The following is a 932,026-nucleotide window of genomic DNA, read 5'->3' on the forward strand; positions in this document are numbered from 1 at the left end:
AATTAGAACTTAAAGGTCCGAGCAACGAAAGGTACAGAACATTAGTCTAAAAAATATTATTTAAATAATTTTATTGAAAATGAATCTTATCGAGAAGAGTTTGAAATGAAAAACCATTTGGTTGGAACCAAAATTTAATTATTCTCTTATAAACGAACAAGCCGAAAACAATACAAAATAATGCTCACGCATAAAGTGAGGAAGCGGGAACATTATTCCGATTACTCATAAGTAGAATTAATTTACGTACATGCTCATAAATTAATTGCACACGTGAGTAATTCGTATTACGGTATATTTACAGTCAGCCAATGAAACAGCAACCTCCTAGATAGGGGCGATCTTCCGGGGTACAGCTAGGAAAAACTTTTCTCGATGATAGTAGATAGCAGACATACTATCTTTCTCTAGGTGCTTCTCCCTCAGACTCCCCCCCCCCTCCCACGAGCCACCCACCACACCTGTTGAAATGGCCACATGAAAGTGACAAGCCCCATCAGTGGCAAAATCAGTTTGACTCGATACTCAGAGCAAGCAGGTCGTGTCTACCGGGCAGTTCACCTGCAAAACCATACGCACACGTGATGTTTTAACAACACAAAACAAACCTTTCAAATTCGCGATTATGTCTAATTGACACAAATCAAATTCAACAACATTTTATTCCTTTATTCATGAATTTTAACGCGTGACAAAAACTCCAACCAACCATCCAAGATGCGGAAATATTAGAAGCAGTTAAATTTTTTTTTAATTTCAACCCAATCGTACCTATCAATATCCAATTTAAAAGCAATTAAAATCTTTCGATAGCAACGAGTAACTCTTAACAGCGCGATAATCTCGCATCGTTACTGTCTTTTTTTTCTATTAAAGATAATAACTGCTCCTTGCGGAAGTTTTGATTTTATTTTTTATTGTACTTCAAGTTAAAACAGTTTAAAATGGGACGAGGAGAAGGATTCAAACCTGAAGACGCGAAGATGAGTGAGAGCAAGGAAGCCATCGTGGAGGAAGATGTGCCAAGACCAAAAGGTAAGACAACATTAAATTAATCAATCTTTTGTCATTTTGTCTTTAATTTAATTTCCTATGGTTTTGTGTATAAACGTTTATCCGTAACATGGCCAATCGTGTTGAATCGACCATTCTTCAGTTTAACAACCACCATTTCTGTAAACAATGAATAGTAAATATTTTGTTCGCGGAAATGTTGAAAACGGTAATTCAATTTGTGGCTAGTCAGTCAACTGTGATCGGTGATTTAATTGATTTGTTATTAATGTGTCTATTGTGTTCCCGTATTTGACGCCGATAATAAAATAACTGAAGAGTTATTTCGAAAGTTTGCTGTCGTGTTTTATTTTTTATATCTTGACTTACTTGTGATAAAATATTTTGCTTTCAATGTTTTTGCAAAACCACTACAGTTCAGTTAGATAAATATGTATTTCCTCTGTTTATTAAAAATTAAAATATAAATCATATTGGTTTTATATCATAAAATGTATCATCTCACTTGTCACGTTCATGTCAGAATTATTCGTTCTACAGTAACATAATTAGTCAAGATGTATTCAAATATATACTTTCTGTTTCAAATCCTACTTGCGCACTTGTACTGGCAATTCTTCATGTACGAAAATATCGCACAATACCGCACCAATATTTTGGTGAAGAAATATCTTCATACATAATAGTGATGCTCGTTCATCCACTTCTTTACAAGCAATTGTTTGTATGAAATTTACTTGGAAACGTTCTGAATTCTTTGATGATGATTTATGTAGCAAAATTTTTTATAATTGAGCAAATTCAAAAGAGCAGTAATTTTTTATTGTATTTTGATACCAGCGCAGACCCATTGAAAATTACGGGTTTAATTAAGTTTATGTAAAGAACACATCAGAACAAGGAAAATATATTACTCCCTAAGTGTTAACAGCAGCTTCTCTTTAATATTTTTTCTTTCTCAGTTATTTAATTTCTTATCAGTGAGTTGTGAATCATGTTCATCATCAGTTCCAATTACAATTAAGATAATTTTCTGTTAAAATATGATATTATAGGTAGACTTTATTGTTTGGGTTAATTCTTGACACAATCGGTTCCAATTTTTAAAATGACACTTAAATTCAAAACAAATCCGAGCTAATTGAACCAGGTTAACAACCTTAGTATTTTTGATTGTTGGTCTTTGTGGCGAGAAAAATGTATTCCCCTATTGGACTTATTGCAAAGGGCAAATATCAAACATCCATAGATATTACTATTACTTTGCCTGCAATGTCGTCAAATGCCTCTTGGCAACTTTAAATAAGGCTATAAAAAATGTTATTATATAGTACTCAGGTGACATTTTTCTTTTATTTTCTGAGAAAACATCTGTTATCGCCTTTTCCTTCACATTGTATTATTAAATGAAAAAAACGTTAAAAAAAATTAGTAAGTATTTAAATTTACTTCATTACTTCATTTTTTTTAAACCTTTAATTGAATAAACGGACATAATATATAAATATATGGTTTCCATGATAACTCAACACAAACGATGAAAAAAAAAATTTAACCTAACCTACTTAACCCAGTTAATAAAGATTTTGTTTCATCACTTTCCATGAAAGATGTGATGAATTATCATTGTGATGATTTATCCGGTCACCAAATATATCCCTCGATATGTCGAGATGGGTCGAGAGACTAGTTGGAGATGAACCCGGGCACCCCTTCTAAATCATTAAACGTAGTCAAACACTTGGGATGACATATGTAAGAGGTGTTGGTTATTCAATAAATGGTTCCCGGGGCAGCGGTACCCAAACCCACTTCACAAATTATTATTATCTTATCGTTGTAGTGGAAACATAAAATAACATTTGCTAGTTTTGCGTCGATCCTTTTTGGCAGTCGCTGCACCTTTTTTGTTATCTCTATGGTATTCAATTTAGCCGCAATTTCTTTAACGATGTTTTCTTCCTGATTAACCAAATAATTAAATTTACAACTGTTTAAATTTTGTTAGATTTCTTGTACGCGGTATAATAAATATATGTTTGTTGTTTTCTCCAGTAGATTATTTTTATTTGTTATTTTTTTTACATTTCTATTTATTTTTGTAATCAAATCGGAATGTATCTGCATCATTTCTTTGTATTTGTAAATGAAGAATTTAAAAGTATTTAAATGTTTAAAAGTAGTTACACATATAAAACTGTATTTACAGCAATAAAAATAAATAAATGTTTAAACAAAGGAAGGATAAGTCTACAGAGATATAAATAGCAATTTTAAAAAAGATACAGAAGTAAGACAATAATACTATAATTAAGTTGACAATTTATAGAAGTAATTATTTAATTAAAACACGTGTTACTTGTTTTCTCGACTTCAGCTGGAAAACAAATTATATATAATATGTTAATACAAAATCAAAGTATTGGAATATCTTGCATTGAAATATCATATTATTCTGAAAGTTGTCCAATTTTAAAGTTACATACTACCCGGTTTCATCCGAGATCCCACATTCTGTATTCGTTCTTTTTTTATAATCGAACAAACACTGAAATAGATATCGCGTTTTATATTTTGATTAGTAAATACATTTTTAAAAGCTCGACAGCTCTTGACTGAAATTACATTGCGAACTGTAAACAGTTATACCCATAACTTATTATTTCATAAATTTAACCCTTCAAGCTAATTTGTTCGCTTTCGGGAACAACACATATGGTTTCACAGAAATCGTTGTGGTAGTGAGAAATGTGATCTAAACGACCCTAGAAAGAGAAAACACCACTCTTTATTTTCAAAGCTGGATGTTAACCGCAGAAAAAAACTCTAGTTAAAAAAAAAAATTTAGTTACAAAAAAAAAACAAAATGAGCCATTTTTATTCATGTTTACATTCAAATTTAAGTATTTATTTTTTTATTTACTATAACAAAATTTAAAAGCTTATTTTATCACCTTTCAAACACGATTTTCAGTTTTTAGAAACGTTCAGAAATATTCCATTTATTTGGATTTTATATATTATTACGACCTTCTGACAGAATATGCCTGAGGAGTTAATGCCGTGAACTATTTAAAACGTTTTTCTATTTTATAGATTATATATTGTTATTTTACTTTCCTTTCATAAAATTTTCAAATTGTAATTTGTATGGTAATTGAATAAATTACATGTTAGCGTTACCCACGACTATACTAATAATATTATTTTGTATAAATGCCTAATTTTTGCGTGGCTGACAGAACAGTAATTAATACTAATTTTATACATTAAATTTAATGAAAACTATTAAAAAATGTATTTTATTGTAGTCAAGTACTTAGGTTAAACTCACTTAAGCTAATACTTATCATATAATTGCATTTAATATATGCAATTAATATTTCTTGCGTCTTAATACCCGTGCGCTAAACAGAATATATACATACATACTATGTTTGCATTAGTATTGTCCCGGTGAGTTATCCTTTGTAAACATTGAGAAAATATTTATAATTAAAGAGCAGATTACCTTACAGATTAGCAGATTACACACGGTATCCGGAAACTAATGGTACAAACGGGGAATTGGCGAATCTACATCACATTTGGAACGATTTTGTACCTTTTTTGATTTTGTCTTTGGTTTTCGAGTAAATCGTGTACTAATTTGGAATTTTTAAGGTCAAAATCTCGTTAATTTGGGGCTTAATAGCAGCTGTCTAATATATCTTAGACCTTACATCAATATTTTTTTAACCCACTTGCTAAGAAAAATGTTTTTTGGATTTTGTATTATTATGATGTATCTGTTTCCCCTTGTGCTACGACTTTCCGGACACCGTTATTATACATATATTATAATGAAGAGTGTCTGTGTCTGTGAAAATATCTTTTTTGCACAAATCAACAGTTTTATTTCGAGATTGATGAAGATTTTCAGACATGACATTTAAAGAAAGAGATAAATCTCTGAGATTTCGAAAAACCACCACATCCCTTTTTCCCAACCTTATTTATTTTTTTAAACAAAACCTTTTGAAGGGTGGCTTAGTGAACCCAAATAATTAATACATCTCAGCAGTGTTATAATACTTTTTTTAAATAAATGAAACCTATAAAACTATTAATAATAATTAATTGTGTTTTCAAACCCACAATCAATATTGCAATGCCAGGAGTATAGAGATAACTGCAGGTATGAATCCAGTACCGGATGATTGCTCTGAGAAACTATTGGACGTCATTAAACTCAATCTCAAGTGCGTGTTCAGACTCCTAAGCGATGGTCAGAACAACAAAGCAAACAATTTGAAGACGTGCTCAATGACTCGAAACGAATTTGGTGAACCCAAAATATATGCGTCACAGACTTATTGATGTTTGAAACAACGCGAGACATAACTTTAAGATTAAACAATTTGTTTTTGTAGCAAATTTAGTCTGCTTGCCGCCACATAAATACTATTAATTTATCTACCTCCAGGAAAATAATTGTACAAACTAAAGAAGCAAGAATGTAATTTTCTCATACTTGTTTCAATAATTGTTATTAGAAGGATGTAAATAATACGGATAATAAATACAAAATATATTATTGAAAAAGAAGACAATATTAACAAATCTAAGCGAAACATTAAACGAACTAGGAACCGAAACCAGGATATCTTGTATTACCGGGCCAGCTTCATTCAGCGGGCCATTCAACCATTGGGACCTAATTATTAAACTTTATATTTTTCGATCTCATTTTTCAAACTCAGAATTAATCTTGGAACTAATTTTGCCCATGTTTTTGGCAGCTAACTTTTTTAAATGATCACAAAGTTCTGATGAATTGGTTTGTAACCTAGTTAGCATCTTGTATAAACGTATCCGATTTTTATTTATGTATATGGAATACATATTGACTTTTTCTAAAAGTCTAAAACAATTTTCAGAATGGACTTTTTTATACATTTTTTTATGTTATACCCATCAATGTAAAATATCATTGAATAAGAAGATAATATGTACTAAAAATTCTAAACGAAACATGAAATAGAACAAGACACGGAAAATAAAAAGCTAACGGTCACAAATAGTAATCGAACCCAATATATATATAAAGATATGTTCTTCCATTAACTAAGCTTTAAAATGTGTATGCCAGTTTCGTTGCATTACGAAGCTCTTTTAAATTAAATTAATATGCTTAATTTGCCGGACAGAAGGATCTTCACTGACTTGTAGAAGGGAATTTATTTCAGTGCAGAAATTTTGAGACTAACTACCATACTCTATGTATACTAATGGAGTGAATTAATAATGCCGAGTCTTCAATTTATCACTAAATAAATAAAAAAGATTTTTCGATTTTTCCAAAAAAAGAAAGAAAAAAAACTGTTTAATTTTTACCACTCCTACGTAAAGTCCCATAAACAGAGGGTTGATAATTAAATTATAATAATAACAATAAGCAATTTTCACTGCAAAAACCATCGTGATATTAGTATTTAAATTCAGAAACATGAATTGAATTTCCAATTTTGGCAATAATAAATAATGAGCCAGATTCTTCTAAGATCTTTTTTTCGTTGAAAAATATGTCACATTTAAAGGGCACCATTACTTATATTTACATAATATTTCAACCCAGTAAAATATTTTTTTTTCAAATTTTTAAATAGTTGTGAAGATAAAATATCTTGGCTGTATATTATGAAATTTAAACATAATATTTTTCTTATTTTATAATCTAACTAGCAAAAAGTGTTGCTAGGGGTTATCCTTACGAGATAGATACATACCATCATAAGGACTCTTCTGTAGGCTTTTTAACATATACAATTTCACTGTACATTATTTTAATATAAGATTAAGCCAGCTCTATTTACTTGTTTACAAAACATCAACTTTTCTCTACTTTGTATGAATGTATTATTATATATAAACTTTCGAGAAGAAATTCTCTAAATGACTGTGGAAACCGTGTCAAAATCCGTTACGTAATTTAGAAGAACTAAGGGCAAAATAGATGCGGATAGCGAATTCATTTAATTATATTTAGAGATATTGTACAAGTTAAAATAAGTCTATAAAATTTTATCGAGTTATAAATTAGATTGATTTATTATTGAATTGTTTTACTGTCTACTTATTATTAGCTTAAATAATGAGCCGTAGATAGTGCATTAACAGATAAAACAAAACTGATTAAAAATTGTTCAATCCATTATATTAATAACGACGTGTTAAGTTGGTATGATTAACACGTAGATACATATGTATGTGACAAAGGAATATTTTAATTATGTTTCTTAAAAGCCTTTTCAAGAATCTGTCTCATTTTAATGTAATTGATGACCTTTGTGACAAGGTGGTAGAATCCTTAACCTTGACTATATATAATTTTTACTTAAAAAAATTATCAAATTTGTTACATCACTATGTAATCAAAAAGGATCGACACGTTTCAACAAACAAATAGTTCCTTCGTCAGGATAAACAAATGAAGAAAATTAACAATTTTTAAGAATAGACCAAGAAGAAATGATTATTAAATTATATAATAACAATAATTATTCTTAACTTTGCTTTTATATTATTATGGAGGAATTCTGAAGAAAACATTGGTTTTGAAACACTTCGATTCTTTTTGATTAAATAGTGGTGTATTTCTTTTAAATTAAAATGACACCAGAAAGTGAATTTGCAATTATTAAAGAAATAATATAATTATTTTTTTATAGTTTACACAATGAAGTATATCATCACCCTGTGGCATAATTCTGGCTTTAGCTATGTTTAATACATCAGCCTCACTCAGATAATACAAACCATTTTAAGAAACTAGATAATATTTACTTTTAGTTTTTTATATAGAACATAAAAAAAGTAAAAATAAAACAGATGTATTTTTACTATAAACGTTGAAAATTGTAGAAAATATGAAAATACGTTTTTTTATTCAGAGAATCTGGAAGAAAATTGACACTTCACTTTTTATATATTTTATTCCATATTACAAATATATAAATAATAATAACTCGCCGAGTATCGTTTGTCCAATATAAATATATTATTTGATTTGTTAAAAAATATCACTTTCATGGAATTCTTATCAACAGCCATTTAAAAAATAATATCTTAGAAATAACCTTACTTTTCCAAGACGGCGTTGCCAGTTCTTTCGCAGCCGGTTGAAGCCATTTTTTAGTAATAATTTGAAACAGAAATTATACAGTCTTTATTCAACGTGAAACTAAAACACCGTTTAACGGTTGTGAAGTGTTGTTTTTATTATTAGTAAAGCACGGAGGGTGTTTCTTTCTTAAATTTGTGACTTTAAAATATTAACTGAGTTTCAATGTTTTCATTTTTAATGCTTGATTTATCGATTATATCACTGCAGAAGCAAGGTTCTCTTTGAAATGGTTAAATGTGCTATTTTCTTAAATTTTCCCATGAGTCATTGTCACACTCATTAAAGGAAATGAGACAGTTTTTCATTCTAAGAAATGAATCTTTTCTTCATATGTCCAACATAGGATGCCACTTTGTAACACTCATATATTATTTTAAGCCTATGTATTTATGCCTTGAGTTAAATCATTTGTCGCATTCAAGTACGTTTATCGTTCTTTCGTTATCTTATTTAATTATTTGTGTCTGACCTAACGGTATCTTAAGTGTAACAATGTAAATGTATGAGGGTCTGATTTTTTTTTAAATAAGTACCTTTTAATCTACTTTTTATTAGATTTTCACATTATCACATATCTGCAAGAAGCACTCACCCGCTTTTCATCAAACTTTGGATGCGTAGTCCTTAAAACTAGAATCACATTTGTTCAATGACTATTCTGGTTCATCGCTCCTAAAATATACAATGCATTGAAAACCGATATGAAGCATTGAACACCGATTCATGACTTTATATCACCATTAAAAAGTCATGAAAAGTGATGAAACAAAAACAAAATTACGTAGGTCAAGTTTTTTTTTTTTTAAATTTGAATACAGCATAAGAGTTCCAACTATCTGGAGCCAATGAGACTATGGCATCCCTAATCGGGGTATGTTGTGAGGCTGAAGGTAATGGGGAGGAGAAGTTGGTGGGGGAGAGGAAGGTGAATGAGTACAAGGCAATTCAGATCTGCTCACCAAACACTGCTAAAGTAATTTGAAGTTTCAACTATGAATGGTGGTCTTACACCCGGGCGTTACTGAGAGTTTCTTGCACTCTGGAACGTGCCGCAAGTATACTATATATTATATTAAATGAATAAATTTTGAAATGACACAAATTCATCAAATAAAATTTATTTGCGCATCCCAGGATTTGAAACCGCGACTTTCGAATTGCTAGTCGAGAGCCTCTCGACCTCGGAAGCCGTCAAAAGTTTATAAGTAAGTTCCATGACTTTTGATGACTTTTTATAATATTTTAAAGGTGTGTTGGGTTATCATGGAACCATATGAAAATAATGATCGTGTAAAGCAAAGATTTTGCATTATTATATTATACATACATACATCTCGATACAATTACCATATGGGGACATCTATGAAAAAAGGCATCGTGTAAAACGTCCATAAGTTCTGCGCGCCGCTCCAGCCCCTGCGCATAAAAATACTCCAGTTTTCGGATACGTTCAGAAATGTTCAATTTATTTGGATTTTATCGCAAAGCGGAAATACTCCGACCTTCGGACAAAACAGGCCCGAGGCCTGAAGAGTTAAATACATTATTGTGACATTAGATACGTGGTTATTGTTTACATAAGGTGTTTTTACTGAAAATTATCTACCTGTCATAGTTATCGGTGTTACTTTTTATCTATCAAGTATTCCATGTAAATTTTACGACAAGTGTTTTGCTTTGTTAAGTTATTAGTATTGTACATAAGTGTACGGAGGAAAATCAGTATTGCTAATTTATTAAGGATCTTATAAAGTTATTGGTAATACGGTTAAAAAGGGGTTTGCACGTGACTGCACGATTGACTACGTGTAATTAAGCGAAAAATGTGCAAAAAAATTTAAAAAAAAATTATAAATTCCGACGTTTTAAGGTAGTAAGTTTTTAATAAAATATTTTAGTATGGAAAAAAAGTAGAAATTTCGAAAAAGGTTATTCATCTTTTTTACTTCTACCATCATGTAGAATCACCTCCCGAAGTTAGTGCACTTTACCCCCGGATACCCTGTATATGTAGTTTTATGAGTAACATTGTGGTATACAGTAGTGAATGCTGGAAGAAGTCTGTGACGCTTGAGAAAGACATTAGCAATAGCGAAGCATACATATTTATTTAATTTTGGTACTAAATAGTAGAAAACCATATCAAAATAATTCACAGCTGATTAAAACTTGATTTTGTAAAACAAGGTAATATTCTTACATAATTATTTGAGTACTAATTTATACAGGATCATACCAGTATTTTTTGGGAGAGCTATAAGCGAATAGAGCTATTGGTTGAGACGAGCTATACCTTGGAAGCTAATCGATTTTCTAGTGTTTAGCGTTCAGGCGAGCATGTCGGTCACACTTGGAAATCTCAAGTGAATTACAATAATTTATATTCAACAGATTGTCTTCTCGAGAAAAAGGTTGGTCCAACATATTTTTCTGCGAGCAAGTACAATGATCGGAAGTACTTTCTTTTCAAATCTTTTAACCCATGTTTGACATAAGACGTGTAAGTCAGGCGTAATATTTTTAAAAGCATTCTAAACAAAAGAAACGCAGATAAGTTTTAAATTTTCAGTATCCAAAATAATTCAGTGGCGTATTGTGTTTTTTTCGTTTTATAGAATTTATCAACACAAAATTTTAGGTTTTAAAAATTTTGTTGCTTGCAGTGTTTTTTTTCTCCATGTTTTTTTCTGATTTTTAGTTTAAATAAATAGTTTTTATTTTTGTTTTTATTTCCATGTTTTAATAGACAGATCTAAAATCTGAACATTGCATGTTTTTGTCAATAAAAAATAATATTATATTATTAGCTGTGGAAAAATTTGCACAGAAAAATTGCGAAAAAGCCCTTGATGATATTTATTGTTATATTATGAAACTAAACACAAACCAAAAGGTTATTGCCTTGGCTGGAGTATTGCGTAAACCTATTACTCTCGTGAGAAAAACAAATAGTATTTACCATAATACGTATTGTATACCTATTTCTTTGGGATGAAATGCATTTAGTAAGAAATAATTTAATCAATTATTTCAATAAAGCAAACATTGGTGCAATTTATTTGATTGCGTCGTCAAGATCTTGGTGTTGCCATCTTTCCTTGCTCAAATGAACGACTGCAGCTGCTTTACTGCATAATATTATTAGTTATGACAAAAATAAAAAAAAGATCATCAAATACTGAGTCGAATCAAGGGTGGAGGAACAATGGCGTAGCACCGGGTAAAATTCGTAAAGGGTTCAAAAATAGCCCGAAAATATTTTTCAAATTTTTTTGTAGTTGAAGTTACTTTGTCTGTAAATTTGTTCGTGTGTCGGGTTAACCTTGTCAAGATGGTAGCCGTGTTTCATAGTACCTTTTTATTCCACCAGGGCGTATGAGCTTTGCGATTGTTACGAGCTGTCGACTCTGAGTGATCTGAATTAAGTCCACTGTTAACAGAACAAGTTTACAGTGCGAAATTATGCGAGATATAAAAAGGTTAATTCTTAAAAATCTTGGTAATTTTACCAAGAGCGACAATAGTTCAAGATTATTCCACTGATAATTTAGGGAACGATTGATCACGTCTCCGAAACTTACGTGACTGGTAAGATTGCTGTTCCCTTTGGCTCACAGTTTGAGAATATTTTCTGTTGAAAAAAATATTTTCTCAATACAATTCTACAATTTTTAAAAACACCTTTGGGGCCTGAAAGATCTTTTACAATGGAGTCTTTTTACACTTATTTTAGATAAATTCATTATATTTTCTCCAACGAAATACAATATGCTTCAAATATGGTCTGTATCCATCTAACAATATGAGAACAATTATTAATTATAATTAACATAAAATTGTTTAAAAAATGAAACCTTGATTGGATATTAAATCTCTAGCGTACAATGTTTAGGTACCGAAAATAAAGACACATTCAAAAATTATCTTTTCTTTTCTTTATTTATCCAAAAAGAAGAAGAAGATGGTTGGATATGGAGATATGTAAATAAGAATGTGAGAGGGAGCGCGCTAATACAAAAAAAACAATAAATAAAATATTGCTAATTTATTAAAAAAAATTGGTCAAATTATTCATATTCCTGTTAAAAACGGGACTACAAGCCTTTAACAAATGAAATGACAGATGTGATATGAGGATGTCGGAATACGTGTTCATAAAAGAATCTAATACTGTCGCATTTCGTCGTTATATTTATCAGGATAAGCGCAGCTGCATCAACATGTATTCAAATAGGAAATAGCGTGCCATCACGTTTTTAACAGGATTTTAATAAATCAGCCATACTCATTTTTCTCCCTGTAAAATAGAGCAAACATCTTTCGACAAATGCCTAAGTTGCATTTCTTTAAATGCCTGAAATTTTTTTAAATTATTTTCTTTACTCTTAATTTTTTCATACCTAAAATGTTAAATAAATTAATAAATAACTAAATTTGTTTATAATAATATTCAGACCATACTTTTTTTCAATCGAGGGTATTTAATATACTTACCATTTCGGCTCTGCAAATGTATTTCTATACATATAATCAACATAATTGTTTTATAGGAACTTAACAACTGTGTTTTCCGTGCGTAAATAAAAAATGCATTTACTACAGCAACAGTTCTATGCGTTAATTCAATTTCTCATATTTTTCTAGTCATTTGCATTCGACTGATTTGTGTAATGTACTTTGTACTCGATTAATAGTAATTACGTTTGCCTAATTTGGAACTCTAATCACTTATGACCGAATTGTCAAGTAGATTTCCGGCCAAGGTATTAAAACATCTATCAGTTGTAGTAACTCGTGTACTATCCATTCCAGTTATGAACAACCAATGGACCGCGGGCTGTACACGGCCCACTTCAATATTTATTTCAAATAACTTCACTAAATACAATTTAAGGCTGGAAATATAAATAATAATATGCTAGAAATATCTGGACTATTCAGGAATTTTTTGGTGATTGTTAATGTTGATTTCGTGGTGTAAAATGTGTCTCAAACTTATTTTCACGAACCCTTTTAAAGAATCGGATATGATTTGAAATTTTCAAGGCCAAAAGTATTATCATGCTCGGAGAAAAATAAGTTATTAAGAATCTCTTCATATTATTGGTAATCTGGTATTAAACGGGATTGCAGACCGTTTCCTGATAAACATGTGTCACAATGTGTATGCAACTGTCTATATACTTACCCAAATAGTTGTGTAAGTTCAATGTTTAGGACGGGTTGTTTCACAGAAAATGAAAAATTCATCAAATTTAAAAATTATTTTTTAAGTTCTGTGAAAGTTCTATTCAAGTTCTGTTAACATTTCAGTTTTATGAAGCAACTTGCCCATAATGATAAAATAACAAAGTATAAGAATAGAACTTGAAAATTAATTTCAAATTTTAAGAAATGTGATTTTTTTTTAAATAACCCGTCCTTAGTAACGCATATTTGACGTTATAATAATAATAGTTTATTTCAGAATGTATGCAGGAGTAGTACAATGCAATACATTCCATATTTTAAAATAACCAAAATAATATGAAAAATAAATTAGACAAAATAACAATACACATAAAATGAAAAACATAAAACCAAAGAAAACATAAATAAATAAAAATAATATGGAAAAGAAGTAAAAAATGTTAGACAGAAAATGTTTTATGTAGTATATTTGACCATCTCCCGTCCCCAAAGGGTGGGTCATCACAGGGTACTCTATCCAGGCAACCATGGATTGTATTGTTTAATTGGCGTAGTCTGCATCATAAGCATTCCATGTGGTGGAGAAGTGCTCTGAAAGAGTGCACTCGTCACTCCAGGAACATTCCCGCAGCGCTGCAATATCTCGGTAGGCGGAATAGTTGGAGATAAACATTATTGTATGCGAATGGGATGTAGTGTAAACTACCCACAGTTCTGACGTGTACAGCGAAGTGCAGAATGCGAACTTATGTTCATAAGTTCACGAATGCTCTATTATCGGCATTTAGCGATATAATTAATACGGTGGTTGAGGAATTTGGCTGGGTATTTATAACAAGCGACAAATTGGGAGAAATTAATTTTGCTTGAAATTTTGTTTTCATATGTCTGGTTGAAACTCGGTGCTCGTATAATTGTTTCACGCTGGCAATTAGCTAATGACGTGGGCAGACAGAAATGCTTGAATTTCTAATGGAAAATCTAAACTATTTGATTGGATGATTCATTTTCCATTCAGTTTTCTTTGAATCATCCTGTCAATAATTTAGCACTTTCCATTCACAATTGCCTAAGGAATATGTTGGTTGGCTGTTAAATTGTAATATTTATTTGAAAAGTCTTTTAAGATTTTTAATGTATTGTCATATTGAATGGATTAAAATGGAACTTTTTCATATGACACGTTAAAATTCATTATATTATAAGATGCCCTCTTAAAAGTTGAGTAAGAGACATAAATTAATAATAAATATTCTATCAATAGTTTGGAAGTCAGAGTTTTGATTCTTGCCTGATGTTCTCGAGTTTATAAATATTAAAACCGTATTTATATTAAAAAAAATTTCTTCAAATATTTTCAATTATTTCAGAGTTTCCCTCAATGACACGATCTCTTAATTACCGTTAAAAGGGGATAAGAAATTGCTTCCGTATGGCTGGTATCAGACGAAATGTATGAATATTATCAAAATAAAAAATATGCAAGGAGTTGGGTCTGGTAATTATATAATATTATGAATGTAATCTTTCTGCGCCCCTAGGGGAGTAAACCCAAGCGTGGCAAAACAGGAAGCGTGGCAATACAACGCTCTTGCACGGAACGACACTTCATTCGGCCCTCTCTCGTCAGCTCTTTCCGCCCGGCCGCCAAAACTCTGTGCGGTATATTTGCTTCTATTCTCACTAAAATTAGCAATGCATCTATTCCAAATGAATACTAATTTTCAGTTTACAATACATTTCTTTTTTGTATATTTAAATAATAATAAACGAATTGTTTTATTTTCAAAAATATAAAAACTGATTGTTTACTTTCAATTTCACTTCCTTCAATAAAAATAAATGTCGCTTTTTCACATCTGCCAGGCCAGTGAGTAGGGAGAAAAACAGATTTTACACAAAAAATTGTTTCTTTTTTGCCATGGTCAAATCCATGATGTTACTTATTTATTATTCATAAAATAGTTTCAAAACAGCATTAACTAAAAGAATTAATGAAATGCATGCGACCTTAACTGGAACCATTGGAAACGTGATAATTTGAATAGATTAATAAAATATATTAAAGAAGCAGCACGTTTGCAGTATTTTTTTATTGAATATCGGTGGTTGCAAGTCGCACGAATGCAATAAATAAATATTGAGTAAAAACCAGCAGTAAAAAAGTGCAAGGTAAAAATGTTTGCAAGGTTAAAAAAGTACTGTACTATTAAGTGCATAATATACATCGCAAGCCTTCAATCAATACTGTAATCATTGATTATTAGGTACGTAATAATGGGTTCCTACCAATAATTAGTACCTACTTGGGATTATTCAATCAATTGCCATAACTAAGATGACGTAATCAGCATAAGACTATTGTTATTATAATACGAAGACGATTTGCAAAGATCTCATGGGAACTCGAGCAATACGAACATTGTGCTACCTCCCATGTTTCATCTTATGCATATTTATGTTCCTACCATTATATCAAGATTCCCTGTAATGTATTATTGTGACAATTATACTACGGTTTCAGGCTACAAATAGATAACCCACCATCGGTAACTCTTATGCTATGTTAGCTGATATTTTTAATATTGAAGTTTACAGCTGTACTTATGATATATTTTAGGATTGCATATTTTACGAGGTCACTGCATAACATTTTGTTTTTGTTTTAGTGTCTTCTTAATTTCTTACATTAACTTTGTGTTATATTCTCTTTTTTGGGTTGTTTTCTTGTGTAATCTTTTATTTTTATTGTACTATGACTCTCAATAACTATCATGTATGTAATTGGCACTTGTGTCGTTAATTCTAAATAAATAAACTGAGATAAGATGACAATGCGCGGTGGAATTCCATTTTAATATTTTGAATCAATTTAAAACATTTGTCCATTTATTTTATTTTTTGATCGTTACCGGTATCAGCTAATTATATCCATTTTCAGACTGGCACTGACGACGGTCGGAAAATGGCTATAATAAGCTGAAACCGGTAACTGTAAAAAAATAAAATAAGTGGAAAAAAAACTGTTTAAACTGTGGAAACTGTCATACGTTGTGAAAACAGAAGATATTTTCAAATGTCCAGTCGGTCCTGTGACAAAGGGACTTAGCTAGGTCAAAGAAATAAAGCGATACACGGGAGAGCAGGATCTACAGAAGGTCTCCATTAAACAAAAATATCACGTTAACAGTGAATCTGTAGTATTATTATCTTAATTACTGTCCAGTTGTACAGTTTAGGATTGTTGTAAACGAAAGTGGCGACCTCTGTTATTTAAAAAAAAACAACCGTTAAAGTTTTCTAACCGCCGATCAAACTGATTTCTGAAATGCTTGCTGCACTAATACTGTGATTTTCTCTCACTAGAAATGTAAGCCCAGCATGTACTGAAGTATGTGGTAGATGTTGTTGTTATTTAAAATCTAATTCCGGTAAAACGCAAATAAAGTAGTGACTGTTTCATAATCATTAACTGCTGTCCCTTGGCTTCCAACAAAATGTTTGTCAACAAGAAGGTGAAAGTGTTTTCACTAAGTAAATGAAAAGGTAAAATTTCTGACAGCTAGGCATCCATTTCAATACTACGCAGTTGTAGTCATAATAAATTAAGTACTTCAACGTTTTACGGTGGGAAAAAATTTCTGTTTTTAGATATTTATGTACTTTTCCGAATGCATAACCGTTTTAGTTACTGCGTAGTAAAATTCATTAGCACTGAATGAGGGTCTGAACTGCCCAGAGCTTGTGGGAAACTGGAATAGGTGGGAATAAGAAAGGTTGTTCAATATATCTGACAATAAATGTTGATTCTAAATGGTGGTCTCTCACAAGGCAAAGTTGGAACAAGGCGTTTAATATAACTTTTATTTTTTAAATAAATAAATGATTTGTTTTGTAAAATGCGCATGCTTGCCACACAAGACTTCTGGCAGTTTATTTGTAAAGTTGAAAATTGCAAGAAAAAAATTATACTCATAACTTTTATATTTTTTTTACACACGAAGAAAAATGAGTATTGCTGATGTATTAAAATCCGATTGAAAAAAGGATTGCAGACCGTTTCCTATTTTTAGTACATTACTAATATATCAAAACACGTGTTCATGCACCTGAATTTGTCCTGATAATACACAATGACGAAATGCGAAAATATTAGAATATTTATTTACACGTGTTCCGACATCGCGATATTCGATGCACATTCGTGCTTTACTGAAAGTTTATTAAGAAACCTATAAATTCATTCGTTAAAGGCCTGCAATCTCGTTTTTAACCGGAATACGAATAATTTGAAGATATTAATAATATATTAGCAATAATTTAATCAGTAAGTTTTCTGCGTGCCCAACAAAGTACGCAATCCATCGTGGGCGATGCAGTTATCAAATGTTAAAAAGTACGTTAATAAATAATTGTGTTATTATACATCTTATTGACATAAAGACTCCAAATAGTTGCCCTACAACATGATCTACCCTGTGGCCTTCAGTTTCAAAGTCGAGTTTACCAACCACTCCCCTAGTGAGGCAGGTCAGGGTTTCAATTATAAACGCAATCAATTAACTACGTAAATAAAACCTTGCTATAATAATTAATCGCAGTTAACCCAATGAGATAAAATTAAAACTCCTGTTGAATTTAAACCCTCGTGAATAGAATTGATTATTTCGATTTGAATTTAAACTTAATTTTTAAAAGTAGGTCTCGTCTAATAATACGTAGGTTAGTCAGGGGCACCTAGTTTTAGGGGTGAGAATTTTTCAACAAACAAAGACAAGAACGCAATATTGATCAACGCCACGACCTTGTGGCAATGTAACGGTACGCCACAATGTCAAGACGTCTATTGTACTACGTATGTACGTGTCATATCTGAATTATTCTGAAACACTTTTTTCTTGTTATGTTCGTTTGTTCCTGTTTGTCACTTTTTGACGAACATGGTTTTTATTATTATTTATTTATTTAGAAACGTTATAACGGGAACCCATTTTTGGATAACCAATACCTCCGCCATAGGTATCCCTAAGTGGTTCGCTACGTTTGGTAACTTAGCAGGGGATCCCGAGTTCATGTTCATCACCAACTGCGTGACAGGTGGGATTGGGTGAGGCCGGTTGACAAAGACACTTTAAACGTCTTGATTCGGACTTTCCCGACACATCGCCTTGCTTCGCAGTGGGAGGGATGGATTGCTACATCACTCCCGGACATACCCAGAATCCTATCCACCTCTCATACATACCCTTTTCCTTCCCAGAACTTCCTATCCTTTATGACATGTGTCCCAAGGGAAGTCATTTAATCTAATTTAATTAAGGCAACAAACGAATGTCGTCCTTTAGGGGACAATTGAAAAATTGACAAAAACATATTTTAATAAATTTCTGCAGAAATGTGACGATTTACAAGCAAGGCATTTAACATCGACATTTTATACATAGGAATTGATATTATTCACAGATATAGGAATTAATAGACGAGAAGATAATGGCGAGGGGTAAAATCAACTGTTGAAGAACGAAGGGAGTGAAGCTGACTGTGATTCGTCAATAAATCAATCTGACAGTAAATAGGCATCTCGCATTATAATATCACCATTTACTTCTTAAAAGTAAAATCTGCTTTTGAATGAATAGACATTTTTACATGGGAGCGCAAATTACTCGCCACGTTATGAACAAATTTGCGAAGTCCAAATTCGGCAAAAAAATTCGGTTTTATTTTCAGAGTCGAATATTTCGTTTAAGTATTTAGTTAAGACACTTTTATAAATGTTCATAATTTACTTCCCAGCAACCAACCAGCTTTGTGTTTCGCGTCCAGACGTTTCTCGATGTGATAGTAACAACTGATTCATATTATACGATGTGAATATGCTTAAAATAAAGTAAAATAATGCTTATATATGTAATGTAATACGACAATTAGGTTTATTTTCTTTTTCACATCTATTTTTACAAGTTTTCATAGTACAAGTCGACATTTTGCCGTGTTATTTCGTAAAATGAACCGATGATGCCTCGACCATAGTTCGCACAAGAATGATGACGTCACGTTTTCAAATTTCACTTGAGGCCATACGCGAGCACAGCCGGCTCCAATGGAACCGGTATGGGGAGTGGGGATAATACGCTTTTAATCACTTAGGGCAGGTCTACTAATATTCATATGTCTATATATTATTACTATTCGTAAGATTTTTTCGCCGTCCCTTTAGCCAAATAGTCCTTCCAAATACTTCAATAGTTGATCGAACGAAGGCATTTTTTCCAATTTATGTTGTATATCAACATCAATCCGCAGATCTTTAGGTAAAAAATTATATAAAACTCCATTCGTGAACTGGAAAATGCATTTCTAACAAAGCCGTGATATTTTATTTCAATATTGAAATAACATCTTGAGCTCCGACAGGTTGATATGATAATATTAATTCCACGTGAATGTCTGCAATAATACTGCAGTGTGAGGTAAACGTAAAAAATAAAATAATAGCAGATGGTTTTTGTATGCAGCTGTCATGGTCATTATTAAGAATCTCTTAAAATTATTGGCAATCTCGTTAAAAAAGGGCTTGCAGGCCATTTTCTGATAAACTTTTCGTTAAATCCTAATATATCAGAACACGTGCTCACGCACCTGCATTTGCATTGATAATATATACAATAACGAAATGCGTAAATATTAGGATTTTTTTTGAACACGTGTGCCGACATCGTGATAATATATTCGTGTTTTACTAAAAGTTTACCAGGAAACCTATCAATTTATTAGGAAGTCTTAATACATTACCAATCTTATCTTATCTTAAGAATAACAAGCTTATCAATGCAGTAGGGGGCGTTGATACTAAATTTAATGAGAAATTAGCAATGCATAAAAATTGATTTTGGCATCAATATATTGTCTATGTTAAAATTGATCACCCGAATTGAAAAAAAATCATAAATTAATTGACTAAGTATATCGAAGTCCTGTTTTAACTCGACCATTTTGAATTTCGCATTTCTGTAAATTTGTTTGTACGTTCGGTGTCCGCTTCAAGATGGTGGCCGTTTTAATGATTCAGTAAAGATAATATTGTGTTTAAAAGAGAAATCGTCATGTTGATTAGGACTTCATTTGCATTTTCAATATGGTGCCTATTTGACTGTAGGAAGCTTGAAAAAAGAATTGACATTTAGATAGATTCTTTATTATTAAATGGGAATATATTTATTACCTTTTTATTAACTGATTTCGGAAGAAATTTTGGTTTTGATTTATTAAATCCGAGAAAATTAGAAACATACATTTTTTTGGACTCGAGGTCCACTGTTCACTGAACCACTAGTATAGGAAATACCTACCTGGGTATGGTACTGTTGGTTAGTAACCGAGCTTTCGATTTGTTTTAAAATATGTTCTTTAAAAAAGTGATGTATTTGAATTCAACCTCATTGGCACAAAAAATTATGAAAATGTTTGGGAAAAAATTTTTACAAAGAATTAAGTGTTGGAAAAACTACATTATAAATCAACTGGCACACAGTCGTATTATGATTATTATCACATGGTTGCTAAATAACTAATCAAAGAAATCCTGTGAGTTAGTACTAATAATATATAAAACTTTCCTGTGTTTGCGATGTTTCACTGTATTAATGACATATTTTCCACTGACTTAAGATGTTTAAAATGTGCTGTAATTTTACACTGTGCATTGTACACCGTACTGTACATAACATTGGGTATATAAATTATATAAATAACGTAAAAGTACTGTAATCTATCAGACTTGTCCTTGGTTAAGAATCCAATTTTGTTGTCAAATTAGTTTCGGCAGGGAGGCTGAAATAGCATTGACAGATGATAACATTTAAATTACACTATCAACAGACGTCAAAAATAGAGGTTGCGGTTGTTATCTACGCCTTTAAATTGTATTGCAATTCATCAAAGTTAAATTTGCCAGTGGCAGTAATATAAATTATATTTAAGATAATACATTATATTCTAAGTTGCTTCTAATTAAATGAATTCAACAGTATACTTATAACCGAATCTGATCTGACCTAACCTTACTATTATCTGGCCGTTTTAGCCTACGGTAGATCTAAGAATTAGACACATTTACGCTATCTACAAATATAATAACCAAATCTTACCTAACTTTACCTCAAAGCAATCTTTTTTTTCTTTGGATCTTATACGAACCGTAGCCTATTGCTTAAGATAGGTTTTACTAATCATAAATTAATCTAAATAAATTAAAAAAATATATGTATGACCAGTTGTTATTAGCATAGTTCATATATAGCGATTACAATTAAATTATTTCCATTGCTGAACGCTTCACGAGTTACTAGTAGTATTCACGGTAATTTTTAACGCCCTACTTTGTCATTCAAAATAAAACTAAATACATTAGTGATGGGCAACATCGAGATATCTATTGTAAAGAGATTCATTATTTTGCAAAGTGTAAAAAGTATTGAAATGAATTAGTAACTCAAATGTTTAAAAATTATTGGATTGAATTAGTAACCAAAGTTTTCAAATTTTTTTTTTTAAATCATTTGATTGAATTAGTAACCATTTTTTTTTAAATCATCAAATTGTAAATTGCTTAAAATTATTTTTTATTGATTTAGTGTCCAAAATGTTTAAAAATCATTAAACTGAATAAGTAACCAAAATGTTTAAAAATCATTATATTGAATTAGTAACCATTTTTTTTAAATCGTTGGATTGAATTGTTCTAAATTGTTTAAAAATCATTGCATTACTAATATTTTTGAGAATCATTGGATTGAGTTAGTTCCAACTATTAGTAAAAATCAGAATTTTTATTTATTTTTTTAGAGTAACTTAATGAGTAAAACCTCAAATTGTAATATTTAATTATTGAAGACAGCGGCCAATTATTTAAATTAATAAAAGTTAATAATAATTAATGAAATCTTTACGCGTTGTGAAAACGAAGATAATGTTGTAATTAATATATGTCAGATTACACATCTGCCCTGATGATAGACACTGCAATGCTGTCCGAAACGTTGGCTAAAGAAGGAGGTAGCGCAACACGGCATAATACCCCATAAACAAATCACTATAATACTTTTGTTCGGTAGTTCTTATTCAAAGTATGATACAGTTAAATATGACTGAAGGCAATAGGGCCCCGATATCTAATATTGTCTTCAATAAGAGGGAGGTGAGACATAGAGAAACATAATAGAATAGTCATAATTCATCAAACACAGTATTACATAACAGTCGTTAAATTCCTTATAATTACAGTGATTATAAACCTATTTTGAGCAAATAAGGTTGTTATGTACTAACTTTAATTATGTAAACTCTGAGTCAACCCCATGTAAACAAAAGTAGAATCGTCATGCATGAACAGATTTCGCAAATGGAAAATAACTTCACATTAAACACTAATTATTATTATTATTGACGTTGATCAAGGCCTTTAAGTGTGTGAACGTGCCTTAAACACAGTACTCAAATGTGACTATTGCATAAACTTTAAATTTGATTTAAATCCGGATAATCATGTATTTCTAAGCCTTTCTAAAATGTCTAAATGTGGGATTTGAGATCAACCACAAAAGGTGTCCAATAGTTTCTGACCTAAGAAATTCTTCTCCCGTTCCCTAAAGTTTCCCATTCTGTTCCAGTCTTATTCCATGCAGTTGGTCTATTTCTTCCTTTGCTGTCTTTGGTTCTGCTCACTCGTAGTCTTTGGTGTACTGTCATATGGAAATTTTTCAACCTGTTCATCGCAGACTGAATTGCCAAGCCTGCCTAAAATAACACTTAATAAACCCCAGTATGAGACGATGATCTCGTTCAGAAAAGTTCCTGACCCTAAACATTTTTCCAAGTCCGAATCATTCCCATCCTTCTTTCACGCAGTCAGTCCACTTCTTCGTTGGTCTGCCTCTTAGTAATTTCTTCTGGGGTATTGTGACGGCAAGTTTTTAACTTGGAGTTGGAGTGAGACGGTAATAGACAATGCTCTATATACAGTAGTTCGCACACAATCATTCTCTTTCTCTATGCCTAGAATCCATCTGCTCGGACATTAGTTGGCTAAACTCAACTGTTACTTTACTGTGTGTAAGAATAACAATAAATTTGTCAATATCTGTAGACAATTAGTCTTATACTCTCAACATCTAAATAATAAGTACCTACCATCATAGAGTCACCATATTTAGTATTATGTCAGCTGGAAATCTTTTGGCGCAGTCTTTGTGACCTACAGAATCTCAGAATGCTCACAATTGTTCCACGCTAAATTAAATTTTCGCGATCACAGTTAATTTTGGTTTGAACCAAAAAAATATTATGAAATGGTTGCTAATTTAGTTTCCTTGCTTTGGGTTTGATTGTTGTAACAGTTTGTTAATAACAATGTTTATATTGAATGAAGGTTATGTAAACAGAAACAAACGGGGATTATTATTATTGCACGGAAGGAATTACCAAAATGACGAATTTAAAACAATTTTACTATTGTCTCTAATTCAGGAAAACGTTTTTCTTATGATTGATGTTGTCAATCAATTTATAATTTCCGCGCTTAAATCAACACACAACAGCACAATGGTCATAATTTAATACATTTTTATGGTTCTTGGTTCTTCGCACTAAAATTATTACGATCGAATAATTACATATAATAAAAGATTAACCATAAACACTCACTAAATTGCAACGATAGAACGGCATTGAAAAATATATATATTTTTGCAAATTAATGAGTTTTTTGTTTTCTAAATAGTGTAAATAGTACCTAAGTTGTTTGTGGGTGTATTTATATAAGTAGTTAAGACTTTGTTTGGTTAGTTGTTGGGTCTTTTTATATACCTCTGTTTTTTCAACATTTCAGAAAGGCTTGCAAGGTTAAGCTACAGACTGAATACCATATCGTAGAGGAAGCTACAATCATAATAGCTCATGTTTGGTTAACCGCAACTCGATAAATTTTTTTTCAAATCGATATCCCCTCGGGCCTCTGGATTATAGACCTTTATATTTCTTAAAGCTAAAGACGGAGAATTTGTGTGTATTTTTGCTTCTCAATAAAATTTAAATAAGTGGATTATTTCTCAACGTATCCAAAAACAAAAAACTGTTTTTGAAAGGTGATATAATACAACTTCATATTTTATTATTTTATTATCAGAAATAAACGATTAACTTTTTAAACATTAAAATTTTGAAATCAAAAATAAAAAGTTAAAAAATGGCTCACTTTACGCTTTTTTGTCTAAACACTGAACTAAAATTAATGATATCGAAAAAAAAACACTTAATTTTCAAGAAAAATGTATTGTCAACATTACTGCGATTTCACTTTCTGGTCGTTTAATATAAAAAATATTTAATAAAAATTCACAAAATTTCATAAATTATTTTCAAACTGCGATCGGAACCTTTGGTTTCACCGAGTTGTATATTTCAATTATTCTATGTTTAACTTCTTTATTTGAAAAGAAAACTCGGTGTTTTTTCTTTCTAACACCGTTTAGTTCATGCTTTTAACTACGATGGTAAGGAAGACGAAACGATTTCCATGAAACCATATAAGCTGTTCCGAAAAGCGAACATATTGACTCTGAGGGTAATAGCTACTTGTTTCCAAAACCGAACAAATTAACCTGAACAGTTAAGTACGTTAATAAATATCAAATTTCATAATACAGAACTCTGGAGTAGCCAGTATTACAAATCTGTAGATATTCGGTAAAATAGAATTTTTCAGAAACCACTTAGTTTTTTAATTAAAATTTTCTGGAAACCTGTTAAATGATTTAGAAATAAGAATATAAGAAACTTCAGGTAAAGTATCACAGAATTCTGTGGTTCAATAAAAAAAACGAAGCGAAGAGCAAACTGAAATTAAATATCAGAAGTTGATAAAATCCAATTGCTCTAGTATGTCCATGTCAGTAACTAGGCAATTGATATTTTCACCAAGAAAAATATTTTAAATTTAACTTTTCCATTTATACAGGTGTTGTTTTGTTAGCATTTTGTAAAGCTGGCGTTGTAGGACACACACAACAGCATGTTGTCGCCAGTTGTCGTGAAAATTCTGAATAAATGCTTTAAATCAATATAAAATAAGACGAAATGGCGTCAGAACACACACGAAAAGTAGCTCTATAAATTTATAAATCAAACATCGTACAGAATGTTGAGTAGAATAATTCATCAGTTAATAAATGGCTTGTATGGACGTAGTAGTTGTGTGAGCACATGAATAGTCAAATAAATACCACGGTAAAACTTAAAATTTGATTATTATTGTTTAACAAACACGTGGAGACTGCAATGTGTTTCACGTGTTCAGAAATTACTATGACCTATACTTGCATGCAAACTTCAGCTGTAGTTGTCACCACGACTTGTTCAAGATACTACACGGCAGATCCGATGTTCTAGCACATCTTAGAGTAGATATATTCAATCAGACCGGTCGGTGTCTGAGTTGGCATCGCGTTTGGGTCTCACTCGGAATAATATTTATGAATTCTGATTTTGAAATATAAAATCGACAAAAATGACATAAAAAATACAATGGTCGAGTTGGTTGAGACGTTGTTCCAGTATATCTATCCAGTTCGCAGCAGGTCGGTAAAGGTTTCAATTCCACATCGCTCACTGAGAAACGTCGCACGTGAACATCAATTTAAAAATACGGGCAGATCGTTGATCTTGACCATTGTATTGAAATTTTTCAGAAACATGAGCGCTGCTCATCAACGCCTCGGAATCTTAATACATAATACATTTATTTGTGGCGCCGAGATGGCACCACTTTATTTCGCAGTCGGTAAACACTTAAAAATTTCTAGTATTCAGTACCTGACAGGAGATTAACAGTATTTGATGATCAGTCACTTATAAAATTGGTTGTAAATAATATATAGTTATGTCTACAGACAATCCATAGATTCACCAATTTTAACAAACGGACTGCAATCTTTAGAGCACAGGCGTCAGGTAGGTATGCTGTCCTTGTTCTATCGGTATTACAATGGAAGATGCTCTGAGGAACTAGCGTCATTGATCCCTTCGGCACCGGTGCGTAGTCGGGATACACGCCAAACGCGCGCCCAACATTTGTACACGGTTGACATTTGTCACATGAGAACGGGTCGCTTCTACGATTCGTTCTTAAGTTCAACAGCTCGGCTGTGGAACGAACTACCGGCCTCTGTGTTTCCTCCCTCCTACAACATGGGACTCTTCAAGACCCATGTTCACTCCTTCCTCTCCACAAAAAGACCCTCCACACAGCATCCCCAAAGATGACATAGGCCCTGAGGGAAATTATTTTCTTCAGGGCCTCCTGTGTGGAGTTAATATAAAAAATAAAAAAATAATAATTAATAATTAGTTAAAAATCAAACATGATAGCGAGCGATAATATTGTCTTTTTATTTACGATTGTGACCTTATCATAAGTAATTGAACACTATATATCATTATCTCCTTGTAACAAATTGAAAAAGTGTCTGGGAAGTATTTTTTCACGTGTGATTATGTTTTTGCACGTGCAAAAACTGATAACAAATGGAGTATCCTTGTGCGGACTTTATAAAAACATTTTTTTAATGGACCACGCTTTGTTATTATTTTTCCATTGAAAAGTACGTGGTTGTCGAATTCAGAACCATATTTCTTTTATAAACTTTTTTATGCGCAAGACTGCTCAAAGCCAGTGGGATGATGGAATATTGTGAATACGGGAAACGTACGTACGTTCTCTGAAATTAGGCAAAAGTATGTTTTATACATGGTGTCCGGAAACTAGAGGCACAAGCGGGAAACTGGTGAATAAATATTACTTATAGTTGTTTTGTAAAACTTTTTAATATGAGCTTTCGTTTTCGAGTAAATCGTGACCGAATTTGGAATTTTGAACCGAAAGGTCAAATTTAAAAAAAAATCGGTCGCTAGGGTGTTCATAACAGCTATTTAATTTTATTCAAAATGTATCGAAGCGGTAGATAAACCAAGCTCCAAAAGTTTTTTTTTAACCCTTTAGTTACCAGATAAAAGAGGTTTTTTTGTTTTCTGTGTGATGTCGATTCAACAGTTTTCCGATTGTATAACTAATTTCCGGACACCATATATAATTAAATATCTATCTTCTATTTGTATGAAAAATAGTGTCTGTGGGAGTTAGGTTAGGTTAGGTTTTGACTTTGATTTTTGTACAAATCACCGTTTTATTCGGAGATTAATGAAATTTTACACTACTGACATTTAAAGCAAAAGGAAGGTTACTGTTTACAGCTGATTTCGAAAAATCTTGTGTAATAATAATCCCATACAACGCCGGGGACTAGTATTTAATAAATTAGCAAAAATATAGGAAATTCTGTTTTTGGGTAAGGAGATGGTTTGAAATGCTTTTAAATGCGAAATATAGCCTTTATAATGAGAACAACGGGCATGGGCATAGTATTGTCGTATATGGTGGTAGAAAGAACTCAAATAAAACGTGACTTATAAAAAAAAAACAATAAATTAAAAATTAAGATTCATTTAACCTCCATTGTGGCGTTCCGAACTCAATGATCTGAGTGCAGAATATTTAATCCGGTTACTGTCCAATACATGTCTATTATTCTTAATAATAATCATTAAAGTTTTACTTTTTGCGAGTAATTACATCAACTGGAAAAAACTACCACCATAAAAACCTTTTTATCTACATGATAAACCGAATCAAATAGGAACAATACACTACCGAGAAGCCTGGCGAACTAATTGACGGGTCCGATTAGAGTGCAAAAAGCTTGCAAAAAAAGCTGCAAAAGTTGCAAAAAATGCTGCAAAAAAGCTACGAATATCAATTACATGGAACTGACATTGTAATAACATTCTCGTATGTATATAACATACTGTACGAACGTAAATAGACACGAGAACACGTATGGTAACATAATGTTTACGAATATTTTTTTTACATACCTAATTTAAAAATCATCGTAATGGTATTTACATACGGATGTAACATAAACTTGTTATTTCACCCCAACTGCGCATCACACTAAAGGCCCTACTAATAAATGTGTTTTAAATTTTACATATCTGATGAACAACCTTTAATTTATGGTAAATGGTTGTTTATCAGTAGTTGTGTAAAATTTAAAACACGTTTATTAGTAAGTGGGTAAATCTACAAATAACATATAAATAAATATATAACAGTAATATATTTAACACTCCAAGTACTGCCGTTAAATATATATATATTATTTTTTTTTAAATTTATCATTGAATAAGAAGATGATACTAAACGAAACATGAAACAGAACAAGATACAGGAAATAAATAAAAAATAACGGTCACAACTAGGTATCGAACTCAGAAACCCTTCTCTTACCGGGACAGCGTCTTAACCACTCGACCATTGGGACCTATTTATTAAACAAACGTTCTGTTTGTCGATCTCATATTTCAAATTCAGAATTTACAATATCATCTTGCCATGCAGAATTTAGTAGTTATGTAAGATAAATAACGTAAAACATTTATTATTAATATGTAGGTAAATCATATATGAACATTAAAATTAAGATTTGAACAACTGGTTTAAATTTTACAGATTAAAAACTGCTGTAATTGGCCAATATAGTATACCAACGAATATGTGCATTGTGTATTTGTGTAATAAGATTCAAATAAATTACTGTTTTGTTAAATTGTCTACCATTTTATGTGCATTTGTGAAATAAGATTCAAATAAATTACTATTTTGCTAAATTATCTACCATTTACTCCCTTTTTGTGTAATTTTTTAAGTGTTAGTTTAGTAATATCTTAAAAGAAAAACAAACATTCCTTACAATATTTTAAAATCTCCTACTAACACCACAGTCAGCGGAAAATGTTGCTTGTGTTGTGATGGAGGAATTAGCCAGCCGAGGAACTGAAGACACTACGCCTGTGTTGGACCAAACGCGAAGCCAACTCAGCCGAAAATTGTGGAAGAATATTCAAATAAATAATTATTTTGTTAAATTATCTACCATTCATGCCCTTTTTGTGTATTTGTGCAGTAAGATTCAAATAAATTACTTTTTGTTAAATTATCTAGAATTCATTCCATTTTGTGTATTTGTGCAATAAGATTCAAATAAATTACTTTTTGTTAAATTATCTAGAATTCATTCCATTTTGTGTATTTGTGCAATAAGATTCAAATAAATTACTTTTTGTTAAATTATCTAGAATTCATTCCATTTTGTGTACTTGTGCAATAAGATTCAAATAAATTACGATGCTGTGAAGGTTTTGATTGAATGACACCAGTCGACAAATATTTTGTAAAGTTTAGGTTATTTATTTTTATGATCACTGTTTTAGTTACTCAGTCAATTTTCCACGTTATTATTTATTCTTGTTTACTGATGTAATATTGACCAATTTCATCGACTATTGATTATTATTTTCACGAATTCCGGCACGCGAATGGTTTCTTGTTTAAATGCTTTCTCCCGACGACACACTATTGTCACGCCGATGTTTTTTTGGACGTGTTAAAATGATCTTGATCGTATTACTGAATTATTTTAGTCTTAGTACGTGTTTGAGGAAGGAGAAAGGAATGTACGTAGAGCCTATTCATTTTAATAAATGTTACTCAAGTTGAAATAAACTTATTTCGAAGAGATTTCATAATAAAGTTTTATGTTTCTTTTCGGTGAAATTAAATCAATAAAATTTCGACGCAGATAAATACGAATACACTTCACTTAAAAAATAATAAAAATTTCGGTTTTGCACGTTATTTCATAATTGTTGAATTTCAATTGAAACCGAGACGATTGATAATGTAATTAGATGGCCTCCGTAGTCGAGGGGTGAGGCTGTCTACTGGCAATTCGGAGGTCGCGGGTTTATCCCGGCGTGCGCAAGTAAAATTTTATTTTAATTAGTTGTGTTATTTCACAAATTATTCATTTGAAATAATTTGAGCGGAAGATACAGAATCAGTGAGACCACCATTCAAAAATTTAAACGTTGCTTTAAATTGTTTTGGCCAATTTTAGTGACCAGATCTGAATAGCCAGGTACTTTTATTTCCTTATTCCTCCCCCTCCCATTAACTTCAATTGGGGATGCCATGACCTGTATGGTTGATGGTTGGAAGCAATTATAACTCTTGTTTGGTATTCACCTTAAAAAAGTAATAAGATTGCTACAAACTATTAAATTATTATCTCAACCGCAATTATTTATAAACATTTATTTCACCCCACGTGCACTATAACACAATTATTTACTTAAAAATACCTCAACAGTAGTGATTACAACATAATAAATCTTAGGTAATTCCTATAATTAATTATGCTTACCATGTTGGCTCAATAAATAAAACTACAGCACTTATAGCAAGATAACATAATACTAAATGAATAGATTGGTTGTACTAATTATTACCCATCGATGACCTTATCAGAAGGTCTAGAAACCAAGATTGCTGATGATGTTTCAATTAAGGTTTTGCAAATCCATTGAATATCTTCTAGTTTGATTCTTAGAAACACGCTATTGTTACCTTTGGCATTATACTTTCATCAGATTAGTGGTGTTACATAATCTAAAAAAGTGTGTAGCGGAAATTGATCCCTGAGACGTATGTGTAGTAAAACCATGTATGATCGTCAGATTCGAAACGAATGCGGTGCCATCATGAACAACGTCAATTTAGTTTTTGAAGAGTCGCCAATATTAAGATTCATAAAACTGGAGGACTTACTGAGCAGGATGTGTAGTTAGGCTTCTTGCAAATATGCTTGCAGGACGAAGTAATGTGGGGTTTAATAGTGTAGAGACCAACACTAGTTTGGAGAGAGACGGCAGGATACTGACAGCTATGAAGGCGTTACCTACAAGCTACCTGGGCTCTCCAAGGGTTATAGCTACGTTGATGATGATTCTGATGATATAAATAGATTGCAGATTGACAGCTTATAAGACATATCTATCTTTGCCTACTATCCTGTTTGGTCGAATAATACCTAAAACGTAGATATCTACGATATATGAAGTCTTAGAAAAGTGCAAATGATAACATCAATCAATCAACATATCAAGTATTTCGGAGGAAGTGAACATTCGATTGTTCTGGGTAATAATATCATTTGATAATTTCTATATAAAATCTATTTTTTTAATCGCTAAATCCATGCCCCTGATAATTGATTTCATCGTATGAAAACGAGTAAAGCGGGCACAATGACTGTATTACACCATCCCTTTTTCATCCAGTTTGTCGTTTCCTAAGGATTCAGTATGCAAAAAAGGACGTGTTCTATTTTGGCACCAATTTTCAAACAGTTTTGGCACACAATATTATTGGAAATCTTCTGACATCTCTCATTATTTAACGTAACTATATTATGTGGAAATGTTGCATGTTTATTTCGTTTTACTTAAAAAAATATTAATAAAAGACGACTATGTGCTTGTTAATGATCGTGGACGTAAATCTGAAATATTATCACGTAAACGACAGCGAAATATTCTTTCATGATTGTGATCTATAGTTATTTACAAGTTGTTGCCATTTTTTGACGATTTAGTACCGTCTCAAAATTTCATTTCTTCTCTAATTGCAACTATTTGCGTGATAATCGTAGGTACGATAATAGTTTGGGTTCCGCACGGAGAAAAATGAGTATTGCTCATTTATTAAAATTTGGTTAAAAACGTTAAACTTCAAGTACATTCTTAGTAAATCCGAACAATATACAATGACGAAATGCTAAAATATTAGAATATTTATGAACACGTGTTCCGACATCGTGTTTTACCGAAAGTTTATTAGGATTAAGAATAATTTGAAGAGATTCTTAAAAATATGCAATATTTAGCAATAAAGTATGGTGTAAAACAGGCATAAGTAACTTATTTGAATAATGCAATTCCTGTCGGTATTGACTTACACACTTTTCGTTCTCTTCGTTTGATATTAATTTAAAAATCATTTAAAAAAATATGTTTTCGATTGCAAAAAAAACCATGTCAAATTAATAGGAAATTTGTCTCAATTAATTTCCAATGACCTTAATTACATTTCCGAAGTACAGCCCTCCGAAGTGTACGTGAGGCAGAGCCTATTGTGTTACTTAAAAGCTATAAATACATTATATTGTAAGAAATATGTTGTGATCAATGTTGACCAGAAGTCAGCATCGTTAATAGGTTCTGCTACACGTACACTTCAGAGCGGCTGCACCACGCGCCGCTCAGGCCGCCGCTCAGTAAGTCTCACAATGTACTGCGACCATAGACATATGAATATTAGTAGACCTGCCCTAAGTGATTAAAAGCGTATTATCCCCACTCCCCATACCGGTTCCATTGGAGCCGGCTGTGCTCGCGTATGGCCTCAAGTGAAATTTGAAAACGTGACGTCATCATTCTTGTGCGAACTATGGTCGAGGCATCATCGGTTCATTTTACGAAATAACACGGCAAAATGTTGACTTGTACTATGAAAACTTGTAAAAATAGATTTGAAAAAGAGAATAAACCCAATTGTCGTATTACATTCCATATATAAGCATTATTTTACTTTATTTTAAGCATATTCACGTCGTATAATATAGATCAGTTTTAGAAACATATACTATCACATCGAGAAACGTCTGGACGCGAAACACAAAGCTGGTTGGTTGCTGGGAAGTAAATTATGAACATTTATAAAAGTGTCTTAACTAAATACTTAAACGAAATATTCGACTCTGAAAATAGAACCGAATTTTTTTGCCGAATTTGGACTTCGCAAATTTGTTCATAACGTGGCGAGTAATTTGCGCTCCCATGTAAAAATATCTATTCATTCAAAAGCAGATTTTACTTTTAAGAAGTAAATGGTGATATTATAATGCGAGATGCCTATTTACTGTCAGATTGATTTATTGACGAATCACAGTCAGCCTTACTCCCTTCGTTCTTCAACAGTTGATTTTACCCCTCGCCATTATCTTCTCGTCTATTAATTCCTATGTCTGTGACTGCGACGTAAACCGTTACCTTACTTTCTGACATTACTTTTCTGCGCAGCGGCCTGGAGTGGCGCGTGGTACCGCCGCTCCGGAGTATACGTGTGGCAGAGCCTATTGGGATTGATGCTTTCCTGTATAACTTATAATAATAACTTTCTGAAGAGAGGATTGCGGGCGGGTATTCCCAAAGTGATTCGAAAAACTTTTTTGAAACTTAATACAATAACGTGTCCTCTTTAAAATGATGATGCCGCTACTTACCTATTACGTCTTGACTTAAGTGCTAAGTCAAAGTTAAATGATAATTCAATAAGTTTTTCCCACACAGTTTATAATAAAATAGTGCTAACAGCACTTAAAGAATTATAAAAACACATTTTTTTCGCTTAACTACATTTCTACCACTACTTAAATCATGAACAATTGATCTGTCTTAGGACGGATCTTATGGTTATTCTTATAGATTGTCGTCCTAGATAATTAGCATTGCTGTTGTGAAAACTAGTTGCGCGGTAGTCGGCGTCACCGTCCCACTTACGAGGATTTGTCAATTAATGAATCTGACAGTACACAGGCAACTCCCATTGTAATATCATCATTCGGTCCTCGAAAGTAAAATCTGCTTACGAATCACTAGTATTTTTTGCAATGGCGCGCAATTTGCTGGCTGCGTAAAAAACTTAACTACATATAAGTCGGGTAAACAAAAGTTTGAATTTGTTTCCAAAATTAAATATTTTTTTAAACTATTTAGTAAGACACTTTTACAATTGTGTTGTAATTTACCCGCCTCACTCAATTTCGTCGCTACGTCAAGCGATTCGTTTAAGGCGATGCACTACGTCGTGTAATATTTGAAATTGAGCCGCTATCAATAACACCCCTTACGTAGATGGCGATAAGGTTTAAATTCCCGCTTAACACCATCCGCCTGTTTTGATTTATGCGAGAAAAAAACATGGACAAAAAGTGCCTTTTATTTTATTTTGTGGATGTTCAGGCATAATTATTTAATTTTTTTTCGATCATTTTATAGATAACTTAATTTGCCACATTATACAATAAAATCATATCCGAAAATGGGTTCGTAAGTAGGAGATTTTGAACATTAAATTAGTTTTCATATGCCTTATACATTATTTTTTTCTGGGCTTATAAAAAGACTTATCTAAAAAATACTCGATTATTTCAATGGTCAAGATGTATTCTACTCGCAGTATTTAATAAGCATCTGAAACATTTCTAGGCGACCAAATTTTCAAACCAAAAACACATGATTTTGAATTACTAAGTATGGCATCGCCTTAAGAAGGAACATTCAGATCCTGCGCAGAAAAGTCCCACAATGGACAGCGCTACAAACCTTTGATTACTTTAACGCACGATCTGTTTATTTCAATGGGCACTCTTCGGTGGTCAATGTACGACTGACGTCATAGTTTATTCAAAGCATTCTCGAACCCTCCTGGTGTCATAAAAATTTAGTCACGTGGCTTGCCTCCAGCTCGTCTAAATGATATCCAGATTTTATGCTAGGGCAAGTCTATGTCTATTAATGAGTTTGACTGATCGAGACGGGAGGCCCATGGGTTGGTTGTGTTTGAGATGTTATACTACTATTACCATAATGACTTCGTAAAGTATGCCCAGGTGAACAAACAAAACAGTAATAAATTCTCCCTAGATTTGAGAGTAATAACGAATATCATCTATTTATATGGAATTTGCGTACAAAGGTACTTGATACAAGGAATCAGAACTGACCTACATTTATGATTAATTTCTTGTACTGGTTAATACAGGGTTTTCCAATAAGAGGTGTTATTTTGATATTCAATCGTAAAAGATCAATGGTTTCGTTGCTTGTGTGGCTTGTAGCGCAGTCTTGTTGAAAGTAAACGTTGTTCAGATCAATACCATCCAATTCCGACCATAAAAAATCATTAATCATCTCTCAATAGCGATCCATTCACCGTAACTGTTGCTCCAGCCTAATTTTCGAAAAAGTAAGGTCCAATGACTCCGCCGGACCAAAAACCGCACCAAACAGTCATACGTTGAGCATAGAGAGGCTTTTCAACAATATCTCTCGGGTTTTCCGAGTCCAAAATGCGTCAATTTTGCTTGTTGACGAAGCCACCGAGGTGGCAATGGGCCTCATCACTCAAGATGATTTGCATTTGATTCACTCAAGTGAATTTTAATAATTTCAATGCGTTGTTGAAGCGTATATCGTTTCATTTTTATTAATGGCGTAGTTTCTACTTGTCAAATGTCAAAAAATGACAGCTTCAAAAGTAACATCTACCGAAATAGCGGGCTATTCAAAATAACACCTCTTATTGGAAAATCCTGTACATTTATTATGTTAATAAATCTATTTAGTTAGAAAATACGCTTTTTGTTCATGAAGAAGCGCAGACCCTTTGAAAATCACGAAATCTGATTTATTTTTTACTTGTCTTGACAAGTTAAGAATTTAACAATCTTGATTATTTCTAGGAATTAAAAAAATGTTAATAGTTACTAGTAAACGTAGAAAATATTTTTTACGATTGATAAACAACCGTGTAAACCTTACTAATAGAAACTGACATTTAACTGCCATAAAATAGTAAACGGAAAGATGTACTGTTTATACAGTCAAAGAGGGTTGTTTACCTTTTTATTTTTTTCTCATCGAATTTCGGAATATTTCCAAGGTATTATAAATGTGCTATTTACTTCTTGTTTTTGAAGATGCCTTGAAAACAAATACCCTTTCTAGAAACGAGATAAAATTTAAAACTTTTGGATTTTTGTTGTAAAAACCAAATTATATTTTTACTCCAAACATCGAAATTTCGGAAACACAATCCTATTATAGGGAATCTGAAACCAAATGTTGGAATCATTGTTTGCTCAATATACAAGTTGATTTCTGGAATTATATTTACCTAAGAATTTATTTCTTATCAAGAAATTTATATATTTTTAAAAACAATAAGGAATAAATTAGAAGTAAATTAGTTAAGAGAATAGTAAATATAGCATCTCATTTAAATTATTGCTCTTGTGCCAGCGAGTACAGATAAATAAATTGAAAATAATTCAAAATAGAGTTATGCCAGCAATATTGAATTGTAGTAGGTATTCTAAGATAATTATTTTGCAGAAAAAACTAGGAATGATAGGTGTGAGACAGCGAATAATTTTCAATACCTTAATATTTATATTAAAGCTAAAAAATAAGATGCTCCCGAAATACATGTAAAGAATGTAAATTTTAAATTCGCAATACATGGCTACCACACGAGAAACTTTGTTTAACAAACAAATTTGTCTGGAATAAAATAATCTCTATTTTAAAGGATTTAATTTTTTAATGAGCTATGTTAAAGAAGCTAAAAGCACTGCTGCTTTTCGTGGGTTATGCCTAAATACTATAAAGAATAATTTTTTGATGTATTGTTAAGTGTCCTTAATATAATAGAAATAAATTTTTAAAAGGTTTATACTAGATATAAAAATGTTATTTTTATAACTAAATTAAAACATTAGAAAAATACATTTATGTAATCAAAAATAAAGCTTTCGTGGAATTTTTTTAAATTCACGCGGCAACAGTCAATTAAAAAAAAATGTCTGTTGACGAAATGCGACATCCAGCTCTTTCGCAGCCATTGGAATACATTTTTTATTAGTAATATATTTTTTAATTTTCTTAATCGTCGTTACTCTAATCATCAATATAAATTATAGTCTTTATTCAATCTGAATCTAAAACACCGTTTAACGCTTGGGAAGTGTTTTTTTTTATTAGTAATGCTGTTTGAAGATTGTCTGAATTCTTGACTAATTCGAGTTCATTGAACAAATCCACACGCGAAATTAGTATGTATGATATTGTAAAATATAACATCATCAACTTTGTATAACTACCAACCCAGGTCTAGACTCGTGGCACAGACAGAAATATCATATTTTCACACTTAAATGTAAATTTGATAAATATGTTAAAATAACACTCTTAAAAATGGTACCGTTTATGCACATATCTTTTCTCTTATGTTTAAGTCATACTTAATACTTTGAAAATTAAAACTCATTATTTATTTTTAAAAGATTCATTCCATTATATGGAAGGAATCTTTTTACTGTCCAACTAGGAAGGTTTTCCGTTTTAGGACAGTCAAATAAACAGGTTTCAAATGATCATACATGTACACAATTACAATACAAAAATTATAACAGTAACCTTACAAAATACATAATAGCAACACTATCTTGTTGAATAATATGACAAGCAAATTGAGTAGGTAATACACTAATGACGAATATAAGAAAAATAAAAAATTGGGTCAAATTTAAAATTTGAGAGAAAATAAGTATTTAAAAGCGAAGATACAACTAGGCATTCGTGATAAATAATTATCAGATTTTTTTTTTTTGTAATATTTCGTTCATCCCGCCTAGATCTAATAACCATTTTGTTATTTTTGGACCGAAGGATGACAATTCACACAGTTTCAGCTGTGAAGGGATTTTGTTATATATTTTAGGACCGAGATATGAGAATAGTTTTTGATAAGCCGCTCTGTTGTTTTTGGAACGGAAAGGTCTTTTCTTCCCTTACTTCTGGTTTGATGTAACACGGATTACTGTTTTTTTTATATATCACTGTCGGACATCTAGTATATTGAATTCCTCGAAGAGAGCGTCGCTCCAATATCTGAAAGGTTTCTTCATAATTATTTTCAGATATCCGTATTCGCCGTACATGCATTGTTTTCTAAGCTTTTCTTTGTCAGTGCTAATTGATGACGTTATTGACTTACAACTGTGTAATTTATTACAACATATTTATGTTCATACTACTGAATAGATAACGCACACTAGAAATGCCTTCCATTTGATTTGATTGGAAAACCATCTCACCGCTGACTTAGTAATTTTTGGTTTTAATGCGTTTAGTGCGTGCTCTGCACTTGTCTGATATTGTAAATCGCCATCACATTTGAATTTTATAAAGATGCTGTAACACAGTTTTGTATTGGTAATTTAAGTTTCAATTGGTCAGACTTTTAGATCACGATCCACGTCCGTATCGCATTTCTTGTGGTCCTCTTTATTCTATGGTTCATCCTCATCATTACATGCGCATTACACGTGGACTAAGTGGGATAAAATCAATTATTGTCACTCGCAAATAACGTGGCAAGTCAACATACTCGTACATTGTAATGCAAACGTGTACAGAAGTGTGATTTCCATAATTCCCATAATCGTACAAAAGTTTTAATTTAATTATTTTATATTTTTATTTTGCAAAATTAAATCACGTACCAAGTGGAAGGTCTCCTTAATGAGGAATCACCGTTCAGAATATAATTATTTTCTTGCTATGGCTTTAGCTATGTTTTGTGGTACATATAAATATAATATTTCAAACAACCTTTGTTTTACACTTCTCCTTTCCATCTACAGTCCTTTCGGCTTCAAAACTGTATGGTTGAGTGGTAAAGTCGGTGATTCAAATCCCAGCGTTAACAATAGATATTATTTCATTATTTTGTGTAGCTTCACACTTAAGTTGTTAAAAATAATATTTAGTATATTTGCGGCACGTTACAGAGTGGAATATACTCTCAGTATCACGCCGGTGAAAGACTTTAATTGAGAATTTGAACATATCTTGAAATGGCTTTTAGCGTATTTGGTGACCATATCTGAATAGCCTGGTACTTTCCTACCATCGTCTTCCCCAACTTCTTTCCATCCAACTCCCCGCCACCTTCAGCCACACAACGTACTCCAACTTTCCAACGTACGCCATAGTCTCACTGGCTCCAGACGGTTGGGAGAAGTTGGAACTCTTGTGCGGTATTTACATTTAAAAAAATCATTCATCCGAAATAGGGAACAGTCTTAATCATTACCTTAATAAATTGTAATCTCACCACATGATTTGTGGTAGGAATAATATCAATCAAATCGAAAATTTGCTTAAAATGACTTTATCAAGTTTTAGTGACTAGATTTGAATAGCCAGGCGCTTCCCAAACTTTTTATTCCTCATTTCATACCCATTCCTCACTTCCTTCCTCAGAAAATTCTACCAGGAAATAGACAATTATCCTTCCACTTCCACTGACTTTGGCCAGATAAAATTCTTATGAGGTACCTAAATAAAAATTTAAAAAAAAACACACAAAAAATTTCATATTAGCTCTAGACCACCGTATGCAAAATTAAACGCAGAAAACCACATTAAGAGGATTAACGATTGCAACACGGTGCAAATCTATCTTGATGATGGACACTTTAAATCTGTCCGAAACTAACGACCACGTTAATTTCGTTATTGACCACCCTATCATAAAAAAACTCAACGTAAAGTTATTAATTCGACACGATGCGAGGGATTCCCCAGAAATATTTTTCAATAACACTAATTTATTACCATCCACATTCATAAATTTATTCTTATTTATTCATGTACAATTTTTATGTCCTTTTTTACGCTTTTTGTGTGTAACATCATCGTACACAAGTCACGTGCGGGTACGTAGAATACATGGTGTAAAGAAACTAGTGATACAAGCTAGAAACTGGTGAATTTATAGTAATTGAAGATGATTTTGTGGAACATATTTTTTTGATTTGAGTTTAGGTTTTAAGGTGAATTTGAAAACCTAAACTCGAAGTTAAAATTTTTGACGTTAAATTTGAAAAAAAAACCGTTTAATACGGGTTATTTATAAGCAGTTTATTGTCTTTTACAAAGTTTAGTTGCCAAAAGAAATTCGAAATGAATTGAATTGAAAAATTTAATAAAACAAGTTTTTTGGATTCTCTGTGTGTTGTAGATTAACCGGTTTTCCGCTTGTACTACTAGTTTCCGGACACCGTTTATGATCATCGTAATTATGTAAAAATAAAGTGTTTTTAAAACTCTGAGGTCGTTGTCAATTTCGGGGCTTTCCCGAGCCTCACCATTAGCCTTTACGATGTTTTGCTCAAGACACAAATTATGTATAAATCGCTCTCTAATGAGGATCTATTGACAATTCAATTGAGAGGTAAAACCGTCATTATCAATCGGCAATCATTTATTATTTTTAACGCGACCTGTCCAAAATTTTCGTGCTCTATAACTGAGATGAATTATTAAGAGGTTCCGGTCTTTTTTACACAAACTTTAAATTTTATAAAATACCCAACCAAACTAAATAATATTTTTAAAGGTATATCAAATATCTACTTATGAAATATGTAGAAATATATATGATGTCACTACTGACTTTGTATATTTTGGGTCTAGCCCATTTAGCACGCTCTCTGTCTCTCTAACACTGCCTGACATCGTGTATCTCCATTCTATTTGATCACAATGAAAATTTTATAATAAATGATGATTATAAAAAAAAATTCTTATGAAATTTATGCAAAGAATGGTCAGACTTTTGGATCATAAAACACGCCCACATCGCATTACTTGTGTGTTTTTTTTTTAAATTCTATGATATGACCCACGTACTCTGTGCATTTGACTTTTGGTCCAAAGTTTCACGGTACGAATCATATAGCATCTCAAAGCTATAATGCTATGGGAGTCATGATTTTGATAAAGTTTATCAAATAAGCTTTGTGGTCAGGGCAAAATTGATTTCACGTAAAGAAGAATTTCAATAAGCTTTGAGCTTTGAAAGACCGGCAATATGAAGATATAGTCAAATAACTATGATTACCAATGTTAAAAGAAAGAAGAAAAATGGGTGTTTTGATTGAGACTTTCAAAATTTTATCTAGATATTACAGTTGCCCTGGCATCCAAGAAATCTTCACTGTCAACTAAAATATTTAAAAAAATATTAAAACACCTTTTGCATTCAATCCTTGGAAACACTTCCTTTCAAATAGAGTGGTGGATGTATGGAACAAATATACACAAAATGTTATCGTTTTTCTATGTTCGGCCAATTTAAAGCTTGATTGGATTATTAGTCGAGGAGAAGAAAGGATTAACTTATTTTAAATTTAAAACTGTTAAACTATTTTAGTTGAAATATTTGATAGATATGACTTTTGTCTCCTTCACTACTGCAGAGCTTCGACAATGTTTATCTATGGCTGCAGCTACAGCTCTTTGACATTCAACGCAAAAACTCAAAGAGCGAGCAACGTTAGACACAAAATATCGATTATTATCAAGGAATGGCAACGTTTGTACAAACTGTACTAGATTGTAAAACTTGCAACACTAACCATATTGTTAATGTGTGCATTATAATATATCTATCTTATCAGAAGACCGAAAGGCTGCATCACATATGTTCCTAGTGTAGTCTTGCAGTCTGGTGTAAGCCATCTTGTTCTTGACATTGACTTCAAACTAGTTTTCCCTTCGTCTACTTAATAGGCTATTGGCACGGATAAATGGCGGACTTTATTACACTCATTGGCAGTAAAGTAACAGTTTATTTCAGGAAAGGATTAAACTCTAAGCACCTACAACATAAAACTCTCAAACAAACAAACAGATCTTTTTACCAGCATATCTTGCTTTGCTGTCTTCGTTGCATTACTTATTTTCGCCAGGAAACAGGTGTCTGTTTATATAATTATTCTTAGTCCTAGCTTTGCATAATTTCATGGACAGTATTGATGAACAATTCAAAAAGATCTTATCACATACCTGTGTAATTTTATGCAGCTATTGTATTGCTTATACATTTTTACGAGGTGCTCATTTACTTGTAAGGAACGAATTGAATGCAACGATGGTGTACTGAATATTTACTCTTGGGCAAGTAATTATTATTGCTTACAAAGAATGTTCGATAAGTATCTTCGAATGTACTCATTCGAGTGCTAGCACTTAAAAATACACTTCGCATATTAATTTATTATGGGCAACTTTCTTTTAATTAGGCAAATAATTTAAATTTATTTTTTTTGTACTTGACTGTGAACGAATCGAATGCCTAATGTCTTACTTTACCTGTACTTATATTTGTATACCCCGACTTACGTCACTTCGACATAAGACGAGTCGCACTTATACTCGTATAAGCGTCGTATATCACTCGTATATATTTATCATACATATCACTTATACTTATGTCGTCTGTACTGTAACAATAAAAACGTGATTTTTTTTTATGTACCTATTATACTCTAATAACTAATAACAAACATCTCAGCATAAAATCTTATTGCAAAATACAGTTCTGGGTATCCATTCTCCAATCCAGATCGTTTGCAATCGCCGTCGAAAGTACGCTTACATACGCCAAACGTAAAAAGTCATTCCATTCGAACATCGAACCACTCGCTGTTCGAGTGGAATGACTTTGTCGAGAATCGAGGCTCAGATCACAACAATGACAGTCGGGACTTGAACGGAAGACGTATAAAAAGATATTTATCCTCTATTTTTAAATGCATCACTTTTGTTTTGTGAATTAATGAACTCAAATCTTTAGTGGAAATAACCCACTTCCTGACACCCGATCGAGCTGAAACTCTACAAATAGACTCGTTGTCTATGACAATGCATTCTATCAGCTTTCGGTGGCAATGACGCATATACACGCGGACACATACACATTTCTCTGAAATTGGATGACATTTTTGTTGTTGACATCGTTTGTTGCAAAAATAATTATTGTTTTGTTGCTGCAATTTCGCGTTGACAGACATGAAAAGATAAAATAAAGATACAATTGCAGACATGAATGATAATTTGAAATAATGATGATAATTAGAATTAACGGTAATTATTTTAAATATTGTCTTATAATAAAAGTTTATGAGCAAAAAGTAATCACGGAAGTAAGAATATAATATTTATTATATTTCAAGCAGGGTAGGAACGGGCATATATACACATATTTTCAATAACGAAACACAAGATAAGTTAATAAAAATTACCTACTGTTCTTTTTTCGAAAATTTGACAGTTTGATATCTTTAGACAGTTAGTGAAAATATTCATATAAGGTTTCTGTCAGAATTTGCAAATGACGCGACTTAACTGTTAGTAAAATGGTTCGGTGGAAATGTGTCGTGCTTTTTTTACCCTGTCAAATGTTTTAATCGTTATTCGTAATGAATTGTGCCACCGAACGATATTAATATATTATTTCAAAGTGTAAATGCCAAGAAAGGAACCAGCGAGGTCGAGAAATAGATCCGTGGAATATACGAGTAGGTGGGTGTACCTTTTACACGGTGTCCGGAAACTCGTCTTACAACCGAGAAACTGGTGAATCTGGTGAGTTGTACTGCGAATTTCCGCATATCGTGTATAATATATTGTTTAGATAAACTTGTCAAATTCCGCCTTACCCAATACGCAAAAAAATTGGTTTGAACTTAATTAAAACAGGAAACAAATATTTGGTAAATATTCGGAATCGCTGGACACGGATTATATGAAATATTTTTAAATAAAACCTTCTGATTTACCTTAATTACTATAAAAGGAATCTGACTGCATTTGGGATATTTTCAATTTTAGCATTTTAATTTTTAATTATGTAAATCGAATATTCACTTTCGTTGTATGGGATGATAGTTGGACCTAAATCCTAACCTAACCTATATCCTAACCTAACCTAACCTATATCCTAACCTAACCTTTAATAACCCAACATATCTAACATAATCTAATAATCCAACCTAACCTAACCTATAATAATTCAACCTAACCTCACCTAACCTATATCCTAATAATAAACCAACCTAACCTATAATAATCGAACCTTACCTATAATAATCCAACCTAACCTAACCTAACCTATATCCTGATAATAATCCAACCTAACCTATAATAATCGAACCTAACCTACAATAATCCAACCTAACCTAACCATCCTATAATAATCCAACCTAACCTAACCCAACCTATATCCTTATAATAATCCAACCTAATCTATAATAATCGAACCTAACCTATAATAATCCAACCTAACCTAACCTATAATATCCAATCTAACCTAACCTAACCTAAATCCTAATAATAAACCAACCTAACATATAATAATCCAACCTAACCTAACCTTTATCCTAACCTAACCTATAATCACCTCACCTTTTTTAATTTTTCTATTTTATAAAACATACCTAAATATCTTTATTATATTTTTCGAGTTTGGCTAAAATAGTACCTACCTTGTATTTGCATATATGGTAAAAAATATAGCTACTCGTATAGGAATACCAACAAAAGAAAATGCTGTCAACAGAAACCATTCCAGCTGTCATCCCATACAACGAAAGTGAATTTTCGATTTACGTGATTAAAAATTAAAATGCTAAAATTAAAAATATCCCAAATGGAGTCAGATTCCTTTTATAGTAATTAAGGTAAATCAGAAGGTTTTATTTAAAAATATTTCATATAATCCTTGTCCAGCGATTCCAAATAATTACCAAATATTTATGTCGGGGAAGATGGTAAAAGATACATTATAGTTTCATTTTTTCTCAATCAAAGTTAAGTTTGAAGGTTAGGAAATATGCATAAATTATTAAAATAACCCAAAATAACAACCTAAACACCAATTTTATTGCATGTTTACTTCTCCCCCGACATACATAGTTGCCTCCATTAGATTTTAAAGTAAAATTCGATAAATTTAACTAAACTAAATTTATTATTTTTATTATTGTATTACCTACTCTCTTTAACGTTTACCCGTAGGGTTATGCAGAGAGGATGGACTGCCAAACAAACCAGCTTTGACACACTCCTTTTATGCACCTTGTAGATATATACTCGTGACATGAACCCACTCAAGTATTTTATTAACTTGATCGTGCCATGTCTTGAATGTAGAGTAGATGGAGAATATATTACGTGAAAGTGAATGGTAGAAGAATATATTAAGTAAATAATACTAATTATTGATGAATAATAAAATATAATTCGAAAGATGTTAGAGAGTTAAAGATATTAAAAAATACTAGTTGAAGATCCCGGCGTTGCCCGGGCTTTACACAATTTTTTTTATTCAGTAACTTTCCTCTTACTTCGAAAGTCAGTGTTCAAAATTTCATCAAGAAGTATTCAAATTCTGCTTAAGGGGTGAGAAAGGGGGGTGGGGATAGTTTTTCAAAATCTCACGTACTTTCCTCCTATTTTTAAGGTCAAGAGTCTAAAATTGGATCAACCTCGGAATAAATCTGTAGATTTTTTTTAAACGGGACACTCTTCTTTACATACAGGGTGTTAAGTGACGTACTTGACTTACTTTAACCAGTGATTCCTGACTTTATTTTTAGTATCCTGTGCCTTTTTTGAATTTTTTAAAAACTTATTACATAAAAAAAATTGTAGGTATTGGGCAGTTAGGATCGGGTGAAGGATTGTTTGGTTACTCGGCTGAGTGACCAGTGGAAAAAAATAATCGAGTTTTGAAAAAAAAAAAGTATTTCGAAAAAAAAATTTACTGATTAAATAAAGAAAGTCATAATAAAATAATAATATAATATCATAATTAACACCCTGCATATAGAAATTAATACAATACACTTATCTTAATAATTTAATAAATTAATAGAAGATTATCAATAATCCTTGATCATAATATTATGATGGGAAACAAATGATTGACTTTGCAAACATTTTTATATTATTTTATCTACAAGTACTTTTCGTAATCATGAATCAATATCCTGATAATAATAATTATTGTCATGTTTTAATCCATTTATTGTCCTCATAAAACCCTATTAACCATTACGGATGAATTGTTACAACAATGTTTTAGCAACAATCTAATTGCGTATTGTTATTGATCATTACTAGATTGCACAATCATTGTATTTTGAAATCAATCTATCAATATTTTCTGATAACGTCTAATTGATTGTCATCAATTTGCTTGGTACATTCTAATGCGTTAATTCCTGTTTGAAGCGGGTACAGATTTGGCCGAGACTCGAATATCTTTAAATCTCAGACTAAATTATTATCTAACAATCAGATAAAAAAATTAGAAACTTGCTGGAATTGGACGAAATTTTTTTCGAGATTTTCACGGTCATTTAGATTTCTGATAATGTTATTGTATTTTTTGTAATACTTCCTTAGTGATATAACAGACGTGTACCAGTGTTACCTATATTAAAAATGATATCTAATTTATTCATTCCATTACGGACATCTCATATACGAATATTAAGGCATCTATTTAGACTTTATACTTTAGGTATAACAATCCGGAATCTTGAAATAGCGTTTATTTAATTTGTTGAAATCATTATTGCTGACGACAGAATTAAAAATTCGTCTCATTTAGACAATATGGAGAAAATATCCATATATTTTTTACATTATCCCCATACAGGAAGCCATGCAGAAAACAATTTCTCTCGGGGCCTATGTAATCTTTGGAGATGCTGTGTGCAAGGTTTTTTTAAGGAAAGGAGGGAGAGGAAGATCTGGGAAAGAAAAATCTCGAGGGTCATTGTGTCCAAGAGTGACGAACGTTTGAATTCATCCCTCCCACTGCGGTGCAAGGCGATGGAACGAGAGTCATGGTGAACGTGTACAAAGTTCTCCATGAATTAGTCTCTCCAAATCCAGTCCGACACAGAGTAGGCGGGCAGACGCATACGCCGCCAAGACCTAGACAATTCTCACCCCCATGAACCAAGGCACCCCCGCTAAGTCGCCAAACGTAACAAACCACTTGGGGTGATCTATAGCAGAGGTGTTGGTTATCTTATTAATGTTTCCCGGGGTGGCGGTACCCTTACCCGCCTTTCAAATTGAAAATTGTCTTGTTTTTAACAATGCGAGTTCAACTCTCAAACTCGTAAAACTAACCCGGACTTATACGTTAATGGTTAGACGTTAATGACTTCACCGCAATTGTATGAAGAAAAAAACATTTGTTTTTGCAAAAAAGCGTTTTTTTATCATTCTAAAACATGATTATATTATAATTGCGCGATTTGGTGGTGTAGCAAATAAAGTATTGCTTTGTTTTTCTATTTATATTTTTTTTCACGTTATATATTATATGGCTAAAGAATCTTTACAACAGTATTACAAGTGTGCAGAGATGTGCAAAATGGGTACACAAAACCATTTGAAATGCAAAAATGGAAATGGGTCAAAACTTTTCCATTTGAAAATGCAAAATGCAAAATGGTTTTTAGAAAAGCATTTCAAATGCAAAATGCAAAATACCTATTTTCAAAATGTATTGAAAATGCAAAATGGTTTCTCAGGTCAAACAATTAAAATAATTATAGAATTTTTAAACAGTTTTGTCATTTAATAATGGACATCGATGTAGAACAGACATATTACATGATGGTAAATCAAAAAATGCCACGACTATGGATTATAAACAACAAAAAATTTGCGCGGGACAAATGTTGCAAACGTAAAAACATAGAAACTGCTATCTAACATTTAATATTACAGCGTCATGGCCCCATTTTCAGTATTTGAATCAGTATTTTTTGTAATGGTATCACTCAATTGCCAGGGCTTCTACCAGGGAGCAACTTGACAAATGTAAATTACACAGGTCTGCAAATTGACATTTTTAATTTTTTTTCTAAATGGTTGAATTATATGTATTTCGATATGCTGAATTCGAGAATGCCATCCATTTCGACCCATCACGTAAGGATTTTCCGCAAAGTGGAAATTAAAATATAGGGAAAACCCGCCTTACACAACTTCTGTAGGGAATGTTCAAAAGAAAAAAAATCATAAAATTATACAAATTTAATTAATTTTAAGTCTTAACATATTTTATTTACATTATATACAATTATAAATCTTTATAAAATCTGCTTTTTTTAGTTTGGAAGCTTCGTTTTGTGCTTTTTCGTTTGTGTGACGTTATATTTTCCCTATGCAGCATCCAGCAGTAGTCGCCCATCATATTTGTATTTCATCGACCTCGATACCTTCTCTCCATTTCCTTGATATCTTGGTGAAACCTCTCACCTTGCTCTTCACTAACTGTACCAACATTTTCCGGGAAGAAATCCAAACGGGAGTTCAAAAAATGGAGTTTTAAACTCATTGAGCATCCCAGATTTTTAAAATTGAACAACATATTTTCTACGATAAGTCCGGATCCTTCTGATTCCCTAGAAACTTCGTAACTACATCTTTAAAAGAATTCCATGCTGACCTCTCAACATCGTTCATCACATTTTCAAAGTTGTTATCTTTCATCAGCTTACGAATGTCAGGACCAACAAAAACTCCCTCCTTCAGCTTTGCTTCAGACAGACCAGGAAACTTGCTTGAAATGTATTTAAATGTCTCGCCATCTTTTGGCAATGCCTTCACAAACTGCATCATCATCCCAAGTTTGATATGGAGCAGTGGTAGAAGAACCTTTTTAGGATCAACCAAAGATTTAAAGTGCACGTTTTTCTCTCCGACCTTCATTGTTCTTTTCGGCCACATTTTCTGGTTCCAGTGTTTAGCTTTGACACGACTTTCCCATTCACAAAGAAAACACCAAAACGAAAAGATTTAACTTTACCTTTTGACCACATTTTAAGTCCTTCAACACACCCTGAACAAACTCCATACGGGGCCCAAGATTTGTCCTGGTTCCCTATCTTCACACCAAAATACCCAAAATATACTTTTTTAATGAAATCAGTAATATTTAGTTGTTGTTTTTTCACAACAAATTCACCACAAATATAGCAAAAACTCTCAGAAGAATTTACACAACCTCTTGAAGTCATTTTTGAAACGCACGCTACGAAAGTTGGAACAGAAATAAATTAATGAAAGGGCATAGAAGGGAGTGGGCACCTTGGGAATTTCGGCATTCTCTCATAATACTTACTATGGAAAATCCCAATATATATGAATCAAAGCTGACTAATTTTATCGTCATGAGTTACTAAATGTTTTGTTTCAGTCTATAAAACTTAAAATTATCTTATAATAAGTTGTAAATAATAAAATATATATATATTTCGGCAACAAACCCCGTTTTGCGCCTTAAGATAGGCAATTTCACAGTATTTTGCGTTTTGCGGAAAAACCTTAGGTGATGGAATTTTTCTGATAATTTTCCCGAATTCAGTAACTAAAAAAATTGGAATTACCTCTTATTTCAAAGAAAAAAAAAGTGGAGATTGTAGGAAGAATGTTGCAAAAAGCATTTAAAATGGAAAATGCATTGAGAAAAGCATTTAAAATGCAAAATGCAAAATGGTTTTTAGAAAAGCATTTAAAATGCAAAATGGAAAATACCCATTTTGCATTTTGCATTTCCATTTTAAATGGATTTATTTCAAATAAAGTACATCTCTGCAAGTGTGTTCTAAAAGTGTATTTGGTGTAAATTTTATTTATAATTTTATGTTATTTTTCTTTCAGGTAAGGGTCATTCTGTTAAAACGCGACGCTCGACAAACTTTCGCTAATGGCGTGCAGACTCCGTAAAAAGGTTTTTATGCATTTATTGAATAATCATTTCAGAAATCAAAGAAAACTCAAGTCCAGCAAACGGGTACTTAAGTAATACTTGTTACGTATTTTTATAAAAGTGCCATTCAACCTTGTACAGTCAAAAGTGCCATTCAACCTTGTACAGCCATTGTTTGGTGTCTGTTTCCACGGCTAATAAAATAGAGAAAACAAATTCAAGTTTAATAGATTTTTATCAAGTTAACGAATTATTAATTCCAAAATGTTTGGTTATTTTTGTTCCATGGAGGCCTCTTCTATCCTTTTGCAAAATAACATTAAATAATTAGTTCAATGTCGGTCGACCAAAATGAGTCCTCGTTACAAAAGATAAAACGCATTAGCGTTAAAAATACGTGAAGCTAAATTTATATTGAGGAAACCTCAATGTATTTGTTGATACATTTGTAAATAGCTAATTAAATTCCTACCCACCTAATTATAAACCATCAATATTTTATATTATATTTTTAAATTTCAAATAAAGAATTATACAATTCGTTCAAAGAAATATTACCATATCAATGACAATTCTTTTTTAAAAATTTCTCCAGGCCAGTAGGTAACATAGTATTGATTATTCAGATTTGACAGCTCGTAGTAGGAACCAAGATCACGCGACTTCTGGCGGGATAAAAAAGTAGTATGCAACAAGCCCACCATCTTGAACCGGAGCCGGAACATAACAACCAAATATATAGATTAATGAAAAATGTATAAGGCAAGTGGCACGCACAAGCACATAGATCATTGTAAATGCCGATTTCCATTCTCTTCAAATGTTTTTATTTTGGTGTGAGAATTGGATTTTGATTTCTAATCTTTATTTTTGATGTAAATTTATCTTTATTTTAATGTTGTTTTTTGTTTAAATGTATAAACTCGTATATTTTAAAATGGGGGCCTCAGCACGGGTGAACAACCCAGTGAGGCCAACGTTGCTGAATTGAAATGTAAAGTACTGTAGAGTAATGTATCAATAAATAGATAAAAAAAATTAAAAAAAATAAAATTTCCAAATGGTTGGGGTAAAACTGCGCTTCACTAACCTCAGTCAATTATTATTATTAACTGAATTATTTACACTCAACCATTTTTTTAATAAATTTATAGATGACATGTTGTGTCCGCTTTAGTTATAAAAATGTCGTAGACAGAAGAATTTTCTTCTATTTTTATTTTGAACTAGCTCGGGGTAACGAATAGCTTGGAGTGAAGTTTTGAGGTTGTAAATTCTAGTGGACCTGAAAAGTGGGTCTATTTTGAAAGTGGAAATAATATTATTCTAAATAATTCCCGCCGTCTGCATAAAATTTTTTCTTTTGACTGATACTTTGTTATGAACTCTTTCAATTCATTCGTCATAGGCCCGCAGTCCCATTTTTAACGGGAAAGCGTTTGATTTGACCAGACTTTGAATAAATTAACAGTATCTCATATCATGTTTTCTCCGTGTAGACTAGAAGTAACTTCCCGATATAGCCCGAGTTTCAACCGACGTTTAAAGGAATATTTTTCTCTTTAATGAATTGACTTTTTAAATATCTTACAAACGTGTATATTATAGATTCCATTATGTACCTACCTTATCTCAATTACCTACCTAACTAGGTACTTTTATATCTAACAACAAATATCTGCTTACATAAAATAAAAGAAATCTATGCTCCAATAGTAGTTTGCCAAATAATCCTTGTCCACTAGTATTGCAATACTAATCGATTCAACTGATTTCTAAAAATAATTTCATCACAAAGCAAGTACCTGTTTGCGTACTATGACCGTGGAACTTTTCTTGTGTTATAACTATAACTTTTTGAATTTATATTAACGTTGATTTTAGTTGCAAATACAATTCCACATAATTCTAATTATTCATTCAAGAAGAACATTACCGCATGAGTCAGTCGTGAAAATAAATATTTATTGTTTACTCGTTGTTACACTGTTTTTCAACAATCTTTTCTTAATTAAATGTACAATATTATTATGAAACAAACAATACTAACAGCAATTCGAAATGCTGCGATTGTGAGTTCTACAAATTAAAGAAGTGTAATATATATATGTTTTAAATTATATCCGATATTATTTTCCATGTTTTAAAAGTGGCTGATATAATGGTGCCTATATTTATACTATGATGCATTAATTGCCCACCTACGGCGTGGCGGGTCGGATCGAGAGATACTGCTTGAGGGAGACCTATTGACCTCTCCAGCAGAACTCTCTCTCAACCCATCGCCTTGCACCGCAGTGGGAGGGATGGATTCATACGTCCGTCACTCTTGGACACATTGACCCTCAGATTCCAACCCAACCCTCATATACCTTTTCCTTCCTAGAGCTTTATCTCCTTCCTATCCCTGAAAAGACCCTCAAAAAAGGGGGGGTAGCAGGTGTTAGTTCTAGGATCGGTCGGTCGATTTCAAATGATCCAAAAGCAATAATAATGCAGTACGCACACGCCGGCGCATTTTTTAGTTTGTAGCTGAAAAGTACATCTAAAAGTTGAAATTTCAAAAAAAAGTTATTCATCTTTTTTAATTCTACCATCATGTAGAATCACCCCCCGAAGTTACTGCACTTTCACCCCGGACACCCTGTATATAAATTAGAGTGGCTTTGTGTTTTATACAAATCGACAGTTTTATTCCAAGATTGATGAAATTTTGCAAATTTGAACTAAAAACGAGAACGAGGTCACTTAACGAGGTTACTGTTTACATGAGTCTTCGAAAAACCACCCCAATCTCCTTTTCCTACCTGTTAAAACATAATAAAAACCGGACAAAGCCGGGAACTACAACTAATTAAATATAATAATATAAACTTGAAATTAGAAGTATCAGCCAATTAATTCATCTGTCATTATGACACTTCAAATTATTATTAAGAACAACTGACAGACTAAATCTGTATCGCGTATTGGTTTTTCCCTTATTAATATATTTTAAATAAATTCGTCCAGTGATTAATTAGGTACTTATGGCTTAGGTAATGACACGGTTAAGCGTGTTCTTGATAAAAATGAAGAAAAGATTCGATAAAAAAGACAAAGATTTATTAATAATTTATCTCAAGTTAGTTTCGTCCGCACGCTAAATATTACGTGAGAAATATTGATTAATCGTTTTATAATCCTTTAATATACAGTGAAGTATTACAGACGTTATTTTTTGATTTATTGATATTTGAATAAATCCATATGGGCTTATTTTTGTGCTGAGATAGGAATCTAACCCTTAATGTAACCGACTCAAGTCAAACACGTAGATCATTACGCCATGCGTACGTTCGAGTATATGTTTTTTATAATAGACATGTCTAAGATAAGAAATTTAAAACAATAATCTCTTAATTTCCAGACAAGTGATGAAGTACCTACCTATAATATTTTGCAAAGTGATTATTTTAATTCAATTTTTGAAATGTGCTTCTGAAGAATCGCATTTCCAATATTTTATCTCTTCGGAGAGTCAGGTTACATCCCTTGATTTTTCACGGGTATAGAATTGAATTGACGAAATAGCGTTGTTAATATTGCCACTATTTCACTCTTCTCTACATTCTATAAAAATAATATGCATGTATTAAATATACAAACATTTAGGAAAAATATCTCAATATCAAAATAAAAATCCGTTGCGTAGTTTAGAATAACTAAACGGACAGGCGCGGATAGCGACTTTGTCACTGTTTAGAGATTGGAGATTTGGTATTACGAATTAAGCCGTGAATTGTTATGTACGTTTAACCATATTTAGGTTCTTAACTAGGTAGCTACTTTTTTGTAGAAACTCACATTCCAAGGTCATTTTAAAACATCCGTAGAAACTTTTACAATGTTTTTTTTAATAAAGAAGTAGGATAATTGAAGTAAGTAATTGAGTAGCGAAGTCCTTTTAACTCGACCATTTGGCATTAAATCTATCTATAAATTGGTTTGTTACGTTTCGGTTTCCTGAAGATGGTTTTTTAATGGTTCAGTAAATTATAGAAATTTCGCATAAAAAAAAAGATATATTTTTTTAAATGTGAAATCGTCGTGTTTATTAATTAAGTACGTTTATATATAATTACTTACTTACAAATCTATAATTTTATTGTAATGTGTCAGTTGGATGCAGCGTTGCCGTACCTCCTGAAATTTCGGTAGATCGATATTTGTAAAAAAATCTAGAGACATTTTTGAAAATCTATCGAATTCAGTGAATATGCACGGATGTTTTTGATTTTTGGCCATTTTTTCCGAAATTCTCTAACCACCCCCTCCCCCCATGGATTTGGTTATATCATCACTGATTTTGCACCTATAAATATTTTGACTACCTACCGATGTCTCTAATCTACCGATATTTTTCAGCTAAATCTACCGATTTTCATTTTCACAGTATGGCATCACTGGTCGGATGTTACTCGGGTCGAGATAGACGTTTACAAGGTTGGCTTCATGTTATCGTCGTTCCGACTTATAACAATTAGAATTCTTTACTTATCCATTATCCAAAGAGATACTTAAAAACTTTGAGGCGTAGAAGCGTTGGCACTCGAGCATTTCTGTTCAGAAATGATCGAACATCTTAATGATCAATAATAGAAATATATTAGTAATGGAAATGTTATAAATCTTCTGAATTAGCAGTGAATCTATACCACATAAAACGGACATGATGCCAAAAAAATTTAAAACGTTATGTTTCTATAAACAATAAATGTTTATAATCACTAGCGTAAATTATCAAATCGATCAACAGTCTAAATATCGGTAGTGGCTGAATAATGGTAGAACCTACATTAAGAAATTAATTAAATCGACTTAGTACCTAATTAAGATTATTGAATTAAAGTGCTATATATTAATTTTATTGAAATCTTCGAAATTCAAACCCCGGAACCTAATTTAATCGACGCATCGATTATTACATCGTTAATGTCACTCCCATCACTAGTACCTAGTTACTACCTAATATTGAGTAATTAGTTAGGGTTACCACTAAAACTGAATTAGCAAAAAACTTTGAAGCTGGCAAGCACAACAATTATGTGCGATAATGTAAACGACAAGATTAGGTACCCATCTACCTATTGAATTATTCCATAACCTACGAATTGAATTAAACAAGACCTTGGCAGTTAGATACCAGAGCAAGGAAAATTGGGACATGTTATGTCGGAAATCTACCGATTCCTTTTCGCATTCCCACAATATGGTGACAATTTTAAATTACAAAATTTCTTTTCAAAATTCAAATAACCATATAGAATCATCCCGCTTAGCCACAATCAAAATTAATATCAATCACCGTCTACTACAGAACCCCTAAAATTTCCATCTTCCTTTCCAAAGAAACACCTTTTTTTCTTCTTTTTAGACTTTTCTCTGCTTTCTATTAATATGAAATGCTTGCATTATAAAACATTGAATAAAGAAAAAAAAAATACATAAACTTTCCGGAAGAAATTGAAGTGATAGTGAAAATCTTATCAAAATCCGTTGCGTAGTTTAGAAGAACTTAGCACACAAACGGACAGACGCGGATAGCAATTTTGTTGTATACTATTTTGAGATTTCTATGTTTTTTACATTATAAATATAATTTAATTTTGTTTAACGCTTTTGGGAACGTATAAAATTATATACTAAAACAGCTAATGCACATTGTTACGCATGATCGATTATTTTTTTGTGCATTTTCGAGTACCTACTATATACCATTTTTTTGGCACACATGGTCCTTGCTCCGGTCCTGTCAGACATTATTGAGATTGACGGTTTTGATTAATTATTATTTAATTGGAGCCATCTTCTAACTATGCTAATATTTCATACGCTCAGAAAAAAATAAGACTTATGTCAATCAAGCCGCACAGCCGTTCAACTCTTTGCATATTTTTTAAGAGTCAAAATTTCAAGTTATCAAAACACGACAACAACTGTACTTAGCCATGTAACTGGTTTGCAATTAGACTATTCAATCCACGCCATCTTTAGGAACTGCCTTCAACAAGGGGGCCGCTATTTATACTAATTACACCAAATTACAGCTCGTTGACTGCAGTATGAGCATGGAAGAGTAATTCAACCAATTTCGGCCATAGCTTAAATTGATCAAGCCAATTATTGCCATGCAATTTTCCGTCATTCAAAGTGATTTTTTCCTAAGATACAAATGCGTGGTTTTTAAACTGTTCAATTTATACAATTATTGATTTAAAATAGGCATATCTGTGTTATTTATAGGTACTAAGGACCAAGTTAAAACCTCCGTAGGCCTTTTTTCTATCGGATTATATTAAAATATTTACAAATTAGGTAAGGCACATGCAGACAAATCTTTTTAAAGGGGAAAAATTGAAAGTATTTGTGCACACCGAAAGATTTAAAATAGTTATTCGAACTGGTCTGGAATTTTATTTTTTTTCTAAAACTTTGTTTAGAACAAACCAAAAATGTAATAAGACATTGTAAATTTAAGGTAATAGCGGTAATAATTAATTACATTGTAATTATAAAATTAAATATAAGTATTATTGTTTTAAACAAACGTGTAGGTCCCAGTCTAAAGATGGACGTGATTGTCCGAAACCGGTCTGGTCGGAGAGACATAATAGTGGAATGAAGTTTTCATATTATATAAAACTAAAATATCATCAATAGACTAGTTAGATAAGCGTGTAAAAATATAAACACTCCGACGGTTAACACAAGCTTTGGACTTAACAGAATAAAACATATATACATACTACACAATACACACATCATTTTATACAACCGTTCCTCATAATATTTGCTTTTTTTTTTCATTAGCGTCTTTTTTATTGTATTTGTAGCGATGCTACAAGAATATTCTGGAACGATCGCCAATGCAAAACGCATTAGCGGGAACACTCTAGACGCAATGCGAGCGTTCGGCACTTCTACCTACAGGTCTGAAATGTTCTCGATGCACCCGGGCGGCTTTATAATGAGGCGCGTCGAGATGTACTCAGTCAGTGATTATTTTTTTTAATTTAATTTATCATTTCATATTATTTTGTTGTATTTGTTTTTACGCCCTGTCAATTTTTTACATGGATTTTAAGAACAGAATATATCTAGTGAGCTATCGAATAATATGCACAAAGTTTTTAAAGCATGAAATAACGTTAAACTGATAAACTGAATGTGAAACAATAGAAGTAAGACATGTAACAGTAAAATAAAATAATATAAAAACTAAAACCAAATCACTAAAACTACATAACCAACGCTACTATAATTTGTAGGATTCAACAAAGTGCTGGTATAGATTACGCTTAATTCTATAAATGGAGTCATTAAATATGTCAATAGTACCCCCAAACTTTTTGCCCAGATCATGCATTCTATTGGTTAGTGATTGTGTCTGATGGTTGTTTGTGTATGTATTGCAGAAAATTTTTACATTTTGTCTTGTGTTCCTAGTCGGCACATGGAATTTAATAGTGGCAACGATTACAGGGCTGTTAATGACTGTGTGTAATACAACCAGGTCTGACATTTTTTTTTTATAGTGAATACCTCACAAGAGTCCCAACTGCTCCCGTCTGGAGCCAGTGAGACTATGGCATCCCCGATTGGGGGATGTTGTGAGGCTGAAGGTAAGTGGGGAAGGGAAAGAGGAAGGTGGGGAAGTACCTGGCTATTCAGATCTAGTCACTAAACACGGCTAAAGCCATTTGGAGCAACGTTTCAATTCTGAATGGTGGTCTTACACCAGGGCGATACTGGTAGTATCTTCCACTCTGGAATCTCCATCTCCAATCTGTATCTCCACTCTGACATAATGCTCCTGACAGACAGCGTTATTAGATGCAATTGATTCATCAAACTGGCATAATTGACATATCTTATATTCTTATTGATATTTATTAACGTGTAAAACGGAGGCCTCAGTATGGGTTAAGTATCTACCCCGTGAGGCCCACATTATCAAAAAAATGTTTTAAAATATGTAAAGTTATTGTATCTAATAAAAATAAAAATAAAATAGTTTATTAATACGATGGAGATCCACCAAGTATTATCAGTTGAAAAAATAGAGATACTCTAGAAGATGACATTATTAATGATCCTATATTCGTCACTTCAACTCATCTCACTTCTAAGTTGCATGTGGGCTAAGCAGGACACAGCATTGCGGGGGAGAAATCCAAGATTCAGTCTACTGAAATGGACCATGAACAAGCCATTATCCAATCAAAAGTGTCCGTGGAAATATCGTTAATAATGTTGACATCTACCTAACAATGATTTAGCCGGATGGTAGAATTGGCTCGTCTGTTAGCACGTTCTGTAGGCAATTTGCCGACTCACGTTCAAAGAGAATTTAATTGGAAAATTATGATCAATGGAATGCATTTCCAATTTAAGTTGTAAATCAAAATACACTTAGGTCGGTCTTGATTTTTGGTTGATTTATGTGTTTAATGGTGAGCCCTTTTGTTTATGTCATTGTTTCTTCTACGATGGGCATTTGAAGAGATTCGATTTATGTAAGAGATGAAGAAAAACTTGGTGGTTCATGAAAACAAAATGTAAATACATCAAGAATAACTATTGGTACTTAATTTAAAATGGCGCATTATTGTGTCATTTTAAAAAGCTTGGGCTAAGTAATGGTGCTGCCACACGCAAAGCTCACATCAACAGATAATATAAAGCACAATAGCGCTCGCCATACAATCCCATACAGACCCGACACACGTAAAAAGATAACGCGGTATAAGTGTGGTTCTGAACTTCGCTAACCGAATTTATTTTACGTAACCGCTCCCGACGCGATATTTGAAAAGTTATGCGTCCCCCTCTCCGCCGTAAAAAGGAGAGGGGGTCATTTTAATTACGGAGCTACCAACTAAGTTCCGTGTTCCCTTTGACAGCCATGACATAAGCAGCCTAATAATGCATTTCTTATTTATTATGTTAGCTCATATCGTCATGTGTGCTAGTAAATTTAGAAACATAAAAAAAACTTTATTTGGCAAACATACTTAACATATATTTAAAATATAAATATAATCAATATTTGAATTTGAAGTAAACAAATTTGTTTATATGGTAATATCATTCGGTTTTTTGATAAAGTTGGACGGCCTGATACCTACATAGAGAAGCTTCTAGTTCGTTTGTTGATTGTTTTCAATTGTTTTCCTGGGTAATCTGGTTTGCTCTCGTCAGCTCTCGTGCTCTCTTCTCGTTCCCTGCCCTGGTGTTGGTCCTTGCCGCCTTTGCCTTCGACATTTTTGGAAATCGACGTGAGCTTATTTTACAATAATTTATTATATGTCGCTTTCGTCGATCGGCGTGCGAACTGCGAATTTCCTGATTCGACGGAGAGGTTATGTCAGGTTATGTGAAAATGAGCTATTTACGCGCAGATTGTTTAAAATCTAAAAAGTTTATAAATAGCATTTATAATTATATAGTTGGCGGCATCATCATCATCTGAGGATGAGCTGTCCAACAGATCCAGCAATAGGCGACAAGTATCATCCATTTCGAAAACGCGCTCAAGCTGTCAGTAAGTAAAGTTGTCACTTTGACAGATGTAATTATGTTCCTCGGCCGCTCTCGAATTCAACTGACCCCCTCTCCTACCATAGGAAGAAATATTTGATAGCGTCGTGTGTCGGTAGAAAAGATGATGCGCTGTACATTAACTTTTGATGTGAGCTTTGCGTGTGGCAGCAGCTTGAAGGTTAGGGATGATTTTATGTATTTTAGGGTTTTATCGATTAAAGTTTTTTTTTACGGATCTCTATTCTTTGTATAATATAATTTCATCTAAGATAACCTAAAATTAACCAAAATAATTTCTAATAATACGTAAGCACAGAAAAACCAACGCAGGGTATGTAATGTGTTTATTTTGAAGAACATTTATGATGTATTTGATGGGTGTTTGAATTGTGTGAACATAATTATATTACTCACAAAGTGATGTAAAAACTGGTCAATTATTGTGATCATGTCATGCCAGTGACCATTCATCTTCTATAAATATCAACTTCTATTTGAATTTTTTTAAACAAATTACACGGGTACCAACGATGACCTTAAAAATTGGTACCTACCTATTATTTTTTATTACGATTCATTGGATACAATTTCCACGGAAGTCAATTCATTTCCGCAATTTTAATGAGGCTAACATGAATACAGCTCCCAATTTTCCGATATTACAACATCGCATTTTCACGTACACGATCGTAAAGTATTCACCCACGATATCAACCCTGAAAGCGACACTAGCGACATCTGTGAGCATTTCCTTAAAATAAAAATTACTAAATTTTCGCGTCTTCTAGGTGGGTGCTTATGTTAAGAACAGAAAAAATGTAGGCAAACAGGTACTACTACTAATATTCGAACCAATTTTGGTGATGGTTGAAGGCACCGCTATTATCTACGCCGTATTGGCGTGTGTTGCCTTATTTTAGCTTTGCGAAATATTAACAGATGGTGCTGCTGATACGAATGTTACGTTACGCATTTGTTTCCAGAGCGGAAATTCAAAAATATGATAACAGATGTTGCCATCATACGTTTTTCACGTATACATTTCATAAGAAAATTACTTGATGTATGATTTTGAAATTGCCTCTTGGTACCAAAATTTTCTTATTACATTTTAATCTCTAGATAAAATAGTTTGTCGGGTTTTCATAAAAAAAGGGAAACTTTCGTTCGGTACATTGAAAATATTTACTACACTCCGCCATAATCATTTCAATGGGGATTATCTCGATCACTGCCTATATTCCTATACATATACATTTTTATAATCCAACCTGGTAAGGTCATGGTGTCTAAACTTTAATACCAAATAGAAAACTTTAAGGATTTTCATAAAAAATGCATAAGGTGGCGGTAGCAACTGGTTATTTTTTGAGTGAGTGCCTTCATGTTTAAATAATTTTATATTTTCCGAAATATTTAATTTCCTTCCCTAGAAGAAAAATCTCAGAAGCGACTCGGATTTCCAGTTGAAACGGTAACTCTTCTTGTTTTAAAATGGATTTTTTGGTGCTAACTACTTTTAAGAAAACATTTTTTTTCCATTCTTTGAAATACTGGACCATGGTTAGAAATAAGTCAATTGCAACCAGTTTGTGAATTCAGGAGAAATCTGATACCTTTACGAAGTAAGATTATTATATCTGCCAACAATTCAGGTTTCAAATTCATTAAAATTACATACGAACCCTTGTGTTAAATATTCTACAAGTTTTGTAAGTTTGGTCGTAATATTTTCTCCGTGATCTGAAACTTTAAATTGTGGGGATTATTAAAGTTTTCTCGCACATTTACACACCGCGTTTCTCGCGAAATTTTCAGGGTGACAACATAATTATTTTTGCGGAAAAGAAACGCAAAATTTTTAAAGTGATATATTTTCACCCTATTATGTACAGTTATTTTTGTTTGTTTTGTGATTTATGGAGTCACATATTTTATCTGTTTCTTCAAAAAATGAAGAAAAAAAAGCATTTAATCATAATTAAGGGAGAATTTACTTCTGATTTCTCAGAACAAACTTGACAACCGTTTGCGACCAGTCTTGACCAGCTGCACAACTGTTTGCAACAATTCAAAGATATATGCTTATGCAGTGCGCGGGGTTCGTCCGGAAAAGATTGAGTTTTTCGTCGTTATAATTTTATTACGCAAATCGTTCGGGCAAATGATATTACATTGGTTTGAGAATATTGCGCGAACATGTATTAAATGACAGAAGAAAGAGGTGAAACCATCTGGACAATTGGTACATCAAAACTATCTTAATTTATTAATTATTTGAATTTTAATTTTAATTCATTCTTTACATACTAAACAATTAAAATGGCCCGGTCATGGAACTTTTTTTGACAAATATTCGTCGTTGCGTATCGTCGCATATTTGTCCAGCAGTCAAAAAACGAAAGAAAGCATCGAAGGGATTTCGAACTGGGTTTTACAAAAATCCGGATTACTGGTGTTTGGAAAGTAGAAAAATAAAATTTAAAATAAATGATTTTGAGATTTTCTTCTAAATTATTCAGCTGTTCTACAATTACGTTTACTTTGTTTGGTTTATGTGTCAACGCATTGTTGCCAATTTTATTTCGATTGGAAGTGGACAAAAACAGAACTTTGAAATTATGGTTCGTGGAAATGAAATATTAGAATAATAATGTATCTCTATGTGATTATTTCATAGGAAATAATTTTGAACATTTCTCCTTCCTCTCGAACACTTCATAAAAGTGACCTTAAATAAATAGTCTCCATCTGAGAGTATAAAAACATGAGAGAAATCGCGTTGAAGTACTTAATAATGTTTGTATGTTCTAAGACTAGAGGTTTCACTACAGTCATATTTGGTAGGTACTTAACATTATTTTATGAATCATGGAAATTATTTAAAAAACGAGAAGTTAGTCAACATAATTTTTGAAATGTACAAAGGCCGTGCAAATACGTAATTTCTCGTGATCTTCGTGAGATAATGCGCATGTGATGCACAGATGATACATGTTTATTCATCAAGAATTTCTCTGAAATGTGGACGTAAGTAATTGGATCGTTTTAAGGAGATTGTCGTTTTAGCAATCATAGCAACGATGTTCTTTTAATCAATCACATCAAAAATCAAGATCCTTTCGATTTAGGGCAATAAACTTTTCTAAAGTTTCAGGAAAAAGATAACAATTCCTAGATTAAATAGAATGTTGTGCGTATACAATAATCACACAGTATCATAAATGGCATATTTTAAAGTAACTTGACGTAAATTCGATTGTAGATTTTTATCGTCCGTTAGGTAACTCAGAAAACATGAAAGCTTATAAAAGAGGCCCCAGATGTCGATAGTGTTTCAGTTCAACTTGCTCGTACCTAAACGAATCGGTTCGGTTTACAGAATTCGTTAGTAAGAGCGGGAGAACACAGAGAGCGGTCAGAGTTCTGCGTTCTAGTGACCGTTGACCGCTCAATAGTTCCAAAGCACACAAGCGAGGTTCAAATTCTCGCGTTCTAGTTTCGTTTGGGTCTTTGCATATGCAACATGTCACTAGAAAGTTTATCGTCCGATGAAGAATTATTGCTCTTGTGGAGCTTAGCAGCTTCTAAAAAGAAAATGAAGTATTGGGTGCACCCAATCAACACAACGCCACAAGAACAAGGCGAATTTACTAGTATTTTTCAGGATTTATTTAAAGATGAACAACGATTCTATATTTTTATAATTTACATCACTTAAATCGTATAATAAACTCCTTTCCCTAACCAATTCAATTAACTTTTCCGTGTTTGTAACCTCAGACATCGCGGCGTTCTGGCGTTCTCTGCCTCGGCGGGAAAAGAACTCTTAGAATGCGACGTTCCGTTTTGACCGCCGCGGTCTGACTTCCCGCTGTGTGCGTTGTTGTTAGGCTAGCATTACACTTGTAAGTTTTTTCGTAAATTTACGACTTCTAGCCAATGGGCGCATTGGATTTTCAAAATGCAAGATGCCCATTGGCTAGAAGTCGTAAATTTACGAAAAAACTTACAAGTGTAATGCTAGCCTTATAGTATCAGTACATTCTAATGAACGCCGAACGCGGAACTCGGAACTCCGGACCGCTCTCTGTGTGCTCCCGCTCTTACCTTTTATTTGGATTTATTAACAGTGTTGCCGACGAAGGCGATTTATCGCCATTTAGGCTACTCAGAACGAGAATCGGCGACGAAAAGATCTAAAAGGCGACTGGTCGCCGATTAGTCTGATTTTTTAATTTTAATGGAAAAATGTGAGAAATTTTTCGAAACGACCCCAACCCCCCTCCCATGGATTTCGAATAATAAAAGGGGGAATCAAGCTCACGTAGAATATTTGTGAGGAATATGTGGGCAGAATTTATGCGAGTTCATTAGAATTACTGCAACTGAAATTCGGCTACATTAAGCAGGGTACTCACCTAACCGTGTAACATGTAACGTATCTGATACTGTATCAAGTGAGTACGTAGGCACGAGCCTACTGCGAGCCGCTCGCGGGTGGAGCGCAGTGTGCTCGCAGCGACCCGCCGACGGCGGTTTCACTGCGAGCACACTGCGAGCACAAAAGGCGGATCCGGGAGCTCGTAGCTGGATACGCGGTTACCGTGGACGAGCCGTACCCACTTGCAGATTGATACAGTATCAGTTACGTTACATGCTACACTCTTGGTGAGTACCCTGCTATAGGCTACTAAATGTTTGAAAAACGGCGACAATAGGCCAAGATCCGTTGGCAACACTGTTTATTAACTCTTCGCCCGTTCAGCAGTGAACACGGTGCGGTCAAACCCGAGTCAAGTTCTAACCGACAAGCGATTATTTCTCGAGATGAAATCCCGTATCGCGTGTGTTTTTGTTAAAATCTCCTTCAAATACACCGTTTGCAATATGACGTAAATTCCTTACTGAAGAATCGCAGATTTTCGCGGTCAAGTTACAAAGTAAATTAAATTTTAAGAATTGTTATTGCTGTTATTTAATTTTGCCGGTATCAATATTATTTGCTTATTTAACTTATTTCGAATCAAAACGCGAATCGTATTGCATAGTATTTATTTGAGAAATTGAGTCTTTTTTATTGTTATCATCCTAAAACTAAAGTTTTTAGTATTTTGTTATTACCGTCCAGTAAAAGAATCTATCGTATTCGAGTATTCGAGGAGTGAGAGAAGATAAGAATAAGAAGATCTCCGCGGCTGCTGTCGTCTCTCTTCGCAGGAGAGGTCTGGACACGCGCGTTGCATCAGTCCTTAAGTCCCATTGATACTTCAACTACAACCTGTGATATTAGATTAGTTAAGTGAGAGCAAGGTCTAAAGATGAGATCTACGGGAGACAGGACCCGCAATGGGCACATCCTGGTGTGGGAACAGCCTGGACTAGAAAACCATATTGAGGAAAAAAATAAAGGTAATTATAAACAGTACCTATAAGTCTGCACTACTAAATCTCTACTCTCTTGCATTTAAGAATGTATGGATGTGTAAATGAACGATATTGATAATTTTAGAAATAATTTCGTAAAGTGCCTATATTTTTTTCAATATTAATATCGGTCATACTTTTCTACTGCGTTGTTTATTACCATAATATATTAAATATATGTATATTCTTCAAATCAATTTAACCCAAAATTCTGGTCAGTTCACCAAAATATTTGCAATAATTCCTGTACATAAATCTGCCATGTTTATATTATTTGACAATCAACATCTCAATTTTGTTTACCTTATTTTATTTACCGTTTGTCCTAAGTACGGAAATGTGAGGCGATTATTGTAGCAGAAAGTAGGTACGTAATTATTTAGATAATTAAGTATTATCACAAGATCATTTTCCACTTTATAAATTATAGCTATGATATTGAGTAGGTTATTATTTACTATTTATGCATTTCGTTCGTATATTTTACATTTAACGTTATTTCGAATTAACCTCTAGTGTGCAAAGAATCCACCATGGTTTCTGCAGTTTGTTCGCGTAGTGTGCCGGCGAATCCACAGTGGATTTGCTTTGTAGCTCACCACACTTGCCTTGATTTCGTGGTATTTTGAATATTTTAAAATGCTTTTATACTGTTACATATTTTATTTGCTTGGCAAGAAATACTGTATCTTAATACTATTCTAGCTTGTAGTTTCGTCACTTGCAAATATGTTTATTTTATTTGTGAAAAACTGCGTCACAAAACTCCATGACAAATGTATTTATTAACAGGAAAGCCTGAAATGATTTATTTTGAATAAAACATTTCTTTGAAAATAAGTAGCTACCCTAGAGAAACTACATATTATAGATAGGTATAAACAATTTTTATAAATATGTAAACACATTATCCAGACGGTGCGAATAACAAAAATCAAATTGTGCAAAAAAAAATATTTTGAAAATAGGGTTAGTCGGCGTCCGGCAGCCGATTGGCATTTTACACCTGACAAACTAAGGATTATGCATATACTAGGTCGCGGGAGGCTTATTTCATTTTCTTTGTTCAATAAAAGGCAGTACTGCCTTGAAGAACGCACGGGTTTGTTACGCTAATTCTCTTTCTAAATTCTAGTACTGCCTCCTATTGAACACGGTAAAGGAAAAACGCTAGCGGGAGTATGACGTTCCGTGGTTCAATCGATTTCATACGACAAAAAATGCGTCGTTGTTTACTGAAAAAAATGGGCGTCGTTTCTTTTTAGTAAACAAAATTTGGCGCCTTCCTATTTCATTGGTTTATTTATTTTATTTTTTTTTTATAATAATAACAATACAAAACAAAATGAACCTTTGTCTGTCCAACTGGGAAGGATTCCCGTTTCAGGACAGCCAAATTGTGTATTTAGAACATAATATTCTTACAATGGAATGGCGATGCTGTCAAAAATTTTTTTGAGGACATTGTTGATTGCATTCGAAGTGACAGGATGGTTTCATTATCCTTGAAAGAATCGCAAAGATGTAATTTATTACCAGGCTCAGTTTGGATAACATTAGTAATTGCATTCAGAACAGATGAATGGTTTCTTTCGGGACATCCACAGACATAGGAATTAATAGACGAGAAGATAAAGGCGAGGGGTAAAATCAACTGTTGAAGAACGAAGGGAGTGAAGATGACTGTGATTCGTCAATAAATCAATCTGACAGTAAATAGGCATCTCGCATTATAATATCACCATTTACTTCTTAAAAGTAAAATCTGCTTTGAATGAATAGACATTTTTACATGGGAGCGCAAATTACTCGCCACGTTATGAACAAATTTGCGAAGTCCAAATTCGGCAAAGTAAGGCAGCTTCTATATTCAGAGTCGTAGTTAGTTTCAGAGTATTTAGTTAAGACACTTTTATAAATGTTCATAATTTACTTCCCAGCAACCAACCAGCTTTGTGTTTCGCGTCCAGACGTTTCTCGATGTGATAGTAACAACTGATTCATATTATACGATGTGAATATGCTTAAAATAAAATAAAATAATGCTTATATATGGAATGTAATACGACAATTGGGTTTATTCTCTTTTTTCGCATCTATTTTTACCAGTTTTCATAGTACAAGTAAACATTTTGCCGTGTTATTTCGTAAAATGAACCGATGATGCCTCGACCATAGTTCGCACAAGAATGATGACGTCACGTTTTCAAATATCACTTGAGGCCGTACGCGAGCCCAGCCGGCTCAATGGAACCGGTATGGGGAGTGGGAATAATACGCTTTTAATCACTTAGGGCAGGTCTACTAATATTCATATGTCTATGGGGACATCACAAGTCTGAGATTCTTTCCAGGGCATTTTGGCGCATTATTATTAATTAAAGCGTTTGAGAAACAAATAATTAGGCTAGCGAAAGCTTTACTTTGTATTAATTACCCTTAATTTAAAATATCCAACTCTCAGCTTCGTCGTATTTTAATATGGCATCTTCAATAAATTATTGTAACGTTATTTTGGCGAAAATTCCATCGTTGGCATTATTTTAGTTTACCATTAAAATTAATAGCCTCTTCTCATTAATGTGGTTCGTGAACATCACGGGATAGTCTGAATTCTTAACAAATCAGTTCCAATTTTTAAAATGACACTTAAATTCAAAGCAAATCCGAGTTCATTATTCATCATAGTTACACTTAAATACATTCATCCGAAATTAGCATTCAAGTGACTTAAAAGTGATGTACATCATTATCAAAGAGATTCAAACTGCATCTATCTACCCATGGCGTATACCGATCGTACATAAGGCGGACACCGAGCGGACACCGGACGGATACCGGGTGGACACCGGGCGGACACCGGGCGGACACCGAGCGGCGTGGTTTTTATTTTTATACAAATCTACAATTTTATTCCGATGATTAATTTGCACACTTGACCTTCAAAACAAGAGGAAGGTTCGTGAAATTTTGTCAAACTCTGCACATAGCCCGGGCAATGCCAGGGACTTAAACTAGATAACATTTACAGGTACTGAGGTTGAAAATGATCAAATCAAATCAATTGGAAAAAAATAGTCGCACAAATTAAATCACTGAAATTTTCATCCACTTCACTAATATGGCTCATTGTATTGTACACATGTACACTTGGTCAAGTAAACACATTCAACAATCAATGCTGAATAACAATACCGCTGTTTGGAATTCCTTGTCGCATAATTAAATCCGTAATCAATCCAAGTATTTTCATTATATATATTATTATCCCGCCATTGATGAGTCCCGACCCGACTGAATATCCAAACAAAAAATGCTTGGATATAAGAACCAAATTTGAATCATAAAATATATTTTTGCCAAGCCGCTCCGTATGAAGTATTTGCGTTCATATCAATATTATCTAAATTATTATGGACTGAGTGTAGCGAGTCCTGTTTTAACTCGACCGTTTTGCATTTGTTCATACATTATGTGTCCATTTCAAAGTGCTGGCCGTTTTAATGCTTCATTAATTTGGTCGTCTATGGTTTCAGTAAAGATTCTTTGTTCAAATGTGATAACATTGTGTTTCTTTGTGATAACATCGTGATTGTGATAGCATGTGATAACATCGTGATTGTGATAACATGTGATAACATCGTGATTGTGATAACATCGTGATTGTGATAAAATGTGATAACATCGTGATTGTGATAACATGTGATAACATCGTGTTTATTTGTGTAATTTTTTCAATATAATGGTACTTACCCACCTAACTGAAGAATGTTTAAAAAACTATTGTCATTGAGATAGTGACTTTAAATGTTACATAAAATATTATATGATTTATAATTAAGTACACGAAGAAAAATGAGTATTGCAAATTTATTAAGAATCTCTTAAAATTATTGGTAAATCGGTTAAAAACGGGATTGCAGGCAGTTTCCTGATTTAAAAAAAAATTAATTCCTAATATATCGGAATTCATCTGCATTTACATTTAAAATATATAATGACGAAATGCGAAAATATTATGATTTTTATGAACACGTATTCTGATATCCTGATAATACATTCGTTTTTTACAAACAGTTTATCGGGAAACATATCAATATATACGTTAAGGGCCTGCAATCCCGTTTTTAACCGGATTACAATTAATTGGAAGAGATTCTTAATAAATTAGTAATACTCACTTTTCTTCGGGTACCTAAGTAAGTATTGAAGTAAGTACCTACTTACAAAACTTATAATTTTAGAGGAAATTTTGGATTCGATTTAATTGAAAATTAGAAACATATTTGTTTTGGACGCAGAGTTCACTGAACCAATATTTATAATATACTAAATCTATTACCTTATCGACCTATCATCGGAGTTCAACCCAAAGGGGGGGGGGGATTATTATAATCAGTATTTTATTTATCTGTTAGAATATTGTCACACACGATTTTCCAATTACGATATGTTTTTTTATATAAATAAATATCTAATTTATTCAGTGCCAGTTGAACAGGTCCGTATAAATTTCCACCAATTTGAAGGACGAATGACATCAAATTTTTTTAATAAAAACCGTTAAACCCTACTAGCCAATGAAATCGATCTCAAAAGAATTTGAATATTTTAAAATTTTACAAGAAGTCATGACAAATTGAACTTAAAACAACGGGACTGCAGGACTTTAACGAATGAATTTACAGGTTTCCGAATAAACTATCAGTAAACGCGAATGTGTTATGACGATGTAGGAACACGTGTTCATGAAAAATCTAATATTTTCGCATTTCGTCGTTGTTTACTGTCAGGACAAACGCATGTGTTCCGATATAATATCAATGTACTAAAAGTTTGTCAGGAAACGGCATGCTATTCCTTTTTTAACAGGATTTTAATAAATCAACAATACTCATTTTCCTCCGTGTGCTTTAGGCTGGCCGCATACATACGTTTTCCGTATTCGATTTACGAATTCGTTTTCCGTATTCGGAATTCCGTGAGACTAGCGCAAACGTTCGTTTTTCTTCATTCGGAATGTATAAACGTCAGAACCAGTGTTGCCAACAAGGGCGATATGTCGCCATTTAGGCTACTCAGTGCCGAAAAAATCCAAAAGGCGACTGGTCGCCAATTAAGCTACTTCAAAAACATCAATTTTAAACATGTCCCGAAATTCTCTAGCCACCCCCCCCCTCATGAAATTTATTTTTCTGGTGACAAATTTATATTTTCTTGAAATTCTCTAGCCACCCTCCCCATGAATCTTTTTTATTTTCTGGGGACAAATTTTATTTTTTCGAAATTTTCTAGCCACCCCCCCCACGAAATTTTTTTTTATTTTCACGTAAAAACATCAATTTTAAACATGTCCCACCTAACAGCAAATTCGGCTACTTTACGCTACCTTATGTATGAGAAACGGCGATATTAGGTCAAGATCCGTTGGCAACACTGAATTACGAATGGAAATTTCCGTACGTTTGCGTCGGCACAAACAAACTGTATGCAATAGCTGCGTTCCACATGACGTCATTAGGTTTTTTCCATTCGTTTTCTCCGAACGCGCCGGCTGGCATTCGGAACGTGCGTAAGGAATTTGTTCCGTTCGGAACTAAAACGAACGTGTGCGGCAGTTAATGTATTTTCTACTGATTCCGTGCATTCGGATGTCCGAATACGGAAAACGAATTCGGAAATCGAATACGAAAAACGTATGTATGCGGCCAGCCTAATGTTTGCATTTAGTTTAGTATAAAATTATATTTCACGAGGAAAATGCAGAAAAATATATCACATGGCTAACAATGCAATAATTAATTATGTAAATCGGATGTTACCAGTTCTAGTTCTATTACAAACTATGTATGACGCATGAGATATCGCGAAAATTGAATAAGAACCTTGGTTTATTGCTTCCTTCCTTTTACGTCATTTTCCTTCTTTAATCTTGGCTGATAAAAATATTAATATATGAATGGGCACATCGCAATGTAGGTGCCACTCCTATAGTCTTATACGCATTTTATAATATAATTTTACTGGTTGCATATAATAGAAATTTGGTTCTTTTAGTCATTAGTCATAAATAAATATCATAACTCATGACATTCATGACGGAAAAGTCCATAAAAACTTATCAAGTAATGTGGATTGCTTTATGATTGTTCGTCAGTTCAATCAGCCACATAAAAGCTTTTACGGAACTATCAAAATAAATTGGTCCTAAAAATAAATAGGTACCTATAACTACATTTGAAGTGCTTATGAAAATTTACTAAAAATTTTGGTGATAAAGTTTTCCGATTCGTTAATTTATTATATCACATTCTTAGATTAAGGACGGGTTGTTTCGGAAAATTTGAACAATTCATCAAATTTCAACGTTCATGTTCAAGTTCTGTGAAAGATTTTTTCAAGTTCTGTTTATATTTCAGTTTTGTCAAGCAACTAGCCTATAATGATATAATAACAGAACTTGAATAGGACTTTCACAGAACCCGAAAATGAACGTTGAAATTTGATGAATTGTTCAAATTTCAAAGTTAATTTTTAAGTTCTGTTATTATTTCAGTTCTGTCAAGCAACTAGCCTATAGTGATAAAATGACAGAACTTGAATAAAACCCGAAAACGAACGTTGAAATTTGATGAATTGTTTAAATTCTCCAAAACAACTCGTCCTAAGTTGTTCTTGGTTGAATCGTCGTAATACATTACAAATATCAAATTCACTGATTTAATAGAAATTTAAATATGAATCGGTTATACTTGACATTCCTACAAAATGTTTGACTGCTCAAAGTATATTGTATAGCGGAAAAGAGATTTTTTTCCATTGCTGTCGTGGAAAAAACTCTCTACATTACATTCTCGGGATAGTTATTATTGTTGAATCAAGAAAATTCTTTCAATTGAATGAAACGAACTGAAGTATTGACGATTTCCTGTTGAATTATGTCTTTAAGAGGAGACAAAACCCTAATCTTAACGACGTAAGTGAAGAAGCCTTGCACGAAAATATTCGATGCGCGGCCTTGGTGTATTGGACAAACCTGCGGTTGAATTTTCCTTGGCAAATCTCTAAAATATAGTGGGATTCTTAACGACATAAGTGATGAAGTCGTGTACAAACAATGTTCGGAGTGCGGCCCGGCGTAATGGACAGCCTACAGTCGAATTTAGCAGGCCTAGAAAATTGATCTTGATTGATCCCTGGGGTCTCTAAATATATATATTTGTAAATTCGTCGGAATTAATTAATATATTGACTTTATTTTTTTGCAATTGTTTTAAATAGTCGTTTCCTGCACTATTTTCACTATAACTGCAGTGCACAAATTTTCTGCACTGCAAGCAAAGGGGTCCGGCCCCTAGAGGTAAATACTGACGCTGGCTTTTATAATTGGAAGCGAGATGTATTTACACAATTTATCATACGAATTTAAACATGTCACGTTTCCATCTGCACGCTTCTACGTCACTTTTAATTCGTGCTGATTTGTGAGCGATGGCGAAGATAGAAGTAAGAACGCTCCGACTCATGTCCGTCGCTACATCTTGTTAATAGTTTTCTCGGAAAGTGGTCAATGTCTAACATTTCTGTCGACACGTGCTATTGTCATTGGCTTATGGAAATGTAAATTTTCTCCAAATTGATTTATTCCATAGAAAACATTTATTACGGCGTACAGGGTATCCGGTAAGTAATAGTGGACAGTCTTTCAACTATGGATGAGAGACCCCAAGGCCGTTCATGTTTAAGAAGAGTCCCTCGGATTCCCTTACGGAAATGATTGTGTTTATAATTTTCTTTACTATAGCATGTTTCATAGCATTTTTGAATCTCCGTAGAAATCGGCAACTGTTAGTAGATTGGCTGCCTGAGCCTCCATAAAAAACATTATACCACGATGATTGAAAACTTGCGCGATAAAATTGATCAAAACCCAAAACAATGGCATAATAAGTTCTAAAACAGTATCGCAATATTAATATGCTGATATAATCACTATTCAAAACCGACGGAAAAATTCCCTGATTTGTGATCATTGCACCGTAGACAGTGCAAGGATGTTAATTTTAGAAAATAAAATAAAATTACAAACCGGGAAACTTTTATTAAAATTGATATTCTATTTTCGGAACGGCCTCGGGGTTTACACAATTTATTTATTTATTAACGCCCTTTTTAGGGGCTTTTACATACAATTAGTAAAAATGTACAGTATTTATTATACATAACTAAACTGCCTTAGTAACTAATAATCTTTTGTATTTATTGTGTGATAAATTAAAGATGTCCACTGACTCGGTATAATTATTTCGCTCCATTAGTATTCTAGAAATGAGGAATGCTTATGGTAGTTTGTCCCAGAATGTGTTTGCACTGAAATAAATCCCATCTTCTATTATTACTTGGTGGAATCCGAAAACTTATCAATGCTGGCAATTCTGGAACATGCATTTTTTACATTTAAAATTAATTTATTATTTATAGAATAATCATTTGGTTGAAAGGTCTACTGCTTATATCCACTGTATAGTGTTATGAGTTGCCCATATCTTTCATTAATCAAGCATCCCTACGACTACAAATCATAGAAGATACACCACCTCACCGATCACGCAGCAATATAGTTTAAAACTTGCCTTGGTCATGGGCAATCAGAAGAATCACCTTATATGGTGATCGACGATAAACAGCAGTAACGCAAAAATCATGCCCATAATAGGAATGATTAACTACGGACGAGGGGGAAATAAGAGGAAGCGGGAACACACAGCGGGACTGCGCTTAAGTTGGGTGAACTCGGCACTTTAGTCCAGAGCCGTGGACTTCAGGTGGGAGTCAGGAGACGAACTGCCGTTCGCTGTGTAGGTTATTACCCACACATAGCGGCGAGACCGAATGTAGATTTACTCTAAAACGCTGGAGGATTGAACCACGAGAGAATCAACCCAAAAGTCCCACATCGGTTCACAGCAGTAAGCGATTTAAATATATGGTACCTCTAAACAAACGTAATGAAACATAATCTGTAACTTCCAGCATACTATTTTTCCATGCAATAGTTTTAAGATAATCTCTAAATAGTATAAAACAAACTCACTATCCGCGTCTGTCTGTTTGTGCGCTTAGTTCTTCTAAACTATGCAACGGAGTATGATATGGGTTTTCGCTTTAGAGAATTTCTTCCAGAATATATATAATACATGGATATTATATTTATTGAAAGCGGAGAAAAGTCGAGCAATGTACAATATACACGTCAGCTAGTTTAGTAATAAAATGCATGATTTTGTTGCCAAATAAATGTTATATCAGTATAAAGTGTTTACATAAAGTGTTTTCATTTTGATGTTTCCTTCAGAGATGGCCTGAACTAGCGATCCCTGAGATAGTAATAAACATCGCAAGCGTGTTGTATTAACAATACCTATATACTATATATCTTGTACTAGAAAATAATATACCTTAAAACTCGATTTCGTCAATGAAATTCTATATTTCACTTTGTTTGTAAGTTTCCCTGAAATGTAATGTTTTTACTATAAATGATGCGTAGAATAGGTTCTGGTTTTTAATTCTCCTCCTTTTTAAAGAATAATGGTACATATTATGCTAATGTACCTTAATCTAATTAGTAAAACTAAGCTAGTCAAGCTATAAGCGAATGAGGAAAGTTTACACCCCTATCGAATTATTCTCATAAAAAAAGTTCTTTGTATTAATTTTTTTTTATTTTCTTTTCTTTCCAGGTGAGACCATTTTTATGATGTTTAAGTACCTACCTATCTACCTAGTGAACCAATAATCGAAATGGGTAAGTAGGTACCTACTAATATTTATAACCAATAGTATGTGATTGTTTGCGTGAGCTCGTTTATGTAAGATTATTTATATTTGCTTATTTTTACTTTTATAGTGGGGTATTTTAATAATTTAATAATTTTTGGGGTATTTTACCGTGTTGCGCAACCTCCTTCCTTAGCCAACGTTTCGGAATCGGAACGGAATTCGGAACGAATCGGTAAGAATGACGAAACGTTGGCTGAAGGCGATAGCGCGACACGGCATAATATCCCAAAAATAAATCACTACAATATTTTTGGCCGTGAAAATCTCAAATCACATCCAATCATAACTTCTTCTAAGATATGTTCCACTCGCAGTATTTAATGATCGATTGTTTCAAAGGCCAAGATATGTTCCACTCGCAGTATTTAATTAGAGCATGTAAAATAATTTCAAGTGATCAACTTTTCAATCCAAAAACACATGATTTCGCACTACTTCTTAGTGCTTTTTCTTAACCTATTTTCTTATAAATGGAAAATTTCGTATCTGAATTACATTTGATTTCTTTAATATTGACACTTACGAGCTATCACTTAACGTATTTATATATTGTAATATCATATGAAGTGTACATTGTTTGCTTTAAACTTATAATATTAATAGTACTATGTAATGTGTAGATGTTGCACCATTGATCCATTATCAACTTATCTTTTTGCCTGCATTATTTAGAAGTGTATATTTGAAGAATAAAAACTTGCAGACGAGACCATTTAGGTGTGATAAGATACGACTTAGCCATTTTGAATTATTATAACAGATTGCAACAGTTAAAGATATAAATTGTAAATTAAATGAAATTTGTTTGACAAGTGAACCCATTTTTACACAAAGACATGATAGTTTAAATAAATACCTACTAATAAATTTATGTACGTGGAATAATGAACTTTTTTCGTAGGAAATTAATGCTGGAGTAAGTACACACAATATAAAAATTCAGCTTGCGTATGTTTGCACTCGCAAAACTCGGAAAGTAGTCGACCGATATCGCTGAAATTTTCAAAGTTTGTTCTTATTAGAGTCAGGATTTCTGAAGAGTGGTTTGAATGATATTAGAAGTCGGGGACGTCCGAGAAATACTCAACGCAATATCTCTTTAAGTATTATTCTTTTTTTGTATTTTTGAAAATACTATCAGTATTGTCACTTGGTAAAATTACGACGTCTCACAAACATAATAATATTATATTTCTATACATAAATCAAAATACATGTTTTTTCCAAAAATAGTTTGAAAGATGTTCAGTCACATGAACATGTGGGTAAATAATTCTGGCACTACTTTTGTTGACATTGCTCCAAAATATGTTTTTATCTGACACCATCCAAAAAGATATCAATCATTACTTCTTGTTACCAATTTATTTCTACATGTTTTCATTACTTGTAAATATTATTGTTTACTTCGGGTTTTTATGCAGAATTTTATCATTCGTTACCTACAGATAAATACTAAAAATTGTCTTGTACTAGAGCTAATCTCAAATCTCTAAATAGTATAAAATAAAGTCGTTATCCGCGTCTGTCTGTTTGTGCGCTTAGTTCTTCTAAACTACGCAACGGATTTTGATAAGATTTCACTGTCATTTAGAGAATCTTTTCCGGAAGGTTTATGTATATAATACATGCATATTATATTTATAGAAAGTAGAGAAATATCAATATTTTTTAATCAATTCGTAAAAAATATATTTTCGGACGCTTACATTGCTAAGAATGCTAAGGCTAGCTAAACCTTAAATATATCAAAATAATGTACTACGGAATTGTATACCTTAAAAATGCCTACAGAAAAGTCAGATATAGTATATGTCTATCGCCTAAGGATAAGCCCCAACAACGCCGGGTATACGTCAGCTAGTACCATAGACATATGAATATTAGTAGACCTGCCCTAAGTGATTAAAAGCGTATTATCCCCACTCCCCATACCGGTTCCATTGGAGCCGGCTGGGCTCGCGTATGGTGTCAAGTGTATCAAGTGAAATTTGAAAACGTGACGTCATCATTCTTGTGCGAACTATGGTCGAGGCATCATCGGTTCATTTTACGAAATAACACGGCAAAATGTTGACTTGTGCTATGAAAACTTGTAAAAATAGATGTGAAAAAGAGAATAAACCCAATTGTCGTATTACATTCCATATATAAGCATTATTTTACTTTATTTTAAGCATATTCACATCGTATAATATGGATCAGTTGTAGAAACATAATATATTATCACATCGAGAAACGTCTGGACGCGAAACACAAAGCTGGTTGGTTGCTGGGAAGTAAATTATGAACATTTATAAAAGTGTCTTAACTAAATACTTAAACGAAATATTCGCATCTGAAAATAGAACCGAATTTTTTTGCCGAATTTGGACTTCGCAAATTTGTTCATAACGTGGCGAGTAATTTGCGCTCCCATGTAAAAATGTCTATTCATTCAAAAGCAGATTTTACTTTTAAGAAGTTAATGGTGATATTATAATGCGAGATGCCTATTTACTGTCAGATCGATTTATTGACGAATCACAGTCAGCTTCACCCCCTTCGTTCTTTAACAGTTGATTTTACTCCTCGCCATTATCTTCTCGTCTATTAATTCCTATGTCTGTGGCTAGTACATTATAAAATATGATTGTTAGGAGTGTAAGGGGATATTTCAACGTTAATAAAAGCTCACCTTAGGCACTTTTATATTTTCTTCCAACTGGATGTTACTACCCGGTTTCGTTAGCATTCCCACACCCATTTTTCAATAAACAGTTCTCTCAAAGTCCCGTCCTATTAGCCGGATTTATAGTAAAGATATTCGATTTCGTCTCTTATAACTAACGTCATATTTTTTGGATTGCGTTTTGCAGGATACACTCAAGTTGCATCGTCCTGTCGCTAAAGGGACTTGGACACGGTCAAGCGGCTTGATCGCAAGCACGTAGTTTTTTGTCTATGGCACTTTGTGACAAGCATTTTGACCGTGTACCAAAGCTGGCTTGCAAGCATTTCGCAATACTACGTGCTGGCGGCAGGGCTTGATGCGAATTTATATTTTTGTGGGAATAGACAAACGAAAATAGACAAATAAATATCACGTATCATAAACAATGATATAAATTGAATAAAATTATTATAAAATAGGTACTTAGTTATTGTTTTTGTGTTCAATTTATAGAAATCCATCTAATTTAAAAATTCTGGAAGTATTTTAGTATTTTTTAATAATTATGATAGCGGTTTTCAAGGTCATTAATAATCAAACTGTAAAATAAATAATTTTCTGAATTTTCAATGGAGAAAACATATTTTTTGTATGAATACCGCACAAGATATTCTTACAAAAATAGCTGTAGCCTGTAATACACTTTGCAAATGCTCATGGGTAAAGCGGTACCTTAACTTGTACCATTCTTGACACCAAATTCGTTTCTTTTTATTATTTTTATTCAAACATAAAGCTAACGTAAGAGCCAAGAACGCTTTGTCTTTGACAGATTCCATTTTGCACAAAATTGACTTTTGACAGTCGCGAGTCGCGAAATGACAGGAAGGCATAGAAGTACATATACATAGATGCATAAATAAACCAATAAAATTTTGACCACCACGAAATCACAGGAAGGCGTGGCCATGCTTGACGGAGAGGCTTGATGCGGGCTGGCAAGCCGCTAAGCATAGACAATAATAGACAACAATAGACAAAAAAAACTACGTGCTTGCGATCAAGCCGCTTGACCGTGTCCCAGTCCCTTAAGAATTCGATGTAACCCTTTATTTCTGCCACATCGTTCAAGCCTGTGACATACCACGCTATATTCTCGTGGCTTGCCTGTTTCAGCATATCGCTCGCCATACAATCCCAATTGTGATGTATGGCGAGCGATATGCGAGAACATAGCGCGCTTATGGCGTGGTCTGTAACAGGCTTTATGAGAAAGTGGAAGATATATATACCAACGGTTATGTCCGCGGCACACTCATACAAAAATGCGCACATGTTTTAGTATTGCGCACATCAGTTTTCAGGAGGCATGGCTTGTTATTGATTATTTAATGCCGGCCATTTGACTTGAGCCGACGAGGTACAAACGAACAATAATATTTACATTTACTCAATAAATTCCCGAATACAAAACTTGAAACTGATAAAGATGTTTTCGTGGCCAATGTTTATGATTATTGTTGTAGTCTATTTTGGTTTTCACGGCCATCAGATAATTGTATAAGGGTTTTGTCTGGTTTTTATTATGTTTGTTTAAAATTAAGTGAACCGGAAAACTTTTTGATGGAGTTAGGCTTATGTCTACTTAAAACAATACTAGGCGACAGTGAAGTTTCTACCTCATGAAATATTGTTCTTTGTTTTAGATTTGTCAACAATAGATACGAAATAATAAATAATTAAGCAACGTAGTTTCCTTATGAATACGAATGTACAGTTATTAATGTTGTGAAAATGTTCAAAATATAAAATTAATCTTTTCAAATCCAAATATGACCATATAGTACATACGTTTTATGTGAATACCCCACAAGTGAGCCAGTGAGACTATGGCATCCCCAATCGGGGTATATTGTAGGGCTGAAGGTAGAGGGGAGGTGAAGGAGATGGAAAGAGGAAGGTGGGCGAGTACCTGGATACTCAGATCTGGTCACTAAACCAATTAAGCCATTTCAAGCAACTTTTCAATTCTGAATGGTTGTATTACACCAGGGCGATACTGAGAGTATCTTCCATTCCGGAACGTGCCGCAAGTGAACTACATATTATTTTTAATTAATAAATTATGAAACAAAACAAATTCATCAAATAAATTTAACTTGCTAACGCCGGGATTTGAAACCGCGACCTTCGGATTGCTAGTCGACAGCCTTACTCCTCGACCACGGAGGCCGTCAAAATACCTACCTATAATGTAAATGACAATTCAACACACATTTGAAGAGTGATGATATAAAGTCATGAAAAGTGATGAATTAAAAACAAGGATAAATAGATTGTCATTTTGTTGTAGTTGTAGTTGTGTTGTTATAGAGTTATCATGGGACCACATTATTTATGACAATATTATTTATTTTCAAAAATAATTTCTCAGATTTCATCGCGTCAAATCATTCCTAATACAACAATATTTTTGTCTAGTTGTTTAAATTATTGTCAAGATACAGTGATTTTCTTACGCTTTAATCAAATATTTTATTAAATTTCCTCCCTTTTGTGCATATTTTGTGAGAAACGTTTCCGCTTCATGAATAATATTACCATGTTGTTGTCGTGGGATGTTTTTTTACAAAAACTTTTAATAAACGTGACATGAATAATTCATATCCTAACCCATAACTTTCCCATCATGATGCCGCAAAACACACAATGTATTTGTTTACGGCAATAACAACACACCACATTAGAAATTATTGATAAAAAGACGTAGGGGCGACAATCAAGATAAAACAGATAATGAATCCTTTATCCAAGTCATCCCATCCCCCGCCTTATAGTAAACCAGCATTTTTTATAAATCTCAATATATTGATAATTTCACCAAAAATTAATTATTAAATTTGATGAAATGTTCAAATTTTGTGAAACCATACATCCTAAAAGTCTTTAACGTCATCAACAAAGTAAATTAAAAGTATTTCACATCATAAACAAAGTAAACTAGCTTGCCTCATTTCTAATAAACTTCTTCCTCTGTGATCCCGATTCGAATTGTATCGTCTTAAGAGGAAGTTACAAGCCAAAAATGTATAATATATTCTTGGTATACCTTATATTGTAGGTAATAGGCATTAAAATCGCTTGACAAACGGAGTCTAGAAACGTTCGTTTTCAAGCACAAAACTGGTTTTTATTTATTTTGTAAATAATTTTATAAGAAAGCAAAAGAGTTAATCAAGTGAAACTGTCACAGATAATCTTAGCTATAATACTGTATTTTTTAAACTTGTTTCCTTTACGCGTTCATACATTTATATATAAAAAATATTTTTTTTAGTAGTTTACATTTATATTTTTTATTGCGTAATTTATTATTTTATTTGTATTCTACTCAAGCAAAACGATAAGAAAACCTTCAATTTATCTAACGAATATTTTTTGGTATTCATAATGTACACCAATTCGTTATAAAGATTAATCAAAATAGTGATTTAGCACTAAGCTTCGCCGGCGGGAAATAAAAATGATGTATCTACTCATTGAATTGCAATTAAAATTCCCAGAACAGCTGCCACAAATTAATTATGCACGTTGTCTCAATTGTACAGAAATACCTCCACAGTTTTCTAGATCAAGGTTGTACGGAAATAAAATAGGTACCTTGAGGTCAATGGCATCGTTATTTTTAGTTTTTTTTTTTATCGGAATTGTTGTGAATTTGATTTGAAATGAAATCTTTTTCGGCATAATATAAATTTGCTTTTCGATCCGAACGTTACGGATGATATGTTGATTTTAAAATTTTTCTGAAATAAATATTTTTTTTTTTCTAAAAAACTACTATCGCTTGAATTTGTTTTAGCCAGATACTTCTCAACCTTCATCCTTTTCATCTCCTCTTCTCACAACTTCTTTCAGACGTATAACATAGGTACCCCAAATTAAGGGTGCGGAGGCCTATTGGTTCCAGGCAGTTGAGATTTTTTTATGCAGCGATCAAGTCTAAATAAAAAAAAATTACATAAAAAAATTCTACGATAAAATATGATATCGTTTAAGATTTATTAGTTCTACCTCCTTCTGCAATGATATTTTACATTTATGGGCATGGCCTTCAAAAGTTATTAAAATTATCTATTTTGATCAAATTGAATTAAATATATATTTATTCTAATTCGTAAGTCGCATCTATCTCACTCGTATTTACGAAGAACAATAATTCTAAAAGTCGAACATTTAAACATTCATGATAATTATCTTTTTGTACTTAGAATGTTACCATAGTGATATTTATTGTACTTAGAATGCAATGTTAAATTCAATACAAACCTTACTGGAAATTTTAATATGTAAGTACCTACGTAATATATTATTCATAAGTCAATCTCAGTCAATCACATTACGCGAACGAATGTTCTTTTTTTAAATTATGAATCGTAAATGCAATTTACTGGGCGTGATTGGTTTATTTATGTACTGGGCATAGTGCAGTAAGTAGTGAGGGACTCGGTCTGTTCTGTCTGATAGACGCACTGTTATTGTGAATTGTCACGTGGGGATTATTTTTAGAAAACAGTAATAATTGTTCCGTGTTATGTAAAATAGCAGCTGTGAGCAATTGTTTCTAACACGATATTCTGATCAGCGATATTGCTTCTGTCCACGATACGACATTTTAAATAATTGAAATTTGATAAAGTGTAATTTTACCATCAATTCTAACAATTGTTTCTATTGTCATTAATGTTTTTTATCATGCTAGAGTCACATTGTCCATTTTATTAATAAACGAGCGCACCTGCGAAAAATCATTGGATATTATAATTGTAGGATTTGTGAAGTTGAAAGTGTTTATTAAAAAATATTTGCCTCAGTATCTTTCAAAAGAAGAAATTTACATTTCGAATAAGTAAGCTTGAAAAATTATTACATCAAAAGAAATCATAATCATAAGTGTTTAATCATAAGTGTTTTATTATCTTTTTTTTGTGTAACAAATAGATATAATGATATTCTCACTGGGATCTCCCGTGCTGAGGATTTCATTTACATATCATGTATAATTTAATTATAAGAAAATTAATATTACATCAAAGTTACAAATAAATTTAATTATGAACAAATATCATGCAATATATATATATATTTTTTTTTAATAATTTTAAAATAAGTAAGATGTTTTTTGATATATATATATGAAGTGTTTTTTGGTATAGTTATAAATATGAAATGTTTTTTGGTATAGTTCAGTTGATTCTGTTTTAGTCTGTGTTTGATTTCAGTAAATTTTCTATTTCAGATCTTCCTATGTTAAGTATCCAGCTTTTTTATTTCAGATTTAAATGTTTAAGTGTTGAGGTTTTTGAGTGTGAGTGGTATTCAAATGAAGAATTATTGATTAATAGAATATTTTTAACCTACTTTATCGCTTGTCTGATGTGATTTGTATTTATCATATTTAAACTTTGTTTAGAAAATTAAATTTAACATTAATACAACCCAACTGAGTCTCAACTTCTCTCAAACATCTAGAACCAGTGAGATTATGGCATCTCCAATTGGGGTATGTTGTGAAGCTTAAATAAGTGGTGACGGGGGGAGGAGATGGAGAAGAAGGAGGTGAGAAAGCATCTGGTCACCAAACACGGCCAAAGCCATTTCAAGCGACTTTTCAATTCTGAATGGTAGTCTTGCACCTTGCACGATACTGAAAGTATCTTGTGACGCAAGTATACTATACAGGGTGTATCGGCACGTACCCGACAAACTTTAACCAGCTATTCCTTAGCACATTTGGAGTAAAAAATGTTATGGGCATTTTGCTATCCGGGAACATTTTTTTTAATAAAAAAATTACTCTTCATATTTTCATCACATGTCACCACTGTTTTATCCTTTGTCAAAGTTTGAAAACCCATCTGGCAATATTTTGTTCGAGTTTCGTTAAATAATGTACGTACGTACCACAACGAAATGGCATGGCACCATGCGTCTCATTTTTAACTATTATTATTTAGTGTGTATGAAAGAGCGAAGACGCTTTTTGACACACTTGTTAATAACAGCTGTTGAACACGAGAAACAATGCCAATGACAGTGACGGAGTGAGGATTTTTTTATAATTTTTGTTTTTAATTGAAAAAAAATGTAACCGGATAGCAAAGTGCCCATAACATTTTTTACTCCAAATGTGCTAAGGAAAAGCTGGTTAAAGTTTGTCGGGTACGTGCCGATACACCCTGTATGTATATTATAAATTAGTTAATTTTAAGATAATAGAAATGAATCAAATAAAATTTGTTTTAGAAACTTGAATTATTTATTTTACACATTACGCAGGAATAAAGTTTCAAAGCACGCACCGTCAACTGAAATTTTTAGGTGTATTTAAAGAGTTTGTAGAAAACCTCCGGCATTTGTGCCCCTTGTGAAGTGTTTGAACTGAAGGCCGGATCAATACATCGTCTAAGTCTACAATTGTGTCCGTTGCACTAGAATACACGATACATTATGCAGATTTCTGAGAATCGCGGTCAATGCAATTGTCTGATTGCACGTAGGAAATTGCAGAAATGCATTAAACAGGAAACTCGTGCAATGAAACATTTGTTGATCGTATCTCTAACCTAACCTAACCCTTTCTACATTAAACAATGATAATTTAATTCTAAAACAACGATGATATTTAAAAAAATTAACAGTGTTTTGAAATATCTACGATAATATTAAATATCGGTTAATATGATAAATATTTATTAGTAAAAACCTATTTCATACCTTTTTACTACTCAACCTAATAAACTCAACTTTTTTATGACTAAATAAAACCCAATTGGATATAAACTTCGTAAAATTTTTAACGATTTATTAAGAAAATTAATTAACGGCTTACGTAAAACAAGAGCGATTTTCGGCGTATTTTATCAATGATATGTAAAATTACCCGATTTGGAACTACAAAAACTATGTCGGTATATCGAATTATTTTCAACAAAAAAAAATTTATACGTCGAACGAGATATCTTTGTTATTAAGTCTACCTGTTGATTGTAGACCGCCTCCACACTGTGCACGTGACATTTGCCGGTTGGGTGACGCACGGCGTCAGCATGCGCAAAATACGCATGGTTCTTAGATAATGACGCACGTGCTAGGTGCAGAAATAGCGAGGCTCCCACGCGGCGCGGCTCCGGAGTTCGCTTAAGGAACGCGCGTCGGAAATTATCAGCTGGCGAGGACTTAGAAAGCTTTCGGAAAGCGCCGCTAGGGAGTGTGCCACTAAATAGGTAAACTTTTTAAATCAGTTTGCTACTTTGATGATTTTTTCCGCATTTTCACTGTTGTGTACATTTACTTTTGAACACAACTGTTTCACTATTTCGTTGGCATTGTCAAACTACTAACACAACAGTTGTATCTCTACGTTTGGTGACTTAGCAGGGGTGACTAAGAAATACATGACACTATATATATTCACTATCACATTTTGTATGTAAAATGTTAAAATAGTGGCTATAATAAAAATATTATATATATTTTTTTTTTATTTTTTATTATTTATTAACCAATAAATTAACATACATTTTTTTTTGGTATAATCCACCTCACTAGGCTGAGCCTGTTCCGAGGTGGCGGGAGTTTGATCTAATTTTAGATAATGCGAATTTATATAGAATCACAGATATAAATAAAAAGATATAAAGAAAAGATAAATAAAAAAGATAAATGATTAGATAGATAAAAATTAAAAGATATATAGAAAAGATAAATAAAAAAAGATAAATGATTCGATAGATAAAAATTAAGAATAAAACATAAATGCAGATACAAATAAATGAATGAGAAATATTAAAATATATATTTTTTAAAACTCCTGGACACACTGACTACCTACATGGAGAAAAATGAGTACGATTTTATTTTACCGAGATGCTGTTAAAATTGTGACTGCATTACTATTTATTAATAGAATATTAGACTTTCAGAATATATCTGAACACGTGTTCAACGCAGGTAGCCTTGTCCGAATAAATACAATGGACGAGATGCGAAAATATTATTATTTTTTGAAGGACACGTGTTCCGACTTCCTCATAACATATTAGTACTTTACTGATTGTTTTTTTATGAAATTTTCAAATCATTCTTTATAGGCCTCTAGGCACGTTTTTAACAGGAAAACGAATAATTTGACAACATTAAAAAGAAATTACATTATTTCATATCGGTAAGTTTTCTTCCTTTACCTACCCCTCGTACCTTTTTCCTTCCCAGATCTTCGTCTCCTTACTTTCCTCAAAAAAATCCTCCTCATAGCATATCCAAAAGTAAAATAGGCCCTGAAGGAAATTATTTTTCTCGGGGACTCCTGTGTGGACCTAATGTAAAAAAAAAAGAATTACGAAAAAAAAAGTTCAATGATGAGACGTTATGAATGGAAAATTACAATGGAATTAATATTATGTGTTTAGTCATTATAATTTCCCTGAAAATGCTTCATTTATAGTTGATGTGCTTAGTTATTATAATTTCACTTAAAATGATTTACTTAAGTTTATGTGCTTAGTTATTATAATTTCCCTTATGATGCTTTATTCAAAGTTTATGTGCTTAATTATTATAATTTCCCTTGAAATGCTTTATTTAAAGTTTATGTGCTTAGTTATTATAATTTCCCTTAAAATGCTTTATTTAAAATTTATGTGCTTAATTATTATAATTTCCCTTAAAATGATATTTAAAGTTTATGTGCTTAATTATTATAATTTCCCTTAAAATGCTTTACTTAAAGTTTCGAAAATGGCATTGATTGTCCAACAGATTCTTAATTCAATCAAAAACAGAATAGCTGAAATTTTTTTTCACTCAAAAAAATATCGGAGAACGTGTAAACCGGAAAAAGATAATGGCACGCCACTATCTGCGGGTATCAACAATTTTGTATCAAAAAATCATATTTTACTCCTCTTATTTCGTACGTCAGTCGCTTGCGTCATGACAAATATATTAAATAGCTCTAAATGCAAATTGTTTGCTCTCGAGGCGTTAATAGAAAAAACGAAGTGATCGTTAGAAAATAAGTATCCTTTAGCGTGTCTGTCACTCTTCACTCTTTGCTCTGCGGTTTTTCTCTGTGAAGATTGCGAGTGGATAACCACAAACGTAATAATAATTTCTTTGGTATACAGTAGCTACAATATATTGCAGATTTAAAATGCGTACAATCTTGATTTTTAATGATTTAATTTGTAGTTTAGAAATCATGCTTAGATCAAATTATTCTTTAAATTATTTTTTGTTGGTCTGACCCTTTCATTCAAAAGTATTAGCTCTATGGCCCGGTATATCAGTCTATATCCTCGCTATTTGCGACATTCCTCGCGCAAATATAAGCGGGCTAAATCGGCCGCTTAAGCCTTAAGAGCTAGCAGTACCAAATGTCAAATATGACGTTTACGTACTTCAATCTCACCGACATTTTTATTGAAGCTTATTTAGGAAGCATACAGTTATACGGGTGAATTCATTTTGCATTTAAGATGTCAACTGTAATATAAACAAGTTTAAGTCCATTCAAATACAAATTCAAATAAATGTGAATTGCATAATTTTATCATTATGGACTGTTACATTAATTACGCGCTGGAGAATGTTAATGTTATTAATTGATAATCAATTAAAAATAGACTGGTAAGGTATAATAAGAGGGACTTTTCAACGCCAGGATAGTGTTTTCAGCGGTTTGTTTGTTATAATTTCATGAATAGTGCTTTGACTTCACCAAATTAAAAAAAAAACATTTAAAATTAGTATCCTTGCGTATAGGCACCATGCTGAATCAAAAAATCAACTCGTAAATTAGCCCGCCTAAAACATTTGACATTTTGAAAGCTCTCGATCTCCCAATGACGTAGGAGCATAGGTATACCACCCACGCAGCATAGAAAATCAAGTAATTTCTTCTAATACAATCATAGAAAATAGTGTAATATTGCTGATATCTAGGCTTCCGACCTATATACGGATCATGTTTTAAGCCGCGCTAAGCTCCACATTCTAACCAAGCCGAGCTTTAAATCAACCGATATACCGATCCATTATTTGTAATATTGACTGTGGTAACCCTTGTGGCAAACCCTTCAAGCCCCAAAAAGGAAAATTTTACAGGATACTATAAACATGGTTTCTTTCGGACTCGTAAACCGAACTAAAAATATTGAAGTATATATGAAAGTGGTTATTTGTTTTTCAAAAGTTTTATGTAATATAGCACATCTATTTATAAATACGAAATATTTGAGGGTTGAGTAATTTCGTCTACGGTTTTCTCAAAAAACCTAAAAATATTGTTTGCATAATTTTTTTTTTTTGTTTGTCTTATTACGCCAATCAGTATAAATTACTGTACCATGTTGTGCTTTAAAGACTGTTCTATATGAAACGTGAAAAATAACGCTCCCAATAAATGTGGCTAGAAGGGTTTTACAAAAACACAGTTCATATTATAAAATTTACATATTATAATTAATGTACATTTTTTTAAACTTTTTAATTACCAAAGTAGTAATAAAATAAAATAAATCGTCTGACAATTTATCATATTTTAATTCACGTGGTAATTAATTTTATTTATCACAGCCACGTGAATAACACTTAAAATAACATCTCTACTGATTCCAAATTTTATAGCCCATGACACTTCAATCTGTCCTTGTTGCCATGTGAACGTATTGAGTAAATTGCCTGAATTAATTTCTACTTGCTCGTGCGTGACCCGTATGAAGTACAAACTAAAATAATTAATAACTAAATATCATGCCGGTTTTATGACTGGACTGGCAGCCAGGATGAATGGACTCCACACACCTGCGTTATCGAACACAATCCTTGCTACGAAATTTATTCAAAGTCGAATATATGTTCGACCATTTTGACTCATATTTATTTTTGCTAGAACACTATTAACTACTTTTGTATCTATTTTTGCACCTTAAAAACTCCCGATACTTCTTGATCATCCCAAGACACGATGTGGATTCTTCCACGGGTTTCTTTACCGGCTCTTTTCTCTACATATTCGTTTCTAGTCAGGGCACAGTGTTCTCAGAACTCGTATTGTGTTTCTATCAGATCTACCCATCATACTCCAGTCTTATTTCTCATCATCAGTCCACTTAAAGCTGGGTCCAGACATGTTCTTTTGTCCGTACCGTACCTCCGTTTCGTACCAGCGTCGCGATCCAAAAACTCTGGACGCATCATCTTTTGTCCGTACCGTACCTCCGTTTCGTATCCGCGTCGCGATCAAGAGCCCGTATCTCCGTAACGTCGCTGCGATCATCGCGTGTCCATTTCCTCCCACCATGTCGTCGACTGCGGAAGTGTTTGAGAATTTGACGATTGCTTGCGCGTCCTTCATTGTTATTCACAATAATATAACGAAAAAAAAACAAAAAAGGCGACGTTGGTGGGAGTTAGAATTGTTCAAAAACAGAGAAAGATGTAAGACGCCGCGAACACGTCCAGACTGGCGCAGACCCGTACCGTATCGCCTTTGAACGGGCCGAAAAACCGACTCGCGATGGATCGGAGCGTACCTCTATCCGTATCGAGATGCCGTACCACCGTACCGTACCGAACGGGCGTCCAAACTAGCGTTCTTGATCGCGACGCTGGTACGAAACGGAGGTACGGTACGGACAAAAGAACATGTCTGGACCGAGCTTAAAGCGACATCTGAGTATCAAGCACGGTCGATCGATAAAATCCTATATCAATACCATATTGACCAAATCCGTCATTTATGGTCTGATTCCGACAGTCGATAGACAAAAGTTACCGCTTTAAGCGCGGCCCCTAAGGTGTTCGGTTAACTGTCAATATACAGAAGGAAGTGAACTAACGAAACTCTTAGAATTGAAAGAAATCGTAAGCACGATCCATAGACTTAACTAATACATCTAAAACGCGATCAATTGATTACGTTCCAGCTTGGCAAAATATAAGTTGTTGAAAACCTCATTAATTAATCTAAAATGTAAAAAAAGTACAGGCGAAATGCAAATGCATTTTAAAGTTAATATTTCAATTCGACAGTGTCAATTTGTTAGAATTTTTAAATTTGTTTGATGTTTTGGAATGTAATCCATTTTCAGTTCTGTCATTGTTGCCATCGTATAAACGATGTATTATTTATTTCGTGTCAATATCAGTTCGGCTGTCGAAAGCGCAACCGTGCTAGGGATATCGGTATGAAATCTTTGGAAGTTGACATTGTTAATTTATCAATTTGTTCGTATTCGACCCCCTGAACGTCTTCCCTCTGGAATTACTGATAGAATTCTGTATATACCTTAATCTTTCTATATTTTTTCATGATCGAATCCAGTCCAATTTACATCATCAGGTGTAAAGACTGGGGGAGACTTGGCGTTAGGTGGACAAAAGACAATTAACTTAAATAATATAGGGAAGTCGACAGGCTTCATTTCGTAGCAATAGATCCCATCAAAATCTTCCTACTCAAAAATAAATAACGCACATTAATTAATAATTAATATCCCCTCGCAGATTCTAATGCGCAATTTTATAACTATTGTATCATTATCCATCAACGGTACCAACTCGTTTTCCGCAGCGTTCGTGTTTTTATAAATGATTTTATTACTTACTTTAATCGTTTTACATCTTACACTTATATAAGAGTGCGTTGAACTTTGTTCTCTTCGCGTCTGAAGTTTGCACTTGAGCAGATTTGTACTTGTTTTCCAAGTCCTCAAATGCTATCGAACCATGTTATTTTTATAATAACTTGAATTTCCAAACGCCTCGAACATTTTGTTTTTGCATTTTTTCTTGCAACTGCTGACTCACCTCTTATACAAACCAGAAATCTGTTTTTCTGCTTCATAATTCACATTATTTAAATTAATCTATTATCGGTAATTTGCAATTTTGGTATTCCAGGAATTGAAAATTTAATTCCTCCACCTAAAAAAATGTTGCCTTTAACTATTTGTATACCTATCCAACATCTCACTAAAAACTTTCGAACTGTAAACTGATCAATCACATTAATATTTAGGCAAACGTTCTCAATCTCAAACTGCATCAAATTTCCGATTAGGCCAGACTAGACATTTTTCTAATCGTATTTTAGAAGGAAGTCATAAAACTATCAAATAAAATAATGTAATCTATTCACACCTACCTTTGTTGGGCATATAATTATAAAGGTGTCGCTCTGGTATCTTTACAACCTACGTCGACATACCTACAAGATAGGGAAAAGCCCAAGCCATATTTTAGTGTTTCGTCATTTCGCACATTACAATAATGTAGGATTTCACATATATTCACCACGCTTACATTTGACATGATAATTATTTCGGTACTTAAAATTTATAAGAGTCATATATTTTTGATATGGAACGTCTACGTTTGTATGATTTTTCTGAAGATGATCCGTATATTTCATTACCCTGGGTTTTCTTAAATTTAACGATTTCTTGTTGGTCTGAAAATGGATGTGTCTGTTGGTGTCAATGTATTGATTTTGAGTAAAAGAATTACTCTTTGGGGTAAAAGACGAGAGAATATGGGTTTAAAAAATATTGCAAAAAATCCATGATGTGATACATCGACGAGCCCTTGTTGATGTTTTAATGTTGCGAGGATGTGCTCAAAAACTGCACCTACCTACTACCATTCAAAAATCTATGTTAATCTTAAGTTTGCATTTGAATATCTTATCTCAGACCCCGTCGGGGCCTCTCTGGTGGCCTGGAAGTTCACTGCGTCAATCGACTATTAGATTCTTGGAATTCTACTTCTGCAACAATAGACCAAAAATCATCTCTGATGCAATCTTCAGCAATAAGATTAAATCTTAACATTTTCCATCAGAACGTGCTAATTTCCTTATTTTCTTTCTACGAATAATAATGAATAATGTATTCGTTCGTACTGATACTTACTGTTAAGTGTTTGAACGCCGAATGACTCTTATAACACTGTTTACAAATGTGTGTAACGCAAAGATAATGATGACTTTATGTGTAATTACAAATTAGCGGGCAGGTAAATAGAGTCAGAGATAAAGACGAGATAACTCGACGTTTTCTGCATGTGAAACCTATGACTTGAATAACTCGGTTTATATCTTCAACGTGATCTCCATACCTTTTGACATAAACAAATAGGTGATCTTCCTTTAGCCTAGTCAAGGTTGCTTCGTGTTGTGTTGCTGTCAAAACCTCGCAAGCTTTAAGGCTTAATTGCCGAGATGAACACCGGCTTTAGCTTGCAGACAAACACAATGTAATAAACATTAGATTTTATAAAATGTCGAGCATCTGGAGGTACCAGTGCCAGTTAAGAACAGTTTGCGAGATGTACACCTCTTTCGATAGGAAGAATAGTGAGACGGGAAAGGAAAGTGCTCCACAGGCCGAGGAAAGAGGATATTGGGACGATGAGAGTGTTTACAAAGGTAAATGATTCAAATGTATACCTGTATTTCAGTGCTACCCACCATCGCCGTTTGAGTATTATGCATCAATTTTCAATGTCCTACGCAATAAGTAATATTTTTACCCTGAAAATATTATCATAAATTTTCCAGTGAAGTTAATCTTGCATGGCTAATTTAGCTAATTACAATATATCATCCATGTAATTACCAAAATCACCAGAACGTCGTCAACCAACTACGACTGAAATTTTTCTCTTTTTTTCCGCAAATAGATGTACATATTTTCATCTCACAAGCTATTCCAAAATCCTACAACTGAAGCATCACATCCCAGGGTAGGATTTACATTGATGATTCTCTTCATTATTCTCTGTTATCCTGCTTCAATCCTCTTCCATACATGAAGTCAACCTCTTCCTCGATCTGCTTTCGGATCACTTCCACCGGGGCACATGATTGGTGTCCTGTCATTTCGAATTTCTTCTACAGTGCTGGTCTTTGATAGTTTCTAAATTATTTTTTATATTATATGGCAATCAACAGTTTAAAAAAAGTTTTACCAAAATTGTATGTATTTTGGTTTAGTTGGAATATCAACACATTTTAATAGAGATTTTATATTGATTTTCGTTACAATTGAAGTCTTCAACACAGTCTTATAACGCAAGCATTTTGATTTGAATTCGTTTTACAGTGTTTTACATTAAAAAAGATTGCCCGAACCCATCCATGTGCCGCGTGGGTATTTTCAATTATTCAATTCTGTTTTTATTTAGAAATCAGTACAATTTTTAAATCAGTACAATTTTATATAGCAACATCGAAACTGCAGATTATCTACGAACACTAAATGAACCAATTTAGAAAAATGCAACGAGATAATTACTAAATCGATTGTGCGGTTTGCAAGAAATGTTTTTTTTTCTGAATCCATTCAATTTTGTTCAAAATGGAGACCACACAGTCTATGCAAACTCTAGATGGTTTCATACTTCATATCCGTGCACAGTATAGTTGTTTGATAATAACAATGTTTGTGAAGTCTTTTTTATTTCTTATTTTGAAAGCAAGCATTTTTGCTGCTTCCTTAATTTACCAAAAGTCAAGTCACTTATTCAGTTTATTCGTTTTAAAAACATTACAAAATTGTTAATTTTAATGCTTTTTTAAAATACATTTGGTGATAAGAATTCTTACATTAATATAAACAGTGTGTATATAAACTATACCAGTAATAATAGAGCTTGCCTTTTAAAGGCAGCTTCATTGATGCTAAAATGTCGTTATCCGAATTGTTTCTATTCAACAGCAAGATTGCTCTCCCCACAGGCATGACCATTGGCAAGTTAGTCCTGCAGGCTGGGAGATAGAATAGTCTATGTTGTCGGTGACGGAGATAACCATCGGGAACCTAGAAATGAATGCTCTCCATGATGACCGAGTTTTCAAACCATCCACGAATCAGTCTGAAGAATTGTGTAGCAATGCGCACATCCCCCCTGACCCGTAGATAGTTAATTCCGAGCAAACCAAAAGAAAGTCAGTAGGATAGAGCCACGGGTAGTGACCATACTCCCTCATGTACATAAATCTCAAGAATTTCTTCTGAACTCTCTCCAACATGAGAGAATACTTGACCTGGTGTGGACTCCAAATCCTATTGATGAAACGAAACAACTCAAAGCATAAATAACATCGATACATAAAAATATCAGCGAAGATCCTAAAATAGATTATTTTTCAATTTATACACAAGCGTGTTCCTGTTATATCGTTTCTTGCTATACCGTCGACATTCGTATTCTTTCATGTCGTGTTTATTTACATGTCGATTTGAATAGAAATTGGCCCATGCCCATCAGGAATCAGAGTGAAGTGGGATTCTTGATGAATGTCTGTGTTGCGTTTTGTGCTACGGTAGTCAGCCACGTTCACTGTCATGGCCAAATTAGAAGCCCCGACCTTAGTGTCTATTGCGCAAGGTTGGCAGTATTTCAAATAACTCTGGCGCGGAGTGCAACCACATTGTAGCAAATTGTTCCACTGACTGCGTAGCATTACTCAGCGTCTACGGACACGAGGTTTTTTTTATTAAAGTAAATGATGGGTTATAATTAAAATATGAGAGATGCCGAATAGTTCACCGTATAGTGTATACTTCTCTGAAGCATTTATTTTGATTAAAAATAACACTAGACTATTTTCATTGGGCATTTTTTGAGAAATATAACCTATCATTTTAGTATCTATAAGTTTAGATATTTTTTTTACTTTTTAGTCTTTTTAGAGGTGCTTTTGCATTGGCATTTTTGGAATTTCTTTTTTTTGTTAATTGTTTTTAGGTACCTATCGTGCCGTTTGTTAATGGTACACATAAATGGGATGGAAGCTTTCTGAAACTAAATAATAATAATAATACTGGCTCATCACAATCATCACTGTCGTTGTGTCTTTTTTTATTTATTTGAATACAATATATAATGATATTTGTCTAAACTCAAACATTGTCATTTTCTCAGGTTCACTGCCCAACTTCAAACGTGGCATCATATCAATAATATAAACTGTTCATTGCGCATACATACAGCCACACACATAAACACTCACACATACATTACACACACAGCTATATACTACACACGTCACCTATTAATTAGGGAATAAACATACCACTTAACAGACATCACTAGGTTGTTTCATCACTGTACTGTTTGTTTCTATAATATAAAATAAATAAAAATAATTAAAGAATTTCGAGATGCAAAGGGTGATTTTGTGGCTCCGCTCCGAACAATGAAATCCAGTGTATGTTAATCTAAATTTTTCCACCCAGCCTTTTCACAGCACAATTCAGAAAAAAAACTGATGTAAAATGATTCCACAATGTACCTATAGCTTTTAATTCCAACTAACCCACCGGGTGTCTTTGAAAATCTACTTCGTATTATAGCTGAAGCAATATAGCATTGCGTCTAATGTAGGTACACAAATAAATGCTCATTACACCTAATCTTATGTGCGAGCACTTGCACAATGCAAACACAGCTAATAATATTTATAATGGCACAGTTTAAGTTCAAGAACTGCGACGCAAATCGTACAGTTCCAAGTAAACCTGCGATAAGCGTCGAATTCCTTAGAGCTGCGGTGGTTCTGTAAATCTCCATAATACCAACTATCCGATAGCTACACCAATGTTAACCTTTAAAAAATACTTTTGGGGGCGGTTCTACGCTTCGATTCATTTGATAGACAGTGAAGCTGCTGCCACACGCAAAGCTCACATCAAAAGTTAATGTACAGCGCATCATCTTTTCTACCGACACACGACGCTATCAAATATTTCTTCCTATGGTAGGAGAGGGGGTCAGTTGAATTCGAGAGCGGCCGAGGAACATAATTTCATCTGTCAAAGTGACAACTTTACTTACTGACAGCATGAGCACGTTTTCGAAATGGATGATACTTGTCGCCTATTGCTGGATCTGTTGGACAGCTCATCCTCAGATGATGATGCCGCCAACTACAAAATTATAAATGCTATTTATAAACTTTTTAGATTTTAAACAATCTGCGCGTAAATAGCGCATTTTCACATAACCTGACATAACCTCTCCGTCGAATCAGGAAATTCGCAGTTCGCACGCCGATCGACGAAAGCGACATATAATAAATTATTGTAAAATAAGCTCACGTCGATTTCCAAAAATGTCGAAGGCAAAGGCGGCAAGGACCAACACCAGGGCAGGGAACGAGAAGAGAGCACGAGAGCTGACGAGAGCAAACCAGATTACCAAGGAAAACAATTGAAAACAATCAACAAACGAACAAACTAGAAGCTTCTCTATGTAGGTATCGGGTCGTCCAACTTTATCAAAAAACCGAATGATATTACCAAATAAACATACTGAGTTAAAAATATGATTAATTTTGAAAGGGCGAAAATTTGTTTACTTCAAATTCAAATATTGATTATATTTATATTTTAAATATATGTTAAGTATGTTTGGAAATAAAGTTTTTTTTTATGTTTCTAAATTTACTAGCACACATGACGATATGAGCTAACATAATAAATAAGAAATGCATTATTAGGCTGCTTATGTCATGGCTGTCAAAGGGAACACGGAACTTAGTTGGTAGCTCCGCAATTAAAATGACCCCCTCTTCTTTTTACGTCGGAGAGGGGGACGCATAACTTTTCAAATATCGCGTCGGGAGCGGTTACGTAAAATAAATTCGGTTAGCGAAGTTCAGAACCACACTTATGGCGCGTTATCTTTTTACGTGTGTCGGGTCTGTATGGGATTGTATGGCGAGCGCTATTGTGCTTTATATTATCTGTTGATGTGAGATTTGCGTGTGGCAGCACCATAAAGAGTTAATAACAAATAGTTTTGGGGGCGGGTCTACGCTTAGATGTATTTTATAGACAATAAGGAGTTGATAACAAATACTTTTAGAGGCGGGTCTGCTCTTCGATGCATTTGATAGACAATAAGGAGTTGATAACAAATAGTTTTGGGGGTGGGTCTACTCTTCGTTGCATTTGATAGACAGTAAAGAGTTGATAACAAAAAACACGTAATGTTTTGAAATTTTCAATCTTGGTTAGAGATATTATATTATTATTTGCGCCAAAAGCGGCAAGAAAATGTTGCTCAATCCGATTGATATTTATGAAAATATTTATATTTGCATAAATCCGACTTAATTTTATTCCACATTGACGTGTGTTCTTGGACGTGCAGGACCTCGGAATCAATTTATTGAATACTTTAACAATGTGATTTTATTACCGGTTTTCGTAATTCACATCAATTAATACTATATTTCTAATGCATAATATTAAATCGTACTCTACGAAAAAACAATTGAAGAGTCATTTTCATTAATATGTACATAAGAATGCCGCCATCGACCAAGTCTCGCCCATACAGTAATAGGATCGCCCTGGAAAACTGACCCGAAGACGTAATGAAGAATGACATGGATTAATTTTTCGCTGACGTTAAAGATACACTTAAGACATGTGGGCAGACTTGGCAATTTTCCAGAGCTCGTTACGTAAACAGAAACACGTGTATACTTATTTTGATTATGCAGAAGTTGTGGGCGAATTGCAGTTTAAGATAAGGTTTCGCCCAAAACACCAAAAGTGTAACGTTTGTTTACAGTTTCCACAATACGTCCACGTGTAAACAGTGCCAACGAAAGGCAATTTTTTTGTGCTTTTTGATTCTGCACCATTTTTAACTTCTAATCCAAGACCTAAAAAATATGTTAACAACGGTGGTTATTGGTCGTTGTAAGAGCCTAAATGTAAAAAAAAACTCTTTACTTAAGAACAAACAAACAAAACAACAACTTGCCGTGTTTTGACATTATCTTATGTGAATTTTATGTATGATGGTTTATTAAGATACAATCTGATTGTATTTAATAACTGTTCTTTTAGAAATGACGTGGAGGTTTCACGCATCACGTAACATATTCCTATTAATTCACAAAGAAATGAAATGAAAAGAATTGGTCCAATAATTCTTTTCGCGCGCCCGAAGCAATATCTTGCAATCAGATGCCAAGTACTTCCATATACCTATTTTGTCTAGCCCTATCGCTGTATTGGTATTATCTTTTCTACTGTTGAATATATTTCTTTGCCTTGTTGCTTCCCTCGCAATTTCATAGCTCATTGACATTCGTTCACCGCAAAAACGATATTACATATTCCGATGTCTGGAACACCTGGAACGGAACAATGGGCTGGTTCATCTGCCATTTTGTACACAAAACTGGTCCAGAAACCGGACCCTGTGGAACACTTTCAAAATCCATTTTTTCGAAAAAATTGTTTAAATAAAGTCGAGCTTTATGTTAGACGTACATCTAAGGTTAGGTGGAACTCATTATATCGCCTTTGTACCGACAAATATTTTAACAGAAAATAACAAAATTCTCCATTTTGTGAACTTTTTAAATAAATATATAAATTATGAATATATTACGACAATACTAAGAGGTAAGAACAAAAAAGCAACAGATTTGCAGATTACCTATAATATGTAAAAATCACTCTTATTTAAAGAAAATATTTTAATGCAGCGAATTGAAAACCCTCAAAAATAATTTTATGAATAGAGCAAACATTTAAGAAAGTTCTGCTACCGACACAAAACTTTAACAAGTATCAACATCTGGAAAGGTGTTACGACATACTTATTACAATCCTTCAAAAAAATGTCTTACGTATTGAGCAATTATAATGACAGGGATAGAAAAGGGCAATTGGTTATTTGAGCGAAAATGAAAACGTGGCAACTTTCCAATGTTTTTTTGAAGAGTGCTAATCTCAAGATCACTCGCTAATGGGAGTTAATGAGCGGGGTAGCTTTGCATTAGCGTGACATTCTGGCAGTGAAATTTAATGTTTTTCTTGTGCTAATAGTTGTGATTGCAACAATTGTGGCACGTGCTGCAGCAGATGATCGTAACATTAGGAATAAACATTGAGATGGCTGATTATATCATCTGGCACCTGACACCCTAGCCTTTTAACCTAGTTTGCTTTGGCTAGCCAATACTTGCTATCATACTAGTTTTATTCAAATCTTTTGAATTAAAATGAATTTTTATTAAAAAAAATTATGTGAAACAGCTCAAGAGTACCAACTGCTCCCAACCGTCTAGACCCAGTGAGACCATGGCATCCCTATTTTGGGTATGTTGTGAGACTGAAGGTAGTGAGGAGCGGGAGGATATGAGGAAGAGGAATGTAATTTAGATGGCTATTCAGATCTGGTCACAAAACATGACTAAAGCCATTTCAAGCAACGTTTCAATTTTTAATGAAGGTCTTACACCAGGGCGACACTGAGAGTATCTTTCACTCTGAAACGTGCCGCAAATATAATATGTATTATTTTTGAAATAACACAAATCAATCAAATAAAATTTACTTGCGCACGCCGGGCGCTGAACCCGCTACCTCCATCTTGACACCTCGACCACGAAGGCCGTCAAAGTTACTTACCTCATTATCATATTAATTAAATAAATTATTATATTAATAAAGTTTATATTATATTAGTTAAGTTGCTGATTACCTGATTTCGATCGAGATTCAACAATCTTTTCACAAAATCTGTTTTCTTTATTGGAAATATAATCTTATTTTGAGAGTCATCTTACGTGTCAACGTTATGATAGAATTGCCAGGGGTTCACCTAAAACTTTCATAAAATATTAGAGTAATATTCTGTTGGCAAAATGGAGCCGCCAGTTCTTCCTTAATATTTTGATCACACAGTCACCATGTGCGGAACATGCTCTGTTCACGTGATAGTTGATATAGGCATACCACATAGGTACTATTATACATACAGACAGTGTGGGCACTTCTACTACTATATGTACCGTAAAGGTATGTCTTCGTCTTCAGTCGGGAGCCTAATACGTATAGTCCATGCTCTATACACATAGCCGTTACAATGTATTGACGGAGCGGGTTTGCCAAGAGGCACCAGTTTATCGTACGACAATGTTCTATTTTGTAGTTTTGCCCCACATATTACCGCAGAAGTTTTACTTTCTCGAAGAAGAACCAAAAATATGTTCTGTAGGGTACTTACCTCAATCCATGTGTCAATTTGTTGGTGTTTGACACTTTGACATAACGTCAAACCTGAAGTCTTTCCCGTAGTAACAGACGGATGTATCAAAGTGATCATTCCGTCAACAGACTATGGCCCTATATTTCAGTATCTTTATGCTCGCTAAGAGGAGTAATGAAGTCCGTCAAGTTGCTCTCTTGTAGGAGCCCCAGTGATACTATTACTAAAAAAACTGATATACCAGCCCTATTAAACATTGAAACAAAACAATGTTTATATCCCAGAAGAATTGCGCATTAGTATGAATATTCTTACCGATACGTAAGTTTTCAGAAAAGATGTACCTGTGGGTTTCTTTCATGTCACGATTTAATTTTTTTCTTCGAGTCCGTTTCTTTCATAGTGTACATTTTTGTGCCTACTCGACGAGTTTTTGTCATCTGCTGTTTCCTTTTATTCTTCTAAAGTTTTGTCGCAATGAATATAATATCATGTTTCAAGGTTACCTTTTATTTTGAAGAAGTTGCTTGGTGCTCTGTATAAATGTACTTTGGACAAACCTATAAGGCAAGAGCATCTTTTTCGATTATTTGTCTTTTCAGAGCGTATTTTTTATTCATTCTTCTTTTTCATTTTCACCTCGCCCTTATCTTGCCGGATTAAATCATGTTTTAGAGTTCAATAACCTTTTTTCGGCATATTATATTCGGCACAACTTGTAAGAACTTGCAAAAACTTGAAACCTGCTGCAGGTGATGTTATTATACTTCTATAATTTCTTAATTGGTTTCATACCCGGCCTCGCCCGTGTTTTTTACAGTTATATCTTGCTCTCAAATATGTTCAACAAATTATCTAACCGTGTAAATACTTCGTAGTTGTTTTAAATGGAAGCTTTTCAAACAAGTTTCATGTCAAAAATTATCTTTTGTATTTTGATATGATATTTAATTATCGCCGTCAATCGCATGATCTGTGATTGTATCTAACCGCTCGTCTATTATCATTAATATAATGAGTTATGCAATGTTCGCTGTAATATGCAATATTACAGATGGCGTAATATAAAGATAAGCCTAGTTCAAACAAAGATTTTTTATCAACATACATATCCACACATTTGACTTGCCTGCCGTTTAAAAACGCGGGGGAAAGGATCTAACCCGAGCTTTTCGAAGTTCAAGTGAAAACGGTCGTCTGTAGGGCTAGCTTTAGACTTGTAAGTTTTTTCGTAAATTTACGACTTCTAGCCAATGGGCATATTGCATTTTGAAAATCCAATATGCCCATTGGCTAGAAGTCGTAAATTTACGAAAAAACTTACAAGTCTAAAGCTAGCCTAGGAACTGTAGGCACTAACGAAACCGCGCGCACAACTTAAGCTCGGTCCAGACATGTTTTTTTGTCCGTACCGTACCTCCGTTTCGTACCAGCGTCGCGATCAAGAACGCTAGTTTGGACGCCCGTTCGGTACGGTACGGTGGTACGGCATCTCGATACGGATAGAGGTACGCTCCGATCCATCGCGAGTCGGTTTTTCGGCCCGTTCAAAGGCGATACGGTACGGGTCTGCGCCAGTCTGGACGTGTTCGCGGCGTCTTACATCTTTCTCTGTTTTTGAACAATTCTAACTCCCACCAACGTCGCCTTTTTTGTTTTTTTTTCGTTATATTATTGTGAGTAACAATGAAGGACGCGCAAGCAATCGTCAAATTCTCAAACACTTCCGCAGTCGACGACATGGTGGGAGGAAATGAACACGCGATGATCGCAGCGACGTTACGGAGATACGGGCTCTTGATCGCGACGCGGATACGAAACGGAGGTACGGTACAGACAAAAGATGATGCGTCCAGAGTTTTTGGATCGCGACGCTGGTACGAAACGGAGGTACGGTACGGACAAAAGAACATGTCTGGACCCAGCTTAGTGTGGACAACATCGTTCTACGGTACTACTTCAAATCATATCTAAGCGTAGCGGCGCCTCGCCTTTGTTTCTACCTACACACCAAACACATAAGGCTTTAAACATCACTTTGTTTTGTTTCTTTCTCTCTCCTTTTCTATCCCCTGAATTTGTAATTGAGCATAATCTATTTTTAACAATGTATTAGTGCGTAAGTACTTTCTTCTGAATTCCTATCTTGGCTTTGTGCTTATGTGTATCCCAGTATGTTTCCTTTTTTGTTTCTTCTCGTTTGTTATACTTAACCTCCCTTTTTCTATTTGTGTACTGTTTTGTATGTGACACTTATAATTTTGAAATCAAAATACCAACGTAAAATTGTACCTATTAACTCCTACGTATGTATGTAAGTTTCTCTCGTCCTACAATGAGTTTTGTAACTCAACGGCACAGCTCTAGAAAGAAATAAAAAATAAAAAAATAACTTTAACAATAGTCTGTACAGTTTGGTCGTAGGCGGCAGTCGACACGCTTCCATGCCATATTATGATGACCGGATAAATCATCAAAATGATAATTCATCACTTCTTTAAAAAGTTATATAAAGTCATGGAAAGTGATGAAACAAAAACTTTATTAACTGGGTTAAGTGGGTTAGGTTAGGTTAGGTTTAAATAAAAAAATTTCATCGTTTCTAATGAATTTATATCACTTTTTAAAGGTGTGTTGAATTGTCGATGAGTTGATTTATCATGGAACCCATATTATATCCCTTTGTTTCTATCACATATTGACGGGATACTTACAGGATGTTAAAAAACTTACCTGACATATTTCTATTACGTATTGACGGTACACTTACAGGATGTTAAGAAACGTACCTGACATATTTCTATTACGTATTGACGGCACACTTACAGGATGTTAAGAAACGTACCTGACATATTTCTATTACATGTTGATGGCACACTTACAGGATGTTAAGAAACGTACCTGACATATTTTAACCATTGATTGATTCCTGATATTAATTTGAGTAAAAAATTTACATCAAATTTTCGTTTTTGGTGACTTTTTTTCAACTAAAAACATTTAGTAGAGATTGGACAGTTAGGAACGGGGTGGGGGGTTGGGTGGTTGCTCTGCTGAGAGACCAGTGTCGGCATGTTTTTATTGGTTATTTTGAAAAAAAAATGTAAGGTACGTGTCTTAACCTCCGAATGATTCAAACTTCCAGACTTTTCGACAGTATTGTTGGCTAACAGTATTTGTTTGTTTGTTGTTTCAGGGATGTTCGGCGCCCGCCACTTCGTGACCTTCATGCTGTTCCTGGGAATGGCCAACGCCTACATCATGCGGACCAACATGTCTGTGGCCATCGTGGCCATGGTCAACCACACGGCGCTGCAGAATCCCGAGGAGGTGGTGGACAATGAATGCGCGGCCGGGGACACGGGGAAGGTTGGTCCATTGGTCCATGCAGACCGGATGAGAAGGGTGGACGATGAAATTGGGCACACGCGAATTCGTATTCAATAATAAAAAAAAACTAAATATTTTTTTATGAAGGTTATTTAAAATCACGCAGCGAAAATATTCCGATTTCCATTGCATTACATGCATGTTTCGATCATATCTCTTATTATCGTGATTTTCGTTTTGCAAGCTTCAATGAAATATTTTAGATTTAAAGAAATTATTGCACATTGAAAGGGTTCCTTTAAGAGATAACCACTACCTATATACAAGCCAAAAAATGTTCTCAGTGTGTATAATGCTGCGTATACACTTGCGAGCTGAACCACGAATTATGGGAAAGGAACGAGCGCCGCTTGCGGTACGATTCAATACGCAGCATTATATCACCACGAATATAGGTAATAGGTATAAAAATCGCTTGGCAAGTGGAGTTTATAAATGATCGATTTAAGCGCAAAAGTTAATTTATTTATTTATTTTGTTAATAATTAAAATTAAAATAAAGCTAATCATATTAACAAACAGTATTTTTAAAGATAATTTTCTAATTAAATAATAAATTATTTAGTAGTTTACGCTTGTATTTTTATGGTGTATTTAACAATTTAATTTTAATTCTACTCTAGCAAATCTGTAGAAAAAGCTTAAATTTATCCAAAGCATAATTTTTGTTATTCGTTGTAAAAAATAATCGAAGATTGTAATTTCACTTATAGCTTCGCCTTAAACTCATGAAAGTAACTAGTTAGTTAGAATCGTGTAGAATCGAAAAGAACTAACACAGCTGGTGCAAAAGAAAAATGCCAAAAAAGAATCCTACGAAAAGTTTATATATCACATTTAAATTTGTTACCATGACGAATATCATCAGCTATCAATTTAATTTCCACTACCGAAAATAAAGGTAAATTAATAATCCTTATTTTCGGGGGCGTATTTTGAACCAAAATACCTCGATACTCGACTATACTCTGCTGTAGGTACCCGTTAGTGCTTCAAAGAATTCAATAGTATAACGTAATTTTCATAATAAAAATATTATTTGGCGAATTTCCCATTGTTTAAAAACAAAATGTTTTTATCATTGATTGCGTATTGTTGCATATCACAAACCATTATGTAAACATAACGACGTGACTCAACAAATTGACTTGCCCGGTTCAAGTTTCCGAACAGTGTGCCCAGTTTCATCGTACATACCTTGCTTCATGTTAGAATTGTCAACAGTTGGTTTATCGATCATTGTCCAAACAAAACGTCTAGGAATCTTTTTCCAATTATAATTTATATCTAATGCATTTAGCAATCGGAATCTTCCGCCATCGATCATAATATATTTATTATTTTAGTATAACCACAAAATTAATGAAAGAGAACTCATTCATCGATCGAGTAGATTCTATATAATAGGCAATAGTTATTGAGCCCTTGCCCGGAATAATGTTGTAGCCAACAAAACTATCAATTTTATTTATTGACGGAATAATATTGGGTATGTTATTATGCACCTTTTAATGGTGATGAACCTAGATCTGTGGCAGCATTTTAAAGATATTGATTTGCGGAAGAATTTTGAACATGCTGTCTGTTGTAGTCACGATGTGTCGTTTAATTCATTGGAATAAAGCGGACATCTTATGTTTTAAACTAGAAAGACATCAAAGTTAAGAAGCTGACGGATGTAAGAAAGTAGCATTTGTCCATAAAAAATATAATGAAGCCTGCTTTTTCTCATCGAGACAGTTTTGTGGAATAATGTTGTAAGTTGATCTCACAGCAATATCGTATCGTAAATCGTTTGCCTTATCATATTGTTATTTGCTGTTATGCTTAAATACCTCAATGACGTGTGTGAATTTTTGTAAGATGAGCATACTTCAATGAGATGTTGCTTTCTGTAAGGTTCTGTTGAGTGAGGTAGAGAAAAAAAACATTTTGTCAATGATATGTTGCTTTCTGCATGGCTCTATTGAGTGAGATGGAGAAAAAAAAACATTTTGTCAATGATATGTTACTTTCTGTATGGCTCTATTGAGTGAGGTAGAGAAAAAAAAACATTTTGTCAAATGTGTGATTTTTTCATTTACAACATTATTCCATTAATAGAGCATTACTTCTTGTCATAAATTCTAATTTAATTGCTTTTTTTCAACACTTTTCATTTAAAATACTTAAGAAGTGTACGTTTATTGTATTTTAAATACAAAATGTAACGAAAAGTAACTGGTTTCGTTTTTTCGTAATTTATCTCAAAACTAGAGTATTGTTGGATTTTGGTTATTCCGGGCAATCAATATTAATCCGAATATTTTTTTGTTTGTTTAATTAATCTACATAAATCCATAGTTGAAGTTGCCGCGCAGCAGATTACGATAAATTAATTTTGTTACGATAAAATTCGGCATGGCACTTGAAAGTCAGACCAAAGAGTGAGATTATGATCCTTCTATTGAGAGCTCCGTTGTTACCTCTCTTACTTTTTCACGTGTCGCTTATACGACAGAGAGGGAGGGTAGAACGGAGCTTATAAGTGGTGTACCTATATATTATTATTATTACGACACTGATCTGATTCATATGTTTACTGTTCTGATAACATTTCATCACCCCTCACCTTTTTCATAAATCCCGCATCTATTTCACATATAAATTATAACTATAATGTTATCTACCTACACATATCTACCGAAATGTTATTAATTTACTCAGTAATCATAACTTCCCAGAAACACTCTATTGTGTGACATTTAAAAAATAATTAAAAAGTCAGTACCTACCCAACTAACATCGTTTTAACAGCACTATTTAGAATAAAAAAATTGTGAAAAAAATTTTATGTGTGAAATTTGGAATTGGGCCGCTAACAATAACACTCCTTCTGCAGATGACGATAAGGTTTAAATTCCCGCTTAACACCATCCGCCTGTTTTGATTTATGCAAGAAAAAAACATCGCCAAAAAGTGTATTTTATTTTATTTTGCGAAGTTCAGGCACAAATATTTAAATGTTTTACGATCATTAGGGAATTTTGTGAGGCAGTATAAGTGAAACACCCAATATTCATAGCGGTGTAAATATTACGCGGCGCTTAATAGTGATAAGCAGAGGCGGATTTGCAGTCTTGGCCGCCCTAGGCCCCAGACCATGTAGCCGCCCCTTTCTCAGTACCCATCATATTGACCAGGAGTATCCAAACTTTTCAGTAAGTTCCTAGGGTCAAAACCGTTTTAATTTTCCTGCCATTATCATTCATGGTTCATGGGGTGAGATTTGTCCAGGTCTTGGCGGCGGATACGTCTGCCCACCTGCTGCGTGGCGGGCCGGATCGAGAGAGACTGGGTGAGGGAGGCCTTTTGACCTTTCCAGCCGGACTATCTTGACCCATCGCCTTATGGGGAGGGATGTATTCATACGTATGTCTCTCCTGGACACACTAATCCCCAGATTCCTACCCACCCCTCATACATTTTCCTTTTCAGAACTTCCTATCCTTCCCTTCCTTAAAAAGACCCTCCACACAGCATCACCTAAGATGACATAGGTCGTGAGGGAAAATATTTTCCTCAAAGCCGCCTGTGTGGAATTAATGTAAAAAAATACGCTTGCTAAATTCGCTAGTTCAATTACTGTATAATTGTCGATTGTCGCAGGCCGGATTGATGACATTGGCGGGCCGTTGTTTGGAGACCCCTGATATAGACTATAGACTACATAATGAATTTACTTTATTGACAACTTTTGTCAAAATCGATTTAGAAATTTAGTTAACTATAATAGCTGCTAGTATGTAATACTTTCTAAGGTTTCAAGGATTTGAATAAAACATTTAAAACAGTTTTAGGTTTAATTTATCTAACTAGTTTCAGGTTTATTCTCATACAATAATATATAAGTGTTTCACAGTTACAATTAGGGTTGCCAGATACGGGCTGGATAAAAAGTTATTATTAAGTCTCCAAACAAATAAAAGAAATCAGCACCTTTTTTAAATAAAAATCAACTTAAGGTAAGGTGTGGCGAGGGCGGCTGCGGGGCGTGGGGGCGCGCTGTGTGCTGTGTGTGAACACGCTCTTGCATATCTCTATTTTGTACGTAGAATATTTAGGTACTTAGGAAGTAATTTCTTGTTATCATCTGTGACTTTTTTGTCACGATTGGCCGCCCCTAATATCTGGCCGCCCTAGGCCCGGGCCTACATAGGCCTAAGGGCAAATCCGGCTCTGGTGATAAGCTTACTATACCAACGCTGTACGGGCGCGTAAGAATCTAATAAGTAAGACGGATAATAATAGATAATTCGTGGGTAGATACTAAAAGTAACTATTCATTATTGGCAGATGCACTTGACCGACATTACTTTGGCCGCAGATAACCCCGACTAGAGTTGTAAACAAACAGGCTGACGCAGACTAAAGACCCCTAGCAATCATTTTATTTTTTTTATAAATTGATGTCCTAGGCACGTTATTAATGAATGTGGCTATGTGTTTACTAATAAATAATGCAACAGTAATAAGAAATGTTGACACATATTATTTAATACGTAATAATAATAATAATAATAATAATAATAATAATATTTTATTCCAGGATGTGATGTAATAAGCTTTCTTGTTGGTAAACATGTTGTTTTTATTGAATGTTCGTAGAAAGTTTATGAACATCTAAATTTCTATTTTAAATATCATCAGTAGGTACCATCACTTTCATCAATTGATTTCTCGGTAATTATTAATACTAACTATTTGAATTTCACTTATGTTTTCGGGAATAAATTAATGCAAATCTTGGAAGCGGAAATTAACCCACTTCCCGTCATCCGATCAAGCTGAAACTCCGCAGATAGACTCCTTGTCGATGACAATGCATTCTATCAACTTGGTGGCACTCATGCGAAATATGATAAACATTACAGCAGTTAATGTATGAAATAAATGTCGGTCCTACCCGATAAGCATTTGGCGAGTTATTAGCGTGACTCCCGTCCCTGGAAAGGAAGGTACAATCCTCACAAAAACAGATGCTGTTAGCTCGTTCTACATGCGAGCCGACTACACCAAAGCTGCTAGAAGCCATCATCAATGCTCCTAGCTCCAGCAGGCTCCATTAAAATTCCCATAGAAAAGACTTATTAGACAATTAGACATGGCAATCGGTCTGTTAACAACAGATTTTCATTCAGACGCATCCCTTTGCTTTTCTTTGAAGTTGATTCAACATTTCTATCGGGTGTTCTACGGCGTAGACATCCTGCTTTCAGTGATCTATTTTATAGATTTTATGACGAGATGGGAACACGCCATTACATGTAAAGTGGTTGAACTCTTGGAAAAGCCTCAAAAAGATCCTTTGTAGTATATTTGTAAAGCCAGGGAAATACGTCATAATTACCTGCCATTTGATATCATCGGAAACTGTAGACTGTGACGGGCACACCAACTACAACATTGACAATGAAAATCTGCAAAACAATCCCCTTTTGTTGATGACAAAAATACCATGAATAATGTCGCCCGTTTGATGTGCATCCGTGACATTGCGTCCCATTCAAAGTCACTGATTGACACACAATGCTTGTGAACAATGTTATCCGGAGTCTTGCTAAATTGCCAAACGTCCGTTATGATTTGGCTCGACGAAAAACGGGAAAATGCGATACAATAAACATAGAAGATAAAATCCTGTTCAAAATCAGGCATCGGCTACCTATTTATGGAAAAGAATATATTTACATTTTCGCTCAAAACAAATTCTGGCAACTTTGTGTAAAAAATTGTAATCACTGTAAAACCAAATCTAAAAGCCCAAGAGGCGCGTAAAAGAATAATAAAGATATAAAATAGAACTACCAGAAAAAAAGCACAACAGCAGTGAGTTATAATTCTAAATAAATAATATACCTATTATAATATGATTTTATTAGAACATTTACATTGTAGACAGGTCCGTTACAGGTAAATATTTAACATTTTTATATTAGTCTAGCGCAGGCCAATGAAAAATCACTGGATAATTTGAATATGTGAAAAAATCAGTTCCAATTTAGAAAATGACAGAAATAATTTTCTCTTTAGAATATTATATTATAGGTAGGTACTTTATCGCTTGTCTGAATTTTTCACAGAATTAGTTCCAATTTTGAAAATGACACAAAGCAAATGCGAGTTCTTTAAACCAGTTTTGCAGGTCGCACAGACAACCGACATTCTATTTTTTGCCATTTACAAATTTTGAATTTGCCACCCCCCCCCCTCCCTTATTATTTTAGCGTTGCCTACCTTCAACACCAATTTTGCAAATACCGAATAATGTTCTTTTGTACCTACTTTCCGACGTAGGTGGTTACCCACGAATCGATGGAATTTTAATTTAACTGTGTAGATTTATCTCGCATACAAATAAATAGGGCTTCGTTACTTGTAATCAATTGGCATTTCCGAGTTTTCCGTCTGCCATGCTGTCACCGCCGTTGTAAGGCATCCATTATAATAATTATTGTAGTCATTACCTATTCATTCTATGGCCTCGTGTCCCTCACGTGTTCACGCGCAAGTTGATGTATATGAAACGGTCGCTGTATAAGTATAGGCGGTTTTAAATCGATCTGTGCGTTTGTAAATAATAACTTACTTCCGATTTACGTTACTTTGTGTGGGTAGTGGGTAGCTAGTGGCTAATACGGCATGTCAATGTTTGCGGATCAGACATCCGCAGCCATTTCTAAAATAAGCCATTATCTTTCATTGTCAGTAGAAGTGGGTGTCAAATTATGGGAGTGGTTGACAGTTGATTTATTATCAGCGTGCAATCACTTTCTATCTGTCCCTCGCAAGAACCCCTAAACTACAACAACCTCTGTTGCTACTCGGGTAGGTATTGTCTTTTTTGGTTTTTTGTATTCTGCCTTTTCTCTCTTATCTGGAGCTAGTGATTTTATGGCATCCCCAATTGGGGTATGTTGTGAGGTTGAAGGTAGTGGGTAAGGAGATGGGGAAGAGGAAGGTGGGGGAGTACCTGGCTCTTCAGATCTGGTCACCAACATCAAGTCATTTCAAGTAATATTTCAATTCTGAACTGTGGTCTTACACCAGGGCGATACTGAGAGTACCTTCCACTCTGGAACGTGCCGCAAAGTTTTCTCTGTTCACCTGAAAAAAAATTATGTAAAAAATAATCACTGTTATTGCCGTTTAATGACTTTTACCCAAAAATAATAAACATTTTAATAAAAAGATTGGCAGCTCGGATCAAAGATCAAAGAGCGGTTGATATAAATAAATAAATATAATGTACACCTTTATCATTTCAAAATCTTGGTTTCGTTGAACAGAAGTTTATATTTTATTATCTCCATTAAACACTAGATATATATTCTCATATCAATTTTTCGTCACTCCATTTTCCAATCATAATATTACCATTTTATTATTAAGTAGGAATATAATCATAAATCTATTGACGTTTGTCTTTTTAAAAGGGCCATTAAAATTAATCTTACTGATAAAAAAAAATCTATTAAAAGGGCATATTAACCGTGTCTCTATTTTCTGTATATGTACAAGATGTCTGGGGGGTAAAGTGTACAAACTTAGGAAGATGATTCTACATGATAGTACAAGGTAGAAATATATAAACTTTTTCGAAATTTTAACATTTTAAGGTAGTTTTCACTATTTTCAGGAAAACAATATGATTTATTTCTATGGAAAAAATAATATTCTTTTAAAAAATATTTTTGTGTGGGAAAAAAAACAATGGAATTTCGAAAAAAGTTATTTTTTATTTCTCATGTGGAATCACATCCTGAAGTTTTAGCACTTCACCCCCCCGGACACCCTGTATGAACCTAATATTGTTATATTAAGAAAATATTTATCTACGTAATACAGGATTTTCCAATAAGAGGTGTTATTTTGAATAGCCCGCTATTTCGGTAGATGTTACTTTTGAAGCTTTCATTTTTTGACATTTGACCAGTAAAAACTACGCCATTAATAAAAATGGAACGATACACGCTTCAAAAACGCATTGAAATTATTAAAATTCACTTGAGTGAATCAAATGCAAATCATCTTGAGTGATGAGGCCCATTTCCACCTCGGTGGCTTCGTCAACAAGCAAAATCGTCGCATCTGGGGATCCGATAACCCAAGAGTTATTGTTGAAAAGCTTTTCTATCCTCAAAGTGTGACTGTTTGGTGCGGTTTATGGTCCCGCGGAGTCATTGGTCCTTACTTTTTCGAAAATGAGGCTGGAGCAACAGTTACGGTGAATGGATTGCGCTATCGAGAGATGATTAATGATTTTTTTATGGCCGGAATTGGATGGTATTGATTTGGACAACGTTTACTTTCAACAAGACGGCGCTACGTGACACACAAGCAACGAAACCATTGATCTTTTACGATTGAATATCAAAATAACACCTCTTATTGGAAAGCCCCGTATATTATGCTAATGGTATCAATTTTAAAAGAGGTTATATATAATATTATAGAAATGATTTTATATCAGTTTTTATCCATTGGGCCAGTATCAAATGTGGTAATACATTTCCTTTCTTATTTTATTTTAAACAAACATTAATAAATATGTATTAATTTTTTTCAGAGTTTGGCAATTACTAAATAAACTACCCATTTAGCTTCATGTATTTAACTTAATTTCATGGTTTTATATTTAATGCGCATAAATTGACGCATGGTTTTGTCAACTTCATTGTGTAACCGATAAAGAAAAACAATAGTTTTATTTTTTAGTACTTACTCTATTTGCAAAAGTATGTACTTCAATCATGATTCTAAAACGATTGGGTTTTCAATCAATATTATTTACTAGTAATTGAGTATAATCGCATGTGTTCAGAGATGTGCAAAATGGGTACCCAAAACCATTTGAAATGCAAAATGGAAATGGGTCAAAACTTTTCCTTTTGAAAATGCAAAATGCAAAATGGTTTTTAGAAAAGCATTTCAAATGCAAAATGCAAAATACCTATTTTCAAAATGCATTGAAATGCAAAATGGTTTCTCAGGTCAAACAATTAAAATAATTATAGAATTTTCAAATAATTTTGTCATTTAATAATGGACATTAATGTAGAACAAACATATTACATGATGGTAAATCCAAAAACACCACGACTACAGATTATGAAAACACAAAAAATTTGCGCGGGACTAATGTTGCCAACGTAAAAACATAGAAACTGCTATCTTACATTTAATATTACAGCGTCATGGCCCCATGTTCAGTATTTAAATCAGTATTTTTTGTAATGGTATCACTCAATTGCCAGGGCTTCTACCAGGGAGCAACTTGACAAATACAAATTATCTCCCATAGCGAGATTGAGGACCGACTGATATTTGGGGCTTATGAAAAAAAGATGAGTGGATATTTAAGAGATTTAATTGTACAATCTATATTACAATATGGTATTATTGGCTGGGGAGGAACTTATAACAATATATTAAATCCACTTAAAATAGTTCAAAGATTGATAATTAAAGTAATATTGAAAAAACCATCCAAATTTTCTACTGAGATTCTCTTTTCAATATTCAATGTACCCACAATAGACAATATATATAAAAAATATATATTCTACAAATTTATAAAGAAATACAGTTAAATAACTTACAATTCAATTCGTCAGCAAGATATCAAAAAACTATCAAAATCCCAAAACTTAATACAAAGCACACACAAAATACCTCTCTCTATCTAGGTATAACATATTTTAACATCCTTCCATTATATCTAAAAAATATTGAAGATATTCAGGAATTTAAAATAAAATTAAAAAATTACCTAAAACTACTATAAAAGTCCATATCTTACTCTTATTATTATTTCATTCAAATCTTGAAACTGTATTATTGATAAATCTTGCCTATTTCTTACTTATCCCTTTGGTTTTGCAAATATATTATTTACTTACTTACATGATTCCATATAATTGAGCTAGGATTCACTCACCAAACACAAGAGCCTCGTCTCTTTATGGTGAGGAAAAGCTATTATTATTTACCTTGATAACACTGTATAATATGTATAATTGTATATTTATTGTAAAAAAACATACAAATATTAAATAAAAAAATTTTTTTAAAAAAGATAGTAGCAAGAATGTTGCAAAAAGCATTTAAAATGGAAAATACATTGAGAAAAGCATTTAAAATGCAAAATGCAAAATGGTTTTTAGAAAAGCATTTAAAATGCAAAATGGAAAATAACCATTTTGCATTTTGCATTTCCATTTGAAATGGATTTATTTGAAATAAAGCACATCTCTGCATGTGTTTTAAAAGTTCATAACTAATCTGAACCTGGAAAATTGTGTTTCAGCATTATATGGTACGGATCGGTTTTTAGCCGAGACTTAATATGCCATCGACAAGCTTGTGGAGACTCCTTAATAGGGAGATTATCGACTTGGCATACTCGTTTATGAGCGTGGATGATTTTATGTAAGTATCATATGAATGTACGGGTCACTCTACGGACTGACTGCCAACTGTCATCTTAACCATTCCTGTGCATTGATGATTATTGTTTATTCAGGTTAACTTGAGGACATGGTGACATCGTGACACTGAGGCACCTCCTGAACATCACTGTCACTGTCTCTCTCTGTCACTGCCACTGACCAAACCATGTGTTCACACATTTGATCTCGGTTCCAATATGGTGGTAATCTCTTTGACTTTAGGGTAAACTTTTGAGGATCACAAAACAATTTCAGCTTTTGAGGAACAGTCTATCAATCCATAATACTTGTGTATTTACTAAACCTTCATACTTGTATATCTGTATTCTGTAGTCTACAGCAATAATTGCTTTCTTCTATGTTTTTTGCATGTGTTTGAGATACCCCTGTTTGTTCAGAAGCCGGAAATGTTTAAAACAATCTAAAAGTTCACTCCCAAGACGTACATATTCGTCTCTGATAGAGCTTCACACTTTCCACTGAAAGGGAATGAAAACTGTTGGTTTTATAAATCAATAAACAAATTAGCAAAAAAGACAAACGTCAATAGTCAATCATCATTTTGTTAATGTGTTGTAGACCAGAGTGTTTCATATTCTTGTATAATTTTGATTACAGCATGATGAACAAGACGGTGAGTTTGTATGGAGTTCGGTTATGCAAGGATACATCCTATCGTCTTTCTTCTACGGTTACGTGATAACGCAGATTCCCTTTGGCATCCTGTCCAAGAGGTACGGAGCCAGGTATTTCCTGGGCGTCGGCATGTTGGTCAACTCTTTGTTTGGGCTACTGGTGCCCATTGCTGCTGAACACGGAGTTGGCTGGCTCATTGCGGTCCGATTCATCCAAGGACTCGGAGAGGCAAGTACCAACTTCTGAAACCTTTATTTCGCTTAGATATAAATGGTCTATCTTTCAAGTAGGTACTATTACTATTCCTACTTCTATTTATTTCAATCTGAGAAAATAATATTTTTTCACTACAAGTTATCTAGTGTTATCTTAACTGACATAATCTGCGTAATTCTAGTACTGGAATTATTAAACTGTATTGCAAGCATGGATTAAGATAATCTTTCAATATTAAATATTAGTCACACTTTATGGCCCTATTTCTTTCAATTGCCCTAGTACCACACTTTAAAAAAATCAAGTGTTCTAAGAAATTTGCCATATTTAGTGTAGACAATGCAATTTAATAAATTTAAAAAACCAAATTATTAAAAGCGACCGAATTCCTTGAAGTCAGGCTAAATAATTATCGGTTCTACGAAGCCATTTGTCTGAAGCAGCAAAAAAATCTAGAATTATATTAAAATCTCGTGTAATGAGATTTGCAATGCCTGTTCTAACTGGAATTTGTAGGTCAATTAAACTATTTTCAACTCTCAAAGTAATTTACATCATGAGCAATGATATTTTGAAATATCCACTTATTTTTCAAATGTTAAGTAGTTAAATGAATAAATTGTTTCATATTAAAATAGTCAACATATTTGCAACTGCAAATAATAAGTTATCCTCTTTTCAATTGTATTTTGCCTTTTTAATAATGTGATTTTTTTTTATTTCCAGGGACCTATTGTACCTTGCAGTCACGCCATGCTGGCCAAATGGATTCCACCCAATGAGAGGAGTAGAATGGGTGCTGCCGTGTATGCTGGTAAGCCCACAACCCATTTAATGAAAAAATTATAATGCTTTGGCTTCCTCACATTAGTATTAAATCGCTTGTATTGAAAAAGGGAGACAACAAGAATGTGACCTGCTCAACAAACAACTGTCATTCTCAAAAGATATTTATCCAACCACCCAAAAATCGAGAATGATTAACAGAATTCGGCACATTTCATAAATTATATGATAAGTAGGTAATAATTTATAAATTTATACATATTTGGGGATTAGGCCTAACTACAAAAACTGGCGTTTTGAGTTAAGCTTGGTTTCGTTAGTGCCATAATCATATTTATTAGTGACAAGAAGCTCTATCTCGTATATTAAGAGCTTTGATTATATAAATGTCACATTTATATAATCAAAGATTAAGAGATACAGTTAGGCATATCAGTTAGGCATATGAGCATTCCAATCTTTATTTCCGTTTATCTCAAAACTATGTTTTTGTAGATAGGCTCCTGTGATCATTGATCATAATCCCCCGTATTATGAACTGGAATAAAGTTTGCTGATGAATTTATTGTACGTTTGAAAGAGGTTTGTGTTCGTAGTAGGCTCCTCAGTGTCACTGTGAAATTACTAGATATAAAAAATCATCTAGAAACGATTAATATCGAGTTCAAAAAATTAGTAAACCGTGTAATCTTCTTCTATTATATACAGGGTGTCCGGAAAGTAGTACAAGCTGAAAACTCGTGAATTTACATTACATATTCAGAAATATTTTTATAGTAGTTTTATAATAGGTTTGTACTAGATAAATATATAAATAAATTTTATATCCAAAAAAAAACATTTGGAGTCCATTTTGTGATATAACTTTTTGATTTGAACATTTTCGAGTAAATCTAGTCCAAAGTTAAAATTTTTATGTCAAATTTGAACAAAAAGTTTGCTAGGGGTTAATATCCGCTATTCAATGGCTGCAAAAGTTATTTTAACCCTTTAGCTGCCAAAAAAATGTAATACTCGGATAAAAAAATAAAAAAATTTTGGGTTCTCTATGTGACCTAGATTCACTAGTTTACCGACTACGAGTTTCCGGACACCGTGTATAAAGAAGAGTGTCTGTGGATGGCTTTATTTTTTATGCAAATCTACATTTTCATTCTGAGATTGATGAAATTTTGCAAACATGACTTTCAAAACCAGAGACAGGTCACTCTGTCTACATGAGATTTCGAAGAACATTTTAAATATGTTGCTGATTGAGCTATCTCCCATGCTTCACCTTATTTCTTTGATAATCCAGTACCGTTACTAAAATTAACTATTTATTTCCAGGCGCACAATTTGGAACTGTAATATCCATGCCCCTATCTGGCTTGCTGTCTCAATACGGTTTCGCCGGTGGCTGGCCGTCCATCTTCTACGTGTTTGGCGTTGTCGGAGCCATCTGGTCTGTGGCCTTCCTGTTCCTGGTGCACGAGGATCCTGAGTCTCATCCCAAGATCAACGAGGATGAGAAGAAGTTCATCTTGACCAAAATCTGGGGGGCGGCTGGCTCCAGCGTGAGTAGACTTATAAATAATGTTTTTTTTTTTAATTTCAATCTTTATTCCCAGCTTAGTCTACAAATATTTTATACCTAATATCGTCACCAATAAACATGGTTTCGAGATACCTAAATTTGAATATTGGAGGAATAATTTTTATATTATTTATTTTTTTAGTATTGTTACGCAGATAGATCTTAACTTTCAAAATTCCATAGAATCAAAATGATTTGAATTCCATCAAAACATTGTTTAACTTATGTATGTAACTTATATTAGCTTTCAAATTTGCAATGTCTCAAATATGTGTGTTGAAGTTTTGTAGATACCTAAGTACTTTTATTTGTACCAAATTTCTACAAATCGACATAAAGAGTACAAACTTAGTTCTGGATGATCCACTGTTATTCTCTCCAGAATTGGAGACAAATAATTGAATAATGCACGTCAATCTGTTGTACATTACAAATCTGTTTTACATTATTTTAGTCTCCACCCATTCCATGGATATCCATCCTGAAGTCGCTGCCCTTCTGGGCCATCATGTTGGCGCACATGGGACAGAATTACGGTTACGAGACCCTCATGACGGAGCTGCCGACCTTCATGAAACAAGTGCTGCATTTCTCACTGAAAGATGTAAGTTTTTACCTCAACAATAGCTGTCATAATATTATATATATATATTTGTGAATACATCCTGAATTTGAGTTAAGATATATTTTGTTAAATCCTTTGACATTGTTTGAAGAATTCAGACAAGTGATAAAGTGCCAACCTGTCATAATATTTCAAATAGAATATTATTTTATTTGGAAGTGATTTTTCAAGAATTCAGATTTTTCTGTGATTTTTCAATGGTCTGCGCTGTTAATATAATAATATTTAACTGGTTCTCAAATGTGGGTGTGATTTTACATTCTTGAAAACAATTTTACCGGAATAACAATATGTACTCACATATTATTTCATATTTCAAGATAATGCTTTATATTAAACTAGCTGAAGTCCCGGGGCTTTATGTAGTTTTTCGAAATCAGATTTAGATAATTATGTTTCTATTGTTTGAAGGTCAAGTGTGCAAAATTTCATCAATCTCTGTCTAAAATAGTAGAGTAAATGCCCGATGTCTGCCACGGACACTCTTCTTTACATAAATGGATGTGTTATTTAATTTTCAGAATGGATTTGTATCTGCCTTACCCTACCTCGCTATGTGGCTCTTTTCCATATTCATCGCCTTTATTGCTGACTGGATGTTGCAGTCAAAGCGCTTTAACCACACCCAAGTCAGGAAGATCATCAACAGTATTGGTAAATAGAAAAAACTACCTTTTTTAGAGATTTCTAAACTAAACCATCTAATGATGATTAATATCCACCAGGGCTGTTGATAATGGACACTGAAACATTTTACAAAACGTTGGTTCAAGGAAGAAGACAAAGCACAATATTAAAATAATAACCTAACTTAATATGTAAAGTCAGTCGGGGGAGGGGCGGAATATAAATTAACGAGTTGGATTCAATTACAGTGAACTCGTTTAAAAAGTTCCCACTTAAGAAGTTTTCACGCGAAGTTTTGTTTTTCGGTCCCTCAAAATTCCATGCAAAAAACTGCAAAAACATAATTTTTTCTTACATTTAAAGTGGGTACCATATGAGAATGTAGAAAGCTGTCATATATACACACCTTTGAAATGGGGCAAGTGCGTCTGTCCATTATATATATTTTTATAATAAACACAGAAATTTATTAGTATAATGAAAGTGGACTTTATATGTCAGCTCTTGCAGATTCACAATATAATTTAAAACAAGCAAATATTTAGGGTAGCTATTTATATAGCTTATTTAGCTATTTATTTCAGTGAGTAAAAACCACCATGAAAATAAAATTGGCACACACAGAGCCATCTAGAACTAGTAAACTGTAACAGGTTTAGTATATAATGTTCCTAGATGACACACAATCACAAATTGCTTAGTTTTCATAAAATTCATAAAACCTGTTAGATGCACTTTCGCCGAATGACTTTATCTCAGAAATCATACAACATTATAGCAATGCGAAAATTTTATTTTATCCTTATTATCTTATCGCTGTAATTTTACTCCGGTGAAGGGGGTCCTTCGGTCCATCTGATCACAACAAGAACAATAATCAACTGTTGCAACAAGATGTGTCAAGCAGTTGATTTAAAACAACTTAACATATCTCGTAATAGCCTCTCGTAATACCCATCGCATTGTACTTTTACTAGCTTCATGTATTTTCTTTATAATCTTTCAATTTTTACAAATCTTAGTGCATTAATTTAAAGTAGCTTAATCGCTACACTTACACAAAGATAATGATGACATCTTACCTAGGTTTAACAACGGCATCATGAATTTCTTTTGATATCATTACAATGATTTTATTTAATTTGTTCAGGTCAATACGGTCCCGCAATCGGTCTCATAGTGGCCTCCTACACAGGCTGCAACCCCATGGCAACAGTGGCCATCCTCACCATCGGCGTTGGGCTCAACGGCGGTATCTACTCGGGCTTCAAGGTCAACCATCTGGATATCTCACCACGCTTTGCCGGCATCCTCATGTCCTTCACTAACTGCACGGCCAATCTCATCGGCCTGCTGGCGCCCATTGTCGCAGGATATGTTATTGATGGAAAGGTAATACGCAATGTTTTGATGTCTGTTGTCAGACTAACCGATTTCATCCGTCCTAGCCGAAAGAAACATGTTCGAAGGCTCGTCCTTTCCTTAAGCCATATCCATTTTCTGATCGCTTTCGACATGTTTCTTTCAAATTAGATGGACAAAATCAGATTGTCTGTGGGCCCTATTATTCTGGTATAAAGAAATCACTTACATGTATACATACAATAATACCTACCGTCATTGATTACACAGATAGTGAATACGCTCCACATTAAAACTTCCAAAACATTAGAAAATTGCAAGTAAACACAACATAAAGTGTCGAAGTAGTTAAATCACTTCATCTTCGAAATATTCAATCAGTTAGATTTTTAAATTATCGTGTGTGCTGTGCAGTGCTGTGTTTTAAAAATATTAAAATAACAATTTTCAACTGGTAAACATACCAAACGCGCATGCGCATTATCAGTCCGTCATTACTATCGCCATTGGTCGAAAGTGTCGTCACTTTTGAATAGTGCTAAACAGTTTGCGGGAAACAGGCGTTTGTGTATAAACTAATTACGAATAAAGTTAACATATTTTTAACTCTTTTTAAATAAATTTTAATATGGATTTAAACGAGAACTCTCTTAACTATATGACCAAGGCCAAGGATCTACTCTGTTCGCTGATAAAAATTATTAATGACCCCGGCAACAAATTTACGAAGGAGCAAATGGGTAAAATTACCCCGATAACAACGGATCTGTTAGGAACCACAGGATTGTTGGCTGTTCGTATGGGAATGTTGGAAGGAGAATTGTCAACATTAAAAAGTGTAACGGATACTCAGTCTATTGTTACTAACCCGACAAATACTTCATCTTCAATAAATGATTTGCTCGCAGAGGCCGAGGAAAGAAAAACCCGGTCAAAGAACATTATTTTATTTAATGTTCCCGAAAGTATTTCAGAATCAACAACAACAATTATTAAAATGGACAGCGATAAAGTAGTTTCAGCGATTAGTGATATAAATAATGAATTAATACCGAGTGTGGTTAAGTCGTACAGACTTGGTGTAAAAAAGTCCAACAAAATTAGACCGATTAAGGTCGAATTCAATGACTCTGTCTCGGCTCGTGAGGTTTTGACCAGGAACGCAAAACTGAAAAACGGTATAAAGGCCAGTAACGACCAAACACCATTGCAGAGGACTCAACTTCTAGATTTACGCCAACAACTCGAGACGAGGAAGAACAACGGTGAAACCAATATAACTATCAAATATGTGAACTCTGTACCTAAAATTATTGAATGTGCGCCAAAAAACTGAAACAACAAAAAATAAAATGCTACTACCAAAATGTGAGAGGGATCCGCACTAAACTTCCCATGTTGCTGACTTCGGCGGCAACTATCAGCAGTGATATCTTCATTTTAACCGAAACATGGCTCGACTCAGGAATCAATTCTGCCGAATTAGGCTTCCCTAATTTCAACATCTACCGTATGGATAGGAATTCTAAAACAAGTGCCAAAACGAGAGGAGGTGGTGTAGCCATTGCTATCTCAAATAATCTCAGTTCTTCAAAAATATCCACAAAAAACACATCCATCGAGCAACTATTTGTCAATGTGAACACTTCTAGAGGTAAAATAATAGTGGGATGTGCATACTTACCTCCGAATTCTGATGTCCAAAGCTACAGCAATCACTGCGACGAGGTTGAATCAATTTGTGCTAAATATCCTAATACTAAACTACTTCTAGTTGGTGATTACAATCTGCCACATTATGATTGGTGTAATATGAATTCTGTCAATTCTTGTTCTAATGTTAATATTCGTGTTATTAGAGATATGGCACTGTTCTTAGGTCTAACACAGTGTAATAATGTTCATAATATAGGAGGTCGTACGTTGGATTTGGCACTGTCAAATGTGTCTGACATCTGTGTTGTGAGAAGTACCGAAATTCTATTACCTGTCGATGTTTACCATCCACCACTAGAAATATGCATGTCTAATCTTAAACCAATTCCTATCGTAAAAAAGGTAGTAGAAACTCGAAATTTCAAAAAAGCTGACTATGTTAAAATTTCAAATTTCCTTAAACAGACTGACTGGTCATTCTTTGATAGCGACGATGATATTAATGTACACCTTAAAAAATTTTACTTCATCGTTAATTCTGCAATTGAACAATTTGTTCCTTTAACGACTTACAGAGAAACTCTATACCCTAAATGGTTCTCAAAAGACCTGATAGACTTAATTTACCTCAAAAAATTATCTCATAAGAGATTCAAACAAAGTCGCCTGGCCATCGATTATACTGCGTTTCAAAAATTGAGGGCAGAGTGCAATAAGCTCTCCGCAAAATGTTACAAAAATTACATTAGTGATGTCGAAGGCTCTATCATGGACGACTCAAATTTCTTTTGGAAATATGTTAAATCCCAAAAAGAAAATGGTACTTACATACCTAGTAGTGTGTCATTCGATTCTAAATTATCCCAAAATCTTCAGGAAACTGTTAATCTTTTTGCTGATTTTTTTAGCGGCGTTTACATTAATGCAAGTGAAGACAGCAATATTTCGTGCTTTGATTTGGTTGAAACTCTTGATATATCTGACTGTAATGTAACCATAGACGATATTATATCTAAGCTGAAGAGTCTTGATTCCCGAAAATCCGCAGGACCTGATAATGTTCCGCCCAGGTTTTTAGTAAATTGTATGCATACATTGTCATATCCTATTCATAAGTTATTTACAAAGTCACTCTCATCAGGTGTATTCCCGGACCTTTGGAAGTTTAGTCTTTTAACGCCCATTTTCAAAAAAGGTAATAAGAGCGAAGTAACAAATTATAGGCCAATATGTATAATGTCTACTTTACCCAAACTTTTTGAAAGCCTAGTACTAGATAAGTTGATATCCCGAATCAATCGAACCATCTCTCCCCTTCAACATGGATTCATTAAAGGTAGATCTACTCTTACCAATTTGATATTGTACACGAATGATATTGTTAATGCCCTTAATGCATCACATCAAACTGATTCCATATATACTGACTTCAGTAAGGCATTTGATAAAGTAAACCACAAAATATTATTACGTAAACTAAAATTGTTGGGAATAAGAGGGAGTATGTTGGAATGGTTTAAGAGTTATCTATTAGGAAGGTACTTAGCAGTCAAGATTGATTCGTTTACTTCTTATACATTTGCTGCCTCGAGCGGAGTACCACAGGGATCTCACTTGGGCCCAATATTATTTTGTTTGTTTATCAATGATATTGTTAATATTTTTACTAATGTTAAAGTCCTGTTATTTGCCGACGATCTGAAGATATACAGAATAATCAAAGACGATGACGATCGCGCAATTTTGCAGTTGAACCTTAATAAACTATGTGCGTGGTGTTCTGTCAATGATTTGCAACTAAATTTAGGTAAATGCCAGATTATCAGTTTTTACAAAGGCAAAAATCCACTTAATTTTTCCTATTTTATGAATGGTGCTAATCTTCTTCGTGTATCACAGATTCGTGATCTTGGTGTTATATTCCACGAGAGTCTACAGTTTAACGAACACATCGATGAAATAACAAGCGATGCGATGAGAATACTAGGTTTTATTTTGAGAATGGGAGCAAATTTTAAAAGTATGTCAACATTAAAACATCTGTATTGCTCGTTAGTACGAAGCAAATTAGAATACAATTCCACCGTATGGTCACCGTACTACAAGGTCCATTCTCAATCATTAGAAAAGGTACAAAATAAATTCCTTCGGTACATTAATTTTAAAATGAAAATTCCAATCGAATTTATAAATTACAATAACTTGCTTGCTGAAACTAAACTTCTTAAATTATCTGATAGAAGAGTGTTAATTGATTTGCTATTTTTATTCAAAATTATTAAATCTTTAATTGACAGCCCTAATTTGTTGGAACTTATTTGCATTAATGTTCCTGCTAGGCAAACTCGCAGTAAAGATACTTTTAAATTTAACAAGAACCTCAACACTAATTATTCTATTTTTTCACCAATTCCTAGAATTCACAACCTTGCGAATAAATACTGTGAACTTATAGATATATTTGGTTTTGACAATTTTGTGAGCTTTAAAAGGCAACTTATTTCGATTCTATCGGCTAATAATTAACTTTTATAGCTTTAATAATTTTATTACATCTTCTCCCATTCGAAACCTTTCAAGTAAATTATATCCATATTTGTTTGTTTTTTATTTGCTCTACTATACACTTATAATTGTATGCATATACCTACTAACTACTTTTTATACATAACACTATGTTCCATCTCAGATCTTATTATTTCTTATTCATGTCGATATTGCTAAATTCTATTAGTTTTTGCTTTTTACAGGTGCAACTCTTATTTTGTTATTTTTTTTTTTTTTTAAATCTCTGTTATAATGTTCTTTACCTCACGAGTAAGTTACACTCTAATTTATATTGGTTTATCGATTTGTTAAACACACAATTAATACTGGGTTTAAACACACCCACTTACTTACTTTTTATGTTGAACTTTCTTTTACTTACTATTTCATGCTTGGGTATATTTTATATTGAATCCATCTTATTAGTGTTTTGCTAATTTGCACAAAATTTTATTATATGTGTTGCTTTCTTACAATTAACTCCATTTATCTTCTTATGTTCAATTATTGTAATCAATGTAAATGTATATTTTCATGTAAAAGCCCATTAGGGCGTAAATAAAATAATAAATAAATAAATAAATAAATAAATTCCTTTACAATCGAGAATTTAGAAATGATACAAGAGTGAGTTGGTCTTTTTAAAAATCCTGACAGAAAATAAATCTGTTTTTGGGGACGAAACCGGTGCCGATGGAACGTGCTGGAGCTGCTTGTGTAGGGTACCTTCATGCGAACATGATTCAACCAGTAAGTGGCCCAGGACTAGAGGAATCATATCTAAGAGCTTTACAAGTGTGGCCCATTACATTTCGGTATTATTTTACTGGTTGCAAAGGGTTAAGAGAAGACAAAGGATACAATGGAGCTCTAAATGACATGACCTTAGCCTGAAACAATCTACAAATAAAAATACTAGTGCACAACGAACCAATAATACTAGAAAGGCGCAGGCAAAATGATTAATAATTAAAACGAAATGTTCATGGCTTCGCACACTTTCATTCGAATGTTTTGATGATTTTTACTCATTGTTGCCAAAGATGTTTTAAGTGTGAATTTTCTTTCCTCTTTGATCTGCCATTTTTATATTAATAACCCTAGCAACTCAATACAAAGGACTATCTCGTCAAAACCGTGTTTTCGACAATTCACCCATTTTTCCAAAAAGGAATTTCCTTATTGGAATGAGAATTGGACATTGTTCCGTTCCTTCTCACCTTTTTAAAATTCAGATTCTTGACTCCCCAGATTGTACTTTCTGTGGTGTAGAAGTGGAAACTTTTGATCACAATATTGGTTGTCCCTCTCTAAACAAATATCCTCTCTTCTATCAAGCCTTATCTAAAATTGCCTCCCCTCCGTTCAACATCTCATCTCTTCTGAGCCCCATCTAATCTTCCATATAATTATGAAATTTACCCATTTAAATAATATTAACATATAAATTCCCCTTCCCTCTATCCATAATTTGAAATGTTGGCCTAGAACATCCCTGAAGGTTGATAGATAACGATATCGAAGTCGTTAACGTTAATCGTCCATCATCGAAACCTAACCTAACCGAAAGAGTAAGCAGTGAATCTTTCTTGAGATGTATAGTTTTGAATGAACCCAGCAGATTTAATTATATGGTTGTCTTTGTTTTCCAGCCCACACAAGCGTCGTGGAGAATAGTATTCTTCATTGCAGCCGCCATCTACGTGTTCTGCTGTACGTTCTACAACATCTTTGCATCCGGCCAGCGCCAGGCCTGGGACAACCCGGCCAACGACGAGTCCAACGCGCTGAAGAAGAGAAACAAGAAGGCGGGGGTGGGGGCCGACCCCGAGGGTGGCCAGACCAACGGTAATGCTCAGAACGGCCACACCATCTCAAACGGCAACACTAACATTACAGAGTCCAGACATTGACGAGTCACATACCCAGTCAGTAAAGATGCCGGGAGTTGTTTCCTGGCGTGTAATTCCTCTATTTATTTATTATATATATTTAGTTTGTAAGGCATAAATAGGCTGCTGTAGAAATTGAGTATGTTATATTGAAATAATGTATTGTGCACATTACTTTTATAGCCAATTAAGGAGAAAATTAAAAAATTTAAGCCCAAAACAACTTAGAGCTTGTGCTGAATCATTTTTTTTATTTATGAATGCCTCAATTTTGCCCGTCAATTTTATAAACAATCTAATGGTGATATTAATTATTAGTAAATATTGAAATAGTAAAAATGTCGCAACATTTAATTTGCGTAGGTTTTTCTTGATTGTAATAATTATTATTGCAAAATCTCTGTTGAATTAACTGATATTGCGAAATGTGTACTGTGACAAGGAATTGACAGTCCGGATTGTCTTTGATTATAATGAGGGTATTTCGAGGAGATTGTCTTTGTCGGGTTGTTATTATGAATTGCTCAACCGTTGGGAAATGCCTGAAGGAGGATTGGGAATTTGTTGAACTTCATTCCTCATTGATATTCATTTAACAATTCCAAATTCTCAATCTTCCTCACAAGCAGAAGAATGGCACATTGAAACAAGTATTATTTTTGTAAGTTGTGTGACTAACATTAGGTTTATATTTCAGCACTTAATTTGAACCACAATACTAATTACAATAGCTGCAGCCAAACAGGAGTGAGCCAACCGTGAACACTCATGAATATATTATTTACATGCAGATATTTTAATATTAAATATTTACATATTGTAAAAACCTAACATTAAAAGAACTTTCTGAAATAACTGTGTATGTTCTAAGAAACCCAATAAATAACATCTTAAAATGTGATTGTCAGTTGAATTTTTAGTACCCTTTGTTGAAATATCGAGAATTGATGGACATTGTATAAAGATTTACATTAATTTAACCCCTAGGGGGCAGAGCCCTGCATTTGCAGTTTTGAGGAATTGTGCCTACGCAGGAAGTCCTGCAATTGCAGTGTCGACCTTATAGATTCATTTTGCCTTTCTTCTATTGAGTTAGTTTGACATAATGTCAAATATGGTATTATTTTTTGGCTTTAACAAAAGTGTATTTTTATTTATCGAATTTTCTTGCTGGCCCCTAGGAGTTAATGAGCATTTATAAAGAAACACAAACAAACTAAATTATAAAGATGTGTATCACCTGTTTGGCAGTGGTAATTTTAGTCCAACTCTCATGTCATTGCAGTATTAGAAAGCTACTTTTAAAACAGTACTTCTCTGTTATAAATATTTAAGATAGTGCCGACATTTCCGATTTATGTATTACAAAACAGTGCCGATAATTGAGGATTTGTTTTAAAATACTATAATTTTTTTATGTCAAACTCGTGCCTTAATATTGTATATTGCTGATTTAATAATCAAAATGTGTCATATCTGTTAAATTTGTTCAAAAATACAATAATAATACATTATTGTTGTGTTTCAACTTGTTAATTTTCTAAACCTTTTTTTTTATAAGTTAGTAGTTTCAGTTATGAATAATATTATGTAGATCATTGAATATTATATTCTTGATTGTATTGTAGAATAATATGTTGTATTAATTTATAAATATATTTAACTGATGGACAAATAATACATTCGTAAATAAGTATAAAAAGACTAAGGACGGGTTGTTTCGGAGTATTTGAACAATTCATCAAATTTCAACGTTCATTTTCGGGTTCTGTGAAAGACTTATTCAAGTTCTGTTTTTATATCATTGTAGGCTAGTAGCTTGACAAAACTGAAATAAAAACAGAACTTGAAAAAATCTTTCACAGAACTTGAAAATGAACGTTGAAATTTGATGAATTGTTCAGATTCTCCGAAACAACCCGTCCTAAGTGTTAATTTATTCTTTTATTCATATTACACATTGTTCCGTTTGAAAGAATGGAGAGGAGGATCAATTCCAAGGTGGTTAAAGAAGTATATTATTTCACCACTGTTGCAATTGTTTTATTTCATTTTCCCTCTCCCTTGACTGCAGAAAACAACAAAACAAAAGACTAATGACTAAATGGTCAACATAAAAAATATGACTGACACAGAGAAACAAAAAATAAAGAGACAATGAGTATTTTTTTAAATTTTGATTTGCTACACACAGCATACATAATATTACCTATATAAAGTGCAATATCCACCGCGAACAAAGCTAAGCGAGTACTAACTTAGTTGAGTATTTTTCACACTTTTGTTTCCACCACGAGCGCGTATTAAAGTTAATAATAATGATTGGATTATTTATATAGCGCCGTTTTCGTGAGAAAATCACCTCAAGGGCGCTTAACAAAAACAATTACGGTGTAATAGGGCTCACTGAGACTTGGCTGAACTCCAGTGTGTGCAACCAAGAGTTATTCGATGACAGCTTTCAAGTGTACAGAAAGGACAGAGATAGTGGTAGTGGCCACAGACAAGGCGGAGGCTGCCTTTTGGCTGTCAAAACTAAGTTTAAGGCCGAACACATGCCTGATCTGGAAGCTGACATCGAAGACTTGTGGATAAAAATTACAATCGATTTGTTTGTTACTTTTATATGTGTAATATATTTTCCACCGGTATCAACTCTGGAAACATATCAACTATTCTTCGATAAGTTTCACGAAAACGTGGATCTTCTCGGAGGAAGGAATATTATTGTTTTGGGAGATTTCAACATCCATTCAGCGCGTAGCGGCAAGGATGTTGAAAATGACCTCAATTTTTTATGCGAAGTGTTTGGGCTCACCCAGAATAATGGTATTCCCAATTCTGAGTTGAGGATGTTGGATCTAGTTTTGTGTAACATTGAATTAAATGTCATACATAGCGATTCTCCCCTCGTATATGAGGACAAATATCACCCCGCATTAGAGTTCCGGTATTCTTGTAAAAAGCCTCCGAAGACTACCAAATTACCTAAAACTACAGACGGCACTTTGCGGGGATGGATTTTTGGTAGGGGTGATTTTGTCAAACTTTATCAGATGATGAGCCAATTGGATTGGCATGAACTTTCTAAATTCGATACCGTTAATGAGGCGCTACACCATTTTTATTCATGTATATATAATGTATTTGACGCTTGCTTCCCTAGGAAACCTCCCAACAGAGGTGGACGTAGGTATCCGAAGTGGTTCACTAGAGATACCATCAGGAGCATTGAGATAAAACATGCTCACCATAAAAAATGGAAAGCTACTGGTGACCAACATGAGTATGAAATGTTCAGTAACCTCAGAGCAGTTGTTAGAAGAAATGTTCATATAGCATTCCGAACGTATGTCGACTCAATAGAGAGTGATATCAAGCATGATCCCAAGGCATTTTGGGACTACGTAAAATCACTGCGCAAAGATGGTGGTATAACAGACATCATGATGCATGGTGATCGGGAAGTTAGAGGAGCGGATGTAGCCAATGCATTTGCAACTCATTTCCAATCAGTGTACAGTAATGAGCCTCCATTACTAAATCCCATTTCTGCTTCCAAGATGAATGTGAAGGGAGCCCAAAACATTGATATAAGTCATATTGACGAATCAGATGTTAAATCTTCAATTAATAACATGAAACATACACATTCACTTGGGCCAGACTTTCTTCCAGTATTTTTTTTAAAAGGATGTGTTGAATTTTTAAAAATGCCACTAAGTTTTATATTCAACCTATCTTTAGATACTGGTGTATTTCCTGATTCCTGGAAAGTCTCAAAAATTTGTCCCATTTTCAAAAGTGGATCAAAGACATCTGTCGAAAATTTCAGGCCAGTGGCAATACTTTCCGCCCCGGCTAAGTTATTCGAATCGATAATTCATAAACATGTGCTCTTTCAAGTAGAGCCTTTCTTAATATCGGAACAGCATGGGTTTAGAAAAGGTCGATCAACAGATACTAACCTACTGGTACTCACAGATTATGTTTCCAAATCTTTAGATAAGGGCTACCAAGTAGATTGCTCATATAATGATTTCTCGAAGGCATTTGATACCGTAAACCATGACATATTATTGAATAAATTGTCAACTATAGGTTTTTCTCTACGGTTTCTCATATTCTTTGCAAGCTATTTTACTGGAAGAAAGCAATTTGTATCTCATGGAATATTCATGTCAAAATTATTCTCTCTACTCTCAGGCGTTCCACAGGGCTCTAATTTAGGACCGCTCCTCTTTCTAATTTTTATTAACGATATTACAGAAAATATTCTGCATTCCAGGTCACTTCTTTTTGCTGATGACCTAAAACTATTCTTGGAAATTAAAACTTTAGAAGACTGCATTCGACTCCAATCGGACATTAATAGAATTGTTGACTGGAGTAAACGGAATCGGATCGAATTCAATGTTTCTAAATGTTTCATTCTTTCTTTCACAAGGGCACGTCATACTTGGTTTTACCGGTATACCATGAATGCCCGAAGTTTAAAACGTGTCTCCACTATGAAAGATCTTGGCATCATGTTTGATAGTAGGCTGACATTTCATACTCATATCGAAATGACGTGTAGTGCTTCACTGAAAATGCTTTGCTTCGTCCTACGCACTGCGATGAATTTTAGAGACACCCGGGTTCTCCAAGTGCTATACATTGCGTTGGTTAGGAGTAGGCTTGAGAGTGGGTCGGTGGTTTGGAGCCCACATCAGGTGAAGTATTCCCTTATGTTGGAGAGAGTGCAGAAGAAATTTCTGAGATTCCTCTACCTGAGGGAGTATGGCTACTACCCGTGGCTCTATCCTACTGACTTTCTCTTGGGCATGCTCGGTATGAACCATCTACGGGTCAGAAGAGATGTGCATATTGTATCACACTTCTTCAAACTGATTCGTGGATGGTTAGTAAATCCGACTATCATGGAGAGTATTAGTCTCTATGTTCCTGATGGTTATCTCCGTCACCGACAGCATAGACTGTTTTATCTCCCGGCCTGCAGGACTAACTTGCCAATGGTCATGCCGGTGGGGAGAGCAGTCTTTCTGTTGAACAGAATTAATTCGGATATCGACATATTTAGCATCGGTGAAGCTGCCTTTAAAAGGCAAGCTCTATTGATGCTGGTATAGTTTATACACCACTTATTATGTAATACCATTTTACAAATGTACTTAAAAACGAAATAAAATGTAATTTTGTAATGTTTTTAAAGGAATAAACTAATTGAATTGAATTGAATTAACAACTTAATTTATGCATTGATCACTTAGACTTAATTACTTTTGGTTTATAACTAAGTTTCATAGATAGAGAGAGACGCATAAGTAAGACTAATGTCGAGTGATTTACAACTAAGACTTTTAATAATGACTTAAGCTATAAATATTTTTATGACCAAGTGGGCATTTTTACACAATACCGCTGCAAAACGACTTACAACTACGGCTTAAACTAGAGATTTACGACTAACATACATATTTAATTTATATTTACAAATACCGATTGTTATGATTTCTGCGCGTGGTGTCAGTTATAAAATATTTTTAAAAAATTGTTTACGCGTAATAAACGGTTAATAACGGTGAAAAAAAAAATCAAATAGAAAATCCCCTGGACTGAGCAATGAAATACTACTGATGAATAAAACAATAAAAAAGGTCATCATTCTGGATACGACAAATTGAGAAGGTGAGTCTTTTAGTTTTGCTCTGAACTCAGATGAGCTGTCGATATTTCGCAAATATGAAGGGAGTTTGTTCCAAGCTGTTGGGCCTGCTACTGCAAAAGCTCGGTCTCCAAAATTGGTATTGTGATTGCGCATAGGTACAGTACTAGCTTAGCTTTGTTCCCGGTGCTCTTAAAAGTTTGTTCGTGAAGTCAACAGGTTTCCACACCTTGATAAAACAGCGCTGGGTATCTGCGGTTGCATTTTCGATATAAGGGCATTTTCTGTGATATGTTCCTTAATATATTGCCAGTCGACTAGCCATGGGTCATATTTATTAAGAGCGGGAGCCACATTACCAGTTCAATATTTTCATACAGGGTCAAGGTTCAGTCGAGTCTCAAGAGTCGACTCAATTGAACGAGAGCCGTGAGTTCAGAGTGTGTATGAGCATTGAGAATACTGTACTCGCCCGATATGATTCCCACTACAGCACCAAGTTCCCAGCCTAAGCATATTAATGATCATACAACGCCGCCTTGTACCACGAGAAAAATAAGATGCTAGGTAGTTAGTGGGTGTAAGAACATATTTCCAAGTCCAAATGTGGCACTGTCAGGCGCCGTACGAATGCGGCTCATCCAAAAAAGCCAGCTCATTTGTGAGGCTCATTCATAAGCGACTCATCGCAACAAGTCGACTGTCGCTAGCATTCACGGTCCGAAGATAGACAGCACGAGGCCGGAAGAAGTAAAAGGACTCTTCAAAGGTGATGATAGTGCTGTGTAAACATGATTACCAATTTATATCTATATTATTATTTTTAATTACAAAGCAATGCAAAGTTATTAAAAATATTTGACCGGTCAGTGGTTGAGTGGGCATAGCGCTTGGGTCTCACCCGAGCGTCGCGTGTTCGATTCCTCGGCTGGCTAAGTCCTCCATCACAACACAAGCAGCATTTTCGGCTTTCTGTGGTGGTAGTAGGAGATTTTCAAACATTGTTGGGTTATTCGTAACCCGGGAATGTTTGTCTTTCTTTTAAAAAAAAAAAAAAAAAAAAAATATTGTTCACCATAAGGCAATAGGCATCAACCTTCCGTCGGGCACATGATTTGATAGGCATAGCGCGGCTATTTTGTTAGTTCGACCCGTTGGCACCTGGTCCTCCAAGTAGCTTCCTTTTTTGACATGCTCTACGCACCTTTCCATTTAGTTTTTTGTTTTTGTTTTATATGAAACAGCTTCTGTGAGGCTAGCTTGACTCTGGCTTCGATGTCATTGATGTGCAACAAAAAGAAAGTCGGAGATATAACCGATCCCTGTGGGATGCCAGCATTTATTGAGTATGAGGAAGAGGTGAAACCATCAACAACCGTCTGAATCGACCTTTCCCTCAAAAAGTCGGCAATCCACGTACACAAGGATGCGGTAAGTCCGTAAGAAAGCAGTTTGTTGACAAGTCCTCGGTTCCAAAACTGGTCAAAGGCCTTGGAAATTACCAGTGGAACCATTTGGGTCCCACCGTAACGTTCGAGGCACCGCCCCCAAACACGCGTCACTTATGCGAGAAATTCACCGCACAAGCAATTTCGCCAGAATCCGTATCGACAATCGTTTTTAATTTTGTTCTTCTCGAGGTATGTGAGCAGTTTGTTGTTGATCACACGTTCCATCACCTTGGATAGAATAGATGACATTGCTATGGGGCAGTAGTTGGCCGGATTGGAGAGGTCACTCTTCTTCCAGAGGGTACAGGGTCAGTTTTTAGGGACATTTTGAAAAGCTTCATCAAAATTAGAGCTATTTCAGCGGCGCACCTCTGGAATACCAGGCAGGTATTCCGTAAGAACTGGGGTACATCCCGATGCCGGATCCTCAGCTTTTTCATATAGAAACCGCAGTGAGGAACCGACGGTGGTATAGCACCCCGATCATCGAGGGTCGAGTTTTCCGCACACATTTTACCTAACAAGTTGGCCTTTTCGGTAGCGGTGTTTGCTAGTGAGCCGTCAGGTCTGGTAAGAGGTGGTAGACTGGGTAGACCAGAACGCTCTGCCGCCATACGGGCAGGCAGCCAGCTTTTTGCTGATCTGATTTGAGTCTGGACGGTATCTGACATTACGAAATAAGTATCACCAGTATCGGTATAATATTTGAAATTGATTGTTGGCGCTGTATTATATCATTCCAAGTTCCAACCCCTGTTCTGCACAATACGCTCCGACTGTTAGGTACATTATATTGGTTGGAGTTAAAGAATATAAACAAACCCGTTTTTGGTCAATAATCTAAGATAATAAATAATTATTGGATGAACTATGCAACGCCATTTTTGTAAAAAATAAACCCTCTAAGTTATTATTCAATTAGGTGATTTTGCACAAAAATGGCGCTATACAAATCATCCAAATTTTTTAAATTATTATTATAATAACAATATTTGGATGGGCGCTATACAAATCATCCAATAAAAATATTTTTGTTTCAAATTTAAAATAAATATTTATTAATTTTAAATTTGGCATTCTTCGACTATAAAAATATTACCATTTGTTATTTCGGCTACTGGCATTATACCTAGCTCTCTCATTCAAAATTTAGGTGTATTAGATCTGTCAAAGAATTTATACATAAAAATGCAAAAATCAGTCATTTTAAATACATGTAGGATTACGAAACATTTTTTAAATATTTATATTGAGGGATCAGTAGGATTTATAGGTCCAGGAAGGAGTTCTACCGAGTCGAACCCTCTGATATGAAAATATCTGAAGTGGGTGAATTATTTTCCCATTTGATCTCTGGTGAGTTGACGTGTTGTCCTTGTATTATTTTGTATTTATTATACTTATACTTATTATATTAATCCACTTGCATAATGTGGATTGACTAGATCAAGGCTGCCCAACCTTTTTAACAGTTGGGCGAAATTGACGATTTTGAATCACTGGCGGGCCACTGAATACCTGACGGTTCCTATTTTCATGGGGGGGGGGGGGGTTGTTAGATAATTTCTATAAAATATAATTCCCCAAAATATCTGAAATCCATGGGGGGGGGGTTGCTACGGAACTTCGCTGAGAAAAAATTTCACGCACACAAAAACATCATATGTGATTCCCCACAACAATATTTTTCAAATTCCATGGGGGAGGGGGGGAGGGTGGCTACAGGGTTCCATTTCGGACGCAAAAAATATTATACCGGTGTATTTTTGTTTAAAAAAGATTTTTTCGTCGCTGATTCTCGTTCTGAGTAGCCTTAATAGCGATAAATCGCCTTCGTTGGCAACACTGGTAACCGCGCGTTACCACAGCATACTGGTAAGCTGCATTGTTTGTTTTACCGCGGGCCCGCGACTCTTTTTCAAATTGGCGGATTGGCGGGTTTTTTGAAAATGGTTCACGCGGGCCACTTATAATTCGTTCGCGGGCCACATTGTGGCCCGCGGGCCTGGGGTTGGGCAGCCTTGGACTAGATGATCATTTGTGGAAAAGTGTGTGGAAGGGTTTAGTTTTTCCTGTGAGGAAGATTTAACCCGGTCATAAAGTCGAGAAAAAAAAAAAATATATATATTATTAGTATCAAGAAATCTCTTTAAAAAATAATTATATTTATTCTCTACAACAAATAGCTACGACACCTACCCAATCATTTTGATTTACATAATGTGAAAGTGTCGACAAAAGATGGCGCCACTTCCGTCCGTGACTCGCGTTTCGACACGCTTCCGGAATGTCTATATATTATACCAATATCTGGGAACACTGAAAATATCTTAATACCGGCAGACCAATTTCAGCATTGGCACCAGGAGCACGGACGTAGCACAGACGTAAAATTTATATTATTAAATTTCAATTTAATATGTTTTTATTAACCCTGATGAAGGTTCGGGTTGAACTGAAACCGGTTGGTTATAAATATATACAATAAAGTGGTATTCAAACAAAGTTATTTTACTTTAATTATTATTATTAAATTTCTCTAAAGTGAACCTAAAAAATTAATATTTTTATGGAAATGTACCAGGACCATTGTTACCACAATAACAATTCCATTGAAAATATTGTAGATAATTTATTACCTCGATATTGAAAAAGAATAATGTTAAAAAATAAATTTATTCAAACAAGTACATAATACAAAGTTATTCAAGTTTAGATTCTCTGGTGTTATACAAAGAGAAAGCGCCGGTACCAGTTTTACAAGGTTGTCCGAGCATGAGACAACTGGAGGCTGACTTTAGCATGTCCGACTTACCCTTGATAGCCGCATCCTTCAGGAACACCAGGGAGGATTCAAAGGACATCTGTTGCAACGGAGAAGTGGAAGACTCCATTCCCTTCCTGCTCATGGGTTCAAAAACACCATTGTATGTCATATAATCAGAAATAAGTGAAAGATGTCGTAGATCTACAAGAATACCGTAAACATTGAACACATTTTGGACTTCTTTAATGATGACTTTACCGGCGGCTTCTATTCCATACGTATTAGCGATTGCATGGATATCATTAGAATACAACCTGTTTAAATCTAATATTTCATTGTACTGGAACATTTCGTTGATGTTGATACCCTCAGTTTTCAGAATTAGGTGATTGGTGTTATTTGTGTAAGTGATAGCTCTCTTTATGTGCGGGACTTCCCTAATTATGCTCTTTCCGGCAAGGTGCTTAAGGATGGCCGACATGTCGACTTTAGACACAGCAAGAGGAAGGTTGAAGATCAGCTGACACCACCGGTGGTCTGTTTTGTCGTATGTGTAGTTTCTGGCTTGTTCGTAGGTGTTCAGAACTTGCAGGGAATGGAGATCAGGTTTGACGTCAAACTCTTCGAAGCCTTCGTCTTCGAATTCTTGCTGCTTTTCTAATATCGGTTCTTCGGCGTCCGAGTGTTCTTCTTCCTCTGACTCGGGGTCTTCGTATTCCTGGCACTCGGTCTGGCGATTACGAATTTTCACCTGGAATAAAGAAAGGGCTGGATTAATTTAGTTCCAAACATAGACTTTCAAATTAATAGACTTGTCCTAACATGAAATCTGGGTATCTTTTCGATGAGCTCGAAGCAAACCACGTGACCATATTTTTGGCACTAGAAGTATTTGAGAAAGTTTTGAATAAACAATGACATCATTCGTACACTGACCACCGGAGAGCGTACATTGAAATAACCAGAGCATTTGCAGAAAATCAAAGTTCACTAAAGTAAGGCAAAGGTTTGCAGAACTGTCCATCGTGGGGCTTTTCTGTTCAGGATCTGAATGTTCATTCTTCAACATATCGCGTGGCGTAGCAATGCTAAAATTGAGTGAGGTGGCTAAATTACAACACACTTGTAAAAGTGTCTCACTAAATATAAAGTTTTAAACTAACAAAACCAAAACATTAATTTTGGAAACAAGCCTGATTTTTTGTTTACCCGATTTGTAGTTAAGTTTTTACGCAGACAGCAATTTATGCGCCATTGTAAAAAGGACCAGAATGTCGTCAGCAGATTTTATTTTCGGGGACCGAATGGTGATATTACAATACCTGTATACTGTCAGATTAATTTATTGACAAATCACCAAAAGTGGGATGCGCAAGTTGGTTTGTTCCCCTATACCTAAACGGTTTGCCTATTAATTTGGATGTCTATCGTTCCAAAGTTTTATACATCACAAATAAACAAAACATGCTCTATGAATTATATTTGACTTTGCAGGGATATAAATAAATTATCAAAAAGAGTATAACAGTATCCTAAGGTCGTCTAGTGATCTACATAGTTAGATGAACAACACAGTTTTATGAATCAAACAGTGAGTTTCAGCATCATGAAATTTCAACAGAATCTTCGGTTCAGAATGTCTAGGTCAGCCCAATTATTTTCAGCTCGCAACATTATTTCCATCATGATCTATGTAGCTTATAAAATATATAAAATATCTCTGTAAATATGTAACTGTAAAAAAAAAATAAGACAATATGTTTTTTTTTTCTTAAAAAAAAAGACAAGCTACAAATAATCTGATAATATGTTTTAGAATAACTCGTACTACTATCGTAATATATTTCTTCAGCGATGATGAAGGAATTAGATAGCAGAGAACTGAACCTGCGATCCGACACTTTGGATGACTCGACCATCTAACCAATCCATAATAAGCGGAATATATTTCTTCAGCAATGATGGAGTAATTAGCTAGCAGGGGACTGACTGAACCTGCGATCTGACAATTTGGACCGCTCGACCATCTAGCCTCTCCATAATTTTCAATGCGAAGCCAGTTCATAAACAAAATAAATATGTTACCTGTGTAGTATCATCATCTTCATTTCCCGCTTCTTCGTCAGAACTATCATTTTCTTCAGTAAAGATCCCTTTCTTCGCAGGAAGTGCAGATATTTCTTCGTCGTCATCGGACACCTTCTTTGAAGCCTCTTGACTCTTGGAATCAATCATGACTCCAGACCTCTTCCCGGCTGCCTTGTGAATGTTTTGGAACATGTTAGAGAAGAATTTATTCTCCATATAATGTAAAATTTGCTTGGGTGTCACATTATACTGGTGTTTATAATCGCTATGAGGTAAGAAATGGAAATTTAGTGTGTACGCAATTTCCCTATTTGGGAATAATTTTAATTCAGAACTGACTTCTATCTTTTGAAGTACATTTTCAACCGTTACTTTGCAGAGCCTCTTTTGAAGTTTTTCCGCTGTTTTGTTTAAAGAAAGTAAGTCATCCTTAAAGGGTATGTCCATGCTGGGTGTTTTTAGGTTGGACGAAGCCATCATTAAGATTTCTCTCAGACGAGGAATACCAAGGGTGACGTTCATCTCTCCTCTGCCAGCAAAATGGAAAGTGTTGAGCGTCATCTGAGTTGAAGGTTCACCGATGGACTGAGCGGCAAGTAATCCAACTGGTTCTCCCGGAGCTACGAGTGATTCCATGGATTTCATGTTCATCATGTTCTTAAAATCGGTAGCGTCAGACCCAAACCGACTATCAATGTTTCTGAGGTCATCTCGACTTTTAAGATATGTGTCTATCAATGATTCCATTGCCTCAGTAAGAACTCCAAAATTGTGATCCGGTTGCATTTGAGATACCAGTGGGTCGGGACAGTGTTTGGAGAATTTAGAGTAGTAGTTACTTCTTACTTCTGGCTCTGCAGAGTTCCACGCCTCTAGCAGATTACACGTTAACAAATCTCTTCCGTCCATTTTCCGTGAAAAGTTATCAACGTCCATAATATTTTTGGTATATTTCCCAAATTCTGTGAAAGCACTTTCCCTTTTGCCGAGGTGAGCATATCGTTTCCGCCATTTTCGGAGGGATTTTTTATGTTTTTCAACAACTTTTGGGTCGTAATCTTCCGTCAGTTTGTCGAAATTTTCTTTTTCTAAGATAGCGCTTGTGTTGTGATCCAAAAATTTCATTTGATCTTTCTTCAAGAACTGGGCTTTGCACACGTCCATGCCATCTTCCCCATAAGCAAACTGTATAACACTCTCATCGGAATCTCTGACGGTCATATCATAATTGACTTTGATTCCTTCCAAATGTTTAATCAAACATCTCTGTAAGTATCCAGACTTGCTAGTTTTTACAGCAGTATCAATCAAGCCTTCTCTTCCGGCCATACAATGGAAGAAGAACTCTTGTGGCTGAATTCCTGTCATGAATCTCCCATCGATGAATCCTCCGGCTCTGGGAGATGTCTCGAAGGGAGGAAAGCTGGGAAGGGACCTCCCTGACACCATCACAGGGGGTCTCTTGCCCTCCAACTCGATCTGACCGAGCAAGCAAGATATTTGCATAGTGTTAACGGTGGATCCTTTAGCTCCCGACTGAACCATCAGCTGCAAGTTATTAGAAGGAAACTGTGTTAGTAGCCCGGCAGGAAGGCAAGTTTTATTTATGTTATTGGTAAATTTATCAAGAGCAGTTTTATACTTTCTATCTATGATGGCTCTAAACTTAGGATTTTTACTACTTTCATCTTCTAGTGCTCTAACTAGTTCACTGGGATGCACATTGGGAGGTAAGTTGACTACTTCTGCGGCAGTCGCATTTCCAATTTTGCGGCAAGCTCCGATGATGTTGGATCTGACTTCATCAGCCTCGGGGACAACTATGATGTCCTTCACTCCGAGGGTGAACCCTTCCCACTGCAGGAAAAAGGTAAAAAGTTTGGCCAGAGAACTCAATAAGACACTGGACACATCACCTCCATATACCTCAAACATACAATGTACCAGACCATACTGGGTAGCTCCAAAATGGGCCTTATCGAGCACCCCACACAGCAACTCTCCGTGTCTGATGACCACCTCGGCTTCAGTCATAGTGTTTCTGTCTGTGAACTCGGTACCACCTCCCATCCATCTTCGGGGCGCTTTCATTTCCCAATTCTTGGAACTAATTTTGGCTGTACCAATCAAAGTAATAGGTTTTTTGTCTTTGGGAATAATATTGATAATCAATGTAGAAAGAACCTGTTTACCCGACCACAATGGGAAAGGCTTGATAATAGTTGGAGGAAGGAGTTTGATTTTTCTTCTCAAATGAGATAATCCCTGGTAAACTAATTGTTGATAGTCAGCCTTGGTAAAGAATCTGCCTCTCATGGATAAGCGCACTCCAGAAATGACGTGGTCCTGAATAAGACCACTCAGAGGAGTGCCGTCTTTAGGTACTAGGTACTGTTTGTTGACGATGAGTAGGTTGTAAGCTTCACTCCTGGCTATTTCATTTTGTGGAAAGTGAGCATTCATTTCATCTCCGTCAAAATCCGCATTGTAGGCTTTGCAGTTGGCGTAATGAAGTCGCAAGGTCTTCTCTCCCTTGAGTACTCTGGCTTTGTGTGCCATGATACTGGGCTTGTGGAGCGTGGGCTGACGGTTCAGCAGCATCACATCACCGTTCTGGAGATGCCTGTGAACTATTTTAACACCAGAAACGTTATTCTCACTAGGAGTCAGAAGTCGCATAGCGAGACTCTCTCTTTTAGGCAGACTCCAGGAAGGGATGTTAACAATACGGCCGTCCTCATTTTCTATTTTTACTGCACCGGGGTGTTTGTCCGGGCCATTAATAACCAGTCTTCGTAATTCTTCTACATTCCATGCGGTAACTGGCACAGGGTAAGTCAACTTCATGGCGAAGACCTCGGGAACTCCAATCTCTTCAATGTTCAGATTGGGATCGGGGGTGATGACGGATCGGGCTGCATAGTTCACCCTCTTTCCCATCATGTATAGACGTATGAGGCCATCTTTTTTCTCAATTATTTGTTTGAGTCCCTGTTCGCCTCCTTGAGCTTTATCACTGTTGATTAAATAGTCTACATTAGTTTGCAGGTCCTGCCACGCATTCTGCAGTTTCTCCAGCGTACTGTCTCCCTTGGCAGTTTCTACAACTAGTCGAGCTTGGTTAGAAATAGGGTTAGCGTTATCATTATCGTTAGCCTCGCCGCTTTCTGTTTGTACAGCATGTATGATAGCCCGAACTACAAACCCTGTCTTCATGATGGACTTGTAAATCTGTGTCTGAGGATGTTCTACGAGTTGACCGCGCAGAGTATTACACGGTCTAACGATGGGCGGAGGCACGGGAATTATATCCAAGAAGAAAATGTCAGTCGGTATGCCTGTTTTGATAGACTTCAGTACAGGAATAATGAGTTGTAAAGTTATATTCTCTATCGCCCAAATAGCTCTCATGTGTTCCCTCACTTTGTCTGGCATAAGCATAGTATTCTTCTTTACTAACTTCTTTTCATTGTAATCCATTACTTCGCACATCAACTTGTTTTGAACCGAAGTTATTTTAAGTAATGGTTGAGCGCAGAACAGACAAGCTTTCATCTTCTTATTTTTGAAAACCTCATTGATGAACTTATCTCTGAGTTTGTAGGTATTTTTAGTCAGGAAAACTTCAAGATGTGAGTTTTGTTTCTTTAAAATTTTAATGTATTTCTTTACCACATTGTTTTCCATGATATCAAAATTAAGATCACTTTCTTTGTTTTTGGCCGTGTTCTTAGCTAAATCGGATAAGAGCGAGTCTACGTCTAAAGCGTCAGTGACGTGCCCGGCTTCCACGAGTCTCAGCTTTAGGTTCAACAGCTTTTTGGTTTGATCGTTGATCTGCAGACTGTGACAGTGCAGGCAGCTGTTGTTGAGGATGGTGAAGATGCTTTTGTGGAAGAGAGGGTTGATGACGGGAACGGGGAGGTCGAGGTGCCCCAAGTGCCCGGGGCAAGTTGCCACTGTCTTGAAACATGTTCCACACGGGTCACTCTTCTCATTGAGAGGCCCGAGAACGGGATCGTACAGCCCACCCTTGAGCGGGTGTCCCAAAGCATCAAATGTAATTGGCGTTGAAATCTTGACAACACTCAATTCTTTAATTTCTTCGGAGCTGAATATGGAGAAGGTGACGCTCAGCGGGTCCACCAGCTTGTAGTGGGCCGTACCAGTTTGCCGGTTAAACGAAGTCATCTGTGCAGGTTTTTTATTTCGCTCTAAAAATTAAATATACTACATAAATACAACACTCATTTAAAAGATTACCTAATGCAAAATATATTTAAATTTATTAATTATCGTTAAATGCGGTAAATAAATAAATCGAGGGAACTCCAACTTAGTTAGGTTACATTTAATATCTTTAACTTCACTAAGTTATTGAAATCAGTGAGAAAACAATATGGTACAGAGTAAATTCTTACCGATAACACAATAACATAACGCACATTTCCAAAAATATGTAATACAATGTACAGCGGATTCTATGTTACTAATTTTCTGACACTTAAGCGCAAACACGAGTTTGACTTTGACACATTGTTGACATGTTCATAACCTCATTTTCCTATTATTTTTATGTGTGGCTATAACCATGGATCGTATGCAGCCAGGTATATAAAAAAAGTAAAAGGTTGAAAACATTGAAATTCTAGGTGATCGGATAACTCAACAAAAAAACTTTAATCACATGATTATTAACCCTCTCTTAGGACGGGTTGTTTCGGAGAATCTGAACAATTCATCAAATTTCAACGTTCATTTTCAAGTTCTGTGAAAAAAAATTTCAAGTTCTTTTTTACTTCCGTTTTGTCAAGCAACTAGCCTACGCCTACAATGATATAAAAACAGAACGTTGAAATTTGATGAATTGTTCAAATTCTCCGAAACAACCCGTCCTTAGTAATAATAATATTTGGATATTTATATACCGCCGCTTTTGTGCATAATCACCTCAACAGCGCTTACGAAATATGCTTAAATAAAAATATTACTTTCTTAAATAAAAATGATACATTCTATGGTTAAGTAATAGCAAAATATATATTTTTATCCTCATTAGGTAAATGCGTATTATAGATAGGTACATAAAAACCAATTTCACAGACCAAAAAAATGAAAATCTTCAAAACATACATAGTCGGTTCCTCGAGACCTCCTCCACTCGACCTTAGTCGAGGTCACCTCAAGGAAATCTTAAAAACTCCCTTGAAATCAGTATGTTCAGTTACGGCTTCACCCTCCAGTGAGGAACCTCCAGTAAGTCGAGTTGAGGTTGAGTGAAGGAATGACGTCATTAAATTTCTTATTATTATGTTGGCAAACTGTAGAGAATATGTTTATGGTTCACTTTTTTTTAATCTATGGGCTGTCTTCCTCTGAGATTGTGTTCTGTTTCTGTGGTGCTATCTGTCAATTCTGTTATTCAACTCAACGAACTCAACTGTCGAGTGCGAAGATAATTTGGTTAATTTGATTTCGTTCGTTTAGTGAGACAATTGTTATGGCCGGGAGGCAAGTTTTTAGTGAAATGGAATAGGCGTGCTTGAGGGAATTAATTATAAAGTATAAATTGAACACCACGGGAACAATCGGGGCAGGAAATCCGAATGTAAACAAAATAGCATGGGTCCGGCTTACCGAAGAATACAATTCTATTGAAAATAACAGCAAAGTAAGTAGAATACTTTACAATTTTATTTATATATTTAACTACTACCTATAATCTTATAGCCTAACCTAAATAATGTTGTTTATTTTAGAGAACAGAAGTCCAACTTAAAAAATGCTGGGATAATTTGAAGACAAGGAGGAAGCAAGTCCTAGCCCTAGAAAAAAGGGAACGAATGAAAACTGGAGGCGGGGCATACATACCTACACCGAGTTCCCAGGACATTGACGATGCCCTTCAAGACCAGACTGATGTGGAGATGCAGTTTGTCCGTGACAGTGACTCTGTGCTAGATGAAAGTCAATGTAATTTGTGTTACTTTTCTCCCTGTAGAGTTATTAGTTCCCTTGAGATAAACAAATTTTAGCTTCAATACAATATCATTAAAATATTTCAGGTATTGAAGTGGTGGATGAAATGCAAGATTTCCATCATGTTCAAGCTGCAGGTCAAAGTCTTGAGCAAGAAAGCATCGAACTTGGTTGGTTTATTTATGCTTATATTTGTCATTAGTACCTAATACATATATTTTTAAACTTTTGGATAAACATGAAATATATCTTTTGACAGGACGATCTGTGGAATCTCCTCCTCGTCGACCAGAGTCACAATTACCTGACCATGGTGCTCAGGCAACTCAAAGACAAGGTGAGGTTTTGGATTTTATTTTATATTATACAGTGTGTAACAAAAAGGTAGTCATATTTGAGGGCATGATCCTGCTAGGGTCATATGTTTGTATGATGAATACTGACATTTTTACCTGACTTATGGATGTTTATATTTATAATGTGTTTATATCAAAGAAAAAGTATTTATGTAGAAGGTATATTAACCATCCAGAATCTACAACACAAGCATGTAGTTGTTACAGTAGAACTGATGGCGCTCTGTGTACAATTTCCAAAATAAAAAAGTATTATTTATTTATTAATGTACATTAGTAATTAAGGGAAACTCATTGGTACGTGATCAATCTGCAATTGTGTATTTACTCATTTCAGGTGCAACAAATACACGTGCCCGTGTTATTACGGAAGAGTTCAACCTTAGAAAAGCGCAATATGATAAAAATCAGCGAATGGATGAAGAGCTACATAAATTGAAGGTTGCTGAACAAGAGTGGTTAGTAAAGGCGGCACAAGAAAGGTACAATAAGGCTCGCCTGGAGAGAGAATGTGCAGAAGAGCTTCTCCGTTTACACCAGGTCCAACGGGAGGAGGCGGAACTTAGGTTACAAAAGTTAAAAAAATGATTTTTAAAATTTTATTTATTTTGTTATTGTTGTGTTCTACAGAAAAAATAAAACACAAACCATTGTGTTTAAATTTTGAAATTTTATTAAAAATAATTAAGTAAAATGTCTTATAATAAAGTTATTTCTAATAATGCTACCACGTTCATTTTCCTGTACCACAGGTAAGGCAATCTCTGGTTCTCTTAGTGGCTCTGGCAATTCTTCATTCGTTTGTATACTAATATTATGCAAAATAGCACAAGAAACAATAATATTTGGAACAGTTGTGATTTTGTTTTGCAGTTTCCTGCTTAGGCATGCAAATCGCCTTTTCAAAACACCATTAACCCTCTCTATGATGTTTCTTGTGCTGATATGTGATCTATTATAACGCTGTTGTGGTGGTGTTTGAGGATTGAGAATCGGGGTAAACATGTAAGATGTTTGGGCATATCCATTGTCACCATAGACATATGAATATTAGTAGACCTGCCCTAAGTGATTTATTTATTTATTGTTTGTTTGTAAATATTACATAATACAATTAATGAACTTAAAATGTCCAACTAGGCGATTGCCCGTTTTAGGACATTCCAATATGATAATGTTTTTACATGTAAATTATGGTACATTATAGTGTTGACTATTCTGTTGTTAAAAAAAATACATATGTATATTCATATTCTAGAATACTTCCAGTTATATCACGACATATTTTACTATTATTTAGCTGACATAATAACTGAATTAACATAACATAAGCTGAATTAATAGATAAAAACAAGAAAATGAATTTGAAAATGAAACTGAATTGAAGAAATTCTATTGGTAAAGTAATACAAATGTATATTCATTTTTTTTTTTTTTACTATTGTTTAGCTGATATATTAAACTAAAGAAATATTAATATATAAAAAAAGGAAATGAAAAATAACAAAAAATAAAAAATGAAAGTAAAGAAGGAACTTTTCCTTTAAGGAGAAATATCACGAAGAATTGAACAATTTTCGAACTTTCTTTATGTAAAAATACAGTTCCTGTAATGCTAATATAATACCAATATAAGTTAAAATGTAAAGAAGAATGTAAAGAAAAACAAATTTTACAATTTAATTACTGTTTTTTAGCATATTCTCGCATTCAACTCTCCCCAAGACCAGAAGCCAATTGTTTACCTGCATACGCAGAATATTAGTACTCTTTGCCTTCCATGCATCAGGTATGAGATTGAGCAGTTTAGGGCCTAAGAATGAGAATTGTCTCTGTGCTAAAGATGAGGAAGTGGTGGGCGGAACTGTTGGGTTTTTTTTTGCATGTCTTGTATTATGACAGTGGTTTACGGAAGCTAAGTAGTGCCTCTGTTTTTGAGTATGTAAAATGATTTTCCTCATGTATAATTGTCTTACATCAAGAACACGAAACTCTGCGAACAATGAATCGCTGGGGTGAAAGGTTTTTTCAGTATGACTCTTATAAGCGATTTCTGGGATTTAGCTAAGGGATCGAGTATGGTTTTAGCACAACCTCCCCAACCTAAGGAAGCATAGTCTAGTATGGAATTGCACATTGCAAAGTAAATTCGTTTCAAATCATTTAGACATAGAATATTTCTTATTGCTATAAACAGATGTGTAAGTTTCCTGACCTTTGTGGAAGTAAAGGCTATGTGTTTGTCCCATCTCAGAAATTTATCAATGATAATTCCTAGGTATCTTATATTGTCCACACATTCTAAGGTATTGCATTTACATGTAATAGTGTCGTAACAATGGTGTATTCTAATGTTGTATTCTAATTAAAAGCGTATTATCCCCACTCCCCATACCGGTTCCATTGGAGCCGGCTGTGCTCGCGTATGGCCTCAAGTGAAATTTGAAAACGTGACGTCATCGTTCTTGTGCGAACTATGGTCGAGGCATCATCGGTTCATTTTACGAAATAACACTGCAAAATGTTGACTTGTGATATGAAAACTTGTAAAAATAGATGTGAAAAAGAGAATAAACCCAATTGTCGTATTACATTCCATAAGTAAGCATTATTTTACTTTATTTTAAGCTTATTCACACCGTATTATATGGATCAGTTTTAGAAACATATACTATCACATCACAATGTAGCGATTCTCAAGTGTGCTCATCGTTGTTTACTGGGGTAAGTAAATTATGAAACATTTGTAAAAGTGTCTTAACTAAATACTCTGAAACTAACTACGACTCTGAAAATAGAAGCTGCCTTACTTTGCCGAATTTGGACTTCGCAAATTAGTTCATAACGTGGCGAGTAATTTGCGCTCCCATGTAAAAATGTCTATTCATTCAAAAGCAGATTTTACTTTTAAGAACTAAATGGTGATATTATAATGCGAGATGCCTATTTACTGTCAGATTGATTTATTGACGAATCACAGTCAGCCTTACCCCCTTCGTTCTTCAACAGTTGATTTTACCCCTCGCCATTATCTTCTCGTCTATTAATTCCTATGTCTGTGATTGTCACCTAACAGTATACCACTATTTCTTAGGTTACCCTCTTCAAATCGCATCCTGCATCGACTGTTGGTAAATATACGCGAATCATGTACAGAACCTGGCCATCTTGTCACTATGTCATATATTTCCATATGTGGGCTGCACACAATCTGAACATTTAAAGAAAAAAATCCTTTTCTGTTCCGATAAACTTCTCCATTTTCCCTCCTTGGGTTCTTGATTGGTACATGTGTACAATCTATAGTACCAACAACGCCAGGAAATCCAGCCTGTTGATAAAATTTTCTTTTAACATCTGACCTCTCGTCTACATTGGGAAATTTAATGTAGTGTCCGATTTTCAATGCAAGTGCTTTAGATATTTTAGTAACTATTCGAGATACCACAGCTTGACTCAGTTTGTGGAGATCTCCACATACAATCTGCAAACCAAACAAACAAAATCATATAAATTGTTTGTGTTAAAAATAAATTATTAGAAGGTAGGTATGGGTCATTCCGCCGTTTCGTTCAAATTTGCCTGTTTCCGCGGATTTTTTTTTTTTGCCTTTTTACTATATATTTTTATAGAAATGGGTTCCCGTACCTATCAGATGTATAAAAGTGAAAAGGGCACCTTTGTGCGACACTTGGATTCGAAGAAAATTGATGGAAGGTAATGAAGGTGTGGATGGTAATGAAAAACTGTTGGATGGTCATTTAAACATTTGGATGGTAATGAAGTTTGGTAATGAAATATTAATAGATGGTAGTGAACATGTTTAAGGTTCTTAAAATGTCTGTGAATAATGAAATTTGAATAGAAATTGAATAATAAAATAGATTTCAAATCATGCTAAGTATCATTTGACGTGGTGAGCGGATTAGGAAAAAGAAGAAAAACCTATTATAGTGAAAAACTAAATGCTTTATTCAGACTTTTGAACATTGGAGACAAGAAATACATTTTTTCATACGTAATCAGTTCTGCTTACTTATGCTTTTGCAATATCTGTATGAATTGTTAAAAAATAATGGAAAAAAATATCAAAATACAAATTAAGAAAAGGCAGCTGGAACATCAAACCCAACACAACTAAAATTTTCCTATTATACTACTTACCCAGAAATTATAAGGAATAGTCAAATTCTTTATAATTACGTTTTATAAGTAGGTTTGTACACAAGAAATACAAAATTTTCACATTCCTAAGCAAACATTGTAATATTTGAAAAATAGAAATAATAAAAATAATAATTAAAAATAAGAAAAAATCAGAAGTCAATTGAAATGCAGTTTAAAATAAAATCAGAGATACTTAAAACAAACACAACATATGTAACTAATAAGTACAAGATAAAAGTCTTACATCTAAATAGGAACATAATATTTAAGGAACTTGAGATCATTCTTGTGAAAGTTTTTGCTGGAAAACTATTTCAAATCAAAGTTCGGCAAATTTTTGAAAGTGAATTGTCCTCTTTCATTCTCATCTGGATCTTGCAAGCGCTGAAGAATTTGTGATTCCAAAATGAAATCGTCGTCACTAATTGTTGACCAGACAAATTTTTTGGAATTCCCTTGAGCTTTTTTCAAAAAAATTACTTTGTACTCTAGTGTGTACTCATGTTTTCCAATAATTTTCCCAATGAAATGATGTGTCGTGTTAGTTATTTTATATTGAACCATTATCCAGTCATCTAAGTAGTATTTGAATGGCGCCTCCTTATCCTCTTTGTTGGTTTCCTCGTCAATGTCCATGTGTGGGAGTTCCACAGTTTTGGGGGACTGCTGTTTTGATTCATCGAAATCAGGATATTCTACTCTTAGGGATCGGATGAACTTCTCGAACTCACATTGATCGAAAGGATTGAATTCTTGCGTACTATTTTTATAAAGGGAATAATGCTGATAGTCGAACGGGACGTTTGAGAGTATTTTCACTTTACATTTCTTTTCTATAGTTTTAGCAGGCTCTGGCGTTGAAGCAATAGTATCATCCAAAAACATGGAGCCGTCGAATTCGCTCAATAGCATATTGTCATCAATATTATTGAAAATAGTAGGCGAGTCAATTTGTAGGCTTAAGTTTTCAATATTCATGTCAACTGTGACATCTACCCGTCTGGCTGTCTACATAGTAAAGTACTCCTGTATGAAGAGAGACTTGTCCTCGGCTGCCACCAAAATGAAAGGACTGAATTTCTTCATGGTATTTCAACCAATAGTTCTCGCTAAAATCAACATGTATGAGAACCTCCGTGTCTGTCAGATTATCTTTCAATTCTCTGATAGCGGAGTACTGCATTACGATGTTTCGTGTGTGTTTTAAGAAAACATCCATGGTGGCATCTAACTTTTCGATTATTTTACGAGGGTTGTCCTCGAGCTTCTTTTTAGTTGTTATGGTTTTCATTTTCTGGATTCCATCCTTTCCCCTGTAGGTTTGTTTTTCTATTGTCCACTCATAGTAGTTAATGTTTGTGCTGTTATTAAATTCTCCGTAATTATATCATTGAATAAAAAAATCGATTTTCAAATAAAAATTCGCAGGGTAAATTTTAACAGATTGTTTTTCCATATCAGTAAATAGATAAAACGAAAATATGTATTTCACCAAAACTGAAATTGTCCGACGCTAGAACGCAAGAAACTGCTTTTATTGATAATATTAACTTTTATGAACCCCCAAACATGGTCCCAGATGCACGTAAAAATAACCCTTACAAATTTATCATTACCCTCCACACCTCTAAATTACCATCCGGCAAAAAATTTTACGATACGGAAGGTAATGAGACGGAGGGTAATGAGGTTTTAACAATCTTTCCTTAATAACTCGCTTAATAATGACATTACAAATCTTTATGTTTCAATAAAAAATAGTCCGACTAATTATAGTTTATAGGTTCATGATTCGAATTTTTAAAACATGTACTTACTTTAAAAAATGCTGGAAGGTAATGATGCCTGGTCGGTGACAAAGTCGTTTTCGAGCACGGAGATCGCAGATATTTCTTTATTCAGCGACGCACGTCCTCCCCCGTCCAGATATAGCGGTATACTGATTAGTAACGGAGGCGCGGGGTGGGGTACAGCTGACGAACAGTGACAAACACGGTCACAATTTTAATTACCGCTTTGGCGGAAGACGACAGCGATTTTTTCTGGACAAAAACAAAATCTCAATTCTTTCTATGATACAGTAACTTTAAAAATAAATTAAACACCAATAAATATGCAAAATTAGTTGTACATTCAGGTCGATTAATGAATGTAGTGATTTTACTAGTGTAAAATGTTCTTATTTATTGATCAATTTACCGGTCCCTCATTTACACGGGGAAGGTAATGAGATTTTAGCATGTTTTTTGTATACCATAAAGTTATTAAGTAACAAATGCCTAATCCGGTAAATACTACTTTTTCCTTTTTTAAATAACTACATTTTCCAATAAAACTTTCTTGAAAAACATTATTTTTCATATGACTTTTTTGCAAGAACATGCGATTTGAACGAAACGGCGGAATGACCCGTATACATATATTTGCTTGCATCACAATACCTAGGTAAATAAATAAAGTTGTACCTAGCCATGTGTATTGTGTACTCACCTGAAAGTTCCCTGTGGCATAAAATCTCACTGCTATGAGAAGTTGCAACAGAGGTGGTATTGGAAGACCTCGGTTATTGGCACTCGGTGTTAAATTCAAAAGTGGCAAGAGGACATTTATGATTGTATCTTTTCTAAATCGAAATCTTCTTCGGAATTCCACATCATCAAAATATTCCAGCGGATTTTCTGCATCCCGTAAATACCGCTTTGTAGGACGATATTGGTACAAATCTTCATAAATGTAGTCAATAAAATCATGGAAATTATTCATTATGCTAATTAACCTCAGAAATAATGTGGCTGCGCGCTGTTAACAAGCTTTGAGGAGGCCTCAAGGTAGATCGCGATGTACCTTGAGTTTGACAGTTCATTACTCGACTCGACTGAGGAATTTGCTCAAGTCGAGGATAGTTTTTTCAATTCTGCATACCAACTTTATCCTTGAGGTTGAGTCGAGTCACAGTCGAGTGGAGGAAATCTCGAGGAACCGACTATGCATATGGGTGTTAGCTTTAGGTTATGGCTTTAGGGATGGACTGAGCACCAGGAAAAATGGAAGCAATATGGACAGAATTACTGTAAATCCATCGAGTCACTGTTACATTGGATTGCGACATTGCCAGAGAAATAGAAAAACCTCGAGGCATTCTAATAATTTATTTAGTTTCCATACCATGCAACTTCTTTGGGCGTATTATAGCTGACGCTTGTATATGCAATCACTTTGCAACTTCTGGTGAAAAAATTAAAGTCAAAAAAACTTTGTGATTTTTTCTGCACACTGTTTCACACATTAGCAGTAAGTATAACACGTATAACATCACCCAATGATCGTCTTCCGGTTAAAATATTCATCATTGGAACCATCAGGAAGAGCAAGAAGAGTCAAAATTGGACCTTCATCAAGATTACAATCCTTATGAATTCATAAACTCATTTTAGGCCTGTTTTGTAGAAATGATTTAGAATATAATTAAAAATAACATACCCTCAAATATTTTTCACCAGTTTTCATACAGCGGTGAGTTTAAAAAATATTAATGTATCTCAAGCAATGTCTAAAGTGGTCTATGGCACAGTTGTATTTGAAAATATTATTGGAATTATGAAATGGCAACTTGTCAAAGATAACCAATTTTGGGGCCTCATATGAGTATCTCTTGTTCAAGAGAGTTAAGAACAGGATAATTAATCACAGTGATTCATAAGAATGGTTATGATTCAGAACGAGAATAACTAACCTAACTAATAACTATCTTCTGGCCAATTTGTTCGCTTTTGGGAACAACTCATATGGTCTCACAGACTCCCTGCAGGTATCAGACGGTTCACTCGGGTGAATGTTCACTCGGGTGAATGTTCACTCGGATGAATGTTCACTCGAGTGAATGTTCATTTTTGTTTCATTCCGCGTTCACACGACACATACAGAATGAAATAGAAATTAACGTACATCCGTCCTTTCCCACTACAATGTCGTTGAACGAAGTTGTGCGTGTTAGAATTCGTTTGATTTGTGATCATTTGATCAAAGAATTTACTAAAAAGAACCAAAGAAAACGTCAATGGTAGTGGGTGCGGCCATGGAATTTATTGAGAAACATGTTTTTTTTGTTTTACATTAACCCCACACAGGAGGCCGTGAGGAAAATAATCCCTTAGTGCCTATGTCATCTTTGGGAATGCTGCGTGGATGGTCTTTTTAAGGAGAGGAAGTTCTGGGAAGGAAAAGGTATGAGGGGTGGGTAGGAATCTAGGGATTAGCGAGTCCAGGAGTGACACATAGTGGGCAAGCGTATCCTGAACACACCTCCCCCGATGAAGCCGGCCACCCCTGCTAAGTCACCAAACGTAGCGAACCATTTGGGGTAACCCATTGCAGGTGTTGGTAATCCTACAATTGGTTTCCAGGGCGGCGGTACCCAAAACCGCCTCCCGAATTGGTAAGAATTGAAAAGAAAAAACAAATTTACATTGGTGTCAAGAAATATTCTTTATTATGTAATTTTTTACTCATACTAGCAGTGTTACATTATACATCAAAGAGAAAAAAAGTACTGGAATTATTAATGTGTAGCAACTTAACCAAAAGATAAATGAATAATATGAGAATCTTATTAAAATATAATCTTTTTGAAAGTGTTTTTCGGATTTGGAAACATTTCGAAAATTAAATAAAGAATCATGAATTAATACGAATCAAAATTTGTTTGTGATAAAGTTGAAAAAGAACCAAGCACACTGCTATCATACGCAAAAACAAAAAGATATTTGAACAAGATATATTACTTTTAATAAAGAGGAATATAACTTACTATAAATTTCCTATACGTATTAGATATTAGTAATATCAAAGATAACACTGAGACACAAACTGCATCGTGTTTCCTTATTCTGTACATTAGAATTAAACGCTGCACTTGTCGAAAAACACAAAAGATCTCAGGTTTCTATAAACCAACCAAATTATAAACTTACTTACTATTATAGTGATGGAAGTTGATAGTGTTGCTACTAGCTACGTCTCATTATGCCTGCAACGGGGATACATTGGTCACGAATTAAGGCCATCATTAGCAATTCTCACAAATCAATGGCAACACAAGGAATAGGGATAGATTTTATGAGCAGAGTTTGCCACTACAGAAGTTATGAAAATAAAGGAATTTGACAGAATAGTTACCTACCTAGGTAATAAGTACCTACTTTTGAACTCATGGGTGGACTGACCATGAAGCATTACAGAACTACAGAACTTTTGTCATACCAGATATAGTGAGATTATTTTACTCCATTGAAGTAATTATTTATAGGTTTATTAGATACATATAATGGATTGTAATCATGATATAAACAATAACTTGTGGTCTCCAAATTCTCACTACTTTCCGTGACCAGTAATTAACATTTTAAAAGGGAATGGTGCTGTTTTCTAAACTATCTCAGGCCAATTAATCGTAAGTCCGCCTGTATTTTTTTGCATTATGTTTCTGTCCAGCAATTTATGTTCTACTAGGTAGTTTTCAAATTAAAAAGTCACCATTTTATTATTTTCTCATGCTTCCGAACAGTGATATTGAAAGCAATAGTTAAGTGTCCAACAAATTATAATAGAGAATGTTGAATTATTTATAATACAGAATATGCCTCAGAATTTCAGAGATTAATTAATTTGTTTGTTGTCCACAGTACATGTTTTTCCAACGGCATGCAGTCAATTCTGTGAATATTTTATTATAATTATATAGCTGATATATAATTGATTATAATTGATATATAATTATATATCTTCAAAGTGTTGAATACTTGATGGCTTGAAACTTTTGGTAGGGGAATTTAAAAAAAAAAGTTTAAATTAAGCAAATGCTAACTGAACTCTTAATATTTGAATATAATATTATGCGTGCGTTGGAAAGTTATTTGAAAATGGGCTTTTTCATTGAAAGTCAATGTGAATATTACTAGAAGGGTTCATTGGTCAGAATACACCTCTAACTAGCATCTACTGTTTTACTTTACAAGCCCGGTGACCGGCAGATTCTTCCCGTATGGACAAGTCAAACTTCTTTATTATTTTTGCAAAAAATTTTAAGGAATTATTAAAAATTAAACCTAATATTCTCAGAGCATTTTCGATAATAAAAAAATGGTTAATAGATTGCTGATACACTAAAAATTAACATGCGCCAATAAATGGGCGTTCTAAGCATTCTGATGTAACCATATAGCTCCGATAGTTTTATAGTAAAGGTTTAAACTGAATTTCAGACATTTAAAATTCATATTTTAAGTACCTCAAAGCATCAGAAATTCACCACGATAGCAGTCATTAACAAAAATTGTTTTTTTTTTCCATTTAGAACTATCATCACTCTTAACCTTTCTTAATATCGGTCATAATATGTGTTTCGATGGGAGAAATTTTGTTTGTGTATAAGTAAAATAATTCTGTAAAGGTAAATAAAACTGGCTCATTGACTTTTGAAAGATGTACAATTAATAATAGTTTTTTTATATAATGTATTGTCCATACGGAAAGCAAATCTCTGAATATAATAACATGACAACAAGCTAAAAGTATTTTGATGAAACATGGAATGAATTATTATTTTATTGATTTGGATTTTTAAAAATATGACTTTAAAGGTTAATAATATATTTATTTGTAAAGTTTTCCAGGTTGGAATAAAGTGGTGGTTTTTTAGAAGGACACTTTTTGTAATAACCTGTGATTGAGTTGTAATTACAATAAATTAATATTTTGGCAAAGTAGTATAGTATGTTGAGGTTTTTATCCATATTTTAACAAACAAATATTGATAGAAAATTATATCTTTAAAACAGCGGTTTAAAATGTTAAAATTAGACAAAAAAAGCAAGATAATAAGTCGTGGGAGCTGTTAGACAAGATCCTAGATGTTTTTAATTAGAAATATTTCGATCCGTTTGACTTTAAAATAACGTTTTGCCTCGAATTACCTTTGTAATAATGAACAATGTGTCCTAATAAAGTGCAAAATACATTAAATCTCGTGTGATGGAACAATAATTGATAAAATGTGCAATATTAAAAACCCTTTGGAGGCATTACATTAATTAGCTAATTTTGCATTAGAATAATAATGTTACATTATAAAATATGTACATTACGCTATGGATAAAAGTCACATTACATGCAGATCGAGAGGATTTTTATCCAAAAGGTTTGGCACAGTACCTCGAAAGATTTAAAAATTACATATCTTCTAGATGAATCCATTGTTAGACAATATTATACCAGGTTCTAATTAACAAATATATTATTAATATATAAGGATTTATTTGATCAACCTACAAATAGATACATGAAGGCTAGCATAGTTAGTTTAGGGTGTAATATTTATAAGTGTTAATGTCTTATGTCCTAATATTCTTTATCAATAAGCTTAATCACAATAAAAAGCTCTATGAAATCTAATAACTTTTATAATAATAAGGTTATAGATTAAATTTAAATGGTGAGTCCCATTTAACAAGCAATACAGAGTTAAGAGGAAATAAATTAAAACAGAGATTGGTGATTGTCAACTTGTCATACTTTGCTATATTGAGGACCCAAGAGCGACTTAGCCACTATCCACCATTCAGTGTGAGACTCAGTTTGGATATTGGTGGAAGTGGCACGACTCAGGTGATGAAATAAGATGCCAAGAGCTCTGGACCCTCCATTAGGATCTAGCTAGTAGACACCATTGTTGGGAAAAGATACGCCACACAGTTATCTTAAGCACGGTACAAAGAGAGGATATACATTACATAGCACTTTTAATTATCTTATCCTTATAATTCCAATCAAGATAAAATAGCCAAATCCTAAAACTTTATCTTCTATAATAATATACCAAAGACGATTTAAAGAATTTACTCTAATTAGTGTAATTTTGATAATTGTAAAGTTTTCATCGGATTCTTAACAATATGAAAGATATGAAAACTATATAGTATTTATATAGAAAAAGGCAGTTGATATAGTTATTATACAAAAGACAACCTTAAAATACTTCATATCATAACATTTAGTATAAAAGTGTTTGACGTAAAGTTACCAATTGGAAAAGTTACCCAACAGCATTAAGAAAATAGAATTTTTTTCTTAGAAGAATTGAAAAATGCAAACCCCTTTGTTACTGAATAGCAAAACACACATCTTCCTTGCAAGCCTTCCAGTACAGCATACCGTTCTTTACATAATATACACCTACCATTGTTTAGAACGGTCGGCGCCAAATCAATACCATTATTCATATGTGTGTATTTATGTATGTCATTAAAATTCAATTATTCATTTATTCTCGGGAATCAAAAGGGTTGCTGCTATTCCCAAAAGAATATTCTCTAGAGATTTATCTAATTAAAAAAGTGAATCTCTACAGAATATTGTGTGTAAAAGTTAATAATTTACAGAACAACAAAGTTTCTAATACTTCAAATAAGTTTATGAGATAAAATTAACTTTGCAGACTGCTAAAAAATTGCATTTCAATTCTAGTTAATAAATCAGATAAAATTAAAATTATTTAACGACGACCACACAAGAAAAGTGCAATGGAAAATATGAGTCTATAAAAATGAGATTCATAAAATAAATTACTAAATCAAAAGAGAATAAATGTTGGAACTGAAGTAAACTATCTAATGTCACTCTGAATTACACTAAAACTTAAGGAATGTTATGAATTGCCTTCAAGGCTATAATAGATACATTAGTTCACTTGTTACAAGTATTAAAAGGTGACACAACTTGTGATATTTAAATAATAACTGAAAATAAAACTTTATCTAACCATACTTTAACACTATGATAATTAAAAAAAATCTTGTTATGTAGTACATAAAAGTTTTTTTTTTTTAAATATCTTCAAATGAAATTGAGATTCTATTCTACAAACTCCCTTAAAAGTATCAGTATTTTAATATATTATACTATATAAATGTCCACGCTTGGTATAAATGTTAGTAAGGCTACATATTACCAAAATGTCTAAATAGGTTCTACGTAAATAAAAAATGTATTGGTCAAGAAGTAAATTTCATTTGGAGAACAGAAGATATAATTTATGTAAAACTGAAAACAAACATGACATTAAATGGCAGGTGGATTCAAATAAATAAAATCCATTTTTTAGTAAATTTATGCATGTCTATATTGAATGAATTTTTTTTTAAACAGTTTGTTAAATAATGTTGAAGAATTATTGATGGGTAACAAAACAAACATAAATTTTATGTATGTATACAGATATATTATTAAAAAATATTGTACAATAACAAATAAATAAATACATAATATTGGCCAGCACAAGAAAATATCGCCATACAAATATAAACCAAATATTATTATAATTATACTAAATGTAATAAAGATTAGAATAATAATAATAATATTCAATCCATTTATATGGCACCTCTTTCGGGAAAAATCACCTCAATGATTAAGTTGATGAAATAATGATAAAAATACTTATATTACAAAAAAGGATAACATCATTTAAGTACTAAAGACAATATAAGCGATTCTTAAACCAAAATTTTGAAACAGAAAAATCGGAAATTCTATAAAAAAATTCTGGTCACATCTAGAACTTGAACCCAGGACCCTCGTCTAGCCGGGGCGCCGCTCTACCAACTGAGCTAATGGGACTATAACTCATTCGCTCATATTTTTAGCTGTAAACTTCAAATAAGAAATACCAACATTATCTTCAATTTCTCACCGCACATCTTTTATTGGCTGCTATCTTTGTGAAATACGGCAAGGCGAGGGTCCTGGGTTGAAGACTGTATCTTTTCTGTTTCAACTTTTGGTTTAAAAATCGCTAATATTGTCTTTAATAATTAAATATTACAATTTGAGATTTTACTCATTAAGTTATTCCAAAAATAAATAAAGATAACAGTGTTAATTATGTCATATAAGTAAAAAGAAAAATGTTTTTATTTGCAATAACTCGCTCTTTTTAATTTTTATTTTACAATACATACATAAATAATATTTAAAAAGAAATTTTATTTCACTTATTAGTAGCTAAAAAAATTATTCATTTTATAAAGATCTCAATCATAAGGAAAGCGGATGATTAAGAAATATGAACAAAAATCTGTCAAAAATATTGTTCTTTAACATTTCACTTAAGTTAACTAAAAATAATGAGTATTCTTAAAATAAAAGATTGGCTAGGAGTAAAAAAAAAAACAAATTTAGATCGCAATTTTTAAGATCAAAAGTTTCACTTGAGTGGTAAAAGTCACAAAATTACAATCACCAAATTTCCGTCATTAAAAAGTTAATTGAAATTCATAAAAATATTAAAACAATAAATTTTGACATAAAAATAAAAACATAAATTTGACACAAGAGACACATTATGAGTGATAGTAAAATACATTAGGTACTGAGACAGAAAGAGTATTGAATAAAATAAAATTCAGAAAAATATAGTAACTTATTAGAGAAAGGAGAAAAATTGGAATGTAAACAAATCCATTAAAAGTTGAATTAATTATCAGTAAGAAACTAGAAATTATTTAAGTAAACAAAGCCTTTGAGAGATACATACACAGTTTTACCAATCATGATGAAACGACTTACAAAATAAGAATTGCCACCAAAGTGGTAATATAAGTCAAAAGAATGAAGGTTCATAATAATTATAATGAGAGATTTTAATCTACAATATTAATTTTAATACTCGTATAGTGTAATACGAAATTGTGTATTTTATTAAACCAAAATTATGGGAATCTATCTTCTCTGCCATTCTTGTGAAATACCCACACAAGTTGTAAAGAGCCACTTCAGTGGAGAAATATTTTAAATCACATTCAAAATGATTCAATTCATTTCATCCTATAGCAGACAGAATGTTAAATATTCTATTGAAGATCACCAGCAGGATTAAACAGCTCCTGTATTCTTCCCAGAGACTATCTCAGCCAAAAGTGTGAAGTTAGTCAGAATGTTTCTAGGACTGGTGTTTATGGCAGTGAAGAGGGTTCCACCGATATCCCACCCAATAGTTAATGGTTCCATCACTGGTGATAATCACGGCCCAAAGTGTGAAGTGAGCTATTCCACCATTGGTGAATATTCCATTTTAGAGTGTGACATGAATTGATGGTTTCACACTGGTTCCAGACCAAAGTGTGAAGTGAGCTGTCCCAGCAAAAACCCGGGATTAAAGTGTGAAATGAGTTAATAGCTTCACACTGGTAACTATCCCGTCACAAAGTGAGTTGTTCATTCCACGACTGATGAATATTATGTAGTCATATAGCCCGTCTCAAAGTGTGAAGTGAGTGAAGTAGACTGCTCCGTTGAGGTCTAGACATGCTGGATGTACTCGGGGTTGAGGAAAGAGAAGCCCATGAACTCGGTCTGGTCAAGGTTCATCATGAAGAGCTTGTCAGTGGGGGTGAGGTCGGTCTTTTCGCTTGTGAACTGCTTGTCAAAGTTGCTGACATCCTTGCGATGTTTCTGGAAGTAATACATCGAATCATTGATATATAAATCCGAAAAGTAAAAAAGTAAAAAGATCACCTAATGCCAGATTTCAATCTAATCCTAATATTATTTCTCATAGTTTTAATTGCATCCATAAAAATATCCCGACTAATTGTAAATGTGAAAGCTTAGAATTAGTTACAGAATATGTCTATCTTGGTGTTACAGTAGATTGCTTTTTCAAATGGGACAAACATATTAAAAAAACCTGTAAAAGACTCAGATCAATTGCTGGCAGAATGTACACATTAAATTTTTTCCTATCAATTGAAACACTTAAAATAATATATATGTCAATGGCAGAATCTATTATAAGATATGGATTAACCATATGGGGAAATACTAGTATAACCAATCTGAAACAAGTCCAAGTTGTACAAAACGCAATTGTAAAATTACTAGTCGTCCCTAATATTTTTAAACAGAGACATAATACACCGTTGCTGTTTCAGAGTGCCAAAATTTTACCTGTTAAGGCTATACTATGGCAAAAAATCATAATTCAGTATATATTTACCCCGCAGCATAAAGAAAAATTAGAACATAAATACAGTACTAGATTCACGCGCAATGACGGGTTAATAGTTCCGAAATTTAATAATAAATACGGACAGAGAACGTTTGAATACAACATACCGAAGATATTTAATTTATTACCTGACACTATAAAGCAATGTAAATCTATGAATAAGGTTAAATATATGGTGAAAAATTGGCTATCGGAAAAAAAATATTTATTTTAATTATGTATGAAAAATTGTTAATTCTGTAGATATAAGATGTAAATTATAACTTTAAAAAATGTATTTGAAACTAAATTTAAGCACCTGTTGACAAGCCAATTCAATCGGCTTAGCAGGACTTGTTTGTTGATATTATGTATTAACTATTTATTCAATAAAAAAAAAAAAATAAAAAAAAAATAAAAAAATCAAACGATATACATAATCAAAGTATAATTTTGGTAAAACTCTCATTTAAGATTAATGTAAAACAAAATTAATAATGATTATTAAATTATGGCATTTTTTCTATGAGATCAAAGAGAGGGTACTCTCGACCAGATCACTTGTGACCGACCCGATCGATCATTCGTGTAAAATGATCGATCGACCCAGCCCTACTGTGAACTACATAAAATGATAGTTATTTCTTTATAAGGTAGAATTATTTTTTGTTTACATAATTTTGCAGTATACAATTTTGTGGATTATTATATTACTTCCTAATGTAAGCTGATGGTTGTTAATAGTAAAATAAAAAAATAAAATTATATTGCCATATTATCATGTCAATGAAACAAATAAGATAACTGTCTCAATTATTGTATTCGGTATACATTTACCACCATTAAATGGAGATTTCCTATGCTTAAACATAAATGTTAACATAAACATAACAAAAGTTAACTGATACATTGGTAGAAGAGTAGTTTTTTTACTGAGTAAAGCCAGAAACATCAAAACACAAGTAATTAAGAATTTCTTACGATCTTAGGCTTGAAAGGCGGCTGCACCTCGCGGCTCTCGATGCGCTCCCAGTCGATGCGGCGGAAGAAGGCGTGACCACGAACATCCTCCTCTCCCCGCGGCCCGCAGCCCAACCGCTTCATGGGGTTCTTGGTCAGCAGCTGGAACAAGACGGTTAAGTCATTATTATTTCCTTTTATGAGTACTTTCACAAATTGGTAAAGTTGCTTGACTTTTGGGACTCTTTCTAACTTTCTGCCCATAATTTTTTTTTTTAAATCCTCGCAGCAAAAGTTGAAATAAAAAGTGCATTTTACTGGAAAAGGCTATAATAATATGTATTTGAGTTATGCTCGATTTTGTACCTTCTCTTTTACCGTTTTGCATGATCTAAGATATGCGATGTCCGGTTAAAACGGTAGGTAAAAAAATAGAAATTTGATACTAATATCTGAGTGTCACTGGAAAGAGCAAAAGGAATATTAATAGACACAATCGATCCGCGATATATGAGGAACAATAGTAACCCCCTCTCCTCTTTCCTACCTACGTAAAGCAAATGCTTTAGATAGCTTTGCAGTGCTTATCCTCAGGTCAGATTGACCATAAGGTTTTAAATTATGTCAAAAATGGGTGGTTTGTGTAATGTCCCAAGATTTTATTTTAAACTAGCTGAACCCCGCCATGCATTGCTGTGGCTCAGTCTGTCTGTGCTGATAGCCAAACAATAGCGCATGTTGCTTTTACATCCAACAGATGGCGCTGTTTTTCAAAATAAGCATGTTCTTATCTGTCACAGGTGACATCAATATATTACAGGTATTTAAAAACACACGCGTATTCGAATGCAACGTTGTGTTAAAATTTCAAAGCCTTTAGTGAAGAACTTTCGGAAATTTAAGATTTTGAACAAACGAACATTCACTTTTTTATTTATATAGACAATTTTATGAATGTATTGACAAAGCCTTTTCTCAAAAAGCTCAAATTTACAGATACAGTCACATAGCACACTTTTCTAGCAAAGTGGATAAAACTCTTACAATCACCCTAGTGACCACTATACATAATAGTAATGTTGCTTGCAATGGCTTTACCTATAAAGCCCAGAACTGAAAAGCCAAATACTTTGCAACGTCTTCTCCAACTCCTTCAACTCTTGACATTCTTTAGAACAAAACAGTGGCACCGTTTGGGCACGGTGATATTAAAAAAACTTAGCTCACCCCTTTGCACACTTCCTTTGCCTCTTTGCTGAGGGTCTTGGGGTAGCTGACGTTGTGGTCAGTGATGGCAGCGAAGAGTTCCTCTTCATCCTCCCCGTCGAAGGGGGGCTGCCCCACCAGCATCTCGTACAGCAGCACCCCGTAGGCCCACCAGTCCACGGACCGGCCGTACGGTTGGTACAGGATTATCTGGAATATTGTCATTTTTATAAAAAAATACTAATTTCGGTTGTCTGTATTTCCTGTGTAACTCTGGTTCAATGATCTCAAATTTGAATTTAAGTGTCATTTTCATTCATGTCAGACAAGCGATAAAGTACTCATCTATAACAGAAAATTATTTTTGTCATTTTAAAAATTGGAACTTCATTCATCAACAAGCTTCATTTTGGGAGGTGGGTACGGGTACCGCCGCCCGGGAAATCATTAATTGGACAACCAACACCTCTACCATAGGTCACCACAAGTAGTTATTTTGGTAATTTAGAAGGGGTGCCCGGGTTCGTGGTGTGAGGTTTGTCCAGGTATTGACGGCGGATGCATCTGCCCACAAACTGCATTGCACTCTTTAACTTCTACAGTCGAACACATCACCTTGCACCGTAATGGTTTGCAGCGTATACGTCTGTCTCGACACAGGTGTACCCTAGTGAGACAGATGTCGATAAATACAAGTAAAAACCTTTATATTGATAGATAAATAAAAAATAAAAAATAAAAAATTTAAAAAAATAAAATAAAATAAAAATGGTTTGCACCGTAATGGTTGCACCGTGATGGAATCTTAGACAGTGAAGGCTTGAAAAACTCAAATATGTAAACTTGGAAAGCTGTGTCACCAATATTCAACAAGCTTTAAATTTGAAACTAGAGTAGGTAGTCGAAACTGCAAACGGACAACAATTTTTGATTCATTCAAGCACAGGGCCAGCATAAAAATATATGTCGCGACAGTTGCCGAATTTTCAATGAAAGTTATATTGACGCATACGCCAACTGGCGGGTGCGGAGTTTCTCGAAACATTCGAACTCTGCCAAATGGCCGAGCTGGCAGTGAATCTCTTAAAAAGATCCTTCACACAGTATCATCATAGATAACAAAGAAAACATTCCCTATGGTCTCCTGTGTGGAGTTAGTGTAAAAAAAAGAAAACAACCAAAATCAAAAATATACACAATGACAACAGAAATATTGAGATTTGTAACTCCATATTATTCATCTCAAGACAGTAAATTAATGCTGACATTGGTTTGTATTTTTTCTAATTATATTTATGTAATGAAACGATTTTAACAATATTTATTTATTTATGTTTGTATGTATTATGTTATATTCAGTGCTTTAACTTTCGCACAGTCGATTTGTTGAATTTTCAAGGGTACGAGAGATATGTTGGGATGAAATCAGGAAACACAGATGTTAATGTAATTTGAATATAACAATGTTATTAACTGTAGTTTCTGATTTTGCCATGGGCAATATCTCGGTGGCTGCAGTAAATAAGACAAATATAATAATGTATATCACCTCAGGAGCGATATAATCGGGAGTGCCACAGAACGTCTTGGTGGTCTTGTCCCCGTTGATCCCCTCCTTGCACATGCCAAAGTCGGCGATCTTGATGTGCCCATCCTGGTCCAGGAGCACGTTGTCCAGCTTCAGGTCTCGGTACACTATTCCGCGGGAGTGCAGGTAGAACAGACCGATAGCAATCTCGCTGGAGTAAAATCTAAAAATACAACAAAATAATTTAAACTTTAAGTTTGCTACACTTTGTCCAATAAGTGTTATCCAGGTTCCGGGGAGTTGAGATGGATTCCAAAAAGTTTCGTCTACAATAACATATCGATATCCCTATCATGGTGGGTGAAAATTACACCAAAAAAGGTACAAAAAATTGTGAACATATAGTTTTAGAGCCTGCCCAGATTAGGCGATTCCCACTTCGTTTTTCCTGCAAGTACGAAGTATGTGAGCGTCTACATGCTTTGTTTTCTTAGCGTGTTATGCACGAGTGTGGACTGCGGACCGAATTCAGTGACGGAATGTTTAGGAAAATTTCCATAGATCTAGGCAAAAAAACTTTTTAGGGAAAAAGCACAAAATTTATGGAAATTTAAAAATTTTGGTGTCATAGCCAAAATTCTCAAGGCATTCTGGGGAAATTTCGAAATTCTCTAGAATTATAAAACATACAGTTTTTTTTTCTTTTCAACAGAATCACCAGCATGGCAAAACACTTCAATCAGCTCCTCATAACTGCTCCGTTTTTCCTATTTGCTATTTTCCTATTTCCTATTCCTATTTGAATAATCAGAGGATGCCACATCCCAAACCTCCCTCTCTTCTCAACTTCATCAATGAATAAATCCTTTACCTCAGTAAAAAAATATATACTGAGGTTAAGCACCGGAGGTCCATATTCAATGAAGATTGTGCGTATAACGCCAGAGTACCTCCATTGGGGGAGTCTGGTGTGTGTTCACGATTTACACGCGAGTGGTGAATTACCGCGTACGTGCACCTAGTACTGCGCAATCGCTTGAGACAAAACGCCCAAGTCAAATCGCGCCATCTGGACATGCTCTTAAAAAATAAAATATTAATAAAATTATGCTTACACTGCAACAGGTTCTTTAAACTTTCCACATTGTTGGATTTGGAACATCAAGTCTCCGCCATTCACATACTCCATCACAAAATAGAGGCGATCCTGGAAAAAATAGAAAATGTGTAAAATCTACTAACTCTACGACAGATAGACAGTCAGTCATAGAATAAAGAACACCAAAAATGCTTTGTTCCAAATAATGCTTTGATCCAAATATTTGGCCAATCGGGCCAATGGAGGCCTCAGCATGGGTAAGCCACCCAGTGAGGCCAACATTACTAGATAACCATGAAATGTAAAATATTGTACCAAAATAAAAAAAATAAAATTCTAATACAAAACTGTGTTTCACTAAGTTTATAAAATTTAATTGGGATGGAGATCTACAATGTCAGGCGATTGTAAGTGAGACGGAGCATGTGCTAAATTGAATATAAATATGTTTCCTTTTTAACTTGCATAGAAGGCACTTCTAGTTGTTTCTTTATTCTATGGGTCGATATTATACTGATTTTTATAGAATCACTAAATATCAGTTTTTCAAACTGTCTATGGATGTCTTGGATGACATATAATTGAGCATGAGACCATTGTAAGATTATGTAGGTGCAAAAAACTGCAATGGCTGGCTAGCTTTTATCCACAAAATAGAGAAGATCACTGCCTTTATTCTATGCTTCCACCCTTCAAAGGTGTTCTAGGCCATCATTTCAAATAATGGAGAGAAGGAAGGCAAATTTATATATTACTTTTATTCAAATGGGTAAATTTCATAATTATATGGAAGATTGGAATTAGACTCAGAAGAAATGAGATGTTAGTTGATGGGAGGTAATTTTAGATGAGGCTTGTCAGAACAGAGGATATTTGTTTAGAGATGGACAACCAAAAAATATATGATCTTTCTAGCCAACAGAAAGTAAAATCTGGGGGTCAAGCATGTGAATTTTAAAAGGTAAGAGGGAACGGGAGCGATGTCCAAATCGTATTAGAATAACTGATATTTTTTTTTTTTAAATGGGGGAATTGTTGAAATCAAGGTTTTGATGGGATAGCTCTTTGTATTGAGACATAGAAGGCTACCTTGGATTATTTTTTTATTTTTTATTTTTTTTTATTTAATATCAAAATAATATACAAAAATCAAAAAGTCCCAATAAACTACTTTAAAGTAGTTTGTCATTGGGTGCTTTTAACTTAAACAGATTATATCAAATGTATACATTCATATCATGAGAGGTGTAATACAATAAAAATAAAAACAAAAAACAATTAAAGCGTATGCAGTTAGAAATAGTTTGTATTAGAGTCTAGTACAAACTATTTCTTTCAGCTAGCCAATTTTTCAACAAAAAATTTCTTTTTATATTTGTACATTTTTTGATTTCTGCAGGTAACATATTTAAACAATTTGGTATCATGTAGTCTAGCGTTCTTTTTCCATATTTGTTTACATGCTTTGGTACGATTAGTCCTTCATTTAATGTAAATCGAGTATTGTAAGTGTGTTCCAGTCTATTTATGTACATAGGGCTATTTATGTGCTGAAAAATTATTTTATACCACATAATTGCTCTTACCGAGAGGATTTTCAGATTTTGATAAAGGTGTGGAACATTATGCCTTTGTTCATATAAACTTTTATGAGCTAATAATTTAACAAGAGAATTTTGAACTGCTTGAACATGATTTATATTTGTTTTAGAGGAAAATCCCCAAGCTGTAATTCCATACCTTATGATAGATTCAGCTAGTGATAAATAAATTATTCGAAGTGTGCATATTGGAACATAAAATTTTAATTTATATAATCTACTAATAATAGATCTCAGTCGTTCACAGACTTTATTTATCTGTAAATCCCATTTGAAAAAACAATCAATAATAACACCTAAATAAACATATTTTTTAACCAGTTCAATATTTTCACATGTACACAACGCAGGGATACCAACATGTAGGCAATCTGAATTGTGTGTTTTAATTTCGGGTATAATAGTATTTACCTTGGCATTGGGTGATCTAATGTGTATCAATTTAGTTTTTTTTGCATTTATGATTAGGCCAGAGTCGTGAGACCATTTTAAAAGTTCAATGTAATCTTTTTGTAAAAGTTCAATACATAATTGCAAATCACTGCAAGAAAACACCAATGCAGTATCATCCGCGTACACAAAGTGTTTTACATGTTTAAAAATAAATTTAATAAAAGATACATAAATTATATATAAAATAGGACCTAATATGGAACCTTGAGGAACACCTGCTAAGATTTTTCTTTTTTTACTTAATGTGTTCAAAAGCTTTATTTGCATGCACCTGTTGTTCAAATAATTTTCAAATAGTTTTAGAAGTTTCCCTCTTATTCCTATGATTTCTAGTATTTTCAACAATTTTTTATGGTTAATAGTGTCAAATGCCTTGGAATAATCTATAAATAAGACTAATACATGATGTTTATTATTTAAATTATTATTTATCAAGCTGGCAAACTTTTGAAGTAGCACTTCAGTGCCCTTTTTTTTTGGAATCCATATTGGTTAGTATCAATAATAGAAAAATCTTCCAAATATTTTATTAATTTAATTTGAATGTATTTTTCAAGAATTTTTTCGAGTGATGGCAAAATACTGATTGGTCTATAATTACCCAAAATGGTGTGATCACCTCCTTTATAAATGGGTCTGATAATACTACATTTTAAATCATCTGGAATTTTTGCTTCAAATAAGATTCTGTTTACAAAATGGGTTATAATTGGACCTAATGTTAATATATGTTTTTTAATATCGCTCATTCTGATATTATCGATTCCAGGAGAAGAGCTTTTAAGTTGCTTCACAATGTTTTCTATATCAGCAATTTTAGCCCTAGGTAGGTACATGCTTTGAGGCATCTCCTCTGGTTCAAACCCAGTTGTCCTGTGATTACATTTATGTAACATATTGCAAACATTGTCAGAGAAATAATCAACAAAGTCATTTGTTACGCTTTCTTCGGTCCGATCTTTCATCAAATATTTGGATGCAACTTGGTCACAATCATTTTTACATTTCTTTCCTAAAATTTGATTACATTCGTCCCATGTTTTTTTTGAGTCTTGAAATATATTTTTGAATTTATCATTATAGTATGAGGTTTTTAATTTTATTAACAATTTATTTAAAATATTTCGAAAACACTTATATTCTTTTTCATAGTATTTGTTCGTTGGAGCATTTCTCCAACGTTTGTATAAAAAATCTCTTTTTTTAATTTTATAAAGTGCATCAGTAGATATCCATTCATTTATGGCATGCGGTCGGTTTTTTGATTTTTTGCTTATTTCAATTGTGGTTTTTTTATACAAGTCATCAAAATAATTTTTAATTTTCAAATAAATAACAGAACATTCGGTTTCCTTTAGAAGCGATTTCCAATCATAATTACAAATATGTTTATCAACCAGTTTTTGCGAAAGAATTTTAACTTTATTATAATCATTTGAGTTTAAATTATCTACCGAGTTATAGCGTATACTTATAGCTGTTGTGTTGTGATCGGCAATGTTATAGTCACATACACATGCGAAGATTGTACTGGTTAATCCAGCGGGCAGTTTACCGCTTATTCGCACGTAGAAATGATCGATACATGAACTATTTATTTTCTGTTTAACAATTACTTCCCTAGTGACGCCATCTATACATTTTTTCAAATAGTTATTTGTAAGAATATTTTCATAATTTATTATGATAGGATCATTTTTGTTTAATAAATTAAAATTTATGTCAAATTTATTGACTAGCAATGTGCCAATCCTCTGCCAAACATTGCGAGATTTGTCTTAGAGGATGGAAAAAATGTCAGATAGATAATGTTGGATCGTCCTTGTTTTGACAAGGAATCCGCAATATCGTTACCCACAATGCCAACATGTCCAGGAATCCAAATTATAGTTGCGGTTTTTCCAGAGCTTTGAATGGGGGCTATTATGACTTGAATGAAGAATTTAACTTTTATTTTTATCAACCATAAATCATGATGACCAAATGGGTGCCCTATGGGAGAGTGGAGGTGCAGAGAGAGACCGAGAATGAGGTGGATACACTGTGTGGAATAGGATTGGAGCAGGATAGAATGGACTGAAAACTGTAGGGATTTTGGATCGCAGTCAGTGGAGAGCATTTGTGGAGGAGGTTAAATGCCACCCTGGAATTAATAATGCTGATGAAGTCCATGTTCAGGATCTTGATGGTATCATATAATATAATATAGTATAGGTACCATAGTCTGGAAGCAGGAGTGCAGCTGCACCAGGAAGGGGGGTTTGCTGGACAGCGCCAGTACCCGCTTCTCCACCATGGTGCACTCCACGTCGTCATCCTGGATGATGATGTCCTTCTTCAGGATCTTGATGGCGTACAGCTCGTCCGTGCCTTTCCTCTCTGCCAACATCACCTGGAGAGAAGCACTTGTTTAGAAATGTATAATTGACAACTGGATTGATAAGATAGCAACTGGATGAAGTCACAACTGTATGAAGTCATAACTAGATTAAGTAATAAAATGAAGTTGCAACTGGATGAAATTACAACTAGATGAAGTAACAACAGGATGAAGCCACAAGATGAAGTCACAACTGGATGAAGTCACAACTGGGTGAAATCTTTACTTTCCTCTTTTCCCACCTTCAAAATTGGACATCAAGCTATTAACACATTTAAAAGGCGAACTTTGAATAGCTCACAATTTTGAATGGTTTTAATTACCTTTCCGAAGGAACCCTTGCCCAGCACCATGAGGAAGTTGAAATCCGATGCCCTTATGATGTCCTTGTTAGCCATGTTGTGCGGCACGTCCTTGTCGGCGCCGATAGCCGCTTTCTTGCTGATGGACGTCTTGCGCATCTGCGTCTTCAGCTGTGCCAGATCGGCCCCCTCCTCGGGCACCGGCACGTTGTAGAAGTCGCCCTCCTCCTGCGTCAGCAGCTTGAACCACCCATCGGCAGGCGCCTGGAAGACAGAACATCGCAAGTTTTAAAGAGAAGGTGTAAAAAAGGTAAGTGGGACAAGATTAACAGGCACATTTTTTTATTTTAAAAACTATCGTTGATATATTTTAGATACCAATGAGAAACAACTATTTCTGTAACTGGAAATGGAAAATAATGCATTTTAATAGGTATTTCGTTAAACAAGTTAATTTGACATCTTTTCTGCCACTTCAATAATATAACAATATTAAAATAGTTATTTTTTGTTTAGTTTTTTTTTATCTTATTTAAAAAAACTTACTTTTTAAAACTTTCACATCAAAAACTAATTTAAGATTTTAACTTAAATGAAATAACTTTTAAAATGCATTATTTTCAATATATAGATTACTGAAATATGTAGTTGTTTCTAACAGATTAAACTGTCGATTTCCCGAAAATGAATAAATAAAAAAATAAAAAAATATGATTGGAGATTTTCACGGCCAAAAGTATTATTGTGATTTATATTAATATTTTGGGTTATTATGCCGTAATGTGGTTCCTCCTTCTTTACAGTGTTCATTATCAGGGCAGGTGTGTAGATTGTGGTGAAGTGTGTGTTTATCTAAGTAGAAGTGATACTGGTTTACGAGCATCAATCATCTTAGGGCCGGTATTTCAGCATAATAATTAGTTGATTAATTAATGTGGTTTTCCACGTTTAGTTTTGGTGTAGCCATCAAGTACCGAATAATAAGAACTATTAAGCCCCATCGTCACTATTAATATTAATGCTACCACTTCTTCAACACAGTATCATATCTACACACACTTCACCAATCTACATATCTGCCCTGATGACGAACTGTAACTCTGTTCGAAACATAATAACCCAAAAATAAATCACTCTCTATAATAAATCGATCTCTAATCATATCATTTTTGAAATTAAGATGAAGATGTAATAATGTCATTACCTTGATGATTTCTGAAATCCCAAAGGACAGGGATCCCATGAAGTCATTACGCGAGGTACGATCCCAGTCCCATATCTCGATCAGCAAGCGCCTGTCCTTGTCTTCTGGCTTCAGCTCGCTAGCAAAATTATAAACGAATTAATACAATCATTGATATCAGCTGCAATCAAATACATTATTATGGTTTGGTTATTATCCAAAAATTAAATTTACTTTTTTAACAATCAGCCAACTTCTGTTATATAAGTTCTGATAGGTATGCTATCCTTGTTCTACCGGTATTACAATGAAAGATGCTACGAGGAACTAGCGTCATTGATCCCTTCGGCACCGGTCGTAGTCGGGAAAAACGCTAAACGTTCGCCTTGGTTGTCATTTGTCACATGAGAACGGCTCGCTTCTAAGGCTCTTTGATATTGAATTCAACAGCTTGGCTGTGGAACGATTTGCCGGCCTCTGTTTCCTCCCTCCTACAATATGAGTCTTTTCAACACAGCATCCCCAAAGATGACATAGGCCCTGAGGAAAGTAATTTTCCTCCTGTGTGGAGTAAATGTTAAACGTTTCTCGTATACTTTACAATGGATAGGAAATATTTTTGTTATATATTATCTATTCACAGCTTGTGTTAATTATCCTTTAAGTAAGTATTATTGAAGTTTTTCGGGGAGTAATCTGCAGGGAGAAGATTTCATTGAACCAAAAAATAATGTATTAAAATTGCTTGTACTGAGAACTTTACGTCTTGTACATATCAGTTTTGGTCCGCAGCCAAAGATTTGTGATACTACCCTTTGAAATGAGGTTCACATCTTATATTAAACATGAATATTTTGATATTAAGAATAGCGTTAATAATTTCATAGGTTATTTAACATTACTAAAAAAACACACTTTTATATGTGTGTTTTATATATATTTATATTTTATTTATTCGTGTTTTGGCTTGAATTTATCCAATATAGTTTTAATGGTTCCATGATAACTCAACACAGTGACAATTCAACACACTTTTAAAAAGTGATATAAATTCATTAGAAACGATGATTTTTTTTTAACCTAACCTAACCTAACCTACATAACCCAGTTAATAAAGTTTTTGTTTCATCACTTTCCATGACTTTATATAATTTTTTAAAGATGTGATGAATTATCATTGTGATGATTTATCCGGTCACCAGTTTTAATATATGTATATTTTTTATGTTAACCCCACACAGGAAACCCTAAAGAAAATAATTTTCCTCTATGTCATCTTTTGGGATGCTGTGTGGAGGATTTTTTTTAAAGGAAAGGAAGAGGGGAAGATCTGGGAAGACAAAAGGTATTGTGGGTAGGAATCTAGGGATCAATGTATCCAGGAGTGACGGATATATAAATATATCCCTCCCACTGCGGCGCAAGGCGATGAGTCGAGAGACCAGTTGAAGAGGTCAAAGGGTCTCCCCAAACCAGTCTCTCCCGATCTGGCACGCCACGCAGCTGCTGATTAATATATTCCAACTTGGAGTTGAAGAATATTGTATTAGGAGCATTAGAAGTTTAGCAATTTCCGACATCTGTACACATATAAATGAAATCGAATCTCTGCTAGACAAATATTTGGAACAGAAAACAACCGAAATACGTAATTTGTTTCATGAATGTTCGAATTCGTAATTGTCTACGAAGTTTTCTGGCTTCATTTCAGTCATCCGAAATAAAAATAAAATAATATTACGCAAGGAAAGAATGTGTAACTCCCGTAGGTGTAATTCCGTAATGGTGTTTGAAAGATAATTTGAAGAGTGTTTGCAAAGAAGAAAGAGGTGGGATTGGGCGCGAATTTGAGTAATCTGAATTTATGTTGCCTGTTGTATGCTGATGTTGCGGTTCTCATTGCTAATGATATGGAAGATCTACAGTCTCTCGTGTCTAGGATGAACGAAGTATGTAAGAAGAATGAGTTAATAATGAATGTAAGTAAGTTTGAAAGAGAGAGAGTACGAAAAAAGTGTGCAATAGAGTTGTGAATGATGAATTCTTGGAGCTACTAGATGAGTTTGTGTATTTGGGAAGTATGTTTACGAGAGATGGGAAGGGCTGAGATATTGAAATATTGAAAGAAAAGTAAATGCAGGTAGCGCCAACAAAATATCTAAACAAGCGAAGCTAGCAGTCCACAATGAAGTGTTGGTACCTACCCTGATGTATGGCAGTGAGGAATGGAACTGGCAGAAGAAGTATGAAAGTTGACTGAATGATGCAGAAATGAGATTCCTGGGTCGTGTATGTGATCGCGTGAGTAATATAGAGATTCGCAAAGAATGCAAGGCTGATGTAAGGGTAACGAGAAAGATTATGACAGGGACGCTTAGATATCGTTCTAAAATTTCGTTCTAAAATTTTGTTTAAATGCAACAATATCAGGACTGAGTATTCCAAACACTCGCTTGTACCTAGGTTGCATGAAGTTAGTACCTAATAGATACGCAGATGTGGCAGATCTATTTAACTGCACGCAAGGTAGGTACAAGAGGGCTATGCTATCAAATCTTTTCAATCAATATTAATTTAATCTAATTCTACCTTATTTGCACTATAGAAACTTATGTACTTGTATCTCTTGTTTACTTACTTACTTACTCTCTAATGTCATTTCACAATCAAATGCCACATATATTTGTAATTCTTTTTTTAAAATATTTCTACGATTTTAACTGTGACATGTTCACATTGTTTATGGTATATTTATACCGTTGATATTAAATAAATAAATAGTTTCAGCATGCAGAGCGAATGAAAAAATGAATAAAATCAGTACATATGACACGGTCAAATGTACTAAATACTTGAGTCAGGCAATGTCAAGCGTCAGAATAACAGAATGTATGTAATGAATGTGAATGAAGCAAGGAGTGTGTGCTAAGTTCGATTTGTTTGCGGTCAGTCTTCTCTGCCTACCACTGCGGGGAAACGGTGTGATGGTTAGTTAGTTAGTTAGTAATTCCATTCGTGTATAATTCAGCACATAGAAAAATGAGCATTGCATTCCGGTTAAAAACGGGATTACAAGCCGTTTCCTGATAAACTCATAACAAATTCCTAATATGTCGGAACACGTGTCCATGCACATGCACTAAATTTGCCTTGATAATATATAATGACAAAATGCGAATATTTTAGGATTTTCATGAACACTTGTTGTGACATCGATATTCGTCATTTATTAAAATTTTATCAAGAAACCTATTAATTCATTCGTTAATGCCTGCAATCCCGTTTTAACCGGATTACGAATAATTTGAAGAGATTCTTAATAAATTAGCAATACTCATTTTTCTGCATGTGGCAGTGCACGCCTGTGTAATTTCGTCATGTAACCTTTATGTATATGTAAATATGTACTTACAAAACGAGCTTCTCGTTCCACACGGGGTTAAGCGAACTGCGGATGGTTTTGGTTTTCTTCTTGACGTTATCGGAGTCAGGGATGAGTTTCAACTTGACGTAGGGGTCGGACAGTCCGTTGGGGTCCATCGGGATCAAGTTGCGCCCCTGTCGGACTGCAAACAACACAACACAACATCATTATAATGACGACTGTACTGGAACTGGACACTTGGACACTCAAGCCAGCTTCCTCTTGAGAGTAACTTGGGTAAGGATTTGCAAATGAAACACAGGTCACAGATTTCACGAAAGTCGTCGGACAACTGACTACTGGATTGGTTGGGCGAGTTGAGCAAGTCGAATCCTTATTTATTGGGCTAAACATGCACGTACAGTGTTAATCATTAAAAAAGAATGCATGGAAGCCTGGAGGGAAAAAGACATTCATTTTTAAATCAGCCCTTAAATTACTAAAGTCCCACGGTTATGTCATGCGAATAATTCAACCTTATAAAAGCTACATGACCGTGATAAGAACCTTACCAAAGAAGCGTCATCGTAAAAATATAAATGAGAACAGAAAAACAATTCCTCAATTACAACATTTGAGGAATATAAAGATCCCTTCTGGTGATAAAACGATCCACAACTTAATAAAGCTTTTTTAAAACTCCGTGTAACTATTATGAGTAGAAACTCACTAAGCGAACTGGTGACTACTAAGACAATGCCATCTCAGGAGACCCATGCAGTAGTTGGGAGTGGAAAACACCAAAGATACAGGAAAAGTGTAGAGGATGAATAGATTCCGATTTACCTATGGTGCCAAATATCCTGCCCTGTTGGGAACAAGGTTCAGATATCTGGGAAGACACATTGTGGAACCAGGGTAACGATTCTTCCACCAGGCCGCTCGCAATCGCCGTCGAAAGTACATACATTGGTCGACATTCTTATTCTTGAGTGTCGCCGAAGGTACATAATTACATAGTAGTCCAGTCAAGTTAAACATGAAAAGGGGGTTGTGCTTGCAAAAGGTCCAGTCATTCTGAATTTTTTATATGTTGTTAGGACCTAAACCAGTATTAAAAAAAAATTTTGCAACTTCGAAAGTGCTGTGCGAGCGGCGGTGGACCTAAAAAACCAGGAAATTTTCGGATTTTTTTCAGTTTTTGCTCAATATCTCAGTAAAGGAAGGGTCTGACCGGTGTAGTCACTATGCACACTTTTAAAGTAGACTAAATTTGCTATAATTTGAGACCAAAACAAGCTATATAAAGCCATTGGTTTTCAAGATACAGTTCTTCAAAAATAGGCAATTTTTTCCAAAAAGTGAAATTTTTTCGAAACGGTCACTTATTTTGTAAAATAACTTCTAAAATACGCATCCCACGTCAAATATTGTGGTAAATAAAGTTGTTGTAAATTTAATTAGCTTTCATTTAAAACTAGATTAATATCTGTAGACTTAACGGTTCTCTCAAAAATGGCAGATAACTAAAAACAGTCATAAGTGGATTTTGGGTGAAATGCAAATAAACTGTTCTCACGTCTTTTTATGGTTTTATTTATCAAACAGTTAACAGATTTTTGATGAAAAAAAGAAAAGATATTAAATCTAACGGGAATTACGTCATCTTCAAACATTGTTTATATACCTACATACCAAAATGCTTGTACAAACATCATGGTACCTACTATAAGGACAAATTACATGTACACAAAAAATAAAACTAATATAAATCATGTAGGTATTGTGTCTTGGTTGCCAAATCATGTCTTTCTTTTTATCTTACTTGGGAGAGGCGCCCAGTCTGTAGTCGGGTCATCTTCATCGTCCGAGCATTTCAGCTCCACATCCGGGACGTTAATGCAAAATTTGCCACCGCATGACTGACAGAGGACTGAGCAGTGGAGCCCAGCCTTTCTACACGAGCAGCTCCCAGAGCATCTTTTATTGCATTTACACGAAATTTTTCGCAAAAGGGCAGGAGGTGCGGGATCCATCGTGGTGGGGATGGGGGTGAGTCCTTGAGAAGACAGCTTCCACCCCCATTCAGTGGGATTCAAGTTGACTCCCCGCCACTTCTGCACTTGGAGGTAGCACCTTGCTGCATGGTGGCCTGCAGCATCTTCCGTCGGTGGCAAACGGGCGAGGTTTATGTTTGTTGAAGTGACAAACGTCTTATACCTCAGAAAATCCAAAGTATCCCTCGCGATGTCACCCCCATATAGAGCCACGAAGCACTTGATGCCTGCTTCACTCACGGCTTGTGGGGTAGAGTCTGGCCGAAGGAAGACCTCCACTTGCTCAGCAAGTGGTTCGCTCTTGCTCAGAAGTGTGCTGATTTTGGTCTTTCCTTGGCCAAACGGTGCTGAGGTGGTATCACACCCGGCAAACGCGTGGGTAAATAGTACCGTTCCTGGTAATTGTCGGGAGTCCTGGTTGTTGTAGGAGGTCGTAGAGTAGTAACAGCAACCAGCTTCACCCTTCGTGCTCTTCTGAAGATAGACGTTTGTCTCTTCAGCGCCTAAACCATTGAGAAGAACGAGCAGGTCGACATCTTCTCCCACTATGACGACCCGATCGGCATCTGCTCTTTTTGATAACGCCATCATGACGATCTCTCGATCAGCATATTCTTCGGCAACAGCCACTTCTACTCCCTCCTTCTGAAAGGCGTCACAGAGAAGAGTTATAAGGCGTCTCTTATTGTTTTCATTGCTCAAAACATGCTCTTGAGCAATTTGAATTACTGTGGATTCATCGAAAGTCAATTCGTAGCTGGAATGAGCTGCGTAGCGCCGGAGTCGTTCGGCTGTTTTGGTGTTTTTTTTGGTAGCATCTTCGGGGTAGCCGTCAAAAACGATGGAGACGTTCTTCCCAAAGTGGTTTCGGACGTAGGTGGTATAACGCGCCAAAAGTGCTCGAACCGTGCTTTTCCGCTGCCACACGACCTTGTGCAAGAGGTAGCCAACATCCAAAGTGACGTGAGTGCTGGCATCTATCGGCGTGTGGCTGGAAAGAGGAGTGAAGGCAGAGTACAGAGTAGATTTTGTGCCCTTGCGCATCCCTTGTTCATTGAACAGAGACATCGGGAACGGGGCCAACTCATATTTGAAGTCATCCTGTAAATCCTGTTCAGATTTCTTTGCAATACACACTCGCTGAAAAATTGTGAGCGGATCCACAGCCACTCTTCTGTTTTTGTCCGGCAGTTTAACGGTTGAGGTGATCGATGCCAGCGTGGTAACTTTATTTTTCCGTTATATTACTACCTTGTTGTACATTTTCCCCTCAATTTTCATTACTCTTTCCGATCCAACTCTCTGGGCTGTGTGGCAATTAATTTCAGGACCTGCCAGTAAACCACTACTGATAGAAATTAAACTGTCAGTTTTGGGAAATGGAGGGTGGAGAGCAAACCAGTTTTTTAGTTTTTCCACATCACTATTATCTCGGATGATTCGAGAAGGTCTCATGTCTACATGCTGCTCTCCAGTATGACATGATAAGCTGCAAAAACTTTCCAGTTCTTCACAAATGTTCAACATAAACACCATTCCTGTTGTCCACCTTGCCAGAACACTTTCGGAGATTCCTCTTCCTTGGGTCAACCCACCGTAGGTTTTCATGGATCGCATCAGCTTCTGCTCAATTGTTAGGTCTGACCACAACCCAGACCAAAACTTGTCAGACCGGCAAATGGTGAAGGATCCTTTTGTGAACATGTCGTATTCACTTTTATCCATCCGATCTTATAGAGCCATCATATCCTGAAGATAGAGGTGCGCGCTCTTAGCATACAAAAAATGTCAAGCTGCGTGGAAAAAAGGGAGCATCTTGTGGACAGTGTACAAATGAAGGTTCCAATCACCAGCACACTCTGCCTGGATGAATAGTTTTATCAAAGTGGTCATACGAAAGTATTGGACCCACAACTGTGATGTTAGACCATTCGCTTTAATTTTCTCCAAGGCACTTTTAAATTTTGCCTTTAGTATTTGGTAGGTATCAATTTCTTCTGCTGATATAGTGAGAGACTTTTCAGTGTTTCGCAGCAATTTTTCAGTCTCGTCTCGCTCCTCAGGAGTTATGTCAACCTCATAAAAACAATGCTGGCCAGTGTGAGGTTTGCCAAAATGTGGGCTCGAACAGCTCGTGAATATGCGTGCCCATTCATATGGGTAACCATGGGTATAGGTACTAATGGGTACTTGAAATTTGAAAAAGTCGTAATTATATTATAACCCTAGGATAAACTCACGAAGATTAATGGATTTACTTCACATCACAATAAAACCATAAAAAGACGCGAGAACAGTTTATTTGCATTTCACCGAAAACTCACTTATGACTGTTTTTGGTTATCTGCCATTTTTGAGAGAACCGTTTAGTCTACAGATATCAATCTAGTCTCAAATAAAAGCTTATTAAATTTAAAACAACTTTATTTCGTACAATATTTGACGTGAGGTGCGTATTTTAGAAATTATTTTACAAAATAAGTGACCATTTCGAAAAAATTTCACTTTTTGGAAAAAATTGCCTATTTTTGAAGAACTGTATCTTGAAAACCAATGGCTTTATATAGTTTGTTTTGGTCTCAAATTATAGCAAATTCAGTCTACTTTAAAAATGTGTATACCGACTACACCGGTCAGACCCTTCCTTTACTGAGATATTGAGCAAAAACTGAAAAAAATCCGAAAATTTCCTGGTTTTTTAGGTCCACCGCCGCTCGCACAGCACTTTCGAAGTTGCAAAATTTTTTTTTTAATACTGGTTTAGGTTCTAACAACATATAAAAAATTCAGAATGACTGGACCTTTTGCAAGCACGGATGTATATCTTGACTGGACTAATAGGTCAAACGTCAAAATTCATTTCACTCGAACAACGAGTGGGTCGAACCACTCGTTGTTCGAGTAGAATGACTTCGTCGAGAATCAAGGCCATATATCCAATGTCAACCCTGGTGAATTTTATCAAAGGGGCCGGGTTACTGAGGTAAAATATCATTTGATTCAAGCCGTCTCCGTGTTATAATGACAAAATCCGAGGTTAAATACATAACTCCATCATAACTATGTAATAGTGGATGATGGGTACGCTGTTATTTTTACAAAGCAAATAAAATTTACCCAAAATGGTAAGGATCTAAAATCTTTCTGAGAGGCTACAAAAAGCTACACAATATTTTTGTAACTAATGGACCGAGATATATTGGGAAAGCTCTGTTTTTGTTGTAATTTAGATCAACGAGGATATAAAACGTTGATAACCGAGCCGGTCCCAAAACTGATGTATTAGGATAATACGTAATGTTATGTTTGAATAAAAATATATCTGTGCCATAAAAAGTTTTTAATGTCATGCTTAACGATGCGATAAATCCCCGAAATTTAGAAATTAATACGGAGGTTGGTATTGCTTTTGTATATTACTTGTCAAATGGTTTTTCAAGTTGATTTTCACGAAAAATAAACCAATGGTAAGAATACTTAACGTTATGCAATGAAATTCAGGTGACCGCCACCTTAATAAGAAAAATTACCCAAGTCCACCTTGGCAACTTTATAGGAGAAATATTAAAGTGATGATTTTTTAAACTTGTTTGAATTTTTAAATTTTGAGACACACTTGAGATAAAAAGTAATTTTAAAGTGTTAAAAAATTATGAAAATGAAGCTACGCAACCCTAGCATAAAGGTTTTTCAAACGACCAACATTTTTTTAAATTGCTTATTTAAAAAAAAATATATATATATTTATTTTGGTGTTTTTAAATTTTTCTATCGTTTCCCTTACTTGGTAGGTACTTGAAAGATTTTTTGCTAACTTATAATAATTATCATACAGATATGAGGTTTTTATAGTAATATATGCATTTTGAAATATGTTAAATGTGGCATTCAAATCTCAATTTGTGAAAAAATGGACTTAAGTAAATTAATAATTAAGATGACGTTAGCACTTTCTTTGTAAGAATTTTCTTATATACTATTTAAAAAAGTATGCAACTTTTGGCACCCAACTACATAAGACATATCTACTCTCAGGATTGAAATTGGCTTGTGAAATTGTTTATATTAAGAAACAAAGTTTTCTCCAAAGTCCAGTAAGGACGCTAGAAAATCACAAATTATGTATCTTTACCATGAAGGAGATTAGAACGTTATCCAATTGAACACACTTAATGATATCAATTATTAATGTTTTCAATGGACCCCGTTTATACTATATACCATCTAATTTAAAGCGTTTGGGAATAGATTCTAACGAGATAAGAGCGGTTATTGGGGTTAAAACGGGCCTGATATGGGCTGTTCAATGTGGTCAAATCTCGGTCGGTTTGACGAAATAGGCTATCGAGGGAATGATGACAGGTTACAGAATGGACTGAGACAAAACAGAAGCGACAAAGCAGGGTTTTCAAAATACCACACTTCAAAAAGTAACAAAATTGCACAGTTTTGACTATTTCTGTGGCTGCCAATCGTAAACTCAATCTATAACCAGTGGTGGTAGATTTGAAACTTACGTGGAAGCATTTATTTTAAATAAAATTATATTCAAGATGTCTGAGGGTAAACTGCACTAAGTTCGAGAGGTGATTCTACATGTTAGTACAAGTAAAAAAGTTGAATTTTTATGGAGAAAGAAATATTCGTTTACGATAAAATATTGATGTTTGTATAAAAATGAAATTTTGAAATAGTTATTCATCTTTTTATTTCTACCATCATGTGGAATCACCTCCCGAAGTTAATGCACTTTACCCCCGGATACCTTGTATAATAAACTGGTGAGGAACCATTTAGAATCTAAATCTTGATTAAAATGGCTAAATCTATGTTCAATGACAGAACTGACTAGTTAGGTCATAGTACAATAAAGAAAGAAGAATGAACAAAACAATTATAAGATTATATAAAAGTAAAGACAAAAGAAAAAATAATCCTCATACATCAGTACAAAGTAAATGAAATAGAAACAAAAACAAAAAAAACCCTGTCATGCAGTGAACTCGTTAAAACATGTAATGTTCAATTAGTACAGCTTCATACAGCAATTATACTAAAACATCAGCTAACATAGCATAAGAATTACCAATGGTTTGTAATCTATTTGTAACGGAATTGCAGCCAAAAACCGTAGTATAATGAAAGTGAATCTACATTAATATATCGGGGCAATGCAACTAATAATTTATAATTTTATATAAAAATATATATTTTGTCGCTGATTTTTTTTATCATGAAACTGTTTTGTCGCCAGCTGTTTTGTCGAAGCTCTTTTGCTAGGAGTGTGCTAAGCTTATTACCTAGTGCGCCCGTTTGCTTTTGTGAGAGCTGCCGCAGATTTCATTATCGGGACTTATGAGTTCCATGATGCAGTTAGCCCTGCGGCCTCTGCCACGCGCCCTGACCCCTGCCACGCGCCCCGTGGCGTCAGATCGTGATGTGATTGACGTCAGCTTCACACATAAGTCCCGACCCGCAGGGCGTATTTCGATGAAATACGAACATAGTCAGGGGAGGATTTATCGCGTTACGAAACCGCTTTTCGGAAATGGAGGTGTTTAGAAGTACTTACGGGGAAAAATATGTGCGACCGCTCATTTTTTTGGGAATGTATTTTCATTTAAAACAAAGCAAATGTCTTCTAAATTCTATTCAGGGTGTCTGGGGGTAAAGTGCGATAACTTCCGGAGGTTATTCTACATGATTTCAGAAGTATAAAATCTTCAAAAAAACTTTTTTCAAAATTCTAACTTTTTAAGGTAGTTTTTAGGTAAAAAAGGGGATTTTTTTGTATGGGAAAATAAATATTCTTCTTCGGAAAAATATCTTAGTATGGGAAAAAAGTTGGAATATCGAAAAAAGTTATTTATCTTTTTTAATTGTAGAATCATGTAGAATCATGTAAATCACCTGTTGAAGTTTGTGCTCTTTACCCCCGGACACCCTGTATGTTTCTATCGGTTTGTTTTTTCAGTGATGTAGATTGAAGATTTTATATATATATATATATATAATATTATCACATGTGGTTGGGTTTCTGACAGTGATACATTAAAGGGGATAGTAATTTTATTCACAGAGAAAACATTTCGACAGAAACCCCACGAACAACATTAAAGTGTTCTCTGGAAATATGATACAGCCCTAATTTTGGTTTCCACTATCAATTTCGAGATCAAAAGATATTATTTGCTCTGAAGACGAGCAGTCAAGCTGAACCAAAACACAAGGATAAAGAACCATAACCAAAAACATAAAATAAACGCTATGGTTTTGAAGAGCAGAAATCGTTTTTATAAAACATAAAAAAAATCTATTTTCTATTTTCGACCTATTTGTGCCACCTTTTGGGCCGGCTAGTAGACAATTTAAAAGATATTTTTTTGGGTTTGCCTTCCTTTATCTACAGGGACTAGTTCTTAAACTGCTGTGAATGTCTTTTAAAACTGAAAATGATCTTTTTTGGTTTCGCTGTGGATTGTACCTTCCATCCCAGGGATTGGAGTCAACAGCGCTAATAACCTCGCCAAATGCTGATCGGTAGGACTGGCATTTATTTCGTATATTAACTGCTGTAATGTCATCCAATTTCATAGAAATGCTCATATGTCGGCGTGTGTATGCGTGATTGCCACCAAATGATAGAACGCATTGTCATCGACAGCGAGTCTGAAATAAAAATAAAAAAAATCTGCCGAGTTTCAGCTCAATCGGATGTCGGAAAGTGGGTTAGTTTCCACTAAAAATATTCCGATTCATTCATTCCCGAAAACAAAAGTGAAATTTAAATAGATGTATTAAGACGTGTAAGTGATGAAGTCGTGTAAAAACAATATCAGGCGTGCGGTCCGGCGTAATGGATGGACCTATGGTCGACTTTGCCATAGCAGGCCTAGAAAATCGACATTTCCGTGGGGTTTATCTTAATTATTTATGATGAATGAATTACTAAAATCTCAAATCTTTCTAGAGGGATCCATCAGGAAGTTACTAATTCATCGTCTAGAAAAATAAAATCTTGTGCTTACTTTTATAATTTAAAAAGGTTTTTATTAATCTCAAATATAAATAACTGACATCCGTAGGAGTCGCTCTAAAAATAATATTATCGTTACGAATTCGTCGGAGTTAATTAAAACGTACATTGTCAGATCTATTGTTTCTATACAATCTGCTAAATATTAAAAAAAACATAGGTAGTCACGAATTTTTATCTGTCATTTCTTTGAATGTTCCAATGAGGCATACCAGGCATACTACGCTTTTTCATATAGTACACAACAACACCAATGCAGCAAATAACTCACCAAATCACTCACAACATACACCCACTACGGGAAATTGCAAAAACTGGACATTTTTCATGATTTTTTTCTATGCATAAAACTAATTTAAATTATTTAAAAACTATTTGCACTTTTTATTATTAATCAATTACAATTCGTGAGCTTCATGTACTTACTGATTAAAAAAAAATCTCTTCCACTCACCAAAAACCTTTTTCCTATTTAGAATTCTTTGTCATCATTACTCACACCTACAAATTAACAAAACATCTAACGACATACGTAGTAGGTATATTAACTATATATAATTTAATTTAGAACAATATTACTTGTAGTAAAATGTATGTGTCCAAATAATTAAATAAAAATGTGAGCCTCCAGTGAACCCCCGTTATGAAGTATAATATATATTATTTTATATATATTGACAACGAGTCTGTCTCTTTTATCCGGTGGCAAAAAAAACATCCAAAGAGTGCGAATATGGTAGTGTCATCTGGAACCCACACTGCTTGAAATATTTATTTCAAAAAAAGCATGTTTTCAATAGCAAGACTATTGACGAACAAGACAAGTTCGACAACAGGCAATAATAGGAAATTTATTTATTTTTATCGTTTACCAGCTCTTTTAGCATTTAATTAAGATGAACATATGTAAACAGTGATTGTTCGATCAAATTACTCGTACATCGGGTAAACTTGTCCCAGCGAGAGCTCAATTTTTGCAACATCTCTACGGTATTATAGAAAGCGTTGCGTCCATTAGCGTCATAGTTGGAAATATGAACTAAACGATATTATAAAGAACAAACGCTTAATATTCAAATCTAGAAATTAACCACAGAATACTTAAAATGTACACCTCTATGAAACCAAAGGTTCCAACTGCAATTTGAGAAAAATTATGAAATTTTTATTAATTACGAGTATTATTATACATCTGTATAGTAAAAGTGAGGTAGCAGAAATGTTTATAGTACATTTGAGGCGTGTTGAAACAAAGACAGCAATCTCCACTTCTTTTCATTTTGAGTAAAATGCAATAAATGTTTTTTTTTGTATTTTTCCAATACCTTATGTATCACACCAGCTGTTCACACTTTGTATGGGGTGGCGGTTTTAAATATCATATTTCTGGGTCTCTGATTGGCTCAAACAAAAACTGCTGTTTTTGTTCCGTAACCTGAAGGAAATCGCCACGTTTGTTGTGGAACCAAATATTAAAATTCAAAAATGTATGGAATATTGTCGTTTATGCTCCAAAACCTTTGCAGCAGTCGATAGTATTTTTGATTCTATATCCATCGCCATATCTAACTCATTTTACACCAATGGTGGAGATTGCTGTCTTTGTTTCAACACGCCTCATTTGTATACTAAAAGCTTTTGTTTAAGTTCAGTGTTTAGATGAAAAAACGTAACGATTTTATGTTTGAGTTGAAAAATTAAATTTTGATATAAAATTGGAAAGCGTATTTCATCACCTTTCAAAAACAGTAATTTATTTCCCAATACGTTCAGTAATATCCTATTTATTTGGATATTATTGAGAAGCGGAAATACACACAAATTCTCCGACTTTCTGAAAGCATCTTTAAGAAACATAACGGTCAATATTCCAGAGGCCTGAGCGGTTAAAACCTATAGAAATATAACCCCACAAAAGAAAATAGGGTCCCAACGAAATAGTTCTAACCGGAGGCTAATAATTTCTAACCCTTTGTTTTCGAATGGGGGTTAAATTCTGTGTACGGATGAAGCGCTTCGTGTAAGTAACCCGATCAGTATAAATCTTTAGGGTCATTCATTTTTATGGAAGCCATCCTGTCTCCTAATAGTCGCAGCTGAAAGTAATTTGAGCGATCTGCGCGTATGTGAATTCTATAGGCTTCATACCGTAAGAAGTGTATGAATGGTTTTCTAGGTTAAAATGATGTTGAAAATTTTGGTGAAGCATTTTAGTTTAACTACATATTAGGGTAAAGTGACCTGGGAAATTTTTATTCCTCTTTAAAACGTACTACTATCATTATTAAGATGGTACAACTATCTAGAATGGGGTAATAAAAATATACGGAAAAACATGCTAGGTTTCTCTTGGCGAGCTATGAAGACTGATGAGTGATTAAGAAGCAAGAGAAAAACCACTGAAATTCATTCATGAAAATGTGAAACAATAATAACTGACTATTACTTAACTGCAGTCACGATTTATTCTGTACCTACGAAAGTATCAATTACAAATCGCACCAAGAATATTTTACTATACTTTCTCAAAAAAAGGTGGTTTATTGATCGCAATCACAGATTGCAATACAACGCTAAATTACGGGAACCAAACATCATAAATGAAAAAATTATATCGATTAAAAAATATATTTATAAAAAAAAGTAAACTAAATTATAAATTAAACTTTGTATTGCCCAAATAGCACACTTAAACCTATATATTTTTATAAATTATTATAAGCAATAATTAGTCGCCTGTAATATCAATACAAATTGAAAATATCTCCCGAGTAAAAATAAATGCCGCCGACGGGAATTGAACCCGCGCCTTCTGATGTCCGGTCAGGTGCTGTGATGTACTAGTATTTTTTTTCAACTGTGAACAACCAACTTTATTTTTGTAGGAAAGGCTTTGTTAGTGCTAAATTTCCCGCTAGATGGCGTCGAGATATTTTCAATTTGTATTGATATTACAGGCGACTAATTATTGCTTATAATAATTTATTATCCTTTGTGCTATGCATAAAAACCTTGTCTTATAAACATTAGTTTATCATTAAAACAAATAATATATATTTTTACTTGGTGGAATCTATCCTTAGATACGGAGTAAGAACGTGGGGAAATACGAGCAATACTGTATAAATAAATATGTACTAAATTTAAAAATAGGTATTGTTAAAATATTTGTGACACCTAATATATACAAATAAAGAAAGATAAAAATAAATAATGGTTTAAAAGAATTCAAAACACAATTAAAAAAATATACTGAAAACCTAAACTAAATAAAAAACGTAAATAAATAAAAGAAAAACAAAAATTTAAAAAATAAAATAAAAATCTAAGAAACTAAACAAATAATACCTCATCCCATACACACAAGCAATTGCTTATTATGGGAGAACATTGAAAAATAATAAATATTAATCATATCATAATATCTTTTATCTTATTACTAGTGAAATATATATATGTACACATTGTAAATTTTTTTATTGAATAAATACAATTTAAAAAAAAGAAACTATACCACTATTGTTATGTTCAGAGTGTTCACATATAATTAAAGGACTTCTATTGTTCCTTACTATTATGGATAACAGGGGAGAAACCACTAGTGCATAGGTTTGATTCATCCCACTAATATCTAAAGCGGCCGCTACACTACTCGCTTCGAAGAAGTCCTCGACGAAGTTAGCCGAAGTTCGAAGTGCGTGCCCACACTCGTGCAACTTCGCGAGTAACTCAGTCCAACCAGTTGGTTTATTTATGCCGTGACGCTTCGAGTCCTTTGACTCGGGCGCATTTACCGACAACAATCGGAAGTCAGGCGAAGCGAAGCGAAGTTGCCCGAAGCGAAGCGAAGTTCGTGCCCACACTATCGTATTCGGTCAACTTCGATCAACTTCGCGAGTAGTGTAGCTGGGCTATAATAAGTATGGAGGCCAAACGCTGGAATATTGTGAACCAGTTGTATTTAAATAAACTAAAAAATAACTTGCCACTTGAGGAAATGGAAATTTTTTTTTGCAACATTTTGTCAGTATTATAAAAGGTAAATTATTGTATTTGAAAAAAAATTTCACATTTTATTTTTTAATTCTTTTCATATTTTATTTTTTAATTAATTTCATTTATTATTTTTTTATTAATTTCATATTTTATTTTTTAATTAATTTCACATTCTAAGTTTTAATCCGTAGACTATTATTTCTTCTGATGTTCACACAGTAAAAACAAAACTTTTAACATTTCTATGAATTTAATATGTAAAATTCTGCTTTATATTCTTAACAATTAAGACACAATGTTAAGGGAGAACCGGCAGGCAAGCAGCCATGTGACAGCTTTTCTGGACTTCCTTTATTTTTAAAGCTTAACCTGTATTATTATTAAATTAAATATTAATATTAATTTTGCGATACCGACAAAATGGGATAACTTTGCCAATTTTCGAATTTTAAACAATATATATTTTTTACCGACATTATCCGATCCAGCTGAAATTTGGCAGATGACAATGCATTATATCAACTTTTGGTGGCAATCAAGCAAATACATGCGGACATATGTGCATTTCTCTGAAATCGGATGAAATTACAGCAGTTAATATACGAAATAAATGTCGATCCTCCCGGTCGGCATTTGGTGAAGTTAGTAGAGTTGTCGATTGAAGTTCCGGGGTCGGAAGGTTCAATCCTCGGTCAAAACATTTTTTTTGATAGATGTATTTTAGTTAAAATAACTTTGTTTTTACGGGTTGACTTTTTTTTAAAACACCGTGAAATCGCTTTATGGCACCATTTTTAGCTAGATGAAAATAATTACATTTTTTAAACCAATATTTCACTTAAAATTTACACGTTTCAGAACAAAATGATCCTTGTATAATATTTATTAAAATAGTGGTTAAAACAAAATTAATTATTTTCGTATTTTATTTTAAAATTGAGAAAAATTTACACAAGATAAACCGTAGTTCGACGTACTGGGAAGTTAAGGGTTTTTTCATATATGTCGCAGTGCAGATATAAACTGATATATTTGAGCGTTCTGATTTTGATTCTCAAATATGATAAACCGAATAAAATTAGAAATTTAGAAATTTCCCTTAAAAGTACTATTTATTCCAGGTATGTACAGGTAGGGCAAAAGTAATCACCCTATCAGAAAACGCTATACCTTTTGCAAATGGCACCAAATGTCAATTCGGTTTTGACATTTGTTAAGTAAACAAACGCAGAATACGAATCGAAAAGACATGAATCGGTTTACCGAATAAAAAAAACAAATTTCACAAGCAGTACCAAAGTTTATCATAAAAAATACAACAAAAGAACATCGGGTGATTACTTTTGCCCCACTCTGTATACAGGGTGTATCGGCAAGTACCCGACAAACTTTAACCAGCTACTCCTCAGCACATTTGGAGTAAAAAATGTAATGGGCGCTTTGCTGTCCGGTAACATTTTTTTCCATTAAAAACAAAAAATAAATAAAAAAAAATCCACACTCCGTCACTGTCATTTGCATTGTTTCTCGTGTTCAACAGCTGTTATTAGCAAGTGTGTCAAAAAGTGTCCTCGCTCTTTCGTACACACTAAATAATAATAGTTAAAAATGAGACGAATGGTGCCGTGCCATTTCGTTGTGATTGTAAAAGCGCGCCAACGTAGGTACGTATGTACATTATTCAACGAAACTCGAACAAAATATTGCCAGACGGGTTTTCAAACTTTGACAAAGGATAAAACATTGGTGACATGTGGTGAAAATATGAATAGTAAATTTTTTATTAAAAAAATGTTACCGAACAGCAAGGTGCCCATAACATTTTTTACTCCAAATGTGCTAATAGGCCAGTGCAATTAGCGATTCGCGATCGAAGTAATTCCGGTAGTCCCAATTTTTTTGTATGTTATATAAACTGATCCCCTTATGTAAAATCTGAGTTTCCGACCTTGGCGCACCTGTGCTCGCGCAGCCATTTTGAAAAAACTGGCTGAAATCGGGCCAAAATCTAGTTTTTCCCAAATATCTCATTTCCAATGCAAATTTTGGCTAAAATATTTTAACAAGTATAATAGAACATAAAATAACCTACAACTTTTGTAAGAATAAATTTCTTCTATCTCTAATAGGTACTGAGATAGAAAGTCGTAAAGGTGCGTATATTTTTGAAAAAACAAGTTTTTTGCGCGACTAGGTTTGGTTTTTTATAAATACCTCGTTTCCAGTGAAATTTTGTGAAAATTTTATTTTTACCAATTATGTAGAACATAAAATTTCATTAAAGAAAAAGGTATATAATTTATATTTTTTATATCTATTACGTATCCAAACTCTAATCCACCAAAACCAGGCCAAAAATTGAAACAGTGGTTAGGTGTTTTAAACTTGGCATTCCTTGATTTTATTTTTCTTTAACAATTATTGTTCTAAGAACATATACGTTGACAACAATCGTCATGCCTGTTATATAGTAGATAGACTATTTCAGCATATCGGTCGCCATACATTCCCAATGGGAAGACCACTAAAATAGGCCAAGCCACTACATTTGTGCTCGCAGCTTGGTCTGCAATGCCTATCAACGTAATCACAACATACATTTAAGATTATTAATACAATTAAGATGATAAGGTACATAAAAAAAAGATAAAAAATTGGTATTTTCGTAAAATTAACATTTATTGACATTATTTTCTTTATTAGTTAAGTTGTCAGCATAACAAAAAATAAAATTAATGGTAGATCAGTTTAGACAGAAGTACGAGCCCTTGACTATAGTTTCTTACTTCTGGCCCTGAATTGCTTCTTCATCTGTCTTATCACCCAAATTTGTGGCGACTGGGTCATCAAATTCCTCGTCATCGTCATCAACGAAGGCTTCTACAGCATTCTCGTAGGAGTGGCCATTGCAATGAATGCAGAGTAGGGAACATTTCAAACCCGACTTTCTGCAGGTGCACTTTCCAGCGCAACCTTTTTTGCATTGACATGATATGAAGTTCAGCAAGGCCTGAGGTGCAGCTTCCTTCAACATTGTTACTGGAGTAAGTAACCCAACAGCATCCTTTTTCCACCCCCATTCAGTCGGATCTTTATCGTGACCAAGCCAAGTCTGCACTTGCAAGTATGTTCTTGAAGCGTGTTGCTGGACTGCATCTTTGGTGGGTGGTAGGTAGCCTGGATAAATTGAATTTGTTATTTTTTACTCCTTTGACAAAAATGATGTACCTTAAATTTTCCAAATTTGATTTCCCGTTGCCGCCATACAAAAGTGCAAATAGTTGTTCGGCAGCCAAAGTGATTGTTTCTGTCTTTGCTTTTGGGTCTTGAAATACACGAACAAGTTCATTCACTGAGTGGTTCTTGAAAAGAATATTACAAAATTTGTGTTTGCCTTGACCGAACGGAGCTCCAGTTGTATCGCAACCACTAATGGCATGAAGGAATAAAATGTTTTCAACTATTTCAATGTGTTTAAAACACATTTGTTCGAGTACAACGCGTTAGGTGATTTACCTTTACCAACTTTTTGGTAATATACGTTGGAAGGTGAGAGACCTGTGAGGAGTAACATCAGGTAAAAATACTGACCAACGATTATGAGATAACAACTAGTTTGCTGTGGTTACTATAAGAACGTCAGCATCCTTTTCAGCTTGTACTGTCGTTATGTGGGATCGTGCAAATGAGGTTCTGAGTAGGGAAATAAAACGAGACTTGTTCTTCTCATTTCCCAGAAAATTTTCCTGTGGCACTTGTGGGTGCATGCTTTCAAAAAACAAACACGCCGTGCTCTTTCCACCCCTTTAGTGATTTTCTTTTCTAAATAATCTGGGTATCCATCGAAGATCACTACTGCATTGGATCCGTAATGATTTTGTACATTTCTGACATATTGCTGGAAAATCACTGAAAAAGGTTGAGCACGACCCCACACAACTTTGTGCAGTAAATATCCTCCATCAATTCTGTGTATTTTACTGCTTCCCAGTTCTGTATTATTTGGTAGAGGGTTGAATGATGAGTAAAATATAGACTTCGTTCCTTTGCGCATGCCTTTCTCTGAGAAAAGAGACAATGGGACAGGAGAGAGTTCATATTGGAAATATTCTTTATGTTCACTTTCAGACTTTTTGGCAATGCAAATACGATGGAATAGCATTAATTGATCTGTTGCCATAGTCACACCCTGATTTCTGACACTGCTGGTCACCGCCGCAAAAGAAATTATCGCTTCATTACGTTTTAAGTGTAGGTTTCCAAAGCTCTGGTTGATATCTTTAGACATACCAAATTTCCCCATCTTTTCAGCCATGTGACAAGTGACTTTGCTATCCCCGATTGTGCCACTGCTAATAGACATAATCACGTTTGTTTTAGGAAATGGTTCATGGCAAGCAAATCAATCAATGAGAGTTTGAACGTCTCGATCATCCCTCTTAATTCTTGTAGGCCTCATCTCTACATGTTGCTCTGACGTTCCTGATTCAATCCCACAGAATGAATCGATACCCTCACAAATGTTATGCAGATAAACGAATCCAGCAGTCCAACGAAGGATGGAACTGTCTGTGATTTCCCGTCCTTGGGTCAAACCTCCAGATGTTTTCATCGATCTCATCAGAGTTTGTTCGATGGTAATGTCGGACCAAATCCCTGACCAAATCCCTGACCAAAATATATGAGACCGTCGAATCGTAAAGTAGCCTTCTTTTGTAAATCTTTCATACTCGATTGAATCCATCTTCTCTTTCAATGTCAACATATCTTGAAGAGACAGATGTGCACTTTTGGCGTAGTTGAAGTGAGCGGCTGCGTGAAAGAAAGGTATCATTTTTTAACAGTTGTAAGATGAAGCTCCCAATTTCCAGTACGCTCCGCTTCAATATACAGCTCAATTAGTGTAGTCATCTCGAAGTACTGAACCCACAGCTGGGAAGTAGGTCCTTTTTCTTTTAAATATTTCAGTATATCTATCAGTTTAGATAGAACTGCCTGAAAATCCAGATTGTCCTGAGCATTGATTACCACATTCTTATCTTGATTTGAAAGATCTCCAGGTCCGCTCCAGGCTCAAGACGTGACACGCGGCAACTGAAGGGAACCAGAGGGGAGGAGTAGAAGGGTGGGGGGGTAGCCCCTCCCATACCGAAGTGCCCTCTAATAAATTTATAGATGTATGTATTTAATAATGCAAACAAAAATCTAATAACGTGATAATAAACCGTGATAGATTTTCTGTGCGTAACTACCTAGATTTGTTTATTCTTTATATCGGTAAAAAAAACTATATAAACTGCACAGCTTTTTTTGAAATTTTATGTTCTACATAATTGGTAAAAATAAAATTTTCACAAAATTGCACTGGAAACGAGGTATTTATAAAAAACCAAACCTAGTCGCGCAAAAAACTTGTTTTTTCAAAAATATACGCACCTTTACGACTTTCTATCTCGGTACCTATTAGAGATAGAAGAAATTTATTCTTACAAAAGTTGTAGGTTATTTTATGTTCTATTATACTTGTTAACATATTTTAGCCGAAATTTGCATTGGAAATGAGGTATTTGAGAAAAACTAGATTTTGGCCCGTTTTCGGCCAGTTTTTTCAAAATGGCGGCGCGAGCACAGGTGCGCCAAGGTCGGAAATTCAGATTTTACATCAGGGGATCAGTTTATATAACATACTAAAAAATTGGGACTACCGGAATTACTTCGATCGCGACCCCCTTTTTGGCGCTAATTGCACTGGCCTATAAGGAATAGTTGGTTAAAGTTTGTCGGGTACGTGCCGATACACCTTGTATACATTGCCCGGAAACTACATCACATTTGTAGTCGATTTTGTAAGATAACTTTTTTGATTTCAGTTTTCGTTTTTGAGTAAATAGAGTTCGAATTTTAGAATTTTTAAAGTTAAATTAAAAATATATCTCACTAGGCGGTGGAAAGCATCTGTTTAATGTCTTTTAAAATGCGTCGTCGCGTAAGACCGACTTCAAAAGTTTGTTAACCCATTAGACACCGAAAAAAAATCGAAATGCAATGATCGAAAAAATAAGTTTTATGGGTTCTATGTGAGATTTAGATTCACGAGTTTCTCAATTGTACTACGAGTTTCTGGATACGCTGTATAACAGAACGTACATTCCATTTGATTACAAATTCATTGACAAATATGAAATGTTAAATTTAGAGTCTGTAAAATGTGTAAAATCAATTGATTTTGTAATTTTGCACACAAAATTGGTTAAAAAAGAAATGTAGACTCACCGTCAACTGAAAGCTTGTTTCCAATGCAGGTGATGGTCAGCTGGATTCTGCCCCTCCTCTCGGTGTGGTCGCATCCGCACAGGTTCGGTACAGACTCCTCGCAGCGCTTGTGCACGTTCATGTCGCATGCTGCTCGTCATCACCAGGGTAGCAGAACACGTCCAGACGTCGAGTGTGGGGAATTGTGTTCGAAGGTAAGGGACGGTGATATTGGGCAATAGTTCAATATTCGATATTCCAAAATAGTTTTCGAAATTGGAGAATGGTGTTCGAAATTGAGAATTAGTATTCGATATTTGAAAATAGTGTTCGGAAGTTGGGTGACAGTGTTCGATAAGCAACAATAGTGTTTTTTTAAAATTCGGAATAGCGTCCGAAGTTAGGAGATAAAGTTCGATATTGACGCGATTGTGCGTTCAATGATTCAGATAAACATTGTCCAATGGAGTAGTGAAAATGTAAAGATGCCGTTTGTAGATATTTGAAATATGAAAGGCGTACATAAATTTGATATAATTCAGACAGGATTGTGAGATAAAGGAGGTGCAATTGAATTTAGAGCCACACTCCGATTGGTAAAAGCAATATTTGAATTTGAATTGAACAATACTCGATGTTAACAATCGAATTCAATCCAATAAAATAATAGACGAATGGTTAGAGGGAAAATTTTTGGAATACGAAGTAGAGAATCTCAGTAGAATCGGATTATTGATCGGGAAAGTTTGAGGTGTTTATCCAGTGGTCCAGTGTGGGTGGCAGACGTTTTGGGCGTAAAACAAAGGTAAAAAAATCCATTAAAATTGGTACAAAAATGTCGAAAATTCAATCAAATAGCATACACAGAACGGAAATTGCCCACATGTTGAAATTTGCATGCTAACTGGTGTGTCAATCCAAAGAGGGAAAATAGCAAACCAACAGTTCAGCCGCAGTATAAACGCGTGAACCAAGCGGAATGTAAATTGTCAATTACCGACAACCTATCAAAAAACAACACACCCTGAATTGAAATAACCCAATCAATTTTATGGATACAATATCCACTTTCTGTATAGCTAGAGTAATTCAAATTTGACTGAAATTCAAATGAAAAATCAACGATCATTTAATATTTCCCTTTCATTGGATTGTTCCAACTGACCGGCTTCATATTTATAATGAAAAGAAACATTGCTTTAAAATAGTAAATAGCAAATTTCTGATTCGATGAAGCAAACAAACAATAAAGTCGACATTCTTTAATGCTGACACAAAATGCGATGAGCTGGAGCGTACATTTTAGTGGAACATAAGAAAGATTAAAACTGATTTCAAAAAAAGAATTAATAAAGAGATAAAAGGATTACATAGAAACTCAACAAAGAAAGTTCTTTGAACAGATTTGTGAAAATTTAATAAAGGCATTTCTAATTTAAATTTATTTCGAAATATCAATTATAAAGATAACAAAAGGACAGGAAATCGTCAAACGGCATGTTTATTGGATATCTTCGAGAATTCGAAACAATGGAATAGTGGAACTATATTATTGAAATGAAGAGGGAATTAATATTGATGGACCAATTTAAATCAAGTCAAAAGATTAATTTTTTAGAAATAATATAACAATTTTTTCATGGGAGTGTTCAAAATCACAACTCCAAAAGGAAAAGAGAAGAGGATATAATTATCGTGATAAACAGAAAAATAGGTTTCGACGTAAAATTCTACAAGCATTGTGGTCTGTGCGAAATAACACATAAATGATTGAAACCAAGTCCGAAAAAACTGAAACACGCTTGAAAAAATGTAGTCTTCTGAAACGCTGGGGAATGAAAAATCCTAGCCATTTCCGTATAACTCGCCAGGGAACCTCGGTAAAAAGGGACAAAGGGTTGTCATAAACATTGAGAATGGTTAAGGCTTCGAGGCGGTTAATGTAATTGACGTGGAGCGTTCGCCTTCGACCGCCACGAAATGGATTGGGACGAACATTCAGACAAGACTATTAAAGCTTTTTTGCTTCATCAATCAGCTTCCAGACAAGGTACTCAATATTAAACAAATCCCTACTCGACAGAGATTCATTAGGGCTCAACAAAAAATAAACAGGAGCCTGTTCATAAAACCTCACATGAAAAATAATTTACAAAATTATTAGCAATAATGTAACAGTAGTATTTTAAAAGCTTTGTAAGCTTCACAAGGGGCAAAATCCAGATAATGTACAGAAACATGAAAACCGGGAAATGGTTATGCATACGATTCTTGCAGTTTGCAGACACTTTAGTACAGAGTTGGCAAAAATATCCAACAAGTAATACACATATACACACTCAATTCAATGTAATAACATGCACATATATTTATAGAATTTACATCGAAAGAAGGTTTCGTTTATTAAAGTGTGTTTAAATTGACAGCAAAATGCTTTAAAACACGAATTTATTTCTTGTAACCCACATTAAATCACGAACCTTCTTTAAAAAAATACACACTAAAACCTGCTTTGGAAAAATCTCAATAATTGATGTACTAAAATATGGTAGGTATTATAATTATTTCTTGTGATTATGTATGTATGTACAAGTTTTGTTGTATTTATGATGATAATCAAAAAGATGTTTCCAAAGCAGTAAACACACACATATTAAAAATTAAAATATCTACACCACATACTGAAAATTGCCGGGTGCTAGTGCAGTCAAAACTCGGTTACAAAACGACTTTACATTAATTCAGGTTTAGATTATTTTTTAACGGTTTTTTTGTTTAATGGAATCAAAATAAAGATACAGACAGGGATAAACAGGAGGAACTTTAAAAATAAAGAAAAGACAGACAAGGATTAACGGGAGGAACATTATAAAATAATTAAAGTAAAAATAAAAACATAAAACAACAGGAAGTAGTTTACTAACTAATCTTCATCTAGCTATGTAAGTAGAGCGTAATAATTTATAACCCAAAGGAATGCCTAGTATATTATTTTCTTCTTAGGGTAATCTAACTAAATTTTAATAATGTTCTAACTCTGGGAAAATCATTTAAAATACGGGTTGAGAATAGCTAATTACATAATTAGTATCTGAGCAAGTTTTAAAGCAAGAACAGGATTAAATAGTAGCTCCTACAAAGGTTTATTACATTTGATTTGAGTGAGGGGAAGAAATTTAGAAAGGATCAAACGCGAAGAACAAGCAGTTTATTGACATGATAGCGTGTATGAGAATTGGTTTTCCCGTGTCACTTGTGTGTTAGGATATAAGAAGTGTAATTTGTACCTTAACGGGGCTGACTATATTGTAGGGTTGAAGAAGTGAAATAAAACATTTAGGGAAACCAGAATAAAGAAAATTCTTAATAACGTGGCATTATAATAAATAGAAGAACACGGTGCAATGATCCTATGTTTACTGTTATTCAGAAGTAACAAATAACGACGTGGATACACAATAGGTGTCTGTACTAACAGGACGTGCATAAAAATGTATACAAATCGCCGAACTGCCTTGCTTTAGTATGTTATTATTAGTAAATGCATTGTTTTCAGGAAAATTTCAGGAGATACATGAAATTTAATTGAGAAATAACCAAACGTAATATCTTAATGAACTGACGGGAGATTTCACTAGCATTAAAAATTTAGCGCAATGTCACAGGTTCGAACCTGTGACCTCTTGAATATTCATGCAATTCACACGGAGAAAAATGAGTATTGCTAATCTATTGAAAATATTTTGAAATTATTGACAATCTAGTTATAAACGAGATTGTAGGCCGTTTCCTGTCAAACTATTAGTAAATTCCTAACATATCGCAAAACGTGTTCATGCACTTGCATTTGCCTTGTATAATATACAGTGACGATATGCTGAAATATTAAAATTTTTATGAACACGTGTTCCGACATCCTGATAATACGTTTGTATTTTACCAACAGTTTATTAGGAAACGTATGAATTCATTCCTCAGGGGCCTGTAATTCTGTTTTAAGCGGATTACGAATAATTCGAAGAGATCCTTAATCAATTAGCAATATTTTATAGCAGTAAGATTTCCCCGTTACTTCATTAACACGGTCCCAAAATGGTAACAGTTTCCTCAAGAAATTGATATTGTACATTTGGTGAAATTACAAAAAGAACAATAACTGAAAATAATTTGTAATATTTAAGGTATCTTCCTTTATGATCCTGAAACTTGCATAGTTCCTACCCCCTAGTATCTATAAAACACCTAACAAACATGGTTGAGACCTCTGCTAAAACCTCAAATTGGGGTCCATCGGTACTTGTCTAATTAATTAATTAATTGAATTAATAGCTAGCACCTCCAGATATGACGTTTGCCATCACCTCGCGGTCCCCCACATACATTAGGGTTTGCTTAATCGTAAGGGATGGCGCCGGGTTGATTTGTTTTAATTTCTATGGAGTAGGGTCAGAGATGTTGACAAAGCAAAATATTCGGTACCAAAACTATTAATAATATTATCTTAAATGGTTGGAAATATACTTTCAAATTTCGGGGGCATATCGCCAACTATGACTCCTCATACCTTTCCATAGAAATTTACATTCGATCAACAAGGCGCATCTTCTAGCAAGATTTTCGTTAAAAAAATTGGTTGCGTTTGCGAAAAGAATTTGAGCAGCTTTTAACGACATTGCGAGAATATTAAGATAACAAAATTATACTCGAGTGGTTTCCCACGCACAGAAAGTGGTTCTTAGTCATAAATAAAGAGCTTAAACAAAGAGCAAGTTCTTACTCTCGTGTGAATAAAAGCGTAGCATTATGCCCCACTCGCAGCACCGTAAGAGTTTTGGTACCCAGTACCCAAGTACCCAGCTAGCAAAATATTGGAAAAGAGTTTGAGCTTTGAAACATCAAGGGTTATGACTTTAATCATTACAAAATTTATGTCTCAAGTCCACATTTCAAATTTAACAAGCGTTCATTACGCTTCTGCTGCTCTTAATTCATGTGATGCCATTACGCTTTTAATCTGTGCATCGAACCAGAGGCTGAGCATTATTTTGCTGATCTTTGTTCTCGCGCCGTCGCGTCGAGTCGTTGCTCTTCAGATGATTGTTGGCCATTCGCCAAAAAGCCCCCCCGTGTTCCTATACCTGTGCACTTGAGTCCCTGGTGAGCGATGCCGTGCAGCATGGAGCCGCAGTGGTCGCAGAAAGTCGGCGTCAGGTAAGTCCAGATCTCCCACTTGTGAGGTGCCGTCATCGCCTGCCCGAGCCCAGAGAAAACAAGAAAACTAACTTCATTGAGGGCTGATTGTTCCCTGATTGCGAAAGACGAGACTCGATCTCGAGCACATCCTCCAGATGCTCTCGTCCGACAAGAGATAGCCGATACTTCTTTTACGCTTCAAACAACTATTATTTACCTTTTATCCAGACTCTCAGCACGAACTTCCGTGAAATTACGTGTTTTGTCGATATGATCATTCAACTTTTATATAAGATCACCTAAATAATCAAAAATGCCTCGCATGAAAGTGTAACTACTGCAGAACGACTACAATTTTGGAGAGAAGTATTATTATGAACCAGTAATCGATATAAAATATAACTAAATGGACGATAGTAAAAATGTATTAGTTTACTCGTATAATTGAAATTATTTCGCTATTTTTTTCGGTGTTGCGAGTGATTATAATTGAAAATGAACGTTAAAATAATGTACAGGTAATCAAGTGTAAGCAATAATAAATAAATAGTTGAGGATAATTTTAGCAATTCTTAAAATGAAATACGATCGATTTAAATTACTGAAATTAATTAGGTCTCAGTAGTACAATCGGTAATGTCGATCCCGGTAAAACTATAGGATCAGAATTCATGTCCAAGTTGCGACCGGTATCTTTTTTTGGTATCTTAATCTATTTTAATGTTTTTATTCAATATGTTATCTTTTGTAAATGAATTGATTGAGTTGTGTATGAATTTTATAGAACATTTGTGTGTATTTTACAATTAAATTTGCCAAATCATATATTTAAATATATACATTTACTATTAAAGCAATGATAATAATTAAACATGTCCAAACATCTAATTTATAGAGAAATAATGCTTAAATCGGGATGAAAAGCTTATGAAGGCAAATCAATAAGGAAACAGCACTTTTCTTCACGAGGTGAGTTTAACCAGGGTAGATTTAATGCAATAACGATGTAAGACTAGCGAATAGTACAAAGTGGTAGGATTTTAATAGAATAGAAAGCTGTAAAGACGAACAGACGTTTAATAACGATTAAAACGATGACGTATAACTTTCCAGCTTTATGTAGCTCGTACAGCTGTTCGTATTGCATGAATTATCCAGGATTTTCAATATGAGGTAATAATATAAGGTAATATGGCAGTATCCACTTAACGGTAAAGTGATTGAGCGCCTTATCTCGGAGCGGGTATGCAAGGGTTATTTGATTGAATATATTCATAAATTAATCCATTACCTCGTGTTTTATTAACGCGCAAATGAAAGACTGCATTTAAAATTAGCCTGAAATAATCGATTAATTTTTAGATAATGGCTGTCGTATGTGGCTATTAAAATATGATTATGTTTTGTGGTAAAATAATAAAATTGTGAAGAATATTGAATATTTGTTGCCCAGTGATAAAAGCATTAATAAAATCAATGTGAATCGTAATGTGAATCAAACTGTTGTTGTAATTAGTCAAGCTATTAAAGTATTTTAAACACAGATTGAATAGGTTTATAAAATATTTTTATTAGCAAATAAATGTGTTTTGGGTTAAGCTCAGCAGAGGTTAACTGTTTGTAGTAAAAGCATCTTAATTTATGCAACTGAAGTAAGTCAAACTGTTTAACAATGCGGAGGATTAATAAAATGGGATGCGATCGAAATATTTAAGGAAATAAAGTTCAATTTTGGGAGAAGCATTCTACGCCTTTAAAATAAGGACATTTTACCAAACTGTAGGGTTTATGAACATCGATAGTGTTTTGATACAACTCTTCAAGTCACATTTTACCAAACTGTAGGGGTGATGAACAAAGACTGTATTTTGGTAAAACCATTCAAGCCACATTTTACCAAACTGTAGGGTTGATGAACATCGACTGTGTTTTGGTAAAACCCTTCAAGCCACATTTTACCAAACTGTAGGGTTGATGAACATGGACTGTATTTTGGTAAAACCATTCAAGCCATATTTTGCCAAACTGTAGGGTTGATGAACATCGACTGTGTTTCGGTAAAACCCTTCAAGCCACGTTTTACCAAACTGTAGGGTTGATGAACATGGACTGTATTTTGGTAAAACCATTCAAGCCATATTTTGCCAAACTGTAGGGTTGATGAACATGGACTGTATTTTGGTAAAACCATTCAAGCCATATTTTGCCAAACTGTAGGGTTGATGAACATCGACTGTGTTTCGGTAAAACCCTTCAAGCCACGTTTTAACAAACTGTAGGGTTGATGAACATGGACTGTATTTTGGTAAAACCCTTCAAGCCACATTTTTTGGGAATGTGAATTTTAGTGGTTTCGCATAGAAAAGTGTACAAGTTTTTTTAAAGTACATTAATATTAATATTGTGGTAAAGTATTATAACATATTATGATAAAGTAATTTAGGCATTTTGAATACCACTAAATTAATGCCTAATTTTTTAGGTTATTTCGAGAAAACCGTTAAAAATACACAACCCACAAATTTCTTAAAATTATAAACAGAATCGCAATATTTTACATCAACATTTTGAAAAACAAATAACCATATAAACTTTTATAAGATTTTAAATTAGTTTTACGAATCGGTAAATATTCGTTTTAACCATCTCCTGAAAAGTTTTCACTTTGTGGCTTGAAGGGTTTTATCTTACCACAGTCGATATGTATGTAGCCTTTAATAAATTTAATTTTTATTTTATTTTATTTATTTTTATTTAAGTACATAAAACAGGCATGGTGCCCAAAAATTTATATACATGGATGTTTAAATACATAATAATAACAAAATGATAATAACAAAAATAGTAACAAAAGGAAAATGTAAGTAATATTAATATTAATCTATTATAATATAAACAAAACAATGGAATTTTCTCCTGCATCTAGTCCTCAACGTTCTGAAAATATGCAAATCTGACGAGTTTCAATCTCTTCAGAATCATTATCTTGTGGGTGTGAAATAACATTGTAATCAAGATCTTTAAAAGCCGCTTTTATAATATTAGCAGTGCAATGGCGTTTTCTCTGCACACATCATATTGGACTCAAGCGATTCCTTGAATCGCTACTTTCTTTAAAAAACCTTTTTTAAGACGCAGGTATTGAATTAAATAACACTACGGCAATAAAAGTTGTTTTTGCAAAGCACTGTTACCTTGGAAACTAAAAGGCTTAAACTTTTACATCAACGTTGATTTATTATTCGTCGGAAATTTGCGTAACATCTATCAAAGTTATAATTATTAGCTGTAGATTTTCTAATGGACCGTATTGGGAAGGTGGAAGATAAGTTATAATTCCACGTAGAACTCCAGCCTTGAATTAGGCGAAGAAACGTGAAACGACTAGAATTAAATAAATTATTTACACAACTACGCCAGTAAAAGCCGTGTTCGGTACACTTTATAATTTGCGGGAACGGATAAACATAAAGATGAACGAATCCGCCGTTTCACGGAACAATGGAATTGAAAAGAAAAGTTTTAGCAACGAGTAATAGGTCGAATTTAAAAGAAAAATAAAATGTTATTTATTGTTATTAAGTTTAATTTGTAGAACTCCATTTTATTTTTTATTTTTTTATATATACAATAATATTATTATTGGGTTTATAAAAACAGTTTATTTTTAAACAAGTTCTGCTGTGTAATTATTATTACCCGTGACAGCTGTTTCGCCCTCTGAAGGCATTATCAAACTGTGGGTAGCCCACTTACGGACGATACATTTATATTATTTCTAGGTAGGTATTTTAATTAAGAATCTTTTAGAGCAGTTAGAAATTAACAAAAATTCTAATAATCCGAAAGCTATTCTAATTAATGAACAAACCAATATAATTCGTTCACCCCTACTAGATATCTTCAAACCTAGTGCAAATACGAGTGCACATTGAAGTACTTAATTATACTATTAAAATAACCCTATGAGTCATCGTTTGGGAATAACTAACATTAAGACATTCAGTCAAATTTAAACATTACAATAATTGGGGAAACTTTACTAGGATAATAACCATCAATAATTTCTAACATTTTTACACAGAAATCAATTAAGAAATCAGTAATTGAAATTAAAATACCTACCTAGAAATAATATAAATGTATCGTCTGTAAGTGGGCTACCCACAGTTTGATAATGCCTTCAGAGGGCGAAACAGCTGTCACGCGTAATAATAATTACACAGCAGAACTTGTTTAAAAATAAACTGTTTTTATAAACCCAATAATAATATTATTGTATATATAAAAAAAAAAAAAAAAATGGAGTTCTACAAATTAAACTTAATAACAATAAATAACATTTTATTTTTCTTTTAAATTCGACCTATTACTCCTATGATTTTCTAATTAATTGTAATATTAATTGACCTATGGATTTCAAGGGAGCAATTTCGGGTTTAAAAAGAGAAATATTTATTTGATATGTCCGAAAGGGTAAATAGGGATGTTGGAGAGAAATGTATTGTTCCAAACTAGGAGTTGGGATAACCAGTTTCAAACTACAGACATTTGAGATTTTGTAATTTTAACGTTGGAGACTATTGAAAACACAATTTTTTTACATACCATGAAAGCTGAACATCGATACTAGATCTGAGTGCATCGATCATCCACTCAGTTCACGATCGACCCAGGACCAATCGACACAGAAGATAGAAACCTTTGGAATGTGGATTTGTAAATACATCCTCAAAATATCCTAGCAGAGAGAGTAACTAATTTGGAAGTTTTTGTTAATGGATTGACAAAAGATTTTGAAATTGTTCCAGACAATATGAAATAATAAAACTCCTATATATTGGTTAGAACGTGAGGGGCGAAAAATACAAGACAAAATAACTGATAATCCATGGGAAGATTAATGGAAGCTGTGGTACAAAAGACGCCGCACCAAAACAGATATGAGAGTACTTCCACAATGTATGTTGATTCGGACTGCAGAATGTAAGGTTAAGATTGCCACAATGATGGCAATCTTCTGATAGAAAAGAGCAATCCAAAGAAGAATATAGGGTAAACTAGACTATGATTGCCCGCAACGAGTGATTGACCACTCTCACTTTGATGGTCATTTTCTCACTAATGTATTTCACCGAAATCTTTTCAGGTGTCTCTGTTTTTTCGATTTCCTAGGTATTTTTTTCCATATTATTTTCGATAACAAAACAAAAATAAATAATTTTGTACGATCTTCAAGTTGTTTTATCAACAATTTCTATTCAATCACTAAAGTGGGTAATCAATGTAAATCACTATGAACAAGTGGGCAATAACTAAACATTTGGCTACATTTTTTAATTAAAAAAGTGTCGTTTAGCTATGGTATAATATAATAGAAGTAGTGATTCGATAGGTAATTAATGAAATAATATGCAATTATTTAAATCATCGTCATTTGGTGGATAGGACCAAAAGATGGCAATTATTACCAATTTTAAACTTTGTATTATAAAAAGTTATAACACAGAAAAATCTATATTTTCGTTCATTTTAAAACTCTTTTTGTTGATGTCAATTGATTTTACTTAACTAAGTATTATTAATGATTTTTACCATTAAATCCACTATTAAACTGTCGACACAAGAGCAAAAAAAAAAAAAACAAATATTAAACCATTAAAATTTCGTTCTCCTCTTACGGTCTTCTCTTAAATGTTTGATTTTAAAAGGTTAAATAATCCCGCGGGTCGCAAATAGAACCGAGAAGTTGAGAATGGCAGATAAACTTTCGGGGACCGAATTGAATACAAGAAGAGTCAAACTTTGAAGAAATCTTCTTGAGGAATTACAAAGGTTAAGTTACAGTCGACGGGGACTCCCGAATCGGTTAATGAAACAGTTCATTAATTAGACCAGAGATGCCGACTTGAGAATTTCTTCTTCTTCTTAAGTATTCAAAGGACAACGTGAAATAATAAAATTAACGAATCCATGACTTCGCTAATAAAGGCGAGATAAGAACATTAATCCATCCCTAGAAAGCCTTAACCCCTCAGGCCTCTGGCATATTCTATCAGAATTTGTGTGTATATACGCATTGCAATATAACTCAAATAAATGGAATATTTCTGAAAACATCCTAAAAATAAAAACTGTTTTTGAAGGTGATGAAATATACTTTCAATTTATATAATTACAAAAAACAAGTATTTAAAAAAAAAATATTAATATTGAGTGCAAATTTTTAAAAAATATTTAAAAATGGCTCACCTTACTTTTATTCGTCTAAGTCTAAACACTGAACTAAATTTGGCCATAGTTAAAAACACACAAATTTTATTAGACGAATGTGTTATTAATTATAATTAATAATTATTAATACTATTCATTAATAATACTCAAATTCAGTGGCGGCTCGTGACTTTAGAGTTTACTAGATTGCTAATATTATAAAAAATGACGTTTCTGATATAGTTGTAGCTGAAAACGATTTTTTTTTATTTAAAAAAAAATCGATTTTTTGTATGAAGATTTTAGGAAATTTCAGTTTCACCGTGCGCCTTACAGATTTCCTGAAAATCTTCATACAAAAAATCAATTTTTCGAAAAAAAATCGTTTTCAGCTACAACAACATTAAAAATGCCATTTTTTGTAATATTAACACTCTAGTAACACAAAAGTCACAAGCCACCACTGCCAGTCAAATTGCGGTCGGAGCTTTTGGTTTCACAGAAGTGTACATTTTAATTCTTCTGCGGTTAATTTCTAGATTTGAATATAAAGCGTAGTGTTTTCTCTTTCTAACTGTTTCCGTTTAGATCACATTTCGCAATGGAGACGCAACGATTTCCAAGAGAACATAGGACCTGTGTACAAAAGCGAACAAATTAACCTGAGGGATAAATATACTTAAGTATTCATATTTTTAATATGTGTTTTAAATTCAGAAAGACTGTGAATTCTTTAAAAGTAAACATCACAAACAAAAATATTTTAGATTAGGAGTGATAAAAAAAAATTAAAAAGGGAATATTTTTAACGTTTTTAATATTAGCTCCACAAAGGGTGTACGCCTTAAGGCTTATGTCATATTTGATGCTAGTATCTTAGGGGAATGGAAGAGTAAACTTAATAAAATAACGAGTCGTAAAAACGACAAAATTTTGGGTACGCGTTTGGAGTACTTCCCAAATCTGTACCGAAAGGAGAGATATAAATATGAAATTATGGCTATATTCCACGCTCGATGTAATATTCTGTGAAATATAAAGTTCACCAATACAGAGCAGTCTAGGCGTCTCTAATCGGATTAAACGATTTAAGGAATTCGGAAATAAAATTAAGTGACCTTCCTCGAAAATCAATGCGGGATAAAAAAAGAAAATGCAGTGCGAAATCTTGGAAATCTAAATAGTAAAACTGGCAGTGCACTTTGCGGATTAGATGAAAGTTCTACATGCATTCAAGAGGGAAAAATGCATTTAAGATCCGAGTTGCATCACAGCTAAAACTATACAACATGGGAGTGCATTTATAGACACATACAATCATTTTGTCTCGATGAGCTGAGAGAGACTTGCATAACACTGTAAAATAGACATCCGTAAACGCGATTACGATATTTGAATATAGAGTGTTTTGCAAATAGGGAAGCCACCGCTGTGAATAGATTCAGTTCAGAAAATACGAGATATAGTGAACGAAGAGATTTATATTTTATTATCTCCAGAAAAATCTTTTATTTTATCAGACAAATGCAAAAATGTTTCAAACACCGCCAAAATGTTTTAAAACATATTTTTTACGTAGACATTGAACGAAAGAAGAAATTAAATAAAAGCGATCTTGCAAAAGTTCCAGCATAAAAACCGAGGTGATTTGAGGGTTTTTTATATGAGATGATCTGCAAATTCGGTGGTAACGGCGCTGGAATCAACATGAAAGGCGTTCTATTGATTTTTTCAAACTTAAAATAAATCTAGAGAGGGAGATTTCATGGTTTAAATAATATTGGAAAAATTTATATCAATATTGAATAGATAGGAGTTCCGAGGGGATAAGATTTTTAAGGGATGAGATATGTTCAAGACTTCTCCGATCCAATGTCGATTATAGTATAATTTTGTAAACATTTCACACTTCGAAGTCGAAGTCACAAGTCGAATCCAATCTGCCTAAAAGTGTAACAAATAAGATTGTCTAACAATTTTCCCGTTCACATATTTTTATTAATATTCTTAAGAGTTTAAAGACTTTAAAAGGTAATTAGTCGAAACAAAAACGATGTGGGTTGATTTTATTGATTAAGAGAGGAATTGTGAAAATTGGTCAATTCCAAAAAAAAAATTATCTAATATTGACATTTTTTCAATTTTGAAATATAAAAAAATTTCAATCAAATTTTGTCAAACAAAACAATAACAAAAAGGAAAAATGAATAAAGAAGAAACGTGGGGCACATAACGATGACACCTAAAATTTAAACAAAGTAACTGATTTACATGTTTTTATGTTTATTTAAAAAAAAAATTATACATTCTTAATTTTTTAGTTTTTTTAATACTTTAGATCATTAATTTAATTTTTAATCATATGTCTCATTTTAAAAACGTGAGTTTTCTATTCTATTTCAAATAAATACCATTGTTGCTTTACCATTGTTAAAATGTAAAACAAATACATAGTTAATACAATTGTCTTACTTACATTTATTTAATGTAAAAGCCACTAAGGGCGTAAATAAATAAATTAAAGATCAACAATGAATCCTTATGGATCAACATTATTCAAATCCATAATACATCGGTATCATTAATGTCTAAATCCCTTTTAAAATTAAAATTTCTCCTTAATAATTGATATGAGATGTAAAATAAACGCCTTCAAAAATTGGTAATTTCATAATTTTGTCTTCTTTTTGCCAATACATTTTGTATCTCAACTGTCACAAATAAATCTTTCGATAATACGAGTATAAAGCAATCACCGAGAATGTCCCTAAATAGAAAATGTTTTCCAATTTTGAAAAACTACGCCATCGGCGGCGGTTGGGGAAATCAGTGCAAAGAGCCCCGTTTATACAAGAGCGGTGCAGTAAAAAAGCTTTTCTCGTAAATTGATTGTGGCCCTCTGTGGTTTGAACGGGGTCATGTTTGACGTCTCTATATCGTAATGGGTCTCCATCCAGCCTTAGTTACTTACACAATGTTCTCCCTCTGCGGAACTCACATTTATAAACATGATTATTGTTACTGTTTCTGCGAAAAGGAGGGATTACTTGAACTTTGTCCACAGAGAAATCTTAACCCCCAGAGGTAAGGCATGGGGTATGAAATAAACCAACTTTGACATTTTAATAAATAAAATAACAACTGAAAATTGTAACTTATTCATTTGAAATAACAAAGCTCTGAATTTTAAATGTATTAAACAAATATTATTTAATATGAGAAGTTCGAGCATGAAACCATCGTGTAAGATGTAGGTTCAAAAGAATTCGAAATGACAGTAGACAGAAATTCATTTCCAAATTGGTGCTACAGTTGAAGCCATCAAGAAGTAGACCGAATGAGAAATAACTGTCTGAGTTGAAGAAGATTGGAGAAGACATGAAAAGCCTGAGATCTGAGGAAAAATGGCTAGAAATCATTTGGGACATTTGTGGAAGTCGTTTATGAGTAATTCGTGAGGATCGTCGTCAGGATATTTATTATCTTTTACAGTGGAATAAATTATTGAATTAAACCTCAAATCATTGAAGACATACTAACCACTCTCAAACGAAAAATGTAAAACAGAAAGACAAAAAAGTGTTCGGTCGCAACTTTTCTGTCTCACATTTTATGTTTTAGGTTAATATTATCTTAATTGATTAAATATTTTGATTATCTTCTTGCTTGTGAATTATTCAGACCACATAATGTTATTTAGTTCATTTAAGAGTTTACAAAAAATAACTAACAATATTTCGTAGTTTTTAAATGAAACAAAAAAGCCCTGGCCGGTTTTTGAGCTAAAATAACAGTCTCAATTTATAAACTTTACAACTCTTTGAAGAAAACTTGGAAAAGGAAACACCTTTAGTTTGTCCTAAAAACATTAGTTTTGATGGTGAATTAAAAAAGTATTTTAAAAAGCTTAGATAAAATACACACAATACAAGTATAAATTTAACGAAACGGGGGTCACGGATTCAGCAATTCGCAGTAAAACGAGGCAAGGTTTTCCACCCCGGGTGGGTGTAAATAAATTGGTTAGTTAGTTAACCAAAGTTTGTCGGTGAAGTTAACTGGTTCTGTATCGATTTGGTCGTTCATCACATCCTACTCGCAACGTTTCTACTGTTCGGCGATGGGAGTTTCTAGTCACCATTTATTATCGGCTTTGTGTACTGGTAGACCGTTACAGAAAGTTGTTCTCTCAGAAATTTAGTGAGCTCGGCTAGAAAATCATCTCGATCGTGAATGTCTAATATGTGAGAATAATCTAATTACGTACGTAGTCAGAACAGAACATCAGAAAGTATAAATGAAATCAGGGAAACATGAAATTATTGCAAGAAGTTATAACACCAAACTGGTGACCAGATAACTGCGCACTTATCTTGTACGTACTCAACAAGCGAACTCAAGACAATTTCATTCTAGACAGATTGTACACAGTGACCAGCGCGTAATCCGGCAAGTGCCCGCCCACGAAGTAGCAGAAATATAATTTAAAATTGGGTTAGGTTAGGTTAAAATATTTCTAGCAATGTGTACACAGTTGTCTGTGAATGTAGTTGTTCATGTATACAATTGTACGTGTGTTTGCTCCCGATGCACATTATTGTGTGCAATGTCTTATGCGCACTTGTCTTGTCATCAGTTTTCATGTGCGCAGTTATGATGGAATCCACCAAACCACACATTAATTATATTGGTACATTATTTAACACAGTTTGTTTTAGATTCAAAACACACATATTATATCTGAAATAACACAAACATGATTATTTTATAATGGACAAACACTCAGATAGTATAATTTCAAAAAAGCTTTCAGACAACAATAAATATAAAAAATTGGGACAAAAGGGAGTCAAAAACATGAATATTGTCAATAAAATTACACAGCCGAAAGATGCGGGTTCAAGGACATACATTACATTTATAAAAACTAATTACACAAACAGCTGGATTCCTGAAATTGGATAAACTTAAAATATTCATCATCGACAAAAGAAAATCATTTTTACATCGTAAATATTTATTCTATTTCTGAAAAGCAATATTCTACGGCCATATTAAGTCCTGGGAATGTAATTCTGGGCTATATCTTCTAGAATAATGTAATGAAGATGGATTTCGTTACTTTTTATGTTCTGATAAAGATAACATAACATAAAATGAAAAAGCAAGATTCAATGATTTGATGGTAGATGGATTTATGACCAATGGTTATTATTTTAAAAGCTTTTGGTGAAAGCACGCAGCGATTTTCAGGGCCGGCCCTGAGCCAAACAGAACCTGGCGCGATTAAAATTTGGCGCCCCATGACAAAACCTGTAGATGCCTAGTTAAGTATGGGTTTTTTCGCAGAATTTGAACAATTCATCAAATTTTAAAGTTAATTTTCAAGTTCTGTGAAGGTTCTATCCAAGTTCTGTTATTATTTCAGTTTTGTGAAGCAACTGGTCAGTAATGAAATAATAATATAACATGAATAAGTCCTGTTACTATACTAGTTTTGTGAAGCAACTTGTCATAATGAAATGATAATATAATAAAAGAATGAAAGAATAGAACCTTCAAAGAACTTGAAAATCAACTTTGAAATATGATGACTCGTTCAAATTCTGTGAAACAACCCACTTTCAATAATATTCGGATGATTTGAATTTTTGTATAGCGCCGTTTTATGAAAAATAAACTCAAGGGCGATGTGTTAGGACTGTTAGGTGTTAGGTATTATCAGCGCCTAGGCGCTCTGGCAATTCGGCGCTTGGAGCGGCCTGCTCCAATTGCGCCCGCATAGGGCCGGCCCTGATGTTGGTCTTAAATTAATGTTAGAAATTGTGACTAATTTGGTAATTATATTTATATAATTTTGTATCTAAACGATGAGTTTAAATTTATATTTACCTGTGATTACTATGCACGACTAAATCTATGTTCTGTAGTAAACACGATTATTTTACAGATCGTAGTATTATTATTTACTGTGCATTTGAGTGATCCATTTAACTGAATAACATAGGCCTGCCATAAACTTCAATACGTTTTTTCTTTCTTTTCATTTTTCAGTATAAAAATGTTTTCACGTATTCGTAGAAAGCGATTATATTATGACTAATCATAATAAGACTAATACTTGTTTTAAACCATTAAATTTACTTATACTGCTGACCGGTTTCGGAAGAACATTTGAGAATAAAAGAAGAAAAGTGAGAATGAAAGTTAGTAGTTCCTACGTCGGTGAAACCGGCCAACGGTAGATACAAGTTTAGTACAAATAAAAAGTTATTTCTTTAAAAACACTTTATTTGAGTCATAAATCGTACAAAGGTCGACCGGTTTCGGTTGATCTCAGTCTTCACCAGGACAATAAACATTTATAAATAGTTTATATGTTTATTGTCCTGATGAAGTTGAGATCAACCAAAACCGATCGACCTGTATAACTCAAATAAAGTGGTTTTAAAGAAAGAACTTTTCATTTTTATAATGTCAAGCCACAAAGTGTTTGCTTTCTTCGATAAACAAATATAGTAATTTAAATCAAGGGATTTTTATCATTGATTCGAATTGTGTTTTTATATTATTCATTTTAAATAGATCTTCTTGAAATTGTAATGCTTACAAAGAATGTTGGAAATACAAAAATAAAATAACGAACGAATTTTTTTCTTATGGATGAATCGGAAAAGGCACAGCACGCCACTGTTAACCAATCAATATAGGCTATCAAACATTTGTTTTTAAACTAACTAACTAACTAACTAACCATCACGCCGTTTCCCCGCAGGGGTAGGCAGAGAGGACGGACCGCCAAACAACTCGGTCTTGGCACACACTCCTTGCCTCATTCACATTCATACATCGTCTCATACATACTCTTCTATTATTCTGACTCTTGACATGGCCCGACTCGAGTATCTGATTCACTTGATCGTGCCATGTCTTCCTCGGGCGTCCCCGACTTCTGCTACCATTCACATTTGCATCATATATCCTCCTTACACTCCTATCTTCGCTCATTCGCTCTACATGCCCAAACCATCTAAGCGTCCCTTTCTTAATCTTACTCATTACGCTTACATCAGCCTTGCACTCTTTGCGGATCTCCACATTCCTCACACGATCAAACATGGTTTTACCACACATACGCCTCAGGGATCTCATTTCAACAGCATTTAATCTACTTTCATCCTTTCTTTGCCAGTTCCATGCCTCACTTCCATACATCAAGGTAGGTACCAGCACTCCGTTGTGGACTGCTAACTTCGCTTCTTTGGACAATTTTTTGTTAGCGCCTACGGCGTTTAGTCCTCCATTAACGGAATTACCTGCATTTACCCTTCTTTCGATATCTCTGTCAGCCTTCCCATCTCTCGTAAACATACTTCCTAAATACACAAACTCATCCACCTGCTCCAAGTATTCCCCATTCACAATTATATTGCACACTGTTTTCGTACTCTCTCTTTCAAACACCATTACTTTAGACTTACTTACATTCATCATTAACTCATTCTTCATGCATACTTCGTTCATCCTAGACTTGTTTTTAACTACTTGGAAAATTTAAAATTGTACAGTATAAGGTGTTTATATAAATAAAAAGTGAAACCAATGATGTGCGCTGTAGGATAATGGCTGTATAATATTTCCAGTGAGATAGTGGAAGAAGGTTGGTTAGATAATTAGATTGTTCTTTTCAATCATTCTTTTGGCGATGTGTGCTTAGTGGATGAACATTCAGTGGCGGGGTAGATGAAGGAGAGGGGGGTGAAATGAAAGATCGAAGGCTGAAAAGAAAAACAAAAAGCACCCATGGCGGAAAACGCTTTGACGTTACGCAAAATGTTTTATATATTAACGGAGCATATAATATTAAACTATCAAAGTATTTTTAATACCAAATATACGAGGGACTGGATATTAAAATACTCGCACATCGAGTGATATTTTTAATGTATACTAAACATGAGAGGAATTACAATGTATTCGTTTATTGAGTCATAAATCTTCCAAAAAGCAAAGCATTGACAAAGGGACGACTCTCTCTATTTCATTCGTTGATAGGCAATTTCGTCATGTTTTAGTAAAAAATAAATCACTTAAAAACATTAAAAAATAACACGCAATTATAAATAATCAATAAAACAGATTATATCTTTTATATAAATTAAAATCTGTACAAAACTATCATGACATGAAGGTAAACCTATTTTCGCTTGAAACAGGTAAGATTTGAAGTTGTTTCTTTGATTTACGGGGTATTGTACCATTTTATACTTCTTCCTTCTTGAGCCAACGTTTCAGATAGCCTTACAATATTCATAAACATGGAATAAAGAAGAAAAAGAGTATTTTCTATAAAACATTAATGGAAACAAATGTTCCATTTATCTCTATAGTTCAGCGGTCTGTTTCACTTACACTCGCCTGACATCGTATATCTCCATCCCATTTGAATTTCGTAAACACAGTTTTTTATTGGAAATTGGGTAAATATTTAGATCACGAAACACATCCAAAAGCCACTTCTAGTTTTTTTCTTTATTCTACGTTCATAAAGATGTCCAAAACGCTCAAGAGGGAGGACGAAAACCAACACGGCCCAATACCACAAAAGTCAAACAACACAATACTATTAATCTTGAGAATCTTATATATTACAAGGTAATTTTTAGTATAACTCATGAAACATTAGTAATTTAAATTGAGGAAGGAGTTATGTTGTGTTTACATTTTGCGCAATGTCTTTTCCATGACTGTGTAAATAAACTAAAGAAAAGAAAGAAACCAGAGAAACCAGAAGAAGACATGACATTCATCAATCACTGCGTAAAACGTAAACAGAGAGACGTAGAGATCATTCAGTAAGAAAGCTCGCGGGACATTGTAAAAAGCGCCTTTGGGAGGCTGGGAGGACCAAAAAACCAAGCTGATGATCCAGGTACAGCTGTAGCCTAGATCAGTATATTAGAGATGCGAGAGTTGAGAAAAAGCCCAAGATCAAACAAATATTAGACTAGCAGAGATGAATGCATTAGTTTTTGGTGCCACGCTGAAGCCAGTGTTTTTGATTTAGTTTCAATTGAGAATGAAAACAGTTTTCACGAATTTGGTCCAAACGTAGTTTTTTATAATATATACGAAGATTCTAGTTAACCTAACATGTAACAAACTTTTGTTTAACCGTTTTAACAGTTTACGGAATATATTAGTCCCTCTGTCCGTTTTCACGTCCAAACTCATTTCCTGTTTTTAGTAAATGAAGCTAGGTAGGTACTGATTCTATACCAAGAGTCTCCAATTGTTACTGAATGCTATTTGCACCCTGTTAAACCTAACCTAACCTTATCTTTAAAATTATGGTGATAAAATAACCAGTCCAGGGCAACCGCCAATTTTCGAACCGTTTTAGTAGGACTAGATATGTTCCTATATCACCTCTCACGTCTTCCATATACCAACTAGAACAACTCGATCCAAAATTCTTTTTAATTGTAACAATAATATCAGAAGTCATTAACTTAGTCAGTTATTAGTCAGTGTTGTGTAATATAATACTGGAACAAACCAACAAACTGTTTATCAGTTCTTCGTTTTCAAATACTTTCTGATTCCTGCAATCGCTTCGTCTCTTACTAATAAGGGCGAGGGATACTATTGGTTAATTTTTCACCCCGTCGCTCAATCTTACAGATGTGATCCCTGGGAGGGACGTCCGATGATGATGATGATGGCCGAATAAAGGACATGTTTTAGCTCCAGAGAGCAAGTAAGCTAACTCCAGCCACCTATGGTAGGTCTAACCAAAGAAATGCTTCGTAAACCGTCTGCTTAGGAGATCAACTAACTCTAAGGGAGAAACCTTTTTTTGTAAAATGAAGGGTTAAGGGAACATAATGCGTTTCCTTTGGGAGGACTGATACAGGTGTAACCTGTTTTTCAATGAACCCATAAACTGTTAATCATTCAAAGGTTGTTGAACACTGTTTTACTATTATTGAATTGCTATAAATACGTGCATACTTGCAACTTATTTGTACCCAAAATAAATCCTAATTGTGTTCACCGTTGAAATTGTGCATTTATTTAATAATCCTATACTCTATTCTAATTTTATAATGCGAAGCTATGTATTCAAGATACTAAGAGTGTGTCTGCATTGGCAGAACATATTCTCACTTTGCAGAAAGTTTCTACTCCATTCTGATTTGCTTGTACTTTACGACAAAATAACCGCCGTGAAGGTTGTAAAAGGCTTAAAAGAACTTACGTTTTATTTTGCTTGTAAAATCTACAAGAAAACCATTCACCTTTCAGGCTAAAATAGTATGCTTTCACTGACTATAAAAAGTTTTTATTTATAAACTTTTTAAGAACAGACAGCTATTCATTTAAACAGTTTTGCCAATTTTCATACTATAAACTGTAATATAACCGACAGGTAAACACCCCAAGGTATGCGATAGTATTACGCATACAAAATGAAAGAAAGTTTACTGCGAAAACAGCGAGAAAGGGATACAATTTATGTAATACGATACCGAACGTTTTTAATACTTTACTGGCGAAACGTGAGGGTATAAGGCAGTAAACGAGAGGTTTTGTCACCCACTACAAAATTATCGTGCCATCGATATTCTTGGTGGAAGAAAATAGAATATAAAACACATGAAAAAATACCGACAAAAATTCAGACATACTTGAATTTTTTTCCGGACTCTCACTCCACCCATCGTCTTGCACCGCAGTAGGTGGGATGGATTCATACGTCTGTCACTCCTGTACACATTGACCCCCAGACTCCTACCTACCCCTAATAGTCTTTTCTTTCCCAGAACTTTCTCTACTTCCTTTCCCAAAAAAGAACCTCCACACAGCATACCCAAAGATGAAATAGACCTTGAGGGAATTTCCTGAGTGTGGAGCTAATGTAAAAAAAAAATCGAAAATCGGGGAGTAAAAACATTAGGGTGGAACTGTGAAATTTGTTCTAGGAGCTCACCTCACCAAACCAACAGTTTCAACAGGAAAACTTATCCCCGCCCCATCTAAAATCTACACCTGTGACTTGGAACTTCATATTGGAACCTCGTGTGAACACAGTTTTCATCTCTCTTGAAACTGCATTAGGGCCGAATTCGATCTCTGAGGTCGCGCTACGGACGGATCGGGTCTCTGAGACCGCAAGTCTCAGGTCTCGAGTGACTGGCTCCCGTGGCCCGTTACCTGAGCACTTCAGCCCCTGGTGCAGGAGGCCGTACAGCAGCGAGCCGCAGTGGTCGCAGAACGCGGGAGACGAGTACGTGTGCGCCTTGAAGTCGTGCTTAGTTCTCGTATCCTACGCCACATATTACACATCACTGATCTTTGCTTGCTTCAGATCTGCAGACCATATTTTATCAGAATGCATTGGGTCCGTATAACCAGCGACCAGTCCACTGAGTTTTAAGTGTTCGTTTTATCAGAACGGTTTGAGGCCCTAGATACCATGATCCAACCTAATGAACCCATTTAAGATTATTTTTGTATCTCTTCATAATATTTATTCACAAAAGGGTTGTTGTCTTACAGACTAAGAATTCAATCTACTGATCCCGTTTATAGAACATTTTACAAACAATTAATTATATAATATATATTATATTATATATTTTTTACCAGATGCAGTTGAGGTCCTATGGATCAAAATGCGGTTCTGTTACTGAACCTGATTTGTATATATTTTTTTATTAAATAGTAACCTTTTTATTTACCATAAAATAAAACATTCGCTTCATTTCTCGTAAACACAAAAACGAAGAAACCCTCACGAAATTAAATTATAACAATTATAGAAATTAGAAATGATAGAAATTAGAAATTATAGAAATTAGAAATTATAGAAATTAGAAATTATAAAAATTAGAAATTATAGAAATTAGAAATTATAGAAATTAGAAAGTATAGAAATTACTATGTGGTTTTACATTATACGTAAACTAAAATAATACTTTTGTGCGAAACTTCTACTACAGTATAATAATTATCAAGCTTGTTACAGACGTAGCATTTAATATATATTTTTGTAGGTGTGGCCGTACAATCCCATACAATCGTCACATATATATTATTATATTACCCGTCTGTGACGCTTCCACGAGAGATTGTATGGCGAGCGATATTGTGTGATAGGCCACGCCCACATATTATATTCCTCGTCTGTAAAAGCATAATCAGCACATTATTATAGCTGTAGTTTCATCCAAAGCATTGTTTTAATTAAAGTAAAAGGTTTTACACAAAGTAATTAGTTAATACTATGTCGAAATCAAAATAAGTAAATGACTCTTATAAAACCCTTTTCAAAGCAAACCATAAAAATACTTAGCCTAAATGACAAAATAATGGATGTGTGAAAAAAAGTGGGATTACATATCAATATAATTAATAATTTTTGTTTAATATGATCGATAACAAACAAACAACAAGTACTGACATATACCCCAGTTGTTATCAAAGAATGGTATTATTTTATAGAAAAGGAGTTAATACAACAATCAATAATTGTAATATTGACTCCTAATAATTGTTGTCGTAACATCAATAAATAACTTGTCATGTAACTTTGGTTTTATTTTTTATTTAATCTAAATCAATACTTTCACAAGTGAAATTGAAAGCTGTAAATTGACTAATTTGTATCTATACTAGTGGACCCCATCTAGTGGTACGAGAATGTCTTTCTCGGACGTATCCGGCTTCATCCATCATTCACTACTATATACCACAATGTTGCTGTCAAAAAACTTCATTACATCGACTTTAATTCGATCATTCCGGTGCAGAGGATTTCCAAACCACTCTCTAAACACTACTGGCACTAATAAGAACAAATTTAAAAATTTTCAGCGAAATCGGTCGACTATTTTTCAAGTTTTGCAAGTACAAACAAAAGCAGGTTGAATTTTTATACATTACTAGCTGACGTATACCCGGTATTGCTCGACCTTTCTCTACTTCTTATAAATATAATATTCAATTCAATGTACCTGCACGTTCAACACGCTCTTCTGTCCTGTTCAGGGTGGATCAATGCAAAACGAACTCTAGGCAGAATTCTTGCTTGGACAGACTATGCAATAATTACAATAGCGTATTATCCAAGGTAGATATTTTCAATTGCGAACTTAGCAAATACAAGAAGTCCATAAAATAATATTTCTCTGATGGTTTGTGAATAATGTTATGTCTCTATTGTTTACATTTCTATTATGATTTGATTTACATCTACAACCTCTCTCCATGGCTAAAAATGTATTGATAAATGTTTTGTTTTGTAATTTTTCGTTTTATATAATCTTTTGTTTTGTATACATTTTTGAATTCATATTCCATTCTTACAAACTTATTCCTTATTATGCTGTCTCAGGAGAGGTAAAGTCACAAGAAGGAAATCCATATTTGGTTTTATTTTGGCCTTATAATACTTGTACAAACTTAAATAAATGTAAACTGTCGATTTCCCGATAATTAATCAAAAAAATAATAATATACATGCATTATATAAATATAAACCTTTGAGAAGAAATTCTTCAAATGATTAAAACCCTATCACAATCCATTGCGTAGTTTAGAAGAACTAAGTGCACAGATAGACAGACACGAACACCGACATTATGTTATTTAGAGAAGTCATGAAACGATATCTAGTTTGCATAATGTTATGACGATGCGCAGTTTCTATTTGAAATTGTAATGCTTTCAAGATATTTTCCTTCTCGGAAGGAATTTATTTCACTTCATTAGAGTTATGATGAATTGTTTCTGTAATAACGTAATAGGGAGTACTATGCAAATAGATATTAAAAAAACACTTCATTTGAACACGAAAAAATAATTTTAAGGGTTCCATAGAAAGGTTTATTTTTATTTCAAATGATGAATTGGTATTTCTATTAGTAAAAAAAATAGCGGTTAAAAAATCATAGCTAATTAACATGAAAGTATCATTTTACTGTGAGAATTCCCGGTTACTGTGATTTTTTTCTAGAATTTCTGAGAACGGAGTTCATTATAAATACGAAAATATGTATTCCGAATAATTTCGGGCTTACGAACAATATCAAAATTTAATAGCATTTGGAATGAAAGTGGTTCTTTTAAGAACATTTGTCATAAAATATATTTTTAAAGCCATTTTCAACAATGCTATTTTCGCAATCCTCTTATTGAATAACCACTGTGGGTTTTATTTTATTTTCTATCTTATAACAATTTACCTTCAAATAGGTTTGTAAATAATTCGATCGAATCCCAGAAGACGTATCATCAATTCTCATCAATGTAGCAACCTGACATGGGGATTGGGGGATGAAGAAATTAGATTAGAAAATAACTAATAGAACATAATACCTATTGGGGTTTGGAATACCGATACGGTAATATAATATGTACGTGGTCCATAAGCTATCATAATGGCTTTGTATTTCTATTTTGCTTGGAGTAAGTATGTGAGACCGGCTCAAGTATCGGGGCTTTGTAGAAGCCCGAGAAAATCTGACACAAAACCTGGGCGTCTTTTATAGGGCTAGTATATTCTTCAATAGTAACCAGTTGCTAACCCTATACAAATCTCAAGTACGCCCAACAATTGAATTTGGGAATCACCTCTGGGCTAGAGCCCCACAATACTTGATAAACCAACTTGATTCCGTGCAAAGGAGGGCGGTCCGTTTGATTAACAATCCATTGTTAACACAGCGATTCTCATCTCTAATGCACAGACGCAATGTGGGCATGCTGAGTCTGTTTTGCAGGTATTTTAATGGAGCCTGCTCTAAGGAGCTAGCAGTATTGATCCCCGATGCGCTTGTGCATGTGCGTGAAACTCTAAAAAACACAGGCGGAGCACTCGTTCACAGTTGACGTTGGATTCATGAGAACGGGCCGCTCTTCGACTCGTCTTTTTTGCGAATCACCGGAATCTGTTTTGCCTCCTACATGTAATCCGGATCTCTTCAAGACTCGCATTAATAAATAACTTCCTACAGCCTCTACTTTAATCCCCGCCTCACAACGCTGCCCAACCGGGTGGCAACATAGCTCCCCTACCTTAACTACACTATAAAGACCGGGGCGCCCTTGTGAGGTGTCACATAAAAAACAAAATAATCAAATTACTTGCCCATGCCGTGATTTGAACCCGAGACCTTCAGATTTCTAGTCGAGAGCCTTACCCGTCGACCACGGAAACATTAATGTAAAATTAATCATATTTCACTCTAACAAAAAATTTTCATTAAAATCTCGCAATACCGACGATTTTCAGGAATTGAATTAAAATAAAATAATTTCCTGCATAACAAAAATTTCCACATAAATTAAAATAATGAAATAAGACCACCAATTTTAATTAATCCAGCCATTGAAGTTGGTAAAAGCCAAAGCGTGTTGGGGTGTCGATTCAATCAACTCTTCAAAGCTGACCAACGTATAACGCGTCCTGTTTACGCTACACGTGAATTATTTACGTCGTATTATCCAATACTCTGCGGTGTCAGCAAACATCACTTGCTTTGATTGTATCATTGTACGCTTTAATACATGAAAAAGAATTTTATACATTTTCGTCAGCAGCGTATTAAAAGAGAATCGAAAAATACTTAATAAAAAGTATTTAGCTTATTTTACATTTTAAAAATATTTGTAAAATAGCGTAATAGAATCAAACATAATAATTTTGATTGTGGGTCTGTCTGTGGGTGATTTTAACTCTGGTTCAATTAACTCGGATTTGTTTTGAATTTAAGTGTCATTTTCAAAATTGGATACAATAAAGTAGGTACCTATCAATAATACAAGGTGTCCGGGGAAATGCATTAAGGTGGAGGTGATTCTACGTGACGGTAGAAGTAAAAAAGACAAATAACTTTTTTCGAAATTCCATTGTTTTTTCCAATACATTATATTTTTACATGGAAGAATATTTATTCTCCAAACAAACAATTATTTTTTTTTACATGAAAACTAAAGTTTGTGCACTTCACCCCGTGTAAAGAATATTATTTTAATTTTCATTTTCAAAATTGGAATTGAGGTGTCAAAAAAAAGAGAATAGTACCTACCTATAGAATAAAATTTTAACAAACAAAATATATTAATAATTCTTTATTTGCAAAGTCTATTTCTTTTCTTTAAATTTCTTAAGGTAATGTCTTGACAAGTAAAGTCAGATTTCGTGATTTTTCAATGGTCTGCGCATTTTCCGTTTTCATGCTAAAAATTCTGTTTGCTAGAAGTACGCAGCAATTCTTGTAATTTCAACAGATTTTTCGGTAATTATTCGGAATCGATGGACAAGGATTATATGAAATATTTTTAAATAAAACCTTCTGATTAACCTTAATTACTATAAAAGGAATCTGACTGCATTTGGGATATTTTTAATTTTAGCATTTTAATTTTTAATTAAGTAAATCGAAAATTCACTTTCGTTGTATGGGATGACAGCTGGAATGATTTCTGTTGATAAAATTATCTTTTGTTGATATTCCTGATACGAGTGGCTATATTTTTTACCATGTGCAAATACTAGGTAGGTACTATTTTAGCCAAACTCGAAAAATAAAATAAAGATATTTAGGTATGTTTTATAAAATAGAAAAATTAAAAAAGGTGAGGTTATTATAGGTTAGGTTGGATTATTATAGGTTAGGTTGGATTATTGTAGGTTAGGTTGGATTATTGTTGGTTAGGTTCGATTATTATAGGTTAGGTTGGATTATTATTAGGATATAGGTTAGGTTAGGTTAGGTTGGATTATTATTACGATATAGGTTAGGTTAGGTTAGGTTAGGTTAGGTTGGATTATTATAGGTTAGGTTAGGTTAGGTTGGATTATTGTAGGTTAGGTTCGATTATTATAGGTTAGGTTGGATTATTATTAGGATATAGGTTAGGTTAGTTTGGATTATTATAGGTTAGGTTGGATTATTATTAGGATATAGGTTAGGTTAGGTTAGGTTGGATTATTATTAGGATATAGGTTAGGTTAGGTTAGGTTGGATTATTATAGGTTAGGTTAGGTTGGATTATTATCGGTTAAGTTAGGTGTGTTGGGTAAGGTTAGGATATAGGTTAGGTTAGGATTTAGGTTAGGTTAATTTAGGTTTGATTATTATAGGTTAGGTTACTATAGTTTAGGTTAAATAAAACAATAATTATAATAATACCTAAATATAAATAATTTAAGTTTTTTAAGTAACATAAAAATATTTTATTTTTAGAGTTTGGCCAAAACAGTACCTAACTAGAATTTGCATTCTGAAATGATTCAAATTCTAGCTACTCGTATGTATTCTAGCTACTACTACCAGAGAAAATGTCATCAACAGAAATCATTCCAGCTGTCATCCCATACAACGAAAGTGAATTTTCGATTTACGTAATTAAAAATTAAAATGCTAAAATTAAAAATATCCCAAATGCAGTCAGATTCCTTTTATAGTAATTAAGGTAAATCAGAAGGTTTTATTTAAAAATATTTCATATAATCCTTGTCCAGCGATTCCGAATATTTACCGATTTTTCTTCTGTGTACTTCGAAGTCATAAATTTGCAGTATTTTTTACTCCTATCGGGCGTCATGAAATTTGAATCATGTTAATGCAACTATTTTTATGTGGATACCGCACAAGAGTTCCAACGGCTCCCAACTTTTCGAAGCCAGTGGGTCTATGACGTCCCCATTTAAGGTAGCGAGGCTGAAGGGAATGAAGAAGAGAAGGAAGTTGGGTAGAGGAAGGTGAGAAGTACCTGTCTGACTATTATACAATATACATAACTTTGCGTCACATTAAATGTTCTAGATAAAAAAAATGTAAAAATCGGGGAGAAAACGGGCGATAACAAGCACATAGAAGATTTATTAAGCAAACTATAGAAAGGCTACCATTCTCATATCGTATATTTAGCCAGTTATTCACGTTGCAGACACAGAATACAGCAAGTGTTAATTTTCAGTTGCGCCCTGCATTGGAGTGATCTGACCCAATTACAGTGTTGCCCGAATGCTATTTTTAAACACAGCTTGCACAAAACGAGCCATATTTGTAGCGAGAGGTGTATACGGTATAGGTATAGGTCAGGAGTACCCAACCCAAATCGTTTGGTGGGCCTAAAGAAAATTACTCACTGTAGGTGGGCCACACAGTTAATCAGGCCAAATTCACATCCTGGGGGGAGGGGTTGACTAGAGAATTTCCGAAGATACGATATCTCGGAATAATTGAAAATGGTAGGTTTTCAAATAATTTCGGTTGATTTTCACAAATTTACAAATTTCGGTACATTTTCTTTGAATATCCGTAGAATTTTGCCGAAATCGGTAGTTCTACCGTCAATGATTAAATTTTAGTCAATGATTATGACTATAGCCGTCTCATTCTCACTATTGTGTTGCCGGCTCCACACCCTCGCTGAGTTTAGGAGGTTTTTACAAACAGGGCTCGGACTCTCGATGAGGGTTTTGATTGACATCTAAAAGACACAAATTGGTGAAGCGATTTATATTTTTTATATTTTCACAGAATTATTATTCTCGTTTAAATACTGCATCTTCCACTTGTTTGCCATTGGCACGTTATAATTTTTAAAAAGGCAGGTGTTAGACCAACGTGACCAAACCACTATATAAGCGGTATAAAATATAAGGAATTGATTGCCAAAATAAACTCCTAGTGCGTCCATGTCCCTGACCCTTTCCAAGCTAAACATCAAATACAAAACATAGAAAGCTGAAAGCTTCATTTTCGACCGCAAAAAATCTTCAATCGGGCCGTAAGTTGGGCATTCCTGGTATAGACTGTAGGCAAATGCAGGAACGGGTAGCCAGTACCTAGGAGCTGATATTTCAATGGACCATGCAAACAAATCTCAAAAGGCGACTGCAAGCTATTATTTGTCGTTCACACTAAAGAATGTGTTAATTAGTTCGCAATTTATTAAATGAAATTTAAATCATTGGATTAATTCATTTCACTATGTGCCAAGCTACCATCAGGAATAAGAAACATTTGTAGAAATGGAACATGAAGTCTTTAACACGGTGGATATCGCCCAAGCAAAATATATATGAGGAAATATATATTTTTGAAATACCCGCGTGCGTAAGTAAATTATAATTCGTTATTTTTTTGTTACTTTAAAATTTAGTAGTAATATATTTGAGCTACGTTACAGATTGGTAGATACTTTCAGTATTGTGAAAGACCACCATTCCGAATCGGAACGTTGCTTGAAACGGCTTTAGCCGTGTCTAGTGATCAGATCTGAATAGCCAGGTCATTCTATATCTTCCTCTTCTCCATCTCCTTCCTCTCCCAACTAAATTAAAACAACATACCTTAAATGGAGATACCATACTCAGAATATTAAAAAAACACTTAAGTAACCTACTAATTAATATTCCCGTTTCATCCCGTTACCTTTAATTTAGGTTCTCCAACCTTCATTTACGCTCCCCTCTTTTTAAATCAAAATAGTCGTCTATATCAAATTTATTAAATTTGATAATTTTGTTTTTAGATTAATTTATTAGGTCAAATGTCTCTAAACGCAGCTTTTGCAAAATTGCAAACCTGCAAGTCTACAAATGATTCGGAACAACCTTTCTTTCCTCAAGGCAAAATATACTAACATGACATTGCAAAACAAGGGGTGAACATAATATATAAAAAAATTTTATCTTTCAGTCCCATCTTAAACATGTTCCATTTCACCGTTCGTTCTATCTCCTACACGCACTCTCAACTAATCCCTAGCCACCCTCCACCCCCACTTCAACACTTAGTAATATATTATGTTCACCCATTGTTTTGTTATGTTAAGTAAGTATATTTTGCCCAGAGGAAGGAACAGTTATCACGTAACCTGACGGCGTATTTATAAAGTATAGTGGTTTAAAGAAAGCAACATTGTTTGTTCAGAGTATTCTTTCTCCGTATTAATACAAAATATGCATGAAAGCATTAAAAGCCAGTACGCGCCCCTTCGCGCAATCCTACCACTAAATTAAGTGCAGAATGAGGTCGATTATTTCCAAAGGCATTCCTTTTTTAAACACTTCCGTATACGTTCGGATGTGATAGGCTGATTCAACGGATGCTTTCAACGCTAAAAGTAGATGTAATCCGGGAGTTGATTGACATGGTGAGAATTTTACGGCCGTTTTATTACAAAATAAACTGAACAATCAGAGAAAAAAATAATAACTGAAATGTACAATCGCTGTATCAAAAGCAATCTTAGCTCAGATGTGATTCGTAAAAGCAATCGCACATATTTAAATTTTGAGGAATATTATTAATCATTAGAAATGCTAATTTCCGTTGTGTGTGCGTCATTCGTAACTCTGTTTTATGAATTCAAATTTCCCTTGAGTAAAGTGTTATTTTAAAAATTAAAATTGATTGTATGCAGAATAAATTTTTTTTTTAAATCATTGAAGTGATAAAGTACCTATTTTTTCTCAATATATAAAAATTCAGCATGCGTATGTTTGCGCTCGCATAACTCAAAAAGTAGTCGACTGATATCGCTGAAAATTTCAAAGTTTGTTCTTATTAGTGCCAGAAGTGTTTAGAGAGTGGTTTGAATGGTATAAGTAGTCGGGGACGTCCGAGTGCGTTATATAACGCAATATCTCTGCACTGGAATGAGATACGGAGCCGAATTAAAGTCGATGTTCAGATTTGATATTTTTAACAGAAAAATATATTAATTGTCGTTTTTAAAATTGGAACTGATGATTGTTCACGGGTCTGCTCTAGTATAAACAATTCAATACTAAAAATCAAAAATACACAATTCTTACTACTTTCAGTATAGAATTTGTTCAACCGATCTTACAAATAGTTGGGATTCGGAGTTTTTTGTTTGTTTTAGTTACTAGTTTTATTTCTTCAAATACATTTTTTTTTAAATTTTATGTACCATGATTATTCACCGGTCTGCACTGGTGTAATAATAGTTTTGTTATTTATTATTTTATTATCGGAGTTTCATTTTGTGAATTTATTAATAAACCCAGCGAATTCAGATGAAAGTTAATTATAAAATGAAATTAAGAATTCAAAATTAAGCCCGTTAAATTTGGGAACGATTGGAACAAATGATAATTTTTTTCGGGCATGTCCATTAATTATTATTAATTAAAGATTAAACAAGATGAAACGTGAAAAAGAAAAAACAATATACCATAATAAACCCAAAACCATATGTACTATAAATAAGTGAATTAAAAATTATGACAACCAAGCCACTAGAAAAACAAGGTCCATTTGATACAATATTATAATGAGAGCTAACTTGTTATCACAGCTAGAGTTAGCTGATTGATTGCACATTATTTCAAAATTGTGAATAAAAATTTTGTAAGAGCTCGTAGCACAGGCAAAATGATATTTATAATTAGAGCTTAGATTGAATGGGTTGCCAGAATACTTAAAAAGAGTTTTTAGGGGGATAAATAGTAGACCACCTGCAGACAGTGGCGGCTCGTGAATTTTGGGTATACTAAAGGGCTAATATTAAAATGGTATTATTGTTGTCGTTGTAGCCGAAAATTCAGTTTTTTGGATAAAATTTTTCAGAAAATCGGCAAAAATGAAAGTTCCTTAAAATCTTCATAAATTTTCGAAAAATCGTTTTGGACTCACTCAACAACATCAATAATGTTGAATTTACTTAGCACTCTGTCACACTAAAAAGTCACGTGCTGCCACTGCTTGTAGATAAAATAATATTGACTTGCGTAAAAACATGTTTAAATAACTCTCAAGTTCGTCTTAAGTAACGTCTTAAGTCCGTATCTAAAAAACAATATATTTAACAACTATTAAAATTTATTAATATTATTAATTCATTTAATGAATAAAAATCAATTCTTGCATACAAAAGAAATAAGTTTTGTTTTGTCATGTTTTTATTCAAGGACCTGAATCCTGTCTCAGAGAGGACTTTGTTATTCCGTGGAACCTAATTGGATGTTATCGAGAACTACGTGAATTATAATGTTAATAATAATGATGACGATGATGATCGATTTTCACGTTGAAGGCTGTCATACAAAAACTGAAAGCTTTCAGAATTGTTGCTGAAACTTTTTCAGGCCATAGCAACTATAATATTTTAATGTTGTAAAATAATTAATTTGCTTCCAAATAACGGTTGACTACGATTACTTACACTAAATTACAATCCATCAAGGTAATTTAATCTGCCTAGGGCTTAAAAATAGTATTTATAATATATTATTACATTATAATAATGCTTATAAACTCTTCAGCTGTTTGTGATCATGACCCGAATAAACGTTATGTTCAGTAAATAAAATTTCATTAAATATAGTTTAAAATGTCCACTTGGCTACAATAGGAGAAATAAAATTTTATTGTAGTCTGTTTACAGCTTCTTAACATTTATAATTGAATTTATGTAACAGGCCGAATACCAAAACTCCAGCACACGGAGAACAAAGAATTGTAGATTTATTAAAAATCTCCTTGAAATATTGGTAATCCAGTTAAAAACGGGACTGTAGGCCGCTTCATGCACCTGCATTTGTCTTAATAATATATAATTGTGAAATAATAAGAAATGCGAAAGTGATTTTTATAAACACGTGTTCCTACATCGTGATATTTTACTCAAAGTTTATCAGGAAACCTATCATCTCATTCGTTATGGGCCTGCAATCCTACTTTTAACTGGATAACGAATAATTTCTCAATAAATTAGCAATATTTTTTTATCAGTAAGTTCTCTCCATACAGTGAAAATATTCAAACCCAAGAGAATTATAACTATTGATGATAACCATTAACCAGTTAATTGAGCAACTCAACGCACTTTCACAAAGATACAAGTAAAAATTTGAATATACCAGAAAACCAGAAAATTTTATTTTTGTATCGGTGAAAATTTGATACTCAATCACTGAGCAATGTACCGTTTTAGTATTCGACCGTTTACTATTCAAGAGCATGAGATTGAAACTAGTCATAGTGGGTAAGATCAAGAAAGGGAATATTGTCAGTCAACTTACATCCGAATCCGCGCCCTTGTCCGCGCCGGGACAGGTGAAGGTGACGTACTCGTGGCATCTCTTGTGGACCACGAAGCTGCATACTGAAAACACAATGAAATCATTAACGGGGGTTTTGTCAAAATATTAAACTATTTTAAATAAAAACAAATATTGAGGAAGAAGAAAAAATAAATAAATCTAAAAGACATGTAAAACAGAAATAATCAGGTCTCAGAAGCTCAGTGGTTATAGTGTGTCCCGGTAAGAAAGAGATCCTGGTTTCTGCCCACAGTTGTGACCGTTGCCTTTTTATTTTATTTCTTTCTGGTTTCATGCTTCGTTTAAATTTATCAATATTATCTTCTTCTTCGGTGATTTAATACATTCAAAAGTTATTGCAATAAATTGAAAAAATAAATCTTATATTTTAGGAATGAACAATTTATTATTAGAAAATTTTTACAAATCCTTTGAAAATGTAATATACGAAGGAACACTATTTATCGAAATTTAACCGATCCTACTGACTAAATTGTACTGCCCACAAGAAGCGTATAAAATTTCCAATAGGCGACACGTAAATTCACATACTATCAACAAATTGTACTGCCCACAAGAAGCGTATAACCTTGCCAATAGACGACACATAGAATTATATATCAATAAATTGTAATGCCAACAGAAAGCGTATAATCTCGCCAATAGTCGAAACATAAAGTCATATATCAACAAATTGTACCGCCCACAGGAAGCGTATAACCTTGCCAATAGACGACACAAAGAGTTATATATCAATAAATTGTAATGCCAACAGAAAGCGTATAATCTCGCCAATAGACGAAACATAAAGTCATATATCAACAAATTGTACCGTCCACAGGAAGCGTATAACCTTGCCAATAGATGACACATAGTCATATCAACAAATTGTACAGCCCTCAGGAAGCGTATAACCTTGCCTATAGACGACACATAGTCATATCAACAAATTGTACAGCCCTCAGGAAGCGTATAACCTTGCCTATAGACGACACATAGTCATATCAACAAATTGTACAGCCTTCAGGAAGCGTATAACCTTGCCAATAGACAACACATAAAGTCATATATTAACAAATTGGTGGTTAAATACTACTGATTATTATTCTACAATTGAAAAAAAAGAAAAACCCTACAAATTTTTTTCTCAGACCGTTTATAATAATTATTATACTCAAATAGAGCCATTGTTACGACTAACTGAAAACAGTTGTATCCATCCTTGATAACCCACAAAGAAGACATGCGGACAAATTGGAAAGCTAGACGCATAGGGAGGTTTATTATCAAAGTTATATAATATGTTTAATTAATCTGGAAAGTTCAGAGAGAAAATTTCGAGTTGTCCTTTTATTGCTTCAGAAAATAGATTTTCTGCTTTGCAGTTAAGAAGCGGCATATAGTTTGACATCAGCATACTTCTATATAAGTAACGATATTCCGTACCACCAGTGATGTCAAAGATTTCGCCTGAAAATGTATTAATCAAAGCGGGGAAAAGCGTCGTTTTATAATAAAAACCAAACTATTCCAAAAAGTTTTCTCTCGTTCGCATTTCTATCACTAGTACAACAAATAAAATGAATTCTCGTCAATTTGAGAGTCATTCCGTGCCGGAGCTAGTTTGATAAAGTTAAACAAAAGACCCAGAAAATACACTTTGAGAATTTGATTAAAAAAGGGGTCTGATTTGGGCTCATGATCTGAGTTACAGCCAACTCAAGTTCGTGCTCTAAACCATTGGTTCCCAATCATTTTCAAATGAATAATAAGTCAATAGTAGTGCATTATATTGCTAAACCCTGCACAAATCTTAAGTGAAACCCACTGTTACGTTTAGCAGCCTCTTCTGGTCTGGAACTAAAACCACATCTCGGGTTTTGTGCAGAAATGTACAGCCGGTTTGAAAGATTTACTATATGACTGAGCGGATTGCTGTCTTTAGAAAAAATCACGTATTTCAATAGATTTGTTTCAAGTCCCAGGTGTACTCTGTATATCTTAAAAATATCCTCCACAAAGCATCCCTAAATACGACACATGCCCTGAGGGAAATTACTTGAAAAAAGAAAAGAAGCCTTGAAATACCATTTCCGCAAGGATATATTTATGTAGAAGCAAATTTTGTATTCTCACGTAATACTCACATATACAATTGTAAAAGCACGCGTGGAGATACATAGAAAATAATAGTTCAGTCTGCAAATTTCATAAAACATAAAATATATGTTGTTAGGGGAATAATGTCGTTTTCCTCAGGACACTTTAAACATAAGTTTTTGATAAACGTAATATTATTCTTTAAATTTTTTTGACTATTTAGCAAATAAACTAAAGTTTTTGATGGTCTTTAGAACCATTTCAATAACACTTTACCATTCATTACATTTAATTACTTAACTCTTGACAGGCAAAGATGCCAAGCAAAACGTCTGTAACCAAGTGGGTCTTCCGACGACCCCATGCATTTTAAACTATATCCTATGGGCTTTTAAACTATAGAAACCCCAATTATTCAGTCAATTATTAATGGTAACTTATGTATTTGCGCAGGAATACGTAAAATACTAAAATTATATGTCAAGTTTTTAAGTTAATATAAGCAGGATAGTAATTTTTGGTACTTACTACCTTCTCCCCCACTTGGCTGCTGGATAGTTAAATAAAAATCCCTTTTTGTCCAGAAGAACAATACACGCATCCTCCTTTATATAAAGGTTAATATTAAATTTTTTAAATTTTTTTTTAAAAGAAAGACAAACATTCCCGGGTTACGAATAACCTGACAATATTTGAAAATCTCCTACTACCACCACAGTAAGCTGAAAATGTTGCTTGTGTTGTGATGGAGGACTTAGCCAGCCGAGGAATTGAACACACTACGCCCGAGTGGGACCCAAGCGCGATGTCAACTCGGCCACCGACCGGTCAAAATCTATATATATACTTCTACTATTAAATTATTGGTAATTATTAAGGTTAAATTGTCAATTAGACCTACAGCGTTCTGTAATAATAAGCATTTCAACGTGGAATTCAAAAAATTAATAAACATAAAGTGAAAATATTTATTGAAGAAACATCAATCCTCTCTTCAACTTTCACAGAAGAGATTGTGTGTCAAGTCAGAGTTTCCCGATTTTTAAATCTGTATTTGGAAGCTTCAAAAATAATATCAAAATTAACGGTTTAGGAGAAAACACCACTGTGCAGATCATTGGATGGAGAATAACAGGAAGCGCCCTAATAATACGGAGAGAGAAAACAAATAAATTAGTCACTAGTATCGCGTAGCTGCACTCTTCTCTTGCCATCGCGCATCCCTTGTTCGACAGTGACTCGAATAGTTTCATCGCCTACTTCTTTTTTTAAAACTTCATTTCCAAATTTCAATTGTTTGTCCATTTGTAATATGTCCATTTCAAAATATTAGCTTAAAACAATTTAAAGATTAATACATTAAAGTTAAACATTCAAGATGCCGCGAAGTATTCAACCAACGACTATAAAGTGTCCCTTTCAATAAAAAATAGTAGGATATCATTTCAAAGGTAAGTGGAAAGTTAGGAAAGCATTCCTGCCAAAGATTTTTTCAATTTATTTGATCGTTTAGACATATTTTGGCTTACGATATTTAAGTTTTGATATTATTAATTGGAGCTTATCCTTTGTGACAATAAAACTGGCCAAATTTCATATTTCACCAATTAAATGGGCAGCCGTCGTACAAAGGTTCATCGAAAATGCGGCGCGGATCGGGGCTAATATATTTTGGTTAAACAACTTATTTTGAATTATATCAATGATAATATTTATTATAACACCTTGATATTTACATTCATAGTAATATTAACAGCATTCAATGATTTATCATATACCGGCAATTGATATTTAAGACCTTATCTAAACAAGGGAAATTATTTTCTTTTCTTGGATAATGGACTATTAGGAAATCACTATTCCAAGTGTTGGTGAAAGTTTCTACCCCACTTGCGTTTCGATTTGTTTTGTTTAGTACCTTCTATTTTCATAGGTATATTCTATTGTAATAGGTTTATTTCATTTTCATAGGTATATGCATAACATATTTGTGATATAAGTGCAATTTTCAGGTTTCTAAGCGGTGCCCGTAGGAGCGCAAAAAATATGCTTCAAAGCTATGCGACCAGAGGAAGTCAACCAAGTTCTATGTAACTCGATGGACGAAGCAGTGCCCACAACATTATATGTCTGTATAATTGTTTATTAGGTTATGAAGTAAAAAAATAATAATACATAGTATGATAAATAATGTATCCACGTTTAGAAAATTAATAAGTACTAAGATTTCCTTGACAGAGTTCTAGGCTTACTAGGAAAAATATTATACTTAAATACAGTATTGTACAAACAAAAATGCGTTTTACTGAAAAGGAATTGGTGATGAGTAAGAATTAATTGTTGTTGTTGTCAAGCCACTGAATTTTAACCATGGAAACGGTCCGGGCAGCAGTTTTGTGCTACCGTTTGGACAGAATCTTTAATTGGTATGCCAAGTCCTCTCTTAGTGTATTTTCTTGATGAACAAGCGTACACAAGAACACGCATTGCCCCAATATTATTTAACATTTACAGCAAAAATAAACATCGCTGTGCCCATAAAAACTGATATAAATAGACATAAGAACACTATTTTGACAAATAAAACATTTAAGAGCTATATTTGACAGGCGAAAATTATGATTTTAAATATTAATCGAATAACATCGATTGTAAATGGAAAATGCTTTTTTTAATGTAAGAATAAATTAAGGACTCCTTAAAGAAAGACACTTAGGTTGAGGAGCCATGCTCTAAGCACTATAAGTGCGATGTTTAAAGTTGGGCAAAGTATCAAAAAGTAAAAAAAGTTCAGGAAAGCTAAGCGACAGTTAATTAAGCAGAGTTTTCTCCGTAGATAAAAATAAATCACAATTTTCTTGAGACGAAGCAACGAAGGCGTGTGAAAATAATGTTTTTTCAATGGGGTTTTTTAAACTGTCACTTTTTTATTTGTGTTTTTATGATTTCACAGACAAAATGAATAATCAATATTCTTGAACTAAAAGAAATCTTTTTTTACAACTTTGGAAGCCTTGATGAAATACAAGGTGGGTTCGAAAATTAAAAAAAAAAATTGTCCTACTTTCATAGATATATAGATAATACTTGGTCTATCTATGCCTAAATTATATTTTTTAAACTTTCAGCCTGAACGTATCGGTGAATTTTTTAAAAAGGAGTAAGCACTGCCACTTTATTGGATTGAATTTGCCTTTCTAAATAAGAAAAATACATTGAATATTTTGCGTGATTCTGGGAACATTTACCACCCGCTATCCACAGCGGAACATTCACCGCGTAAAAATTTCTTTGCGCAAAATAGATAAAATAAAATGTCTAAATTACATTAAAACGAGTTAATCTAAACTGAACTAATCAAACCTAGCCTAGCCTAGCCTAACCCAATCCAACCCAACCCAAACCAACCTAACCTAACCCAACATAACCTAACCTAACCTAACCGAAATATATATGGCGTATTTAGAAAAAAAACCAACAAAAGAATTAAATAAATTAATGAAAATTAAAGAAAAACTTTGTTATAAGGAATATTTATAAAAAAGAATTAGGAGAAACCTTATGTGTAACAAGCAAGGTACCCACGGCAGATACCACAAATCCATAGAACCTAACCTAACCTAACCTAACCTAACCTAACCTAACCTAACCTAACCTAACCTAACCTAACCTAGCCTAGCCTAGCCTAACCTAACCTAACCTAACCTAACCTAACCTAACCTAACCTAACCTAACCTAACCTAACCTAACCTAACCTAACCTAACCTAACCTAACCTAACCTAACCTAACCTAACCTAACCTAACCTAACCTAACCTAACCTAACCTAATCAAACCCAAACTAAACTAAACTAACCTAACCTAATATAATTGTTAGTACATTTTAATACTTGGCTATTGTTTGTTCAAAATTATTTCAGTTAAAAAGCACTTACAAATAATGTCCAATAATTTTCCCCGCGGTGAATGTTCCACTGTGAATTTCCCGCAGGTGAGGGCGGTGAATTTACCGAATTCCATTTTACGTATTTTTGTTAAAAGGAATGTTTTGTTTTGCGTTTTTATCTTTTTTATTGTCTTGACATGTTTTTATTTATTACAAGAGAATGTTTATTGCCCTCCACGCTAGGAGTTCACATGTGTAAAAAGGAGTAGTGTTTCCATCAGTATGTAGGAATTTTAGTTGTTAGCCATTGGTGAAACTGAATATACCTCTAAACAAAATCATCTCATATTTATCAAGTTTATTAAATCATTAAAAAAATCGCTCTGACATAAGAAATGATTTTTTTTGCAGATATTGTAAACCATAAAAAAATGTTAATGCTGTTATTTGGTGCAGTTATTAATATCCAATTAAGACAGGGCAGACTATGTTAAGTTAATGTTAAGACAGTTAGTCATAGGTGGCCGTACTTGCACTGCTCGGTCCCCAATGGTTCCGACTGCACCCGAGTGTAGCCGAACATAGGTTGGGAGCTCATTTGTATTTCTATACTCCGGCACACAAATAAACCACTCACCTCCGGCAGAATAACTCATAGACTTAAACAGAATGGACGTTTGTCCAGTAATACTTTTATTGTAATTATCTACATCAATATTTTTTTTGCAATCTTGAACGGATCAAGCAATTATTGAAATATGATTTTAGATTTTCACGGCCAAAAGTATTTTTGTTATTTGTTTTTGGGGTGTTATGCCGTGTTGCGCTACCTCCTTCTTTAGCCAACGTTTCGGACAGCATTGCAGTGTCCATCATCAGTGTCCATCATCATAACACATCTGCCCTGATGATGGACACTGCAATGCTGTCCGAAATGTTGGCTAAAGAAGGAGGTAGCGCAACACGGCATAACACCCCAAAAACAAATAACAAAAATTATTGAAATAACTCAAATATATTATTACTAAGTGATCACACTTACACTGGTAAGACAGACGCCGATATCCAAAATAAATTACATAATTGCGTAATTTATTATGAAATGTTCTACTGCAATATGACAGAAAATAGATAAATATGTGGCCATTGTTGCCTCGCCTAATGAAAGAAAAAGTTGTATAACAGATATTGGGGAAATATCTATCAAAAATGATTAGTTACTCAACAATGCTGTCGTTTATTGCGTCACACAATTTCTTAGAGGTTATCCAGAAGAAAATCAATGTAGGAAAATTACAATGAAAAATAAAAGAATACGGTGATGGAGACAGAGTTTATAGTCAAATATATCGAAACTTTACCAAGAGTTAGTTTGAGTTCTTACGTGGCCAGAGGCGTGGGATTGAAAAGATAAATAGTAAAGTTACGTGCGAATTGATACTAACTTAACTCACAGACCTGTTTCATTTTACCGAGATAATATTAATTATGAAACAAACTTAATCAATAGTTTCAGGAATACGGGGACGGTTATCTGTCTCATTATTTTCCTTGGGGTTCGGGAGACAGAAAAGGAAGGCTGTTCGACACCCCTTGTTCAACTACCCTATTTTACAGTGGCGTGCAATAATAAACTATAAATCAAAAAATAAACTTTTAGTTTTCCTCACATTTTTAACGGTATTCATTGTTTACATCCACACTTTTTGTCTACATTAATTGAACTCGCATTACTATTTTACCATACCTTTATTATTATTATTATTAAAATTAAATTTCGGTGATATCTTATTTATGTTTAACAATATGGCTTCTTTAAGATATTTTCCACTGTACCCTAAAAACTTTTAAAAACAAATCAACCTTACAATGTACCTTAATCACAACGATTATTTTTTATTGTTCGCCTATTCTTTTAATTATTTTTTTTACCAATGTCTTTAAATATCTATTTTCTTCCTAACCTGTAACTATTAAAAAGATTGTAAATGGAACTTAACTGGTTTATCTTATATTCAACTAAAATGTAAAATTTATTCACATGTTCAATTGTCTGTTTCTTAAATGAACTAAAATAAAAATAAAAATAAAAAAAAACACCCTATTATTATTTTAAACATTATCGTGGAAATAATAGAAATTTTTCCTTTACCTCATATGTTGCTAACCAAAAACGTGGAATCGCTAACACAGGATTCATTATAATAATGGAAATCCCATAAGATTAAGTGCATGCTGATTAAATATAACGAAGAACTATGATTCTTACAGCAAATGATACGTAGCAGTTATTCTAATAAACGTGCGTATTCACGTTATTTGTTTGAGAACACAATTACTTTAAACGATTCGTTAAATTATTAGACCCAGACATGAAAGCTCTCACAACATTAAATGCGATTTCTGCGAGGTAATCGACTCGAGAGTAATAATCCGCCCGAAGGAGCGAAACATAAAGAAGAACCTATTAAATTTGGTCGTATAATGGGCACGCACAGCAGCACAACGTATGTCGCATAACTTATTTACGTCGCAGGAACAACGTTCGTTGTATAAGTTATGTATGTCGTAGGAACAACGTTCTCCGTATAACGGCATTGAATGTTCGGACCATTAACGTGCGAATGGAAAAGCGTGTTTGGGTAATGCATGGTTGAAGATAACAGTAAATATAACAAGGTCAATTATTATCCAGATAAGGGTGAGTGCGTAAAAGAGTTCGGCAGATTATATTATGTAAATGGCACTTACTACGATATCATGATTTCAGATAAAATGGGAAATCCCATTACCTAACGCACTGTGGGAGAGGATGATATTTTATGTGTATTGTTAACATTTCGAAGGTCAGCGACAAAAAGATAAGATAATACGACTAGACAGAGAGAGTAAACTACAGTATTTCCATGTATCATTATGCAAATCGTACCCTTGGAAGAACAAGGTTATATCTGTCATTTGCGCGAAACTGAGATAGTGAGGTTCAATGTTTGAATCACGAATAAAATAATAAAAATTGACATTTATGAAAAAGCATTAAAGTTAAACTATTTTTATTTCACTGCATGCAAATAAGTGGCATATAGCCAAAAAGAAATGGAACCTTGCTGCTTTGAAAATCAAGTAAACTCAGAGCAACAGGGTTCTCTATCTGATCATTTCAATTTCAATCAAGTTTTTTGGAATGCCTTATTTTTTTGCGTACAGTGTTCTTCTTCAATGTAAAAATAATTCTATAAAAATATTTTTAGCAAAAAAATTTACAAAGGATTTTTTTTTCTCACTTTTACGCAATTGGCCGACGAAACCTTATTTTCCCAAGGGACTGAAGTACAGCGAAAATGAAACCATGTTGTTCCAAAAATATTTACGAGTATATGGCAGATAGAACTAAGTCGCACATAGATTTGCAAAACGAAACTTCGGTGTTCTATATAATAAAACCAGTGTAATTAAAATAAAAATTAGTTGCACCTAAACTGCAAATGAAACCTTGTCAAATGAAAGTGTTAAGTTTTTTAGATGGAACTTTGTAAATTGAACTTTGTAACGCTTATAGTAAATTGATGCATAATTTACTATTTGCGAACATATGAACATAGAAATTAGGTATGATTTGAGAATTTTAAGGCCAAAAGTATTACAGTGATTTGTTTTTGCGGTATTATGCCGCGTTGCGCTACCTCCTTCTTTAGCCAACGTTTCGGACAGCATTGCAGTGTCCATCATCAGGGCAGATGTGTAATTTTTGAAATTCTTGAAAATTACACATCTGCCCTGATGATGGACACTGCAATGCTGTCTGAAACGTTGGCTAAAGAAGGAGGTAGCGCAACACGGCATAAAACCTCAAAAAACACTATAATACATAGAAGTACTAATATTTTAGAATTTTGGCCAAACTGTCACATGGGACCTTTTTGCAACAAAAAATTTGAAAAATAATTAGAAAAGCTTACCTTTTTTAAAAACGTACCTTTTTCAGAACTTATTAATTTAAAGCGTACTGTTTCAAAGGTACCCCATAAAACCATCAAAATCTTCACACTCGAGTGAGACTATAATACCAGTCACATAGCACGACTAACAAACACATAATTTTAATGACTAAATCACCTGATGGCGTCCTTGTTCAAGAAAATGATACAGTGGACGACCAACAGTTGAGATTGGCAGACGGCATTAAGAGAACCAAGGTTTCGAATTGGTACACGGAGAAAAATGAGTGTTGCTAATTTATAAAAAATCTCTTTAAATTATTGGTTATCTGATTAAAAGCGGGATTGCAGACCTTTAACGAATGAATTGTCATGTTTCCTGATAAACTTTTAGTACATTTCGAATACATTATCACAATGTCGGAACACGTAATGTATGTATCATGGCAATTCATACGTTAAAGACCTGAAATCCCGTTTATAACCAATAATATTGAAGATAGTTTTAATAAATTGGCAATACTCACTTTTCCCTGGTGAAAACCGACAAGAATACGTAAAATGAAGATCATTGAGAGAGGCATACTTCCAAATTTGGACACGAGAAATCTTATGAAGAAGTTGAGGATTGTTACAAAATAAAACAGGTTTTTATTACTATTAAAGGTTTTTCAAGAAATAAATTTACCCTCTTCTTAGTACCATTTAATGAACTAAGTATTGTAAAAATAATAATTGATTTCCTTCCATCAACAATATGTTTTACTTGCCATATTATTTACAATAAACTTTTGAATTATCATTTGTTGTTAGATTTTAGTCTCTGGAGATGTTCAAAGTTTTCTCAAATTTAACGATTTCAAGAATATAACGCTTCGAAATGCAAATAACTTTAAAAAAACACATTGAATTTCAAATTGATCTATAAAAGTTGTACGGAGACAGACACAATAAAATTTTGTGAAAATATTGAAATAAAAATGGGAAGAAACGGAATATTATCTTTTACGGGCGACGACAATAATAATAATATTCTTTTGACTTTTGCAAGATGTTCGTAAACTTTTTTATTCAAAACGTTTAATGGAATTTTTATTATTAAACTACCGCAAACCCGTGACAAATCACGGGGTATCCTGAATTCTTTACAAATTAGTTCAGATTTTGAAAATGTTAATTAAAATAATTTGCTGTTAAAATATTATATTATAGAAGTACTTTATCGCTTCTCTGAATCCTTCAGACAAACGGTTCAAATTTTGAAAATGACACTTTTCAAAGAAAATTCATTGGAGTTCATTGAACCACACTTATGCAGCACAGACACACATCCGATATTAGTATTTTTGATTTATTAATTTCCAACTCTTTTTGTAAAAAAATATCACCTAATTTATAACCAAGTGCCTATACCTGCCGTAATATTATACGAACATTTATTTACACACTATTCTTCAACTCTACAGTACTCTTTAGGCGATATTCAATAAAAAAATTAGCAAAGAATCATTACTACAAGTTAGAGTAATTCACAACTCATTACTTAAGCAACAAGTAATTATTTCATTCCTATCTTAAGGCGACACAAGACTAATAACAGGGGTTTGCTAAACGCTTCCATTTTAATTGTTTCTGATGAACGTATAGTTAAAATCTCAAATGAGATTTAGAGTATTCCCTGCTGATGTAAGTTTTTTTTATATTTAAGATTAACAAAAGCAGGACCTTACCATTACAATATTTTATGTAAAGCGGTTTGAAAATTTTATAAAACGTTTTTGAAGTATAAAATTAGCGGTAAGCACCATATTTTATTTTTCTATTTGATGAATTAGTAACATTGCGAGGGATCCCTCTAGAAACATTTCATGTTTTAGTAATACGTTCATCAAAAATAATTATAATAAATCCCACAAAAATATAAATTTTCTAGGCCTGCTAGGGCAAATTTGACCGTAGGTCCATCCATTACGCCGGGCCGTGCACCGTTTATTTTTTACACGACTTCTACACTTTTGTCATTAAAAACCAACCTTAATTTAGAAATTTGTTATAGCAAATTCAACCGTAGGTCTGTCCAAACACCAGGGCCGAGCGTCGCATTTATTTTTGCATGACTTCTTCACCTATGACGTTAAAACTTACTACTTGATATGTATATTATACTTTGATTTACTTTACCATTTCAAGTACTATTATTTAAATTCAATATTAATTACGGCGTTGGTATTTTGCATTACTAATTAGTTTTTTTCTCTATAGACATTATTTTTCTTCTTTTTGTGAACATTTGTTTTATAATAAATATCAGTTTATTACATATATTTATTTTCTAATTACCTTACGAGTAAATTATTTTACAGTTTTCAGTCTCACAGGTTTTGCAACAAACGTGAATGATTATATGCATATACGAATGTACAATGTACATTGTCCATAGGTACATACTTTATACTGGAAACTTTGCTTTATTTACAATATTACTTTATTTGGATTTTATGTCAATCTAAATATTATCATTTGATTTTTATTTTTTTGTATTCAGTTATGCTATTATCCATGTATAATGTTACACTTACATACATAAACTGTCAATTTACTATGTAAAAGCCCGATAGGGCGTTAATGAATAATAAATAAATAAAAATTGAGACTTTATTTTAGGGTTCCGCCTTAATGTGAGAAATATATTAAAAATTTGCTACGCCACTGCATTTACGTCTACGGTAAAACTACGAACAGATGCGGAATATCACTGCCAAGAAACAAAGTTCTTTTCCTGTCTCCTCAAGACAGATAATCGTTAATATTCTCATTATTCCCCGACTTCGTAGTCTCTCTCAAGCGAAATATTATTTCTTCTCCAATATGCACATTGCGCAGGTGGATGAGTAAGTCATCTAGTTATAACTCTTAATGCAATGGACTACCCAAGGGAGAAAACAAATGGAAGGATAAAAGTTGAATTGGATGTTCCCGACCGTCTTGAAAAGACTACAAAATTGATCTTTCCATTGAGTATATTTTAATTATTTCAATAGTAATAATAATAACATAGCATTTATATAGCGCAGTTTTATGTTGTTTCACTTCAAGCGCGCTTAACTATAATAAACTTAAAAATAAAATTTCCTATTGTGTTCCTTTAAAAAATAATAATAACATAATATGAAATAAAGAATAAACGGTTTACACAAAAGCAGAGAATAAAATTTAACAATAACATTGCTATTTTAGTAGAGGACAACAATAAAAGACAATAACAGCGCACGAAAAATAAGAACTTTAAAATCAAAATATTATATAAAACAGGAAAACATTAAAATATTATATAATGGGTGGACATTAAACATAAAAGTACAATAAGGAGGAAACCGAAACCAAACGATTACCGGAAACTTCAAAACCTGGCTTATTATAGTATATTGAAAAGAAGCTTAGATTCATGAGAGTATAAATGATTTTTATATTATTAAATATGATTGTATTACTAAATTTTCAGATGTTTCTAAAAGAATACCTCGGGAAGTTACGTGGTGCTCACGGCTAATTTTATAGCTTAAAATTGTTTAATAAACTTATCTAACCGTTTTACATAAAAAAAATTAATAGTAAGGTGCTGTTTTCATTAATATTAAATATAAATAACTTACATCCATAGGTATCGGTCTAAAAATCTGTATTATATAATTGTTACGAATTCATCGGAATTAATAAAAAAGTGAACCTCGAGCAAACCCCCGTTATTAAAGTATTATATCGCCTTAATATTGCTAAGGTTTTTTTTTTAATTTTCGGGCTCTGACTGTCTGGCCAGGCATAAGTCACTGTTGTTATAATCTGATAAAATTGGATATAGTATTAAAATATGAATGATGAATACCTTTAATGAAAAAAACTACTTAAAATGAAAAAAAATTAAGACTTTTTTTCAAATATTAGGATACAAAATGTATCTACAAACATTTTGTAATATCCTGTCAAACAAGTAATGTTTAAACATAAAAAAATGATTCCAGAGTGGAAGGTACTCTCAGAATCACCCTGGTGAAAGACATCAATTGAGAATTGAAACGTTGCTCAGTATGGATTAAGTCGTGTTTGGTGACCAGATCTGAATATCCAGGTACTTCCCCACCTTCCTCTTCCCCATCTCCTTCTCCTCTCCACTACTTTCAGAATCACAAGACCCCCCGATTGAGGGAGGATGCCATAGTCTCACTGCCTCCAGACGGTCGGGAACAGTTGGTACTCTTGTGCGGTATTCACACAAAAAGCACGCTAAGAAAAACGATAAAATGTCATTGCTATGTAAAGGAGGAGGAAAGTTATATAGGTGTTTTAATACTTTTAATCCATAAGATTAAAAAATAAATAAATATTTCAAATCAATATATTTGGGGTATGTACCTACTAGTATCTAAAAAATATTATTCCAGGATGTGGAGAGGTTAGTGCAATCCCGCACGTATTATTTATTTACGGTATTTTACAAATATATATATATATATATATATATATATATATATATATATATATAATTTTATTTACAAGCACATTTAAATACAGAATAACACATTCTTAACAAAAAAAAAGGATTAAAAAAATATTATGTTAGAGGAAACAAAATATTAACTAATAACTATTTTCCAACAATAAGTGAAATGTTTTATCTAAGTACTTTCGGTGACATTAAAAATATCTGCTACTTCTGCATATTAGTTACCTAAGCTGTCTATGCGAGATATAAGGAAGTTTTTAAACGAATTGGTATTGGCAATATCGTCGCAGTGAAAGATAATTGCTGTATCTTCCAGAATGCGACTATTACATATTGCTCAGTAAAATTTAACCTTCAGGCCAGTTCTCACAGTTCGTATTTTTAAAGATAGTGTAGCTTCCCACATTTGCAGATTCGACCCTACAATAAAACAATTCATTGGCCTGGTATTTTTATAAAGATATTGTCTTGTTTGTGTATCATTTATGATTTAAGAATTAGTGACATTTTACTGCAAGCAGCGGCAGCTTTTAAATAGAGCTGTTCGCTTTCTATTTTATGATCACCCTAGTTAAACCATTATGCCTAAAAATATTTGCCAATACCTTTCCCACCCCTGTCCCATAGTAATAAAAACCCCAAATAAAGTTTCATCTCCCTCAAAATAATTCCTTTAAAATATTTGTATTGTTTAAGTCACGTTTGTATCATTAAGAATAGTTAAGTGCATTTTATTTTATGTTAAGAATGTTGTTTGCCAACGAGCGGGTGGAACATCTTTATTTTGGTAAAATGTCCTTCAGAATTTAGTTTAAATACAGATACCTCCCAGGAAAAAGTCAGTATTAGAGTGTTGCTATAACTGGTAGGTACATGCGTACCTAGTCAGTCGTGAGATAATTACTAGGTTTATGTAAACCTAGGGAAAACTGAAGAATAAAGGAAACTAGACCTTTATTTCTTTCAGTTTAAGTTTTAGCAGAGGAAAATAAGATCCTCTGCAATTATATTGTGAATTAATAAATTTATATGTCAAGAAGAAGAAGTGTTTTCCTGCATTCCATCTGACGGCGTGTTCTCGTACCACGATAGCAGAAACAATTGCAATAATGCAGGGCAGTCAATAAGGGAATTAATGATAGAATAATAGATTGATAAAATAGATTTATTTATTTATTTATTTATTTTGTAAGAAACAAACAGCTTTAATATAATATGCAGTGATAGATATAAATATACAAATTAATTGTAGTCAAGCCACAGAAGTTTCTTATGTTAAAGTGCATTAGAAATGAAGTTTTAGTTTCTTAAAATTAATTTGGTGTTAAAGGAAGGGGAGAGGAAGAGGAAAATAGGAAGAGGATAGGAAGAGGAAAATAGGAAGAGGATAGGAGATGCTGCCGATACATTCCATACTCTCATATTAATAATCGATCGTACGCATTACTTCATATCGATATTTCTTTAGGTTTGTGAATTTTAAACTTTAGATATGTGAACACAACGAATTTTAAGAAATACAAGTAAAAAATCTATGTAGGTAAATATAAATGTTCGTTTGTTAAAAATCTTAAATCTGTTACTTAAAAGTTTTTCACCGAGTGCTTTGAAATTTTCACACAACTTTAGTTTTTTTTTAATAGCGCCATCTATTGGACGTAAAAGCAACACGCGCTACTGTTTCTCTACCTGAACGCACTTATTTAGCCACAGCAACGCGTGACGGGGTACAGCTAGTAATTAATAAAATAATAATCAATGAAATAAATAAAAAAAATTAAAATAAAAGTAAGTAAAATAATATTTAATAAAATAAATAGAAATAAACAACTAAAAAGCAAATGGTTGGAAATCAAAATAAAACCTTTCAAGAAAGATTAAAACCACAGATTTATATCTCCTTTATATTCACTTATAATTAAGACACATCAGTGAAAACCTATTATCGGTTCAATTGTTATACATATTTTACGATACCTACCTGGCAAAATATTGTATACTGTTTGTTTTCTAGATATGTAAATAAAATATCTTTCAAAGTTTAAGTTTTGCTCTTTCCAGCCTAACTAATTTCCTTAAATGGGGCGAAGAAATAATGAAGCGACAGGCATTCAATCGACGCTATCAGCCGCTTAGGCGCAGATGAGATTACTCAGCCCGAAATTAATAAATTCAATCAAAGTACAGTTTGGGGGTCGGGCGCCTTACGACAGGCGTATCGTAAATGCCGGGCGGTACTTACACCCGGATTCTCGACGCGAAATAAATGGTGGCGTCTTCTCTGAGCCATAAAGTGTAAATAAAAAGAGGGTTTTACAGTTCAAGCTCAAAAGTCTACTAGGAAACATAAGATTTTGATTTAATTTAACCCCTCACAATAATTTGTTCGCTTTTGGGAACAGCTCATACGGTCTAATAGAAATCATTGTTATTGTAATGGTTAGATACATATATGATCTAAACGGTGTTAGAAAGAGAAAATACCACGCTTTATATTCAAATCTAGAAGTTAACCACAGAATAATTCAAATGTACACCTCTGTGAAACCAAAGGTTCCGACCGCAATCTGAGCAAAAATTATGAAACTTCGTGAATTTTTTATTAATTACTAGTGAACAACGCAATGCGTCATTATTGCTAATGTCTTTATCTGGCGTCTCCGACTTTTTCCACCATTCACTACTGTATACCAGAATGTTATAAAATAAGGACGTGCAATGAAATCAGGCTACTAAAAAAGGACAAGGCAAATACTCAGAATAGTATACTATATAAAGGGATGAAATACTATAATGCGCTGCCGGAAAACCTAAAGTCTGCCCCAATTGGAAAGTTCAAGATGTTGTGTAGCCACATCACGCAAGAAAAATATAGTATATTTATATGTAACAAATTAATTAGTAATTTGTAAACTTAAATGTACAAATTACTGAAATAAAATTAATAAATACAAAAAAACTACATTATATCGATTTTAATTCGACTCCTCATCTCATTCGTGTGCAGAGATATTGCGTTAAGTATTCCACGGATGTCCCCGACTTATTCTACCAAACTACTCTCTAAAAGCTCCTGGCACTAATAAGAACAAATTTAAAAATTTTCAGCGATATCTGTCAACTACTTTTCACGTTTTGCGAGCACAAACATACTTTGGATGAATTTTTATATACTAAGAAATTAGAAAAAAAAGATGACAGAAATGCTTACAATACATTTGTCTAATTAAATGTGTATTTTTTGTAATAAGTAATTTCAGTGTTTAAATGAAGAAAAAAACGTAAGGCAAGACATTTCAAAAGAAACATGGCGGGGGATCTACAAGTAAATATATATAATCACAAGTAAACTTATGTAACTACTTTAATTAATTTCTTTACATAAACTAAAATAGTCGAGAATAAAAATAATACAGATTCAGTGACAATATAAACTGACGTAAAACAAAATGGCTGCCAGAGCAACAGTGTTATGTTTGAGTCTAAAGGATCAACTCTAAATTTATCTTTTTGTAGCTTTAAAATACGAGGTTTTGCGAAAATGCAAAATATTTAGACAAATCTGACACATATATGCGTAGCGTGTTGAAACAGGAGAATACAAAAATTGAATTACAAAGATCAAATTAAAATATAGCATTACAGAAATAACGAAGATTTGTTGTATTCGTAAAACTAGTACTAAGAGTCAATAAACTATGTATATTCGGCGCGATGTAAATAAAAAAGAAATAGAATGATAAAACAGCACCTAAAGTAGAATTGGAAGTAGAATAGCATAGTAAAATAATATTATTTGAAACCTTTGCCAATTTGATAACATATCAACTCGTAAACTACAGCCGAGGAAAAGTAATAAAAACAATACGTTGAATAAACATAGTCGAGACGAGTAACTACCCCGTCGCGCCGGGGTAGTTACATGTTACTGTTTCTCAAAATTAAATAAAGCCTCAAATATTTCCCACGTAGTTTTGAACCAACCGATCGAACACGATTGCCCTGATGATGGACACTGTAATGCAGCCCGAAACGTTGGCGTTGAAGACGGAGGCAACACGGCATTATTCACCAAAAATAAATCACTGTAACGATTACTGATATTGACAATATATTATTACCAGCATGGGTACATGGTTTTAGAACGAAAATTTGTTTAATTTTGTGAGGTAATTTAGTATTTTGAATCGATAATATTCCTGATAATGACAACAAAAACTGTCCTACTCGGTGTTGTAGTCGATATTCATTTTTAAGGTAAATTTTATAAAAATAACAATTAATTACCGCAACAAATAATATTATTACGTTCGTGGGGATAAAATCAATAATTATTTCATAGGACGATATCCAATTGAATGAAACCCACAAGTAATTAAGCGTGGCTAAAACATAATCCTTTATAATTGCAAATTATAAAATTTTATTGTTTCAATCTTCTGAAATAATTTCACTTATGTTGAAATAAACTGCTTTTCCACTGCCTGCAAACCTCAAATACCGAAGCACATTTTGGATATGAAGAACGAGTAAACTAAACATATTTTAAATAAAATCTAAGAAAAGCTTAAACACTTAGGGCAGTACTAATGATCGTGTTTTAAATGTAACAACTGATAACAAGTATTAATATATCTTAATTGATTGATTATCAGTATTTGTAATATATAAAACACCTTTATTAGTAAGGGATTAGTATTAAAATATTATTAAGTTGGGCAAGAATACCATTTGCGAGCAATGAAAACATGAAAAATGTGATTGTTCAAGTTACGAGACAGAGGACCATAGGGTAGATAGATCATGGAGGTTATCCGGCAAATATCAGTAGCATATAAGGTTGCCCCTCCATGGAGGATACCTTTGATTTTGAGAGCGTAATAGAGAGGACGCTAAACTCCAGGCCATCGTACACTCATTGTAGATTAGTTGGTAGTGTTTTTAGTCTAAGACTTACCATCTTACCAATTATAGTCTTACACGTCCGTTCAACGTTGGTGTGGTAATCTTGGTTTAAGACTGTTTTAAACTAAACAAAACGCCATGGTAATAAGTCAAGTTTTGCACTGTTCTGACCTTACGCGCCGCGTAATATTTACACCGTGTTTTTTAGTATGGTTGACAGTGTTTTGTTGTGAAGCAGGATGTATTATTTCAAGAATCCATACACAACAAAAAAACATATCCAGCCTTTCTAAAAAACGTGGTGTAAATATTCAGCGATGCGTAAGGTGAGAAAAGTGAAAAATTTGACTTATTAACAGGGCGTTTGTTTGGTTAAAACGGTCTTCGACCGGGCTCAAGGCCGGCTTTACCACACCGACGTTAAACGGGCATGGGTGAATCTAATTAGTAAGACGGATTATAATTTCACTGTAAACCAATATTTATACAAAATCTGAAATCTGAAAGAGATTTTAAAGAGGCAAGTAAATATCAAATACGTAATTTTTTTGCAACCAGCAAGAAAATTGCTAACGATAATCGTGCAAAAAAGCATATTAAACGAGCTTTAGCGGGACACATAAGCGAGCACACCTGTAAGATTAATAAAAACCCGGGCAGAAGCTTCTTCAAGCGTCCCATTAGCTTTTATTAATACACTTAGCCGAGAGGGGGCTCCCTGCATTATGTGTACGAATGAGGGGATAAACTAACATTACCCACGAATAGCTACGCACTTGAACGTTAATCTTGTGTGTTTTACTGTACCCATAACCATGGAATAACTTTAATTGCAAACGCTGACGTATTATTATTACATAAAGTGGTGTTCTCATAAAAAAAGATTTAAACATTTACGGTGATAAAGTGAACGACCTAACTAACCATCACGCCTTTTCTCCAAAGGGGTAGGCAGGGAGGGAGAAACGCCTAGACTCTACGCCTAGTAAGAGGATTTTTTTTTTTTAATTTGTGAAAATTCACAACTGCGCCCCTGTCTGTACTATATCGTTACCTGTTTAGGGGAATTATATCACCACCCGGTTGGGCAGCGTTATGAGGCGGATTAAGGTATGGGTTGTAGGAAGGGATTTATTAATGCAGGCCTAGAAGAGACTGGGATTATATTTATATCATTTTTGGGGATGCTGTGTAGAGGGTATTTTTAAGGAGATAATGTTCTGGGAAGGAAAAAGGTATGAGGAGTGGGTAGGAATCTGGGGGTCAGGAATGTGTCTAGGAGTGAAGGACGTATGAATCCATCCATCCCACTACGGTGCAAGGCGATGTGTAGAGAGAGTCCGGCTGGAGAGGTTAAAAGTCTCCCTCAACCAGTCTCTCCATATCCGACCCGCCAAACAGTAGGTGGGCAAACGCATCCGCCGCCAAGACCTAGGCAAACCTCATCCCTTGAACCCGGGCACCCCTGCTAAGTCACTAGCTAAGTCAGAAACACTTGGGGTGACGGCAGGGATGTTGGTTATCATAAATAGTTCAAATTGATACAATAGTTACAAATTGTAATATATGAAAGAGAAAAAATATTTATTTTTGTTGTGTGCGAATTTGCTCAGGATTCGCATTTCGTCATTATATATAATCAAGGCAATTCATTAACAAGTGTTCCGATATTTTCGTAATTTACTAAAAGTTTGTCAGGAAACGGCCTGGAATCCCGTTTATAACCGGATTGCCAATTATTTGAAGAGCTTCTTAATAAATTAGCAATACTTTTTTTTCTCCGTGAACCTAAACTATACATAAAATGAAAAAAAAATATACCTAAATAAAATGTTAACTGTTTGCTACCCAAAAGGTTAAGCTAAATTTCAGGACAGTCTTAATTTCAGAATGAAATAAAACTCCGATGACTTCTATGGATTGTTCATTATTCATACATATATTTTAATAAATTTATTAATCTTTATTTAACATTACTTTTTCGTGATGTACTGCGCCTGTCTCGCTAGGAAATCCTGTATTGAGAGCAGGATTGTTAAAAAAAGAAGCAAGAACGTTGACTTTTGGATTATAATTTCACTTCATTTTGGTTTTATTATCGCCTTGGTTATATTAGGAATTTATCTTGGCAGAACGTCAAAAAGAGAAATGGGCATATTTGAGATTTGTACAGATATTCAAGATTTCCACAAAAACTCGATCGTTTTCTCCTTCGGTTGAGTCGGAAAAGCTTTATTTTCTTATTGTGCTTTCACATTTTCCACAATTCACACAGATCATCTTCACAAAAAAGCGATCGCAGATCGTAGGTATATCTATCAAAGGAAACAAGACATGATTTTACTCCGATATTGGAATTTATCAAAGTTTACAATTCGAATTAAAATAAATGCATTTTACACGTTTTAATTTGATTTTACACGAAGTATTTCATGGATATTATTCATTTATTAATAATCCGCTTAAAAATGGGACTGCAGGCCGCTTCCTGATAAACCTTGAATAAATTCGTAAAAATATCGGAACACGTGTTCATGTACTTGCGTTCGTCTTGATAATATATAATGACGAAATGCTAAAATTATTTTTATGAACACGTGTTCCGAAATCGTGATAAAATATTGGTATTTTAATAAAAGTTTATTAGGATACCAATCAATGCATCCGTTAATTGCCTTGAATCCCATTTTTAACCGGATTACGTAATACAATTCGAAATTTAAAAAAATTGAAATATTTTTATAAGTTTTCTCCTTGTACCTACTAGAAAACATTTCTTCTATATAATAATATTATTTTAATAGCATTAACTAGTAGTTCCGTGAATAGGTAGATCTCGCGTCTATGACAGTACGTTTCTTTTTTTCTCTTACTAAATAAATCAATAAGATGTGTAATTAGATATTTGAATATATACTTACTTAAATATGATTTAAGATTTTCACGGCCAAAAGTATTTTTGTTATTTGTTTTTGGGGTGTTATGCCGCGTTGCGCTAACTCCTTCTTTAGCCAACGTTTCGGACAGCATTGCAGTGTCCATCATCAGGGCAGATGTGTTATTTCACTGTCCGAAACGTTGGCTAAGGAAGGAGTTAGCGCAACACGGCATAACACCCCAAAAACAAATACCAAAAATATACCTCCTTAATTTATAAACCATATATTTTAAGATTTTTTTTTTAATTTCAGATAAGGGATTACACATTTCAGAAACGCCACTGTTTCAAATATCAATTATTTTTTTAAACTTTCATCAATCTGGTAGTTAAATTAATAATGAAAAAATACGATAAAGAAAGTCCAAATAAGCAAGACGATATCACATTTGAAAAACGAATCTTTCCTGAATCACGGCTGCCATCTTCAAACGGAAGCAGGACGTACAAAAAAATTATGGGCAGATGAAATGCAAAACGGTTGAGTTAAAACAGGACTTCGCTACGCTCAGTCAATTACCTAGTATCATTCTGAATATATTTGTATTATTTAAATTTTTTTTTTTTTGCGAATTCGCATAGACCAGACCAGAAAAATCAAAATTAAAAGAAAACATAGAGAAATTTAAATTTAAATTACGAAAAAATGTGATTGAATTATTCTAAAAAATGTTTGTTTTAAAAATAATACATCTATAATGATGGTATTAGGACATGGACAATGTTATTCTAAAATACCGCAAATAAATCTTCAATATATATAAATATATAAAAATAATGTTTCTTAGTTTGTCCAGTATGTGTGCCTAATTCGTATATCATTCATCCGATTGCTATGAAAATTTGTGCCAGCATACGTGGTCGATATAATGTAGTTTTTTTTAACAGTAACAATGTGGAATTTGTGATACTATATGAAGTAAATGGTATAAAAAGTCTCGGGCGTCCGAGGGAAACATGACATAACATAAAATGGCGCGATCAAGTGAAGCAAATACTTATTAAAAATGCATCAAGTTGTCGGGTACACTACAACTCACAACCTCAAAACTTTACTCCAAACTATGGAATTATTGGATAGGGATCTGCCTCAAACTTTCACATGAAGGAGCTTGTCAAAACACAAAAAGTAATAATAAAAATAATCCTGAAAGTACCCATAAGGACTCCATCAAAAGAAATTTAAAAAAAAATTTACGTGTTCAGCATTATAAAACTGTACTCAAAAAATGCACTACTCAATTTTAAAGAAAAATATGAACACCTTGCTGAACAACACACCTACACTACAAGAACGAAATCCTCAAATCTACTAAACATTCCAAAATTAAATACATCTTTCGGCCAGACGAACCACTATTTCCATGCTATAAAATTATATAATGCCCTTCCTATGGAACTTAAAAACACCAAGGATAAAGAAATGTTTAAAAAGGACATCAAATTATGGCTAACTAAACACGAAGATGAGGAAATCATTTTAATTTATGAAGTAACCCCAACGCAACCTACAGACAACAAACATAAATACGTTTTGCTTAATATATTTAATATTTTGTGGGAACCATCAAATTAGAAGATGAGGAAATCATGATCAACACAAATACAACAAACTACGGTCCGCCTCGGAACAGGAATACCTACTTAGGAGGACTGAGAACAAACAACATCACTTTATAACTTTTTTTACTTAATATTGTATCATTTTTACATTACTTTATATTGCAGTTAAATAAAAAAATAAATAAAAACTATTCTTTAAGCCTCCGAGCAACGCCAGATACACGTCAGCTAGTAAATAAATAAATAATATAAACTGCTTTACTATAATAAAAAAGACCATGCACTCAAAGCTCTCAACACACAGGTGTGACCTGATTTACATAGATGCATTGATGTGTTATATTTATATGAGAATTGAAGCGAAAAAACGGGTTCCGCATTTTGACCTCCAACTGACCTCCAACTCTCCCAACTAAAACTACCAAAACAGATCTACGCGCACCACTTATGGCTTTTTAATAGTGGAATAATTTCGGCGAGATATTAGTAAGCAGTAGCGCCTCTAATTGTAGCTCTATTCATAGATGTGACTCTTTTGTCTTATAATTCTTATTATAATTGTTATTTTAACATTTGAAAACATTATTCTGATAAATGAATATTAATTCTACTTGAAAATGCTACCACATTGTTCTTCTCGGAATGAGTTTATTCCAACTTTATAAAAGATGTTTTCGTAACGATTCCTGCCTAATAATTTTCAAATAAAATAATAATAAACTGTATTATTTCTAAATGATTGTACTTCTAAAACAAAATTTAAAAAAACTTTAGGTTTCTATGTAACATTAAAAAAAGTCTGAATATTTAAACTTTAATTTCTCATTTTCAGAATTTGAGCGCTACCATAGCCTTGTCAAAGAGAATTTTCATTTTGCGATGTTAAAGCTTTTTCAGGAACTTATTCCGCGTCAGGCACACTACCTTCTCTACTTATAACGACGCTTCGAAAGCACGCGCCGTGAGCTTTCTGAGATACACGTAGCCTACCGGAACCGTAGCTAACACGTAGGTACTTCCCTCGAAAAATCCTAGATTTATTTTTGAATGTAACTATAACTATGAACGCGTGTACAGGGTGCTACAAAAGAAGCACTAATATTATGGTATATAATATCTAAAGACTTACTTACTTAAAAAAATACAACTTAAGCACCTAACCGTTATACTAATATTGAATAAAGACTGTAAAATTTCTGTTTCAAACTTCTACTAATAAAAAAAATGCCTTTAACTGGCTGCGAAAGAGCTGGCTACATTGCATTTTGGCAGAGTGACGCATGAGGTTACCGTCTTAAAAAAGTTAGGTTATTTCTAACCTGTTATATTTTATTGACCGTTACCGCGTGAATTTAACAAGAAATTCAAGAATGTGATGTCTTTTTAATAACATAAATATGCCTTATGCATGTGTAGGTAAATATAAATCCAACTAATCAACGTATATATTGCGCTAACCATAAATTCAAAACCACTTTTTAACTGTACATAGGAGATAAAGAGTGATGTGACAGTTTTCTTGCGAATTCCTCCAATAAAACATTTTTTTTTATATTTTCGAAGGAAGCAAATACTTTGGGGTGTGACATATTGAATGAAAAAAACATACACTTAGTAAGACACCACTTTATTTTTGAATTAATAACAATAGCCAACCGGGTTTCGCTTGTCCCAAGCTTCATCAGGACTAAATATCAACTTACTAAGTGTATGTTTTTTTCATTCAATTTTTTTTTATGCTTGAAAAAAAAATTCGGACTTATAAATATAAGATTTAAAGTATATTTCAAATACATAAATCTTACAGGTAATTTAATCTAGTTTCTAAAAATGGTATTTGTTTTTACGGCATCAAAAGGAAGAAATATATAGAACAATATATTGGTACTTTCATCCATTTCCTACGGAATAATCGCCTGGGGAGGAACATTCAATAACCATGTGAAACCTCTAGAAATTATTCAGAAGTCTATCATTAAGATAATGCACCAGAAGACCAAGACATATCCCACCGATAAATTGTTTAAGGAAACTGACATTATGGAACTAAGGCAGATCTACTGTGTCCAATGTCTTAAATTTGTATACACTCGTCCTTATAATTTCTGTAAAAATCCAAATCGTTCTAGCCAGAGACACAACTTTTGCATGTACACAGTGCCTCACTGCAAAACTAGGCTAGCCCAAAGACACATTAACTATATTGGCCCAAAATTGTTTAATTCCTTGCCGAGTTCCATCAAGATATGCCAAAACCTAAACTCGTATAAAATAAATGTCAAAAGCTGGGTAAAAAAGTATCTGGAAGTGAGAGAATTTTTTCTATAAGTTATATGAATATGATACCTATATATGATAATATGTTACCATCTAAATTAAAAAAAAAAGTTTAACTTCTTTTGAACTGTTTTTTATTAAAATAACCAAATGTACTATATGATTTATTTATTTTTTCTTTATTCTTATCTCTTTTTTCATTTAAACCATAGATAATTATAACCACCACTGTTTTGATTTTCACCTTATAATGCCCACGCACAGGCTTCGCCTTTGTGGGATTTTTTCGTTACTCCTTGTATTTTGTATAATTGTATATGTAACTGTATGTATCAAAAAAATTGACAGTAAAAAAAAAAAAAAAAAACAAAACAAAATTTAAAATACCTTGGAAATATCCCGAAATTTCAATTAACAACAAATAAAATACCGCTGCATGAATGTTTTCTAACTTTTTATGGCTGTTAAATATCAGTTGAGACAATTTTAGTTTATTAGTAAGGTTTTCACTTACACGGTTGTTTATCAATTGAATAAAATTTACCCCCCGTTTTATTATTTCATTATTTGAGTAAATAAATTTCATCATTTGGTCATCGTAATCAGTATGGTGATCAAGGAAATGGAGAATAATTCGTGTTAAGGATTTTCATTGATCCAGTTAGCATGTTAAAATTATTGCAGTTTAAAGATAATATATGTTTCCATCTTCTGTTGCATTGCATTTTTATCTGAACTATTGACTAACTAAATTCTTAATATCACAAAATTTTCCCGCAGAGGTTAGCAGAAAGGATTACACACAAAACTCTGCCTTGACTTTATTTATGTTAATTTATTTGTCTTAATTTTGCAACTTTTCCGTTATCTGGACTTTTAAATTAATAATTAAAGTATTTGATTCATTAAATGGTGTCATGCCTTCCGGGGCACCCTGAACTTCCTTTTTACCCTTTACACATTCTATTGAAAACAATTTCTTCGCCCATCAACTATACGCATGCTAAACTGGAATTTACGAATCTCATTATTAAAAAACAAAACCGTTTACCACAAGGCATAATTTTTAAAATCCGTACTTTATGTATAAACGAACTAATGCAGACCTCCCGAGGTAAATATTATAAAATAAATACTTTCTGCTTCACAAAGCCTACAATTTTAATATCCTATGATTTTTCACGGGTCTGCGCTTGTTACGAGTATATAATATTTTAACAGAAGATTATTTTAAATGGTCTATTTCACAATTGGAATTATAACATCTCATGATTTTTCACGGGTCTGCGCTTGTTAAATAATATTTTAAATGGTCTACTTCACAGTTGGAATTATAACATTTCATGATTTTTCACGGGTCTGCGCTTGTTATATAATATTTTAAATGGTCTATTTCACAGTTGAAATTATAACATCTCATGATTTTTCACGGGTCTGCGCTTGTTATATAATATTTTAAATGGTCTATTTCACAATTGGAATTAAAACATCTCATGATTTTTGACGGTTCTGCGCTAGAATCTAATAAAATATAAGTATTCGTTACTATTACAACGTCCTTTGCGATGATCCTGTATTGGAAATGAAAGCTCTCCGAAAAAAAGGCTGGTTGATCGTTTTCCCAGAAGCCGGTGGATTTTTGGTGTAATTTTGTCCACGTGCGCGTCTGACAAATGAAGAGTACACGACGCGACGCCGAAGGCCATCATTACATCATCCCCAAAAGAGATGTTTCATTAGGGAAATGGCACGAGAGAGCAGAGCCATACGTCTAGCTTATGGAGAAAGAATTATTCTGGTGGGATATTCACGGGAATGAAAGTAAGAGAGATAAATATGTCCCAAAATAGTGGATATTTTTATCTCAAGGTTCCATTACGTGAGCAGCGTAAAATTGAAAAAGTCGAAATTCAGTTCATTTTGCTGCAGGATCGGTTTTCGTACAGAACGAAAGTAATTTAATTTTATTTCCATGCTAAATAATGCCAAAAAAGTAACCCTATATGAATATCAAAATTATTTTTTATCGTAATATATTTTATAAGTGAATACCGCAGAATTTCAACACCTAACTATCTGGAGCCAGTGAAACTTTGGCATCCCCAATTGAGGTATGTTGTGAGGCTGGAGGTAGCGGGGAGAAGAAGAAGAGGAAGGTGGGGGTGGCTATTCAGATCTAGTCAAGCAACGTTTCAAGTCACAATGGTGGTCTTACACAAGAGCGATACTGAGAGTATCTTCTATTCTGGAACGTGCCGCAAATATACAAAATATTATTTTTATTTAATAAATTGCGAAATAAAACGAATCCATCAAATGTATGATAAACTGTCCACCCACCTATATTTTTACCAACATGCCAACTGGTTTCGAAACAACTGTATTTAAACAAATTAACAACGTTTCGTTTAATTTATATTATGTGTCTTCTATGTATTTTCTTCTAGTGGATATTTTATTTCACCATAAGCTTTATCATATATAGATGTAAGTAGGTACATCAAAGGTAGTCATAATGACAACAATAATCCAAACAATTGCGATATTACAGTGCAAAAATCATGATGGTTTTTCTTCAAAAGACTATTTTTTGACAACCATTGTCCTAAATACGATAATACATGGTAAACATCATGATGGTTTTTCTTTAAGATACTCATTTGTTTGTCCAAAAATCACCTTTCAGGTATATAATCTTGCTAGACATAATGACAACAATAGTCCTCAATATATCAATAATATTGTGTAAAAATCGTGACGGTTTCCCTCTGTTAATTTTCAAAAGATTCTGCCGCATGAGATCAACTTGTCGAAATGAAAGGAAACGAATGACCATAAAGTAAATACCGTGCAGAAAGGGCGGTTAATACAAATCTAGGAATTCCAAGAAAGGGTAGAATTCTCTGAGGACTTTGACGGTGCTCGACGTTGACACACAAGAGAGAAAAATGGGGAATGTTTGTTTGTGAAATTGCGAGCAGAAAATGTGTTTAATTAAATAAAGACTTAATTAAATTAACAAAATGATGCTGGGAGTCACTCATTCTTCTACTTACAGGGGTAGTTTATTAAGAGCGCTTATTAAACATTACCTACCAAAGATAAAGCACATGCTATTCATTCATTCTTACAGCTTAGGCACGTAGCATTATTTCCATAGATTTATTGTTAAATATATATATTTATATAAATAAATAAAGAAGGGTGTCTGTGGCTGATAGTGTGGGTTTGATTTTTATATACATCTACAGTTTGATTCCGACGTTTTTCCGAATCTTGCACACTTGACTTTCAAAACAAGAGACAATTCACTGATTTCACAATTCCCCATTTCACACCCCCGAATTGCGATTTTTTTTTTGTAATATATTTATTCAGTTGTTTTATTTACAATATTGTATTTTACACAAATCTTACAAAACTGAGCCTTCAGTTTCATTGTAAGAAATGTTTCATTTTAAATATTTATTTGTTTACAATTAAATACTTAACACTTAACTGAATATTATTGTTTACGCCAAATAATGGCCAATTGTCGTTTCATAGAGAATTTTTTATGGCAATGAATTTTGTTCCTGAACCCCGTTTTCCTCTCCTTCATTCCTCTCCTCTTTGTCCGGGAGTCAGTAAAAAAACCAACAGCCGTGACGCGAGGTGAACATTATTACCCATAACGCATCGCATAGCAATAAAAATCATCTTAACGCATCGCAATAAATAAAGTTTCCTAAGACCAAAACTACATTGGAATCCAAGTGCATCCCAACAAGTGAATGTTCCTCCACCTCTGTAAGTACCCGTAAACCTTTATAAAACTCAAAGCCAAAGAATAATTGATTATGTTTTAAAAGGTCCACAGCTTTAACAATTACAATTTATGTAAATAAAAATGTAAATGTTTGTTTGTTCAAAATCTTAAATCTCCGATAGTTCTTCACTGATTGCTTTGAAATTTTGACACAAAGTTGCATTCGAATATGCGTGTGTTTGTATATACTTATATTATATATATGTCACAGGTAAAATATGTTTTTTTAAAAAAACAGCGCAATCCGTTGTACGTAAAAGCTACAAGCGCTATTGTTTCTCTATCTGCACACACAGACTGAGCCACAGCAACACGTGGCGGGGTACATCAAATAGTTAATAAATCATTGATACTTTTTGATGAAATTTTGCACAATTAATAACAAGAAAAAAGCTAAAAGAAGTATTAAACAATGTTGATACCACATTTATTGCAAAACACACGGCGGAATTCAAATCTACGCCCATCGTGTCAAGGCACCAATCTTTTATTATGGTATTATTATTCAATAACGTAAAATATAGTATACTAAATAAACACATTTAATAAGAAGAAAAAATACCTGCAAAAAAACAAAGTTTTTTACTATAACACATAAATATTAAAAATTAATTATATATAATTTAAAATGACTTTTAAAATATAAATTATGATTTACCTGGGGATTTTACCTTCTTCTCAAGGAACTGGAGGCAACTGAGTAGAACTGATATCTTTCATTCATCATTCGCATATTAATCAAATTTCAGAGAAATGCGTATTGCAATGCGAACTGCCATTGTCCAGGTGTGTGCACGTGACTGCCACCTAAAGTTCATATTAGACAGAAAATTTAACGCAGGTTTATCTTGGTAGGAACCTATCTAGAAGAGTATTTTTTTATAGTCACATTGACCTTTAGCGATATGAAATAAAATTGAAAATCATGGAATGATAGAGTAAGTCTTAACAGTGTTAGGAACTAATGTTTTCTTTAAAAAAATAGTACCCTTTCATATATTTAAAAAAATGCACACGGAGTTGAAATAACCCAAATCTGCCCTATAATACAAATGTCAAGTTATTACTGTTATGGCAATCATCACGAAATACTTAAAAAAGAAAGGGACAAAAAACTGTAAGCAAGACAAGTATATAATATGACATATGACGCCTGAGCCTTCGTTATAACAAAAAACAAAAGAAGTATAGCATAACGTTTGTCATTTGACACTTTATCCCTAAGGGTCGCGTCTCGCGTCTACAAGGATCTCTCCTTCCAACGTTTAAAACATAAGAAAACTTGAGATGTGCCTCGAATTTATTTTTTAAAACTCTAACCAGTGGAGACTCAACTTTAAAAAAAAAAAATTATGCGTAAAAATAACAGTTTTCTTTGCCGTAAATAGGTAGGTGGGATGTGGCTACTCTAAAAGTGGTGTAGATATTTCTAAAAATTTACAGTGTTTATGTTGACGAAATTCGTTATTGTTTTACGAAATTTTATATCATTTTGCACTTAGTTTCAGAGTGTAAAATACTACAAGTACCGCCTTGTTAAGGGACCACCATTCTAAATTGAATGGCTGCTTGAAATGGGTTACGCAATGTTAAGTGACCAAATCTGAATACTCAGGTATTTTTCAACCATTCCTCTCCTCCTATCATCTTTTCTTTCTCACAACAATACTCAAATAGGGATACCATACTTCCCCTGACTTAGAACAGTTGGCTTTCTTGTGTAATATCACATAACATTTAAAATACATAATTATTATCCTCACGAACCTATATACAAACATACATAAATACTAAACAAAAAGTTTAAATACTCGCTGTACTCAGAACAATGACAAAGATTTACTCCAAATCCTGCAATGCATATATTTTCGCACAAAGAAATTTTAGGTACATTGCAACAAGATTGTACCATACTCTTCCAGAACATAAAAAAATTTGATACTCAAAAAATTTCAAAACGAACATTATAATTTGGATAAAAAGTAATAATAGGGCCTTTACCAGTGCCCTCGCCCAAATTAGAAACTATTGATGAAGCAAAAATATTGAGTGTTTATATTATTATATAAGTATAGTTATATTGAAATTAACAACTTTGTAATGTTTTCGAAATTAATAAACAAATTGAATTGAATATGTAAAATAAAAATTAATAAATAAATATTTTAAACTAACTATTAAAATGACTGCCTCAACACAGGCTAGCCGCTAGCCCAGTGAGGAAGGTTATGAGACTCAACTATATCTAATTGTTATGTATTCTATCTATTTACATGTTTATAGTTGCAAATTTATAAAAATTTATAAAGATATTATCTATTATTTTTTTGGTAAACTAATATTTTTAAGACAAGATTTTTTATGCATAGCACATAAGGTAACAATTATTTTACAAGCAATAATTATTCGCCTGAAACACTCATCCACATTGAAAAATCTCCTGATGGCGTCATGTATCTTTTATCAGGAGATTTTTCAATGTGGATGAGTGTTTCAGGCGAATAATTATTGCTTGTAAAATAAAGATATTATCATTATTATTATACAATGTCACATTTGCAACAGATATACAATTTGTTTTCATGTGCACGTTTTATCTTTGAATTAATTTTAAATAGTCTATAAGACACCTAATGGGGCGTAATAGAGGTTTGTTAATTACAAAGTGCTTTACAACAAACTCTTCGTGATTATTTTTATAATTATATTACAAACTTACACTTATATAAATAACTCCATTGTAAAATTTTCGATACATCATTATATCTTTCATACTTCATCATGTGCACCTTTTATCGCTGTATTAATTGAGCTATGTTCTGTAAAACATCCTGTTCTGGCAAAATAAAGGTTTGCTAAATACAAACATGCTTTACACCAAACTGTTCGTGTTTATTTTCGTCAAAATTAACAAAGTTACTACACATTGCTCTGTAACTACTTTCACAGTACTTATTTTGTACTCTTTTTACTAAACACAAGAATTATTGAACTCCTTTGCACAACAGAACTCTCCATGATAACTTGTATTGTACCATACACTTATAATTGTACTCCTGAACAACTTACCAATAATACTGTATGCACGCAAAAACCTTCAACAAATAAATAAAAAGGTAGTTGATATTGATTTTATTGCGAATTAATTTTAAGCTGTAATTTCATAAGCTTGCGAGTCAAAGATATATAAAGATAAAAGAGAGACACGATTAACTGCACTAAAAGAACTGCTCCGAATAACAACAAAGAAAATGCCGATGATACGTTTATAATTATGACATTAATGACAAAATCCAAACATTGGATCAAATACAAACTTATCAAAAAAAAACACTTTCCACATGAATTACTCTTAACTTTTAACTACTAAAAATTATATTACATCTATATAATAATAATAATAAGCCTTTTATTCTGAACTTCTGTTAGGTACATTAATATTAGAAATATTTTGTTTGTTATAATATATCCCGAAGCTCAGTTTGCCTCTTGGCATAGGCCTCCTCTAACAATTTCCATTGGGACCTGTCACGCGCTACTCTTCTCCATTGATGTCCAGCCGTGAGTTTTAGGTCGTCTTCCCATCTCATGTGTTGACGTCCTCTACTTCTCTTGCCATCTCTGGGATACCAGTCAGTGACATTTTTACACCATTTCTCTTGTGGGTCTCGGATCATATGACCTGTCCATCTCCATTTTTGTTGGTCTATTCGGGTAACTATATCGGCAACATTAGTTATCTCCCTTATTTTGCTACATCTCACTCTGTCCTGTTTTCTTATTCCTGTCAAACTTCTCTCCATGGCTCTCTGGCAGCGTTCCAACTTTTCTCTGTGGCGTTTGGTGAGTGCCCAAGTTTCGCATCCATAGGTGATGACTGGAATTATACACGTGTTGAAGACTTTCCTTTTTATTTGCATACTTAGTTCCTTGGATTTCAAGACTTCTTTCAAAGACCAGTATTTCTTCCATCCATTTGCTACTCTTCGCTCGATTTCTTTAGTGGTTTGATCTTTGTGTGATATTATTTGTCCAAGATAGATGTACTCTGACACATATTCGAGTGGTTGGTTGTCAATTTTTATAGTTACTGGATCAGAGTTTGTAAGTAATTTTGTTTTGTCTTTGTTCATGCATAAGCCGACTTTCACACTTTCCTTGTTTAGTGATTCTATAATTTTATTTTGGTGCGTTGGGTTTTCCTCGAATAGGACTATATCGTCTGCAAATCTTAGGTGGTTCAGTTTTGCACTTTGCACGTTGATACCATATTTTTCCCAATCTAGTTTGCGGAAGATACTTTCTAGAGCAGCCGAGAATAATTTTGGTGATAGAGGGTCTCCCTGTCTTACTCCTCTCTTGATCTTGAACTTTTTCCCCAAGGTTTCTAGTTGGATCCTCGCTTCGCAATTCAGGTATATGTTTTTTATAATATTGATGTATATTAAAGGTATCCCTTGCTGTTTAAGACTATCCCATAAAGCTGTGTGTTTTATGCTGTCGAAAGCTTTGGAGTAATCGATGAATGCCATGTATATTTTCTTGTTATACTCGTTATATTTTTCTACTATTTGTTTCACTGTGTGTATGTGGTCCAGGGTAGAGTATTTTTGTCTGAAGCCGGCTTGCTCCCGTGGTTGGTTTTCGTCTAACTTTTTACTTATTCTTTCCAGGATAACCTTGGAAAATACTTTGTAGATATTTGACATCAAACTTATAGGTCTGTAGTTCCCTATATCTTCCTTTTGTCCTTTTTTAAATGTAAGAATAATGTTTGATGTTTTCCACTGTGGAGGGATTAGACCAGTTGTTAGTATTTCGTTGAATATTGAAGTGAGTATTGGTAGTAGTTCTTTTAGGGTGCCTTTAAGAAGTTCGTTTGTCACTTTGTCTGGGCCTGGAGCTTTTTCCATCTTCTGACTGAATATGGCTTTTTCTACTTCTCTGGAAAGTATTTTTGGTTCGGTTATAACGTTTTTCTGCTCTTTAATGACGTTTGTCTTCTGATCGTATTTTTGTTTGTCGTCTGGGCTTGAATAGAGGTCCTGGTAAAATTTTGTGGCTATTTCGTTGATGTTATTTCTATTTGAAGAAGTAGTCCCCTTTTTGTTTAGTTTTGGTATCCATTCCTTATTTGATTCCTTCAATTCTTTAAGCGCTTTTTTCACTCCTCCTGTTTTCACTATATGCTTTTCTAATGTTTGCAGCCTCTTGGTCTTCCTATCTTTCCTGATGTTCTCTCTGATTTCTGTACTTAGTTTCGTTATAGTTTTTATGTTCTCTTTTTTAGGATGTTTTGTAAGTAGATTTTTTCTTTCTTTTATAAGTTGCAGCGTTGTGTCACTTAGCTTGTACTTGTTTCTATTGCTAGTCTCAGCTTTTACTTTAGTTAGTAGATTTTCTAGCTTTCCATATTTTGTATGAGTATCAATGTTACTCGTAGTTAATTCTGCGGCTGATCTAATTAGATATTGTGTTATTACCTTTAAGTTTTCATCGCTGTGGTGTTTTGTAGTGAGTGAAGCGAAATGTTTTCTAGATTTCTTTGGTAATTCTATTCTTATGTTGCTTCTGACCATTCGATGATCTGTATTGAAGTTGAATTTAGTTAGAACCGACGTATCCGTGAAGGCTTTTGGATATTTTGATGTTATGTAGTCAATTTCGTTTTTGGTGTTGCCGTCGGGGGAGATCCATGTCCACTTATTCTTTTGGTTTTTCATATATAAACTGTTCAAGAGCGTTAGGTTGTGTTGTAATAAGAATTCAACCAGAAACTCACCTTGTGGACTTCTTCTACCTTGACCGAACTTTCCCAAGACATATTCTTCCTTGCATTGCTTCTCCCCGACTTGAGAATTAAAGTCGCCCATTAAAATAATATGGTTGTTTTGATACCTTGTTATTGTCTGTGTTAGTTCTTTATAGAAAAGTTTGAATTCTGTTTTCGTTGCTTGTTCTGTTGGAGCATAAATTTGTATAATTGACCATACTTTTTGGTATCCCGGTATGTCAATGTTAAGAATGGCTATTCGATCAGAGATTCCAATTAGGTCTTGTATGTATTGTTTCATTGACCGTTTGATTATGAATCCTACACCTTTTTGGCCGGCTGTTTCACCTTTGTGGAATAGTATATAGTCAATGCGTTCCTCAATCTTTTCTCCTAGTCTTCGCATCTCACTAATGCCCAGGATATCCCATTTTATTTCTTCGAGAGCTATTTCTAGCTCGTGTAGGCTTTCTTCCGTTCTATTACATCTACCAAACATATAATGTTACTATTTTTTACTTTCTCACTGTGATATACTTACTACAACACGTAATACTTATCATATAAAATAAACAGATTTAGGAAATTAGATAAAAAGAATTTGGCATTCTCAGACTATTAAAATATTACCATTCGTTATTTCGGCTACTGGCATTTTACCTAGCTCTCTCATTAAAAATTTAGGCGTATTAGATCTATCAAAAAATTTATATATAAAAATGCAAAAATCAGTCATTTTAAATACATGTAGGAAAACGAAAGATTTTTTAAATATTTATGTTGAGGGATCAGTAGGATTTATAGGCCCTGTTAGGAGTTCTACCGAGCCGAACCCTCTGATATGAAAATATCTGGAGACGGTGAATTATTTTCCCATTTGATCTCTGGTGAGTTGACGTTTGTTCTTGTATTGTTTTGTATTTATTTTACTTATATAATGCACTTGCATAATTGTGATTGACTAGATGATAATTTGTGGAAAAGTGTGTGGAAGGGTTTAGTTTTTCCTATGGGGAATATTTAACCCGGCCTTAAGGTCGGACAAATTTCTTATAAATAACTACAATAATTTACTGTGCACTCCTCTTCCAAACACAAGCTAACACTTATATGGAAGAGTAGTATTCAAATCTCTCTTAATATCTTCAGTTTAATTGTGTAATTAATTAAACAAAGATTACCAACAACAATTATTTTTATTATTCCGGGAGACTGTTCAGAAACTCTAAAAGTTTTGCAATATAACCAGAGCTTTAATAAACTTGTAATTAAATAAGTACAGATCGGGTGAAATGGTGCGGCTTTATAAACTTCCGAAGTAATAGGGGATGTCGTTTAAAGCGATTAAGTTTGCGGAATCAGAGATTCTCTAGATTTTGATTGTTTATATTATTCATTTATAGGAGTAAAGAATACAATGAGTTGGAACACAATCAAAGCATTTCACAAAACAACTCGACAGATCTTATTTTATTTAGAAACAGCATAACTTGCAAATGAAAGCGAATATAATATAGCACAGCGTCGAAAGGCAACGGTTTAGTATTAAAATAGCGTAAAAAATAACATAACTATATGCGCTATAAATCGTGGGATTTTATAATTTAAATAATTTTCTGTTAAAATCTTTAAATAGTATAAAATAAAGTCTCTCTGTTTGTGTGCTTAGTTTTTCTAAACTATGCAACGGATTTTAATTGGGTTTTCACAACTATTTAGAGAATTTCTTCCGGAAGGTTTATATATATATATGCATTATGCATATTATTATTTTAGAATGTAGAGAAAGGTAGATGTTTTGTAATCAAGTCGTAAAAAGATTATTTTCGGGCTTACATTGCTAACGCTGGCTAAACCTTATGAGATCATCATAATAACGTACTATGGAATCTAAAAATTCCTACAGAAAAGTCCACGATGGTATATGTCTCCTAAGGGTAGTCCCCAGTAACGCCGGGTACATGTCAGCTAGTATATTAAATTATAGGTAGGTAACTACGAATATTTCACAAAATAAGTTGCAATTTTGAAAAAGACACTTAAATTCAAATGAAATCCGAGTTCTAGAATTCATTGACCCCGGGTTACAGACGCAGCATAACTTTATCAGTATTTTTGATTACCTTAAATCTGAACGCGTGAAGCAACAAAATTTCTCAAACGGTGAGCTACGAAGCTAGCGAACGAAATATGCAAAGTTTTCCGTACGAAATTTCTAGGATTCTCTGCAACTATTTTACCGGTAAGTAGCTAAGTAGTCCATAGAATTGAGTTCCCAGTTCCAACTCAGACGTCGCGAGCTCAATCTACTGTCAGATAAGTTCACCATTATTGCATTAGCAATTGTTTACGCATATAATGATGGTAGCAGGAGGAATCAAATATTGTGAAGTTATTATTTGTAACCCGGGAATGTTTGTTTCTCTTCAAATTAAATTAATTTTTTTCTATAAATTAAAAAAAAAAACATTTTTTTTGTTAGTTTGATCTTAAGCTCAGGGGAATACATTTACTGATATTCAAAAACTTGAATAAGCTTTCTGCGAACGTGCGTTGCTGAAACGACAATACTGAAAAAACACATTAAAACATTATTTGGATATCCGAAAAATCAATTGTTAAAACCAAAAAACTGAAAAAGGGCAAAATGGAAAACTGTTCGCTCGCAGTGATACGAGTTGAAAAGATTCCTGCCGCAGGATATATAATATTTCGATGTCACGATCTTCCACGAAATGGGAATATTGCATAAAAATTCCATTTCACGAAACTGTATTAAAGAAAATAACCCTCAACAGCAACCCTTACATAAAACTTTTCTCGAAGCGATGGAATAACAAACTGATTTTAAATTGTTAATTTTACTAGAAAACATAACAGAATGGCAAAATAAATGAATAGTAAAATACATAATTTTACTAATTTACTATTTTTTATAGTGGCTTTTAAAAAATATATCGTATTCTTAGTGATAACAAAGGCATACATTTAGATAACTTAGAAGAATTAGAAATCAGAAATTCCTTACAATAATAACAACACAATAGGACACATTCGCCAAGATTGTGCATTGCGTTTTTGTCATTAAGTGGCTTTTTCTTTTAGAAAAAGGAAAAAAATATTTAGCTACTGAATTTAGTTAAATACAAATTTAGTACCTGTATATATTTTTAATGGATTATTTAGATCAAAATGGAGTGTGTCCCATTTCTACATTCAATGAAACAAAGTCTGATTTCGTAATTAATTTTATGTGTGTAAGATAAAGTTGGTAGTTTCTTAAATAGCTAACATAATATATTTTTGGAAAATGTAAAGTTTCCACGTAAATTTCTTTTAATGTTTTACTACTTCCGATTGCCATATCCGTTGAAATGTTAACGTCGGTTTTAGTTAAGGAATAGTTAATAAAATTCTAAAAAAGTATAATACTATGGTATAGTCACTATTATTATTAACTGCCCCTGCAACGATATTTTGTATTTATTAAGTGATGTAAGTTTTTAGATTCTCACGGCCAAAAGCATTTTTATTGTTTGTTTTTGGGGTGTTATGCCGTGTTGCGCTAACTCCTTCTTTAGCCGACGTTTCGGACAGCGTTGCAGTGAAGGAAAAAAGCGTTGCAGTGAAAAAAAGGATCGTGTAAAACGCCCCTTCAAAAACCTTCCCATATCTTTGTGTCACAGATTTTTCACACCCGCTTCCACTTCCACTCAAAAAATAAGCCATTACATAAATAAATTAATGTATTTATTAATAATTATTTATTTATTTATCTGATAGAAGAGTGTTAATTGATTTGCTATTTTTATTCAAAATTATTAAATCTTTAATTGACAGCCCTAATTTGTTGGAACTTATTTGCATTAATGTTCCTGCTAGGCAAACTCGCAGTAAAGATACTTTTAAATTTAACAAGAACCTCAACACTAATTATTCTATTTTTTCACCAATTCCTAGAATTCACAACCTTGCGAATAAATACTGTGAACTTATAGATATGTTTGGTTTTGACAATTTTGTGAGCTTTAAAAGGCAACTTATTTCGATTCTATCGGCTAATAATTAACTTTTATAGCTTTAATAATTTTATTACATCTTCTCCCATTCGAAACCTTTCAAGTAAATTATATCCATATTTGTTTGTTTTTTATTTGCTCTACTATACACTTATAATTGTATGCATATACCTACTAACTACTTTTTATACATAACACTATGTTCCATCTCTGATCTTATTATTTCTTATTCATGTCGATATTGCTAAATTCTATTAGTTTTTGCTTTTTACAGGTGCAACTCTTATTTTGTTATTTTTTTTTTTTTTTTTTTTAAATCTCTGTTATAATGTTCTTTACCTCACGAGTAAGTTACACTCTAATTTATATTGGTTTATCGATTTGTTAAACTCACAATTAATACTGGGTTTAAACACACCCACTTACTTACTTTTTATGTTGAACTTTCTTTTACTTACTATTTCATGCTTGGGTATATTTTATATTGAATCCATCTTATTAGTGTTTTGCTAATTTGCACAAAATTTTATTATATGTGTTGCTTTCTTACAATTAACTCCATTTATCTTCTTATGTTCAATTATTGTAATCAATGTAAATGTATATTTTCATGTAAAAGCCCATTAGGGCGTAAATAAAATAATAAATAAATAAATAAATAAATAAATAAAGTTAGTGATTAACATAAAATAGTTTAATTTAATTTAATCTGAAAATTAGTAACATAAAACGTGATTTTGCCTATATTATTACTATTCTTCGCCTTCATCGAATTTTGATGAATTACTTATCGTGGATCCCAATTTTCTCATCGGTAATATTTTCCAGTCAATTGTAGTATATTATACTTTCTTGATTGACACTTGGACAGCTGTGACAAGCAAAATGGAGTAACTCTAAAAATGATCTCTGATCAAAGTAATAAGAATGAGTTATGTCTACACGAAGAGAAAAAGTTTCATCGAAATGAATTATTCATTTTGGCCCCAATAGTGTTGTTTGCGAAGTCGAATTAGGGAAATATTTTGGGAAGGGCTGTACGATTTGTAAATTTTGAGCAAGTTTAATGTTAACTTGTTTATATTTGGAGGCTTAACCTAGGTTTAAGGATTAAGATCCTGATCTTTTACGTAAAGGTAAAAAAATATGGTTCAATAAAATAAAATTAATCCTTATTTTTGTTTGAGGCTCCATTGTGATACTAATTTAATGAAAAACATATAAAAAAAATTAAAATTAAATTTCAAATAAATTGTTTGAAAGATTCTAAGAAAATACATAGTTCAAATTTTGTACATCTGCGGTCTATTCAAAAAATGCTTCAAAGAAACAACAAAAATTTTTGGACTTATCATGAACCTACGTAGGTACCAAGTATACGTAAATACATTTGACACCGTTATTAGGATAAAACGTATTTTTCGGAATTTTTTCAACTTACAAGGAGGTAATTGAATTTCACTAAAATCCCATAAATATTAATTGGGACGACGCGAATGGGCTAACCTTAATAGTTCTTGGTAAAGGTTTTAGATGACGACACCAAAACTAAACGGAGAAAACCAATGTAAGAGGATTAACGCTTGCAACACAGTATCACATCTACACACATAAATTGACACTTCACAACAATCTACATATTTATAGGTAATAATTTTTTCCCTACTGAGAAAATACAAGGCCTCTAAGTCTATATTAGCCAGGTAACTTTTTAAAACCCCATATGGGGTAAAAATTGTGAAGCGCCGTTCTATTTATATAAAGAACATTAACTTTAAATTCAGTAAATTTAAATGATTCGCAACTTGGTAGAAAATCAAAAAAAAAAATCAAACTACACATCTGCCATGATGTAAGGCATTTTAAAGCTGAACGATAAGTTGACTAAAGAAGGAAGAAGCGCAACAGGGCATAATAACCCAAAAAATAATCACGATATATCTATTTATCGATGAAGAACTCCCTGATCGCGGGATCAAATAAATTTTACTTGATTAACTTGTGTTATCACACATACAACACTTTATTCATTTTAAATAATATATACTCGTATGTATAGTACATTTATCTCATGCACGGAGAAAAAATAGTATTGCTGAATTATTAATTGAGTCCTCTCAAACTATTGGCAATCTGGTTAAAAACGGGTTTGCAGATCCTTAAATAATGAATTAATAGTTAATAAAAACATAGTAAAATACGAATATATTATCAGGATATCGGAACACGTGTTCATAAAAAATACTAATAATTTCGCATTTCGTCATTATATATTATCAAAGTGCAGGTGAATGAGCACGTGTTGCGATGTATTGAGAATTTCATCAGGAAACGGTCTGCAATACCGCTTTTAACGGGATTACCAATAATTTGAAAAGATTCTTAAAAAATTAGCAATACTCATTTTTCTCCATGTAGATCTGAATAGCCAGGTACTTACCCCATCTTCTTCCCCTCCCCACTGCCTTCAGCCTCACAACATACCCCAATTAGGGATACTATAGTCTTACTGGCTCATAATTTGTTATTTTTTTGAAACCCATTATTCCTCTAAACTAACAACGGCGATGCCTCGTAGGAAACATTTTAACTCCATTGCTACATATTTTTAATATATCCTTAAAAGAAGGACATTTTCCTGAACAATCAAAAATCTCCATCATGATACCAATTCATAAATCGGGAGAAACGCACACATTAGACAACTACAGACCTATCACCTTAGTCTCAAAACTCTCAAAAATATTTGAAAAATGTATCAAAAATAGAAAATTGAATTACCTAGAAAAAAACAAAATTCCGTCCGAAAACCAATATGGCTTCAGAACAAAAGCATATTCTGTCTTACATTAAACTATTCTGTCTCCGTAAACTATTTATTTTGCAAACTATGAAATATATCTCTAAAAACAAAAATAAATTCGAAATAAATGAAAACAGAATCAACATCAGAAATGAAATGTAGTTTATACTCCCCAAAAGAACACACAACAAATGCAAACACACTGCAGTTTCATTTGACCTCGTACTTTCAATCTTTTACCGAAAAATATTCAAGTGATTACTAAACTTCCTCAATATTTAAAAGAATCAAAATTATGGCTTTTCAATACAGAAGTTGAAACTTTTTTTATTTAATTAATATCACTTTATGTTTCTCACAAACTATTCACCATGGTGACCGGATAAATCATCAAAACGATAATTCATCTCATCTTTAAAAAGTTAAATAAAGTCATGGAAAATGATACCATATATATCACTAAACACTTATAACTTCACTATACACTATTGTAAACACTTTTTATACAAACCGCTTAGAAAAATTGTAATCTTGTTTTTGTTTTATATGTGGTGATGATCTGGCTGGTAATAACACAGACCATCAGGGAATATTTTAATTCCATAAGAAAAAATGGATTGATTATTGAATTCACTCTGCAGGAGAAGCAACAACTCATAAACCAGCCACCAAAATACATATAAACAGAAGACTCACCAGAGAATACCACTCGCAATTGAGTTCCGCTCCTTGATCTTCAAATTCGGCAGCAGATGGCAAATCAGCACAATAATATATTTGCATTCCCACTATGAGATTATAATATGTCAACCAGCTCTCAAGAGAGTAAAATTTTTAATTATATTTTAAAAATTAATTCACACTAATTTTAAATCGACTGCTTCTCCAATATGCCCACAGTTTGTTTCTTTCTAGGTACAATAAAATAATGTATTTAGTGGGCTGCGCCTTAGTGGTTTCCCATTATTCTATTTGATTTGTATAATATTGATTGTAATTAATGTAAAAATTGGGAAAAATAAAGGTATTAAAAAAAATAAAACGATTCAGCACCGATACTTTGTCTTTCGTAAGAATAAATAAGGAAACTTCCACCGATGAAAAAAAATATTATTTGAATTGGTATTAAACGTACTCTCACGCCATTTGATCAAAAAAGATATACATATATAAGCCCAACTTTTACAGCTAACGGCTTCTGTCTATAGGTAGAGAAGACCGTTTTCATTGAAGTACGAGGAATTAAATAAATTTTATCACGATCCATTCTCACGTTCAGGGCAGGTTCTTATCCAGAAAAAACTTAACACAAATTAAATTAAGATAGAGCTTCATTCTGAGAAAAGTTCGACGGACAGGTAAGGACAGCTTTTAAAAATGACCGGTTAGTTGCAAAGAAGGAAAAATAACCGGGATTTAAACTTTAGCGTGGGTGGATCATTAAATGAAAGATTTGAAAAAATGATTTATCAAATTTTAAATGAGCTTATCGAAATAAGTACTAATATCATTAAAGGTACCTATTTAAAATCTATTGTTTTTTTCGTGGATCGCAGATCAAATTCAACAATCAACTGTAAATCAAAATTAAGGGCACAACATAAATTTACTTATAATGATTTTTAATTTGTTTACATCTTTTCAAATACAATACAACATATAATCTTTATGTTATTTTTCACAAAAAACGGCGGTATACAAATCATTCAAACATTATTATTGTTGTTATCATAGTTTTTTTTTCAATTCCAAATTGGAACAATTTGTAATGAATCTGATCTGATAATATTATTACTCCAGCGTCTGGACGGTGTAGGCCCTGTGATTGGTCAAATTCAAATTGTGTTTAAATAAGACTTTAAAGATTAAGACACCATTTCATACTGAAATAGAATCGCCACATGTAATACGATATTTCTTAAAAAATATCGTTTCTGCTCATACAATTTTTGGATAATATCGAAGAAAATATGTCTTAGAAAGTTCATAATCCATTGGATTAATTACATTACAGTGAAAATTATCCACAATTACGTGATTACGTTTGACGAAAAAGCACGCGTTAATTCAATATGGCCGATTCCCGATACGCATCGCGGCTAGGTGGCCGACAGAGCGCCCCTCTGGCGGTGAAGAAACGAATCAAATGACTGGCGCGTATATTTAAATATGCAAAATTACTTGAACATCAAGCATTTAATAATAAGATTTCTTCTGGAAGTTTAGTTCTACTTTGCAATGGCATTTTTCATTATTATTTATAATTTTTTTTTTGCTTATTAATTACATCTGATTTTATATTGACATGTTTTCTAATTTCTAAAATTTCTAAATTATTTATTTGCGATGCTTTAATCCTGAGTGAAGTATTTTAAGACCTGAATTTTTATCGAAAGTGTGATTCAAAAGATGATTTGCAAACTCATATTCACTATTTCCATTTAGAACCCTGAGATGTTTTTTAGTTCTGACTTCAAAGTTTCTATTGGTTCTACCTTTGTAAAATAAATTACAATCCAGCCCAATTGAGTTTATAAACTCCTGATTTTTTTGTTTGATTTTCGCAATCTATATTATTAAGAATATATTTATTCATTCTGTTATTAGTGTAAAACGCCGGTTGAATAGTACCAGGAATGTTTATATATATATAATTTTAGAAGTGTCGTTATCCACAAACAGAATTCTACGCAATTGTTTAATTATATCTTAAGAACTAGGGTAAAAATACCGTTTGAAGATAATATGTTTAATTATTTTATTTAGTATTTCAACTATCAATTTATTAGAATAACCGTTATTAAATGTTAGTTGTCTTATGAATATATTGTTTTATGGTTATATGCAAAAAAAAATTTCAGGTCTTAAAATACTTCACACAGGATATAAAGCATCACAAATAAATAATTTCGAAATTTTAGAAATAAGAGAACATGTTTATAAAAGTAGATGTAATTAACAAGAATTTTTTTTTATAAACTCTCTTTTAAATATTTTCCCACTTAACTGGTCTTTCATATTGTAATTCCTAATTCTTATAAACCCAGCCTACTCTTACCCCTCCCCCCTCCTTCCACTTCTTTTTTCCAATTGTAATCTATATTTAATTTTTGACTTCGGTGTATACTTCGTTCATGAAACATGTATTGGTTGTATATAATAAAGTGAAGTTAAAAAAGTTATTTGTTTTTTAATAAAATAAAGTTTAATCGGATAACATTATTTTATCTATTTCCATTGTATATCAATGCATACGTACATAATAAAATGTAAACATTATATTTATTTATTAATTGGACAATTTGCATGGCGCCGCTTTTGTGAGATATTACCTCAGGGGCGCTATATTGTAATAATCTACCTTTATATATAGATTTTTACTCTCCTGATGAAGGTGTATATATAATCTAACTTTAAACTTTATTAGATACAGTAACAGTTTTAGGAAAAGAATTACCACCAGTTGGAGTAAAATTCACACCTTTTAATTAAACCGACTGCTAATCACATTGCACAATTACCCTCCTTTTATCCATAAACACGGGTACAATTAATCAATATGTAATAATGTATTATTTCAGTCAACTTTGTTGTAACTATCTTTAATTGTTGTGACAAACTATACGATATTGATTCAACTTATAGACATTGACGGTTGTAACACATATTTAAGCACTGCAAGTCTCCTATGAGCAAATTATATTAGGTACCATAACAGTTAATATCAGTTGTAGACATGTAGTCAATAATAGTGTTTCATTTGAAATAATCCATCACAAATACGTAAAATTTCATTTATTCAAACAACTGTCATTCTTATTATGCCTAAATTGAGCATTTTATTATTCATTAACTCCTTCCTGTTCCGTTTTTTAACAATATATACTCACCCTCTCTCTGTGAATGACCTAATATCTATCTATTAAATGTAACTGTTGTTAATATCACTTAAACTGGGCGCAGCCTAACCAAGTGCCGCCCGCAGGGCCTAGCAGCAAAAACCCGCGGAGCGGGTTTTTAACTGCTAGTTAATTATTATTATTTTAATTTTTTCAATTATTAAACAACATAATTTCGGATGTTAAGAACATTCAAACGTACATTTCAAACATTCAAAATACCATAAAATATAGTGTATGCCTTCGTTCCTGTAATAGTTAATGATGTAATGATCAGAATTGTTTTTAAATAATTATAAGCAATAATTAGTCGCCTGAAATATCAATACAAATTTAAAATATCTCCCGAGTAAAAATAAATGCCGCCAACGGGAATTGAACCCGTGCCTTCTGATGTCCGATCAGGTGCTCTGAAACCACTGAGCTATGTCGGCTTATTTCCCATCCGCCAAATGATTCAATATGTACTAGTAACTCAATCAAAAATTACCGCTTATAATAATGTTTACCGCTTATAATAATTATAACTAATGTTTATCATTAAACCAATAAGAATTGTTTTTGTTAATTATTTTTTTACTCTTTCCATAATTTTATTTTCTGTTTTTTTACGAGTCTGCGCTAGTTTTTATAAAAATGTTCGAGAAGTGAGTTTGAGTTCTGACATTTTATTATTAAAAATTATATTCAATCTTACAATATAATTATTATTTTAAATTTTTAATAAAGGGTTATTTAGTGTTCACCTAAATATATGTCACCTCATGGGCGCTTGGCATAAGATTCTCGATAAAATGCTGAAATGATGGTCACGTTCAAAGTGAAAACATTTTTAGACAGATTCCATGAAGACAAACCATGAAGTTAATAAAGACAATACAATCGGAGTCCAATTTTTCACTCATTAAAACTCAGTCGTAAAATAATCGTTTTGTAAAAATATAAATCACGTACCCTTAAATTATTTTCAAATCGTATTTTACGATTATTTTCTGATAACAAGCGAAAAGCCATCATAAAAATGATAAAAAATATCCCATCAAGGAGGAAAGAAAATCTAATGGTTTTCCTTATTAGAATAATATAAGTTTCGTTGAAATTTTAAATCCACCCACAACTTCACAAGTTTTATATTTTTGTTCAATCCACTGAAAAAGATTTTATGAAAAGGGCACAGGATCCCTAGACTTCAGCTATATTTAACGAATGTGTGGGTGGTTTGAAAGGTCAATGCTTATTATAAAATAACATCTCTATACGCTCGAAGACAGATAAAGGGATGAATAAATACTTTTGTAGATCTGAAGTATGTAGCATAGTTGACATAGATCCGAGTATCATAACTATTGTAGAATAATCATTATATTTACAAAATTGGTATAATAATGATATGTACCAGTTCCACACAATACTCATTATCTATATATATATAATGTCAATGTTCGTTTGTTCAAAATCTTAAGTCTCCAAGTTCTTCATCGATTGCTCTGAAATTTTGACACAACTTTGCATTCGAATAAGCCTTTGTTTTCATATAACTTTATTATTATTATTATTATTGTTGATACATTTTTTTTACAATATTTTATATTTCAATTTAGTAATGTTGGCCTCACTGGGTTGTTTACCCGTGCTGAGGCCCCCATGTTATAATTTAAGAATTTATACATTTAAAAAAAATAAAAGAAAAGAAAAACAACATTAAAATAAAGATAAATTTAAAATAAAAAATAAAGATTAAAAATTAAAATATAATTATAACACTAAAAGAAAAATATCAAAAGAGAATGTAAATCGGCATTTATAATGATATATGTGTTTGTGTGTGTTGTGTGTTTTATATTTTTTTTTGTGTTGCGTGTATATGTTTTATTCTTTTATGTTATAGTATTTTGGTAATAATGTCTTTTTGTTCTTTAATCCATTTTTTTATTTTGTGTTTGAATTTATTTTTATTTTCCTCAATTTTTGTTTCAAGTGGAAGACTGTTGAATGCTTTAATAGCGTGGTATTTATGGTGTCTTTGTCCAAAGGTAGTGTTTACCGTCGGAGTTTTTATGTTTTCTTTGTACGCTTGTCTGACCGGTCTATTAGTGATATTTTGTGTTTGTTGGGGTTTGTTTTTTTGGTCGAAAATGTAGTTTAGTAGTGTTTTAACATATAATTGGCGTATATCAAGTACGTCACAGCTTTTAAATATTTGGTCTGTGTCGGTTAGTTTATGTTTTTTGAGTATTACCTTTAATATCGTTTTCTGTGCAATTTCTATTTGAGCGATAGCTGCGTTTGTCGCTCCTCCCCAAGCAATTATTCCATATTCTATTATTGATTGGCATAGTGCATAATATATTGTTTTCAATTGTTTTATTTTATATATGTTTCTTATGTTTAGGAAAATGTGTATTGTTCTGAGGAGTCTATTTGTGATTTGTTTGATGTGATGTGTCCATCTAAGATTATGGTCAATTAGGATTCCTAGATACTTTATTTGTTCTGTTTTTTCTAGAGGGGGGCAATCGCAGATGTTGGTGTTTATGCATTCGTGTATTTTTATGGTGTTTGTATTGTTTTTTGGCTGTCCTGTGTTAGTTATGCTGTACGTTGTGAATTTTGTTTTCGATATGTTTAGTGTGAGTGTATTTGAGTCCAACCATTTTTTCACTTGCGTGATTCCTAGATTCGCTATGTTATAAACCTTATTCCAATCCTTAGATTTAAATAATAAAACTGTGTCGTCTGCGTAACTAATTATTTCTCCATCTATTTCCATGCTGCAAAGTTCATTTATGTAAATTATGAAAAGAACGGGCCCTAGTATGCTTCCTTGTGGAACTCCGTGTGTAATCGGCAGTGGTTTGCTAGTATAGTTATTAATTTTGACTTGTTGTGTTCTGTCGCTCATGTAGCTTTTTAATAGTTGTAGTTCTTTGTCTTTGATACCCATATTTTCTAATTTTTTAAAAAGTGTTTTGTGGGATATTGAATCAAAGGCTTTAGCCAAATCTAAATATATCGCTATGCATTTAAACCCTTGATCTAAGTTGCTATGTATATAATCTATTGTACTTGCTAAAGCTTCTTTTGTGCTTCTTTTTTCTCTAAATCCATATTGTTTGTCCGAGATTAATTTGTTTTCTTCCAGGTATTTTATTATTTGGTTTTTTAATAGTCTTTCGAAAATCTTTGATAGAGAGTTTAACAAAGTAATTGGTCTATAGTTAGTTATTTCCATTTTATCTCCGGATTTATACATAGGGATTACCAGTCCTTTTTTAAGAGTATTAGGAAAGCAGGCATGTGTTATGCTAAGGTTGATTAGGTGTGTTATAGGTTTTAATATTTCATTTTTTATTATTTTAATGCAATCCGTTGTTATCTCATCTAATCCAGGAGCAATCTGGTTTTTTAATGTATTTATTATTTTGTTAATTTCCATTTCCGAACTTGTTTTTAATATAAATCTGTGTTGTGTTGGTTGGGTATCGATGTTTGATCTGTTTGTTTGTGTTAGTGTGTTTGTGCTGTGTTTTTTACGATTCGCTAAAACTTTCCCTATAGTTGCAAAAAAGTTATTTGCGTGGTTTGCCATCATTTCTATATTTGTTTTGGCATCTATTTTTTTCGAGTTAATATTTAGATGTTCGATAGTATTTTTTTGTTTGTATTTTTGTGTGTATGTAACTTCCTTTAATATTTTCCATATTTCCTTTGGGTAATTGTTTGCTTTTTTAAGTTTTTCCTTGTAGTACATCTCCTTAGCTACTCTAATAATTTTCGTGCATATGTTTCTATATCTTTTATAGTAATTAAGTTGTTCCATGTCATACGGTGTTTGTTTAGTTTGTTTGTGAATTTTGTCTCGTTTACGAATACAGTTTAATATTCCTTGTGTTATCCATAGTTTAATTGTTTTTGCTTTGTGTGTAAGTTTTATATGTTTTACTGTAGTGTAATTATTTATTTCTTGCGTTAGCGTATTTGTAAATGTATTCCAGGCTTCCTCGACATTATCTATTTGGTATAATGTATTCCAGTTTATTTTTTGGAGTTTTTCTTTTAAGTTTGAGTAGTCAATTATTTTTTTTGTAAATATTTTATGTTGTTTCGAAGTAGTGTTTTCGGTGTCTATTGCTATCATATTCATGTAGTGATCAGTGATTGTGCTTTCAAGTACTACTGTTTTGGTTTTTAGTTTTGTCTTGATCATTATATGGTCTATGCAGCTTTTAGTGTTTTGTGTGACCCGTGTTGGGACCTTTATTATTGGCTCCAGTCCGTGTTGTGCTAGTATTGCTAGGTATTCTATGTTTTGTGGGTGTCCGTTTTGTAGAATGTTTATATTAAGATCTCCTATGATGATGATATTTTTGTATTTGTTGAGATCATTTAATGTATTGTTAAGATCAGTTAAGAAATTTGTGATGTTGTTTTTGGATGGAGATCTGTACATAGCTAGGATACATGTTTCTTTTCTATATGTAATTTGTATGCAGTTGGAGTCGATTATGTTTATTTCTTGAATGGTTGTGTTATTTTTATCACTGACGTATATAACTATACCATCATTTTGGTTTTTGTGTATTTTTGTATGGTGTGTATTATAGTTTTTGATTGTTTTTGGTATGTAGTTGTCATTCAACCAGCATTCTGTCAGTACAATGACATCAAAATTATTTTCAAGCTGTTGGAGGTATATAAAAAATTCATCAAAATTTTTATTGATCGATCTAATGTTTTGGTGTAATATATTGATTCTATGTTTTTCTTTTGTGAATTTGGTCCAGAGGTTAATATCATTTGTACTTTCACAGTAGTGTTGATTGTCCGAATCTATATATTCCATGTAATCTGCCATGTTGGTGTGTATTTGTGTAAGTATGTGATGTGAGGTTGTGTTAGATGTAAAGTCGTGTTTATGTCAGTTTATTAGATATATCGTTTAGGTGTTTTATTTCCATAACCTTTGAGTCTTTGGATTTTCTGACGAGAATTTTTCCTGATTTTACCCAAACATATTTGTAGTCTTTTTCTTGGGCTCTTTTTCTGGTGTTCCAGTGCAGATTTTTGTAATATTGGGTTAATGCCGCATTAAGATAAACATATTTGGCTCCTTCTCCGTTGAATTTTTTTATCGGGTCACTGTGTTTGGATGCTAACATGGTTTGTGCTTTTGTGGTATCCTTAAAATTAATTGTTATTTTTGTTTGATCATTTGTTTTGTTTGTTGTGACTTTGTATGTATCCTCTGGGGACATCGTAACGCCTGCGAGTTCAGCGATCCGTGTAACAGCGTGGACTGGGGATATGTTGTCCTGTAATTTTAGGCCGTTTATCTCTATGGAGTTCAGCAGGGCTGCTTGTTCTATATCCGCCAGGTGGATTTCTACCGTAGATAATCTGATTTCTTTATCCGCTAGTTCCTCCTTGATTTTGTTGACGGTGTTTGGAATGTCCATGATTTGTTGAAGTTTTTGTAAAATGTCATCATATTTGTCATTGATGAAGTTCGTGAAGTTTTTTATTTCTTGCAGCTCTGTTTCAATTTTATTGAGCATTACTGTCTTCATTTCCTCGAATTTCGTATTGATGAATTCAAATATTGATTCACTGTCTATATTAATCATAGATTGATGTGTCGCCGACGGTGAGTCCATAGTGCTAGTTTGTGGTGAAGATGTGGTTTTCTTCGCGCTGGAGAATTTACTGCGAGATTTAGACATGTTGTGTTGTCCTTTTTTTTTTTTTTAGGATTGCTCCTGTTGGTGGGCAAAAACAATGGCACTCTCTAGCGCCTAAAGGTAGGCAAAATCAATTACACCGGTTATGTATTTTGAGGGTTGCGCCTGTTGGTAGGCAAACACACTGGCACACTCTCTAGCGCCTATAGGCAGGCAAAACCAGTTACACAGGTTGTGTTTTGGTTTGAATCCGTGATGGTAGCTGATTGTGAAGCTGTTTTTAAAATCCAAGTGAGAGTTTTATATTCTGGGTTGAGTATTATTTATTAATATTTATTATTAATATGTATTAAAAAAAAGGTTTTTTTTTAAAGTCGTTCGCCGGTCTGGGATTTGAACTTGGATCGACAGAATAGCGCGGTGCTGACGTTTTAGACCACTGAGCTATGGAGCCTTGGGCGAGAGTTGTGGGATACGTTTAAATATACTTGTGTAAAGTTCATTTAGTACTTGTTTATATTTTGTTTATGTTCTTGGGTAAAAACATGTATTTATTGTTGCACTTGTAACGTTTTTAGCACTTTTTTTATTTTGTTATTTCACTTTTTATCTTCACCGAAAAACTGTGAATTATTTACTACTGTTCTCTTTGTTTTGTATAGCTTCTTGTCGAAATACAGTCTATATGATTTGAGATTAAACTGTGCAATCTAGTAGGAAGTTTATTGTTTTAATTTCAAAACACTATTTTGATACTTTCGGGTGTTATAGTTCAGGATCTAAGATCACGCGATGATAGTGCGCGAAAAACTACACTGTATTTCATAAACTGAAGTGATCCACTTAACTTTTTACTACACTTTTGATTAGATTAATGTTGGAGCATTTAAATAGTCGTCTGACGTTTATGATTGTTGTTGTTGTTCTTTTGATTTCAAAGTTCTTTTGATTACTTTATTACAAAGATTTCACCTGTGACAGGTAAATACAAGATTTTTTTAAAACAGCGCCATCTGTTGGACGTAAAATGAACACAATCTATTGTTTCTCTATCTGCAGACAGACTGAGTCATAGCAGCGCAAATAAATTTAGTATTCTCTAGATCTGCGCTAGTTGTTGAAAATAATTTTATTGCCAGTAATAATTAGGTACACAAGAACAATGCTTAGTAAAACAGGTGGTTACGATACGGTTAATAGAGAAAATTCCACACTGATGGATCGCAGTTAAACTGCGCCGTAAAGGAAAGGAACAGTGTGAACTAGCGTCGCGTGCAAATGAGTCCAAATAACACCAAAAGTACTTAGATTTTAACAAATCAAGGAAAATACTGAATTTCTGACCCTTATTAATTTTAACGTGAGACGTACACAAAATATAGTGCTATTCCACAAGTTTTACACGGAGAAAATTTACTGATATAGAATACCGTTAATTTATTAAAAATCTGATAAAAATATTCATTTTACTGTTAAAAACGGGACTGCAGGCCTTCAACGAATGAATTTACAGAGTTCATAACAAATTATCAGTCAAAAGCGAATGTTTTATGAAGACGGCGAAACACGTGTTCATACAAATACTTATATTGATATTGACATACTGATAATGTCGCATTCCGTCATGATATCCATTAGTAAAAAGTGTATTGTGTTCCCGACGTATATATTCTGAATGACTAATATTTTATCGGGAAATTGGCATGCCATCACTTTTTTTAACAGGATCATATTTCAATGGGTGCACGACGTTTTTGCTTGATCATGTCAGGCATCTTCTAGGCCGAATCTTATAATTCTGTTAGATGCAGAAAGTGCCAACTGCTTCCAATTGGAGGGCTTAAAGTTAAAAACGTTATATATAAAAAACTTAACAGTTAATTGAGGGTTTAAAGTTTTAGGTTAAGTCTTTATGTGCAAAAAGACAGATCATTACAGGAAAAATTAAAAACAGTGTATTTTGCTATAATTCAGTGCCTACTTTCATATAATATAGTGTGCTGGGGTTCCTGCCTGAAGACTGTAATAGAACCACTTAATATTGCCCAAAAACTGATTCTCAAAGTTATGTATAAGAAAAAATTTACATATCCTACACAGTTACTTTATAAGGAATGTAATATCATGAATTTAAAACAACTATTTATCCTACAAACGTTATGCAGATTTTTTAACAATATTAGTTCTGCTAAAAGAACGCAACAAATTCGTACTACAAGAATTGGCTCTGGTCTGAACTTTATGGCAATTCACCCTAAATCCTCATTTGGGCAGAGACATTATTTGTACCAGGCTCCACTTTTATTTAATAGCCTTCCAGATCACATTAAATCGTCAAATTCCTTGTGTACATTTAAAAAGAATGTTAAATTATTTCTGCCATCCGAGGATTTCCAACATATTCTTTCATCTTTGTCCTTTTAAATTGTGGCATAATATTTTGAATAAGTTAATTTTTTCATCCTTTTCTTTTTTTAATGTAAATGTTTTTTTCTCTCTTTCTTTCTTCTCTGTTTAAAAAAAAAATAATAGTTTGTTACATTTTTATTGCAATTAAATATCATGGTCACCCTACATGTTTACAGCATTATATTATATTGTAATGAATAGGCTGATAGGTACCATGTAGGTATCCAATTCGCAGAAACGTCAATGTAACAATATTGTTATCTTAATATTTGAATTATTTTTTTTAATATTTGTACTATTTTAAATCTCTTATAATCTTTGTACTATGTTTTTAATATTTTGTAAAATTATTAACCTCAACACAGGCTTGTCCTAGTGAGGTTAAAAATTATAACTTAAAAAAAAGATACAATGTAAAGAAACGATAAATAAATAAATAAATAAATAAAATAAAATTTATAATTACTATTGGCATGTTTTTTGTAGATAATTTTGTTTGACTTTAAGATCTCGAATTGTCCGCAGCCAGTGAGACTACAGCATCTCTAATTGGGGTAAGTTGTGAGGCCGAAGGGCGTAAGAAAAGGAAGGAGGGAAGAAGATGGTTGAGAAGTACCTGACTATTCACATCTAGGCAACAAACACGGGTAAAGCCATTAGCCAGGACAATACTGAGAGTAGATATTGAGACAGCGCACAGGGAGAGTAGGTATCTATACTACTTCACCACCGAATGTGTGTCTTCCAGGAACAGGGTATTGTAGAAGTAAACATTGTCAAAGGCCTGGACTTTCATCGTAAATTACGTTATTTAACAAAATAACTTACAACAGCAAATATCAAAAGCAAATAATACCCATATGAATTATGCCCGGGTCACACGACGCTATACTCCCAATGCGGTTTTTGAACGTGGCCTATACAGATAATATTTATCTTTCAGCGTCACACGAAAGCTATAATCTTCCCCTCCCATGGGGAGTGGGAAAGCACGTAATATCACTTCTTTACGGGATATCACCTTGACAGTCGGTGGACGACGGTATCTCGCTAATTCATCAGAAATCATCTTCAAATACTGCTCGGCTAGCAGATCACTGCACATCATCTAGGCCATGCCCACACTTATAATATATTATCTGTCTCATGTGACATGTCAAATGGGATTGTATGGCGAGTGGTAATATAGGCCACGCCCAAATAAGTCTTTGAGAGTATAGCATCGCGTGCCAGCAGCATTATGTATCTTATGGCACATTATAAACGGTTCATTTTCATATATTACCATGTTCATATTCCGAAACAACATAGTCATTGTAAGAACCACAAAAGAATGGGAACTTTGTAAAGAATAGTAAATAAACGTGAATATATCTTACCTTGGCATTGGAATCCCTGCTTTCCAAAGCCCCTGAAACAAACAGAAATACATTAATATTGCAAAGGATTTGGAGTTTTGCGTGGAAGTCCCTGGATAAATAATAATCATTGTACTGAAACGGAGATGAAAATAACAAAATATAATAATGTCAAACAGAACTGGTATTATTCGAATTTATTTGGAATAAAGGGACGCACGGTAAATAATAAACATTACAAATGCGCAAAAACATTCGGCTTTATTTTGAAAGGAAATATGTAATACAATGATGTTTTCAAGAGGCGCGGCTGCGCGACCCTTTTCTTACAAAACTTAATTTCAGATTTGACCCCAAAATATTCTAGTAAATTGATTTTTCTTATATCATAAGGTATGTGAGCCAATTTATTTAGTCGTGTTTAAATTGTAAAATATAGGCCATTAAAAAATTATATTTTTCAAGATTTTAGAGGCAACATTCAATCAATTACCTATCCGTGTCTAACATTGTGGAGTACCTACATTCAGTAAAATTTCAATAATTTATTAATACACGACCAGTCTGTTACGAAAACCGGTGCAGTCAACATGTCTGACTAGCTGTATCCCGCAACGCGTAGCTGTGGCTCAGTCCGTCTGTGCAGATAGAGAAACAATAGCGCGTGTTGCATTTAGCTGTTTTTTTAAAAACATGTTCTTACCTAATTTATATTATGTTTTTGTGTTTAATTCGTAGAACTACATTTAATTTTCTTTAAATTATTTGATTAAAATCAAATTAAATAATATAATTAATAAGTTCTGCAAGTATTTTTTGGTTTTCGTTATTGTTATAATAGTTTGAAAATTGCCTTGAAAGCCGAAACAGCTGTAACAAAAACAAATACCAAAAAATACTTGCAGAACTTAATAATTATATTATTAAATTTGATTTTAATTAAATTTAAAAAAAAATGTTCTTACCTGTTACAAGTGACATATATATAAAAATACACGATTATTCGAATGCAACGTTGCGTTGTGTCAAAATTTCAAAGCAATCTGTGAAGAACTTTCGGAGATTTAAGATTTTGAACAAACGAACATTTACATTTTTATTTATATGGATTACCAATGTTGTATCGCTTTTAAAGGCAGAATTTGAGAGACACAATATGTGATTTACGCAGGATCCTGTCAAATCGGGAAAGTCCACGTGTTGCGAAGTTTAAAATTTGAAAAAAAAATTCCATTACAATGCAATAATCAAAACGATCGACGACATCAATGAAACAAAATACATCTGCAGAAATTTTATACGAGCCCCATTGAATTGTGTTCAGGTCTGTATGCTTTATTGAAAATCGAGCAACAACATAATGCTGGGAAAAGTAGTTCGGGGTTCGCACGTGCCAGCCATAGAGCCTCCACCCTCGTCACATGTTCCGTACACAGACTGAAGGCTACTCTTCTACAAATACCAATACAATGTTGTAGCCATTTGGCAAAGATAAATAGCAAACTAGATAAGCTCTCGGCCATCAGGTTTTTTCTTAACTAATTTCACACAGAAGGCCTGAGGAAAATAATTTCCCTCAGGTCCTTGTCATCTTGGGGATGCTGTGTGGGGGGGCTTTTTGAGGAAAGAAAGCAGGAGCTAGCATCGTTGATCCTTTGTGCACCGGTGCACGTACGCGAAACTCGACGGACACTAGTGGAACAACCTTTCACAGATAACGTTGGATTCATGAGAATGGATCGTTTCTTCTGCTAGTTGTTTGTCTAAGTCGGCATCTGTTTTTCCTCCTTTTTTCTTTTTAAATCACGCATTGATAAATCCCTTACTATAGCTTCCACCTAATACGCCTCACAATTGCTGCCCAACCTGGTGGCGATATAGTTCCTTGGTCCTCACACTGTGCAGACAGGGGTAAAGTGTAACATTAAAAGAAGAAACTAAAGAAAGGGAAAAACACGAAAGCCGTAAGTCATGCCACATTATATCTGGTCATAGCTTGTTAACGTGTGGAAAATTTTAACCGCATTTAAATAATATTGGGGATGTAAGACGGTACCGAAACGACGGGATCAATTACGCTAGTTTTATCCAAGAATCTTCGTAAGATATTATAACGATTTTCCAAAACTCGTTATAAAATCTTACAAGAATATACATTAAATAATATTAAATTCATACCAGTGTCACAAATTCGTGTCTTGGGTGTAATATTCGATGAAAACTCGACATTCATTGCAAACATCAACTATATAACTAAAAAGGCTTTAAAGATGCTTGGCTTCCTTTGCAGAACTTTAACTAATTTAAAGTCCTAAGATCGTATGAGAACACTCTATATTTAATAAGTCAGAAGTCAAGTGAAATATAATTCACCTATTTTGTCCCCTTTGAAAAATTTTCACAATTTAGAAAGAGTTCAGCGCAAATTTCTTAGGCACGTAAACTTTAAGGCCAGAATTCGAATTGAATACATTAATTATTTCGATTCGATGAATCAATTACAACTTATAACACTGTCTGTCACCTGGTTGTGTTACAGAGTCATCAACAACTTAATTGACAGTCCTGCCATCGTTGCCACTATTTTTTTTTTTTATTTTTTTTATTTAGTTACTATATTACATTTTTTTAAACATTTTTATAAGAATTATATATATTTATATGATTAATTGATATAGATTTTTATAGTCCTCCTCACTAGGAGATCCTGTGCTGAGGGGGACTAGGTTTTGAATAATTTTTCAGCGACTTCTATGGTTCGACTTCATGTTTTGGGTAAGGGTTTCCAGAAACTTCTACGACGATGTTTTAAATATGCTAGTAAGTTCTTTTTCCGGTAATTCCTTAAGCCAAGATTTAATGTTCTTAATGCAGTTGTTTTTTGTTTTGATTTGTTTGATACTAAGTGGGAGTTTGTTATATACCTTTACTGCTAAAAATTCAGAGCTTCTTTGTCCAAAGGTAGAGTTACACTTTGGTATAGTTAGTATCTCTGTTTGTTTGGCTCTGGTATTATGAGTATGTGAGGTGTTTTCTTGAGAATTATTTTTGAGGTGTTGTACCAAAATGTTTTTGGCATAGATTTTCTGTATGCTTGGAACGTCAAATTGTTTAAAAATTTCTGTTGTTGATGTCCTTATGGGAACCTTTAGTATGGTCTTTATGATGCAATTCTGAGTTACCTTCAGCTGTTTTATATGTTTTGATACTGCTGAGCCCCATCCTATTATTCCATATTCCAATATTAAATTCCATGTTCCGACTATGAATAAAAGATAGCATATAACTTTCTGGAATACATACATACATAACCAACTATCATACACACTCACTTACCACTAGGATTCATGATCTGGGCAACAAGTTTGAGGGTACTATTGATATATTTACTGACTCCTTTTATAGAACTAATTTTAATCTATACCAGCACTTTGTTGAATCCTACAAATTAGAGTAGCGTTGGTAATTGTAGTTTTAGTGATTTGTCTTATATGTAGTATTGTTCTAGTTTCAATATTATTTTATGTTACTGATACATGTTTTACTAATATTTTCATAATCAGTTTATCACTAGATATATTCTGTTTTTAAAATTCATGTAAAAGCCCGGCTGGGCGTACCATCAAATAAAATAAAATTATCCAATTAAGGGTCATTTTGGTACCAAAGGGGTCAATAAAGTATATTCTTTATCAATGTCGTCGTGCCCTATTATGTATGCACAAGGTCTGTCCACTTTACTGTGGAACTCATGGGACTCATTGTCCCATGACGGATGTTTTCAGAGTAGCATTTATATTCGTAAATTGATAATAATTTTGAAATTACACCCCACTTTTTAAACACTCCCAACCCATTTTGTATTGAACGACAACCGAGTGATGTTATTTACCCTTGTATTTTACTGACGCAAAATGGTGCTATTTTTTGTGTGTCCCTTTCTTAATATTACTCGTTACGATTACATCAGCCATAGATACGATATGATTTCAGATTTTCACAGCCAAAAGTATTATAGTGATTTATTCTTGAGGTATTATAAGGTGTTCAAGAAAAAATAAAAATTATCCCAATATGTGGGGAGGTTATTGCAATCCCACACATCCCATATAGATATACACATTGATTGTGCAATAGATATGTGAATCAAACGATTTTTTTTTTGGAAATTCAAGTTTCAAAAATTCATAAAAAATCAACAGTAACTATGCGGATAAAGCAATTTTTTAAGACATTTCAGAGATCCAAAAATAAACAACAGTTACGTGAATGCAATGAACTTTAAATAAAAATAATCACGAAAAAATATTTACATCGCTTAGTGCTTAATTTTTCGTGATTTTTTTTTCTTGACTATGTAAATTATCAAATTATGTCGGAGTTCTTGACATATCAGTTCCAATTTTGAAAACGACTGTTAAAATACTATATTATAGGTAGGTACCCACTTTATCGCTTGTCTGAATTCTTGACACAATTCCAATTTTGAATATGACACAAAATTCAAAAAATTAAACATTGAACCAGAGTAACAATCACTCACAATCAGACCCACAGTATAAATCAGTATGTTTGATGATTTATGAACCGAACAAAAATAATTTTGAATTTTCATAAAAAGTAAACTCGTCGTGGTATTTCAACAAATTATTTATGTGGTGTTTATAATGTATTTCGTAAAAACCAATGATTTTACAATATATATAGACGCGCTGTAAGTCTCAAAGTGACAAGCCAAAAGTAAGACAATTGTATTGCTTTCAATTTTTTAGTTTTAGTACTAAACTGCCACGCGTGTCGTGTTAGCGTCGGTCGTGTGCTGCCTCTACTTAGAGTCGAAATCGCATTAAAAAGTGACAAAATGCCTTCGTGTGTGATGAAAAAATAATTTCATTATTCGGCAAATACCAGAAAAAGCTAAGAAATAAGATTTTTTGTAATAAATACAGACAAATAAATTTATTATTATTTAAAAATAAAAATAAACATTTCGTTTGCTTCGATTGTTTCCCGAAGATTTTCAGCGCCATTAGAAAAAGAGAGATAGCGAACGTAGCAACAGGTATAAGAAGGACAACCTAATAGCAGTAGGTCGTCTCATACAGTATTCCGTGTTCGTTTTACAGTATAAACGTATCTTGTTATCTCAGTTACGGATATATTCTTTGAATGTCATTTATAAACAACGTTTGAACTAAGAATTTACTTGAAACATAAGAGTGTTTCTAATTTGCCACATTTTACGTTGAGTTTGTCAGTCAATAACGAGTCTAGATGTATTTTTACGTCATTGGTAAAAACCAAATTAATAATCATAATATTAGTGGTGAAAACGTTTGGTTGGGTAGCCCAGTGCCCAGTGCCGACTGTTTGCACTCGACACTCCATACCGCGGTATTCGCTCCATTTAGCGAACAATAAAATTCGGTATTATTTGGACGAATTATTGTGAATTGTGAACAAGGTGAAAGAGACCCGCTGGTCGGTTGTTATAAACACGGGTTTGTTCAGTTAATTTGACTGCCCGACTAATTTTTTGGTCTTTTTTTACGCCAACTGTACGCGGACAGGGGTGAAATAGTAAACATAGGGGGTATTTTTCCAATCAGCCTGAATTCCCGTTCTGGGCTACATCGTTGCAGCGTTTACCCTTTATCTTTAGATTGCCCTGGAAAATAGTCAAATTCAGATAATAACCAGAAGATTAAGAACTATTAGCTGGACTTTTAAATGAATACACAATCTTTTGCAAGCATGAAATAACATTGAAATGATAAAACAATATTAGTAAAACATATAATAAAATATAAACTAGAACAATACTACATATAAGACAAATTACTAAAACTGCCTTCCTAACGATACTATAATTTGTAGGATTCAACAAAGTGCTGGTATAGATTACGTTTAATTCTATAAATGGTGTCAGTAAATATATCAATACTCTCCCAAACTTCTTGCCTAGATGATGCATCCTTTGTGTATAGAACATGAAAACATGATATTATTGCATTAAATATTATAAAATTTGCCATTTGAAAAATGCAACAAAATATTCGGTTACTAGGCGACTTTTTTTTTTTTATATTTACTCCACACAGGAGGCCCTGAAGAAAATAATTTCCCTCAGGGCCTATGTCATCTTTGGGGATGCTGTGTGGAGGGTCTTTTTGTGGAGAGGAAGGAGTGAACATGGGTCTTGAAGAGTCCCATGTTGTAGGAGGGAGGAAACACAGAGGCCGGCAGTTCGTTCCACAGCCGAGTTGTTGAACTTAAGAACGAATCGTAGAAGCGACCCGTTTTCATGTGACAAGTGTCAACTATGTACAAATGTTGGGCGCGCGTTTGGCGTGTATCCCGACTACGCACCGGTGCCGAAGGGATCAATGACGCTAGTTCCTCAGAGCATCTTCCATTGTAATACCGATAGAACAAGGACAGCATACCTACCTGACGCCTGTGCTCTAAAGATCGCAGTCCGTTTGTTAAGATTGGGGAATCTATCAAACGGACCGCCCGTTTCTGCACAGAGTCAAGGATTTTTTTCAGGTATTTTGGGGCTCCAGACCAGAGATGGCTGCCAAATTCGACAGTAGGGCGCACTTGCGATTTGTACAGGGTGAGCAGTTGTGTACTATTAAAGTATCTGCGGGCCCTGTACAGTACGCCCAGCTTCTGAGAGGCCAACTTTACTCTGGCTTCGATGGAGCCCCCGTACCTGAGCTGGTCACTTATAGTTACACCAAGCATATCAATGAAAGGCCTGTTCGGAAGATTGCTTCCGTTGAAGGAGACTAGATTATCATTTGGATCCCTTTTAGACGTAATCAGACAGGATTGGGTCTTTGAAACATTAAATTCGACGAGATTATTTTTACCCCAGGAGGAAATACTCTCGAGATAACCGTCCATTCTCTGCTTCAAAGCCCTCCGAGCCGTTGGAGTTTGTGTGCCCTTTGGGGGCTTATCAAACAAAAAGCTATCATGAACTGTACTGTCATCCGCGTAACAATGAATCGGTGCACATGTCAAAAGGTCATTGATGTGCAACAAAAACAAAGTCGGAGACAGAACCGATCCCTGTGGGACGCCAGCATTTATGGAGTGCGAGGAAGAGGTGAAACCGTCAGCAACCGCCTGAATCGACCTATCCCTTAAAAAGTCAGCAATCCACGTACACAGGGATGCGGGAAGTCCGTAAGAATGCAATTTGTTGACAAGTCCTCGGTGCCAGACCCGGTCAAAGGCCTTGGATATGTCTAGTGCGACCGTTTGGGTCTCACCGTGACGTTCCAGGCACCGCCCCCAAACATGCGTCACATACGCGAGAAGATCACCGCACGAGCGGTTCCGCCGGAATCCGTATTGACGGTCGTTGATAATTTTGTTCTTCTCGAGGTATGTGAGCAGTTTGTCGTTGATCACACGTTCCATCACTTTGGACAGAACTGATGTGATCGCTATGGGGCGGTAGTTGGCCGGGTTGGAGCGGTCACCTTTCTTGGGAATAGGGTGAATTACCGCTTTTTTCCAACCAGAGGGCACAGTGCCACACTTCAGGGACATTTTGAAGAGCTTTGTCAAAACTGGAACTATTTCCGCAGCACACCTCTGCAATACCAGGGCAGGTATTCCATCAGGTCCACTAGCTTTGTTAACATCGAGCCCCCGTATGACGTGGAGTACATCCCGATGCCGGATCCTCAGCTTTTTCATATAGAAGCCGCAGTGAGGAACCGACGGCGGAACAGCACCCCCGTCGTCGAGGGTCGAGTTTTCCGCAAACATTTTCCCTAATAAGTTAGCCTTTTCGGTGGCGGTGTTTGCTAGTGAGCCGTCAGGTCTGGTAAGAGGTGGCAAACTGGGTTTGCAAAAATTTCGACCTATTGAACCCGCAAGCGACCAGAATGCTCTGCTGCCATGCGGGCAGGCAGCCAACTTTTTGCTGATCTGCAGGTCGTGTTCGAATTTTGACCTATTAATGATTCTCTTGCATTCCTTTGCCGATTTGTTGTATGCTGATCTGCTTTCGGGCGTTCGAGATGTGTTGTAGGCTCGGTAAGCCGCGTTTTTTCGTCGAACTGCTTCGGAGCATTGTCGACTGAACCACGGCTTTAGTAGTCGATTGTATGAAGCCATCCATCACCGATTTGATGACTTCACCAATCTCCTGGGCACATCTTGAAGGGTCCGAAGTCCGAAAACAAACAGCTGACCACGGAAAAGCGTTGAAATGGGCCCGCATACCGAACCAATCTGCTGACCTATAGTGCCACACTTTTCTCCTCAGTCTCTCATTGGTTGGTTTGAGGCTAACAGGGATTGATGTCGTCACTAGGCAGTGGTCAGATGATCCCAGAGGCGCTGTGACGTCAATCTTATAACCGTGTGGCACAGTAGTTAAGAATAGATCTAACAGATTGGAGCGGTGAGTCTGGACATCAGGAACCCTTGTAGGCTCCTGAACTAATTGCTCTAATCCGTAGCAAATGGCAAAGGATTCCGCCTGTCGGCCAGCCGAGTCCGTTGGGCCTGAGAACTTCAACCATGGTTCGTTATGAACATTGAAGTCCCCCAGAACAACAAACTCGGCCGAAGGGTAGCGGGGCAAGAGATCATCAATAGTATCGCTCAAATGTTTGAAGAGCTCGGAAGTGTCTGATTCGCTATGGTTCGGTGAGCGGTATAGACATGCGTAGAATCTTGCCGTACTGGCAAGATTGACGCGCACCCACATTACGTCGAATCTGGAGTTTTTCAGACTCAATAGTCGTACACAGTTGACGTCAGCTCGACTATAGAGGCAGACTCCTCCTTTGAGTCGGAATTTGCTTGCGAGGGTAAAGCCCGGGCAGTCCAGATAGGAGGAGTCTGGCGGCTCGGCTATCTTCGAGCTATCTATCTCGAGTTCAGTTTCAGTTTATCTGTGCTAAACACTATTCATAGTTGCTCCGGTAATTTTTAACAAAATTCACGGAAATAACTCGTTTTTTTATCAAATTTTTACTTTAAATAGCAAATAATAGGTGAGGAATTATCATCGAGCGTTATCTCGGTAAGTTCTACACCCAATACAGGGCTGTAGCCCTTTTAAAATCTTAATTTTTTCTATCTTCAGACCCTATATTATTGTTACTTGACTACCCACTGACAGACGCGACCACAGAAAAACTTTTTGGATCTGACCATAGAAAAGGCTTTTTTCTATGGTCTATTTCCATAGAGGAATAATAAAACAGACCTTACAAATCAAAGAGACATCTCTATCTTTCCCAGAGACGAAAAAAAAACAAAAATAATTTTTGCACAATATTTGCACAAAACTCGAGCACCTCACAAATTGCGCAAATATGTCAGATTCGGACGACTCGGATAGCGAGATGGCTCCCCAGGGGTGCACCATTCGTGACTTTGCCTTTTTGAGGAGCGAAAATGATGCTTTGAGGAAGGCTCTACAGGAGCAGAAAGACCTCTCTCCACGTTCTTTGGCTCTTACTAATAGCTTATCTGTACGTGAACCCGCGCCCACACACGGCTTTCGAGACAAACCTTCCTCTCCGTACAGTAGCATTCACGGAAGTCGACTCTTGGAACAAAATCCCACTACATTAGCTGACGCAGCCAAGGATGGCAACACGCAGATCATTGCCTCAACCTCAGCAGAGGTAAGTATCCCGGCCCCGCAACCCAAACCAACTAGCTCTCCCAATCAGGAGAATAGGAAACGACCTAGGATCACAGACTCCTTAGTTATAGACACTTCGAGTATCAACACCCATGAATCACTATCATCTATCTGGACACTTATGGACACCATTTTTACTACTCTGACAACAGGTAAGAACAAGATGAACAAAGACGAACGATCAATAATTACCCGATCCATGGACGATATTAAAAAAATCATATCCAGCATGGCTGTATCTCATGCATCGGCGGTGGCACGTGCGGCAGCTCTATCTGAAATACTAGAGCCCCAAAAAGGATTATCTGATAAGGTCGACTTGTTAATAAAACAAACAGCTGCTCCCGCAACTTCTGAGACAATCCTGAGTAGAAAATCTTACGCGAGTGCCACTACTTCTGGTCCCATGTCCAAAACTATTAATGTGGATGGTATCCAGCGATCACTGCCTCCCTTAAAACTAACCGTGTTATTTTACCCAACAATCCCTGAAGGTAAGACCTCAGAAGATACGCAAAAGAAACTTACAGAGCTCCTAAACCCCAAAAAAGATGGGTTCCAGGTTGTTCGTACTAGGAAAATAAAGGGTGGTGGCGTGGCTCTCCAAACAAGCAGTCCAGGAGGTATAAGTAATATCAAAAAAGCTGAATCAAAGTTAACTGAGCAAGGCATTAAAATCATCAGCCCCCAGGGACGCTTACCAAAGATAGTGATTTATGATGTACCAAAGGGAGATGCCTCCGGAGATGCCGCCCTATTTGAGGAAATTTTTGCCAACAATATTACAGGTAATTGTAACCTAAATAAGGACGACTATTTGCGCACTATGCGCAGAGTCGCAGTCTTTGGAAAAAGAGACACACCCACGATGAATATGATCATAACATGTCATCCAGAGGCCAGGAAAGTCCTTATTGATGGTGGCCAGTGCTTCCTGGGCTGGAACGCGTGCAGAGTACGAGATTATTTAGGAGCAACAAGGTGCTTTAAGTGCCATCAATATGGACATATAAGTAAAGTATGTACTCAGGTTCACATCACATGCCGTCACTGTTCTGTTACCGGACATGATTTCGAAGACTGTCCAAAAAAGGCTCAAGCTGCAGTATGTGCAACCTGCACTAAGTTTAATAAGCGCGCGGATCACGTGACCGGTGACAGAGCATGCCCGGCATACAAAGCCGCCATCGAAGCACAAGTTCGAATGACGGATTATGGACAGTAATTCTCCCCTTATAATAGGTCAGATTAACCTGCAAAGGTCCCGGGTGGCCACGATCGAGACGCTGCGGGTCATGACTGACCTGCACATCGACATAATGCTTATCCAGGAGCAGTACACATGGCAAGGTAAAACGCCAGTAAGTCATCCGGGTGCGGTTCTCGAAGTCGGCAGCTCACCTGGGGCGGGTGTTCTGATTAATTCTTCGATGGTCAGCCCCCTCCTTCTGGTTGGGCTGTCAAACGAGTTCCAAACCTGTGTCTCATTTAACTTCGGTAAAACTGGAATCATTCTGATATCGGTATACTTTAAATACGGAAACCCGGTCGGACCACATATCTTGCGCTTGACGCGCGCCCTAAATGCGCTTAAAGGTCGTAACATAGTTATAGGAGGAGACTTTAATGCTCGCTCGCCATTGTGGTTTGATAACTGTGACTACCGGACGGAACGATCAGACGCCGTCGAAGACCTTATTGCGGCGCAAGGTCTAACTTTAATTAATGAGCCAGGAAAACTTTTTTCCTTTTCTAACCACTCTGGTGAGAGCAACATTGATCTAACTCTCTGCTCTGGATCAGTTGCGAACAAGATATCAATGTGGACCGTGCACGATTGCGCAATTGCCTCTGATCATAGACTAATTACTTTTAAAGTGAGTGTCAAGAAGACCGAAGCTCCAAGATCCTCCTGGAACTTCAAAACCACTCAGGCGAATTGGGATAACTTTGGGGAGGCGCTACGAGATACTTTACGGGGATTCCGCGAAGTAGCGTCTAGAGATCCAGATAATTTGGGGAACTTTTTTAACGCGGCCGTAGTATCAGCCGCAGAATCATCCTTGGGAAGATCAAACCCGAGGAGGATTTTAAGGACGCCGTGGTGGTCGAGTGAGCTGACTTCGCTGAAGGGTGCCTACAAAAGAGCCTACAGGGCCCTGGGAAACTCGAGACGGGTCGGATGTACGCCGGAGGAGACGTCCACCCTCATGGTTCGTCTCAGGTGTGCTCGTAGTGCCTTTAAATCGGCCGTCTTTAAGGCGAAACGAGCGGCATGGCATAATTGGGTTAAAGAAGTGGGAAACGCCAACCCGTGGGATATCCACAGCGCCCTTGAAAAAACGGGAAAAGGTTCTGACCGGTATTTAACCAGTATTACATCCAATATTGACGGCAGGGATGTTGAGAGTGTAGACGTGGCTTCTACGCTCAGGACACTTCTGGGCAAGTTAGTCCCTTTAGACTCTGTAATAGGGGAAAGCGACCATCACAAACAGATTAGAAATCTGTCACGGCTTCCGCCCAGGAACCTCGCCCAGGAGGATAATTTGTTACATATAACTGTTGCTGAGGTTGACGCTATTATTAAGGGTTTGGATCCAAAGAAGGCACTAGGCTTCGACAGACTTAATGGCATAATAGTGAAGAATGTATGGATCTACGCCAAGGAGGAGCTCTTCCAGGTGTTGGACACGTGCATGAGAAGGGGAGTTTTCCCCACAGTATGGAAGAAAGGCGTGCTCCGTGTCATTCCAAAAGGGAATGATAAGCCCCGGACAGATGTCAAGGCGTACCGGCCCATCACCTTGCTGCCTGTATTTGGAAAAATACTCGAAAAACTGATTAGATGCCAACTGCGGAAAACTTTGTCACCACCCAGCGATCGACAATTTGGCTTCGTCCCCGGTATGTCTACGGAGCACGCAATTTTATATGCGCTTGAATGGGTGAAGGCTTGCCCTAAGAGGTATGTGATTGGGGTCTTCTTAGACATCACTGGTGCTTTCGATCATGCGTGGTGGCCGATGATACTCTCTAAACTAAAATCGCGTAATTGTTCTCCAAGGTTATTCAAGATAACCGCAGATTATTTCAACAACCGTTCTATAATTCTGTCGTACGGGGATGTCACTATTGAACGGGAGGTAAATATGGGTTGTCCCCAAGGTTCGGTTCTTGCTTCAGATTACTGGAACATTTTGTTTGACGACTCCTCCAGGTTGCCCTTGCCTGAGGGATGTATCTCGGTCGATTACGCTGATGAAAAATTGTTTTTGGTCTCGGGGAACAGCAGAAAAGAAGTAGAGTGCAAAGCTGAAGAAGGTTTAAGTGCAATTTTAGAATGGGGTAAGAGAAACCGTTTGACCTTCGCTCCCCAAAAGACCATGGGTCTCCTGATGAAGGGCTCCCTCAATAGAGGGAGAAATCCCTGCATCAAAATGGGAGATTCAAACATCAAATTTGCGGAAACCACTAGGTATTTAGGCATTCTCTTGGATCGATCGTCCTCTTTCTTGGCACATGTCAAGAGTGTATCAAGCAGGGCCCAAGCCCTCTTCTTGAAACTGAGAAGGATCTCAACTGCCGAGTGGGGATTGCGTTCTCCAGCGCTTCGCCTTCTATACAGAGGGGTGTATGTTAAGGTGGAGTGAAACTTTTTTTTTGAGAATTTCGAAATCGACATAGTTGGGAAAGATGCTCCATATATTAACAATTACAACAAAAATAATTAAAAAAATATATTCACAATACCCGGACATCGCCAAAGCTTTATATTTTATCATTTTCACGATTTTGCCTAAGTATTTATAACTCATGTACGCGAAATAAAACACACATAAAATTTGTATTTTACCATTTATTTTACAGACAATACATTCGTAGATTGTTAGAATGGAACAAATAGTGGAAATAAAAGATGTACATATATTATTTACCGCACTGAAAAACTTGAAAATTACAAAAGTTACTATGAACGGTACTGCATTTTGGTGTTAAAAATAGGCATAAGGTGTCGTGACTCTAACCTTGTTTTTATTAATCCATCTCGCCTCAAGGGTCCACAAACAACGGCTGAGGCTTCTGTTACAATTTTCACACATCTCTCTGTAGCTTAAGTGTGGCAAGGAAAATTCTTTATCATTGGTAGTATGACATCCTCAATTATTGTGTGATCGGTAATGGCTTGTAAAATTGTCTCGTCACTTACAAATTTGGTTAGTGGCGGCTCGGTTATATTTTCCCACTTTATAACATGAATTTGAAAGGCACCAAATAGGCACTTTGAAGGTACGAATAAAGTCTGATTGCATTTTCATTTGCCGAGCTTTCAATATTCTTCTCAACGCCAACTCTCTTACGTATTTTCGGTTGTCGTTTAACATGGCTAACAATATATTTTCGTGATGCCCAAAAAAACCATTACGCTGGATTACTGGATCAATAATATATTTTAAATCACTGGGCAAATACCGTGAAAGCACTATTGTTTCGTGTAAATGCCTTGCACCGGAAAGACATAATGGTTTGGTCTTAATGTTGAACCACATAGGTGCGTAAACTGTTAATACAAATTTCGTTATATTTACCATATTTTTGTATGGTTTTAGGGTAGAAATGTAAAGCCGAAGAATCCGATTCGCTGTAGTGAGCCACCTGGATTGTACAATTTTACCGGGATTTGTTTTTGATAAATTTTCATTGCAGAATCCGGAGTCAATAGTTTTACACATTTTCAGTAGATACAGCTGATCTGTACTTAAATCCTGTGTATTTGATACTTGGTAATGAACATTGAATGATTTTAAATTTCACGACAGGAAGTTGGTAACACTTATTTAAAGATTTACCAATAATTCCAGTGAAACTTTGCGGTCCAGTCGTGGTTCCGTCGATGTTCTCAAAGAGATGTCGCAAAATAAGTTCGTTTGCTTGTAATTGACAGACAATCCACTGTAAAGGCCGTTTGAGATGTGATTCAAGGTGCCGAATAACACCTCCTTTATACCCCGTATTAACTGCAGTTCCGTCGCATCCAATTGCAACAATTTTTTCCAAAGCAATATCTTTCGAAGACAGTAATGAAATAATTCCATTACTTATTGCTTCAGATTTTCCGGTTTTTAATGAAATTTGTCCCATGTACTCGCTACCTGGTTCTTTTACTAAACTAACATGTTCTTCAGTTATTATTTTTTGCCGGTTGTCCTCCATGCTTTTCTCCAAGTTTTGTCCTTCCGTCCGTCGAAGTATAAACCAAATTGATTGGAATCGATTACTAACGGCTTACTAGTAAGGGCAGTTCTTTTCTCCATTCGAGCTCGACGAATTTTACTCCTATCCACAACGCGAGATGTATCGTTCTGTGAAGTTTAGCCAACATCTTGTAATGCAGCGAAAACAATTGCAGCTCCTGCTCGATCTGAAATACAATATCTGTCTAGTGTTCTGGCCACAACAGGGAAGTCTTTCACCTCATGGTGACAATTATTTGGTTGTGCTTCACTTTGCATTATTTCTTGAGGAATTAAAGACGAAGCACATTTTTTTGAGAGTCTAAAGTTTAAACTACAAGAAGGAATAGCGTCAGTACCCCGATCTACTAGATAATGTCTAGCGGATCGGAAACTTCGCCAAGATGATACGCGATACACTTCACTCTGTTTGATACGCGTTTGGGGTAGAAGGATTCGTTGCTGTGTGGGAATAGTTTAACTGTTCCTACAGTCCTACTTTATAATTAACTATAAAATAATAATGTAATTATATCATAGGTAATAAATAAACACTCATTTTTTTTAACATAATTATAAGCATTTCTAAGAATCGGGAGAACATTATTGGTGTTTTCAGTGTTTTTATCAAAAATTCAAAGTTGTGGCGATGTCGTAATTAGAAATAAATATTTTTTATATTTTTTATTTAAGATAAGTACATAACGGAGCACCAATCCCGCGTATGTCGAATTCTATATTACGAAAAAAAAAATTCTCCATACTAGACCGCTCCACCTTAGTGTATGTGTCGCAAGTCACCTATGCAGCCTCTGTGTGGGAGCACCGCCTGAATAATGTACTGATCCAGTCGGCACTCAAGAGGGGCCAGCGAATCCCCCTGTTGGCACTCTCTGGTGCCTATAGAACAGTTGCCTCGGACGCTTTGCCAGTTTTGGCCGGCATATTGCCAATTGATTTAGAAATTAGGGAGGTGCTAACAAAGAAGAAGCTTATCAGAGGAAGACCTGCTACTCACCTAGGTGTTAACTTAATACCAGGCGGATCTGTGTCTCTCCCTGCTCTTCTTAGAGAGATGCATGAAATAACGCTGAGTGAATGGCAAGCGCGATGGGACAGGTCAAATTCGGGAAGATGGACTTACTCATTCTTCCCGTCTGTTAAACTCAGAATGGAAGGGGCATATTTAAACCTGGATCACCATGTGACCCAACTTCTCTCCGGGCATGGGGAATTCAGGGGGAGACTTCACAGTCTCGCCCTGTCCCCCCATCCAAACTGCGCATGTGGCAATACTGACCAGACTGCCGAGCATATTCTGTGGCATTGTGAGATTTTGACGGATGCAAGAGAGGAAATGTTGGAAGGTCTGAACGTCATCACAAGACCGGTATGGAATGCCGATCTCGTTTCGAATAAGGTGAACTTTGAGTGCCTGAGGAAGTTTACAAAGGTTTGGGTAGAGAGATGGCCTGATCTTAGAGTCGCTGATTAGATTAAAATCATTCAGAGTTTCAGGTGCCATGTGTGACTGCTTTTGGTTTCCTCGGTTAATTCTTTTCCTGCTCTCATATTACCTTCGTTATGATGTCTGTATATTTCTTTTTTTATTTTCATTTTATATTAAGGTTTGCAATCACCTTTGCATTATATATTTGATTTTTTTTTTTTTTTTTGCTGTTTTCTTTTTAATTTTGTCTGTTAATGCTTCTCTTCTTTCCATAGTAACTGCTATTATTTTAATTATTTCCTTTGTTATGATTGTTTCTATTTCAGCAGGATTCCATGCGAGACTGACCCCTTGAGCGATGGTAGTGATGACATCATCGCTCAATCCGTCATAATGAATTTAATTAATATAATTTGAGTTTTTAATTAACTTGTCCTTTATCATTTTTTTTTCTTCTTTCTTTTGCTTTACATATCATTAGGAGTGTGTGCAGTAAGCCGGAACTGAACTTTAATCGTCCTGTACCGTCTTCAACCCGTTTTGGGTGTGAAATAGACTTCGTCCCTGCCTAATCAGACGCCTCCTACACCGGACAAGTGTTCACACAGAGTCGACTGCGCCTCCCCCATCGCCATGGCGGGCTTGAGGAATGGCCGAGCAAGCTCGACAACCTTCCGCCCACCCTCCGAATGCCTGACGCTCACTTAGTCCCTAGGGTCTTCAGGCACGCCCCCAACCTTCCCACATACTTTTTCTTCAGGGCATAATCAGGTAATCCGGCGGAGAAGCGCGGTAGTCGTTCTTTGTGTACGGACAGACCGATCGCCATGCACATTTTCGATGGGACTGCCAGTGGACGGGTGTAATACTCTCCGGTAATATTTATATATGTTTAAACGTAGATTCCTACAATATAAACATGAATGTATATGTGTTTCCTTTCTTTTTTTTTTCTTTCTCTACAGATGGCCTAGGCTTTAAGCAGTTATTTCGTCCTGTATTATTTTTAGGCCTATTTTATTTTACTATACCTGTACATATTTTAATATTGTTATTTGTGTTTTTGTGTAATATTGTAGGCATTTTATAAATTTTAAATTAAATATCCCTGTCGAAGACTTAAAATACAATTTCTTACTAAATACTCTAAAAATACATACATTAGAAGATAGACGTAAAATAAACGATTTAACGTTCTTATTCAAAATACTTAACTCAAAATTCGACTGCTGTGAACTCCTGCAACTTATAAACATACATACACCCACAGTAACAACACGACAAAATACAATATTCTACAGCAGCACACATAAGCGTAACTACATTGCCCACTCTCCGATACAACGACTTCACACCATGGGAAATCATTACTTGGGTGATGTTGACATATTCAATACCAACTTGGCAAGTTTTGTGGATCATTTAAAACATTTATTTCAACAATACTCCTAAACACATCATGTAAACCAACAAATAGCTGTAATTTTCTGTTTTTGTTTCTTGTGTTTGTATGACTTGTTGCATAGCTTTTATCAAATGTAATTTTATTCTTATTTTTTATGTTTGAAAGTATTTGTCAAATTAAAATTATACTACCAACAATGTAAAAGCCCTCTGGGCGTTAAATAAATAAATAAAAAAATAAAAAAAAAATCCCGCAGCCTAACCACTATGCAGGGACATTGGAGGTCTAGATTCATTTTAAAATAAATGTAGAGTCGTTAAACAAAAAAAAATTAGAGTCCTTGTGAGAGCCCTGAAGGAGTAACCATCTGTTACTTATACCAGGGCGGGTAAGCGGTGGATAACCTCCAGTGGCTCGGCTATCTGAGTTTCGGATAGGAAAAGAAGGTTGGGACGTTGGGACAAAAGATGGTGATGGACGGAATTTAAATTTGTGTGCAGGCCGCGAATGTTGGCAAAATTTACCAACAGTTTTGGCCCGCACCGGGGACGCCTGCTACTCGCCGCTGTAATGATGTTAAAATTGTTGTGTTGTATGTTCATGAATTTAAAGTTTTTTTTTTTTTTTTTTTTTAGGGTAGGAGGTGAAAGGAAAGGTATGAGGGGTGGGTAGGAATCTGGGGTTCAGGCTATCCAGGAGTGATGAGCGTTTGGTTCCAGCCCACCCACTGCGGTGCTAGGCGATAGGCTGGGAGAGTCCGGCTGGAGAGGGCATCCAATGCGCCCCAAACGCTGCTGCTGGGTCCCCTCCGGTCACAAACCGGCACAACAGCAGTGGCGGGGTTTTTTCACTCGCTGATGGGGCAGCCCACCCTTAGTCGTGAGCCTGAGGGTCAGGCCCCTGTACTATCGAGCGGCCCGGACAGCGGTAACCGGTTGTAAAGGGTCTCCCTCAACCAGCATCTCCCAACCGGCCCGCCACGCAGAAGGTGGGCCGACGCACCCACCACCAAGACCTGGGCAAACCTTAACCCATGAACCCGGGCACCCCTGCTAAGTCACCAAACGTAGCGAACCACTTGGGGTGAACTGTGGCAGAGGTGTTGGTCATCCAATAAATGGTTCCCAGGGCGGCGGTACCCATTACCGCCTACCAAATTGAAAATTGATGGTTAAAGCCGGAAAAAAAAGAATATTGAACACCTGACGCTGACTCATACCAACATCTGCGTTTGAAACAGTAAACAAGTTTTTTTTGTTGTTATCGATGTCACAAGAACGCTTGTTGGCGAAATTATAAATACCCAGTTAAAACAAAATATTGGATCAGTCAAATTTCAAAAATTAACACGAGTGGACGGAACACCTGCAGTTAAAACGCGATCTGTTAATTATAATTATAAATTCCTGAGTGTCAACTGAAATCTGTAGTCGCTTCTGTTCCTCCATCACGGCACAATCATTTTAAAGATTACAACTATTTCTAACGAGCTGCTTACGGCCGGCACTGTATCAGCTGAGCCAGACGCATCTGTCATCATTACAATAATGGAGCGTCTCGGTGTACCGGCTCTTATAATCAAATGACCATGCTGCCGCTGATCACCTAGAGGCTGGCCAATCCCTGCTGCATTGATGTTGACAACCTAGAGGCTGATGAACTCCTCCTGGCTACCAACTGAATTAGCCATTGATGCTGAAAACCTAGAAGCCGGCCAATTCTTCCTGGCTACCAACTGAATTAGCCATTGATGCTGAAAACCAAGAAGCCGGCCAATTCTTCCTGGCTACCAACTGAATTAGCCATTGATGCTGAAAACCTAGAAGCCGGCCAATTCTTCCTGGCTACCGACTGAATTAGCCATTGATCTTGAAAACCTAGAAGCCGGCCAATTCTTCCTGGCTACCAACTGAATTAGCCATTGATCTTGAAAACCTAGAAGCCGGCCAATTCTTCCTGGCTACCAACTGAATTAGCCAGTGATGCTGAAAACCTAGAGGCTGGCCAATTCTTCATGGCTACCGACTGAATTAGCCATTGATGCTGACAACCTAGAGGCCGGCCAATTCTTCCTGGCTACCGACTGAATTAGCCGTTGATGCTGAATCCTATAGGCTGGCCGATTCCTGCTGGCTACCAATTGAACTAGCCACTGCTCCAGCAGTCGCCTACGCCATTTGCTGTATCGTATGGCGCGATGATGCACAATGTGCTCCAATCTGAAATTATCGCTGAAAAGATTCAGATTGTATCAGTTTTCTATCTGTGTTTTAAATCCCAGTTGTATTGAAATACATATAACTATTTCTTGTGAATTGGGTTGGCTGTAAAAAATAGGAAATACCGATAAGCTACACCCTTTTTTATGTTCTGTATACCAGTACAATACTTGCAATTAAAATGTGAATTTTGATTCGAATCGTCTTTCTTTTATGATGGTTTGGTTAGAACACATCACGGTTTTTTACTTAAATCATTACCCAGGTTGAGGAGTGATGTGTGCCCCTGCTTATTATTTACAGTCTTTTCTTGTACAGGCAAACACTTCCCGTACACTATGGGTTAGTGAGTGTGTCTGAGGTGGTTGCGTTATGTATTGCAGAATAATGTTACATTTTAACTTGTGTTCCTAATCGGCACATGGAATTTAATAGTGGCGAAGATGACAGGGCAATTAAGGTATTAATAACTCTATGTGATACAAACAGGTCTGACATAATTCTCCTGTCAGACAGGGTTATTAGATGCAATTGATCGCAAGCGCTTCTGTTAAAATTTCAGTACCTAACGATCCAACTCGATAATAAACCTTTGATTTCGAACGCAAGCGCTTCTGTTAAAATTTAAGTACCTAACGATCCAACTCAATAATATACCTTTGATGCCCAACAATCGAAGATTATATATAAGTATGTGATGTCGAACATTATCAAAAGCTTTACTAAAATCGTGTATATACTGTCAACTTGTTGTTTGAGACCAAGAGAGTCAGATATGTAATTTTCATAAATTATTAAATTACTTAAGGTAGAGCAACCTGTCATGAAGCCATGTCGGTTAGGAACAATAATGCTGTTGATGGATGTTACAATGATATCTAGCACTAATTTCTTAAAAAGTTTAAGATAAGAGAATTAAGGGGTTTCCAGGTAGTTGACGATTTGACATGAAAGGTTTTGAAATAGGCATATTTTACCTTCAGATATCTGGGTAAGTCCACCCCTGAAGCAGGGTAACGAGGGAGTGAGGGGGGAGGAGGGTTCAGAACTTGGATGTTTGGAAAAAAACTTCGTATGAAAACAGACTGGCTAAATATGATGGGAAAACGGCGAACAATACAAGCTGGGAGAATTTAAAAATACACAAAGCTGGAAAATCCTCAAGTGTTCATTTCGTATTGAAATACATTTCACCTCGGTTCGGAGATAAAATCAAATATTTATATCTTTTAGAACTGAATTTTTTGTCAAGGCGTGCTTCTACAAAGACCTCATAAAAGAGTTTTAACTCATTGAAGCTTATCATGTGACGAATTGTTTATTTTATGACATAAAAATAAACAAACTCACGTAAACATAAAAACTCTTTTATATATATTTTTGTGAGTCGCTAATTTATTTGTCGTAAATAATAAATAAATAAATCAACAATAGCGGAATAACCGAATTAACGACCTAGGGCACCTAGGCCAATATATTTATACACGGTGTCCGGAAACTCGTAGTACAAGCGGGAAACTGGAGAATCTACACCACATGGGGAACCCAAAAAACATAAAGTTTTTTGATTTGAGCATTTTCAAAAAAAAAAAAAAAAACAAAAAAATATATTTTTCGGCTATTTTAGGGTTAAAGTTTTTTCTGGGGTTTAGGGTTGAATAACAGATGTTTTAACCCTGCAGAGCAGAAATATTTTATGATTACACCGGGTTAAATGAAGGTTGATTTCAAAATAATGCTTCAAATCCGAGTTTCTTCATTTGTTTTACTTTCAAATAGTTTTAATTAGTTAAGTACTTCGATCTTCAGTAATAATTTATAAGAATTTGATTAAAAAAAAAAAAAAATTAAAAAAAAAAATAAACTTCAAACTCGATTTACTCGATAACGAAAGCTCAAATAAAAAAAAATATACTACAAAATCGACTCCAAATGTGATGTAGATTCACCAGTTTCCCGCTTGTACTACGAGTTTCCGGACACCCTGTATAAATCAAAAAATTAAATCTACATATATATATTTTTTTGCAACAAATTAAGGATAATGGCGGTCTGAAAATGTGACGTGATCGAGGTTTTATTAATTAACTTTTATTTTATTAATTTATTCATACTTAATTATACATTATTAATTATACATACTTTATTCATACATTAATTTATTCATACAGATATTTTCACTCACGTGAGAAAAATCCTGTTATAAAAACTCAGATAAAATACAAATAGAGACAAAATGATTTAAAAGTTCACTCAAATGATAAATAATACAAAGACAGGCAAGAGACACAAGAGATACAAAAGATACAAGTGAATTTACTTCAAAACTCGAAGCACTTTCTCAGCGATTTTTCAAATGACAAGGCAATTTATAAGCTCGAACTAAACCTCTTCCTGCCACCTGTAAAAAAATTCAGTCTTTCAGATCTTCAAATTATCCAAAATAATCTTCTTCCCTTACACAAATAAAAATATAGGCACGTCACCCTATCTCCAACAATTTTAGAAGGGATCGGCATCCTTAAAAGCCATTCCAATCCATACTGTTCAATGATATTATTTCATCTAAATGACCCAACTCCTATCATTTGTTTACTGATGGCACCAAATCTCCAGGACTCTCTTAGGCTGGCCGCATACATACGTTTTCCGTATTCGATTTCCGAATTCGTTTTCCGTATTCGGAATTCCGTGAGACTAGCGCAAACGTTCGTTTTTCTTCATTCGGAATGTATAAACGTCAGTACCAGTGTTGCCAACAAGGGCGTCGCATATATCGCCATTTAGGCTACTCAGAGCGAGAATCGGCGCCGAAAAAATCTAAAAGGCGACTGGTCGCCAATTAAGCTACTTCAAAAACATCAATTTTAAACATGACCCGAAATTCTCTAGCCACCCCCCCCATGAATTTTTTTTATTTTCTGGGGAAATTTTTTTTTTTTTAAATTCTCTAGCCACCCCCCCCCCCACGAAATTTTTATTTTCACGTAAAAACATCAATTTTAAACATGTCCCACCTAACAGCAAATTCGGCTACTTTACGCTACCTTATGTATGAGAAACGGCGATATTAGGTCAAGATCCGTTGGCAACACTGAATTACTGAACAGAAATTTCCGAACGTTTGCGTCGGCACAAACAAACTGTATGCAATAGCTGCGTTCCGCATGACGTCATTAGGTTTTTTCCATTCGGTTTTTCCGAACGCGCCGGCTCGCATTCGGAACGTGCGTAAGGAATTTGTTCCGTTCGGAACTAAAACGAACGTGTGCGGCAGTTAATGTATTTTCTACTGATTCCGTGCATTCGGATGCCCGAATACGGAAAACGAATTCGGAAATCGAATACGGAAAACGTATGTATGCGGCCAGCCTTAACTAGCTATTAAAGTTTACCGCAACAATTCAAATGACTATTTTATTCCATTTAAAACCAATGTTCAATATTTTCAGCCGAGTGCATTGCAATACACGAATCCCTCAAATATATAATAAAAAATAATTTTGAATATACCCTAATTCTCTCTGACACACCAAGTTCGCTCCAAAAACTTAAATCCAGTCCTCTTCTTCATCCTGATGATCACTTTGGATGCCATATTCGAGTGCTGATAGCCTACATTCAAAGTTCTGGATAAACCGAAATTCTGATATAGATTTCTGGCATTGTAGGTAACGACATCCAACGCTATTTTTACCCTTGTACACCACATCCCTCTATCAGATTTTTTTCCATCTTCAAATATAGATACCGCAATGTTTGGGCAGAGTATGTGATGAAAGGCTTTAAATCACAGTGAAAAAAAACAGATAAACCATAGCTGCAAAAAAATATGCAAATTATTTATGAAAACGGACATGCTAACGACATCTGGCGGAGAAAGAATTGATCCAGCTTGCTTGCAGTAGACACCTGTAATAGTTGAAATTAAATCAAGATTCCGGGACGAAAGCAGAGAGGTCGTAAAATCGTCTAGGACGACTGGTACTTCCCCTTTCCTAGGCCTAAAAATAAATATTGAATTTTGTCAACCAATAGATCTGAACAAAGAGCTATAAAAATTTTGAATAACCAATCAGTGAAGGGAGAGGCGTGCATCTACTACAGACAAAGGAATAAACTTTGGATCGGGCAATAAAATAGATAATTAACGACATTTCGATTCTCACAGAAATTAGAGGTGAACGCACTTTAGGGTCAACATCGACTTTCAAGGTGACAAACTCCTGGGAATGTTTACAATGACTGAGACATTCATGAGATAGCGAACCATAGAAAATCGAGTGCTTTGAAGATTTTACATGTTGTAAAGCGCACACACAAAAATGCAATGAAAAAAAATTATAAACGTGATAGTATAAAAAAAGGACGGGAGAAGCGAAGGAAAGTTACTGGCGGAATTTCAACTGTAGTGCAATTATTTATGATAGAAGTAGGGTGTCGAGTTCGAAAAAATCGTACTAAAGAGAGGAGTGAGTTTTGGAAACAATGGAAATAAATCGTTATCAATTTAAGATGAAGCGGACATATTGGTAAATCAATTTTGAATGAAAATCTCGCAAAAAAAAATAGACATTTTAGAAAAGTGCGGCGACCGAATGGAAGGATAATACAGAGATTTTAGCTGCTACAAAGGTCCTAGGGGCATGAAAATTGAGTATCAGAAGAAGACAGTAAAACTAAACATATAGCGATAGATTAAATTCAGGAAACGTAGGCATTTTACATGATTATCAGGGTAGATATATATTAGAGTTACACAATATTACAGAGGGATCGAAACAAGATAAAAGGTTGGCGGTCTCATGTATATTTTGAAGGATAAACAATCGAAATTTGAACATGATTTTTTTTTCGTTAAGGTAATAAACGATTGGAGAGACGATTAACTTTAACGTGGAGCTTATGAAGTATTTAGATTAGGCAAAAGAGATTAAAATTAATAGGTTTGAAATAAAATAAAATTTACGACCATAGTACATAAAATCTGAGGCGTAAACATATGTCCAGACGTATAATTTATGTGAAATCTTGTAAGTGAGGGATGGAGAATGGGCGGAGATTGGGTCAGGCAATAAAAATGACAGATATCCCAGAGTCTAATTAGGTATATCTCCCATAGAAGTGTGGAAAAATATATATTAATTAATAATAAATGAAGTATGAAATTTCCCAGGAGACCACACACATCGGGAAAAGTGAAGAAAAGATAAAAGGAAGGGTAAAGAACGGAGAAAGGAAATGATCCATGTGGAGAAAAGCGATACAATTCGAATTTATCCGTGAAATTAATAAATACGACTTGGAAAATGAGTAATTATAAGAATTATGAGAAATGACATAAGAATCAAGAAGAATTTGTGCAAGAAAACGTCGCGGATAAAAATAAAATTCAAAGATAAAGGAAAAACTCAAATCTGCGACATGGAGATAGAAGGTACGGGTGGAAATGGAAAAGCTCACATAGTTGACAATAAAATCAAGTAGAATTTAGACAAATCGAAATTCAAAAATGCGTAGTAAAGATTTCAGCATGGATTTAAACAATTTTCGCACGAGATGCATAAAATTGGGATCTACATATATGTTATTGAGGACGGACCTATCGCGAATTGAGAAAAAAAAGGAACGCAAATTCATGAGATTTTAACTACATTTTGTATGGACAGAGGACAAAGGGAGCTTGGGCGATTAACACAGACTTACCCGATTCGGACCCTATCGATTTAGAGTTGTGAGATGGAAATTGACCACCGCCCAGAGCCGGAAAGCAGAACATCTTATGGAAGCACAATCGATATTGATGGCAGGGATGTTCGGATTTGCGAGTTGTTAAAAGATAGAATTGATTACCAAAGGAAATTCAGATACGTCTTTTGGAACCTGAGAGGGGTATAAAATAGGGGTACACACCAGTTTTGGGACAGTCGCACCGAGGATTTGAAAAGTTGTTACGTGGCAGTACTACGTTCTTTGGTAGGATTAACAGTGGAAAATCCTTAAGTGTTAAATTTTGAATAAGTCCCTGGATTTAGAGAATTTCGGAAAGAGTACAAGTGCTAAAATCAGTGAAATTTTAATAAGTCTGTTTAATTTAATCAAACAGTGTTAAAAAAAAGATAGATATTAAATTCAGTGCTTAAAAGTGTAAAGTGAGAAGTGCTAAAAAGTGAATTGTGAATTAATTAAAATTTTAAAAATAATTATTTCATTCAAAGTGAAAACATTCAAATTAAATTTAAGAGTTTGTTATCGTTAATCTAAAGTGAACGTGATCGCGTATTGATATTTAAAAATAGATTATAATTTAACGTCAATTTGGTTAAAAAATAATAATAATAGTAATAAATATTTACGTCTTAGTTTAAAATAAACACAATCTAGACAGTTCGAAAAGAAATAACAACAAATGCTCAAACCTTTGTTCTAAAAGTAACAGTTCGGAAAAGAAATTAATTTATTAAGAGTCGAGTTAATTAAAAGTTTGCACAATTCGGAATAAATTTTCTTATCAATTTATATAAAAAGAAATTTAGAATTAATAAATTGTTCAATTAAAATCCATCGTGCGTATAGCGACAGTGTTAAAAGTGTTTGTCGTTTTAACCGGAATTTTAATCATCAGTCTATCATTTCGAAAAAGAATTTGAAAAAGCTATCATTCAAAAGCCTAAACTAGAAAGGTGTTATTAAATCAACGGGTTTTCTGGATTAGGATTTCGTTCGGAAGAAAAATCAATTATCAGCAAATTTATATGAATCAAGCAAGAAATAAAATATTACATAGGAATAAATAGTCGAAAAGATTTATTTTGAAATTAGTTGGAAAATACAGTTAATTAGGTAGGATTTTCTTCGGCAAGATTTGTTGTGTGGCACCCAACCGGAAAATCTTGTAGAGGGTGAGTTTTCCTTTTATAAATGATTTTCAGGCCCAAGGAGTGAGGAGGCACAGCTGATCAATGGTATATCACTTAAATTTTTAAAACAACAAAACAAAGAATTACACATTAAAATATGTATATGGTGAATTTGTGTATATATATATATAAATATAAAATAATATATTGTATATAAAGAATATATATATGAGTAATGTAATTATATATATGTATTTTATTTATTAATCGAAGCATCGAAATGGTAGCGATTTTTAATACCTACCCGAGGACATATCTATATTATTGAAAAAGAAAATATGTATTTATTAATATTCCAGACTATGTAGAATCATATATTTTATATTTATTTATTAATATATGTACTCTTATTTAACATATTTTGGCAATAGAGATATGTGTACTTATATATTTATATTTGTTCTTCATTTAACCTAGTAAATTTACTAAATTCGGAAAATGAAAAATAGTTTAACTTCAATAAAGGAATTAAAAATATTTAAATTAACTATGCACAATAAACGGTATCATAACTGAATCACAAGGAGAGCGCGAGATATTTTAAAATAAACAATCTCACATCTGGGTTAGTGGGTCAGATGAGATGTTTACCCTGTTCAATTTGTTGATAAAACAAGGGATCACTGGAGAATTGGGTCAACCGCATAGTTTGAAAACGACCTTGGCCATAATTAGTTAGTCACAAAGGATTTTATTAATTACCCGAAACAGCTGGAAGATGCGTGTTCTCAAATACTTATCAATCACAAACGACAATTGAAAAATCACGGGTTAGTCAGATTTATATCAAAAAATTACATGAAACATTTAAATATCATTGATTAGATAGTCGCATAGATTTTTATTAATTACCTGAAACAGCTGGAAGATGCGTGCTCTCAAATACCTATCATTCACAATCGACAATTGAAAAATCACGGGTTAGTAGGATTATATCGAATAATTGTACGAAACATTTGAATATTATTGATTGGGTGCTCATACAGAACCCCATCAGTTGCCTGAGACATTTGAGAGTCGAGTACTCTCTAATGTGGCAACCAACTACTTGAAACAATTGGAAAATCACGGGATAGGATGAACAAAAATTAATGTTGAACCCTGGAGGTAAAATTTAAAACAAATACAGTTCATCAATAGGAGGCAGTGGTCGCTCCTATAACAAGACCATTAACCAAATCAAATAGAGATGGCGATTCTCTTAAATAAAAACGTCAAAAAACCAAACAAACAAAAGCCTGGAGTTCGATAGCTCTCCAAAACAAACTATCAAATAAGACCTTATTCTACTAGTATTTATTAGTATAACCTTATTCTTACGTATATATTCGGTTACCAATCCTAGAGTTTCGCAGAACTCTTCGTGCGAGATCCGAGCTCGGAATGCGAGGTAGATAGCCTCGTATTGCGAGTTATAAACCTTTCCCAAACTGTATGTATACATATATTTATTCGTATGTACTGTTTACTGGAGGATGCGGACCTGCATACAGCTTGCATTTTAGGTCTTCTGGACCACTCTCGCATCTTCTTTTAAACGTGGAATGAGGATTCACGACCCGTAAGTCCACACCAACCGTGAGTATATGATTGTATATAGGACGAAACCGGTTCGCCCTAAGTAAATTGTAGTCCAAGGAGGAGTCGGAATTTGGGGGTATCGGGACTCGAGGGGAAACTTGAAGGCAGTACATGATGACGTGGAAGGCTTTTTGGGACGCGATAACTTAGGTATCAATCAAAGAGCCGTGTCAAGGGATTGTGCGAATTTCTCGTTGACTCAAGATCATCTCGTTTACTTGCAGGAGGATTTGGAGCCAAATTATGCCAGCAAATGGGCTATTCCGAGTTCGTCAAATATGCAATTAACTAATTGCATTAACCTACTAAATCAATCTTTACATGTACCTTATAGCAGCAGAATCATAAAGGAGTGGCGCCACACAGACACAAGAGTTCACCAAAATCAAATTTACTAACAATTAACCAATTGAGTTATATTAAATTACCTGTCCAAATAAACATGTATAATATCTTTTATCAGCGTTTAACTACGATTTTGTTACGGTGCAGGGAATCAGAATAATTACAATAGGAAAGTTAGCTCATTCAGGGAATTCATTTAAGTCTAGGTTTGCAATGGAAAGACCAATTAAATTGTGAAACTCAACACCTCGATCAGAACCAAGGGGGTTACCACAAAAATGAAGGTAATTAAAATCCTATATCATAAATCAAAAAAATTACACAACGTTTGATGGAATTTAATTACAATATAAATACGGAAATATTTGCGTTCAAGTTCGTAAATAACGTATTAATTAGTTAAGTACATATGCCTATAAAGATATATAGTACAAGAGAGCTTTAAGTAGCTTTCTGTAGATATCAAAGAAAAGGGTCCAATTTTCATGGAGGCTTATGTGTTGTAGGGGAGGAATTTTCTATCCCTGCGAACACATATGCAAAGCCTTAGAAAATTTTTTTTAAATATCGGTCATAGCCAAGAGAGAAGAAAATTTTATATTGTTTTAAACAAATAAAAGAAAATGTTGGAGAAAAGGCAAAATATTACAAGTATTGGCACATTGCTAGTCAATCCAAGGGAGCCTGCTATGCCTCAATACAAAGGACTATCCCATCAAAACTATGGTTTGAACAATTCCCCCATTTTCCAAAAAATTAATTTACTCACTTATTCGAATGAGAATTGGAATTCTTTCGTTCCTTCTAAAGATAATAGAATATAATATATTTCGTTCCTTCTCACTCACCTTCTTCACGTGCTTAACTCCACAGATTTTACATTCTGTGGTCTAGAATTTGTAACTTAGATCACATAATTTTTGGTTGTCCCTCTCTAAACAAATATCCTCTTTTATATCAAGACTTACCTATAATTTCCTACCCACCATTAAACATCTCATCTCTTCTAAGTCAGAAGTCAGAACCCGACTTCAATCTTCCGTATAACTTTGAAATTTACCCATTTTAACAAAATTATTATATAAATTCACCATCCTTCTCTCCATAATTTGAAATGATTGCCTAGAACATCCTTGAAGGGTGAAAGCCAGAAACATTTGAAAAATGAGCATTTGTAGACCAATACGAGTACCGATTTTCTTGATAAGCCGAAATAACTAAAGCAAAATATAATTAATATGCGCGAAATAAGACATCGATTTTCAAATTCAAACTTTATTATTATTTATTCATTTCAATATTTGCTGAAAATGCATTTTGAATTACCGAAGCGTAAAAAAACATGAAATAATAATTGTCAAAGTCGTATTGCCTAGATGGATGGAGGCCACCAAATTAGCGCAAAACTGGAATGCCCGGAGGCGCCTTATCGAGGCGATGGGATGGAAAAGAAAGACTAATTTCAAATAAAGAATAAAAATTATTTTTTGGTAAAAAAAATATAGTAATACCTTATCGTTTGTCTGAATTCTTGATACACCAGTTCCAATATTGAAAAGACACTTCAATTTAAAAAAAAAACTGAATTCATTGAAAGAGCTGCAATCACTTACAGACAAACCCAAAACCAAAATTAGTATATTTGATTAATGTCAGTTTATCGTTACTTTAAACCAATAAAACCCCCCTCAATTACAGCGAACGTTTTCATTTAATTTCAAATACCTAATAGAATTTATTATTATTAATCAAAATTCAAGCTCACATGGGATTTATATCAAACACTTTTGAAAATATTACTTTGTGATTTATGTCCACAAAGGGTAATTTTTAACTCCTCTAGGGTTATAGCAAAACAACAAAGAAATAAGTATACCACAAGAGGATTCCTGACCTTTAAAAATAGTGGGCGGTTATCCTACCAGATGTTGTCATAAGGAAAATAGAATTTTTACAGCCAATCTGGAAGGAAAACAATTTGAGAAACAACCCAAAAAGCACACGCAAGTCCCGTAGGTCAAAACCGATCATAAATATTTATTACATTTACGATTATGTCAATACTTATGTTTTATGATGTTGTAGTATTAGATTAATTACAGTGAGTTAACCTTTGTTTTTATGATTGATTAGTTTTCATCAAACCAAATGAGGCCGTAAAATATTGGTTAGGGAAGGAAAAAAGACTTTGTTTATAAATAAAATCCGCGCAATATTGTGACTGAGGGTAAGTCTATAAAATATTATAGGAGTAGACTAGATTTCAATTTCGCTAGGGAACTTTAAGGGGGGGTTGTAATTAAAAAATGGGAATTGACGACCGAGCGTTTAACTGATTTTTTTTAGAGAGATTATTGAAGACTTTTCGGTAAAAAATGTTGCTTGGATCTGATGTTTTAACTAATCTAAAATACGAAAATACGTTGTTTATTTCTTTATAATTTTTTTTTTTTTTTTTTTTTTTTTTTTTTTTTTTTTTTTTTTTTTAATTATCGCTACGAAACACGGCATAGTCCTTTTTCGGACAGATTCACCGGGAGTTAGTTCTGCATTATCTACTAATGGTATGAAATAAGTTGTTTGTAATAGAATAACAACCCTTGGTTCTTTAAATTGCAAAAGAAGCTGCAAATTGGGTCTTGAATCTTGACTTATGGCTAATGGATATCTTGGATTATGTTGCCTCATAAGTTTAAAAAATTTGGGTCGAATTTGTTAGTATTTTATCTTTTAAAATCGATAAGATGATTCTGACTCCTACTTTAGGTTAAATTTATGATCAGAAAATATTTTCCGGTATTAAATTAGATAATGAAAATCAATTTAGCCTCCAATTAATCATTTATATCTTCATTTTGTTACGATCAACATAATTTGTAATGACTAGCATTTCAATATTACTTTCGAAAATATTGAACTATCCAACCACTGGACGACTGTGCCAATTCCACGCATGGACGGCAGAGAAAATACAACACCGTGAATCTAAGATCCTGGTAATTCGTGGTTCCGAACAGTAATTATGGTTTGTATTCTTTTGAACGGTAAAATTCCCTCTATATTGTCAAATTTAAAATTTAGACGATGCATTTTAGATTTTGAAACCAAAATAACCACTAAATAAATCTCATGAACGATTTACGGATGCAATATATTTTATTTTTCTTTATTCATACAGTGACATGGTTATTACAATTATTGGGTATGTTAAGACAACCAAGCTAGGCACATGCCCGTCTTGTGGTGGTTGATTATATGATATGATTATAGGATAGGTTTGTATTATAGGATATGATTTAAAATTCCTCGTTTGTTCAATTTAACTAAAATACGTAAAATAACATTAATGAGTTCAAATAATTGTTTGGGAATGGCAACCTTTATGAAGTTTTTTTTTTATTTCTTGTCATTATTTTTTGGAGTATTGGCTTATTGGCTACTTTGTTTATGATTTGATTAGTGGGACATTTATATTGTAACTTGCTATCGCGAAAGAATCACATCAAGATAACGCATATTGGATTTGTTTTAATTTAACAGATATAGATTTACAATTATATAAAAAAATATTTTTCAGGAAAAATATTTCCCTTTCTTAATATATGACGTTATTATTCTGACTTCGTTAATCATTAAGGTTAGTTAGGGGTTTATACCGTTTGGAATCATCGGCAAATAATTCTATTTGGGAATATTATTGTGTCATTCTGCCACATATTATAATTATATAATATAATTAATATTTTATTTTTAGATATTCTATATTTTAAACTTTTTTACATTTTACACTTTATGCCTTCAAACATTATACTTATTTTAACATGTTATGAAGTTTGTATTTAAATAAATATTGTAAGCAAAAAATATTTATATTTTACGCAAAATTCCTACAGGACAAAATCGTTTGTTCAATTGCAATATTTTCTGAAGTTTACTATGGTGGGAGATTCATTTAGAAAAGACCACTAATTAAATACCTGAACACAACATAATATGGGTGACACCCTGTTTTAAGCATAACTAACTTTTACAAAAAAAATAATAACTAATTTACTAACTAAACTAACCAACTATCACGCCGATTCCCCGCAGGAATAGGCAAAGAGGACGGACTGCCAAACAACTCGGTCTTGGTACACACTCTTTGTCTCATACAAGCTCTTATATCATTCTAACTCTTGACATGGCCCGACTCAAGTATCTGATTCACTTATTTATTTATTGTTTGTTTGTAAATATTACATAATACAATTAATGAACTTAAAATGTCCAACTAGGCGATTGCCCGTTTTAGGACATTCCAATATGATAATGTTTTTACATGTAAAATTATAGTAAATTATAGTGTTGACTATTCTGTTGTTAAAAAAAAAAAAAAAATACATATGTATATTCATATTCTAGAATACTTTCAGTTATATCACGACATATTTTACTATTGTTTAGCTGACATAATAAACTAAAGAAATATTAATAGATAAAAACAAGAAAATGAATTTGAAAATGAAACTGAATTGAAGAAATTCTTTTGGTAAAGTAATACAAATGTATATTCATAATCTAGTATACTTTCAGTTATACCACGACATTTTTTTTTTTTTTTACTATTGTTTAGTTGATATAATAAACTAAAGAAATATTAATAGATAAAACAAGGAAATGAAAAATAACAAAAAATAAAAAATGAAAGTAAAGAAGGAACTTTTCCTTTAAGGAATAATATCACGAAGAATTGAACAATATTCAAACTTTCTTTATGTAAAAATACAGTTCCTGTAATGCTAATATAATACCAATATAAGTTAAAATGTAAAGAAGAATGTAAAGAAAACAAAATTTACAACTTGATCGAGCATTCCCGAACATGTGTGTCACTTATTCTCCTTAAAACTCCTGTCTTCGTTTATTTGCTCTAAATACCCAAACCATAAGCGTCCCTTTCTTAATCTTACTGATTACGCTTACATCAGCCTTGCATTATTTGTTGAGATCCGCAAAGAATGCAAGGTTATTCATTTTATTTCAAAAAGCTGACGTATACCTGGCCTTGCTGGGAGTTATCCCGTTTATACAATTTTGTAGTAAATTATTTTGATATATCTCATAAGGTTTAGCCAGTGTTAGCAAGTAAAAGTCACGAATCTTTAATAACTCTCAGGGAAAACATGCTAAAATGGGCATAAGTCTTGGTAAACAATATTTGATGCGTTACTCAACAAACAAAAACAAATAAATAATCTATTGGTAAACCTGAAGGTCTTCTATATAAAGCAAAATTATTCACGTGTACGTATCAGTCGCATAAAATAACCAACGTTTCTTCTTTTCATTTGAATCTCCTACAAATTAGTCCGACCCTCGCACGAAAGGGGGTTGAAAGTTCATCCGAATGAATCCCACCTTCACCCTTCAGGTATTCAGGTAGCGAGGGCGGTTCAAGGTCCCCGGTGACGTCACCCGCCCTAAGCCCCCGCCCTAGAGCCTGTGGTGACTGTAGGGCGTAGGGCCACGCGAGGTCACTCACTCCACCGCGGCACATTCTAGGTCTACATTCCGCAGCCTACAGCCCACTACAGTAGGAGGACAGACGGAGGCTATTGATTCAATTAACCTGGCTTCAGTGCACATTATTTCATCAGTGTACTTGGAATTGTTTCTGTCAAAATTGGTAAACCTAAATTACATTTTTACGCATGCAAAAAAGTTGGGCAACTTCTTTGCAGAAAATCCTATATCGGATTTAAAAAAATGCAATGCTTTAGTTAAATATGAGACTTCTATTTTAGGTGAATTCAAATATTTAATAAAACTATCTTATCAGTTCAATTAAGTTTGTTGGACCTTACAGATAACTTTTTAGACCCATTTACTTGATGTGAAGAAAAGTGAAAAATTTTTGTATGCGCTTTTCACTCTTTAATCAGAGCAGCGACGATATTTTATTTGCATTTTTCACCCTTTAATCAGAGCAGTGATAATATTTTATATGCACTTCTCGCCCATTATCGGAACAGAGATAATATTTTATATGCACTTTTCCTTTTAATCAGAGCAGTGATAATATTGTATATGCACTTTTCCACTTTAATCAGAGCAGCTATAATATTTTATATGCACTTTTCCCCTTTAATCAGAGCGGTGATAATATTTTGTATGCACTTTTCACCCTTGAATCAGAGCAGTGACAATATTTTATATGCTCTTTATCCCTTTAATCAGAGCAGTTGTAATATTTTATATGCACATTTCCCCTTTAATCAGAGCAGTAATAATATTTTATATGTACTTTTCACCCTTTAATCAGAGCAGTGACAATATTTTATATGCTCTTTTCAGCCTTTACTCCAAACCAATCATAACCCCGAGCTACGCCGGGTTCACTTCAGCTATATAGTACTCAGTAAGAATAGTGTCATAAGATAGAAGAGGGTATTATGGTTTAAGTTAGGGTTTATTTGTTATTAAAATTTCCGAAGGCAGGCATCCGATTTTGACGAATGCATATTGTGGGTGAGACGGCATTTAAATTATTTATTTTTTTATAATTTTTTATTTTTTTTATTTAAAAAAAAAAATAATTATTTAACGAAATAGGTAGACCAACAAAGCTGTCACATGCCAGCTTGTCTGCAGGATCCACCGAATCAAAATATCTTAAGTCTATGTCTATAACATTGTATGATTATGTGTTCATGAGTAAGTCTTATTTCTAAGTAGGTACATTTCAAAGATTTTATTTTATTGCAGACATTGCAAAATATATTTCTAACGAGTAATTGTAAATACATTATACAGGGTGTATCGGCACTAACCCGACAAACTTTAACCAGCTATTCCTTAGCACATTTGGAGTAAAAAATGTTATGGGCACTTTGCTGTCCGGTAGCATTTTTTTTTCAATTAAAAACAAAAAAATTTAAAATTTCCACACTACATCACTGTCATTGGCATTGCGTTTCGTGTTAAACAGCTGTTATAAGCAAGTATGTCAAAAAGCGTCTTCGCTCTTTCGCACACACTAAATAATAATAGTTAAAAATGAGACGAATGGTGCCGTGCTATTTCGTTGTGACTGTAAACGTGCGCCAATATAGGTACACACGTGCATTATTCAACGGAATTCGAATAAAATATTTGCCAGATGGGTTTTCAAACTTTGTCAAAGGATAAAACAGTGGTGACATGTGGTGAAAATATGAATAATAAAATTTTTATTAAAAAAAAACGTTACCGGACAGCAAAGTGCACATAAGATTTTTTACTCCAAATATGCTAAGGAATAGCTGGTTAAAGTTTGTCGGGTACGTGCCGATACACCCTGTATATCTAATGCACCTCACTAAAAACAAAGAGTTTGGGAATTTACATTAAGGTGTTCAAAGGTACATGGATTGATCATTTATTAACCACAGCTTTATGATTTTAGGGCAGGGTCTCTCATTATTCACAATTTGTAAGTTTTTATTTAGTTTGTTGAAGATCACAGGTACCAAGTATTCAAGAGTACGGCCTCCATACTTATTTAAAATTCGAGGAGTTTTTAGCCCGTTTCCTTCTGTAAATCTTGTGTTGTGCCCGTGTACCAGTGGTTTTTTGTACAAGCTTTCTCCCGCATTGTCCATAATAGTAATTAATATACCAGAGGAGACCTTTTATTGGAATTAGGCTCTCTGCACCGTACAGTATTTTAAGATTTTTTCTTTGTTTATAAATGTTTGGTGTGACTATTTATTTTATTATTGCAGTTTGCAAATTTTGTACATATTTAATATAAGTACTGCTAGTGTGCCCCCAAGTTCTTATTCCATATCTTAAAATAGATTCAACCATAGAAAAATATATAAGTTTAAGTGTACAATGGGGCAGTAAAAATTTTAATTTATAAAAATTACTCGCTATAGATCGGAGCTGATTACATATTTTATCTACATGTTTATCCCATTTAAATTTACTGTCTACTATTATGCCCAAATAAGTATATTCAATAGATTCACAAAGGCAAATGTTATCAATTTTTCTATGTATACATTCAAAATTATGTGCAGCTAGTTTGGGTATATTCCACATTTTCAAGCTAGGTGATCTTATGTACATGCATTTGGTTTTTTTAACATTAATAATTAGACCCACAACATTTCACCCGAATAAATTACAACAGGCGTTAAATTAATAACATATTGTGAAGCGTTGGTGATTTTTGGGAAAAACTTCGTTCCACGACTAACACAAATAAATAAAATTAGAGTTCAGTAATATATTGCTCACTTTTTTTCATTATCATGCACCTCAGTTAGAGTACTTTATCAGAAATGTATTGTGACTTTTTTAATCATTTTTTTGGCTGGAACGGGTCGTTTTTACTATTTATTTTCTAGTGTATAAAATGTGCACCACACGCCTGATTTTCAAGAGATTAAGTAAAGTTTTGCGTTGTAAATTTAATTATTTTTAGATTACAGGTGACTTTATTACGTTAGTATATCCCACGGGGAATCAGAATTTCTTAATTGCGTTCTAATATTAATTTCGATCTTCAATGCGTTTATAATTTGAATCCTTCGCGTAAGTCCATCTGGTTTAATTAAAAACCCACCAAAGAAAAGAAACCCCACTATGAATATTCAAGAAATCGAAGACGAGAAGGCTGAAAATTAAATTAAAACAAAATTAATTGGAAATTCAGAAATAACTCAATTTATATTCCACGGTGCGGCTACTGAGAGAGTATTGATTGGGGCGGTTTAAATAGCCTGCAGATTGCATCGAACTTCTCCTAGATGCAGATATTGGAAATGCAATTTGAAATCAAGTCTAACGGTTCGACAAGACGGCGGATCCGTCGCAAACTTAATATGATAGATCACAAGTTAGAGACGGGAATCAACGCCGAAGCCAGGAATATGTATAAACAATTCAGGAACTGGGAACTTCATATGAACAAAGGACACAAAGAAACTAGGTCAAAGCACGAAGCTCCGACTCTAAATAATGAACCGACTATGTGAAGGAAAGCTTTACCTGTGCTTTTGACAATCCTCCTGATTCCTAATATTTACAATGTACACCTATCTAGTTTTCAAAAAATCAATCCGTACAAACAAGGTGTTTTTTTTACTATAATTCATCTATTTTTATTAATAGATAATTGTATATAAAACACACGAGGCTAAAATAAAATTAATAAATAAAATTTTTATAAATAGTCATGGAAAGAGGATTGAAGAGGATAGGCTATTGAATATATAATTGTCGTCTTAGTGTAAGGGAAGATTGACAATGGACCAATCGAGTGTGCTGAACTTTTGGTATTTTCTATATTTGTCTTCCATTGCCGATCACAAGGGAAAATGCGTAGATATAAGTTTAATTGTGAAGTAATAACACTCTGCTACAACAGGTAATTAATCTCGTTAATGTAGACCAGAGGTTTCCAAACTTTTTGTCCCGTAGACCACGTAGACCGATTTTTTTCCGTATACCTGCCGAACATTGAATTTTGATTTTCATTGAACAAAATATGATTTTGTAAAAATTTTGCCTTTGCTTCCCTGCCCAACAATCGGGTGGCGATATGTTTCCCCTGTCTTTAAACTTTGAAGAGGGTTGAGGTGTTACAAAAATAAAAGTACATTAGCACGGATAAGCTACAGATATTTCTTTCTGAAGTTCGTCGTCAGTGCTTATTCCGATCAGTTCTTCTTGTCATATGATATCCGATTCTTAAACGTTCCATTTCTATAGTCAAAACGTCCTCAAACCTAGTTTGGATGCCTGTGTGAAGTACATTTAAATATTGAACGTAGACCATTAGACGTGTCATATAACAGATTTTAGGCGCAAAGATCCTACAGTTGCCAACTTGAGTAGCGGGAATTATCAGGCTAGTTGCTGGGTCAAACGTAACGCGCAAAAGATCCGCTACAGTTCCCCCCACCCCCGGCGACCGAGCTCCTCGTTCCTCCTTCTTACGCGCCGACCTCTGACCTAGCTGGACGTGTGTTCGTTTCGGCGCCCGCGTTCCAATTCGCACCGCTCGGTCGAGAAGCCAAATGTACGACAATGTCGCGCTTTGAACATCGACAGGCTGGCACCGTTTGTTTGAAACACGGCGCACAGTCCTGCAATCAACAGGATACCCCGACAACACCATGCTGTGAGTCTCTTACATTTCCTATTACCCTTGAATGTGTCCGCTAATAACCTAAATTCGTCCACGCTACCTGTCGGTCTAGAGAGAGCTGTTAATTATTTCCCAGAGAGAGATTAGGGAACCCTTTGATGATAATTCTAGTTAGGATGTAACAACCTGTATTCTATTGTCATTCACCCATGTAATGTCCATTTTGCCGCTCAAATACAATGTTGATTTATAAAAACCTAACCTCTTTCATTTGGGGATAGCGGTTGTATGGGAGTGTTTTGTGTAGACGGTGGGATATGGATTCTTGAGCCTCGCGCTGACCCCGAACCCTGACTATGAGAGAGACGTCTCATGCCCCCGCATCTGAGCTGGCCGAGGGTAAGTCAGGGCCCCCCCAGGTCCGACGCGCGACACTGGCGACCAACTTAGGGCAGAATTTTTTTTTAAACATATCCTTCCCGACTGCACAAAATTGCCTTTACGATTGCCCCCAATTTGAAAACATGTACTATGCAATTTTGTTGCCAAGCGCATTTTCGCCGCGAGAACTTTTGTTTGTTGCCAAGCGCATTTTGCCGCGAAAAAATAACGGTAGGAATCCTCTCGAACGAATAAAAGAGACGCACGAAATTCCCGCCAAAACGCTGTGATAACGAAAGTTTGAACATAATGTTTCTTCAATAACATAGATTCTGTGTTCTTTGTTTAAACAAAACAAACCCACTGTTTTAATTTCGGCATAATTTGCACCGTAATAATAACAGTCAGGATTTAGAACTGTGAAGCCAATTTTTACACCGGAAGTGATTTTTTTTAAAAAAAAGCACAATACACCCAACGGCCCATCGAAGCTGATTTCTAAAAAATATATCAGCTACAACCTGTAAAACACAAATAATTCTTTATCCCGATTAATTATATAGGTACGGTGTTCGTCCATTTTCTTGTTTTTTTTCAGCATTGACTGTTATAAAAGTGATTTTAAGTGAATTGTTTCAAATTAACTTCAGAAGTGCAGTGTTTTTTTTTTTTGCAAAGAAGTGCTTTCTCGACGCAATAATAAGAACGTGTGTTCAATCTCACGATTTAGTGCCAGTAAATGAAGCAAATATAAAATCTTTCCATCAAAAGTGTTTTTTCGCTTCTAAAGTGCTGTTTTTTGTGCCTTTTTCGTGCCTTTCCTCGAGTGCAGTGAATATAAGTGCGAATAGTGCCCACAAAATTAAATAATGCAAATCCTAAAGTGTCCCCCTGGCCAAATTTTCTTCAAAAAGACTTAGAAAAATTTCGGAGTTTTTTTTTTCCTTTTTTTAAAACCATTTTTAACAATGAATTCCAATCAAATGGCTACATCTTTGGACATGGGTGTCATTCCCAATGTACACAACTTATCCAAAGTACACCTACAAGCCGTCTTAAAAGACAGAGGAATATCACCACTAAACAAATCAAAGTCAGCATTGAAAGCATACGCTTTGTTATTCAACAAGAAGTTCATCAGGAAAATAAACCTATCCGTTGCAAGTGAAGACAAGGCACCCAATACCCCAGTTTTGGAAATCCCCGTTTCTAACAAAGAAACCAGGACACATGTTACAGTAAAACAAGACAATGCACCCATCACGGCACAAGAAAAAACATACGATCTCACTCCTTGGAAGATCAAATATAACGGTGTTTCTGATGTACTGGATTTCATTGACCGAATCGAAGAAACGGCCTCAATTAAAAATGTTCCATTTGACATACTGCAGAAAAACTTTATAGAACTAATATCTCCAGAATTAATCCCGTGGCACCGAATACAAAAATCAAAATGCAAGGACTGGAATAAACTCAGATCAGCCCTGATCACTAGCTTCGGCAAATCAGAGGCCCAACACAGAATTAAATTATCGTTACTATCCATTAAACAATTAGTAAACGAAACGGTGGCAACATTCATAGAGAGGGCCGAGTCCATCAACATCAAACTTTCCCACCCTGTCCCGGAAGCCGAATTATTACCAGTTATAACTGATGGCCTCCTACAAAGATATGAAAACATTATCACCTCACAGAAAATTGTGTCGTTGGCCCATTTAAACGAAGTTTGCCTCATTTTGGAATCCCACCAAGACAGGAAAAACAACAAAACCACCACGGACAATATCACTGTACCAAGCCGTCCTTCTGGATTAAAACCAGAATTTGACAACAAAAAAGTTTGCTCCTTTTGCAAAAAAGTAGGTCACCTAGCTACCACTTGTTTAAGGCAGGCCAAATTTCTGGAAGCTAAAGAACCCAGAACCTTAAAGAGACATCGCTCCAGGGATCGTTCTCCTCCACGCGACGAACTGCGTGAAATTTTCAAAAAATCAAGAAATAACATGGAAAGGTTGCAAGACCCTCACTTTGTTAAACCTCAAGTGGATTTCTCTAAACCCCCACCGAATTTTCACGCAAGAAAACCAAAAAACTAAATAATAACCTCTCAGGTATTCATTCTGTACCAAGGTCTAAGGAATGGACTGATTGGTTATCACACATTAAATATTTTAACCAGACCTTAAATGTTTCTTCGGTTTGTTGCAAACAAGCTAAAGATGGAAGACCTTATGCCCTTTTCTCCGTTAACAATGTCCCCTTCTCTGGACTACTAGATAGTGGTGCATCTGTTAGTTGCCTTGGCAACAATGCCCACCTGCCTTTTGTTAACAACGGTTTTAAAGTTTTTTCCAAACCTACACTCGTGACAACTGCGGACAATACTCCCCAGACAGTCATCGGTACTCTGCAATTACCAATTAAATGTAACAATAACACAGTTACAATTAACTTTCTAATAGTACCCTCTATATCCCAGAATTTCATCCTTGGCGTTGACTTCTGGAAGGCTTTTAACGTTGCTCCACAAGTATTTAATACTCTTGGCCAAAAACCTCCGGTCGCTCAAGTTGGTGAGATTCGCACTATAATTCCTCACGAAAACCTAAGCACTGACCAGGCTCTCCAATTAAAGGAAATGATCAACAAATTTGAATCAATATCTTTCGAAAAATGCGGACTGGGTTTAACTAATTTGGTAAAACACCACATCAAAACCAACGGCCCACCAATCAAGCAACGCTACTACAATTTAGCCCCCCAAAAATTGAAACTTTTAGAAAATGAACTTGATGAAATGTTGAAAATGGGAGTGGTAGTTCCCAGCAGAAGTGCTTGGACCAACCCAACCCTTTTGGTTTCAAAAAAAGACGGCTCTGCACGCTTTTGCCTCGACAGTAGACGATTGAACTCTTGCACTGAAGCCGACGCGTACCCACTGCCTTTCGTTCACGCAACTTTAGACAAATTACGCAATGCCAAATTCATTTCTTCCATTGATCTAAGCAAAGCCTTCTGGCAAATACCTTTAGATGCGGAATCCTGCGAAAAAACTGCTTTTGTTGTACCTGGTAGGGGAATGTTCCACTTTAAAAGGCTACCTTTTGGTCTAAAAAATAGCCCCGCCGAACTACAGAGGCTGATGGACAAACTATTCGGCCCTGAAGTTGACAACAACCTATTCTGCTACCTTGATGATCTCATCATCGTTAGTGACACCTTCGAAAAACACCTGTTAATGCTGGAAAAAGTTTTTCAACAACTTAAATTTGCTGGTTTAACCATCAATTTAAAGAAGTCTGAATTTTGTAAGTCTCGCCTGCGTTATTTGGGATTCATTGTCGACGAAAAAGGTCTGAGAACAGATCCTACTAAGGTGGAAGCAATGGCAAATTTCCCCCGACCCAAAAACGCGAAAGAAGTCAAAGGTTTCCTTGGACTTACAGGTTACTATAGGAGATTCATTAAAGACTTTTCCACTATTTCGGCCCCATTAAACAAAATTACTGGTATCCGTAAAGGTATCAGCAACTTTCGTTGGTCTACTGAAGCCGAAGAAGCTTTTACGACTTTAAAAAATGCTCTTCAAACAGCCCCTGTCCTGAATTGTCCTAATTTTGAACTACCTTTTACCCTCCATACGGATGCTTCTAACGTAGGGATCGGTGGAGTCCTAACTCAGGAATTCCCCGATGGCGAACACCCTGTAGCCTATTTTTCCCGCACCTTGAATAAACACGAGAAAAATTACGGAATCACCGAAAAAGAGTTACTGGCAGTATTGGATTCTGTTCACCATTTTCGCGGTTACATAGACGGTAGCAAATTTACTGTAGTCACAGACCATAGTAGTTTGAAATGGTTGATCTCTCTAGGTAATCCCTCCGGCAGACTCGCTCGCTGGGCTTCTCGCTTGTCCCAATACACTTTCGATGTCATCCACCGTAAAGGTGCGGACAATATTGTCCCAGATGCCCTGTCAAGAATTGAACTTGCCACATTAAACATCGATACAATTGCCTCTACCCCATCCACAAAAGATGAATGGTATCTCAAAATCTATGAAGGATGCAAAAACAATCAACAAAAGTTTCCCAATTTTATTATAAAAGAAGGACAACTATATCGCAATTGTAAGGCCCCACTGTCCATCCTTGAAGATTACTCTTGGAAACTCGTTGTGCCCCTCGAAAAGAGAAAACAAGTAATCATCAACAATCATAGTGCCCCCGACTCTATACACCCAGGAACCTTCAAGACGTATAAAAAGATTTCCTTGAAGTATTACTGGCCTGGTCTTTTCAAGCAAGTTCGCAACTACATCTCCAAATGTGAAACATGTAAAGCTTACAAACATAGTACGGCACCCCCTGCCGGCCTAATGGGAAAACCCAAACGTGCTGATAGACCCCTCCAATCGTTATCTATGGACCTCGTCGGACCTTTTCCCAGGAGTTATTCTGGACACATGCATATACTCAGCATTGTGGATATCTTTACCAAATTTTGTTGGATCTTCCCCTTAAAAAGAGCCAACGCCGCCGCCATTGTCAAACTTGTGGAAAAACACATTTTCATACCCTACGGAACACCCAAAACCGTAATAGTTGACAACGGAAAACAGTTTATAGCACAAGAATTTAAAGATTTCCTTGCTAAATACGGGATTAAAGATATTTATTATAATACCTTGTACACTCCCCAAAATAACACTGTCGAAAGGTATAACCAGACTATTAACACAGCTCTGGCCATTTTGGTTGACAAAGACCAACGTAATTGGTGTAAGAATTTAGATAAAATTCAAGCTGCCATGAATAACACTGTTAACCTATCCACTGGTTACACCCCCTTCTTTTTAAAACACGGTATGGAACAGGTGGTACATGGTTCATTGCACTGGAACACGAATTTCCCCACGTCAACCACCTCCACAAGCAATCCTGCCGTTGATTACGCTCATCGTTTGGAAGAACTTACTGCCATTTATAGTGAAGTTACTGATGCCCTATTGCTGGCCCACCAAAAAAGTGCGGACAGATATAACCTACGTAGGAAACACATCACTTTTAATGTAGGCGATGTTGTCTGGAGAAGGAATAACACCCTCTCTCAAGGAGCCCTGTACTTCTCTGCCAAGCTGGCACCCCGTTTTGTCAAGGCCAAGGTTGTAAGAAAAATATCGGACTTAGTTTACTACCTGTCCGACTCCTCTGGCAAACATACTGGTAATTACCATATTAAGAACATTGTAAAGTCTGGAAGTGAGGAGACAGTTGAAACTGCCCCACCACCCCAGCAACTTTAAACTAACCCATTGTGTATTATCACAAACTATTGTAAGCTTATGAAGTCTTACCATAATTAGGCGTGTAAAGTGTCAACTACATGTCAACCTATTCGTCAAAAACGAGTTTAACCTACCTTTGTAAATAAATGTATATTAACATATTATGACCATGAAGTATTATTCCTGTAATAACGTTCTTTCCCTCACGACAATCGTTTTCTCCCTTTTTACGTTTTATTTTCTCACCTGTTCTGAAACTGATCATTTTAGAATAGAGACACGTTTTCGAGTTACAATCGCCGGGAAGTCGCGAACCCGCTTTTGCTTCTCAACTTCTACACTATGCAATGTTTATGTCATGTCACCCCATTTTCGTTTCATTTTGTTCCCTTCGTCGTGTTAGAAAGAACCACCCCACTTTTGTTTTTGTTCCTTGTAAAATAACGATTGGTAATCACTCATAAGAGTGCCATCCAAAAGAGTTCGGATTTTGTAAATTCCAAAGTGTTAAATACCGACCCTTTTTTTAAAAAAAGAAAACCTGTCAAGTACAGCCATTAATTCTTTCTTGTCCAATTCAACGTTACCTTGAGTATGTAAAACCCTATAGTGGTCTCAAAGGCAAGAACCAAGTAGCAATTAATCACATAATTGTCTTCTTTGTATGTATATAATTTTTTCATTTTTTTCAATTTTTTCCTTTCAAAAATTGATGGCGTCCTACCCAAGCTCACATTTACCAAAAATCGGATTTTGACACATCCATTTTGGGAAATTGTATTTATAAAAGAAAACCAAATGTCGGTCCTATAAAACCACATACCATAACTGGATTCGCTTCAACTAAAAGTATGTAAAACCCATTAAGGTCTTTTATTGTATGACGAGATCTCGATTTCTTTTCTCTACTGTTACGTCACGTATGTCTCGTACCTCACGTTTCAACCCTACGGGACAGGTTAGTAAAACCTTACGGTTATCCTGATCTTCGAACGCAAATAATTATATCACAACGTAAATCAACAGGACTTTGTTCGATCATCGTTGCATAATATAAACACCCAACCTTTGTCTCACCATTTAACCAAGTGTTTGCAACCCAATTGCACGCTACAATGAACAGTATGTAAAGCCATTATGGGCCTGTTCTCACCCATCGCACGATGTAAGTAGAAATACCTCCTACCATCATCTTGCACCTTGTAACAAATGAAGTAACATTGAAATTGTTTATCTTCTCTATTGTTCCATCGTACGCCTCTCCAGGCTACGGAGTTAGTCAATCTAACAAATCTTTGCAAACAGTATCAAATGATACTGCTAGCTTTTGTTGAATTATATTTAAATGTAAAATTTGTCACGCGATAGGAGAGATCCTTAAAAAATCCACCACTACACGAGAAGTTCGTTACAATTACTTAATACTTATAACCATGTGTTATAATTTGGTCGTGTGACATTAATTTGCCATGAGTACCGCCTTTGTGTATAATTTGGTCGTGTGACATTAATTTGCCATGAGTACCGCCTTTGTGTATAATTTGGTCGTGTGACATTAATTTGCCATGAGTACCGCCTTTGTGTATAATTTGGTCGTGTGACATTAACTTGCCATGAGTACCGCCTTTGTGTATAATCTGGTCGTGTGTCATTAACATGTCATGAGAACCGCTTTTGTGTATAATTGTGTACAACCCTGTACACGAGACGTGGAGACGTAATAATAATACTTACCGTGATTCGTGTGAACGACATAATATCGACATCGTCATCTCCTTTAAGGAACTGTTTTTACACTCTTTGACTTCTGTCTATAATTGAGTTGTACCTTGCATATACTGCATACTCGTACACTATACGTGAAGACGTTACAATACTCACCATGAATCGTGCGAACGAAATAATATCAAACCTTTATATGTGAACTACGTAAGTATTTCACAGAAACCTCTTTGTTCAACGCCAATGCCCGTGGACTTCCTGTTTTTGCTGCTTTCCAAAAGAAAAGAAGCCCAGGAATATCTACTATCCCAAAAGGACTAGTTTTCAGCTTCACTGTCAATTATGGGGCATAGTGCCGCAGGAGTTAATCGATGGGCACAAAACCACTAAACTCGTCGTCTGGGAAACGAATAAAAAGAATCCCAGGTTTGTGAAATTGGAACTAGGGTCTGTCTTTTCTCACAATCATGTAGAAGTTTAAAACGACCCCTAATCTTTTGCCAAATACACGCAAAAGATTAGCCTCTTTAGTACAATGTGTATTCAAATACTGTTTAAAATTAATCCACTTTATTAAAATGTAAAGAGTCAGGAAATCTGCTGGTTGAATATGTTTCACTCTCACATAGAGGTTGAATTGGAAATTAGTCCAGTCTCTAGCAATTTCGTAACTCAATTCCCGTCCTTTTTCCTCCCCCTCCCTACCCCCATGCCCTCAGGCATATGTATGAAGTGGAAAATCTGTTGTCGACCATATTTCGCCCTCACTTCGAGTTCGAATCGGTAATTGTTCCGGTCACCAACAGGCTTCCTACCTCACCTTTCACGTATGTTGTCATTTTTTTTCTCTCCTCAACGAAACACATTCATGAATTTTGAATATGTATGATACGCACTTGGCGTGTCGTCTGTCTTTTCTGACAACCTTTATTCATGAATTAGTTTCCCTGCTGTTGCCGTGACTCGTTCACGAATTTTTTTGTCTTGTTCTTTGAAATCCTACGAAAATGTTACCACCTGTATGTTAACATAGGCCAAAGAAGGCCGGTTGTTTTTTCAACCAAGACAGTTTGTCATTCGGCAAACGCCAAGTCATCCTAATAAAGGATAATGTTTATGTAATCAAAACTAGTTAGGAATCTCTCTACCTCTCTCTCACACTCTTCGTCACTCTCTGGACCGGCAGTTAAACCTCGTTTGTTTATTTTTTCTGGACACATTTTGTTTCTCTCCAAACTTTTCTTCATTGGTCCCTAGGCAGGTAAACTTCAAGAAATTTGCTTTAATAATAATTCCCCCCGGATTTAAAAAGAAGCCCAGGCGGATGCCATCTCCAGCAGCCAAGCTGAGCCTCACCTCCTAGCAGCCTGCGCTGTGGTTACAAAGGCCCCTCGACTACTACTCGCTACACACTTGTTCCATCTTGTTCCATCTTGTTCCTGAAAGCACAGACAATACCACTCATATGTATGACGTTTGTCACACCACTGCAAGCCGAGTTGTCCCACTATACTTTATGACACTCTGAACTACCTTTCGGACACGCTAGTCCCGGAGTTCAAATTTCTTGCCCTCAATGCCAATGCCAGTTATACCGTCTCTTGCTCTGTCATGCAGTGACACATACCAGGTCATGGGTGAAACATAATTACCCTTTGCCCCTCCAGTAAACACAAACTGCGCATCTCTAAAAAGTTATCCTGAGCTACATTATGCTCCGATAACCAACACATACGATCCGTGCCCACCATAATAGCACATAGGACTCGTACTGGCATAACTACGGAACCTGGACTACTCTCTCCAATGACCACTGTAACCATAGCCGCAGCCCCGCAAACCACAGCCCCACTTCGCAAACATCAACGCCCACAACGAAGCAAAGTGTTCTTTCCAAGGCCTAAGTGTACTCCTGAGTGTTATCTCAATGGGTCAGATTACAGTGATAATGTAATCTTTTAGAGTCAGTGAAATCTCGTTTCCTTCGCAACTCTTCGAAACCAAAAAACCAACGCAACGCAAACTTAGCTTCCAGACCAATGAAACCCTAGAATCACACCTTAACATTCCGTCTTTTGTTTTTTTTCAATTGTATAATGTTGTCTATTGTTTTTTCAATTGCATAACCATGCCCTTTTGTCTTTCAATTGTATAATTTTGTCTTTTGTCTTTCAATTGCATAACCATGTCTTTTGTTTTCTAATTGCATAATTTTACTTGTTGTTTCCACACCTGCTCTCTCCCCAAAATTATTTGCTCCAAACATGCTATGTACCCTTCCTCATTTCTCCCCACAAATATTGTTACCTAGCCTATGGCATAAGCTAGTCATTATGTTTTAGCTAGGCATCTCTCTGGCCATCCAAGTCTCTCAAACTAAGGGCAACTCTTGTTTTGTCAAAAAACCCCAAGGGAGGCACATAGAGGATCTTTTAACCCTGATGCTCCATTACCACGTCGCCTTTTTTTACGAGCGCGGGGGGAGGTGTCATATAACAGATTTTAGGCGCAAAGATCCTACAGTTGCCAACTTGAGTAGCGGGAATTATCAGGCTAGTTGCTGGGTCAAACGTAACGCGCAAAAGATCCGCTACAGTTCCCCCCACCCCCGGCGACCGAGCTCCTCGTTCCTCCTTCTTACGCGCCGACCTCTGACCTAGCTGGACGTGTGTTCGTTTCGGCGCCCGCGTTCCAATTCGCACCGCTCGGTCGAGAAGCCAAATGTACGACAATGTCGCGCTTTGAACATCGACAGGCTGGCACCGTTTGTTTGAAACACGGCGCACAGTCCTGCAATCAACAGGATACCCCGACAACACCATGCTGTGAGTCTCTTACATTTCCTATTACCCTTGAATGTGTCCGCTAATAACCTAAATTCGTCCACGCTACCTGTCGGTCTAGAGAGAGCTGTTAATTATTTCCCAGAGAGAGATTAGGGAACCCTTTGATGATAATTCTAGTTAGGATGTAACAACCTGTATTCTATTGTCATTCACCCATGTAATGTCCATTTTGCCGCTCAAATACAATGTTGATTTATAAAAACCTAACCTCTTTCATTTGGGGATAGCGGTTGTATGGGAGTGTTTTGTGTAGACGGTGGGATATGGATTCTTGAGCCTCGCGCTGACCCCGAACCCTGACTATGAGAGAGACGTCTCATGCCCCCGCATCTGAGCTGGCCGAGGGTAAGTCAGGGCCCCCCCAGGTCCGACGCGCGACAGACGTTAGACCACCACAAGTTGGGGAATTGGTGTTGTGCAATGTTTTATCTCAATTTATTAATTCTGACAAGAAAAAAGAACGCAGACTCTCAGAATATACCTCAATTAACAATTTAAGGAAATATCAAATAAGTAATTTTTATGTCTACTATTATTATTATAATGTTAACAGTATAATCCGAATTATGTCATTTATGGAACGCCTTAATGTTATTCCCATTTAAATCTCATGGACCCTCAAATTTTCGCGGACCATCAAACCGAAATCGACCCCTAGAGGTCCATATAGACCATTTTGGGAACCTCTGATTTAGGCTTTAGGGGTCAGTTCTGTAAATACCCTGCAAAGCGAAGGACCAAGAGTGTTAACCCGTCATAATGTAGATCGGGTGCTTGTACATTTCAATTGTCTCCGTAATTAGCCGAGCTCGATAAGTTTTGGGCTTCCCAGCACTTAAGACATTAACAGGCTCTAATCTATGGAAATGGTTGAATAACCCAAATAACATAATACTATTAGCCGTTAGACTCTTAAAACATGTCTGAAGATTCGACTGTGAAAGACATTGCTTAAAAAAAAACAGTTTTAATGAATGGTGATCTTTCACTACGGCGATATTAAAAGAGTATCTTTCACTCTGAATGTAATTTACAAAATAGGATAAAGGGATTCGAACCCGCGACCTCCAAATCGCTAGTCTAGCGTCACAACCCCTCTACCACGGAAGCCACTAAGGACGAGTTGTTTCACGGAATTTGAACAGTTCGTCAAAGTTAATTTTCAAGTTCTGTAAAGGTTCTATGAAAGTTCTGTTGTGATTTCAGTTTTGTGAAGCAACTGACCAATAATGATATAATAATAAAACTTGAATAGAACCTTCACAGAACTCGCAAATCGACTTTGAATTTAATGAATTGTTCAAATTCCTTGAAACAACCCGTCCTTAGTGATCCGATATGAAAAACCAGGTAGTTCCTATATGAAGCCTAACAATATGCCCTAAGTGGGTATTTCATAAACCCACTGGCTTCGGACATATAAATTCTAGTGCTATTAAATTGAAAATAAATTATTCAATCAGTATGATATGATTTTTACTGCAAAGCAGCATTATACTTTGCACAAAGCACACTTAAATATATTTTGAATACAGCGTAATTGTTACGTAGAAATGCAATCGTTTTCGTGTGATTAAAATATCAAGCCGAATGAATTTCAAAACAATTTTGAACAAGTTTACAAAAAGAAAATTATGATTCAGAATTTAACAGGTAAATAATAATAATAATTACCTAGCGAAATTGAATACATTACCTTCACGTGCATAATGAAATAGCAGTTCAGTATAAATCCTCCGACCGCACGGTGTTGTGGTTTCTGATCAAAGCTCGGTGAAGTTTCAAAGGCTGCTAAGTAGGTTTTGGATACTTACGTCCCTTGCAGAGTAAATGAATAATTATATCCAAGATAATTAGGGTTCAGAATCGAGAGTTGGATTGAACTTCTCAGTAGTTGTGGATGATATAAACGTGCTTCCCCGCGGTTACACTTACTAACTACCTGCTTCCCGCGGATGCAAATCGGTACATACCTATAAACCCGCGGTTGCAATTGGTACGTACTTACGTCCTTCTCACTTCCCCGTGGTTATGGTCGGTACAGCTTGGGTTAATATTCTAGATTTTTTTTTAAATGGTAAAAGCATTTTTCGTTATTATGGCAGCTTAGTTCATCTTTAAATTTTTAACGTTTTTTAAATGTATGGTTTTGATCTACGTATTAGATTTGCTTTATTTTGAAACATTTAATCATGTAATTGGTCCAATAAATGACCACTTAGATACATCAATCACAGAAATACAAAAAAAAATCGCCTTTCTATGTATCTTCCTCTTTTAACATTAGTTCCACACAGAAGGCCCTGAGAAAAAAAATCCCTCAGGGCCAATGACATCTTTGGAGATGCTGTGGGGGGGGGGGGTTAGGGAAAATAAAAATAGGAAAATACGGGAAGGAAAAAGGTGTTCATGGTGGGTAGGAGTTTGGCGGTCAATGTGTCCAGGAGTGACGGACGTATGAATCCATCTCTCCTTCGGTGCAAGGCGATATATCGAGATCCCGACTGGAGAAGTCAAAAGGTCTCTCCCGAACCGGTCTGACGTGTGGACAAACGCATCCGCCGCCAATACCTAGACAAACCTCACCCCATAAGCCTGGGCACCCCTGCTAAGTCACCAAACGTAGCGAACCACTTGGGATGACCTATGGCAGGGGTGTTGGTTATCTAATAAATTGTTCTCGGGACGGCGGAACCAATCGCCTTCCTTGCGAAGCATAGTAAAAAAAATGCCGGAACTTCGCCAAACGGCACCTTAATAATTGCTACTACCAGTATTCCTACCAATGTACAGTATACCTACGAAATCCATAGTTATTGACATGCTGGAGGGATACGTACATGAGCTGTAAACAGAACTAACGCCACAGAATATGATATGATAGATTCATATACGAGTCAACTTGTTATTGCTTTTTAAAACGATTGCAGCGGCTACTATTGAAAAAATGCCAGACTGTTCCTACAGCTACATGGTTACGGCAGGTGCATGCTCCACCAGGTGCATTATCCTCTCTACACGTAATCCCCACTGCGTGATCCTGGCTCAAAGGAAAAGCTGACAATGATAGAAATCAGCACAAATTGCGCGGTTTTAGTGCGGAATCGGAAGCAAGCCTTTATAACATAGTTCAGATGTTGTACCACTATATATTGATACTTGTGTTAGACAAACTATTTTTTTTTTACTGCTACTTTCAATATTTCTTCATTTTATGAGTAATCTACTTAAAAAAATACCTACCAGTAGTATCTACCACTCTGGAGCGAGCCGCAAATAAACCATATATTATTTTAAAGTACCTGCTTATATTATCCGTACTCCTGATCAGCTTTCATCAGCACTCACTTTTGTACTCCTGATCAGCTTATTCTAAACATTGTATACATGTAAAGCCTTCATGGCGTGAATAAATAAATATAAATGAGTACATCGTGAAATAACACTAAACTCATCAAATAAAATTTACTTACGCACGCCTGAATTTGAACCCGCGACATTCGGTTTGCTAGTCGAGAGCCTTACCTCTCGACGACGGAGGCCGTCAATTGTCAGAGTCTGTCTATTTTTTTATCTCTAATCTTTAATATAGTTATATTCTATTTTGGTATAGTTTTACAAAAATATTTATTTCCAAAACCAGATTTCTGTCGAACGTGTTAATTAAATATATTTCGTTTATAATTATTTTGTTTATATTTGAATAAACAATTAATCGGCCTAAGGTCATCAATTTTTTTTTGGATTTTCACTTTCATTGAGTTTTTACATACGTGTTCCAAGTGTTGGGAAATACTCCACTGTTCAGAGATTCATTAATAATTTGGACTATCGAGTCTTTAGTTTTTGTTTATATTTATTATTTTAGCTTCTGGAGATTCCTCAATTTCATATAACTTTGCACCCTTTAGGGTTTATCCATATTTTCTATAATCTTTTATTTATTTCTTAATGGTTATTAAAAGACATTGTTACCTTAACTAAAATTTGTATATATTTTCCTGTACTTTTATTTACTCTGTTAATTCGCCAAGTATCTTCATTGGTCCGTACACCAACGATTTTTGACTCTTGAATGTATTTGTCTAAGGGGGACTCTTAGTTGATTTCTTTTCCTCGTCTCTTGTGTGTGTTTGTGCTGCAGGTTTTCAAATTTTATTAGAAACTAGCTGTACCCCGCCACGCGTTACTGTGGCTCAGTCGGTCTGTGAAGATAGAGAAACAATATCAGGTGTTGGTTTTACGTCCGACAGATGGCGCTGTTTTAAAAAAACACGTATAAACCTGTCACAGGTGACATAAATATATAATATATAAAAAAACACACGTATTCGAAAGCATTGTTGTGTCCAAATTTCAAAGCAAACGGTGAAGAACTTTCGGAGATTTAAGATTTTGAACAAACGAACATAGGTATATAAAAACACGCGCGTTTTCGAATGCAACGTTGTGTCAAAATTTCAAAGCAATCAAATTTTTAACAAACGAACATTTACATTTTTATTAATATAATAATAGAAGATTGAATATTGTAGATAAATATTAAAGATTGTGGCTGTTACTAATTAGATTCTTACACGCCCGGTCGACGTTGCTGTGTTAAAACCGGCCTCAAGCCTGATTTAAGACCGTTTTAACCAAACTAACGTCATTTTATTTTTATTTTATTTTATTTTTATTTTTTTATTTATTTAACGCCCAGAGGGCTTTTACATGGTTGGTAGTATAATTTTAATTTGACAAATATTTTCAAACATAAAAAATAAGAATAAAATTACATTTGATAAAAGCTATGCAACAAGTCATACAAACACAAGAAACAAAAACAGAAAATTACAGCTATTTGTTGGTTTACATGATGTGTTTAGGAGTATTGTTGAAATAAATGTTTTAAATTATCCACAAAACTTGCCAAGTTGGTATTGAATATGTCAACATCACCCAAGTAATGATTTCCCATGGTGTGAAGTCGTTGTATCGGAGAGTGGGCAATGTAGTTACGCTTATGTGTGCTGCTGTAGAATATTGTATTTTGTAGTGTTGTTACTGTGGGTGTATGTATGCTTATAAGTTGCAGGAGTTCACAACAGTCGAATTTAGAGTTAAGTATTTTGAATAAGACCGTTAAATCGTTTATTTTACGTCTATCTTCTAATGTATGTATTTTTAGAGTATTTAATAAGAAATTATATTTTAAGTCTTCGACAGGGAAATTTAATTTAAAATTTATAAAACGTAGAATTTTTTTTTGTATTCGCTCAATGTTGTTAATGTGAATTTTATAAGATGGAGACCAAACTACTGAATTATATTCAATTAGACTTCTTACTAGAGATACGTATAATAGTTTAATGGCTTGTAAAGAATTAAAGTTTTTAGTTGTTCTTAATACGAAGCCTAGTGTTTTCATAACTTTGTTCACAATTTGATGGATATGATTGGTGAAACTTAGTTTTTCGTCCAAAATAATTCCAAGATCTCTCATTTCCGTGACTCTTTCTAAAGCTATGTTATTGATGGAATATTCGAATAAAACAGGATTTTTGTTTCTGAAGAAAGTCAAGGTTTTGCACTTTACTACATTTAAAAATAAATTATTTTGAACGCACCAATCTCTAAACTTACTAATATTTGACTGTAGTATATGGCAATGATTTATATGAGTTATTTTCTTGTATAGTTTGACGTCATCTGCAAAGAGCAATACCTCGACATCGTTGAAGTAATTGGTTATATCATTGATGAAAATGAGGAACAAAACCGGGCCAAGGTGACTACCTTGCGGTAGGCCACTGGTAGCCCGGAAAGCTTTCGAAATCCAAGATTTTATTTTAACGAACAGTTTACGATTTGACAAATAGCTACTAAACCATTTTAGCATGTTATCCCTTATTCCTAGAGCAAATAGTTTTTAGATTAGTAGTTTATGGGATACTTTGTCGAATGCCTTCGAAAAGTCTGTATATATACAGTCGACTTGTTTATTTTCTGCAAATGATTGTATAATGAAGTTTTGAAATACCGTTAAGTTAGTTGCGGTGGATCTTCCTTTGATAAAACCGTGCTGTTTTTGATTAATTAATTTGGGATAGATTTCATCAAGGACCAATGATTCAAAAAGCTTTGGCAGTACTGAATGTATACAAATGGGGCGATAATTAGCTCAGTCAGTATCGTCTCCTTTTTTGTAGATCGGTGTAATGAAGCTAGATTTCCAGCGGTCTGGAAAATGTCCAGGGGACAAGAGACGGTTAAATAGTAATGTAAGTGGTTTAGATAATGTATTAGAGCATGTTTTGAGGAATATTGGTGGAATGTTGTCTGGGCCAGCGGATTTGTCAGTGTCTAAGGAAAGTAATTTTTGTTCGCAACACTTTTGTGTGATTTGGCAGTTTGTTAAGTTTGTGGTCATATTAAATTTGTATTCGGGTATTTTATCATCTGGAGTGTCTTCATCATATACATTTTTGAAGAAGTCTGAAAAAAGGTTTACTATATCCTGTGTATTGTTTGCACTGATTCCATTCATATGCATTATTGGCGGGTAGTCTGTGTTTTCATTGTTCATTTTTTTAAGAAATTTCCAAAGGTTTTTGGATTTAAAGACAGTGTCCTCGACAGAGGTTATGTACATTTTGTAACATTGTTTGGAAAGATCTTTACATTTTTTCCTAGTTTCGCTAAAGATTATATAATCATTTATGGATTTACTTTGTTTGAATTTTTTGTGTTGACTCTTTTTTTGCTGAAGAGAGGCTGTAAGCTCTGATGAAAACAAACCGGGTAGGTATAGCTTCTTGGTGTGTAAAAAGGTACATAGGATTCAATAGTATTAGAAAAATATAAATAAAGTTTATCTATGACTCATCAACGCTTTCATCGGATAAAAAAGACCAGTCTGTATTTGAGAAATGGGAGTTAATTGAGTCGAAGTCGGCTCGTTTAAAGTTTAGGACGCTTTGTGAAGGTTTCCTTTCATTATCACATGTCATATTTAATTTAATGTATAGGGGAGGATGATGATTATCTATAGGTAGAAGTGGATCATTTGAGAGTTCAACAGACATTTTAGGATACTTTGATAAAGCTAATTCTAATAAGCGATTGTTACTGTTATATATAAAATTATGTTGATGAAAGTTTAGAAAGTTTACCATATCCAAAATTTCACGTGCACGATCGTTTTCACTTTCGTTTATGATGAGACCACAGTTATTTGCTTTCCATATTAAGTTCGGTAAGTTATAATCCCCAAGAATAACAATTTTCAAGTGAGGATATTTTGATGAAATTGTTTCGATGTCTTGACAGTGGTTTCTATATGACTGAGGGTCAGAAAGTGGTGGTAGATAGGCCGTTCCAAATATAATTTTCTCGAGAGGAGTCGTTATTTGCACAAAAATATGTTCGATGTTATTGTGTTTCGTGGTTAATTTTCTTGCTGACAACTTCTGTTTTATTGCAATTAAAACTCCTCCACCTCTTGACTTGGAACTTGATCTGACGTTTTTGTCGCAACGAAATACTTTGTAGTTAGTAAGACCGAGTTCAGTCGATTTGATTTCCGAGTTTAGCCAGGTTTCTGTAAGTATAATGATGTCATGATGATGAGAAGGTAGAGCTGCTTGTAGGTCATCGAGTTTTGATCGCAGTCCGCGGATGTTTTGATAATAGATTTTTATGGTAATAAGTCAACTTTTTCACTGTGCTGACCTTATACGCCATGTAATGTTTACACAATTTTTTTAGTAAGGCTGTAAGACTTTATGCCTACCAAGAAAAATTGTTATATTATATTTAATTAAAAAATGTTGACAGTCTAATTTAACGCTAAAACTCCCCATTCAGCAAAAAACTTTAATTTTTTTAAATAAGAAACCTGCGTACAAAAATATCTTGTTTTTCATGAATATCGTCACAAAATACCTGAGCAGGAGCTTAATGTAATCAGCGTAATTAACACCTCCAACGGGGACAACTCATAAGGCTTTCTGTGACGAACTTCGGCTTAATCAGACCCACAATCATGGTTCCTCCGAGGGAATCTCTCACAAAGCGTTTAGCAATGTTTCAGATTACACGTCTCGTGGTAATCTGCCACTATCTCGGATTAAACTCGAACATTTGTATTGAGTAAATTACAAAAAGATAAATACAAAGCGTTTGTAAATACATAGGTGTATTTAGAGATTATGGTGATCGTATTTAAAATACCTACAATCTTCTCACTCATGTGCTAGTAATTGTTAAGTAATTTTGATAAATAAACAGCGTTACAATGATATATATTTATTTATTTACGCCCTCCGGACTTTTACACTTAAACATGTATAAATAAATTACATTACGTAGTTTATCCAAATTAACTTTTTTTTTTTTTTTACAGTGAATGCCTCACAAGAGTCCCAACTGCTCCCGTCTGGAGCCAGTGAGACTATGGCATCCCCAATTGGGGGATGTTGTGAGGCTGAAGGTAAGCGGGGAAGGGAAAGAGGAAGGTGGGGAAGTACCTGGCTATTCAGATCTAGTCACTAAACACGGCTAAAGCCATTTGGAGCAACGTTTCAATTCTGAATGGTGGTCTTACACCAGGGCGATACTGGTAGTATCTTCCACTCTGGAACGTGCCGCAAATATACTATATATTATTTTAATTAATTAATTGTGAAATAACAAAAATTAATCAAATAAAATTTATTTGCGCACGCCGGGTTCGAACCCGCGACCTTCGGAATGGCAGTCCAATGCGTTACCACTGGACTATGCCGGCCGTCACTTAATAATAAAATAAATAATATATTTATTCCCAGCTGCATACATGGGACTTGTGATTCAACTTATAAAAAAATTGCAGAATGATAACAATATAATATAAAATATACTGGATGTTATAGAACGTACTTGACTTACTTAAACCATTGATTCCTGATATTATTTGAAGTTAAAATTTAAGTGAAATTTTAGTCTCCGGTGATATTTTGTATGTTAATTTTTTCAAAAAAAAACATAGAAAAACAGTAGGAATTGGAAAGCTAAGGTCGATGTTAGGAGTTCGGCGGTTACTCAGTTGAGTGACCAGTGATGTGAAAGAATCAAAAAAAATTTTTTTGAAATATATACATAAAAAAGTCACCGAGATCAAAATTTGATTAACATTTTTTACTCTAAATAATGTCAGGAATCACTGGTTAAAGTACGTCCTTTAACACCTGTATATTATCTGATGAAACAAATTGATAGAAGACTTTGGTAAATTGGTGGCCCTTTAGGGGTTCCTTGGACACTAGCGGCCGAATTCTAGTAAAGGTGTTTGAAAAAATGAGATATTTCAACATTTAACACAATTTTGTAAGTACTAAAAGTACGCGCATTTAGTATAAAGACATGAAATAATGAAGTTGAGACAAAAATAGCTTTTCGCAAATACAATATAGACGTTCTTTGGCGCGGTATTTCAGTACATACCTCACAAATACACACAAGGACGAGACCCAGATAATGAGTCCTGATAATAGGCCGTATCGCTAACTACAGGACGAGAATAGCCACGAGTAAAAACGTTTTCTTATAAAGTGTTACTTAAGACTAGACAACACGCTAAAATAAAGCCAGAATCTTAACGCCGTAAGTGAAGCAGCCGTGCACAAAAATATTTGACGCGCGACTCTGGTGTATTGAACAGACTTGTGGTTGAATTTGCCCTATCAAATCTCTACAATAAAGTGGGAATCTTAACGACATAAGTGATGAAGTCTTGTAAAAAGAATATTCGGCTGCAGACCTACTATGGACGGACCTACGGTCTACTTCGCCCTAGCAGACTTTGACCAAGACGTTAAAAATCCCACATAATTTTAGAGATTTGATAGGGCAAATTCAACCACAGGATCGTTCAAAACAGCAGGGCGGCGCGCGTCGCTTATTTTTGTACACGCCTGCTTCACCTACGTCGTTAAGGCCCCGCAGTAAGCGTTCAAAGATGTTATGAAAGGGAGATATGTAAGTACGAATGTTAGAGGGAGCGTGCTAAAAGACTCTCGTGAAATTCTTTAGTGGCATTTAAAAAACACTGTGGATTTTCACATATTAAATAACAGAAAAAAACGTGTTTTTAATAATTTTCGGAGCTTACTTTGCGAATTTTTTCTATCGAAGGAATTTTCTTATAATTAACGTTTCGGCATAACAAGTGTTTCGATATTATCTTAATAAAAAATAACTTTGGAACTTAAAAACTTAAAAAGTTGGCGAGAAACTTGTTAAAAATCGGTAGAAATTGGTTATGCGGGGCTTAAGATTCTGGCGTTATTGGTTGGTACTGTCTCGTCTTAAGAAAGTACTCAGAGCGTTTCTTTCCAAGTTGGCGCCTTTTTTGGAGAAATTAATTCAACTTTTTTCAGGTAATGAAAATGTCTGCCTTAGGCAGTCGTTTTACTTAAGTACCGTACTTCGAACAAAAAACGCAAAACTAAAAAAAAAGTGTTTTGAAAATTGCTTCTTACCGTTTTTTCTATACTATAATATTGTTTCCTCACAATATATACAATGCCTTAAACACCGATATAAATTCAATTATTTCTATATCCCTATGTGGCTAAATTCAAATGTGACAATGGACCGTCAAAAGGTACATTTCTAGATAAGTTCGAACCAAGATTAACCTGTTTTAATGAAGAAAAAAATAATGATATAAAATAATTTGGTATAATTTTGCATGTATTTCAATCTTACTTTTAATATTTTTATTTCTATTTTCTTTAAAATATATTCATCTTTATTTTTACTCGTAATATGGTTTCTATAATATGCGTTTATTTAAATTTTTGTTTTACTATAACAATTTCCTTTTCCCTACGTTATTGTTTTATTATTTGTTTTACAAAATTTATTATTTTTTTTACAAAATATTATTTTGTTATTCTTACATAAATCATGTACGACTACCATAATAAGGGCATAATGATGGTAGCTGAGATAATCACCTAAATTGTAATTTTTTAAAATTTATAAAAAAAATAATAACTTGTATTATAATATCTATCGTACCAATTTTTAATTTTACATTCTTAAGGCTGGCGGTTATGGTTAGTTAGTTTGTTAGTTAAGTTAGGTTAGGTGTAGGTATTGCATTATATAACTTATTTACAACCATCATGATAAGGGCATAATCCTACTACGGTGGTCGGAAAAACTCATAAAAAATTAATCACAGAAAAACTAAAAGAAAAATATTTGTCTTGGAAAAGAAAAATAAGTTGTCGCTCGGCATAAAGTGATATGAGAGATGAAAGAAACACGTAGAAACGTAAGAAGATCATTTTCATGACAGAAGACCGTACAGTAGACGACGATGTTTTAAAAATGGCAGTATAATCTCACTGAGAGATGGCGGTACAAAAATAATGATAAACATGTATCTTAATAGTGACAAGAACCTATTATTAATAGACATCGGATATGCATTCGCATATAACGTTTAGTGCATATTTGAGCCTTTTTGGTCGGTAGTACATATTTGTGCCTTTTTATGGTTAGTGGATATTTGTGCCTTTTGGCCGTTAGTGCATATTTGAGCCTTTTTTGGAGGTTAGTGGATATTTGAACCTTTTGGTCGTTAGCGCATATTTAAACCTTTTTATGGTTAGTGCATATTTTAGCCTTTTTGGGTGTCAATGCATATCCCTTTTTAGTGGTTAGTGCATATTTCAGCCTTTTTTATGGTTCTCTTAGAAAAAAAGGATTTGTAGTAGAGATGTCCATGTTTGCGGAATCGGTACTTATCCTTGACAATTTCGATGACCGATATCCTCCACACGTAAAATAAATAATGAAAAACCCAAGGAGCTGGGTTTCAAAATACGTATTCCTGTTATATCGTTAGATTTAGATATATTTATTTTGTCACTGTAATTGCATATTTTGACATTAATGTGCATATTTTGGCACTGTTAATGAATATCATGGCATTGATGTGCATGTTTCGGCATTTTTAGGCATAATTTGGCAGTGATATGAATATTTTGGGATTTTTTGCATATTTTGGTATTGATATGCATATTTTGGAATTTTCTTTTTGATAGTACATGTAATATAATGCAATTTCTACATAAATATGATTTAATGATGTCAACTACTTTTAAAAAATTCTCGTTTACGTTTAATATAATACCTTTTCAACTAAGCCATCACAATATAACCTACATGGAGATGCCATAGTTCCACCGGCTCCAACACTTGGTTGGAACTCTTGTGCGATATTGTAAAAACAACATTTTCAACAAATATTATTTGTGGAAAACCTATAAACTTAAGTATGTAGTTGTTAATTATTATCATAGTTAGCTTGTCCACCAACCCCAAAAAAACTGAAGATACTCCTACCATACCCTAGGAGGAACCATATCATTTTAAAGTTAGCAGAAATATTGTGCAACTAGATTGCTGAAATATAAATTAGATATAAACAATTTTTATTTTTAAAAAAATGTTTCAACTGGCTGCGAAAGAGCTTGCAACGTTGCATTTTGGTTGATGCACAAGTTTCCTGTCTTGACTGTTACCACGTGAATTTAACAAGAATTCCAAAAAGTGATATTAGTTAATAAGATAAAAAATTTATGCGTGTGTAGGCAAATATAAAATTAAGAAATCAATGTTTACATTGAGCTAACAATGAATCCAACGTGTCAATTTTTATTGAATATAAATCAGATGAAAAGTGAGGTAACAGTTTTCTTGCAGATTCCCTAAAAAAATAACTATACATTTTCTACATGTTCTCGATGTTCGGAGTAAAATATATGTGGTTCTTTTTATTAATGTTCGAAAATATAATATTCCAATTTATAATTATCAAAGTATATTTCAAATACAAAAATCTTAGGGTAACCTTTTCTATACAGTACATTTACATATACCATGGAAATATCCCGAAATTATACTATAAGAAAGTATAACGAATAAAAATTAATACAACTCTTCCGTTGTATAAAGAATGGGTATAACTTTTTATGGCTGTTGAATAATCAATCTTTAATAGAATATGGTATCATAGCATGCGGAGGATCAAACGCTGCTGCCATTGATCCAATATCTAAAGCTCAGAAACTTATAATAAAGATTATCCTCAAACTACCAATCACAAGCAGTTCGGATGAAATCTTTAGGAAAATCTGTGTTATGGACATTAGGCAACTTTATGCCAAAAACATACTAACATACCTCTTCAAACACAAAACTACTTTTGACAATATCCAAACTGCTCGTGATACTAGAACCAAAGGACATAATTTCTTACAAATCCCTTTCGCTAAAACAACTTTTGGCCAGAGAAATTTTAGATATTTTGCAACAAGGCTATATAATGCTCTCCCACTAGCCATTAGACTGAACGATTTTTTTTTGAAATATAAAACAGACATCAAGTCTTGGATCATCAGCCAAGACAGATCCATGATCAAAAAATTTATAAAAATCCCTACATAAGTATGTACTCCAACTAGATGCTGATTAACAAATTTATCATTTATTATTATTATTTATTATTTTGTATCTTTTTCACAATGTCATTTAATGTAATGAAATATTTTATGTATAAAAAAAAATATGTAAACATTAATTCATGTATCAAATACGTCTGTCTCGACACAGGTTTATCCTAGTGAGACAGACATCGAAAAAAAAGCTGTAAAAAAACTTTATATAGATAATAAAAAATAAAAAAAATATCAGTATTGACAATTTTAGTTTATAAGTAAGATTTTCACATACATGGTTGTGTATCAATTGTATAGAATTTACACCACCTTTATTAGTAAGGCTGTATATCGGTCAATAAACGTTCCAGATATCACATAATTTATAATCAAATTGAATAGGTATGTACATAAGATTCAACGATATTTCAGACTAGTATATGAGTAGATGAAGACCCGCATTCGGGGATCGGGTTTTTGAGCGAGATGGATTTCACCTCAGCTCAGCTCGCTAATGCCGGTAATACCTTTCGGACGAAATCCTCAATTACTTTTCGCTCATGAATAATTCAGCGCCGGCCACGCGGGGAGGGGAAGATTGGGGGGGGAAGCAATGGCATCGCGAACTACGTACCTGAAAGGTGGAAAAGCTTTAGGGTTCAAAAGCGAAACGCGAAAGAATAAATTGTAGCAGTAATGAGCCGGTTTTATTAAAGCTGGTGAGTATTGAATTACCGTCGTTTCGTTTCTGGAACGATGTTGGAAACAACCTCCGGAGAAACTTTTTTTATCAGGCTAGGTGCAGACGGGTCCGGCTGGAGTTATTTGGCTTTAGAAGTAAATAATATTATTTTTATTTTAATAATAAACTAATATTTTTAAGACAAGGTTTTTTATGCATAGCACAAAGTATAACAAATTATTATAAGGAATAATTAGTCGCTTGAAATATTCATACAAATTGAAAATATCTCCCGAGTAAAAGTAAATGCCGCCGACGGGAATTGAACCCACGCCTTCTGATGTTCGGTCAGGTGCTCTGAGACCACTGAGCTAATTCGGCTTATTTCCAACACGCCAAATAATTAAATATGTATTAGTACTTCAATCGACAATTACTGCTTATTATTTTTTTCACCTGTAAACAATCAACTTTATTTTGTAGGAAAGGCTTTATAAATGCTAAATTTCCCACTATATGGCGTCGAGACATTATATCTAGATTTGTTGGTGAAATATTTTGACTTATCAAATACATATTTTTTTAATGATACACTAATGTTTATAAGAGAAAGTTTTTTATGCATAGCACAAAGGAAAACAGATTATTATGAGCAATATTTAGCCAAGCTACTAATTATTGCTTATAATAAATAATATTAAATGCATTATTAGATTTTTTTATTCCTTCTCCACGGTTGAAGGGTTATTATCTTCAGCTACAAATTCAGAAGGCGCGGGTTTAAGCCCCGGAGTGCTTAAGTAATTTTTATTTGATTAATTTGTTTTTTTCACAAATTTATTTGTTAACATATAGTACATATATTGCTGAATGTTCCAGACGTTCAGTACCGCCCTGGTGAAAGACCACAACTCAGAATCGAAAAGTGCCTGGTGACCAGATCTGAGTAGCCAAATACTTCCCCACCTTAATCTTACCCATCTCCAATCTCATTCCCATTTCTTTCAGTCTCACAATATATCCCAAATCGGGGATGCCATAGTCTAACTCGCTCCAGACATTTTCGAGCAGTTGGGACTCTTGTGCGGTACTCACACTAAAAAAATTGCGATTAATCAGAATATATGATGTCAAGAAATATAAAAAAAACTACAAGTATTTATAAATTTAAAAAAAAATGTGAAAAAATTTCTCAGGCAACGAATAAACAGACAATATTTAATAACCTCTTGCGGCTATCACTATAAGCGGAAAATGTTGCTAGTGTAATGATACGGGCTTGAAAAACTGGCAGAGGGTTGAAAATGCGATATTTGGATGGAAACCTGACGCTTTAGACATCTCGATAAAGTAACAGATCACGTTTTATTAGTTAATCATTTTAAGATTTTTTTGGAAGCGATATTTTTCTTAAAATCCAAATCACTTTAAAATTAATAAAACTTAACACGTGATTCTGTTAAAATGTGAAAAAATATATCTTGCAAAGCCATGCCGAAAATTTAACAGTATATTTAAAATAAAATCTCGTAAGGGAAAGGCATCCCTAATATAAATCCAAGGGAGGCGTAGTACGGTTATGCAACCCTTAGGACATTAAGGAACAGGTGTTGCCGCGCTATAATGGTAGTTTTTTTGTTCTCTGTTTACGTAGGTACTTTTTAGGGTGTTGTAGGCGGCGTCCGTGTTGTTAATGATTAGATGTGGAAGGTTAGATAATTTCAGAGCCTAAAGCAAAAATTATAAATTAGATTTTAATGTGGGTTTGTAAAGAAATAATACAAAAACCTCAGTGTAGATTCTCTACAACATAAAATAATGAATGATTTAAGGCGATGCCATACGTAGTAATGCAAAATCATTTGTTTTTGGTTTGAAAATTTGGTAGCCTAGAAATGTTTCAGATGCTTTAATTAAATACTGCGAGTAGAATACATCTCGGCCTTTAAAATGATCAAGTATTTTTTAGATAAGTCTTTTTATAAACGCAAAAACAATAATGTATAAGGCCTATGAAAATTGCTTTAAAGTTCAAAATCTCCTACTTACGAACCCATTTTCGGTTATAATTTTACTGTAAAATGTGGTAAATTCAGTTATTTATAAAATGATCGGAAAAAAAATTAATATTTATGCCTGAACATTTACAAAATAAAATAAAAGGCAGTTTTTAGCCATGTTTTTTTCTTGCATAAATCAAAACAGGCGGATGGTGTTAAGCGGGAATTTAAACCTTATCGTCATCTACGTAAGGGTTGTTATTGATAGCGGCTCAATTTAAAATATTACACGACGTAGTGCATCGCCTTAATGTACCTAATATTAAGATGCTTTTAAAAGTATTTCAAAAGTTTAATGGGGTACCTTCTAAAGGTGTAAGAAATAAGAAAGATAATTTCTTAAATTAAAATTATAAAAAATATTGCAGTTCCAAACATTTACCTAACATGTCATTACACGATCTCATTAAAAAAACAACGCATTAAAATTAACTAACCAGGGAGAATACGTCTGAGGAAGGGGAAGACGCTCAAAACATGTATATTTTTAATTGCTTTTTGAGTCAACACCGTTTACAAGACGAATTATTTATTGATTTAGCGTAGCGTTCTTTTTCAGCTCGACCACTTTGTACTTTTTCATTTGTCTGTAAGATTGTTTGTGTGTTTCGGGTCCGGTAAATCTTGTCAAAAAGGTAGCTTTATTTGATGGCACTTTATTTTATTTCGTTAGAGCGCGCTTACGGTTAGCGTGCTTAAGGTTAGTGTGCTTACGGAGAGAGCGCTAGGTTAAATAGGTTACGTTAAGTGTTGATTTGCCATTGTGTTGATTTGTCATGGAACAGAAAAAAATAACTAATATTTTGTAAGCTATCTGACCTTGCTTCTCCTGGTTTTGTTTTGAGTGTTTCTGGAATGGAAAGCCGAGACGAAGTCACCAGAGACTAAACTTTCCCGCTATAACTCATCTCACAAAAGGCTCCGGGAAGTTTTCAACCCATAAATATATTACCTATCCCCCGTAAACTTTGCACTTGAATATCCCAAAATGCTCAATTCAATAAGGACCCGTTCTCAGGTAAGTTGTTAGGCCTACTGATGAAAAAATACTTTTGAACAATGGTAATGCCGAGAGGAACTGTGTATGAAATACAACGCGGACTAAGGGAGCCTACAAACTTTTGACAACTGGTGTTAAACGGCGTGGCTAGGCTGGTGTAATATTCAAAAAGTTTTTAAGATAGGTAAATTGCTATGTTTAATACATGATTTCAAATTTTGTGTTTGATTGTGCGGTTCAACACATACAAAAATTGATTCTTAACGATAATTAAGCTTGAATGGCCAACACATATTCTTATTATTGTGACCTCCGACATCGGTTTAAAATTCATAGATAGAGTATAATCCCTAATTAATATACCGGGCGGTCATAAAATAATGAACTTGTCATTATCTGACAAGTACATATATATTTAACATATTGAGTCAAGATAATCATTTGCTGCCGTTCAACATCTTTAAAATGTTTTTATAATATATACTCAACCTCTAGAGTAGGGTCGAAACGATTATTAAAAAGCAGAAAATCCACCTGGGGATATTGAAGTCTATATCAGCAAAACCTCCTAGATCACAAGGCCGGGACACTGAATCAAATCAGCCTCCTAACTTGTATAGGAACCTTAAATTTTTTTATTTTTTTAAATGAACTAAAACATTTTAAGATGTTTTATTAAAGGTAGAATAGATAAAAATAAAAAAGGATTTTTTTTTGTAAAATTCCATGCAAGTTAGGAGGCTGCTTTAAATGAGTGTTCCGGCCTTATGATCTAGGAGGTTTTGATATCAGACGGTTAAATTATTTTTCAACAGATTTCAACTCTCTCGGTGAAAAGGGTTCCTGCTTGTACCCAGATAATGGTTGAAGGAAAACGGATAAAACACAAAACATTTAAATAATTATACTTCTGGGACACAAAAAAGGTTACACGGGAAAATCGGCGCAACCAATAACTTGGTGGGTAAATTTAAAAAAATGCGGGTTTTAATCGAAATCGTGACGGATTAATTACAAACACAATCAAAATAATGCGCATATTTAAGCACAGATAAGTTCTGCATCCATGAAATTTTCACAGTTTTTTCTGCGTGTAAATTGTATTACAACGAAAAAAAAATCAGTACATACCCAATGTATTTACAAACTTTGCCAAGCTTTAATTATTTTTGTTAAAATATAAAAATAGACGTCATATTGTTTGTTATATATTTTTTTAATGTTCAATATTAAAAAATGTGCGTTGTGAAGCTATATTGTATTTTATTACGAGCTAAATCGTGCAATTTAATTAAACTTTGTAAAAAGATCGTTTCTTCTTTTAAGGGCCACTGGGAGAAGATTCTAGATGTCTTGACATTTAAGAAGATTCATAAGAACAAATATTTCTAGCTTACGTCTGTCTAACTTACACTAATAAACAACTTCATGAAGCCTTCAAAAACAATTGATGTAAAACAACGCAATATCCAAAGGCTTAGTGAACTCTCGCAAAATTACAAAACATAAGTTTGTAGTCTTTGATACAAAAGATAAATCAGTATTTCTACGGGTCTAAGTCAAATAAAGACGAGAGTCATGAAAGTCGTCATAATCACTTTACGTTATTAATACCTGCTACGTCATTACCGTTTAGAATATGTAAAGTTTGTAACTTTTGAATTATGTACCAAAACATATTTTTTTATGTTTATTTTTGTACAAATAATCGAAATAGTTTTTTTCCATTTAAATATGAGTATTTATATTGATTGATTTGATTGGATCATTTCTATAGCGCCGTTTTCGTGAGAAAATCACTTTAAGGGCGCTGCTCTTTTTACTATAGAATAAACTTTAAAATACAAAACTATGGCCGTTTATTTTATAAATTATTGAAAAATGTAGAGGCAAACCAAGGTTCAAGGTAGGTAAGACAAAGTGTTTGGAGTGACATACATAAACAAAAATTCAAGGTGCAAAAAATAAACACCACCAAAGACAAAAGAATGCAAAATTCAAAAGAAGCTTGTTGCAATATTAAACCCGAAATATCACCAAAAGCATTCGTAAATTTCCAACAAGAGAAAACGCCACACAAAGGCACTCAGATGCTGGGGAGATTTGTGTTTTCTTTAGAGACGGAGGCGTAGAGAATAGGAAAAGGATAGTGTTGGAGAGGTGGGGAGAGGGGGGGGGTAAGGCCAACTCCTGTGTTGCAGACAAAGCAGTTTCCACTCGGGCATGGGAGCGTCTAATTCAGAAAGAAGATCGAAGATGTTCCTGGGAAAGAAATTGTGGAAACAGTATAGGACATACGTTGCAAAATATCTATTGACCACGTGACAGGTACCACATGATGAGGAAGCGGCGCGCAGGCGCGTCAGTTGATTTGCGTTTATTTTTTAGTTTATATTTATGTTTATGTATTTCACTTTTCAGCAGACATGAATCGTATCTTTGTCATGTCTTGGGATTCAGAGCTAATTTGAGGAAGATTTACATAATTAATTATTTTACTAAGCCAACTGTCAAAATAAACAACAATATATATACCAAACATTACAGTAGATGCATAGATAATGCCACTCATAGATGTGAAATTAACTCGTTGGAGGCGTGACGCCACCTCCTCCATCTTACATGATGGAAGGGATGAACGAACGGTGAAAGCGTGGGTTTGCGTTGCGTGTGACAAGTGTGTTTCTAAATCTATCTATTTCCATAGAAAATGTAATGATTGAATTAGTTCAGATATATATAAGGAGCGTACCTTGACCCAATGTTTCTACTTTTATTATCAGGAACGTGTGTGTGGGACGGCCTGGAGGCTGGCGTCTTTCTCATTGTTCAGTAGCTACTTAGAGAACATAAGTTTTCAAAATCTCTCTGATTCTCGAAACCCCGTGGCTCTTTGGTACTCACCATGGAAGGGCGACCCTATATACTACCGACATCTATCGGATAACTATCCAACTTCAATGATGTATCTACACTAAAGCCATCTATATCTCACAGCTCGAACTATTACAAGCTATATTTACTTTGGGTGTTTCACCAAAAAACAAACTAAAAACTGCGAGGATGTTTATTTTACTTGCTACCGTTACTTCCTTTTGGTTAATTTGATTGAATTTTTGTTGCTGCAGGAGGCGGGTTATCGGGAGAGCTTAGGAAAGGTTCTGTTAATGAGCATCTTGAAAAGGCTTTGGATGAATGAAGGACGCGAGAAAAATGCCAGCAGCTCGTTCCGTAAAGGTGACACGTACGCGAAGTCTTACAAAATAATGGAACGACTCCTACCCATCCTGCCGATATATACTATGAACATGCTAACAGAACAATACTACTATTTAATACAGACTCATAATAATAACTGTGAGATAGACTTGAATAGAATGACTAAAATTCGATTACACATCAAATATAGCAATCATCAACATACAGGGTGCGCCAGAGAAACTTACTTATTTGAAAAAATTCCCGACCGTTGAGTTGGGCAAGTAGAGGGGCGGGAGGGGGCGCATCTGGTGGAGGACGTCCCCAAGTTTGTTTCCCATTCTCGTCAGTTGGCATTATGCTGTGGTCTAGAGAGCAGCGGGCATGAATTTGCTGCGACAACATTTCCCCAACCGCCTCATCTCTCTCCGAGACGATCTCCCATGGCCGGCGCGCTCTCCGGATTTGACTCCATGTGATTTTTTTTATGGGGTTATTTGAAATCCCTTGTTTATGTCGATCGACCACGGACCATAGATCACCTGAAGAACAACATTCCTGATGCTATTGCCAATATTCCGATTGATATGCTGAGAAGAGTGGATGAAAACTTCAAAAAACGACTTAACCAGTGTATGCGCGATGAGGGTCGCCATTTAAAAGATGTAATTTTTAAGACAGTATGAAAAAAAACTTGGTACATTGCATTTTCAAATAAAAAAAGAATTACAATAATAACTACAGTGCTTTTGTTTTTATTGAACTTTCAAATAAGTAAGTTTCTCTGGCGCACCCTGTATTAACAATACACACAATACCTACATATTATAAATCTCCAGTGAATTTCCCTCCTCTGCAAATAATCGAGCAATTTCACCACAAAGGAAAACCATAATTGGCTCCTTTTAAAAAACCCCTTATAATAATTTAAGACATGAATATATACAATTTATATTCAACAGGTTTCGAATTCATGATTTCACTCAATTAACTCGGTTTATTGATACGTAAATAGATTAATGGCAAATGTCTGGGAATAACCAATAACGAAAATTGTGTGGTAATAATGGAATAATAATAACACACAAAATTTTGCTGTCAGCATATTCTATAATGCCTTATCAATGAGTTCTCTTTCCTTAGATAATTAAAGGTTGAAACCATTAATAATTTTATGGACATAGCGACTTTCTGGTGGATAAATTAAGTCATGAGTAACTTTGAAGCTCTTTTAAAAAAGTGGTTTTACCTGACATTGTTAGGTATAGTATCGGATATATTAGGTATAGTGTATGAATAGGTACCATGGCGGACGTTAAGACGAACAAAGTACTCACACAGATGCATTGCTTGCATACAACACTTTTAAAACTTTTTATTTGACTTAAAAAAGAAAAATTCGAGTGAAATTTAGAATAAAAAAATTATAGTTAAATGAAAAAAAAAACTTTGTAATACAGCACTTTTTATTTGAATTAATAATCACAGCCAACCGGGTTTCGCTTATCTCAAGCTTCGTAAGGGCTTATAATATTAACTAAAGGTAATTACATACAGAGACATATATACAAAAAAATATAAAACAATGATTGAAAGAAATACAAATAGAAAAGAACGCACCTTATTGGTGACAGAAATACCTAGATATAACTAGAATAGAAAGAAATATTTTTTTGCATATTAGTAATAGATTATCCTATCATGTCCCAATTTTCGCCAATAACAATAAGTAGGCGTTAGCAAAATAATAGGTGACTTTTCTCAAGAAAATTTTGAAATTAAACGCTTTTAGTGAACAGGTCTGAATAGCCAGTAGTCCGTCCTAGTCCTAAGACTCCGAGAAGTTGGGGTTAATATAAAAAAAAAATAAAAAGCAAATAAAAAAATGTATTGAAACAATTGAATAACTTGTGCATGGACGAACATCGGGTTTCATAGACAAAAGGTTGATAGTTAAATAAGGTATAAATTATCTCGATTTGTCTAGTTTTGATGTCTAACATTATTAGACACGTCATTATATTCACCATACCAGGTAATGTGTAAGATACGAAATATATATCGAAACAGATCATAACAGAATAACGACACACTTGTTGATCTAATTTAAATATGACATTTGTATTATTTGCACTCGCAGTTGTAATGATTCCATCCTTCTACATTTATACCTATTTGAAATAATGGTTATTTCTCCTGTCTGATCTGCAAAATGTTGTAACATCCTGGTCATTGCCCTTCGATTTTCCTAAGCTGTTGGTGGCGCCCTTAGAGGACTACCTTAAGAAGAAACCCTAGCTAAGTCTTTCGACCCCCGTATGGAACATACGGCAGAAGATCTTAAGATTTAATTCGCAATAATGCCCCTTTTTCAGCGTTGTGTATTTTTTGATTTTGAAATTCATATGAGATATGAACGGGCTATTAATGCATATATTTGTGGTAATCCTGGTTCGTTTAAATTAGAGTGAATGATCCCTTTACCATTGAAATTTTAAAAACTTTCTTATAAGACCGCGCGTTTAGCCTACTCTCGTCTCCTACAGTACCCCAAACTCTAATACAGTAGTAATCAATTGTAAACCTTTCCTTTTAAGCTCGTTCCTACCTTTAATAAATCCGAGGACATAAAATAGTTTCGTTATTGCATAAATTAGTATAGTATGGTGTTGACATGCATAGTGCGACGGTTTTCGTCATCTCAGCTCCGGGGTCGCCTTCATTCTGTTTTACATATGTTTATTTTGTTATTCGACACTTAATCTTTTATAGGGAAGGGATGAGAGGGGGGGGGGGAGAGGAAGGGTAAACTATGTGATCGAAATGTTTTTTTTTGCAAATTACGTTGGCTCCTCCGCTGACCAAATACGAGAACGGTGGATGGTGATCAGAAATCAAACGCTGACTCCGACGTGGCTACACTATACCCCACAGCTGGCGACCCATTTCATAAAGGTACCCTGACCTGTCGGATGCATTCACGTCCAAGAGAAAGCGAATTAAGTCATCACGCCACTTCCGAAATCGCTCCAACGCCCATTCCTCCGGACGAGCTACTTTACTGAGTCTAGATGGGGAAGGTAATTGCATCCCATATCATGATACTAACGCGATAAGTGTGTCGTGTAGGTTTGCCTGATGAAGCTCAATCTCCCACGTGCCGTCAGACCTACAGTTCACCTCAAAGGAGCTGCTGTAATTCCGCCAAGGGAGCGCTCCAGTGCCTTACATCAGCCCCTCGGTCGACACCATTGAATAATGTGATAGCGCTGCGGACTTATTCCCACGTCATCTCACGCCGCCGCCCTCCACGTGGATTTTCACAGACGTCCAAAGTGCCTTCATCCTAAACGCCCCAACTGCAGGCCGTGTTCTCGTTCATTACCAGTTGGCTTCATAATCTTCATTCCACTTTCGCGCCCTCGACTCTACACGGCCCCGTTAGGGGGAGTAGTTCTCCAGCGCTTCGTTGGCCTGATTCGTCCACGTTGGCAACCCCTCTCACGTGATAGCGTGAGAAAAAAAATCCTTCTGTCTAGTCCGTGTTTGTGAGAAACGGATTTGCAGCGACACTATCAGACATTACCCAACTATGAAGTTTATTCGAGAGGTAAATTTGGGAATGGGGTAAGGCTTGAGGGTAATTATATTGATCTTGTCGGGGAATCCTGAAAATTGACATGTTGGTTTTATGTACATATTAAAGTGGATTAGTAGTAACTGTCAGTCGGCAAATATCAGCATCACGCGTTCCAAGTCCATCTGGGAATTTGGTTGAATCGAATTGGAAATAAAACACTTACCCAGCCCCTATCCGCTAAATAACAACATCCGGGTTGGGTTTTACACAACCGCTGCCATTTTGGGCGGGGTGTTCGCGAATATCACTAGATTTACCCTGAGCTTATACATAATTTCTTTACCTCCACCTGATACATCCTCAACGTTATTTTCCTAATTTTTATTGTGTTACCCTCTCTACCGGCCGTAACGAATGTGCTTCGATATCTCCTCCCTAACCTGGTAGTTATTGAAAAATTTCGTTGTAACACGGCTTCGATCGAGCCCAAAACGCGGTAGCAAGATACTTAGGTATATAGATTTCCGTTATAATTTGACTTTAATCCGAGGCTCCATTGAAGCCCCCAATTAAAGTTTTATCACTTTCGTTTAAAATTTTCCGAGAAGAATATTTTTAGGAATTTTAACGTTTATTAATTTTTAATTACAACTCGTTTATAATCCGTGGCTTTATTTAAAACATAAAAGAATCGCGTTCAACTTTATTCGAGAAGGAATTTTAACGTTTATTAATTTTAATTACAACTCGTTTATAATCCGTGGCTTTATTTAAATCCATAGCAATCGCGCTCAACTTTATTCGAGAAGAAATTTTAACGTTTATTAATTTTAATACAATTCATTTATAATCCGTGACTTTATTTGAATCCATAGCAATCGCGCTCAACTTTATTCGAGAAGGAATTTTAACGTTTATTAATTTTAATTACAACTCGTTTATAATCCGTGGCTTTATTTAAATCCATAGCAATCGCGCTCAACTTTATTCGAGAAGAAATTTTAACGTTTATTAATTTTAATACAATTCATTTATAATCCGTGACTTTATTTGAATCCATAGCAATCGCGCTCAACTTTATTCGAGAAGAAATTTTTAGCGTTTATTAATTTTAATTACTGAATTTAAACCAATTAAACCTTTCAACCTGAATTTAATTATTACGTCAAGGACACTGAGTCTAATTTCTTCAAACACTGAATTGAACTGTATGTTTTTGACCAGAAAATCTCTAAGTCCAGGATAATGACCAAAGTGATAATTTCTCCTAGCGCGGCGCGTACACTCCCTTAAAAAAGCCCTCGGCGACTTGTGACGAACTATCTCGATTTGTGCCCGCGCATGATGTCTTATAGCAGTAATTAACTACGCTTGTCATTGCGATCCAACCTTTATTGAAGCGTTACGGTCTTATATTTCTCGCACAATATCCTCTGTGTGACTTAAAACTTATCAGACTTACCCTTCTGCGTTTCTCAGAAAAAATGGGCATCTGCTGTCTCACAACACAGGCCCGTACTGGTGAAATTCTGAAGTTTGCCCCATCCTGCAGGTGCCTTATAATCCGTCAAAATTGACCTGTTTTTCTAATTTAAATTTTTCGCTTTCCTATTTGGTCCGTGATGTGTGTTCTGATGACCTTTCCTTTAGTGCGCTAAGACGTCCTCTTACGCGTAACTAATCAAAATTTTCCTATTAACTTTCCGTTTTCGTGGATATATCCTACAGCCTACCTTTAATCTTCTTTCTCCCGTGTGGAAATAGAACTCGCAACTCGCCTTTTGTCGAATTGAATGCTGTACACGTCCGTTCCTCCCTTTACCTCTCGAATCGATCACTTCTGACAACCATTCCCCTTCCTCCGTATGATAAGTCCCTTGCGTAAGGTCGCCTCCTACATTGCACATTTATTCAACTTCCCCTTTCGTAGTTTAGTATAATAATCACACTTTTCACTGATTATCCCAAGTTCCTAAGGCCTTTTCGGTACTTGTTCTAGTTGAAATGTCCCAGTACACATCATGTCGCTCACCCTTTGCCTTTCGTCCGAGATCGCATCGGTTTGATAACCTGTTTATTCCTTTGGCCAGTTTCATTTTAAGAACTATTACTGAATTTTCACGATTCCTCCCTGCAATTATGGGTGTTGGCCCAAATGATTCTGTCACACGCCTATCTTCTCTCTCCGTCCCTCAACTCGTTTCGCATCAATCAGAGGTCTCAAGTTCCCTTCATAACAAACCCGTATGTACTCGGTCATAATTCCTCTGCCAAGCGTCTATACATTAATTTTAATGTATTTTCGTCTTCCATAAGCCACGTATAAAATTAAGTACTTTCGATAATGGTTATTACCGACTAAATGACGCAGAACCATGTTCGAAATTTTCCCAAAAATCAACTCTCTCAAGTGTCTGAAATTGGCAACCCTCTTACTTCTTTTAACCTCGAGTAACAGGCCTGTTGCTACCAAATCTCGCTCCGTCCGAGTGAAGTTATGCGTTCAAAAAAGGTTGTGAACTCCTAGAATGTCAAGTGATTTAACCTTGATCCTAGCCCCGTTCGTTCACCTATTCATTTTGTGGGAATAGTTCCAAGGTCGATGCTATATAAATCAAAACCTAAACACGCCCCCTATCTGTAATTCCCTTTGTCCTGTCAGAAAGTCACGCCTTCCTCTTTCGTCGCAACCCTAAAGGAAACTCCCCTACCTTTGTATGCAGTTCCCTGTAATTCATATGCGACTGTGCCGACAGATAGCGCTACTATGACGGATTATATCATCTACCTCGGGAGAGACCTTGATTCATCACACAGTGTACAATGTATATCTAAGTTCAACAATATCTTATCGACAAAGTTTGCAAGTTGTTATTCGTAGACTAATACAATACTGTCAACTTCGAGATTGCTATTTGTCCACAAACTTAGGAATTGTTATTTGCATCAAATAACGATGCCGAGTTTGTCTTTTTAACTTACTGTTGTATCAACAGAAGAGAAATACAAGACTATATTACCAAGCAAATTGATACTTCTAATTTCAAATCAAAGTGCAGATATTGTTCCGTGTATTTTTAATAAATAAAGTGTTATTATTGTATCGGCTTTGCCTGATTTGTTTAGAGTTAAATAAATATATCAAAGCTCCGTAGCTCATGGTGGAAACGAAATTTCAAGCTTACTCAAATAGTTGTACTAACCAGGAAATTATATTAAAAAGCCGAGCAAATTTCGTGATGCAAGAATAACAGATATTCTGCTTCTCTCTAATTTGCTGCGTACACGGAGAAATATGTGAATTTATTAAGAATCTCTTGCAGATTGCAGGCCCTGAACGAATAAATTGATGGGCTTCCTGACATTTTTTTTGTAAAATGCGAGTGTATTATCACGATGTCTGAAAAAGTGTTGATAAAAATCCTAATATTAGCATTTCGTCATTATATATTATATTATCAAGACAAATGCAGGTGCATGAACAAATCTTACGATTTATTAGGAGTTTACTAGAGGTTTATCAGGAAACGTCCTGCAATCCCGTTTGTAAGCCGATTTCCAATAATTTATAGAGATTGAATAAATTAGCAATACTCTTTTTTTTTCTCCGTGTAGATCCAGAATAAATTTTGTGCATTTTCATGACGCTAGAGCTCAATGTTTGAAAGATTTTACTGGTTTATTTGTATGATGCTTCATATCTATTTGTAAGAATCTTTGATTGATCATATAATTTTATGCCATAGTGAAGATTTTTTCACAATAGCAGAAACATCATAAAATCATGACATGAAACTGAATCAAACTCCGCGTAGAGAGCACTCTTTGTTACTGATAACTATCCGAGACAGCGTCAGTGTGCATTGTTATATTATCTTCTTGTCTGTGAAACCAACATGCGCTGGTTCTACCGATGGGAAGGGTATACCATTACTGATCAGAATTGCTTCAGAAATCAACATAATATGTCAGGGAGAAGAGGTTCGACAAGAAAATATTTTGATTCAGCATTAAATTTCTTCTAACTGATTTAACTCACCGTTCGCCTTTGTAATACACATTATTTTCAAGATTTACTTAAGAAAAATTATAAAATATTAGTGACTGGTTAAAGTTACGTTTAGTGCATGTTTTTCAGTAAAATAAACGTCACGTAAAGTTATGCAATTTTCGAATGTTAGATGTGAAATAGTTGGTATAAGCTTTGGTTTCATAAAGGACTGTGGAAATAACATTATTATGGCTTACATGTAAAAGGTTTTGAATTTTTTATTTATTTTTTCCCATTATTATTATTGTTGTCGTAACGTCGGCGTAAAAATATATAAGGATTATTCCATTAAAAACAACATTTAAAAATAAAATCGGGCCAAGTATAGTTCCCTGTGGTACTCCATTGCTTAACTGTGCTTCTGAACTATAAATATTCCCATTTTTTGTAATCCTACTAAACTTCTTAAGATTCTAAACGTTCATAGCGATCTTGAGAATTTTGTAAACGAATTTCTGGACAGGTAGTGTTAAAATGATGGAATATTACATAGGAATGTCAAAAACGTATCAAAATGGTCCACAAGTTTGACACTGATGCAGGAAATTCAATTTAAATGTTTTACTTTTGAGACCTGCGAGTCTGGCATTGTAATTTAGATTGTTAGATTTGACGGACCTTACAAAAATGCTTTACGGTAGCCGTAAGATACATTTACGAGTTTAAATACAATTGACGGCCGCCATGGTGAAGGTTATTAAAATGTATTTAATTAATCTCACATCGGGGATATCATAGTATCACTGACTTCGGTCAGGGAGTAGTTGGGACTCTTGTGCGGTATTCACAGAAATATAGAAGATATAATAATAAGGTACACCATTTATTTTTAAGAATTTGTGAACCCGCACAATAAAAAAAACTCATTTATCAGTCTATCCTTATTAATTCGATTAATTATTTACTGTAAGAAAAAACAAATTTTAAACCAATTATTGCGGTGGACCTCACTTGGCATTTATAATTTGAATAATAATTCCTTATAAACAAAAGCTGTAAAAAAACAAAAAATGTTTTATTATGAGGAAATCTCCATCAAAACTTGGTAAAATAATTATATTTTACTCCACAAAAAAAGGAAAAAAATCTTCCTTCTTCCGTGACTTTACTTCTTTCAAAAAGTGGTCACATTCAACTGATTTTAATTTCGAACATGCTCAAATTCATTTCGACCAAAGCGCTTAGCTCATTTATTTTGCTGGCATCTATGTAAGAAATATTAATCATTAATCCCAAAACAAATTGGAACATTTTCCCGCCCGGATTTGACCACCTTCTCTGATTCTAAGGTACAATAAATATTCATTTTCTGAATAATTTAATGAGTAAAAATGCAAATTGTAATATTTAATTATTGAAGACAATATTAGCAATTTTTAACAAAAATTTAAAACAGATAAATCAGAAAAAGATACTGTCACATCTAGGACCTGAACCCAGGACCCTGGACTTACCGGGGCGCCGCTCTACCAACTGACCTAATGTGACCGGGGTTCTGTGACCGTATATTTTTCTAATTATTGTTTGCTGAAACATTAAGCCTGACTGCTGAAATCACACTGAAGAATTTACTGAAACAACACAGCACTGACGAAGTAGAGTACTTCTAAATCCTTCACACAAATCCAGACACGTACGTACGAGTCGCTGTTCCATCATTATGAACCATGTTACAAAGAGTTGAGGCAAAAGTGGGGGCGCAATTTATTAACAAAGCTTTTGAACAAAGTAACAAAGGGTGAGCAAAATTATTGTTAGATTCAATTCTAATCCCGCGCTTTCGGCACTAAGTAGAAGAGGAAGACGAAAAATTCCGCGAATCTGAAATTAATTCGCTCAGTTTATCACCAGATGGCACTGTAAGCGTTTTTGATCGTGACAAATGGTGTCATAAATTATCGCAATTGCTGAAGGAGCGACGTGTAAGAAGAATTGTGACAAGGAGCATAGAAAAAACGTAAAAATAAATTCACGACTGAAATTTAATGTCAGTTTTATTGCGATGGCGCAATTATGTGAGTGAGATTCAATTATTTCGCTAATTAGATCTTTAAACAGTGAAATAAACAGTATGGCGGGATGCCCCATTTGATGTGATGATGAGAGCTGTGACCTTCTTAATTAAATTTGTCTAACTTAAGTATTAACCAATCCATTTTATCGATAAACACGAAGAAAGGCAACCGTGTTTAGCCATCGCATTCCCAATTTCTCTAAAAAAGTTATTTTTAAAGATAATATCTATACATTTGCAATGCCGAAACGATAAGTATATAAAATTCCTTCGACACACAGTGTATCTTTTAATGAAACTAAAGCAATTGTTGATATATTTTTGCTCTATTTCAAACAAGTCGTGTTTTATTAAATATTTTGACAATGTTAATCAATTATTAGATTTTTACGTTTTTGACGTTGCGAGCGTAAAATAGAAAATATAAATAATATTAACTGTTATATTTTGCCTTTATTATAAATCAACTTGAGGACAATTCTTCCGTCTGGAACTAACATTACAATATTCATGTACAAGCTATTGAAGTAATGTAAAATAAAGTCTTACGTTTTACAATGGCTATTCCAGCATTTTTTTGACACTCTTTTAAATTAAATGAATATGCTTAAATTTTCTGATTCGACTTAGTATTTCATTAAAAATTCTAAATAATGCATTTGTTAGTCCAGAATTGTTTGCATTGATAGGCTTTCGGATTCCACTACGTAATACTAGAAGTGTTTTATTTCAGTGCAGAAATTTTTGTACTAAGTATTATATGTATTCTTCACTTCCCAGAACAACTATAGATTGAAATAATTATAACATTGTCAGTGGGTGTCTTTAATTTATCACTTAACAAATACAAAAGATTGTTACCGAGGCAGTTTAGTTATGTATAGAAAATATATAATTTTTACTATTCACAAGTAAAAGCCCCTAAAAAGGGAGTTAATAAATAAATGCGTTGACCTAAAAAAATAATTTATTAAAATTCTATGACACGTCTTCGAGATACACAAACAGGATATCCACGTCATTTTAATGCCTAATTTACACGAGGGCAGGACAATATTGTATTGTTCTAATGATCCTAGAAGACTTAATCCTCCAGACTTTATGTGAACAGTTGTTTGAAAGAGAGGACAATGGGCCAAGACATTGACCTAGAGATAGACGGGCGGGCTATCTCGGTAAGATAGTGTGTTATCCTCATTATTACGCGCCAAATTGTCCGCGTGTGAACACTCAAGGACAGGATAGTAGGACAGTAGTCAGTCGGTACCGCACATTTTTTATGCCGAAAATGTCCATAAACAGTGCCCAGAAGAGATTTGTAAATTGATAACTATATACAGCGAGTACGACTGCGAACATTTTTTTTGTCCTCGCCATGTATCCATTTTCGCAGCGTTCCGCGTTTGAACTACGGTCGAATTGTTGTATTTTTCGATTGTCTTGTCCTGCCAGGTCAAGGTTGTTCACAAAATAGGAACCGGATAATATTGTATTGTCCTAGTGTGAACTCGGCATTAAGCTGATACGTGACAGCTGTATCGCCTCTTGCCTCGTTTGACTAAAATTAATCCGTTGAAAAATATTAACAATAAAATGTTTTCCTTCTACTTGAGGTCAGGTGGCACATTAATCCGTACGATATGACCTTCTCTCGCGGAGCCTTATTGACTTACGATACGGTTTTCTCTCACTGAGCTTTATTGACTTTATCGAATGAAACTTTTTGAATTAAAAATATTTTGTTTTCGTTAACAGCTGGAACCAATGTCATAACTAAGCCCTAAATGAAGGAAATATTGGAGATACGGGGGATATCTAGAGATGGCTACGTAAGGGCAAAAATCTATAGAAATAAAGAAACATGTATTGAATGGTATAGTTCGTAGCACCGTAGCTTCGTAGAGGCGTAGAAGCATGGTATCATAGAAACGTAAAAGTCGAATAAGGTTAATATTATTACGTTTTCAATTTCGGTCTCATTCATAAACATGGATTATTAATTATTCCTCAAACACATACATTAATTTTATAATAGTAACTGAAAGACCTACCCCATTTATACAAAAAAACTAGAGTTGAAGATTGGTTGTGAAAAATCTACTGTTTTATTATTTTAACGATAAGTGAATCAGATACTGGAGTCGGACCATATCAAGTGCCAGAATAATAGAAGATCAGTATGTATGAATGTGGATGAAGCAAAACATGTATGCCAAGACAGAGTTGTTTGGCGGTCCATCCTCTTTGCCTACTCCTGCGGTGAAATGGCGTGATGGTTAGTTAGTTAGTTATAAATATATTGTTTCTTATACGAGTATGATTTAAAATTCTTATAATCAAAAATATAATGTTGGTTGACTTTTGCAGTTTTAAGTCTTGCTAGGCCTTTCTTCATGTTTAAGCTAACGTTTCACTTAGCCTTGCAGTAGAGAACCCTGTATGTGTCATAGCCAATCCTCTTCACCGTGGGTTACTTCTTGGAAACACCTTCCGATGCCGGGTACCACGAAGTGTTGAACGTTAACCTGTCGAGCATGTTAATGTTAATTGGGTGCTTGTAAATGTCAATCGCCTCAGTAATTGGGCAAACGTTTTGAGCATTCACGGTATTCACAAACACAAAAGATTTGTCAGGGAAAAGTTCTATTATTGCGGGCCTTGATTAAATATCGAAAATAAACCTTGAAACAACCTCAAAGCAGAATTCATAAGAAAACGTTTCAAAGCGAAATATGTCGTTTCTACACCCCGTAATGTTTTCGATCTTGCTCGACGGTCTAAAGTCTGAACTGTAAACACATAATGGATGCATTAACTTCTAATGATCTTTTTATTTCAACTCCACATTTCCTGTTATCTTTGGGGAGATGTGTGGAAGGTGTTTTAAAAGAAGAAAATAATTTAAACTATTCCATGCCCATACATACAGACACACACACAAACACTCACACATACATTACACACGTCACACACACACCTATAAACTACACACATCACCAGGTAATTAAGGAATAAACATACCACTTAGCAGACATTACAAGGAAACATATCATAGGTACCCAACATAAAATATCTTATTCCTGTATATTGTTTCATCTCTGTAAATCATGTACTGTTTGTATTATTATGTAAATACATATAATTAAAAAGCAAATAACAATTTGTCAGCATACAAAAAAGATAAAAATTTAAGAGCTCATTGTTCCACTAAGTAGTTTGAATAGCGAAACGAGTATGTTAATCTGTAAATAAATGAAATACGGAATAAAATGGCATGCCTTAGCTAGAAGTTGGTAGTTACGTAAACTGCATTAACTGAAATTGGTAATAAAAGCACTCGGCGCGGTACATTATCTTGCGTGGAGCAGTAAAATAAACCCGCCTCTTATCCATTACCTCCATTAACATTATTGAAAGTAGTTGCAACAGAGTACGTAATGGTGAATGGATGTCTTTAATTGTGCATTCAATGATTTGGCGAACGGCTCGCGTCAAAAGAATAAGAGTGAAAAATATATAACCACTTGGCGGTATCAGTTCTCTTCCCACCGGTATTGATCACACTAGTATGAATTTTCTATGGGTACAGGGGATTCATATTGCTTTATAGGTACTATTGTGCGATTATCTTAATTTTTGTAGTAGCTGATAAACTTATGAAATGCTAGGTTAGCTTTGTGCAGGTTTTTTTTTAATGTTTACTAAGCAATCCTTGGACTTTGTTATCCTGGTTGTGACAGTTCACTTAGAACATTAACATCACTTAGAAGAATATGTATTGTACCGTCGACCTCTCCACTTTGGGGGTGGTTAGACTTTGTCCTTGCGTACAACCAAGGATTTCTCTTCTTATTATGTTTTACTAGCAAAAAAACTTACCCCCAATACAATTATTCCCGCAATGTTGAAATTCTTTCGGAGATAATGGTGGAGGTGCTTACCTGAAACAAGAGAAAAAAAAATTAGATTTCAGATGAAAAAAATGAAAAATTGGTAGTATAGGAGGTTGGTATAATTGTATTTATAAAATATCTCTTCATTTCTCGACACACTTTCGTCCTATTTAGCATTTATATTTATTATTATTCATACCTACATTAGGGATTAAGAACAATTTTCATTTCAAACGAAATTCTCATACATTGTATTGGACATGTGTAATAGGTATCTTAACTATGTATAATTAATTATTTAGTACTTTATCACTTGTAGTAAAATGTATTGTGTATGTCGAAAAAAATAGACTAATCGACTTCGATAATCACAGTGAATAACCGACCATTTCGATGTAAGTTATGTTTGGCGAAAACTATAAATCTTAAGGTAAGCAAATTAAACTGTCTTAGTATACAGTATGCATACATATTTTTTGATTCACTACCGTCATTTAAAAAAAAGCCTTACCCGTAATTTCATCAATGCGCACTCACAAATCCCAACTACATAACACAATTCAGGCACATATAAACAATGTGTATGTATTTATTACATATACATACAAATGCATACACCACATACGCTTTTTAAATCATCGTTTATCTTTATCTTAAATAGTTCCCCAGCATGTCTAACCCCACCCGGTAACCCCGATCATTTTAATCATTTAGGAGCAGGTTTGGGTGCCGCCGCCCCTAAGTGGTTCGCTACGTTTGGTGCTTAAGCAGGGGTGCCCGGGTACATCGGGTGAGGTGTGTGTTCAGGATGCGCCTGCCCAACAGCTGCGTGGCGGGCCAGATCGGGAGAGGCTGGTTTAGGGAGACCCTTTGACCTCTGCATCTGGTTTCTTCACCCATCGCCTTGCCCCGCAGTGGGAAGGATATATACATTCGTCCGTCACTCCCGGACACACTGATCCCTAGATTCCTGCCTACCCCTCATACTTTTTTCCTTACCAGAACTTCCTCTCCTTCCTTTCCTTAAAAATACCATCCACCCAGCATCCCCGAAGGTGACACAGGCCCTGAGAGATTTTTTTCCACAGGACCTCCTGCGAGGGGTTATGTAAAAAAAACAAACAACTCCTCATTTTACCCATCTACCGTTTTTTTTTTGTTATTTGTTTTTGGGGTATTATGCCGTAATACCCCAAAAACAAATAACAAAAATACTTTTGGCCGTGAAAATCTTAAATCATATTTCATCTACCGTTTGTTTCTAAAAGAATAAAATTTTCATAGACAATGACAGTTATTTTTACATTCACACAATGAGGAAAACACAATACAATGATTTTAAACCCGCTCGAAATTCAGGTTCGTAGAAAGAAATATTGCCACCTGTTCACATAACTTTTCTAACTATAGAACTATATACCGATATAATATAAAGAAAAGTGTCTGTGGCTAGTTATACATATAACAAATGTTAATATTTAAAAAAGTTATTTTTCTAACCATTTTTAAAATAATGATGTTAAATATGCTGGCCTCATCCACGGCGCCACAGCTCCGTCGCGAGAAGATTACCAACAATTCCCTGGACATTCCGTGTCTCTAATTCCGTCTGGTTTTCCAGTCTTGATTAACAAGTTAATCAACGGATGGACGCACCGTTATTAAATAATTAATTATGCGCATAAGAACAACTGGATTACGTCACCTGCATTTAAACAACGCTTTTATATAATGCTGCTTACACATTCGCGAGCCGAACCACGAATAATGGGAAAGAAACGAAACAATTGCAAACGTGTACGAGTTTTAGTTTCTGTTAATAATAAATTTTATTTTATTTAAATTTTTGAAAGTGGTCGAATTGCGAATTCAATTCACCCTTTAAATATCAGGAACCCAAATTCGTATGATGTTTGGGGACAAATTTGGTCTCCTAATAATTAAAGGGTTCAATAAATATAGAATTTAATTTTGCTTTTGTGGAAATTGAAAAACAAAATATTATAAGCGGTAAAGTAAAATCCTTTCATTTTACGGCGGCTGTTCTTCCAAAGCCGCTGTGCTTATATGATAAGTGAATGCGGTGCGGTGCAGACCACCGAACATGTGGTCAAAGAATGCCCGCTGCATTCATTCCCCAGCGGGATCTATGACGTCCACAGTGCGACGCCTGAAGCCATATACTGTCTCACTGACCAAGATGATCCCCTCTGTACCCCCACCATTCGAAAGAAGAATTATATTTTACATTAAAAACTTCACGAAACTGAAAAAGTATGTTTGGCTGGATCAATGAGAAAGTAAATCAATTTCAATTAATGAATATTGGGATATGTTGTAATGAGTTAAGTAATAGAAAACGGGAAGTAGAAACAATAAAGGAAGATAACACACCTCACACGGGCAAATAAGTTCTACGTAATCAAATTACATAACTGGATGCCCACTGTACTGAAAAAACTACTAACTACAAATAAATTATTCACAAAATATATCATAGCCCGCACGGAGAAAATTGAGTGTTGCAAATTTATTAAAAATCTCTTAAAACCATTGGTAATCTGGTTAAAAATGGGATTGCAGGCAGTTTCCTGATAAACTTCCCGATATGTTGAAATACGTGTTCATGCACCTGCATTTGCTTTGATAATATACATATAACTACGAAACCCGGAAATATTAGGATTTTTATGAACATGTGTTACGAAATCTTGATTATACATTCGTATTTTACCAAAATTTTACTAGGAAATCTATCAATTAATTCATTGAGGGCCTGCAATCCCGTTTAAAACCGTATTACAAAGAATTAAAATTTTTAAAAATTCTTAATAATGGTGACAGGGTATCTCATCAAAATGACAGTTCAACACACCTACAAAAAGTGATGAAACAAAAAAGTTTTTGTTTCATCACTTTTAATGACTCTATATCACTTTTTAAAGGTGTGTTTAATTGTTATTTTGATGAAATATTATGGAACCGTCAACACCAGAGCAACATTAAATAGAATCCATGTACGTATAAGTAAGTATCCGTAAATAATTAATATGATTATTATAATTGAAAAAAATCATGTGAAAATAAATGATCATTGAAGAAGAGGATAATACTAACAAATCTAAACGAAACATGAAACAGAACAAGACACAGAAAATTAAAAAAAAGATAACGGTCATAACTAAGAATCGAACCCAGGATCTCTTGTATTAGCGGTAAAGCGTCTTAACTACTCGACCATTGGGATCTAGTTATTGAACGTCATATTTGTTGATCTCATATTTGAAATTCAAAATTCTGATTTATTTAATTATATGTATCTTGTTCTGTTTCATGTTTAGTTTAGATTTGTTAGTAATAGCTTCTTATTCAGTGATATATTACATTGATGGGTATAACCTTAAAAAATCAAAGCAAAAGGTGTTTGAGAAATAAATAAATTAAAAAAGGTGGAGAGATTCTGGCTGTTAAAATCTGGTCACTTAAGGTTGCTTAAGCCATTAAAGTAGCCGACAAAGTATGGATTCTCAACTGTGATATCTCACCAGGGCCGATTCGAAGCTCTAAAGCAGAGGTTCCCAAAGTGGTCTATATGGACCCCCAGGGGTCGATATCGGCTTGCTGGGGGTCTATGTCAGCGAGAAAAAATTTTGGAGATCCACGAGATTCAAATAGGGGTACATACGAGCGAACCCCCATTTACCTCAACTCAATATTTAGGAGTTCCGTAAATGACACAATACACCTAACACAAATAACTAATAATAGACTGAGAAATTACTTATTTGATATATGTATGTTTATATATCGTAAAGTTGTTTATTGAGGTATATAAATAGAGTCTACGTTCCTTTTCTCGCCAGAATTAACATATTGAACCAAAACATTGCACATTGGAAGCCGCGAATTTTCCTAGTTCCCCAACTTGTTTTTGAAAAACGTCCAGGGTAATAAGGGCGTTCAACATTTAGATGTACTTTACACAGACTTCAAAACTAAGTTTGAGGACATTTTGACTGTAGAAATGGAATGTTGAAGAATCGGATATCATATGACAAGAAGAACAGATCGGAATAAGCGCTAACAAAAAACTTAAGGGGCAGTTCTGTAGGGCCAGCTACAGAAAGAAATTCCCGTTGCTTATCCTGCTCCATTTTCATTTGGTGTAATACCTCACAAGGGCGCCCCTGTCTGCACAATGCAAAAACAGAGGAACTATATCGCCACCCGGTTGTAGGGCAGGCAAGGTATCTTTTCAGGGAAAAATAAATGATTATCACATGGGACGTTAATAGTTTTAGGAAAATTCAATATTCGGCAGGCAGGAGACGGAAAAAAAATATTTGTAAGTGGTCTACGGGGCAAAAAAGTTTGGGAACCTCTGCTCTAATGCAATATTCCACATTGTACATCGGAAACGCCCTTAAAAAACTTTAATTTTTGCGAAGTTCATTTCGAAGTCGAACGATTTAAAAAAAAAAGTATTTTTAATAAAATTATGTAATAAATTCCATACATTTTCTGCTCCGAAGAAACTTATAATGTACGCAAATACTACGATACTTTAAAAATCTTGTATAATATTTTGAACAAGTTTTCAAGATGAGCAAAGTTCTGGCAACGATGATGAGGATCCATACCTCAAAGTTATGGTACTTTTGCAGGATCAGTTTTCTTGAAAACTACAATATCCACGATTGAAAGTATCTACCGCATGGGTGAAGGTTGAAGGGTAAAGTGTAAAGGGTGGAACGAACATTCGGGCACCTAGTATGATACCCAGGGTACGTACATAATACATACACTATGAATGGTAAATTATATTCGCTCGGATTATCTGGGCGAGTTAGTTAAAATTAACTGAAAATACGTGTACTGGGCGTAACACTCAGAAATGTACATTATATTCACTAGGATGATTATCTAGATGAGTGTGTCATAATTAATAAATAATCCAGGATATTCTATAAATCTAGATAAGCTAGTTGTACCTAATTGGCGTAATACAAGGAAATATAAATTACTGGCTGTACCCCGACATGCGTAGCTGTGGCTTAGTCTGTCTGTAGAGATGGATAAACAACAGCGCATGTTGATTTTACATCCAACAGATGGAGCTGTTTTTAAAAAATAACATTAATTTTTTGGAATAACTTTATTGAGTAAACCCTCAAATTGTATTTTTAATTATTGAAGATAATATTAGCGATTTCTAAACGAAAATTTGAAACAGAAAAATCAGAAAAGGATACGGTCATATATATATTTGATTGGTCTAAACATTCTCAATTACTGTAATAAACAATGCACTGAACAATGAAAAATTTAAAAAATAAGTTGTTTGTTGGCCAGTTGTTTTACAAAACTGAAAAAATGACAAAACTTGAATAGAACCTTATATATAGAATATTCATACTTGATATATTTTTTTTAATGTACTTTATGTATAATCAACCACTACAACACGGGCATGTGCGCAGCTTGGTGGTCTAAATAGTCTCAATTACCTACTGTAATAAATAATGCACCGAACAAAGAAAATATTTAAAAAAAACTTACGTGTGTTCATAACTAACAAAAGTTTAATGCACGCGGTAAAGAAAGTCTGAGAAAGATTCCCTTAGAAATATGAAGCACACTTCCATAGAATTAAAACTTTGATATAAACTTAACACAGGAAGACTTGAGGTTTAAATCATTTCTGAGAATTTTGTTGGGTAGTATTTTTATGGAGAGAGGAAGAAAATTAGCATTTTAATGAAAAAATAGCATTTAAACAGCGCAGTTTAGTGTCATTTCACTTCAAGTGCGTTTTACTATGACAAACTTAAAAAATGGTAATTTAGTATTAGTACTTAAAACTATTCCTATAGTGTGCCATACCCAATACAGATTTAATAATATTAATACTTAACACAGTTTACACAAAGCGATGACAAAACAATAACAGCAGGACAGGACAAAACAAGAACATTAAAACTAAAACATAAAATAAAACAGGAGTTTGCTCTAAAATGAGAATCTTCTGAGCAGACATTTAAAAAGGTACAAAAAGGAGGCAACCGAAACCAAAAAATTAGAGGAAGTTTGAGAATATGACTTACTATAAAATATTGATAAGAAGTTAAGATATATGAATGATAAGATTTTTTTAAATAATTTTGTTTTTAAAGCCCGTTTAAATTCTACCAAATTAGTAAGTATTAGATGAGGGAAGTTTATTCCAAATGAGCGGACCTGTTACACGAAAAGAGCGATCACAGTAAACCCACGTTGAAGAAGGCAAAAAAACAAAGCCATGCAAAGGACGGTAATACTTAACATATTACTCACCAACTCAAACACGAGAAATAATATCTCAATTGAGTTGGGCAGTTTCGTTAAAAAATATCATTTTTTCGCAACCAGCCTCGAAATATCTACATTTGTAAAGTATTGTAATGTATTTGTATAGTTAATAAAAAAAAATTACTATCGATCTCGGATTAGTTACATTCTTGCAATTCAAATGTTGTCGCATATTATGGTATACGTATGTAATACACATATTATCCATTCGAATAAGGTACGATTAGGGAAATAAGGTTATACAATGTTTGATATTCGAGGAGATTGGTCCTAGAGCCGACGAAGCCAATGAATTCAAAACAAAATGATTCCCATTAGCGTTTAATTTTTTTAATATTTATTAATTGACTGTACCTAGTTTTTACAAATAATAAAACATGTTTTTATACACCTGCGCGGTCGATGACTTTTTTGACTCAAGAGTTAAATTAAGATTAAGTAGGTAAAGTGGAAGACTATAAAGGAAAAACATGATTACAATTTTAAAAACTTTAAAAACGTACATTTTAGTAAGAATGGAAGTAAGTTTGAATTTATCACAACGAAGATCCTCGACGCCGCAAAATGACGTAATCCAAGAAATCAACAGAATAATCACCATGTCTAACAGATGTTACCACGACCTCCAAGGACACTTTGGAGAATCCTTTCGCCGTAGGACCAAATCCAACCTCTATAAATCACTCATAGGGATGAGATATGGCTTAGAACGCTTAATCTTCCTAAAGAATAACGAATGGATGCCGCACGTTTAAACGCGAAAGTTTTTTGGAAGAATTTTCAATGCTATAAAATAAAATAAAAAAATAAAAACACGAACGTAACCAACTATTTTAATAGCCGTCAATAATTTGAAGATTTATAAAACTAGGACGGCTCCGTGGCCGAGAAAGGTGAGAACTATGTATGTAATGCATAGGAGTAGAAGTGGCAGGCTTTGGGACAAAATAGGAAATATCGGAACACGAGACAAAGGCACAAACCAGCAATGTGTAAAGCAAACTGGGCCTATCTATCCACGCAAAGAAGCTTCCAAACAATATTTCTGTAGGAAGTGCATTATACATTTTGGGAGAACTAAACATTTAGTTCGCTAAAGATCGTGGAGGTCAAATCTTGCATCTTTGGGTTTAGGGAAATTAAGAAATTTAAGGAGATCGGTTGGCGTAGGGACTTTTAGTTGAGAACTTTGTTCCTTGATTGTAGCGTTAGTAATGATGCTGACAACGAGCATCTAAGCCGTGAACCTTTTGAACTAACACGATATTCATCTTAATTTACCTGTGTAAAATAAAGTGAGCATATTCCACTTCCCATAATATCATTAGATGTTGTTGTACAATAATTGACTGAGCGTAGCAAAGTCCTGTTTTCACTCCGCCACTTTGCATTTCGTATGTCTGTAAATTTGTTTGCGTGTTCCGTGTCTGGTCAATCCTGTCAAGATGGTAGCCGTGTTCGATAGTACTTTTTTATTCGACCAGAGCGCATAAACGTTGCGACTTTTGCGAGGTGTCAAGTCGGAATACCTAATAAACATTACGCGAGTTCACAGAAATGCTAGTTAATCCACTCCATCAGTCGCACAAACACTGAGCGAATCTTCAACGAGCTTTACTAGACAAGTTTTACCGCTTGGATAAGTTGATCGTCTTGCACGGCGCAAACTGTCGCCATGGAGAGTGTTTGTTATGTCACGACTCGGTTAACGAAGCTATAAAGCTAAAGTTAAGAGGATTAACTCCTCAGCCTATGGGGCGTTCTCACGACGTACGAGGCAGCAAATCAAAACCGCAAACAGTTCACTATAAATAAACTATAATATTATATAACATATAGGGTGAAGTTACATTATCTTTTGGTAATAAGTAATTTTAATTGATATTCACCACACATAAAACAAAGGTCGAAAGAGCTTTCAGATATATTGAAAGAAATATTGGAGTGAAATTATATTATTGAAGAAAAATATAATAATAGTAATAATAATGTTTAAAATGTTTGGCTTTTCCGGAAACTATAGAACATATTATATCGGGATGTTCTATATTAGCACCGTCCGAGTATACATTTAGGCACAATCAAGTTTTAAAAATAATTCACCAAAATTTGGTAATTAAACATAACTTGATTGAATGCCGTAATGTAGTACCATATTATGAATACGAACCAAATTCATTTTTAGAAAACGAATTTTATAAAATATATTATGATAAAACTATACTAACAGACCGAGCGATTAGTCATAATAGACCCGATATAGTTTTACATGACAAAATTAAAAAAATAACTTATATCATTGATGTCGCTATTCCAAATTCCTGTAATATTCAAAAATCTGTTAGTGAAAAAATAAGAAAATACACAGATTTAGGAAATGAAATAAAAAGAATTTGGCATTCTCAGACTATAAAAATATTACCATTCGTTATTTCGGCTACTGGCATTATACCTAGCTCTCTAATTAAAAATTTAGGCGTATTAGATCTATCAAAAAAATTATATATAAAGATGCAAAAGTCGGTCATTTTGAATACATGTAGGATAACAAAAGATTTTTTAAATATTTATATTGAGGGATCAGTAGGATTTATAGGCCCTGTTAGAAGTTCTACCGAGCCGAACCCTCTGATATGAAAATATCTGGAGACGGTGAATTATTTTCCCATTTGATCTCTGGTGATTTGACGTGTTGTTCTTGTATTGTTTTGTATTTACTTTGCTTATATAATGCACTTACATAATGTTGATTGACTAGATGATCATTTGTGGAAAAGTGAGTGGAAGGGTTAAGTTTTTCCTTTGGGGAAGACTTAACCCGGACAACTAAATCGGAAGTTAAAAATCAAAAAATATAATAATATTTTACCGACAATATACAAAATATTAACCTCTTGCTTGACAGATTTAATATATACTCATTTAGATGAAAAAAATATTTTATCTGAACAACAAAAAGGTTGTCGCAGAAAACATATGGGATGTAAAGAACAATTAGTTATTGATTCTGTAATTCTAAAACAGATTCAAACTCGAAAACGTAATTTACATACTTGCTATATAGACTACCAAAAGGCTTTCGATAGTGTCCCGCACTCGTGGCTGATCAAAGTATTAAATATATATAAAATTAACCCCATTATTATTAGCTTTCTGGAAAATATTATGTCCTTTTGGAATACCAATTTACTTATCAATTTAAAAGGTAAGAAAATAGTAATACCGGGCATTTCAATTAAAAGAGGAATTTTTCAAGGAGACTCATTGAGTCCTCTTTGGTTTTGTTTAGCGTTGAATCCTCTATCTAAAATGTTAATTAAAAGCAAGTTTGGAATAAAAGTTAAGGGTAATACAAGGGAGAGTAGTACAATTTCGCATTTATTATATATGGATGACATAAAATTATTTTCGAATTCTGAACAAAATTTAGAGAAAATGATCGAGGTAGTTAAAAACTTTTCAGATGATATCAAAATGACTTTTGGTTTAGATAAATGTAGAACGATCCATATAGAGAAAGGCAAAATTGTAGATGGGGACGAGAGTATATTTAGAAATTTCCAAATTACTAGTATGAAAAGGGATGAGGTTTATAAGTATTTAGGATACCCACAATCAAATAGATTAGACCATAGTAGTATTAAAAATGATATTAGGATTAAATTTCAAACTAGGATCAGGAAAACTTTAAAATGCAATCTATCTGCTAAAAATTTAGTAAAAGCAATAAATACTTGGGCAATACCTCTATTAACGTACTCATTTGGCATAGTTAAATGGTCTAATACAGATTTAGATAACTTAGAAAGATTAATTAGAACTACGCTAACAAAGTTTAATTGCCATCATCCAAATTCAGCTATAGAACGAGTTAATTTACCTAGAAATTTAGGAGGTAGAGGTATAGTCAAAATAACTTCTTTGAAACATAATCAGGTAGAAATGATAAGAACTTTTTTCCATAAGAAAGCTCATAGCTCAGAAATGCACAAAATAATTTGCAAGGCAGATAGAAATATTACACCTTTAAATTTATACGATGAGAATGCCAACATTTTTATAAATCCCAACCAGGAATTATTAGATTCCTGGTCAAATAAAATTTTACACGCAAAACACTTCAATTATCTCAAACAAACGTATGTTGACAAAATTTCGTCAAACAAATGGTTGAGTATTGGAGAGTTGAGCGCAGAAATAGAAGGATTTATGCTTGCCATTCAGGATAGAGTCATTAATACTAAAAATTATAGAAAGCATATAATCAAAGATACAAATCAAATTGATGATTTGTGTAGAAAATGTTTGGCTTTTCCGGAAACTATAGAACATATTATATCGGGATGTTCTATATTAGCACCGTCCGAGTATACATTTAGGCACAATCAAGTTTTAAAAATAATTCACCAAAATTTGGTAATTAAACATAACTTGATTGACTGCCGTAATGTAGTACCATATTATGAATACGAACCAAATTCATTTTTAGAAAACGAATTTTATAAAATATATTATGATAAAACTATACTAACAGACCGAGCGATTAGTCATAATAGACCCGATATAGTTTTACATGACAAAATTAAAAAAATAACTTATATCATTGATCTCGCTATTCCAAATTCCTGTAATATTCAAAAATCTGTTAGTGAAAAAATAAGAAAATACACAGATTTAGGAAATGAAATAAAAAGAATTTGGCATTCTCAGACTATAAAAATATTACCATTCGTTATTTCGGCTACTGGCATTATACCTAGCTCTCTAATTAAAAATTTAGGCGTATTAGATCTATCAAAAAAATTATATATAAAGATGCAAAAGTCGGTCATTTTGAATACATGTAGGATAACAAAAGATTTTTTAAATATTTATGTTGAGGGATCAGTAGGATTTATAGGCCCTGTTAGAAGTTCTACCGAGCCGAACCCTCTGATATGAAAATATCTGGAGACGATGAATTATTTTCCCATTTGATCTCTGGTGATTTGACGTGTTGTTCTTGTATTGTTTTGTATTTATTTTGCTTATATAATGCACTTACATAATGTTGATTGACTAGATGATCATTTGTGGAAAAGTGAGTGGAAGGGTTAAGTTTTTCCTTTGGGGAAGACTTAACCCGGACAACTAAATCGGAAGTTTAATATAAAAGATAACGGTATCAACTCGGAATCGAACCCAGGATCCCTGTCTTACCGGTACAACAACCACTTGTCCATTGGGACCTGATTATTATACGTCATTTTAGTCAATCTCATATTTCAAAATCAGAATTAACAATATTATCTTGCAACTAATTTTTACAATATTTTTGCCAGCTACCTTTTTGAATGATTACAAAGTTCTAAAGAATTGGTTTGTAACCTAGATAGTGTCTCGGATAAACATAACCGATTTTTATTTATATAGGTTAACTAATGAGTTTTTATAAAAGTCCAACGGCCGTTGTTCCCAACTTTTCAAACGATCAATCTCAGGCTCCGATCAGCCAAGTTCAGTAACGTTCGATTCGCCTGTTTCCAAACATCTTTTCCGTTGATTATTTTAGATGTTAAATTTATATTAACGAATTTATTCAATTTATTATTAATGTATATATTTTTTTAAATACTGTAATACATAAACGGATATTTTATATATTTTTTAAACAAACGTAAGTAATATGTTAAAAATAAAGTGTTAGCTTGTCTTTAATGCCACTGTGTCTTGGCTCCGCGAATATTTTTCACTCTGACGACATTTTATATACCTAGTCATTTACTGAGACAAGCTTCATCCAGTAGTTTGGCTTCCTTAAATTGGTTGATCGCTCAGTTGTCACCTTTCTGTTGGAAAGAGCGAAGTTGTGCGTTTGAGCATTGTTGAGCAAAACAGTTGATCAGTAGGATTGGGAAATGAATAATCATTTTTTTATTAGATTAACTTTTCTTTAATAACTTTTGTAATAATAATAGTCTTTAATAATATTCTTCTTTAGTGATATATTACATTTATAGGTATAACCTTCAAAGATATTAAAAAAAAGTTGGTCGAACATATTTTTGTAGAATTAAGATTATATTATTTTGCAACATTTTCCCCTTCGGTCATATTTAACTGTACATTAGTTTAACGACTGAGAACTACCAACATTATCTTTATCTTCTTAACGCAAATTTTAATTCACTGCTATGATTAAATTCATGATTGCAAGATTTTAACCGAACGAAATGCAAAGTAGATAGTGTATTCGATAAATATATCCATTTTTTAATGTGCGGCTTTTATTGACTTTTCTACAAGTCAAGAATGAATATATTATTTTTTGGAATAACTTCAGTATTAATAAAGTTTTTTTAAATAACTTAGTATTACTAAACTGTTAAACGTGAGAAATTAAAGATAAAAGCATCAGGGGGACAATTAAACTTATTATGAGTAGATAATTAATTGACGGCCTCCGTGTTTGAAGGGTAAGGGGTAAGGGGTAAGGCTCTCAACTGTCTAACTAGGGGTCGAAGGTTCGAATTCCGGACTGTGAAAATTAATTTATTGTTATTAAGTTTAATTTGTAGAACTCCATTTTATTTTTTTATTTTTTATATATACAATAATATTATTATTGGGTTTATAAAAACAGTTTATTTTTAAACAAGTTCTGCTGTATAATTATTATTACGCGTGACAGCTGTTTCGCCCTCTGAAGGCATTATCAAACTGTGGGTAGCCCACTTACAGACGATAAATTTATATTATTTCTAGGTAGGTATTTTAATTTCATTTACTGATTTCTTAATTGATTTCTAAGTAAAATATCAAAAATTATTAATGGTTATTACCCCAGCAAAGTTTCCCCAATTAGTGTAATGTTTAAATTTGACTGAATGTCTTTATGTTAGTTATTCCCAAACGATGACTCATAGGGTTATTTTAATAGCATAATTAAGTACTTCATAGTGCACTCATATTTGCATTAGGTTTGAAGATATCTAGTAGGGGTGAACGAATTATATTTGTTTGTTCATTAATTAGAATAGCTTTTGGATTATTAGAGTTTTTGTTAATTTCTAACTGCTCTAAAAGATTCAGTTTACGGCCTTTATTTTGTATGTGTAACGGAGTTGGTTTATTATTATCATTAAGTGAGTGATTTTCATCTAGGAGATGTTTGGCAAATTGAGATTGTATTTTATTATTATTTTTAAAAGATCTTATATGTTCTTTAAACCTAGTGTTAAAGGACCGGCCCGTTTGTCCAACATAAACAGCGTTGCATTCGTCACACTGGAGTTTATAAATGCCACTATTTTGTAATTTGAGTACCTTACTTTTTGAGTTTTTAAGAGATGATCCTAAGTTGTTATTTGTGCGGAAGGCAATATCTAAACCACACTTTTTGAGGACTTTGGCAATTTTATTAGATGTCTGTCCGATGAATTCTAAACACCCGAATTTATTATTCGTCTTATTATTAGTCGTTGGGTAAATTAATTTAAGGTTATTTTTGTGTTTGTTATTATTAATTATTTTTTCAATGTCTCTACCCTTGAAGCCATTATTTTTAGCAATAGTTAGGATTGTATTTTTTTCCTTCTCGTATGCTTTCTTGTCAAGTGGGATATTAGTAAGCCTATGTACCATTGAGTGGTAGGCAGATAATTTATGTGACCATGGGTGTAAAGATTTATAATTAATGGTCGTATCTGTAAACGTAGGCTTACGGAAAATTTCAAACGTATGTTTATTATTTTCTCTACCGATAGTTAGGTCTAAAAAATTAATTTTATTATTACACTCTCTTTCAACCGTAAAGCAGATTTTACGGTTGATGGAGTTAGCAAATGTGACAAAAAGATCTAATTGTCTGTTGGTACCTTTCCAACAGACCAAAATGTCGTCAACATAACGAACATAGTATATTATGTGTTTGCTAAAGATTGAATTTAAAATTTGTTTTTCAATGTAATCCATGAATATTTCTGCAAGAAGTGGACTGAGGGGCGATCCCATTGGTAATCCGTCGTTTTGTTGATAGAATTTATCATTAAACTCAAAGTAGTTAGTTTCAACACAAATTTTAAATAGATCGAATAAGTCTTTTTTAGTAACTGGGTTTATATTAGATTCGTCTAAAATATCTTCAATGATTTTAAGGCATTCTTGAATAGGGATATTGCTAAAGAGACTGACCACGTCTAAAGATATGAACTGGCAATTGTGCGGTAGATTAATGTTTTTTATTTTATTTACAAGTTCGAGAGAATTTTTAACGCTATGTTTTGGGTAGAATTTAGTATGTTGTTTGAAAAGAAAGTTAATAATAATTACACAGCAGAACTTGTTTAAAAATAAACTGTTTTTATAAACCCAATAATAATATTATTGTATATATAAAAAATAAAAAAATAAAATGGAGTTCTACAAATTAAACTTAATAACAATAAATAAATTGAAGGTTGCTGATATAGCTACCCAAGTGATTTTTTACAGACGATTAAAATTAAAACATCGGAAAATAGTGCAAAACCTTTGGTTTAACCAAGAGTGTTTGAAGTTAAACGTGATCCCCAAGTACGTGCATATTTCTACCAAAAGCAAATCCTCGGCAGCCATAAAAACTGTGCATCGAGCGCAGAGGATATGGTTGAAGGAGGAGACTAAGGAATGTTGTCGGAAAAGGGACACAATACTTCACTACAACAAGGTATTGCATTCGGAATTAACTTTTAAACTGCATCCATGGGAATTTGATACCCTGGATTACGATACTCGTGAACACATCGGCGGAATTATATCTGATAAATTCAAAACTCAGGAAAATAAACTTAAAAAACTTGTCGAATCTAAAAATAAAAATGTAAAAGTCAATGAATATCAAAGTAATACAAACACGGAGTTTTATATAAAAACTATTAACCTATCAGGTGAAACTTTTGAAGAAGATGAAATAAATTTACTAGATAAAGGCTTCAAATATAAAATAAATTCAGATATCACTAAAAAACAAATTGAATGTTTGGCAATCGACACAGAAATTTCTCTGTCTAAAATAAAAAATAACGGCTTACCTAAACAAATAACAGCGGATATATTGAGAAAAACTTTGAAATCAACCAGTAAAAATAAAAATAAATTCAATATAAAAGAAACGGAAATTTTAAATGATATTAAAGCCAAAATTAAAAATAGCGACCTCACAATTACTAAAGCGGATAAGGGAAATTCCGTCGTTATATTAAACAAAATTGATTACTTAAATAAAGTAGAAGCATTCCTAAAACCAGAAGACTTTGAAATCTTAAAAAAGGACCCAACGGACAAAATTTCAGTAAACGTGCGCAACCTAATAAATAATTGCCAATCAATATTCCCAAATAAATTCGCTAGAAGAAGTGCAATGGTGATGAATCCAAGGGCTCCTGCATTATACGGACAACCTAAAATTCACAAGGATAATATCCCCATACGTCCCGTGGTTTCTTTTATAAACGCCCCAACGACAATACTCGCCAAAAAACTTAACTTTCTTTTCAAACAACATACTAAATTCTACCCAAAACATAGCGTTAAAAATTCTCTCGAACTTGTAAATAAAATAAAAAACATTAATCTACCGCACAATTGCCAGTTCATATCTTTAGACGTGGTCAGTCTCTTTAGCAATATCCCTATTCAAGAATGCCTTAAAATCATTGAAGATATTTTAGACGAATCTAATATAAACCCAGTTACTAAAAAAGACTTATTCGATCTATTTAAAATTTGTGTTGAAACTAACTACTTTGAGTTTAATGATAAATTCTATCAACAAAACGACGGATTACCAATGGGATCGCCCCTCAGTCCACTTCTTGCAGAAATATTCATGGATTACATTGAAAAACAAATTTTAAATTCAATCTTTAGCAAACACATAATATACTATGTTCGTTATGTTGACGACATTTTGGTCTGTTGGAAAGGTACCAACAGACAATTAGATCTTTTTGTCACATTTGCTAACTCCATCAACCGTAAAATCTGCTTTACGGTTGAAAGAGAGTGTAATAATAAAATTAATTTTTTAGACCTAACTATCGGTAGAGAAAATAATAAACATACGTTTGAAATTTTCCGTAAGCCTACGTTTACAGATACGACCATTAATTATAAATCTTTACACCCATGGTCACATAAATTATCTGCCTACCACTCAATGGTACATAGGCTTACTAATATCCCACTTGACAAGAAAGCATACGAGAAGGAAAAAAATACAATCCTAACTATTGCTAAAAATAATGGCTTCAAGGGTAGAGACATTGAAAAAATAATTAATAATAACAAACACAAAAATAACCTTAAATTAATTTACCCAACGACTAATAATAAGACGAATAATAAATTCGGGTGTTTAGAATTCATCGGACAGACATCTAATAAAATTGCCAAAGTCCTCAAAAAGTGTGGTTTAGATATTGCCTTCCGCACAAATAACAACTTAGGATCATCTCTTAAAAACTCAAAAAGTAAGGTACTCAAATTACAAAATAGTGGCATTTATAAACTCCAGTGTGACGAATGCAACGCTGTTTATGTTGGACAAACGGGCCGGTCCTTTAACACTAGGTTTAAAGAACATATAAGATCTTTTAAAAATAATAATAAAATACAATCTCAATTTGCCAAACATCTCCTAGATGAAAATCACTCACTTAATGATAATAATAAACCAACTCCGTTACACATACAAAATAAAGGCCGTAAACTGAATCTTTTAGAGCAGTTAGAAATTAACAAAAACTCTAATAATCCAAAAGCTATTCTAATTAATGAACAAACAAATATAATTCGTTCACCCCTACTAGATATCTTCAAACCTAATGCAAATATGAGTGCACTATGAAGTACTTAATTATGCTATTAAAATAACCCTATGAGTCATCGTTTGGGAATAACTAACATAAAGACATTCAGTCAAATTTAAACATTACACTAATTGGGGAAACTTTGCTGGGGTAATAACCATTAATAATTTTTGATATTTTACTTAGAAATCAATTAAGAAATCAGTAAATGAAATTAAAATACCTACCTAGAAATAATATAAATTTATCGTCTGTAAGTGGGCTACCCACAGTTTGATAATGCCTTCAGAGGGCGAAACAGCTGTCACGCGTAATAATAATTACACAGCAGAACTTGTTTAAAAATAAACTGTTTTTATAAACCCAATAATAATATTATTGTATATATAAAAAATAAAAAAATAAAATGTGAAAATTAATTTTAATTGATCAATTCGTGTTATTTCATAAATTAATAATTAAAAATATATATTTACAGCACATTCCGGAGTGGAAGTATCGCCCTAGTATAAGATCACAATTCAGAAGTGAAACGTTGCTTTAAATGGCTTTAGCCGTGTTTGGTAACCAGATCTGAATAGCCAGGTACTTCCCCACTAGCCTCTTCCCCATCTCCTTCTCCTCCTCACTGCCTTCAGCCTCACAACATAGTCCAATTGGGAATGCCATATTCTCACTGGCTCCAGACGGTTGAGAGCAGTTGGGACTCTTGTGCGGTTTTACACGGAATATGTCACCTTTCGAAGCTCTAGTAAGTAGTAGTAGCTCTCTAGTCGAAGAAAAGTACATTGAAGGAAACGAATAAATAAAATTATCTCGTCTAAGGGATAACATTTTAAAATAATGCTGATGTCGGTAAGGTATTTTATGAAACAGCGGAGCCTTAATAATATATTTTGGAGAGGTTTTAATAATGGGGGATAAGTTCCCAGTAAAGAAATTCGTAACGAGAACATATTATTATTTAATATAAACGGTAAAATTTTCGGCGAGCTCAAGCTTAATAGAAAAAAAACAAACCGAACGGGCTGCGCATAAAAAATAAATTGAATTGAAAGATTTACCCGAGAGAATGGTAAATGATGTTTTATTCCAGCGGAGCACAGCGGATAGCGCAACACTAGGTCTGAAATATAATAATATTCAAATATGATGATTACTTGTAAACAACATCTTAGCTGTTGAGGTCGCATTATTGTATGCGAATCGGTTTGTGGTTTTATTGTGGACTGTATTCAATATGTGACACAACTATTGGGGTATCCGTGCTTAATAGTTAAAATTGGAAAGGATTTTGACTTACCCTTGGTCTTTTCTATCTAACTACGTGGTAATACAGCGCCCTTGAGGTGATTTTGCACAAAAACGGCGCTATACAAGTCATCCAATTATTATTATTATTAATAGATGCACAAACTTCCGTAATATTCGAATTAAACGCACTGAGGGAAGACTTTTTTCAGGTTTTCTTAACAGACTGATCATGTGTCAAAAAAAGTTTCAGTGTAGGTACTTCAACATAGGTTGGGTGCAGGAACATATGTTAGAGGGAGATGCAAATAGTAACGTCGACAGCTGCAAAGCGGAAAACTTTCGACAAATGAGTTCTGCCGTCAGTAAACTTTCGTGGCAGTGTTAATCTTTTTGGCTTTGGAAACAAGGTCGCGGGTGTGAAGCCCGGATTGAGAATATAAAAATAATTCTTTCATACCGTGTGCATATTTGAAATTACGTAGTTTTCAGAATTTTTTTCTCACAATCAAGAGCGAATACAAATTGGCGGTTTACGTTTTCCAATTGCTTGTATAACTGACTTTGCCGGATATTTCTTATTAGATTTTAGCTTTTTTTTATTGAAAATTTTTAAAAAAATACATTAATATTGAATATTGAAAAAATACCCTCAAAATTGACGTTAAAAAAAATCAGCCAAGATTAGATACAAAAATCACATTTAAAAATATAAGAATGGCTACCGCCTGAACTAGACTAAAAAAAGTTCAGGCGGTAGCCATTCTTATATTTTTAAATGTGATTTTTGTATCTAATCTTGGCTGATTTTTTTTTAACGTCAATTTTGAGGGTATTTTTTCAATATTCAATATTAATGTATTTTTTAAAAATTTAATAAAATGTTATATATTTGTTATGCAGGTTACGATTTGTCATTTAATTTTTTTTTCTGTTTAAGCACGCCCTCTCTAAGACCTAATTTTCCTCAAATGATGTAAGCAATAACTTCTAAACTATTGAACAAAAAAAAACATCTAAAAATTTTTAATCACTCTACCAATTGTTATCAAATATGTTCTACAAATGCTGAATGTCTGAAAGGGTTAAGTGGCAAGATGTCAGTAGTAAGGAACTTTCCACATTTTATTTTCTGATTCCACTCCCCACACCCTGCGGCCGCACAATAATCCCCAAAACGAGGAAAACAATAGTACCACTGGCTCTGAGCAGTTGGGACGCTTGTGTGGTAGTCACTTCAAGAATAGGATCGATGCAAAGCTATCACCACTCTATTAATGAGGACATTGTGCGAACTGGTACAAAAAAACTTGCTTATGCAACCTAACCTTGCAAACTTCAGACCAAGAATCAGCAGTCAGGTAAAACCTTAATCAATTACATATGTCGTTTTGTAAAACAACATTCCTGTGTGCTAACCTTGTTGCTCTGGAAGATCGTGGTAAGCCACTGTCGACAATTCAAACACCAAAGTTGCCTTGACACTTGTCGCTTGGTATTCTAAGCTCGCCGGGGGTAAGTTAACACGCCGCCATGCCGAGTGAGGCATTTATAAACAAGAACGGAGAGATGTCGAATACACCACTCACTATATCTAAAGCAATAACAAACTAAAGCAGATTCTGCGTTATATTACAGAGAACTGACCAAATGTTTGATTTCCTGAAAGCTTCTGAAATTCAGTACTAAGCTTAATTTAAAATAACTACATAAAGATAACAACCAATAAAAAATTTCGGTGAGAAAATGAAGATAATGTTGGTAGTTCTTATTCGAAGTATGATACAGTTAAATATGACCGATGGAGATAGGGTCCCATTAGTTCAGTTGGTAGAGCGGTTACCCGGCAAGTCAGACTAGACAAATTTTAAGAGCCAAATCTACAACAAACGAAGACAGAGTTGAACAAGACTCAAAAGGCTGTGCTTTCCTGCCTTTCGTTCACAATGTGACAGACAGAATTGCCAGGCTGTTGAGAAAAGAAAACATCAAAACTGTCTTCGGAACCACCACCAAAATCCAAGACCTACTGAGGTCTGCAAAGACTAAGTTTCCTCTGGAAGCAGATGGAGTGTACAAACTCAGCTGCTCTGGTTGTGACAAAGTTTATATAGGCCAGACAGAGCGGACGATTTCCAAAAGGATAGCAGAAAATTTTCGTGCTTGTAAACTTGGCCACCCTGATAAATCGGCAATCGCCGAACACTTAATTGAAACCGGCCATTACTTTGGATTTGCTCCCGAGGTCCTGGGAAGACCCAAAACTTATAGATCACGCCTGATTATGGAGGCAATTGAAATCTACAAAAATCCATTTAATATCAATAGAGACGACGGAGCTAAGCTCAACAGCTCTTGGTATCCGGTAATTGACGGCTACACCAAAGCTAAACGCAAATAACATGTCTAAAATTCACCACAAGATGCGCCACTTCCGTTGGCATTTCGCACTTGGATGGGCTCCAGGCTATCATAAATACTGTGCTTTCAGAATTCGCCACAAGATGTCGCCACTTCCGTTGGCATTTCGCACTTGGACGGGCCCAGGCCACAAATAAATAAGCACAAACTCGACAACCAAAATTTACACATCTTCGGATCTACCGGATCTGCCCTGATGATGGACACTGCAACGCTGTCCGAAACGTCGGCTAAAGAAGGAGTTAGCGCAACACGGCATAACACCCCAAAAACAAACAACAAAAATGCTTTTGGCCGTGAGAATCTAAAAAATATAAAAACAGAATCATTTTTTTCACCAACTAACCATCACGCCGTTTCCTCTAAGGGATAGGCAGAGAGGTCCGACCGCCAAACAACTCGGTCTTGGCACACACTTCTTGCCTCATTCACGTCCATATATCGTCTCATACATACTATTATTCTAATCCTTGACATGGCCCGACTCAAGTATCTGATTCATTTGATCGTGCCATTTCTTCCTCGGTTTCATGATTTGTAGCATATCAAATATTGTCAGCGTAAGATAGCATAGAGTTACATGGCCATATTTATTGGGTTTTTCTACCCAAAGTGGTATCAAAGCGAATGGAAAAAGTAGCTTAAAGGCTAAACCGATCACGGGGACATTAATTCATCCAGAGAAACCCTTCTGGCAACTTAAACGCGAAAATGGCGATCCTCCCTGAACCGTGATATGGCTTCCCGCCTTACAACTGATCCGGGCGGTGGCCAATTGAATCGATACATTATTATTTGAGATGGGCACATTAAGAGCTGGTACGTCCCCACCACTGAACAAAAAATCCCCAGAAGTGCGATTCGTACAATTACAGATACTCGCTGGTGGGTAATAAACGTAAGTTTAATGTTTACTTAGTGAATTTTGTGGACCAAACTGAATACTTATTCCAACCATTTTATAAAACCTTCTGTTGTATTTCTGTAAACCTATCTGATAGACACTATATTTTTTTATTATTTTTGTTTCTTATATTTGAACACACTTTGTAATACTCGTACATTTATTGAATTCATACATAACAGCCAACTAGTTTTCGCATATCTCAAGCTTCGTCGGAGCTTATATACTAATAATAGTTTATTCCAGAATGTATGCAGAGGTAGTGCAATGCAATACATTCCTTATGTTGAAATAACAACAAAAAATCAGTCAAATAATAATAACAATACATAGGTACATAACATAAAAACAGAAAATCAAAGAAAAAAATTATAATTACTAGACCATACACACATAAACTGTCTCCTCCTCTCCTTAGCTACAGTTCCTATAATAATTTGTCTCCCTCTTTTCTAGTTGTATCGCTCTCTGTCACCAATAAGAGCGATATAACTAAAATAGAGGGTGACAAATTATTATGGGAGGGGTAGGTAAGGGGAGGAGAAAACAATTTCAGCAAGTTCGGTTGTGAATGATTTGGAGTAACTTTTGAGGTTTTCAATTCAATGATAATCATAGACTTTTATCTACCTTCTATTATTATAATGTGCATAAATGAAAGTGAAAACCCTACAAAAAAAACTAAGCGCACAAACAGACAGACGCGGATAGTGACTTTATTTTATATTATTCAGAGATACTATTTAATTAAACATTAGGTGTCGATCTGCTCTATTTTTATTTTATTTTATTTATTAATGTTCGGGAAATCGACAGTTTACATTTATTTCAGTTTTTACATAAGTATTATATAGCCAAAATAAAACCAATTATGGATTTCCTCCTTGTGACTTTACTTCTACTGAGACAGAATATGAATTCAAAAATTTATACAAAACCAAAGATTTAATAAAAAGAAAAATATACAAACCAAAACATTTATCAATACATTTATAGCCATGGAGAGAGGTTGTAGATATAAATCAAATCAAAATAGAAATATAAACAATAGAGACATAACATTATTCACAAACCATCAGAGAAATATTCTTTTATGGACCTCTTGTATTTGGTAAGATTGCAATTGAAAATATCCACCTTGGATAATACGCTATTGTAATTATTGCATAGTCTGTTCAGGCGAGAATTCTGCTTAGAGTTCGTTTTGCATTGATCCAACCTGAACAGGACAGAAGAGCGTGTTGAACGGACAGGTACATTGAATTGAATAAATTTACACTATTTAGAGATGATGATATTAATATATAAGGTGCGCAATACTCGGTATAAGTTAAAAACAATTTGTGAAAAAATAAAGAACTGAGTAGGTTATCACATTATCAATAAAAAAATATAACGGTCACTGGCAAAAAATGTTCAGTAAAATTGAACACGGACCGGCCAAACACCAATTGAACTGGCAGAGAATTATCACCTGTCAACACAGCGAGCCCACAAACCTGTGATTTTTCGTGATCCAACCGAACAAAGGCAAACATGCCCGAGACCCGAAATGTTCTGGATGATCAATTCTTCTATTAGGTAGCCCTCGCCCGTGGTCCGTGGCTTAAGTTCCTAAACAGAAAAAACGCCGAAACATAAATCCCTCATTTTTTGCGATGAATGTCGAACCCAAGAGAGAGAAACGGCAGATTTATCTATAGACCTTTTTTGTACATCCCAACAGGGTAATTTTTGTCCGAAAAAAAAAACCTTTTTTCATTTAATATCATGCGGAGCAGATCCCTTAATTTTTGGGTTCCCCGAAATGATTTTCCAAATATTTTTCTAGAGGCGGCGCGTGTTTTAGATTATACATTAAATGTCAAAACATCACTTTGGAAACAGGCTTGTTTTTGTAAGGCTTTTGGGAAAACATGATTTATTATTCAAACCCCGAAAAGCAAATTTCGTACTTATTATTGCTAGCGACGCGACTGCTTGAGACCACCGGCTTAGGCTTAGGAACAATGGTACAACTCTGATGGAGTTAGGAAGTTACCAGAAATAGATATAGTTATACAAAAGTAAAATAACTTCTAACGTGACACGGCTTTGCACGAGATTCTGTAAGGCCAATATCTGTTCTCAAATAATATACAATATTATGCTATGCATCCACATTGCGTGACTAAGGGCAATAAGTAACGTTAATGACTTATCGGGTACACCACGTACCGTAGTTGGTTGTTACAAAAGCGTAGACTTGCCCTAAGGTAAAATCGGGTTAGAGGCAAACCACGTGACCATCTTTTTGGCACCAGGAGGTTTCGAGAATGCTTTAATAAACTAAGACATCACTCGTACATTGACTGCCGAAGAGCGCACATTGAAATAACCATACCCTGTGCAGAAAACTAAAGTTCGCTAAAGTAAGGTAACGTTAGAAGCGCAGTCCATTGTAAGATTTTCTGTGCATGGTCTGAATGTTGGTTTTTAACTGAAACGTCTACAAATCGGGTTGCGTAGCGACGCCAGATGAGTGAGGTGAGTAAATTATTGCGCATTTGTAAAAGGGCCAATCTAAATAGTTTAGCAAAATGTTCGATTTTGGAAACAGGCCCAAACTTTTGTTTAGCCGATAAGGGATTTCCAGTTAAGATTTTATGCAACAAGCAATTTGAGCATCATCGTAAAAACAACTACTACTTGTAAGCATATTTTATATTCGCAAAATAGATACTGATAGAATAACGAGAGTTGCCTGAATACTGTCAGATGACAAAGATCAAAGAGAGGCGGTCCGCCCACCTCCCCGCTCACGCAACTTGGTTTTTTTCCCCTTTCCCTCATGGGCAGATCTATTATTTTGTATGTCTATGGTCGACATGGTACAACATAGAAGTGAAGGTCGAAATTACTTTCAATTGCCAGGTTAGTGTTCTGAAATTGATTAAATTTCATCAAAACTCTGCCTGGGTACCAGATTGCAATTTGTTTTCAAATCCACGTAATTCTGGTGTTTACGTTAGCAAATAATTAAATATTTATCACTTTCATACTACTCTCGTATTATTGACTCATAGGTACGCAAATCTTCGTAAGAAAGCAAATAGCGCTAGAACTGGCTGGGTCCAGTGGTAAAAGAATCCCAGTATGAAATCAGAGCAGATACACACCTAATCTTTAATTAAATACTATCTATAAATAGTATAAAAGAAAGTCGCTATACGCATCTGTCTGTTCGCTTAGTTCTTCCGGTAATATTATTATATGGAAAGTAGAGAAAAGTCGAACAACGCCGGGTCCCTTCAGCTAGTATGAAATAAAGTATAAAACGTACGAGGTATTCAGAATCGCTTCTAAGTGGGTGTGTCATCAATTTAATGTTTCTGGACTTGCTATCAACTGGATACAAAATTATTTTATAAACTACCAAATTAACAGATGCAGTTTATACATTTATAAACAGTTTCGTTTACAAATGTTAAACTTTGGTGCTTTAACAAGAGCCCATTTTAGTGCTCACAGCGTTATTTACTGCTGAAAAATTAAAATACGCATTTAAGAGGAACGGCTGCTCAGCCTTTTTCATAAAAAACTTAAATTGGGATTTAAGGCCGAAATATCCAACCAAACTGAATAATATTTTATTTAAATCAAAGGTTTTAGAAAGTTTCAAACCATTTTACAAAAAATATTTTAAATGTAAGGACTTGTTTTTATTAATCCTAAATATAAATGGTTTATATCCGTAGGAATACCTCTAGAAATTTTCGAGATTTTAGTAATACGTTCATCAAAAATAATCAAAATGTGAGCGTCGAGCAAATCCTCCGTTATTAGTCTCATGTCGCCGGTTGGAAGATACAATTACGTGAACTAGCAATTGGATACTAAGTTAGCTTAGGTTCTTGAAAAGTGACAAAGGAAGAAGAAAGAAAAATAGCTCAAAGGAGAAAATATGACGAGACAGACATGGACAGTATAAAGGTAGGGGGGCGCCATGTCGGAGTAAGGAGATCCTTACCGGAGAAAATAAGGAAAATAAAGAATTTGCAGCAAAAATAAGAACTTCGCTCAAGAATGAAATATAAAGACAATTCCTTTGCGAAATGAATTACGAGAAAATCCTCAAACAAAATTTGTAAGCTGCTTATTATTTTTAGATCGGACAAACTGTGGAATTAATAATCAAAATAGTTGCAATATTTACAAATTTAACACTAAAATAATGTAATTTTTCATTCAATACAAGAATGCGAGTGGTATCAATTTATATTTGAAAAGAAAACGAGAAGATACAAAAGGTTTCAATAACCTTATTAAATGGCCACTTTGCTTTGTGACGGTTTTCAATTCAATTTTTATTAAAAGAAATAGAGAAACTTTTTTTTACTTTTGATAAAAAAACCACTTAGCATTGTGTCGATTTTAAATTTATTTTGAAACGAATATAATTTTTTTTAAATCATCAAAGATTAAAAATAAAGAAAGCACGAAAACAAACAGTCAGTACATAGAATACAAAAGTGCCTTCTATACAAATAGAACAGTCAATACATAGAATAAAGAAGTGCCTTCTATACAAATAGAACAGTCAGTACATAGAATAAAAAAGTGACTTCAATACAAATAGAACAGTCAGTACATAGAATAAAAAAGTGACTTCAATACAAATAGAACAGTCAATACATAGAATAAAGAAGTGCCTTCTATACAAATAGAACAGTCAGTACATAGAATAAAAAAGTGACTTCAATACAAATAGAACAGTCAATACATAGAATAAAGAAGTGCCTTCTATACAAATTTGGATGGAAACAAATATGTCACTGACGTAGTACCTTTCGGTTTTAGAACATTTAGTACGCGGTCTGCCTCTCTTACACATGCCTGAAGTTATATAACGCCATCTCATTTGAATTTCGTAATCATAGTTAAACACAGTTTTCTATAGAAATAGAATTCAAATTCAAATTCTATGGAAATAGAATTCAAAGGTACAAAAATCTTATGTATAAACTTATATTACCCACGCTCAGGCTGCGCCTTAGTGGGTTCCCTTTCCTATTATTATAAAACTGTAATGTCAAATATATAAATTGGGAAAAAATAAAGGAAAAAAAAAAAATGGGCTTATATTAGGGTGACGAAACACGCCCACAAAGCATTTCTCTTGTTATTCTTTATTCTATAGGTCAACAGTTTCATAAATGGAAAAGGTGATTTTGACATCATCAATCTAGGTAAAAATATGGTTAGGGTAAGGTAATTTTCGAAAAATTCTAATAACTTACTGACATTGATGGCAAAGTGTGAGTATTGACTGAATTCCGGTCAATCTTGTCAATATGGTAGCCGTGTTTGAAAGTACATTTTTGCTCCGCCAGCACATGTGCGTTGCGACTATCGCGAGCTGTCAAGTCGGAGTCATCAAGATTATGCGAAGTCTATAGTTCACAAAACTACTAGTAATATAATATGTATCAATAGAGAGAGATACATCAACATTACATTTTACAGATACATACACCGGAAAGTGGGAAATGTACATTATTCACCATGCACAATAAGTACATAAAATGTAAAAAGAATAATTTTCCCGATGCAACATAAAACCAAGAAGCATACTTCCAAATCGAAGTAAAATAGGTGTAAAACATTACAAGAGTCAGAAACACTGAAAATCATTTATCTACACCAACTTTATTTATCTACGACACCAATCATTTATTTATCAGAACCTCTGCCATAGGTTACCCCAAGTTGTTCGATGCGTTTGATGACATATCAGGGGTTCTCAGATTCGTGGAGTGAGATTTGTCCAGGTCTTGGTGGCGGGTGCGTCTACCCAACAGCTGCGTGGCGGACCCGATCGGGAGAGGCCGGATGAGGGAGATCCTTTCACCTCTCCAGCCGGACTCTCTTGACCCAACGCCGTACATCGCGGTGGGGGATGCATTGGTAAGTCACTCCAGGATACGTTTACCCCCAGATTCGTACTCACTTGTTTGCTTTCCAGAACTTCTTCTTCTTCCTTTACTTAAAACACTCACACAGAGAAAAATGAGTATTGATAATTTATTTAGAATCTCTTAAAATTATTCGTAATCCGGTTAAATATAAAATTGCAGGCCTTTAACGAATGAATTGACAGGTTTCCTGATAAACTTTTAGTAAAATACGAAAGTACTATCACGATGTCAGAACATGTGTTCATAAAAATCCTCATAATATTTTCGCATTTCGTCACTACATATTATTAAGGCAGATGCAGGTGCATGAAAATGTGTTCCGATATATTAGGAATTTAACAAAAGTTTATCAGGAAGCGGCTGGAAATCTCGTTTTTAACTGGATTACAAAAATTCTTGATAAATTAGCAATATTCATTTTTTTCGTTCATCATACCCAAAGATGACCGATTCAAATTATTTTAGCTGGGGCCTCCTGTGTGAAGTTAATGAAAAACAAATCATTTATCTAGAATTTATTTGAACGTGTAAAAGAAATCACCACGTAAATCGAGACCTTTCATTACATTCCGGGGTGCGCCTTCACCTATCGACGTACTACGTTTCACGATTAAGCTCAACAGGGATTCCTACTTTATGTGACAGCCGTCTTAAGCTTATGATCCAATTACGACGTAATACGCAGGCTGTGTGACGTGAACACACTGTGCTATGCATGATATTGTGTGATTGTAAAACACTGGCGTGCAGAACTTTCTATAGGGGCATATTCATTGTATTTATTTTCATGATCGACGACCCGTTGCTTCAAAAACGCCTAAAAGTTAGCCCTATTTCGTACGACTTACTAAGCAGTGAGTTTTTTCCGTGGTTGAGTGGTTACGACCCTTGGCTACGAACCCAGACGTCATGGGTATAAATCCCGGCGAGCGCAGGTAAATTTAAACTAAATATGGAACAATATTAGTAAAACATGTAACAGTAACATAAAATAAAATATAAACTAAAACAATACTACATGTAAGAAAAATTTGTAGGTTTCAACAAAGTTCCTGAATAGATTAAGCTTAATTCTATAAATGGTGTCAGTAAATATATCAATAGTACCCCCAAACTTGTTGCCTAGATCACGCATAGTATTGGTTAGTGAGTGTGTCTGATAGTTGTTTGCTTATGTATTGCAGACGAATGTTACATTTTGTCTTGTGTTCCTAGTCAGCAAATCGAACCTAATAGTGGCGAAGATGGCAGGGCTGTCAATTAAGTTGTTAGTGACTCTGTTTAATATAACCATGTCTGACATAATTTAAAATTAAAATAGGATATTTTTGGCACGTTCCAGAATGATGGATACTTTCAGTATCACCCTGAAATCACCAACATTCAGATTCGAAACCTTATCTGAATAGCCTGGTACTTCCTCACCTTCCTCCTCCTCATATCCTTCTCCTCCTCTTTACCTTCAGCCTCACAACAAAAACCTAATTTGGGACGCCATAGTCTAGTCCAGGAAGTGTGCAATTACGGAAAGCACGTGACTTGATTTAATATGGGGTATAAGAAAAAGAAAATATTTTAATATAAAATATAGATTTTTTTTATTTCCGCATTTCGTTTTTCATTCGTATCATTTTTTAAAACTCCGTTCTTTTGCGTGGTGACGTTTAACTGCACGTCTCTGCTAACTACGCATTATCGTAGTGTGAGTACAAACACATACTCACAGAATACAGAACAAATGTACAGGAATTAGAGAAGCCCCAATGGTTCACCTGTATCTAATATGTCACTGACACGCTCCGCACATTAATCAATATATTATATTATAACAAATAGGGGTAGCGAAATGCTACGATAAATTGAATTACGTCAAATCGGGAAAACTACCGCCCGCTGCTCGACAAAATTCTCAATTCTCGAGAACAAACGTCTTTTCAAAAGTAAACTACTTCGTAAAACTCGAGAACTTGAAAACTGAAGAGCTCAATCATTTTGAAATAATTACCAATTAAAGCGATGCACTACGTCGTGTAATATTTTGAATCGAGCCGCTATTAATAACACACCTTACGTAGATGGCGATAAGGCTTAAATTCCCGCTTCACACCATCCACCTGTTTTGATTTAGGCAAGAAAAAAAACATGGCCAAAAAGTGCCTTTTATTTTATTTTGTGGATGTTCAGGCACAAATATTAAAAAATTTCTCGATCATTTTATAAATAACTTAATTTGCCATATTATACATAGCCGAAAATGGTTTCGTAAGTAGGAGATTTTGAACTTTAAAGCAGTTTTCAGAGGCCCATACATTATTTTTTTCTGGGTTTATAAAAAGACTTATCTAAAAAATACTCCATTATTTCAAAGGCCAAGATGTATTCTACTCGCAGTATTTAATTAAAGCATCTGAAACATTTCTAGGCGACCAAATTTTCAAACCAAAAACACATGATTTAAAATTACTACGTATGGCATCGCCTTAAGTCAGAACTATTCAAATCCTTCGTAAGAGATTCGTGCATCGAAATCAATGCAAGGCCGATGTAAGCATAAGGAATAATATTAACAAAGAGACCATTAGATGATTTTAACGGGAAAAGCGGGATTGAAGGCCGTTTCCTGATAAACTTAAATTCCCAACATATTTATGATTTAGTAAATATATTTAAACACCGCCCTTGAGATCATTTTTCACGAAAACAACGCTATATGAATTAGCCAAATATTATTATCTAAATACGTGCTCCATTTACTTGCATTTTTTTGATAATATGCAATTAAAAAATAAGGAAATATTATGATTTTATGAACACTTGTTCTGATATCATTAAAGTTTATTAGGAAACCTATCAATTTATTCATTAAGGGCCTGAAATCCCATTTTAACCGGATTACAAAAAATTAAAGAGATTCTTAATAAAATAGCAATATTCAAAATCAGTCATTTTTCTCCGTGTAGAGTGGATGATCAAGGAAAGAAGTGTGAGATCAAAATAATAAGATGTAAAAGCGGATGTACGAAAGATTCTGGGACAACCCAGGAATCGGAATTTGGAACGCATAAGTAGGTAACTCAAATAACGTTATTATAGAAGAGAATATATTTGGCGTTCCACCCTCTCTACCAAATCCTACAAGAAAAAACTCGTTGGTTTGTTAGTTAGTTAATCCAATTAGTTGTGCAAAAATATGTTTTTGTCAACAACAAAATGTTTGAACGTTTTTACATCACTAACGCTGTGATTAATTGGACTTAGTTCCAGAGAATTTAACTGACCACTTCTGTGGAAAAAAATGTAATTCTTGCCAAGAAGAAAACTAAAAATATTAAATACTAACATTTCAAATATACAGGGTTTTTCAATAAGAGGTGTTATTTTGAATAGCCCGCTATTTCGGTAGATGTTACTTTTGAAGCTGTCATTTTTTGACATTTGAAAAGTACAAACTACGCTATTAATAAAAATGGAACGATACACGCTTCAACAACGCATTTAAATTATTAAAATTCACTTGAGTGAATCAAATGCAAAACATCTTGAGTGATGAGGCCCATTTCCACCTCGGTGGCTTCGTCAACAAGCAAAATTGTCGCATCTGGGGTTCGGAAAACCCAAGAGTTATTGTTGAAAAGCCTCTCTATCTCCAACGTGTAACTGTTTGGTGCGGTTTATGGTCCGGCGGAGTCAATGGACCTTACTTTTTCGAAAATGAGGCTGGAGCAACAGTTGCGGTGAATGGATTGCGCTATCGAGAGATGATTAATGTTTTTATGGCCGGAATTGGATGGTATTGATCTGGACAACGTTCACTTTCAACAAGACGGCGCTACGTGCCACACAAGCAACCAAACCATTGATCTTTTACGATTGAATATCAAAATAACACCTCTTATTGGAAAACCCTGTAGAAAAAAATAATGTGGTCGAGGGGTAAGGCTTTCGACTAGCAAGCAGAAGATCGCGGGTTCACATCCCGGCGTTATATTTATATTATATTATTTTTTATTGATTTGTGATATTTCACAAATTTTTAATTAAAAATAATATATAGTGAAACTTGCGGCACGTTACAGAGCGGAAGATACTCTCAGTATCGCCCTGGTGTACGACTTGAAAATTCAGAATTGAAACGTTGCTTGAAATGGATTTAGGCGTGTTTTATGACCAGATCTAAATATCCAGGTAGCACCCGCCTTTCTCTTCCCCATATCTTTCCCCTTCCCAATTGGGGGTGCCCCACTGGCTCCAGACGGTTGGGAGCAGTTGGGACCCTTGTGCGTTATTCACATAAAAAACTTATCACTTGTCTTGATTTATAAATATTTAAAATTGATTTAGTTATTTGTTCCGATTTTTTAAATATCTCAATCGTACTTTTAAGCATGCGGAAAATATTTTCTTACTACCCTTTTACGGATTGTTAACCTCTGATGTATACAACAACTTCATACAAAGTATCTCAGCTGAATCATTCGGAATCATTTGGACCATTTCATGCTGGAACTTTGACCAACATCCAAGTATAAGTAAGTTAACTCGCTCAACGATGAACCGAGTAACTTGGACACACGCAGTTACACATGTTATTAAATTTTCTTTAGCAAAAAGGGAGAAAAATCTCGTTCTTAATACCAACCGTCAACAAGTCTAGGAGTTCGTTCATCGAAAGACCTGTGAAAGTTAAAACGTGGAAAGGGTGAGATCAATTCACCGGGTAGTCACATGAACAATGTGCATTTTTTGTATACAGAGATCAATCGAATTATTGCCTCCATCGCGTTACATTATTATTGCACTACAAAACTAACAAAGAATTACATAAATATATTTAATATATTATGTAATTATAAGCAATTTTTTAAACCACATAAGGCATCTTGCATTATTTTTGAAAATATAATTAAATTTTTAAGAATAAATCGTTAAGACTCGCGGTATACAAGATCTTATGAGTTGAAAATGGTAACATTGACCAGATAATTCAAGAAAATTCAGCAAGGGTATGGATCATTGATTAAGCACTAACCAAAACCCTTGAACTGGTGACGTTAGCAAAATCTTTGAAGATTACTTTTTTTTACTCGATGAAGCGGTCCTTGTAACGGCACCGTGAGGTGCGCTGAAAAGATAATACATAACGTTTGGTTTTGAAATGAGAATATGCTTAGTTCCTACCGGGATGTTGTTTATCCAGTTCCTACCTATCCCTAACCATCACCTTGCTGGTTAAGTATTTGAAATTTGGAACAACGGCAAGAACATAGTTCGTAGGGCAAATTCGAGTGCATTTGTTTTGAAAACTGAAGAAGGATTGTGACTAGATAGTTGATTTAAGATTGTGACTACCTTGGAAGCAAGTTGTTGGTGTTTTTCGTGATCATAATCTTGTTGTAAAGCATACAGCGGTAAGTGATTTGTCATGCCGTTTTCCTTTCTTCCATAACTTGTTCATTCCTGCACATACTCTCACCAAATTCGAACAACCACCATTTCATTTTGTCTCGTTTAAATTATTTACAATCCATTTTCATGTCCATCTAAAGTTGTAATTCGAAAACAGCTAACTGGGACAGACATTTCCACACGGCAAATGTCAATTATTCAACAGTAACGATATGGCCAAAAAGTTTTACGTGTTTACTTACTAAAGTTTTACTGTTTTGACATAGCAAATTGGCTGAACAGGGGTAGTATATGAATTAATTATTTTCATTCTACACAACCGAAAAAAGAAACATCAATCATGCAAATCAATTAACCCCTATTCCTGAAAATCTAAAAAATAATGATGTACCTAAATTATAAAAAATCAAAAGTCATTAAAAATGATTGTGCAGAAGTTACGATAGAGTAAATATTGTATTATCAAGTTTCGAATATATTATGTACGAGTTCCTAGAGTAAATGAACAAGTTTAGTATTTATAATAATATGACCATCTCTACCGAGGGTAAATGAGCAAAACAATTAACAATTAGGTCAGTGAGTAAAAACAGCTTAAAACGCTTTCTGGAGCAACATATCAATTTTTTTTAAAACCTATGATACATACGGGTTATCATTTCTTAAAAGGAATAGACAAGGTAAAAACAAGTCCATTCTTAGTGTGTTTTATATCACCGCGAATATGGGTAATAGGCATAAAAATCGCTTGGCAAACGGTGTCTAGAAACTGACGGTTGATTTAAGCACAAAAGTGTGTGTTTATTTTATTTTGTGAATAACTTGTATTGTTAACTAAAAATTGCCTTCTATGTAGATTTGAATGGAAACCAATATCTTCACTGACTACTACAATTGAGTTCTAGCCCATTCAATACGCGTAGCACGCGCTCTGTATCTCTTGCATGCCTGACGTCGTACACAGTTTGAAATTCAAACTAAGAATGGTCTATTCGAAAACTAAAGACGCCCACGTCGCATTTCTCGAATTCCTCTTTATTTTATAGTGGGATAAGATTATTATCGTAAGCTTCAAAATGACTTCGGTGTACTCAATAACTGGTGATATAAACCAAAATGTCAAAAAATGTTACATATTGTTATTTTATTAATAATACTATTCATAATATATGTCTTCCACAAGAGATCTAGTAATCACTCTTGATTCTAAATTCATATTTAATGAACATTATCATTACATTATCCACTCGAGTGATTGGTGTCATATATATACAAATTTACCATGTTATATAATTAATAAGACTCCTCAAAATATTAATATCGAAACACATAAACCTGCTTACTGTGGTTAAAGCCAATGAATCCAACTATATTTCACCGTTTACCCAATATGTTTAGGTTCTATAAATTTCGCATATTATGGCAAGCGATTGCTAAAAACATTTTTGAAATCTTGACATAACATGCAAGAAATCGCTCTAGTGAAGACATAATAGTGCAAATCACTTAAAATGATGGGATTTATTCACAGAATATGTTAACTATTCAAGGATACCCAGTCAATTCTATGGAATCGTTATAACGATAATACTTGGTCGATGATTCTAACCATTTATCTTAATTAGAAGTAAACTAATTGGAATCCACATCATTACAAACTAGCTGACGTGTACCCGGCGTTACTGGGGATAATCCTTAGGAGATTCCTTTTACGATTCCGTAGTACATTATTTTGATATATCTCACAGTAAGCTTTAGCAATGTAATTTTTTAAGACTTTTCTATACTCTCTATAAATATAATATGCATTTATTATGTGCCTTTCGGAAAAAAATCTCTAAATGAAGAATAAAAATCTCGAAGTGGAAACCTATCTAAATCCGTTGCGTAGTTTAGAAGAACTAAGCGCACAAACAGACAGACGCGGATAGTAACTTTATTTTATACTATTTAGAGATATGAAAACATAGTAGAGTCGGTTTCAAATGTGATCTTAAGCAGGGTACTCCCCTAACCGTGTAACATGTAACGTATCTGATACTGTATCAAGTGAGTACGTAGGCACGAGCCTACTGCGAGCCGCTCGCGGGTGGAGCGCAGTGTGCTCGCAGCGACCCGCCGACGGCGGTTTCACTGCGAGCACACTGCGAGCACAAAAGGCGGATCCGGGAGCTCGTAGCTGGATACGCGGTTACCGTGGACGAGCCGTACCCACTTGCAGATTGATACAGTATCAGTTACGTTACATGCTACACTCTTGGTGAGTACCCTGCTTTAGATCACTTAGACGTACCTCTTGAGTACTTTAAGGTACAATTCAATACAGTTAAAATTAGAATGCAATTGACTGATCTAATATTTTTAAATAAAATAAACCACGGTCATCCTGATACTACATTAGCAATATTGAAATAAATGTTGCTAATTCCTATTTTAAGACGCTATAGCATAGTTCACCTGAATACATTAAAAATAATATTGCTTATTTTAGCCCAAATATCTCGACTATTTGCTAAATAATATATACTAATAAATATATGAAAGTGGCCCTACTAAGTGGAAGTGAGCCAGGTGATGTCATCCCGCCCTAGTGGCAGGTTAACATCACTTCTCACTACACGAGGTTTACAGGTGGCTGCAGACACCTACCCTGCAACGCCGGTCAACAAGATCCGATTAGGGGATACATAGGTATGTGTGAACCCACTTCTGCGATTGATTAACGGTTACGTATGACATCATATTACGTAAGACTGCGACAGCAAAACAGTAAGAAAATTACAACTAGAAGTAATTTAAGCACTGAATTAATTTATTAAAATCTGTCGGTTTGTTTAGTCAAATCGTTAGAAGGAGATAACGGTGAGTTTTACCGACATTATAACTGTTTTAAGCCATGGCTTTAAGGCTTTTGGTTTTAAGCTGTCATTTAGGACTAAAGGGCCTTAAGGCGTTTGATCGAGGCTGACATTATAATTAATTTCGACGAATTCTTAACTACAATATCTTTTTTTCAGAGCGATACTCACGTATTTAAGTTATTTATATATAAGATTAATAAAAACAGTACGTAATAATTTTAATATTTTACGTAGAACGGTTTGAAAATTTTATAAAACGTTTTTCAACTATAAAATTAGTGGTAAGCACCAGATTTTATTTTTCTAGACTATGAATTAGTAACTTCCTGAGTTATTAGTTTTGGAACTCCTGAGATTTTTGTAATATGTTTATTAGAATTGACTAAAATAAACCCCACGGAAAGATCAATTTTCTAGACCTGCTAGGTCAAATTTGTAATAATTTTTTTAACACATTTCTAAGGCGAATCCGACCGTAGGTTTGTCCAGTACACCAGGGCGCGCGTCGCATATTTTTGTACACGGCTTCTTCACTTACGTCGTTATGATTCCGAATTTATTAATTCTAAAATACGGCCAACTTATCCACCATATTATTTCTTCGACAGGTAGATATTCATCAAATGTTTAATAAGAGTATTGATATTGAAACTCGAGCGAACTTGGCTTATAATAAAATCATGTAGCTACGCACATTTTTTACATAAATAATACTTAACGGTAAACCGTAAAATTTAAAATAAAAACTATCCACTTTCCACCAAGCAAAACTTGCAAAACTTCAGCAAAATTATAATTATAAGCTAATGATACTGCTTTTCGTGTAAAGCGTTACAACGCAGAATTGAATATCGCTTAAACAAGCAAGAGATTCTCCTCAAATAAAATAACCTTGTTTATAAGTCTTACGCAAGCAAGGGATAAACTTCCTAAATAGCTTAAGAAGCAATCACATCCTGCGTTTAGCCGAAGTCTCGGCTTACACTTCTCTAACACTGTCTTTAACTACTGAGTAAATTGAATTCTAACGAAAGGCTGAACTTAGTAACAATTCTCTACGCTCTTCTGAACAACGTTACTAAAACAGTTAGAACAGCCGTTGATAAAATGGAAACATTTTAATGAAATTGTACTCCTTATTGTTTTCAGCCGTTAAATTTGTTTAACTGATGCAACGGAATCACCTATTAACGTTTAATTGTCAGACCTCCTGTTAATTTAACGTCATAAACAGCTTTTTAAGCAACTCTCAGGTTTAAGTTCGTTACTTTGGTTGTATTTAATTCGTAGAACTACAATTATTTTTTTACACTAACCCCACAGAGGAGGCCTGCAGGAAAATAATTTCCCTCAGAGCATATGTCATATTGAAGTGAAACTTCTTTACGCGCGTCATGCAATTTCGAGGACCGGAGTAAAACCGACTCATGACCGAAACGAAAATGCGGGTACCCCCACCACCGATTAAAGTTCATTTGATCTAGTCAAAGTTTTGAAGTAACATATAAATGCTTCTTAGCTCATCCCGACAACTGGCGTTGGTGGTGTAATGGTCAGCATAGTTGCCTTCCAAGCAGTTGATCCGAGTTCGATTCTCGGCCATCGCACATTATTTTTTTGTTTTTAACGCCTTTTTCATTCAATATCTTATTTTTTAGTAGGTCAGAACATTTTTTAAAAGAAAATAATATTGCAAAATAATAAAAACACTTATCTCACTGTGATAAAACATTACTCCGCTAGAGCGCGCTTTGCGTTATTGTGTTGGATTAAAATTATTATCTAATCCGTATATTATGATAATTGTATTACATTTATTTAATTAATTTATTTATTTTGATAATATGTAATAATTTACAGAAAAAAAAATTAAAACTATCTCCCTCTGATAAAATATCCGTTCGCTAGAGCGCACTACGCGATCTTGTGTGGGATTCTATTTCTGTACATTGTACATTATTTTTAAAAATATATTATATTTTGGGTGTGATGTAGGTAACATTATAAAACATAACAAGCTCTCATATTTTCAGAACCTACATAATATAATCAATTTATGCGGCTTTGCTTACAGTTGGTGCTCAGCGTGGTTGGCTTTCAATCAGTTAAGCGAGGTTCGATTCTCGGCTGTGGCATTTTTGAAGTGAAACCTTGTTGAGGTGGGGGAGCCGCTCACGAACGTTCTCTCTCTTCTCTTCTTTCCTCTCTCTCAGACACCAGCGAACTGCGCCACGCCAAGCATCAGCTGAAACTAGAAGTTTCACTTCTGTCTTGCGTAGGCTTGACACACCCACTTTTTTTTTAAGATGCTGTGTGGAGGGTCATTTTAAGGAAAGGAAGGAGAAGACATTCTGGGAAGGTTAAGTGGGGAATGCTGGGGATAGAACGTCTAGACGTTAGGAGAAATATTGCAATGGTGTTAGTGGCGCACAAGCTGCTAAATGGGTACATTTGCAATCCAGATATTCTGGAACGAATTTCTTTTTATGTCCCTGATAATTTCATCAGAGCTAGACAGCAGAGATTATTTATTTTTCCAAGGGGCAGGACCAACCTACCAATGATCATGCCTTTGGGGAGAATAACTACTTTGTTAAATCACATTTCTTCTGTGATTGACATTTTCAATTTGAACCAAAAAGAATTTAAGACGGCAATAAGCATACTATTTAACAAATCTGGTTAATCAGATAGTATTGATGTACTTACCCATGCAAATAAATGTATGTACTTACTTATTATAAACTGTAATTTATAAACTGTTATTTGTGAAATCTAAATGGATTATACTGTTTTTCACAATAAATCAATAAAATAAAAATAAAAAAAATAATAAAAAAATAAAAATAAAAGTGTTTCCGACTGCGGCGCAAGGCGATGGGTCGACAAACAAAATCGGAGAACAGCTCAGCAACAGAATCAAACCAGCCTCTTCCGATCTGGCACGTCACGCAGCTGTTGGACAGGCGCATCTTGAACACGCCTCACCCAGTGAACCCCGGCACCCCTGCTAAATCACCAAACATAGTGAACGACTTGGGGTGACCTGCAGCATAATCCAATATATGGTTCCCGGGGTGGCAATACCCAAACCCGCCTCCCAAATTGTTTAATTCAAAGTGAATCAAATTTAATAATGGTCTGCCAGTATTTTGGTTATTATTATTGTGACAGCTTATTCGGCGTTTGAGGGAATTATCAAACTGTATCGTAAACAATTAAAAAAACTGATTAAAAATTATTTTTATTCTTATAAACGTTTTTGTACCCGTACAATATTTTTTACATGATTTTCGACTACCAGACTATGCACGTGCATGTATAATAAATAAATATTCATAATATATAAAGGTATATAGATAATATAAGGATATAAACGCCTTGTAAAAATAATTAAAATAAAATATTAGTTCAAAGAGTCATAATGCGTTAGTAATCATAAATATATAAAGGTAAAATTAAGATTAAGATTAATATTTTTGGTTTCGTGGCTCTACTTGCCAATTTTATACTTTTGAATGCAGCTATAACTTTATGGTTATATTTTATATATTATATTTTTGTTTATTGCAGAAACAAACAGTACATAATTACATAGATGACAATAGTGACAAAATTATAAAAGTTAGTACAATAATTGGTACCAATGACATGTCGCTGACATATATGCATATGAGGTAGGGGGAGGTCCTACAGTACCGGCCGGCCTCCAGTACCAGCCAGTTACAATTTCCGAGATTCTACAACAAATGGCGCTGAGACAGTTCATGCAATACACGCAGTATGGTATCACATGAAGATGCCCCGCTCGGTGGCGACAAGTTTCAACTAGCTTCGTGTCATTGTTAAGATATCTGTTGGGAGGAGCGGACGTTCGCCGCACGGTTAAAGTTCGGTGTGTTATTTCTATAGTTTTGAGGACGACTTCTAAAGAAGTCAAACTTGGTATGTATTGAGTGTTTATATAGCTATTATAAAATACATTTAAAATAAATCTTTATTCGCACAGTGTCACGCTATGTCGAAATAATATTTTACTCCGTTCCCTGCAGTACCGGCCACAAAATTATCCTCCAGTACTGGCCACTATTTAAATTAAAGTTTGTGTGATTAATTTTGCTTTTAGGTACACAAAGATGCCAGACCAGGAAGATATTAGTCAGACGAAGAAGAAAAAGGGGACCTGGGATCCTAACAATTTGCGAAAAGCCGTGGAAAAGGTGCTGAGTAAGGAAATGAGTGCGTGTCAGGCAGCAAATCGCTATCAGGTACCAAGAACAACATTGAATGATAAAATAAGTGTTATTAAAAAAAATAATGAGGTCATTATGAAGCCAGCTATGGGTCTGTTTGCTTTCAGGAAAAGATGTTGCCAAAAATAGTACAGAAAACAAAAAAAAGTGTCAACAGTCTCCCAATCCACCAACTCAAGAAGATACAGTCTGCCCATTGTGTCTAGAGTCTCATGACGAAGACTGGATTCAATGCGGAAATTGTAAGATCTGGATACACGAGGCCTGCGCCAACGTTTCAGAGACATCAGCTATATATATTTGCGATTATTGTCTTGGATAAATTTAATGTTTCATTTTTTTGCTATTATTTTTTATGTTTAGCGATTATTACCTTGGATAAATATTGAATTTTTAGCTGGCCGGTACTGGAGTCCAATTTTTTAAATGTCGTTTTTTCACGTTCTTACAATTTTATTAATAAATTTGACTGTTTCTAAATATATCGATATTTTATTATTTCTATTTATAGTAAAAGAGTTCCTTTACATATTTCACTAGGTATTTTGCACATAAGCGGAAGGATTTTTATTTCATTACAAATAATCCTTAAGGTGACGGTACTAGAGGACCTCCCCCTATATTATACATTTTACGGTTAAGTTACATTTTTAAGTTAAGTTAAATTAGTGTGCTGGGGAAGGAGAGAGGTGTGTGTGAGTGTTTGTGTGTGTGTATACGTGTGCATGTGTGTCTGTGTGTGGTTGTATGTGTTATGTGAGCGAATTCAGTGTGCTAAAAAAGTTTTTCTTAAATAGAGGGAGAGAATCAAAAAATATATCGTTATTTGTGCTTGTTTGAATTGAGTTGAATGTTTGAAGGATGCTAGAAATAGGGGAATTGGCTGCAGCGTTTTTATTATTACTAGTTGTGTAAAAAAGGTTGGTGTGTCGAGTTCTTTTAGATGGGGTGTTAAAATTTATTTGGGATAGAAGTTCTGAGCAGTCTATTTCGTTGTGTATTATTTTATGGAGAAATGTCATGTCAGCTACCGTTCGCCTGGATTTCAGGAATTGGAGAGTGCAGATATAATTATTGTTGTATTTATAACCTAGGTACTTAATGAATTTATTTTGTATGCGCTCTATATTATTGACATAGTAAGTGATATATTATATTATTATCCATAATATTACTGTGTTTGAACCGTTATATGTTTTCAAATTTTTTGTATGAAACTTTTTCAATTTGGGTATGTCGCGCTTCTTCAGACATTTTAAAATTTATTTATGTAACTCTTCACAAAACCGCCCCTCTCTGTACAAAAAACTGAAAGAATCCTGAAAATTGAAAAAATAAATTTCGCCTACAACAACATCAATAATGTCATATTTTATAATCTTACCACTCTTCTCACTGAAAAGACACGGACTGCCAGATATGTACATAAAATGCATTTTTTTAAATTTCAACATCTTGGATACGATATAATCCTTTCACTTTTAACACATTCACCGTAGGTATATATTTGTCTTTCTTACTTCAAAGTATCTACTACATATACACCAGATATATTATTTAATTACTGATAAATTACTGCGTTAATGTGCAATGTACACATTGATGTATTATATTTAGATGAGACATAAAGGGAAAAAATATTTCCGCTTTTTTACCTCCAACTCTCCCAACGCCCTAACTAAAGCTTCCGAATTCGGTCTACGCGCACCGCTTATCGTGGATTCTAATAGTGGAACAAGTTTCTATATAAAGATATTAGTACACAGTAGCGCCTCTGTAGCTCTATAAATGAACAATGCTATTTTAACCATAAGCAAACGTTTTCAAATGAAGAATAGTATTGAGATGTACAAACGAAGTGTAAAACCAATTTTTATGAAAATTATATATTTCTTCTTTTAAAACTTAAAAAAAGAGGTAGAAAAGACTGCTCAAAAGATACGAGTTATTCTAGGAAAAGTGAGCATATTTTGCATAACGTATCCAGCCCATAAGCTGGGATCGCAATAAAACTTCGTGCATTTTTTTGCATACGTGGTATGAATAATACAGGAGAACTAAAGCTCAACTCCAGGCAACTCGTCGTTCAGAGTCGAAAATATGCTAATATATAAGAGAGATGTTCTAGTACTGTGCTTAATATTCGTGTTCCGACTTTCAGCTATGATCCCACGTATAAAACCAGTAATCAAGGAAGGTTTTTAAAACTTACAAATGTAAAGAAAACGTGCTTTAACATTTGTAGTATTCATAAATCGTAAGTCCGTTAAAAAGATATCTATTCCATTCACGCTTTTACTACATATATATTAATCTACTAGTGGGCCAGGGCAGCCGTTGTCCTGCCACAGACCGCCTTCTATGTAGACCAAATTTTATGTAGACTTTTTTTTTATGTAGACCACCTTTTATCTGTTGTCGCTGTTGACGGATATTTTAAGCTTTTGACATACATAGAATATGTACATACGCAAGTCACATCCATCTTAGATATTGTGAACGTTTCATTTGATATCGATCATTTCAGCAGATTGTGATTATTGTTCAGTACGATAGAAAATAAGTAAAAATGGGACCGGTACCGTTTTATACTCTTAAAAGTGCCTTGAAGTATATGTCTTTCACAGTATGACAGATTGCCGTACGAAAACGATCCATAGAAAACACTTCACCAACCAAACATATTCACAAAATTTTATTGAAATCGGTTTCGAAGATTGGCCTTACGAACACAGTGATATGTATTAAGATAAGTAACATGGGCGGTTACATTACGAAATTACACATGCGCATTTTTACAATTCGGATGGAATTACACACGGAATATTACACATGGAGAGAATTACACAAGTCCAAAAAACTATTCTAACTTAACTTTTTAATTCAAACATCAATTTATTTAGCTCACTTAAACACACAAAAATTTGACATTTTTGAAATTTTTTGAAATGTGTAATTTTAGTAGATATAATTTAATTTTAAAAATTAGACTATGTGAAACCGCACAAGAGTCCCAACTTCTCCCAACCGTTTGCAGCCAGTGAGATTATGGCATCCCCAATTGGGGTTTGTTGTGGTACTGAAAGTAGTGGGGAGAGGAAAGAGATAGGGAAGAAGGTAGTGAGGAGAGGAAGGAAATGGGGGAAAAGAAGGTGGGGAAGAAGAATGTGGGGAAGAAGAAGGTGGGGAAGTACCCGGATGTTCAGATCTGGTCACCAAACACGGCCAAAGTCATTTCAAGCAACGTTTCAATTCTGAATGGTGGTCTTACACCAGGGCGGTACTGAGAGCATATTTCACTCTGAAAAGAGCCGCAAAAATACTATATGAGTATTTCTCAAAAAAAGTGTACATTTTGGAAAAATAAAGTGTGCCTAGAAACAGTTCAAAAATTACACATGTTTTTAATTAATCATACAAAAAAAATATGCACCATTTTGTAGAATAAATATTACACTTTAACATATCGAAGAATAAACATTACAATCGTATTAATTCGCAAATATTTTAATTTTTTTAAAAATATCGATTTTTACCTTCCATACAAAATAAAATTGCCACCCTACCCACCTCATTTGTTTATACTTCATAAAATGCGATAATAACGTTATAATTTGTGATTTTTTGTAAGTTTTAGGGTCTTAATTAAATGTAGTTTCTGTACAAAGAAATTTTCTATGGGGTTTCATAATAAATTAATAATTTATGCACAAAAAACAAAATGAGACATAGTCATTTACTTTTTAGTAACTACTCTTTAGTTACGTTTTATTAGTACTTCCACCGTAATTTTTGAACCCATTTGTAAAATTTAACATGGGCAACACTAGCCTCTTTCTGATTAGTTGTTGGTCTGACTTCTCCGCCATAACATTAATTGTTAAAATCAGTAACAACGTGTTTCTTTAGTGGGACCACTATTTCGTAACAGGAAATATTATAGCCTTTTTTCACAAAACGGTAAGTCTTTTTCTACTCATCTTTTTGTAATATGTGCGGAACGAACATTGCTAAGCTTACATATTAACACTTTTAAATTTTATCAAACCATTGACTTTTTATAACATAAATTCTTATTACAATTTCGTAACGTTTGTTATGAATTTCGTAACGTAACGAAAAAGTTCAATGTAAAGCTGAGTGTACACAGTTACAACGTGATTAAGAAAACGTAAGTATATTGTTAGTGTGTCTAGCATTTTTATGAAAGTCTTATCTAAGTTTGGTAATAATGTAATATATTATGCACAATGCACAAATATACATATGTATTTAGATATAATAGGAAAAAAATAAAATTTATTATACCATAGAGCAGATCTGTTGATGGCGCTGGAAAGTAGGTAGGTTGTAATACATAGGATGCGCTGGAAATTCCTGATGGTCAATGGCAGAGCAGGTTTCGTCGGACTTGTATGTTTTATCATCGCGATTATATGGCATTATACATAATGACAAGTACTTGAAGATCAAGCTGAGCCGTCCAATACTGGTTTTATTTTAAATAAGCTTTAGGCACTCATACACACTATCCGTTCTACAGGCGCTCTATACAATATTTATAAGTGCCTTAAGTTTTTTATAAAAGCTTATTTAAATATAAATTTATTTTTATTTACTCTGATAAAACCATAACTACAGCATAACTTTTTTTTAGGAATGCCCCCAAAAACGAATGCCGAAAGGCAAAAAGCTTACAGAGAAAGACTGAAAAAGGAAAAGCCAAATAAATATGAGGAAATCCGAATTAAGCATTTAACAAAAGTTAAAGAAAATATCAAAAAGAAAAAAGAAATTCTTACAGAAGAAGAAAAAGAAGAGCTACGAGCAAAGTGGAGACAAGCCAATGATAAAAGAGCTGAAAGAAAGAAAATGGCTAATCCTATGACACAAGACAATAATACATTTGAAGATAGAAAAAATGATAAAAAAATCCTAAAGGAAAGACTACAAAAGCTGACTGAAGAAAATACTCGATTAAAAAGTCGAAATAAGAATTTAAGACAGTGCTGTAATCGGATGAAAAGGCAAGTGAACATTCTGAAAATATTATTGCATAAACAAACTAAAACTAATAATGATGCTATTTCCATTGAAACTACTGAAACTCCACGGTGTGACGATACACCATTAACGAAATCAAATAGTTTTTTAGAAGAAACTTTACCAAATGTGTCCACGCCAGAAAAAGATAAGGTGAAAAGAAAGCTAATTTTGCTAAATACAATTACAGATTCTTTAAAGACAGAGTTCAATAAAGCAGATCCCAGAGAAAAGAAAGTACTAAAAAAAGTAGCTACAAACCAAATAGTAAATAAACACAAATTAAAAACAGCTATTTCTAATGTTCTTGGGCTGAAAGGAAGAATTAGAATGACGAAATCAAGTAACCAAATTAAAAAGAAATACCAGAAAGAAATCAAAGATTTCTTTGAAAGAGAAGATGTAAGTAGATCTAGCGCGGGAAAAAACGAGTGCATAACGAGAAACAAAGAAAAAGTACAAAAGCGATATTTAATTGAACCAATATACAAGCTCTACAGAAAATACAGGACAGAAGGTGGTAAAGCATCTATACAAACTTTTTATCGGTTCCGACCGTTCTCCGTTGTGAAACCAAGACTTCAAGATAGGAATACTTGTGCTTGCATAAAGCATTGCAATTTATCTTTCAAAGCAAAATCGTTGAAGAAGCTAGGTTTGCTTCAAACATCTGACATTGATGAACTTATGAAAAATGTCACTTGCAGCAAATGTTTCAAATGCATGTACTCCGAGTGTTCTGAATGCAAAGATAAGAAACCAGATATTGATTTGACCATAAATGAAGATAGTCCCGTGCAGTGGCTTCAATGGAAAATGGGAATACATATCTATACTAAAATTGGAATAAAGAAATCTGAAGAAAAGCAGACAAAGAAGTATTCAAAACAAGTAGTGAAAGGAACTGTGATTACATTAGTTAAAGAATTTCAAGATGATGTACAAAAATTTAAAACTCATTACTTCAATGTTTTGCATCAGTACCTAGCATGGAAAAAGTGTATTGAAAACCTTGATGAAGACGAAGCTGCATTGATTTGTGATTTTTCAGAAAACTTTTCATGCAAGCAGTCGGAAGAAATTCAGGCTGTACACTTCGGAGGATCCAGGAATCAGGTCACATTGCACACTTGCGTACTTTACAGAAAAAATGTGAATCCCAAATCCATATGCTCCATATCCCCAAATAATGAACATGGTCCTGGAGCAATCTGGGCTCATTTGGATCCAATAATGAAACTATGCAAATACTTTAACATTAAAAAGATTCATATCTTTTCTGATAGTCCTGCAACTCAGTACCGCCAAAAACATAATTTCTTTTTGTTCCAAAAAAATATAAAAGATTACGGATTTAAATATGCAACTTGGAATTTCTTTGAAGCCTCTCATGGAAAAGGCCCAGCTGATGGGGTTGGTGGAGCATTGAAACGACAACTTGACAATCATATTTCACACGGCAATGATATAACCAACGCAAAGAAGCATATGACTATTTAATGGTTAATAGCAAAGTAAAAATGTTTTATATAAATGAAAACGACATTCAAAAGATGACCAAAATGATACCTGAAAACATTGTTCCTATAAAAGGTACAATGAAGCTGCATCAAATTTCAACGGATGGCAACACGTCAATTAAATATAAATTGCTGAGCTGCTTTGATTGCAATAAAAATATCTGTTGCAATTGTTACTACACAAAAGAACACGAACTTCTATCCAACACCCTATCAGAACCAAAAGCACAATGTAGTTACATACGTCAAGCCTTGAAAAAACAATACCCACCAGCTAAAAGATTCAAAAGAACAAATAGTTCTACTACGACCGAAAGTGATATCAGTTTAATTTTACGTAGTGATTCAAATCTAATAGATATGGAATTTGAGAATGAAGGTCATTTAAAGATAACAGATGACGGAGAGAGTTTTAAAAACATAGGAGTGAAAGTTGATTTGAGATTAGATATTAAAGAGAAAACGCATTTTAGGATCAAAGACAAGGAAACGCAGGTAAAAATCTAATAATACCCCTTAGAATTCTGAAATTTCGAATAGTATCAATGGGATTATTAATAAAATACACTTCAATGATTATTTTTTTAATTTTTAGGACTCATCAAATAAGGAAAAAGGCAAGAAACGAAAACCCACAGAAAAAGAAAAAGCAACAATGTCATCTTCATCAAAACTTATATCTGCAAACCGTACTTTCTATGATACTGAAATAAAATGCCTCAAAGAAGAAGGATTAATAACTGAAGACGAAACATATTCTACACAACACGATGAAGAAAAAATAAAAAATAAAGGAAAAGGAAAAGGAAAAACAACAGTAAAACACCAACAAGTTATAGAAGAACAAAAATATCCCATTGATATAATACAAACAGATGACACAGAAAAACAAAGTAAAGAAATAAAAAGTCATATGATAGAAGGGTTAACCACTGATTTAAATTCAATGCCAATAATTTTTTTCGACGATTTAGTAACTGACGAAGTTATAATTACAGTTGATAAATATTTGTCGGATGCAATAACATTTAATGAAGCAGAATTTAATTTCAATAATTTTGATGACAACATCGGAGATGTTATAATAGGAAATAATAATGCCATAGAAAATATCACTGATGTTGAAAATATGAATAATGAAAATGAAATTGAAGATTCTCACAAAATCAAAGATAAACCATGTGGAGTGACTATTCTTAAAAACGAAAAACTGGAAAATATCCATACAAAAAAGAAAGTGGTTCGTAAGGGCCTTATCTCTAAATCTCTATCACTAAATGACTATATTCATGCGCCAAAGCGGAGTGATAAACCAAAGACTGAAAAACTGACTGTGAAACCAAATGTGTCTTGGAAAGATTTCAATTATTATAAAGATGAGGAAGAAATTTATAAAACGCTAATGGATAGTGATTCAAACTAAATAATTGTATGTTATTAAATTTTTAATAGTTTAAACAGTGCCTGTTCTTTAACTTCTTAAGATTTGTTGAATATCGTGTTAGGTACTTAAATTTGGGAGCTGATAATTTGATTAAAAAAAAAATATTTGTACTCCCTTGTTTTTTTTAAGCCCCTTACAACGGGTATAACAAAATACAAGTATTTGGGTCGTGAGTTTATGTATGTTTGTAGTATGTACAATAAATAAAAAAGTAAAGGATAATTACTTACATTTAAAAAAGACGACAACAAATTAAATTTAATAAATAATAAAAAAAGTAAAATAAAATTTGCCATTGTGTAAACAAGCCTTATGTTTACTATTTAGTTACGTCTTATGACTATTTCGTAACACTATTTCGTAACTACATTTTCGTTACGTACATTTATTTTGAGAAATACTCATATATATTATTTTAAATGAGTATATTGTGAAATAACATTCACAAAATCAAATTTTATTAGATTAATCTAATAAAATTTTAATTTGAACCCGTGACCTCCGGCTTCCTAGTCGAGAGCCTTACCCCTCGACCACGGAGGCCGTCACAAATAAATTATGGTTTATTTCAGCTGAACAAAGCGGCGGCTGCAATGCTCTACCTGCCATATAAAATAATACATTTGAATATAACTAAAGACAGGATTAGCATATGCATATAAATTGTAACACATTTATAGCACTTGTATAACGGTGGCTTGAGGGAAATTCTCAATTTAAGTAGGTGTAAATCTGTCCATATGGAATCACGACTGTGTAATTTCGTACTGACACCAAAAACCATTATTCAACGTTTCGAATAGATAATTCATTGAGTACAACACTGTTGGAGAGGTATAATTTGTGAATGTTGAATGAACAGCGTCACTTGCTGCCTACCTCATTTTTTTATCTCTTCTTTTTCATATTCTATTCTATCTACGTCACAAAAATCGCCATTTTGTGACAGCATAGATCAATCGATTTCGGCAAGCGTCTCTTTGTTTCAACAACTTTGTTTTATTTTTTCGAAAAGGCAAGCAAATAAAATATTGGCTTAGTATTTGATATGAAATTAATAACATACTAGAATGTCAATATTGTTCGTCAGTCTATTCAAATAAAATAGCGATTCACTGTTCAAATCAAAGGTCTGCAAACATATAAAAATCGAATAGATAAAACCGTTTTACAGAGTACCTACCCATCTTCACGTTTCAAATAAATAGTTTTATTTAAATTTTAATTATTGAATTCAAATGCACTGTCTGTACTGAGTTAAGCACATAACTGAACACGTTTGAAAAAATAAGTTAAGGCGATGCACTACGTCGTGTAATATTTTAAATTGAGCCGCTATCAATAACAACCCTTACGTAGATGGCGATAAGGTTTAAATTCCCGCTTAACACCATCCGCCTGTTTTGATTTATGTTAGAAAAAAACATGGCCAAAAAGTGCCTTTTATTTTATTCTGTGGATGTTCAGGCATAAATATTTTTTTCGATCATTTTATAAATAACTTAATTTGCCACATTATACGATTAAATCATAATCGAAAATGGGTTCGTAAGTAGGTGATTTTGAACACTAAAGCAGTTTTCATAGGCCTTATACATTATTTTTTATGGGCTTATAAAGAGACTTATCTAAAAAATTCTCGATTATTTCAAAGGCCAAGATGTATTCTACTCGCAGTATTTAATTAAAGCATCTGCAACATTTCTAGGCGACCAAATTTTCAAACCAAAAATACATGATTTTGCATTACTACGTATGGCATCGCCTTAAAACAGAATTTGTTAGCAATAATTTAATTAATATCTTCCTTGAGCTTTCAACAGTCTTCTAATGACATTATTTTCAAGAAGAGTTTAATGTCATCAGCGAAAAAAAATGGATTTTTTAATTTTTCTAATGTTGTTCATAAAAAGTAAAAATAATAAGGGTCCTAAATTTGATCCTTGTGACACACCAGAGTTTTTAGAAGTAAACGCTAAAGTTAAGCTCATTATGGGCCACGAATTGTTATATTTCGTTGAAATTGTTACCAAAGAGTTTCAATAATATATATATGGATAATTATTTACAATAACTTAGCAGGTGCGAAAGAATCCTATAGGACGGTAGTTGGTTGCTTGACACTTGTCACCATCTTTGTGTAAAAAGGTGACTTTCGACAGCTACCATAGTTTGGGTAAAAATCTGTTTTTAATCATAAGATTAGATTATGTATAAGTGGCTCAGATAATATTTCAGAACATCACAAAGGGTGGAACAAATAATTATAAGCTATAATTAGTCTACTGAAATATTGATACAATTGAAAATATCTCCCGAGTACTTTACTATTTTCAATTTGTATTAATATTTCAGGAGACTAATTATTGCTTATAATTATTTGTTATCCTTTATGCTATGCATAAAACCTTGTCTTATAAACATTAGTTTAGAATCAAAAAAATAACAAAGGGTGGAGTTAAATCAGGACCAAACGATGTTTTGGTTCAATTTTTGTACTGCTTAACTGAAATTCAGTGTTTCGATGTTTTTAATAGATATTCAAACCAATTGTTGATCCAAACTGTCTTGGCACAAGAGATTCAAAATAAACTTTTTCTGATTATAGACAGATTGAAAATACTTTGCGAAAGCTTCGGTATGTTGACTCTTTTGTGTGTGCAAGCGTTTAGGTTAACGCGATTTAAAAAAAAACTCTGTTGCATTTCTGACTAACTTTGAATTGTGAATACGAATGTTCAGGTCAATAAATTTTCTTGTCTCGATTTTAGGATTGCACAACGTCTTTCGGTTAGCTACGTCATTTCTTAAGTGGATAGTATTGATTTAGTTTATAGATATGTAGGTACTCAAATTCCTTTCATTGTCAAAAGTAAAAGTGGGTGTCATTTTATGGTTATTCGACATTTAATAAACCTTGCGGAATTGCATAAGATTCTGGGAAAGAACATTAATCGAACAATAAATGCACACGTACATAATGCTGTGAAATGCACTTAGCTTTATCACTGTACTAGCTGAATTCCCCGGCGTTACCCGAGCTTTACGCGGAGTTTTTCTAAATCAGATATGGAGAGTGATGTTCCTCTTATTTTGAAGGTCAAGAGTTTCAACATTTCATCAATCTCGGAATAAAACTGAAGATTTGTATAAAACCAAAGCCACACCGGGACACATTTACATATCGTATATGTATATAAGATATGTGTAGATAGTATATAGTTACAGTACTAGTTATATATAGTTATAGTACAAGTCCCCGGCGTTGTCCGGGTTTTATGTAATAGTTTTTTTCTAAAACAGATGTAGACAGTCATTTACCTCTTATTTTTAAGTCAATTGCGCAAACTTAAAAAAAAATGGAAAAACGCTGTTTTACGGGGTGGGAGTGTTTTTTTCTAAATCTAATGTAGATAGTGACCTTTCTCTCGTTTTGAAGTGTACAAATTTCCATCAACCTTTGAATAAAACTGTAGATTTGTATACAAATCAAATCCGCCCAACAGACAATCTCTTTCATATATTACATAAGCTAGTATCATTATAATCTGAACCATACAATAAATACCAAGAAGTAATATAATATTTGACTCAATAAGCTAAATAGATTTGATTCCGTAATCAGAGAACATGAGATATCCAGACAAGAACCTTGTCCATTCAATGCAAGGAGATTCCTGCTGAGAGAGAAGTCTTATAATAGAACAATGGGATGATCGGCTTTTCTGTAAAACAGACGTATTCTTGTCAAATCGCTTCCCTTTTTCTGATTCTTATTCTTCCTCGCATCTTTGTTAGTCGAATTCCATTTGCTGATGTCACTCCAATAAGGGGAATTATAACGTGTAAGATTATAAATGAGAATAAATATGTAAAATGTAATAAGCAGTAGAAGTTTTCAATACACTTCCTATGGAAAGGATAGATATACCTTTCACCCCGGTCCTACCTGAATGGCGGAAAAAGCATCCCTGACCGATAGTTTTACATAAATATTTTATGTCCATCTCTTAATACGGGTCCCAACTAGATGTATTTAAAAATGTAAACTAAAGACGAATTGTTTCACGTGAAAAAAAATGTGAACAATTTATCAAATTTCAAAGTTGATTTTTATGTTCTGTGGAAGTTCTATTATTGGCCAGGGGCTTCACAAAACTAAAATAATAACAGAACTTGAAAATCATCTTTGAAATTTCATGAATTGTTCAAATTCTGTGAAACAACCCGTCATAAGTATTCCTTATCTTTAAATTCTTCTCTTTTGTGTGGAAGAATATGTTATCAAAAGGAAAATATATTTAAATCCATAAAATGGGTAGTAAATACTTCGCCCCGGAGATGCTTTTTGTAATGATTTGTGCAAAAAAAAATTGTAATGTAATAAAATCCCCACATTTTTTACAAATAAAATGTCACTAAATGGCCCAACACTGACTTTAACTTCAGTTGTTGGTTTTAATTTCATACAGTTATTTTATAGTTAGGGGTGTGGTGAGTACTATGTAAAAGATGTAATTAAAACATTTGTATTATTTTCATAGATATTTAAAACAATTAAACTAAGCTGTTTAAAACAAAATCCATTATCTCGAATGGGACCATTGTTTTCGCCCGCATGAAGTGTGTTAATTACAGAATACCTAATTGTAGAATTTTAACTTTTGAGTAATGGAATGGGAATTTATATTATGAAACATTTATTATTCGATTATTTTGATGTGCAATTGATAATTAAAAACAAAATCTACGTTCAATTTCAGGTACTTGGGGAGGTCTATATAAAAAAAAAACTTCATCTGAAAACCCTGATGTGTTCCTTTTTTCTAGTGAGGGGGCATAAACGAGCAATCGGCTGAATTAATTTTAAATAGTAAGTAACACGTAGGCCCTTTAAAACCAAAAAAAATAATTTATATAAGGTTCATTATTTGATATTACAAACAGCAATTTAAATAAAATTAAAATTAAAAAACTAACACCGGAAAAAATATTTTTTCAAAAAGTTTCATTATATATTTAGAGCGGGCTCTCGGAGTTGGTAGCATGCGAAAGTTAAGCCAGTTCTGCCTTACCAAACACGATACAACTGCTAATGCAAAAACAGTTAATAACCCTAACAATAAGTTAATATTTTTAATCTTACACTATTTTAACTTCACAAGAGCCAAAAGATTCCATACATTTTGTATCCGTTGAGCGCATCCATAACATTAATCTGACAAAAATACATTTTGTTCTCGGGTTTTTTACAATCGGCACACTACACATCAAAGGAGCTCGGCGTTCCAAAGGTTAAACGTTGGACCAACTCAAATCTATGTCTTGGAATAATACATTGTTGGCTTTGTGTTTTAATGGTACAATCTATTTTTTGAAGCAGCATAATCTCTCAAACAGTAAGCTCCTAAAATTTTCAGCACACAATGTACTAACACTTTTTTCGTGGAACTTTAATATCCATTCAACCGTCAACAAACAAGATTAGACGATATATTATTCAATTGTTCAGTGAGAAAAAAATAATTCGTTACAAGAGGTGTAAGGAAAACTCCAAAAAAATTAAATGGTGTTTAATCATGGAATTCTTCTTATGAAAAACAAATTAAAATCCATACTATTTTTACAATATAATTTTATAGCTTGATAAAAAGATATAACAGAAACAAGAAAATAGAAACAAGATGTTACTATTCATATATAAGTCTTTTAATGTTTGGTTAAGATTTTCCCACAACCAAAGTGTAAACTTGAGACAGACGTTACATTTAATCTTCCAATAAGCGATATTCAGAAGGGGTTAAGTGGTGCAACAAGGTCTGTGCAGACCATATATATATATAAATATATAATTTCGTCTTACGTACATGGCCAGATGTGAAAAAGGTGTGAATTTAAGTGCGCATATGTTTAGTAAGATGTGTGGATATGTGTATGTGCATCTGTGAGTTTATTCGTAATAAAATTAAAAAATGAACGGAATCGAGTTTTGCATTGCTTTTTTTTACTTTCACTTTTGGACGATGCGCATGATGGACGGTTTGCCAGCTATCTGAAAATAGCTTCTAAACTGACCGCCAAACTAAACTAAATTCAATTTTATACGCGACAAATCCACTATCTCGAAAACACGTCGGCTTGTAGCTCATCGGAGTATTAACAATTTTTCTCCAACCTACAATGTATTGGTTATTTTTAAATACATGTATTTGAATTTCGGTTTGTTTTCTTAAATAAAATAATAAATGATTGAATTAATGCATGAATGAAGTAATTAATGGAGTGGAAATTAATTGTCGAAAAAAACACTTCTCGACATTCGATCGAGCTGGAACTCGATCGATAGATTAGTTGGCGATGACGATGCATTCAATCAACTTTTGGTAGCACCCACGCACACACACGCGAACACATGCATTTCTCTGAAATTGGACAGTATAAAAGTTTATAGAGGTTAATACACGAAATAAAACTCGGTACCATCCAATTAGGATTTGTCCTGGGCACGACAGCACGGATAAAGCACCCAGTGAGGTTTTCACATTGTCAAACAATAAAGTATGTTATCTAATAAAAAATAGCGAAGTTCCTTTATTTTAGTCAGTCCCTGGGGAGGAAGGTTCAGTCCTCAGTTAAACCAATTTTTTTAAACACATCTATTAGCAAAAATAGATGTACAATAGCAAACAAAAAAAATTTACGGGTTGATTTTTACTACTATTAGCAGAACGTATGCATGCTTTCAAATGTAACACGAAATACTCGAGAATCGTATTTTCGCAGCACGCGAAATAGGATGTCAAAATCCATAATAAAGTAAGCAATTTTCTACCAATATTCCGTCACGGAAAATTGGTCATGTAACGCTCATAAAAGGTGGGGTCGGCGGAATATCCCCCAATTAAACCCTTTATTGAAATAATTTACATTTTATACACCCAGCCATAAAATTGAATATAAAATATTTAACCGGGAAACGATTAAATACATTGTCATCTGATCAAAAGTTATCGGAATTCACTACCTTGTAAAATAGTGTTAACGTCCCGTCTTAAAATCAAAGTAACTTTAACAGGTGCAGCAAAGATTATAAACTTGGAAGATTTCATTAATGTCAGCACCGAGAAGTTATCATTTCATTACGAGATACAATAAATTTAGTTATAGCGCGGAAGCTAGTAATGTCAGAGATACTAAAATAACCATTTCTATTGAAAAATATTAACTCTGGAAAAGGCGTAATGAAATATAAGTTAATTATTGAAATTTAAGAAGAAGATAATATTAACAATTCTAAACGAAACATAAAACAGAATAAAACAAAATGATAACGGTTTTTCAATTTTCAAATTTCCTCAAAAAAGAGCCTCCACACATCATCCCAAAAGATGACACAGGCCCTGAGGGATATTATTTTCCTCGTGGCATCCTGCGTGGGGTTAATATAAAAAATAAAATAATAAAACTGCGAAACAAACCCAGAATCTATATCATACCAGTACAACGTCTTTAACCACTCGAACATTGAGACCTAATTATTATACGTCATATCTGTTGATCTCATATTTCAGAATCAGAATTAACACGATTATCTTAATATTAATAATAATTAGGTTTAACATTAATTGAGTTGTTATAAATTTGAAATAACTTAATCCTTTCTTCTCTCCAAATAAGAATCAAATCGAGCTTTAAATTGGTTTATATATAAGAATCGATGACATGTTGTGGAAGTTTGTTCGGTGCATCCACTACTCTATTTGAAAGGTTGTGTTTCCTAGGATTCGATGCAAAAGGTGTTTTAATTAGGTTTACATAGAAGAATCGATGATATGTTGTGGAAGTTTTTTATTACAATGCTTGCTATTTATTATCTCGTCTTAATCGTAATTTATGCTTGTCGATACGACAATATTTCCCCTAACCAGGAGTAAGCACTTGTCCACGTGCAACAGGAGGCAATATATTTTGGGAACTTCCACCCTCATAACACCATAACATATGGACCAGAAGAAGGTTGGAGAACAACTGCCCGTATATACATCAACCCTAGTGCCAAAAATAAGCAGTAAGCAGTGGAGAGATAATCCAACAGAAGCGTGATGTAGGCGTATCCGAAGTAAGATCAATTTTAACTTACTTCAAGTGAAAATGATCCAACATTTTCAAATACCGAAATTCTTTCATTAACTTACAACCGATTTTTTTGCTTTCCTAGGACATAGAAGTCGATTTGTTTAATTGAAATTGACGAAATATTTTTTTTTTCGAAATCGGTACTAATTGGATGAACTTAATCGGATTTTCTTTTCAGTGATTGTGTTTAATTTGTAAAACTTCATTTTCATTTTAAATATAAACTAAATGAATTTTAAAAGGTAAGTATTTTACTTTTAAAACATAAATCATGTTAAAAAATAATACTTATTTTGGTTGTGCCTCTCCCTGTAACCCCGTTCAATGAACTCTAGAACTTTTGCTTTGAATTAAAACTTCGTTTTCAAAATTAGAAGAGTTTGTTTGGAGAATCCAGACAAGCGATATAGTACCTACCTATAAAATGATATTTTTAACAGAAAATTATTTTAATTGTCGGTTTCAAAATTGGAACGGATTTGTCGTGAATTCAGACTATCTCCATTGATGTATTATTATATTTAGATAAGACACGAAGCGAAAAATTTGGTTCCACTTTTTTACATGCACGTCCAATTTGAGCTCTTTGAGAAACTACCATATCCGGTCCCAGCGAGTGCCGCGCCCATCATAGTGAAGCACGAGCTATTGGATTAATATCTACGAGATATTAGAATGCAATAACAGCTTTAAATTAAATAAATAAAAAAATAAAATACTTGCAAAACCTTATAACCACCATTGTTAAATTTGATTTCTAATTATTTTTTAAATCATCATTCTTGAAATTGTGTAAAATAGACAGGACTCAATGGATGGATTTAAGAATTGTGAAAACGTTCTTGCCTTTTTGGTTTTTTTTAAACTTTGGTGCCCCGTCGCAAAATTTATATTTTCGTCATAATTTACTTGTTTTTTTGCAAAATTATGTTTTTGTAATTTGTACTGCCTGACCAGTGTGTTTATATATTTAAAAAAAATGTATATATTCTACAATACGTAGTTTACCCAAAATAGCCAGCAATACTTAGATAAATGATTTTTAAACGTATTCTTAAGGATACGCTGGCGTTTAAAAGGTTAATCTCTGCAGTGAAAAATAATTGCTTTAAGAAAAATTGGTGATTTATTGTAATTCAATAAATTTATAATAAATTGAGCAGCGACACTTAAACAACACATCGTTCGTGTTCCAAAATACATCGTTTAATGACATCTAGTTCAAAAATTTACTTTAATTAAGTTACTAGTAAGCTAGAGACCCCTTTTCGAGGTATTCTGATTTCCCAATTGTAATAATAATAATAAGAGCGAGTTTACAAACAATTTGCTTCAAAAGAGACCCAAGATAAAGATCAATACGGCACAGCTCACCACTTTTCTTCAAAGCTCTCCACAAACTTCAATCGAAATTCAAAATCACAATGATCTACGAATTGAATAGAGCCTCTCAGTAAACATATCGCACAATTAATTGAATTGGAAGGTGGTATCAATCCCACTAGACATTGAATTAGCATCTGTCAATAGATGCTTTTGAGTTTCATGAATATAGGGGGCGCCTGTATTGGGAAACAGAGTCGGATTTACCTCTGGCACAGATGGAAATTGAAACTAGGCCGGCATATAATCTAAAGCGCTAGTATCTCAATGTTTAAAATATAAATATATTGTTAAAAAAACAATTGCTTAAAAGATGACTACTATTACCCTTAATGGTTTAAATCTTAAGTTATTCGGTTTGAAGCTTGACTGAATCCTGCCGACGCGTGTTATCTAATTTTCACAGGTTATATCAAAGATATTAGAAGAACGAGATATGCTATGTTGTCTGCCGGACCGTAGCCGGAGTACTACCTTATTAGGGTACTTTGAACGGTATCGGGACGTGTACGCACAGAAATCTGTTCTCTGTATTAGTGCGGATACCTTGGCGTAAGCGAAGGTGTGCAGTAGTATTGGTGAACAAAACCGGCGTCACTGGGCACAACAATTCCACACAGTATGAACTGCTCATAGCACATCTCGTTCTTCTAATATCTTTGGGTTATATCTTAAAGCAGTTTTCTGTTGTTTATTTTAATTTCAATTTTAGTGTATTGGGGAAACAAGCAGATTTAAAATTTTATATAAATAAACCTTTTACATGTTGCATTAACCAGTGAAGTTTACAAATAAAATTCGTGTTTTATGCAGAAAGAAACATAAAAAAACACCTTAATGAACGTTGCGTTGTTATTTTGCGTTTCACCTTAAAACAGTGTAGTTGCGGTAGTGACAGATAAAAATTTTGAACCAATACACTCATATTTGGGAAGATACTATAGGCAAATCACAGTTTGTAACACAGAATACGTCAGTAACGCCTTTGTACAATATAAATATTATATTACAAATTCGATTGCATTATAAAGCAGGCTTGGGAAACGAAAATGGTGAACACTTAAAATTTTAATATGTTTATTAATTTAATACAATACTATAAATGTAATGACAAAATGCATTGGTTTCACAGATGTAAACTCAACCGTGAATTAGGCATCTACATAGAATCATAAATTAACTAACTAGCTATCAAGCTGTTTCCCCCCCCAAAGGGGGAGGCAAATAGGGCGGACCGCCAAACAACTCGGTCTTGGCTTATTCACATTCATACAGCGTTTCATATAGACTCTTCTGTTATTCCGACTCTCGACATGGCCCGACTCCAGTATCTGGTTCACTTTAGCATGTCATGTCTTCCTTGGGCGTCCCCGACTTCCTCTACATATATGTCAAAACCATCGAAGCGTCCCTTTGTTTTTCTTATCTTATTCTTAACATCTTCTATTCTTTGCGAATCTTCACATTTCTCACACTACCATACACGGTTTTACCAGAGGAATCAGGAATCTCCCCATGTATACTTGTAAGTCCTGTCCTGATCACAACATCTGTTTGGACCTGATTCTGTACTACTCTACACTGGGGTTTCCCAAACTTTATTTTTCGTGGCTCAGGTATTTTCAATACTATCCTTTGCAACCCACCAACAGATGAAGGGGGGGGGGGGGGGGGAGAGAAACTAATCCCATGTTGCGAACGCAACTATTGAAATCATCAAAATTTATTTAAAAATTTGTATTCTAAAGCATTCAGGAGAGAAACCATTCACATGTCCTGAATGCTACTATTTATGATTTCATAACACTATCATTATCTAAAAAAAACGTATCCAGGGCACCCTAAAAACATATTCCTAAGTTCAAAATGAAGTTTTTTAATGTCGAAAAATGAACTTTAATGCCGAAATTATTTAAGGTCGTTGAGAAAGAAACCATTTCCATGTTCAAAACGGAATGTCATTAAAATATTTTCAAAGAGCGATTTCAATCTTATAAAAGTAGTTTTAACATCCCAAAAGCCAAAAATTAACGATTGCAATGAAAAAAATGCATTTAATACATATCGTGTCATGAGATAGAAAATAGAAAAAATTCTTTGAGTTTCGGTAGATTTTCCACTAGATTAGTGCGTCGTTCGTGGCGAAATGTACGCGACCGGGAATTTTTTCTTTCATAGCCCGGTGCCGGGTCGCGACCCGTAGTTTAGGAAACTATGCTCTTTATTATTTATAACATCCCGCCCCGATGCGTGCGCACTGGGAATAAAGAATAATATTTGAAGGGAATGAGGTTCGCCACTGGGAATACGGTAGCTGAATAAAACGATAAACGAAGGCATCTCTTAAGGCCGAGAAATAACGCAGAAATTAATTGAATCGTTTACATATTCATGAGAATATTTTATGCTGAGGTGGGTTACCTATCCCTCAGTGAAATGGGCGCACATAACTGACTCCAGTTATTATTTTTACGAATGAGGGGAAGAATAAACTATTCAATGACCAAATTATATAAATCTTGTAGAAAACAAAACTAAGTTATTCTATGAGGCAAAACAAATGGAAGGTACTCTCAGCATCGCCGTGGTGTAAGACCACCAATCAAATTTGAAACGTTGTTGGAAATGGCTTTGGCCGTGTTTGGTGACCAGATCTGAAAAGCCAGGTACTTCCCAACCTTCTTCTTCCCTATCTCCCTCCGCTCCTCGCTACCTTTACATAAAAAACACTTTATAAAGACTTAAGGCCCCGTAGTAAGCGTTCAAAGATGGTTTGAAAATTAATAATTAAGAGAAAATGGTAAAAATATTTAATAAAACACGACTCGTTTGAAACAGAGAAAAAAATCTCTGGACAAACGCTTTCGTTGCATTTAAAGATACAATGTGATTTTTTTCATGCAAATAACATATAAAATAAAAGAACAAAATGTGTTTTTAATAATTTTTGGGGCTTACTTTTCGATTTCTTTCTATCGAGAGAATTTCATATAGTTAACGTTTCGGCATAACAATTTGGATTAATCAGTTTGGATTTCAAAACAACCTAAACACAGAATCCGCAATCTTAGACTTGACTGATAAGATCACTAACAACCTGGATGAAGGCGATTCCTGCTTAGCCATATTCTTAGACTTAGCCAAAGCTTTTGACACGGTTTCCCACCCCATACTTCTAAAAAGGCTAACTCAAATAGGTATTCGAGGTAGAACACTTAACTGGTTCTCATCATACCTAACTGATAGATCGCAAACGGTAGAAAATTACAACATAGCTGTAAGTAACCCTTTACCTATCCAATTCGGAGTCCCACAAGGAAGTGTCCTAGGCCCTATTCTGTTCCTCATTTATATAAATAAACTCTGTAACCTTCCCATAACCGGAAAACTAATATCTTTTGCAGATGACACTGTGCTTATATCCCGACACAAAAACTGGAAAGGAGCATTCGACATAGCTCAAAACGACATAGACCTTATAAAAAAATGGTCAGATGATAATCTCCTTACACTTAATGCTGGAAAAACAAAATTCTTAACCTTCAGACTGTCAGCTGCAACCCAACCTACCAACAACCAGAAGATAATAATTCACTCCTGTCTGAGAACTTGCTATTCCTGTAATTGCCCAGCTCTGGAACAAGTCACTCACATAAGATACCTGAGGGTCATCATTGACCAACATCTTCGTTGGGATCACCACTTGGCCAGTCTAACGCCACGCATCCGCAAGCTCTCTTATGCTTTTCGAAATCTAAGAAATATCCTATTTATTGTTTTTGTGTTTAATTCGTAGAACTCCATTTAATTTTTTTATAAATTTAATTTAGATTAAATTTGATAATATTATTATTAAGTTCTGCAAGTGTTTTTTTTTTTTTTTTTTTTTTTTTTTTTTTTTTTTTTTTTTTTTTTTTTTTTTTTTTTTTTTTTTTTTTTTTTTTTTTTTTTTTTTTTTTTTGCAGAACTTAATAATAATATTATCAAATTTAATCTAAATTAAATTTATAAAAAAAAAAAAAAAAAAAGAAATATCCTTACTACCTCAATTCTTAAAACTGTATACTACGCTCTCTGCCAATCCCTACTAGCTTACGGCATTATAATCTGGGGTGGTTGTGCACAATCTACCATCGAACCTCTTCTAAAAGCCCAAAAAATGGTAATACGTGTAATTAACAAGCGACCGACAAGATACCCCTCCACTCGACTCCTCATAGAGTATAAGGTCTGAAATATACGACAACTCCACCTAAAATTTTCGCTAATACATTTCCTGTACAAATATAAAAACAAAACTCTTTTACAACACAACTACACCACCAGAACAATAACCAACGGTCACTACAAAGTACCTTCACTACATACCACGTTAGCTCAAAGACAATTTTTCTTCCTAGCTCCTAAAATAAATCTTTGACCTTATCCCTGAAAACCTAAAAACCGTGAGCCAACCCCATTCCTTTTAAGAAAAAAATACGAAATGGATCCTTACACACGGAATACATTACAATTACAATACCCATTCATTCTACACTCCATCAATTTAATCACCTTCCAGACAAAACATAACTTATTATAATACATAATACATAATCATATTGTAACGGGATAAATTAAGTACCCGTTGATTTACATTATTTGGTGTGGATGTCCGACAACTGGCGACACCATGAGAGAAGGTTCGGTGTTTGGCTGACAGAACAAAAGGAGCTTCGTCTTCAGTATTCGGGTGGCGGATCCAGCAATCACACGTACGGGGAAGAAAGGACTCTTCGCGGATGGCGGTCAACACGAAATCGGGAAGTTTTTAGTTTATCATTATGCATTTCAACATTCAATATTCATTTCAATATTCATTTCAAATATTCAATATTTAGTTTCTTTCTGTTTGCAATATTGGTTTACTATAAATTAATAAATTTTGTTCTATCGTTATATGGAACTGGCGCCCTTAATATTTATAGTAATGATATTTAAAATTATAATTCATTTTACTACCTACAATGTAGCATAACTTTCAATCACCATGTTAATTATTTTTACGTAATAATATACCGCCCTACTAACGTTTCTTCGAGGTTAGTCGCACCCTGAGATTATTTATATTTAAATCATTCATCGAGTCTCTTGCTATCTTTTGTTTTACAATAAATTATATTCCGTAATATGAATCTTTTATTTAAGATTATCATCTCCTTATTATAACATAAATTCTTATTAATTTTCATATGTTATATTTGGCGACCCAACGTGGTTAAACCGGGTTTTTTTTGTTGTTTCATGGTGATTTAATGTGCTGTTGTGGGTAGTTTGAATAGTTTCATGTTAATTTCATGTATTTTTTTAAATTTTTGAGTAATGAAATGCATAAATGAAGCTTCACGAGTTCGTGTTGATTCGCGAGAGTTTTTTGTTCTTCCGTCGTTATCATTGCAATCGGGGGTTTAATTTTAATTTGAACATTTTTTTGCAGTCCGCCACCAAATACTCAGAACGCCAAGCGTTCATTATTTTTTTCTTTGTGACGTAAAATTCTATTTCGTCACATATTTTATTTTAATTGTTACCGTTTTGAATCCGTGACGTATTTAGTAAGGCGTCATCGCATTATTTAAAACATTCTGAATCAGAATACCTACTTGATTCACTGGCAAATAATATTATTTAAATATGTACAATGATTGTGTGTGGGTAAACTAATTATTATTTTATTTCCTCAGTGCACCGGTAGTTTATTTTTTTCACAATATTCGTGAACAACATGCGTCGCAATTTTTGGTAACTATTTATTGCAACAAAATTAATTGATCAAACGGAGTAAGTTAAATTCTTATTGTTATCAAGGATTTTTTTCTCATAAATGAATAATAATAATGATTACTATTATTTGATTCACATAACGCCATTTTTGTGCAAAATTTCCTCAAGATATATTAATATTCCTCTTTCAGGTTATGTTGAATTACATTTGCGTACCATTTCAAATACTGTATAATTGTAATAATAACATTATAATATGTTACTTCTTAGTCATTTTCATTTCAATTGACTTAGACTTTTAAATCTTCCTGTTATAAGGCATACATAGAAATTATTTTTAAATTAATAATTTATTTATTTTTTAAATATATTTTCTGTTATAGGAAATAATTAAACTTTCCATCAATGATAAAAGGGAGTTATTTTTATTTATTTTTAAATAAGATAATGAAATATATAAATGTGAATTTCAGATTTATACATCAATGCAGTCAAGTATCACGGGATCGCTTGCTGGTAGTTTTGGAGGAGACGTCTTTCATCACTGCGGCAGACGACTCCTGTATATTGCGGTTTGCCTGTATAATCATTGCATAAAGAGGTTATATTGTTTGTTTATTTTGTTGATTTTCTTTGGGGCTATGCGAGGTGATATAATGATATCTTCTAGGAAGGATTTAAAGTCATTTTATCGGTTCAATTGGTTTCGGAGGAGTTGACTCAAGTAAAAACAAAAAAAATAAATCTCAATAATTATTTTTTAACTGTGAAACCTTTAATTTTTATTGTGGGTACTTTAAATTTATAATTGGTATTGCATCATCTGGGATTAATTGATAGTCAATGTTACATGCTTAATTTAGATCATGACATGGAAGTCCATTAGTAATTTCGATATAATTAACTTATTGCAATATTGTGGGTGTATCACATAGTTTGCCTAGTTTAATATTTTGAATTTTCTGAAGAATTTTTTCTTGAAGTCAGACATTTAATTTTTTTGGGTTATTTTATTTCTAAAGGAGATTATTAAATGATTAAAATAGAATCACTTTTTTAATAAGAATGGTTCTTTTAACAGTTTACATACAGAACAATGTTACACATTTATTCGAGGAAATGTTTATAATGTTAATATTATTTAAAGGAAAAAAAATAACATCACACGCACAATTATTATTTTCATGCATATTTTTTCTTTCACAACACATATTAAATGTTGATGATTTTTTTCAAGTAAAATTTACTAAAATACACTTGAATATTTTACTACAACATGGTAAAATAATGTTGTCTATCTAACTATAAATATTTATATTATTCGTTCTTAACAAGTTCTCGTAATCGTTTGAACGCCACAAACGAGAAATGACAATTTGATCGCTTACATTTGATGCGTAAACGTAACGCGTATGTTTACACATTAAATGTATGTTTTGTTGTGTACTGTTCGGTAGTCTTGTCGTATTGTTTAAATTTTGTTTGGGTAGGTCTTAACGTTTGATCTTCAATTTAAAAAAAAATGTTAGCCTGTATCTTACAGTGGGAATGTCACTTCATGCTTGGGTAGCCTCTGAAAGTGAATTTTTCTTTTACATTGCACATGTTTTTTTAATATAAAACCGCTGAGGCTTTGTACAGCTCGTAAGGGTTGACTGTAAGGGTGGGAATGATGTATATATTTACATCTAATGTCCATAGGGCATAGAGGGCCTGTAGCGTGTAGAAGTTTTTTGCCTACATGAGACAGGGGAACTATGTTCTATGTGATATAGTGAAAGCAATTGGCTTTTGTTGCAATTTTTCTCGGGAGAAATGTACTACATGCTTTTTAGCCTCTGAGAGTACATTTTCTTTAATGCCGCCATGCTTTTATAAGCCTCTGAGTGTGCACCTGATGAAATAGTAGATAGTGTTTTGGGCACTTTTTTTTTGGAAGGTGATAATTTTTAAAAATGGAAAATCATAACGTTAATTTCCTTGTGAGAGCGTGTTTTTGTTTTGTGTTTTCTTTTTGTTTTTTTTTTTTTAAATTAAAGGATTAAATTGTTCAAATGCTAATTTCCATCTCTATTGCAGAGGATATGTTGGTTATTATTTGACAATTTTATTTTTTTTTATTGCTGTAAATTCAGTAAATCTTAGACAATTCTTGCTATTTTCCATCTCTATTACAGAGGATATATAAGATATTATTTGTCAATTTCTTTTTTTAATTGCTGTAAATTCAGTAATTCATACTATTTCCATCACTGATATAGAGGATTTGTTGGAAACTCATAAACAGTGTTTTTATGTTTAGTTGTCCATTGATTTTTTTTATAAATTTGGACTATTTTGGTCATTTTCCTTCTCTATTATAGAGGATTTATCGGAAACTTTGTTTTTGGATTTCAAAAGTAATTAATAACGTAATATGGTTATTATTATTTACATAATAATATTCCTGAGATATTCATATCAGGTAGAAACAAATACAATCGAATTTGTTATTTTAAAATAAGTTCAATTTGATGGCAATCGAAGTACAATTTTATACAATCTATCAGTAATTTTGAGTTCTTGAGCTCGTGCAGTTTATTTAAAATAAAATTAAATTTAATATTCAACTTACATTTTCATTCATCGATAATAATTAATGATGATTTAAATAGTAATTTTAAATTCATACATAAATGATCTCGTATTCGAATTTTACAGGGTAGCTCAAATATGACAACATTTATCGCTTGACTTAACAGTAAAGTTATTTTGGTCTTTATTTCAACTTATAGATACATAATATAGGAACTTATGATGTAATCTTTACACATTTTCACACTTTAGATTTGTGATTTTCATAATTATTATTTTGAAATTTAATAATATTAACTGCCATCTTTTGGAAATTGTTCTAAACTTCGAGCTCACTTTTAACTAAAAGGTTCGCATCTTGGATAGGATGTTGACATTAATTGATATTAATATTGGTTATATATTTTTTTTAGAAAATACCATTGAATTTTAAATAGGTGTTTAATTCTATTTTACACTGTTTACCTAATTTTTTTAAATGTTCGTACATAAGTAGAACTAATTGACACATTTAGTTTTTCTATAATAACTGGCATTGCAGTTTGATCGCTTCAGATGCTCATAAATTTTCTATTTTTTTTGGAAATTTAGGAAATTCCATATAATTGGTTATGACAATTTCATTATATCATGATTATTGGGGCCAGTATGTTTCAATCAAAATTATAACTTTTGGTTAGTGTTTATCATCACTTCTATTTTTTATGATTATATTATTAATATGATTAATTATAATTTCTTTTGCCTTTCTTTGTAAAGTAAACCAATTAGTTAGGGGTTAGATAATAGGGGACTTTAAGAAGACTTGAAAAAAAGAAGCGGAACCAAGGATCTCAACATAGAAGCAATTGACTACTACAGAGGCTATGAACATCGCATGGCTTTACTTCGCATCTCCTACGGGCAATCTCATCATCAAGACGTAAACTACTTGGATTCTTCTCAACCCCACATTCAACGACTATCAGCCTTCTACTTCATAAGGAACTATATACCCTTTGGCATTCATCTCAGAAGAAATTATGGAATAGCCTGGCTCTAAAGGCTTCATGCGGAGTTGGATCTTCTCTACAAACTTCTTATAACCGGAGTGCTGCACTATACCCAAAATGGATTTTAAGGAAGTGCCAGGAGGCACTACAAAAAAAAAAATTATAATACAACATAAACATAATTTTTTTTTCTCAACGGAAAGGGGTAATGTAACGGGATAAATTAAGTACCCGTTGATTTACATTATTTGGTGTGGATGTCCGACAACTGGCGACACCATGAGAGAAGGTTCGGTGTTTGGCTGACAGAACAAAAGGAGCTTCGTCTTCAGTATTCGGGTGGCGGATCCAGCAATCACACGTACGGGGAAGAAAGGACTCTTCGCGGATGGCGGTCAACACGAAATCGGGAAGTTTTTAGTTTATCATTATGCATTTCAACATTCAATATTCATTTCAATATTCATTTCAAATATTCAATATTTAGTTTCTTTCTGTTTGCAATATTGGTTTACTATAAATTAATAAATTTTGTTCTATCGTTATATGGAACTGGCGCCCTTAATATTTATAGTAATGATATTTAAAATTATAATTCATTTTACTACCTACAATGTAGCATAACTTTCAATCACCATGTTAATTATTTTTACGTAATAATATACCGCCCTACTAACGTTTCTTCGAGGTTAGTCGCACCCTGAGATTATTTATATTTAAATCATTCATCGAGTCTCTTGCTATCTTTTGTTTTACAATAAATTATATTCCGTAATATGAATCTTTTATTTAAGATTATCATCTCCTTATTATAACATATATTCATATTAATTTTGATACGTTACAATATAATACATAATAAACATATAATACATAACATAACATAATGCCTATTCCCTAACCTAGCGGTATAGTTTGTAAATAAATAATTAGTCTGATCTATTTACTAATAATTTGAGTAATTCTTATAATCTTCTTATAATTCTCTAACTTCTCCATTCTCTTCTTGCAACCCTAACTAACTTTTCATCATTTTTATTATTTTTCTTTTCCATATCATAGTAATGTATAGACTCTGTTCAAACTGTAAAATTCATCCGCCATAACACAGGGTCATCCCTAGCATGGAGGGTGAAATATCACAAAAACTATATGTACCCTCTAAGTCTTGTATTAATAAAATTTAAAAAAAAATATTTCAATCTTTGATATATTATTTCAAATTATTTTGATGTATTTCCCATAAACACTAACTAGCAAAATATCAACAGTTATTTTTTTCTTATTGTACATTGATTTCGTAAATTGAATTTATTCATATATATATATATATATTTTTTATTATTTTTAAATTGTATGCTACATACATTATCTTGAACTATATACTCCTTATTTTCTTTTAAATTATATACTTATTTTAATTTCTTCTATATTTTATACTTGATTTATTATGTTAATGTACTGTATATATAGGCAACTACCACAATACGGCATATTTCTAGTTTGGTGGTCTTAACATACGCATACAATGTAATAACACACTGAATAAAAAAATCTTCAAAAATAAAATATATTTTTTTAGAACTTAAAGAGTTAAAGAGAAACCTGTTAAAAATCGGTAGGAATTGAGAATTCGGGGGCTTAATAAAACAATAATTTCACCAAAATAGAATTGTAAAAATGTGATATAAAATTGAAATTCGGTTAACTTTAACGCCAACGTTAATACGAGTGCTAGCTTGCTAGCAAAGGGTTATAATGTGAAAATGACTTTGTACGAGAAACAACGAAAAGCGATAATATTTTTACAGCTTAATGTAATTTTACGGCTTACAAAACACGGTCGTTATAATACACACATTTAATAGCTCATTGTGCTACAACAAGTTGCATGCGCCGTGTTTAAATCAATAACGTGCTTTTAAATAATAAAATTGCTTTCAGGAATATAATCGAATTAATGTTTTATTGAGGTCAAACTCCCGTCACATTTACGCAATGCCAATTTTCGTAAAAACTTTGAAGTAATGCATTTTTAGTACGCAAAACTTTAAATTAATTAACTCTTGACAGGCCAAGATGCCAAACAAAACGTCTGTAAACAAGTGGGTCTTCCGACGACCCCATGCATTTTTCTGTCTTATGGGCTTTTAAATTATAGAAATCCCAATTATTCAGTCTATTATTAATGGTCACTTATGTATTTGCGCAGGAATACGTAAAATACTTAAATGATGTGTCAAGTATTTAACACACTATAAGCGGGAATGGTATTTTTACCCGCGCGGCCGACTGGTGCTTATCGGCGAGACGGGTAAAAATACCCTTTACGCCGGCTCCACTTCAAAGGCGAGGAAGGTAAATTATTATTATTATTTCCCGTGACTATTTAATCTAAACGCTTGAAGACATTACAAACTACACATACATATAACAAAAAAAGGTAAGCCGTTGTTTCTTTTATGTACACACATACTCTTGCAATAATTAGGCAATTTTATCGTGTTAAATTTCAAAGATTGTTTGTTAGTTGTACTGGGAATATGAGTACCTATTATATTTTTATGAAGTGTTATAAATTCATTGGACCTTTACTCTTATGAGATAATCCCGAGGATGTTATTACAATAATCATTTCATGAATGACTTTTCCCGGCACTCGTTACATGTGAAGATAGAGTGGCGCTAATATACACGTGCTTTAGTTATGATATACAGAGTTACAAAACAGACGTGTTTTTTTAGTGGAATTTATTTAATTGATATTTTCTTTTACCCTTAAAAAATGTCTTCAGATAATAACGAAAGTGATGAGGAAATATTCGCCGATAATTTGTCTGCCCATTCTGGTGAAGATTTAGCTGAAGCGATATATTTTTGCACTATTCGCGAAAAACACCCGCTATAGGCTAGATTATATTGTTTGAAGCGCCCGACTACAATGTGTTGCTAATATAAGGAGGATAGTAATTTTGGGGACTACCTACTCCCCCACTTGGCTGCGGGATAGTTAATATATAGTACGAAATAAAAAATTCAATTATTCTGTTTTTATTAAGTATAAGAAAATATTTTGTAAGATACAAATCCGTAGAAAAAGCTGCAAAAAGACAGAAAAAAGTAGATAGTGGAAGGCAAAGGCTTTTCGGTATTTCTTTCCGTTTTTGAAAAATCAGTTTATTGTACTGTTTAATTACTTACTGTACTTTTCAGGCCATCTATTTGAATGTTGATGTTTTTTTCTTGAATGAATAAATAAATAAATTAATGCATGAAATGGAATCTTGGAAGAGGAAACTAACCCGCTTCCCGACATCTCATCGAGCTGAAACTCGGCGGATAGACTCGTTGTCGATGACAAATCATTCTATCAATAGTTCTTTTGGTAGCACTCATGCACAAACGCGCACACGAGCATTTCTCTGAAATTTAACGACATTATAAAAATTAATAGCAGTTAATATACGAAATAAATCTAGGTACCATCCAATTAGGATTTGGCTTAAGTGATAGCGCGGTTCACTCATTTCAATCAATCCCTGGAAAGGAAAGTTCAATCTTCAGTTTAAACCTCAACTTGAAACCAATTAAAATCCAAATAAGTTTTATTTTAAATTTTAAAAGACGTTTCAAAAGTTCACAGCTGTTAAGAGCCAGTCCCTAGGTAGAAAGGTTCAATCCTCAAAAAAATATTCTCATTAATAAAAATAGATGTATTATCGTAAAAAAACAACTTTGTTTTTTACGGGTTGGTTTTTTTTTTTAAAAAGGATTACATTTGTTTTGATAATGAACACATTTTAATTGTATAAATTTTTACCCTACGAAAAACTCTTCTAAAAGTATTCCTTACTATTCATAAAAAAAAAAACAAATTAAATTTAACTAGAATTATTCTTGCAGTGCAAACGCATCCCACTAACAAAAGCTAACACAATATTTAGAGAAAAGGGAAGTTACAACACAAAATTTTATAATAAATATTTCATCATTTAAAATCACGTTCATAAATTCCAAACTCTCATAAATATGGATAAAGGAAATATGTAAATAAATAAAACAATACACAGAATAATAAAATTACCGTACAGTTACGAGTATAACGGACTTAATGTAAATTAAATTATTACTCACAACAAAAGCGATTAATGTGAAACATTTTAAATGGATTATCGTGATTTATTTTGGGGTTTTAATGCTACCTCCTTCTTTAGCCAACGTTTTGGACAACGTTACAGTGTCCTTCATCATGGCAGATGTATGTTAGTTTAAATACAGATGATGATGTTGTTCATAACACGGCATAATACCCCAAAAATCACGGTAATACTTTTGGCAGTGAAAAACTAATTTCTTATCATATCAAAATGTTGTAAATAATAATTTATTTTGCACTGGAAAAATATATTCTAAAACCAGTATTTGAAATGGCAGATATTTATTTACTAAAGTCTATTTTAATTTTTTGATTTCCAAGAGATAACGACATTAAAAATGCGGTATTTGCTTACTATTGTGATTTTTAACGGTTTTTATTTTTATGTGAAACCGCACAAGAGTCCCAACTGCTCCCAACCATCTGGAGTCAGTTAGACAATGGAATCCGCAATCGGGTTTTTGTGAAGCTGAAGGTAGTGGGGATGGAAAGGAGATGAGGGTGAAGTAGGTGGGGAAGTACCTGGCTATTCACATCTGGTCACCAAACACGACCAAAGCCATTTCAAGCAACGTTTCAATTCTGAAATCCGTTGGATGGAAGTGTCATTAATTTGGCAAACGTCACTCCGATATTTATCAAAATAAAACAAAGATTTCCAAAGGGAACCGCAGGCGTTAATTAAAAACCAAGAATCCACAGTTTTGTACAGAAAATACGTTTTCGTTGAAAACTCTTTTGTATCCGTTAAAACGAATATAAATTCACAGGCAATATTCCAATCATCTTCACTGACAGGCGTAATATTCAAAGATTTAAATATCTTTAGAATATTCACAGGACGCGGACAGCTATAGATTTCGTCTTTCATCTCATATTTGTGGAACTATACGTTTTTATCAATCAGTATTGTTTTATAGTGGTTGTCTAGACGGAATTTTAATTAGTTTTTCAAAGCGAAAGCAGAAAGAGTGTGTCTGGGACCTGTGGGACTAGGGCACATCAAGTTTTGTGGTCGTTGTGAGGCAAAAAGTATAATGGAAGTTCAGAATGGTTGGATAGCAATATATATTAGATATGAATGGTCAGATACTAATATATATTAGATATGAATGGTTAGATACCAATATTTATTGCATATGAATGTTTGGATACCATTAAATATTAGATATGAATGGTCAGATACTAATATATATTAGATGTGAATGGTCAGATACTAATATATATTAGATATGAATGGTCAGATACTAATATATATTAGATATGAATGGTCAGATACTAATATATATTAGATATGAATGGTCAGATACTAATATATATTAGATATGAATGGTTAGATACCAATATATTTTAGATATGAATGTTTGGATACCATTAAATATTAGATATGAATGATTAGATACCAATATATTTTAGATATGAATGTTTGGATACCATTATATATTAGATATGAATGGTTAGATGCCAATATATGGTAGATATCTGCATTAAATACCAATATCGAAAACCTACCTGGTTATTCAATTCGCCAATCGGCGGTGCTTTAAATCGGTTTCAGGGTGAAATTACACAGGCGTGAAATTCACGAACTAATTTTTTAGTTTTATTTTAAAGCCATGTTATCTTCGGGGGTGCTTTGTAAGGGTCTTTTAAAGTAAAGGATGAAGAATAAATTCTGGGAAAGAAAACAGTACGAAGGGTGGGTAAGATTAAGTATGACCATGTTATCTTCGGGGGTGCTTTGTAAGGGTCTTTTAAAGTAAAGGATGAAGAATAAATTCTGGGAAAGAAAACAGTACGAAGGGTGGGTAAGATTAAGTATGACCAATATTAAATTAATATATTTTCTGATACAACAACCTACCTACAACATTTTTTAGGTCAACATCTTAACCTCCTGAAAAATGTTTAATTTCAATTACTGGAAATGTTTATACTAGCCGGCCAATTCGTCATTCTTTACCAAAAAATATCGTACAGAATGATGAAAAAATTTCACAAAGCTATCAATGTCAAAATGGTCATTCTTTTCGTAAGTACGCGTTTCGTCTGGCAAGCAAAAAAAATGAACTGACAATATTACGAATATCCAACCTAAAAATAAGACGTTCTTTCATTACTCAGTGTCGGCTATGACCAAACACCATTTATTGCTGTCATTTGTCACTTCTGTCAAACAGAAGTTCTGTCCTGTAGCACTCATTTCAAGGTTAAGGTTAGGCGCGATGAAAATTAAAAAAAACTGTTAAAACGACTTGATGGAATATACTTACAAATTAATGGGCTAAACTGAAGGGCGTGTTATAAAATTTGAAACCTACAAAAATACAATCTCGTGATTACAATTGCAGTATTTAAAAACTTTTCGGAAGAATCCGTAAGAAAGGAGGCTTAGTTATTGGCTAAGCGGATAAATGCATCAAGTTACCACCCAGGTATGGTGGGATCAATTTCTCTGTTATCTAAGTCCTGCAACCGAAACGTTTTTCGCATATTATGACGGTATTAGGAGTTTCTCAAATATGGCTACGTAATTAGTTATTGCATTATTTTTAATAAAAATCATATCAAAATTCAAATAGACAACATCTCGCCACTCGTAACCGACAATTCACTTTGGCATAAAGTCATAAAATGTCATTCTAGAATCGAGTTACGAAACCTATAGTATTTTTTCAAAAATCAGATTAAGGGTGGGGAACCTTTTCGCCATAGGGGGCCATTTGGACGTTTGTAATATCACCCGCGGGTCGAACTTGGATTTTGTTGGCGGGGTTGGGGTTTCGTTTTATTAGGGTTATTAGGGGTTTCCTCATATTTAATTATAATTTTTTTTACACCTAAAAAAATTCATCGAATAAAAAAATAAAAACATGCGTGACCAAATGTGATGTTCACAAATGAGTTTATTGCTACAAATTTATAACTGGACGAGAAAGGTTTTCCGCAATGAAGTCCGCAAATGGTGTGAAAGTAGAATTTTAACACCACATGGAACGGTTTCCTTAAACACGCGTCAGCAGATGAATCCACAACTGCAATTTTAACACATTATTCAAAAGACAAAACAGCCTTTAACTTAGGATAGAATCGTTGTGCAAGTCCACAGCTTTGATTAAAACTACACCCAGAACATGAAAATGGTTACCTCCGATTTTTGCAGAACACAGTCTGCATCTTAGATTAACGAATATACAACAGGAATTTTATCGCTACATTCTGAACACAAAATTGGTTTTAACTTAAGATTTAAACTTTGTGCGAGTTCCCAACTTTATTTATAACTACACGAAAATGGTTTCCTCCTATTTTTTGCAGCGCGTAGTCTGCAACTATAATTTTATAACTGCACTTCAAACACGGGCATGGTTTCCATCTTAAATGAGTCTGCAGATGTAATTTTAACTGTAAGCAACTGTCTATTGTCAACTGTAATTTTATCTGTAAGCAAGTCCCTAGTTTAATTCGCATTACACTCATAATTTCTTATTACGATTTAATTTCTTATTGGTTCAATAATAGTTATTAAAATAAAATAAAAAAGGCACGATTATTTTGTGTCTTAACTGCTTTCCAGTAACGTAGGAGCATACGTAATTAGCTGTCAGATATGTTATAGCTTTCTCTGAGTTTCGTATTAATGCATTAAAACCGTTCTCGCGTTCTGAAAATCATTTTTTTACTCTTTTTTTGTGGTCAGCAGCCGCACAGTAGGTGCTCTCGGGCCGCGCCAAATAGCCTCGCGAGCCACAGGTTCCCCATCCCTGCCTTAAAAGGAAGCCAGTGACACACCCTGAAGCAGAAGGAATGATAGAGTAACCACTCAATATTTATTTTCATTCCCTTGGGGACGATAACAAAATTTAAAAGAAAAAACAACTACAAGCAATTATCAAATACCTGCCACCTTCATATTGCAGCATTTTTTGCGCCATGTTAATTAAGAAATTGTTACTGCTGAATAATAAATGAATATTTTTAAATAGAAGGACGAGTGAAACTGCGGAAGCGGAAGAGTGAAATTAATTAAAAAGGTTGTGGCCCCGTCTGTGTTCATATTGTAGTAATTAATACATTCAAAAAAATAATAATCTGTCGGTACTTATTTTCCCCAATTTTCCGAGACGTGACTTGTCGCAGTCAAAAGAAAAAAAAACACAAATTAATACTTTGTCGAAGATTCACGAGAGAAATTTAAAAATATATATTTTTCAAAACTTCTGAGTATTACGAATTAAAAAGTATAATATGACACAAAAAAGAAGGAAAAAAATTATAAAGTTTTCGCAATTTTCCAAATGCCGCCTCTCCGTTGGATACGAGAATGTAAACACAGCCTGTCTTTCGTTTTGATGTGAAATTATACATGGACACGGAAAATATTAACTTGGCGTTAAACTCAGAATAATTTATTTTATTTATTTATTTATTTATTATAAGAACTTGTTGAACATTTATACATATTTTTGATAATTCAACCGCCATGCTAGGGATGTCCCTGTGTTATGGCGGGTGATATTTACAGATTGGATTTATAAAATAAGTTAATTATAAGTAATAAAGTTATGCAATTTAGATTGAAATATAAGTTAATTAGATTATACAATTAAATAATAAGTAAGTAATAAAAATATACAAATTAAATTAAATTAAAAGTTATTAAATTATACAAATTTAATTGCATTACAAATATTAAAATCATGGTTTCTAAATGTATTTATAGTAATAGAAATGGTATTAAATATTAATAATAATTGATAATTAGTTGATAAAATTATAATATAATTTAATTTATGTACCAATTTTTATATATTGTGGTCTCGAAGTGAACTTATCCATTTTGATATTAGTTTTTTAAATTTATGGGGTTGGGTTTCGGTTTTTAAGTTTACAGGGAGAAGGTTAAATATTTTGGGAGCTAGGTACATGAAATGTCTTCGAGCTGACGTGGTATGTAGTGTAGGGACGTTGTAGTGTCGGTTGGTTATTGTTCTGGTGGTGTAATTGTGGTGTACGAGGGTTTTTTTCTTATATTTGTACAAAAAATGCATTAGAGTAAATTTTATGTGGAGTTGCCGTATGTTTAAGACATTGTATTCAGTGAAGAGTCGAGTGGAGGAGTATCTTGTCGGTCGCTTGTTGATAGTACGTATTATCGTTTTTTGGGCTTTTTGTAATGGATCAATAAGATAATGTGCACAACCGCCCCAAATTATGATGCCATATGCTAATTGGGATTGGCAGAGAGCATAGTAGACTGTTTTCATTATTGTAGGAGTAAGGATATTTCTTAATGTTCGAAAAACATAACAGAGCTTGCGAATTCGGGGAGTTAGGCTGGCTAAGTGCTGATCCCAACGAAGATGATGATCAATAAGGACCCCTAGGTATTTTATATGGGATACTTTTTCTAAGTTTGGGCAAGTACAGGAAGAATAAGGTCTTGGACAAGAGTGAATTGTTATTTTCTGATTGTTAGTAGGTTGGGTTGCAACAGATAGACTGAAGGTTAGGAATTTCGTTTTACCAGCGTTGAGTGTCAGGAGATTGTCATCTAACCAATTCTTTACAAGGCCTATGTCGTGTCGAGCTATGTCAAATGCTCCTTTCCAGTTTTTATGACGAGCTATGAGCACAGTGTCATCTGCAAAGGATATTAGTTTTCCGGTTATGGGTAGGTTACAGAGTTTGTTGATGTAAATGAGGAACAAAATAGGGCCTAGGACACTCCCTTGTGGGACTCCGAATTGAATTGGTAGAGGGTTACTTTCAGCTGTGTTGTTAATTTTTACAGTTTGTGATCTACCAGTTAGGTATGAGGAGAACCAGTTAAGAGTTGAGTCCCGGACGCCTATTTGAGATAGCCTTTCTAGGAGTATGGGATGGGAAACCGTGTCGAATGCTTTGGCTAAGTCTAAGAATATGGCTAGACAGGAATCGCCTTCATCCAGGCTATTAGAGATGTTCTCAGTCAAATCTAAGATTGCAGATTCTGTACTAATTTTTTTTTGGAAGCCAAACTGATTGGGCGAGAGAATCTTCTGGGTTTCCAAATGGGAGATAAGTCTACTTTTGACAATTTTTTCGATGATTTTTGATAGGACACTTAGCAAAGAAATGGGTCTGTAGTTTTCGATATTTGTTTTGTCGCCACTCTTATAGATTGGGATAACCGTAGCATGTTTTAGTTGGTTGGGGAAGGAATAACATCAAAATCATAATGTTATATGCAACGGTGTGAACCAGAGGTGGAAACTTTTTCTGTCTAACATTTAAAAGAATACTGTGAAGTCAATTAGATTTAAGTTTTACGTAAATGTTTAGTTTATATATATTTATATATATATTATATATATATATTTTATTAAAAACTAACAATTTAAAACTTACGCTCTTTATTTTTTCATAATGAAACATTTCCAAATATCCTTTTCATATACAATTGGCCCGTACATAACTTTACAAGTAAACGTATATCTTATTTCGTACCCTACACTACTCTAAACAAGCTTAGTATTTTTAATGAATTATAATAATCAATTCGAATGATAAATATATATATATATATATATATATATATATATATATATATTATCGACAAATTTCCAAGGACACATAACGTACTTACATAAATAAATAAATATTATTTTCACTGTATACTCTTTACATACATACATACTAATTTGCAAATATCATTTTCATATAACATTTGCATGTACATAACTTTATAGGTCAATGTTATATTTCATTGCACACACTCCGCTTCTCTACAAAAGCTCAAAAGAGAAGCGTAGTAGTTTAATTGAATTGTGTACAATATAATAATAAAATGTAATTATTTTAAAAAAATTAAAGAACTACGAGCACCTGTAAAAGCGACCAAAGGAAAGACTTCCATGATAGTTTTACAATTTATTTGTTCATCGCCTGACAATAAATAGTACAAAGCATCGAGAACAAATTAAATATTATTGGTAATATATAGATTTATTAATCAGTCTTGTTTTGCAATTTTTTGAAAACTGTGCGAAAACATGTAAACGTTATTAATTTCGGAATGTTTTCCGATTCGCCGATGAAAGTATTGCGCTCGAACAGTGATAATAAAAACAGCCTAACTGTGCGAAAACATGTAGACGTTATCAATTTCCGAAAGTTTTCTGATTTTCCGTTGAGAGTATCGTGCTCGAACAGTAATGATGAAAACAGAATTGAAAAATTATCCAAAGCCCGCCAGGTATAAATTATTGCGATTACTAAACTTAATGTAGGGTTCCTGTCCCTAATGGTTGTCGTGATTTCAAAGGTTTTGCAAACTTCGGCGGTGTGAAATTGCTTTTGGAAAGTTCGATAAGGAAGGAAGATAGCTTCGCTAAGTTCTGGAACGAGTTTAACGTTCATTTTCACCTGCAATATTCCAATGTTGAAACATCCCATTGATGCTATCGGAAAAGATACTCCGGGGTAATATTATATTCCTATTATTTATGATAGTTCCGCAGGATATCAAAGGGACTGAGGTGTTAGCGGCTAGGTGGTAAAATGATAAAGTAGAGGTTGTATAACGATATGATGACTTTATTCTGCAATAAATGCCCTAATATTCACAGCTGAAGATAGGAACATCAACCCACTGTCATATAAAGCAAACACTTGGTATTTATGACATATGAAATTTATACACCAAGAAATAATGTTTAAATGAACTGAAAAAGGTCTTTTGCACAAATAATAATAATTCAAACTATATGTCAATCACTTCTCGAGACACTGATCCCTAGATTCCTTTTACCCCTCATACCTTTTTCCTAACCAGAACATCTTCTCCATCCTTTCCTTAAAAATACCCTCCACCCAGCATCCCCTAAGATGGCATAGGCCTGAGGGAAATAATTTTTCCTGGGACCTCCCGTCTGGGTAATTTTAAAAAAGTCACAAACTTTAAAAATATACAATGTTAAATTTAGGAATTTCGGTTATCTACAAACTTAAATTTCTATTTTTTGTAGTTAAAACGGCTTGTTACGATTTAATTTATACACGAACCTAGTGTCCACCACCATTCTAAATCCTCATAACAAATAGAAATTATTGACAATGTACAATAAGCATATTTGTATAAACATATTTTAACTTGTCAAGTTACCTTTGCTGACACTCGTGAAATCTATTTATACAAAAATGAAAGTTTCTTTCTTTGTCCCCCGTAGACCCAAAAATTACTAGATGGATTTCACTTAAAATTTCAAAGTTTGTTTTTATTAGTGTGAGGAGTGTTTAAGTGTTTGGTTTGAATGGTTGAAGAAGTTGGGGATGCCCGAGGAAAACTTAACTCATCTCTTATCTCTGCTCTGGAATGAGATACGGAATCGAATTGAAGTCGACATAAAGTAGTGTTTTAAAAGTAAAAAGGTGGATATCATGAATTGAATGGTAGAAAAAATCGGAGATATCCGAGAAAGAAGTGAATAAAAAAAATATTTGTGGTAAAATAAACGAAGAAAGGGGCGTAAAGAGAATATATGATTTGGAAGTAAATGGTTGATAAGGACATGGCACGATCAAGTGCAACAAATACTTAGAACAGTACAATGATATTATTTCCACCTTAAAATGCATCCAGTTGTAGGGTACTCTAGAATTCACAACCTCGAAACTTTACCCCAAACCATTAAGTCCCCAAGAAACGCCGGGTACACGTCAGCTGGTAAATAATAATATTTAATACATTTTTTTCTACAATATTAGGTTTCATCAACCGAGCTATAAAAATATAACTTTATCAGTGCTTAGCGTAACTTAACGCTTGCCACATTGCTAATGAAACGTGCATCCCTTTGTGATATTTCCGACGGCGTTCGGTCCACCCTTAAAAAGCTAACACGAAACGTTCAAGTGACGAACAAATGAGCACCGAAGAAGGGTCCCGGCCTGTGTGGCATACAAACCGATGCAGCAGCCGGAGAGAGGGGTGGAGTGATGGGGGAGTTGAAGAAGGGGGAGGTTGGGTCGGAGGAGGGTAGCAGCCTAGTTACCGGCGGAGAACACTGAATACTGCCGCTGGGCGGTTGGGCGGATTCCCGGGCGGGTCGATAGGCGGAATACAGCCTCCAAACAGCGTTGCTGAAAACCTATCCAAACCGAACCAAACGCCACAGGGACATTGCAAAAAGGTGACGCTACTAACTCCTCGAACACATCAATCAAATATTATAAACGTGTCACTTTTTACAGAGACATGGATTATATTGAATTTGTCTTGATTCGCCAGTTTTCGATGGGAAGAAGTTGGGTGTAGATGGTTGTTTGATAGTATTTAATGGTTTATTTGTTTCGGTTAATGTTTTGGGGCTTCTTCGTGTTTGCAAAACATGAACACTATTATTCATAAATCGGACAAAATGTTTACGGAGGCATAAAATTTCTGAAATGTTTAATAAATTACCTGAAGACATTAAAAAGAGAAAAAACTCTATTTCAAAAATCAAAACATAAGACATTCTGCCTCTGTAGAACATATATTTTGTAAACAAATACCTAGGTCTGTAATCCATACCTACATATCATAATAAAACTTTTAATATTGGACTAAAATACCTGCATCTTTAAACTTAGGTATTTTAGTATTATAATAAGCATCATAATATTAAGTAAAGTAATATAATATTAAGTAAAGTATTATAATATTAAGTTAAGTATTAGAATATTAAGTTAAGTATTATAATATTGAGTAAAGTATTATAATATTAAATATTAAAATGTTAAGTTCAATATTATGATGTTACTAGCTGAAAACCTTCTGGAAGAAAACCTCTAAATGATAATGAAAACCCTATTAAAATCCGTTACGTAGTTTAGAAAAACTAAGCGCACAAACAGACAGACGCGAAAACAAATAAATAAGAAAATATCTATTACAATCAAACTGATTGCTCAGTTTTATAAGATTTGTGTAAAATACAGTATTGTACATAAAACAACTGAATAAACATATTTTTAAAAGGAACATCTCACAAATCTACGAAGTTTATGAAGAACCATTCTCAAATCGGAAAATAATGTACTCGGGGAAAAAAGTAAGTAACTCGATATTATGTTGAAGAATTTAATTGTATACAACCCAACGTTTTCATTCATAAAAGCTTTAGTAAAAACATGGCTCCGGTAAGTGAAAAATCGTATTAACTTGGAGGAAGAAGGAAATTACGTGCAACGAAAGTCGTTAGAATGGTATTGTTTTAAAAGCTTACATTCTGAAGTTTTATTTGTAAATCTCCGCCGAGAAATGGTGCAGCGAATTACGTTCGAGTCACTTAACCCTTCTGGAATCTGGCATGTTGACCTTCATATTTCTTTAAGATGATGTAAGAAAATCCAAATAAATTAGATATTTCTGAACATATCCAAAAACTGTTTTTGGAAGGGGATAAAATACGCTTTCAAATTTTATTATTAGAAATAAACATATATATTTTTTAAATAGGTATTAGAATTTTTAAACCAAACATAAAAAAGTTTTAAAATTGCGCACCTTACGTTTTACCTTACCAACACTAAACAAAAATTACTGATAATGAAAAGAGAAAATCCACATTTTATAAGACAAATGTCTTATAAACATTACTGTCATTTCACTTTTTATATCATTTCATTTAAAATAATAAAAAATCTCAAATTGCGGTCGGAACCTTTGGTTTCAAGAGGCGTACCTTTTATTCTGAGGTTAATTTTTATATAAGAATACAAAGCTTGGTGTTTTCTCTTTCTAACACCGTTTAGTTCATATTTCTAACTAAGACGGCAATTTCTATAAAACTAAGGGTAATAACAAACGAATTAAGATTAAGGAGTGAAGATTTCGAAGTAATATTTTACTAAGAAAACAACTATTATAAATTTTAAACTTTTTTAGATAATCTTCCTCCGGTGTCTAAATTCAGTGAATAAAAAGCATTTAATGAAAGAATGGTGCAGTTTTTGAAAAGCAGGTGAGCGTTTTGCGGGAATAATCTAGAATTTTACTCAGGAAACGTGTCGGGTATGAAATATTTCTGTTGTATTTCTGCCGTGTTTTCCTCTAGGTATCTTTTAAAACTTTACGAGCAGTGCACAGTGCACAGTACTGCAGAGTGCACTTTGAGCGTGGATAGGAATATATTATAAAATAAGGGGATACAACATACTGTAGAAACGTGACACACGGGTGCCGTAATGCCGTCGGTGCATTGGACCAATATAATGAAGTCATTAAATAAGGAAAATGGCGAAGGCATAATTATTTTCACAAGAAACCGTTGACTTCCATATCATACTGATAGAGCTAACGCCAGATTGCAAAATAATGTGTGTTCTTTTATTCAAATTAAAGATGAGTCGTTCATGAACGAGCCGCACAATTGAGCTGGCTCTTTTTGATGAGCCGAATCAAGAGTCGTACAATCTTTCATACGCTTACGCTGGGAGCTAGGAGGTGGAAGCCGTATCGGGGGAGCCGTATCGACATACATCGTATGCTCTGAACTCACGAGCCACGACGTGAGTCACGACTCCCGTTCAATTGAGTCGACTCTGTGCCGTACGAAAATATTTATCTGGGACCATGGCTACGGCTCTTAATAAAATGAGTCACGACGCATCGCTTATTCACTGACGTTTAGCCAAAGTATCCACAAATAATTTGCTATAAAACATAGCAATATCCATCCACCAGATAAAAAAATGAAAATGATAATGATTGTAAAAAATATACACGACAGATTGCTTGTATTAAAGGCGTTTTAGAAGATGAACCAAAAATAATATCGAAATTTATTGGATATATTCACTTGGAAACATGATCTGTATTAAAAAGCAAAAATCGTAAAAATAATTATTAAAACTTAAGTAATACTGTTTACAGATGTATTAATATAAATACCATCGTAATTTATTTTTGTGGTATTATGCCGTGTTGCGCTAAATCCTTATTTAGCCAACGTTTCGGACAGCGTTACAATGTCAATCATCAGGGCACATGTATAATGTTGGCCTAAGAAGGAGGTAGCGCAACACGGCATAAAAACCCAAAAATAAATAATGAGACCAGTTGAGGCCGTGGAACTCTCTAAACATTCCTAGTATAAATATATTTGTGGCACATTTAAATGGTGAGAAATCAGAGAAGACGCCAAAATTTGTGTCGCATAATTATCAATCTAAATCGGGGTAAAAAAGTTTAAAAAAATAAAGCTCGTTTTACCTCAGCCCAGGACCTCCTAGTGAGGATAAAAAATATGAACAACTTAACAGTCTACATAATTTAATTTCTCCACGAAACTTAACTTTTAACTGAAAATATTTATTGAAACCACTTTTATTTAACTTTTGAAGATTCTACAAATCGAAGTAATATATTATTGAAGAATAAGATTATACTTATATATATAATAAGAGAAAAAAAATAGTTGTAAGATAATATGATCAATTGTGATTTTGAAATATGAGATCGAAAAATATAAGCTTTATTAACTAGGTCCCGATCGTCGAGTGGTTAAACGCTGTCATGCTTCGTTTAAATTTGTTAGTATAATCTTCTTATTCAATGAAAATATTTAAATCACTTTAAACATCATACAAGTAAAAATATGAAAGAGGTAAATAAAATCATATAAATAAGTTGTCTTAATGTGGTCTAACCACACATTGATAATGGGCTGAAACAGCTGTCACAATAATAAATACTAAAATACGTGCAGAACCTGATAATAACGATATTTAATTTAACATAGTTCTACGAATAAAACACATGACAATAAATAAATCAACACGAACTATTGAATAACATTTACCAAGGTAATAATTTAAAAATTTAAAAAAAAAACAATAATGACAAGTTAAATTTTTACTGCTATGCGTCAAAAATATTGTTTACATTTACATCCGTATTTTTCAATTTATCCATCGTGCTACAATATGAGAGTGGTATACAAACACGTCTGGCTAAAGGATCATATATCATTTTCCGTCATAAATCGGTGCAAGAAGCGGAAGCGGCAGGTAGCAGGCTGTAGAAGGCTGCAGACTGCCGGCGTAGCCATACCCGCTACGTTGTAGGGGCGTAGGTAAATACCGGCTTCAAGTGTAAACCGTCGTAGCATTGTACCTATGTTCTTGAATCCTGCCCATTATACGGGATCGGCGTTTACTGATATAATTGGAGGTATGTGTTGGTGTCACTGAATAAATAGAATGATAGAAGTGTGCTGGGGCGTGTCCGTGTGCCCGAAATAAACTCAAATTTTCATTACTTATTCTGGTAAAATGGGGTATTTTCACAAACTATGTTTTAAGTTTAGTTTTATGATTATGATTATCGTACTAAAAAACGTAATTTCAATATTTCTGTTCATAATTATGGGTTTTCAAAACGACCTAAGACCGCGCAATCAGAAAAGGCTTATGTATGGTAAAACGTAGGTCACAAACGTCTCCCAGCGTGACGTTAACGCCGCCAAATTCACGAATAAAAACGAACACGTCGTTTTGGCAAATCGAACATGACACATTTTAAATCGTTGTAGAAAATTTATTCGTCAACATAAAAATAAAATAATTTTTTGCGAGAGTAAAAAAAACAGTTAAAATACTTCATCGATAAAAAATTTTCAAATATCAAAAATCTTTCTTGAACACATAACCAATTCCAGGGTCCTGGAGAATATCAGAACGCCTGGAGTAAGCTTAATTCTGCCTTATTCTAGTGAAATTCATCAAGTATCGAAATGTTTCCTTGAATAGAAAATCTTTTTCATTGATAGGAGCCGAAAGGTCTCACTTATATTGATGACATTAATTTTTTTACAAGTCGGTAATTATTTTATTTTACCGATTTATTAATTTTATAAGTTTACAAATGTTTAATTTATTTATCATTATATACATTATTCCTTTTTAAGCATTTATTGAATTTTCTTTTCATTAATATGGCTCTTACAATCCTGCTTGGATCTATCAGACTGTGCAGACTCTATTGATTTTCGGCAGCGCATTATAATATTGCATTTCTTTGTATAGTAAACCATTTTGTGTATTGGCTTTGTCCTTTTTTGGTAGCCTAATTTCATTGTACGGTCTTGGGTTATGTTTGCGAATGACCTTGCTGTAAATAATTTTATTTTGAGTATTTTGGTGACAGGTTTTTTATTATTTTATGTATAAATATCATCGCATATACATAGATCACACTTCTATGGATTATATATTCAGTGGTTGGTGAGCTGAAATTCAAATTGCGCGAGCAGTTCCGGAGCGAGTATAGAAGTAGTAGCTTGCATTTACGCTTAAGGAGATGCCATACGTAGTAATGCAAAATCACGTGTTTTTGGTTTGAAAATTTGGTCGCCTAGAAATGTTTCAGATGATTTAATTAAATACTGCTAGTAGAATACATCTTGTCCTTTGAAATAATCGAGTATTTTTTAGATTAGAAGTCTTTTTATAAGCCCAGAAAAAATAATGTAAAGGCCTATGAAAACTGCTTTAAAGTTCAAAATATCCTACTTACGAACCCATTTTCGGTTATGATTTTATTGTATAATGTGGCAAATTAAGTTATTTATAAAATGATCGAAAAAAAATAAATATTTATTACTGAACATCCACAAAATAAAATAAAAGGCACTTTTTGGCCATGTTTTTTTCTTGCATAAATCAAAACAGGCGGATGGTGTTTTTGGGAATTTAAACCTTATCGCCATCTACGTAAGGGATGTTATTGATAGCGGCACAATTTAAAATATTACACGACGTAGTACATCGACTTAAATAGTTTTTGAAACATAAGAGTTTTAAAGCTTTTAATTTTGTTTCGTGATAAAAGATAAAAATACGAGTTAAGATTTTTTTGCAGAAAAATTTACACAAAATATATTACTGAAAAATTTGTATTACAAGGAAACAAAAATTAATTTGAGATAGTGCCGTAACCAAAAAAAATGGTTATTTTTACCGCACAGGAGGCCCTGTCATCTCAGGGGATGCTGTGCGGAGGGTCTTTTTAAGGAAAGGAAGGTGAGTATTTTCTGGGAAGGAAAAGGGTATCCAGAGCTGGGTAGAAAACTGGGGTTAGTGTGTCCAGGACAGTTCTGCTGGAGATGTCAAAAGGCCTCCCTCAACCAGTCTCTCTCGATCCTAAGTGGGAGCCGCATCCACCGCCAAAACTTGTACCAACCACACTCCACGAACCCGGGCATCCCTGATAAGCCACTAAACGCAGCGAACTACTTGAGATGAGTTTTGGCAGAGCCGACTTTTAATGTGAATATCGCATAAGAGTCCCAACTAGTTTCATCTGTTGTGTGGAGTCAGTGGGACTATAGCCTACCCGATGGGTATGTTGCAAGGTTAAAAAGAGTGGGAAAGTCACTAAATACGGCTAAAGCCATGTCAAGCAACTTTAAGGTAATAAATGGTGGTCGTTCACCAGGGGATACTAAACTTATAACGGCAGCTATAACTCTGATCCATTGAATGTTAATGCTTCCTTTCTAAAATTTTATTAGAAAGTAGAAATTAAAATAAAACAAATAAGCAAACATAAATAACCAAAATTTAATTCCAAACTTCACTTATATATAAACGACGTCCATTAATTAATTTATTAAAAGATCTCTTTTTAGCGTAGAGCTCAGTTTAGCAGTGCCTACGATCCCGGCGTAGCTCCGCTAGCGGCTAGCAGCTACGGGTGAGTGCAGAGCGCCTGGTGTAGACACAACGGCAACAGTGCTATCACGTAGTAGGCAATTCTACGTTATTTGCTTAGCTTGGTTAACAGCCGCTACCGGCTCATTATGGAGATGAAAACCTCATTTTTATTTGTAAAATAAAATAATGATTTTGTAACTTCGCGAAGCAGTTGTTCTTGATTTAAGAGCTTGAACAATAGCGATAGTAAGAAATTTAAAAAAAAAAATATATTATATTTTATGTATGAAACATATTGTCAAAACTGTTTACATGGCAACACAGAAAGATTGGTTTACTATCAGCGAACCGCGTGACAATCACCCATTTACTCCTTTCCTTCGAAACTGTCGGATACTTCTATTGATGGTTTGGTTTATTTTTTAAAGAAAGACGAACATTTCCAGGTTACGAATAAATTGACAATATTTAAAAATCTCTTACTACCACCAAAGTAAGAGGAAAATGTTGTTTATGTCGTGATGGAGGACTTAGCCAGCCGAGGAATTGAACCCCCGATGTCTGGGTAGTACCCAAACGCAACGCCAACTCAGCCACTGACCGGTACTCCGTATCTAATTATTATTTAATATCTTGCGAGTGATAGATACATTCAATATTGGTCAGGTGAAATTTCCACCATTCGAAACGTTCATTGAAATGGCTTTAGCCATGTTTAGTTTTTATTTTCTCAATGCCCCCCCCCCACCATACCCTTCAGCCTGACTACATATACGTATATTGAGGATGCAGTTTCACTGATTCCTGTTAGTAGGAAGCAGTTGGGACTCCTGTGCGGTGTTTAAAATGGTTATCATAACAACGTGGTATATCAATAAATGTTTCATTACTTGTTGAATAAAAAAACCATGACCGTGATTATATTACCTAATTTTAATAAGTGAAGCATTGAATATTTGCACGTTAAAAAGTTTTTATCAGATTCAGGCCAATCCGGAAAGAGAAAATTGGGATGGTAAAAAAATCATTTAAAACAACAAAAAATCAAACTTTTTACAATAAAATTGTGACAATGGTAAAAAAGCACTTACCATTTGCTACCGTGTTATCGATTTAACTTAAGTTAGTGTCCAAACCATGTAATATTTTCGCCTTTTCACCATTTTCTTTTACTTTGTTTAAAACAATATAAAATTTTCTTCTCTCTTGGCTATGACCGATATTTAATTTTTTCTCTAAGGCTTTGCATATGTGTTCGCAGGGATGGAAAATTCCTCCCCTACAACACATAAGCCTCCATGAAAATTGGACCCTTTTCTTTGATATCTACAGAAAGCTACTTAAAGCTCTCTTGTACTATATATCTTCATAGACATATGTACTCAACTAATTAATACGTTATTTACGAACTTGAACGCAAATATTTCCGTATTTATATTGTAATTAAATTCCATCAAACGTTGTGTAATTTTTTGATTTATGATATAGGATTTTAATTACTTTCATTTTTGTTGTAACCCCCTTGGTTCTGATCGAGGTGTTGAGTTTCACAATTTAATTGGTCTTTCCATTGCAAACCTAGACTTAAATGAATTCTCTGGATGAGCTAACTTTCCTATTGTAATTATTCTGATTCCCTGCACCCTAACAAAATCGTAGTTAAACGCTGATAAAAGATATTATACATGTTTATTTGGACAGGTAATTAAATATAACTCAAATGGTTAATTGTTAGTAAATTTGATTTTGGTAAACTCTTGTGTCAGTTTGGCGCCACTCCTTTATGATTCTGCTGCTATAAGGTACATGTAAAGATTGATTTAGTAGGTTAATGTAATTAGTTAATTGCATATTTGACGAACTCGGAATAGCCCATTTGCTGGCATAATTTGGCTCCAAATCCTCCTGCAAGTAAACGAGATGATCGTGAGTCGACAAGAAATTTGCACAATCCTTTGACACGGCTCTTTGATTGATACCTAAGTTATCGCGTCCCAAAAAGCCTTCCACGTCATCATGTACTGCCTTCAAGTTTCCCCTCGAGTCCCGATACCCCCAAATTCCGACCCCTCCTTGGACTACAATTTACTTAGGGCGAACCGGTTTCGTCCTATATACAATCATATACTCACGGTTGGTGTGGACTTACGGGTCGTGAATCCTCATTCCACGTTTAAAAGAAAATGCGAGAGTGGTCTATTAGACCTAAAATGCAAGCTGTATGCAGGTCCGCATTCTCCAGTAAACAGTACATACGAATAAATATATGTATACATACAGTTTGGGAAAGGTTTATAACTCACAATACGAGGCTATCTACCTCGCATTCCGAGCTCGGATCTCGCACGAAGAGTTCTGCGAAACTCTAGGATTGGTGACCGAATATATACGTAAGAATAAGGTTATACTAATAAATACTAGTAGAATAAGATATTATTTGATAGTTTGTTTTGGAGAGCTATCGAACTCCAGGCTTTTTGTTTGGTTTTGACGTTTTTATTTAAGAGAATCGCCATCTCTATTTGATTTGGTTAATGGTCTTGTTGTAGGAGCGACCACTGCCTCCTGTTTGATGAACTGTATTTGTTTTAAATTTTCCCTCCAGGGTTCAACGTTAATTTTTGTTCATCCTATCCCGTGATTTTCCAATTGTTTCAAGTAGTTGGTTGCCACATTAGAGAGTACTCGACTCTCAAATGTCTCAGGCAACTGATGGGGTTCTGTATGAGCACCCAATCAATAATATTCAAATGTTTCGTATAATTATTCGATATAATCCTACTAACCCGTGATTTTCCAATTGTCGATTGTGAATGATAAGTATTTGTAAGCACGCATCTTCCAGCTGTTTCAGGTAACTAATAAAACTATGCGATTATCTAATCAATGGTATTCAAATGTTTTATGTAATATTTCGATATAAATCTGGCTAACCCGTGATTTTTCAATTGTCGTTTGCGAACGATAGGCATTTGTGAATGACCCAAATCGCTGCACATTGCACAATAACATCCTGATGATTATCCTTATAACTCTGATAAATTATCTAGTTACGGCCAAGGTCGTTTCCAAACTATGCAGTTGACCCAGTTCCCCGTACGTCTCTATTTGTAAACAAATAATATAACCATCTCCTGACACACTAACCTAAATGTGAGATTTGTTTATTTTAAAATTCCTTAGAAGTCATTTGTGCCTCTTTACTTTTATTGTGCATTGTTAAATTAAATATTTTTAAATCCTTTATTGAAGTTAAACTATTTATTTCATTTCCCGAATTTAGTAAATTTACTAGAAATTAGGTGAAAATAATATAAATATATATATGTACACATATCTCGATTGTCAAAATACGTTAAATAAGATTACATATATTAATAAATAAATATAAGATATATGATTCTACATAGTCTTGAATATTAATAAATACATATTTTCTTTTTTCAATAATATAGATATGTCCTCGGGTAGGTATTAAAAATCGCTACCATTTCGATGCTTCGATTAATAAATAAAATACATATATATAATTACATTACTCATAAATATATATTCTTTATATACAATATATTATTTTATATTTATATATATATACACAAATACTCAATATACATATTTTAGTGTGTAATTCTTTGTTTTGTTGTTTTAATTTAATATTCAATTGATATACTTCCACTTCACAGCCCTTCTGTGTCTCCTGGGACCTGAAAATTATTTATAAAAGGAAAACTCACCCCAATCAAGGTATTTCCGGTTGGGTGTACGCAACAACCTTGATGATGAAATCCTACCTAATTAATTGTATTTTTCAACTAATTTCAAAATAAATCTTTTCGACTATTTATTCCTATTTAATATTTTATTCTCGCTTGAATCGTATAAATTAGCTGATATTTAATTTTTCTTCCGAACGAAATCCTAATTCAGAAATCCCGTTGATTTAATAACACTTTTCTAGTTTAGGCTTTTGAATGATAGCTGTTAAAATACTTTTTTCTAAATGGTAAATTGATGTTTAGAATTCCGGTTAAAATGACTAACACTTTTAACACTGTCGCTATACGCACGATGGATTTTAATTGATCAAATTTTTTGATTCTAAATTTCTTTTTATATATTTTTATAAGAAAAATTTTTTCCGAATTGCGCAGACTTTTAATTATCTCGATTCTTAATAAATTAATTTCTTTTCCGAACTGTTAATTTTAGAACAAAGGTTTAAACGTTTATTATTATCGAATCCTTTTTTTTGTTTTTGTGTTTCTTTTAACCTAAGATGAAGTATTTACTATTAATAATTTTAAACAAAATTATAATCTATTTTTAAATATCAATTCACGAGCACATCCACTTTAATTTAACGATAACAAACTCTTAAATTTAATTTGAATGTTTTCACTTTGACTGAAATAATTATTTTAAATTTTAATTAAATTCTTAATTCCGTAATCACTTTCTGCACTTCACTTAACACTTTTAAGCACTGAGTTTAAATTATATTTATTTTCACTGTTTAACCAAATTAAACTGATTTATTAAATTTCACTGACTCTAGCACTTGTACTTTTCACAAAATTTTCCTAAGTCCAGGGGCTTATTTAAAATTTAACACTTAAAGATTTTTCACTGTTAATCCTACCAAAGACGTAGTACTGCCACGTAACAACTTTTCGAATCCTCGGCGCGACTGTCTCCTGACTGATGTGTTCCATCTTTTATACCCCTCTCAGGTTCCAAAAGACGTATCTGAATTTCTCTTGATGCTTAATTCTATCTCCTATCAACTCGTAAATCCGAACACCCCTTCCATCAATATCGATTGTGCTTCCATAAGATGTTCTGCTTTCCGGCTCAAGGCGGTGGTCAGTTTCCATCTCACAAATCTAAATCGATAGGGTCCGAATCGGGTAAGTCTGTGTTAATCGCCCAAGCTTCCTTTGTCCTGTGTTCATACAAAATGTAGTTAAATTCTCATGATTTTGTGTTCCTTTTTTTTCTCAATTTGCGATAGGTCCGTCCTCAATAATATATATATACATCTCAATTTTATGCATCTCGTGCGAAAAATGCCTAAATCCATGTTGAAATCCCTACTATGCAGTTTAGAATTTCGATTTATCTAAATTCTACTTAATTTCATTGTCACCTATATGAGCTTTTCCATTTTCACCAGTACTTTCTCTCTTAATGCCGCAGATTTGAATTTTTCCTTATCTTTTTGGATTTTCTTTTATCCGCGACGTTTTCTTGCACAATTTCTTCTTTTTTTCTTCTTGTTATTTCTCATAACTCTATAACTAATTATTTTCCAAGTCGTATTTATTTATTTCACGGATAAATTTGAATTGTATCACTTTTCTCCACTTGGATTATTCTTTATCTCCGTTCTTTACCCTTCCTTTTATCTTTTTTCCACTTTTCCCGATGTGTGTGGTCTCCAGGAAAATTTCATACTTCACTTATTATTAATTAATATATAATTTTCCACACTTCTATGGGAGATATACCTAATTAGACTCTGGGATATCTGTCATTTTTATTGTTTTATTCAATCTCCGCCCAATTTTCTATCTTTCTCATACCAGGATTCACATAAAACATATGCATTGACATCTGTTTACGTTTAAAATTTTGGTACTAGACTCGTAAATTTAGTTTAATTTCAAACCTATTAATTTTAATCTCTTTTGCCTAATCTAAATATTCCATAAGGTCCACGTTAAAGTTAATCGTCTCTCCAATCGTTTATTACCTTAACGTAAATAAAAATCATGTTCAAATTCCGATTGTTTATCCTTCAAAATATACATGAGACCGCCAACCTTTTATCTTGTTTCGATCCCTCCGTAATATTGGGTAACTCTAATATCTATCTAACCTAATAATCATGTAAAATGTCTACTTTTCCTGAATCTAATCTATCGATGTATGTTTAGTTTTACTGTCTTCTTCTGATACTCGATTTTCACGTCCCTAGGACCTTCGTAGCAGTCCAAAATCTCTGTATTATCCTTCCATTCGATCGCCGCACTTTTCTAAAATGTGTATTTTTTTTGCGAGATTTTTCATTCAAAATTGATTTACCAATATGTCCGTTTCATCTTAAATTGATAACGATTAATTTCCATTGTTTCCAACACTCACTCCTCTCTTTAGTACGATTTTTATCGAACATGACACCCTCCTTCTATCATAAATAATTGCACTACAGTTGAAATTCCGCCAGTAACTTTCCTTCGCTTTTCTCGTCCTTTTTTTATACTATCACGTTTATAATTTTTTTCATTGCATTTTTGTGTGTGCGCTTTACAACTTGTAAAACTTCCAAGCACCCGATTTCAATGGTTCGATACCCCATAAATGTCTCAGTTATTGTAAACATTCCCAGGAGTTTGTCACCTTGAAAGTCGATGTTGACCCTAAAGTGCGTTCACCTCTCATTTCTGTGAGAATCGAAATGTCTTTAATTATCTATTTTATTGCCCGATCCAAAGTTTATTCCTTTGTCTGTATTTGGTGTACGCCTCTCCGTTCACTGATTGGTTACTCAAAATTTTATAGCTCTTTGTTCAGATCTATTGGTTGACAAAATTCAATATTTATTTTTTTAGGCCTAGGAAAGGGGAAGTACCAGTCGTCCTAGACGATTTTACGACCTCTCTGCTTTCGTCCCGGAACCTTGATTTAATTTCAACTATTACAGGTGTCTACTGCAAGCAAGCTGGATCAATTCTTTCTCCGCCAGATGTCGTTAGCATGTCCGTTTTCATAAATAATTTGCATATTTTTTTGCAGCTATGGTTTATCTGTTTTTTTTCACTGTGATTTAAAGCCTTTCATCACAACCACTAAAACATGGCAGTAACTTAATAGGTAGACTGTGTCGCTTTTCACGTAGAAATAAATTGGCAGTTTCAACAAAATTAACGTAGCCGACGTAATAAATTGTAAAGAGTTTTTTGTTCGATCACGAATAACAAACTCTTTATTTGTATTTTCAATTAACGGCTTCGAGTTCACCAATATGCAAGCAAATAAAATAATAACAGTTTACAAGGAAAATCAAGCTCCACTAAAGCATTAAAAGCCACAGTGTGCACAATCCAGCGCAGTTATTCTGCGCTGAGATTTAATATGTGATGCTGACCTACATTCACTACAATAAAAGAGAGCAACAAGCTAAACGGCGAAAAAAATGCATAGTACGAGAACGTTTCTATGTTAGAACTTTGTTGTTTGTACCTTCGTAGCATTTTCTAGGTTGTAAATGCTCTGTGGAGTATTTTTGTGGAACTGGACAGAAGTTTATTTTTTAACAAGAAGAAGGGAACATGTCTTACATAATAGAAGAATCTAACCTATCTTGAACTCCTGGCATCAACCTGCGTATATATGATGAATCGGGTGGAGGTTATAGTTTTACAATGGCGAACGAAAAAATGTATTATAAAATGAAGCGATGTGAGACGGATGCCCAAATGTATACGATGCACGGTATTGAGGCGGTCTAATCGGTGGTACTCAGTGAAAAATTGCACAATTGTACACGATGCGCGGTAGGGAGGCGGTAGAATCGGTGGTATACAGTGAAACATTGCACAATTGGCAACGCTTAAGTGTATATTATATATTATATAATGAGTCGTGTACATAAAAAATAATGATTTTCATGATAGTTAGAGATCACTACTCGTAGGAGAAATAATATGAATCAGTTTCGAGGATTTTAAGTCAGGGATTCGAGGTTTGGTCCCCAGCAAACTAATATTGGTAGTACGAACCGGGTCAACACCATTAGAGCAACAACATTTGTTATCTGAGATTATAGAACCAAAGAGGCGAAATTACTGAAAACGAGTTGCCCTATCACACAAAAAAAATTACAGTACATGTTTTGTTAAGTTAGGTTTTGGGCTCGTTGTGTTTCTGTCAGCAGATGGAGATTATGTAGGTTCCTCGCATGTTGCAATTCAAAACACCTTTTTAATTTCAGATCGTGTTGTTTTATTAACATCACAATCCTGATGAGTGTGGTAGCGGCAAGAACTACAAAAATTCGCAGTGCAGCCTAGAACCTTCGAGAGCATTGTGCAGAGCGCATCATACTGGAACCTACCAGACTAACGGCTAATCCACCTACGACTGCTAGAAAATTCCCGGCATTACCTCGCATTTGTATCGGTAATACAATAATTTACCTAGCACCTGCAGTAAATTACTGTATTACCCCAAGTGGTATGGTACGTTTGGTGACTTAGCATGGGTGCTCGGGTTCATTGGGTGAGGTGTGCTCAGTTTTTGACGTTGGATGCGCATGCCCATCAGTTGCGTCGTGGGCCGGATCGGGAGAGGTCGTTTTGGGTAGACTCTTTGATCTCTCCATCTGGTCTCTCTTGACCCGTAATATTGCCCCGCAGCGGGAGGACCCCTCATACCGTTTTTCTTCACAAAACTTCCTCGCCTTCCTTTCCTAGACCCTCCACACTCCATTTTCACCAATAGGTTAGGCCTTTATCAATAATTATGTATTGCTTATTTATTATTCATAGTTTCTCCTTTAGGACAACAATTTGGAAGTTGATCCGAAAAACTTTACTTTCAAGCATTTCCCACTTTATACCAAAAATCAAATATTTCTGAATATTTACTAGGCAAACGGAAAACGGGATGTTAATTGGACGCGGACCTAGTAGTCAGGTGAAATAGGGGAGGTACGCGATAATTTATTTCCAAACTTTGGTAGTTCCTTCGCGGTAATTTAATCAAATTATTTTAAACTTTCCATTAAAACCAACATATCAGGGGTACTTCAACAGAGTAGCAAAAGAAAACATTATTAATAATTAACTGATAATCACGGTGTTCACTTATTTGCATAAACCTATTTTTAAACGGGGGAAAAAACCAACATATATTTAATTATTATTAAATAGTATACAACGAAATAGCTATCCGCGTCTGTCTGTTTGTGCGCTTAATTATTGTTAGAATTTTGATAAGGTTTTCGCTATCATTTAGAGAATTTCTTTCGAAAGATTTAAAAATGTAATACATGCTTATTATGTTTATAGAAAGTAGAGAAAAATCTAGCAACGCTGCGTACACGTCAACTAACAATCTACTATAATATCCATGCACAAGCTTTGTCTTTATTGGATTTTTGCTACGTACTACAGTATTTTTTTGCATATTTATTTGTCTACTAAAACTGCATTAAAACTTTGAAGAAAAAGAAAATTAAAAAATTTCGATATAATAAAATTTCTAACTGATTTTCCCGGCTAATACTTTTCAGGTATTATCCAGAGCTGCAACTTCCTACATAATAATGTAGACACAATCTGTGACCGAAGCGCAACAGTGTTTGCTGCAATCTGAAATGGCCGCCCACTGCATATTAAAGTGCACACAGGACGGGATTCGGTTACACACGGAAAACGTTTAATTTGTTAGGTTTAATGACAAGAAAGTAGAGTAAAGCAGGTAGTAAATGGGGAGGTATGCACGCCAACAATGTAAAGTTTAAATTTACCAAAGAGATTTCAACAGCGAAGGACGGAGACTATAGAATAATCGTTAACGTAAGTCTATGATTAATGTATGATGCGAATGAAGACTATGAAAGACGAATGCGTGTTTTAAGAAACTCTTCAATTTTTAACCGCCGTGGTTAATGACATTACAATATATACAGAAGCGCTTTAGAAATCGCAACGTGGCAAGCCAAAAGCAATTCAATTAGATTGCTTTCGATTTCGTAGTTTTAGTACTAAACTGCTACGCGTCGTGAAAGGTCGTGTGCTACCTCTAGGTAAAGAAAATGTTTTCATTACTCGGCAAACCCAAGTAAGAGCCAATAAATAAAATTTCATTCGTAAATTCACATAAATTATTTTTATTACTGTAAACCAGTGTTTTTCAATCTTTTTGAATACGCGACCCCTTTATGGGTTGAAAAATTCTGGCGACCCCATTTGGCCATAGATACAGACAAAAAGTTAGTAATTTAAATACGGTGATTATTTTCTCTATTTTGGTACCTATTTTCATTATTACGGCCTACACTCCGCAAGGAAGCCGCGAGAGCATTGAAATTAAGTACGAGGAAGTTGGTAAGGCTTTGTGCGACTTTGACTTGGCGCCCCGTGTTTTGGATGAAAACAAAAGAAGAGTATCCAAAGCTGGCAAGGAAAGCTCTAAAATTATTAGTCCCATTTGCCACTTCATAATTATGTGAACTGACATTCTCTTCAATGGTGGACATTAAAACTAAAAAGAGAAACAGACTTAACTTAGAAAATGATTTGATTATTAACATATCACAAATAGCACAACGATTTGAAAAATAAACAAACTCATCCTTCTCACTGAAATAGTGTTTATTGTAGTTAGTACCTCGCGTTTTTGTTTTTGCCGGCGACCCCCCAACGAAGGCTTCGCGACCCCCCTAGGGGTCGCGACACACAGATTGAAAAACACTGCTGTAAACAATACAATTATTTCGATTGTTTTTTTTTCGAAAATTTTCAGCGCCATTAGAGAAAGTGAGATAGCCAATGTAGCCACACATAAGTATAAGAAGGACAACTTAATAGCAGTTAGCAGGTCGTCTCATACAGTATTCCGTGTTTGTTTTACAGCATAAGCGAGTAAAAGCATATCTTGTTATCTCAGTCGCACCCGTGACGTATAATGTAGTATTCGACGAAAATACGAAAACGCCGCCCGCTATCGTTTATTTTGTTCAAACTCACATATTCTGTGAATGTCCATCTTTGTCATACATGAACAATGTTTGAATTAAGAATTTACAGGAAACAAAAGAGAATTTCTGTATTTTGTCTTGAGTTTGTGAGACAATAGCAAGTCTAGATGTGTTGTAACGTCATTGGTTATATTAGTTACTTTAAATAAATAATACTAACTATCGTAGTCTGTATTTTGTTGAACTAAAATAATAAAACGCCAAACATCATAATAATCATATTTTTTGTTGATAAATGAAAAGAGAGGCGATCAGAACTTATAATTATTATTATTAATAATAATAAAAGTATTCCGAGTCTAAAAATTAAAATTTAATTGAACTTAAAAAGTTCGCATTTTGCAGAATTATTTCACATTACTTACCCATGCACCAACAATCAAAATTATTATGTATAATTTCTAAGCGGAGATCAGGGGTAACAGAGCGGTATACTCACATTTAATTCAAAAGTTTCATTTGAGAATAAACGATTTTTATTAAGAAATGCAGACATAAATTGTAAAGATTACGTTAAATTATTTTGTTTAATAAGAAATTTTCCTTTTGCTAGAGGCCTATTATACGCGAATAAAGCCTAGACACAGCCGAAACAAAACCTATATTCATAACGTACGAGTTTTTCTTTCGTTGTTCGCATGAAATTCGGGCGAGATAAGAGCCTTATTTATGTGAGGGATATGGAAACATTCTAAAGCGCGGGAGCCTTAAATTTACTCACGAAATTAAATTTTAAAGTCTTCAGACGGTAAATTATAAGTTAACTGAACGTTTTACAGGGTTCAATGGTAGTATGAAAAAAAATTCTCGAACAGTAGAGCAAAATTTCAATATGTAGAAATAAATAGGGGTAATTTTACATACATGAATCACCTGAACACTAACACATGTCTTTGGATTTTGTTTGACCGCCTTTTACATTGTAGTATTATAATAGGTTGGCGGGTAAATAATCAATAGGGTGTAATTGACACAGTATATTATCAAGGATGACAGGTGGTGACGAAACAAGCTCTGATAAACTCGTAGTACTTCTGAATCTTCGGGTGGCGACATAGCTGTCCCGCCTTTATACTGCACAGGTAGGTTCAAGCGGAAAACCGGCGAATCTACATCACATTTGGAGTCATTTTCATAGTACAACTTTTTTGATTTGAGCTTCCAATTCCGAATAAACCCGTCCGAAGTTATAATTTGGTGGTTAGGTGGTTGATATCAGCTGGCTCCAAAAGTTTTTTTTAACACTTTAGTTGCCGAAAAAATGGAAATAAGTTTAAAATATTGACACCATAATCGAAGTCATCTATCTCTAAGCCGAACAATAATTTAGAGCAAAATATGACAAAAAGCAACCTATTCTCATACGGCAAACGGGTTAGAAGAAACAAGAAAGTGCCGGTTGGTCCAACACAAAACTTAGTCTATCAATGTAAATAATGGTGACCGGATAAATCATCAAAATGATAATTCATCACATCTTTAAAAAGTTATATAAAGTCATGAAAAGTAATGAAACAAAAGCTATATTAACTGGGTTAAGTAGGTTAAGTTAGGTGAGGTTAGGTTAGTTTTTAAAAAAAATTTCAACGTTTCTAATGACTTTATATTACTTTTTAAAGGTGTGTTGATTTATCATGGAACCGTAAATAATATTCACTAACCCGTGGAAATCAGTCTAAATCACTGAAGAGATTTATTTATTTATCATTACATACACAGTACAATAAGATAAAGTTATGGATATTTTTCGTTGTTACCTACATAGTTTTAGTACCTATTACGTGTGTCCATAAAATATCATTATGTAATTTTGCTTGAGATTGTTCTGAAAACTAATGATTTTAAATTAAAATCAATGAATTTAAGTTTAAATAAATAAAGGTAAATTAACAAAAGTTTGATTTTAGTTGTAAGCGTGTCTGGTGTCCCGAAGCATGGCAAAATTTTCCTTACTTTGGGAGAAAATGAAGAAACATAAAATTAATTTCATTAACATGTCTTGGGTCTAGGAGTCGAAAGGTGTGATGTATATTGGTTTTCTTTCAATTCGTAATATATCAATATTTTAGGGATTTTCTTTTCGGTAGGCTAAATGCATCAAATTAAAACATAATATACAGAAGCAAGATTTCCAGAATAATTAAAATGAAGACATTCCAACCAATGAAATTTCAGGTGTACGAAAAATCGATATATGTGCATCTAACCAGAAAACTACCACCGCAAAAACTACCTATATACCATTTCAATTTTTGTGTAAAATAAGGTAGCAGAACACAGAAGGCGTAGTGAAAATGCACCGTTATAACATCTACGCCGTATTGTCGTGACAATTCTACGAGAAACGTAGCAAAATAATGTTCTTTAAGCGGCAGTTATTATCAGCGAAACGTGAATCGGAGCTCTGCTTTTCACGGCTTACAATGCCATTGTCGTCTGCTTTCTGCTTAGGAGGCTACGCAAACAAACTTAACAAACCCAACAGACAGACAGTAAATCTCAATGACCTAATACATATTCAATATACAGAATATTATATTGAATTCACAATGTGTTGTATTAAAAAAACTTTAATTCAGAAACTATTATTTGGAAAATAATGAATATCTGATATTTAACAGAAGACAAAAATGTTCAAAAAGTTGATGGCAAAACCAAGATGGCTCTGTGGCCTAGATTTTGTTTTATTATTATGATTCATTACTTTTTATAACATGAATACCCTAGAAGAGTCCCAATTGCTCCCAAAAGTCTGTAACCAGTGAGACTATGGCATCCCCATTTGGGGTAAGTTGTGAGGCTGAAGGTAGTGGGGAGGGGAAGGCGATGGGGGAGGAAAAGGTGAAGGGGTACCTGGCTATTCAGATCTGGTGACCAAACACGGCTAAAGCCAATTCAAGCAACCCATCTTTGAACGCTTACTACGGGGCCTTAAAAGATTTTGACCTTCTTGCTAATGATTAGTTTAGTATTGTCCATTATTTGAAATATAATTACATCAATAATGTTTAAACGACAAAAGCAAGTCAGAGAGCCTTGTATTATTAATTAAATTCGGACAAAATGAACAAAAAAGAGGATTAAACCATAAAATTCCCACAACATAAAAACTTCACCCTGGCAGAAAGAAAAAAACAAATTTGTGAAAGGGCCTTTCAAGAGGGTTTAAGCAATTACATTTTTTAATAAATTAACAGCAAGTAATAAAATTTTCAGTTAACTTGTTCTAGAATCAGTCATTCTGAAACAATGCACATTGAAAAAGTTAAAAAATTATTAAATCTCAACTATTTTGTAGGCTTCCATGGTCGAGGGGTAAGACTCTCGTCTATCGTATAGCAATCCTATGGTTGCGGGTTAAAATTTTTGTTATTTCACAATTCAATAATTTAAAATAGTAAACAGTTTACTTGCGGCACGTGTACAAGAGTGGCAGATGCTTTAAGCATCACCCTGGTGAATGATTCATATTCATAATTGAAACGTTTCTTGAAATGGCTTTAGGCGTGTTTGGGGACCAGATACTTCTCCAACTTCCTCTTCCACATACACCGTCAGCTTCACGATGGGGGATGCCATAATCTCACTGACTCCAGGCGGTTGGGAACAGCTAGGACACATCAATCTCATTTTCAACATGATTCGGGAGCTTTGAAATAAAAGTTTAACTGTCGAGAAAAATATTTTATTTCATTGGTTTAAAAAATAATTTAAAACGTTTAGAAACGGCAGTAAAAATAGTTACATAAATTATTATTTTTTATTGCTATATCACAAAGAAAACAGACCCTCAGTAAATGTAAGCAAATATAGGGTAGCACTTACAAAATAAAGTTATTCGTCCTGAAAAGAATTATTATTCGAAATAAGGCAATTACGTACAGAAGACGTTGTGAGAAGCTTATCCCTCTCGGCTGAATAAATTTAAAACATAAATATATTTAAAACTACAAGAAAACCTGCCCTAATCCTTTTTCCGGGTGGGGTAAGTAATTCCGAGGGAGCTGGGGGCGCAAGGACCGTTTTACCCTCTTTCTACAACAAGATTTTTAAACTTGCTGCTTGTCCATTTTAATATAGTTTTTTTTTCAATTCTGACTTTTTGTAGGGGAAAGAGATTACCCTTTCAAGCCGAAGATTATTCCTTTAATCTGATGTTTCCTGCCACACAAAATTTTGGATTGAAAATTATGAAAAAAGGTTTGAAAAATGATTTTTTTGTATTTCTTGGGCAATAATTGTCACAATTCCCAGATATTTTGTTTTGTAGAGTTTTATTTTACATGTGCATTTTTAACATGTTTTTTTTTTTATTTGCTACCGGTTTCTACACACCCGTGTCATTCACTAGCAATCTTAAAACTAACTTAAAAATTATGCAAGTACAGAATGATTAGATGTTATTAGGTGAGGGTAGTTTATTTATTTTTTATTTTTATTTTTTTATTTATTTGTTAAGACATACACAGTACAATTAGATACAATTAGATATTTTTAGTTATTACATAGTTGTAGTACCTATTACGTATGTCCATAAAATATCATTACGTAATTTCGCCTGAGATTGTTATAAAAGGAAGGAAGTGTGTGGATAATAATAAAAATAATAAATGAATTGAAAACAAGAATTATAATAAGCTCACGAATTGTAATTGACTGTTAATAAAATAGGAGTTTTGAAAAATGATGTGAAAATATTTTTGAAATATGTCATGCTAAGAAATTTAATAAGTTAGTTTTATATGTTAGAAAGGAATCATGAAAGATGTCTAAATGTAGTAATTTTTCGTAATGGGTGTATGTTGTGATTGCGCGAGTAATAACTGAATTATTTGCTGCATTGGTATTGTTGGTTTCAATATGAAATAGTGTAGTGTGCCTGGTACGCCTCGTTGGAACATTTAAACCAATGACGGATAGCAATTCGGGACTATCTATTTTATTATTTAGCAGATTATGTAGAAACAACAGGTCTGACAATGTGCGTCTTTTTTGTAAAGTTAACATATTATTTGTAGTATTGTTGTGTTTCTTGAGTAAATGTTTCGAAAATTTATTCTGTATACTTTCTACTAAATCTATGTATACCTTATATTGAGGATTCCATATTGTGGAAGCATACTCCAGTGGACTTCTGACCAATGAACAAAACAACATTTTCAGAGTCTTAGCACTTTTGAAAACTTTGCATATTCTTAATAAGAAACCTAGCATTCTGTAGGATTTTGAAATAATATGTTCAATGTGCTTGTCAAAAATTAATTTGCTATCTAAGTAAACACCTAGATCTTTACACGTAGACATAGGTTGTAAAGGTTTGTTATTCAAGTTGTATGGATAGATGATTTTGTTTTTATTTCTAGTAAATGTAATCGAGTGACACTTAGATATGTTTAAGGACAGTAAATTTGATTCACAATATATGTACAAATTATCAAGATCGCTTTGCAATTCCATACAATCGGATAAACACTGTATAGCTTTATAAATATTCATGTCATCCGCGTATAAAACAAAGTAACTATTTTTAAAGCAAACGTAAATGTCATTTATATAAATATTAAATAAGAGTGGTCCAAGATGCGACCCCTGGGGCACACCTGAGACGATTTCCGTTAAGCAAGATGCAAAACCATTGACAACCGTGATTTGGTGACGATTATTGACGTATGATGCGATCCATCTATAGAGGTCACCGTGAATTCCTAGACCTAATAACTTTTGTAAAAGAATATAATGATTAACACGGTCAAATGCTTTAGAATAATCCGTATAAATGGCATCTACCTGGCATCGCATATCCATTTGAGCATGAAGAAAATTTGTAAAAAATGCAAGATTTGAAGTTGGAGCGATTTTTCATGAAGCCGTGTTGATTATTTAAGAGTGAGGGTGAGATAGTAGAATATAATTGATCGTAAACAATTTTTTCCAATACTTTACTTAGTATTGGTAATTTGGATATAGGTCGATAACAAAACAATAGCACTCTATAAGTCACCCCCCCCCCCCCTCCCTCCACAAAATCAACCCTCCCTATAATCACCCCTCCCACTATCCTTATTAGCCCATTTCCAGAGCCAGTGGGATTATTGCATCTCCCCGTTGAGAATGAAGGGATTGGACAAGAGAAGGAGATAGGTAAGATGAAGGATGGGCGTTATCTGGCTATTCAGTCACCCACGGCTAAAGCTTTTGCAATCAACTTTTCGTTTTTTAATGGTTGCTAGAATTCAACAAGGCGATTCGAAGCATTTCTACCATTCTCGGACACACTTTTCATTGCCACTTTTTTCATTATTCATTATTTAAATAATCACTATATTTTTGAATTTCCCGTTTCAAATTTGGATCAATCACATATTTCGAACATGATGATTGTAATTTTATGTATAATGTCTTCGGAAGGCGAAATAGCGTTAAAATACTAACTCCATACAGGAGGCCATGAGAAAAATCATTTCCATAAGGTCCTAGATTAACTTTGCGAGTGGTACGCCGAAGTGTCACGCTTAAAATAAATATTTTAAGCAAGACTTTGTACTTAATCATAATAAAAATATAAAGGACTTCATATTTGGTGAAACAATGCAAAAAATAAACAACAAAAGAGAGAGAGAGAGAGAGAGATAGAAATTTAAGAAAAAACTATTTTAGCGACATATGTATTAAGCGAACAATTCATCAAATTTTAAAGCCAATACTTTACCAAGTTCTGGTATTATACTATAATTGACCAGTTGTTTCACATTTTTAGAATAATAACAGAACTTGAACAGAACATTCACAGAACTTGAATATTTACTTCGGTCCTGAGCCATTTTCAGCTCAATACAAGCGTGAAATTAACCAGCGTCTTCCGGAAGAAACCAATGATTCTCCCCTTTGTACCTTTTCTGTAGATAGATACGGCAATGTTATTTTAGTCACCTCTCAAAGTTTGTATTTATGCAAGAGTCAAGACCCAAAAAGACCCAAAAGGGTTGCACTACAAAAGTCTACCCCTAATATTACTCAGGGCTGGTCTAAAATGTGATAAGTATATATTAGTGTTTAAATATTTAGTTTTATTGATATAGAAGTAAACTTTGACAAAGGAACTGTCTTTTCTTCTGATGTATGGGAAGGCTAGCACAGAAATACAGGAAAATAGAGCCATGAATATAGCCTTTTCATGACCGAAATGTATTCAATTCAAGTAGTATTCTTTATGTGATGGTATTTATATAATAAAATCATACTAGCACACACCCGTGAAAAATCACGGGATATTATATTCGTAGGAATCGTAAAACTAAAAGCTCATGTAAAGAACACATCAAAACAATGACAATTGCTGCAGAATAACCAAGAAAAAATATTTACGGCAGGAAATCTTAAAAAAACACATTCTTCGTCAATATTTTTTCTTGATCAGTTAGGTAAGAATTCTTGACATACGAGTTCCAATTTTGAAAATGGCAAAAAAAATAATTTTCTATTATGTAATGTAATATTATCATTATAGGTAGGTAGTTTATCGTTTGTCGGAATTCTTGATACAATCAGTTCCAATTTTGAAAATGACACTTTTAAAATCCGAATTTAACTGAATAACAGAGAGATCCACATTAGTATTTTTTATTAATAATTAATGAAATCAACTGTGTTTTGATAAACCCCTTAGTACGGGTTGTTTGGGAGAATTTGAACAATTCATCAAATTCTATTTTTATTTCAGTTCTGTCAAGCAACTAGCCTATAACAATATAATAACAAAACTTGAATAAAACATTCACAGAACCCGAAAATGAACGTTGAAATTTGATGAATTTTTCAAATTCTCTGAAACAACCCGTCCTTAGTGTTTTCAAAAATAAAAAAAGTGTCTATAAAGTACAATATGGTAGAGTATTTTTTGCTGCTTTAATACGAAAAACTAAATTTACAGGTAGAATTTTAAAAACTTTCTAGAAAACTATAGATGAAATTACGCAATATTTTACATCGTTTAATATATATATAACCTCTTTCATATAAACTTTAAGATTAGTCGTTAATTTTACGAATTAATAAATATCAGTTTTTATCGTCTCCCGTCAAATTTTCGTTTGAAGGGTGTTACCAAACCACAGTCGATAAGATTTTAGATAACCGCTACCGCATTGCGCCCGTACTTAAAATTATAATCAAATCAAATACATACGATATGTTAATTGAGTAATTACATCATAATAAAGAGAGATAAATGGCTCACTCTTTGGGAAGGATAATGTTGTTGATCCAACAGTCCACCCAACTTTAGGAATCTGTAAGTAGTTGTTCAGAGAAACTGATCCTCACCGGGCGGGTATCTGTCACCTGTGGTTCCTTTCAGCCCACGGGAACTATCTCTACCGACCTAATAAACCCAGTGAAGGGCAGTCAGACATGACGATAGGGGAGGTTTTCCATCTCAAGAAGAAAGTACATAGTAATATGGACATTTGAATCTGGGGGCGACTTTTCCATTTGACCATTCTTGCTACGACTGAGAAATTACTCGCTTCAGGTTTCATGATTTTTTTTCAGGCAACGTGAATACAATGACGCTTGAAAAATACGTGACAAAGTAGTTGGTTCCTAGTAAGGGATAATCAAACACATTAATTATTGAAATGCGAAGTTGATTTTTAGATATTGTCAGAAAGAGAAAAATGTAAATACATCTCATAAATTCGTCGACGGTCATACGAACATATCAGTGTCCATCATTTTTTAAATATACAATATAATGCATTATCTATACGCGAGTTAGAACATTAAAGCACGTAGTTATAGATATTCTATATTATATATACATAAAAAAGGCAATCCCATATAAAATGTAGAAAAGGGAGTGCGAATGATTTTCTTACAATTATTTTTGGGATTGGCGTATCGTTGTAATCTAGCTACATATTTAAAACATTATTATAAAGAATAAATAAGTCACAATGTTAGTTTATTTTTAATGTCACTTGAAGCTTATAAAATAATATACATCACAACCGTCGCACTCCGAAAGGTGATTTACCACTTTTTAACTCCCCAAACAAAGATACAAATTTTAAAAAATATATATTTTGATAGTTTAAACATATGCATTAAACATGACATATCATTTTTTGCGATAAAATTTCATAAAAAAGTTATAATTTCAAAGTGAAAAATTGATCAAAGTCACCCCGTTAACTGTAACTCTGATCGCAAATCTAATAGCGGGTCGCAGCACTTGTTGTGCTTGGGGTCGAATATGATTGACACCAGTAAGGCTGAAGTTCAGGCTAAGAAAGAGAAATCAATTGCAAACAGTTTGTTTGAGGATGAAACGTCTAACCTGGTCACAGCACACACTCCTTGCTTCATACATCGTCTTATACACACTCTTCTATTATTCTGACTCTTTTCATAGCCGACTATTAGACGTGCTGAGGTTGTGTTAAAATACGTATAGCTTGCATTCACTTCCACCCCTGGATTTTAAAGAACAAATTATTAGGCTTAAATAATTATTAGGGTTGCACTAACAAAACTTAATAACCACATAAAGAATTTATTGAGTATATTAAAATTCTTTCATAACGGAAAACTTTATATTAAATTTTGTAGGTCGTAATAATTCACAAATTTACATAATTTCAAGTTTATTAAATTCTGTAAAATATTAAAAATTGCACAGAATTTAGTAAAATAGGCTTATTTTTTATTGGTTTATTAATCAGATCATTTTGTGCTGTAAAATATAATCTTATAATACTAAGTCAATTAATTAATCAGTAGTTCTGTGAACAGTAAACCTCGCGTCCAAGAAGTATGTTTCTAATTTTCTCTTATTTAATTAATCAAAATCAAAATTTCATATGAAATCGTAAGATTTGTAAGTAGGTACTTAAAAACCTACAAACTTAACTATATTTTATGTAAGCACCTTAAATTATTCCAATTTGACTGCTCGTAGTAGCAACCACGATCAAGCGAACTCTGGCGCGATAAAAAATTAGTATCCAACACGGCAACCATCTTGAAACGGAACCGGAATGTAACAAAAAAATATTTATTTTAATATTACGTCAATGAATGTATGGTTATTGCTGAAACCACTACTTGAGTAATTTCCTTTTAAACAATGATTTCTGAATAATGCCGTACGTGGTCCCATAGAAAAGTGACCTCTGAGTACTGTCTTGATGTGTGACTTAATCTTATACAATTTGCATTTCTCTACAACTTACCTGAGTTTCGGTTTTTAGGAGGAAGCTTCAAGTCAAAAATGTGTATATTCTTGGTATACCTTATATCGTAGGTAATATGCATTAAAATCGCTTGACAAACGGAGTCTAGAAACTTTCGATTTTAAGCAAAAAACTGGTTTTTATTTTGTAAATAATTTTATAAGAAAGCAAAAAAGTTAATCAAGTGAAACTGTCACAGATAATACTGTATTTTTTAAAAGTTGTTTTCTTTATGCGTTCATAAATTTCTATTGAAAAAAATATTTTTTAGTAGTTTGCATTTATATTTTTTATTGAGTAATTTAATTTTTTAATTTGTATTCTACTCAAGCGAAGCGATAGGAAAACTTTCAATTTATCTAAAGCATATTATTCGGTATTCATAATGTACACCAATTCGTTATAAAGATTAATCAAAATAGTGATTTGGCATTAAGCTTCGCCTTAAGAGTGAAAATGTCAAATGGAATATTCTTTTTTTTTCGGAATCGGTTGCGCAACTCAAAGTATGTCGCCTATATCAGAAATTTCAATCAAAATTTTATAGCAAAAATAACAAATTTAAATAATTTTTACTTTTAGTAGTACTCGTATTTCGCAATTTTTTATAACAACTACAGTTATTTTAACATTTTTTTAATCGTGTACTTTAAAATTTACGACTTAAAAGACAACTTTTATGGCGCTGAAATACCTGATGCATTTTATTCATTTATTTATGTGTCCGCTTCAACCCACATATGGACACTTCAGCTTCCGGGCAGTAAAATGTGTCCTCGCGTTTTATGTGTGCATTTTCAATTCTGTCCGAACGTTTCCATTGTGCCACATTCATCCGCGACCCACCTACATTCAAGTACCATAATATTTCGGTCCCGTTCTAGATTTATATTTGTTCAGTGTCCCACGGGTCAATGCGTTAAATAATATGGGCCAAATGTTGTTCAAAGAACCCGCACCGGTCCGATTGAATAAATATTTATCGTGGGAGGAATAATAAGATTATGTATGAATACCAGAAAAAAATAATATTACCGAATAGCACGGTAAAAAAGGTTTTATGTGGGAATCTGCTGTGGTTGTCAATTTATCTTAGCTGTCACAATATTTTTTTTACATTAACTTTTTATTGTTATTTTTGTTAGGTGATCCAAAAAGTATCTACTCAAAGTATCAAAAAGTATCTAGACCCAAAAAGCATCTACTGCTCAAAGGTAGTGGAACTTTGAAATCCTGAGAGGAAATTTGAAAACTAACTTTTCAGTGTTTATCTGGATACTAAAAATAGCTAAAGCAGTTCAAGCTAAGTTTCGGTTCTAAATGGTGCTCACTAGGGTGATACTGAGAGTACATTTACTCTCGTTAGTGTATGCAGGCACTGTAGAATAATAATACATCCAGCTTCTGATATTCTCCATACATTGAAGTGGCAACTTGATACACTTATGCCATTAGCGGCATGAGATGGAACCAATCCGTGATTTTCTTTCATACATTTTCTGTTTTAGATGTAGGTAATTGAATGAAAGATATGGGAAGATATTTCGCTTGAAGAAAACTTTTCTTTTTCAAATCTATGAAGGCCGCCGGTCGGTGGCCGAGTTGACATCGCGCTTGGGTCCCACCCAGGCGTAGTGTGTTCAATTCCTCGGCTGGCTAAGTCCTCCATCACAACACAAGCAACATTTTCAGCTTACTGTGGTGGTAGTAGGAGATTTTCAAATATTGTCAGGTTATTCGTAATCCGGGAATGTTTGTCTTTCTTTTAAAAAAAAAATAATAGTAAAATAAAAAATATATCTCTTTGGTCAAAATTAGCAATTTTCGACTTCTTTTTAAATAAAAATGGAGTTTCACAAATGTATTGAGTTTTCTCATCCTTCATCGTATCTAACAGTTAATTTTATGTGCATTTAAAGATTATTGTAATACTCAATTGAAACTATCACAAAAAACGGTCATGTGATAAAATTGTGCGAAATTATTATTTACGTAAATAATATTAAATATCAATATTTTTGAAAATCGTAAATGCAAAGAGTTGTTGTTTATTGTCATTAAGTTGAATCAAATGTTTTTTTAAAATTCGTATTAAAACGGTAGTTAAAGTTTTACCCAAACAACTGTCATTCTTATACCTAAATTAAACATGTTATTATGCATTAACTCCTTCCTATTCCGTGTTTTAACAATATATACTCACTTTCTCTCTGTGAATGACTTAATATCTACCTATTAAAAGTAACTGTTGTTAGTACCAATTAAACTGGGCGAAGCCCAACCAAGTGCCGCCCGCAGGGCCTAGCAGCAAAAAACCAGCGGAGCGGGTTTTCAACTGCTAGTCAATTCAATTATTGTCGCAATATTTAACAACTTTTTTTTACAAATTCCGTTGTTTGTGTTTTTCCGTCAATATTATTTTCACCATACAAATAATTCAGCTTTTGTACATGAAAATTATCTTAAAACATTAAAATTTGGAAAAAAAAAGTTGTTTATCACCAGTCTATGCACTTTACCCCCGGACAACCTGTAAAGTATTTGGTGCGTGACGCGTGTAAGCATCTACTCGGTAAGTAGGTTTATCAAAAATACCGTAAAGCTAAACTAACTTTTATTCAGCATTCCAACATTATTATGATAATAACTTAATATTTTACTTAACTTACGGCTAATGTAAATCTTCGATAAGTATTAAAAATCACAACCGAGCTTCTCAACAATTTATTCTAACAAACTGTTTATAGCTGGCCAAAGGTCACCCAAAACAAAACAAATTTAAATCTTAGATCTACAATGTCGCATGTTTTCACAACCCCTAAACTGTGTATTTTACACCAAACATAACAAACGAACAGCGTAAACCAGGGGCGTGCCAAGAACATATTATTAATATCCCAAACGTTTTATTTTTCGTGGGTAAAGGTATAAAAAGTGGCCATTAAATGGCGATACCATATCTTCCCAGAAATGTCACACACAGCCTGTGATCAGGCCGTTACGTTTTTTTCCATTCCGTTCCGTTTCTTTGTTCTGTTCTCCTGCGAGGAAATTACACTTCGCAAAAAGTGGATTACCGAGACGTACTTCCAAGTCGCAGGCATTAACTCACATCGTAATGAAATGACATCATTAAATACGATTACAATAGATTAATTCTCATTTTAAAACAAAACGTAAAATCTTCTGGGCGGGGAATGGAAAATAAACGTGATTTTTATTTTTTATAAATTCAATAATATTGTTATTGGGTTTATAAAAACAGTTTATTTTTAAACAAGTTCTGATGTGTAATTATTATTACGCGTGACAGCTGTTTCGCCCTCTGAAGGCATTATCAAACTGTGGGTAGCCCACTTACAGACGATACATTTATATTATTTGTAGATAGGTATTTTAATAAAATAATATTAATAATAAAATTAATTAATTAATTTTATAGGGTAGACCGAGGCTATTCGGATCAGGTGAGTTATTCGGATCAAGCTAAGCAATATGGATATATCTCGGCTATTGTAATCAAATAAGAATTTAGACATAGCTTCCCCATCTACCGGATGCCATAATAGTAAAATTACCGAAATTACAGATTGCGTGGGTTGACTGTTAAAAATCGATATGTGTGAAGATCGTACAAGTTACGTCTCAAATAAATGCCTGATGTAATATTGTTCTCTGCGTTCTTAGTGTTTTTTCTGAAAAGGTAAGTTATTTAGTCATGTTTATATGTTATATATTTATCAATCAAATGCACAGTAAACAGAAATAAAGCGCAATAAATTGCATTTTGTATGTTTTTGTACTTTATTTTGAGTAAATATCATATTGATAAATGTGAGGTTAAACGGACCGACGGTGGGGGGGCTATTTGGATCATATTTTAGTGCTTTCAAAATTCGATGCGTTAATTGTTTTATATTTTTATTTGAAAAAGATGGTGCGCAATTATGTGAAAAAGACAACAAATCAATTATGGTCGAAAATTGCAATGGGTGAAGCCGTTAGGAAAGTAAAATCCGGTGAAATGGGATTACGCAGTGCTGCTGTGAGCTACGGAATCCCATACATGACATTACAAGACATACGACTTCAATCACCGGGATCATCTCTAATCCAGGAGCAAGACCTGCAATAGATATTGAATCTGAAAAACAGTTTGCGGAAAGGTTGGTTTATTTATCTAAACGTGGATTCGACATTACTCCAAAAATGGTCAGGAAATACGCTTTTGATTATTGTAATCGTCTTGGTAACTAAGCTCAACGAAGATTTAATTCAGATGTTGGAATAGCAAGTCAAGATTGGTTTCATCGTTTTCTTACGTGTCATCCATACCTCTCCATAAAAAAACCAGAAGGACTATCTCGATCAAGGATTAACGGAATATATCCAAACAAAATTTAAAATTTTTATGACACACTGGAAAAGGTAATAAGAGACTGTCAATTACAAGGAAGGCCAGAATGCATTTATAATATGGACGAAACCAGCATGCCCCTAAATAATCGTCCACCGCATATTATTGCTGAAAAGAGAAGTCGTGAAGTGGTATCGATGACAATTGTCGAGCGAGGTCAAAATATAACTGTTTTGGCTTATATCAATGCAGTTGGATCATTCATACCTCCATTTGTCCTGTATAAGGGTAAACGTAAGAAGGATGAATTAATGATTGAAATGCCACCAAAAACCGCCCAAAATTACAGTTCAAAGGAAAAGGTACCCCGGGACTTAAAGTTAAAAAATCTTCCATAACAGCTTCTTCATCGGCTGGGGATTTTGAAGAAGATAGATAGAAGGTGATTTTGCATTTATTGCAATGAAGAGGATGTACAAACATCCTCCGAAGGAAGATTGGATTCAATGTTCTTCTTGCGAAGAATGGTGCCACAAAAAATGTTACGGCAAGAAAGTTTTCAATAAAGTTTTTATTTGTGCGGTGTGTAAGCCAATAAGAGTGTAATAAGTGTCATGACACTTTCATATAAGTTATAGGTTCTAAAACCTATTTTTGGTTTTTGTTTTTCTTTCATACTTAACTATTTTTTCGGGTTTGATCCGAGTAGCCCCACCACTGATCCGAATAACCACACATATATGTGGGGATTCGGATCGGTGGAGAGGTCAACAGTAATAGTTATTTGTTTTTTTAAAGTTACTTTATGTTATGATCATTAAAATTTAAACATATAAAAATGTGAAATGCTTAATATTAAATAAAAAAAAATTTCGAAAAAGCATTAGTTTTAATTTTTTTCAAGAAAACATAAAAAAATGATCCGAATAGCCTCGGTCTACCCTACAGCATTATAGGGTCAAATTAAGTACCGTGTTTTCTTATTTAGTATTTGTTCATGTACAATAAAACTGTCTGTTTCGCTCTGCGGACCAACAACTAAGAAATAATCTAAAGAAAAATGATAAAAAGAGACACAATATTTAGGAGAAAAGCCATGTGAAAACATCATAGAATAAAGAAAAACAAAAGAAGTGCCTTGTGGGCGTGTTTGGTGATCCAAATATAAGCCTTATTTGGGCCCATATTTTCATACCAAACTGTGTTTCACCATGATTACGAAATTCAAATGGGACGGCGATATATAATTTCAAGTGTAAGAGAGACGGAACGCGTGCTAAATGGTTTAGAACCAAAAGTCAGTGGCACATTTGTTTCCTATTTTTTAAATGATAAACTAATGTTTATAAGACAAGGTTTTATGCATAGCATAAAGGATAACAAATTATAAGCAATAATTAGTCGCCCGAAATATTAATACAAATTAAAAATATCTCTCGAGTAAAAATAAATGCCGCCAATGCGAATTGAACCCGTGCCTTCTTATGTCCGGTAAGGTGCTCTGTATCTACTGAGCTATGTCGGCTTATTTCCAACCCGCCAAATGATTCAATATGTACTAGTACCTCAATCAACAAAACTGCTTATTATATTTTTTCCACCTGTAAACAACCAACTTTATTTTTGTAGGAAAGGCTTTGTTAGTGCTAAATTTCTCACTTTTTTTACGGGGTTTCCTGGAATATGTTAAGAGAAATGGCTGCGCGGCCTTTTTCATACAAATTTAGATTTGAGGCCAAAATATCCAAACAAACCGAATAATAATTTTTGTAATCAATAAATTAAGCAAGTATCTAGTAGGGATACGTGATACTTTTTGTATTTGTGATACAGATTATAAAATTTAGGCCATTAAAGAATCATCTGTTTTTCATTTTGTAGAGCCAACTTTAGAAATGATAGTTATTTGTGAGTAAAAGTTTTTTATTAAAAAAAATGCTCTACCTACTATTAAATATAACAGTTTAAAAAAAACAGGAATGATTAAAATCTACCTACTATTTAATATAAAAGTTTAAAAAAACAGGAATGATTAAAAAAAGCATTAAAAGACTTAAATTTGAATTACAAACGAATGATTAACGTTGGAATAAAAATTTATCTTGTAGGTATATATATTTTAAATTTCGACCAAAAAACTTATTTTTTGTTATTGGTGCCCTTTTTTACTCATTTAAAGTACGCTCTAGCGTGTTTAAATCGCACTTTATGGAACGCGCGTTTTTTAAAGTTACCATGGCAACATCAACAAATCAACAAAATGTGAAGTCTAAATGTCAATTGTGTTTTTCATTTCCATGACAACAAGATATTGTGATGTCACATCACGAATTCATTAATAGTTCTTATTTCCAAATTTTTAATAATAATATCAATATTTATGTTTTCAAAGTGTACCAATAAAAAAAAATAGCGTAAAGTATTCGTGGATAACTGGTCTTTAAAACACTTGCTTTATTTCGAGCACTCGGCTACGCCGTCGTGCTCGAAAAATCGCGTGTGTTTTAAAGACCTGTTTATCCACTTAAACTTTAATATACTATTTTTACGATGTTTTATTTTGTGTTTCATTATATTAGCATTACAATAACACACGAAAAATTTCAAAGTTACCTCTAAAATCATCAAGAATTGAATTCTTATAATGAAATATTCAATTGATAATTCAAACGCAAATAAATAAAGTAGGACAGATTTCCAGTAGAAAATAGATTTGCTATACCTTTTGATTAAAAAAGAATTATTCAGTTAGGTAAAGTACTTTGGCTTCAATCCAAATTTATTTTTTTATTAAAAAGACAGCGCAGCTGTTCAAGTAAGAGGTTATTCGTGTGATTAAATTGCTTTCTAATGATTCCATCAATGATATTGAGGGATCCCAAAATCCCCAATGCTCCGATATAATGTAATTATTTATCCCTTTGTAATTTCCGTCATGAGCTGTTAAGCGATGGAAATTTCATTTAACCATATTTTGGCTATATATATATATATGTATATATATATATATATATATATATATAGGTCCCACAACATTTATTGCGTCCGTGCGTAAATCCGTCTTTGGGCGTCCAGCACTTCTAGTTCTTTTTTTTAGATTGTTTTTGTGAATATTGCACTATGTTTTACTCACGATAATCGCTAATATCATATTTTTTTAATATTCATAATAATGCAGGTTTTGATGTTTATTACACTCTCATACATTTCTAGCGTCACGTACATACTCACGTCCGGGTGTATATTTTTTGTATATTGAAGGTTCCTTTTAATATAGGTTTCACGTCCGTTCACTCTAATTTAATTGTTACGTCTGCCGTATATTGCTGACTATTCTAATAAAGGTTTCACGTCCATACTGAATAATATATTCTTGCGTCCGAGTGTATATTATTTGTTTGTTACACGGCGTTTTGAAGGTCGATTTAATTTTTACGTCTTCCGTATATACGGCCCTTAAGACTCTTGGATTTGTTTTGAGAGTTTCAAAAGGTAAATTTAGGCCGTTGTTATGCCCCTTATATTATTAAACCCCTTAGGATTACATGACTTATTCTGATATGGGAGATATATTTCACCTTAAAAATAATCAATATAAATATTGTTTATTTTAATTCTTTTATATATCGAGACAAATAGACATCTATAATTTTTGCAATCTTTTCTTTATTTTGAATATCTACTTATGTGAGACTTCTTATCATTTTTACCAATGTATCTTATTTTATTATACGGTTTTTGCTGTAACATTTTACTTTTTTTCATTCTATTTTGTTTTCTCTATTGTTTTAATTTTGAAGAATTTATAATAACTGCGATACTCAACTATTAAACTAGAATGTAAACGTCTATTAGGTGTAATAAATAAATTAACAAATAAATAAACAACACAAAATATTTCTTACTTTTCTAGTGAAGTTTTCACGTTCATAGTGAATTAATTAATTAATTACAGCATCTGTGGTTGAGAGATAAGACTCTCGACTCGCAATCCGAAGCCCGTAATCTGACGGTCAAACCCGGCGTGCGCAAATAAATTTTTATTTATTTGTGTTATTTCACAATTAATACATTAAACATAATATAAAGTGTGTTTGCAGCACGTTCCAGAGTGAAATATACTCTCAGTATCGCCCTGGTGTGTGACCACCATTTCGAATGGAAACGTTATTTCCAAGCTTTCGCCGAGTTTGGTGACCAGATATAAATAGCCAGGTACTTTTCTACATTACTCTTCCTCATCTTCTTCCCCTCCCCAATACCTTCACCCTAGTACTCAGATTGGGGATGCCACAGTCTCGCTGTTCCAGACGGGAGCGGTTGAGACTCTTGTGCGGTATATAAAAAATATATGTATATATATTTATGTTTTATTTTTTTGACATCCCGAAACACACCAGACCTGACAACAAACTGTCTATTGATAGTGAGAAGTTTGAATGAATATCTTGTTGCACCTTGTATACAAACGTACCTACTGGGCGCAGGCGTGCGACAATTTTTTTACAACGATATCCTTAGTAAAAATGTATCATTTCATAACGCGCCAGTTCGCTCCATTGCAGAGGGCGGTCGGACATTTTTAGGTCGGGATATCAATTTACCGTCCACTGTAAACCATCTTACAAAAATGTCCACCCGCGCAAGGCGCTTTTTAGTTCTGAGTGCTAAGTGGCAACGTTGTAAATGAACTGAATGTTGCCAAATCTGGGATTTTGCTTCACCAAGGACTCAAACAATACATAAAAATGTACAAATTCGCCAACGGCCATGGGGACGCAATACTATCGACGAAATGCGTGGACGCAGCACGGCCGTCGTTATGTATATAAAATAATATCTACTCGTGATTGGTCACGAGGATACAATACCATCGACGCAGAACTTCTGTCGTTACGTATTCAATATAATAATATCTGTTTTTATATTTAACTTAATTAGTTGAACCTCAAATTGCAATATTGTAATTAATGAGTTAAACTTATTAATACCATTAAGTTCAAAATAATTTTTTATTTTTTTTTTATTTCTTAACATCTTTAGTGTTACAATATTTACAACATAATATTAAATAATATTTAAATCACTTTTCTGATAAGTAAGATGCTTGTGCTTAGGAGAGGACAACAATATATTTTTACATATTTATGTTGCAAATATTATTACAAAAACTATTAATAGCCTTACAAGAAAATACAATAAAAGTAATAAAAACAGGTTAGTTATAAATAATACCAAGGAATGATAAGCAGAAACATAATATGTGGAGTTTATTAAGCAGAATTGATTTGAAAGTACCTACACGGCACACACGCTCATGTAATCTAGTAAAATAAAAATGCTTGTCTTAGAAGAATATGTTCAACACATGTATAATAACATTCTCTCTGATTCTATTTTCAATGTAACCAAAATAAATATAAAAACTATATTAAAAATGTATTAAACGTGTACCAAACTGCATAAAATGTTATTATATTATGTAATGACATATATTATGTAGTATTACGTTATAATAATCTTCTGTTTTAATAATCTCCTGTTATAATAATCTCCAGTTAAAATAATCTCATGTTATAATAATCTCCCTCTTGAATAACGTTATATTTTTTACAAAATGAAACAATACTATATTTTAAACCACTTTATATTTATTTTATACAATATTTGGGTTCAATCCAAACCGGTCGACGAAATATAAATAAAAATAAAGTGGTTTAAAACAAAGTATTTGTTTCATTTTGTATAATGTCAAGCCACTAAGTGTTTGCTTTCTTCGATAAATTTAATATTTTTTAGTTCTTGTAAGTATAGTTTTTAAATTTTTACATACATAATAGAATAGAATATTGCGGAAATCTGCAATTGGTTTCTCAGTTAGGTAAATTACACGTGTATAAATGAACCACATTGTAAACTGTTGATTTCCCTGAATAAAATAAATAATTTAAAACAATAAGAAAATTTATTAGGTGGTATTAGAGAATTTTAAATTGTTTTTTTTTGTAACTGTCATAATTTTCCTCAGATATATCCAGGAGTAATTTATTGAATAATTTTATACCGTTAAATAAATAATGATGTTTTGCTGTTGTAGTTCGAACTAGTGGTACGGTTAGTCCTCCAATATTAGGCCTCAGCACGGGCAAGCCAACTAGTGAGGCCTACATTACTGGAAAACATAAATTGTAACAAAATAATGTACCAAATAAAAAAAAAATATAAATAATTATTTAGCTTAAAATTAATTATGGAATATTATTTTTATCAAATAAATCTTTATGTAATTGAAGTTTTTAATGTACGAGTATTTTTGTCATAAATTTTTGTGAGAAGGGGAACCGGGAAACCTTGGAAAACATTTATTGTTGGATAGTTATATGGCTTTTTTAAAAATGATTTTTATTAATATTTTTTGAATTGTCACAAGTGGACGTAGGTATGATTTATACGCACCCCCCCCCCCGCAAACCACGATTTCATATTTTAGTAGTGTAGAATGTGCAAGTGCAAAATAAATACCTTTAAGTATTTTTAATGATACAGTATTTCTAAGTCTAAAAAACATAAAGATGAGTTTTCTCATTCTGTCTACTGTGGAGTTTATTTGACTTTTCCATTTGATGTTATTATCGATAATTATTCCAAGATGTTCACAACCTAAGCACCCTGATCAAGTTTCTGAAGGAATCGCTTGGGTACCTACTGGACTATAAGGGTATAACGAGCTATGTATTCGATACATGCGATTATATTAATTGGCTAATTATTTAGATTCATTAATTGACAAACAGTTTGCGTTACATATTGGTATTTCGTTAACATTGATATCAGTAAATTTTTCTTTAGCATAGACTACAATTCCACTACTTTTATTTTTGTGACTTATTGTTTGTAGTTTGGAATACTTGGTATATTTTTATGTATTGCATGCGAGTGTGCCTCGGATAGTATTAAAAAATCTGGTTGTGGACATAATGTTAAATACATAGGTATACCAGAAGTTCGTCCATGTTTCAAATTATACTCCTTATGTTTAAGTGCAAGATTGTTAGTAGATTTATTATATTGTTCTAGATTTTAGTGCATTCGCTGTATGTTTCACATACGTATTCTTCTATATTTTGATTTTTTGTTGATTTCATTTAAGTTAAAGTTTTCATTGCATTTATGAAGGTGTGATAAAATATATAGTTATAATTCTATGAATATATTAATAATAATCCTCACAATTTGTGTTACGATATTCTTGCTAGATTTCAATTCATATCTTGAGGTTTTTATTTTATTCTATAAGATTTATTTTATATTCAGATAATATTCGGGAACTTATAAATTGTTTGTTTAATTGACAACAATATTTAATTTAAAATAAAACAATAACTTTGTAAACACCACTTTTATTTTTTATACTTTGTGCCGACCGGGTTTCGCTCCCAAAAAAACGCTTTTTCTTTTAAAAAAAACAACAACGGACGCAATACTACCAACGTAATGCGTAAACGCATCACGATCGTCGTTATGCATTAAAAAAAACGCAGAATGCTTCTTAGTTCTTAGTGTCAAGCGGCATCGTTGTAAATTAACCCAACGTTGCCAAATCTGATGATTTACTCAACCAAACGCTCAAATAATTTATAAAAATGTACTCGTGAATGGCCATGGGGACGCAGTATTATCGAAGTAATGCGTGGACGCAGCAAAATCGTCGTTATGCATTAAAAACCACGCAAGACGATTCTTAGTTCTGAGTATCAAGCGGCATCGTTGTAAATTAACCAAATGTTGCCAAGTCTGATGATTTACTCAACCAAACGCTCAAATAATATTTAACAATGTACTCCGAATGGCCACGAGGACGCAGTACTATCGACGTAATGCGTAGACGCAGCAAGACCGTCGTTATGTATTCATAATAATATTTCAACGTGATCGGCCAGGGGGACGCAATACTATCAAAGTAATGCGTGGATGCAGCATGACCGTCGTTGTATATTCAAAATAATATCTACTCGTGATCGTTCACTGGGACGCAATACTATCGACGTGATGCATGGAAGCATCATGATTGTCATTATGAGTTAAAAATAGTATATTCTCATGAGCGGCTACGGGGACGCAGTACTATCGACGTAATGCGTGGACGCAGCACGACCGTCGTTATGTATATAAAATAATATCTACTCGTAATCGGTCTTGAGGACGCAATACTAACGATGTAATGCGTAGACGCAGCATGATCGTCGTTATGTATCGAAAATTATATTACTTCGTGGACGCGGCAAGATCATAGAAATGAATAAAAACATACACTGCTCGATATATACATCGTGTAGCGAACCTGTCGGCAAAATGTCAAACGTTCAATATTCGTTTCCAGACATTCTGAGACATTTTTTGCTTCCACAAAAATTTTTGCCATACGATTCTACATGGGGTAAGCATCGTTCTGGCCAATTTTGAGGTCAAAACATTGCAGCGTCCGTATATCGGACGCTGTAAGTCGGTGGACGCTGCAATGCTATGGAGTTTTTAGGGGTCGGACGCAACAAATGTAGCGGGATATATATATATATATATATATATATATATATATATATATATATATATATATATATCATATAATTTTTACATATACACAATTATCTTAATATATAAAAATCAAGTGTCACTGTGTTCGTACACACTAATCTACGAAACCGCCCAACTGATTTCGATGAAGTTTTGTGAATGAGTATGGATGGGCATTCGCAATAGCGAAGCGTTACGGGGGATCAACTAGTATTATACATAGATTGGATACGTAATTCGAAATTGTTTATAAAATGAATGATTCCAGTAGGGCAGTAGATCAATTTGGAAGGCGTGTTTGGGTACCGCCGCCCAAACACGCCTTCATACTTTGACGCCGCCCAAACACGTCTGCCATAGGTCACCCCAAGTGGTTCGCTACGTTTGGTGACTAAGCAGGGGTATCAGTGTTCATCGGTTTAAGTGTGTTCCTACCCACTAGCTGCGTGGCGGGCCGATACGGGAAAGGCTGTCTCCTCATGGACACACTGATCCCTAGATTCCTACCCACGCCTCATACTTTTTTTTCCTTCACATAACAGCTTTTCCTTCCCTTCTTTAAAAATATTCTCCACACAGTATCCCCAAAGATGACATAAGCCCTGAGGGAAATTATTTTCCTCCGGGCTTTTGATGTGGGGTTAGTGTTTTAAAAAAAATGTGAGTATAAATATCATTACTCAAAAATGACTAGTCATCAAGAGGTCACAACATGTCTGACACGAGTTGAGGGTCGAATAACCCTAGTGCATCTCCCACTCGAGTCCTTAAGGACCTCAAACCTTTTAGAGGCGCGTTTTACTGCCGCAGGACGCAACAGTTGCCCCCCTCTATATTGTGGAAAAGCACTTAGCGGCGGTGGGAGTAAAAATTATCGCGTATCGCCATCTCGCCATGCGAGCCAATTCCTAGCAGGAAATTCTTTCGGAAAATGGCAAAAGAAAGAAAAAACTACGCCCGCTCTAGCGAAACTCTTCAGACGAGGTCTATTCGCAGAATTCTCAGAGGATGTGTCGCTTTACTTGTAACCGGGTAACTCATCAACCTCACACCTTTAAAAAGTTATATAAAATCACTAAAAGGAATGAAACCTAAACTAGTTTCAACAGGTTACTTATGTTAGGTTTTAAAGGTAAGTTTTTTCAACGTTTTTAATGACTTTGTTTAACTTTTTAAAGATGTGTTGAATTATCGTTGTATTGAGTTATCATAGAACCGTTGAAGCATGGTAGGTACTCTCAGTATTGCTGTGATGAAAAACCACCATTTCTATAATGTAATATCACTTGATTTTTTTAAACTGAATTCCGCCCAAGATTTCCAACTGCTTCCGACAGTCTGGAGTCAGTGTGACAATGGTATTCCCAATTGGGGTACAGTTAGAGAAAATATTTGTAGAAATAATGGAAATGTAAAAATACTAATTAAGTACTAAAATCTTGCGCTGACTCCAATCATACTAGAAAACCGAGTGCGAAAAAATCACATTATTTTGAATTATTTATAACGGTCTCGCCGCGCGCACCGTAGACAAAACATAGAGATTGCAAGTTCGACAACTCTAGAGTTCGTTTTTATAAGGTAAACCAAACAAAACAGTCAACACCACAAAACTCCAACTAACAAAAAAATTTTGGAAAAAATATTTGAATAAAAATGTACGCGAAGCGCGGAAATCGAATTAGTATTTTTTTCCAAACATAATATCACAAAACACGTCAACAATATTTTTTTTTATTGGTGCCCTTTTTTACTCATTTAAAGTACGCTCTAGCGTGTTTAAATCGCACTTTATGGAACGCGCGTTTTTTAAAGTTACCATGGCAACATCAACAAATCAACAAAATGTGAAGTCTAAATGTCAACTTTTAACTATAAATCCAACTATTAATCTTATGTGACAGATTGCAAATTAATGTTTGTGGTTTTCATTTCCATGACAACAAGATATTGTGATGTCACATCACGAATTCATTAATAGTTCTTATTTCCAAATTTTTAATAATAATATCAATATTTATGTTTTCAAAGTGTACCAATAAAAAAAAATAGCGTAAAGTATTCGTGGATAACTGGTCTTTAAAACACTTGCTTTATTTCGAGCACTCGGCTACGCCGTCGTGCTCGAAAAATCGCGCGTGTTTTAAAGACCTGTTTATCCACTTATACTTTAATATACTATTCTAATTAATTATCTTTTTTGTTTAAATTATTAATAATGAAATTTGTTCCAGGTCCTCTGCAGTTAAATTATCCCTGTTTATTTCGCAGTGAGAATATTATTATCTGACCACAGCGCTTTATTACACCTGAAATGGTTTCTACTTCTGCGAGGAAAATAAATGGCAAAAGAACAGAGAAAAGTTCTCTTTATAAACCTCCTCGTTCGCTTGTCTTGAGAAACCCATTGTGCTAACCTTACACGGGTTTTATACCCTGTTCAGTGGTTCCCAAACCTATTAAAGTTCTACAGACCCCCAAATAAAACACCTGTTGAAAATTATACCAAGTGTTTGAAAAAGTAATGTTAGGTTGACGAGGTAGCCTGCCAGCAACTCCGACTAGAGTAAAAGCCTCGGCGCCGTCAAATTACGTTAAATAAGTCAGTGCCGTCACTGAGTAAACTTCAATTTGAAAACGGTTCCATGATAACTCAACACAGTGACAATTCAACACACTTTTAAAAAGTGATATAAAGTCATAAGAAACGGTGAAAATAAAATTAAACCTAACCTAACCTAACCTACTTAACCCAGTTAACAGAGTTTTTGTTTCATCACTTTCCATTACTCTATATAACTTTTTGAAGATGTGATGGATTATCATTTTGATGATTTATCCGGTCACCCCTTAAAACAACATGAATAGATAGGGTGACTAATTCAGAGGTTATTCAACGAATGTCAGAAATTGCACTTGTTTTAAAAAATAAGAAAAATCAAATATATTTATGATCATATCATGAGGGACAATAAATACAAGATTACTCAACAGGTAATCCAGGGAAAGATTGATGGAAGACAAGGTAGAAGGAGACGCCGCACATTTGTCGCTCGAAGCATACGAAGCATACTTTGTTACACGTCTTGTTTATGATATTGACGATTTATATTCGGTATTTTCCAAAAAATCTAAAAGTTATGACCTCGGGATGCTCTAATTAATACGATACATTTGGTAAATTTCGTTTAAGAAAATAACCTCAAGAAGATTAACCATTTAAATGAATATTCTCCCGGAAAAATTCCCGCGAATTTACCCATCACTAGGAAAGACTCTATCAGAAATACGCGATTCGATTTTTTTTTAATTATGCGGCATGAATCTGAACCTAGTTTCAGAACCACTGCCCAATATATAATGAAGTATGCCCGTATACTTTCAAGTGCTTATTATTAACACATAGAAATAACCTTTCTCGAACGTTGAAGAATGGAATCATTTGAAAAGTTGGGAGCGAAGCCATGTTTAAAAAAATGTCTGCTGCATTATTAGATTTGAATTAAAATTTCTCATTGCCATTTATTGATTTGCTCTTAAAAAAGTGATCATACACAGTAGCCCAATAAAAGTCGCTTATTAGACTTGCATCTTCGGATAATGCGGATGTCTTAATTTACACATTGATTTGACTTGCAATCACACTGCGATGAGCAATTATAATTGAACCAATCATTAAATTTTAACGTTAAACTTTTCGTCTGAAAATCGCTTGTACATTTTTCTTTTTTTTTTTAATTTTAAAAGAAAGACAAACATTCCCGGGTCACGAATAACCCAACAATGTTTGAAAATCTCCTACTACCACCACAGAAAGCTGAAAATGTTGCTTGTGTTGTGATGGAGGACTAAAAATATAAATTATTATATTTAATTCGATACACGTTTTACCAATCGTCACATTTGACATTGTCACATTTGAAATTGTCACATTTGACATTGTCACATTTGACACTGTCACATTTGAAAATATAATATTTGAAATTGTCACATTTGACATTGTCACATTTGACATTGTCACATTTGAAATTGTCACATTTTACATTGTCACATTTCACATTGTCACAAATCAGCACCATCTTATATTTCTCGATATTTTTGATTTGTAACAATGTACGTTTATTTGTTTAATTATTACGGATTACGGAAATAGATATGGAGTCGAATTTTAGTAAATATATTGTATTTAAAAAAAATTACAATGTGGCATTCTTCATCATACTAATGACGCTTGAGAAAAACATGGCAAGATCAAGCCAGCCGAGGAATCGAACACGCGACGCTCGGGTGAGACCCAAGCGCTATGCCCACTCAACCACTGACCGGTCAGAAAATGTATTGACATGTATTGACAATTATGCCAAGACTGTATTGATCAATATCAGAAATTCAAAAGGATGATCAAAAATTTGATCGAAAGCAACACTCTCCCTGAGGTAAACATTATCCATTTGAACATTCGAAAATATCATCCTTGAAATAGTCCTAACTTCGAATATACTTGTCCCTGCACATGCACATCCTTGATGGATACGTTTTTCAATTATTAAATTCATTTTTCGTGTTAAATTTGAAAATTTAATTATTTATTTTATGTATTTCCTACGGCAGTTATTTTTTAACAGACAGTTTGCTAACGCATTCGGAGGGCGAACAATCTAACAGGTAAAAAATAAGCACGCTTCCTTCCTAGCACAAATTATTCTGTAACAAAAATTTCGAGACACACTACAAAACATACATGCACCAATTCCTATCCTGCATGGACTTGGACACGAATTTACCACAAGTATTAGCAACTTCAATGTAAATTTATCTATATTTAAGAGATGCTAAATATAAGTATTGTTTAATGTTTCGGTATCTCTCATCTATAAATAGTATAAAATAATGTCGCTGTCCGCGTCTATCTGTGCGCTTAGTTCTTTTATTTCACACCCGCATTATTGTTTCCACATATATAAAATATGTAATGCTTGATAATACCTCAGAAAATTATTAGAAAATTTTGGTTTTTTTTTTTTTTTTTTAAATTAACATTGGTCGTCAGAGGGTATTTTTCAAATAGTAAGGTAAAATAAACATAACACAAAAGTAATACAAATAACTGTTTCATGAAAAAATGCACATTTACAATGTTGTGATAATCTCTAAGGTACACATACATAACATTTTAACTAAAATTCACTCAGAAATAAAGAAACAATGTAGGATAATAAATCTTTAAAAATTAACGGAAAACATGTCCGTCACTACCAGTGTTAATTTGAATGAACATTGAAATTCATTTACAATATTCTAGCAAACTACTGTGAACAGTGAATTGAACTGATGTTATTATTATACAACACATCTTAATGCGTTAACATATTTGTCATTCGAGTAGAAAATATTGATATCTCACCTTAAATTAAGTAATCAATGACGGCAGAAATTCGATGAAACTCACAATCAGCAGATGTCAAAATATTTATCGTTGTTGTGTCGGGAATAAGGATTTCAACCGAGAGGAAAAAATAGACGCCACAGAAAAGATTACAAGCTATAAGAAAACAAAAAAATGGCTTTTCTAAATCGCTACCGTTCCGGTAAAAAAATTCACAAAGTTCATGTAAATTTGAATGAAAATTTAAATTGAAAACACTGGGGTTGAAAGGATTAAACTACTCAACGGATTTTGATAGGTATTTCACTATCATTTAGAGAAATTCTTCCGGAAGGTTTATATATATAAAACATGCTTATTATATTCATAGAAAGTGCAGAAAAGTCGATGTTTATAATCGAGTTCACAACCCCGAGCAGCAACAGGTACATGTCAGCTAGTATAATACAGGGTTTTCCAATAAGAGGTGTTATTTTGAATAGCCCGCTATTTCGGTAGATGTTACTTTTGAAGCTGTCATTTTTTGACATTTGACAAGTAGAAACTACGCCATTCATAAAAATGGAACGATACACGCTTCAACAACACATTGAAATTATTAAAATTCACATGAGTCAATCAAATGCAAATCATCTTGAGTGATGAGGCCCATTTCCACCTCGGTGGCTTCGTCAACAAGCAAAATTGTCGCATCTGGGGCTCGGAAAACCCAAGATTTATTGTTGAAAAGCCTCTCTATCCTCAACGTGTGACTGTTTGGTGCAGTTTATGGTCCGGCGGAGTTATTTGACCTTACTTTTTCGAAAATGAGGCTGGAGCAACAGTTACAGTGAATGGATTGCGCTATCGAGAGATAAGTAATGATTTTTTATGGGCAGAATTGGATGGTATTGATTTGGACAACGTTTACTTTCAATAAGACGGAGCTACGTGCCACACAAGCAACAAAACCATTGATCTTTTACAATTGAATATCAAAATAACACCTCTTATTGGAAAACCTTGTGTTAAAAAAAAAATTGTTGCTTTTGTCTGTACTGTGCATGAAAAATTATTATGTAAAAATTACGTAAAAGCCTATCAAGACGTTGATCAATAAATAAACTTAAAGCACAGCAATAGAGAAGTAATTAATAAAAGCAAAAAAATACTGGTCCCTATAATAATATGCTTATAGGGATATCAGCATTTTGTTTTTTGACTATGGTAAAATAATATTCCAATTAAAGTAAATTGTCGGGATTTATTTGCTTTTGAATCAGGCGACAAAATAGGTATAATATATTGTACAGAGATCTGTCTCGAGGGAACAAAAGACGGGGAAGCTTTTAGACGTAGGAAAATATTTTCAAAATAACATATATAATGAATTACATTTTACGATCTGCGCAGGCAGGCCAGGCAGCCACCGAAACCTATTTCACACTAGAGAGACGCTTCAAGTCAAATCAATCTCGGTCTACAATGGATTGTTTTGTATGGCTGCGAGAAATGGAACCATGCCGCACGACGTAAAAGTGCCAACTATTAAAAAATAAAATATTAATGTAGAATAATAGAAAACGAAAAGAATTTCAGAAGGGACACAGTTTTTATCAATCATCAAACATACTAATTTCAGTTGTCTTTGATGATGTGCATATTGTGAAATAGTTATGCGTATTTCTGCGTAATGTAATACGTTAAATTATTCACGTTAATAAACATTTTATTTTCCAAATCGGAACTGACTGTCGGAACCAAGCGATAAAGTAGGAGCCAACATTATTTTAGTTAAATAAGGATCCTGTATTTGAAATGTGCATTTCTTTTGTTTAATTTCGGATACCGCGATTTTTCACCGGTCCGCGCCAGTTTGATAATAATGAGAGATAAATAAATTTTACTCACTTCTACCAGGCGCGCCGAGATTTTATCACTTTTATCAATATATTTTTATTTTTGGAACAAATGAAAAATACGAAACAAATGATGCATTTATTTATTCATTAATAGATAGGTATTTACATTTTTTTTCACGTAGTTAACGCATATGCATTATGCAAGATACACAATGTTGCTATAAACCTTTCATATCCACAATTTTGTTGATATGATCACGAGAGCATTTTTAAACATTGTAAATTTGTAAAAATCGTAATGAAAATATACTGATTGATCAGATATTGATAAATGTAAAAATTTGAGCATTATTGGAAGCTGTTAATTATCAAGTAAGGTTCTTTGTTATTGCTTTTTCTTAATAATCAATTGAAAAATATGAAACAAACATTTTTTTAACGTAATTACCGCACAAGAGTAGTGAGACTATGGCATCCCCAATTTGGGTATGATGTGAAGCTGAAGGTAGTGTGGAGGGGAAGGAGATGGGTAAGAGGAAGGTGGGAAAGTACCTGGCTATTCAGATCTGGTCACCGAAAACGTCTAAAGCTATTTCGAGCAACGTTTCAATTCTGAATGTTGGTCTTACACAATGGCGATACTGAGAGTGTCTTCCAGCCAGGAACATATCGCAAGTATATTTTATATTATTCTTAAATTAATTAAATTATAAATAACACTTAAGACTTTGCTTGAAATGTCTTTGGCCGTGTTTGGTGATCAGACATGAATAGTTAGGTACTTCTTCACCTTCCTCTTCTCCATCTCCTACCCCTTCCTTGTACCGTCCGGAAACAGTGAGACTATGGCATCCCCAGTTGGGGTATGTTGTGAGGCTAAAGATAGATAGAGGGAAAGGAGATGGGAAGAGGAAGTTGGGGAAGTACTTGCCTATTGAGATCTGGTCACCAAACACGGCCAAAGCTATTTTAAGCAACGTTTAAATTCTGAATGGTGGTCTTACATCGGGGCGATACTGAGAGTATCTTCCACGCTGGAACTGAATCTGGCGAATTTAAACAAATAAATCAAATAACATTTACTTCCGTTCGCCGGGTTTTGAACCTGCGACCTCCGGCTTGCTAGTCGAGAGCCTTACCCGTCGACTACGGAAACCGTAGTATCGGCTTTTTTGTTTAAACTAGTAACCGTCAACTTAGAAATTCCAAAAGTATGCAAACTTGATTACTGCTTAATAAAACTAATTTCTGCTTTATATAGTCAAGTTGGTGCATTAAAATACTTAATTTAGCTAATCTAAAATAAATAACAAGCGCCAATTCCGGCAACATAGACTGTCAGCCAAAAATTTACGGGAGACAACAAAGTTTATAATATGATATAAATATGAAAAGGGTAGAATAATAAGAGCAATGCGAATATTCAAGAAGAATAGGAAGGTATAATTGCTAAGGGTTGCAAAAATTTGCAAATACCTCCGTATTTCACGGAAGCACGCTAACAAACCCATTTTCAGGCTTTAGGAAGATAATTGTTATAAATCGTTTTCAAACCAAGCCTAACCTTTACTGTGATTACTTTTAAGGTTATTATGCCATCATTAGGCCAACGTTTCGGACAACACTACAATATCCATGATCAGAGCAAATGATCACTGCACGGCTGTCCGAAACGTAGGTATAAGAATCAGAAATCGCAAGCCGGCATAGTAACCCAAAAATTAATCACGATGATACTTTTGATCGTGAAAATCTCAAATCATAACAAGGCTCACCCAGAATTTCACCCAGTTAATTTAATATAATTAAGGCTTTTGATAAAATGAAATTTAAATATACACGGTATCCGGAAACTCGTAGTAGGTACAAGCGGAAAACAGGTGAATCTACATCACATTTGAGGTCGATTTTGTGATAAAACTTTTTTGGGGCTTTCGTTTTCGATAAAAAAAATACAATCATTTTCAAATACAAGGCGATTTGCCTTGACAATAATCATGACGAGATGCCAAAAATTTTCAAATTTTTATTTTTCGGAATAACCTCAAATTGTAATATTTAAATATTGAAGACAATATTTGTGATTTCTAAACGAAAATCTGAAACAGAAAAATAAGAAAAGGATTAAATTAAATTAATTAAATGTCCTAGTTGTGACCGTATCCTTTTCTGATTTTTCTGTTTCAGATTTTCGTATAGAAATCAATAATATTAATAACTAATATTAACTAAATTTTAAATTAAATATCCCTGTCGAAGACTTAAAATACAATTTCTTATTAAATACTCTAAAAATACATACATTAGAAGATAGACGTAAAATAAACGATTTAACGTTCTTATTCAAAATACTTAACTCTAAATTCGACTGTTGTGAACTCCTGCAACTTATAAACATACATACACCCACAGTAACAACACGACAAAATACAGTAACAACACGAAAAAATACAATATTCTACAGCAGCACACATAAGCGTAACTACATTGCCCACTCTCCGATACAACGACTTCACACCATGGGAAATCATTACTTGGGTGATGTTGACATATTCAATACCAACTTGGCAAGTTTTGTGGATCATTTAAAACATTTATTTCAACAATACTCCTAAACAAAAAAATAATCTCGTCGAATTTAATGTTTCAAAGACCCAATCCTGTCTGATTACGTCTAAAAGGGATCTAAATGATAATCTAGTCTCCTTCAACGGAAGCAATCTTCCGAACAGGCCTTCCATTGATATGCTTGGTGTAACTATAAGTGACCAGCTCAGGTACGGGGGCTCCATCGAAGCCAGAGTAAAGTTGGCCTCTCAGAAGCTGGGCGTACTGTACAGGGCCCGCAGATACTTTAATAGTACACAACTGCTGACCCTGTACAAATCGCAAGTACGCCCTACTGTCGAATTTGGCAGCCATCTCTGGTCCGGAGCCCCTAAATACCTGAAAAAAAACCTTGACTCTGTGCAAAAACGGGCGGTCCGTTTGATAGATTCCCCAATCTTAACAAACGGACTGCAATCTTTAGAGCACAGGCGTCAGGTAGATATGCTGTCCTTGTTCTATCGGTATTACAATGGAAGATACTCTGAGGAACTAGCGTCATTGATCCCTTCGGCACCGGTGCGTAGTCGGGATACACGCCAAACGCGCGCCCAACACGGTTGACATTTGTCACATGAGAACGGGTCGCTTCTACGATTCGTTCTTAAGTTCAACAGCTCGGCTGTGGAACGAACTGCCGGCCTCTGTGTTTCCTCCCTCCTACAACATGGGACTCTTCAAGACCCATGTTCACTCCTTCCTCTCCACAAAAATACCCTCCACACAGCATCCCCAAAGATGACATAGGCCCTGAGGGAAATTATTTTCTTGAGGGCCTCCTGTGTAAATTTAATATTAAAAAAAAAATATAAAAAAAAACACATCATGTAAACCTACAAATAGCTGTAATTTTCTGTTTTTGTTTCTTGTGTTTGTATGACTTGTTGCATAGCTTTTATCAAATGTAATTTTATTCTTATTTTTTATGTTTCAAAGTATCTGTCAAATTAAAATTATACTACCAACCATGTAAAAGCACTCTGGGCGTTAAATAAATAAATTTAAAAAAATAAAAATAAAATATTGCCTTCAATATTTTTTTTTCTAATTTTATTTGAAAATGACAAAAAGTTAATCGGGAAACATGATAATTTATTTGTTAAGCCTGCAAGCCCGTTTTTAATCGCAATTACTAATAATTTAAAAAAAAATTAGTAATACACATTTTTCCGTGTGAAAACGTTAAGTAAAAGCTGCTAGTTAATACAGTGAATTATCCGAAATAATCTTATTACTGTGAAGAAATAATACAAAAAAATCCGTGAAAACATTTTAAAGAAAGGGAAACAAATTATAAAATGGTTCCGATATCATAATATTAAGAAAATAGTTCCGATATCATAATATTAAGAAAATAGTTCAAATTTATTTTTTTCTTCAAAAAAATAGGCACTGCCACAATATTAAATAATAATTAGATGCCGATTTGTATGAAAAAAAACAGCCAGAAAGTAAATATTTTCTAAATCATCGAAAAATTTTTAATGAAAATGAAATTAAATTTCAAAATAATCCACCACTTTGTTCGAAGATAAACATCTCAATCGTGCTAACAACAGATAAAAATATTCTTTACTCGGTGATGTTAACATTAAACATTAAAAAGCAATATTATTTTTACTTTTAAAACAGGAGATGTTATGATGGTATTATAATACGAACGAAGTTCATTTTAAATTTTATCTGGAGAATTTTATTAAATGGAAGCAGAAATTGAGATTGAATTATAACTGAGTGGTGGGTCTGTGGAGAGAACTCTCCAAACACAGCTTTTGAGCACTTTTGTGAAAATTTCTAAAAATAAAATAAACACCGAAGTGAGGTTATTTTAAATTAAATATAAAATTTGCGCAGATTCTTGTTGATAAATATGAATAAACCATCTCACCGCATGATTCACATATTTCTGTAAAAGTAATATGAATAAATAAATAACAAAATACCCGTCGTCACCTTACTTGGTAATTCTAACTTCACATTACCTTGTTCAGAAATATGGGGTGTCAAAGTTTGCGAAAACGATTTCTCATAACATTTATACCAATTTTTGTTTTTGATGTTGAATCTTGTGTGAAGTACATTAGTTTAATTTATTTATTTATTAATTTTTGGGAAATCGACAGTTTACATTTAATCAGTTTGTACATAAGTGTTATTTAGTAAAATAAAACCAATTATGGGTTTCCTCCTTGTGACTTTAACTGAGTCAGCATAATTTTAATTTTTGAGAAAGGAATATGAATTAAAAAAATTATACAAAAAAAAGATTATATAAAACAACAAATTTATAAAACAATAGCCACGGAGAGAGGTTGTAGATATAAATCAAATCATTTTATAGGGATATAAACAATAGAGACATAAACATTATTAACAAACCATCAGAGAAATATTATTTTATAGACCTCTTGTATTTGGTTAGTTCGCAACTTAAAATATCAACCTTAGATAATATATTTGAAATATAATATATTCTAAATTAGCAGATATAGCCATACGCAACCAGCTGGGGCACAGTAATTCATTGGATAAGGTTCCAACTCCATTTCCCTAATGCCATTTCAAGATGTTCCACCTCATATTAAAATATTATCCTTTAAAACATGTAAAACTAGAATACGTTAAACAAGATCGAACATCAAAATCAGAAATTGTTGAATTGATTATGAGAATTCGTCTTTGCAAACTTTGACGCATCATAACATGGCAAGGCGAAGTTAGAACCCTTTCAGATATAAACAAAATCGCGATTGCAAAAGATTTAAAGTAATGTTAGAACGTTGTAATAAAAATGGAATCTTTAAAAGCTTGATGTTAGAACTTCGCAATTTTAGTATCTACGGAATTTTGCATTTCGTTGCCCTGATATCAGATCGAATACCTCATTTTACATACAACAATTCAAATCAAAATACACCTGAAACTCTTTATTCGGACGTATCTGCAAAACTTACAATTCCCTAGGAGATATTTACCCTTAATTTTTTTTAATCAAATTAACCTTACAATGTACTTAAACCAAAACAATTATTTTTTACTGTTCGTTTATCCTTTTTATAATTCTTTTGATTTTCCTCACTTCAATTTCTAACGACAGGTTTCTTAGAACAATTCTAACAAAGGGGTTTAATGCCTCTTTTGAGGGTTTCTAAAAAAAACTTATGTAGTGACAATTTCCTTTGAAATACGCATCGTATTGATTTGTACTTTTGGCTATTTCTAAAAATCCAAACTCAGCCCAGTTTATATAACGAGAGTTAATTAATTCAGTGCATATGATATGAAAACGTGTTAAAAATACCAAAATCTCTGCCACAGGTCTTAGTTTGGTGATTAAGCAGGGGCCCCCGGGTTCATGAAGGGTGGTTTATCCAGATATTGGCAGCGAAGCGTGGGAGGGATGGGCTCATACGTCACTCCTGGACACACTGACTCCCAGATTTACCCACCCATCAAACCTTTATCCTTCCCAGAACTTCCTCTTCTTCATTTCATTAAAAAGACCCTCCACACAGCATCCCCAAAGGTGACATAGGCCCCGAGGTAAATTATTTTCTCTATCGTCTACTGTGAGGAGTTAACGTAAAAAAAATATATATTATATAACATGGGTTTTTCGAATATTATTTCACATAAATTAACCTATTGTGAAAAAGCACACATGGTTTTGAACGAAACATTAAATACAATAATAATAATAATAAACTAATTTAGGTTTTCAGGAAATTTCAGGGAATTTCAGCAGGTATGCGAGCTTAACGACAGACATTCAGCCGTACGCCGTGCGAGATCATGTTCCATTGTGTAGCTTCTGCTTCTGCTTCGGCACAATCAACATCCGAAATGCGACGCGAGATACGACCACTTTCCGACGTTTACAATACGCCTGCTTCGGATGCGACCGGTGTAAAACAGCGCCGTGCGGGGGAGAATTGGAGAGGAATTCAATAATCATACGCCGAATTACTTTCGGGAAGTCATTGTGCTAAGGCATCCGACGGGAATGCGACGCGAACGATTTGGTGGTAAAATCACAGCGTGAATAGAGCGTTTTCTGTAGAGTACATTCGGAAGGTGATTCTACGTGATGGCAGAAGTAAAAAAAGACAAATAACTTTTTACGAAATTCTAGTAATATAATAAATAAATAATTACGCTTGAGTGGTTTAATATTTTTTCAAAATCAATATATCATTGAGGAAGAAGATAAAACTAACAACTCAAACAACTAAAACGGAAACAGAACAAGACACAATATTTTAAAAGATAACGGTCAAAACTAGGAATCAAATCCAGGATGTCTTACCGGGACAGCGTCTTAACCAATAATTTATTACATAGATCAATATAACTTTCAAGAAAGGTAAATAAAAAGTTGTTCCTGTTTAAAAACATGTTTGTAAAAAATATTCCTTTGTACAATTACGTCGATATTTCAGTGTTCCCGTGGGGATTTCACCCGTTGATATAAATGAAACAAAATATACCGGCGCGGCGAGCAGTAAAAAGGTTATTGAATTTTAAGTTCCCAATTCACAGCGTATTCGAAACTTGGGAGAATTAATGTTATTTTCACTTGAATGGTTAGCACATGAGGCCGGGTCCCTGCTTAGTATTGAAAATATATTTGGTATAGGAGTTTCGCGAAATTCTCTAATTCAGTGGTTTTCAAACTTTTTAAAAACATGGGACTCGAAAAAGGGTACACAACAGTTATACGGACATAAAATACGGTCGAAAATAAAACGGCAAGCTTTTGCAAGGCTATATTGACAAGCCCAATAACGCACAGTGAATTCTCCTCTAAACCTAACCTAACTCGCCCCCCCCCGGGACCATGGCTTGTAGAATGAGAAGCAATGCTTAATTTTTTATGGAGTTAGCATATGGCTAACTCCATGAAAAATGATTGACGCCGGATTCGCCTGAAGTGTCCAGTTTTCAGTCGGACCTGAAATCCCCCCAGTCGAGAACGATGGCGTCGACAGACCACGCATTAGCGGTGTCCTGACAAGAATAACTGAACGTCTGGAGCCGGTATTACGAGAGAGAGCTGCAGAGTTGTCAGTGTTGTTGTTGAAGAGCACCAGTGTTACCAACATAGGCCCGGTATATCGGTTGATTTAAAGCTCGGCTTGGTTGTAATGTGGAGCTTAGCGCAGCTTGGAACATTATCCGTATATAGGTCGGAATCCTAGATATCAGCAATATTACACGTATTGTCGATGATTCTATTAAAGGAAAGTTCTTGATTTTGTGAGTGGTAGGTATATCTGTGCTACTACGTCATCGGGATATCGAGAGCTTTCAGAATGTCAATTGTTTTAGGAGGGATAATTTACGAGTTGATTTTTTGATAAAGTTCCCCACTTTAAACAGCATTGTGCTAAACGCGAGGATACTAATTTTAAATGGTGTTTGCTTTGCTGTAGTCAATGCACTATTCATGAAACTATGACAAACAAACCACTGAAAACACTGTCCTGACGTTGAAAAATTCCTCGTATAATACCTTACCAGACTATTTGTCTATTTTAGATTGATTATTATCAATTAATAACATCAACATCCTCCATCGCTCGATAAATGTAACAGTCCATACCAGTGGCGGTTTTCTCTAAAGTGCGTTTGTGCGGCGAACCCCCATTAAAAAGATGAGAAAATAAAACAAACTTGTTTTATAATAATATAAGCACATTATAGATAGCACGCTATTAAAATTTCGCCTTCAAAACCCGCGCCACCGAAAAATACGATACATATTCCAAATTTTGTGCGAGTTGAAATCCGCGCCAAACTCTTCATACAAAAGAATTTTAGCCGGTACAGATCCCTATGACGGTGACATATACAAAATTTGGTCTTTCTTTGCAAAAGTAAGACAAATTGTGTGCGCCGAACACGCGTTATGTTATCACGTGACCTCCGAACATTGACGAATGTAACCGAAGAAACCCGAGAACTTCGCGGTCGACGTTTGACCTTTAGGGAAGCAAGTGTTATTTTTTATGTTATATTATGGTATTTAACTTTGTAGTCATTTTTGTACATATTTTTGTTTTCTTGTTTCTGCATTTCTCCAACCGTTTGCTTATGGCATTTGCAAATCTACTACCTATTGAAGTAGACTTAGTAAATTTATTTCGTGCCACCTTTATTTGTTTTTTTTTTTATGTTTTAAATATCTATTATATGTATATTCTACGAAATTATTCTTCTCGAAAAAACAATAATAATTAGCAACATACATTGAGTGCTATAAAAACATTAAACAATTTAATTCCTATAAAACTTTTCTCATTATCTAATATTTGTGTCTAGTGAAGTGATTTAAAAACAATAATATGTAGGTACCCCTCCCACTAACTTTATTTAAGTTGTGTGACTGCTGCCGTATTCGACTATTTGACGAAGGACAACAGTAAGGAAAATTTTAATTAGATATGTTTATCTTCTCTTGAATTTCTGAACCCCCTGTTAAAAAGACCACGAACCGCCACTGGTCCATACTGATAAAATTATGCAATTTACGTATGTTTGGGTTAAATAAATAATTAAAAATTAATTAATTAATTACAAACGTTAGTAAATTAATCTGAGAGGGTGTGTCGTTTCCTTTAAAACATAATTTAACATTTTTTTTTTTTTTTTTTACAGTAATACCGCACAAGAGTCCCAACTGCTCCCGTCTGGAGCCAGTGAGACTATGGCATCCCCAATTGGGGTATGTTGTGAGGCTGAGGGTATTGGGAGGGGAGGGAGATGGGGAAGAGGAAGGTGGGGAAGTACCTGGCTATTCAGATCTGGTCACCAAACACGGCTAAAGCCATTTCAAGCAACTTTTCAATTCTGAATGGTGGTCTTACACCAGGGCGATACTGAGAGTATCTTCCACTCTGGAACGTGCCGCAAATATACTATATATTATTTTAAATTAATTAATTGTGAAATAACACAAATTAATCAAATAAAATTTATTTGCGCACGCCGGGTTCGAACCCGCGACCTTCGGATCTGTAGTCAAAAGCGTATACCACAAGACCACGCCGGCCGTCAAGGATTCTCGGGCAAAATTAAAGAAACGACATGGCACATAATGATAGTTCTTTCCATTGATTTTGCTGACGAACCACGAACAAATTCGATGTGATTGGATAATTTAAAACAGTTTTTTGTTCTTGAAGGTAGGTACCGTAATATGGGGCGACTTTCGAATTGAGGAGCGACTTTGTACATCGCGGATATATGCATAATTCTCGCTTCCACTCAGAAAATACTCGCTTTGTTTTAATTATTTTTTTCGGGCAACGTGGATACAATACAATGACGCTTCGCAAATAAGTATCAAATTACATTTTTTTAGTTGATATTTTCAGATGGAGAAAAATGTAAACACAGTTTATAAATTCCCCGACGATTATAATAGTTTTTTGTCATATTAATTGTAAAACGTATCAGTGTCTATCGATATATTATATAACAACTAGAATTTTTGACTTTTTTACAAAATTTTAGGGAATCGACGTATCTTGGTAATAATCTTATAAAAATGATGTATTAAAGTCGCCCTGGGCGACTTTGAACACCGTATTTATTTGATATTTTTACTTTCCAAACACATTTTTACATGTATTTCGATAGAACGACAGTTTAAACGTGTGCAATAAATATGACATGAAATTTTCGGGCACGAATGATTTCATTAAAAGTAATTTAGTTTCAAAGATGAAAATTGGCAAAAGCCACCCCATTTTACGATACCCACTAAAATAAAGAAAAATATCGGCTGAAGTTTCACGAACAAAGAAAGAATTCTAAATCAATCTAAATAACATCGAGCTGTCCCCTTTCCTCACACAAGAATTCAATATGTACAATAAAAAAACTTACCTTTATTCTCGGAATTCCCCTCACACAAGTTCCACATAATGCCATAAGTCACTTACCTGTAAAAAGGAGGAAAAAGTTTAAGTAACATTTCAGAACATAATTTGTTTTTTTTCCTTTCAAAAGTTCCCGCTTTGTGAACCGGAACAATTTAACATTTTGTAGAACAAGATAAATAACATAGCTGAAAAGCGTTACATTCAAGTAAAAAACATTTTGGATTTTAAAATATTAATTTTGGTGGTGTCTAGTGAGCGTGTGTTCCGTAATTCCGGTTCAATGAACTCTAGAACTGGGATTTGTTTTGATTTTCAAAACTGGAACTGACTGTGAGAACCGATTCAGAGAAGCGAATAATTCTATATTTTTATTTTTTGACAGATTAAGTTTACTAGCGGTGTTCATTCGAGAAGTAACTAATTATTTTTTGATAGGTAATGATCTCGAGGCAAATATTTCATATACTATTTCAGCTCCAAAAATCGTACAGTAATTATAATACCCCGCGATTTCTCACGGTTCTGCGCAAGTATATTAATAATGTCGTAATGTAGTACATATGAAACATTATTCCTAATCATATTTGATCCGACACAAGAAAATGATTCAATTGACATTGCCATGTCTTTTTGAGAGATCGCCGATTCCTTATTGATAATTTCTGTGTCATATATTCTATTGTGTATGAGAAACATAGGTATCTATACTCTCTTGATATTTTCAAGTCCGAGATTTTACGTTTTGGCTTAAGAGTGTTCTAACATTAAATTGGCAAAATGGATGTAAGTTTTTTTTGGGGTTAGGGCCTTATCCCGTCAACCTTATTTGTTTGTGAATGTAGTTGGAATTCTATATTGAAATTATAGTGATTAATTTTTGGATTACTAAGCCGTTACAATAACAATTCCACCAGAGCAATAGTGATATAACCCTCACATTTTTGGATATCGAGTTATTGATCGAATCACGCTTATTTGTGACACATTATAATATAATCCTACTGTCAGGGCAAATGATGTACCCTGTGAAGTTGTCTGAAAGGTTGGCTAGGAGCGCAACACGACATAATAACCCAAAAATAATCACGATAATACTGGCCGTGAAAATCTCATATCAACATCAAGTTAAAGCTTATACATTTTTTAAGGTTAGGCCACTATTGCACGGGTTATATTTATGACGCCATATTTGCATTGTTAAAAAGACGGTTGATGATTTTTTTATCGTATAGTATGTCACAAATAGGTGTGATTAGATTAATAATCACTCAATTTCTCAAAAGTGAAGGATAGATAATTATTGCTCTATTAGCCTCAATTTTGTGACAAGCACGTCTAAAAAGGTATTTTATTAATGTAGCTATAGGTATTTATATTCTAAGATAACCCATAAATCTTATTCACATAAACCGAATCAAACCTTGAGGTATAATGTATTTTCATACGATTTGATATAGGTCATGAAAAATTACGAAAAGACGCCCAACGTGGTTCAAGTTAACGATTTCAATCCTAACCTTGGCGGCACGCAGAAGTTAATAAGGGCGAAATTCCTCGGCTAGGTGAGCAATCTTGATGCAACTCTGCGTGAATGATTGACCGAGACCGCCAAGCGAATATCGCCCCTAACGCTCAAGGTTGACGATTTACTATTACGTATGGCGCCGCCCAAAAGTAGTAACAATTTCAGTGAAAATAGAAGGAAAACTAAGAAATATGTCTTTAATGAAAAGTAGTAAGTGTAATAAGTACCTGAGTTTGAATTTTAGATGTTTTTTTAATAAATATATTAAGTACTTCCTCTTATTTTTTTTATGTGAATACGTAGCACAACAGTTGTAATATCCCGTAGCCAGTGGGACTATGGCATAAAACACTGGGAAGGAAAGGAGATAGTAGCCACTAAAATCTGAACACGGTTAAAGCCATTTCAAGCGGCGGCGACGCACAGCATTAAAATGAATCATCAACATTAAAAAGTGTTTGTTTCAACTTTGAGGATTTAAAAAAAAAATCGCAAGTTGCGCCACAATACGAAGTATGTCAAAAAAATACAAATAAATAGTAGTATATCTGTGTGTAAGGATAGAATGGCCAACCTTATGATTCCAGAGATAGCCTCATTTTTAATGTCAGTGCCATACAAATTTTTCTTTAAAAAATGATAACTCCTTCATTTGTACACGCAATTGCTTCGTACGAAATTTTATAGCATAGTAATGATCAGCAGAATCCATTTCTAGCCAAAAAAAATACCCTTGAAAATTCAAGTCTCTATGTCTACGAAAGGCGATTTTCAGCCCACTGTGCGACGTCCCAAATCTGAAAAGTCTTTCACCAAGGCGGCACCGAAAGTATCTAAATATCTACCACAGTGAGTAAGATAAATAAAAAATAATTTTAAGCAATAATTAGTCGCCTGAAATATCAATACAAATTGAAAATATCTCCCGAGTAAAAATAAATGCCGCCAACGGGAATTGAACCCATGCCTTCTGATGTCGAACAAATTCGAACGAACGGGTTTCCAGTCGGGTTGGAAATAATCCGACATAGCTCAGTGGTTTCAGAGCACCTGACCGGACATCAGAAGGCACGGGTTCAATTCCCGTTGGCGGCAATTATTTTTACTCGAGAGATATTTTCAATTTGTATTGATATTTCAGGAGACTAATTATTGATTATAATTATTTATTATCCTTTATGCTATGCATAAAACCTTGTCTTATAAACATTAGTTTATCATTAAAAAATAATGGTAAGATATATGTTGAAATTATTGGAGTATAGAGAAACACAGTTTTCTCAAGAGGTTAAATTTACCTAATGACTGACAAAAAAAATGGGAAGATTCAATCTCTATTTCACGAATTTCTCAGTGAATTTACAGTTTTTGATAATTCCAAAACAAATTACAAAAAATATCATTCCGGATCACCATGGTCAAATACGCTAATATTCTTGGAGAAAGTGTCCTTTTAGGCCTTTTAGGTTGAATAAGGTACCAATCTTACCGGTGCGGTGAGTTGAAAACCTCGTGAAAATGATACCTTTGTTATGAAAAGGTGCCTAGTATCCTAATTTTAACAAAAGCTTTTATCCTGGTAAAGCCTTCTGTTGTCAAATGATAAAACAAAATGGTTGTTTCATAAAATCGGACAAAGATTTAGTTTTAAGAGAGTTTAATGAAGTTTTAAGAAATTCTTCGTAAATATTTTAAACAAACACTACCAATGAAATACTGAAAGCTTTTACACGAAATGTAGCTTTATTACGCCGTTCCTTTGCTTCATTGTACATTTATCTATTTTATATTAATATAACTAAGAGTGTCTGTGACCTGTGGCGGGCGGGCTGGATGACATCGGGCGGCTTGGATTTGATTTCTATACAAACCTACAGTTTTACTCCGTGGTTGATGAAATTTTGCGTAATTGATCTTCAAAATGAGAGGAAAGTCACTGTCTACAGGAGATTTAAAAATACCACTCATATCCCTTATCCTACCTCTTAAAGCAGTATTTTGAATTATGAAGTTTTGCGTACTTGACTTTCAAAATAAGAGGAAAATTACTGTTTACGTCTGATTTAGAAAAGAGTTTAATTAAGTCCGGGAATACCGGGAACTTCAGCTATACAGCTATATATAAATACTTGGGGTGCCCTATGGTTATCCAATGAATAGTTGCCGTGGCGGCGGTACCAAATTGAAAATATATGAAGTCCAATATTGTCTAGCATCCGGGCTATCCCCTCATCAAACTTATTTTATGGATCAGGATCAGCGTCAAAGTACATGGTAGTCTTCAAGTTCCAGCGCGTTTCATTAGGCAGCTGAGGCATGAGTCCTTATTTTCCCTTCAACCAGGCATGAGGTTGATGATGGTTGCGATAGAACTTGTGATATCCCCTATTCTCAGAACACATTAGGTACATAGATGTTCAACTTCATAATAGCGTGTACCTTAATTCATTTATGTGTATGTTCCTTCATTTTTTTATAGAAGTATAGATTTACCATTTATTTTCAAAATTAGAAAATATTTTATCTTTCAAAATAGTATCCTCATTTTCTTTTAATTATGCCCGAAAAATCCAAACAAACCAATCCTGGTGACCTGGTGGTTTATTCCAACCCTGGTGACTAACGGGGGGCGATTTTTATACAAATCTACAGTTATTCCAAGATTGACAAATTTTTGCACACATTACCTTAGAAGAAAGAGCGTTGCGACAATTGCGCATTGTCATTTCAGAGTAATAATACTAGGCGAAGTCAACTGTTCACAGAACTACTTGTATAAATAGATTATTGATTTTCAATAATATAAGACTTCAAAATAAGTCTCATTAGATTGGTGTGAATAAGTTTCATATTTAATAACCAAAAAGAAGAAAACAGAAAATATTTTGTGTTAAAAGTTGTCTCTGCCATTCTTTACGATCATATCCCGACTTGCCTTATCTCATGAACCCACATTCGTGCGAACGTCAGAGCGGAAACAAAAAATATCCTGAAATAAACTTGAGAAGAAAATGGTGATGGGCGGTTACGCCGGGAGCACACGTTCCGTTCGGTACCATCCCCTAGGCCCTAGGCCAGTCATACCCAACCTTGTTTTCTCAAGACATGTTGATAAGCAAAAACACATTATTTTACAAAACTTTATTCTGCAATACATACGCAACCAACTATCAGAAATACTCACACCAATAGGTTGCACGATCTAGGCAACAAGTGTACTACAAGGGTACTATTAATTAAGAGTAATATACATATACCACTTTTTAGTCTGATATGTAGAATAGTTCTAGTTTGTATTTTTTTTTGTAACTGTTACATGTTTTAGTAATATTGTTTCTATTATAGTGTAACAGTTCAATATTATTTCATGCTTTAAAAACTTTCTGTATAATTTTCGATAGCTCAGAAGGCATATTCTCTTCTCCATGTAAAAGCTCAGCTGGGCGTAAAACCAAATAAAATAATAATAATAAAACACTGTTAAATTAAAGTAAAAACCTAAAATGTGTCTGTGTTATTGGATTGTAGGAATCGGGGGAAAGGAGATGAGAAAGGGGAAGGTTGGAATGTACCTGGATATTCAGAACTGGTCACCAATAAACTAGACACGGCTAAGGTTATATCAAGAAACGTCCCATTCTGAAACTAAATTAAAAATTAGGTCTCTAAGCGCATCCACCACTTTGGCAACATATTGCAATATTATAAATGTGATTTATCAAATACTCTTTTTCGTCATTAAAAAAAGGTTTTGAAGAAAAAGTTTGATTTAAATTATTAAAATAAAAAAAACAGACACCTACTCTGTACGTTGCTGCAGGAACGAGACGGAGCTGTACCACGTGATGTATTGGGCTGTATTCAGTGGCGGTGTGTGGTGAAAAATATTTTCGGGTTGAAAAAAACCAGACAGCAAACTGATATCTATGTACAATTAATTCAGATAAACTCATGAATCGCTGGGTATGTCCTGATACAGCCTTTATAATTTGTGCATATTACTTTACTTCTACAATTTCCTTGTTGATATTGGACTAACGATGCTCTTGTACTAGATCTGTATGAGAACGGTCGGCAATCGGTCATATATAGTTATGTTAGAGAAAAGGGGTTGAGAATGGCTGCCCCAGACTCTTGACCTTGCACGTAGCTATTTGCCGTAAAGCCATCATTTAAGGGTTGTCCCCTGCGGCCCTCTGAACATCCGCCAGGGTGAATCCAATTGTGTACCCTCCGCTATTCTACACATCTACCCTTCTACACTAGTCTACAGCCCACAAGGTTGTACCCAGGCGATAGATCCGGGGCCCAGAGGCCTCATAAAGATATCATCAACTAAAAAGCGAGAGGGTAGATATGGGAGTGATGTTCATAAAATGGACATGTTTAACTATTTGGATGCCACGAAACGATTAATCGTCGTTTATGGTTTTGACGAAAAATGTGAGCAACGACGTTGTTTAAATATTTTTTTAAAGAATTAGCAGTTAAATAAAAGGAGGGTTAATTAGGGCCTTCACAAAGTCCATCGAAAAACATGAAACTATAGTGTCACATTTTCTACGCACAGTTAATCCAAATAAAATAATTATCGAAAAAATGGTGCCCGAGTAGGGGCGTTGCTCGGGATATAGACAGAGTCTTTCGAAATCTAACCTAGACAGTGTCCTTCCTCTTGTTTTTAAAGTGAAGTGTGCAAACTTTCATCAGTCTCAGAATAAAACTGTAGATTTTTATAAAAATCAAATCCACGCCACCCGATGGTATCCGCCACGAGACCGCCCACCCCTCCGCCAAAAGGGATCAGACATTTTCCTTGATATAAATAAATAGATAGATAGAAGATAGATTTATCAGAAATTTCACACATTTTATTAGTCTTTCGAAAATTCCCATATGATAAGATGTGCAGTAAAATCATGCATAAACGAAGTAATAGAATATTAGGTCTAAACCCAAGGACTAAAATAGGTGTGATTGAAATTTTAGATAGTTAAGATAAAGGCGAGGAGAGAAAATTATGAATAGTATGCTACTCCCTAAAATATTTGTGGCAGATATTTGAGAATTACAAGCCATGAAATTAATAAGGACTTTCATAATAATATGATAACCTTTTAAATCCCGATCGGACGGTTTACGAGTTACAAGCGACCATTTTGTCACCTGCGGTTCCCTTTGTTGCGGAAAATGAATGAATTAGTAAACAATGGTAAACCGAAGCTTTTACTGGTTATTGTATCATTAAAATGATCAGTTTTATTACAAGTATACAGGGAAAGAATTCTCCACAAAAATCTCAACAGTCAACATACTATTTTCTCGGCCAGTTTATAGATATTTTTCAGATATCTTTACTATCTACTTTATAGATATCTTTAACATACCTTTACTATCTATTTTATAAATATCTTTCAGATACATTTACAATCTACTTTATTGATATCTTTCAGATATCTTTACTATCTACTTTATTGATATCTTTCAGAGACCTTTACTATCTATTTTATAAATATCTTTCAGATACCTTTACAATCTACTTTATTGATATCTTTCAGATACCTTTACTATCTATTTTATAAATATCTTTCAGATACCTTTACAATCTACTTTATTGATATCTTTCAGATACCTTTACTATCTATTTTATAAATATCTTTCAGATACTTTTACAATCTACTTTATTGATGTTTTTCAGATACCTTTACTTTCTAGATATCTTTCCGATATCTTTATTATCTACTTTATAGATATATTTCAGATCCCTTTACTATCTATTTTAAAGATATCTTTCAGATACCTTTACTATATATTTTATAAATATCTTTCAGATACCTTTACAATCTACTTTATTGATATCTTTCAGATATCTTTACTATCTACTTAATAGATATCTTTCAGATACTTTTACTATCTATTTTATGGACGGCCGGCATAGTCCAGTGGTAACGCATTGGACTGCCATTCCGAAGGTCGCGGGTTCGAACCCGGCGTGCGCAAATAAATTTTATTTGATTAATTTGTGTTATTTCACAATTAATTAATCAAAATAATATATAGTATATTTGCGGCACGTTCCAGAGTGGAAGATACTACCAGTATCGCCCTGGTGTAAGACCACCATTCAGAATTGAAACGTTGCTCCAAATGGCTTTAGCCGTGTTTAGTGACTAGATCTGAATAGCCAGGTACTTCCCCACCTTCCTCTTTCCCTTCCCCACTTACCTTCAGCCTCACAACATCCCCCAATTGGGGATGCCATAGTCTCACTGGCTCCAGACGGGAGCAGTTGGGACTCTTGTGAGGTATTCACTATAAAAAAAAAATATATATCTTTCAGATACCTTTACAATCTACTTTATTGATATCTTTCAGATACCTTTACTATCTATTTTATAAATATCTTTCAGATACCTTTACAATCTACTTTATTGATATCTTTCAGATACCTTTACTATCTATTTTATAAATATCTTTCAGATACCTTTACAATCTACTTTATTGATGTCTTTCAGATACCTTTACTTTCTAGATATCTTTCCGATATCTTTATTATCTACTTTATAGATATATTTCAGATTCCTTTACTATCTACTTTAAAGATATATTTCAGATACCTTTACAATCTACTTTTTATTTCTAATAAAATGGGTACTGGAGCTATTAACTGTTTTTAATCTATCTAATAATATTGTTTCTTTGTTTGTCCCCAATCAACTCAATAACTACTTGACCGATTTCGCTGAAAATGTCTAAGTTTATTCTTATTAGTGGGAGGAGTGTTTAGAGAGTGCTTTGAATGGTAAAAGTCGGGTACCCCTAAGTAAAACTTAACGCTTTATCTGTAATGTTTTACGGAGTCGAATAAGTCTATAACATGTAGTTCTCTAATAGTAACAATGTGGTACACAGTAGTGTACGATGGAAGTCGGGGACGCCCGAGAAAGACATGGCACGATCAACTGTAATAAAAACTTCAAAAAGTAAACTTTTCATATTTTTTAGAATAATATTATTTTCACCTTAAAAATAGACCCGGTTTTCAGGTACGCTAGAATTCACAATCTCTAAATTTTACTTCAAACCATACATGAAACCGGACAACCCCAGGTACACGCCAGCTACTATAGTATAAATAATCGTTAAAAAGGTTAAAAAAAACCAAAAGCTACGCAACTAATTAAAGGTTATATTATTAATTTAAGAATAATAAAAAAAACTTTTAATCCCATCCGTAGTTGCATTTAATGTTCTAACGTGAAATCAAAAGAAATATCAATCATTGATCAAAGACAATGACAATCGTGAGTTGCATACTTGGTCTGTAGCTAACCTCACCCTTAGGAACTTTTAGTATTCACGTAGGGAAAAACTGTTCGGCAAAATCACCGGTCTACAGCTCACGATTTTTTTAAGAATCTATTTTCTCAAATTCCACAACCCCAAAAACCCCAGTTAGGTTAACCCGTCTCGTTCCTGAGCATACCTTTTTAGGGTGTATGTTAGACCAGGGCGTGACGTGATTTTTATTCAGATATCCACAGTAAAAAACTGTTAATAATAATATTTGTTCAATTCAGCTGAAAAGATCGGTGAGTACAATAATCTTATTTGCGTATAAAATGATACTTATTACTGAATCACAAGATAAAACATATCTATGTATGTATGCATATCTGTGGATACAAAATTAATGTTACTTTGTTCCATATAGACTCCAAAACTACTGGCCAGATTTCGCTGAAAATTTCGAAGTTGTTCTTATTAGTGTTAGGAGTATTTAGACGTTTTAGAGTTGTAGAAGAAGTCAGGGAGCCCGAGGGAGACATTACGCATTATGAATGAGATACGGAGATTAAAGTTAATGTAGATTTTCTAAAGTACACTGTGGTATACAGTAGTGAAAGGTAGAAAAATTCGGGGACGTCCGATGATGACTTAACTCTTATTTCTGCACTGGAATGAGTTATGGAGGCCGATTATAGTCGATATTATGTCGTTTTTTTTGTACAGTTATATTACATGAAGAAAGAAGATAAATATTTGGGGTAAAATGTGGCGTACGTGATGAACGAAGAAAGAAATGTAAGGACAATGTATGATTTGGAAGTGAATGGTTGAGTAAGTCGAGGACGCGCGCGGAAGACATGGCATGATCTGATGCGATTTATTTATGTTTTTCTCTGTATGTAACACGAATTTTATGTGGAAACTTCACTGGTTAATGCTACATGTAAAATTTTATTCCAACTGATGTTGATTTCAACTGATGTAAAAATATTAACCTACTCGTAGTCTATTTTATTCCAACTGATGTTGATTTCAACTGATGTGAAAATGTTAACGTAGCCAATTTATTCTAATTGATGTTGATTCCAACAGATGTTGATTCCAACTGATGTTTAAATGTTAACGTAGCCTATTTTATTTAAGTTCCAACACTATTGTAGTTATTTCAATGTCTCTCAGGTAAATGTTCATGTTCCGTGATAGTCCTATTCAAGCTCTGTTATTATTAATGCTACATGTAAAATTTCATAATTTATGCAAAATTTTAAAACTGGTTGTTTCCCCAATACGTTAAAAAAATAATAAAAGTAAAAATAAGGTGCAAGGCGATGTGTAGAGACGTCAAAGAGTCTCCTCAAATCAGCCTCTCCCGATCTGGCACGCCACGCAGGTGGTGGGCAGGCGCTCCCTGAACACACCTCACCCGATAAACCCAGGCACGCCTGCTAAATTAACAAACGTAGGGAATAACTTGAGGTGACGTATGGCAGAGGTGTTGAGGCTATCCAATAAATGGTTCCCGGGGCGGCGGTACCAAAACCCGCCTTAAAAATTGAGATTTATCAAATTTATTTGCTATCCCCAGCGCAGCCCACGCTGTAACGCCGCGTTATTATAGATGAAGATCATGCCTGGGATAGACTTCATTATACGAATATCAGGCGATTCGAGGCGCAGATGGCGGTGATATTAAATTATTCGCGTGACAAGAGGGTTGTCATTTCTCCGGGGATGCGGATCGAGAGGCACGACTAGGGTTTAACGAGTGGGTCGTGCTAGGTAATTCAACATTAAACAACGAATGTCAATGTGGGATGTGAACATTTTACGAGGTTTCTGGTAGGGAAATTAATACCTACAGGCATAAATTCGTCTTATTCTGGTGCATTATCTATCCTACCCATAGATAATGGAAACAAAGGAGATTGGCCACGAACCTTCATTTGTATGAAACCATAAACATCATCGTTTTCCCATATTATTACGGCCTCCGTGGTCGATGGGTAAGACTCTCGACTAGCATACCGGAGTTCGCAGGTTCAAAACCCAGCGTGCGGAAGTAAATTTTATTTGATTAATTCGTTTAAATAAGCCAGATTCAGTTCCAGCGTGGAAGATACTCTCAGTATCGCCCCGATGTAAGACCACCATTCATAATTTAAACATTGCTTGAAATAGCTTTGGCCGCGTTTGGTGACCAGATCTCAATAGGCAGGTACTTCCCCAACATCCTCTTCCCATCTCCTTTCCCCAACACTATCTTTAGCCTCACAACATACCCCAACTGGGGATGCCATAGTCTCACTGTCTCCGGTCGGTACAAGGAGGGGGTAGGAGATGGAGAAGAGGAAGGTGGAGAAGTACCTAACTATTCATGTCTGATCACCAAACACGGTCAAAGACATTTCAAGCAAAGTTTTAATTCTGAATGGTGGTCTTACACCAGAGCGATACTGAGAGTATCGTACCAGTAAAGTACCACTCTAACCTAACCTTAAAACCTTCACATCAATAACAATGTCTGCCAAGTAAATAATCAATTCTAATTTAAACAAACCGAAAATTGAATACAAAGAGCATATTAAACGTGTCTCACTTTTCCGTATTTTTGCAAACATTCTTCTTTTTTGCAAGATTATAAATTTTTGCACAGTTAAATACTATTAAAATATAAATTCGGCTCCCATTTTCTCTATACATTAAAAAGAAGGCCACGAACACCTGGAAGGGTAAAATTCAGAAACAACTTGGGAAAAAATAACCTCAAAAATGTAGTTATTATAAAATTCGACAAAAATACTTCACGCGACTGAACTCTTTAAAAATAAGTACTATTTAAGTTTAATGGTGAGTATATAATTAGAATAAATTGACTAATCAAAAGAGGCTAAAAATAATACATTTGCAGGTGATATAATAACCAAATTAAAAAAAAATTAAAAAATAAAAAGAAAGACAAACATTCTCGGGTTACGAATAACCTGACAATATTTGAAAATCTTCTACTACCACCACAGAAAGCTGAAAATGTTGCTTGTGTTGTGATGTAGGACATAGCCAGCCGAGGAATTGAACACACTACGCCTGGGTGGGACCCAAACGCAATGTCAAATCGGCCACCGACCGGTCACATATCAATTATAACTGAAAATCCTGATTAAATTAAATAATTAAGACCGGCTGGATTGCAAACGAGGTCCCAATAACGACTGAAACGGTCGAGCAAAAATGCGAGAGGTATTTCTTCCTCCAACTAGAAGTGGAAATGTCCGTCCGGCGGGCATACACAAATGTGCTAATTTACATGCATAACGAACGACCTACGAATATTCGTTACAAATAACTCGGCAGGGGTGTTCGTAGGCGAATTTTCTGAACTAGAAGGCCGAATTTTAATATGCTCATATGGAAAGCGTGAATTTCTGTTGCTTGTAATAAAATTTTATTAACATATTAAATTCAAAAGGGGTGTTTTAATATGGAAGTATAGAGATGGTTATGTTTTAAAATTGAATTATAAAATTTATTGTTTGTGTATTGGAAAATGCTAACGTAGCCTATTTTATTCCAACTGATGTTGATTTCAACTGATGTGAAAATATTGAACTAGTCTATTTTATTCCAACTGATGTTGATTTCAACTGATGTGAAAATGTTAACGTAGCCTATGTTATTCCAACTGATGTTGATTTCAACTGATGTGAAAATGTTAACGTAGCCTATTTTATTCCAACTGATGTTGATTTCAACTGCTGTAAAAATATTGACCTAATCTATTTTATTCCAACTGATTTTGATTTCAACTGATGTGAAAATGTTAACGTAGCCTATTTTATTCCAACTGATGTTGATTTCAACTGATGTAAAAATATTGACCTAATCTATTTTATTCCAACTGATTTTGATTTCAACTGATGTGAAAATGTTAACGTAGCCTATTTTATTCCAACTGATGTTGATTCTAACTGATGTGAAAATGTAAACGTAGCCAATTTATTCTAACTGATGTTGATTCCAACAGATGTTGATTCCAATTGATGTTTAAATATTAAAGTAGCTTATTTTATTCTAATTGATATTGATTCCAACGGATGAGAAATTTTAACGTAGCCTATTTTATTTAAGTTCCGACACTATTGTAGTTATTTCAATGTCTCTCAGGTAAATTTTCAAGTTACGTGAGAGTCTTATTCAAGCTCTGTTATTGTGTCTTTATGTGCCAGTTGCTTCATGCAACTGAAATAATAACAGAACATGAATATAACTTTCACAGAATTTATTGTTATTAAGTTTAATTTGTAGAACTCCATTTTATTTTTTATATATTCAATAATATTGTTATTGGGTTTATAAAAACAGTTTATTTTTAAACAAGTTCTGCTGTGTAATTATTATTACGCGTGACAGCTGTTTCGCCCTCTGAAGGCATTATCAAACTGTGGGTAGCCCACTTACAAACTATTGTCACGCGTAATAATAATTACACAGCAGAACTTGTTTAAAAATAAACTGTTTTTATAAACCCAATAATAAGATTATTGAATATATTACAAAAAAATAAAAATAAAATTAAAAAACTTTCACAGAACTTGAAAAATAACGAAAACCTGAAAAATAATGTTGTACCGATAGCTCAGTTGTTAGACTAATGCTTGAATACGGTTCAAATGTTGGGAAAAAAATTACCGCTTTTTTAAACAAATAATTTGTTCATTTAAAAAAAATTTCAACATTTTGTAAAAATGTCTTTACTTTGTTTTAAAAGCTATTGGTTACGCGAAATAGCGTAAATTTCAAACAAAGAAGAGAAATTTTGGCGAGCCTTTTGTTATTGTAATATGTATAACAATAATAAACAAGAATTTATTATAACCATCCGGCAGGTTCATTAAAAACTATTGTTCAACTAGACAGCTATGTCCCCAGGTGACTAGCGTGCGGCAGCCCTCTATTCGTCCTTTGTAGGCGGCCCGCTGATTAATTTAACAGGGTGGATTCCTGCTGTCCCGCCCTACAGCCTTATCGTCCCCGCACCACCGATCCCGTAATACTAATGCTCCGTATCCTACCCGGCCGAGGCAGAAAGCAGAGCGCGTTTGCTTGAAATTGATAAAATCAGGAGATGTATTTATGAAGAAGTCGCTAATAAGGGTTTTTACAATCATGTTTATATCATGCGGGTTTTATGGATTGTGGAACGTGTGCTCAAATGGGTCTACTTATATTTCAAATAAGAAATAACTTTTCGATGTTTGAATTAAAATATTAAAATATAATAAGTATGTTTACATCCATCTGCACTACCGACAATAACTAGTAAAAGTATTACGAAATCGAAGGATGGGTTGTTTCATAAAAATTAAACTGTAACTTTGTCATCAATTAGCTATTCAACTCCGTTTCGTTTTCTTACAGTTGAATGATCCCGTTAAATGCCAATTCTAAGTCCGTTTCAGCATTTCAGCAGTTGTGATCAGCAGAAGAAGACAACTTTCACGTTGTTAAGCTGTTAGCTTTTTCAAAATTCAAAAACCAAAATGGCGCTTAGTAACCATTTGATAACTTTGTCACACGTGAATTTCTTCGAAACAACTGTGCCTATGATTCAATTGAAGGTTGAAATGTTAAATTGGAAACACAGCCTTGCTACCTTCTGCTGCTCCCTCATCGGCCGGTAGGGAATCTGTCAAAACCGAGTGCTGGGAGGCCCAGCGTGTTGCATATGTCGATTTTACTAATAATTAAATTATAATAATCGGACGAAAAACATTTTGCAAACAACTCGGAGAGCTGCGGGGAAAAAAAACAATGGAGCGGAAATTGGTCAAATAAGCAGTAAAAATAATTCCGCATTCTTCAGGTGTATATCGCTCCATTCCTTGTTGACATCTACTTCTGTCTACATCTGTCTACAACATAACTGTCAAAGTACAGTGACATATGACACTGTTTGCAAAAATTATGACACATTCACATAATGACATTGTTTTTGCCCCACATTGTATTATAAGGTTTATAAAATAAGGTTTTTTTTAAGAAGAAGCCCATATATTGGAGCTATATTCCAGGATACTGCGAACAAACATATGTTCTTCGTTTTGCGATTCCGTTAGTAAATAATTTCACATTGAAAACAAAAAATCCAAGCTTTTTGTTGGCGCGGGGGACAATGTGAGATATGTGGGATTTGAAAGAGACATTTGATTCGAAAATCACGCTAAGGTCTCGAACCTAATTTTCGGGTGTTAAAATATTTTTATTAATGTGATAGGGAAAAAGGAATGTATTTTTGTATCATTTAAACGTGACGACACTGTTTTCTGGATGCTGAATGGTAAATTGTTCATTGTTAAGACAAAGAAAATCTGGTTCAAGGTTGTAATAAGAATGCTAGCTCAATATGATTTTGAAAAAAATTGAAGAAACACCTGTAAATTACAGCTTTCAGAAAAACAGAAAGGCAATATCGGATTTGGTGTAATTTGTAATTGTAACGGATTTGTATTTAATTACGTGAATTCACTACCAAATAATAGACAGAATTATCCGGCACTGACCACTAATTCTTTCACGAGATTTTAAACAAAACTTATCTTTCTTCGAATTGTTTACTTTGAGAAACATAAATTCGACATAAAGTTTGAGATATCTTGTTTGTCAATTAACTATTTATGATGGGTGGATTGTTCCACGAACGTACAGTCAAAAGGAGATAAAAAGAAGTGCACGATTATGGAAAAATCAGATATTTTTCTATCATCTATTCTTGGGTATGGCCAAATTCACACCCTTCGTTGACTGAATCCCCTTAGTAGGTATGTTCCGTAATGATTATAGAAGAAGCAAATTTAAAAATTAGTCCACGTCATCAAATGACCCTTAGTGAGGAGGAATCAGAAAAAATATATATTTATGTTTATGTATATATGTAACAGAATCATATTTAATACAATCAATGATCACGGATATAACATTATAGCGACCGGATAAGTCATCAAAATGACAATTCAGCACACCTTTAAAAGGTGATTTAAAGTCATGAAAAGTGATGAAACACAAACTCGGCTAAATAGGTTACGTAGGTTAGGTTTAAAGGTTAGTTTTTTTCATGGCATTTAATGACTCTGTATCAATTATTAAAGGTATGTAGAAATGTAACTGTGTTGAGTTATCATGGAACCCTCACTGTCCAGACAATTGGTACTCTTATGCGGTTTCACATTAAAAAAAGTAGCCGAATAAAATTACAAAGCATTTTTTATTGCTGGAGGAATAAAATTTAATAATCGGATTTGTAGAAGTATTGTTTTTAAAAAATCGTAAAAACGTGAACATATTCAAACATATATTCAATTATGTATTACATTGCAATATAATGACATAGCATTTCCATTATTATAATATTATATAATAAAAGGGAAAAAAGTGAATACAAAACATCTAAATAAATGGCGCAACATGATTTAGAAGACAAATATTCATTATTTGAGATTGGCTGACGTGTACCCGGCGTTGCTAGGAGTTATCCTTAGGAGATAGACATATACCGCCGCGGGCTTTTGTGGGCCTTTTTAAGATATACAATTCCGTAGCACACATAGACATATGAATATTAGTAGACCTGCCCTAAGTGATTAAAAGCGTATTATCCCCACTCCCCATACCGGTTCCATTGGAGCCGGCTGTGCTCGCGTATGGCCTCAAGTGAAATTTGAAAACGTGACGTCATCATTCCTGTGCGAACTATGGTCGAGGCATCATCGGTTCATTTTACGAAATAACACGGCAAAATGTTGACTTGTACTATGAAAACTTGTAAAAATAGATGTGAAAAAGAGAATACACCCAATTGTCGTATTACATTCCATATATAAGCATTATTTTACTTTATTTTAAGCATATTCACATCGTATAATATAGATCAGTTTTAGAAACATATACTATCACATCGAGAAACGTCTGGACGCGAAACACAAAGCTGGTTGGTTGCTGGGAAGTAAATTATGAACATTTATAAAAGTGTCTTAACTAAATACTTAAACGAAATATTCGACTTTGAAAATAGAACCGAATTTTTTTGCCGAATTTGGACTTCGCAAATTTGTTCATAACGTGGCGAGTAATTTGCGCTCCCATGTAAAAATGTCTATTCATTCAAAAGCAGATTTTACTTTTAAGAAGTAAATGGTGATATTATAATGCGAGATGCCTATTTACTGTCAGATTGATTTATTGACGAATCACAGTCAGTCTTACGCCCTTCGTTCTTCAACAGTTGATTTTACCCCTCGCCATTATCTTCTCGTCTATTAATTCCTATGTCTGTGGTAGCACATTATTTCGATGTATCTCATCAGGTTTAACCAGCGTTAGCAATGTAAGCGCCCGAAAGTATTTTTTTTACGATTTATTTACAAAACATCGACATTTATTTACTTTCTATAAATATAATACGCATGTATTAAACATATAAACCTTCTGGAAGAAATTCTCTAAATGACGATGAAAACCATCCAAATCCGTCGCGTAGTTTAGAAGAACTAAGTGCACAAACAGACAGACGCGGAAAGCGATTTATTTTATACTATTTAGAGATATATAAATCAGACAAGCCGATGGGCTAGCCATCAAAGAAAGGGTATTTAAACAACGAGGTATTTCAATAGAAAAACCTCTCCGAGGGGCTATTCTTGACAAATGTCAGGAGGTCAAAGGGAATACTTGGGAATAACAGAACACATTTTAACTACTCTTTCCAAATAATACACGAATGTGCTTTAACTCACATTTTCTTCAAGGGCTAGTTAATTCAAATAAAAAGTAGCAGGATTAAAAAAACACTATAAATTTTCAATTTAAAAAAAAACTTTTTTTATGTTATCATTAAACTCTGCAAGTACTTTAGCTAAAATACTTGATTAATTTAATATTAACATTATTTAATTTGAGTAACATTTCTTTTTTTAATTGAATGAAGTTCTGCAAATCGAACACAATAAAAATTTAAAAAAAATAATTTAAAAAAAGACAGACTTTAACAGGTGATTTTTGTGTTTAAATTGACTTTTGGTGTCCGGTGACATTATTTTTTCACCTAAAACAAACATAATTCTGTTCACATATCGCTAATGGCTGTAACTTTACGACAGGCGAATTATAGACATTACGAATAGCTAAGTAACTGAACGCCTGCCACACATCATAACTTAGCGTGATTAAAACAAAAGATTACAGGTTTCCACAACTCAACACAATGATAATTCAACACACCTTAAAATTGACGAAAAAACTAACCTATAAACCTAATCTACGCAACCTAGTTTTTAATTCATCACTTTAAAAGTGTGTTGAATTCTCATTGTGTTGAGTTGTCCGGTTACCATATTTAGTTCCATGATAACTCAACACAGTGACAATTAACCTAACCTACCTAACATCACTATTGTTATATTACATGTGTTGAATAATCATTGTGTTGAGTTGTCCGGTTACCACATTTCTGACTATTCACATACACCCACCCCACTGGCATGGATTTTGGGTCATCCCACTTATCGCCCGACCCCGCACTCGGCAGTTGCAATTCAGGCATTACTGTGGGAAATGAACAGTACGTAATACTTGGTAGACATTTTTTTAAAGTCAAATCAGCTCAAGAATAAGTCCGTTGGGTAGAAGGTAACCTGAATATATAATCGGTAGCATTAGGGGCGAGTCTTTCTTAAGTATTTAATTCAGAGATGTGATGAAAATATTTCCGTAAGACCTTTTAAGGCATTATCTGGAAATAATAAAGAGGCCACTCCCTTCGCAGAGAGTTTTAATACTTCCGAAGATCGGAAAGGACGAAAATAACCCCCAGCCAAATAAACTCCGGGATTCTAATTAGGTCACTCGTAAAAATGTTATTTCAAAATTGCCGAGCGCGCAGAAAAGAGGTCCTTAATTAAAGACTTGTTATGAAGTGTCGAGAATTTGTTAATTAATTTCTGTTTATGATTTAGGAAGTTGGATGACTAAACAGTGATAAGATCTATACTCCTTTGTTGTGATCTTCAGACACCTGTTCCCTCGTCGCTTCATTTTCCGAACATCCGATATGGGCTTATCGATAAAACCTTTGAGGAATTACCGCGGAAAATTTACGAGGAATTTACCAAAAACAATTAGGTCGCAGCACTGAAAAGAAAAATCGAGAGAAAGGGGTTGTGGGCGTGTCCGTGTGGCCGAATTAAGCTCAATTTTCTTTACTACTTTGAAGTTAGATACCTAATTACAAGGTAAAAATTCGTATCTAGACAACACAAGTTTGCTACCTGAAAACTGTGAAAACATCTAATCCCTTGAGTTGGCCCATTTTCATTAAACGTTGTCATCGAACAACGTCTTTATACCTATGTGTAGATAATTTAAGCCCTCAGGGCTCTGGCATATTGACCGTTATATTTCTAAAAGACGCTGTCAGAAAGGCGGAGAATTTATGTGTATTTCCGCTTCGCAATAAAATCCGAAAACAAATAACTGTTTTTGAAAGTTGATAAAATACACTTTCAAATTTTATTATTAGAAATAAAAATATAATCTTTTGAAATTTTAAATTTGCTAAATGAAACGTAAAAAAATTTTACATGGCTCACCTAAAGTTTTTTTAAGAAAAAACACATATTTTACAAGTAAAAAAATTACTAATACCTCACTTTTTTGTCGTCTCTTATAAAAATAATTAATAAAAAAATCACAAAACTTCATAATTTTATCTCAAATTGTGGTCAGAACCTTTGGTTTCATAGAGGTATACATTGTAATTCTTATGTGGTCAACTTAAATATAAAGCATTGTGTTTTATTCTTTCAACACTGTTTAGTTCATATTTCTCACCATGACAGTAAGGGAATGAAACGTAAAAAAATTTTACATGGCTCACCTAAAGTTTTTTTAAGAAAAAACACATATTTTACAAGTAAAAAAATTACTAATACCTCACTTTTTTGTCGTCTCTTATAAAAATAATTAATAAAAAAATCACAAAACTTCATAATTTTATCTCAAATTGTGGTCAGAACCTTTGGTTTCATAGAGGTATACATTGTAATTCTTATGTGGTCAACTTAAATATAAAGCATTGTGTTTTATTCTTTCAACACTGTTTAGTTCATATTTCTCACCATGACAGTAAGGGAGATACAACGATTTTCATAAGACTATATAAGTCGTTTCCAAAAGCGAACAAATTGACTCATAATAATAGCTTTCGTTCGCAAATCCGAAAAAAAGTTCATACATAACAACTGAAGAAATATACCAATCGATGTTTGCAGTGGCGTAACTTTGGGCTCCAAGTAAAAAAATTAAAACATCCGACCAAACATTTTCAAATATCGAAATTCTCTTTTGAAAAAAAATAATCACTAAACATACTGATTTCGATTGTCTGAAATATTCCTACGTAATGAGCTCAAATTTTTTAATTAAATAAAAACAAAATAATTCTACCAACTGCATTCACACAAACATCAGTTCAAATTTTGAAAACAAGTTCATTAAGCAGGAAAATTATAGACAACCCAAATATGTTCAAAAACTCTTTATTTGAAATGTTATGAAATTTGTGTTTTTGCATAGACATATGAATATTAATAGACGAGAACTTAAAGGCGAGGGGTAAAACCAACAGTTCGAGGACGCAGAGGGGAAAACTGACTGTGATTCGTCAATAAAACAATCTGACAGTATATAGGCATCTCGCATTATAATATCACCATTTAATTCTTAAAAGTAAAATCTGCGTTTGAATGAATAGACATTTTTACATGGGAGCGCAAATTACTCGGCACGTTATGAACAAATTTGCGAAGTCCAAATTCGGCAAAGTAAATTTCTTCTATTTTCAGAGTCGAATATTTTGTTTACGTATTTAGTCTAGGTTACAGGCAGGTCTACTAATATTCATATGTCTATGTGTTTTTGTGAATTTTTTTTTGTTAAAATTTTGATAGTCGATTTTGGTTAATTAGAAAGGTAAATTTCAAACGTCTCTCTAAAAAGCTGTGAACATTAAAATGAAATTATATTATAAATAAAATTGTAAGTATTTGTTTTTGAAATGCAATTATGTGATCCTAAGACCAAATAAAAATGTAAATGTTCGTTTGTTCAAAATCATAATCTTCGAAAGTTCTTCGCCGATTGCTATGAAACGATGACACAACGTTGCCTTCGAATACGCGTGTTTTTTATATTTTTATATTATATAGATGTCACCTGTGACAGGCAAAAATATGCTTTGTTTAAAAACAGCGCTATCTGTTGGACAGACATGCTTTTTTTAAATAGCGCCATCTGTAAAAGAAAAACAGCGACGTAAAAGCAACACGCGATATTGTTTCTCTATCTGCACAGACAGAGCTACAGTAACGCGTGGCAGGGTACAGCTAGTATTTTATAAATGAATTCAGCTTCGAAAATCCTACAATTATAACATTCCGTAAACCTTTACAGGTCTGCGCTAGTAGTTCAAATTTTTTTTCTGAAAATTGACATTGATTATTCAGATGGTCGAGCAGTGCAAAGGATCGTGTTCCCACAGGAGTCGCGAGTTCAACAATCCCCCGCCCGGCTAAGTCCTCCATTATTATTTATTGATCAAGCAGCATTTTCCAATTTTCAGATTGGTTCAATTTGGCTGTGCCGTCCTCCCCGTCCCCGTTTCTTTCACCAGCTAAAATAGTGACTATTGAGAATCCAGGCTCTCAGTGGGGTCGTGCACGATATGAGCATTTCTCACATCGACCGATTGCCACTCAAGTTTCCACCATCTTCTGTAGTGAGAGGTAATCAGAAGAGCAATGAGAATCTCTCCTTCCATCCAGAAGGGTTTTCGGGACTTCAAGCGACATGCAGGGTGAAAGACGACATCATCGTGCAAAGGTATGGCGCTTTTTGCAGCGCCCTCTTGTATTCCCTCAGTGTTGCAATCTCTAGCCTGATATTTGGCGGGGTTATATTTATATTAATATTAGCGACTGAACAACGGGACAAGATGGGGGTGGTGGCACAGCACCACGTCTTGGTGCCACGCTGACATCAGAACCCCATTTATTGATTCCCATAACCTTCATGAGTAGGATCCCGCCGAAATGCCACTCTCCCGCCGGTGGGATCTCACAAGCCTAAACGGTATGAATCCGAACCAAGACAAGAATTCAAACATTGTCAGGTTATTCGCAACCTGATTTATTTTTAAATGCATAAAAAACAGTTTTCTTTCAAATCAACGCAGATAACACTTCTAGAGATTATCAACCTGTACCGTGGTTATCACGTTAAACTTAATGGACGCCTTGGTTTTTCATCGCGCATAAAAAGATTTCAATAATGGCCAGTGGAGGACGGTTAAGCAAATTTCTCATTATAAAGAAAGGCTTGTTCTTTTGACCTATTAAGGAACTAGGTAAAATAAAATTGAAATACCTTTTTTTAGAAATGAACTGAGCATTTTTTGTAAAAAATGGTAATTTTGTATTATAATTCCAATTAAGAAAAGACTTTAGATATGATGTTTAAGTAGTTAGTTTACAACCCAATATTTTTTTATTATCGTTATCCATTGTCCATTTAAGAGATTAAGTACTACTTGTTATTTTGAACAATTTATTGTAAAATGTGTAATAGACAACAATTAGTCCTTTTTTATGTAGAAGACATAAGGATATTTCAAACCCGCATAGCTCATGATCCACGAAGCTGTGCAAATTTGGTGATGCCAAAACTTTCGAGGAGCCATTATAATTTGCCTGCACCTACTTCCCATATAATTCCAATATACAAACACAAGTACCTACCCCCCAACTATATTATCTCAACATATATTACATAGTATCTACTGAGTATTTTTGTATCGTCTCTTTCAAACGCCATGGCTAATATGAGTAAAAAATAATAGAATACAAAATAATGTTATTTTATCATCAACACAATTTTTGTAGGTACACAAACTCATCAACTTAAAACTTTAAAAAATGTGGTTATGTCAAGAAATTACACGGGCGTGAATTTTAACGTACCAAAAACCATTAGACCGCCCGAATTACCGACAGTCGAAATTAAGCGTGAACAAAATTACAAATGTAGAGAATTACTCCTACTGGAATTACACGCGTCCAAAAAGTTAACTTAACTTTTTTAATCAAACATGAAATTTGTTTATTTATCAGGCACTTAAACTCTCAAATTTAACTAAAAATTTCTCTAATCTCATTATTGTTACAAATATCAATACCAACTTTATTCAATTCTGTCAAATATTTTTGCTTCCAAATTATCAAAAAAATGTACCACCTATCGAAATTAACCTAATCGAAAAAAGTAAAATATTTGTAGGAGTCCAAAATTTCATTTAATTTTTATTCCAAATAACGCCAGGAATCACTGGTTAAAGTAAGTCAAGTGCGTTCCTTAACACCCTGTACAATGCCAGAATAACACACGGACAGAATCACACATGGACCAAAGTCTAAATGCATACATATTTCCAGAGATGTGCTTTATTTCAAATAAATCCATTTCAAATGGAAATGCAAAATGCAAAATGGGTATTTTCCATTTTGCATTTTAAATGCTTTTTTAAAAACCATTTTGCATTTTAAATGCTTTTCTCAATGCATTTTCCATTTTAAATGCTTTTTTGCAACATTCTTCCTACTTTCTCCACTCATCTTTTTTTCATAAGCCCCAAATATCAGACAGTCCTCAACCTCGCTATGAGAGATAATTTACATTTGTCAAGTTGCTCCCTGGTAGGAGCCCTGGCAATTGAGTGATACCATTACAAAAAATACTGATTCAAATACTGAACATGGCCGACGCTGTAATATTAAATGTTAGATGGCAGTTTCTTGTTTTTACGTTGGCAACATTAGTCCCGCGCAAATTTTTTGTGGTTTCATAATCTGTAGTCGTGGTGTTTTTGGATTTAACATCATGTAATATGTTTGTTCTACATTGATGTCCATTATTAAATGACAAAATTGTTTAAAAATTCTATAATTATTTTAATTGTTTGACCTGAGAAACCATTTTGCATTTTCAATGCATTTTGAAAATAGGTATTTTGCATTTTGCATTTGAAATGCTTTTCTAAAAACCATTTTGCATTTTGCATTTTCAAATGGAAAAGTTTTGACCCATTTCCATTTTGCATTTCAAATGGTTTTGGGTACCCATTTTGCACATCTCTGCATATTTCCACTAACACCACACGTGTAATTTCGTCCCGACACAAAAAATAAGTAACATTTATTGTTAACTATTTTTATAAAAAATTTACTAAGAAGTAAACATAACATTTATACTAAAAAATCAAGTTGAATGCAAAATTATCAGTTTCAATAAAATGTTATAAATTAAAATTGTAACTTTTATTTCATTCGTAGAAGCATAGTTTTAATTATGTGAGACTTTCACGGCCAAAAGTATTAAAGTGATTTGTTTTTGGGGTATTATGCCGTGTTGCGCTACCGCATTCTTTATTTATAAATAAAGGCATAATACACCAAAAACAAATCACTATAATACTTTTAATGTCTATCTCGGTTGTTTGGTGTCAAATTCAGCGTTGCGGTTTGTCGGTGTGGTGAATGTCGAGCAGACCGCACAATAATAATAATAATTTTGCTATGTAGATACGTTTAATTATACGCGTTAAATTATTTTGTTATCGTCAATGGCGCAACATCGCCCGAACAGTATGGGACGCCGACCGTCCAGGGGCCCAAACCCCACGAAATCTGCCTAAGAAAAAAGCTACGCTCAGCGCCAACATAAATTATCATTTTCCTACGAGGGAAGAATGAGCTATTTTAATTGATGTATTTTTGTTTCATAATGATAAGTTGTTACTTAAACATTTTCCAGTGTGAAAGATACACAGTAGTTCCACTAAATGGCATTGTTACTACAATTTGGGATTTTAACTGACATTCCTTGCTTTTACCCTGTGGTTTTCAGTGATTCCCAACATGGGTAATATTGCCCACACGGGTGATCAAAAGTTAAAAGTGCTTTAGGGGTTAATTTAATGTGATTTTGGGCGATAGACATACTTTTGCACTTACTTTATTACAAACACGCTGATGTTGATATTACAGCGGGGAGAGCATTAAGAAAAAAATATTGCAAAGTTTGCAATGGGCACTAAAAGTTTGGGAACCTTCTGAATACTAGTTCTTCCTCCAGGCTAAGCAAATGTTTTTAATTTGTACGAAAATGAACCTGTGGCCAAATGGTAGCCGATTTAAAATCCTTCGCAGAATATTGCAAAACAATATAGGTAGGTGAAAAGGTTATAAAATTGAACTGCCGTGAAGAGTGGAAAAAGTACGGCATTAACTGGTCATCCAGCCAAGGGGCTACTAAACTGCTCGTTACGCTAATGGACAAATTTCGTTACAATCATCACGATAAGAGTTCCATCCCGGTGCGGTATTAATTTCCGGGAAAATTTCCATTATTATTATTATTAACAATGCAATTCTACCATTAAAACTGAATTAATTTCTGTGCGTATGAACCATCCGATTGTAGTAGTGATGGCGTTTAGTTTGTTAATATTCAACCACACCGAAATAAAGACCTCATAGCCAAAATTTTTGTGCCTTAAATAAATATTTTTTTATGCGAATAACGCACAAAAGTCACAATTCCACCCAACTGTCTGGAATCAGTGAAACCATGGTATTCCTAATTTGGGGAAGAGAAGGAGGAGGAAGGTTATATTCATTTCAAGCAACGTTTCGATGTGAGGTAGTCTTTCACCTGGATTTTTAACCCGCGAACTCCGGATTCTTAGCCAAGGACCGTATGAATCCATCCCTCGCACTGCCGTGCACGGAGATTATCTGAGAGAGTTTTGCTGGAGAGGTCAAAAGATATCATTCAATCAGTCTCTCCCGATCCGGCCCACCACGCAGTTGGTGGGCAGACGCATCTGTCGCCAAGACCCGGACAAACCTCACTCCATGAACCTGGGCACCCCTGCTAAGTCACCAAACGTAGCGAACCCCTTGGGGTAACTTATGGCAGAGGTGTTGGTTATCCAATAAATGATTCCCGGAGCGGCGGTACCCATACACGCCTTCCAAATTGGTAGTATTGATTCTGTTGCTGTTTAAAACTGAGAATAGCTCCTTTTGGCGAATCTTTTGATACCAACATCGTAATTTATAGTTTTAAGGACTTGTTTCCGTTTAATACTGGGCCATCAATATTTTCAATAAATAGATGTACGAAATCTAATTAAAATTGAGTAGCCGAAGGTTTTTCGCTATCCCGTGATACGGTAATATGTGTTACTAAGAACGATAAAACTATTTATATACTTTTTTTAACTTTCAGTTGGTATTACAGTGTTAAACAACATTGTAAGTGTCAAAATCAACCTAAGCTGTATTTTAGTGCCAGCTTTCGATAAAGTTTAAGCCTTAAAGTGGTTCGATGATTAAAGGGGGATTATCGATAATTATTAGAGGGGTATGGGAAAATGGCGACAATCGTTTGATTGATCGCTAGTTTGTTTTATACTAAACTCCGTGTAAATTGATTAATAATATTAATTGATATGTTCTGTTAATTCTACGGAAGAAATATTTATTTTATGTGTTCTCGTAAGACCGTTTTTCATTAAATTTATTGACATTTACCTAAAAAGGGTGATTGGAAAACTCAGATGGGTTTTTGTTTTCGTAGAAAAGTTATGATTCACTGTTAATTTTATTTATTTAAATGATAATAAAATAATATTTATACTAAATTATTCCCAATGAGTTTAATAAAAATCATTTAGGGAGAGACAACATTATACAATTAAAGGGAAATTATTTCAACATGGTACGAATACGAATTTTAAAAGGAGTGCATATAAATTCAAAACAGGCTGACTTAAGACAATTAATTGAAAAATATTTCGTAAATACATTAAAGTTACAGAGAAGTTAAAGAGTTCCAAAGAAAGGTCGTGTTATTGGTTAATAAAGCTGCTGAGAATTTTATTGCCCCTAAAATATACAACACACTAATTACAACTTTTTAAGAGACATTGTTAAGTCAAAACATTGGCAATTATAAAAATCAAATCTTGGCTAGAATACACAGAAACATATAAATTCCTATTATAAATTCTGTAGTCATCCGTATTTATACTTACATCGGTTTTACAATGCCATACATTCATGCCCTCGTTTTTGTTTTTGATTGCGCAGTATTTTTAATTTTGTTTTTGTTTTTGATTTCACAATTTTTTATGTACTTTTTATAAAACTTAATCTTTCAAAAACCTTAGCAAGTAGCATATTTGTTTATGTCTAGTTTAAATCTTCACTGTTAATGTCACATGTTATTTTATTTTTTGTTTACATTTCACATATCGTTTTAATTATGATTCATATTTTATATTATTTATCTTCACAGAAAATGAATATCACTTTAATATTATGATGTATGCTTAAACCATATAAATATCTATAAACTGCGCAGTAGAAAAACAGTTTATTTTATTTTTACAGAAATATTTTTTTAATGTTTTTTTCTGTCCAACTAGGAATATTTTGTATTTTACAATTAAATTGGAAAATGACCCAAGTTAATAATTGAATATCTCGAAAATCACTTGAAGAACCTACTTTATACTGAACATTCAAAACACACAAACATCTATTAATAAACTTGGTGACCGGATAACTCATCGAAATGACAATTGAACACACTTTTAAAAAGTGATATAAAGTCACGAAAAGTGAAAAACTAGGTTAAACAGGTAAGGTTTATAATTTAGTTTTTTCAGAGCCTTTAATGATTTTATATCCAGGAGCTCGCCTCATGGAGTAGTAGAATAATTAGGAAAACAATTAGGTAGTAGGAGATTTTCAAATATTGTCAGGTTATTCGTAACCCGGGAATGTTTGTCTTTCTTTTAAAAAAAAAATAAAAATAAAATATATTTTGCATACTGTTATAATTTGAAATCTTGTATGATTTTATAATACATAAAATCAATAAATATCACTTTTCAAAGGTGTCTTTGAAAAGAATTTTATTTTCAAACACATTTACGTAATATTTATACTACTGTTACGGGGATCTCGTAAAGCATTTAATACTAGTTAGTTAAAAGTAAGTGATCAATATTTAGTTGTAAGACGCTTCCATAAGGTGTTTCTTCCCTTCCCGTCGAAAAACATTTTCAGCCTCTGCTTTCTAAATTACTTTCTCTCGGCAGGGCACGGCAGGGCATAGGGTTCATTAAAAAAGTACGTTTAAACAAAATAAAGTGGAATAAACTAGCTAACTTTTCAAGTAAGAAAAGTAAACTAGTTAAGCCTCCGGGGTTATAAATTACAGGTAAACTTTTACTCATTGAAAGTTAAGAATTAGAATAGAAAAAATAATAAAATGAAAATAAACCTTACGTTTTTTAAATAAGCATCTTTAATATATATATCAATAATTATTTCAAGAATATTACATTTCACATGTATTTAGAATTTGTGCTACATTTGTAGAAGAAATGTAAGGTAGGGACACCTGGAGGCATCCTGTCGAAGCAATGCTAATAATAATTTTAGAATCATTTTTATATCACCTCAAGGGCGTTTTAAGTTCCTCCTTTCTTAAATAAAGGAGGTAAAAATAATATTGAGCTTTTTTACCAAATATGCAGGCAGGTAAAAATATATTTAGATTACTCGTAAATCATTAAAATTTCAAGAAAGCGATCGATTTACTTTTTGATATTTGATCAAATTCTAAGAACTGTGGTCTGGTCTGTAAATTTGTTTTCTACGTTCCAGTATCGGTTCAAGGTGGTAGCCGTGTTGGATTCAATATTCGCATGATCGTGGTTCCTATTACGAGCTGTAAAATCGAAATAAGCAATATTATGTTGATATTATGTTGATATTTCGTTGGACAAAAAGTATAATTCGTAATTTGAAATTAAAAAAAATGGTCATTGAGATGGTGATATTGCTTTGGACAAATAGTATAATTCCTTATTTGAAATTAAAAAAATATATATTTATGGTTTATAATTAATTAGGTAGGTGTTTAGGTACATACTTATAATTCTTATAATGTCAGGAAAAAAATTCTTTTGATTTACTAAATAAGAGAAAATTAGAAACACACTTTTTTAGTGCGAGGTCTACTGTTCAGAGAACTACTATTATTAAAATTACATTATTAAAATGTTGTATTCATTTGACGTTTGACTGATTGACATACAATCCAATATAATATTATTTAATTTCAAATGGTAACGTATAATTTTCTGTATTGTACAGTACGTTTTACGCATTAAGTGATAAAATTACCTATAATTACGGCATTGTAATGAAAATCTATTCAGTCGCTAACTGCATACAACATCGCGTGATTAAAGCATCATACAATCATCAAGGCATGAAATAAATAAATAGATAAACAAACAAATAATATCCTCGATGTACCGACTAGTCAATATGCGAAACCAAACGTACACCCGCTATACAAATAAAAATAACGTCCGATACAACGTATTTCATCTATAGTGGTATTAATAATAAGAAACAATTCAAGCGGAAAATGTGTTGCGAATCGCTACATTCCTTCTGTGAGGCTAGAGTTTCATGTGTTGTAAATACCATTACTAAGCTTGGTGTTAGATGTACAGTAATCTGTACTAATAGCTGTACACCGTAAAACATCTGAAGAGATTCATATGCATGAGAGATAGCGGAGCCTAAATTCACCTAAATGAGCCGAAACCTCCCCTTTTTCTCGTAAACCAAATCAAAATAGAAATACAGGTCACTGGACTATCAGTCGCAAGACAATAATAAAAATTATTGTAAAAGTATTGGTTTTAAAATTTGGTCGAGATTACACAGACAATAATAAGACAGACATGAGTAACAAGTCATGGGGAAAATGCTGTAAGCGGTTACCCATAAAAGTACCCAAAGATGGTAATAATAGGTTTTCAAAGACTGATTATTTGAAACACGGGAATAAACGTCCTTAATGTATATATTTTATTATTTCAAAAAAGTGCTTTCCACAATTAATTCATTTAAAATACATAACACATAAAACATTTTAATTTATAATATTGTTACAATAATATGTATAATTCTACAATAATACATATTTATTTAATCTTTCAATTAGGCACAAAAGTAATAAATAAATGCGTTATTTAACCATGTCACATGGACAGAGAGATGAATCACAATAGAAATTATAATAGGCATGTAAGTATTTTACTAAAGCATGTATACGCAATGTGTATCTGAATAAGAAAAGGAAGAAAATATAAGAAAAGGAAGAAAAGATAAGAAAAGGAAGGAGAGGAAGTTCTGGGAAGTAAAAGGGTATGAGGGGTGGGCAGGAATATTTGGATTAGCGTGTCCAGGATTGACGGAAGAATTCGGCGAATGCCCTACCACTGTGGCGCAAGGCGATGGGTCGAGGTACCAGTTGGAGAGGCCAAAGGGTCTCCCCAAACCAGCCTCTCCCGATCTGGCACGCTACGCAGCTGGTGGGCAGGCCAATCAAAAACACACCTCACCTGATGAATCCGGGCACCCCTGCTAAATCACCAAACGTAGCGAACCACTTGGGATGACCTATAGCAGAGGTGTTGGTTATCCAATAAATGGTTCCAGGGGAGGCGATACCTAAACACGCCTCCTGACTACACAAGTTAACTTGTTAAATTACTCTTAAACTATTGCAGTGATAATGATGCTCAGCTTTTACCGCAGCTGACAGTACAAGGCAATAGGATCGGGAATATCTTTATAAGACTATTGATGTTCGTTTGGTTTTGTTTAGTATTCACGAGAGAGGCGAACAGAAGGAATAATAGAGGAACGCGAGAAGAAAAGATGAAGACGAAGACGGATGGCCTTGTCGGAGCATTGTGTAGTTTATTTTCTGTATGAAATATGAGATTAAAGATAGAGGGAATAGTTTATTTATGTGAACCATTCGTTCTGGTATTAACTCAGAGATATAAACAGTATCCTAACGGTGTTATTTACAACAAGTACACTTCGGTATAAGCTTTCAAGAAACCATGCAAATCCTGATACAATCTTCAATATGTAATTCAGTCAAATGCAGAAAAAAAAGATAAGATGATAATAAAAAATTTTTAAACAACAATTTTTCATTATTTGTATAATTTTCTAGCATTGAGTTTTTTTTATAATCAAAAATCCGTCAAAGAACCGTAAAAAAAAACTTTTTTATGTGAATACAGCACGAGAATCCCAACTGCTCCTAACCGTCGGAAGCCAGTGATACTATGGCACTATCCCCAATCGGGATAGGTTATAAAGCTGAAGGTGATGGAGAGATAAGGTGTAAGATGAAGGTGAAGAAGAACCTGGATATTTAGATCTGGTCACCAAATACGGCTAAAGCCACTTCAAGCAAAGTTTCAATTCTGAATGATCTTTCACCAGGGTGATACTGAAAGTATCTTCCACTCTGGAACTCACATTTACAGTATTCAAGAATTCAAGAAAACTCACGCTGTAGTATTCAGACAAGCGATGAAGTACCCATCTATAAAAGAAAATTATTTTAATTGCCATTTTGAATTGAAAATTGGAACTGATTTGTCGGGATTCAGACTACGTATTTCTCTATTGATGTATATTTAATTGAGACACGGAGCAAAAATAAAATGGTTCAACGTTTTTACAACGAATAAGTTCAAACTGTCCGTTCCTTAAAATCCTCCAATTGGTCCGAATCCGGTCTCCGCGCACTGCTACAAGCATGATAATAGTTGAATACGTTTCGTCTGGATGTGAATACGCAATAGTGTTTTTACGACTATCCCGTGATTTTACCCGTGTAAATTATAATACCTGTAATGACTAAACTCTATAAATAATTCTCAACATCATTCAATATTTTTTTAATGTTTCGGAAATGGATACTTAAGATTTATTCCACCACTACTTATTATTATTCTTCTAAAAGTGTTCGTTGCAATTTCAGATACAATCTTTAATTATCATGATTTCATTCGTAATAATGTTAAAGTGATTAAGTCACAAGTCAGTCTATTGTTTCTACGTCGAAGTAACCTATCAGAAGATTGTTATTATTTGAATATTGCCAACTTGTTCGTATTTACATTAAGGCATTTAAAAAAAGTGTATCGGAGTTAATTACATGATGGTGATATTTGTAGACTACAAATCTTTAGCAAAACAGGCTAGGAATAAGTTTGTTCGGGAGTGCCACGATCTAATTATGTAATTATAAACATGGCCAAGAATACCTAAAGTCAAGAACGTTAAAATCATTATTATTCGGAGACTTCGTAGGGCAACGCTTGTTTATGAAAGCCATGATCATGAACTTGTAAATAAATAGGCAAGGACTACAAGTGAAGAATGTCACGTCTATGGACCGTCAAGTCGGAATATAGTCGGAATCTTAACGCCGTAAGTGGAGAAGGCGTCCACAAAAATATGCGACCCGCGGCCCCAGTGTATTGGAAGGACCTACGGTCGAATAAGCTTTAGCAGATATTTAGCATTCATCAGAATATGAAAGCCTGCCAGGTCTATTCGTTAAAATTATTCTTAAACAAAACGGATATATAAGCCATGTACATATAAGCAAGAAGCCAGTCACGTATGAAATCATACAAAGTTTTATTTGATTAAGTGCTCCGATTTATCTCAAACAAAACAAATCAAAAATCTATATTATTTTTTTCATATGGCGACTTGTTGTAGTATTCTATGACCTTAGCAAACAGATCGAAGAACGAATCAGATGTGAAAATTTCAGAAAACTTTATATTAAGACGAGACAATACCCTAAAATAAATCCAGAATCTTAACGACGCACGGTGGGCTGAAAATCGCCTCTCATAGACATAGAAACTTGAATTTTCAAGGGTATTTTTTTTGGCTAGAAATGGATTCTGCTGATCATTACTATGCTATAAAAATTTGTATGAAGCAATTGCGTGTACAAATGAAGGAGTCATCATTTTTTTAAGAAAAATTTGTATGGAACTGACATTAAAAATGAGGCTATCTCTGGAATCATAAGGTTGACCATTATATCCTTATACACAAATATACTATTATTTATTTGTATTTTTTTGACATACTTCGTATTGTGGCGAAACTTGTGATTTTTTTTTTTTAAATCCTCAAAGTTGAAAAAAAAACTTTTTTATGTTAAAGATTCATTTTAATGCTTAAATGCTTTACATATGAGTATGCTTTGTCTAGTTTACAATATTTTATTTACACTGCAAGCCTAAAAGCATTTAAGCATTAAAATGAATCATCAACATTAAAAAGGGTTTTTTTCAACTTTGAGGATTTTTAAAAAAAAAATCGCACCTTGCGCCACAATATGAAGCATGTCAAAAAAATACAAATAAATAGTAGTATTATCTGTATGTAAGGATAGAACGGCCAACCTTATGATTCCAGAGATAGCCTCATTTTTAATGTCAGCGCCATACAAATTTTTCTTAAAAAAATTATAACTCCTTCATTTGTACACGCAATTGCTTCGTACGACATTTTATAGCATAGTAATGATCAGCAGAATCCATTTCTAGCCAAAAAAAATACCCTTGAAAATTCAAGTCTCTATGTCTATGAAAGCCGATTTTCAGCCCACTGTGCGACGTAAGTGAAGCAGCCGTGCACATAAATATGCGACATGCGGCCCTGGTGTATTGGAAAGACCTGCGGTTGAATTTGCCCGATTAAATCTCCTAATCTAAATTAATACCTCGGGAAGTTACTAATTCATCGTCTAAAAAGATAAAATCTGTTGCTTACCGCTAATTTTATAGTTTTTAAAACCTTTTTACTTTAAATATTTTAATAAATATAAATAAAATAAGTCCGTGGGTATCTGTCTGGAAAAAAAGGTATTCGTCGGAAATAATTTAAATGTGAGCCTCCAGCAAACCTCCGCTATCGGAGTCTCGTGTCCTTGATAATAAATAGAGGGCTACGGTTGAATGCCATGATCATGAACTTGAAAGTATATAGGTTATGTCTAGAATGTCACGTTTATGAACCGTTTACGATTGTTCAGGAACACCACGATCGTGAATTTAGAATAAAATGGGCCAAGAGCAAGCTAGTTCAAGAACACTGCGATCATGCACTTGTAATAAAATAAACTAGGAAAGTTAGGGAACGATACGACGATGAACCTGAAACTAAAAATGTAAGTGGTACGCATTTACGCAATGTCAGAGATATTGAACTTACCTTTTTTAAAGTAAGAAATCACGGCATTTTCTAAAATAAACTTGTATTAGATCAGTCATCATCCAAATTCTACGGGATTGTCCATAATACGATCATCGGATTTTATGATATTTGCTACCCAACTCAGAGTAAAAATCTGACGCATTCATTGGGCTCAAACCAATATTGATAAAATAATAATGTTTCTTTCTGACAGTCAAAACGATTGGCAGGCGTTTGTCTCAATACAAATATTAACCGAGAAAATCGATACCACATTATTATGAACTGGGTAGAAAACAAGAAAGTTTTTCTTTTAAATTTTACAAGAATTGAAGATAGAATACTGCGACCGTTTGTTCTACTTCTTTAATAAATTCGTTTCGATTTAGTGCGAGATAATCAATTTTCGCATGACTTGCAGATTTTATCTAAATTTCAAATTGTGCCAGACGGAAAGCAATGGTTCACATAGCCGACAATCTTACACAGGTAGTGCCATACAAATGCAGTGCTCTATCATCAAAGGTAGGCTGTGTATAGTTTTTCAAGTTCGAATGTGAATTATGAATTTAAATATTTGAAAATTGACATTTTGCCATCGTTTTCTGTTGATTGCTTTGGCCAAGCGAATAAACCTTACAAAATTCATTTTTTTTTATTTTTTTTTTTATTTAAAGAAAGCAAGACAAAAAATATATATTACAGTAAATAATAAAATAAAGTACAGAAAAAACAGAAAAGTTCCAATAAACTACTTTTCAGTAGTTTGTCGATGGCAACTTTTCACATAAAAAATATTAAAAAAAGATAAAAACTTATTTTACTTAATGACAACAGTGATAACAATAAAAAATAACAATTTGTTTTAAAAATATAAAAACATATACACAACAGTGATAGTATCTACCTATAGTTTGTATTAGACTCTAATACAAACTATTTCTTTCAGCGAGCCAATTTTTCAACATAATATTTATTTTTACATTTTTTTATTTCAGCAGGTAACATATTTAAGCAACTAGGTTTCATGTAGTCCAGTGTTCTTTGTCCATATTTGTTTAAATGCTTAGGTACAATTAGTCCTTCATTTATCGTAAAACGAGTATTGTAAGTGTGGTCCAGTCTATTTATGTATATAGGGCTATTCATATGCTGAAATATAATTTTATACCACAGAATTGATCTTACTGAGAAAATTTTAAGATTCTGATATAGGTTTGGAACATTATGCCTTTGTTCGTATAAACTTTTATTAGCTAATAATTTAACTAGTGAATCTTCATTAGTAAATTATTATTCATTTCATGAAAAAATTACATAAATTTAACGTATTTCATAAACGCTTTAAATAGATCTGATTTGAGATTTTCACGGCCAAAAATATAATCATAATGAATTTTTTGAACTCGAAAATTAACTTTGAAATTTGAAGAATTGTTCTAACTCTCCGAAACAATCCATCCAAAGTTTATAGAAGTGACCTCGTGTTGCGCGCATTACTCCCCCTAGGGACGATATTTCATAATAATAACTAGTTAATTTAACGCGGTTTTAGGCGTTTAGTTTTGGTGTAGCCATCAAGTACCAGATACCAAAAATTATTCAGCGTACCTAGCTCTATAATTTATATTAATGGGGGTTTTGTAGATTTCAAGTACCTCCGTAATTAATTGATCCATCGAGCACGTCACAGGCACTGATAATAGAGGATTATTTTATTTACTTATTTATTAACGCCCTATTGAACTTTACACAACAATTAAAAAATAAATTGAAAACAACAGCATAATATCAATAAAAAATATTTTTTAAATAAAGCACAAAATTTGTACAATATAATTGTTAAGTTATTATCACACTAATTTTAAAGAACCCTTGAAATTTATACACGAGTAATAAAAAAAATAAAAATAAAAGGATATCGTGAATACAAAAATTATGTTACTCGTTATTTACATTACCTAAAAAGTGCTGAAATAAATTGCGTTTGAATTTGTCAAAATTTAAGACGAAAATAGCAGCGATGTCTTCTTTTAGTTCATTGCCCAGTCAATGGATTCTCTCCAAAACAGAATTGAACACGAAGTTATTGTTATGAACTAATGGGTATAATAAAATAATATCAAGAATTCAAACCGTAGGCGATATTAAAACTAGTTGAGCAATATATTCACCAAGCGATCGGGGAGAATGTTACTAAAGACGCAGGAAATTAATAATGTGATTTTTTTATACGATACTTGTATTAAAATTTTTAGAGCACTTCAAAAATAGGACCCTCTGAAGTTGCCCGGTCTGCCCAGGTAACCGTTACGCCACTGGGTAGGTACTTCAAAAATCAATCACAAAAATGAAATTCTATAACTCCGAACAGAATATTTAATAGGTATCGCCGTGCGGAAAGTTATTATTTGCAAGGAATTAGAAAAGCGACGGCGATAAATTTAACGATCCATAAATCGCAGTAACCTGTGAGAGTGCGTGAAAGCATTTTATACATCTTGACGGGATCACCGCATAAAGGAAAAAAAAAACAATAAGAAAACACATGAATCAACCATAATGGCAGATAAAATGTTAGGGATTTGCCCAGATTCCTAGAAATGATGTCGAACTGATTACGTACTTGCCTGGAAGTAGAAGGCTCACATAATATTATTTATTATAATGGATTAAGGCGTTAATAATATAATATACTTATTTTTAAACACAATCAAAATAGCATTAAAAAATGTGAGGCATTAATATGATAATCATAAAATTTCATATTTAAAAAATTCCGCCTGCGTATGTTTGCGCTCGCCAAACTCGAAAAGTAGTCGACTGATATCGCTGAAAATTACAAAGTTTGTTTTTACTAGTGCCAGGAGTCTTTAGAGAGTGGTTTGAATGGTAGTAGAAGTCGGGGACGCCCGAGAAATAGTGAACGCAATATCTCTGCACCGGAATGAGATACTGAGTTGAATTAATGTCGATGTTATGTAGTTTCTTAATAGTAACATTGTGGTGTACAGTAGTGAATGGTGGAAAAAGTCGGAGACGCCCGAGGAGTCCACTAGTAATAAATAAATTTTAAAAACAATGGCGTTTATCTCCAAGTGAAAACAATTTAGCTATGGTGAGTTTGTTGAGTGATATGTAAAGATTCGGAAATAATGCAAGATTAAGAAAGGAAAGTTTAAATGGTTTGGGCGTGTGGAACGGATGAACGAATAAAGGAGTGCAAGGAGAATACATGACGCTGAAATCAACGTTAGAAGTCGGGGATGCCCGAGGAAGACATGGCACGATTAAGTGTATCGAATACTTAAGTAACGTCATGCCGAGAGTCATCATAACAGAAGAACATGAATGAGATTATGAATGAATCTAAATAAAGCAAGGAGTGTGCGCCGAGACAGAGTTGTGTGGCGGTCTATTCTCTCTGCCCCCACCTTAGGAAAAACGGCGTGATGGTTAGTTATGGCCTGTATTTCAATATACCCAGATAGGAAATAATATGGATACCTTGATTTTCCAAAGGAAAATACATTTTTGTAATACATCTATTTGAATTTAACTTCTGTTGTGATGATTATTTAACGCAAATCTTCAAAGCGGAAATTAACCCGCTTCCCGATATCCAATCGAGCTGACACTCGGCAGTTTTATATAAATTTTAAAATAGACGTATTATTATTAAAAAAAACTTTATTTTTACGTTTTTCTCATCAGTTAGCGTAAGATAGGTCTTTATTAATGTTGCGCATTCAGAATCGAAACGTTGCTTTAAATAGCTTTAGCCGAGATTGGTGACTTTTTTCATTACTTTCCAACCTTCCTCTCCTCCATTATGGGATGCCATAGTTCCACTGGCTCCGGACAGTCACGAGCAGGTAGCAATGCGGTACTCAAGATTTTATAAGGTGTAAAAATATTACCAAATCCACTAAAAATTAAAATAAAACTTAATAAAAATAACTCGATTTGCGAGCAAATGTTGTCGCATCAACACGTATTATTTTCCATTGAAAGCATTTCACCTCTAAAAGATTTCTCTGAAAATCATTGCGCGTAAAACATATTTTACTCCGACGTAAATTGAAAATATCTCTTAGGGGTATAAATATATGGGCGGATACCCTTTGGAAAGTAAATCATACCCATACTCCAGTAGTCAGCGAAGGTAAATGGATGTGTCAAAAATCACAAGGTGACATTGACAGTTTTTCAAATTCGCTGGATAGCGATGGCTAATGCACGGCACGCGTGCCACATTGGCACGCCAGAGTTTTTCCGTGGCACGTCGAATTTATACCACAAAATAATGAAATAAATCACTCATAATTGAAGAGTTATTCTGTTATTAGTGCATTTATATAGATATAATTATAAAGGAAGGTTAATATATATAATACTCGCATATTATATCTATAGAAAGTAGAGAAAAGTTAAAGAAACTCTTCAAATTAACCATTATTCCGTTAAAAACGGGTTTGCAGGCCCTTAAGGAATGAATTGATAGGTTTCCTGATAAACTATTAGTAAAATACCAGTCTGCAGTCCCGTTTTGAGCAGGATTACCAATAATTTGAAGAGAATACTGATTTCTCCATGTAGAGGCAGGGGAGCTATGTCGCCACCAGGTTGGGCAGCGTTATAAAGCGGATTGAGGTAGGGGCTGTAGGAAGGAACTTATCAATGCGGATCTTTTGACGTGTTGATCAAATCCTATTTGCTAAGGATGGGTTGTTTTGAAGAATTTGAACAATTCGTCAAATTTCAACGTTCATTTCCGGGTTCTGTGAAAGTCGTATTTAAGTTCAAGTTATTATATCATTATAGGCTAGTCGCTTGACAGAACTGAAATGATAACAGAACTTGAAAAAATATTTCACAGAACTTGAAAATTAACTTAGAAATTTCAAGAATTGTTCAAATTATCCGAAACAACCTGTCCTGAATGTGCTTTTTGACTTTTCAGACCCTTTTTTCTCCTTTTTAATAAACTACGAGCTAGTTTTGCACATTGTAAAGAAACCCAAACATTTCATGAATAAAAATAATTTTACTTGTAAAAAGTGCGGTAAAATTTAATACAAGTTAAATTAACTTTGTAATGAACAAACTTTTTTCATATTCTTATTTTGTGATATTTTAGGACATTATTACGACCGAAAATTAGGCACATAATGGTTGAAAGATGTTAGAATTTATTATTTGTGATAAATTATGCAATACAAAATCAGCAAAATCAACCACCATTCAGAATCGAAACATAGAGTGAAATGGGTTTGGTGACAAGATCTGAATAATCGGGTAGGTACTACTCTACATTTCTGTAAGGTTTTCAGGTAACGTCAATAAAGAAATACACACTCCTGTTTTTTTTTTTTTTATATTCGTCCGAGTTTATTTACAACTATATATGTATTTAATCCTCACCTTACTCCTATACAGTTTGGCACCTTATGGAACCTTCTTGAACTTTTTCCTTCCAGAACCTTCTAGAAAATTCGATAACCTTCATGAATATTCTGAAATCTTCCAGACTCACCGGCACAGGCGGGCCCATACTGAAAAAATTTGAAGTCTTCGCGGCCTTCCTATAGCAAAGCACATTTTCGTCACCCACTCTTACCCACGCTCAGCCACCACACCAAATTCTCTTACTTTCGATGTGACACCAAGGGCTATCGATCGCCATAACCACCGGTGGGTGGCAGTGGCTGGTTGTGAACAAAATCAAGAGAGTAGGGAAACACGGGTTTCTTTTTATAATATATTTAAGATTAATTGACTTTTTATAACAATTCTTCTTCCCCATCTCATTTTCCTCCCCACTACCTCTAGCCTCACAATAATCCCTAGTTAGGGAAGCAATAGTCTCACTGGATTCAGATGGTTGTGAGCAGTTGTACCTCTTATGCGGGAGACACATTAAAAAAATTAAAAAAATATATTAAAAGTGGTCAAAGCATGAAATTACCTAGAGCAGTCGCTAAGACATAGAAAAACCTCACCCCATTAACCCGGCCACCCCTGCTTAGTCACCAAACTGCCCACAGCGAATCACTTAGGGTGACATACGGCAGAAGTATTGGTTATCCAATAAATAGTTCTTGGGTCTGCGGTACCCATACCCGCCTCCCAAATTAATATTTTTTGTCCCGAAAAACAAAGAAAACAAACAAAATATTGAAATAGGCAGATAGATGGTGCCTATTTGAATACGAAATACGTGATCTAAAAATCATCCGGTTTCTATGGGAATATATTTTTTTAAATTATTTAATATTTTATTTTGTAAAACATATGTTTCAATTCAACAATTCTTACACGTTGATATAAATGAAAATAAAAAAGTATTTCCCCATCATAAAGAGACAAGGCTCTTGTGTTTGGTGAGGGGATTCTAGCTCAATTATATAATGTCAAGTAAGTAATATTGTAAATAAATAACAAAAAATAAGTAAGAAATACGCAAAAAAATAACAGTTTTGGAATCTTATAGAAGTTTAAGGTAATATTGTATATAATAATATCGTATATTTTGTCTACAGTTTTTTTATTGTAGGTACATTGAATATAGTAAAAAAAAATTCGATAGAAAGTGTAGACGGTTTTTTTAAGATTTCCTCTATTATCAATCAAAATTAATTAAATCATTATTTTATTTTTATTAAAAACCTCACCCAAAGCTTTTAATAAAAATTATTATTGCTTCTTCAAATTATTTTCCTTTTTATATTAAAGAATCTACTTACTGAACAAGCGTCAGCAATAAGCAGGCTCCTTCTACGTAAAGTTGTCAATGGAAGTGATCAGTTATTTGTCGTTTTTTAAACCTTTTAAACATCACTTCCGTTACCCCGTCATGTCTCGTGTGATTTTCATCAGCTGATTTCATAAAATGGGAAAATCACCACCGCCGCCTCCCGAGAATATAATTCGGCGACAGTAAATACGTAAAGTTAAGATGTGGAACGAGTCGTGAATATTCACCTCGGGCGGATCTTTGCTCGTTAACCGGAGGCTGTGAAGTTAAATGGTAATAAGGTGCTATTTGCCTGTCAGGATTACTGATATTTGGATTTCTGACGTTTGCTTGGCTGAGAATGTGTGAAATACTGACTGAAATCAGCCCTGTGACACGTGATTGATATTAGTGATATAGAAACGATTTAAAAAAATATTTTACCGCGTTTGCTTGCACAAATCAATTGCATTGTGTGTAAGGAACTAAATTTTTGTAAGTATAATTTTTTTATGATTTTTTTGGAAATGGCTAAATACGAAGAAACCTTTGGTTTTGAAACGTGGTTGAAACAGAGTTGGTTATTTTTTATATAATTTAAAATGACGCTACAAAGTAATTTTGCAACGAAAATATAACTGATTTACTCGACCGTTTTGCATTTCGTCTCTCTAAAAAATTTTTTGAACGTTCCGTTTCCGGTTCAAGATGGCGCTCGTTTTAATGGTTTAGTAAATATTTTTTTTAAGTGTCTAACCGTCGTATTTACTTTCTAATTCGCATTTTTTTCAACACTATGGTACTCGTACCTACCTTCCTGAAAAAGGTTTGAATAAAGAATTGTCATTTAGATAGTAACGTTTTTTTGTAAAAACAGTATAACTCTTTATTTGAAATACATACAATTTATTTATTTATTTTATTTATTATTATTACATTTATTACATACAAGATATACAAATATAAAAGGAAGCTTTGACTGTCCAACTAGGAAGTTTCCCGTTTTAGGACAGTCAAATTGGCAGGTTGCGTGTACATAATTCCAGGTAGGTACATGTAAAATATAAAATTGTATTAAAATATAACATATAAATGTAAGAAAGAAAAATAGAAAGAAAATATTTTTTTAGGAAAATACAATTTAGCAGTAATGAACAATAAAATCCAGATAGGTACATGTAAAATATAAAATAAAAATATAATATATCAATGTAAGAAAGAAAAATAAAAAAAATATTTTTTAGGTAAATACAAAATACAAAATCGAGGAAATCAACTCAGACTACGTTTTTTAATAATTTTTCGGAATCTGTCCTACCTAAGTCTAATAACCATTTAGTAATTTTAGTACCGAAGGCTGATAATTCACATAGTTTAAATTGAGAGGGGATTTTGTTGTATATTTTTGGTCCCAGGTATGAGAAAACTTTTTGATAAGCCGCAGTATTGCTAGTTGGAATAGAAAGGTCGTTTCTGCTCTTACTTCTGGTGTGATGATTATGATCGACTGTTATCGTTTTGTTTTTATTTTTGTGGACGCAGATTGTTATTTTTTTTATGTAACACTTGCGAACATCAAGCACATTAAACTCCTTGAAGAGAGCGTCGCTCGAGTATCTGAAGGGTTTCTTCATAATGACGCATGTCATAATGGTACATGTTTTTAATTATTACAATTAATCACAACAAAATGCCAAAGTTACCTCCAAAATCTTAAAACTTTAATGGTCCGTGTATCATAATTTAAATCAAAAATAAAAAAGCACATATCCGCACTAGATATTTTGCTATACCGCCTAATTAAAAGAATAATTTTCAGTTTGGTTGGGCATTTTGGCCTCAAATTCAAATTGAATTTTTGTATGAAAAAGGCCGCACATACGCGATCTGATGATTTCAGAGAAAATTTTGGTTTCGATTTTGTAATAAAGAAAAAAAAATAGAAACATTATTCTTTGGACGCGAGGTCAAATCGAACTAATATGCAGTGCGTAAAAGGACTTTCCGATTCTTGGGTCCACTTTTAATAAAATATAACAAAGTATTGGCACGCTACTTTTAGCACGGGCAGCGCGGGCCTGTCCACATCGCGATTTACGACGAGAACGCGCCGGCTTTCCCAGTTTCTATAACGGTCGGGACCGCTCGACTAAGACGCACGCCTATATAGACGCCGCGTCCGCCGCGGGCAAACCAGTCTAGTACTCAAAAACAGTTCAGTTCACTTACCAATATCTGATCCTAATGCTTGAATAAGGGGGCATCTCATAATACCCCGAGGATGCGCACTTTGTCGTAATCGTATAATAAAGAACACAAGAAATGCGATGTGAGTGTATTTCGTATTCCGAAAGTCTGGCCAATCGCGCCTTAAGTTTCCAACACAAAACTGTGTTTCATAATCATTATGAAATTCAAATAGGATGGTGATGTACAATGTCAGGCAAGAGTAAGAAAGACAAAACGCATGGCACATGGGCTAGAACCAAACGGTATTAATTCATTGGTTTCCATTCAAATCTACATGGAATGTATTATTTCCAGCGTGTTTTACCTATTCAGAGGTCGTGATGTAATTATCATCTTCAGAAAGACAATACGCTAAATTCATACGCAATCCAAGTTGCAGATCTATCTATCTGTCTCTTTAGACTAGAGAGCTTCTCAAATATATCTTGCCCAACGACCACCTTTCAGAGTTAATTTACTTCACCACCCCCTTTAAAAAATCATTTTAAATGTACGTTATATTGCAAAAAAAAATAGTAGTAGTTATTTGCTACCTAGGAACTAAAAATCTCAAATTGCAAGTTTACAAAAATGTACAATACGTAAACACAGTTAGGACTGTTATCTTGAAATTTCCCGTGGTTCTGTTTGTCCTGTGTGGTTGAAATATTTATGATTGGTTCACATATAACTGCTACGGATTCCAATCATAATAATTTTATTGTTTTTTTTTATGTAAGTACCCGCAAAAGAGTTCCAACTGTTCCCAACCGTCTGGATCTCAGTGAGACTATGGCATCTCCAATTAGGGTATGTTGTGAAGCTAAAGGTAGTGGGGAAGAAAAGGAGCTGGAGAGGAAGATAGGGAAGTACCTGGTTATTCATATTTGGTCACCAAACACGGCTATTGCCATTTTAAGCAACTTATTCCGAACAATGGTCTTTCAACAATACACACTGAAAGCATCTAGCACTCTAGAGTCTAGAATGTGCCGCAAGTAAACTATTTATATTATTTTAATGAATACATCATTTACTGTGAAGTAACACAAATTAATATAATAAAATTAACTTCGGAATTTCAACCCGTGACCTCAGGATTCGTAGCCAAGGATATTAACCACTGAACCACGGAGGCCGTAAAAATTATAAATAAAACAACAACAAAGACGATAACCTTTTTTTTCAATGTTCATGTTGTAACCCAAGAAGCCACCGACCTCTCTTCCGCTGAAGAATCACTGCTTCACACTTTTCAGTGCCTTCATATTGTCATCATACCCCCCCTCTCAAATCTCTTCCAGGGGGCGATAGCGTCTACTTTGAGAATCACTGCTTTATACTTAGACATAGTCCGGCCCGCGGGTCCTTTTCAGCTAGCTTTCGAGATAAATGAAGCTGACTGTATAAATGTGGCTCGAGCTATTCCGGGTAACAAAAGCTAGAAGTACGGAGTATGTAATCATTCTCCGCGATTCACGTCAATTCATAATTATTTTTCTATTAATAGCATTCAATAGAAGTACGAGTATTATACCTTTCAAGGCAGGCCAGATATTGATTGGTTTGTGAGTATTATGCAATTTAACAGAGGTCCTTCTGGCCGACGATAAATAATTAGAAAATCTAAATCTTGGATATACTCGAAACAGTTAAATCAATACATCCGTTTAAAAATCATTTGAACAGTGAAAATTGTTTGGAATTATAGGTCGCTCAGTGATGGAATCAAAAAACACAAACTGAGGACTGTGTATACAGGTGCATATGAGGAGAATTTCATTTCCTCATATCTATTGAGGTGATTCTTCATAAACACGACGCTATACAAATTATCAAATTATTATTATTCTGTAAAAAAATGACATATGCTTTAAGCAAGTTGTGAGTCATGTTATGATACCTGTATATAAGAATAAATAAACCGTAAAGTGCCAAAAGAAAATTAAAAATGCAACAAATAAAGACCTACAAAAATAGTTGTAGCTATAAAAATATTTATGGTAATTTCAAATAAAGTACCACAAAAATAGTTGTAGCTATAAAAATATTTATGGTAATTTCAAATAACATCCCATCACTATTAGTTTTATCTTACACCACGTGTGGTGCTTTTTAGTAACTTTTCATGATCCACACAAAGGACTAGTGGCACTCAATGCTTTCTACTTAAACACATGTTTAACAGTGTTTTATTTAATTGGGTTACCTATTCATACATTTTATTTGAACTCTCTAAAAACCGATGCTTAAAAATGAGAATGCAATTTTGTTGTCAACAACGTTATAGGAATCGGAGCCTTTTTGAAGATATCGTGACATCTTATTTGTATTTTCAAATATTGTTGATGATAATTTTCACAATTTTTACTTAGATTATTCTAATGAATTTGAGCAAATGAAAAATGATATAAAGTTGATAATATAGATACATGTTTCATCTTTTCACAGCTAAGTGGACAGTTGAAAGCTTCACAGCGCATAATGGCAATGACAGTATTGCTAGGTAAAAATATTCATTTACTTATAAATTCTGCAAAACTCATGACACTTTCAGTTAATCGTTCCGAGAGTTTTTCTGTTGAGATAAACAAATAAAGAAGGTCATAAAAATAAATAAATATTTTTCAAGGAAGAATTCTTAAATAAAAATCCTATTTTTTGACAACTTAATTCATCTTAAGTTCAACATTATACGCACAAGCTGATATTTATTATTAACAGTAATGAATAAAGCTCACCTGTATAAGATTAAGTCCGCAAAGTATAAATTCTTTTCAATGAGAAAGTAAGGTGAAAAGTCTTACCTGAAAAAAGAAAAATAAATTATTAAATAAGACATATAAATACTCAACACCAGTCAATTTTACTATAAAAAGTCATTTTTTTACTACTCATTAACGCCCTATCGGGCTTTTAACAGAGGAAATTGACAATTTGTGTATGTGAGTGTAGCATAATACATGGATAAAAATCAAATGCTAATACTAAGATTAACATAAAATCCAAATAATAACACCTAATATTGTAAATAAAGCAAAGTTTCAAATGTAAAGTAAGTTTGTACATTCGTACAAGGTATTTAAAAAATAAATATATATACTGATATGTATTATAAAACAGATGTTTAAGAAAAATAATGTCTGTTGTATCTATAGAAAAAAAAACTAATACGTAATGGCAAAATACCAACCCTGTAATTAAAATATGGAATTTAAATAATAGTAGGTACTTGAAATGGTAAAATAAATCAAAATTTGCACTATTTTCGGATCAAAATATATATCCATAATTTTATATTTTCAAATATAAATTTTAAAATCATTCCCAAAAAAAGATATTTTTTTATAGAAATAAAATAATATCGCAATATTTCAAATTAATGTAGATACACAAAAAACAATTTCGAGACATTCCACAATCCCCGCTACCCAATTTGATGAAACCCTTCAAGGGACCAGCAGCCATATAATAATCCATCAAATTTTCATCGCGATTTATTTTTGCACAAAGCGGACCGACGGAAAGTCGGAAGGAACACCCCAGGCTCGCCCGTCCCTTGCTGGTGTAGGGCCGGGGCTGTTTTGTATGAAATTACATTTACGAAGGGCAAACAGATGATAATGCATATTAGGTGGTTTCAGCAACCCTTTCGGGCCGTCGGATCGGTGAAATTAATGCGACGTATTTTATTTTTCTATTATAATATGAGCACTTTGATGGGTTTAAAAATTGGATGTTTCTATGTATTTAGTCAATAGAATGTGGAAAATGGTGAGTTTTTTTTTCTGACACATAATCCATGTAGGCATTATGGTATGAATATTGTATACATTTGCAAACCGAGACTCGAGCCCTAGCCACGAATTTCAGGAAAGGAACGAAGCAACTTCAAGCGGCGTTTAGCGCCATTTGCGGTTGCTTCATTCAAATTCAAATTCAAAAAAATATTTATTGCACAAAAAGAGTACAAAGGGTATAGCTTATAGGTTACATCCTATTTCTTCCAGCTAACCCAACAAATACACATTATATCACATAACCCAACAATTCCATGTTAACAAATAAATAAAAATAAATAACAGTAAATAAAAAATAAAAAAACAGAGGTATTTAATTCATGTAAGGTATTCATTCAAGGTGTAGTGAAATTTGTTTAAAAGAAATGTTTTTAGTGTTGATTTAAATTTAAGTGTGTCGGTTATTTGTTTGATGCTACCTGGAAGGTTGTTATATATTTTAATGGCCATGTAGTGTGGTCCTTTTTGAAAAATAGTTTTGTTTGCTTTGGGATTAATAGGTTTTCTGTGAACCTTGTAGCGTGTTTATGTGTTGAGTTTTTTTGTGGGAACTTTTCTGGAGACGATAGTATATTCCTTTCACATAAGTTCGGGTCGGGGTCACATAAAGGGTCAGTTCGGCAACTTAGCTCGCGTATGTATTAGGTATACTAAGGTACTGTTTGATGATAAAATGCAGAAATTTAATCAAGTGTTACCACTAAAATTGATTTTTCAACAATTACACTTTATTCAGAAGCGAGATGATACTATAATTTTTTTTTAATACACCTACTTTTTTCCTACATTCATTTACCAGGCCGTTATTATCCCACTAAAATGTCGCGCACTAAGCACAAACAAAATTCTAATAAAACTTTAGCAACAGTTGCTCATTCGTTACCATCTCCAGAATCGTTTTTTCGATGATGTACTATTAAAAAAGATACACAAAATCGGGTTATGAGTCTAAGGAAATCACCGAATTCATTCTATGGAGTACCACAGGGGTCAAATCTAATTCCTCTTCTGTTTTTTTTTATATTAATCAACTATGCCAGTTGCCTATTGTTAAAAATATGTTCATCATCGTGAGTGAACAAATATCAAATTACTTTATTTGCAATATACAAAACAAAATACACCCAAAACTCTTTACTCGGACGTATCTGCAAAACTTAAAATATATAACACTTTTAAAAACAAATTAACCTTACAATATACCTCAAAACATTTATTGTTTTTTTTGTTCGTCTATTCTTTTCATTCATTGTTTACCAAGAACTTTAAATATCTACTTTATTTCTACCTGTAACCATAAAAAAGATTGTAAATGGAATTTAACTGGTTTATTTTATATTCAACTAAAATGGAAAATTAATTCACATATCTGTTTCCTAATTAAACTGAAAAAATGCATATTGTATAAAGATTACGAAGCACATTATTTCTTTTATCAATTGTTTGATTTTTGAAATGATTGCTTCACGGTACATAGGGTATAAATTTACAACATTTTGTAAAATTTTATCGTAAAAATTATTGCCAATTTTCTGCCACATAAAATACAATTATACGATCTTAACCCGAAACTTTTAAAACTCTGAGGAAAATAATACCTAACTTATAAAATTACATTTCTAATTCTGCGAAAAGAAATGTTTGGTTACGAAAAAAAATACATATGTTTATTTTATTGACGTTATTTTCATTAACGAATTAATAATTAAGCTTTGGAGGTGTGTTAAATAAATCATGCAGATTACTGTATAAAATTAGTTGCAAAATCTGTATAATATTATGTACATCAATCAGATATCTTAATCACTATCTTTATCTCCTTGCAGGAATCTACTACTAACAAAGTATGTAGTTTCTCTTTTGAACGAGTAAACGAGAATATCAATACCATGCCCATCTAGCCCTCGAATGAAAGCCTTACTTCGCACAAAACGTGAAAGAGATACAAGTAAAATAGAATTTAATTACAGTTTACGTTCTTGTGAAAATCAGTGTCTCATCAGTACAGGGCACAGGTGACAATAATAAATTGTACCTACCAAATCAGTACAGGGCACAGGTGACAATAATAAATTGTACCTACCAAATCAGTGTCTCATCAGTACAAGGTACAGGTGACAATAATAAATTGTACCTATCAAATCAGTGTCTCATCAGTACATGGTACAGGTGACAATAATAAATTGTTTATGGATATATTCATATTCTACCTTTTATCCATTCTTGTTTGTCATTTATTTTCGCATATTAAGCTAGTTATTTTTATTATTATTATCATTTTTGTTATTACTCTGTATTAAAACATCCATCTATGTAAATTTATGGGCATCATGCCAGTTAAATGTACTTAAATAAAATATCAGACATCCTTGGTCTAGGGGTAAGGCTCTCGACTAGCAAGATGAAGGTCGAGGGTTCAAATTCCGGCGTGCGCAAATAAATTTTATTTGATTCATTTTTTTATTTCATTTAAAATAATATATAGTAATACGTTCTAGAATGGAAGATACTCAGATCTCAGCATCGACCTGGTGTATAAACACAATTTAGAATTGAAATCCTTCTTTAAATGGCTTTGGCCGTGTTTGACCAGATCTTAATAGCCACTTTCTTGAAATTTCCGACCTTCCTCTTCCCATCTTCTTCCCCTCTCCACTACCTTCAACCAAACAACTTACCCTAATTTGGAATTACCCCAGACGGTTGGGAGTAGTTGGGACTCTTGTGCGGTTTCGCATAAAAATAAATAAAAAAGACCTCCATTATACATATTAAGTACACAAAATCTAATTTTTAAGCTCTTTGCTCTTTGAAACCTGATATATTTTCTGTCTGGTAATATTGAATTAAAAGTACAGGCACAAAATTCTTCACATATATATTTGAAAAAAAATGAAGAAAGGTGTAATTTAAAAAATCTTTTTTTTTTAAATACACAAGATAATTGGCCGTCATTCAGGCAGGTAACAATAGGATAATTAATTACAACAACAGCGTAATTGAATGATTATGGCATTGTAAATTAAATTTCCGCTAAAAGTGTTTGTTTAACGTAGTTAATAAAAACTGTATATTTTATTTTATTCAGTTATTTTATAAAATCTCCTACTCTTTGGGATTTGTCGTGCTTCGGAAATCGAATTACATAAAATGGGTAGTGTCATTGAATACCTGTTCAAGTGAACACACTGTGAGCTATTTAGAAATACAGTTGATTTACTATTTTGATTTTATTAAAAAAATATATTTTGTTCAAACAACTTATTTTGTTCAATCAATGTATTTTGTTGTTGCCAATTTTACATAAAATTTTGTGATCTGCGTATTTTACTTTCAGTTGGAGGATTAATAACTTCTTTATTTTATTTCATACTTATTTGATGTGATGTGGTTGAACTCAAAAATAAAAGTTGTCGTTAGGTATAAACCTGCATCTGCAATAACGTGACCGTCCCGTTTTTCAGGGACCCTGTCCCGTTTTTCAGGGGCCCTGTCCCGTTGTTCCTGAGAAAAGCGTCGGGACGTGGAAACGTCCCGTTCAAAGAAAGCGGGTCACTCAGGCCATAAAATTGAGAGCAAAATATTGTCTCAACGAAGAAGACATCGTCATAGATTTTTTTTTATTATAACACCTTTTTTAAATATGAATTTAAATTTAAAAATTTGGTTTGATTGAGGATTGAACTTATACATTACTGACATGACTCATTGCATTACCGTTACTTCAATAATTGCAAAATGACTTTGTGGCGTCATTTGAATTTATAAAAATAAATTTAAGAAACCATTTCATTTTATTTAAACTTATGCTACCGCGAGATTAGGAGGCAAAAATTAATAAAATTTAACTATTGAAGACAATATCAATATTTTCACGTCTATGACTTGAATTCAGGACCCTCTCCTTGCCGGGCAAACAATTTAAAAAGTTAAAAACTAAAAATTGGACAAATTTATCCAAGACACTGTCTAGATTGCATTTAGTTCGATTTGAATCTTGGGAGCATAAATAACGATAGCAGTGAATAAAAATGTGCGGTGAGAAAATTAAGATAGTATTGGTAGTTCCTATTCAAAGTATGATACAATTAAATATGACCGAAGGAGATAGGGTCCCATTAGCTCAGTTGGTAGAGAGCGGCGCCCCGGGAAGGCGAGGGTCCTGAGTTCAAGTCCTAGATGTGAACTTTTTCTGATTTTTCTGTTTCAAATTTTAAATTGAGGTTTTACTCATTAAGTTAAACCAAAAATAAATATTAATAAATTGTTTTTCTTTAATACCAACTAATGCTCTGTAAAGGTTTGGGTTTTTTTGTTTAACAGAAAGAAAGAGTTATGCATTTAAGAATTATATTCAATGAAATTAAAATCCTAGAAAAGGGACTGGCTTATGTATGGAATATGATACTGTGACAGCTTCTCGGCTCGAAATGCGACAAAGAAAGTTCTAGAATCACCTTATCAATGTTGTCTCCAAGACAAAATATACTCGTGATAGTGCAGGATTGAAATATGCTTTTTACACTCATAATCCAGGATGAACTCACTCAGTTCGCTAAATTTATTATGACAAAATCGATCGGATCCACCGGTCACCAGCCAAAAGGAATGCCCACTGCTCTGGGCTGTTGAACAATTCAATTTGAACTCGTCAGGTTTTGTGATCCGATCGCAGGTGTGGAAATAGATGTGTCTCAAAAATTTACAGGCTTGGCAATCTAACCAATGCACAATAATTAATGGGTAAATACTGGAGGTGCCACACACATCGTAGAAATGAGATCCCTGAGGTAAATTCGCAAAGAAAACAAGGCTGATGTAAGTGTTATAAGTAACATTAAGAAAGGGACGCTCAGATGGTTTGGGCATGTAGAGCGAATGAACTAAGAGTGTAGAAAGGAGTGTAAGAAGAATATATGACGCGAATATGAATGGTAGAAGAAGTCGTGGACGCCCGAGGAAGACATGGCACGATCAAGTGAACCAGATACTTGATTCGGGCCATGCCAAGAGTCAGAATAACATAAATGAATGTAAGAGACGACGTATGAATGTGAATGAGGCAAGACGTGTGTGTATAGACCGAGTTGTTAGGCGGTCCGTCCTATCTGCCTACCCTTGCGGGGAAACGGTGTGATGATTACATAATTGAAATATGAGATGAAAATTGACGTATAATAATTAGGTCCTACGAGTGTGTAGAGTCGTTGTCCCGTAAAGACAAAAATCCCGGGTTCGATTCCAAGTTGAGACCATTACCTTTTTATTTTTCTGTGTCTTGTTCTGTTTCATTTTTCGTTTAGATTTATTAGATATATTCTTCTTCAATGACTTATTACCGTGCTTAGTATGTGTTTTCTCGACCAGTATGAGGTGAGCAGGTAATAAAGCGAATTCTTCTGCATCTAATACGTATAATTATGTTAAATGAGCGGTCTTTACTGCAACTTGCGCAAAATATAATAAAACTAGTATTTTCAGTTTACATCGACCTTGGCATATATCCGTTTAGTGATTGTTGTTTTCATTGTTTATGTTTGTAAGATCTTACTCAAGGAATCACAGTAAATCGGCAAACCTTCATGGTTGATTCGGCTAGTAAAAAAACATAGGAAATAAACGCCAAAGCCGGAAACGCTGTGGTTTGACTGCAGATAAAAAAGATGATTGTTAGTAGCCTGTTAAATTAAAATTTGTAAATACCTACTATCAAAATCATTAAAACATTTTTTGCTAATTTAATATCATAAACGAACTATCGGAATAAATGCTCAATCAATTTGCCTTTTTCATATTAACTGGTTGAAATTCCGGCGTGAGCAAGTAAATTTTATTTTATTAATTTGAATTATTAAACAATTTACTCATTTAAAATATTACACAGTAAATTAACAAGTTCCAGAGTGGAAGATACTTTTTGTATCGAGCTGGTGTAAGACCACCATTCAGAAATGAAACGTAGGTACACACAAATTCTCCGATCTGACAACGTCTATAAGAAATAAAACGGGCAATATGCTAGAGTCCTGAGGGATTCAATGTTATGCCGTAAAAACATGAAACTATTCCAATACGTAGTGGATGAAAAAGATTATGACTCCCACTAAATCAGCAGGTCCCCAACGATGGCTAATTACTCATCACGTGAAGCTTTATTTAGACGTAAGGCAACATGACTTAACGCTTCATTATCGTGAATTAAGCGTCGCTACCCTCACTACACGTGGCTCGTAACAGGGCGTTAGATTAATTTACAGCCGAAAGTAATTCGCGTGATTATGGGACTAAACTTCGCGTTACATTTAGTTAAATGTTCGCTAGATGGCGGTAGTACAGCAGGCTGGGCTCACAAGTGGAAGCACGCACGCGAGGTTCCTGTAGTTATTAGTTATTAACTGCGAGGCATGAAAAGCCAACAATAAGGGTGGGGGTGAGGCCTTGCGAACAATCCCGGGTAAATAGAGTCCAGAATTAACTATCATTGAGAGATTATTGTTATAATGAAATACGATAAAAATAATTTGCTTTAAAGCTCGAATTTATTTGGTAGGTACAATACGAAGAGATCGAACATTCTTGCTTAAGGTTAAACGCAACGCTCGTTGTATTCTACGTGTTCACAGATGGCGTTAATTAATTAATTAATAATCCTGGAGCCAAACAACTGGGAGCACTACGCTAGATTTGCTCACTGGCTTGAAAATAATGGTAAATACAAAGTATACTGGTACAGCTTTTCTATGGACTACAAATACGTATACAAGTGCAAATAAGTTATCTTGCTATTATTTATAATATCTATACCGAAAGTGAGTGATTTGTGTGGAAAGGTGCTCGAAACTGTGAGTTAGATTACAAAAAATCGATTTAATATCCGTAATCCCGGATAACTAAAGTGATTACAAAAAAAAATTGAAAATAAATCTTATAAAACTGTCACTCCATAGTTATCCATAGATAAAAATAAAACTTCTAACTGTCATCACCGGTATTGTACCTCTACTTCAATATCTAAAACCGGGGCAGGTTGTTACATTTAACAGTAAATAATGGCTGACACTAGAGGAAAGGGTGCTAACATTGAACCTGAAGAAAAATTCAGCATAGAAAAAATTACACTGATTTTCGAAAAAAAACTAGATGCTATAAAAAAAGAAATTATTTCAAAAATTGAAAAGCAACAACAGGACACCCAAAAAAGCATGGAGTTTATGAGCAGTCAATACGATGATTTGATTAAAAAACTAGAGTTAACAATCGTTCAAAACAAAAAAATTGAAAATGAATTTATAAACCTAAAAAAAGAGCACCAGGAGAAAAATACTATAATTAAACAATTAGAAATAAAAATTTCAGATATGGAGTACAAAACCCGCTCTAATTATATTGAAATAGCTGGCATTCCACAAAAAAATGGGGAACAGCAAATTGAAGTGGTTAAAAAAGTGGCAGCGGCGGCAGGAGTGGACCTAAAATACAGCGAAATTATAGAGGTAAAAAGGATACCTGATAGGCGAATCAATGCACCACCTAAAATACTAGTGCAATTTTCAGATAAATTGACCAGAGACAAGCTTATTGCAAATAGAAAAAACATCAATTATGCTGCGATCAAAGATATTTCAACTAAAACAATATACATAGCTGAAGAACTGAGCCCTTACCATAAGGAACTTCTTTGGAAAACCAAACAAATCTCAAAAGAAAAAAACTATGCATACGTCTGGCACAAAGAGGGAAAAATAATGGCAAGAAGAAATGCAAACGAAAAAATAATTTACGTTAAACATATAGACGATTTGAAAAACATCATATAAATAAAATGGCTCAAAATAACAAATATAACAAAAATTAAAAATGGCTGACACTACATTAACCACGGAACCTAATGCAAAAAGAGCAAACTTACCTAACCTATCAACAATGAACAAAAATTTTAACATACTGCATCAAAATATTAGAAGCATAAACAAAAACTTTGACGAGCTACAAATATTAATTAAAAGTTTAAATTTAACCTGGGACATAATTATACTTACTGAATGTTGGTTAACTGATAAACACTACCCTCTACAAATTGATAAATATGTCTCTTACTCCACACTAATGAATAATACAAAGAGTGATGGTGTTATTGCATACATTAAAGAAGACACTGAAGTTGAAGTCAAAGAGATCAATATTAATAACGCAAACTGTCTAAGGATATCAATTGGTAAGGATATAACAGTTCTCGCAATATATAGATCACCTTCTACAAAAAATCTGGAGCCATTCTTAAACTCCTTACATTTTGAGCTTAACTTACTCAAAAATACTAAGAATGTTTTTATTATCGGAGATATAAATATTGATATCCTGGAAAATGGAAATCCAAAAAAATATGATTACATACATACACTAGCTCACCATGGTTTTAAAAGCCTGGTTGATGAACCTACACGAGTATGGAATGAAAGCAAATCATGCATTGATCATATTTTTAGTAAAACTGATAAATTAACTCAAACCATTATTTACCCTTCTACACTGACTGATCACTACACAATACTTCTATCTATTAATAATAAAAATACATCTATTAATCAAAAAAAGAAATCTGTCATAGCAAAGTCTGAAACAAACTGGGAAAACGTTAAAATCGAGCTACAAATTGCTGACTGGTCAAACCTTCTTGGCAATGATGATACTGATGCTGCTTGGAATTATTTTATTGACTTTACTCAGAACATTATTCTATCAAACACCATAACGACAGAAAAAAAGATATCTCATAAAAATATTCATATTAAACCCTGGATTAGTCAGAACATTATCAACTCAATCAGGAAAAGAGACGAACTCCACAGAAAAGTAAGAAACCACCCCTATGATATCCATTTACATCGCTTCTACAAAAGATATCGTAACATTTGTAAAAATGTAATCCGTTATGCTAAAGAAGCATTCTATAAAAAGAAAATCGAGGAATGTAATAATGATTCCCGGAAATTCTGGCAGATTATAAACGAAATTACAAACGCTAAAGCCTCGCACAATGTTAAAAACATTAAAGAATTAAACATTGACAGGATACCAACATCTTTTGCAGAACATCCAGAAAAAATTCTCAACTTTGCAAACAACTATTTTTGCAATATAGGCTCGAACTTAGCGAATAAAATCAAACAATCTTCATTTACTGCCGAAAAAACAGTATGGAATGAAAATGTCAATCAAGAAAACTCCCTTAACATAGTCAAGATAACAAGTGAAGATATAAGAAATACCATAGCCTCCCTAAACACAAATACCTCATCGGGAAATGAACTGATATCAAACAGAGCAATTAAAAATCTACTAAATGAGCTAATCTACCCACTGACGTACCTTGTAAATCTTTCAATAAGAAAAGGTATTTTTCCCACACGTCTTAAAGTTGCTACGATTATTCCAATATACAAAAGCGGTCCCAAAAATGATATATCTAACTATCGACCAATTAGTCTATTACCTACACTATCGAAAATATTGGAAAAAGTAATAAAAAAACAAATGGTTAAATTTTTGGATGAAAATAAAATATTATCAACGACACAATACGGTTTTAGGGAAAACCTGGGTACTGGTGATGCTATAGCTAAAGTAACAAATACAATTATAAAAAAACTGGATGAAGGTAAAAAATGCTTGGCAGTTTTTATTGACCTTCAAAAAGCTTTTGATACAATTGACCATGAAATACTATTTTTTAAATTAAAAAAAATGGAATAACACAAACAACTCTAAATCTAATTAAAAGTTACTTAACTGGAAGAGAGCAGTATGTACAAATTGGTAATAAAAGTAGCAAAACACTATCAATCAAGTACGGTGTCCCTCAAGGAAGCGTATTGGGTCCAATACTATTTCTCATTTATATTAATGACCTTATGAGTCTTCCCATTGAAGGAGACATAATGAGCTTTGCAGATGACACTGTCATTATATTCTATGAACAAAATTGGACAAGCACACATAAAAAAGCGGAGCAAGGTCTGACTGTACTCCAAAACTGGTTAAAAGCAAACTCCCTTACATTAAATGTGAGTAAAACTAAATATCTAACTTTCTCTAAAACCAACAGAGGTCAACCAACGAATGAGCATACACTCAAATTACATGAATGTCTAAATAAATATCCGCAATGTTCTTGCCCGCATATAGTCCAAACTAAAACAATTAAATATCTTGGGATCGTAATTGACGACAAACTTCATTGGGATGCACACATCGAAGGAACCTCAAAAAAGCTAACAAAACTCATCTATTTCTTCAAAAAATTACGAAATATCTTGTCAACTACAGATCTAAAGAGAGTATATTATGCGCTATGCCACTCTCTACTGGAATATGGAATAATAGGATGGGGCTCAGCATCATCAAACCATATTAAACTACTAAAGAAAACTCAAAATTGGATCATAAAGACCATATTAAAGCTCCCCGTAAGGACGCCAACTACTGATATTTTTAATCTGTTTGATGTTCCAAGTTTACAAAAAATCTATGCTAAAAATATTCTAGTTCATCACTTAAAAAATAAACCAGAGGCAAACCCCTCTCACGATCATAAAACCAGAGCCAAGCAAACAGACATGCTAAATATTCCTAAATGTAATTCTACTTTTGGACAAAGAAACTCTGAATTTTTAGCAATTGAATTATATAATAAACTCCCTCTCAACATCAAACAAAGGAAAACGAAAAATAACTACATTAAGGACATCAAATCTTGGCTTATGGAAATATCGGAAGAAGAACTAACTAATATATTTAAAACATCATCTTAGTTGCTGAAAACGTATTCTAACATATATAGTCCCCCTCAGCACAGGATCTCCTAGTGAGGAGGACTTCAATGATCTGTTTTAATTTTATTTATATATTTTATTTCATGTGCCATACAAAAATGTACCTAATTATTTTAAAAAGTAATTATTTTAAAGTTTTTGCAAGGTATTGCTTTACAATATTAAGACAAATCATTTGTTTGCGCCCGTATATACGCAATATGAATATGAATCAATAGTTTTGTTCGTTTAAAGACTTAATTCTTTCGAGAAAGGCACACAAGTACAATATTTTACCGATGATTCAATCCAATATTGTATTTGTATGCCTTTCTCGATAGAATTGAGTTTTTATATGGACAAAACTATTTATTCATATTCATATTGCGTATATGAGGGCGCAAACAAATAATTTGTCTTAATACTGTAAAGCAATACCTTGCAAAAGCGTATTTAAACAAAATTAATTAATTAACGCCATCTGTGAACACGTAGAATACAACGAGCGTTTCGTTTAACCTTAAGGCGAAGCACTGTGAATTAATGTAAAATCGTGTGTTTCAGTTTGAAAATTTGATAATATTTTAGTTAAATACTGGGAGTAGAACACATCTTCAATAAACAGACCTTTGAAATAATGGAGAATTTTTCTTTTTATAAGTAACAAATAAAGTATGAGGCCTATGAAAACTGCTTTTAAGTTCAAAATATTCTACTTACAAACCCATTTTCGGTAATGGGTTTATTGTATTTTGTGGCTAATTAAGTTCCTTGAAAATTGATCTTAAAAGATTTAAATATTTGTGCCTCAACTTCGCAAAATAAAATAAAACACACTTTTAGGCGTTATGTTATTTCTTGCATTAATCAAAACAGGCGGCTGGTGATTTAAATCTTATCGCCATCTTTAAATGGTATAAAACAAAGTCTTCCGCGTCTGTCTGTTTGTGAGCTTAATTCTTCAAAGCTTCGCAAAAAGATTTTGATAGGGTTTTCACCATCATTTAGAAAATTTTATTCCGGAAGATTTATATACATACAATACGTGCATACTATATTTTCGAAATCAAGTCGTAAAAAAATATTTTCGGGCGCTTACATTGTTAACGCGAGCTAAACCTTACGAGATACATCAAAATAATGTACTAGGGAATTGTATAGCTTAAAAACTTCTCACAACCTCAAAGCTTCACCCCAAACCATTTATAAGTCGGCAGCTAGTCTACATAATATAAGCTATTACGTGGTGCCGTAATGACAAATTAGTCGAAATAAAATTTTAGCACGGCTTTTACGTTAAAATTGTTTTGAAGGTTTTATGTACAATTTAATTTACCTGAAAATTACACACAGTTTTGTAAAATAACACAGTACCTAATAGTAATTTAATTAATTAAGTTTTGTAAAATAACACAGTAATGGTTATTTATACAAATATAATATTTAAATAATTCATGTTTTAAACTTTTGATATTTTCCTTTTATACGTATACGATGATCTTCAAGAAATTTATGTAGTTCCAACAATTTAACTCATTAACGAAGTCCATTTATTTGAACTATAGTTGTTGAAATTAGTAATAAAACTGTCGTAGACCCGTCAAGAATCACGGGATATTATAATTGTAGGATTTGAGAAGCCGAAATAATTTATTTAAAAAATATTTGCTTAGTGATCATTGCTTTCAAAAAACAATGTAAATTTTCGAGACTTATCATAAATTTACCTTTTGAATGAACACATTTGGTAAACTTGAAAAATTACAAAATTCGTCAAAAATTCAAACAAAAGAAATACACATTTCAAATAATGATTTATCAATTATAATCATAAAATAAATTAATATTAATTTTCTGATTATGGGTTCCTAATACACATCGCTTGTCTTAATTCAAACAATCAGTTTCAATTTCGAAAACAATTGTTTGAATTCAGCCCTCAGATTGGCAGAATTGCCTTTTGCCAGTTTCGCCTATAACACACAACGCAAATCCAAGATCTAGAGTTCATTGAACCGGCATTATAGACAGAATCAAAACCGGAATAAGTATTTTTAATAAAATTACTTCTCATTCACATACTCACTCACTAAATAATAACAGAAATTTAACTTTAAAAAGGCGATTATAATGTATATTATTGTTGTTACAGTGCAAAAATACAAATAATATGAGAGATTAAATTATGGGTGGGTTATTATTTGTAGAAACTATGACTACCCGATGAATTGATAAAAAAAAATCTTTTTATTAGATCCGGCTCGAAGGACCAAAATTTTGATAAAATGGACTGTATGTAAATGAAAAGAGAAGATCAATCGATCGTGTTATTATCAGAAGAAAATACGAGGAGAGAGGAAATGAAGCCTTTACATGGTGATGACGTTGGTTTCTTTTGAATCCTGCTGGTCTCTTGAATATTTTGTGAGTCACTTACAAATTATAGATGAACACCTTAGGGTACGTATACATTTGCGAACCGAAACGCGAGCCATACTACGAATAACGGGAAAGGAAAGAATCAACTGCAAGCGGCGTTTCGTGCAATATGCCGTTGCTTCGTTTCTTTCCTATTAATTGAGGTTTAGTTCGGCAGTTTGGCTCGCAGATGTATACGTAGCATAATACAATCACCATTAATGTTAGATTTTTACCACACGTCACTATTGAACTTGAGGATGAAATTTATACTATTCAATGGCCTGTTCAAGAGATCATTGATACGAGCAGCGAAATAACATGCACTCTCAACCACGAGGAGAATTCGAATCTATAATATAATAGACACCTACAAAATTCCAGTCACCAAAACTCAAAAAGAGTTCGTCTGGCATAGAGATAAATTGGGTTATTTTAAATTACTTTTGAAAAATATGAAATAACTGAAATTATATCAATGAGCTGAAAACATTTTTGAAATTATTTTTCATTTAAAAAATTGAGCTTTTCATTTGTGCAAAAGCGGTTAATCATTAGCCTAATTTACGAGTGAAAACATCCAAAAGAATACATCAACCCCGACACCCAAAGATCAACAATCAACATGTTTTGCCCAGATATTACAATGATGCCACTGGGCGGTTGATATTTTGTAACCTCTTTTTCAGAAAAATGCTTCGTGTGCGATAAAGAGGGAGAGATTACATCGGATCTATCAGCGGTAGGCCTTTATGAAAAAATCGTTTATCTACCCATAAACGGGACAGATTCCTCGAAATACGGTAGCGAGTTATTACAAAGCATTTAGTAGGGAAACGTTTTCAAATAAAACAGGTGGATTTTTTGAGCGAGTATTCTGTTTTCTTTGAGTCTATGAAAGTTGATTCACAATGTATCTTAATGATTTTAAGTACACAAAATGTCAGATCCCGAGGAAACTGCGATCTCGGGGGTAACAAAATATACAAGGATACAAATTATGGAAATTTGATACCTTTGTCAGCTAAGGATGTAGCAGTCTTAAATAAATAAGAATATACTATTTCCTTATAGACGTGTTTTTTATCGTTAAATTTGCTGTTGATGTCACCCGACGCTTTTCTCGAACGTTGACAGTAATAAAATCAAATTAATACAGCACAATTAACGGATGTTTCCTATCAATTAAGTTTAATCTCATCTTCCCATCATTATTAAGTTTATATTAACATTTTATTTTGTGTATTAACCGAGTTTTTATAACTAGATTGCTCTTACGTAAGTGAGATCATCTTTAAAAACCCATTATAAATAAATAAATAAAAATATCGGTTGTACTAGCAGACAATACTAGAGGTGAATAAATATACGCTTTTAAAAAACTAATGAAAGAAAGATCACTCGGGTCTGGTCTTTCAAATATTACATAGTATAAAAAATAGAATTTCCTTACTACCTCCTGTGTAAGACAAGGGTCTTTCCGGGACACCGCTCTACCGACTGAGCTAATGGGACCCTATCCCCCTCAGTCACTTTTAACTGTATCATACTTCGAATAAGAACTACCGACATTGTCTTCATTTTTTCGTGTCCCGGAAAGACAAGGGTCCTGGGTTCGAGTCCTAGATGTGACCGTATCTTTTTCTGATTTTTTTGTTTCAGATTTTCGTTTAGAAATCGCTAATATTGTCTTCAATAGTTAAAAAAGAGAATACCTAGAATAAATAGACGTTGAGTTATTAACCATCTCATTTTCTCCATATATCCTTCAGCCGTACAACATTCCTCAAATTCTGGATACCATAGTCTCCTTGATTCAAATTTTAAGTCATTATCTTGCTCATTTAAATTCTCATCAGGTTTGAGTTCGACTACCAAAACTACTACTCAAGTTTAACTTCGACTACTCAAAATAAATGTATTTGTTTAATTCAAACACATATAGCTTCACTATAAAAAATCACTTTCCAACCGTTAAACGATGTTCTAGCTATTTATTTATTTTATTTATTTATTTATTTATCGTTTCTTTACATTTTATTTTTTTTTAAAGTTATAATTTTTAACCTCACTAGGACAAGCCTGTGTTGAGGTTAATAATTTTACAAAATATTAAAAAAATAGTACAAAGATTATAAGAGATTTAAAATAGTACAAATATTAAAAAAAATAATTCAAATATTAAGATAACAATATTGTTACATTGACGTTTCTGCGAATTGGATACCTACATGGTACCTATCAGCCTATTCATTACAATATAATGCTGTAAACATGTAGGGTGACCATGATATTTAATTGCAATAAAAATGTAACAAACTATTATTTTTTTTAAACAGAGAAGAAAGAAAGAGAGAAAAAAAAATTTACATTAAAAAAAGAAAAGGATGAAAAACTTAACTTATTCAAAATATTATGCCACAATTTAAAAGGACAAAGATGAAAGAATATGTTGGAAATCCTCGGATGGCAGAAATAATTTAACATTCTTTTTAAATGTACACAAGGAATTTGACGATATAATGTGATCTGGAAGGCTAGTAAATAAAAGTGGAGCCTGGTACAAATAATGTCTCTGCCCAAATGAGGATTTAGGGTAAATTGCCATAAAGTTCAGACCAAAGCCAATTCTTGTAGTACGAATTTGTTGCGTTCTTTTCGCAGAACTAATATTGTTAAAAAATCTGCATAACGTTTGTAGGATAAATAGTTGTTTTAAATTCATGATATTACATTCCTTATAAAGTAACTGTGTAGGATATGTAAATTTTTTCTTGTACATAACTTTGAGAATCAGTTTTTGGGCAATATTAAGTGGTTCTATTACAGTCTTCAGGCAGGAACCCCAGCACACTATATTATATGAAAGTAGGCACTGAATTATAGCATACATCGAACAAACACTGATCAATTTCTGTTTCGAATTACTAATAAAAAATGTCTATCTGACTGCGAAAGAGCTGGCAACTTCGCACTTTCGCAGACTGACAAATGAGGTTCCGGTCTCGATAAATTTCGGTTATTTCGGACAAATAAACTGTTAATTAATTGACTGTTCCCGCGTGAATTTAAAGAGAATTCTGTGAAAGAGATGGTTTTTAAGAACATCAATGCCTTACGCATGTATACGTATTTAAAATTTAAAAAAAAAAACATTTTTTATATTGCTAAAAACAATTAAACCATAACCATTTTTTTTGTTCTTCTCTGGTACAATTTTTACAATTTTATATTCATTTTTACTGTATAAACGAGATACAAAGTGAAGTGGCAATTTTCTTACAGATTTCCTAACAGAAAGATATGTTTTCAAAATTTCGTATTCTCTACAATTTTTCGACTTTTGTGGTAATTTTTTTTTTCATGTTTAAAATTAAAATAGTCTAGTTTATAAACTTTAAAGCACAAATCAAATACAAAAATCTAAAAGGTAATTTTATCTATTTTTCTAAAAGTGTTATTAGTTATTACGACATCTTCAAAAAGAAGAAATATAAAGCACATTTAAAACACCTTGCAGATATTCCGAAATTCGATGAGAATTTTAAAAGTTTATACAACAGACAAAATTTTTGGCTGCATAAGCAATATCTTTCCATGAACTATTTTATCGCTGTTAAATGTCAGTTCTATTAGTAATGTTTTTACGTAAAAAATATAGATAAGTCTACTTATTTTATTTACCAACATTGAGACAGGATCATTCCACCTCAAAAATTTATCAATTTTTACCCCCAGGTATTTGACGCTGTCTACACTTTCCAAGGATCTTGTCTTGTTTGGACAAGAAGTTGGGTTGTAAGGGTTCCTGTCTGCAGTTTGACATTTGCACACAATTGTGAATAATCAAATTATGAGAGGTAGATAGATGGCTGACTCTTATAAGAAATGCTAAAAGTGATGTATCTGTTTTTTGTGTATTTAATGTTAGAATATTATTATTCAGATAATTATTATCCACTTTTAAACTTGTATCACATTTTTCAAAAGTTTCACTACAATTTTACCGTCAAATATTAAGGCAGTGTTATCTGCAAAACTAACAATGTTATTACATGGAATTTTTAGATTTCATAAATCGTTTATATAAATAAGAAAAATATTGGCCCGAGCACACTACCTTGTGGGACTCCAAATGAGATTAATTTACTATTGCTTAACATTTTATTTATTTCTACTTGCTGTGTTCTATCACTAAGGTAAGATCTGAACCAACCCATAGCTGTATTATTAATGCCTAAAGATAATAATTTCTTAAGAAGCAACTCGTGGGAAACTGTATCAAAGGCCTTTGATAAGTCTAAAAATACTGCTATAGCTTTGTTGCCATAGTCCAGTGCGTTTATAACTTTGGTCAATACCTTTAATACAGCATCACTCGTACCTCTGTTCTATCTGAAACCGAATTGGCTGTCGGAGAGTATTTAGTATATTTCTAAGAATGATACTAATCTTGACTTAGCCAGTCTTTCTATTATTTTTGAGAGAATATTGAGCAAAGATATGGGTCTGTAATTATTAACATTTTCGAGATCTCCACCTTTGAAAAGAAGTATAATCTTGACATTTTTACAATGAGAAGGAAATATGCCATTCTTAAAACTAAGATTAACAATATGAGTTATAGGACCAGCCAACTCATAAACATGCTGTTTATAGGTAAGTTTTTAGATTTTCACGGCCAAAAGCATTTTTGTTGTTTGTTTTTGGGGTGTTATGCCGTGTTGCGCTAACTCCTTCTTTAGCCGACGTTTCGGACAGCGTTGCAGTGTCCATCATTGATCTGTCCTGATGATGGACACTGCAACGCTGTCCGAAACGTCGGCTAAAGAAGGAGTTAGCGCAACACGGCATAACACCCCAAAAACAAACAACAAAAATGCTGTTTATATACCATGATACTTAAGACATCGATACCACAGGAAAAAGACATTTTTAATTCATGTATAACTTTAGTAACTTCATATAAACTAGTAGTTTTAAATTCAAAACTATCTGCTGTAACTTGAGTACCAGGTATAAAATTGGTAACACACATTTCGTTGGTATTATTTGCACTGTACAAGTTTTTTGCGAATCTAGGACCAATATCACTGAAGAAGTTATTAACATGATTAGTAATTGTATGTGGATTCTCCTCCAATGAGATAATTTTGTAATTGATTTTTATGGAAACTTGCTCCTTTTGAATATTTATGGCTTCCTTTATAATCTTCCACTGTTGCTTGTTATTACCGTTGACTTTATCCAGTTTCCTTCAGCAATACTCTTGCTTTGTATATTTTATATTTTTTGTACACCAGTTTCTAAATCTCTTATAATAAGCCAGTAGTTGAATATTATTAAACTCTCCTCGACATTTGTTATTATTAGTAGAGTTGATAGTGGCAAGCCATCAAGTAACTATATTTCATGTTCACGAACATGAAATTATTGCAAGTTCATGTATCAAATAACAATATCGTTCGATTGATTTTCAATAAAATTACTCACCTTTGTGTCAGGGTCAAGTGGGGACTTGTAAGGGGGTCGAATATGCAATACGAACGGAGTAGGTACTATTTCTGCATTATTCATTTGTTTCGAACTGCATTTTGCAGCCATCATTAAAGAGATTTCTTTGAGAAAAATATTTACTAGCTGAATTTTTGATAATCGGAATTCGTATGTTGCTTTATAAGGGGACTTTTTGAAACATGAAAACCGTACAGTTCCAACTGCCCGGAGCCAGTAGCTAGTAGGAAAATGTGGGGAGTGATGAAGGGAAGAGATGCGATAGTGGAAGGTTCGGAAGTACCTGGCTATTCAGATCCGGTCAACAAACACGGCTAAACCCAATTCGAACAACGTTTCGATTCAGAATGGTAGTCTTTCACCAGGCATACGATTACAATTTAAAAATAAAATAGGCGAAATATCACAACTTTATTTTGAATATGAACGCGCGCAAACTTAAAATTATTCATAAATTGCTAGTTCATAGATGGCGCTAATTTGGGAAAAAACACTTTATGCAAGTTATACCCAAAATATTTAGATGATTTTTTGCTTGCGTATGTACACACGGATTATGAATAAATAGTTTTGTCAGTATAAAAACTCAATCCTTTCGAGAAAGACATACAAATACAATATTGTATCGGTGATACAATCCAATATTTTAGAGCACAACTTGCAAAAGTGACTTTTTTTAAATATATAATTAGCGCCACCTATCGGTTAAGAACGATCGGTTAAGTAATGAATAATTTTAAGTTTACCTGTCCGACCAGGGAAATCGACATCTGATCTCTGTGTTGTGAAAATTATCAAGATATATATTAATTTTACAAGACTCTTAATTTTATAATAGGTATATATTTGAAATATATAATATTGTTCGATTCTCTGGAAATAAAATATCTCACTTTTCATCATGGCAAGTCAAGTTACTATAAGCTAGTTTATTTATTTGAACGTAAGGAATTAATACATCATGTATACTAGAATTTTCGATTTCCTAGAACTTCAAAATAAATTATTCACACGTAGCGCTGTATTTTCCTCGGGAGAAAAAAGTCTCACGCTAGATTTCTTGACAAAAAAGACTCAATAACTGAGTTGACAGGGAAGAATGGATACAGCAAAGGAAAATATACTGAAGAATAAATTCGGTATAGGCCGATATATTCATGTATTTACCAAATAAGAAACGGAAACAAAGAGGAAAAAATTGAGAGGGAAATCGACATACAAAGGAAGCTAGACCCGAAAGAAAATATAAAAAACAAAATATATCGCAGATTTAGTTGAGATTTTCACGCTCGATCACAATTTTCATTTCAATAAATTGAAAATTGAAGGGCTGAAAAAAGCGATTTGTTTAGGAAGTCAAAAAATAGAATTTGTGTACATTTCATACACAATAATGTTGAAATAGACTACAAACTTGCTGACTTAACCTTGTTTATAAAATTGGATTGAATCACCGATACAATATTGTATTTGTATGCCTTCCTTGAAAGGATTGAGTTTTTATACGGACTCTATTTATTGATACTCATTTTGCAAATAATTTGTCTTAATATTGTAAAGCAATACCTTGCAAAAAAAGTATTTTAATAAAATAAATTAATTAACGCCATCTATGAATACGTAGATTATACATAACAAGGGTCGCGTTTAACCTTAATAATAATTATACATGACAGTGGTCCGATCTCTTGAGATTGTTCCCTTACGGCAGATTTAGTCACACAAACTAACCAACGCGTCATTTCCTCAAGGGAGCACAGAGGATAAAACATCACACAATTCTGACTTTACAAAAACTTCCATTACGTTCACGCATACTATTATGTTATTCCGACAATACTTACGCATACCTAATTTCATCATATTTCCGGTCTCGTTATTAAATGTGTTTATACGTCCACACGCGTCACTCCCATAATAGTCATACCTAGAATAAAATACAGGTGACTGGGGGTGCAGTAACTTCAGGAGGTGGTTCCATATGATCACTGACGATTTCAGTACTCATTATACATGATAATACAGTCACAAAGGATACAAATTATCTTCGTTAAAAATTCCAACGCCCTAAGGTGGATTATATATTTACGAGGGTTGTTCGGAAAGTAACCATACCATTTGGCTGTAAATAAAATCCTGCACACATACAAATATTTTATAACGTGTCTTTTAAAACTACGGCTTTCCACTCGTATCTACTTTTCTGGGAATTTTTTATTAGTGCAATTATTATTTAAACGTCAAAACACTCGTTGTTTCAACTGTCCCGCAGCCAAAATTACTATCCTCCTTATATTAGCTTAAATACTTGACCTACCATTTTAGTATTTTACATTTTTCTGCGCAAATACATAAGTTACCATTAATAAATGACTGAATAATTGGGGTTTCTATAGTTTAAAAAAAAGCCCACAAGACAGAAAAATGCATGGGGTCGTCGGAAGACCCCATTGGTTACAGACGTTTTGTTTGGCATCTTGGCCTGTCAAGAGTTAATGTTGGTGTGCGGTTTCCGTGGATACAGATCATACACAGGTGTGTGTGTGTGTGTGTGTGAAGATGCCACTCTTCACTCCAGGCGTATTTATAGAGCAAATGAAACCCAACTAGATTCTTACCAGACAAGATAGATTTGTAAAAAAATGGAGTTTCGAAATAAGAAGTTATCTTTTTAATTTTTGTTTTACTTGTTCTTGTATGTAGAATCACCTCCCAAAGTTTCAGCACTTTACACCCGGACAACCTGTAGATTTAAACCAATTGGAAAACTAATAATACTGCAACATAATTCCATATGCTATTTAAACGTTGGAAATTGCGCGTTGCATTTGGATGCAACTGTAATCTGATGCAAAAACATGTCGAAAACATCATTACGCCAGAGTCAATTTCGCACTGTGGAAAATGGGTTTGGATGGCATTGAATGCAAAACGTTGGACAATGGGAGGACAGCACAGCGTGACAGGCCGACACTTAATAGTAAACTGCAGTTGATTTGCTCGGACATTTATAATTGACTTAATTAATATCATGATCCTTCTATTTATGGGCCGAACAAGGTCTGATAATAAACATCTCGAATGATATAAATCAATTAATATTTAAGCCTGCGCCAGACCACGTAATAAGCGCGCAATATTATTGTGGCTTGGCCTATTCCATACAGCTCTCCATGCGTTACCATTGTGATTGTATGGCAAGCGATATGCTGAAATAGGCCAAGCCATGATGCGTTTAGCGTAATCTGTCAGTCCCATCAATATAACAATACAATATATGATTAATACATAATATGTTTATTACCCGCCTCAGAACAGATTTTGTCTAGTGATTTAAAGAAAACTGTGTAATAACAATATCACAATAAAATAAACGCCCGGGTCGCCGGCACGGAAATTGAATATATTAATAAATTGAAGTATGATAGATGGTATAAGTGGTGTATGTAAGTATTTAGCTTCCAGCTCAAATAAGGAGCAGTGGTCAATGTTAGTGTTCAAACTTCACGAGGCCTGTGTAGAGTTTTTCTACTTTTAGCAAAGTTTCAATTTTAAGAAAAGCGATTTTGTTAATGACCCCCGAAAATCGAAAAAGCCTTTCTAGAAATCGAAGGAACTTTTAGAAACCGTACAACGGTAAGAAAATCAAAAAATCATAGGCGAAATTGCAAAAAGATTGAAAAATTGACATTGATTCTTTTGGAAGCAAGCTCAAATAACATATTTTTTTGTTAATTGAGAAACTTTAGATAGTTCACAACAAATACACAAATAAACAATTTAATAAAATTACCGTGCGAACCTTACCGAGTATTCAAAATCCCAGTTTATCTCACAGTTTGTTAATAATTTAACAATCCCTGAAATATATCAAAAAAGCTGAGTGAACCTACGACGGCACTTTCAAAGGAAGTTAAACTAAATATTTAACTCAAAAACGATACGCCAGGGAATGCGACACTTACCATAAAACGTGTAAGCCGCGAAAGATAATGTAAAATTATGAAATAATGTTTAGAAAATAAGACAAACAGCCCTGTAAAATGCGACTGGGGTATTAAAAACTCACCCCCAGCGCTATTCAGGGATAACGTGACACAGATTTAATTACGTGATCGGTGGGTTGAGGGAGGTAGGGGGTGGGGGCGACAGCCCGCAGAGGGGTGATCGGCGGGTATTTATTAAAGACTAATAATTCTATAGGTATTACAGCTAACCTGACATTCTTTTCATATCAAATACGCCGTGAAGTGTGGAGGGAATATTCCGGAACTTGACCATTAAAAAATTGTACACAAAATAAGAACGTTTTTTTTTTTACTCTTCACAAGAGACTAATATAATTTTTTTACATCCAGGCCAATCTCATATTTGGAAGCACTGTATCGAAGGTTGGCAGCATATTTTTCATCACCTGTAGGTATTATAGTGTGAAATGCCTAAAAACTTGTCACGTAACGAATCGGACACGTTCAAAACTCCCGCGAATTCAAATTAGTCAGCGGTGAGTTGTTACCATTGTCGCTGTGCGCGCGCGCCTGCCTTGTGCACGGCCAAGTTGGTAAAACTGCTCTACGCTCGACACGCCGGTCATTCAAATCACCAACGGCCGACACTCACAATCTAGCCTTGGCCCTGTCAACATGTCTGTTTTGCTATCTACCAGGACGCCATGATTGCGCGCCTAAATTAACGGCCGCTTTGTACAAGTATTTTCGAAGCCTGTACCTAATTGCTGTGCCTACTCACCATGGAGAAATGTACGCGTAATAGCGCGTACAGTACAGAAGATAACCCTCCTTTTGTGGTTCAACATGTACGCGAAACCTACTACAAATTCATGTAAGCGGATTAACTATCTTTACCTTTTATGTGCCTTTTGTGACTTGAATTATGCCTACACACACGCTTGCCAGCCAGAACCTAAATTATCAAGAGAGATTGTTCCTAACGAAACGCTAGGAATATTTAGGATGTAAATGACCCATCTCATTTGTGTATCTGTTTGTAATTGTGCTTTGTGAATATACTATCATACCCCATTAATGCGTTTCCTTTGACGAATTCGAAGTGGTTTGTTTGGCAATCAGTTCCCCGTGTAAAAGCCGTAGCTGACCTGACGCCTGATGATCATGATCTCAACCTCTACCACCTGAGCTAACGCCGATATGTACTAAGGCACCCTTTTTGCAATGGACCTCTCACAGGGAAATTGCGCCCTTTACAAACTACTTGTTGAAAGTTTTAAGATCACAATTCAGAATCATAAAAGAGATTAAAAGGCTTTGGCAATGATTATTATTCAATATGAATATGAATAGGGAAGTTAAATGCTCGGTAAAACGGTAGCAAAGGCGAATCGTCCACGTCGGCAACATCCAATTGCGCATTGTATTGGAAGACAGTTATTATCGATTGACGATTGCAAAGGACAATACATGGCCTGTAACTAGTAGATTATATACAGTCTTTCCGACAATACGAATGTGTCGACTATATAACATCCACTGTAGTGCCAAGATTCCGGACTTTAAGGATATTTAGCGATAGCCCCTATAACCTTTTACAAAATTTCTGGAATCTCTTGTCTTTTTGACTTGACTTTTTTTTACTCAGACTTTACAGTCTCACTTTACTATTTGCACTTATCTCTGTTGTTTTACAGACTTAGTGTTTCATGTTAACATATTGTTGTTGTTTGATGGCTGGTATTTAAACATTTTTTTTTATTTGTAATTTGATTTTGTCTGTTAAACTAACTAACCATGACACCGTTGCCACAGGAGTAGGCAGAAAGGACGGACCGCCAAACAACTCGGTCTTGGCACACACTTCTTGCCACATTCATACATCGTCTCATACATACTCTTCTATTATTCTGACTCTTGACATGGCCCAAATCAAGTATCTGGTTAACTTGATCTTCCTCGGGCGTCCACGAGTTCTTTTACCATTAAAATTCGCCTCATATATTCTCATTGCACTTCTTTCTTCGTTCATTCATTCAATTCACTCTACATGCCCAAACCATCTGAGCTGTTACTTATTACACTTACATCAGCCTTGTAATATTTCTCACACGATCGTGCATGGTTTTACTACACCTTAGGGATCCATGTCTTTCTCGGTTGTCTGTTATGTACTTTAATAATCTAAATTAACAGGACCTTTAATAATTATAATTCCTTCTGAACTCGTTGAAACTTTGTCTTGTCATTAACATTCATTTTATTCGACCCCAGCAGGTGCATATACTGCCCGCTATAAACTATCTAAAACCTCCAAAGTAGATTTTTTCACTACTTTATTTCCTCCCCATTTTACTTAAGCCTCACACAGTGTTACTCTTATGAGTTTTTTTTAAATTACATCCATAAAATCTTCTCTACTCCTATGGCCAAAATAGAGAAGAGGGATAAAACATTCAATATATTTAGCGGACGGACGACGATCGTCTGGCAAAGACGAGCGCTTAGAACAAAGTCGAATATGTTCAGTAGAAGGTTCCGGCTTTGCAGCCCACTTATAAATGTTATTCCTTACGTGTTGAACGTCCTTTTATATATGCGAGCTTTGGGCCAACTTTAAGAGGAGCAGCATGGAATGGCAACGCGTGCAGTATAACAACGCCTACCGCATTATGTTTGGCCTACCCAGATACTGCAGTGCTTCCAACACGCTCACGGAAGGGCGAGTAACAGCTTTTGCAGCCCTCATAAGAGCCCGGGTAGCAGGTCTAAGGGAAAAGATAAACGACTTCAAAAATTTCTCATCATGAAATCCCGCCAAAACTTCGCAGCAAACTGGAGAAAGTTGTTGGCCCCGTCAATCTAATGTTAAACGACTCTTAAAATATATATATATAAACGAATTGTTAGTTCTTATTTTCTTATTATTGTATATCATCGTTTTTTTGTTATTTGTTTTTGGGGTGTTATGCTTTGTTGCGCTAACTCCTTCTTTAGCCAACAAGCAAAATACTTTTGGCCGTGAAAATCTTAAATCATATTTATCGTTATATTATGTATTATTATTATTAAAATACTCCATTAATGGCGACACCCGCCCAGTCTAAAACTAACAAGTGGAAAAAGTTATAGGAGTAAAGTTTTTAAATCGGTTATAATGGAACGCCAAAACGAATAATTAACATTATTGTAGAAAGCAATCACTTTGTGGTTTGACATATTTAATAAAATAAAATAATTTTTTGTTTTAAAACCACGATATTTATTAATTTAAGAACCGACCGGTTTCGCTTTACTTAAGCATCATCATCATTAATTTGTACCCTGATGATGCTTAAGTAAAGCGAAACCGGTCGGTTCTTAAATTAATAAATATCGTGGTTTTAAAACAAAAAATTATTTTATTTTATTGAATAATTAACAGTTTCAAAAAGTGACATTAACAAGAGGATGAGGATTTCTGTTATTCCTGACAGTTCAACGCTTAGCGGGGGTTAATCCACGCAAATTGGTGAAGTTTTGATTTTAATTGGCTAAAGTTTGATAAGTGAATATGTGTTCATTTGAATCATGTCATAAAATAAAGAAGAACATAAGAGATGCGATGTGGGCATATTTCTTTATTAAAAATTCAGGCCAATCTGGCCTTAAGGTTAAACGCAACGTTCGTTATAATCTACGCGTTCATAGATGGCGTTAATTAAATAATTTTATTAAAATACGCTTTTTGCAAGTTATGCTTTACAATATTGAGACGAATTATTTATTTGCGCCCGTGCATACGCAACATGAATATGAATAAATAGATGTGTCCGTACAAAAACTAAATTTTTTCAAGAAAGGCAAACAAATACAATATTATATCGATGATTCAAACCAATATTTTATTTGTAAGACTTTCTTGAAAGAAATGAGTTTTGAAACGGACAAAACTATATATTCTTAACCATATTGCGTGTGTAGGGGCGCAAACAAATAATCAATATTTTAAAACATAACCTGCAAAAAGTGAAAAAACGTCACTACAGAACTATCATTATAAAATACAAAAGGGATTTTTTTTATATATTAACTCCACACAGGAGGCCCAGAAGAAATTAATTTCCCTCAGGGCCTATGTCATCTTTGGGGATGCTGTGTGGAGGGTATTTTTGTGGAGAGGAAGGAGTGAACATGGGTCTTGAAGAGTCCCATGTTGTAGGAGGGAGGAAACACAGAGGCCGGCAGTTCGTTCCACAGCCGAGCTGTTGAACTTAAGAACGAATCGTAGAAGCGACCCGTTCTCATGTGACAAATGTCAACCGTGTACAAATGTTGGGCGCGCGTTTGGCGTGTATCCCGACTACGCACCGGTGGCGAAGGGATCAATGACGCTAGTTCCTCAGAACATCTTCCATTGTAATACCGATAGAACAAGAACAGCATACCTACCTGACGCCTGTGCTCTAAAGATTGCAGTCCGTTTGTTAAGATTGGGGAATCTATCAAACGGACCGCCCGTTTCTGCACAGAGTCAAGGGTTTTTTTCAGGTATTTAGGGGCTCCGGACCAGAGATGGCTGCCAAATTCGACAGTAGGGCGCACTTGCGATTTGTACAGGGTGAGCAGTTGTGTACTATCAAAGTATCTGCGGGCCCTGTACAGTACGCCCAGCTTCTGAGAGGCCAACTTTACTCTGGCTTCGATGGAGCCCCCGTACCTGAGCTGGTCACTTATAGTTACACCAAGCATATCAATGGAAGGCCTGTTCGGAAGATTGCTTCCGTTGAAGGAGACTAGATTATCATTTGGATCCCTTTTAGACGTAATCAGACAGGATTGGGTCTTTGAAACATTAATGGGATGGCGATATTCGATGTCACGGAAGTGTAAGAGTACGGAGATTGTGCTAAATGGGCGAGAAGTAAAATATATTAAGTTAGTGGTTACAGTGGTTGCCATTCAAATCGACATGGGAGGCATTTCTAGAGTGTGTCTCTTCAGTGATCTCAGTTTGTGTCTGGTTGAATATTTTAGTTTTTCAGTGGAAAAATAATGTTCTATAAGAGCACAATTATTTTACTGTTGATTTTTTTTTTAACTGAATAAAAATATTATATTGAATAAGCCATTACGTTTTACAATGAAGTTGGATGTTCACGAGATATTATAAACAATTCAGTAAATATTTTTACAATAAACTGTTTAAATATCTTATTATTTTCGAAGGAAGCAAATACTTTGGGGTGTGACATATTGAATGAAAAAAACATACACTTAGTAAGACACCACTTTATTTTTGAATTAATAACAATAGCCAACCGGGTTTCGCTTGTCCCAAGCTTCATCAGGACTAAATATCAACTAAAGCAAATTAGATACAGGCACATATAAATATAGGTAAATGAAAACAATGAGTGAAAGAGATACAAAACAGATAGAAAGAGATGCAAATAGAAAATGTGGAGACAAATTATTAAGGATGATGAGGAGGGTGGGGGGGAAGGAAATAACAGTTTCAGCGGCGGAATAAATTTAATATGGGACTATCAGATAAATTAATTTGGTTATTTATTATATTTAAATTATTATTAACTGCTTTTTTTATTTCAAGGGCTTCTAAGTTGTTTAATCTAATTCCAGATCCATTTTTATGCAATATTTTAGTTCCCGAGATTTTATCGAATGAATGATTAGATTCAATTAAATGATTTGCGAATTCTGAAAAGGCATTATTGTTTAAACATCGTAAATGTTCTTTTACTCTTAAGTTGACATTCCGGGCCGTTTTTCCGATATAAAAAGCAGAACAATCATTACAATTAAGTTTATATATGCCCGAGTGGCTTAGTTTGTCGTCTTTATCTTTAGTATTAATTAAGTATTTACCTAAATTATTATTAGTGTAAAAAGCGGGTCTAAAGGTCTTAAATATAACTTAAAATATAATAAAAATGACTTCGATAATGCTGTTGAAAACGTTGCTGTGGACATCGAAACTGCTCTGCATAATAAACCAAAACCGTTTCTATACAAAAGTGCTGAAAATTTAAAAAAATTAATCCCAAAATTTAATCTTAACCTTAAAACAGATCCAGAAGCCCACATCATGAAGAGTATCCGGAATAAGTTAAAAAATGACAACTTAATTTTAACAAAAGCCGACAAAGGCAACACTGTCATCATATTAAACAAAAGTGATTATAACACAAAAATTGAAGATTTCATCAAAAATGATGTGTTTAGTGTCTTACCATCTGACCCTACATCTAAATATTTAGATAGTATAAAATGTGCTATAAAAAATTCTAAAAACTCCATTTTTCAGGATGATTCTTATAACCAAACAAAGTTTTTAACAAAAAACCCCAAAGCACCAAAACTTTACGGATTTCTGAAAATCCATAAAAGTAATTGCCCCATTCGCCCTGTAGTGTCCTGTTGTAATTCCCCCAATTTTAAATTATCTTCATTTATAACAAAAGTATTTAACGATGCTAATGTGTTTTTCCCAAAATATACTATCAAAAACTCATTAGCATTAATCGATGAACTAAAGGACCTGGTTCTTCCCAGTAATTGCAAATTAATATCTTTCGATGTAGTCAACTTATTCCCTAATGTACCTGTCACTGAAAGCAAAACCCTAATTTCTAATTTACTGAATAATTCTCACTTGTCTAAAGATTTAGCTAATGATTTATCTCGTCTTTTTAATATTTGTTTGAATCAAAATTACTTCCAATACAATAATGTTATTTACCAGCAGAGAGAGGGACTAGCAATTGGCGCTCCTACAAGCCCCCTTATCGCTGACATCTTTATGAATAACTTAGAAAACAATATTTTTGCTTCAAATTCACCTCTCTTAAAGAATATTTTACTATGGAGAAGATATGTTGACGATGTTTTTTGCATTTGAAAGACAATTAAACTCTTTTCTTAAAATATTAAACTCCTTTCACAAACAAATTCAATTCACTGTAGAATTAGGTACAAACTTAACCTTGAATTTTCTAGACCTAACTTTAAGTATAATTAACAATAAATTTGAATTTAATATCTATCGTAAGCCCACGTATACTGATATTACAATTCACAATTCATCCAACCATCCTATATCCCACAAACATTCAGCATTTCACTCCATGATTCATAGATTGGTTACCGTTCCGTTGAATAATAATAATTTTTGCAACGAATTATCCATCATTAAACAAATCGCTTTAAACAACGGGTATGATACAAAATTAATAGACAATATTCTTAATAAAAAATTGAAACAAATAGCATCAAATAAATTCCTATTTAACAAATCTTATAACCCTAATAATATAAATATAAATCAAACATTCCAATGGCGTAGAGTTCTGTATACAAATAACTTTTCTTCTTTAAGCGTTAAAAAATTCCCATCTGAAATAAAACCCGCTTTTTACACTAATAATAATTTAGGTAAATACTTAATTAATACTAAAGATAAAGACGACAAACTAAGCCACTCGGGCATATATAAACTTAATTGTAATGATTGTTCTGCTTTTTATATCGGAAAAACGGCCCGGAATGTCAACTTAAGAGTAAAAGAACATTTACGATGTTTAAACAATAATGCCTTTTCAGAATTCGCAAATCATTTAATTGAATCTAATCATTCATTCGATAAAATCTCGGGAACTAAAATATTGCATAAAAATGGATCTGGAATTAGATTAAACAACTTAGAAGCCCTTGAAATAAAAAAAGCAGTTAATAATAATTTAAATATAATAAATAACCAAATTAATTTATCTGATAGTCCCATATTAAATTTATTCCGCCGCTGAAACTGTTATTTCCTTCCCCCCCACCCTCCTCATCATCCTTAATAATTTGTCTCCACATTTTCTATTTGCATCTCTTTCTATCTGTTTTGTATCTCTTTCACTCATTGTTTTCATTTACCTATATTTATATGTGCCTGTATCTAATTTGCTTTAGTTGATATTTAGTCCTGATGAAGCTTGGGACAAGCGAAACCCGGTTGGCTATTGTTATTAATTCAAAAATAAAGTGGTGTCTTACTAAGTGTATGTTTTTTTCATTCAATCTTATTATTTGTAAAAATCACCGAATTGATTTATTTATCCAAGCTAATTTTTCAATGACGACGTTTCCTGAATTTCATGATGTGGGAGTAATTATCGCTTCTTTGTCTGACGCTAATAAATCGTAAATTTTTAGGTCAAAAGCAACGTACGAATTTAGATTACGGTTTCATGGTGATTTTTGGGTTACTATGCCGTTTTTCCTCCTTCGTTAGCCAAAATTTTGGACAGAGTTACACGCCCAGACACAGCTAAAGTCATTTCAGGCAACGTTTCGACTCTAAATGGTTGTCTTTTACGAAAACGATATTGAGAGTATCTAACATTATATTAATTAAATGTATAGCAACATAAATTGATAAAATTCAATTTTTTACACATGCCGATATTTGAAATCGCGATCTCTGAATTCGTAGTCGAGGAACTTACCGCTAGACCTCGGAGGTCAACAAATACAGGGTTTCCGGGAGTAAAGTTCACAAGTGAACTTCGGAAGGAGATTCTACGTGATAGTACATGTAAAAAAGACATAGGACGTTTTTTCGAAATTCCACCTTTTAGGGGTACTTTTCAGGAAAAAACGTATTGAAAAAAAATTGGTCCGCCGTGTGTGGCTGGCATTATTATTTTGCATCGTTGCTTAATCTACCGTCCCGCGTTCCGTCAGTCATCCGTCAGTCTATTTACTTGCTGTGCTTCTTGTCAATATTTTTTTTTTATTTTATTCGCAAAGGATCTATTGATTCAATGTATTTAGCAGTGTTTAACTTTAAAAACAATTACAATTACACAAGTTCTATATTGTGAACAATAATATTGGACTGTAGAGACGATAATAGGTAATTACATGGAAAACAAACAGGATAATTATTATTAATTAGTTCGAAGGCCACACAGGCGGGATTACGAAATATACTTAGTTAATTTCCTGACAAGGTAAAAAAACACTACCCACTATCACTGAATAGTTAATACGCACTAGACTTCCATGGAAATTTGGATAGAAACCAATGTCATCACTGACTTAGTACCTTTTGGTTCTAGACCATTTAGCACGCGCTCTGGATCTATTACGTATACATCGTATATCGCGATCCATGTTGATAAAAATGAAAATTCTATAATGATAATGACGGCCATAGTGAAATTCATAATAATTTTCTGTATTAGCATGATAACATAAACAATAATAATAATTACTTGAAAGAATTAAATTTATTAAAACTCTCCGGTCGAAGAATCATTATCAATATTTATGTATATACTATTTTCTTTATGTAAATGGTAGCATAGACAGCCCTGATTTAATTAACCTCTTTGAATTTCACATACCTACGTGGGTTATTCGTTCCAAAATCCTGTTTAAATGTAACAATACAAAGACTGAGCATTTCAAACACTCGCTTGTACCTTGATTACATAAAGTTAGTAATAGATAAGCAGATGTGGCGGATTTATTTAACTGCACGGAATGTAGGTACAAGAAGGCTATACTATCATATATTTTTAATCAATATTAATTTTACCCTAGTCTACTTATACGTGTAAATTATATTCTGTATGCACGTGTTTCTTTCTCCTACTTTTATGTTCTTTAGAGCTTGTATTAATGTCATACTTTCTGTCGTTACGTTACATTCAAATGCCACAGTTATTTGTTAATAAAAATATATTTCTAGTAATTGATTATGCGTGTATACTGTGACATACAATTATTGTTTATGGTATATTTATACAATGGATATTACATATATAAATAGGTGATTGACGTCCTGCATGGTCGAGGGGTAAGTCTCCCAAATAAGAAACCGGATATGTTTTGTTTCATTAAAAAAAAGAGTTCTGTATTTAAAATTTAAGCAAAGAATGCTCAGACTTTTAGATCACAAATCATGATCACATCGCATTTTTGTGTTATTCTTTATTCTGTGTCCATTATAATAACCCATTATTATCGACGCATTAAATGGCGTAGATTTACGAGAGTGAAGCTTGTACCATAATCCCCAACATTGATAGATAATGGATACCCAGGCCATATTGTACTTGTCTGATTAAATGCAATAGGCACTCATCCTTTAATGATGTGATAACAGCATGGTGTTTAAATATCCGTTCAATATTAACCGTGAACTGATGTTCACAGTAATAAAAAAGGTAACCGAACAAAACAAAAGAGTGACAAATTTTTATAAAAGTGATAAAGCCATGAAAAAACTAATCTATAACCATCTAACCAAGTTTTTTTTAATGAAATAAGTTACACTAGTTATGTACGCATCGCAACATCATAAAAAATATTTATTTCGGTTGGCGCTCTGTCTGTCACTCCAGAAATTTCGATTTGAATTTATACTTAATTTTCAAAAATTGGAAGTGTTTGAATAATTTAGTACCTACCTAAAATATAACAGTTTTAACAGAAAATTATTTTATTTGCCATTTTCAAAATCAGAACTGATTTGTCGGGAATTCAGACTATACCTATTGACGTATTATATTTAGTGAGATGAGACACAAAGCGAGAAAAAAAAAAAATGAAATCTTTTTTTACCCACAATTAATCCAATCTGACCTCAGCGGTATAACGCTGAATGATCGGAAACTAACGAATTCGGCCCCGCGCACTGCTACTCGCGTGATAATGTGGAATACGTTTCTACGAGATATTAGTTTGCAATAGCTCCGCTATGACTGTTCCGTGATTTTTCACGGGTAAAATACATTAGGTTACTGAATAACCAAGTACCTACTCTTGGTAATGCGACAGTTCCCTAGCTCCGGACTGATGAGACTCGTGTTCGGAATCACTTATTTTCAAAAATAAGTGAAATAGAGGAAGTTTGATATAAGTAAGAATAGCAACAAACTCCCTCTGTCGTGTCTTATTTTATTTCCCACATTTCTTACACCTCACAATATTAAACAACAACAAAAATTTACGTGTTTTTACCACTACGTTACAGTTACTTTTTTTATTTTATTTTTTTTTTATAGTGAATACCTCACAAGAGTCCCAACTGCTCCCGTCTGGAGCCAGTGAGACTATGGCATCCCCAATTGGGGGATGTTGTGAGGCTGAAGGTAAGTGGGGAAGGGAAAGAGGAAGGTGGGGAAGTACCTGGCTATTCAGATCTAGTCACTAAACACAGCTAAAGCCATTTGGAGCAACGTTTCAATTCTGAATGGTGGTCTTACACCAGGGCTATACTGGTAGTATCTTCCACTCTGGAACGTGCCGCAAATATACTGTATATTATTATTTTAATTTTAATTAATTAATTGTGAAATAACACAAATTAATCAAATAAAATTTATTTGCGCACGCCGGGTTCGAACCCGCGACCTTCGGAATGGCAGTCCAATGCGTTACCACTGGACTATGCCGGCCGTCAAACGGATTTAGCTATATGAAGAAAGCAAAAGAAAAAATTATGTTCAACATTAATTATGGCTATTTAGTATCGCCCTTTAGGGCTTTTACGAGAAGATTGACACTTTATTACAGAATATAACAGGATACATTGACATATAAATATTGTGTACTACTCATAGCATAACTATATAAAAAATAATACAAATACTAATACTATGATATTATTATTTCTTTGAAACACAGGTAGAAATGTTAAGAACTTTTTTTCCATAGGAAAGCTCATAGATCAGAAATGCACAAAATAATTTGCAAGGCAGATAGAAATATTACACCTTAAAATTTATACGATGAGAATGCCAACATTTTTATAAATCCCAACCAGGAATTATTAGATTCCTGGTCAAATTAAATTTTACACGCAAAACACTTCAATTATCTCAACCAAACGTATGTTGACAAATTTTCGTCACACAAATGGTTGAGTATTGGAGAGTTGAGCGCAGAAATAGAAGGATTTATGCTTGCAATTCAGGATAGAGTCATTAATACTAAAAATTATAGGAAGCATATAATCAAAGATACAAATAAAATTGATGATTTGTGTAGAAAATGTTTGGCTTTTCCGGAAACTATAGAACATATTATATCGGGATGTTCTATATTAGCACCATCCGAGTATACATTTAGGCACAATCAAGTTTTAAAAATAATTCACCAAAGTTTGGTAATTAAACATAACTTATTGACTGCCGTAATATAATACCATATTATGAATACGAACCAAATTCATTTTAAGAAAACGAATTTTATAAAATATAATATGATAAAACTATACTAACAGACCGAACGATTAGTCATAATAGACCCGATATAGTTTTATATGACAAAATTTAAAAAAATAACTTATATCATTGATGGCGTTATTCCAAATTCCTGTAATATTCAAAAATTTGTCAATAAAAAAATAAGAAAATACACAGATTTAGGAAATGAAATAAAAAGAATTTGGCATTCTCAGACTATAAAAATATTACCATTCGTTATTTCGGCTACTGGCATTATACCTAGCTCTCTCATTAAAAATTTAGGCGTATTAGATCTATCAAAAAATGTATATATAAAGATGTAAAAGTCGGTCATTTTGAATACATGTAGGATAACGAAAGATTTTTTAAATATTTATGTTGAGGGATCAGTAGAATTTATAGGCCCTGTTAGAAGTTCTACCGAGCCGAATCCTCTGATATGAAAATATCTGGGGTCGGTGAATTATTTTCCCGTTTGATCTCTGGTGAGTTGACGTGTTGTTCTTGTATTGTTTTGTATTTATTTTGCTTATATAATGCACTTGCATAGTGTTGATTGACTAGATGATCATTTGTGGAAAAGTTTAAGAAAAAGTTTAGTTTTTTCTATGGGGAAGATTTAACCCGGACATAAAATCGGAAGGTTAAAAATATCGAATCCAAATAATAAGATCTGATATAGTAAATTAAACACATCACAAAATATAGTAAGGCATTCGACAAAGTCTCACATAAAATTCTCATACATAAACTTAGTGCCCTTGGAATAACAGGGAATATTTTGAGATGGTTTGAGAGTTATCTGCATAAAAGAAAAATATGTGTTAAACTCAACTCACACTATTCACACCAGTTCGAAGTCTTTACCGGCGTCCCACAGGGGTCTCATTTAGGACCAGTACTCTTTTTATTGTTTATCAATGATATAACTACGGTTTTTGATGGAGTCATGATTCTCTTATTTGCAGATGATCTCAAAATTTATAAAACCATTACAAATATTCATGACTGTTACGTACTACAATTTAATCTTGTGAGGCTACAAGAGTGGTGCACCCACAATGAACTATTTCTCAATATTGATAAATGTCAAACGATAACTTTTTCCCGAATCAAAAATCCCATTACGCATCAATATAGCATCAACAACATTTTCCTAAAAAGAGTTGAGAATATTAAGGATCTTGGTATTATTTTTGACAGGCAACTAACATTTGTTCCTCATATAAACGAAATAACCAACAAGGCCATGAAATGTTTGGGTTTTATATTAAGGACAACGAAAGATTTTAAATTAATAAATTCCTTCAAACTGCTATTCACTGGTTTAGTTAGAAGTAATCTAGAGTATAACTCAACAATCTGGTCTCCATTTTATAAGATTCACCAATTAAAAATTGAAAGAGTGCAACATAAATTTCTGCGATTTATTAATTATAAATTAGGAATCCCAAACGAATATCTTAATTACACTTTCCTCATGAACTTATTAAATTTAACCGATTTATCATTGAGACGCACAGTGTGCGACTTAGTATCTCTTTTCAAAATTTCGAATGGCAGACTGGACGCCATTGATTTGACGAGTCTTATATCGCTCCGTGTACCTACGCGCGACACTCGACAGACCGCTCTATATAATGTTCCCATATCTGCTAACAATTATTTTCAAAACTCACCTATTCAAAGACTTCACATACTCGGTAATAAGTATAGCTCAATTGATGTTTATCATCATCAATCAGTATACAAACTAAAATACAGTATACTAGAATGTTTGTAACAGATTCATAATTTTTTTTTCAAACGCATATTTTATTGTTTCATTAACTAAGCTTTGTTTTGTAAAATTCCCAATCGGGCAAAATAAAGATTGATGATTACAAAGATGGTTTACAACAAACTGTAGTGTTTATCTTTATAATAATAATAACAAACTTACCTGTCTTGTGTGTATTACCTACTTACATTATTGTACTCTTGTAACTACACTATATTTATATAAACTTATCGAACTCATTGTCCAAATTCCAATAACACCGTAACTATATACTTGAATTGTATCTACTTAACTACCTACCTATATCTGTTATATTTTTCTCAAGTTTATGTATTAGTTTAACCTATGTTCTGTAAAATATTCAACCGACGTACTTTGTACAATAAACTTTGCTTGCTTATGTTTATAAAATAATAACACCATAACAATAACCCTACACATTGTTATGTAAGTTCATACTCAATTTATTATGCTATGTAATTAAAATATTTTATAATGCTACTGAACAACAAAATCCATAACATGTATATGTAAAAGCCTTCTAGGCGTTAATAAAATAAAATAAATAAAAAATAAATAAAAAATAAGAGTAAGTACTGTCGTGAATATGCATACAATTATTGCTCACGCAATGCCTGAGAAGCGTGGGTAGACTGTATAGTACAGCATCCCAATGGCACAAACCGAAGGTTATTTATAATTATTACACTACTTATCGCCAACTCTTCCGGTTACAGATATACTGCGACGCTATTTAAAGGGTTAATAGAAGGGACGAGCGCGCTCTTTCCGAGTAAGTACTTGTTAAGTCTATGGCGCATATTAACAATCTAACAACACTATACATTAATAAGGGTAAACGACGTTTTGATCATAAGCAAAAAGATGGTTACTATCGTTTGATCGTAAATGTTCTTAAACTGTACATTATCTCATAAAATAAATTAATATAAGTAAATTATATCATTTTTTTTCTTTAACTTGACACACAGATATTATTATTTGCCTACGATCATTTTGCTTACGATCATTTGAGAGTTACGAACATTTGATTACGATCGTTTTGTTTATGATCGTTTTGCCTATAACCATCAATAACATGATGACGCTGCGTAGGTTATATGACGAAATTAATCGGGCGTGAATTTCACGTGCCAATATTATATTGCGCGGATAACACTCGGATGGAATTACACATGGACGAAATTACAGATGGAGACAATTATACCTACTAAAATTACACCTACTGAAATTACACATGTGAAAAAACCTAATCTAACCTAACATTTTTTTAGTTTACTTTTACAAATTGGTAATTATTTAGGACACAAGAAAAACACAAAATGTTATAAAAAAAATTAGGTGTGTAATTCCAGTGGGTATAATTTTTTCCACGTGTAATTTCGACCATATGTAATATAGTCCATGTTTGATTCTGGCAGTGATTGGTACGTGAAATTCTTAAGAGAAAACTTACTGATATAAAAAAATATAATTATATAATAATTCTATTTATATAATAATAATTCGTATTCCTGCAGGTCTTTGACGAAAGAATTGACAGATTTCCCAATAAACTATCAGTTAAACAAGAATTTACTACGGTGATGTCGGAACACGTGTTCATAAAAGTTCTAGTATTTTCGCATTTTGTCATTATATAATAACAGGATAGACGCAGCTGCACGACCACTAGTTCCGATATATTATGAAAGTAATAATAGTTTTTTTAGGAAATAGCCTGCTATGACCTTTTTAACAGTACTCTAATAAATCAGCAATACTTATCCCACTAGAAGACTTACAATATCATTTCTTATTAAATACTCTAAAAATACACACACTACTGGTAGACAGGCGTAAAATAAACGACTTAACTTTTTTATGCAAAATTCTGAACTCTAAATTCGACTATTGCGAACCTCTGCAACTCATAAACTTACGAATACCTACAATAACAACACGACAAAATACACTATTCCACTGCAACACACATAAGCGCAATTACATTGCGAACTCCCCAATACATCGGTTTCACACTATGGAAAACCAATACTTGTCGGTGATGTCGATATATTTAATATTATCTTTGCGAATTTTGTGGATCAAGTAAAAGACTTGCAACACTATTCCTAAATGGAAGTTGTATTTTTGTAAACCAGTTAAATCGCTGTATTTTTTAATTTATGTTCTTGTTCTTTTTAATTTTGTTTCTTGCATACATTATTTTTGAATGAAATTTTATTTTTACTATTTCTTTCTCGTGTTTCAAAATTGTCTGTCATCAAAATTGTACCACCTACATGTAAAAGCCCTCTGGGCGTTAAATAAATACTTATTTTTCTTCGTGCGGATAACCAATCAAAATGGAAAATCAACACACCTTTAAAAGGTGATATAAAGTCACGAAAAGTGTTGAAACAAAAACTAGGTTAAATAGGTTACGTAGATTAATTTTATAGAATAGTTTTATTTCATCGCTTCTAATGACTTTATATCACGAGGTGATCTATATTAAAGGTGTGTTGAATTGTTATTGTGTTGAATTGTTATTGTGTTGAATTGTTATTGTGTTAAGTTATCATGGAACCATAATAAAGTCGCTATCCACGTCCCTCTGTTTGTGCGTTAGTTCATCTAAACTACGCAACTGATTTTGATAGGGTTTTCATTCTTATTTAGAGAATTTCTTCCGGAAGGTTTATATATATAATACATGCATATTGTATTTATAGAAAGCAGAGAAAAGCCGAGCAACGCCGGGTAAACGTAAGCTAGTTTTCTAAAATAAAATGGGTACATAATCCGTGTATAAGCCAGAAGCCATTTAAGTCTCGGGTGAAATCATACAAAGTTTTATTTGATACGATTTATGAACTTTCAGAGGGTGTAAATTTTTGGCTAGCTCAAATTTCGCTTTTGCTGCCGCTTTCAAACGCCTCTATTATTTTTTACATATGCCGGCTTGTCTTAGCATTATTTAACCTTAACAAATAATATGCATTACCGTCATTTTTATAGATCTGTATTAAACTAATGACATGAACTATTATTATAGGATTTTTTTAACTTCGAGGTTTATGCACCTATTACTTGAGAAAACGAATAGATTTCGCATATAAACCAGACGTATTGCAAATATTGGCAAAATAATGTAAATATTTACTTAAAATACTTAGTTATAATATGGTGCATGACTTTATTGGGCTACCAATAGAGTCATGCACTACATAGCAGATATTCTAACACAGCACGACAGGAATGTACTATTGAATGAAATTTTAAATAAACTTCAAACTTTTTGCAAACCTATATTCCCAAATGTTAATATTGTTAAAATAAAAAATCTTGTACTACAAATGGATGATCAATCTTTGTACATAAAAATACATTCAAATGATTTTAAAATCATATTGATTATTTTCTTCATTGAATCTTTATCATTTACGCAATGTATTACTTTACATTACATTAAAATAATTTAATAATTTGGTCTTCTATCCCGCTGCTACGCTGATGACCAGCAACTTTATTTTTACTGCTTAACAGAGAAAACAGACAGTCTGCTCGCATAACTGAGTGTCTAGAATTAATTACTCGCTGGATAACCTCAAACAGATTGAAGCGGAATCCGCCAAAAATCACATCACTCCAAAAGCATGTATCAAACTACTGAGTATCAATCTGGACGCTGATTTTCCCCTCAAAACTCTAGTGAACGGAACTGTTTGGGGTTCAAGTAAGGCAAATTAAAGCAGTAAGGAGAAACCTGCCAACAGAGGTGACTACATTCTTAGTCAATTCTTATGTTGTTTCACGTCTAAATTATTGCAATGCAATATATGCAAGTCTCCCCAGATATCAAATTAACAAATTGAAATCCGTTTTCAACGCTACCGCAAGACTTATCATCGGCGTAACTAAATATTCCCACATTTTAGAGCACATCAAAAATCTTCACTGGCTCAAGTGTCCTGAAAAAATCCAGTCCAAGCTCTGCTGGATGGCATATAAATCACTTAACGGAATGGCTCCGGCTTACTTATCGAAACGTGTATTCCGGAAGATACAAATTCACGACAGTCAACCCTTAGGTCAGCAGCGTCATCAGTTATCGGAAGGCTGAAAGAAACAAAGCGCACACCAGATACAAAGTTCGGTGAGCGAACTTTCGGAGTTTCAGGACCTAAAGCCTGGAATGGACTGCCACATGATTAAAGAATGATTACAGACTCGATCAGTCTCCAGTCCTAAAGAGTCCAAAATTCTCTAGTCTTTCAAAAGAAATATCAACTCTACTTTTGCAATTAATTTTCTAATAAATGTAATATCAATAGTATCTAATGGAGGGTAAAACGGCAAATATAAAATCATTGCATTGGATAGCGTGCAAAGTCAAAAACTGTTTAATAAAAGTGTGTTCATCTCAAGTGACAAGTCAGGTCAGTATGTTTTTCTGTATCTATTTGTAAATAATAAGTATGTTTTTCTGAATCTGTTTGTAAATAATCGGTATGTTTTTCTGAATCTGTTTGCAAGTAATAAGTATGTTTTTCTGAATCTGTTTGTAAATAATAAGTACGTTTTTCTGAATCTGTTTGTAAATAAATAGTGTGTTTTTCTGAATCTGTTTGTAAATAATAAAATCAGAATGAGACTAGAAATTCGCAATAAATTGTACAGCGCCGTTGAGTTGATTTTTCACAAAAACGGCGCTTAACAAGTTATCCAATTACTATTATAACCCCTCCATACCAGAAGAATCAATAAATAATAACTGTCCATTTGCAGTCAGTGCCACGACAAATCACCCCGCAAGCGGACTCAACACCACTCGGGGAAATAGCGAATAAAAGTCACTCATCATTGCGCCACTCAGTACTCGTATTGCAGCAATATGTCGCGGCGTGTGACACGTTGACTGCGTTGGTTTTCATTAATAATTGCGCCGATCCGCGGGACGTGGCGGCTGACTGCAGTTGGCAGTTGCATTGGACGGGTCACACGTGGAAACCAGAGAATTACATAGTAATGATTGTGATGGGAGTCGTGGAAACGTTTGGAATACAATGAGAAAGCTTCGCGATGAATTTTTAATGTAAATACGTCAGAAGAGTCCCAACTGTCTTGAGCCAGTGAGACTATGGTATCCCCAATTGGGGTATGTTGTGAGACTAAACGTGGGGAAGTACCTGGCTATTCAGATCTGGTCACCAAACCCAGCAAAGCTATTGTTAGGATATTTGATTGGAGCCAACTGTTAATTTTGTCTGAGTCACTCTGTGCATTTTCTAGGAAGATGTTTAAATCTTTACCCCAGTAGAAAATTGTATTATCATCTGCATATAAAAAAATATCACCGTTTAAATCTAATTAGGAGATATCATTTATATAAATTTGGAACAGAAGTGGTCTTAGTATGGATCCTTGCGGAACTCCGTAGTTTATTGGTAGGTGGTTGCTATTTTGATTATTGATGCTAACGAATTGCTTTCTGTTGCTAAGATATGATTTGAATAGATTAAAAGCAGGACCAACTACACAAATTTTCTCGAGTTTCTTGAGAAGTATGTCATGGCTTACTGTATCGAAGGCTTTTTGAAGGTCAATTAGTATAGATAAAATATAATTTCCACCATCAATGCTGCTTCTAAGTTTACTGATTAAGTCATTTATTGCCGCCAGTGTGTTTGATTTTTTTATTAAACCCATATTGTTTTTTATAAAGAACGATTTTTTTGATAGAAAGTTGTTATTACAAGCAAACGTTTCAGTTCTGAGTGGTGGTCTTACACCAGGGCAATACTGAGAGTATCTTCCACTCGGGAAAGTCTCATAAATATACTATGCATTATTTAAAAAGAATAAACTGTTAATAACACAAAGTAATAAAATAAAATTTACTAATAATATAAAATATTATTAAAATCTCCGAACAAGATTTCTTTGCTATTTTCTTAATTTATTTGATTTTTTTAATTCTTCATTATAAACACCCGCTAAACTACCACAGCAGTTTGTCCGCCTTAGACATTATAACTGAACATAACCCCAGCCGAAGACGACATTGTTTTTAACGTCATAAATCATTGATGTTTTCAATCAGGAATTTTTTGCTTCAATATGAAGGCAATATATTTAAATAAACCTCAATTTCACAATATTAATTATAACACTAAAGCACACATATAACGAGAAGCCACAATATAGAAAATAGATACAGAAGAATAACATTCCAAGTGACTGCAATAAAAAGGCATAAAATACATAGACAGATAAATATAACATACTCATAGGCATACACACACTCAAAGGCACAAAACAAACTTAAACACATTGGCAAATTCAAAACATGATATCCATACCATCAATAGATACTAATGTATTGAAACAATATCAATATAAAAATCTCTAACCATTAACCATTTTTCCAGTATCGAATTCAGAGATACAATTTGATTCGTATTCTATTCGCATTGTCATCTTACTGAATGAAGTAGGTACAAGATAAGTGAAAGTTCGTTGCCCGAATTTATTAGTAATTTTTCAAAAGAAAAACTTTCATTTTGACTAATCTTGTATTGTGTGTGTGATGTATTTTTCTTTGTGTATGGAATATGGCAATAAATATTGCATTTAATAAAATTAATTATTTCAGATCTTTTTTGATTTATTAATTGAATTTATTTATAATCTTCGTGCAGCTTAGTAATTTTTTTTAATATCTGCTCGTAGATTTATCAAGAATTACAGGAAACATTGTGAAAAACAACAAATAGGTACCATGAAAAACTGGTTCTTACCGATGTCACTCGCGCTGAATTTTATAAATAATCATTATTATAGTGTAAAAAGTGTTAATAACCACGTAACAAACAAAGGTCTATAAAAGAAACGGGCGTTTAGTCACGCAATGTCAGGGTAACGGAGTTGCGATCACGCGAATAACACGACCCTATTTCAACAAAACCTCGTAGATCACAAGGCCGGGACACTCATTCAAAGCACCCTCCTTGTACGGGATTTTGCAAAAAAAATGTTTTTTTTCAATTTATTCTTACTTATTACAACATCTTAATTCTTTTTTGTTCATTTAAAAAAAACATGTTTTGGAGGTTCCCATACAAGTTAGGAGGCTGATTTGATTCAGTCCCGGCCTTGTGATCTAGGAGGTTTTGATTTCACTCGAGACCCTATCTACTAGCTAAACAACACGCCGATTACCGCGGGGATAGGCAGAGGCATTCACTTATTTAGTCTACACTCTTACATCGTTTTATAAATATTCTACTGTTATTTTTCCAATATTGTCATCCCCGACTGAGGCATGCTATTAAGGCGATCACCTTAATGTGTAACATTTGAAATGGGGCGAAATTACGCACTTCCTACACATATTAAAATGTTTTACGATCATAACCTAAAGAAGTTAATTTTCCACATTATACAATAAAACCATATCCAAAAAGGGGTTCATATGTAGGAGATTTTGAACATCAAAGCATTTTTTATAGGCTTAAAAAAGACTTTTGCATCGCCTAAACTTTAACGTGTTATGTCTCCTTATGCTTTCCTAGCGCATCTCCGACGTCATATACTCTCCTGACACTCCTTTCTCCGTCCATTCATTTTACACTTATTATACACGTCCAAAACATATAAGAATCCCTTTCTTAATCTTATTAATTGCGTTTACATCAGCCTTGAATTATTTTCAGATCTCCTCATTCATAATAAGTTATACGTAGTTGTTATACCAAACTTGAACTTTCCTCCGTTCCATAGAAAATAATGCTCTGGGTGGGCGAAATTATTGTTTTACTATTCCATCATAATTATTTTCTATGTCTCTTATTTCCTAAGTTCTCTAAAAGAATAACCTATGATAATTCTAAAGTTTGACAAGCTGCAAATTGTTACATACAGGGAGGTTTAAATACAGAGACGGGTTTCAAACCTTTTTGCTTCTTATGATTAATTATGAACAGATTTCTAAATACTTAAAGAAACGGGATCGAACCGTCTGGGTGTTGATTGTTATGAAAGGCTAATCAAATATTCACACTTCTCCACACTAGCGCAATCGGAAGTTATTTACCGTATTTTAAGTTCGTTGATGGCCGACTTGGAAAATCACCGCTCCTCAGAAGATGGGAAATGGAGATACAAAAAACACCGGGATATGTGTAAATAAAATTATCTCTGTTGCTATATAAATGTCCCCCTTTGGAGGCCTATATTTTAACAGATGGCTCAGGGCTTCTAGGAAAAGCTTTAATCTCTTTGTGGTCGATTCTGGAAGTTCAGTTAAAGCAGACCTCTTAATAAACCAACACTTGTAACAACAATTAAATGCATTTTACCCTTCGCGTTGTTTTACTGCAGCCAGTACAAGGGACGCCGAAAACCACTAGATTGATTTCTTCTTATGTAACTTTGATTCTATTTTAAAATACACTTTCAGTTAAATAATCATAATTTGAATTAGAAGTTCAAAGATGCGATAGTTTCCGGTAGCCATGATTGATCCCCATGACGCGTAAAAACCAAGAGAGCCGTTGAAGCGCTACGAGAGTCGAACAGCCCTTTTTGCAACCCCCTCTCTCAAAACTTGATTAATTAAAATGAATGTCCGGTGTTGCTATTTTTTGACCAGCAAATATTAAATGTTCAGTTCCTGGCGTAAAATATCTTTCGGGTTGAATGTTCTTTCAGAAAATTCATTTCATGACAAGTTCAAACACTGAATTTTCCTCCGTTCCATAGAACACAATGCACTGGGTGGGGGGAATTATTAATGTACTATACCTACATAATTATCTTGTATGTCTCTTTTTTCCTAAGTTCTCTAAAATTATTCCCTATGTTACTACTAAGTTTAATAAGCTGCAGATCAAACATTGAATTTTCCTCCGCTCCATAGAACATAATGCACTGGGTAGGCAAAATTATTAATGTAATATATCTACATAATTATCTTGTATATCTCATTTTTACTAAGTTCTCTAAAATTATTCCCTATGTTACTACTAAGTTTAATAAGTTGCAGATCAAACATTGAATTTTCCTTCGTTCCATAGAACATAATGCACCGGGTGGGCGGAATTATTAATGTACTATACCTACATAATTATCTTGTATGTCTCTTTTTTGCTAAGTTCTCTAAAAGTATTCCCTATGTCACTATTAAGTTTAATAAGCTGCAGATCAAACATTGAATTTTCCTTCGTTCCATTGAACATAATGCTCTGGATGGGTGAAATTATTATTGGACTATACCTAAATAATTATCTTGTACGTCTCTTTTTTCCCAAGTTCTCTTAATGTGTTCTAAATGTTACTACCAAAGTTTAACAAGCTGCAGATACTATATTCCAGTATCAAATTATAATACGTCAAGACAAAAAAAAATGTAATGGCGTTAAAACAACAGCTTAGAATTTCATTAATTAATTCGAGATGTTGGGAAGCGAGTTAAAAAAGTTTATAATAATGCCACTACGGAAAAGGGGTCACATCCCCTGAAACAAATTACAAGGATAACAAAGCATTATGAAGTTTCTGCTTGCTTAGTAGCGTGCTTTGTCATCTTTTCAGGTAATTCCGGACCGAGGCTTATCACAAATAATCCTCGTGATAAATTTGGGATGAAAACGCACGGATTGTGTTACCTTGGTTGACATATCGGATAACTCCTGGCTTGCGGAAAAGATTCCAGGAATTTAATGCCTTATTCGCATTTTCTGTATAACGTGCCTTTCCTTTGTGCTATTATTGTATCGCATGAAGACTGTAATACAAATGCCACGAATAACAACGCAGAATTTTAAGTGAAAACTTACAAAAAAACTATTTTATTCTTTATATGAAGACAAAACGGAGGAAAACGTAGCGCATCATGGATTTGTAATATATTGTGTAGGGTATGAGTTCAGTTCTGCATAGTTGTATTGGGCTGCCCAAAATATTATATTTATATAAATAACAGTATCTCTGCGTGGATTTGATTATATACAAATCTACAGTTTTATTCCGAGCTTGATGGAATTTTGCACACTCGACCTTCGACCGTCACTAGCTACACGCGATTTCTAAAAACGCTTTTCCAACACAAACACCCCTTAAAGCAGATTCTTGATACGATCACTGCCTACATCTGAAGTCGGTGTAAAGCTCGGGCAACGCCGGGGATATTAGCTATTTAGTATATTTGCGGTACGTTGCAGAGTGGTAAATACTATCAGTATGGTTCTGGTAAAAGATCACCATTCCTAATCGAACATTTGTTTGAAATAGCCGTGTTTTGTGACCAGACCTGAATAGCCAGGAACTTCCCCATCTTCATCTTCCTCCTCCCCATCTCGTTCCCCTCCGACGAGATGGTTGGGAGCAGTAAGGACTCTTGTTTCCGAAGAGCTCTTCTGCATTTAAACAAAAATTACACTGAGATCAAATACATAAGAAACAGTAACTAGAAGTCATTCATCCATGTAACCAGTATTTAACTAGAAGTTTTGTGAACAGTAGTATCCTTCACGTAATGTTGATCTTATTCTTACTCCGACTTGACAGCTCGCAACAGTCGCGAAACCCATTCACTCTGGCGGAATCAAAAGGTATTATCAATCACGGCTACCATTTTGACACGATTGACCGGACCCGGAACACAACAAATTTACAAACACACGAAATGCAAAACGTTCGAGTCAAAACAGGACTCAATAAAGAGTAGAAGTGGTGAGTAACAAACGAAGGCTATGCGGAAAAATCAGATCGATTTACCGAAAACACAAAACAACGTCTATATTACAGGGCCTCCGAAACGGGTTAGGAAAATTTAAATCGATACAAAGAAAGGTTTGTTTCTCTAAACTTATTATTAAAGTCCTACTTTTACGTAGAATTCTGTTTAAAACATCAAAGTAAAAAATATCCATGTTGAAAAGATGTTTCTTTTGGCAACGAAGTAGCTATTTATGTATTTAAAATTGTTTGTTTGATTATAGATAATATAATATATGTAAAAGTTAGGTAGTCTGAATACATCACTTACTTAACTTGTACTAACTGTATCACGCTTGAAACAAAGACAAAAAATGTGATTGCCAGCTATCTGATATTATTTATGAGTCTGCAAATAGATCACCGCATAGTTTGAACAAACGACATTTTTTATTTTTTTTATTTTTATTTTTATTTTTTTTTTTATTTATTAAATTTAATATAATTACATTTAATACAATATAAGATATGGGTAGTCCCACAAAGCTGTGACAATCAGCTTGTCTGTAGGTTCTACCATTTAATGTTATAACATAATACACATTAGCTTAAGTTTAAATATTAATACCAAATATAATGTTTAGGATAGGTAAACGTTTTGTTCATTTATTAACCACTTTTTTGTCAGTTTAGGGCAAGGTTCCTCATTATTTTTCAAGTTAAAGTTTTCGTTAAATTTGTTATAAATCACAGGTATCAAATAGTCAAGTGTTCTGCTACCATACTTATTTGATATTAGTGGAATTTTTAGGCCTTTTTTTTCAGTAAATCTTGTTTTGTGACTATGCACCAATGGCTTTTTGTACGCATTTTCTCCCGCATTATCCATAATTATAATAAACCAGAGAAGCCCTTTAATTGGGAGTAGGCCCTCAGAACCATACAGTAATTTTAAGTTGTTTCTTTGTTTGTAAATGCTAGGTTTAACAATTTTTTTAATTATAGCAGTTTGTAGATTTTGAATGTATTTGATATTAATATTACTCGAGTGTCCCCAAGTTCGAATTCCATATCTAAGTATTGATTCGACCATAGAATGATATATAAGTTTGAGAGTACATCGAGGCAATACAAATATTAATTTATAAAAATTACTCGCCAAACATCGGAGCTGGTTACAAATTTTGATCACACTTTTGTCCCATTTAAAGTTATTGTCTACGATTATGCCAAGGTAAGTATATTCGTTTGCAAAATCAATTTTTTCACAGCAGCAAATATTATCCATTTTTTTATGTATACAATCAAAATTATGTGCAGTTATTTTAGGTAAGTTCCATATTTTCAAGCTCGGTGATCTTATATACATGCATTTAGTTTTTTTGACATTAATAATTAATCCTACATCATGAGACCATTTAAGTAGCTCGTTAAGAGGACATAAGACGTCAAAATAATATCAGTTATGGGCGTTTTTAGTGGGCGCGGCTATAGCCCTTAGAGTAATACTATAGCCCAAAACATTTCGTTTACGCCCCGCGTTGGTCAAAATTTCGCACAGTGTGACATAGTTTGATTTCACACGGACAAGTTTTATAATTATAAATTTAAAATGATAATAATAATTTTCATTATTGTTGGCATTAGTTAATGAATTGCATAATTTGCATGGTGTTTTGAAAATCGTGGTATCTACATACAGTATATAATCATCTGCAGTATGCAAGGCATCCCAAATAATCATAAATCACAAATACTTTTTTGTTATTATTTTTTTTCTTGATAGAACAATCCCGATGAGTTAAAAAACACTGTAGGACGGGAGGAACTTACAATACATAGGTGGGAGTAATTAGGTACAATTTTACATTGGTATTTTGATATCAAAATTATAAGTTTCACATACGAAACAGTACAAAAATAGAAAAATAAAATATTTTTAATAATAAAACTTTGACATAGAAAATAGTTCGTACATTACAGTTTTTTTACATCTCAGATTTTAGATTTTATTTCTTGCTAGAGCAATCCCGATGAGTTACAGAACTCATTGTAGGACGAGAGGAATTTACAATACATAGGTGGGATTTAATGGGTAAAATTTTATGTCAGTATTTCGATATCAAAAAACCTTCACCGTCCAATGCTTTGTTTTTCTTTTGAAGTGGAAAAAATATGTCATCGGAAACCAAAATGAATGTACTTCTTATACTCCAAATTGAATAAGCTCAGGAATCGCTGGAAGTTTATCGAGTGCGTATACATGTATATACCTACATATTTATAGATATATAAAATTAATTAAGCTGTCATTTTACAATTATGTTCTGTAGAGAATTTAGCCCAAAAATTTACTTTTAAGTGTTTATTTATGTAGTACCGTCTCAATTCCGTTAAGCATTTTCCTTGGTGCCGTCATTTTGTTCGGGATAAAACTCATTTTGTCTTCTGTTTTCCCATATTTAACTGAAACGTACGTATATATTAGCCAAGAGATTTATTATAAATTGGTTAAATTTTACCTTAAATTTGAAAATCATTTCAACGTAAGTAAGTGCAGTAACTTGGGGAGATAATTGTACAATTCTATCTACAACAAATGATCTAATAATCTAAACTTAAAAGATGAATAACTCTTTTTAATATTCGAATGACTTTAGGTACTTTATAGGTAACATATGTCTGATTGTCTGTATGGAGAAAAACTTTCGATGTAGAGTATTTGTTTTATGGAAAAAAAACTTTCGAATTTCCAAAATTTTATACCGGTCACTTTGTATAATACCTTATACTAGGGCAGACCCAGTTAATTCTTTAAAAATCTGTTTGCATTTTAAAGTAAAGCAATTTTTGGTTAAAATATTATATTAGGTATATATGGCATGTCTGAGTTCTTCACAATCAGTTCCAATTTTTCTGTGCCCAAAAATTGGTGTGACTGAAACCCAAATAATATAATTTATATGTAAAAAGAAACTACATTGTTTATAATTATTATATTTGAAATACTTTTTATATGAAATAAGTTTTACTTGATAATCATTTTTAGGTGTTACAATTACAAATAAAAATCGCACATAACAGCGGAACTTTTTATTCAAAATAATATTTAAGGTAATATTTAAATATTAAAATAAAGAAAATTAAGAATTAAAAAAACTTCTACCAAATAAACTGTTTTCATATTTTTTTAACAATGTCCAAATTTATCTGAAACATGACCACTGTGCACATTTTAAGTATAAACAATTGAAAAAAAGTAATGTTTTCTTTTATATTGGTGAAACATACAAAAAACCTTTACTCACTTGAGGAAGGAGTTAAATTATAAAAAACAGAAAATTTCACTAATAGAATTAAAAGTAATCGTTTGATTAAATAAATAAATACGTAAAAGAAATCACCGTACATTCGGGCCGGAACAAAGACGACCTTTCCGGCTTGAGCTCTGGCCGACACTGGCCTGAAACGGTCTAAGTACTTCAGCACCTGCACACGAATACAGTTGCGTGCGTTACAGTATTAAAGTACTTACGGCTGTGTTTCCTTTAGCGGTATAGAAATTGGAAATTTCAGAGTGTTATATTTTGATTAATTCTTATGAATACATCAATAAAATCTCTAAAGTTTCTAGAGGGATTCGTCGGGAAGTTACTAATTCATCGTCTACAAAAATAAAATCTGGTGCTTGCCGCTTATCTTACAACATTTTACAATTAATAAAATGTACATACCTTTTTCCATAACATATTTAATGATAAGGTCCTGTTTTTATTAATCTTATATATAAATAACTTGCATCCCTTCGAATCCCTCTAGAAACATTTAACATTTTAGTAATAAGCTCATCAGAAATAATTAAAATGTGAACTTCGGGCAAATCCCCGTTATCAGGGTATTGTGTCACCTTAAAGTCAATTTGTAATTCTTGAATAGCTATTTCAGGGTTTTCATTAGAGACAACTAGTGCAGTATCATCAGCAAAAATAAATGTACGGGCTATTTTAAAAAGTTTAGACATGGCAATTACATATATAATGTATAATTTTGGTCCTAAAATTGACCCTTGTGGCACCCCTGATTTAATAAATCTAAAATTACTCATTACATTCAAAATCTTTACATACATTTTTCTATTTGTTAAATAGTTTTTGAAAAATGATAGGAGTTTACCACGGATTCCTATGATTTCGAGTACCTTGATTAATTGTGTATGGCTGAGTGTATCGAAAGCTTTTGAGAAATCAATAAATAATACTAGTACATGTTTTTTTGAGTTAAGCTCTGAATTTATATAATTGGAAAATTTTTCGAGCAGTTTATCACAGCTTTTTTGTTTTTGGAAGCCATACTGACATTCATCAATAATGCCCAAATTATTTAAATATTTATCCAAATTTATAGATATATATTTTTCTAATATTTTTTCTAATGCGGGTAATAAGGAAATAGGCCTATAATTATTTATTACGGTGTGATCTCCATTTTTAAAAATGGGCCTTATGATGCTGCATTTTAGTTCAGCTGGAATGTGACTTGTGTCAATAATTCTGTTAATTAGGTGAGTAATTATAGGACTAAATAATTTAACATGTTTTTTTAGATCATACATGCGAATTAGATCCACGCCCGGTGTCTTTGAATTTTTCATTCTTCCGATAATGCATTCAGTTTGTTCTGTATTAGCTCTTGGTAGGTACATTGAATGTTGCAAATGTTCTTGCTTCAACTCAGACGCTCGAACATTGCATTCGTGCAATAACTGATTTACACCGTCGTCAAAGAATTTTGCAAAGTTTTCTGCCACCACATCCGCAGTTTGGGAATTTAAGAAATATTTAGATATTACTTCATCACAATCGGATTTATTTTTCCTACCCAATATGTAATGTTTTCACCCTCCCTCAAGGTTCTTATTAACGGATTACTATTTTCGTCATTTGATTTTCAACTTCTCGCGGTTTATCAACCCTTCAATCTTAACGAATTAATATGTCACGTTGTGTCAATTTTTTGTTTCGACAGGGATTAATTCATTGAAGGATCCTTTTAATTGGTTGTGGTAACTTTGGTTCTTTTTAGATGAGGCGTGTTACATTCTGTATGGTTTGAAAATAAGACAATGACCGACTACCCTGATTTTAACTACCTTTTCCTACCTTGTTTGCTCGCCCAAACGTTTCCGGTTGCTGCAGTTGATAATGTGCTAATATAATGAGACAATTAATTACAAATTAAGTACATGAAATTCACTATAGACAATTCAATTCAAGATGCACAAGATTCTTTTTTTTTTTTTTTTTTTTTTATTGTTGATACATTTTTTTTTTTTTACAATATTTCATATTTCAATTTAGTAATGTTGGCCTCACTGGGTTGTTTACCCGTGCTGAGGCCCCCATTTTATAATTTAAGAATTTATACATTTAAAAATAAAAGAAAAACAACATTAAAATAAAGATAAATTTAAAATAAAAATAAAGATTAAAAATAAAAGAAAAATATCAAAAGAGAATGTAAATCGGTATTTATAATGATATATGTGTTTGTGCGTGTTGCGTGTTTTATATCTTTTTGTGTGTTGCGTGTATATGTTTTATTCTTTTATGTTATAGAATTTTGGTAATATTGTCTTTTTGTTCTTTAATCCATTTTTTTATTTTGTGTTTGAATTTATTTTTATTTTCCTCAATTTTTGTTTCAAGTGGAAGACTGTTGAATGCTTTAATAGCGTGGTATTTATGGTGTCTTTGTCCAAAGGTAGTGTTTACCGTCGGAGTTTTTATGTTTTCTTTGTACGCTTGTCTGACCGGTCTATTAGTGATATTTTGTGTTTGTTGGGGTTTGTTTTTTTGGTCGAAAATGTAGTTTAGTAGTGTTTTAACATATAATTGGCGTATATCAAGTACGTCACAGCTTTTAAATATTTGGTCTGTGTCGGTTAGTTTATGTTTTTTGAGTATTACCTTTAATATCGTTTTCTGTGCGATTTCTATTTGAGCGATAGCTGCGTTTGTTGCTCCTCCCCAAGCAATTATTCCATATTCTATTATTGATTGGCATAGTGCATAATATATTGTTTTCAATTGTTTTATTTTATATATGTTTCTTATGTTTAGGAAAATGTGTATTGTTCTGAGGAGTCTATTTGTGATTTGTTTGATGTGATGTGTCCATCTAAGATTATGGTCAATTATGATTCCTAGATACTTTATTTGTTCTGTTTTTTCTAGAGGGGGGCAATCGCAGATGTTGGTGTTTATGCATTCGTGTATTTTTATGGTGTTTGTATTGTTTTTTGGCTGTCCTGTTTTAGTTATGCTGTACGTTGTGAATTTTGTTTTCGATATGTTTAGTGTGAGTGTATTTGAGTCCAACCATTTTTTCACTTGCGTGATTCCTAGATTCGCTATGTTATAAACCTTATTCCAGTCCTTAGATTTAAATAGTAAAACTGTGTCGTCTGCGTAACTAATTATTTCTCCATCTATTTCCATGCTGCAAAGTTCATTTATGTAAATTATGAAAAGAACTGGCCCTAGTATGCTTCCTTGTGGAACTCCGTGTGTAATCGGTAGTGGTTTGCTAGTATAGTTATTAATTTTGACTTGTTGTGTTCTGTCGCTCATGTAACTTTTTAATAGTTGTAGTTCTTTGTCTTTGATACCCATGTTTTCTAATTTTTTAAAAAGTGTTTTGTGGCATATTGAATCAAAGGCTTTAGCCAAATCTAAATATATCGCTATGCATTTAAACCCTTGATCTAAGTTGCTATGTATATAATCTATTGTACTAGCTAAAGCTTCTTTTGTGCTTCTTTTTTCTCTAAATCCATATTGTTTGTCCGAGATTAATTTGTTTTCTTCCAGGTATTTTATTATTTGGTTTTTTAATAGTCTTTCGAAAATCTTTGATAGAGAGTTTAACAAAGTGATTGGTCTATAGTTAGTTATTTCCATTTTATCTCCGGATTTATACATAGGGATTACCAGTCCTTTTTTAAGAGTATTAGGAAAGCAGGCATGTGTTATGCTAAGGTTGATTAGGTGTGTTATAGGTTTTAATATTTCATTTTTTATTATTTTAATGCAATCCGTTGTTATCTCATCTAATCCAGGAGCAATCTGGTTTTTTAATGTATTTATTATTTTGTTAATTTCCATTTCCGAACTTGTTTTTAATATAAATCTGTGTTGTGTTGGTTGGGTATCGATGTTTGATCTGTTTGTTTGTGTTAGTGTGTTTGTGCTGTGTTTTTTACGATTCGCTAAAACTTTCCCTATAGTTGCAAAAAAGTTATTTGCGTGGTTTGCCATCATTTCTATATTTGTTTTGGCATCTATTTTTTTCGAGTTAATATTTAGATGTTCGATAGTATTTTTTTGTTTGTATTTTTGTGTGTATGTAACTTCCTTTAATATTCTCCATGTTTCCTTAGGGTAATTGTTTGCTTTTTTAAGTTTTTCTTTGTAGTACATCTCCTTAGCTACTCTAATAATTTTCGTGCATATGTTTCTATATCTTTTATAGTAATTAAGTTGTTCCATGTCATACGGTGTTTGTTTAATTTGTTTGTGAATTTTGTCTCGTTTACGAATACAGTTTAATATTCCTTGTGTTATCCATAGTTTAATTTTTTTTGCTTTGTGTGTAAGTTTTATATGTTTTATTGTAGTGTAATTATTTATTTCTTGCGTAAGCGTATTTGTAAATGTATTCCAGGCTTCCTCGACATTATCTATTTGGTATAATGTATTCCAGTTTATTTTTTGGAGTTTTTCTTTTAAGTTTGAGTAGTCAATTATTTTTTTTGTAAATATTTTATGTTGTTTCGAAGTAGTGTTTTCGGTGTCTATTGCTATCATATTCATGTAGTGATCAGTGATTGTGCTTTCAAGTACTACTGTTTTGGTTTTTAGTTTTGTCTTGATCATTATATGGTCTATGCAGCTTTTAGTGTTTTGTGTGACCCGTGTTGGGACATTTATTATTGGCTCCAGTCCGTGTTGTGCTAGTATTGCTAGGTATTCTATGTTTTGTGGGTGTCCGTTTTGTAGAATGTTTATATTAAGATCTCCTATGATGATGATATTTTTGTATTTGTTGAGATCATTTAATGTATTGTTAAGATCAGTTAAGAAATTTGTGATGTTGTTTTTGGATGGAGATCTGTATATAGCTAGGATACATGTTTCTTTTCCATATGTAATTTGTATGCAGTTGGAGTCGATTATGTTTATTTCTTGAATGGTTGTGTTATTTTTATCACTGACGTATATAACTATACCATCATTTTGGTTTTTGTGTATTTTTGTATGGTGTGTATTATAGTTTTTGATTGTTTTTGGTATGTAGTTGTCATTCAACCAGCATTCTGTCAGCACAATGACATCAAAATTATTTTCGAGCTGTTGGAGGTATATAAAAAATTCATCAAAATTTTTATTGATCGATCTAATGTTTTGGTGTAATATATTGATTCTATGTTTTTCTTTTGTGAATTTGGTCCAGAGGTTAATATCATTTGTACTTTCACAGTAGTGTTGATTGTCCGAATCTATATATTCCATGTAATCTGCCATGTTGGTGTGTATTTGTGTAAGTATGTGATGTGAGGTTGTGTTAGATGTACAGTCGTGTTTATGTCAGTTTATTAGATATATCGTTTAGGTGTTTTATTTCCATAACCTTTGAGTTATGGAATATTATTCTATTATATATTATTATTCTAAGTTAATGATTTGACTATGGATTGTTAGTTTTGTGAGTTATTTCTATGAGTAGGTATTCTCGGGAATAGCTAGAGACAAAACATGTGTTGCTTTCGATTGGTCTCCGTCCAAATCCCATCCATCAACGTGACCAGCTCGAGAGCAGCCAAGTTGATGGTCCAATCCCAACACCTCCAGAAATGAATTGAATATCGCTCAGCGACAGATGAAATAATGACATGTTTTGCCTCCTGCCGGAGGGTGATGAAGGTGGAATGTGGGTCCTTGGTGGTAACTGTTGATGTTGATGTTGATGATGAATGATGAAGATTCATCTTATACCGTTAGGTACAAGGAGCTGCTCTGGTCCGGTGGCATGATAGCCTGGTGTCAGGAACCATTTGGGCCACGTGGGTAGCGCGAGGTTTAGGTCGCGTCAACCTCCCCCAAATCGATGATGAGTTGAGCTTCGCCAGCATGCCGAAAATTAGGAGTCCACTCTACTAACCTCAAACATAAACATATACTGAAGTGGTTTGCATCAGCAACGTCATGAGTTCGGGAGTCCCGTGAACACCCCTCTGGTTTACGCTCGTAAGGATAATGATGAATTCAGCTTCAGTTTGTTCGACTTCGCCTCTGCAGTCACGCTACTCCAAATAGCTCCTGGCTCCAGTCTATACAGCTTCTCGTTCCAGTAGAGGTAATGACACATATTTATCATATGTACAATACAGAACATACTTCAAGTCTTTCGTCCACACTCAAAATAGTCATGTCAATATTTAATTTGGATGAGGGCGTCCATCCGACATAACGAATGTTTCCTAGACGGGAGATTTTACCCCACTTCAAAGTCATGGTCATTCGCTCTATCGTTTGTTACCCTCCGTTCGCTTCAAATATCAAAGAATGGTAGAAATTGATATCCTCGACTTCCGGCGCTAAGGATCAGGGATACTGGAATCATCAGGTCGTGAATCTGAAATCATCCGATCTCCGTCAGCTCAAACGGTTTCAGTCGGAGTCAATCTCCAACCTAATTCTGGATGACTTCTCCTCCTATAGTGGGGTAAGTACTTATTGAATTTAACAGGAAGGACGTCAGAAATCGCCGAAACAACTTCATATTCGTCACGATCCCTTCGTTCTGTCAGCGAGAAAATCCTCTCCATACGCCAGACAAGAATAGCATAGCCCTTATCCGCTTTGTTCCTTCGTCTACCAGCTAACTCAAGTAGGAAAGCCCATTAGCAATTTTCGTTCCCTTCGATCTGAACTCAGTGAAAGCGTCCTCTCACCAGCTGAAAATACTCGAAACAGGGGTCTATTCCGGGTGACTATCTAAGGCTGGTCCGCCAACACCTTCGACAGAAACCGGTGCTTTTTACGGGAATAACTCAACCACACCAATAGCAGGGGAAAAAGCCGGCGCTGCTATACTAAAATAGACGTTATATCGGTATCCAGGGTTATCGACTTTGCTAACACAAGAGTCCCTATTAGGCAAGCCAAATTACAAATTTCGTTCCCTTCGCTTTTGTCGCTTTGGTAAGATAGGACAGCCTACGGAAAATTCGTATACTTCGTCCCCGTCAAACCTATGAAAAATTAAAATCTCGCTTGATAGAATAGGAATGCCAGACAGATGCACTCTCTCGGCGACTAGCCTCGATCCGCTGCGTTATTCCGATTCAAAAATGAATTAAAAGAGTGATGTTTGAATAAATTATATTTAATTAAATATATTTTATGAATTCCGTATAGAATAAGTTGAATTCCCAAGGAGGATACGACAACTCATTTTCAAATAACAGGCATTGAAGATTTAATTTACCGTTCTATCCGTTACTATAAAAACACTGCATAAATACAATGGTTTGTGTTCTATAAATTTTGGCGCTAAATATAACTACTAGAGAATTATTAAATCATTTTAAACTCATAAACAATGTCTATTGTTGGATGATCTAAAGCGGTTTCAGGGTAACCGTTCTTCGTCCCTTTTTTAATGGCCAGGTCTCGTAATTTATGACCTCCTTCGCTAACGGGTACCTATAGTGCTCAAGTTGAATACCCTTACTTCAAAATACAATTGGATTATTTGGTTTACATTAAGGAAATAAGTGTTAATAATTAGATTATAATAGACTTACCGATACATCTTAGTGTCAACAATCCAAATAATTATAAAAAAACAAACACAGTCACATGCAGAAAACTCATGCTGTTAGAAAACCGCACCTTCTACACTAAATGATTTTAGCCGTGTTCGCGTCCCGACGATTAATTCTTGTTGACGCGCTTCCTAGTTTTTACTAACTCGACTTATCTTAAAACGCTGACCGATCCTGATTATTCCTGACCGTCTCCCAGACCTTGAAACTCTGACCCCCTTGACTTTATTTCCCGCCTCCCAAAGTTTTCAAACTGACTATCTTGAACCGCTTTTTCTAACCACCGACTATCGACTTCCTTCCCCCGTTCTTCAACGCTGACTCTCTTGAACCGCTTTTTCTAACCACGACTATCGACTTCCTCCTTCCGATCTTCAACGCTAACTGCCTTGACCCGCTTTTTCTAACCACCGACTATCGACTTTCTTCTTCCGTTCTTCAACGCTAACTGTCTATCCGCCCGGGCTCATTAACCACGACTATCGACTTGCTTCTTCCGACCTTCAACGCAGACTGTCTTGAACCGCTTTTTCTAACCACGACTATCGACTTCCTCCTTCCGATCTTCAACGCTAACTGTCCCGACCGTCTCCCCGCGCTTTCAAATCCAGACTCCCAAAAACAGACTACCCGCCCGCGCTCCTTAACCACGACTATCGACTTGCTTCTTCCGACCTTCAACGCTGACTGCCTTGACCGTCTCCCCGCGCTTTCAAATCCAGACTCCCAAAAACTGACTACCCGCCCGCGCTCCTTAACCACGACTATCGACTTGCTTCTTCCGACCTTCAACGCTGACTGTCTCGACCGTCTCCCCGCGCTTTCAAATCCAGACTCCCCATCCCCAAACCAACCCCCCAAATCACCATATGCGATTTCTAATTTATGTCCTTTTGAATTCTGAATGCTTTTTGTTTTCAAAAGACAGAAATGCACTAAAGGAACACATCAATTATGGCCCTAGAACCTGTCACATTAATTTTAAATCGTTTCAAAACCAATAAATTGTTACTCCTCCAGTAAAATGCCTAACTCTTTGTTCAAAGGATGAAACTTGACTACCCCCAGTCCAGTGGCGTGTTGGCCCACCAGCATTTTAGCTCGGCTTACTATTATCAACCACCATCACGGAGGTCTCTGCCGATACAGTCATGTTCCTATTTTTTTTTTTTTCTCTACCCTAATAAATCTAAACACTTGTTTCTAAAGCAGCTTTAAGGCCAACATCTGGTAAACTCCTACTTCGTGAAATCAACTGAAAAATTCTTTCTAACCATAATAAATCAACAATAACAAAATTTTATCCCAGGGCGAGTCCATCACAAATACTTGATTTACTTCATTCCATGTTTTTTTAATGTCCTTGAAACAATGTTTAAATTTGTTATTATAGTATATTTTTTTGTGTTTAATATTTACATTTTGATAAAAACAGTTGATTAGTTGCTTTCATATTTTGCACGAATCTAAACGTCTGAACTAAAAGTAAATTTACGTTCAATATAAATTGCTTTTAAAACATTTAAAAGTTTTTACCATCGTTGCAGCAGACCTAACGTCAAAATTTTAAAACAGAAATAGGAATAAGTTAAAGATCCGGTCTACACCTGGTTTCGAAAAACTAAAGTAAAGCACGGGCAATGCCAGGGACTTCAGTTAGTGGAATATATCTACTAAATAATATTTAGTAGGTATATTCAATTTAATAGAATTATTATAGTAAAAAAAAAACAAAATAATTAATGAAAATAGAATTATTATAGTAAAAAAAATCTTTATTTACTTTAATAATTCTACGTTTTTACGGGTTGATTTTTTCTTCACTTTTCTTAAATGTTCTGCTTTTTATTGCCATTTAACCGACTTTAGCCTAGTCAAATAAAGTGGTGTAAATTTACAAAATGTACTGTTTCAATTTACAATAATGTTTCTCAAAACATATTTTTAAAACATAATTAATAAGACCTACGCATGTTGCAATCATTCATTCTGCAATCTAACATATCAAAAATACCAATTGTGTGAAATTTGGTTCAATGAACATGACATTTGTTTTGAATTTTTCAAAATTTTCAAAATTGGAACCGACTTGTCAAAAATTGAGACAATCCCTTAATTTTTCACGAGTCTGCGCTAGTACTTAATTAAAATTGAATCCCCAATACTAATTACCTAATTAGCAGTGTGACGTGTTTCAGATGGTGTGTGTGATACCATACCTAGGTACCAGGCGCTATGCGCTAGGCGGACCGCCAACACTCACATCCAGTGTTAATTGAGAGTGGCGAGTTAACAGATAAATACCCAGTGCTATTTCTGTGCTCCTTGTTCTTGCGATGATTTATTCCATCCACCGAGAGGTGTTTCGCGTTTTTTGTGCGTCACAGATGCGCACGCAATCGCAACTAAAATAATATATTATTTAATATGTATTACTAAACACATCAATCATATTAGACAGGCTTTTCCGTAAATTTACACTTTTGATTAAATATTATAATATATGCATTTCGTTTGAATTGTAAAACATATTTTAAAACGATTTGAGATTTTCACAGCCTGTATATCGTAAATATTTTTTTAGGTTATTATGCCGTGTTGCGCTTCCTCCTTCTTTAGCCACATCTTCGGATAACGTTGCAGTATCCATGACATCTGCCCTAATGACGAACGGTAACTGGACAACTCAACACACCTTTAAAAAGAGACGCAGTCATGAAAACTGATGAAACAAAAACTAGGTTAAATAGGTTACGTAGGTTAGGTTTATAGGTTAATTTTATTTTCATCACTTTTAAAGACTTCATACTTTTTAAATGTTTGTTGTATTGTCACTGTGTAGATTTATCATGGAACTATTTCATAAAGTTGTTAATATTTCTGATCATATCTGAAAACACGCTTTCAAATTTTATTATTAAAATAAAGGTATAATTTTTTGCACATTCAAATATTGAATAAAAGTTTTAAAAATGGCTCATCTTACGTATTTTCATCTAAACACTGAACAAAAATTACAAATAACAGCAACTAAAAAACACATTTTATTAGAATAAAAGTAATATAAATATTACTGTCACCTCACTATTTATCGTTTCATATAAAAATAATTCACAAAATTATACAATTTTTTCTCAAATTGCGGTCGGAACCTTTGGTTTCATGGTGCACATTTCAATTTGTTTGTGGTTAACTTCTTGATTTGAATACAACGAGTGGTGTTTTCTCATTCTAACAATTAAATCACATTTCTCACTCAACGAATAACAGCAGTTTGTTCCCATAACCAAACAAATTAGCTTGAGGAGTTAAAACAACTATATTTAGCTGATGGCCGATTAGAGTATTAATCAGATGTAACTGGTGTTGAAACACCCTAACCTAAACATAAAAATAAATCAGGTGTAAAGACACGTTATTTACATTCAATAAATATTTCTTAAATAATAGGTTAACGTATTTCCTTTACCTGCACGTTATCTTACTTTTACTTGCGAACTGCCTCATTTTTAAAACATAGAATAAAATCAATCGATTGGTTTTGTAATATCTATATTATTGTAAGGCTTTTTGTCCAACCATTAGCATAGTTAAATAAATTAAAAGGGTTAAGATTTTTACCGTAAGTAGAAGTCAAAAGTTGATGTTCCACATTTTAACATCTGAGATGTCTATTTGATAGCAAAACAAAAGTTACAAAGACGGTAGTTGTACGAGAATATTTGAAGATATTTGGCCATCTCCGAAGGTCGGTTGTTTTCACACTATACAGAAGTCAAACATGTCTGCTGTCCAGATATGACCTATTACAATGCCTGACACTTTTTAAAGACAAACGGATCAAAATATGATCGATCATAAGCTGAAAAGCACCGCGAATCGACGTATTAAAGGAACCGTTCAAATGCAAAAAGAAATCAAAACGGCACAGATCGACAATAAATATTGACTAGCCGATAAAAAACGCTGCCGTGAGTTATTAGCTGCTAGAACCTGCAGGCGGCTTTTTTATGAGCTTCTAAATTTAGTAAAGTTCCTCAGTAGTAGAGTATTGCCCCATTTGCATGTACAACAGCAATTAATAGAATGTGTGCAAAAATTTACATCGTCAAAATTGCATGTCGTATAACATCGTTAATTTAAAATTCACTGGACAAATAAAACTAGCTTCTACTACAAAAATTTTAGCATCAAAAATTGGAGGGAAAATTTATCTTTTTGATATTACGTGAAGTTATCAAATTTTCCACGTTCGGAAATTTTTATATATTTGAAAAAATTCTTCCGGAAAACCTGTAAAATTTACTTATAAAAATTCATCTGAAAATGTGTCGGAAAATTTATAATGTATTAACAATTTATCTTTTGTTATTTCAAATTTGGTAATTTCTTAAAGTGATTTTTTTTAAATTTTTTGGAAAAAAAATTGAGCAATATTTTTTCGGGGAAAATGAGAAAAAATGGACGGAAAATGGGTTTTGAAAAAATAATTGTTTTTCACATTTTCTCATCCGGAATGCTGTTGAAAACTTCAATGGTTCTTTTACAAAATAACAAAGTTTTAACCGTTTACAACAATCCTCAACTGTACAGTCATTCATTAAGATAATAATACCATGATATGTTCAGCAAATAATGTGAAGAGTGTTTGAAACAATCCAACCTAATAATAACAACCGTTGATTTCGACAGTAAACATTCAGTCAAATGGGTTAGCAGCTCAGTGGAAAGGTTGCATGGCGAAATGAAATAGGTGTGAATGTCACGTACCAATATTGCATCGGTAAAATTACATGTGGACGGAATTACACCCAATTAAATCGCACATATTGGAATTAACAAGTCAAAAAACTAATCTACATATTGTTTTGTATTCAAATAATAAATTTAACTAGCACACTCTAAAATTGAAACATATTAACAGATTTTTCTGAAGTGTCTAATTCCAGTAGGTGTTATTCTCTCCACGTGTAATTCCGTCCGTGCGAAATTCTGGCGGTGTAATTAATAGGTATCGGTTCGCTAAATTCACAGCTGTGTAATTTCGTCCTGACACCAAGTGCAAAAATACGTCCGGTTCCCCACCAGGCACCGTGGGTTCAATCCTTTGTCAGTCAAATTCTCCATCATTGCACAAGCAACGTGTTCCGCTAACAATGATAAAAGTAGGAAATTTTTCATTTTATAAATAATTAAATACATACATTAAAATTTGAGATTAGAAATTAAATTTAAAGACATGGAAAAAAATTATGAAAAGATATTGAAAGGTATGCTTATGTTTACGAATTCCCAAGAACAATTTTAGGCAAAAGACAGATATTGTTGCCTAATTTTTATTATATTTTTTTTTGTTTATTATATAAGTACATTTTTGTTTATTTGTTATAATATATGATAAAATATTTCAAGACTCCTCTTCCATAGAAGCATTAGCTTGTGGCTGGAAGAGGAGTGTACATTGTTTTATTACAGTAAGTAAGTAATTAAAAATAAAATGATTTTAAACTTATTTGAAGAATGGAATGTTACTTAAGGAAACTAATTGAGATGAGTTATTCTTAAGATTAATTCAATTGGAAACATTTTTATTTTTTGTAAGTTTGTCTTTAAAATATTTTTTCACAGTGTTTCTTATTTGTATGTTATCCTTAATGTTTCTAATTTCTTCAGGTAGTCGATTAAAAAAATTTCTTGCTCTTTGAATTTATAAGAGTAAAATTCTCATTTCGCCGTCATTGTTGACCGGACTTTACCTTGTAAATAATATTAATTCTCGAACTTTGGTGGATGAAATCTACCTAAAATTACAGACCAGCAGATGATGTTTTCAGTGCCCGTGAAATAACATTAATGAATAACCGCCAGAGGAGATTCCCATTGTATTTGGAATTAATTAAAACTTTGTTATTGATGATAATACCCATTATGATTTCACCCTCTGTCTTGATAAAACCAGGAGTACTTGATACACAAATATTTAATGTAAATAATTGAGTGATGGGAAAATTCTACGAAAATTTTGTAACAAAAGCTGTCGATGGGTGAACGGGAAGTAATAAAATGTTATTTCGTGATTGAAATAAACTTTTGCATAAATGAAAAACTTTTATTTTTACATTATTAATCTATACATTTGTTATACCGAATACGTTAATTATATGAACTCGATAGAAAAAAATCACAAAGTAAGCTCTGAAAATTATTAAAAATACGTTTTTTTCTGTTTTTAATATTTTATATGCAAGAAAAATTGACAGTATATCTTTAAATGCAACTAAAACATTTGTCGAGAGATTTTTGCTCCATTTCAAACTAGTCTTGTTTTATTAAATATTTTTACCATTTTCGCTTATTTATTATCGTTTTTTTTTAATATTAGCGCGTACCCTATAACTTTATTATTTACGTATCTCCCTTTCAAAACATCTTTGAACGCTTGCCACGGGGCCTTAATAGACGGGACAAAATAATATCCACTTCGCCTAAATGTTTATATTTTTACTAAAATTGGCGTTTTGACGTATCAATTTTCTGTCTAATTTGTATTCAATGATTGTGTGATAATCATATTACAACTATTATTACCAGGAAAGGATTAATAATGCTTGGATTTATTCTCAGAATCGCAAAAGACTTATTTATTTTTTTTATTTGGTAGAATATTTTTTACATTTTAAGTTTTCCAGTAATGTAGGCCTCACTGCGTGGCTTGCCCGTGCTGAGGCCTTCATTTTATAATATGAAAATATAATCTACATCATACATTTAAAGAGAAAATAATACATTTAAAATTAAAAATACATAATAATATATTTAAAATTTAAAAATAATACATTGAAAATAATCTTGTGTGTTTGTGAGTGATGTGTGTTTATATTGGTTTTGTGTGTTATGTGTAGGTTTTGTTTTTATTTTATGCTATGACATTTTGGTAATATTGTCTTTTCTGTTCTTTAATCCATTTTGTAATTTTGTGTGTGAATTTATTTTTACTTTCCTCAATTTTAATTTCAAATTTTACACTGTTGAAAGCTTTTATAGCATGGTATTGTACTTTAATAACCTAATAATCATAAAATGATTATACACATCTCTGGTTAGAAGTCAAATAGAAATGCATGATAATAATAATAATTGGATGATTTGTATAGCGCCGTTTTTGTGCAAAATCACCTCAAGGGCGCTGTACAATTTTATAATACATTTCTACAATGATCTATGTTATTACTAACTATTTATGGAATACAGTACAATACTTACCTGGTAGGTCACTTGAGATTAACACTTAATTAACATTATCTAATTGTTTATTAGCGAAATTTAGATACAGGATTTAGGACATAATTGGAAAATTGAATATAAATGGACTTTCTCTCAGGAATGGTTATATTTAATGATGGTTATGATAGCTTAAAAGGGTAAGATTTTAGTTTGACCTGAATTCTGTTGGACTTGTTATGGATCTTAGTTAAAGAGGGAGTTTATTCCGAGCCTTCTGTAAGATACTCCGAAAGCGCGATCACCAAACTTAGTATTTGGCTTGCGCTTAGGTTCTATCAGTCTGCCTACAGCTGATGATGTTCTGATCTAAGAGTTGACTGCCTCAAACCAGTTTTTTCCGGGACGCATTTGGTTTCATCATGTTAACTCTCATTGCTCACAAATCTAAAAAAAATCTAAATATTTTTTTACGCGTTTCCAAAATTAGTATTCCTATAAACGAAATCAATTAAGTAATCTCAATTTATCTAAATTATTATCATTTAAAATTAAACAGTAACTTTGTAAACATCACTTATGGGTAAATACTTAATGCCGACCGGTTTCGCTACAACCGTAGCCTCATCAGGGCAGTATAATTATTATCTCTTTTTTTACAAAATTATCAATTCAATGTTTGACTGCCCTGATGCCATAAGTTTGTTGTCAAACAATAACTTCGTATTCAATTCTATAATGGAGAGGGTACATAAGCTGGGCAATAAGTTTATGGATGTCGCTGATCTTTTCGTTATAAATCTAGACACATACAAATCCAAATTAGTTCATTAATTAAAATTAGTTTATTTTGCATAAACATCAAAATATATGTATATATTTTTTTTATTACACGCACATAAATTTCAAAAATTTTTAAAAGTAAGTATAATAACCTAAGTTTTTGTTTAATATTTTTTTTATTTATGTAATACTGTAGGATTTTATGTATTTTGTGATCTTTATGTAAAATCCCAGTAGGGCATTGATACATAAATAAATTTAAAGTAAGTCGAAATTCATCAAATGGAAAATTGACTAATGCTGTGGTTATTTTTTTCCGTTTTCTTTTTCACAGTATTAATGACAAGCTTCTATGTGATAATAAATTAGGTCAAAATCATTAAGGTACAAAAAATTATTTTAATACATCAGAACAATAATAATTGAAGTACAGTTTGGGATACAAAATTCAAAGCAGAATGTTATTGGATAGTTTATATTCAGCCTTAATGGGGCCTGTCACATGAACAGGTATCCTTAATCGTAATCGTGAATGAATAAATTAATCCTTAGTTAATGGTCTGCAAGCTTAATCCCATAATAAAGCTTCATCCAGACGATACGACTCATGAAAAAATGGGAAGTTAATATATTTTCGACAGCGGTTTAGTTGTGTCATCGTGTCAAGCAGTTCTAGTGTGGGTTCGGTTCCAACGGCGAAAGTATCGTCATTTTACCAAGAATAATAATGAAAGACTCATTTTGAGAGGCGAGTATAGGTACTGCCTCCCCGGGAATCAGTTTTTGGATACCCAACACCTTTGCCATAGGTCACCCCATGACTTGGCAAGGGTGCCCGGGTTCCTGTGGTGAGGATTGACGGCGAACGCGTATGCGTGGTGTGTGGTGAACCAGATTTGGAGGCTGGTTGAGGGAGATCTTTTTACCTCCCCAGTAGGATTCTCTTGACCCATCGCTTTGCACCACAATGGGAGGAATGAATTCAAAAGTCCGTCACTCTTGGACACACTGACGTCAAGATTTCTATCCAACCCTCAAACCTTTTCCCTTCCCAGATCTTAATCACCTTCCTTTCCTTGAAAAAATCTTCCACACAGTATCCCGAAAGATAACATAGTCCCAGGGGAAAATTATTTTTCTCAGGGTCTCCTGCATGAAACTATTGGAAAAGAGAGAAAAAAACTAAATTTTGGAGGATAATCTATTCATTGATCAAACTTATTGTTTAGTGGTAAAAATGTGATATTAATATTATGCTCTCTGAAATAAAACCTATTTCTTAATAGAGCGCACTGGTTTCAAGTTAAAGTTGAAGTCGTTCGGAACATGCCACAGAAATCGCTTTATGTGAACCAGGTTTTACTATATTGCAATAAAAAAGAACGAAAACGTCATCATGATTAAGCAATATATTTTTTAGTTATATGCGTTTTGACTGTTCGCTATAATCAGCACATACATTATTGTATCATTATATTGTTGCCAGAGATGTTAGTCAACTTTCAGCAAAAATAAGTACCTAATTGTCATTACCGAGAAATAAATCTCAATTGATAATGCCGCGACCAAGAAGCTTAATCTTGTTTTCGGTTCGGCAAATGTTAGTTCGTAATTACGGCACTTAATCCCAAGACTGTGTCGGCCAATAGAATAAGTCACTCTCTTCGACTTAACTTGGTAGATAATTTCTGTTCCGAAGCCACTCAAATATCTGCCAGAAAGGTATTTTTTTTAATTCCCAAGGTCGGACAATGAAAGCCTCTATCTGCCACAAAGCAGGGAAAAAATGTAACAGATACCCTTGAGGCCAACTTTCGAAATCCAAGACAATATGATACGGACTTGAAGGCAGTAGCGGCCAATTAATAAGTGCTCTTAAGCGCCGAAGAGTCTTCTTTACTTAAAATTACCGACATGGCTAAACACAATACGAAACCTGCTATTTTGATTGCGAACCAGAATGTTGCTATTTTTTATTTATTTATTTAGTAAAGAATATACATATTGTAGTAATTCCCGTTTTAGGACCTTGTTTTGCATATTCTGTGGAACAGTTGAAAGCATAGGTAAATACGATTCTTTCCCAACTTACTTACAGCATACTGCGGACGCCGTTCAAATATTTACCAAAACATCAGAAGGAACGGTTTGTTCAGTAGCATGTTAAACGGGAACGCGTATGTGTGATATCGTATCTTCAATTTAACATATACGAGTACTCCTTTTCAGCTAATGTTTCGCTTACAGCTCACTTCGATAGAATATACAACATTTCATTATGAGATGAGTGACTAGTTGTTGTCAAGCACTGTCTCACAGTGATGCTATGTTTGGGGAAAAGTTCCCAGATTTGGGGAGATTTCGAATTTAAAAGAAAATCTAGCTAAGTTTGAGCAATTTTTTTTTTTTTTTTTTTACAGTGAATACCTCACAAGAGTCCCAACTGCTCCCGTCTGGAGCCAGTGAGACTATGGCATCCCCAATTGGGGGATGTTGTGAGGCTGAAGGTAAGTGGGGAAGGGAAAGAGGAAGGTGGGGAAGTACCTGGCTATTCAGATCTAGTCACTAAACACGGCTAAAGCCATTTGGAGCAACGTTTCAATTCTGAATGGTGGTCTTACACCAGGGCGATACTGGTAGTATCTTCCACTTCATGGTGTAATCATACAATTTGTTCAGTGGCCATATTTCAACAAAAGGGTCATAAAGGTTTTCGTAAAACAAAAGGAGGGGTGAATAGAAGTTATTTATAAATAGGTTTAAACCTAATATTAAATTTATTGTTTGACTTCATATTGTACTCCACCGGCCGCCACTGCTTGCAGGTACTATGGAATACCATAAATATTATCCGTGTTACAAATTGAATCATGGAATGACAGGAGGCTCTTAATTCCGCCGCTATTTTTTTATGTTTAGTTATTCAGCTCAATTGTTTGACAGTGAAAAATATACGAATGTCCAATTCAAAGATAATGTCGTAAATTCAGATCTGAGCAAATTTCAAATAAGAGAAAATTTAAAATTTTGAGGCTGGAGTTTAAGAAAGTCTTTGAAGAAATATTAAACCGGAAATAGCGGAATGGTATTAGCACTTCACTTAAGGCTCAGTAGGTTGTGGACTCGACTCCCGCCGAAGGCATTGCAAAAATATTTTACAGTGAATTAAGGCGTTAATACGTGTTAGGGAATGATTTGAGGTTAAGATTAAGAAAAAACGATAAAATATATATTTTAATGTACATGGATAAAAATAAGTATTGCTAATTGACATCCTGATAATGGTGACCGGATAAATCATCACAATGATAATTCATCACATCTTTAAAAAGTTACATAAATTCATAGAAAGTGATGAAACAAAAACTTTATTAACTGGGTTAAGTAGGTTAGGTTAGGTTAAAAAAAATTATCGTTTCTAATGACTTTATATCACTTTTAAAAGTGTGTTGAATTGTCACTGTGTTGAGTTATCATGGAACCCCTGATAATATATTCGAAAATTACTAAAAGTTTAGCAGGAAACCTATTAATTCATTCGTTAAGGGCTGCAATCCCGTTTTTATCCGGATCACCAATAATTTAAAGAGATTCGTAATAAATGATCAATACTCATTTTGGTGTGTATGGGTGTATGTGAACGTGTATGTGAACGCGTATTGGAATGTGTATATTTACCTATGTGTGAATTTTGGGCTCCCTGATATTTCATCAAAATGAAAATTCAACACACCTAGTTACTTATGTAACCTATTTAACCTAATGTTTGTTTCATCACTTTTCATGCCTTTATATCGCTTTTTGGAGGGGTGTTGAATTGTCATTTTGATGACATACCCGGTCACCGAATTTTTTTATGACGCGAGTGCGCATCGATTAAGATACTAGCAAAGTTTTTCTTAAATGACGGTAGGGAGTCAAAAATATTTTTTTAATATTATATATCATATTTTTATAAATAAGGACATAAATTTATAGCTACATTTTCTCAAAGCTGCCAGCTCAATAGAATAAGAGCATATGGAACATTTAAATTAATATTATTACTAAATCTAAAAGATCTGACAGTATGAAAAGTGGTAATACACGTAAGTATTCAATTAAAATGTCCAGTACTATTTCCAAAGGAAACAAGTGCCATATTAGAAAAAAATTGAAATTGCATTTTTTTATCTATAAAGGGTAGTTACGTCATTCTGTGGCTGTGATGTTGTTTGTTAACTTTACCTTCACAGTTTCCGAGCGGAAAATGAATAAATAAAGTTGTGGGAAAATACATATGGTTTGTACCCTAAAAAATATAAAAGAGCAAGCGAACAATTCTAAAGAATGTAAATTTCCTATGTTAATATTTAAAACGCGCAAACTCAAACTTCCAAAAGTCAAGCTGAGTTTCACAAACTTATATTTCAGCTAGACTTTAACATTTTAACTTTCACCTAGGTTTAGGGTCTTTAAACATGACGAATACAAAATTACGTGAATAACTGAGTTATTAAAAAATCAAGTTTACCTTTTCAACGTGCGGTGGAATTTATAATAGGCCGAGCTAATAAATCGTTCACACATTGAAAATTATAACCAGGTAGTTTTAACGAAGGTATCGCGAAACGCATTACACTAGGGGAACTTAGTTTATTACACTACTTTAATGTTCTTGTGTTTACACAATGCTTCAAGTTAACGATACTGCCAAATTAATTTAGTGACCATATACCCCTGTTTTGTATTATGAAGAAGTTAACGTTCTTTTTTTATCTGCGTGATACATTTAAAATAAAAATATAATAAACGTGGTGTGGCGAAAGATGTAGATTGTAGGTAGCGGGGCAAAAAAAAATTATTGAGTGTGAGAAAATGTTATTATCAAAATGAATGGTTTTGGGTGTATTAAACTAATAACAGTTGTCTGAGGTGTAAAACATAAGTTTTCAGTTTTTTTCCGTACATAAAGTTGTAATGAGAAAAGAACGACACTATGTGCGCTGGAAAAAATAGGTTTGATTCCACACAACTAATCATCCCAATCAATACAAGAGACAACCTGTATATGATCCATGCTACAATAAATTAATGTCCTATCTAAAACTAGCGCTACTTTCTCCCAGAGAACGACTAATGATAAGCTTAGGCCCAGTTGTTTCGCAGAAATTCAAATGTAACATTGTCATAGAGTCAAACTTACTATTAAATCGTAATAACGTAAAAGTATAGCTTAATAACATGATAGTTGTCCTCTTTTGCTGATCATAATTTGTTCAAAAGCTGAAACGGACTTAGAATCGGCATTTAATGGGAACCTGTCAAAAAAAAAAAAATTACGATGGATGGCGATTTGATGACTTTGTCACGCGAGAATTTTTGCGAAACAAATGGACCAAATTAATTCATGAGTAACTTCACAGACTGCTGTCAAATAATTTATGAATAACTTCATAAACTGCCGTCAATTAATTTATGAATAACTACATAAGCTGCCGTTAGTTAATTTCTGAATAACTTCATAGGCCGACTATGTTTACTAACAGTGTTTATTCTAAAGGTAATGATCGTGTTTTGAAAGGCTGATACTGAGGCAAATATTTTTTATGTGTACTTTTAGTATTTCAAATCCTACAATTAAAATTTCCCGTGATTTTCACAGGTAAGACTAAAACTAAACTAGTGATATAATCATTTCTTATCTTGATTGATTGGCTGTCAGTTATGGCTCGGTCTTTGAACCGACTTGGATTGGAAACATTTGCATTTTAAACCAATTAAACTCGCCTTTTGAATATTGATTTCACTCACTATTAATATTTCTTTGCAAACCCAAGGTTACAAATGCTTGTAAATTAACGTCTGGGGTCTGTCTGGTAATTCCCTCTACTCGTTATAAAAGGATTAATAAATGGTGACTAACATATTTAGAGATACCGACCGTCATGGTTAGTCACTTAGTGACTGACTAGTCTAGTCAGAATCAAAAATTCAGTTTTATTTTGTTGTGTGAGAACCGCACAAGAGTCCCAACTGCTCCGAACCGTCTAAAGCCATAAAGACTGCGAAATCCCCAAATGAGGTATATTGTGAGGCTGAAGGTATTGAGAATGAGAAGAAGGGGAAGGGAAAGGTAGAAAATTACATGCCTATTCAGATTTGGTCACCAAACACGGCTAAAGTCATTTCAAACAAAGTTTCCATTTCGAAGGACGGTCTTTCACCTTGACGATACTCAAAGAATCAATTTGGGAGGCGGGTATGGGTAACGCCGACTCAAGAACCATTTATTGGATAACCAACACCCCAAGAAGTTTGCTATGTTTAGCGACTTAGCAGGGATGCCCGGGTTCGTGGGGTAAGGTTTGTCCAGGTCTGGCTGCGGTTGAGTTTGCCAACCAAGTGCGTGGTGGGACGGATCGGGGCAGACTAGTTGTGGGAGACCTTTTGTCTTCTCCGGCAGGACTCTCTCAACCCACCACAGTAGTAGGGATGGACTCATACGTCCGTCACTGCTGAACACATTGACCCCCAGATTCCTACACACCCCTCATATTTTCCCTCATTTTCCTTCCCAGAAGTTCCTCTACTTCCTTTCCTTAAAAAGACCCACGCACAGTATCCCCAAAAACAACAAAGACCCTGAGGGTTTTTTTTCTCAGGGCCTCCTATGTGGAGCTAATGTAAACAATGAAAATCTGCCACTCAGGTACCATAATTATTTTAATTGCATAAATAATTGTGAACTAACACTGGAATTTGAACCCTCGACCTCTGGATTTGTAGACAAGGATCGTAACTATTTAACCACGAAGGCACTCAAATTTTTGAGGCGTTTCTCATCTCCTACCTCTTCTCGCTTTCGTCTTACAACGTACTCCAAATTGGAGATGCTATAGTCCCACTGGCTCTGGGAGTCGAGTATTATTTGAATAATATTGTTTCGTTGTGATTCGAGACAATTATTTACTGAGCGAATTTCACTAATTGAAAATTGGGAAGGGATATTCGTTCGACTAATTTAGTAAATTATGCAAGTTTTTTTAAGTACACTTACGTCATTATGTTAACGAGGTTAAGTTGCGCTTGTTTGGATAAAGAAAAATTAGTTAAATGACAGACACAGAAAAAATAATCGGTTTACATTACGGACTTGGACGTTGGATTTGGAAGCTAACTAACTAACTAACTAACCATCACGCCGTTTCCCCGCAGGGGTAGGCAGAGAGGACGGACCGCCAAACAAGATTTGGAAGCTGAAAGTATTTAAAAAATATATATTTGCCTCGGAATCATTGACTATAGTCAAAAACAAACATTATCAAAGAAATTTACCCTTCGAATGAACACCGTCAGCAAACTTAATCTGTTTAAAAACTTTAACAAAAGAAATATTAACTTTAAATACACAATTGTTATTTCAAATAAAATAAATTTGGTACCCAGCACTATTTTTTTTTTGTTCAATTTTTTTACATAAGCCTTACAAAACTGAGCCAGTCAGTTCGACTGTAAGAAATTCAGTTTGATTGTTACTAAGTAAGGACGGCTTGTTTCAGAGAATTCGAACAATTCTTCAAATTTCAAAAGTAATTTTCAAGTTCTGTGAATGTACTTTTCAAATTCTGTTATTATTTCGGTTCTGTCAAGTAATTGGCCTATAAATATATATATTTTTTTTTTTTTTTTAAAAAGAAAGACAAACATTCCCGGGTCACGAATAACCCAACAATGTTTGAAAATCTCCTACTACCACCACAGAAAGCCGAAAATGTTGCTTGTGTTGTGATGGAGGACTTAGCCAGCCGAGGAATCGAACACGCGACGCTCGGGTGAGACCCAAGCGCTATGCCCACTCAACCACTGACCGGTCAAAATAACAGAACTTGAATATGACACTCACAGAACCCGAAAATTAACGTTTAAATTTGATGAATTGTTAAAATTCTATGAAACAACCCATCTTAACTAACGCTTGTCTGAATTATTAAGGCGATGCACTACGTAGTAATGCAAAATCATGTGTTTCTGGTTTGGTCGCCTAGAAATGTTTCAGATGCTTTAATTAAATACTGCGAGTAGAATACATATTGGCCTTTGAAATAATCTAGCACTTTTTAGATAAGTCTTTTTATAAGCCCAGAAAAAAATAATGTATAAAGCCTATGAAAACTGCTTTAAAGTTCAAAATCTCCTACCTACGAACCCATTTTCGGTTATAATTTTATTGCATAATGTGGCAAATTAAGTTATAATAATTTATAAAATGATCAAAAAAAATTAAATATTTATGCCTGAACATCCACAAAATAAAATAAAAGGCACTTTTTGGCCATGTTTATTTTTTGCATAAATCAAAACAGGCGGATGGTGTTAAACGGTAATTTAAACCTTATCGCCATCTACGTAAGGGGTGTTATTGATAGCGGCTGGATTTAAAATATTACACGACGTAGTGCATCGCCTTAATTCAGTTCTAGAGTTCATCGAGCCGGACATGCAAATAGACACAGAGACACGCCACCGAAATTAGTACATTTTATTATATAGCATTATTACTCAACGTCACCTTTTTTTTCTTCCAACACCTAATGCCTTCCTTTCTGCAATATAATTTTATAACACCGTTTTCTTTAAAATATCGCGGCTTTGTCAAAAATGTAACTGCTTTGCCATAAAAATTACGTTGAAAATATCAGGCCTCGGCTAATGAGTTACGACAGAGGCTGGGAAGTTTTTCACTTTTATTTTTATTTTCTTGATTGATGGCCATGATTTTCAAATTAGCCTCTCAAAGGCGACCTTGTGGCCTAGTAATCTTTAGAATACGCATTTGACGTTGATACGTAAGGTAGCGGGTTCAAAACACGTGGCATTAAAAAAACATAAATTATTTTGGTAGGTTAGTAGATCTTGACAGTTTTTTTTTTTGGTTTTTTTTATGTTATAGAAACAAAAAAATACATTGGTTACAATGATGAAACAAACTAAAAATATAAAATATTGAACAATTTATATTATGATCTAAATATATGTAACCTAACCAAACATAACCCAAAAAAATATGTGGGCGATTGAGCAAACAACAAGTACCTAAGTACCCAACCAAAAAGTATCCTTGGGTTGGGTATTTGGGTTTTCGCACACCACATATCTTTTTAGAGTTAGGTTAGGTTAGGATTTCACTATAGCCATCAATTAGCAAATTAAGAAAATAATTTAACTTTGCTAATTTTCATACTTGCATACAATAACCCACAACACAAGCACCTGCTTTTCTTAAATTTCCATTATTCGTTACAATTTTCAATAATATGCTAATTTTTGAGAAAACCCAGATACAGACGATAGTAATTAATTAACAAAACCACATAAAATTATTAACGGAAGAATTCGGCTGCATCCTAACTACAGGGTTTTCCAATAAGAGGTGTTATTTTGAATAGCCCGCTATTTCGGTAGATGTTACTTTTGAAGCTGTCATTTTTTGATATTTGACAAGTAGAAACTACGCCATTACTAAAAATGGAACGATACACGATTCAACAACGCATTGAAATTATTAAAATTCACTTGAGTGAATCAAATGCAAATCATCTTGAGTGATGTGGCCCATTTCCACCTCGGTGGCTTCGTCAACAAGCAAAATTGTCGCATCTGGGGCTCGGAAAACCCAAGAGTTATTATTGAAAAGCCTCTTTATCCTCAGCGTGTGACTGTTTGGTGAGGTTTTTGGTCCGGCGGAGTCATTGGACCTTACTTTTTCGAAAATGAGGCTAGAGCAACAGTTACGGTGAATGGATTGCGCTATCGAGAGATGATTAATGATTTCTTATGGCCGGAATTGGATGGTATTTATCTGGACAACGTTTACTTTCAACAAGACGGCGCTACGTGCCACACAAGCAACGAAACCATTGATCTTTTACGATTGAATATCAAAATAACACTTCTTATTGGAAAACCCTGTATTTCTCAGAGATAAATATATACGCTTATCTCCAGCCACCGCCATGATAAGCGGCAAATACAAGACAACCCGACTGATAATCCAGGGGAAGATTGACAGAAAGAAACTACACCTCTTGGCAATCGTGATCGGTACGAGTGCATTTCCACTGAGTTGTTCCGGGCTGCAGCTTTCAGAGCGAAAATTTCCCTGATGATAGGCAACCTTCGATAGGAGGCGGCACCAGACGAAAAATAAGATAATATTTTTTATGTTAATAATAAATCGCCCTTGAGACGCTTGTTCTAAAAAAATATGCCAGGAAAATAAAAAATAACATTATTTTTTAAATTAATGATTCGTACTACGCAATAATTTATTCCGCCTACGCGGGAACTCCCATTATTTTAAGTGAAATTTTGAAATTGAGAATGTAACATGATGCAGCATTACAGATAATAAATGTTTTGTTTCAAGTACAGCTTTTGTTTCATCAGTGATACTTAAGTAGGCCTTTAAAAAATACTCCGTTAGGCTAAGATCACTAATTTATGTTATATTTGAGAACATTTAAGATAACTTACTGTGACCTATACACACTACAAATGGCCAACAAAGCCTTACGTTGTGTGGCCACATTATGTGGTTAGCTTATGTCGCCAAAATGGTGTTATTTTATTTAATCAAATATTTTTATTATTGTCGTTTTAGATTGCCCCTCAGGCTGTTCATGGGAACAGCTCATAATACAGATCGTTGTATCTCTCTTACTTTCATGGTAAGAATAATGATGTAAACGGTTTTAGAAATAGAAATCCTCAAATATAACCGCAGAAGAATTAAAATGTATATATCTATGAAATCAAAGGTTCCGACCTCTTAGATCAGAAAAAAATTATGATATTTTTTTATTAATTATTTTTTTCACGTATAATAACGTTTGTCATACATTTGTCTATTAAAATGTTTGTTTTCTTCCGTTATCAGTAATTTTAGTTACAAAAAAGTAAGTGAATCATTTTTTAAATTTGTTAAGTTTGCATTAAAAAATTTAATATTTAAACAATTGTATGTTTATTTCTAAAAAAGAATTTGAAGGCGTATACCTTTCAAGAACAGTTTTTAGTTTGCGAATACGTTCAGATATATTCCATTTATTGAATTATATTGCAAAGCGGAAACACTCCTTCTTACATAGGGTTGCCATCCGTCCGGGTTTCCCCGGATTTGTCCTAGTTTAGAAGGCGTCCGGGGAGCGTCCGGGCGGGGTTTCATTTGTAGTCCGGGTTTGCCAATGGTTTGCCAACGTGGAGAGAATATTCTCATTGATTTCACAACAATGGACCTAAGAAAGAAATTTACTAAACGTAGAAACAATCTCGCCAGTAATTAAAATTAAATTCAATTTCCAAGAATTCCTTTTAAAAAGGGGAAATATTCTAAAAGCTATCGGAAAGAGTGATAAATACAAAAAAACTGAAAAGTAAAAAGGCAAGAGGCTGAGGAAAAATCTTTAATAGCTGGATAATCAAATAATGTACTTACAAGTGCTATAATTTCTATTCATTTTTGTAGTTAAAGTAATGATTGTTTTTATTACGTAAAAGAAATGTAGAATTTTAATTTTTTATTTATCATAGATTTCTTTAAATTACAATTGTTATGTTTTTTTTACAACCATACTAGGCTAATGCCCGTGTTAAGGTAATATGGCGGTTGATTAAAATTTAAGGTGATATAAATGAGAATAGTTTTGGATATTATATGTTTTAAAAAATTAATAATGTAACTTACATTCCAGTAAGTCTAAACTTTAAAAAGGGTCAGTTTTGTTGCTTAAGATTTAAGAAGACTGAATTTAGTTCATATTATGTTAAGAGGTATTTTGTTGTGTAAATGGCTGCTGATACAAATTTAAAGAAGATAATTATTATTCAGTTAAAAGAGTTACCTCAAAAATTGTAAGACTGAATACTAAAATGGTCTCAGTATTTTTATAATTTTTGTTTAAAAATTTAATTGTATTTTGTTAAGTTTAATATTTTAATAAGGCTTAGTTTTCATAACAGTATATTAATAATTTTTGTTTTATTTTTAGAATGAAAAAATTCTAACTGAATGAAAACAATGTGTAACAAACTGTAATAAGATTCTGTTTTGTTACGTACATTTAAAATGATGATAAAAGATGACAAAATTTAATTTTAAGGTCTGAAAATAAATAAAAAGGTGATTTATGACATTTTAAACTGTTTTTATTACACTGACTGTGTTTAAAAAAACCTGTTGACATGTCCGGGTTATGGGCTCTAAAATCCGGGGTTTTCACGCCTCTTGTCCTGGTCGCCAAATTTTAGAGATGGCAACCCTATTCTTACAGAATATGCAATAGGCCTGAGGGGTATTCATAATAATTCCGGTGTTTGAATTTATCAGTAAATTTGGGGCCTCCCTATCCACGTATGTAGGATGTTAAAATTGATAAATGGAATACTTTGTTTGAATTTACCAGTAAATTTGGGGCCTGCCTATCCACGTATGTAGGATGTTAAAATTGATAAATGGAATACTTTGTTTGAATTTACCAGTAAATTTGGGGCCTGCCTATCCACGTATGTAGAATGTTAAAATTGATCAATGGAATACTTTTTTTGAATAGAAAAAATACAAGCCGCTTTTTTTCAATTTGTTTATTGCTAACAAGTTTGATTTATTAATTAATTATTAAAGAACTTAATACATAATAATAATTTGTAGAACTCCATTCTAATTTAAAGTTTTTTGTTGATGTAACTAACTAACAACCACGCCGTTTCTCCGCAGGAGTAGGCAGAGAGGACGGACCGCTAAACAACTTGGTCTTGGCACACACTCCTTGCCTCATTCACATTCATACATCTTCTCATACATACTCTTCTATTATTCTGGCTCTTGACATGTCCCAACTCAGGTATCTTTATTTATTTATTGTTTGTTTGTAAATATTACATAATACAATTAATGAACTTAAAATGTCCAACTAGGCGATTGCCCGTTTTAGGACATTCCAATATGATAATGTTTTTACATGTAAATTATAGTAAATTATAGTGTTGACTATTCTGTTGTTAAAATAATACATATGTATATTCATATTCTAGAATACTTTCAGTTATACCACGACATATTTTACTATTGTTTAGCTGACATTATAAACTAAAGAAATATTAATAGATAAAAACAAGAAAATGAATTTGACTCACTTGATCGTGACATGTCTTCCTCGGGCGTCCCCGACTTTTACTGTTGTTATATCCATATTTTTCAATTGTTAATTTAATGGCAAAAAGGAAAAATCTTCATTGTAGCTGCATGGTTTTGTCGATATAATTTTTTTTTTTATGAATTGAAATAAACATCCATAAATACACAATGTTGGTAAAAATAAAATCAAAGAGACGGTAAATGATGAGAAATAGATTTTATTTATCATTAGGTATACCTATGTGTAAAACTTATTTTACCTTTTCCCAAATAAGGTACGAAATAACTATCACAATTCCAAAGCTTTTTTGAATTTTGATTACAGTAATAGTAGTGATTTTTCAGTGGTAGATACAATACAATATGAATCTTATAATAAAAGATTAAAAAAATTATTTAAAAGTAATCAAGATTCCAATACAACGCCCCTTGTTCGGTCGAAACAAATAATCTGGAGTTCATTTTCAGATTAACTTTTAACGTAATGCCTCGTGATTACCACAACAACATTACATCATTATTAAATTGATTGTTGGCGTATCGGCACGCGTAATACTCCAAAATACAAAAAATAAGGTATGAAAACATCGAAATGTTTTGTAAAATCTAAACGAGAGAAAACTTAGTAAATTGTTCAAGAAAATGTTAGATACTACAATGAATATAAATTAAACAATTGCTTATTTGTACACCGCTTTCATTACACTAAATTCCAACCAAAAAAAGTGTGTTCGTAAAATAAAAGTGAAGTAAAACAAGTATTCATTTCTAATATTTTTGTAATAATGTTACTCCACAAAATGTAAATTTACAATATAGAACCGACTAAATATAAAACTAAATAAAATTTGTGTCCTGTTAAAATCTGACATGGCCAATATATATTGGCCATGTCATGTATATATATCTACTTATAACTATTCAAAACCTACATGATAACACATTTAACAACAACGTTGACCAATGTAATGATCTGTAACTAACAAAATGCAATTACCAACCCATCAATCAAAATTACGAAATTATCCATTCAGTGTAGTTGATTAATGGGTGTAAAATTGAATGCAATATGACACGTTATTAGATTGGCTGAAACTGGCAGAAAACATCATTGTAGTAGATACTAAAAAATATTGAGGACATTTATAACTCATACATAAATACTAGCTGGTGTGTACACGGCTTTGCTGGGGGTTATCCTTAGGAGTAGACATATACCGTTGTTGACTTTTCTGTAAGCCTTTTTAAGATATACAATTTCGTAGAACTTAATTTTGATGTATATAATAAGGTTTAGCCAGCGTTAGCAATGTAGTGCCCGAAAATATATTTTTACGACTTGATTATAAAACATCGACTTTTCTATATATGTAAACCTTTCGGAAGAAATTCTCTAAATGACAGTGAAAACCCTATCAAAATCCGTTGCGTAGTTTATTAGAAATTAGCGCTTATTTTATACTATTTAGAGAAGATAGATAGATTGGTTTAACAAAGCACTTCGGCATATGAGGGATAACAAAGAAAGGTTCAGATGTGTCTACAATAAAAACGGTGCAATATTTTTAATTAATCGACTATTATAACGAATCAAACTACTTTTTTCCGTGTACGTCTAAGGATAAGATCTTTTATTACGAGATTTGATTTATTTATTAATATTCTCCATAAAACGGTTATGCACCAATATATTAAGGAGAAGATTACAAATTTGAGTAAGTATAAAAGTCATGGAGGCAGTTTTACTATTTTGTGACTGCGTCAAAAGATATTTGCTTAAACTGTCTGTAAGTGACGTTAATAATGTCGATAGTCAATGCAGAATCCTTAAGCAGTTGAGTCGCTCTGTTGATTGGCGAGTTCCAATAGACAGAATTCCTCGCTTTCGGAGGATAAAATAGAACATGGGATCTCCGACGAGTGTACTTGTTAGGTCCTCCTATATGCGGATGTAAATCCTTTCTGCGGATGCATGGAACTTATCCGAGGTTCATGCATCTGTCGAGTGTACGCGGAAGCTGGGGTTATTACAGCCCGTGTGCGACGAATCTTTTACCGTCTGAATAACTCTTTACGGAGGTAAAGATATTTCTTTCCTCAGTAACAAATAATATGTATACATTTTCCAAAAGCAGAATTGATCTTAACTTTTTCTTATATCCCGAATATTTTAGATATATATTTAATATTCTTAGAATATTTACCTTCAAATCCCGAGGTAGATATTGACAAACATTAGAGAAAATGCTTTTGCAAACTTCTGAGCTTGTTATTTTATATTCCTCGTATTTTTTAAATATATTGTTTTTATTTGCGAAAAAATGCCAACAACACTCCCACATTGTTTTAAGATTGATAATAAAAAGCAATCATTATTTTTCTATGTTTTTTATTGTAATTATTCATTGTTCCTGCTTATACAGGGGGTGTCCGGGGGTAAAGTGTGCCAACTTCGAAGGGTGATTCTAAATGAAAATAAAAAAGATTAATAACTTTTCTCGAAATTCCAAGGTTTTAAGGTAGTGTTTAGGTAAAAAAGATGAATTATTTGGATGAGAAAATAAATATTCTTCTTTGGAAAAACAAATATTCTTCTGTGGAAAAATATTTTTGTATGAAAAAATAAACATTGGAATTTCAAAAAAAGTTTATGTTTTTTACTTCTACGTTAGCGCACTTTACCCCCGGCACCCTGTATACAAATAAATTGTACATAATTTTATCCAATTTCTACAAAACTTTTCGTTTATGTAATATTACTGCGAAAGAGTTCTCACTGTCTTGATCCAGTGGAGCGAAGGCATCGCCATTTTTTTCAAATCTGGTTACTAAACATAGCCAAAGCAATTTCAGACAAACTTTCATGTCTGAGTTATTCTATGCATACCTATAGAAACTTTTTCTTTGTTTCAGATATAATCAAGTTGAATTATTGTTTTCATCTCGTCATGAACCCGCTGTTGGCAGAATAGATCAAATTTTATACATCAATACATTAATCACGATCACGTTATAACTTATTCCTTTCCCTATAATCTGTGACTTTAATTTACATCTCTTTTCTTAAGATTGCCCTGAAAATCACAACATCTGGAAATTCGGATAATTAATAACAAGATACATAAATTATTAGATAATACTTAATAACAAGATACTTAACATAACTTAACTAACCATCGAGCCGTTTTCCCTCAGGGGTAGGCAGATAGGAGAGGCAACAACTCGGTCTTGGAAGACACTCCTTGCCTCATTCATACATACTCTTCTATTATTCTGACTCTTGACTTGGCTCGACTCGAATATTCGATTCACTTGATCGTGCCATGTCTTCCTCAGGCGTACCCTACTTCTTCTACCATTCACATTTGCTTCATATATATTCTCTTTACACTCTTTTCTACGTTCATTCGCTCTACATGCCCAAACCATCTAAGCGTCCCGTTCTTAATTACGCTTACATCAGCCTTGCATTCTTTGCGGATCTCAACATATCTCACAAGATTAAACATGGTTTTATACTACACACACACGCCTCAGGGATCTTATTTCTATGGAAAAATATACTCGGAACGTGAATCCCTATGAGGAGGTCTGTGAATATAAATAACTTTTGTTATAATGATTCAAGAGGCATGTAAATGCCACATATTACCCCTTATAATATGAATGTTATGTTTCATTTCTCCCTGTTTATCCAAAAATATGTAGTTTATTTTACATGTGTATTGTAAATGAACACACAGTCTGTAATGCAGAAAAAAAAGATAAATGTATCTTAAATTGTCATTAATGAACAACATTTTTTTTAATTCCTCCGCTAAAGGAATTAAAAAATTGATTAAATAATAAATATACTTCCAGAGATAAGATTAAAAAAGGTGTTGAAATAGAGCATTCCAGGAACAAGGCTGGATACAAGAATGGATAGTACGTATATGCTCTCATTTACAGGTAACGCATAAACCTCTTTTTTACTTTTACTATTACTATTTCTAGGATTTCCATAATTTGCGCTGTGGCTGATAATTTTGAAACGGCCCCGGTAACAGAAAGACTTGGAGCACATATTTTCAGAGAACTGTGTTCGTGCGCCAAACGGTAAAATAATCATATTTTTCGGACAGCGAAATCATTTTCGTTCGCTCGATCTTACGAAAATCTAAATCCGAAAAATCAACACAAAAAGTTAAAACGAGTTATTATTTTTTAACCTCGGAGTTGTTGCACGGAGGATTTGGTAAACAATGTATTTTTTGGTATTATAACATCAGAGGGCAAACAACAAACAATTTTAGAAAAAGGTCAATTCTAAACACAAAAGTCTCCCACGGCAACTGCGGTTGACCTTGCACATCTAAGATGAAGAATATTTTCAAGATGAAACGTAAAAAGAAGCTAGCCAAGCGTGCATTTAAGGCCTTTAATGATATCGAATTAGAGGCCAGGGAAACCGGTATTTTCGTGTGGGACAAACCATTCAGCTGTCAGAGGAAAAGACCACATATAACTAAACTTGAATGTGGTAATCAAATGTTAAATAGTTGTGGTTAGTTTGACCTTCTAATTCGAAGGAATGTATCTCGTTTTGTTCATATTACAGCCTCCTTCTCCAAACATTAATTTTAATCACGTTGGGTTTTTATACCTGTGTACCCAAAGCATTAGCGAATATTCCATGTTTACCAGATAGTTCAAGAGAGGCGAAACAACTTTTCCTATGTATGATACCAACAGAAATATTTTTGTAAAATAAAAACACAAAGATTAACAAGATTAATTTTTGGGTTATTATGCCGTCCTACAGTGTCTATCATCGGGGGGAGGCAAAAGCTGTTATCATCAGGGAGAGACAGCTGTGTGAAGCGTGTGTTTATGAATGCGGAGGTGATGTGCGCGTAGCTGCTTTTGGGGCCTGTAAACGTTGCATTTAAAGAAGGAACCGTGAAAATCTCAAATTTTATCTAATTGAAAGACATTTTACAGTTGATTTATTTTTCATCTATTTTATATGGTCCCATGGCAGAAAGGTTGGGTGGCTCGTGGAAAATGAGTTTTACTCACCTGGAACTTGTATGACTAGCCTGTTGCGTTTAAATGATACTGTTTCATAATTGATTGATATTCTTTGAATAGTGTACTTTTTTTCCATTTCCTGAATGTGAACATCAATTACATGGATGGTTTGAATTAAGAAAATTCAAGTGAAGTGAGTAGATCAGCGGCATTCTATCATTTCGGGAAATTCCCACCTGGCGATTGTAGCTATAAAGGGGGTATACCATACCTGGTACAGGTTTCAAAAAGATACGATAATAATGTGGGAAGGTAGGAGAAGGAATCCAGTTAGCGAAAAGATCAAGGAGAATTTTCAAAGTGTACAGTTTAGCAAGGGTGCTTGCATGAAGATTTTAGAGTCGATAGCGTAAATTAGTTCTTCTCTATAAGTCCCCCAATGAATATTTTTCGATTTCGTCGTAGTGTTGAGAGCTAAGAATTGCCATCATTTCAGCTCATTTGTGGCCGTGCTGGAACGTTTTCTTTTTACCAATTTGACAAAAATTGTAACTCTAGAGTTATCAACTTTTTGTGCAGTAGAATCTCACGAAATCTGTCTTCAAAATGGTCTACTACTTAAAAGAAGATCTTTAAGATAGTTTCAGAGATACATTTCACAAAGTCAGAGCAATGTATTGTGTTTATCAATAACTTGCCATTGGCAACATTCACATTTGGTGGGTACAATAATATGCAATGCCATGCTATGTGGGTCTGTCTGTGATTGTATCTCTAGTTCAATGAACTCGGATATTTTAAGGGTAATTTTCAAAATTGTTGATCTGTAAACGATTAAGACAAACAATGAAGTACCTACCTATAGTATAATATTTAATACTGTTTGAAATATGCATTTATTTTTCTTAAATTTAAATATATAAAAGGGTTAATCTTGAAAAGTCAATTATCATTTTGATGAGTTATCCGGTCACCATCTAGAATATAATAGTATCTCTTATAAACGCGAAATGTAGTAGTGAACACCTCAACCTTTTGTTATAATACCATGAAAAATAGTTGGGACAAATACATTTTGTGGGGTGGCGGAAATTTTTTAGCTTTTGTGTAGGTTATTTGTAGTCCCTGACACTCCTCGGGGAATTGTCATTACTTTAAATTTAATATAAATAAGTGCTTTTTCACAATAAACATACAAATGATAGCATGTTACACTATGATACATTATATATATGGCATACAAGGTTAGTTTGTTAAATGTTAAATCATAGTTACATAGATAATCGCTTGCCTCCTTATAATTTTATCTCCATTAATAATCTGAGCATCTCTGCAGTATGGTATAGTTATAGATCGCGGGTGGGCGTGGGTAGAAACTCCAGCACTCCAGCAAAAGGAAGTAGCGAAACGTCGCATGTGACAGTGACAGGATGACACATTGAAAAAGAAACATTAAAATGATACACGTAGATGTTGTTCGACTAAGGCAACGGAGAAGATAAGTGTTCGACATAAAAGGCGAATGCCACAAATGGCGGCGATAAAGACTCTAGCAAAACAATTATGTGAATAAATCGTTTGTAAAAGACGCAACATTCATTCATTCCATTTAAAAATAAGAACTGTTCATTATCAAATGTACTAATTTCGCTTGTGTGTCTGCCCATGTAACTCTGGTTCAATGAGCTCGGATTTGTTTGAATTTGAGTGCCATTTTCTAAATTTGAACTCATTGTGTGAAGAATCATAAGAAGAGATAATATACTTTGCTTCTTCTTTTGAAAATGATTAATCATTAGTTATGGTTCAAATATTGTTACAATATACTGTCAAATTACCAATCTGGTAACACATCTAATACTTATTTTTTCTTTAATTTTGAAATATTTTGTGTTTTTACGTAAAATTACTTTATGTTTGTGATTACTCTTATGTTTGCTTCACTATAATGTAAATTGTTAACCTCGATAAGGGCTCAGTCCTAGTGAGGTTGATTTTTATGAGAAAAAAAGTGTTTTATTATAGTGAGATGCAATAAATAAATAAATAAATATATTTGCGATTATGATATCTTGAACAGAAAAGTATTTATTTTTTGGAATAACTTTATTGAGTAAAACTTCAAATAAAAGTAGTATAAGTTTATTCAAAGTAGTATTGTAGTTGTCAAAGGGTTACAATTTTCAACACGAGTTTATTATTTGTAAAGTGAACAACATGATTTAATCAACACAAACGTTTTCTTATTTTTTTTCTCCGTGAATGAACTTCGATAACGTTATCAAAATAAGCGATAAGACTCAAAATACAACAACAAACGACTACCTTCATAACCTTCACAAGTCCATTTTATTGTAAATTTGGTAAAAACCACAGGTTTTACAAGGATATTGATAAGAGCTCGACTCGATAAACGAGCAGTGTTAACAGAACTAAACAACAACAAAAATTATATTTAAGGCTACACAAGACTACACAAAACGGGTGTTGGCACAAGGCTCACATTTTAATTAAATCAAACGAATTCGTATAATATCGAATTATAGTATCTTTTTTTCAGTCCTATACCCACGGATGTAAGTTATTTATATTTAAGATTAATGAAAAATATAAAATTAGCGGTAAGGACCAGGTTTTATTTTTCTAGACGACGAATTAATAACTTTCCGAGGTATTCCTTTAGAAACGTCTGAGATTTTAGTCATATTTTTATCAGAATTAATTAAAATAAACCCCGCGGAGAGAGATCAATTTTCTAGGCCTGCCAGGGCGAATTCGACCGTAGGTCCGTCCAATACGCCGAGCCGCGCGCCAAATATTTTTTACACGGCCTCTTCACTTTCGTCGATACGATTCCGACTTTATTTTAGAGCATTTACTACAATACACCAGGGCCGCACATCGTATTTTTTTCGCGGCTTTTTCACTTACGTCGTTAATATTCCGAATTTATTTCAGGGTATTTTATTTCGTCTTGGCAGAAAACAATTTAAATACAAGATATTTTATGCCCCTACAAAAAAATACACGTTTAGCTTGATGTACAATCGGCGTAAGTAGCCCAAAGAGTAACTAAATACGCAACGTTTTTGTTGTTGATAATGAGCTGTCCAACTATATTCATAGTTTGGGCATTCACTTCACCTTTATAGCCCAGCTACACTACTCGCGAAGTTGATCGAAGTTGACCGAATACGATAGTGTGGGCACGAACTTCGCTTCGCTTCGGGCAACTTCGCTTCGCTTCGCCCGACTTCCGATTGTTGTCGGTAAATGCGCCCGAGTCAAAGAACTCGAAGCGTCACGGCATAAATAAACCAATCACTGACTGGTTGGACTGAGTTACTCGCGAAGTTGCACGAGTGTGTGGGCACGCACTTCGAACTTCGTCGAGGACTTCGTCGAAGCGTCGAAGCGAGTAGTGTAGCGGCCGCTTAAGAGGAAGCTACAAGCCACAAATGTGTATATTCTTCAATGATATTCTTGGTATACCTTATATCGTATATATATATATTATATCGTATCGGCATTAAGAGTCTAGAAACGTTCGATTTCAAGCAAAAAACTGGTTTTTACTTATTTTGTAAATAATTTTATAAGAAAGCAAAAAAGTTAATCAAGTGAAACTGTCACAGATAATCTTAGCTATAAAATTTTATTTTTAAAAATTGTTTCCTTTAAGCGTTCATAGTATGAACGCTTAAAGGACTTATGAACGCTTATGCTAAAAACGCTATTAAACGCTTATGAACTTCATACATTTCTATTGAAAAAATATTTTTTGTAGTAGTTTGCATTTATATTTTTTATTGAGTAATTTATTTTTTTATTTGTATTCTACTCAAGCGAAGCGATAGGAAAACCATCAATTTAACTAAAGCATATTTTTTGGTTTTCATAATGTACACCAATTCGTTATAAAGATTAATCAAAATAGTGATTTGGCACTAAGCTTCGCCTTAAACTTGGCTATAAACGCCCTGATAATTCCAGTATTAAATCGAGTTGCCGTAAGCTGTTAGTTTCACGGTAAAGATTTAGATAAATGAAATTGAAAGTATTGTTTTTAGTTCAATAACCATTACTGATTGTATTTTAATGATGTGGTGCAGTAGTAATATTTATGCAAGTATTAAATGATATTCTAAAATATTCAGAAATTAAGGGAATAGCCCAAATGAGGCCAGGAATTCATTTTGCACTATATATATATATATATATATATATATATATATATAACCCATACCTCACGAGCCTGGGCAGTGGGCACCCCCTCTAAGTCATCAAACGTTGAAAACCACGCGGGGTGACCTACGACAGGGGTGTTGGTGATCTAATAAATGGTTCCGGGGCGGCGGTACACAAACCCGCCTCCCAAATTGTTAGGCAAGTGTTAACCTCGATACTACTTGTCAAGTTTATTAGAGGCTATTAGTCCTAGTGAGGTTAATTATTATGCAAAAAAATTGGCTCTTTATTATGTGAGAAGAAAACTATACTATAGGTAGGTACTTTATCGCATGTAACAAACACACAACCAAAATTAGTATTTTTAATTAAAAAGTTGCTACTTTATTTTTTTAATGTTAACGTAGCGGCAACTCTATGCTATGACTACTTGGCATGATTATTGTACGCATGTGTAAAATGGCACGCACACGCGCATTCATGATGTATTTTGTGCAACAATAGGTCGTTGAATATCGGACAATTGGTTATGGTTAAATTAAAACATCGCGCTTGAACGGAAATAGACCGTTCTAGAAGCATTTGAATTTGAATCTTTGCAGAAGTGCTACATTTAGCCAATGTCCAGAGTCGAACTTACCTTTCTATAAAAATTGATTTTTATGATAAAAAACATTATTTATGTACTGCAATGAATAAATAAATTGCAATTTGATATTATAATAGAAAATAAAAAAATAGTGCCAATAATTAGGTCCTGTCAGTTTTATTTTTTTTACGCAGCTATTTTGCCCTTGTACTGTAATAAAGATTGAAATAACTTTATAATATATTTATTTACATTTTGTTTTTGAATAGTTTTATTTTGCAATGCACACTTGTTAGTAATAAGTTGTTACGTATTATTTTATAATTCTCTACGGGTTTCGTTCGACACGTCCAGTCCTTGTAATTCATTGTCACTTAGCGTTAAAAAAAAACAGTAATAAAAAATAAGTAGTAAGTGCAGGCGCACATAATTTTTTTTTTTTTATATTAACTCCACACAGGAGGTCTTGAGGAAAATAATTTCCCTCAGGGCCTATGTCATCTTTGGGGATGCTGTGTGGAGGGTCTTTTTGTGGAGAGGAAGGAGTGAACATGGGTCTTGAAGAGTCCCATGTTGTAGGAGGGAGAAAACACAGAGGCCGGCAGTTCGTTCCACAGCCGAGCTGTTGAACTTAAGAACAAATCGTAGAAGCGACCCGTTCTCATGTGACAAATGTCAACTGTGTACAAATGTTGGGCGCGCGTTTGGCGTGTATCCCGACTACGCACCGGTGCCGAAGGGATCAATGACGCTAGTTCCTCAGAGCATCTTCCATTGTAATACCGATAGAACAAGGATAGCATACCTACCTGACGCCTGTGCTCTAAAGATTGCAGTCCGTTTGTTAAGATTGGGGAATCTATCAAACGGACCGCCCGTTTTTGCACAGAGTCTAGGGTTTTTTTCAGGTATTTAGGGGCTCCGGACCAGAGATGGCTGCCAAATTCGACAGTAGGGCGCACTTGCGATTTGTACAGGGTCAGCAGTTGTGTATTATTAAAGTATCTGCGGGCCCTGTACAGTACGCCGTAAAATAAATAAATTTTAAAAATGTCTAAAAATTGAAACAAGGTTAACAAAAAAATGGAATTAATTTTCAGACTTTCGACACGTGGTCGTGTTATTTCACGATTAAATCATTTAACATTAAATGATTATTAAAAAAAATTAAATTAAATTAAAAATAATATGATGTATGTTTGTGGAACATTCCAGAGTGAAAGATACAATTAGTATCGCCATGGGTAAGATTAACCACCATTGTCAACTATTGAAACGTTGCTTAAAATGGCTTTAGCCGTGTTTGGTGACCAAATCTGATCAGCCAGGTACTTCCCCGCCTCCTTCAGCCCCACAACACACCCCAATTGGTGGTGCAGTAGTCTCACTGGCTCCAGACGATTGGGAGCAGTTGGGATTCGTGTGCGGTATTCACATTGAAAAAAACCTTTGCCGCCCACCGATAAGTGCGGCACTGCATGAACCAGTGTATATTATGTGTTAAATTATTGTCTATTTGTTTTGAAGTACAAAATTCTAGTTGGTAATATTTTTTTTCTGTGAACACGTGCACGTGCAGGTTTCACAACCTATCCCTACTTTATAGTACCTAACCCAACAAGGTTAAACGCGATGCTCGTTATAATCTACGTGTTAGAAACTACCTAGAAAAATAAAATTATTTCGAGAAAGGCATACAAATACAATATTGTACCGATTATTGAAACCAATATTGTACTTGTATGCCTTTCTTGAAAGAATTGATATATTTTACCGACAAAACTATTTATTCATATCATATTACGTATATACGCCCGTACAAACAAATAATTTGTCCAAATATTTTAAAGCAATTTTGAAGTATTTTTAAAGTAATACCTTGCAAAAAGTGTATTATAATAAAATTTATTAACTAACACCATCTATGAAACTTGGATTATAACGAGCGTTGCGTTTAACCTTGACAATAAACGTAACGTAAACGTTGTTAATTGAATTATTTTATTAAAATGCACTTTTTGCAAGTTATGCTTTAAAATATTAAGACGAATTATTTGTTTGCGCCCGTACATAGTACGCGATATGATGTTTGTTATCCGTGTAAAAACTCAATCCTTTCAAGAAAGGCAAGTACAATGTTGGGTTGAATCATCGATAATTTATACGTTCGACAATATGTTACGCAAGTTAACTTAGGTAGGTACTAATAACCTATATTAATTATGAACACTGACCTAACCTAACCTCACCTAATCAAATCCTTCCTAATTTATCTCAAAGGGTCATATCCTAGGAGATTTTAGAGGCAACCATTACGTCTAACGGTTATCAATTTACCAGCAATCAAAATGAGAGAAAGTGTGATTCCTACCGGTCAACATCTTAAGGTTTCTAATTGGTTTACAACTTCAATCATTACTTTCATAATAAATTGAGAAAAATTAAATTTTAACGTCTAAAGAAATCACCTTTAAATCCTTACCCAATTTATTTCAGAAAGAAGAATCTCAAAAATAATATAATTTAACTATAGAAACTACGTAGCTCTGTTTATCTTACCAAAGTTTTGTAATTTTCCTAGTATTACATTTTTCTATCTTACATGGTGGAGTGTCTAGTTTCCACTTTATTTCGTTTTGACATTGTTTTTGTTTAAGATGTTGTGTTTTATTGTGTCTTCTATTTTCTTTTTGATTTTGACTTTTGATTTTACTTTGATTTTGTTTTTTTTTTTATTTTGTTGTGTTTATTTAGATATTCTTTTAAAAAAAATTTTTTTTTTAAATGTAAAAGCCCAGCCGGGCGTGAATTTAGAAATAAATAAATATACTAAGTTACTGTTCTTTTTGAGTCATCATCGTGAGTCAATCAAAATCCATCCACTCAATTAATTACTACTGAAACTTATACTTTACGAATATCATTTTCACTCAAAAAAGTGTAAGGAGATTAGCTCAGCAAGGTTTGCTCGTAACGGAACAATAAATACATTTTATTTAAATTCATACAGACATTTCAATGTGAGGAACGACTTAACAATATAATCTGCTTCGATAAAAAGCGTAAACAAAAATGATGTCATCGACAAAAACTGTTTAAAAATATGCAAAATAACATTCCCATCTAATTTTCATAAATGATGTTTTTCACTATCCAAATAACTTGAAATCACAATAAGGTAGGCGACGCATTGCGCTATTAGCATCATGGCTTGGCTTATTTCAGCATATCGCTCGCCATATACTACCAATGTGAGTGTATGGCGAGCGATATGCTGAAATAGACCTAACAACCTAACCACGTAAATATAGCGCGCTTATAGCGTGGTCTGTCACAGGCTTAAGTAACATGAATTTCTTGTAGTTTTATTTTAGTTTTATTATGAACACACAATAACTAAAACTCGTGTTAGTTAGCGAGTTCTTTTTTACATTTTTGTTTGCAACTTTAGTTGCAGACTTTGGAACTTCTTTAAAATGTTTATAAATTAAATAAAACTCACCATTCGTATTATTATACCTGCAATGCTGAAATTCTCTCTAATCAGAAAAGAAAGTGTAGAAACTTACCTGAAACAAGAGAAATACATTATTAGATTAAAGATATATTAAGCGCCCTTGGGGTGCTTTTGTTGGGAAACGTATACAATATATTATTATGAAAATATTTCAATACAAACTCAGGGCAAAAAATAAAAATTATAATAACGCCGCATAAAGTTCAAAATAAATCTCAGGTTATACCTATAACTGTGACCGCACATTGCATGCGAATCAATTTTTGTGATGGACTGTAGTCAATGTTTTATTAACCTTTCAAATTGACACAACTACTTGGGATAGCTGGTTAACATTTAGTTAGAATTGGTAACTGACTTATCCCTGTTCTTCTGAAACAGGTCTTGTGAGAACACACTACTTGGGATAGCTGGTTAACATTTAGTTAGAATTGGGAACTGACTTATCCCTGTTCTTCTGAAACAGGTCTTGTGAGAACACACTACTTGGGATAGCTGGTTAACATTTAGTTAGAATTGGGAACTGACTTATCCCTGTTCTTCTGAAACAGGTCTTGTGAGAACACACTACTTGGGATAGCTGGTTAACATTTAGTTAGAATTGGTAACTGACTTATCCCTGTTCTTCTGAAACAGGTCTTGTGAGAACACACTACTTGGGATAGCTGGTTAACATTTAGTTAGAATTGGGAACTGACTTATCCCTGGTCTTCTGAAACACATCCTGTGAGAACACATATAAACTTTCCTAGTTCTCTTAGCAGACTCGATATTATATACACTGAGGGTCACTTAACGTGTACACTGCACAGCTTGTCTTAATAGAGTGACAAGGTATCGATACTATAGTGATATGGACAGGTAATAGGGTAAGGGAATGCAGGAACATAAATATGTTAGTAGGATATACATAATTGCGTCAACAATACCTACACAAATAAAACAAAGAAAAATCCCGAACGAGTAGTGAAACGATGAGTACATTTCCCCTGATCTGGGCGAGGGCATATATGAATGCATTATTTACGTCTTGCATGTGTTAAATCTAGGGAATCTAAGTCGGGCTCAATTCAGATCATCTGCTTTCAAAAGCTCATAACCGTCTTGATCTCGTGAATAGAGACGTTTTTCGTTTGTCACTGATAATCAAAGAATAGACATGAATACAAGAAATGCGATGTGGAGGTGTTCGTGATCCAAAATTCTGGCCAATCGGACCTTGAATTTCCAATACAAAATAAATATTAAATTCAAATGGGATGGCAATACACGATGTCAGACAAGTGTCAGAGAATTAGAGCGCGTGCTTTATGGGCAAGAACCAAAAGTATTAATTCTGTAGCGACATTGGTTTCCATTCAAATCTACATGGATTACATTTCTAGTGTGTATTATCTAGTCATTCGGATACATGTGTATCTTAATTATCGCGATACTCAACTGCCCGGACCATTTGGGTGAAGATAAATAAAAACGATAAGTTTAAAAAAATGTGTATGTGTGTTGTTAATTTGAGGCACAATGTAAATATGGCATTCTAATATTGAGAAAGGTTGGAAGGCTAAGTTAAGTGAAAGGGGGTGAGGAGAGAATATGGAGGTTGGCTAAATGCTAATGGCTAATGGCTAAAGCTATTAAAAACAACGTCTCGAATATAAATTCAGTGAATCTCACAGAATTGGGAATCAAACCCACAACCTTTGACTCGAAGACTATAGCGTATTAATTCACTAAACTAATAGACTAAATAACGGAAGCCGACACTAATATTAATAATGAAGCATCTGTCTACGGTAAGATAATTTAACGATAAATAATAAGGTTTTATCAAAGAATCAAACGAATAAACAAAACATAAATCTTTATTCAACAATTTATCTGGCATTCATTAAACAGAGTTGTGCCATTCTCACTGCCATAGTATAAATATATAGGTACTTGCGATACCAATTTCGTAAGGTTGACCTCGACTTTGTAGCAGACATTGAAGACATTGCAAACCAGCGAATTTAAACTCGACACAACACTACATCGCATAATATTAATACTAGCCATGACTTGACATTGAACGTGAAATGTTCAATTGGATAATATCATAGAATAAAGTTAATAACACTAGAATTAGTTTCCACACAAATTAGAAAGGAAGCAAATGTTCCGTTTAGCCCAACCACCCACCGTTCCGTCTCACTTAAGCTAACAAACCATCGCGCCGTTTCCCCGCAGGGGCAGGCAGAGAGGACGGACTGCCAAACAACTCGGTCTTGGCGCACACTCCTTGCCTCATTTAAATTCTTACACACTGTTCTGAATCCGAATCTTGATTCGACACGAGTATTTGGTTGACTTGATCGCACCATGTCTTTATTCTTCATTTATTGTCCTTGCACTCCTTTCTTCGTTCATTTGCTCTACACGCCCAAACCATCTAAGCCTTACTTTCTTAATCTTACTCATTGCGCTTACATCAGCCTTGCATTCTTTGCGAATCTCCACATTTCTCACATGATCACACATGGTCTTACGACATATACGCCTCAGGAATCTCATTTTTACTTTTGATATATTTTTGGGCACTTGTTGTGTTATTCTTGGGATAATTAATAGAATAAATATCAAACGTAACGCGTTAAAAAATGATTTTTCGTACTAACAATACTGACGACTTTAGCTAACAGTATAGATATTATAAAATTGCGAATTTTCATAGCACAATAATTTACACAACCTTGCCTAATTTAATACGAACATTGACCTTAGCTTGACATTGTACATGAAATGTTGAATAATTTTTGAGATTATATTATAAAAACATTCTTTAGAACGCATGTCAAAGGTTTTTTTTTAAATTTAATCCACTATTTATGTGGCATGTTCAATGTTCAACATTTATTCAGAAATAAAATACGTTCTACAATATATGAAGATGAGAAATACATAGTTTTTAATTCTTAACATTTTAAATAATATTGTTTAGGTAGGGTCGGTACTTGGATATGTAATGTAACCTATTTAAATACGTTGGGGAAAAAAACATCGTTGACAAAATAATGAATATACGAAAGGAATTGCAATCATCATGGTTAATTTTAGTTTTCTGATACTAGCTGATGTCCCCGGCGTTGCCCGGGCTTTGCAGAGTTTTTTTTATATCAAACTTAGACGGTGATCTTCATCAATCTCTGAATAGAACTGTAGATTTGTATACAAGTCAAATATATGCCGCCTGCCGTCTGCCCACCCGCCACAGATGAAAGACACTCTTCTTTATATTAATTAATCGATAGGTAGATTCCACAAGAGTCCCAACTGCTCAGTGCCAGTGGGACTGTGGAATGCTTTATTTATGTATGTCATGATGCTGACGGGAATGGGGGAGGGAAGAAAACGGGTAGAAAGAAGGTTGGAAAGTAATTAAAGCGACTAAAGTCATTTCAAGCAACTTTTAAAAATTTTCTAACAATGAACATTTACAAAGGCAATACTGAAAGCTGAGAGTATCTACCACTCGAGCGAGGAGAAAGTTTACGATAGGTTCTTTAATACAGGTACCGTTTTATATAGTTACCCTGAGAAAATCCTTTCGTAAATTTATTAAACTAAATCGACAAAAATTTTCAAATACACTAGAATTCATAACCTGTAAACTTTACTCCAAACCATTCTTAACCGCGTGCGACGCCGAGAATAGATAGTAAATAGAGTCAGATAGTAAATAGAGTCACATAGTAAATAGAGTCAGATAGTAAATAGAGTCACATAGTAAATCGAGTCACATAGTAAATAGAGTCAGATAGTAAATAGAGTCAGATAGTAAATAGAGTCAGATAGTAAATAGAGTCAGATAGTAAATAGAGTCAGATAGTAAATAGAGTCAGATAGTAAATAGAGTCAGATAGTAAATAGAGTGAAAAAAGTAAATAGAGTCAGATAGTAAATAGAGTGACAAAGTAAATCGAGTCATAGTAAATAGAGTCAGATAGTAAATTAGAGTGACAAATTAAATCGAGTCAGATAGTAAATAGAGTGACAAAGTAAATCGAGTCAGATAGTAAATAGAGTCAAATATTAAATAGAGTCAGATAGTAAAAGGGTGACAAAGTAAATCGAGTCAGATAGTAAATAGAGTCAGATAGTAAATAGAGTCAGATATTAAATAGAGTCAGATAGTAAATAGAGTCAGATAGTAAATAGAGTCAGATAGTAAATAAACAAATTTAATCAAATTCCACGTGCGAAATTTGGAAATAATTCATCAAAAAGTTAAGCCTGAATTCATGAAAGTATGGTCGAGTCCAGCTTCTAAAGCTTATAAAAATGTCCGACACATTTTCCTAGCAGCATATTTTTTTATATAAAAATATTTATTAAAAAAAATAAACCATTTAATATATGACAGGGTTATGTAAGTACACTCACTCGATCAAAGGAAAGAGGCGAGGTATGATTGAATGTTTGTTATCATTGAATCAAACTGGCACGAACGATGGCGTCGCTTGACTCGATTCAAAGGCGGTTAATAATAGAATATTCATTCAAATAGACCACTATATTATAGACCTATCATTTATCGCCGAACTGAATCGAATACTTGAATAAATTTACAGTTTGTTGGTCCGGTGTACGTTAGAGTGGAGCGACTATGTTGTCATTTTTTTTTAAATTATGTTTTTAACTTGTGCCAACTGCTTACACTCCTGCCTGCTACCAATTCTTAATCGGAGTCCATGAGACTATGGTTTCCCCAATTGAGGTATGTTGTGAAACAGAAGGTAGTAGGGAGAGAAAAATATGGGGAACAGAAAGGTGAGGAAGAACCTGGTTTTCAGATCTTTTCACAAATTTCAATAGTCAATGGTGGTTTTTCACCATGGCGATACTGAGAGTATCTACGACTGGAACGTGCCGCAAATATACCATATTTTTATATGAATACCGCATATGAGTTCCAACTGCTCCATCCTAACCGGAGTCAGTGAGACCCCTGGCATCCTCAATTGAGGTATATTGTGAGACTGAAGATAGTGTGGAAGAAAAGAAGATGGAAAGAGAAAGGTAGGGAAGTACCTGGCTATTCAGATCTGGTCACAAAACATAGCTAAAGCCATTTCAAGCAACGTTTCAATTCTTAATGGTGGTCTTTCACCGCTATACTTACAGTATCTACCAGTGCGCAAGTATACTATCTATCTATATAAATAAAACAGTTAATTTTCGTTGGTTCAAAATGTTAAATCTTTAAAATTTCTTCACCGATTGCTTTGAAATTTTGACACAACGTTGAATTCGAATACGTGTTTGTTTTTATATACCTATATTATATAGATGTTATCTGTGACAGGTAAAAACTTTTTGGTAATACAGCCCCCGGACAAACATTTTTTTTAAACAGCGCCATCTGTTGGACAAACATGTTTTTTTAAACAGTTGGTTAAGAGGCTAAAGGGAAGGGTAAGAGATGAAGGAGGAAAGGTTAGAAAGTACCTGGCTATTCCGATCTGGTGACTAAAAGCCATTTCAAGCAACGTTTAGAATCCAAATGGAGGATTCCAACAGAGAGTATCTACCAATCTGGAACCCACCACAAACACACGAGTAAGTAGGTTATATACGAGTATATTACTTAGCATCAATTTTATGCAAATATCATCGGCTGCTATCATAAATGCCACATAAAAAATGCATTCTTACATATCAAATAAATCTACCGATAAAACTAATACAAGGACTCTGAGACCTGTGACGTATTTAATTTTGAAAAACCTTTGACTATCCACCCTAGTGTACGTGCCTATTACCTAACCATTACAGAAATGGTTTATTGCCGCAGAGCGAAATACGGTAGCGAAATGTACGAATACAATTAAAGTTAATTGGCAGTAATTTTTTTGTTTATTTTATAGACAAAGCAAATTAATTAACGTACCTAATCAAAGTAATAATCTCGGTCCATAGAGAACCAACGACTTTTTGCACGGTGTGCGCGGTGTTTTATGATTCGTTTTTTTTATTTTTATAATTCAATTTTAAATTAAATTAAAATGAAGTTCTGATTCTAAAAAATTATACATAGTAATGAAAAAAAACACAGTTTAGACATGAAACGTTGCTTGAAATGGCTTTAGCAGTGATTGGTGACTAGCCAGGTACTTCCCCACCTTTTTCTTTCCCTTTCCACTATCTTCAGTCCCACAACATACTCCTGTTTATTGGGGATGTCACATTCTCACTAGATCCAGACAGTTATGGGAGCAGTTGAGACTCTAACACGCTATAAATAAAAATAAATATACAACTACGATTGTTATTCACGACCTTTAAATTATTGGTTTTATTACGATCAGGGGCTACGAGTTCAACATCCAATTGAATGGAATTTAAATAGTAATTTTGTACCTTTATTTTTTTTCAATTTTACATAAATAATACTCATTCCTTGCTTCCCCCATTTCTGTCCGCCTCATAATAAAGCCGCAGATACACATGATAATAACTCGCTCAAAAGCATGCCCGTAGCGGTCTTAAGCATGCCAGTGGCATGTGTATTGTTTCGCTGCTAGTAACTCGTATGTTAGTAGCACGAATGCCATTCAATCGCACGGCGCCGGCGTTTGATTTTTCGTGTGAAATCGCACCCTGTGGGAGATGTGGAAAGTGGTGGGGGACGAGAAGCATGTCTGAACGCGCTCTACCAGTAGCTAACAGTTCACCTCATGATATGCAAAAGAAATAAGAAATTATCTCCAAGAAACAAACACTTAATATACAAATCCACGAAAAAACCAATATTATCGCAAGCCCAATCTGGGTCCACGCTTCAAAAACCCAAATAAAAAGGCTACAAACATTTCAAAACAAAACCAAGTCCTGGGGCACCCAATCGGATGAGGTTTTCCCAGCTCCACCGGGACTCTGAAGTCCCTCTCCTCAAATACCACATCTTAAGTCTTGCGAAGTCTTTTTATTTGGGAATTCCAACCCATGTAAACGTGTCTATCAATTGTCTCGCTCAGTACGATGTTAATATCAAAACCAAATATAAAAAACCGAAACAAATCCTACGTAAAGTTTAAATATTCCCCTAGCTGCAGCCATGTACCATTACAATTTTTTTTCACAAAAACTAAATCAAATATTTTCTAACAACCATGATTTAAACTCATGATGAAAGAGAAAGGGGCCTTTTTGGCCCGGAGCTCTGTATGCCACTATTTCAAAAAGTTGATATTTTCGCGATTAAAATGGCTCGGTGGGGCGACGAAAAGAACTTTATTGCGCATTATCTCAGCTACCAGTGCTTGTGGAATACAGGTTCACCGATTTATAAAATTATAGTTCATTTCTTATTTCTTCCGGTCCTTCATTTCAGCCAGCTACGCGCACGAATTTTTAACTTACATCTCTAGTTTCGTAGCTAGCATACCAGTATATATAGCGTGTATACTGACCTTCAAGCACGTGAGTATATACTCGCCAAAAGCATGTTTTTTCACCGGCATGTGTATCGGCCGCTGTAAACGTCTACCGTCGTACAAAATGTATTCCTTCTCTCCGGTTCATCTTTGGTACAGTTAAACCTGCCTTTAGCTCGGTTTTTACTATTCCGATCTTACGCGCTGCATAAGTTAGGAGGTTTGTGGAAATACTTATAGTGTAGGAACATCTTTGCCTTTTCTTTCCCTTTATTTATTTTCTTTCACCTTACAATAAAACTTATTTACCTAATAAGTAGGTAAAACTATATCAGGCGGTTAGGTATTATTAGGCGGGTTAAAATCCTATGTTTAGTTTAGAATTTAATATGAAATTTTACATTTATATTAATTAACACTGGCCGACTTAGCATCTACCCAACAATAGTTTTAGATAGGGAATAATTAATTAACAACAATTCATCGTCTGTATTTTCTTGAACAATTCGACCGTTGATGGTATTATTTAATTAAATAATGTATTCAATATCAGGAGCTCATAAATAGTTAAGGGCACAGTGTAAGTTTGTAGTAGGAATGATTAGGCATACATGTTATATTTGAAGTATAAATATTTTCACCTGTTACTACGTTAGTTATGTCTTCAATATTCAGAATTGCCCTGTCAATAAACTGTCAAACTGTCAATGGCTAAGCGAATGAAAGACATACTAATTAATAATTCATATGAGTTACGCAAAGGCGGCGTACAGCAGTTATTCTCAACCTTTCTTGACCTTTTGTGTGATAATAATAATGTTCATTGCCCACCCCTTCCCCATCCATTTCTTTTTAAAGCAAATTCAAACACATGACATTAATGAAAAGCGATGCCTAAGCATATTTGAAATAAAAAATGTAAATGACATTTTGCTGTCCGACGACGTTTTTTTTCAATTAAAAACAAATATATATTTTTCCATCACACGCTGCCACTGAGTACTGCCTAGCGGGTCACGTTATATGCACTCCATCTCGTTCAAGCAGCACCGTATGGACGAGACAGAACGCGCATCACGTGATCCATTGCGACGTGTGACAGTGTGATCAGTAGCGACGTGGGAAAGAAATTTAAAAAAAAGGTTTTTAAATTAATAAAAATACCATCGGACAGCAATATGACATCTACAACTCCAAATATGCTCAGGAATCGCTGGTTAAAATCTTTCAGATACGTGCTTGTACACCTTGTATATATATATCGATTAAAAGAAAACTGCTGCCGCCAAATACATGTCAATAAATTTGATATGCTGATCAAGAAACAATGTATATATTGAAAAAATGTTTGATCAATTTCACCAGAAGTAAGGAAAAATTGAGATTACTTTAAAAAATTGGGCATACGGACAAGCCACCCACACGTCTATCGGTTTATTTGGTGTTATACTTATGCCAAATGCAACCTAGCAAGCATTTTAATGTTGTCAAGTCAGCACTGAAGGAATAATACATCCCTTCCACGTAGAATATTACTTTTTATATTATTTTAAATTTTTCTGTTTTCCACACCTATTTTTTATATTCATATATCTTAAACTTATGTAGATATTTTGCATTATTTTTAATTCCTTTATACTTCATACTTGTTTTAGATGTATAAATTATTTTATTTTATTTTTATATTATTTTGTTTTCATTCAACTTATTCTTAATTTGTATTATTATACTTAACATAAAATTGACCACTACAACACGGGCATGTGCCTAGTGTGGTGGCCAAAAATTTACCCGTTTACTGTAATGTATAAACTTTACTGAATAAAGAACATAAAAAAAAAAAAAAAAAAGAATGGAAAGCAATATCGCTACTGACTTGACACCTTTTGGTTATAACCCATTTAGCACGCGCTTTATCTCCCTTGCACTTGCCTAACAACATTATTATACCGCCATTTCCTTTAAATTTCATAACGATTATGAAACACTGTTTTGTTATGGAAATTTCAACCCCGATTGGCCAGAATTTCGCAACACCCACAAACATCGCATTTCTTGTGTTCTTGTTTAGTCTATGGTTGTCAGTGATAAACGAGAATTGTCTCTATTCACGTGATCAAGGCGATGAAAGCTTTTAAGAGCAGATAATCTGAAATGAACCTAACTTAATCCAGATTCAACACGAAAAGACGTAGAAAATACATTCAAATATGCCCTCTTCTCATTTATTTCTCTATGCTTAAAATGTACTAGCGGATTCACTACTTTTTATTTGTTTTATTTATATATAACTTGTTTGCACTAAACAATAAAAGCAAGTTTCTCTTGTTTATCGGGAACCGAAATTTTGCTATGGCAATGAATTGTTTCTTGGTCGCTTCCCCCTCTCTCCATTTCCTCCCCCGGGCATCAGTTGGTAATCGGTTGCCGTGGAATGCATTTCCGCATTACTTGTCTATAAACTGCATTAATTAAATCGCAACATTGCGAATTTAACGATTATTTCATAGTGGAATCTATTAAAACAGAGCGAACAATACAGCAGAAAAGCCATTTCACTTTTACCTACTGTAAGTATCTTACCTTCACAGATAATTTGTTGCAAACGATCTCGATAAAACACAGAAATTATTTTGCCATGTGAAACCTCGCAGAAACATAACTTTAGCTTTCTTTGGAACTCTACGCGTTTTTAACATAATTTAGCTTTTTCGGACTACTTTTTGTTTATAAAAGGTCAAATTTTGGTTTTAAAGGGAGGCCATATATGAAATACAGTTGAGTTACACTGGCATGGAATATTGTATTATTTTTATGTCAATTCATGTTTTTGCGTCATTCAAATAACTTAAAATGTCCTGGTTGTAAAAATACTTTGATTTAGATTTGTTTTTAGGTGACAACCTTATAGACAGCCAGGAATAGCGTAGTGGTCAACGCACTTTGATTAAGATTCCTTTGATGTCTTTTCCTTCAATATTATGGGGCTGGTTAGAGTTATGTCGGTTGTTTAAATTATTGGACATTATATAGATATTGCTCTAGAAGTGTCGAAATGAACATCGAAATGCATTGATTTTTTATTAAAATCTACACCTCTCCCTTGGCTCCCGTACTTAATACTCTCTATAACCCGCCAAATATCAGGCTAGAGATTGCAACACTGAGGGAATACAAGAATACCTTTGCACAATGATGTCGTCTCTCACCCTGCATGTCGCATGAAGTTCTGAAAACCCTCCTGGATGAAAGGAGAGAGGCTAGATAGAAATGTCCATCTCGTACATGACCCCACTGATTATCACTACATCGTAAACTATGGTCCGCCATCAATAGGAAAAGATACTCTCACAGCCGCTGTGCCCACATGATGCACAGATGGGGCCTTAAAGAGTCGGCAATAAGTGGTGCGGTGCAGACAAATGCCCGCTGCATTCACTCCCCTGCGGGATGGATGAGGTCCACAGGGCGACGCCTAAGGCCCTAGACTGATTCACTGACCCCCACCACACGAAAGAAGAAGAAATGATTGTTAAAGAAATTGAATAACGAATAAAACTAGAAATGCCTTCCACACAAATACGAATAGAAACAAATGTTCCATTTAGCACAATAGCCCAGCGCTTTGTCTCCCTTACACTCGCATGACACCGTAGATATCTATCCCATTTAAATAAACCCAGTTTTTTTATTGGAAATGTAAGCCTCGATTAGGCAAATATTTTGATCACGAAACACGCCCGCAAGGCACTTCTTGTGTTATTCTTTATTCCATGGTGGAAGAAGCGTTTTTCTTTCGATTTTGTAAATAAACGAGTTTTTAGTAAGTGGTTTACCAGCCGAAAAAATTGATATTTGAACTTTTTGCATTTCAAATATCCTATAAAAGGGCGTAAACTTTTTTTCTATTTTTGCCAAACAAAAAAATATTATTTTAAAACCAAAGGTTTTTAATTATTAAAATATCAATCATTTTCGACTTACAAAAGGTTACGACCCGCACCTACGCATACCGCATTCAAAAACGAATGTCACTAGCTTTATGTAGGTACTACATTTAAATTAAACAGACAAATGAAGATATTTACAAAAAAAAATAAGCACTGCCACAGAATTTAAATGCTATAAAACTGAATTTCAATCCTTGAGACGTCATATTAACTGCTCTATATTTCAAACAGAAAAGCTACTAGAGTATTAAATTTTATTTTTTTGGCTAATCTAGAAGAACGGCAGTCAATCAGTTTCAGATCGTAAATAGCAGAGATTTTTAGTCTGGCAGATAATAAATTAAAAGGTTTTTGGTACAGTGATTGACAGCAGCTTTCTTTCGAACAATGCGGCCGCAGGCTTGTTCTCAGATCTCAGTAGCTAATCGCAGCGGAGAGGTGTTAAACGGAGTCTAAAAATAGACAGGATTCTGTGGATTCAAGAGTCGGTTATAACACCTGGTTGGTGTTATATAATTCATAGTATCTACGTGTGTTAAGTAGCTCTTTCCGTGGACAGATTCACACCCAGATTTGAGCTTTTATGACATCAAAAAGAGAGGAATATTATTTAGCGGCAATACCACCAACTTGTCTATGTTATACAGAGTTTTCCAATAAGAGGTGTTATTTTGATATTCAATCGTAAAAGATCAATGGTTTCGTTGCTTGTGTGGCATGTAGCGCCGTTTTGTTGAAAGTAAACGTTGTCCAGATCAATACCATCCAATTCCTGCCATAAAAAAATCATTAATTATCTCTCGATAGCGCAATCCATTCACCGTAACTGTTGCTCCAGCCTCATTTTCGAAAAAGTAAGGTCCAATGACTCCGCCGGACCATAAACCGCACCAAACAGTCACACGTTGAGGATAGAGAGGCTTTTCAACAATAACTCTTGGGTTTTCCGAGCCCCAGATGCGACAATTTTGCTTGTTGACGAAGCCACCGAGGTGGAAATGGGCCTCATCACTCAAGATGATTTGCATTTGATTCACTCAAGTGAATTTTCATAATTTCAATGCGTTGTTGAAGCGTTTATCGTTCCATTTTTATTAATAGCGTAGTTTCTACTTGTCAAATGTCAAAGTATGACAGCTTCAAAAGTAACATCTACCGAAATAGCGGGCTATTCAAAATAACACCTCTTATTGGAAAACCCTGTATATGTACCTTTACATGTGAGAGTTTGGTTACTGCCCACTTTTGTATCGTATCCCTTTGACGTTCTCGCTGGAATGCTAGGACTAGATCGTTTGGACGTTAGGAGAAAAATTGCAATGGTGGTAGTAGCACATAATCTGCTCAACAGACACATTTGCAATCTTGATGTTCTGAAACGTATTACGTTTTATGTACCCGATAACTTCACCAGAGCTTTGCAGCACGGGCTTTTCCAAGAGACAGGACCAACCTACCAATGATCGTGATCATGTCTCTGGGGAGAATGACTACGCTATTAAACCAACTTTCTTCTGAGAAAGACATTTTTTTCACAAGTATTTTTTAACACGAGGCCGCATCGCAACTGATATGATTAATTTTTTTTATTTTTGTTTTTATTTTTTTTATTTTTTATTATTTAATAAATGTTTACATGTTACATGTTTTGACATTTTTTAACTACCATACTAGGCTAATGCCCGTGTTGTGGTAGTTATACATGAAATAATAATAAAAATAACATAAAATAACTAAAAAATACTATTTTATAGAATCATTTTGTTTGATTAATGTACTCGTATGTATATTATTATGTGTAAATGTTATGAAATGTCACTAGAATCACTGATTTTCGGGGCAAATAAATAAATTATACCTACTAATTACTACTGCCTTATGTATAAAGCAATAATCTAATGAGATGTGTGAGCTTAAATTTTGGCTTTTGGCTAGTTAATATTTTTTTTTTAAAGTATTAACTGATTAATTGGTGACTGGAGAAATCATCACAATGATAATTCATAACATATTTAAAAAGTTATATAAAGTCATGGAAAGTGATGAAACAAAAACTTTATTCTGGGTTAAGTAGGTTAGTTAGGTTAATTTTTTTTTTCATCGTTTCTAATGACTTTATATCACTTTTTAAAAGTGTGTTGAATTGTCACTGTGTTGAGTTATCATGAAACCGATTAATTATGTTTACGTTACGTATATATTATATTAACCAGCAGAACGTCCTTAGTCTGTCTGTGATTTTGAACTTCTCAATTGACGCATCAAGCACGATGAAATTGAATTTTTTTTTGTCGGAGATTGCTACGTAAGAGCTTTGAAATATAGTTCAACTATTTGTTACACATTTAAAACATTGTAAACAGAAAAAACAATTCTTTTGAAAGGCGGATAGCAACGGTATTATTAATTTAGAAAATTATCTGCATTATTTGAATGACTAACTTTTTTGGAAAAATAAACGTTTGGAAATTTAAATTCACAGACCCAAAAGTACTAAGGACCGAATAATTTACTTTACTAATATGGAAATTATCCACAGACATAGGAATTAATAGACGAGAAGATAAAGGCGAGGGGTAAAATCAACTGTTGAAGAACGAAGGGAGTGAAGATGACTGTGATTCGTCAATAAATCAATCTGACAGTAAATAGGCATCTCGCATTATAATATCACCATTTACTTCTTAAAAGTAAAATCTGCTTTGAATGAATAGACATTTTTACATGGGAGCGCAAATTACTCGCCATGTTATGAACAAATTTGCGAAGTCCAAATTCGGCAAAGTAAGGCAGCTTCTATATTCAGATTCGTAGTTAGTTTCAGAGTATTTAGTTAAGACACTTTTATAAATGTTCATAATTTACTTCCCAGCAACCAACCAGCTTTGTGTTTCGCATCCAGACGTTTCTCGATGTGATAGTAACAACTGATTCATATTATACGATGTGAATATGCTTAAAATAAAATAAAATAATGCTTATATATGGAATGTAATACGACAATTGGGTTTATTCTCTTTTTTCGCATCTATTTTTACCAGTTTTCATAGTACAAGTAAACATTTTGCCGTGTTATTTCGTAAAATGAACCGATGATGCCTCGACCATAGTTCGCACAAGAATGATGACGTCACGTTTTCAAATATCACTTGAGGCCGTACGCAGCCCAGCCGGCTCAATGGAACCGGTATGGGGAGTGGGGATAATACGCTTTTAATCACTTAGGGCAGGTCTACTAATATTCATATGTCTATGAAATTATCAAATATTTCACGAGCTCTGAACGGTGGCTCTCAAGGGTGGGGGTAATTACTAAAAATTCTGGAATAATTATTTCAATGTGCAGTTTCTCTTCAACCTATGCAATTACTGCATGCGACCTCCCTAATACTGCGTTGCTGTTAATAATTAAATTTAATAATTACCAACACGTTTACGGAGCCCCTTTGCTAGCATATTTAAATTTGGAATGTTATTGCTTTTGTTAGGCGTTAGATATATTTTTTTAAATGTATAGGTACTAGGTAGGTAGGTACATATAAGAAAGAACATTAATGTAAACAATACCCCTCAGGCTAATTTATTCGGTTTTGGGAACAAACAGCTATTACCCGCAGACAATCAGTTTGCTTTTGGGTACAGCTCATACGGTCTCATAGAAATCGTATCTCCCTTACTGTCGTGGTGAGAAATATGATGTAAACGGAGTTAGAAAGAAAAAACACCACGCTTTATATTCAAACCAAGAGTTAACCACAAAAGAATTAAGATGTTCTCTTTGAAACCAAAGCTTCCTACCGCAATTTGAGAAAAATGTATGAAACTTTGTGATATTTTTATGTTAACGTTATAATCTATGCATTCATAAGTTCAACGAGGAAAACAAAAAACCTTTCAAAGACAAAACAAATAGATGGATTAAAGAACAAAAAAGACAACATTACAAAAATATCACAACGTTAAATAATAAAACATATTTACATAATACACAACACCATCACAATGCACATATCATTATGTACAACCGTACCCCATAGAACGTATACCCCATAGATTTTTTTCTTCATTACTGCCTTGATTATATGTAGTTTATTTTATTTCAGCTTTGTTTGATTTTATTTACAATTTATTATTTAATTTCATATCATCCTTTTATTAATTATTTTTTAAACTGGCATACAAATTTAATATTGTATTTGTACGCCTTTCTTGAAAAAAATAGATGTTACACGGACAATATTGCGTATATACATAACAAACAAAGCATAACTTGCAAAAAGTGTATCTTAATCAAGTAATTGATTTAACGCCACCTAAGAACGTATAGATTATATCATACGTTGGGTTTAACCAAAGATATTAGACTTCTAATATCTTTGGGTTAAACCTTAATTATTTTTAAATGAAACGTTTAAAAAGTGACAATAAGTATATAATAAATTTGTTTAATAAAATGTGTATTTTTTGTAGTTATTAGTGTTTTTAATTGAGTGTTAAATGAAAAAACCCAATATGAACATTTTTTTTTTTGTATTTAACATTTTTATTTGAAAAATTATATGTTTATTTCTCATGATAAAACTAAGGCGTATTTCATCACCTTTCAAAAACAGTGTTTTGTTTTCGGATATATTAACAAATATTCCATTTATTTGGATTTTATTGCAGAGCAGAAATACACACAAATTATCGACCTTCTCAGCTCATAGCTGTTCCCAAGAGAACAAATTGACTCTACAGGTAATAGCTGTTTTGTAGCCTGAGGGGTTAAGTAGAAAAACAATGTAATAATTCCATTCTGGGAGAATTCTTATGTATATTGACGATCACACTTCTAAGGGATTCATTCGTAGCAAGGCAATAGCCACCTGAAAATAACTTACATATTTAACAGTATCTAGCGAGTTGTTATCTGGGATTCCATTCAGGAATATTTTACGAGTCCATAAAATAAAACGATTAGTTTATGAAAATTACAAAAAGATGCTACAGACCCAGAAACAATAATTATGATTCATGGCGTCTCCACAGCAAGGGAGCTTCTAAAATCACAGCTTAATTAGAGATAACATCCTGCCATTTTTTAATTAAATGCTAAAACCATTTCAGTCGTACCTACATTAAAAAGAAATATTGTTTTAGCGTCTTCCTAAGTAGTTAATTACTTAATTGGTGAAGGCAACTTGCTATCTTTTAAGAATTTAATTTTTTCCCCTAAAACAATGGCAGTAAATCAAGCATGTTTTAAATCTTGTTAAAAGTATAATCAGAAACATGAGATGCAAAGCATGAGTTTGTGAAATTGGAAACGATAAGTAAGAAAAACACGTTTCTACTGGGAATGAAAAAAATACATTACTGCGAGCGGATATTAAAGTAAATATTCCTCATACAAAAACGTTGCAAAATGAATATGTCATGTGATACCTTAAGTTATATAAAATTCGAAATGATACCATGAACGAATTCACTGAGAAATTACTTTAGCTATACTCGGTCCAACATTAGAACAACCCGTGGACGCGCATGTCTCCGCCCCTTCTCCCCACTCCTAAAAGGACGAGCGTTAACACATTCAGACCCACTATTTTAATAAATTAATTATTTAATTTATTTTCCTACCGATAAATAAAATTAATAATTAAAACATTTTAATACATTCAAATAATGATGATGATAGTATTACAATACATATTTTACTTTATTAGGCATCAGATTTATCAAATCGGCTAAGAAATCAATCCAAAGTTGAAAATATCATCATTGCCATTAAAAAAAAAATTAATTTTCCTCAGATGATTCATTTGAAATTTCAAAACCTAACGAATTATCATTATTGTCCTCTAGTTCATCAACAATGTGATCGATATTCCGAAATTTTTTTTCGATACATATTTATTATCATTGTCCGTTGAGGTTTGTGCACCACCTATAAACATAAAAAAAAAACGATCAACACCAACATTCACAAATTTTATACATATATTACCTATCTATATCCTTGAATTATAAAAATGCATTGTTGTAAATCGAATAGTCATACAAATAACACATAAATAATGTTTACCTGTCCTTTTTTGTTTTTCGTAATTGGTGATAATGAATTCGGACATATCGGCTGAACATCCATTTTATAGCAGGGTCTGAATGGGTTAATTTCTCTAAGCGCGGGCACTAACGACTAACGAATTGTCAGCGAAGATTGCCGGAGATAGCCGAGCGATGGTGAAGGAAAGGAGCGGGGGGGTGGTATGCGCAGAACGAACCTAATTTGGTACTCCAACAGGTTGTTCTTAAGTTGGACCGAGAATAGATATGATGTATCAGTAGTTGTTAGGCAGACATAATAAACATACTATATAGGTGGGCATTATCACAAAAGTTTTTTTATATGTATTTATTAAGTTTAAAAAAATTAGATTTTTATATCTAGTACAAACCTTTAGAATTACTAAGAACTAATTTCTATAACATTTAGGTAGACTTTAACTACATCTAAAACTTATTCTTTAGAGCCTTTTAATTATCGCAAAGTTTGTACATTGCGTTTTTGTCATGTCCACCATTTTGAATGGTTTTTTTTAATAGTTGCGTATTGTAAAACATTTGAAACTTATATATTTTTAACATTAAATTTATTAGTATACTTTATTTAGTCAGTTGCATATAGCTGTCGAACATGAACATATTTAGTCAGTTACATAATTATAGCTGTCGAACCTGAACATATTTTGTCAGTTACATATATCTGTAGACTCTGTACATATTTAGTCAGTTACATATAGCTGTAGACCCTGTACATATTTAGTCAGTTACATATAGCTGTAGACCCTGTACATATTTTGTCAGTTACATATAGCTGTAGACCTTGTTCATATTTTTAATTAATCATTTAGATCAAAGTGCGTTTTTAACATGTCCCATTTCTAAATTCCATGAAATGAAGTCGATTTCGTAATTAATTCTAGATATATAAGATTAATTTTGCTGTATCTCAAATAGCTCACATAATATATATTTTTGAAAATATACAGTGTTTACGTAATTTGGACGAACATTGAGAAAATACAGGTTAAACATTTCGGGCATAGAATCCGGTAGTTCTATTCTGTGACCATATCATTTGTTTTTAGGGGCTTTTTACATAAGAATATTTTTTAAATTATAAACAATTATACAAGCACTACAGAGTTTTTTTAAATTATATTTTGTACATAGCTGAAGTACCCCAGCTACAATCTCTTGTATTTATAAAGTTATAAATTTAAGATGTCCACTGAAGTATCCATGATTACACTCCATTAGTATTTTGAGAAATGAGGAGTACATATTATGTTACTTAATCCCAGAATTTCTGCAACGAAAAAACTCCCGACTTCTTATGGTATTAATAAAACGTAAAAGTAATGAAATGTACAAACTTTTGCGAAAATTTCCAGGTACAGTGTATTTTAGTAATAATAATAAAAACATAATTTATTCCCGAAGGTTTGCAGGGTTATTGAAAAATATTAATTAGAAATTATGGAGGAAATTTGACCGTCTTCTGTCGGGCCATCAGGGGGGGCTGAATCCAAGCAACCAACGCCAGTGATTATGGTATTTTTGGATTGGCGTAGTCTGAGCCATAATATTCCCCTTGCGGTGAGGGAGAAGTGTTCTAAAAGAGTGGACTCGTCCCTCCGTATTAAGAAATACATACGAATGAAATTATTCGTGTCTTCAAACATATTTCCAGAAAACTAATATACGCTTGTGACTTAAACCATTGTCGTGAGATTACTATCAAAACCCCACTCCAGGGGAGCAGACATCTTCTTGGTAATTTCTTTCTAAACGGAACTTCACATGAATTAGAAGTTCGTCTCTACTACATCCATCTCAAAGTAAAGCTCTTACTGAAGGAGATTGCTTTGATTTCCTGTGACTAAGAGCGTAATAGATCACATAGAAGAAGCTGGGTAATCTTCAAGGAGGATCGGGGACACAGAAAGTGAAAGGGAAAGATCAGTAATAATATCTCATATTATATATTATCTAAATACCTACGTCCTACGGCCCTCTCGGAGAAGTCGTCGTAGAAGACAATATTCTTAATATGTCACGAATCCAATTACCGTACGAAATTGTCAAAGAATTTCAGAAAAGATCACGAAAGCATTATAGGATATGATTCAAGCAAATGTAAGTAAATATATTACTTTCTTTGATTTTGTTCGGTTGATTCAATTTTATTAAAGACAATTGAGTATTTTCTTGTGACTTCACCTTTAAGACCCAAGAGAACGCCAGACAAAAAATCCCAAATGCCCGAAGACAGTGGGACTATGGCATCCCCGTGGGGTATATTGAGAACGCTACATATCGTAATTAGGTGTGAATTTCAATTACACGCTGATTTTTTGACGTCTTTAATTCCAGTGTTTTCATTTTATCTAACCAACCAATCATCGCTCTGTTTCCCCGCAAGGGTAGGCTGAGACCATGGACCGCCAAACAACTCCGTTTTGACATGCGCTCCTTCCTTCATTCACATTCATACATCGTCTCATAAAACCCTTCTGTTATTCTGGCTTTTGTCTTGTCATGGCCCGACTCAAGTATTTGGTTCACTTGGTACACATCTGGTTCTTGCCATCTCTTCCACGGGCGTCTCCGACTTATTTTATCATTCACATTCGAGTCAAATATTCTCCTTACCTTAAACTTATTGCTTTGTTCATTCGCGCTATATACCAAAACCAACTAAGCATCCCTTCCTTAATCTTACTAATCACGCTTACATTAGCCTTGTATTATTTGCCAATCTCCACATTTCTCACGCGATCATACGTGGTTTTACCTAACATCTGCCCCAGAGATCTCAATGTTTCTATTTTAAAGATAGTATTAAATTTCTTAATTTATGTTAAATATGTAACATAAAACAACTCTTTTTCTTTCTACACCAAGTAAGCCTGTAAGTCTAAAGAAACAAGTTCTACAAATCACAAATTTGTGTTTTAATATCCTATTAAAGTAAGCCGGGGAGGGAAAACTTTTCAACAACTAAATTTCATACGTAAAATGTGTACGGGAATTCACAATAATATTTACATTATAATCATACGTGGAATGATTATTATAATATACGGGCTAGATGTAAATTTAAATTGAAAAGTTGGTCTTATGTTTTTCTTTGTTTTTCCTCGCATTTCCCGCGGCTGTCCCGTTCAATGAAACCGTCTGAGGGCCACTCAGGGGTAATAACGTTATCTTTTCCGGTATATGGCGTTATGTGCTGTACTGGGTAGCTAGCTGCCGGGACACGCTCGTAATGGAAGGCAAATTATACGTTGGCAGAAGACAGCGAGAGAGTTCGCTGCGGAACCCAATTATGAGAAAATGTATCAGTTTAGCGGCGAAAAATCCATTTAAGCTATTTTAATTGACTTGTGGAATCGGCGAAGAATTGACAACGTTCGTCCATTTATTACACATATTTACATCAGGTATGCAACAAAGAAATTCAAGTGGAAAATTATTGATTAAAAAAATACGCACATAATATTATTGAGTTTTTTTTTCAAAAATAATGTGCGACTTTATAGCTTTGGGCTGTTAACTTTTACAAAAAACTTTTGAAAATTGACTACAAATCATAGAAAAAATTGTGTATCAAAAAATTATTCAAATATTTACTCTCGACAAAAAGTCTTTTTGTGGAAAGAGAGGAGTGAACCTATTGTATAAGGAAGGAAACACAGAAGCTGCCAAATCATTCCACAACCGAGCTGTTGAACTTAAGAACGAGTCGTAGAAACGATCTGTTTTCATGTAACAAATGTCAACTCTGTACAAATGTTGGGCGAGCGTTTAGACTGCAAAGGGATCATTGACGATAGTTCATGGGAGCATCTTCCATTGAGATACTTGTAGAACAAGAACAGCATTCCCACGCGACGTCTATGCTCGAAAGATTGCAATCCGTTTGAGAATCTATTAAAACGACCGCCCGTTTTTGCAGAGAGTCGAGGGTTGTTTAATGTATTTTGGGGCTCCAGACCAGAGGAGACTTTAATAAAATTAAATTTGGTTTACTTTAAAAAAATATGTATATGGATTTCTTCGAATAAAAAACAAAAACAATTAATAAGAGTTAGGTTAATTGAGATCATTAAATATTTTATCACAATTATTTGACTAATAGTACGTTTTACAATAATAAACCAGGAAAATAGTACTTACGCGACCGATTTTGGAATACCTTTAGCAAACCGAGTTGACAGGTCTTCCTCGTAAACGCAACTTTGCAAGCGGAGTTCTTTCAACAGTTATTTCTAGTAAAGTGCTCGAGATAAATAATATCAATCAAAACATTATTTGTTGATCTTTATAATCTAATACTAAATACGATTGAATTACATTACGAACACGATCCGTTCGTTTTCGTAATTCGTTGTTTTCCTAACTCTAGCATTATGTTTGAAAAAGACAGCGTATAACAAAAATAATCGGTGTTACCGTTTCGGACACGCTGACCTACATAAGTTATGAAAATATTGCTCAGCTGTGCAAGTATTTTAAAAATACATTTTTACGATCAGTCCGGCTGAAATGAGCCGGACCATTTTCAGAATAAAATGTCCCAAACCTTCCGGCTTTCCGTGGCATTTGATTCCTTACCCACTTGTAGATGGGTCGGCTTCTACCTCTGAGATTTAAGATAAAACTTGGCAAAGGGTTATCTCTTGAAAGTAACGTAGGCATTGCATGTTGGGGCAAATAAGATGACAGGATTTCCTATCGTAAAGTGCAGTATTATCCTGCCGCTGATAACTTGATTGTTAGCAATATATTTTGATATATAGAATATTTTCTCAGTTGTCCTCACTAGGAGATCCTATGCTGAGGCGAAATACTTTAAAGGTAAAGAATTTTCAGCAACTTTCACAGTTCAACTTCAAGGTTTATTATAAAATTGTGGGAATTTATGAGACCAAAGGAATTGGAAAACTATAGAAGAATAAATACTCTGTAAGATAAGAGCTTATAATAATACATAGACTCAATTAATCAGTTCAATTAACTACATTATAATCAGGTTGTAACAGCAAACGTTGAAAAGTTAAAATTTCCGCATACAACCCTGTTATCCCATAATGAAAATACTCTCCTGAAATCCTGAAATATGCTGAAATTTTAATCTGAAGTATAATACTGAATATGTACGACAGGTGAAATGGAATTTTAAAGGGAAATTGTTTGGTAACTCATTAGGAATAATGTGGAATTGGGGAACTCGCTTTTACACCAGTACTTACACAAGGCCAAGGGATATGTTGCTTCCGCCGAGAGCTGAGTTGTAACCTCTCTTTCTGATACAAGGTTCATACGCGAGGAAGAGAGAGAGGTTATAGTGGAGCTACGCCTCTACACGTCGCGTTGGTGGAACTGTGAATAATTAAACGCCAATTTTCATATCAAGATTCTACTCACGCATTTTTGGAGTATTCAAACTGATTTTTGGAATAGAATTACTCGACGAATAATTATTATTCCACAAAAATAATTAACCTTATCCAATCGTGTTACAATATGATGGAGACTCCAACAAATTTTAATCACGGAGTATGCTTTGTGAATACTCATGACGCTAAATATACACTCGGCGCGTCACAAAAATGGCACATATTCGAAAATAGTTTCAAGCGTAAGTTTTCCCGAGCCAATACATTTAACCCAAAAAATATTAATATGAATTGAAAGTACATTTAACGAACTCTTATCAGACAGTAGTTTCATATCATAAACGATACAAATTTTCCGAGTACGGTAAGTTAAAAAAATAATTCGCATACACTCTGTACAGGTGCCACAACTCGTGTCATCTTCCTGGGCTATAAAAGGAACAGTTTAAGTCAAATGTAGGTAAACTATCCGAACGTTGAAGAGGACACACGTGAATAATTAGCCCTAGAAAACAACCCCTTAAAATGGCAACCCCTTAGGATGCCACTAAAGTGGTGCAATCAGGGATGCGACAGTGTGATGTTGCTCGGCAACTTAACCTAGGCCATTTTCCTGTTCGACGGGTTTTCCAACGGTTTCAAGAGACTGGTGGCTTTATCCGGAGGCGGGGATCAGGGCGACGGAGCTGCACATTAGAAATTGGTTAATTAATTATTATAAATTTTTGGTTAAATAATTATCATAAGTATTGCAAGATTTGCATTGTTAATGCAGGAGATAAATATAATATAGGTTAAATAAATCAAAATATATATAAATATAAGATAGGTTAAATAAATCAAAATATAGGTTAAATAAATCAAAATATAATATAGGTTTTTACTTCACAACCAGAGAAGAGGGTAATAATAATAATATTTTATTTACTATCCAAAAATTTATATATAAAAATGTAAAAGTCAGTCATTTTACATACATGTAGTATAACGAAAGATTTTTTAAATATTTATGTTGAGGGATCAGTAGGATTTATAGGCCCTGTTAGGAGTTCTACCGAGCCGAACCCTCTGATATGAAAATATCTGGAGTCGGTGAATTATTTTCCCATTTAATCTCTGGTGAGTTGACGTGTTGTTCTTGTATTGTTTTGTATTTATTTAGCTTATATAATGCACTTGCATAATGTTGACTGACTAGATGATCATTTGTGGAAAAGTGTGTGGAAGGGTTTAGTTTTTCCTATGGGGAAGATTTAACCCGGACATAAAATAGGAAAAGATAAATAACGAGTTTATTCCGGAAAATGGGGGGTTTGTGCAATCCCACACATCACATAAAAATATATAATAATATTACAATAATAAACAATAAAAAGAACAACGCCAAGAAGTAACACCCTCGTAAGTTACCATAACTAAAAAACGAAACTCTGATGTTGCCTGAAATGGGTATATCCAAGTTTAGTATCCTTCCCATCTCAATAAGGCCTCAGCACGGGTAAGCCGCCCAGTGAGGCCAACATTATTGGATAACTATGATATTTGGAAAAATATTGTACCAAAATAAAAATAAAATAGATGCAATTGTGGCTCTCACGCCAAAAGCATCGATATTATACATTTTCTACCGCGGTAAACTGTAAATCATTTTTACATGATGCCTACTAATTGTTTTTCTGTGTCCAGCCACGTATGTAAAATTATAGAGACTCTTTGTCTATTGTATTTCATATAATGGCTGTCCATAATGTAAGGCCGTCTTTATAAAGTCAGTCAAACATTACAATCAACATCCAGACCAACATCGCCAAACAGAAAACAATCCTGTGCAGCATTCACTTTTTTTCTTAGTAGTTTACTAATAAGATATTAAATGTGTAATAATAAATTTTGATTGTAATGCTAATTAAACTGGGGACTCGCTTACAGATAAAATTACAGTTGTAGATTCTTCTGTAGACGCATATAAGAAGGAAACCATGATCGTGTTTTAAGTGCAGTTTTAAAATTTCAGTTGAGGACTATGTACTGCAAAATCGGAGGAAACCATTTTCGTGTTCTAGGTGTAGTGTTAACTCTTAAGTTAAAACCAGTTTTGTGTTCAGAATGTAACGATAAAATTCCAGTTGTGGATTTATCTGCTGACGCATTTAATAAGTTACTAGTGGACCCAGCAATACTTCGCTATTGCTAATAATGTCGTTCTCGTGCGTCTCCGACTTCTTTCACCATTCAATACTGTATACAACAATGTTACTGTTAAAAAACAACATTACATCGACTATAATTTAACTCCATATCTAATTTCGATGCAGAGATATTGCGTTAAGCATTCCCCGGGCCTCCCCGACTTCTTCTCCCATCCAAACCACTCTTGAAACACTTCTGGCACTAATGAGAACAAATTTTCAGCGATATCGATCGACTACTTTTAGAGTTTTGAAATAAAATTCCGAGATGCAGACAGTGTGCTGCAAAAATCAGAGGAAACCATTTTCGTGGGCTGGGTGGAGTTTCAATCAAAGTTAGGGACTCGCACAAGGATTAAATCTTAAGTTAAAAACAGTTTTGTCTTCCGAATGATGTGTTAAAATCCCAGTTGTGGATCCATCTGCTGAGAAACATGCTTCCATTTCCGAATAGAGTTTAAATTCTAGTTTTACACCATATGCTGCAAAATTCCAAAGGAAAACCATTTGGTTTTCCGCGTGCAACAATTATTCAAGCTCGTGTACTCTTATGCAGTTACAATTAATTTTAAATCAGTATAGTGTTTTAAAAGCAACCTAAAATTCGAATAGAGGACTCATCTGTAGACGCAACTCAAGGGAAACCATTCTCGCGTTCCGAGTACAGTTATGAATTTCTAGTGGTAGACTAATTTGTGAACAAGAGGTTTGGTCATGCATTTTCCATTTGTCAGGTTTGATATAAAAATAAAATCGTCAAAATGAGGTTATATTAATATATTGAGGATTCCGACAACCTTACCCCTCCCCCCTACCTACGCGCCACCACCAAAAAACTAAATGCGGCCCGCGGATGATACTACAAATATCTAAATTGAACCCCCAACGGCGAAAAGGTTCCCCACCCTTGATCTACATCAAAAAAATCATAACCAATCAACACCGAAAATAAAACGGTATGTCTAATAAGGATATTTTTAGCAGTGACATCACCGGCTCCTTAATTCGTTCGACTTAACGATGGTTGTCCATTCGGAAGACAAATTAATTGACTCTAATGTGAACGCCGCACGCGATGGCATTCATGTGGGACTTGCGAGAACTGAAAAAACTATCATCTTTTATACAACATCATTACCAGAATAATGACACTAATCAATTAAACACGTAAGCGTTGCGCCAAATAATTTACACGCGTAGTAGTTAATAAGGATCGAGATCGAGAGTGTTATTATCGATTCGGATGTAATAACATTAATTAGTTAACCCCTTGAAATTCTTCACAGACGAGAAAGAAACGATCGTGGAGCCTTTTTGGGAAATATATATCCCAACAGGAAACGGTCTCATAAAAATTATGTTATCTCATTTTCAATTATGGTGATAAATATGATTTAAACAGTGTTAGAAAGAGATAATATCACGCTTTCAGTTTTCATGAAAAAAATAACATAAACACTCCCGAAAAATTTGAAATAATTCTACGAAACGGCATTTAGAATATTCATCACTTTTCAAAAGTGTTTTGATTTGTCACTTTTCTGATTTGTCTGATTACCGCGAAGACGTATCCTGAAGAAGATGATGATAAATAAAGCTTACCTTTTGGGAAAGAATGTAAAAACTACGCATAATAATCTCTAGACTTGCTCCTGTAAAGTTGTTGATAGAATGACCGGTCGGTGGCCGAGTTGACATCGCGTTTGGGTCCCACCCAGGCGTAGTGTGTTTAATTCCTCGGCTGGCTAAGTCCTCCATCACAACACAAGCAAAATGTTCAGCTTACTGTGGTGGTACTAGGAGATTTTCAAATATTGTCAGGTTATTCGTAACCCGGGAATGTTTGTCTTTCTTTAAAAAAAAAAAAAAACCCTGTTAGTTTTGTAATTGATAGTGTTATAGTTGATAGTGTTGGGCAAGTCGATATATAGTGTAAATTGAATATTGTTTACGCATCGCCTTTTAAGCACTATTTTCTTTTTGTATATACTTACTCCTCCCATAAACACGAGCTCGTGGAGCTCACCTTATGAAGTAGCAGAATAATTAGGTAAAAAATTGATTTTGCGTACTGTATTTGAAATCTTGTATTATTTTGTAATAAATAAATAAATAAATAAAAATTTAAATCAACTTCATGTTCACTAATGTTATTCCATGAATTTTGCTCACTGTATACACTCCATAAAGAAGGAGGTTATAAAAGAGACCAGGAATAAAATAATGCATTTTCAGAGTCCGTTCTAGAAGCAGGACAATGCATACACATAATTGCATCAGCACTAAAAGCTTTGTCACTTGCTTTATTTTGTTCCTTGACACGAAATATAATGTGGAGTTGCACTGCTTCTAGTTGAGTACATAATAAGGGGTCTTAGAGTGCGCTATGTTAATGCTTCCGTTCTGTTTCAAATCATTAAAGTCTAAATGGAAAATGTACATTTACAATGTACGTACAATATTGCGAAAGAAGTATGTATACTGATGACGCCTACTCTAAAATATTCTGGTTTTGAAGGATTCCAGCATCATGTTAAATGTTATACACCTTTACTAAACTCGGTGAATTCAAGCAGAGATAATCTCATAAAGACAGATATTACAAATATTCCTCGGGCGTCCCGACTTTTCAGCGATATCAGTCGACTACTTTTCGAGTTTCGCGAGCACAAACAAGGCTGAATTTCAATACACTAAGATTTTTAAATAACACGAAATTTTGTTGAAGCAGACAACCTCATGGGGATTTTACCATTTACAAAATGTCCGCAATATTCCCCGTTTCAGAATTATTCCCGGAAATTTACCCATACTCTAAAATTTATCACGGACAATTATTATTCTACAAAAAAGTGAAATGTTCACAAATAATTATAATAATTTGAAATACGCTATTGGTAACTGTTCAAGAGGAATCATTTACGTTGGCGTACCCACGCGTTTATATAAATATTTAGTATACTTAAAGCGGGTATGGAATTAATTAAGCTCGGCAAACATCTACAGATTGTTATTCATCTTGCAGGTGGTAAGCAATGACAAAGAATTCACAAGAGGACTTTATAATGCTTGCGTACGCTCAAACCGCGAAACTTTATTTTTTCATAAACAGAGCGATAATTTTTTATTTAGAAAACTAGCTGTCTCCCGTAGCTGTATTAGCTTTTATTATTCTTTTAAATGTTTTCTATTTTATAATTTCTTATTAAAAAATACTGGTTTAATAACGTTTCGTTAAATTATTATATATATCACATGTTTGTAAAAGCACGTTTGGGGCAGTATAATACTCAATTCGGGAGGCGGGATTGCGTACCGCCGCCCCGGGAACCATTTATTGGATAACCAACACCTCTGCCATAGGTCACCGCAAATGGTTCGCTGCGTTTCGTGATTTACCTGGGGTGTCTAGGTTCATCGGATGAGGTGTGTTCAGGATGCGACCTCTCCAATTGGTATCTCGTCCTATCGCCTTGCGCCGCAGTATGAGGGATATATTCACATGTTCTTCACCACTGTCACTCCTGAATTCACTGATCCCTAGATTCTTACCCAACCATCATACCTTTTACCTTCCCAGAACTTTCTCTCCTTCCTTTCCTTAAAAAAGACCCACCAAAGAGCATCCCAAAAGAAGACAAGGTGAAAATGATTTTCCTTAGGGCCTACTGTGTGAGGTTAATGTAAAAAACAAACAAAAATATAAATAATGGTCGATTTATCGACCGTGTAGGTTAATCTAGAGAATTCGAAATCAGCGGAAATTACAGACATTTAGTGAGTACGGCATTAAAATACCTCGGTATCTGAATGAATTCTCTACGCCCACCTTCAAATTCGAATTAATTCGAGTTTGCGAATTTTGTGTTATTAATGAACACATAACACTTCAAAACAGAGGTATAATTTAAAACGTAACCAACTGACATTTTGGAAATACCCAATAAATTAGAGGAATAAAAAATAATTATAAATAACTTTTACACGCAATCACGCACCGTTAAGTGAGATGCTTTGTGGCATACCACCGATAACTCCGTTGTAACCTCTCCATCTTACTCATAAACAATCCGATACAATGCGTGTATCGGAAAGATACAGTTACAACGGAGCTCTCAACGGCAGGACCATAACGAAAAGGAAAGTGATCAAATTTAACAATTTTTTGACATGATTGAGAAGAAGTTGTTCCAAGTTAAAAATTAAATTAACATATTTTTATTTATTTTTATTTATTTATTTAAACGCCCATAGGGCTTTTACCTATAATAATGTACATCTTTATTTTTTAGTTATACAGATGACATATAAAAAATTTTAAAAAAATAAAAAAATCAGTGTTAGCAAAATACAGGTTACATAAAAAAATATCAGAGTTGACAAAATATGTTACATAAAATATAAGAATTTTAAAAATATAGGTATGGATAGAGTAAGTGAGACGAAAAATATAAAATCTTCCAAAATCAACAAAATCAACCATAATGATAATAAGAAAGTATAACAATAGTTTACAAATTAGGTAAAAATAGTTCGCACATACTCCGTTTAAAGTTGGCCAAGTTCAAATTATTGTCAAATACATTTATATTATTTAAGTATTTGTTACCAAGACTGTGTAAACGTTGTATTGGAGAGTGAAAACTATAGTTGGAATGAGATGTATGTATGTAAAATGTTGATATTTGCCTAGTTGTTCGTGTAGGTATGTGTAGATTTATTAAATGCAGGAGTTCACAACAATCGAATTTAGAGTTCAATAATTTTAATAAAAAGGTTAGGTCGTTTATTTATTTATTATACAGGGTACAGCAAAACATACAACGCACTTTTGAGGGGATGGTACAACCCGTGTGGTTGGGGTAGGAACCTGGGAGGGGTCTCATTGTGTCGGGAAGGTAGTGCAATTTTCAGTCGTTCAGTCTTGAAAATGGCCGTTCTTTCGTGGCCTTCTGGCTGCTCTTCAATCTTGCGCGTCGTGATACCATCCCTCACCGTAAATAATAACCCAAGGCAACGTCACGAAGGACCTCTTCACTTCAAAAGTAACCGTGTGGTGTGCGATTTCCAAATTTGGAAATAAAGTAGTGATTAGGCCATATTTTTTAAGAGAATGGACTAACCGTGGCGTGATGAAGAACTAACAAAGGAAACAGATCTAAATTCTACAAGACGGTGCTATACTCGAGCTTTTATCAAAATCTATCAACATCTGTTGAAATTGCTACAGATGTTCCCGGCGCTCCACGTCTCTCTGAGGGGTGTCGTAGGGTAGCCCACGCGCTCACCTGATTTGAGGGGCCACCTGAAGGAAAATGTTATTAAACATCGGCCTCACATCTTGGAAGAACTCAAGGATCAAATTCAGGAGGAAATCGCCGCTATCCCCGTCAAGATATGCCAAAATGCGGCCGAAAACTTCAGAAATCGTTAACAAATTACTATAAACATCAATTACTCGCCTGAAATTTCCATACAAATTGACAATATCTTCAGAGTAAATATTTTCAATTTGTACGGATATTTCAGGCGAGTAATTAATGCTTATAATATTTTTTTATCCTTTTCATGCATAAAATCCTTGTCTTATAAACATTAGCTTATCATTAAAAAAAATTATAATATTTACAAGTCAAAATATTTCACCAACAAATGTAGACATAATATATCTCGACGCCATCTAGTGGGAAATTCAGCACTAACAAATCCTTTCCTACAAAAATAAATTTGGTTGTTTACAGGTGGAAAATAATATAATAAGCAGTAATTGTCGATTGAAGTACTAGTACATATTGAATTATTTGGCGGGTTGGAAATAAGCCGACGTAGCTAAGTGGTCCAGAGCACCTGACCGGACATCAGAATACGCGATATAATTCTATTCAAGCCTTCTTGAATTCGTTAGCTTTTATGTAAGGATTAACCCTTGGCCTTATTTTTTTCCAAAGCAACACAACCGCCTACTCAAACGTTATTAACCATTAATATACATAATATGCTGTATCTTGTTTTTGAATTGTTTGTATCTTGTTATTTCGCCATTTGACATTTTCTTATAAAATTTTATTTTATTCGAAGAATAATTTCTCAAAATACTTTTGTAAAAGTGTAAATAAAAAAAACAAGCCGTAAATTTTTTTTTTTTATTTCATCTATTTTCAAATATATTTAGAACTTAAAAAACATTGTTTTGACTCAGGGTTGAACTTTCCTACCCAGAAACTGGAGTTGGCAACTCTACCAACCGAGCCAAATCCCGATTGGATGAAACCGACATTTATTGATTATTACTGCTGTAATGTCATCGAATTTCAAAGAAATGTGTACGTCCGTGTGTGTGAGATTGACATCAAAATTAATGAATTGTCATCGTCAACGAGTCTATCTGCTGAGTTTCATCTCGATCAGATATCGGGAAGTTGGTTAATTTCCACTTTTAAGATTTGCATTCATTCACAAAAAACGAAAAGTAACATAAAAATAGATTTAATTTTATTTTAAAAAGTAAAAAATATTTATTGATTTCAAAAAATAACAAACTTTTCCCGGGTTCAAAAATTTAACATCCTTTTGCTTCATTTACATAATTCTGTTTCATCTGCCCCCTAAATATTTACGATGTCTAATCTTAAATCTTAGTAGAAGTTAAAAGTTGTAAGCTCTGGTTAAAGTTGTGTTGTTTATACTATGTAGACATGATAAACACGGTACCTGGACGAAATTACACAGGCGGGAATTTCACTAACAACATATTACACTGCCACAATTGCACGCGGACGAAATTACACTTGGGCGCAATTACACGTGGACATAATTAAGGGGGTGACAGATTACGCTATATGTAAGTTCAAAGCGTTTTATATAACTCCATATTGCTCGCCATAAAATCCCATACAAACCTGTCACACCTTAAAAGGTGATGTGCTATAAGTGTGGGCGTGGCGACAAAATGCGCTGTGACCTGCTAGCCAGGCTATATTTGAAAATTATGCGACCCTTCTCCTACCTACGGCAGGAGAAGGGGTCAGAACAATTTACGGAACGCCGTAATTACGCGGCTGTCATCTGTCAAAGTGACAGCTTCCATACAAAAAAATGATATTCCGCAACAGTCCCCCGATCTGACTCCCTCTCCTGAGGAAGATTATAGCGTAGTGTGTCAGCCCAACATATAATGCGTACATGCCACGCTCAATTTATGCGCGCATAATGTAGCGTAATTTGTCCAACCCACTTAAATGACACCCACCGGAATCTCATACGTCCAAAGTCTGTTTTTAATAGTGTTGAATTTGTGTACTAAATAAATTTCACATTTGGAAAAAAAAAACAAAACTTACCTTATGTTACCTTCTTTTTTTCACACAGGAGACCCTGAGGAAAATAATTTCCATTTGGCATATGTCATCTTTGGGGATGCTGTGGAGACGAGTCTTTTGAGAAAATAAAGGAGAGGAAATCTTGGGAAAGAAACAGGTATGAGGGGTGGGTAGGAATATGGGGGTCAGTGTGTCCAGAAGTTACAGTTGTAATATGAATCCATTTCTCCCACTGCGGTACAGTGTGTAATTTAAGTAGGAGTAATTCTCGCATTGGTGTGTGATTCCGTACATGTGTAATTCCGTTCATGTGTAATTCCGTTCATGTGTAATTCCTTTCATGTGTAATTCTGGTAGTGAATATTGGTATGCGAAATTTGCCACTTTGTACTTTCGTGGTGTAACCGATAAACACAACTGAGGGGGTAATTTTATGTAAGAATAGTAATCCAACATGGATAACTAAGTAAATATACGTATAGTATAAGAGTTAAATATTACTAAATTGTGCTATATAAATGTGTTATTATATTCGTAGTAAATTGGTTTCCGGTGACACAGGCAGGATCCATTACAATCACAAAAATTACCATAAACAGGAGATATAATTTTTCGGTACAGCAAATCGTAATGGTAACAAATCAATAATGAAATTCTTTACTTCTTTGTATCGAAATAAAGAAAACATTTATCGAAATAAAGAAAACATTTTCCTTTGCATCAAATTCATAATAGAACTAGAATTCATAACTAAAAATAGAATTTACATACATTATACAGAGCAAAACAGTTCAAGAAACTTTAATTACACAGAAGTGAGGAATATAATGTATGTGAAATACAAATAAAGCAAGAAAAATTGACTGGATTTTATACTCAAATAGCTGAAGTGTACCCGGTGTTGCTCGGGGTTGTGAATGATTTTGAGTAGTTTTTAGGTTGTGAATTCTAGGATAAACATTGACTTTTCTGTACTTTCTATAAATATAATTTGCACGTATTATATGTATAAACCTTCCAGAAGAAATTCTCTAAATTATAGTGAAAACCCTATCAAAATTCGTAGCGTAGTTTAGAAGAACTAAGCGCACAAACAGACAGACGCAGATAGCGACTTTATTTAAAAATATTTAGAAATAAACCCAGCTTTTTTGTAGGAACATTTAGAAGAAGTTTGATTCAAACAGGGCCGGCCCTAATTGGGGCAGTTCGTTCCGGGCGCCGAATTCTCAAGGCGCAAAGGTGCTGATAATACCTACTAGTCCTAACACATCGCCCTTGAATAAAAAAAAATCATTAAGAAAAAATAAAAATCATCCGAATATTATTGATTACAGTGATCACCTACCTAGGAGTCCACTGGTTTTGACAAGGGGTGTCAAAATTGTAATCGTGCCAGGCGCCTTTTGATTCAGGGTCGGCCCTGGATTATACTAAGGATTATACTGGATATACTAAGTGTATAATATAATATATGAGTAGGAATAAACACTATTGCTCTGAGAAGTTCTTACGACGCGACGGCCAACTCCAAGTTTACAACCGAATCGTAAATTCTATATCGGAACAACTATTCCACACAAACTAATTTCTCCTAAGACAATATGATTTTAGTAGATAGTATTACCTTTACCTATATCAGTTTCTGACTAACTAACCATCAAGCCGTTTACCGCAGGGGTAGGCAGAGAAGAAAGACCCCCAAACAACACGGTCTTCGCAGACACCCCTAGCATCATTCACAGTCACTAATACTCTTATGTTATTCTCTTGACATAGCCCTACTCGAGTACTTGGTTCACGTGATCGTGCTATGTTTTCCTCGGGCATCCCCTACATCTGCTATCATTAACATCCGCGTCATAATATATTCTCCTTACATTTTCTTCGTTCATTCGCTCTTCATGCCCTTAGCGTCTAAGCGTCCCTTTTTTAACCTTACACGGAGAAAAATTAGTACGGCTGATTTATTAAAATCCTTTTAAAACCGGGACGACATGCCATTTCCTGACAAACTATCAGAACATTCAGAATATATTTGAACAAGTATTCACGCAGCTGTGCTCATCCTAATAAATTGAAAGACGAAATGCGAAAATATCATTAATTTTTTGAATACGTCTTTCGACATCCCCATAACATATTCGTGTTTTACCGACAGTTTGTAGGAAACCTAACAATTCATTCGTTAAAGGCCTGCAGTCCCGTTTTTAACAAAAATACGAATAATTTGACCAGATTTACAATAAATTTGCAATAATTTATACCAGTAAGTTTTCTGAATTCTTTGCGAATGTCCGCATTTCTCACACGATCATACATGGTTTTACCGGTCGTACGCCTTAGGGGTCTTATTTCCACTGCATTCAGTCTACTTTCATCTTTCCTCTGTCAGTTCCACGCCTCACTGCCATAAATCAGGGTAGGTACCAGCACTCCATTGTGGACTGCTAACTTCCCTTCTTCGGACTTTTTGTTAGCACCAACCGCGTTAAATCATTCATTAGTGGAATCACCTGCATATACCCTCATTTCACTATATTTATCAGCCGTTCCACCTCTCGTAAGTTTCGATGTAGAGAATTGTACAGGGTTTTCCAATAAGAGGTGTTATTTTGATATTCAATCGTAAAAGATCAATGGTTTCGTTGCTTGTGTGGCACGTAGCGCCGTCTTGTTGAAAGTAAACGTTGTCCAGATAAATACCATCCAATTCCAGCCATAAAAAATCATTAATCATCTCTCGATAGCGCAATCCATTCACCGTAACTGTTGCTCTAGCCTCATTTTCGAAAGTAAGGTCCAATGACTGCGCCGGACCATAAACCGCACAGTCTCACGTTGAGGATAGAGAGGCTTTTCAACAATAACTCTTGGTTTTCCGAGCCCCAGATGCGACAATTTTGCTTGTTGACGAAGCCACCGAGGTGGAAATGGGCCTCATCACTCAAGATGATTTGCATCTGATTCACTCAAGTGAATTTTAATAATTTCAATGCGTTGTTGAAGCGTGCATCGTTCCATTTTTATTAATGGCGTAGTTTCTACTTGTCAAATGTCATAAAATGACAGCTTCAAAGTAACATCTACCGAAATACCGGGCTATTCAAAATAACACCTCTTATTGAAAAACCATGTATGTTGAATGAAAAAATTCTATTTTTAAAAAAATTCCAATACGCCAAAAGTAAGGAACATTTATTATAATATATAAAATAGATATAGTATAATATATGTTCTTAGTCCACCTCACTGGGCGGTAATGTGCTGAAGCAAACTAGGTTTTGAGCGACTTTTATGGTTCAACTTCAAGTCTTATAAGAATGTTTTTTTGAAAAACCAGTCAATTCTTTTTTCTGATAATTCCTAAGCCAAGATATTATGGACACACAGACACGCCCTAGCACGCCTCTAACGGTTTATCTCTCCGGTGTTTATATAAGTATATGTTTGCACAAAAAATACAATATTCAAATTCACTCGAGGTGTAATAAACAAGTTATTGAACGGCAAACATTCCTCTCAGATTTGGCGTTTTGATTGCAGGAATTAATTATGAATAATATGGACTTCCACTTTCCGGCGCCCACTCATAACTCTATTATCCTAAATAGGCCGCCCAAGTGTACCGACTTAAAACAGGTTCCAAAAAATATATTATTATGAAAACATTTAACATGGGGCGTCGCCGGGTCTTTTACATTTAACTACATTTATTTGAAACTTCTTCATTTTCTTATTAAAAAAAAATAGACATTAAGAATATTTATATAAGATGAAAAAATAAAATTACTGAAAAAAAAACATCCATATATAATATTAAAATAGATATAGTCGGTGGCCGAGTTGACATCGCGCTTGGGTCCCACCCAGGCGTAGTGTGTTCAATTCCTCGACTGGCCAAGTCCTCCATCACAACACAAGCAACATTTTCCGCTTTCTGTGGTGGTAGTAGGAGATTTTGAAATATTGTCAGGTTATTCGTAACCCGGGAATGTTTGTCTTTCTTTTAAAAAAATATATTTGTTCATAGTCCTCATTACTAGGCAATCTTGTGCTGAGGCGAACTTGGTTTTGAGCGACTTCTATGGTTCAATTTCAACGCTTATAAGGATGTTTTCCGAAAACCAGATATTCTCATTCATTAATTAATTTAATTTGATCGATACTAGGTGCGCGGAGTTTGCTGATTGATGAGTATTAATAGGTAATAAGATACTGTGGTAAGAAGTGTTGATAAATACATAAATCCCTTTCATTGTCTTAGCCCTTTTGAAGTCTCGTAGATGTAACTGATTAATTTATTTGCATTAGAAAATCACACGACGATACAGATCATTACGAAATCAACGCCAAAAACAGAGACTGCTCTAAACCACTGATCTATAGCGGCCACCTTAAGGCTCTCCATGATCAAAAAGTGTTAATAATATAAAACAGCATGAGCAATATCTTATATCTAGCACACGTAAATATTCGTCACATATTCGCAGAGCTGTTATGCTGTTTTAGGGAAATTCCAGATTGCAGATTCTTACTCACGCATCACAATCTAATTCCAGTTAATGGTACAATTCATACTACCAGCATCCACAGTATAGTAATGATGAGTAGAATTATTTTTTTTTTTTAATATTTTGTTTGAATCGCAAATAAATTTAAAAAAAATTTCACAAAAAAATTTTCAAATGCAGTTAAGACCGTAATTGTAAAAGTTTTTAATATTCTCCTGACGAAGGAAGGGTTCTTCCGAAACCGGTAGAGTGAAAATAAAACAAATGGTGGTCAAAAACAAATTTATGTGTTTTTATTGCAGTTAAGACCGTTTTGCATTTGGGTTACGAAATATATTTCTGTTTGATATTTTTTCACTGGATATAATACATTCGATTTCCATTTCTCACCCCTTTACATTTACATGTAAAAGGTATTTCCATGTACAGCGGTATCGCATGCCTTGAGTGCCCCGTGAGCGGAGGTTCCTAGCTTCTAGGGAATGATGACATTTGAAAGAAATCCCAGTGAGAAAAGAACTAATACTAAAAAAAATAATAGTACAAACAGAAAATATTTTTGTCCAGCGAGTTTATGTAGCATAGTCAGCTCCGTTATTAGACGTAATCCAGGGGTTTCAACACGGTATCGGAAAAAAATCACATGTAGCAATCAATTTGTGGGTAATAGTAAATATATTGAATGAAAATATAATAGTGAATTGGTCATTAGAATAGAAATTATGAACTAAAACATGGTTCGAACCACCAATTAAAACTGTAATTTTGGCGGGAAACTGACGCGCAAGCGTAAGACTGCCAAAATGCAATGTTGCCAGTTCCTTCGCAGCCAGTCAAAGACATTTTTTATTAGTAATAATTTGAAATACAAATTGTACAGTCTTTATAATAAAAACACCGATGGGAAGTTTTTTTTTGTTGTTTGTTTTTGGGGTGTTATGCCGTGTTGCGCTAACTCCTTCTTTAGCCGACGTTTCGGACAGCGTTGCAGTGTCCATCATCAGGGCAGATCCGGTAGATCCGAAGATGTGTGATAACGATCTACCGGATCTGCCCTGATGATGGACACTGCAACGCTGTCCGAAACGTCGGCTAAAGAAGGAGTTAGCGCAACACGGCATAACACCCCAAAAACAAACAACAAAAATGCTTTTGGCCGTGAGAATCTAAAAACTTACCGTTGGGAAGTGTTTTCTTATTAGTAAGGCTGATAGTACACAGTATTTTATAAAACGTATAGTTTAAAGTGCCAGTTCTTTCGCAGCCTTAAAGACATTTTTTTATTATTAATAAGTTGAAATAGAAATTGTACAGTCTTTATACAATGTGTAAGTGTGTTTACACTAATACTAATGCCTTATTAGAAAGGCATTAGTATTCACAGTATTTTATATAACATATAGTTTAAAGGATGTTTTTTTTTTTTTTTAATATTTACTCCACACAGGAGGCCCTGAAGAAAATAATTTCCCTCAGGGCCTATGTCATCTTTGGGGATGCTGTGTGGAGGGTTTTGGTATTGTTGTATAAAACAAAGACGAAGGATTTGATCGAATTGAAATCGGTTGGTTTATGTATTTTACTCAAATAAAATGATTTTCAAGGAAAGTTATTTTATCGTAATAATATTTTTTTAAAACCATAGATGTAAAATTACCACCTTTCAAAAAATTATACGGTTAGGGTATGGATTGCGAGATTTGGAAATATCCGGATAAAATCCGATGAATCACAAAAATTGTACCTGAACATTATCCAGTTGGAACATAGCATTCAGTCATTCATTTTTCACTAGAAAGGTGACTACATATTATTATTGTTTGTATTTGACTTTCACATTTCAGGTACATATGTATTGAGTAAGCTATTTTGGAGTGGAAAGGTTATATGTATATACCAATGGTTTTGATTTGCCTTTCAAAGCGTAAAAGTGAACCGAAAGTATAATTCATAATTCAAGGGTGTTTAAGTAATTTTACACACCTTTAAAAGGTGATGTAGAGTCATTTAAAGTGATGAAACAAAAACTATGTTTAATGGTTACCTATTTAACCTAGTTTTTGTTTCATCACATTTCACGACTTTATATCACTTTTTGTAGGTGTGTTGCATTGTCATTTTGATGAGATACCCGGCCACCCCTTTAAACATTTTGTAAGAATATCTAAATCATAAATCTTTGTTATCTAAAAATTTAAAAAAAACAGGTGAATTATTGGGAATTTTTTCAAACAGCATTCCGAACGCTGTCCGAAACGTTGGCTAAAGAACAAGCAAAACACGGCATAATAACCTCAAAATAAATCACGATAAAATTAGGTCAATGGAACAGATTAGAGCAGCCACGAAGATGAAAGAAGATGAACAATTATTTATTTCTTGTTGATCACAAAAGGAATTAAACGGGAGAAATTAACATCAAACGGTTCGTAAAAATAATATTTTTACCAAATTAAATGCTTTTTATAATTTCTTTGACAAATAAAACAACATAAAAATGTTAAACTCTAATATTCAAATATTAAATAATATTGTCAATTAAAAAAAAACCTTTTTAAAGATGCGTTATGATTAGGAATGTGAATTTTAAATGGAGAGCGATAGAAAATCTTTTCATGCCATTTAGAGAATGGAACCAAGATATTATGTATTTATTTATTGTTCATTAACGCCCTATCGGGCTTTTACAGAGTAAATTGACAGTTTATGTATGTAAGTGTAACATAATACATGGATAATAGCATAACTAAATACAAAAAAAATAAAAATCAAATGCTAAAACTAAGATTAACATAAAATCCAAATATAGTAATATTGTAAATAATGCAAAATTTCAAGTATAAAGTAAGTATGTACATTGTACATTCGTATATGCATATAATTATTCACGTTTGTTGCAAAACCAGTAAGACTGAAAACAGTAAAATAATTTACTGGTAAGGTAAATAAAAAAATAAAATATATATAATATACTGATATGTATTATAAAACAAATGTTTTAAAAAAAGAAGAAAAATAATGTCTGTTGTATCTATAGAAAAAAAATATCGATATAAAAAGGTGAAATTTTGTACGCCCATTAGTTTAGTGACGATAGACAAATATCGCACAAATAAATTTTAAATATAATTCTTCTACTATTTTGTTCTGTTGAATCTTTTAAATTCAATTATATGCGTGAGGAATCATTTTTGCCATTATGTTTACATTCTTCTTTATTGTATTAATTTTTAAGTGTTTACTCTGATACAAAATGCTTGTATTTTTTTTAAAGAAAAGCTCACTAGGGCGTGTAATAAATAAATAAATAAATATATAACCCTTCGAGAAGAATTTTACAATATTCAAAGCCGGATCATACTAATAAACGATTAAATTGTAAACAACTGTTAATAAACAACCATTTACGATACAATGATGTCTTTTTATAAGTTGTGTAAAATTTTAAACACGTTTATTAGTAAATATGGTTATCAAAATGAATTAAAACTTAACATGTGCTAAACGCCATAAAAAAACAAATGGTCGACATTTATGTGACAGCTTTCTCTTTGGGCGACGAACATAAATAAACTAAATAAACCAAAAAGGAGCCTCAAACGGTTCATCGCATCGAGCAGGCTGGAAAGGGCCGAGCGGGGGTTGCTCATGTGGAAGAATGGGGTCCAACCCCCTACTCCCTCCCCCAACATCCCAACCATACCCCCCCCCTCACCAACAATCCCCCCGGCCCGGGGCGAACAGACACTTTTCGCTTGGAGATCGGTTTTTCAATTACATCATATTTTCTAGCCGTTAAGTTTTATTTCCATATGTGAGATTCAACTTATTTCAATTTAGCCCAGAATGGTTATTTTATAGACCGATTAATTCTGAGTGGCGGTGCAATGCGGTTAGTTGGTCGAGTGGCCTAAAGCGTTGTTGTGGGCGTTTCCCTGTGCACGAGTAAGCTCACTTTGACCTTACTTCTGGTAGAATTGATCAAACATTATTTCTTGAGTAGAAAAGCTAATTTCATTGTCCTGTCTGGGTCCTAGGAGGCCAAAAGAGTTATGTAAACTGGCGACATGAGTGAGCACACTTCTATGGATTTTCAGTTAATTTCTTAAAATAGATTCCGTAAAGCAGTAGCGTGTTTTTTTATATATTAACCCCACAAGGGAGGCCCTGAGGAAAATAATTTACCTCAGGGCCTATTCCATCTTTAGGGATGCTGTGTTAAGGGTATTTTTAAGGAGAGGAAGTTCTAGGAAGGAAACATGTATTAGGGGCGGGTATCTAGAATCTAGAGATCAGTGTGTCCAGGAGCGACGGGCGAATGAATATATCCCTCCTACTATGGCGCAGGGTGATGAGTCGAGATACTAGTTGGAGAGGCCAAAGGGTCCCAAACCAGCCACTTCCGATCTAGCACGCCACGCAGCTGGTGGACAGGCGCACCTTGAACACACCTCACCCGATGAACCCGGGTTCCCTTGCTAAATCACCAAACGAACCACTTGGGGTGACCTGCGGCAAAAGTGTTGGTTATCCAATAAATGGTTCCCGGGGCGGCGGTACCCAAATTTTACCCGCCTCTCAAATTGTGAATCACGCTTATGCTAATTACTGAACCCTGCCATTAAATACTGTGGAACCGCGTGTGCAATGAACCGCGGAACATGTACTAGTATTATTATATATCGATGTTTACATAATAAATAATCTTTTTTCTTGGGTTATCTGTAAGAAATATGATACACGTACGAGCTAAATTCCTTTGTGCTTTATGTATTATCTTTTATTTTCAAAATTATAAATAATTTTGTACTATTTGTAGTATATTTCTAATATGTTCTTATTTTTTTGTAAATATCTGTTATGCAATATGGGGCAAAAGAATTGTCATAATGTGAATGTGCAATATTTTTTTTCAAATTGCGTCAAATCTCATTGTGCTTTGACATGTATTGTATACTGTAGACAAGCAATGTAGCGATACACACCTGAAGAACGCGGAATTATTGTTACTGGTTATTTGACAAATTTCTGGTGCGTTGTTTTAACGCACTGGGGCAAAAGTAATGTCATAATGTGAATTGGCTGCCATTTGTTAGAAATGAAAAATTGGACTCTGTTTTCACGGAAAGTTTATTTGAAGGTTTTCACGAGAATGCTTAATTGTCCGCGCAATTCGAAAATGACGACGAAATTCACGCAAAAAAAAAACTAAAAACGTATTTTGGTTAAACTTGTTAAGTTGTAAAATTATTACGTACAAAATAAAGAATCAAATCAATGATATTCCTTTCCAAAGAACAAACCTTTCTCCCAACCTCTTGAGCGAATTGGACGACTAATATAACATCCATATGAACGTGTAAGGTGTTCGGATGACATTATAATTAAAAAGCTGTCATTGTTTGTGATAACGTCGGAAAATTTAATTATAGTTTATGTACTAATTTTAAACTAATAAATATTATCTTTTATCATATTTACTGTAATGGCAAGGTTCCTTATACATATATTAAGTGATAGCCCCCAGAACTTCTTTCTCGAATCTCTTCTTTTAACTTGACTTCACTTGACTAAAACTTTATTAGTTTTTATTTATTTTTTTACACACATTATTGTAAACCGTTTTTCGACGATTGGTATTTATACTTTGGTATTTATTTTCCGTATGTTGTGTTCATTAAAAAACTATAATTAAGTTAAATGAAACTAAAAGAGCACAAGATTTTTTTAAATTTTAAATTCTTTTATAAACCGTGCCTAATTCACGTGGATGCCAGTCGCCGGACCACTTTTCCACAAGTGAATCTGGAAAGGAAGGCGTTCCGGATTCCACACCTCCAGTCACCATTTCACAGTTTTGCTTTCCCGAAATAAAATTTCTAAAACAGCATTCGGCGCGATATCAAAGCGGACCGAATCAGAAATAATAATTGCACGGATTGTTTGTACACAAAATGCAGTTCGCTGCTTTGCCAAAAGATAAGAGACCCTCTCAAGATTCGGTGCCAAAAAAGATGAAAACGTTTAAATTGGCGGTATGTTGTCTTAGCTACCCTAAATTTAACACTTTACACGACTTATCAAATTATTGTAATGGATCGTTCGGTCAGAAATTTTATTGGCTTTGGCAGAGATCAACGTTGTCCATTTAAAACTGTGAAGAAATAAACCGATAGAAGGGTGTTGTATGCGAGTGTTAAAAGTAGGGTAAATTTCCTCTTACTTCTTATTAATTTTGACCAGGCAGGTTTGACACTGCAACAAACATCTTTAGAATGGTACGGGGGTGAAAACCACAATTCAAGGCAATGACGAAACAATGTATGGACCATGGTAATATAGATGTACAAAAATACTAAAATCATTATATATGTGTGCTAAACTTGTGCCGAAATATTATAACAAAGATTTCGATATTATAAAAACACACAGACATCAAAAAATTTTAATGATGAATTGTTCATTACTGATTGATTTATTTGATCTATTGTTCACTGTAGATTATTGTTCACTTGTATTTACAAAGAATGTTATATTATATGAAATCCAAATACAATGTGTATACTATCTAAATTAGAAATGTATTTAAATAAATTATTGTCGATCATTTCGAAATGTATAGGTACTTATTTATTCATCAAATTTTACTCATCGGCAGTATTTACTAAGGATGGGTTGTTTCACAGAATTTAAACAATTCATCAAATTTCGACGTTCATTTTCGGGTTCCGTGAAAGTCCTATTCATGTTATGTTATTATATCATTATAGGCCAGTTACTTGAAATAACTGAAATAATAACAGAATCTGAAAATAACTTTCACAGAACTTGAAAGTTAACATTGAAATTTGAACAACTCATCAAATTTCAACGTTCATTTTCGGGTTCTATGAAAGTCCTAAAAAAGTTCTATTATTATATCATTATAGGCTAGTTGCTTGTCGGAACTGAAATAATAACAGAACTTGAAAAAATCTTTCATAGAACTTGAAAATTAACTTTGAAATTTTATGAATTGTTCAAATTCTCTGAAACAATCCGTCATAAGCCACTCAATTAAAGAGAACTATATTCACAAAGCAAATAAATACATAGATAAAAACAATTTATTTGGAACGATTGGTCATGCTCGTTTGAATTCATCGACGATTGCGATGAATTATTATTACATCATCTCGGCATTGTATGTATCTTTTATAGGTGGTTCGGTTCTCCAGTACATAAATGTTTGGCAAGAATTTTAACAATGAACCTCAATAATTCAAAGGTTTTGGGAGTTGTCCCAACTTTCAACGTGCCGACTTGGTAAATGTTTGAATTTGAATTGAATTTCTTCGGGGAAATAACATATTGCCAAATTTGCCAAGGCTCTGTCAAATGAACCTAGTTAAGATCATAGGTACAATATTGTATTTGTATGTCTTTGTCGAAAGCATAGAGTTTTTAAACGAACAAAACTAATTATCTCATAGTCGTATTGCTTATGTACGGGTGAAAACAAATAAATTATCTTAATATTTTAAACCATTCATCAAATAAATAAATTAACGCCATCTATTAACGTGTAGATGATAACGTATGTTACGTTTACCTTTAAAAGACAGTTTCCCATGAAGCGGCGGTTTGTGGCGATTAAATAAATGTATTTATATCACTGAGTTGCTGAAACAACCATTCAGGTAAATTGGACGCCGATTTAATTGCATTTCATTGCCGCCAAACCGGGTGTTTATTATTTTTATTTTTTTCTGCACATGTATGTTATCTGTCTCACCAGACAATGCCTTTTCTGACACGGGTTATTATTATATTAAGGTAGATACTAGATAGGTACTTATTAATATTCACACAAAATAACTTTTTTAAAGGGCGAAAAATATACTAAAAACAGGTTATTTATTATGCTTAGTCAGTGGTGAAATACCGACAAACTCACCCTTCGTAAAATTATATCCACAAGCTGATATTCTCTCCAATGCTTAAAGAGGGTGAAAAATCTTACCTGAAACAAGAGAAATACAGAATTAAACGAAAGGTTAAAAACAATCAACAACAAATACGCTGTAACCGACCTCAACGCAAAGATAGCGGTACTCGTCAATAAAAGCTAGTGAATGTAGTTATGCATCTTTTAACAGTTACTCGGCCATTTTGGACGCGTAGTTTTTCGCACCCAGAAACTTTTGGCATTTGTGGGGTAAGGAGGAACTGCGGCATATGGGATAAAACCAGGAACGAAAGTTAGTATAAAAAACTTCGTAAGTTTATTTTAAAAACTACCTTCTGTCATTAACCATCGTTTAAGATCACAAAAGGTGTATTATGTAAAAAAAACTACCCTCTGTCATTAACCATCGTTCAAGTTCACAAAATCTGTATTATATAAAAACTAACCTCTGTCATTAACCATCGTTCAAGTTCATAAAAGGTCTATTTCATAAATACTAACCTCTGTCATTAACCATCGTTCAAGTTCACAAAAGGTCTATTATATAAATACTAACCTCTGTCATTAAACATCGTTCAAGTTCACAAAAGGTCTATTCTATAAATACTAACCTCTGTCATTAAACATCGTTCAAGTTCACAAAAGCTGTATTATATAAATACAAAAAAAAATTAAATATATAAAAAGTGTTTTATGTATAGTGAGATGCAATAAATAAATACTACCCTCTGTCATTAACCGTCGTTCAAGTTCACAAAAGGTGTATTATATAAATACTACCCTCTGTCATTAACCATCGCTCAAATTCACAAAAGGTATATTATATTAAAAAAAAAGTGTGTGTCTGAAAGGCATTCAGCATTTTTCAACAATGGAAAATATCAGATTTCACTGATCTTTATTCAGGAGCGTAGCAAAGTTGGCTAGCTTCCGCTTGACTGACAAATTATTCACAATACATATTTATTGGCAAACATGAAGGAACCACATACAAAACAAACTCAGGACTTCTTTACACAGAATTTATTTATTTATTTATTGGATGATTTATATAGCGCCGCTTTTGTGAGATATCACCTCAGGGGCGCTTTACAGTTAATGCAGATATTACAAAAAAAATATAAATATTACAAATTGAAATTGAAATTAAGTTAAATAAAATTAAGTACAGAAACAGGTGACACGAAGATGGAGAATCTGCTGCAAGAATCCTATGTGGTGAGGAAACTGGACCAGCTGCTGTAGCAAGAAAGTGCACCGCGTCCACCAACAGTGCCAGCACGAGGTTCGTCATCCGTCCAGGTATGTGTCTGCTGCTAATAGAGCGCTGACACAATGTCCTCTCATGGATTCCAGACCTTGGCAGCACCACTGTGACATTCGACGAAGGTAGAGGATGGAGACTCTGCAGCAAGAATCCTAAGTGGTGAGGAAACTGGACCAGCTGCTGCAGCGAAAGAGTGCACCGTGCCCACCAACAGTGCCAGCACGAGGTTCGTCATCCGTCCAGGTATGTGTCTGCTGCTAATAGAGCGCTGACACAATATCCTCACATAGATAACAAACCTTGGCCGCACAGCTGTGACGTTCGGCAAGTCCATCTCCTTGTACACTTGTTCCTGGTGATTATGTTAGTGGTGCATTGTCATAATAAATTACACTGGGCACTTGTTAGGGCTTCCAAGAATTCCATTGAAAACATCTGGCGTACCCACAGTTACCGATTCTCCTCCCAAGTTCAACTTCATCGAATTAAGAATATTTTTTAGCACAATTTTCGATTATTCATTTTTAACACACTGCACTCTAATCACATTACTATAAAGTTCTGATTACTAATTGGTAAGTTAATTTAAAATGTTGATTGACTGATTTTTAAAATAATTTCAAAGGGATGTTGCCTCGTTTCCCTTGAAAATACTAAAAAAAACACAAAGCGGTTGGAAGTGGCATGACGCGTCCAGCTGCCACAAAGGGCGCTAACTAAGAATGTATATTATACGTACCTACTTTTAATAGGTTACAACTTATGGCAGTATTTGATTCCGATATCTCTTGATATTATAAAACAAAGTCCTTATCTGAGTCTGTCTGTTTGTGCGCTTAGTTCTTCAAAACTACTTAATGGATTTTGATAGGGTTTTCAATACCGTTACATGAGGACCTATTTAAACGTCACACATATAAATTAAAACACACATAAACAAATTTTTCATGTCGAAGTTTATCTATTAATTTTAGATTCGTTTTTTTAATCAAATGGTAAACCATAGTTTATTACTTACAAGTGAATAAAAAGTTGTAAAACTATATAAATACGAATGTAAGTGTTCGTTTGTTTTAAAACCTAAATAGAAAATTAATAGTCAAAACTAAAGTTCTTCATCGGTATTTTCATATTTATTTAATTATTGTGGTATCACAAATATTATTAGAGAATGTTAAGATGTTAAAGCGAATGATGATGGGGAGAGGAAGGTTGGGAAGTACCTAGCTATAAGATCTGGTTACTTACTACCTATTTTTTACTATATCAAGGACAGTTTGAAAAAAAAATGTATCTACAATTTCGCAATGGAAATAATAATAATATAATAATATTAATGATTTACTGTCTTCTTTTCTTAGTAACATATAGAGATAATGATATCCTCACTGGGATCTCCCGTGCTGAGGATTTCATTTACATATTATAATTTAATTATAAGAAATTAATATTACAACAAAGTAACATATGAATTTAATTATAAACATATATCATGTAGTATATATATTTTTTTTTAAATAATTTTAAAATAAGTAAGATAGTGTTTTTTTGTATAGTTCAGTTTAGTAGATTCAGTTTTAGTCTGTGTTTGATATCAGTATATTTTCTATTTCAGATCTCCCTATATTAATTATCCAGCTTTTTATTTGAGATTTAAATATTATAATGTTGAGGTTTTTGAGTGAGAGTGGTGTTTTATTGTAGAGTTTAATACTATGATATAAGAAGCTTTTTTGTCCAAAATTTGTATTAGTAGTTATTTGTTGGATAAGTTTTTGATCATGGGATCTAGTGTTTCTATTGTACGTGTTTGTTGTTATTTCTTGGGTTCTGTACTTATGAATGTAAATGAGTATAGTTTTAGAATATAGTTGTTTAATTGACATGATGTTAAGATCGGTGAAATACCGATAGGCTGATAATATTGTAGGTTCAAAAAAGCATTTGAACTTTTTTGACACAAAACACATCGGTTGTAATGAATATATGAAGGTAATGATACATACTTTCGTTTGTCGGATTCAACTCAACTTTAACCTTTGCGGAATATTCGTAAAAATATATATACGAACGCTGTTGTGAGAAAAGATTGGAACACGATGCCAGTGGGCGTTATACCAATAGAGTTAAAAAATGTTATTCAATCCATTGATAACACATATAATGCATACAAAGTAGCTGGGTTAAATGGCATTGTCAAAATAGTCATGCTTCATCACAATATACGGAGAAAACTTATTTATATAAAATATTGCTAATTTATTAAAAATGTCATAAAATTATTCTTATTCCGGTTAAAAACGGGACGGCAGGCCTTTAACGAATTACTTGACAGGTTTCCTAATAAACTGTCAGTAAAACAGGAATTTGCTATGGCGATGTCAGAACACGTGTTAATAAAAATTCTAATATTTTCGCATTTCGTCAATTTAGTACAAACGCAGGTGCACGAACACGTGTTCCGATATATTATGAATGTACTAAAAGTTTACTAGGAAATGGCATGCTATCAAGTTATTAACAGAATTATAATAAATCAGCAATACTCATTTTTCTCCAGGGTTTAAAATTAGCAATGCTGTGAAAAGTAGACCCAGCATCTAAAAAAGTAAGTTTCTAATTTTCCGTTATTAATTTAATAAATCGAAACCTAAATTTCATCATAAGATCTGTCACAAGATACTTAAATATCTACAAAATTATTTATAAACCATATATTTTATGTAAATAACATTTTTTACGTTAAATATGAATATGTCCAAAGAATTGTCATTATCTATGGCAAATGAAGATTTATTCGGGCAGGTAGTAATGCAATGCGAATAAGAAAGTCAAAATAGACAAGACGATTTCACATTAGAAAATATTATTTTTTTATCGAACCATCAAAACGGCCACCATCTTGAAACTAAAACAGAACGTACAAAAAGGCAAAATGTAAAACGGTCGATTTAAAACGGAACTTTCTAAGATAAAGCACTAACGACAGTTAAAACATATTAAATTGAGTCTAAGAGGAATAAAGTTATACTTCAGCAAAAGATTTTATTATTCATATTTATTTAACGATTGAATACAAACTCAATTCCTCATTTTATGTATTTACTTTCCCGGCATTCCCCCAATTTCCATAGACGTCTAGAAGTCAAAGTAAAAATTTGAAATAATTACCCAAGGAATATAAAGTAATTAGGTGCTTTTTGTGAATCGAAATCAACATTTTTCAATCAAAAAGATTTCATAAATTTAAATGCACCCCTGAAAAAATCGGCTTTATCACGGCGACGACGATCCAAAAATGTTGCTTTTGAACTATATTTTAATTGAGCATTCCAACTCGCTTAGTTTTGTTAGCGAAAGTGAACATTATAACCATTGCGGCTACGTCGAGCCGCTTTCTATGAATAATACTAGATATCAAACATATTGTGTTTATTAGTTGTCTAGAAATAAATCCAGGTGCATCTAATATTTACCCAATCCATTTTAAATCAACAGTTCTTAGAATTCAATAAAGCAATGGAGACCTATGTTGGAGATGTATACAGGATGTCTTCTGAAGTCAAATATTTGCTAAGTTTATTTTGACTACGAACAACGATAATAATTCTGGGAATATTCAAACAATAAGCGCTGGTTAATGTGTTCACCGCTTAATAGAGTCAGAGGCATTCTATTTTTTTAACGAACGTTCTTGAGGAATAGTCGAATTATAGGAGCACCTCTAAAGGGAATTAACTAAACTTGTACTTAACGTGTTTTTCTTTCATCACCAAATACAAACATGTGATGAATATGATCTTTGATGTTATTGTATATTTACTGATTATATGAAGAAAAGAAACAACACTAAAAAATGGTGGGCAGAGCCGGTTAATTTTTTTAGATCACGAGGCAACTGAAGAAGACGAGGTTGTTTCCAACACTAGAATTTAAACTCAAATAAACTAATTTTTAAATATTTTTTTCTACTCTATATTAGATTGACAAATGGTAACAATAATTTGCGCTCCTTTTTGTTCAATCCTAGGTAAATGATTGATATATATATGAAAAAGAAAAGATTTTATCTGATTCTTACGTTTTCCTTATTTAACGTAGGTCGGGCGATATAATTGACTAATTTTGAAAATTGAAATTTTTTTTTAGTGTTGTCCTTTTTTATTTTATTTTGTTATCTATTGCCCTGATTTTCTCAACAGCTGAATATTGTGCTCCAGTAGGGGCTAGAAGCACCCACACTTCCATGGTCAACGTTCAGCTTAATGCCAAAATGCGAATCATCAGCGGTACTTTAAAATATACTTCCCTCCCTTGGCTCCCCGTTCTTGCAACTGAACCCCGCCAAATATCAATCGAGAGATTGCAACACCGAGGGAATACAAGAAGGCGTTGCAAAATAGCGCTTTAAGTTTTCACGATGATAAGTCCCGACAGCTTCTCTGGATGGAAGGAGAGAGACTCCTCCGGTTACCTCTTACTCCAGAAAACAGGTAGAAAATTGAGTGACAATCGGCCAACGTAGGAAATGCCCATCTCATACACAACCCTACCGAAAGTCAGTCTGGGTTATCACTGCCTCGTGTTAACTCTGGTCCTCCATTAACAGGATAAGGTGTTCCTACAGCCGCTGTGCCCACATGATGCATAAGTGGTACCACAGAAATATGGTCAACGAATGCCCGCTCCGTTCATTCCCAGGCAAGGTTATTGGGGTCCACAGGGTTCCACAGTTACTATTATTGCAAGTATGTATACATTATTTAGTACTCACAATTGGATGGTCTAGAATCGGTTTAAAAATATTATAGCTTCTTTTTTAAAAAAAATAGAGATCTAACGTGTGCGGCTAGGGAGGTTAAAAAATCAGTTCCTTCACAGATCCGTTGGGAAAGGGTAGGTCTCTCCAATGATCCACAGGGCGACGCCGGAGGCCCTAGACCGGCTTGTAGAGCTACATGGTCCCTCTAACCCCCACCCTAATAAAGAAGAAGAATCAAGAAAAATAAAAAATATACCCTGAAGCATTTCGATTCTGCTGAGTGATATTTTTTACAGATGTACATCCTGATTCCATTAAACAAGAAATGACCTACAATCTTATTAAGATGTATGTGAAAAATTTATGAAGTTAAATATTCAGAACCCAAATTATTTAATATTCGTGCTAAAAGAAAAGAAAAGAAAGCACGTGTTATGCCGGATGTCTGAGATTGTGAGAAAGATATCTCCCATAGTGAATTTATCAGATAAAAATGTTCGGGAGCTAAGAAACTTAGGAGTACTCTAGTACTGAAAACCTTAGTTTTTTATAAATGTTTCCTTGATTTTATGAAGAATATAAACGCCAGGGAATAAAATTACCAAGAAATTATGTCTGGTAAGATTTTTCAATAGATTGCGACAGTAAAATAAACTGGTAATAATGATTTAAGCGTTAATCTCAAAATCACTACATCACCCAATTTGAAAACAGAATTCAAGGAAAAGTGGGCTTTTCCATCAATAAAAACAACAAAAGATATAGATATGTTTAAACCACTTTAGTTAAATTAATGATTTGTTTCGGAAGAACAATTCCTCTTTCGGAAAAAATATAAATTACAGAAAAACAGGTAAATATAGAGAAGCGTGTAAAAAAGATACTGTGACCGCATTATCATTTCCTGGTAAAAAATCTCAAAATCATTCAGAAAATATCTGAACACCGGTTTACGCAGGTTGTCTTGTATAAATAAATATATGTAACGAGATGCGAAAATATTGTCATTTTATGAACACTTGTTCCGACATTCTCATAACATATTCGTGCTTTACTGATAGTTTGTTATGAAATTTGTCAAATCATTTGCTATAGACCTCCAGTCCCGTTTTTAACATGAAAACGAATAATTTGATCAGATATTAATTAACAAAATTTAAATCAAATGCCAAATGCAAAATCAAAAATAAATATTTTATATTCTATGTAAAAATTAACAAGTTGAATTTTAATGTCGAAATAACAATTAGTTTAAGCAATACAAAGAATAACATTTTCTTGTTAAATAAAATAAAACAACAAGAGCAGAATAAAACATGAGGTACTGATAACCAGAATAGATGAACGAAACGTAAAATCAACCGACATTTTCTAAAATCCGAAGTACAGAGATACCGAATTCAGAAAAGTAAAACGTTACGGGTGAATTTCCCGCACCGCCAATGATCGCACCACGTACAAATAAGGCACCGATCGTGCGGAACATGCCCGGGCAATCTGAGCTCAAAGGTCAAACTTCGGAGGTACTTAATAGCCCCATACCCTTTCAACCCGCCCACGGATAACCATTTGACTTTTTAGAGTTCCCAGGAGCCAGAGCTCACCTGTTGAGGTATGGTCCTGTCGCTGAAAGCTCTGTTGTAACCTCTCTTTCTGTTACACGCGATGTTTATGAGAAAGAAGGAGAGGTTACAAACTAGAACTATAAGATTAATGGCATGCCACTGAGAGCTCCGTTGTAACCTGTCTTTCTGTCACATTCGGTAATTACAAGAAAGAGTGGGATGGTTATAACGGCTCCATCAGCATTATGCCTTTAACTTGTTTCCATCAGACTTGTCCCTTGATAATGCGCTAGTACTGTTGAGCTAGCGAACCTGTCAGATGCGATATTTACTGGGTAATATTTTATTGTTCGAGAAAAGGGCAAATGAAATTTATGATAAAGAATTATTTAGCAGTATTATTTATTTAGTATAAGGATTAGAAGTTTTGTTCACATATTAATGTTGAAAACTGTGAATATATCCTACGCCCACATTGCCTAATTTTATTTTTATTATTACGTTTTTATTTATATAATTACTACTTCTATAGGTATACGTGTGGATTATGGATGGGTGAGGAATTTCTGAAGCCTGAGTCAAAACTCTTCGCCAAAAAGCTCATGAAGAAAGAGACATTTATCACCCGGTTGCATTATTACCCTAATACATATCTGCCTAAATGCTTCCCATAGCCGCAGTGCGAGGTCTAAGATCTGTCGTACAGTATTTACGTTTTATTTTATTTAACATTTTTATTTATTTATTTTATATTTATGTATTTACTTTTTTTACATTAACTCCACACACAAGGCCCTGATGAAAATAATTTCCCTCGTGGCATATGTCATCTTTGGGGATGAGGAATATGTAGGGTATTTTTGTGGAAAGGAAGGAGTGAGGAGAGACCCGGAAGAGATATGTTGTAGAAAGGAGGAAACACAGATGCCGGCAAATCGTTACACAACCGAGCTGTTGGACTCATTATCGATGGAACAAAGAATTGTACAAATAGACAAACTGTATTTTGCAGATTGGACTTGATGATATGTTGCATAATTGACCGGCTGACTGGAAAGAAACTAAAATAGGAAAATTGGATTGAGCGATATTTTTTTAAACATTAAAATTGTCCGTTTGGACGAAAAATTATCAGATATTTAGCACATCGGACAAAGAATTTTCCGAATGGGCATTAATACGTAGGCACAAAAAGTCCACCTGCCGGACGTAGCAGTAAAACCTGCTACTCTGATAGTATTTACATTATTTTGTATCTCTACCTATATCTTAGAAATTATTTTTTATTATTTATTATTTTTTTTATTTATTAAAAGTATACTATACAGAATATAGTATATTATATAAAGCATTGTACTCCCAGGAGTTAATAAACTCATTTCGGGAATGATACGCATTACATGAAACATATAGCTGTATGTATTAAATGGACATATGACGGGACATACACAACATTATTATTTCAGATAGTTATTAATAAGATGAAGTTTGAGCATGTTAGTTTGGGTCTTTTTACATTGACTTGCACATTTGATCTCGTTGGGTAGTTGATTATATTTTGTGTGAGCTATGTATTCTAGGGATCTTAGTCCATATTTTGTGGATTTGATTTTTGGTATATGTAGTTTGTTGTGATTTCTTGTGTTGTGTTGGTGTGCGTCGTAATTGTAATAGAGTGTAGTGTTGAAATGTGCCGAGTGTTGAATTACTTGTAATATAGTTTTCGTTATTCATTTCGTTATTTCGTTATTTTCGTTCAAAAGTGTAAAATTAAAATGAATTAAATTAAATTTAATTAATTATTAAATTTTAAATGCATGATTCATAGAATTATTATAAACCATCATAATCTGTAGTATTATTTAGTTATAAAAAATAATAAAAAATCCATCATTACATATTGACTTATATAAAATATTAAATCCCAAATCGGACAGTTCCGAAATCCTGCAACTAGCTAATTCCCCGGTACAGCGGTTTCGTACTATGCGAAACCAATACCGAACCAATACTGTAACAATAATGTTGCGATTCTCTGATCACGGTACTTTAAATTTTTGTTGCTGTAATTTTATATCTTGTATGTATTTTTTTGTTTATCGTAACTTTATTGTTATTATTTTTCGCTGTACTTTAATTTTTTGTTGCTTTTAATTTGAATTCATGTATGTATGTATATTTTATTTCTCATATTAAATTGTACTGTATTTATTTAAATATGTAACAGCCCTCTGAACGTAAAATAATATAAATAAATTATTATTTTAATGACTGTACAGTTTAAAATTGTTGTAAACGGAAGCGGCGTCCTCTGTTATTTTCAAAAAGAACCTTTGAAGTTTTCAAACCACGGCAGCGGGATTTTATCTGCTAATCTACATAATATAAGCAGAAGTCTGATTATATGAAGCATTCTAAACTCTAGAACAATTTGACGTTTCTGTCTGAATTTTCTAGGTTGACATAACTATTTTCAGCTAATTAACTCATTAAATAACAATAAAGTAAAGTCAAATTACCCCAAACACCGGGTTTTAGCTTGTGGACTTGTTTCGCGTCTAATCTGACGCTATATCGGTCTGTTGTTGTAGGTGTAAAATTATTCCGGTCAGATATTAAACCGAACAAGTTAGGCCATTACGAAAGGGTTGTTTGTATCAACCGGCGAATCCGTAACTAATAGGAAACGTAATAAATTATCACCGTTGGTAAAACGATAACTACTTTGCATCGAATATTATTCAGATTGCTGTGTTACTAAAATAGGTACTTACAGTCAGTTTTAGTAACTAATTCTTCTTCTTCTGTCGCCGACGTTGGCCGGTTTGACGTCAACAACGCCACATTCACGAAAAAATTAAATAATTATAATTAAAATAATTAAAAATAATACTTTCATCATCAATATTCAGTTTTAAATTTTTTTTGAGAGTAAAATAACTTAAAATACTCTATGTACCTACCAATTACAATATAGAAATATATCTAAACGGGATTAATGATGTATCAAAATTGAAAGTGCCTGATTCCCGGACATTTTTCTATCTATCTTGATAAATTATGTTTAATTGGATACCCTGAACATTGGCAATTTTCCTAGTTTAATGTGGCCACCCTAAGAAACACGAGCGGTTAAACAGTGCGTCCATCATGTCAACAATCTGTCAAATGAGCAATTATGGTTTGATAAGATCTATAATGGAGATACGACATGTTTCAGGTAATAGGTCCTTACTATACCAAACGGGATGATATTACATACATACAAATAAGATTTTCCTGGTATTTTTGAACTGTCGAAAGTTCCCATATACTCGTAATTAGCATTGTTTCAGGTTACCAGGTATATGGCCACCCTAATTAACCTGAAATCAAACTGTCCGCCATCTTGAACAACCTGTCAAATAGTAAGTAATGTAAAATGCAAAAAAAAAAAAAAAAATTAACTGGTCCGTTTAGTAATAAAATTCAAAAACATTAACTTACACTCATAATAAAATACCTACGCCTCGTAACATCTGAACTATTTTCGTACAGAAACTATTTTGTACGTGGCACGCGGGACCATTAAAATTGAGCTTTAAAAACAATTTAGGAGCTCGGCAATAGATCATGCATCTTAAAATTACACATTAATGCTTCATGTGTGTATACATATACACTTTATGACTTGTTTCATATATATTTTTTGTGGATGAAATTTTACCATCAACTCTTTATTAAAAAATATATCGCACCTACGCAAGTCATGATTTCCCAAACGTTGTTGGTAAAACACTTATTAAAACAACTTAATGCGATGCTCTACGTCATGTAATATTTGTAATTTAGCCGCTATCAATAACAACTCTTACGTAGATGGCGATAAGGTTTAAATTCCCGCTTAACACCATCAGCCTGTTGTGATTTATGCAAGAAAAAAACATGGCCAAAAAGTGCCTTTTATTTTATTTTGTGGATGTTCAGGCATAAATATTGATTTTTTTTTCGATCATTTTATAAATAACTTAATTAGCCACATTATAAAATAAAATCATAACCGAAAATGGGTTCGTAAGTAGGAGATTTTGAACTTTAAAGCAGTTTTCACGGGCCTTTCAATCTACAGCCTACAATTTGGCGGACTTCCAAGCAAGCTCTATACACTGCCCTCTATGGGTGCATCTGTGAAGCTCTTACTTCCCAACATATATATAAAAATAAATAAGCTTAAATTAAATACAAAAAGACAAAATGTATGATAATTCGAAATAAGAACACATGCAGTGAAAGCGAAATCAAAATTGACGGTGAACTAACCTTTAACGAGCAGTATACACCAAAGAAAATTCGAAAAAAAGATTTCTTTTTTGGGAAGAGTCGTCAAAAAGTAAAACTAGAATCATTATATACAACTCCATTATTAGCTCCACATTTTGACTATTGCTCAACGAATATTTTGTTACGACAGAGAACAAAATATGTTGCAAATTCTCCAAAATAAGAGAGCAATGAGAATAATACTTAGGCGAAGTAGATTTTTAAAAGTAACTAAAATTGCCAACAGTGAAACAACTGACCTTGAACGCGATGATATAATCATACAAAATAATAAACAATCAGTTACCGAAATACTTTCCTAACAAAATTATACACAATGAGGACATTACAGACATAACACAAGAAAGCGCAATGAAATAAGGCTACCAAAAAAGGACAAAACGAATACACAAAACAGTTTACATATTCCTTTATACAAAGGAATACAATATTATAATAAGTCTGCACCAATTGAGAGATTCTAGCTGGATTATACGAGCCATATTAATAAATTATTTGTGTATTGACGTACTTGTGTATTGACGTACAAATGGGTCAAATAAAATTCATAAATTAATTATTTCTGTGTAAATACAATATTAGGTATTTTCTACACTAATGCGTGTATTACTTGTTTTCTAATGGGACCATGGCATCCCTAATGCAAAGTGTTTTTTTAATAAACGCCCATTTATCCACATAGTAATAAACAATATTGGGTATTTCCTAAACTAATGCGTGTATTACTTGTTTTCTAATGGGACCATGGCATCCCTAATGCAATTTTTTTTGTTAATATACGCCCATTTATCCACATTGTAATACACAATATTAGGTATTTTCTACAGTAATGCTTGTATTACATGTTTTTTATGGGACCATGGCATCCCTAATGCAAAACGTTTTGTTAATAAACGCCCCCCCCCCCCATCCACATAGTAACAAAGCTGATGAAAATAGAAAATAGGTAGGTATTGTGTATTTGAAAGCTTCCATGTGTAGGTACCTACCGAAAGTTAATATGGAAAACGTTTTTCCGCTACAGAAGAGCATATTTCGAGGTGAACTATTGTGAATTCCACGAATCAACAGTACCAAAAATAGAAATTCTAAAACTGATTGAAACATTGTTTATACTTCAGCTGCGTAATCGATTCCGCGCAAAAAATATGAATAGAAGATAAGTATCGAAGTTGGCAAGTACATGGCTATAATTGTATTGTTTTGTAAATTTTTCGTTTGATATTATCTTTTGTTTTGGATAATTTTTTAATTCATATTACTTTCTTACAAATTTAATTTACTTATTCCATACTGTGCTGTCTCAGTAGAGGTAAAGACACAAGGAGGAAATCAATAATTGGTTTTATTTTGGCTATAATACTTATGTACAAACTAATTAAATGTAAACTGTTGATTTCCAGAAAATTAATAAATAAATAAGAAGAGTGTACAGTACACCATTGTAGTTATTTATTAGTAATTAATAATATGATAGGTATTATGTGTTGTACATTACAGTGAAAAATTAAAATAATTATATTACATGTTGGCAGATTAACTAGCCTGACCCCCATAGAAATTGTTCAAAAAGTCATAATAAAAATAATACTAAAAACCTCCAGAACGCGTATTCGAAGAATTCTAAGTTCCTACATTTAAACACTTATTTATGAAAAATTAAGTTATTCAAATTATAAAAGAAAAAGATAAATACTCATTCATAGCTGAAAATCGAACCAGACTTAAATATATATTTGCACGCTCTAAACTACTTTTTTCTTTTGCCCAGCACCATTATACCCACAAAGGAAAACATTTCTTTAATAAATTACCAGAAGAAATTAGAAACATTAATGATAAAAAACAAATATTGAAGAATATAAAAAAAATATTTTAGGGAAATCGTTAACAAAAAAACTGATTCCAATTAATTAGTATTTTTTTTTTCTTTGTAACCTAGTTATATTATTTTTTTCGCAAATGTACACTCCTCTTCCATCCACAAGCAAATGCTTTTAATGGAAGTGTAGTATAAATTAAAACAGTATGACTTGTAAACATTGTATACTTATTGTAAAAAACACAAATAATAAACAAATAAACAATAAAAAAATTTAAGTAGGTAAATAATACACTATACTTAGAAAATGAGTGATACGGGTTATTTTTCATAATAATTATTTATTAGATATTTCGATCTCAAAACTGCTTATTTCCAGAAGAAACTAGTATTAAGAATCGTTTGGGCAGCGCGTTCATTCGGAGTAAAAGATATTCAGAAAGTACAGTTATAAAATTGGCAAATTCACACGAATTTCTTATAGTGAAGAGATTTTTGTTCTAAAATAACCTACTTCAAGGTGAAACATGGTGAAGAGATTGAGTTCAATAAAAGATTAATGAAATCGTTTCGCTTATTATGTCACAAGGTATCCATTATCCATACATATTATGTTGTGTTAATACATCATAATGAAGTGAAAATCTTATTTTTATAGGTAATTCGTAGTATACAATATAAATTTATTTCATCTTTTGAATCTACGGTGTCTAATCAATTTTTAGTTCAACAACTATAACTCGAAATAAACACTGTTGGATGTGCTAATTGGTTACTTTGCATTAGTGCTCAGTTTCAAATGTACATATTATTATTTAAAGTTTATGCCTTATGGCTGCGTTTTAGTTTTTAGAGGAAGGAATTTAGTTTTGTTTTGACGTTTGCTGCTTTGCATAATCCCCTGTGTACCTACTTAATGGTAGAAATATACATATCTAATCTCTAAATAGTATAAAACAAATTCGATATTCGCGTCTGTATTTTGTGCGTTTAGTTCTTCTAAACTACGAAACGGATTTTGATAAGGTTTCCACTATCATTTAGAGAATTTCTTCCGGAAGGTTTGTGTATATAAAAAATGAATATTACTTTTGTAGAAAGTAGCGAAAGTCGATGTTTTGTAATCAAGTTGTAAAAAATATATTTTCGGGTACTTAAATTGCTAACGCTGTCTAAACCTTATGAGGTACATCAAAACAATAAACTAAGGAATGTTATGTCTTAAAAAGGCCTACAGAAAAGTCAATGATGCCATATGAGTGTCTCCTAAGGATAACCCCTAGCAACGCCGGGTACACGTCAGCAAGTCTATCTGTCTGTCTGTTTGTTCGCTTAGTTCTTCTAAATATGTATATAATACTTGCATATTATACTTATAGAAAGTAGAGAAAACTCTATGTTTATCCTAGAATTCTCAACTTCAAAACTTTACTCCAAACTATTCACAACCCCGGGTACACGTCAGCTAGTAATATTATAAATTAGAAACATTAAATGAACGTCGTGGCAAAATACTGGAAAAGTAACTATAACACCTGTGAATGGTCTTTTTGAGGAGAGGAAGGGGTGAACAAGGAGAAACCGGCAAATCATTCCACAGCCGAGCTGTTGAACTCGAGAACGAGTAGTAAAAGCGACCCGTTCTCATGTGACAAATGTCAACCGTGTACATATGTTGGGCGCGCGTTTGGCGTGTTTCCCGACGATGCACCGGCGCCGAAGGGATCAATGACGCTAGTTGCTCGGAGCATATTCCATTGTAATACCGGTAGAACAGGGACAGCTTACATACCTGACGCCTGTGCTCCAAGGATTGCAATCCGTTTGTTAAGACAGGGTAATCCATAAACTGGATACAGTACGCCCAGCTGCCAAGAGGCCAACTAAGATTGTTTCCGTTGAAGGGAAATAGATTGTCATTTCGATCGCTTTTAAACGTAATCAGACATGATTGGGTCTTTGAAACATAAATTCATTCTATAATTGATTTGATACACAATTACAGTTTTAAAAAATAGGTTTGCGGTACCATCAACTGCGAAGTCAACCATGTCAAGCTGTATGTATATATGATCCTACGGCTCGCAAACTTATTAAATATAAAAAAAGTTGATAATCACTGCTCTAAGGGCTACACGACATACTTTTAGGGCTAGACAAATGCGGTTCAGGGTATCTATTCCAGAGTCTCTACCACGAATTACTCGCTATGCGCCATCTACGAACGAAAATCTCTACGACTTTTGTCATAAGTTCTATATTTATACATTCTTGAGTGTCGCACGGTTGAAGAGATGACTGTGTTGTCAACCCTGTGAATATTGTCTATGTTTCTGATGTGTTTGAGGTTTCTATGGAGTTAATTTGAAATGTCAAAAACAAACCGTTGCCGCGTCGTTCTGTCAATGTTTCTATTTGCTACCGCACTTTTTCTGAAATGAATGGCGGTGGTGGATACATATCGAAATGCCAGAAAAATGGTTAAAACAACTTTGCAGAACTAAACGAATCCGATACCAACTTCGAAAAGCGCGCGGGAAACGATCCTTTTTTTGTATAAGGCAATTCACCAGGATGCAATGAGATTTTGACAGTTTTGCCGATCTCTACTGCTTCGACCCACTCGTTGTTTAAGTCGAATGAATTTTGACGTATGGCGTGTAGTATGTACTTTCGGTGAGACTCAAGAATAACAAACTCTACCAGTGTATGTACTTTCGGCGGAAATTGCGAGCGATCGAGACTGGGGAATAGAGCACATTGTCGTAAAAATGAGTATTGTTAATTTCAAAATCTATCGTAGTGTGTATTACGAATCTCTTCAAATTATGCGTAATGCGGTTAAAAACGGGATTGCGGGCCTTAAGTAATTAATAGGTATCCTGATAAACTTTTAGTAAACGACGAATATATGATCACGACGTCGTAACACGTGTTGATGAAAATCGTAATATTTTCGCATTTCGTCACTTTATATTATCAAGGCAAATATGCACGTGCATGAACAGGAGTTCCGATCTGTTAGGAATTTACTAAAAGTTTATCAGGAAACGGCCTGAAATCCCGTTTTTAACAAGGTTAAAAATATTTTGAAGAGCTTCGTGTTGTGATGCTGAGTAGTGGGTATTTTTGTGAGGGAGGACATATGTACATATCCTTTCCAATGGCGCGCAAGGCGATGGGTCGAGCGATCAGTTGGAGAGCTGAGAGGGTCTCCCCAAACCAGCCTCTCACGATCTGGCACGCCACGCAGCTGTTGGGAAGGCGCATCCTGAACACACCTCACCCGATGAACTCGGGCACCCCTGCGAATCACTTGGGTGACCAATGGCAGAGGTGATTGTTATCCAATAAATGGTTCCCGAGGCGGCGGTACCCAAACCCACCTTCCAAATTGCAATTGAATTGGAATAGAATGTATTATTATTATTATTTTTAACAATTTAGCATTTCGTTGTATGTATTTGAGTATTTCGGCGAGCAGGCAACTGCGACAGCTCGTAAATCCCCAATAATTCCGGAATGTATCAAGCAAGCCAGTAAAGTGGCCACTTAGGCATCGTCCACTCGACAATAGCGTAGGTACACACTGAAAAGATAATGAGCGTATACAATACATACACCGTCGCGTCGCAGTGTTACCTACGTTAATTGGGTGACCCATGGCCTAATGAAGTCGGATTGATCACTCCGCGTTTATTTGACTTGCACTCGGGGCGCGATTTATTTAGCCGGTATCGCATTTGAAGGACACCGGCGCGCGATGCTTGTTTCAAGAAATCGATGCGAAATTATTATTAACGACCGGTTAGTAGCTGTGTGTACAAATACGTCTGGTTCCCATCCAAGTTCACTTCCTCTGCTAGCTACTAAGTCCTGCATCATTTTCCGCTTACTATGTAATTTTTTTAATAATGAATATTAAACAAATAGTATAACAGCATTCTCACAGTCCTCCTCAATGGGGATTCCGGTTCTGAGGAGGATTGTAGGTTATGGAGTTGATGTTAAAACATATTTATTTAACGATTTCCTCATCTTCATGTTTGTAGACCTCATTTTTGTGTTTAGAGATTTCCTAATCTTCGTATTTGTAGACCACGTCATCATGTTTGTAGACCTCATCTTCGTGTTTGGTGGTTTCCTAATCTTCATGTTTGTAGACGAAATCATCACGTTTGTAGACCTCATCTTCGTGTTTAGTGATTTCCTAATCTTCATGTTTGTAGACCACACCATCATTTTTGTAGACCTCATCTTCATGTTTAGTGATTTCCTAATCTTCATGTTTGTAGACCACACCATCATGTTTGTAGACCTCATCTTCGCGTTTAGTGATTTCCTCGTCTTCGTGTTTGTAGACCACATCATCATGTTTGTTTATTTCCTCTTCTTCATGTTTGCAGACCTCATATTAATGTTTGCTGAATGTGTATTGTTGTGTTTGCGTTATTTTATATTTATTTGCTATCAATTATTTAGAATTAACGGCACAAGCTCCATTTACATATATGATAGTTATTATTGACAGAATTTATGAGATTATAGTAATCTATGAGTACACAAGAAAAAATAATAAATTAATATACATTAGTACAAAGTTAATGACTGAATTGAAGAACAAAAAAACCATGTTATGCAGTAACCTGGTTAAAATATGCACTGCTAAAATGTTTAAGCCTATGATAGACCACGCCAAAAGCGCACTATGTTCTCGTGGCTTGGCCTATATCAGCTTATCGCTCACCATACATTCCCATCGGGATTGTACGGTGAGCGATATGCTGAGATGAGCCATGATGCGTATAGCGTAATCTGTCAGACCAATTAATTAGTACAGCTTTATACGAGTAATTAAATAAAATAATATTAAAAACATCAGCTAACATAGCATTAGAGTTAGGAATGGTGTGTAATCTATCGATTACAGAATTAACAGAATTGTAGCCTGAAACCGTAGTATAATTATCACAATAATTGTCACCTTAATTGTTCTATGGTAGGAACGTGAAAGTGAATCAACATTAATAAGTCAGGGCTAAAGAACTGATAATTATTATGGTAGTAGAGTGTGACAAACAAGAAAATGCAGTTCAAACAACTTCGGTAAAATTGCGAAGTACACGACGGGCAATTCTTTATTTTGGACTTAACCTCTAGGAGTGTTTCAAAGGTTGTCATGTTATTCGTAACCCGGGTTTTTACGGCTTTTAACTACACAACATAATAGTAGCTGCATTTTACAATATCGATCTTACAATACCGCACTCGAAGTGTTTAAATAGAACAATACTGAGCTGTATAAATGTTATCGATCTACGAATTTATTGTACTTCCGAAAGCCTGATCACTTAACAAGATTAAAATTAAGTTCAGAATTTCAAATGTGAGTAACTAAGTAAAATGTGTAATCGCTTGAAGTTAGCTACACATAAAACTGTCAAATTAAATCGACCCGTCAAACTGACAAAACATCAATCAAAAATTTATTTTCTACCCACCCGCATATATTTTCAAATTTAATTTACATTAAATCAACTATTTATTATTATTACAACCTGTTAGTGGCTGAGTTTGCATCGCGTCTGGTTCCCACCCATGCGTCGCGGTCGTGAGTTCAAATTCTCGGATGGCTATGTCCTCCATCATGACATCAGCTTACTATGATGATAGTAGGAGATTTTCAAATATTGTCAGGTTATTGGAAACCCCTAGTAAAATCCTAAACCAGTAAAAGAAGCCAGCCGGGCCTGGCGGCAATTTTTTTTCTGGCTATTTTAAGCAGCAAGTCATTAGAATAATTTCACCATTCGGTACTAGCACCGAACCCACTCTACGGCCGCTGCAATGGATTCTTAAGCCGATAGACTACATTTATTGATTCATTATTCTATTTCAGGACACACAAATTCGTCCATACATCATGACTGTGCGTCGCTAAAGGCGGCTGACAAATTCTAATATGTCATCCGCACAGCAAATGAAATAACTATTACAATAATTTTAGAATTTGTCCAAGATTGTGTAGGAGATGTAAAAATATTGAATTTGTGCGGTCTTTTATATACCAAACTTAATTTTGGATTTGAGGCCAAAATACCTAACCAAACTGAATAATTTATTTTTAAGTTCAAACCGTATTATTAAATAGATTCTTACATGCCCGTTCAACGTTGGTGTGTAAAGCCGGCCTTGAGCCTGGTTTAAGACCAAACAATCGCCATGGTAATAAGCCAAGTTTTTCACTGTTCTGACCTTACGCGCCGCGTAATATTTGCACCGTGTTTTTTAGTAAGGCTGAAAATGTATGGCAAATATCTGTACCTGGGAAGCATACGGAGTTAAGTTCAAATTTTGAAGAAATGTTGCTGACGGCTTCACTTCTTCCTCGCATCCAACAAATTCTAACCACTAACATGAATAGGTTTTGTTTTTCTGTTTATTGCGTACCATCCTTGCTCAGAGCCCGCAGTTACTATAATAGTGCGCAACTGCTCTGACCCTGTAAAAGTTGCAATTGCGCCCCATTGCTGAATTCGGCAGCCGCCTCTGGTCTGGAACTCAAAATACTCGGAAAAACCCTTTGACCTTGTAAAATAACGGATGGTCCGTTCGAAAGAATCCCCCATCTTAACACACGGGTTGCAATTTAATCACAGACGTCAGGTGGCAATGCTGTCCTCGTTCTACCGGTATTTCAAAGGCAGATGTTCCGAGATACACGGATCTGCTGAGCTATCGTTCGATCCCTCCAGCATTGGTGCAGAATCGGGAACACACTAAACTCGCTTTATCATTTTTATTATTTTTATCTTATACTGGTGGACCCCACAATGCTGCCGTTAAAAAACTACATTACATCGACTTTAATTTGATTGTATTTCTAAGTATTTCTCGGGCATCCCTGCCATTTAAACCACACCTGGCACTAGAAGTGCAAACTTTGCAATTTTCAGAGATATCGGTCGACTACTTTTCGAATTTTGCGAGCGCAAACAAAGGCAGGTTGAATTTTTATACAAAAGAGATTTCACATTTTGATTTTATTTTAATTATTCAGTTGGGTCGGGAATTTTAGCCTCAAATCCAAAATTTAATTTTATATGAAAAAAGCAGCAACAGCCCGATTTTCTTTTGCGATTGCATAATATTGCTTTATCAAAGTAAAGTATAAAACCTGTGTGTACATTGAAGGTTACACCCACCCTGTCCCACCCCGGTATAGGTGACTTATGGTCACCCCTTCGGAGCTCTCGCATGAATCTAATTTTTTTGAATAAACGGCTCTACAAAGTACAAAATGAAGCTAGACCTTCAATGTCCCCGCATACGGTGTTAGGAAGCGGTAATGCGAGCGCTTACAGTTACTAGTCTAAGAACAACACAGAACAATAAACATCAAACAATCAGGTGAAAAGTGTCAGGCAAATAGTTGGTGGAGGGAACCCACACTCCAGTACCTGTAAACACAAAGAAGAAATAAGTGACATAATAGAGTGGCGGGGGAGTTTCGCCGAACCACGACTGGCAGTCCTGTTGAGAGATTGGTGGTGGTTGGGGCGACTGGCGCAGGTCAGGACTTCCACACCCCTTAGCCAACCACCCGGTGGAGCCCTGAAGATAAGTATGGGAAAAAGAGGGATAAACCCTAAAGAACCTAGGGGAAAGAAGCGTCAGGAGGTCGGAGGCAGGGTGGAGGTTACCCCAACCCGCACAGTCGCCCCTCTGACCACCAACGCTCCTCAGGGGTGGCGCAGGTGATTGGCGGAGTCCCCCGGTAAAAAAAAAGGAAATAAAAGAAGCTCCAGCAAGGTAATGCGGGGACGAGGCCCGTTGTCCAACCCCTATTGGGGAGAAGTAAACAATACAAGACAAACAACGGAGTTCAGTTCTAGCCTGTAAACTCGTTGCCGTTACTGAAAAAAGAAAAAAAAATACATATAAAAGAAGAGAAAAGAAAAGAGAAAAGGAAAACAATAAACAATCCAAAAGTGCCAAAAAAACAAATTTGAAAGTGTAAAAATAAAATCTGCATAGTCTGTAAAGAGGACAGCATGTGAAGTATAAGATAACAAAAAAGTAAAACATAAGAAAAGAAAACTGAAAATAAGAAGAAAAATAAGAGACAAGTTATTTAAAAGAAATGTAAACGAAAGAAAAATCATCTGCAGCAGCTGGTACAGTAAGGAAAGAAAAATAATAAAAATAAGAAGAACAGAATAGCATAAACAATAATCGGAGATTTGTAAAAGAATTAGTCATGGAGCAGGAGCAATACACCAGGGGTTCTCAGTTATCACGCTAGTCAGCGACTCTAAGCTCAGACCATCTCTCAACCCAGATCCTAGTAAACTTCCTCAGACATTCGAAATTAACTCTGTTAGAAACAAGATCGGTGTTCCACACCGGTCTAATGGGGACATTCAGACCGTCTATCATTTCGTCTCTGGCATCCTTCAAGATCTCACAGTGCCACAGAATGTGCTCGGCCGACTGGTAAGTATTGCCACAAGCGCAATTGGGATGGGTAGACAGGGCAAGGCTGTGAAGCCTCCCCCTGAATTCCCCATGTCCTGAGAGGAGCTGCGTCATGTGATGGTCCAGTTTGAGGAAGGCCCCTTCCATTCTGAGTTTAACTGATGGGAAGAAGGAAAAGGTCCATCTTCCCATGCTCGACCTATCCCAACGGACCTGCCACTCTTTAAGCGAAAGGTCCCTCATCGTCCGAAGCAGTCCAGGGAGAGTTCCCGGTCCACCTGGTGTCAGAACGACACCAAGATGGGTTGCCGGGGATCCTCTGGAAAGTCTCTGCTTGGTTAAGACTTCCCTAATCTCCAGATCGATTGGCAAAATGCCGGCCAAAACTGGCAAAGCGTCCGAAGCAACAGTACGGTATGCGCCAGATAGTGCCAGCAAAGAAGTTCGCTGGCCCCTAGTAAGAGCGAGGAGTATAAGGCAGTTATCCAGGCGGTGCTCCCAAACAGAGGCAGCATACGAAACTTGCGCAACGTATACGCCCCTGTACAGAGCACGTAGTGCCGGACTGCGTAGTCCCCATTCAGCGGTGGAGAGTCTCCTCAGCTTTAGGAACAGCGCCTGAGCCTTGCTTGAAACATCTTTAACATGAGCCAGAAATGAGGACGATCGATCGAGTGTTACACCTAGGTACTTGACCGTGTCTGCAAATTTGATGTTGGTGTCTCCCATCCGGATGGTAGGGTTTCTTGTTCTACTGAGAGAGCCCTTCATCAGGAGACCCTTTGTCTTGTGGGGAGCGAAGGTCATCTTATTCCTCTCCCCCCATTTAAGGAGGGTGTTCAAACCATCACCAGCCTTTTCTTCAATTTCCTTTCTGCTGTTCCCCGAGACAAGATACATTTTATCATCCGCGTAGTCGATCATGATACATCCTTCAGGCAAGGGTAACCTAGAGGAGTCGTCAAAGTCAATATTCCAAAATTCAGGTCCCAGAACGGAGCCCTGAGGACAGCCCATATTTACTTCGCGTTCTATAGTAAAATCACCATAGGATATCGAGACAGTTCGTCCCGATAGGTAGTTGTCAACCGATTTAAACAGGCGTTTTGGACAATTCCTACTTTTAACCTTTGTGCGTATCATGTCCCACCACGCGAAGTCGAAGGCACCAGTTATATCTAAGAAGATTGCTACAACATACCTCTTTGTGCAGACCTTCACCCAGTTAAGCGCAAACGAAATGGCGTGCACAGTGGATTTACCCGGGACGAAACCAAATTGAAGTTCACTGGGCGGTGATAGTGTACTGCGAAGACGCTGCCGAATAAGTAATTCCAGGATCTTACCGAGGACTGGGAGCAAGGTTATCGGGCGATAAGCCTTTACATCGGTGAGTGGTTTGCCGTTCCCTTTAGGTATAATCCTGAGCACGCCCCTCTTCCATTCAGAAGGGAAAATTCCTCTTCTCAGGCACGATTCCATCACTTGAAAGAGCTCCTCTTTAGCGTGGACCCAGACATGCTTCACTATTTCGCCGTTGAGTCTGTCATGCCCTGGTGCCTTCTTTGGACCCAAACCCTTAATTATAGCATCTATTTCAGCTCTAGTGACGGGAGTGATTCTATCCTCTTGGGCGAGGTCTCTAGGTGGAAGCCGTGCTAGATTTCTAATCTGTTTTTGGTGGTCACTTTCCCCAATTACTGACTCTACAGGGACTAACTTGCCCAAAAGTGTGTTGAGAGTAGAGGCCACGTCCACAGTCTCAGCGTCCCTCCCATCAATATTCCCAATTAAACTTGACAAAAACCGATCCGATCCCTTGCCGGATTTTTCAATTGCGCTGTGGATTTCCCACGGGTTGGCGTTGCCCACATCTTTAACCCAATTATGCCAGACAGCTCGTTTCGCAAGGAGAACCGCATGTTTGAAAGTTGCCCTGGATCTCCTGAGAGCGGCCTGAAGGGCAGCTGTCTCCTCCTCCGTACAGCTTCCCCTCCTGGACAGTCCCAAGGCCCTATAGGCTCCTTTGTAGGCCCCCTTTAGCGAAGTCAGCTCAGGTGACCACCACGGCGTTCTAATTTTCGTCTTTGGGTTTGATCTGCCCAGAGAGGAATCAGCCGCAGATACAACGGCAGAATTGAAAAAGTTCCCCAAATTGTCCGGATCATTAGCTGCTACGTGATGAAAATCCCTTAATGTATCTCGTAGCGCCTCCCCAAAGTTATCCCAATTCGCCCTGGAGGTGTTGAAATTCCAGGAGGATCTCGGAGTTTCAGTTTTCTTAACACCTATTGTGAATGTGATTAATCTATGATCCGAAACTATTGCGCATTCATGGACTCTCCATTTAGATATCCTGGCCGCAACTGATCCAGAGCAAAGAGTTAGATCAATGTTGCTCTCTCCTAGTGTGTTTGAAAAGGTAAAGAACGAACTCTGTTCGTTAACGATACAAAGGCCTTGCGCAGCAATCAGGTCTTCGACGGCGTCAGTCCGTGATCGTACTGAATGGGTTTTATTATTGTCAAACCAAAGAGGAGAGCGAGCGTTAAAGTCCCCTCCGATAACTACGTTACGACCTTTAAGCGCGTTTAGGGCGCGCGTCAGACTCAGGATATGTGGTCCTACCGGGTTCCCCCATTTAAAATAGACTGAGATCAGATAGATCTCAGTATCAGCAAACTTAATACATACACAGGTTTGGTACTCATTAGACAGCCCAGCCAGAAGGAGGGGGCTGATCAATGATGTATTGACCAGAACACCCGCCCCTGGGGATGAGCCGACTTCGAGTACCGCTCCCGGAAATTCAATTGGTGTCTTACCTTCCCGGGTGTACTGCTCCTGAATAAGCAAAATGTCAATGTTGAGGTCAGACATGACCCGCTGAGCGTCCAGGGTGGCCAACCGGGATCGCTGCAAGTTAATCTGACCTAGGGAGAGTAAATTATGCGGAGCCATAATCGGTCATACGGACTTGGGCGTTTATGGCGGCCAGGTGGGCAGGACAGTCCCTGTCTCCCGTTGGATGGTCGGCAGTCTTCTTAAATCGGGTGCAGGTAGCGCAGACAGCGGGGAGTGCCTTCCTGGGGCAATCCTCATGATTGTGTCCCACAGCGGCGCAGTGGCGACAGGTTTCTTTCTCCTGGGAGCAGGACTTACTAATATGACCATACTGTTGACACTTGAAGCATCTGGTCGCACCTGTATAATCGCGAGTGCGGCAGGCGTTCCACCCAAGGAAGCACATTCCGCTGTCTAGTAACACCTTACGGGCAGCTGGATGACATGTCACCACCATGTTCATGGTAGGAGTGTCGCGCTTGCCAAACAGCGAGACTCGCCGCATAGTCCGAAGGTGATCTTCCAAAGACAATGTGGTCTGGCCAGATAAATTATTGGAGAAAATCTCAGTGAATAATTCCTGATCTGCGGATTGATCGCCCTTTGGCACGTTGTAAATCACTATTTTTGGAAGACGGCCCAAGGGATTGATCATCTTCAGGCCATTTGCAGTAAGTCTCGCTTCGGCTTTCTTTATATTCTCCAGATCCTTGGAGTCCTTGGCTTGAAAGGCCATTCCCGCTCCTTTGATTTTCCTAGATCGGACTATTTGGAAATCATCCTTCTTGGGGTTAAGGATTTTCTCCAACGCTTTCTGAGTTTGCTCCGAGGTTTTTCCCTCAGGAGCCTCAGGGTAAACCAAAATTGTAAGTGGCTTTTTAGGAATCGGACGCTCGAATCCATTAATAACTATTTTTTTAGATGCAGGCAGGGACGAAGCAGCCCTGGCGTAGGATAAGGTTTCCTTCGGAAAGGGAGCAGTGGTTGTCGACGGGCGAGTCAGGAGTGCTTGATCCAGTTTTGATGCCATAGCAGATTGGGCATTAAGCATCTCATCTATGGTGGAGCTTCGCGTAGTAAGAGTGTTTAACTCAAGCATTAGTCGGGTGATATCCGACATGAGGTCATCGAGAGTTGTGTTCAGGATACTTTTGTCGGCCTTGTTGAGTTTATTTGTTCCGTCCATCAGGATGCAGCGAATTTTTTGGCATTTAGCCAGAGCAGGGATGGCTTTGTGCTCCTGGTTGTCGGGAGAGTCACTATATCTGACTCTTTTTTTGTTTTCAGCGTTGGGTGACGCGGCAACGGTGATGGAGACCATTTCGTGTGATTCTGGTATAGGTGCAGAACGGTTAGTATCTTCATGGTCTGAAGAGTCAGCGAAATCCGACTCACCAGGCGTGGAGGCATCTTGGTCTTTGGACGTTGTTTTCCTTTTTGGTCTCCTTTTGCCTTTGGAGGGACCTGCAGGAGCTCTGGCGCCCAAAATATCCGCCTGAAGGCTAATCATACGGGCTAAAAGAGCACTTTCCCGCGTACTGGATGGTCCGGCACGTCTGCCAGTGGCACCACCGGTTTCGCCAGGCGAAACTACGTCGGAATCCATTTTTCACAAAAAAATGGGGAAAATGAAAAATTTACCCCACTTTTTGAAATTTTCCCCAAAAATGGGGAAAAAAATGCGGAAAATTTTTAACCTAAACTGTTGTCAAATTTCAAAAAAAGTTGAAATTGACAAAGTTACGCGTTTACCCAATGAATTTTAACAATTACCCAATTTTTAGTAAATTAATTTTATATCTTTTCAGTAGCCCTCCCCAATGTATTTAATAAAACTGCAAAAATTTAATGTTTTCAAAATCCACTTATTAGTCCTCCACTGTGAATGGATTATCTAAAAAAAAAAAAAATGTTCAAACGGATATGGCACTCCCCTGAGATTTAAAAATTTTGGACTTAACCATATTAATTTTCAAAAAAAGTTGCAAAATTAACCGTTGTTGCCAAATGAAGGGTCAGTCCTCCAAGCAGTTCGCACAAGTTCTTTCGTCACTTCACAGAAATTATCGTAGAATATTCTAGAGAATTGACCACGTGTTGGACTTTAAAACGGTTATAAAACCAAAAGTATGGCACTTACAAAAAAACCGCGACGATCACTCGACGCAGAAAGAAATTCTGCGTCTGATACAGTATGTGTCGTCGAGATTCACTGCGAAATACGGCCGTAAGTAGTATTTCAATGAGGAACACCTGTGTGTACAGGAAATAAAACCCACTCGAACGATGAGCAGTCTGAAATTTGTACAGATTTCTCTGACAGGAATTTCTAGGTTAGTCATTATGGAGCTTTAAAAATCCAATTACACTGTAAAGCAAATAATACAAGACGCCAACTACTTTTTTCGTATTTTTTTTTTTTTAATTAAAAAAAATTACTCAAAGATATATATTTTAATAATGTTCCTAGATAAGGTTACTAGTATTCGAAATAGTATTTTTTATAATAAGTTACTCTTGACAATTCCTATTAAATGTCAAATTAAGAGTAATAGTTTTATGTTTTTCTTTCCACCCTCATTTATTTCCCTCTACGACAGGGGTTTCCAACCCTTTTGGGTTTTCTGGACATCTTTCACATCAAACCCGCAATAAATTGTCATGCGACTCGGGTAAAATCTTACTTGTATCAATGTATAACACGTACAAAATACGTTTTTTTATTAATATATATATATTTAAACTACAAACATGTAATTTAATGGAATTCAATGGTTCGCTTGCATGAAATAATGGATATGGTTGAAAATAAAAATAAATTTCAGATTTCATTTCACCTACCATGTCTATCATTTTGGATAAAATGGATCACTTATGTTTTGCGAACTCGGACCACGTAAATATGATATTGTTGAAGCTAATTAAGTACAAAAAATTAAGGATCTTATAAAAGTTCTGTACATTTTTTCACATTTACTACAATCTTGAAACAAAATCTTGTATTAAAACGGAAATTAAGTCTGCATATTTTCGACTACCCACGCAAAACGGGTGCGCAGTTTTTTTAATGTCAAGCCGTCCACTTTTTTTCCTCCACGTATGTACGTACATATAACATGATACATTAAAACCGCGGGCCGCAACAACAGACGATGAGGGCCGCGAGTTGAATACGCATGTTCTAAGACGTCTAAGATGACAGAGAAGAAATACTCGTAACATAGAACGTGACAAATACAAGGAATTTTGGAGTTCCGTTAAATCTGTTATATAATAATCACTGACGTTGAATAGACTTCTTGTGACCTTTATCCGACTGAAATTCTAAAACAAAATATTTTTATTGCAATTTTTGTTAAGGAAAAATTATTTTGTTAAAAAACGTGTATAAGATTGATAGAGCAACTCCGACATATAAAAATCCCACTATACAAATAAAAAGTGTAGTGAAAAAAATGAATTTTCTAATATTTTGTCATGAATAATCGCAGAAATAAAACATGTCAACCCGACACTGTCAAACACCAAATTTTTTCAACTCTTTCTAAATATCCTAGAAATTTGTGATAACCGTACTACTACCGTAACTTTTACCATGCGTTTTCAATCTTTTGACTTGTCTGGACTAAAATGAATGTAATGGAATAATTGTCGTATCTGCTCGTCACGCATCACACATTAATATTAATAATAAAACATAAGGCTATTTTTAAAACTAGTGCAATAATGTCTAATTCGACGGAAGTGGTTTAAATTCCCAGTGAGTTAAAAGACACTCGCTAGAAATCTAATTTTACTTTTCGTTTGCTTTATGAAACTGAAAACAGTTTCTCAAAAATTAATATGAGTTTGGGCAAAAGGCGATGACATGTGTGTTTGTGAAAAGGCGATTATTTCTCTAAGATAATTTTCATAAAACATCCGATACTATTGGACCACCCCAGCCAGAAGTACTCCTGTCCCGGTCCGACACTAAAAATGGACGTCTTGGAACATGTGCTCTGACGATGAGAAGAAAGTTGGAGTTTAAATCAGTCACAATACGGCAATCTTGATCCAATATAGGAACGAAGGCTAAACAGAGATTTTGAGTTGAGTTTCTTCTTCTTTTCATTTTTTCTTCCTTTCTTTTCGCTTTCTGCTCGTTCTAAATCCGTATTATTCTTGTGCTTCTTCTTTTTTATTTTTGTTTATTTTAGCTTCATCTTCTTTTTTCTGCATGCTTCTTCTTGTTTCTTTTAGCCCCTTTTTTGTTTTCACTTCTTCTTTTGGCCTCTTCTAACTTTTAAGTCCAGTTAAGAGACACGATACAATTACTTCGCAAGTTGATTGTCCCAGTGCAAATCTATGTATCTACTTTGGTGGATATTTGATAGTGGGTTGGAGACAACTGCTGTATTGTCTACTTTATCTCAAACTATCCGCCGCTCGCATTATTTACTAAAACTAGACTTAAGTAGCCACCGTATTCTGTGTTTTCCTCCAAGTTGCCAGTTTCAATTCACCCCGCCTTCCCACAAAACACTCCAAGTAAAGTGATCAAAGTGTCTAGCTGTCAAGTATTCTTAAATTTGTCGAGTTTCTTTACGCGGTCTGGTGTACATTTGTATTTCATTGAAACGGTCAGTCCGCTCTTCTAACAGAGTTATTTTTTTCATTTACACGTCGAGTGGGAGGTACAAGGATGGATGAGTTCAAAACATCTAGTGAACAAGTTGCGCAACTAACATTTCACCGAGCAAACTGAGCGATCGCGTAGTACGTATCTTAATGTTAAGTCCATGTATTTACTTTATTACATTATTTATATTCTGAATTGGGATAGCGGAATAAAAGTCAAAAGACTGTAATTAACACAATGTATTATTATCTCGAGTAACAAACAGGTGATGAAGAAGAGACATTGGAGAATGCCGTCTCTTTCATACCAAGAGATATAAGTCGCACACTTAAATATCACAAATTTTCACTCTCACCAATTTATCTGAACATGGTTGGTCATGATTCACGATAATAAGAATAAACTTGACTTTTGAAACCTCTTGCAACTTTTAATTTTAAATTAGAACCCAGAAATACTTTGCGAGTTTATATTCTTTAGAGTTGTTCGGATGGTAATTTTCTATTTTTCCATGTAGCTTTAAAGTCATTTAAGGTTCATCAAGTTTTAATTATCAACATCCATACAACCAAACTGATTAGATTTACAAGTCTACCTAATCAGGACATTAAAATTCATCTGCGAGTATTATTATCTTAATGACTGTACGTTGAGGATTGTTGTAAACGGAAGTGGCGCCCTCTGTTATTTTCAAAAAGAACCGTTGAATTTTTCAGACAGCATCCCCGATGAGAAAATGTCAAAAAGAAAATTTGTAGAACTTGGAATATCTCAGTTTCATATTTTTCGAGCAATTTTATTCCCGTTTTCCATTTTAATTCCGAAGAATATTTTGAAAAAAAATCCCCGTTCAAAAATTTTCTTCTTTATTTCTTTTGTTATTACTCATACTTTCATACATTGATTAAGAACTATTCTCATCCAAGACAAAAATACTAATAAGATAAGGTATGAACGTACGTAATAGGATATTTTACTATGTTAAAATTAATATCCCTACCTATTAATTTAATATAAAATGTACTGTGTACATCTAAATAAATAATTCGCACATCAAAATGGGGCACTCAATAGCATTTCATAACAAATAAATGATTTCTTGTAATGAAAATCACAGTAAAATAAATTGTAATGAAAAACACAACATAAGTTACAGTTACAGCGCCCTTGAGGTGATTTTGCACAAAAACGGCGCTATACAAATCATCCAAATGTTGTCATTATTTTATTAAAGTTTGATATTATTTTCCAGAGTTTTGATGGGAATTACTTTAAAAACCTTCTAAAAACTACCTTACTGCAAAACGAGGTAAACATATTCTTGAAAAATGTTTCGATTTAAAAGATCGAAAAGATCCCATGTTTCATTCTCGACACCGTACTCTTTCAGCAGGAAGGAGCACCTTGCCATTATGCAACCTCGTTCGTGATTATCTCAACACCTTTCTTCCGGTCGCTGGATAGCCTCGGAGAGCCTGAATTATGGCCAACACGTTCACCTGATTTAGCACCAAGGGATTCTTTACCTGGCGATCCATTAAGTCTGACGTATGCCGCAAAAGAATTAGGAATCTTCTTTGCTAGTAATTGTATTTCTGTAAGTGATAGGGAGGGGAAAGAAGACAGGAACATTAAGGTTGGTAAGAACCTGCCTATACAAATCTAGAAACTCAACACGGTTAAAGTAATTAAAAGAGTTTTAATTACTCCCCACTAACCAATTGAGACAATTAGGGTGTGTTGCGAGGCTAAAGAGAGTGAGGGAGAGGAAGGTTGGGAAGTACCTTCTTATTCAGATCTGTCTCGACACGGCTAAAGCCATCGATTTCGAAGCAACGTTTCGATTTGAATGGTAATCTTCCACCAGGGTGATACTGCGAGTATCTACAACTCCGGAACGTGCCTCAAATGTAGGTAACTTCTATATATTATTATATATTCATTTTAAAACATGAAATTTAAAAAATATATATATTATTTGCACACTTTGGTATTCGAGCCGGCAGAAATCAAACCTTTGTTATTACTCGACTTTTTAAAGTTAATTTTCACTGGACTTTTTTAATATTGTATTTTATTTTAAAAAAAACTTACTAAACAGAGTATATCACATTGATAGTATTGACCGGTCAGTGGCTGAGTTGGCATCGCGTTTCCAGGCATCCAGGCGTAGTGTGTTCAATTCTTCGGCTGGCTAAGTTCTCCATCACAACACAAGCAACATTTTCTGTTTACTGTGGTTGTAATATGAGATTTTCATATATTGGCAAGTAAGGCAATTCGTAAGTCGGAAATGTTTGTCTTTCTTAAAAATAAAAAAAATAAATCTCTCGTTTTTTCATATTTATTTGTTTTCAATATTAATACTCGTACCTAACATTAAAATTTTACTTGATGCGTATTACAGAATTTTTGTACGATATTATTTATTTTTTATTTTTAACAGGGATATTTGTTTTCATGTTCTGCGGAGGTAAAACGACCTGACTTGTTTTAATTTTCGAAATAAATGTCTCTTTTTATGTCTTCAGTTCATGTGTTGAATATTTTAGGAATTTTATGCCTCCGTATACATTTTGTGATTTATTAATATGATAAACCTTTTTATCTCTTAATAAACGATTATGTATCTAACAGAGGGGCTGGCTCAAATTAAATTATTTGTACGAGATTCTCACTCTCGAGGACGTTGCCATAACCTCATTTATTGTAGAGCGAGCCTCAACAATTTGTCCATGAACTCACCCGTGGAGAGAGCCACCTACTTCCTAACTAGTAGTAGATCATAATATCTTTATGTTTTTTTAATTTCCTACAACGCTCTTAAAAGGTTTTTGTCGCTGCAAATACATTGTTTAAACGACACAATTATAACGATCTAGACCCAATCTGTAATGTTAAAAAAAATGTACAAATTGAATAAAAAAAATAAATGTGTGCTTCTCTGCGCCTATTAGGATAGTAGTGGTTCAAAATTTTTTTGAATTCTGTGTTCCAGAATTCGTCTAGCGTTAACTGGTAATCTACCATACTACTTATGGGGAGCACATTACACAGTGAAAATATTTTTTATAATCGCCTGCACACGTTGCCTGATACCAATTTTAGGAAACGGATTTCTATTTGTACGTTAGTCCATAACGGTTTACTCCGTATCTTGTAATTGATTCCGCTAATGCGGAATGAAAACATGTGACATTGGCATGAGTTGTAAAACATTATATATCGATATTTAATAGCTTGCCCGGGGCGCGGTGCCTTGTTAATACGCTATTGTTTATTACCCGCACTCTTTAAATGATTTAATCTCTAAATAGTATAAAACAAAGTCGATATCCGCGTCTGTCTGTTTATGCGCTTAGCTTCTAAGCTACGCAACTGATTTTGATAGGGTTTTCACTATCATTCAGATAATTTCTCCCAGAAGGTTTATATATACAGGGTTTCCAGGTATAAAATGCTCTAACTTCGGAGGGTGATTATACAAGATTTTAGAAGTAAAAAAGATGTTATTAGTTATATTGTACGAGAAAATAAACATTGAAACTTCGCAAAAAGTTTTTTTTAATCTTTTTTACTTCCACCATCATGTAGAATCACCTCCCGTTAGCTCACTTTAACCCCGGACACCCTATATAATACATGCATATTACATATTTCAAAAGAACAGAAACGTTCGCAATTTTATATGTCTATCTCCCAAGGCTAAACCCCAGCAACGCTGGGTACACGTCAGCTAGTTTTAAATAACCTTACATCCATAGACATATGAATATTAGTAGACCTGCCCTAAGTGATTAAAAGCGTATTATCCCCACTCCCCATACCGGTTCCATTGAGCCGGCTGGGCTCGCATATGGCCTCAAGTGAAATTTGAAAACGTGACGTCATCATTCTTGTGCGAACTATGGTCGAGGCATCATCGGTTCATTTTACGAAATAACACGGCAAAATGTTGACTTGTGATATGAAAACTTGTAAAAATAGATGTGAAAAAGAGAATAAACCCAATTGTCGTATTACATTCCATAAGTAAGCATTATTTTACTTTATTTTAAGCTTATTCACACCGTATTATATGGATCAGTTTTAGAAACATATACTATCACATCACAATGTAGCGATTCTCAAGTGTGCTCATCGTTGTTTACTGGGGTAAGTAAATTATGAAACATTTGTAAAAGTGTCTTAACTAAATACTCTGAAACTAACTACGACTCTGCAAACAGAAGAAATTTACTTTGCCGAATTTGGACTTCGCAAATTAGTTCATAACGTGGCGAGTAATTTGCGCTCCCATGTAGAAATGTCTATTCATTCAAAAGCAGATTTTACTTTTAAGAACTAAATGGTGATATTATAATGCGAGATGCCTATTTACTGTCAGATTGATTTATTGACGAATCACAGTCAGCCTTACTCCCTTCGTTCTTCAACAGTTGATTTTACCCCTCGCCATTATCTTCTCATCTATTAATTCCTATGTCTGTGCTTACATCACATTTACTGTCAAATTGAAAAAGGGGTCGATTACAATAATATACACTTGTTTGTTTGAATATTAATTAAAATTCTAAATTTCCGTAACCAAACTGATGTTTTTTTCATATAACAAATATGTTTTACGTGACGAAAGGCGACAGATTTATGTGAACATATATTCATATTAGTGAGGCATTAGTATACAGATGAATAAAATATAACCGAGGGAAAATATTATGTTTATAGACATAATTTTAATTTAGATATAACCTCTCACTTTTTATCATAAATGAGGCACGAAAGAATAATATAATCTACAACTGAGTTCTCAGCGGAAGGATCAAAATACAGATATTATTTTTTATTGGAGTTTCGTAAGGATTTTTGATTGGTATTTTTGTGTAATACCTCACAAGAGTCAAGTAGTGGATGCATAAAAAAGAGACATCTATTTAGAAAATAAAAATAAAAGTCAGGTCTACCTCCGTAAAACAAGAAAACAAATACCAATGAATCTATGTATGACTAATATTATTCAATAAGCATAACTACATGCCGTAGAAATTTTTTTTTTGGAAATAATACCTTATTTTAATACAGTACTACAACACGGATCAAGTTAAAATTTAACGTTAATATTACAAACAAGCTGACGTTCACCCGGCGTTGCTAGGGGTTATTCTTAGGAGATAGACAAATACCATTGTAGACTTTCCTGTAGGCCTTTTTAAGCTGCACAATTCCGGAGTGAATTATTTTGATGTATCTCATAAGGTTTAGCCAGCGTTATCAATGTAAGCTTTCGAAAATATTTTTTTTACGATTTTATTACAAAACATCGACGTTTCTCTACTTTCTATAATAATAATATGCATGTTTTAATCTTCCGGAAGAAATTCTCTAAATGATAGTGACAACCCAATCACAATTCGAGGCGTAGTTTAGAAGAACTAAGCGCACAAACAGACATATGCGGATCGTGACTTTGTTTTATACTATTCAGAGATTATTTAAATTTTTAAATTATTGATGAGTACCTATTGTATAAACAAACAAATGTGAAAAATTCATAGACTTCTTACAATCAACCTGAATAATACTCAATTTAGTAAGACTTAACGTCTATAGTATATTGTAATATTTAGTGTGTAAAATACAATTTAACAACAAAATAAAAATATTTATGAAAAATGAGAGCTCTCATTGAAATAACTATTAAAAAGCGATCAAACTAAACAGCACTCGGAGTGGTTTTTAGCGGAAAAAAATGGACAGCTGGAGAATTATAGTCAAAGACGTTCTATTTGATTTCAAAGAATTAAAAATAGTAAAAAATGAACTATCAGACAATGTAAACTTATTCGTACGCGGTGGAGTTACCAAAATCGCGAGAAAGCACGTTTATCCACCCCGGTAAAATTATTACAGAAAAAGAGTTTGCATGGTCATGATTTTGAAATGAAGCCTACCGTACAAAACCGAAAATCTCGGGTGGAACGAGATTGAATTCTATAGCGGGTACCTACTTTATTTTACTCTACCGGGTATTTACTATACTATTTTTACTTTATAACATTATAATTTAGGCGATGCACTACGTAGTAATGCAAAATCACGAGTTTTTGGTTTGAAAATTTGGTCGCCTAGAAATGTTTCAGATGCTTTAATTAAATATTGCGAGTAGAATACATCCTGGCCTTTGAATAATCGAGTATTTTTTAGATAAGTCTTTTTATAAGCCCAGAAAAAAATAATGTATAAGGCCTATGAAAACTGTTTAAAGTTCAAAATCTCCTACTTACGAACCCATTTTCGGTTATGGTTTTATTGTATAATGTGGCAAATTAATTTATTCATAAAATGATCGAAAAACATACAAATATTTATGCTTGAACATCCACAAAATAAAATAAAATGCACTTTTTGGCCATGTTATTTTTTTGCATAAATCAAAAAAGGTAGATGGTGTTCAGCGGGAAGAGTTTTAAGGTGTGCTATTGATAGCGGCTCGATTCAAAATATTACACGACCTAGTGCATCGCCTTAACTTGGAGTAACAGTTACCCTTAAATTCTAGGTATACATCTTAAAATTCCAAAGACATATGTATTTTATATATCTACCTAATTATTAAAACAAATTACAGAACATTCCGCCAAAACACAAGTCATAACAATTTTTTTACCGTTTAATTTATCTGCGAAAGCCAACACCCGTGCGTAATTCTTCAAAACCCTTCGTAAATATGTCGACATATTTTTATCGGATTGAGATATTAAAAAAATAATATTTTATTACCGCCTTGTTTATTATGAATGCTTGAGTGACATAAAAGGCCTATTATAATAAGAGGCGCAGCGCTCGCCTGGGCGGATTGGGCACCAGTACGGAAAGCCGGGAAAATAATCATTTCGTAACACCAGTTATATGATAGGCTTAAACAAATCCCCCATTCAATTCGCAATTTACTTAGAATAGAATGGATGGGAGATAAAAAAATGTAAATTATTAAACCAAACCCTAAAATTTTGCCTGTGGAGTCTGCTAAAAATTATATTGATTTTGATATGAAATTTTATAGAATACATTAAATTTTTCACCGCCATGGCCATATTTCCGTACACAACTTCTTTAAAGCATTTTTGTTTTTTTACCTTCTATAACGGTCGGTCACATTGTTATCTATTTATTTTTTAATTATTATTTATTGTGTTAGTTTTCATAACATTTCAGTCTTTGAAATATTATATTTTTAGAGTAACATTTTTTTTAAATTCAAATTCAAAAAAATATTTATTATAAATATTTATTCAATCTTCTTTCATTCTTCAAACTTTCAGGCATCTCATCATACATTTTTAGTCATCTATACAATAAGCAGTTCTGTAACCTTATTTTCTCATATGCAACAATCTAACTCTATTTACATTTCTAGTTTCATATTATAAACACTTTTATTTTTTTTTAAATCAGTATTTTGGCATTTGGTTATATAAAATTTTATTATACAACACATATTAAAGCGGACTCTTTTTTTGTTGGAATTCAATTTAGGTCTTCTCTTATTTGTTTATTTTTTGTATTTGTTTACCTTTTCTTGGCATACAAATCGCAGAACCATTAAAAAAAAAATCTAGTTTTTTAAGGTTTCTTTCATTGGCAAAATATAATATCGTAGAGCACTAATCTAAATGTGGAGCAACTATCGATTTATAAGTTTCTATAAATGGGCTCTGTAGCGTTTCAATAAATTTTATTTTTAGTCTTCCAAGAAAGTTTTTGCATTTTTTAGTTTATTCCGTTAATATGTAAACATAATATTATAGAAATAAGACAAAAAAGTTCAAGTGTACGTATTCATTGAATTTGAACAGAACCCCATTCAAATTACATCCATTATTTTAAGGTATTCTCATTCGACATTCACCCGGCATAAAAAAGAGTTCGATTATTTGTCGCAACGCCACTGCGTAATATGCGTGTTAACTCATTAAAAAACTATGTTAAAACCGCTAACATTATCAGAATGTGGAATCTTCATCAGTAAAAATAGCACGGGTACAAAAAATAATTAAATTACTTATATTTAAGCAGGTAGGAAATAGTCGCATTTTAGACACAAGAAAACAATAATATTTACACAAATGAAAGAATATCTTTGTTTTAAACCACTTTATTAAATTTATATAAGTCGACCGGTTTCGGTTGAACTCAACCTTCATCAGGACAGTACAAATATAAACTGATCAGATTCAGAACTCAACCTTCATCAGGACAGTACAAATATAAACTGATCAGTTTATATTTGTACTGTCCTGATCAAAGATATTAGAAGAACGAGATATGCTATGAGCAGTTCGTACTGAGTGGAATTGTTTTGCCGAGTGTCGCCGGTTTTGTTCACCAATACTACTGCACACCTTCGCTTGCGCTAAGGTATCCGCACTAATACATAGAACAGATTTCTGTGCGTACACGTCCCGATACCGTTCAAAGTACCCTAATTAGGTAGTACTCCGGCTACGGTCCGGCGGCCAACATAGCATATCTCTTTCTTCTAACATCTTTGGTCCTGATGAAGGTTGAGTTCAACCGAAACCGGTCGACGTATATAAATTTAATAAACAAGGTTTAAAACAAAGATATTCTTTCATTTGTGTAATAATGTCAAACCACAAAGTGTTTGCTTCCTTCGATAATTTAATAATATTTAACTTATTACATCATAGAGTTCTATAAAAATTAAACCGGATCATTAAATATACACTTTTCTTTTATACATTAAATACATGGTGGTAAACCACAAAACTTTGCAATGATTTTGGCATTTGTATTCGAGTTCAATAGTATTTAAAACAAAAATTATTTTTGGTACCATAAAAAAGCATAAAATACAAGTTAACACTGATAGTACTGTTGTACTGCTAGTACTGCTGTACAAAGAAGTTCAAAATTTGTATATATGAACATGAGTACTTATGGTACTATGAAGGTAGTTACAGAGCAATGTGTAATAACTTGGTTGAAATTTATAAAAATAAAGATATACAGTTTGTTGCAAAGCATGTTTGTATTTAGCAAACCTTTATTACGTCAAATTGGTTGTTTTACGGAACATAGCCAAATTATTGCAGCAATAAAAGGTGTAGGTACATGAAAAAGTATGAAAGATATAAAGATACATTGATAGAATCTCTGATAAAACATTCCGATTTGCATAGAAAACCAATGAATTGTGTGAATAGGTAGTATCCACATCCAACTACCTTTTGCTTCCAATAATGAGTATAAAAGACCATGAATCGAATAATGGTTCGTAAACATAAAACGTGGCCCAATTCAGATTCAAAACCGTCAGATCCTTTGCATTTCACGCCGAAAGTTCACTCACGGCATTTTCCGCCGTTGCCAACAATGCCAATTAAATCTGAGGTATTTTTAATCCGCGCTCTGGAATCTCAACACGTGCTGGGCCTTGATCTACTGAAGACACTGAATAAACAATCCCTAGAACAGTGATCTATTTGTACCGATCTATACTGAAACACTAACAAACCATCACACCACTTCCCGAGAGAATGGACCGCCAAACAACTCGGTCTTGGCACACACTTCTTACTTCATTCACATTCATTCATCTTCCCATACATACTCTTCTGTTTTTCTAAATCTTTACTTGGTCCGACTCAAGTATTCGGTTCACTTGATCGTGTCATGTCTTGCTTGGGTGACCCCGACTACCATTCACATTCGCGTCATATATTCTCATTACGCTCGCTTTTTCAATCATTCGTTTTACATGCCCATACCATCCTAGAATCCCTCTTACTTATTACGCTTACATCAGCCTTGCATTCTTTGTGAATCTTCACATTTCACACACGATCTTATATGGTTACATGCAAATAAGAATTTTCGATTTGGAAGGCGGGCATGGGTACTGCCACCCCAGGAACCACGTATTGGATAACCAACACCTTTGCCCACATACTGCGTGGCGGGACGTATCAGGAGACACTGGTTGAGGGAGACTTTTGACTTCTCCAACAGAATTCTATCGACCCACCGCCTTGCACAGCAATGTAAGAAATGAATTCATACGTCTGTCACTCCTGTAAACACTAACCGCCAGATTCCTACCAACCCCTCATATCCGATTCGTTCCCAGAATTTCACCTCATTTATTTACATTAAAGACCCTCTACATCAGTCATTATTTTCCTTACGGCCTCCTGTGTGAAACTAATGTAAAATTAATAAAAATGAAGTCAAAATCAAGACAAATCACTGTTTCTCAGTGACATTTGACAAGGTCTGAATGTGATGTAAAACACACAACCCTAAGTGCATGTTACTTGGGTCAACTCGAATTGCGCATTTTTTAAAAGTGAACCAAAAAGGATTTCAATATTTTATCAATTTAAACAGAAGCAAGGAAAAATTGGACTTACCTCGGACACACCGACGCGCCCATTACAAACTTCTATCGGTTTATCGCTTCAGTGGTTGGGGACAATATGAGGACAATGGCATTAATAGAATTGTATTGTGGATCCCGATATCCTCAGATCCTGAGCCACTTCATACTACTCCAGGATTGAAAAGAATGAGGACAGGACTTAAGCGGTCGTTTGGAATGTGAAGTGTTTTTTATTTTTTTTTTAATTTTAGCGACAATATAAAACAGTGTAGGTACATACAAAATATCGTGGTGAATTTATGTATGGTAATGGTATTTCTTAGTCCTCCTTACTAGGGTCATGTGCTCAGGCGGACTAAAGCTATTTAACTTAAAGTTATTTTATTTGCCTTCTATGTCGTTTTGTTATTGACCTTTTTCAGTCAGATTGTTATTCTTGATTTGTACTCATTAAACTTTTCTATTAGTTTCATATCTGGGGGAAGGATGTTGTGAAGTTTTGTTGCAAAATAAATGTAGTGTCTTTGTCCGAATATCCCTAGTAGAGGATTCCGTATATTTAATTATTTTATTTTTTATTAATTAAACTTTTGAACATAATATTACAATTCAGGTTTTACATAGCTTCTGTTTTCTATTTAAACTACTCTTCCGTTAAAAGCATTTGCTTGTGGATGGAAGAGTGTACATTTTCGAAAAAATAATGGTATAGTAATATAATTCATTATTTGGTTAAATAATTAACATATTTTAAATAAAAGATATATCTTACACTAAGGTTATGGTTACGAAGTAAAAAATAATTACGAAATTAAAATCTATAAAAATTGTTATATTTGGAAAAAAGAAAAAATTATTGAAGAGGATAAATAGAGTATTGTAGGATAATTGTTTCGATATTATATTTATGGCATTTATTTGTTGTAAATTTGGTACATCAAAACTATTAAAAATTTCGATAGAATGCGTTCTTATGGGTACTTTCTGTATGGTCTTTATGATTACATTTTTTTTTAAATTAATAATTAATTACGTATTTTGTTTACTTAAAAGAATATATACTTTTTATTTTAAAAAAACACGATGAAGCATTTACCAATACGTTTGCAAGTATTTATTTGTGGGAACGACATTCCAAATGCATGAGCATATATTCGGAAGTTTTGTATTAACCGCAAACTTTTTATAAGGGGCAATTTTACAAGAATATTAAAATATACAAGAATATTAAATATACAGAAATATCAACGCAAACTTAATTCTATCAATGTTTACATTTAATACTTCCCGAGTGTTCTTTATACATTAAATCTCATTAAAAATACGAATACAAAACAATCAAATTATACGATCAACCTTAAATCATCAAACAAAACCAAAGATACAAAACAGAAACACTATAAATATTGAGGTTTTCCTAATTTTTACGGTCTCATTTTAGCTCGACGTTAAATAATTATATCTCAATGAGACAGAAATCAATAAAAAAATAATGTTTGCTGATTTCTCTGGTAACTTAATTTAATCTACGATGCAGAATGGTAGATCCAGAATCGAAAGGTTGCGTCAAATGACTTTAGCCGTGTTAAGTACACCATTACATTCCCAACGGTCTTCTATCACATCTTCTTTATCTTCCCCTCTAAAGACAGCATTCCCAAAGATGACATAAATCATCAACAGCATACGGATAAAAACGAGTATTGCTTATTTATTAAGAAGTTCTTCAAATTATTGATAATCGGTTAAAAATAGGATTGCATCCCGTTTCCTGATAAAAATTTAGCAAAATCATAATAATATCGGAAAACGCGTTTTCTTGATAATATGTGTTGACGAAATGCGAAAATGGTTTTCTGTGAACACGTGTTCCCTTATCGAGGCAACAAGTTGGTGTCTAAAAGTTTTACAGGAAACCTATAAATTCATTCGTCAAGGCCATGCAATCCCGCTTTTAACAGCATTGAGAATAATTTGAAGAGATTGTTGATAAATTAGCATTTTTGCTATCAGTATTTTTTCCGTGCAAACTCATATGTGTGAGAGTTAGTATTTAAAAAAAGAAACGGCAGTTGGAACTCTTATGCAAATATTGTGAAAATCACGTTAAAAGAAAGAAAATCTTAAATTTGGCTCGTGCAAAATATTGGTTTCTTTTATATTTTGGGGGACAATGTCGTGAAAGCAAATCGGTTCGCTAGAAAACTAAAAATAATTCTGAGGTGTTAATTTGTGAATCAACAAGATGTGATCAGATATTATAGCAACAATAAAAAAAGAGATTAAAAAGTATTTGAGGATTTCACGAGATATTTACATAACCGGTAACATCAAGGAGATTCTTGTATTTGTTTATAATTGTACATTATTGGTACCAGTCACCGCAGAAAACAATCATAATAACACGTTAATAAATTTATAAATTTAGTTCATTTCTTGAAAATACCATACCAAGGTCAATCGCTCTAAATACCCTTCTTAATTATTTTCCTTATGTATAAACCACAAAATTAAATACAGCGGATAAAACTCTAATGTTGAGGTCTGGCGACAAGAAATTTGAGAAAACGTCAATCTAAGTGACAGAAAACGACAATTTTAATTATAAATAGAAACTAGCTAGAAGTCCCGGCGTTGCCCGGGTTTTGCCAAGAGTTTTCGACATCAGATGTAGACATTAATTTACCTCTTATTTTGAACATCAAGCGTGAAAAATTTCATCAAGAATCAAAATTCAGCTATAAGGGATGGTAAAAGGCAGTGGAGTGGTTTTACGAAATCTTATACAGACAGTGACTTTCTTCCTGTTTTTAAGGTCAAGTGTGCAAAATTTCATCATTCTCGGAATATAACTGAATATTTAAAACAAACCCAGACCGGGACACTCGTCTTTATACAGGATGTTAAGGGACACGCTTCACTTATTTAACCAGTGATTCCTTACATTATTAGTAGTATCTGATATGTTCGAGGATTTTTTTTCAATTTAACATTTTTTTAAATCGGTATGTATAGGACATATAGAGTCGAAGAGAGGGGTCGGGTGTTCAGCTGAGTGACAACGGACGACAAGTGGAAATTGTTTTTGTTAAAAAAATAATTAAAAGAAGTGAAAGTACACCCCATAACACCCTGTACTACCAACACCAAAGAGCTATTAAAACAATATTGAATATTTACAATAAATTAATCACAATCATATCCAATTCACTACGTTTTCAACGCCATCGTATGAAGATTGTTAATTCGTGTAAGGTTCAAATGCAAATTTTCAAGGAAATCCACAAGAAATTCAGTATGTTGGTCCTACACTAAAATATAAAATATACAGTGTTTTCCAATAAGAGGTGTTACTTTGAATAGCCCGCTATTTCGGTAGATGTTACTTTTGAAGCTGTCATTTTTTGACATTTGACAATTAGAAACTACGCCATTAATAAAAATGGAACGATACACGCTTCAACAACGCATTGAAATTATTAAAATTCACTTGAGTGAATCAAATGCAAATCATCTTGAGTGATGAGGCCCATTTCCACCTCGGTGGCTTCGTCAACAAGCAAAATTGTCGCATCTGGGGCTCGGAAAACACAAGAGTTATTGTTGAAAAGCAACTCTATCCTCAACGTGTGACTGTTTGGTGCGGTTTATGGTCCGGCGGAGTCATTGGATCTTACTTTTTCGAAAATGAGGCTGGAGCAACCGTTACGGTGAATGGATTGCCCTATCGAGAGATGATTAATGTTTTTTTATGGCCGGAATTGGATGGTATTGATCTGACAACGTTTACTTTCAACAAGACGGCGCTACGTGCCACACAAGCAACGAAACCATTGACCTTTTACGATTGAATATTAAAAAAACACCTCTTATTGGAAAACCCTGTATTAGTGGGGCCGAATTATTTTGCCAACTTTTAAAATCGTAAATTCCTGTGAATTTAATTTTGGATTGTGTTATACCGACGGTAGAGCAATGAATTCTTCATTTTCAGAGTTTTAATTTACTTAAGAAACGTAATAATTAAAGATTGAATTCTCTCGGTGTTTGGGGTTCATTTCTGCTTCGCAAATAGCTTAGTAACTCTACGCGTTTGTTTGAACTAAATAATAATTATTATTCTAGACGCTCGTTAATTTAACATCAGCAAACATTGTTTTGCAGGGTAAACAGTGGCGTATCGACTAATTTCCAGGAAAAGCTTGTTAAGCGACCCACGACTATTTCATTTCAATGTGAATGCAAATAAGACAACATTTAGCACCGCTTACTACAGTGGCTACTCTAGTACAATAAATTGTGGACATTTGGCGTGGAGGGTAACATAAGCGTGTGAATAAATTACTTCATGTGTATTTTAATTGCGAATTGAATAATACAGCCTCGAAGCTGAGATTTTAAGGTTCAAAAGCATGGATTTTTTTTAAATAATTAAAGAACCTTTGACTTAATTTCCTAAAAATGAAAAATCTGTAAAAAAAACTTTAAAAAACAAAAAAATATATATATTTGGAGTCGATATTGTTGTAAAACTTTTTGACATGAACTTTTGTTTTCGATTAAATCAAAATTGAAAAAAACACGGTCGAAGGAGAGAGAGAATATTAGCAGTTTAATGTCTTTTAAATACGACAAAGCTTATACAAAGCTGTTTATCCTCAAAGCCCTTCGTTTTCTATAATAATAAAGATTTTTTTTAAATTTTGTTTTACCCCAACAGTATCCTTTTCCTTTACGTTTTATTATTGTTCTACAAAATGTTATTGTTATTCTTAAATAAATTATCTACGACTACCACAATACGGACATGAGCCTAGTATAGTAGTTGAGTAAATCACCAAAATTATAATCTTGTAAAATTTATAAAATAAATAATAATAAATCTACGCTCCCGTCTAGATGGAGTTAATTTAATTATTTTATTAAAATTCACTTTCACTCAAGTTGTGCTTTAAAATGTTAAGACGACTTATTTGTTTGCGCCCGTACATAAAAACAACGCAATGTGAATATGAATAAATAGTTTTGTCTGTATAAAATTTAATTCTTTCAAGAAAGGCATAGAAATACAATATTGGGGATTGAATCACTCATACAATATTGTATTTGATTTATGTACAGAGTCATTAACAACTTAATTGACCCCATCGTTGCCACTGTTAAATTCTATGTGCCGACAAGACAAAATGTAAAATTCTTCTGCAATACATACACAACCAAACATCATACCCAATCGGATGTATGATCTGGGCAACAAGTTTGGGGGTACTATTGATATATTTACTGTCTCCATTTATAGAACTAAGCGTAATCTATACCAGCACACTTTTGAATCCTACAAATTATAGTAGCGTTGGTAATGTAGTTTTAGTGATTTTTGTTATATGTAGTATTGTACAAATACAACGCTGGATTGAATCACAGATACAATATTGAATTTATATGTCTTTCTTAAGAGAATTGAGTTTTTATGCAGACAAAACTATTTAACTATTTATTCATATTTATATTTTTAACCAATAATTATTGTTAATATTTAAAATCATAACTTGCAAAAGGTATTTATTTGTATTTTAATAGTCATAACGTGTAAAAAATACATTTTGGGGATGATGAACTTCATTTAGCTTCAAATTCTGCATCTACTGAAACCGCTTACTATTTTCCGATTCCTGACAAGATTATTTTTTTTGTAATTTTGCAATTGCATTTAGGTATACGATAATTTTACGTGATCAACAGTGAATCAACATTCATTTTATGAATATCTGATAATTTATTGTGAAATCTGATTGGGCTAAAATAAAAATAAATGTACCATTTAAAATCTAGTGAATACAATATGTAGACAGAAAATCTAACTAACATACATAATATAATGTAAATGAAACAGTAATGTAATGAAAAGCAACTGTAGTAAAATAATATCAATATATATCCATATATATTGATATCCTCTTACGAGGAACGACTCCAATACTTTAACTTTACGACCCTGGATAAAAGAAGACAATTTGCTGACTTATTATGTCTACACAAAATTATTCATGATGAAACAACTCATTGCCTGAGCAATATTCTTATTAAAGTTCCTAACAGACGTAATCTAAGGAGTCAGAATATATTTCATCTAGAATTATTTAAGAACAATATTGCATATTTCAATCCATTGTCTCGAATGTGTCGTCTACAATTCTATTAAATGTAACTGTAATATATGCATATGTAATATATGCAAATATTCTGACTGATTTTAAAAAGCAAATTAGCAATAGATTGTGAATGTCTGTTTGTACTTTTATTTACTCTATTTGTTTTCTGTTTTTTTTTGCTTTTGTTTTCTGGATCATATATTGAACTGCATGTTTTGTTTTTGATATCTCTTTTTTTCCTTTGTTCACGTTTTGCTGTTTATATTTTTTGCTAATATATAGTGTATAATTATACTTAAACTGTGCAGGATGTGAAAATTTTTAAGTGGACTGTTGACATCTACGCTTTTTCATAATTTTTGTTTCATGTTAATAGTCTGTAAATGTTCCTAAATAATAAATAAAAAATTTAAACATATCCCTAACACGTGGCCCAGGTAAGCATATTGATTAAACCTAGGTACAAAAGAGGTTACTCGATTAACCCTTGTGTAGCGTAGTTCTCACTATCTACTGGGGATTTTAATCCGGGTTTCAAAAAATCCGGATTTTCAGATTGTGTCAATGGAAACAGAATCCGGATTTTGAAATACGAAATCCCTATTATCTGGAAATGATTTTTTTAAAGAAGTTATTTCTAGCGCAATGTCATATTATGATATGAACGCACACAAGAGGCTAACAGGCATGCAATACTTGATATATATAAGCAGTCATTACTAAGATATGGAAAAGTAAATTCGTAAGGTTTTATTAACCCAATAACCAAATTAATTTTCACATCATGAAAATATACAGATTTAGTACAAAGTGTGCTTATTAGCCAGAAAAATATTAATCTATGAAAGAAAAATTAATATTAAATGCAAGAAAGATAAATTACATGATCGGGATTAGAACACAAAATTGTTTTGTAACTATATATATAGAAGTCCCAGAGGGAAGACGTATGTACGTTATCGACGATTGTCCGCTTCTTCTCACGTGTCTTGTATGAAAACGGAGAAGGCAGAAGATACTTGAACGATGATGTCGGGTACTATCTCTCCTTACGACTACTATGTAGGTTTTTTACAAAAACGATAATACAATCTAATCAGGTTGTATGAGTGCCTAAAAATTGCATTCTTAATTTCAATGAGATACCCTCTCTTAACACGTTCGAATATACCAGAAAAACGTTATTATTTTTTTCATATTTTATATTAACGGCAATGAAATTTGATTTTTTTTTTTCACATCCGGATTTGAGTTTACGAAATCTGAAAATCCGGATTCTCCGAAACGGCTCCGGTTTTTTAATCCCAAATGCCTACTGTCTGTGAATGAGACCATCGCGTTGATAATAATTAATGATCCCACGTCTGCCTGACAAGTTACGGCAGTGAAACCTGTATTGTGGGATCAACCCTATGTGTACCGCAATGGCCTTTTCCCTTAGTCAATACTGTCGTCAGCCTCTGACAATAGCTGGAGCGGGTGGAGGCTTTCACACGGCTGTATCCACGCTCATCGAAAAAATATATTGCCAAAATACCACCGAAAAGTTATTTACATTTTTTACTTCTACCACCATGTACAATAATCACCTCCCGATGTGCACTTTACCACCGGACACCTTTATAATATTGTATCTTGTCTTAAGAATTTTTTACAGCCTTAAGGCGAGATAAGATTGTAATACCGCGGGTTTGCTCGACGCTCATATTTTAAACGCTCATGTTGAACGTATTACTAAAATCTCAAATGTTTCTAGAGGGATCCCTGCGGTTGTAAGTTATGTATTTTTAATATGAATAAAAACAGGTCCGTACCATCAAAATATTTTATGTAAAACGGTTTTAAAATTTTATAAAACGTTACATTTTATGTAAATACGTTTTTCAACTATAAAATTAGCGGTAAGCGCCAGATTTTATTTTTTCAGACCACGAATTAGTAACTTCCTGAGGTATCCCTCTAAAAACATTTTAGAATTTAGTAATACGTTAAACAGAAATAATTATAATAAACCCCACGGATAGATCGATTTATTATGTCTGCTAGGGCAAAGTATTTGAGATCAAAAATAATTAAAATAAATCCCACGTAGTGATCGATTTTCTAGGCCTGCTAGGGCAAAGTCGATCGTAGGTGCGTCCATTACGCCGCCATTACGCGCGCCGAATATTGTTTTTACGCGACTTCATTACTTATGTCGTTAAGATTCCCACTTTTTAGATATTTGATAGGGCAAATTCAACCGCAGGTCTGTCCAATACACCAGGGTCACACGTGCATATTTTTTTGCAAGGCTGCTTCACTTACGTCGTTAAGTTTCTGGCTCTATTTTAGAGTATTCTCTCGTTTTAAAAGATCATCGCGGATATTACGGTGTGAGTTAATAGTAGCGTTGAATAATGATCGATATAGAATAGGCTGTACAAACTATATGATGACACAGCTTACTGTTACTGTACGAACTATAATAATTTTACAGCGCTACCTAAGGTACCTACCAATAAAATAAGTCACAAACATGTTTGTGATTGTAGCTGGGTTTGAATCCCTTTGTAATTTTCTTAGTATTACTGTTATACAATATGCATAGGTACATTTACAAATAATGTAACGAGCCTACAACATGCCCATTACACATAATATCGTATTAGCTAATGCCGCGTAATAGGCAGCGACCCGGTTACGGCACGGTACCACCCCTGTTCACTTGGCCCAGAATGAAAAGCCTGCAAAATCCTGCCAGATTTGTACGCACACATTGCATAATGTTATTACGAACTGTCGTACGATTTAACAGGGCAGGCTCGAAGAATAAGCCAACAATTTTTCTTGTATAAGCGATGAGTCGTTCATGAATGAGCCGCACAATTAAGCTAGGTCTTTTTGATGAGCCGTATTCGTACGACTCCCAGTAAACCGTACCACGGCTCAATTAAGCGGTTATTTTTTTTATTTATCGGGAGATATTTTAGTAAAATAACGCCATAAAAACTATCCTAGTATCAAAATTCAAAAAAATATTTATTGCACAAAAAGAGTACAAAGGGTATAGCTTATAGGTTACATCCTATTTCTTCCAGCTAACCCAACATATATTATACATATTATATTACATAACCCAACAATTACATGTTAACAAATGTATGTTAATAAAAAATAAAAAACAGAGATATTTAATTTATGTAAGGTATTCATTTAAGGTGTGGTGCCATTTGTTTAAAATGAATGTTTTTAGTGTTGATTTAAATTTATGTATATCGGTTATTTGTTTGATGCTAAGTGGAAGGTTGTTATATACTTTAATGGCCATGTAGTGTGGTCCTTTTTGAAAAATAGTTTTGTTTGCTTTTGGGATTAATAAGTTTTCTGTGAACCTTGTAGCGTGTTTATGTGTTGAGTTTTTTTGTGGGAACTTTTCTGGAGATGATCAAACTAATAGGCATAACTCCATTATACAACTGGCTTCCTGTCGAACCTTTCTAGAACCCCTATTTTCAACGTCTCATAAAAACATTTATTTTTTGTTCAACAATTTGTAGGGGGGTGGGGTGTGGGGTGTATATATGTCCGTCACTGTCAGAAGTTTGAGATTTTTAAAAATTGGTCTACATGAATCCCGGTGATCAAAGTTTGTAATTTTTCGTTTGTTATTACATACTCAGAGACGTGAACGGCGTCTGACAGTCAGACGACTTGAACATTTGTACCTACTAACTACCTATCATCTTATTTTTCTCGCTGTACGAGCGGCGTACCTGTACCAAGAGTTGTACGGTCATTCATACGCTGGGAGCTAGTTCTGAGGTCGGCAAAAACCAAATTTCCTCTTGAGACACTTGCATGTGGGCCAAACAGAACGGACCATCTCCAAAAGGATCTCAGAATATTTTCGAGTGAGCAAACTCGGCCATTAATATTTCTTGGTATCCAGTTTCAGATGGTTACACCAAAATTAAACCACATTAAAAGGATTAACGCTTTGCAACACGGTATCACTTCTACACACATCTACACAGCTGCACTGATGGTGGGCACTGGAACGCTCTCCGAAACGTCGGTTAAAGAAGGAGGCAAACCGCACAAGAGTCCCATCTGCTCCTAACCGTCTGGAGCCAGTGAGACTATGGCATCCCCAAACGGTTCCATGATATTTCATCAAAATGACAATTAAACACACCTTTAAAAAGTGATACAGTCATTAAAAGTGATGAAACATCATGGAACTTAAATAGTTACCTATGTGACCTAGTTTTTGTTTCATCACTTTTCATGACTTTATATCACTTTTTTAGGTGTGTTGAACTGTCATTTTGTTGAGATACCCGGTCACCGGCGATTTGCGACTCTTCAGACGTAAATTTAAATTTCACCTCCACTCAACCAGCCTTATGAGATGGAGTCGCCGAATGAACTTTGAGTCGAACAGCATCAGTGTTGTCAACCCAGCTTTTTCATGGATAGATTTATCACCAATTACAGGAACCGGAATCTTTTTTCTCATACATTCTCTAGCCACTCCCCTGGATTATATGTGGCTCTGTTTCCTTGACAATTTAGCTTTTCTCACTTGAAAGTCTGCCGACCCCTGGTCTAGGTCTAAGGAACTAAGGCACAATAACGTGAAATTTCACGAGGCTAAAACAACCCTAGACCCGCCACTGTTAATATGTAAGTTTCCTTGTCGATTTTACGTGGCAACGTAAGCGAAATGTAGCCCAGAACGATAGGGGATGGCATCAATAATACATTATTTGCTACCAAATATTATTTTTAAAATAACACAGAAACGGGTGTGCTTAAAATCCTTAGTCTTTTATTTTTAATATCTTATAACTTACAATCTTTACTATATCTTATAACTGGGATCGTACCAGGATGCTGGGAGGTTGAAGGAAGTAAGTTTCCTGATAAACTTGTTAGTTCAATACATCGGAACACGTTTTCATGCACCTGCATTTGCCTTGATAATATACAATGAAGAAATGCGAAAATATTGTTGAATTGTTCAGACATAGTGATAATCAGAGATGTGCTTTATTTCAAATAAATCCATTTCAAATGCTTTTCTAAAAACCATTTTGCATTTTAAATGCTTTTCTCAATGCATTTTCCATTTTAAATTCTTTTTTGCAACATTCTTCCTACTATCTCCACTCATCTTTTTTTCATAAGCCCCGAATGTCAGTCGGTCCTCAACCTCACTATGAGAGATAATTTACATTTTTCAAGTTGCTCCCTGGTAGAAGCCCTGGCAATCGAGTGATACAATTACAAAAAAAACTGATTCAAATACTGAACACGGGGCCATGACGCTATAATATTAAATGTTAGATAGCAGTTTCTATGTTTTTACGTTGGCAACATTTGTCCCGCGCAAATTTTTTGTGGTTCATAATCTGTAGTCGTGGCATTTTTTGATTTACCATCATGTAATATGTTTATTCTACATTGATGTCCATTATTAAATGACAAAACTGTTTAAAAATTCTATAATTATTTTAATTGTTTGACCTGAGAAACCATTTTGCATTTTCAATGCATTTTGAAAATAGGTATTTTGCATTTTGCATTTTAAATGCTTTTCTAAAAACCATTTTGCATTTTGCATTTTCAAATGGAAAAGTTTTGACCCATTTCCATTTTGCATTTCAAATGGTTATGGGTACCTATTTTGCACATCTCTGGTGATAATACATTCGTATTTTACTAAAAGTTTGTTAATTGAACCTATCAATGTATTCGAGGCCCAGCAATCTGGTTTTTCAATAATTTGAAGAGATTCTTAGTAAATTATCAATATTCAATATTAGTCATTTTCCCCGTGAATTAAGATATTCCTAATCACTACAAATAATTAAAGACATCTCAAGCAAAAACGACAATTTGTCAATATCTAAGGAGATATTATTCAGCTCTTCCTACTAACATGACTGATTACCGGGGATCTGAAAATTTGGCGTTATTTTTCGGCGAAATTTGCGTTATTTTTGGCGAAAATCGCGTTATTTTTTGGCGAAATTCTTTGGGATTCTTTTGGGAATTTGGGTTATAATTTTTCTGCCAAAGTGGTGGTATTTCGTAACAAAAGTGATGTAATGTAAACTTTTTGATATTTCACAGCACATTTTTTTTTTAAAAAACTAGAAAATATATTACAGTACGCGGCAATTTCGACGTTAATTTAGGTTCGTTGCATTTATTGAAGATTTTTAAAAGCATAGACAAACAAATATATAGAACTTATAATATTACTCTTTCATTTTAAAATAGCAGAAAATTACGTAATAAATAAGCACAGGATCTCCTAGTGAGGAGGACTTCAATGATCTGTTTTAATTTTATTTATTTTTTCATGTGTCATACAAAAATGTACCTAATTATTTAAAATAGTAACAAAATAAAAAAATATATTAAAAATTCGCGTTATTTGCACGAAAATTGCGAATTCGGCGTTATTAACGTGAAAATGGCGAAATTCGCGTAAAAATAACGCTAATAAAAAAAACTCAACGTCGACTGCCTAAGATTTATGTGGGACTAATTACGGCGGAAAACATAATATCTGAACCCTCTATCATGAGTAGTTTCTGTTACATAGTCTTAAAAGCTTTCCATTGGTACTAGCAATCACCAATGTACTACAGCCCTCTGGCATTCGGCCTATTTATTCCCTGTATTGTCAGCTAGAAGCCCTACGGTGGCGCTTGAGGCCGCAGATAAGTCCATCCCCTACCACCCCCTCCCCCACACCACCAGCCCCCGGCCCACTGGCCGCAGAGCTAATCGAATTAGAGGAAAACGTATAGCACGATTGGATGCCGACAATTCATTTTTTTCATAGGGTGGTAGGAATAATTATTCCGCAAGCAAGTCCAGCTACGAACTAGACAGCTAATTATAATATACTGCTAGTTACTACCCGACTTGCCAATATTTCAACACTATTATTTTCTAATTTAGAATAAAAAAATATCGAACAAGCAATCTGGATTCTTATTTTTTGGTAAATTTATTGCAAATATATTAAACGTTGTCATCTGAATATAGTTGATTTGACCTAGAAATTTGAGACACTAAATCTGTGCAAATTTCATGATCGTTCGAGTGTTTTTTCTGCTACAGAAAATAGATTTTCTGCTGCATACCTAGTTAAGATTCTAGTTTTCACATACTAACTGATTTCGCCCGAGTTTTAGTACTATTTTATTATAATTGAACAATCAAAAAACACACGGCCTCCGTGGTCGATGGGTAGGCTGACAATCCGAAGGTCGCGCGTTCGAATCCCGACGTGTGCAAGTAAATTTTATTTCATGAAGTTGCGTTCGTTCACAATTTGTAAAATATATATAATATTTGCGGCACGTTCCAGAGTGGAAGATACTCTCAGTATCCCCCTGGTGTAAGACTACCATTCAGTGACCAGATCTGAATATCCAGGTACTTCCCCACCTTCCTCTCTCTATCTCCTTACCCTCCCCAATATCTTCAGCCTCAAAACATACTCCAATTGCAGATGCCGTTGTCTCCCTGTATCCATACGGTTGAGAGCAGTTGGGACTACTGTGCGGTATTCACATTTAAAAAAAACTTTTTGATAGTTTAAAGGATATTTCAGAACTACGTAGCTCTTGATGAAAACTAGTTTGGGTACCGGAAATAGTTGCGTTGACCTATAAATTTGATACAGAAAAAAAAGGGAAAATCTCGTAACGCCAGAGATCATCCTTCGAGAGTTTATGATCTCAAACACATAGATTTTCTAGTATAAACAGTAAGGATTCTCACGACTTGAGGGGATTAAAATATAAGTTTTCTAAATTACTAGAACGAATCGCGTAACTAGAAGTTCTTGTGTGTTTGCAGCCGTGGATAAACAGCGAAAAGTCGTAAAAGGAAAATCGAGCGATAAGTCAAACAAAATTAGTATGGCTTAATACAAGTTTCTATTAAGAAATTTCTTATCCACCTTCGAGCACATTCACCAAATAATGTAGCTTATTCTGATAACTGTTCACTTTAAATTATTGTTTACGCAATCGGTAATCGAGAAATCAATGTTTTTCGCCACGTTGCGATGAACACAGTCGAGATGGTAGTTTGAAAAAATCGATTATTTTAAGAAAACTTTATCAAATAACGCAAGGAAATAATCAGAGTTGATAAAAACACGGTACTCCCATAGATGCATTGTTTGTATGCAGCATGTTTTAAATTATTGTTATTCTGTTTCAGAAAAGAAAAATATAGCGAAAATTAAGATAAAAAACTCTTTTACCTATAAAAAATATGCAAAAATTAATGTTTCATCGTTTTTTTTTTTTTTTTTTTTTAATTTTGAAGTTTGTTCTTATTAGTGTCAGGAGTGTTTGGAGAGTGGTTTGAATGATAAAAGAAGTCGGGGACGTTCTCTCTGCACTGGAATGAGATACGGAGTCGATTTAAAATGGGCATACTGTAGTTTTTTAACGATAATAATGTGGATTTCACGATACTACATGAAGTTAATGACAAAAAAGTCGGGGATGCCCCAGGACGCTACGGATCAAATAAATCTTTGTGGTAAAATAAGACGTAAGTGATGAAAGCGGTGTAAGGTGAATGTATGACTTGGACGTGAATTATAATAATCCAGGAAGAGCCAAAAAGAAACTAGGAAATATAAGAAGATGCAAGAAGAACAAAGACATAAAAAGGAAAAAAAAACGAGTCAAGAACCAGGAAGAACCAAAAGGAGGCAAGGAATTGTAAGAAGAGGCAAGAAGAAAAAAGACATAAAAAAGGAAAAAAAGACGAATCAAGAACCAGGAAGAACCAAAAAGAAGCAAGGAATTGTAAGAAGAGGCAAGAAGAACAAAGACATAAAAACGGAAAAAAAGACGAGTCAAGAACCAGGAAGAACCAAAAAGAGGCATAGAAATGTAAAAAGAGGCAAGAAGGACAAAGACATAAAAAAGGATCAGGAAGAGCCAAAAAGAGGAAAGGAAATTTAAGAAGAGGCAAGAAGGAGAAAAACATAAAAAATACGAGTCGAAAACCAGTAAGAACCAAGAAGATCCAAAAATAGACAATGAAGAGAGAATTCATGAATTTATTATTTCCACCCTATAAATGCACCCACTTGTCAGGTACTCAAGAATTCACAACCTCAAAACATTACCCCAAACCATTTATAAGTCCCCGAGCAACGCCAGGTACACGTCACCTAGTAAGTAATAAAAATAACACCCTAAAAAACTTTCCGAATATTCAAATTCGATGATCGTATAAACCTGTCGTCACTTTCTCGCTAATAATATTAAGTAGCCGTAAAGCACGACAAGCGGCTGTTTTCAAGGCCGTCTGCAGCACGTACAGGCATTGGCGCGTGACTGATTTTGAAGTGTCACGTGATCAAGTCAGTGCCATCGAGCACCGAAAGTGTGCAAATGGCGGCAATTGTTGTTGATACTCGTTGTTACTGCTGATTTGCCCACCGCAAGCATATTAAACAAACAGAACGATTAGACTGACGTTGTACTATAGTTCCTCGGCATCGCTGTCGGAAGTGAATACATATGCACCAATACTTATAAGCTATAATCCTAAGTACGTGCTGTTAAACTCTAATTGTGGGAACTGTACCTATGTATCCTAACGATCAATTCGAAGTAGGAACTCTTCGAATATTCAAAAGCTATTATTACTGTTATCACTAGCCAGTACTAAGGTATCAAATAGGAATAATTTATGAATAACTCGATGATCGCATTTCTACTCATTGCACTTTTAAGTTTGCTTCTTACATTTCATTCATAATTCAGTTTGACTAGCCAAGGTAACAAATACATTTTTATTTTTAGTCATTGCACTTTTACGTTTGGTTTTTACAACTCAGTCATTCTTCAGTTTTATGATTAGCTAAGATATCAAATATGAATAACTCGATGATCGCATTTCTACTCATTGCACTTTTAAGTTTGCTTCTTACAAGTCAGTCATTATTCAGTTTTATGACTAGCCAAGGTATCAAATACGAATAATTTATGAATAACTCAATGATCGCATTTCTACTCTTTGCACTTTTAAGTTTGCTTCTTACATTTCATTCATTCTCCAGTTTTCTGACTAGCCAAGGTATCATATATGAATAACTCGATGATCGCATTTCTACTCATTGCACTTTTAAGTTTGCTTTTTACAACTCAGTCATTCTTCAGTTTTATGATTAGCCAAGGTATCAAATATGAATAACTCGATGATCGCATTTCTACTCATTGCACTTTTACGTTTGGTTTTTACAACTCAGTCATTCTTCAGTGTTATGATTAGCTATAACTCGATGATCGCATTTCTACTCATTGCACTTTTAAGTTTGCTTCTTACAAGTCAGTCATTCTTCAGTTTTATGACTAGCCAAGGTATCAAATACGAATAATTTATGAATAACTCGATGATCGCATTTCTACTCTTTGCACTTTTAAGTTTGCTTCTTACATTTCATTCATTCTTCAGTTTTCTGACTAGCCAAGGTATCAAATACGAATAATTTATGAATAACTCGATGATCGCATTTCTACTCATTGCACTTTTACGTTTGCTTCTTGGCATAATTAATGGCATATTTCTGAACGTATCCGAAAACTAAAAATGATTTTAAAAATAATGTGAATTTTATTGTCTACTCTATATAAATAAAATGTTCCTTTGTTCAAAATCTTAAATCAAAGAATGTTCTTCACCGATTGCTTTGAAATGTTGTTACAACAATGCATTCGAAAACGCGTGTGTGTTTATATACCCATATTATATAGATGTCACCTGTGTTTTTTTAAAACAGCGCCATCATTTGTACGTAAAAACAACAAGCACTATTGTTTCTCCATCAGCACATAGCAACGCGTGGCGGGGTTCAGCTAGTTAGAAAAAAACATTTTGTTAAATACAAAATTTGAAGGCAAACATGAAAAAGTTTTAAATTGGCTCACTTTACGCTTTTCGTCCAAACATTGAACTAAAATTACTGATAACCAAATAAATATAATTTTTTTAGACAAATTTATTACAAATATTACGTCACCTCACTTTTTTGTAGTTTCATACAAAAATAATTAGAAAAAAATTAACAATTTTTTTCTCAAATTACGTTCGGAACCTTTGGTTTCATAGAGGTATAAATTTTAATTCGTCTGTGGTTAACTTCAATATAAAGCTCGGTGTTTTCCCTTTATAACACCGTTTAGTTCATATTTCTAACTATGACAGTAAGGTAGACACAGCGATTTATATGTGACCATATGAGTTGTTTCTAAAAACCAACAAATTGACTCCACGGGTAATATCTGTTTGTTCACAAAACTGAACAAATTAACCAAAGGGGTTAAATACCCAATCATTCCGTTATTCATCGCATATCTTTAGAAATGAAATTCAAATACCAAATCAGATTATAAACGAATTACAGAAGCAGATTGGAAAACAACATCTTAAGAGGAAGCTACAAGCCAAAAATGTGTATATTCTTGGTATACCTTATATTGTAGGTAATAGGCATTAAAATCGCTTGACAAACGGAGTCTAGAAACATTCGATTTCAAGCACAAAACAGGTTTTTATTTAATTTGTAAATAATTTTATAAGAAAGCAAAAAAGTTAATCAAGTGAAACTGTCACAGATAATCTTAGCTATAATACAGTATTTTTTTAAAGTTGTTTCCGTTATGCGTCCATCGTTTCTATTGAAAAAAAATATTTTTAGTAGTTTACATTTATATTTTTTATTTGTATTCTACTCAAACGAAACGATAGGAAAACCTTCAATTTATCTAAAGCATATATTTTTTATATTTTTTGGTATTCATAATGTACACCAATTCGTTATAAAGATTAATCAAAATAGTGATTTGGCATTAAGGTTCGCCTTAAAGTTAGATTACAAAAACATTCAATTTGTAATTCAGTGAACACAGAATCCAATCTTCAAATTAACATTTTAATCAACACGATACGCAGACTAGAAAAGATACGCTCATGAAATATGAGCATACCAGCTGCACTGCGCATGTTTAGTGCGCATTACCACATTCTGAAATGAGAACTCTATTAGTAAGGATTGATATCAGTTAAGTTCCATCTTACTTCTGCGGTTTGATCACAAATTAATGTGTTAAACCACATTCTTTTAAATAATTAACCAGGTACTTACTGATAATGCAATATTGTGAAATGAGTTCGCTTATGTTGTAAAATACCACACATAATGTCAGTAATGATTAATGGTATTAGTTAATTATCTTAACTGTATCGTAAATCAATCAACATTTTTTAAATATAAGGTTTGTAAACACCCATAAAACGTGTATTTGTAAGAACGGAATGTCCATTCGAATGGTGTACAAGATTGCACAATTCACACAACCTTTTTACAACAAAAAAATCTTTGTTTTATTCCAAGAATTTTTTGAAACCACAGGTTTGATAGGCTGGTACTAATTATTATATTATACATGGATGTATCCGAGGCATAATAGGCTCCTTCGCATCGACTACAAATCTGGCAATACTCTGCTCAAACATTGCGAGATCTTCGAGGACGGAAAAAAATGTCAGATAGGGGAATGTGGTTTATGAGGATAACAATAGGGTTGTACGCTCTTTAGTTTGCAATGGAATCCACAAATATCGTTACCAGCGATGCCAACACGTCCTGGAATCCAAATACGATCATGTTTTTTACAATCAGGACTAAACGTATTTAAAGTGATCAACAAGATAAAGAAGAGGACTGGATTTATGTTTTTTGAGAGATCTGAGAGAGTCAGAGAGAACTGAGAGAGTCAGAGAGAACTGATAGAGTCAGAGAGGACTGAGAGAGTTAGAGAGAACAATGGAGTGTCCGTTACTTTTTTAGATAACATATTTGAGAGAATCAATTATTGCAATACATTTGGCTGAAAACATTGAAAATTGGTTTGAAATTTTATGAAATATTCTGTCGTTATAATTATTGTGATAAACGTTAGTAGGTACATATACCACATACCATAGGGATTTGGAGCCATCAGTAAATAAAAAAGAAAAGTTGGCTCATTCAAATGAAATAATGTTCTTTGCCATATTATTGACAGATTCTACACAATTCAATTCAGACATTTTTCTGTTCAGTTGGTTTTCTTGTCCGAAAAGTGCACCAAGTATTCAAGCGGAGTGATAATGTGATGCCTAGTCTCGTCATGAGGAAAAACTTCACACCGATTGTAAACCGACAAACCGCAGCTCGGTGTGGGAAATGCAAATGCCTGAAATGCCGTACAAATGTTGTGTCGACGAGTGCAACTCGTTTATAAGCGCACTTGTGCGGTTTTAGCTCGGAATACAAGTACCCACACTCGTAGGTATAATATACAAAGTGTGGTTTCTGAGATTGCCACAAATGGTTTATCGCCCATTCGAAAAAAGCTGTGATGTTTGTTTTTTTTTTTTTTAATTTTATTATGAGTCGCTAACTCAACCATCTTTTATTCGTTGGAGACGAGAAAGCCAACACTAAACAACTAGGTTTTAAATAGCTTAAGTATATTCATTAGATACAGTGTAACTAAGATGAGGCAATAAGTGACAATTAGTATGGGAATTAATACCATATTAAATGAGGCATACAGAGTATTCAATTTAAATTACCTCTCAGACCAGGAACATAATAGGATGTTGAAACGTTACTTCAAATATACAATGCCAAGCTAAAATTAAATGCATCTCATTTACTCAGTACCTATTCAAAGGCGTAGTGTGAAACATGAGAACTGATCGTTTCTACGACTCCATTCGCATCATTCGAACAGTGAACACTGACGTCATAAAAATGCAGTTTTTTCTGATAAATTTCTAGGTAACAATTTAAAATTTGTAACATTATATCCATCGTGAGCTACAGAGATTTTAAATACTAATCTTTCAATAAATAAGACGCCATAGTAACCTACTACAACAAATGAAAACATTAATTTATCTGTACGAAATAAATAGTGAAATATAATATAATAATGAAGTCATACAAATCAAATACCTACTTACACATAATTTGTTAAAATTGTATCATTCGGAGATTTTGAAATATCAGTAGGATTCTATTCAGTGCATATTTTGTGTATCGCAAACACAATTCTTAAAAAAATTGGCAAAAAAAGGATATATTTGTCAATAAAAGATACCAAACAATAATAAAGATAAGAATTGCTTATTTGGAGAGGGTGATAATCTGATTTTAACCTCCAAAGCATAGCAAAGTATTAACATTTTCCGACGTAGAATTTTATTCCGGTGGTGACTGCCCCACCCAATTGATTAAATTTAACAATCTTCTAACTTCTCCTGAAGAATAACAATAATGATTAAATTTAACGGACAGGAAAGGATTTCTTCGGACGAGAACTTCGTCGGAAGAAACTCTTTATTTTAATCAAGTCTTCTTTCGGGGAACGATATTTCCTTCGATCACGTTGAATCAGAAGGGGTGGTGATTGCGAATTTTCAGCGGAAAGTCTCAATAGTTGATGTATTGATAATAACTGGAATCTGAAAACTGAGAATAATAATAACGAATAAAGGTTAAAAATACGATTTGGATATTGTAATGTCTGGGATTACTGTGCAAGTATATATACTTGAGTACGGGAGTCTTTAATAATTGCTTGATTCGTTAACGATTACGAGAAGTTTATTATTGGAGTTAATTAAAATAAATTGCTTAATGGACAGACGTCTGTTCTGACTGAGACTATGCCGGGGATAAGAAATACAAAAGAACTCCCAACCTATGAATCGGCTATCCTCGGCTGCCGTCGGAACCATTCGGTTTCCAACAGTGCAAGCACCGCCATCTGTGATTAACTCTCAAAACTGGATACTAATAACTGAACCAAAACCAAAATTACAGAAAGGTAAGACGAATGAACGAAGTAATAAGGGTAGGGATAATATATAAAGCTAAAATTAATGGTAGAAGAAATAGGGGACGCCCGTTGAAGACGTGGCACGATCAAGTGAACCAAATTCTTGATTGTGTGAAGATTTGATATGTATCAGACAATAAAGATTAGATTACATACAATATTATTTATACCCGCTAAGCTACTGCAAGTAGCTTGTCAGCAGGAGATTAGTTGCACCTATAATAATAGTATAGTACATAAAATTAAAATAATCATCAACGCTTTAGCGTAGTAATACATACATTTCTACAAAAAAATCAAAAAAATAATAAATAAAAAATTGTGTTATACCTTAAATTTGAAAATACAGAAACAGTGTTGTGGGGAAAAAAAAAACAGTCTTAATACATGAGGTTACTCCTTAGTAGCCATGATTTTAATATTAAAGAGAATTTATTAATGGAGCAATTTTCTTTTAATTCATATGGCAATTTGTTAAAAATTAAAGGTATTGTGTATTCAAGAGTTCTTTGACCATATTTGTTTTGAAACACAGGTACTTTCATTCCTTTATTTTGTATGAAACGTGTATTGTGTACATGATCCACCATTGTTTTATACGGACTGTCAGATATATGCTGTAATACAATTTTTTGCCACATAAGGGCACGAATCGGTAATACATTTATTGATTTATACATAATACTAATGTCTCTCCTCTGGTTATAAACGGTTTTGCTTACTAACAACTTTACCATGGCATTTTGAATCATTTGTACATGTTTTATGTTGGTTTTGCACGATTGACCCCATGAAGTTATCCCATATCTTACGGTAGATTCTGCAAGAGACAGATAAATCAATTTCATAGTTTTTAAAGGCACAAAATATTTTATTTTATACAGTCTTCCTACAATAGACCGAAGGCGCTTACACAGTTTTGAAATGTGTACATCCCACTTCATGTTACAATCTACTGTAACTCCTAGATAGACATAGTGGTTAACCAGTTCGATATTTGTACACGCACAGGGCTGTGTGATATTGTTGTGAATGCAGTCAAAAGAGTGAGATATGATTAGAGGTGCCTCGCTATACTTGGCATGTGGTGATCTTATATGCATCAGTTTTGTTTTTTTAGAATTAATTAGTAAACCATAATCATGTGACCACCTTAATAAAGAAATAAAGTCTTGCTGCAACAAGTTCATTGCAATAGATAAATTTTCATGGGATATGACAAGTGCAGTATCATCAGCGTATACATAATATTTAACAAACGAAAAAAATTTTGTCATAAGAGATACAAAGATAATATAAAATGTTGGTCCCAAAATTGACCCCTGCGGAACTCCAGTTTTGACATTTTTTATTTCAGTAAATTTATCTGATATTTTTACCTTGATTTGGCGGTTGGTTAAAAAGTTTTTGAATAGTTTGAGTGTATTTCCTCTTACCCCTATTGCCTCCAAAATATTTAACAATTTCGTCGTATCTATAGTATCAAATGCCTTAGAATTGTCTATGAACAGTACCATTGTACCAATGTATTATGAATGTGAATAAAGCAAGGAGTTTGTGCCAAGACCGACTTTATCGGCGGTCCATTCTCTCTACCTACTCCTGCTAGGAAACAGCGTGATGATTAGTTAGTTAGTTACAAAATATGTACATCATATATCGCCAGCCTTTATCGTGAGGTTTGAGGTATGAGGCTTGCAGTCCATTCAAATGGTTTGGAGAATTGATCGATTACCCTTCGCGAGCGCGGAGCGCGATTTCGAGCGCGATTCGGAGCGAGTTGCGAGCAATTGCGAGAATTGCGAGCGCGATTCGATTTTCGAGCGCGATGTGCCTCCGCGGTGGTTCGCTCGCCCGGAGTTCGGACGCCTCACGAGATATATGATAAATCATGTGAGATTCGGCAAATCCTGACTCTCTTATTAAGGTAGGAAATCGCCACGCAAACACCTCCGGATGCCACTTAGAAAAATCGTTCAGCATGAGTACCTGACACGCGCAACAGTGATCTTCCTAAATTGCCAAACGGAAAAAAAATCCTACAAAATATTTGAAAAAATCTAGAGAGATCTTTCGGATTTTCACAGTGGAAATCATTGGGAGAGAAAAAAAAAATGAAGGTAACACATTTCAACGATTAAAAAAATGCAGTTCTTAATTTACTCGGTTAAAGTTAACAAAGCACAATATAGTAATTTATTGATTTTAACTTGCCAACCTAAAAAATAGGAGAAAACATGCATATTTTACAATAGGAAAAAAAATATTTTTGAAGAGGTGACATTTTTGTACTCTCTGGTTTTTTCTCATTCTATATAAAAATTTTCTCATTTTTTGTTTATTTTTTATTTATCTTATATCCATGATTTAAAACAATAAGTTTTACAGATTCTAAATTAAAAAAAATACAGATTTAAGTAGATTGTTAAAGAATCCGTTAACAAACTGCTATGTAGCAGTTTAACGGGACTTCATTGTAATAATGTAACATTGATAAATAAATAAATTTTAAAAATAAATGCAAAGCTGCGCCGACTTACTTACTCATATAAAGCTGAAATGGTATCCGTTCGTCAATTTAGAAAAGGCTTAAAGTGTTTAATTCTTTTTCCTGAGATGCGCAAGAAGCAGTTCTGCTGCTAAATCGGCTATGGATTACCCAGAGAACCGGTGTTTTGAAATTTGGTAAGAAACTGCTGAATTTACTATGCTTGTTTATATTTTTTACCACGAGGTATCCGCATCAAATGTTAATTAATTCGATTCGCCATGTCTTCTTTGAATGGACCTCGACATTTTCAATGATACAAATTAAGTAACCAGACAAAACAGAACATTATAAAATAATAGGTTAGGTAAGTTTATGTACGGTAAGGTTAGTTTTTCTTCATCACTTTTCGTTTTGTAACTGTTCCGTTTTGTCGGGGAACCACAAAATCGGACCGTTTGGGTTATCAATGAAGCTGACTGTATCGCTTAGATATGCGAGTTTACCTAAAATCTTCAGTCCTGGCAACTCTTTAGCAAATAGAAGAAAAAACACAAGTAGGCACGCATCATGCCATGTGTGCCCAAATTTAGCAGGCGATATTTAATAATGGCTGTGCAAAGTTTCTGTGCAAATACCGCAACCGTACATTCAGTGGAGAGATAAACATATAGAAGTGCGTTGTGTTCTCTTCCGTATGATTGAACTTTTTTTTCATGACTTTACATGGAATAATTTTTTTTTTCAAGGCTCGCCACAACTTATGGCATGTCGTGTGCTCGACGTCACAGCGAACTTATCTTTGGATAACCCTTGTAAAATACATATTATATTGAAGCACAAAAAAAAAACATTGTCGTTTTTTTTCTTGATCGGATTAAAAATTAATTTGGCCTTTCTTGGTTTTAGGAATCGGGAGGTCTTATTTATATGAATAACATGCAAGAGTCCCAACTGCTCCTGACTCGCCTAAACCAGTGAGACTATGGCATCCTATATTGTGAGATTGAAAGGAGTTGGGAAGTCAACAGGAGTTGGGAAGTCAACAGGAGTTGGGAAGTCAACAGGAGTGGGGAAGGAACAGCTGTTTCATCATTATACAATAATGAAGACAAACATTCCAACATTAAATGAAGGGAAACGAAAAAACAACGTTGAGTGCCTCACTCAGTTGATTTTCGAACGCTTCAATTCTGAATGGTGGTCTCACACCAGGGCGATGCTGAGAGTATCTCACTATATTAATAATTTAAAAAAATAAAATTTCTCTTGCACACCTCGGAATTTGATCGCTAGGGGTAAGGACCCCTAGAACACGGAGGCCGTCAACTTGTAAATTGGTGACATTGATTTTGTTTCAAATCGGCACAGATCACATTTCTAGTGAATAGCTGTTCAGTGCAAAGGTACAATGTACATTCAATAATAAAACTCGTATATCCATCTCTGGGAGTAAATAAAGCCATTTTTGTATAGAATATAATACTACGTATTTTTATTCCAATTGAGACGGTATAATGCCGATATGACATGTGTGTGTGTGTTTGGTGGCGACTCACATAAAACTAGATAACAAAGAAAAAAATAACTTAAACTATTAAATTCGGTTATATAAAGTTGAGCAGATAAATTATTAAGAAATAATTTTAAAAAGTGAAAATTGTAAACACACCTCTTTCGAAAAATTTCCCACGTACACGGAGAAAACTTACTGATAAAAACTATTGTTGATTTATTAAGAATCTCTTCAAATTATTCGTTATCCGGTTAAAAACAGGGTTGCAGTACCTGAATGAATGAACTGATAGGTTTCCTGATAAACTTTTATCAAAATACCAATGAATTGTCACGATTTCGGAACAAATGTTCACAAAAATCGTAACATTTTCGCATTTCGTCATTATATATTATTAAGACAAAAGCAGGTGCATGAACACTTTACCGATAGTATTAAGAATTTATTAAAAGTTTATCAGGAAGCGTCCTGCAGACCCGTTTTTAACTTTATTACCAATAAATTAAAGAGATTATTAATAAATCAGCAAAATTAATTTTTCGTAACGTGTCCCCTTCTAACGATCATATTCCTTAATATACCCCCACTCCAACCCCTTCCACTTCTTCATCAATTCTTCTGCCGATTAGGGTTTGCAGCTCTCCTCTCCCACTCTCTAACTCTTCCAATGTTAATCTATATTTTCTTTAGTATACGACTCATCCCGATGAAGAGAGCGTTGTTCTCGAAACATGTAGATTTTGTACCTCTAATAGTGGTGCAGTGAACAAAGCCATTTGACTTTAATTCAATAAAAACCTTATACAGCCTTATTCATTAAATGGGAATCTATGGTTTATTTATAGAACGAAAGTTAAAATCGATTCAACTTTGGGTTTCTATTTCATAGAAAGTAATCTCTCTAATCCGTTTCATAAGTTCTATGAAATAGAGCAGGTGGGATCCCAGGTTTTTAGTACACGGAGAAAAATAAGTATCGAATGATTTCAAAAATACTAAAATAAAATAACTTTTTTCTTGGTTTCTGATAATGATTTCTTTTTAATGTTATTTTTTTAATGAGCGCAGCGAAATTCTGTTTTAACTCGACCTATTGCATTTGTCCGTCCGTAAACTTGTTTGTACATTCCGTTTCCGGTTTAAAATGATTGCTGTGGTTCAGTAAAGATTATTATTCAGATGTAAAAAAGACGTTTTCATTCGGACTTTCTTACTCGCATTTTTGCGATAGTATAGTACCTACGTGACTGAACAAAGGATTGTCATTGAGTTAATGACATTTCTTTGGACAAATTGTAAAATCAATTATTTGGTATTTTTTCAACATCATGGTAACACAACACCTTCCTGAAGAAAGTTTGAAAAAAGAAGAGGACAAATAATTGTATAATTCCATATTCAATTTTTGTATAGATAAATATTGTATGGTTTACAATTATTGTAGGCAGCAATAAGTAGGTACCCACTTACAAATCTCATGATTTCAAAGGAAATTTTGGTTTCGATTTATGAAATAAGAAAAAATTAGAAACATACTTTTTTAGACGTGAAGTAACGTGTACATCACAATCAAAATTGAGGCGTTTGGAGCAGAAGTGTCAAATTCCACAAAAATGCATTTAGTTACGTAGCAATTGGAAGGGAATTAGATGTCTCATAAAACAATAGAAGTGGCTAGATCACTCAATTAAAACACTCCGCAATTCAGAACTTTAAACACATTTATCTCGGCCCAACATTTTTTAGGCGTACGCCGTTCTGCGCTAAACGCCTCAATTATAACCATATATATTACTTCCCCTTACTTCATGTGTTTATATTTACTTTCACGCATGTATCTCATTATATGAATTAAAAGCAGTTGGGCGTAAATAAATAAATCACTTTCAGAATAATAACAATCATTTTCCGACTTCCCACGAATCAATTTTCAGTTTTTGTTTTCAGAATCAAAAAAAGAACTCAAAGGAATGTGAAAATAACATTGCGTACGAAATCGTAAATACAGTTGGCAATCTAGCTTCCAAGGAATTAATAATTCACATTTTTTCGAACAATCATAAATAATAGGAATTAAATTCTAGGAAACCATTACTCTTAAACCATGGCGAGTGAGTTGAAGCTAATGTGCAAGCAGTTTTAATGAAGTAAACCACATGGGGTAAAATCTAGAAACGAGGTCACAGAGTCGAACAATTTCACAAGTGCATATTTGTAAATATTAACGAATTCATAATTACAATTAATTTCGATTGTAAAATGTTAACTGCTGGCAAGTAAAAAAGCAGCTCCTACAAAATGCCTGGACTGCAATTTAATACTTAACATTTTATTAAAAAGACAAATAACTTAGTTTACATAACTGTATTTTTATATACACTATCTATATGTTTCGAGAACAATGTCCGTTTCATCAGGAGAAAATGTAAAGAATATAAAAATAAAATTATGAAAACTAAGTTATTTGTATTTTTAATAAAATAAATAATGCCATCACAAAGTGATAACCGGTTAGAAGAATTTTTCCTCAAAAAAATTATATATATATATATGTACAGGATGTATTAGGGTTCCTATTATTATTGATAATAGGATTTTCTCTCTAGATACACTTTATAAAGTTTTATAAAATTCAATAATATATATTTTTTGTTAAGATTTCATTCATAAACAAGTTCTAATGTGTAATTATTATTACGTGTGTAAGGTACGCGTGTATCTTCTGTAATATCATTATTCGTTAATTGAATAATAATATTATGGAATATAATACATTCAATATATTTATATTTTAAAAGCATTTTTTTAATTAAAATGTAATTCTACAAATTGAATTTGATAACAATTTAAAAATAAAATAAAATATTTTTTCTTTTGTAGAATTGTTTCACGTTTTGGCTTTGAAACCGTGAAAACGAAAACGTGAAACTTGATAAAAAAAACAAATGACCAAAAATGGTACTGCTTTAAATTCATTTATGTAATTGAAAGAACGGAAAAATAAACATAATTCATGGCACAGCCTAACTTTTTAAATATATACATATATATTAGAACGGGGTACCCCAGTAAGGTCACACTTTTCGACTTTTGTAAAAATTATTTAAATATATATATAAATTTTAATTTTAATTACTTTTATTTTATAGATTTTTTTAAAGATTACAATTTTCAACTACCAAACTAGGCTACTGCCTGTGTTATGGTAGCCATAAAAAGTGAAAAAAAAATAATAAAAAGTGTTAAAACAATATAAAGGTGAAGATACTATATATACGTTTTTAAATATTTTTTTGTATAGTTTTAGGAAGTCTTTGGAAATTCTTTAAAGAATTCTCGGATTTAATATATATCCATATATATTAACTCCGAGCAGGTCCGAGGAAATTAATTTTCTTCTGAGACTTTGTGATATTTGTGGATGCTGTGTAGAGGATAATTTGTGGATTCAATGATAATGAATGATGTAAAAGTAACCTTAATATGATATTTATATTGTTTCTCTAAACGTCTAACTCTAAACGAACACGAAGTTTTTTTATTAATATATGGTTATGTGATACAACTTGAGTTTTTCAATAATTTATATAAAATCGTTTAATAATGGCTTGGAGGACTAATGAGGCTGTGACCCAACAGGTTAAGCTACATCATCAAAAAATCGCGTTTGCGGTAACGCGAAATTTGCAATTTTCGATCAAATAACGCGAATTTTCGTACCTTTCAGGCAACTTTCTGATATTTTAAAGGAATAAATTAATACAATACCTTCTGAATGTTTCTTCGTTTATGGTTTTGTCAAGCTTGAATAGCTATTAGATATAATACAGCGAACTTTACATTTAATCCTAAGACACTTTACCCTATACACTTCAATGCTTATTTGGGCGTGGCCTATACAGATTATATGTTGAAGTGTCACTCTAGGCACCTACGGCAGGAGAGGGGGTCAGATCAATTGGTCACTGCCGCGGAATGTCATTTTTTTGTATGAGATCTGTCACCTTGACAGCTGACAGCCGCGTGATCACGGTGTTCCGTAAATTGATCCGACCCCCTATCCTGCCGTAGGCAAAAGAGGGGTTCACATCATTTTCAAATGTCGCCTGGCTAGCAGATCACGGCATATCGTCGTCGCCACGTCCACACATACAACACATCAACTGTCATGTGTGACAGGTCTGTATCGGATTGTATTGCTAAGAGCGATGCGGTGTTATAAAAAACGCTTTGATGCGTGCATGTGTCGCCACCATTAAAATGCTGTATTCTTAGGTACTGTCTTCGAAAAAAAAACATTCTGCTTCAAAATACCGAAAATTTAACATAACATCACTTTTGCTGCAAAATACAACAGAGTTTACTGAAAAATATATCGCTTGTTATGTGGCACAAGAGATATATGTTGTGTGATTTTCTTTTTCATAGTTTGAAATGATCATTTCTTCAATAACAATTAAAATATCCAAATGAAAACGGTCACAACTTATGCAATATAATATAAATGTTTGGTTAGCGCATCCATGTATTTTATTATTTATCGTTATTCTGTGGTATATATATCTCACATAAACGAGCGGTATCCGGATAGAGAATAATTAAATAGATCCTACAATATTTTACAGTCCACCCTATTTAGGGTGGGTCTATCCGTCTTCCGTTGAAGTAAATTGTAAATAAATGGAGATTCCCCCAATTCCCGCTTCCTCCATTTTGTTTCGGCAATTAGGGCGACCATTAACAATTCGGCAAACAGAAGATACGATTTCGCTGATCATTTTACACGGGTCGCCGGCTGAATGCTAAGATATTAAATGCCTCCATTTCAGCAGATGCTGCGATTAAATTCCACAATTTTACACGCGAATGTTGCCATTAAATTCTTAAATTCGAGAAAAATGTACAATTTTAATGAACAATGATCACTTTTGTTAGCGCCATTTTGATTTTTTTGGCATTCAATCTCCACGGAGAAAAATTTGTACCTATTACTGATTTATTAAAATCTTGTTAAAAGGGTGACAGCAGGCCATTTCCTGATAAACTCTTAGTTCTTTCATAATACATATATCGAAACACATGTTCATGCAGCTGCGTCCATCATGTTACTATACAAAGACGAAATACGGAAATATTCGATTTTTTATGAACACGTGTTCCGAGATCGCCACCAGTTTTTAACAGCAATACAAATAATTTTTAATAAATTAGCAATGTTTTCAATTTGGGAAGCGGGTAACCATTTATTGGATAATCAACACATAACACATCTGCCATAGGTCACCCCAAGTGGTTCGCTACGTTTGGTGACTTAACAGGGGTGACCGGGTTCATGGAGTGAGGTGTGTTCAGGATGCGCCTACCCACCAACTGCGTGAGTTGCCAGATCGAGAGAGGCTGCAGTGTGAGGGATATATTCGTATGTCCGTCACTCCAAGATACACTGATCACTAGATTCCTACCCAACTCTCATACCTTTTACCTTCCCAGAACTGCCTCACCTTCCTTTCATTTCGTTTTACCTAATTCTATTTCATAGTGGTACTGAAATATAATTAAGTAAAAACGCCAGCCGCAGGGCGTGTTTGTACGCGGTTTGTCGTTTCCAGCTATTCCAAAACCGCTGCGTTTAATCGCAGTGCGTGCGCCCGCTAACACGAAAGATAGAAATCTCAGACATGTGACCATACAGGTCATACATCCTCAAAATACTCCGGACAGTAGATACGGTAACAAATTTGAAAATTCTTCATCGAATGGTCGAAAACCGTTAAATAGTCCTAAATAGATTTATAAAATTTAGTTAACTCCAATTTGACATCATTAAGAGCGACAAATTATCAGGATTACATTATGGCGATGCACTACGTCGTGTAATATTTTAAATTGAGCCGCTATCAATAACAACCCTTACGTAGATGGCGATAAGGTTTAAATTCCCGCTTAACACCATCCGCCTGTTTTGATTTATGCAAGAAAAAAACATGGCCAAAGAGTGCCTTTTATTTTATTTTGTCGATGTTCAGGCATAAATATTTATTTTTTTCTCGATCATTTTATAAATAATTTAATTTGCCACATTATACAATAAAATCATAACCGAAAATGGGTTTGTAAGTAGAAGATTTTGAACTTTAAAGCAATTTTCATAGGCCTTTACATTATTTTTTCTGGACTTTTAAAAAGACAAAAATACTCGATTATTTCAAAGGCCAAGATTTATTCTACTCGCAGTATTTAATTAAAGCATCTGAAACATTTCTAGGCGACCAAATTTTCAAACCAAAAACACATGATTTTGCATTACTACGTATGGCATCGCCTTAACTGATATTCGTAGAAGTGAGAACTACGTCAGAAACATCCCGTTTTGAGCGGGACCGTCCCGTTTAAAGGGACCCCGTTCCGTTGTCCCGGAGAAAAACGTCAGGACGCGGAATATACTGTTTTCCGAAAGAGGGCCAAAGGCGACATCAACTTGATAGGGGATTATCTCTACAATTAGATACATACCTTTATCTCTTCACTTGGTATCATGGATCCAATGTCTAGAGATGGTCCCGGTGACAACATCAGGGTGAAAATTACCCTGATGATATCCAATCTTAGACAGGAGAAGATATCAACGTATTTGTACGAACAGGTGACATTATATCCGTTTAAGTTCATTATTTATGAGTGACTTTGTGGTACAATTTATATTTGAATCGAGATTTGTTTTGTCTTTTGGATTAATCTCTTTGTATTAATAATAATAACATTAATTAAGAATCGGTAGTTATTTACTATGTAATGTTAGTTAAAGATATCTGATATTTTATATGCAGCTTTTTTTCTCATTGAATAATTTCAAAATTTTAAGTAAATTAATTTATTTGCGGGTTCTTTACAACGAATGCATTTTTGTCGATATTATCTGGGGTTACGAGATCATATTACCAATTTGCATGATTCATTAAATTTGTTTTATCAACAATGCTTCTATTACGAAACTTGAAAGAGGAAAATATTGTTATGCCTTCATACATAACTCGGCAATTATTATTTTAAGAGAATTATACAGGAATTTAACAGTTTAAAAACTCATCGAATATGGAAAAACTATAGTACCTAAGTCACGATATTTTTTACAGCAAAAAAAATCTTTTTTGTATTGTAAAAATGCTAAAAAACTGATCCAGTGATAATTTATTCAATATAATGAAAAAATCTAACCATATTTTTTCAAAACAACATGAAAATATATTCGTGATATCGATCTCAAATAAGGTTCGTTCTACAAAATCTATTAATTTGAGTAACGTTTTATAAGTTATACGATATCGCAAATAACAGGTAATGCGATAGGTATCATTTTCAACACAGCACTATTTCCTTGTAATATTTAACGAGTTTTAAAAATTAAATTGCACAAGTATACAAACATAAAACAAACATTGAATTACGATAAATTCGGTTGTGAAAGTAATCGTTTATAAACAATACAATATTATTATTACTTGCAGAGCGCGCTATTTTATTTGATAAAAAATATTATTATTTATTATTAAGGTAACCAGTAACCACTATCAATCTGTAATAATAGTGGGTAATTTTGTCAACAGACCACTTTTTTCTTCGTGGAATCTTATGAGATTACGTTAAATTGAGCTGTTGTATAAATAAGTGATTTTTATTACGTGGGAATATCGATAAACAAGATTATTGAGATGAATGAAACGGCCTAATAAATAGAAGCCAGTTTACTAAATTTATGATAGATATTTAAGTTAATTTGACATTGTAAAATGCTCCGGAAAAAAATTGTTTGTTGCTGTCAAATTTAAGGAAAATGAAAATTAATGACGCTAGTAGAAATTTAGGTCTGTTTTCTGTGGCGTTTTTTTTATTAAATGCGTGAAAATAGAGACTTACCAGATGAAATCTTTGCAGTGGGAGCAGAACGTTGGCTGCTTGAAGAACCTCGGCATGAACTTGTGGCCTTTGATGTTGTAAACATTCTTCTTCTTGAGCGCGCCTTTCCGGCCTCGGAGGCGGAAGCCGAGCGACGCATCCGCACCTCCCTCATCACAATTATTATCCTCTGCCATCATTTTCTTTCACAGGATTCACTTAACTTAGAACTGGTTGCGTTTGCAGAACTGATAACTCCCGCCCAAAGAGGCGCACCAAGCGAACGCACGGTGCGCTCGCGACCAAACGTCAAAACCGTCTGGGAACAATATAAATAAAATACATGCACAATGTTTACTTCGCACGGAGCCGAGACAAACTGCCCGCCAAACAGCGCATGCGCCCCACTGACATATGAGCCAAGAACCTAAACAACTTGATCGAACATGTGGCGCCTCCAAGGTGTCAGCACTGGAGAATTCAAAATCTGCGCGTGCGTACTCTTACCTCATTATACTTTGTAGGGATTGCAGGAATTATTTTATGCATGCGTTATTATTAGCGTTTCGAAGTTTGTCGTGCCGTCGACTACTTTGATATCACGTTTCCCTCAACACAACACTACCCTGATAAGCCAGATTAGAAAATTTCTAAGTTGTAATGTTTGTATTTGATTATATTGTTAAAAGTATTAACCTTGTAATAAAAGTTTTATATGGAACACCGAATTACTTTGTCTAGATAACATCGGTTTAATTTTGTCGTCTGCGGTTGCTTTGTTCCTTTCCCATAAGTTGAGGTTCAGATCAGCAGTTCAACTCGCGTATGTATACGTAGCATTAAATGTCTTTTATCTAATTTTTAGTTATTTTGTACTACATATGTTTTTTATAATTTTTTATTATATACTAAATAATATATTGGTTTTTGCACTTGCTTTTTCTTCTTGCTAGATAGTAGTTGGTGTGAATATTATGAAACTACATACACAGTATAAACATCCTTTTATTTGTGACAAGCATTAGGTGTTTCACGTTTGCACTTATTTAAACACGCTATTGGCTGCATTGAGAAAATGACATGGCCAACCCATGAAGTTGTTTTTTATTACTGAAGCAGTTTCGGAACGTCTGATAATATTTAAAAAAAAAACGGACTTTATACAAATAATTACTCGATGAGTTGTCGTAAAAAATATTATTTTATATAAATTATGTCAATAAAATATTAAGATCATTTCTTTACGCCACGCGTCGTTAGAAAATTCAATTTGTTAGGCAATTATTCAAAATGTTTTAAAATTAATCCGTTTTGTTGAAACACAAGCTTTTCCTTCATATAAATATTACAACTAAAGCATAAATTGTGCTAATTTTTGTCAAAAGTTTTGCTTCTGCATTGCAAATAATTTTAATTTGACTATTTAATCAAATTGTTATCGTCTTTCGTTTGGATAAATAAGTGATAGTAGTTGTAATCTTTGAGAACCTTGCTCATTGGCAGTTAAGGCGATGCCATACGTCGTGTAATAATTTGAATCGAGCCGCCATCAATAACACTCCTTAAGTAGATGGCGATAAGGCTTAAATTCCCGATTAACACCATCCAGCTGTTTTGATTTAGGCAAGAAAAAAACATGGCCAAAAAGTGCTTTTTATTTTAGTTTGTGGATGTTCATGCATTACTATTAAAAAAAAATTCCGATCATTTTATAAATAACTTAATTTGCCACATTATACAATAAATCCATAACCGAAAATGGGTTCGTAAGTAGGAAATTTTGAACTTTAAAGCAGTTTTCATAGGCCTTATAAATTATTTTTTCTGAGCTTATAAAAAGACTTATGTAAAAAATACTCGATAATTTCAAAGGCCAAGATGTATTATACTCGCGTTATTTATTTAAAGTATCTGAAACATTTCTAGGCGACCAAATTTTCAAACCAAAAACCCATGATTTTGCATTACTTCGTATTTCATCGCCTTAAAATAAGTAGGTACATGATTATTCGTGTGAACAGCACCAAATTTTATTGTGAAGTTGTCTATGGTCATTTTTAAACGTTGGCCAACCTGAGGGCTGGCGGAATCATCGCATCTGATTGGTTTAAATTTAAAAGCGACCACAGTCAACTGTTTTCTGCTTTTGATTTTCATTCGCGTGAAAATACTCGAGTGTGAAGTTTCTTGGTGATACCGTTTATTAATTATTTAACTTAATTCCGGTATAAAAAAACTGTGAAATCACTTATTATTTATTTCTTGTGTTATTTTTACGTTTATGTGGTCAGTTGTTATACAAGTTCGCTGTCAGTGATGTTATAATATAAGTTTGTTTATATACCAACGGTAAGTCACGTCATTCCATGATCGCTTTATTAAAAAAATCTGTGCTGCTTTCAAAACGTTATACTTAAATTACTCCCCATTTATTCGTTAAATTGATTTAACGAACTCCTTTCCACGACGCTGAATATGATAATTTCAAAATCGTGTGAAATCTTTCAGACTTCATGGTCTGTTTGGTTCTCACGGGGGTTGTTTTAACGACGTAACCGCTACACAAACGACCGTGTTACATAATTACCACTAGTACCATCAATTATAATGCCATGTTATGTTTTTCAAGTACAGATAATATACAACCAACGTCAAAATGTCAGACATAGCCGTGGACGGACGACCACACATGCTTTCGCTGCTGGCGGAATTCGACGATTTAAATCGCTGCAATAACATATTAAATGATGGCGTGGCGGAAGAATGTAAGTACTTGGTCAACTAATAACTATAAATATGACCGATCATTGGCTTAAAGTAATAGCTCATATTACCTTGCTGTCATTCGTTTCAACCGCCAAAAACTTTCAAATCCCAACTAATGTCTAAATGACTCATCGTGATTTTTTTATACGCCGTTTTGTGTAAACAACTACATATCGGAATCAGCTGGTTCCTATTTTAAAAAATAACGCTTTTTTATAATTGTAGTAATTCATTATATAAGTTATTATGATGAATCTTATAAAATCATTTAACATTCGCTTGACCTACTTTATAAAAATATGTATTTTTTTCCATATATTTATACCATAATATGATAACCAGAGTTACACAGGACGCACAGACAACCGAAATGTAGGTTCTCTTGTTAAATGAACTCAAACTTCCTTTGAATTTTTGTGTCATTTTTTAAAATTGGAACCGATGGCATGAAGAATTAAGTACCTACCTATAATGTAATATTTTTTAACAGACATTATTTTAAAATTGGAACTGATTTCTCAAGAATTCGGAATATTGTGTGATTTTTCGCAGGTCTGTACTAGCTTTTAATGATAAGTCAATTATTGTAGTTTGCTGACATTGAAAGATCAAAGCATAATTTGAAGTGGCAGCTTTTACTCAAAAAAATCGGTGGTTAATACATATAGTTTAAAAAAATGGGTGAATTTGGCCTCCCACACGGAGATGGCCTTGAGATATATATAGTTAATTATATATATATATATAATTAATTACTAATATAGTTGTTCTTTTTTTTATGAAAATGTAAAAATTATATTTCAATAAATGCAGTGAAAAATATTGTAAATGCAGAGATTATAAGATAATAAATACTTATTTTTATAAGCAATAATTATTAGCCTGAAACACTCATCCACATTGAAAAATCTCCTGATAAAAGATACATGACACCAACGGGATGTAACGTCATGTATCTTTTATCAGGAGATTTTTCAATGTGGATGAGTGTTTCAGGCTAATAATTATTGCTTATAAAAATAATTGTTACCCTATGTGCTATGCATAAAAAATCTTGTCTTAAACATTAGTTTACCAAAAAAAAAAAAATGATAATAATAAATACTAATTGAATGCCATCCACAACACTGGTAACCACAGGTGACATTACATGCTATTTAGCAAATTAACATGTATAAATGTACTTATTTTATAAATCTGGTGCTACAAAGAGGTCCTTGAGTCCTGGCCACCTCTAGAAAACTTCTCCTACCTGTCTCCTGCTATTTTCTTTCAATGTGTCCTAATGCTTATTTCTATGACTTAAGACTTCCTCCGCTTCCTGGAGATTGCCCAGAGCTGGCAGACGCGGTATGCGGCGGCAGAGTCGGAGGCCACTCGGCTGCAGAAAGAACTGCAGGACTCTCTCAAGGCCATCTCCGTGTGGGAGGCCAAATTCACGCATGCACGCAAGCTGCTGGACGCCGAGAAGAAGCAGAGGATCAGAGCCGAGAATGAAAGAGATGCTTTGGTAATTGTTAATTTTATTGATAGCGTAATATAGCTTCCCAGATATTAGTTGACATCGCGGTTGGGTCTCATCCAGGCCTAGTGTGTTCAATTCCTTTGCTCAACATCACAACACAAGCAACATTTTCCGTTTACTGTGGTGGTTGTAGGAAATTTTCAAATATTGTCAGTTTATTCGTAACTCAGGAATGTCTTTCTTTTTAATTTTTTTTTTTTTTCTATACTCTATCTCTATCTATAATCTGCCTTATATTATGATCCAGTGATTCTGACAATGCATTGAAAAATATTGTATTCAGTAAATACAGATTCAATGCTTGTTTCATAAAGGGAGCAACTACGCAATTCTACTACTTTAATGTACCAGAATTATATTTCCACTTTGTTTCATGTATTTTATTTTTATTTACTCATCTCTAAATAGTATAAAACAACGTCGCTCTCCGCGTCTGTCTGTTTGTGCCCTTAGTTCTTCTAAACTACGCAGCAGATGTTGATAGGATTTTCACTATCATTTAGAGAACTTCTTCAGGAAGGTTTATACATATTTAACCTTTTGAACGCGTTAATTTGCTCCGTTTTATCTATACCCGTACGCGGTACATATTTTCAAATACCTATGCATGCAATTAAATGTCAAATTATAGCATTATGCATGATTTATTGGACTATAAAGACAGAACAGATTATTCTCCACAATATGAAAACAAATCCTCGTGTGTCAACACTCTTAGATGTTTATAAAAACAAAAACATAAAATTTCATACAAAGACGTACCGTATCTTTTGAATGTGGTCCCGCCATTCACTCGGCGTCATAAATAAACCACTCTCGGTGTGTGTGTACTTAGGCCACTGTGTTTATAGACACAAGTGGGACACCATGATCACTTATCATTCTTAGTTATGAAAAGTTGTGAATGACAAACTAGTACTAACGCCATCCGTTGACAAAAATGTAAACTAAAGGACTAAAAGGCGCGAAGAGGCGCACTTGGTTATCGATCTTTTTTTTATGAAATACAATTTTATTTTTGAAAAATTCTTGTAGATGTCAGCATCGTGATAGTTCTACAAATGTCCAAGTGAGCAAGAAATACATTTATGACGAAAGAGAGCGGGAATATCGGCCGTCAAAGTTGCCGTATCAACTGTTGATACAGCCGCGTGTGAGTATAGACTTTTTGCCGTAACAACAGTTGATACGGCCGCGTGCAAAGAGTTAATACATGCATTTATAGAAAGTAGAGGAAATGCTATGTTTTGTAAATAAGTCATAAAAAAAATATTTTCGTCTGCTTACATACTAACACTGGCTAAACCTTATGAGATACATCAAAATAATTTAATACGAAATTGAATATCTCAAAAAGGCCTACCGAAAAGTCCGCAATGGCATATGTCTATCTACTAAAGATAACCCCCAGCAACGCCGGGTATACATCAGCTAGTTGTATCCTATATTATTATTTCATTTGGAAATAATTCTTACAAAATGTTAAAACATCAATGAACTTTATACATTTTTCCTGTTTGAACCTATCACATGTTGCAAAGAGTGTAAAATTAGTGTCTTAAAAATAGGACAAGCTGATGATAATGGCTCGTGAGCTCCTCTTCAACGACAACAGGGAGAAGCTGAACAACGAGACCCTGGAGAAGTTGGCCTTCCTCAACAACACCACCACCAACCGAGTCTCCTCATCCCATGGGCTGGACCAGGGACATGCTAGACTCAACACCATCAATGAGATGAACTCCACAGGTGAGATTTATAATAAAACCATATTATTTGTCTGCTTCCCAGTTGGTCCTGGGACACATGGGTTCCACAAGGTCTATTTCTTCTTAGGCTACTTCAGTGACACTGCACTTTGAACAGTGATTCTTACTGCAAGTATTAGCCAAATACAATTTTCTTAATGCATTTTTGACATCCCAGGGTAAGGCTCTATGGCAGGGTGATCACATACTGGAAAAACAGTTATATCTGTAATTATTAGGAATTTAGAACAAATTGAGTAGCCGGGGAATTATGATTTTTTTAATGTAGGTAATTTTCATAATAATAATTGGATAACTTGGATAGCTATGATTTGTGAAAATACATATAGGGGGCTGTACAAATTATACAATCCTTTATTTACCCTAGTTTTCACTGGGTTGATGTTATTTCCCAAAATATGTTTAACCAATAGATAAACAATTATTATTGAACATACCTACTTCTAAGTTCTGGGAATTCCAGACAATGACAGGAAAGCATAACTATTTCAAAGGAAGTGATAACAATTACTGTGCAGATAATTACAACGCAATGCTAATACAAAAATGCATTATGTTATCTGAAAGCGCATTCGTTTTTTTTACCAGAAAAACCCATTAAATTCCCATTTAACCATATATGTATATTACGTTTTAATAATAATAATATCTTTAGGAATGTGTACACATTACAACTATAAATACATTTTATGGTGTACATTGATTTGTAACTTTTATTTTTAAGGTTATAAAATTAACAGAAAAATACAAACATAATATGATAAAGGTAAAAAGAAAATAAAAGTATAGTTAGTTGAGGTTTCTTAAATACCGCCTCACTAGGCTAGCCTGTGTTGAGGCAGAATTTTTCGTGTTAGTTCCTAATACCTATACTTGTATTAAGATGTATTCGCTCAATAATGTGGTGACTTCAATAACTGCGAATTTGGGTGAATGCACCGGTGAAGGCCCTATTCTTATTTTTTATCCAAGTTTTTACATTATCTTTGAAATATTTTTGTGAATCAAATTGTTTTATGCTGTCTGGAAGAATGTTGTAGAGTATTTAAAGTTTCGTTGACCAAACATAGTATGTGTTATTGGTAATGGTCACTAATGATTCTAATTTCTGAGGATTATGCTAATGTCAAACATTTTACCTTGGTAATTTAATTAGTTCATTAGCCTTAATTGGTATTATTTCTAAGAATATCAAAGGACTCTTTCTAATATCTTCTATTTTTCTTTCTCTCCTTTTAAAAACCTTTACACTAACTTAAATACAATTTTTATTTATGAAGAAAAAAAAAATTGTTTATTTTTTTTACTGTTGGTCTTTACCTGTAAATCCAAGTCATTCACATGGCAAGAGATGTGCTTCCTTCTTTTGCTTGAAGTCTAGCAATAAGAGTGTTGTTTGTATTTTAGGCAATCTCTTATCGGACCAGAGTTTCTCCCGTTCCGAGGATGACCTGGACGAGTCTATGGTTAATGGGCGGCGCTCGTGGCGGAGACACAGACCGTCGGGGGCCATGCCTCCGCCGCAAGTCGATGATCATCCTCCCGTCAAGAAGAGGAGGTCTTCATCCAACGGAAAGGTAAATACCTACATGTTTATCTTGGCGCCGTCCCCAACTTCAATTTCAAAAGCTTTCATATCAATATTCTTATTCAAAATATCTCTTCAATCTTTCGTCGTTGCCACCATTGCTGAAATGGTTTAGATACTTGACTTCCATTGATTACATTGACTGACTACATTGATTGACTACATTGATTACATTGATTGACTACATTGATTACATTGATTGACTACATTGATTACATTGATTGACTACATTGATTACATTGATTGACTACATTGGTTCTCATCTAGTGGTGCTAATTTTCCACTGCATGTTTTCTGTTCTTTTTATCCTTCAGGCTTATTGTTTTACTTCCACTTTGGTACCTAGTTTCCTTTGCTTCCTGGCTTAAAACTTTCCTAATGTCGGGATCACATAAGGACAACACAAAAGGCAAAACGATAGTGTTCTGTCTCTGCTCCGTGAACAGACTTGACTGCGCAGGGCAGGACAATACAACAATTCTACTGTGGTTCAAACGTGGAATGTTGTTAAAATGGATACACGATGACACGCATTACTAACGAGTTCACTAAAAATATTATCTTTCTACTGGATTTTTATACCAAGATAGATAGGTTAGTGTTCCATTGACGTTACATTTTAAAACCGAAATACAAGAACCGAGAGCTGAGATACATACGCGCGGAGTGACTAGCTATTGTCCTACTGTTTTGTCAAAACGCGATTACACGCGGACAATGCCGCCAGGCGCTGTGGTGGGGGTAAGACACTATCCTGTGGAGATTGCTTGCCCGTCTATCTATGGAACAGTCTCTTGGTTTATTGTTCTGTCTTCCAAACTACTGTTCACTCTAGGACATTGGGTCCAGAGCTGGGACAAAACAGTATTGTACTGTCCTTGTGTGATCGCTGCATAAATCTTATTATTATTACTAAGACTCTTTAAGCTTAAGTAATACATTAAATATATTTAGTATTGTACCTTCTGGTTTAAATATTATGCTGTCGTGTTCGCCTCTTCCGCTTTTAAATGAAATACACTTGCAATAAAAACTTGTCAGACCCCTCTCAAAAGCGTACCAGATTTCGTGGTTTTAGAATTCCTTTTTGTTTATTGATATTTTACTTTAATTTTTGCTTGCTCTTTCATTTCCATGGTATGCATGATTTTTAAACTGGCTTAATTTTCTTTCTAAAACATTTTCACAAGCTTGTTATCTCTTCTTTCTAACAAAGTTTTCATTTAATTTCCTCTCTCCAACCCGCAGTTGGAAACTAACACAAACGGGGGCAGTGTCAGTGTGTCGGGTCGAGTAGTGGCCACCACCACTGTCACGGTGGACCGCTGCTCAGCCAACTGCTCCGCCAATGGACGCATCATAGCCTCATCCACCATTGAGGTAATTAAACAATTATTCATTTTGTTTTTCATTTCTATGGCTATGGCAATATCTAGATGCTTAGATCCACCGACAATCTTCAAAACTGGAGACATTTGGTATAGGTCTAAAGTTGTACATCAAAAGGTGAAGGTGAAGAATATGGATTGGATTAGACAATTGTCATACATACGAGGTCGACTGACCCTTGAGGTAGATACTTGATAGTGTAAGATCTGTCAGAACCCGCCGACCAATCACAGGGCATTTATGTCTCTTATGGTTTTAATCGTTTTTAAAAGATGATCTATTAATTCTATTCATAATTACGTATAATACAACTCATGTATTCATAATCAGCGTTTTTGATCTACATGAATATGTTCATAGAATTCATCAAATTTCAAAGTTTGTTATTCAAGTTTTGTCCAAGTTATGTTATTAATCCCTTATGGGCCAGTTGCTTCACAGGACTTGAATATCCTTTGAAATTTGATGAATTGACGTTCTCAACAACCGGCCCTGATTTTCATTCTGGATAAAATTTACCATTTTTAATTTCTGCTTTCAAGGGACCAGAAAAATTAAACTTTTTATGCATACAAATTTCTTGTATCACTGAATTGTTATTTAATATTTGAAGGGGTATCCAAGCAGTTCAGGTGGCGATGTGGAAATCCATGTACCACCGAAGCAAGAGCCACCCACACCAAAGTCGGTCAAGTCAGAGTACAATATCAAGATCGAATCCAAGAATGATGGCTTCTACGGGACTAACATCAAGAACTTCACTCCTTCCGCTCCGGTGACGAAACCTGGTAAGTTTTATTGGTCATTGGTAAAGTCATTACTGTACCGAAAAAAACAAAACTTAAGCATGAAAACTTTTCATTTGCTAATCTTACGTATGTGGGTTTCACAGTTTTACATGGGAAATGTATGTGATAAAAATGTTTGTGTCCTAAAATACCTTTCCGGATTTGCAGGTTGTGAAGTGAATCGATTGATTCAAGTATTCTGGAAAAAAAGTTTAGTATTGTGCTCCCTCATATTATATTATTTAGGTGGTGAACGAATCGTTTTGGCACTCTCTCTTTTTCCAGGATGCAGTTCCGTCTAAAGCACTGAATACACACTAGAAATGCCTTGCATGTAGCCAATGTCGCCACAAATTTAATACCTTTAGGTTCTGACACTTTCAGCATGCACTTTGTCTATCTTGCACTTATCTGACATTGTATACCACCATCCCTTTTGAATTTAATTATGATTTTTGAATATGAAATTTAAGGCCCGATTGGCCAGACTTTTGGATCACGAAATACGCCCATGTGTTCTTCTTTTTTCTATGATTCAGAGGGAGCCCACACGATAGAACTATATTCTAGGACGCTTCTTGAAATTAACGAAGAAAGGCGTGTAAGGAGAATAAATGAATGTTCGAAGATGTCTGGGACGCCCGAGGAAGACATGGTACGATCAAGTGAATCATATACTTGAGTCGGGCCATGTCAAGTGTTAGAATAATAGAATACTATGTATGTGTATGAGACGATCTATGAATGTGAATGAGGCAAGGAGTTTGCGGGAAATGGCGTTATGGTTAGTTAGTCTTCTTATGCTCTGCAAGTATTCTGCAATATTGCAATTTCGTTCCAAGAATCTTGTTGGTACTGGAGACAGTGTCACATGTATTGCAGGGCACTTGAATGAAAAACACGCCATCTTCATCGTTGATCTTCTATCGTCAAATCTGTTTAATAATTTAGTTGGTAAATTAAATGGTATTTCAGACATGGAGAAGCACAACTGGGGCGGCACCGGTACCATGAGTAGCGGGGCGGGAGTGTGCAGCCCTCGGGGCACTGTGAGACTGCGCCAGCACACCTTTGTCAACAAGACCATCATCAGGCCAGAGCCCTGCACCACTTGCGGAAATCGGTAAGACCATTCACTCCACTGAACACATAATCTCTAGATAAAGTAATGAAACTAATGTCGAGTAAACTGATTTATTCTGTTCATTTTAGATTTTTTTTTTTTTTTTTTTTAATTCCACTCGAAGTAAGATAAAATTGACCTTACTTTAGGCAAACAGACATGTCGAAATGCTTAGCAAGATATTATTATGGTTTATGGTTCTGGAAATGATATTAAAAACATTTATAAGAATGGTTCACTTTTCTGCACTCGTAAATAATATACGTTAATACTCGATAATTTCAACATCTGTCGTAACTCGAATTGTTAGATTTAGATTTGCGTTTCCTCACACTCTCAATGTACTTGGGTCTATTATGGCGTGAATCTTATTTGTGAAGCCCCTATTTTGAGTTTGCATTTGGTTGGGATGATTTAGCATGGGTTGTAACGGGTCGTGTCGGGTCAGGATGAATAAGGTCGAGACAGGTTGGGATGGATCGGGTCAGGTCAGATCTGGAATACATAATTATAAAATTTAATCAACCCAGTTGGGAGCAATGAGAAAAACGTTAGTAAATTAATAGTAATATTTTACAAGCTTTAGAAGTTAAACACTTAGGACGGGTTGTTTCGGAGAATTTGAACAATTCATCAAAATTCAACGTTCATTTTCGGGTTCTGTGAAAGTCTTATTCAAGTTCTGTTACTACATATATCATTGTAGGCTAGTTGCTTGACAAAACTGAAATAAAAACAGAACTTGAAAAAATCTTTCACAGAACTTGAAAATGAACGTTGAAATTTGATGAATTGTTCAAATTCTCCGAAACAACCCGTCCTTAGATAGCAATATCATTCTTGTGTTGTATTGAATTGAGTGATTTTTTTGTACTACAGCATAAGATTTGCAAAGGCCGTAGTGAAATGCAGCGACTGCAGAGCCGTGTGCCACATGGAGTGCAAGGAGCGGCTGCCGCTGCCCTGTGTACCCAGCCACCTGACGCCCAGTGCCAATGCCAACCATATTGTAAGTCCCCCTAACATAACCTGATTTATTTATTTTCTTGTGAACATCGCAACAGTCCCAATTGCCGAAGCCAGTATCATGTGTGGGGACTGTAGCATCCTCAATTGGGGTATGTTGTGAGACTGAAGGAAGTGGGGAGGGGAAGAGGAAGGTTGGGAAGTACCTGGCTGTTTAGATCTGGTCACCAAACACGGTAATGCCACTATTGCCATTAAGAATCGAAATGTGGTTTGAAATGGCTTTAGCAATGTTTAGTGACCAGATCTGAATAGCCAGGTACTCTCCAACATACCCCCAATTGGAGATGTCATACTCCCACTGGCTGCATTTGGGACTCTTATTACAGTATACAGTAGAACCTCGTTAATTCCAAATCCACGGGACATCAAAAATCAAATTTCGAATTAACGAATTCCCACGTAATTCGAAATTTTATGAAAAAAAAAACGCCGAAAATCGATTTTCTCGGCCGCCTCTTCAAATCCGGGTGGTATTTTAGTTGTAAATTCGTATTAATACCAATTATTTCTATATTTTCGCGGCCGATTACCGTAGCGGAAGGCCCTTTAAATTCAGATATTTCAATAAATTCGTAAAAATGCTATATATTTACGCGTAAATCGAGATTTCGCTGCCGATTTCGGTCGCGGCCTACCCTTTAAATTGAGATATTCGTAAAAATATGATATATTTCCGCATAAATCGAGATTTCGCCGTAATTTTCCGTCGCGGCCGGCCCTTTATTTCAAATATCTGAATTTAAATTCGTAAAAATACGATATATTTCCGCGTAAAACGAGAATTTGCGGCCGTATTCTGTCGCAGCCGGCTCTTTAAATTCAGATATTCTAAATAAATTCGCAAAAATACGATATATTTCCGTGTAAATCGAGAATGCGCGGCCGATTTCCGTAGCGGCCGACCCATTAAATTCAGATATTTGATGTAAATTCGTAAAAATATGATATATTTCCGCGTAAATCAAATTTTATCGGCAGTTTTTCGTCGCGGCTGGCCTTTTAAGTTCAGATATTTGAAGTAAATTCGTAAAAATATGTCATATTTCGGCGTGAATCGAAATTTTTCAGCCGATTTCCGTCGCGCCGTATTTTTTAACTCGGATATACGAAGTAAAGTTAATAAAAATACGATATATTTCCGCCTAAATTGAAATTTCGCGTCCGATTTCCGTCGCGGCGGGCCCTTTAAAATTCAGATATTCTAAATAAATTCGTAAAAATACGATACATTTACGCGTAAATCGAAATTTCGCGGCTGAGTTTCGTCGCGGCCGACCCTTTAAATTCAGATATTTGGTGTAAACTCGTAAAACTACGACATATATCCGTGTAAAACGTATTTTCTCGTCCCTTCAAACTCAGATATTCGAAATAAATTTGAAAAAGTACGACATTCCAGTGTAAATCGATTCAGATTTACAAAATAATAATACTTATTAGGACGATGTATAACCACGTAAAAATACATTTTTCGGCGTTTTACCGCCATGGCTGACTTTTAGATTCAGATTTACGAAATATTATGATTTATTTTCGCAAAAATGAAATTTTTTCGAATTACACGAAAAAATTTTCGTGCGCGGTCAAAAATCAATTACAAATTAACGAATTTCGAATTAAAAAAAATTTTGTATGAAAAAAATTTTTGCGGAAATTTTTTTGGCGAAAATTTAGAATTACCCGTTTTTTCGAATTATCGGGGTTCGAATTAACGGGGTTCTACTGTACATATACAAAAAAACTTCTTCTCTGGAAAAGATGTCTGCGGGTAAAGTCTCTTGTCTTCGGAATTTGATTCTACTTGATAGTACAAGTAAAAAGGTTTAATAACCATTAAAATTAATTGATAACAGTCAATAATACAAAATTGTAAGATAGTTTTCAGGTAAAAAAGTTTAATTGTATTTCGGTACTTAACAAAAAAAATTATCGATAACAAAAAAAAACAATATATTTTTTTTAAAGTTTTTCTTTTAGTTCTACCATCATGTAGACTCACTTTCCGAAGTTAGTGCACTAAACCCCCGGACACCCTGTATATTATGTGATAAATTAGGCCATTTTTTTACCGCTTCAACATACTGAAAAACGAAATTTCAAAAAAAAAATTAAAAAAAATGAATTTCTCTGTATATATTTTAAACCATATTTGTTACCGTCTGTCCGCAGGGCACGATTGCCGACTTCACTCCTAATGTGAGCCCCATGATACCGGCGCTGATCATCCACTGCGTTAATGAGGTGGAGGCACGCGGCCTGTCTGAGGTGGGCCTATACCGGGTGCCGGGCTCGGAGAAGGAGGTCAAGGCGCTGAAGGAGAGGTTCATGCGCGGCAAGGGAACCCCTCCGCTGACCAACATCGACATCAACGTCATCTGCGGCTGCATTAAAGACTTCCTCAGATCTTTGAAAGAGCCTCTCGTCACTTACACTCTGTGGTCCGGTAAGTCTATTTGAATTTTCAGATTCAGAATGAATTAAATACATTTACGAGTGTAATCCCAAAAGTAAGGTCTTCTGTTCTTTTTTAAATACAAAGAAACAATTGTTTTTTATAATTTTTACATCTTTTAAAGCTTGAATATTTATCTATTTTCTACATAATCGACATTTCGGTCATTGCATTTTTGTAAGCGCTGAGGCAATTTTTGTACACGCGTGTCATGCCAGCTCCCCGCCATGTCATGGAGAAAGCGTTGAACCTCATCCTTCACCTTGCCGTCGCTGCTGATCCACATTAGTTGTCTTCCGTGAAAATTCGAAGGACCCATTCTGCACCCACCTTCTGATAATGTCAAAAACATCAGAAGGTGTTCGCAAGATGGGTCCCTGGAAAACTCACAGAGGAGACTCTTCTGTGAGTAGGATTGAGAACAACAGCCGTAAGATGTAATTTTTTTTAGATAAAAATCTTGTAAACTGTCTCAAATCCAAAACCTCAGCAGTCTTATATTATGTCTCCTTGCGTCTACTGTGAAAATAATAATGAGATGTTTGTCAGAGTAGGATAAAGAAATAACTATGTATTCAGTTAATCTGTATATTGACACAATAATAGGTAACATTTAGTATTGCTAACTAATGTCTGACTTGGAGGAGATCTGGATATAGAAATGAGTATACACTACTGTATACAAAGCATTATCTATTCTGCCGTAATGCGCAAAAAGGCAGCTGGAAATTTTCAATGGTCACATTGTGATATACGAAATTTTTCATATTTATCAACCTATTATAATAAAAAGTACATCAGAATGTGACCATCGAAATTTCCAGCTGCCCTTTTGCTTACAACAGCAGTATTACCAACTCATTCTGGTATTCATATCATATACTGGGAGATGCCAGTGAGGATATCATTATCTCTATATGTTACTAAGAAAAGAAGACAATAAATCATTATTATTATTATTCTAACACTGCTTTACTCAAGTTAGCGACTTTATAATCCCACAGTAAATAGGGATTTATGTTAGAAAACCTTACTTACTTACGTAGGATTGTTTGGACCATTTTTGCATTTTAGTCTGTAAATGACCGAAGATACTTCATAAGTGGGAACCTTATAAGAGGGTTTCACTGCATATACACCTGTGTTACACTATCTATTATAATATGGAATGTACCTAGTTTGGTAGTTGGTAGGGCCTTAAAAATTATCTGTCTTAAAAAGACAATAAATAAATAAATTTGTAAAACTAATGTATGTATGCAAAATTGCGAACCTTCCAGATTTCGTGTCCGCTACCCAAATGGAGGAGAAGTGTGATAGCGTGGCCGCCACGTACCAGGCCATCAGTGAGCTACCTCAGCCCAACAGGGACACCCTCGCCTTTATGATGCTGCATTTACAAAGGTAACCAGTTATAGCAGTATAATCTATCACCTCGATGCCGTAACAGAATGGTCAGAATTGGTCAGAAAAGTTAGAATTTAATATAACAAATGAGTAACAATGACCTATACCCGCTCCCAGAAGCCCATAGTTTTTTAGTACAGCATTAAAGGGCAAACATTGTGCCGGGTCAATAGCATTAAAGATCTCGGTATCGTCTTTGATCCCAACCCCGCAACTTCCCATAGTACAAACTCCTGGGGTTTATTAGCAGAATATGTAAACAGTTTAATGACCCAGTTTAGTGGCGCTATAGCTCCCCTGCCAAACACTGTACAGACAAGGGCGCTCTTGTGAGGTGTCAGATAAAAATAAAAATATATTATTTCAGACACAGGTTAAAGAAAGAACAGATATGCCAATACGAGCGACGGGAACAAACTATCATGAACGGGGCGGTAGGTTGGTCTTGGGTGGAATGAAATCTGCTTACAGCAGTTATTTATCATTTTTAATTTAACCCATTTACGCCCAAGACTAAAGTAATCGTAGAAAGAAGAATAAATTCATTTTATGCAGTAGGAAATAGAGTTTTTTAACAAAAATAATAAAAAAATATTTAATTTTTTTTTATTTACTAGAAAAAAAAGTGCCGTGCTCAAATGGGGACACTGGGCACATTCAGTATGGTATTTCTCGAAGGATGGTTTTTCAATACACAAAGTTTTTTTGCATTTTTTGCACTCCTAACGTGCCTTACTATGGCAAATAGTGCATCGCAACTGTTTTGTCAACTTCTCCGGAAAGTGGCCAAAACCATTAAACTGTAAATTGAGCACTACAGAGGCTGATGGGTGAAATTGTAGCTGGTCCATCTTCACATCGTTACTAAGTATGTGTAGATCGAACATGTATGTAAATAACACCCACCACCACTTCTTGCCTCGTATTGAAGTTCGATACGTTGAAATCGACTGATCGGCTTGATCGACACCGTCCATGCCTCTGTTGCAATTCATACTTGAGGAATATTTTCATCGATTTTCTTCTTTTCGATTGAGCTCGGAAGAAAATTATCGTAGTTTGTTCCCATTGTACAGACGCTGTTATCCAGCCAGCGAACAAACAATATTTTATTGACCGTGTTGAACCGGTAGTCAAAGTCAGCACGACTTTTCTTTTTCATCTCCTTGACGGGTGTGAGAGGACATTTGCTGGTCCTACCCTCACGTACAGTTCCTGTAGCGCGATAGCCAGATTCCCATAAATCCCGCAGCAATGCATAGCTAGTGAAAAAATTATCGAAGAACACAATATGGTCTCTAGGATCTGTGTTTAGCTTGTTCAACAGGTTTTTCACAACTCGTGTACTCAACGGCTCATTGGTGGGTATTTGCGACTTGCCGCAATAAATATCAAAATTGTAGCAGTAGCCATCAGCACTAGCGAGCATCCATTTTTTATAACCGAAGCGTACAGGCTTACCTCGAATAAATTGTTTCGATGGATGACGTCCAAAATATTTCACCATGGATTCACCTATTGACAGATTTGTGTGAAACACTCCCCATTGCATAAATTTCTTCATGAGAACCTCAGCAAGGGTTCGCATCTTGAACATTTTATCTGATGTTTCAGCAGCTACAGTATTATGACAAAAATGTTGGTACTTTTTGATATCTAAAAATCTGTTTCTCGTCATTGCCTTAGAAACAACAGGTACATTACAGTCCTCGTCTAAAGACCAAAATAGACGTTCGCGAGGCAAAGTGTGATAACCAGATAGAGATAGAATGCCCAAAAATGTTTTCAACTCACCAACGGTAATATTTTTTTTTTTTTTTTTTTTATTTATTTTTTTTTTTATTTATTTTATTTTAAATGCACATTTACAGTTATACATAACCAATAATAAACATACATTTTATTTTAATTTATTAAGTAATAATAGCGTTTTTGAACTGGTGAATATTAAGTTGGAAAATATCTATATCAGGGGACAGGTAATTTAGTAACATAATCATTTTTCCGAGCGGCATTACTAATGGTAATATCATGTCCCGATATTATAGAAAAATTTGAGTTTTATGTCCCCGACAATTATACAAGAGCGCGCAGGCACAGAACCTTTGTCGTTCCAAAATGCAGAACCAACTTACCATTAGTAATGCCGCTCGGAAAAATGATTATGTTACTAAATTACCTGTCCCCTGATATATACACGGTGTCCGGAAACTCGTAGTACAAGCGGGAAACTGGAGAATCTACACCACATGGGGAACCCAAATAAACATAAAGTTTTTTGATTTGAGCATTTTCAGGAAAAAAAAAAAAAAAACAAACAAAAAAAAATATTTTTCGGCTATTTCAGGGTTAAATTTTTTTCGGAATTCGATCTGAGACGCGCGCCGACGCGCTGGGTAAGGTTACTTACAATATTTATGTAGCGATGTTCCGATCTCCAATTCAAAACATAAACGTCACATAAATAACACATCGTCACATAAGCACAGTTCGTCCGTCCGATTGATTGATTATAGCACTATTTTAATCATGCCGGAGTTAATTTTTACCTCGTTTAAGGCTTGATAAGTCTCAAAATCAAAACAAAACGTACAACTGTTTTCAAACACTCACACTATCAAAACAATAATAACGCACAATAATAGTAACTCACACTAACATATCAAAATAACACACACTTTGATTTAATGTTTGTTAATTAATCTGAAAACAAAAAAGGGTTAATTATAGCTTGTTGACACGTAAATTATACGACTACTAGACAATACCGTTATGAGCAAACTGAAGTTGTCGCGAAACATGCTGAGCGTGGGTGGCCTAAAACCGGACGTCAGCCATTGTCAGCCCATCAGTATAAGTCCACGGGTATACGGGTATAAGTCCAAAATTTGAAGAAATTAGTTTTTGATGCAGACTTGAAACTTGAAATAAATTAGGTAAATTTTAGATGTCGCTGTCAATACGCACTTTTTTATTAAAAAAATCTTTTGATACACCTTAATTACATAAAAATAAGGTAAATATTCGGAATCACTGGACAAGGATCATATGAAATATTTTTAAATAAAACCTTCTGATTTACCTTAATTACTATAAAAAGAATCTGACTGCATTTGGGATATTTTTAATTTTAGCATTTTAATTTTTAATTACGTAAATCGAAAATTCACTTTCGTTGTATGGGATGACAGCTGGAATGATTTCTGTTGATGACATTTTTCTCTGGTTGGTATTCCTGATACGAGTAGCTAGAATTTGAATCATTTCAGAATGCAAATTCTAGTTAGGTACCGTTTTGGCCAAACTCGAAAAATAAAATATTTTTATGTTACTTAAAAAACTTAAATTATTTATATTTAGGTATCATTATAATTATTGTTTTATTTAACCTAAACTATAGTGACCTAACCTATAATAATCAAACCTAAACTAACCTAACCCATAATAATCCAACCTAACCTATAATAATCCAACCTTACCTAACCTAACCTATATCTTAATAATAATCGAACCTAACCTATAATAATCGAACCTAACCTATAATTATCCAACCTAACCTAACCTAAATCCTCATAATAAACCAACCTTACCTATAATAATCCAACCTAACCTATATCCTAATAATAATCATACCTAACCTATAATAATACAACCTAACCTATAATATCCAATCTATCCTAACCTAAATCCTAATAATAAACCAACCTAACCTATAATAATCCAACCTAACCTATAATAACATCACTTTTTTTAATTTTTCTATTTTATAAAACATACCTAAATATCTTTATTTTATTATTCGAGTTTGGCTAAAATAGTACCTAACTAGTATTTGCACATGGTAAAAAATATAGCCACTCGTATCAGGAATACAAACAAAAGAAAATTTTATCAACAGAAACCATTCTAGCTGTCATCCCATACAACAAGAGTGAATTTTCGATTTACGTAATTTAAAATTAAAATGCTAAAATTAAAAATATCCCAAATGCAGTCAGATTACTTTTATAGTAATTAAGGTAAATCAGAAGGTTTTATTTAAAAATATTTCATGTAATCCTTGTCCAGCGATTCCGAATAATTACCAAAAATAATAACTATTTGCATTGGGGGCAGTGGAAAATATTTCATTCTAAATTTCGATTACGTAAACTTAAAATTAGCTTTGGTTCTGTGAAACGAGACTGTCCATTTCAAACATTATTTTCAAATGTCATTTTGTTATGTTGGTATTCTTGTTACTTTACGAAGAAACGAACGCCTAGAGACAAAATCGCGCGGGTATTTTTTTTTTTTTTAAACTAAAATTCCGCCTAATTAGTATTTACCTAATAAGAATGCATTGCGTGCATTGTGAAATTTAATAGCTTGATTTTTTTTTACATTAAAATCTCTAATCGCGCGGGCGTTTTTTTTAATGTTAAGAATCAAAAAAAAAAAATTTCGAATTCTTCTACAACTTATTAAGTTTGGCTCTCCTGAACATTTATCTTTTTGGACTTGCATCCGTATGCTTCTCGGGTACAGAATTTGTTGTTGATACGGATGTGCAATCTGCTTCGTGTTATTTTATGGAAACTATAGTTCGTCTTTCTTTCACGTGTTTCTTGAACCGAGCAAATAGAGACAGCTATAATTTTGTCATATTTTGATGATAGCTACGTCTGTCGGCCTCCTTACACAGTTGCCGAAATGTTTTTAACCGTGAAGCGACCGAATATTTTATTATTATAAAGAATTAAATGATGGGCGATTTCAAAATAATGCTTTAAATCCTCAATTCTTTGTTTGTTTTTCTTTTAAATAGTTTTAATTAGTTAGGTACTTTGATCGTCACTAATAATTCACAAGAATTTGACCAAAAAAAAAATCAACTTCTGACTCGATTTACTCGAAAACGAAAGCTCAAATCAAAAAAAGTTATACCACAAAATCGACTCCAAATGTGATGTAGATTCCCCAGTTTCCCGCTTGTACTACGAGTTTCCGGACACCTTGTATATTTTCCAACTTAATATTCACCAGTTCAAAAACGCTATTATTACTTAATAAATTAAAATAAAATGTATGTTTATTATTGGTTATGTATAACTGTAAATGTGCATTTAAAATAAAATAAATAAATAAATAAATGTTTATTGTTTTGTGATGCATACAAATCAGAATATTGAAGAATCATATCGATTACTTCCTGATCAAAAATCTTCTCAAAAATTGAAACAGGATTTTTACCTTTGAGATCAGTAATTAGGTTTTTCCATCGTTGTTGTACATTATTCTTATCAAAGGCATGTGATCGTAGCTAGGCTCGTATTTACGCCAACGGGGCCCAATATTGCATCGTTTCCTTCTAGCGGAATTCGACAAAGGCTCTTCATCAGAATTGTCCCAATCTTCTTCGTTTCTGTTTACAAAAACTTCGATATTTCCAGGAATATCTCTTGGCATGTCATTGGTAATAATATTGTCTTCATCGCCTTCTTCTTCGTCAGTGAGGATACTTGTTTCTGGGGGAAGAGCAACGATATCAAATTCAACATCTGAGTCCTCTTCTGCCATAATAGCATCAAGGGCCTCCTGGAGTCCATGATAGTTATCGCTTACTTCAAATTGCCGTTTTGACATATTTACGTGCAGTCAAAACTCTGTAAAAAAAAGAATATTTTACTCTTTATGTGCCCACTGTCCCTATTTGGGGACACCAACAAAAAAAAGTAGTTCACAGTTCAGTAAATTATATATTTTACCTTATCAAATTTTTATTCCAAAGTAAACAAAGTGTTCAATAAGATTATGCAGAAAAATAAAAAATTTACGAACGTAAACATATAAAAAAATACTTACATTTGGTAATCACCGCGACTCTGAGATTCACTTTATTTATGACACTAAAATACTGTTTATAAATGGTGTTATCCAAAATGTTTGATATAAAATGTAAGACACATCAATTAACTCGACAATAATGCACTGTTAGCAAAACTTACCACATTAATAACAAAATGGTGGGTAGATTTGAAGGCGTCCTCGTTTGGGCACGGCAGGCGTAAATGGGTTAAGCAAAATAAAACAAAATAAACTAAAAATCTGGGATCGAGTGAAAAGGTTTTTTTTTTATTTATTTGCAAACACTGAATATTTGGTAAGAGTAAATAATTTTCCCTTTTGTAATTAACATATAATTTACTCACTGCACTAAACCATCACTTTGTATTTTGGGTCGCTATACTTAGACATTTATTATTTACACAGTGTGAATGCACATGAACACATGAATCATTATTCCACAAAACGTTCCGATGTGTGCAAGCCGGAAGTCAAAATACTAATGGTGACGTATTTTATTCAATAAACGCGCTAACCCCGCTGTTGTCATTATAGGTTATCACTTGGTCGCCTCCAGGCCATCGAAATGGTATTCAAAATTGGCTTTAGGGCAGGTCTATTTATTCTGACATCAGTGATCGCAGATCACTTTCTGTATGACGTATGCGTAATGCCTATGTTTTACTGCTGTTTACTTAATTTTTTACCCAAAACTTGTTTTTGTTCCCTAATTGTTTTAATTATTATATAGGTAATATATAATGATAGTAAGTTTACTAATGTAATATTTTGTTCCAGAGTTGCGGAATGCGTTGAATGCAAAATGCCCACAGAAAACCTGGCCAAGGTATTTGGGCCGACCATTGTGGGATATTCAGACGGAGACCCGGAGCCCAACTACATGTACAAGCAGACCATGCAACAATATGCTGTAAGTTTTGCCTGTTCATGATATTTATTAACCAACCATTACATCTTTCTAAATATATTTTTGATATGCAAAAATTTAAAAAAAAAAAATACTAATTGCTAATACATATTATATCATGTAATTTGTAAGCTGCTGCGTGTGAGATAAAACATTCACAATTTTTATTATATTGTAATGGATAATTCCAGGTGATGATGCGTCTGCTGGACATCAGCTCCGACTACTGGGCGCGCTTCACAGGCGTGCTGTCGTCGGATGGGTCCTCAGTGGCGGCAACACCCCCTGCCAGCGTCCTGCGCACGCCCTCTCTGCGCCCCCGACTCAGCACAATGCCCGCCCCCTCCCTTGGCACTACGCCCCGCTCAACCTTTGCGCGAAACACGCCCAGCGACGCCAAGTCCTCTAGCCATTCCTCCAAGCGGGGATTTTTCTACAACTCCACCTCGCAGGACAGGTACGAGGAATTATATAATGTTTTAGTATTGGATGAACCACAAGTATGAGTAAACCATTTTAAAGATACCCTTGCTTGTGTAGTAGTGTACTGGATTTTACATTTTGAATGCACATTTGGATGCAAATTCAAATTTTAAAAATCTTTTAGTAAAAATAAAAATAATGCACAAAGGATTTATCTCATGGAGGAAAGAAGCGAGAGCAGGTGGTCCTAAAACATTTTGTTACAAATAACCTGACAATATTTGAAAATCTCCTACTACCATCACAGTAAGCGGAAAATGTTGCTTGTGTCATGATGGAGGACTTAGCCAGCCGAGGAAATGAACACACTACGTCTGGGTGGGACCCAGACGCGATTCCAACTCAGCCACTGACCAGTCCTATAAGACTTTTGTTCCTATCTCTGGGGACGGAAGTCTGGGGTACAGGGGGAGAATTTCAAATTGACATGGCCACCCACTTGCCAAGTGTTAGTCGAATTAGCAATAGATGGTGCTAAATATTTTTTATAAACTTAATTGAATAATTTAGTTGTGAAATATAACAAAGAAAATCTATATAAATAAAAATGTAAATGTTTGTTCAAAATCTTAAATCTACAAAAGTTCTTCACCACGTACTTGGAAATTTTGTCACAACGTTGCATTTGAATATCAATGTAGTCACCAGTAAACTAAAAACCAAAAACAGTGGCATCTGCAGGATGTAAAAGCAACACGCATTATTATTTATCTAAGTCACAGCTACGCGTGGCAGAGTACAGCTAGTAAATAAATAGAAATATTAATGTTAGATAGAAATTAAATGTCGAGTTTAAACAGTTTACTTCATCATAACCCGACTATTATCGGGATCCACATTGAATGAGTTAAAATCCATTGAAAATATATTATTACTGTATTTGTTCTACCACTATATATTTCAAAGGAAGGCACTATTGAAACTCTTGCCCTCAATATTTGCACACAGTTGAAATTTGAAACATGAGAATGAACTATTTTTACGACTCATTTAACCCCCTAAAACCGTAACCTGGGTCACAAATCGAATGAAAAAAAAATCGCCCTAACTTCCCGCAGGATCGTTTCATACGCCTGCATATTCTAAGAGTGGCGCGTGCCTACGTCATTCTTGATGCCTAAATGGGAAGATGTTTAGCATGCCCCAAGAACAGGGAAACATCGCAGAACTGATGCGCTATCTAAAAAGCCTTTATAATTAACCAGCACCAGACTATGTTAAATAATTATTTTAATTAAATAATGATAATGATTCAGTAAGGAATTTTCCAAACTGAGACCCCTTGACCTGAGAATATATTATTATCTCTTTTAAAACTTAATCCTAATATTTTAACTCTTTTCTTTTATTCCAGCAATTCAGTGCAACGCCGCCACAGGAAGTTTTACGGATCCGTTAATGAATTCGACAAATGAGAACCACTGAGATTATTAGTCAGATTAAATTAAATCTATTATAATAATGTTATCATCACAGAAAAACAATACTGCTGTCCACAGCCAAATATTAAGAGTCTAAAAGCTTTACCGAATTGAGAGAAAACAATTGTTACTTGTAAAAACCATAGTAACAAAATCATTGTGGAACCGTGAAACCCTGTTCGTAGGTAGATACAACAGTAATAATTATTGCTTTCCTGTGATGGTGATATTGAACTCATATCATTAAATGTAAATGGTATGACGTTATGCTTATTTAATTAATAATTATTATATTGTTAACTATAGATCCTTATAATTTTTCATACACTTCAATGGTGTTTTTTGTTTCTTTAAAAATACTAACCTCTTTTGCTTATAAATTACAAATAAATTTAAATAATATCTCTAATTAACGAGTTACCAATTTATTCAATTATTTCTCTTTCTAGTTTTGATGTAAATATTGTATGACAAATTTAACTTCTGATTCAACTGTACGAAATTCAATATTCATGAAATGCCAATTATTTTGGCATTCAAAAATCAAATTATTGTATTCAAAACATACTTTCAAAGTAAACCTAAATATCATGGTGGTCAGCGTGCAATACTTCAAACGTGACTGAAAAAAAAACAATTAATATTTTGAGAAATAAAACTTTATTCATTTGCGAGTAAATTACTTTTTTTACTAAAAAAATAAACATTATTTTGTCTATCAGAATTTAATAAAATATTCCTTTATGAAAATGAAAATTTTGTTCCTGATTTATTCTAAAGTTTTGCTGATTTGCCAAATATTTCAGTAAGGCATCAAAACATTTTGGAAAACTGTCACATTTGCAGTATTACATTCCAACCGAAGATAAAAAAAAAAACTTTATTTTATAGTGTGACTTCATTTATTTTCAAAGAATATTATTTTTGTAGTACCTTTTTGTTTATTAGAAAATATATCTGGTTTCTCCATTCTTGCCCAAAAAACATTATGGTGTATATGCATATATGTATATCTGTAGGTCACTTTTTTGTAAGTCATGTTTTCTTCTTTTTTAATTTATGTATAACCAACTAACATTACGCTTTATAACCAGTTATTTTTTAAATGACATGTTAATGTTATTATCCTTGTATTATTGTGGTAATAAACTGATAAAAAATATACATTAAATATATGTAGTAATATTATTTGAATTCATTTTACACCATTCCTCTTTGCATGCAATTTAATTAAGTTTGTGCATTACTTGGCTCAGCATCTGATTACAAAGGGCTGCATAAGGATTCAACTCTACCATCTGGAAAGAAGTTTTACATTACCATTGTATAAAAATAATGGTATGAACATTTAAAACGCATTGCTGCATATTTACAACAAACTGATTAAAAATAAAAATAAATCTGTTCATATTCTCTTCCTCTCTTCTGTAATCTTCCAAGATGATTATTCAGTTTATTGGAATAACTTATTGAAGTTTATAAACCTCATTGTAATATCGTAATCATTGAAGAAGATAATATTAATAAATCTCAATGAAACATAAAGGCACAGGTTGCAAATACATATTCGAGTAGAACTTTGGAATCGGACAAACAATAATGTTGGTAATTCTTAAATTGAAATTAATAAAAATGATGGAAGGTAATTAGGTGCCGATAGCTCAACAAGGAATTTAAATCCATATTTTTTTTAAAGTTCGTTTTCATAGTTAAATTAATTCTCCAAGTTAGAATTTTTTTAAGCCCGCCCAAACGACCATAACCCGAGCGGTAAGAGGTAGATGGGTGCGTCACGTCTGTGCTCTGCATGTCTACCGTGGGTAGGCATTTGGATGAAGATTGTGTTCAATATTAAATTTCATACTAAAATTAATGTTTAACGTTAGAATTTGGTATCACGGTATTATCCATATACATATCGTCGCATTAATTCGTAGACTGCGTAACTCCAAATTTTTCTAAAATACGTTTTTAATGCCATCTGGTGTTAAAATTAGACCCGCATCGACTAGTAAAACTCGAAAATTTAAAAAAAAATTAACCTTTTAGATAAACACAAATTAGGAAACTGCGTAAAATTATGGTGCCATTTTTTCTCGCGAATACTTCGTAACTCCTTAATTCAGTATTGGCCGGTGAGCCGTGCACGCTTGTTGTGTTTTTGACTGAGGAAATTTATTTACGGTGTAATAGTTTTACCGTGAAATTAACAGATAAGTGGATTAATCAATTTTGAACATTTTATAACCTTAATTTTAATTGTGAAGTCACGAATAGTGTTTTGTATCTGTAGTCTAAACTGACGTCTTCTGCACCGTGTGATGCTCTGCCGTAGCTCTCTTGTTTTATGTGCCTCTGCGGTTTCGTAAATACCTAATAGGTCCTTGTTCTGTGATTATCTCTTCTTCAAGGTCACCATCTCTTTACAAGTGGATCTCCTCCTGATGCATATCCGGATCCGGTTCTTCACTGTCCTCTTCAAACAAACCCAAAATATTTACGGTGGAACGTGCGGCAATTCCATCTCGTCTCTCCTCAGACACAGTCCGTTCTCTGTCAGGCATCTTCCGCGGGTCAAGCACATGTCTTGGTATGCCATCTACTTCGATGTTGTTGACTGAAGTAAGTCCTGTCACCCTTCCATGCACGATGTGCATCTCCCATCTACTGGTTTAACCGCAAGAAGATCGCCCACTTAGAGCTCAGTCAATACTTCCTCTTCTATATTCACTTGCGCAGAAGGGTGTCTCCACAAGTGTGAAGTGTGAACTATACTAGACAGCGCAATACCTCGATCATCCTGACTTTTTGCAGCCAAAGATTGTACCGAAACACTGCCTGCAGGGGATCGCTTCCACTTCTGGCTGCAGTTCTCTTAATTGTTTGATGATGTCGTTCAACTATACCGTTTCCAGCTGGTCGGTGTGCCGCGCAAAATCTTTGACGAACATTCCATCTCTTACACTTATCTGTAACACTGTAGGAACAAAATGCAGTACCATTGTCCATGAGAACTACTTTGGGCGGGCCTCTTTCCCGAAACACTTCTTCCAAATGTCTGATAATCGAAGCTGCATTATCTGACTCGATTTCCCGCCACACGGCAAATCTACTTGGACCGCAATCGATAAATGTGAGTAAACATTTCCTACCGAAATGAGTAACATCAACTGCCAAGCGACTCCAGGTTGTCACAACATTAAGATTACCCGCTTCATGAGATGATGGTGGAGGGTCAATTGTCCTGCATTGTACGCAGGAACGCACGCATCTATCGACGTCCTTTCTTCTCGCCTCGGGATCGACCAGCCGGGCAAGATGAAGCGTTCACTTTACTCCAAAGTGATGCATGAAGAGTTTCTACGCTTAAAGCACATGTTTGCTCACCAGTTCTACTTTCAAGTCTCTCCCACCTATCTTCACACTCTGAGGAGTCTCTTTCACAACGTTTCCTGTCATGGCTACTCTTTGCCCGGGTCTTGCAAACCCTAGTAAGTACATCAGTTTTATTTCTACAGGACAACAAGGGTGATCGACAATGTCAGATCAAATTCTTCTACAATCTCCTTCATCAACTCCAAGCGTCACTTAACGATCATCTCTGACACGACTACTCCCGGTCAGTGTAGATCTCACCCAGCACAAAACCGTCGCCGAATCTGTAATGATCTCCAGAGTTTGAAGATTTCACTTGAGAGTCAGATTTAATCCCTTAACCCGGAGGCTGCCGTGCGCATCTATGTTTGATTCAAGATTCCGGGCCCTCGCTGCCACGCGCAATCATACGTGATTTTAATTTCATCTTGGATATCTCGGAACTTTCTGTATAGATGGCGCAAAACTCAGGCTTAAAAAATAATTTGAACCTTTATCTAGCGACATCTCTACACAGATGTGACAAATGATTTTGTTTATATTATGAAAGACCTCGTCAAACTGGAGACTACAATATTTCCCCTCTCAGTGTTTGAATTCCCCGCGCGCGCGTAGTTGTGTTAGTGTATCACGTGGTTCTTTCTTATCTCGACGGTTCGCGAATACTTAGAATCTGCAACGAATCGTGGTTCTAACGTTATTATTTTAACAAATTGTTTTTATTAAGTGGTCATATTTTTAGTGCAAATAAGTTTTGTGGTAATCAACATGTTTTGTTTTTTTAAATGAAATAAGTTGTTATATCCGCCTTTCGAGTGAAAAAGTAATAATATACATTTTATTTTAATTATCTGTGTTTAGAAACTAATTATTGTGTTAATTTGTCTTTTTTCCTAATTTTTTTTTTGTGTAACCCTCCATCATGGCTCGACGCGACTTGTTTGATGACCAAATAAGAGAATATTGTCTCGATTTTATATCTGTTAAATTCTTTTATTGTACACAACACCATACAAAATTCAGGTATGAGCTTCCCCGATTATCAGTTATGTGTGATAAGACAAGTAATCGCAAAACACCACAAAAAACTCAACTCTACTCAACTCCTCATTCGTCTCATCATGACACACCATTACGTCTGAGCCAATACCGGTAACATCAAAACAATCCAAGCCATACAGAGCCTGCCATGTTTGTGCGAATACAAAGCTTAAACAAAGTCGCAGAAAAATGGCTCGATATGTGTTCCCAGTGTAATGTGGCATTGTGTATTCATTCTTGTTTTAAAGTCTACCATTCGAATAAAAACTATTAACATAAATAATACGATAAGAAACTGTAAATAAAAGTTTAATAAATAATAAAGTTTAAAACAATAATATTATCACAATTGTATCGTGAGAAATTTAATGGTGAGCCGTTGCAGAGGTCCCACTTCGGAGACGTGAATACTGATATTACTATAGTATGTCTGTATGTGTTGGTGAGATTACTGATTTGATAATGGCGGCGGGTCGAAGTTTGTTGATGTTTCATAGATAGTTTTTATTCGTCAAATAATGCATCAATTCATAAAGATATCTTGTTTAGACTTTTTAAAAGTGTAACGTAAACAAGTTTTTTTTGTTTTGGTAATAATTTACAATCTCTGAGTGCTGAGGATAATAAATAATGAGGCAATGTAAAATATTCTAAAAATCCTTGGCGTGGGAGTATGTATCTTGTGTTTACTTTCGGGCAGCAAAAGGGTTAAGGAAGGAAAAGTACCAGCATTTACAAGACTTAAAGCAGACATTAGAAAAGGATTACCACTCCTTTAACGATAACCTTCCGCATCATTAAAATGCATCTAAATAGACTGCCTCGACATACACATACATTGTTGTGTTTTATTTTGTAAATGTAAAATACCTATCTCCCAAATTTTCCGCTAGGTTGTTCATAAAACTGTTCGCAGAAAAGTATGTATCTTTTGTAAAATGCGTATCTCCATTCTCGGTTTTTACGTAAACTTCCTAACTCCGATTTGAAATAGAAAGCCTTAACTTACAAAAGTTTAATGATTGAAAATAAATTTCCAAATATATTATATGTTCGAAACATAAATAAAAAGAATAAGCCGTCTTTCATTTTTTTTCACTATGAGGTTTTTTGTGCCTCCTGTAAAATTTTACATTTGGGAGTTACGCATTCTACGAATTAATGCGACGATATGTAGCTCACAGGCCAACAGTTCGAAGTGTACTCGCCTGCGGGGTTAAACCATCGCTCTTACGTAAATTTGAAATCATTCTGAGTTACTACCTATTAATTTTTACAAAAACGTTAATTTTGGGAGTAGGCGATTTTATTCACGGTCACCTCTACATTTGAGCTGCTAATTATTATTCATACCGATGTCTAAAAAATACAAGCGTTACAATGCAATTTATCGACGTTCCAGGAAGTTTTTACGCAAAAAATGATAGATGTGATCTGTTCTCTGACATTATTATATAAAATGACATCATATTAACATGTTTTACAATAATTGTGTGTATTAATGGATACTTGTGAAGATCACAGTCACAACCATCGAAAAAACTAAAAACACAACCACAAAAAAATCATCTCGGAACCTAATATCATACAAATACAAAACTGTATGGCAACCTTTCCCGTTTATTTGCAAAGTATGCCATGTAACAGAAAGGATGTTTAGTTATTACACTGTACAAATTTAACATGGAGGGTCGCGCAGTACATTGGACGTCATATTTCGTTCGACCAATCATGGGAGCATTTGTAGAATATAGTTTATAAATCACTTTTCAAGAATGATTTATTAATTCTGAGAGAAAAAGTATTGAATTATATATGTTTTTTGGTCTACATGAGTATATTTTTCATAAGTCAAAATATATTTTACTCAACTTCCTTATTAGTAGTGTTTCAAGTTTCTGGCTTTGATATTCAGTTATGACCATTACCTTTTTATTTTCTGTTTCATGTTTTAATGATTAAATCTTCTAATGTTGCGTATACACTTGCAAACCGAAGCAATTGCTTCGTTCCTTTCCCATGATTCGTGGTTCAGCTCACGCTTTAGTTTGTAAATGTATATGTCCGCTTTGAGCATGGTGAAGGCTTAGATTAGGCAAATAATTAAATAAATATTAATGACTTGAAATATTATTGTTAAAAAATATATTTATACCTGTTGCTTTGCAAAAGCACTTCCGAGCTTGGCAGCTTTTTGGAAGTCTTTTCTTGCCTCTTCGATGTTTCCTTCCTTTCTGAACATCACTCCCCTTTGGCACAATGCTTGACTCCCAGCTTTGCCTTTTCCACCGCTCAGTTCAATAGCTTTCGATAAGTCTTCCAGACATTCTACAAATTTAATTGTAAACATAAAATAATACGTTAAAAAAAAACTATGCAAACAATGTTATATAATGAGGGTTCACAACTGGTCGAATGCGGAACAAATTTTCGTCGATACCACAGACATTTGAATATATAGACTAGAAATTAAAGGTGAGGGGTAAAATCAACTGTTGAAGAACGAAGGGGGTAAAGCTGACTGTGATTCGTCAATAAATCTATCTGACAGTATATAGGCATCTCGCATTTTAATATCACCATTTAGTTCTTAAAAGTAAAATCTGCTTTTGAATGAATAGACATTTTTACATGGGAGCGCAAATTACTCGCCACGTTATGAACAAATTTGCCAAGTCCAAATTCGGCAAAAAAAATTTCTTCTATTTTCAGAGTCGAATATTTTGTTTACGTATTTAGTTAAGACACTTTTATAAGTGTTCATAATTTACTTCCCAGTAACAACGATGCGCACACTTGGGAATCGCTACATTCGACCAATGTTGGAGGGTTGTCACAACCGCTATGTTCCTATTAATAATAAAATATTGAAATCTTTAAGAAAGAAAAGTAAACAACTAAAAAAACAAATGAAATTATATGCACATAGTTTTTACCAGCGATTCCTAAGAGTATTTGGAATAAAAATTTGGACATCATTTTGCCTTCCGATGACATTTTTTCAATTAAAAACAAAAAACATGATTTTCTATCACACATCGCCACTCGGTATAACCTAGCGCATTACGTGATATGCACTCCTTCTCGTTCCAGCAGTACCGTACATACGAAACAAGCGCGTACCTAACACGTGGTACCTAAAGCGCAAAAGGCAAAGGCACATCCCTGATTCTTATGCACACGGCTTTGTATTTTGCGTCCAGATGTATCTCGATGTGATAGTATATGTTTCTACAACTGATCCATATTATACGATGTGAATATGCTTAAAATAATGCTTACATATGGAATGTAATACGACAATTGGGTTTATTCTCTTTTTCACATCTATTTTTACATTTTTCATATCACAAGCCACCATTTTGCCGTGTTATTTCGTAAAATGCCTCGACCGTAGCTCGACGCTAGTTCGAACAAGAATGATGACGTCACATTCTCAAGATTCACGGGAAGCATACGCGAGCCCAGCCGGCTCCAATGGAACCGGTATGGGGAGTGGGGAAATAATACGCTTTCAATCACTTAGGGCAGGTCTACTAATATTCATATGTCTATGGTCGATACCAATAATTACTATTGGGGATATTGAAAATAATGATTATTTTCATAATTCAATACTCTCACTAATCTGCTACCCTAAAAACTGGCGAATTAGTGAAAGCGGTGGATTATAGTGCTTAAATACGAAATATGCAAAAAATTAAAACAGGATATTTCGTAAAATTTACTTTTTTGTTTTCCAACTTAAGGTTTGCGTGAAAGATCCATTTTGTAAACTTATTCAACAAAAATCCTGGCAGAACGAAACACATGCGACATTTTCTAGAATACACAGAGGACTAACCGTAATGTCATAAAAAAACAGTAATGAACCCTGGTGACTAGTAAAATGGTCAACGAGAGCAAGCTAGACGGCGGTTGAGCGTGTAAAAGTAAGATAACCCAACCCGTCGGTGTACTAGGTGTAGGTAGGTACCCAGCAGACTACTGAATTTGACATACAAATACCAGCGAATTACAGAGCTTGATTTTGTGCTTTCAACTAGTCAAAATAACAGCGGATTATAGTAGTTGTTGGATAATCAAACAGAAGATTGATTACTGAGAGAGTTATTTTACATTGTAACCATGGATGAAAAAATTATGTTCAGGTCATAGGCCATTTTTTTTTTGCTAGATTAGTGCTTGTCTGATAATGAAGATATTTTATAATCAAAAGTTTTGAACAAAAAAATAGTTAACAGCAAAAATTCTTGTTAGAAGTCGATCCCCGTGAAAACTAGGGTAAAAAGTAGTTCCCAATATCGAAAAAGTTGGGAACCATAGACATATGAATATTAGTAGACCTGCCCTAAGTGATTAAAAGCGTATTATCCCCACTCCCCATACCGGTTCCATTGGAGCCGGCTGTGCTCGCGCATGGCCTCAAGTGAAATTTGAAAACGTGACGTCATCATTCTTGTGCGAACTATGGTCGAGGCATCATCGGTTCATTTTACGAAATAACACGGCAAAATGTTGACTTGTACTATGAAAACTTGTAAAAATAGATTTGAAAAAGAGAATAAACCCAATTGTCGTATTACATTCCATATATAAGCATTATTTTACTTTATTTTAAGCATATTCACATCGTATAATATAGATCAGTTTTAGAAACATATACTATCACATCGAGAAACGTCTGGACGCGAAACACAAAGCTGGTTGGTTGCTGGGAAGTAAATTATGAACATTTATAAAAGTGTCTTAACTAAATACTTAAACGAAATATTCGACTCTGAAAATAGAACCGAATTTTTTTGCCGAATTTGGACTTCGCAAATTTGTTCATAACGTGGCGAGTAATTTGCGCTCCCATGTAAAAATATCTATTCATTCAAAAGCAGATTTTACTTTTAAGAAGTAAATGGTGATATTATAATGCGAGATGCCTATTTACTGTCAGATTGATTTATTGACGAATCACAGTCAGCCTTACTCCCTTCGTTCTTCAACAGTTGATTTTACCCCTCGCCATTATCTTCTCGTCTATTAATTCCTATGTCTGTGTTGGGAACCCTTGGTATATAAGAAAACCATAAATGTGTGTGGGCATTTCAGTCTCGGTATTGTAAATGTTACATGCTAGTCAACTGATATTGATAACAATGTAAAACAGATTTTTCTTAAATCAAATAAAACACTTTGTTTATTAACCACGACTTTTAAAAAAAAAAAAAAAACAGATTTTTCTAGTCACCTTTTGTATCTCCTCGCAGTTGGTAAACCTGTGCTCTATTGTTAAACGTAGCGGCTCTGTTAGGAGACATTTCAACGCATCTATTGAATAACACCAATGACTCTTCATATTTTCCATTCTCAGCCATTTGTATTGCTGCTATTTCACATTTTACAAGATCGCCGTCTTGAGATTCCTCTTGGAGGTTATCTGATCAAAGAACAATCTGACTGAATAGAACATAACATTATAATAATTCATACGGCAAATGAAATGGTTAAATTATTGTTTCAAATGAATATGAAATACTTTTACCATCATCGTTGTCTTTATCGAATTGATCTGCAAATACTCCTTCACCCAACGGTAGTGATGGATTAAAAATACTATTAAGAATAACTTTGTCACGATCACTAAGCTCTGGTAAGATAGACATTCTCACTCCGTCGATGTAAAACATGCAATAAAGTAATTCAAGAAGCACACTGAAGCAAAAATATTCTATGCAAAATAGTAAACAATTTAATGTTACAAGATCTGTTAATTTATTCAAAAGCCTGTTTAAAACATGTTTGTATTAAGTTGAATCAGCAGGTAACCTTACAAACAAGATTTTCTCTCTTAATGAATTCCAAGAATGTGTATGTGTTGAATTCCTGAAAAGTCAAACATAAGTGAAATAAAATCCGTGAGTAAATAAAATACAAATCTATATTCCTTATCTATATTTGATTAATTATATCTGATAAAACTTACGGTGGTTACAAAGTTACAAAATTATAAATATGAATTGGGATATTAAAAGTAATTAACCAACGATGAGCAGAATTCAAGCACTATTACAATATTGTACACGGTTTTGTTGAAGTGCAATAACTTGGAAGTACATTGATACAACTCGCAAGCTAAAATAACTTAATGTAAGAATTTTTTTCTTTATTCACCGAAAATACAGAACCATTAACAATGATAAAATGTTATGTAGGTAGGAACATTGCAACTGTATCATAACAGGATCTGAAAATAATAATCTCTTCGCCTCCCGAAGTTATTGCACTTTAATTTTTGTATTGTAAATTTTTGAAACAACCAAGATATAGAATACATAGATTGGACCTCGCTATACCAAACACGACTTGAGACAAGATCTCAGGTAAAATCAGTATTAAAACTGTATTAAATCAGTATTTAAGCTGCTCAGAGTACTCAATAGTCGAGATTTTTTTCAATATTAGAGGACCTGTCTAGGTTTCCTATATATCCCTTTAATAATATTATAACAATTAGGAATCATTTGTTCCGATTTTGCAAACGTATTTTCTGAAATCCGTATTACTTCCAGTGCATCTTGTCCAGCAACTAGCTACGATATTCATTGGTCGTAGGTAGATGGGAAATGCAAATTAAATTTTTATTGCACAAAAAAAATGACCTCATGGCATTGCTAAGCCGAGATTGCAATTCATCAATGCTCAAAAATGGAACACATTTCAAATATTGTTTTATTCTGGATTATTGAATTCAAATAATTCGTGATTTATATTTCGGGATTATTGATCCAAAGTTTAAAATATCTATTAGATTGTTGAGATAGTTGAGTTTAATTTGAAATAAAATGGCTAAGGACGGGTTGTTTCGGAGAATTTGAACAATTCATCAAATTTCAACATTCATTTTCGGGTTCTGTGAAAGTCTTATTCAAGTTCTGTTATTATATCATTGTAGGCTAGTTGCTTGACAAAACTGAAATAAAAACAGAACTTGAAAAAATCTTTCACAGAACTTGAAAATGAACGCTGAAATTTGATGAATTGTTCAAATTCTCCGAAACAACCCGTCCTAAGAGTCATTAAAGAAGTACAATCTTGATAACAAAAGATAGACTGCTAAAAGAGGTAACGTTTTAGAAAATATTTAAATTGCACAAGACATTCATTAAATTAACTCACAATCTCGTGATTCGCTTTACTCCTTATCTTAAATTTTTGTCTTTTTGCTAATTAGTGAAAAATAATAAAATCAACTAAGCATAGTAAATGGTTTATAAACATTAATCTAATTAATACAAGGTGAAAAAAAATTATAATTTATTAGTATACCTTAGTCTCAAAAGCTTCAATAAAATTAGGGTGTAACTTTTGTACACAAAAAACCTAAAATATTTTGGATTACCCTCATATTTTCACATACATGACCGACTAGAAATTGCGATTGGAAATTCTCATCTGGGATTTTCAATTCTCAATTTCAAGATGATCCTAGAGAAATAGAAAATAAATTCTCTAGTAATCCTTAAGACAATATTTCCATTGATGAAAATTCTCGTTAATTTGTGCAAATGAGAATTCACAATCACAGTCTCTAATTAAGACGAGACCACAAAATCAACATTTTTATAAAAAATGTCAACATCTTAAGCTATAAGATCCATATATCATCAATATTTCATCAAACGTCCTGGCAATTGAAAGAAAAACATGTTCTCTCTTCAATGGTCAGTTTTGATGGACAAAATATCAATTAAATTGTCGATAAGTCTTTGGATGTCCTTCGCTCTCACACTTTTCTAAATATCAACTAGTACTATGCAGTGGCCATCTTAAAAGACATTTCACTATCAATTCTTTATCACTTTGTCAATACAAAACTCCTGTACACTTTGTCTATTTTATCAACTGGTAACACTTGGCCTACAACTGTGAATAACTACGGCAGATGAGTCAATGCAATAGTTTATCAACACATTGTAAACACTTGTTTGTTCTGGGTAAGAAAGTGGACAAGTATTTGGTCAATGTGGGCCATAGTTTCCCCGAAGAACGATTACACAGCTAAACTTCACAAGTACACATTATGTTAATAATAGTATAAGATCACTATATTAAAATATCACAGTCCCATTTAATGAATCGTTCTATCATCCAACAGGAATGAAATCAACAAAAACGTCCATTAAATTAAGAGCCAAGAATATCAAGTATTACTTTCATACAGAATAATTATATTTCGCTTGGCTCAGACTGTTGAAAATACTTATTACAAAGCGGACTAAATAAATATGACTTCTTAGGTATAAAATATTATAAGACTAAATAAATATCCACTAAAACTTGAAATATAATAATAATATTGGATAAAAAAACGACAAAATTATCCAGAAATTTGCAATATTCGTTACAATGATGTTAAAATTCTTAAAATTACATAATAAATAATATGTATACATTCTGATATTTAGACATCCATTATCAACAATCAGGCCAACATATATATCCATTTAGAAGTAAAACACAAGTATTTCTTACACTTAACACGGACAGCATTTGTTTGAATCTACTAAATGAAGCAGAATGCTCATAAATTCATTTCACTTCAAAAGTTAAATAATATTACATTTCTGTTAAAGGATGACCATAGATAACAGAACTAAATTCAGATCATTCATGTCTTTCATAGAAGTATTTAAAATTGATCTCGAGGTATAGATTGACTATCAAGATTATATTTCAGTCATATTCTGAAGAAAGATCAATTTTTTTGTTGTTGTAATTAACGGATTTTTAATGCATCTATGACAATATTAAAAAAAAAAAACCATATCTTATATACTGTTCTGTGGCCACTCTGTAGTCTAATACTTCTTAACGAAAACTTTCTAACTGAAATTAAATCTCTGATAATAATCAATTGATCGTACATATGAATATTGTTAAAAGTGTGAATGCATTTAGAAAATTCAAGTTACAAATATCAGCACGTAAAGTCAATAATATAACCAAAAACCCAAAGCCAAACCTCTTACAACATTGATTACGACAGAAAGAAATCAGAATTTCTGGAAACAAATCAAATGCTTGGTTTTTAGATTCAACACAAAAATAAACAAAGTAAAAAAATGTTGGAACACTTTTATAAACAATGGCGGCAAATATTGAATAAAAATACATTGATTCAAGTGTGGCCCACCACAATCAACTGTCAATACTAATAAGGACGGGTTGTTTCGGAGAATTTGAACAATTCATCAAATTTCAAGGTTCATTTTTGGGTTCTGTGAAAGTCCTATTCAAGTTCTGTTATTATATCATTGTAGGCTAGTTGCTTGACAGAACTGAAATAAAAACAGAACTTGAAAAAATCTTTCACAGAACTTGAAAATGAACGTTGAAATTTGATGAATTGTTCAAATTCTCCGAAACAACCCGTCCAAAGGATGGGTTGTTGCATAGAATTTGAACAATTCATGAAATTTCAACATTCATTTTCGGGTTCTGTGAATGTCCTATTCAAGTTCTATCATGTTAACATTATAGGGTATTTACTTTACAGTACTGAAATAATAACAGAACTTGAAAATTAACTTTGAAATTTTAAGTATTGTTAAAATTCTCTGAAACAACCGTCGTAAGAGTATTATTAATATATCTATCAATTCATCAATATGAGCGTGCGCAAACACTCAACAGTGTCCTGATGATTGATTTTTGAGGTAATAAGTCATGTTGCGCTTCCTCTACTTTCAGCAAACGTTCCAGACAGCCTTGTAGTGTCCATCATCAGGTGTGAAAATTGTGTTGAAAAGTGTGTTTATTTGTGTAAAAGTGAGACCACATTGTCATGTACAGGTCTATATAAAACATTGGCTAAAAGAGGAGAAAATGCAAAACGGCATTAACCCCAAAAATCAATCATAATACATAATATGTTACTGACCGTTAGAATCTTAAATCAAATCACTCGATCAATGTTGTCAATAGTAAAAATGTTATCGAGTGTGTGCGGGCGGCCAAGAAAATTGAGAATCAATATTCATAGTCTGGCGATGAGAGGTTAGAATATCTATTTAAAATAAGACACACTCCAAATATTGATGTGAAGCAAGAGCGTTTTAAATGTACAAGTTCCCGATACGGAGCCGCAGGAGATAAGCCGCTATCTTATGAGAGTAAACCCTCGTGTCCCGTCTGGCCCCCGGGGAGTTCGCAACAGACTGACGAGATTCACAGGTTGGGGGGACAATACTCGGGGCTGGGACATGTGTGCGGGCGAACTTGTGGATGGTGAACTGGTATGCGGTGGACTGGCATTTGTCCAACTGGAGTTTGTGGAGTTTGCGTTCGATGAATGGGTGATGGGTGAATTGGCGGCCGGTGTACTGCCATTTGTCAAACTAACTCTGGGTGAGAGAATTTCTACAGGGTTTTTTTCCTTTATTCTGTTTACAGGTTGTATGCAACTGGCTTCCATCTTTATCTGCAGGTTAGTAATGCTGGAAAGCAAACAATTTCAAGTTTATTTCAATTTCATGTTGTTTATCTGTAATATTATCACTAAACGGTGTAAAATAAAATCATAACCAAAATCAAGTACGGTTCCATGACAATTCAGAACACTTTTGAAAAGTGATATAGTCATTAAAAGTGATGATTTTTTTTTTGCCTAAAACTTAACCTAATGACATCAATCGTTGTGAGATTCTTCTTTTAAGTCGGGTCTCCTGCGACAAAATGTTTTCAAAACATCCCACAAAAACATTGAACAGCGCCACATGATTTTTGCTTTCCATCTGCCACGGAAAACAAAAACGTTGTGGCCCTGTCCCAATGTTTTTATTTTTGTAGGTTGTTTTCAAAAGATTTTTCCATAGTAGACAAGCCTTTAGACTTACGAAATGTTATCGTGCTTTTATTTTAGAATTTTACCTAAAAACATTGGCAAAATTGGCATAGTATGCATGCCTAAATTTAATCCCAGAAAAGGGAACTGAAAAAAAAAATTTGTACATATTTTCATATTGATGGGAGCATCATAAATTAATGGTTTTTATCTTTATGCTTGGAAATTTAAAATCAGGTCCACACATATTTTTGTCAAAGTATAAGAGTTAATGTGTTTTGTGAAGTCGACAGCCAAATAAAAAAGACAATTCATTTCGCTCCCTACATTAGTGGGCTGGTTTTAACAAAATTTTAACGGAATACATATTACCAATAATGACTCATTGTATAGCGACAGTTTTTATTTAAATGTAGTTTTTGTTAGTTGAAACTTTCACTTTGCCTCCAAATCACTTCCTATTGATATTTTAAAAAAGATCTCTGGAGGCCATTTGGGTTATTTGAACCATTTGGGACAACATCTGAGAAAGGTGTGTGTACTTGTGTTAAGAAAAGATACAGAATTAGTATGATATCGTTTGGCAGAGATAAGATTTGAAACAAATGACAGCGACTGTTAAGCAGATTATAACGATTTCCTAACCCTTTCAATGTACAATTCGTTGAAATTACTCACTTTTCTTCGGCTACGTCTTCTGGAGATCTTGCTTCACCTAATATTCTGAGTCTGGCTTGCTCGTATTCTTGTTGTCGCTGTTGAAGGGTCTTCACAGGCCGCGCCTTGCACTCGCCATTGGAATTAGAGCCATTTACCCCAACAGGACGTTTGAGAATTTTGACAGCGGGTTGTTGGGCCATCAGTTGAGCCCCGATGGAGCCGTTCATGTCGATGAGTACTTTCACAGACCCGTTGGATATAATTTGACTTTTCTTAGGACACTGTTCTGCGGCGGCAGGTAGAAAATTTGTGAATTTACGGTCTAACTGTAAGAAAATTGACAGGTGTTATGCAAAATATTTCAGCGGACAAATGTACCGCACAACGATATATCTCAATGAATATTTCAGTCTCAAAAGAAGCTATCACATTCAAATATGTACTGAATCGTGCAAATAGTGAAACTAACCCCAATATCGTCCATATCTTCCCAGCTTTCATAAACGTCGTCGACGGCAGCCATCTCGATTCATAAAATTAAGAATTTGCCATAGGCAATGAGGAAATTACTTTTTTATAAAGTGTTCAAAAAACACATGTTGCACAATGAAACTGAATCGGGAAATTGCTCGGTTTTCGCACTCATAATAATTTGTAAACTAACCGATGGCTTCATGAGAAAAATGATCAAAAGAATGAGATTAATTAGAGCTTAATATGTAATTTCTACAGCGCGAGATTTGGAAAACAAAACTAATTTTGACAATGAGTAAATAAGTACCTACCTCGTTTTAACAGAGTTCTTATCCAGTTTTAAAAAATGGTCTAAAAAACGATTATATCGCACTTGCCACTTTGTAACCATGCCGTGATTTCTAAAAATCAGCGTAAATCGCTTTCGAATGACTTTTGCAGTGTCAAAGCTTCTGCTTGAAATGTTAACAATAACAACCAATCGCATGATTATAAACATACGACATAGTATGATTTTGAGAGTAATCTAAATGGGTACATAACCACAACATAAATGTTTTTTAAGGGCAAATTATTGTTGGGTTTGGTCGAGTTCGAAATGTGAGCACCGGAACCATGTTTATGAATTATGTAAATAATTAATGATATAACTAGACAAAAGTGTAGTTTCCCACCATATTACTTTTTACGGCAAAAACTTTACATTTCGATGTTTATTTTTTTTAAATTATGGTACAATAGGAGTTTATTTTCAAATGATTAATAAATATTAAGTTGCTCAAAACAAATTAAACGGTTCCACGTTAAAAATATTTTCATTGCCAATTTCCTAGGTTTTGGACATTGGGGGGAACTTTCCAGATAGTTTGACGCGCAATCATAATAACCGAACCAAAATAATGTCCAATGATTTTTTTCACCCCGCAAAATTTAATCAATCAGTTCTCTTACATCACCACGTTAGGAACATGGAAGAATATTATTACATGTATTCGTACACTTCTGAAAAAATACATGTGTCAATAAAATTTGGCTTTTATAAAAAAATCTCGTCACCTCTTTTCATTGGCGTGAAAGATATACTTTACTTTTAGCACATAGACAATAAATTTTATTTACATTAGCATAGAAAATGACAATCGTAGAAAAAAGCTTAGATTAAATTAAATGGAAATTCCGTTTCACAGTGGCGCTGGCTTTTGACATTTTGAAACTTTGTTTTGTATGAACTTTTACGGAGTTTAAGATTTTCTGTCGCTGTATGTCCTTTATAACATCATTGTCATTATATTAACTTGAGGATTTGTAACCGAAAACTTTTCAAATGGGTTGAAAATCTCAGCTCTATTATTACGCTTACAATCCTAACATGGCGGACGATATTGCATGCAGTCTCCCAGATACACAAACTCAAGGATCGCAATTAGAATGGACCCAGGAAACGCCTCCAGTTATTCCGACGATGTGGGGTAGGCTGTACCCTACTAAAGAATCATTCAAAACGCTTGGTATCTGCCGAAACATCAGTTCGGAATCCTTACACTCGTTCACTGATTACATCGGTAAAAATTGTTTTATTTTGTCCAAAATTACCAGTCTCTTTGCTGACTTCCTTGTAATTAAATATAATACGTTTTGCAGATCTATCAGAACCCCACTTTAAATTGGGGAGATCCTTAAACTGCGATCTAGTGGTAAAGAAAGGTTTAGTAAAGGAGGATGTATTGAAAAGTGTAAGCAAAGAACATTTTGTTATTTCCAGGGAAACATGGTAAGTTGTTATGAAGATAGTAATATTTATATATAAGTAATATTTTACTCTCTTAACATATTTAATGTCTTAACCGTTTTTATATTAATTGTAGTGAGCAACATTCCCCGGTCATTCTGCATGATTTATCGTACAATGGAACATTTATAAATGGCTTCAAAATAGGAAAAGGAAATAAACAGATACTGGAAAACAAGGATGAGATATCCATTGCGCAGCCCTCTGCTAAAAGTAAGAATTTTATTACACAATTAAAACATTTATTTAGGTTGTCCTGTTTTTCACCTTATAATAGTTTGCAACAAAGTTTTAGCTAACACAAACCTTTTCACTAAATTCTTTTGCATGATTTGTTTTTTTAAGTGTTCTCCGTGTTTTAATGTTATTAATAATGGTGTTAATATCATTTATAAAAGTGTGTTCACATGTGAATAACTAATTGTTGCAGTGTTTGTTTTCATGGATTTATTTAAGAACGATCAAGACCAAGTACCGATACAGATATCACAAAAATATTATTTATCAAAACAACTTGGTGTTGGAGCTTGCGGTGTTGTAAAACTTGTCTACAATAAGGTTTGTGCACACTTGTAATTTTTTTTAAATAATTTTGCTGAAGATTATTATTAATTTGTTGTTGTGAAAACAGTTTAATTAGACTAAAAATTATTAAAATAATCATTTCGATTTTTATGGAATACAAAACTTTTTGCTGTTGACACATTGTTTGCGGGTATTTTTCCATCAACTCTCTGCTGAAAAGCGGATGATTTTTTCTAATTCGTACGCGAAATTACTTTTTACATAAAATATTTATCTTTTGGGGGCTTGTCAAACAAAAAGCTATCATGGACTGTACTGTCATCTGCGTAACAGTGAATTGGTTGGTGCACACGACAAAAGGTCATCGTTGTGCAACAAGAACAAAGTCGGAGACAGAACCGATCCCTGTGGGACGCCATCATTTATTGAGTATGAGGAGGGGGTGAAACCATGGGCAACCGTCGAAATCGACCTTTCGACGCTCTGCTGCCATGCGGGCAGGAAGCCATTTTTTTGCTGATCTGGAGGCAGTGCTCGAATTTTGACCTATATTGGAGGTTGCCCACCTCTTTCCCACGGGGTGCTAAGAAAAGAGATGGTTTCCTCCTTCACCGTACACTTATTTTTTTTTTATTTATAAAGGAAGCTACTTTTTATAAAAATGACTACAGACCCCCAATATCCAGGCATACAGTGTAAGTAGGCAGTATGCGAGTGCAGTCTTCCTCTGAATTCTCCATGACCTGATAGTATCTGTGTTAGTTGATGATCCAAATTGATAAAAGCCTCTTCCATTTTGGCTTTAACTGAAGGGAAGAAGGAGAAGGTCCATCTACCCGTATTCGACCTATCCCAACGTTTTTGCAATTCACTCAGAGTGAGTTTGCGCATCTCTTTCAACAGTTGAGGGAGAGGTGCGGCTCCACCAGGTGTTAAATCAACACCCAGGTAGACAGCTGGCCTTCCTCTTACCAACTCTTTCTTAGTCAGCACCTCCCTTATTTCCAAGTCAATGGACAAAAAGCCGGCAAGAACCGACTTTGAAAAATATACGAAGAATAAAATCAGAATCGCTTGCGCTAATAAAACTTTAGATTCCACTTTTGATTTTGGAGTCTCTTTGTCGGCTTAAAAAATAATTTTCTCTTCTGGCTTTCAACAGATTAACATGTTCTAATTAATTGGTAATTTTATTGCGAAAACCATAGATTTATTTGTGAATGTGTTTACAGATGACTTGCAAAAAGTTTGCGATGAAAGTGATTGCCAAGAAACGTCTCACAAATGGACAAGTTGTTCATCCGCTCAATGACCCCGACAAAATAATGAATGAAGTCACTATTTTAAAAGCATTAAAACACGTAAGTTTTGCAGTAACAAATGTATAGAAAAAAAAGTCCTGTTCTCATATAGAGGGCTTTTTTGCAACTTAGCGTGATGGTAGACCAAATACTGTACATGACGAAAAGAATGACCTCTAGTAACTTATCATAATTCCAATAGATTGATGATTGAAAATCTATAACGATATAAACCACTAATGTTGTTACCACTAATATTATATATTATATATATTGTTTAATTATGTATTATATGTATATTAGTTAATAAATAAAAAAAAAAAAAAATAAAAAAACATTATAAAATATCTGCTCTATATATCGATATACACATTATAAAATATCTGCTCTAGCCGTGCATCATATCGACAGAAGAGGTAGTGGACATGCCGCAAGCCGTTTACATCATCCTGGAGCTGATGGAGGGGGGTGAATTGTTTGACCGTGTATCTGCAAGCGGCAGACTGTCGGAGCGCTGTGTCAAGATCATCTTCAGGCAGATGGTGCTGGCCGTCAAGTATCTGCATGACCAGGGTATCACGCACAGGGACTTAAAGGTGAATAATATTCTTATACGGTATACTGAAATAGACACGGTTTTATTTGTCATTACAATCTCAATTAAGCAGTTATTCAGTACATATAACAAGTAGAGAAGCATATATGAGAGCTGTTCGAAAAGTAACCTCCGTTTAGCTACAAATAAAAAACCCGCAAAGATACAAATATTTTATAATGTGTCTTTTAAAAGCTGCAGCTTTCCACTATTTTTTAACATATTCGCCATTTAAATTCAAGCACTTTTCATAGTGTTTCACAAATTTGCAAATTCTTTCTGCATAAAACTCCGCCCCCTGGGAACGTAGCCAACCTGTCACGACATTTTGAAGATCTTCATTGTCATCGAAGAGCTGCGCCCCAAATCACTTGTCAGTGAAGGGATGGAAATCAGATGGAGCCAAGTCCGGGCTTTATGGGGGATAGGGGATGAATAATAATAATACATATCCCCCTTTTATTCTATTTATTTATTTGAACCCCCATTGGGCTTTTGCATACGTAGATACAAAAAAAAAATATATATATAAATATAAGCAATTATATGTATTTTAAGCAATTACATTAAATCGATATAATTTATATTATCAATTGGAATATGTAATTTATAATATATGTGCCTTAAAAATTTATGCTGAACTCTTTCAATTTTATGTGAATGTATGTTGTATGAAGGTGACCAGAGTGAGAAATTATATTCAAGAATGATTCTGACTGGTATTATGTGCAGCGTTTTGGGTGTACATATTAATACACATTAATATTATACTTTTGTTTCCATTATCTATGGGTTTTCTGCTAAACGTCCAGCACAAAGATATTAGAAGAACGATATATGCTATGTTGGCCGCCGGACCGTAGCCGGAGTACTACCTAATTAGGGTACTTTGAACGGTATCGGGACGTGTACGCACAGAAATCTGTTCTATGTATTAGTGCGGATACCTTAGCGCAAGCGAAGGTGTGCAGTAGTATTGGTGAACAAAACCGGCGACACTCGGCAAAACAATTCCACTCAGTACGAACTGCTCATAGCACATCTCGTTCTTCTAATATCTTTGTTCCAGCACATTGCTAAAACACACACTGTCATAGATATTTTTGCAAATAATATAACTTGTTTCAAGAAATATCTCCACGATTTCTGTACTTAAAAAAAAAGAAAAATAAATAAATAAAAAAATTGTTTAGTGGTTTAGAATTTTTTTTTATAAATACTCTTTAAATTTCTACTTATATTACTCTTTATATTCTACTTATTATGTGCTTCAATCTTTGTAATTAAGTTTTAAGTTTTGTATATAAATACTGTCATTGTTTTACATGTTTGCTTATGTGAATGTGCAAATGTGATTGCTGCAGACACATTAGTCTAGGGATATTTATAATTGTACTTTTTTATTTTGTAATCCATAATTAATGTTTTTATAAATATCCTGTTTGTGTCTCGAATAAATAAATAAAAATAAAATAAAAAAATTTCCACCCGAGGTTGGAGATTGTATATTGTGGTAATGTCAGTGACCTTTGTTTAATTATTTAAATGACGACAGCCCGAGAATGTCCTCCTCCACAACGCAGACGAGGAGCCACTGGTGAAGCTGACAGACTTTGGGCTTAGCAAGTTGGTGGGCGAGGAGAGCTTCATGAAGACCATGTGTGGCACCCCGCTGTACGTGGCCCCCGAGGTGCTGTTGGCCGAGGGGAAGAACAGCTACGGGCCGCAGGTGGATGTATGGAGTCTCGGCGTCATCCTGTTTATATGGTAATTATTAAAATTAACCATAATTAATATACTATAATAACCATTTTGCCTCACCCCATCCCATTGATTGTCTTTAGTGTTTGACCATATATTCTCTCTCGTGGGATTAAAAAAAAGTGAATTCCGCTCAAGGCTCACAACTGCATGGAGCTGGTATGAGTCTGACTATCACATCCCCGTTTGGGATATGTTGTAAAGCTAAAGAAAGTGGGAACGGGAAGGAGATGGGGGAAAAGGAAGGTTGAGAAGTACCTAGCTATTCAGATGTGGCCACCAAGCATGATTAAAGCCATTTCAGGGGGTGAATATTTCGATTGTGATCTTTGATCAGTTGTTACTTCGTTATAAGTCGAAGAACATGTATTTAAAATGACTGATTTGGGATTTTTTTAATATAAATTCTTTGACAGATTTAATACGCCTAAATTTTGAATGAGAGAACTAGTTATAATGCAAGCAGCCGAAATAACAAATGGTAATATTTTTATAGTCTGAGAATGCCAAATTCTTTTAATCTCATTTCCTAAATCTGTGTATTTTCTTATTTTTTCAGAAACAGATTTTTGAATATTACAGGAATTCGGAATAGCGACTTCAACGATATAAGCTATTTTTTTTAAATTTTGTCATGTAAAACTATATCGGGTCTATTATGACTAATCGTTCGGTCTGTTAGTATAGTTTTATTATAATATATTTTAGAAAATTAATTTTCTAAAAATGAATTTGGTTCGTATTCATAATTTGGTACTATATTACGGCAGTCAATCAAGTTATGTTCAATTTCCAAACTTTGGTGAATTATTTTTAAAACTTGATTGTGCCTAAATGTATACTCGGACGGTGCTAATATAGAACATCCCGATATAATATGTTCTATAGTTTCCGGAAAAGCCAAACATTTTCTACATAAATCATCAATTTGATTTGTATCTTTGATTATATGCTTCCTATAATTTTTAGTTTTAATGACTCTATCCTGAATGGCAATCATAAATCCTTCTATTTTTGCGCTCAACTCTCCAATACTCAACCATTTGTTTGACGAAAATTTGTCAACATACATTTGGTTGAGATAATTAAGGTGTTTTGCGTGTAAAATTTTATTTGACCAGGAATCTAATAATTCCTGGTTGGGATTTATAAAAATGTTGGCATTCTCGTCGTATAAATTTAAAGGTGTAATGTTTCTACCTGCCTTGCAAATTATTTTGTGCATTTCTGAGCTATGAGCTTTCCTATGGAAAAAATTTCTTAGCATTTCTACCTGATTATGTTTCAAAGAAGTTATTTTGACTATACCTCTACCTCCTAAATTTCTAGGTAAATTAATTCGTTCTATAGCTGAATTTGGATGATTGCAATTAAACTTTGTTAGCGTAGTTCTAATTAATCGTTCTAAGTTATCTAAATCTGTATTGGACCATTTAATTCTTCGAAGATCGTTCTACATTTATCTGAACCAAAAGTCATTTTGATATTATCTGAAAAGTTTTTAACTACCTCAATCATTTTCTCTAAATTTTGTTCAGAATTCGAAAATAATTTTATTATTGTTATTATTATTATTGGGGTTTGAGCCGCCAGTAGGTTTTTGTCTGGTTATTTAGAACTGTCTGGAAACTAGTCTTGAAACTGACCATTACAACAAAATTGAAATGTGTGCTAATATGGATATTTAACCTGTACACCGCTCAACAAAATCAGCTCGGAAATCCACCGTGTGCGGTTCGATTTTGGTATTTTTTTATTTATCATTTAAAACACTACTACAATAACAAAAAAATATGGTCACAATTTATGATACAGACAAAATACAAATTGAATAAACAAAACAAAATCCATAAAGATTTAGGTATTTATCGACTAAATGGTGGGAGATCGGCGCCGCCGAGAATTGTGGACTTTGTTTTTTCACATACAGGGTGCGGCACGGAAACTTGCTGATTTGAAAAGTCAATAAAAGAAAAAGTACTTTATATATCGATTTAATTCTTTTTGTATCGTCTAGTACACATTCTGAATTTTTGTTTGAACTAGTTTTAAAAATGACATCGGGCAAATGGCGGCCTTCATTAGTGATACACTGATCTACCCTAGATTTGAAGTTTCGCTCCACTCTTTCGAGCATATCGACGGGAATGTTGGTGATGGCTTGGCGGATGTTTTCCTTCAGGTGTTGCAGGGTCCGGGGTTTGTCGTTATAAACAATGGATTTGAGATATCCCCATAAAAAAAAATCGCATGGTGCCAAATCGGGGGAGCGCGCCGGCCACGGTACGTCACCCCTCAAGGAGATAAGGCGCTCGTGGAAGTGTTCCCTCAAAAGCTCCATCGAAGTTCTCGCTGTGTGCGCTGTGGCTCCGTCCTGCTGGAACCATACGTCCCCAAGTTCCGTCCAAAACCGGAGTTCCTTGTGAAGAATTCGTCTCACTGTGCGATCAGAAATCCCCAGGGCAGCAGCGTGTTTACGCGCCGAACGCCGGGGAGAGTGCAATACCGACTCCCTCACCCTCTCGACGTTTTCTGGAGTTCTGGAAGTCCATTGACCTCCTGAGCCTTTTCTTGCCACACTCCCACTTTCCCTGAATATGTCCACCCACGAAACAATTGATTGCCGCCTAGGAACGGGACCCGCGGGATGAATGTTAAACCGAGTACGGAAGGCACGTTGGGTTGCGACCACCGAATGACCGCTAGAAAAGTAAGCTTCGACGGCAAACGCACGCTGTTCCTTTGTCCAACGCATGACGCCAACTGGCTTGTAGTGTAACAAAACTTCAAGACCCCCTCTTTCCAATGAGACCCTCCCCACCCCTTTCTGACCACGCCTCGCTCGTCGGCGTCCAATTCAAATCAGCAAGTTTCCGTGCCGCACCCTGTATTTGGATGACGTAAAGATATTTCTACCTGGAATAAAGGAATATTGAACTATACATTTTGCAAAATAATGATTTGAATCTTGGGTGTTGCTCGAACATACACATATGCGTCAGCCGCGCCGCGGGCAGGACTTTAATTATTTGTATTTATAAATGAGGAAAGGGACTAAATATATCTATTCCGCTTGCTAATGACGCCACACCATCTAGCCACTTAAGCATAGGTCCCAACATGCTTTCATCCAGCAGACCTATTATTAAGAAGTCCTCTTGGTGATTAGTGCAATGTTAACAATGCAACTTTATTTTTAACATGGAAAGAGAATATATTCCGCTTGCTAATCATCTAGCCACGTTAGCATAGGTCCCAACATGCTTTCATCCCTCAGACCTATTATTAAGAAGTCCTCTTGGTAATTAGTGCAATGTACAATGCAACTTTATTATTAATTCTCAGTACCTTGTAGGCCAGACACTATTTTCTTGTATGGCTCCATAGACATATGAATATTAGTAGACCTGCCCTAAGTGATTAAAAGCGTATTATCCCCACTCCCCATACCGGTTCCATTGAAGCCGGCTGTGCTCGCGTATGGCCTCAAGTGAAATTTGAAAACGTGACGTCATCATTCTTGTGCGAACTATGGTCGAGGCATCATCGGTTCATTTTACGAAATAACACGGCAAAATGTTGACTTGTACTATGAAAACTTGTAAAAATAGATGTGAAAAAGAGAATAAACCCAATTGTCGTATTACATTCCATATATAAGCATTATTTTACTTTATTTTAAGCATATTCACATCGTATAATATGAATCAGTTGTTACTATCACATCGAGAAACGTCTGGACGCGAAACACAAAGCTGGTTGGTTGCTGGGAAGTAAATTATGAACATTTATAAAAGTGTCTTAACTAAATACTTAAACGAAATATTCGACTCTGAAAATGGAACCGAATTTTTTTGCCGAATTTGGACCTCGCAAATTTGTTCATAACGTGGCGAGTAATTTGCGCTCCCATGTAAAAATGTCTATTCATTCAAAAGCAGATTTTACTTTTAAGAAGTAAATGGTGATTTTATTTTATTTATTTTATTTTTGTTTATTGCAGAAACAAACAGTACATAATTACATAGATGACAATAGTTACAAAATTATAAAAGTTAGTACAATAATTGGTACCAATGACATGTCGCTGACATATATGCATATGAGGTATATTGTACATTTTACGGTTAAGTTACATTTTTAAGTTAAGTTAAATTAGTGTGCTGGGGAAGGAGAGAGGTGTTAATATATTATAATGCGAGATGCCTATTTACTGTCAGATTGATTTATTGACGAATCACAGTCAGCTTCACTCCCTTCGTTCTTCAACAGTTGATTTTACCCCTCGCCATTATCTTCTCGTCTATTAATTCCTATGTCTGTGTATGGCTCTAAAAAATCACAGAATTATTAATACCCTTTGAACATGAAATTTTTTTTTAATAAATTTTTTAATTCATATTCCTTTCTCACAAATTTTATTTACTTATTCCATATTATGCTGTCTCAGTAGAGGTAAAGTCACAAGGAGGAAATCCATAATTGGTTTTGTTTTACTATATAATACTTATGTACAAACTGATTAAATGTAAACTATCGATTTCCCGAAAATGAATAAATAAATAAAAATTATAAATAATAATGTTTATTTTCAGTCTGTCGGGTTACCTGCCTTTCTCCCAGGAGTACAAGGGCTCGCTCCGTGACCAAATAGTCAACGGGAGGTATATGTTCTCCCACAAGCACTGGGAGGGAGTGGGGCTGCCGGCCAGGAAGCTCATGCTGAAGATGCTCCAAGTCAACCCCGAGAAAAGAATTACCCTCAACAACATTTTGGAGGATAGGTGGATGCAGGTACCTACATTTCTTTTATGTACACTGCACAAAAGTCACGCTACTCGTCTATGGCACCCTTTTTTCTCATCCCATTTTGGGATTTTATGAAGCCAATATTTCTGGGCAGTGGCGACTCTTCTATGGTGGTCATTTTGTCAATGGCCTCCCAAAATATGCTGCAATAGTATTAATATAAAGAAAAGAATTTAACAAACCACCCGATTACATATTAATTTAGTTTTCGTGCATATTCGTACGATAATAGCGGGTTCCACTGCCATCTAGCATCCAAATGAGAAGCTACTGTATGTACCTACCGTGGGTCACTTTGAATTGTGTCCCCAAGCAATCTACTTTCTTTCTCTTTGCTATACAGATAAAGAAGGTAAACACTATCATGTCTGACATATGCTTAGTATCATACCAAATTTATTTTAAAGGGGTTTTCGGACATGACCGCAGTGAGATAGAGATATCTACGACTTAAGATTATTAAGGTATTAAAGGGAGATGTGAAAGAATGTCAGTCGAAAGTTTTTTGTGCGATAAACGATAACCATCTCGAACTTGAATAATAGTTTGAGAATTTATATTTAGCATTGTTGACGTAATTTACACAGAATAATTTAAAATGTCAAATTCTGTGGATATCGTATCGAAAGAAATCGCAAACAATTCATTGAATCATGACAAACGTATTCAAATAAAGTGACAATTGGATTATGTTGCAAGAGAGAAAAATAAAGAGGTTAAAAACGAAAAGTTATAATAAAAATTTTGACCAGTTAATTTTGTCAATAAAATTTATGTGTAATTATTTTAGCTTTCATTGTTTACTTTTTAAGTCTACTGATAAACAATGAACTGAGATCGGAGTTAGTGATTAAAAAACTTTTGAATAGATCTATTAAATGAAAAAAAAACATGAATTAGTTATATGCAGTGGCGGTTCTTCACAAGGGGACCGTGGGGTCAGTCCCCAATACAGATATTCCAGAAATCTACCAAGAAAAAAATGACAATTCTTTCAGTTCGCAAAAAATAATGAATGCATTCTTTACATGAAAGTAATTAACAGTTGCAGAAATTTCAACTAAAAATTCATTAGGGTAATTTTTAAGCTCGAAATTTGAAAAGTTTCTTCCGACGAACGTGCGACTAGCCTCCTCCGTTCCTTGCAGCATACTAAATACCAACGGGACCGACGAGCCCGAACTAGCTAGCGTCCAGTTATGCGCAGAACGTTCTGCGCAGTTGGGGGACAACCCCAGGGATTTATTCCCACTAAAGTGATTATTCTACTTGGACAGAATACTCTTGTATGAAATGTTATGAATTTGCGCATGCGTATTTGAATCTTCTAACGAAATCTCAGGGGACAGACTTGAAAATCCCCTTGTGATGGTTTGTTTTAGTTCTAATTATTGAAGTAGGTCAGTTATGCACGGGTCAGAATATGCGTTAGTCGTGTTATAATCGTTTGTGACGTTTAAGTAAAATAATAGTATTGATATCGATTGATCGGATCATTTCTTATTTCTATAGCGCCGTTCTCGTGGTAAAAGCGCTTTAAACTAAAGTATCTACGATTAACTTGTGTTATTTTTTATTAAACGTAATATTTATGAATATTTGGTGTTTCTGGTTAGGTGCGTGACTTATCTTCTTATCTAATAATAATTTTTGTTAGAAATTATTCGAAAAAATGAATGAAGTCGACTTTTTACTGAAAAATAAATTCAGTACGTTAACATTTGACGAAAAAGTAGAAGTGAAACGCCTAGGTGCTCACCAACCTAGAGACATTGTAATCGAGTTTCATGTTGTTAAAGCTCGTAAAAAGTTAAATTTTAATCCAGAGTGGTTTTCTAAAAAATCTTGGTTATGTGCTAGTGTTTTTGTTGCAGTAAAAAACCTATTCGTGTATATATTTATATTGGATCTCGTACTCCCATTTTCTGGCAATGAAATGTCAGTATCTACACATAAAAAATGACGGTCCCCACCACCGAAAATGTGCTCGAGCCGCCACTGATGTGTACATAAATAATAAGATAGATAATCTTAAATTAAACAATATTGCACTACCGGCTTCAGATTAGGCGGGTACCGGCAAAGTAATTACATACATTGGCGTTTTTATAATATTCACTACGCATTAGCAATATGTATTAACATTTCAGACCTTCTGGACCTCTAGAGACGCCTCTGGTTCTGGGTCCAGAGTTAGAGCTTTTACCACTGACTTGAATTAAAGTAAAGTAATGAAGAATAAAACTCTATTGTTATAACTCCATAGAATTGTTTTCAACCAAAGAAATGATCAGATAGTGATGTTAAGATGCCTGTAACTAGTAGTTCTGTGAACAGTAGACCTCGCGTCCAAAATGATCGGATAGTGATGTTAAGATGCCTGTAACTAGTAGTTCTGTGAACAGTAGACCTCGCGTCCAAAACTTTCTAATTTTCTCTTATTTATATCAAAACCAAAATTTCTTCTTAAAAAATATAAGTTTTGTAAGTAGGTATTTAAATACCGCATAATTTATGTAACATTTTAAAATTTCAAATGAGGAATCATACAATTTGTCGTTGTTGTTCATGAAACATCGCTATATCAATGACAATTATTTTTTCAGGCAGTTAGGTACCATTAGGGAATGCAATCCCGCAAGAAAATGTCAATCCAGGTATTTGCGGGACTGAACAATCTTAGTCCCGCTGGATCCAGGTATTTTCGGGATCCAGCAGAGTGGACTTAGATATCTAATCAATTGTATAATAAAGACCTCGATCTACCAACCTTGTTTTTAGACTTTTAAATTTATAGCTATAATAAAACAAGTTCTTTGGGACATTTAAAATGATTTATTAATAGGTATACCTTTAGTTAGACATAGGTAAAGTTTAAGTCATAAATTGGCAAAGAATAAGATAAGACATAAATTTACATAACATACCCGCATCGGAACAGACTTTGTCTAGTGAGGTGGGTAAAAGAAATCTATGTACACAAATGAAAATAAAATAAACGCCCGGATTGCCGGCACTGAAACTGAACTGAAACTTAAATTTAAATAATAACATTCACACGATAAACAATATTCTTGTACAATGAGCATCATAAGTTTAATTAAACATTATTTTGGAAATAGCTTCGTAAAAAAGTTAAAGTATTAATTGTGTCATCTGATAAACGGCTTCTGATATTGGACACAAGGTAGCCAGCGGCTGAAAAAGCTCGTTCAGCTTCCACGCTGGTTGGCACAATAGTCATTAGCGCATTGTAAGTGAATTGAAGGTATGTGCCTTTTAATCCACCGGACTCAAAGTAATTCATTTCCTTCTTTATCAAAACCTCAAGGTTGCTCATATTGCCAGATCTAGGTTGTTGATGGGCTGTTGATCTCGAACTCTTCATACTAATCAAAGTAAATTCGAGTTCGTCTTGAAGTGACATTGGTGCTTCTGCTGCTGCTGCGTTTGTCTCCAGATTAGCGAGAGAAGCGTCATCGTAAGGATTATCAGCGTCAGCAGGAGCAGTGGCTACTGCGTTGTTACCCGTGTCCGTGTACTCTAGCCTTTCGACTATAGTTTTGATTGCCTTGCGTATTACACTTTTTGAAGGTAAACTAAATGTGTCATCAACATTAATAAATTGACTTCTGTCTTCTTCGTACTTATATGGATCATGTAAGTATAATAAAACCGCTGTCAAGTTAGTTCGCCGCTCTGAAATCCGTTTCCTCAAAGAATCAACAAATTTTTGGGCTAATGGCTTATTAATATTTTTCAGTTTGCTAATAACAAATTTTAAAGTGGTTTCCGCAGTAATCAAGTTTGACTCTCGCCTACATAAAACTTCGACTGCTAATTTCACCGGCTGTAATATTCCTTCCAGATCGTTCAGCACACCATATTCCTCTTCAGTGAAAAAGTAGTCAAGATTTGCACCGAGCCCTAAGTCAACCAGACTTTTCGATACGCCCAATCTTACTTTGTTAAATATTGATATCATTTCGCACAGGCTTGACCACCTTGTTTTACAGTCCAATAATAAAGCAATATTTTTTCCCATGTCTTTTGTCATGTAAGTCCGCAGCAGATCGTTCTTTGTGGGCGAATTTTTAAATGTATGAGCTGCGCTTTTCTGTAATCCCGCCAGTCCAGCGGGATCCCGCAAAATTTTCGACCGAGATTAGTCCCGCAAAATGTCTGCGGGATCTCGGTATTTCGGGATCCCGGTATACCGGGATTGCATTCCCTAGGTACCATAGTATGTATTGAAAAAATTAGAATAAGAAATTCCAACTACACAAACGATTTCATATTTGAAAAATAATCTTAATTGAACCATTAAAACGGGCACCTTCTTGAACCGGAAACGACACATAAAAACCAATGCACAGACGGACGAAATGCAATACGGTTGAGTTAAAACAGAACTTCTCTACGTTCAATTAATAATAATTATGTACATGTGTAGAATTTTCAATAATACAATACCAATTTTTTTTTCAGGATAAGTCTGTGATCGATAAAGTTAATGAGCTGATGAAACCTAAATCTCTATCAGACTCTGAGAGAGATCTAAGCCACATAACTGTAGTGAGTGACGGTCCAGCATTCAAGAGGAACCTCTCGGAGGGCGGTAGGGGACCCGAACCATCACCAAAGAGAAGAAAGGTCATGGTGGAAGGAGTCGTCATGGCAACAGTAGTTGCGCCCACCACTTCCAGTGACGATACAGTTGATGAACTGTCCGTTGAATCGCTATCTTTCAATTCGTGATCTTTTATATTATATTACTAGTCTGAATAATATCTAGAAGAGATGAAAATACACTTGGAGATGGGCCACCCAGCAGGCCTGGATTAACGACTCAATCTTTTTATTACAGTTTCTGACATTTTTTCCGACGCTTTCTGTAACAACAGGTTTCCAACAATTATTTAAAGGTTGCTTTTTTTTCAAACATGCGGCTTAGTTTACTAACGAAGACATTTAAAAGAGACAATTTTAAACAAGACGGTTGTTTTTATTAGCACACTTCTGACGGGAAAGGTATTTCTACCCGTTCGGTTGATTGTTGTAAGGATGGGAAGGGTATTTTTACCTTTTGCGCCGGCTTCATTTCAATGGCAGAAAAGAATAAATTATCCAATGTTTTTGTATGAATATTATTTGCCAATCTCTTTTTAAAGGTCCCAACTATATATACATAATTATCAAATTGCAATACAATTATTCTTTTATATTTATAATCCAGTTTTTTGTGTACATCGGTATTTCAACAAAGGAACCTTTTATTATTGAATACCTTACACTTGATAAGCAATTCGTTTGAATATTAACGAAATATGTAATTTTTCGGTTAGTCATTTTATAGTTTGGGTATGCTGAGTTAGTATGTAGAAATTTTTACTAAAATTTTTGAAGATATAGCAATTTAAAACAAATTAAAATAATCTTCCATTTTCAGCGGTCCGCCGGCGCAAAAGATACCCGCCTGAAGTGTGTTAATAAATAATTTCCGGAAACCTTATGTATGGATACCGCTGTTTTTACAACCATCTGTCATTGTCCTCAGTGATAATCATCTTATTCCATTTGTTAGTACGCTTGTCCTTGTTATTAATTTGTCTGACAATATTGGCAAGACAAAATTCTACCTGCACGGTTGGAAATCAGATTCTTATCTCGACAAGAAATAACCCGATGGCAGTGGCATGCAGTAACAATTTTTCTGATTTTCCCAAAAAAATGTTTTGGGTGACATTTTTAGTCGAAAACTTTTTGTGTGAGAAAAACTGAAAATGTTTTATTTCGATACACAAAGTTCAAATGTAAATTCCATTTAAAAACTCTTAACAATCCTGTTGCACGCCACGTACTTCCTAACGGTCTTCTTAATATGTTAACAAATGTTTTTTTTTAGTAATTACATGTATTTAGAATATTATGTAACGATTTATTAATTTGTTTTATAGACGAATCTTTTGTTTGGTGTTATTTGGACTAGATATCCGAGTGGTTTAGAGATTAGCTTATGTGTATGGAGCCACTGAATCGTTGTGGCACAAATGTGTGCATTTTTCAGGTGGAATATTATCATGGCCAAGTAGGCGTGCTATTCTACAGCATTCACGAAGCATTCCATTTAACATTCTTCCATATCGGAGGCAATAGGCCGGCCTGTATAGATTTATGTCGATGAATAAATTATGTAGATGTTTAATATGGGCACTGAATCTAATATACATGTTCCTTTAAGACCAGGTTTTGTCATTATAAAACTGTGGCTTTGCCAAAACTTTATGTTTTGAACTCTGTTCTGGCTTTAGGCTGAAAACAATGTTCTAACCAATCTGTTTTGTTTTGAACTCCGTTCTAATGTTAATTTGGCTAAACCCTGACTTTAGAGCGGTGCAACCCGGTCTAATGCCTAGTTCACACAAGGACAAGATAATATTGTATTGTCCCAACTCCTGACCCATTGTCTTAGTGTAACCAGAAGTTTGTAGTACAGGACAAGTAAACGCACTTGAACAAGACAATAGGACAATATCTAGTCTCTCCATGCATATGCATCTCGGCGCTTGGACCTCCTATTTCAGCTCAAAAATGTTGCATAAATGGAACAATACAATACATCTTGATATAAAAGACACAATATTTTTTGCAAAAATTCACCTCGTCGTGTATCCATTTTGTTTGAACTACTGTCGAATTGTTGTATTATTCTATTGTCCTGTCTTGCGCGGTCGAAGCCGTTCATTGAACTAGTACAGGACAATATTGTATAGTCCCCGTGTGAACTTGGCATAAGGCTTTGTGTGTTCGTATGATATTATGGATTGCAGTTGTTTTATTTTTATGTGATATTGTTATGTCTTGTGAAGTTTTCCTATTTTAATTATTCTTACTCAATATTTTATTATCTTATTGTTTACCTCATTACTTTTAAGAAGTAAGTCAATCCAATGTTACACAAATATAATAATGTAGTTAGTGAATATTTAATTGATTTGTTTTCCTATATGTTCCGATAATAAATAGCGGAAGCTTTAAATGATGGGTCACAACAGTTTTATCATTTCGTAGATATAATGTAGTATTTCATTGATTTGAAAATTTAACATTGAAATAACAAAATAATCTTCTGAAAATTTCTCTATTAAACCAAAATGCTAAGTAAATTAAAAATGTACACTTAGCAGAAAACTTGGAGAACGATTACCATTTCTATTTAGCCATAATTTTATGAAAGTAAATGTTTTAATTGTTAGATAACATAATTTTTTTTCTTTGTGGATGTCACTTTAACGCATAGAATAAAGAATAACACAAGAAGGGCATCGTGGGCGTGTATCGTGAAACAAATATTTACTTCATCGAGGCTTAAATTTTCGTCACAAAACTGTGTTTACGAAATACAAATGAGATGGAGATCTACGGTGCCAGGCGAGTTTAAGTAAGACAGAGAGCTGGGCTAAATGGAATTTTTGTTTTCACTCTTATTCTTTAGTCTACGCTTTAATGGATCAACCAACACATAGCAGAGTTTAATTCAAACAAATATATTTAACCTGAGTGAAAATTGCCAGTTAGGTGATGAAATTGAGGTTGTGTGTTTGTGCTACATTTTAACTTAGTGAATTGTCAGTTTGATAGGCCAAAGTGATTGTAAGATCTGACGTGTATAGTATTGATAAAAGTAACCCTGTCAAAAAAGAAAAGTTTTGTATTTTTAAAATGCAAATGACTACTTAAATATGATAATAATTTAAGCCTAGTGCCACCTGTAACCACTGAGAGATTTCTCATGAAAAAAATACATAAATAAATTCAGTGTGCTTTTTAATGTGTTTAGTACCAAATAAATTCTAGTTGGAAAAATTTCTCAGTGGCCGGAGTATGTATAACCATTTGTTAGAACAAATTAATATTCAATGTAAAGATTCATTATTATTATTGTTACATATTTATGTAAGTGTTTTGATTTCATTGTTAACTGTCTACCTGACGCTGTGAGATTTGTATTATAGGATTAAACAGATACTTTATTACTACTAAGATGTGATTTATGTGCCATTTTGTATTAACCTAATTATAAACCACTTTTACTCAATGAATGCACACCAAGACATTAAGATTAATTTTATTAATATTATACTATGTACCTAACGGTTTTTAAGTTGGTCAAGTTTCTCAAGAATAGAAAACACCAACTATAAAGTACTTAAATTCCAAAAAAAAAGTACATTTCATCCATAGCAATTCTAATTCATAGATGAGCCAATCGGAGAAAGGGGAACAAACCAACTTGCACGGAGAGTGGGAGGCAGCGTGACCGTCCCACTTACGGTGATTTGTCAATAAATTAAATGGCAACTCATATTGTAATATCACCATTTGGTTGTCAAAAATAAAATCTGCTTACGAGTTACTAGTCCTTTTTACAACGGTGCGCAAATTGCTGGCTGCGTTTAAGTACAAATTGAAGTTCGGGCTTGTTTTCAAAATTTTATATTTTGTTTACCATTTAGTTAGAAACTTTAACAGATGTGTTATAATTTACGCATTATGCCAGGCAATTCCTTTAAGAAGGAACATTTACATTCTGCGCAGAATAGACCCACAATGGACAGCATTGCTTACCTTTGCCTTGTTTTAGCGAACTTTTCTTTTCTGCCCATGGTCTGGTTATTTCAATGTTCGCTCTTCGGTGGTCAATGTACGACTGATGACATAGTTTATTCAAAGCATTCTCAAACCCTCTTGGTGCCAAAGATATGGTCACATGGTTTGCCTTCAGCTCGTCGAAATGATACCCAGATTTCATATTAAGGGCAAATCTACTTAAGTATGAGTTCGTCACAATTTTCTGGGTTTGTTAACCCTTTGACTGCTTAACCTTTTTAAGTGATTTTATTGCAATGGATTGCACATTGCCTCTGTAAAAAATATTAATGATGTAAACATTCCAATAGAGAAATACAAACTGGTGATTTGCATCTCAACAGAATAATTTTTTAAACTCTTCTGTAAAGTTTCCATTTTGATCACGTGAAAGGTACAAAAACAAGTCAGCGATGTTGCTAGGGTCAAAATTCAACACATCACATTCAAATCTGAATTTGACATTCTAAGCTTTTTTCATAGTGAAATGTGTAAATCATTGTTTTATTTTTTTAATATGTGTAAGTGTAACCATGATTACGTAATTAACGTGTTCTTATTTTTATATTGTTAAATACAATGGATATTTTGTTAAATACATTCTTATATTATGAATAAAAACAGTTTTTACAAAAAAATATATTTATTTCAATCAGTGCATGTTTTTTTTTCACAGATTTTAATTATTTAACAAAACAATGATCATACAATAAATTTTATGTTTTCATTATAATAAATTAACTTACATAATAATTATAAAATTATCAGTCTTTTGAGGCATGAATTTGAAAGTCAATGACTCTTCATGTTTATACAATATATCGGAAAATTTCACATGAACTACCAATTTTCATTCATTCATATTCATTGTCAAAAACTTTTTTTTAATTGCAAAAAGTGATTACAGCTTGATACATACTATGTTATAATTTTTTGAGAAATTTTGTTAAAATGTCATAAATTGTCTTATGCATTAACAAATGTGATGAATGGTTTAGGAATATTTGAAAAATATATATAGCAAAAGTTTAAATTGCAAAACCTTCATATTATGCAAGAAGCACTTATGTAATGATTGTTATAGAATTCTATTCTTGGCAATGAAAACGAAATAGGAACCAAAACACACGTAATAGTCATATTATTTATATAGATGGCCGGTTATTATTTTATTTTGACCCTTCAACTATTACAAATAAATTAATTAAATGAAATGATAAGCTAATATAAAACAGTATGTAACAACAGCAAGACCCATATATAAATAATAATATGAAAATGAATCAACCAAAGACATTACAAAGCTTATAGACATGTTGTAGGGGTTTAAAAGGAAAAGATACGGTAATTGCTGTCGCTTCGATTTAGTACTAAACTGTCACGCGTCGCTTGAGGTTGTGTGCTATTACTTTTACTAACACTAGTAAAAAGCCAAAGAATAAAATTCCATTTTTAAATAAATGCAAATTATTAATAATTGTACTATGCGATAATACAATTGCTTCCTGAAGATTTTAAGCGCCATTAGAGAAAGTGGGATAGCAAACATAGAAACATGCAGTAGGAAGTCTCATACATTGTTCCGTATTTGACTTAGTGTAAACGTAGTATTGTCATCTCAAGAATGTAGCATTTGACGCAACTTTTAAGCACGTAAATGCTGCCTAGTCGTATTATATCCATTTTATTCCTACACACATTCTTTGAATGTCTGTCTTTTTCTTTTGAATTGAGAATTTACTGGAAACGTAAGTGTTTGCGACTTGCCACATTTTGTGAGACAATGAAGTGTACATATTTGTTTGTGATGTTATTGGAATTGACCACGTATTTACACACAACAGATATTTGTGAAAATACAAAGTATTTGCATTGCAAACTTGGATTGCATTAGTCAAACAATTTTTGAACCATATATATATAGGTAGCATTTTTATATTGAATCATTTTAAAAGCAAAAGTGATTATTATTAAGATATTATTTTCTAAAACAAAATTGAGTACAGCACATAAATAAATAAGTGAAACATAGAATGTAATAAGCCAGTTATGATTACATCCAAATGGTAGCGGAAGTTTTAGTACAGGACGGAGACCGGTGTGAGAATCCATCATCAGATAGATTACATTTCGATGGCCAAGTACATAAGTATGTATATAATTACAAAATTAAAATTAATAGGGACCGAATCTTTTCTACAATGTCCAGTGGTAAACTGTAATAACTTGGGGAGGACATTCAATGTGCCAGTATGAAGGTTGGGGTGTTTCAAACCCTCATCACATTTGGTCACCATCGAATCGTTCATCAACACTATTTTGAATTTTTGACATTTGAAGGGTTCCAGTTAAACGCTGATCCTTTGTCTGTTATAATTTTTTAACAAATTGTTGTCACCTGACAAGCATTAACAATCATCATGCATGACAAATGATCACAATTTGACGGGACCAGGAGTTGAGATTTAACAGCTAAGTAACATTCAAATTATAATACATAATTCAAAACGACGCAGATTGTCGATTTTACCCAAACCTAAGTGAAATGAAAACAATTACAATTTTTTTTTAAACTCGTAATAATCAATCTAGCATCACATGCCAATGTTATTTCACTTTACCACAAGAAACCTCTTTAAGATTACTAAAAGCTGCCGGAATAGGAAGATTAAAGACAAACTATTAAAGATTTATAACACGAAGAGAATAAGTATTATTATTTATCTAAAAGTCTGTATGGATTATTAAGTTTTAGGATTTTAACCGGTAATATTGTGACTCAATCAACAATAACAGTGTCGCATACATTCCTCATTACACACAATTATTATTTCTTTCGTCATTCCCCAAAATTCTATTGACAAGATTATATCATTCAGCGATATCGACACTGACACAACAACGACGGTAATTCAAAACGAATGTCAATTTCAGTCTCGTTGTGGAAAAAATTACATAGTAATATTTTCCGTTATTGTATTTCACAAGTTAATGTTCACAACTCTGGGACGGCTTTCGATGTCTTCCGCAAAACGGTGTGTGGGCTGAACTGAACTCTCTGAAACAAAAATTAAAAATGTATAAGATGTTTAATTTACAAAAATTATAAAATGGTATCTTTAAAATAAGAAATATGAATTTTAAATAGGTACACAATATCATCAAAGATTTTTAGCTTAAAAAGGGAGAAAGAATTCTATTTACAATAGCCAATATACAATTCTAAGGTAATAAAGTTTTGGACAGTACTGTCGTCATAATCCAAAAGACATCTGGAATTTTTTATTATATTAGGTTGATAAACACAAAACGTCGCATTTATCAGAATGTGACAATTGAAAATTTCCAGCTGCCTTTTTGTTTATGATGGAAGAGTAGATGACGTCTGTTAGTGAAATTAGATAAAAAAATTATATTTATATATATTTACTGTAACTCCACACAGGAGGCCATGAGGACAATAATTTGCCTCAGAGCTTTATATCTGTGGGATATTAGGGATGCTGCGTAGAGAGTCTTTTTAAGGAAAGGGAGGAGAGGAAGTTCAGGAGAAAAGTGAGTAGGAACCTGGGGACCCATATCAGCCTCCCAAAATTGAGATAACTGGGATAAGTTAAATATTGTAATACTTCACCAATTTATATTAAATATGTACATTCTAAAGCAGCATTGCGTTCAATCATTAAATGCATTGTACATATAGTTTGTATTATTGATCAACGAACTGGTAGATGCAATAAGTTGATAATAGTTTTACTGTCTATAGTTGGTAAGAAAGATCGTTAGTAAGATACATCGCCCTTGAGGTGATTCTGCACAAAAACAGCGCTATACAAATCATCCAAGTACTATTATTATTATATAGTTCCACTTTAGTGAAATATCACCTCAAGGGCACCTGACTATTTTACAGTTGTTCATAGTGCCAGCGATGATTTTCAAAATTTTCCATAGCAAAAAGTTAGTAAACAAAATCAAAATTTTGTATTTTTTCAGGTGTCAAAATACGAACATTAAAAATAATTTTATTTTTAAAAAAAAGACAAACATTCCCGAGTCACGAATAGCCTGACAATATTTGAAAATCTCTTACTATGTACAAATACAGTTAGCGGTAAATGTTGCTTGTGTTGTGATGTAGGACTTAGCCAGACGAGGAATTGAACACACTATGCCTGGGTGGGTTCCAAACGCGATGTCAACTCGGCCACTGACCAGTCAATTAATGCCTTTGTTACGTATAATGTTAATTTTCATCAGATTTTGTTAAGGAAGTTGTTCTAATATTATATTATAAACACCTAGTGAAAAAAGTTAGTCTACAAACTCACCTAAAATAGAATTAAAAGGTGGCTTTAACATTTATTTTGTGTCATACAACTTTAGAATATGCTGAAACAAAGAAAGAAAAACAGTAGAAATAAAGTATATGTCTGCCAAGGATAGTTAGCATGAGTTATGCAAAACACATTCATAATACGGGCACAAGCGTAATATGGTAGTCGAGAGTTTCGTACAACTAAAACACATTCATAATACGGGCACAAGCGTAGTATGGTAGTCGAGAGTGTCGTATAACTAAAACAAACTTCTACAGTAGAACCTCGTTAATTCGAAATCCAGCGGACATCAAAAATCAAATTTCGAATTAACGAATTCCCACATAATTCGAAATTTTATGAAAAAAAAAAAAAAAAAATACGCCGAAAATCGATTTTCTCGGCCGCCTCTTCAAATCCGGGTGATATTTTAGTTGTAAATTCGTATTAATACCAATTATTTCTTTATTTTCGCGGTCGATTACCGTAGCGGCCGGCCCTGTAAATTCAGATATTCGCAATAAATTCGTAAAAATGCTATATATTTACGCGTAAATCGAGATTTTGCTGCCGATTTCGGTCGCGGCCTACCCTTTAAATTGAGATATTCGTAAAAATACGATATATTTCCGCGTAAATCGAGATTTCGCGGTAATTTTCCGTCGCGGCCGGCCCTTTATTTCAAATATCTGAATTTGAATTCGTAAAAATACAATATATTTCCGCGTAAAACGAGGATTCGCGGCCGTATTCCGTCGCGGCCGGCTCTTCAAATTCAGATATTCGAAATAAATTCGTAAAAATATGATATATTTCCGCGTAAATCGAATTTTGTCGGCAGTTTTTCGTCGCGGCCGGCCTTTTAAGTTCAGATATTTGAAGTAAATTCGTAAAAATATGTCATATTTCGGCATGGATCGAAATTTTTCGGCCGATTTCCGTCGCGCCGTATTTTTTCAACGCGGATATTCGAAGTAAAGTTAGTAAAAATACGATATATTTACGCGTAAATCGAAATTACGCGGCCATGCAAATATTTGGCGTAAACTCGTAAAACTACGACATATATCCGCGTAAAATGTATTTTCTCGGCCCTTTAAACTCGGATATTCGAAATAAATTTGAAAAAATACGACATTCCAGTGTAAATCGATTCAGATTTACAAAATAATAATACTAATTAGGACGATGTATAACCACGTAAAAATACATTTTTCGGCGTTTTACCGCCACGGCTGACTTTTAGATTCAGATTTACGAAATATTATGATTTATTTTCGCAAAAATCAAATTTTTTCGAATTACACGAACAAATTTTCGTGCGCGGACAAAAATAAATTTCGAATTACGAATTAACGAATTTCGAATTAAAAAAAAATTTGTATGAAAAAATTTTTCAGCGGAAATTTTTTTTGCGAAAATTTCGAATTACGCGTTTTTTCGAATTATCGGGGTTCGAATTAACGGGGTTCTACTGTATAACTAATTCAAAATACAAAAATTATTTATCAAACCCATTCAATAACACAAATTAAAAATGATTGATAAGTTATACAATGTATCACAGGACATATTAAGTAAGTTTTTATTAAAAATTATTGATTTCAAAAACAATTCTGAAACTTTTCCAACTGGCTACAACGTCATTACAACATAGAAACCGCCACTGGCTGGTGTTATGAGTCACCAATGTTGCCCAGCGTGACGTCAACGCAGCTGAATTCACAAATAAAAATCGACATTTCATTTTGGCAGCAAATCGAAAATATCACACTTTAAATCGTTATAGAAAATTTATTCATTAAGGCGATGCATTACGTCGTGTAATATTTTAAATTGAGCCGCTATCAATAACAACCCTTATGTAGATGGCGATAAGGTTTAAATTCCCGCTTAACACCATCCGCCTGTTTTGATTTATGCAAGAAAAAAACATGGCCAAAGAGTGCCTTTTATTTTATTTTGTGGATGTTCAGGGATAAATATTTAATTTTTTCTCGATCATTTTATAAATAATTTAATTTGCCACATTATACAATAAAATCATAACTGAAAATGGGTTCGTAAGTAGGAGATTTTGAACATTAAAGCAGTTTTAGGCCTTTACATTATTTTTTTCTGGGCTTATAAAAAGACTTATCTAAAAAATACTCGATTATTTTAAAGGCCAAGATGTATTCTACTCGCAGTATTTAATTAAAGCATCTGAAACATTTCTAGGCGACCAAATTTTCAAACCAAAAACACATGATTTTGCATTACTACGTATGGCATCGCCTTAACTTGAAAATTATCGTAATTGATTTCAAGAATAAAACAGGGAAAATGTCAAGCAGTCATAATATAAGCAAACAAAAAGGACAAAACGCAAATAAAGTTTACTAGTTCGGGTAATTAAAGGTGCAAAAATAAAACTCAAACAAACAACAAAAAAAAAACTAAAATTATTTTTTACCTGATACAACTTTTTCGACACGCATCTTGTCCTTGACAATGTAAATGGCTGTCACAAGGAACAGCGCTCCGCCCAGCAGCTCCACAAAGCTCGTTGTGAAAAGGGCGTACTGGAGAGCCTTAAAGTTGACCGTGTCATCCTCAAACACCGTCTTTAATACAGTGCTATTGTCTACAGCGAAATTAGCTACGGATTTACCCTGTCCCGGAAGAAGATAAATTTTCAAGGCTTCGGATATCTGTTGATAAAGAAAAACAACATTAAAACTAAATATTAATATATCAGGTTGGTTGGATGAAATTGCCATGTGCCAATAATCCCACCTTTTCACTAATACTTGGATCGGATTGAATCACAGATAAAATATTGTATTTGTGTGCCTATCTTAAAAGAATTGAGTTTTTAAACAGACAAAACAATTTATTCATATGTACGGGCACAAACAAATGATTCTTCTTAATATTGTAAAGCTGACTTGCCAAAAGCGAATTTTAATAAAATAATTTAATTAACGCCATCTATGAACGCGTACATTATAACGAACGTTGCGTTTAACCTTAAAAAGTTAATAAATAAAATATAACAAACGCTGGTTTATAAAATGAGTTTTGTAATATGGTCTTGCCGCTGAGAGCTCCTTTGTAATCCCTCTTTCCGTTGCAAGCATTGTTTATGAGAGAGAGAGGGAGAAGTTACAATGAAGTTTTCAGCTGTAAACCTAGTGCACACAATTTTAATGAAATGGATATTTACCGTATTATAAATTTGCAAGCAAATTATTATGAATTTTAAGAAATTCATGTAATTTTATTGATACTTTTTTTTTCAAATTTCACCTTAAAAATTCGGATCCAAGTTTGGACTTGATTTACTCGTAAACGAAAGCTCAAATCAAAATCGACTGCAAATGTGATGTAGATTTGCCAGTTTTCCGCTTTTACAACTAGTTTCCGGACACCATGTATAAATTTCATTTATAATATCCTAATTAGTTTTAGTATTTGTTGAAGAATTTATTTTAATAGGGGGTGTTTCACGATCCTCTTGATAGCTTATCCATAGGATAAGTATATTTAAGATTTATATATTTATGAAGTCTGAGTTTACTATTCGGTACTGGATCCTACGAATTGTGGCTATATATCGGAAGTTAGCGGAGTTTTCTAACTGCGAGTGTTTATTCATTTAATTATTAATACAAGTTATGTGGATAAGCTATGAAGAGGATGGTGACATACCTGCTAGGGTTGTCAAAATTATTACATCTACATTAAAAGGGGATGAACTTACCACTCCGACTAGGTATGGACTGCCGGCGTCGCCAAAGGCATGAGAAACCAAAATTTGGAATGCTTCAGCGGTAGATCTTCTCGTTGGAATAACAACATACTGAAAATACAACAATATAGATTATAAAAACTGCAACAGTGGTTCAAAATAAAATTAATTATAGTCTACTTTCAGAAAACACTTAACAAATATGCTTGGAACTTAATGTTACTATACTGTAGGCGCTTAGACCTAATTTAACACTAATTACTGTTATAAGGAATAAAGAAACCACAAAGAGGGATTGAAATCAAAGTTAGAATTTGTTGAAATGTTAGAATAAATGGTAAGTGTCAAGCAATATAGGATTTTGTTTATTAATAAAAATATAGATGTGAAAAACTTAATTATTTCATATTTATGAAGGCATTGAAAACTAAAGATAATATTTTGAATAAAATTTAGAAAAGATCATTATTTAAAAAAAAAAAAAACTCTGCCATCTATGGGTGAAATTTAAAAACAAAAGTTAATTTGTGAATGTACCGATAAAGCTTGCAACAGATATTGGAAACGTTCCAAAGATGTCACTAATAGCGAAAATTTCGCAAAAGTGCAGCCATCTGCTAAATCATTAAATTTAAAGCAGGTAATAATAATAACAATATGGCTGAGGAACACTAAATTCATTGTTTCAATAAGAGAGAATATTTTTCCATATGATGGCAATAATATTTACTATACTATAGTCTATTTTTAGCAAAACATTGATGATATAATGAACTTAAAAATAATATGTAAAATGGATAGTTATGATTAATGAAGAAACATGCTTATCATTGTTGCACCTATAATACTGTCAAGTACACTTTTCAAATGATCTTGTCGTTCGCAGACTGCATTTTATCGCATGACAGAAATTACAGAATGTGACTAATTTCTGACAAATATAAATATTACAGATTAAAAAATCACATCACTTAACAGGCATTATTGGTGCAGAGATTATAATATATACCATTAAAGGCGAATAGTCGGTAGATACAGTAAACAAAGTATGTGAAAAATGTATAAAGTGTTAGTAGAAACCTCTGAATAGATATCACTATAAGTGTGATCTCCCTACATAATACCTTTTGACTCTAAAGAGAATAAGATCTCCACTGGAATTGAATATTAGAATTTCACAAGTAAAGAAATTTTCACACATTTATTGGTTTATCTCTTCAGTGGTGTAAATATACAGGGGTTTAAGAGACGTACCTGTCTTACTTTAAGCAGTGATTCCTGCATTATTTGTAATAAAAAAATATAAATGAAATTTGGTTTTATGTTGAGCTTTTTCTATGTTTTTTATTTATTAAATCAATTTTTACCGTTTCGTCGTGTCACCGATCACTCTGTCGAGTAACCGCCCAAGCCCCTACCCCAACCCGAACGGTCCAAAACATACTGATTTTTTATGTTTTTAGTTATAAAAAAAGTCACCGGAGATCAAAATGCCTTCTACATTTTTGACTCCAAATAACCTCAGAAATCACTGGTTAAAGTAAGGGTACTCTTTATAGCCTTTATAAAAGAATGATAGCAGAAAAAAGTAATAGAAAAAAAAGCAACAAAACAATGAAAGGTAACAAATAAAATAATAGCGATGAATAATTCTTACCAATAACATATCGCACACGATGGCCCAATTCAAATTAAGTGCCAATTGACCCAAAAACATCAACACTAACGGGGCTACGGTATGTGTCTCCATGAAAAAGAGTGCGGGGAGAAAGAAACCGGCGCTGAGGATCAAGCCCATCCCGCAAATGACCGGGTGGATAAAAGGAAACCTCTTGATCATCGCCTCGCCAATAGCAGTTCCCAGCGGGACTCCAATTATTCCAGCCGTCATGGCTATGACTCCAAAAGTTAACGAGACGCTACACACGATAAAGGGGAGAAAAGGAGACATTAATCTTCGGTCATCTTTACAAACTGGAAATAAATGGTTTCTTCAGTTACTTTCAACAGGTTGGACATCAACTGGGTAACAAGTGAAAGCCGTGAGTGTGACATGAGAGGGTCTGACAATCCATTATTGGAAGAATGAAGATTTGGATTAGGTATTGAGCAACAGAACCGGGAATCGTTGAAATTTAAAAAATAATTATTTGAACATGTTTGAATCTGTGCAACGTGATTAGATTATTATTATTATTGATGAAAGATGTTCAAAGCTTCACGGAACAAATTAATGAACATAATGTAGTTAGAATGAGGTAAAACGTAGCTCTAAAACTTAAAAGTAAATATGTATGAGTTTTGTTAACATTATTAAGCATTTCATGCATTTATAGAACCCAGTTACTGATGATCAACTGATGAACAAATATTATTTTTGAATATGTTTACAGATAGCATGCACAACAGTGGGATCCCATCATTGTGAAAAAATATTCTCTCATATCAAAACATGGACATTCATGAACAAGTGTAAAGGGTAGTTTTGTTTGCAATGTCGTTCCAAGCTTTGTCGGTACTCCTTGGTGAAGCCTCACCAGCAGCATGTCGGCTATGATGGACCACGTTAGGTTGAGGAACACTTCTCCCAAGAACACGAGAGTGAGGCACCACATGGCGTGGCTGGAGGCCACCACCAGAGCGAGGAATACGATGGGCGCGGAGGTGATGAGGCCGAACCCGCAGATAATGGGGTCGCAGTCGGGGTACCGCGGCCGCAGCCTCTGGGCAATTAGGGACCCCAGGGGCACCCCCACGATGCCGGCCGCCATCGAAACCAAGCCAAACTTGTAGGACACGCTAGCGGAAACAACCAATAACCACACATGTTCAGACATTCTTAGTTCACACCTATAGTTCCATGATGAGTAGAGGATCACACACAGCTTACACACCGGCTTTCACGTACAGGTATTATTACTTTCCCGATCGCTATAAAGAAGTCGCCCTTTTACAAAAAGTTTAGACAAACTGTGTTTAGATGAAATGTTAATAACGATGGAACAAACTGACATAATATTTTCATCAATATTGTAGTGATCAAACGAACTTGAAATTCAAACCCCTTGAATAATTCTCATAATACTTCAATATCCCGTCTAAAGTTTCAGAAAATGATAATACCTCCACGCCCGATTCACACACTTAAAACAAAAGGTTGAGAGCTCACAATAATGTTAAGAGACATAGATATACGTTTGCTATTCCATTAGCTTTTATATGTTCGAGTTGATGGTGGATCTTTGTTAAAAGAAATATGTAAATGGTTACCGTTGAAAATCCACAGAGGAAGTAACATTAATTATTATTAATTCAGATAGATTTATTTGAAAAATCAATCTGAATGTAGGATCTTGAGTATTAATAATCCAGAATCGGACATTAGTCAAAAGCAATTCGAAGCTAGGTATTTAGTAAGGAATGGGAACTCACTCGCTGAATGACACACTGCCGCTGTCTTCAGCTTGCAGTTTAAGACCGAGGAAGATGAATTGGGGGCCCCACCAGGCTAGGGCTCCGGCCACGAAGGCCACACAGGTAAAACCTGCGGTAGACAGCATGAACGAAGTGCTGGAAACAGAAAAAAACTTTTAATTCTTCTACAGCAGGAAATTCAAAACTTTTAATATTTATTTAAATGATTGTTTCCAAAGTAAGCTGTCAGTAAATAGTAGACATAGGTTATATCGAAGAGTAGGGCAATTACATTAGACGACACGCGTCATTTGACAAATATACCAGCCTAGCCACATTACCCCTGAGGGGCCATTTCGGTATTACTTAAGAATAAGGAATCGTCCTTAACAGGTTCGCTGCCGGTGACTCCGGTCGGAGCCATTCGGCGTCTGGCACTGGGTGCCGGCGGCTCCGGCCGGAGCCATGAGTAGTATGTCTGCACAAACATCATTTTCCTGCCGGCACTCGCGCCGAATGGTTGTTTCTGTAGCTGGCATTGTTGTTGACAATTGTACCAACATTTTACAGCAATTGGTTTTCAAGAAAAAATTAGGTTATTGTTGTAAAGGGCCATTTAAAAAAGTAAACGATAAGTTTGTGTTTTTTAATTTTTGTGTGTCAAAATCTTCTTATTGTCATAATGAGTGATGATGCTGGACCATCTCGTCCAAAAAAGTCTCGTCCCTACGTAAATCTCTGCAAGTTGAAGACATTGAAAGGGAGTTAGAAAATGAACTTGAGTGCGTCAATGAGTACCACCAAATTTTTATAAATATTTTTTCTTCATGAGATGTGTATTACTTTCATTATCTTATTTGATTTGCTACTTGTATTTTAGTAATTATTTGTACAAAAGACAAAAAAAAATTGTCTATTTTTGTTTTATCAAAATAATAAGAAGAGAGTAAAAAGAGTGCGACTAAACGGACGAAACCGCCGGCACCTGCTAAGTGATTTTCAACCGTGGCGCCGCTTGGCACCTAGGATGAGTTATATTGTGCATAGGCGGCAGCGAACCTGTTAACCTTAAAGTTAACGATTTTTTCGTTAACTAGGGGAGATTACAGTTAAGGATAAGGAATTGTTCATAACCTTAAATGAATGATTTTTCGTTGATCGCGTTTCCAGTTCTCTGCGATAGCGAAAAATTTGTTAATTTTAAATTTTCTGTCATCTGAGAGAACAGGAATCGCAGTTAACGAAAACGTTTCAAAGTTACGATCAATATTTAATCCTTACGAAGAACCGGAATCGCCCCTCATGAACGCATCAATTGAGATTTGTGTCGATCATTATGTCGGTAACTTGTATTCGTTCCCGAGCACTACTATAGATTATCAAAGTACAATCAACGGTGCACTTCGTCGATCTGCAGCCGTGCTCGGGAATGATGACAAATTACCAACATTTTCAGTGTGTTGTTTTGTATTTATTTTGCTTATATAATGTTCTTGCTAGGGGGACTTTTTTTTCTTAAAAATTAACCCGGAATTTCTTACTCCTTATCCCGGTATCGTTATCAGGAGAGAGGTTACTGTGATCAAACATCAACATTATCCAGAAATTTCTTACTTTTTAGCCAGGGCCTTAATGTCATCCTTGTAGGAGCCGGTGCGGACGTGGGTGCCCCCCTCAGCATGTCCCCGCTGGGGGTCCCTCATGACCACCTGCATCAGCACCACGGCCACGGCGCCCAGTACGGGGGTCACTCGGAGCCCCCATCGCCAGCCTCCGAAGGCCTTGGCCGCCTCGGACCCAACTATGTAGCCCAACCCACTGGAAAATTAAATAATAAATTGTTTCAAAATTGAAATGTCAACACGTCAAAGATAAGACAATAATTCACATCTCGACGTATTTGTACGCAATCTAATACAACAAGCTAATTGACAAAAATGACAAAATTAACAAAAATAGCGTACAACGTCTTTGAGACAAGAAGTTCACCTGTGACGTGAAGGTAATCTCCAAGAAAGAAAGATTCTTTTAAAAAATAAAGATTAAATATAATACCAAATTAATGAATTGTATTGGTTGTGATAAAAGCATATTGAATTTTGTATCGATTTATTGATTGTGATACACGCATATTGAATTTTGCTCATATTTTTAGGATTTATAAATTTGGCACACTATGTACAAACAAATCGCTCAAAACTTTTTTGCAAACATGGCATAATATACCAAAAAACGCTCAAGTGGTTATAACAAAATGAAGTGAATTTTTTTTTTTTAAATTTCATTAGTTTTTTTTAACCTTTCCTTATCTGTGGTATGTATTTACTACACATTGCTTCTAATAACTTTAATAACTCTATAAATATAATAAATTCTGGGTTCAGATTTAAGGTATTCCTCCGTTATACATCTATGCACTGAATTAAAAAATAATATTTTACATAGTTTTCAAATTCAATTAAAAATCAGAGATTTTTGTTAAAAATCGGAAATAAATACACCAATACAATCAACAGTGTGATACTAATACGCAAAGAGTGAGCGAGGAAATGACACGCTTTTGATGTCCCGCTTTAATTCGCTATGCGGGAACATGAGACATCCACACGTCTGCATTTGTATTTTGATTTAGACCATCGATACCTACGACCGCACAGCTGTGTTTGTGCCAGCCGCTAGCCAGTCGCCCGCGAACCGTCATTAGATGTGGACCCCTCGCACATTTCTTTAGCATCTGCCGATGGTTTTTTCATGTTTTAAGCAATTAAATTACAATTATTATCACATTTGATATAAAATATAATAATTATAATCGATTAGCTATGAATATTCATATTTTTCCTATTTTAAATCGCTTATTTTGAGATGTGTATTGACTACACAGCACCGGAACGCGTAGATTTTTTTAGCACAGTAAGGGAAAGGTTAAGACCGATTTGTAGCCAAGCACCCAGATTTCGCTGTCCAAACTTTTGCTAGCTATGTCCTCCATCATGTGAGGGAAAATTCAAATACTAATATATTCTTTACGTAACATTACTTGTAATAAGTGGCAAAACACTAGTGATTCGGAGAACACCGGTTATGTACCACCGGTTTAATTCTTAGAAAACTAATTCTCACCTTCCAACAGGAATGGCGAAATAGAACACAGCCAGCATCTTTGACCGCATGTCCTTCACAAAGAGGTCGCTGATGATGGTGGGAGCGATGGTTGAATAGGACGCCTCTCCCACACCCACCAACGCTCGGAAAAAGATGAACCACCAGAAATTCTGAAATAAAAAAAAAATCAAAATAATCTTAAATATTCTTTGTTTCAATAATGAAATGAAACTACATATTGATTGATTTCATTACAAAATATATAATATATTGTATTCTCATCGAGGGATTTACCAGCAACTCTGTGGTTTTTTGTAGTTATATTACAAACATATATATTTTCCAATTAATTAGTCTAACCTAATCAAGTATATTGTATTTTAATAGGTTCCTTAAAAATATATTATAATACAATGTATAACAATTACATACAAGTACAACAATTTAGCGTGGAAGATACTCAGCTGTTCAGTAACCAGATCTGAATAGACAGGAAACCCCACCCTTGTCAAGTAATTCCTCCATAAAAATTCAATTATTGGACTTGCCATAGACTAGTCCTGGGTCGATCGATCATTTTACGCAACCCAGGTCGATCACGACTCGTTAACTGTGATCGGGTCAAAAGTACTCGATCTTTGATCTATAGAAAAAAATTCCATAGATAGATCGATGCACCGCCACCGTGTTGACATAGACCATAGATAAACAAATTTTGTAGACCGGGCATCTCAAGTCTCATTCTCGCAACACAGAAATAGAGATGGTTAATCTGAAATGGACTGTCACTGAGATTTTAGCTTGAAACTTCAATGACAGCCTATTTCAGCTATCTACTTCTCTGTTGCCAGAATGAGATGCCAGACGTCTAGTCCACAAAATTTATAAATCTATTGTCGCTCGCCACACCCATCACGGGTGCTGACTGAGATGCCGGCTCATTGATCAAATGATTGAATCTTTTTTGAAAAAGTGACCCGCTCGATCATTGGTGGTTCGTGATCCGGTCAAAATGATTGGATCAATCACAATCGACCCAGAACTTCTATAGATCACTGACTCCAAGTTATGTGAGACACTGTTATGGCTAGCACTATTGGCTACATTCATATATACTGTTGTTATACCGACTCTCGACATGACAATATTTTATTCACATCATCGCGCCATGACCTCCTCAGGCGTCTCCGACTTTTAAAAGATACGAATGATGGAAATAAGCAACTCACCGTCATAAAAGAGCCGATCAGGGTGGTGAGACTCCACAGGAAGATGCCGGCAGCCATGATCTTAGTTCTTGACTGCCGGTCGCCCAGGTAGCCAAACAGCGGTGCAAATATCATATACGATATCACAAACACAGTCTGCAGCAGTCCCACCTTGTCATCGCCAATGTCAAAGTCTTCTTTAATGTCCGTTAAGATACCTGGAAAGAAGAGAAAAAAATTATTACAAAAGTTATTCTAAAAAAAATACACATGTTATTTAAATATTATAATGCAATATAACATGGTTTGTAACCAAGTGAATAAAGCATTTCGGGTTCAATCCTCTGCAATCTAAGTCCTCCATAATTGCACAAGAACTCATTTCATCTTTCAATGGTGTAAGTAGGGAGAATTAAAAAATTTTAAGTTTTAAACCACAAATTTATTTAAATTTACCAACCGGTTTCGATTGACTTTAGCTTCATCAGGGTAAAAATTTAAACTGGTTTAAATTTATTGTTACTAGTTTAAATTGTTACCTCAATGAAGTTTAAGCCAAGCGAAACTGGCAAATTTAAGTAAGTAAGTTAAAAAGGTCTTATCGTTGGTGGAGCAATTGGTAAAATGGACATATTATGATACACATGTGTCATTTTAATGCAGGAGTCGGAAACCAAATGGAATTAACCAAAATGTGTTAAAAAATAAAAATTGTTTTTATTTAATTCTTGTGTTTTATTTTCATATATAATTATCGATTATATCACCCATTTATGCTCATCTTCTAAATTAAGTACAAGATTTTTTTTACAAATGCCAATTTTATAGTAAAAACAATATTCGATGTTTTCAAACCCGCCAAAATGATGAAATCTGGCGGGGTACGAGTGACATAATAAGTACCTCGGTTTAGTCGGTTAACAGTAAGTCCATCCGCTCACGGGGCAACTGAAACAAGTTGGCAACTGAAACTGGTTGGCAACTGCCGGTTGCAAACTGGTTGTCGAGATTCTCTCACGGCGCAACTCAAGTTTACGATTTCACAAATTATCTAAGCTTATCTAATCGTAGAATGAAGACACTTCTGCTGTCATCTGTCACTATCATAGTGAGTTAAAAATGTGATGAATCAAGTGATGATGAAGCCGCCATTTTATCTTTCTTTTCTTGCATAGTCAGGAAGCCTATAGTCGTAAATACGCGGGAATTTTTTTTCCTACTCGGACATATTGTATTTTGATAGCTCTATGGATAAATCGCAAACTTAAAAACTGACATATTTATGGGCAACTGAAACGAGCAGGCGATTTGCGCCGCCGCACAGTGGCCAATTTTAATGATTTGGCGCGACATCGCTCTCGGCGTTCGACTATTTGGCACCATTGATGTTTTTTAAGTATTAATAAGAAATACCACTTATTTTTTGTTCATTCTTATTAGTTGAAATGTTGATAATAATTTTAATGCTTTTATAACAAGTAGCGTGTAACTTGGGCGCTAAGTTTGTATTTTATGAAAATTAAGTACAATAATTTCTTAAAAATGCAATTACTGGAGTGGCTGGCTTAAGTTGGTGGTGATTTTTTTTCCGTGAACAAAAAAGACACAGCAATAATATCCTATTAAAATTAGCGTGAAGACTAGTGAAGATTTTTATTCCTACTCCATTAAAGGAAAAAAAGGGGAACCAAGGCAACAGTTATAATTTATGAAAAAAGTTTTTTTTCAGTTACTTAAATAAAGCACGTATCTTAAAGAATATCTCAAGTGATTTTTAAAAGTACTTTTTTTGTATAATAAGTTCACAAACAACCCGATTTCGAACGCCTTTAAACTCGCCTAGATACAGCAGCATAGTTGCGCGCCCGAATATCAGTGTACCCCTGTTCTGCGACTAATTACATAATAATTGAGTTTCAGATGTTAATTTAAATTGACAGTGAATAATTTCGAATAACTTTAATTTTATTCTAACGGTACGAAGAACTAAATATTACATACAGTTGATCTTTCTTTGACATATCGGAGTCAAATATAGGATTCTGAAAAAAAATTGACGAAAATTAAGTAGGTACAATCATTTCTAAAAAATGCAATTACTGGAGTGGCTGGCTAAAATTGGTGGTGATTTTTTTTGTCCGTGTACAAAAAAGATACAGCAATAATATCCTATTAAAATTAGCGTGAAGACTTGTGAAGATTTTTATTCCTACTCCATTAAAGGCAAAACTTTGGTAAAAAAAATTGTAAAAAAAGGTAAACTTTGAACCAAGGCAACAGTTATAATTTATGAAAAAAATATATTTTTCAGTTATTTAAATAAAGCACGTATCTTAAAGAATATCTCAAGAATTTTTTTAAATTACTTTTTTGTAAAACAAGTACACAAACAACCTGATTTCGCACACCTTCTAACTCGCCTAGATACAGCAGCATAGTTGCGCGCCCGAATATCAGTGTATCCCTGTTCTGCGACTAATTACATAATAATTGAGTTTCAAATGTTAATTTAAATTGACAGTGAATAATTGGGAATAACTTTAATTTTATTCTAACGGTACGAAGAACTAAATATTACATACAGTTGATCTTTCTTTGACATATCGGAGTCAAATATAGGATTCTGAAAAAAAATGACGAAAATTAAGTACAATAATTTCTTAAAAATGCAATTACTGGAGTGGCTGGCTAAAGTTGGTAGTGATTTTTTTTGTCCGTGTACAAAAAAAACACAGCAATAATATCTTATTAAAATTAGCGTGAAGACTTGTGAAGATTTTTATTCCTACTCCATTAAAGGCAAAACTGTGGTAAAAAAAATTGGAAAAAAAGGTAAACTTTGAACCAAGGCAACAGTTATAATTTATGAAAAAAAATAATCTTTTCAGTTATCTAAATAAAGCACGTATCTTAAAAAATATGTCAAGTAATTTTTAAAAATACTTTTTTTGTGAAACAAGTACACAAACAACCTGATTCCGCACGCCTTCAAACTCGCCTAGATACAGCAGCATAGTTGCGCGCCCGAACATCTCAGTTCTGTGCGTAATTACCGAGTAAGTAAGCTTCGGATGTTATTTTCAATGGTTTTTTTAATGTCAGTGATTAACTGAGAACACATTGGTAAAAAAAAAATCATTTCGGGAACATGCCGATCTGGGGTCAATGTCGCGCCAGCGCTCAAATTTAAGCCACTGTGCGCCGGTACAAAATTGTCAACAATCTAAATGTACGCGACTGACTGACCCGTGAGGTAGCGGTTCATTTCCGTCAGAACCTGCCGACCAATCAAAGGGCGTTTAAGTTCCATTCACACTAAAATTATTATTATTTTCAAATGAGGCTTAATTAAAAACTAAAAATAAAAATATTGCCAAAAAAACAGGAAATGCTAAAAGATCATGCCATATTATGTGGTTGCCTTATCGATTTTTTTGATAAGAATATCGTTGTATCCTGCACAATGGGAATTTTAGAGGAAGTTCTGATTAGGCGGCCAACTAATCTCATTACTAATCAAAAGATAACAAAACATGCAGAAAAAGTTAATTTATTATTTTTAATCTATATAATTATCGACGCCGCTTAGAATAGGTACCCAAGCTAAAAATAATAATTTTACAAGTGAATAAAAAATAGGTATTGAACAAAATTTTCTACAATTTTTTTCCCCTTTCACCACTGACTAATCAAAATAATAATCCACAGGGCTTTTAGATGACGTCATCAAAAATGCGCTTTAAGTCGAAATTCCAAAATCATCTAAAAACTCGTCAGGAATATCCGTGCCATCAATTTAATAGAGATTTACAGTGTGGGCGTCGAGTTAGGGCACGAAGAGCGAGCCATAATAATAATAAATTGGATTAGGATAAATGGCTGCACCGTTTATACAGGGCGCCCAAAAGTCGCGTCACCCTACCACTTATAGTGGTATGACTATATACTTGATGCAGGCCAGGGGTTCGTAAACTGCTACCACCATAACCCCCTTCATGTGAAATTTTGTAAGCTAATAACTGTAAATATTGTTTTTTTGGTTTTAGATTGATATTAAGGGACGTACATGGCTTTTTTAAACCATTGATTCATTGTTTGGAGTAAAAAATGTTCATGAAATATTGGTTTCCGGTGACATTTTTGATGCTTTTTTTCAGCAAAAAATAGAAAAACAGGAATTGGACAGCTAGGGTCGAGGTGAGGGGTTGGGCGATTACTCGACTGAGTGACCAGTGGCGACATGTGGAAGAATTAAAATGTTTAAAAAAAAACAATAAAAAAATCACCGTAGGCCAAATTTTTTTAAATATTTTTAACTCCAAATAATGTCAGGAACTATCAAGATTTTATTTTGGTGCCAAAAAACTAACAACTGTTTTTGAATGTTTTTGATGTGCTGATTCTAAATTCAAACTTTTTTGTCGTAGCAGCTCTAGTTCTTAGAGAAACACCTTAACAAAATTTAGCACATAGAAAACGCAATAATGAAACATTAGAGAAATATTTTAATATTTTTAAGCCACGTACATACAAGACAATCTTAAAAAATAAAATTTCTAGGTTATGAAGACAACTAATAAACGCTTTTGTTTGGCTATAATTATATAAATTTTAAAAGGTCCTTCAAATGATTATTGTTATTTTAAAACTAAAAAAAACAGGGCCTTCAACTTCAAACTACGTGTCATATCTCGAAAACTAGAGCTTATGCACAAAATCTGACTGCATTTTTGGATACAGCATCAACAAAAACCCCAGGCACCAAAATGTGTGTTGGCCAGTAAAATCATTTTGCGACCCACAGATTGGAAACCTGACCTAATGTATGGTAAAATGATGCAAATGGTAAAAAAAAATCTCCCTCCAGACTAGACTTTAACCCTTCCAATACCAAATGGCGAAATTAACTATCCGGTTAGAATGATAAACACGAATAAATAAACATATTTGTAGAAACATAAGGTATTAATGTTTTTGGGATTTTGGGAAGAATTAGACTCGGGGAGATTAAAATCGCACAGAAAGGTTAAATAAATGTGATTTTTGCAACGGTTATCTTATTTTTGACGTTAGAAGTTCTAGAATGTTGATGTCAGCAGTGTGGGCCTTCCAGATTTTTGTACTAAATATTTATTTGCATTACACATTTGTACACCAACATAATAGCCTTTTCACGAAATGGTCACGCTGTCATTAGAAAAATAGCCTCGACCAAAAGAGCTGCTTCAGGCGTACTTTGCATTCTAACAACTTCTCCCTCTTTCTCATAAACGACACATGTAGCAGAAAGGAAGGCAACAACGAAGCTCTTAGAGACAGAGCCAAACACACAAGTAAAATCGGATGTGGAAAAGTATCGCAGTATTGGGTATCTCGCCTTGTGTGAAATTAATTAAGTATTAAATGAATGCATTTTTTTTGCTTCCGTAATATCGCGCAAGCCAGACTAAGTGGAAGGAGTAAAAATGTGCACGGGCGAGGCAGACATGTCAGATTTCGTATACGAACACGGTACGAGAAACATTTAAAAAAAACCATCAAATTTGGCATGCTAATTTTATACACGCGGGCCTACCCATTCTACCTAGAATCACAGGTATTCGCGGGGTTTTAAATATGTTATGCTACGTATACATACGCGAGCCGAACTGCCAAACTGAACCTCAACTTATGGGAAAGGGATGAAGCAACCGCCGTTTGCAATTGCTTCGTTCCTTTCCCGTAATTCGTGGATTCGATTCGCAAATGTATACTTACCACTAGGAATCGAATTATATATATTTTATGTAATGTATAAGTTATGCCGGTACCTGCCTTCTCTCCCTTTTCTAAAGTCAGAACAGAATAATATTTAAAAATAGGTAGGCAGGTACTTATTTAACTTTTACACCGTTCACAAACAAAAAGATTTTTTTTAATACGAAGTATTTACTAACAAGGGGGTAGCTACAGCATTCACGTGGATAGGGGGGGGGGGGGTCTGCAAGGGAGAGAGAGAGGGTTAGAAAATTTATTATATATAGACCTTCATACTATTGTACCAGATATTATTGTTATTAAATCACATTGATTAATTAGATGGTGCAAATAATATTGTTGTATTTTCAAGGAAACTAATCTACCAGAGTGACTAGAGTATCATTCTTTTATTCCGATGGGGGTGAGGGGGTGGGGTTAAGCCCTAAACCCCCCTTATACACGCCCTGGGGTACTAAGTACCTGATTACTTCGTTTTAAGTTTGACTTTGATCGTCTCAAGCCGTTACGTAGATACCAGAGACTTTATGTGTGTACAGTACACCATATTATTATTCTATTGCGTAGGTTCTACAAGCAATTATGATCGGATAGTAAAACTTTGCTTGATAATATTACTAATTCGTCGAATACAAAAAAATAAATTTAATCTTCAAGATTTTTGACTCAACGGGATCGTTACCAAGAAAAAAATATCTCACAATATTATATATTTACCAGGCTAACAACAATAATCATTCCGCGAAATCAAGTCAGAAACATTAAAACGTAACCCTAATCATTGGAATTTTAATTGCACATTGTAAATAACTAGGCGTTGGTTGGGGACTTATAAATAGTTTGGGGTAAAATTTTGAGGTGAAGAGGCCTTTTTAAGATATACAATTTCGTAGTACATTATTACGATGTATCTCATAAGGTTTAGCCAGCGTTTGCAATATGAGCGTATGAAAATATTTTTTTACGACTTAATTACAAAACATCGAATTTTATCTACTTTCTATAAATATAATAAGCACGTGTTATATTGTATAAACCTTCCGGATGAAATTCTCTAAATGAGAGTGAAAACCTTATCAAAATCAAAGACATTGTATTACTATTTAGAGATGGGAGATTAAAGAAATTTTTCAATATTGATTCTCTTGTACATGAGAGACAACAATCTTAAAAACATTTAAATTATGTATACATATATATATATATGATTTATCTTAATTATAAAAATAAGATCATAGATTGTGGCCATGACGTACGTCAGTCTTTGTTATTCTGATTAGATACTAGAAATAATAATCAATAATTGCCTTTGATTGTCTATGACATTCTGCGGTCAGCATGATTAGTGGTCATGGTGATCTTGTCAATCTTTATTTAATAAGATATTATCCTCACTATACAAGATTCTTACATAAATCATGGGAAACATGAACCTATCTACTTATTATAAGTTATTATTCACTTGAACACTAATGATTTTAAGCTAATTGATTGAAGATTTTCACAATTTTACAAACACGAGAAATAACAACTAACACGTAAATTATAAACACTCAGGGTCAAAAACAAACACAACATTTGGGCCTAAAAGCTTCCTATATTATGGTACAGCAAAATCCCAATCTCATTCAAATCTTACAAACAATATTATAACATTTATGTCTCATATAAAAAGCTGAATACATAAAATGTGGAGATCCGAAATAGAAAATAAACCTAGACACTAAATACAGACTGAAACCAAAATCACTAATTGCATTAAAAAACACCGTGTAATATATTCAAAATTATTTTGAAAAAAAAAACACTACATAATCTCTAAATAGTACAAAACAAAGTCACTGTCCGCATCTGTCTGTTTGTGCGCTTAGTTCTTCCAAACTACGCAACGGATTTTGATAGGGGTTTCACTATCATTCCAAGAAATTCTTCCGGAAGGTTTAAATATATTATACATGGATTTTATATTTTTTGAAAGTAGGCTATCATTCATTCTATTTGCTACACAAAAACGGAGATAATAAAACATTAATTATTATAGTTTTTATAATAATAATAAATAGATAAATAACTTAAAGAGTTACTAAGTAAACACAATAATGCTACCTAAAGGTACCAAAGGTAAGCCTAAAAATAAAAATGTCAATGTTAGAGTTAAGACAAATATTATTTAGAGTATGAAGAGCTCGGTTAATTGTCGAATTAGATGCTGCATTTGTTTTATAATTTAGCGTGTGGAATAGCACTGTATGTCGTGTACGTCTCAAAGGTATGTTAAAGTTAATAAGGGACAAAAGTTCAGAAAAGTCAATCTCATTGTTTAAAATTCTGTGTATGAATATTGAGTCAGCTACTGTAATGTCAACTATCTACGATTAGATTCTTTAATTTTATTTTGACTCACTCCTTTCCTTCAAAATAAAAAAAATAAACAATTAAAACAAGGATAGTAATCATCACCCTATTTTTAAATATTATGTAATTATGTAAACCAATGATGGTTAATTTTATAACCACCATAAATAATTTGAAGCTTGTTACAAAATAATATCGGTGTGGCGATTAGCTAAACCAAATTTCTCATTGAACAATTTTAAAACATGGCATCCGTTTAAAAAAATTGGATAAAAGCTTGGTTTGAGACATGTTCATTTTCCTTTCGAATTAAAGGGCATGGATTATTCATAGAGGACATAAATACGTCTTATCTGATTAGATTACAAATAATATTCATTTTGCGCGTATATTTGCATACTTTACCATTATATTGTGGGTACATTTCACACATTACATAGATATGCTGAGGCCTTACCATTGGTCAATAAAGTGGGACCACAAAGCACTCACGCTATTGATAATAGTGCATAGTCAAACATATTACTAACGGTTAATATACCGCAGAGATAAACAATAATTTATTACACGATAATAATTGCAAGGAGAGTGCGGAAATACTCTAATAATAAATTGATCATAATGCACAGTGAAAAAATATTTTAACTATTTAAAAAATGTAATTACCGAACAATGTCACGATTTTTAGATATAAATATCGGGACTAATTTGAATATATGGTCGAAATATTACGTAGGATACATGTGGTCAACGAATGCCCGCTCCATTCATTCCCGGCGTGATTGATCGCTCGGAACCCCCCACCATACGAAAGAAGAAGAATTACGTAGGATGTATTACGATGTGAGAAGGGATCTGGAGCAGGTATTTCTATGTCGGAATGGAGCTGGAGCAGTTATATTGATGTTGGAACGGAGCTGAGGCAAATATTTTGATGTCGGAATGGAGCTGGATCAGATATTTTGATGTTCGAACGGAACTGGAGCATGAAATTTGATTTAGAAATGAACCTGGGGTCGGTTATATATCGATGTTGGAATGGGGTTGGAGTATGGATTTTTGTGTTAGAACGGAGCTGGAGAATGTATAGTGATGTTAGAACGGAGCTGGATCCGCTGTTTTGATGTTGGAATGGAACTGGAGCATGTAATTTGATTTAGAAATGAATCTGGGCGGTTATATATATCCACGTTGGAATGGAGCTGGTGTATGTATTTTGATGATGGAATGGAGATGGAGCAGATATTTGATGTTGGAATCGAACTGGAGCACGTAATTGATGACGAGACGGAAAAAAATCATCTCTTTTTAAGGGTAATAAAGCAACAATGAACACAGTAACCGGGAAAATGGTTGTTTATTGTCAAATTAATGATTAACTAAATTGACAACAAACGTATTATTGTCAAATTAATGATTAACTAAATTGACAACAAACGTACTATTGTCAAATTGATGATTAACTAAATTGACAACAAACGCCATAGCGTGACGCCATTAAAAGTATATAAAAATGCAGGTATATAACTGATTTAGGTAAAATAAATTGTGAAAACAATTCGCACTGATTGCGAATTTTTCATAGCAAAAGGTTTAAAAAATAAATCGAAAATGATAATGACCTAACGGGTGGCGGACTTTCAATCAAAGGCCATAATAAATACGTTTTATTAATAGAGTTGAACGCATTCGCGATAGTAATGAAAAATCGCATACAACCGATTCAACTGGCTCACGACAAAACACGTCATTTTTCAAGCATTCCAATATATGTATATTTTTTTTATTTTATTCAGATATGAACATATGAATAATAATATAATATATGATGATTCTGCATTTCGAGGAAGATTTTTTAATCCCCCTACGGTTCATAATGTGCACATCGCGAAATTAGTTTTAGCTAGGTAGTAACTTCATAGAAATATAAAAAACATAAAAAATTAAAATATAACCATTGGGAATAAAATAAGGTTTAAGGCGATGCATTACGTAGTAATGCTAAATCATGTGTTTTTGGTTTGAAAATTTGGTCGCCTAAAAATGTTTCAGATGCTTTAATGAAATACTGTGAGTAGAATACATCCTGGCCTCTGAAATAATCGAGTATTTTTTAGATGAGCCTTTTTATAAGCCCAGAAAAAATAATGTATAAGGGCTATGAAAATTGCTTTAAGTTCAAAATCTCCTACTTACGAACCCATTTTCGCTTATGGTTTTATTGTGTAATGTGGCAAATTAATTTATTTATAAAATGATCGAAAAACATTTAAATATTTGTGCCTGAACATCCACAAAATAAAATAACAGGCACTTTTTGGCCATGTTTTTTTCTTGCATAAATCAACTTTGGATTTGAGAATATAGAATAGGTATTGGCCTGGCAATTGCGATACACAAAGTTCCTATAAGTAAATTCTTCCGCATAGCCGACATCCCCGAGCACTTCATCAAGACGAAGGAGGTCCTGCGGGGGCGTGTGGTCGGCTGCCAACCCTCGGCTGAGGGTCCTTGACTGCTGGTGGACCTGATCAAGAATTTTTATTTTTTTTCTATGGAAGGAGTACATAACGGAGTAAAAAGGGTGTTGCTGATTTATGAAAATCCTTTTAAAGGTGACAGCAGGCCATTTCATGTATTCATGCAGATACGTTTATTCTGTTATTATATAATGAGGAAATGCGAAAATGTTATAATTTTCAAGAAAACGTTTTCCGAGATCGCCATAACACATTCGTGTTTTGCTGATAGTTTATGAGGAAGTCAACATGTTTTAATCAAACTGTCATAGTTATTCAGTGACTTCTGATACTATGGAAAATATCCAACAAAACATGTTGAAGAGAAGATTTTAATCAAGTCTCCAAATAATTGATGGAAGTGCAAAACGATTTAGTACAGTGATAAGAAATAAATAATATTTACTTATTACTAGGTATCAGAAATCAGGTAAATTCTGCGAACATTTCACAATCTATAATAATATTATCTGATCCGGTTGTTGGTTGTCCGTATTGGTCCGACGCGGTGGTGTGATCGACGCAACCAACGAGGCTAAAATGATAGCAAATAAGGTGATTACTTTGATCAATAATGCAGATAGATAAGTATATTGCATTACTAACCATCCAATTCGTTCAGTCAATGATAAAAAATATAACACGACAGGTTCAGGTGGTAGGCATTGACGTAAATACAAAGACATAAATTATAATAATCGAACAAAAAATATAGCATATATAGCAGTTGCCAGATGCAAAGCGAAATAACGAAATGCATAAGAAAAGAAAAGCCAATAGAGATGTGTGAATTATTGAAATATCTACCTATCCTGCCTAGCATGGAACGGAACGCATTAGAAAGGGATAGCCATTCAAGGAATTTGTGTGTATGGGTGAAACAGGTATATTATTATGAACGCCCGTCGTGTCTGTGTGCGGCGCGGCGGCCCACTGACGGGCGAGCATGTAGCAAAAAAATACATGAGAATAATTGTATTTATTGAAATAATAAGTGATTTATGAGCACATACGGATGGAAAGAAACTCCACCAGATTTGGTTTTTGCACGAGAATGGTTATTTTTGCACCTCTCAAAAAGCACAGGAAGGCATTTTTCCACAAAAAGAGCCTAGAGCGACGTGTTCGTGGCAGCTGGTGACAGCTTGTCTGACCAACGAACTTATGTGCGATACTAAACGCAGTAAATCTCATATATGTCCTCTGGACCCAGATCAGTGAGACCACGCGCTGTCTCAGTAACCTATCTTCTCCTTTAATTCATCTTTTTTCTCTCAAAGGGGGTTCCGCCGTTTGAGAGGAAAAAGCTTTCACGGAGAAAAACACAAACGTCAACTGCAAGTAAAGTCTTTGAAAAACCATTCTCAATAACTCTGTCAATATTGATAAGGGGTGTTCCGTGCAATTACATGCCAGAAGTGTACGAGATTGAATCACAAGGGTGGGGAAGAAAATGAATTTAATATCGGGTTGTCAAAGACACGAATTACTGTGGCATGAAATCAATTGCACACAACAGTGGCGTACAGTGAGATAAAAATAAAAAACTTACGCAAAGTTCAGCCGCTGTATTTTTTCAACTTCAAAAATCAACTTGACATTTGAGACACACTGAAGATGCACCTTTTCAAGAACCTACAGCATTTTTTCATACATCAAAAGTAGATTTTGAATAATAAAAACATTAAATAAAACAGCAACTTTGTTTTAATCGTAAATATTATTTTAAGAATAGGTGAGTCTTTTATAATCGGCTAGCTACAATATAACTGAATTTTACTTCCTAACATCATTGATGCATTATATTCTCGGTGCCTAATATGGAAAAAAATATTTCGAAAATAAATATAAAGCAATATTTTTTCCTGGAAAAATAAAAAAAATTATCGCTGCACGCCAATGCAATAACAAAAACATGTTGTTAGTAAGCTTTAAATTATTTTGTCCATCACTGAAAGGAAATGAAGAGGGGGGAATTTTGCAATGGCGAAAATGAATTATTGGTAACTCAATAATCGGGAAATGCCCCTTTTAAACGGTTTACAAAAAATGCATTGAAAAACTGGTTTAAAAGAATGGAGTAATATTGGAATTTTTAGCACGAAAAATTAAAGCGACTATTTTAAATTAAAATTTGTTTCTGATGATGTTTTATGTAACATTTTTCAACAATTTAATTTAGTGGCAATGTGGTAATATTTACAATCAAACCGAGAAAACAATAAAGTAGCCTAGTTGAAAAAAGATTGGGCTATCCCACAGACATAGGAATTAATAGACGAGAAGATAATGGCGAGGGGTAAAATCAACTGTTGAAGAACGAAGGGAGTGAAGCTGACTGTGATTCGTCAATAAATCAATCTGACAGTAAATAATAGGCATCTCGCATTATAATATCACCATTTACTTCTTAAAAGTAAAATCTGCTTTTGAATGAATAGACATTTTTACATGGGAGCGCAAATTACTCGCCACGTTATGAACAAATTTGCGAAGTCCAAATTCGGCAAAAAAATTCGGTTCTCTTTTCAGAGTCGAATATTTCGTTTAAGTATTTAGTTAAGACACTTTTATAAATGTTCATAATTTACTTCCCAGCAACCAACCAGCTTTGTGTTTCGCGTCCAGACGTTTCTCGATGTGATAGTAACAACTGATTCATATTATACGATGTGAATATGCTTAAAATAAAGTAAAATAATGCTTATATATGGAATGTAATACGACAATTGGGTTTATTCTCTTTTTCACATCTATTTTTACAAGTTTTCATAGAATAAGTCAACATTTTGCCGTGTTATTTCGTAAAATGAACCGATGATGCCTCGACCATAGTTCGCACAAGAATGATGACGTCACGTTTTCAAATTTCACTTGAGGCCATACGCGAGCACAGCCGGCTCCAATGGAACCGGTGTGGGGAGTGGGGATAATACGCTTTTAATCACTTAGGGCAGGTCTACTAATATTCATATGTCTATGGGCTATCCCCACAATCCAGAATGATTTAGAGATGCGAATAGATAACATTAATCCCGGTCCACATTCCCCGGTGGGAGACGAGGAAGATGAAGCGCCGTGCGCCATCTCCGCAAGCATCTCGGGCTATTTGTGTGCCAAGCTCTCTGATTCGGATATCGCGCGATATTGCATGACGTCACGGCCAACACGGATCTGGACCGCATTATCTCGCTGACGTTAGACATACGTCACCGGATAGGACAATCATGAGATTAATACTTATATTACGTAGAATCACCGCGGAGAAAAATAGAATGAATCAGAATGCGTGAGGAAGTAGTCGTGGACAAATACTATTTATATGGACAGATGAACAATAATACAACTTATTGCAACTGCAAAACGCAATGATCACGCGGTTATTTTAGTATCTTTGTTGATACAATTCTGCAGTAGGCGGAAATAAAAATAGTAACTGGATGACAACCACCAGATATAAAATACATAAACCATCCCCGTCAAGCGAGTTTTAAATTTTTCACAACTTTTTAAACACGTTTATTAATAAGGTTCATAATAAAGTATAGCGGAAAAGCCAGGCTAGGCAGAATGATCTGAATTGATAACTGAAGGTAATTTTTTTTTTTTTAAAAAGGCACATTATAAAAATCATTTAAATGCAGTATCGATTTTCTCAAATGAGCAGTTGTGCAGTGAACTCCTGAAAAAAACTACGACGAACAAGACTAATTTGGATAATAATTAAGACGAGACAATACCCTAAATAAAGCCAGAATCTTAACGCCGTAAGTGAAGCAGCCTTGCACAAAAATGTGCGACGCGCGGCTCTGGTGTATTGAACAGACCTGAGGTCGAACTTGCCCTATCAAATCTCTAAAATAAAGTGGGAATCTTAACGACATAAGTGATATAGTCGTGTAAAAACAATATTCGGCCCATGGCCCGGCGTAATGGATGGACCTACGGTCGACTTTGCCCTAGCAGACCTAGAAAATCGATCTCTCCGTGGGGTTTATTTTAATTATTACTTATTACATACAACATAAATACGGTTTCGAACGGTGTCGGATTGCGCGTCAGAGGCCAAATTCGATATTACTTATTATTTAACAAAAATTGTAAAACCAGCCTGATTGAATCATTTAAACTTGTAATATGATACATAAGTACGCAAATTGAACTAAAAAGAAACATAACAAATCTTACATACTTAAAATGAATAATTTCCGATAATGAGCATTATTTTGTAACGTCATTGGTAAAGATAATATATGATTGCGCACCTTACAAGGTAACTGCGATGAGACCACGATTAGATAATCATAACAACATTTCTAGAATATTCTATGAGTTAATAAATACTTGAACATTGACGGGAAAGCCGTCATTATTATGGTCGCAATTGATTTCATACACTTTATTTTGCTCGAACGACTGGAACGGCTCACGTGCGATGTGCGGTCTGGAATATGCTAATAAGACGTTGGTCACTAAGCTCAATGATAAAATATATTATTATTTATTAAACCCATGCATTTTTAAATTTTCTGGAAAAAAAAAATATTTTGTAGATATTTACATGCATATGCAAGGAAATATAAAGAATTTATTTTATTTGTAATTTTTTAAATATTTGATTAAAAAAAATTGTTGCAAATTTACAACACCATGTATTTAATAAAAAATAAATTGAACAATTTACGTATGAAAAAAAATAAAAAACATAAAAAAAATTCTCAAAACTAATAAGTGTACCGGAAAAATACGAGTTATTACATATAAGTATTGTATTATTGTATCTACTTACCTAAGAAAATCAAAATAATAACAGCAAAACCAAACTGTAATTCTAACCTCCAACCAATTTTCGAGAATCTTCACTTTGTTGAAGAAAAAGTGACATTTGACATTCGCGAAAGAAAAAAAAGGTGATGCCACTCGATAAAATATATTACCGTGAACTTGATAATTCTAAAACGGCATGCATTAAGTATACACCAAAGAGTTAAAGGTGGTTTGAACGGTATGTTGCAGTTTTACAACAGTATGCATTTAAGGGTTAACAATAATTATAGGAGCAAGCTCCTTGCACATGCCAGCTACTATCATGTGTATACGCTAACTTGCATGCCTGTACCTGCCTTGCAAGTAGATTGCACAACATTTGATTTACTGGCATGCAAGTTGAGGGAGGGGACGAGGGGGGCTATGAAACCGGCATGTGTGAACGTCGCGACAAGTACGGGCATGCCAGTAGCTGACCTGTTGTTAGATTAGCCACACATTGTACTGCCAATTGCAATACGATGATATTTAATTCACTTCGAATGTTTTCCATTGCCAAAAAGCTTGAGACTACTCAGTCTCAGAGTGATTTGAGACACGTACTGTCTAGTGACTGGCATGTGTATACGTCTTGCAAATACAGGCATGCAAGGACGCAACTTGCATGCAAGTTTAACTTGCATGTGTATTCTCATTGCGCCAGTAACTTGTACATGCCATTAACATGCATGCAAGCTACTGTTTCATTTTACAGGCATGTGTATCGCCGCCTTAACTTTAGGATGTGGGTACCAATTTCATAATTTATAATCGTCCAATTACTAACAAATAGTATCTACCTACTCAATAAGATGTCAATAAGACATTGATAACGACTCAAATATTATTGCTCATTGTCTGAGGGCAGCAAAGTGCTGTTAAAACTATATAACTGCTACCAACTAATGTTTACAATACTGCCGCAATGGGAGGACCAACGGAATCCTCGATGAGAATGTCAAGGACGATGCTGTGTTTTTACTTATGATGGCATAAGTAAAAACACAGATTCTCCGAGTAAGGTGCTCACTCACGAAACTACTACTAATCCGTACACATACTGATTATTATTTTTTGTATAACTGGGACTTACTATGTAAACTTACTACTATGTTACTATGTAAGATAATAGAAATTAATAAATAAAATTAAATTAACTTTTTACATTCAACCATATTGACAAACTTAATTTCCATAAAAGTTATTACAATCTCGATGTATCTTTTGTCTACAGTTCCCATTTGTAAATTAACACACTTTTCCTGTTTGTTTAGTTTTTATTGGAAAACTTATTATTAAAATTTAACGGTAAAAAAGCATTTAACCTTAGTATTTACGTATTATTTACTTATATATTTTTGTTCGCTTTTATGAACCTCCTACGTCTGTCTCAACACAGATTTTTTCTAGTGAGACAGGCATAAAAAAACTTACAATTAAACTCTAGATAAATAAATAAAGAAAAAACACATTTGCATTTCGTCCCTTTGTAAATTTGTTCCGGGTTAAGATGGTAGCCGTGTTATAGTACCTTTTAATTGCGATCACACGCTCTGGCGCACGAGTTATCAAACCGGAATAATCAACATTATGTGAAGTTTACTGTTCACCGAACTACTAGTATTAATTATAGGAAATAAAGGAATGTTTACATATGTCTTAACTAAAAATTAGATAATTTGTTCCACTTAAACGATACATCGTTGTAGCTCTAGAACTATGAGCTCTGGGGTTTGCACAGTTTTCTTCTTCTAGGACAACATAATTACTATCCGCTAGCAACAACAACAACCTGTGGGAATAAAGACGTAATATTTTTTTAATATTCCATGAAATAGTATTTAATTATGTACAATTCTTTTGAAAGCTCACGTGGCGGGAACGAGACAAGAGATCATATGAAAAGCAATCAACTGATCAAGAACAGTGTCGTATTTCACAATAAGATACTATGGAAAATAACAAGAATTCGTCACTAATAATGTGACATTGACGTATGAGAATTCACAATAATATTCAATTTCCGATTAAAATAAAAACTTTGATCGTTCAGAGGTAGAACAGGTCGACACATCTCGACCGCAAATCAAAGGTTACTTTTAAATTTTGACATTCGGGTATAAGCTATTTTTACAGGTAAAAAAGTTTAAAAAAAACTTCTCGTTGTTAGCATCTTCGAGAAGCAAATAATTATTATTTTCCCTATTGTATTGAGAAGAGGTGGCGTGATGAGACGGTGACTGGGCATTGGGCAAGGTCGAGTCCTCAATAGATCAACAATCTCAAGAGTTTGTAAAACTGGCTGCTTGCGTCTTTAAAAATCTTTCGCATGAGGCAAGAATTCAAACCTGTTGCGAACAGGCGACAAACATTTTAATACATAAAAATTCAGCCTGTGTATGTTTGCGCTCGCAAAACTCGAAAAGTAGTCGACCGATATCGCTGAAAATATCAACGTTTGTTCTTATTAGTGCCAGGAGTGTCTTTCTATTTTTTTTTATTAATTAACATAACTTTTACATAAGAATATTAAGAAATATACATTATTTATTGTACATAACTGAATTGCTTCATTAACAACATTTTATATTTGTTTAAAGATAAATTGAAGATGTCCACTGACTTGGTATAATTGTTTTCCTCCATTAGTATTCTGGGCAAAGAGGAATACATATGGTAGTTAGTCCCAGAATTTCTGCACTGAAATTGATAGTGAATAATATAATTGAAATAGTGGTTTGAATGGTAGAAGTCGGAGACGCTCGAGGAATACTTAACTCAATATCTCTGCACTGGAATGTGATACGGAGTCGAATTTAAATCGATGTAATGTAGTTTTTTAACAGTAACAGTGTGATATACAGTAGTGAATGGTGGAAGAAGTCGGAGACGACCGTGGGTCCATCCACTAGTTGCTAATAAGTAATAATATTATATCAATTATTGAGAATTGAGAAATATTAGCTTCAATAGAGAAATAAGGTGTTGACTTTCTAGATCACAGCCTTTCTACATTATTTGTCACGCTGTACACACAATAGTGAAACAAAAATGAATAAAAAGTACATAAAAATAAAAATGATGACGTTATCTCGGGTGATTTTGCACTGCAGGTAGTATGGATGACATCACGGAATTCGTAATAGCCAACGTGTCTAGCTGTAAACAGCCGACTGATTACGACACATCGTTCGTTATTATACATCAGGTGATTTCAGAGTCCAACCTCCGTGGCAAAGCGGAAAGATGTAAGATCCTTGGTTCTGGGCTCAGAGGTCGCGGGTTTAAATTATGGCCAAGGTAAATAGGAATTTCAACTAAAAAAGAAACTAAATCATAGCATTTCAGCGAAATACAATGTATTCGTTTCTTTTTCGAAGCGTAAAAGAAAAAAACAAAAGGATATAAAATATTTCTAATTTATTAAAAATCTCTTCAAATTATTCGTATTCCTGTGGAAAACGGGACTGCAGGCCTTTAACGAATGAATTGAAAGATTTCCTAATAAACTATCAGTAAAACAGTATGGCGATCGGAACAAAGTATTCATAAAAATTCTAATATTTTCGCATTTCGTCATTATATCACCCCAAGTGATTCGCTACGTTTGGTGACTTCGCAGAGGTGCCCGGGTTAATGGGGTGAGGTCTTGACGGCGGACTTACCCACTTATTGCGTGGCAGGCCGGATCGGCAGACACTGGTAGAGGGAGACCCCTTGACATCGACCCGTCGCCCTGCACCGCAGTGGGAGAAATGGATTCATACAACTGTCACTCCTGGACACACTGACCCACAGGTTCCTACCCATCACTCATACCTGCTTCCCAGAACCTCCTCTCCTTTATTTCCTTACAAATACCCCCTACACAGCTTTCTCAAGTGAAATTATTTTCCTCAGGGCCTCCAGTGTGGAACTAATCTAAAAAAACTATACTAATAAACGGGAGAAATTAAAATATAAATGCAATTGCACAAAAACGAAATCACACTATTTACATTATCGTAAATACAACTGTCGATTGCGATAAAAATCCATATTGTATCAACGAGTTATATAATACCTCAATGTATTGTATTCCTTTCTATCGTATTTGTGTCAAATGTAAATGAGTATAGTATTCTCGTAGTACATATTTGTTATCTCTACAAAATAATAACACTCATAATATATCGCAGTACTGACATGTTTTTACCATACAACTAGGAACCAGGTTAGTCTATTTCAGGTGGTCATATCGGTATAGACGAATAGTACCTACAGTAGTTCATATCGAGATGAAAACATGTAATGTTTTCAAAACATGATGTTAAAGAATGTAATTATAAATAGGAACGATAATGATGAAGAATATAAGAAGGGACAGGTTCCTATCAATATTGTCCCGGTGTTAAACCAGGGGAATAATTTAAGAAGGAACTAGAATAATGATGAAGAATGTAAGAAGCGGTGGGCCCCTGTAAGTACTGAAACTCCAGACAACAACCGAGGGAAATAATGTAAGAAGAATATAAGAAGGAACGAAAATAATGATGATGGTAGTAGTATCGGTACTGAGACTAAAGACGAAAAATGAAGAAGTGAAAGAAGAATTCCGAGTGGAACGGGTGCAGCGGTTGCAACCCTACAAAGTCGTAAAACATGATAATTATTTTTGTCGTTTTATGGGAGTCGTAAAATTATTTATTTTCACATAATATTATGAGAAATTTATCAGCACTGTCAAGAGTGGAATTCGATATTTCATCCACCCATCCATGAAACATACACAGGTTAGGTATCTACACAGTGCGGTAAATTCGACAAACTCCCGGTTCCCGGGCAATAACAAAAAGGCTCCATGTCTACGAATAGTATTTAAATTTTAATAATTACCTCAATATAATATTAAGTTGCATGTGAACATTTTCTTTAAGAAACGATGGACTCCGCATATGCAAATTGCACATGAGATGCATAATTTAAGAGAATTATATACCCGCACGTGTGAATTATTTATTATGAGTTCAAATGTCAATTCATTATACTGCTGGAAATAAAATCAATAGATTAAGACAAAAACTATTATATTTTATTATGTCTTTAACCCCTAACCCAGATAATATCATTAATATTCTGATAACATCAGTTTAAATTTGCTTTTCCTTTGTATGTTCTTCGTTATAAATGTTAAATGTATGTTGTGCCGTGTAGGGACAGTCGTGGGCCTTTAGAATCATTTAACAGCAGCTTCGTTTTAAAGACAAATGCAGAGTCTCGATGTGAGAACCGATAGAGGGACTTTCTCTGTATCTTTCGGATTAACAAACCAGTAAGTTCGTGGTTTAACTTTTCCTTTCCGGTGCTATCTGAGTGAACATCGGCTCTAATTAATAAAATATCTCTCTAAATATACTAAACACAGAGATCAAATTTTAGGTATTCCTCAGCAATACATTTATGTATTGTATTAAATAATTACAAAATATAAATATTTAGCGATTATATAGCACCGGAGGACGAGGAATTTTTGAACAGCGTAAGGGAAGGGTTAAGAGGAAGCTACAAGCCAAAAATGTGTATATTCTTGGTATAACTTATATTGTAGGTAATAGGCATTACAATCGCTTGACAAACGGAGTCTAGAAGCGTTCGATTCCAAGCAAAAAAAATGGTTTTTATTTATTTTCTAAATAATTTTATAAGAAAGCAAAAAAGTTAATCAAGTGAAACTGTCACAGATAATCTTAGCTATAATAATGTATTTTTTAAGTTGTTTCAATTATGCCTTCATACATTTCTATTGAAAAAAAAATTTTTTTAGTAGTTTACATTTATATTTTTTATTTAGGAATTTATTATTTTATTTGTATTCTACTCAAGCGAAGCGATAGGAAAACGATCAATTTATCTAAAGCATATTTTTTGGTATTCATTATGTTCACCAATTCGTTATAAAGATTAATCAAAATAGTGCCAAAATAGGGGTTTGTGACGTGGCTAAACCGGCGGCAGGAAAGTTTCGAAAGATACAGAGTAGGCCCCCTGGTCCTTAAAACAGCCCTAAAAAGTAGATACAATACAATGATGGAACCGGTTCGGCCCCAAATAAAAAAGTGGAACAAAGTTATAAGTTTTATAATCATAATATTACGCAAGTACTGCCTAACATTCCATCAATTTGATGGCCCAATAAGTGAGAGTAGTTAGTGCCTGGCATAAATTTAGCATTTTAAAATCCTGCAGGGAGCAGGTTTATTAGAGACCCGGTCCAGAGTCTCAAACTGCCCAAACGGTCGCCACGCCACTCTGTTAACGCCCACAATATACAGGGTGTCCGGAAACTCGTAGTACAAGCGGGAAACTGGTGAATCTACATCACATTTGGAGTCGATTTTGTAGTATATTTTTTTTTTATTTGAGCTTTCGTTATCGAGTAAATCGAGTTTGAAGTTGATTTTTTTTTTTTTTTTTTTTTTTAATCAAATTCTTATAAATTATTACTGAAGATCAAAGTACCCAACTAATTAAAACTATTTGAAAGTAAAACAAATGAAGAAACTCGGATTTGAAGCATTATTTTGAAATCACCCTTCATTTAACCCGGTGTAATCATAAAATATTTCTGCTCTGCAGGGTTAAAACATCTGTTATTCAACCCTAAACACCAGAAAAAACTTTAACCCTAAAATAGCCGAAAAATATTTTTTTTTGGTTTTTTTTTTTTTTTTTGAAAATGTTCAAATCAAAAAACTTTATGTTTATTTGGGTTCCCCATGTGGTGTAGATTCTCCAGTTTCCCGCTTGTACTACGAGTTTCCGGACACCGTGTATAGAGGGAAAACAATTTCAGGAATTCAACATTCGCGGAATGACCATGTTTGGTCAGATACAGGTTTTACAGGTGGGCTGCGATTATAAGAATAATTGAACGACCAAGTTAATTTTTGTCACAAAATCAAGTCGAGCAAGTTAATTTTGATCGTAAGTGATAAAAATATTATAATGGATTAATTTAAAAAATACCTACAGGTACCAATATAAATACATTATACGGATACTTTCATTTTCCGCATTGCTATCTCAGCCGCAAACCACCGACTGACGACCACTGATTTATTCAGTGTGACCTCGACCTTCAGAAACAAATGTCAGGGGGTCGACAACCCAACGCATAAAACTGCAAGCAATTTACATATAAATTATAAGTCACGAGTCTTATTTCGAATCGCCATAAACTTAGCGCAAGTTTTCAAGTGATAAAATAACGTAGCATTTCGGGGATAATATTATAATCTACTGATAAACTGATAAAATATATTAACAAAAAAGGGTGTAACAGTGCAACGAGATTATATCGGTTTTAACTACTATAGGCTTTAACCAAGTAAACACGGTGTCCGGAAACTATAAGCGGGAAAAAGGTGAATATACATAACACACCTTAAATAATTCATCAGTGCATTTCGATTTAACTTAAAAATATATATTTTTTAATTATTTCAGCAAACTTTTAGAGCCGGCTATATACAGGGTGTCAAGGGACGTACTTGATTTACTTTAACCAGTGATTCCTGACATTATCTGGAGTAAAAAATGTTAGTCAAATTTTGGTCGCCGGTGATTTTTTTTTTTCATCTTAAAAACATAAAAATCATTAGTTATTGGACAGTTAGGGTCGGTCTGAATGAACAGTGGACGATTTTTTAAAATTTGGTTTTGGAAAAAATTAAAACATTAAAAAGTCATCGGATTCCAAAATTTCAATTACATTTTTATACTCCAAATAATATCAGGAATCTCTGGTTAAAGTGAGTACCTAAAGGTATAATATGTTTGGGCATCGAATTTTAAGATCTTATACACCTAGCGACTGTTTTTCTTTCGCTTCAAAATTGAACTAAACTCATGACTTGATTTACTCGGAAATGGCTCAAATAAAAAAAAAAATTATATCACAAAATCGACCCCAAATGCGATGCAGTTCAAAATTTTCCCGCTTTTACTAGGCACGTGTTTCTGGACACCGATATATTATAAAATAATTATAATTTACAACCATTATTTAAAACGCAAAATATTATGACATCTCATAAAATGTGTCTAATTAGATTTCCAAGGTCCAAGAAGATTAAACAATTAAAATTATAACTGAAATTTAAAACGAAAAACATGATAACACAAAAAATTACATAGATTAATATCTAAGGTCTATTGTTATTACTTTTAATCTAAAGTTATAAATAACGATAACGGGTCAACGTTATTGATGTTATTATTATTAACATGTGATATACAAGGTCGCAGTTTAATAACAATATAAAACTGGCAATATTAGATGCGTAAAAGACATTATCATTTTTGGATAACTATACGCAATAGTGTTGTGATCCCAATCAATGGATATTATGATGTGCAAAACGATATTATAAAGATAAACAAAATAGGGCGAATTTCAAGTTGCCAGAGCTCTCCCATCCGAGAGTTTTAACCAATTAATGTTGAGATACAGAATAGGAATTTTTAGAAGTTAGGATAATATTTTCATTGAGTATAATAATAGTACCTATAATTTAACCGTTTGCTCCTAGGTCAAAAAGTCCACTAACCACGACTAATTTATACTAAAAATACCCATATAAGGAAAAATATTTAATAAACCAATGAAAGTTCAATTTATTAAAAGTGAAAAACTTCATCATTTATTATTATTTAGCATAGTCACTCTTTGCACCTGGTTCGATTCTCAAGCTGACGCAACCAGCCGGAAAATAAGAAAAAAATAACATCAGAAAACACGCCATTGTACGCTAAGCAAGTTACCCTCTGTTGGAAATTGTATTTATGTTGTTGATAAACAGTTTTGTAACTCTGGCCTGGCGCGACGATCGTACGATGTTCACAGACCAATCAGCGGCCGGTGAGTGTTCCAACGCGGCGGCGTCACGTGGGGGCGTGGCGATGACGCGAACGAAGCAAAGAACGGTCGCGCTGTTCGAAATTCAAACTTTAGAGCCGGTGAAAATGATAATGCGGCTCCGTTCCAAATACAATTATAACGACCGCAAGAAAAGTAGATAGGTATATATTTTCATAGGTGGCTATTCGATTCGGTCGGTTTGGTAGCTACTTGGTTATTACCTCTTACTGGTACCACAAATGATTTTTTTATTATTATAATAATTCTCTATCCACTTTTTGATGTATAGTCCAGTCAGTGGGGAGTTTTACCTTGCAAAAGGTTAGGTAGTAGCGATTTTGATATATGTTGTTAAGATTGGGACTCTAAAGAAAAAAAAAAGTTTTCGACCTTGAGAGGGTCGAGCTCGATCCGCCATCTTGGATTGAAGGTGCCAAAATTTGTTTTTTTTTAAATAATTGTGAAGTGGTCGTTTTTACAACCAAATTGTTGAAGGCAAACTTAAAGACAACTAAATTACCTACATTTTTTGTAGAAAGTTTTTTTTTGTAAGTCTAATAGGTAACGAGTTACAGTGGCGGAAATGTGAATATTTTTCAAAAAAGTGATGAAATTCCCAACTTTGTAATTTTTGCGGGTTATTCATTACATAATTATAATAATTTTGTTAACTCATTTCCACACCACCATGAGGTAGAGAACATTGCGCATTTTTTTTTTATTGTGGTATCCCCAGTAGGTCAACTCCACAGATATACCAGCGTTATGCTACAGTAAATTATGTTACATTACTGTGAATTATGTTACTATAAATTATGTTACTTAATAACAGTCTTCGTCATCAATGTCATCATCTAACTCATTGCCTGTGATATTTGGGCTTCCATTGACAAAATCTCTTCTTCTTCGTCCTCGACATCGATGTGAACCTCTGGCGAATTTCGGCATGTTTGACCATTACAGCACCCACATACAATAGAACACTTCAATCCAGCTTTCCTGCAGCCACATGCAACGCCGCATCCTTTTTTACAATTGCATGAAATAAATTTTAATAAAGTCTCGGGTGCTGGTTTCTTTGTCATTCTTACTGGAACAAGCCCGTTGATGTCACGTTTCCCGGCCCAGTTTTCTGGATTTTTTTGGATTCCATACCATTTTTGGACTTTATGGTACGTTCTAAATGCATGGTACCGTGTAGCGTCGTTCGTTAGTGGCAAAGAGGCAAGATTGAATTTGCTTTTTGTTGTCGACTTTGCGAAACGTTTGTAGAGGACTTTTTCCAAGGTTTCCTTATCCATGTCACCCCCGTATAAAGCAACAAGAAAGCGTGTTCCTGCAACTGCTATGTCTTCTGGTGTTGCATCATGTTGTTTGAAGATTCTTATCATGGCATTGAGTCTTGTGTCGTTTTGCACAAGCGAACAAAATTTATTTTTTCCTTGGTTGAAGAAGGACGATGTTGTATCGCAGCCGCTAAAGGCATGAAGAAACAGAATATTCTCAGCCGCCTCTTTGTATTTCACACTATTCGCGGAATACAATCTTTCAAAAGTTTTGCCTCTACCGGGTTTGCGAAGATATATACTATTTTGTTGTGGTGCTAATGCTGTCATGCTGTCAGCAGAACTAGGAGATCAACGTCTTCGCCAATAATGAAAACAGCGTCATATGATGAACACAAGGAAATCGCAGTATTGACAATCAACTCATCAGCATCTTCTTCAGCCTGCTTAACTGTAAAATCATCCTGTATAAATTGCTTTGTAAGCATCGAAATCAGACGGACTTTGTTATTTTCATTGGCTAAAAATCGTTCTTGTGAAACTTGAACTGGCATTATTTCATCGAAAAGAACATCTGCAGACATGTGCTTCTTCGATCGGCGAAGTCTTTCTGCGGTTTTCGTATTTTTTTCACCATCATCAAGCGGATATCCATCGAAAACAATGACTGCATATGATCCATAGTGATTTCTTACATAGTGAACGTACTTCTCGCAAATTGACCCAAAATAATCATTCCGATTCCATACAACTTTATGTAAAAGATATCCTCCATCTACAACATTAATTTTGCTACCTTCAAGTTGCACGCCTTCTGGAAGTTGTTCGAAAACACCATAAAATGATGATTTCGTACCTTTGCGCACGAGCACACTGAGTGACCGAGCATCCAGGCAACGTCCTGTAACCACCCCGACTCAATCAGTGTTGCCAAGTCAGCTGTAGACTAGGATCCCACTATAACAAATCAACGTCATCGAGCACACGGATGATGCTATATAAGTATATTGTAACGTAGAAATACGTTAAAATGATATTGTGTAATATGTTCGTACAAAATGTATCAAGAAAACTGGAGTTTTACAATTTTTTGTCAAAATTTTCTTCTTTCAACCGCTGTAACTCGTTACCTATTAGACTTACAAAAAAAAACTTTCTACAAAAAATGTAGGTAATTTAGTTGTCTTTAAGTTTGTCTTAAACAATTTGGTTGTAAAAACGACGACTTCACAATTATTTTGAAAAAAACAAATTTTGGCACCTTCAATCCAAGATGGCGGATCGAGCTCGACCCTCCCAAGGTCGAAAACTTTTTTTTTTCTTTAGAGTCCCAATCTTAACAACATATATCAAAATCGCTACTACCTAACCTTTTGCAAGGTGGAGCCCTTTTTTATCCCCCACTGACTGGACTAGTAGTACAATCAGTACGATGACCCCAGATGACCCTATGGTTGTGGTTTAGCTCAATTTAATTTGATTGAAGCAGTGTTTAGAGAAGTTTTAGATTATCTGTTAAATAAAAAAGTCTTGAAAACTTTAAAAAACTGTAAATCGAAATAGAAATTGAAAATCAAGAGATTAGAAATTGGAGTTAGGTCATTATATTGGGTAGGTATTAATTAGAATTAGATGATGCAATTTTGGCGGTCTTTTGCAAACTGAAAATATGTGCACTGAAGCATAGAAACTCGGTTAGAATAACTGTTTTCATTTCTGTTTTCTCGTAAATTCATTTCAATCATGAGTTATGGATCTATAAAATATTAATAAAGGTAGGTACCTAACTGGAAACTAAAATACGCTACTTGCTTCACATTTTTCCCAAGCCGGGTTTTAGTACCTACCATAACATTTTACCATACATTTTTTAAACATATTTCTATTAAATTGTGAGGTTGATCGCGTAACATATTTCACAAAGTTAATACTTGTTCAATTATGTTGGTGTAATATCATTTTCATTAACACTGTCGTTATTTGTTGGCATGTCCATCATCAGATCTGAATCTTTACAATGTTTTGTAAGTCAATGAAAAAAAAAATGAGCCAAGATGGAGGTCGAAGCACCGCTTCAAAAAATGACAAGGACAAGGCCTAAAACCCAGAAATAAAAAGAATAATATCTACAGTGGCGACGCCCCCAACTTCAAAGTTAATTGTATCGATTTATATGTTGATACATACCATACCTACATAGATATTATTTATTCTTCTGTCACTCCTTTCTCCGTCCATCCGCTGTACGTGTCCAATCCATCTAAGCGTTAGTTTATCTTGTTCCTCACTTGCTTACATCGGTCGTGTGTTATTCAATAATAGAAGCGACAATCTATAAATAGTATTACAAACCAGTAGGAGTTTATAGTTTTTTATTACGGAACGAGTGCAATGTCAGTGAAGCCATTTAAAAATAGATGTTGCGCCTTGTTTTTCAATTACGAAATGAATAAATATATTCCGGATAACTTTTTTTTTTATATAAATACCGCCCCAGTTTATTACACCTTTTTTTAGTTTTTGGCACAGATTATTAAACTAAATTGCTCAATTTCTTGAATGTGAGGTAATTTTATCAGCTATTTTTACGTGTCAATAGTTTTACTAATCGGTTACGTCCGAGATATGAATTAAAAATTATAATATCGTGTTTTATTTTTTGAAAATAAAATGAATATTTTAAAGCTCCATAGTTCATGATGGAAATGGCGTTTCAGTAGTGATAAACTAGAACCTGTTAACCTAACCACAGAGCTCACCTTTCGAGAGATATTTTTGCTTCAACATGATCGACAAAAGTACATCAGATTCTAATATAATTATTTGTTTGGGGCTGGTTTTCAATCAACTTAATTTATTCCGAACACGGTTTTTAAAATACAGTTTAACTTAATAATTATTATTGAGCTGTGCGAACCAGGGTTGCCAATGCTTATGTTCTAAAATACCCGCGCCGAATGTTCAAAATCCCCGAATCGGGGAATGCAAAATGTCAAATTCCCCGAAAATTCCCCACAAGTTCCTTTAAAATTTCGCCTTCAAAATAATACAATATTTAATGGAAATTAGTATTTTTTTATTGATTTATTTTATTTTATTTGGCCATTGACATGATTAACACATATTATTACATACATAAGAATGTAAGATTAAAAAAAATAGGTGACAACCTTTTAACTCAACTTATATATTAAAAAAAATACAATAAATTGTATAGCTAGTAGAAAAAAAGGCAATATAATCATACAGTGTGACAAGTACGAGTAATTTAAACGAGACAAAAAATATTTATTTTAAAAAAATGATTAAATGGTAGTTTAGTGTTAAAACATAATTAACAATTTTAAAAAAATGAAATTAAATTTTTTTTTAATTAAATTTTTAAAATTTTTTTTCAATTAACAATCATAATTTTAAACAATTTTTAAAACATTATTTTGTTAATTTATATTGAAGGAAATCATTTAAAACAATGAAGTTAAATTATTTAGTAAGCAATTTACATTATTTATTTTTATTTATTTATTTGTTTGTTCACGCCTTGACGGCTTTTACATGCAAGGTAAATTATACAGGAGCATTATAACAAGTATATAGCATCATAAGAAGTATAACATAGTATTTATGATAATAAGCTGAGCATGAAAGACAAGTTGGCACAACACAGGTAAGTATTAGTATACGATAAGTAAATTGTATATTGTATAGAGGAGTTCAACCAGCAAATACTTATTTGGGCTCAGGCTACAGTACATTCAGCAATTATAATTGTCACAATATTACACAAAACATAATTACAAACAAACTCGAAACATACCTGTTGGCAGTGGTGCAAAACATTTTCTAGCGATTTATAAATTAAGTAATATTCTTGTAATTTAAAATATATATTTATATATATATATATATATATTTTTTTTTTGCTATTATAAATAAACGTAAGTTTTTTTATTATTATGACAAAAATAAAAGGTACACAACAATTACATACAAAAAGAAGTAGGTATTATGAAAGTAGTTACAGAGTATTAAGTTTATTATTATTAACAATCAACAGGATTTTTGCTTAATATCTGCATACATATACGCTTTTTAAAGGAGGCGATGTTTTTATTAAAAAATATATCAACAGAGCATGTTTCATTCCCCACACGATGCAATCTCTGAAGACAAGAGTTGATCATAAAATTAGTGCGAGAAGCAACTATATTGAATGGAGCATGAAGTCTAGTGTTGTACTTATTGGGAACTTGATAATTTATCATATTCACTAGTTCGGGGCTGTCCAAATGACCGTTGATAATTTTAAATAATAATAAAGCATCACAGATTTTTCTTCGCTGTGATAATTCAGGTAGTTTAAGCAAGTGCATTAAATAATTATAATTTAAATTTTCTAATGGAATATGTAATTTGTAATTTATATGCCTTAAAAATTTGTGTTGTATTCTTTCAATTTTGTGTGAGTGTACATTGTATAGAGGCGACCAGAGAGAGGAATTATACTCAAGAATGCTTCTGACAAGTGTAATGTACAATGTTTTGAGTGTATTAGTATACATTAGATCTTTGGACGTTCTTAATACAAATCCGAGACATTTAAGTGCTTTATTCGTGATTGCATCGATGTGGGGGACGAATGTCATCTTGTTATCAAAAACGACACCCAGATCTTTTATTAATGTTACTGTAGAAAGATTTACATTGTTAATATGATATTGAAAGAGTATTGGATTTTTATTTCGAGAAAAACTTATAGAATGACATTTATTAATGTTTAAAAATAAATCATTTATGTTACACCAGTTATATAATCGATCCAAGTTTTTTTGCAATACAAGACAGTCCATTAAATTTCTTATAATAGTGTAAATTTTCAGGTCATCAGCAAACAATAGGAAATGGATACCTTCAAATATTGTAACAATGTCATTGATAAATAACAAAAAAAGAATCGGACCTAGATGAGAACCTTGAGGCACCCCACTTGAAGCTTCAATTTCATGTGAAATATGGTTAGATAGTTTAACGTACAGTTTTCTAGATGTCAAATAGGTCTCAAGCCATTTTAGTAGATTTCCTTTTATCCCATATACTTCTAGTTTGTTTAATAAGATTTTTATAGAAACTTTATCGAACGCTCTGCTGAAATCTGTGTAAACTGCATCCGTTTGCAATTTTGAATTTAGATTATCAGATATATATTTTTCGTATATAATTAAATTTGTAAGTGTAGATCTACCGGATATAAATCCATGTTGGTGAGGGGAAATGATTTTACGAGCCTGCAACATAAATTTTGATAGAAATACGGATTCAAACAATTTAGGTATTACTGATTGTATGCAAATAGGTCTGTAATTAGAAGCATCCGTTTTGTCGCCTTTTTTATAGATGGGACTAAGGAAACTGGTCTTCCATTTTTGTGGGAAAAGGCCAGATGCTAATGATAGATTAAATATTTTGGTTAGGTGACCTTTTAAGTTAGATACACAGTTTTTTTAAATAAATTGCGGGTATGGTGTCCGGGCCAGCGGATTTCTGAGTATCTAATAATGTAATTTTACGCTGAACATCGATTTCATCAATAACAAGGTCGTTAAAATCAATAGAAATATTGGAGTTGAATTGAGGTATCTGGTTATTGGATGAGTTTGCTTCATATACTTCGCCAAAGCATTCGGCAAATAAGTCAGTAATTCCTTGAGGTGTATCAGCAATTTTACCATTGTAGTATATGATAGACGGGATACCAGATTCATTACTATTAAGATTATTTGCGAATTTGAATAAATTTTGAGGTTTATTTTGTAACGATTGCTCAATATTTTCCAGGTATTCTTTGTAGCAGGAGATCGACATGTTTTTCACCCTGTTGCGTAATTTAGAAAAAAGTAGATAGTCATTTGGAGCTCGAGATATTTTGAATGTTTTATGTGCAAGTTTTTTTGCCTGGATAGTACAAATTAGCTCTTTTTTAAACCATTTGGGGTAATTAGATGTCCTATATTTTGTAATAGGGACGTAAAGTTCAATTGATTTCTTAATTATGCAGTAAAAAGATACTATTATATCATTAATATTATTACATTTACTAATGAAGTTCCAGTCTGATTTGGCGAGAAACTCGTTTATCTTGGGATAATCAGCTTTATAAAAATTTAATTTTTCTTTATAAGACTCTAAATTTAAAATTTGTGTAGATATATGCTTAACAAAAAGTGGTGGGTGGTATTTATCAATTGTTGAAACGTTATCATTTGCATGTTGTACACTTATATTGTTGGAGTTGCTAAAAATTAAGTCTAATAGATTATTATTACAGTTATATATAAAGTTCACTTGTCTAAGATTTAGGAAACACGACATTTCTATAAGTTCACGAGAACCATTATTGGACGTGGAATTTGTGCAGGTATTATTGTTGTTAATGTCCCATTGAACAGTGGGTTGATTAAAGTCACCTGTAAGAATAAATTTAGCGTCTGGGTATTTTCTTCGCAATATTTCTACTTCTTGACAGTAACTAGTATAAAGCTGGTCATCAGATGAGGGTGGAATGTACGCACAACCAACTATTATTTTTTCACTTATGTATGTCACTAAAACAAATAGTTGTTCCACGTTGATATTTGCACATTTGAGTTTTCTTGAGGTTAATTTAGTATTAATAGAAATTAGACAACCACCTCCCCTACTTTTGTTGCTAGTATTATTATCACGGTCCATTCGATAGGTGTTATGGGAGTGAAATCCTAACTCGCCATTTTTAATATCTGGGGTCAACCATGTCTCAGTGAAGCAGTAAACATCATATTCAAGGGTTGGTAGTTTAATTCTTAAATCATTTAGTTTAGTTTTCAGTCCTCTTACATTTTGGTAGTAAATATTGATAGATCGTAATGTGGATTTTTGGTTATGGGTCAGTTTTTTGGAGATAATTTGACAATTGTTGGGATGTTGTTAATATATTTAATTGTGATATCTTGCTCACCTGATGATTGCCTATTTTGGAGTTCCGTTCTTAAATCATTTAACTGAGTCCTTTGCGCAAATGATAGATCCGGGTACATTCGGATGTTATTTTTTAGTGAGTGTTTTTTGCTGAGTAATATTTTAGGCCATTTTGACTCGGGAAACTCAACTTTGATTCCCCTCGGTTTATTTATATCCTTTTTCCCTATTCTGTATATTTTGAGATCGAGAGAATTTGTAGAGTTGTCCAAGTCAGAAATAATTTTTTTAATGCTGGTGATATCACTATTCATATTCTCTGTTTGGGTTAATGCTTCACTTTCAGGTACATTACAAATTATTATATTTTTTTTCTCTATAATTTTGTTCATTTATCTCGGCAATAATTTCACAAACGTTTTTTGTTTGTAATTGTGAGGGAACAGTAGTGGTTGTCGTGGGAGGCATATTTTTATAAACAGACAATTCGCCTTCTAGACTGGCCATTCTCGCTGCCATTTGGCCGATGGAGCTAAGAATGTTATTTGTTTTAGGCATAATTTTTCCAATATGCTCCTTAGTAAATTTATTGTTCGGATCCATTACGATGTTGGTCAATGCATTAATGGCGTCTTTAGCCAGGGAAATGTATGCTTGCGCATCCATAATTACTTCTGGTATTTTGACAAAATAATTTAATTAAATAAATTAATGGTTGGTTGGACTTCCCTGGTTACTGGCTTGCAGTCTGGTATGTCGTTCACTAAGTTGGTAGTGGTGGACGGACACTAGGCGTGTAGAGTGCAAGTTACCTGCGCCGATGGTGCACAACAATAATTTTAAATATGGATATGTGAAATTTGTTTGTCAAATTTAAGCGAGTTCACTGTTTGTTTTCTTGGTACTTAGACTGTGCTGCTATCGTGCAGTCACTAAAGATGCTAGTTGATTAGAAAAAAAGCGCCAAAAACAGATTTTAATTGATGTTTATTGTTATTTTACTTTGGACGAAAAAAGTGCGTGCTCACTGTGTTTACGTATAGTAATAAGACTATTAAAAAAACTCCGTTATTACTTATTATAAAATAAAACTTTCCAACAACAAGTCATCAATTCATCAAAATAAGAAGATGTACGTAAGAAAATAATCCTTCCACCATAGAAGTTATGACTAAAAAAAATCATATGTCTTCAAGTTTGGGTCCTGAACTTCAGGAATCCCACGACATTATCATTTAAAAATAAATGCTACAGTGCTGCCATAAAAGAAAACTACGAAATCTTTCACCGAATGTACTTAATGTAATATTAATGGATAGTCAAGAAATGCCCAGAATCCCCGCATTTTCCCCGCAAAAAGTTATTCCCCGCAAAATACCCAATTCTTGAAAAAGCTGAAAAATTCCCCGCAGTTTGGGGAATTACCCACAAATCGGCAACGCTGGTGCGAACCCAACCCACTTGTGCAAACCGGCGCTACAAGGCAACCAACCTGAAAGTCGTGAAAGGCTCTTGAAAAAAAAACTGGTTCGCGGCAATAAATGGCGGGCAACGACTGTATTATGAATTTCACGGCCATGTTTTTTTGGATATGTCGTGTTGCTTCCGCCTACAGGCCACTCTAGGGCAATATCTCCTCCGATGAAGAACACTGCAAGGCTGTCGGAAACGTCGCGTCCCGACGACAAGGGTTATATGAAAAAAAGTCATCCACGTGCTTGATGGTCTAAAGGCGGGTCTCCAGCGACAATATTAACACAAACATTGATCCAAATGTTTGTGCAAACATGAAACATTGGGGCAGGACCGTAGGCGATGTAGAACAAAAAAAACGCTGTGACCCCGACCCAATGTTTTTGTTTGGTCCGATGTTTTGAAAACATTTGGTCGCTGGAGACGACTTATTATTGTTGAAATCAGAAATCATTTTCTGTCAGCAAAATATTAGCTCGGCTCAAATAAGGTTGAAAACGCTTGGTTAGGTTATTATAATGGTAATATGGAATATAGATCCATTATTTGGGCCCCTTCTGAACAAAACCATATCCTAGAAATAAAAAAAATTACAAAAGAAGTTTATGTTAACTTCAGAACGCGCCACCAATCAACAGAGCGACTCAACTGCTAACAATTCTGCATTGTCCATCGACATTTTTAAAGTCACTTACAGACTTCAGCTACTGTCTTTTGACATTTGTCACAAAATAGAAAAACTGTCCCCATGAACTTTTATACTTTCATGTACCTCAAATATGTGATCTTCTCTGAAATATGTTGGTGCATAACCTTTTTATGGAGGACACGAATAAATAAATAAATAATAATATTATGATTCAAATGTATCTATTGATCGCATTCTGACCTAAAACTTTTATTTTTGGTCTTATCGAGATTTAGGCGACCACAAAATGGTGCTAATTTATTATTATTGGTATCATGATGATCGGTGACATATTTCTCGATGTATCGTAGCAATTTGGACATTTGGTGACCAACAAATTATTTTTAAATTGTTCCTCTCGTTGTAGAGGTAACCAAAGTACATTAATTTAACAAAAATATACATATCGGCCACTATAATAGTACAGGATAATGTACAGTTGACCTCTAAAGAACGGGTTGAGGGCGTAGAGATCATCAATGGTTGCGAGGACATTTGCCCAAAAAACCAACACACATTAGAACATTCAGCTAAAAATATACACAAATGTGAGAAGCAACGTCACCGAAACTAACCAGGACTAACACGTTTTTTCGTGTCAAGAACAAGACCTCAAAATAATTCAATTTGTGTTAGAATCTTTAACTGGTTTCAAGGATCAGTCAATCATTCAATTTTACGTTATAAATTTAGGTGAATATAAATAGCTTTAGGTACTACCCGGTTTTGCTCGATATTTTTATAATTTTTGACTAGCCTGACTTGTACCCTGCGTTGTATCCGGAAGAAATTCTCTAAATGATAGTGAAAACCCTATCAAAATCCGGAGCGTAGTTTGGAAAAACAATTTATATATATTTGGATTTACGCAAGATGGAGATATAGTTATAGTGTGGCAGCAGCAGGTATTTTGGTTACTTATTGCCAACGTGCATTAAGAAGTGTATTGTATGTAGGTATAGCTAGAAGTACTTCTGGCGAATGCCGGTCGAAGAATGCGGAGAATGTTGATTACTTGATTACCAAAGAAAGTAGGGAATTAAACGTGAAACGATTGTAAAACGCCGCGGTCGGAATTCGTCGACAATTCTGTCAAGTTATTTCTGAGTCGTTTTGTTTGTAAATGATTCATGTTATTTCCAGGAATAATGTTCACGAAAAATAACACATATTTATGGAAAGTTGTTTGTTGGGTTCTAAAGTTAACCCTTTGAGGAAGGATGATTTTTTTAAAGTAAATTTTTTTTTTAACATATTTATTATTTAAATACATTATAGCGAATTTATTTTGGCCAGTATTTAAAATGATCGTTTGAATTATTATAAAAATAGGCACTAATTTCGGTTGTGTGTGTATGTGATTGTAACTCTGGTTTAATGAATTCGGATTTGTTTTGAATTTATTTGTTATTTTAAAATTGGAATCGATTTTAATTCTATTTTTGAAATGTGGTTTTGTTTTTTGTTAAATTTGTTCTCTTGTTTAAATTTATTAGCGTTCAAAAAAGTCAAGGGTAATTTCATTGCCGACAACGTCCTTGTAACTTGTCCCTCTTTCTCATAAACCATACATATAACAGAAAGAGAGGTTACAACGGAGCTCTCAGTGGCAGGATTTTCCACCTTAGTATTTTATTCAAATGTGTAAAATATAAAGTGGCGTAGTGACGGCTCATAAACGGGCCCAAGACAAAACATTCAAACGCAAGAAAATAATATAAAAACAAAGGGGCAGAAACCATAACATCGTCTTTACTTCCTTCCTAAGTGAATGTATCGTGTACATACTTTTATAAGCATTCGAGACCCAACAAACAATTGAGTTGGTATTTGATGTAAAAGTCAGAAGAAATTTGGACAGTGAATTGATAATAAAAATTATAAAATTATCATATTTATATCGTGAAATATTACTATGTAATATATTACCATTGCAAGTCAGTATGCTTGTAGACCTTATGGCCACTGATGATTGGTACAAATACGTACAGGATGCAGCAAAACAGACAGTGCAGTTTTCAAGGGCCGGTACATCCCGCGTGGTGGGGATAGAAACCTTGGAGGGGTCTCATTCTGTCGGGAGGGTCGTGCCGTTTTCAGTCATTACCATGGTTTGGTCCAACACCGGGGCTTCGCCGTGCGCACATTTCTTGAAAATGGCCGCTCTTTCGTCGCCACCCCAAATTTTAATAGCCCTTAAAAACTGTTTTGCCGCACCCTGTATTTTAAATAAATTATTATAATGCGAGTTGATGTTGATACAAATGTGGTTCCTGAATTCACCGCCCGCAAACCCAGTGTTCGAGTATAATTTTAGTAAAAGTCGTAAAATTGAAACAATCTGTCCATTAAAAGCATACTGAGTTTGTGTCACGTCGACTGGGATAATACAGTGGGCAAACAGAAAAATAACAGCGGTAAATTCTGTCTAATTTGTCTAGGCGAGGCCATTTACAAACACCATTCTTCATCTTCCTCTTCGTTCACCTGACAGACGTTTTCTGTTTATTCAATTGCAAAACAAAAGGCCGTTGTAATCGTTTCCGTCCGCAACTGACACTGACACCTGTTGGTGCTTGAGGGATTAATCATGACTAAAGATCTACAGGTAGATTTGAGTGATTGAAACAAAATCCTCAGCAGAAGCATGCAAATATATAATGAATAGTTGTTTTTTATAAGTAACACAAGCTTACCTACAACTCCGGATCATGTACACCTCGAAATGCGCCACACGGTTGAGTGATTCGCAGGCAAAATTCTAGTCCGAAGACTCAAATTACATTTAAAAAAATTCTTGCAAAAACGGGCGTACCGCTTGAAGGATTCTCCTATCTAAAAGATCGGATTGCAGTCAATAAAACATCCAAGGTTATATGGGATTACAGTTATGTTCTATAGGCATTTCAATTGAAGATGTTCCTGAGAACTACCGAGAGATTGATTCCTTCGCCAGCGGTCGCAGTGAAATGAAAATCGGTAATTGAAAAAATCGGTAGGTCGTCAAAATTGATGAAAAAGGTGCCTGGATTTCGCATCGCATGCTAGAAAATTTCCGAAAAAAATTCCGTTTAAAGAAAAAAAAATATATCCCCAAAATATTGGAATTTTTCTCGGTTGTTTTTAAAAAATCGGTATATTGTCTATGAATATCTGTAGTTTAATCGGTATTTTTTTAAATTTTGGTAGGAATAGCATCACTGCATTGGTGCACAACCAACTAACGCGTGCCCACACGGTTTATACCAAACCTCCTAGATCACAACGCCGGGAACACTGAATCAAATTAGCTTCTTAACTTGTATTAAAAAACGTATTTTTATTTATTTTTTTAAATCAACTAAACCATTTTAATGTGTTATAATAAGTAAGGATAAATTGAAAAAAAAATTAAAACGAACATTTTGGTAAAATCCCATACAAGTTAGGAGGCTGCTTTGAAAGAGTGTCCCGGTCTTATTATCTAGGAGGTTTTGTTTATACACGGTTGTCATTTGTCGCTGTTAAGTTCGACTGTAGAGTTGTGAAGTTATTTGCCGGTTTTTCCTTACTTTTAAAATATTTTATATCCTATTTGCTTTCCTTGAAAAGACCTTGCATCAGCATACCCAAATATGACACATACCCAAAATTCTTTATGGAATTCTGGGTGCTAATAATTTAAAAAATATATATCTTCTGAAACGGCTAATTTACTAATCACGTTACTGACGTGCCAGTACCCGGCACCGACGACAGCTGCATTTTTCTTTGGTATTTTTATGCATGTCGCAAGTACAGCTTCTGGTTACACCGTTTAGTACGGAAAAGAAGCATCGTGATGTTCATTGAACCGTAGATAACGCAAAAAATGTCGTCCGACTTCAACAAATGAAACATAAACCAACTTCGCGGAAATGCAATCAAATTATTGATTGGATCCCCAAGGGAACAATGTAAATAGATTTTTTTACACAGAACAATATAAACTTGAGCGTCCCACTTTTTATTTATATACAGGGTGTATCGGCACTAACCCGACAAACTTTAACCAGCTATTCCTTAGCACATTTGGAGTAAAAAATGTTATGTACACTTTGCTGTCCGGTAACATTTTTTTTCTTTTAAAAACAAAAAATAAATAAAATTTCCACACTCCGCTACTGCCCACAGTATAGGGGTAAAATAATTGGCAACGCCGCGCTACTGTCATCTCTTTCACACATATTCTGTCTCAAGTCCCGTGTGGTTCCCGCCACCCCGTCTCGTATCAGTGGTCAGTGCTGTTTTGGGAGTTCGCATGTCATCAAGTTTCTAGTTTCGTTTTTGTTTTGTTATCTAAGTTTTTACTGTTGAAATATGCCCCTCAATTATCCACCTGCCGAGCAAGCAGATATTGTTTTTGTTTATGGATTTTGCAATGGAAATTCACGAGCAGCCGTAAGGGAGTATCGCATGAGGTTTCCTGGAAGACGCGTCCCACACCATGCTACCTTTGTCCAGGTTTGTACCCTATCAATTGTTTATTGAAACTATTTACATTCATTGATAATGCCAAAAAGCGCTTTTGAAATTTAAACTGGGAACATTAAAAACATAACAAGGGGCCACCAACTTTAAAAATGTAAATTGTACTTTAGGTGATTTGTGTTCAGTGGTCACTAAACGGCGTTTTAAAAAGTTAATTAATTTTAATCTCTAATAAATGCATCATTCACTGCAATTGAATTCACTCCCTTTCTCACCATGGGATTATTTAAATTACTTGAATTCAATTTCACCCCTGTGAATCCAAGATATCAACCGTACCTAGTTAAGAAAATTATAATTTAAAACACTTTGTTATACATTTTACTATAAAAAAATGAAATAAATGAAGAGAAAACGTAAGTTTTCTGATATGTGCCTAAAATAAGTGTTCTTTAAAAATAAAATGAGTGAAAAAGCCCGCGATTGTTTATTTGACATTATTACTGAGCTGAATAATAAAAGCAGTTGTTATTTGTTGTTTTGTTTCAGATGTATCAACAATTGCGTGACTGTGGCATCGGACGGATTGAAGGCGCCGGCGGAGGACACAACATCGTTCCTGTGGCAGTTGAGGAGAGAATCCTGAACTTAATTACCGAAGACCCCACGCTGTCCGTGCGTCGGGTCGCTCTGATGATAGGACACAGGGAACACATGGCGGTATGGAGAGTTCTGAAGAAGCACGGGCTCAAACCTTTTCACTATAGGCGCTGCCAAGGCCTCATGGAGAATGACCACTTTTCCAGAGTCGTGTACTGCAGAAGAATGCTGCATAATGTCATAAGAGATGCAGACTTCATGAAAAACATATTGTTTACCGACGAAGCACAGTTCACTAAAACAGGAGTGCTAAATGTGCACAACTTGCACCATTGGGCTGAACAAAACCCCAAGCTTGTTCGGGAGTCGTCGAGCCAGGACAGATTTTCCATCAACATGTGGGCAGGAATCCTGGGAAATCAAATACTCGGTCCAATCGAGTTGCCTCCCAGACTAAATGGACCGATGTATTTGGAGTTCTTACAAGTGCAACTGGGCGAGATTCTGGAAGATGTGAACCTCGAATTACTACGGAGAATGTGGTTCCAGCACGATGGAGCCCCACCACACTATTCGATTGCCGTGCGGAACTACTTGGATGTCGAGTTTCCTGGTCGTTGGATAGGCCGTGGAAGTCCGGCCATTGCTTGGCCACCAAGATCACCCGACCTGACCCCCCTGGATTACTACCTGTGGGGGGCTCTCAAGGAAAAAGTGTATGCTAAGCCAATAGCCTCAAGAGAGCAACTGCTCGAACGAGTGATGGAAGCCGCTGCAGAAATTAAAGCAAATCCTGCAAACTTAAATAATCAAAATATAACAAGACTACACGCTTGCATCGAAAATAATGGTAGTCACTTCGAACAAATGCTCCAATAAAAAAATTAACATAAACTACATGTCCGCATTTTCATTTATTATTTATTGGTAAAATTCTCACAATGTCATTCATTTACACATCAATATTACCTACATATCAATATTTAATAAAATCTGTAGAAGAGTATGCCCGTCGGCATTCAACAAGTTTTTCGACAAGTGTGTCGAAAAGCGTCTTCTCTCTTTCCTACACACTAAATATTAATGGTTAAAAATGAGACGACTGATGCTTGTAAGCGCGCCAATACGTAAAAACAACGAAACTCGAATAAGAATTGCCAGGTGGGTTTTTTAATCGCTTTAATCTGACTTTAAACAATAATTAAACACGTAAAAATTATTTAATATAATATTACAGTACAGTACTTTGAACCTTCGCAATAAATTTATTTGATTTTAAGTTTAGTTTGTAGAACTCCATTTCAATTTAGAGATTTTTTTTATTTTAACAGTCTTATTAAAAAATTTATAAAAACAGTGTGTTTATAAACAAGTTCTGCTAGTTGTAATTATTATTACGCGTGACAGCTGTTTCACCTTCTGACGGCATTATCAAACTTTGGTAAAGCCACTTACAGACGACGTAAGTGATAACTTTCTTTTTTTATTATTCTGGCTTTATTGATTTCCGAGTAAATTGTCGTAAATTATTATTTGCTAATCCCAATATTATTTGCTAATGCTAATAATTAAGTGAAATTTTAAACAATGCAATAATAGGATTATTGCATTGTTAATTTCACTTAATGTCGTTGGTATTTCCAACTGATGACTCAGGGGTTTATTTCCCTGAATAATTAAGTATTTTGGGGTCTAATTATTATGCATTTCATTACATCCGATAATTTAAACAATTTTTATGTTGAATTGGGGTAAGTTTTATGGCTAAGGGAAGGAGTGGAAGGTGAGGAAGTACCTGGATATTCAGATCTGGTCACCAAATACGGCTAGTCATTTCAAGCAACGTTTAAATTCTAAACCTGGATATTCAGATCTGGTCACCAAATACGGCTAGTCATTTCAAGCAACGTTTAAATTCTGAACCTGGATATTCAGATCTGGTCACCAAATACGGCTAGTCATTTCAAGTAACGTTTAAATTCTAAACCTGGATATTCAGATCTGGTCACCAAATACGGCTAGTCATTTCAAGCAACGTTTAAATTCTGAACCTGGATATTCAGATCTGGTCACCAAATACGGCTAGTCATTTCAAGCAACGTTTAAATTCTGAACCTGGATATTCAGATCTGGTCACCAAATACGGCTAGTCATTTCAAGCAACGTTTAAATTCTGAATTAATTAATCAATTACGAAAAAGCGTGGGGTTAAGAATATTTTTTTTAAATTATAGTTGTAATTTATTGTCGATTTTTTAAAAAAATTGCGATATTTTAAATAAAATTTAATAATTATTGTTTAAATAAATTAGCAATCTGGCAGCATTCATTTGCAGGTGGTCAATCCAATGCAGTCATGACGTTTGTGTGAGTGCTTTCCTTTGTCTCAGTGTGTTGCGCAGCAGTTTTATATGAACCGTTTTTTGATTCATCGGGATTGTTTTTAAAACTATACATTCTTTGTACCTTCAAATTAGTGGAAATAAACTTAAGTGTGTCAAGCTGCTCGTTATATTCCGGTAATTCTGGAAGGCTTTTAACATAAGCAATAATATTCATAAATCACATTCCGCGAAGTTGTAAATAACTAAATTTATTAAAAAATATACGTTGTAGGATAGCCTAGCAAGTAACATTTTGACAGAGCACTTACGGTGATTTAAAAAACAACGGCGCTGTTCAAATAATCCAATTATTATTATTGATAAGTACCTAAGTGAGGAAAATTGTTTTTAAAAGTGCTCAGAATTATTGGACTTCGATTATAAATTCAGGAAATCTACTAATTAGTTTCTTAGTTTCAAAATTAGACTATTTAATACGTGAAACGCGTAAGAGGTGAAACCAAAGCATTCCAGAGGTGAAACAATTTAGATACAAAAATAAAACTGATGTGTACAATACAAGAAGACAATCAGTGATTCGCATACGAAAAATGTGAATAATCATTATTGTTAAATAAAATATTTCTTTTCTGGTACTGGATTATGTAATACGGGCTTCGTTCGCAGCAACACGCGAGAGTTGCGATGTTGCTTTCAAATTTTGACAAAGGATAAAACAGTGGTGACATGTGGTGAAAATATGTTTAATTAATTTTTTATTAAAAAAAAACGTTACCGGACAGCAAAGTGCACATAACATTTTTTACTCCAAATGTGCTAAGGAATAGCTGGTTAAAGTTTGTCGGGTTAGTGCCGATACACCCTGTATTATAAGGTGTTAGAATGAGGTACGGTTAAAAGCAGAAATTAGTTTATTTGAAGGATTAATAACAGTAATCTCTAGCAACATAAAATTCGCACAGCTTTTTGTGTGTGTACTTTCTTGTTCAAGCCGACTAGTAACAGCACTTTCATCACGAGCTATGGAGCTCTGAAATATCAATTTAACCATAAAAATCTAACAAGAAAACAACGTTTTTTTAGAGACTAAGTAACTGTTTGACTTCTTCTTCTTCCTAGCACTATCCCAACTCATTGCCTAGGTAGGCTGTTGGGGTCGGCTCTTCTCGTTCTCAGGTTATAGCTTCTTCGATTCTGAGTGTCGCTTTCATCTAGGCCGTTTCTTTGTAGGATTTTGGAGCATTGGGTCATCCAGGAGTTCTTTGGTCTACCTCTGGATGACTGTCTTTGAAGCTCTATAGACATTGCCTGCTTCACTGTGTGGTCTGGTGGTCTCCGTCTTATGTGCCCATACCATCTTAACTGTCGTTCCTCTAGCTTAATGTTTATGTCAGTGACACCCAGGCTACCACGAATGCGTGAGCTTTTAATTTTATCTTTTAATGATACTCCTGCCGTCCATCTAAGCATTCGCATTTCTGCTGATTCGAGTTGCCTAGAGTAGGAGTTGTACATAGTCCAGCATTCGGAGCCATACATTATCGCGGGTCTAACAATAGTCTGGTATGTCTTTCCTTTAAGTTTTATTGGCATTTTCGTGTCGCACAAAATTCCTGTTACGGATCTAAATTTCATCCATCCCACTCCTATCCTATGGTTGACATCCGCTGCACATCCTCCGTCTCTGTGGATGAGTGAGCCCAGATACTTAAATGAGTCACAGTTGGCTAATGTTACTCCATCCAATTACATCGAAGGAGTTACAGCATTTGGGTCTTCAAATGGTAAATACAAATATTCCGTCTTTTTCCTGCTAATTTTTAGTCCATTATCCTCCAGGATCTTTCTCCACCTTTCCAGGCTATTTTGTAGATCACAATGATTTTCTTCTATCAGTACTACATCATCTGCAAAAAGCATAGTCTTAGAGAATACTGTTCATTTCTTGACTCGTTAGGTAATTCATGACCATTATGAATAGCAATGGGCTGAGGACAGATCCTTGGTGTACCCCCACTTTAATTGGAAATGTTGGTGACATCCCTGATGTGCATCTTAATAAGTAACTGTTTGACTGTTAGATTAAAGCTTTGTCCAGTTAAATATGAGGAATGCAGATATAATATATTTTTTTTATTAAAGAAATAAAGTTATTACATATAAAATCAGACTTAAATTGGGTTTTTACATATTAAGAGATTTGAATACTACTCTTCCATAGAAGCGTCGGCTTGTGTTTGCTTTTTTTTATACTAGAATAAAAATAATCCTGGATGAAACCGTGTAGATAAAACCTTATCGGGTTTATAAAAGAAGTTTGTCAAATCTGGGGCGATATCAGGTACCAAAGCAACTACAATTGTACTACATAATAACCATCCATAAAAACATCGTGTTATTCTAATAAAATAATCAACCCGTAAAAAAGGTAAAGCTTTTTTTACTAAACGTAATTCCAAATACATAATTTTATTTGGTTTGATTGAGGATTGAACCTTCCTCCCCAGGGACAGGTTGTTAACTGCTGTGAACTTTTGAAATTTAAGAAAATGGTTTGACTAAGGATGGTACTTTCCTCTGCAGGAACAGGAGTCAATCGCGCTAACAACTGATCCAAATCTCGATTGGATAGGAACGACATTTATTTCGTATGTTAAATGTTTTTATGTCATACAATGCAGACAACGAGTCTGTCAAGTTTTAGTTAGATCGGATTACGGAAGATTGGTTAGTTTCCGCTTCAAAGATTTGCATTCATTAATTCCCAAAAAAAAAATTTAAATTTAGTTACATGTATTTAAAAAAATGAACAGAATTGACCAATAATGACGATCTATGAAAATCGAACAAAAATGACCAAAATTTACCAAAAAATGACCATCCCTGAAAATCATCATATCTAAACAAAAATAACCATAACTGACCAAAAACAATCATCGACGGAAAATCATCGTATTACTCTAAATAAAAATGCCTTCGATGAAAATCACTGTAATCGAAAAAAAATTACCAAAATTTACCAAAAATGACCATCCCTGAAAATCATCATATCTAAACAAAAATAACCATAACTGACCAAAAACAACCATCGACGGAAAATCATCGTATTACTCTAAATAAAAATGCCTTCGATGAAAATCACTGTAATATTATTCGAAACAAAAATGATCAAAATCACGGGTAGTCTTGGACCATTTCATTAAATCATTTGTAGTATACTCCACCACGCGTAAAAGGATATGGACGATTTCCTGTCCAACCAACGCATGCAATAAAAAGCAGCATAATCTTCAAGCTCCATGGTCCCATCATCGGATCAGCCCCCACAAGTCGTGAGTGAAGGGAATCAGATTAAATTTACATAAAAGTCATGGGAACGTTAAAGGGCTATCCTTAAACTATTAACCGCCATTTAAAATAGACACCTTCGCTTTAATGGATATCTGAAGCGGCTTACTTGAAAAGGAACTGAGCAATTATATCCATTACAACTTTTATTATAACAGCTAACTCCATATTAAAAGCTATTGATTGATTGAACGATAAACTTAAGGATGCAGATAATGAAAAAACCTTTTAGCCCTTACTTAAAATGTGTACCTGCATTGAAAAGGGTTTTTTTAAAGACCAACACTTCAAAATCACCCAAAATAAATACAGTTTAAAGCAATGCACTCATTTTTCAAAGAATTATTAAAATTCAAGTAAAATTTTGTACTGTGCAAAACAAATAATTCTGTTTACAATTGTATGAAGACCACCAGCGATTTCTGTAGAAATGTATAATGTATTGATTTGATTTATTTATATTGCATGCTTTGCGAAATAAGAAGAATTTTCAAAGATATTAGAAGAACGAGATATGCTATGTTGGCCGCCGGACCGTAGGCGGAGTACTACCTAATTAGGGTACTTTGAATACTATCGGGACGTGTACGCACAGAAATCTGTTCTATGTATTAGTGCCAACCAAAGATATTAGAAGAACGAGATATGCTATGTTGGCCGCCGGACCGTAGCCGGAGTACTACCTAATTAGGGTACTTTGAACGGTATCGGGACGTGTACGCACAGAAATCTGTTCTATGTATTAGTGCGGATACCTTAGCGGAAGCGAAGGTGTGCAGTAGTATTGGTGAACAAAACCGGTGACACTCGGCAAAACAATTCCACTCAGTACGAACTGCGCATAGCACATCTCGTTCTTCTAATATCTTTGGTGCCAACTGAAACGATACGTCCTTAGCGTAAGCGAAGGTGTGCAGTAGTATTGGTGAACAAAACCGGCGACACTGGGCAAAACAATTTCACACAGTATGAACTGCTCATAGCACATCTCGTTCTTCTAATATCTATGAGAATTTTGCATTGAAGACATAAGCGGATCAAAGTTTTATTTTACAAAAGAAAATTTATAGTGTCATTGTGCAATCGGGTACATATTATCCAAGCAATAGTTTGTCAAGTGGTTATTAAAATAATACAATATCCGAGTTTATTTTGTTAGGTAAAATATGAGATCAATATATTTTTTTGTGTGTGAAAACGCATAAGAGTTCTCTGGGGGTTTCTTTTTAAATATTAACAAATAAAACTCACCGCTTGCATTACTACAGCCGCAACAATGAAATTCTCTCTAATATAATGTGGAAAACCTTACCTGAAACAAGAAAAATAAATTATTAGCATAATCTTAGAATTTGGTTGAGATGGCTGGCTTTAGTTAGAATGATCGTAAACAAAATAATCGAACACAAAATGATCGTAAACAAAATGATCGTACACAAAATGATCGTAATCAAAAGATCGCAACTCTCAAATTATCGTAACTCTAAAATGATCGTAAGCAAAATGATCGTAAGCAAAATGGTCCTAGGCAAATAATAAGCAAATGATTGTAAGCAAATGATAATTTGATATAATACTTATTTTATGAGATAATGCTCAGTTTACGATCAGATGGTAATTACGATATTTTTACGTGCGTTCTTTTGCGTACGATCTTTTTGCTTACGATCAAAATGTCGGTTACCGGTTGAGATTGTTTTTAAAAAAGTTTTCGAAAAATGGTAACATAAACTCTAGACTCCAAACTAAAATCCTTTGATCTGTAAAATAGCTGTACCCCGCCACGCGTTGCTGTAGTTTTGTCTGTATGTGCAGATAGAAAAACAATAGCGTGTGTTTGCTTTTACGTCCAACAAATGGTGGATGTGTTTACCTGTCACAGATGACCTCTATATACAAAAACCTCTAAAACACACGCGTATTCGAATGCAAAGTTGTGTCAAAATTTCAAAGCAATCTGTTAAGAACTTTCGGAGATTTAAGATTTTGAACAAACGAACATTAACATTTTTATTTATAGAATAGATAGAAGATAGGAGAGGCCGTGATAATTTTAAAATCCGGACAGGCAAACAAATAACTCTACCCGTAGTTAATCCATCGTAAAAAATATTAGAAAACTTCTGCTGCCGAGTGTGCCGGCTTCGAAAACTGTAAATAAGTACTTGAATGGAAGATATTTCGAAGATAAATATTTGAGATGCAAGTCCTCTTAATGGATAATGCTCGGCGAGGCTAGGCGATGAAAAGAAACACTCGAAGTTGAAGTCTGGTAAAGTTGGTACAGTGTTATGTACACAGTAAGGCAGCACTAAATCATTACCGGTGTAAAGGTACGGATGAATTCTCACGGGTAGTAGTGTCAGTGTAGTGATGGGCTTAATCGACATATCCGTTTCGAATGAAATATTTTAATAGATAATCGAATGAAGACAAAAATTGTATCAGTAATCGATCAATTCGGGTGGGAAACACAATGTGTGATTTCAAATTTTTAGTTGGTTTTTAATTTATTTTGCAATACTCCAGTAGTTGCATTGACCAGTGAAGTTCCGCGTTTAACATACAATTGAAAGGAAACAAATGAAGTATCAATAAACAAGAAACACAATATTCTGTAGTAGGTACCTACCTACTTGTACATAGTAGAATAATAATTATTGGTAAGTAACATAATGAAAGTAAAATGGGTTTCATAAAAAACATCAGAAAGGAGTAGAACAATAATTTTCAAGATGTATTTAAAAGAGAAATAATGTCAATACAATGGTTGGAAATATTAATGATGCGTGTAAATGGTTCACAAAAGTTGTGTTTCAGAAGGAAAAATACTGTCCAAGAACTAATAATATCTTTTCCGATTTGACATTTTCCGTATCCTTCCCTATATATAAATAACAAAAATAATGTTTGGTTCATTTTATAGCGCCGTTTTTGTGAGAAAATCACCTCAAGGCCGCTTTACGGTTTTATTTAGACATTTACCCGACACCGTATCGCTTAAGATGTATAACTTCGATTTATTTACGAATGGCTTATAACTAAGATTAATAACTAGTGACTTAACAATATACACATTTTTATGGCCGAGTGGATACGTACACAATACGGCTATAATATGACTTACAACTATCTTAAAACTAGAGATTACGACTAACATACTAATATGTATTGTTATGATTACCTACTACCCGTGCTGTCAGTAATTATAACATCATTCGATTATCAATATTTCGATTATACCCATAACTACTGAATATACTACTACATATACATTTTGGTCAGAAATGCGAGAAGCCACTAATAGAATCTCCAAAGAGACAATAAATCAAGTAATCAACCTCTGTGCAAAAAGTCAAGTGGGAACAGTCCAGGATAAATGTGACAAACCTAAAGTCAACATAGCACACTCACCGGCATTAGTGGAAAAAAACTTTAGTTTCAGCTATATACTAGTTGTGTGTGGAACCTTTTACCAATAATTATCGTTCGACTGCACTATACCAATACGTTAGCACCAAGGTGTGAACCAAATCTGAAAAGTGTGAATGCATGAGACATTAATTATAATTCTTATTACAGAATCTTCGTAGAAGTTACGTAGGCGCACTACACTATTTTATGTGGCTGTTAAATTTGTGTTTAAAGTGTGAAAATCTATACATACAAAACTAAATGCATCCGACACGCACGCAAAGGTAAATAAAATTAATTTTAAGACTTCGTGTTTTATCAGATAATAATTATATTTATATCATTTACCTAGGGCTTAATGTTCGAGTTTTAACGCAGGTTTTTAAAACGCATTTTTCCTATTGAGCAATTGAACAATAAGAGTTCTTATGTTATTTTTGACAGGTAAGTGGATAAGGCTCCAGAGCGCATGATGGGAAAGACACTGAGATCTAGAAAATCCAGATACGTAAAACCTAAAAATTTCCGATAGAAAAAAGTTCAACATTTATAACACCAGAAAAAAAACATAAACAGAGAAATAAAGCCTTCCATGGTCGGTGGTAAGGCTCGACTACGAATACGGAGGTCGCGGATTCAAATCCTGGCGTGCGCAAGTAAATTATATTTTATTAATAATTAGTATTGTTTCACAATTATTGTATTTAAAATAATATTCATATATAGTACTCGTATATTTGCGGCACGGACCAGAGTGGAAGAGAGTATCGCCTTGGTGAAAGACAACCATTCATAATTATTAAAACTTAGCTTGAAATGACTTTAGCCGTGTTTAGTGACGAAATCTGAATAACCTCCACACTACCTTCAGCATCACAAATCACAACATAACCCAATTGGGGGTGTCATAGTCTCATGGTTCCAAATGGAGCAGTCAGAACACTTTTGCGGAATTCACATAAAAAAAGGACAAAATAAATTCATCAACAACACAGTTGTTCTGAAACATGAAAGAATTTATTTAAATTCATTCACTTCATTTTGTGAAGAGTTTTTTTATTCGTCCTGGACGAAGCAAGTTCATTCATTCCGTGTGGGCAGGACATTCCGCAGGTTAGGTTGGACATACAGTCAGTCTAATTGAATCAATCGTGAATCACCCACCAAAGGACGAAGGTACTACACACGTCGAGAGTATTATTTTTGGACTCAATTGCCGGATGCTCGATTCGGGAGGAAGTGTCACACAGCCGCACATGCGCGTATAAATAATATGCAATTATTTTTATTATTGTTACATTATGATGTGCATTTTGATTGTTACGAAAACACGTATGAATAAGGTAGTTAAAATCCGCCTCACGCCTAATACACAAAAAATATAAAAATAAATTTTGGTTTTAACTTACTACAAGATACAACTATTTATGTTGGGGAGATGGTAAAAGATGCATTAAACTTACATTTTTATCTCAATCAAAGTTAAGTTTGAATCCCAAACTAACAACCTATTTTGTGCAAGTTTACATCTCTCTCGACTTGTTGTTCCATTAGTGTTTTTTTTTAAATATTAATTTTGTTTAAAATATTTCAGGGGTAGGTACTTTTCGTGGTGAACGAAATACATTTCAGAATCGAAAAGTTGCCTGAACTGGTTTTAACCGTATTCAGTGACGAAGTCTAAATAATCAGGTATTTCCCAACCTTCCTTTATCTAATCTCCTTCTTCTCCCCGCTTTTTCAGCCTGACAAAATACCCTAAAATCGGGATATCATAGACCCACGGGTTTTAAATCGAGCGAAGCCTGTTTTAAATCGAGCGCTTTGAATATCTGTCTATAAATTTGTATATCTGTTTTGTGTCCTGTCAATCCTGTCAAGGTGGTAGCTGTGTTGAAATAGTACATTTTTACTCCACCAGGGTTCGCATAAGCGCACTATTTTCACAAAATTACTAGTACCTAATACTTGTGAGTACCTACTTGTTCAAATGTAACCAGGAGCATTGGAAGAAAGATGAAATAATCATTTTTGCTGACGAAGTATTTAATCAGTCATCAGAAAAAAAAGGTTTATCAAAATAACAACATTTAGAAACTTCTTGAAATAGTTCTATAGTTAATAATGAAAATCGCTTTGATTAATTGTTATTAGATCTGTCACGTTTCAGATAACAGATGACACAACGTGGAACTGAAAAAAAACGTGTATTTATTTTTATAATACACATTTGGAAGCCACAGACACAGATAACAATGTTTTTATTGATAAAGATGACATATTAAAACAGTCAAATATAAAATAACAAAAACCGCAGAATGTCGACCCCGAGAATTTGATGACCCACATTTTAGATAATGTACCAGTCAAAACAAAAGCATGCGTATTTATTTATTTATTGTACGTCTGTGTCTAGTGAATGAGGATTATGGAATAACCTTTCAATTAAGCTCTCGAATCAAGTATTTGTAATGTTAGCAGTCCGATAGCATTCTCCCCGTAAATGGCGCAAATGGATTCTGATTATATCACTAAACTACGTGGATAAACTCGAGTGTGTATTTTTAATTTTTTTTTTTTTGTGAATGAATGAATGCAAATCTTGGTGGGAATTAACCCATTTCCCGACATCCGATCGAGCTGAAACTCGGCAGATAAACTCGTCGATAAAATATGCATTCTATCAACGTTTGGTGGCAATTACGCATACAAACGCGAACTTATGCACATTTCTCCGAAATTGGATGATATTACTGGCGGCATTTGGCGAGTTTGGCAGTTGTCTCCAGACGCTGGGAAGGAAGTTACCATGTTTTAAAAGAGATTTTAAAAGTTCACAGTTAGTAGTTTAAGAGCCAGTAATTACGAGGAAGGTTCAATCAGACAAACCAAAAACAAATGTATTATGGTAAAATAAACTTTAATACGGGTAAATTTTTTTGTACATGACACTTTTTAGCCAAGAATTCATTTACATAAGATTCTTTCAATTATTATGAAAAAATAAAACCAATTTGAAAATTAATTTAATAAGATAATAAAAATAATACCAACTTACTTACGCCATTGAAAATCAAAAATTCAACGAACTTATGAATGAATCAACTTTGGCTCCATTATATCTAATATTTTGAACTGGTAGGTATAATCGATACTTTCTCCCAAAATATAAATCTATTCAAAGCGCGTCTGGTCGTCTGATCCAAGAGTGATAATAAAAGCACAGTAGATTTAAGATGTTCAGAAGTATCTTTAAATCTCACCCGAGTATAAATAGCAGCCGGATGAATCTGCTTTGAACTCTGCGTCTGCGGCCTACAAATGCAGCTCAGTCTGGACCAGACTGAGGACTCGGCTATATAATTCGGATGCATAACTTGGCGAGGTGTCTTAGATTTAAATCGATGGACTGCGTGAGACAATAATTCAGAGCAGCTAAATACAAGCCAAATTATAATACAATATCATTGATGTTGAGCGACAGAAATCACGAAGAAAAGTTTCAATATTTCTTCACTCAACGAAAATAATTTTTTTGACGAATTACGATATAAGTCCATCTGAAGCATACAGCACCTGTATTCTTAATTGGATTACTGACAGGGAGAAGCCATTGAAGAAATCTGATATTATGCTAGTATTATTACAGGTAGGTATACATATAATATATCACGTCGTTTTTTTAAAAATATTTTTATTATTTATTTTGGCTTTCATTTTCATACAACTCGTATTCCGATATATTATGAAAGTACTAATATTTTATTAGGAAATGGCATGCTATCACCCTTTTAGCAGGATTAAAAAAAATCAGAAATACTCATTTTTCTCCGTGTAAGCAAGCTTCGATACGGATTAGTACAAATACGTATTAGACGCATACACCAAAACTAAACGCAGAAAACGCCGTTAATAGTATTAACGCTTGAAACATGGAATCATTTCTAAATACATAATCACACACTTCACCACAATCGATGGGTACATCTGCACTGATGACGTATCGCTGTCATAATAACACAAAAATGAATCACGAATTGTTAAAATATCTGAATTATAAAAGTCATTGAACTATGTGATGATCTGCGTTGTTTATGAAGGTACTAGGACTTAGCACCCTATAATTTGATCAAAAAAGATGGGACAGCGGAAAGGAGTAATTACCTGTCATTATAAATAATGGTAGGATGTACAAAAGAACGGTTAGTAATACCTTTCATATAAACATCAATGAATTAGTCAAATAACTAATGTTAGTAAAATTTCTATTCGTCGGATAAGATTTTGCATAAAAATCAAATTAATATTTTAATACAATAAATCTACATGGGTACATAGCTCCATATGTTAACCCTAAAGTGATGTGGTGAAGAAAAATTAAGTAAGTGACGTGGTGGGTCCCGGGGACACACATTTTACAAAACTACTTAAAGCAAAAGTTATAGGTTATGTCTACGGTTATTTTAAATTATCAATCTCAAATATTTGCAACAAATGAGAGAAATAAAGCAAAATTAAATAATAACGACAGTATTTTCACTGTTAAACTTAAGACAGCAAAATTCGACAAAAAAATTTATAAGCAATAATGAAAATCTACAAAAATATGACATCTTCGTTACTAAAAATAGTAAAAATGAAGTATCATGATAAAAAATGACAAACTTTAAAACCTTGTGTGGGTACATAAAACAACATTAGCTTTGAACATAAAACATAATGACAATAGGTAAAGTTACGCTAGTTTTACACTAAATGCAATAGGTACATCTCGCATGTTATGGGATTGAATCCTCAATTTATATTTCGTTTTACAGTGCCTTCAATAACAGTGACTTGGTGGGTCCCGGGGACCCATATGTACCTATCGCATAAATAGACCTGTTTTTATGTGAAGGAGCTGTCTATCCTCCTGCGCGATTTTAGTAATAATGTAGGAAGGTACTGAAACGCTCAGCGGTGAATAGGATGACAGAGGCAGAGGCGGGGGGGTTTCGATGTGGGTCCCATGGATCCACGACGTCACTTAAGGGTTAAAGGAAAATTGAATTATATTTCTCCGGAGGATATATTTCACAAAAATGAAATTTTCAATAAGAAATCTTCACATCAGGTTAGAAATATACCACAAGATAAACGAAATAAATTAGGAGTGAATAAGACACCGAATTACCTATTTATGTCGCTTGACAAATAATTGACCCATGGTCGTTTTTATTAAGGTTAATTTGATTCATAAAATGTATACGGTGGTGTGCTCAGAACGAGAATAATTCAATATTAAAAAATAAACCTAGGTAGGGGGCACCCTCGTGTCGCACGTCCATACAGTTTGGCTGATCGCGTGATTTTTGATGACCCAAATAAATAAAAAAAAAGTGGGTGTGTCAAGCCTACGCAAGACAGAAGTGAAACTTCTAGTTTCAGCTGATGCTTGGCGTGGCGCAGTTCGCTGGTGTCTGAGAGAGAGGAAAGAAGAGAAGAGAGAGAACGTTCGTGAGCGGCTCCCCCACCTCAACAAGGTTTCACTTCAAAAATGCCACAGCCGAGAATCGAACCTCGCTTAACTGATTGAAAGCCAACCACGCTGAGCACCAACTGTAAGCAAAGCCGCATAAATTGATTATATTATGTAGGTTCTGAAAATATGAGAGCTTGTTATGTTTTATAATGTTACCTACATCACACCCAAAATATAATATATTTTTAAAAATAATGTACAATGTACAGAAATAGAATCCCACACAAGATCGCGTAGTGCGCTCTAGCGAACGGATATTTTATCAGAGGGAGATAGTTTTAATTTTTTTTTCTGTAAATTATTACATATTATCAAAATAAATAAATTAATTAAATAAATGTAATACAATTATCATAATATACGGATTAGATAATAATTTTAATCCAACACAATAACGCAAAGCGCGCTCTAGCGGAGTAATGTTTTATCACAGTGAGATAAGTGTTTTTATTATTTTGCAATATTATTTTCTTTTAAAAAATGTTCTGACCTACTAAAAAATAAGATATTGAATGAAAAAGGCGTTAAAAACAAAAAAATAATGTGCGATGGCCGAGAATCGAACTCGGATCAACTGCTTGGAAGGCAACTATGCTGACCATTACACCACCAACGCCAGTTGTCGGGATGAGCTAAGAAGCATTTATATGTTACTTCAAAACTTTGACTAGATCAAATGAACTTTAATCGGTGGTGGGGGTACCCGCATTTTCGTTTCGGTCATGAGTCGGTTTTACTCCGGTCCTCGAAATTGCATGACGCGCGTAAAGAAGTTTCACTTCAAAAGTTGTAATGATGGAATAAAAACTGCCATAAAAGTAATTCCATAAATGTATTATTTGAAAGGTTACGCAAACCATGTATATGTATATCATTCATACTCTACTGAATTTATCGATGAAAATTACATAAACGTTTTTCATTTACTTATCTTTATTTTTGGTAAGCCTAGTATTAGTTCGTAATACCTGCTAGTACTAGCAGGTATTACGCACAGGCTTGCCGCGCCTTTTTTTCAATTATTATCGCAATTAGTGACATTTTTGGTTGTATCATAATATTATTATTCGCGGTAAGAGTTGAAAAGCGTTTTGGAAAACCATTATAATGTTATGAACATTTTCAATTTTAATTGATAAATTGTTAATTTTTTTTTAATATTTTTGTAGATACTTATTTTACTTTCCACGATTAGAGACACAATTTTAGTCCTAATTAGTACCTTAGTCGCAATCTCTTAACTAAATACATACTCACAATAAGGGAATCCATTGGAAAATGTAGTGGCTTAAAAATATATTCCTACAGTTCCATAAACGCTGATTCTGAATAAATAAGTTTTAATATTATTATACGTAGATTTTATAAATAATCATTTAAAAACTAATAAAACATCATCACAGTAAGACACACCACTTGGTTGATACGACTGAATGATTTTGACATCACAACCAATCTATGTGAGTAATATATCTATGGTTTACAATGTATTTTTCTTTCGTAGTAATATATGTTTTTAACACAGGTAAATTATTTATCAGGTGTGGTGCGGTCATAGATGTATTTTTGCACTTTGGATCAATACAATAACATTAAGAAAAAAAAAACGTCTCGACTCCAATACAAAATTCAGCGCCGGTTCAAAAAGAAAAGTAGGATATTTTAGACTGTTGACTGGTGACATCACACGTCTATAGTTTTGGTGCGATTCTGGGAGATCCTAAAAATTAAAAATTATAATAACTTCAGTATTTTCAGCTCATTTGTTCAGTTTGCAATGTTTTCCGTGTATTTCCAATGCGCTATTTACATCTTATTTTTTTTAATTTTCCATAAAAACAAATACTGCATTAGAAACTAGATAAAATTATCTTCCGGTGTACGCATTTAAAATAAACATTACCATTTCTAAATAATAAAATTTTAACATCAAACATGAACAAACGCAACGTCAACGCCAAAAAACTCTAACCACTTTTTTACTACAAATCGTAGAAAAAATTGAGTGAACTCGAAATGACGAAAATAAATTCATTTTGCTTGGGTTCATTTTTAAGAAAACTGTGACTTCACTTTTATCTCTTTCATATAATAAAAATTAAGAAATAATTTTTAAACTTGTTGCCGATTGTTATAATAGCGACGCGAAATATGATTTTGGCTATTTTATTAATGCAAATATTTGAGGCAAACTAGAAAGAATTATTATTTCTCTTTCTAACGTCTAAAAAAATAAGCCGCCCAGTCATATATGACATATATGAGGGGTTAGAACTATAACATTAAAAATACAGGTTTTTAAGTTAGAAGGTCGTTATTGATTTTAAAATGGACTGGATTTCATTTTTCCGCTGAATCATTATACATTTAGGGAACGTAGAGGAATATCTATTTAATATTCATTTATCAAAATTATTTGAGGCAAAGGCTGAATGAATAGAGAATAGACCCATCAGTCACAATCACATATTAAATCTGACAATACAAACAATCGTCCAATAACGGGACTGATCTAATGGACTCTAAATGGATTGACAACTGATGCTCATTTTATTTATAATGGACTTACTCACGTTCAATGGTTCATATCATAATCCAACTCTAACGCATGCAAGGAGTAAAAACAGAGCGTATACTAAAATGTTGTATTACAATTTATTAAATAGTTTTTGTAAAATGTTATTCTATTAAATCAGAGGTCCCCAATATTTTGTCTCGTAGACCCATATACCGATTTTTTTCTGTTTTGGATAGACCTCAGTGACGGTATGCCCCGAAATTTTTATTTCCCTAGATTTAAGATTGGGTTTGTTTTTGGAATAATTCCCCACAATAATATATTCAAATAAATGGAGGGGTTGTTGGCTAGATAATCTTTTTTTCCCTAAATATTAACAGGCTGTTCATATACTGTACGCACCTATATAATTTTATGTACATATATTACCTACATATATTTATTATTAACTGTTATTTAGATTTGCGATAATTTGAGAGTTACGATCATTTTACCTATAACCGAAATTTATTCACAAAAAATCTAAGGGAAAAAAAGTAGAAGGGAAAAGTTAGAAATGAAAAAATACAATCTATAAAATGGGTTATTTACGCACTACCTACGTAATGATCGAAAAACGGGTCTAAAAAGGTAATTATAATAGCAAATCATTCATTGAAAACAAACAAAGCGATGGTTTACTGAAAAGCATTACAATATCTGATAGGTTGGATGTAAATTTTACCATATAAGGTAAAATAAAAATAATCGATACTCGGAAGAATGATTGATAATAATTTAAATCATTGCTAATTATAAACGTAGATACGATACTAAGAAGATTGATTACCAGATTTGATTACTGAGAATTGCGATGTTTATAAAAAAATATTATTTTGTTATCATGGTGGTATTGTGAACACATTTGATAGAGAAGTTAATATAGTTAAAAAATATATCACATAAAGAATCCGAGGTCTGCAAAATAAACAGTTAGGTAACAGTTATTCTATATTTCAAATGAATTCATTATTAATAAAGGGATAAGTCAGTATAGTACAGTCACCAGCGGCTTTCTAAGGTTTCCGGAAACCTGTAATGTTTTCATAAATAAATAAGTGCAAGTAAATAGTAGCCTGGTTCTGGGTTTCAAGACCGTATTATCAATTTTTACCTATAGACGAAACATATATGTATTTTTAAATCCGGTTAAATTGACAATGTAAATTAGTATTAAACGACAACCCAAGCAATATTTTAAGTGTAAAACTAAGTACTGCACATTGCACAGTTTTACATTAAATCCATGACGTTGCATTTCTGGACCACACGAGAGTAGGGGTTATGGAGATAAGTTTTTTTCCATATCATAATTGAGAAAAATAAGGTGAGTCGAATAAAATGCATTATGTTGGTACAAGTTTTCAGTCGATTAAACATGGCTAAGCAGGGGACTTACTATCTAAGGTCTTTCAAAGATAAATAAATCACAATAAATTGTATTTATGAGTAAAATTATGAAAACGTAACCAACAACTAACTCATCGAAGATGATGAATCTTGTGGTTTCTTTATACCTTGAATGGTTGAGATTAAATTACACTACGGATATGACAAAAGCTACATAGAATCATTCAATACCAGAAAAAATAAACATCATTTTAAAGGTTCAACGAACCATTACTGTACAATATTCAAGGAAGGCATAGGATAAATCATCTACAATCGACATCTTCACAATTTTAGGCGGTCGTCCCACGGGTTGGTAAAGAATCGAAAAAACCGGGTGCGGTATACCGAGAGCCCACCGATCCATATATTTGAATTGTGGCCTGCAAACAGTACCAAACGGATCTAGGGGGCGGAAGGCAGCGAGAGAGAGCGATGCGATGTACTTGTATGTGTATACATATAGCGGCACCAGGTGTGAGCGGGCGCTCGATATTTGTTCAGCATTCATTTTAGTTCAAAATGATTTAAAAATATTCTTAAGCATTCACATACTAATAATATCATAAAAATTCAACAACCTCGTCGTTAATTGGTGACTGATTTGATTCCCAGTGGTTTGTTATTGTTCACGTCATGTTTAGGCACCATTCGGTCGTCTTCTCTCAGTCGTCTGTCATTATTGCATAAATACAAACAACATGGAGCGAGACATCAATCTCCAATTAATAATGGATATTTACGAGAAGAGATTTTCTAGATTTATTTATTTGTAAGTACACGATGCGAGTCTGAATTAAATTTTGACAGATTATAAGATGACATTAGCGAAAGGCTGACAACAGAAATCTACAATATCGACAACAGAAATTTACAATTTACTGAGCTACATAGATTAGATACCGTGCAACATAAGTCGCGCAACATTTCCCGCGTCTTTATAGCACTCGGTTTTTGTCGATTCTTTACCGACCCGTGGGACGACCGCCTTAGTGTTTATATGTGTTTGATTAATGGCGGGAATAGACAACGGACCAGTCGGTAAAGTTGGGTTCATTTATCACAACCTTCAACTTGCATATTAATTAGAAGGGATTTATGGGTTAGGAAGTAATTATAATATTTGTATGGGGATTTTGAATATCACGACCATCGCTGCAAGGGATAAACTGACGCATCATACAATCACATAATGGATACATTTTCAAGTGGGAAATTTATTTCTAAGGGGATAATAAAAACACCCCAGCAGGATTAATACAAAATTTACGAGGGTGGTTCATGGAAAACGCATGTCACATAAATTTAAAATCACCAAAATAGTGATTTAAGTAAATGATTGTAGAATTAATTTTAATCTCATATTACATAAGCACAGTGGACATTCAATCGGCAAACATCAAATTTCACAAATTGCACCATTTCCTTGCAAAATGTTCTGTGTTAATCACTTTCTAAATACACAATACCTACCAATATACGTATTGAATATCGTTGTCATACATGATCGCCATATTCGGTATTAGTCTGTCATGCTCCGTTCATATTGGAAGTGAGAAAAACTTCCTGGATATTTTTCTAGCCAATCACAACAGCTATGCGCGGAGAAAACTTACTGAAAAAAAATATTGCAAATTTCTTAAAAATCTCTCCAAATTATTCGTAATCCTCTTAAAAACCGGACTGTATTCCGATTCCAGAGTAATAACATTTTACTAAGAAATGGTCTGAAAAGACGCCCTAACCTTTTTTTTCCCAACTTGAACAGGCATCATGTTATAATATACATCAAGAAGAAAGACAGTTTCTATTTCAGTGTAATCTGGTTTTGCAAATTGGTTTTAGCTTTTTATTAATCATAAAATAAATAAAAACACGATAAAAGCACGTTTGTTTCCATACCATTAAAACATCAAAAAACATACTTTTTAATGATTCAATAATACAAAATGTTTAATTGTAATCTATGTTCATTCATCAAGGTATTGTACGGTGTTTCCGAACAGGAGACGATGCTGCAGCGCTTTAAGAGGAAGCTACAAGCCAAACATGTGTATATTGGTACACCTTATAATGTAGGTAATAGGCATTAAAATCGCTTGACAAACGGAGTCTAGAAACGTTCGATTTCAAGCACAAAACTGATTTGTATTTATTGGGTAAATAATTTTATAAGAAAGCAAAAAAGTTAATCAAGTGAAACTGTCACAGATAATCTTAGCTATAATACTGTATTTTAAAAGTTATTTGATTTACGCGTTCATACATTTCTATTGATAAAAAATTTTTTTAGTAGTTTACATTTGTATTTTTAATTGAGTAACTTATTTTTTTATTTGTATTCTACTCAAGCGAAATGTTAGGAAAACCTTCAATTTATCTAAAGCATATTTTTTTGGTATTCATAATGTACACCAATTCGTTATAAAGATTAATCATAATAGTGATCTAGCATTAAGCTTCGCCTTAAGGAAGGCCTTTCTACGGAAGGGAGTTATTTCTATATTATATATTCAGCCCGTAGGGTCGTAATAGTGAGCCAATGCATTCAATTAAAATATACAGATTGTACAGTGCCAACAATAAATCTATTGTGGAGCCCGCACTATATAAAAAAATATCAGCTGTGCCCGGTGTCACCGTAATCTAAGTGACTACGAGTCACACGGAATAACAAAATGGTGTTAGATTCTTGACTCGTGGATCAGAGGTGCCGGGTAATAGATTAATTCAGCCATCGACATTATTATTAAGTTAAAGTGGGGGACTTCAAATTTGATAACCTATAAATTGATCAAATGAATATTTGAATTATTTAATATACAAGCCCCTTATAAGACTTACCTACAAAGCACGTTAGCTAATAGGGCTAATATTGAATTATTTCACATGTCGTATGAACGTCAATTTTCAATGACATAATCTGAAGAAGGGTACAAGTTACATAAAGCTGAAATTTTGTTTATTTTACAAATTCTTTTTGTTTTATTTTGATGTTCAACTTTGAACGGTCTTACTTTTATGATTAGAAATAAACCTCACCAGCGGGGAGCATACATTATGGACCTTCCCATTGTAACACGAAGCCACCGATCAAACAGACGAAATGAAAAAAAAGTGTCGAAGGATATTAAGGACGTTGCTCTGGTTATTTGGGGGCTTGGAGTATTTACAGATGCTAGGACGAGACCAAATACTAGTTCAATGAATACATTTTTGAATAATATTAGACGTATGACGTGTATTGATAATGGTAAAATATTGTCGGAATAACAGAGACCGCACATAATACTAGCATTAGTGAAAGGGTGGGAAGGAATAAAACGTATTTACAAAAGAATTCTAGAGATGACAAAAAAAAGTTCAGATATTAATAATATGTCACGTTCACGTTTTTTTAAAAATAAATCTGTTTGTATTTCGATTTTGTTTTCTGGATTGAATGGAGAAATAAATGGAATCTTGGAAGTGGAAATTAAACCACTTCTCAACATCCGAACGAGCTGAAACTCGACAGACAGACTCGTTGTCGATAACAGTGTATTCTATACATATATATTGGTGGTAAATACGTACACACACGCGGACGCATATGCATTTCTCTGAAATAGGATGACAATACAGCAGTTAATATACGGCACTCGCGCGCACAAACGAATTTTTCTTAAATTGAATTTCATTACAATTAAAAATTTACTGCAGATAATATACGAAATAAATAAATCAGTACTATCCAATTAGGATTTAGATTAGGTGTTAGCAGCATTGACTCCAATCCCAGGTGAGAAAGGCCTAATCCTCAAACTTTTTTTTTTAAATCGGCTCTTAGCCGGCCCAAGGTTTGGCGCAACTAGATCGAAAATTGAAAATAGATGTATGTATTATAGAAAATAAAAACATTGGTCTGCATGGATAGATTTTTAAAGATATTTATTTATAATTGGACCATGCGTGATTGTAGAAGTTGAATGGCGGTATTACATATTATGCATTTTTAATGTTAAAGAGAAAAAATGGAATTGGAAATAGCGCTAGTTTTACGTTTTCTGTTTAAAAACTAACAAATGTGGCTTTGTTCCAATCTTCTCTCTTGAACTCTTTGTTCAAATTCGTTTAGATTTAGGTACCTACCACATCGACCAATATCGATGACCTGTCCACATAAATATTCACATGAAAACATAATACCATAAAATTTGTAACGATAAAAAACTTAATAAAAAAAATTAAGACACATTTTTACTATACATATATTGTGGTGTACATTTATCATGACATTAATATTCCTGTGTTATGGTGGAAGAAATGATGGAATTAATTAATTATAATGACATACATAAGAGGCTTACCTATAATTTGTGGTTTTAGCAAGAAGTGTATACGTTACATCAATCGATTATCATAACGCATGATGAATGATAAATGTGGTTAAAAGAATGAGGAATATTTTAAATTTTACGTAAGGATGTTATATGTATAGTGTTCTTGTGATGCATTTTTATTTCTTAAGCGGTAGTAAACCAAGTAATATGGCTTTTTCAGAAAGAATCCCATTAAAAAAATACCAAAATTACAGGGGAGGCAGATATATCCAATTACAAGTCTCGCGTTTGGATATTGTTACAAAATACAAAGAGAACACCGAGCGCCGGTAAAAAAGGACCAGACAGTCGGAAAGAAATATTTCAAGAAATCTTTTTCAAAGAATGGAGGGCGTTCGCTGGTATCATAAAAAATGAATGCATCAGTTTGAAAACAATGGCTCATAAAAATAATAAGATTGTAAAACAAAATTTGAACATGTTTAAAAAAATCATTTTGTAAATTGTTTGCATTTAGTTCGAACAAACGGAATCGAGAACAATACCTGATCATAGTACCTACTTGTTTTAAATGATTGTTCAAATAATCGCCAGTCATTCGAAAGAAAATGCTACTAGAAGAAATTAACTAAATTAATAATGCAGAAATCTATTTTTTTTAAATGTGAATACTGCACAAGAGTCCCAACTACTGGAGCCAATGAAACTATGGCATCTCCAATTGTGGTATGTTGTTAGGCTGAAGGTAGTGGGTGAGGAGATGTAAAGAGGAATGCGGGGGAGTACACAAGGGCGATACTGTGATACACCGTGGATATATGTATATTGTGTAATTGTGAAATTACTCAAATTAATCAGGAAGGTGGGGGAGCACCTGGCTATTCAGATATGGTCACCAAACACGGCTAAAGCCATTTCAGGCAACGTTTCAATTTTGAAAGTATCTTCCACTGCAGCAGTAAAAACTATCTACCGTGGGTTCTGGCGTTATGAAATTTGCAGACATCTATAGTCCGGAATTAAAAGAACAACTATAGTTCAGTTCAGTTTACTAAATGCGTATAGGAGAAAATTAAATCAAATTGTTAATTATTTACACTCTCCCCCTGCTGTGTGTAAGATATTTAAGATATCTCAGTTATTTTCATTCATGTGTTTTTATGTTTTTCTGTTTATTTAGGTTTTTTTTACGTCACGTGAATTTTATGTGGAAACTTCACTGGTTAATGCAACATGTAAAATGTAATTATTTATATAAAATTGTAAAACTGTTTGTTTCCCCAATACACTGACATAAAAATAAACAATCAACACAACAATTTCCTGCAAACAAAGAAATTTTGTATTATGAGCAAAATATCCGTTTGACATAATATACAATAAATTTCCATTGTTCTATTCATGTTTTTCAAATAAAATATCTGGCTAAGTCGGGTAGAAAAACAAGTAAAAATAATAATACGATTTTATTTGAAGAATAGAAAAACGTGCCTGCTTCATAATCTTATGTGGAGGACTTCTTAAATTGAATACGGAGGTTGACATTAAGAATCTAGTTAACAAGAGGAGACGGTAAGAAAATAAGCGAGGTGACATGGGAAGTCGTTAGGATGAATTGTTCCGCCGCTACCAGTCCGCTGAGGACTTTTAAAATAGACAGAAGAAACTTGTGTATTGTGTATACAGATTTAAAGAAGCCAGATAAAAATAATCTGTTGGGTCCATTGCAAGCAGCATCCTGTTGATTTTAAATATTTGAGGTGCTCATAATCTAACGAGCCTAAAATACACCACGTTTTAATCTCTAACAGTACTTAAATACTTAGGGCCTTACAAACAAACGTGTTTCAAATTTTACACAGCTGATAAACTACGATTAATGTATGGTAAATGATTGTTTATCAGTTGTGTAAATCTTAAAACAGTTTATTAATTATTATACATTATTATTATTTATTATTATTATACTACACATATTATTGTTAATTTTACTCTTATTACTATCACGCGACAATAAAAAATTAAATTAACATTACTAGATATTTAACATTAATTTGTTTTTTTTTTTTCCTTTCTATAGAAGCGAACGCTTGTGTTTTGAAGAGGAGTGAACATTATGAGTTAGCATGATTAGGTAGGCTTAAGAATTTATTTATTTTATACAAATTTCAAAGATAATCAATCATTACGGAGGAAAGTAATTGATTTTTTTACATTGAACTGTTTTTTTAAATTGATTCTATAAAAAAAATCACAAATCCCGGAATAAAACAGTAGATTTGTATAAAAAAACATACATTCCATACACCCCCAGACATTCATCTTTTCACTACAATTATAATGCGGTTGCAGGCTAAAATTAAAAAAATCAAATCAAAATAAAAAAAAAAAAAAAAAAAAAAGGACTTAACTCCTTATCTAAAATATTAAAATCCACAGTTCCGAACCCCTGCAACTACAGGAAGGTAGCGAGAGGTACCTAATGTACATAGGTACTCGACTCGTACCACAGCGCTTCGGCAGTTTGGCACTGTATGAGTGGTTTGGTATATTTATGGGCACTGTGATTAAATGTACTCGTGTTATTGAGGTTATTATTGCAATTTTGGAAACATATGATCACCTTACTTATTTTTTCTTTGTTGTATATATTTTAAATTATGTATGTATTCTTTCTCATCTTAAATATTTGATAGAACATATCTCACTGTACCTTTTTACTATTTCCTTGTTAAAAATATTATGAACTGAATATACAATTTGGCTGTCCTGAAACGGGTATCATTCCCAGTTGGACAGACAAAGGATCATTTTGAAATGTATTGTAATATATATGTACATCTATGAATAAATAAATAAATAAATAAATAAATAAAAATAAATAGATTACACACCTTTGCTAACTCTTATGCTATGTTAGCTGATATTTTTAATAGTATTAATATACTAATTAAACATTTCAGCAGTGCATATTTTAACGAGGTCACTGCAAAACAGGTTATTTGTTTCTGTTTCTTCATTTTCTTTCACCAACTTTGTACAAATATATATTCTTTTTTCTCGTTTGCTTGTAACTATCATGCATGTAAATGGCACTTGAGCCGTTAATCTATATATCTATCTATAAAAATAAAGATGTAAATATTCGTCTGGTTGCTTTGAAATTTAACACAACGTTGCATTCGAATACGCGTGTGTTTTTACACTTATAAAGATGTTACCTATGACAGGTAAAAACATATATTTTTTAAAAAGAAGCGTAATTTGTTGAAAAAAATGTTTTTTTTTTTTTAATTTTAAGTTAATTTACAAAAATTTAAGCGCCATCTGTTGGACGTTAAAGCAACACGCGCTATTGTTTCTTCATCTGCATACTGAGCCACAGCGACGCGTGGCGGGGTGTAAGCTAGTTCTAAATACATAAATAACCGTAAATTTTCCAAAACTACAGAGAACTGAAATAATTTTTTTTTTCGAAATCCATTATAGTCGCGACATTGAATGAAAACGAATGGACTTGAATGTTTCATTTTTAAACTTGTGAAATAGGGAGCATCATAGGATGTGAAAAGAAAACAATTTAATTTAAATCGGTTGTTATACGAGTATAAAAGAGTAATTAATTACTCGTGGTAGACATATTTTCACCATCCATTACTTTTTAGCTTCCTGGTATAAACATTTCGCAGTTTAATTGCTAGTTATGCTATGCTTCAGCTTTACAAACATTTCAGTGTTGTGTAAATTGTATATACATCAAACAGTTAAATGCTTTCACCAGGCCATCATCTGGCATGATGTATGTTGAGCTTTGATTGATCAAGTAAGTCCACTGTACTCTCCAGTTATAGCTTCAGAAATCAACGTGGATTTGTTCGGATCAACCTGACCGTGAATTTACATATCCAGGATACATTGGCACGTGAAGGAAATCATGCACTTGAATTATTGTTGCATCGTGCAAGGACAAAGGATGCATTTACAGTGTGCAACGATGCAGTTTACCTATACGTATTTGATTTAAAACAGTCGTTGGGTCAATGGCCAAAGAATCTGCGCCAGGAATCCGAAATATTAAACGCATCATTTGTTATACATTATTTATTTTTGATACATTAAAAAGGGGTTTTTGTATTGTCATTTGAAAATGCAAAATCTGACATTATTACGAAGAAATTCAACACTATTTCTCATTAAACTTTCAAGGGTGGGTATACATAATTTTAATTTTGAATAATTTAATAAAATAACTTTGTTTGGACATTTGAACTTTGTTAGTTTTTACAGATACATGAATATTTCAAAGCTCCATCATGGCACATGGTGTAAAAGCTTTGCACATTTCATGTCACAAGAGCTCACGGTTCGAGAGATTTCTCTGCTTCTCACACACACGGTGCTTTATAGTAAAGATTTCTAGAAAACGTGTCATAAATTTATATCAGGACAAATGTTCTCATTTTGTAGATTGTATCGAGATTCTGACCAGCAATACGTCATTTTACCCCTTCTTACAAACGTGATTCTACTTAAAAAAAACTACATATTAAAGTAGGTAGGTACCTACTGCTAAAGGGGTCGTGACAGACAATGTTGCCAATCTAAAAAATACAATGATTCATCGTGACAGAAGCGGTAAATATTAAATATAAAGTACCTATCCCGATGGGAATTGGAAGGGTTGGTCGGAGGGTATCAACTATTATTACACAATATAATATATGGTAATCCCTATGCATACGGGGGTTATTATTTATTAGAAACTTGTGACTAACACGCCTAGCATAGGGTTGAATACACTCATCAATTTCCATATTGTGTTTTTAAATTACGTATGGGACCGCAAACACAACGTTTTTGTTAGCCTAAAACAAGAACACATTACGATGTTGCAAGGATATAAAGAATAGTTTTAATCCATTGCATAATACACAACAAATTGTATGATTTAAAAAAAGGGTTTTAGAGACAATATTTAATGGATACGGAGATACATAATATTACGAATTAAAAATATATAGTGAAAATTAAAAAAATTGAAGTGAAAGTAAAGAAAAATACAACCCGTAAAAAACAAAGTTTTTAAACTATAATACATCTAATTAGAGATGTACTTAAAAATACGTTTTTTTTATTGACTGAACTTTCCTCCCTAGGGACTAGAGTCAACCGCGCCAAATCCTGATTAAGTAAGAGATAGCCACCAAACGTTGATAGAATGCATTGTCATCGACAACGAGTCTATCTGCCGGGTGTCCTCTCTATCGGATATCTGGAATATCGGATTGAATTGATTCATTCATTCATTCAAAATCGAAATTCAAATAGATTAACAAAAACTAATGGTACTAGAACCAATTCAAAATGTCAGGAAATGTCCCTCGATAAATCCGTTTATTTTTATTATAAAGTAAGTTCACAAAAGCCCTTAGTAGGCACTTAACGGATTGGTTGTTCGAAAGGGTTCTCGATTGAACTGGCCTTTTTTAATTCAATGAAAGGGAACAGTGCACAACTCTATGATCATAAATTTTGCAGAAAACAAAACATTTCCAATATTTTTATTTATTTATTTTTATTGTGCTTGAGAAACGAAGAGGAATGTTTAAAATAATGGACATTTAAGGAATCTTTAAAACTAAACAAACTATAGGTTTTTACAGCTTGTCATGCTGAGTGACCAAAATTTTAATAAAACGTGCGTAAACTTAGGTTCAATTCGAAAATGGTCCAAGACCAAAAATAAGATTTTTTTATTAAAACCTAGTGTTTCCAACCTCCAAACTTACCATAGTAACAAAGATTTACACCATTTTAACATTTTATATATATGCACTTATATGTTGTCGTTCTTCGAGTATTTGGTAAAAAAATATTTTTAGTAATAAAATAAACGTTGATGGAGTTGGGGTGTGGTGTTGGAGCAGTCCCCCTAAATTATACTTGAAAAGTTTGTCAATTTCTTATTGTTTTTATACTTCTTTTTAAGATCATATTATTATGTATGATACATTTACAATCAAAACTAAATTCTGGTAAATATTGCTGTGAAGAATGGAAGGGAATTTTTGTGGCACTTGTGAAATTCATCCATTTACGGAAGTTTAGGCCAATGGCACATAGGGCCGGTATTTCAGTACCTACTCAGGAATATGTCAACTTATATTATTAATTCCCGACAGTCAACCCTTAGGTCAGCAACGTCATCAGCTATCGGAAGGTTGAAGGAACCAAAGCGCACACCAGATACTAAGTTCGGTGAGCGTGCTTTTGCCGTGTCAGGACCTAAAGCCTGGAATGGACTGCCACATGATTTGAGAATGATCGCAGACTCGACAGAATTTAGGTCTAAACTTAAAAAGCACCTTTTCAGACAGTCATATCCATAATTTCAGAAACCTCCACTTTCACAGTTGACGGCAATTTAAATTTAAATTTAAATTAACAAAATGTAAAAAATACTAAAAATAAAATAAAATAATAATTAAAAATAAATAAATAAAGATGATAACAACTAACAATTTTTAGGCTTTTAAGACAGTTAAAATACATTTAAATTAAAATAAAAACTATAGCAGACTTAAGATCATGCGACGACCAGTGTTTTTTTTGATATAGTGTCCTCTGCGTGCAGTTCTATCTTTTATAAGCATAAACTTTTTAATATAAGTGTGTTTGTTGGAAGTGACTTGCCAGGTAAGTATGTTTTGGTATCTTTTCTAAATAACAAATGTAGATCCTAGGAAATAAATTGTACAGCGCCCTTGAGGTGATTTTTCACAAAAACGGCGCTCTACAAATTATCCAATTATTATTATTATTTGTTAGGGCTCCTAACAGAGAGCAACGTGACATAATATTTATCTTTCGAACCAAGCTTAAAAAGCAAATGAAATTCCGGGCAATTGTACCAATCTAATTAAATTTATTTTTAAAAGAATGTACCTATGAAGGTACGCAACCATATACGAGTACATATTAATATTTTGGCTGTTTGATCTTCTCCAAATAGTATAAAACAAAGCGCTATTTGCGTCTGTCTGTTTGTGCGCTTAGTTCTTCTAAACTACGCAACGGATTCTAAACTATCGTTTAGAAAATTTCTTCCAGTTAGTTTTATTTATTTTTATTTTATTTTGTACATGTGGTTTTTGGTGATATTTCACCCTCCAGGGATGACCCTGTGTTATGGCAGGTGAATTTTACAGTTTGCTGACATAGAATCCATACATTACTATAATATAAAAAAGAAAAATGATGTATAGCTAGTTTGGGTTGCAAGAAGAGGATGGAGAAGTTAGAGAATTATAAAAAGATGAAAAATTTGAGAAATTATTAGTAAATAGATCACACTAATTAATTATGTATATACTGTACCGGTAAGTTAGGGAATGAGGATATATTATTTTTTGTCTGAAAGGTGATTAAATTGATAGAGTGTAGAATGAATTGTAGTAGTTGTAATGTATTCCGTGTGTTAGGATCCATTTCGTAATTTGTATTTTAAAGGAATGGGGTTGACTCACGGTTTTTAGGTTTTCAGGGTTAAAGTTAAAGATTTAAGGAGCTAGGAAGAAAAATGGTCTTTGAGCTGACGTGGTATGTAGTGAAGGTACTTTGTAGTAGCGTTGGTTATTGTTCTGGTGGTGTAGTTGTGTTGTAAGACTTGTAAGAGAGTTTTGTTTTTATATTTGAACAGGAAATGTACTAGCGAAAATTTTAGATGGAGTTGTCGTATGTTTAAGACCTTATACTCTATGAGGAGTCGAGTGGAGGGGTATCTTGTCAGTCGCTTGTTAATGACACGTATTACCGTTTTTTGGGCTTTTAGAAGAGGTTCAATGGTAGATTGTGCACAACCACCCCAGATTACAATGCCGTAAGCTAGTGGGGATTGGCAGAGAGCGTAGTATACAGTTTTAAGAATTTAGGTAGTAAGGATATTTCTTAGATTTCAAATAAATATAATACATGTATATTAATAATATTTGGCTAATTTATATAGCGCTGTTTTCGTGAGAAATCACCTCAAGGGCCTTATATTTATAGAAAGTCGATGTTTTGTAATCAAGTCGTAAACAAAATATTTTCGGGCGCTTGCTTTGCGAACGCTGGCTAAATCTTTGAGATACATTAAAATAATGTACTGCGGAATTGTATGGCCTACAGAAAAGTCCGCGATCATAGACATATGAATATTAGTAGACCTGCCCTAAGTGATTAAAAGCGTATTATCCCCACTCCCCATACCGGTTCCATTGGAGCCGGCTGGGCTCGCGTATGGCCTCAAGTGAAATTTGAAAACGTGACGTCATCATTCTTGTGCGAACTATGGTCGAGGCATCATCGGTTCATTTTACGAAATAACACGGCAAAATGTTGACTTGTGATATGAAAACTTGTAAAAATATATGTGAAAAAGAGAATAAACCCAATTGTCGTATTACATTCCATAAGTAAGCATTATTTTACTTTATTTTAAGCTTATTCACACCGTATTATATGGATCAGTTTTAGAAACATATACTATCACATCACAATGTAGCGATTCTCAAGTGTGCTCATCGTTGTTTACTGGGGTAAGTAAATTATGAAACATTTGTAAAAGTGTCTTAACTAAATACTCTGAAACTAACTACGACTCTGCAAACAGAAGAAATTTACTTTGCCGAATTTGGACTTCGCAAATTAGTTCATAACGTGACGAGTAATTTGCGCTCCCATGTAAAAATGTCTATTCATTCAAAAGCAGATTTTACTTTTAAGAAGTAAATGGTGATATTATAATGCGAGATGCCTATTTACTGTCAGATTGATTTATTGACGAATCACAGTCAGTCTTACGCCCTTCGTTCTTCAACAGTTGATTTTACCCCTCGCCATTATCTTCTCGTCTATTAATTCCTATGTCTGTGTCCGCGATGGTAAATGTCTACCTCATAAGAATAAACCCCAGCAACGCCGGGTACACGTCAGCTAGTAGCAAATAAAACTTATCCGAGTCCGTCATCTGCTACAAAATAAAACTTATCCGAGTCCGTCATCTGCTACAAAATAAAACTTATCCGAGTCCGTCATCTGCTACAAAATAAAACTTATCCGAGTCCGTCATCTGCTACAAAATAAAACTTATCCGAGTCCGTCATCTGCTACAAAATTGAATGGACAACAAGGAAAATTTTACAAGGAAAATTTATAGCACTCTCGACATTATTCATTTAGAGCATTAACAATGGCACATAGAAACTAATTTAATTCTGTTTTTCTGTGTATACAACTGTGATTTATTTGTATATAGTTTGGTAGCAAATAACATCAAAATTTAATAGTTGATATTTTACAATGGCCTTTGCGGCACCAGTGACAATGGCACTATGTGTATGTAAAACTGTGCTTTATATTTATTTTGGCAGTTAACTAAAGACTGACAACAAATAATACCCAAACGGTATCCGTTGTCCATTACAACAATGAATAGATCTTTTATAAGAATGTAACAAATGAATATTATGGTAGATAAACAAGAGAATGGAACATATTGCTTCAATGAAAATTTTGTAAATTTGTAATACAGTAACATACGGCTCACATAAATATTATATTTTGGTGGTAGTTCACCATACTCTTGATAGCATATCCATAGAATATTTACATTATGTTTTGGTGATAGTTCACCATACTCTTGATAACATATCCATAGAATATTTACATTATGTTTTGGTGATAGTTCACCATACTCTTGATAGCATATCCATAGAATATGTACATTATGTTTTGGTGGTAGTTCACCATACTCTTGATAGCATATCCATAGAATATGTACATTATGTTTTGGTGGTAGTTCACCATACTCTTGATAGCATATCCATAGAATATGTACATTATGTTTTGGTGGTAGTTCATACTCTTGATAACATATCCATAGAATATTTACATTATGTTTTGGTAAATATACGTTATCCTACGGATAAGCTGTCAAGAGGATGGTGAAATACCCCTATATCGGTAAAGGAAATATTCCCAGTTCTAGTTACCAGCGACCCTAGACTGTAATCTGTTAAATTTTATGGAATACCTCTTATATTGTCTAATATTTATACGATAGTTGAATGGAAAACATTTAACGGGGTTTTAAACCATACAGATATAAAAGATAATTATAATTACACGAGCATGCTAAAATATCAGGAACTAGAAAAATGGCCTCGATGTATGACTAGCACTGCATTGCGTTATATCCTTGATAAGAAAAAGTAATTTGGCAAGGATGACCTAAAATAAAAGTTTGGCCCTCACACTAATTTTCATAATATAAATGTAGTTCAAAGCACTTTGAAATTTTGAATAGAGCAGAAAACTTATAGCATTTTGTGACATTATTATTATTTGAAGAGTAAATGGATAAAATTTCCAAAGTGTTTACAATATATTATTGTCAGCTATCGTTTTTATAAGAGTGCAGTTTGCAAAAATGTATGACTGAAAATAATCTCGGCATTGATATTTTTCTACTAGAAGAAAGCATAACGATTATATTACAAGTTTTTATTGAGAAACTTAAAATAATTGCAGCGGTGGCATCGGCGTTACCAAGAGAGGACAGATTTCGAGGAAGTGATCATATAACAATACATTATAAAGTGAAGGGAAAATAATTACATTCATAATTTTGAAATATGTGTTGGGGAGTCTATGGAGGTAACCGACGGTTTTCTATATACATTTATGGAATCGGGGAACAAGAAATCACAAATTTAAGGTTATGTATATTTTTTGACTTACCCGCCAAAGTAAATCTGTCCATGTAATTTATAAGATTTATAAAGCACAGGATCGCCACTGTCGTGATTTTTCTCCATTTTGCGTAATTTTCGGGTTCAATTTCTACAGAATTACTCGGTATCAACGCAGTATCCGAATCATCACTGTGATTTGACAACTGTTGGCGGTTGTGAGAAGATGCACTCGTTTCCATTTTAACAGAAACTTCAACTTTCAAAAATGATCATTAACAACTTTGACGCAAGCACTTCAAAAACGTTCCACTGAAATTTTTACACGTCGTGAAATTCAAAACTGCGATTGTTGAACGTTGACGCCTACCGGCAACTTTCGACTCCGCGAGAGGGACAAATTGGAAAAGGCTGGCTTGCGGCAATGCGGCGTACGTTAGCTCGCGAACAAACACCACTCGAACTTGTACTTGGAAATAAATTGAAACTTGAGTCGAAACGAATCGGTAACGTTCCCGCTCCCACTCTCCAATCTCGCCCTTTGCCGTAGGCTTCTGTCATTCAAGTGCGCATGCGCACATATTAATATAACTTCGAATTTTATTCTGTAGAGTGTATGTATTCCGTGTAAAAAATATAACAAAAATGGGATAGCAAAGTTGTCATGATTTATGGTAATTGGTTATATTGTAAGGTGAATTTTTGCGGAGGTTTGAGTAGATACCTGTTTACTATGGCGACATCAATAACAGCGTAAACGAAAAATGGTTATACTAACGACATCTATGATCTTTGATACAATTATGTTAGGTATTTGAATTAACTATTCTTCCATACCGCTAGATGTCAGTTAAACTAACATCAACAAAACAAACAAAAAAAAACGAAAATAACGGGAAGGTTTTTATTTATTTATTTAGAGCTTTTACATGTAGGTGGTACAATTTTGATGACAGACAATTTTGAAACATAAGAAAGAAATAATAAAAATAAAATTATATTAAAAAATATATGCAAGAATCAAAAAAAAAAAAACAAGAACATAAATTAAAAAATACACCGATTGGACTGGTTTACAAAAATACAAGTTCTATGTAGGAATGGTGTAGGAATAAATATTTTACGTGATCCACAAAATGCTGTATCGACATCACCAAAATATTGGTTTCCCGCAGTGTGAAAACGTTGTATTGAGGAGTTCGCAATACAATTGCGCCTACGTGTGCTGCAGGGAATAGTATATTTTGTCGTGTTTTTATTTTTATTTGTCGTATTTTATTGTTGTTATCGCAACAGTCGAATTTAGAGTTGAGAATTTTGTTTATTTTACTCCTATCTTCCAATGTGTGTATTTTTAGAGTATTTGATAAGAAATGATATTGTAAGTCTAAATGTGAATTTTCTAAGAGGGGACCAAACAACTGTGTTGTATTCAATTATGCTTCTAACTAGAGATTTGTATAACAGTTTAATGGCTTGTATGGGTTTAAAGTTTTTAGTTGTTCTTTAAACTTACTAATTTTTTACTGTAGTATTTGGTAATGATTTAGATTAGTATTTTTTTGTATAGCTTGATGTCACCAGCAAAGAAAAATACCTCGACATCGTCGAAGCAATTTGTTATATCAATTTAAGGTGACTACCTTGCGGTAGGCCACTGGTCGCACAGAAAGCTTTCGATAGCAAAGATTTTATTTTAACAAACAGTTTACGATTTGATAAATAGCTAGTAAACCATTTTAGCATGTTATCTCTTATTCCTTGGGCAAATAGTTTTCGGGTTATTAGTTTATGGGATACTTTATCGAATGCCTTCGAAAAGTCTGTATGTATGCAGTCGACTTGTTTATTTTTTGCAAAAGATTCTAATATAAAGTTTAGAAATATTGTTATGTTAGTTGCAGTTGATATACCTTTGAGAAAACCGTGTTTTATTTGATCAGTTACTTTTATTAATTTGGGATAGATTTCATCAAGGACCAGTGATTCAAAAAGCTTAGGAAGTACTGACTGTATACAAATGGACGGTGATTGGCCATGTCAGTGTCGTCTCCTTTTTTGAGGATAGGTGTAATGACATCCAGCGGTTTGGAAAATATCCAAGGAACAAGAGTAGGTTGTGTAAGTGGTTTAGATAATGCATTGGAGCATTTTTGAAAAAATATTGGTGGAGTGTTGTCTGGGCCAGCAGATTTGTCAGTGTCTAAGGAAAATAATTTCTGATTTTTGAGTGATATGGCAATTTGTTAAGTGTGTGGTATTACTAAATTTGTATTAGGGTATTTTATCATCTGGGATTTCGTCATCGTATAAGTTTTTTATGTCTGAAAAAAGGTTCACAATGTCCTGTGTATTGTTTGCAATGATTCCATTAATTCGCATTATTGGTGGGTAATCCGTGTTTTCAATGTTTATTTTTTAATAAATTTCCATAGGTTTTTGGATTTAAAGACATTATCCTAAATGGTAGTTTTGTACATTTTGTAGCATTGTTTGGAAAGTTATTTATATTTTTTCCTAGTTTCACTAAACTTTAGATAATCAGCTATGGATTTGCTTTGTTTGAATTTTTTGTGTTGACTTTTTTTTTGCTGAAGTGAGGCAGTTAGCTTCGATGAGAACCAAACTGGGTAGGTATAGTTTTTTGGTGTGTAAAAGGTACATACGATTCAATAGTGTTAAAAAAGGAAAGTATGTCTAAACATTTATCAATGTTTTCAAGTTTTTTGTTCAGGTTTGGTATCGTTATCACATAAGTCTGTTTAATTTCGTGTATAGGGGAGGATGGTGATTGTCGGTAGGTAGGAGTGGATCATTAGATAGTTCTACAGATATTTTAGGAATATTTGACAGTACCAAGACTAGTAAGCGATCGTTATTGTTATAAATTAAATTGTGCTGGTACAGGTTTAAAAAATTTGCTGTGTCCAAGATTTCTCGTGCCCGGTCATTTTCGCTTTCGTTTGTGATGTGGCCGCTGTCGTTGGAATCCCAAAATTGTTATTGATTATTATTGGAAATTATTATTGATTTGGTTGATGTTATTTTAGGTGAACGTTTTTTGGAATCGTGCATTATTACTTGTGGAAAATTGAACCACTTTGTTCCAGAAATGGAAAATATTGCATTTTAATGGTTATTTCGTTGTAAAATCAACTGTTTACTTGACGGCTATTGTGAAAGTTTGGTCATTAGTGATCGCAGGCCATGCTTTACATAAAAAACCTTTTGATTCACCTTAATTCCTATTAAAGGCAACTATATGCATTTGAGAAATTATTAATTTTAACATTCTATTTTTTAATTACGTAAAATAAAAATTAGGTTTATGGGATGAAAATTTACAATAATTTCTGTTAACGATATTTTCATATTTTGGTATTCCTGACACTAAACGCGTGGCTAGAAGAAACGCTATTACCATTTAATTCATGCATATTAGATGGGTGCTATTTTGGTGGAACTGTGAAAAAAAAGTGTATTTAGGCAAGTTTTATTTAACAATAATTTTATCTGTATAAAAACGTAGCTTAACCTGACCTAGCCTAAACCACCATAATCCACCCTATACTATACTAACCTAACCTAACCTAACCTATCCTAACCCAACTTATCCTAACTAGGGGCGGCTCGCGCTAAAGTTCAACATTTTACAGCTCAAAGTTTTCCTACATAATATTTTTATCATAAAATTGCTCGCAATCTAAAAAAAATATAAATTTAAAAGAAATGTATCTTATTTGGAGGATAATAATTAATTGCGTAAACAACAATGCTCTATGCATAAATGAACCACTCACGCTCTATGGTAAGGGTGGGTAGGGGACCGGCAAGATAAGCTGAGTGATGCCATTACTAAAAATTTCTGATATACCGGTGCCATTTACCGAAATCTAGGGAATTACTGGTTACTTTATAGGGATTTTATTTTTAACCATATCCCATACCACACTATAATATAGTGTCATACAAAGTGTTGCCAAAACGACGGGAATTTCCCAATTTCAGGGAGTTTATAAGAATTAAAACCGATTGTGTAATATGTGGGGCAAGTACGGGGATTCTACAATATGAGAACTGACGTAACTAATACCGATTAAAAGAACATTTCATAACTATCCAACCATATTGAAACATTATATTTACAGTCAAAGTGAGAATGTACTATAATTTGGCTTTCTTTCGCAGCAAATTTTCAAACTAATTTCTATTTTTTAATAATAATAGTAAAAAAGCATTTATAAAGCGCAGTTTAGTGTCATTTCAGTTTAAGTGCGCTTTACTAATACAAACTTAAAAACGGAAATTTATTATCAGTGGTCATGTTCTTAAAATTATTCCTATAGTGTGACTGACCCAATACAGATCAAATAATATAAAACAAAATATACAGTTTATACAAAGCGATGAAAAACAAAGAATAACAATAAAAGCAGGACAGGAAGGACAAAACAAGAACATTAAAATAAAAACTAAAACATAATATAATACAGGAGGTAGTTTATGCTCAGAAATGAGAAACTTCTGAGCAGACATTTTAAAAAGGTACAATAAGGAGGTAACGGAAAAAATCAATAACCGGAAGTTTGAGAACATGGCTTATTATTTTTTAAGCCTGAACGAAAAAGAAAATCCTAAAATGACTACCCAATAAAACATAAATACCAACTATTTGAAGAATTTTTTTAATTTTGGAGGTATAAAGGAACTTGTTATTTTGCTCTCCCCAATTTGTGGGTATTTGAGAACATACCCTGGGCAACCCTGGTCATACGTCACTATCCTATCATCATCGTCCTGTGATCCTATTATCAGTATATTATTATTATCACGATTATCACCGAATCACCGGTCACAGTCATCACTTGTACTGTTTTGTTTTCTGTTCTTGCTGTAGAAAATCTAGCCGGTAAGTAATTTTAATACCTTTTAAACGCATTGAACAGCATTGTATAAAGTAACCATTGTTTTTTGGACCATAACCTCATAATGATCATTTCAAATTGCGGCTTTGATAGCTGTCATTTTCTTCTTTTCTATTTTCTTTAATTAAAAAGTTACAAATAAACAAATATAAGTTCAAATGTCAATAAAGCAATATCCATAAACCATTTTAACTAAAAGTTTTAGAAATGGTCGGAATGTAAAATAATGCATTTTTATTTGTTGTTTTCAGGCTTTCACAATGGTGACGAAAATATACGGGCTAGCTTTATTACTCTGTACCTTCGTTGTTTTGAGTGCTAAAAAAGCTGAGGATGCTACAAAACCTGACTGGGCCAAAAAGGATATTCGTGATTATACAGATGCAGACTTGGAAAGGTAAAAGTGAGACATTTATATGAAAGCTACGATTACACATGTTTTGGAGCGAGGGTCACAACACACTTCGTTCCAAAACGTGCTCCAAAACACATGCGTAGTAAAAATCCACCTGTAGTTCGAAAGACCAGTTCTGCTGTCAGTCCGATCTTGCGATATGTCAGTGGTTAAGTCTTTACACATAAGTGTTTGAGCGCGCGCTGCTCATCAAATGTCTTTGACTTTTTGTTTTGTTCATAGTTTTTACCTACTGATTTTATTCAGTTGTGCCTATCCATGCTTGTTTATGGGAAATCAAAAGCAAATAATTAATATTTCTACCATTATATATAAACAACAAATTTGGCATATCATATACAGTAATAGTGACCCGTTGAAAACTTGGCTTAATTGTGTATATCGGTGAACGGTTCAATTCGAGTCAGTTGCGACATTAACTAAGTGTTCACTGCATCAATTGTGATAAGAATTTTGCGCGTTGAAGCGAAATTACTCAAGTGATTTATAAATTATTAACATCGCGAAATAGTAACGGTGAAGTTGACATCTGTTTACTGTATAAGTGAATCTATTGTGATTGGCCAACTCCACCGCCATCTTTAAAACTCGGGCCATTCGGCTTGCTTGTTTCGCTTTGACGGCGCTTGCGCATCTTATTGTTTCTACCAAAACTACTGCAAGGGTGACCATGAGTTCGAACAAAAAAACAAGCTCTCAACAACAAGATACTCTAAATACATTTACAAGATCCAAAAACAAAATGAACACTGCCCCCGAAGACACTAGCCCAGAAGAAGATACTTTTACTAAATTTGCGTCTTTCGTAGACACAAAACTGGAGAAACTCAAAACCCAAATACTCGAAAACATTGAAAAAAAAATGTCTGAATTTCAAAAAACTACCGAATTTATTTGTCAAAAGTATGATGACATAATAATTCGTTTGGACTCCATGAATGAAGTTAAAGGAGAAGTCGAAAGCTTAAAAAATGATTTGACAAATAAAAGTAAAATTATTAAACATCTAGAAACCAGACTGGCTTGTTTAGAACAGTCGAACCTCGATAACTGTATTGAAATAACAGGAATTGAGGAAAAGACAGATGAAAATCCCAAAGTAACTGCTATAAACCTAATAAAAAGTGCTAATATCCAAATAAGTACAGAGGATATTACATCAGCAATAAGACAATATGACAGAAGACCAGGTCATCCGAAAAAAATTCTCTTAAAAATTAGAAATCCAGAAACAAGATCAAAATTATTGGCAAACAAGAAGGTGATCTCAAACCGTGAGAAAATGATATTCCTAGGAGAATCGCTATCTCCTTATTTTAAAGAACTGCTTTGGAAAGCCAAATTAAAGGGAAGAGAATTAAAATACAAATATATTTGGTTTAAAAATGGATCAATTCTAATGAAAGAAGATGAAGGAAAAAAAATTAAAGAAATAAAACACGAAGATGACCTCAATAGAATTTAGAAGTTGTATGGTAAAAGGCACCGACAATATTTAATATATTAAAAATGGACATCGATTTAGGAAAAAACATTGATTTGGATGACAATACAGAACCTAATTTAACTATTAAAGATTCATTTACTTGCAAAAATTTTTTGAAACATTCAAACTTTTCTTTAGTTTGTTTAAACATTAGAAGTTTAAGTAAAAACTTTGATGAAACCTTAACTATGCTTGATGGCATACAACATCGTCCTGAGGTATTAGTTTTTACAGAAGCTTGGCTAAAAAATTTGATCAATATACCTAGCATCCCAGGATACACAGTTTACAATACAAATAATAACTATTTGCAAAACGATGGTGTAGTTGCCTACGTGAAACAAAATGTTCAGGCGACTGTTGAGGAAATTGTTTTCCCTGGAGCAAACTGCTTAAGAATGCAGATATCGAATAATATATGTTTAATAGCCATTTACAGATCTCCGTCCCAGACTCATATAGATAGTTTCCTTGAATCACTGAGTGTCCTACTTGATTCTACATCTATACAAAATAAGGAAATCATTTTATGTGGTGATATAAATATTAATACATTAGATTTGAACAGTATAAAAACTCAAAAATACCTCTCACTTTTGGCTTTTCACGGCTTAAAGCCTATTATAATTTCACCTACAAGAGTTTCGTCTACTGCTTCAAGTTGCATCGATCACATTATGGTAAAATCTAAATTTGAACCACAGGGAGCTGTCTTCACTACTGACATAACAGATCATGATGCGGTATTGCTGAGATTTATGAGCTTTAGACAAAAGAAAATAGCAAAGGAAAATGAAAAAATCAAAACCGTCATAAATAACATTCTTTTGAAGGCTAAATTAAAAGAAGAATCATGGCAGTCAGTCCTGTCATCGCAAGATGTTAATTCAGCTACTGAAAACTTCGTAAAATGTTTAAAAATGCACGTGGAAAGTTGCTCGTCGGTACAAAGTGTAAAACATAACATCAAATACTTAAAACCTTGGATAAATGATGGAATTATCAAATGCCTTAGAACCCGCGACAAACTGCACAACAAATGTCGAGGAGAGGTTAATAATATTCAACTGCTGGCTTATTATAAGAGATACAGAAACTGGTGTACAAAAATTATAAAATATACAAAGCAAACGTATTACAGAAGGAAACTGGATAAAGTCAACGGTAATAACAAGCAACAGTGGAAGATTATAAAGGAAGCCATAAATATTCAAAAGGAGCAAGTGTCCATAAAAAAATTAGTAATCAATAACAAAACTATCTCATTGGAGGAGGATCCACATATAATTACCAACCATGTTAATAACTTCTTCAGTGATATTGGTCCTACATACGCAAAAAACTTGTGCAGTGCTAATAAAACCAACGAAATGTATCTTGTTAACAATTTTAAACCTGGTACTCAAGTTACAGGAGATAGTTTTGAATTTAAAACTACTAACATTTTTGAAGTTACTAAAGTTATAAATGAATTAAAAATGTCTTTTTCCTGTGGTATCGATGGCTTAAGTATAATGGTGTATAAACAGCATGTTTATGAGTTAACTGGTCCTATAACTCATATTGTTAATCTTAGTTTTAAGAATGGCATATTTCCTTCCCATTGTAAAAATGCCAAGATTATACCTCTTTTCAAAGGTGGAGATCACGAAAATGTTAATAATTACAGACCAATATCTTTGCTCAATACTCTCTCAAAAATAATAGAAAGACTGGCTAAGTCAAGATTAGTATCATTTTTAGAAAAATACAAAATACTCTCCGACAGCCAATTTGGTTTCAGAGAGAACAGAAGTACGAGTGATGCTATATTAAAGGTATTGACCAAAGTTATAAACGCACTGGACTATGGCAACAAAGCTATAGCGGTATTTTTAGACTTATCAAAGGCCTTCGATACGGTTTCCCACGAGTTGCTTCTTAAGAAATTATTATCTTTAGGCATTGATAATACAGCTATGGGTTGGTTCAGATCTTACCTTAGTGATAGAACACAGCAAGTAGAAATAAATAAAATGTTAAGCGATAGTAAATCTATCTCATTTGGAGTACCACAAGGTAGTGTACTCGGGCCAATATTATTTCTTATTTATATAAACGATTTATGCAGTCTAAAAATTCCAGGTAACATTGTTAGTTTTGCAGATGACACTGCCTTAATATTTGAGGGTAAAAATTGGAGTGAAACTTTTGAAAAATGTGATACAGGTTTAGGAATAGTTAATAATTATCTGAGTAATAATATTTTAACTTTAAATACACAAAAAACCAAATACATCACTTTTAGCATTTCTTATAAAAGTCAGCCATCTACCTCTCATAATTTGATTATTCACAATTGTGTGCAAACGTGTAACTGCAACCCCTTGGAAAGTGTAGACAGCCTCAAATACCTGGGGGTAAAAATTGATAAATTTTTGAGGTGGAATGATCATGTCGAAATGTTAGTAAATAAAGTTAGGAGACTTATCTATATTTTTAAAGATCTCAGACATGTACTAGACAAGGAAAAATTAAAAACAGTGTATTTTGCTATAATTCAGTGCCTACTTTCATATAATATAGTGTGCTGGGGTTCCTGCCTAAAGACTGTAATAGAACCACTTAATATTGCCCAAAAACTGATTCTCAAAGTTATGTATAAGAAAAAATTTACATATCCTACACAGTTACTTTATAAGGAATGTAATATCATGAATTTAAAACAACTATTTATCCTACAAACGTTATGCAGATTTTTTAACAATATTAGTTCTGCTAAAAGAACGCAACAAATTCGTACTACAAGAATTGGCTCTGGTCTGAACTTTATGGCAATTCACCCTAAATCCTCATTTGGGCAGAGACATTATTTGTACCAGGCTCCACTTTTATTTAATAGCCTTCCAGATCACATTAAATCGTCAAATTCCTTGTGTACATTTAAAAATAATGTTAAATTATTTCTGCCATCCGAGGATTTCCAACATATTCTTTCATCTTTGTCCTTTTAAATTGTGGCATAATATTTTGAATAAGTTAATTTTTTCATCCTTTTCTTTTTTTAATGTAAATGTTTTTTTCTCTCTTTCTTTCTTCTCTGTTTAAAAAAAATAATAGTTTGTTACATTTTTATTGCAATTAAATATCATGGTCACCCTACATGTTTACAGCATTATATTGTAATGAATAGGCTGATAGGTACCATGTAGGTATCCAATTCGCAGAAACGTCAATGTAACAATATTGTTATCTTAATATTTGAATTATTTTTTTTTAATATTTGTACTATTTTAAATCTCTTATAATCTTTGTACTATTTTTTTAATATTTTGTAAAATTATTAACCTCAACACAGGCTTGTCCTAGTGAGGTTAAAAATTATAACTTTAAAAAAAAGATACAATGTAAAGAAACGATAAATAAATAAATAAATAAAAAAATAAATATGACATTTTCAATTAGGAAGGCGGGTATGGGTACCACCGCTCCGGGAACCATTAATTGGATAACCAACACCTCTGCCAAAACATCACACTTCGTTCTGGTCACTTGAAAATTCCTTTACACGTGCATTTCCGCACGCGGGTCAGTCAATCATCACTTCGGTAATGCCTGCGGAAGTATGGTGACTTTTTACCCAAATTATCATAATGATGGCGAACGCTTTAGACTGAAGGTCAAGGGGCGCGTTCAGCAGTGTGCGTGTAATTGCCACTATTGTTCAGAACAGGTTATGCTTACAAACATTCTTAAATGTGCTGTGATGAAATCATTTGTGGCCAATTTATAAGAAAGTTCATAAATTTTGAGTCTGATAATGGGCTGTATCTAAATGCCTTGTGGACCGCACATGATTCGCAGACCTTATTTGTGGTATAACATTATATTTGTAACGATAATTATTTGTTTCAGACCAACGACTACAGAACTTGCATATGAGCACTCCAACCTTTTAAAAGTTATCTGTTTCATTTAGCGATTGTAATTTGCAGGCTCCTGGACCAGTGGGACGAGGACGAGGATCCCCTCCCAGAGGACGAGCTGCCAGAGCATCTGCGCAAGCCCCCGGCGCTGGACATGAGCTCGCTGGACATGAACAACCCCGAGGGTCTGCTGCAGGCCACCAAGAAGGGCAAGACCCTCATGACTTTCGTTACCGTGGCCAACAAACCTGAGAGAGAGCGAACGGAAACCATCACCAAACTGTGGCAGACCAGTCTGTGGAATAACCACATACAAGCTGAGAGGTAATTTTTATTTATTTTTCGCAGGGGTAGGCGGCAGAGAGAATGGACTGCCACATGTAAAACTGTTTTTTTTCTGTGATGTTGTTTTGTATATAACTCACACCGAATATGACAATCGCCAATTGCGCGCAATTCATATAAAAGTTTTACCAAAAAAGACATTTATTATAAAGAGCATGGTGAAGGAAAATAAGTCATCAAATACGGTATCCCCAACTCCTCGTAAATAATTTCGAAAAATTACCAAAAATCAAAGATGCTTACGACAAAGTTAAAGCAAGTGGTTCTAAACAGCGCATTTTTCTGTTTCTGAAACACAAACAATTGAAAATAAAAGATTCCAATATTTTTCATAAATTCGTTCCACAAAAATACCTACTTTTTAGCCAATCTCTAGCAGATCAGATGGGAATTGAATACTTTAAAGCGTCGAATGGGTGGTTTGATCGATTATATTATATCGAAAAATAGTATAAGTTGTGAAATATATGCATGAGATGGAGTAATATGATTTAAGATTTTCACGGCCAAAAGTATTTTTGTTATTTGTTTTTGGGGTGTTATGCCGTGTTGCGCTAACTCCTTCTTTAGCCAACGTTTCGGACAACATTGCAGTGTCCATCATCAGGGCAGATGTGTTATTTGAGGTTGTGTTAAAATGTGAAAAAAAGGATTTCAGAAAACTTCAGAGCTTGTAAACTCGGCCACCCTGACAAATCGGCAATTGCCGAGCATTTGATTGACACCGGGCATTACTTTGGGTTTGTTCCTGAAATCCTGGGGAGACCCAAAACTTAACTTAGAGCACGGCTGATTACGGAGGCCATTGAAATTCATAAAAATCCCGTAAACATTAATAGAGACGATGGAGCCAAGCTCAATAGTTCTTGGTATCCGGTAATTGACGGATACACCAGAGCTAAACGAAGAAAACCACTTTAAATAAAAAAATGATACTTTAATGTTAGCTCAGAGGGTTGGAGCTGGCAACACGGTATCACAACCTCATACATAAGCTCACATTTTAACACAACCTCAAATAACACATCTGCCCTGATGATGGACACTGCAATGTTGTCCGAAACGTTGGCTAAAGAAGGAGTTAGCGCAACACAGCATAACACCCCAAAAACAAATAACAAAAATGAGATGGAGTATTTTATAATAATATCAACGCCGAAAAGGCAAAAGGTCGTAACCGACAATTTAGTCAAAAATGAGTTAAGAGTGGGTTATAAGGCAAAATGGTGATTTGCTGGAAAACGGCTCTCTAAAACGGCTTAATACTACCTTTCGTATGTCATTTTCAGACTTCATATTTTTTGATACCAATTAATGGACTATTATTTTTCAGTCTGCCTATTTTTGTTTGTAGTTGTTGTAGGCATTCGACTATAAAAAATAAAAACATTGATACACCATACAACCCACTTTTAAAACTTCAATCCATGATTATCGCATTAATAACGGTTTTACACAATATTTAAAATTTAAAATATGTATATAATACACACATCTGTAGAAGTACGGCCTCTTATTATCGTTATGATATCTGTGGATATTAACAATTAAATAAATACTTCTTCTTGCACCAAATTTTCAACAAATTTCACAGTCTTTTACTTATTACGGGAGAGAAGCCCCCGAGAATGGTGGTGAAACTATCGCTCCCTGTTTCACGGCGTATATATTTCTAAAATGCCATCAAAATGTTTCATTTCTGGGTCTAAAAGTAGAATACCGACTCACTTGAAGCATTGCAATAATTTTAGGAAGCTACAAAAACGCTAAGTACTCACAAATACTCTTTTTTCACGTAAATTTGTCGCATTTTATTTTTTGAACTGTCATATTCTTTGAAACGAATAAAATACAATATTCAATGTGCGTTGTGCGTTCCTTTTCCTAACGGTTAGCACGAACGTCACGATGTTGATTTGCGTGCCATTTATGCAAGTGTGTGTGAGAATTCATTGTCGCTCTGACTCAGTTGTGAGCGCGTTTGGTAATCAAACCAAAAATTACCATCTCACGCCAAATCATTTTTAGTTTGGTAAAATCGGCAATTTTAAGTGATAACAAGTCAAGTTTTTCACTATTCCGACCTTACATGGTAAGGCGTATTCATATAAGTTGTAGTAAACAAGTTTATTACCGTTTTTTTATCTTTAGATTAAACAGACAAAAAAAACTTTTTAAGTCAATTTACGATTATATCACCTTTCTGTGTATACACACGTAACCATTCACACTTTGTCAAATCAAAGATATTCTATCTATGTATTGTGTTGTAAAGTTCCAAATAATAAGGGTTTTTTAGGAAACAATTTTTTCCCTACCGAGAAAACACAAGGCCTCTAAGTCTATAATAGCCAGGTAACATTTTAAACACCCAAATGAGGCAAAAATTGTGAGGCGCATATGTCGCCGTTCTATTTGTATAAAGAACAGTAACTTTAAATTCAGTAAATTTAAATGATTCACCATTTCATATATTTATTACGCGTCAATACATCTTAAACAATAGGTCGAATCGTGGATTCGTTGAATAATATTTGTATTTAGGTATTATATTTCAACCCATTGACGTAATTTTTTTCAATAGCTTTGGTCGTTAAATGAATATAACTATTATTTCCAACGGCTAGTTATATTTTGATACAGTACTAGTATGCCTTGCACGATAGCTACTGCCATGGTTAAAACAGATTATTGTTTAGCTAACACTGAATAATTTAACAAATATATAAATTTAAAAAAAACTTTCTTTTATTTTTCGAGGTCAATATTATTAATATGTATAGATATTCTATCAAATATAAAATTTTTAAATCTACCAAATAAATCCGCCTTCGATTTTCTCGAAAACAAAAGCTCAAATAAAAAAAAATCATAACCCAAAATTGACTTTAAATGAAAGGTAGATTCATTCACAAGTTATACCGTTTATACCACGAGTTTCCGAATACCGTGCAAAACAACCTTTCTTTGTATTGGAAATGTTTCTAAAATGCGATTCGTAAAGCCAAAAGCCGTTCAAATCTAATTAGATTTAACAACAGCAAGTGAATGATAAACATTCATAAAAAATGTCAAAGTAAATGCTTTACCAAAATAGTACGTTCTGCAAATAAGTCATACCTTTTTACTAAGCTGTTTGTTTTACTTAATATTTCCGATTTCCGATTGCGTACGTGATGATGCGCGACATGATCATCACGCACATTTGACGTTGTATTTTGACAAGTTCATTAATGTACAACTACCGCCCTCTAGCGACAAAAAAATGAAGAGATTTTGACAGTTTGAGTAAATCCGCTGGCATATAACAAGCGCTTAATAGTACAGTTTTGATTAGAATTTTTGTCTGATCAAAACTGTATATTAACTAATTTTTGACTAAATTGTCACTTACGCCCTTTCGCCGTCGATAAGAGACGTATTGACAGCCGTCCTATTTTGGGGAATTTAATAGACTGATGTTTTTAAAGGTCTAATTTTGTACATATTTTGTGGTGAAATATGTGTACAACAAATGACCTCGAATGATGCAATAGTTTTTTTTAGTAGATTCCTCATTGCCGTGCAGAGGGCAGTAGACAAATCTTGATGATTTTAGTTAACTATTGGATTCACTATTATATGTACTCCTAAAGTAAACATCGCAAATGTGGAAATACTAGTTCTGCTTACAAATACCATCAGCAACCTCCATTCCCATTATCCAGGCATCGTTCAAAATATCAAAGCCACTTTAGGAAAAGTTTAGTGCATTCTTGGATTGTCCAACATAAACTTTACACCACATGTCACAATTTACATGTGTTTTAGTCTAACTTTCATGGATCAAATGATCTTGTTACCACTTTTCTTCAATAAATTCTCAGTTTCCAGTGTGACCGACCTTAACACATACATGGACACAACGTCTATTGGTGTCACTTTAGAGATGTGATATGACCATTGATGTATTATACTAGATTAGCCCTGTCTAGTTAAATTCATTTTAAAAATGACACCACATAGCGTACGTCACAAATATGGAGATGAACTTAACAACCCAACTCTGTTTAAACTTCTTGTACAAGCGTTCAAACTCGTAAGCGAAACCAAGGAACAGCATTCATTTTGTTACCGAGGTGTTGTAATTTGAATACAAAGCCGTCACCAAACCAACATTTTTTTGCTAAAAAAAAATGTCAGTTCTTTTCTTCAACTGCAACACCATTCCCAGCCCTATGTGTGTTTTTTTTACAGTCGGTATAATTTTATAAATATGTATGTATTTTTTTTCATTTATTTTATTTTGTATAAAAATAAGTATTATAAATAGACAACTCTTTTATTTACTGTTTTTGTATTTATAGTAAAACTTCATAAGAGGGACTGCATTTAAAATTGATTGAACGAAGATTTGTTAGGAAATTTGGGTTTAAAATTGCATTCCTTTCATTTTTTAGTAAACAATTTACTAATGTAGTTTGTATTATCCTTACTATTGCAGATACCTGATAGATGACGACAGAGCGATATTCATGTTTAAGGATGGGGCACAAGCCTGGGAGGCCAAGGACTTCTTGATTCAACAGGAGGAATGTAAAGAAGTAACCATAGAAAATAAAAGCTATCCCGGCCTGAACCCAGATAAGAAAAATTCTGTACTAGACCCTAAGGAAGAGCTCTGAGACTTTAATTTGCAAAGCACTGTGCAAACTCTCTCACTAATCCGCTACCCCAAAAACTGTGCAAGTGCAAATTAGCGAAAGCGGCGAATTGTAGTGCATACATAAAAATTAAAATAGGTGTTTCTTACAATCAAATACAGCTGTCGATCTTTTGTGAAATTTCCCCTTTTTGATTTAAAGTTAAAGTGATATGTTTATGCTTTCGAGAAGACTCTATTTTGTAAACTTATTCAAACAAAAAAGTGTCAGAACAAAACTAACAAACACGTGTGACAGTTGCCAGAATGAACAGAGGACTATTTTTTTTTTATTTATTTGCATTATAAAAATAAAGTAGTTGCCCAGTAATCGAGTGACAGATTACTGAGAAAGTACTGTACAATCCTTATAAGCCATGGAGACTCTATTATGTTTTTACAGGTGTTATTGTTTTGCACATACAAACATGTTTGTAATAATATTTCTATTTTTACATTTTTTATACCTATTTTTATCTTTGTGGAGATGATAATTACATAACTTTTGATAGCCTTTGAATTATTGTTTGTATAAAGTGTTAACCTAATAATATTTTTAGCAAAAAAAGAGATAACACTAAGTGCATGTGTCTGGCGATCTAAGAAAGCAAACCTCAATAAACCTACATACATTTGATAGAGAAGCTAATATTTAATTTAAAGATTCAAAACCTTATTTTTCTAAATATTTTATTTTTTAATTTCTTTTATGTAATTTTTTTTTACAGTAAATACGTTTTTATAGTATTATTTCTCCCGCCATGCTAAGTAAGTACTTGTTTTACAACGGGTTTACAGATTAAGTTTACAGATTGAATTTATTTATAATGTGTCAAGCACATTACATCACATAATCACACAAAGCATAATAATTATTGTAATACAATACTTTTTGATTTATAAATATTTTGTTTATAATATAAAATATTTATTAAAAAAACTTTATCCGAACCATTTATTTTCATATAACTTATAATATTATGTAGTTTACATTCCAAAAGCAACCCATTGACATTCATACGAGAATCTCTGTTTGAAGATTTATAAGTGAACTTTCCTACATATTTTGTACATGTTTTTGTTAATATAATATTTTTGTATTAAAGACATTAATTTAAAACGACTTGTCTTTTAAGCGTACCTTTGATATGTTCCTTAATACTGAATGACTTAACTGTCGCTCTGGCTTTTACGATCTGGAGGAAGACAGCACGAGACTGGCTGAAGTGGAAGCATTTCTCAAAGGCAGCCAGGTGGTGATTCCGGTTCTACTTAACGATAAGGGCCTTAAAATAACTTCAAATTATTGACAACTTTTATGTTAACTTTGATTCCAGTTCTCTCGAATCACGAAAAGTTATTAATTTTAAGGTTAAGGTTAAGGTCTTTAAGTAGGTTGTAGCACAGCATCCTCAAAATGATACTCCTGTGTGGAGTTGATGTGAAAAAAATACTTGTTTAAATCCATATTGAAATTTGGCATATTTCGATATAATTGTGTTGCATTATAAATAAATTGTATTATTCCATATAGCTGTGGTGAAAATAGTTTTGACTATTTCGGCATGGGGAGGGAAAGGAAATGGGTAAGAGGAAGGTGGGGAAGTACCTGGCTATTCACATATGGTCATCAAATACGGCTTAAGTCATTTGAAGCAACGCTTTGATTCCGAATGGTGGCCTTTCAGGACTTTCTCCAAGGTGATGCTGAAAGTATCTACCACCATGTGCGACTCCTTGTATATGTGGCGTCGAGAAGAATCCAGATTAACTAATTAATAATAAACCGCTCAACCTACTTAGTACCTACTCCCGAGTTACGTACTTGCAGCCGAAATAGTAAACAAAACAAAGCAACCTACCTGCTTCAAGTATTCACTTGCCTACCGGTGACAATACGATCGCATACGGTCCGGTACATTACGACAACTCGCCAGAAGGTTTGAGTCTACCGCCTATGCATAATTGCCGCGCTGTCGAAGATTCCTGAAACACCCAGACTGTGCGAGTGCCTCGGATTTAGTTGCAATTCATCTACCTACTGTTGCCACCGGCCATACAGTATAAATTAGCAAAAGTAAATAAGTATAAATAATAAAAAGTATAAATAAGCCCGACGCAGCGAGCAGTCAGTCAGTCAGTCATCAATCTGCCGTCTGTAGACAAATCTCACGAGTGAAGATCGGTGCGCACCGTGCCCCCCGCGAAGGACAATACACCCGGCTTCGCCCGTACAATCATGGACTCCATCGGGACTTCATCTTAGCGCCTCGGCCACGTCCCTGGCCAGCGCTACACAGATTACAGCGCCCTGGTTCCAGCGTCTCTGACCAGCGCTTCATCCACGCATCATGACCACCACGAGGACACGCAGCATCCTCACTGGTCTACGCAGCTCCCGCTTAACCGCCTACAAGGTCCGCCGCACCTTCGGCCTTCCCGTCAGCACTGGAGTATTGATTCCCCAGATCGCCAGTGCCTGACAGTCATCGAGTCCCGGTCACCAGCGTCCGGCGTCGACTCACTGACCCGCGCCTGACCAGGACATCACCGCAGCGTCCGGAGAATACCACATCTGTCCTACGTCATCTCTTCATCACGGCAACTAACTCAATAAACACTGTGACCTTCACGACACGCCTTTCATTTCGTGCCTCTCACCACCTGATCGCCAAATATAAATAATATTATTCTCAATACTTTTCCTGTCATATCCTTGTCATGATAGTTTGCTAAATGAGACTTTCAATTGGAAATTGAATTCCTTCAAAGGCAATATGAACAAGGCGTTAATAAATAACCTTTATTCTACATCATCAATGTAAAAGTAACACTGCAAATATTGCTGGGATTTTTCCCTTTTATTCCGAACATTACTTTTAATATAATAATTAGTATAATATTATTAGCGCATTGTAAATAAATCACTGCGAATGCATTCCGGTGGATAATGGGCTTCTAGTTATGTAATGAATTTGTAGCCAATCACTGCTCTACCCCCTGGATGAGCTAACCTTGTTAAATACATTTTCTACGAACCTTGGCTAAAGCGCATGAACATTGCAGTCCTCGCGTCCAAAAAAGTGTATTCTAGTTTTCTCTTATTTACTAAATCAAAATCAAAATTTCCTCTGAAATCATAAGATTTGTGACATGGTACTGACATACGTACCTACTTAATTATAAACCTTAAATATAGGTGACTAAATTGTTAGTCAATTCTTGTGTTGTGTCACGTCTAAATTATTGCAATGCAATAAATGCAAGTCTCCCTAGATATCAAATTAACAAATTGCAATCCATTTTTAACGCTGCGGCAAGACTTATCACCTTAGTATCTGAATATTCCCACATATCATAGCATCTCAAAAATGTTCACTGACTCAAATGTCCTGAAGGAATCCAGTTCAAGCTCTCCTGGATGGCATTAAGTCACTTAACGGAATGGCTCCGGTTTACTTATTGGAAATGTTTATTCCAGAATATACCAATTCACAACAGTCAACCTTTAGGTCAGCAGCATTATCAGCTATCGGAAGGTTGAAGGAACCAAAGCGCACACCAAATACCAAGTTCGGTGAGTGTGCTTTTGGAATTGTCAGGACTGCCACATGATTTAAGAATGATTACAAACTTGACAGAGTGCAAAGTTATACTCAGAACTCACCTTTTTAGACAGTCACATCCATAAAGTCAGAAACTTTTCACCTTCACAGTCTGGGACATTGTAAATAACTAAATGTGTAAAAATGTAATCATTTTTATTAAGGTAAGCTTTTTAAGGTCATTTCATTCAAATTCTCCAGTCCTACATTGTCCAATCTTTTAAAATAAATATCAACTCTACTCTTGCCACTAATCTGCTAATAAATGTAATACGTATCAATAATAATGGAGGGCATAATAGCAAATGTAAAATCATTGTCCAGCCTTTTTGTGCGTGTAAAGTTGTAAACTTTTTAATAAAAGTGTGTTTATCTGAAGTGACCAGCCAGTA

General features: G+C 33.9%; 10 protein-coding genes and 1 pseudogene across 19 annotated transcripts; 6 read left to right on the forward strand and 5 right to left on the reverse strand.

Annotated features, from left to right (window-relative positions):
- The first annotated feature begins 527 nt into the window (after positions 1-527).
- Picot (putative inorganic phosphate cotransporter protein picot) lies at positions 528-126,894 on the forward strand. 4 transcript variants are annotated; one of them, XM_089636523.1, is made up of 9 exons: positions 528-1,035; positions 102,608-102,780; positions 113,910-114,155; positions 114,870-114,957; positions 116,259-116,485; positions 116,960-117,109; positions 117,652-117,784; positions 118,908-119,149; positions 124,975-126,894. In XM_089636523.1, exons 1-9 carry the CDS (start codon positions 945-947, stop codon positions 125,233-125,235), a joined length of 1,611 nt encoding a protein of 536 aa, XP_089492649.1. In that variant the 5' UTR covers positions 528-944; the 3' UTR covers positions 125,236-126,894. The 4 variants fall into 4 exon arrangements, with proteins under 4 accessions (XP_089492649.1, XP_089492650.1, XP_089492651.1 ...); XM_089636524.1 differs by lacking the exon at positions 528-1,035 and adding an exon at positions 64,171-64,814; XM_089636525.1 differs by lacking the exon at positions 528-1,035 and adding an exon at positions 74,439-74,637.
- An 8,099-nt stretch (positions 126,895-134,993) lies between these two features.
- On the reverse strand, positions 134,994-141,729 carry Polr1A (RNA polymerase I subunit RpI1). The gene is made up of 3 exons (XM_089636527.1): positions 141,610-141,729; positions 137,186-141,402; positions 134,994-135,851 (listed from the first exon to the last, which is right to left on the reverse strand). Exons 2-3 carry the CDS (start codon positions 141,377-141,379, stop codon positions 135,036-135,038), a joined length of 5,010 nt encoding a protein of 1,669 aa, XP_089492653.1. The 5' UTR covers positions 141,380-141,402; positions 141,610-141,729; the 3' UTR covers positions 134,994-135,035.
- Positions 141,730-142,475: 746 nt separating this feature from the next.
- LOC149420214 (uncharacterized) lies at positions 142,476-144,210 on the forward strand. Of its 3 annotated transcripts, XM_089636530.1 has the most exons (5): positions 142,476-142,859; positions 142,948-143,161; positions 143,254-143,337; positions 143,427-143,504; positions 143,861-144,075. In XM_089636530.1, the coding sequence occupies exons 2-5, from the start codon at positions 143,150-143,152 to the stop codon at positions 143,960-143,962; spliced, it is 276 nt and encodes a 91-aa protein (XP_089492656.1). In that variant the 5' UTR covers positions 142,476-142,859; positions 142,948-143,149; the 3' UTR covers positions 143,963-144,075. The 3 variants fall into 3 exon arrangements, with proteins under 3 accessions (XP_089492656.1, XP_089492655.1, XP_089492654.1); XM_089636529.1 differs by having other exon boundaries at positions 142,948-143,337; positions 143,861-144,210; XM_089636528.1 differs by lacking the exon at positions 142,476-142,859 and having other exon boundaries at positions 142,902-143,161; positions 143,861-144,210.
- A 7,946-nt stretch (positions 144,211-152,156) lies between these two features.
- LOC149420215 (protein kinase C, brain isozyme-like) lies at positions 152,157-763,148 on the reverse strand. 2 transcript variants are annotated; one of them, XM_089636531.1, is made up of 14 exons: positions 762,790-763,148; positions 283,524-283,555; positions 227,628-227,710; positions 198,286-198,397; positions 193,169-193,297; positions 173,855-174,008; positions 170,464-170,581; positions 169,281-169,523; positions 168,796-168,969; positions 164,540-164,631; positions 163,446-163,647; positions 161,918-162,106; positions 160,712-160,852; positions 152,157-159,195 (listed from the first exon to the last, which is right to left on the reverse strand). In XM_089636531.1, exons 1-14 carry the CDS (start codon positions 762,966-762,968, stop codon positions 159,043-159,045), a joined length of 2,001 nt encoding a protein of 666 aa, XP_089492657.1. In that variant the 5' UTR covers positions 762,969-763,148; the 3' UTR covers positions 152,157-159,042. The 2 variants fall into 2 exon arrangements, with proteins under 2 accessions (XP_089492657.1, XP_089492658.1); XM_089636532.1 differs by lacking the exon at positions 198,286-198,397 and adding an exon at positions 215,771-215,882.
- Positions 410,584-446,951, forward strand: LOC149420216 (uncharacterized; annotated as a pseudogene).
- A 1,789-nt stretch (positions 763,149-764,937) lies between the features above and the next one.
- tum (Rac GTPase activating protein tumbleweed) lies at positions 764,938-787,976 on the forward strand. Of its 2 annotated transcripts, XM_089636046.1 has the most exons (14): positions 764,938-765,117; positions 765,403-765,533; positions 766,842-767,044; positions 768,628-768,808; positions 770,236-770,405; positions 771,665-771,796; positions 772,419-772,593; positions 773,569-773,716; positions 774,596-774,725; positions 776,915-777,188; positions 778,478-778,601; positions 785,229-785,361; positions 785,550-785,815; positions 787,196-787,976. In XM_089636046.1, the coding sequence occupies exons 2-14, from the start codon at positions 765,425-765,427 to the stop codon at positions 787,254-787,256; spliced, it is 2,106 nt and encodes a 701-aa protein (XP_089492172.1). In that variant the 5' UTR covers positions 764,938-765,117; positions 765,403-765,424; the 3' UTR covers positions 787,257-787,976. The 2 variants fall into 2 exon arrangements, with proteins under 2 accessions (XP_089492172.1, XP_089492173.1); XM_089636047.1 differs by lacking the exon at positions 771,665-771,796.
- A 171-nt stretch (positions 787,977-788,147) lies between these two features.
- Positions 788,148-797,467, reverse strand: LOC149420218 (tetratricopeptide repeat protein 36). Its single transcript, XM_089636049.1, has 4 exons — positions 797,215-797,467; positions 796,921-797,109; positions 793,834-794,006; positions 788,148-788,560 (listed from the first exon to the last, which is right to left on the reverse strand). Exons 1-4 carry the CDS (start codon positions 797,357-797,359, stop codon positions 788,489-788,491), a joined length of 579 nt encoding a protein of 192 aa, XP_089492175.1. The 5' UTR covers positions 797,360-797,467; the 3' UTR covers positions 788,148-788,488.
- Positions 797,468-798,676: 1,209 nt separating this feature from the next.
- LOC149420219 (SUZ RNA-binding domain-containing) lies at positions 798,677-803,888 on the reverse strand. Its single transcript, XM_089636050.1, has 3 exons — positions 803,645-803,888; positions 803,194-803,501; positions 798,677-802,168 (listed from the first exon to the last, which is right to left on the reverse strand). The coding sequence occupies exons 1-3, from the start codon at positions 803,696-803,698 to the stop codon at positions 801,832-801,834; spliced, it is 699 nt and encodes a 232-aa protein (XP_089492176.1). The 5' UTR covers positions 803,699-803,888; the 3' UTR covers positions 798,677-801,831.
- A 940-nt stretch (positions 803,889-804,828) lies between these two features.
- Positions 804,829-823,672, forward strand: lok (ovarian-specific serine/threonine-protein kinase loki). The gene is made up of 9 exons (XM_089636051.1): positions 804,829-805,211; positions 805,291-805,420; positions 805,515-805,651; positions 805,869-805,996; positions 807,196-807,324; positions 807,657-807,860; positions 809,415-809,626; positions 814,216-814,414; positions 818,918-823,672. The coding sequence occupies exons 1-9, from the start codon at positions 805,019-805,021 to the stop codon at positions 819,185-819,187; spliced, it is 1,602 nt and encodes a 533-aa protein (XP_089492177.1). The 5' UTR covers positions 804,829-805,018; the 3' UTR covers positions 819,188-823,672.
- Positions 823,673-825,069: 1,397 nt separating this feature from the next.
- On the reverse strand, positions 825,070-912,791 carry spin (lysolipid transporter protein spinster). Of its 3 annotated transcripts, XM_089636536.1 has the most exons (10): positions 912,322-912,791; positions 838,879-839,075; positions 837,668-837,819; positions 836,159-836,362; positions 834,563-834,700; positions 833,668-833,929; positions 831,143-831,241; positions 829,853-830,090; positions 827,410-827,470; positions 825,070-826,136 (listed from the first exon to the last, which is right to left on the reverse strand). In XM_089636536.1, the coding sequence occupies exons 1-9, from the start codon at positions 912,512-912,514 to the stop codon at positions 827,451-827,453; spliced, it is 1,503 nt and encodes a 500-aa protein (XP_089492662.1). In that variant the 5' UTR covers positions 912,515-912,791; the 3' UTR covers positions 825,070-826,136; positions 827,410-827,450. The 3 variants fall into 3 exon arrangements, with proteins under 3 accessions (XP_089492662.1, XP_089492661.1, XP_089492660.1); XM_089636535.1 differs by lacking the exons at positions 827,410-827,470; positions 833,668-833,929 and adding an exon at positions 832,788-833,049; XM_089636534.1 differs by lacking the exon at positions 827,410-827,470.
- Positions 912,792-917,041: 4,250 nt separating this feature from the next.
- On the forward strand, positions 917,042-929,098 carry boca (LDLR chaperone boca). The gene is made up of 4 exons (XM_089636052.1): positions 917,042-917,181; positions 917,449-917,594; positions 923,073-923,327; positions 927,832-929,098. The coding sequence occupies exons 2-4, from the start codon at positions 917,458-917,460 to the stop codon at positions 928,010-928,012; spliced, it is 573 nt and encodes a 190-aa protein (XP_089492178.1). The 5' UTR covers positions 917,042-917,181; positions 917,449-917,457; the 3' UTR covers positions 928,013-929,098.
- Positions 929,099-932,026: the final 2,928 nt, after the last annotated feature.

This window comes from Hesperophylax consimilis, chromosome 10 (genome assembly GCF_061612785.1).
Source record: "Hesperophylax consimilis isolate HC1 chromosome 10, BYU_Hcon_1.0, whole genome shotgun sequence".
Classification (NCBI taxonomy): domain Eukaryota; kingdom Metazoa; phylum Arthropoda; class Insecta; order Trichoptera; family Limnephilidae; genus Hesperophylax; species Hesperophylax consimilis.

Bases quoted from the DNA above. Each gene is read 5' to 3' on its own strand.
- Polr1A (XM_089636527.1), bottom strand. From the start codon at position 141,379: ATGACTTCGTTTAACCGGCAAACTGGTACGGCCCACTACAAGCTGGTG. The intron at 135,852-137,185 runs GTAACATATTTA...TCTTTATTCCAG, and splicing joins AAGATGATGATACTACACAG to GTGAAAATTCGTAATCGCCA.
- Picot (XM_089636523.1), top strand. From the start codon at position 945: ATGGGACGAGGAGAAGGATTCAAACCTGAAGACGCGAAGATGAGTGAG. The intron at 1,036-102,607 runs GTAAGACAACAT...TTGTTGTTTCAG, and splicing joins AGATGTGCCAAGACCAAAAG to GGATGTTCGGCGCCCGCCAC. The intron at 117,110-117,651 runs GTAAGTTTTTAC...TTTAATTTTCAG, and splicing joins TGCATTTCTCACTGAAAGAT to AATGGATTTGTATCTGCCTT.
- boca (XM_089636052.1), top strand. From the start codon at position 917,458: ATGGTGACGAAAATATACGGGCTAGCTTTATTACTCTGTACCTTCGTT. The intron at 917,595-923,072 runs GTAAAAGTGAGA...TGTAATTTGCAG, and splicing joins ACAGATGCAGACTTGGAAAG to GCTCCTGGACCAGTGGGACG. The intron at 923,328-927,831 runs GTAATTTTTATT...TTACTATTGCAG, and splicing joins AACCACATACAAGCTGAGAG to ATACCTGATAGATGACGACA.
- LOC149420215 (XM_089636531.1), bottom strand. From the start codon at position 762,968: ATGATGGCAGAGGATAATAATTGTGATGAGGGAGGTGCGGATGCGTCG. The intron at 198,398-227,627 runs GTAAGTTGACTG...GGGCTCGGGCAG, and splicing joins ACAAGGGCGCGGATTCGGAT to GCGATGACGGCACCTCACAA. The intron at 159,196-160,711 runs GTAAGAAATTCT...TATTACTTCCAG, and splicing joins CGCCTTTCAAGCCTAAGATC to AAACATCGCAAGGATGTCAG.
- LOC149420218 (XM_089636049.1), bottom strand. From the start codon at position 797,359: ATGTTTTACATCGACGGAGTGAGAATGTCTATCTTACCAGAGCTTAGT. The intron at 797,110-797,214 runs GTAAAAGTATTT...TTCTTTGATCAG, and splicing joins CGATAAAGACAACGATGATG to ATAACCTCCAAGAGGAATCT. The intron at 788,561-793,833 runs GTATAAATATAT...ACTTCTTTCCAG, and splicing joins GTGCTTTTGCAAAGCAACAG to ATGGTAGAGTTGAATCCTTA.
- LOC149420214 (XM_089636528.1), top strand. From the start codon at position 143,032: ATGAAAACTGGAGGCGGGGCATACATACCTACACCGAGTTCCCAGGAC. The intron at 143,338-143,426 runs GTTGGTTTATTT...ATCTTTTGACAG, and splicing joins GCAAGAAAGCATCGAACTTG to GACGATCTGTGGAATCTCCT. The intron at 143,505-143,860 runs GTGAGGTTTTGG...TACTCATTTCAG, and splicing joins TCAGGCAACTCAAAGACAAG to GTGCAACAAATACACGTGCC.
- tum (XM_089636046.1), top strand. From the start codon at position 765,425: ATGTCAGACATAGCCGTGGACGGACGACCACACATGCTTTCGCTGCTG. The intron at 770,406-771,664 runs GTAAATACCTAC...TCCAACCCGCAG, and splicing joins GGTCTTCATCCAACGGAAAG to TTGGAAACTAACACAAACGG. The intron at 785,362-785,549 runs GTAAGTTTTGCC...GGATAATTCCAG, and splicing joins AGACCATGCAACAATATGCT to GTGATGATGCGTCTGCTGGA.
- spin (XM_089636535.1), bottom strand. From the start codon at position 912,514: ATGGAAACGAGTGCATCTTCTCACAACCGCCAACAGTTGTCAAATCAC. The intron at 836,363-837,667 runs GTGAGAATTAGT...TTAATTTTCCAG, and splicing joins TTCGCCATTCCTGTTGGAAG to TGGGTTGGGCTACATAGTTG. The intron at 830,091-831,142 runs GTAAGTTCATCC...CTTTATCAACAG, and splicing joins GTCCATACCTAGTCGGAGTG to ATATCCGAAGCCTTGAAAAT.
- LOC149420219 (XM_089636050.1), bottom strand. From the start codon at position 803,698: ATGGCTGCCGTCGACGACGTTTATGAAAGCTGGGAAGATATGGACGAT. The intron at 803,502-803,644 runs GTTAGTTTCACT...ATTTTCTTACAG, and splicing joins AAGATATGGACGATATTGGG to TTAGACCGTAAATTCACAAA. The intron at 802,169-803,193 runs GTGAGTAATTTC...TTTGCTTTCCAG, and splicing joins GAAGACGTAGCCGAAGAAAA to CATTACTAACCTGCAGATAA.
- lok (XM_089636051.1), top strand. From the start codon at position 805,019: ATGGCGGACGATATTGCATGCAGTCTCCCAGATACACAAACTCAAGGA. The intron at 805,421-805,514 runs GTAAGTTGTTAT...TATTAATTGTAG, and splicing joins GTTATTTCCAGGGAAACATG to TGAGCAACATTCCCCGGTCA. The intron at 805,997-807,195 runs GTTTGTGCACAC...ATGTGTTTACAG, and splicing joins TAAAACTTGTCTACAATAAG to ATGACTTGCAAAAAGTTTGC.